Raw genomic sequence first — 1,153,433 nt, 5'->3', positions numbered from 1 at the left:
TATTTACAGCACGTTACCTGAGCTCATGCAATGAAGAAAATGAAGGCTAAGTAAAATAAAATATTTATCTAGGTTCACACAATTTGTTTGAGAGGGGAATTCAGTATTGATCCCAGATTTTCTGGTGTCTGTGCAATTCAGCTACTATGTGAGTATCTCTTTCTCTCGCCTGTTTTACATCTAAAGTTAATGGTTTTCTGTTAATTCTTGACACATGAGGTTAGAAAAGTGCTTCCTAGCCTGTGGTCCGCGGACCCCCATAGGTCTATGATACATTTCCAGGGGGTCCTCAGGCCTGGGACGGCAGGATGGCACATATCCAGCTGGTGCCAGCACTGCTTTTGTCACAGAGATTATTTTGTTACTGTGCAATTCATAATTTACTATCGTAATGTAGCACAGTGAGCTATGAACTGCCATCAAAGAACTGCATGGAACACGCTATGTTTTTTTCCCTATCTTTCATTATCCTTATGCTGCTAAAAAAAGGTTTGCTTGCGTAGAAATACATTATTAATAAACTGAACACTAGCCACTGTGTTATGTTCTGAATACTGGGATTGTGCTTCTACAGACCAGGCACTCTTAGAAAATACCTACCAGTGTGAATGATATGTGAATCCTACACCTTGTAGTCCACTGTAAAGTGCTTCAACACCCTACACTGGTATGAGAAGTGCTGTAAAAGAAATGAAATGCATGTGACAGAGAAGCAATAGAGTGATGAGAGGCCCTTATTGTTCTACTTCCTTTCCCTGCCACATATTATATGAAAAAGCTTTCTCAGATCCTATGTACCTAAAACATGAAAACAGAAATCGCTTGGGAAATGCAGAATTTGACCTGAGGATTCAGCTTTCCCAAATAAAACCAAACATTGAAAAATTAGTTTCTGAGATGCAGCACCAACTTTCCCATTGACATTTTTCAATTTTTGCAAATGTTTCCATATCAAATAATTAAATAATTATATTTTCAGTAATTCAAGTATTTGTTTAGTGTGTGCTTGTTTGTGTATTTTTTGCAAATTACTGTTTTAATGTTTGAAATTTAAATCGTACAAATTGCCTGGGAGTACCAGTTGTGATTCAGTGGGGGTCCTCAGGAGTCAAGATGTTGGGAGTCTCTAGGTTAGAACAGGGAGGCAGACAGTTTTCACATGAAAGCTCACATCATTTTGGTCTCCAGGGTCGAAGAGGACCTCGAGATGAGCCAAAGTCAGGCACCTGACTAAAACTTTCATGGCTCACCCATTTCTAAGACTGGGCCCGAGATGGTGGAATGAACCACAGATATGTGTGTGAAGTGTGGGCAGGGCAGAGGGCATGGATTTGATTGGGCCCATGCCCATCACTCACTTCACATCAGTGTGTCAACTGCAGGATTTTAACTGGACAAGAAGTATGTGGAGAAGAAGAGTGACAAGGCAGAGTAAAGAGGAAAATGGTGACGTATGAGATATGTAAATGATTTCAGAAAGATGTCGGAAGAAGACCAGAGGACGTTTGTGACAGACTGAGAGACGAAAGAAGGAGGTGGTGTGAAGAGCAGCATAAGTGAATGAGACACTCTGAAGACCACCTCTTCTTCCACTGAGCTTAGAAATGAATATTTCACTCTCCAATTTTCAGAACTGAAACATTTTTTTTTCAAATGATTTCCCACCAAATCATTGTTGTTACTCATTTATTTGTTACTGGTGAACAGAATTAGCAAAGATAATATGTTGGTGTGTTTTAGGTGTATGTCTGTTGTTGTGTTGTATATCTGGATGCAATAATGTACAGCTCAGAGAGGCAGCCAGGTACTGGCCAGGTGGCATGCAGTGTAAAGCATGGGATTATACTTTTCTACTTATCTAATTTCATAAGTCTTGCCTCTTGAAAAAGATTCCTAGTTACGCTTCTTTGTGAATGTCCCCTTTTAAAGATGTTCCACTTTTTTCTTTCCACTTACAGCACAGCCCACCTGGAATGATGATAGTGATCTGATCAAAGCACAGTGTGGTATGTTCACATCCTTCTTAAGTCTTATGTGAGTGCTTGGGCACTTGGGACACAGTTCTCCAGCAATTGAAGTTGGGTCTTAAATTGTGTGTTCCCCACTGCAGCATTAGCATTCCTCTATCTGAATCCACTGGTGAATGTGAGAAGTATCAGACATTGGATCTCCAAGATTTTATTTGACACTGTTGGGTCCTAACAAAATCTGGCTTTGTTCACATTCACCACATTGAAGCTACATATTTAAGGTCCGCACCACTGTACCACCTACCTCTTAGGCTGTGTGTGGACTGTCACTCACCTGTCAATCAGGGGTATTTTAGAGACATGTCATTAGAATCCCAAACGTAGTTCTATAGCTCCCATTCTGAGCCCTGTAAATAAAGAATGTTCTAAAAAAACGGTGTACGTGATAAACACAATGACTAGAGTTACACCTGCATGTGTGGTCTTAGAAATGGTACCCATATTTCAACAGCTTGTTGTACATCATTCTGAGACGACTCTCTGCTATACTTTCTGTTGTGTGATTCTCTTACAGCCAGGAGTAGGCAAGTCATGGTGTCATATCAAAGCTACCATGTTTATCATTGTAGAATCTTAAATTAATGGGATAGCACTCCTACATGCACTTATGGCAACAGCAGTATTAATATTTATGATGAGATTTGGTAACAGTGCTTCCCCACACACACACCACAGGCATACACATATACCACATACACAAAGTGACATATAATCCACCCATGCACAAATATTCTTGCACAAATAACCACCAATCCACAGACAATTTCCTTTCTCGTGCAATCTCCATCCACATTCTCCATTCATCTGCACATCATCTGTCCACACAAACTCAGCATTCATCAAAACCGCCACCCACTCATCCAGCTGTCCAACAACTGACACCACCATCCTCTTCTCCATCTATTTACTTGTGCATTAATACAGCCATTCATCCTTCCACACATACCATAACATAGCAAAACATAAAACACATAACAAAACATATGTATTTGTAAACACCCCCCCACACATTCATCCGCTTGGTGCTGAAATAACAAATGAATATATGAAACCATCCATAATTAACCGTTTTACCTGCTCAACCTTCTATGCATTACCAATCCACACAACTGAAATCTACAAATCAAATGGGCAAGTATGTTTGCTATAGACCGTGCTGTATGGGTTATTTGAGAGACAATATTTCAATGATGACCCATGAGGGTCTCAAGGCGCTGAACAGTAGACACAGGGAGATTAAGTGATTTGCCCAGAATCACAGATTGTTGAGCCGATGCAGAGACGCGATTCTATTACTCCCAGCTCTGTAATCGGTAGCTCAGGTCATCACGGCACATCCTCTCCCAACTAATGCTTCCTGAGTATTGCCTGTTCAGTGACATTAGGAAGTTTGGACTGCTTCTGTAGTGTCCGGGAGAGAAGTTTCCATTGCTGTTAGCATGATGCACCTGTTCCCTGAAGGAAGGAAGCTTGCACTTCTGCCCATGCTGTACCTCTTCCATGAATGGAACCCTGCACCTTTGATTCCTAGCTGTACCTTTTTGTGTGAGGGATGTTGTGGTGTATTTTTCTGTGAAGAAACATGGGATGCTTGTCAACTAGACACACGGTATCCTACATACATCCAAGACAAAGGTCACTGGCAGATTCCAGGACCTGGCCTACGTATTGGCCAAGAGGGAGATTGCCATGACCTGGAAAAACCCGACGGGCCCAAGGAAATCTCAATGGAAAAGGGAATTGAAAAAATGGGCTGGATGCAAGGGGGATGTTTTTCTCAGAGAGGCCAAAATGATACCATTAGAAGTAGCAAGGGGATGGGATGTGGGAATGGAAGCCAAGGAAGAGGAGACCCCGACTGACCTGACCCCCTGACTGAATAACGGACTGACAGGACCCAGCCACACTGCACCTGATAGCAGACATCTCTACTGATTAGGAACCTGACAATACCTCACACAAGGGGTGGCAGCATGCATATGACCTCAATACACAATGTTCATCCCACACCACGAAATTTGCCTCACTGGGGGAAGGGGTGAGACGTTTGGGTGGTTAAGGGGGGGGAGTTGGCCGAGTTCTTAAGAACCCAGTTTAGTAGTGGGCACAAGAAGAATGGATTGAGCTAAGCCACTGTATTGAAATACGTTGTATCTCACTAAGATTGCATGACTATTAGACAACTACAATTTCAATAAAAATATGTTTACAAAAAAAACTAGTGCACATGGTGTATCTGTTCTGCAAGAGAGGGAAGCTTGTACAAATAATATCGACTGTGCCTGTTCTGTACATGACACTTTCACTGCATATGGTATTAACTGCATACAATATTCTGTGATGGAGGGAAGTTTGCATTCTCATGACACTGAAGCATTAACTACACACATTGTTGTATACCTGTCTGTTGATGCCATTGGTGTGCATCTGGCTGTGTGTTTTAAACATGATTCCCCATCTTCTTTGAAGACCTGCAGGAATGGTTGCCACGTTTCTCTGAGAAAAATACTCTCATTTCTGTGTATGCTGAGGTTATGGAAGGGCCGGGAGATGGTACTTAAGTAGCAGTTTGTGTAAAACTCTCTAGACAGGTCTAGAAATATGTTGCACTGGGCTTGCATCACAAAAAGCAATGCAAACTTGTGCAAAATATTTGTTTTGAGTTTACTTTTCAGAGAAAACATGCTTTGTGCTGAAAAGTTGCCTCACAGTAATGCAACACTTTGTATTACTCTGCATCAACGGGGTGTTCTATGTGTGGTACATCAGCTTTCCCATTAAACCACCAATGTTTTTTGGTGCAAAACCCTTTCAACTAACATTAGGGGACAGTGCCATGAGCCAAAAAATAATGCTTCTTTGAAGCTGGCATAAAAAACGAGAAATGTTTTTTTTTTTCTTCTAACTTTTCCCACAGAGCACATCCAATATGGGAAAAGTTTGACATTTAGTCTAAGCATAGTGTTTGGTACTGGAAGGGTAGACTTCCAGTACAAACCATATGCTAGGCCAGACATAGACCCCTTGAAACTGTGGTGCAAAAGTGTGTCCATGGCGCTAGGCAGCCTCATTGTGCCCCAAGCCACATTAACACATCACCTGACAACAACAGCACACATTAAACACAATTTGTGTCACCATCATATGCACCTCTCCTTTCTTCTGAACTGATGAGGCCCATTCCCTCCAATAGACCCCTCTGTCCTCTAAATAAAAACTCACTCCGCCCCCTCCTCCTCCTGTTCTTTTTTGTCTCCATGTGGACGTAGCTTCTTTCTCCCTTCACAGCGTGACCTGGGGGGCTTCATTGTTTGCATTCCCACCGTGAGCGGAGCTCTCGGCGTCGATCTCCTAGTTGGGCAGTGTTTCCTGTCTTCTGCGTGAATGTGGAAGCAGTGCTGCCTGCAGTCACCGTGATGGAGTCCAGCGGTCCTGTTGTGGCTGCACTTCCCGGTCAGTGCCTTGGCGGGTCTCAGCGCGTATCGGAGGCATGGTGACTAGGCAGTGGGAACAGGGTTGTCCCCGTTTTTTAGGGTCGAGCCTGCGTTGCATGCGCTCGCGCATGCGTTTCGCAGGGAGACTCTTTTGTATTTATAAAAGGGCTCGGAGCCCTGTCAACTTCACATCAGTGTTTTTTATTGGTTGGTGGGCTTCCCTAATAAAATCTGCTTGCTTTCATTAGTCGAAGGCACGCATATGTCATGCCTTTTCCGGTGGCTAGCCCGCCTCCAGCGCAGCGACCAAGTACAGAAAACATGCGAGGCTTGCTGTTTTCCATCGGGCTCGTGGACTTTTTTTTCTCTAATTTATGAGCCCGATCTCGCTTGGCAGAAGTCGAGCGCTTTACGTACTTGATTTCACTTTTTCGGGCTATGTGCATAAATGCACTTTTGCCCGATAGGTGAAAAGTCGGGTTAGGAGTTTACAACGCGATCAGCTCTAACATGAGCAAACGCGAGACCCGATGCATTGTAAATGCTTGTCTTACTTTGTTATAGTGTGTGCTGGCCTCCTGGTTGACTTTGTGGGCTGTCCCTCAGTCAGCTAAAGGTTCCCCTCCTTGTCTTGCAGAGGTCACATGAAAATAATCACCTAACTTTATAGGGCGTCAAGTTCATTGAGTTTACATAGTCTCTGTGTGCTTAATGACAGACTGCAGCTGCTTCCCTGCATTCACCTCTTCGTTCCTATACTTTACTATTTTGTTTTACTTACTCATCTGATCTGAATGACAAATGGAGGGAGCCCACTCTTTACTAGATTGTGGTGATCAGTAAAGACTGAAAGTCCAAAGCAACACCTATTAACTTATTACACCATACTTCAGGTGTATCACACACAGGATGACCAATGCAGGCAACTACCAACCCTTTGCCCCACTATCATTGATATTTTCCCTATTGAGCCCCTTGCATTTAGGGTTCTCCCCTATTTTCCTCTTTGTGTATAGTAGTCACTTTTGGCACCTTTGTGTAGCGTACTTATGGTGTGCATCCTCAGTATCGTTTCTGCTGGCCTACCTGGCATCCTGGGATCTCCAACTCGTGTCTGGGTCTATCAGAAGTTGTAACCTTAATATCTCTCTCTAAGACCAGTAAGCTTTGCTTCAGCTTATTCTGTATGCTCTGGATTGTAATGGTAGGACATTAGTTTTGTGGCCTGCACAAGTAATAGGTCCACAAATCCCTTACTGGGAACCAAACACCCCACTGTAGTGCCAAACTCTCTCAGGGTAGTGAGGCAGAGCAGTTCAAATCCTACTCAGTGGTGGTGATGAGGGATACTAATCACAGTTCACTGACACACAATATGAACACTCGATAAATGATTGTCCAGTAAGTAATTTTTCTTTAGAAAAAGAAGTACATTTATTAACACACACACTACTAAATACTATGCAGTTATTTACAAATATATAAATTAGCAGATGGAAAATACCATGATTGGCATTGCATAATCACTTTTCTCCCTCCTAAAGGGTCATTCAAGCATATTGAGGTAAGTCTATGGGCTTGCTCAAAGGTTCAAGATAAACAAATCACATGTAAAAGTCATCACTCTGTACTTAAATGCAACCATCAAAACTAATAACTCTGTGTAAATGCACTTATTGATGTTAATAAAGTGTTTTCATTTCGATCACTAATCATTTACTAAATTATTAAATCAATAAAGCAATTAAAGTGAGCAAAAGACATGTTTAGGTATCTTTTATACATATTCCATCCATACAAATGAAATTATAAAAGCAACCCCTTTAAAACATTGCATTTTAACTACATTGCAATGCACCGATAGACTTGGCCCCAGAAGACACTTCAAGACATGTACGTCCTTTAAACACTTTCAAGCCACAACAACTGCAACCATAAATACAACCCCTAAAGGGGGCAGCACTCCCAGATCTAGAGCAAAAGCTTCAGCCTTGGAAGTCCTTGAAAATATTAGGAAAATCCTGGAGGGGTCATGGAGTCATTGACTCCGCAAACCTAGGGTCAGTACTCTGATAACAATTCCTTGGAGGGAGCTCTCGTGCTCCTGCAGCCCCCAGGCCATTTTTTAACGTTGTAGGTGCCCCCGCCTATTTTGGGGTCATCAGGTTCCGCAAAATACATAAACAACAAAGGCCTGCAGAACATTAAGGGGCGCTTCTCTCGTCGCAGTGAATATTATAGTAGTGGCTCTCTCACTGAGCTGGTGAGAGCCACATAGCTTTTCTTTTGCTTTTGTTTTTTTTCTGGGGGTGCTCAGTCCCACCTGGGCACCCCATCATGCCTCTTTTGTTTGGGGCAGCTTAGGAAGCCCACCCCTGGCTACCCTGCTGGCTCCCCGCATGGGCAGTATCCCCTTTGCTGCCCGCAGGAGCTGGCAACTCTTCTCCCCTGACAGTTCCTGTGGGCGGGGATCTCTTTGTTTGTGGTGGCTGCCCCCTCACCCCAGACACAGGAGCGGGGCAGACCCAGTGTGACTGGGGGGGGCACAATGGTATTACCCCCTGATCTCTTGTGCTTAGAGGATGGGGTCCCATTTCCCTTTCCCAGTAAGAATGGCCCAAAGGATGGGGTCCCCAGGGTCAGGAGAGAATCTGTGGAGGGGGCCCCACCGATGCCCCCTCCATTCTCAAATCTCAAATATACAATCCTGCACCAAACCCAGGGCCCTCGCCCACCCCTGTGGTAAGACGTGAAATGGTAACAGAGCCCCACGCACTTTGTCCTGAGTAAAAGATGGACAAACTTTAAAAAGCTAAAACTCAGATCCCGTTGGACCGGGATCTATGACCCTGGGCTAATTTTACTCCTGGTGGCGAGCTCTGTAGCAGCAGACCTATTCACCTCCAAAGCTGTGCAGTCCTCAGGGAGCTAGTTCCCCTGGCTGTCTGCGCTAGCCGTCCTCCTGGTCGTGGTTTCTGGGCATTTAATTTCAGGACTTTCTCCCAAATAGTCCACAGGGGGCATAAGGAGCCAGCCTCACTGTGCCTTGGGGAAAACTCACTGGTCCTCAGGTCAACTGGACAGAGAACGCTGTGCTTTCTGGGCATTAGAGGTTCCACCTTCCAGGTCTCCAGAGTGGCCCCAGGGTCCAGCACGTAAGTGCAGACAAACTGCCAGGCAAGAGAGAGCCTCCCACTGTGTGTTAAAGTTTTTAAATAAGAGAGGAAGGTTCCAGAAATCAGGCACCCCGGGCCAATCCTAGGTTGTCACGTAACTTCTCCACCCCTGGCCCAACCTTCCTACACAGCATGCTGTGACAGTTCAAAATAGCATAATCCAGGAGTCACTGGTCACATCTGCTCCTGGGGTATTAGCTCTGCCCCTCGCTGACATCACTGCCAGGATCTTTTACATCAAAAGTTTAAATAGAGCCCCCTCTGGGTTGACTCCAGTTGTCTGGGCTCCCTCTCTGTTCAGTAGGCTTGGGCAGGTCCATCCCTGGTAAAGTGTTACATCTAACTGACTGATACAACTATAACTCGAGCCCTCGCCAAGCACAGCTACATGATCAATAATTTTACTGCAGATGTTACAGTGACATTGTCAATGATGTTATCAAAGATGTCATGAGTGCTGTAATTTGTGGGGTAATTAGCAGTGCATGGCGGGGGAATGAGTTATAGTTAACTTAGGGCACGAGTTATAGTTACTTGAGCTAACTATAACAGGTGAATTTCTATGGTTTTGTACATTTAAAACGGGAGCCTAACTATAATGTCCCTGTAATCTTTGTTTTTTAAGTGAATTTGTGTTTTTTTTTTATTTGAAGGGAACAGGGTAGAGATTCCCTGACCCCATGTTTCAGGTATTATGGTGACTAAAATAATTATAAAGTAGAAAAAATTACTTTAAAACTTTTTTTTGTCATCTATGGGACTTGTGGACCCGTCTCAACAGTACACGGGGAGCCGCGCTGAGTGCTGCCATGGATCCACAAATTCTGCTATGTTTTAAAAAAAGGAATATACACACACATGGATTCACGTACCTGCAGAGACAGTCATAGACTCACTCACAGACACTCACACATCTACTCAATCAGACACTCACACACCCACTGATAGACCCACTAAGAGAATCACACATCCACTCACAGACCCACTCAGACTCACACACTCACTCACAGACCGCTGAGATGCCCACTCATAGACTCACTCAGACACTCCCACTCACAAACTACTCAGACACTCACATGCTCATCCACTCAGAGACTCAGACAGCCACTCACAGTCCTACTCAGACACTCACACACCCATGCATAGGCTCATGAAGACACTCACACATCCACACAGAGACACTCAGACACAAACACACCCACTCACAGAACAACTCAGACACTGACAGACCAACTCAGACACTCACAGATCCACTCAGACACCCACTAACAGACCCACTCAGAGACTCACACACACAGACCCACTTAGACACGCACATCCATTCACAGACCCAGAGACTCACTGACTCACTCACAGAGCCACTCAGACACTCATGCTCCCTCTGACAGACCCACTGAAGCACTTATGCACCCATTCACAGACCCACTGACACACTCATCCACCCACTCATAGACCCGCTCAAACACTCAAGCAATCACTCACACACCCACTCAAATACTCGTGAACCCACTCACAGACCAAATGAAGCACTCATGCACCCATTCACAGATGCACTCAGGCACTCATGCAACCACTCACAGACCCACTCAGACACTTATGCTCCCACTCACAGAACCACTCATTCATCCACTCACAGACCCATTCAGACACTCATGCGCCCACTCAGACCTAGTGAGGCACTCATTCACCCAGTCACAGTCCCACTGAAGCACTCATGCACCCCCTCACAGACACTCTCAAGCACTCATGCAGCCACTCCTATACTCATTCAAGCACACATGCACCTACTAACAGACCCTCTCAAACACTCATGCATCCACTCACAGAACCACTGAGGCAGACCCCATCCATACACTGACAAACTCAAGCATGCACAAATACATCCACTGATACGCCCATGCACACAGTGACGCATGCATTGACACACCTAGGCACACACTGATATATACACTAACACACCCAGGGAAACACTGACACACCAGGGCACACACTGATGTATACACAGACACACCCACATATAAACACGTAGGCATACACTGACACACCCCGACACACACTCATACATTCCCTAACATACCCAAGCATACACTTATGCATACACTGGCCCACCCAGGCACACACTGACGAAAACACTAACACACCCAGGCACACACTAACACATACAGGAACATACCCATGTTAAGTCTTTTTCATACACTAACACACCAACATACACACTCACCGATACAATAACACCCCAAACTCATAATAATATATATACTTACCCTTGGTTATACTGAGTCTCACACAAACACAGACAAGAAATCATATCCACATTTTTACAAACACACATATAACATGTATTTTTTTTTTCTTAAACCAGAATAGATGGTTCCAATGGGAACCACTTTTTTCAGAGTCTTTGTGGTTTTTGTTTTTGTTTGCACCAATTGTGTTTTTTTGGTGGATTTTTTATTTTTCAAAAAAACGAAAATAATTGTTCTTTGTAAGAAAAAGCACAGAAATTGTGCATTAAATAGTTCGGATAACCAAATACTAATGTTTGTATTTGTTACAAATTGTAATAAGTGCAGGCATTGACTGCTCCCCCATGCTTAATACCTTAATTCATTTTATGCAAAACTGGCCTAACATGTCAAATTGAGGTCATGGTGCAGAAGATGGTACTAGTGCAGATGATGTACTCGCAGGAAACATTTCTGCCACTACAGCTGTTGATGGTCTGGTGGCATCACGCTCCCTCTACGCTCATTCCAGGTGTTTTGGGTGGATGGTCCTCAAATGTTTAATCATACTGGTAGTACCGCAAGAGTACCTTTTACCAGTGCCACAAGACGTTCCTTGCTTCATAACATGCATTTTACTTTTTGCGCACAACTTTATATCCCCAGAAGGTACTGAGAAATACTTCCAGGCTATGCTCTTCTTTTTTGCTGGAACAACCGCATCAGAAGATGAGCTGTCTTGAAGAATTGCTGGATCCTGGCTCCCAGAACCAGCTGAAGTGTTGTCTGCAGCAGATCCCATCTTCTAAAACAAGGAAAAACAAATCAAAACATCAAAAAAACAACAAGAATGAAGCTGGGCATAAGAAAGTGTGAAAAATCACAACCACACCCAAAAAGATCAAGAAAGCAGGAGGATGATTGAAGACTGTTTCAACCAATAAAATCCCTTTGTTTCTTTGTTTATGAGTCACGTGGGATTAGCGACAACATTCCAGAAAAGTATTACAAGCAACGTTAAAATGTTTTTTCACTTAACCTTCATAAGCTTTACTGCTAAGAAACTACTGAGCTCAAACAATATTTATTAGGTCTCTAAATATGTTTTTATCTACTGCACAAAACACAGCAGGATCCGCAACCCTCCTGCGGATCTGGAAATACGTGGTGGGACGGTTTGCAACAGATCTGCGACTCCCCAAAAAAGTTACTTGAAAAAACACCCTACTGAGTGATAATATGGCCATTTCTCACTTTCACCCTCAATATTGGAAAAAACAGATTCTACGTGACCCAAGGCTGGTGCTCAAAGGGACTTGGTCGCAGAGCAGGCCCTGAGGCCAACCCACTGTAGCGCATGGGCAAAGGCCATGTGTGGTGTGGGGTTGAATTCATATATGTGCTTGACTACAGACTCTGAGGCCAACCCCCACCGCGCACAGCTAAAGACCACACGAGGCGGGTTTTGAATTAACAAATTAAATTAAATTATTAAACATTAAAAAAAACTATAGAAATTCACTGAAAAAAACAAAGGTTTCAGGGACGTTACAGCTGGAATTCGTTTTAAAAAACCTTAGTAATTCACTAAAAAAACAAAAGTTACAGGGATCTTATAATTAGGTACACATTTTACTCACAATAAACCATAGAAATTCAGCGGTTATAGCTACCTCACCTAACTATAATTGATGATCCTGCAAAGCACTGCTTATGACCTCACATATTACATTACTCTTGACAGGGTCAGTAACATCACTGATGACATCTCAAATGACATCACTGATGACATCATCCACAGAACAACTCACACATCTACTCTCAAAAACACATAACAACTCATACACCCACTGATACATCTATACAACCACTCACACACGCACACAACAAATGACTCACCCACTTACATATGCAAATAACCACTGACACATTCACACATAGACCAATACAGGCAGTCGCACACCCAATGACTCACACACACTGGCCCTCATTACGAGTTTGGCGTTCAGCGGACTGCCGCAGTGGAGTTGGCCGTCACACCGCCATATCACAAGTACTGGGAAGGCACCTGCAGAACACAGCCAAGGTACCATTCGGCCCACCACTGCGGAGGTGCCGGTGCGGCTGGCGGCAACCATCTCCAGGCCAGCAGTATCACACGACCACATAACGAGGTTGCACACTGCCAGGACTTCCGGGTCAGATCCAATGCTACCAAAAGCCTGGTGGAAACAAACAATATAAAAGGGAACACTCACCTTCAGGAACACAGGCACGTCCGTAGGCGCCATGGCATGTGAATTGCAAATCCTCCCAATGATTTACCTGGCCGTGCAACTCCTGGACCAGTGACGGCGACCAAGATACCAACCGTAAGCAGGCCAGCCTAGCACACACTGCCGGGAACGACATTAGTACACACACACACACAACACACACACACAACACGAGAAGCCACGCCCACACACACACACACACACCCTTGCCAACACACACACATATACAAACACATACCATTACACATACATGTGGAAGGTAGGTACCATCGACACCAACGGTGTTGTGGCACAGATGTATTATAAATGATAAAATCAGGAATAAAACTATGAAAACACAGGCCCAAAGTCCAGTCCAAAAGTCCCACAGTGCCCCGAGCACACTGGGCACAAGGTGACACCCCAACTTGACTCCTGACTGCAAAGTGCAGGCCTCCCCAGGGAAGGGACATCAATGGGGTATGCAGGCACCTGAGGGGGGGGGGGGCTTTGGGCTTGGAGGGCGGGGGTCCTTGGGCTTACCCTTGGAGGGGGAGTTTAGCTGGGTGGGATGGGCTTGGCCTTGGAACTGAAGGGAGTGGGCTTGGCCTTGGAAGTGGAGGGAGAGGGTTTGGCCTTGGAAGTGAAGGGAGCAGGCATGGGCTTGAGTTTGGCAGGAGGAGCAGTGGACGTGACAGAGGCAGAAGTGGCAGGTGGTGGAGGGGCATGGCAAGGGGCAGTGGTGGACTGGGAGGCGGAAGGCAGGGGCCTTGGGGGGAACAGGGACTGGGGCAGTGGTGATGAACAGGGAGGTCAAGGTAAGGACGTTTGGGAGTGGAGGGAGTGGGTATGGTTGTGAGGTGTGTACATGGAGGTGCCTTGGGTGCAGGTGTGTGGGTGGATGAAATGTGTGTGCCGGGGGACTGTTGGGTGAGTGAGTGTGGGCGTTTAGATGTATTGGGAGGAGATGTAGGGAGATGGCAGGGGACTTGTAAGTGTATGTTGGGGTGGTGTCTGCAGGTAAGGTGGATGTGCTGCATGTGGGCGTGTTGACAGTTGTGGTGTCTGTGCCAGTGATGTATGGTATGCATGAATGGGGGTCAGATAATGTGGTGAGGGTGGCAGTGAGGGCACATGTGACAGGATCACTGACTGATGTGGTGCTGACTGCATGTGTGATTGGTGTACTGACTGTGGGGAGTCTGTGCAGGATGTGGATGTTGTCATGTCTGCATGTGTCTGTTGTGTGTGTGCATGGTGGTGGTGGCATTTGTGGTTCTTATGTCTGTCCTTGCATTCTGTGTCTGTTGATGTGGATGCATGTGGGTCAGTAGGCGTGCCTTGAGGTGGGTGAGTGAAGAGGCATGTAGTTATGGGACCAGGTAGCAGGAGGGGGTCGGAAGAAGAAGGGACACTGGCTGCCGTCAAGGAGGAGGCTAGAGCCTGAAACAATCTCTGTAGGCCAGATAAGGCACCAGGAATGCATTGGTTTGTTGCATCTGTGATGTTGCATCTGTGATGCCAGTCCCTGGATTGCATTCACAATAGTTGTCTGCCTCACAGAGATGGACCTCAGGAGGTGCCTGCGGCGAAGGAGATGCCCACTCTCTTGGGTGAGCAGGCACGGGCAACTGGCTGGGGGCATGAAGGGGTGGCAGATAAGGATAGTACCGGGGTGGTCCTAAATGAGTCCGCCACCACCAGGGAGCCACCATCGGAGGAGGAATCAGAAGATGGTGTGGTTGATCCTGTCTCCCCCATGGCACTGCCTTTGCCCTCCATCCCACTGGTCCCCTCAGCCCTGATGGTGTCAGCCTCCTGGGTCCCGTGGGCTTCAGATTCCCCACTCGCATGTGCCCCTTTTCCTTCACCAGTTGATTCTGATGCACACAAAGACAGAGGAGGACAGGGAGGGAGGGCGAGAGAGAGAGAGAGAGAGACAGAGAGGGTGCAATCGTTCAATGTCAGCACTACAGTAACACAGGGTAGAACATCAGCATTCGATGAAATGCCATGATACACTATCCCCACCCCTGCACATCCTAAAACTAGGGAACACCATGGGGGAAACCACAACAATGCACATGTCAGCCACTGATGGTCTGACTGATGCAAACATGAACATGAGGAGTGGCATACCCGCCACGCCTGTCCAGTACCTGCCCACTACCCATGGCCGTTGAGACAGGTTGGTGTTGGACTGCACACCCAACAGAATCCTGCATGGCTAGTTGGCAGTCCTACTTGGCTATTGTCAATAAGCACTGTGACCACTTGGCGCACCCTACCCCACTACACATACAGTGCCTGCCAGCTGATTGAGGTACCGGGATCCACCCTTGGCACAGTGTTTGGCAAGGACTAATCACAATGGCCTGACACCCCAGGTCCATTCATCCTGTTGCCATGAGCTGGCAAGCACATCTATCTAGTAGGTGACCACACAGTTTCAACATTGGAGGAAGCTGCCCCGCAACCTCTGACTGCATGGCATTACCCACACCTGTGATGCCAATCCTGCCCAGATGGACACTACCCATAGTGGACATCATTGTACCAAGCACCCACGCTACAGCTGCCCAATGGTGCCCACCCAGAGCAACTATGGCAACACATCTAGCAAGTGAGAGTGGGTACTTACCCCAATGTGGCTGCTGTGCTACCCTTAAGTGCCCATCCACCTCAGGGTAGGCCACCACCAATATGTGGGCCATTAGGGGGGGTCTGGGTCCGATGGGCACCCCTCCATCGTTGGGAGGACATCCCCAGCTGGGCCTCTGCAATCTTTCGGGCCCAGCGTCTCAGGTCCTCCCACCGCTTTCTGCAATGGGTGCTCCACCGGCCATGGACCCAGGGTCTGCACTTGCTTGGCGATGGCACCAAATCCCCTTCTTCTGATGGGCACTGCCCTGCATGGGTGGCACAGACAGAAGTGAGTGGGGTAGCAGTGGACAGCACACATCACATTTCCACACCCACACATCGTCACCCAATGTAGCCTTAGGCCCCTCACCCATGTCCATGCCCTAGACTCGCTGCCACCCACCAAAGCCCACATCCCCATGCGCACAGTTCACATACAGGACAATGACATTGGGCTCACCTGCTGCTCTGGTGCCCCAAACAACTGTCCATACAGGGGGACGACCCCGTCCACGAGCCGCTCCAACTCTTCCTCGGTGAAGGCTGGGGCCCTATCTCCTTCAAGGCATCTTGGCTACCAGAGTCAGAACACAGCATCACACGCAGTGGAGGTCTTCAGTGCACGAGGTTCAGGAGTCAGGTGAGCAGGAGCACATGAAATGGTGGTCACGGCCGCCGCTGAAATTTCAGTCACCGTCGGCGGCAATCACCATTAGCTCCTGCCTCCCATAGGCAACAGTGTTACCAATGGTGAGTTGCACGGCAGTTGTGACCGCCTACCGCCATGACGTGTTACACCGGCGGGGTGACCTCACTTCCACCCGTCCCATGCATGGGACGGGTGGCTGCCATTTTACATGTCCAATGTGTGTTGTGGGTGAAATGTTGGTGCATCATGGGTGACATTTGGTGACCTGCGGCCACATGAACACACAGTCTATGCTGCACAATATAATACCCCTCTCTCCTATTCCCAGTTACGATGTAAGGTTGAGGATGAGGAATGCACCGGTGTACATGCCCCTAGTCAACCATGCCACGCTGGAGGAGCGTCACGTCATCCAGACCTATCGCCTGAACCATGAGACCATCATGGAACTGGTGGCCCAGTTTGAGCCTCATCTGTTACCTTCCATTTGCCATCCTAATGCCATCCCTCTCACAGTGCAGGTGTTGGCAGTCTTCCACTACCTTGCCTCAGGCTCCTTCCAGATCACAATGGGCCTGGCTGCAGGGATGTCGCAGGCCATGTTTAGCAACGTCCTGAGGGATGTACTATGTGCCCTTCTCAAACACCCGGGCAGCTACATCCGGTACCCCCAGCGTGCAGAATTGCCTACTGTCAAGGCTGCATTCTACAGAGTGCCACATGTCCCTTGTCATTGGGGCCATTAATGGCACCCACGTTGCCCAGGTGCCACGCAGGAGGAGTGAACAGGTCTATAGGAACTGCAAAAACTTTCAGTTGGTTAATGTGCAGGTGGTATGTCTCACTGACCAATACATCCCCCAGGTGATGGCCAGGTTCCCAGGCTCTGTGCATGATTCCTTCATCCTGCGGAACAGCAGCGTCCCACACATGATGGCACCACTTATAAGGGACCAGGTCTGGCTCATCAGTATGTACCGCTGCATAAGTGTGCCCCTCAGCTCTCTGCACTCTGGCATCCCTGCCTTATCTCTCCCGGTCTTGACATGCCTCTTACCTCTGTGCACACAGGTGACTCTGGCTATCCCAACCTGCCCTTGCTCCTGACACCTGGGAGGCATCCAACTTCAGATGCAGAGGACCGTTACAATGAGGCCCACGGTCATACCAGACGTGTCATTGAGAGGTGGTTCGGCCTGCTGAAGGTCAGATTCCGGTGTCTGCATATCTCTGGGGGTGCCCTGCTCTACAACCCATAGAAGGTGTGCCATATCATTGTGGCCTGCTGCATGCTGCACAATCTGGCCCTAAGGAGTCACAGCCCATTGCTGGATGCAGAGGAGGGAGTAGCTGTACCAGTGGCTGATGAAGGGGACATGGGGAGTGATGAAGAGGGGGATGATGAGGGTGCCGCTGACACTGGGGGGCAGAGTTGATTCGACAGTTCTTCGACTGAGATGCAGGTATGTGTCAACTGCCTGGTATGTGTCCTCTACAACTGTCTGCCTTGTCCCCGCTACCATCTGTTGTCTGTGACCACTGATGGTATTGGTTTCAGCTCTGCCTTTGATTGGGTTGGGGGGTATCACATGTGCCCATCACTTAGATAATCACAGTGTACAGGTCAGGCCTATAGTCAGGCAGCTGTTGTGCTGCCATCAATGTGTATGTACAATGTTGCCTGAGCTGCCATTTCAAATGCTATGTGTGTGCCACACAGGGTTGTTGAATCTGTGCAGCATCTATCCTGGCAGTCGACATTGGGTTGCAGTGCAACATTGTTGTTGGTGGCAGTGGGTATAGGGGCCAGGTCTGGTACTGGGTGCTGTGAGGGTGGTACCATTGGGTTGGTATGTGTTGTTTTTATGTGTTGGTACTGGCCATATGGTTGTTGACTTGACTGCCATATCTGCCTTAGATACCTGTTCCTACAGTGCATTTGTGTTGAGTTGGCATCTCTGACACCTACAGTGAGAGTTGTCCCTGTTTTGCTCTACTTTCAGGATATTTATATGGTGTACTCTGATCCCTTCCTGACCTGTTGCCTCCCTTGACACATATCTCCAGCCACTGGCTGCTCCAGGATCAATCTCCTGGAATTTTACTCCCCCCTCTGTCACCCTCCCGTGCATGTGCTGGGTGATGGATTGCCAGTTGCACATGTACTGGCAGTTCGATTCGTACTCATGACAAATACAGACATATGCAGTAACTGTGCTCAATGGTGTTTATTTGGGAGGGACAAGTGCATGGGGTGATGAGTGGGTCATGGCAACTGAGATCATCGGAGTGGTGAGACCAGCTGTAGGTAGTCCAGATCCAGTATGCTGGCAATGGGAAAACTGAGACATGAGAGTGGACAGTGGACAGGGTGTCTCGGTCACACACAAAGGGGAATGTTCAGGGGATGGTCACTTCCTGGCAATGGTCGTGGTCTTGGCATTATGTCCGACTGGATGTCTAGTTGAACATCCTTGCTTGCGTGGGGGTTCCTCAGCTACAGGGGTAGGGGTGCTGGAGTCCTCCGGGTCCTGTGGTGGGGCCTCCATACTACTGCTTGCTACTTACGTGGAGGGCTCTGATGGGATGTGCCCAGTGAAAGGGGCCTACAGTTGTGTGGTGGACTCATGCATGATGGTGGTCAGGTCCTTGAGCACCCCTGCTATGAAGGCCATGGTGGCATTGTTGGCCTGCCACTGTTGCATGGCCTCCTGATGGTATTCCCCCTGCAGCCTCTGGGTCTCCTGCACGATAGCGAGGATCTGGGCCACTGTATCCTGGGTCTGCTGGTATACACCCAGGACTTGGTTTAGGGCCTCCTGGGCAGTCAGTTGGTGTGGCTGCCTGAGCCATGGACCACGGTTCCCTTCCCACTACCCCTGGCCCCCTGTGCCCCTGGCACAGTGTGCCCACTCCCAGTAGCAGCAGGGCCTTCATTGTCTGGGGTGTGTGCCCTTGACTCTGGCCCCAGTACTATGGGGCACACCTCTAATTGTGAGGTCCCTGGTGCACAGGTTTGGGGTTCAGAGGCTGGTTGTGGTGTTTTTGCCACATGGGTGGGGTGTCCGGTGTGTCCAGGGTGGGTCTGCTGTTGGTGGACTGTCCAGTGGCCCCAGATTGCCCAGGCAAGTCATCCCCATCCAGACATCCAGTGGGGCCTCCATGCTGGGGTGGGCTCTCTGAGTCTGGCGTCCTCTGCAGGGTGACAGTGGCTGGAAACGGTAGTGGTTGTTGTTATGTCCCTGTTGTGATGCATGCAGTGGCTCAACTTGCTTCCCAGTGATGGCAATGACAGCTGCTGCACTGCAGACATTGATTTGGTGAAGGGGTTTGTGGCATGGTTTCCATGTGGCATGGCGGGCTGTGGATGGTGGTTGGCATTGGTGTCATTGCCATGTGTTGGGATGAAGACATGGCAGCGAGTTGGAGTGGGCTGTGGTATGGTTGTCCATGCAGATGTTCAACTATGCAGTGGATCTGTGTTGTGTTGCTGTGTAGGTTGTGCTGGATTAAGGAAGCTGTGGTTCTCCACATTGTGGTTGTCATCCGTGCATTAGGAATGAGTGAGTAGGGATGCTTGGAGTGGGGAAGTGTGGCATGCAGAGGAGGGATGTGGGGTGTTTGGGACGGGTGCAGTGGGGTGGGTTGTAGTAGGTTGGAGGGTGGTGGCTCGTGGCTCGTGGGGAGACATGCAGGGCAGGGGTGGTTGGTGCTTGGTTGGTATTGTTGACTTACCAGGGTCGAGCCCTCCTCTGATGCCAGTCAGGCCCTCGAGTTGCATGATGTCCAGGACCTTCTCCTCCCAGGATGTCAACTCAAGGGGAGGAGGTGGGAGCCCACCACAAGTCTAGTTGCTGGCTCTCTGATGCCTGGACGCCATGGAACGGACCTTCCCCCTGTGGTCGTTCCACCTCTTCCTGATGTCCTCCCTTGTGCGTGTGTAGGTGCCGACTGCATTGACCCTGTTGATGATTCGCTGCCATAACTTTGTTTTCCTGCATATAGATTATAGATGTTTGCTGTACCTGGACTCCCATGAGCTGTGGCTGTACTCTGATGATCTCGTCCACCATGACCTGCAACTTATTGTCAGTGAATCATAGGTGCTTCTGGCATGACATGTTGTGGGGTGGGTATGTGGTGTGCTGGTGTGTGGTGATGTGGGGGTGTTTGGCTGTGGGTGCATGTGGGATGTGGTGCTAATTTTTACAGTGTGTGCTGTGTGATTGTTTTTGTTTTGTTTGGTGTGTGGTTTGTGTCGAGTGTGTTTGCTTGTAGTTGTCGCTAGGGATTGTGTGGTGGCATGTGCTGGTGTGGGTGGTGTGTGTATGAGTTTCAGGTGTGGAACATTCAAACTGGCCAATGCGGTGTTGGCTACTTTTGGCGGTGCCTTATTGTACTGCCGCGATGGAAACCACCAACGGTTTACCGCCGTGCATGTACCGCTGTGCTGAAGGTTGCCTCTAAATAGAACGATCGGAATGGTGTCGGAGTGGCGGGGTCGGCGGTTGATCAGTCACTCTTTCGCCGTGGGTTGGCCTGGCTGCGTTGGTTTTGTATCTGTTTTTGTGCGGTTTGTGTTTTGTGACTTGTTATCCAGCAGTCGCTGTAATGTCACCACTGGCGGTATGGTAGTGCCATTTTGCATGGTGGCCTTACCCGAAAACCGCCAAACTCATAATGAGGGCCACAGTCACATACTCACTGGCACACTCACACATTCATTTGCACAGCCAATTACACACTTGTACAACCACTTACACACCCAATAGCACACTCAAATAACCACTAACACACCCACTCACATACTCAAACAATAACTCTTACATTCACTTATACACCCATATGCTCCAAATCATTCAGTCACTCATACAACCTCTTACACGCCCACTCATGCACCTACATAGCTACTCAAACTCTCATTCACACTAATACAGCTACTTACATGCCAACACCCACAGCTGTGCAAGCTATAGCTACCTTAGGCCACAAGTTATAGTTACTTGAAATAACTAACTATAACTGCTGAATTTCTCTGATTTTGTGCAAGTGAATTCAGAACCTAACTGTAACGTCCCTGTAACCTTTGCTTTTTTAAGTAAATTTCCAAGGTTTTTTTAATTCTATTTCCTAACTATAACGTTCTTGTAACCTTTGTTGTTTTCAGTGAATTTCTATGTTTTTTTTCATCTAAAGTAATTTTCATTATTATACGTTAATCCAACCATCGCCGTGCATGGCCTTTGGCCATGCACAGCAGGGGATGGCACAGGCCCTGTGGCCAACCCCCATAACCACCCAACGGTGCGTGGCTGAAGTTGGCCATAGGGCCTGTCTCTTAGAGTGTGAGAACAGGGGTGAGAGTGGCTGCGAGAGTGTTTGTCTGGGTGTGAGAGTGGGTGTAAAAGGGTCTATATGGGTGTGAGAGTGTGTGATTGCGCTCCAGTGGATGAAATATGCATTCACCTCCACAAAGGATTGCAGATCATTTTTCAATCTGGAATTGCGAAGTAAACACACTTGCTTTGCATTCACCAAGCCCAGGAGTTAGAATCATTTGTCCTTTTCAGAAGTGGAGCTTCACCTGGGGCACCTGCTACATTTATATTTGTAAGTGCTTCCTATTGAAGTTTAAGTTCTGTGAAATGAGCATCATGGTCAGAGGGGAAGCTCACCTACTCGTTTGTCCAACAAGAGTCCACAGTTTGCACAAAATGTCTATCCAACTAGAACACTTTTCTACTGGTTATTTAGTAAGTGCTATCTCCTTGGGTAAATGTCCACAGTAGTGGGGGCACGTGGCCCCTTCTCCTGGCTGATTTAACCCCCTGGGATCCCATCTCCTGGGGCCTAGCCTTAATACATATTCTGTTACTGGGGAGTTGGGCCGCCCCTCACCAGCACGATCTCGGCCCGGGAATCCAATCCCCTGGGGCCCGGCAATCTGAACTGGGTGTCCCAGAGGTGCAATGGGTTCTACGAGTTCAAAACCATTAAATAACAATGAAACTGTGGAATAAGCATCATGGACAGAAGGGAAGCTCACCTACTGGTTTATGCACAAAATGTCTATCCAATTGGAGTATTTCTTACTGGTTATTTAGTAAGTGCTACCTCGTTTGGTAAATGTCCACTGTGGGGGGCTGGGGCCATGTGGCCCCTCTCCCTGGGCCAATCTCAGCCCGGGCCCATCCCCTGGGGCCTTGCCTTCAATAAATGGAGGAGGGGGGGCCGAGCAGCCCCCATCCCCTTTGCCTATTTCATCCCCAGGGACACCATCTCCCGGAGCCCGGCCTTTTAATATTTATTAGGTGGGGGTGCGTGGCCTCCCTCTTTTCAGCCCCCGGAACCCCATCCCCCAAGGGCCTGGCCTTAATACTTTTTTTTTAATTGGGAGGTGGGCCATTCTTGTCCCTGGGGATCCCCTCCCGTGGGGCCTGGCCATCTGTGCTGGGTGCCTCGCAGTGCACCCAGTGTGCACTCAGACCGCGGGGAGCCTAAATCCCCGCGGTCCCAGCCGCCTACTGCGGAAGCCGCCATTGCTGTCACAGGCAGGGAGCTGCTAAACATGCAGCTCCTTGTCTACAAGAGCAATTGTTTCTTATGTTTCCCTTCCCGCATCTCTGTGAGCAGAGAAACAGAGGAAGCCTCCGCTCCCAGCAACCAAGAGCTATTTGACAGCTTACACTTACTGTGAGCAGAGAGTTTGCTCAGACTTGGCAGGGAGGCACCCCGGGACATAGAAGGAGCCTACCCTGGTGGTGGTGGTCCCCAAAGCCATCTGTGGCTTCACAAGGGGGGGTGCGTGGCCCCCTCCACTGTTGAATATGCCCCCGGGAGGTGGTGGTCCATGGGGACAGGAGTCTGTAACAAACCCCTTCATTCTTTTATTGCAGTCCCAGGGAGATGACGGTCTCTGGGGCTGCATGGGGGCTGTCCTGCCCCCCCTTAATTTAAGTAAATAGCACTGGGAAGGTGTCAGTCCCTGGGTTTGCGGGGGCACACGCCACCCCTTAATTTAAATAAATAGCCGTAGGAAAGTGGTGGTCCCTGGTGCTGCAGAAGGGCCATGCGTCCTCTCTTAATGGTAAATAAATTGCCCCAAGGAGGTGGCAGTCCCTGGGGCTGCGGGGGTCCACACGGGACTCCCCAAGTTTATTTATTCATTTGCCCCCGGGAGGTGGTGGCTCCCAGGGTGAAGGGGCGACGTGATCCCCTGCATATATTTGTGTAATTGCCCTGGGGATGTGGTGGTCACTGGGGCTAATATAAGCCCAAGGAGGTGGCCCCCCTGCACCCCTCATTTCTCAATGCCTCTGGGACCTGGCACACCCGGGGGTCAAAGAAAAGGGCAGGAGGCCTCCCTGTTTTTTAAAATCTTCAGAAAAAAATCTGCAGATTTTTCCCAGATAAAAATAAAATGCTTTTTAGTCCTGGCAGGTTCCGTAAGGGAACCCTAGACCAAGGCTAGGGTCTCAGGATGGCCCTACTCTGGCCCCTTTTCTGTTTTTTTACACTTTGTTTCTGGGACTCAGCTGAAGCAGCATCCCAAGATGGTTTCCAATTCTTCCTTGTTGAAGAGTTGGTAGTCAATCGGATATCAGCACGGGGACAGTTGGATGCATGGAGGATCCACGCCCCTAGATATCTATATTTTTTAAACTCTAATATCTCCAAACCTACAGAAAAGATTTACACCAAATCCCAAAAAGCACGCTTTCTAGACCAAGAGCTACCTTTCTCCCAAATGTATATTTCTATAACTATCTACTGGCCACTGCCAGTTGGTACTATATATATATATATATATATATATATATATATACATATATTTATATTTATATATATATGTATATATATATATATTTATATATATATGTATATATATATATCACAAACTTTGTGTATAAGTCGCCAGCATTGCATGCATATAGATGTGGACTTAAGAATAGGAAATCTCTACTTATACATACTGACATTGGTGATATAGTGGTAGCCAACACACTGCAGTCACTATTTTTTTAGGACACTGTGAAAAGCTTGATATTTTGGTGGTACGCCCTACAAATATGTGTTCTACCAGCACACTGTTATTTAAGGGCGCTGAACTTTTGCAGCACAAGAAGAACCAAAGTAGATTTGGGGAGTTTGGAAACCACTGATGGGAAAAGAAAAAGAAATGATAAAAAGAGCAAGATTAGGACTCTTGTGGAAAAGTGGGTTATTTTGTACGCTCTTATCCACAACTATCCGGACATGGAATAGCTTGTCCCTAGCAAATGGACAAGGGTGAGCTAAACAGTCACTGCGTTGTCCACTAATAACAAAGCTCATTTTCATTTACTGGTATCATTGAATACACCACAAGGACACCTCACAGCCTGGGTGTGTTCATGGATTGTAAATTACAGAAGGAGGTACAAATCCCCACAACAGGAAAGGGATTACTAGAGGAATTTAAATGGAGGGTTGCTCTAAGGCTACTGTCTGGAGGTGTATGTAAGGAAATAGTGCCCATTCTGATGGCCATTCAGACTGGTCTGGTGGAACAGCTCTAATTTGAACTCATTTATATACCTTTATTTCCCATAGTTTTGAGGACAACATGGCCAAGGGGGAACAATCCACCCATCAATTGGGGAAAGCCCCTTGAATTACATTGTCCTCCTCTTACTGCTGTAAACATTGTTTTGAGTCACCCAATGAGGAAAAGACTCCAACACGAAAGCGTTTTTTTCCTTCTTATGTTCCCTCAGATATCTCAGACGTGATTGAGTAAGAGCTAGTATCACTATCTAAAAACTATCAAGATGTCTTTAGCAAGAAGGGGGTATATACTCTTTATTCCCAGTGGGAGTACAATCGTATCGTGTATTGGGTCCCATAACAGCTCACAGCACATGAAAATTGTATACATTACCAGTAAAGAAGATGAGGTGCTATCATGAACTGTGGCCCATTCACACCTGAATATCGTGTATTGGGTCCCATAACAGCTCACAGCACATGGAAATTGTATACATTACCAGTAAAGAAGATGAGGTGCTACCATGAACTGTGGCCCATGCACACCTGAATGCACTGGACAGGTGCAGGAATGCACTACTCCGAATATTTAGGGGTGCTCAGAATACAAAATGGGAAACCCCAAGCCTTCTCCTTAGGGCTATTCAATAATTATATGTCAATACATGGGTGGGAATAATAATAGGTGATGGCCCCTGTCTCCCTAGGAAAACCTGCACCCATTCAGACCTTAAATGGGTGTGTTTTAACCTCTCAATTATTTAATCTTTGTTTGGCAGATCTGACCAAATGTCTTGACGGGGTCAACTCTCACTCCCTCAAACTATGTGGCAATTCACTATTAAATCTTCTATATGCATATGATGTTGTAAAGACAATCTAAAGTAGCTCTGCAAGGACTCATCACTTCCTTATCAATCTATTCAACAAAAGATGGCATGGAAATAAGTGCGATGAAAACTAAGGATTTGGTGATAGATAATAAGATAAAGATAATCAAAAAATGGTTTCTCCAAAGCAAACCTATTGCGAAAGTGGGCGAGTATAGTATTTTGTGGTGATCTTTGATTCATAAAGCTTGTTTCTGCACCCATAAGCAACAGCTCAGATCCAAAGGGAGTGAACTGTTCCTGGCATTTCAAACCTTATATAAAACACTGAAGGATTCCCCTTGATACCAATGTTGAAAACATTATCAGCAAAATTTTTACCAACATTAACCAATGGAAGTGAACCGCTGGATGTATTGTTGGACGCTCTGGTCTCCAAAACCTACAGACATCTTTTTACACTGCAGAAAAATGTATTTCCAGCTCAGATACTCCTTGAGTTTAGTATATTCAAACAAACCATATCGAGACAGGGGACCTTTATATAATTTTGCAGTGAATTACGAGAAACAACACAAATATTGCTCAGCAAGGTACCATTGGCTGAAATAGTAAATGGCCTAGAATAATCACCCTCAAGGGCTTACCTAGAAACTTTCGTGCAATCACTTCAGACACAGCCCTTTTGAGACATGCCAACCATGTATGCAACTTTCAAAAGGTCACTTAATTGTGCAATTAAAAAACTCTAGGTAATCCAGGACAAAGGAGCTTTAACAAAACAAAACTTTGCCTGGATGGTATTGAACAGCTATAACATCTTAAAAATTCAACCATATCTGGGGACTGGATATCCATCTTTTCTAAAGCACAAATTTGTGATCTTCATATTTGAACATCTGCCATCATTCAGTCATATTTCACTTTAGTTAAGGAAAATGGAAAACATGTACTGTAGCCTATGTGGGTCGGTTAAAGAGGACTTGATCCACTTTCACTGTATATGCCCAAACTTAATAAAGGATAGGAGGGAGTTATTATGTCACACCTTTAACCAACGTAATATCCAATCTTGCAGGCAAACAACTTTAGCATGCTTTAACGCCTCAGACACAATTCTCAACTCTTGTTTTCTAAAGTTTTTAATAAGGATTGAGAATCTAATTAAGACCCTTCCATGACTGCAGAGATGTGTAACCCCAAAGCACTTCTTTTAGCAAGATTCATTTGACAACACAAGCTTACACACTTTTAAGTTTTAGCTGGCATTATGTAACATTATGATGGCCCTTTTCTCTTAAATTTTGCATCTTGATGCTTTTACGCAATTATTTTAATTACTCATAGTAAAATGTGATTGATTGATTTATTGAATATATAGAAATGTATTACAGTTTTGGTTATTTCTTGTACATGTAACAGGGATTATTTGTGTTTCAGCTTTATGCGGTGACAGATTTTCATTCAGCTATAGAGAGACAGAAATACAGAGATTGTTACAAGGTCTAGCGCATGCCATACTACAAATACTGATCTGGAACCAGAATGATGAAATATTCAAGAGTTATTTCCTGTTTTAGATATAAATACTGCTTCAACCTAGATTGAGCCAGTGATAAGAACAGGCAGAGGGAAGATATCTAGTAACTCTGTTTCTCTCTCTCATGTCCCATTTCCTTTTCCCCGGGTAAACTGTTGGCCAACATATGTAACTGCATGGTTGATAATGTATTTAGGATATGTCAGATCATTTTCATCACTCCTATTGAATCCAATTCATGAGTTAGTGCAAACCTGACATTTACTGATCTTTTATCTTCTCTATTACCAAACTCCAAGTAGAGTACCTGCCACCTGTTGATCATGGAGAACTTTATGCGTTTATCATCTGAAATCAAGAGTCAAGATGATCATAATCTTCATGTACCTTGATTTAACAGAATCATACAATCTAGCACAGGTTTAAGAGGGGATAAATGACAGAATCCTTTTAATACATATTAGGTCACACGTTACATAGTCATGCCTAGTGGGCTCTGCAGAACCATATCAGCTTTCAATATTTTATTGATTGACTCTTTTGAGATTTAATAGATGCAAATATCTGATTTATCTGGATTAATTAAGACTTTATTCAGATAAATTGGCACACCATTAAGCTCATCTCTGGTAGTACTTTTAGGATTAAGAAAATACCCCTTATATACGATAACAGAGAAATGCCTTTTTGAGGAGCACAGTATTTCCTTTTTGGAGTTTCAAATGTCTAAAAAAGACATCAGCACTGATCCTTCAAAAGTAAAGACAGAATTAAGTTGGTCGTCTCCCTAACTCATTAAAGATGTCCAAAGTTGTGTTGGTTTTGCCAATTTTTACAGACTTCTTAGACAAGTAAGACAAACATTTTGAACCATCATCCACCCTGTCATCCAGCTAACTAAGAAGTGCATTCCTTTCTGTTGTCCGGAAGAACAAAAGCAGGCATACTAAAAACTGAAAACAGAATTCACATCAGCTCAGTTATTAAAAACATTCAGATGTTTTGTTGCCATTTATGATAGCAGCAGGTGCCCTTATTTTGCAACAGGAGAAGAGTTACTGCAACATGACAATGAGACGCAGGCTTTGCATCAAGTAGCCTATCTTTCCCAGACCCCCTCAGAAGCTGAATGTAACAACATTACATTTGTCCCAGAATTATTAATAGCAAAAAAGGCTTCACACATTGGAGGCTTTACATGGCGGGAACTCATCATAACATTAGAGTATGGACCAACCATAATCATTTTCAAAAATCTGCAGTCTGTAAAATCTATGAGAAGGGTATCTACTTAACACACAATAAACCAATAAATAGAGACTAACTTCAGCAACCTAACACAAGGCAAAATGATAATAGGTTCACTCCTTGATGTTTACTTTGAAGATGGATTTAACAGTATACAAACATTAATTAAGCTCATCAGGAACAAACAAAATGAGGAAATAGTGAAGAGCATAGACATTTGAACAATTATGTGTTAGATAACTGCCTTAATAAGCATTGTAGAATTAAGTCAAGAGACGGCAAATCCTGCAGAGATGCTTGTCTTGTTCCTCCCATATCAATGCATTGTAACTATATGTAAGTGATTCAGTCATATCTAGAAAATTGATAGCCGTATTTTAAAGATTACGAAAATAAGAAAAACCAAAGAAGAATAAAATGGCAGATCAAAAGAGTATGAATAACAGCCAACCTGTCAGTGTAAAAATGTAGAAAAGTCAAATTATGGGGACAAAAGTAAACCGGTCACAATCTGGGGATGATGGCTGTGTCACTGAACATCCAGATATAGCAATTAAGAGAGGACAGGAGAGTTACTAATATTGATAAGGAGGACACTGTCCTGAAAGGAACATTTATTGACATACGGATGCAAAGTTACAGCTCAGTCATTGATGCTGCCTACTTGAGATCTTTTAAGAAAGGCTCTAAGCAGCTGCTAAGCAAATACTAATTTCCTTCTTTTCTGTCTAGCAGAAACAAGATGAATTCTTGCACTAGATGGTTTGCACCAGTTGTGATTGTGGAATGTGAAATGGAAGGCACGTCTCTGCTAAATAACTTTACAACAGTGAAAGTCAAATTTATGCCATCATACCCATCCTTTTGAAAGGACACTAAAACTAGCTGAATGGGGAAATGTGGGGAAAAATTAAAACAATTCTAAATTTACACACCTTTGACTCCTATAAGATTGTACAGGTGAATTGAATGAGGCAAAAATGACCACATCTAATTGGCATATTTAATGTACTCATAGGTGCCTAGCGAAGTGGTGTACCATATACCCAAGGCTGGTAAATTAAACGCTACCTGTGGGCCTGCAGCACATATTGAACCACTCACTTAAGTAGGCCCATAAGACATTTCTTAGGCCTACCATGGCAGACTATGTGCTATTTTAAACTGCCAGGCCTAAAAATTTAATACATGTCACCCCTAAGGTAGGCCCCAAATAGCCCATAGGGCAGGGAGAATTGTATTTAAAAACTTGTACTTGTACTTTTATGTTTTACACGTCTTTGTAGCAAAAAACTCACAAATTAGTTGTTTCACTACTGTGAGGCCTACCTCTCCATAAGATAACATTTGGCTACCTTATTACTAAAGTGCTAACTTTTGCTTGGAAGCAGATAGAAATCTTATCAGGGGCTGCTCTTCCATTAGGGCGGTGGAGTGTTGCCCTCTGCCAGCAGCGGCAGCTGCAAGCCGTTTACTAAAAAAAGGCTAAAAAACTATCTTTATTATCGTTTTTCATTTGCTTGTGATTGCACTTAATGACAGCCAAACACTCATAACATCTATTAGGTTAAATGAATCCTAGCGGGATATGTGTTGCTTTATAATTACTTTTAGGAAGTTGGCATTGTCTTGTCCTAACCATTTGGTGCTTGCAGTTTGTTTCCTGGGCCACAATATAGGGATTAGGGTTTGGCAGGATGCACTTCAAAGCAGCTGCATCAGCCCTCACACAAAGAATTTTAAACTAGCCTTTTACACCCCCAGACATCATGGGACCAAAGCAGGGAGGAAGGAAATGTCAACACCATTTCTGAGAAGAAAACTCCAGAAGTTTCTTCCACCTCAAAGCTGGCACCAGGTAAAAAATTAGAACCCTCACACCCACTCTTCAGTTCACATCTGGACCGGCGGAGGACTCTCAGGGGGCTGCCCTGCTGCCAGTGGTCGGCTGTTTACTTAAGAGAACTGCCCGTTGCACCAAGAGGGCTGCCCTGCTCCCTGAAGTCTGCCTTGAACCCTCACAGAACTGCCTTGCTGCTTGAGACCTGCTTTTCTGCTTGAAGCCAGTACTTCCAGAGTGACTCCAAGAGCTAGCTGGCTGGCCTTTGATCAGAGCCATATGGAGAGAAAAGGGTCCAACCATCTTGAACCTGCACCTGGACCCAGCCTGAGAGTCCTGAATCTCCAAGTGGTACACCCTCAGTCCTAGAGGTGACACTAAAAGTGCCTAGATAGTCTAAATCCAAAACTTGGGACTTAAATTTTATTTTGCCAAAAAGTGTTTTGGGAACTGAGAGGAGACCGGGACCTATCAGCCTGTCAATCAACCCAAGGTGTATCACCAGTTGGCCTGACTTTGCAATAGTACTTTCTACGTTCTTCTCTATTGCAGCAACTCCTGTTCAGCGGCTCCTCACAGTAGGGATAGCCAGCCTTGTGGAGCCCTCGTCGACTGCAGCCTGCAGCTTTGTCCCGTTGCAGATTTTTCAACTTCCATAAAAGAAAGTAAGGGCAAATTACGACACTGGCGGTCCGAGGACCACTGCGGTTGTGGCGGTCCAACCGCCACATTATGAGGCACCAACCTACCACCAACCTACCACCCTCCCTGCTAGGATCCTTGATCCCAACAGGCTGATAGCGGTGCAGGTTGCAATCAGCCAGGGCGGCACGGAAGTCAGCACCGCCCTGCTGATTACAACCCTGTTCTCCGTCACTCCGAGTAGAAGAGGAGTTATAAAGCCTATTAAATCTACACATCAGCGAGTAACCCACTGGCCTTCCACTGTGGGTGTCTCCCATCATTGTTGTATCCAGTCCCCACAAACACACACATATGCATAGTCTTTGAGTGTATATGTCTAAATTGGAAATTGAAAGGCAAAAACACTCAGGACCTTATCTGAATGACAGGTTTGGCTTCCTTAATAGTGCCTACAGGTTTTCCAAGCTTGACTTCTAGAACTCCAGACCTACAGCTAGAGCCACATTGCCCTATTCACAAAGGTTAGTTTACATGTGTAAATTTACTCATGTGTAAATCTACTACAACACTTTGTGGTAACTTTATATTTTGTTCCTATTCACCATTTCCAATTGTAAAATTACTCCAAAAACTAGATTTGCATGTCTCTACCCACTTAATTCAGGGGTTGGAGCCTCCTCCAACTAGATTTATAAGCGCAAAGTTACTATGTCTAACCTTTCACATGTTAGTGGAGACCTTCACTACTAGGTGGAGGTGGCCCTATGGGAAAGTGAGAGGAAAATTAAAAGGTTTATGGAACCTAAAAAGTAATATATAGAAATATGTTGTTTAAAATAAGAATGAATAATCATTTTAAATATTTACTTCAAAGCTAAATCAATAAAATGTTACAGCACATTAACTTAACAGTTTATTACACAATAATATATTTAAATATATTTCATACTTTCATAAATAATATTTTTAAAGAATATTTTTTGAAATATCCTACATGCAGTAAAATTATTATTTTTATTTCATATGTGTTACAATGAGTAAAAAGGTATGTAGAGAATTCATTTATATTATTATAAGTTTGTTAACCACTGTTTATAAAACAATAATTGTGAATTGGAAATCGATTTGTTATTACATGTTTTAATAATATAATATTAATTAACTATATAAAATTGCTTAACATTGAGCACAAATTATATATTTTAAAAGCTGAAATAGTATTTATCAACATTATTTCCTCAGTGGGGCACCTTTAGTCCCTTCCTCCATTGTTAAGCAGGGGGGTGGTCTTGCAGCACTTGTCAGTGGCCATGTTCGGGGCTGGACTTTCTCCAAGGCTGAGTCTCAGTACATTTATAACTATTTTGTGGCTTCCTTGGCTCTAGTAACTTTTGGAGTGAGTAGAAATGAACTTACTCTTTTTAGGGTGAGTGTCCCTCCCTAAATGCCTCCCTACTCCTTCATAAACCCCTCCAATTTATGAGTAAGTTGTCCCCATTTCTCAGCCACTTCCCTAGATTCCACTATTTCCTAAAATGTATACCTACGTCTGCAGCTATCTCCACATAAAAAAAGGTAGGAGAGGAGGAGGCAGAGATATCCGCACATAGGTGTGCAAATAGTGTTTTGTAGTATGTGAGTGGTACTACTGTGGTACTACTAAACATACTACAAAGTGCAGTCTGTTATTAGACCCTAAAATCAATACATTCACAGCTCAAATAAGTATATACTACTATATACCCTCAACTTGGGATCTTCAGAGCAGCAGAGATATTCCAGGAAGTGGTCAGAAGAATAATTTGTCCCATCAAAACATGTTTAAATGACAGAGACGACATCGTCGTTTCTGGCTGCACAAAAGAAAAACAGCACTCGAACCGGACTCTGATGTATGCAGGTGTCTTTAGGCAGCAGGTCTCGCACTCAAGCCGACAAATTACACAAAACTAACTTACATTTTTGGTCACATTTTACCAACAGAACCACGCAACCAGGACTGAACAACTTTGCCACACTGAGAAACGCAACCAGAGCTCTTGACGTGGGAGTTTGTATGTCTTCCTTGAAATGCCAATTTACTGCTCCTGCTACATTTGGGATTTCCCAACCATGAGTCAGCATCCTCGGACGCTCATTAAACAAGGGCAGCAATTTGTATTTCTAAGTGTAGCTGCTTTCCAGAAGATAAAAGATGATGCATCAGGTGTAATTCGACCTAAATGTATGTACTGACCTTAGGGTAGGATCAAGCACTTGGGCTTAGGCACCACTCCAGAATGAGACTCCCCGCAAAAGACAGCCTGGTATGTCAGATGCAGCAACGCTGACACTGTCAGACAGAGAATGCGAGCGAGGCTGTAGAGTGAGCATGTTAACCCAGTGCATGTTCCAGTAGGAAAGCCATTCACCATTGCCGCAGATCACCAAATATTATCCACCAAGTATAGCAACACCCTGCCAAGAACAGAAAACAGAAATATATAGGCCTAGGAGGAGGCTGGTCCCTGCAAGAGCGCAGAGCGTCAGGAGGAGTGGCAGCAGCAGGCTTTGCCTGCTCACTGCTGCGCACCAGGCAAACACAATGGTGAAGCTGGGGAGGGGGCGAAGGGAGGGGTTCCGTGACCATGCAGCAGATCATGGCTGCCTAGAGAGGCTTTGAGTACTTGTGACTCAACAAAAAATACTTGAAACCCCCACCAGCTATCACTCCATCTTTATTCAAAAATTACACAGCAAGCACATGATTCCTGTGTGTAACATTAAATCATATATCGTTCAAAACTCATTGCTCAATTGCATTCATATTTGTACAGAAAAAAACTAATCTTACAAAATACAAATTAATAATAAATTCGGCAACATAAAAGTATTTTTCAAAAAACAATCCCCTTGAACAGAATGATTTCATAACACAATGATTTTGTTGTTTTAAGGCACCATCGGCCATATGTACGGACACTTTTTCCCATAGAGACAGAATGGGTAAAAACCTTTGCTACATCTGGCCCATGTTTGTAAATCAAATACTTTCCACCATTGTTGAAGATAAGAATTAAACAAAGACTCCATACATTGTCCTGGACCATAAGAAACAACATAAAAAGTTACCCGTGGAAGAAATCTTTGGGTTTGCTTTAAAACACTTTATTAAACCCTATATAACACAATAAGGAGTGAACTTTATAGACAGTCTCACTCCCCTGTTTATCTCCGTCCTCTCATTCTCATTCCATTTCTTTATAAATGCGGGATTGATCACTCCACCTACCTCATGAAATTTTGCTGACATGGTTTGACCTCAAAATAATATGGGATCAATTCTTTATACGAGGTCATCATCAGGGCATGCCATCATTTATCTCATCTCTACACTAGGAATAAAAGAAGGGTGTTGAAACATATTCAATTATAATTATAGGATATTATTTTGCACATGAAAAGACATACCCACATTGAATCAAATATAATTATGCAGTAAAACGCCATTGTGACATCAAAAGAAACCTTAAAGTAAAAAAAAAAAACTCATTTTATCACCAAAAGCCCCTACAGTAACCAAGATACACAAGCAAGAATCAGAGTTGTGGAAACCATGGTCAACTTGTACTCCAAGATAGGTCCACATTCCAGGAAAGCAACCTCACTCAAGACCCAATCAGTTAGTCATGCGCTCACACTTAATCGGTTATTTAATTCCATATGTACAGTTCTGAATAAAAAAAGCCAACAAGACAGGTTTACTTAAAAATTTTCTTAGCCAATCAAACTGTTTGTAGATAGATACCATTGTTGATGCACTCTCTTCAAGATTTGTTGGGACACCTTTAGTCCATCAACCAGCCCGCTCCTTGTCTCTCTTGCGCTTTCCTCCGTGCAGGCTATCAGGTTCTAAAAACTGCATTCAGGGGCGGTTCCTCTACCAAGGCGGAGGAGCGTTGCTCCACTGGATTTTCCAAAAAGATCAATAAAATAATAATAACGTACACTACCTTATTAGAATTTCATTTTTCCTTGTAGTGAAGGGTGGGGCTGAGCTGGAGGGAGGGGGCCAGAGGAGCGCCATGCACCACAATAAGTGGGCATGTCTGCTTGCCTGGACGTGTTGGGCTAGCCAAACAGACATGCACACTTTGCATGTTCTCTACCCAGCTGTATTGCACAGCAGAGTGGAGAACATGCCCAGGCTCCCATTCTGAGTCTGAGCGACAAAGCAGGCTGCTCAGACGCTGCTGTCATGCTGGTGACAGCAGCGTTGTAATTGGCTGGGAGCCTGTGCAGCCGGGAAGCGGAAGAGGACGTAGAGGGACAGACGCGTCTTCCCATGAAGATAATTGTTTTTTTTGTTTTTTCTTCTTTTTTAACTCCCCCGCCATCCCGCCGCACCTTGTCCCACCCCAGCACCCCCGTTCAGTGGGAGCCGCCACTGTCTGCATTTCCAAAAAGATGCCCTTGAAGCAGGCTTTCAAACCGGCATGTTCCTTCCATCACTTTCAGCCCAAGAAGGACTGACATTTTCCTTACCGATAAATGTTTCCAGTGATAGGAGAGCAGCAATTACATTGTCTTCCTGGTTAGGAATTATGTGATTCTCTAAATTGTAGTTTCACATCCTTTACCATATTTTCGGGGCAACATGGTAGTTCCACACCTTTTACCGTATTATCGGGGCAAAATTGTATTTCTACACCTTTTACCACACCTTTTCTCATGTTTTCGAGGCAGTATAAGTATTTCATTTTTTAAATAAATATTCAAAGAGAGGTGGCATTGAAGTAAAACATTAACAATTCGATTTGAGGGTCACTGAAGCAGATGTAATATGCAAAAATTGGAAACCATATGTTTTAGAAAAAATTATTTCGGACATGATTTGAGGCTGATCATAAATGCCTAATGCTGCAATAATGACCTGTTGCTGCCCAATTTTATATGTATTTGTCGCAAGACTGTCAATCTTGGTTTAGAAAGCACATGTTTGAGTTGCAAGAAGTACTTTACTAAAGGAGCTGACATTGTGCAACACCTGATCCTAGATTTGTGTTGACTGATATGGTGTTGTACTTCCTGGCTGCACTGCATAATGTATGCTTTGTTGCTGGGACAAAGTATACAGTAGATCAGGTTTGTTTCTTGATCTACAGCTGGTAAATTCCTTATGTTGAATTATTATGTTATTATATACAAATTCACTCCATTCAAATGTCAAGTCACACACAATACAGTTCCCACACTTATGATGGTCAAGTATCAGTGGTAATCCCAATAGACTTCTGAGATTTTGCTGAGGTCGAAGTCTTTCAGTATTAGAACAAACCAATCGGTCCTTTACATTCTTCCAAAGAGGAAACCATCTTCAAGTGTTTTCGGATTACCTTCTTCACATCTGATGTATTGGAATTAAAGGTGGTAAAACACACCAATCGATCCAGTTCCCTTATATCTGCAGGTTCCAAAAGGTTTACCCTCGGAGTATCCCATGCCCTCTCCATTACTCTTTTCAGCAGTCTGTAAGGTTAATTATGACTATTTAACTTTATAACAGTGGCGGCTAGTGACATTTGAAAGTGGTGGGGCATCAAAGTCTGGGTATAAAGAGGTGGGAATAAAAACTTTAAAAACTGCTCCGTATCTTACTGCATTAATATGTTTACCCTTGACTTTAATATGCAAATTGTACACTGCAACAACTTCAGGCCCTTTAAAGTGTGTGCTTACCCAGTATCTAGGACTGCATGTGGCATCAACTTTGGAAAAAAAAATTCTAGTCAGGCATCAGGAAGCACCCACACTGGCTGGCTGCAATCAGTCATACAGAAATATGTGCAGACACATTTTTAAGAGGGATGAAATAAGTGGGGTTCCTATAGTGCGCCACCCGGCCTGTATATTGGTTTCTCTCTGAGATGTTATTGCATCCAGAAATATAACACAACAACTGACATACACCTAAAACCTGTCAGTACTTTTGGCCTTGTCAATGTAAGCTGTTTCAGATAAATGAGTAACAACAATGATTAGTTATAAATATTTAACATGGGAAATGTTTCAATTCTTAAATTGTGAGACTGTGAATGAAATATTAGTGAGGCCTGTGGAAGGAGTAGGGCCTTCAGTTATGTGTACTTTATGTTGATATGTTTGCCCTTTTTCTCTTGACATCTCATTCATCTGCACATTTTTAACCTGTTCTCTTTCCTCTTCAGCACCCTCTTTTTACTCTCACCTGAATACACTTCCTCGCATCACCCTCATTTTACCACCTCAAACATACACTGCACTCATTCACATTTAAGTATGTTATTTGCTTTTACTTTTGCCTTCTAAATATTTTGACCTCTGTGCACCCCTGCACACACACTTACACTGAATTTCAATTGTAACTGGAATACATGACCATTGTTCTGTGTGTTCTGCAGAGGCACCAACACACTGACAGGCACTTGGCTTTGGCTTGAAAAAAGAGACAATTCTGGAGCCAACCACTAGATGGTGGGATGATGCACAGCATGTGAATCCAGAAAAGAATTCATACTGCAAAACAGAGCATGATGAACAGCTAAATCTCTTGGCAAATGCAACATTAAGTAAACATTTCAAATAAGAGAGGAGCTAAATCGCTCTTTAACGTTCACTGCATATCAATCCATGTTTTTGGCATTAATGTTAAGGGCATGACGATCAGGCTAGTTTCAAACCCATACAGCAGATAAGTGCCTTCACTGTGAGCACATATTTTTCTCTTTGCGTCTGATATTTGAATCAATTTCACAAGGGAACAAGAACCATGCTTGTGTTTTTGATTAATTTTGTGAGGGAACAAATACAATAACTCAGTGGTTCCCAACCTGTGGTCCAGGTACACCTGGGAGTCCACCAAGCCTCCTCAGGGGGACTGCAACTGCTTAGAAAATTAAATAATATGAAGAGATAACGTCCCCAGTTTTCAGTAATGACTCAGTGGGGGGTCCCCAGAGTCCAATAATGATTCAGTGGGGGTCCCTGGGTCCCAGTAATGATAAAGTGGAGGTCCACAGAAGTCAAACCCTTGGGAACCACTGCAGTAGCTCCACTTCTAAAGGAGCCAGCATTCTGGAGCCAGGGCCTGGGGTGTCACAGTGGGAGAGGTTAGTTTGAAAAGGGGTCTCAGTACAACAAACATAACACAAGATTAGCATGATAACACTTACTAATGTACTTGCATCCATTTCTACTGCGTGACGAGTGGGGAAAGGGTAGGATCTATACCTGTGAATGACAGACGACTGCCCTCACGCAGGGATGAAGACTCTGACGCCTAAAATCATGCTGCAAAAAGCGTCAGTGGCCTATAGTGGATACTTCCATAGATCACAATGGAAATGAAGGGCTTTAGGGCAGTCAGATCTGCATCAAGCGTCACAGTGTAGAAAGCTGATTGTCTGCCTGGCTTCCATCTCCTGCTTCAATGCGAGGCGGGCCAAGTAGTCTTGGACAGACAGCCCAGTCTTAAATGCATCAATTCGTTTAGAGTTACAATTGTCATGAATGCATCGCTGAAAAGCAGTCTATATATTATTTTTTGCTATACATGTGGAAGAGGTTCAGAGGGGCACAGCCCCTCAGCCCTAAAGGAGAAACTGCCCCTGCTTCAGAATAAGTCTTTCTGTGTTGGAAAATAAATCTTCCTTTTTGGAGCAGTTTCTTCAAATCCATAAGAACTGGCTATAAGGTAGATTATCTTTGAGGTTCCTCTCATGATGGCTAGAGTAGTGAAGAAATGTATTTCTATTGGTATCTTTAGTGTTTGATGTGGTGAAGATCTCCCTTCCATCTTGTTTAATGGTCAGATCCAAGAAATATATTTAATCTCTAATCCAGTGTAATGTAAACTTGACATCTGCTGTTTTGTTGTTGTCTACAAATTCCTGAAGGGCATTCTCATCACCCCTCAACATGAGGAAGATGTAATCTATGAAACATTTCCACATCATGATGTTGTTCTTAAAGGGATTTTCTCCATAGATCCTAAGGTTCATCCCGTTGCAGTCCCTTTATTTGAAAATAAACGTTCTTGTTGAAATAGAAGAAATTCCTTTTCAGGCAAATTTGGGACAGTTCTAAAATGAACCACATCTGTACTTCATGTGGACATTGCCTTGTTTCCAGGAAGTATTCCATTGCTTCAAGGCCGGCCTCTTGAGGAAAATAACTTTATAAGCTTGTGATATCAAGCAGGACTAACAAGTCCTCATCCAGATCAAATGATAATTGGTTAAGTTTATTCAAAACATCCACAGTGTTTTTCAGATAACTCAGTATTTGATGGGTCTACAGATTTAGTAAAACATCCATGTACTTTGCCAAAGGTTCAAATATCAAATTCACCCCAGAGAGGATACGTTGGCCTGGTGAATTATGTGGGCCCTTATGAATCTTCAAGAGTGTATATAACACCGGGGTTCTTGTGTGTTTATTTATAAGAAATGTTTTTCTTTGTCTGTTAGCCATCCACCATTGACTCCCCTTTCAATAGATCTGTTAATCTTGTCTCTGATTGAAGGTGTTGGATCACCCAGAGTGTTCCTGTAGTGAGACTCTTGCTGCAGTGCTGGAGAATTTCCTCTTATTATTAAACCCTCTCCATTATAACGATGGCTCCGCCTTTAATGATTATTTCTACATCCTTTCATAGTCTGTCAAGGGCCACTCTTTCCTCATATTAAAGATTATATTCAATATATTTCCTTTTTTGAGGGGAGTTCAATGCCTGTGCAGAATGATGAGTGGGGAGAGAGGTTGGCTTGTGATGACAGGCCGGTGCCAGGAGGGGACAGTGCACCTAAATAGGCCGCAGGTAGTGTAATTAGCATTAGTGGATGCCATGCTGGCACTGCCATTGGGAGCAACCAAGGCAAGGGGCAGACGGAGTGAAAAAGGAGCATGTCATCTGGCTAAGAAGGTGGTAAGTCCTCTGTCATTGTGGCAGTTATGCTGGAATGGTGCAATGGGACGGGCAGGACAAATGGATGCAGAAGAGATGCTTAGCCTTAGTGGGGCTTCAGGGTAGCCTGTCAATGTTTCTGCTAGGCGAAAGGGAGAAAGGAACATCAACCCTACAACAAAGGGGGCACACAGTAAGAGGGCTGTTGGTAGTGGAGGGCAAGTGGGGTGGACACTAAGTGTGGAGGTTGGAGAGGTTGGGACCACATGGGGAAACATTGGTGAAGTAGGGGGTTGTAGTGAAGAAATGACAGACAGGAGCGGTCCCAGGAAATTAGTCTGGGTGTAAGAGTTGGAGGAGGACAGGTTTGGGATAGAGGTGAACCACAGCACATTTGGCCTTATCATATGTGATTAAGTTCCAGGGATAGACATCAAACCAGATTCCGAAGGGTCTTGTGTGGCTCATCCACCCTGAGGAGAAGAGATGGCATGGTCCCAGGTGGCTGGCCTGACAGCGGCGCTGAACGGTAACATGTGGGCTGGAGAAGGTCATGGGGGCCTCCCCAGTGATGGAGAGGGGAAGGTTTGATGTGGCCTCCTCCAAAAGACAGCTGTGGCAGCCACCAGGTGGCTGGTGGGATGAAAACATATTGGATGAAAATGCAGGTCTGAGTGGTCAACAAGAGATGCTGCATGAATGTAGTGAAGGGCTGGTGCTTGATAATGAAGAAGGTGAATTGAATGAACACAGCACAGAAGGAATGGGATCAGAATGGTAGTGATGGTTACAGGAGTTGCAAGGGGAGGACAAATCTTAACAAACTTCATTTAGTGTTTTTCAGAAGTGAGATCGAGGAACAGTGGTCGAGAAGACCCGAGCTATGACAGTAAAGGACAGAAGCCTGGCTCGGTGGCAAGCTTTAATACTTTAATACCTTGAAACCAGGTAAGCACATAAAGGAAGGTGGGTGACCTAGCATGATTTCAAAGGGAGTGGAAGCCTGGAGAGATTTGGTGCGATCAAGGTTGGAGATGAGGTTACTGAAGGGGACTTATGTGGTGAACAGGGTGGTGGGAGCAGGTGGGAACAGAGGAGATGGAGTTTAAAAAAAGGAACGAGTGATGGAGGACAGGCATCAAAAGATGATTGCAAGAAGGTCAGGATGGATAGGACATTTTGCAGGAGTTTGGGCTTGGCATAATCAGGCCTGTCACTTGCTCAACATAGGTTGATGTTAGCTGTGGGAGTGAAGACGCACTTGAGGATGTGGCACTCATGTTTGAAGCATTTCAATGGCATGTCACTTTGAGAGGCAGAGTGGGATGTGCAGATCTTCTTTGATGCAGGTGCAGGATTTGCTATATACTTGCAAAGGCATAGTAACAGAGAACAGTGGCCAGAACAGTGTAAGGACAGCAGCAGAAGCAGAGCATTCCTAGAGTTTGTTCCTTTGGTAGTGCATTGACCTTGTGGGGTGAGAGGTTTGCCAACAAAAATGTGCTACTTAATTTGGAAAATATGGTGGTGGTGCAGATAGTTAACAGGCAGCAAGGGACACATAGGTCTTGCAACTGTTAAGGGTGTTTGCACTGTGCTGTTTGGGGTGAAATATATTTTTCATAGCACATCATGTTTCTAGAGTCGATAATAACATTGTGGATGATCTGTCTCGCTAGCAGTGGAAGAGATTCCATGGGCTTGCTTTGTGGGCAGACATGGAGAAATCACCAATGCCAGAAGAGTTATGGGGGGTTGAAACAGTAAGACTTTTTAGTTGGTAGTAAGTTCACTGGTGCAGTCTATGAGAAAGGCGTATGTGCAGACATGGACAGAATTTCTGTAGTCAAGGCATGACGGAGAGGCAGTGATGAGGAGGCATGGCAGAGAAGTGAAGACGTTGTACATTTTATCATGTATATGATAGACAAAGGTTGGTCAAAAGTTACAGTCTCGGGAAAGTTGGCGAGTATTGTCTTAATGTGTAAGTTGATTAGGGGATGTGCCTCTTCTGTCAGTGAGCTGGAAAAACGGTTGCTAGTGGGGTGAGCAAGAAAGAAAAGGAGCAGCATTGGTGTGGTCAGTGCTGTGCAGAGTGATGGACACGTTCGACATAGTATGTCACAGTGAAAGAGAAGCAGTTTTACTCCTGTTGTTGATGACCTGGAAGTTCTTCAGGTATTCTGACCATCTGAGCTGCTGGAGGGGCAGTTCAGGTGTGTAGGCAGATAAAGGAATGCATGCTCAGAGCATAAAAATTTGCCTTAGAAACTCAAAAACGGATCAAAGGGCTACGTGGAGGAGAGTGCAGTTTTTAGTTTACCAAGTGCAACATTTTTGCCCAGTGTACTGGTGCTATAGGTTTGAACAGCAATGGAATAAATGGTGGAGTGAGATATTTCAGCATCAGGATGGGTCTAAAGTGACAGAGTTTTGTTGGAGCGTACATTTTAGTAATGCTTTTAGTGACCCAGACGTCAGCAGTAGGTGACATTTTCATTCATGTTTGAAAGTCTAACATAGAAAAGCTGCACTAACACATACTTTAAAAGTGCCCATGTTTTCATTTGTGGTGGTCACCTTTGTGCCCACTTGGTTTAACAATGTGCTAACAAGATTTAAATGATGCTGAAGTATATTTTGAACATTGGAGTAACTGCTAATAGTCAAATGAAATATGATTTATATTGTTGAATGTATGATTTATGAGTTCAAATAGACGTGCACATACAAATAAATGCACTTCCTTGTCATACCTGACGAGATGCCTTAACAAGTTTTCAATTCATAATGAAATGTTTTACTTTTTCTAACTATATATAAATAATGATGAATTTACAAGTTTGCATATTATGTGTGTTTTATTGACAAAAATATTAATGCACTGTATTTCTTGTGTTAGCATAATCATTCTTCATTTTCTAGCATGAATTTTTCCATTAAGTTGTTCTCATGAATAGTAAAGGGTTCCTTTGTTTAATTTTACAATACTTTTTTTAAATGACCTTGGTTCTTGATCATTTAGACCTGTGGACTAAACGTGAAATAAATTGTTTCTATGACTCATGCTTTCACATGGGAAGAGGAAGAATTTGTATTGTCGTAACTGATAGACAAATTGGAATTGATTGTTGGATTCACATGGCAGAAGGAGATGACTTCCGACCAAACCTGAGTAAACTTTGCAATGTTGCAACTCTGATTTGTGTTTAGACTCTGATTGGATATTGCCCCTCTTGTGTGATGTGGGACCACAGAACTGTCGAATCGGAGACGTCCGTGTACTTTACTATAGTGACGGACTTTGTAAGTTTTAGGTAGTTGTCCTCTTGTTGTTCCTGAGAACTGTTCTCTGAGCAGCTTGTGTTCTGCACTTCCCTGATAGTGCTTATAATGGACTTTGCTGATGATCTTCATTTTTTGCTGACAACGAATACTTGAATGCTGACCCTAGGAGAGGTATATCTCCCTGTTAATGTTATTTACCTTGGCATGTTCTTTCCCTAATAGAAGCTATCATGCTGACACCTACCTATTTTTTTCTACTTAGTTTTTCTTAACCCAAGATAGATTTTTCCAAATGATTTTTGTCTCTTTTTGTCTTTTGTCTGCAGGTGTTACTCCGTTCCCACACATGTATGTCCTAATTTGTTCAATCCTGATTCTTGATCTCTGTTTGATTTGATTTGACAAATGTCCACACAGCCTGAATTGAGATATGTTTCTGTTTCCCTGATAATCTCTTTAATGATATATATTGTTCTTCTTGAATCCTTCATGGTGTTGATGCTAAGTAGATTAAACTTGTTTGGCCATTTTGGGAAACCAATGGTGTTATTTATCTTTACAATTTGATCAAGCACACAGTTTACATGACTTTAGCTTTGCAGATGTAAAATAAAGCCTTGAAGCTCTTATTGATTGGTGTTTTTCTTCCGTGGCCATATTGGTCATGGTGTTTAAATTTGTTGGGGTGGGTTTGAAATGATTGTATATGGTTAACCACACTCTTTACTGGGTCAAAACATCCCTCGACCTCTGTGAAGCGTTTCGAATCCTGTGAAGGACTGAAAACGCATTAACAATTCTGGTAGAAGATTGACAGTTACGTCCCATAGGATGGTTAACTGTATTTTTTCGTGTTGTGTAAGCATAAGTGGGGATTTGCGCTTGCAATGCTTTTTGCTACATATTGCAGTGTAGTGTGATACTGTGAGGTGTTTGCCTCAAAAATTGTCTGTGGTTGTTGTTGTTGTTGTTGATGGGTCCATCAAGGCCTAAGACCCCGGGGTAAAGCACAGGTTTAGAAGACATTTTGTTAATTTATTGTCTGCAGTGAGGTACTGGTGATGAGATGTAGTTGACTGAGCCATTAGTTTTTCCTTGAGCGAGTGTGAGTTTTTGGTTGGTAATAGGTGCCTCCTGAAGGCCTAGGGAGGATCTATATCAACCGGGGTGAGAATTGCTGGTTAAGTTTCACTTCATCGTTTAATTGCGAAAGCCACAGTCTGATGTGTAAGACATACAGCTTTCAAAAGCATTTGAGCCTACCCCTAGAGTGCAGACAGATTTTTGTTTGCTGAAGTCTTTGCAATATTTTGGAATTAGGGTATGTGTGCATAATTGTGTGAGAGACAAGTGCGAAGTGACAGCAGCTGCTGAGTGAAGTGAGTGTGACATCAATTGTAAAGCGCTAAGATTGGTTAGTTGGTGAGAAAGCTGCGCTCGTATTGGCAGAAAATACTGCATTGTCATTGGTTGAGAAAAGCTTGCAAGAAGAATTGTGGGACGGAATTTACTTCCTGCTTTCATTGAAATTTGTGTTATTAATTGAAATTCTGCAAACATTACATTTTTGAAGGCTTTAAGAAATGCGCTGAGAGGAGATGTGTTTATTCCAGTTATGGAGGGTGAACAGGTAGCGCCCGCAGGAACACGAGCATATGAGGTATCAAAGGCGAGAGGAGTTTCAGCATACATTTGGATTAAACAAGGGTATAAGATCAATGAATAGAAGGATTCATTAGCTTTTTCTTGTTACATAACTTTTAATTTGAGAATATTAGAAAACTTGAGGAGAATATTGGGCTAATTAAAGCTTTCTCCAAGACCAGCATAATTTGAAGCCACTGCTATTTGGGAACTTGCTGCTAAACAAAAAGAAACAGCAACATTTTAGAACAGAATGAAGAGAGCAGCTAAAACAATAGAGGAAGCTATATGGGACACTGATCAGAAAAAGTGGAGAGCAGAGATAGTAAATGGAGTGAGAATGTTTCCAGCTGCCACAGAACAAGGGCACAAAACCTAAAATAAGAAAGAAGCAGAGAAAGCAGGGCAAACAGCGGATGAAAGTAAAAAGACAGCTGCACATGAAAGTGACTCCGAAGATTAGTTTATAAATCAACTTTTAATGACTCAACCCCTGCGATATCGTTTAGTTGAGGGAGCAGTGCAGAATGTAGTCACAAATGTGCTGATAGCTCCAGTTTCACAAAGCCTGGTTCAGGTATCTCCAAGTAAACCTGTGAGTTCAGTGACCTAGGTGCCCGCAATTTATTCTCCTGTTCCAGTTTTAGCACTGCTCAGCATATTACGAGTCCAGTCATGAATCAGGAAATGCCAAACCCTAATGTTAATCAAAAGATGTCTACACCTAATGTGACTACACCTGTGCAAAATTGTAGTCAGCACCAGACTATGCCCATGTATACCTCAGTGCAGATAACACCAAAAGTTACCCCAAGTGAATCAGGACAGACTTTCAGTACAGTCTTAACTGGTCAAAGTGCTGGAATGGCAATTCCTCAGAATCAGACAAATTTGACAGGACCTGATGCACTGACAGTTCATGTGCCCATTGTCCCAGTTGTTCCATTGTATGTTTCTGGTAACCCTGGAAGTAATACCCAGAAAACAAATCCTATACATGCATTGATGTCACCATGTGATAACCAGAGATCAATATATTTAAATAATTTAGAAATGGAGAGAATAGCTTTGTTTGTCCCAACTTTGACCCCTACATGAATTGGAGAGCCTAACCAGATGTTAAATCAAGCAAGACTGATAGTTGATGTGAGATGTCCACAGGAAACTCCACTTCCTTGCATGCCCACACCAGATCAGATTGCCAGTGTACATTTCAGTACCCCACAAATTATGACCCAGAGAAGCAATACTAGCTTGCAAAGTTTTTCGGCATCAGCAGTTGACTGAGTGGTTAGACACTCTGAGTCAAAAAGAAGCAACAGGTACAGCAAGTAGAAGTGTCAGAACAGAAGAGACTCCAGAAAGAGACGGGACAGTGAATGTGCCTAAATGAAAATTAGAATTAAATGAGCTAATTGAGGGAACACTTCATCTGGAATGATTGGATACCTACACTGAAGATGAACTGCACTTCATGTGCAAATATGTTACACAACATGCAGGACTGGCTTATGACAAATTAGTAGAATTGGCTGAAAAATATGATGTGGATTTAGAAAAGTCAAAGCCCTGAAGAAGGAGTTATAGATTGGAGGTCAGTACCAAAGACATTGCAAACATGAGATCACCTGGTATGAGAATGCACGTCAAGGAATTAATTACAAACATTCAAACATGGGGAGCGTTAGATAACTAGGAAGGTGGATGGGCAAAGAAAAGAGACCAAAAGAAAGGAAATCAGAACTTGCCTCCGGCTGGAGCAAATGAAGTCACTGATAGTATCAAAATTCTGACAATAAGGGAGATTCCAGGTGGCGGTTATGTACATGTCCCTTGGAGCAGAAATGACATATTGTAATTCACAAGATTGAGGGAGAAGCCAGTGGAGTGTTATAAGCAAACAGAGATTTGTGAAACTTTCAAAATGTCTGTGGGAAGATTTGAACACTTTGCTTGACATTGTGGTTCCAGTCAATTTGTGGGTTGAGTGCAACCAGAGTGTTGATTGGTCAACTGGTGAACTGCCAAGAGATCTAGTTACAGGTACACTGCCGGAAGAGGTGATAAAGGGTATTATAAAGTGATTGAATTTTTGGAGAACAAAGTTTCCCCAAGCTCTGGGAATGCCTGATTACAACAAATGGTTTACTTTGTTTTGCTGTTAAAGAGACAGTTGTGAACTCTGTTTTAACACAGTTACACGGAGATGTCAACAGACTAGTGGCGCCACACTTGATCCTGTAGCTGCTGCATTGCCCAGTGAGTGTGAAAACATTGTCATGGGCCACCCCCTGAACGTATTTATGCCCCTCAACGTGTTTGTGCCCCATTCTGTTGAAGTCCTTTTGACCCGAACCAAGACCCAGTATTTGACCAATGCTCGTTTGACCCATTGTGAACAAGCTATTTTGTGATCCCCTAAATGTAAATATTAAAAGATGTCATACACTGAACCACGCAACCCTTTTACCAATCACTGTTGAAAATGAAAATGAACGTGAGGATGAGATGGAGTACGACTGTCTCGATGTGACTGAACTGCGCACCAAACCAAGACCTGATATGCAAGATACCCCACTAGATGAAAATAACTATGTCATGTTCATTGATGGCTCCTGTTTAAAAGATACCGATGGAACTCTGAGAGCTAAATATGCAGTTTGCACAGTCTAAGGAGTAATAGAAGCTTCATGACTTCAGGGAGTCTTTTCTGCCCAAAGTAGCCAAATTGGTTGCTCTTACCAGCGCATGCTGTGCTTCTGAACAGATTTCAATGACCATTTTCACTAATAGTATGGTTTGGGTGTTGTTTATGACTTCGGACAGTTATGGTCCCAAAGAGGCTTCATGACCTTTTCTAGATCCCATATTCAAAACAGTGACAGAGTTTACAAATTATTAAAAGCATTACAGTTACCTCTGAAAATTACAGTTGTTAAATGTACAGCACATCAAAAGTCAAATGATTACATCTCGTTAAGCAATGACTCTGCTGACCAAGTGGCATAGTACTGTGTACTCCATGGCACATGCTTTAAAGAGGAATGGAGCAATGAAAGCAGCACCAATGAGACAAACCAAAGTTTTCTTATGACAGGAATTGATACTTGGGAAGAACTTAAGAGATTGCAGGAAGAGAAATGTAGAAGTTGGAGTAAATCAGGTTGTGTTCAAAGAGATGAAGATGATGTTTGGGTTTCCAGTGAAGGAAAAGCAGTGTTGCCAATTAGTTTTTTACCTTCAATGGCTAGGTATTACTATGGACAGGCACACATTGGCAGAGACGCCATGATCCGAACTTTCAGACAAACGTAGTACAATCCAGGATTTAGATTGGTTGCAGAAGCAGTGTGTCACAAATGTGTAACATGTCAACAGATGAATGTAGGGAAACACACTGTGGTTAATCTGAGCCACATAGGTAGATCAGGAGGTCCTTTCAATAGAATGCAACTTGATTTCATTGAAATGCCTGCTTGCAATGGATTGAGGTATGTGTTGGTGTTGCTGTGTGTGTTCTCTCATTGGATAGAGGCTTACCCAACCTGCAGAAACGATAGCCTTACAGTTGCAAAGCTGCTTTTGCAGGAGTTGATTCCTCGATTCCGATTTCTGCCTTCTTTGGAATCAGACCGAGGATCTAATTTCAATAATGAGGTCATAAAATTATTGTGTGGGGCGAAACAAATTGAGCAAAGATTGCACTGTGGTTACAGACCAGAAACCTCCAGATTAGTTGAGCAAATGAATGGAACTTTAAGTCTCGACTGACTAAAGCGTGTGCATCTACAACGTTGAAATGGCCGGATGCATTGCGTCTTGTTCTGATAAGCATGCGCAGAACACCCAACAGAAAGACAGGACTGCCATCTCATAAAATCATTATGGGGCGAGCTATGAGGTTGCCAGCTGTGCCCGCAAATGCACTTGTGAACATTATAGATGACTTTGTGCTGGATTATTGCAAAGGACTTGCTGATGTGGTTCGCTCTTTGTCTCACCAGGTTGAAGAAGCAACAGCTCAACCACCAGAAGAACAGTGCCATGACTTGCAAACTGGATTCTGTTAAAGAAGAATGTCAGAAAGTCATGCTTAGAGCTGCGTTGGAAAGGACCTTCCTGTCACAAGCCACTCACCTGAATTTCCCAGGTTGTTCCGATGGGCTGAGTATGGCTCCAGTTCCCTCTAGGGACTGGCCACGATTGCAGTGATTCTTTTAGCTATGCGCTGCACCAGACGAGAGGGGTTTGGAGAAGAAAGAAAAAAATTAAACAACTTGGGTCTTAGCACTCCTTCTCATCAAGGAAGGGACGGGTGGAAAGAATGTGTTGTAACGGGCATCAGGCCCCCTTGGTTAGGAGCACTCCAGCATGAGAACAGGTCTGTAAAAAGAGTCAAAATTTGTTTACTACTGTGTAGGCTCTTCTGAACACAGCTTTTGGTTTTATGCCACAACATATAACATCTCAATGGACATATAGGTTAGAATACCTAAAATGTCAACCGGGGCTTTCATCACATATAATTACTTTTGTCCCATTCAGCACATAGATTGAACAAAATTCTCAAAAACAATATACTTTAGTCTTTCACCAAATCTGGGCCCCTGTTTCTTCACAGCAGCGAAGAAAGTCTTGGTTAGCAATAACAATCAATTATTTCTTGAAACATGTAAAATCAGGACTATTTCAAGAGTTAATTGTTTGCAAACAACACAAAACAGTAAATTGAAGCACTCTGGGTTTCTGGTACTACTCAGTCTTTCTTGCAAGAATTTCACCAAAAGATTACTGTCAGTTATGCAGTAGATCGTTTTTCCTAAAAAGGACCAAATAAGCCATACCATGTTTGTGCTGGGTAGTTGTTCATTAAACGTTACACAACGTAAGTCCACATATTTGTTACAACTGAGTATTTGTCCTTTTACCTGCAGATCGGGAGGCGTAGAGCTGAGGCTGCATGGAGGATGGTTACCAGAAGATGCGTCCCCCAGGGAACCCATGCTGAAGAGGGACACCAGTCGAAGGAGGAAAAGTCCATTGCCAGGCTACAGGAGGCTGGAGATTTAGTTAAGGAGCAGTGATGAGGTCTAACACAGGCACAATGAAACGCTTGGTTTAAATAGCCTTGTTGGGGGTGTGAGTCACTGTTTGTTGTTTCCTTGTGAGTGGTTTAGTTGCTTATATACCTATGGATGAGTCATCCTGTTTTTCCAATATGTACATAACAGGTGGTGATTATTAATCGAGGATGAGTCATCATGTTTCTGCGATATGTACATAACATGTGGTGGTTAATCAAGGATGAGATGTTTTCGTCTGCTTGTTCTGATTAATCAAGGATGAGTCATGTTTTCTTCGCTTTGCTGCAGTGTACTTAGAGACGAGTCATCATGCTTTATGCTCATAGCACTCAGTGATTGCTTAGAAAACAAAACAGTGTTCTTTTACATAAATTGGTACAACAGACTGTGCTTTAACATCTCAAAGTGAACCATAAATACATACACCCTAGTGCAAAAGGGCACCATGGAGAAACACAGTGTAATGACTCCATCAAATGCATGCATACCATAATTCATGAACATTACAAGCACATCCCATTGTATTGTAGCATTGTGCATGAGCGTCCTTTAGCACAAGGGAGGAGGGTCACCACACTTACCAGGCCATCTTGGTGACTGCAACTGCTGTGAAGTATGCTGGTCATGAATTGGGTTCATGCGAACCACACATGCAAACTTGCATGTACTCTTGAAGATACAGTACTGGTTCCTCTAGGGTCGGATATCAGGAGAGAAGGGGTCCAGGTTAGCCAAACTGTGAAGACTAGACGAGTGGCTATCGCAGAACATACATAGACTAGTGAAAATCTGAGCACATCAAAAGCACTTAAATGTGCAGGGGGGTCAAGCTAGAGTCAGTCGACTCCTGCCAGCTCAGTGAACGTTGAATCCCCAGTTATGCCTGAAATGAGAATTGTGATTGAAGACCAGTGGCCCACAAAAAGTCCAGACCCAGCAGTAAATGGTCCTCCAACTAAAGCTTAAGGGACAGAAGAATCTGATCACAGTGATGGTGAAAATCGAGCAGCAAGGAGGTAAAAAAGAAAAAGAGTGCCAAGTCGAAAATATTTAGCTCCTGAATGATCTTATTAAGCAGCTAATGAATGGAAGCACTGAATGGTCTTATTATGCAGCTAATGAAGAAGGAATTTGTTGCCTTTTGTGCTGATAATTCGGGTTCAACTGAATATCTTGGAACTTGAAATTGCTTTAGTACTGAACTTTGAGATCTCATTGCCGCTTGATGAACAAAGGCATTATTTGCTGGAAGTGCTAATTAGTGATTACCAGATGGTTTATTACTAGAGACATTTAAACTTTTTTAGTGATGAATGAGCATATGCAAGTTGAGAAAAATACTTGATGAACTTTCTAGAAGATCAATCGTTTTGTAAGTTAGTGATTTGATTTGCTTTGCTCATCTAAAGAAGAGAAAATACACTGTATATAATTAAAAGCCTCTTTACATTTTTTATTTTTATTTTTATTTTTGGATTTGATACCCTGGTCTGACTCTAGACAAGCCATTAGTTTGGATCAAGGTAAATGGAGTAAATGTAAGTATGTGTGTGTGTGTGTAGGATTGGCACTACAATGCATGATTGTAAGTATCTTATTGATAGTTGGATTGAGTCTGCCAGTGAAAAAATAGGGTGAGAGCACAATTACACCAATGCTAGATTTACCTAAAGAACAAGATCCCATGTATGAGAGATTACTTCACCTTGATGACTCAAAGGGAGATCTGTCTTCAAATGTATACTATAGAGTTACTGTAAGAATACATTTGGAGACTGTGGAGTTGTGTGATTGTTATGTTTGCACACAGATCCATTGATCAGCGCAGGAAGGAATCACATACCACAGCTTGTCACTAACATATGGAATTTCTTGCAATCTGTTACTAACTAGATTGTATAACCAGGAGTACCTACAATATTTTCATTTCAATTACGACTTAGGGCCTCATTACGAGTTTGGCGGTCTTTTGGCAAGACCAGCGCGGTTGCGGTCACTAAAAGACAGCCATATTGGCGGCAATCTGTCTGCCAAATTAAGATTCACCCTCTGAAGTCTGCCAAAAAACAGTCAAAGTTCTGAAACAACCAAGACACTGAAGGACAAAAAAGAGGCGGCCCCATCACCAGCACTGCCAGCCCGTCAAAAATACACCCATCAGATTACTATCCACAAATCATGACAGCGGTTCTTCCATGGCAGAAAACCGTTGGTGACGCAAACCGTGGCGGTCTCAACGCACTTCTGTCAGAACACCACACCACATTGGATAGTTTCAATACCACACACCTAAGACACATCCACAGACTCGACACAGCTACTCACCGCACTATATAACACACCCCAACACAACCCACAATCCTTTGCAATCAAAACAGCACACACAACCACAGACAACCAGCATCCCAAAGAGTTCAACATAGCAAGAATAGGCACCCATTTACACTTCACTACGCACACATCACACACCTGCACAACATACCAAACACACACATTAGTACCACACACAATCCACAATACCCATCACACACTCACATCACAGCACCGACACTTCACAATTTTCCTAACTCTGCACCCATTCACTTAGCACACAACCACACCGTCTTCACATCCATTACCATGTCCCCACAAAAACACCCATGATTCACTGATGAGGAGTTGAGGGTCAAGGTGGATGAAATTGTACGGGTCGGAGCACAGGTCCAACATCTGTTGCCAGGAAAATGGAGTTGTGGCAAAGATAGTCAACAGGGTCAATTCTGTTCAGTTATGCATGCACACGGAAGGACATCAGGAAGAGGTGGAATGACCTCAGGGGGAAGGTCCATTCCATGGCATCCAGGCACCAGCTAGCGGTACTGAAGACTGGCGGTGAGCTCCCACCTCCTCCTCCTGCGTTCTCATCTTGGGAGGAGAAGGTCTTGAACATCCTGCATCCTAAGGGCCTGACAGGAATATCTGGGGAGTGGAGACTGGTAAGTACCAACAACATTCCTGTCACACAATTGTCTTGTCCTGCATGCTCCCTCACCACCTATACCCACCATAATTTACACTTCACCCACTACAACTCTCTCCTAATCTAATCACCTAATACCCCTCCCTGCCATGCCACATGTCCACTGAACACATCTAGTCCCACAGCCCTTGGAAATGGCATGTGAAGCACTGGCTAATTATAGCACTACAACTCCCAGAATGCAAAATCCCAACATATTCAACACCAGTACACTGCACCAAATATTACTCATCATGCATGTCAAACCAATATACGATCTAACCCATCTTAATTGTTCTAGTATAGAATAGTACATGGCAATGACAGCAATGCAATGGCTCATTCACACTTACACCCCAAGCTAAACACAGCTATAGCTGAGTGCCCATATATAATGGCCACAGATCAAAGATCCCAAGCTAGAAATATACTCACCTGGTTTAGAAAGTCAGACAGAGAGGATGCACCTGCAGTACATCCAGATACAGGTCAATGTTCATTGTAAACTCATACACTGTGTTCCTACAAGGACACCAATGTGCATTCTACAGCTCTTCTTAGTGCCAGCTATCATGCCAGGCCGTTCACTAGGTAATAGAAGTGAACAGCCATGTCTATTATCAGACAATATTAGATGTCATCAGCTGTACAATCACTACCAACATATTCTACCAGCATAAAACATGGTGTATGGAATGGAAGTTACAGAGTTTCATGTTGTACCAAGTTACATAGTGTATCAGCTGTCAATGTCATTGCTTGGAATCATGTCAAGGCATGGTACGCATCTCGTCCAACTGCCACAATACCCCCATTGAACCTGAACTCTATGTTCCACTCCCTCCACAGGTAACCTTGCCACTGTCAGCATGGAGAGGATACCAGCGACTGTCACTACCCCCCTCGATGAAGGCCCCAGTGAGGACATCATCCCTGGATGTCTGGACACTGACGAAGACCCTGGCCCATCTGGGACACTTGGTCAGTCAACAACTGTCAGCGTCACCCTGCCCACATCAGTTCCTCCCAGTCCTGTTGCATCTACATCACAGGCAACCATTTGCTTCCCAAATCTGTGTCCTAAGGACTGTTTCATCCATTGTGTACCCCACAGTACAGGTACCTGAGTCTCACCTTGCCACCCCTGACAATTATGGATCTGCCATCACTGGGAGTGGCACACTGCCAAGGGTATAGGCACGTGGGGGCAGGGTGTGTGGGAGGGATGCTGTGGGCCAGAGGATGGGGTCTCAAATGGACACTCCTGACCAGGAAACCATCTCCCAAGTCTTGGGAGCCTACCAAAGTTCCCAAGGCATGATGGTCCAAGTTATTACCATGTTGGGAGAAATCCAAAAGCTGCAAAGGAATAACCACCAGGAAGTCATGCAGCAGTGGCAGGCACAAAATGCACACTTGGCACCCATTGCAGGAGTGCTAAGAGACTTGAATACCACACTGAGTAGGTCCTCTACCCAACATCTGGCCCCTTCCACTAGCAATGACACATCATGCCATTCTACATCTGCGACTGCTAGTAGAATGGAGGCTCTGCCAGGGGAAGGACATGCCTCAGACACCCCACCCTCTGTAGCTGAAGAACCTCCCCCAGACGTGGACATCCACCCAGACATCCAGCAGGAGCAGATGCCAAGACCAAACCCACTGCCAGGAAGTAAACCTCTTCTGAACTGCCCCCTTTGTGTTCCACAGATGCACCCTGTTGACTGTTCTGTAACCAATCTCCATTTTCCAATGGTGCAAGGACACTGATCCTGTGTTCCCAAGTGGTGTAGCAGCTACCCTGATGATGTCATCTACCATGACTAAACCTATCACCATTTGTTTGTGTGTGTTTAATGTTTGTGGTCACATATGTGTTTTGTATTTCTACAATAAATCACACTTAAAGATAGGTCCTTTGTATGTCTCATTTATCAACTATGTACAGGTTATGCATGCCAACTCTAGTATGATCATGTCCCTCTGTATTGTACACCCATTGTTATGGACCTCATACATGGACTCCCTCAACAAGGGACTCATTACAATAGGATTGTAACAGGACAGATACCAAATAGGTTGTAAACTACAACTACGGACAATCAATGAAAGATATGCTAACAGCACAAAGAAAGAGCGTGACTGAGAGTAGCATCAGGATGTCTGCTAAGGTGTAACGCAATGATAAATTACACAATACAGAAGTTAGAGTCATGGCATTTTACCAACAAGGTAGGGGGCTCTTTGTATCACCTGGCAAAGCCTCATCACATACCATAGCTTCTAAATATACATATCCCATGGTAAAGACAGAGATCAGTACCAATCTACCCATACCTGGAAACTTTCACTTACATTGGTCACATGCCTGTAGGCTTGTCACTCACATGTGTCAGTCCACAGTGACATGCACATTGGTCTGCAAAGTAGGAACACACTGACAGCTACATTCAAATAAGAATACATAAAACTGATACCATTATGCAGGGAGAGGCTATGGTCCTACATTTATACATGAGCCAGACACATATTCAGACACAAATGACAGCATTTGACAACCTCTTGTACCCTGCAGGTGACCATGACTGGAAGACACTTTTCCACCCCAGTGTCCTGACAGCCTAACAATGTCAGTCACACTTCATATAATCAAGAATAGTACCTGGTATCAGCCATGTCCACTTCTCATGTCTGTCTGCTATTCCCATCTGCTTCTGACAAGGTCTGTCATTTGCCAAGGTTGATGAGCCAATCAGGATCTAGGCAAATCTGTGTTTGTAAGAGAAGACAGATGGGACATAGCAGAATACACTCCTCAAATCAGAGAAATCATGTCCAAAAGTGTAACTTTGCATCTGCCATAACAATACATGATACTGTAAAACACTCTGTTCTGAACACAATACAATTTACAGATTGCATGCACAACTAACTCATAGGCATTGCAGCTATCTACAACCTCACAGATGATGCAAGAAAGGAGGTGACATGCTACCCGTCTACTTCAGGTTGCAAATGTGAACCACAACATTACTTCTACTTCACATACCATTTAGTGAGTTGAAGTACTGATTGATGAGATCTGCCCTAGAGTCTCCTCCTTCATCTTCCTCTGGCTCTTCATCACTTGGCAAATCTGCATTTTCACCCACAGGTTCTGCTGGCTCCCCCTTATCTGGTATAAATGGTATATGTCATCTCAGGGCAAGATTGTCTAGCATGCAGCAGGCAACTATTATTTGACATACCTTGTTCAGTGAGTAGAGGAGGGCTCCTCCTGATCTGTTCAAGTATCTAAATCCTGCCTTCAGGAGCCCAAAAGTCAGCTCAAAGACACGCCTTGTCCTCCTGTGGACCTCCATGTAGTGGACTTCCCCTGGCACGGGTGGGTACCTCATTGGTGCCAACAACCAAGGACGGTTTGGATAGCCACAGTCACCTGTGAACAAAATGGTAGAACAGCACACACATATATGTGGGACATGCAACATTATGATGGCAGGAGACATACATTGCAAACACACATTTCATTTGTAACTTAACCACCAGCCAGGCCCTCTCTGTGGAGTTGTGTCATCAGCAGTGGGACATTGCTGTTCTGCATAATGAAGGAATCATGATCCTGGATACTGAACATTTATGGAGTGGTAGTTTTTCCTATGCCTATACATCTGTTCATTGGCACTGGGGGGAACCACGGCTACATGGTGTGCCATCTATGATTCCAATCAAGTGTGGAATGGAGTCCCATAGCATAAAATTCTGCCTTCACATAGGCCAAATCTGCAAGTTGGGGAAACCTGGTGTAGCTGTCCAGGTGCTTCAACAATGTACACAGTACATCCTTCAAAACCAAACTGAACATGGACTGAGACATTCCTGCAGCTAGGGCCACTGTATTATGAAAGGACCCAGTGGCCAGGAAGTGTAGCACTGACAAGACTTGAAGGATGGGAGGTATGCTACAGGGATTGCGAATAGCAGGCATCAGATCTGGCTCCAATTGATCACAAAGATCCATCATAGTATTACGCTTCACCCGATATATCTGGACACAAAGGGGGTCATTCCAACCCTGGCGGTCGGTGGTAAAGCTGCGGGAAAACCGCCAACAGGCTGGCGGTAAAAAAAATGCAATTCCGACCCTGGCGGAAACCGCCAACAGAGACCGCCACTTCAACACACCGCCCGCCATGGCGGGACAAACAAACAGCGCGGCGGTCACCGCCAACAGACAGGCGGGAGTCAATGTACCGCCCACCCTATCACAACCCACCAATCCGCCACCTTTTCCGGGGCGGTAGCCCCGCCGATAAAAACACGGCAGAAACAGCCATCCGAAAGGAAAACGCTCACCTCCATACACCCCACGAGGAATCTGGACAGCATGGAACCCGAACTCCACATCCTCCCAGCGATTGTCTTCCTGCTCCTCTACAAGGAGCACGAACGCCGGCGCAGAAGACTACGGTGAGTACTGCACCTACGACACAGGGGAGGGGGGAGGCAAAAAATTGCGGGGACACACATACGCCACACACCCACCCCCACCCTCACCCACTACAACACACACATCAATGCATAGCAATACATCACAGTTACCCCCCAAACCTCCCAGAAGAATGCAAAGACAGAAGGAAATGACTATAAACAGTCGAACATATTGTATTACTGGCTTAAAAACATATCACACATCTAAAACTTTTATATACATAAATTCTCAAGTCCGATATTTGTAGTAGTCATTGTTAGTGGACCACTGGGCCCAAATCACATGGGCAAAGCCCACACAGGATACCTGACTCCAACGGAGAGAACACTGCAGGGGCATCAGATAGGAAAACTACAGGCACCTCAGGGGGAATATAAGGGGGGGCACCTCAGCCTGATGAGTCCACGAGGCCAGATCTACGAGGGGCCTCCATGGCCACTGTTCCATCCTGGGGAGTGCAAAGCCACAGTCTCTCAAGTCTCTACAGTGGGTGGGTTGCCCACTGTGCAATCCTGGGGAGTGCAAAGCCACAGTCTCTCAAGTAGATAACAGTCTCCACTGGTTCTGGAGGGGGCCTGGTGCCCAGAGTGCTTCGTGCAGCCCTGCCCGACACAGATGCGGGCCTGCCCCTTCTGCCAATGGGCCAGCGGTGCTTGAGATGAAGGGCCCAGTGCAGCGGTGCTTGAGATGAAGGGCCCAGTGCAGCGGTGCTTGAGATGAAGGGCCCAGTGCAGCGGTGCTTGAGACGGCAGTGCCCAGTTCAGCGGTGCTTGAGACGGCGGTGCCCAGTTCAGCGGTGCTTGAGACGGCGGTGCCCAGTGCAGCGGTGCTTGAGATGAAGGGCCCAGTTCAGCGGTGCTTGAGACGGCGGTGCCCAGTGCAGCGGTGCTTGAGATGAAGGGCCCAGTGCAGCGGTGCTTGAGACGGCGGTGCCCAGTTCAGCGGTGCTTGAGACAGCGGTGCCCAGTGCAGCGGTGCTTGAGATGAAGGGCCCAGTTCAGCGGTGCTTGAGATGAAGGGCCCAGTGCAGCGGTGCTTGAGACGGCGGTGCCCAGTGCAGCGGTGCTTGAGATGAAGGGCCCAGTGCAGCGGTGCTTGAGACGGCGGTGCCCAGTTCAGCGGTGCTTGAGACGGCAGTGCCCAGTTCAGCGGTGCTTGAGACGGCGGTGCCCAGTGCAGCGGTGCTTGAGATGAAGGGCCCAGTGCAGCGGTGCTTGAGATGAAGGGCCCAGTGCAGCGGTGCTTGAGATGGCGGTGCCCAGTTCAGCGGTGCTTGAGATGGCGGTGCCCAGTTCAGGGGTGCTTGAGACGGCGGTGCCCAGTGCAGCGGTGCTTGAGATGAAGGACCCAGTGCAGCGGTGCTTGAGACGGCGGTGCCCAGTTCAGCAGTGCTTGAGATGAAGGGCCCAGTGCAGCGGTGGTGCCCAGTTCAGCGGTGCTTGAGACGGCGGTGCCCAGTGCAGCGGTGCTTGAGATGAAGGGCCCAGTTCAGCGGTGCTTGAGATGAAGGGCCCAGTGCAGTGGTGCTTGAGATGAAGGGCCCAGTGCAGCGGTGCTTGAGACGGTGGTGCCCAGTTCAGCGGTGCTTGAGACGGCGGTGCCCAGTTCAGCGGTGCTTGAGACGGCGGTGCCCAGTGCAGCGGTGCTTGAGATGAAGGGCCCAGTGCAGCGGTGCTTGAGACGGCGGTGCCAGGTGCAGCGGTGCTTGAGATGAAGGGCCCAGTGCAGCGGTGCTTGAGACAGCGGTGCCCAGTTCAGCGGTGCTTGAGACGGCGGTGCCCAGTGCAGCGGTGCTTGAGATGAAGGGCCCAGTTCAGCGGTGCTTGAGATGAAGGGCCCAGTGCAGCGGTGATTGAGACTGCGGTGCCCAGTGCAGCAGTGCTTGAGATGAAGGGCCCAGTGCAGCGGTGCTTGAGATGAAGGGCCCAGTGCAGCGGTGCTTGAGATGAAGGGCCCAGTGCAGTGGTGCTTGAGATGAAGGGCCCAGTGCAGCGGTGGTGCCCAGTTCAGCGGTGCTTGAGACGGCGGTGCCCAGTGCAGCGGTGCTTGAGATGAAGGGCCCAGTTCAGCGGTGCTTGAGATGAAGGGCCCAGTGCAGTGGTGCTTCAGGTGAAGGGCCCAGTGCAGCGGTGCTTGAGATGAAGGACCCAGTGCAGCGGTGCTTGAGACGGCGGTGCCCAGTTCAGCGGTGCTTGAGACGGCGGTGCCCAGTTCAGCGGTGCTTGAGACAGGGGTGCCCAGTGCAGCGGAGCTTGAGATGGCGGTGCCCAGTGCAGCGGTGCTTGAGATGAAGGGCCCAGTGCAGCGGTGCTTGAGATGAAGGGCCCAGTGCAACGGTGCTTGAGACGGCGGTGCCCAGTTCAGCGGTGCTTGAGACGGCGGTGCCCAGTTCAGCGGTGCTTGAGACGGCGGTGCCCAGTGCAGCGGTGCTTGAGATGAAGGGCCCAGTGCAGCGGTGCTTGAGATGAAGGGCCCAGTGCAGCGCTGCTTGAGACGGTGGTGCCCAGTTCAGTGGTGCTTGAGACGGCGGTGCCCAGTGCAGCGGTGCTTGAGATGAAGGGCCCAGTTCAGCGGTGCTTGAGATGAAGGGCCCAGTGCAGCGGTGCTTGAGACGGCGGTGCCCAGTGCAGTGGTGCTTGAGATGAAGGGCCCAGTGCAGCGGTGCTTGAGATGAAGGGCCCAGTGCAGCGGTGCTTGAGACGGCGGTGCCCAGTTCAGCGGTGCTTGAGACGGCGGTGCCCAGTTCAGCGGTGCTTGAGACGGCAGTGCCCAGTGCAGCGGTGCTTGAGATGAAGGGCCCAGTGCAGCGGTGCTTGAGATGAAGGGCCCACTGCAGCGGTGCTTGAGACGGCGGTGCCCAGTGCAGCGGTGCTTGAGACGGCGGTGCCCAGTGCAGCGGTGCTTGAGACGGCGGTGCCCAGTTCAGCGGTGCTTGAGATGAAGGGCCCAGTTCAGCGGTGCTTGAGACGGCGTTGCCCAGTGCAGCGGTGCTTGAGATGAAGGGGCCAGTGCAGCGGTGCTTGAGACGGCAGTGTCCACTGCAGCGGTGCTTGAGACGGCGGTGCCCAGTGCAGCGGTGCTTGAGACGGCGGTGCCCAGTGCAGCGGTGCTTGAGATGAAGGGCCCACTGCAGCGGTGCTTGAGACGGCAGTGCCCAGTTCAGCGGTGCTTGAGACGGCGTTGCCCAGTGCAGCGGTGCTTGAGATGAAGGGGCCAGTGCAGCGGTGCTTGAGACGGCAGTGTCCAGTTCAGCGGTGCTTGAGACGGCGGTGCCCAGTTCAGCGGTGCTTGAGACGGCGGTGCCCAGTTCAGCGGTGCTTGAGACGGCGGTGCCCAGTGCAGCGGTGCTTGAGATGAAGGGCCCAGTGCAGCGGTGCTTGAGATGAAGGGCCCAGTGCAGCGGTGCTTGAGATGAAGGGCCCAGTTCAGCGGTGCTTGAGATGAAGGGCCCAGTGCAGCGGTGCTTGAGATGGCGGTGCCCAGTGCAGCGGTGCTTGAGATGAAGGGCCCAGTGCAGCGGTGCTTGAGATGAAGGGCCCAGTGCAGCGGTGCTTGAGACGGCGGTGCCCAGTTCAGCGGTGCTTGAGACGGCGGTCCCCAGTTCAGCAGTGCTTGAGACGGCGGTGCCCAGTGCAGCAGTGCTTGAGATGAAGGGCCCAGTGCAGCGGTGCTTGAGATGAAGGGCCCAGTGCAGCGGTGCTTGAGACGGCGTGCCCAGTGCAGCGGTGCTTGAGACGGCGGTGCCCAGTGCAGCGGTGCTTGAGATGAAGGGCCCAGTGCAGCGGTGTTTGAGATGAAGGGCCCAGTGCAGCGGTGCTTTAGACGGCGGTGCCCAGTTCAGCGGTGCTTGAGACGGCGGTGCCCAGTGCAGCGGTGCTTGAGATGAAGGGCCCAGTGCAGCGGTGCTTGAGACGGCGGTGCCCAGTTCAGCGGTGCTTGAGACGGCGGTGCCCAGTGCAGCGGTGCTTGAGATGAAGGGCCCAGTTCAGCGGTGCTTGAGATGAAGGGCCCAGTGCAGCGGTGCTTGAGACGGCGGTGCCCAGTGCAGCGGTGCTTGAGATGAAGGGCCCAGTGCAGCGGTGGTTAAGATGAAGGGCCCAGTGCAGCGGTGCTTGAGACGGCGGTGCCCAGTTCAGCGGTGCTGGAGACGGCGGTGCCCAGTGCAGCGGTGCTTGAGATGAAGGTCCCAGTGCAGCGGTGCTTGAGATGAAGGGCCCAGTGCGGCGGTGCTTGAGACGGCGGTGCCCAGTGCAGTGGTGCTTGAGATGAAGGGCCCAGTGCATCGGTGCTTGAGATGAAGGGCCCAGTGCAGCGGTGCTTGAGATGAAGGGCCCAGTTCAGCGGTGCTTGAGATGACGGGCCCAGTGCAGCGGTGCTTGAGACGGCGGTGCCCAGTGCAGTGGTGCTTGAGATGAAGGGCCCAGTGCAGCGGTGCTTGAGATGAAGGGCCCAGTGCAGCGGTGCTTGAGACGGCGGTGCCCAGTTCAGCGGTGCTTGAGACGGCGGTGCCCAGTTCAGCGGTGCTTGAGACGGCAGTGCCCAGTGCAGCGGTGCTTGAGATGAAGGGCCCAGTGCAGCGGTGCTTGAGATGAAGGGCCCAGTGCAGCGGTGCTTGAGACGGCGGTGCCCAGTGCAGCGGTGCTTGAGACGGCGGTGCCCAGTGCAGCGGTGCTTGAGACGGCGGTGCCCAGTGCAGCGGTGCTTGAGACGGCGGTGCCCAGTGCAGCGGTGCTTGAGACGGCGGTGCCCAGTGCAGCGGTGCTTGAGACGGCGGTGCCCAGTGCAGCGGTGCTTGAGATGAAGGGCCCAGTGCAGCGGTGCTTGAGATGAAGGGCCCAGTGCAGCGGTGCTTGAGACGGCAGTGCCCAGTTCAGCGGTGCTTGAGACGGCGTTGCCCAGTGCAGCGGTGCTTGAGATGAAGGGGCCAGTGCAGCGGTGCTTGAGACGGCGGTGTCCAGTTCAGCGGTGCTTGAGACGGCGGTGCCCAGTTCAGCGGTGCTTGAGACGGCGGTGCCCAGTTCAGCGGTGCTTGAGACGGCGGTGCCCAGTGCAGCGGTGCTTGAGATGAAGGGCCCAGTGCAGCGGTGCTTGAGATGAAGGGCCCAGTGCAGCGGTGCTTGAGATGAAGGGCCCAGTTCAGCGGTGCTTGAGATGAAGGGCCCAGTGCAGCGGTGCTTGAGATGGCGGTGCCCAGTGCAGCGGTGCTTGAGATGAAGGGCCCAGTGCAGCGGTGCTTGAGATGAAGGGCCCAGTGCAGCGGTGCTTGAGACGGCGGTGCCCAGTTCAGCGGTGCTTGAGACGGCGGTGCCCAGTTCAGCAGTGCTTGAGACGGCGGTGCCCAGTGCAGCAGTGCTTGAGATGAAGGGCCCAGTGCAGCGGTGCTTGAGATGAAGGGCCCAGTGCAGCGGTGCTTGAGATGAAGGGCCCAGTGCAAGGGTGCTTGAGACGGCGGTGCCCAGTGCAGCGGTGCTTGAGATGAAGGGCCCAGTGCAGCGGTGTTTGAGATGAAGGGCCCAGTGCAGCGGTGCTTTAGACGGCGGTGCCCAGTGCAGCGGTGCTTGAGACGGCGGTGCCCAGTGCAGCGGTGCTTGAGATGAAGGGCCCAGTGCAGCGGTGCTTGAGACGGCGGTGCCCAGTTCAGCGGTGCTTGAGACGGCGGTGCCCAGTGCAGCGGTGCTTGAGATGAAGGGCCCAGTTCAGCGGTGCTTGAGATGAAGGGCCCAGTGCAGCGGTGCTTGAGACGGCGGTGCCCAGTGCAGCGGTGCTTGAGATGAAGGGCCCAGTGCAGCGGTGGTTAAGATGAAGGGCCCAGTGCAGCGGTGCTTGAGACGGCGGTGCCCAGTTCAGCGGTGCTGGAGACGGCGGTGCCCAGTGCAGCGGTGCTTGAGATGAAGGTCCCAGTGCAGCGGTGCTTGAGATGAAGGGCCCAGTGCTGCGGTGCTTGAGACGGCGGTGCCCAGTGCAGTGGTGCTTGAGATGAAGGGCCCAGTGCATCGGTGCTTGAGATGAAGGGCCCATTGCAGCGGTGCTTGAGATGAAGGGCCCAGTTCAGCGGTGCTTGAGATGAAGGGCCCAGTGCAGCGGTGCTTGAGACGGCGGTGCCCAGTGCAGTGGTGCTTGAGATGAAGGGCCCAGTGCAGCGGTGCTTGAGATGAAGGGCCCAGTGCAGCGGTGCTTGAGACGGCGGTGCCCAGTTCAGCGGTGCTTGAGACGGCGGTGCCCAGTTCAGCGGTGCTTGAGACAGCAGTGCCCAGTGCAGCGGTGCTTGAGATGAAGGGCCCAGTGCAGCGGTGCTTGAGATGAAGGGCCCAGTGCAGCGGTGCTTGAGACGGCGGTGCCCAGTGCAGCGGTGCTTGAGACGGCGGTGCCCAGTGCAGCGGTGCTTGAGACGGCGGTGCCCAGTTCAGCGGTACTTGAGATGAAGGGCCCAGTTCAGCGGTGCTTGAGACGGCGGTGCCCAGTGCAGCGGTGCTTGAGATGAAGGGCCCAGTGCAGCGGTGCTTGAGATGAAGGGCCCAGTGCAGCGGTGCTTGAGACGGCAGTGCCCAGTTCAGCGGTGCTTGAGACGGCGTTGCCCAGTGCAGCGGTGCTTGAGATGAAGGGGCCAGTGCAGCGGTGCTTGAGACGGCGGTGTCCAGTTCAGCGGTGCTTGAGACGGCGGTGCCCAGTTCAGCGGTGCTTGAGACGGCGGTGCCCAGTTCAGCGGTGCTTGAGACGGCGGTGCCCAGTGCAGCGGTGCTTGAGATGAAGGGCCCAGTGCAGCGGTGCTTGAGATGAAGGGCCCAGTGCAGCGGTGCTTGAGATGAAGGGCCCAGTTCAGCGGTGCTTGAGATGAAGGGCCCAGTGCAGCGGTGCTTGAGATGGCGGTGCCCAGTGCAGCGGTGCTTGAGATGAAGGGCCCAGTGCAGCAGTGCTTGAGATGAAGGGCCCAGTGCAGCGGTGCTTGAGACGGCGGTGCCCAGTTCAGCGGTGCTTGAGACGGCGGTGCCCAGTTCAGCAGTGCTTGAGACGGCGGTGCCCAGTGCAGCAGTGCTTGAGATGAAGGGCCCAGTGCAGCGGTGCTTGAGATGAAGGGCCCAGTGCAGCGGTGCTTGAGACGGCGGTGCCCAGTGCAGCGGTGCTTGAGACGGCGGTGCCCAGTGCAGCGGTTCTTGAGATGAAGGGCCCAGTGCAGCGGTGTTTGAGATGAAGGGGTCAGTGCAGCGGTGCTTGAGACGGCGGTGCCCAGTTCAGCGGTGCTTGAGACGGTGGTGCCCAGTGCAGCGGTGCTTGAGATGAAGGGCCCAGTTCAGCGGTGCTTGAGACGGCGGTGCCCAGTGCAGCGGTGCTTGAGATGAAGGGCCCAGTGCAGCGGTGCTTGAGACGGCGGTGCCCAGTTCAGCGGTGCTTGAGACGGCGGTGCCCAGTGCAGCGGTGCTTGAGATGAAGGGCCCAGTTCAGCGGTGCTTGAGATGAAGGGCCCAGTGCAGCGGTGCTTGAGACAGCGGTGCCCAGTGCAGCGGTGCTTGAGATGAAGGGCCCAGTTCAGCGGTGCTTGAGATGAAGGGCCCAGTGCAGCGGTGCTTGAGACGGCGGTGCCCAGTGCAGCGGTGCTTGAGATGAAGGGCCCAGTGCAGCGGTGGTTAAGATGAAGGGCCCAGTGCAGCGGTGCTTGAGACGGCGGTGCCCAGTTCAGCGGTGCTGGAGACGGCGGTGCCCAGTGCAGCGGTGCTTGAGATGAAGGTCCCAGTGCAGCGGTGCTTGAGATGAAGGGCCCAGTGCGGCGGTGCTTGAGACGGCGGTGCCCAGTGCAGTGGTGCTTGAGATGAAGGGCCCAGTGCATCGGTGCTTGAGATGAAGGGCCCAGTGCAGCGGTGCTTGAGATGAAGGGCCCAGTTCAGCGGTGCTTGAGATGAAGGGCCCAGTGCAGCGGTGCTTGAGACGGCGGTGCCCAGTGCAGTGGTGCTTGAGATGAAGGGCCCAGTGCAGCGGTGCTTGAGATGAAGGGCCCAGTGCAGCGGTGCTTGAGACGGCGGTGCCCAGTTCAGCGGTGCTTGAGACGGCGGTGCCCAGTTCAGCGGTGCTTGAGACGGCAGTGCCCAGTGCAGCGGTGCTTGAGATGAAGGGCCCAGTGCAGCGGTGCTTGAGATGAAGGGCCCAGTGCAGCGGTGCTTGAGACGGCGGTGCCCAGTGCAGCGGTGCTTGAGACGGCGGTGCCCAGTGCAGCGGTGCTTGAGACGGCGGTGCCCAGTTCAGCGGTGCTTGAGATGAAGGGCCCAGTTCAGCGGTGCTTGAGACGGCGGTGCCCAGTGCAGCGGTGCTTGAGATGAAGGGCCCAGTGCAGCGGTGCTTGAGATGAAGGGCCCAGTGCAGCGGTGCTTGAGACGGCAGTGCCCAGTTCAGCGGTGCTTGAGACGGCGTTGCCCGGTGCAGCGGTGCTTGAAATGAAGGGGCCAGTGCAGCGGTGCTTGAGACGGCGGTGTCCAGTTCAGCGGTGCTTGAGACGGCGGTGCCCAGTTCAGCGGTGCTTGAGACGGCGGTGCCCAGTTCAGCGGTGCTTGAGACGGCGGTGCCCAGTGCAGCGGTGCTTGAGATGAAGGGCCCAGTGCAGCGGTGCTTGAGATGAAGGGCCCAGTGCAGCGGTGCTTGAGATGAAGGGCCCAGTTCAGCGGTGCTTGAGATGAAGGGCCCAGTGCAGCGGTGCTTGAGATGGCGGTGCCCAGTGCAGCGGTGCTTGAGATGAAGGGCCCAGTGCAGCGGTGCTTGAGATGAAGGGCCCAGTGCAGCGGTGCTTGAGACGGCGGTGCCCAGTTCAGCGGTGCTTGAGACGGCGGTGCCCAGTTCAGCAGTGCTTGAGACGGCGGTGCCCAGTGCAGCAGTGCTTGAGATGAAGGGCCCAGTGCAGCGGTGCTTGAGATGAAGGGCCCAGTGCAGCGGTGCTTGAGATGAAGGGCCCAGTGCAACGGTGCTTGAGACGGCGGTGCCCAGTGCAGCGGTGCTTGAGATGAAGGGCCCAGTGCAGCGGTGTTTGAGATGAAGGGCCCAGTGCAGCGGTGCTTTAGACGGCGGTGCCCAGTTCAGCGGTGCTTGAGACGGCGGTGCCCAGTGCAGCGGTGCTTGAGATGAAGGGCCCAGTGCAGCGGTGCTTGAGACGGCGGTGCCCAGTTCAGCGGTGCTTGAGACGGCGGTGCCCAGTGCAGCGGTGCTTGAGATGAAGGGCCCAGTTCAGCGGTGCTTGAGATGAAGGGCCCAGTGCAGCGGTGCTTGAGACGGCGGTGCCCAGTGCAGCGGTGCTTGAGATGAAGGGCCCAGTGCAGCGGTGGTTAAGATGAAGGGCCCAGTGCAGCGGTGCTTGAGACGGCGGTGCCCAGTTCAGCGGTGCTGGAGACGGCGGTGCCCAGTGCAGCGGTGCTTGAGATGAAGGTCCCAGTGCAGCGGTGCTTGAGATGAAGGGCCCAGTGCGGCGGTGCTTGAGACGGCGGTGCCCAGTGCAGTGGTGCTTGAGATGAAGGGCCCAGTGCATCGGTGCTTGAGATGAAGGGCCCAGTGCAGCGGTGCTTGAGATGAAGGGCCCAGTTCAGCGGTGCTTGAGATGAAGGGCCCAGTGCAGCGGTGCTTGAGACGGCGTAGCCCAGTGCAGTGGTGCTTGAGATGAAGGGCCCAGTGCAGCGGTGCTTGAGATGAAGGGCCCAGTGCAGCGGTGCTTGAGACGGCGGTGCCCAGTTCAGCGGTGCTTGAGACGGCGGTGCCCAGTTCAGCGGTGCTTGAGACGGCAGTGCCCAGTGCAGCGGTGCTTGAGATGAAGGGCCCAGTGCAGCGGTGCTTGAGATGAAGGGCCCAGTGCAGCGGTGCTTGAGACGGCGGTGCCCAGTGCAGCGGTGCTTGAGACGGCGGTGCCCAGTGCAGCGGTGCTTGAGACGGCGGTGCCCAGTTCAGCGGTGCTTGAGATGAAGGGCCCAGTTCAGCGGTGCTTGAGACGGCGGTGCCCAGTGCAGCGGTGCTTGAGATGAAGGGCCCAGTGCAGCGGTGCTTGAGATGAAGGGCCCAGTGCAGCGGTGCTTGAGACGGCAGTGCCCAGTTCAGCGGTGCTTGAGACGGCGTTGCCCAGTGCAGCGGTGCTTGAGATGAAGGGGCCAGTGCAGCGGTGCTTGAGACGGCGGTGTCCAGTTCAGCGGTGCTTGAGACGGCAGTGCCCAGTTCAGCGGTGCTTGAGACGGCGGTGCCCAGTTCAGCGGTGCTTGAGACGGCGGTGCCCAGTGCAGCGGTGCTTGAGATGAAGGGCCCAGTGCAGCGGTGCTTGAGATGAAGGGCCCAGTGCAGCGGTGCTTGAGATGAAGGGCCCAGTTCAGCGGTGCTTGAGATGAAGGGCCCAGTTCAGCGGTGCTTGAGACGGCGGTGCCCAGTGCAGCGGTGCTTGAGATGAAGGGCCCAGTGCAGCGGTGCTTGAGATGAAGGGCCCAGTGCAGCGGTGCTTGAGACGGCAGTGCCCAGTTCAGCGGTGCTTGAGACGGCGTTGCCCAGTGCAGCGGTGCTTGAGATGAAGGGGCCAGTGCAGCGGTGCTTGAGACGGCGGTGTCCAGTTCAGCGGTGCTTGAGACGGCAGTGCCCAGTTCAGCGGTGCTTGAGACGGCGGTGCCCAGTTCAGCGGTGCTTGAGACGGCGGTGCCCAGTGCAGCGGTGCTTGAGATGAAGGGCCCAGTGCAGCGGTGCTTGAGATGAAGGGCGCAGTGCAGCGGTGCTTGAGATGAAGGGCCCAGTTCAGCGGTGCTTGAGATGAAGGGCCCAGTGCAGCGGTGCTTGAGATGGCGGTGCCCAGTGCAGCGGTGCTTGAGATGAAGGGCCCAGTGCAGCGGTGCTTGAGATGAAGGGCCCAGTGCAGCGGTGCTTGAGACGGCGGTGCCCAGTTCAGCGGTGCTTGAGACGGCGGTGCCCAGTTCAGCAGTGCTTGAGACGGCGGTGCCCAGTGCAGCAGTGCTTGAGATGAAGGGCCCAGTGCAGCGGTGCTTGAGATGAAGGGCCCAGTGCAGCGGTGCTTGAGACGGCGGTGCCCAGTGCAGCGGTGATTGAGACGGCGGTGCCCAGTGCAGCGGTGCTTGAGATGAAGGGCCCAGTGCAGCGGTGTTTGAGATGAAGGGGTCAGTGCAGCGGTGCTTGAGACGGCGGTGCCCAGTTCAGCGGTGCTTGAGACGGTGGTGCCCAGTGCAGCGGTGCTTGAGATGAAGGGCCCAGTTCAGCGGTGCTTGAGACGGCGGTGCCCAGTGCAGCGGTGCTTGAGATGAAGGGCCCAGTGCAGCGGTGCTTGAGACGGCGGTGCCCAGTTCAGCGGTGCTTGAGACGGCGGTGCCCAGTGCAGCGGTGCTTGAGATGAAGGGCCCAGTTCAGCGGTGCTTGAGATGAAGGGCCCAGTGCAGCGGTGCTTGAGACGGCGGTGCCCAGTGCAGCGGTGCTTGAGATGAAGGGCCCAGTGCAGCGGTGGTTAAGATGAAGGGCCCAGTGCAGCGGTGCTTGAGACGGCGGTGCCCAGTTCAGCGGTGCTGGAGACGGCTGTGCCCAGTGCAGCGGTGCTTGAGATGAAGGTCCCAGTGCAGCGGTGCTTGAGATGAAGGGCCCAGTGCGGCGGTGCTTGAGACGGCGGTGCCCAGTGCAGTGGTGCTTGAGATGAAGGGCCCAGTGCATCGGTGCTTGAGATGAAGGGCCCAGTGCAGCGGTGCTTGAGATGAAGGGCCCAGTTCAGCGGTGCTTGAGATGAAGGGCCCAGTGCAGCGGTGCTTGAGACGGCGGTGCCCAGTGCAGTGGTGCTTGAGATGAAGGGCCCAGTGCAGCGGTGCTTGAGATGAAGGGCCCAGTGCAGCGGTGCTTGAGACGGCGGTGCCCAGTTCAGCGGTGCTTGAGACGGCGGTGCCCAGTTCAGCGGTGCTTGAGACGGCAGTGCCCAGTGCAGCGGTGCTTGAGATGAAGGGCCCAGTGCAGCGGTGCTTGAGATGAAGGGCCCAGTGCAGCGGTGCTTGAGACGGCGGTGCCCAGTGCAGCGGTGCTTGAGACGGCGGTGCCCAGTTCAGCGGTGCTTGAGATGAAGGGCCCAGTTCAGCGGTGCTTGAGACGGCGGTGCCCAGTGCAGCGGTGCTTGAGATGAAGGGCCCAGTGCAGCGGTGCTTGAGATGAAGGGCCCAGTGCAGCGGTGCTTGAGACGGCAGTGCCCAGTTCAGCGGTGCTTGAGACGGCGTTGCCCAGTGCAGCGGTGCTTGAGATGAAGGGGCCAGTGCAGCGGTGCTTGAGACGGCGGTGTCCAGTTCAGCGGTGCTTGAGACGGCGGTGCCCAGTTCAGCGGTGCTTGAGACGGCGGTGCCCAGTTCAGCGGTGCTTGAGACGGCGGTGCCCAGTGCAGCGGTGCTTGAGATGAAGGGCCCAGTGCAGCGGTGCTTGAGATGAAGGGCCCAGTGCAGCGGTGCTTGAGATGAAGGGCCCAGTTCAGCTGTGCTTGAGATGAAGGGCCCAGTGCAGCGGTGCTTGAGATGGCGGTGCCCAGTGCAGCGGTGCTTGAGATGAAGGGCCCAGTGCAGCGGTGCTTGAGATGAAGGGCCCAGTGCAGCGGTGCTTGAGACGGCGGTGCCCAGTTCAGCGGTGCTTGAGACGGCGGTGCTCAGTTCAGCAGTGCTTGAGACGGCGGTGCCCAGTGCAGCAGTGCTTGAGATGAAGGGCCCAGTGCAGCGGTGCTTGAGATGAAGGGCCCAGTGCAGCGGTGCTTGAGACGGCGGTGCCCAGTGCAGCGGTGATAGAGACGGCGGTGCCCAGTGCAGCGGTGCTTGAGATGAAGGGCCCAGTGCAGCGGTGTTTGAGATGAAGGGGTCAGTGCAGCGGTGCTTGAGACGGCGGTGCCCAGTTCAGCGGTGCTTGAGACGGTGGTGCCCAGTGCAGCGGTGCTTGAGATGAAGGGCCCAGTTCAGCGGTGCTTGAGACGGCGGTGCCCAGTGCAGCGGTGCTTGAGATGAAGGGCCAAGTGCAGCGGTGCTTGAGACGGCGGTGCCCAGTTCAGCGGTGCTTGAGACGGCGGTGCCCAGTGCAGCAGTGCTTGAGATGAAGGGCCCAGTTCAGCGGTGCTTGAGATGAAGGGCCCAGTGCAGCGGTGCTTGAGACAGCGGTGCCCAGTGCAGCGGTGCTTGAGATGAAGGGCCCAGTGCAGCGGTGCTTGAGACTGCGGTGCGCAGTGCAGCGGTGCTTGAGATGAAGGGCCCAGTGCAGCGGTGCTTGAGATGAAGGGCCCAGTGCAGCGGTGCTTGAGACGGCGGTGCCCAGTGCAGCGGTGCTTGAGACGGCGGTGCCCAGTGCAGCGGTGCTTGAGACGGCGGTGCCCAGTTCAGCGGTGCTTGAGATGAAGGGCCCAGTTCAGCGGTGCTTGAGACGGCGGTGCCCAGTGCAGCGGTGCTTGAGATTAAGGGCCCAGTGCAGCGGTGCTTGAGATGAAGGGCCCACTGCAGCGGTGCTTGAGACGGCAGTGCCCAGTTCAGCGGTGCTTGAGACGGCGTTGCCCAGTGCAGCGGTGCTTGAGATGAAGGGGCCAGTGCAGCGGTGCTTGAGACGGCAGTGTCCAGTTCAGCGGTGCTTGAGACGGCGGTGCCCAGTTCAGCGGTGCTTGAGACGGCGGTGCCCAGTTCAGCGGTGCTTGAGACGGCGGTGCCCAGTTCAGCGGTGCTTGAGACGGCGGTGCCCAGTGCAGCGGTGCTTGAGATGAAGGGCCCAGTGCAGCGGTGCTTGAGATGAAGGGCCCAGTGCAGCGGTGCTTGAGATGAAGGGCCCAGTTCAGCGGTGCTTGAGATGGCGGGCCCAGTGCAGCGGTGCTTGAGATGGCGGTGCCCAGTGCAGCGGTGCTTGAGATGAAGGGCCCAGTGCAGCGGTGCTTGAGATGAAGGGCCCAGTGCAGCGGTGCTTGAGACGGCGGTGCCCAGTTCAGCGGTGCTTGAGACGGCGGTCCCCAGTTCAGCAGTGCTTGAGACGGCAGTGCCCAGTGCAGCAGTGCTTGAGATGAAGGGCCCAGTGCAGCGGTGCTTGAGATGAAGGGCCCAGTGCAGCGGTGCTTGAGACGGCGTGCCCAGTGCAGCGGTGCTTGAGACGGCGGTGCCCAGTGCAGCGGTGCTTGAGATGAAGGGCCCAGTGCAGCGGTGTTTGAGATGAAGGGCCCAGTGCAGCGGTGCTTTAGACGGCGGTGCCCAGTTCAGCGGTGCTTGAGACGGCGGTGCCCAGTGCAGCGGTGCTTGAGATGAAGGGCCCAGTGCAGCGGTGCTTGAGACGGCGGTGCCCAGTTCAGCGGTGCTTGAGACTGCTGTGCCCAGTGCAGCGGTGCTTGAGATGAAGGGCCCAGTTCAGCGGTGCTTGAGATGAAGGGCCCAGTGCAGCGGTGCTTGAGACGGCGGTGCCCAGTGCAGCGGTGCTTGAGATGAAGGGCCCAGTGCAGCGGTGGTTAAGATGAAGGGCCCAGTGCAGCGGTGCTTGAGACGGCGGTGCCCAGTTCAGCGGTGCTGGAGACGGCGGTGCCCAGTGCAGCGGTGCTTGAGATGAAGGTCCCAGTGCAGCGGTGCTTGAGATGAAGGGCCCAGTGCGGCGGTGCTTGAGACGGCGGTGCCCAGTGCAGTGGTGCTTGAGATGAAGGGCCCAGTGCATCGGTGCTTGAGATGAAGGGCCCAGTGCAGCGGTGCTTGAGATGAAGGGCCCAGTTCAGCGGTGCTTGAGATGAAGGGCCCAGTGCAGCGGTGCTTGAGACGGCGGTGCCCAGTGCAGTGGTGCTTGAGATGAAGGGCCCAGTGCAGCGGTGCTTGAGATGAAGGGCCCAGTGCAGCGGTGCTTGAGACGGCGGTGCCCAGTTCAGCGGTGCTTGAGACGGCAGTGCCCAGTTCAGCGGTGCTTGAGACGGCAGTGCCCAGTGCAGCGGTGCTTGAGATGAAGGGCCCAGTGCAGCGGTGCTTGAGATGAAGGGCCCAGTGCAGCGGTGCTTGAGACGGCGGTGCCCAGTGCAGCGGTGCTTGAGACGGCGGTGCCCAGTGCAGCGGTGCTTGAGACGGCGGTGCCCAGTTCAGCGGTGCTTGAGATGAAGGGCCCAGTTCAGCGGTGCTTGAGACGCCGGTGCCCAGTGCAGCGGTGCTTGAGATGAAGGGCCCAGTGCAGCGGTGCTTGAGATGAAGGGCCCAGTGCAGCGGTGCTTGAGACGGCAGTGCCCAGTTCAGCGGTGCTTGAGACGGCGTTGCCCAGTGCAGCGGTGCTTGAGATGAAGGGGCCAGTGCAGCGGTGCTTGAGACGGCGGTGTCCAGTTCAGCGGTGCTTGAGACGGCGGTGCCCAGTTCAGCGGTGCTTGAGACGGCGGTGCCCAGCTCAGCGGTGCTTGAGACGGCGGTGCCCAGTGCAGCGGTGCTTGAGATGAAGGGCCCAGTGCAGCGGTGCTTGAGATGAAGGGCCCAGTGCAGCGGTGCTTGAGATGAAGGGCCCAGTTCAGCGGTGCTTGAGATGAAGGGCCCAGTGCAGCGGTGCTTGAGATGGCGGTGCCCAGTGCAGCGGTGCTTGAGATGAAGGGCCCAGTGCAGCGGTGCTTGAGATGAAGGGCCCAGTGCAGCGGTGCTTGAGACGGCGGTGCCCAGTTCAGCGGTGCTTGAGACGGCGGTGCCCAGTTCAGCAGTGCTTGAGACGGCGGTGCCCAGTGCAGCAGTGCTTGAGATGAAGGGCCCAGTGCAGCGGTGCTTGAGATGAAGGGCCCAGTGCAGCGGTGCTTGAGACGGCGGTGCCCAGTGCAGCGGTGCTTGAGATGAAGGGCCCAGTGCAGCGGTGTTTGAGATGAAGGGGTCAGTGCAGCGGTGCTTGAGACGGCGGTGCCCAGTTCAGCGGTGCTTGAGACGGTGGTGCCCAGTGCAGCGGTGCTTGAGATGAAGGGCCCAGTTCAGCGGTGCTTGAGACGGCGGTGCCCAGTGCAGCGGTGCTTGAGATGAAGGGCCCAGTGCAGCGGTGCTTGAGACGGCGGTGCCCAGTTCAGCGGTGCTTGAGACGGCGGTGCCCAGTGCAGCGGTGCTTGAGATGAAGGGCCCAGTTCAGCGGTGCTTGAGATGAAGGGCCCAGTGCAGCGGTGCTTGAGACAGCGGTGCCCAGTGCAGCGGTGCTTGAGATGAAGGGCCCAGTGCAGCGGTGCTTGAGACTGCGGTGCGCAGTGCAGCGGTGTTTGAGACAGCGGTGCCCAGTTCAGCTGTGCTTGAGACGGCGGTGCCCAGTTCAGCGGTGCTTGAGACGGCAGTGCCCAGTGCAGCGGTGCTTGAGATGAAGGGCCCAGTGCAGCGGTGCTTGAGACGGCGGTGCCCAGTGCAGCAGTGGTTAAGATGAAGGGCCCAGTGCAGCGGTGCTTGAGACGGCGGTGCCCAGTTCAGCGGTGCTTGAGACTGCGGTGCCCAATGCAGCGATGCTTGAGATGAATTGCCCAGTGCAGCGGTGCTTGAGATGAAGGGCCCAGTGCAGCAGTGCTTGAGACGGCGGTGCCCAGTGCAGTGGTGCTTGAGATGAAGGGCCCAGTGCAGCGGTGCTTGAGATGAAGGGCCCAGTGCAGCGGTGCTTGAGACGGCGGTGCCCAGTTCAGCGGTGCTTGAGACGGCGGTGCCCAGTTCAGCGGTGCTTGAGACGGCAGTGCCCAGTGCAGCGGTGCTTGAGATGAAGGGCCCAGTGCAGCGGTGCTTGAGATGAAGGGCCCAGTTCAGCGGTGCTTGAGATGAAGGGCCCAGTGCAGCGGTGCTTGAGACAGCGGTGCCCAGTGCAGCGGTGCTTGAGATGAAGGGCCCAGTGCAGCGGTGCTTGAGACTGCGGTGCGCAGTGCAGCGGTTCTTGAGACAGCGGTGCCCAGTTCAGCTGTGCTTGAGACGGCGGTGCCCAGTTCAGCGGTGCTTGAGACGGCAGTGCCCAGTGCAGCGGTGCTTGAGATGAAGGGCCCAGTGCAGCGGTGCTTGAGACGGCGGTGCCCAGTGCAGCAGTGGTTAAGATGAAGGGCCCAGTGCAGCGGTGCTTGAGACGGCGGTGCCCAGTTCAGCGGTGCTTGAGACTGCGGTGCCAATGCAGCGATGCTTGAGATGAATTGCCCAGTGCAGCGGTGCTTGAGATGAAGGGCCCAGTGCAGCAGTGCTTGAGACGGCGGTGCCCAGTGCAGTGGTGCTTGAGATGAAGGGCCCAGTGCAGCGGTGCTTGAGATGAAGGGCCCAGTGCAGCGGTGCTTGAGACGGCGGTGCCCAGTTCAGCGGTGCTTGAGACGGCAGTGCCCAGTTCAGCGGTGCTTGAGACGGCAGTGCCCAGTGCAGCGGTGCTTGAGATGAAGGGCCCAGTGCAGCGGTGCTTGAGATGAAGGGCCCAGTGCAGCGGTGCTTGAGACGGCGGTGCCCAGTGCAGCGGTGCTTGAGACGGCGGTGCCCAGTGCAGCGGTGCTTGAGACTGCGGTGCCCAGTTCAGCGGTGCTTGAGATGAAGGGCCCAGTTCAGCGGTGCTTGAGACGGCGGTGCCCAGTGCAGCGGTGCTTGAGATGAAGGGCCCAGTGCAGCGGTGCTTGAGATGAAGGGCCCAGTGCAGCGGTGCTTGAGACGGCAGTGCCCAGTTCAGCGGTGCTTGAGACGGCGTTGCCCAGTGCAGCGGTGCTTGAGACGGCGGTGTCCAGTTCAGCGGTGCTTGAGACGGCGGTGCCCAGTTCAGCGGTGCTTGAGACGGCGGTGCCCAGTTCAGCGGTGCTTGAGACGGCGGTGCCCAGTTCAGCGGTGCTTGAGACGGCGGTGCCCAGTGCAGCGGTGCTTGAGATGAAGGGCCCAGTGCAGCGGTGCTTGAGATGAAGGGCCCAGTGCAGCGGTGCTTGAGATGAAGGGCCCAGTTCAGCGGTGCTTGAGATGAAGGGCCCAGTGCAGCGGTGCTTGAGATGGCGGTGCCCAGTGCAGCGGTGCTTGAGATGAAGGGCCCAGTGCAGCGGTGCTTGAGATGAAGGGCCCAGTGCAGCGGTGCTTGAGACGGCGGTGCCCAGTTCAGCGGTGCTTGAGACGGCGGTGCTCAGTTCAGCAGTGCTTGAGACGGCGGTGCCCAGTGCAGCAGTGCTTGAGATGAAGGGCCCAGTGCAGCGGTGCTTGAGATGAAGGGCCCAGTGCAGCGGTGCTTGAGACGGCGGTGCCCAGTGCAGCGGTGATTGAGACGGCGGTGCCCAGTGCAGCGGTGCTTGAGATGAAGGGCCCAGTGCAGCGGTGTTTGAGATGAAGGGGTCAGTGCAGCGGTGCTTGAGACGGCGGTGCCCAGTTCAGCGGTGCTTGAGACGGTGGTGCCCAGTGCAGCGGTGCTTGAGATGAAGGGCCCAGTTCAGCGGTGCTTGAGACGGCGGTGCCCAGTGCAGCGGTGCTTGAGATGAAGGGCCAAGTGCAGCGGTGCTTGAGACGGCGGTGCCCAGTTCAGCGGTGCTTGAGACGGCGGTGCCCAGTGCAGCAGTGCTTGAGATGAAGGGCCCAGTTCAGCGGTGCTTGAGATGAAGGGCCCAGTGCAGCGGTGCTTGAGACAGCGGTGCCCAGTGCAGCGGTGCTTGAGATGAAGGGCCCAGTGCAGCGGTGCTTGAGACTGCGGTGCGCAGTGCAGCGGTGCTTGAGATGAAGGGCCCAGTGCAGCGGTGCTTGAGATGAAGGGCCCAGTGCAGCGGTGCTTGAGACGGCGGTGCCCAGTGCAGCGGTGCTTGAGACGGCGGTGCCCAGTGCAGCGGTGCTTGAGACGGCGGTGCCCAGTTCAGCGGTGCTTGAGATGAAGGGCCCAGTTCAGCGGTGCTTGAGACGGCGGTGCCCAGTGCAGCGGTGCTTGAGATTAAGGGCCCAGTGCAGCGGTGCTTGAGATGAAGGGCCCACTGCAGCGGTGCTTGAGACGGCAGTGCCCAGTTCAGCGGTGCTTGAGACGGCGTTGCCCAGTGCAGCGGTGCTTGAGATGAAGGGGCCAGTGCAGCGGTGCTTGAGACGGCAGTGTCCAGTTCAGCGGTGCTTGAGACGGCGGTGCCCAGTTCAGCGGTGCTTGAGACGGCGGTGCCCAGTTCAGCGGTGCTTGAGACGGCGGTGCCCAGTTCAGCGGTGCTTGAGACGGCGGTGCCCAGTGCAGCGGTGCTTGAGATGAAGGGCCCAGTGCAGCGGTGCTTGAGATGAAGGGCCCAGTGCAGCGGTGCTTGAGATGAAGGGCCCAGTTCAGCGGTGCTTGAGATGGCGGGCCCAGTGCAGCGGTGCTTGAGATGGCGGTGCCCAGTGCAGCGGTGCTTGAGATGAAGGGCCCAGTGCAGCGGTGCTTGAGATGAAGGGCCCAGTGCAGCGGTGCTTGAGACGGCGGTGCCCAGTTCAGCGGTGCTTGAGACGGCGGTCCCCAGTTCAGCAGTGCTTGAGACGGCAGTGCCCAGTGCAGCAGTGCTTGAGATGAAGGGCCCAGTGCAGCGGTGCTTGAGATGAAGGGCCCAGTGCAGCGGTGCTTGAGACGGCGTGCCCAGTGCAGCGGTGCTTGAGACGGCGGTGCCCAGTGCAGCGGTGCTTGAGATGAAGGGCCCAGTGCAGCGGTGTTTGAGATGAAGGGCCCAGTGCAGCGGTGCTTTAGACGGCGGTGCCCAGTTCAGCGGTGCTTGAGACGGCGGTGCCCAGTGCAGCGGTGCTTGAGATGAAGGGCCCAGTGCAGCGGTGCTTGAGACGGCGGTGCCCAGTTCAGCGGTGCTTGAGACTGCTGTGCCCAGTGCAGCGGTGCTTGAGATGAAGGGCCCAGTTCAGCGGTGCTTGAGATGAAGGGCCCAGTGCAGCGGTGCTTGAGACGGCGGTGCCCAGTGCAGCGGTGCTTGAGATGAAGGGCCCAGTGCAGCGGTGGTTAAGATGAAGGGCCCAGTGCAGCGGTGCTTGAGACGGCGGTGCCCAGTTCAGCGGTGCTGGAGACGGCGGTGCCCAGTGCAGCGGTGCTTGAGATGAAGGTCCCAGTGCAGCGGTGCTTGAGATGAAGGGCCCAGTGCGGCGGTGCTTGAGACGGCGGTGCCCAGTGCAGTGGTGCTTGAGATGAAGGGCCCAGTGCATCGGTGCTTGAGATGAAGGGCCCAGTGCAGCGGTGCTTGAGATGAAGGGCCCAGTTCAGCGGTGCTTGAGATGAAGGGCCCAGTGCAGCGGTGCTTGAGACGGCGGTGCCCAGTGCAGTGGTGCTTGAGATGAAGGGCCCAGTGCAGCGGTGCTTGAGATGAAGGGCCCAGTGCAGCGGTGCTTGAGACGGCGGTGCCCAGTTCAGCGGTGCTTGAGACGGCAGTGCCCAGTTCAGCGGTGCTTGAGACGGCAGTGCCCAGTGCAGCGGTGCTTGAGATGAAGGGCCCAGTGCAGCGGTGCTTGAGATGAAGGGCCCAGTGCAGCGGTGCTTGAGACGGCGGTGCCCAGTGCAGCGGTGCTTGAGACGGCGGTGCCCAGTGCAGCGGTGCTTGAGACGGCGGTGCCCAGTTCAGCGGTGCTTGAGATGAAGGGCCCAGTTCAGCGGTGCTTGAGACGCCGGTGCCCAGTGCAGCGGTGCTTGAGATGAAGGGCCCAGTGCAGCGGTGCTTGAGATGAAGGGCCCAGTGCAGCGGTGCTTGAGACGGCAGTGCCCAGTTCAGCGGTGCTTGAGACGGCGTTGCCCAGTGCAGCGGTGCTTGAGATGAAGGGGCCAGTGCAGCGGTGCTTGAGACGGCGGTGTCCAGTTCAGCGGTGCTTGAGACGGCGGTGCCCAGTTCAGCGGTGCTTGAGACGGCGGTGCCCAGCTCAGCGGTGCTTGAGACGGCGGTGCCCAGTGCAGCGGTGCTTGAGATGAAGGGCCCAGTGCAGCGGTGCTTGAGATGAAGGGCCCAGTGCAGCGGTGCTTGAGATGAAGGGCCCAGTTCAGCGGTGCTTGAGATGAAGGGCCCAGTGCAGCGGTGCTTGAGATGGCGGTGCCCAGTGCAGCGGTGCTTGAGATGAAGGGCCCAGTGCAGCGGTGCTTGAGATGAAGGGCCCAGTGCAGCGGTGCTTGAGACGGCGGTGCCCAGTTCAGCGGTGCTTGAGACGGCGGTGCCCAGTTCAGCAGTGCTTGAGACGGCGGTGCCCAGTGCAGCAGTGCTTGAGATGAAGGGCCCAGTGCAGCGGTGCTTGAGATGAAGGGCCCAGTGCAGCGGTGCTTGAGACGGCGGTGCCCAGTGCAGCGGTGCTTGAGATGAAGGGCCCAGTGCAGCGGTGTTTGAGATGAAGGGGTCAGTGCAGCGGTGCTTGAGACGGCGGTGCCCAGTTCAGCGGTGCTTGAGACGGTGGTGCCCAGTGCAGCGGTGCTTGAGATGAAGGGCCCAGTTCAGCGGTGCTTGAGACGGCGGTGCCCAGTGCAGCGGTGCTTGAGATGAAGGGCCCAGTGCAGCGGTGCTTGAGACGGCGGTGCCCAGTTCAGCGGTGCTTGAGACGGCGGTGCCCAGTGCAGCGGTGCTTGAGATGAAGGGCCCAGTTCAGCGGTGCTTGAGATGAAGGGCCCAGTGCAGCGGTGCTTGAGACAGCGGTGCCCAGTGCAGCGGTGCTTGAGATGAAGGGCCCAGTGCAGCGGTGCTTGAGACTGCGGTGCGCAGTGCAGCGGTGTTTGAGACAGCGGTGCCCAGTTCAGCTGTGCTTGAGACGGCGGTGCCCAGTTCAGCGGTGCTTGAGACGGCAGTGCCCAGTGCAGCGGTGCTTGAGATGAAGGGCCCAGTGCAGCGGTGCTTGAGACGGCGGTGCCCAGTGCAGCAGTGGTTAAGATGAAGGGCCCAGTGCAGCGGTGCTTGAGACGGCGGTGCCCAGTTCAGCGGTGCTTGAGACTGCGGTGCCCAATGCAGCGATGCTTGAGATGAATTGCCCAGTGCAGCGGTGCTTGAGATGAAGGGCCCAGTGCAGCAGTGCTTGAGACGGCGGTGCCCAGTGCAGTGGTGCTTGAGATGAAGGGCCCAGTGCAGCGGTGCTTGAGATGAAGGGCCCAGTGCAGCGGTGCTTGAGACGGCGGTGCCCAGTTCAGCGGTGCTTGAGACGGCGGTGCCCAGTTCAGCGGTGCTTGAGACGGCAGTGCCCAGTGCAGCGGTGCTTGAGATGAAGGGCCCAGTGCAGCGGTGCTTGAGATGAAGGGCCCAGTTCAGCGGTGCTTGAGATGAAGGGCCCAGTGCAGCGGTGCTTGAGACAGCGGTGCCCAGTGCAGCGGTGCTTGAGATGAAGGGCCCAGTGCAGCGGTGCTTGAGACTGCGGTGCGCAGTGCAGCGGTTCTTGAGACAGCGGTGCCCAGTTCAGCTGTGCTTGAGACGGCGGTGCCCAGTTCAGCGGTGCTTGAGACGGCAGTGCCCAGTGCAGCGGTGCTTGAGATGAAGGGCCCAGTGCAGCGGTGCTTGAGACGGCGGTGCCCAGTGCAGCAGTGGTTAAGATGAAGGGCCCAGTGCAGCGGTGCTTGAGACGGCGGTGCCCAGTTCAGCGGTGCTTGAGACTGCGGTGCCAATGCAGCGATGCTTGAGATGAATTGCCCAGTGCAGCGGTGCTTGAGATGAAGGGCCCAGTGCAGCAGTGCTTGAGACGGCGGTGCCCAGTGCAGTGGTGCTTGAGATGAAGGGCCCAGTGCAGCGGTGCTTGAGATGAAGGGCCCAGTGCAGCGGTGCTTGAGACGGCGGTGCCCAGTTCAGCGGTGCTTGAGACGGCAGTGCCCAGTTCAGCAGTGCTTGAGACGGCAGTGCCCAGTGCAGCGGTGCTTGAGATGAAGGGCCCAGTGCAGCGGTGCTTGAGATGAAGGGCCCAGTGCAGCGGTGCTTGAGACGGCGGTGCCCAGTGCAGCGGTGCTTGAGACGGCGGTGCCCAGTGCAGCGGTGCTTGAGACTGCGGTGCCCAGTTCAGCGGTGCTTGAGATGAAGGGCCCAGTTCAGCGGTGCTTGAGACGGCGGTGCCCAGTGCAGCGGTGCTTGAGATGAAGGGCCCAGTGCAGCGGTGCTTGAGATGAAGGGCCCAGTGCAGCGGTGCTTGAGACGGCAGTGCCCAGTTCAGCGGTGCTTGAGACGGCGTTGCCCAGTGCAGCGGTGCTTGAGACGGCGGTGTCCAGTTCAGCGGTGCTTGAGACGGCGGTGCCCAGTTCAGCGGTGCTTGAGACGGCGGTGCCCAGTTCAGCGGTGCTTGAGACGGCGGTGCCCAGTTCAGCGGTGCTTGAGACGGCGGTGCCCAGTGCAGCGGTGCTTGAGATGAAGGGCCCAGTGCAGCGGTGCTTGAGATGAAGGGCCCAGTGCAGCGGTGCTTGAGATGAAGGGCCCAGTTCAGCGGTGCTTGAGATGAAGGGCCCAGTGCAGCGGTGCTTGAGATGGCGGTGCCCAGTGCAGCGGTGCTTGAGATGAAGGGCCCAGTGCAGCGGTGCTTGAGATGAAGGGCCCAGTGCAGCGGTGCTTGAGACGGCGGTGCCCAGTTCAGCGGTGCTTGAGACGGCGGTGCCCAGTTCAGCAGTGCTTGAGACGGCGGTGCCCAGTGCAGCAGTGCTTGAGATGAAGGGCCCAGTGCAGCGGTGCTTGAGATGAAGGGCCCAGTGCAGCGGTGCTTGAGACGGCGGTGCCCAGTGCAGCGGTGCTTGAGACGGCGGTGCCCAGTGCAGCGGTGCTTGAGATGAAGGGCCCAGTGCAGCGGTGTTTGAGATGAAGGGCCCAGTGCAGCGGTGCTTGAGACGGCGGTGCCCAGTTCAGCGGTGCTTGAGACGGCGGTGTCCAGTGCAGCGGTGCTTGAGATGAAGGGCCCAGTTCAGCGGTGCTTGAGACGGCGGTGCCCAGTGCAGCGGTGCTTGAGATGAAGGGCCCAGTGCAGCGGTGCTTGAGACGGCGGTGCCCAGTTCAGGGGTGCTTGAGACGGCGGTGCCCAGTGCAGCGGTGCTTGAGATGAAGGGCCCAGTTCAGCGGTGCTTGAGATGAAGGGCCCAGTGCAGCGGTGCTTGAGACAGCGGTGCCCAGTGCAGCGGTGCTTGAGATGAAGGGCCCAGTGCAGCGGTGCTTGAGACTGCGGTGCGCAGTGCAGCGGTGCTTGAGACAGCGGTGCCCAGTTCAGCTGTGCTTGAGACGGCGGTGCCCAGTTCAGCGGTGCTTGAGACGGCAGTGCCCAGTGCAGCGGTGCTTGAGATGAAGGGCCCAGTGCAGCGGTGCTTGAGACGGCGGTGCCCAGTGCAGCAGTGGTTAAGATGAAGGGCCCAGTGCAGCGGTGCTTGAGACGGCGGTGCCCAGTGCAGCAGTGCTTGAGATGAAGGGCCCAGTGCAGCGGTGCTTGAGATGAAGGGCCCAGTTCAGCGGTGCTTGAGATGAAGGGCCCAGTGCAGCGGTGCTTGAGATGGCGGTGCCCAGTGCAGCGGTGCTTGAGATGAAGGGCCCAGTGCAGCGGTGCTTGAGATGAAGGGCCCAGTGCAGCGGTGCTTGAGACGGCGGTGCCCAGTTCAGCGGTGCTTGAGACGGCGGTGCCCAGTTCAGCAGTGCTTGAGACGGCGGTGCCCAGTGCAGCAGTGCTTGAGATGAAGGGCCCAGTGCAGCGGTGCTTGAGATGAAGGGCCCAGTGCAGCGGTGCTTGAGACGGCGGTGCCCAGTGCAGCGGTGCTTGAGACGGCGGTGCCCAGTGCAGCGGTGCTTGAGATGAAGGGCCCAGTGCAGCGGTGTTTGAGATGAAGGGCCCAGTGCAGCGGTGCTTGAGACGGCGGTGCCCAGTTCAGCGGTGCTTGAGACGGTGGTGCCCAGTGCAGCGGTGCTTGAGATGAAGGACCCAGTTCAGCGGTGCTTGAGACGGCGGTGCCCAGTGCAGCGGTGCTTGAGATGAAGGGCCCAGTGCAGCGGTGCTTGAGATGAAGGGCCCAGTGCAGCGGTGCTTGAGACGGCGGTGCCCAGTGCAGCGGTGCTTGAGACGGCGGTGCCCAGTGCAGCGGTGCTTGAGATGAAGGGCCCAGTGCAGCGGTGTTTGAGATGAAGGGCCCAGTGCAGCGGTGCTTGAGACGGCGGTGCCCAGTTCAGCGGTGCTTGAGACGGCGGTGTCCAGTGCAGCGGTGCTTGAGATGAAGGGCCCAGTTCAGCGGTGCTTGAGACGGCGGTGCCCAGTGCAGCGGTGCTTGAGATGAAGGGCCCAGTGCAGCGGTGCTTGAGACGGCGGTGCCCAGTTCAGGGGTGCTTGAGACGGCGGTGCCCAGTGCAGCGGTGCTTGAGATGAAGGGCCCAGTTCAGCGGTGCTTGAGATGAAGGGCCCAGTGCAGCGGTGCTTGAGACAGCGGTGCCCAGTGCAGCGGTGCTTGAGATGAAGGGCCCAGTGCAGCGGTGCTTGAGACTGCGGTGCGCAGTGCAGCGGTGCTTGAGACAGCGGTGCCCAGTTCAGCTGTGCTTGAGACGGCGGTGCCCAGTTCAGCGGTGCTTGAGACGGCAGTGCCCAGTGCAGCGGTGCTTGAGATGAAGGGCCCAGTGCAGCGGTGCTTGAGACGGCGGTGCCCAGTGCAGCAGTGGTTAAGATGAAGGGCCCAGTGCAGCGGTGCTTGAGACGGCGGTGCCCAGTGCAGCAGTGCTTGAGATGAAGGGCCCAGTGCAGCGGTGCTTGAGATGAAGGGCCCAGTTCAGCGGTGCTTGAGATGAAGGGCCCAGTGCAGCGGTGCTTGAGATGGCGGTGCCCAGTGCAGCGGTGCTTGAGATGAAGGGCCCAGTGCAGCGGTGCTTGAGATGAAGGGCCCAGTGCAGCGGTGCTTGAGACGGCGGTGCCCAGTTCAGCGGTGCTTGAGACGGCGGTGCCCAGTTCAGCAGTGCTTGAGACGGCGGTGCCCAGTGCAGCAGTGCTTGAGATGAAGGGCCCAGTGCAGCGGTGCTTGAGATGAAGGGCCCAGTGCAGCGGTGCTTGAGACGGCGGTGCCCAGTGCAGCGGTGCTTGAGACGGCGGTGCCCAGTGCAGCGGTGCTTGAGATGAAGGGCCCAGTGCAGCGGTGTTTGAGATGAAGGGCCCAGTGCAGCGGTGCTTGAGACGGCGGTGCCCAGTTCAGCGGTGCTTGAGACGGTGGTGCCCAGTGCAGCGGTGCTTGAGATGAAGGGCCCAGTTCAGCGGTGCTTGAGACGGCGGTGCCCAGTGCAGCGGTGCTTGAGATGAAGGGCCCAGTGCAGCGGTGCTTGAGACGGCGGTGCCCAGTTCAGCGGTGCTTGAGACGGCGGGGCCCAGTGCAGCGGTGCTTGAGATGAAGGGCCCAGTTCAGCGGTGCTTGAGATGAAGGGCCCAGTGCAGCGGTGCTTGAGACAGCGGTGCCCAGTGCAGCGGTGCTTGAGATGAAGGGCCCAGTGCAGCGGTGCTTGAGACTGCGGTGCGCAGTGCAGCGGTGCTTGAGACAGCGGTGCCCAGTTCAGCTGTGCTTGAGACGGCGGTGCCAGTTCAGCGGTGCTTGAGACGGCAGTGCCCAGTGCAGCGGTGCTTGAGATGATGGGCCCAGTGCAGCGGTGCTTGAGACGGCGGTGCCCAGTGCAGCAGTGGTTAAGATGAAGGGCCCAGTGCAGCGGTGCTTGAGACGGCGGTGCCCAGTTCACCGGTGCTTCAGACTGCGGTGCCCAATGCAGCGGTGCTTGAGATGAATTGCCCAGTGCAGCGGTGCTTGAGATGAAGGGCCCAGTGCAGCGGTGCTTGAGACGGCGGTGCCCAGTGCAGTGGTGCTTGAGATGAAGGGCCCAGTGCAGCGGTGCTTGAGATGAAGGGCCCAGTGCAGTGGTGCTTGAGAAGGCGGTGCCCAGTTCAGCGGTGCTTGAGACGGCGGTGCCCAGTTCAGCGGTGCTTGAGACGGCAGTGCCCAGTGCAGCGGTGCTTCAGATGAAGGGCCCAGTGCAGCGGTGCTTGAGATGAAGGGCCCAGTGCAGCGGTGCTTGAGACGCCGGTGCCCAGTGCAGCGGTGCTTGAGACGGCGGTGCCCAGTGCAGCGGTGCTTGAGACGGCGGTGCCCAGTTCAGCGGTGCTTGAGATGAAGGGCCCAGTTCAGCGGTGCTTGAGACGGCGGTGCCCAGTGCAGCGGTGCTTGAGATGAAGGGCCCAGTGCAGCGGTGCTTGAGATGAAGGGCCCAGTGCAGCGGTGCTTGAGACGGCAGTGCCCAGTTCAGTGGTGCTTGAGACGGCGTTGCCCAGTGCAGCGGTGCTTGAGACGGCGGTGTCCAGTTCAGCGGTGCTTGAGACGGCGGTGCCCAGTTCAGCGGTGCTTGAGACGGCGGTGCCCAGTTCAGCGGTGCTTGAGACGGCGGTGCCCAGTTCAGCGGTGCTTGAGACGGCGGTGCCCAGTGCAGCGGTGCTTGAGATGAAGGGCCCAGTGCAGCGGTGCTTGAGATGAAGGGCCCAGTTCAGCGGTGCTTGAGATGAAGGGCCCAGTGCAGCGGTGCTTGAGATGGCGGTGCCCAGTGCAGCGGTGCTTGAGATGAAGGGCCCAGTGCAGCGGTGCTTGAGATGAAGGGCCCAGTGCAGCGGTGCTTGAGACGGCGGTGCCCAGTTCAGCGGTGCTTGAGACAGCGGTGCCCAGTTCAGCAGTGCTTGAGACGGCGGTGCCCAGTGCAGCAGTGCTTGAGATGAAGGGCCCAGTGCAGCGGTGCTTGAGATGAAGGGCCCAGTGCAGCGGTGCTTGAGACGGCGGTGCCCAGTGCAGCGGTGCTTGAGACGGCGGTGCCCAGTGCAGCGGTGCTTGAGATGAAGGGCCAGGTGCAGCGGTGTTTGAGATGAAGGGCCCAGTGCAGCGGTGCTTGAGACGGCGGTGCCCAGTTCGCGGTGCTTGAGACGGCGGTGTCCAGTGCAGCGGTGCTTGAGATGAAGGGCCCAGTTCAGCGGTGCTTGAGACGGCGGTGCCCAGTGCAGCGGTGCTTGAGATGAAGGGCCCAGTGCAGCGGTGCTTGAGACGGCGGTGCCCAGTTCAGGGGTGCTTGAGACGGCGGTGCCCAGTGCAGCGGTGCTTGAGATGAAGGGCCCAGTTCAGCGGTGCTTGAGATGAAGGGCCCAGTGCAGCGGTGCTTGAGACAGCGGTGCCCAGTGCAGCGGTGCTTGAGATGAAGGGCCCAGTGCAGCGGTGCTTGAGACTGCGGTGCGCAGTGCAGCGGTGCTTGAGACAGCGGTGCCCAGTTCAGCTGTGCTTGAGACGGCGGTGCCCAGTTCAGCGGTGCTTGAGACGGCAGTGCCCAGTGCAGCGGTGCTTGAGATGAAGGGCCCAGTGCAGCGGTGCTTGAGACGGCGGTGCCCAGTGCAGCAGTGGTTAAGATGAAGGGCCCAGTGCAGCGGTGCTTGAGACGGCGGTGCCCAGTTCAGCGGTGCTTGAGACTGCGGTGCCCAATGCAGCGGTGCTTGAGATGAAGGGCCCAGTGCAGCAGTGCTTGAGATGAAGGGCCCAGTGCAGCGGTGCTTGAGATGAAGGGCCCAGTGCAGCGGTGCTTGAGACGGCGGTGCCCAGTTCAGCGGTGCTTGAGCCGGCGGTGCCCAGTGCAGCGGTGCTTGAGATGAAGGGCCCAGTGCAGCGGTGCTTGAGATGAAGGGCCCAGTGCAGCGGTGCTTGAGACGGCGGTGCCCAGTGCAGCGGTGCTTGAGACGGCGGTGCCCAGTGCAGCGGTGCTTGAGACGGCGGTGCCCAGTTCAGCGGTGCTTGAGATGAAGGGCCCAGTTCAGCGGTGCTTGAGACGGCGGTGCCCAGTGCAGCGGTGCTTGAGATGAAGGGCCCAGTGCAGTGGTGCTTGAGATGAAGGGCTCAGTGCAGCGGTGCTTGAGACGGCAGTGCCCAGTTCAGCGGTGCTTGAGACGGCGTTGCCCAGTGCAGCGGTGCTTGAGATGAAGGGGCCAGTGCAGCGGTGCTTGAGACGGCGGTGCCCAGTTCAGCTGTGCTTGAGACAGCGGTGCCCAGTGCAACGGTGCTTGAGATGAAGGGCCCAGTGCAGCGGTGCTTGAGACGGCGGTGCCCAGTTCAGCAGTGCTTGAGACGGCGGTGCCCAGTGCAGCGGTGCTTGAGATGAAGGGCCCAGTTCAGCGGTGCTTGAGACGGCGGTGCCCAGTGCAGCGGTGCTTGAGATGAAGGGCCCAGTGCAGCAGTGCTTGAGACGCCGGTGCCCAGTTCAGCGGTGCTTGAGACGGCGGTGCCCAGTGCAGCGGTGCTTGAGATGAAGGGCCCAGTTCAGCGGTGCTTGAGATGAAGGGCCCAGTGCAGCGGTACTTGAGACGGAGGTGCCCAGTGCAGCGGTGCTTGAGATGAAGGGCCCAGTGCAGCGGTGCTTGAGACGGCGGTGCCCAGTTCAGTGAGGCTTGAGACGGCGGTGCCCAGTGCAGCGGTTCTTGAGATGAAGGGCCCAGTTCAGCGGTGCTTGAGATGAAGGGCCCAGTGCAGCGGTGCTTGAGACGGCGGTGCCCAGTGCAGCGGTGCTTGAGATGAAGGGCCCAGTGCAGCGGTGCTTGAGATGAAGGGCCCAGTGCAGCGGTGCTTGAGACGGCGGTGCCCAGTTCAGCGGTGCTTGAGACGGCGGTGCCCAGTGCAGCGGTGCTTGAGATGAAGGGCCCAGTGCAGCGGTGCTTGAGACGGCGGTGCTCAGTGCAGCGGTGCTTGAGACGGCGGTGCTCAGTGCAGCGGTGCTTGAGACGGAGGTGCCCAGTGCAGCGGTGCTTGAGATGAAGGGCCCAGTGCAGCGGTGCTTGAGACGGCGGTGCCCAGTGCAGCGGTGCTTGAGATGAAGGGCCCAGTGCAGCGGTGCTTGAGATGAAGGGCCCAGTGCAGCGGTGCTTGAGACGGCGGTGCCCAGTTCAGCAGTGCTTGAGACAGCGGTGCCCAGTGCAGCGGTGCTTGAGATGAAGGGCTCAGTGCAGCGGTGCTTGAGACGGCGGTGCCCAGTGCAGCGGTGCTTGAGACGGCGGTGCCCAGTTCAGCGGTGCTTGAGATGAAGGGCCCAGTTCACCGGTGCTTGAGACGGCGGTGCCCAGTGCAGCGGTGCTTGAGATGAAGGGCCCATTGCAGCGGTGCTTGAGATGAAGGGCCCAGTGCAGCGGTGCTTGAGACGGCGGTGCCCAGTTCAGCGGTGCTTGAGACGGCGTTGCCCAGTGCAGCGGTGCTTGAGATGAAGGGGCCAGTGCAGCGGTGCTCGAGACGGCGGTGCCCAGTTCAGCGGTGCTTGAGACGGCGGTGCCCAGTGCAGCGGTGCTTGAGATGAGTGTCCAGGTCAGCGGATCCGGCCATGGCATGGAGGTCATTCGCCACCTGACCTGTGGCTGGCGGTGCATTCATGCCCATCTGTTGTGTGGCTTGCGGGGCCCTCCTGGGCTGCAGTACCGGGCCTGTGGGTGTCCTCCTGCCCACCTGGGATGGGGCTGGCGTGGCCCTCCTGGCCAGCTGGCCTGCTGCCGGACTTGTCGGGCGTGCTGCCTTCCCACCCTTCCCTGTTTGCCTGTGGCCCTTTCCCACCTATGGCGGTGTGCCAGGTGGCACCACACTTCCTGCCGGAGACATGGTAGGAATTTTGGTCCCTGGTGTCTTTGGCCTCTCGCGCCGGCCACTGGCAATCTTCGGATGCTTTACCGGGGGTGGGCTGGCCGTGCCTTGGCTCCTTCTTGAACTGGCTGCCCTTGAGGGTGGGGGACTCCACAGTTCATGGCAAACTGTCTTTACAGGGCCCGGTTTTGTGGTGGCTGAGGTGCTGACTGGAGTCCTATGAGATGGACGTGGTGGGGGAGTTGTAGGAAAGAGGTCAAGTTTGGAAAGGAAAAGCAATTTAGGAAGAGAGGGACGGGTAGGTGTAGTGGGTATGGGAGTGGAGGAAGAGGTTGTGGTTGTAGGAGTTTTCAGTCTGGTGTCTTTGGGTGCTGGTGCTTGGGCTGGATGCTGTTGTGAGGTGGATGGCTGTTGGGTGGGTGGCTGCCTGCGTTTGTGTAGCTTGGGAGAGAGGGTCACAGACACAGTGGGAGAGGACACAGGGGACGTGTAAATGGTAGTGGGGGTGGTGACTGCACGTGTGCGGGATGTTCTGGTGGGTGTGCTGGTGATGGACGTAGTGGCTGAAGATGTTGTGCATGCAGGTGTGAGTGGAGACGTGACAGGGAGGGAGGAGGGAGACGAGGAGGAGGGGGACACAGTGGAGGCAGTGGGTGTTGGTATGTCTGTATGTGGATGTTGCTTGTGTGAATGCTTGTGTGATGTGTGGTGCTTATGTCTGGATGAGCTTCCCTTGGGTGTTGAGGTGTGTGCAGGCTGGTCTGATGGTGTGTCTGGGATAGGCAGAGGTACAGGTGATAGGGTATGGGTGGCGGAAGTTGGAGGGCGGAGGCTAGAGACAGGGACAATTGCTGCCATCAGTGCTGAGGCCAGAGTGTTGAACGATCGCTGATGGGCAGCCTGACCAGAATGAATGCCCTCCAGGTATGCATTACTCTGGTGCACCTCCCTTTCTACACCCTGGATGGCATTCAAAAGTGTAGACTGCCCAACAATGAGCGTCCTCAGAAGGTCAATGACCTTCTCACTGAGGGCAGCAGGGGTGACAGGGGCAGGGCCTGAGGTGCCTGGGGCGAAGGAGATGCCCACCTTCCTGGGTGAGCGGGCACGGGGCAAACGCTGAGGGGCTGCTGGGAGGGCGGTGCTGGTGCGCTGGGTGGCGGCTATACCTGGGCGCTGGGGGGCACGGATGTTGCCGCCACCACAAGGGAGCTCCCTTCTGAGGACGAGTCGCTGTCACTAATGTCTGCACGGGTCCCCGCTGTGGAGCTCCCCTCGCCCTCCGTTCCACTGGTGTATTCGGACTCCGTTGCATGGCCCTCCAGGGCCATGTGGGATGCAGCTCCCTCGTGCTCTGATGCCACTTCTCCTCCGCCTGATGATGCTAATGCACACATGAACAGGAAGACCACAAAAAAGGGGGGGGGGGAATAAAGACATGTTGAGTGCATGCATTGGCGACACCGTTGGCGGAGAGGACAGACACAGAAGCCCCCTGCACTACGCCGCGCACTTGGGGTCCACTACTCAATCCGTGGGACATGGCCTACAAGCCTATGGACGACAACTGCACACATAGATGACACAGGGCCATGAATAGCTGTACTTGGCACCCTACAGAGGTGGGGGGCGGGGGCACTGGGCCATGCCTTACAGAGGGGCCTAGCCTACAGAAATCGCCCTGGCCTAGGGAGACCCACAGCCCTCCTTCCCCACCCAGACACCTCCACTGCGCGCAAAGTCAGCAGAATGAGAATGTACTCACCCCCTTGTGTCTGCTGTGATGTCCTCACGCGCCCATCCAAATCGGGGTAGGCCACCACCAGGATCCGGGTCATCAGGGGGGTCAAAGTACGACTGGCACCCCTCCCACGTTGGGAGGCCATCCCCAGCTGAGCCTCTGCCGTCTTCCTGCTCCAGCGTCGGATGTCCTCCCATCTCTTCCGGCAGTGGGTGCCCCAGTCTCTGGTGGACCCCCAGGGCCCGGACGTCCTTGGCGATGGCACGCCAAATGTCTATCTTCTGGTGGGCGCTGACCTATGTGAAATGTACAGGGGGAGAAAAATAGTCATCACCTTCTGCACCCTCAATGTGAGTGGCCCCCCATCCCATGTGGCACATCCTGTCATCCGTCGTCTGATGCATGCCTCATTCGCTCCCCTCCCCACCATCTTTCATCCACCCGACTCAACACAGGCATTGGCCACAAAGCATGGTCCCAGTGTACTTACCTGTTGGTCTGGAGGACCGTAGAGTAGCGCATACTGGAGGAGGACCCCATCCACGAGTTTCTCCAATTCTTCAGATGTGAAGGCAGGGGCCCTTTCCCCAGTCCCATGAGCCATTGTCTCTTCCAGACCGAGGTCACAGCAGCACTTGCAGTGTAGGTCCTCTCCTGTCGAAGATCAGGTATCGAGTGATTAAGCAGATAGAAAATGGGGGTCACGTCCGCAGCGGTGCGTACCGCGACCGCCGGCGCTCATCGTCATTGGCTCCTGAGACCCATAGGGTTCAATGTTAACCAATGCTGCTTAGCGCTGCGGTCTTCAACCGCCTACCGCCACGGTGTGCCACGCCAGCGCATTTACCTCACATCCCATTGTCGCACTTCACAGGTCAGGCAGCCGCCATTTCAAGGGTCCACATGGCTTAATTTCTACTACGTCACACATACCTAGGTCTTGCATCGATACTCATACAAGCCATACAATGCATTGGGAATCGTGTTATGTTTAAGCTGTGGGAACGTACCTGTGGGTTGATTGACTCTGTGCTCGCTGTTGTCCTTCATAGGCACCGTCCGCTGGGACATGCGAGGAGATGGAGGAATCTTCCCGTGTACAGACCGCTGGTGGACCTGTCGACAATGGAGGAATGACATGTCATACTGACATACAGGCTTGACCGAGCCACTATACAGGAACTGTGTGCCCAGCTAGAGCCAGACCTGATGTCACCAATCCGCCAACCCGTAGGGATCCCCACTCTAGTGCAGGTCCTGTCAGTACTCCATTTCCTAGCAAGTGGGTCATTTCAAACAACAGTGGCCATATCATCAGGGATGTCCCAGCCCATGTTTTCCAAGGTGTTGTCCAGAGTGTTGTCTGCCCTGCTGAAACACATGCGGAGTTACATCGTCTTCCCTGAGGTGGGGGAATTGACTACAGTGAAGGGTGATTTCTATGCCCTTGGACATATCCCCAACATCATTGGTGCCATTGATGGAACACATGTTGCTTTGGTCCCCCCCAGCAGGAGTGAACAGGTGTACAGGAACAGGAAGAGTTATCATTCCATGAATGTCCAGATGGTGTGTTTGGCAAACCAGTACATCTCCCATGTTAATGCCAAGTTCCCTGGCTCAGTGCATGACGCGTACATCCTGCGGAATAGCAGCATCCCTTACGTGATGGGTCAATTCCAGAGGCACTGTGTGTGGCTAATTGGTGACTCTGGTTACCCCAACCTGTCATGGCTACTGACCCCAGTGAGGAATCCCAGGACAAGGGCAGAGGAACGCTACAATGAGGCACATGGGCGTACTAGGAGGGTGATCGAGCGGACCTTCGGCCTCCTGAAGGCCAGGTTTAGGTGCCTCCATATGACAGGTGGATCCCTAAGTACTCACCAAAGAAGGTGTGCCAGATCATCGTGGCCTGCTGTATGCTTCACAACCTGGCTTTGCGACGCCAGGTGCCTTTTCTGCAGGAGGATGGTCCAGATGGTGGGGTTGTAGCAGCTGTGGAGCCTGTGGAGAGTGAAGAGGAGGAAAGCGAAGAGGACGACATAGAGAACCGGAACACAGTAATACAGCAGTATTTCCAATGACACACAGGTAAGGATCGACACCGGCATATTACATTTACTTAAAGAGTACTACCTCTCTACTGTCTGACCTTTTCCCCCAGTGTATGGTAACTGAGTTGTGACTTTCCCTTCCGATTTCAGAGATGTGGGCCCCACTGCGTGACATCTGCTTTGTTTCCCATGGACTACAGCTGTGTGACAGTGGTATGTTGTCATCACAATGTACATATACATTTTGGCACGGTCATGTCTAATACATTTGTATAAAATCACAGGCAGACTCCAGATTGTTTTGTGCAATAAGTGTGTTTATTAGAGTGTTCTAAATTGGTGGGTGGTTGCAAATCGGTGAGGGGTGATGGTGGAGGATTGTCCATGGCAGAGTACAGACTATCAGTATCACAGGTGCATTTTCCAAATGCCTGTGGAAAGTGGAGCAGGGGCAGTTTAAGGGTGGACAGGGTGACAATGTGGGACAGTGGGATGACAATCAGGGAGGTATCCTTTGCTGGCGGGGGTCTTGGCATCTTACTCTGTCTTCTTCCTGGATCTCAGGGCCCGCTTGCGGGGTGGTTCTCCTTCTGCAGGGGGTGGGGTTCTGGTGGCCTGTTGGTCTTGTGTCGGGCCTCCTGTCCACTAGCGCCGGCGGAGGTGGTAGGCAGTTCTTGGTCAATGCTAGTGACAGGGGCCCTTTGTGGTGCCACAGTGTCCCGCAATGTGGTGACTACCTGATTCAGAGCCACTACGATGGTGCCCATGGCGGAACTGATGTTTCTTAGTTCCTCCCTGAACCCCATATACTGTTGCTCCTGCAGAAGCTGGATCTCCTGAAACCTGGCAAGGACCGTCGCCATCGTCTCCTGGGAGTGGTGGTAGGCTCCCATGATGGAGGAGAGGGCCTCGTGGAGAGTGGGTTCCCTGGGCCTGTCCCCCCCTGTTGCATAGCAGCCCTCCCAGTTCCCCTGTTTCCCTGGGCCTCTGTCCCCTGGACCGTGTGCCCACTACCACTGCCCCCAGGTCCCTGTAGTTGTTGGGGTGGTGGGTTAACCTGGGTGCCCTGTAGTGGTGGACACACCGCTGATTGACGTGTCCTGGGGACAGAGATATGGGCCCGCTGGGTGGGTGCTGTGCTGGTGTTCCCAGAGGGGGGAAGGTCTGCTGTGGCCTGTGGCTGTCTGAGGGGAACCGACTGTCCCGAGGTCCCCGATGGGCCGGGCTGATCATCTAGATCCAGGGAGACAGAGCTGCTGTCATCACTGTGGGCCTCTTCTGGGGGTGGAGTGGACATTTGTGGACCCTCCTGCGCGGTGACGTGGCGTTCGGGTCCTGCAGGGGTATAAAAGTATGGTTATTGCTTCTGTGTGTGCCATAGCGTGCAATTGGTGGGTGCCCGTGTACCCCTGTGCTTGCATTCCTGTGTGGGGGCTTTTGTGACGGTGGTTTGGGGGGGGGATGGTTATGTGCAGTGGGCATGCTTAGGTGATGGGTGTCCATGCTTTGTGGTCGCATGCAGGGCTTGGTGTTGGGATGGGTGGGTTGTGATGGTGAGACATTTGCAAGGATTGGCTGTGATGGGGGTGAGGGTGGGGGTATGAGTGGTCATGCTGGTGGGGTAGGGGGGATGAAGTAGTTAAGATTGGACTTACCAGAGTCCATTCCTCCGCCTACTCCTGCGAGGCCCTCAGGATGCAGGATCGCCAAGAGCTGCTCCTCCCATGTTGTAAATTCTGGGGAAGGAGGTGGGGGTCCGCCGCCAGTCCGCTGCACTGCGATGTTGTGCCTGGATATCATGGAACGCACCTTCCCCCGTAGGTCGTTCCACCGCTTCCTGATGTCGTCCCGATTTCTTGGGTGCTGTCCCACAGCGTTGACCCTGTCCACTATTCTGCTCCATAGCTCCATCTTCCTGGCAATGGTGGTGTGCTGCACCTGTGTCCCGAAGAGCTGTGGCTCTACCCGTACAATTTCCTCCACCATGACCCTGAGTTCTTCGTTAGAAAACCTGGGGTGTCTTTGCTGTGCCATGGGGTGGTGTGGGTGATGTGTGGGGTGGATTGTGTGGTGCTAAGTGTGGTGATGTGTATTGGTGTGTAGTTTGAAGTGCGTGGTAATATTGCTGGGTGACAGTGAATTGCGCGTCTGTGTGCTCGGATCTCTTTTCTCTGTGCGTGTTCACGAATATCTAGTAGTGGGGGTTTGTAGGTGATGTGGGTGTGTGTTTTATATTGTATTGGGTGTGTGGGAGTGTTGTTTGTATGTGTATCAGGTGTGTGTATTTCAAATTGTCCAATCTGGTTGTGTTTTGTAAGTGTGTGTGTATTTTGAGCGTGGCAGTGTGTACCGCCAATGGAATACCGCGGTTGAAAGACCGCCGCGTGGATTCGTGGGTCGTAATGGCATGGGGGTATTTCTGTTGGTGTGACGGTGGAGGTTTGGTCATCGCCAGTTTCTCGCTGCCCTTTGGTGTGGCGGACTTTTGTGGATGTCTGTATTTTGGCGGTTTGCCTGTTGTGGGTCAGAATGACTGTGGCGGTTTGCCGCGGCAGTGTTATGGCGGTCTTCTGCACGGCGGTAAGCGCCTTTTACCGCCGAGGTTGGAATGACCGCCAAAGTCTCTCCTCCATGGTGTGCAGGTCTACTAGTGGACGGTACACTGGTGTGTTCCTGGAGGGCATTCATGGTGCACTGGCTGGCCTACAGAGATCCTTTCAGGCTCTGGCCTCCACACTGACGGCAACCAGTGACCCCTTGTCTTCCGTCCCACTCTACCTTCCTGTTCCCAATACCAAACCCCTCTTCACCGACCCAGCCAAAGCACACAGACAGACAAGTATGCATCCACCTCAACATCCAAGGGTAGCTCAGATAAACACAAGCACCACAAGACACACTACCAGCATGCACACAGGCAACATACACCTGCACACATATCAACAGTCAGAACCTGCCCTGACACCTCCACCACCCCCAGCATCACAAACAAAATACCTGACACACCTGCAGACACCACACCAACATTCACAGATCCAGCCACTACACCTATCTTACCCACAGACAGCACTACAGCAGACCCTCAGACATCCACCCCAGTCACCACACTCACAGACATCACAACCACTGACACTCCTACATGCAGTACGTCTACCATACCTGCAGTTACCACCCCAACAGACAGTCACCCACCCACCACCGCATCCCCCAGCACCCCCCTCGGTCACGTGCACATAAACACCCTCACTCACCCACCCAATAGACCGCCACCACCCACAAGGATACCTCCCACACACACGCATCCACGACGACCACACCGACATGTCAGACAATCACTCCCTCACCCTCCACTCCAAAACCCCCTTCTGATAACCATCCCGTGTGTCTGACTTTTTCCCTACTCCTCTTTCCCTGTTAGACCCCAAACACTAAGTTTTCCATCCCAGGCCCGTCCCTTCCACCTCTAAGGCCTCCCCTACCCCATGCAAGTACCCATGTCCCTCCCCCCACCAAGAAGTCTACCCCTCCCAATAGAGCCCAACCCTCCCCAAGCCTACATCTAAACCCCCCTCCCAAGCCCAATCCAAAGGACCCCTCCTAAACCTAAGCCCAAACCCCTATCTCTCTGCCCCCCACAATAATCCCTGAGAATGCCTGCCTGCCCCCTTGATGCCCCTACCTGTGGAGGTTACAAGGCAGTCAGGAGTCAAGTACAGGGCACCAAGATGTGCATCAAGGGTATGTTACACTATTTCTATTTGGACTGGCCTATGCCCTTGGACATTTTAATATTTCTTCATAGTTTTAATTGCTAATTGGACCAACCAGTTGTTAGTTTCGATGTTTCATATGTGTCCTGGATTTATTTTCTTAGGGCATATTTGAAAATGGCTGACATTGTGTGTGACTATTTGTGTGTAAGTGGTGCTTCCTGTTTTGTCTGGGCAGCATGTGAGGTTGTGTGCAATGTATTTGTCCCCCAGTGATGGGTGTGTGTTGTGTGATGGCCATGTGCATGTAGGGGACATGTTGTTGTCATGATGCTGAGTGATGTTTGTGTTCACATGTGTTTGTTGCAGTATTGTGTGGCTTTGTGTGCTTTGACTGTGTGCGTGTTTGGTGAATGGTTTGTCAGATATGTTGTGATGTGTGTTTGCTGAGTATTTCAAATGCTGCCTTGTATGGTTGTGTAATAGTGTGTGTTAGTTCCCTGTTGGTGGTACGTTGTGTTGTATGTGTGATTTGTCAATGGGTAGTGTCTATTGTGGATGCTTGCCAATGCATTGTTGTTGTTGCAGTTGTGGTGTTGCAGTGTTGTTTTGTGCTGTTGTGTGTTGTTATGTGTCATTGTGCTGGTGCTGTGTTTCTGGGAGTATGTGTCAGTTTTTGACGTGTCTGTGTGTGTGTGTGTGTGTGTGATGGCCGTAGTGTGTACTGTATATGTGCCTGTGTGTAATTGATTGTCTGTGAGTGTGTGTGTCAGTGTCAGGTTACGTGTGTGTGTCGCCCTTGCCACTCGTTCCCGATTGGTATGTTGTGTGTGCATACTAACTTTGACAATTTACAAAAGTGACAGGTAATTATGTGTACTCACAGTTGCTGTCGTCTTCGGCGTTCATTCGGGTGTCTCTGGGCAAGCAGGAGCAGCGGGAAGAGCTGTACTTCTGGTTCCGTGGCAGCTCTGGACAAGTAGGGCTTCCTGTACGTGAGTGTCTCCTTTAATACAGTTGGTTTCTGTCTGGTTTTCCGTGGTGGTGCGACCGTGACAGAAACCTTGGCGATATGCGACCTCGTAATCTGTCTGGCAGAAACATGGTCTCGGCCGGCCTGCAGGTGTCTACCATTGTCCGTGGTGGCTTGACCACACTGGCAGTGCCGGCTGTGCTTTTGCTGTATTCTGTTAGGAATACTGTCATGTCAATGATATGGCAGTCTTCGCCGCCAGCCTGTTGGCGGTGCAACTGCCACCACCAACATGGCGATCTTGGAACTGCCAAACTCGTAATGAGGCCCTTAGTGTTTTCTTTTGTGCGTATAAATCAGCATCTGAGTAGTATTGCTAAAGTGTAAAACATTGACATTGCAGGAGGTTTCTTTGAACTGACCCCGGCTTTTGGAACTGCATATGCTCACAAAAACAATTTAACATGCATTCTCATCATTGGTCAAGTAGATTACAGGAGAAAAGCAATGAAAACCAAAATAGAAAAAGGAGTAGTTTTATAGGATTGGCAGAAAGAATCTGCACATATTACAGACAGTGATACACAAGGACACAGCATTTGACTGGCAATGTGTAGGAAAGCTATGTATACATAGACCTAAGTCAAAGATAGACACACATTTTTGTAGACATGTATTTTTGTTTAAAAGTGTTTGGACTTTATGATAAATGGACAGGAACCCACCATGCCAGGTATTTATTTCATTTGTGGGAAAAATGCCTAGTAAAACCTGCTGAAAGGTTGGTATGGTACATGTGATCTAGGGGTAGTTTTCCCAAAAATCTGTCATGTGGACAATTCTGACAATCCAGTCTGGAAAGAGAAACCGAATTCTAGAGTAAGGAGAGGAGCTAGTGCAGCAGAGATTACTGGTGAAATATTTGGTTCCATCATTCCATCAGTTGGTGTGATCTTGAATGATATAAAGATTAGGAAGTTGCCAACTATTGCGGACAAAATGTCTACTTATAATGCTGGACAGCATAGATTGCTGTCAGAGGAGGGACTGTTGGAGCATAAATTTTAGTAATGCTTTTAGTGACCCAGACGTCAGCAGTAGGTGACATTTTCATTTGAGTTTAAAAGCCTAATTTAGAAAAGCTGCACTGATACGTATTTTAAAATTGCTCATGTTTTTATTTGTGGTGGTCCCCATTGTGCCCACTTGGTTTAACAATGTGCTGATGCTGAAGTATATTTTAAACATCAGACTGCTAGTAGTCAAACAAATTATGATTTATAAAGTTTAATATGTGATTTATGAGTTTAAATAGACATGCATGAAAGTAAATGCACTTCTTTGTCATAACTAACATGATGCCTTAACAAGTTTATAATTCATATTGAAATGTTTTACTCATTCTGATGATCTAATATTAATGCTGAATTTACAAGTTTGCATATTATGTGTGTTTTATTAACAAATCTATCAATGCATTATATTTCTTGTGTTAGCATAACTAAGCCTGCAGACCTCATATTTGTAGTCATGTAAAAGTGATGAATCATCCTTTTTTTAACATGAATTTTTCCATTAAGTTGTTCTTATAAATAGTAGAGGTTTCCTTTGTTTAATGTTATTAGACTTGTTTCTAAATTACCTTGGTTTCGGGACATTTACGCCTGTGGACTAAATGTAAATAAATTATTTCTATTGATATGTGCCTTCACATGGTAAGTGGACATGTCCATTGTATATGCTGGGAAGAATTTGTATTTTTGCAACTGATAAAAAAAATTGTAATTGACTGTTGGATTCACACTGAAGAAGGAGATGACTTCAGACCAAACATGAGTAACTTTGCAATGTTGCAACTCCGATTTCTGTTTATAGTCTGAGTGGATATTTCCAATTTTGCACAATGTGGGACCACTGAACTGTTGAATCGGAGACGTTTGTGTACTTTACTATTGGGATGGACTTCTTAGGTTTTCCTCTCGTTGTCCCCAAGAACTGTTCTCTGTGCAGCTTGTGTTCTGCACTTACCTGATGGTGCTTCTAACAGACTTTGATGATGATCTACATACCTTGCTGATAAAGAATCCTACAATGCTGACCCTAGGAGAGGTATATCTCCCTCTCAATGTTATTTCCCTTGGCATGTTCTTTCCCTAATAGAACCTAACATGCTGACAACTACCTACTTTATTTTTCTAGTTAGTTTCTCTTAACCCAAGAAAGATTGTTTTCCAAATTCTTTTTTTCTCTTTTTCTCTTTTGTCTGCATGCGTTAGTCAGTTCCCATACATGCATGTCCTAATTTGGTTAGATGTAGGGATAACTCATGTCCAGCCCTGATTCTTGATCTCTGTTTAATTTGATTTGACAAATGTCCACACAGCCTGAATTGAGATATGTTTCTGTTTCCCAAATAATCTCTTTAATGATATGTATTATTATTCTTGAATAGAAAATGGTGTTGATGCTAAGTAGATTAAACTTGTTTTGCTCTTTTGGGCAACCAATGGTGTTGATTTATCTTCACAATTTAATTTAGTGCACCATTTGCATGACTTGGCTTTTTGCATGTAAAATTAAGCCTTGAAACTTTTATTGATTTAAGTTTTCCTTCCGTGGCCATATTGGTCATGGTGTTTTAATTTGTTGGGGTGGCTTTGGGATGATTGTGCATGGTTAACCACACTCTTTACTGAGTCAAAAGGTCCCTCGACCTCGGTGAAGCGTTGTGAATCCTGTCAATGGTTGAAAAAATTGTTAACAATTTCAAATGTTGGCAGTGTTGCGTAAGGCCTTGACACATTTGGGACTACTGACAGCAGACTATGGGATGCATTAATTTAGAACAGGTGCGGAGACAGAGGCCAATATGTAGGGCTAGTCCAGAGACAAGGTAATGCAGGCCGGGAGGTGGTCATTGGACTGCTGCAGGGGGAGATATGCATGGCCAGGGGGTGAGGAAGCCTGATTGTCGGTGATGTTTACTCTTTTTGTTGCTGTTTCTTGTAGGGTCTGTCCCAGGCCAGCACTGGGGGGATATGACCATCTAGATAATGGGCCATTCCCTCATTAAGTGGGAGGAGAAGCAGGTGAGCTGTAGACAGCATTGGGCACAGTTAGGATTGACGTGCAAACGACACAAGTGAAGTGGCATGACAAAGGGGAGATGTGGCAGAAACTGCTATAGTAATTGAATAAGCTGTTAGACAGGCAGGGCTCACCAGAGTGTTAACAACTCATCTGGGGGAGAATGACCTTGGCGAAAGAGGAAAGATTAGTGCTGCTAAAGCCCATAAAGGCAGACATGAAGGAGATAAAAAACAACTGGGCAGGAAGGATTTTGTTGTGGACTGCGTTGATTCTTAGGAGAGAATGGCAAGGGGCAGAGAGATTAGCAGCCATAGACAAAGCCAGGTGGAAAGTGAACAGAGAGTTGTGCAAGTTCTGCAGAGAAGAAGAGATGGATAGGATAGCCTACCCACAATTGCGGTACTAGGCCGTGGGGATTTTTTGTGGTGAGGGTGTTCAATTATCTGCAATAAGGATGGATTTGTACCTGATGCAGCTTCAGGAGACACTAGGTGTTCGTCTACTTAAACTGGTTTAGATAATGAGCAGCGGGCGGGGAGAATCCCCTGAGTATCGCTTTTTTGCTGCGTGGAGGTTTGCTGAGAAGTTTGGATGCTTTCAATTGGTTTTATTGCTGTTGGCGTGGGTGAAGCAGTTTGAAGGGGGGAGTGGGAGTTATTTAACACTTACTGACGGCAGGAAGTTAAAGTTTTACAGTTTTAGGAAGTGAAGTGAGTTCAGGATGTATAGTATAGGTTTGGTGGCAGGCGATCCCTGGGGTAATTGGGGACATTCAGGGGTGTGGTTAGGCCAATGTTAGGTGAGGTAGGTGAATGTTGATGTTTAGTGGGAACAATAGTTTTGTAAGGAAAGCGGCCTTTTCCACACTATAACTGGTCTGTGGTCTGTGCTGCGCACTCTCGTTCAATTGAGAGCACCTCACATCAGCATTAATCACCCGCCTGCTGGCTGCTTAACATTCTAATTTCGGAGCTTACACTGCGCTCAGAGGCAACATTAAAACGTCACGTTTTTATCACTCGAATTTGGAGGCGCGACAAGTTTTTTCCCCTGGTGCCTGTGGCCTTGATGATGCTTTTGGCAGCTCCGTCAACGATGAAAAAAAAAATATCTCACAGCTGTCAGGGGAATTCATCGCCAGCCGAAGGAACCCTGCAGAATGCTGCGAGGATTGGAAAGGCAGTGACTTATGGCGTCTTTTTATGCACTTCATACTGCGCAGTGATCACTGAACTGCCTAGGACTCGGTCTTAAGGGAGCCTGCTATTTAACCATGATGGAAACATTCCCTCTTCAGCAATTTATGGGGTGAAAGGAGGGGGAGACTTCTGATTAGGGAACACAATTCACAAGAATGAGTGCGAGAAACAACCACAGGGCTTACATTTGCATGTGTAAAATGGCCCCACTTTGGCCCTGATTCTGAGAGGGCCCTCTGTTTATTTAAAGGCAGTATTCCAAGTTGTATGAAATTTACCACACCCGGTAATTACCGACTGCAATAACGACCTTACCCTTTGTTAAATTTCGTCAGGTCAAAATTTAAAAGGGGAAAAGGTAAGGTATTTACTGCAGAATGAAGATTTTGGTGCATCCGACCCTAATATCACCACATAATTCCCTAAAACCAGATGGAGTATGTTGCAACTGAGAGATTCCAACCCTACGGAGCTGGAGTTTATGGTGTGCATTAAAATACACCTTTCCTCCGACCCACTACTAATCGTGGACTTTGGTTATTGGGTTTATCTTTTGCCTATCTAGCTTGAGCAGTTGTGTCTATATTTTCAAGGCAGCCGCAAAAATCTCCCCTTCTAATGCTTGAACTGCGCACAACTACTGTCCCCCCAATCTTTGCTGATTAGAGTGATCAATTGATATAATGAGGTCCTAATTTCTATATTTCATGTAAAAGCGTGGATGTACATGTTTACCGTGTTGCACCACGCATCCTCCCTAATGTAGCAAATACAAACCAACACGCTGGCCTTTGGTTGCGATGTGGGAAAGAGCATCCTCTAGTTGATCTCATCCTCCGAGTTGTATGTACAAAGGACTCTGATCCCTTTTACAAATGAGCTGGCATACTTCATCACTAGGGTTGCTCCTCACAATGGGTACAGTAGATACGGGTTATTACTGGTTGAAGGTGTTGTGATTGGTCTCTGACAAAAACTACTTTATTCAAATGTACTAATGTATAAAGTTAAACAAATTGGTGATGGGGACTTTTACATATGCCTAATTTGGCATTACATGAAAATCAATACGTTTCTGCCACTAGCGAGTGTGCCTTTTGTTCATGGGCATTCTGCAGGATCCCCCTCACCCCTTAAGTAGTGCTAACCTGATCCTATGCTCCGAGGTAGTGCTGTGATCAGCCTGGGTGAAGTAAGAGCAATGTAAATGCAAAGTCTGTATGTAAGCCAAGGAATGCAGATTCATGCTCTGCCTGGATGATTCTGCTAATCTCTGATTTATCTGAAGGGGTGGCGGATAATCTCATCTATATTAAGGTATTTTGTCAATGATTAGCTTGTTTTCTGTCCTTTGTTCTCGACCACCCCATTCGTTTTGATTTTGGGGAGGACCAACCCCAGTGAGAAGCACACCATAAATTACAGGTGAGGGGGTCAGAATCCTTTTTACAAACAACCCAGACAACAGGATCAGCTGGGGGAAGCCATTTTCTGCATCCCAACCGGGCTTGGGACACCTTCAGTGATGCAATCTTGAAACAGAAATGAAGCGATCCTATTCGGATTGGCAGGCTTCCTCTTCAGTATGGGCGTTTGTTTCCAGGGGAGACAAGGTACCCTGCCCACTGTATCCTTCTCCATCCTTCTTTGTTTGATATGTAGATGCAAGAAATGAGCAAATGACATTGAGGTTAGATGTTATATGTGGGCAGCAGACGTATTCCCACTTGTCTCCTTTACCGCTAATATTCTTTCCTTTCCTTGACCATTTCAACTCTATTTTTCTCTATTCATCCATGTTTGTCTCCATTTATTATTTTGACAACATGGTAATCATAGAATAAAGACTACTGCAGCTCTTCTTCTCCCATTTCTCTTTTCGTTTTTTGTCTTTCATTAAATTTTCATGGAAAAGGTATTTTGTCATTACGAAAACTCCCCAAAAAGGAGTTTCATAAGCTTGGTTTTGTCAGACTGACATGCTTCATTTTAGAAATTCATCATATTGAGGCAGAGCCGTTATGTCACATTCACTACATCGACCCTCCACTGCTTGGTGATATATGCATACATTTACTTTTCTTAACTCCAGTTATATTTGCCTTGAGCGATAAATATAAGTGTATTTAAGGATTATATCTGTACTATAATGGTAAGTCAATGGGATGCATGTGTTATCACTGCTGTGCAATGTATTGCATGTGATGTATTCATCCCTTATCATGATCACACCACTGCGTAACTTGCTACATCAATACAAACAAAAGTGAATCCACCCACTGTGTCATGGATTTCGAAGGCTGTTTTAATCTCTGGGATGTTACCAAGGGTTTGCTACAGAATGGACACACTTTTAAATTCATTTTTATGCAGATGCTACATAGATTTACTGTCAAAAGCAAAGGGTTCAGGCACATTCATTTTAAACTTTGCATTTGAATAAAACAGAAGCTTCCATTTTAGAAAAATTGGCATTGTTCAAATCATGCTGAAGGTATGGACTGTAGCTCTTGATTTAATAACCTTGCGGTATTAAAAACCACAAAGTAAATCAATAGTTGCTGACAGACTTAAAAGGACAGTGGTATCACATGGTTGTGTTTCATCACTAGCAGCAAGATGGGCAGCATTTTGAGATGTCTATTTCTCTCTCTTGCTATGTTTCCTTCCCATTATAGGTGCATGAGGTAAGGATGTCCTATGTAGCGCCAGGTATACAGGTACTAAACACGAGTAAATTAAATAAAATCCAAGTCTGTCTTTGGTTACTGCTTGCAAAAGAAGAGTCATTAGCCCTCACTGTGAGCGACCTATTCTTTCCAGTCCCTGCTTAAAACACATTTGCACAAGGCTCTGAACCACACATTTTGCAATAATGAATGCTTCCACTGCAATTTTCCCTATGTGAATTTCGGCACCTGCTGAAATTTACTAAGGTGTAATGCCCAGTAATCCCTAGTACAGTGGTACAACACCAAGCACTAAAATTGCATGGTACTTCCTATTAGGATGGGTAAAAGTTGCAATAAGACTTTTTTACTGGCACAATACATATCACTCATCAAGGTATCAGTTCATATCAGAGCCAATAAACAACCTACCACTCGTAATGCAGCCCTCTGTGCTTTAAAATGGAGGCTTCCTCAATACCCGTTACCGCCAAAAAACACATTCTCCACACATTGAGAAGAATTTACCTAAGCAATTCTCATGAATGCAGCCGGTGCCCAATTTATTTAGTGATCACTGTTCTATTGATCCAATCTGAACACTTCTTAAGTGATCCTTGATCCATCACATACAGCTGAATAAATAAGCATTGCTTTACAAAGTGATGCCCTCAACACATCTGAAGAGAGGAAGACATAAACATGTTAAGTATACTAACACTACTATGGATGGCCAGGAACAAGATCTATGTTCTTAGCATTCTCACTATTTTGTCAATGCCTAGTCCAAAGGTAGCCCAACTTTGGTTGAGGAGAGACAGATTCTTGCCAGATTTTCAGAACATGGACATGTGATAGATTTGGGGGATCATTTAGAGAGTCTATGTCTATCCTGAAGATGTAATGAAGACAGATATGAGGCTTAGCCTGCTTGCAGGGTTAAGAGATTTTGGCCATTGAAAACTTTAGAATGTACCAGTTTTCTGAAGGAACACTGTTGATTTATGACCTATAGGTGGAACGAATCATGTACTGCATGCATGCTGGAGATGTGGCATGCTTCTTGTTTATGTAATTCAGTGAAAAAAAAACCCTGCTTTGTCCACCTTATTTCATATTTCCTCATTCCAGGAGCACTGTGTTTAGACTGTTCTCTCTAATTTCTTTGGCATTGCAAATTCACACTATAAATGTGTGCCCCTAGAAAACCAATTTGTCCTCTAGCGTACCCAACTACTGGGTAATTTGATGGCACAGGATCAACATATTAAAGGTAAATCTTGTAAAAGATTATTGAGCCAACTGTATAAACCAAGCATACTCAAGGGCCATAGAGTAAATCCATCCACGTTGTCTCAGAAGTTGACATTCTAAGGTTGATAAAAAAAAAAAAAAATTAGAAGTTTAGGCACACCCTTCCATGGTCTTCACTCCAAGCTTATTCAGGAGAGTTACTCCAGAATCAAATACCATCACAACTGGAAGTACTCAGTATCTAACAATGTTGTATTTTTCCTGCCTCTAATAACGGTAGATAACAGGTGTTTCAGTGACTCACTTTATAGGTACTCAATTTATCAACCTCAGAAGGATGATTTGGCCTTGGATTCAAACTTGTGACCTGCAGCCCACATGTGGTATCAGTGGTGAGTGCTTTAGGCAACTGAATCGTCGTATATGTGTGGGGTCTGGAAGCAGTAAGCATACAAGCAGATAAACCGGAGTTTATTGATAAACATGCAAGAGATGTACAGAGCACAGAGGACAAGGCTCAGCTGACACAAAGCCTGGAACTCTTAGAGTCTATATGTAAACATTGCCATCCCAGAACTTCAGATAGCAAGTCCTGGCCCAGATGTTTACCAGCCAGTTACAATATCATATACCTGCCTCACATAAGCTGAAATACAATTAAAGTAGAATGGTTGCAGAAAATAACCTGGCTGGGGGCCTCATCCATGGCTCCATTCCCTCTCCCTTTCGTCGAGTATTGACATGAGTACTGGTCCTCCACATGGAATCATGGTGGGAAGTCTGTCTACACTGTGATGCCATTATGACTGAGACATCTCACCACACATTAGCCTGACAGGATTACTTCCTTCTTTGTGTCTGTGTGAGGTACATTTGTGTTGCATGTAAAACATGAATTCTGTCACCATGTAATGCAAGTGTATGTCCCAACTCAATGTGTCTTCCTTCCTTTCTCAAAGGTACAGACACCTGAGGCGAGGGAGAGCCCCATCTGTTTACAGACCTCTGGTAGATCTGGCCACCATGGAGGAACGTCACTTCATCATAAATTACTGCCTGAATAGAGCTACAATCCTGGAACTCTGTGCAGAAATGGAGCCTGTTCTGAAGCCAGCTAGTAGGAATCACCATACCATACCTACAACTGTGCAGGTACTATCTGTGCTCCATTTTTTGGCCACAGGCTCATTCCAAGTGACAGTGTGCATGGCTGCCGGGGTATCTCAGCCAATGTTCAGCCACATCCTGTCCAATTTCCTGAATGCATTCGTGGAACACCTGCAAAGTTATGTCCAGTTTCCCCAAAGGGCTGATCTCACCACCATCAAATCTGGATTCTATGCTTTTGCAAATATCCCCCATGTGATAGGTGCCATTGATGGTACCCACATAGCCCTCATACCCCCAAAAGTAAATGAACAGGTGTTTCGGAATCGTAAAAACTATCACTCCGTGAATTGGTGTGTACTGCTGATCAGTACATTTCACATGTCAATGAAAGGTTCCCAGGATCAGTCCATGATTCATTTGTCCTGAGAAACAGCAGTGTGCCACACATGATGGGACAGCTACAGGGGGACAGAGCTTGGCTCATAGGTGAGTGTGTATGGCACTGGATCAGTTACTGACTGGCAGGCTGTATGCTAGTAGATAGTGTGTGTTTCAACCCTCTTTCTCCCACTTTTGCATGGGGATTCTGGCTACCCAAACATGCAATGGCTCCTGACACCTGTGAGAAATCCCAGGACAGATGCAGAAAGGCATTATAATGAGGCACATGGTCGAGCTAGGAGGGTGAATGAGCGGACCATAGGACTCCTGAAAGCAAGATTTTGTTGCCTGCATCTCTCTGGAGGATCCCTGTGCTATGTCCCTGACAAGGTGTGTAAGATAGTGGTGGCCTGCTGCGTGCTGCACAACTTGGCTGTGAGGAAAACTATCCCACTTCTGTAAGAGGAGGATGCTGTCCAACCAGCCCTGCCACCTCAGAGGAGGGATGAGAGTGATGGTGAAGAAGAGGGGGAAGACATCAACTCCAGGACCCAGATAATCCGGCTATACTTCCAGCGACTCTCAGGTACATTTCCCATAATGCTGATGGCTTCACTGCATTGTTTCAGAGTGACTCATGTAGTAAGTGCTGTGGTGTCCTTTACCAGTGATGTAGCAAATTCATGACTGAAGTGGCAGATGTGAGTTAACGCAATGGAATGTACAGTGTGACATACTTCAGACACTACAGTCTGTTAGATCCCCCTCCTGCAATGCAAATGGCATCATTTTTTTTTTTTTTTAAATGTGTTTTTATTATTTATTATCACACAACAAAATTACACAAGTGAAAGCTGTCAATAAGAATAACATTTGCAACAGGTTCGTTCATCACATCACCCTAGACGGCTTATGTACCATGACTGGGCTATGTTGTACTTCGCCCACTTCCGCGCCACTGCCAGAGAGAACGTGTTGCCACGGGCTGGAGCAGGGGGGGGAATAGTCCTGACTGGGCATCATATTAAAGCATCCTGTTGCATTGGAAAGAAAGAAAAAAAAAAAAAAAACAGAAAAGAGAAAAGAAAGAAAGAGAAAGAGGGGAAATACTGTGGGGGGGGATAAAGGCCGGGGGGGGCCCCCAAGACGGAGGAAGCGGGGGCAGAGGAGGAAAGGAAGGCACGCGCGCGAGCATTGGGTCATGCGTCCCTTTGTGTGCTGGTGTTATTGCTAGTTGGTTACCGCCTGTTAGGTTATACAATTTCATGTTGTCTCTCACAGCTCCTGTCCGCCTTCCTCTATTTGACATTCTGATTCGAGCCTGATGAAGGGTGGTTGCGCGCTATCACTGGGGGGTTACAGCTATTTAGGACTATAAAATGCAGATTTTAATGTTCGTTGGGGGGATCGTTCAGGGCGGGCGTTCGTCATCTTTTCTTTCTATTATTGCTACGAAAGAGTTCCAGGTGTCAAGACCTTTGACCAGAACACCCTTTGTTGATAGGAGCTGAAGCGTGTCGGCTTCGGCCCTGGCCCAACGCCGCAGCTCCGATCGCCATTGTTCAATGCTCGGCGCGGCTGGTGCCTTCCAGTGCATGGCTATGAGGCGTCTGTACAACACCAGTGCCAGCGCTATGCATCTTAGGGTTTGTTTCCGTCTTTTAAGGCTTGGACCTACACCCAGCAAACACAGCTCCGGGGTGGGGGACATTTCAACAGCTGTCCAATCAACAAGCAGTACTATTATGTCTTCCCATACTTTCCGGATTGGGGGGCATTCCCAGGTCATGTGGTAAAAGGTGGCTTCGGGAGTGGCGCATCTAGGGCATGTTTGCTTTGAGTGGGGGAAAATACGGGTTATTCGATGAGGTGATAAATATGTTTGATGTAAATAATTAAACTGGGTATAACGAAAACGCGGGTTGCGTGATACTTCTTTTGTCATTGTCAACGCCTGATTCCAAGCGGGTTGTGGTAGAGGCTCTGCTAGCACTGCATCCCACTTGTTCTTTGATTGTACTTGTTTATCTTCAGCGCAAGAAGTTAAGATTATGTATGCTCTTGACACATTTATTGAATCTTCTATGCTACCTAGCAACTCATGCAATCTAGGGGAGATATTTGGTTCTGAGTTTTCATTGCCCCAGCAAAACCTTAGTGTCTGGCGTACAGCTCCATATGCTATAAAGCTTCCGCGCCCCAGTTCATATTTATCAATTAGTGTATTGAAAGTTAGGAGGCGTCCTTCACTATAGATGTCGCCGATGGTGCGTATTCCCTTTTCTGACCAACTGTTCAGGCCAACTCTAGCTGCTATGTTGGCTATTTTCGAGATGGCCAAAAATGGAAGCCTGGGGGAATATTGTGGTGTTTTATTGTTCATGATCACATGGTGGCCCCATATCCAGTGCGCAATTTTCAGTAGTATGTTGCGTGGGTGTTTGGGGGATTCGCGATTCATCAAGTATTGTATTAAGCCCCTGTTCCCCAAAGACGAGTGGATCATCTGTGATTCAGCTCCGTCTGGACGGCTTAGCCAGGATGAGATCCATTGTAACTGGGAAGCTGCGTAGTACATTTCGAATCTAGGCGCTCCCATTCCACCCATTGTTAGTGGGTGGTATAATTTTGTTAGTGCCACTCGGCGTCTGCCGTTGCCCCATATGAGATTTATTAATAGGCTATTCAGAGGTTTAAAGAAAGAGGCTGGGAGAGTCAGTGGGAGGGCCATGAAGAAGTACAACAATCGGGGCAGGATCACCATCTTCGCTATGGCTACTCTGCCCAATGGTGATAGAGGGAGTGAGCACCAGAAGGGCAGGGAGCCTCTAATGGATCGAATCGCCTGCCCCAAGTTGCCGTCCCTGAGATCTCGTGCGTCGTGATATATGTTTACACCCAAGTATTTGAAAGTGGTGTAACACCATTTCAGTTCGCCAGGGTTGGAGGATAATCTGTGTGCTTCAGGGACAGGACACATAGGGAATATGCACGACTTAGACCAATTTACCTTGAGTCCGGCCAACGTGCCAAACCTGTGCAGTAACTTCAGCACTTCAGGTAGGGATTTTTGGTGATCTCGTAAGAAAATAAGTGCATCGTCTGCATATAGCGACACTATACGGTGTGTGTGGTCGTCTCGGATGCCCCATGCAGGGGCTACCGCTCGTAGGTGAGCTGCTAAGGGTTCGATTGCGAGGGCGAATAAAAGCGGGGATAATGGGCAGCCCTGCCTGGTTCCTCTCTCTATTTTAAACGGTTGCGAAATCGTGTCGCCCGTTTTGACTCTTGCAGAAGGGTTAGTGTAGAGTACCTCTATCCATCTGATGAATGTTCGACCGAAGCCCATACGGCGCAACGTCTCCATCAAGAAGGGCCAACCCAGCGTGTCAAATGCTTTTTCTATGTCCAGTGATACTGCCACTTGAGCATAGTCATCCGTTCGTGAGTTCGCCATAAGGCGCAATAAGTTTCGGATATTGCTAAATGTGCTCCGGCCAGGTATAAATCCAGCCTGGTCGTGATGTATCAGGTCCGGCATACATGGGAGCAAACGGTTGGCTAGCAGTTTACCGAGTAGCTTACAGTCTGTGTTCAGTAGTGATAGTGGTCTATATGAACGTACATCCAATGGGTCTCTCCCCGGCTTAGGTAGCACTGCTATCAGCGCTTCACGGCATGTGTCTGGTAATTGTCCACGCTCTAGCGCCTCCGTCAGCATCTCTAGATATGGGGTTTGTGTTTGAGTCGGGAACATGCTATAGTATTCAATAGGCAGTCCATCGTTGCCTGGTGCTTTGCCATGCGGCAATTGTTTTAGGGCCTGCTGTATCTCATTGATATCAATTGGTCTTTCCAGGTCTGCAACCTGAGCGGTCGTTAGTTGTTTCAGCTCGATAACAGTAAAAAACTCGCTCAGTGATGTTTCGGGTGGGGGGACGGGAGCTTTGTATAGTGTGCTGTAATACTCCTTAAAGGCTAGGTTAATATCGGCCTGTGCATTTACTATTAGTCCTGTTTCTAATCGGATGGCTCCTATGGGGGATTTCCGGCCACCATTGTGTATGAGCCATGACAGTAATTTACCCGATCTGTCACCCTCTGCGTGGTTACGAGCTATGTAGTGTCGATGGTCAAACAGACCTAGTCGTCTATCAGCTTCGTACCATTGTGCGCGCTTTCCAGCTAGTTCTGTGTGTGTAATCTCGCCCCTGGCGAAGTCTTTCTCAAAAGAATGTACTTCCTTTTCTAAGTTACTAAGCTCACGTGCTAGTGTTTGACGCGCGCCGACTGTTGCTGAGATGCATGTTCCTCGTATGACTGCCTTATGTGCGTCCCATTCTGTTGATCTAGAGCCCGTTGTCCCCTTGTTTTGGATGAAGTAAGAGGATATGTGTATGGCTAATTCATCTCGGAAAGGGGGGTCTTGTAACAATCGGGTCTGGAGGCGCCAAGTTGGGATGCATGCGCGCGGGCTGCCCCATCTGAAATGAGCGATGAGAGGGGAGTGATCTGAGATTACCCTAGCGGTGTAATCAGCGCTAGTGATCTTGTGGGTGATGTCTTGGGAGATGAGGATAAGGTCTATGCGAGTGTGGAGGAGGTGTACTGGGGAGTAGTATGAGTATTCGCGATCATGGGGGTGTATATGCCTCCAGGTATCTATGAGACGGTGGTCTACCATCCATTGACGCAGCATCTGCGAATTTTTGATTGCTTGGGAGGCTGCTATGGGGGGGTGTGATCTATCCGTATCTATATGTGGAACGCAGTTCATATCCCCGCCCCAGATACATGTAGAGGATAGGTCGTTTGAGAAGTGTGAGATTGTTTTGTGTAGGAATTCACTTTGTCCGACGTTCGGGACGTACAGTCCGTTCAGTGTTACTGGTTCCCCATCTAAGTGGCCTGTTAAATGTATGTATCTGCCCTCTATGTCAAAAACGCCGCGCCGCACAGTGTACGGGACCCCCGGGGCTATCCATATCAAAACCCCTCTTGCGTATGATGAATTTCCCGACCCGTGGACCTGCCCGCCCCACTTTCTTTCCAACCAGGGAATATCTACAGGGGTAATGTGCGTTTCTTGGAGAATGGCTATATGAATATTGTGACGCTTTAGGTGCGCGTGTATCCTATTGCGCTTTCTTATGCCCGCCATACCCTTAACATTCCACGTCATTATATTATATGTTGGTTCCTTTTTTGTCATGTTAAGTTAGGTTGTTGCACACCTATTTTTTTGTACAGTTGGGTCGATCCCGTGACGCGTCCAGAGACTGCTGTTAGTCTAGTGCGCGCCGCCCACCCACGTCTCCCCTCCGCCACCAGCGCCCGCCCGCCAGCCCCCCCAGTCCTACAAAACAACATTATCAAAAGAGAATAATAAAAATGAGAGCAAAAGAAATAATAGGCAAAAGGATATTTCGGGTAAAGCCCGGAGATAAACATAATGGCACAACTGGTGCCTAAACTGCAAACTGCGAAGTTAAGTTCCATTCGGGAGTGACTTGGTTGTCGGAGAGCGTGGTTTTGGTATAGCCGGGCGGGAACCGACCCGTCTCCAGGATAATTTTGTCCCTGCTCGGTCCAAATTGTAAGTACAACCGCTTTGGTTACCCTGTTAGTCCCAGTCAAGGAAGCTAGCGGCCAGATCCCATCCCAAAGAAACCACCAAGCACCGCTCTAGGCCGCATAAGGGCGGGAGGTCGCGTGTCCCAACGCCGGACTCATGTCTGTGGCGCAGTTCATATTCCCTCACGAGGTCTAGAGATCATCCGCAACGCGCGGTGTAAGGTCAGGGCCGGCCAGTAGGAAGGAGGAGGATGCACTTGATTCCCCTCCTGGGGATCCGCTGTCTGTAGCATCTGTGTCACTTCGGGTTTTGGATTGTGGTCGAGTGAAGGAGCTAGTTTCCCTTAATATTTGAGCTTGCTCTGATTCCATTTGCGATTTCGTTGGGCGCAATGTGGTCTTGCTTTGTTTTTTTTTCCTCCTGGAGCTGGGTGTTATCCAGTCCTCAGTTGTTGTCTTTTCCGTTGGCGGGCTGATCAAACCTTTGGCGTGAATCCAAGTCCATGCATCCTCTGGGGTAGGGAATATGAGCGTTTTCTCATCTATGGTGATACGCAGGCGGGCTGGGAACATGAGAGAATAAGTTATATTATTTTGTCGCAAGATTTGTTTGATCTTTACAAAGGTTGCTCTTCTACGTTGTACTTCCAGCGTATAGTCCGGGTATGCAGATATGTTATTATTTTCCAAGCTGATTTGACTGGAAGATCTAAAGTGTTGAAGAACAGAATCTCTGTCTCTGTGGTTAAGAAATCTAGCTATCATGGGTCGGGGTGGCGCTCCAGGCCGAGGGGGTCTGCCCGGTATTCTGTGGGCTCTTTCTATCATTGGTGATTTTGTGGCATCCTGAGTTTTCATTATTTCTTTCAGCCAGTTTTCTAAGAAATCCTCGGCTTTGGGTAGTTCCAATCGTTCTGGGATGCCAATGAATCTGATATTGTTACGTCTTGAGCGCCCCTCTGCTTCTTCAGCTCGGCGTTGTAGCTGTGCCAACTCAGTTTCCATCTGTTTGAATTTGCTTTTCATGTCTTTCATTTCCGGGTGAACCGTTTCTAGCGACAGTTCAGCATTATGCACTCTGTCAGACAGTTTGCGGTGGTCAGCTCGGAGTAGGGAGACCTCCAGCACTGCGGCATCAATTTTCCCTTCTAGCGAAGTTTTGGTTTCCATAATTGCCTGCATAATTTTATCAAATTGCTGGGAGTGTGCGCGTAGCGTCTCGCTCAGTTGAAGTTGCGTTGCCTTTTGCATGTCCAGTTGGCCCATGGAGGGGGGGGTTTCTCCCTCCGCAGAAGTCCCTGTTTTGGAATGCTTAGGCTTGACCATTGTGACCACTATGCGACCGGGGAGAATTATGCCGTATGAAATCAGCTATGTGTACTGGTGGGGCGAAGCAGAGCCATGCACGTCAAAGTGGGTGATTTTAGCGTTATCAGTGGTCCAGGCGTGGTTGCTTATTTTCAGGGATATTAGGAGTTAGTATGTTAATTTGTTGACTGAGGCCCTCCTCGTTGCAAGGCAGAGAGCTGAATGCCACTGGCCTGGTACAGGTGCGTTGGGTTTTTCACTTATTTGCTTGTGGCTTGATACTTTGGTGACCCAACGTGGTTGTTTTATGTGCGTTTAATTTATTCTGTGCCAGCGCTTTTTCATTCTTTTTTTTTTTTTTTTTTTCTCTTTTTTATTTCTTTTTTTCCTTTATTCTGATTTTATTGGCTCCTCCTCTCTTTTTTATTTATGTATTTTTATTTTATTTTTTGTAAATTTTTTCCTTCTTCCTTTCTTTCCCACTCCTCCGCCTCTGCTTCCCACTGTTTTATCTTCTGTGCTAGGTGCTGGTGCTTGAGGGTCGTTGTCGCTGGCCCAGTGCCCTGCACGGGAGGAGAGGCCGAAGGTCCCCTCAGCCGGTCCGGTACACTCCACCAAAGGCACGCCGGGGCCCCCACTCCACCCGAGCACGCGTCCGCCGGCCGCCTCCACAGATCAAGGGCGGAGTGCCAGGGTGAGCCAGACGCCCGTTCCTGGCGCCGACACGTCCAAGGCCCGACCCCGCAAGGAAACACCGCCCAGTGCTCTCGCCGCAGCGTCACCGCACGACGCTGCTACCAGTTCTTGGTAGGGGGGCCACGTGGAGCTGTAGGGATGCTAAGCCATATCAGGGGGGGCTCGCTCACTGCCGCGCGCCCCCGTGTTTCTTGTTGCTCCGATGGAGCGCGGCCGAACCGGAAGCCGCGGCGTCCCCCAGGCCGCGCCCCAGCCAGCAGGCCCGCTCCCAGGGCCCACCGCAGTCCAGGCCCAACAGCCCTCGACCCCCCCGGCGATCCCACGGGGAAGCCGAACGGGGCGACCCGACCGCCGTGCCCACGTCTCGCCGGCCGCGGGAGGGCCGCCTCACCTCCCGATCCACAGCACCAGGCGCGTCTTGCTTCCTCGAATCCAGCAGTTGATCACGGGGCCATCCGCAGCTACTTCTGTGTCCTTGAGGGCTGCCCCCGGCACTGGGGGGGTAGCCTCAGCATTTTATGGCCGACCGGGAACCAGGGACCAGGATATTCGGCAAGAAGGAGGGCCGCGAGCGGAGCTCTTTTCTCAAGCGTCCGCTCCGGCCGCCATCTTGGCCACCATGCAAATGGCATCATGATGGTAACTGGCTATTGCACACACTCTCACACTGATTGCTCATAAAAAATAAGAACTAAGAACTGAGATTTAGGATGCACAAGTGTATTTATTCCAAGTCAAAAAATCCATGAGTGATGGGAGAGTGGAAGGGAGTGGAGATGGTGAAGTGGCAGTGGCATGTCAACAAGGTAGCTCATTGGCAACCTAGGGAGAAAGTTCATGGCAGAGTCACTTCCTGGTGGTGGGCTTGGTCTTGGCTGGTGTTTCAGTGGGTTGTCTGGGTCTGAGGCCACGTTTGCGAGGGTGAAACTGGGCTGCAGGGGAAGGGGTGCTGGTGCCACCAGTCCAGTAGCTGCTGCAGATGTAGATGGCAGGGCAGTGTCCTGGCTAGTGGAAGGGGCCTGCAGGTGGGTAGAGGACTCAGGCTGGATGTTTTTCTGGGGCTGCAGCACCCCTGCAATGGTGGCCATGGTAGAATTGAGCTGTTTCCATTGCTCCATGGCCTCCTGGTGGTGTGCTACCTGCTGCCTTTGATTCTCCTCCAAGGTGGCCAGGATCTGGCCCATCCTGTCCTGGAATGATGGTATGCTCCCAGTACCTCAGCAATGGCCTCATGGGCAGCAGCATCCCTCCTTGGGCCACCCCCCTGGGCCACTGATACTCTGCCACTGGCCCTAGCCCCCTGTGCCTGTGTCCCCTGCACAGGTCTGGCAGCCCCACTTGAAATGGGCCCTTCATCATCCTGCGTGGTGGTGGGTGGGGACTCAGGCCTCTGTACATGTGAGCAGCCGATCCGTGGCCTGGGGACACTGGTGTGGGGGTGTTGGGCCAGAGCCGATGTCGGTGGCTGGTTGGTAGGGGTGTCAGTGGTGTCCTGGGTGGGGCTTCTGGAGGGTAACTGTCCAGGGGTGTGCGATGGCCAGGGATGTCCTGTGTGTCCAGACATCCATCTGCACTCTTCAGGTGGAGTACTGGCACTCCTTAACATCTCCATCTGGGTGGCATGGGTGGTGGTGCCTGTGTGTGAGAGAATTGAGATGTGAGTGTCTTGTACATTCTTGTCATTTGCAGCACTGGTCAGCAGTAATTGGTAGTTGGATTCCCATGTAGTGGCATGCAGGATCCCTTTGTGTTCTCTTTGATGCATTTATTGTGGGCAGGTGGTGAATTGTGGGTGTTGTGGTGCTCCTGAGATTACATGCATGGGTTGGTGACTGTGCACAGGGAGCTGGATGGTGATTTGTATGGGGGATTGTGGGCATGCAGGTGACATTGATATGAGTGTGTGGGTGTTGTGGACTGGGTAGGGGATGGGGTCCTGGTGGTAGTGAGAGGGTTGGGGTGATACATGCATTACAGGTGTGGTGACTGTTGGGGTATTGTGGTTGACATACCCGAGTCCAGTCCTCCAGTGAGTCCAGTGAGGCCCTCCGGGTGCAGGATAGCCAAGACCTTCTCCTCTCAGTCGGTGTATTCGGAGTGGGAGGAGAGGGGGGCCATCACCAGTACGGTGATGTTGTGCCTGGATACCATGGAATGCAACCTTCCCCCGCAGGTCGTTGCATCTCTTCCTGATGTTGTCCCTTGTGCGTAATGGTTTCCCACTGCGTTGACCTTGTTGATTATCCTCTGCTATAGCTCCATCTTCTTGGCCAAGGGTGTCTGCTGCACCTGTGCCCCAAATAGGTGTGGCTCGACCCTGAGTATTTCGTCCGCCATGGTCCTTAACTCCCTGTAGGTGAAGCAGGGATGCTTAGGGGTGCCATGGTGCGTGTTGTGGGTGGTGTGTTGTAGGTGTGTTGATGAGGGTGCTGTTCTGTGGTTGGGTGGGTGTCCAATGTATGAGTTTTGGTGGTGTTTTTGTGTGTGTGAGTTGTGCGATGGTTAGTTCAGTGTATGCGTGTTGTGGTGTCAATATCTGTCGTGCTATTGGCGTTGCAAAGGATTGTGGGGTGTGTATGTGTGTGTTTTAAAGTGCTGTGGATGTGTGTCAGGTGTGTGCTTTTTGGACCTGCCAATGTTAGCATTTGTTGTTGACGGGTCCCATCGTTGGCTAAGGTGGTCCGTACTACCAATGGTCGTTCAACATTCACTGTCCGCTGAGCTGATTTGTACATCATTATTTGGTGGGTGAGGGATTTGTCTGCATGGCGGTGGCGGAGTGATGTGTACTGCCTTTCCGCCGTCGTTGGCCCTAGTGGTGCGTGGAGGATGCAAGATTTTTGGAGAATTGTCTTTTTGGCGTCATTATACGGCTGTGTGCAGTTCACCGCCATTGGCGGTCTTTTGTTCACCTTCAGCACGGCGGTCGGCGGTGATTGCCGCCAAGTTCATAATGAGGGCCTCTGTCTCCAGAAATTTGGAAAATTCTTTTACTCAGTAAGGGATCCTTTATTCATATCCAGTTATTCACTTGTATCCTGAGCACACATGAACTAGTTTCTCCATATGGAGCTGCACTTTGGCACAGGGTAGTTTAGCTTTATGCCATAGTGAGCTTGCAGCATTATTCTTCATAAGTACACTTTTTAGCCACAACAGACACAACTCAGTCACCACATAATGCCCCCACATCATTTCAAATGGTGAGAAGTCACCCTGTAACACCATAACATTTCTCTGAACACTTTTACATAATCCAAACCTGACTTATATGCATTCTGAATCCATTCTACAAGGACCTTGTTGAATCTATCTACCTTCCTGTTAGTTTCAGGATAATAAAAAGTTTCCTCAAATGTTTAATATCAGGTTTTTATGAATACTCTGTCATGGCAAGTGAGGTGAACTGCACTCCATTCTCTGTCAGTATTTCCTAATGAATTTGCTCCCTTGCATAAATCAGTCTTAAATAACATTATGACATTGTCAGTGGTGGATTCCACGACAATCTTAAGTTCTACCCACCGTAAACGGTGAACGATCATGACAATCAAGTGTCAGAACTGTCTAGATAACATGTGAAAAGGACCAATAAAATCATTACAATTCTTTGCCATGCCCGTTCCGGACAACCCACAGGTTTTACCACCAGTGTTAGAGTAACCAGATGTTTGTCACTAAATTGCATCAGACACCCACTCATCAAACGCTCAACATAAACATTTAATCCCGACCACCAACGTTGTTTCTAAGCTTCCTTTTTGTGATGTTCAAACCAAGATGCCACAGTTGGTTTTGTCAAGTGCACTTTGTTTAAAGAATGTTGGTGGAATCAGTTTGCCTCCCCTAACAAATAAACCATTCTCAACCAACAGTTAATTGACTGCTTTCAGAAGATCAAAACTCAATGTTCTCTGCCTGTATCACATCATAGGAACACATTTCATCACTTTCATCAAGACCGCATCTTTGCTCAAGTACATGTGCCACTCATTGATGTCAGCACAGATTAAAGAATCATCAACTTTGGCATTGATGTATTTTTCTTGCTACACTTCACCTTGATCCATCTATTGATCTTAATCTACAGGGAATCTGGATAAACAAAATCTGCCCTCACATTCTTTCCTGTGTACCACCTTATAATTTAATTCTATACCGCTTGAGCAAGATGGCAAGTCCTAAGTCTTAAATATTTTCCCCAAAGATATAACATCATTTTCTCCACCCTGTACAAGCAAGCATGTCTCTTTCTCTTTTAATAACTGAGCACCCAACTTTCAACTTCACTCAGTATTCTATATGCAAATCAAACTCTCACTTAACTCACATCATCAAATTCACTATACACACCCCGCTATCTAAACTAGCTTTGATTGTAACATGTCAAATCATCTTTCCCATAAGGATGCAGTGTTGGAGGAAATATATTTTTGGATGGATCAGAATTGATTTTTCTGTGTTCAGACTATCTAAAGTGACTACTTTGTTAGTAAAACTCTATAACATTCAGACAGATTGGTGGAATATTTAAAAGCCCTAAAATGAACATGATTTGTCCTTCTCTTTGGGAGAAGGAGTATTAAGTCTGCTGAGCTGGTGGGGTTTGAGTTTGACACCTTTATAAGACAGAACATAATCTAGATATTCAACTTCATTAGCTTTGAAAATACATTAAACCCTTTTAGTAATGATACCATTGTTTTCCAAGATGGACAACACTTTCTCCACATCTTTGTCATGTTCTGCTTCAGTTTTAGTAAAAAACATGTGTGTGTCATCCTGAAATGCAACAAAATAATGCAACACCTTAAAAACAGAGGTAGCATAAACCAGATCAAATTGCATGTGGCAGAAATGAAATGTACCAACAGGTTAGACAAAGGAAGTTAATGGCAAGAATCAAGGACAACCTCTACCCAATGTTGTGCTGCACTGAGGGCTAACATCAAGAAGCTTTTGGCCTGACCTACTGTAGTAATGAGAACCTCAATGCATGGAAGCGTGAAACTCTCTACCAGCATGGTCTATGCAAACAAGTGTGATCGATGCAGAGGCATAATTCACCAGATTTGATTTGCTACAACAATAGCAGAAAGCCATAAAGTAGCATCCACAAGTTCAATGATGCCCTGATCACACATATCGTGCAATATTTGTACAGATTTCTCTTCATCTGGCATCCACCTATTCAGCCACCAGGGCCCTACCACATTGATGTCCAGTCATTCTGCCACTGCGAGTCTTGCCACAGTAGCATCCAGCCATTTTGTCACTGCAGGACCTTGCTGCAGCGGCATCAAACATTTTTGCTGCCATGGTTCCAACATCAGTGGCTCCAAGTGTTCCTGCAGGGGCTCTTCCCTCACCACATTGGCGCCCTCAGCCAATGCCATCTTCTTGGGAAGGTCAATTACCGCATACAGGCTCCTCATACAGGGTGTATGCGGGAATCAAACGACACATATATAGGCACAAATTAGTAATAAACATGACAAAATGTTAGCCTTAATTAAATATCTTTTCATGGGGCTATTGGCTGTTCAATGTTTATTTTCCCAAGATGACCAAACCTTTTGCCATTAATTCATATTATGTTCTGCACTGTATAAGGGAACTCCATTGTGAAGTCTAGTTGTGTTTATATTGTTCCTCCTGTTGCTCACTCATTGGACTGTATGAACTCTCTTTAATTCTCCAGTTCAGTTCTTCATATATTTCCTGGCTTGCTCAGCCTGAAGGTTATTTCTGGTCTCCAGTTTTTCCCCTCTTGCTTTGTTATTTCCTGGAGCATTGTTGGACAGCTTGTTTCCATTGTGGCGTCTTGTACTGCCTCTGAAGGTAAGCAGCCATATCTCCGGACCAAGAAGGGGATCCAAGCATTACCTAGAAGACCGACCTTTGATAAATTGCGATGCCCAGGCACTCCATCATTAGGTCAACCTCCAGAGATGGCCCAAGTACAAGATCTGCTAACAGTTGTTAGTAATCTGATGCTGCAAGTCCAGAATCTCATTTCTGAGAATACTTTTCTTCACCAATACCTGACCATTTTACAACAAGGTTCCTGAAATCCACCTTTGGCCGGGTTGGCAAAATTAAAATTTGATGGCAATCAAAGGAAGTTGAAGACCTTCTTGGATACATGGCAGGTGCATTTCACTTTTAAACCTCACATTTACCTCTCCAATAGGTCAAGGGTGGGGTTCCTTATTAGTAATTCCACCACAATTAGATAAGCCTGGTCATGTCTTTGGTTTTGGATACTAGTCTACTCCTAGATGATTTGTCAGCTTTCTTGCTGAGTTCAAAAGAACATTTGATCTGCCCGACGATAGATTTTCTGCTCATGGTGAGGTTTTAGAGCTTTGCCAAGGGCCAATGGACTTTCAAACTTACATTTCAAGATTCAAAGGTTTAATTAAGGAATTAGATTGGACTGAATCTACCCTCTTTTGAAAGGGTCTGAAAGACAAACTCAAGGATGAATTTGCCAGAGTTGCCAGACCACCTACCTTTTGAGACCTGGTCATTCTGACGATTCAGATCGATAATCATCTTCAAGAGAGAGGCTTAGAGCATAAAGAACAATTAACGGCAAAACCCAATTTCAAGCCATAATTTAAAACGTGCATAAGATCATCTGAAACCAAGAATCTGTGCAAATGGATTTTACTAGAGGCCCCTTATCTGAAGGAGAAAAGAATAGGAGACAGAAACTCAGATTATGGCCCTCATTATGACTTTGGCGGTCTTCTATGAAGACCGCCAAAGCCATTGGTGCCAGAAGACCGCCAGTGCTGGCGGTCTCTCGCCCGATATATCACGGGTACTACCGGATTTCCGCCACACTTTGTGTGGAAATCCAGCAGTAGTCGTGTTGGCGGGCAGAGGCACTCTGGCAGTTCCACCACCTGCACCGCCCTGCCAGTAGGACATCACCCGCCATATTATGGCCCATAATATGGCCTGGCGGTGTCCTGCTGGCGAGGCGCTGCTGGTGGTGGAAGCACCCCTTCCTGTTCCCTACCGGACGACCTACTCCCAGGAACAGGTAAGGTGATCGTCCAACAGGGGAGGGGAGTAGGAAGGTGGGGGTTTTGTGTGTGAGTGTGTGGTGACTGCGTGTGTGCATGAATGTGTGTATGCATGGCTGTATACGTGTATGAATGTTGAAGTGAGTGCGTGTATGCAGGTAAGTGTGTATGCGTGTGAATGTGCGTGTTTGGATGGGTGTGAGTATGTGTGCATGAATGCGTGTATGGATATTGTTGTGAATGCATACATGAATGTTGTTGTGAATGTATGTATGAATGTTGTTGTGAATGCATGTATGGATGCTGTTGTGAATGCATGTATGAATAGAGTTGTGAATGTGTGCATGAATGTGTGCATGGATGCTGTGTATGTGTGCATGTATGCGGGGTGATGGGAGGGGGGAGAGGAAGAATGTGGCTGAATGGGGGGAGGGGGAGGGGGAGAGGAACGATGTGGCTGAAGGTGGTGGAGGGAGGGGGGTTCAGTGCTTTCTAGGGGGGTGGAGCTGGGGGGAGGGAAGTTCAATGCATGCTTCAGGTGTGGGGGAGCTGTTTATCGGTGACAGGGAAGAAATTCCCTGTAATCGGGAGCCTTTCCCCAATGGTTTTCGTGGCAGTGCTACCCCCGGGGAAACCAGGGTGGAAAGCTGGCTCCTAATACCGCCGCCGGTCTTCTGTGGGCTGCCAGGTCAGAGATGATCATCTCTGGCCTGGCGGTTCCGATCACCATGGTGGTATGAGTGGAGATATGGCGGGTTGGCAGAGGCCAACCAGCCACACTCATACTGTGGCAGTCTTTATCGCCAGCCTGTTGGTGGTGGGACCGCCACATTTACCCTGGCGTTCAGAAGACTGCCAGGGTCATAATGACCACCTATGTCTGGACTGTGACCAAGAAGGTCATGTACTTAATTCCTGCCCAGTTGTACCTGTGCATAATTCCAAATATTTGGGAAACTAAAGAGCTTGTCCCTAGTGCAGGAAATATAGGCAAGTGATCATAGGACACCTCTGCCCTCTCCATTGCAATCTTCCAATGTTGTTATTTTATAGGGGGCATTCCTATTATAACCAACACATCTCTCAATACCAGTTCTCATTGCCTGTGGAGCAACAAATGTTTACGTGGACCTCCACTTGACCTTACTCCACCACATTTCAACCAATAAATAAGAGGTACCAGTGAATGTTAAAGTGGTGGATAGGATTTTGATAGCCTCTGGATCAGCTGTGGTAGAAACCAAACCATTTCATCTTAAGATAGCTGCTCACTTTTAGAACATTTGTTTTGACTTGATATCTTCTCCCCTTAATCCTGCCATTCTAGGCACAATTGGTTAGTCAGACACTACTCACACATCACCCAGTCAGGAAAGACACTGTTTTGGACTCAGAGGTTTGTAGTTCCAATTGCACTGTTAATCAATGTTCTCCTGGCAGCCTAAGGAATCAATATATAGAAGCTAATCATTTTGTAGCACAGATAACCAAGATTCCAAACACCTACCACAAATTCCTTGATATCTTTCAAGAATCTACTACTAAGGAGTTACCCTCTCATCAAATCTTTGACCGTACCATCAACATTGTGCCAGACTTCATTGTTCCCTATGGACGCATCTTTTCTTTCTCTCCTCTGGTAAGACATGTCCTTAGAAGTTAATAAAATGATAATATGCTAATGAGTCAATTACTTTATCCAAACCTCCTGCTGGCACTTCCCTACTTTTTCAACCTAATAAAGGAACCAAAAACTTTGGCCACGGATTGATTACAGGGTTCAGAGCAAGATAAGTATAAAAGATTGTTAGCCCCTTACAACTTCTTTCTGACATTCAAGAGGCCGTTGAAGAGTCAAAGGTCTTTACAAAATGATTTAAGAGGCTCTCACCATCTCACTAGCATTAAATCAGAGGATGTGTGGAAAAATGGCCTCCATACCCTATTTGGGCATTTTGAATATTGAATAATGCCTTTTGGCTTATGTAATGCCCTTGCTCTATTTCAACGGTTTATGAGCTCGATCTTATCCTACAAGTTAAGGTAGTCTACCTGGATGATATTTCATTTTTTTCAAAGGAAACTGCTCAATGCACCTTTCATGTCAAACAGGTTTTACAACATCTAAGTAAGAACAAGTTATGAGCCAAGAATGCAAAGTGCTTGTTTGAAAATTAATTTGTTAAATGCAAGGCATTACTACGGATATCACAAAGGTGCAAGCAATCCTTGACTGACCCATTCCTACTTCAGTGAAAGAGACTCAAAACTTCCTTGGTCCAGCTATTACTATTGTAAATTTCTTAAGAACTTTAAAAAAATAGTCTCACCTATTACAGACATGCTAAAAATGAACCAGACATTTCACTGGAACAAAGATGCAACCTCAATGTTTAAAAGGGTAAAGTCTAAATTCATCAAGGATCCCATCTTGCAACAACCTGACACCTTTAAAACTTCAATTGCAGAAAATAATGCCTCTGATCTAGCTTTAGGAGCAGTTTTAGTCCAACAAGCACAGGATGTAGAGGTACATCCTACTTCCTTCATACGCAAAAAAATTCTCTCCAGCAGAAATAAACTATTCAGTACTAAAAACAAACTTTTGCACATCAAATTAGCCTTCATAGAGTGGAGACATTTCTTACTTGGAGTTCAACATAGAGTAGTAGTTTGTACAGACCATAGACATTTTCGGGTACTCTAACAAGCTAGGTGCAGAAATAGCAGACAAGCCCACTGGGCTTTTTTCTTTTTAACAATTCAATTGCCAACTCACATACAATCAGGAAATCATGTTGCAGATTCCTTGTCTAGACGATATCCAGAAAATGTGAACTTTAAAGCAACTGAAATTACTGGATTAGTGCACCTCAAGCTTATCTCAATATTGTTACCCCTACCTTTCTTGAAAGAGTCTGCAGGAGATCAAAACATGTTATTTCGAATATAATGGAAACTGCCAATACCTCATTTACAGTTGAAAAGGTAACAATGGACTGATTTTTATACAAGGTAAACTTTTCATTCCAACCAAACAATCCCAAAGATAAATTCTGCACTTATTCCATGATGCCCTGATTTCAGGACACTGAGGTCAACATACAGCAGAGGATCTGACCAGGAAAATATTCTGGTGGACTTCTCTTTACCAAGATGTCATAAGATTAATCAAGATCTGCAAAGTTTGCACACAAAGCAAATCAGAGAGACAAAAAAAGGCCGGATTACTGCTATGTCCTGAAATACCTACTAAAGCTTGGGAAATTATCTTGATTAACTGTAGATCTATATCTGTCTGAACACCGTACTACAATCATGGTCCCTACAGACTCATTTTTTAAAATGGGGTATTTCTCCTCTCTTCCTAAACTACCAACTGCATCAGAAACGGCTGAGATCTAAATATCAGTTCTGATGGTGGCCTGCAATGTTTGTGCCTGAAATCTTTATGCCATAAATTGGACATTCAGAGAGCATTGACCTCTGGTTTCCATCTCCAGTCAAAAGGTCAAACACAAATAATAAATACAACCCTTAAGAGTTTCTTAGATGCTACATACCTGCTACTGAAGATAAATGGAAATTCTTCATTGAATGCAGCTGAGTTTGCATATAACAATTCTGTCCACTCCTCCACAGGGTATTCTCCCTTTTTCGCCTTGACAGGGTTCCATCCTTATACTTTCCCAGTTCCCCTTGATACTGATGATTCTGTACCTGTGGTACAAGATTCTTTGCAAATGACAAAAGATGTCCAAAAGACATTACTACATAACTTACAAATCGCTAAAAACATAGACAATCAGCTCCTGCTTAAAGGTGGGTGAGAAATTCTGGCTGTCGTCCTTCAACTTGCCATGTTAGAACTGTTGGTTTAAACTGTCCATGACACTACAGACCTTTGTAAATCTCTAAAATCATCAACCCAGTCTCCATACTTAGAAACTTCCTCCTTTATGGAGGATTCACCCATTCTTTCTGGTGCCCCGTCTTAAACCTTATCTTTATCGAAGGGGCCCTTACATTAAGAAGAGGCCTGATCCTATTTTAGATAACGTGCATCCTTAATATGAAGTCCAAGAAATCTATGACTCCCGATATTATACAGGGAAACTTAGAAGATTTACATTCCTTGTTACCATTTTTGTGAAACGGCAAATGCATGCTCCCTGGAAATGCTCCTCATTTGGTCAGACAGTTCTACTCCAAGAATTCTCTTAAAATGTCAGCGTCTAATGGGGGAGAGAGAAAGGATTTCTCCTAAATTTTGGCCACTGCGTGCCCCGCTGCAGTGACCCCCAGCCATTCTATCACTGTGGGCCCTGCCACAGCGATGTCCAGTCATGCTGCTGCCACGTGCATTGCTGTGGTGCAGTTCAGCCATTTATCCATGGTACACCTTGCCACATCAGCATCACCCTTTCTTGCTACCGATGTTCCAACCACAGTGGCTTCAAGTCTTCCTGCAGGGGCTCTTCTCTTGCAACAATGGCAACCTCAGCTAGTGACATCTTGGGAAGGTCAATTCCTGCATACAGGCTCCTGGTGTACGCCATATGCTGGCACCTATTTTCTTTAATAACAACACACATTGAGGGACAAATTATTAATAAACATGATGCAATGTTAGCCGTAAATAAATACCTTTTAATGAGAATATTAGTTGGTCACTGTTTATTTTCCCAATACAAGATGGCTGAAATGGTTTGCTATTACCTTATATCCAGGCCAACACTAGATAAGGGAACTCCAGCGTCAAGTCTATTTGTGTTGCTATTGTTCTTACTTCTTGCTCACTCACTGGACTCTGTGGACTCGCTTCCATGCTCCACTGCTAGTCCTTCACATAGTTCTTTGCTTGCTCAGCCTGAAAGCTTTTCAGGTCTCCCTTTTTTCGCTTCTTGCTGTGTTATTTCTTGGAGCATTTCTGGACAGTTTGCTTCCATTTCGGCATCTGGTATTGCCTGTGAAAATAAGCAGACATAGCTTTAGACCAAGTAGCTGATGCAATTGTCACACAGAAGACCAGCCCTTGACAATATTTTTAACAAATCCCTATGCACACAGTGTGGGACACCTCTTGACATACGTTTGACTGGCACACAAATCTCGTTTCAGTTTGATGGTGTGCATAAAATCATTGACTTTGCAAAGTCATTCTTCAATACCATGGCAAAACTTGATGATCTAAATACCATCAGTCTTATCATCATTGATCTCCACAAGTGACAATGTAAACGTCTTCCCAAGCCTAAAAAGCATGCCACAGTCAGCTTAGTAAAATCATTCCAGAACATTTATGCCCTTGTTTAGTAGCATTCACTTTGCTTTCAATTTTATAGTCTTCACAATTTTCACACACTTTGAAAGATGGCTGGCAGTTACCAATCTCACAACTGACTAACAAAACAAGCTCATTCAACCTCTCCCTGATCTCATCAATGTGGCTTTGATGAACTGCATGTATTACTTTCATTCTTTTTCTACCTCTGCAAACTCTACCAAAATGGCCGGTTTAATTACATTTCCAATACTCCTGCAATACGTTTGGGCAGTTCTTGAAACTGTAAAACTGTGAAGTTGCACATACCTGTTTACATGACCACCAAGTTGTTTGTACGCATTAGAAGCTTCCAATATTGAATTATTCCTCAAATTCGGGTTCTCACATCTCAGGTTGCCCTAGCTGCTCTATCTAAGCTCTTCTCAGTGGAACAGGCACACAGAGCACCCAACTAATCCTCTGATCCATGATGTACCCCCAGGAACGATAGTGCCTCAATTTCTTAATTATTGGGACAAAGATAACCTGTTGCAGCTGGTTCATAGGAATCACTCATTCAGGCTTCAGGATGTCAAGATTCTGTCCCAGCTGTGGTGCAACAACAACACAACACATTTCCAGAAGTAAAGCAGGTGCTAAAATCATTGAACCTTAAATTCATGTTTATGTTTCTTACAAGATTGAAAGTAATTGATGGCAAGGATTCTCACTTCTTTCTGGATCCGGCTGAGGCCAGCGTATTGACAGACAAATGCGCAGCTGAGCACCACCTATCCATTGGCCTCCCTAAGAACCAAAACTTTAAGAGGACAACACAGAACATAAGAATTAGCACATTGACCAAACCCACACCCAAAGAAGTCACTGTGGAAGGGAAATAAACTCTAGAACTAAACTCTAGAACAGATTTCAACAGAGAGAGAAAGAGAGGGAGGGAGCACATGGCTAGGTGAATCTGAAACAATAGCTTCAGAGGCCCTAGAATGGAAATCATCTTCTGGAAGTTGTAGCAATAATGATGATTGGGCTTAACTCTGTAAGTTCACCCCAATGTCGGTGGATGATTTACTTTACCTTAATACAACCACCCAGGCAATAATATGGTACTGTCATGCAGACTGTTAGAACTGACGAGCCCATTGCTGATTAACAGTCAGATTCCTGTGTAATTTGTATGTGGCATGTGGGGTTGTTTAGGTGACCGAACTGGGCCAAGTACGTGAAGTATTGGTTCAGTCACAGAGCATTGTATAAATGGTAGTAGGTTGAGAAATTAGTAGCCAGAAAAATGGAGCAGAAGGTCTCAGAGTAAAATAATATTTTCTTCCCCTCACGACCCCCAGATCTATACCCTCGTATGTCCAGGTCCCAGAGATACTTACAAGTAAGCAGAATACAACTGATGACCGCCCATACCTTGCTGTAGCAGGTGCAAGAGGAATGTGCGACAAACTGAATCAAGGCAAGATGGGAGGGTGGTAGGAATAGGACACCAGGGAGTATATCCTGTAAAGAGGCATGGTTTCAATTAGTTAATGGACCTTTGTTGTTGACATCGACCATGCAAGTTTAGTCTTTAAATAGATACAAGAGGTACTCCTCTCTAAATTGATGACACACGATTATTGGCAGCTCCTTAAACTAAACCAACAGTTTCACAATGGATTGAGAGTTTTCCCCTAGCACTTTTTTTCTCTCAAACTTGATCTTTAGCTCAATGAAAAATTAGACTTTCCTCAGAGTCTTTTAGTGAGGAGTCTTTATATTAAAATCCATTCAAGAAGCTATAGCTCAGTGGAGAGGTCTAGTACCTCTGGTGGAGCAGGCCACCCCAGTAAAGGGGTTTGAATCAACCTATGCTCTTTAAGTACATTTAGGTGGCAAAACATCCAACAGTTGTTTATCAAATAAAATCCAAAGAAATCCAGACAATGCACTTGAACAGAAGCCAACGCTGCTGCCAGGTCTGCAGGCTGAATAATCAGTGGTTGGGGTGAGCTTCCTTATATAGTCTGAGGCCTTGCCCGCTTGACTCAGCTTTCATGCCCCACCTGCCTGACTGCTCTTGAGCTACACCCACTTGACTCATCTCTCAAGATGACCACCAAGGCCTTACCGTGGAGCAGTGCTTGAGCAGTCTTGCTCTTACTTGAAGAGCCTTTTAGTGCTGGGGAGAATAAAATTGCAATAAGGCAGCTAGCACCTGGAAAAAACCCTGGAAGTGATGTGTTTCATTCTGAATGTTATACAAGATATACAGAATTGTTGGCACGCAAATGATTTTTAATGTACCTAGATGCTAAAACTAAAGGGATGTTGCCACATATAACTAGAGAGGCCTTGTTAGTCCCTCAGCTGAAACAACACCTAATACCTCTACATGTTGCATCATACCACCCACTTTCTCTACTTAATACAGATAGTAAATTACAGAGAAAAATACTAGTGAATAGAATAATGCACTTGCTCAATGCACTGGTGCATCCTGCCCAGTGCAAGTTTGTGCTGCAAAGATGCAACACGCTAAGTAACAGAGGGCTTTTTCATAAGATGCAGTGTTGCTCCACAGAGTTTGGCATTCCAACTGTAGAAGTAATTCACATGGAGAAGGCCTCTGATTCACTACATTAGGATTAGTTATTCAGCATACCTCAAAAAATAGGATTTGGATCAGAAATTCTGTCTTGGATCAAATTATTATAAACTAACCCTAAAGCGAGGGTCAGAATAGGGAGAGCAGCATCTTTCCTGATTCACAATAAGAAGGTCACACACCAGGGATGTCCATTCTCATTGATACTCTTTCCTCTCTCGCCCCAGATCACAGCATAGCTATAGGAACTGCTGTTCCCACCATCTCCTCACATACAGACAATGTACTGTTATATTTGTGGGATGTGGCAACTCATTTACTAAGCACTTTACAAGTATTGGAGTTATTTGGTGCTACGTCGGACAGCACATAGACAAATCAATGTCCTATATTTTCCCACTGAAATCCCTAACCAAGTTGGCCATCGAAAGGTTCCCCCAGTTGCCTTTTCCACTGGAATATGACTCATTTGAAAAAGTTGCTCATTAGGTGAACTTAAACTGTACCATTTACTATAATTTTAACTAAGAATCCTTGCCGAACCTGTTTGCAATTTAACCAATTTTATTGACATTAATGTGTCAAAACAATCTGCCCCACTAGAACAGATGTAGAGTTATCTAGCCATATTGCTCCTAAGGATTTACTAGCTCTGGAGGAGTTAGATGAGATTATAAGAAGTGTGGGAGACATTGACAGTTCTTCCAATCGTGAAAGACTGAGGTAACAGCTCTATCACAATAGAGTTTTATAAAATATTTGCACCTACTTAGATCCCAATAACATTTTAAATTATGGATGCTATTTCAGCTGGGGCTAAAGGTGTTGGTATTGGTTTGGTGGTAAAATAGAACTACAAAACACTCTTGAGGTCTTCCATAATATTAATGTGTAATTGGCATCTCCTTCTCATTACTTTAATCATGTATTTTAATATTGTTACAAAATCTTTTTCTCCAAAGTTCTTGTACCTTTTTGGTTCTATTGAACTATTTACATCAAACTCATTGTTCCACAGGTTAGAGACACCATTGGAGCCTTTATCTGGGGTAGCAGGAGAGCTAGATGGGCCATTTTCTTTCTGAAATGTCCTTTAGATGGAAGCAGATGAGCCTTGTCTGGTTTTCAGTTTTACTGTTTGGGCTGTCTGAGAGTAAAGGCTGATGACACCATTCATTACTTTTCTCTCTAATAATGTATCCACAGTTTCCACATCTGTGTCGGTGATACAGCCACCAGCTGGCCCCTTCACAATACGAATCCTAACTATTACAAACAGTTAAATCCAAGACTATTTTATCCACTCTTACAGTTTGTAAAAAGTAGTGTTAGATGTTTAAAACCAGTCCATTACCTCAATATACCTATTTGCCCCCAAATATTTTTAGATCATATTTGTCAAATTAGGGTTCATAAGGGGATTGATACATTTGGTTGTCTATATAAAGAAGGGTTAGTGTGATCGTTTAGTGAATGACAGTCATGTTTTGTTTTAACAAGTACTTGCTTTTTAGCTCATCAAATCTGAAATTTCATCAAGCAACTATATGCCAGAGAGCGAAGACATAGCTGAGTAATTCCAGAGGTAACACTTAGCAAGGAGAGAAGGCAAGATAGTACTTGGTTACTCAAAGTATAACAGAGGCCACTAAACAACATAGGACAGGAGATGGACAAGAACAAAGTATGATCAAAGTAAAGGGTGTACTGGTATATGAACAAGAGGTCTCTTGGTAGCTTAGAGAAATCCCGTTGAACTGACACCAGCAGATTTCTCTTAACAACAGACATACAGCGAAGTCATAGCGGGCCTGCTGGACAGAGGCTGTTGTACTCCGTGCAAGATGTACCAAGACTAACAACAACACTGAGACAGGTAAGACTCTAAAGGAACTGGGCACTATAACAGAAGCCTTTACCTTATCGGATTGGAGACCAAGCAAGAGATCATACTATAAACAGATATGAACAGACAGTGGACTAAATTTGGAGTGGAACAGAAAACCGAAAGACTGGAAAGAATAACCAGAATTCAGGGCAACAATCAGAAAAGGAGAACACATGACAAGGAATTATGAACAGGGCTTCAGAAATCAATAACAGGAATACAGGAATCAAGGGCAGGCTGTACCAACGGGAAAATATAATGGAAAAATTAATGCCTCTTTGGTACAGGGAAACTGGAACTGGGATTCAGAGCAAGGAACACAAGGTTTATCCAACAGGCACTGGAACAGGAAATGTCCTGTTGGTACATGGAAACTGGAACTAGGATTTAGAACAAGGAATTCAAGAATGTTCCCAACATGGATCCACCGGGTGGTGTTTTGGACCACAAACTGCTGAAGATTGGGAGATATATGGACTTGGGATGCCTATGGTTGGGGAAAGAGACCAATTACTGATATGATTGATTGTAAGTGTTTGTGGGCTGTTGGGGTGGGGGTGCTTGGTAGATTGTTGCTCATTTTTCTTTAGTATTGGTGCTGCAGTGATGTATCACTGTGTAAAGCCTGCTGGTACATATGATAAACACACAAATTCAGAACAAGGACAGAACAGACATTCAGAACAAGGATCTAAAGGGAACCACTGGCAACCCAGTGAATATGTGGTCAGAAGCCCAGCAGGAAACACAGAAATCAGGAAATCAGGCTAGAAAGGATAGTGAAGCTGAGAAACAAGGTAAAAACATAGGCACAATGCTGCACAGGGCAGTCACAGGAAAGCACGACACTGCAAAGATTAGTAGCACGAATCAGGAACTACTCTCAATGTTTCAAGGATTCAGCAGTGCAGACAACTGGAGAAGAAAGCCGGAGCTCCCAGCAACAGCAGTTGAAGCACCGGTTCTGAGTGCAGAAGCCAGGCTTAAATCCCTCCTCCCAGCTCACTGCCACAAAGGATGATTGGAATTTAGAACAAGTATGAGCAGCCTGTAGCACAGTGCAGGTGGGAGCAGTCAAAGTCCCTCCTCCAGCTCTCTGTCTGAATGAGTGCACAGAGGTTCCAGCAAGCAACCAGTAGGCAGAACAAAAATCCAGAGTGGAAATGGATCAGATCTAGTTTCAGAATATGACCAGAATTCCTACAAGGGAGCACAAGCACATAATGGAAGACAGAGTTCCAAGTATAATATGATTCACCAAAAGTCTCCTCTCCAGTTCTCATGGTAGGGTAAGGCACACAAGTAACATAATGCATTAGTGGTTCATAAGTAAACCCTCCAGTGGATTATGAAGTGGTTCTCATTTCCAGGAGGGTTTGAACACTGAAGTTCAGCACAGGTGCCAAACTAGTATTCATGATAGTAGCAGGCTCACAGAAGGTACTCAAGTACCACCACCTGGTGGCAGGAACACAGGATCCTGACAACTAAGTGTGAGATAGTCTCAAGATAACATGCACAGCAACTTCCAGAGAAGCAATGTTATATTCTTTGCAATTGGCACACAAGACCCTAGGAGCATATATTGTAAATATGTAATATTATAAAGGTATTACCGGATTATAGTATAGTCCTCTGAATTTATTTAAATGAAAATTACAAGAGAATTGTAAATGTGCTAGATGTCACATGGAGGGTGCAGGGATATGCACATATTTGCTGTTGCCACTGCTTTAGCTGGATTTTCAGAACGGTGACAGAGCAACTGAGGTCTATCACTCAATCTGAATTGGTGCAGACAGGATGGGCAGTCATGATGACAAAAATATCTCTGAAAGGGTGGGAGGCCTTGGGTTCCAATTCCAAAGGCGTATTTATGTATTGTGAAGAATTGGAATAAACAGCCTCCACCAAAGTTTAAGCAATGGTGGGCTACATTTTGACATACTTAGGAAACAGAAACTGCCATCCATTTGGCAGAGAGAATCCCAGGGTTGCAACCCTGCAAGGTGATAAGGGGTCCAATATATGATACGTCTCAACATTATCGTTTGAATATGTAGTTATTGCAATATTTGGAAATTAATTTAGTTCTGGAATTGTCTATTGAAAAAAAGATTGAAAAGAAATAATTTTTTCGTTAATGAATTGTCACCCTTAATTCAATATTATGAGTTTGCATCTCACCCTTAATTTAGTATTATGAGATCCCAGTTTTGTATATTTTATATTATATTTTAATTTAAAAATTGCAACATTTTGGTAATATGGGAGTCCAAGCCAGATTGCACAATAAGCACAGGAAACTCTCGGAGATAGAGCATGATATTGCAGCATAAAATGTCTTGCTCAATATTTGTAGGACTTCCGCAGCTGATATGCAATATATACAACATTGAACAAATGTGAGCAGATAATGACCCAGGACATAATTGAAACACACAGTATTATCAAATGCAGCATTTCATGACTCCTCATTAGCTAATCTTTGGTGGCTAGCTTCAGCCCTCCATGTAATGGGCCAGCTAGATGTTAAAGGCTGTGAACAAAGTTCATTTAAAGAGTGCCCAAGGGACAAAGGGAGTAACATAATAGAAAACCGATTCATTTTAAGTTCTACCAATATATTTGCAAACTTTTGCTGTATCCATCCTCCTAGACAAAAGAAAACCTAAGTATAGGAAGTCAATCTATATTAGGATATCACTTGACTCCTCCACTTCACATATGGGACACCATTCAAATATATTGGAGAAAAGGTGTTCATGCAGTTTGGCGTATAATCAAGTCTACCGAGGGTATACTGCAGAAGCTGTATCTATAGTTGACTAGGTAATTTAGTAGAGTAAACTACCTCAATAAGTGATGATCTTTGATTTTTAGATTGTATGTTAAAAAAGTCTCCTTTAAAACAGTAGAGGTACAAAATGCAAAGGTAAAAAATTGACATAGGCCTACTTCTATGTGAAATACAAAAATGTAATGTTAAAAAATATCAATTAGTACCACTCAGGTCCTTTTCCATTGTGGGATGACCCAGTAAGGGTTTTCAGTTGGAACACCTCGCACTGTAAATTCTATCCTAAGGAGAAGACTGTTGGCATGTTCTAAGAGGAGACAGTTGAGATTTGGAAACTGATGGCTGAGGTGCATTACAGAGCGTTCCTATGTTGACCTTGGTGTGAGTCCCTCTTGGCATCCATAGGACACCACAAACTGGTGACGAGGATGGGATACATCTATTGATTAAAGCCTGCACCTCAATATCGTGAACCACAGATTACCTAGTCACACTTGGAAAATGCTGTTCCTTAATGAGGCTGCTTGTGTGTTGGTGGGAGACTTCACAGAGAGAATAATTGCTGCATTGGATGAGGAAGACTTCTCAACATGTCTGGTGAGGTGTTGCAGGGAGTTTATGGTCTTTGTGACATTTTTGGGCTGTGGTGAAACTCATTTGCACTCCAAGGTAGCCCCTGGAAATAGCACTCAATCGATTTAGAAAAAGGAGAGTTGGTTGTAATACAATCTCTACTTTCCTTATAAAACAATTTGATTGCTGAAGTCAGTCACCATCTTCTTTTTGAGCAAACCAAAGTCTATTTTCCATAGAAAAGGACCAAATTTGTTGCATACCCATGCACAGCGACCATTTTGTTTCTGGAAAACAAGGTCTATCATCTACAGAAAGATGTCTGATTGTGTATATGACTCTGTTTGATAAGTTAGGAGATATCCTATACAAGCGTATAAGGAGCATGTAAAAGTCAAGGAGAGCAAAGAATTTAACACAGAGCTATATGCAAATTTGAAAGCACTGGAGTCGGAATCTGCTTATCTTGGTGATAGGCACACCGCTTGCACCTGTTCATCTCAGTGGTAGGCACACCATTTGTTTTGTTCTTAAAATAACTCTGTGGTTAATTTCATTATATCTCCAAGTCTAGCACTGCCATGGGATAGTTCTCAAGCAACAATTTCACTGCTGAATACTGCAGTGAGGGGATCAATTTATGAGAAAATGATTTGCTTGAGGCTGATCAAGTTGGTGATAAGCAAACCTGAGTTGACATAAAGAACAATACTTTATTGTATTGCATGACTGTTGATGTGTGTGTGTGGGTTTATGTTTACAGTAGGCAGACAAAGTAAATTGGAGTACAGGTGAAAATTGTGGCTGTCACTTTTGTAATTTTGAAATCTCATAAATTGCGATATGCAGAACGTCACTCCTCCACCATTTTTCTTATGCTGTCCACGAAAACCAGCTGTTAAATGACAAAAAGTGGAAGAAAATATTTGCCAATTATGCAAAAGTATGTGGCATGAATATAAATATCAAACGCAAATACTCATTACTATTACATTGTCTTGGAGGTAAGGGTTAAGAAATCTTTTAAAAAGTACCTGAACTAAGTGCAACAGATCAAAGAATATGAGATATGAATAGTGAAATTAGATAGACACTATCTGCCATGTGTACGCTCAATTATGGAACGGTATGAGTTTGACCTGGCATAACAAGGTAGGGGGGGATTCTGTAGAGGATTTTGTAACAGCGTTTCACAAGTTGGCTGCAAATTGTAAATTTGGGGGTGTGAAAGAAGAGAAAATATGTGACCAATTTGTTCTGAAATGCTTTAATGGCAAAATAAGAGAGGAACTCTGGTTAAAATATGAACCGCCATTTGAAGAAGTAATTGCAATTGCTAAGTAAACTACCTCAATAACTGATGATCTTTGATTTTTAGATTGTATGTTAAAAACACATCTTTCAAAACAGTAGTGGTAAAAACGGAGAGACAAAAAATTGACTTAGGTCTACTACTATGTGAAATACAAAAATGTAATGTCAACTAGTACCACCCAGGCTTTTTTCTGATGTAACTCTTAACATAACCATTATTGTTAACTCCTACCTTGGAACATCTCCAACACTAACTCAAACCATACACCTCAACTATCTCTAACCATAAACTTCACCCTATCTCCATACTCTTAACTAACATTCTCCTCGACCCTTAAGCCTTTAATTAAATCGATCCTTATTCTCTTTCTATCTTTTTTCCTTCTCCTACTCCATACACTAACCCTTAGTTCTAATCTTTTACTCCAATGTTTAACCCTATGTTCATAATCTTTACCCTGATCCCAACCTTTACCCTAACTCTTATCTAAATCCTAACATTAACCATTACACATTTTTATTGTTTAACCTTAATTTTAAATTTCTATTTATGTAAAAAACAAATTTTTTTATTACATTTTGACATTTTTCGTGATATGACTTTAAAATATATCATTTAAGTGTTCTGCTTTTAAGATACAACATTTTGTGTTGCAACCTTTTTCATTTTAACATTTTATGCAAATGGATTTTTCTTTCTGGAGTGTCTGTCTACTTATTTGTGATAGTACTCACTATTTGATGTACAAATATGAATGTTTATTCATACCATCCTCTCAATGTTTTCCTCCATGCAGGAGAATATATTTAATGTTTAAATATTCTGCAGTTTGATTAAAATATAGCATTGTGAAACATTTGGTTCAGAATTTCAAATTATTGAATCTGCTGTGTTTGTCAGCAAACATCATTGCAACTGAATGTATATATTTTATTGACCTTTAAAGAGCTAGCTTGTGACATATCGTCACTTGTTAGCAGTAGAACATTCATATTCAGGATGGTTTCTTGTTCTAGGTCAGTTGGTTCCAGACTGATGGTTCGAGAAGATTTATTAAGGGAGCTTACAGTACCGACTGACAGACAGCAATACCTCAAAAAGGCCTTGTCTTTTAGTTAGAGGTAGGGTGACCTTAGATGACTAACAGGTAGAGTATGCCTTTATAATGGGGCTGTTTTTCAGGCTATGCCTGAAAGGTGTTCTTATCAGTGGATGTCTTAAGTCTAGGATCAGAGAGCCCCATACATATGCGCCTAAAGTTATGATTGTACGACCACCATGGGAATTTCTTGTGAAACTGTGTAGGTCAATCAATTTTGCATACCTTGAAATGTGGGCCCAATTTACTAAATAGGACATGTTAGGTTTTAAATATATTTTGCAGCATGATCCCTCCACGGATTTGAAGTCCAAGCAGAGGAGCCAGAGCCAGTGAAGAGTTTCAATAACAGGTAGTGCTTGGAATCTTTCAACTGAGGCAAACTTTGGCCACTTATTTTTTTTATCCTCTGCAGTTTTTGTAGTTCCTTTGGATGCCCCGTTGTAGACTGTATTGCTATGGTTGAGGCACGGAATCATCACTGCCCAGGGCACTTTGATTCAGTGTCTTCATTGGAGAAGGGGGAAACTCATCTGTTCATCATGAGATGCCCCACCCCCCAGCGCCTTGAGACCCTAATGGGTGAATAGCTGCGCTCTAAAAATACATTGATTGATTGATTGAGATTTTGATTGGTATGTTTAACACTGTTGCAATCTGGGCTTTCTCCCTGACTAATTGGGCATTAGGGGGGTCACCTAATTCACTTGGCTATTCAAATGAGAGGTTCTTTGTTCCAATACTGCTGTTTATCAGGATTCGTGTTTTTTAACCATTTAGGTGGTGGTAGCAGAACCTCATCCAGGTGCAGACTTTGGTAACAAATATTGCCATGTTCTTCCTTTGGTTAGTGGATTTTCGTGAGGGCAGATGGAAATTTCCAATTGAGTCAGCCTGTTGATGCGAATGGAGATCAAACACATGAGATCCTCACCTGAGGGAGTGGGGAATCTGGTGACTGAATTTATGACAGTAGTTTAAAGTTACTACAAATAACGTAAGTACCAAATGTAAGACAGACTACTACTACAGAGTTCTCTAAAGCAGAGGTGAAGCGCTGTACCCACTCTTTGGAAACCGCACAATTGAAAAGAAGAGAGAAGCGGAATTCACATTACTCAAATCACGCTTACCTGTTTCAGATTCAAGACTCAATAAATAGTTTATTTAGACCTCTGGTTTTTCAAACACGCTAAACAAAGAGTTATAACCATTGGAAAGATAAAACGTATAGGGTCTGATTCACAAAAGGCCTCTGCACTCGTGACAGAGGCCCCGCAGTCGTGGGGGAGTCTTCGCACTCGAAACACAAAAGAGTATGGGGTTCACTTATAATAAGGAGCTACACACAGTGGAAGATTCCCTGGTGCTCCTTAAACTCACTTAATGAGTTGATTGTGTTAAGTACTGTGGTGGGTCATGTAGTGATGGTGCGGGGTGTTTCCTTTACGGACTAGGTGGTCTCACACACTATATAGTGTCATGCTTCATCATTTGACCACCTAGCCCCACCCAGGTAGGACAATGCCACCTGGGCAGACTCAACCTCACCGTTAAAAGAACAGGAGGGAGTGCGTAAATGTTCATTGTCTGGAAAATGTGGGATCCAGCTAAACAAGGGTAAATATAAAAACACGTAGACAGTCACCTGTGTGAAAGTACACTTTTAATAGTGGTGTCTGCTGGTGTGATTAATATCAGGGATGGGACACCTCTGTGAGAGTAAGGACTCACTGGGTCACCTATCTAAAAGTTAATAGCCAACATGTTTCTGCCCTATACAACCAGCCAAGGAAGGTCTAGGGGCATTCTTCAGGACCTGGGATCCCTCAAAGTCATGCAATGCAAGGAAAACCTGCTCCGTTCAATGGGAGTGTGGGTGGAATGGTGTAAAAAGTGATATGGGGCCTACCTGAAGCAAGGAATTACCTTGTGGAGGCCTGAGGGAAACAAAAGCAAAGTTAAGGCTTGTGAAGCACAAAACTGCACAGCAAAACACACGCAAAGGTGACACAGCAAGCAAAAGTCATGCAATGTATAGATGTGTAACACATATCGAAAAGGGAAGGAAGAACATCTTACCCTATACCTAAAGGTTACTAGCCCCAGGACTCCAGGAGGGGGAGTGTCCCCTTATAGTCACACACTAAGGATAAGGGAAAAGGTAAAATAGGAAGGCAGTAAGTATAGAAATTACTTTTAACAATGTCTTAATGAGGGAGCAAATGTCTGGCCAAGAACAACGCTCACTGAAGAGTGAGCCAGCAATAAACTATGCCAGGTAGCATTACCTATGGTCCGAAGAAGGGGGGGCGTGACCTGCGACCGATGGAGCTGCACGTATAGTGCGACGCTCCCGGGCCGTGAACTGGGCCCAACACATACATCCTGCTAAATACGAGCTCGGAAGTCCCGAAAATCGGGGATGGGTGATCGGAGATCAGCCGGGCACGAACAGAACCGCTGCGCCACCACTTTGATGTGTGCTTTGCCTGGGATCAGCATGAGTGCTCCACGGTTGCAGCGATCCAAAATAGCGGCCGCGACCAAGCACTGAACCCATCGCACCTGTGGGCCTCAGCACGCCACATACAGAGAGGAGCCCTGCGCGGTTTGCTGGGGTGCCCCGGGGAAACTGCGGACCTTCCTACCGGCTGGAGGTGCGGCGGTGAGTCCTGGAGCCCGCATGGAACCTGAGCGGTGAGAGGGGGAGGTGCAGAGCTCCCGACACGCCGAGGCGGGACAGAGAGGCTCCCCCACGGCATACTCTCTACATACCGGGGGGCTTAACAGACTGTGGGTGCACCCTACTGGTCCGGGTGCTGCACCCGGCGAACATTGGAAGACTTGGGACCCCACCATCGTGCGCCTCTAGGGGGCCTTCATTGCCCGGGAGCAGCAATTCCCTGCTGCAATTGTCCCATTCGCGGAGGGGAGCGATGCCACTGGAGACATACTCACCTTCTGTCGCCTGAACCCCAGGCCGGACTCCTTGGCCTTTGCTCTGCTTCCCCGTGTTTCCCATGTCCTCCCCCCGACAGCGCATTACTGCATGTTGTGGGACACTCTCGAGGGTGTGGACCACGTGACGCCACGGCTACCTGGGACCCTCCTGAGTGAATGCTGAGACTGCGATCACACAGAGCTCAAATAACACGGGGTTAGCGGATAAAATTGCCTCTTACTCCTCTGGGCGAACACTTCCTGCATGCTGCGAGTTGCATTCTTATCGCGATGGTAAAGCCCAAAAAGCGCGATGATCAGCCGCTTTAGGACTCCTTACTCACTGCAAACCCTCCCCGAACCTTCGCCACAGACTCACAAGTTGGCCATGCCCAACTCAGGACAACTCTATATACAGTACTGCACGCCATTAAAAAATCCCGCGAAGCACTTGAAAGTAAAATCAACGGCCTTGCTGCAGATCTCTCCCTATTGGGCGACGACCACCGTAAATTAAAGGAGACAGTAGGATCCCACGAGTGTACGCTGGCAGATGTCTCCACAGCACAGAAAGCTTCGACCTCAGAACTTATAGACTTAACAACCCGATGAAAACACTTGAAGCGAGGGCTGAGGATGCTGAAAGTCGTGCCCAACGGAACAACATCCGACTGGTGGGGGTCGATGAGGGGACAGAATCAATCGCAGCTAACATGGAAACGTTTCTGGAACAAAGGCTCAAAGACACAGTAGCCCCGGAGGGCCTATCGGTATTTTTCACGGTTGAGAGAGCCCACAGGGTCCCCAGCAGACTCCCCCCACCGGGAACCAGACCACGACCAATAGTCGCCAAATTGCTACACTATAAAGACAGAGACCATATACTGTCGCAGTCACGTCAACGGGGTGAGGTACTGATGGATGGCCAAAGGATTAAGAAATTTCCTGATTTCACTAAGGAGACTCAGGCACAGAGAGCTTCCTACATAGCAGTTAAGCGTACCCTGCGTGAACATAGCATAAAATATGCCATGCTTTTCCCGGCTAAGCTCAGAGTGGAATACGATAACAAGACCCACTTCTTCCTCACCCCTCAGCTGGCTGAGGACTGGCTGGAATCTCTGAACATCACCAGCCGGGGTCTCCGCAATCGGACTTTCCGTACAACCGGGAGGAAACGCAGTAGATCTAAGAAAAATACCACAGAGACGGCCCCATCGCGACACCAATCGCTTAAGGAGATGCAGGATGCGGTGGACACAGCGGCGGCGCTGAGTGTGGGAGAATTTCGTCTGCGCTGGGCTCCCGATGCTGTGTCGGAGGCTGATTCAAGTTGCAAGCGTTCCTCAGTGTCGTACCGGGACACTCTTATCAGCTTACCGCCGGTGACCCCGAGAACGGCGGATGAACTTATATGATCCCAGGATGTGCCGCCCAGCGGTGTGTATCTTCATGAGCTGCAAAATCCATATTGCTGGGCCCGGGGACTGGCCCGGGCCACTGTCTCTTGGTTTCTGGCACACCTCCCTCCTATAGGACGTTGAGTATACTTAACATTGTTGTAAGGGTTTGGACAGGGAGAGTTGTAGGTACTGGTCCTGGGGAGAGGGAATTGAGAAGGGTATTAGTTTTCTTTGTTCGAGGGATACAGCAAGCACACCTAATTCACGATCTAGACTGTTCTCATATGAGCTTATTGCTCGGTAATTGTACATCCGCAGGTCGTAATAGGACAGCATTTCATATCACCTCTACATGCCCCCTTAGATCATGGCCACTAAATATAAAATACTCACTTGGAATATTAGAGGTCTTAATAACATGTCCAAGAGACACAAACGGAGGGGGGTGCACACGGCTCTTTTACAAGAAACCCACTTACTGGCACCGGAGGTTAACGCCCTGAATAAACGATGGAGGGGGCAGATCTTCGCCACTGTTTACTCAGTGTTTGCAAGGGGAGTGCTGATCTGGATCCGCCCAGGTGTACATTTCCAGGCTCTCCACACACTAATTTATAAAGAGGGGAGGTATGTAGTGATTTCTGGCAGACTGGAGGGGAGGGAAGTAACCATTGCTGGACTTTACGCCCCAAATCACGACTAGGGGAAATTCCTGGATCGGTTACCGCTGGAAATAGGTACACTCCTTACCGGTGCTACTCTGCTTGGTGGTGATTTTAATTGTATAACCAATGTTGATAAGGACAGGTCACACCCTCCGTTACCGCAATCCCCAATCCATAAATCTTCTTTGCAGTTTGCGAAGTGGCAGAGGCATTGGCGATTCACGGACTGTTGGCGAAAGCTTAACCCCCTTGAGAGAGATTATTCATATTACTCGACAGTCCATGATCTGCACGTCCGACTTGACGTGTTTTTGGCATCGCCTGATGTGCAGACCGAGGTGGTGACGGCCGAGTATCTTGGCCGCACCACATCTGATCATAACCCCTTGTTGATCTCTTTGACTTGGAGCGGCGAGAGACCGTTGGTTCCCACGTGGCGCCTGAGAGCCGAATCTCTTGAAGACGAGGCTTTTAAGGCGCTACTACATACACATATCACTGAATATTTTAGATATAATACTGGAACTGCCTCATCTAGATCCATTGAATGGGAATCCTTTAAAACAGTGATTAGGGGCTACTGTATTGGTGCTAATGTGGGAGTCCGCAAGGCGCTGGAAACAGAGCTGAGTGATCTTGAGGATTCTCTTAGAGTTCTCGAGCGCAAACTCCTGGTACAGCCTGACATATCAGCGCAACTAGATGAGACTAGGGCTAAAATAGCGGACGCTAATATCCGATTATCCCGCTTTGATTATAAGCAATTCTTAAATAGACAGCATGCAGAGGGCGATAAGGCAAGTGCCCTCCTAGCTTGGCTAGCTACGCTGCCTCTGCAACAAACTACAGCGGTCGAGCTGGAGGTAACTCCAGGTGCCAAAGTGTATGGGCAGAAAGAGATCAACACTAGCTTCTGTACTTATTATTCTATGTTGTATGCCCCTCCCACCGAATTGCTAAGAGACATCCAAATACGGGAGTTGGGGACCCTCGCTCTTCCTACCGTGGGGGCTGAGGACAGAGCGATTCTGGCGACTCCTATAGCACTTATGGAAATCAAGGTAGCAGTTCAGGATATGGCCAGGGGCAAGGTCCCGGGGGCAGATGGTCTACCATTGGAGTTTTATCTTACGTATCAGGATCTACTTGCTCCCCAACTCTGCATCTTATATGCGGAGGCATGGGATGCTAATAGCTTACCTCTATCTACTACAGAGGCTATAATGATACCACTACTGAAGCCCAATAAACCCCCAATGGATGTTCGTTCATACCACCCACTATCTATGCTAAATTTAGATTATAAAATACTCAGCAGGGTCCTGGCTAATAGACTGCTGCCATATATGTCCTCGTTGATACACCAGGACCAATCAGGGTTCATACCACAACGTAGCACTGCTTAAAATATTCGTCGATTGGTCTCGGTACTCCATGCCATGCCCTCTGACGCACCTAGTGCAGCAATTGTCTCAATAGATATAGAGAAGGCCTTTGATAGCTTGCGTTGGGACTATCTGGAGCGAGTTATGTTGCAGATGGGACTTGGTGAAGGCTTCGTTAAGTGGATGAGGCTTCTTTACACAAACACTGCGGCACGGGTGTGTACTGGTCGCACAGTGTCCTCCCCTTTTGCTGTATGCAGGGGTACCAGGCAGGGCTGCCCTCTGTCCCCTCTACTCTTTGCGATAGCGGTTGAACCCCTTGCCCAATTAGCTAGATCCCAGAGGTTTCATGAAGGTATCACAGTCAATGCCAGGACGCATCATATTGCACTATATGCGGATGACATGTTACTTTTTCTTAAAAACTTGGACACTGATCTACCTGGGGCGATGACCATGTTGGATACATACGGTGCTGCCTCTGGACTCCGGATAAATTGGGGGAAGTCGTCAGTTTTTCCGGCTTCCAGAGGCACCTCAGAGTCCGCTAACGTTCGGGGTCTCCCATGGGCCCCGTCCACATTTAAATATTTAGGGATCAACATTTATCACTCCACTGTGGATTTACTGGAAGGGAACATAAGGAGCGCACTTCGGGGCATCAGAAATAGCATGATTTTTTGGCAGACACTTCCACTCACGGTAACTGGGAGGGTTGCCCTACTTAAGATGATTATGTTGCCTAGAATGCTATACTACTTTTCAACTATTCCAATCGTAATACCAAAAGTAGTATTTAAAGAAATAAATTCCATGCTTACAGGCTTTATCTGGGGACCCAGCAGACATAGGGTCCCATTACGCACGCTCCAGAGACCCATTGCGGAGGGGGGCTTAGCCGTTCCAGATTTTGAATTTTATTACTGGGCGGGTCAACTTCAATGGCTGGCGCGCTTGCTTAAAGAACCCCCGAAAGTGGAGGAATTGGGGACCCACCTTCACTGCCCCGAGATAGATTTCTGGGTATACTACTAACTCCCAAAAAACAGAAACAGCCACTACCTATAGAATGGGAGTCCTTAAGACACTGCTAGGAACAATACTTGAAGCGAACGGGAACTAAAGCTCCGTACTCACCAGAGGCCCCCATAGACTGCCTGACGTACATCGCGGGTGATCACACGAGGGGGGATATCGCTCGACTCAAGTCATTTCAGATCGCAACGATAGGGGCTCTTTATAATCACGGGAAGCTCTGTACATATGCAGAGCTGCAAGAAACGTTTCCGCTCCCACCGGAGCTGTTCCTTACCTATAACATAATATTCAGAACTCTTTGTAAACTATGGGAAATGGGATTGGTGGAACCCCCCTTACATTCCACCTGTGACCTACTATGCACCATTGGGGACCGGGGTAGACTGATATCAGGGATATATAACTCTCTACTGAACAGCGCATGCCTCCCCTTAGGTAAACTTCAAACTAAATGGCAGGAGGAATTGAACACCACGTTAGATGAAGCGCAGTGGACCAGAATGACCTCTCATATTTATACAGTTTCCAGGAATGCAAGGTTTAAATTGATAAACTTATATGTCTTTCATAGGGCCTATTTAACCCCCTACATGATTTCGAAGATTTATGGTGTACCTAATTCTTGTTGCCCTCGTTGCGCTGAAGTAGCAGTGGGACTGTTGCATATGCTTTGGAGTTGCCCTCAGGTGGAAGGATATTGGTCGGAGATATTTGAGACGCTTTCTTCCTGCACAGACAGAACACTGCCCCGTTCTGCCATAGTGGCAGTTTTGGGGGACTTCCCCCACCCATGGATGCAGAAAATTACTAATAAGTTCATTGACCTGGCCCTGATATTAGCCAGGAGAGAAATTACCTCGCACTGGAAAGATCCGAAAGGTCCACAAGTGCAGCGATGGAGAAACGCATTGGACAAATGGGCGGAGGTCGAGGGAGCGGTACTATTGAGAGAGGCTCTCAGGGGTCTAAGATCTAGAGACAGTGTTATGCAGTGGAATGCAATACTAGACGCCCTGAGGACACCAGACTGTTCCACCTCTGATGAAGAACCCACAGCCCCAGAACCGATCCTTGCATAACCCCCTATATCATTGTGTAAGATGTTCTACGACGTGAAAGTACTGATGTATCTATGAGAACATGTCTAATTAATTCTTCATATAATTGGTTGAATGTGTTGCGGGGGTGGAAGGGTTTTCAGTTGATCGTGGAATTGTTAATTTGAATGATACAGTTCTCAACGTGTTGTCTTACAGTTATAAAGTAATAAAAGATATTTAAAAAAAAAAAAAAACTATGGTCCGAAGAAAAAGAGAGCGGTCTATACCAAACCTGTGGACAACACACTCAGAAATCAAACATAAATCACAAGTTTACACGGATTGAGCAGCCGGTTAGAGTAAAGTAAATTAAATAAATAAAATAAAATGACCCCCGCGGTAGAGGGCAAGCCGCCGGCATGGGAAACAGAAATTGAAAAGATCTTATCTGTGCCGAAGCAGGTGGCTGCCGTGTGTGGAAGGAAGATTCCTGACTCACAACTCCAAAGGAGACGCTCGCTGTGCACCTAATCCGCCCCCTCACTGGACCGCTAAAGGTAAATGGTCCAGTGTGGCGGCGGTATTTAAAGACCAGAAAATAAGATTGAGGGCGGCGCGCAGGCGGCGCAACGTCAGCGTGCTTGATCACCCGACGCCGCGACACGTAAAGGTGGCCGGGAAACGTAGTTCCCAGCCCCTGGGGAAAACGGAGGTTACCCATCTCGCAGGTGGCGAGGTGGGAACATGCGAATGGTGAATGAGAGGGAAGAAAGAAAAGAAAAAGGGAAAAAAAGAGAAAGAAAGGGAAACAAGGCTGGGGGGAGGGGAAGGAAAGAGGGGGAAGGTAAAAGGAAATATATATATTTTTTTTAAAGAGTCTTCGCACTCGCAAAATCTCACAATGAGAATTTCTATTGCAGAGATTCCACCCCGAGTGTGGAGACACTCGACAGCGGGGCCTTCACCATGAGTGCAGAGGCCCTTTGTGAATCAGGCCCAGTGATGTATCATACCAACAATTTTGATAAAGACTACAGAGTACCTTTTAAAAATAGACCCATTGCACCTTACATCTAAAAACACATATCTGTCAAAACAATTGTAGCTGCCTACCATGATAGGAGTTCATCAATCTGTATTCCGTGAAGCACTAAATAGCATTATAGACTTCGAGTTTTAATAAGTCAAGTCACACATCTGAGATTCCTCAATAACCAGAGATCAAAATTCCTGTTTGGACAGAGTGGAAGCGCTGCTACATTCTCAGATGTCTGCCCGATTTATCCTCTCATTTTTATTATAATTTGTTTCCATTAAGTTCATTTTAATTCACTATTTAATAATTAATTGATGCAATAATTGATTTATTTTTTTACTTTGGTTAAAACAAAAAGCTTGTTCAAATAACTCATTGCTAGTAGAAGTGCATTATAATGCCAAGATTTTAATTTTAATTCTGCCCTTATCGACTTTACTACTGAGGACTTAGGTAGGACGAAAGAGGACCGCAACCAGCTGTCTATACAAAAGATATCTTGTCCATATAGGCCCTGAGGATGAACTGTTGCTTTATATACCGTTTTTTAAGGCCTTCGCTGCCAGGCCTTTTCCCCTTGGGTGCCAGGCCTTTTTTGGCTATTTGGGGCAGTTTGCGCTTAGGCCCTCATAACTTTTTGTCCACATCAGCTACCCATGCCAAATTTGCATCCTTCTTTTCCAACATCCTAGGGATTCTAGAGGTACCCAGACGTTGTGCGTTCCCCTGAAGGAGACCAAGAAATTAGCCAAAATATAGCGAAGATTTCGTTTTTTAAAACAAATGGGAACGAAGGGCTGCAGAAGAAGGCTTGTATTTTTTTGTCTGAAAATGGCACCAACAAAGGGTTTGTGGGGCTAAAATCACCAGCTTCCCAGCTTTCAGGAACAGGCAGACTTGAATCAGAAAACCACATTTTTCAACAGAAGTTTGACATTTAACAAGGACATACCCCATGTTTACTATTTTTTGTGCTTTTAGCCTCCTTACAGTTAGTGACAGAAATGGGTGTGAAACCAATGCTGGATCCCAGAAAGCTAAACATTTCTGAAAAGTAGACAACATTCTGAATTCACCAAGAGGTCATTTGTGTAGGTCCTACAAGGTTTTCCTACAGAAAATAACAGCTGAAATAAATAAATATTTAAATTGAGTTGAAAACAAAACAGCCATTTTTCTTCACGTTTTATTCTGTAACTTTTTACTGCAATGTCAGATTGTTCAAAGCAATATACCGTTACGTCTGCTGGACTCTTTTGGTTGCGGGATATATAGGGCTTGTAGGTTCATTAAGAATCCTCAAAGCCATTAAATGAGCTGCACCTTGCAATGGGTTTTCATTCTGTACCGGGTATACATCAATTAATTTGCTGAAATATAAAGAGTGAAAAACAGGTATGAAGAAAACCTTTGTATTTCCAAAATGGGCACAAGGTAAGTTGTTGAGAAGCAGTCATTATTTGCACATTTCTGAATTCCGGGGACCCCATACTAGCATTTGAATTACAGGGGATTTCTTAAATAGACGTCCTTTTTACATACTGCCTTACATTTGGAAGGAAAAAATGTAGGGAAATACAAGGGGCAATAACACTTGTTCTGCTATTCTGGTTTCCCCCAAGTCTGCTGATAAAAATGATACCTCACTTGCGTGGTTAGGCCTAATGCCCACGACAGGAAACGTAACATGGACACATCACATTTTCCCAAGGAAAACTGACATGTTTTTTAGAAAGTGCCTAGCTGTGGATTTTGGCCTCTAGCTCAGCTGGCATCTTGGGAAACCTACCAAACCTGTACATTTTTAAAAACTAGACACCTAGGAGAATCCAAGATGGGGTGACTTGTGGGGCTCTCACCAAGTTCTGTTACCCAGAATCCTTTGCAAACCTCAAAATTTGGCAAACAAAAACACTTTTTCCTCACATTTCGGTGACAGAAAGTTCTGGAATCTGAGAGGAGCCACACATTTCCTCCTACCCAGCATTTCCCCAAGTCTCCCGATAAAAAAAATGGTATCTCACTTGTGTGGGTAGGCCTAGTGCCCACAACAGGAAATGCCCCAAAATACAACGTGGACACATCACATTTTCCCAAAGAAATCAGAGCTGTTTTTTGCAAAGTGCCTAGCTGTGGATATTGGCCTCTAGCTCAACCAGCACCTAGGGAAACCTACCAAACCCGTGCATTTTTTAAAACTAGACACCTAGGGGAATCCAAGATGGGGTGTCTTGTGGGGCTCTCACCAAGTTCTGTTACCCAGAATCCATTGCAAACCTCAACATTTGGCAAAAAAACACTTTTTCTACACATTTCGGTGAAAGAAAGTTCTGGAATCTGAGAGGAGCCACAAATTTCCTCCTATCCAGCATTCCCCCAGGTCTCTCGATAGAAGTGGTACCTCACTTGTGTTGGTAGGCCTAGTGCCCGCAACAGGAAATGCTCCAAAACACGGCGTGGACACATCTCATTCTCCCAAAGAAATCAGAGCTGTTTTTTGCAAAGTGCCGAGCTGTAGATTTTGGCCTCTAGCTCAGCCGGCATCTTGGGAAACCTACCAAACCTGTGCATTTTTTAAAACTAGACACCTAGGAGAATCCAAGATGGGGTGACTTGTGGGGCTCTCACCAAGTTCTGTTACCCAGAGTCCTTTGCAAACCTCAAAATGTGGCAAAACAAACACTTTTTCTTCACATTTCGGTGATGGGAAGTTCTGGAATCTGAGGGGAGACACAAATTTCCTTCCACCCAACATTCCCCTAGGTCTCCCGATAAAATTGATACCTCACTTGTGTGGGTGACCCAGGTGCCTGCAACAGAAAGAGACCAGAAACCTGTTGAGATTGAGGGGATAGCACGGTGAGTTGATAAGCACATATTTTTCTTTTATACATCTTTAGGCTGACTCTGCTTTGGGGACCCACACAAGTGAGGTAACATTTTACTTGGAAGACTGAGGGGAGTGCTGGGTGGTAGGAAATCTGTGCCGGAGTAGTGATCCTACAAAGAAAAGTGAGAAAAATATGCTTTTTTAAGCAAATTTTGAGGTTTGCAGAGGAGTCTGGGTAAGAAAATAAGAAAATATTGGGGGATCCACGCAAGCCACACCTCCCTGGACTCCTTGGGGTGTCTAGTTTAAAAACATGTCTGGGTTTGGGAGGTTTCCCTAGATGAAGGCAGCACCTGGAACCAAAAATGCACCCCCCCAAACACATGTAGTTTTGTAATAGATCATTTTGATGTGTCCACGTACTTCTGTGATGTTCCAAACACTAAAATTGTGAAAAGAAACGTGCTTAGGTGATGTTAAAAAAAACCCTCACCCACCAACCAAGTTGGTGGCATGTTTCATCATCGGGGTCCCACCCGAGACACCTAGCATGTCACGGGTGTGCTGCGACGCCTGATTACAGCAGGGCAGGTTTTGTCATTTATACCACACATACTGGTTGGATTTGGCACGAGGCTGACTGATGGTTCAGTAGATCAAATTTTATTAACAAGAGATTGCACAAAAACTAAATGCAATGTTAATAACAGAAAGGCCACAAAGCTGACCCAATGACTCCCAGCTTGTGAGCTGTAAAGCTGCGACAAGGCACCAACTGCTTTACAGTCCATTCACACACCTTTCATACATGACATGCACAAGACCATTCACGCCGCCAGCCACGGGCCCAGCACATTACAACACTCGCATCGACAGACAGCGCACTCAAGGGCCCATCACTTTCATACACCCACATGCATGATACAGCAATCACACCAGCTAATGGGACTGTGTGGACTGGCTTTTGGCTGGCACTGGCAGCCAAGCGCCACTCTACACACACCGCCAGCCAAGCGCCACTCCACGCACACCACCAGCCAAGCACCACTCCACGCACACCATCAGCCAAGCACCACTCCACGCACACCGCCAGCCAAGCGCCACTCCACGCACACCGCCAGCCAAGCGCAACTTCACGCACACCGCCAGCCAAGCACCACTCCACGCACACCGCCATCACTTTTTTGTTTGTTTTTAAACAACAAAGAAACCACTAATTATAAGTACAAAACTACAAACACAAAAGTTCTAACTGAATACATGACAGTAATGCCAACAGTGAAACTGAACATACGAAAATAAAAAATGGCAGTTTACGCTCACAGTAGTTCCCAGTAATTCTTCTGTGTGGTAACTCTTGAAACAGCCTGCCACACACAGCCAAGGCTTTGAAGGACAGTCCGGGCAGTACATCCGGCTTTCCTTCTGGATACCTCTTTCGGCAATAACTGTACATTTCTTAGTGGGAAAGTCTTTTTTGGGAGTGCAAGGAATCTGATCAGCAAAGTGGCGATCTTTCAATCTAGCCACATCCTCCACAACTGCTACTCTAGGAACTTTTGCATGATCCACCATAACAAGGCTCTCTATCACTGACTCCTGAAATTTAACAAATGTCATCCTTGACTCAGATGAACAATCCTTAAACAAAATAAAAGCATTAAAAGTTGCTAGATTGAACAAATGGATGGCCAACTTTTTAGACCACACGTAACTCTTATGAAGAGCAGTATAGGGCTCCAACCTCTGATCTACTCTATCAACACCACCCATGTGCTTATTGTAATCTAAAATACACACAGGTTTGCTCACTTCAGAACCTTGACCCCAAACAGCCACAGATGGAGTACTCTCATCATGGATGGTAGTTAGCATGTACACATCCCTCCTGTCTACAAATTTCAGAGCTAGCAACTCATCATTCCGCAAGGCACTGCACTGTCTCCTCTCAAGGTTTTTACAGACAAGCTCCTTGGATAGCCTTTCTGGTTAGAGTGGATTGTGCCGCAAGCAACAGTGTCCACTCTGAACAAATGAACTCCAGTTTACAAGTTATCTACATACAAATGTGACCTTTGTTAAAGAGTCATCTACCAAGTTCAAACACAATTTTCTCGCTAACTCCAAAAGCGGGCAGACAACCAGGGGGGTCAATACTGGAATCCCTACCAGTGTAGACCCGGAAATTATAAACATATCCTGTACTACTTTCAGACAGCATATACAATTTAATTCCATACCGTGCCCTCTTGCTGGGAATGTACTTCCTAAAAACCAAACAACCCTTGAACAGGACCAAAGACTCGTCCACACTTATTTCTTTGCCTGGCACATAGACCTCTGAAAAACGATCTATCAAATGATCGAGGACAGGCCTAATCTTAAAAAGACGGACACAATCGGGGTGATCTCGTAGCAAGGTTAAAGCATTGTCAACAAAATGCAGCATCCGAAGAAGAAGCAAATACCGATTACGAGTCATCGTTGCAGGAAATATAGCCGTTGCCATTGTTGGAGACGATATGCTAATTAGAAATAATTAATTATGTTTATGTGTTTTGATTAATGAAAAGCTCATAGAGAAGTTAATTGTAGAGAAAATAAAGTGCATGTTTGAAATTGTGACCACAGGGAGTGGCAACCATTTACACAAAGTTATGCTAAAACAACTAAAGATTTGTGAATTAACGAAAATATATAAGAATAATATAGTAATATATTATACTGAAATGTATAACCTATGTCTTATATTGATTTGTAGAGTTAACTTAGCCGTGAATAAGGCCTATCCTTTTTCCAGGCCTCACAAGAAGGGCTGAATCACTAACGCGCTGTAGAGAAGCAACTGCATGATTGACCCTGAACTGCCCAATGTTAAAGTTGCTTAGTTAGAATGTTCTGCAATGTACCCAGCGGACAGGAGATGATGAAGACAATTTGATACAATTATGTGTAGAGTAGGCTAAATGTACTTTCCCAGAACTTGAACAATGGAAACACTGACTGAAGAGGAACATGCAACATTTTCGACACCTGAAGAGCCAGATAATGAGGACATCGTATAGTGGACAAATCTGTGTCTTGTGAAAGGACTAATATTAAAGTTTATAGATTTGGTGAACAAATATTATAGGTTAAGGTCATATCTGCTGACTGACTGACCAATTGGGAATTAGGGGGATGGACTGGGAGACCCTAATACAAAGTAATGACAGATGCAGGAGAATTTAGGAGATGTGAGGGGAGAATTGGTGACGTCAGGAGACGCTCTTCAAGACTCTGTCATTGGGCTCATACTCTGTGGGCCTGATGTATTGCTGATCCATTGATGACCTGAAGACAAAAACTGTCTTTGTTGCTGATCCATTCTGAGGATAGGTAGCTATGAAAATGTGACTGACTAATTTGTGCCTTTTCTTCTAGGTACCAACTGTGCTGTTTTTATAGATTTTCACTTAGAAAGATGTTTTCCAAATTCGTGTTTTCCTAAATTGTTTTGCATGAGCCCCACATGCTAATGCTAATCTTGGTTAGGTAGGCTCCCTAGGGCTGACTCTGACAGTGACAAATGGCTGACGAACTATCTGCTGAACTCTACTATTGATGCTGTGTATTCATTTATTGGCTTATGTAGAAGCATTCAAGCGTAAGTTCTGATTAGATTATGTTATTGATTTTCATTAATTAACTAATAGAAGAGCTGATTGAATAAAGTTTGATCTAACTCAATGACCTAGTATTGTAACCAATAGGGAAATAAAAATTGTTAAACGATTTACCGAGTTGTGGTTATTCAGGAATAGATGGTTTTAGTTGTTGTCAATTAAATATTGATGGTTGGGTATGCTGATTATTGATGTCAGTGATCACTACATGATTAGGATATTCCATGCGATCCAAAAGGTTCATCGACCCATGCGCGCCCCCTTGTAAGTTTACTCACTAAGGACCAGGCGCACTAACACCATCAAGGGACTAGAAGACTAATAAGAAGCCAGTGACAGCTTCCTTATCAACCCCATCAAAAAAGTCAAACCCAAGAACTTTTTCATCTCTTACAAATTTGTGGGAATCCAATGGGTAGATCCAGAGTGAGGCCTAAGTCTGGCAGCGTTGTCCCTCAAGTACTGCACCGCATACAAATTAGTCTGCTCAACAGTCTCTTCCAAAAATACACCGTCCATAAACAACTCAAAGAAATTGACAGACAAAAAGTTTTCTGTATTTACTCTACACCCTGGGAGACTAGTAAAGGCAGGCAACTGTGGCTGCTCCATGTTTGGGACAACCCAAGTGTCAGGTCTTCCAATGGGAAGCCTTTCAGGCACTGGCTGCTGTATCATTGGCACATCGATGTCCTCCTCGAAAACAGGCCCTTCATCTGCACTGACAGAGGCTTCCTCACCAGAAGACTCCTCTTGGACAGAAATCTCACTGCCAGAATCTCTCTCTTCCTCCTCTGCCTCAGATGCAGAGTCCGTCTCATAATCATGGTCAGAAGACGACTCAAAAAGCATGCCAACAACCTGCTGAGCAGTCACTCTGCGGCTAGCCATGATCCTTTCTAAGAAGTGTAACGTGACAAATGCGCTAACAAGAACATGCACTGTCTAAAATAAGTAAGAAACAAATAGTGTGGCTTTATTACAAAGAGTTATGTACTCAAAACTATACCACTCACTTGCCTGAAAAAGCTAGATTAACCAGCAACTAATCTGCACAGACTCAGCAATCACCAATGATATCCCACTAAAAAGAAAAAAGAAAAGCATATTAGACATAAGAAAACACAAATATCATTGTGCACAAATCTAAGGACAATTTCACACACATTCCTACTTTTAGTGCACCACCTACAAACATGTCATTCATGCATGGCAACAATCCTCCTTTGGAGTAAATTACGCAAACCACTGCCGAAATGAGCCTCAACAAAAGAAGCAAAAGCAGAGAACTAGAACAAAAAAGAGAAATGAACTGTTATAATCACAAATACACATACTTCGCCAGTTAAGAAACACCCTGCCACCAAACAGTTAAAAATGTTCCCTGGTGTCTAGTGGTCTCCGGGGCAGATGAGCCTAAAAGAAAACAAGGCTGATCTGCCCCCAAGGGGGGCAGAACTGCCGAAAGGTGTTTCTCCTCCTTTGGGGGGGTGACCCTTGCCCAAGGGGCCACCCCCCACACAGAAAAGACAAATAGCAACACATCCCTGCTGCCATCGTGGCTTCTACCCCCCCGGGGGCAGATCGGCTGAAAACTAATGAGGGGCAACAACGGTGTAGAAGATTATGCCCCCTTGGAGGAGTAGCCCTTGCCCCAGGGGCCGCCCCCACACAAAAAACACACATGTACATAAACTAGTCTAGTGGATTCTGCCCCCCCCCCCCTGGGGGCAGATGGCCCAAAAAAACAAGGACGATCTGCCCCCAAGGGGGCAGAACTGCCTAAAAGTGTTTCTCCCCCTTTGGGGGTTGACCCTTGCCCAAGGGGCCGGCCGCATAAAAAAACAAATAGCAACACATTCCTTGTGCCATCGTGGCTTCAACCCACCCCCCTGGGGGCAGATCGGCTGAAAAATAATGAGCTGATCTTTCCCCAGGGGGGCAGAAATGGCATAGAAGATTATGCCCCCTTGGGGGAACGGCCCTTGCCCAAGGGGCCACCCCCAGCACAAAAAACTCACACACACGCACACAAACATAATCCCTGGTGCCTAAACTGCTAAAAGAGGCATCGAGGGAAAGGAAAACCCTTTCCTTTCCCCCAATTCCTCTTGTGAAGCAAGCCCCCCCGGCCAGAGGAGAAACCTACCTCCTTCTCTCACGATGGGCTAGAAGCAAATGGCTTCAAGCGCGTCGGGCGGCCTCTAATGATGTCAGCGCGTGATCGCACGCTGATGTCATTAGATGGGGGTGGAGGGGTGGGAGTGGAAGAGGAAGCGATTCCCCTCCAGCCCTACCTGGGCGGGGGGAGGAAGGAGGCCCGAGGGGGGAGCGCCAACGATTCCCCCGAGGGCCGGGTGCAGGACACAACCGTTACGTCCTAGGCATCCGAGGGGGTAAAGAGGTGTCAAAGAAGGACCTCTGAAGTCTCTATTGAGCTTCTTTAGAATGATTACCTTAGAAAGAACATGTATTTCCACTTATTCTACCTCGGAATTTCATTTTAGATTTTTCTGTAAAAGCATACCTAATACTTATATGTAACCATTTTCTAAACTTTTTATCTGCCAATCTACCAAGTGAATGGCTTAGATTTTCTTCCAAATGCTATGATTCATGTTTGTCCATGATTATTAAAAATTGATTTAACTTGTAATGCTTATTAAAAGCATGTCATTTCCTCTGTAAGCCGATTTGGGTGGGGTCCACTATCATCAAATTGTCCACACACAGCAGGCATGGAGTATGGACAGCACCCATTCTCTGTGAAAAGAAAGCAGTCTCAGGAAGCTGGTGTATTCAGAAGTGTTGTTGTTTCTTCTTTGAAGAGGTATATCCTGTTGGGTAGTGAAATGGAACCAGGAACTACCCAAGGGACCTCTGGGTCTACTGTGCAGGATCGGCCACATGATGCAATTTTACACTGTTGATGAAGGCAAATCTGTTTGTTTCGGAACCTGGCTGTGGTGGTAGAATGGCAGTTTTGAAGCCTTGTATTCCCAGGACTGGAACCGGTGCTCTGTAAGATGGGCTAAATTCTTTCTTCACAGCAATCTTCTCATGAACCAGATCCCCAACTTTAGCAATCCAGCCTGTAGACAATGCTGGCAAATCCCTTATTCCTAAAGTGGCAGCACTGGTGGATGGATTATCATCACAAAATTGCTGAAGCTCTTCTAAGACAGTGAGCCATTCATTTATGTCAAAAGGTGTGTCTGCTGCCATCTAGATCTGGGACATACTTAAGTATCCCAAAGAGGACCTCGTAAGTTGAGCTTCCTCCCAAGGACCGCCTTGGCAGATTATTCAGTGCTCTCTGGACCCCATATAGACAATGAAGCCAACTGCGGCCTGAACTTAATACTCTAGCTATTGAGGACTGCTTTAGGGCACAATTCCTCCTCTCCACAACACAATTACACTCAGGATGAATATGGGGAAGAGTAATGGAGTTCAACACCTATCGTCCTCATGGTGGCCCTGAATGGCCAAAAGGCAAAAGCAGGGCCCTGGTCCAAGTGGAATGCTGCAACTGCATATGCACCTATAAAGACCAGGAAGTCTTTTATAAGTTCGGGCATCAGCCAACCACTGTGTCCATACCCACAGGAATCTAGAGTAAGAATCAACAGCGTCCAAGATGTAGTTATATGCACCATCATGTTGCAAAAGCCCACAATGGTCCAGGTACACACATTGTATCAGCCTATTCGACACTAAGAGGGATGTCTGCGGTGGGCTTTTGATGTTTGAGCTCTTTAGTTTCTGGCAAATGTCACAGCAAAGAACATATTGCTTGGTCTGTTTGTATAGACCTGGCCACCAGAAGCGTTTCTGTTATTGTGGCCGTGACACCATCATGAGCAGATGCAACACCCTCATGCACTGCTTTGATGAGATCTAATCTCTGGTCTTGGTTGGGGATCACTCGATTGCCAACCCAAGGAATTGTCGCAAAGGCAACATTCTATGCACTGATATAACATAAATATTTAGTAGCGGATGCTTTTGAGAGAGGCTTGCCTTCAGCCGAAGCTTTCACTGCAGCCAGAATTTCATTACCCAATCTCGTGTGAGAACTAGTCTCTGCAGCAACAGAAGCCATAGCTACTACGGATTTGGCTGCTTCATCAGCCAAGGTGTTTCCAATAACGTGTACTCCTACACTTTGATAGCCCAATGGATAGACTGCATGAGCCTCTGGCAGCTTATCCCTAAAATCAGCCACCCTCCCCCACAGAGTAATGTGTTTTATTGTGTTGCCCTTTGGTCTCTGAATCGTTCAACCGCCAATCATTGTAGGACTGGACACAGTAGTATCAATCACACACAATCAACATAAGATGTTCTGGATCTGTATGTTCCAGTACCAAGATGAGAGCTTTAAGTTCATCCAGTTGTGCTGTGCAGTCCCCCAGGGTCTGTGTGTAGGTATTTTGAGGGTGGAATACACCATCCTTCATCACTCTGCTCAGAGATGTGCAAGCGGCTGAGTATTGATGGTTTGTACCTTCAGCTGGTTGTGCTGAACCATTGGTGTAAATAACAGTTTAGTATGTTCAGAGTGGCAAAATGTTAAGAGGTGCAGGGTACTCCTGTTTTTATTGGAGAAATTCTTGTGTTTGAAGTTTTGGGTCAAAAATGTAATCAACATCAGTGGCAGTCAGGGAGGTTGTCCATTGAATCTAATGCTTGCTTTGGTGACAGCCTCTAAAGCCATCACCGGGGTAACGACAATAATGCGTTTCCCTTGGGCAAGTGGCCTCTCCTTAATGACAGCCATCCGTACAGCAATCAGAATTTTTTCTGTGGGCGCAATGCATTGGAGTATAAATTAGATTTATATGATATGGGCTCTGTGTCTCCCTCATTAAAGGTGACATAGGTGAACCCAATGGGGCAAGCAGTTATTCTGATGACCAAATTTGTTTTGTTGTGACGTGTGTAAGTGTTTTGGTTCTAACATGTCCTGCTGAAATCCGCTAAAGAGACGCATGTGATCAATTGTCTTGTGTCTGTTTTTGAAATCTGGGCGAATCAAATCTTAGAGTGGTTTGATGCGTTGTGCATAGTCTGGAATATAAATTCTGCCAAAGTTAAAGAAACCAAATAAAGACTGCAGTTTCTTGATTTTGTTCGGTGGTTGGAGTTGAACACATTTTTCTAGAAAGTGGGAGCCCAGGCTCTTGCCCTTATTTGATAACTCATATCCCGGTAACAATACATTGAGAAAGGCTATTTTAGTTTTCCTAAAAATAAATTTATAGCCAAGGATTGCAAATCCAGGAACAATCCGATCGACCCTGGCAAGATGAATGTTGAGGTTGTCATCTGTGAGATAAATGTCATCCACATAGGACAACCCTGGGCTGTTCTTATAGACCTGGGACAAAGGACAGAAGCGTTTTTGTGAGCCAAATGAGAATGCACTCAGGTCCTGACTTTCAAGTGCTACATTTTGGCAGAAAACAATTTTGGAAATATCCAAGGTTGTTTTATTTTTTTTGCTCACTATGTTGTTAATTAGTGCGGTGAATTGCATACATGCGTGTGTAGTTGTTTAGGTGTCTGTAATCTAAGTGCGGTGAATTGCATATGTGCGTGTGTGGTTGTTTAGGAGTCTGTAATCTTAGACTATTCTATATGAATGTTCTGGTTTTGCAATGGGGAATAGCGGGTTATTCATTGCAGAGACACAGGGCTCTATTACTCCCTGGTAGTCGAGCTGAGTGAGGTTCTCCTTCACTGGAGCTTTAGCCTCGTGTTTAACAGGGTATTGGGGCTGAGGCTGGGGTGTGGACCTGATAGGTATTGCATGGTAGATGGAATCTCTATCCCACCCTATGTGGTTGTGGTATAGTGCAGGTGCCTGCATCAAAGCACAGTCAACAGCGTAGGCTTTTTCTACCGCCTCTGGAACAAGTTTGGAGAAAGAAGGTGAAATGACATGTTCCTCATGTGGGAGCTTATGGACGTGTTCAGGTGTCCAGTCTCTTTCTGCAATAGGATATCACAATTGAGTTAATCCCAAAAAATTACACTAATGGTGTGCTTTATATCTCTTTCAATATGGATATTTAAATCATAAACCCTGACGGGTGGGAGAATGCGCCCGTCTGCAGTCTCAACTGCTGGAAAGTCATTAGTTGTTGTCGCATCCAGATGATCTTTCAGACTATGGTGACATATTGTGACTTCTGCTGAGCTGTCCAGCAGGGTCACTGCCCACATCTTGTGCTTCAGCAATGTTCTTAAGTTTGCTGGCATGTTTTAAGGAAATTGCTGCCACCTTTTTCTTTTTAAATTGTGGCTTTTGTTATGGGGATTTCTCTTCTTTCTTGTCTGAAGACCACAGTAAGTCTTTATTCTGTTTCACATAGTCAGGACGTTACTCTGACTGACCCACCCTCTCACTACATCTATCCGGTGTGTCCTGAAAGGAACGAGGGGGACGTGAATCAGTATATCTGTCAGGATCCTTTAAAGTATCTCTGTTTCTGTGATTATATCTCCTCTCTGAGATCTCCGGGAGTGGAGAGTCTGCTCTCTGACTTTGCCTGTCTTTATTTTGTTTTTGTTTATCCCAACGCTTTTTAGAACCCTCTTCTGCTTGTTTAGTACCGTCCTTAGGGGTGGTACTCTGAATTTCAGGCTTCTTTGGCTTGACTCCCAAACTATCCTGTCCTCTACAAGTATAGGTGTTGGAAATTATTTTCGGTAGTTGACACTCCTGTTCTAACTGTGGGATCTCCTGGGGCCACTGGCATATAGCCTTGCCTACCACTTCCCCTTTAATGTTACTGAGTATTATTGAGGAGACTGTGGCGGTCATTCTGACCGCGTCGGGCGGCGGTCGCCGCCCACCATGCGGTCACCGCCGAATGACCGCCCCGCGGTCAAAAGACCGCGGCGGCCATTCCAACTTTCCCGCTGGGCCGGCGGGTGCCCTCCAAAAGAGCGCCCGCCGGCCCAGCGGGAAAGCCCCTGCAACAATGAAGCCGGCTCCGAATGGAGCCCGCGGAGTTGCAGGGGTGCGACGGGTGCAGTGGCACCCGTCGCGATTTTCACTGTCTGCTAAGCAGACAGTGAAAATCTTTGTGGGGCCCTGTCAGGGGGCCCACGACACCCGTTCCCGCCAGCCTGGTTCTTGCGGTGAAAACCGCCAGAAACAGGCTGGCGGGAAGGGGGTCGGAATCCCCATGGCGGCGCTGCATGCAGCGCCGCCATGGAGGATTCCCTGGGCCAGGGGAAAACCGGCAGGAAACCGCCGGTTCCCCTTTTCTGACCGCGGCTTTACCGCCGCGGTCAGAATAGCCCAGGAAGCACCGCCAGCCTGTTGGTGGTGCTTCCGCTGCCCTCCGCCCTGGCGGTCAGAGACCGCCAGGGTTGGAATGAGGGCCTGTGTGTTGAAATGAAGCATCAGTTTCATCACCAAGTCCAGGGCTGCACCAGCCCCATGCTCATTTTGAATTTAACACTTCTGGTAAATTGGCAAGTGTCAAGGTACCATGACTAGTGGTATAAATTGCCGCGAAGACCATACCCCATGTGGTGCAGTCGTCCACTGAGGGAACCATTCCGAATGGCAAGCACATTGTGTCAATTCTATGTTTATCTTGGTGTCCAGTATGGAGAAACACTGCTTCCAGCTGGTTAGTTTTTTTGTGCTATCTAGAACGGAATCTTTTCAAGTTCGGCAGGCGCTTTGCCCAAGATAGAATATATTGTTTCTGGGTTAATCCCAGTTGCAGCCAATTGGTGACCAGCTGGTGCAGCCCATGCTGGTGCGGTGTTCAAGGTCTGCATAATGAATTGTATTAATCGTCTGTACAGTTGTACTAGCTCGTTATAAAGTGCTTGTATATTAGCTATTGCAGTGCCTGTACGCTAGAATGTGGTGTGTATGTGGCAAACATGGGCGACGTTGGTCCATCATTGTTTAAGGGACCTAATCTCACAGGCATGTCGTAGGGTGCCATTGAACCAATTTTGATGTTCTTGATAGGAAAGAGGTCTCTCTAGATATTGATAAGCTTAGTACCTCTGCAGTATGTTTGCTATTTTGTATGTGTTGTTTCATCTTCCTCAGGAAAGGTGACAAAGGAATAGAATGTTTCTGTTTGGTAAACTTCATGAGTGTTAGAAATGGGGTCTTTGGTTGGCAGTCAGGTTACCCCCTGTCCAAGCAAGGACCCTCACTCTAGGCAGAGCAAAGGAGAAACATAGCCGGCTAACCCCTGCTCACCCCGTTGGTAGTTTGGCACGAGCAGAAAGGCTTAACCCAGAGACAATGTGGAAAGTATTTGTACAAACACACACAGTAATTCAGTGAGAACACTACAAAATGTCTCAAAACCAGGTTAGATCAATAGCCAATATTTATCTGAGCAAAACAGGACCAAAACAACAAAACCCCAACATACACAAGAAAAGTTATGAATTTTGCAAGATTAAACACAAATATAGCGCTTAGAAACACAAATGCTTTGATTAGGTAATATCACGGCGTTGTGACAGAGTTGTTCCCAACAATCCGACTGCAATGGCGCCGGTCACGGGGTCACACGGACCCCCAGGTACAGTACATTGTGCAAATGCAGAAACAAGCTGGTACATGGAGTCGGTGATCGAGGCGTCACTGGATCTGAGCCGGCGGCGGTTCCGGTGCTGCAGAGCAAAGGAGCGGCGGCATCACAAAGAGGTGTCGGATCCTTGCTGTGGAGTGGTGGAGGGGAGGCAGCATTGGTGCGAAGCGTTGGATCCGCACACTTCCAGCAGAGTCAATTTCCGGCAGTCACAACGTGCTGCAGCGACTTCCACGGAGTTGCGGACTTCAGCAAGGTGGCAGCAGTGTCGGGCCTGTAGGGCCGTGGCACTCCAGCGAGGGCTACAGCTTCAGTTGCAGGCAGCGTCACAGGATTTGGCAGCAGCCTCAGTCCGGAGTCGACAGAAGTCAAGTTTCCTTGGATCTTCTTGATTTTCCACCAGCTTCTCCTTTCAGGAACTATGATTAGGCACCACGCGGCAGGGAAGAGAGTCCAGGTACTGGCAGAGGATGTCTTTGATGGCTCTAAGACTTTAGAATAGAGGGCAAGCTCAGTCCAAGCCCTTGAAGATTTTTCTCAAGCAGGAATATACCACAAAGTCCAGTCTTTGGGGACACGAAGGCTGAATCTGCAGCAGGGTGCAGCATAGATGGCGTCGACGTCATCTGGTAGGAATGCCTTTAATAACCTTGTCTGTGTGAGATGTATTTACACAGATCATGTAGGTCCCTTGACGGAGGTATGTTCCCAAACAATAGATAAGGGGGCAGACTTGTGGCAGCAATTATATACACAATTCCCACCAAAAGTACATTATGTTCCTGTCCTACGTAGGTGGGAAAGGAACATGATGTGCAGACCTATGTACATTACTTGATTTTGCGCTGATAGTGATGCCTTCACAGAGTGGCACTGAAAACACAAAATTAAAACATTTCTCTAACTATAAACATGGTGGTCATGTTAAAGGAAATAATAAAATTAATAAACTAAAACAGAGCAAACAAAGTAGGTTAAAAGTCATTAGGTGACGGGGGCACAGGCCTGCAAGCCAAAAGGCTAAGCTAACCTCCCGAGTCCCAACACAACTAACAGGATCCACTACAATTTCAACTCCCCACTCATGGCATATTGCCCTCCCCCCACAAATAGCTGCACATCTCACATGTTACTCTCAGTCAGCGACCCCCCCTTAGAGTGTAATTTATTTAAACTAATCTCAACACCCCCTAACATTTAAATAGTCCGTAAATCAAGTATAGTGGTAGCAACAGCTGGAGCAGGAGTTACTCGTATTGCAGTAAGGACAGAAGGAGGCCACAAGTCTAAACGCATCCCTACTGGAAACACAAGTATGCCACACTACTATCAGAATCATAAACAAACTCTTGAAAATGTTATAAATGTGTGTGTTGTACCACAACACTGCCATTATTGTATCTTCTTACATGCTGGGACAATATACGGAACACATATTAATGCCAGAATTGAACAAGCTTCTAACATGCTCATCCAAAATCTCCTCTTCTCCTCCACCCAGTGGTGTGACATTTGTACTATCCACAGACACAAGATGAATGGTAGACCCGAATAAATCTACAGTCTGCTGAACTTGGACTTGCCTAAGCATTTCTCTGTCTGTGCAGGTGCCAGAATACTTAAATTATAATTCAATGACACAATTAGGATCCAGTGTTCAGCATGACTCAATAACAGGTCTAATGGTTGAGCTTATATATCTGATGCCTGTATCCATATGTTCTAAAATTCATCTTTCCATTTTGTTACTTCAGTAGTAAGTATATGTTTATATTACCTATTGTCACGCACTCTATCCACCGATGTCACCATTGCAGCCAAAGGTTGAGTGATACGTCACTTGTCACGGAACCTAACATTCTCTCACTTCATTTCAACGTCTGTAAAAAATGACACCTTTATCCCAGTAGATGTCTCAGAGTATAGGACTCTGTGAATGTTTATTTACAGCGTAACATTGACCAGGTGCCATACCCTTATACAATTTGTGTTAGGACATTTCCTTATTCTGTAAATGTCTCCCTTACCAGCTTTGACGATATAACAGCTCTTGGTATCCTTGATGCAGACCAGATTCCCAAATTGTAGTGCATAAAGTAGGACTACAGTTCTACTGCTTGCTTACTACCAAATGGAAATCACAAACTTGCAGGTGGAAAGCTCCAGCTCCACCTCTTCTGTACTTTCTACGGAGCGATTTCTACACATGTAGATATACTACTTAGTAGTAAATGTGGGAGAAAGTAGGGGCAAGTGGTGACAAAATGAGGTACATCTACTACTAAATGGAAGGGTGTAAGAAATCTGGTTATTAGTTGAAGGTGGTAATTACCCAGCTCAAGAATGAATCATAGTCCTTGTCAGGGTGAACCACTAAAGTCACTAAATAAACCCAGAGCTAAACCCCCTGGTAGCTATGGCACAGAGCAGAAAGTCTTAACTTAGAGACAATCTGTAAAGTTTAACAACAGTGATAAAGGTAAAAGGCAAAACAATAAAATTCCCAAACTGAATTAGAAAAATAGAGTAAAATGTAGTGACACCAAAATGAAAAATTCCAATGAGGGTAACCAGAGATATTAATTTTGAAGATGTAAGTAGAAATAGCATCAATAAGCACAAAGTGTCAAGGATACTCATTGGTTGCAGTAGAAAGGACCTAGGTGAAACTGGACATTAGCTGCAATGGAGACCAAGTTTGATACACTAACCAGGTTTTTCACTGGTCAAAGATTTTAGCTTCTGACTTTAGTCCTTTAAGTTCCAATCCACCACAGGAAGTCAGAGAGGGCCTCACCAGGCTCAGCCTTTGGGCGTTTTACTCTCAAAGCAGGTACCTCCTGACCTACTGGTTCTCCCACAGTGGATTGCCTCCACCTCTAGCCCTTACTCTCCATCTATGCCTCTGTACTTTCCATCTGGTAACAGATATCTAAGGGGGTGGGTTGCCCAGCTCAGCCTTCTTCCACACCCAGCTCTTCTCTCACCACTATAAGGTCATTGCCAAGGATGCAGTCAGTGAGCATCAAGAGACTGACAATCACCCTCCTCTGGGCCATTTCCCTCCTGCCCCCATTCTAGGGATACCAGGGCCATAAGGTGGAACATTCCTGACAGTGGCCGTGGGTTACCCTGCATGTCTGTACTGGCAGATACTGCTCTGGGGAAACCAGCTTTTTTACCACCATGGTTTGGCTGGCCCATTTATCCCTCAGAGCAGTGACAGGGACACTGTTCACTGTGATCTGGTTGAACTCCCACACTCAGGGACCACCAGTTTATCTTCTGATTCCACCTCCCAACTAAGGGACTTAAAGGCATGCTTTAGCCTCCCCTCCTGGGGACAATTTCCCCCCAAGGCCACATTGGCCACCTCTGTGGAGTACCCACCTGTGAGGTTTTCTTGGTACAGTGTCTCCCCGCTTGTACACTGACTGGTAACAGTCACAACACCTGGCTGGTAAAATGGGTGCCCTGGGCATTTGCCAGTCATGACCTCCCCGCTCGTCATCAGATGGGTCCCTTGGGGGACCTCTCAGTTTTATCCTTCTGCTGAGGGAGGCCTGAAATCACCCTTCTTCTGGTCACTCCCAGGTACCTTTTTGGGCACATTGATGCCGATCCAGAGGTCTGACCCCTTCACAAGCTCACTTTGTTCAGTGAGCTTCAAATCAATAAAGTGTTGGTGCAACTCCGCAAAATAATTGCTGAGCATGTGCTCTTTCATTATTAAACTATAAGCCTATCATAATCATTCACTTTGCTGCTCTTCACCCAATCTTCTAGTGCCTTACTTGATGAATCCATAAAATCAACCTATGACTTTATTGTCGCTGCCACCATCCTCAAAGAACTAAGAAACACTCTTGGCTTGCAGGTCCAGTTCTGCCTAGGTCATCTCATGAGCCAACACAGCCTGCTTCTCTTCAAAAGTCAATGCTCACCTTTTCTACTGTAAAGCCAACATGTTCTCCTCCAGGGATAGCTCTGCTGCTGCTTTTGCCCTTTTTGCCTCCAATTCTTTGGGAGTCAGGCTGTGGGAGGATACTGCCCCCAGCTCTGAACAGGTGATCTTACTCCTGGAGGAACCTCTTTTTGTCCACTGGCACTGATGCAGTGTCATCCTCTTCTTCGTCTGGCACTGGGGTCACTGCAGGTTAATTTCCTTTCTTCTCCAACTCATCCTCACCCTCTAGTCAATCAATCTCTGCTTTTTGTGCTGCAGACTGCAGAATGCAGACATTTTCCCAGGCTCTGAGGGCTCTCTGGTGCTCCAGGTTCTTGGAGTCCTTTGACAGACTCTGCCATCTCTCCTTACACAACCCTTCAAGTTTGCCATGCTGAAGCTCTCAATGTTGCTGAGATTCACCTCCATTCCTCCCAAAAGCACAAGTAAAAAATATGGGGATAAGAAGAAAAAAGGGAGTTTGGGTTTTGTAAGAAATTGGGATATTAAATGAAGGGGCATAGGTCCCCCCTCAGGTAATTACCACAATCCTGGTCAGTAATTTAAGTCACTAAATAAACTGGAGCACAACACACTGGCAGCTATGGCACAGAGCAAACAGGCTTAACTTAGAGGCAATGTGTAAATTATTATGCAGCTCTAAAAGAGTAATGAAGTTGAAAGGCAAAACAGTAAAAATACCCAAATAAATTAGAAAAATACAGTAAAATTTAACAAACTAAATGACGAATACCTGATAAAGGGATCAGGAGATCTAGACTTTTGAAGTTTTTAGTAGGAATAGCTCCACAAAGCACAATGTGCCAATGACAGGAAATGGTCACGGTAAAACAGGACCTAGACACAATTTAACACTAACTGTGATGGAGCGTGGGTTAGATGCACCAACCAAGTTTGTTCTGGATAAAAATGTTATCTTCTGACAGTAGCCCTTTAAGTCCCAATCCACCACAGGAGTACACCTCTAAAACCCCCTCTGGAGCTCAGGGGAGGCTCTAAAAGCTGGCAGAGTCTCAGGCAGAGGACACCAGGAGGTTCCAGTCTAGGTCCAGTTACCACTGGTCTGCTGGGCAGTTGCAGAAAAAGGTCTCTTGTAGCTTATTGTGTCTCTGTAGCTTCAAGAGGTTAGCCTTATAGCCCTTGCAGTCTACTTCTTTGTCCTGAGCACAAGAGAGAGAATAGGTCCAGCACCCCTGGGCTCTTCTCAGGTTGCAGACAGTCCTCTTCTGATCTTCCTCAGGTCCAGGTGTGTTCTGAAGTAAGTGCTTAGATTTGCCACATTTATGCTTGACCCAAGATAGTGGGTGAGAATGACCCCTGGTGATGCCCTAACCAATGGCATAAAGGTTTCCAGGGCTAACTTTACACACGTTGGGCATTTTCAAGATGGTTAAAATCTTTGGCCATACTAAACGTGGGTTTTGAGGACTGAGCGTTTGTCAGTAGTTGGTGGGAGGGGGGGGTATGGTAATGCCAGCGACCTCCCACAGCTAACACCAATATCAAGTTTGATGCAGTCCCTGTATCAAGACAATCAGAGGCAGAAGCATGGTATAACAAAGCTGGGCTTTCAGCCATCAGGCATTGGATACACACAGAGGCCCATATTTAGGAAAAAGTGGCGCATCAGCTATGATGCACCACTTTTCTTGCGCCCCCTACTGGAACCTAATAACACCATGGTTGCGCCATATTCATAATATGGCGCACCACTGCGGTCATTAGCACAATAGCGTCAACATTTTTGGCTCTATTGTGGGGCTTTGCTACTACACTAGCGTCACAAATGTTGACGCAAGTGCAGCAAAGTGCGAGAAGGCCCATAGGTTACTATGGAAGCATCATTTTAACACCTGCTCTGAGGAGGTGTTAAAATAACGCCAAAAATGGTGCAGTGAAATCTTTTCAATTTCACTGCACCATTTTTGTGGGCCTTCTAGCCCCAGAACACCTCCCTTGCATACATTATGCAGAATGTGCAAGGTGTTACAAAATGGCTCAATGCATGCATTGCACCACTTTGTAAATATGGCGTGGCAGAAAAGCCACTTTAGCACCGCCTTAGCATCAAGAAAATGACACTATAGCGGCACTAAGGTAGCGCTAGGAGCTCTTAAATATGTCCCAGATTGTTTTGCCATTCTGTTTCCCTCCTATGAAGTGCGCCCCCAAGTGGCCAAAGTGGGAGAACAAAATGCAGATTTAGCATGCCGAGACTTCAGCAAGGGCAAAAGTAACTTTTTAAAAGGTACTTTTCAGTAATATTTAGAACAAATTCAACTTCACCATTGAATTTGATTTTTAATAACTATTAGAAATAGTTGTTTATTTTTAGCTAGCCTCATTCCCGAGATACAGGATTAGTATTTAATATTGCATCCTAATATTTTCCTGTGGAACAGCCAAACCTGCTACGGTGAAAATAGCTTTGAGGGTATTTTCATTCTAAGGAAATGTTTAACATTACACTTTTCTATGTCCTACTTTTAAATGTCATGTACTCTGCCTTTATGAGCAATAAGGCTTATTTACGGGTGAGTTGTAAATAAACACAAGGTAGGATTAGGCTTTTCAAAAGGGGTTATTTTGACAGATCTAATTTGCAGTTTAAAGGAAGCCTGACCTCAACCCCCTGGTAGCTATGACCCAGAGCAGACAGGCTTAACTAAGACGCTCTGTGTAAAGTATTTATGCAAGACTATAAGAATAGTACACTTCTAAAGCCTCCCAGGACCTGAGGGAAGGCTCTGAGGGCCTCTTTACGAGGCCCGTGGCGTAGGGTGGTGCAGCAAATGCCTTGCTGCACCGCCCTGCTCCACCTGGAAAAGGCAGAAATGCGCAGTATCTACAAGATCCGGCATACATAGAAAGAGGAAAAAATTGGGAGAAATAAAGATATTTCTCCCCGTTGCTTCGCTCCTATGCCACCCCTGAGGTGGTGTAGGAATCTGACGCACTCCCAGACTTGTAAATCTGGGATTGTATGAGATTCCTTCCAGTTCCATGGGTGTTGTGTGGGAACAACCCAAGCAACACCCATGGAACACCCCTTTCATGCAATGTTATGCATAAAAGGGGTCCATGTTTACAAGGCCATGAAGCCATGCAAGGTGGTTTTGCGTGGCCTTATAAATATGGGCTGGCACACTGCGCCACCCGAGTGGCTAACAAAATGACTCTCCAGTGGTGCAGTGTGCTGCGAGGTCCTTAGAGACTCACTGGGTTGCAGATTGTCATGTCCAAGTTCAGATGCCACTGGCCAGCTGGGCAGTTGCAGAAAAGGGCCTCTTGTAGCTTGCTGTCTCCGTGTAGCTTTCATAAGAGATCAGCATAAAGACCCTTAGAGTCCACTTTTTCATCCTAGGTTCAAGAGACAAAGCAGGTCCAGTCATCCAAGGCTTTTCTCACATTACAGATAGCAGGTTCAGTCTTCGCCTGATTTTCCTTGGGTCCAGGAATGATCTAAAGTGAGTACCTGGAGATGACACATTTATGCCTGTCACAAGTAAATGGGGAGAATGTCTCCTGGGGATGCCCAGCCAATGGGTTAAAGGCTCCTTGGGTTACCCTTACCCAGTTTTGACATTTGAAGTCCACTTTGAAGTAGTCCCTCTACTGTGAACAAACTCAGAGAGGTGTACCCCAACGTTCATGTGAAACTTCTGTTGGGCGTGCCAAGCTGGTCTGGACACTCCTGCAGAGACTGACAGTGTGATGTCAACAAGAGGGCCACTGTGATAGAGGCCGGTCTTGCTAGCAGAACATAGGAAAGGTGCAGGCAATGGTGTTAGCTACATCTGTATCGTAAAGATACTACATGCAAAGTTACACTCACGGTTTATGGATAACCAAAAATTTGTAAACTTACACCAAAAGTGTAACTTTACCTTTGTGAATAAGGCCCTACTTGTGTAAAGTTACTTAAAAGTGTAGACTCACATGTCCCCATCCCTTAAACTAGGCAGTGGAGTCAGTAGAAACTTAATTTATGACCATACCATTACTACTCGTAGTGAATTTACGATCATATTTGATGAGCCACAAACTTGGCAGATACCTTTGCAATCAGTAAGGAGTTCTCCATATAGTGAAATATAGGATCATTGTGCAAAGCTAATTAAAGTTAACAAAATATTTGTAAGTTAAATCCTACTGTAAATTAATTTTATGTATGAATTTCAAATGTTCATTTAAGTATATTAAGTTCAATTACACAATTGTAGTTTTGCAGCAATATTGCATCAAAAAACGACGCAAATGCAACATATAAATATGGGCCTTGGAGCATCCAATCAGCCCTACTTCTGTCCTACTCAGCATGTCTCTGGGCTCAGGGATGGCGTACGGCTGCAATGCGCACTGTGCAGGTAAAAGTAAAATGGCAATGAATCTTTTCATTGCCATTTTATTTTTGCCTGTGAAGCTCGCACCGGGCAGGGGGGCGACGCTTTCCCGCCCTCGAGAAGAAACTGCCGCTGGATTCTTCAATCTACAGAAAGAAGCACTGAAAATGAAAGACAAAGCCTTGCCTCTAGCATTAAAAGTTTAAAAACGAAGATGGCCAGTCTCACTCTAAGTCCACTACGTAAGGTCATACAGCAAAACGTCTGCCAACAGTAACACATGGGAGTGAGCCGCTGCGAGGGAGAGACCCTTTGGCCTCCCTAAATATAGCTCTACCTCACATATATGATTAGAATTCGGCCTCCCATGACAAACTACAGCCAAAAGGGGGCGTACTTTAAACGCTAGCACAAAATCAGGAGTGCGAAGCCGAACATGTTACATTCGCATCTCTGACTAGAGGTGACAACACTCCTGCCAGAGCATACCTTTTTGATTCATTAACAAAACTAAACTTACACAGCCTTTGGGAAACATCTACAATACATGCGAGTTTTAAAAGTTTAGTCAATAAATCCATCAAAATGCCCTCATTAATTGAGGATAAATAGGTATTTGCAAGCAGGGCTCACTGCTGGATTGTCATGAACAATTATTTATTAGCTGAACGAAGAACAATGCTGCGCCCTCTCTTAAACCAAAGTGGGATTCGGACCTGCAGACAGGCGGTATTGACCTGCTTCAATAGGGCGAATCTGCAACTAACCTCCCGTTTTGTAAGATACTTAGAAATAGCAGCGAAAAAACCCGCAGCACTGGTAATGCCCTATGAAAGCCCAGATACTCGCGATTGTGACTCTCTGTTTTTATAAAGGCACTCTAGCACTCTAAGGCCTCTCTGGGCTCCAGAGTGGGATAGGAAGTCCCATGGCGCTCCTATAAACCTTGGAGATAAATTGAAATAAACTGTAAATACAAAATCAGACACACAATAGCTTCTTTAAGAAATACACCTGCCCCCAGGACACCCTGTCACCACAACAGCATCTTCCTTCCTGGAGGATAATTGCGAGATTTAGCCAAGGGTAGAAAGTAATATGATGTTGCTTTTATATCTCTGCAAAATTATCTTATGGGGTGTTTTAACTGCATACAAAATATCCACCGTATTGTGTTACTACAAAGGACATTTGCACATTTTAACTTCTGTAAACTTGTTTTATGGGATGTTCTGATTGCTTACAATGACTCCAAAGCAGTGTGTTTTATAAAGGAATCCTGAATCTTGCAGTTCACCCCGAGTCTTAGGGCCTCATTATGAGTTTGGCATGCGGCAGAGGCCACCTGCCAAACTCATCACGCCACCATACCACCATTGCGAGATAAACCCCGCCAGCCCTATGTTGAGTTTCCTGCTGGGCCAGCGGGCGGAAACATTGCAGCCCGCTCATAATTGAGCCGCTACACTGTGGCGGTGCGGTGGGTGCAGCAGCACCCATCACGCATTCCACTGTGCATAATTCAGGCACTGGAATGCGCGACATGGCTGTTCATGGGGACCCTGCACTGCCCATGCCAAGTGCATGGGCAATGCAGGTGCCCCCTAATGCCCCCATTACGCCAAAGGGCTGGCAGATGGGGACTCATAATCCCAAGGGCTGCGCTGCTTGCAGCACTGCCTTGGCAGATCACAACTGTTGGGACCACCAGGCTGCAGGCTGGCGGTGTCGGCGGTGGCGGCTCTGGCACGGTCATAATGTGGCGGTCGGACAGCCACAACCGCAGTGGTCCGACCGCCACCGTGAGTCTGAGGGTTTGAAGACCGCCAGGCTCATAATAAGGCCCTTCGAGTAGGGCTAGATGCGACAAGATGTTTTATTTTAAATCTCTATACTACTATTTCAAGAGATGCATCATTGCTCCATTAATTCTTCAACTGTAATTTTCTGCACTTTGTTTTATTAGTGTTTATATTATGTGTATTTTATATGTAAAGGTTTTTATTTACCATGAAATAGATTATCTACCTCCCCCTTTAGTAGTAAGTTTTCCCCATTTTCTAGCCACTTTCCCTTTTTCCTCTTACATTTAATACTAAAAGATAGGCACACACAAGCAGAAATTTCCACAGTCGGGACGGAGATCTTGCACATAAAAGTTAGGCGAGATGATGGTGGAGAAAGCCACATGTAAGTTTGTGAATAGTATTTTGGAATACATTGGTATTAATTCAGTACATAAGTATGTTTGTTCTGATGCAGTACAACTAAACCTACCACTAAACATACCACAAAATGCAGTTTGTGAATAGGTTGTAGACATTTATATAGGCTAAAAACGTTAGAGGTGAAGGCTTTTACAAGAGTATCCCTGAAAGGCTCTGAAAGACAAGTAGCAACGGAGAATGTAATGAAGAAGAGAACTGTAGAGCAGAGAAGAACTATGTAATTCATGGGGCTCAGGATAGCTGACAAAAATTCAGGGAAGACAACAAAGACAGAAGTGAAATCAAGAGAAGACCACCAAAAGAGGAAGATGTGAGGACCATTCCTTGTACTAGTCATTTTGTCCACCTGGATGAAAGTGGAATGGCGGAATGATTTAACTTAAAATAGAAGACTGTAAGTCAAGGCTTATGACACATTTATTTGTGTAGATTGTTTACTATGTATCAAGATTTTGTCTCCTGAATAGAGTTGTAACATTTTCGGATTTACCTGTTGTTTATTTATTTGGGATTTTGTATTTTGGCGGAGCATACAAACACTCTAACTTTTGAAAAAGCTAGGTTTTATTGGCTCTCCTGAAATCGAAATAGTATGTTGCAGAACGTAGTTCCATGGGCATTCTATAATTTAGCTGTTTGGAAGGGAAGCCCATCCTGATGCAACTATTTGGTCTTAGCTACAACTAACAAATGTGCAGTAGCAGTCGAATGATTGGGTACAAGTTCGAGGGCACCAAGAATGGAGTTGGCTTATAGGGGAAGTACCTCCAACATGCAAAGCTTTAAAGCATATGCTAAGACTTTTAAACATTGGGCGTTCATGAGGGAATAACCAGTGTACCTACACATAGTGTACAGAAATGCTGAAGGGCATTTGCCCTTTGCCTCCAACATTCTCCTATTTGAAGAGTCACCAGACATTGGTAGATAACATCAGTCCTCAATTTATTTTCTTATTGGCCAGATAACCATTTCCACTCAGGAGATATAGGTAGCAAGAACCTTCATGCACTATAAATAAGGCCCAGGAAGAGACACACCTAGGCATCACCCGGTCCCTCGAGCATCAAGAAACTAATCAATATCACTTCTTCTGGGAGTGTAGGCATATATAGGGGAAATGAATGAGTGCCCTCAGAGGCTGAGGAAACAAAGGAAGAGTTTGCATTCATGTTCCAATAATGAATAAGCCTTGGAATGAGAGCAATACATACTAGGAGAAAGGAGATCTGCATACACCAAACAAGGTAGATAAAGAGGGCACAAAGGCAAACTTTTCATGAGGGAGAGAGATGGTGTGAGAATGAGTCATCTGTTCACCATGTGAGTTGTGGTGGTAACCAGAACCTTGCAAGGTGACTGACAGACTTAATAAAGCTCACTGCATAAAAGAGAAACAATGTAAACTTATCTAGATCACCATAAGGGGTGGATTTTGCCACCTGTGTATGACCACCTAATGGAGTGTAGATATGAAACCTGTTGGAATTGGAAACAATAAAGTACTCTGCTGTTAAACCTTTCAACATTGTGATTCCCAGCTGCGTTTGCTGTCAGGCAGTGATGTGTTGAGACAGAGAATTATCACATCTGCCTTAACTTTCTTCATAGATGAACAGAGACTTCACTTAACCTCACACACCCAGACATATGTGTCCCCAGCCCGGGAGTACGCAAAAGCGCACACCACACATGGAGCTTATATCTAATGCCTTTATTCCTCAGCGTACAACATTCAACTAACTTCTTAATATTCTGCAGCCATTAAAAGATCACACCTTAACACCTCCCAGGTTGACTGCGAAATCCCTTTGCTTGAGTCCGCACCCTAGCCGTGGGGTCTTAATGCTCACAGTCGCAAGACACCACATCTCCCCCTTGTTAAACAGAAAAACACACAAAGAAACATGAACAAATAGTAGCATTACAGTTCCTCGATCAACCTTCTGGGTGCTCGCAGAGTTCGCCCAGACAGAGTGACATGGGGTAATTGAGCTGTACCCAGGGTGTACCCCGAGACTACAGGATGTGACGTCTGAACAAGACTTTCAGGTGTAACAGCTTCCTCTGAGCTTACAGGAACTGATAATCACCTAGACAATTGTCTGAAGTGGGACAACTCCTTGGTAAAGGATTCACCAGGTCAGTGCACTGTTATCTTAGGTACCTTGCTCTGCATGACTTTCAGAGGTTCAACATCCAATGGAGGATTTGGCTTTCATTTTCATTTTTGTTTGACGAGAACCCAGTCACCCACATCGAACACGACTTCCCAAGTCCAACAACATTGTTCAGCATATGTCTCCATCTGACATTTCCGAGCAGTGTCAGTAGTACAAATCTCATCATCCTTCAGAGTTCACTCAGTGGTCCATTGTTGTAATATGATTCTTATAGCTCTTCCAAACATCAGGGTGGCAGTTCTCTCATCAGTGGTTGTAGGAGGCTGGACTGGCTTGTAGTGAGTACCAAGGGGTACTTGCACCTTGCACCAGGCCCAGTTATCCCTTATTAGTGTATAGGGTGTCTAGCAGCTTAGGCTGATAGATAATGGTAGCTTAGCAGAGCAGCTTAGGCTGAACTAGGAGACGTGTGAAGCTACTACAGTACCACTTAGTGTCATATGCACAATATCATAAGAAAACACAATACACAGTTATACTAAAAATAAAGGTACTTTATTTTTATGACAATATGCCAAAGTATCTTAGAGTGTACCCTCAGTGAGAGGATAGGAAATATACACAAGATATATATACACAATAGCAAAAATATGCAGTATAGTCTTAGAAAACAGTGCAACCAATGTATAGTTACAATAGGATGCAATGGGGAAACATAGGGATAGGGGCAACACAAACCATATACTCCAAAAGTGGAATGCGAACCACGAATGGACCCCAAACCTATGTGACCTTGTAGAGGGTCGCTGGGACTATTAGAAAATAGTGAGAGTTAGCAAAATAACCCTCCCCAAGACCCTGAAAAGTGAGTGCAAAGTGCACTAAAGTTCCCCTAAGGACAAAATAGTCGTGTTAGAGGGAAAATGCAAGGAAAACACAAATCAGCAATGCAACAACGATGGATTCCTGACTGAGGGTACCTGTGGAACAAGGGGACCAAGTCCAAAAGTCACAAGCAGCTCGGAGATGGGCAGATGCCCAAGAAATGCCAGCGGTTGGTGCAAAGAAGCTCTTACTAGGCTGAAGAACTGTGAATACTGCAGGAACGACAAGGGCTAGAGACTTCCCCTTTGGAGGATGGATCCCCCACGCCTTGCAGAGTTGTGCAGAAGTGTTTTCCCGCCGGATGGATGCCAACAAGCCTTGCTACACGCAAATCGTGCGTTTGGCGTTTTTGGACGCTGCTGGGGCCCAGGAGGGACCAGGAGGTCGCAAATTGGACCTGCAGAGAGAGGGGACGTCGAGCAAGACAAAGAGCCCTCACTGAAGCAGGTAGCACCCGGAGAAGTGCCAGAAACAGGCACTACAAGGATGCGTGAAACGGTACTCGCCGAAGTTGCACAAAGGAGTCCCACGTCGCCGGAGACCAACTTAGAAAGTCGTGCAATGCAGGTTAGAGTGCCGTGGACCCAGGCTTGGCTGTGCACGAAGGATTTCCGCCGGAAGTGCACAGGGGCCGGAGTAGCTTGCAAAGTTGCGGTTCCCAGCAATGCAGCCCAGCGAGGTGAGGCAAGGACTTACCTCCACCAAACTTGGGCTGAAGAGTCACTGGACTGTGGGGGTCACTTGGACGGTGTCGCTGGATTCGAGGGACCTCGCTCGTCGTGCTGAGAGGAGACCCAAGGGACCGGTAATGCAGCTTTTTGGTGCCTGCGGTTGCAGGGGGAAGATTCCGTCGACCCACAGGAGATTTCTTCGGAGCTTCTGGTGCAGAGAGGAGGCAGACTACCCCCACAGCATGCACAAGCAGGAAAACAGTCGAGAAGGCGGCAGGATCAGCGTTACAGAGTTGCAGTAGTCGTCTTTGCTACTATGTTGCAGGTTTGCAGGCTTCCAGCGCGGTCAGCGGTCGATTCCTTATCAGAAGGTGAAGAGGGAGATGCAGAGGAACTCGGCTGAGCTCATGCATTCGTTATCTGAAGTTTCCCCAGAGACAGAGACCCTAAATAGCCAGAAAAGAGGGTTTGGCTACCTAGGAGAGAGGAAAGGCTACTAACACCTGAAGGAGCCTATCAGCAGGAGTCTCTGACGTCACCTGGTGGCACTGGCCACTCAGAGCAGTCCAGTGTGCCAGCAGCACCTCTGTTTCCAAGATGGCAGAGGTCTGGAGCACACTGGAGGAGCTCTGGACACCTCCCAGGGGAGGTGCAGGTCAGGGGAGTGGTCACTCCCCTTTCCTTTGTCCAGTTTCGCGCCAGAGCAGGGGCTAAGGGGTCCCTGAACCGGTGTAGACTGGCTTATGCAGAATTGGGCACATCTGTGCCCAACAAAGCATTTCCAGAGGCTGGGGGAGGCTACTCCTCCCCTGCCTTCACACCATTTTCCAAAGGGAGAGGGTGTCACACCCTCTCTCAGAGGAAGTTCTTTGTTCTGCCATCCTGGGCCAGGCCTGGCTGGACCCCAGGAGGGCAGCTGCCTGTCTGAGGGGTTGGCAGCAGCAGCAGCTGCAGAGAAACCCCAGGAAGGGCAGTCTGGCAGTACCAGGGTCTGTGCTACAGACCACTGGGATCATGGAATTGTACCAACAATGCCAGGATGGCATAGAGGGGGCAATTCCATGATCATAGACATGTTACATGGCCATATTCGGAGTTACCATGGTGAAGCTACATATAGGTAGTGACCTATATGTAGTGCACGCGTGTAATGGTGTCCCCGCACTCACAAAGTTCAGTGAATTGGCTCTGAACAATGTGGGGGCACCTTGGCTAGTGCCAGGGTGCCCTCACACTAAGTAACTTTGCACCTAACCTTTACCAGGTAAAGGTTAGACATATAGGTGACTTATAAGTTACTTAAGTGCAGTGTAAAATGGCTGTGAAATAACGTGGACGTTATTTCACTCAGGCTGCAGTGGCAGGCCTGTGTAAGAATTGTCAGAGCTCCCTATGGGTGGCAAAAGAAATGCTGCAGCCCATAGGGATCTCCTGGAACCCCAATACCCTGGGTACCTCAGTACCATATACTACGGAATTATAAGGGTGTTCCAGTAAGCCAATGTAAATTGGTAAAAATGGTCACTAGCCTGTCAGTGACAATTTGGAAAGAAATGAGAGAGCATAACCACTGAGGTTCTGATTAGCAGAGCCTCAGTGAGACAGTTAGTCACTACACAGGTAACACATTCAGGCACACTTATGAGCACTGGGGCCCTGGGTTACCAGGGTCCCAGTGACACATACAACTAAAACAACATATATACAGTGAAAAATGGGGGTAACATGCCAGGCAAGATGGTACTTTCCTACACAACCCCCCCCCAAACGAAGGACAATAAGACTAGCCATTACCTGATGAGTCTTCATTGTCTAAGTGGAAATATCTGGAGAGTCCATCTGCATTGGAGTGGCTACTCCCAGGTCTATGTTCCACTGTATAGTCCATTCCCTGTAGGGATATGGACCACCTCAACAATTTAGGATTTTCACCTTTCATTTGTTTTAGCCAAAGTAGAGGTTTGTGGTCTGTCTGAACAATGAAGTGAGTGCCAAACAGGTATGGCCTCAACTTCTTCAGAGCCCAGACCACAGCAAAGGCCTCCCTCTCAATGGCAGACCAACGCTTTTCTCTAGGGGTCAACCCTCTACTAATAAAAGCAACAGGTTGATCCTGGCCCTCAGAATTAAGTTGTGATAGGACTGCCCCTACTCCTAATTCAGATGCATCAGTTTGGACATATAATTTTTTAGAGTAACAAGGGCTTTTCAGGACAGGTGCAGAGCACATGGCCTGCTTCAGCTCCTCAAAAGCTTTCTGACAGTTTGCTGTCCATAATACCTTTTTAGGCATTTTCTTGGATGTGAGGTCATTAAGAGGGGCTGCAATGGAGCCATAGTTCTTAATGAACCTCCTGTAATACCCAGTGAGGCCTAGGAAGGCTCTCACCTGAGTCTGAGTGGTAGGGGGAACCCAATCAATAATAGTTTGGATTTTCCCCTGAAGTGGTGCAATCTGTTCCCCACCAACAAGGTGGCCCAGATAAACCACCTTACCCTGCCCTATCTGGCACTTTGAAGCCTTGATAGTGAGGCCTGCCTTTTGCAGGGCCTCCAAAACTTTCCAAAGGTGGACCAGGTGATCATCCCAGCTGGAGCTAAAGACAGCTATATCATCCAAATATGCTGCACTGAAAGCTTCCAGCCCTTGCAGGACTGTGTTCACCAACCTCTGAAAAGTGGCAGGTGCATTTTTCAGACCAAAAGGCATTACAGTAAACTGGTAATGTCCTCCAATGGTAGAAAATGCAGTCTTAGATTTAGCATCTTCTGACAATTTGATCTGCCAATACCCTGCAGTCAAATCAAAAGTGCTTAGATACTTGGCAGATGCCAGTGTATCTATGAGCTCATCTGCCCTGGGTATAGGGTGAGCATCAGTTTTGGTTACCAAGTTGAGACCTCTATAGTCGACACAAAACCTCATTTCCTTCTTTCCATCTTTAGAATTGGGTTTTGGTACCAGTACCACAGGAGAAGCCCATGGACTGTCAGAGTGCTCAACCACTCCTAGTTCCAACATTTTCTGAACTTCTTGCTTTATGCAGTCCCTGACATGGTCAGGCTGCCTATAGATCTTACTTTTGACAGGTAAACTGTCTCCAGTATCTATAGTGTGCTCACACCAAGAAGTGGTGCCTGGCACAATGGAGAAGAGTTCTGAAAATTGTCCTAGGAGATTTATGCAATTATCTTTCTGCTCAGCAGTAAGACAATCAGCCAAAACTACACCTTCCACAAGAGCATCTTGTTCTGTGGAAGAGAAGAGATCAGGTAGAGGATCACTGTCTTCTTCCTGTCCCTCATCTGTTGCCATGAGCAGGGTGAGATCAGCCCTGTCATAGTAGGGTTTCAGGCGGTTGACATGGAGCACCCTAAGGGGACTCCTGGCAGTGCCTAAGTCAACCAAGTAGGTGACTTCACCCTTCTTTTCAACAATTGTGTGGGGTCCACTCCATTTATCTTGGAGTGCTCTTGGGGCCACAGGCTCCAAGACCCACACTTTCTGCCCTGGTTGGTACTGAACCAAAACAGCCTTCTGATCATGCCATTGCTTCTGGAGCTCTTGGCTGGCCTGAAGGTTTTTACTGGCCTTTTTCATGTACTCAGCCATCCTTGATCTGAGGCCAAGTACATAATCCACAATATCCTGCTTAGGAGCTTTTAAAGGTTGTTCCCAACCCTCCTTTACAAGTGTGAGTGGACCCCTAACAGGGTGTCCAAAAAGAAGTTCAAAGGGGCTGAAGCCCACTCCTTTCTGGGGTACCTCCCTGTAGGCAAAAAGGAGGCATGGTAGAAGGATATCCCATCTCCTGCGGAGTTTTTCAGGGAGTCCCATAATCATGCCTTTGAGAGTTTTATTAAATCTCTCCACCAGTCCATTTGTTTGTGGATGATAGGGTGTTGTGAACTTGTAAGTTACACCACACTCCTTCCACATGGCCTTTAAGTATGCAGACATGAAATTGCTTCCTCTGTCTGATACTACTTCCTTTGGGAAGCCCACCCTGGAAAATATTCCCAGGAGGGCCTTTGCCACTGCAGGAGCTGTAGTGGTCCTTAAGGGAATAGCTTCAGGATATCTTGTGGCATGGTCCACTACCACTAAGATAAACCTATTGCCTGAAGCAGTAGGAGGGTCAAGGGGGCCAACTATGTCAACCCCTACCCTTTCAAAGGGAACCCCAACCACAGGCAGTGGGATAAGGGGTGCCTTTGGAGTGCCACCTGTCTTGCCACTGGCTTGACAGGTTTCACAGGACTTACAAAATTCATTTGTGTCCTCAGACATCCTAGGCCAATGAAACAATGGTACCAATCTGTCCCAAGTTTTCATTTGACCCAGGTGCCCAGCTAAGGGAATGTCATGTGCCAGTGTTAGGAGGAACTTTCTGTACTCCTGAGGAATCACTAATCTCCTGGCAGCTCCAGGTTTAGGATCCCTATGCTCAGTGTACAAGAGGTTGTCCTCCCAGTAAACTCTGTGTGAGTCACTGACATCCCCATTAGCCTGTTTGACAGCTTGCTGTCTGAGACCCTCTAATGTGGGACAGGTTTGCTGTGCCACTCTCAGCTCCTCTCTGGCAGGCCCCCCTTCACCCAAAAGCTCAGCAGTGTCTGCTTCCAGCTCCTCTGGTGTAGGTTCTGCACAGGGAGGGAATTCTTCTTCCTCAGAAGTAGAATCCACTGTAGAGGGAGGGATAGTAGGAAGTGGTTTGCTTCTACTAGCCCTAGCTTTAGGGAGCACTTGGTCCATTGTTCCAGGATCCAAGCTTCCCTGTCCTTTTTGCTTTTTGGCCTGAGCCCTTGTCAAAGCAAAAATATGCCCTGGGATGCCCAGCATTGCTGCATGGGCCTCCAACTCCACATCTGACCAAGCTGATGTCTCCAAATCGTTCCCTAATAGACAGTCTACAGGTAAATCTGAAGCTACCACAACTTTCTTTGGACCAGATACCCCCCCCCAGTTGAGATTTACAACAGCCATGGGGTGGCTTTGTGTTATGTTGTGAGCATCGGTTACTTGGTACTGGTGTCCAAGTATGTGTTGTTCAGGGTGCACCAGTTTCTCAATCACCATTGTGACACTGGCACCTGTGTCCCTGTTGGCCTGGACCTCAACACCATTTATTAGGGTTAGTTGCTTGTACTTCTCCAAGTTATGGGGGCAAGCAACCAAAGTGGCTAAGTCAATAGCCCCTTCAGAGACTAAAGTAGCCTCTGTGGTCTCCCTAATTAGACCAACCCCAACTAAATTACCAAAAGTGAGCCCAGCTACTCCCTTGGATTGGCTATTAGTAGGTTTGCTCCCACCACCACTGCTATTAGTAGGGACACTAGGTGTAGCAGTAGGGGTTGTAGTGGTAGGAGCTGTGGTGCCTTTCTTTGGACAACTGGGATCTGTTGTCCAATGGCCTTTTATTTTACATAAATAGCACCATGGTTTCTTTTCCTTGTTCTGATTAAAGGAGGATTTGGGCCCACCACCCCCACCAGAGTGTTTTTGTGGGCCTGATGAAGACTCATTTTTAGATTTGTCCCCACCCTTGTAAGAAGACTTACCATCCTTCTTTTTGTTGCCATCTTTGTCACCCCCTGTATGAACTTTTCTGTTCACTCTTGTTCTGACCCATTTGTCTGCCTTCTTTCCCAATTCTTGGGGAGAGGTCAGATCAGAGTCCACCAAGTACTGGTGCAACAAATCAGACACACAATTATTTAGAATATGCTCTCTCAGGATCAAGTTATACAGGCTGTCATAATCAGTAACTTTACTGCCATGTAACCACCCCTCCAAGGCCTTCACTGCCTGGTCAATGAAATCAACCCAGTCTTGTGAAGACTCCTTTTTGGTATCTCTGAACTTTATCCTGTACTGTTCAGTGGTTAAGCCATAACCATCCAGGAGTGCATTCTTAAGAACTTGGAAATTGTTAGCATCATTTTCTTTTACAGTAAGGAGCCTATCCCTACCTTTTCCAGTAAATGATAGCCATAGGATAGCAGCCCACTGCTTTTGAGGGACATCCTGTACAGCACAGGCCCTCTCAAGTGCAGCAAACCACTTGTTAATGTCATCCCCCTCCTTATAAGGGGGAACTATCTTATGCAGATTCCTGGAATCATGCTCTTTTGCAGGATGACTATGGGGAATACTGCTGCTGCCACCATGGGTATCTAAACCCATCTTCTGTCTTTCCCTCTCTATTTCTAAAGACTGTCTATCCAAATCCAGCTGTTGCTTCTTGAGCTTCAGTCTGGTTTGTTCCACTCTCAATCTATTGAGCTCCCTTTCTAACAATCTGTCATCAGGGTGGGTGGAAGGGACATTTCTAGATACAGAGGTATGATGGGAATGAACAGAAGGAGACCTGTCCCTTACAAGGGGCACCCTAACAGCTTGGCTACCAGCATAATGTGAGAGCACATCATCAGTATGATGTGATTCAACCTCTGTACCAACTATGCTAGACTGTCTAGTAATGGGCAGGCTGAGAAGTTTCTTTCCTGAACCTTTTCCTGGGGGAGTCCCTGGATCAGATTGAGAACCATTAGCTACTTTTTCTACAGATTGGGCATTTATGGCCTTATCCTGTACTCTAAGCATATTAATTAACAGTTCTAAGGAAGGATTCTTCCCTACACTCAAACCTCTCTCTATGCAGAGACTCCTTGCTCCTTTCCAGCTAAGGTGATCATATGCAAGTTTGGACAGTTCAACTTTTTGGCCTGTGCCAGACATTTTTAGAGAGAGTTAAAGTGATAGAAAAAGAGAAAAAAGTTTTCAGAACTTTTTGGAAAGACAGAAAAAAACTTTTTAAACTTTTAAGAACTTTTTGAAAGTTTAGAAGTACTTTTCAGCACTTAGAAAAGAGTGAAAAGAGGAAATGCAAAACTTTTTGGCTATGTGTATATACACTGACCTTGTTTTGTATATTTTTCTCTTATGAAAAGTACAATGACAAGAGTGGTAAGTAGTCTCAAAGCACTTATCCCACCGCTGCACAACCAATGTAGGAGGCTGGACTGGCTTGTAGTGAGTACCAAGGGGTACTTGCACCTTGCACCAGGCCCAGTTATCCCTTATTAGTGTATAGGGTGTCTAGCAGCTTAGGCTGATAGATAATGGTAGCTTAGCAGAGCAGCTTAGGCTGAACTAGGAGACGTGTGAAGCTACTACAGTACCACTTAGTGTCATATGCACAATATCATAAGAAAACACAATACACAGTTATACTAAAAATAAAGGTACTTTATTTTTATGACAATATGCCAAAGTATCTTAGAGTGTACCCTCAGTGAGAGGATAGGAAATATACACAAGATATATATACACAATAGCAAAAATATGCAGTATAGTCTTAGAAAACAGTGCAACCAATGTATAGTTACAATAGGATGCAATGGGGAAACATAGGGATAGGGGCAACACAAACCATATACTCCAAAAGTGGAATGCGAACCACGAATGGACCCCAAACCTATGTGACCTTGTAGAGGGTCGCTGGGACTATTAGAAAATAGTGAGAGTTAGAAAAATAACCCTCCCCAAGACCCTGAAAAGTGAGTGCAAAGTGCACTAAAGTTCCCCTAAGGACAAAATAGTAGTGTTAGATGGAAAATGCAAGGAAAACACAAATCAGCAATGCAACAACGATGGATTCCTGACTGAGGGTACCTGTGGAACAAGGGGACCAAGTCCAAAAGTCACAAGCAGCTCGGAGATGGGCAGATGCCCAAGAAATGCCAGCGGTTGGTGCAAAGAAGCTCTTACTAGGCTGAAGAACTGTGAATACTGCAGGAACGACAAGGGCTAGAGACTTCCCCTTTGGAGGATGGATCCCCCACGCCTTGGAGAGTCGTGCAGAAGTGTTTTCCCGCCGGATGGACGCCAACAAGCCTTGCTACACGCAAATCGTGCGTTTGGCGTTTTTGGACGCTGCTGGGGCCCAGGAGGAACCAGGAGGTCGCAAATTGGACCTGCAGAGAGAGGGGACGTCGAGCAAGACAAAGAGCCCTCACTGAAGCAGGTAGCACCCGGAGAAGTGCCAGAAACAGGCACTACAAGGATGCGTGAAACGGTGCTCGCCGAAGTTGCACAAAGGAGTCCCACGTCGCCGGAGACCAACTTAGAAAGTCGTGCAATGCAGGTTAGAGTGCCGTGGACCCAGGCTTGGCTGTGCACGAAGGATTTCCGCCGGAAGTGCACAGGGGCCGGAGTAGCTTGCAAAGTCGCGGTTCCCAGCAATGCAGCCCAGCGAGGTGAGGCAAGGACTTACCTCCACCAAACTTGGGCTGAAGAGTCACTGGACTGTGGGGGTCACTTGGACGGTGTCGCTGGATTCGAGGGACCTCGCTCGTCGTGCTGAGAGGAGACCCAAGGGACCGGTAATGCAGCTTTTTGGTGCCTGCGGTTGCAGGGGGAAGATTCCGTCGACCCACGGGAGATTTCTTCGGAGCTTCTGGTGCAGAGAGGAGGCAGACTACCCCCACAGCATGCACAAGCAGGAAAACAGTCGAGAAGGCGGCAGGATCAGCGTTACAGAGTTGCAGTAGTCGTCTTTGCTACTATGTTGCAGGTTTGCAGGCTTCCAGCGCGGTCAGCGGTCGATTCCTTATCAGAAGGTGAAGAGGGAGATGCAGAGGAACTCGGCTGAGCTCATGCATTCGTTATCTGAAGTTTCCCCAGAGACAGAGACCCTAAATAGCCAGAAAAGAGGGTTTGGCTACCTAGGAGAGAGGAAAGGCTACTAACACCTGAAGGAGCCTATCAGCAGGAGTCTCTGACGTCACCTGGTGGCACTGGCCACTCAGAGCAGTCCAGTGTGCCAGCAGCACCTCTGTTTCCAAGATGGCAGAGGTCTGGAGCACACTGGAGGAGCTCTGGACACCTCCCAGGGGAGGTGCAGGTCAGGGGAGTGGTCACTCCCCTTTCCTTTGTCCAGTTTCGCGCCAGAGCAGGGGCTTACGGGTCCCTGAACCGGTGTAGACTGGCTTATGCAGAATTGGGCACATCTGTGCCCAACAAAGCATTTCCAGAGGCTGGGGGAGGCTACTCCTCCCCTGCCTTCACACCATTTTCCAAAGGGAGAGGGTGTCACACCCTCTCTCAGAGGAAGTTCTTTGTTCTGCCATCCTGGGCCAGGCCTGGCTGGACCCCAGGAGGGCAGCTGCCTGTCTGAGGGGTTGGCAGCAGCAGCAGCTGCAGAGAAACCCCAGGAAGGGCAGTCTGGCAGTACCAGGGTCTGTGCTACAGACCACTGGGATCATGGAATTGTACCAACAATGCCAGGATGGCATAGAGGGGGCAATTCCATGATCATAGACATGTTACATGGCCATATTCGGAGTTACCATGGTGAAGCTACATATAGGTAGTGACCTATATGTAGTGCACGCGTGTAATGGTGTCCCCGCACTCACAAAGTTCAGTGAATTGGCTCTGAACAATGTGGGGGCACCTTGGCTAGTGCCAGGGTGCCCTCACACTAAGTAACTTTGCACCTAACCTTTACCAGGTAAAGGTTAGACATATAGGTGACTTATAAGTTACTTAAGTGCAGTGTAAAATGGCTGTGAAATAACGTGGACGTTATTTCACTCAGGCTGCAGTGGCAGGCCTGTGTAAGAATTGTCAGAGCTCCCTATGGGTGGCAAAAGAAATGCTGCAGCCCATAGGGATCTCCTGGAACCCCAATACCCTGGGTACCTCAGTACCATATACTAGGGAATTATAAGGGTGTTCCAGTAAGCCAATGTAAATTGGTAAAAATGGTCACTAGCCTGTCAGTGACAATTTGGAAAGAAATGAGAGAGCATAACCACTGAGGTTCTGATTAGCAGAGCCTCAGTGAGACAGTTAGTCACTACACAGGTAACACATTCAGGCACACTTATGAGCACTGGGGCCCTGGGTTACCAGGGTCCCAGTGACACATACAACTAAAACAACATATATACAGTGAAAAATGGGGGTAACATGCCAGGCAAGATGGTACTTTCCTACAGTGGTAGAGTGAGGAGTCGACCGATAGGTACGGAGGGCTTGGCACAATGCTTGGCTCAGCTCAATGCCCTCCACAGAGGCACGCTGGATTCCCCATAAATCATTCTACTACACCATTGGTTTAAGGCTATAAGGGTGTGCTTTTCTGATGCTTGGCATTGAGTTTCGCCAGAAACTTTAAACTCCTTGCTGTTGCATGGGGGACCACAGTCAGAATTGAGAATGTCCTGTATGCCCCACACTGCAAATATGCTGTCTAGCCGCTCAATAACTTTGTTGTCAGTTGTCAATGACATATTCTCCTCCAGAGTAAACCGGTAGCAGTCATCAATGGCCAGCATGAGATGGTGTCCATTTGCCAGGGGCCCAAAGAAGTCGACATCAACTCTCTCCCACACATGTGCAGGAAGATCAGACATGGTTAGTGGATGCTGTGACACGCTGGGAGACATGCAATTGCATAAGTGACACTGGTTTAATTCCCTTGTCCAAGTGGGGAAAAACAATCGATCTCTCAAGGCCCTCTTGGTGGCTACAATGCCACGATGTCCTTCATGAGAAAGTTCAATAACCTGCTGTCTCAGACTTGCAGGTATGATAATCCGAGATCCTCTTAGCACAATCCCTTCTTTGAAGACAGACTGTTCATCTTGGACATTTTGGTATTTTTGAAATTCAATAAGATAGAGCACTATCTCTCCATGATTGTGCTGAGATAATGTTTTTAAGGACCAGCATTTGTGGTGGTGATAACCTGCTCAATGGGCAGAGCCGCAAGCGTGCTAGACTTCGCAATGAAATTGGTGTTTTCCACAGCAGTTTTTGACTTTGAGTTGTGCCGCTGCAGGAGCACTCATGAGAAATAATCTGCAGGGTTTTGATTATTGCCTGGCTTGTGCACAATCGTGTAGATGTACTCTTGTAGACGGAACCCCAACCTTTCAATGCGAGATGGCATCTTAGCCTTTGAAGTTTCAAAAATGGTGAGTAGCACCTGGTGGTCTGTGATGATTGTGAAATGCTTTCCATACAGAAACACACGAAAATGTTCACAGGCCCATACTACAGCTAGACTTTCTTTCTAGCTGGGAGTAGGCATCTTCTGTGTCAGACAAGATTCAACTAGCATATACCAAGATGCATGTCAGAGCATTCAGATGTCCACCATGATGAGCCAGGATTGCTACAGTCCCACCGGGCCTGTATCAACAGTGATCTCAGTGTGTAGCTGAGGATAAACGAAAGCCATCTCAGTAGCATTTGCAATTGCATGTTTTATACTCTTGAAACTGTGGTCACATTCAGTGGACCATCGGAACTGAACATTTCTTTTTGTCAGGTCTCGCAATGGGGTACTCACTGTGGCAAAATCACGAATGTACTGTGAACAATAGCTGGCCATGCCAAACAAGGACTCTTGTAGAGGACAGGTTGCAGACAGTGTTTGCACTACATCGGGAGTCATCTCTCCATCAGAAAACACGTGCCCAAGTAATTTGAGTTTTGTTTTATGCAATTCAGATTTTTCATTTAATGTGAGACTTCCATTTGTAAATAACTGACACATCTGTTTGAGAGTTTTATCATGTTTTTTGGCATTGCACCAGACACCAGTATGACATCACTGTAATTGAAAGGATGTGAAACAAGCTGAATATTCCTGCACATCACATCTTCAAATATTTGTGCAGCAGATGACACTCCAAAACTCAGTCTTCTGTATCTGAACAAACCAACATGAGTCAAAAAAGTGGTAATTTGCCTGCAGTTCGAGTCGATGGTATCCTTGTACAAGTCAAGACGGGAAAAGACCTTGGCTCCATTCAGCGACATGATCATATCAGCAATGTGCGAACCAGGATGCCTATCTCTCTTGAATGCTTTGTTGACCTGGCACATATCGAAGCAGATGCACACTGTACCTCCACCGTCCTTTTTTGGCACTACCACTATGGGCAATACCCATGATGTGGGACCAGTAGAGAACTCAATGATGTCATGTGATTCAGCAGTGCTTCTAGTCCTTCTGGACTGCTTCTTGTAGGTGAAATGCTATCCTGTGGTGTCATTGTGCAACCAGTGGGCTGTCTTCATTGATGTGGAGTTGTACCTTCATCGTCCTCAGCCTTCATAGGCAATGAAAAACAGACACGAACTGAAGCACAATGCCAGATTGCATATTTAGGTTGTAATTGATAGATATCAGTCCCATGTCAGCAGCAATTGCAAAACTAAGTAAGCATGCACTAGATGGAGCATCTTGAAGAACGTGGATTGGGGCCTGCACAGATTTTTTCATGTGCCACTGTGAATGATCCTTGACTTCGTTTTGGAAGCAGCCCACATATACACCTTAGTATTTAGCGTGTTAAGAGCGGTACAGGTGTCAAACTATGAAACTTCATCTGGCATGATGTTGATCGATGCACCACCACTAATTACAAAGGTTATGGGACAACCATTCACTTTGTGTTTGATCTTGGGGCACTGTCCAGATGAGTTCTTTTGTTTTGTGAAATCACTTGTATTTTGTATTTGTTTGTCTTCTTTGCAAGCGGCAAAGCCCACATGTGCATGTTGCTCCTTTTTATTTATGATCATTGCACATTCATCCTCTTCTCTGTCACTTGATGGTGATGTCGAGGAACTTGTGCAGAGTGACTTTGATGATGATGGACTTCGTTTGGTTTCCACCTGTCACAGTTGAAGTTACTTGTTGTCTACGTGGGAGTGGCGAGATTGCTTCTGGAACTATATGCCGCCCATTGTCTCTTCTTGCCATGACGCACTTAATTTCTCCTTTGCTTTGCAGACCCTTATGAAATGATTCTCCTTTGCACACCCTCTGCACATTTGTCTGATAGCTTGACATTTATCCTCATGTGGAAATGAAATCCACATCAGAAACTCAGTCTTTCTTTCGAGATGTTGACTTGCAAGCCTCTGCTCGGTGCTTGTGTGTACTTATTATGACCAAGGACAATTCACCTTTTGCTGTTCCCACTTCCATGTCAGTAGCTTGCCAATCTGCTTGTTCCTCAGCTCTGGCATCCATCAGCACTTTTTCTAGACTGTCTCTCGCAAATGCGTCTTCTGAATGACTTTGAGAAACTACCATCAATGATTCTGAGGAGCATGGCTTCCTCACTATTTAATTCAACAAATTTGCAATGCTTGATGAGCACATCAAGGTTGTCAACAAACTTGTCCATTGGCTTACCAACTTGATATATTTCTTGATTGAAATGTACCTTTCAAAGTCAACTGTTCAGCATCGTATTGAACTTTGCTCCAAAAGCTTCTTTGAGTTGACAGTATGACATTGTCTCAGTTTGTGAGATCTTATTTACCACTTATTTCACTCCATAACCAGCAAGAATCTTTAAGTATATAATGATTTTCTCATCGTTGACTTCTTCCAGGGCATCTGTGAAATCATCAAAAGTCTTGATCCATGTGGTCCATCTGGTGCCAATATTCTGCTTTTTGGAGGTATCGCATGGCGGTGGAGGTTTCAAAAATGCAGCAGCACCATACTCCATGTCTCTTATGGCAGCTACGGAGGGCCTTCGCTATCTTGAAGACTTTTTGAGTTGTACTGAAGGCTACTGGCTGCCGACCTCTCCTGTCTTCAGCAGCTTATCCAGGAACCAACAACCTTTGAAACACAACTCATGTGTTTGCTCTCGAGCCACCTCACCTGATTTTGAGGTCGTAAAACCGGTGAGTAAATTTCACTAATCGTTACTGGTTGTCACTCCCTTATAATATTATATTTGGTTGTCACTGCCTGTGTTGTACCTGGCTGTCACTGCCTTTGGTGGTTTCTTTGTATAACTGATGGCTCAGTGATGTGGTGCAGCACCTTCTGTTTTTTTTCTTAGCCTTGCTGGCAAATCTTTTTGGGTCTTCCAAAAGTGTTTCTCTGCTATGCCTTCAACTTCTCCACGAGCCCTCGTTCAGGCTGGAGTGGAGTTTGCACTCCACATACGCCAACTGCAGGCTTCTTTGCACCGGCTTGGGGCGCATGTGGCACACACGAGCAGTTTTCTATTTCCTTGCTAACTCTCGGGGAGAGCAGTTCTGTTTCTTTGGGGCATGTATCCCCTACTCGTCGCCAGTTGTCACGTTCTCCCCAGCCTGGGAGCATGCATAAGAACACGCCACATACAGAGGTCGTATCTAATGCCTTAATTCCTCAGCATACAACATTCAACTAACTTCTCAATATCCTGCACCTGTTAAAAGACCACACCTTAACACTGTCGTAGTTTGGACTTTTGCTCTGAGCAAGACTGCTGGTTTAAGGATGACAGTACTTTTGTTTGTAGGCGACTACGCCTTTCCTACAACAAGTCGCAACTGTTGTCCCAACCTTACCGGCTCACTAGCAGCACCTCACAAGAAACAAAATAGTAAAAGGTGATTTATGGCAGCCGTTATGCATGGACTCGAGAATAAGACATCTCAGGGAGTGTCGTGGTTAAACGGAGATTACCCTTTTCTCACAGATATATCATGTCTCATACAAACACAGGCAATGACAAAGATGCAGTAGAGTTTCAATAGTTTTTATTTAACATAACTGCAATTTGCGATAAGTTGCATGGGCTGCAATGATTAGGATAATGATTAATGCAAGAAACAGAATTGTGAAGACAAGAGTCATTATTACAAAGACCCCCACCATCGGCAATTAATATAAACAATCCCTCGAAAGTATAGAGGGGGAAAATCTCTAAGTGTGAACACCTACTGTTTGTTTGTCTTTGGTGTTTGATCTTGACGCCTTGGCGCGGTGACACTGATAATGTTACCCATAACAAGTGGCCTAACTATAAACAAGGCAGCCATCTTAGAAGAAATAAATAATTAAATGGGCTAAGACAGAGCAAGCTAAGTAGGTTAAAAGTCACTAGGTGACGGGGGCACAAGTCTGCAAGCCAGAGGCTAAGCTAACTCTTGTTATCCCATGAAAATGAACTAGGATACACTACACCCTCCCTATTGCCGTAACAGGTATGACGAAGGTACAGGAACCCAAATGTTAAAACTTGTTCTGAACTAAAAGCTAAAAGCAAAAAACAAGCTAAAAAAATCTTTAGAATGTGTGAAAAACATATTAAAACAAATCTGCTAAAACACATACAGAGATGTTAATGTCAACCACGACAAGCACAGTGTGCAAAAGCAAATGTCAATCTAAATGCATCATTTAGAATCTGGAATGGCAAGTCAATTCATCAAATTATTTGCTGTACGCATGATCTTGAAGAATGTCATCGAAGTCACCAACCAAGGACCTTAAAAATGAGTCAACATCATCTGATGTTAAGTCGAGTGCTGGGCGGACAAACGGGTCCACAGAGCAGTAGTGAGCTGTATTTCCTGGTGTATCGTTATAAGTTGCAGTCTCTTCGTCCATGATAGATCTCAAAACGGAAGGCTCATAGGTGGCCTCGCGGAGCAACCTCAGTCTCAAAGGGCATGACCGTGTATGAACCCTCATCGGGCACATCAGCAGTTCGTGGTCCACAGGAGATGTCGGTGCAACAGCAAGACAGACCATAGGCAGATGTTCAAAGAGACACCATATGCAGCGGAAGACTGGTTGTACACACCACAGAAGGGGCCGAAATGACAACGACCAGTCATGCTCCAGTTCCACCAGCAAAGGTGCACCGAAGATCCGAACTATGCGCTCACAGCACAGTGGAGTTGGTGGGAGCGGCTCCATTGCTCTGCGTTGCTGGAAAGAAACAACCACTGCGGATCAGAAGAAATAGCAGTAGTAGTCCGCCAATCAAAGCCAAAATAATCGGAAAGCCACCAAACACACTTGAAAAGAGAGAATGGATGGCTGATGGGATGACTCCGAAGATAGTCTGGAAGATGGACACGAAACCAGACCCGACAGCCTCAAAGAAATGAACAATCTCAGTGGTGCTCGAAGCATTGAATATTCTGGATACCAGTTCTCCAAAGTGTTTTGGGAAATTGGTATTTAAAAGGGATTGTATCCCAGGTGATGATCTAGCAATCTGGAGAGCATACATCTCCTTTGCAGATGTCAAGGCGACCGGTTTTTTAAACAATAGCGCCTTTAGCCTACTCAGCTTGTCATAGTTCACATTAATAGTATCTATGTGGGGCCACATGTCAGATACTTTTATCTCTCGTGTGGGGAGAAACAAAACATGTCCACAACATGTAACGACCTTCGAGACCGAGATTGAGTAGGCAATGCCTGGTTGCATGCCGCAACAACTTTGATCTTTCAGTACCACATAACTTCCATTGGAAAGTACATGAAATATCGGGCAAATCAAGGGGACGGGAGTACCCTTCAGAAAACAGGCCAAATTCGCGACTCCCGCATTGCAAAAACCGTGAAGAGACACCTGCTTGCATATCATAGAATGACGAACAGCAGTTTCACATTCGCTTCCGCTAAGAAAGACCTCCTTTTCGCCGTTCAGACATCTATAGTCAAAGGGCAACTCCCACTCTTCCTTAATAAAGCTATCTCCTAGTTGCTCATATCTTCCCACTGCAAGATGTTTCAGGCAGATCGAGAAACGAAAGGTCGAAATCGGTAAATTAATGATGCCATGTAAGAGCCAGATAGTTGAATGACTCTCTGCTACCGTGAAGGGCAACTTATCTAACTTCTCTACTTGAAGCAGGGTGAAACTAGCCTCCCTTTTAGCCATTGTCGCTTGTTCCTTGGAAAAATTAAAAGCAGTGAAGAATCCACTCCCATTAATATACCTCCATGGAATGCGGCCACTTTTTCTGTGTCTGTAATGTCCAACCTAACTGCATGATGGAACGTAGCTGTGTTTGCCCATGGTATAACCGGGACAAGTCTGTCTGAGTGATATCAATAGCAGACGACACTATATTTGAGTGAATAAATCCTATTGGACAGTGTATTTATGCCGCTGTCGACAACAGCTAATGTTTTTTCTAAATTTTCTTTATCCAATTGCCTTAAACGTGCAGCAGCCTCAGTCTGGGAAAGTTTCCAAATGTCATTGTACATAGCATATAAAAAACGTTTTGAGCACTGTTTCCTAGGACCCAGCAGAAAATCCTGCAAGTCTATATTTTCAGGAAGCGTGTTCAGGTGTTTCTGAACTGCGGCTAACGTGTTAGTTTGTACCCTTTGCTGGCACAGCTTACCCACACTGTATGTTGTAACTATACCTGTATGTTGACCCGATATAAAGCGAGGGTCTGGCCTGTTAATTGAAAAAAAACCTGAAGAGTTCAAAAAACGCGCTTGACACTCATTAGTGTCAGTGGGCCATATTAACCACCCACCGGGACTGAAAAGTGAAGAATTATAGGTACCAGCCTTAACCATTGCATTGAGCCTTTCCTCTGTGAGTGGCACGGTGTAGGTAGTAATGTCCCCAATTGTTATAGCAGAACATTTCCCCATAATTCATTGTATAATCATATACATCATCACTTTCAAAAGCGGAATAGTCCTTCATTTCAGTTAGCATGGAATCAACTGTTTGGACATCCCAATCATCATAGACAACATCAGGTGTAATTACATCAGTCATTGAAATTTTGAACACGTATGGCATTTGAATAATTTCTGTAGGCCCGTATATATCGAATGGCACTTTGTCCCACACAATCCCATCAGTAATCGGTATTGCTGTAATATTTACAGGGGACAAATCTCTTCGGACCTTATGTGAAGAATGATGTGGTGTTAAACCTTCATCAACAGGCTCCACAGAGGAGCGATCAGGAATATAGTGACCATTTATAAGTAAAAAGAAAACAGTCACAAAACCAATCCATAAAAATAATGCACAAAATGTCAAACAGAACCACAAGTAGTTCCATGGGTATATCAAATAGTTATTTTTAAGCCATCGATACAGCTTACTACTTTTTGAAACATTGTCAATCACAGTAGCGGATGAATCTGAAGAAAAATCATCAATGTCAATTAAATAGCCAGAGGTAGTCTCTGCAAACACAGGAGCTGGTGTACTCTGGTCAACTGCATGTGGAGGCTCTTGGTAGACAACGTCATCAGTCGGTGATGTGTTTGTGTAAAATACAGCTAAATCTTGAAGCAGGGTGGTCACTGAAGATGTGACTGGAACCAACAAGAGTTAATTTTCCACCCTCCCCATGGTCGAGGAGGTGTCTGGAACAGCAGTTGACATTGTTGCATAGTCTGTAGTAGTGATGTTCATCCTACTGTGTAGATGGATGTCCTGTTGGGTAGTGAGAGGGGATCGGGAACCCCCCAAGGGACCTCCTGGTCTACTGTGAAGGATCGGCCACATGGTGTAGTTTGATGTCATCAATGGAGATGAATCTGTTCGTCTTAGAACCAGACAGTGGTGGTAAGATGATAGTCCTGGTGCCTTGTATTCCCAAGACTGGTACAGGTGCTCTGTATGATGGACCGAACTCCTTCTTCACAGCGATCTTCTCACAAACCAGATCCCCAACTTTAGGAAACCAGCCAGTTGAAGTTTTCGCCAAATCCCTTATTCCTAAGGTGGCAGCACTTGCAGATGATTTATCATCACAAAATTGTTGAAGCTCCTGTAAAACAGTGAGACGTTCTAATGTGTCAAATGGTGTTTCTGCTGCCACCATACCAGGGGCATCAAGATCTGGGACATACATAGATATCCCAAAGAGAACCTCATATAGAGAGCGTCCCCCAAGGACCGTCTTGGCAGATTATTCAGTGTTCTCTGGATCCCATATAGGTGGTGTAACCAACTGCGGCCTGAACCTAATACTCGAGCTGTTAAGGACTGCTTTAGATCACGATTCTGCCTCTCCACGACCGAATTTCCCTCGGGATGGTATCGTAAGGAGTAATGGAGTTCAACACCCATCGTCCCCATGGTGTCCCTGAATGCCTTAGAGGCAAATGTAGTGCCCTGGTCCGAATGGAATGCTGCAACCGCATATGTACCGATAAAGATCAGCAAATCTTTTATAACAGTCTGGGCATCAGCCGACCGCTGTGGCCATACCCACAGGAAACTAGAACAAGAATCTACAGCGACTAGAATGTATTTGTATGCACCATCAGGCTGTAAGGGACCAAAATGGTCCAGGTACACACACTGTAGTGGCCTGTTGGACACTAAGAGGGATGTCTGCGGTGGGCGTTTGATATTAGAGCCCTTTATCTGCTGGCAAATGTCACAGCAAAGGACATACTGCTTTTTTCGTCTGCATAGACCAGGCCACCAGAAGCGTTGCTGTAGGAGTGTTATCGTGGCCTGTATACCAGCATGTGCAGAAGCAACTCCCTCAAGTGCTGCTTTAATTAGATCTAATCTCTGGTCTTCATTGGGGATCACTCGATCTCCAACCCCAGCAATTGTTGTGTAAGCAACATTCTGTGCACTGATATGGTAAGTATAGTTTGTAGGGTATCCTTTCGAAAGGGGCTTGCCTGCAGCCGAAGCTTTAACGGCAATCAATATTTCACTATCCATTCTCGTTTGTGAACGAGTCACTGCAGCCACAGAAGCCTTAGCTACTGCTGTTTTGGCCGCTTCATCAGCCAGCGTATTACCGGCAATGTGTACTCCTATACGTTGGTGTCCCAATGTATGGACTACATGGACACACTGTAGCTTATCCTTAAGATCAGCCACCCTCCCCCACAATGTCTTGTGTTTAATGGTGTTCCCTTTAGAATCTCTAAACCCCTTCAGTTTCCAATGATTGAGATATTCATTGTATGAATGGACGCAGTAATATGAGTCACAGACTATCAAAGTCTGGCATCCTGTCTCAGTATGTTTGAGCGCTAGAATAAAAGCTTTAAGCTCAGCCAACTGGGCTGTGCAGTCCCCTAAGGTCTGCGTGTAGGTATTGTGAGGGTGCAAAACTCCATCTTCCATCACTCCGCTCACGGCTGCGCAAGCTGCCGAGTATTGATGTTTAGTACCTACAGCCGGTTGCGCCGAACCATCAGTGTACATGACAGTATGGTAACTGTCTAGTGGCAAGATATTTAGAGGAGCGGGGTACTCTTGTTCATACTGGAGAAACTCTTGTGTTGGATCGAATATATAATCGACATCAGTGGCGGTCAGAGACGTTGCCCATTGAATCCAACGTGGATGTAATGCCTTAGCGTTTTGGTGACAGCCTCTAAGGCCGGCACCAGGGAGATAACAATAATAAGTTTCCCCTGGGCAAGTGGCCTCTCTTTTATGACGGCCATCTGAACTGCCGTCAGAATCTTTTCTTTAGGTGCAAAACACTGTTCAGCATTTGAGTATAAATGTGATTTATATGCTATGGGTACCGTGTTATCCTCATTAAAGGTGACATAAGTAAATCCAATGGCACCAGCAATTATTCTGATGACCAAGTTTGTTTTATTGTCACGTGTGTGTAAGTGTTTAGCTTCTAGCATGTTCTGTTGCATGTCCTTAAGGATGTGTGTGTGTTCAATTGTCCAATGTCTGCTAGAAAAATTGGGCTGAACTAAGTCATAAAGTGGATTGATGCGTTCTGCATAATCCGGAATGTATGTTCTGCCAAAATTGAAGAAACCCAGTAATAACTGTAACTTCTTAAGTCTGTTTGGAGGCTGTAGTTGAGCACATTTCTCTAGAAAGTGCGGGCCAGGCTCTTCCCCTCGTTTGATAGCTCATATCCCAGGAATAATACGCTAAGAAAGGCTATCTTGCTTTTATTAAAATTGAATTTGTAACCGAGGTCTGCAAATCCCAAAATAATTTGATCGACCCTCGCAAGATGAATGTCGAGGACGTCGTCTGTGAGATATATGTCATCCACATAGGACAACGCCTCGGAATCAATATTATGTAATATTGATGTTACACGGGCTGAAAATAGTCCTGGGCTATTTTTATAGCCTTGAGGTAAACAACAAAAGCGTTTCCGAGAGCCAAATGAGAATGCACTAAGGTCACGACTTTCATGTGCTAAATTTTGGCAGAAGAATCCATTAGATATGTCTACTGTGGTTTTCTATTTTTTACGCACTATATTGTTTATCAGTGCTGTGCTGTGTGAATTTTGTATCGCATACGTGCTTGTATGACTATTTAAATGTCTATAATCAACGACTATTCTATATGAATGGTCTAGCTTTGCAACGGGGAATAACGGATTATTCATTGCAGATGTACAGGGCTTAATTACTCCCTGGTACTCAAGTAGGATGAGGATTTCCTTCACCGGAGCTTTTGCTTCATGTTTGACAAGATATTGTGGCTGTGGTTGGGGTGTAGACCTAACGGAAATAATATGACAAGGAGACTCCTTGTCCCAATCTACATGATTGCGGAATAGCCCATTCAGCAGCATAGGCTTCTTTTGCTGCTTCCGGAACAAGATCGGAGAAAGAAGGCAAAATGACAAGTCTCTTTCAGCCAATAGGATATCACTAGTAAGTTCATCCCAAAATATCACACTAATAGTGTGCTCCACGTCTCCCTCTATCTGAATTTTTAAATCATAAACCCTATCGGGGGAGAACGCGGCCATCTGATGTTTCAAACGCGACGTAATCGCTAGTTGCTGTCGCATCCAGATGATCTTTCAGACTCTGGCGACATATCGTGACTTCTGCAGCGCTGTCTAACAGAGTCACTGCCCACATCTTGTTCCTCAACAGCGTTCTCAATTTTACTGGCATTTTTAACTGTCAGGTCTGCCACCTTCTTCTTTTTAAACTGTGGCTTTTGCTAAGCAGTCTTTTCTTCTTTTTTAATGGTAGACTGTTGTGAGTCTTTCTTCTCTTTCATGTATTCCGGACGTCGATCTTGACGGCCCCCTCTCTCTCACTACGTCTATCCGGTGCGTCCTGAAAGGAACGAGAGGGACGTGAATCAGTATATCTGTCTGGAGTTTGAATGTTCTCCCTATTTCTGAGATTATAACTCCTTTCGGAGTTCTCCGGGTGTGGAGAATCAACTCTCTTATTTCTTCTTTCTTTGAAATCCTTTTGTTTGTCCCAGCGCTTCTTAGAGCCCTCTTGTGCCTGCTTTGTACCCTCCTTGTGGGCGGTACCTTGTAACTCCAGTTTCTTAGGTTTGGCTCCCAAACTATCTCGTCCTATACTAGTATAGGTATCGGAAATTATTTTTGGTAGCTGCCTCTCTTGTTCCTGTTGTGGAGTTTCCCGGAGACACTGGCGAATTGCCAGTGTTACTGCTTCCCCTTTAATATTACTGAGTATTATTGAGGATACGGTGTCAAAGTTACGCATTAATTTCATCCCCAAATCTAGGGCTGGTGCAGCTCCATGCTCATTTTGTATTTGTTTTAACACTTCCGGTAAATTGGCAAGTGTCGGGGTACCATGTGTGGTAATATATATGGCAGCGAAGACTGTACCCCATGTGGCACCGTCATCCACCGAGGGAACCATCCCAAAAGGCAAACACATAGTGAGCAATCTATGTTTTTCCTGTGGTCCCATATGGGGAAACACAGCTTCCAGCTGATTCATTTTCTGGGCAATCCAGAACGGTATTTTTTCCCATTCCATGGGCACTTTACCCATAATAGTATGCACTGTTTGTGGATTAATACCATTAACCCATTGATAACCACCAGCTACTGGCGGTGCTGGACGCGCTGGTGTTGTGTTCAATGTTCGCAGTACGAACTGGACTAATCGTCTATATAATGTCACTAATTCATTATATAAAACTCGTAGATCTGCTATTGGCATAGTCTGTATGCCTGGGTGAGGTGTGTATGTGGCAAACATAGGCCATGTAAGTCCATCATTACTTAAGGGACCTAACCTCACTCTCCGAAGTCCATGTGGTAGGGCACCTTCAAACCAGTTCTGATGCTCCTGGTATGTGAGCGATATTTCATGATACTGGTATGCTTGGTATCGTAAAGATACGTTTGCAACTTCATATGTGTGGAATGTGTGCGTTCTTTGGTCAGCCACAGAAAAGGTGACCCAACAGTAAAATGTTTCTGTTTGGTATGCTTCATTAGCTTCTATTATCAGAGTAACATCCCGCCCTCATCTGTAAGGCCATGTGTTAATAAATGTTGTGTTAGTGAATGTCTAGCATTTTCAGGAATGTCAATGGCGTTAGCCATATTTAAAAAATGGAACACCAAAATTGGGTAGTAAAGTCCTTTTATGAGTTCAAGCTCGAACAACCTACAGCTTAATAAGGTGTTACATTTTCAGCTGAAGAGGATTTTCCCAAAGACCATGGACGTCTCTGTATAATGGTACTTAGGGTACCTGTTGTCTGTGAGACAGTGATAGTCGGGGTATCCGTAAATTAGTGCCTAAACACCATCATTGGTGGCGCCATGTTGTAGTTTGGACTCTTACTCTGAGCAAGACTGCTGGTTTAAGGATGACAGTACTTTTGTTTGTAGGCGACTATGCCTTTCCTACAACAAGTCGCAACTGTTGTCCCAACCTTACCGGCTCACTAGCAGCACCTCACCAGAAACAAAATAGTAAAAGGTGATTTATGGCAGCCGTTACGCATGGACTCGAGAATAAGACATCTCAGGGAGTGTCGTGGTTAAACGGAGATTACCCTTTTCTCACAGATATATCATGTCTCATACAAACACAGGCAATGACAAAGATGCAGTAGAGTTTCAATAGTTTTTATTTAACATAACTCCAATTTGCGATAAGTTGCATGGGCTGCAATGATTAGGATAATGAATAATGCAAGAAACAGAATTGTGAAGACAAGAGTCATTATTACAAAGACCCCCACCATCCTGCAATATGTAGAAAAGACATACGAGATGTAATATGCCCTAATACCCTAATGTGAAAGGCCTAACCTCCTACCTAAAGGAGAGCTGGGTTTGTTAAAACTAATCTGCCAATGCCATGTCCATAAGAGGAGCCCCCAACCCTCGTTACCTTGGAATGAGGTCTCTATCTCAGACTCCGCAGGGACACGAAGACTGGGTCAGCGTCAAGATGACTGCAGCATCGGTATCAGCGATGGTGGCGATGCCCTCTGGTCGGAATCCCTCTGATTATCTGTCTAAAGTGTGATGTATTTATACAGATCTACAAGAACCCCTGACGTAGGTGTGTTCCTAAACAAAAGATAACAGGCATGCTTGGGACGGCAATTAATATAAACAATCCCTCGAAAGTATAGAGAGGGAAAATCCCTAAGTGTGAACACCTACTGTTTGTTTGTCTTTGGTGCTTGATCTTGACGCCTTGGCACGGTGACACTGATAATGTTACCCATAACAAGTGGCCTAACTATAAACAAGGCAGCCATCTTAGAAGAAATAAATAATTAAATGGGCTAAGACAGAGCAAGCTAAGTAGGTTAAAAGCCACTAAGTGACGGGGGCACGAGTCTGCAAGCCAGAGGCTAAGCTAACTCCTGTTATCCCATTAAAACGAACTAGGATTCACTACAACACCTCCCAGATTGACTGCGTAAACTATTTCTTTGAGTTCACCTCCTAGCCGCTGGGTCTTAATGCTCATTGTGCCAAGACCCTACTATATGTCTGTGTGGCAGGAAGTAAGGGGGACACCACTTTCATCCTAGACAATCTTTTCATCCCAACCTGGATACACATGTAAGAATGACAAAGTGCACAGTACTGGGATTTACTTAATTTATTAATTTAAATATTATGAAAAGAATATAGCCTAATTTAAAAACAGCTGATACAAATCACAAAATAGCATGCATGCCTCACTAACCTTGCAAAATCTCACAGTCTGACTTTAGCATCAGGACATCCATATTACTGGACACTCAGCCCCCAGGTGTGGATGTGAAACGATCATAAAAGCAAAAATACAAAACAATGTTGCAAAATAAAAGATTTCTATGGCACCATAGTTCTAAACCTAAAAAATATGAATAATCCAATACAAAGAACATTATTAAATCGAAGATTATAAATTACTACTACACATTAAAACAGGAAGAACAATCATATTAGGCAACCTCTAATGTTAAGGAAGAGATCAGCACAATCCATTTCACAATAGTGTAGTCCTCTTTAAAACTAACACCATATGTTGTTCAAACAGAATCCTTATAATACCTGTCCAAATATTGTTTTAAGCAATTAAATGCCAACCTTCATTATTAATTTATAAACTGAAAAAAAAAGTTGGTACAGTAACCAGAACAAGTTCTATAAAAATTAGTTCATCCCCCAAAAAGAGCAGACCATTAAATATAACATTAGACGTTTTTGAAAACAATAGCAGAAAACTTTAAAATGAAAAGCAGCGAGGTACTCAATGATGACACTGGTGAAGTCATGAGTGATGCCATCACAGATGCCACTTGTGATGTCATCAACGATGTCACATGTGATACATTGGCCGCTCAATGAAGAAAGGCTATCACAGGCGAATTTCAGTGGGTTAACAAATTTAAGCCAGAACCATAGCTCAATTGTTAATTGTGTATTTTGAGTGAATCTTAAAGATATTTGGCTTTAACCCTTTGGCCGACGCCCGCACTACCTCCCTGGTGCGGGTCACGACCAGTGGCCGACACCAGGGAGGGGGTTAATAAATCTTAATTTTTTTTTTTTTTTAAACCCCGGGAGACACAGAAGCTTTTCCGTGCCTCCCCCGCCCGCCCCTTTGTGACGGCGTGACGTCACTTTGTGGATTTCCCCATCGGAGCAGGAAGCGGCCTTGTGACTGCTTCCTGCTCCAATGGGGAAAACAGCCCCAAACGGCCTTCCCCACGTTCTGGAAGGCCTCGTACGAGTACTTCCTGAAAGTGTTTCCTGGCACCCAACACCACTAGACACCAGGGAATTCCCGGGGGCATATTTTCTTTTTTTTAAAGGTAGGTGGCCCAAGGAAACCACCAAAAGAAAAAAAAAAATATATATATATATAGATATATATATAAATCACTTTTGTCAGTACATGTGTGGTTTCCCTGGGGGCTGGGACCGGCCCCCAGAAAAACCAGACCCACATATAAAAGTGATCTATATATACAGGGAGTGCAGAATTATTAGGCAAATGAGTATTTTGACCACATCATCCTCTTTATGCATGTTGTCTGACTCCAAGCTGTATAGGCTCGAAAGCCTACTACCAATTAAGCATATTAGGTGATGTGCATCTCTGTAATGAGAAGGGGTGTGGTCTAATGACATCAACACCCTATATCAGGTGTGCATAATTATTAGGCAACTTCCTTTCCTTTGGCAAAATGGGTCAAAAGAAGGACTTGACAGGCTCAGAAAAGTCAAAAATAGTGAGATATCTTGCAGAGGGATGCAGCACTCTTAAAATTGCAAAGCTTCTGAAGCGTGATCATCGAACAATCAAGCGTTTCATTCAAAATAGTCAACAGGGTCGCAAGAAGCGTGTGGAAAAACCAAGGCGCAAAATAACTGCCCATGAACTGAGAAAAGTCAAGCGTGCAGCTGCCACGATGCCACTTGCCACCAGTTTGGCCATATTTCAGAGCTGCAACATCACTGGAGTGCCCAAAAGCACAAGGTGTGCAATACTCAGAGACATGGCCAAGGTAAGAAAGGCTGAAAGACGACCACCACTGAACAAGACACACAAGCTGAAACGTCAAGGCTGGGCCAAGAAATATCTCAAGACTGATTTTTCTAAGGTTTTATGGACTGATGAAATGAGAGTGAGTCTTGATGGGCCAGATGGATGGGCCCGTGGCTGGATTGGTAAAGGGCAGAGAGCTCCAGTCCGACTCAGACGCCAGCAAGGTGGAGGTGGAGTACTGGTTTGGGCTGGTATCATCAAAGATGAGCTTGTGGGGCCTTTTCGGGTTGAGGATGGAGTCAAGCTCAACTCCCAGTCCTACTGCCAGTTCCTGGAAGACACCTTCTTCAAGCAGTGGTACAGGAAGAAGTCTGCATCCTTCAAGAAAAACATGATTTTCATGCAGGACAATGCTCCATCACACGCGTCCAAGTACTCCACAGCGTGGCTGGCAAGAAAGGGTATAAAAGAAGGAAATCTAATGACATGGCCTCCTTGTTCACCTGATCTGAACCCCATTGAGAACCTGTGGTCCATCATCAAATGTGAGATTTACAAGGAGGGAAAACAGTACACCTCTCTGAACAGTGTCTGGGAGGCTGTGGTTGCTGCTGCACGCAATGTTGATGGTGAACAGATCAAAACACTGACAGAATCCATGGATGGCAGGCTTTTGAGTGTCCTTGCAAAGAAAGGTGGCTATATTGGTCACTGATTTGTTTTTGTTTTGTTTTTGAATGTCAGAAATGTATATTTGTGAATGTTGAGATGTTATATTGGTTTCACTGGTAATAATAAATAATTGAAATGGGTATATATATTTTTTTGTTAAGTTGCCTAATAATTATGCACAGTAATAGTCACCTGCACACACAGATATCCCCCTAACATAGCTAAAACTAAAAACAAACTAAAAACTACTTCCAAAAATATTCAGCTTTGATATTAATGAGTTTTTTGGGTTCATTGAGAACATGGTTGTTGTTCAATAATAAAATTAATCCTCAAAAATACAACTTGCCTAATAATTCTGCACTCCCTGTATATATATATATATATATATATATATATATATATATACCACCAGTTGTCTTGCAGTTGCAGCTTGCGTCTTCAAAGCAATGCACATACTTCAACTGACACATTTCAACTGTAGCTTTTAGGCAGCAATAAAAAAGTTAAGTAAGTATTGTGATTATGTTTCTGCTACAAAAGGGTCAGACTTTTGTCTAGTGGCAGTTTTAGTGCCATAAAGAAGCGCAGAAGGTTTAAATGCCTACTGCAAAGAGCAAATCTGTATTTTATGTAAATAGCTGAGTATATTAGTAAAGTCAGCCATTACCTGCGCTATAATAAAAATGAAATGTATGTGCGGGGTGGAGGGCGGCTATGGAGAGATGAAGGGCGCTTTTGCTGGGTGGTAATGAGGGAATCCGAGGAGGAGGGACTGGGAGCACCAATAAGGATTGTTGGACTGGGCGCAGGAGGTGCTAAAGACTGTGACGAATGGTATGTGACAAGGTGTTTTTTTAGTGTCTTGAAAGAACGTGCTAATTGAGGGAAGAAGCACAGGTAAGGTGGCCTCTACTGTTGCACGTATCTCACACACACCATCGATTTTGGGACTGTCTACGTAGGTTAGTGTTTGAGAGCAACAGTTTAGCCAATAGCAGAGATGGCATCTTGATGGATGACTGCTGCCGTCACCGGGTTATAGAGGACAGCTCTGACATAGGATCAGAGACTGAGACATCAGATACTGAGACAGCATCTGAGGGATAGGACAATGGTGCAGACTCTGGGAGTGATTTTTCAGTCGGAGGAGTCCCATTCGATAACTCCTCTTCCGGTAAATTATGAGGGAGGTGATGAGGACAGTCCTTGTGTCCCTTTGCAAGCACAGTCTGTGCAACGGGGTAATAGTGGGTTAGCCCAACCCAGAAAGCAGGTGAATGCGGCGGCAAGCAGAGAGAGAGTGCTCTCTTGGGAGCTCCCCAATTTAGTTCAGCCCCAAATTCCACCGCCCAAATCGGATTGTGGAGACATCAAAATTATCTATCACAAAACAAACTGGTTTTGTAAGGCAGGCACCTTGTTTTTGGTCCTGGGTTCGGCGGCCATATAGAGAAACACACTAAACCCAAACATTTCTGGAAACTAGACATTCGGGGGAGTCCACAGAGGTGTGACTTGTGTGGATTCCCCAAAGTTTTCTTACCCAGAATACCATGCAAAGCTGAAATGTTGAATAAAAACTCTATTTTTCTCGCATTTCTGTCACACAAACTACAGGAATATGCTGGGATCCACAAAATTCCTACCACCCAGTGATTCCTCACCTGTCCTGATAAAAACACTACCCCACTTGAGTGCCTACACCTAGTGCCTGCGTCATGAATGGATCACCCCAGGGTCAACAGCTGCCTCATGTAAGGACCAACATTGACCGTTGTGTGATCTATTCCTGTCGTGGGCACCAGGCCTACCCACACAAGTGAGGTACCACTTTTATCGGGAGACTTGGGGGAACGCTGGGTGGAAGGAAATTTGTGGCTCCTCTCAGATTGCAGAACTTTCTGTCACCGAAATGTGAGGAAAAAGTGTTTTTTAGCCAAATTCTGAGGTTTGCAAATGATTCTGGGTAACAGAACTTGGCCAGAGCCCCACAAGTCACCCCATCTTGGATTCCACTAGGTCTCTAATTTTCAAAAATGCACAGGTTTGGTAGGTTTCCCTAGGTGCCGCCTGAGCTAGAGGCCAAAATCTACAGCTAGGCACTTTGCAAAAAACACCTCTGTTTTCTGTCAAAACATGGGATGCGTCCATGTTGTGTTTTGGGGCATTTCCTGTTGCGGGCACTAGGCGTACCCACACAAGTGAGGTATCAATTTTATCGGGAGACTTGGGGGAACGCTGGGTGGAAGGAAATTTGTGGCTCCTCTCAGATTCCAGAACTTTCTGTCACCGAAATGTGAGGAAAATGAGTTTTTTTAGCCAAATTTTGAGGTTTGCAAAGGATTCTGGGTAAAGAACGTGGTCAGAGCCCCACAAGTCACCCCATCTTGGATTCCCCTAGGTGTCTAGTTTTCAAAAATGCCAAGGTTTGCTAGGTTTCCCTAGGTGTCGGCTGAGCTAAAGGCCAAAATCTACAGCTAGGCACTTTTCAAAAAACACGACAGATTTCTATGTAAAAATGTGATGTGTCCATGTTGCGTTTCCTGTCGCGAGCATTAGGCCTACCCACGCAAGTGAGGTACCATTTTTATCGGGAGACTTTGGGGAACGCAGAATAGCAAAACAAGTGTTATTGTCCCTTGTCTTTCTCTACATTTTTTCCTTCCAAATGTAAGTCAGTGTGTAATAAAGACGTCTATTTGAGAAATGGCCTGTAATTCACATGCTAGTATGGGCACCCCGGAATTCAGAGATGTGCAAGTAACCACTGCTTCTCAACACCTTATCTTCTGCCCATTTTGGAAATACAAAGGTTTTCTTGATACCTATTTTTCACTCTGTATATTTCAGCAAATGAATTGCTGTATACCCTGTATAGAATGAAAACCCATTGCAAGGTTAACCTCATTTATTGCCTCTGGGTACCTAGGAATCTTGATTAACCTACAAGCCCTATATATCCTCGCAACCGGAGGAGTCCAGCACACGTAACGGTATATTGCTTTAAAAAATCTGACATTGCAGGAAAAAGTTACAGAGTAAAACGTGGAAATAAAAGGCTGTTTTTTTCCACTCACTTTCAATATTTCTTTATTTCAGCTGTTATTTTCTGTAGGAAAACCTTGTAGGATCTACACAAATGACCCCTTGCTGAATTCAGAATTTTGTCTACTTTTCAGAAATGTTTAGCTTTCTGGGATCCAGCATTGGTTTCACACCCATTCCTGTCACTAACTGGAAGGAGGCTGAAAGCACCAAAAATAGTAAAAATGGGGTATGTCCCAGTAAAATGCCAAAATTGTGTTGAAAAATGTGGTTTTCTGATTAAAGTCTGCCCGTTCCTGAAAGGAGGGAAGATGGTGATTTTAGTAATAGAAACCCTTTGTTGATGCCATTTTCAGGGAAAAAACCACAAGCCTTCTTCGGCAGCCCTTTTTTCCCATTTGTTTAAAAAAAACGAAATTTTCACTGTATTTTGGTTAATTTCTTGGTCTCCTCCAGGGGAAACCACAAACTCTGGGTACCATTAGAATCCCTAGGATGTTGGAAAAAAGGACGCAAATTTGGCGTTGATAGCTTATGTGGACAAAAAGTTATGAAGGCCTAAGCGCGAACTACCCCAAATAGACAAAAAAAGGGCTCAGCACTGAGGGGGGGGGAAGGCCCAGCAGCTAAGAGGTTAAGGTAAGGATTAGCATGTACTTTTTTTACTTGTGATAACATACCCTTCAAATTAAAAAAATTCTCACCTGATTGACAATAATTTTCCCTTTTTTAGGTGAAAACCTTCCAGACAGCTCAGCTGTCCAATTGCTAAAGACCTACTGGGGACATCCTGAAAGATGACATAGGAATGCATTCCACCCATTGCTTACCATTGGCTTTGTGGCTTTTAACCCACATGTCCTTGCTTTCTATTTGCTGGCTTTATTTTCCAGCATGTCTTTGCCCCTCCAGTGAAGTATAGCCTGGTTACTGCATTCTTCCATGAGTGCTTGCTGTCGGTAAATAGGCCTATGAATTTTGGTCTTTTCTTGTCACATTAGCTGTGCATTCAAAGACAGAGGTCAACTGCCAGGTCTCTCTTCTGAAGGAGTTAGGTGTTTACTTTTCTTTCTTTGAGTTATTTTCTTTCTTTGACTTCAAGCTGAGTGGATTTTCTGACAAACAAAATGTAAATGTCTGTAAATTAACTGTTAAAACATTTCAGAAAATATCAGAATTAGGAAACCACAAGTAAAGCACTTTTTCAGAATTTCTGAAGTGTGATGGAAACAAATATTTTAATGCGATCAAAACAAATCAACACACTAGGTGATGCCATTTCCACACGTTATCATTTGTGCACTGTATAGTTTTATCAGTAAAACTGTATTTCTGTCTTAATGTAATGGTCATTTCAATTGAAAATGTGTACTCTGTAGTGGCAGTGCATTATCACACCATACATATTCCTCTCCACGCCATTTCGCTCTAAAACATTCTACTCCATTTTATATCGTTCTATGCCTGTCTATGCCCCTCCAATCAGCCACACATCATGGCACATTAAGCCACTCCACTCTACAGCACCCTACCACACTCTATTCCACTTTACTCTACTTGACTTTACACTACTCTACTCTACTCTACGCTACTCTTCTCTACTTCACTTTATGCCACTCTACTCCACTCTATGCCAGTCTACTTCACTCTACGCAGATCCATTCTACGACACTCAACAATACTCTACTCCAATGTTTGCCGTTTTGCTCTATGACACACTACTCCATTCTATTTCATTCCAGTTGATGCCACTCTATGCCACTCCACTCTACTTCACTGAACTCTGCACTACTCCACTATACAACACTATATGACACTCTACTCCAGTCTAAGCCACCCAAATCTATGCCACTCTATGCCACTCCACTACACTTTTGGCCACTCTACTCCTCTCTACACCACTCCACTCCACAACACTCCACTCTATGGCACTCCACTCTACGACACTGCATGACACTCTACAACACTCCACTCTACAACAATATATGCCATCCGCTCTAGTGCACTCCATGCCACTCCAAGACACTCTGCGACACTCCACGCTATACCACTTCACTCTATGACACTTTACTCCATTTTACACTATGTCACTACACTCTACTCCACTTTATGCCAATCTACTCCACTCTACAACACTCTACTTCACTCTACACAACTCCATTCTATGACACTCTACCACACTCCACTCCACTCACACCATTTCAGTTTACAACACTCTACTCCTCTCTATGCCACTCCACCCTATTCCACTGAACTCTATGCCACTCCACTCTATGAAACTCTATGACACTCTACTCCACTCTAAGCCACCCCCCTATATGCCATTCCTCGAAACTCTAGGTCACTTTACTCTAGGCCGCTTAACTCCTCTCTACACCACTCCACTCTACATCACTCCATGACACTGTACTCTATGACACTCCACTCTACAACACTCCACAACACTCTATGACACTCTACTCTACAACACTCTATGCCACTGTACTCTACTACACTCCATGCCACTTTACTCCACTCTACGACACTCCACACTATGCCACACCACTCTATGAAACTTTATTCCATTCTATACTATGTCACTCCCCTCAATTCCACTCTATAACATTCTACTGCACTCCTCTCTTCTCTGCTCTACTTTATGACCCTCCACACCTCTACCACTTAACTCCAGGCCATTCTACTCCACTGTACGTCATGCCGCGGTACACCGCTCCACTGTACAACACTCTACTCTGCACAACTACACTCCAACACTCCAATCTATGACACTCTGCTTTATGACACTCCACTCTATGACACTCTATGACACTTTACGGCACTTTACTCAACGCTACTTTGATCAACTCTAAACCACGTGACCCCACTCTACACTAAGACACTTTATTCAACTCTACACACCTCCACTTCATGCCCCTCCATGCTACGCCCCTCCATTCTATGCCTCTCTGCTCTAAGACCCTCCACTCTGTGACACACCATGCCACTTTATGACTGCCCACTCTTCTGCCCTCCACTGTACGACACTCTATGACACTCCACTCAATGACCCTCTATTCCACTCCACCACACTCTATTCCACTCCACCACTCTCTATGCCCTTACACTCTATGACACTCCACTTTATGACACTCTAGTCCATGCTCTACACTGTGACACTTTACTCCACTCTACTCTATGCCCCTGCACTATATGCCCCTACACTCTATGACCCTCCACTCTACAACTCTCTGTGCTACCCTATGACACTCCACGCCACTCTATGACAGTTCACACCAATCTACACCACATTATGACACTCTACACCACACCACTCTACTCTACTACATGCCACTCCATGCCAATCTACTCCATTCTAATATACTTTACCCCACTCTATGACACATGACTCCACTCTACGCTATGCCACTCCACCCCACTCTTTGACACACCATGACACTCCACTCTGCAACACCCCACAACACTCTACGACACTCCACTTTACACTATATGCCACTCCCTTCTACTACACTCCATGTCACTCCAAGACACTCTACAACAAGCCTCGCTATACTACTTCACTCTATGACACTTTACTCCATTCTCCTCTACTCCACTCTTTACAACTACATTCTATGACACTCTATAATACTTGACTCTACTCTATGCCATTTCACTCTATGCCACTCTACTCCACTCTATGCTATTCTAGTGTATGCCACTCAACGTCACTCCACTCTATACCACTCCACTCCATCCTTTGACACTCCACTCTATGACACTGCACTCTACAGCACTCTATAATACTTCACTCTATGACACTCTACTCCACTCTACTCCATGCCACTCAACTTGTTGACTCTGTACTCCACACTACGACACTCTACACCCCTCTACTCTACAAGACTGCATCCAATCCACAATAGTCTACACCACTCTACTCTACGCCACTGTACTCTACCCTACTCTACTCTGCTCCACTCTGCAACACTTTACTCCACTCTACGCTATGCCACTCCACTATAATACGACTTTAAACCACTCCACTCTGTCACTCCACAGCACTACACTCCACAACACTTCACTCTATTGCACTCCACTCTACAATAATCCACTCCAATACACTCCACTCTACATCACTGCACTCTACGCCATTTCACTGTAGTCCACGGTACTCCACTGTATGCCATTTTACTCCACTCTACTCATCTCCATGATACTCTACAACCCTCCACTCTATGACCCTCCTCTCTATGGCCCTCCACTCTATACCCTCCACTCTACGACCCTCCACTCTAACTCTCCAATCTACTACACTCCGCACTCTATGCAATTCTATGCTAGTCCACTCCACTCTATGCCACTTCACTTTATGCCTCTCTACTCCACTTTGTGCCACTTCACAACACTCTACTCCACTCTATGCTCCTTCATCCTGTGTCCCTCGACTGTACAACACTCTACTCCTCGCTAGACCCCTCCATACAATGCCCCTCCACTCTACACCACTTTATACCACTCTAGTCTTGACCACTCCAATCTACAGCATCCCACCCTACTCCATTCTACAACACTCTACGACACTCAACTCCAGTCTGACACCCCATTCTACTTCACAACACTTCACTCTACTCCACAACACTCCATGACACTCCATTGTACTCTAAGACCAGACACTTCACTCTACTACACGACACTCAACTCTACTCGAAAACACTCCATCTTCGACACTCCAGTCTACGACAGTCCACTCCACTACAGTAGTCCTGAGTGTGAATCTGGCTAAGCACAAGTGTTTGTGTTCTTGGACAGCTCTTGGAGTTGTATTGTCCATACACTAGTCAAACTTTCTATCCATTGTCTTAAAACATCTGTTATTAGCTGAATCCCTCACTTTACTTTTACATACTTTGTTGCCTTTGGAACACGCCTTCCAATCCCTGATTGTGGCCCATAGAACTTGGGTGATGAAAGAGAGCGAGAGAGAGAGAGTGTGTGTGTGTTCATCTCTAAGTTCCTGCCATTGAAGCGCTCGCTCAAATCCTTGATTGTGGCCCTCAGTGCTGCCGATATGGGTGAGTGTGGTGCATGCATAAACCTGGCCCTCTGTTTTACACCCTCAGCCTCATTGTACTATTGATTTCATTGGCGGACTCTTTCAAATGCCTGATTGTAGCCGTGCATGCTTCCAGTCAATCATACTGTGTGAAAAAAAATATGTTATTGACAGTGAAGTTTAACAAATAGATACAAAAGTGTTCACCCTTTAAATCCTTCCTGGCAACTTTTTTAAATGTAAAGCTATTTTACAGATTTACACTAAATCAAAAATGAAATGCTTTCTGAATAAACTTCGACGTTCAAGACAAGTTTGGTGTAAATCCGTTTTTGGTCTATTTTTCAACATAGTTTTCTAGTGGAACTGCGTTGGGAAATGATGCAATTCATCAATCCATCTTAACTTTTCTTCCTGAGGACGGAGCTTCATAAACTGTTCCATTCCAAAACTTAACAGACTGAGTTGATAGATTGCCAAGTTTCATGCAAATCTGTCCACCAGCACTATGTAATGTGTGTGTGTGTGTGCTAAAATTCACCAGTTAGAGTTAACTAACGTAACTATCACTCACTCCTGCCACTCACGCTGTTGTCAATTCAGAGGTTGTCAATGAAGTCATTGAACATGTTATGAGTGATGTATTATGTGAGTTCATAAGCAGTGCATAGTGAGAGTTTGAGTTATATTTTCTTCAGTTAAATGTAACTGATAAATCTAATTCTCTGCCCGCACTCTACCAGGCAGGTAATATAGCTTTGTTGAAACCCGGCGGGATTAGAAATAAAATTTGCTTCTGTCGGGTGAGAGTAAATTAAAAGAGACGGTTCCTGTCAGGGTGGGTGCTGTCATGGGAGCCAGGAGGCTGCAGGGTCCATGGACTTGACCCTTGGCCCCAAACTTTACATATGTTGTGGGTACCTCAGGTGCGACCAGGTCAAACACTTAAAAATAAATTGAAAATAACAGGGGCAGCGCAGGAGTGGCCTCCCCGTGCTGCATTTTTTAAAGAAAAAAAACAAGTGGGCTGTGGTAGCTCCTGGTGAGTCTAGGGCACCTAAGTAAATATTTTTTTTTAAAAACAGAAAGGCAGCTTCACCACTTAATTATTGAAGCAGTGAGGCTGCTAATAAGACATTCTGAACAACCTCCTGGAAGCACCCCATAATGCCCTGCACAGTCTTTTCTAGAAAACATGTGGTTGTTGTGGTGTCCCAAGAAGGAGCAGGGGCACTAAAAATTTTAAAAAGTACTGTGGGAGGCCGTCAGTAGCACAGCATCCCCACTGGAAAAAGAATTAGGAAACAAACTTTAACTCTCCAGAGTCATTGAATGTATGACTACATGAGAGCTTACCATTTTTATTTCTTAAACACTGTATGCTCTTCAACTGGAGCGCAGAAACCTAAAAACATTAGATTCACCGGTTATAGCTAATTGAAGTAACTATAGCTTGCGCCTTCGCCATGCACTGCTTATGACCTCACATGTTACATCATTCATGACATTCTATGACATCATTGCTAACATCTGAAATGGAACCATTGATGTCAACACTGTAGATGGGGAGTGCAAGTTATATTTAGTTCAGTTAACTGTTACTGGTAAATTTCAGTGGCTTTAAGATTTTAAAACGGTACATTTTCACCTAACTATATAACATCACTTTAACCTTTGTTTTTTCAGTGAATAGATGGATGGATGGATCGATGAATAAATAGATCATATTTTAAGGGTTGTCTTGGCCCAGAGACAGCAATAACTTTACTTTTATCTGTTTTTATATGTTTTGCCAGCTTATCGTAAACTCAAAAATGATACATCAGGGTTTTAGTCAAACTTTATACAGAACGTTGCTTTGAGTGAGCCTCCCTCCGCCATTGCTCTGTTGCAGTGCCATTTACATTTTAGTTCAGCCAACAGGACAACTAGAGTGGGAGACCGTCTCAGCCACTTGCAGCTACTGACTTGTAGCTAATGTAAGTCAAAGTTTGACACAACGCACAGGACAGCCAATAAGTTGTTTGGCTTGTCAGACAGTGTGAGTGATAACATTTTGCCTTGATATCCTGTAAACTTGTGAACCCCTGCAGACATCATGCCTTAAGTAAACTGCATGATCATAAGCCACCATTTGCCTTCATTTCACTCATGTTTGCTGCACTGAGCCAGAGAGAAGTCTCAGCACAGTCTCATGCTTCCTCGTGTCTCTTTTGTTTCAATGTGTCTCGGTGTCATCATCGCCTAATTACGCCTCTTTTACACACCTGCCTTGACAGCTGGAAGGCGAGGTGTGCACGTGGGTGTCTGTGCTTTGATATGCGCAAAACAGTGCATAAATGTCGCGTTTCTTTATGTACTATGTATTCGAGGGCCTGCCCTAGTGGCTTAGCCAGTGCTTGTTTATCATGCTTTCAGCCTGGGTGCAATTCTGTTTCCATATCGTCGCCAGTTCCCGTTTTGGCTACATCCGGTACGTCGAGTGTACGGTAATTTAGCATTCACGTAGCCTCGTCCTAATTATATGGTTCAATCTGGCGAAAATGACCTGGAGCACGTTTAATATGTGTGTGTGTCACGCGTCAGTTTCCTTTGTGTCTCGTCTGATATACATTTTCCTAAAACCATTAGTTCTGATAGTTTTTGCAGTCGAATTAACCTGATTTAAATGTTCATTACAGCCCCGTCAGCTTACCCTAGCAGTATCCGCGTTATGCTGCTGACATCAGCAGTCCAGCAGTGTACTTTGAGCAATAGCAGCGAAAACGAGGCCGTGTCGATCGAGCTTTGCGATCTCTGTGTGTTTTTTAAATGAAATTGACACGTGTGTGCAAATCCATTTTCATGGCCATGTTCGTTGCGGTGATTCTTGAAATTTGGAGGGTATTTCACAAGCTCGCGTTCAGTGTTCTGCTACTGTGTAAACATCCGTCGTAAATCTGCAAGGAGGTCTCGTACTTACACATTGGAAAGCAGAATTGCTCGGTCAAGGGCAGTGCCAACATCTTTCTTGGAATCGCTGACAGTGGGTCGCATGCATGGGCGTAGGAAGTGTGGGGGATGCGGGGGATGTATCCCCCCCCCCAGATTTTGGAGGGTGGGGGACACGGGGGAAGAAGGTGGGGGGGACAAGGGGACACAATAATTTCCCCTCTCACGTCTATTGTTCAGAGGGCCATTAGCGCACAAAAGCGCTACTTATAATAGCCCTGTACCGACCATCCTCCAATCTGATGGTAACAGAATGAAGGTGAGTCAGGAAGCCCCCTGCGCCCTCTGCCCTTTTGTTTGTACTGTTTACAGCTGTGGGCATTAAGGGTGCTCATAAGAACAAAGGGCACGAGGAGGAGAAAAGAGTTTTGAATGATTACTGTCTGCATCACCTGCTGCCTTGAAGAGGAGCACTGCAGGAGGCCTTCAAGAGGAGCTGCAACACAATGAAGAAGATCTAAAGAGGAAACAGAGTCCCACTCAGCCTGGTGCCCACAGGCTAGAAAGGAGACTCTGTGAAACACAATATTTGTATTTGCCTAAGATCACACCAGTTGGTGAAACAGTGAAGTCGAGATTGGGCCCAGATTTTACCTTTTCACACAACAATTTAGCTATTAGAAGGGTATATTTTTCTAAGATTTATGTTTAATGTTTTGTTATCTAGGTAATGATGGGCTTGATTATAGCGTGGCTAACAGGGAGAAGCCATATTTCATTTTGGGCCGTTATGCCTAGCGTTATTATTTATGTTGTTGTTCTCGTTACATACTTCAGCATATTGAAGTATGTTATCTTTTCTCTATCTTTTCTTCACTGTACTCTGAAACAATCTACCCTATGCCACTGCACCCTACACCACTTTTCTCCACTCTGTGCTACTCTACGCCACTGCAATCTATGCTGTACCACTCCACTCTACACCACTCTACTCTGCAGCACTCTACACTACGCCACTGCAATCTATGCTATTCTACTCTAACCATTGTACTCTACACACCTGCACTCTGCCAGTGCACTCTTCACCACTTTACTCAAAACCAATGCACTCTATGCCAATCTACTCTGCATCACAGCACTCTATTCCACTGCTTTCAATGACACTGTACTCCGCGCCACAGCACTCTAGGCGACTGCACTCTATGCCACTCTACAATACACCACTGTACTCTGCGACCCTCTAATCTGCAACATTGCACTCTGCCACTGAACTCCATGCCACTCTACTCAGCACCACTGTATTCAATGCCACTGTACTCTGTCCCACTGCACTCTTTTCTGCACCACGGCACTCTAATCTACCCTACACCACTCCACTGTAGGCACTTTACTCTACTTTGAAATCATCTCCTCAATGCCACTGCAATCTACGCAACTCCACTCTATGCTTTGCCAGTCTAATCTACCCTGCGCCACTCCAATCTGCTCTGTACTGCTCCATGCTACTGCACTCTACATCACTATTCTCCACTCTGGAACAATCTACTCTTCACCACTATACTGTACTCTGCAGCAATCTACTCTATGCCACGGCACTCTATGCAGCTCTATTCTACTCTGCACCACTGTACTCTAAGCCACTCTTCTCTACTCTGCATCACTCTACATCACTGCACTCTACACCAATGCATTCTATGCCACTCTACTCTACACCACTGCCCTTTATGATACTCTACTCTGCAACACTGCACTCTGCCACTGAACTATACTCCTCTCTACTCTGCACCAAAGCACTCTACTCTGCACCGATCAACTATATACCACTCTACTGCATTCTACACCAATGTACTATATGCCACTACACTCTATGCCACTCTACTCTGCATCACTGCACTCTACACCAGTCTACTCTAACTTGCACCACTCCACTCTACCATGCACTGCATCACTCTGAAACATCACTCTGAACCACTGCAATCTATGCTGTGCCACTCCAATCTGCTCCCCTCTACTCTTCAGCACTCTACACTACTGCACTGTACGCTAAACCAGTGCAGTCTTCGCCAATGCACTCTACACCAATCTACTTTGCACCACTGTACTCTATACCACTTCACTCTAGACCACCCAACTCCACTCTATGAAACTTCACTCTGACATTACACTCCACAATACTAGACTCTGACACTCTATTCCATTAATAACACTTTCTCCACTCTGTAACTCCCTACACAACTCCCTATATGCCACTCCATTCCACTTTACTCCACTCTATGCCACTCCACACCACTCTATGCCACTTCAATCTACGATACTCTACTCAACGCCCCTGCACAACCCTCTATGCCACTCCACTATACAACAATGTACTATCCTCAACAACACTCTACCCAACTTTCTCTATGCTAGCTCACGTTACTTTACTACACTCTACTCCAGTTCACTCTTATTTATGCCTCTGCACTCTACGACACTCTGCCACTCCACTCTCTGACACTACTCCACTCTACTTCTACTTTATGGCATTGGCACTTGATTAGAGATTCAGATCTCCATTGATTGCCTTGTCACTCATATGAGACGTGAGTCAGATTTATCTTCGCCGTTTTGGTTACAAGCAATCTGTAACCCTTTTAACTCAAGCTTAACGAAGGTTTAGGATGATCCTGATACTTGTCTAGGAGATCGAAATATCATCGGCCAAAGTACCTTGACTTGAATTTGTGATATTGTACATAAGTTGGCATAAGCATAGGTACTATGAGCTAATGACTTCTTGATTCACTATTTCAATCAATCAATCAATCACTGCATTTGTAAAGCGCGCTACATACCCGCAAGGGTCTCAAGGCGCTGGGGAGGGGGGGAGCTACTGGTCGAAGAGCCAGGTCTTGAGGAGTCTTCTGAAGGCCAGCAGGTCCTGGGTCTGTCGTAGGATGGTGGGGAGAGTGTTCCAGGTCTTGGCAACGAGGTAGGAGAAGGATCTGCCGCCGGCGGTGGTTTTTCGGATGCGGGGGACTGTGGCTAGGGCGAGGTGGGCTGAGCGGAGGCTTCGGGTGGGGGTGTGGAAGCTGAGTCGGTTGTTGAGGTAGGTGGGTCCGGTGTTGTGCAGTGCTTTGTGTGCGTGGATCAGGAGCATGAAGGTGATCCTTTTGTTGATGGGGAGCCAGTGCAGGCCTCTCAGGTGGAGTGTGATGTGGCTGCGGCGGGGGACATCGAGGATGAGTCGGGCCAAGGCGTTCTGGATGCGTTGGAGTCGTCTCAGGAGCTGGTTTGTAGTTCCTGAGTAGAGGGCGGTCCCGTAGTCGAGTCTGTTGGTGATGAAGGCCTGGGTAACGGTTTTTCTCGTGTCGAGGGGGATCCATTTGAAGATCCTGCGGAGCATACGGAGGGTGTTGAAGCAGGACGCGGAGACGGCGTTGACTTGCCTGGTCATGGAGAGAGTGGAGTCGAGGATGACCCCCAGGTTGCGTGCGTGGTCCGTGGGTTCCGGGGCTGTGCCTAGTGACGTGGGCCACCAAGAGTCGTCCCAGGCTGATGGGGTGGGTCCGAGAATGAGGACCTCCGTCTTGTCTGAGTTCAGCTTCAGTCTGCTGTCCTTCATCCAGTCGGCTATGGCCTTCATTCCTCGGTGGAGGTTAGCTTTGACGGTGTTGGGATCTTCGGTGAGGGATATGATCAGCTGGGTGTCGTCGGCGTAGGAGATGATGTTGAGGTTGTGTTGTCGTGCGACGTGGGTGAGGGGGGCCATGTAGATATTGAACAGTGTCGGGCTGAGGGAGGATCCCTGTGGGACGCCGCAGATGATCTCAGTGGTTTTGGAGCGGAAGGGTGGGAGGCGGACGCTCTGGGTTCTGCCGGAGAGGAAGGATGTGGTCCAGGCCAGGGCCTTCTCTTGGATACCGGCATCATGGAGGCGTGCTGATAGGGTGCGGTGGCAGACCGTGTCAAAGGCTGCTGATAGGTCCAGGAGGATGAGGGCAGCTGTTTCTCCTTTGTCCATCAGGGTCCGGATGTCGTCAGTGGCAGCGATGAGGGCGGTCTCGGTGCTGTGGTTACTGCGAAAACCAGATTAGGACGGGTCCAGGATGTTGTTGACTTCGAGGTAGCGGGTCAGCTGTTTGTTGACAATCTTCTCGGTCACTTTTGCCGGGAAAGGGAGCAGGGAGATGGGACGGAAGTTCTTGAGGTCCTTGGGGTCCGCCTTGGGCTTCTTCAGAAGGGCGTTGATCTCGGCGTGCTTCCAGCTTTCTGGGAAGGTTGCTGTCTCGAAGGAACAGTTGATTGTTTTCCGGAGGTGGGGCGCGATGGCTGCGCTGGCTTTGTTGAAGACGTCGTGAGGGCAGGGGTCCGATGGGGATCCGGAGTGGATGGAGTTCATGGTTTTGATGGTGTCTTCGTCGCTGATGCTGGACCAGACGGTCAGGCGACTGGTGCGAGTGGTAGTCGCAGGGGTGGTGGACTCGGTGGTGGGTGAGGGGGGGTCGGGGTTGAAGCTGTCGTGGATGTCGGTGATCTTGCGGTGGAAGAAGGTGGCCAGGGAGTCGCACAGGTCTTGAGATGGCGGGATGTCATTGGTGATGGAGCTGGGGTTGGAGAGTTCTTTCACAATGCTGAAGAGCTCTTTGGTGTTGTGTGCGTTGTTGTCTAGGCGGTCCTTGAAGGCGGTCTTCTTGGCGGTCCTGATGAGTTGGTGATGTCTGCGGGTGGCGCTCTTGAGGGCTGTGTGGTTGTCTGGTGTTCGGTCGTGGAGCCATTTCTTCTCCAGCTTCCGACAGGTGTGCTTGGACATCCGGAGGTCCTCGGTGAACCAGGTGGCTTTCTTGTTGGTGTGGTTGGTTGTAAAGGTCTTGAGAGGGGCGAGGGTGTTGGCGCAGTCGTTGATCCACTGTGTGAGGTTGGTCGCGGCAGTGTCTGGGTCGGTGGGGTCGGTGGGTGGTCTCAGGGCGAGGGCGGTAGTCAGTTGGTCCCCGGTGACCTTGCCCCAGCAGCGGCATTGTCAGCTGTTGGGTGTGGTGGTGTGTGGTGGGTTTTCCGAAGGTGAAGTGGACGCATCTGTGGTCGGTCCAGTGTGGTTCGGTGGTGTGGTTGAAGGAGACGTGGGGGCTTGCGGAGAAGATGGGATCAAGCGTGTGTCCAGCGGCGTGAGTGGGTGTCGTTACTAGCTGTTTGAGTCCGAGGTTGGCGAGGTTGTCGATCAGGGCGGTGGAATTGGCGTCGTTGTTGTTCTCGAGGTGGAAGTTCAGGTCCCCAAGGAGGATGTAGTCCGTGGAAGCGAGGGCGTGGGTGCTGATGAGGTCAGCGATGGTGTCACTGAACTGTGGGCGGGGTCCGGGAGGTCTGTAGATGAGAGTTCCTCTGAGGGTGGTGTTGGGGTCGGTGTGGATCTGGAAGTGCATGTGCTCGGCGGTGGTGAGGGTGTCATCGGTGTTCGTTGAGATTTTGATGGAGTCTTTGTGGATGATGGCGATTCCTCCTCCCACTCCGTTGGTGCGATCTCTGCGGGAGATCTTGTAGCCCTGTGGGATGGCTATGGCAATGTCTGGTGCTGAGGTGGCGTTCAGCCAGGTCTCCGTCAGGAAGGCAACGTCAGGGGCAGTGGAGTCTAGGAGGTCCCAAAGTTCGATGGCTTGCTTGCGAGCGGAGCGGGTGTTGAGGAGGATGCAGCGGAGTTGGTTGGGTTCTCTGGCTGGTGGTGTGGAGGGTTGGATGCTGGTGAATCTGCAGTTCCGGCAGGTGAAAGGCCCCTGGGTGCGTTTCGGGGTGGCCCGGTAGCAGGGGTGGTCTCGTCTGGTGTTGAGTGCGTGGAGGGTGCTTGCGCCGTAGTGCAGTCTGGCGTTGCGGGGGTGTGGGTTCCAGGGGTTCTGGTGCTGGGTGCGGTCCAGGCGCGGACGGGCGCAGACGGGCTTGCCTTAGGCGCGCCTTTGGCACACCCGCTGCCCGCACGCTTCGCGGCCTCCATATGAGGGCAGAGGGAGGGAGGAGCAGCTGGGAGGTGGGAGCGGGGCAGCCAATGGGAGTGAAGGGGGCGGGGCAGCAGGGGCTCAGCAGCAAGGGAAAAACCCGGGGAAAAACCCAGGGGAAAACCCGGGGAAAAAACGGCGGAAAAAGACGGCGGGAGAGGTACAACAGAGCACAGGGGTACAGAAAGCAAAACACAGGGGCACAGAATGGAAAAAACAAGTGGCACAGAAGCACAAGCTCAGGGGAATAGAAAAAAGGGAGCGAGTAGTCAGGCGGCAAAAGTGGCAACGGAGGTTCAACCCACAGGGGGCTGCGTGGCAGATGGGGGGAGCGACCTGCCTGGTGACAGGGTCAAAGGTCGCTCCCCATTTGAGTCATTCATGTAAAAGTGGGTGTACAAAAGCTTGTAAATCATTATTGTGGATGCTAACCTTGTAGGAAAGTATCCTCTTTCTAGCTTGGTTACCCCCACATTTGGCCTGTTTGCCAGTGTGTTTGAGTGTGTCTACTGGATCCTGCTAATCAGGACCCCAGTAGTTATGCTCTCTCCCTTAAATTATGGTTGTTGCATACTGGTAACCCAGTATTTCACCCACGATTGGCATACTGGTGCCCCCTTATAAGTCCCTAGTATATGGTATGTAGGTACCCAAAGCATTGGGGTTCCAGGAGATCCTTATGGGCTGCAGCATTTATTTTGCCACCCATAGAGAGCCCATGCAAAAGCTTCTGCAGGACTGCCATTGCAGCCTGTGTGAAAAGGTGCATGCACCCTTTCACTGCCAGTTACACTGCACCAGGTCACTTATAAGTCACCCCTATAGCAGGCCCTCCTGCCCTGAGAGCAGGGTGCAGAGTACCTGTGTGTGAGGGCCCCCTGCACTAGCAGTGGTGCCCCCACGACCTCCAGGACCATTTTCCCAGACTTCAGGAGTGCGGGATGCCATTTTACACATGTACTGGAAATAGGTCACTCCCTATTCCCAGCTACATAATGGTAACTCCGAACATAGGTATGTTTGGTATCAAACATGTTGGAATCATACCCCAAGGCTTTTGCAAGCATTGGTTGTATGATTTCATGCATTCTGGGGGCTCCTTAGAGGACCCACAGTATTGCCATTCCAGCCTTCTGAGGCTTTTCCAGGCAGCCCCAGCTGCTGCCACCTCTCAGACAGGTTTCTGCCCTCCTGTTGCTTGAGAAGTTCAAACCCAGGAAGGCAGAACAAAGGATTTCCTATGGTAGAGTGGTGTTACACCCTCTCCCTTTGGAAATAGGTTTGGAAGCTTCCTTCCCCAGGCCACTGGAAATGCTTTGAAGGGCACATTTGGTGCCCTCCTTACATAATCCAGTGTACACCGGTTCAGGTACCCCCAGTCTCTGCTCTGGCACGCAACTGGACAAAGGAAAGGGGAGAGACCACTCCCCTGTCCATCACCACCCCACGTGTGATGCTCAGAGCTCCTCCAGAGGGTCCCCGGGTTTTGCCATCTTGGATCCCAAGTTGGCAGCGAACTCTGGGAGCATCTGAGTGGCCAGTGCCAGCAGGTGGTGTCAGAGCCGTCCCATGATAGGTGCTTACATGTTTAGCTGACCAATCCCCCATTCATGGCTATTTAGGGTCTCTCCTTTGGGAGGTTCTTCGGGTTCAGATTGCAAGACTTCAACAGGAGTCCTCTGCATCCTTTACTTCACCTTCTCACCGAAGAAACTGCATCTGGACCCTCCAGGAACTCCACAAACTGCAACAACGAAGCAAAGACGACTTCTGCAACATTGTAACTTCAGCTCTTGTCAGCAAATGCAACTGTTTCCCGGTCGTGCATCCTCAGAGGACAGCCTGTCTTCAGCCTGCACAAGAAGAATGAACGAATTTCCCTTGGAGTGAAGGAGTCACTCCCCTGCTTCAGCAGGCACCTCTCTGCAACGATGACCATCTGCATGGGTCCTCTCTCCTGACGAGTTCCATGGATCTTGCATCACGGGTGGTAGACTGAAGTGGTCCTGATGGTCCTGACGTCCTACTGTCCAACTTTGGTGGAGGTAAGAGCTTGCCTTCTCACGCAAGACAGTACCCTGTGCACCACTTGTTTTTCAGTTGCCAAGGTGTGTGGCATCCTTCTATGAAATTCTTTGTGCACAATGTAGGTCTGGCCCCCAGCACTCCTTCCTGAGATGCACAGCTTCCTGAGTGGTTCTCTGGCGGCATGGGATCCTTTGTTTTTGTGCTGCATGGGCCTCCTTTTGCAACTCCTTTGTCCCCGTGCTGGGGGACTCCTGTGTGCACTGGCTGGTATTCTGTGGGCTCTCTGAGTTGCTGAGAGCCCCCTCTGACTCCTCCTCCTTGGTAGGGTCCACCAGGTCCCTCCTGGTCCCGGGCAGTGCCATTTTCCGCTAACCATGAGCTTTGCCTTTGCCAAGGCTTGTTGGTGGAATCCAGCGATGCAAACCAGACTGCAATCATCCATTCGGTGTGGGATATCATCTGCACCAACCATGAACCAGCATCCATTTTCTTGGGTGCAGTACTGACTGTTGTTCTTCACCAGTGGTTCTTTTGCACCTTGATTCGGGTTAGCAGGGGCTCCTGTCCTCACTGCACTCTTCTGTGCTTCTTCGACTTAGTCCCATTCTTCCACAGGTCTTTAGGTCCAGGAATCCACCCTTTGTGTCTTGAAGTCTCTTCTGGTTCTTGCATTACCTTCTTTCTCGTGTTCTTGGGTGTTCTAGGAAAGTTACTGTGATTTACTCCTGCTTTCCTGGGCTCTGAGGTGGGTTCTATTACTTACCTTTGGTGTTTTCTAATACTCCCAGCGCCCATCTACACACCACACTTGCCTAGGTGGAAAACCGACATTCGCATTCCACTTTCTTAGTACATGGTTTGTGTTTCCCCAGGCCCATTTCTAACCATTGTGATTTTTCACTAATTGCACTGTTTTCTAACTGTTTTTATTGCTATTGCTGCCTACTAGTGTATATAATTGGTGTATTACTTACCTCTTAAGGGAGTATAGTCTCTATGGTATTTTTGGCATTTGTGTCACTAAAATAAAGTACCTTTATTTTTGTAACACTGAGTATTTTCTTTCATGTGTGTGAGTACTGTGTGACTACAGTGGTACTGCATGAGCTTTGCATATCTCCTAGATAAGCCTTGGCTACAGCCACCCCTAGAGAGCCTGGCGTCTAGACACTGCCTACATTTTACTAATAAGGGATAACTGGACGTGGTATAAGGTGTAAGTACCATAGGTACCCACTACAAACCAGGCCAGCCTCCTCCAAACCACTTTACTATATACAGGGAGTGCAGAATTATTAGGCAAATGAGTATTTTGACCACATCATCCTCTTTATGCATGTTGTCTTACTCCAAGCTGTATAGGCTCGAAAGCCTACTACCAATTAAGCATATTAGGTGATGTGCATCTCTGTAATGAGAAGGGGTGTGGTCTAATGACATCAACACCCTATATCAGGTGTGCATAATTATTAGGCAACTTCCTTTCCTTTGGCAAAATGGGTCAAAAGAAGGACTTGACAGGCTCAGAAAAGTCAAAAATAGTGAGATATCTTGCAGAGGGATGCAGCACTCTTAAAATTGCAAAGCTTCTGAAGCGTGATCATCGAACAATCAAGCGTTTCATTCAAAATAGTCAACAGGGTCGCAAGAAGCGTGTGGAAAAACCAAGGCGCAAAATAACTGCCCATGAACTGCGAAAAGTCAAGCGTGCAGCTGCCACGATGCCACTTGCCACCAGTTTGGCCATATTTCAGAGCTGCAAGATCACTGGAGTGCCCTAAAGCACAAGGTGTGCAATACTCAGAGACATGGCCAAGGTAAGAAAGGCTGAAAGACGACCACCACTGAACAAGACACACAAGCTGAAACGTTAAAACTGGGCCAATAAATATCTCAAGACTGATTTGTCTAAGGTTTTATGGACTGATGAAATGAGAGTGAGTCTTGATGGGCCAGATGGATGGGCCCGTGGCTGGATTGGTAAAGGGCAGAGAGCTCCAGTCCGACTCAGACGCCAGCAAGGTGGAGGTGGAGTACTGGTTTGGGCTGGTATCATCAAAGATGAGCTTGTGGGGCCTTTTCGGGTTGAGGATGGAGTCAAGCTCAACTCCCAGTCCTACTGCCAGTTCCTGGAAGACACCTTCTTCAAGCAGTGGTACAGGAAGAAGTCTGCATCCTTCAAGAAAAACATGATTTTCATGCAGGACAATGCTCCATCACACGCGTCCAAGTACTCCACAGCGTGGCTGGCAAGAAAGGGTATAAAAGAAGGAAATCTAATGACATGGCCTCCTTGTTCACCTGATCTGAACCCCATTGAGAACCTGTGGTCCATCATCAAATGTGAGATTTACAAGGAGGGAAAACAGTACACCTCTCTGAACAGTGTCTGGGAGGCTGTGGTTGCTGCTGCACGCAATGTTGATGGTGAACAGATCAAAACACTGACAGAATCCATGGATGGCAGGCTTTTGAGTGTCCTTGCAAAGAAAGGTGGCTATATTGGTCACTGATTTGTTTTTGTTTTGTTTTTGAATGTCAGAAATGTATATTTGTGAATGTTGAGATGTTATATTGGTTTCACTGGTAATAATAAATAATTGAAATGGGTATATATATATTTTTTGTTAAGTTGCCTAATAATTATGCACAGTAATAGTCACCTGCACACACAGATATCCCCCTAACATAGCTAAAACTAAAAACAAACTAAAAACTACTTCCAAAAATATTCAGCTTTGATATTAATGAGTTTTTTGGGTTCATTGAGAACATGGTTGTTGTTCAATAATAAAATTAATCCTCAAAAATACAACTTGCCTAATAATTCTGCACTCCCTGTAGGTTACTTTTTACATTTTTCTTGTAATTGGCAACATTGAGTCATCCAGATAACTTGTGTAATGCCCGAATACTAGTCTTTCTCGATTTCCCCTGTTGATGTTTTCCCACTACATTTGATCTTTTATATTTTGATTGAATAAATGCATAAAACATTCCATTTACATACTACTTTAATATCATTGTTTATGGGAGTGGTGTTGCATTTTATTCAAGGGACCCCTGTTCCTTTAAAGTTAGTTTACTGCTCCATTCTAGGACACTCTACTTACTCCATGATACTATGCCACACCAGTCGATGACACATCATTCTCCTTTATGACATTAACTTTGAGCCATGCTGAATAGTAGTCTCACTAGTGTACAGCATGGCTAAAACCCATTGGCAAAGGCAATAGAACTTGCATGGGCGAGACCTATTGGCTTTGCCAATGCTTGTTGTTAAGGTATGAACTTTAAGGTGACTTGCAATATCCTTATGTACACAGGGGGTACCCAATATAATACATAGTCACACCACCAACTTTCCCACAAACCACTTAAAACCTTAGTGCATAGCTTCTGTCATTCCAAGCTATTAAAGTAGAGCAGAAGAAAAAAAAGCAACATTCAATTTTTTGCTTTAAACAGCTGCATTAATTATGCTCTGTGACATGATCTGCCTTTTACCTTGGCTGCTAGCTCTGGCAGAAGGCATTGTAATGTCAGAACTCGACTGTAATAACCCTATCATAGTCATTTTCTGATGTCTTTTCTTTATAATCAGTGAATGTCTTTTCTTTACACGCTGTGACTTGGTGCATCACAAACAGCCGTTTCTAAAGAAATTAGTGACTGCAGTTTATACAGAGATTAGAAAATCCATGTTTATATAGCCTGAAACTCCAAGAGCGTCTTCAGTTGAAATGCTTCTAGTTATGACTGATGTAGAGCTGAGCTTCCCAAGATCACACACAGGAGTAGAAGTGTTATTAGAACTATGGTTTCCGAGCACAGTTTACAACTATTGTACCTGATCGCTTTTGATCTCTCCAGTGCGGTTCCAAGTGGCATGAGGCAAAGGGCATGATGGGTGTGGGGTGCAAAGGGTATGTTCTTCCTTTTTACCCTCCTACCTTTATTTGCTTGGTGCATGAAGATGCAAGGTTAATCAACATGTTATTTTCACATTTGAGCTAATTACTTTGTGAATGTAAATAACAATAAAATATACTTTCAGACTGTGAAAACATGCCTTCCTTTCTCCCTATTTCACTTCCAATATATATGATTGTGTATATTTATCGGAGCCTGCAGTTCGTAAACAACGAGCGATTTGTATAGGGTTGATGGAAAGTCCCCAAGGCTGTCCCTGTCCCCCCCAGAAATGTATTGTCTCCTATGCTCCTGGGCGCATGCACACCACAGTTGCACGGAAATCTGCCGACAGAGTACGTGCCTGTTCTGGTTTTTAATGTCAAGTAATTTGACAGCAGCAACCAACAGCCTATAATTTCAGCAGTATTCCAATGGCTGTTGGGCCTGATTAATAAAGCCAATTTCAATATAGGGTGCTGGAAGTCAGAAATAGGCTGCTAAGGTATCATGTAGAGCATGGTACCCGCAAACATTTTCCCAGGGACCAAAAACTTCTATGGTCTGTGTGGTGTAACCGAGGGCCTATTGATGCTAGCACGGTGAGGATCTGAGATGTGGGAGGTGCAAGGTGGGCGCGGGGGAACCGCTGATTCTACATCTAGCAGTTGAATTGTACCTGGGATCAATTCCAGCTCCCCCACTTGACCATACTGTTTGATCCTAGGCAATTGCTTTATTTCACTTTGTCTATTGGCATTGTTGTCAGGATGGGGGGGGGTCAATAAATTAATCAACCATGTTTATAGAGTGCAACTACTCACCCTTAAGGGTCTTAAGGCGTTGAGGGGGGCGGCCCTATGTGCTTCAGTCGAAGAGCCAGGGCTTAGATCCTTCCTGAATTGAAGGAACAATGGTGGCTGCCTGAGGTGGAGAGGCAAGGTGTCCCAGCTCTTTGCCGTGAGGTAGGCGAAGGATCTTCCTCCGGTCGAGGTCTTACATATGCAAGGTACGGTAACTAGTGCCTGTTGAGCGGAGCACTAGAGGAATGTTTCTAAATTCATGGTTGATAACTGTCACTTAGAAAAAAAATCGCGATGCGCTTTTATAATCTGAAGGAGAAACTCTTCCGCAGGTTAGTGAAATAAAATGTTTTGAATTTTGAAGGGACTTTATCATATTTTTACACATCTGTTGTAAGATGTCTTTAAAAATTAAAGTGTTCATAAAGTTAAAGAGTGCAGGACAGAGTCTGTGCTTTTGTTTTACTTCAGTTCGACTGTTAATAAACGCTTGCCATTTATGTAATATCATTACGAGTATTAGTGCTTTGGGTAAAAAGAAGTGCAGGTACTCACCAAATCGAGTGTGGGATGGACGGGGCTAGAAGCGTGGCTGTTGACCCAAAGTATATTGGCCTAGTGCGGAGTGATACTGGACCTGCGCTGTATGATGTCACCGATATTACTCCAGCAATGAGCTGTCATGGCCACTGCTATGTAATTAGGTGTGCCTGGAGCAGGCCAGCTTAGTACATTGAAGTAAGTGATTCTAATATTAGTTACTAGCAATGACTATTGAGTCCCACCAGGTATACCAGTGCTGAACAAAATTTGCAATCTATGTGCCCAATTTAAGTATATTCTTTTATAGTGAATCCTTTTACAAGAGACTTATTATAGGTTAATATGTGTGTACATTTCCTCTGCAAGGGCATTCTATGTACACCTAATATTAGCACTGACCAAGTACTTCCACCAGTGAATATTAAGGATACTTCAGACCAAATTTACGAGATTTTAGCGCAGGGCAGCGCAGCAAGTCACCTTGCTGTGTTGCCCTGCATCAAAGGGAAAGGGCAGGAATGCAGTGTATCTATGCATACAGCGCATTCCTGCCCTTTTCCCCTGTCGTGGCACTGTTTCAGCAGCCTAGCGCCAACCAGGCACCCTTGTACCATGGTGCAAGGGTGCTTGCATTGCATGCAGGATTGTTTTTGTGCAGGATGGGACACCTTCCTACACAAAAACAATCCTGGGAGGCTTTTTCCTCTTTTTATGTGTGTTGCAGAATGCAACACATAGAAAGATTTTTTTGAAAAAAACAAGGACAAATAGTGATATTTTTCCTCATTGAACCTCCGCTGGGAGGCTTAAGGTTTTAGCGCATCCCCAGGTTCTCATGGTCATGTAAATCTGGGAATGCGTCAAAATCCATGGGTATTGCGTGGGAATACCCACCACAATGTCCATGGAACGCCTCCCTAATGCAGAGTAAGGCATTGCTGCGATTTGCGCTGACTCGCCTTACTCAATATTTATGAGGCCAATTAAAGCCATGCAAAGTGGCTTTGCGTCACATCATAAATATGATTTCGTGGTTTGCGTCACCGTTGCATCACAAAAAATGACGCAACTGCTGCGCAAGGGCCTCATAAAAATGGGCCCAAGTTCAATACTATAAGTAATTTTTGCAACAGGCCCAGAGATATGTTTATTCTTAACATGCAACAGATTTTCATAATTAGAGCAACAGATTAATTGGCTTTGTCAGTGATTGGTATGAGCCTCTAGACTACTACTAGTAATAGCGAAAGAATGACTAGCCAAGGAGTTTATATTATGCCACTTCATGTCTTACCTTAGTGAAACTTTGGTGCAAAGTATAAACCAAGTCATTTTTACCCTGTCATCCCCACAGAATACATTTTAGGCCTAAAGCAGCTTGCCAAACATACTGAAACATGACACAATGTATCAATGCCCAGCTAAAACACAAAATAAAATGCTTCACCATTGACAGGGAAACTGTATTTATGTGATTCAGAGGCTATGACATTTTCAACATAAGTATGGATTAGCCACACTTGTCAGCTGTCACATAACTTCAAATTTTAACAAAAATAGTTTGTAACTCAAACAAATAAAAAGTTATTAAAAACACTGCCATATGGTTTGCAGTGCAGGGGAAAGGCCATTGCAGAGGTTAATTGGTCACCTTTAATTTGCTGAATGCTTTATTTAGATGTTAAACTGATACTAATGAGTTGAAACGTGTCCAGGGAGTGTTTACATGTGCAAACAATGCAAAAATAATACTGTCACCAAATGTGCTGCATTATGTCCCATATTTTGCTTTTTCTTGGCACATATTTCGAGTTTTGGTGTGTATCCCTGCGATAAATGTATAAGCAATAATATTGTAAACTTTAAAACTGTTTTTACACAGCTGGCGCTTAATTGAGATGTCTGGAGCCCTTGCTTCAGAATGCTGACGTAGCCCTTTTAATAGTTTTTCAGCTCTTAACACCATTATTCGAAGACGAGCATTTTACCATGGTGGGAGATGGTAGGCTCAACAATTACACGGACGTACTCACTTATACACAAACACACTAATAGAGTCACACAAGTACAGACACGCAAACACAGCATTTCATTTTTTTTAAATCTAATATCTGGCATGTTGTCACGATTTCCTGCCTCACCCCAGACAAAATTTTCAGTATGTGCATGACAAGGCAGGGTAAACACTAATGTGAATGACTCTGTGTTGTCAGTCACAGTGTGACGTGCGGCCTCCAACTCGAGCGCCTCTGACGCAGTCTCAGCAGAGCGCCACAGTGGCGCTCAGATCTGTGAGTGGTGGCAACCTTCTTTACCAGAACCTGTTTTTATTTCAACTGTTCTTCCGAAAAGCCTGTGAGTACCGGTACTCTTCCTGACCAGGGAGAAGTGTAGGTACTCGAAGGGAAAAAAATGAGAAGTGCCGGTACTCAGTCCTGTTGAGCACCGGCCCATTTAAAGACAGCAGCCTAGTCCTGCTGTTCAGCCTGGTGCCGTATGTAAAGGTCAGAAGGGCCGTGAGCCGTACCTAGAGTATCAGAAAGGCAGAGTGGCAGACACCACAGATACGTGGGACGTGACGATATGGGCCCAGTTTGAGGAGGGGGTGAGGGGAAGGGGCACTCATACTTCCCAAGACGAAGGTACACGACGTCACGTGTCTCTCAGCCTGGAGCCATGTGACTGGGAAAGGGCGCTGGCTGCGTGTATTCCACAGATGATTTACTGGCTCTTTGGGCCGGTGTGGGGCGGGGGTGCCTGGTGACAGGGAGATGCTGTGTAACAAGTGTCATTGCACTGTTTCCTGGCTGTTGTGTACTGATATAAAACAATAAAAGAAATATAATTTTAAGTTAGATTTGTTACATTTTTGCCTGAACACATTATCATGTTTTTCATTACCCACTATTTTGATTATTAATAACATTCAATGTGTCACTTAATATATTAAAACATAATAATAATAATACTAAAAAATAAATAAAGCCAGTTTCAGCCCTAAACTCCATTTATGACTGCCAGGTATTCCCAAATTGATAAAAAGCAAATGTAAATGCTTTTATTACTGAGTAATTATACCCAAGGGCTAGGTAGAGGATGAGGCAAAGAGGTGTGTTGTTATGACCAGAGCTGCCAAATTAGGAAACCGAGTTCGAAACCTATCCTCAGCTCATCATACTGTGATTGTAGGCAAATACACTAATCTGTTTGTGTCTAAAAATAATCTGACCTTGTGTAATGTAATCCGGTGATCATGTAAAGTGCTGTAATGCCCTCGGACTCAGTTCCTGCTATAAAGAACTGCGAAAATAAATACATGAATTACAGTGTAAAATCAATGTCAACGGAGGGGCGAGGCCCGATTAAGGCGTGGTTTGCTTTGAGAGTCTGTGAATGTCCTCTGAGTATTAACTTTATGGGCATTTACAAACCCCTTTCCAACTCTTCCCATCCTGTAAATGTCTAGAGATTTGCACCAGCAAACGACTGAAGATAACACAACCTGGATGCCAAATGACAACTGAACCCTACACCACCCTCCCACGCCCTCATTTTGGGGGATATAGGGGAAGTGGGATCACCAAGAAAAAAAATGATTTTCAAGTGGAGAAAAAAAGAAAAATAAACAAGTGTCCTTTCCCTAATGCAGTGTTTTACTATGCTATGGGAAATAACTCAAAAACTGTCACATAGAAGTCCCCGTAGCCTGCCTGGAAACCCGCAGCTTTACAGGTTACCGTTGGGAATGTTTGTGATTTCCCAAAACTGGTAACTTTACACCCATGCAAAGAAGTACAAATAAGGTGTCACCTTGCAAGCTTCTTTGTGAATCCAGTCTTCTGCCACATACAAGACTTTGCACTGCAACGCACCAAAGCACATGTTGCTGGGGTTTGGCCTTCCTGACCCTGATGAAATGTAAACTGTTTGGGGAGAGTACAACACTCACATCGCTCAACAGTTTGAAATGACTTAACTTGGCCCCTTTGCTTCAAGGTGAGCTTTGCAATGCACTAAAAATATCTGAAGACCTACCTATTCCATCATGCACACAGACATGTTTGTTTATTTGTTAGGAGCAGTAGAATAGCCATTGTGCGGGTCCCTGAAGCCTCTGGGTCCTGGTGCCACTGCACCTGCTGCACTAATGAACGCTTTACCCTTGGTTAGGAGTTTTTATAGGGCACTACGTGTCTCCTTTTATTTACTTCGGAACAGGGGTGGAATGCCCATTGGGCTGAAAGGGCTTTAGTCGCCAACCCCACTTCAGGGTCCGTGGGCTGGACTGGCTGTCCTGGAACTGAAAGCCCCGAGGCCGCACACCTCCAAATCTATTGCTGCAGTCCTCGGAAGTGGGTTTCATACACCTCTGTTTGTTTTTTATTCTGTGAAATCCTTTCGCTCAGCTCTGATAAAAGCTAATCTTTTCAGCTTACAGTTAACAGCAGCGAAGTACAGTGTACAATGTGAGCGGGGGGATTGTGAAATCACAGCAGGGTCAAAAATGCTGTTATCACATTTTTCCTCATTGACAAATAAGCAACAAGGGTGCCCAGCAACAATCCCACAATAGCAGAAGACAGAATACGTTTCCATCAAAAGGTAATTAAGGGACCTGACAGAGAGATAGTGCCTTACAAAGGACAAATATGTACATTTACGGGAGTCCTTTCAACCTATATTTTAGTAATGGTTTTATTTTCTTAGACTTCTAACACCAAATACAAAGTGTGGCGCTATTTAAATAACTGAACAAAAGAAAGATAGTCTTACATCTGGTAAAAGAGCAGGATATCAATCATTCTATTTCATGCACGTGATATGGAGCTTTGCGTAGGTGGGCATGCGTTCCAGTATTGAGCCCCCTGCACACATTTATGTGTAACTGGAACAGTTTTGAATTCAAGCACAGTTATCTCATCTATTGTACCAATCTCAGGAGGATAAAAGGCTGTCATAGAATTATGGCCAGAACACTTACCATTTACAGTGCTTCAAAATCAGCATAATGCGCTTTAGCAAGTTTCCTGAGGTAAAATCTATATGGTTGTTAAATGAAAATATGGGTAAGGCTCCAATGGCTACAGACAAAACCCCCTAAAAATTGTATCTAAGATGCCAAAATGCATCAATTAAGATGCATTTATTTAAACAAAAGAAGTCACAGCCCTAGTCAAGAATAATGCTCAGTTGTGTTGTGGAGTAATGATAGGCAGTCAGAGTTCATTAACGTTTTATGTAACGTTTGTATGATATTACACAGAATGGCATTACCATGCATTCTTATACCATGCATCTGTTACCACACAATGCCTTTACCACCCATTGCTTTTACCACATAAGTCTTTACTACGCATATGCCTTTATCACACATGCCTTTACAACAAAATGGTATGTATATATCAGGTAAGTCAGACCATTATTTATTTATATATATATATATGCGTATGTGTGTCTATATCTATATCTATCTATATATCTCTATATATTCCCTTATCAATCCCTAAAACCCACCCACGCCTAAACCCTAAAAACACCCTTACCCACCCATAATCCCTAAAAACACAATACAACCCCATACCCTTACTATACATAAACCCTAAAAACACCCTTACCACCCTATACCCTTACCACCCCTTATGCAACCCTAAAGATCAATACCCTTACCCACCCTTAAACCCTAAAAACACCCTTACCTCCCAAAACCCTTACCAACCCATAAAACCTAAAAACACCATTATCAGCCAATACCCTTACCCAACCCTCAACCCTAAAGATGCGCTCACCACAAAATACACTTACCCACCTCTAAACCCTAAAACACCCTTACCACCCAATACTTTACCAATCCCTGAACCCTAAAAATGCCCTTACCACCCAATACCCTTGCCCACCCCTAAATCCAAAAAATGCTCTTACCACTATTATCCCTACCTACTCCTAAACACTAAAAAGTCCCCTACCAGCCAATACCCTTACCCACCCATAAACCCTAAAAACACTCTTATCATCCTATACCTTTACCTATCCAAAAACCCTAAAAACACCCTTCCAGCCCAATACCCTTACCTGGGGCACAACTAGGCCTGAACTTCAGGGGAGGCTAACAGGCCAACCAACAGAGGTGGGGATAACACTTGACACAATGGGCTGGAGCTATCCTTGGAGCCAATACAAGAAAACAGAGAGATAAAATGTTCTTTTTAAATATAATGTTCAAATGTGATCCGATTGTAACAAACTTGTTGATTTGACTATGTTTATAGGCTATGGACAGAGATCTATAAAAAGGGGAATGAGTAAGTCAACCTAAAAGCAGCCTTTATACATTTCTATCCAAAACATTTTGGAACCAGTTTCAGAAAAAGTATTATAAGACAACCCTTTTTTACCAATTCTCAAAAAAATCCCTTCTGTGAAATGATGAGGAAATATTTTAAATTTCGTCTTCAGAAAGGCTCTTGTGTCTGACTGTTGATCAAAAGTATGTTTTCTATCTGCTCATCGGGACATTGGAATATATGCTTGTTTGAGGCCACACACATGTACAGGTCTCAGAACATTGTGAGTAGTGGGTTAATTTGATGTGTGACTGGCAAGTCTCTGGTTTGATTCCTAATGCATTTTCCATTCCTCCTGAAATTGAATAAGTGAGTACCAATCAGTTGACATTATTGCCACCTGTTAATTACTCTGACAGGAATCTACGGTATTCAAAACCAAAACAAAATAGTTTTTATCTCTCCAAACATCGAGCAGTTATCACATGAAATGAATGAGCTATGTCCATGGAGGAACCCACCAGGCCTAAAAAATGAACAAAAAGATAGTTACCTTGGAATAACTTTACAACACAGTTCTAGCATACATAAGACACATGTATTCCTTAAAGCTCAAGAACATATAGAACAGTGATTCCCAACCTGTGGTCGGGGGACTCCTGGGGGTCCGCAAAGCCGCCTCAGGGGGTCTGTGACAGTTTGGAAAATTAAATAATATCAGTGGATTAGTACATTTATAAATAAAGTGGCTAAATGTACAACTGAAAACTTTACATTTTAAAGCGTACTGTAAATGTCAAGAAATTCGATATTCAAGGCTAAAAATTAAATTAGTATCTTTAGATTGATTCGTGGGAGTAGTGCAGGTGCTTCAAACAGAACATAGTATGGACCATGTGTGGTTTCAATTGAATTTAGAAAAGCTCCCACCTTCCTATTAAAATGACATTTTTAAAAATGTTTTATATTTGTTTACAAATTAAATAAAATGCGTTATCATTTGTGTATGTATTTGATGGAATGCTTGATTCTGTATTTTTTGTATATTGTTCTGCGGCTCAAATCATCAACAATGGTTAGGCTGGGGTCCCCGCTTCCAGAAATGACTCAGTGGGGAGCCCCCAGATTTCAGTAATGATTCAGTGAGGGTCCACGGGTTCCAATAATAATCAAAGTGGGGGTCCACAGAAGTGAAAAAACTGAGTACCACTGATATAGAATGTTTGGCTGATGGGTAATATCCAACAAAGAGGGCACTTCCAAAGAGACAGAAATAGTGCCACTTAAACTATGTTTCTAATTTTGTTCCGAAGCCCTAGCACATACAGTGTGAAACCCATTAAAATATCAATATTGTGCAAAGGCAATGTGCATTATAAAATGCAACTTGTGCATTATAAAATGAAATATTTATTACACATTTCTACAAACTTCCTTTGAAACTAATGATCATATTCTCCTTAATGGTTGCTCATAAAGTCTATACTAATTAGTGCAATTAGCACACCTGAGTAGAGTGAGAGACAACCATGAATACGCCCAAAGAGAGAAACACGGTAGGCAACATAGTTACTAGTTTGTCATGATAACACAGGAACAAGCAGTGCACACATTATTGTTTTCATTGTGCATTGCTTTTGCTCTGGTAACATATTACACCCAGTGTCAGATGTATGTTGCTTTTGAAGGATCCAGGCTTGGTTTGACAGCAGAATAGGATTTCACAAGCATTTTACTGCCAAGCTACACTAGTTTGAAGAGGCAGGCCACAATGATGCTAAGTCTACACATGGGAGTGCTGGTGTACTGACTTGCACTGGCACCATCCTGTAGAAAAATACACAATCCATATGTTAAAGAAAATTTTACATATGTCTTACAATGCACCCTGATAAACTGATCATACAGGTGTTTTATTTAGATGGGAGAGGTATGCCTCTCATTAGACATAAATTATGTGTTGAGGCTTCACATAGCTGAGCTATCTCCCAATCTACCCATAGGTCAGGTGCTCGTCACCTGAGGTAGCCTTCAAATGAGAATGCACCATCTCCAAAAGAAAAAAGCCACTAACCATAATTTTTGCTTGATTTCTTCTATAATGTGTCTCTAGCCCTGCATTTTGTGCCAGAGGGCACCCGCTAACAACTAAAAACAATCTATGGAAGATATGATGGATTCTTGCATTCTCTATCTTGTTTTTTTAAAGTTAACGTATGATGAATTATCCTACTGTGCAGTGTTTAATTTGTAAATAAGAATGTGCCAGTGCTCAAAGCCCTCCTCTTAAACACGCAACTTCAGCAATTAAAAGTGCAAGCACATAATACTGAGGCAGCGTAATCCTGAAGTCACCCCGGGCGTCTTCAATCCATTTACAGCCACTACCTGCCCCTTCAGCTCACTCTTGCAGATTCCTGCTTTTCCCCTTTCTGACGCTTTTTTGTTTTTCTCTTCCTCCGTTATTTCCCACATGTCTTTTGCTCGCAGGAAATGCTTGGGGCAGAAAACTAAGCGCCGGCCCTCCGCACCAGAAACAACAAGCCCAAATTAAGCACTGCTACTGTGTATTTGTAGAAGTGGTGGGATGTGATAATTAGACCTTTTAACCCTACTGATCTATCCCCAAGCACTTTAAGTAGCCCATCATAATGATCATTACAAGTTGCAATGTACTGTGGTGTGCAAACTCCCAATCATTAATGACCAGTACTGGGCAGTAACAACCCACCCATATCCTGCAATTACATATTAAACACTACAGAATGGGAAATTACTATTAGGACCCAAATTTACCTGGTGGAATTCTGCATTGTATCACTTTTTCAGTTGGGTTCAATGCACACATTTACCAACTGCCTGCAGCAGGTGGTAAAAGCATGCAGGGTATGTGGTAAGCCTGTGCAAAGGGCTGCATTAAGGCAGGGGTAAATGGAGGGGGTTAGAAGGGTGAAGGAAGGATTGAAGAATGTTGGCTGGCAGTGGAGCCTCTTGGACCTTGTCTGAGGTTTGGGAAGGGGGCATATAAAGGATCCTGATTACAATACATCATTTTCCAACAGCAATTTTAGCTGTAGGATTTTCTGGTGAGTAAAATTGGATTTGTTGTTCGTGCACCCAGTAAATGTGGGTGCAGGAACACTAGACCTTTTATAATTGTGTGAAATGGGTTTCAACATGGGAGTTCTGCTCTGCACAATTTTCAATCAGGGCACAAGCATTTCTGGACATCTTGTAGGTGGGCTGAGTAGTCAGAGAGAGGGCAACACCATGGGGCATGGGAAGCAATGAAAAACAAGCAAAACATTCTCAACCAGTAAGTGGATTTCAGATGAACTCACTGGTTAAAATGGATGGGATGAACTGGGAACATCATTCCCAATCACATATAATTTTTGCAATAAGTTTCCATACTTTTTCTTTAAGAGTAAAGAACAACCATTTCAGAATGAATACCACTTTCGGGTGCTTCTGGCTATAAGGGAAATTAGTGGGGGAGGGAGGCAGTCAGTCCTGTTCTGTTCTGTGAAGTGAGAGCCACGTAGCAAAAGAATAAACACACCTACTTGCCAGAGTGCCAGGTACCTGAAAACAATGCGACTTGCAAATTGGTATGCAGTACGGTGTCTCAGACACCGTCTGCGAGTCGCTATGGGGTCGCAATGACCCACCTCATTAATATTAATGAGGTGGGTCGCAAATTGCGGCCCCATAGCGAGTCTAGGCACTCGCAAACATGGAGGCCTGCTGTCGTCAGCAGACCTCCATGTTCGTGACTGCTTTCTCAATAAAGCAGTTTTTGTTTTTTAAGTGTAGCCCGTTTTCCTTAAAGGAAAACGAGCTGCACTTAAAAAAAAACGAAACCTTTAGTTTCTGTATTTTTTCAGGGCAGGTAGTGGTCCCTTGGACCACTACCTGCCCTGAAAAAATAGTATTGGGTCCATTCGCAAAGGGGAAGGGGTCCTATGGGGACCCCTTCCAATTTGCGAGTGGGTTACCATCCACTTGAAGTGGATGGTAACTGCGACACCTTCTGCGACCGCATATGCGGTCGCAAATGGTATTGCATGCCACTCCGAATCGCAAATAGGAAGGGAACACCCCTTCCTATTTACGATTCTGAAATGCATATTGCGAGTCGGTCCCGACTCGCAATATGCATTTCTGCATAGCAAAGAGGCATTTGCGCCTCGCAAACGGCGATTTTCGCCGTTTGCGACGCGCAAATCCTTTGCTACATCTGGCCCTAAGAAACAAGCATACACAAAGAACTAGAAAGAACTTAAGTCAAGCACAATTTGCCACCCTTGAAAACTTCAAAACAGATCCCACAATTGTCATTCGTCAATCTTGACATTATACAATTTTGACTGAATCATAATTTCTTTTTCTTTGACAATACATTTCACAAACAAGCACAGGAAGCTGCGATGGGCACCTGCTTCACTCCTAGCCACGCAAACTTGTTAGTGGGCTGGGTGGCCAGCAATCTGGAGAATTTTGAGATGGTTGTTCTTTGGAAAATGTTTATAGATTAAGTATTTGTCATCTGGAAAGGTGATGAGCATTCTGCCTGGAGCTTTATCTCTGAATTGAATGGGAATTAGTACAACCTTCACTTCACTGGCCAAATAAATAAAACTAATACTGAGTTTTTTGATGTGGAGGTTTATGTAACAAAAACAAACTCAACACAAGGTTGTTTAGAAAACCAACAGCTGGCAATAGTCTATTTTTTGCAAGCAACACGCATGCTGCAGGTTTGATATACAGTATCCCTTACGGGGCATTACTATGTGCCAAACGCAATTGTACTACTGATGAGCATTTTGAACCCAAAAGGATGATCACAGGACAAGGATTCAGAGAAAGGGATTTCAGTCACAAAGTAATCAGTCAAGCTAACACTAGGGTTGCAACTGTTACACTCTAGAAAGGCACGTAAACAGGAAGCAGACAATGTGAGATTTATTACTACATTCTCCAATCAGGTATCTGACAGCAGAAGAATATTCAACAAACATTGGCATATTCTTACGATAGATGAAACACTGGCCAAACATAAAAAAACCAGAAAGGGAGCCCCCTGCCTCACACTTCAGCATGCAGTCAGCCCCAGTGCATCATGGTAAATGCAGTACAAGTTCGTTTTTTATCCATAACGTAAACCAAAGTTGTTCCCATTAGTAGGTGCAGCAAGTGCTGTAACTCTCTTGACACGTGTTTCTGGTTAAGCCCTTCATCAGTAGAGAGCAGCTTTGTCTGTGGGGTTGCTGGAAATGCTGCCAAAAGTCCTCTCAGGTTTGTGTACCATTCACTGGCAAGCAGGTGCTTCAACCAGAGCTCGTCAGCTCGTTGGCTCAAGGGAGCCTTCTTAAACAGAAAGACCAGAAAGGGAGCACCCTGCCTCACACTCCAGCATGCAGTCAGCCCCAGTGCATTATGGTAAATGCAGTACAGGTTTGTTTTTTTATCCATAAAGTAAACTCAAGTTTTTCACCTTAGTAGGTGCAGCAAGTGCTGTAAATCTCTGGACCGTGTTTCTGGGTAAGCCCTTCATCAGTAGAGAGCAGCTGTGTCTTTGGGGTTGCTGGAAATGCTGCCAAAAGTCCTCTCAGGTTTATGTACCACTCACTGGCAAGCAGGTGCTTCAACCAGAACTCGTCAGCTCGTTGGCTCAAGGGAGCCTTCTTAAACAGAAAAAACAGAAAGGGAGCACCCTGCCTCAGACTCCAGCATGAAGTCAGCCCCAGTGCATCATGGTAAATGCAGTACAAGTTTGTTTCAGATTTGTGTACCACTCACTGGCAAGCAACAAGCTGACGAGGTCTGGTTGAAGCACCTGGTTGAGCATGCCCCAGCCTTCTTGAAGAATTGCTTCAAATGGTATGTCCTGACCAAGACATTACGGTCGGCAAACTCAAAAAATCTTTGCATCTCATGAGTCAACAATGCCTCATGGGGTGGAAGAAGTTTCAGTTACGTTGCTGCAAAGTGCTGGAATTCTCTGCCTCTAGAGATCAAAGAGATGCCTAATCTTTTAGCTTTCCAGAAAGCCATGAAAACTTGGCTTTTCGACTGACAGTATGGGCTTGGTCCAAGGTGCAGCAGAACTAGCGCCAAGACACCTTAGGGTATTCGAGCGCTTTAAAGAAACAATAACATCAAAATAAGATGGCCTCCACTGTTCTGCTCATAAGGGGATACCTGTTTTTTGAGTCTGTCTTCAATGTTTAATGATAATACTTGTAATGGATGTTTACCTCTGCTCGCAACCCATAGGCTATATATATGGATATATAAATATAGATATATATCTTGAAGTACCTTGCTTGTCAGTTGAGTTCAAGAGTATGCAGTTGCCCTCCTTCTAATGATGCACCTTAAAACACTTGCAACTGGTTATGTGAGGTTTCCAAGTGGTGCCAAGCAGGAGCAGCATGCTCACACCCCACCCTCTTATTAAATAAATATTATTGAGCTGCTGCCTCTGTTCCTTTCTTTCTTCTTCTACTGTTCTTATCATTTCTCTATTTCTCTTTTCCCTTCCTCCTCTTTTATACTTTCTTTATCCTTTCTCTCATGCCTCTTTCTTTCATTCCTTTCTCTGTTTTTCTCTTTTATGAAAAGTATGAAAAGTACCAAACACACATACATATATATATATATATATATATATATATATATATATATATATATATATATATATATATATATATATATTATTAATAGATAGACAGAGGTTTCACTTACCTGATATGATATATACATACCATATCGTTGTAAAGACATATTTGTGGTAAAGACCTGCATGTTAAAGGCAATGCATGGTATAGACATTGCAAGGTAAAGGACACAATGTAAGGCATTGCGTGAGCAATGCAGCCTTGTATAGGCTGTTTCACTGTGTAGCAGTGTTTTTTAATTAAAGATTTTATTCAACTGATGTATGTCAGTACACTTGCAACATATGTTTAAAGTGTTGCAATCTATCACCATTGGGTCTTTTTACGCCTCTTGAAAACTTTGTGTTTCCTGAATGACAGTGACCAAGTACATGTATTTAGCGTGGTACAGTTGTGTCGTGTCTGAATATGTATTCTTTCTATATGTAGTGCATGTACATGCACTATTGGTGCTAATTCACAAAGATAGTAGTAAATCTACACTCAGGCATTCAAATCTCTGTTCAATCGGAGATATACGTCTTTTTAAATTCACAAAATCCACATTGAATCCTTATGGAAAGCTGTATCTGGAGCAGGTTTGCATATGAAGTCCCTGAAAATTCATGTTATTTCCACATTTAGATCCTGTTCCATCTGTACCGAGAGGAATGGAATCTGCTGTGTTAATGCATAAGTGCTCTAAGTCCTTCAGTTGAGTGTGATTCACCAGTGCCGAGATGTCCACATAGTGGTGGAGATCTCTGCACCAGTGAAAGGGCTTACAACTGCCAGAAATCCATTTGTGAAATCGTGGCAGGCGAAAGTGAGGTGCATTTTCTTGTACATGTTTAGCTGCCTTCTTTAAATGCGTTGTTGTGTGAAATCTGTATGAACATACAATCCTTTGAGTTAACTTAGAGGACTTCAGTGGTAAGGGCTTTCTGCAGTCCAGCCAGAGGCAGCTCATTCGCTACGATGAAGGAGTGTCACCCTACTGGCTGTGCCAGAAGCAGACAAATAAAACAAATTTTTTTTTTATTTGTCTGCTTCTGGCACAGCCAGCAGTGCAGGGAGGGGCGGGCCTGGACCTTAGGAGGTGGGAGGGGGGGAGGAAGGGATAGTGCACCTAAGTGCGCATATCTGTTTGGCCAGATGTCTGAGGCCATCCAAACACACATGCGCACTTAGGTTTCTCCAGCCCGGCTGTATATACAGCTGGGCTGGAGAAACTTCACAGACCCCAGGGCTGTGTCTGAGCAGCAGTCACTGCTGCTCAGATCAATCCTGGCACTGCTTTTATGCAAGGTATTGCATGAACGCAATGTCAGGATTGCTGGGGAGTCTGTGCTGGTGTCCCAGCAGGGAATGCTGGGACACCAGAGGAAGAGGAGCGTGAGGCCACAGGGACGGAGGCAAGGTAAGTTTTTTAATTTTATTTTTATTTTTACCTTGTCTCTGTCATACCCCCTACCCCTTCCCTTGCGTTAGGCGGCAGCCGCCACTGAGTCCTGCACGATTCATGCTTTTTGGATAATAAGCAAACATAAGCTTGTTCTATCGACACACATCCAAAATACGGGTAATTCTTGATACATGCATTATGTTTAATTTGTTTCCCCAAATAGATGAGGCAATGTTACCATTAAAATTGGGCTACCTAGATTATAAAACCTTGTGCATGGAGGAGAGGTCATGACAGGAAGAGGAATTTGCTGGCTGTCACAGAGTGCAGAGTGGACTGCTCATAATAGTGATTGTCCATGCTGCTCCTCAGTCCTTTTAGCCTGCCGAGTTCCAGTGTTGTGATGATTATCTCCTCTTCAAGCACACAAAGAATGAAAGTGCATAGCTCTTACTAGGGGTATCCGACAGGTTGATCGTAGGTTACCATTAGCTTGCAGGCTATCTTAGAGTAGCTTGCTTGTCAGTGGAGTTCAGGAGTATGCGGCTGCCCTCCTTCTAATGATGCATCGTAAAACACTTACAACTGGTTATGTGAGGTTTCCAAGAGGAAGCACCCCACCCTCTTGCTAAATAAACAATATTGAGCTGCTGCCTGGCAAAAAGCCTGAACACAAATAAATGACTCCGAGCACACTCCTTGATCTCTGTTTTAATATTTTTTCTTTGCCTTCTTGATTTTATATGTTCTTCCTTTCTGACTTTCTCACTTCCCTCCTTTTGTTCTTTCTTTCTCTTTTCTTTTTCCCTGATTTCTTTCTCATTCTTTTCTATTGTTTCATTTTTACTCACTCCTTTCTGGTCTCCATTTTCAGTCTCTTCCTCTCCTTTCCTTTTTTGTTTCTGTGTTTTTACTTGCATTTTCTCCTTCAATCATTCTCTTTTTTCTTTCTATACCTTGTTGCTTTTTGCTTCCTTTGCTACCTTTTGATTTTCTCGTTTTCACTGTTTTTCCTTTTCTGTCTTTTTTATCCCTTCTATAATTTCTTTCTCATAGTTGTCCCCTTGTTCAGTTCCTTCACTTTGCATTCTTGCTTCTTTCATTCCTTTCTACCACTGATTCTTTCATTTCTTTCTCTTATTCTTTGTTCTCATTGCAGCCCTCGTCTACATGCATTCATTTTAACTTCCTTTTTTTCACTCTAACCATCAATCTTTCCTTCCTTTCCTTATTTCTTACGTCCCGCTTTCCCTTCCATCCTCCCCTTTCTTCCCTTTTCATGCTCTATTCCTGTTGCTTTCTTTCTGTATTATTCTCTTATAACATCCTCTGTTTTTTTCTTTCGTCTTCTCGTGTACTGATCATTTCTCTCTTTCTTTCCTCCTTCTCTCTTTTCTTTATCCCTTCTCTCCTTCATCTTTCTTTCCTCTGTCTTTCTCTTTTATGAAAAGTACCAAACATTCTAAATTAATCTTCTTCATTCACTTGTTTTCCATTAGTGGCTCAATGGTATTCCCATGGGCATGGAGAGAGAAATATGTACATATGTTTATTTGTAGTGCACTATGAATTCTTCACACACCGTTCAGAATGTATGATATTTAACAATACTAGTTAAAAATGTAATGTATATGTTAAACAAATGTTTGTGATTTCATTGTGAGTGTACCGGGGAGTACTGGACATTTTACCCCGGGCCCGATAAAACCCTTGCCTACAGAACCTATCCTGTTCATGCCACCATTAACATCGGGCCTGTTTCTGGTCAACAGCCAATGGAATTCAGCGCAGTTAGCTAGTTGAGTGGTGTCTTTTGTATCCTAGCTACACAATCAGACCAGTGTCATCCAATGTTTTACATGACAGAGAGCACAAACCACAGTGGAAAACTCACCACTCAGAGGTGGTTCACAAGTAAGAACAAAGGGGCAAAACTGTTTTAGGAGACCCCCAGGGCCAACATTCCTGATACAGCACTTGTGACATTGGTAATCTATGCCTATTGCATTAGGGCTGAGTACCCTATAAGTGCAGAGGTTAAGTTGCTTGTTCTGTATTTATATCCTTATCTAATCTATGTTAGGTGTAGCTTAGGATGCTTTTTTATTGATTAAAAGTAGCTCTCACTATAGAAAAGATTAGAGACCTCTAGACTAGACTCTCCCACCAGGTGGGTGCTGAAATCCCACTTAGGAGCATATTGTTACTCAGGATCAGGGCTTGGTGGTTTCATACAATGTACACGTAACGCTTCAACATACATCTGTCCCATGAGCCCAAATCTCAGCCTTGTTGTGATGTCATGCACCTTCAGCATCTATGCTAGCAGCACCTGGTTTTCCACCTGCGGAAGCTAATTATGTAGTGACTACTCAGAGATCCCAGGGCAACATCATAGCAGTCTGTGTACCATCTTTTGTGGGGTGCCTGTGCCACTCCAATTGCTGACAACAATGATTCCATCATCTTGCTTTTATTGTCCTCCGGCTATAGTTTGTTTCTGGTTCTTCTGCAATCATGACTGGGACATTTCTGAGCCTTTATACAGTTCACTACAGTGCAGTGACCATCTGTGGTTGCTCGATGCTAGATTTTGCTGGAGTTTGCCCCCGCAGCTGCCTTATAAGTCAGGGACTGCAGTGACTTCCCAGTCTTTTACATGTTCTGGCATCTAGTTCCACTTCTTGTGCTGATTGTATTGCACTTACCATCTGCCATCACCAGAATATTTTTGCTCCTAGCTTGTTGCTCATTCTGAGCCCTGCTGCTTTCGGCCCATGACGAAATTGAACACTGTTATACATGGGTCTCTAGTTGGCAGTGGCTTGTACCCTCTCCAAGTAGGGACCATCACTCTAGTCAGGGTAAAGGAGTCACACAGCTAAGATAATGCCTGCTCACCCCCTTGGCAGCTTGGCACAAGCAGTCAGTCCTATCTTAGAGGCAATCTGTAAAGTATTTGTACACACACACAGTAACACAGTGAACACAGTACAAAAGTACTCCACACCAGTTTACAAAGCTAGCCAATATTTAGCGGAGTAAACAAGACCAAAACAACATAAATCCAGCATACATAAACAAAGATATGAATTATCAAAGATAAAGGCCCTCATTACAACCCTGGCGGTCGGTGTTAAAGCGGCGGTAAGACCGCCAACAGGCCGCGGGTAAAAAAAATGGAATCACGGCCATGGCGCAAACCGCCAACATAGACAGCCACTTTAACACTCCGACCGCCACGGCGGTAGAAACAAACACTGCGGCGGTCACTGCCAACAGACAGGCGGAAGACAACGTACCGCCCACACTATTATGAGAGGCCAATATGCCACCTTTTCTGGGGTGGACCCAACGCAAACAAAAACACAGCGGAAACAAGACTTGGAAGGGAAAACACTCACTTCTCCATACCCCATGAGGAACCGTGACGCCATGGAGCCAGAACTCCAAATACTCCATGTCATGGTATTCCTGCTCCTCTACCAGGAGCACGAAAGACGGCGGCGACGACCACGGTGAGTACTGCACCTACAACACAGGGGAGGGGAGGGGAAAGAGAGTGACACACAAACGCAACACGCAAACCCCCCACCCCCACCCTCACCCGCAACAACATACACACAAATACATGCAACATTGCATTTACACCCCCCATTTACAGTGGGTGGTTTGCCCACTGCGCTATCCTGGGGAGTGCAAAGCCACAGTCTCTCAAGTGGATTACAGTCTCCACTGGTTCTGGAGGGGGCTTGGGCCCAGAGTGCTTCATCCTGCCAAGGACTGAGGTAGTGGATGCCTTTCTCCACTGGTTCTGGATGTGGCTTTGTGCACAGAGTGCTTCATCCTGCCAAGGACTGAGGTAGTGGATGCCTTTCTCCACTGGTTCTGGAGGGGGCTTTGTGCCCAGAGTGCTTCATCCTGCCAAGGACTGAGGTAGTGGATGCTTTTCTCCACTGGTTCTGGAGGGGGCTTTGTGCCCAGAGTGCTCCATCCTGCCAAGGACTGAAGTAGTGGATGCCTTTCTCCACTGGTTCTGGAGGGGGCTTTGTGCCCAGAGTGCTTCATCCTGCCAAGGACTGAGGTAGTGGATGCCTTTCTCCACTGGTTCTGGAGGGGGCTTTGTGCCCAGAGTGCTTCATACTGCCAAGGACTGAGGTAGTGGATGTGATACTCCACTGACGGTGGCACAACATGCAAGCTGCCCAGACTCCTGGAACTGACCACCAGCCTCGTACAACTGACCACTGGGGATGGCAGCCATGTCTGCGTTGGTGCCACTGGCTCAGGATGTCGCGGGGCCACTGGCGGTGCTGGCGGCGGTGTCAGTGGCATCGGTGCTGGCGGCGGTCCCAGTGACATCGGTGCTGGCGGCGGGCTCTGTAGCATCGGTGCTGGTGGCGGGCTCTGTGGCATCGGTGCTGGTGGAGGTCTTTGTGGCGGCGTTTGTGTACTTTGGGAGGAGGGCTCACAGACACACTGGAAGAGGACACAGGGGATGTGTGAATGGTAATGGGGTGGTGAGTGCACGTAAGCGATGTGTGGTGATGGGCGTGCTGGTGATGGAGGTAGTTACTGAAGATGTGGTGCATGCACGTGTGAGTGGAGACGAGACAGGGAGGGAGGAGGGAGACGTGGAGGAAGGGGACACAGTGGAGGCAGTGGATGTTGGTATGTGTGCATGGGTATGATGCTTGTGTGAGTGCCTGTTGGATGTGTGGTGCTTATGTTTGCCTGAGCCACTCTTGTGTGTTGATGTGTGTGCATGCTGGTCTGATGGTGTGCTTGGGATAGGCTGAGGTACAGGGGATTGGGTCTGGGTGGAGGAGGTTGGAGGGGGGAGGCTGGACACAGGGACAATGGCTGCCATCAGTGCTGAGGCCAGAGCCTGAAATGCTCTCTGTTGGGCTGCTTGGCCAGAATGAATGCCCTCACGGTATCCATTTGTTTGTTGTAACTGCCTCTCTACACCCTGGATGTCATTCAGAATGGTAGACTGCCCAACAGTGAGGGATCTCAGGAGGTCAATAGCCTCCTCACAGAGGGCAGCAGGGCTGACTGGGGCAGGGCCTGAGGTGCCTGGGGCGAAGGAGATGCCCACCCTCCACTAGTGGGGTTGGGGGTGCCACATAGCCTACCTCACGAAGGGACCTTGCCTACAAAACTCGCCCTGGCCTAGGGGAACCCACAGCCCACCTCCCCCACCCAGACACCTCCTAATGCACGCAGAGTCAGATGGATGTGACTGCATTCACTCCCTTGTGGCTGCTGTGATGCCCTCAAGCACCCATCCAACTCCGGATAGGCCACCGCCAGGATCCGGTACATCAGGGGGGTCATGGTGCGACGGGCACTCCTCCCACGTTGGGAGGCCATCCCCAGCTGGGCCTCCGCCGTCTTCTTGCCCCAGCGGCTAATGTCCTCCCATCTTTTACGGCAGTGGGTGCTCCGTCTGTGGTGGACCCCCAGGGTCCGGATGTCCTTGGCGATGGCACACCAAATATCCTTCTTCTGGTGGCGCGGACCTAGAGGAATAGTACAGGGGAAAAAGGAAATTCTTTAACCGTCCGGACCGTCACAGTCATTGACCCATGTTCCCACCCTTGCCCTGACGCACATATACTCACTGTCCGCTCATTCAGGCCTCTGCCCCCCCCGTATCTTCCATCCACACCACTCCAAACAGGCATTGCCCATACAGCATGCTCACACTGTACTCACCTGTTTGTCTCGGGGACCGTAGAGTAGCGTGTACTGGGGGAGTACCTCATCCACTAACTTCTCCAACTCCACCGAAGTGAAGGCAGGGGCCCTTTCCCCAGACACATGAGCCATCGTCGCTTCCAGACTGAGGTCACAGCAGCACTTGCAGTGTAGGTCCTCTCCTGTCGAAGGTCAGGTATCAAGTGAGTGAACAGACAGAAAATGTCGGCCACGTCCGCGGCGGTGCGTACTGTCACCGCCGGCGTACATCGTCATTGGCTCCTGGGACCCACAGGGTCCAATGTTGACCAATGCAGGATTGCGCCGCGGTCTTCAACCGCCTACCGCAACGGTGTACAACGCCAGCGCAGTTACCTCATATCCCCTTGTCCCACCTTACAGGTCAGGCAGCCGCCATTTCAGGGGTCCACATGGCATTAATTTTAAATGTGTCACACCTATCTAGGCCTTGCATATACACAGTGACACGCACATTGCGGATTGACAAATGTGTGCAATAAACATTTTTTTAAGACCTCAGTGTTGGCTGACTCTCTGCTCGCTGTTCTTGTTCATAGGGCACGTCCTCTGGGGCAGGTGAGGAGATGGCGACATCCTCTGGTGTACAGACTGCTGGTGGACATGTCAACAATGGAAGAGAGACACGTAATAGTCACCTACAGACTTGATTGTGCAACAATCCATGAACTGTGTGCCCAGTTGGAGCCAGACCTGATGTCAGCTATCCGCCATCCCACAGGAATCCCCCCCTCTAGTGCAGGTCATGTCAGTACTCCATTTCCTGGCAAGTGGGTCTTTTCAAACTACAGTGGCCATTGCATCAAGGATGTCCCAGCCTATTTCTCAAACGTGTTGTCCAGAGTATTGTCTGCCCTGCTGAAACACATGCGCAGCTACATCGTTTTCCCTCAGGTGGAGGATTTGCCCACAGTGCAAGGTGACTTCTATGCCCTGGGACATATTCCCAACATCATTGGTGCCATTGATGGGACACATGTGGCCTTAGTACCCCCCGCAGGAGTGAACATGTGTACAGAAACAGAAAGAGCTACCATTCAATGAATGTGCAGATGGTGTGTTTGGCCGACCAGTACATCTCCCATGTGAATGCCAAGTTTCCTGGCTCAGTGCATGACCCTTACATTTTGAGGAATAGCAGCATCCCTTATGTGATGGGGCAACTCCAGAGGCACCGTGTGTGGCTATTAGGTGAGGACGAGGACCCTATACCCTGTGAATAGTTGTCTGGGGTTGTCCCTAAGGGTTAGTGTGTGTCTAACAGTTGTCCCTCGATATTTTCAGGTGACTCTGGTTACCCCAACCTGTCATGGCCACTGACCCCGGTGAGAAATCCCAGGACTGCAGAGGACCGCTACAATGAGGCACATAGGCGAACTAGGAGAGTGATAGAAAGGACCTTCGGCCTCCTGAAGGCCAAGTTCCGGTGCCTCCATATGACAGGTGGTTCTCTCTACTACTCACCAAAGAAGGTGCGCCAGATCATCGTGGCCTGCTGTATGCTGCACAACCTGGCTTTGCGATGACAGGTGCCTTTTCTGCAGGAGGATGGTCCAGAAGGAGGTCTTGTGGCAGCTGTGGAGCCTGTGGACAGTGAAGAAGAGGAGGCAGAAGAAGAGGATATCGACAACAGAAACAACGTTATCCAGCAATACTTCCAGTGAGACACAGGTAAGAAGATGTAACTGCCTCACACATCTCATAAAATTGTTAGACCTATCATAAGTCTGTCACTTTCACCCAGTGTATGGACCCTGACTTGTCACTTTGCCTTTCCATTTCACAGATGTGGGTCCCACGGTGTGACCTCTGCTATATTACCTCATGGACTAGAGCTGTGTAACGTAGGTATGTTGGCAATATAAGCGACATTGCTATTTTCCTTAGTTATTGCAAATACACATTTGTGAAAGCACAGACTGACTCCAGATTGTTTTGTGATTCAAGGGTGTTTATTTCAGTGCAAATTAGTGGAGGGGGTTGTAAAATGGGCAGGGATGATGGTGGAGGATTGTCCATGGCAGAGTCCAGTTTATTTGTTTCACAGGTGCATTGTCCAAAGGGACATAGGAAGTGGAGCTAGGGCAGTTGATGGATGGACAGGGTGACGAAGTAGGACAGAAAGATGACATTCAGGGTGGTCTCATTTCCTGGTGGGGGCCTTGGCATTGTTCTCTGTCTTTGTCCTGGATCCCAGGGACTGTTTGCGGGGTGGTTCTCCATCTGCAGGGGGTGGGGTGCTGGTGTTGTGGTCCTGTAGCGGTGCCTCTTGTCCACTAGCGCCGGCAGAGGTGGTGGGCTGTTCATCATCCAGGCTAGTGTCATGGGCCCCTTGTTGTGCCACAGTGTCCCTCCTGGTGTCCACAAGGTCCTTCAGCACCCCTACAATGGTGACCAGGGTGGTGTTGATGGACTTAAGTTCCTCCTGATCCCCAGATACTGTTCCTCCTGCAGCCGCTGGGTCTCCTGACACTTGGCCAGTACCGTTGCCATCGTCTCCTGGGAATGATGGTACGCTCCCATGATGTTGGAGAGGGCCTTGTGGAGAGTGGGTTTCCTGGGCCTGTCCTCCCCCTGTCGCACAGCTGTCCTCCCAGTTCCCCTGTTATCCTGTGCCTCTGTCCCCTGCACCGTGTGCCCACTGCCCCCAGGTCCCTGATTTTCTTGGGTTGGTGGGTTTGCCTGGGTTCCCTGTAGTGGTGGGCACACTGCTGCTTGACATGTCCTGGGGACAGAGGGATGGGCCCGCTGGGAGGGTGCTGTGCTGGTGTTTCCTGAGAAGGGAGGCTCTGTGGTGGCATGTGCCAGCGTGAGGGGAACCAACTGTCCTGAGGTCCCAGATGGGCCGGGCTGGTCATCTTGATCCAGTTGGACAGAGCTGCTGTCATCACTGTGGGCCTCTTCTGTGGGGGGAGTGGACATGTCTGGAACCTCCTGTCCAGTGACGTTGGGTAGGGGTCCTGCAGGGGTGTAAAGGCATGATTATTGCATCTGTGTGTGCCATTGTGGGCAATGGGTGGGTGACCCTGTACTCCAGTGCTTGCATTCTTATCTAGGACCTTGTGTGATACTTGGTTCAAGGTCTGTGTGGGTATCTGTAGTGGACATGCTTTGGTGATGGGTGTCCATGCTTTGTTGTTGCATGCAGGGCTTGGTATTGGGATGTGTGGGTTGTGATAGTGGGGCATATGTGAGGTGTTGGAGTGATGGGGTGAGGGTGGGGTATGTGATAGCATGCAGGTAGGGTGGGGGATGTAATAGTTAAGATTTGACTTACCAGAGTCCATTCCTCCTGCTACTCCTGTGAGGCCCTCAGGATGCAGTATAGTCTAGACCTGCTCCACCCATGTTGTTAGTTGTGGGGGAGGAGGTGGGGGTCCGCCGCCAGTCCTCTGAACTGCAATCTGGTGTCTTGGGACCACAGAACACACCTTCCCCCGTAGGTCGTTCCACCTCTTCCTGATGTCATCCCGTGTTCTTGGGTGCTGTCCCGTCCCACTGCGTTGACCCTGTCTACGATTCTGCGCCATAGCTCCATCTTCCTAGCTATGGAGGTGTGCTGCACCTGTGATCCGAATAGCTGTGGCTCTACCCAGACGATTTCCTCCACCATGACCCTGAGCTCCTCCTCAGAGAACCTGGGGTGTCTTTGTGGTGCCATGATGTGGTGTGGGTGATGTGTAGGGCGTTGTGTGTTGTGATGTGTGAGGGGATGTGTTTGTGTGTGTTGTCTGAGGTGCGTGGCTGTTGTGTGAGTGATGATGATGTGTGCCTGTGGATGCTAGTATTTTTGATAGTGGTGTCTTTCTCTGTGCTTTCTCAATTTTTGTCGTAGGGGTTTGTGGGTGATGTGGGTGTGTGTTTTATATTGTATTGGGTGTGTGGGAGTGGTGTGTGTATCAGGTGTGTGTATTTCAAATTGTCCAATGTGGTTGTGTTTTGTACATGTGTGTGTATTTTGAGCGCAGCGGTGTGTACCGCCAATGGAATACCGCGGTTGAAAGAACGCCGCGTGGATTTGTTGGTCGTGATAGTGTGGGCGTATTCCTGTTGGCGTGACGGTGTCGGTTTTGTTATCGCCAGTTTATCACTGACCTTTGGTGTGGCAGACTTGTGTGGGTGTCTGGATTTTGGTGGATTCCGGCCTGTGGGTTGTAATAGCTGTAGTGGAATTCCGCCGCCGCAGCGGTGTGTTGGCGGTCTTCTGCACAGCGGTAAGCGACATTTACCGCCAATGTTGTAATGAGGGCCTAAGTCTTATTATAGCACTTAGAAACACAATAGCTCCAACTGGGGCTATCACGACATCTTGATGGAGTCATTCCCAACAGTCCAATGCCACTCGCAAGGGAGAGTGAGCCTGTCACTGAGTTGCACGAACCCCAGGTACAGTACCTTGTAAAACGAGAAAACAAAGACGACGCACAGAATCATGGAGGTGAGGCGTCACTGGAGCCAGTGCGGCAAAGGTTCCTTACTGCTAACGGTGAGGTAAGGCATCAGGTCGTTACTGTTAGGCAGGGGAGGTGAGGCGTTGGTTCCTTACGGTTGCCCGGGAGGTGATACAGCGTTCGTGGCTAGGTGTTGGTTCCTTACAGCAAGGCAGGATCGATGAATCCAGTAGATCAAGATGAGAGGTATCAACTTTGCAGTGTTGCAATCACACCACGGGGCCACAGGTGCTGTGGCAGAGTCGGGTGTCACAGACGTCAGTGACACAGCAGTCAGGACTCATGCGGTGCCAGGACTTTGGAGGGGCTGCGGCGGCATTGGGCCCACAGCGTTGGTCCCAGTCATTGCACTCAGCGGGGACCACGGCTCAAGTGCAAGTAGCCGTGTGGAGTGAGGCAATGGCGCCGGTTCAGAAGTCGCTCTGAAGTCGATAAACTTGATTTCCTCTTGGTTGCACCAGAATTTACTCCCAAGGGCCCAGGTACCTGATTTGGCACTACTTGGTAAGTCAGGACTCTCAGCAAGCAAGTCCAGGTGCTGGCAGATGAAGTCTTTGATGTCCCTGAGACTTCTCAACAGGAGGCATGCTCAGTTCAAGCCCTTGGAGAACCATTGGAAGCAGGACGAAGAAAGCAAAGTCCAGTCCTTTTACTCCCAGGACAGTAGCAGCAAGCAGCAGGCTAGCACAGGAAAGCAACAGGCAGAGGGCAGTCCCTCCTACAGCATCCAGATCCTTTTTCTGGCCTAATGTCCTCAGTCCAGAAGAATTCTAACCCTGTGGGGCCAGAGGTCCAGTACTTATACACATTTCTGTATTTGAAGTAGGCAAAGTTCAAAGAGAAGTCTACATAGTGCACAAGACCCTGCCTTTCCTGCCCTGGCCCCAGACACACTTCAGGGGGTTGGAGACTGCTTTGTGTAAGGACAGACACAGCCCTATTCAGGTGCAAGTGTCAGCTCCTCCCATCACTCTAGCTCAGAAAGACCCATCAGGATATGCAGGGCACATCTCAGCTCCCTTTGTATGACAGTCTAGAATGATTTCACAAACAGCCCAACTGTCAACCTGACTGAGGCGTGTTTTCCACAGACAGACAGAGGCACTGATTGGTTAAGCAAGAAAAATCCCACTTTCTAAAAGTGGCATTTTCAAACTTACAATATAAAAACCAAGTTCATCAAAACTTGTATTTTTAATTTTTGAGTTTAGCGATCCCAAACTCCATATTTCTTTCTACTCCCAATGGGAAATTACAGTACACTTAAAAGATATTTAAAGGCAATCCCCATGTTAACCTAGGGGAGAGATAGTCCTTGCAATATTAAAATCCAAATTTAGCTGCATTTCACTATCAGGACATGCAAACCACACCAGCACATGTCCTACCTTCTAAATACTCTGCACCATGCTCAAGGGGCTGCATTGGACCTACCTAAGGGGTGACCTACATGTAGTAAAAGGGAAGGTTTTGGCCTGGCAAGTGGAAGCACTTTCCAGGTCGAAATAGCAGTCTAAAACTGCACACACAGGCACTGCAATGGCAGGCCTGGGACATTTGTAGGGTTACTCGGGTGGGTGCCACAATCAGTGCTGCATGCCCACTAGTAGCATTTGTATTACATGCCCTGGGCACACCTGGTGCACTATACTTGGGACTTACCAGTAAATCAAATATGCTAATCATGGAGAAACCAATCACCAATACAATTTAGACAGAGGCCATATGCACTTTAGCACTGGTAAAGTGCCCAGAGTCCTATATCCAACAAAAACAGGTCAGAAAAAGGAGGAAGAAGGCAACAAGTTTAAGGGTTAACCTTGCAAAAAGGGCCAGGCTCAACAAACACATTGACTGTGTACCATCTAGTTTATCAATTGACCTCCTGTGTTTTCACCTGGCAGAATTTGCCCCTCCATTAGTGCAAAAATGAGTTGAACAGCAGAGTTTTTGACAGGCTATAGCTTTTTTCTTTGGGACTCTTTGAAGCTAGTAACTTAGGGTAGTGGAATAATCTACACTAGTTTCAATCACGTGTCCACTCCATACCTCATGCGTGCCCTCATGTTGAGAGTGTTTTGTGGAGCTGACTCAAGTCTGAGTTCCAAACAAAACTTGGGTTTAAATACTCCCCTTTAGTTTGGTGGGACTCCCAATATAGCTGGTATTTGTGGGCAGAGTGCAGAGGAAATGACATGTTTTGAATCAAATATAAAAACCTCCATTCTGTCACTTGATAAGATGTCATTACATGTATCCTTGGGCCATTGACTCAAAGATTATACTCAATGTTATCAACATAGGATGTTCAATGAAGTCCTGTGTGATTAATAGCTTCTATTAAGGGACTGATAAACCCATTAAAGAAAAGGAGCAGCAACACTGAACCCTGAGGACTCCACATGTAGTGGGCAGGAATGCAGAGATAAAGGAACAATGTTTGACTCACTGTGTTCACTCTGTTTTTTTTTAACCAGGATGTGTTTTGAAAGCAGTACTGTAAGAGAGGTCAGAAAAAGGGAGGAACACACTGATACTGTTATAGAATGATTTATTAAAGTAAAGTAGAGTAATAATAGTCTCTTAATCAGTTTGTTCTTGGTTGGTCTTGATTCTGTTTCGTCTCTTTGCCTTCTTTGTGGATCTTCACGCTCTTCTTCTCTTGTTCTTCTGTTCTTTATCCAGGGTCAACTCAGGAGGAGCATGCAAAGAGAAGAAGAACAAAGGAAGTGGGTAAGTATGTCCTCCTTTTGTTCTTTTTCCTCCCTTTACTAGTTACTTTTTCTATTCTCTCTCTAGCTCTTCTTTCTGGTGCTGACCTCTCCTTGTTTTCTCTCGCTGTTACCCTCTATCCTCTCCTGCACTTCTTGTTGGCCTTCATTCCTTCTTTCTTTTCTCTCTCTGTTCTGCTGCAGTTTTTCTGTCTTTTACTGGCTTGATACAACTACTTGGGAGCGTTCTATCTTTTATTTGTTTTGTTTTTTCTTAATTCAATAAAATAAATTGATGCTTTGAAATAAAGACCTATGCGAGTCCCTGTTTCCGATGTTTCTGTTCTGTTTGGGATATGCTTTCACTCCCACATATGCTTCAATGCCCACAAGTATTTACCATCCAGTAGGATGACGAAAAAACAAACAAATGTGATAATACAAAAAAAACAAATACTGCCATTCAGACCATGCTCCAGTCCTTGGTTATTTGTGCTATTTTCTAGCGACGGACTAAATACCTAAATAAACAGAGAAAAAACAAACTAAAGCAGAGAAAACAAATTCCCACAACAAAAGTACCCCGTTCTTTTTCTCCCTCGCCACCCTCCCGTCCCGTACCTGGTTAGTCTACGCTCTCCGAGAGTGTGGGTGGCTTCAATGCGTTGCTGCCTCCTGGGTTCCCCTTCCAAAGTACGGCAGCCGGCTGAAGTCGTCTCCGTCGGCGTTGTTGGGTCGTTCCTGTGGTCGCGCCGCTTCCTGTGACCTTCGGCCATTTAAAGGTCCCGCCGTTCCTGATGAGTCCGCGTCGCGTTGAGGCCCGGACAATACTTCCGCGTCTGCTAATCCGACACCGGAAGTCCCCCCCCCCCCCGGGCCGGCAGGGTCCAACGATGTAGCCCCGGGGTACCTGTGGGCGCCAGCCACCTAGGACGCCCCGTCACAAGTACCATATAATGATTTTCTATATAGTAGCACGCAGTACTAGTCAAGGCTATCATTGGTTCAAATTTGTAATTTAGGGTGGTTAATTTAATATTATTCAAATTATGAGGAAACAATAATAATTAGACTGAACTGCTGCAACTCAGTAGACACCATTACGTTAGAAACATAATATTTTTCTCTATGGTTATTATGATTTATGAATTTTTTTCATTGTTTCTGGTTTCGCTCCATCTGTCCTGTTAAATGCCAGTTTGGCATATGTACAAGTTTTTATGGAAGTACTTTGCTATACTACTACTGAGTTTCCCCCCAAGAAGCAATATTTCATGATACCATTGCTTCACACAAGAACTCTACTACATATGCAAAAATTCCAGATGTTTAAGTTGTACCAATTAATCTTCGTGTACAGTTGCCAAATGTTGTACCCAAGGTTATTACTATTTAACATTCTTCTGTTGCTAGTGTTCAGTAGTATGGTGCCAGTTTAGGTATTGGTGTGCGCTGTACTTACAGTAAAATGCCAACAAAAGCAGAAGTGATACTATACCATTTGACTGGAAGTAACATCACACACTATTTGACCACCAATTTCATCACACAGGTGACCCTATATTCCAACCTTAACCATTCAAGAACCTCCTATTTATTACCCAGAGGTTAGTTGGAGGCACCAAAGTGTAAACAAAGAAAGAACACTGGACTTGTAGAACTGTGTTTACTTTCCCCTATCCTACCAGTTCCTTTTTGAACCCTGAAGCTTGTGCCAGGTGTATAAAATACCAAGCCATTTGTAGCAGCTTCTCCACTATTTGCCTCTGTTCGAGGTCAATGTGTGCTTTGAGGGCACCATTGATATTCACATCTGGCCAGTTTCTGTGATTGTTGTGTCACCAGTACCAAAATCTTTCCAAATGTGGGTTGCATTTCAGGTTGTGGTAGTGAGTAAGAGAATCGAAATCATCAATATTTGGTGAGAGCTTGAAATAAAGATTGTTATGTAGTACCAAGTACCACAGCTTCAACAGTATGTGTAATATAGAGCATGGACAAGAAGAATTATTCCTCCTGACAGCAAGAAAGATGTCAATGATACTGACACCCCATCCTGCAAACACTGTAAAACTAGTCTCTGCTGCAGTAAATGCAGTATGAGCAAAACAGTACTCAAAGGAATGTACGGGTACAAATTTATCTGCTACTGATTTAACAAAGTATTTTTTATAAGGATGCCTAAATATCTCATAAAAGTTGGTTTTTGAAGGTTGAGACCAATGGAATTTTCTCAGTGTATTTAACAATGCCCCAATGATTGTCCCTGACACAAGAACCTGAAATGGTATATTATGCTCAGTCCACTAGTCCATTGTGTATATCATGTAGGATTTTCCATTCATTTTTTACCACTCCTTCAGGAAAATCCTTGACCTATACAAAGAATATATAATGCACCCCAATATTAGCTGCCCTTGGTGCGGCATTGGCCAAATATTGCCCAGAAAGGAACCTCCATTATTATGGAGTGATCCACAATGGTGAAAGGAGCCCCGACAAGTAATTTTCACTCTGGTAAGAAAGATAGATCTGCCCCCATAGTTTGAAGTGTTAGCCACTCCCCCTCCCAAAATTTTGGTCTAGTTGCACCCTGCTTCAGAATAATTTGTAGCTCAAATCTGTGCAATATGAAGAATGTGCAGAGGTAGAGTCCAATCTGTGATGAGAGTTCCCAGTCTGGTATTCTTCAGTTGCTACTTCCTGCGATGTGGAATTTAATTGTAAAAAAGATGTAACACCTCTATTTTCAGGACATTTCTGAAATTAACATAATTTTAATTTGGCTATTAGGCTTTAGTTTAATGAGGTCATGTTTGCTCCCTATTAAGGCTTGATGGGTGACTAGGGTTGCCGCAGGTTTCTGTTAGATTTCGGGTTCCAATCTCTGCCATTTCCCATTTCCTCACTTGAGTGCGCCGAATAAACAGCATGGTTGCACTAATGCTAGGGTGACCATCTGTCTCAACTTCATTATGTACTAACTAAAGGGGATAAGGAGTGTTTAAAGGAGCTGGGTCTATCCTCCTTAAAGCTTCAGTAAATGTAGCAAGTAGTAATAGTACTTTTATTAGTAGTAGGTGCACAAGGAGTAATACTAGGGTGTTCTCCTTGGTCCTGATGAGGAGTCTAGGGGTAGACTCAGAAACATGTAGACCATCTAGGAGGTAAGGTACATAATATATCCACCCTTCCAATGCCCCTTTTTAAACATACCACCCCTGTGAGATGTATTAAATTTGCAGTATCATCCAGAGGGTAGTATTTTTAACTCACCAAGACCCCACCACTCCTATTCCTTTCTAGCATTTCACACTGTTGAAACCAACAGTGCTCCCACGTATTCCGTCGGTCGCAGAACGCCTCGTTCTGCAGCAGAACGGGAAGAAACCCAATGATGAAGTATGCCACCAAGGGGTAACCCTGGTGGGTGAGGGCTTTTCACAACAAAAAAAAACTTTTTGTCTCCCTATGGATGTTTCTTTTCGGGCTAGGCCTTACTGTACCTCTACTTCATTATGGACATGGTTACCAATCCTGGATGCTCATATGATAACCTAATGTGTTCTCGGTCTTGTAGTCTTGTTATGCTCCCATTGAACTAAATAGACTAAGACACATTATTGTGTAGGTGAAAAATTCAGGACTGGAGCCACTGTCCTTAATGACCTGTATCGAGGTAGTCACCCTAACTAGTGCTATTCCGAAACAATATTTAAAGCAGAATTTAAAAAAGAGGCATCTTAGATTTTAAGTGGCACAGTTTTACACAATCAATAAAACCAACATGCAGCTGTAAACTAATTATTTTAAAGTGACTCAGTGGTGTAGATACTCAGGCGATCCTGTGACGCACATGTCACTTAACATGTAGTGGGAATAAAGTATTCCATCCCAGAGGGAACTTAACAGAGAGAGAAACTTCCCTCCAGAACTACAGTTGCATCAACATCCTGAACACTTCCGTTTAACATAAATAGCGACACATGGAAGAAGTGCTACGAGGTTGAGGTGCTAGAAAAGATCATCAGAGGAGGTGAAAGGAGAAAAACCCTGAAATGTATCCTGGCAGTATATCTATACACCAGTGTCAGCTGTGCAGCCACTGAGCAAACCATCTTGTACTACCTGAGGAAGGCGGAAGCTGAAACGTTGTAGTAGAAATATATTTTTGTTCTTTAATGAGATCATCTGTTTGAGTCACTTCTTTCTTGGATATTACATTTTCTTGTGGCTCTTTGTATCCTTTGGGATCCAGATTTTTGCCCTGGCTGGCTGTTGTTTTCTTGTGATCCTGCATCTTCCAGTATACTACAGGTAAGTATACACTGTATCATTTCAGGTTTATCTCTTTTTTATAGCTTGCAAACCTAGCTACAAGAACAGATGACTGTGCAAGCAGAGTATCGTAGGAGTGGGAAGCAACGTGTAGTGGAACTGTTGACATTGTTTACAAAGCTAGGATTTACTGAGAGGACTTTACATCAATGGGAGAGACAATGACGTTCCAGTAATTTTGGCCAACTGGTTTAACTGTGAAGGACTTTTCTCAGTAGTGTTAATAGAAATTCTCCACAGGGAGATGAGTTCTTTTCTCCCTATTGAATTGCAAGGCATGTATTGACTTGACTTTAGCAGAATTATGTTGATAGCCCCTGAGTATAGTTTTAGAAGGTTTGCTTGCAAGGTGCTTTCCTTCTTGAGGTTTTGGATCTCAAATCTAGTGATGCTTTGATTTCTGGAGTACTTTGGCATTCAGAGAAGGTCAATTTATCTGTAGAGCATGCTCATGAGTTGGTGGTCATAAATTTGTAGGTTCAGATTTTCTAAATGATGCAACCTCTGGCTGACTAATAAGGCTGTGGGTGCTGATACGTGACAATCAAGCCTCCCTGCACACCTGGTCCTGCTTCTGGGGTTGGAAGGTTCTGTACCAGATCAAGCAGTTGACTTCCAGCAAGAAAACTAGAGGACCAGTTCGAATTAGACATTTCTCCTGCTTGCTCTGTGAAAATTCCCTCCCCTGGCTGTAGACTTCAGGTGATCCAGAAGGAAAATCCAGAAGACCAATTGGAAAGAGGTTTTTTTGTGGACCAATACTGAGTTTTTGGTAAGGCATCTCCAACAAGTAGCTGTGGATTTTCAAAGACAGTTTACCTGACTCTTCGTAGGGAGGACAGGTTGCTTCCTTACAATGTCAAAAAACTAATTCATTGATGCTGCTTAACAAAGGAACTCTTTTATTTCTTCAGCAGGAAGTGACCTTTACCACTAAAAAATTACAACTCGTTTCACTATAACCATTGATCCCCCCATTAGATTTCATTGTGTTTGGGACCATGTGACTTAATTATTTTTGATGTTTTAAACAAACTTGGCTTGCAATTTTATTAACTTCTGTATCTCAGTACTGTGTTGCAGTGCTCGTTAGCTGTTACACCTAGACATTAATCCTAGTTACAGTGTATCACTATCACACCGCAATTTATATGGCTGACAGACAGGCAGGAACACAGAGGTGAGAACCTAAGGGTGGAGTATGCATATAGTGGAGGAGCCCTAAAGCAGCATACGCACAGGGGCTAAACTATCTCATCTTACAGTCCTGAGATCACAAACGTTGCCGAGTCTCTGTCTGTCTACAGTTTTTGACCAATCACCAAAGGAGTGAGGTCTGAGCCTGCCCGTGAAGTCTATTGTCTTTTAGGGCACAGAAAGGTCAGCATACAGTCTAGGAAGAAGAGCAAGAATGTCACTTTGTGCGTGCATCAGAAAGCCTCTAACCCTTCAAGCTAATAGCAGGCCTTAGAGAAAGGTGTTTTTAAAGGTTCTCATTAAAGCTCCATTTTCTAGCAAACTCCAGATCATAACATATTCAGAAGCATCATTATTTTCCTGCTGCCCATGTCCTGCATGAACCCTCACCATAAATTACTCAAAAATTAATCTACCTGAACCATGAATATGCGAAAGTGCTTTCCTCCTTTTTTGTAAATTTGCTTTGGGCAAAACATTTCAGCTTCCACGTGAAAATGCCCCTCCAATCTGATATTTACACCTCTTGAGTTATCCTATTTGACAATTACGTTTAGTCAAGAAATGCCTAGGTTCTTCTTATGACGTTCCCCTACATTCATGCAGTCCAATGCATTTCAATGAAACGTTCAAGATGGACCATGACCTCAATGTCACAGGACTTTCTTTACAACTCTGACAGGTGGAGAACTAAGAAGGTTTCACCTATACAGTGGCACAACAATTCTTTAAATCCACTGCTACCCCGGACACCTCATTTAAATGGAGAAATGCAGTGGAAGTGTGTTCTTATGAAACACACACTACACAACGAATCGCCTTTGGATGCAATTACTTTGATGTAGGTAAAGCAATCAAGGAATAGAAAGTTAGTGGTTTGTAACGGCTAGCACAAGCGGATCAAGTGGAGAAGATAAGATGTGAACCCAGTTGTCCTGCTTCCAGGATCTCAAACTTAAAAACTAGATAACATCTACTCCATTTGGGTGTGAGGTAGTTAAAAAGGAGTGACATTGGTCGGCTGAGGTGAGGCCTTATCATGTAAGATCATTACTAGCTTCTACATTTAAATCCAATGTTCTCCAACAATTATGTGTGCTTCCGCCATTTCATTCCTGTTGCTCTTCAACATGTCCCTCACTAGTCCTTCAAACATGCTTAGGGGCCTAAGAAGGACCATAGGACAGGGTTCTTTCTGCTTGACCATACAACATTGTATTGTGCTGTATTCTGGAAGAAATCAAGAGAAAGAGTAGAAAATGTGCTTTGTTTAGTCTGCACACCGACCCAGTATCAAAAGTGGGAGCCTTTCTTCAGCTTTGCTCCACTACTGCCGGCCCACGGCACATTGGATGAGGTGCAAGTGAAGATGAACTCATGCTTGAGCTCTCTCTTGGGTGAGGTTTGCATTTGAGGCTTTGCCAGGATATTTGTGCCTGGATAACTGAAGCTGTGCGTGGGCATTTGGAACTGTGCCTGGCATTTCAAATTATATCAGGGACTCGAAGGATGAGCCTGGATATTTGAGTGTCAGGACTAAAATTACTAGGTTTCAACATTCTCTTAAGGTCCTGGGAGTCAACTGGACTGAGTTACGACAATTGGCAGTAATGAATGACAGACTCCCAAGGGAATGATTGTCAGAACAGTGACTCAATCTACGCCACAAGACTTGAAAGACTTGCCAAAGATTCATCAGAAAGACACAGGCCATCTGTAGCAGTGGCGGTTTCTGTATAAGGGCGCCGGGGCTCCGCCCTCCTTACATTTACAGTAAAAACGTGGCAAACATAGCAATGCCTAATCTGTTTAATATACCCTTGTAAATTGCTTTGGGGAACTGTCTGTCTCACTCACTGTGTTACTGCTGTGATCGTCGATAATAGTAGTGGGGACACGTGACTCATGCTCTTTCACAGCTTTTCTAAACATTTCCTGGGCGGTCCAAAAGTCTAAGTATTTGCCGGGTTGACAGCCTCACAGCCCTGAGACCTGTGAGGTCATCAGCTCGGCAAAGACTGAGCATCAAGACCCAGCCTCCTCCCCCTGATGACGTGGAGGTAAAGTTAGCCACGGGCGTTTCAGATGCAAGCCCTGTAGCTCTAAGCCTCCACGTCAATCAGGGAGTGAAAAGCATTGTCACCACACCCTTTCCCAACTTGTCACATGGTGGGGTGGGACCCACGCCCTGTGACGGGATGGAAATGGGTGTGGTAGACTGGCTGCAGGCGGGAAGGCTAGAAATCGAGTCTACGCACTCGAGTCAACTTGTGGTGTGAGTGAGAAACACTGCTTTGCGCACATGATTTAGAGCTGGATGCCATTTTAGCTCCGGTGAGTGGCTGAGTGTTCAGACACATGGCTGGATATTTACTGCAGTCTGCAGAGTCGGCAGTGTCCTTGTGAATAGCACTGCAAGTTTATGCGGTGACTCTACTTCGACTCATCGGGGTGATGTAGTGCTTTACACCTCCTGCACAGAGTCAGTGATGGCATTCTGCACACGGACAGCAGTTGGTTTGTGGACTCGTCTTCCAGGTAACGCACATGTTGCAGGCCATCCCGGAATGGGAATACCGACCGAGTAAGAAGATGAAATGAAACTGAAAGTGGTGGGAAAGGGAACCTCGGCAGGGAGATGTCAAACAGAGCGAAGTTCACTTCCGAGGTATTTTTAACTGTTGCAGCTAGCTAACTGTAGCACATGGATATTCATAGGAACAGGTCGGGACTGAATCTCAACTGTTGCTCTGTTCACGCACCCTTGATCCACGGTAATCAGGTTATAACCCATGACAAATATTAGGAATAAAAAGAGTTTTTCTTTTCGTAATAGAAGTGTGCATCTGGACAAGGCAACAAATTAACAGGGCGAGATGAGCCATGAAACTGTAAGACTGGGTCAGGTAATGAGTTTAATCCTTCCTCACAAGTATCGGCAAACGTACAAAAAGCATACGTACTATAACTGATCTGCGCTGCAAAGTGGGGGGAGGAGAGTGAATTGTGTGCCGTGCTGTTGCACCAATTCTGTATTTTTCAAGTGCCAATACTCTCTCCTGTTCTGTCATTCGCTGCCTCGATGACATGCTTTTGTATGGGGTGGCACCCGGTGAGTCCGTCATTGTTTCCACCCTACAATCCCTAGTTTTTTTTTATCTGAGTATTCTCTCACTGCTGCCCCTCAGTGGTACCCTGGGCCCCTCTCTCACATTTTCTTTCTTATGTACAGCTGCTTATCCCAAAGTAGGATGTTGGAGCGCTTTACATCGTACACACACACGTTGTACAGAGACTGTGAACCAAGAGTGTATCTGTGTTTGGGAAACGTTGTAAAAGACAATGGGTGCTACACTGTATGAGAATAGTGCATCATTCACATTAGCGATCACTATATGTGGAAAGTATCTACTCTGGGGAAACACAGCTCAGCTTTGGGATAGGACATCGTGGCTGGAGTTGTCTGTATTAGTGGGCATTCATTAGTATCCAGGGGGAACCCTTCTGGAAGCCTTCGAATAGGGAAGGATTGAAAGAGATTTTTTTTTGAGCCAGTACCTCCCAGTTTGCATGCAGCGCTGAGTCGGGTTCATGGCTCACTGTGCTACATTTGAAGGAATGTGACAGGGAAATGCAGGTAACAGAAGGATTTCTGTCTGTGACATGGATGGTGACCCACTGAGCTGTTTACTCGTGAAACAGACCTATGACCTGCATGTTACATGTTGTGCTTAGCAACAGGCACGTTGACCCTCTGTTCTGCTTTGTGATGGGTTGGAACTGCATGTGGATGGGATATTGATCTCTCCAGAGGGTCCGATGGCCATCAGAGTTGTCTTGCTATGCTATTTACACCCTCCGGGTTGCTGAGCACAACTGAGATTCTCTGGGTCAGGTGCCTTTGGGCGTGCCAACCCAAAGCTGGTACTGCTCACCTCTCTTGCACTGTTTCAGTTTCTGGCCCTACCTTCTGATCATTCACAACATACAGCAGTCTTCGACAGCCTGTGCTCCTCTTCAGTGAGCACAAGGTGTCACTCCTTGTGGTATCGTGAGTTCGAAGCATTGGCTGTTCGTTGTGGTGAGACCTAAGCACGTGTCACAAGAGTGAGACTTTCCTAGTTGTGAGTCTTTTTAAAGACCTGGCTGCACACAAAATGCCATGTCTCTAAAGCAGCAGGTTAGAGAATATCAGTCTTGGAGAGACAGAGATCAGAGCAGTAAGAGGCTGTATGTACAGTTTTCCATGACGTCCAAGTAAGTTTTTAGAGCTCCTAATGAAACTGCTGGCATTAACACTCTAAGGTAGAGCCTGATGTTGTCTGTGATTGATGGATGGCATTGTTGCCTCCTGAGATCCCAGCGGCACAATGAGGAGTCAACAACCTAAGTGATATGACTGAAATCTATAGGTATGACTCACTCTGCACGAATAAGTGGCTTTTTTAACATGCCGAAGAGTTTCAAATTTTTAGATGAGATTAGATCACTAAATGAATGGAATTTATTTAAAGAGATAGTTTCTAAATATGAACTTATTAGAAACATTATGCCCCGTGAGCCCCCGCAACAACAATAATGCCAGTAGTGAATTATGTCAAGTCATTTGTCAAGTACAGCCAATTTTTGGCCAAGATTCATTCCCGACATGGAAAAACGTAATCTAGTAAAAATATACACAAGAGGTTTTTGCACTGCCTGAACTTCTTTATTTGAAGCTTCTCTTATATGTGATAACAAAGAGAGTGGAGGCTCTCTGAAATAACATAGCTACATAGAATCACACCGTTTTGTTAAGTGGGGAAGCTGGGATTGGCCCCAGATATTCTGTATTCACACGATGCACTTCAGGCACTGGGTACCTTTTTCCATTTTATATCAAAGGTTAATGCTCTGTCTTTAATCCTTTGCACATGAGGTTAGAATGTGGGTGGCAAGCAGAAGCCACGCAAAGACTTTGTTTGATTTGAACCTCAAACTCAGCAAGAGCCAGGCATCTGGCTCAAGTCTTCAGTCCCTTGGTTCCCTCAGTTTTATAGTGGTATGCATGCAGCGTAATTCTCCAAGATATGGTCACTCTTTCAGGTTTTTAAATATTGAAGACTACATGGTTAAAGTTGCTTTTTCACCAAATTCTTTATTAAAAATTAGCTTTAAAAAGCAGCATTTGCTCCTCTTTATTAAAAATTTTCTTTGGTGGGGAGACCTTCCGTCCACCCAACCCTTCCATTTCAGTCTGGCTCGCTAAGGTAAACTTGCAACATCTTTTACGCCCCACCACCTCCAAAAGTCACCAGCCACCACTGATCTGTAGGGTATTCTATTTTCAGTGTTTATTACTTGTGAATTTCAGTGCTGTTTTTCAGTGTTTGCCAAACTTCTTGAAATGTGTGTTTATCAGTGCATATTCAGCTGCCTAACCCTCAAAATAAACAAGAACCTTGTTGTTCAAGAGTTTACGAAACAGGTTGCTTTTATGCAGTGATGTTTATAGGCCATGTATTTAATTTAAAAGGAAAGTATTGCAGGGTTTGTAAAATCTTGCCAATAGCAGTGTGTCCAATGAACTTAAGGTACACTGTGCTAAGTATAATAGTCTATGTATTGTACTCTCACTGATACAGATGGTCCCATGCCCTCTCTCACATCCAATTGACTTTCACACTCACTCTTTCTGGGCTTTCTTTAGTTTGCATGGCATTAGTGGATTACAAAAGGTTTTATTCAAATGTTTTCATTGCAGAAATTCCTGGACACAGTTTTCTGGTGGGAGGAGGGTCATTCACCTACTCCCTGTTAAATGTTGTGAAATTGTAGAGGTGGTCAATACTTACTTGTGAGTAAAGAGGTCTGATGTATCACAATGTTTTACTCATGCCGCCCTATGACACAAGCATTTCACCAATCATTGACAGAATTAAACACGACCAAAAGAGCAAATATGATTTAATATTCCCATGTTTCTAGAGTGTATAAAATAATGTCGGACCTGTAAATATGCTTCTAAGCCCTGTAACTTTATTCCAGGCACACAAAACTGAAAGAGTCAAAAGGACAAATAAACATTTTATTATCATTGTTGAATAACAAAATGCAGCAGGCAAGTATTTCTTGCTGCTGCCTGGTATAACAAAGTCACATTGTGTTGGCCTTTTCAAGAAATAAAAAATGACAATATTCTCTTTCACTTTATTTTATTTGAATAGCATTTTAGCGTGTGGGTGTGTAGGTGTTAATCAGTGTTTATAAGTTTACAGTGATGATGGCTATTTCACTTCCAGTGTGGTTTTATCATTGATTACAGAGGGTATCCTAGCCCTGTAGGAGGTTCGGTGGAGTCACTTTATTTCATTATTGAGAAGTTTTATAAAATGCTATGTTACTCCTTTTTGGTACTTCAGTGCACTTGATAAGGTGTGGGGGAGTGAAACATGGCAGGGACAGACAAAGCAGTGGTATACCACCTATGAAGTACTCCGGTCATGCTCTTTGTTCTGTGTTTAGTCTAGTTAAAGGTAAGTCATGATAGTTATTTTTTTAAGGTTTCTTGCGTGGTATGTAGTTGGGATCGAATCTCAAGTTTGATCCTAGTATGCTCAGTGATCTTCCTCTATTTGTCAACCAATGTAATGACCCCTGTGTGATTCAATGTACATACTGTGAGTGAAAAGCTGAAGCTGGGGTACTGTCTGGTATATGTTTCTATAGACATACCAAACCATTGCTCCTGTATGCTATGTGGCCTGTTCACAAGAAGATGCCAACAGGAAGCCAGTGGTTTGCTTTAAGTGCTGGTCTGGTATGGTCCCACTTGCGAAAGCTGATGAAAATCCTGATTGCCTTTTTCAGAAATCTTTGGAATCTAGCAAATAGTTTTTGGGAGGCTGTAATAGTATTGGTTGCATCATCTCAACTCTGTGCTTCGTGTGGAGGAATATGAAGATTTTAAAGAAAAGAGAGAGAGATGCATGTTTACATCATTTACACAAGTTTTCACCTGGGAAAGAAAAGTGAGAATGGCATATAAAAAAACAAGATCGTATTTTCAGTAAAACGTCATATAGGATGGTGCTTTGTGTCAGCATCCTATCCTTCGGCCATTGCTGTGTTGAAGTGACACTGACACTTTAGTTCAGCATACACAGAGTGAGGGACTTTGTCATCCCGTGAAGCTACTAGCTTGTTGACAATGTCCGTCACATTTCGTAAGAACCCACAAGACAGCAGTTAGTTGTTTGGCCTGTCCGCAGTGTGGGTGATAACATTTTGCCTTAACATGCAGTACCTTAGTGACTAAACCATGCCCCAAGTAAAATTAGTTGTCATAAGCTACAATTTCATCTTCATTTTACTCGTGTTTGCTGCAATGAGCCATGGAGCACTCTCCGCAGAAAACTCATTCTTTCTTGTGTCTCTTGTTTCAGTGACCCTCATTGTTATCATCGCTGCCCGAGAGTTTCCAAATGAGGATACATGTCACCTTTATCTGTCACAATTTTGTGCCATTTAATCCCCATTTATACTGCCACTTTGACAGTTGGAGGTTTGTGTGCGTCATTGTCTGTGTATGTCAGTGTGTATATCTGTGTGTCACTGTGCATGTGTGCCTGCATGCAGTGATGGAACACCCTCCCACGGGAGTGATTGTCAGGACAGTGACCTAATATACACCACAAGACTCGAAGCACTTGGTGAACGATCTTCAGAAAGACATACACTATATAGGAGGTATAGTGAAGGCAGTTAATTGTATTTAATGAGAAGTGTTACAAAAGACTATGGGGGTCATTATGACCCTGGCGGAAGGCAGAGAAGTGGCGGTAAGACCGCCAACAGGCTGGCTGTCTTTTTTTTGGAATTATGACCATGGTGGTTACCGCCATGGTCATCCGCCGGTTCTCCATTCCGCCCGCCGGCGGTATTTTGACCCGGCTGACCGCCATGGATTTCATGGGGTTTGAAACCGCCATGAAATCCATGGCGGTAAGCACTATCAGTGCCAGGGAATTCCTTCCCTGGCACTGATAGGGGTCTCCCCCACTCCCCACCCCGACTCACTCCCCTACACCCCCCACCACCCCTGCCACCCCCCAAAGGTGGCAGGGCCCCCCTCCCCACCCCGACCCCCAACATCACATAACTCATACACACACAACACGCACGCAGGCACCACCAACACACACACGCACACACACCGACATGCATGCCAACATCCACACACACAGTCAGACACGCACACCCACATTCAAACATACACGCACACATCCATACAGACATACACACACTCATTCCCAAACACGCAACACCCCCGCAAGCATACATGCACTCACACACCCCCTCTACATACACAGACGCACACCCCCATGCACGTACACAACACCCCCCACCCCCTCCCCTAACGGACGATCGACTTACCTGGTCCGTCGATTCTCCGGGAGGGGACAGGAGCCATTGGGGCTGCTCCGCCGACACCACACCGCCAACAGAACACCGCCACGCCGAATCACAGGACGTGATTCGGTGGGCGGTGTTCTGTTGGTGTGGAGGTGGAGCAACCTCCACTTCCCCGCCACCCGCCAGTATGGCTGTTGGCGACTCTCCGTCCGAAAAAGGACAGAGAGCAGCCAACAGTCATAATACGCCGCGGCAAACCGCCACCACTGCCGGTCTTTCGCACGGCGGTCCCTCGGCGGTCTTGTAAAAGAGGTTGTCTCCATGCTTTTTCTTTCAGAGCACTTGACCAGGTTTGGGGAACGGTAACATGATGGAATTGACAGATGGACCTGTGGTAAACCATTTTTGAATACTTTTTGATCCTTGTTATGGCTTTAGTCTAGCTAAAGGTATGTATCATCGTTAATTTCTGAAGGTTTTCTGCATGGCATGTATTTAGGATTGAAGCTCAATTTTGGGTTAAGGATTACAGAGTCTTTGTCCTAGCATGCCAAGTGATCTTCCTCTCTTTTTAACATCTCGAATGTTGAATTTTGAGTGAAAGGCTCAATTTGGGCACGGCGCAGTGTCTGTTTCCGTAGACCTACCTGATGTTTGCTCCTGTATGCTATGTGACCTATCTGACAGTGTGGCGTGGGATTCCAAAGCTGTAGAGCCAGTCAATAGGGTAGTGAACATGGTATTGTATTATCTATTACTAGGTTCTTGGCCTTGAATACATCTTTCCACAGGAAGGTCACCTTCATCTAGTCAAACAATGAGGTTATGAATGAAGTTATGTTGTTTAGATTATCTGGCATATTATCCTGTCAGAATTGGATTTGTGTGTCATCAGCATATACTTGGTTGATTATCTGTTGTTGCTTGAGAAGATGAGACAGGAGCCATACATAGATGTTGGAGAAAAGCCATGTCAGTGAAGATGAGAGACACAGAAAGACATTGGATTTGTGGATAATTCAAAGTATGCAATCTTGACTTTTGGGCACAGTTGTTGAGAAATTAATGGACCCGTTACAAATTAGACGTAGTAATTCCTGCCCACTGTAAGAGTCTCTCAAGGAGTGGTTTTAGGTGAGATAGGTGGCAGAAAGATGAGAGATTACAAGGGCAGTTTTGCTTTTCTAGCCTAGGAAAGGAAAACAAGTATTTGTTTGCTGCTAGTCAGTGTGGTTCCCATGGTCTTCAATATAGCAGATTAAGCTCTTCACATTGTGGGTGTCACTCTGCATATGTATATACTGCATGATGGTTGACCACCCTGCATTTGAAGATTTTATGGTGCTGATTGGCCAAATGAACCATACTTTAAAATGAAGACACAAATCAGGTCCAACATTACCTGATTTCTGGCCCAAGGAGTTACAGAAACAGTCTTATTTAACATTGAATCACTAATTCTTATGTTCTTCATCAAGGTGGCCATGCACTCCTAAAGTTTCTTGACATTCTCAATCACACCATCATCTGACACATTTTGGAAAATGTCCAGCATTTGCCAAACCCTAAATCCACACAACTGATTGGTTCAAACACACTTCTAATTAAGGAGAAAGCCAACCTCTCACTATTTAGAATATAATTACACCCAAGGATAAAGTAGACACATGAGTCTATTTTTACTTGTGAGTGTCAATGAAGACATACCTTAACACCACCACTGCCTCAGCAAACTGCCAGAAAAAATCAAAAGAGAGCACTGTTTACTGGATGAACATGATAGAGCAATGACTACTAAAGTAGTCAAAAAGCCAAAAATGACTATTGGAATGCTCATTTAATATATACTCCTAAATAAAAGGTTTGGAAACTCCAGGTAGTGCAAACCTCAGCAAGTCATTCATTACCAATTCTCTTGAGGAGAGAACACATGATAGCAACATTAAGGAAAGTGCACTATTTACCACTGGAAGCCAAAATAAAATTCAAGACCTTTACTCTGACACATATCTCCCTATGTGGAAAGCCGGCCAGAATACTTAAAAGAATTAAAGCAAAACATATTGATCCCACAGACACCCAATTGTTTCTGAGCCCAGGAGTGCAGATTGTAGGAGAAGCTGTCTGATGAACTAATACTTAACTAAAAACTATTTCCCTGTTAGTGCTCCTACTCAGGGGACATACTTCACACATTTCCATATGTACTTAACTACCCCAGGCTTTGGTGCTACATAAGTATTATAGTATGTTATGTTATGTCATGTGTATTTGTAAAGTGCACAATCACCCACAAGGGTCTCCTGGCGCTGACTAGGTCTGTGTGGCTAGCCCTACCTATGGTAAATGAAAAGCCAGGTCTTCAGCTTCTTGTGAAATTCAAGAAGAAGGGAGGAGGCTCTGAAGTGGAGCTGGAGGTCATTCCACAATTTAGGAGCTATGTAAGAGAATGCTACTCCTCCTATCTGGCTCTGTGTATGCATGGGATGTTAAAGAGTAGGAGTCCTACGGAGCGGATGTGTCTGGATGGTTAGTGGAAGGTGATGCGACTGTTCAGGTATGTGGAGCCTGAGTTGTGGAGTGTCTTGAATGTGTGTGAGGAGTTTTAATTGAGTGTGTTTGTGAATTGGATGCCTATGTAGTTCCCTGAGATGTGGTGTAGTGTGAGTTCTGTGTGGGAGGATGAGAGTGAGTCTGGCTGATCCGTATTCTTCTAGTGAGTTGCGTGGTGACCTCGGCATAGAGGGTGTTCCCATAGTCCAACTTGCTGGTGACTATGCGTGAGTGACAGTTTTCCTTATGTTGCATAAGAGCCATTTGAAGGTCTTCCTCAGCATCTTCAGGGTGTGGAAGCAGGATGCAGTGAGGGTGTTGACTTGTGCACTCATGTCCAGTTGGCTATTGATGAGTATTCTGAGGTTCTTGGCATGGCCACTGGGTGTGGGTCCGAGTTTTGTCCGCCACCAGCTGGAGTCCCATGGTGAGGTCTTCTTGCCGAAGATCAGTACTTCTGTCTTGTCCATGTTGAGGTTGAGACAGTTTTCTTTCATTCAATTAGCGACTTTGGTCATGCAGGGAGTGAATTTGTTTCTGTTGGGATTCTTATCTGAGAGTAAGAGTATGAGTTGAGTGTTATCTGCGTAGGTGAGGATAGTGATATTGTTTGCATGGATGACATTGGGCAGACAGATCATCTAGCGGTGAAGTGGGTGGGCCTGAGAAATTAACCCTGGTCTTTCCAAGTTGTAGTTGCTGGCTTGTGGGCTGTGATATTGCTGATTAAGGAGAAAATCAGGTCCAGTAGAGGTTCTGCGGTATGGTTGGGTTCAGTAACATGCTGGGTGAGGCCATGGTTTTCAAGGTTTTCCGTGGGCCATCGAGTTTGGGTCAGTGTGGTCTTTTAGGTGAAAGTTAAGGTCTCATAGGAGGATGGTGGTGCTGGCTTTGATGATGAGGGGGTGCAACAAAGTCCATGATGTTGCTGTTGAAATTGGTGCAAGTCCAGATAGTCTGTATATGAGGGTTTTGACCAGGAAAAAGTTGGCAGTGATGTGTATCTTGAACGTGAGGTGTACCATGTAGCTGGTGGGGGTGTCCGTGTTAGTGGTGCAACTGAAGTTATCTTTGAATCTGATGACGACTCCACCTCTTGACTTGTGTTGACGGTCTTGCCTAACAATCTTGTAGCCATCGGAGATGGCAGTAGCGATACCTGGTGCCGAGGTTGGGCCCAGCCATGTTTCTGTGAGGAATAGCACGTCCGGAGCATGGTTATGCAGTAGGTCCAACATCTCCATGCCATGTTTGGTGAGCAAGCAGGTGTTGAAGAGCATGCATTCAAGTGTGGCATGTTGTTTGGGTGATGTTTGGTTTGTGTCACCATGAACGAGTGGGGTGCTGTTGATGAGTGAGTGGTGGGTGTAGGGTGTGGAAGTGGCACTGAGAACTTCCAGGAGGCACAAATAAACGCTCCTTCAGTATCATGTGGTGCTGTATGGCAGCAGTGCAGCAAGTGGCAGCCAGAGTTAATAGGATGGAGGAGCGCAGTAGGGTATCAGTGGGTAGGAGGAGAGCCAGGTTCCTGGCACTGGACGCGGTCCAACCTCAGCCGGGTGCAGAAAGGCTTGCCTTTTCACCAATAGCGTGCACTCTGTGCATCTGCACTATAGCAGCCATTAAACAGGTCCTGGGAGGAGGCAGCACAGGATATGGTGGGCGGGAAAACAGTGATGTCACTTGCTGTGCAGATGGATGATGGGAAGTGACGTCCTCTTGCTTGGCTCCTCCTTTTGAAGAGAGTTTTGGTGGAAAAGCAGTGCTGTTACTTCCTGTGCAGATGGATGACGGAATGTCCAGTGATGTCACTTTCTGTGAAAATGGAAAATGGGAAATTAAGTCCTCTTGCTTGGCTTTTTCTTTTAAAGAGATTTAAAGTGGGAAACTAGTGGTTACTTCCTGTGAAGATAGATGATGGAAAGCCCTGTCATGTCACTTCCTGTGCAGAGAGCAAGACTTAAATATGAAGTTACACTTTGGCATATGGTGACTGCACCCGAGTAAGAGATAGCGGTATACCTAACATTTCACACCTGTACCCATCCCATATTATGGCCACACCGTGCTTTACATATGAGTGGTAACTAACTGACATATGTGTTTCAGTAACATTTGTATTATTTAATTAACAATGTATTATTGCAGTTTTCGTCATTCATTTTTGTTACTTTTCCTCATGCTGTGAGGGTCCGAGATAATGTGACATCACTTCCTGAGTGGTCAACTAGCCACAAGCTATGAAATGTCACTTCCTGTTGTGTCATCGAGTGTAAACAGAGGTAGCCTGCCTTAAACTGTGAGCGACACATTTTCGGGTATGCTAGTATCTCTGAAAGGTCTGTAAGGGTAGGACAGGTTGAGTCAAAGACTAAGGTTACTGCTTGAGGTCTGTCGCGTGCGAGGCTTGTTCCTCGCGGCTGGCACAGATATGGCCAGGTCTGTCTCATGTCAGGGTGGTGCGCAGAGCTGTAAGGGCATCAGCTGCAATCCAAGTACACGGGACATCTGTCAGACGCAGCATAACCAACATTCATATCACTGTACAGAATCCTATCTATGTCTGTCTCTCTTTCACGTGCATTAACTTTGCATGCACCCCAGCGCGCGCACCTGCACCGGCACGTGGTCCTGGCCTTGACATTGCCTCTTTTCAACACTGCAGCGAGACGCGTGTGGGTGGTGGCGGAAAAAGTAGCGCATGTGGACAGTGGAAAGAAATACTGGCAAAAGTCTGCAGGTTTTTTTCAGGCACGGCGTAGATTAGTCGGGATCACGGAAAATGCCAAGGTTAGATACAAATGTCTGAAGACGAGAGCAGCTGTTCTTGCAAAACGGAGGGGTACTCCAACCAGTCCTTTTATTATCTCTTGTATCTCAGCCTTATTATTCGTCACGTTTTTGTTATGCCTTCAAATTGAGCACTGTTAAACAATTGCACGCTGTTTTTCCTTTGCAAATTGTGAATACGGTATAGTACAGTTACCCCATTTGACTGGAAATGCCCTATACAACGTTTTTTATCATTATTATGCTCTTACAAGTATGCTTCTAAAACAATATTAGTATAGGCTGGATACGAATAAAACGCGCGGCTTCTTTGTAAAGCACAGTGTATCCAAGCAGCATGACATTGCCGTTTTCATGGGCTGTGCTGTTCTGTTATTTCATGCTAATACGACGCCCTCGTGCAGCGCTCAGACGCTCGCTCGTGACCTCGGCTTTCGGCAGTGACAACGTCAATGATTATTTCACCAAAACACTCCTGCACGAGTAGGTGGGAAAGCTGTACACATATTTTAAAAAGCAAGTGATTAACGAAATCCGCGTTGCCTCTATCAAGTTTTTCTAAACAGATATCAAGAGACATCTAGGCCTGCCGATGCAGTGCTGGAAATACAGAGGATCCACCCGGATCCAGGATCCGGCATTTATTACTGAGCCGGATCCGGGGTCCTGCCAGCACCAGTCAAATGGGAGCACTAAGTCCTCGAGCAGTCACCAGGACACGTTCAGCAGCGCGGCACTGCTATGCTTTCCGTTCAGCGCTTTCATTTATCTCGCTGGGCCCAACATAAATGCTTCAGTTAAAGGGCCATCAGCACTCCTTTTGCTCCTGATTTAGGCCTAAGGCAGCGCTCCCACATTTTTTAAAACCACAACCCAATTTGTAGAAGGACAAACGTTCGCAACCCACCTAGATTTAAAGGACATGGCGCTGGTGATTTTTAGGGCCGAGTGCGCAAGCACTTTAACCTGCTGTAATCTCTCTGTGGGCTTTGATGAAGCAGAAAAAGAAAGACTAACAAACATTTATATATCATGTAACAAAATCGTATAAGACAATGTGATTTTAGTGTGTAGAAAATGTGCCCACAAAGTAGTTTGCCATTAGTATGAACAAGCTTAATTAATCATGAAACCCAACAAATATATTAAAATGTCATATTTGCAGCTATATTCTATGATTTTCCTGTTAAACTGTTATACGCTTAGCTTAAATTTAGCAGAGGCTTTGGCCTAGTTGCCTGGTCTCAATTTTAACTGCGTGGTTTTCACTTGTATTAACAAAAGACGTGTTTTAAACCTTTAAAAGCTGTATTTTTCCAGTAGAATGAATAATACTCTTATCTCAAGGTTGCGTGTTAGGCAACTTTCATCCCCTTTGAAGCAAGGTCAGTTTCTGCAGGTGCAGACAATAAAGACACTGATGCAGAATTAATTGGCAACTTTGTTGCTACTTGTGTTCCAAAACTCCAAGGACACCTTATGCGTAGATGAGTATTAAGAGAAAAGACACTATTCATTGGTCAAGAGAAATCACCCCATGGACTCTTCAATGGAAGGACCTGAAGAATTTGGAACTATTCTTATTTAATCCCACCGGATGAAGAGAAGCCAGCCATTTTCTTTGATGCCATTTTGAAGCCAGATTTGAGAAGCCATTTTGATGACACTCTGAGGCTTTTTCTCTATTCCAGAGAGAGAGACTTTAAAGAATTCTCACCCTAGAGACTTTAACTTTAACTTTACCTTGCCTTGCCCATACAATAACTTTTGCCCCCCATTTTCCTTGCTGCTGCAAGGAAAACTTGACTTAAACTTTGCCCCTTTGAAGTCTGCCCCATGCTGATCGAACTGGTACCTGAAGGACGAAGACTTTCCTTGAATGCTTATTGTACTTGTTAATTATGAAAGGATAAATGTATTATTCATTGTATTTTCCTTCTTAGGTACCAACTGCTTATTTTTGACAGAGCCTAAGCTAGGAGTTTTCCAAATTTAGGTTGATTAAATTCTTTTGCATGAAGCCCCACATGCCAATGCTAATCAGAGGTTAGTTGAGGTATTCACTTGATGCACCGTGCTGAATTGAAATCTTGTTATGCTGACCAATGTATGCAATTAGTCAAATTCAGTTACTTTTATTAGTGATTTGCATTGCTATAGCCGAGTGTATAATAATCCAAGTTTTGTGCAGATTGCGTTTCTTCCGTCGTTATGGACAGCTAGTAATGTTCGTATATGTGTATCATTTGATTTTGAGACTTACTTATATTGTGTTAGCTTTGTTAATATAGGGAAATAAACTCATTAACTTTTAATAAACAGGTGTGGTTATTCATGACTGAAAGGTCATGGTGTGTCTAATTACTGATTTATGTTCAACTAATTTGTTGATTGATTACTAATTGAGTATTAGCTATTGGTTATAAATGATTATTGATTATTGATTTGAGGGATCCGAAAATTCTTTGGATGAGGAGAACTCAACTTGGTCAAAAGGTTCACCGACCTCCGGCGTGTCCAAGCATAAGTAATTTATAAGGACTGGACGTGCTATCAGTGGATGGTAGCAGAGCTTGATGGTTTATTCCTTTGGGACCCCATCCGAACAATAGACGTATTCAAGTTAGAATTTTCTTTAAAAAAACAAGTTGGAAAGATGAGGATGCCCTAAATCCCCAATGACTTTCCTGGAATCACGGAACTTGCGAATGGAGGAAATGGAGGTGTGAAAATGTTTTCGGCATTTCTAGTGACAGTATGAGTGAAGTCAGGGTTTTGCGCTTGCATAGCTTATGCCGCAGATGAATTGTGAAGTTTGTGAGGATTTTTAGGGGGTTACGAACTCCAGTTAAAATTTTAGAGGAGTGGTACTCCAAAGTGTGAAAGTAGGGAAGTCGTCGAACTTCATATGTGTGTAGCGCTTTGTGCAGGAAAAATTGTCCACATGGTTGTTGATGTTGAGACGGGCCCTGCGAGGTCAAGAGACTCCGGAGTATGTTGGAAAGTGTATGAGACACTTGATTGATGTTGTAATTCGTTCGGTTTAATAGGTTGATCGGGCGTGGTCAACAAGTCAGTACGATTGAGGAATAAAAGAAGATTTTCGACTTTGAGATTTGACGAATTCTAAGGTGCACTAGAATAGTTCATTGATCAGTTGAGAGTAAAGTTTGCAGGTCAAATTTTGCTTCTGAAAGTGGGAAACCGAGAAAGATGGAATAACTGCAGAGGCTAGTGAAAAATCCCTAAGGTTTCTGAAGCTATTGTATTACCTTTCCTGTAGTAAACCGACAGATTTGTTTTCTTCTTTTTGGTTAGCACTCGCCATATTGCAGAAATTAGTTTTGAGTGAAGTTGAATGAAGGAGGACAAGCGGCAAGACTTTGTCAGCCGCAGTGTGTGAGTGTGACGTCACTAGGAGCTGCGCTGGGATAGGTTGGTTGGTGAGAAGGGTCGCGCACGGATTGGACGCACTCCGTGAAGCGCAATTGGTGGGGAAAGGCAAGCGAAGAGTATTCTGGGAATTAAAGTCACTTATTGATTACATTTTGAGAAAATAAAGGACGGAAAGATTACATTTTTCAAAGCATTAAACAGTGCCTTGAGGGGAGATGTATATATTAAAGCAAATGTAGAAGAAGAAACACCACCTGAGGGTACACCAGCTTACATCGTAATTGAAGAAAAGCGTGTCGCACCATGTCTTTGGTTAAAGCAATGGTGTAAATTAACAGAAAAGCATGGAAGTGTAGCGTTTCCTATCCATGGGACGTTTAATCTAAGAGTTTTGGAGAATTTAAGATTTGCGCTATATTACATGAAAATACCTCCAAGACCAGCACAGTTTGAAGCATTAACAATTTGGGAACAAATGGCTAGAAGGCAACTACAAAAGAAATTTGAGACAAGAGTGAGAAAAGTAGAAAAGACACTAGCGGATGCTAGATGGGATAGTGCTCAAAAGGTTTGGAGATCAGATATATTGCAGGGAGTTAAATTATTTCCAGCAATTACTGACGAAGCAGAGATGGAAGGAAAAAAAGCTACCCATAAAACAAACAGGAGTCAGTCCAAAGATAGAGAAAATAAGAGAACCTCGTAAAGGTCAGACGAATCAGACGATGAGGAGTTTATTCTGCAATTGTTAAATGACCGTCCACCACCATATGTGGAAAACGAAAATGGCCCAAGCACTAGTACTGCCCCTCCAGAACCAATACAAGGTACTGTAACATCGAATTTAAGAAAATTGCAGAGGCAAAGTAGTCCTGATATGCCTTTTACACAAGAAATACCACAAGTTCAGAGAATATATCCTGACATGACTAAACTGGAACCTGTTAATGATTATCAGCCATGGGTCCAAAGATGAACATAATTTGGAAATAACTTCTAATTTAATGGTGCAGGGAGGACAGAATTACCAAAGACCGACATTGATTCAAACCGAACCAACACAAATTTTGATGCCTCAAAAGCAGATACAAGAAATGCCAAAGTACATTCAAACAGCAGAAACACAGTTAGACATGTCAGCAATAATGAACCATAATGTGGGAATTAACATGCCACAGAATTTGGGTAACAGACAGAATCCGGATGCAATATCTTTGCCTATCACTGTAGGTCCGCCAGTACCATTATATATACAAGCAAAGCCAAGTGTATGTGATCAAGGTGTAATAACACAGAATGAAACAGGAAGGAGATACATAGAAAATACTCAAGCAATGACTCCCGTAGGAACACTGTCAAATAGATCTGGGTCTTTGTTGGAATTTAGTCCAATTCCAATTTGTGTTCCGTCAACTGTGGTAAGGTCAAATCCACCACTAATAATACTGCAAACTTCAAAAACAGAAACATTACAGAAACCATCAGTAGCAGTAGACGTAGATGCTACATTAATGGGACTAAACGCACAACAGTTAACACAATGGTTGAACAGTCTGAATACCCCACAGAGTACACCCAAGGGGAAAGAAGAAGAATATTTGAATCAAATAAGATTGGGCATGGAAGCAGGTGAACTCGTAGATGGAACAATGGGTCTGAACAGGTTAGAATCATACACAGAAGAAGATCTGAGATACATTTGCCCTAGAATTACAAGAGAAGTAAGCAGCATACATAAGAGGTTACAAGAAATTGCAGACAGACACAAAATAGACATAAACAAAATCAAGCACTTGAGCAGAAGTTACAGGTTAGACTTTGAGGCAAAAGATTTTGAACACATGAGGTCTGCAAGAATGAAAACACACCTTAAAGAAATATTGCAAAGCGTGCAGGTTTGGAGATGTTTAGACAAGTGGGAGTGTAGGTGGGTTAAGAAAAAGGATAAGAAGAAAGAAAGTACCCCAGATCAAAATGCTAAAATACAACAGAATGATGATCTGATAACCATGTTACCAATGAGAGAAACAGCAGGAGGAAAACGTATCCATGTACCATGGCACAGGTGTGACATTCAATCCTTTACGGATGATTACCCTAAGTTAAGAGAGAAACCGATCGAATGGTATCAACAAACAAATAGATTCGTGAAACTTGCAAAGTGTCTTTGGGAAGACCTGAATACTTTATTCGAAACTGTAGTTCCAGCAGATTTGTAGGAAGATTGTAAAAGGGCTGTAGATTGGCCAACAAGTGAACCAGAAAGAGATAAGGACACCGGTGCACCATCGCCTAGGGTAATGAGCATATACCATAAAGTGATTGAGTATTTGAAAACGAAAGTTGCGTCAAAAAATGTAGATTGGCAGAAAATTGACAGAACAGCACAGGAAGTTAAAGAGTCGATACATGCATACTATGAGAGATTGTTGAAAGCATTTAAACATTACAGTGGCACGGAAACGATTGAGGCAAAGGACATGCTCCACTTTGTATTCAGATTTGTGGAAGGATTGAGACCAGAAATTAGCCAGATGATTAAAATGCATTTGATTTGTTGGCAGTCAAAATCGATCGATGAAGTATTGAACTATGCAAAATACTGTAGTGATGAGATTGAGACAAAGCAGAAAAGGTTGAAAGAAAAAGTGATGGTGATGCAGATTAGAGCAGCTCAGACAGGTTTGCAAGGTTTCCAACAACAGTTGCCGCAGCAGCAACAGCAGGGAAATGCTATGTTTCAGCCACAGATGAGAGGCAGAGGTCGAGGAGGTTTTGTGAATAATGGTCCTGATTTAAATACTGTTGTGATTCCTAATGGTATACAGGCAATGAAGAAAGTGATGCCATGTCACACATGCGGAATCGTCGGACATTGGAAACGGGAGTGCCCAATGTTGGTGCAGGAAGGTGTAGGTCAGAAAAACAATGATGTCAATACATTTCAGAATATGAGAGGACCAAAACTGAGAGGTCCAAACCCAAATTTCCAAAATAATGTAAATCAGATGCAAGGTCTACAACCTATACAACAACAGCAGGTACAAATGCCCTGTGTACAAATGGTACAGTCACAGCCAATGCAACAGCAGTTTCCTATGGTACCTAACCAGCAAATGCAAGTACCCTTAGCACCAATGAATCAGCAACAAGTAATGCTTCCTCAACAGGTCACAGGTCAAGGAATGAATTAAAGTAACACAGTACACCAATTCCCGTTACACAGTGAGAATGGAATAAACAATGAATGGGCGAGTGAAAGTTCAGATGAGGAAGGAAATTGTATGCTTGCAGCATCTTTGGAAGTTGATTAAAAGGGACCATATGTGGAAGGAAGATTTATGGGTCACAGCGTTTCATTTTTGGTTGACACAGGAGCTACACTCTCTACCGTTAGAAGTATCGAAGTACCAAATTTGCCACTTTCAGGGAGAACAGTTCAAGTAGTGGGAGTAGCAAATCGGTATCTGACAAACCCAATTACAGATCCAGTGCAAGTCAAAATTGGTAACTTTCAATGGTTACATAAATTTGTGGTGTGTGACTCAAGTCCAATATCCCTATTAGGAAGAGATTTATTATGCAAACTAGGATGCTCGATTATGTGCTCACATAATGGAATTAAAATTCAGACAAACAGTGATGAGGAAGAAGAGGACAGTTTAGAAGAAGAAGAAATGGAAACTGTTGATGAAGAGTATCCCCTGATTACTCTTTATCCTATGCTCACTGAAGCAGATATTCCAGGTGATTTACAAGAAACTGTTGAAAAGGAAGTGTGGGATATGACAGGGAAAGAAGTAGGATTGATCAAAGGAGCAGAACCAGTGAAAGTGACTGTAAAACCTAATGTAAATTTTCCCCAGACTCCACAATACCATATGCCACAAGATACTCTCATGAAAGTCGCCCAACTCATTGATGAATTTGTGAAACAGGGAGTACTGAAAGAAGTACTAAGTAGTCCATGTAATTCACCAATCATGGGACTAATAAAACCAAGTGGAAAAGTCCGAATTGTTCAAGATTTGAGAAAAATAAATGACATAATAGTCAAATGTTGTCCCGTAGTACCAAATCCAGCTGTAATAATGTGTCAAATTCCCTGTGATGCAGAGTGGTTCACAGTCATCGATTTGTCTCAAGCATTCTTTTCTGTGCCTCTTCATGAGGACAGCCAATTTCTCTTTTGTTTCAAATTCCTGGACAGAGTCTACAGTTGGTGTCGAATTCTTCAAGGGTTTTCGGAGTCACCATCAATTTTCAATCAGATTCTATAGAAAAATCTGGAATCATTGGAATTACCTTTTGAATCAACCTTAGTACAGTATATTGACGATTTACTGATTGCATCCAAAACAGAAAATGACTGTACAGTTGACACTATTGCCTTACTGAACCATTTGGGAAGGAATGGACACAAAGTGTCTCCTTCAAAATTGCAATACTGCCAAAAGAAAGGTAAATATTTGGGTCACCAAATAGAAAAAGGGTCGAGAAAAATCATGAAAGAAAGAATAACGAGTGTACTTCAAATGAGTCCACCCAAAACAAGAAAAGAGGTGAGAAAGTTTTTGGGAATGGTGGGCTATTGTCGCCAATGGATTCCCAATTTCCCAACTCTAGCCAAACCTTTACTGAAACTGACCCAGAAAGATGTGCAGGATGAAATAATGTTGAAAAGAGATGAAATCGATGCCCTTATTGAATCAAAGGAATGCATGTGCAGAGCTCCAGCTTTAGGTATGCCTGATTACACAAAGCCTTTCACATTGTTTTGTCATGAACGTGATGCATGTTCTTTGTCTGTCTTGACTCAAGCCCATGGTGGCGTAAACAGACCAGTATCATATTTTTCAGCTACTTTGGATCCAGTCGAAAAGCCTTACCAGGATGCTTGCGTGCTGTAGCAGCAGTTGGTATGAGCCTGAATCAAAGTGAAGGAATAGTGATGGGTCATCCTTTAACAGTTATGGTCCCTCACTCAGTCGAAATACTTTTGACACGTTCCTGAACACAGCACATGACTGGTGCTAGACTTACAAGGTACGAGACAATAATTTTGGGATCACCAAATGTGCAGTTAAAAAGATGCACTACATTAAATCCAGCAACTTTGTTTCCCAGTGAAAATGTTGAAATTAAAAACGCTGAAGACATCGAGCATGACTGTCTTCAAGTGACTGAATTTTGTACTAAACCAAGACCTGATATCAAAGATACTCGATTGGAAGAAAATGATCAGATTATTTTTGTTGATGGTTCATGTTTAAGAGATGCTATAGGAATATTGACAGCAGGATATGTTGTATGTACAATAACTGGTGTTCTAGAAGCATCTTGGCTTCAAGGAATTTACTCTGCGCAAGTAGCAGAACTAGTAGCCCTTACTAGAGCTTGCCAACATTCGGCATTAATGAAAGTCACCATTTACACTGACAGTCAGTACGGATTTGGAATAGTGCATGACTTTGGGCAACTATGGTCACAAACAGGCTTTATGACCTCTTCAGGATCACCAGTGAAAAATGGTGAAAGAATAAGAGAATTGTTACATGCTATCCAGTTACCAGGAGAAGTAGCAGTAGTAAAATACAGTGCACACTCAAAATCACAAGACTTCGTTTCTTTGGGAAATGGATATGCAGATCAAGTCGCAAGGTTTTGCACATTGAACTGTATATTGCTCAGAGACGAATGGAATTTGATAAGTGAGCCAGAACTTGAACCAAGTGAAGCCTTTGCTCTAAAAGTTGTAGACACAATAGAAGAATTGAAATTCCTACAAAATAATGTTAGTAAGGATGAAAAACTCTCATGGAATAAATTACAATGCGTAAAAAACCCAGATGATTTGTGGGTTTCAAGTGAAGGGAGATTAGTTTTGCCAGACAGTCTTTTGACGCAAATAGCTAGGCTATATCATGGACAAGCACACATTGGAAGAGATGCCATGATTAGATTATTCGAAATTGATTGGTTTAATCCCAAATTTCGCCAAGTTGCTGAAGCAGTTTGTCATCGTTGCGTCATTTGCCAACAAATGAACGCTGGGAAGGGAACCGTAGTAAATTTGAGCCACATTGGAAGAGCAGGTGGGCCATTCAGCAGGATGCAAATGGATTTCATTGAGATGCCTATGCATGCAGGCTTGAAATATGTGTTGGTGATTGTGTGTATTTTTAGTCACTGGATTGAAGCTTACCCTACACGCAGAAATGACAGTCTCACAGTTGCAAAACTACTCTTGAGAGAACTAATACCACGTTTCGGATTTCCGATCTCTTTAGAATCAGATAAGGGAAGTCACTTCAATAACGAAGTAATCAAATTACTATGTGCAGCATTGAACATTGAACAAAAATTGCATTGTAGCTACCGCCCTGAAGCATCAGGATTAGTGGAGCAAATGAATGGCACGCTGAAATCAAGAATGGCGAAAATATGAGCATCCACAAACTTGAAATGGCCTGACGCGTTGCCTTTGGTGTTAATGTCAATGAGAAACACACCTGATAGAAAGACTGGACTATCACCACATGAAATTCTCATGGGCAGAGCCATGAGACTTCCAGCAGTTCCTGTGAATGCCCTTGTAAATATTACAGATTATATGGTATTGGACTACTGAAAAGGTCTGGCTGATGTGGTCCGCTCTTTTTCTCACCAGGTAGAGGCAACCACCTTGCCACAGATCCAAGGTCCAGGACATGCCCCGAAAGCAGGTGACTGGGTTGTGGTAAAGAAGCACGTGAGAAAGTCGTGTTTGGAACCCCGTTGGAAAGGACCTTTTCAAGTGATTCTGACAACTACCACCGCTGTGAAGTGTGCGGGAGTTCCCAACTGGATTCACGCCAGTCACACGAAAAGGGTGACGTGTCCTACAGAAGAGGAAATTGAAGCACTGAAATTACCAACAGCTAACAGGAAAGTACCAGGCACTGAGACAAAACGAAGAGAGCCTGAAAGTGAACAAGAAGAGATTGGGACAGAAGAAATATTCTCTGAGGAAGACGCAGTCGATCCTTTTGAGGACAACAGAGAAGAAGCCTCAGGAGGTGACAAAGATCCTATCTCAGGTGAAGAAGCAGGAGAGCCTGATAAGAGGAGGGCTTTCCCAGAAGCAGACGATACAGGAAAAGAAGGAGAAAACCTGACTGATCTCCCAGGTGAAGGAGACAAGACAGAGCAAAGTGAAATTGTTCCAATTCTTCCAGAACCGGTTGCAGGTCCATCAGGTGAAAACAACCGAAACGGAAACAAAGCATATCACCAGTGAAATCAAAGACTAAAGAAACATTAAACGAAAACAAATGGCCAAAATTGAAAGAGAAAAGAAAGGAAGTGTCTATCATAACCACATCGAATGAAGAAAAAGACACAGCCAAAGAACAAGACATAAGCGAAAGGGAATCGAAAGGAGATGCAAAATTGAAAAGGAAAGGAATAGCGAGCAGAAGATATTCTTGTCCAGAATGGGCATACACAGCAACTAATGATTGGTCAGACTAATTTCTATCTCTTAGTCTTGAAATTGAAGAAGCAGACCGACACTTTAGTACCTGAAAAGTAAATTTCATGAATATTACTGAATAAGAGATTGATAACCTGATATACTTTGAAACCGATTTTGAGACAAAGCTGCTAAACCGATAAGAGACTAAGCTGCTAAAGAAAACCGTGTGAACTTTGACCTCGTTGATCCTATATATATATATCTGCAAATTTGATTTGATAAAGTATCTTCAACTTTCTGATTCTCTATAGATCATGACAGACAATACTACACAAGGGCATAAATGAAATATTGTAAATACATGTGTAGGAAGTTGGCTCTGTATGCACTATTTCAAAGTAAGGAATAGTATGCACAGAGTCCAAGGGTTCCCCTTAGAGGTAAGATAGTGGCAAAAAGAGATAATACTAATGCTCTATTTTGTGGTAGTGTGGTCGAGCAGTAGGCTTATCAAAGGAGTAGTGTTAAGCATTTGTTGTACATACACACAGGCAATAAATGAGGAACACACACTCAGAGACAATTCCAAGCCAATAGGTTTTTGTATAGAGAAATATATTTTCTTAGTTTATTTTAAGAACCACAGGTTCAAATTCTACATGTAATATCTCATTTGAAAGGTATTGCAGGTAAGTACTCTAGGAACTTTGAATAATTACAATAGCATATATACTTTTTACATAAAACACATTTAGCTGTTTTAAAAGTGGACACAGTGCAATTTTCACAGTTCCTGGGGGAGGTAAAGTAATGTTAGTTCTTGCAGGTAAGTAAACCACCTACGGGGTTCAAATTGGGGTCCAAGGTAGCCCACCGTTGGGGGTTCAGAGCAACCCCAAAGTCACCACACCAGCAGCTCAGGGCCGGTCAGGTGCAGAGGTCAAAGAGGTGCCCAAAACACATAGGCTTCAATGGAGAGAAGGGGGTGCCCCGGGTCCAGTCTGCCAGCAGGTAAGTACCCGCATCTTCGGAGGGCAGACCAGGGGGGTTTTGTAGGGCACCGGGGGGGACACCAGTCAGCACAAAAAGTACACCCTCAGCAGCGCGGGGGCGGCCGGGTGCAGTGTGCAAACACGCGTCGGGTTTTCAATGGTTTTCAATGAGAGACCAAGGGGTCTCTTTAGCGGTGCAGGCAGGCAAGGGGGGGGCTCCATGGGGTAGCCACCACCTGGGCAAGGGAGAGGGCCTCCTGGGGGTCACTCCTGCACTGAAGTTCCGATCCTTCAGGTCCTGGGGGCTGCGGGTGCAGGGTCTTTTCCAGGCGTCGGGATTTCAGAGTCAGGCAGTCGCGGTCAGGGGGAGCCTCGGGATTCCCTCTGCAGGCGTCGCTGTGGGGGCTCAGGGGGGACAACTTTGGTTACTCACAGTCTTGGAGTCGCCGGAGGGTCCTCCCTGTAGCGTTGTTTCTCCACCAGTCGAGTCGGGGTCGCCGGGTGCAGTGTTGCAAGTCTCACGCTTCTTGCAGGGATTGCAGGGGTCTTTAAATCTGCTCCTCTGAAACAAAGTTGCAGTCTTTTTGGAACAGGGCCGCTGTCCTCTGGAGTTTCTTGTTCCTCTTGAAGCAGGGCAGTCCTCTGAGGATTCAGGGGTCGCTGGTCCTTGGGAAAGCGTCGCTGGAGCAGGTTTCTTTAGAAGGCAGGAGACAGGCCGGTAGGACTGGGGCCAAAGCAGTTGGTGTCTTCTTTCTTCTTCTGCAGGGGACTTTCAGCTCAGCAGTCCTTTTCTTCTTGTAGTTGCAGGAATCTAAATTCTTAGGTTCAGGGGAGCCCTTAAATACTAAATTTAAGGGCGTGTTTAGGTCTGGGGGGTTAGTAGCCAATGGCTACTAGCCCTGAGGGTGGGTACACCCTCTTTGTGCCTCCTCCCAAGGGGAGGGGGTCACAATCCTATCCCTATTGGGGGAATCCTCCATCTGGAACATGGAGGATTTCTAAAAGTTAGAGTCACTTCAGCTCAGGACACCTTAGGGGCTGTCCTGACTGGCCAGTGACTCCTCCTTGTTATTCTCATTATTTTCCCCGGCCTTGCCGCCAAAAGTGGGGCCGTGGCCGGAGGGGGCGGGCAACTCCACTAGCTGGAGTGCCCTGCGGTGCTGGAACAAAGGGGGTGAGCCTTTGAGGCTCACCGCCAGGTGTTACAGCTCCTGCCTGGGGGAGGTGTTAGCATCTCCACCCAGTGCAGGCTTTGTTACTGGCCTCAGAGTGACAAAGGCACTCTCCCCATGGGGCCAGCAACATGTCTCGAGTGTGGCAGGCTGTTAAAACCAGTCAGCCTACACAGGTAGTTGGTTAAGGTTTCAGGGGGCACCTCTTAGGTGCCCTCTGGGGTGTATTTCACAATAAAATGTACACTGGCATCAGTGTGCATTTATTGTGCTGAGAAGTTTGATACCAAACTTCACAGTTTTCAGTGTAGCCATTATGGTGCTGTGGAGTTCGTGTTTGACAGACTCCCAGACCATATACTCTTATGGCTACCCTGCACTTACAATGTCTAAGGTTTGGCTTAGACACTGTAGGGGCACAGTGCTCATGCACTGGTGCCCTCACCTATGGTATAGTGCACCCTGCCTTAGGGCTGTAAGGCCTGCTAGAGGGGTGACTTATCTATACTGCATAGGCAGTGTGAGGTTGGCATGGCACCCTGAGGGGAGTGCCATGTCGACTTACTCGTTTTGTCCTCACCAGCACACACAAGCTGGCAAGCAGTGTGTCTGTGCTGAGTGAGGGGTCCCCAGGGTGGCATAAGATATGCTGCAGCCCTTAGAGACCTTCACTGGCATCAGGCCTTAGGTACCAGGGGTACCAGTTACAAGGGACTTACCTGGATGCCAGGGTGTGCCAATTGTGGATACAAAAGTACAGGTTAGGGAAAGAACACTGGTGCTGGGGCCTGGTTAGCAGGCCTCAGCACACTTTCAATTCAAAACATAGCATCAGCAAAGGCAAAAAGTCAGGGGGTAACCATGCCAAGGAGGCATTTCCTTACAACATGTGTATAGGTCTAATAATTGCAGGTGTACTAATAATTATGGCAATAATGCTTGGAATGCATGGAGGGAATGAAAGAGATGTGAATGATGCTTCTACTTTTAAAACTACTACTGAATTAACTCCTTTGAAGAAACTCGAACAAGACGAAAAATATTTACATGATTATACTAACGACAAGAAAGAACTCTAATCTAATGTCTTCTATCGTTTGCTGAGTGAGTATGTTGAGACAATGGACGCAAAAGATTGTTATATATGTACACAAATCACTACCTCAGTAATAGAAGGGGTGACATATCATAGCATGCCCCTTACGTATGGAATAAAATGTAGTTTGTTACTAACCAGATTTTATGGCCAGGAGTATATTCAATACTTCTATTCAAATCATGATGTTGTATTTTCATATGTCCCCATAATTGAGTACTTAAGTAAAGTAGCAAGAGATTATTATATAAAATTAGTTCGAGGTTTCTTTGAACCATTATCACCTTTTTCCACAGTTCACGCTCATAAAGAAAACCTTACATGCTTACTTTCACCCGTGGAGAAAAACTTTTTAGATCACACTGGAGATAGAAGGAAAATGATAAAGGAAAAATTAGAAAAATAATTAAATAAAAGGACATCTGTAGATAACTGTGCTTTTGCCGCAATAAAGACACAAGGGAAACTAGCTTTAGATGCATTACATATAGGGAAACTTTGTATATATAGACCTAAATCATACTGTGACACAATCTTTGTAGGAACGAGTGAATGTAAACACGTGTTTTTATTCCAGAGTAAATGGATGTTCATGTTAAATGGCCTAGATCCATCTACTCCAGAAATATACTATATTTGTGGACTTAATGCCTATTATCGTCTTCCAAAAGGATGGTATGGGAGATGTTATTTGGGAATAGTATTTCCAAAGATTTATCAACTAGATGACTTAAAGAAATTTCCAAAGCTGTCTGAATTAAATCGTATTCAGAAAAGGGAGACAGCTTCTGGTGTGGGAGGAGACATATTTGGAGCAATAATTCCTTCAGTAGGAGTTATATTGAATTCAATCAAAATATGAAAGTTGTCTACTATTGTGGGTAACATGCTGACAAATTTCTCAGGAGCAATGATCCTAATGGATACTGAACTTGCTGCAGAAAGAGCTATGACTCTTCAAAACCGGCTTGCTTTAGACATTCTTTTAGCAAAGAATGGCGGCGTTTGCAAAATGCTTAGTGCACGTCACTGTTGTTCATATATACCAGACAACAGTAAACAAATTAGAAATATGCTTATGAATTTAACTAACGATAGTACAGATTTGAAAGAATTGAAAGAACCAGAAGTATGGGGAAAAGTTGGAAAAGGATTTGCTTCCGTGGGAAATTGGCTCAGCAACATTTGGAACGGAATATTACTGAAAATAGTAAAAGGGATATTAATAATACTAATTTGCTTAATAGGTATTTGGGGGATATGGAAAGCTATTAAAATACTGAAATCAAGAAACAAGAGAAGAATTGAAAAGAAAGAACAAAAAGAAATGGTAAAATTATACAGGGAAAAATCAAAGGGAGTAAAAAGGAAAAGGGAAATGATTGAAATGCAAAATTATTAAAACAGAATTTTAATGAAATAAAATTTGTGATGGAAGATTTAATGTAATGACATAAATAGTCATCAGAGGAGGGATTGATGAAGCAGAAAAAGAAAGACTAACAAACATTTATATATCATGTAACAAAATCGTATAAGACAATGTGATTTTAGCAAAGAAAATTAATGTGTGTAGAAAATGTGCCCACGAAGTAGTTCGCCATTAGTATGAACAAGCTTAATTAATCATGAAACCCGACAAATATATTAAAATGTCATAATTGCAGCTATATTCTATGATTTTCTTGTTAAACTGTTATATGCTTAGCTTAAATTTAGCAGAGGCTTTGGCCTAGTTGCCTGGTCTCAATTTTAACTGCGTGGTTTTCACTTGTATTAACAAAAGACGTGTTTTAAACCTTTAAAAGCTGTATTTTTCCAGTAGAATGAATAATACTCTTATCTCAAGGTTGCATGTGAGGCAACTTTCATCCCCTTTGAAGCAAGGTCAGTTTCTGCAGGTGCAGACAATAAAGACACTGATGCAGAATGAATTGGCAACTTTGTTGCTAATTGTGTTCTAAAACTCCAAGGACACCTAATGCGTAGATGAGTATTAAGAGAAAAGACACTATTCATTGGTCAAAGAGAAATCACCCCATGGACCTTCCAATGGAAGGACCTGAAGAATTTGGAACTATTCTTACTTAATCCCACCGGACGAAGAGAAGCCAGCCATTTTCTTTGATGCCATTTTGAAGCCAGATTTGAGAAGCCATTTTGATGACACTCTGATGTTTTTTCTCTATTCCAGAGAGAGAGACTTTAAAGAATTCTCACCCTAGAGACTTTAACTTTATCTTGCCTTGCCCATACAATAACTTTTGCCCCCCATTTTCCTTGCTGCTGCAAGAAAACTTGACTTAAACTTTGCCCCTTTGAAGTCTGCCCCATGCTGATCGAACCGGTACCTGAAGGACGAAGACTTTCCTTGAATGCTGATTGTACTTGGTAATTATGAAAGGATAAATGTATTATTCATTGTATTTTCCTTCTTAGGTACCAACTGCTTATTTTTGACAGAGCCTAAGCTAGGAGTTTTCTAAATTTAGGTTGATTAAATTCTTTTGCATGAAGCCCCACATGCCAATGCTAATCAGAGGTTAGTTGAGGTATTCACTTGATGCACCGTGCTGAATTGAAATCTTGTTATGCTGACCAATGTATGCAATTAGTCAAATTCAGTTACTTTTATTAGTGATTTGCATTGCTATAGCCGAGTATATTATAATCCAAGTTTTGCGCTGATTGCGTTTCTTCCTTCGTTATGGACAGCTAGTAATGTTCGTATATGTGTATCATTTGATTTTGAGACTTACTTATATTGTGTTAGCTTTGTTAATATAGGGAAATAAACTCATTAACTTTTAATAAACAGGTGTGGTTATTCATGACTGAAAGGTCATGGTGTGTCTAATTGCTGATTTCTGTTCAACTAATTTGTTGATTGATTACTAATTGAGTATTAGCTATTGATTATAAATGATTATTGATTATTGATTTGAGGGATCCGAAAATTCTTTGGATGAGGAGAACTCAACTCAGTCAAAAGGTTCACCGACCTCCGGCGTGTCCAAGCATAAGTAATTTATAAGGACTGGACGCGCTATCAGCTTTTAACCACACCCACCGCGCGAGCATCAGTTTAGTTGGTTCCTGGGCCTGCTTTGCAAAATCGCTTAATTTTATTTGTGAAAGGCATGCATACATCATGCCTTTCCCGGTGATTAGCCCTCCTCAACCGCACCGGTCAACTACTGAAAACATATGAGGCTCCATGTTTTCAGCATGGTTTCTAGACTTCTTCTTCATTTTATTTCCTATACAGCACAATCTCGCTGCACATTTGCATATATGCAAGAAAACTTCTGTATAATTTTGTGTGCTGCTTCACGCTCATGGCGTGGCACTTTAAATCGGCTCACTTATGTAAAACTGTATTACTTTTTATTTTCATTAGATGTGGCAATAAAAGCCCGGTTAGGACATTACAATGCAAATAGCTGTAAGTCGAGCAAATGCTAGACCCATTGCATTGCAAATGCTTTTTTTAAATGTAACTAACGCATCATGTGGTAACACACTGTCATTTACAGAGACCATCAGAGCTGACCCTTACTCCAATAGCGTCCTGAGTGTAAAGAAATGTGCTGCCCCCACTGATGGTAAATAAAATAAGGCAGCATCCCCTTTTCATAGATCAAACCCTAGTTGTCTACCAGCTCAGCTGTATTGCCTTAGTTCTGCCAGGCTGTAGTTTTTTCGATAGAAGAGGGTGTTGATGTGTGGCCTCAAGAGGTGAGAGGAAGATGTGAGGGCAGGGCTGGCTTTAGAGCGGTGCAACCTGTGCAGTTGCACTTGGGGCTAACTTTGTTGTGGGGCGCTGTGTTTAAACATTATTTGAGTGAACTTGCTTCTGGGTCTGGCAGTTTTAGGCAACAATAAAAATGGCAAGATAACACTGGTGATTAATGCTGCTTTTGATGAGAGATTGGAATTTTGCCTAGTGGCAGTTTTGACTCCTCATAAAGTAGCACAGAGGGATAATGTGCCTGTTGCAAAGAACGTGCACAATGCAAATCATAAAAAAAGTGAGTGTGAGTGAACTTTGAATAGCACTTTAAGACAAGCATTTGCAATGAAATGGGTCTTGCATTTGCTCGAGTTATAGCTATTAGCATTGTAAATTCCTAACTGGACTTTTCATGCCGAATGAATTAAAAATGAAAAGTTGACATAAGCGAGCCGATTCAAAGCACCTTGGCCGCCATGAACATGATGGCGAAGGAGAGACACAAAAATAAGTTTTCTCGCAGTCAAACATATCAGCAGTCGTGCAATTATCCATGTAATAGGGGCGGTCTGCAAGGCGATAACAAAACTGCCCCAAGCAGGGGCAAATGTAAAGCATTTACCGATGATGATAAAGGATTTTTGAAAGGCAAGCCCACGAACGAGTGAAAGTAATCGGTGTGCGGTGGGTGTGGTTAAAAAGCCCACAATACTTACAACAGGTTAAAGCCCTTGCACACCTGACCTAAAAATGGCCCTCTCAATAGATCTCCCCACTCTCTCTCCGTTCAGCTAGGTCAGCTCAGAACCACAACTATACACAAAATCCCAGATTGAGCAACACAGTGCAGTAACCAGCTACGGTAACTACATAACAAGAAATACCACAAAGGGACCTGCAGAACTGTTCAAATCTACCAGCATACAGAAAACCATAAAACTGTGCATTTCTTTCTAACAATTCATCATCCAATACACTGCTATGCGCTGCATCCCATAGCATGAAAATTGCACCTTGGTGGTCATCACGCACAACCTTGAATCACTTCCCACACAGGATAAAAATAAGACAACATTCTTCCAGTCACACACCCTGCATGGTGTAGAGAGCTATTCATATAGAGAAGGGGTAGTGTGCAACTTATGTCATCACAAAGTGGTAATAAGTGCTATATAATGTGGTAATACAATACAGTCAACATTCCATTACATCATCCACTCGCATTATTCCAGAAACCAGCTCACTCATACATGAAATCGTACTACGCAGGATACTATAACCGCACGCCCTCCCTGCCACTCCAGATGATAGAGTTGAATGGTATGCCTGGATGAGCCCTATTCAATTACCGGTAAGTCCTGTCACTGCCGGTGGCATACCAACTATAGCTGTTTAGCAGATAGATGTTTTTAAAATGGAAATGTTCATGTATGAATTTCTCAACTTTTTCTTTAATTTCTTCATCCTACAATGCCCCTTGCCACGTTGCAAGTCATTTGACAACTATCATTTTCTGCCTTGGTTATGTCAGAATATTACTTTCAGAAGTATTGTCTGATATAAATATTGTGTCCTAATTATTGTAACAAAAATATTGTCCCATTGGGAACAGATTTTCTATTATCAACTCCAACACGGTGATATTGATAAACAATATTTTTTTGTCATACAATATTCTAACAGCTACATTTTGGTACCAAACCCTGCACCTCTCTGACACAACGTTTCCCACTCTTTCGTTCCCAAATAATTTGTTAACACAAGCAGTGCTGCAGTCAGTCATCTGTGACATTTTAAGCAAATATGTATTTTTTACAACCAGCACTTTGGTGGTCATTCTGACCTCGGCGGTAAAAGGCGCCTACCGCCGGTCAGAAATCCTCCATAATCCCGCCGCGGTCGTGGAAACCCGCCACGGTCATTCTGACCCGCAGAAGGCAAACCTCAGAAAATCCGACCGCCACAACAGACCGCCAGACCAGCGGTCGGCGGAAAGGTGGAGGTGACCAAACCTCCACCGCCACGCCAACAGAAATACGCCCATGCCATTACGACCCACGAATCCACGCGGCGGTCATTCAAACGCGGTATTCCATTGGCGGGACACACCGGCGCGGTCAGAATACACACAAACGAACAAAACTCACCCACATTGGACGATTTGAATCCCACACACCTGATACACATACACACACCACTCCCACACACACAATACAATATAAAACACCCACCCACATCACCCACAAACCCCTACGCTTAAAAATTCGTAAAGAAGACAAGAGCGAGACACCAGCATCCAAAACATAACAGCCACAGCCACTCAACACCATCACCCACACACTATCCACACACAAAACAACACACACCACCACACTCAACTCACTTAAATACACATACTCCACCCCACACATCATACACACCACCCCATGGCACCCCAAAGACAACCCCGCTTCACAGACGAAGAACTCAGGGTTATGGTGGAGGAAATCGTTCGGGTAGAGCCCCAGCTGTTCGGCACACAGATACAATACACCAGCATTGCCCGGAGGACGGAGCTATGGCAGAGGATTGTCGACAGGGTGAACGCAGTGGGACAGCACCCCAGAAATCGGGAAGACATCAGGAAGCGATGGAACGACCTACGGGGGAAGGTGCGTTCCATGGTATCCAGGCACAACATCGCCGTGCAGAAGACTGGCGGAGGACCCCCACCTCAACCCCCACAATTCACATCATGGGAGGAGGAAGTCTTGAACATCCTGCATCCTGACGGCCTCGCAGGAGTCGGCGGAGGAATGGATACTGGTAAGTTGAAGCTTCAATACTGCTTCCCCCCCACCTGCATGCCAAATCAGACCCCAACCCTCACCCCCATCCTCGAACCCCACCCTCACCCCCACCCCCATCCTCACCCCCACCCTCACCCCCACCACCATCCTCACCCCCACCACCATCCTCACCCCCACCACCATCCTCACCCCCACCCCCAGCACACCTATTCCCCGCCAATGTCTCACCATCACAACCCACACATCCCAAAACCTAGGCCTGCATGCGTCCACTAAGCATGGACACCCATCACCAAAGCATGCCCAATGCATATACACATCCCCCCCACAAGCCACCCTCACCAAAGCCCCCACACACGAATGCCAGCACTTGGGGACACGGGAACCCACAGATACACCCATATGCCACACATTGAAACTATAACCATACCTCTATACCCCTGCAGGACCCGACCGTCAACACACCGCGGCGGAGGGGCCAGAATTATCCACACCCCCCACCCAAGAGGCCGTCAGCGATGACAGCAGCTCTGTCGATCTGGACACCGATGACCAGCCCGGACCATCGGGGACCTCTGGACAGTCGGTTCCCCTCACACAGGCACAGGGCACTATAGACCCTAACCCCTCTGGGAACACCAGCACAGCTCCCACCCAGCGGGCCCATGCCTCTGTCTCCAGGGCGCGTCAATCTGCGGTGTGTCTACCACTACAGGGCACCCAGGATAACCCACCACCCCAACAACAACAGGGACCTGGGGGCAGTGGTAGTGGGCACACCGGCCAGGGGGCAGAGGCCCAGGGAAACAGGGCAACTCGGCGGGCAGCTGTGCGACAGGGGGGGGAGGAGAGGCCCAGGGAACCCACTCTCCACGAGGTCCTCACCACCATCATGGGAGCATACAACCGCTCCCAGGAGACGATGGTGACGGTACTGGCCCGGTTCCAGGAGATCCAGGTGCTGCAGGAGGAACACTATCGGGGGTACAGGGAGGACATCAGAGCCATCAACACCACCCTGGTTACCATGGTAGGGCTGCTGCAGGACCTCGTAAACAGCAGGGCGGACACTGAACAACACCCAAGGGCCCCTGCCACTAGCCTGGACCAAGAACAGCCATCCACCTCCGCCGGCGCTAGTGGACAGGAGGCCCCCGCACAGCAGCAGCCCACCAGACCCCCACCTCCTGCAGGAGAAGAACCACCCCGCAAGAGGGCCCTGAGATCTCGCAAGAAGACAGAGTAGGATGTCAAGACCCCCGCCAGCAAAGGATACCACCTGATGTCATCCCACTGTCCCACATTGTCACCCTGTCCATCCTTGAACTGCCCATGCTCCATCTCTCCACAGGCCTCTGGACAATGCACCTGTGTGACTGTTACTCTGGACTCTGCCATGGACATTCCTTCACCATAGCCCCCACCCACTTGAAACCACCCATCCCATTTTGAGCACTTCAATAAACACCTATTTTGCACCAAAATATCAGGAGTCTGGCTGTGATTTCAATAGATTGTAATTGACATGACAGTGCAAATATGTCCTTGTACATGGTGAAGTCAACAAACAGCTGCCACAAAGCTGTAGTCCATGGGGAAACGAAGCACAGGACTCGTAGTGGGGACCCCAGATCTGAAATAGGGAGGGAAAAGCCAAAACTCAGTCATCATACACTGGGGCAAATAGACAGGCAGCAGAGATGCTGCAGAGTAGTTAACATTTACTAAATTATCTTTGAAATGTTACCTGTGTCCTATTGGAAGTACTGTTCAATGATTCTGTCCCTGTTGTCTGTTTCAGCCCCGTCGTCTTCCTCCTCGTCACTCTCCTCAGGTTCCACCGCTGCCACAACACCACCGTCTCGACCATCCTCCTGCAGGAAAGGCACCTGGCGGCGCAAAGCCAGGTTGTGAAGCATGCAGCAGGCCACGATGATGTGACACACCTTCTTAGGTGAGTACATTAGGGATCCACCGGTCATATGCAGGCACCTAAACCTGGCCTTTAGGAGGCCAAAGGTGCGTTCGATCACCCTCCTAGTACGCCCATGGGCCTCATTGTACCGTTCCTCTGCCCTGGTCCTGGGATTCCTTACTGGGGTCAGTAGCCACGACAGGTTGGGGTACCCAGAGTCCCCCACTAGCCATACACGGTGTCTCTGTAGCTGTTCCATCACGTAAGGGATGCTGCTATTCCTGAGGATGTAGGCGTCATGCACTGACCCTGGGAATTTGGCATTTACATGCGAGATGTACTGGTCAGCCAAACACACCACCTGGATGTTCATTGAATGGTAACTTTTTCTGTTCCTGTACACCTGCTCCCTGTCTCTTGGGGGAACCAAAGCCACATGGGTCCCATAAATGGCACCAATTACGTTGGGAATATGTCCAAGGGCGTAGAAATCACCCTTCACTGTAGCCAATTCGCCCACCTCAGGGAAAATGATGTAGTTCCTCACGGATTTCATCAGGGCAGACAACACTCTGGATAACACCTTCGAAAACATGGCCTGAGACATCCCGGAAGCAATTCCCACGGTTGTCTGAAATGACCCACTTGCCAAGAAATGTAGTACTGACATGACCTGCACCAGAGGGGGAATCCCTGTGGGTTGGCGGATGGGGGACATCAGGTCGGGCTCCAGCTGGGCACACAGTTCATGGATAGTGGCACGGTTAAGACGGTAGGTCAGGATAATGTGGCATTCTTCCATTGTCGACAGGTCCACCAGCGGTCGGTACACGGGAGGATTCATCCGTCTCCTCGCCCAACCCAGCGGACGGTGCCTAGGAAGGACAACATGGAGCACACAGTCAGGCAACCCACAGGTACGTACTCACAGCTAGCACAGTATACGATTCTCTATGAAGTGAATGGCGTGTCTGAGTGGCTATGCAAGGCCTAGGCCTGTGTGACGCAGTTGAAATTGAGCCATGTGGGCCCTGGAAATGGCGGCTGCCTGACCTGTGAAGTGTGACAATGGGATGTGAGGTCAATGCGCTGGCGTGGCACACCGCGGCGGGCGGCGGGCGAAGACCGCGGCGCGAAGCCGCATTGGTTAACATTGAAGCCTATGGGTTTCAGGAGCCAATGGCGAAGGGCGCCGGCGGTGGCGGGACGCACCGCCGCGGTACGCACCGCCGCGGACGTGACCGCCATTTTCTATCTACTTATCCACTTGCGACTTGAACTTTCACAGGAGAGGACCTATACTGCAAGTGTTGCTGTGACCTCGGTCTGGAAGGGACAATGGCTGCTGCGACTGGGGAAAGGGCCCCTGCCTTCACTGGAGAGGAGTTGGAGAAACTTGTGGATGGGGTCCTCCCCCAGTATGCGCTACTCTACGGTCCTCCAGACCAACAAGTGAGTTTAATTCAATATGGATTTGGGGCCACTGGCTGGCTTGGGGGCCTGGCGGGGATGGGGGGCATGTTGGGGCTGGCGGGGGGCCTGGCGGGGGGCCTGGCGGGGATGGGGGGCATGTTGGGCCTGGCGGGGGGCCTGGCGGGGATGGGGGGCATGTTGGGCATGGCGGGGGGCCTGGCGGGGGGCCTGGCGGGGATGGGGGGCATGTTGGGGCTGGCGGGGGGCCTGGCGGGGATGGGGGGCATGTTGGGCCTGGCGGGGGGCCTGGCGGGGATGGGGGGCATGTTGGGCATGGCGGGGGGCCTGGCGGGGGGCCTGGCGGGGATGGGGGGCATGTTGGGCATGGCGGGGGGCCTGGCGGGGATGGGGGGCATGTTGGGCATGGCGGGGGGCATGGCGGGGGGCCTGGCGGGGATGGGGGGCATGTTGGGCATGGCGGGGGGCCTGGCGGGGGGCCTGGCGGGGATGGGGGGCGTTGGGCCACTGGAAAGGAAAATGCTGAGTAACTTGAACGTGGTATTTCTCCCTCCCTGTACGTGTCACATAGGTCCGCGCCCATGAGAAGATCGGGATTTGGCGTGCCATCGCCAAGGAAGTCCGGGCCCTGGGGGTCCACCATCGACGGGGCACCCACTGCCGCAAGAGGTGGGAGGACATCCGCCGCGGGACCAAGAAGACCGCCGAGTCTCTGCTGGGGATGGCCTCCCAACGTAGGCGGGGTGCCTGCCGTCAACTGAGCCCCCTGATGTTCCGGATCCTGGCGGTGGCCTACCCTGATTTGGATGGGCGCGTGAGGGCAGCACAGCAGACACAAGGGGGTGAGTACAAGCATTATCTACTCTGTTGTCGCGCAGTGGAGGTGTCTGGGTGGGGGAGGAGGGCTGGGGGTCCCCCTAGGCCAGGGCGATATCTGTAGGCTGGGCACCCCCGTAAGCCCCTGTGTCCCTAGCCACCACCCTCAGTAGTTTGTCAGTACAGCCATCCCTGGGCCGTGTCATCCATGGGTGCAGTTGTCAACTCTAGGCGTGTAGGGCATGTTCCACGGAATGCGTAGCGTACCCCAAGTGCGCAACTTAGTGCAGGGGGCATCTGTGTCTGTCATGTCCGCTAACTGTACCGGAGATCCATGTACTCAATATCCCTTTATTTCTCTCTCCCCCCCCCTTTTTGTTTGTCTTTCTGTGCTTGTGTGCATCAGCATCATCAGGCGGAGGAGAAGTGGCATCGGGGCAGGAGGGAGCTGCATCTCACATGGCCCAGGAGGGCCATGCCACAGAGTCAGACTGGACCAGTGAGACGGAGGGCGAGGGGAGCTCCACGACGGGGACGACTGGAGCCTGCAGCGACACGGACACGTCCTCGGAAGGGGGCTCCCTTGCGGGGGTGGCACCATCCGTGCCCCCCGCCATTACAGGTACAGCCGCCACCCAGCGCACCATCTCCGCCCTCCCAGCAGCCCCTCCGCGTTCGCCCCGTGCCCGCTCTGCCAGGAAGCCGGGCATCTCCTTCGCCCCAGGCACCTCAGGCCCTGCCCCTGTTACCCCCGCTGCCCTCAGTGAGGAGGTCATTGACCTCCTCCGAACGCTCATTGTTGGGCAGACTACCCTTTTGAATGCCATCCAGGGGGTGGAGAGGGAGGTTCATCGCAGCAATGCGTACCTGGAGGGCATTCATTCGGGTCAGGCTGCCCATCAGCGATCGTTCCAGGCTCTGGCCTCAGCACTGACGGCAGCCATTGTCCCTGTCTCCTGCCTGCCTCTACTAACTCCCTCCTCCCAGTCTCCTGTTCCTCTGCCTGTCCCACCCACACCATCAGACCAGCCTGCACACACCTCAACACCCAAGAGAAGCTCATCCAAACATAAGCACCACAGATCACGCAGACATTCACACACGCAACATTCCGATGCAGACATGCCAACAGTCACTACCACCTCTGTGACCCCCACCTCCTCGTCTCCCTCCTCCCTCCCTGTGACGTCTACACTCACACCTCCATTCACCTCACCATCAGCCAGTGTTTCCATCACCAGCACACCCTCCACTCCAGTCCGCACACGTGCAGTCACCACCCCCACTGCCATTTACACGTCCCCTGTGTCCTCTCCCACTGTGTCTGTCACCCCCTCTTCCACACCACACAAACGCAGCCACCCACCCACCCAACAGCCATCCACCTCACGACAGCCTATCCCTCCTGCACCTGCACCCAAAGACAGCAAACGTGACTCACCTACAACCACATCCTCTCCCTCCACTCCCATTCCCACTGTACCTACCACTCTCCATTGTCCCAAGAAGCTCTTCCTCGCCACTACTAACTTCTTTCCTGACCCTGAGCCCCCCCCTCCTTCTCGTCGGGGTAAGAAGAGCACCTCAGCCACCACCAGCCCTGCAGCCCCCTTGACAAGGGTGCAGGGGTATTGGAGCCCGCCAGCCCGCATGTCTGGATCTTCGCCCAGCAGCAAGGGGACAGCCAGCCCACCCCCTGGGAAGAGGAGCAGAAGGCGGAAGGGGCGCCGCAGGAGCCCGCCTTCTACATCCCCCCCGGACACCACCCAGAGACAGTCACCAGCCACAGCTCCAAAGGGAGGAAAGGGCCACAGGCCGACGACTAAGGAGGGCAAGGGCAGCAAGTTGGAGAGGTCAGGCAGCAGGCCTGCTGCCCAGGAGGAGCCCACAACCCCCATAGCCGCTGCCCCGGGAGGAACCGGCACAGCTGCCCCGGGAGAGCCCACCAGCCCCATAGCCGCTGCCCAGGGAGGACCCAGCCCAGCTGGCCAGGAGGGCCCCACCACCCACAGCCCAGGTGGGCAGTGAAGGAGCACCATCCCCGCTGCCCAGGAGGGCACCACCAGGCATTTAGCAGTTGGCCATAGACCGTCCGCCGTCTCAAGAACCGCTGAACTGGGCCCTTCAAGGCAAGAACCGCTGAACTGGGCCCCGCCGTCTCAAGAACCGCTGAACTGGGCCCTTCAAGGCAAGAACCGCTGAACTGGGCCCTTCAAGGCAAGAACCGCTGAACTGGGCCCCGCCGTCTCAAGAACCGCTGAACTGGGCCCCGCCGTCTCAAGAACCGCTGAACTGGGCCCCGCCGTCTCAAGAACCGCTGAACTGGGCCCCGCCGTCTCAAGAACCGCTGAACTGGGCCCTTCAAGGCAAGAACCGCTGAACTGGGCCCTTCAAGGCAAGAACCGCTGAACTGGGCCCTTCAAGGCAAGAACCGCTGAACTGGGCCCCGCCGTCTCAAGAACCGCTGAACTGGGCCCTTCAAGGCAAGAACCGCTGAACTGGGCCCTTCAAGGCAAGAACCGCTGAACTGGGCCCTTCAAGGCAAGAACCGCTGAACTGGGCCCCGCCGTCTCAAGAACCGCTGAACTGGGCCCTTCAAGGCAAGAACCGCTGAACTGGGCCCTTCAAGGCAAGAACCGCTGAACTGGGCCCCGCCGTCTCAAGAACCGCTGAACTGGGCCCCGCCGTCTCAAGAACCGCTGAACTGGGCCCCGCCGTCTCAAGAACCGCTGAACTGGGCCCCGCCGTCTCAAGAACCGCTGAACTGGGCCCTTCAAGGCAAGAACCGCTGAACTGGGCCCTTCAAGGCAAGAACCGCTGAACTGGGCCCCGCCGTCTCATGAACCGCTGAACTGGGCCCTTCAGGGCAAGAACCGCTGGCCCTTTGGCAGACGTGGCAGGGCAGGATCTATCTCGGGCAGGGCTGCAGGATGTCCTCTGGCCAACTTGCCTCCTCCAGTGGCAGTGGGGTCTGTTATGGACTGTATGGACTGTGGCTTTGCTCTCCCCAGGATGGCCCAGTGGGCAGGCCACCCACTGTATGGACTGTTTGGACTGTGGCTTTGCTCTCCCCAGGATGGCCCAGTGGGCAGGCCACCCACTGTATGGACTGTATGGACTGTGGCTTTGCTCTCCCCAGGATGGCCCAGTGGGCAGGCCACCCACTGTATGGACTGTATGGACTGTGGCTTTGCTCTCCCCAGGATGGCCCAGTGGGCAGGCCACCCACTGTATGGACTGTTTGGACTGTGGCTTTGCTCTCCCCAGGATGGCCCAGTGGGCAGGCCACCCACTGTATGGACTGTATGGACTGTGGCTTTGCTCTCCCCAGGATGGCCCAGTGGGCAGGCCACCCACTGTATGGACTGTTTGGACTGTGGCTTTGCTCTCCCCAGGATGGCCCAGTGGGCAGGCCACCCACTGTATGGACTGTATGGACTGTGGCTTTGCTCTCCCCAGGATGGCCCAGTGGGCAGGCCACCCACTGTATGGACTGTATGGACTGTGGCTTTGCTCTCCCCAGGATGGCCCAGTGGGCAGGCCACCCACTGTATGGACTGTATGGACTGTGGCTTTGCTCTCCCCAGGATGGCCCAGTGGGCAGGCCACCCACTGTATGGACTGTATGGACTGTGGCTTTGCTCTCCCCAGGATGGCCCAGTGGTCATGGAGTCCCCTCGTGGATCTGGCGTCGTGTACTCAAGTGGCTGAGGTGCCCCCCCTTCCCTTCCCCCTGAGGTGCCTGTCCTATTTTCTTTCTGATGCCCCTGCAGTGTTCTCTCCGTGGACTTCTTGTCGTGGGACTGGGCCTTGCCCCTTTGCACAGGACCCCTGTGATCCACGGACAGTGGTTGGACTACATTTAGTAGCTGTATATATTTTGTACATAGTTTATTTATTTATTGGGATTAATGGCGTACATATTTCAATATATCTGCCCGTTTATGATCTCTTCTTTTGGTCTTTGCATTATTTCGGAGGGGGGTGGTTTGTGGGTTGTGACAGTGATCTGTGGGAATGCATTGATGTGTGTGTTGTAGTGGGTGTGGGTGGGTGGGTGTGTGCCGGTAATCTTTTCCCTCCCCTGTGTCGTAGGTGCAGTACTCACCGATGTCTTCCGCGCCGCCGGGCGTGCTCCTGGTATATGAGGAGGAATAGGAGTGCGGGGATGACCTGTAACTCTGGCTCCATACTGCCGGAATCTCGCGTGGAGTGCGTAGAGGTGAGCGTTTTCCCGTTCGTAGTCTGTTTCCGCCGTGTTCTTATCGGCGGTGCTCCCGCCCCGGAAAAGGTGGCAGATTGGTGGGTCGTAATAGGGTGGGCGGTACTTTGTCTGCCGCCGGGCTGTTGGCGGGAACCGCCGCGCTGTTTGTTTGTACCGCTGTGGCGGTCGGAGTGTTAAGTTGGCGGGCTGTGTTGGCGGTTCCCGCCAGGGTCAGAATTGCATATTTTAGACCGCCGGCCTGTTGGCGGCTTGGCCGCCGCTTTATCACCGACCGCCAGGGTCAGAATGAGGGCCTTTGTCTTTTGGTGCTTGCAGTTTTAACTTTCCTGTGTAAGTATGGAAGTCCAAACGTGTAAAGCGCTGCTGCCTAAAAATACACGGCATGTGACATAAAGGAATTGATAGCACTACATGTGCTCCACTGCAGAGGGAGATTATAAATAGTGTGACAAAGTTACCCAGTTTCATAAAGCTAAATAACGATTTCAGTCCTTTGCTATCGTTTTAAATTTTGTTGTTTTCAGATGAGTTCTGCTGGATGAACCACGTGCAGGCTATAACTCCCAAAATGCATGTGTTTGATATTGAAAGCCCGTCAATGGGTAACATAATGTCACAGTAGCATGAAATAATTGGAAACAAGTTAATTGTCCTCTTTTGACAACAGCGCCCAGAAGCAAAAACAAAAAGAAACATGAGCAGAAACCGAGAAAAGACAAGTCTTGGCAAAATGAAATAAAGTTAGCTTAAAAAAATAAACCTTTGCAATTTTGTGCCTCCTGGGCATGTTTTTTGCTAGTCACAAGCCTTCTGTTTGCGGGGCACGCGAAGTTAAAAACAACAAATAGTACCTTAGTCATGTTGGGAACAGCAGACAGGCATTAATTAGGTTGCATCAATTAGTGCTTGAATCCTGCGCCACACAGAGAAACGGAAGTGATGCCAGGCATGCCTGACGAATTACAAGGCTGTAAAGAAGAGTGCCATGCAAACCAACGAATGGTGAGCAATAGGCGGGAAAAGGAGGTCATGGGGGGCCGCCAAAAAGACTGTCACACCAGGAGCCACCAGCACTGAAATTGCCCCTGTGGGAGGGCAAGTCAGAGGGTCGAATCAATGCTAAAAACAGTGACTGCAGCACATTAAAAAATCATTAGAAGCACCTTACATGGAATCACTGGAGCCAAGGATGAGGGATGTTGCCATTTGCAATACTTTTATGCACACATTTCTTGTTGCCCCTCTGAAGATTGGCCCATGCCTAAAGCCAAACCTGAACAGCACGTTTTTCACTGAGGTGGCCACTAACTTTGCACATGCAGTTTTACTGATAAAACTATATTCTACACAACTGACATCAGGGTTCAGTATCTATTTATCATTTATATCACCAAGTAAAGTGTCTTGGTTTGTTTTGATTCTATTAAAATCTTTCTTTCCATCACACTTTAGAATTACAAAACATGCTTAATGTTTGCTTTCATAAATGCTGAATGTGTACAGTTTATTAACAGGCATTTACATTTTGTAAACACCCCACAGCCTTTCTTGTTACATTCACTGTACACCCAACAAGATTGTCACATAATCCACTTTATTTTTCTTTCTCTCCCTACAAAGTGAGCGGAGTTTGCCAAGACATGTCCCCATGATAAAAATTGAGCAGGAATTTTCCAGAAGACTTAGCCTGACATTAGACCTCTGTCTTCCAAGCACAGCAAATGTGAGGCTATAAATATTGTATTTAAGAACATCTTTATTTATTGCTTGGACTTTCACAACCCACCAGCTCCCAACTGACCCACAGCTTGGGAAACACTGGCCTAGCTGGACTTTTAACACTTTGATGCCATAAAGTAAACACGATCCTCATGTTACCTCACAGGTGCACAAGATGTAAATTATTACATGGAGGGCAGGTGTTGAGGTTTCTAAGCTGTCTGTCTGTCTGTCTGTCTATCTGTCTATCTATCTATCTATCTATCTATCTATCTATCTATCTATCTATCTATCTATCTATCTATCTATCTACCTATCTAGAGATTTGTAAAGCTTAACAGCTACTCATTGAGTGCCCTGGTGCTATGGTAGGTACAGATCCTTGATGTCATGGAGTTTAAAATGCAGAGCTGAAAAGCCAAGTTTTGAGCATTCTCTTGAAAACAGAAATGTCCTTAGTAGCCCACAGCTGCTGTGGAAGGGCATTCCGGTCTTTGGCAGCTAGGTAGGAATAAGAGCTGTCACCCCCTCTTTTTCCATCTAAATTTGGAGATCATCACCCAAAGAGAGGTGGAGGAATGGAGTTATCTGTCTGGATGATAGGGAATGGTCCTTTTTTATAGGTATAGGGGACCAGAAGGATGTAGGGCTTTTTGTGTCATGATAAATGCTTTAAACCTTACCCACTCCTTGCTAAGCCAATGAAGTTCTTTCAAGTAAGGTTGCATGTGAGTCCTTCGAGGCAGTTTCAGGAGAAGTAGCGTTGCAGCATTATGGACCAACTACACTCTTCTCAAGGGATGGGTCAGCAGGCTTAGCTAATGAGAATTGGCGTAATCCAGCCTTGAGGTGAACAGTTTTCTGCTGTGGATGGGAGGAGGTAGAGGAACATTTTTAGGTTTTTTAGAACTCTGAAGCATGTGCCAACAACACTTGCTACCTTAGGGGTAAAAATGGCTGAGCTATCGAACTTCAATCCCAGATAGCGAGCCACCACGGCAGGGGCGGCTGGAGGCGGGATTCCATTGGGCCAGATATTGTTGTCCCAGTCGGGGGGCGGGATGTCAACAAGCAATACTTTGGTGTTAATGGCATTGTATTGCAGGCTGCTGGTGCTCATCCAGAAGAACACTGACAAAATACAGGCCTTAAATCTCCTCAGTGCATTGGGGGCTTTTTAAATCTAGTTTGAGGAGCATTTGTGGATCATCAGCATATGAAACTATTTGTACACAAAAGGATTCAACAAGGGTCACCAAAGGAGCAATATAAACATCAACAAGTGTGGGACTCTGTGCTGACCCTTGGGGTATGCCAAAATCTAGCGGCTTTGGTTCAGAGGTGAAAGGAACCATCCATACAGATGGGTTGCCTGCCTGTAAGAAAGGAACGCAGCCAGGTCAGTGCAGGACCACTCACAAGTATGTCGCCTAGGCGCTGTAATAGCAAAGGGTGAGAAATAATGTAGAAAGCTGCGGATAGATCAAGAAGAATCAGGACTACCTGGTTCCCCTGATCCACTGCCAACTTAATAGTAACAGCGACCTCCAGCAGCGTGGTCTCGTTGCTGAATCCGGTTCCAAAACCTGACTGAGAGGGATGGAGCAACATATTCCTTTCTAAAAAGTCCAAAAGTTGCAGGTTTATAAATTTTTTCCGGATCTTAGCAAAAGCTGGCAACAAAGATATAGGTCTGAAATTGGACAGATTTGATTTGTCCACTCATGACTTTTTCAATAGTGGAATTCTTTTGGCCTGCTTCCAGTAGCTAGAGACTGTGGCTGAAATAGGTTTAGCAGCTGGGTTAAAGTGGAAATTACTGCCCCACTGTTGGAGACAAGAATGTTTGGGGCGGGGACATGGATCATTTGGAGACCCGGATTTGCATGAAATCAGGACCTGAGCCAAATCTTCCAAAGAGATAGGGACGCTCTCTAGCAGGGATGGGACAGTGTATGAAATAGATAGGTCTGCATTATAAGAATGTCAGATAAAACTTTGATTTGGGGCAGGTTTTGAGTTTTCTGAGCTTTGTATAAAAATTTGCATGCACTGTAACAATGTCAGATAACAATATGAATAAATCTTTATATCTAGCCAAAAGAATCCTTTTGATCAACCTTGGAATAACAAAACAGTGAGAAAAACAATAACAATAATGAGTGCAGAATTTAACAAAATATCTACTTGTCCATGAGACAAGCTACATCATAAATCTACTTGTCCTGTAAAAAACAAATCTACTTGTCCTTTTGGTACCATGTAGTGCCGCAACAAATTATGGTAGCAATCTCATTATATGAGAGCTCTGATAGTAGCTTGTCTGATTATGTCAGGGCTAGTGCTATAGGGCTTGAATACTAACAAAATCCTTAGGCTGCAACCTTCCTGCAGATCTACATACTGGTGCTGCAGGTAGCAGAAAGCATAAGTTCCAGGTTTGGCATGCCATTTTGAGTCTGTGCAAACCTACTAACTTGAATGTGTTAAGGGATTTCACTAGCTCTTTTCTAATCTTTTCCCGTACTGAGAAAGGTTGGAAATTTACTCCTGACAAGGGCAGAAGTAAAAATTCTTCCAGTGCTGAAAAAAAGTGGTTAGAAGGAAAGTGAACTTGTAAATGCTCAACAGGTTTTCACATGGGCAAATCTACACACACATATTTACTCATGCTAAAATATAGTTCACAAATAATTTTTTAGGAGTACGATTTCCTAGTCTACTTCTGTAAATTCTTGTGAATTCATGAAATATGCAAATCTGCACTAATGCAACAACATATACCATGAGTGCACTTTTGTGACTTTCTTTAATAATTGGGCCCCTAATTAGGTCTGACATTAAGCAAGACTTTTTGTTTTTATCAAAATTCTGTCTCTCTCCCACTGTGAGTGATAGCAATGTACTCTTTCACAAGGAGCATATAGGCACACAAATTAGTTTTGTTCAGTGCCAGGAACTACTGTAGCAACATGTGCTTTTGGTTTGTGCCAAGGTTTGTTACAATGGTGAGGGCTTGGCAGCTCCCACAGCAATAACGTTTTACAAAAGCCATGTCAAAACAAGACATACATTGACAAAGCCATAAGCAGGGCCACTGTAATTATGTGGCAGGAGAGAGTCAAATCATGTGCCAGGGTGGAGTAAAATATGCATCAAGAAAAGGCAAAGTATGCTGCATAATGTGGCAAATTTTGTAATGGTATTACTTCATTATTTTGTCATTTTTAAACTTGGTAATGCTCTCTGAGCATTGGTTGCTTCTCATTAGTACCAGTTTAACACCCAAACCTAGCAATTAGCAATAGAAAAGTGATCAATCCAGCTTTGCAATGGGCCTTCCACTGTGTGGAAGCATGTATCTTCACACTTTTAGTAACTTTTGAACAGTATGAGCTAGAAACAACTTTATTGTGATAAAATCTGCAGATTATGCGGCAGATGATGGATTATGTGGCAAATCTATAATCATGCAAAAATCACAAAGGCTGCACATTTGTATAATTCCAGTGGCCCTGGCCATAAAACTGAACACCAATGTTGGACCAATTGGCTTTGCCAATGCTTGTTTATTTTCATATTTCCCATAATCTTGTTGAAACTGGTCACAGTGATTTTCCATTATGAATATGTTTTGGAATTACTGCCATTCATCTACACATTTTACTAAATGATGCTGCAAAGAATGGTACCTAAAATTTCACAGTACTTTTGAAAACATTTTTTTCTAGTTGCATTCTTCTGTGAGCATTTTATTTTGAAAGCAAAGAATCATCAGTCTTGCTTTCAAGCTTCTGCAAATGTTTACATCTGGTCAGACAGCATTCTGGGAGCATTATATGTTAAACTTATCAAACGTGTGTGTACACATTTTTTTACTAAAGCAACTGTCAGTAGTGCAGTTCGGGTTTACAACATATATTGACAGCACTCACCGTAGTAATAAAGGCTTCGCATTAATGAACCACAAAGCAGTATTAACTGGACCAAAATATTATCTCAAATGCAGTTAGTTCTCTTCCTTGATTCACAATGTAAACTGGCAGCCAAAGGGTTTGTGCTGCAGGGGCTTGGGCCTACTTGTCCCAAAGACAAAATAAACATGAAAACTTGTCACAAGAAATATGTCCTGGGCATCTGGCTACAGGATTTTTATACACATTTGACTTATTATTTACTGTTTGCTTGTTGCTCCTCAGTGCCAGTTCACAAATCAGCTATATTTAAAGGACTGTAATTTGCGTGACACTGGGACTTCTGCAATGGACCTACCAACCCACAGAGCTATTTGCATAACAATACAAATCTGTGACCTGCCTGCTACATGCTCGCTTTACTGCAGGCACATTAACCCTCTATACGATTTTATGATGACTCAAAGCTGTGATTAAACTGCATACAAATCTCTCTTTGTATTTAACACCAGAGTTATCTCACCCCTCATATACCACATGTGCTAGACATATAGGATCTCTGCATCGGATACCTTAAACCACATGCTATTTTAAACTGCAGCTTGTTTGAGACAAGCAAGCCAGAGCACATATATTACGACATTCGTCCTTGTTGCCAATTTCTTTGTGGCAGAGCTTTTAAAACATTAATGTATGAGGTGACGGTCATATTCCAACCTTTGTCACTCTTGCCCTCTCTGATGCAAGCCCTTCACCCCTAATTTGTGGGTTGCACAGTAGATTTCTCCTAATTCCAGCCCTGATTTAATGTAAAATAAAATACATAGGCCCTCATTCTGACCTTGGCGGGCGGCGGAGGCCGCCCGCCAAAGTCCCGCCGTCAGGTTACCGTTCCGCGGTCGAAAGACCGCGGCGGTAATTCTGACTTTCCCGCTGGGCTGGCGGGCGGTCTCCTTCAGACCGCCAGCCAGCCCAGCGGGAAAGAGGCTTCCACGATGAAGCCGGCTCGGAATCGAGCCGGCGGAGTGGAAGCTGTGCGACGGGTGCAGTTGCACCCGTCGCGTATTTCACTGTCTGCGCAGCAGACAGTGAAATACATTTAGGGGCCCTCTTACGGGGGCCCCTGCAATGCCCATGCCAGTGGCATGGGCACTGCAGGGGCCCCCAGGGGCCCCGCGACCCCCCCTACCGCCATCCGGATCTCGGCGGTCCGACCGCCGGGATCTGGATGGCGGTAGGGGGGGTCAGAATCCCCGCGGCGGTGCAGCAAGCTGCGCCGCCGCGGAGGATTCAATGGGGCCGCGGTACACTGGCGGGACCCCGCCAGTGGTGCCGGTCCGACCGCGGCTTTACCGCCGCGGTCGGAATCCCCATTGAAGCACCGCCGGCTTGTCGGCGGTGCTCCCGCGGTCCTCCGCCCTGGCGGTCAAAGACCGCCAGGGTCAGAATGAGGGCCATAGTACTTAAAGATCGAAATAAATCATACTGATAATCATGAAGTCATTTTTTAAATGGGAGGAATCTTGAGAAAGTGTATAACCTGCATTGCACTGCTTTGTTTTTAGGGGGGGCATGTCACCCCTATAACCGAGCCCAATTCCTTTTTGTGCCTTCGTTTCAACCTTTCCATGTAACTATCTTGCTTTTCCATAAAGTAGTTTCCAATAGCTCAGATCAAATCCTTTCTCTTGTTTAATGTTAAATCGCTTGTAGCTTTATTGCCACGGTCCAAATTTTGTAAGACAAACCATATTTTGGTTTATTACTTGAAGTGCATTATTTTTTATAAATTATATATACATACATGATATATATATATATATATATTTATATATATATAAGCATAAATAAATAGAGGCAGATATATATATATTTTATATATATATATATTATATATATATATAATATATATATATGTTCAAAACAAGGAAATGACGTCGCACTCCCAAGAGAATAATGTCACCAATTTTAATAATAAGCATTTTTGCATTTTGCCAAACATTGCCACTTACACGTTTCAGCTGTCATAGCCTTGTTCACAGTGAGTGAGTGTTCTGTTTAAAAATATAAGTGTTTTTACCCTGCTCTTCAATCAGGTGCATTTTGGGATTTTTAGTCCGATTTTGTAACCTTCATAACACTCATTTGTTTGGCCAATATAATCTTTATAATCTTTTTTAGTCATTAGCTGCCATAACTCTTGGGCCCAAGATACATTATATAAATTATAGGCATACTGTAGGAACCTGGCTCTTTATATAGTATACTAAAAGAAAGTATGCTTTGTAAAGAGTCCAGGTATGCCTTTAGAAGTGGACAGGGCTTTCTTTTAAAATCCCAAGTGCTCTATTTGTGGCAGTGTGGTCGAGTAGCTTAGGTTAACCAAAGAGGAGTGTTAGACATTTGTTGCATATACTAAGTCAATAAATGAGACACACACACACTCAAAAAGGAGATCCAAATCAGTTTAGAAAAATAACTCCTCTGGCCCAGTTCAACTCAGGCTGGGAGGCTTGGTGGTGCCTTCCAGTGGTGCTTTCCGGTGTCAAGTTTTTAGGCATCCAGGCCTCTCCAGTTGATCTTAGGTGCCTGCAGATGTGCAGGGAAGCACCTCCTCCGCTCCAAGGAAGATTGCTGTTGGTCCTTGATGTGCTGGCAGTCATCCCAGGCTTTTGGAGGGCAAAACGTTACTAGAAGTCAGCTTTTGCGTTTATTTTAGTACAAGCAAGATGGGCTTTCACTTTACACCAGTTTGACAAAACATGAAGGGGACACATCCATGAACTCATGCACAACCTCTTTGCCCCAAGCCTTCCAAACTATTCCAATTGACAGCCTGGTATCCAGTGTGTTGCTTGGTTAGAGATATTACATTTCAGGCTATATTTATTATGTAGTCATAATTTGCAAAATTATTGCATAACACTAAGCAGCACTCACATTTACAAGGTAGTAACAGAATTAGTTTCCCATACAGACATTCCGCTAGACATCGATTTACCTACAACACCTGTACTTCAAAACACATTTTTTGGGAATTAATGGTTTGCCCATCAACCTGATTCCCCTGGCACCTCTGACACTTCTAGACAAACTAAGGGCTATACTTAGAGCGGAAAAAGGACAATCGCTCTAATGTGAACTCTTTACTTGTGCCAGAGACCTGTTCCCCTGGTGGCAACCCTACTTACGATACCCCTAACATCTGGCGGAGAGCTAGTCTTGGGAACCAGGCCAAGCCTTGGGCCCCTGGCGCCTCTGCCTTTTAGCGCAAATACGCATTTCTGGAAAGGAGACTAAAGAGAATGTACAGTGCATAATTGGTAAAACAATAAGTGCCAGGGCCCTCCTTATGAGAGGAGACCACTGCAGCGTGCATACCCATTGCTTCTGCTAGCACTGCCAATGACAGTACCTACACAACTATTAACCACCCCACTGCTACAAGCGTGACAATTCAGACTGTTCGAGGCTCCAAAGCTATAAGAATGGCTTGGGTCAATGCAAGAGTTGTTCTTATTGTATATTGAATTAATAAACAACTGTTGTTCTCCTCATCTCTAAATTGCACAGACTTGTTTGTAAAGGTTGGAGAAGACAAGGGTCTCATTCAGACTCAACTCTAGACAGCAGCCTCTACTCCTGGGTTGCTGCCTGCAACCCCTGTGATTTAACCAATGTGACTTTCCAGCTGTTAAAGGGAAGCATGCCTTTAACTGCTGCTAATTTTAGTCGCTGTTCACACTGGTTCTAAATCACTGAGTAGTACTGCCACGCTGTATGGACGGGTTTTCAATAAAAACCCACAGTGGACAATCATTGTATAGTGTCCCTGTCTGTGATACACCAGGTGGTCAAAAGGAGGGCAGGGTCGCTTCCTCTGACATTATGTTTTGGGGAAATTCATGCTACTACGGTCACCCTAGAGTTTACGTCTGTTCACATTTCCTGTGTCTGATTTGCAATGGATCAGCTTTCTGAGAACTGCTCAACAATGCAGGGCTTGCTGAGTTTTACCAGGGCACTGCTCGCTCCTTCACAGCTCCTGCATTCCTGGATTGTTTCTTGGCCACTGCTATAGTTCATCTGCTCATGGTTTCTATGCTGCTCGTCATGTCAATGGAGTAACTTCTGAGAAGATCATGGATAAAGGCTACAGCCGAAACGCGTCGGAGGGGAAACCTGTTTCCTAAATAAATGAATTTGCAGCACTTCGGAGGTGTCCGGGCTTTCCTTGAACACAAGTTTATTTCAGAATGTTTTAGGGGTTTCCGGAACCCGGCCTGGACCACTGCACCACAACTTCAGCATTTCAGAATTTTTATGTATGTATATATATACATATATATTCACATATATACACACACCCAGAGCCTGTGGAATTACGCAGTAGGTGAACACAAAAATATGTGGTAAGGCTGACTAACATGTGGCAAGAAAAAGAAAATGATGCAGCTTAATGCAGTGCCGCTGATTTTTTGACAGTATTTACTTCATTATTTCACCATTTTTCTACATGACTGGGCAAAGGTTTCACATAATTAGTACCAGTTCAGCAACCAAATACAGTAATAGCCACTGAAATATGAACCGTTAACCTTTGTGAAGGGTCTTTAACATACAACACTTACCCACTCTGATACCAAAAGGCACAATCAAATAAGAGACAAGGCATAACAAACAGTAAGTTGGTGCCCACTTCAAAGCTCGATCAGCAGCTAACCGTGACTGACACCCTCGGCCAGCCTCTGCCACCTCACCATGTGGACCCTCGTCAGAGTACAAATGCTACCAGCCCACCTTACAGGGAACCACACCTAGACCAAATTCAGGGGACCACACCTAGACCAAATTCCCAAGTAGGGTGAAGATACACTGGCTAAAACAGGGCACAGATAGAATTAGATAGCCTCCTCTCCCCCGCTATCATCCCCACCAATTATCCTGTAACATCCAGGCTAAAAGTCCTATAAAGTCCTGCAAGGTCAATGTCTCCACATCAGATTGGAAAACTGGACCTTGATGGACTTCCACAATAAAGTGAATGACACTGAATACCAACATTTCTGTAGCAAACACTATCAGACAAGCCATCTATGGATACTTTACCAATGTCCAGGAGCCAGTGAGTCACTGTGATTGAATGAGGGTGGGAGCAAGGGCGTCGGTGAGTCAGTGAGTCACTGAAAGCATTTGTATAGCTTAGTTAATTAAACATACTGGATACTTATAGAAATCAAGGACCGCGGAGTAGTGGATTTCCCTAAAGTTTTCAGGAGCACTTTATACATGTTTGTGTGGAGCACGGTTTGTCTTCTTTGACAGATATTTGCAGAAGTGACTGAATATAGGTCCTGATGAATGCCCCACACATCACAAGAGGGTATTTTGAGGGCCGAAACATTTTAACCAAATACAACATAAATTCCAGGGTTTGACTTACGCCCCCTGAGTATTTGCTTTTTGCACTGTTTTTAGTCTGACCTCGACAGTCAACAATGAAGTCTGGCATCAGTTGTAGAGCTAATTTTAACTTATCCTTTTTGATCAAGGGGCCACACTTTAGTTCTTTCACAATCTGAACAACTCACACATACGACTGACTCACAAAACATCCGAAGCACTCCTCCTAAAATGTTTTAAGGAGTTGTAGCCTGCACCACAACTGTGAGGAGTAACTTTATGATGAAACATGGCACCACTGATGGGTGAGGGTTCTCGTCTCAAAAAGGAAATCTCCTCCACATCTTAGGTTACTCTCAAACCCTTCAGCTTGTTGTTTAGACCCAGGTTTTTCATTATGTGTGTCTGATTGTTGTTGGGGAGTAAATAACTGCTGGTCTCTAAATCTCCCTGGGCCTTCCTGTGTGTTTGCACTGCTGTACAGCAACATGAAGATCCTGCTTGGAGATATAAATAGGATGCAGTCCTATAACAGCAACCAAAGTGCATCTTTCCTAACAAACCCCTGGAGTTTAATCCTGCAAGAAACCTGTTCCACCAATGTGTGGTTCCTCAATTATTACAGAGCTTTTCTAACCCTGAAAACAAAAAATGAAAGGACAGCCCGGAGCAATTTATAATACAATCATTCATCAGCACAGACATGGCTATCAAAGTAAATGGCAACATCTAGGCCATTTATCCTCATTCGCATAGTACGAGATTGAAATTCACAACACAAATTGCATCCTAATCTGTACCTACATATGTACCAAAAAATAGAAGAAATGTCCCTGACACAAACCATTCTTGATGAAGACTTGGGTAAGATATGCACTGCCTAACCTAATCAGGAAAAACAAAAATAAGGTACTTATAGTCTAGATGCAGGACACAGGAGAGAGCACTCAAGACTCAAACCAGAAGAGTAGATTTCTTAGAACCATTAACGTGGAACCAGAACTACAGCTTCTGCATTAATACTCGACTGGTAAATTATCATTACCTTCTTAAAACTTAAAGTGAACGAGGAAAGTTCAATACTGCTAAAGACAATATATGTGGACAAGCCACAATAGATGTTTGGAAAGGAAAGTATATAGGGGGTTATTCCAACTTTGGAGGAAGTGGTAATCCGTCCCAAAAGTGACGGTAAAGTGACGGATATACCACCAGCCGTATTACGAGTCCATTATATCCTATGGAACTCGTAATACGGCTGGTGGTAAATCCGCCACATTTGGGACGGATTACCACCTCCTCCAAAGTTGGAATAACCCCCATAGTTCCTTAATAATACTCAGCCACGCAATTCAAAACAACACAGCAATCAGCTATGCTAATGTCAATCAACCATAAAGCACAAATAAAAACCTCCACCCTATGAAAATTAAATATCCAAAGAGCAGATAATGCCATATGTCACTATCCAAATAGCAAGAGCATTAGCCCAAATAAGTGGAAACTGAGACAGATAGTTTCAACCGAAAAGAAGCTAAAAAATAAAGCGTATGCCTTAATGGCCCTGGTGGGTCAGTTCCACAATGAATAGGCCATAACATCCATCTGTGGTATATTTACAATACTTCCTCTCAGGTCTTGCTGTGGGGCTTTTGTTACAAAGGAAGATCTGCACAATCATGATATTGCCCGTTGTCTTAACACTTCATTTTCAGGGTTTCGGTTTCAAGGGATATTCAGGGCAAGCATTTAAGGCTTACCTCTGGCTGGCTAAGCAGATAGAGATAACATATAAACTGCACACAATAAACATGTTCTACAGGCAGTGAAAACTTTTTATACAACAGAAGGACTCGAAATGCTCAATATTGATTTAACAAGTTATAGGATCTCATTCAAGTGTATTTTACCGACTGTGGAGATAATTTAAGTTCTCTTCTGTTGCAGTTACACTTCAGCGAACTAGAAATAAAGCCTTTGATCTGAATGATTCTCAATATACACAGAGTTCATCAGCGATATCATGATAAACTCTCATTAGTATTGTGCTTCCACTCCCAGGTATATATGCATTCACATCCCCACCATGGACCACACCTTCGTAAGAGCTGTTTTAAATAGGTAAGTCTCCAGGACCTTGCTCACGTAACTCTGCAACCTTCTCTCTCGCAAGCTAGATGCAACCACCTTGCTGATTTTTTCTGTAGGAAGGTAGCTGACATATATGCCTCCTTCAGTGGTCTGACGGAGGAGGATATATCTACTGTTTCAATTTCCTGCCTGGAGCCAACACTATAAACTTTTAACCTTGTTGACAGAGCAAACTTTGAGGCTCTTCTGAGTGCTATTAAGTCTGGTTCCCCTAGCGAGCTGGTTCTTCCACGGATTCTCAAAATAGGTGGTCTCATTCTTCCTCCTGCTTTGATTAGTCTTTTGAATATGTCCATTGTGAATGCCACAGTCCCTTCAATGTGGAAACATGCTATGATTGTTCCCCTACATAAGAAGCCTTCTATGGATATATCTAAGCTAAAAAACTATTGGTCGATTTTACTCCTGCCTATACTAGTGAAAATTCTTGAAAAGCATATAAACCTTCAACTGCCGGAACATCTACAATCCTGAAATCTCCTTCATACATCTCAGCCAGGCATCTGTCCCTATCACAGTGTAGAATCCACTCACCTTGCTGTTAAGGAGAATCTTGGAACAATCTTTGACATGGGTGAGACTGCAGCCCTTATACTCTTGGATTTGAGTGTATTCTTCTCTACTTTCTCTCACTCTGTGCTTCTTAGGAAACTTGCAAAATGCAGCATTCATGGCATCACCCTTCAGTGGTTCCATTCATGTTTGCACAAGCACTATTTTCAAGTTACCTCAATACCACATTCTTCTACTGTACAGCAGAGGCCATTCAGGGATCCTCAAGGATCCTCTTTGAGCCCCGTGCTTTTCAACATATGTGTCCTCTCTTTGGTGGACATAGTGGAGACTTTTGTTTGGTATTCTAATATTGAAGTCAGTTGAGGATGTCTTTAGGTGACATCGTAGCTGAATTACTGATATTAATCAGAAAAATTAAAATGATCAGTAAATAACACAGAAAGGCATATATATGCTTGTAAATTCAGCTATTTATATTAAACCTAAACAAAAATAAAAAAGATGGGGGGGGTCATTGACAATGATATTGTATAATATATTGACAATGTGTTGTCCAATAAAGTTTTACACTGCTGAAGAAGCAGCAGTGTGAAGCTTTATTGGACAACACATTGTCAATGTATTGTACAATATCATTATCATTATCATTGAACCCCATAATTTATTTTTAAGCTTAATGTAATCTGCTGCATTTATAGGCATAAGCCCATCTGTTTGATTTACACATCATATAATTGTTTCAGATTAACATCAGTAATTCATGTACAATGTCACGTAAGGACATCCTTAACTGACTTCAATGTTCATTTTTTTTATTTGAATGATTCTCTTGTTGGCAGTACTAACACTTCTATTCATCAGCAGTGATGCCACCCTGTTAGATAAGCACTTGCAAGCCCTACCACTGACTTTTATTTTCAAACTATTCTTCCTACCCTTCCCATCCCCCTCACCTCATCCAAGAGTGGTTATAAGAAGGTCACCTTCCCAAAGTTCTTGCTGAAGAAAAGAAAGTAAGAAACACAACATACAGCAATGTACACCACACTCACAGTTGCTCTGTCTCTTTGGCTATATTGCAAGGTGCCTTTCAATTAATGGTAGAAGACAATTAGCTTTATAAAGAAAAGATTATATATTAAATCCACCCATTACACTGAAATTGTGTATAATTGGAGCTGCATGGGAGACACGTGTATTGTATTGCAAAATTCATATAGCGCTTACCTACATGGGTAGCACACTATAGAGTATTTGGTTGGGAGTCTGTAATTTTTGTTTTGATCTTGTTTGGGAAGTGTTTCCGTGCGTGTTGTGCATGATGACCACCAAGGAGCGGTTATCGTGTTATGGAATGCAGCACTTAGCAGTGTGATGGAATGATGGATGAAGAAGAGTAAAAGGCAGGTGGGCTGTTTCTGGTTTGTCATAATCTGGCAGTTTTGAACTGCTCTGCATGTCCCTTTATAGTATTTCCTTTGTTCATATTACACTTAGCTGGTTAATGCACTGGGGTTTACATTCTGATTTAGTTTGTTAAAACTTTATAGTCTTGAGCAGGCATCACTTAAAGTGAGAAACGGTGGAGAGATTTGCTGGGGATAGACTTCAATATAATCATCCTATTTCTGTTTGTCATCGTGAGATGCCACAAAGCGGTTAACTTGTTGGGACCTGCAGTGGTGGACTAAATTTAAATCCTCTGAAGGCCAGTGGCATGTGACAGATGTCTTTAGCTATGCCATGCCTGTTCAGTTGGTGATGGGTGGTTTAATTGCTGTGGACTGGAACAGTACTGAATGATGGGCATGTCCTTTAGGAGTTTTGTTTTATGTGAGTGTGGATTGGTAAGCAAAAAACGGGTTTTATTAGGTGGCCTGGATGAACCCAGACCGACTTCTGACTGCTAAGTGTTATAGTATTACTATTGGTTGTATTGTAATGTAATTGCATTTATATTGCACTTACTACCCCTGACTTACCATCTCCGAAACCTGCAGTTGTCACTTATGTTTTTGTTTTATAATTTGTTTTATTTATTTAGCTAAGCTATGCTTAGCAGCTTGTGGCCAGATGTATGAAAGGATTTTACCCATTCTGTGTCTACGGAAAAATGTGTTCGTACATAAGGCCCTTCATGACTTGTGATATTTCGCACACATCATGCATCAGATTTCACTGCTCACCCTAGTACTGATGTTTAGTGCTATGAAGAATATGGTTTATTATGTACATTTGATGGCTGAGGCAAACAGTTGAATACATTTGTGGTACAGGTGGTGGTATAGGTGTAGGTGGTGGTGCAGGTAGTGGTATAGATTGTGGGTGGTGGGTGGGTGTGAGCTGAAAAAAGCTTGGCAAGTCCGGTCACTGAAATGGAATTTATTACTCAACTGGATACACCAGGCCAAGACACTGCAAGTGCCATCCTAGGACTGTCTGAATGTTTTGGCAGTAGAGAACAATTTTGCATTTGTCATGGTTAATTGTTATTCTTCATTAAGTGAAGTAAGTTTAATAGGCACACCCACAAAAGCTACTGTTCTCTTTTCTTTTTAAACAGATTTCCTGAAGAGAAGCTGTTCAATAAATTTGGTCCATGGCAATGTATTTATTTTGTATGGTATTACAGACTTTCTTGATGTGCGTGGTATGGTGCTGGTTCGTACATATGACTTACTTTTTTTTAGGACATTTCAAACATCCCATACTTTTAACTGGTAGCGGGTTTCCTGTTGCTCTCAGCGGATTTTAACTTGAGCCCCAAGAAGCTTCGGCACATGTTGCGCTTTGTAATTAACCTCCCATAGACCACAGATCTATGTACCACTTGCTATCTAATGTGTTGAAAGATTGAATCTTACTGTAAAGAATATGGTATAGTGGGATTTGAGCAAAGGTAAGGCAATGAAAGAGGCCTTAAGTGCAGTCCTGCGGGCAAACTGAACAATGCTTAATTCATTCAAGTTGATGAAAGGAAAAGTGCACATGAATAAGTTGAGTCTAGTTTGTCTGGCTTTTACAAAAACAGGTAGGATTTGTGTAGATGAAATGGCTCAGGAGCTCTTTCGGAGTTGGAAGTTCTACCTCTTGTCTATTTTGTCTACTTCACTGAGTTTGTGAGTGCCACGTGTTAATTCTGCCGTTGTTGTAGTTTTTTAAGATGTTGCAACTATGAAAATTCACCATATGTTAATTTGTGCCCAAGTCTTTAGTGATTGGAGGCAGTGTTGGGGATAAGACTGGGGTCTTTCAAATGTCTCCAGCTGTCTTTTTGTTCTGCCTTTAATCCCTAACAGAGAATATGAAAAACCCTGTTCCCTTTTTCCCATTTTCTGTTGTGTTTCTCTTCGGGTCTGGGGATGGAACTCACTTAATGGTGGCTTGTATGGCTCCGGCTCAGCAGCCTCTGAGCCAGTGGGCTCATGATGCATAAGCCTGTTCTACCGGGAAGGGAAAGTGAGGCATAGTTTGGTTGTGTACCTTTTCTTGCAGAGGGTGCATCATTCGTGACTATTGGCAGAACAAGGGCTGAAGAGAGCCCCAAATAAAAAAAAGTAGAGGCTATTTTTATCCGAAAATAGAAGATATTAAAAAAACGAAGTATCAATGAAGTAAGAACATCATTTTATCTGACTAATATCTCATGGAACAGTATATTTTCCAAGGAGAGGCCATTAAACTAGAGCATTAATGAGCTTCTTTTCTAATTGGAATCTTCTCGGCCTCTCTTTATGGGCTGCTTGCTTCTCTTTTTTTGTGTATAAATCTGGAATGACAGCACTGTAGGGGGTAAACTAGATAGGTTTAGTACACTAGAGACTTGATTCAGACCGCTCAAGAACATCGATTGAGAAATGTCAAATAGCTGCCAAGCTAGGCACTCCTTGCTGAGCTGCAAAAACAAGGGATCGCAATCAGAGTAAATCTTGTCTCTGCCTGAGCCATCGCTCCCTGAAACTTACCTACCTTATTGTCCTGGAATTGCAGATTCCTCCAGGCCAGCCATCACTCACAGGAATCATGATTTTGCCATTCAGGAGCTGGCTACTGACTACATTCCCTTCTGGAGCCTCCAAGTACTACAAAATCTCCTTGGAACCAACAGCGTGGCATGGCACAGCAACATTGGGCCTCCCATACGACTCTTTCATTGATCTCAGAGGCAGGAATTGAGAACGCAGTGGTAAATTGACCCTTGTATTCCACGGTGAGGCCTCATTGTTCTACAGATGCCCCTAATGTCCCCTTCACTTCTTGCATATTTGAGGAGGCAATCTTGAGCGACAATACTGCACATTTAAGGAGGCCATCTTGATTGGCGTGATACGTAAAGTAAAACAGGAGTAAACAAATCAACACCAAACTGAAATAGGACTAAGCAATACCTTGCTACTAGGCGGAGTGCCAACAGAAAGAAGGCTATCCACTGAGGATTTTATGTCAGGAGTGGAGGTTTCAGATTATTTAGCCTTCTCTTCACTGTTCTGTTATTACCAGCAGCCAGGACCAACTTATATGAAAAACAAATGTACTCATGGAAAAAACTACAGTACCCATAAGTGTAAAAAAGCTAACATCCCACCAATACACAATAGTACAACTATCAGCATTAAGAAGTTCAATATATCTAGCGGAATGCTGGGTGAGACAAAGATTGCTGTACAGGGCGGCTGACCAAGGGGGTAAAATGGAATGGGACCTGGTGGAGGATCGACTGCAATAGGAATTTGAGGAACCTGACGTGGAACAGGAGGTGGATCCTGGAGATGATTGATCTGTGAATATGCCTGGGGATCTATGGGGATGTGGAATGACTCTTGTTAGCACCTATATGTATATTGCATATAGCCTATTTACACTGCCTGGTTGCCATCTACTGGTTTCTAGTGAACTATTTCAGTGGGAACTTGCCTCTCTCTCTGGATTTGGGGGGGGGCAATGTTACTTATCTGTATGTTGTTTGATTGCAAAAACCAATAAAAGAAATATATATATATATACTGTTACTGTCATTTTTATTTGCTTCATATTGTTTTTATTTTCAGGGGCTGAGTGTTCAGGGTGCATTGACAAAACGTTTATAAGGTGCTTACATTGATTCTGACAGATTTTAGTATATTATCTCATACTAGAGCTCTCACAGAAAAATCCCAAGCTTACATTGAACGATATTTCTCCACAAAAAGTTGCAGAGTTTATATTTGGTCCTGATAAATCTGCTCTGTCCAGATTTAGATCCAAAAACTTTGGTCCCTATGAGCCAACATTTAAAGACATTAATATCTATTTTATCATCGTCTAGATGAAAAGAAAATAACTTTTATAACAAAAATTTTAAAAACGTCTAAATCTGAGGCCCTGGAAAATTAAGAAAGATCTTATTTAGAAGCTTTCCCAGATGCTTCAGACAATTATGACAATTTTGATACTGTTGTTGATTTAGTTTCTGATGATAATATTGGAGAAATTAATGATTGTGATGTTTCGGATGATGACAGCGGTGATAGACTGTGGAGACCTTTTTAAAAAAAGAGAAAGATGAATGTGGAAGAAACAGGAGAAGGTTTCTCCAATTCTCTTAATAATCCTTCTATATTAAATGTTACTTTTGAGCCTGATAAGATTATTCATCGAAGATCTTCAGAATGGACTCCATCTCTCAATACTGCTGCTTAAATGAAGAGCAAACTCAGGAAATCTTTTCCAAAAGAAGTCAGCAATAGACTTCATGCTAAATGCCCTAGACCTTTCCTGTCATTGCATATCATTAATACACCACACATTGATCCAAAACTATCAGTATTTTCAGTAAAATACATTAAAGATCCTCCAAAATGAATAGAAAGATCATGGAAGGCCTGTCATGAGGTCCTCTAGCAAAAAATGTAAATGTAGCTTTATTAGCAAAGGAACAAGGCAAAAATGTAGATCCAGATGTTCTGGAAGGTTGGGCACAAAGAGTGATTTGTTTATTAGGCAATGCAAACTGTGTTCTTTCTACTGAACGTAGGAGATCCATTATTCTACATATGTACGTACTAAATTATGTGATCTAGCAACAAATGAAGCTGGCCTTTCTGCTGGAGGTTTTCTCTTTGGAGATCCTTTTGTTAAATAGTTTTTTTACAATTTATTAATACATTTACCTCGCTAGATAAAGCACAGTCTGCTTTAAAAGAGCTTTCAGCCTAACCTTTTCACCAGGGCTGGCAGATGTAGATACTGCTCTGCCATCCACTTCCATAATCAGGCCTCATACACAGGAGACCCTCGAATTAGAGGTTCCTGGTCTGAAAGATACAGAAACACACCTTTCTTTCTGTCAAGAGGGAGATAATTAAAGAGGCTCTAATCTACATGGAAACTTCCATGGAAACTCTTCACAATCTTCCTTTCCAGGTAAGTAATCAATCTTCTTTACCACAAAGTTTGGCACTGAGAATACAATTTTTATAAACAATTCAAGAATGTTAATGAACGATGCATGGGCCCTACAAACTGTTTCAGGTTTCCATCTAGAGTTTTATTCAACTCCATTCCAAAGAAATATGCCAAAAAAGATATTTTTTACAGAACACAAAAGGACAGTTAATAAATCAAGAAGTATTATCAATTCACAAACAGGCAATTGTGTAAACTACCTTACATTCCAAATGGTTTCTCAGCAACATCTTTCCAGTGGACAAAAAATAGAGGGTTCTAGTAATAAATCTCAACTTCAGTTCTTAAATTCCTTATAGGCATTTCAAGATGGAAGGGATCAATCTTCACAGAGCAATCCCTATTTATGCTCCACAATGTTGCTTTCATCAATTGCAATGGCGAGATCAAAGATACTAAGTTCTTGCTCTCTCATTCAGTCTTTCATCTGCTCCTTGGTGCTTCACCAATGTATTAAAACCTATAGCACAATTCCTAAGAGCATGAGGAGTTTGTTTAATAAAATACCTCAATGACATTTTGTTAATGTCACAAAACCACTCAAGTCTTCAACAACATCCAAATTTGACTATTACTGTCTTTCAAAATTTAGGATTCGTCAACAAAAGAAATCAGATCTTTATCCTTTGAATCAGAAGACATGTTTAGGATTTGCCGTAGACTCTGTTTCAGTGGCATTATCTACCAATTCAGAAAATGGCTTCTTCAAGAACCATCCCTCCATATAAATTGTTTGGAACTTTTAGCAGGCTCCTTTGGTATACGTTCCTTTTGTTCTCAAAAGTCCAAATGTTGTATTATTTTTAAATTGGACAATGGTTCTGCAGTCCAATATGTGAATTGTCTAGGCGGTATGACATCTTGGTTGCTAGCAGAGATAGCCACAGATGCGTAGCATTTTTGTCTCAGTCACAACCTTTCTGTCCTAACCGTTCATCTTCCAGACAAATTGAACAAAATAGCAGATTCGAATTTGATCCCTCTCAAGGACTCCAGCAAATGGAAACTGAATTTCTCACTATTCTCCAAGATAATTCAGATATGGGGTCCTTGTCAGATAGATCTCTTTGCTTCAGGCTTGACATTTCAACTCCCTCTATTCTTCAGCAGGAGGTTGGATGCTTTTCTTCAGGAGTGGGAAGGTCTTAATTACACATTCCCTCCTTTCTCCGTGATTTTGAGAGTAGCTCTTCAAATCAGGAGACAACACTCAGAGATAATTCTCATAGCTCTATTTTGGAGAATGCAGAGTTGGTTTCCAGTTCTTCTAGAATTATATTTTCAACCTCCATTGCTCCTTCCAATGATTCTGAGTCTTCTTTTTGATCCATCCAATCAACCTGGCACTTTAGTTTAGCAAAACCTACTACACCTACTGGCTTGGAGACTTTTTGGAGAAGCTGACAAATAACAGGACTTTCAGAACAGCCGCCTAAATTCATCGACAAAGCTTGGTCTGGATCCACACTTAAAAGAATTAGATCGGCTTCAAACAGATGGTCTGGCTCGTTGTTGGATTTGGATCCCATGGTAGCAGATATTACATTCGTAACACATTTTAGCATCCCTTGCATCAGAAGGTTGTTCATACAGAACAATAAACTCATATTGTTCCGCTATTTTGACTGCTCATTTACCAGTAGCTAATAATCCTGTTGTCAAAACATCCATTTATTTCTAAACTTTCAAGAGGCATTAGTTTTTCTATCCTTCCTTGCCTTAAATATTCATGCTCATCGAATGTATCTTTGGTATTGGATTTTTTTCCAAGCTTGGCCAGAAGACAGATACTTATCCAGGAAACAGTTCTCTGTAAAACTCACTATTTTACTTTGTTTATCCTCTTCTATAAGAGTTTCTGAAATAAGGATTTTAGACCTTGGGGGCAGGTTTTTTCTCCCGAGGGAGTTACCTTTTATAATTAAAAAAAAGTGAATGTGCTACTAATCAAATAACCTAGCTTGCTTCACCCAGAGACAAAAAAACGATGTGTAGTTCATTGCTTAAAAACATGAATCATTGCTTAAAAACATATGCAGCTGTCATCAAACAGTTCATAAATTCTTTTTTCAGGTCACTTAATAATTTCTTTTGTTTGGCCTTATGCTCCTGTTTCAGCTTCCACATTAGCTAGATGGATAAAATGGATCCTTTCAGAAGTTTAAATTAATGCCCCTATTTTTGGAGCTCATTCAGTGAGAGGATCAATAGCGTCTAAATCCTTTAATGACGGTGCATGCCAAGAGGATATCATCTTCAGTCTCTATGTTTAGGAAGTTCTATTATTCACTAGTGAGCAATCCTTTTTTCTTTGATGCGAATAAGCTTTAAACTTGCAGAATCTGAAGCCTTCGACTCCCTTATTTCATATTAATGGTATTCAATTATAAGTATGCTTAATTTTGAAAACATATGTTTTTCTTCCCCTCTCTAACTTTTAATCTATAAGTATTTAATGTTAAGTAAATATTGTTCTTCTAGTTGCAGACCAAAAGCAAGAATAATTCTCAGATTTTAAATATTCAAATAACACCACAACCTTGTACAAAGAAGAGGAAGATTCTGATTGGCCATTGGATATACATAGACTCCTTCATTCTGGTTCATTGTACTATTGTGCATTGTTAGGATTTGTAGTTTCTTTGTACTCATGGGTATGGTGTTTTTTTCATGATTCCAATTGTTTTTCATATATGTTAATCCTGGCTACTGATAAACAATGAAGGGAGAACTGCATAATATTTGCCTCTGTGTCCTTTATAGAATTACAATTCTTGTTCATGAATGCTGTAACATTTTCTATTGTTTGCGATGCTTTATAACAAGGGCCACTCCCTTTAAAAGTGGCTGTTTTGCCACAAGGCTAGCTGTCTACAGAAACAAGGTTATTAACTCACCAAGTGAAGATCTGCAATTGTGCTTTGTAACAAGTCCAACAGCCCATAAAAATAAGGGTAGCTGTTTATAGAACCTCCTAGATCCTGCCTATCGCTCTCCTCCATGTCCTTTATCACTGTTTGTTGGTACACAAACTGATCATTTGGACCTTGTATTGGGCTTTAACGCATAGCTTATAATGATGTGGGCCAGTCTGTAACTGTTACAGATCAATTTCCACCTGAATGCCATCGTTCTGTCCTCAGAGAAGTAGCATGTCTCTCTGGCAAAGAACAATTCTTTACAGGGCACCATACATCCATCCCAAGCCCCTGCATGGTCCAGTCTCATTTGCTAAACTTCTAGGACCCACTCTACATGCCTGATTGACCCACCATAAACTAAGGACTTTCTTTGGCTTCGCCCTTCAAGGGCTATTTCTGCCAGGGCTTCTTTTTTCTGTGCTCATAGAAGCACATATCTCTTTAGTGAAGTACACTTTCTTAAAGGACATTGTACACCCATCCATGTCCCTCCATGGCCCAGTCTCATCTTCTAGCCTACAACACTTCCCTAAGTAGCTCCCTAGTCATGCTGTCTTGCCTACAACCCAACCCAAGTCTCAACATCAACAAGCCTTTGCTTTGCCTTATACAAGTCAGAATTGGTATCTTCTCTCACCTGCCAATGCCCATTCAAAGTCAGCCTTGCCTGGCTGATGGGGACAGATAAGGGGTTGATGAGAACTGTTATATTCCTTCTTCTTCTTCTCAGCAGGTGAGTCAATAACTCTATATCTCTATTGTAGAGGGCAGACTCAATCTCTGTGTCTACATTGCCGCATCTCCTTGGGCACCACAGCTTACTAGTTAGCCAGCGGTCCCACTGGTGACACACAAGTTTCTAAACAACATCTTACTCTCCTCTACAAGACCTGCTTTTCCCAGCATCTCACAGAAACTCCTCTAACACTGATCCTGCTTTCTCTGTATTCAGCTCTGACCACTGTTTATGCCACCTAACAGTGCCCTCTGACCACTCCAAAGCCACTCTAGTTTGTTTACTGTGGCTCCCATAAAGACTATCTTCAGTGACCATAGTCCCTGAGGCCCTCCCAGGAGTTGATAGTCTAGAAGGCTATAGGATGGGGTCTGGACACCCTGCCCCTTACAGTCAACTTTGCACAGCAATCATCTTCCCACTACTCAAACATGCAAACCCAGCTGGAGAAAGCAGGAGCCAACTCTTTCAAGATACTCTACCCTCCAAATCTTTCTAAAACATAGGCAAAAAAACTCAAACACAGAAGCCTAGAAAAGGTTTTGGGCTCTTATTTCTGGTCATTTCTGTACTGTGCATTATGGAAAGCTCAAAAATGACCTCATCTTCTTTACCCAAAACATCACACCTTGGACTGACATTTTCCACAGTAAACTTAATGTTGCATCAGCCTCAACCACTCCTCAAGGCTGCAAACATAGAAGAGTTCCCTTCTCTCAATTCAAAAGGTCAATCACCATTCCCATACAAAAATGGAAGATAATAATTCAGTGCACGGATATATATCGCTTAATATTTGACCACTTGCTCCCAGTTCTTTCAATGCTGTAATGTGGGTCTCAGGTGCACCTTCTTATGCGTTAGTGTAAAGATGAAGGCATGCAGTTCTTCTTTACTTCTTTATTTTATATAATTTCAAAATACATGACATCTCCAGCAGAGCCCCTCACCTTCCATCTCTCTCTCGCTCTCCTTCCGGTCTCTCCACCAACATTCTATATGACCTCACAGATATCATATCACATTCTAAATCACTGTCCAAGCATGCTGCCTACATAAAGTTACTTCATAAGATATCTTCACAGTTATCTACCTCCTACTCTCATACCTCAGCTAAGTATTGCCTCTTCACAGCTTCATCATCTACATTCCACATACACAAACATACAACTTCTCTCTTCCCTTGCATTTCAATTAAGGAAACCTATAAACTCTTCACTCAGAAAGCCCCACATACTCCATGCCCTTTACTCAGGATCAGTTAGCTGCCCTAACCCTTTTTAATTCTGACTCAGGAAGCCCCACTTACCTCCTGATTCTGACTCAGGACTAGCCAGGTGATCAAAACCTCCTCACTGACCTCCCTAAAGCTTCTCCAACATCTTCCCCATTGACTCTCATTCAAGGACTACAAGTCCTATCTCCAAAATGTTGTTCTTACTTAATTTTTCTACTCACCTTCCAAGGTGTTGGCTAGTGACAATGATGTTCTATCCTCCTTAGCCCAACGTAGAAGGTATTAGAGCTTGCTATGCCCCAATCACGCCTCACAGGAACTCCTGCACACAACCTGATATCACACAGTGCACACTATGTTATTATATGTAACCTTCTTCCATCATCCACACACCCACCAAACTCAATCAACTACACAAGGAGAACCTTGCATAACAAAAGCCCACCTAGAAACTATTTCTCACCCTATACCTTTTTGGTAACCTCACACATGAGTGACCAATCTTACCAAACGCTGCTTACCCCCACGATAATCACATCCCCCTCAATCACTCCTAAGCAGTGCAAAGCTTACAGTCGTTCCTCACAACATGACCCTCACACTATCAAGACCACTCAGCTGTAACATAACCTTCACAATGCTGATCCTTCTCTCACTCCTAAAACAGTCCATGACTAGGGATGAGAACTCTGAGGTCACTGGGTGTTTCAGAAGAGAAGGAGGAAGAGAGAGATAACAAGAGAACCTTTGCTTGTCTTGTCGAAGGGGATTCTTGAAGTCTTGTCTGATGGAAAGCAAATCTTTCACCAGACCAATCTCTCAACATCAAAATACTTACTTATCTTGCCAGTAAAGTACAATGACATGTATTTACATTCAACCACTGACTTTCTTATAACGTCTTTAACAGTTCAAATAATCTTCTTTCAGGACATCCACTTATTAGTCCAAAGTTTGCTCACAGTGCATTTTCTACTGGGAGACTGTTAGTCGAGTCTTTTCTCTTTGATTGTCTCTGAAAATACTGGTTATCGGATAATAAAGCAAAATAGGATTAGTGCACTAACCATATCTCAGGATTTGCGGGGTCAAGGGTATTAGTCCAGTACCTTTTGGTTTGGTTTTTGGTTATCTTTTGTTTGTTTTTTCTCATGCGAGTTTTCTTTTCCTCTTTTGCTGAGTGAAGAAATTCAGGCTTCAGCGGGAGTATTCCAGGAAAGAAACAAGCTTGTTTCATCCTAGGCAGGAGTGAAGAGATTCTATGTCAAGACCTGAGGCTTTGAATTATGCTTTCATTTTCTTTACTGAGAAATAACAGCAGCCAATCAAACATTAAAACCACAGAACACTACTTTTCCCAATATCCCCTGTATTTCATATCCTACCCAATCATAGGCCTGCTCTCTGTATATATTTCTCTGCAACCTCAGTCCTTCCTCTTTCTTTGCAGCCAGAGATAAATTAATTCATATATATTCTTCTGTGTTAATTTTTTTTTTATATTTCTTGGCATATGCCTTGGAGGCTTATCTAACTGTTTAACGATTTCTCCGATACAATTTACGTCCATGAAGTGGGAGCGGGGATTGCATTAGCGTTTCGCACAGAGGACTGTGTCCTCTTTATGCTGCGATGTCACTCATGCGCACGGCCAGATCGTTGTTTTTTTCCTCTGATCGGTCCGTGTTCGGCACTGACTGTCAACAACGTTCACATTTTAGTGTCAGGAACAGATTCAGGCACTGTCCTGACATGGCTCCGTACCTTGGGTGGACAGAGTTTCAGCGAGCACTTTAGTCTTGATGACTTTGTCCTCTTTCTATGTTTATGTTCGCTCATGCACGCGGGCGATCTTCGACCTTAAAAAAGCATCAGAGACTGGCCTGAGTGCAGCGCTTCTCATCGACATTGATTTTTGCATGCCCTCGAACGCCTTACGGGGCGCATAAACATTTTAGGGCTTTGCCCTAGGGGAATTTGGAAGGTGCTTCCTCCACTTTTATATATGGGATAATGGAGACATTTTGTCTCTCATTTTATAACGGAGTTCCTCCTTACTTGACCTGCCGGGGATATTCCCTCCCTGTGAACTCCCCCATATCCTTATGCTGAGCCACCATGGCGTACTTTCAAGAGACGGCAGATGTGCCTTATGAGCACCAGATGTAGGAGAGAATAGTGCAGGCACTGGGGAATCATGTACAGTACTCTGTTAATCAGGCTGTTATTAAAGCCCTGTAGCCATTTGCTCAACCTCTTATGAGGTTTGGAAAGCGAGAGTTGATAAGGAGACCCCCCCTCTGAAATGCTGACCAGAGAAAGCCAGACTTCTGATGTGGGCTTTGGCCAGAGAGCCTCAGCTGGGCCTACCTCCTCAGGTGACATTTTTGCATAAATTGCAGCATCAGTACTGAGGGATCACAAATATGGATCCCTGGCCTCCTTAGACTCTTCTGTGATCCTCTCAGTCCCTTTTGCGCCAAATGAAGATGTGATCCAATCCACCTCTTCTCGCTCTTCTGATTCTGAGTAGACGCACAATGAATCCAAGAAACCATCCAAACACAAACAAAAGATTCACCATCTGAATGAAGATTCCCTAGTTCCGAAAAATTCGTTTTTTTGATCTGGAAAATATTATACCTTCATGATCCACAAGGTGGGCACCATGTATGGAAGTGGCACTTTATGTGCAAGAGTGGTTGCAATATAGCTTTGACAGGGACATGCGCAATACCTTGTGTTCAGAGTGTCCCCTCCCCTCTCTGCTAGGCAAAATGGCAGATACTCCTGAATTAGCCCTCTGTATGACCACGTTTCTAGAAAAAAATTGCTAAGGAGCGTTAAAGGGCCTTGATTGATCATGGAGAGGTTGTCAAGACAAACTTCTCAACATCTTAGGTCCTATTACTAAGATCCTGAGTTAGCAGAACAAGCAAAAGACTCCAACTTCCAGTAAGACGTCTGAAGCGATTTTAGAATGGACACAGAGTGAAATATGTCTTTTGGGCAATGCCAGCCGTGCTATATCCACAGAGAGTCGGAAGTCCTTCCTGATGTATATTGACCCTAAGCTGGCTGAATTGACCCCATCAGAAGCAGGTAACCTGACTTATTCTGGGACAAATTTGTGAAAGATCGAGGAGAGTACATGGCTACCTTCTCAGCTGTAGATAAGGCCTAGAAATCTATGAAGAAGATGTTCAGTGGGGGCCTTTTTACCAGGACCAGATGCTACTGAGGCCAAGCGCCAGGCCAGGGTTTTACCTGGCCTCAACAGGATGCCCTCAGAGTGGTTGAGGCAGTTACCACGCCACATCTGGGTTCTATCCTATCTGGACCCTAAGAGATCGTGGTTACTCCTACAGAGGATGAAATTGTGGTGGTTTCAGTGCAGCGGACGACACAGCATCAGGTGAGAGTAATCCCCTTTTCAGAGGTTATTCTGGGTGGGGGGGTTAAAATGGCATCTTTCAGCTTGGAAAAGCAATTCCGAGGATCCATGGATTCTACAGATAGCCCAGAGTTACAAGATGGAATTCTGTTTCCCTCCACAGCAGGAGTTTCTTTCCCATCCACTTCTTTTTTTGCCAAAAAGAGAGCGGTTTCATACACAGCGAAATTGGGTCGCTCTTTCACAAACAGGCAATAGTCAAAACAGATCCCCACCAGGCAGGTTTTGCCAGTACGATATCTTTGGTACAGAAAAAAGAATGGGGATCCTGCTTGGTCCTCAATCTAAAGACTTTCAACTCTTGGATAGTGTACAGCCATTTCAAAATGGAGGGTATCCATCTTTAAAGAGATCTATTGCAAGACAGCAATTGGATTGTATGATTAGATCTCAAAGATGCCTATTTAACGGTCCCCATTTATGTGCCTCATTATCTATCTCAATGACATTCTGATCATGGCCCAAAGGAAAGAATCAGTTCAATTGCATCTGTCCAGGACTATCCATATTCTTCAGGATCTAGTTTTTCTGAAAACTCAGGCAAATCGATCTTGAGCCCCTCTCAATGCACAGAATTCTTAGGCTTTCAGGTTGACTCAATCAGTGCACAGTTGAAATTACCTCTAGCGAAACGGAATTTGATCAAGAAGAGTTGAGGAGAGCCCTTGCCCCTCCGATTATATCATTGAAGACATTGGCTCGTCTGGTGGGGCTTTTAGCCTCCACGATCTAGGTGATTTTTCCTGGTCCTCTGCACTATTGGGCCCTTCAACATCTGAAGATCCTACATCTTTGCAAGGGGCTGTCCTATTCGGAGCGGGAACCATTGTCAGACGAGGCCAGATCAGAGATAATCTGGTGGCTGGATCACATGGATGCGTGGAACGGCAAAACCATTTTTGCATCTGATCCAGAGATAGTGATAGAATCGGATGCCAGACAATGGGGTTGGGGAGCTCAGTGCGGAGCAGTGAAGACGGGGGCTGGTGGTCCCCAGAAGAATCGAGTCTCCATATCAATTGTCTAGCTTCTAACAGAGGCCTTCGCGATTCGCTCTCTCTCTCCTCACACGGCAAGTTGTTGCATACTGTTACGTATGGACAACATACTGGCAGTTCAATAAATAAATCGCCTAGGAGGTACCAGGTCACGGATCCTTGTTTAGATTGCCAAGGAGTTTTGGCACTTTTGTCTCCAGCATCAAGCATCAGTGACAGCGGAGTACATTCCGGGACATTCCAATGTAGTAGTGTACTGGAACTTTTGTTTCTTGAAGAATGGCAGTGATTGGAAACTCCACCAGTCAGTGTTTCACAGTCTGGAGAGACGGTGGGGCAAATGCTTGATAGACCTTTTTGCACCACGACTGAATGCTCAGCTTACGCGGTTTTACACTTAGAGACCAGATCCTCTAGCACTGGGGTCCGATTTGTTTCTTCAGGACTGGACCTTGGGTCTCCTCAATGCCTTACCTCCATGATTCAGGGAGTACTCTCAGTTGAGGAAACAGGTGGCGGAGATTATTTTGGTGATGCCTCTCTGGAAAGCTCAGTCGTGGTTTCCAGTAGCAATATCACTATCCTGTGCTCCTCCGGTCCCAATCCCATCCTTTCCATCCCTTCTCCTGGACCCATCAGATCTTTCTCATCCTTTGATACTAGCGGGTCACTCATGGCATGGAGACTTTCTGGCGACATTAGCAGGTGCCAGGAGTTTCGAAAGATGCAATGTTCTTCTTATCCCAGTCTTGCACTCCCTCCACCCATAAATGCTATGAAGCTTCCTGGAGGAGATGGGTGGGTTGGTGTGGTGAGTGATGTGTTGATCCTATGGGGGCAAGCATCAGTATGTTTGTCAATTTTCTTTCCAATTTGGCATCCCAGGGTTTAGCATACAGGACCATTAATAATTTCAGGTCTGCTGTTTCGGCGTGCCACCCTCATATAGAGGGCAAGCCAGTAGGGGAGCATCCTCTAATTTGTAAACTCCTACCAGGCATCAGAATGGTCAGACCTCCTCAACCTAAATATTCCACTTTATGGGATGCAGATTTCATGCTACGTTTTTTGAGAGCCTGGCCTTGTGATGAGGACCTCTCATGCAAACAATTGTCAACGAACTTCACTGTTCTTCTTTGCCTCATATCATGTTGACACGTGTCGGCCATGCACGCTCCAGACTTAGTAGGTAGTGTATTTACTCCTTCAGGAGTTTTTTTCACCAGTTCCAGATGCACAAAGACAGCAACTTGGTGCATTTCATACCCAGCCTTTCCCCATAATCAAAGTTATGTGTTGTTAAATATTTAAAGGCTTATGAAGATTGTACTCATGAGATTCGTAGAGATGCACAGGGACAGTTACTCATTTCCCTGCAGAGTCCTTTTCGGCCAGTGTCCTCAGCCACATTAGCTACATTTTTTAGCTATTGCATCAAGAATTTTCAATTCTATTTAGGACAAGAAGGCGAGAATTATCTGACCCGTAAGATGATTTTTGCGTATAAATGTGATGAAATAAATAAAAATGAGGATTTTAAAATGTCAATTTAACATTTTGAAGTATATGGATAACATACTTATGATACAGCTCTTTTCCTAAACCCGCCCGTGTAATTCGTGTTTCGACCAGTACTATTTGCATGTTTGTTTACTTTAGGATCAGACAATAAAGGAGCATGAATGATCCTGAGGTTCAGAGACTAGAAGACGTTGGTTGTCGTTCCAGATTCACCCGGAGGCTGCAGTTTAGAGTTCTTCGTTATGGGACTTATGGAGATTGCAGGTCGTTGGGATTCAGGTTGTTGTATCCTAATTGTTGCAAAGAAAGAGAAAGGACTGAGGTCGTATAGACATTCATACTGAGAGCAGGCCTATGATTGGGCAAGATATGGACTACAGGGGATATTGGGAAAAGTAGTTTTCTGTGGTTTTAATGGTTGATAGGCTTCTGTTATTTCTCACTAAAGAAACAGAAGGCATAATCCTCACCTCCGAGTCCTTAATAGAATTGGAAATTGTTGATGCGATAGTTAGAAAATGTTTTATTCCGGGCGGGTGTCCAGGCGTAGGACGGACGGAGGCAATTCCGTGCAGCATAGGGGAAGAGAACCTCGCTTCTCACCAGTCTGAAGGCAAGCAAGATCTTGGGGCTTGGGGATGGTATATATGCATGTGCTCGAGCCAAGATGGCCTCCGTGAACAGATGAGCTTCTGAACTCTCCTGAGTCCTCATTAAAGTTTGTGCAACACCATTACTTGCCTAGGAGCTGGGCAAAGGACAATCCTGGAAGTGTGTACAGATGTCCCGATGTTAAGATTTGGTCATGTATAAGTTCTCTGTGTTGCAATTAGGGGAGCTGCTTGAAGATGGACAATTGGTAGTACCACCAGAGGGGAGGCCCATTTGCAGGAACTTGAGAGCAGGCCCCAAACATAATAGGTGAAGGCGTCCAGGCTCAGGTGACACAGGACACAAGCAGGGTTTGTGGTGGCAGAACCAGGGGTGGCAAAGCTCCTAACACACACTGCCCCCTGATGGTCCCCTTCACTGCCCTCCCACACTACTCACTGATGATCCACTTGTATACTCCTCTTTTCTCTTATTCTTCCCCAACTATAACCACAAACACTCCCCATACCCTCATCCTCCTAGTTATCCAAACACCTCTTACCTCCCAATCCCAGTCCCACTTAGCACACTGTCCCTCACTTTCCCCATCTATCCCAGTTGTTAATTTTGAACCAATAGCAGACACTACTACCAATTCAAAGAAAAGCGTGAACCAACTCCAGAACAGAATTCAGCGGAATCAATCCACAGCAGAAAGCGATGGCCCTGCATCTCATAACAAGTTACTGATCTATAGTGATCTGCAACTCTTAAATACTTTCAATAATAACCATCCTTCTAGCAGGAAAGAACTATATGAATACCGTAGTAAGCTCAACTTCATAGTTTAGAATCTCCTAGGACACAAACTGAATCTCCCCAACTGTTCCTGCCCAGAATCTACTGTTCTATACCTATGCACTATGTTTTCTACTCTTTGAAACTCTCTATTCCCTCAGCTGAGGTCTGATCATTCCTGGTGCTCAAGACTGAGAAGCAATCATCTATGTTGTCTAAAGGGACTCTCAACGTATCTCTCTTAGGGAGATATTAACAACTCACTTGCAAGTTATGATGCCTCTATTACCTAAGTCTCCTCAACTCCGACTGCTCTAGTTACCCCAGACCAATACAAAATACTAACTATTAAATTTTTTAGGACCAAACATCAGTCACACTAAAAAAGGGCACTGGCTAACCGGAACATTACACCTATTCCAAACAAACCCTTTGTCATTCCTTACACCGGAGCAGTCACTTCAGCTTTATGCTGCATGCTCCATGACTATCAGTAGCAAAATTGTGGAAACTGTTTTACAGTGCAACCTTTCCCTACTACACCTTGCAAAATACTGTATTAAACACACTTCTCACAACATAATGGACCTTCTTCTTCCTCCAGACTACTCCATTATTAGAGGTGACCGCATAGGGAGGGTTGGGGGCAGCATTGCAGTCAACTTCAGGGACTCTTTACACTGCAGAGAGATACCGAATGGCTTGTTTTCCTCTTTTTAGTACTTGACTCTAAAACTACACGTACACTATAATTACCCTTTCAGATAAAATGTCAGCTATCACCCGTCAGGTGAAAATGCAGCTTTTAACAAGGATTGCATGGATCTTGCAATTAACTAACCAATGCAAAGTGACATTGTGTTTTTCCGAGGAGATTTCAACCTACATTAAAGTATCACAGTTGGCTCAGCAGTCAGCAGTTGTTCCTTTCTGGAAATGATCCAGTCCAACATACCTTAAGACCACCTCACACAATAGGATCCATACCAGACTTAGGGCCCTATTTAGAGTTTGGCAGATGGGGTTACTCTGATACAAACATGATGGATATCTCAACTGCCGTATTATTATCCCATTATATCCAATGAGAATCATAATACGCCGGACAGTATATCCACCGCATTTGTGATGGAGTAACCTGTCTGCCAAGGTCTAAATGAGGCACTTAATAATCTCCAAAGGAGACCTGCTCTGAGTGGACAGGCCCATACCAGTAGATTGCTCTAACTATTATCTTATCTCTTTATCTATGTGGCTCAGGCACTTTTGTGACACTGGGCCTACCAAAAAGGGTAAAAAAACTGGTTTGATGACACCAAGAATATGGAAGTCAATATATTTAACAGCACCACACAGAATTTACCACTGCCAATAAGTTCCTCCACTGACATCAATGTCTTGACTTGCCAATATTTTGACTGTTTCTCGGATCTGTTCGATGAGGTTGCTCCACTCTAGACCAAAAAAAGGCCTAAACAATTAGCTCCTTGGTTTAATTAGACTTTATATGAGGAAAGTAGAACCCTGAGCGTACTAGAGAAGAGATGGAGAAAACCACCTTCCCCCACCATCTTCACATGCCCCCGAAATTCACTACACAAAAGGAGCATTTGCAGTGCAAAATCAAATAATTTAAGGCTTCCCATCCTTTCAGCCAAGAGCCAGCAAAAACAACTTTTAGAACTGGTTAAAACTGCTATTAGCGCCCCCACATCTTTCAAATTTTATGACCTAGTCATGAAGGCAGTAGAATTTGCACAGTTCTGGGACTCTAAATAAAAAGCAAGTGAACAATCACTGATTATATGTCTGAATGACCATAGCAACCCATTCAATTTGTGCAATTCTAAGAACACTGGACAGCTCTTTGACAGCACTGGGAAAGAAGATTTGCTGAAACCATCATGAAGATCAAACGACTTTGTGGACCCAATTTCTGGGAACATTGACAAAGAAATTTACACACACATGCCCCCTTCTGTACTAAATTTGTGAATCGCTTCCTCAGCTAAGAAGGTTTCCTGACTGCCTTAAGATTGGGCAAGTAACCCCTGCTGATGTAAGCGACCTCAACAATTTTCGGCCCATCTTCATACTCCTCTTCTTTGCAAAAATAATCGAAAGACTTTTAACGTACTAACTTGTCCAACATATCCAAGAAAACAACTTTTTGACAAGTACTAATTGGGTTTCAATGAAGGTTGCAGCACTGAAACAGCACTGCTCCAGGTGGTTGATCATGCACTTAACGCCTTGTATTCAGGCAGCTCCTGAGTTTTTGTCGACCTATCAGCAGAGTTCAACGCAGTAAATAACTCTATGCTTTTTGATACTCTCAAAAAAGAATCATGCCATCAATGCCTGCGCAAACAAGGCATTGATGGCATGATCCTCAAATGGTTTGAATCATACATCATGGTCAGGTCGCAGAAGTTAAAAAAATGATGCTTGTTTATCAACTCCGATGGCCCTAGTTTACAGGATGTCAAAGGGATCTATCCTAGCCCGACCTTATTCAACTTTTATATCAACCCCTTGGAGATTTATTAAGAAAATCAGGCATCCTTTATCATCTGTATGCTGATGATACCCAACTGTACTTACAGGTCTCCTTTTCAAATTATATCTCATCCCTTGCCAACATTCTAGGCACAGTTCAGGAATTGATGACTTACCATCATTTAATAGTGAACCCATGCAAAACTGAGTTACGCGTCATCAAAATCACTACTTCTATTACAGTCTTGGATGAAGACACTCAACATCTTAAGCAAACCTACTTTAGTTGACAATGTCAAATCCCTAGGAGTCATACCACACAAAAGGCTCAATTTATCAATTTATCAGCACAAATCAACACCATGGTCAGATTTGCACACTTTAAACTACTTCTTCTCTGGGGGATTTGTCACTTCTGAGCAAGATCTCAAAACTCTTGTTCAATCACTGATGCTATCTAGAAGTGACTACTGTAACCCTCTCCTAACTGGTCTTCCCAAGACTGATCTCACTCTTCTTAATCAAGCCTAGATATGGCAGCATATTTCATCTATTTGCCTAAAAACGATTCTCTGATTCTAGTTTTGCTTCACTGGCTGGCTAGTAAAGCCAGGGATATACACAAGATGGCATGTATCACTCACAAGACCCTACACACATCCACTCCACATTACCTGGCTGACAAACTTGAGTTACCGGCTGGTGCTGGATCATCAAAGAAAGGGGAACCACTGCTGCTAGAACCCTCAACCTTAAAAAAGGAATAATATATGGGTCAGTGAGCCCTTTTCAGCTACAGCTCTAGAGACTGGAAGTCCCTAAATTAGAACCTATGCACCTGTGCCTCGATGCTATCTTTAAATCTGCTCTGAACGCACTACTTTTTCAAAGACATTTTAGCTAAACTCTCTTCTCAATTCTAGACCTTATTGGTTTAGTCCTAATACTGATCGATGCCTTGAGGCCTACCTCTCTACCTCGATTTCATTAGACACTATCCTTGGTACCATTCAACATAATTTGCTGTTCACTCATTGTAAACGACCCAAGATTTCCCTGTACTATAATCTATGTTCCTAAAGTAAAGATTTAATCTTATTGTAAAGCGCTCTTGCACCAGTGAGTAATGTCCCCTCTATACCAAAATGCATAAATAAATAAGTTGATTCTGACAACCCCTCTTCTCAAATGGATAATAATGTGGTAAACAAGGTTAAAGTGGACCAAGGGTATAAGGCTTTGAGGTTTTGTGGTCCATTCACAGTGCCACAGGCATCACAGATGGGTGGAGTAGGGATGCAGCCCATAAACATAGGCAAATCTGGTTTGGTCCTAACTTTAAAAAGACAGGAAGCTTCTGGTGCAAGTACTGGAGGCTTCTTTTAAACTCACCAAAGTGTCGGCCTTAGACTAATGACCACATTGTAGCTGTTCATTTATGTTCATTTAAAGGTGGCCACCATCACATCAATAATTTAAAAATTACACAATTAGCAGAAAAATGTACACAGCTTCTACAAATGCACACTTTTAGTGAACTCCAGTAAGTATTATTTCTCTACATGGGGTGGAAAGGAGGTAAAGAAGGTTAGTCTTACCCTACTCAGTGGTAGGCATTTTACTAAGCTAGTGGGGGTTCATAGATCTTTAATTTAACCTAGTCACAGTGCCGGCTTTAGCACTGGTGGAGCCCGGTGCAATGATCTTCTTGGGCCTCCCCATGACCTCCTCCTCAGATTCCCTCACTACCACCTGGCAAAAGTGCGCCTCATCTCTCCATAGCCCCTCTTTCAAATACATTTAGTCGTGTCTTATAGAGTTGGTAAAGGTTGGCTTTATTAATCCACTTAACTGTGAACATAAAATACAGATCTGTTCTTTGAAGCAGGCATATTAACCCTATGCGGTCAGTCAAAACTGCCACCAGACAAAACTCTAATCTCTCTCTCATGCATGAACATTAATCACAAAAGTTATCTTGACATTTTTATTGCTGCCTAAAAGCCGGATGCACAAGGAACTCTGCCCCAGGTGCTTTTAAATAGTAAGTTATTGCCAAACACAGAGCCCCTGAGGTCAGTGCCCCCGCCCCCTCCAGGACAGTGCCCAGTGCGGCTGCAGTTATTTTGTGACCCCCAACATGATTCAAAAGTGTTTGATTCAGGTTTAACGTTAAATTCAGATTCCTGCAATTCAGCCATTAGCCACTGCGCTACCACACATTCTTGAAAACGGTGATTCCTCGTGAACAATAAATTTTTTCTATGGACCCAAGAAAAATGTAAATTGATTCTAAGGGGTTATTACATTGTACAAAACAAAAGGAAAAAAAAATATGAAAAAGATTCAAAACCTAGGCCATATATACTTTAGCTTTGAGCTGAAAGGAGATGTCAGACATGTTTAAAGGACACATAAAGCAATGTGACATATGTAATTGATGGTATTATGATTATTATTATCATTATTATTAGTAGTAGTAGTATACATACCAATACAGTTGATTCCATCTGGACACTCCCAATTTATAAAGTACAAAATGGCTTTATTGTGGCTTTCTCCTGCCTAAAATTGCCTCAACGTTGCTCAATATCACTGAAGAAAATATATTACCCCCACATCCATTCATCTCCATCACAGTCATTAGAAATTGGAATTTAACGTTTACAGGGCAGAGGTTTAGCAAACACACACTTCAAATAACAGATCCACGGCCCACCACATGAATGCCCATAAAACCCTGGGACGCATGCCCTGGGACATCCTGTGTTTGCTGTCCCTTGTGATGGGGATCTTTTTTCCTTAATCCAGATTTGAAATTATGGCTGCTCGTACCTTACGGAGGCATGGATGGGGCACGTTTCTGGGCCATCGACTTGTGGCTACTGTGAGCCGCCTATGTATGGGCTGCATGTGGTGGATATTCAGGGATGGGGTGGTCTCTCCTTCTTCCCCTTTCTGACTCCCTTCCCACATTGTGAGTGGTGTGGGGCTCCAGGCAGGGAGAGCCATGATTGAAGATTTTGCTTCTGCCTGATGCGCTTCCATAGCTTTCTTCATGACGAACATAGCTTTTGAAAGACAATAGTTGCAACGAAGGGTAAGTCCTTTTAGCTAGGGTGACCACCTCCCTAGAGGTCATTACAGACACAGGTTCCTGTCCTGGTCTTTTGTGTGATAGCCTATGCATTTTGGGTATTGTAGTATTGTTATTGCTTTCATTGAACTAACTAGGCTTGCACACCTGGGTTCAATAATTTGTTGGTGAAACGTTCAGAACTGGAGACTGCGTCCATCAGAACCTCGAGTGAGGTGGTCACCCTATTTTTAGTTCTGGCGCAGATGCAGCTGTCTCACCACCCTCAGGTTTTCTGATACTGCAAGGTTCTAGCCTTCACAAGGTATAAGAAGCGAGAGGACTTCTTAGACATATGCAAGGGCTTGTTTTATTGGTTTAAGTAGAGCCTGTAAGGTAAGTATGATCCGTAAGATTAGTAGCTCCTTTTCTTTGAGCACAGGTCTAGAATTAGGGATTTGTTTTATTTGCAAACCACCACCTTCACCGTTTGTGTATACCATGCAGTAGCTTCCTTACTCTGGGCTAAAGAACAGTGCTCTGGTTGTGATGATCCAAAACAAATACACAAAAGAAAAAGAAAATTCAATAGAAGGATGGAATTAGCCAAAGGTTTGAGTAGAGGTACCAGAGCGGATATCAGATTTCCCTCAACAGTATTGCCACAACCGGCTAACAATCAAAGAGAGGCAAGCATTAAGGCACCAGTTGGCACCAGTTGGATTCTAATTGTGTGAGCTGACTGCCCGCGGTATCCCCTTTGTTTATACCACCCACCCATCTCTCCCACACTTTCACCCAACCATACGCCTGTGTGAGCCATACTCCTCCTGGAGCGTGGCTAGGCAGGGTTCCTCCATAATGTATGGTACACGGCCACTCTGCGTGCCGCATTTGGCTCCCTTGCAGCTGGCTGGCTGCTCAGGTTCCCCTTCACCTCCTGTCAATGCTGCATCTGTTGTCCCAATTCCACGCTGTTCTCACACGGTTTAGAGGGTCCCAGCATCCTCCCTGTTGGCATCCCCTTGAGGTTTCTCCAGTCCTTCCTCTTGCAGATTCTCTCCTTCCGATGACATGACGCATAGGAGTGCAGGTGACTCTGTATTGGCCCCGGTTTCTGGACCAAAAGTCAAGTCGCGCCCCATCCTCTTCAGCCGAGTTGTCCTTTAAGGTACAGGTATCAGCCTATGAAGAAAAGGGTTCTGTTATTCGTATCACAGAAAAACTGGTCTCCTGGTTACAAATACATAATTCATCATAAAAGTACATAAACTCACTATGGGTTTTGTCCATGTTCATCCATTGGTCTGTTCAATTGTTATTCATATTTTGCTTTCTCCAACCCAGCCTACAGCATAAGGGAGTTGGCCATCCCACTTCAGCCACTGGCCTTATTTACTGTGAGTGATGGCATTTTGCTCTTGCAAATGTGCACCTGTGTCTAAAAAGTAGTCCACTTAAGTGCCAGGGCTGGTAGGACATTCTCTGTTTCCATTTTAGCTTTCATTTCATTTTTTGATGGGTCATTTTTACATATTTTGTTTAGAAAACATACATACACCACCTTTAGATAGCGCCATTATTACTTTTTATTACTTTTTGCGCTTTTAATGTCTATTGCGTATGTTTAGAAACAAAAACCAACAAAAAATAATGATAGACCTTCTAAGGCCATATCTATTGTCTGAGCCAATGCTTGTTTACTTCTGGATTTAATTTCTGTTACTTTGCTGTGCTACTGTGTAAGAAATCGGGTTATTAACTGAGAAGGGTAAGTACCCACTTAAAGAAATAATCTCAATTCTTGTCAGCGTGAACCTTTAAGGTCACAAATTAAAACTGATCTCAATCCCCAACAGCTATGGCAGAGAGCAGACAGACTTAACTTAGGTGCAATGCGTAAAGTATGTGGGAAGTACTAAAACAATAACAGTGCAAAACAATAAAAATCCCCAAATGAACCCAATAGGGGAAGTCAGACATATGAATGTTTAACTTTTTAAGTAGAAATAGTGCCAATAAGCACCAGGTAGCATTGACAGTCCATGGTAGCAGTAGAACAGGACTTAGGCAATGGAGCACAGGTCGGACACACTAACCTGTTCGTCCTTGTATAAAATTGTACCCTCTGACTTTAGTCCTTTTAGTTCCAATACACCACAAGAGTATAGTTCTAAATCTGTAGCCCCCACCCCCAAGGATCTCAAGGGAGGTGTTAAAGAGATTCACAAGGTATGAAGCAGAGGCCAAACAGCAGGATCCAGTCACAGACCAGTTGCCAAAGGTCAGGTAGGCTGTAGAAGGATAAGGCCTCTTGTAGCTTGTTGTGTCCCTGTAGTTTTAACAGGAGATAAGTCTAATGACCCCTGGAGTCCACATCTTTGCACTGAGTACAAGAGCGAGGACAGTCCCCTCTTCTAGGATTTTGTCTGGTTTCAGACAGCAGGTGCAGTCTTCTTCTGGTCTTCAACAGGTCTAGGAGTGTTCTGAAGTGGGTGCTGGAGTTGCCTAATTTATGTGTGTCACAAGCCAAAGGCTCACAACACTTCAGGCATTTTTAACATGGCCTCAGTCTTCACCACACTAAGCTTGGACTCTCAAGGCTGCGGTTGTGTGTAGTGAGTGTACTATGGTAATCCTGGTGTCCTCCCACACCACCCACTAAAATCCAGTTTTAGGCAGTCCTCGTGCCTCTAAAAACTGAGAGACAGACGTCTGGTAAAATCAGAGCTGAGTTTTCAGCAACAAGTCGGTGGATACACACAAAAGGCCTAATTCACAAAGGTAAACTTACACTTATGTGTAAGTTTACAATTGTTTGCCATTCACAAACGGATTTAAAAGTACTATCTTTATGAGTGCATAGTCTCTGCACATAAAAAGATAGGTCCTTTTCTGTGCAGAGATTCTGCACTCATAAATATACTACTGGTAAATCCCTTTGTGAATAAAAATAATTGTAAACTTACATAAAAGTGTAAGTTTATCTTTGTGAATCAGAACCACAGTTTTTGGGAATTTCATTTCCCTTCTTTCAAGTGCTCCCCAAATGTTATTTGTAAACCCCGCAGACATGTCAAGAAGAATGTTACATTCAAGCACGACTTTGAAACTTTAATGTCAAAGATGCTGTGAGCAGCCTCTTCATGCCTTCTTATGAGCATCATATAAGTTCTGGTGCCACTCTCCTCCATCTGGGGTTGTTCCCTAGTTGACGAGAAGGGCAAAAGGGGAGGAAGACACAGTGGTGAGCTACAAATGGCTGTGACAGGAGAAGCCCCTTTGAAATGCCCCAAGGGCCTGGACACAGCTCCCCGACCATCCTTTCAGCACCGTAAGCCTATCGTCTATGTCCTGAAAGCAGTTCACACCTCACCATAGGGGAGCCATCAAACTGCCAGGTGACAGCTGAATACTTACTGAAAGTCCTCCAGTGTCTTTGGGCAGGCAAAGGTTAACTTTTCTAAAGTACCTTTTCTGTAATAGACAGAATTTTAGTTTACAATTAAATTGGATTTTCTTCAAATATTATTAAGTAGAGTCCTTGAAATATTTTTCTGTTTCCTAGGTGGAGATACACTCTTTAAACCTAAATAGTATATCCCAGTGCTTCCCTATGCTACAGCCAACCATACTATAATTAAAATAGATTTGAGGTGCAAGTCACTGTAAGTACGTGTTCAACATTATCCTTTACATGTCCTACTTTTGAATATCATGCACCCTGCCTTATTGGGCAGTAAATCTGCAGAGTGACATATACATATTGAAAAGGGGGGCTTAGGGCAGTCAAAACAGGGTATTTTGATAGGCTGAATTTGCAGTTTAAACTTGCAGATACAGGCTACTGGTGGCAGGCCAGTGCTCATGTTTGCATTGCCACTTGAGTGGGTGGCACAATGAATGCTGTAGCCCATTGGTGACATTAATCTACAGGCCCTGAGTGCACTGTGGATACCATATTCTAGGGACTTATAGATAAACTAAATATGCCACTCTGGAGTATACAATTTTTACCATGTTATAAGAAGGGACACAAGCACATTACTACTGGGTAGCATTAGTAAAGTGCACTGAGCTCTACAGCCAGTAAAAAATGGTGCAGCAAAAAGGTCAAAACATTTGGCGAACCCTTAGAACTGGCAAATTCTGAACATACTGCATGCAATTGTCACCATGCAGCAAGGATGTTCTGGGAGTGTACAAGCTCCTAATTCAGAATGGGGTGAATATTCTTCATATGGCCATCACGGTGTAATAGGGAAGCATAAATGGGGGCATAAACAATCCCATAACTCTACTTCACATTTCAGGAGAAGCAGAGGGCGTGCAACTAGCCCTGGCTCTAGTCTGTATTCTTTATGTTTATCTACAGAGCAGCTACAGCTTCTACTAGACTCAACATTAGAAAATGTTGTGTTTAGAGGACATGCCTGATGTGCCTAGCTTTCCAGTTGCTCTTATTTTTCTTGCTGCGCCCACGAAGAGGTGGTGTTCATAATCCTGCGGTGCCTACTGCACAGGAGGTTCTGGCAGTCGTTCTTGTGACTGCACCTTCTAGTGTTACTTTTTGGAATCACTGATGCTGAGCCACCTGAAAAGGAGCAAACAGATAAACCTGATGTTGCAGGAAAATATGTTGGAGCAAACATGTTCGAAGGCAGCATGAACCACACCCAGCAGAGTCTGGGGCTTCTAGATGTTGGAAGTCCACACTTCCTCTTCTGAGATGAGCATATCTTCAAGTCTAGAGGCACAAGTTGACTTTAGCATCTCTCCCATTTTACCGCTGTTACGCAGTATTAAGTCTCTCAGCAGTGGGCTTAACCTGAGAGACGTATTTTGCTCCATGCTTGGTTTAAGAAGTATCTAATAAAAGGTTTTGAGGAAGATTTCCTTGAATCTCTCACCTAATGTGGGCTCTTTGATGCCAAGCTAGGCAGGCAGAATGAATATTGCTTCAGAGAACATGACTCATTCTAAGCCAATATATAAACAGGTGGATGCAGCTTTGAAAAGAGTCCATTCTGAGTCAGTGTTTGCCTTGCATTTTCAGACCTATTTGGCTTACAACTCTGCATCGTTTTTACATGACTTTTATTCTTTCACAAGCTTCCTTGAATCTGGTGAAGATTGTAGGCCTATTTTTCAGGTCAGGGAAAAACATCTGCAGTTTTGATATTGCTGCTGATGGTCTTAAAGAAACATCTCTTGTTATCGTAGCGGCAGTGGCTAGGCAGCTTCAATATTGGTCATGATTTTAGAAAGGAAAGGCTCATCAGAAGAATTTGTAGCTTATGTTCCTCATTTTAGGCCAGATACTGATCACACGGATGACTTACATAAGCTAAAGATGGCAGTGCCCTTTCAGCAAAGGGTCCCAAAAACGGCATGCAGGTGTCCACACCACCGGACCTAGTCTTTCCCTAAATTCTCTTCTAGACGATGTTTCCTCTCTGGCTCTGGAAGGCAAGGGTATGGTTCTTACCAATCCTGAAGAAGACATTCTTCTTCTACACCGGGACTACACCCTTCCTGGCTAAATGATTCATCAGAATCAGTGCCACCCTCAAGCAATCTTCCCTATGGGAAGTCAGTTAAGGCACATCAATGAAATCTGAATGGAAACTATTTCAGATATTTAGTTGCTATGAGTGGTCCAAAGAGGTTATGTGTAGGACTTTCCCACTGTTCCTCCTACTTCTGGAGTGAGAGTAACCTTTGTGGACTTTGGACCCAACCAAATAAGCATCATTTCAGTTGTGCCTCAGCAGTAATGCTCACATGTTTATTAAGTTCTGTTTCTGGTACTCGGGTAAAGATGAGCCATTTGACTCATTATCAAACCAAAGACGGCAAATGTATTCATTCAGATGTCTCCTTTCACATGACTTCCAGAAGGTAATACCTGTTATCCAACCTGAGGGCTTGGTCACCACACTAAATCTAGAAGGTGCCTATTTTCATATCCCAATTGATCCTTATAATTTTCAGTTTCTTTGTTTTGCAACTCAGATGGGTCATCTGAGGATGCTCAGAAATTTGTTGGCTCCTCTAATGGGCTTATTACACTCTTGGGGAATTCAGATTCGCCCTTACCAGGATGGCTAGCTGATTATTGCCTCTATTCACCAGCTAGTCAGAAATCTAACAGCTCTGGCTTGTGCAATGTTAGGAGCTATTGGATGGATCATCAATATAAAGAAGTCTCATTTGGTACTTCACCAACAAAAGGAGTTCAGCGGGTTGCGCAGGATGTGTATTTTCCTGTAGTTCTGTGAAGCTCAGCTGGTATCTTCAGGCTTTTTCTCAGCAGTCTTGTCCTGTTTATATGTGCTACAGGTCAGAAGGAGGCATGACTGCACCTCAAGGCTATAATGATGAATGTGATATTTCACTGGGATCCACATGCATAGAACTATGAAGCCCAGATTCCAGTGACACGGGCTCAAGGACATTGTTCAGTAGTGGTTTATGAATTACCACTTCTCCCAAGGATTAAAGCTTCACCAGCCCCACCCTGCAGCCAGTAGTGTTGACCTCAAATGCCAGTTCACAGTGATGGGGTCACTTTGAGCCTATAGTCAGTTCAGGGTCCCTGGTCAGGCCAAAAGACTGCAGTGTCCTCAAACTGAAGGCAGTTGATGGAACTGTGGATGGATCTTTTTTGGTACGGATCAAGTGGAAAGCTCTTTCTGCTTTTGACTGACAATCAGGTTGCTAAGACTTAGGTCAACAGACAAGGTGAAATTAAGACTCATAGGTTGGTTTCTGTGGTGCATTCCATGCTTTCTTGAGCAGACACTAGATTACATTCAAATTAAATATCTCATAGGATTGGAGAATGTTCAAGCAGACACACTGAGCAGACTGTTTCCCACATCAATGTGCTGTGCCCTCAAGATTAAGGTTTTCAGTTACATTCTAAAACATCAGAGGGAAGCATGAATGGACATGTCTGCTTCCCATTAGAATGCCCTGCTGCTTCTTCACTCTCCAAAGGGGGTAGTGAAACTGGGTGAATGGGTGGTGGGTGCCTTTTCATTCCCACTACCCAAGACACTGTTGTTTGCCTTCCCCACTTTTGCTCTGATCCCCAGGGTGTTTAACGAAATCATAATGAAGGGTTCATAAGAAATTCTGGTAGCCCAGGATTGGCCCTGGACGTTGTGGTTTCCTCTTCTGAAAATCTTAGCTATATGACCAGAGTGAAAGACCCTAAATCCCCCCTCTCTTTTGAGTTTGCCAGTGTTGTCCCCTTTGCAGCTTGCTCAAGTGAGATTGTTTGCATGGAGGCTCCATATCTAGGTTTGATTCATTTTGCAATGTCTGCTGATGTGGCAAGGGTATTATAGCCTTCTAGAAGAGCTTCCATCGTTAAACCCTATGAATAATACTGTAAACATTTTTGTCCCTAGTGCTAGTTCTAATACATTTTCCCCTCCACTGTATAAGCCATTGTGTATTTCAAAATTCCTACACAATGCGTTTCCATTATATCTGACAGGGATTGAAAACATTCCTATACTGACAGCAACGTTTTGAGTGAAGTCAGGAATTGGCCATAAGGAAAGTGTGTCTGCAAGGAGGTTTGTGGTTTTGTCCCAAGTTGAAGACAAACTGTTGTTAGAGGCTGATATGGTAGTATACTAGACAATGTGCATTTACTCCACCAGAAAAGGAAGGGGAAAAGCTCATTGAAATTGTACACAATGGACATTCAGGTATTTTAGTCACACAGATGTTGCTGAGAACACGCTTTCCGTGGTCAGATATGGAAAGACAGGTTTAAACATTTGTGAAGGGTTATTGTGAGTGGTTATTGTCAGCTAAAGATTCATTATAGACCTTGGGACTTGGTGGATATAGACTTTGTGGCATCTTTTAGGTTGCTCTCATTGGATATGCAATGCATGATTGTGGTCGTTGATTATTTTAGAAAACGGATCTTCTCTGTAGTCACCAGTTACAGGATGACTGATCTGGTAATTGATGTCTTAGGGGACCTTTTTGCTAGACATCAACCCTCCGACCGTGTGATGGTGTGAGATAATGGTACTCAACTTATGTCAGAGAAAATGAATAATATTTTACACACAAATAGTGTACTTCACACAGTACCAGCTTAAAATGATTTAGTGGAAAAAAATATTCCGTTCTTACAAGAGGGTGTACACCATCTGAGAATGGAGCTGAGTTGCAGGGCATCTTGCCTTTATACATGTTAGACACATGACTGGACTTTTTTGATTTTGATCATTGCTGTAATTAGATTACTTCTGCTGGAATGTTTGCTTTTCTTTGCTCTACATGTAAATCCTGATAAAGAAACAGGAATTTTAAGAAAGGAATGGGGTCTACAAACACCATTGGTGTCAGGGTTTGATGTCACTTTGGCCCTTGGAGAAAAGGTGTGGAAATATGTAAACACTCCTCATTCTACAACAAGAATGCCACCCTTTTTGCTGTTGTGTGGAAGAGAGGCCAATTTAGAATTAGTACTTAATTGCATCAGAGACGTGCAATGGCTGTGTCACGTACTGCGCTGGACTTCTCTCCTCTGGATTTCGGATTGGCGAATACACCAAGTCTTCTACAGGTCCTTGATGCTCCCAGATAAGGGCGACCCCTTATAGTAGCCACGGTGCCGCTTGACAGGCTACGCCAAAGCAGACCGTACCCTCCAGAAGGAGTCCCAGAGGGAAAAAAAAACCAACACTGGGGGAAAAACCTCTAACAGGAACTCCAGAAGGAAAACAAGAAAAAACAGGACTTGACAACAGGAAACAAAAATAGGCAATATCCAGGGTACAAGGTGGGAAAAAAGGAACAGGCAAAAATATCCTAAGGCAAAAGCAGGAACAAAGAACAGGCAAAAAATCTCCCAAGGCAAAAGCAGGAACAAAGAACAGGCAAAAATCTCCCAAGGCAAAAAAGCAGGAACAAAGAACAGGAGCGAACAGCACAACCAGAAGGAAGTATTTGCAACGCAAGGAGGAACAAGACTGACTGACTTATATACTGAGAAAAGGAAAGTGACATCACAGGAAAGGGAAGTAACACCATCTTGGATTGGGAAAAGTAGTATAAAAGAAAAACAGAGCATGCTGGGACAAAAACACGAAGAAAAAAAGATGGACACAACATGGATAGAGACAGGCAAAAGGCCCAACAAAAAACCCACCACCAACAATAAAAGAAGAAAAAAGGCTACAAGTAAGTGTAGCGCGACCGGGAGCGAAATATATGCTTCCCAGAAAGCTTAGTCAAAAAACGCGGGGAACGGCGCTCCGAATATCGGTAGCGCGTTCCACCCGCGAGGCTCCAGGTTTGTCAGGATGATTGTCAAAAAACAGGCGAACCAAACGGGGAGCATGGACAGAGGAAGCATCTTCCCACGAACAGTCACTGAGGGGGTATCCTTTCCAGTGGACCAAAAACTGTAGTTTCCGTCGAAAAATTCTGGAATCACAGATCTCCTGGACTTCATACTAAGGCTGTCCGTTGATAGAAAGAGGAGGTGGACGTTGGAACTGGCGATGGTAAGGATCAGGAACAAAGGGTTTTAACTGGGACACATGGAAAACAGGATGAACCCTCCAGGTATGAGGTAAGCGGAGACGCACAACTACAGGATTCAGGATGTGCGAAATTCGAAAGGGTCCATAAAAACGTGGTTTGAACTTATTGGTGGAAAACCGGGATGGTATAAATCTGGAAGAAAGCCATACCTTGTGGCCCACTTGATACAAAGGTGCGGCTTGCCGATAACGATCCGCCTTTCGCTTCATAGCTTGTTTCGAAGCTAGGAGAGTAGTGTGAAGTAGGCCCTGGATTCGACAGATCTGTCGTGAAAAAGAAGTGACTGCAGGCACAGAAGAGGATGTTCGAGAAACAGTAGTGAAAGTCCTTGGATGAAATCCATAAGTACAATAAAAGGGTGTGGTCTTGGTCGCACTATGTATTGTGTTGTTATAGGAGAACTCGGCAAGAGCAAGATATTCTGACCAATTGCTTTGTGTGGCATTACAGTAACATCTCAGATACTGCTGAAGTTCTTGATTCACTTGTTCAGTTTGCCCATTCGTTTGTGGATGGAAACCTGAGGAAAAAGAAATCTCAATGTTAAAGAAGGCACAAAAGGCTCTCCAGAAACGTGAAACATATTGAGGCCCTCTGTCCGAAATGACCTCTAGAGGAAGACAATGGAGGTGAAAAATATCTAGTAGAAAAATGCGACTCATTTCTGGGGCCGTTGGTAGTTTCTTCAAGGCTGAAAAATGGGCCATCTTGGTGAATGAATCTACGGTTACCATGATTACTTGGTTACCATAGGAAGTAGGTAGGGAGCATATGAAATCAGTGGATAGAATACACCAAGGAGCGGAAGGAACCGGTAAAGGTCTTAATAAACCTGCCACCTTAGTTCGGGGTGTCTTAGTCTGGGCATGCTGACACATAGGTTCCAGTGTCTGTCTTTAGCGAAGGCCACCAAAAAGATCGCTGAAGCAGTTCCTGGGTCTTCCTTATACCTCGATGACCGGCTATAGGAGAATCATGGCACATTTGCAGGGCTTCTGTCTGCACTTTCTTGGTAGGTAGGAAGAGAGAGCATGTTGATGATAGAAGTAGTTGTCCTTCTTCTGCAAAAAAAGGAGTCACTTTATCCCATTCTGAAGCAGACAGAAACTGGTACTCGAATTGAATGCGTTCTTGAAAAGATTGAGTAGCTCCGATGATCCTGCTAGACTCAATAAGATGTGGAGAGGAGTTCTGGGCTATGTCAGGATATCTGCGGGATAAGGCATCTGCCACTAACTTCTGGGAACCAGGTATGTACGTGATCACGAAATCGTACTGGCTAAAGAAGAAAGCCCATCGAGCCTGACGACTGTTGCAACACTGAAAGCTCCGAAGACACTGGAGATTACGGTGATCAGTCCTAGCTTCAAAAGGCTCTCTGGAACCCATCAGGAAATGCCTCCATTCCTTACAAGCTACTTTGAGAGCGAGTAGTTCTCGTTCCAGTACAGAATAATTTAATTCAGCCTCTGATAGACTATGCGACAGATAAAAGATTGGATGTTCCAATTCATCATTGTCTTGCTTCTGCAGCAAAACTGCTCCAATAGCTCTGTCTGAGGCATCAGTCACGACTATAAATTTCTTGGTATTGTCAGGATGACGCAACACGGGTGCTTGGGTAAAGGCTGTCTTTAATTCTTGAAACGCGTGTTCAGCCTCCTTGGTCCAAATGAAACCCTTCTTCAGGTTCTCTTTCTTAATTGTTTGTGTTATGAAACTTTGTAGGTGGGCAAAGTTCTGAATAAACTGACAATAAAAGTTTGATAACCCAAGAAAACATTGCGTTTCTTTAATGGACGTTGGAGAAGGCCAATCTAATATGGCACTGACCTTGTCAGGATCCATGGATATTCCGTGTTGATTAATACAAAACCAGAGATACCTTACTTCAGATTTATGGAACTCGCACTTCTCAGGTTTACAAAACAATTGGTTTTTCTTGAGTCTTTCCAGGACTTGCAGGACATGATCTACATGGTGCTCAGGATCACGGGAATATATCAAAATATCATCCAAATAAATGACTACATATTGATTGAGTACATCAGAGAACACTGAATCCATAAATCGTTGAAAAACAGAAGGGGTGTTGGTCAGTCCAAAGGGCATAACACGACACTCATAGTGCCCAAAAGGGGTACGGAAAGCAGTCTTCCATTCATCTCCGTCCTTGATCCGAAGGAGATGATAGGCACCCCGTAAGTCTAATTTAGTAAATATCTTGGCTCCTTCAATGGCATCCAGTATATCTCTGATTAAAGGCTGTGGATATCGATCCTTAATCGTTATTCTGTTGAGTTCACGAAAGTCCACACAAGGACGCAGATCCTTAGTCTTCTTTGGGACGAAGAAGAGAGGAGCCCCAGCGGGGGACGTGGAAGGAGCAATCAAACCGTTGTGTAAGTTGTTGTCTAAATATTCCCTTAACACCTTCTTTTCTTGGTCTGTCAGAGAATACATTCGACCGAAGGGAACAACTTCATCAGGAATTAAAGGAATAGCACAGTCATAACTGCGATGAGGTGGCAAAATAGGATTACTAGGTTTCTGAAAAATCCTGATATATTCCTGATAACAATCTGGAACCCCCTGGATAATATTGATAGAGTTAGTGTTATCCTTAGTTGACTGACAGGACCTTTTTGGAGTCCAATAAGAAGTAGTAGAATAACAATTCTGTTGACAAAATGAAGACGTTAGGGATATAGTTTGTGTTTCCCAATTGATATAGGGGTTGTGTCGAGCTAACCAGGGAATTCCCAAAATCATGATGTGATTTGGTGAGGCTATGAGATCAAAGGCAACGTGTTCTTGATGCCCCCCAAATGTCAAACAAAGAGTAGGAGTTGAGGCCACCACAGGTCCTGAGGTTAACGGAGAGCCATCCACTGTGTGAACCTGCTCAGGGGTTTCTTTAGGAATGCGGGGAATTCCTTTACTAGTAGCCCAGGTCTCATCCAGATAGAGCCCACTGGCTCCACAATCAAGGAGAGCCAGAAGATGTTCTTCTTGATCTTGTGAACTCTGTAACTTGACCGAGAGGATAAACAGGGTGGACATGCTTTCTTTGGAGGAACATATTGATGGTACTTCAGCTCCTCCGGTCTCCTTCCTCCTTACAGGGGACGGGAGCTGGCGTTTGCCCCAGGCCTTGAGGGACGTACCGGACAACTACAGATCAGGTGGCCAGCCTTACCACAGTATAGGCAAAGTCCCCTTCGTCGTCATTCCTCCCTTTCTGACTCCGTCAATGGCCCACGAACCAGATCTATCTGCATGGACTCTTCATGGGGAGGTGGAGAGGCTTCAGATGGAGTATCTTCCGTTTTCCCGACTGCTAGCACGGAAGGTACCGGGCTGGTATGGAGCTCTAGTTCTACGTCTTTCCATCTTGCGCTCTCGAAGTCTATACTCGATGTTCATAGATTGATCCATTAATTCTTTCAAAGAACAAGCTGGGGAAGAGTGTACAAGCTCATCTTTAATTTCTTCACGCAGGCCTCGGTGGAAAAGGGTTACGAAGGTGCGTTCTACCCAGGAGGTTTCAGCTGCCAGCTGTTTGAAGCGGGTTATATACTGTAGTACATCCTTATTACCTATGTCACATAAGGCTTCTTCAGCTGCGGGTTCTACCCCAGGTCTCTCAAACATTTGTTTGAAAACAGTCAGGAAAGCGGAATAGTTAGCCAGGACTGGGTCATCTGCAGAAACCAGAGGAGTCGCCCAAGCAAGCGCTGGACCAGACAAGGCGCTGATCAGATAGCCCACCTTAGTCTTATCCGAAGAAAACTGGAGTGGACGAAAGGCAAAGAAAACCGTCAGGGCATCCAAAAATTCCTTAATCTTTAAAGGATCTCCGGAATATCGAGGAATAGTAGCAGATAGGGGTGGTATGTCCATTGATCGGGAAGACAAGACATGTCGTAGCGCAGTGTTCTCTGCCCGTAACTGTTGTAACTCTTGGGCTTGTTGTTTGACAGTCTGTAACATAGCTTGAGCATTTTCTGACACCTCTCCCTGTAGATCTTCCATGGCGCTCTCGCAACGCTGAATCTTTTGGCGTTGCAATCTGTCACGTACTGCGCTGGACTTCTCACCTCTGGATTTCGGATTGGCGAATACACCAAGTCTTCTACAGGTCCTGGATGCTCCCAGATAAGGGCGACCCCTTCTAGTAGCCACGGTGCCGCTTGACAGGCTACGCCAAAGCAGACCGTACCTTCCAGAAGGAGTCCCAGAGGGAAAAAAACCCAACACTGGGGAAAAAGCCTCTAACAGGAACTCCAGAATGAAAACAAGAAAAAACAGGACTTGACAACAGGAAACAAAAATAGGCAATATCCAGGGTACAAGGTGGGAAAAAAGGAACAGGCAAAAATATCCTAAGGCAAAAGCAGGAACAAAGAACAGGCAAAAATCTCCCAAGGCAAAAGCAGGAACAAAGAACAGGCAAAAATCTCCCAAGGCAAAAAAGCAGGAACAAAGAACAGGAGCGAACAGCACAACCAGAAGGAAGTGTTTGCAACGCAAGGAGGAACAAGACTGACTGACTTATATACTGAGAAAAGGGAAGTGACATCACAGGAAAGGGAAGTAACACCATCTTGGATTGGGAAAAGCCCATAGACCAGTATAGGAAAAAGGAAGTAGTATAAAAGAAAAACAGAGCATGCTGGGACAAAAACACGAAGAAGACAAGATGGACACAACATGGATAGAGACAGGCAAAAGGCCCAACAAAAAACCCACCACCAACAATAAAAGAAGAAAAAAGGCTACAAGTAAGTGTAGCGCGACCGGGAGCGAAATATATGCTTCCCAGAAAGCTTAGTCAAAAAACGCGGGGAACAGCGCTCCGAATATCGGTAGCGCGTTCCACCCGCGAGGACAGAAAGAGACGCTGCGTCAGAGCGCAGCGTTACAGGCTGAGCTAGTGGTATCTAATGAATACCAAGATTAGAGACCAAGGGCTTGATTTAGAGTTTAGTGGATGGGGTTAACTCTGCTGAGATGGCAGAGGACAATACCTCAGTCATCCCAAGGCATTCTCACCCAGCAAATTTAGAGTTGTCCATTGAACCTGAGGAAAATTCTCTACAATGACAGAAACCACCATTATGGCAGTGCCTGTCAATGTAGGAATAGTTTGACGAATGGCACCGTTAAACATGACAGCCTTTTGTCAAACTTTTCAAATGTTTTTTGTTTGTTCAAAAACAAACTCTCAAAGCAGGAGTTTGTTTTTGAAACACAAAAAAATCTAATGGTCCTCTCACCCTGAGAGTTTTCTCCTGGGATGTGGGGTCATTTTGACAAAGAAGAAAAAAGGCACTTACAACATCCACCCTGAATAGGTCTGATGGTGTGAAGTCCTCGCTCTGATAAACTCTACTCCGTTGGGCCATCGGAGGAAGTAAAGGAGCCAGTCGACAGAATACTTACTGTCCATCTGACTCTAAATCAAGCCAGAAGTGTTTGACAAACAGGCAAAAAGAATATCAAAGAATGTATATTAAATGCAGGTGATTGGGTTATTGTGAGGAAATCTTGGAGGTTTGTATGGCAGGCATAACAATATACTGGTCCTCTCTGCATGGAACAACTGACTATGGATGTTTTAGTTCTGAAAGGGATGGGATGGTGGAACAAAAGCAGTGCCATCACATTACAGCTGAACAATGTGAAAGCTTAACAACAAAGTGTATGAAGTAGAAATGATGAAGATTTGCATTTTTACTGGACTGGAGGAGAGTTCTGTGGCAAACAGAAGGATACAGAGTAATTAGTTGATGAGTGGTGATCTGATTTATTGTGAAGGTGTTGTTGAGCCGGATAGTGCAAATGTTGAGGAAAGTAATGCAAGTGATTCTGAGTATGAAGTTGCTGGCACCACTGCTTCTAGTTGTGATGAACATTCCATCGAAAAGACAGGTTATTCTGTGAGATCAACGGTGTCTACAATGGATATAAGGTTTATAGACGATATGTCATATTGAACATGTAACTGTTAGTGGTCTTTGATCTGAGAAAGTGGATTTACCCACATCTGTGCCTTAAAACATACTTTGTTTACAATAAAATGATAATGCTCAAGTGTGCCTTAAATGAGTGCTATTGCATTTTCAATTGTAATGTTGTTTTTATACGTGGTTGAAAATCACTAAAACCTTAGTATTGTGACACATTTGCACACATTTTAACTGCACCATGTTGAGTAACTTTATGTTGTACAATGCACTGAGAAATGCATGTTCTACTGAACTGTGCTAGACAACTGAAGCCTCTCCTAAATTACCTCAATGAAGCAAAGGTTTTAGAAAGAACCCAGATTCCCCTCCTATTTGTGTTATTTGCATCATTCTCTCTGAAGAATGGGGAGATATACTCACATTCATTCTCACTAGACTATCTTGGCACCTGCTCAACTTCTATTTGTCATATTTCCCACTCCTTCGCACTTGCATTGAGGCTGAAAATGGTATGGATTTGGGCAGTACATGCTCCAACTGACCAAGGGCAAAGCTCTAGTTTATCAAAACAGCAATTGCCTTGCAATATTTATGACTGCTTGCTGTCTCTTTTGCATTGAGCACATGCCATACTTTGATGGCTATTGCTGGTATTATGTTTCATTTACAGAACATGGAGCACTGTATGCTGGGAATTGTCTTTGTAAAGTGAACAGGAAAGTGCTCCTCTGGATACCACACGACAACCACAGGATCCATAGGTAGGAGAGAGATTCTCAAGGTTGACTGGGGTAGAGCAAGGCCCAGCACTAGACGTGGTAGTTCGGCAGCACAATGAAAGCACTTTGATCCAAATTTAGGTAAATTCTAACCGAGAGTATGGTGCTCTGCTTGCTTGCATGCCATGTACTTTCTTGTACTTGTCTGTAATGTATTAATAGTGTGCTGAAGGTGTTGTCTGGCTTGCAAACAATGGGATTATGGATTTGATGGGTAGGAGTCCAGAGAGAAAGATTGTATGTGTACCAATCAATGATTTAGAGCTAGCAGTTTCTTGAAATAGTGCATAAACAGGAAAGGTAGGCAGGGGATGCCAAAATCTGAAGCACAGACCCTTGGAAGATGAATGTGTGAAAGAAAGAGGCCCTCGGTTCTAGCCATCCTTTCCCTAGACCTCTTCCAGTGCACAACCAAGGATTGGCCAATGGCAAGGGATTTTTTTAGTGTGAATGTACAATACCTGTTTTGCAACCCACTCTACAAGATCAGTTATAGAAGTTACTGAGGGAACCTCCATCATGTTTCCTCTCTAACCCTCTCCTAGAGATAAGCTTCGGGCACCAGGTCAGCAGAACCTTTTTTTTATTTTCTATGTGTGCATGAAATAAAAAGCAGAGATGGGGACCAAAAATCTATACAGAGTGAGCCGCCACTGACTAGTGGTACCACTAGTGCAGTAAAGCTATGTAGAAATATCTGAACAGAGGGTGGGATTCACTAACAAGGATGGGAAGGCGTACTTTCTTGAACACATCTTCCGATATAGAGAGATTAATGAATTTACAAAAGAAAATGAAAGACCCTGAAAACATGATAGATGCTGAACAGTGACCACTATTTTTGCAACAACATGAGGGGCGGGGGGGGGCCATAAACGTAAACATGAATCCTATGTCCATGGTGTGAAAAATACCCAGGAGCAGTTCCTCCATGAGAGAGGAGGAGGGTCGCCCACTAAAAAAATGCCCCCAGAGCTCAAAAATAAAATGGTAATAAACTTAATTTATTACCATTTTATTTTTCAGCACACCATCCTGAACTGTGTCAGGACGGGGTGGGGAAATTGCTGCAGAGTGGCAGAAGGGAGCTCTACACTTTAAAGTGTGCATGTCCCTTTGGCTGGCTGTCTTGTGACGGCCAGCTAGACATGCGCATTTTAAACTGCTCTAACCCAGCTGTCTTCTGACAGCTGGGTTAGAGAAAGCACAGGCCTCCAGCGCTTTCAAGAGCACTGAAAGAGGCTTCTCCCTCCAATCCTGATGTTTGTCTCATACTGTTTAACAGCATGAGAGCAGCGCCAGGATTGGTTAGTGCAGTTTCCTGGGTCCACGTTGGAGTTTCGAGGAGAGACGAAGAGAACGCCATGAGGTAAGTGCCATTTTTTAAAATGTTATTATTGTACCACCCATATTTTGCCTGCCCCGCCACTGTAAATGCAAGTCAGCTGCCACTGAAAATACCCAGGAGAAGCTGGAGTTCCAAATAAGTCACCTTATGGGCAGAGTTAGGGTTTTTGATCCTACTGTTCTCCTCCTCCCTATCTATTCCTCCAGATAAGTGGACCACTAAAGAAAGAGCGTAAAGACCAAAGAGGCCAAAGACATTGAGGGCCCAGCTACTGATGCACCTGGAAATGAAGCAGCGTCTGACAGGCCGCAAATGCATTGAGCACAAGGAGATAACGCGCAAGCAAGCATTGCTATGGGAATGACTGACAATAAAGCGTCTTGTACAGTAGAGTGGTACGAGTGACCAGACAAGATGTTGATTCCACTACTGTGGATTGGTCTAGGGCATGAGTGCGTTCTATCCCAGCTAGGTTTAGAGATCCCTAAGAGCTCAGGCCGCAAAACCTAGTGAAGCTTAATATGGACATCAGAATGACTGGTCAAGAAACGCTTCCCCTCATGCTAGCAACGCAGACAACGAAGACCCCTCCTGCATGCGCCCGATACTCTCGTTTCATCAAGGGATTGTCCCAGCGCTAGGGTTAGAGATACTATCCACACCTTGCCCCTTTTTACTTGATGAGCTTTAAGAAACCCTACCCATTTCTGTGAAGATTTGCAGAATGTGCTCAAAATGTGCAGACCAAATTGGGCAGATGTGAATAAATTGTTGTAATTGGCGGTACCAAGTGAGGTGAGAGACCGATTGGTAGAAAGGTCAGCATGGCCGAGCCTGCACTCATGAATCGGCGGGACATTGAATATGGCAAAGAATGCATTGTTGAATGCTGTTGCGGATGTGTGTCTGGTGAAAACAACATACGGGCGAGAGTCACCCAGCAGATTATCTAGATTAGCACAAGGAAGTGTTTTAGAGATATTAGGGCATTGCCTGTCCGACTCAAATGGCTCCGAAAGCTGGAGGTGCTGCTTTTGTGCAGGGATTTGTGCTGAATTTGATGAGTCGACTGATGACTGCGTTGTGTCTTATACACTTCCTATTTGTTTAATTTAGCGTTATGTTTTGGTCATGTGTTTCTTATTTTTTTTTCTATTTCTTTTGTTTGTTCTGTTTAAAGAAAAGGAAGATGTGGTGCATATAGATTTCGCTTCGAATGAATTAAAAGTGTTGCCCTTTAAGCTTTTAGAATGCTTGTGTGCTTCCTGTGGCTTTTGTGGGTTTCCTGCTGACTCCTTGTCAGTTGGAGTTGCATTTCTTGCTGCAGCGTCTCGTCTATTCGTGGGCTCCTTATTATTGTACACGAAATATTGGCTCTCACAAAGCTTGGTTTAACCTCAGCTTTCCACAGACTCTTCCTCTTTATGTGTTCAGTTGAAGGATATCAAGGTATTTTGAGCACCCATTAGGAGGAGGGGCCTTTCCTCTAAAGAGGAGCATGCTTCCTATCCTTTTCAGGGTTTTGATTTAGCAAGATCTAGAGTTTGACTTTGGTCCCTTCTTGGGGCCATACCTTGGTTCTTCGAAGTTTGAGAGGGGCTCCATTTGAACCTTTAACGTCTTTTGACGCTTAATGCTGGCAATTTGGTTGTGATTACTTATGCAAGACATTTGGGTGAAGTACGAATGAATGAATTCATTAGTAATTTAAGAGTGAATGAATGAATGATTTCTAAAGTGTGTGACTACTCCACTGAGTGTCACCGTGCAACACCTGCAAGGGCACGCCTACATGACCCCACAGCAACGTGATGAGAAAATATCTATTCCTGAAAAATATCGCAAAACGAAAGTGGAAGCTGATTCCATTCTTTAGTAGCAAGAACCGAGAATAAGCGCCCACTATAACTAACCTGGCAAAATCTGGGCTTAGTAACAAGAAAATTCGTGGCAGATTGGAGAATTTTTGAAGGGTGATAATGAACGAACCTATTGATCAAGTGCCTCGGACTGCGCTTGTAAAAGGCCCGTAGGGCAGGGCACTCTGGAATCTAGTTCTGCTTTGGCTTGACTGGAGTCCCTCTTGATGCTGAGAGAGCAGTGAAAGTTTATAATGCCCGTGCAGAATCCTTGAAGAAGACTGATGCCCATGCAGAATCCTTGAAGAAGACTGATGCCGGTACAGAATCCTTCAAGAAGACTGATGCCCATACAGAATCCTCAAGAAGACTGATGCTCATACAGAATCCTCAAGAAGAGTGATGCCCATACAGAATCCTTCAAGAAGACTGATGCCCATACAGAATCCTTCAAGAAGACTGATGCCGGTACAGGATCCTTCAAGAAGACTGATGCCGGTACAGAATCCTTCAAGAAGACTGATGCCGGTACAGGATCCTTCAAGAAGCCTGATGCCGGTACAGAATCCTTCAAGAAGACTGATGTCGGTACAGAATCCTTAAGAAGACTGATGCCGAGATAGGATCCTTCAAGAAGACTGATGCCCATACAGAATCCTTAAGAAGACGAGCCTCTATGTGTGCCTTTTGGTCTTGGACATTTCCTTGAAAAGCCTTGATTTCCCGTCATAAACAGGTGGATGTGCTCAACTATTGGAGTTTCCCAACTCAGTTGCTGGTGTTCCTCTTCCCTTTCCTGTTCAAAAGTAGTCAACCGTAGCAATAGCTGCGCGCTAGTTGACATTTGCAAAGTTGCCACATGGGCTACTCCTAATACTTTCATTTCACATTATTGTTTAGACGTCTCTGCAGCTCCTGTTCGAAATGCTGTATTGAGGTTTGCATTGTATCTTAATTCCCCAGTTTAGTGTCATGTTTTCTTTAGGAGATGCTTGCACACCTTGGATAAAATACTGTCATGTTATGAACTCTATTCCTGGAATTGATGAGTTTAGTCGGGCGCCCCCTAGAAGCTTTGCTACCTTCTCATTTCTGTGGACTTTGGTGAGGATGAGTGGATGTTGGGTAATGCCCGGATTGCTTGCCAATAATCTTAATTACTCCTTGTCACAATCCTAAATCCCATTCTCCCTCCTAAGGGAGGTCTTTGCCTTATGTTTTTTGATTTGGGGCTTGTTATTTTCAGGAAGTAAGATGGGTGGCCCAGCATTTTGTGGGCATTTAAGGAGGAGCCTTGGGAGTTTTGGCCTTCAAGATCTGAAGAACTGAAGCCAGAGGCTAGGACTCTGCTGTGATGCTGCCAGGTCTCTGCAATTTTGCATCCCGGATATCGGTCCCTCACCTGCTGCTCCTCCCCGCGCCATGTGCTACCTTTGCCTGCCCTTTGCGGTACAGCAGCTGTATCACTACTACTTAGCCCTTCCCTCTGGAAAGCCAGGGAGAGGAGGTAGTTGGTCCCCTGGAAGGATCAGGGACTAGGTGCACCAATCCGAGTGTGAACGCACTACAGTAGATTTCACTGGGTTATAGTGGCTCTTTCTTGATAAAATGTCTGATATTTGGCAAGTGGTGGCAATAAAGGAGGCTATATATCTGCAGAGACGTATAACAATTGAACATAGATGCCACCTTGGACAACCTTCTGAGAGACTGTAGTATTTGAAATTGATTTATTAAAAGGCAGAGTTGGCTGAGGCAGGAGAAGGCAGCAGTGGTGCAGCTTGCTGTTCCAACACTGGTGAGCTGAGTTGGGCTGAGTTGGGCAGAGTGCTGGATCGCTATTCAATGCTGACTGTTGCTACATGTTTGCTCCTTGTTCATAGTGATGTTATTTATTCACCTTCATAGCAGATAATCTTTCTATCTCTTTTTGTCTGTTATTGATAACTTGAGAGCAGCAAGCCAGAAATTAGTAAACAGCGGGCTCTCAGAAGCCCTGACCAGCTCACTGTCTTCTCCTCCATCTGCTCCTTTTATTGAAGTTTGAGGATGCTGAATATGCAGCAGCAGGTAATATTCATAACCTGATTTTGTGCGCTTCACATTTTTACATAAAAAGTCGTATTTATATTGAACAATGACTATTAAGCACAATAGTAACTAGACAGTCCTCCTCAATGCAGTATAATAAGACCTCTAGATGAAAACTGTCACATACAGCATCTTTATGTGCTTTCCCTTCTATCTCTTCCTTCTTGTCAAGCCCTAAGTTACCCGGTGATATGCAGCTTTCAGTGGCATCCAAAGAGAATGTGAGCCTGGCAAAACTGAACACCCATCTGGGCAATATTGTTCACAATCAGTTTATTGTGGAAGAAATTTTCCCCCAGTGACTTCAGATAAATTGCCAAAAAAATATTCAAAGCCTAACAAATGGGTGTCAGTGGATTACACTCTTTCAGACATTGCAATTGATCAAGCAATCTCTCCTTTAAAACTTGGGCCCTCGAAAGCAACACTTATTTGAAGCTGAACCCAATTTAGCAACAATTCTAGGTCTTCATTTAGAAGTTACTCTTAATCTCCCACAAGATTGTGTTCAACTATGTGAGGCATTATATGTTTCATACAGGGTGTTAGGATCAATTCTACCTCTGTTACGAAATTCTTCTTCACATTCAGTTCACATAATTGCTATATTCTATTTGCATTATTTAATGGCAGCAATGTGGACTTAAAAATCCTAAATGAAAAGCAAGATGCACAAGTTGATCCCTTCCTTGATGGTCCCAAAAAATTGTTATTGAAAAAGGAATAAAGAAATTAAAGGTAGTCAATTTGCAAAAAGAAAAACAAATGTCCCAACTACGTGGTCAACTTCTCTGATGTCTTTTCATCGTGTTTATTCTCTCAAATATGTTCCAGGAAGATTTAGCAATACCCACAACACAGCCTCTTGATGATAAAACAGGCAAAGTACCATTCTGCCCAATTTTGAGGAAATAAGTAAAAGTGGTTCAAACTCTCCCTGATGAAATATTGATCCGAAGTCACAATGTCACAAAATTAGAATTGAGAAAAGCCAAGAAGCTAACAAATGAAAATCAATGTGCCACGTACAAAATGTAATATAAAAAGTGATGAATGGAAAGCTTGAATTAATCTCAACCACTGGTAATTATTCTGGGCTTCATTACAATCCATCGTTATTTTGCACATCATGCCAACTGTTTGGGCCCAGCCATATCCAAATCAGTTTTGACCATGCTCAAGTAGGAGCAGCCCAGTCAGATCTGCCAGGCCAGATCCTCCCAGACCTGGAACACAAGCAAAGACCTGTTTTGCCCTACTTGGGACTGTTCAATTGGGTGTAACTTGATTCCAGTGGCATAACGAGCACAGGGTCCAAGTCTGGGCATAACCGTAGCACTAAGGGCGTCACACTGGAGTACAGAAAAAAGTGATGAGTCGAATGTCTGAATTAATCTGTAACCGAAAATAACTCTGGGCCACATCTCAGTCCATTGTTGTTTTGCACACCATGCCACCTCAGAATCGACATAAAAAAATGTGTGAAGGAAAATGGAAAAACTGTCATGGCTCTTGGCATATTCCCGCTATCCTGCCCAGCACAGACCTCTAAAGACAGCTTATGGGGGAAAAACTTTATCTTTCTACCCACTAGTTTTGAGGGTATGTCTGTGTGCAATTCCTTGTTGTACTCTGGCGTTGGTGGCATGAAAGTTTTACAAGTCGCAGCCCCTGAGCTGATTATAACTGTTAAAATCAGTCCCAGAGTCCTTTCTGATACAGGTTAAGACACTGCTCTATATTTTGCCATAAGGAAGTGCGGTTAGGAGTGTATTTGTTGTGTTGCCCAGACCCAGTGAGATCTCGGCAAGCTATGGCATCTTCCAGGATGTGGCACACTGAGTACGATATTTAAAGCACTTCCACAGCCCCAACACCACTTTATCTTGTTTGCTCCTGCCGGAGCAGCTTTCCATCACACAAGGACAAGTGAGGGTGGTTTGCCTCTCTTCCATGTTGGTGCATGGCTCACCACTACATTTATCCAGACCGCAGCCACTTCATCGACGTATATGGATCACCACCTATGTGAAGATACCCGCATTTAACCCACAGTGATATGCTCATAGGAGATCAATAACGATCACAGTGCAAGCAAGATGCCATAACTGATTAAAGCGCATGCAAGGTCCACATTGATTATTGCATATGCAGGACATTGCTATTGAGTACAGCGCATGCAAGTCTTAGCCATTTTTACTTATTCAGTTAAACCCTAGCTAATAACTAGCATACTAGCACCCACACAAAAACACTAATGCAATGCAAAGAGTGTGCTCCCCTTTCAGGAATAAGGATCAATTGATGCAACAGATGGTATAATCAGAACTGAAGGCTTTCAATTTATACTTTGAACCTGACATTGCATACCCAAGTTTGGGAGAGTGTGAAAGAAACATTCTTTAAGGCTCCTATATGCTGTGTGTTTATTGGATACAAAGAGGTTGTCTACAGCATTACAGCATTTGTGATATCAGGTTAATATTTATGTGTTTCTCTCCCATTAGACAGCACATGTTGAAGCATGCAGGGGTAGTTCCTCCATTAGGGCGGAGGAGCGTCGCTCCGCGCCAGCAGCAGAAGCTTGGCCATGGGGGTAACAAGCACAGAGGGGAGGGCACTGTGTACTCCCCTCAGAGTGCATGTGTGTTTGGCCGGCCGTCTCGGGCTGGCCAAATACACATGCGCTGTAGGCTCTCTCCAGCCCAGCAACACAGTTGCTGGGCTGGAGAGAGCCTGCACAGGCTTCCAGTCTGCCTGGGAATGCCCAGGGCACTCCCAGCCAATCCTGACGCTGCTCGGAGCAGCGTCTGGATTGGCGGCGGGGCAGGCTGGGAGCCTATGCCTGCCTCCAGCCTGAGGATATCGAGGAGAGGTGCGGCGAGGAGCAGGTAAGCTTTTATTTTATTTTAATAAATTTTTTCACCCGCTCCCACGCACTGCCCCCTGGGCGCGCCTCCTCCAAGCCCATCCTCATTAAAGATGCGAGCTGCAACTGGAAGCATGTATGATACTTACCTTGTGCATTTGTTTTGTGCACCTACAGACTAACATTCCTGGGTTGTTTCTGAATCCATTGTCTGACATCGAACCCTCCAACCACCAGGCGTGGCCCGTATTTCTGCCACAGTTGATTTCAGGTAGACATTCAGTGGAATGCTAGGAAAGGGGTTACACAGGGGTTAATCTGCATTCCTTCATTTATTGTTCAGTTTCCCTTATTTTGTAAGGGTGGAATGCTTTGCACAGAGATATTTCCTTTACCAAGCACCCAGGAACTTTTTCCCTGTGCCCCAGCTTTTTTTCCTTATCATGTTTAATGCACACAAGAATAGAACTTCTATTCTAACTCTTCTTCGTATGCACTCTCAATTACAGATGGCACATTCAGCTGACATTAAACAGGTTATTTGTCTGGAAGATTTGGATTGCACATTGCCTCAAGTTGAATTTATTTCCTCTCTAATCATTAAGTTATTTTGAATTCTTATTACTTTGTTCACCATGGATGAATAGTCCAATAAAATATTCCTTGCAAAAAATAAAACTCTAAACTAACTTGGGCACTTAATTTTAACAAACAGTCAGTTCTCAAGCACCCTTCATTTTTGCCCTAGCATTACTAGCTTCTAAAGCTAATATTATGTGTCTGCAAGAAACTTGGTACTTTTAATTTTACACTTCAAAACTATTTTGGAATTAGTAGCTTGGCCACTACCAATAAAAAGGGCCATGCCTAAGAAGATCACAAAACAATTTTATACTAAAAGGGAAGCAAAGATGTGTTGACATTTTTTGGCATGATATGGGGAGTTCAGCCCAGGAAAAAAATACATTTGACCAATTATTGCAAAATCATGTTCAAAGGAAATAAACAATTCTGCTGTTGCTATTCCATAGCAGGAATAGCCAGAGCATATATCTAATTTTTACATAGCAAGTACCCCACCGGCCTCTGAAGAGCAATCCAAGATGCTCAACTATATGGATACTAAAATATCTTCTCTTTCAGCCAAATGGATTGCTAATGTCAATGCACAAACCTATCCTAAAACCAGTTCATGGCGCACACCAACATCAGGGACAGGGAGCGGTGTAATCCTGATAATGGATTTTGATGCTCCCCAGCTGGAGCCATCACTTAGATTCAGCTCAGTAGCAGGTAACATATATTCTTGGAAGAACAAAAGACAAAGATTGTCATTTCAATGCTTTATATAAATGGCTACAGGCAAATTATAAAAGACATGTCATAAGTACATTTGAGTAGCAAGGCATACAAGTCATAAGTACAAAGAACTCAATACAGTTCTAAGTGAAATCCGGCATAGATTCGCTTTCTAGGAGTGGGGAAAGGGGTTTCAGGTACATCAAATTCTATGTGTTCTTTTATAGGACTTCTGACAAAGACGCTAATACAGTTTACAGGAATACATGATTCTCAGGATGTGCGGCAATAGGAAGAAACATTTTACTACAGAAAACATTTGAGATTTCTCTCACAATAGTAATACATTGAGTTTTCATGCATTCTCACAATTTAGTCAAGCAGTCTAATTGATGCTTTGCCTGCTACAGTGAGAAACATTCTCAGGGCAAACATTCTTTGTTGCTTGTGGGACTGGTACAATTCTTTATTTAGTAGGAGAAGACAAGAAGTCATCATGTAATGCATAGTGACGTTGTGCAAGATGGAGAACAGTGTAAATACAGTTTAAGTTAGCATAATCTCAAGTTATAATGTGTTTATTATGTAAAGAAGAGCGACTTCCACACTAATTATATCTGGATTGCAAGATGTTTTAGTGCGATGACTCCTGACCAAATTCCACCAGCATTTCAATAATGGATTGAATCTCTTGGGGAATGCTGGAGTCTCCAGTTTTTAAGCACTGCTGCAAATTAGGAATCATTCCGAAATCTTGAAAAGGAGTATAATTCTTTCATTTAAAAAAAAAGGCTCAAGGAAAGAAAAACAAGATTACAAATAGCATTACTTAAGGCCCTAGGGAAGATTTCCACAAAAACTATTCTTGAAAAGCTGCAAGAACAGGTAAACGAGGAGAATATTATTTCGTGCAAACAATCTGGTTTAAATCTAATTGTTCAACTTCCAGCAATATAACTGTTCTTTAAACCATTCTGAATAAATGTGTATGGCCCAAATAATGGGGTTATACAGCTTTCATTGGCTTTCCAACAGCATTTAACATTGTTTTTTTGCCCGATCCTCTGGAGAAAAAAAAAGTGAATTTGACAATCCCATTGCTTTTGTTTAGACTTTTTTAACAGGCTTACGCTCTTGTACTACTATTGGGTGAAGGTAAAGGGCTCTTTAACCAGATTTAAATACAGAATGACCTAAATACATGTATGATTAACTCAGATCAGTGGTTCCCAACCTTTTGACTTCTGTGGACCCCCACATTATCATTACTGGATCCCGGGGACCCCCGCTGAATCCTTATTGGAATCCGGGGACCCCCCACTGAGTCAGTACTGAAAGCTGGGGACCTAATCTGTTAATCTTATTGGATTTTCTTAGCAGTCGTGGACCCCCTGAGGAGGCTTTGCAGACCCCTGGTGGTCCCTGGACCACAGGTTGGGAACTGACCCAGATTATCCTTCTGTGAGCAACTATACCCCACAATTAGGATCATTTGCAATTCACTTTTGTATACTTTTTTAAATATTTTGGTAATCTTTCACCTATTGGTTTGCAATGCAATTTGAATGCATCACCATCTCTTAACAACTAAACACTTCATTATAACCAATATCCAGAACACAAAACAGTAATATTTGATGATAGAAGGAAAGAAGCATATTCAATTAGATGTTGGGTACTGATAAAATGGAGTGTGTGAAAACGTATTCTTATCTCAGCAGAGTATTTTCTCATGATCTTAGCGCAAAATTACAATTTATAGACATAAACTCCCATACTCTGGGTATACATGATATTGAACCGATAAAGGAAATGGATATTGTCCTGACGAAGATCCCTGCAAGGGAGCAAAACATGCCGGCGCTCTCTTTTCGTGAACATCAATCACTAATAAAGATGCAATATGACTTCATAAAAACCAGTCATAATCGTTTATAAAACTGGAGCATTTAGGATTGCATTCCTACTATTTGAAGTATATTATTCTGTGGGTAGCAGTGGTGCTCTGTGCAGGTGTGCACTGGCTTTGTTGCACCAATTGTCCCATCCTTGAATCGTCATTTAAAGGATTGGCCATGTAGTCGATTAAGGTTAGCCTTCAAAACAGCGACTCCTCAGGCAAGTTATAAATTAGATACACTGTTATTCCTTAAAAGGTTAATATGTTATGGCTAATTTAGCCCTCATAATTAAGATGTAACTTTTTTTTATCACAAACTCTATTGTATTTCGTTGAATCATGACTGTACATACAGTAACGATTAGGGCCCAAATGACAGTTTCGAATTACATAGGGGGTCATTCTGACCCTGGCGGTAAAATCCGCCAGGGCCAACGACCGCGGGAGCACCGCCAACAGGCTGGCGGTGCTCCCTTGGGCATTCTGACCGCGGCGGTACAGCCGCGGTCAGAAACGGAAAACCGGCGGTGTACCGCCGGTTTTCCGCTGCCCTGGGGAATCCTCCATGGCGGTGCAGCTTGCTGCGCCGCCATGGGGATTCCGACCCCCATACCGCCATCCTGTTCCTGGCGGTTTTGGCCGCCAGGCACAGGATGGCGGTATGGGGTGTCGTGGGGCCCCTGAGGGCCCCTGCAGTGCCCATGCCAGTGGCATGGGCACTGCAGGGGCCCCCGTATCAGGGCCATGCAGACACTGAAAATCGCGACGGGTGCAACTGCACCCGTCGCACCCCTTCCACTCCGCCGGCTCCATTCGGAGCCGGCATCCTCATGGAAGGGTGTTTCCAGCTGGGCTGGCGGGTGGCCTTCTGGCGGTCGCCCGCCAGCCCAGTGGGAAACCCAGAATACCCGCGGCGGTCTTTTGACCGCGCAGCGGTATTCTGGCGGTTCCAGCCAGGCCGGCGGCTTCCGCCGCCGGCCGGGGTCAGAATGACCCCCATAGTGTTTCAGAGGTATCTGGTCATGACAGAGATATTGCATGATATATCGAAAGATTACAAATAACGAACCATAAACTTCAATGCCCCCACCCCCAATAGCCGCATCATGTATTCCTGGACATTCAAACATGTGGTGATAGGAAGAGGGTTTTAGAAGTTATGTCATCACGCGAGGGGAGATGCAGGAGATGTTGCATACAAACGGACAGGGGAGAAAAAGGGATCCTATCAGGGCACCTCTCTCCTATTGTTGAACATCTACTGTAGCGGCAGTGGGTGCACCGGGTTTGATGGGGTTTGTCCATTATACCACCCCCACTCCGGGGGGGGGGGTTGCAAAACATGTATGATAACTAGTTAGTCTAGTGCCATGTCCTGCGCCTTAAACCACTCTAAAAGAGCACCCCAAGCCAGGGAGATGGGCCTCCTGCGGAGGTCACGATACTACTCGCAACAAAGAACTTTGCTCTCCTCAAGACACCAGTGGGCTACCTGGTTTCGCCATATAGTTAATCTTGGAGCTGTCAGGGACTTCCATTGCTGTGTGACGTACCGGGGTAATCAGGGCCAGGTCCACATCATATGTAAAACATCTGCGTCTGGAGCCCTACAGCTGGGGTACCCGGAGGAGGCGTTAGGGAACATTTTTGCAAGCATATGTGGTGTTAAATATGCCATGTGTAGGATAGAGAACTGGATAAATTTAAATCTAGAGTTGCAGGATACGTGTTTGAGGTATTCTAGTATGCGTGCCCAGCCTTTATCTGAGATTTCTCAAATGAGGTCAGTTTCCCAAGAGTGCTTTTGAGAATTCAGGGATGCCCCCAGGTGTGCTTGAAATCTGTGATAGAGCCAGCGAATAAGATGTTGCCCAATCCCTATAGCATACAGTGACTGAAGCAATTAGTGCGTATCAGATTCAAACCCACCCGGGGCCCAGTGCTGCCGTGTGTATCAAATTATGCTGGCATGTGTCAGAAATAGTGTCTGAGGAAGCCCATTCAATTGCACAAAGTTTGCATCCAACAGCAGTGTACCATCCTGAAACAATGAGCCCACCGTCAACACACCCTTCTGCTTCCATGGGCCCAGACGTACATAGTGAGTGTTTCCAGGGACGTGGGAAGACCGCAGAAGGGAATATTTGGTGCATACTGTATAATGACTGGAGTGTACCTCAGCACTAGTTTCCAGTAGGCAAGGGCTACCTGGAGTAGGGGAGGACACGCTCGTGGGGTGGTAACTCCAGGACATATCAGCCTATGGTGTTGACCCCTAGCGAGTTGTGACAGTGAGTATCCTATCTCCAACAAATTGTGACCCGCTAGCCAGTATGACAGCTATTGCAGTTGTCTCACTATACAATATGCCTGTAAATTGGTGGTCCTCAATCTGTCACTAGAGGTGGGAAGTTGCAGGTTAGTGAGGCCAACCCTAGGGTCCCCATTGCCCCCAAGTGAGATCTCCCCGCAGAGTATTTAACAGACGGAACACCCACACCTGTGCCATGACTGGAAGGATGACAAAATAATACAGGAGTCCCAGTAGTATGACCATCTTTGTCAAGACGAGCCGGCCCACTACCAATAAGGGTATTGTGATCCAAAAGGCGATTTGCGATTTAAGTGAACTGATCGATCTCATAAGGTTACCCTCACGCAGGTCCTTCGTATCCCGGTATATGTGAATACCCAAGTATCAAAATGTGTGGGCCGCTACTGGGAGGTCGTATCACCAAATCACAACACCTGGCCAATAAGATTTGCTGCGGAGAAAAAAAGGCACAGGATTTTTCAGTGTTAATACGAAGGCCAGATAGTGCCACGAATGTTGTGGACAAATGGAGTAGTCCTTGCAGTCCGGTACGGAGGTCACAGAAGTACAGGATGATGTCACCTGCACACAAGGACACAGAGTGTGTCTCTTGACCTACTGCTATACCTCACTCTAGCGATTCCTGACAAATTTGCTCTGCTAGCGGTTCTAGCGCCAAGACAAATTAAAGTGGCAATAGGGGTCAGTCTTGTCTGGTCCCACGTACCACCAGTATGTTTCAGAAATATATGGTCCATTCTTAGCTCTGGCCGTTGGACATGTATATAAGAGGGTGACCCATTGTATGTAGCCTGCTGGATTCCATAGTGGCTTAGTGCTGCTAACATAAAGTCCCATCCCAAGTTATCAAAGGCTTGGTGCACATCCAGTGAGACATAGCCGGTAAATGGGCAATGAGCCCGGGATGCAGTCATGCCATGGAAAAAACGGCAAATATTCAGCGAGGTATTGCAGCGAGACATGAAGCCACATTGATTCCTGTGTAATAACCATGGGAGTAATGGGAGAAGTTGATGGACCAGGATGTTACTCAGAATCTTATATTCTGTGTCAGAGAGAGGGACCTGTATAAAGTAAGTTCTGCAAATCATTTACCGGGTTTCAGCAGTGATGTTACCCCTGCTTCTCTGGTAGAAGGATGAAGTCTATCTTCCGATAGGGAAGAATTATATAGCTTTTCTAGGCGCAGCACTAACTTTGAGACATACGTGGAGTAAAATTCTATCACGAGCCCATCTGATCTAGGTGTTTTGTTCCTTGCAAGTTCATTACATTTATCTTTACTTAGGTTTGTCACTAGAACATAATTTCAGAAGAACACAATTGTTCTTAAGATCAGATATGTTAGTGTTAGACTTTTGTGCTTTAATATTTTTGTGCATCATTAACAATGAGCAGAATGTATTTTCACACTCACACATGTACACACTTATATAGTATTAATGCTTTTCAAACAGCTTCTTTATGATGTGTAGAAGTGCATTTTCCTGGCTCTTGTCAAATAGGCCTCAATTTGGCCCTAGATTTTAAAATGGAAGTCACCCTTGTTTCGCCCCTTCACATCTCACTGCCTGTCATTTTTGCACCATTTAGTCAAGTAGAATATTATTTGTTTATTTCTACTGTCAATGTCCATGCTGTTTTCAATTACCTTTCCCTGACTCTCTCACAAAACTGCAACTATTTATTCAAAGCCTTTCTGCTAGATCACTGTGTCCTGTTCATTTATATAACAGGCTGTTTTATGTATCTAGTTTATTCTAGCATCTCCAGGTGACATTAGCATGGAAGGAGCAGAATATTTTTGTATGTTGTGGCATAGTGCTTAGGTGCCAAGGCAATATGACGTTTTATCAGACTGTTCTGATTTACTAATGAAATGATATGTATGCTCACACTCCAGTGATTCTGCAGTTCTGTCAATTTTCATTTGTGATAATAATTCATAAAAAAACCTTGATTTGGGGGGTCTGCCAGAGACTTTCCTGTTCTTCTACTGATGTTGTCTGTTTCTTTCCTGATTTTGCTGCCCACTTGGGACTTACACAAATTTTTGATTTTGCATTCCGCTGTATTACCTATTTACTGAGATCCTTCATGGATTTGACTTGGTATTGCCTTAATTCAGAATTTTGTACTAAAACCCTTTAACCATTCTGCTGATCTAGAACTATGTTACTGGGTGGGCCCTTTATTTAATTGACTGAATTTCCAATATGTTTGATTTATGGGGAGGTGCCTTACCTCTGGACAACATTGCCTTATGAAATGAAGGTTTACCACTGTCTCTGATTCATTGAAACTGTGGGCATCCTGTCAAAGTAAATTTTGGGGAGTCAAAATTACGGGGTCCCTATGCTCACAAAATTTGGTAGGAGAGGATGATTGCGAGTTGGGAGCACCTTCTTTCTGCTTTTAAAATGTCACTTTCTGCCTAGTCCTTAGAGTTAATCAGTTTTCTACTATGGCTGTTTGTGGAGGAATGTGCTGAGTTCCTGATTTGCAGTGCTACTCCTGAAGGAGTTGGATTGTAAGCATGGGTAGGGTGGATTCTGGTGACTGAGAGTGCTTTTGGTTTGTTATCAAAGTGTTGAAATTTGTGTTGCATGGTGTATTGTTATGCTGTGAGTTTTTTGGTTATGCAATGTTAATTTTGGGTTCAATTGATCGTTTGATTACTGTGATTTTGATGTACAATTCTTATTTGGAGTTTGCATCAAAAGTGTTTTGGTATTTATTACTGGTTGGTTTGGTTATAGGATTCATAAAAATCCAAGATCTGTAGATATTATTCTTTAATTTGTCCACACAAATGAAGTGTATTTTGCGAGGTGCTGCATGCACACAGATTGGGTTTTCTGAATTAACATATTTTCTATCTAGGACTTTGCATCTTTAATCTAGGTTGCTGTCCTTTGCTCCTTGGTGCACAGGAGTAAATGCATTAGCCAAAGTTGGAATGTCGGTGGACGGGAGCCTGCTTGTTGTGAATTAAGGTTGATGAGTGCTGCAAAGGTGCTAGTCTTGTTTCTGTTGTTTGTGAGATTTATCTTACTCTAACCTGCTGATTGTCCCCCTGTTTAGACTGAGCAGACAAGAATTATTTTGGTTTATTTAGTTTCTGTCCATTGACAGGCAGTGGAAATGTTTTCTCATTCATGAAGAAGGCACCCTGCAATTGGTTAGTTAGCCAAGGAGCAGCGCTAGGGTTGGTGAGACATCAACAGTCGCTCTGTCATTTGTCATTTCTGTCAAAGCCATCCTGTGACTGGTTGACCTTTTGGCATAGCCATTATGGGATTGGGTTTTGGTCACAGCTATTGTTTTGTGCGATTTTAAAATTATATTGAGTAAAAATAAAGAATACTTTATTAAGAAGCCTATAGCTCTTCGTGTTCCTGCTACTAAAAGACAGCAGTTACCTGCAGAAGGTATATTTGCAGATGAATTGATGATGGACATTGATTTTTATACTTGTCCCTGGATTTCTGAATGGCATGAATATATCTCTTTTGACAAGGGTGTGCAGTTTTCTTTGGAGGGTATCCTTAACACTAGAAATCTAGATTTCTTGAGGCAAAATATGAATGATGGAAAGCTGTTACCTAGACCTACGCAATTTGAGGCATTAAACGAATGGGATTGAATGGCTACAAAGAAGGAGATAACAAAAATGAAGAAGCAGGTAAAAGGTTAATTTAGACAATGGTTGGAAGGTAAGTGGAAATGACACAAGAAATGTTGGAGGGAGTATATGATGAAAGTATTAAAGTTTTGGTGCAATAGTTAAAGAGACAACAGACAAAAAGAAAACAGATGAGGGAGACAGAGAGAAACAAAACCGAGAACAAGACTCAGATGAGGAGAATAACATTTTAAATGATCTTTTGAATTCCAGACCTCGCTCCATATACAGATAGAATTCACGGACATGGGCAGAGTTCTGTAGTACCTGATACGGGTGAAGCAGTAGATGGTACGGGTGAACAATTATCTGGGTTGACCTCACAGTTGTGAGTGCCCCACCTGAGAATACATTGCCAGTTTTACTGAGTACTAGCAGAGATACTATAGTTGTTTCTCTGGTCTCAAATTACATGCCTGCTACTACTGTTGTTATTGAAGAGTTTCCCAATGAAAGGGATAATAATGTTGGGCTCTTAAAAACTGAATTTCATGGAAGTCATTTAGGGGTCACAGTTGTGACCCATGGCTTGCTCCTTGCTAACTCTGGCACTGCCTTTGCTACTCCTGGCATCATAGGTGGCAAAATCAGTTCCAATACGACATGGACTGCTTTGTCCTCTTTGTTTTCAGCTCATGTTTAGTCACACTAATAGTGAATAATATATTATTGTATATTATTCACTATTAATGTAATAAAAACGGGAGCATTACGTAAGTAAAATATGTTTTAAAATGTATGATGCCTGCGGGTGAGAGTGTGTTTGTGTGATAGAGGGAGTGTTTATGTGCATGGGGGAGGGACATGTGAGCATGTGTGTGTGAGTGAAATTGGCAGTCAGAGATGGGAGGGGCAATAAATTAGATTAAATGTCATTGATACTCTGTAAGTCAGGGTGTGTGACAATGATGGAGTGAGGGTAAGAGTGAGTGCAAGGGTCCAGCCCAATTCGTGTTCACTTTGCTCTAGGCACGCTTCCCAGGTGGCTCTACCTTGTGAATGCTATGTGCCTGCTATGCTTCCATGTTTAGTGCCCTCTCCTCTTTGTACTAGGCTCCAACCCCTTCTCAATGTTGATGCACTCTGGGACTGCCCTCTATCTACCTGCCCTTTGCATGCTGCTCTTTTAGAGCTGTTTGCTAAGATCTCCTTACTGTGAACTGCTGATGCGTTCCTCTGGAAAGTGCAGCACTCCTGGTGAGGAGTACCCATACCTTTGCGTTAAAGTCAAAGAGGCCTGACTAACAGTCTCCCTGATTATGGGGTGAGTGCTATGCCTATGAGGGGATCAGGTGAGCGTTGTGCCTGCATGAAGGTAGGGTGAGTGCTGTGCCTGTGAGAGGATAGAGTGAGTGTTATGTGAGTGTAGGGTGACCCTGTGTAGTGAGCATGAAAAGAGTGTATTGTCTCCTGTGTGAGCATAAGGCAAACAGTTTGTCTGCTGTGTGTGAGGATAGGACAGACACTATCCCTGTGCAAGTGTCAGGATTTGTTGTGCAGTGTGAATATTGTGTCTCATTGTGAATGAGTATAGCGTAAGCTTTGTGTCTAATTTCCGTGAGTGCAGAATGAGCACTCTGACTGTAGGCTGAGAACTGTGTCAGTGTGAGTACGGGCTGAGCAGTCTGCATTTTATGATAGGATGGTAAGTGACACACTAGCTTCGATGTGCTAAGAAGAGAAACACAGATAGTAATAATGCTGCCTTTTGCATGCCTTCTTTTACATGCCACTGCTAGTACTCTGTGCTTTTATTTTACAACCATCATAACTGGGCTTATATACTGTGTATGTATATACAATGTAGAAAAGCATGAGGCTGACGAGGCAAGAAAGCTGTCTCTAAGCCAGAACTAAACTGAAAGTATCAAAAGAGCTGCAGTCCCTTAGCTCTTTCCTAATAAAGCATGGTGTCATGTTTTGGGATCTAAGGCATTGATACTCACCCGAGTTAAGCTCATGGTTTTGTATAGTACTATTGTCAGTGCTTAATTTGTAAATAAAAAGTGCCGGTGCCCAAAGCCCTTCTCTTAAACATGCGGCTGCTGCAATTAAATGTACGAGCACGGAATATTGAGGCGGCGTAATCCTGAAGCCTTCTCGGACCTCTTTAATTCATATAAAGCCACTCCCTGTCCCTTCAGCTCACTCTAGCAGCTTTCTCCCTTGTGACGCTTTTTCGTTTTTCCCTTCCTCCGTCTTTCCCATATGTGTCTTTTGCTCGCAGCAAATGCTTGAGGCAGAAGAAAAAGCCCCGGCCCTCAAAAATAAGTGCTGGTGCTCAGCACCGGAAACAACATGCACAAATTAAGTACTGACTATTGTACGTGTTTCTTTACCAACACAGCAAAAGTGATGTATTTTAGAACTTTCAGATACCTTTAAGAATCAAAGGGCCTGATTTAGATTTTGACGGACGGGTTACTCAGTCACAAACGTGGCGGATATCACGTCCTTCATATTAATGATCCTATTATAGCCTATGAAGATCGTAATACGGCAGACAGGAAATCCGTCACGTTTGTGATAGAGTAACCCGTCTGCCAAACTCTAAATCAGGTCCATGGTTTGAATGTTGTGTGCTCTTAACAAGTACTGAAAAGGTTGGTTTCACATGAATGACACTGACTAAGTAGATTACATAGCACACAGTGCGCTGTCATCCAGTACGACTATGTACATTTGTTTATTGGCATGCATGCTATATTGTATTTTTTCTTTTTAAAAAACAATTCTTTTGTAGTCTTTTCACTTAGGTCGTTAGGTAAATGCGATGGTGTGCTGATTTTGTTGGTTGGTTGTAAACTGCTTTATCAACATGCTGAGAAGAGGAGAGGAAAGTATGGATCAGGTCAGAAAGAATGAGGGAGGAACTTTGTACTATGCTTGTACCACAACAGTTGGTGGAGTGTAGTTTGTAAAAGATAGTCAAACCTGGGGGTTGGCTGGCTGGACAGAAAGTTGTGGACAGAAGATGTGAGACAGGAGCATCAAGGAGGATGCGGCTCCACAGCCAGAGCTGCTCACTTTGGAATTGGGGAACCAGGTTTGACTCTCAGTATCGGAGAAAGAATGAGTGCAAGTGAGTGAGAATGATAGAGTAACAGTGAATAGGTGAAAATGAGTGTGAGTTAGTGAGTGTCCATTAGCATGAGTGAGAATGTGGTGTTATGCTTGCAAGTGTGCTTTTGGTCATTGCAAAATACTAGTATTGGCATGCTGGAGGCAGCTCTTAACAGTCATGGACCTCACATACTAGAGACAATGCTTGATATAAAAGACATAGATGGTAAAAGGCTGACACAGGCATACTGGAAGTAATTCTTGGTATGGGACATGGCAAAACACTAGTACCAGCACGCTGGAGATGATTTTACAGAAAGGATGATGGTTGTGGCATATAGGAGGGGGATAAACCTGACAAAATGCTGGTCCTATCAAACCAGAAGTAAATGTGGACATAAGGTTAACCCATGGTACATGGATCACACTAATAGCAAAATTCCAGGACCGGCATATTACATGTAATTGTTGACATACGGGGCACTCAAGACTTATAGGTTGGCACCCAAGGCAAAATGCTGGCCCTGGCACAATGGGAGTTATTTGTGGCATCTGGGGGCACTCCGAGATTTGTTTTTTGTTTTTTAAGAGGGGGTCAACTCTTGTGAAATGTCCAGTTTTATTGGCTTTGCACAACATGAAAAGACATTTATTTAAAAAGTCCCTTTCATAGCCCACAGCTTTTAGCAGATTTATGTGAAAATTTTGTTTTGACATTGTCCTTGACCCATTTGTTCAAAATTTCCTTGTGGGTAGAAAAAACAGCTATGTTCATTCACTTTGCTTAGCACAATTTAGGGCACATATTGTATTACACCCTACCTCTTTCAAAGGTTATGTCAGCATGCTAATATATGTGGACCCAAACGAGACATTAGTGTTGTATTTTTACATTAATGACACGGTTATAATGTAACTTATTGTGATATCATCTGGGTTAAGGTCAAGTCACATCACTTCCTGGGAAGATTCAGAGTCAAAAGTCATATGATGTCCCTTCCTTTGATGTCAATGAAGTCAAAGGGCGTGTGATATCACTTACGCTACCCCTGGCATTTTGGTGAATTGACGGCCATTTTTAATTTGGGGAAAGCTTACGGAAAATATAAACAGTTTATTGTCATACATTGAGGATAAAAAGACATACTTGGTCAAAGAAGCAGCAAGATGTGCAAACAAGGGTTACAATAAGCCTGAGGATTTGGCTGACAAATGTGAGGTTGGCATCAGTAAAATAAAAAATGTGAAGAGAAATTACAAAATGGATTTGAGTAATGGTGAAATAAAAGAATTATGTTTAATAACCTTAAGAGCTCATATTAAGGTTCTGGTTGAAAGGACAAAGAACTGGAGGAATTTGAAGAAATACAGAGAAAAGTGGAAGAAAGGTGTTACTTATAAAAAAGAAGACTTCGGAGGCATGGAAGAAAACAAAGAGGCAAGTTATTAATTCTAAGTTATAGGCTGTATCAGAATTTCCTTTAAGAGATGTACATGGATGGAATGATGTGCATGTGCTTTGGGCTAGAAGTCTTCTTTATGCTTTTATGACATTTTTTTCAAAATTGAGAAAGGAACTGCAGAAGTAGTAGAAAGAGGTTCATAGTGACAACATTTTCAAAAATGGTTTGGACTAATTTGAATGCACTGTTTGAGACTGTTGTTCCTAGTGCTCTTTGGTCCAAGTGTAAGATGTTGCTTGGAAACTGTTGCTTGGGTTGAATCTAATAACGCTCCTTTTGAAGTGGTCCCTGAAAAATATAGAGAAGTGACACAACATCTGAAAAATGTGCCAGAGAAATAAATCAACTGGTCAAAGATTCTGAGATCCACGCAAGACCCAAAAGAGTCAGTACACGCTCATGCAGATTTTTAAGAAGCACCGTGGAGTTGAACATCCTGAGAAAGATGGTGCTAGCGGTTTCTTGTCTGCCTTTGTTATGGGTTTGCATCTTGAGCTTAGTTCACAAATACAACAGAGTGTAATGTGCTGGAAAACTAAGGGTATTGATGAAATCCTAAACTATGCTGAGTCAGTAGTGATTGGTTTGATGTGACGCACACAAAGATCAAGGAGAAGCTGATGGTTGCTCTAACAAAGCAGGAATAAGGTGATTGGCTCTGTGGGTTGCTTGGGTTTTGTGCCATCTAGCAATTCTGGAATCAATGTGATGTCTTTAATGCAAGGGGTGAAGATGGGAAATGAGATGGCGCAGATACAAGGGCGTGGATGAGGGCTTGTGAATAATTCTGGAATTAATGCAAATATCTATGCACTAAGCAAGAGCACTGCTTGTCAGTTTTGCTTTAAAATCGGCCACTGGAAGCAGTAATGTAAGCAAAATCCAGTTCAAATAAAAAAATGATTTTGTTCCCCAGATGCAGCAGACTGTGAATCAGGTGCAGACACAGTCATTATTCCCAACCCAACAAGCGCCTGTATAGACTATGCAATATCAGGGACAGTTTTTCATGAGTACACCCATAAACCCAGTGTTGCAGCAAAATATGAAAAGCAAAATGCCATATAATTCAGTGTACCAACAGAATCTATTGATTCTGAGCAATGATTTCCCTCATTTGTCTTCAGAGAATAATTCCCAATGGCAGTGCCTGAGCTGTTAGGATGATTGCTTACTTAGAGCAGTCCTAGAGGTAGATCAAAGTGACCATTGCATTGATGGTGAAATCAAAGGCCACCCAGTTTCTTGCTAGATATGGGTGCTACCAGCTCTATAGTTTGTTCTGTGGAAAATCCAAACCTACCCCTCTTGAGAAGAGAAGTCCAAATTGTAGGTACCAGTAGTTAAGAGACTACTAGCCAGGTTACAGCAGATGACCATGTTAAAAAGGATCAATGAAGAATAATAATCAGTTCATATTGTGTGATTCGAATCCTGTACATTTTTCAGGCAGGAGCTTGCTTTGCAGGATGGACTATGTGATTTATTTTACACGGGATAGCATCACAATTGAAATCTAAGATGAAGACTCTGTGTTTAAAATTAAATCACATGGTTCATGAAATTAGCTATTCCCAATTTAACTAAAGATGATTTGCCTCTGGATTTAAGATATACTGTCAAAGTAGAGGTATGGGATTTTATTGTTAAAGAGATAGGATTGATTAAAAGTGCAGAGCCTGTCAGAATAAATGTGAAACCAAATTCAGTTTTCTCTAGAATTAAACAGTACCAAATTTCAAAAGAAGCAGAAGAAGGAATGAAGCCTGTCACTGAAAAATATTGAGCAGGGAATTCTTCAGAAAGTGCTTGATAGTCCTTGCAATTTTCATGTGATGGACATTAAAAAAAATGAATGGTAAATAGAGATTTGTGCAGTACCTGCAAAAAAAAAAAAATAGTGATCCCATGTTGTCCAGTGGTACCGAATCCATCAGTAATTGTGTTCCAGATTCCAATAGATGCAGAATTGACTTTTTTTTAACTATGGCATACAGTCACTGTCTTATGCCAAGCATTCTCCACTCTCCTGCATGAAGACAGCCTGCATATTTTTGCATTCCAGTTCCAAAATAAAGTTCTCATTTGGTGTTGAATTCCACAGGGATATACTGAAAGTCCTTCGATTTTTAGACAGACCTTAAAGAAAGATTTGGAAAATGTGCAGTTGCCTGTAATTCGGTCCTGGTGCAATATATAGATGAACTATTGGTAGCATCTAAGACAAAATAAGATTGCAAACTTGACACAATTGCACTGCTAAATCACCTGGCTGATAATAGTCACAAGGTTTTCCCCACAAAGATGCAATATTCAAAGAAAAGAAGAGATTTATCTTGTACGTCATATTAAATAAGAAGCAAGAAAAGTCTCAAAAGAACACGTTTCTGCAATTCACACACATAAGCAAGTGAGGATGTTCCTGGGAATTGTTGGCTACTATCGCCAGTGGATTCCAAACTTTACCTTGATTGCAAAGCCTTTAGTAGGGCTAACCCATAGGGATATCAAAGACACCATCTGATGACAAATGTTTAGTGGCCTTCTGTGTGTTGAGAGAAAATGTGTGAAATGCAACCCCCCTTTGAACATCTGATTATAATTTGGAGTTTGTTTGTTTTATTGCCATGAGAGACACAGCCGTGCTCTTTCTGTACTTACACAACAACATAAAGATTTTGCAAGGCCAGTGACTTAGCTGTATTGAGAAGTAGGCATTTTGTCCGCTTAATATAGGTTTACCACGTTAAAAAGTTCCTCTGACTCATTTGTATGTCACAGAAATAATTGATGTGGAAAATGGGATATTATGGATGCAATTGAAGGCCAAATTCTTAGTAAACTGTTCAGTTTTGATACATGGGCAGCCACTCCGGTCATTAGGTTAGAACTTGGTCTTATTGTTATGTTTATAAAGGCGTTAGCTGCAGTATTTCTTTGGGATTATCATTTTGTTGTGTGTGAAGAGAACACCTTATGGAATTTAATGTGTCTAAAAAATGTTAATGAGAAAAGGGATAAAAACGTATTTTTTTAGAAATGTTGCTCTTGTATCGAAGATGCTTCCGATACAACAGAAGGGTATGTCTATGGTGCATTTAAAATGTTTACTAAAAAAGTAAATGGGTAGCATTAGGCAACAGTTTCAATTATAAAAAGGAAAAATATAAAGTAATTGTTGCATCCCATGTCTTGAAAAGAACAGAATTGTGTTTAACATGCAAATTAAGCCACAGAATTTGGCGATTGTTTCTTTTAATAAGAATGAACATATTTACTTTGAAATACATAACTGGTGCTTGGCACAATATAGCCATACAGAAAATAATTTGTGGTTTATGTAAATATGGTATTCAAAATTTAGATCATATCATTTTTGTATGCTCTGCATTGGACTTTCCTTGCCGTTTTCTAAAGCGTCTGTTTCTTAATCTAATACACACTCCATTGATGAAACCCAACAGTTATTCTTCCAAGAAAATGAAATGTATTGTTTTCATTTTTTTTTTATGTTTTTAGAGGTATCCTCGTAGAAGATCCAAAAACTTACAGCAAAAAACTTAAAACTTGAACCCTGACACAATGTTGAATTGCATGGTTAGGTATTTACATAATCAGTTACATGCAGGGAGAGTTTCTATGACATACACATTTAGAAAATACTGGTCACACTTAAAGTTCAGACGTTTTGCAGGTGATTTGAGACAATGATGCTTAATTTGTCAGAGAATAATCATACTGTCAAATCAGAGGGCCCATTTACTGGACGACAAGCAGATTTCATTGAGATGGCAGTTTACAATGGCCTTCAATACATTCTTGTGATTGTCTGCTTAATCTCTAAATGGGTTGAGGCCTATGCCACACAGAGATCGGACAGCCTGAAAGTTGCTAAACTCTTGTGGAGGGAATGAATGTCCCGTTTCAGCTTGCCAGTCTCTGTCAAGACAAATCGTGGCACCCATTTTAAAAATGATATTTTGAAATGAATTAGTACAGCTCTCCAAATTAGTCAAATTACTGTCCTCAATCTTCTGGGGTAGTTGAGAAAATTAATTAGACCATAAAAAACAATCTGGTCAATATCTATGCATCCGCCACACTGAAATGGCCCGATACTCTTCCTGGTGTCCTGATGAGTATTATAAGTGCTTCAGACAAAAAGACTGGTCTCTCACCTCATGAAGTGATCATGGGCAGAAAAATGAGATTGGCCAATACTCTTTCAGCAACACTTGTTTGAACAACTGATGACATTGTTCCAGATTAGTTGATACTGTAAAATCTGTTTCTAATCAAGTGATTTTAGCAACAGCATCGACCAAAGAAATTCACTGCCACCCACTGAATCCAGCCTGGAAAAATGCTGACATGGTCCATTTTAAGTCGTACTTATGACTAACACTGCTGTGAAGTATGCTGGAGTTCTACAGTGAATCCACACCGCTCACACTAAGAGAGTTAAAGTGGTGCGTGAAGAGGTGGTGACAACACCCACTTATTCATAGAGTCAAGCTCAGTTTTGCAGCTTGGATCCAGAGGGGGGGATTGAACATTTGAAAATGAAACTGGTGAAGTTATAGGAGTTGTTGCTGATGAGAGTGAATATCCTGGTGGTCCTGGTGAACCTTCAGCAGTTGTCACACCTCAGGTCACAGCACAACCTGTGACTCACTCAACTACCTCCCCGGTGACCCGCTTCACACGGCTGGACACCCTAAACACTTACTTGCAGACTGGGGAGTCCTGCAGAGGGCTGTGGAGGGCCATTCTTCACCTTGCATGCCGGGTGGACTTGAGGCATTCCTTTCCTTGGGGGCCATATTCTTGCTCTGTAGCTTTTTGTTCCCAGGGAAAGTTTTACTCACCCAATCCATTATGGAGGTTCTATCATGCATTCCTGCCAGTATTTCCCAATCCATCATGGAATCCACGCTTCTTCCTCTATGCCACTTCCTGTTCTGGGATATGTAAGGGGCAGAATTGTCTTTATCCTTGCATTGCAACACTCCTTGCTCCTTCTGATGTGTCCTCACTCTTGCTGGTATGTCTTCGCTCCTGCTTGTGTTTCCTCTCTCTTGCTGATGTATCCTCGCTCCTGCTGGTGTTTTCTTGCTTTTGCTGGTGTCTCCTCGCTCCTGCTGGAGATTCTTATTCCTGTGTCTTCCCTTATTGGACCTTTCTACTCTCCTGGTTCTTGGTATTTCCATTTGCCTTATCTGTGCCTTCTGTACCTTGCTGCAGTCCTGGTATTCAACCTTAAGTATCATCCTCATAGGCCTCCTGGAAGTCTCCAATAACCATCAGGTTTTTTTCCCTTCTGGGTTTTTCCCCTTTGGGGGCTACTCCTGGGGCACTATCTGCTTAGACGTGCCACTGTCAGCTGCATTATGGCTACCAGAAGGGGTCACCCATACTGTTGGCAAACAAAGACAGTCAAAACTTGGACTCGCAGATTTTGCCACTGCACCGAGCTGCAAATAGAAGTCCATCCACTGAGGAACCTAACAGAAGTGGCCAGTTTCAAGTACAAGATTAGAGTGAAGAGCTGTTACAAAGTCATGACTGGCAGCAAGAAGAAGTAATCTCTGATCTAACTAGTGAAAATTCCAATTGAAAATCTGAGGCACAAGAACCCTCTGAGGACCAAAAGAGTTCACAGTGAATTGAGTTGCTACTACTGATCAAATTTCAAGTCTATCCATGAGTGGACAAGATTTAGCAGTAGTCACAAGTGAAGATGCAAGAGTCTAAACAATAAAGATATTAAAGACAACTTGTAAAAGAAAGTACTGGCAGAATGAAAGACTAAACCCAATCAATGTAGAACCTGAAGTAATTAAAATTGAGTCAAAGAAAAATAATGAAAGTGAATAACCAGCTGTTAAAAGACCACCATGAAAAACAATCCCAAACAGAAAGTATTTTACAGCTGAATGTGTATATTTAGCATCAGTATCTGAAGAAGAATAGAGTCAGATACAGATATCTACAGTCCAATAAACCAATGCCAGCACATATTTAAAAGCATACGAGAAGAGGAAGAACCATCTTGAATGTTCAGTAAAAACAATGATAGTTTAAACTTTGAAAAGAATTCCAGACATAGAAGAGTGTCAAAAAAGGAACGGTATGAATTGAACTAAGATGAGTTGATAACACAAAAAACTTTTGAAAACGAAGAAAAGCCCTATAAGATTTTTTTGTTTATTTTTGGAGTTCCACATTCCTTTTTGCTTTTGATCTTAATAGAAATGGCATATATAAAATGCTGCAAAATTATTGGTTGAACGTCCTTGATAATGACACTTATAATCTTAGTTGGCTTATTGGTTGCCTTCTTTTTCCAGTGAGATATGACTCCATAGAAGTTACATTGACTACAATACATTATGAGGCTAAATCTAATACATTGACACATAGGGAAAGCTTAGTTAGTGGTTTCCATGATAATATGTAAACTAAATTGTTGTGTGAATATGTGGATATTATAGTGTCCGATTAGATTGTTTTCTGTGTATTTTTCTGACCTCTTCTGGTGCAAGCTACCTACAACTTCCTATGTTGTTCCTTGTACAGTGTTTGTTAGTATTTTAAAAAAATATGAATTTCTATCAGCTTATCTGTCGGATTTTATTGTCTTGCTGGAATAGCTGCCTGTCTCTGCAAGTGCCATGAATGGCTTAAAATATGGTAAATTTCTGAATAAAATTGCATAAATGAACTGTAACACTAATCATTCTAAAAGGGAGTATATGTGCGACTTAAGTGAAGAAGGACTTGAGTTTGCTAGGGAATCTAATGAGAGAAGATTGAGAATTGTGAGAGATTGGACAGATGAGAAGATAAGAGAGCAGAGCAGCTAAAGGCAGAAGAAGAATTTAGGTTGTTAGATTTGCATCCTAGATTGAGATTAGAGCATTAGAGAAAGGGTGAATGATGCATGGTGCATCGTGAACTCACAGGTATTAGGTCAATTGAATATGTGAGTGAGAGTGAATGTGAAAAGTTATGTTATAAATGATAATTTTCTGGTTGGCGAAGAACCAATTTTGAAAGGGATATAATAGATATGTGGTAAAACTGCATAATTCAATCTGCCACATAGTTGGGCAGATTCATGCTCTCTTGTGTCAGTGCTTCCTAGAGCCTATTGCATAAAGTGTAGTGAACTAAGCTATTGGCTTCAAGATAGTGAAAAGTGGATATGGTGCAGACAGTATTTGATATATTAGGAGCCATGATTCCATCTGCGTGTGTGGCTACAAATGATATGAAGATTAGACGTTTGGCTATGCTTATGGACCAGCTTGCATGTAATACCGCTGGTGTTATAATGTAGATTAACCTTGAATTCATTGCTATGCATGCAGTGATAATGCGAAACCGATGAGCGCTAGACATCCTTCTTGTGAAGGAAGGCAATATTTGTACAGTAGGCTTACTAATGCAAGTGTGAGTAATACAATTATTTGTTTTTCTCTTGCATACAGGTGAACAAAGGAGGACCTGGATTAAGAGAGTTAAAGATTGAGCTGTTTACGGCACTCTCTGAAACGCAGCATTATAGAACTCCAGGTTTGGAAGGGTTGCCTCCAGAGTTTTATCAGATAAATGCGCACCTGGTTATTGATAAATTAGTAGATGTATATGGGGAGGCCAATATGATGGGGAAATGTCCAGATACCATAAGGGAAGCGATAACAATAATGCTTCCTAAACCTGATATGGATCCTGCAATTATGGGATCGTATACACTCCTTTCTATGATAAATTTCAATGTGAAACCGTTGGGCAATAGGTGTGCTGGTACATGAGAACCAGTGTGGTTTTACACCTGGAAAAAGTATAATATACAATATCCGATGGCTCACTTGTTTACTTCATTCGACTGCCAACACAAATATAAATTGTGCTCTAGTGACACTAGATACCGAAAAGCCTTAGACACCATGGGGTGAGATCATGTTTGAGGTACTGTGTGGCATGGGATTTAGCCCAATTTTTAGGTGGTGAATACAGCTTCTCTATACCACCCCCATAGCCAGGTGAGACTATAGGGCGTGGTACCTGCCACTTGGGATGTAGAATGAGTAACCAGCCAGGGATACCTAATGTCTCCCCTGTTATTCAGGCTGGCCTTAGAACAATTGGTGATTACACTCCAGATGGTGCTGCAAGATTGAGGGATAAAATTTGGACATAAAACACACATTGTCTTCATATACATGTTTGATACGCTGGTTTACCTTAGGGTCCTACATGTGTCACTGCCAATACTGATGTCAGTGTTGGAAATGTTTGGCAGTGCAACAGATATGCGAATTAACTGAGCAAAGTTGCTGGTATTCCCACTGGGCAGACATGGTGATACTGCCATTGATGCCCTCCCACAGATAATGATGAGATTGGAAGTGGAGCAGTTTCGCTATCTGGGACTCCAGATATCGCACGGGGCAAAACTGCAATGAAAGTAACATAGGCAGGGTTTTAAAGGGACTGAGGAACTCAATTGTTTTCCGGAATGCACACCCACTGTTGACTGTTGGCTCAATTGCTCTTGCAAAAATTGTATTCTTGCCAAGATGCCTTTATCATTTGCAAAGTACGTTATGTGATACCCCTGAGGTCTATCTTCAAAGAAACAAACTCCCTTCTGATATCATTATTATGGGCTGGTAGGCACAGTAGAGTGCATTTGTCAATCCTGAAAGTCAGAAGGGCAGAAGGGAGCCTGGAACTTCCAGACCTACGTTATTTTACAGCACTGCTACAACATGCTGAACAGTGGTGTGAGAAGGGGAATTAGGAAACAAGACTGTTAAAATGTTACTACGGCAGAGACACAGTTCACTGCCAAAGTCAAAGTGTATTTATCATGCATGGTTAATTAAAACCATTACCTGTACATTCAAGGACATAAAAGGAAAACAATACCGTTTTACATAGAATCAAATTAAGCTGGGTCTGGTTAACAATGAAAACATTATTATATCAGGGTCAGAGGGAATGAGCTGACCACTCAGATAAAATCAATTAAAATAGATATTGGAGTCCACAGAGACCTTACACAATAAAATTCTCTCCTATTTTATTTCCTAAAAAGCTTTAATATGTGTACCTGTTCAGGCAGTAAAGATGCTTATGTGCAAACCTCATGCATTAAAATGCGTGCCGTGCAGCTCTTGTAATTCCTACCTCGGGCAGCATACACTCTTGTATACCCATACTCAAACTATGATTATTCAATGGCTAGTCACTAAAATGTAATTTCCTAACAAACTCTCCCTACTGGCTATCAAATTCTTATCATAATCCCCAAACCCCCAAAATACATCATATAAACCCAATCTATAGGTGATGGAAGTCCTAAGAGGTGTACAATCTTGACCGAAGCTCATAAGTAAACACTTCACCCAATGCTTAAGTCAGAACATGGAATGCATATTTATGAAATCTTTACAATATAAAACTATAAACTTAAATGCATATGATTAATAATACCCCAGTGGTAGAGTTAAAGCCACACTCCTGGCACTACGGATGGAGGGTAAGGGAGTGCCTCGACATTGCCTGTACGTTATATGGCATACTGCAAATGTGTAGGATGCAGCTGTGCATATAATGATAATTCTATACTCTTTTCGCAATCATTGGAGATATGGTGGCTACAGCCATCCTGAAAGGTACCCCCAGAAATGTCCATGGCCAGATAGCAGGAGAGCAGGTGCACACTGCTTGGTGACCTTTTTCCGGGAGATAGTTTCTTGGTGTTTGAAGAGGCACAGCTCTGATTTGCGGTGAGACTCCGACGATTTCTCCAGTATGTAGAACTAAGGAGGAAGGTGAGAGAGGTTTGGCTGCAATTTCCTGCAAAACCCTCACTTCTACGACTTGGCAAAAATCCTAGAGACAGGTCATGGCGCACATGCGGCATGCAGTATCCAGACTGTACAATGCTTTGAAAGCTGATAGACAGAAATTGGTGTTGCCAACCCATTAAAGGTGGGGCGATAGACTAATGGGGATTGGAAACAAACCTGTGAGCATGTTAAGCCTATATCTAGTGATGCTCTATTTTAGCTCCCACACTTCAATTCCTACACCGCACACATCTCACACTACTGCGATTAGCTAGAATATATCTGACCAGATCATTGAATTGTCCTGTATGCCGAGAGAAATAAGCTAACTTTCTAAAGATTATGTGTAATTGGGAACAAGTACAGAAGTACTGCCAAGCACTAAACTGGGTGTAGTTACTGGCTTACCTATTGTTGTGTCAGTAAGACAATGTTTGCTCAGTCATACCACCACTTAGGAAAAGAAAAATCAGACACAAATTTGCATTTTTGGGAATGGTGCTGGTGAAACGGTGGATCGCTATACAGTGGCTTAGACCTCGTGGGCCTGCAATGGCCTCCCTGGAGTGAGATCTTGTGCAATGGGCCATTACAGAAGAAATTCAGATGAAAGTGGTTCACACAGATAATAAACTGTCAGGGGGCATAGAAAATTGGTCTGTAATGCTCAGTGTATTAATGGGGCGGAGTGAGGGAAGGGGTTCAGGGATTGAGGATACCACAACTAGATGAGTACACATATTTTTTTTATACTGGTTCACAATTTATGCTTTGATATCACGTGTCGCTATGCCAATATTCGTTTTTTTGTTATTGTTGATAAATGCATAAATAAAACTTTGAAAAAACAGTATGTCTCGTGAAGTCCAAGCTTTAGAAGCTCATGGCTTGTGGGAAGCAGTAGGTTCCTTGGTTAGCATGAAAGGAAAGGGTTTTAGCAAGTTTGGGGAATTGTTTGATAGACTAGGTGGTCGAAAGGTTTAGGTTAATCTTAACACCTGTTATAAATGTACTGATTTGTGCAATTGTCCTGTTTTTCTTGTTCACATTTTCTGAACATTTGTACAAGTGTGAAGACAAAGGAAAATCATTCAAGAGAAAAAGAAAAGAATTTGAGAAGGAGGATGCCAAGTATTGTGCATACAACCAGCTAATATTGATAGTGGGATCAAATTATAATTGCATACTAATTTAATTTGATTGTGTGTTTAGTGATTATAGAAAAATCAAAAGGGGATAGTTGTTAAAGATTTTTCTTTCTAATTGTGTGCATTATTAACAATGTGCAAGGCGTATTTTCCCACTTGAATACACATGTACACACTGATATAGGTTTTGTTACAATTTGTTTATGATGTGCACAAGTGCATTTTCCTGACTCTTGTCAACTAGGTCAAAATTTGGACCTAGCCACCAACCTTGTTATCCCCTCCACATCTCACTGCCTGTCATTTCTGCAGTACGCTGTCAAGTAGAATATTATTTATGTATTTCCACTGTCATTGTTTATGCTGTTTTCGATTAACTTTCCTCGGCTCAGTCACCAACTGCAACTATTTCTTCCAGGTCTTTCCACTAGATTGCGTGCCCATTCATATAATATGTTGTTGTTCATGCATTTAGTTTGTCTTAGCAGCTCCAGTTAACAGTTAACAGTTATGAGACTGTTGCTGATTTGCTAATGAAATGATACATTCACTCACACCAAAGTGAGTCTGCTGTTCTGTTAATTACATATTCGAACATCATATATAAAAATGTTTTTGGGGGTGAGACAGAGACTTTCCTGTTCTACTAGGGATGTTGTCTGTTTCTTTCTTTACTTCGCTTCCCATTTGGGACTTTGAATATTTTTTGATTACTCTGTATTACCTACTTTTTGAGAGCCTTCGTTGCATTGACTTGTATTGCCTCACTTTTGAATTGTGTAATAAAACTCTTTAACCATTCCACTGATCTAGAACTTAGTTATTGGGTGAGTCCTTCATTTAATCAACTGAATTTCTGATATCTTTGATATATGGTGAGGTGCCTTTCAGCTGGGTCACATTGCCTTACGAAATTGAGGTTTAGCATCACCTCCAACTCATCGAAACTAGGGTGTGTCCTGCTGAGGTAAATTTTAGGGTGTCAAAATTGTGGAGTCAAAGCAGTACTAGCTTTCTGCAAGAGAATTCCTTTTGATCAGTAGATATATTCTCTCTCCCATGAAGATGAGCACAATTGTATTTCTGTATCAGGCACTTGCTGATAAACAACAAAGTTTCTTACTGGATATTTTTCAGAAATTGAAGTATTTGGTCAGTTAATTTATGCTTTGTATTATCTCCCCAGAATGGACACACTTTTAAGTGTAGTTTTACATTTTAAAAAAGTTTTTAAATATTTATTTACGAAGATTACCAGCAAATAATCCAGTCATTCCCACAATTTAGCTTTGAAAAACGCCTTTTCTGCTTCCAAATGTTATCATTAGTAGCAGTGGTAAACTGTAGATTGTAAATATCAATCAGCGATAACAATAATCAAAATGTTATTTATTTATTACTTTCGTTGTGAACATAATGCTGTGTTATGACGCTTGCACCAGCTCTTAAATATATCACATCTCAACCTTCTTCAGTATCGCATCTAAACAATGCAGGAGGTGGGTCGAATGTTAACCACTGCCCATGCAGCCGCTTGTCCGCTGAGACCCCCGGGGCTCGCATCTACGTTCGCGTAGGTTAAATAGCTGAAATCGGAGGCGAGTAGATGGAGGAAAGCTGCGAGAGGCGCTCCTGTTCTAAATAAAAACTGCTTAGTGTTTTATGCATGCTCTTCGGAGTGACGGACGTCCCTCCCACCGCGTGCAATAGACCCCACAGCCCAATAGGAATCAACAAAAAAAGACGAAGCAAGGAAACTTCACTGTGTAGTCGGTCACTCGTGAAAGTATTAAAATTGTTGAATCAGAAACGTTTCTACATAATGTTTCCCGATGTACAAATAAACCATGTTTTGGATGGATTTTGTATTATTAATATGATGTACGGTACAAAAGCATAGTGCTTTTACATGGTAAAAAACTCTGCAAGATAAGCAAACCTTTCTATTGACATTTTGTGCGATTTGGACACGCTAGGTGTTTTGGGCGGACAGGTTGTACAGTAATTAAACGGCGCATCATAACGCTACAAGATGGCCGCCGCGTTTGACGCTGCCTCTTTGGTTGTAGATTGGCGTGACGGCGTTTCTGCAAGACCTGCCGTCCTCTGTCTGGTGTTTACAGTAGTGCCGGAGGTATCCCTCCGCCTGCCTGTGGGAGGCGGCGTCCGGCCTCGGCTCATTGTGATGGTGGCAGTAGCGGGAGGAACAGCAGCAGCTTAACACACGCACGCCAGGCAGCTCTGCCAGAAACCTCTTTGCTAGTGGCCCGGACCCAGTTCAGTTTAAACTCGTTTACTGTGATGTTTTTACCCTCCCGTTGTTACTGTCGTTCCCCCCTGCATGTACGCACACCTCACAATTAAAACCGAGTCTTGAAAGTTGTTTTACACCCGCTTGGGTGGTCGATTGCAAACTTTTTATTTTTGTGATGGGAACGCTGTTTTGAAAGAACAGTAACTTACTGAGGACACTCATCTTTTGCTCATTTTTGCGTGGTCTGATGTGGCATTGCTCTTGTCTGTACACACCACGAGTCTCTTATAGATTGAGTATCACACCTTGCAGAAGCAGTGTGGCACTGACTTTGATGGGATTTCACACTGGGGAATCTTAATGTTTCTTTGAAAACAACTTTTCATACAGCGCATCGCACCCCAGTGGACTCTTGGACCCGCTGATCTCTGCTGCTCGTAAACACGCTGGATTTTTGCATTTGGAAAGAATGCCCCGACCCCCCTGGAGCTCCTCTGCCCAAAAAGTGGAATGCACAAAGATGAAGAAGAGGAAGAAAGCAGGCAGCGAGTGAGGTGCGAAGGGGCACAGGAGCAGCTTCAGTCGTCCCTCTTCCTGCCAACCTCCTACTCTTCGGAGAGTCACTTTTTTTTCCTGGTTGGAAGGAGACAGTTTAACAAGAGGTGTTCAACCTGACCCCACGGCGGCTCCTGGAGAAAGGGAGCCTGGCGAAGGGCTTGGACCCTGCTATCGGGGCACTGGAGCTGCCTCAATATCTCTTCCTGCCCCTTCACTCTTCGGAGATTGACTATTGCACGCTTTTTCCCAGACTGGAAGGAGACCCACCGTCTTGCATGAGGGGCATGTATTCGTGTGACCCCCACCACCAGCTCCCGGCTTGAGAGGAGGTGAAGAGGACAGAAAGAGCGGGTGGTGGCGTTGGGGGGTGTCTTTCCATCGGTGGCCCAGAAAACTTCTTCCAAAATAGTGTGTGCGGGGAGCGGCATGGGGGATTACGCGGCCCCCGCTGCTGCTGCCTCCTCCAGCCTGTGCCTGGTGGGCGGAGGGGCCGCCCTGCTCGGTGCCCTGGGCAGTGACAGCGGCAGCCCCGCGCCGCCCCCCCATGCGCCGGGCACTGGCTGCAGCGGCGCCGTGCCCAAGCATAGCGCGGTGGTGGAGCGGCTGCGGCAGCGCATCGAAGGCTGCCGGCGGCACCATGGCCACTGTGAGAGCCGCTACCAGCACGGCCAGACGGAGCAGCGCGACCTGGAGCGCCGGGACACGGTGAGCCTGTACCAGCGGAGCCTGGAGCAACGCAACCGGAAGGGGCCCGGAGGGTCAGGGGGCCCCGGGGGCAACAAGCAGCAGCCTGGCAAGGAACAGGCGGAGGCGACCGAGCAGCGGAACCACACGCTCATCATGGTAAGACCTTGGGAGTGGGCGTAGAGACACAAAGGGGGCCACACTGCCATGGACCACGCTCCTTGTGGTGTCCACCGGGCCAAGGGTAGCTACCCGGCAGGTCACCACGGGGGGTGGGACCCAGCGCATGCACTGCTTTAAATTTTGTATCAAATGCTGTATAGCAATATATATTAAGTAGCAATATATATTAAGTTGCTAATTAATACATGGTGGCCACCTGTATAGATTTGCGAGGGCCCAGGACCTGCATCCTTGGATGCTACAAAGCGCATTGAGCCGGTTCAAAATTGCTAAGCAAGTTTGTACATTTATGCATTCTTTTTACAACGTTGTTCCCACGCTGTCTTTCATGCCTCGAAGTGCTTTGCATTCCTCTTGCAGTGCTAGAATAGCGCGAACCTTACCCTCTCGTTTCTACATTTGCTACATTTTCTTAGATTACGATGGGTAAATTGTGGCGCTTCTTGGAGCAAGAGAGCACTTAACGCTGCTGCCCCAGAGGAAGTGCTTGCACTATCCTATCACGACTGGGAAACCTTCTCTCATTTGGCATGGTACAGAGGTGTTGTGTTTACATTAAAAAAGTGGTGGTGGGGCGGGGAGTACCGGGGGGCGGGGTTACCGTCAGCGGACCGTGGATGTGAAAACTTTAGACAAACGTGTGTCTCCTGTGTAGGAGACCTGTAACCTTGTTGTGACACATAGTGGCGTGTGTTTGAATACAATTTAACCCAGACCTTTATCTGTTACGGGGCTACAGTGTCGCTACTTGGGAACATTCAGGGTTTGCTCAGATCTTTTTTTCCTTCATGTCCCACATTTGTGGTGTAGTCATTGTTTTACAGCATAAGACTGGAAGTGCTCAGTCCGTGGTAATTGACAGTGTTTCATTTTAAATGCTTTTACCGAATGTGTAACCTAGATGTGTACACATTTGTAGCAGATTTATAAATCAGCATGCTTTCTGAACACCGAGAGGTATTTGTTTGCTTGCCTCCCGGTTTGCGAAGCATCACACAGTATTTGCACAAGTGAGTGGCGAATCCGGGATGACAGCCTGTGCCTGCTGGGCTTACCGTCACATGTACGCACACACTTTACTTTCTTTGCTAGTACTGCAGCCTGGCTCAGTCCTAGTGCACGAGGTGGTATGCGGGTGGGCCGGTCACTGACAATGCCCTTTTTTGAACAGTGTAACCGCCTCTATACTTTTTACTTTCAGGTGCACCAGTCTCCGCGCCCACAAGTGGGGTGTGTTTCACTGTAAAAATAAGGTGGTGATCTCGGTGACTGCGCACTGCTTCCAGGGGAGGAGCTGGTACTGTGTACCCACACTGCACGCCCCCTCAATCGCAGGCAGGGAGTCGTGCACAGACATACACGCTCCTGGCTCCGGTCTCCACCTCACTTAATGTGTTCTTTTCCCATCCAGGTCGGCGCATCTGGAAGGGGGTCGCTCGGTTCCCTCCCCCGCAGCCCTCTGGAATTATCAGGGACGTAGCCAGCCCCCTTGCATTCTGTTTGCCCTCGCAGTTTGGACACGGGTCGCGTTGCAGCACCCGCCCTCCCCCGACAACCACCATTCTTAACCAACATGCCCGTGGCCAGTACCTTAGCAGCAGGCGTTTGTAAAGAGAGGTGAAACAGATGCATTTTAATTGAGACCCATTATAATTCATGGGCAGATTTAAGATCTACAAGGAAAAACCTCTTCATAAGTCCATTCATTTCTGCTTGGCCAGTGACAGGCAGGTTCTTCATTTTAAACTCACTGCAGTTGCCCCCCGACATGCAAATACACATTGAAGAGGAGCTGCATATGTGGTTTATTGAATTAACCATCAAGGGAAACGAAAAGCAAACAGCGCCTCTGCTGTAGTTCGCTCAGAGCAGCAAGGGAAACAGGACGCACAAAGCAGGCTAGCCATGCGTGGATAGCTTGGTAAGGATGCTGAGAAGAAAGGGCCTGGGGTCATGTTAACTATATTTATCATTTTAAAGGTAGGAGGCAGAGTTTGCTAGTAGGATTCTGACCCTAAGTAACTCAGTGCAGTCACTAAAAATAAATAAGCAGGAGCGACAGAAGGAAATGCTTATGGAGTGTAGGGGTAAAACTAAACAACACCCTGGACGACAACGGCAAGATCGTTTGAACAAGCCGCCGTTTTCTGCGGGGACATTATCAGCTAGTGCAGAGCTGTCGAGAGCAGTGACATTATAAACTCTTTCTGCCTGTCAGTTTTTTGTTTTTTTTTGCCAGGCGTAATCTAAATTACTTAACTTGTCCTTTCAGTTGTGTGTTCCTGCGACGCAGAGTTGTGGGTCAGGTTAAGAAATAAAACGGCTAAAGGTGACCCCGATGTCACTGCTTCACTTAGTACCTCGTTGAATGTGAAACACGGATATACGTGAACCATCAATCAAATCGATGGGAAATACATCTAAAAGATACATAGACCTGATAGTTTTTCCTCGTGCCCTCTCGATGGCGCCATTGGGTTCCGAAGCTTATTTTTTTAAGTATCTGTGTCTCTTGGCCTGGTTCCGTTTTGTTTCGGCCCGCTGGTTACCGTCTCTCACTAGGGTGGGGCGCATATGTCTGCTGGCTGCATTTCGGAAAGACGTTCTTGTGATCCAGCGCTGTAACGTAGCTTCTTTCATGTAGCGCCTTGAATGCACCCAGCCCCTAAAGGATTCATTGTCAGGTGGTACAGGCAACTGAGTCTAATGTTTTGAGTGCACTGAACGGTGTCGCTCCCTGGGCAGTGGATCTGCACTCCTGATCTTTCAGACACAAACATTTCCTGTGCGGAGGGGAGGTAGCTGGGGGAAGGGGCCGCCTTGGGCTATCAACGTAACCGGATTCTCTCTGTGCCTGAACTTCCTGTAACAAGCACTGTTTGCATCTGAAGATGGGACCGTGCGATCTCCCCAGCTATTCATGCGCTCTATCAGTTTATGCTGATTTTTATTTTTTTTTATGAAAGTTATGGTACTCCCCGAAGTTTAAAAGCCCTGCTGCCTCCCCTCCCAGAGCTCTGGTTTAAGGGGCGGGCCCTAGGGCTGTGTTTATTCTCTACTGAGCTGTAGCCAGCTCTTACCCTCCGCCTTCTCCAAAGTTTGGGAGAGGACGAGCGCCGTGTGGGAGGGACCCAGGAGCTGTGTGTATTTTCAGTGTAACGTGATTCCTTGGCTCGATTGCAAAAACAGCCCCCTTAGGACTTGTTTTCTCCTCCATTGTGCGCTCTGGTCATGCGGGGACATTGCTGATTTTGTAGGGATACTTTGAGGGCCGAGCATGCACGTGCCTGGCTAAGATGTAGGATGTCGAGAAAAAGAAGTTAGGCTTTGGGGCTGAAAGCGAGAGCTCCGCGCGGGAGCCTCATTCATGCTCCTATTTTTGCACACATGACGCAGCTCCAAGTTGACTTTTGTCCCTTAGGTTTGAACAAAGGGGCGCGACACAGGCCCCTGCGAACCCTCCTGCCCTCCCCAGTCACCCTCAGGACTATGAATATTTGTGACACGCGGAAGCCTCAGTGGCACCTTTATTTAGCGGTGCGCCACTGGTTGAGGAGTCTGTTCCGATCTTTTTAATGTTTAGCGTCCTGTATGGTGACAAGATTTTGAAACCGAAAAACCGGGATAGGCCAGGCAAGTTTGTAAAAACGTGTATTTTTTATTTTTTTGTGTGCATGGAAACCATTTGAAGCCACGTGACGCTTTACTGGCTGGTCTGTGATCTGAAACTAAAAAAAAACCTCTTTAGTCCGATGAGAAGGGCCTGCTAGTTAAATTAAAATAGCATTACAAGGTTCAGCATTCCACAAGATAAACAATTGAGAGGTGGAGTATATGTTAGCAGCGACCGCGGACACAGAGACTGCAGTATGTCAATTTCAGCAAGTTTTGATTGTCTTAAAGAACAGATAAGCGATTGTCCAAACCCACCTATGCCCAGCTCATTGAGTACTTTTTCACATTCAGAGGTACAATGGTAGACGTGAAACTGCAACTAGCAGGAATTTGCCAAGGATAAAACAGGCCAGGATAACCTGAGGAGAACCGACATTAAACAACTTGAGAACTCTGATCTCCCATTTGAGATGAGGAAAGCGTTTTAATAACGTTTAAACACAGATTAGGCCCTGTCAAGTTTCCCCGGCGTATGCGCGAATAGCTGGTTCAGTCCAGTTTTCTCTTTGAATTCTGGGAAGTGTAGTCTTTATTCCATTCTATAGCCAGGGCTACAAGTTCCTTAATTCAAAGAAGAAACCTGGACTGGACCAGCTCATTACGCACCCCGCCGGAAAATTAGGCGGCTATTGGGGTAGGCAGGCGCAAGAAGTGTATGTGGGTTTGCATTGAATTTGTAGGATCTTACATCCGTCCAAAGTCCGTCCTTGAGACTTGATGTAGCTGTGAGAAATGCCCAAAGGTTTTTTTACATAATGTAACATTGCGAAACATTAAGTTATTATATTACACAGCCTGCCCTCACCCCAAAATGCCCACCCGTCTGTCGTGAGGCATGATTGACGAAAGGAGGCACACCAAGTCTTTACAGCACTTTCTTCTGATTGTTATGTTATATTGATTTGTATAGCGCACTAATCACCCAAGAGGGTATCCAGGTGCTTGGGCAGGTGTGTAGGTTTGTGTCTCCAAGGTGTTAATACGAAGAGCCAAGTCTTCAGCTTTTTGTGGAATTCAAGAAATTAGGAGGAGCAGCTCTGATGTGTAGAAGGAGGTCGTTCCAGGTCTTGGTTGAGATGTAAGATAATGAGCGACCCCCAGTTTTGCTTTTGCGGATGCAGGGAATTTGTGAGAGTGAGGCGAAGCGTAGGTGTCTGGCGGGTTGGTGAAAGTGCGTGCGGTTGTTCAGGTATTCTAGTTGTGTAGGGCTTTGTCTCTGTGCAGCCTACGCCGATTTGTGTTGAAGAAAAGGGCCAATAAAAACGAAAGCATGCGTAACATTTGAGCAAGGGCACCCTGTTTAAAGGTCCGCGGTCATAGGCTGGAGTCTCCTGGGGATCCTTGCTATTCTTTGATTTTGTGATTCTGTGTCCAGAAGTGGGTTATCACACCTTTTGCTTTCCCACCTCACATGAGAATTTGCAGGTGCACAGGCAGGCGGTCTGGCATCACAGGAGCGATGCAAATATTTAGACTCGGTCATCTTGTTTTCATCCTCCTCTGACTGCCAGCAAATGCTTTTGGTAGAATGAAAAAATGTAAACCTTCAATGCTTTGTAACACAAATGTGCAATGAGCAATTTGTGAATAGTATGTAATGAGGGTTATGAGGACTATGAAATATTATTGAGATAAGCATTAGACTGATCTCAAATTGATCTTTTCAAGAAAGTGTGTTAAGATGATTAAAAATGGTTCACGTTTATTCATAACATTTGTGAATGTTTGCTTTCTGATAGTTACCTCTGTGTTTTGACGTGATCTGGGTGTACCAGAAAAAATATCATCATCCAGTCATGTAGTGGGCTTTGTTTTGGTTAGAAGGGTGGGTGTCCAAACTGGGAAACTCATCGCCCTGTTAACTCTAATGTTGATGCTCACCCTTTCTTCTGCAAAAACGAGACTTGTATTGGTGCTCAATCTATATTCAATCCTAACTCACAGGACGCCCCAACATCTAAGACAGGAGTACGTCCAATATAGACTTTAATGCTCTCCCACTGGAACAATCTATTTAATTAGGAGGAGTCCTACAATGATGCTGAAACATTCTCATAAGAATAATAGACAAAGATTCTTGTTCCAATACCTTATGTAAGAATGAATTGGCAGAATAAAGAAAATTGCCATGAGCAATTTTGCAGCGAAGCATATAAGTGAAAACGTAGTAATCAATCACTGAATCAATTAGTCGACTTGTAGAGTGTGACTTGTCATCTGTGAGCGTACCCAGGTGCTGGTAGGGTCCAGGGTCTGAGTTGAAGAGCTAGGTTTTCAGTGACCTACAGAACTCCTGTAGGGAAGGGGAGGTCCTGATGTGCAGGGGAGGCCATTCTAGACTTTGGCTGGAAGGCAGGAGAAGGAGTGTCATCCTGCTGTGCTGCGTTGTATGGGAGGGGTATGGGCCAGCGGGAGGGAGGCAAAGTAGAGGTGTCTGGAGGGTTTGTAGATTCTCAAGTTGTGGTTGATGTAGGCAGGTCCGGAGTCGTGCAGGGCCTTGAGAGTCCAGGTGAAGAACTTGAACTGGCATCTCTTCTGAACCGGGAGCCAGTGGAGTATTTTGAGGTGGGGGGAAAGCAACGAGGGAGATCCAGAATGCGTGCTGCTGCGTTCTATGTGGTCTGTTTTCTTTGAACTAGATGAACCTCCATTCCCACATAGAGGGTGTTTCTGTAACCAAGTCGACTGGTGACAGTGGGTTGGGTGATGGTGGTCTTGTGTTTTGGGAAAGCCACTTGAAAATCGTACGTAAAATGAGCAGGATGATGAAGCAGGAGGATGACACTGCGTTGGCTTGAGACCTCATGGTGGGTTTGCTGTCCAGGATGATGCTGAGATTCCTTGCATGCTCAGCTGGGGTTGGAGTGGCCCCAGTTCTGTGGGACAGCTGGAGGCGTCCCAGGAGGAGTTGTCACTGCCAAAGATCAAGGCTTCTGCCTCGTCTGTGTTGTACTTGAGGCAGTTATTCCTCATCCACAGTTCTAAGCGAAATCTGGCACAGATTCACCTTCTAAGGTTGTGGATGGGGGGGTCTCCCTTGCTAAGACAATCCACACTCTTGTATAGTGTTTAAGACACAGGTGTCCATACATTCTTTGGGAATACATGATTCTCAGGGTTTTGGAAACATCCTAGAAGTAACATTTTACTACAGAATACATTTGAGGATTCTCTCAGAAAAGTGGTACATTGATATTAAACTATTCTCACAGGCGTAGCTGTGCAGTTAAGCTGATATGTTGTTTAGTATAAGCCTGGGGCAGTAAGAGCTGTCCTCGATTCACTAGGACATTTCTCTAAAAACACTTTAAGCTTACTCAAGTTAAACTAGACAAGTTTTATTTAGAACCAGACTCAACATCAGTTATCAAGTGATATATTGTGATGTTGAGACAAGATGGAGGACAATGTAAACACAGCAAATGTTAGCACAAGCTCAAATCGTAGTGCTCGTTTTATTGACATATCAACGCTCACACTTGTTTGATCCAATGAAAAGTGAAGGATTCTTGGTACACACATCAAAAACTCTGGAACGTCCCGCCTAGTCCTGGACACCTGGTTAGTATTCTGGCACTATTATGTTAGCGAGCTCTGGACAAGAAATGAACGAGATATCATGTGACCTCCAATGCCAGGGCATGCGTTGTATCAAGTTTTACTGTTGGATAGTGTGCTCCATTACTGACTCCCCAACCAATCTGTTTCAGACTCCATTATTGGAGCTGAAATGATTCTCATAGATTGAATGCATCCTGCATTCGAATTCTGGCAAGACCTAGCAACCCTTTTTACTCATTTAAGATTAATGCAGTGAGTAACATTGCTTTTGGTAAACCTAGCAACTTCTTTTCTAAGTACTACTACAATTCTCAATTTACAAATGTCGTGTACCAAAAAAAACAAAAAACTCTCCCGTTCCTATGTCCTGTTAAAATTAGTTTCTACATGAGGTTGCCATGGTTTGCTGGAGTTTGCGAATGGGTACGCCGTGCAGCTTTCCCCGCATGCTGGGTCACCATCTGTGTTTCCATCACTTTAGGCAACACCACCATTTGTAATAATAAAACAACAACTCTGTGGGTTAAGGCACAGGTTGCAAAATCAGTGTGTATTCTAAAATTTGGATATGACATCCCAACAATGCAAAGCCCTTCTGCCTTTTGTTATGAGGGAGGTAAAACGAGCAAAATTGAGTTGCCTAATAGTAAAGTATATTATTGACAGACTTATGAAATCCCTCCTGTGAATATTGTTTGCCATGCTTCATAGTAGAATGTTTTGCCCTTCTCTGGAGCATGTTCTCTATTTAGAGTGGTGAGGGGTTGACTCTGTGGCACCTTTTCAGACCAAGAAAACCTTTCTTAAGGGTCTTGTTTTAAATTTGGTTTTTAAAGAAGAAGTTAAAATTGGTTAATTTCTCAGGTCTTGGCTTAGTGAGTTTCATGGTCTGGCACCAAATAATTCTGTTTATTCTGGTGTCTTTTAAATGAATCCATTTGGAGCGATTCCGTTTTTTTGCCTGATCTCAGGGTATTTTGGGTCAGTATCCCTTGTTTTTTTTAAATTTGTTCAAAGTGGTTTGAACTTCATTTTCTTGGCAAGTGTGAACCATTGTTATTTTTCGAGAGCAGGGGTAATGTGAAAATAGCTGTTCAATTTGAAGAGTTGAAAGTTTAGCTGTTTGATTTTGCATCCACTGAAGTTTGAGGATGTCTTTTTTTGTGTGTTGCTGGGTAGATGACATTTCCATAGTTGACCTGGGGTTGGACCATGGCTCTAGCAAGTTATATCTGGAGTCAAGGTAGGGTCCTTCTAATCATCGTGAGATGACGAGTAATAATTTTAGAGAGTACTGTGATACAGTGGACGAAGCAGGGATCTTTGGTTAAACCTGTCCAGAGATGTTTCACCTATAAAGTTGGAGATCGGGTGGTTCCTAACTCACTCACCATTCCAAATTAAGATTACATGTCAGGATATTGCCAGTTATTTGGATTTAAACTTTTGTCCCGTTCAAGTGACTGTAGCTTTTCGTCTAGTGGTAGAAGTGCATTTTTTAAAGTTAATTTTATTGATTTGAAACTTTTACTTAAAATATAACAATAACAATTTGAAGACCGCTATTGTGATTATATGTATACGAATCGTAACGATAACCAGTGCAGTTTTGAAAAGGCATCTATTTTAAAGCTCAGTGGCTCACTCAAATTTCATAAGAGTTGCTTAATCACTTACCGGCATGTCTTCAGGTCAGTTCGTACTGCTTAATCGAGGCCACCCCTATTCTTATCGATCTTTGCCAGAGCAGCCCATAGGATTGAAAGTCACCCCATTGGTGGATGTGTTCTGTGCCAGTCCTTTTGATTGCTTCCTCACCTGATGACTTGGGCAGAGGTGGATTAGAAAGTCATCTGTATACGGTGCTTAATTTGAGGAGGTGGTACAGCTGGGGCTCACCGACAGGTATTTTTAGTGACCAGAACCTATTTTTTTCAACAAACTTTGATGCAGAGTAAGAGAGAGGGATAAACACAAAAGGGGTAACGAAGGAGGAAGTGAAAGATGGTAAAACAGTGATAAAGGGGATGAAAAAGAACCTGGAAGAGTGAAGTAAAGAGGCAGGGATTGTCTGGAAGTGGATTAAAAATGCATGAGGTGAAATCACAACTACAGTCTTAGTTTTCTGCACCCTGACCTTCGATACTGCCGGCTGTGTGCTTCTAACACAATTTTGGACCCTGCATTTTTTTTCGTCATACAAATTAACCATTGTGTATAAAATTTGAATTAATTTTACTTCTTAAAAGTGAGCTGATATGAGCAGGGTGGTCTCATTTAAGTGTTAGAGTACTAGGAGACGTTGAGTGCTTTGGGGGACTCTAGATTCAATGGATTTCAAGGCTCGGGATGATTAGAGTTTGGAGTATTTATAAAACACAGTCTTTACTACGTTCACTTCCTGCTTGGTACTGTTGATATTTATAACCCCAAGGGTGGGTTGAGCCTAAAGGAAGTACATCCATAGGGGATTAGGTTTCATGATTTACAGGTTTAACCTGGATGTTTGTACCCATAATGTATTGATTTATTTGTTTTCTTTAAAGCACTAACTCCACTCGACGGAGTTTCAGAGCACTGTACCAAACAAAGGGGCGTGAACACCAGGTAGAGGTCAACGTATGGATTGACTGACAGTAAAACATAGCAGACTACTTTCTTTACAGCAGTGGTTATGAATTACAGAGGTGGAGATGGCTGCAATATGTGGGAGGTATACAATAGAAAGGGCAAGCAAATACATAATGGTTATGAACAGCCAATAGCCTGGTTGCATATCAGCAAGAAATAACTAGATAAGAATATGGAAGGGCATTTAGTAGAGAGCACGTTGATCCAACAAGCAGTAGAAAAGAGCCGCAGAGACAACCGAAGACCATGAATGAACGGCTGGAGTATAAGAGAATTTTGGGTGCCAGGAGATACAGAACTTCTGAGAAAGAGAGGAGAGTAGAACTCGTAGGATGATGCAGAACAGAATTTCTGAACATCACAACAAAGGTGAAGGATTGAGGACGATGACAGAAGCACAGGAAAATAAATGAATGGATGGGAAATGTATAAGACAATTGAAAAATACAAAGTTGTCAACAACATTGATGATCGGTTCAGCATCATAAAGAAATAGGTATAGAAATAGTGGAGCCATGTACATAATGCGTAATTTGTCATACAGCTGGTATTCCGATAGAGCAACAGAAGACCCAGTATGACAAGTTCAAGATTTGGAAGGGGTGCAGGTGTCACTAGAGGTATCTATGGGATGAGATGGTATTCACTGGTGCTGTGTGGTGTAGGAGTTAGATGCATTTGTCTTCCCTCCTCATCTTGCAGTTGGTGGTCCCACAGTGTCCCCAAATTTCAGGCCGGAAGTTTTATAATGTGAAGGGGTAGTTGTATTGTTGGCCTGGGAGATGTGGTGCGTGGTGGTTTGTAGTGGCTTATTGCGCTGTGCATTGCCGAGTGATGTTGTGTTAGATGGCGTAGACTGGCAAAGAGCAGTGTTATGTGATGTGGTTGGTTAATTATATAGTAAACGTTAAGCTGTCACATGGTGAGGAAAATACTTTTCTAAAATGTTTTTATTGAACTTTTCGTAAAGTGGCATTGCTATACAGAATACATTCATGTGTGGTCCGCGACACAAGGAGGCAAGAGAAAGGGTACATTGCAAATGGTTTGAACAAGCTCCTGGTGTTACGTGTAGCAGGCGGCATGGTTTGTCGCAGCCGCAAGTTAGGTATAAGTTAGACGACTGAGCAGTATATGGACTTGGGAGGGGGCCGGCAGATACAGCAGTGTACCACGACACTGGTTATGTGAAAGGGGCATGGACAGGGTGGAGGGGGATATTGTCAGGGTGGCTCTACCTGGGACAACGCGAGGCAGTGTGCAGTTCGGGCAGAATATAAAGTTATATTAGCAAGCAGTGTTGTGGTCTTCAGTGGGGCGGTTGGAGAAACACCAGCGTGGTGAGAAGAATCATGGTGTGGTACGTTTTGATGCGGTGCGACGGAGCATGCCATAGGGTGGTGGGAGGTATTGTGGTCTGATGCCATCTGGTATTGGTTGGTGTGGAATTTTGTTTTGAGGAGCAAGGCTGTGTTCGGTGACGTGGGTTCGTGTGAGGGAGGGTGAAGTGTGGTGCTGCAGGTGATGTGGTATCTTGTTACCTGAGATTTTGTAGTATTTGATGTGGTTTATAGGCTATGATAGAGCCAACCATACATTTAGTTTGGCTGCTTTTACTTTTACTGCTGTAAAGTTGTCCTACTTAATACAAACATTTATATGGGTAGGTTTCATTTGCTTTTTGCTAATAATGTATACAGTACCTCCTTTTATGTATTCGCTGTTGTGTAGTTGATACTCCTTAATCTAATAGTTTCACTTCTGTTCTTGAAGAGCTATAATGTCTGTAAATTGTACTCCGTTCCGGCCAGCCTACACTGCCTTGGACCCTGGTCGCCGTTGCTCTACTCCTTTTGTAGTTTCTGCCCTGGCTGCAGTACCGTGTGCAGTGCTAAGATATGGGCTGGCCTTGTTTGGCATACTGTGCTCGGGGATGTTGGTGTTTATGTGGAGTTATTTCGTGCGTGGCATGACTTGACGTGTGGTTACTTCCTACGGTAGAGTTAGCATGCCTCCTGGAGCCCCCTCAAACAAGCTACTGCCCCCCCCCCCCCCCCCCCCCGGCATGATGAGTAGTTTCGCTGCTTGCCTCGTATTTCCGTGTGGGCTGCCTCTTTAGGGGTGGGCTGTAAGAGAGAGGGGGTGAATTAGTGCTGGTGTCTGTGGCCTGTCCCTGTGGGCGTGCACTGCTGCTGTCTGAGCTGCCGGAAGTGCAGCTGGGAGGGCAGAGTGCGCCTGCTAAACTCCTCCCACCTCCAAGGCTGGTGGCGTCGAGCTTTAAAGGGATTACACTTAAAGGCGCGCACGCGGCCTTTCTTCCGCCTCACACTCAGCCGCGCACAGCGTCCTCGGGTTTCTAGCTATTATTTTATCAATGACGCTTCCAAATTGTGGGTTTGGGGGCCAGTTTCTCTCACTTTCTTCTGGTTTCTTCTCTCTTGCCTTATTGGTTTAACGCGCTTTATAAATAAAAACACCAATTATTTGGCCCCTTCTTTCTGTCCGGGTTTCTGGATCTGGCAGGGCTGTGAAGAAGCACTGGTGTGCCATAAAGATGCATTGGGGTAGCGACTAAAATAAAATAAAGGTTTTGGGCGATGAGATCTTTTAGACTGACAATTTTGACATGTTTAAGAATGGAAAGGTAAATATCTTTATTGAAGGATAAGAGCATTTGTCGTGTCCTATGCCCAGGGCTCAATATGACTGTGAGTGAGGGCTCGGGGCATTGGTGCATGCACAGTACACCGTTGACACAGTTGCAGACTGCGCTCAGTAACTATTGGGGTGGCGCTTCCTTTGTCCAGTGTCCCTAAGGCACAGCCGTGCCCAGTATTCAGGCCACTGTAATTATGCAGCAGGACAGAGCCAAATTATGGAGCAATGTTGAGTAAATTGTGGGACAAGAAGTGGCAAGAATGTGGCATAATGCATCACATTTTTAAATAGCATTACTTCATTATTTCCTTTTTTTAATTAAACTTGTTAACACTGTCTGGGCATTGGTTGCACCTCATTAGTAAAAGTTAAACACCCAAATATAGCAATAAGCAACAGAAAGGTGAACAATCCAGCTTTTCAAAGGGCCTTCCACTGCGCTGCAACACGTGTCGCCGCATTTTCAGAAATGTTTGAACCATTTGTGCTAGAAACTATTTTTTTTTTAAATTCTGCAGTTTATGCAGCAAATTATGGATTTTGTGGCAAAGGTGGCAAGCCTATATGTATGTGAAAATAGCCATGGCCGCACAGTTGCTTAATTTCAGTGGCTCTGCCAATACAAAGGCAAGGGTATTTTGGTCACAGGACACATCTAAACTGTGTGGTCATTGAATTGGAGAGTAGATGATTCAATAGACAACCATAAATAGAGACAATAAATGTTTTTAGTATTTGTGTAATACTTATATAATTGCAGCAGTGGTTTGAATACCAATTCCATATATTCCATACTTAGCAAAAATATTATCACAAGCAACGAGAAAGCCGGAAAGGAGTACAGTCAGCTAAACTGGAATTATGTGGCAGGGGATGCTCAAGTTATGAATCGGTGTTCACCAAATTATGTGGTGCGAACGACAATTATGCAGCATATTTTGTGTCAGTATTACTTTATTTTGTCATTTTTTTTATATATGCTAACACTATGTGGCTGTGGTTTCAACTTATTAGTATCAGTTTAACAGCAAAATATAGAATTCAGCAGCTTGAAAGGGTGACGGTTAACCTTTTCAAACGGCCTTCCGCTATGCAGCAGCACAAGTGGTAGTGTTTTTAGTAACTTTGGATCTGTTTGAAATATTTTTGTTAAAATCAGATTGCAAGTTCAGAGAAGTTCATAATGATGTGGAAAATGTCACAGCCTCCGATTCTTTTAATTCCACTGGCCCTGAGTACATTATACTGCTGTTTGCAGCAGTATTATGTGCTAGTTTTCAATAGACATCTTCCTGATTCAAAGAACATGTAATATAAAATAGGTAATAAATATCATGTTATAGGGATCAAGTTATAGCTATTTGAGTAATCACAGATGGCCTATTTCAGTGTTTTTAAAACAAAAAAAGTTATTTCTTGTCTCATTTCAACACTTAAACAAAATGTTTTTTCAATGTCTATAGATGAAGAGAGATTGATTTTAACCCTATGGATTCAGTTTTAATACTGAAAAGTATTATAGATAGTCACTGATGGTTTTGAAAAAAAGATTTTACTCTAAAATGTTATTAATTTGCCCTTGCTTGTGCTTAGGAATTCACTAGTGGAAACGTTTCCTTAGATTTTAAAATTAATTTAAAGCTGTCCAGATAACTTCAGGCTTCTTATTGATTACTCCAAGCCTTCCAGTAAATAGAAATGTACTGCTTATGAGTTTATGCTTTCTGCTCAAGGTATATGTGTGTATAAACCTAGGTGTATGTAGTAAGTGTTCATTCAAATTAAGATCTTAGATTGAATAATGCATTTTATACTCATTTGACCAGTTGTGTTGAAAGAGAGGAAGCTTACGTCAGGCCATTATTTCAAAAAGCAAACACCAAATGCTTTTCAGAATGCATTTAAAGTATCATTTTGCCATAAAGTCATTTTAAAGTAACAGAAAAAGTTTCTGTTCTGCGAAGAAACCCTTGTTTTTAATGGAAAAATAAAAAATGTTTTTAATACTGTTTGTTGATACTAGTGTGTATTATCTCAGTGTGTGTGTGTGTGTGTGTGTTTGTATGTATATATATATTGTTAGAAATGGGGTCTTTGGTTGACAGTCAGGTTACCCCCTGTTCAAGCAAGGACCCTCACTCTAGTCAGGGTAAAAGAGAATCACCCTCAGCTAACCCCTGCTTACCCCCTTGGTAGCTTGGCAGAGCAGTAGGCTTAACTTCAGAGCGCTAGGTGTAAAGTATTTGTACCAACACACACAGTAACTCAATGAAAACACTACAAAATGACACAACACCGGTTTAGAAAAATAGGAAATATTTATCTAAACAAAACAAGACCAAAACGACAAAAATCTGACATACACAAGTCAAGTTATGAATTTTTAAAGATTAAACTCAAAAATAGCGCTTAGAAACAAAAATGCTTCAATGAGATGTTAACACGGCGTCGTGACGGAGTCGTTCCCAACAAGCCGACACCAGCGGCGCTGGACACGGAGTCGTGTAGACCCCCAAGTACAGTACCTTTGGTGAAGAGTGAAAACAAGCCGAGGCGCGAAGTCAGGAATCGCGGCGTCTGTGCGAAACGTTGAATCCGTGCACTTCAAGCGGCGTCGGTCACGACGTGGTGCGGCGACTTCCACGGAGTCGCGGACTTCAGCGGGGCTGCTGCGGCGACGGGCCTGCGAAGAGTGTCGCGTTCCAGCGAAGGTCACGGTGTCAGGTGCAGGCGGCGTTACCGGATTCAGCAGCAGCGTCGGTCCGGAGTCGTCCGAAGTCGATTTCCTTGGATTTCCACCAGCTTTCCTTTCAAGGGCCCAGGGACTGGATAGGGCACCACTTGTCAGTGCAGGAGTCTCTCCAGAGACTCCAGGTGCTGGCAGAGAGAAGTCTTTGCTGTCCCTGAGACTTCAAACAACAGGAGGCACAATCTTAAAATCAACTTTACTAAAAGATGTATTTTTTAATTGTGAGTCCAGGGACCCCAAACTCCACATGTCCATCTACTCTCTAGGGGAATCTACACTTTAATCATATTTAAAGGTAGCCCCCATATTATCCTATGAGAGAGACAGGCCTTGCAACAGTGAAAAACGAATTTAACAATATTTCACTGTCAGGACATATAAACCACATTACTATATGTCCTACCTTAACCATACACTGCACCCTGCCCTTGGGGCTACCTAGGGCCTACCTTAGGGGTGCCTTACATGTAAGAAAAGGGAAGGTTTAGGCCTGGCAAGTGGGTACACTTGCCAAGTCGAATTTACAGAGTAAAAATACACACACAGACACTGCAGTGGCAGGTGTGAGACATGATTACAGGGTTACTTGTGTGGGTTGCACAACCAGTGCTGCAGGCCCACTAGTAACATTTGATTTACAGGCCCTGGGCACCTCTAGTGCACTTTACTAGGGACTTAACAGTAAAACAAATATGCCAATCATGGAGAACCAATTACGTACACATTTTAAACAGGAGCACTTGCACTTTAGCACTGGTTAGCAGTGGTAAAGTGCCCAGAGTAACAAAAACAGTAAAATCAGAGTCCAGCACACATCAACAACCTGGGGAACAGAGGCAAAAAGTTAAGGGAGACCACGCCAAGGATGAAAAGTCTAACATATATATATATATATATATATATATATATATATATATATATATTACAGTTAGGACCTAGTTTCTATAGAAAAAGTGTTTTTTACTTGCCTATATCTTTGGTGCTGGTTGATGAATTTTCACAAAATATTCTGGGGCAGTGGTTTTTGGGGGGGGGGGGGGGCACAGCCCCCTCAGGGGACCAATTCGGGCTCTGGGGACCGCCACCCCTCAGAGCCAGCTCCTGCTAAGTCCCAGGGTGCCCACCCCCGGGATATAGCTGTTTGCTTTTGCCTGGTGGGAGATGAGAGCTCTTATCAAGCAATAGCAAACAGAATCCACTTTCTGCAAGAGAGAGCTGTCAAACAGCATTCCCTTGCAATAAGCGGAGTTTTCATCTGTCTTCCCGGCACGTAAATAGGTGTGCAGGAAGACAGATGAAAACATTGCTCCCGCAAGCAGGGACCTGCTATTAAAAGCAGCTCCCTGCTTGCGGGAGCAATGACCGCTCCCACAGGATGTGGGGAGTCAGCTAGGACCGTAGGGGTCTTGAGGCTCCCCCTGCGTTCCTGTCACTCTTTCATCCCATAATGGGATGGAAGAAAGAGAGAGAGTCATTGCAATGGTATCTCCATGCAGTGACTTTCAGCACAGGAAAGAGTCACCTGTGGCGTAATAGTTGAGGTCACAGGCCCTCACTCTGAAAGTTGAGGGTTCTAGTCGAGGTGTGCCTGTAGTCATTTTCTATAATTTAATTTATTTTCCACTTCAAAAGTTCATACATCAAAGCCTAAAAAAACTCTCTCTCCGTCTCTCACTCTCTTTCAGTCTTTCTCCCAGTCACACACCCACTCAGACCCTTACACTCACTCACAGACCCACTCAGACCATCACTCACAGACTCACTAAAACCCGCATATACTCACTCACAGACCCACACAGACACTGGTGCACCCACTCTCACACCCAGACAGACACTCTCACAGCCACACACACCCCGAGATACACCCTGTCACACGTTCTCACACCCAGAGAGACAGGCTGTGGCCAACTCTCTCTGCACGCATCCAAAGGGCTTTGCGCAGCGTGGAGTTGGGTGGTTAGTGGGATTGGCTGCAGGGACTGGCCATGCATGGCGATGGTTACATTAACATATAGTAATGAAAAGGAATTTACTTTACCAAAAAAAGTAGAAATTCACTGAAAAAAACAAAAGGTTACAGGGACATTTTAGTTAGGCTCACATTTTAAATGTACCAAACTATATAAATTCACCAGTTATAGTGAGAGTTAACTCAAGTAATTGTAACTCATGCCCTAAGGTAACTATAACGCGTGCCCTCCCCATGCACTGCTAATTACGACACAAATTACGGCACTCATTACATTTTTGATAACATCATTGATAATGTCACTGTAACATTTGCAGTAAAAGTATTGATCAGATAACTGTGCATGGTGGGGGCTTGAGTTATAGTTACCTTAGAATATGGAGATATATATATATGCGCCATGGCAGTGAAATAAAAATAAATGTGGACCAATAACATTATTTAGAGCAACTCCACTAATAAACATACATTGCTGCATTTATTACTACCCTGCAAAGTTCAAATTCAAGTTTATTCCCTCAGTAAATCACAACTGACAGTTGGTAAAAAAAAAAAAACTTTTCATTTGTTAAAACAAGTATGGATAAAGAAATACCTTTGCATAAATCACACATGCAGATATGCAAACTACAATATGGTATTTATTCCCATGGCTGAGGAAAGGGGAGGGACATTGTGACTCACTTGAGGCTTTGCCTATTGACAGTCACAATCTGTATGTGTATATATATATATATATATATATATATATATATATATATATATATATATATATATATATATATATATATATATACATGCGTTTGTGTGCACTAGCATGTGTATGTTAAAAGTAGGAGGCTGAGAGCTAGCCCAAGTCAATGAGTTATAACATTTGTGCTTGTGTGTAACTTTTTTTTAATACTCTAAGGGGCATGTTTAAGAGTTTAAGAGTCCCTAGCGCCACATGTGCATCATTTTGCTTTTTTACACAAATGTGGCCCGAGGTCAAAAACGCTGGGCCATATTTACAAAGTGGCGCAATGCAGCATTGTGCTACTTTGTAACCCCTTGCGCTACATTATGCCCGCGTCAGGCATAATGTATGCAAGGGGCGTGTTCCGGCACTGGGGGGGGGGGGGCATAAAAATGGTACAAAGGAATCTATGACATTCTTTTGCGCCATTTTTATCGGCATTTTTGAATGCCTTCTAAGTGCAGGCGCTAAACAGAGGCTCCCAATGAATACAATGGGCCTCTGGGTCCTTTGCAGGATTAGCGTCGTCATTTTTTACGCTTATCCTGCAAAGTGCCGGACTAGCGTAAAAAAGTATGACTCTAGACACCCTAACTACCACCATGGTGCGCCGTATTTTAAATACGGTGCTACCATGGTGGTGTTAGGGGGCGCTAATAGGCGTGCAGCGCCACTTTCAAGAAATCTGCCCTTAAGTATTTTCCTAATTCACACTTATTTTCATGGTTTATAGGTCAAAAGTAGTGCACGGGGAGTGAACCAACGTGTGTAAAGTAGTAACAGGTTTTCGGGGACGTTAAGGGGTACTTTTCCCACACTTTTGAGTCTACCTACGTTGCGCTTGAAAAGGCCCAGAAACAAAAACTACACAAAGTGTGGGAACGTGCATTGATTAACCCAAGATTCCGTGGTGGGGAGCCGAGGCAAAAGGGTTAGTGATGTAGAAAAAAAAAACCTACTAGGCGCTATTTTTACACAGGATTTCTGGAGTTTGAAGATGTTTCTTTCCTAAGTAAAGTGTCATTTTTTAGGCTGATCACATAATGCATAAACACAGGGTTAAGAAAAGAAGATTAATAAAAAAAATGCTAGCTATCGCGTCAAGAAATTTCAATTCTATTAAGGATACGGAGTCGAGGATTATGCTTCTCTTCCTTTACTGAATAAATACACAGCAGCCAAAGAGTTAACAAATGAAAACTACAACTCCCATAAACATTTGTAGTCCAGGCTGCCCAATCCCAGGCTAGCCTCAGCTATAAGAGTCTCCATAACAAGGGATCCTCCTCTTTCTTTGCGCAGACGAACAAAACTCCAGTTCTTTATAACTTGCAGCGGAACATGCTAACGAAAACATCCAGGCAGTAGAACTTTGACGCCCACGATGAAAGGAGCTCATTCGCTTTTGGTAACTGCACCTAAAGAAAAAGAACAAACCAGTAGTGTCCTTGGAAAGAACGAAAAAATCTCAAGGGGCGGGAAAAACACTAAACATATTTCATTGTTACAACATGCATTTGAAAGAACAATCATTTTATCCAACATTACAAGCTTGTAACACTTACGGGTGGGATAATCCTCGCCTCCGTGTCCTTAATAGAATTGAAAATTCTGGTCGCGATAGCTAGAATTTTTTTTATTCTATGTCCGGACCGGAAACTTCGGATTATGCTAGTTTAAAGCTGATTTACCACAGTAGATGCTATATCAACAATAGGCTTATGATAAAATACTTTAAACGTATTGTCTGAAGACCAATCAGCCGCTGCCATAATATCTTCCAGTCTGGAACCCGCTCCAAAAGATTTGGAAGCCACAGCTCCTCGAATGGAGTGAGCCCCAAACATAGAGGTGTCAATACCCGCTTCCCCTAACAGCCACTTAACCCACGTGGCCAAAGTGGCCGCTGAGACAGGACCATAAGGTTTTTGCAAAGAAACCAATAGTTGGCCTCCTGAGTCTCTGCGAGAGTCTCTAGTACAACTTTCATAAGCTTTCAAGCATTGCACAACACACAATTTCTGATTATGCGGAAAAGCTGGATAAGAAATACATCGAGATGCAGTTTATGTACGTTTTGAAATTGTGAAAGAAACTCCCGTAGGAGTGAATACCTGTCAAATCCAAAGCCTTAACATAAGAAACGCGTCTGCACGAAATAAGGCACAACAGAACCGTTAATTTAGCGGACAGTTGCTTACGTGTCATTACATGGCCAAGCTCTAATAAAATGAAGGACAATATTAACATCCCACAAAACTGAATATCGAGCCTGAGGGGGATTAATCATTCGAATACCCCGAAGAATCTTAGAAATCAATGGATGCTCGCCAACAAGCTTACCGTCCACATGGGGGTGACCAGCCGAAATAGCGGACCTAAAGTTATTAACCATCCTGTAAGCGAGCCACTGCGAAGCTAACTCAGAGAGAAAATTAGCAGTCATGGAAATTTGGGCCCCCAAGGGATCAATACTCCGTTCACCGCACCAACCCACCCATCTCTTCCAGGATGCCTCATATCGCTTATGGGTGGAAGGAGCCCAGGATTGGTACAGAAAGAACAAAGCTTCTCCTGAAACTCCCGGCACTTGCCAACGTCTCCTGAAAGTCTCCATGCCATGAGACTCAGCTGGTTCTGGATCACCAGTGGGTGAGGGGCCCCCAAGGGGTCCAGAAGAAGAGACGGGAACAATGGCAGATGAACTGGGAAGGCACAAGTTAGTGACATCGCTAACGGAAACCAAACTTGAGCTTTCCAAAGGGGTGTCACTAAAATGATGTCGGCCAACTGTCTCTTTACTTGAGCAAGGACCCTCTGAATCATTGAAGAAGGAGAAAAGGCATAAAGAAGGTGTTGAGACCAATTTTGAAGAAAAGCGTCCGTTCCCATTGCCAGCGGATCCGGTCTCCAACTGTAAAATCTCGGCAGTTGAGCATTGAGACGGAATGCAAATAGATCTGTTACACAGGGACCCCATCTCTCTGTGAGTTTCTGAAAAATCGATCGGTGCAGCATCCAATCGCTGCTGTCCCTCAAAAGCATGAGTTCCAATCCGCTACTACATTGGAACGTCCTGGAAGATATTCCCGCTATTACATGAATCTGATTCTGATGGCAATAGTGCCAAAACTCTCTGGCAATCTCCGCCAACAGATGAAATCTGCCCCCCCCCCCCCCAGTCGATTGATGTATCTTACCGCTGAGATGTTGTCCATTCTCAAAAGAATGCAACAACTGGCTTTGTTGGGGAAAAGTGACCGAATCGCAAAAGCTCCTGCTAGGAGCTCCAAGCAATTGAGGTGGAGCCTCAACTCCTCCGAGGACCACCGTCCTCCCGTCTCCACTGAGCCACAACGAGCTCCCCAGCCCCAGTGGCTGGCATCCGATTCTATGACAATCTCCGGAGAGGAGGCAAAAATGGCTCTGCCATTCCATGCCTCCATGTGATTCAACCACCAGACGATCTCCGTCTTGGACTCTTCCGACAGCGGAATCTGGTCCGTATAGGAAAGGCCCTTGCACAAATGCAATATCTTCAGTCGCTGTTGAGCCCTGTAATGTAATGGGCCCAGAAAAATCACCTGAATGGAGGAGGCCAGAAGCCCCACCAACCAGGCTAAGATCCGCAACGATATAGTCGGAGAGGCAAGGGCTTTCCGTAACTCTTTCTTGATAGAGGTCTGCTTTGCCATGGGTAACTTCAGTTGAGCTAGAACTGAATCCACTTGAAAACCTAAGAATTCTATACACTGCGACAGAATTGTTGCTGACTTCTCGCTGTTGATCAAGAATCCTAGGTCTTGAAGGATCTGAATTGCCCATGAGAGATGAAGTAAGACTAACTCTCTGAACTGAGCCATGATCAAAAGATCGTAGTGGTAAATAATGAGGCTAACGCCTGGTTCTCGAAGAAATTGGGCTACCGGGCGGAGACGTTTTGTGAAACACCACGGGCGGAGGAAAGGCCAAAGGGAAGAACCTTGAACTCTAACCACTGGTGTCTCCATTGAAACTGAAGAAAATGACGATGAGGGGCGAAAATTGGAACTGACAGATAAGCGTCTTTGAGGTCTAAATGCACTAACCAATCTTTTTCTTGAAGAAGATCGCGTAACATATGGATACCTTCCATCTTGAAATGACGGTAGACTATCCATTGATGAAGTCTCTCAGATTCAACACTAGACGAAAACCCTTTTCTTTCTTTGGAATGAGAAAAATAGTACTGACAAAGCCGTTTGGGTGGGGCATAGAGGGGACAATCGCCTGTTTGAGGAGGAGGCTGTCGATTTCTGACTCTATAAAACTGCTTTCTACTAGGGAAAAATGGAGAGGGGGACGACTCTGGATCGGGCTGGAGTAAAAATCTAACTTGTAGCCTCGGACTGTCTGAAGAACCCAAGAGTCCTGAGAGATGCGATCCCATGCTTGAGCATGTCGCTCTAATCTGCCCCCAAGAATTACTTCCAAAAAATGAATAATTCTCACCTGAAGTAGTGGAGTCTTGAGAGCGATCGGCACCTCGGCCTCTGAAACCACGGCCTCTTCTACCTCTGGAGGAGTAGAATCCGGAGGCCTGATAATACCCTTGACCTGTGGGGGTGTAGCTGGGGGAGGTCTGTTGGAAACCTCGGCGCGACACTCGAATCCGGTAGCGTCCGGCCCTGGTAAAAAGGCCACCAGTGAACATCCGCTTCATGGAGGATTGGGCTTTGTCAAGAGCTGTAAAGGTTGAGACATATTTACCCAAATCCTTAACAAACTTCTCTCCGAAAAGAAGTCCATTGGCCAAGGATCCAGGCTCAGAGGGAGCAAGTTCTGCCAATTTTGGGTCAATTCGCATAAGAAAAGACTTCCTGCCCTCAGTGGACATGGCGCAGTTCGCGTTTCCAAGAAGTCAAATGGCTCTTTGGGCCCATTCTAGTACAGTTTGAGGATCAAGAAGTGAATTGGTCTCTTTAGTCTGAACAGCCAACTCAAGGATTTTTGTAATGGGGCCAGACAGGTCCAACATTTTGTTCTGACATCCCTTCCAGGCGCGGTCTAGCCCCTTTTTGGGGTCCTTGGTAAACTTTTTCAAGAAAGTTGCTACGCTGGGGTCAAGCTCCGGGGTGTCAGCCACCTTGCCCTGCAGAGAGGGTCGAGAGCATTCCGATCGAAGAGTGCTGCGTATATCTTTACCGAAGCCCTTGCGTAATCTGTCCTGTACGTAATGGGCCACCTCAGCACAAGGAACCCATTCAGTGGACCTGGGATGAACAATGTTCTCCGGGTCGAAAAGTAAATTCCCATGAGGGGTAACTTCATCCGCGGCATAGTGTTTAGTTTTCCGCTTGCATTTGCCCCCTAGTTTGGGTTCTGAAATATCTGAATCAGAATGGGACTCGGAAGATTGAGAAAATTCTCTAGGAGCCCCTGAAGGGGAAATCAAATTTTCAGAGGGTGGTTGAAGATCCGAGCTATACTCGTGATCATTGATCACCGCCGATGCCATGTGGGCCAGAATTTCTGCTGAAGACTGTGGAGTCAACGGTCCCTTACTGGACAAACCAGCATCTCTGGGTGGAGGCTCTCTAGCCCCTGATCCAGTGGGAATAGGTCCCATTAATTATCTCCGTCCATATCGGACCAAAGGCACAGTAAAAGGCTTCAGTGCTTTAATCAAAGCCTGGTTAACAGAGTCCTGAACATGGTGCCCAAGAGCCTGAACCAATCTCTCCTCCATCTGTTCAGGGAAAGGTGCTTCCACTTCCTCTTGATAGTACTCCTCCTCCCTAGCAAAGTAAGCCATGGCAGGAGACAGACGGAGTTCAAGAGGGGAGGAGACCCCAGCAGGTTAATAATTCATCTAATAGAAACTCTGAGATTGGGCCAAATCACGTGGAGGGAGCACCTGCACGACCTTCTAGGCCAGGCCTGACACGATTATCCACCCCGTTGGGCGTTCTGGGGGGGAAGATCAAGCTTAACTCTCTTTGCGCGCTGCACAAGCCGGGAACTCTGAGGAAAAACGCAGTTCCGACTCATGCAGACGTGAGGGAGGAAAAAGCTAGAAATAGAGAGCGGACTGCTCTCTGACAGCCAGCGCTCGATCGGTCTCCCAGGGAGACCGGGTAATCACCAATAAAGCCGCGCCGCGGGTATTACCGAAATAACCACGCGACCGGAAACATACCCAATGTAGAATTCTGCGCGCGATCGGAGGCAGGCAAACAAACCTTCGAGCGCGTGTCGGGTGATTAAAGTCGTGCGGGTCGAAGAACGACCGCCGCCTAATCCAGTGCCGTTCAGCCCCGCTCCCGCTCCACAGGCCATAACGATAATAGACAGTAAACACAGTTTCCAATATAAACAAGCACAATAATAAAAAGAAAACGGGACTCAACTTCGGCTGCGCAGTAGCAAAGAAAGAGGAGGATCCGTTGTTATGGAGACTCTTATAGCTGAGGCTAGCCTGGGATTGGGCAGGGCAGCCTGGACTACAAATGTTTATGGGAGTTGTAGTTTTAATTTGTTAACTCTTTGGCTGCTGTGTATTTATTCAGTAAAGGAAGAGAAGCATAATCCGAAGCCTCCGGTCCTGACATAGAATTGTGTTTGTTTTGTAAATGCTATGAAAGTACTCCCTTTCTTTCCAGAGGTCATGGCTGTATGGGTAGGAAAGTGTCAGGTGTGACTTCGGGTCACGCCCAACCATAGTTTACACCAGTCAAAACATGCAACTGTTTCTGTAAACTGAACCCGTACTACTGAAGAGCGCGGTTCCCCTGCCACAACTTTTCTGTATTATGCATTACCCATACTTCCCACAAATGCCACCATCTACAGAATACATTGCAAGTTTTTTTTTTTAAATCCGGAACTGAATTTTGTAAAATCAGTGCACAGGTGTGCAAACTGCCACGTCAGGCACTTAGCAAAAGTTACCTCTTCACCTTTCAGGTGTTGATTACTGTATTCAGGCATTTGATGGGTTGTCCATGTTGCTCATGTGGCCTTCTTTTAAAGACACCAGGGAACAAAAACCTTAAGTAAAACGTTTGTTTGTTTATTATGAACATGTTTATTTTATTATTGACACGTTTGTGTTGGCTTCACAGAGCCTGCGCTTTAAGCAGCAGTGTTTACAAGATACAGCAAAGAGTTTAGAAGACAGCTAAAAATGTCGTATCACTTTTTGGGGTCATGTGTCTTTGGTCCTAGTATCCCTAAATCGTAAGGAATCTCCTGCACTTATATGAACACAATAAATGTGAACTTCACCATAGTGTTCTGCGGTGCTGATTCTTAATAACAGGAGGTGTTTTCAAGGGGCCCTGTTATGCATACAAAGGGTAAAAGGACAAAGTTAATATCTTAAATGGAGTGAATTAAGTAGACTAGGCACATCTTTTGTTACAAGAAGTATTTACATGCAGGCTTCTTTTCTGCAAAGTCCAACTGGGGGCACATTTTACACACTCGATTTTACTCTGAAATGAGAGAATTAACAGAATGAGGTTCACTTTGTCCCATGTATGTGAAAATCAGTAATTGTTGGAGATTAACGCTTTGAATTTGATCTGCTGAAGGTGTATTTATTCATTTAATGACACTGGGATATCCCTTGTGTACCAATGTTTGTAATAATATCAATTAAGGCAGATAATAATGTCACCTAATATGCCGCTCGATTTGGCTTTATTTGCCACATATTTTGGACGGTGTGTTGCACAATTCGGACCTCCATTGCTGCATTATTCCACTAAGTGTGAGTCAAGTCATTTATAACCGGAAAAAGACAATCATCCTTGGAATGCCAAAAGTAACAGTGCCTGTAGAAGTCTGCCATTTCTGGCCTGTTCTTGTGCAGGCATCTCTAGTAATTGTACTAAAACCCCTGGAATTCTAGAGGGCAGCTTAAGAAGAAACAGTACTGAGCCTGACAAAAATAAATTACTTGATTCTTTAAAACCACAAGACTCGCAGCAACCACTGTATAAAAAAAAGTCCTTGACAAATATATAATGTAACTTGTAACATACATTTCGAATAAGAACTGCAAAAACCTTCTGAAAAGATGCCAGCCCCTACTGTTTAATATTAACCACTTCCTTGGCTGAATCATTTTTGGTAGCACTGGAGCCTTAAGAGGGGATAGCAGCTGTTAATAATGAGTTAATTTGTTGGCTCTTAGTTCGAGTTTAGTTTTTCTTTAGTGCTATGTTTTGCTTTTCAATTTTACTTTAAGGTAACAGGCCATGTTGTGGTTTTAATGTGTTGTTTATAATATTAATATCAAAAGCATTTTTATACAGACAAAATATTTAAAACAACCAATATAACAGTGCAGCCAAATAAAAATAACACAAGGCATGTCCATTTCATTATTTTATTAAAACAATTCTGCTTTTGTTATGCAGTTAATGAGTTCTAATGATTATTTACCCACCTGCTAAGTCAAAAGCATATATGCAAGGTTTCACACTGAATTACTGTAGAGTATTACAATGCCATAACACCTGCAGATAAAATTTAATGATATTTCCCTCCCGTTTTTCATTTAATAACAATCACTAAGTCCCTTACTACCCCTTGTTGTAAGTAGCTCAGCACAAAGTCTCTTTTCTCTACACCTGCTCTGATCTGCTGTTTTCATTCCCAGAGATGCTGTTTTCTTTCTACTCCTTAATACAGTCAACATTGCCAAAGCACATGTTCAAAGATTTCTTGTTTTTTCTTAGCACATGCACGACATTCATCAGTGGTGCTGTCTTGGTTTTTAGCCATTTTTCTATTAAGTATTTTAAAATCCTCTGATTTAACCTTCATTTAATAAATTTCCTTCTGTATTGATCTTTTGTTCATTAAGATCTGGCCTAGATCCATACTCCACTCCCTCGGTCATCTATGCCTATCCTGATGAAGGGAACCCTATGAACTTCCCAAAGTCTGAATCAGGACTGGGCGTTAGGCACTTAGCCTCTACCTCTTTTTTCCATACCATAAGTATAATTACTAGATAGAACTCCTTCCATGCAACACACCTGTTGCTTTGGGATAAGCTCATTTGTCCTTGTATAAATAGTTTAAAGACCAAAACCCCTGTTCATCTTCAATTAGCGTCTAGTTTTTAGTAGTTTTTTTGCAAAGCGTCACAGGATTCTTGTGTACTTACAAGATCAGACTGTTGTGTTGGTTATCCAGAGATTCTTTTATAATAGTAGACAGCGGCTTATGCAGCCATCGTTTCATTCTTTATATAAAGCATTTCCATTGTTGGGGTGACCAACAGTGTTTTGTCCTTCAGCGTTGTCTTGTAATATCAGATGCCCAGTTCGGTGCCAGCGGGCTGTGTTTTTCCAGCTGGTACGGTTGTTACCCGAGCACCATGCACAGGGCCGAATACGCCACTCTTCAATCCATTGCCCACCTTTACCCGGGACACAATGCAGGTACTCAGTGCTTCTCCCCGGAGCATGGTACTGTTGGGGCCTAGACACGGAGATTGCGCACGACCACAGAAAAGAACAACAGTACCAGTTGGTGAAACCCAACCGTCTGGCACTGAACTGGACAGTTAATATTGCAGGAGAGAGCCATATAAGGCCATGCAGTGTTGGAAAACTCCAAGCCAATTATTGCTGTATCGGCTAACCTTAATATGGAAATAAATCTACAAAAAGAAAAAAAACTACAGAACCTACTGTCTCCTAGTAATGAAACACTTTGTATATGGCACAACAGTCAGATCATTTATTTGCAATTTATTTTAATTTATTGGTGTAAATCTTTTATTTACACCAAGAATCCTCTGACGCTTTGCAACTACTACAGTAGCAGATGAATAGGTATTTTTCTCCTCTACCCATCTGTTCAGAATCGCGTGAATGTTTGGTTTGAGTCATCTGGTTGGACTAAATATTGCCCAAGGAAGATGAGCCCTTCAGCACACACATACTAAACAGCTGTGTCTGCCCATGCATCATTCTTACTGCTGGTAGCATTCCATTTCTCGATTACTATCGTCATCAATGTACTGCCTTCTCAATGTGTCAACTTGTGTCCAAGTAATACTGATGTGGGATGGATGGTGGGCATAGGTGTAGCCAAGGTGGCACGGGCTCTAGCGCAGAGAAACGAGTTGTCCCCGTTTGCCCCCAGAATATCTTTTGGGTAGTGAAAGATACCTGTTACCGGAGGGCAGTAGCCTCTCGTGGCACTGCACCAGTGAGACTCAAGGCGCTTATGGCCGGAGTGAGTCTGCCCACATGACTGTAAATCAGACACAGCTGTCTCGGTTGGTAAGGCCTCCCGGCGGGTGTGTCCTCTCAGTGCTGTGATGGAGTTAAAAAGAAACGTGAGCGCGCGGCGGAATCCCAAGGCAGATATTTTCTGGCCCCAGCAGGCTCAAACCACACGCCAGTGGAGCTGAGATTAGCCAGTTTGGTAAACTTTACTGAGAGGAGAAACACGCACCGTGGTGCCTGCCTGGAAGAGCCGACACCGACCTATTTACAGGAAGTGCCTCTGTTTGTAGAGCTTGGCAAGAACGACGTTTAGATCATCAGAGAGTTAAAAAGCAATAAAAGGCAGAGCACTTTAAGGAGGGGGGGCGGGTGTTTGCGGTCTGCAGTTTCGGTTTCTCTTTTCGCAATCAGCAGTTGGTGGCGTTAGTACAGTAACAAATGCTTGTTCACACATTTCTTGCTCAGAACTGCCTCGCGGAATTTGAATGGTTGCATTTGTATAAATGCGCCTGTTTTGCTCGTCGGTGCAAAAAATATTTCCTGAAAACAAGTCGAAGTCTCCTCAAAGTTAACAGGGGCAATTTGTTGCCCGTAAACAGTGCCTTTTAAAATATCTCACTTTTCGTGAAGATAACACAAAGTAGCGCATTTATTTGGCAAAAAATGTGTGCACTCATGTTACCGCATTATCTAAGTGCGTAGATAAATCTCATTCGACATACAAGCCAGCAGCATACTAAAAGTACATATGGGAATGGGACACATTTTATTACAATGTTATATATAATAATAAACCAGTACTCTTAATCTAGCGGCCTGTGGTTGTGTCTTCACATTTTTCTTCTGCCCTCTACAACAAACAGCACGGGGCAGTGGGCCAGCCTACTTTAGCCACTGGCCAACTTCACTGGGACGGCATTCTTCTCTTTCACGAGGAGCACATCCACGCACAAAGTAGTTCCCGTCAGTGCCTGGGATGCCTGTGGCAAAAGTTGTTTTTGAGACCAAAAGCCTATTTTTGTTGTGTAGCTGTCCAGCTGTACAGTTTTGCAAAAACCTTGACAAAGCAAAATAGACATTGTCAAAGCCAGGACGCTGGCAGCCAGTACCAGACCTATTGGCTTTGCCAATGCTTGTTTTGTACCTACAAATATAAGGTATACTATGGGTGGAAATAGAGATTAAACAAGTACCTTTAAGCTGATACTGGAGTACCAGTTGGTGATCTTTCTCCCCAATTGACTTTCTCAGGAAGCAAAGGATGGCCATAGTTTTTTTCCCCTCAGATTGGTTCAAGAGTTCACCTTTGTGGGTAGACTGAAGAGCGCTACTGAGTCTGTACTCAAGTGCACAATGCTGGGGGTGTATGTACTACTGCCTCACAGGTTTGTGGGTAATGAGGAACCCTTTTCTGCTTGACTGTAACCACGTGACCCCATCATAAAGATGTCCGATAGCTGCCAGATAAAGGGATTCAATCATGCACACTCAATTTGGCAGCATCATACCAAGGAAATGGAAGAATGACAAACAGAAGCTTGGGAGGCCCTCTCTGATGTGGTAAGCATGTACCGGTCTCCCACTTGTGCTTTCAGTGCAACCAGGCTGTGACTAAAACCCAGTTCACCCAAGGGGCAAAGAGACGGGCAACCAAGTTGGGGGGGAGGGAAGTCTTTGAGCACCATGGAGATTTACCTCCCTCACACCTGTTTGGTGGTCAGTCTCTTGCCTTGGAGTACAAAAATCCTCATTATCCGACAACAGACACTGGTTGCAGATTTCATTGACATTATCACTGGTCGGTCCCCCATTGCTTCTGTGAATAGGTTTCTCATTTTCGACACTGACTTGGGATGAGGACTCACTTGGACATTCAGAAATCGGAAATAAGCCTTTGATTCTTATTCTAGATTCGGTTACGTCTTGTAGGCAGGATCCTGGTACTTGCAAGGTGGTGGTGTATCCTTCTTTGACTAGAGATTCTGGCAAGCAGTTGGACGCTAAGAGTGAAAAATTGTGCATCGTGGAGCAGGAAGCAAAGGCAGGTCTTTTATATTTCTGTGAAACTGAAGGCGGTGAGAAAGCATTGTTATACACACAGGGAGGAAATTCCAGCTGTTTCCAGTGGGAAAGTAATTCCGCTGATCTGACTCTTGCAGTACTTGGATTGGAAATTACTTCTTGGAAGGTCTGTTTGATATTTGGTAGATGAAGATGGGTCAGAGTTCTTGCAAGATATGGAGAGGGCCTTGAAATATATGTGACCAGTCAGTGGGCACCATGGGCCGGGGTTTGGGGGTACCAGAGGTGGGAGTCTGACAACTTTTTTATTTTATTTTTTGATCCGCTGTAGCCTGAAAAGGATGAAAGAGGTCCCCATGAGATAAACTAGAGTAGTCCAGCCTGTAGAATATGAGAGCGATTGTGGCCTAGATGCCAAGTAAGCAACAAAACCATTTACGTTGATGAATTTGAAATGTGTTTATGGCCATTGCTGCTTGTAGTTTGACAAGTGCTGTGTTAGCACAGATTGCAGTCTAGCGGTCACCGCTTGGGGAGCACATTCTACAGGCGGGGGGTCACTACTTCACCACTGCCTGTACCACACGGTGCTTTTATGATGACAACATTACTAATAATGCACCTTTAGCTGAGTGTGTCCCCCTGGCAGAACCACACTTACTTTTTCATAATTCATTGATATTAGCTATAAACCAGGACATTGTTCAGTAGTGCCTCAATCTATTTTTGGATGTCCCCCAAAATGCCCCGAGATGGAGTGGTAAAGTATTTTGGTTTATAACTTTTAGAACCTTGGACTTTGAGGAAGAAATGTGGCCTAACTGACAATTAATAATGCTGGAAATGGTTTATTCTAATGCTGGCTTCCCCAAATACTTGATTTGTGGAACAGTTCCTGCGTTTAATAACATTGAGCAGATTTGGAATTAAAATAGTTATCAGTGGTAGTATTAAGCATTATATTCAATAATTGCATATTTATTTCTATACCACCCATGTGTCATTTCACCACTAACCACATACAGGGAGTGCAGAATTATTAGGCAAGTTGTATTTTTGAGGATTAATTTTATTATTGAACAACAACCATGTTCTCAATGAACCCAAAAAACTCATTAATATCAAAGCTGAATATTTTTGGAAGTAGTTTTTAGTTTGTTTTTAGTTTTAGCTATGTTAGGGGGATATCTGTGTGTGCAGGTGACTATTACTGTGCATAATTATTAGGTAACTTAACAAAAAAAAATATATACCCATTTCAATTATTTATTATTACCAGTGAAACCAATATAACATCTCAACATTCACAAATATACATTTCTGACATTTAAAAACAAAACAAAAACAAATCAGTGACCAATATAGCCACCTTTCTTTGCAAGGACACTCAAAAGCCTGCCATCCATGGATTCTGTCAGTGTTTTGATCTGTTCACCATCAACATTGCGTGCAGCAGCAACCACAGCCTCCCAGACACTGTTCAGAGAGGTGTACTGTTTTCCCTCCTTGTAAATCTCACATTTGATGATGGACCACAGGTTCTCAATGGGGTTCAGATCAGGTGAACAAGGAGGCCATGTCATTAGATTTCCTTCTTTTATACCCTTTCTTGCCAGCCACGCTGTGGAGTACTTGGACGCGTGTGATGGAGCATTGTCCTGCATGAAAATCATGTTTTTCTTGAAGGATGCAGACTTCTTCCTGTACCACTGCTTGAAGAAGGTGTCTTCCAGGAACTGGCAGTAGGACTGGGAGTTGAGCTTGACTCCATCCTCAACCCGAAAAGGCCCCACAAGCTCATCTTTGATTATACCAGCCCAAACCAGTACTCCACCTCCACCTTGCTGGCGTCTGAGTCGGACTGGAGCTCTCTGCCCTTTACCAATCCAGCCACGGGCCCATCCATCTGGCCCATCAAGACTCACTCTCATTTCATCAGTCCATAAAACCTTAGAAAAATCAGTCTTGAGATATTTCTTGGCCCAGTCTTGATGTTTCAGCTTGTGTGTCTTGTTCAGTGGTGGTCGTCTTTCAGCCTTTCTTACCTTGGCCATGTCTCTGAGTATTGCACACCTTGTGCTTTTGGGCACTCTAGTGATGTTGCAGCTCTGAAATATGGCCAAACTGGTGGCAAGTGGCATCGTGGCAGCTGCACGCTTGACTTTTCTCAGTTCATGGGCAGTTATTTTGCGCCTTGGTTTTTCCACACGCTTCTTGCGACCCTGTTGACTATTTTGAATGAAACGCTTGATTGTTCGATGATCACGCTTCAGAAGCTTTGCAATTTTAAGAGTGCTGCATCCCTCTGCAAGATATCTCACTATTTTTGACTTTTCTGAGCCTGTCAAGTCCTTCTTTTGACCCATTTTGCCAAAGGAAAGGAAGTTGCCTAATAATTATGCACACCTGATATAGGGTGTTGATGTCATTAGACCACACCCCTTCTCATTACAGAGATGCACATCACCTAATATGCTTAATTGGTAGTAGGCTTTCGAGCCTAAACAGCTTGGAGTAAGACAACATGCATGAAGAGGATGATGTGGTCAAAATACTCATTTGCCTAATAATTCTGCACTCCCTGTATACTTACTAACAATCATTACCATGTTGTTCCAGTCGAATTTATAGTTTCGTTGTTAGTTTGCAACCATGCTAACTGCAAGAATATGTATTGCCCCAAATGGTGAAACATTAAGCGCACATCAGAATGTACCTGTGGGAACTCAACATACTGTGTGCACACGAGCCAAACATCTGATGTCTCTTCCTCGGTTTTGTTGCTTGCCACGCACCGCTCAGCCTAGCGAGTCCCTCCAGAGAGCGCCAAGTCAGATGTCTCAGAAGGTGGCTGTGCTGAAGTCTGTGCAGAGGTAGGTAGGCAGGTTGGGTAGGTAAATGAGGTGCCATTGAAGACTGTGGGGGGGCTTTGTGCTCGTGGGGCCTGTAGCAGATTTGTAAGCAGGATATACTATTTAAAATGTATGTAGCACAAGATATGTTATCATTAGTTGGGCTTTGTAGTGCTTCCGGTAGTCCAGAGGAGACTTTCTAAGTACTTCCGAGGTTCCATATCAGAGCAGATTCGGATGGTTTGATCAAATGTGCAGTCACGGAAATGAATGAGCATGCTTTAACCAGGGCTATTGGAGTTATGCGATTATACTAAAACCGCCGCGGCCACACAATTTTGAAGTAGCCGAATTTCCCATACAATCCCTCATCTGTTAAATAATCTGCGGGTTTTAATTAAAGAAAAACTATTTCGAGTTCAGACGATTCAAAAGTTACTGAAAACGAAGCTATTCTTCTCCTAGGCAGTGAAAGGCTATTTGCAAAGTTCACCTTTCTGTTGCTTATTGCAATATTTGGGTGTTAAACTGGTACTAATGAGGTGCCCTACGCCCAGATGGTGTTAAGAAGTGTAAAAATGAGAAACCAATGTAGTAATATTGTCACAAACGTTGCAGCATTACGCTGCAAATTTGGCTTTTGTTGCCGCATAATTCAGTCAAACCTGCTGCATAATTTGGGCCTCTCGTGCCGCATAATTCCAGTGGACCTGGCTTCCGCTAGTGGTGAACTGAGTGCTGTAGCAGGATGCTGTGGTGTGTTCTCGTTGTGTACACGTGTCCATGCCCCAAAAATGTGTGTGAACTGGACACTTCCGCCGCAGAAGGTGCCGTTGGGTAGTGAGTTAGTTGTACATTTGTGGAGGGATATCTTTGCTTTCTGCAGCCTGTTGCAGAGAGATGCGTTGCGAGCTGGGCAGCGGCGCTCTGCAGCTCCCGGGTGCGCCGTGCATTATAAATCCGGAGGCAGGCCCCGTTCCTCGCCGCGCCCTCTGCTAGTGTGTGCTTTGCTAATCCACTCTGGTATTTGAGTGAGTTCGATCTGGATGGAGTCCAGGAAGCGAGCACTCGCTGCAGAAAGATGCATTTTCTGCTGGGCCGGCAGAGCCCTTGCTTGCAGGCCCCTCTTGGAGGGATTTGTTGATGTGAGGCAGAAGCTTAAAGCGGCCTTCATTGGATAACCCAACGAATCCATGTCACCGGGGCACGCTTATTTCGCCAGTTTAGGGCTTTTCTTCAATAAACCATTGTAAGCAAAGTAAGGCTGCGACGGTCGGAATTCATCCTGCTGGCAGATGAAACCCTGGACTGGAATCATGGTGTGCTGGTGACATGGAGTTCTCGCGTGAATTCAGAGCATCTAGGAACGGATGCTAGCAGGCCCAGCCTTTCTTAACCTCCATGTTTTCCCTTCATTTGGGTCCCAGCAGGGCTTAGTTTGTAAATAAATAAGTGCCCGGGCCCTCATCAGGAGGCCACTGCAGCTTCCATCACCCATTGTCCCTACCTGTGCTACTAATAACAGTACCTGCACAAGTACTAACCATCATACACCCAACAGTATCACATTTTAGGCTATTCCGGGCCCCCAGAGCCACCCCAGTGTGTACGTTATGGACGCGCATAGCGCACATTCTGCCATTGGTATGACCCTGAAGCACTAGCAGCAGTCCTGTTGCGGTCTATCTTTTCTAGCTCTAGGAAGGTTCCCATAGCAGACTGGCGTGTTATTGGGCTTGAGATGTCATGGGCCCTGTCTCTGGCCCTGTTGTCTGTCACCTGGATGCGGGTTTATGATTTTAGTGTTCAATGGTTGGCAGCGGAGGGCTTTGATGGTTGCTTTAGTAGCTTCCCCACAAATAGGCCAGGACCCTTGCCTGGAGGAGGGGACGTGGGTGGAGTTTCTTGGTGGTGAATGATGTTGGGTACCATGATAGCCAGCCGTGGCTCTCATTACCAGGACTTGAGTAACAAGTACCGAGTAGTGTAGCAAGGATGCCGTGGGCCCTGGTGCAAGCAAGGAAACTGGCCTCTCTGCTGTTGGGGTTCTAAAGTAGAACAATTGGGGTTCAAGAGGACTCTTGGGGCTCTGTGTCCTGGTGCCACTACACCTGCTGCACCAGTGGTAGATACACCCACGGTAATCCCGCACGTTTCCGTTTGCACTAGTGCAGTATTGAATTCTGTAGCTCACAATGGAGGACCGTGTGGTGATCTAACATTTTGTCTCCTTCCAAGCTTTAAAACTCTGAACAGTGTGTAGTTGTTCGCCCATGGGCATCGCCAGGTTACATCGGGCATGCAGATAAACTGCCAATCTAAGAAATATACGCACCATTTGTAATCCCGAGTCCTTTTTGCACCAGAGTCGGGATTATCATGGCTCTTGTAATGAGAGCATTGGCGGCATGTCTGGGTTTTACTCTATTTGACACAACTTTTGTGCGTCTCTTCATATCACTTCCGCAGGTTGTATCTCGACCAATACAAATGAACGACAAATAACTACATTAAAACATACTTAAATGAAACTGGAGGGTTTTCAAGCATTGACCGTGTTGCTTTTCAGGTTGTGTTTCCAGCAGGTCAGCCACTCGGCCTGGGTAATGTGTTAGCCAGCAAAAGCACAGAGCTTCAAAGCGCTTAAGAGAGCAGGAAGTGCGCTCCAGTAGGAACAAGTCTGTGCAGTGCTCTGAAGGCAGTTATTACTGGCAGCTAAGGGCTGAGTTGCCGGGGCACCAGTGCCAGGTCTGTGCTTTTCATGAATATCCGCACACTAAGTGTGCCAGAGCACTGCCACACGGGTACGAAAATCTATGACCACGATGGATTAGTTGCACCAAGTGAGCGAATAAGTTTGAAAAACTTCGCTCCCAACATGTGAAATTCAGCTCCAGTTTTTATGGGCGAGCACAAAGTGCCCCGTCCATTCTGTAATCTCTCTTTGGGCTTGAAACCACGCCCATGCACATCAGTCACTTTCATTGGTTCGTGGGCTTGTCTTTTAAAATCAGCTTGCTTTCATTTGTGAAAGGCCTGCATATGTCATGCCTTTTCTGGTGTTTAGCCCACCCACACAGCACCGGTAAAGTACCAAAAACATACAAGGCTCGATGTTTTCAGCCTGGAGTCCGGACTACTTTATCTGTTTATTTTCCATGCAGCGCGATCACGCTGTGTTTTATTTTTTTGCTTTACAACGCTAATAGCTCTAACTCGAACAAATACGAGACCCGTTGCATTGAAATTGCTTGTTTTTCCTGTGGCCATTGTGCTTTCTAGAAGCTGCAGGCAAGTGGCTGGTCTGATTTGGTCTGAACCGGTGCAAGGATTGAACCACTTAGGCGAGGTAACGTGTTGCACGGTCCCACTGCTCTTGCGGTTGGACTGCAGTTACTGCTTGAAGGGACAATTTTGCTGGTTCTGCCTATTGATATAGTCTAGTACAGCCAGGTCCAGTCTGATCACATAGTGCCCAGGGCAAAACCAAATTTGGTGCAACTTCAAACCCTCCCCCAACTTCTGCCTTTACACTTCTGCTTTTTCTAAGTGCTTTGTAATTATCCATTACTTTGACACAACTTAATAGTGCTGCTTTTTGTGGAGTGCTTTCAGTTGGAATGAGAAACGTTTTCTCTACTCTCTGCCATTGTTGTGTGTTCTATACATGCTGTTTGTATAGCACCAGGGAACCCCCTTGAGGGTCGCCGTGTGCTTTATAAATGTAATCCATTCATTAATTAGTGCGTAAAATATAGATTGCTGCTGCTGTAGGTGCAACCACCAGCTTTACTGGAAGATCCCTAGCAGCGGCTGTTGTGGAGCGAGCCTGGGAGAAACGGGGCAGTGCTGAGTTAGGAAGGCCCGAGCCTCGCTGCTTTCACGGCTCCTGGCCCTGATTTCCCACGTGCCTGCAGATGATCTTGGCAAGGGGCACACGCCAGCCTGGTCCTGGCTGATTACCTTAGCATTGACCTGCCTGCGGGCCCACTTTCCGACGCTTCCCCTCACCTGAACCAACTATTAAGATGCCATAGTGGAGGTGGGAGGCCATGGAAGGGGCGAGTGAGATTGAGGGTGCTTCTGTGCCCTCTTTCCTCCCCCGTGTTGCTCTGTCTCGCGGTATGCTTCTTTGCCCCCACCCCTGATCTCTGTGTTGCTCTGTCTCACTGTGTGCTCCTAAGTCTAACTCCTCCCCCCCAAACCACACCCCTCAAAATCACGCCATGTGCTTCTCTGCCCTTCCAGTGTTGTTTACGTGCTCCTGTTGCTTCCCACGTTTTTGTGAGGTTCCGTGCTCTCCCTGTGTTGCTTTCTCGCTGGGTGCTTCTCTGCGCCTCCTGTGTTGTTTACGTGCTCCTGTTGCTTCCCACGTTTCTGTGAGGTTCCGTGCTCTCCCTGTGTTTCTTTCTCGCCGTGTGCTTCTCTGCGCCTCCTGTGTTGTTTACGTCCTTGTGTTGTTTCCCGTGTCTCTGTGGTTCTGTGCTCTCCCCGTGTTGCTCTGTCTCGTGTGCCTCTCCGCCCCTCCTCTGCTCCCCCCCCCCCCCCCCGCCTGTATCCCCCGTTGTGCTTCTCCTTACCCCCAGGGATGATGTGCAGCATGGCTAACACCCATAGGCAAAGCTGATTGGTCCCAAATGCAGGATATATTGGCTTTGCCAATGTTTGTTATTAGGTCTGGCTTGTAAGAGATTCTGCCTTGACCTATTTCCAGTTTTTTGTTTTTTTTAATTTATATTATGGGGGCTCTGGCCCCAACACACAGAAGTATTTATTACTCCCTCACTGCTGGCTTTTTGGTGCATCATTCAACGTCCTGTGGAGTGCTTGCACTACAATGCATGAGAGACTTTTGTGCATTTCAGATGTTAAAATCATCACACATTAAATTATTTCTCCCAAAGACGAGTTTTATCCAGAACATCATGGTATCCATTTTCCATTTTTCTCACTGCAGATGCCTTTTCTTAAATGCTTTAGTTAGAACTCAAAGCCAGGCCGATTACCTTTGCCAATGCATGTCATTTTTTTAAGGATTTAGCTTTCTTTTATTTAATGGAGCGCATACGACCGGGGCACACCACCACCTACGGAATTCCTTTTTTTTGGTAAAGGTATCTGTGGCACATAAAGATAAAGCAAGATAGAAAAGATAGCTTAATTTGGTCTAATGGAGGAATTGTGACTTTTAATACAGATCTCTGGCTATGCCTCACCACCCCAGAATATTTTTGTGTAAAAACAAAAACATGCATGAGCATTTAGGTAGATTTCCAGTACGCTGCAGTCTTCTAACTTTTATTTACTCCATTTTCAGATGCCATAAAACTGATTTGTCCAAAACTGGGAACTTTCAGCTCCTAATAAAATATTCAATATTTGCTGTGCCCTATTTTTTTCCTTCAGTTGTCCTTTCTTTTTGAATTTTTTTTCTATTTAAATCTGTTCGTTAGACTCATCCAAAGGAGGATCACGGCCAACAGTGAGACATCACTAACAACACAATAGTAACCACAAAGAGACTCCTCGTAAAATATTGAACTGTCATCTACGGCCCCTCCGCCCCTTCTTATGCACCAATCATGTTTGCATTATTTCCAGGCGCCACTGGTAATTATTCTTCTGAGGAAGAGGAGGTGGTATCTGATTAAGTAAATGAATGAGCACTTCTCATGCTAATGTCCAAACGCTTTAGGCTTTAACTAGGTCCCTGTAGCCCACATTAATAGCTAGATCATTATTCCAGAAACGTCATGAAGGCGCGCACTATCTAGGGCATACATCCAGCAGAGATCCCACTGCTGGGCCCTTCCTGTCCCTTCTGGGTTCTGAGAAGGTCTGGTGTGCGGCAGAATTCTGAAGGGGAACAGCTGGACTAGTGCCAGGCACTCAAAGTGCCTAGAGTTTCACACAGTGGAGATCAGTTCCCCCCTGTGTGCAGTGGAGCCCTGCAGGTTTAAAATATGGTGGGGCGCGATGGTGCCAAATTCGCCATATTTCAGGCTCCCACCGGTGCAGCTCTTTTTTTTCGTGCCCACAAACAGGAACAGAAGGACTTCCTGCTTGTGGACACAGGATTCCAACCAATCCTGTAGATTAACTATTATTAACTCCACATCTTCTTGACTTTATATATATATATATATATATATATATATATATATATATATATATATATATATATATATATATACACACACACCCTCAATGTATCTAGGATTGAGAACTGTACGTCTGTATTTACCAGTACACACTGAGGATGGTATAGTGGTAACCCCCATTCTAATTCTACAGTCGGTAACAGGAGCTCTATGTTGTGGGAGAACATCCATGCATGCGTTAGACGAATCTCAGAGATGCAGACGACATTGTGGCACAACCTCTGCCATCAGCTGAGGTGTTAGGCCATCTGTAACAAGGAAAAGCGCGGAGGTTCAGTTTTTTGGGGCTTGGGTCCATGGGTGTCACCCTGCACAATGTCACAGGACACCGACACAGGAGAGAAGTGCATGGTAAGAGAAGAGAGTCACAGCCCTTATTTTATGATTTGTAGAGCTGTAGGAAAATAGATTTGAAATTAAGTTGCTTCTAGGGTCTGAAACTAAGAGTGCATCAGTTTGAACTGTCTACCCACGTCGATGACTGTAAGAAAAGGGACCTGGTGCACTTTCACATGAGGATTGGACAACACTGCGACTCCAAGAAGTGCCTCGTTGGACATTGATGTGATTACTAGAGACTGTCTCGCTGATGATCCCAAGTAATGATTCCTAATAATCAAAATGAAAACACCGATTTTTGTTTTGTTGCCACAAAAAGAACCAAAAAAGCAACCCATTTTCAAATATTTAATATGGTGCCAAATAGTACATCAGTGGTATAAAGCAAAATATATATATATATATATATATATATATATATATATACATACATATATATGTGTGTGTGTGTGTGTGCGTGTGTGTGTGTGTGTGTGTGTGTATATATATATATATATATATGTCAAAGACCAAAGAATTTGTATTTACCACTTAGGATTGTTTATGTAACCAGACCCGCAAAGCTTTCATGTACATGTTGGTGAAGGATCACGCGAGAGTTACTTGTACAGTATGAATGTAACCATCAGTGAAGTTGTGTCATTTGAGGGCTTAAGTTTGGTGCTGTAAATTAAGTCTGTTCACCTGTATTTTGTTCTGTAAGACATAATGTCGCCACATCACATTGGTAACAATATTATGTGCCATTAATGCATCCCACCAGAGTGAGTGTTCATATGTATTGGAGGAAATGTGTTCTGCCCATTCAATCCCCTGAAGGTTTTGCTTTTTGACTACTCGGTTTTGGATCTTTACTGAGAGTCTGACTTCCTAGTCTCACTCACTGTAAAGTCTGTGGAAATGTATTGAAAGTGCTAACTGCCAGTGTCTGCCTTTTATGATGAGGCTGCTGCTAGGCAGCTACGATGGAGGCTCTGGGATGGTTACGTGTGAACAGGTGAGCACACATGTGCATGTTTGTTCACTAAGCATATGAGTATACTGTCTAGCTTTGCTCGGTATTTGTGCTCAGGTAGCCTGTCGCAAAAGGGCCGCTTGAGGTGAACTGATGTCATCCTCATAATGTGAGTGGGCATCCATGGTGTAGGTCTGTAATTCTTTACTGAAAAAGCTGTGTGGTCGCTGCTTTATGCCTTATAGGCGAAATCTGCACCACCGCACTTGAACCTAGAGACGTCGGTCAGCTGTTAATTTTAGGGCAAACTTTTACACACAGCAGAGATCCATTGTCACTTTTGTGATATCTGTGCTCCTTGTGGCACTTAAAGAATTATCTTATTTCCCTGGCTCAACCAGAATCAGATTTTAGGCCTTTGTCTCCTTTTATTGTGCCAAGTTTATTACTCGCCTAGTCAGCAGAAGGATCCAAGGCCTCCCCCACACAGTAGCTTCATTTGACAGTGCTTCGTACAGTTCCTGGGACAGGAAGGGGTGGAAAGGAAATCTGGATGTGTTAATTAACACTTCGCACTCGACCTGGCAAAGGCAAGCCCAGGCCTACAGAAACAAAGGAGGAAGGCCAGATCTCTGAAGTCAAACACAGGAGGGGCTCCCGTTTGACGTTTTGGTTGGAATGTACAGGGCACCTGTGTCAGTTGGGAGTCTCCCTGGGTGGGTCTTTTCTTAGACCAATCAAGTAACCAACTTTAAATGTCCCAGAATGTTATGCATGAGACTTTTTACAATAGTTGTATCATGATGAGGCACTCTGCAAGTGGGCAAAGTTGCCCACCTTCCTGAACTTTCCACCCCACTTAAAAACCTCTGCACAAAGAGAGACACTTGGAAAGACACTGTGCCTGGGGCTGTTACTCTGGCTTATGTCCAGCAGGAAGAAAAATGACTCCTCCATCTCTGCAAGGATGCATTGAAGTACTGTGATTCCACGACTTGGATGGGTCTGTCTAGGGCCAGTTGCACTGGCCCTCTAATTTCCCCCTAAGAAACAGTAGGGGGTAATGCACCTGCTAGAGGGGCCTGGTGGGTTCCCCTGGACTTCTGTGGACTGGCACTGACTCCATTGACACACAGGTGCCCGGGAGTGTGAGGCAGAGTTTTCTCCTTGTTCATTGAGGAGTGGCTATGCAAGATGTCCCTCAAGCAGGAAAGAACACCAGGAGCCCAGGCAGAGGACAGGCCTGATGATGGGAACCTTAAAAACCAAGCTTCATGAAAAGTAAATTTGGTTGGAGGCCAGAAGGCCTGGGGAAAATTCCACTAGTATACCAAATGACAACTTCCCCCTGCAAATGGGCTCTACAGGGCTGGAGAAATAGGGGAAAGAAGACTGGTACCCAGGGAGGACTAGGTGTAAAAACAGCTTGTGTGTTGCGTCTCTGCAATCTTCAAATTCTGCCCCAAGGGACAGCCTACTTCCAGGGTTCTAATGCAGCTTCTATTTATTTATGTTAATGGAGAGGACACACATGGGGCCCCCTCCCTGCGCCTCTGTTTCCCACAGGATACCCATCCCATTGGAACCGATGGAAACCATGAAGTTGTTGGAACAGGCCCTTGTCTGCCCCCAGTGCCTGTGTATGGGGTGTTGAAGGAGAGGGAGATTGGCTGTGCCCAGCATCACAGTTCCCACCCCTGATATAAACAGCAGAACGTTCTGCTCCCACCTCTGCTGGATTGTAACGGCAGGATGAGGAGCTGACTCCTGGTCGGCACCCAGGACGGGTGTCCAGCATCTGGTGAGCTGCTAGGGGCCGTGGGTGCTTTGGGGCTCCTCCCACAGCCTTTAACAATTGCAGCAATGGGAGTCTGAATGTGCACTGGCACCCGATTTAAAAGCGAAAAAAAAGGAAAAGCACAGTCCCAGGTCACATTATTAAAAAAACAAAAGTGATTCAAGTGGGAAACCTGCTCATAAGTGCATAGTTCCAAAGTGTTTCTTCTATGGTATCCCAAAAGTTGCCAGGAGCGCCACCAACATTTTCAATGTTTGGGTGCTCTCAAGACTGTAGCAACACCCACCATTCCTCACCAGAAGAATTTTCAAAAGTTATCCTAAGTTTCCCATGCAATTAAATTCATGGCCCATGCAGAGGCTTTCCTGTTCTCAAACACTAGTGGAGACTGTTCTATCGCACAAAGGTTCTGGAGTGCGGGCCCCTCTTGGTTGGTCATAAAGGTGAGAGAATGTTAAAAATAGGAGAAAGACTCATACCTACAATGAATTGAATTATGCAGACAACAAAAATCTTAACAGAATTACGACAAATTTGGCAGAATGGTAGATAGATAAATAATTAGAAAGTGTGTGTGTTTTGTGATGTGATGTAAATCTGTTCAGCCATTTTAGAGAAATTGGTATTAAAAAAAAAAAAAAAAAAAGCAATATCTGTTGCTGTGGTGCTCCCACGGGGAAAAGAAAACAAACAAAAAAAGAATTCTGATTAACTCGTCCCATGGGTCCGAGTAATTTGATTGCAGCTGCAACATGAATTAAAATGTTGCTTGCCATTACAAGACTCGAGGACTCGGTCCCCAAGTCCTGAAAAACAAATTAAAAAAAAACACATAAGGGACAAAGAGTAGGTATTCCTTGACCACCAAGCCCTTGTGTCGGGGTGAACCCTCTTCATCCCATTTCATTCATTCTTTTTTTTTTTTGGTTTCTTGCAGGTCCGAGCCTGTCAGATTATGTAAAAAAAAAAAAAAGAAATTAAAAAAATTGAAGTTTTATATAAGTAAAGTGGTACGATTTTTAGCTTGTGGTGAAATTTTTTTTTTAGAAATTCCCTCAAAAAAAAGAAAGGTAATATTGGAGTTATATTTAGATCTTTTAATAATAAAGAAGTGCAGTTTTAAAACCAAAAAGCACTAAATGTCAGCAGGTATACTGAAATTGACATTGTATTTATAAAGCACTTAAGAGTGTATGCACTATATATGTGCAAATATAGGTACATATACCTACATAGATATAAATTACAATAAACAGTGGCAGCCACTACTCTGTAGTTATGGTTCAGTTGCACTTTTCGGCATTTTTACTTTGCCTATACCATTGGTCCCCATGAATGGACCTCTACTAAATTTGGCACTTGCTTAGCATAGACACCTAAGGTACATTATGCCAAGTGTGCAGTTCTGTGTAAAAAAAAAAATGTATGGGGGCAACAATTGTTTTTTTCTTACTTTAGCGCTTATAGGAACTTTTGCTTACTCCTACAGCCAAAACTGCTGAACAGATTTATACCAAATTTGTCATGAAAGTAGTACTTTATTTAGAAGGTGTGCTTTTGTTGTTAATTTTTTTATTTAAAAATTGATCAACTAATAACTTTGCTGCCATAACTGGATCTGCAGAATTTGGCACAGGCTAGGAATGTTTAGCCGCGGATTCAGAGGAAAAGCAAGGCCCTGATTGGCTGGGTACAACCTGGCAGAAAAGTTGCGGCTGCCATTTTGTTTCTCGCATTGCATGGGGGGGAGGGGGGAGGAAAATAACAGTGTAAATAACAGTGTAAAAACATATCCTGACCCTAAAGGAGACATGGAGGGGTCCCTTAAGGACCCCTCATAGGCAAACAATTGACCTTTTTTTTTCTGGCCGATCATCTGATTTGAGGATCCTTCTCAGATCATAGGGAAAAGCAAGGCCCTGACTGGCTTGCCGCAACCTGACACAAATATTAACGTGTGCGTTAAAAAAACCCATAGAAGTTCACTGAAAAAAAACAAAGGTTACAGGGACTCTAGTTAGGTTGATGTTTTACCAATACAAAACCATAGAAATTCAGCACTTACAGTTATACTTGTATTTATACTTATCTGAAGAAACTATAATGTGTGTCGGAAAGTAACTTTAGGAAAACAAGTTATAATTTCTTAACATAAGTATAACTATAACTGCTGAATAAAAATGGTTTTGTGTGGGTAAAATGTCAACCTAACTATAACATCCCTGTAACCTTTGGTGTTTTCAGTGAATATAGATATGTATATATTTTTATTAAGGCACAACCTAATGAATCTGCTGAGCCGAAGAATTTCAGGGCTAGTTTAGCCACTTACGCGGCTCACCCTGTGATTAAATGTGTGCAAAATCGTATCCTCACTTTGGCACACAGACCACAGCTTCCTTATTGTTAGTTGGCATGTTTATAGCACATAATGTGCCATTAGAATGCCAATAAAGTGCTTTGGGCAGACTTGGGGTGATACTCCAAGGGGTTCCGAACTTACAGTGGAAGGCCAGACTCCTGATTCACTTTGTGGCTCTATAAACTGAGCTGAGTGCGCTGGGATAGACCTCTTTTAAGAAAATGTTTCAGCTTTAGTTAGGTGCGAGTTAAAGGTTGATGCCGAAGGGTTGTAGTAGATTGCCTGGGGCACCTTCTCGATTGTTGTGCATGCTCACTGCACGGCTTGGGGTGCATGCGTATGGTAGGCGGCTGTTACCAAGTGTGTATTGTTGAGCAAATCAGTAGCCATTCAGTTGCATTTTTAGACTGTGTTGGAGTTAAATCTCTATTTGCATATGTTGAGAGTGCCGTCTACACTGTCCTGTTGACATACATAAAATCCACACTGCAGCTCTTGAGGGTGGATGCACAAGGCTTTAGTTAGCGGAATTTCTGTTCCCATTCAGGCCGGACTGTACAGAAACCTGCAGCCTCGTTTGTCACACTCTGCGGTCCACTACAGTCAAACAAAAAGCAGCGAGGCAGAAACGCGGAAGGAAATATGCTTGGTTACTGGGCCCACTGGCACCCAGAAGCTTACCTCTCACTGCCCGCCTTCTCAAGCTTCACTAAAAGACTGTCTGAAGTTCAGTCAACCGGGGCACGAGCTTTGTTGGTTCGCTGAGCCTTGGTAGGAGGTGCCTTGCCACTCCTGGGGTGCCGCACATCCTTCTTAGCACGTGGGTTCAGGTGTGGATTGTGTCCTCACCACTGAAGGCTGTTGGTTTCCCTGGCCAGAGACCCGTTAATTAAGGATCAAAAGTCCAAGTTCAGCAAGGAGTGTACATCGGGGGAGATGGCGTATAATGGCCATTCCAACATTTGAGAGCAAAGGGTCGCTTTATTAGGACAGACATGCAGCTGAAAGCTTATACTCATTACAGCGTATTTAATTTACCCACCTCACTGATACAGTGTTCAACCTAACTCCTCCCACCCTTAATCTTCCTCTTTACCGTGAATAAAGCCCCCAACAAGCCATTCACACAGTTCACACTATCCCCCTCTCATTTCATGTGCCCTGCACTCATAGAAGCCCCAACCATCTCTGCCCCGCGCACCCCCTGCCAAGCCTCAACCCGTGCGTCCCATTTCCTGATCCCTCTGCTTTTCTGCCACCTGTCCCGAGCGACAGCCGAAAGCCTCAGCTACAGTCCTTCCAGTACCGACGCATGCCGTGGTTAACCCAACAGCTAGGACGGAAGGGACTAAATGACCTCTCCGTAGCCTGCCTGCCAGGAGCACAGCGAGATCTAGCTGCGATCACCCGCCCCCTCCACCTGGCCGCCACTCAAGCCAGTCTGGACTGCGCCACCTGCCCGCGGGAACCCGGCGAGGGACAGCCTAAGGACGCCGCCCCAGGCGCCCACATGTGAGGAAATGGCAGGAAGGCTGTGCGCGTGAGGTTTTCCTGCAACAGCCCTCGTGCAGGGTCTGGCGCGACGCACCCCTGCGGCTGTGCGCGTCAGGTCCTCGTGTGTTCTTTCCTCTTGTAACCCCCACTCGCTGGACTTCTAAAACTTACAAGTGTCGGAGGTCAGGGCTCGGTTCACTCTCTCATAGCAGTTGCGGTGCCACGGTGGGTGCCGGTGCTGCGTTAAACATTCACAGCCGGGACCCAGGGATGTATCCACAGAGCGCCATTCACTCTCTTCCCTTCCTCCCTCCACTTTCTCTGTTCCTCTCCACCTCCCTCGCTCTTCCTTTATCCGTCTCTCTTTCACACTCCTTCTTTCTCTCTCTCCCAGTCCGTTTTATGGTTCCTCCTCTGCCCTCTGTTCTCTTTCCCTGTCTGCCTCTCTCTTCCCCCTTTCTCCCTACTGTCTCGCTTCCTCTCCCCCAACTTCCTTCTAACTTTCTAATATATCAACACCTGCATCAGACCTGTTTGTCGATTGCAGTTGTTGATCTTTATGGTGGTGAAGAAATCGTCCTTTCTTCTTTATGTATGCCTTATTATATATTCTCTGCTTGAGCACATATTTGGGTCTGTCCAATTCTCCGAGTCCTGTTTGCTTCGGAATATCTGAAATTGGCGCGTATCCACTTCACGCAGAAAGCACGACCCCCTTTCACTGGCTGAAGGGTGGACCCAGCCCTCGGGCCGACCTGAGCTGCAGTGGCTCCCTTCCTATGACATTGGAGCTGAGAATGTGAATGAATGATTTTGTTTCACTGCAGTGTGCTTTCCCCGCGCGTGCCATGTGGCCTATTTTCAAACTCTTGTTTTCGCTTCCATTTCAAGCGGCTCCCTGCAACTGCCGGGTGTGAAATGCCACGCTATCACCAATAATGTTTAGTTCACGTCCACTTGCTGTGGTTCATCTATAGGGCTGCTGGAATTGTGATGTCCTTATAATTATGGATTTGCTGCATTTGCCACATAATGCAGTATCTGCAACATAATTTGCAGATTTCAGCAAAAAACTATGTTTCTAGCTCAAAAGGACCAAACGTTACTAAAAAAGCATCAAAATGCATTGCTGCCGAGTGGGAGGTCATTGGCAAAGGGTGACTGGCCACCACTTTGTAGCTTTTTTCTGTATTTTGGTGCCAAGGTTGTAGTAGTGAGCTAAAGCGGTTTCCTAGATAGTGTCAACATGTGTAAGAATGCCAAAATAATGAAGTAATTCCAACACAGAATGTTCTGCATTATACGGCTTAGTTTCCCTTTTCTGGCTACATAATTTAGTCAACCCTTCAGCATAATTTGGTTTCCCCCTGCTGCATAATTGCGGTGGCCCTGGTCGTCCTTCTCCCACAATGATAGTATCTCCAAGCTGGGTTTTGTCCTGGCATACATGCAGAGATGGCACTGGACCACGTTCCTGAGCCAGGGCATGTCGGGATACTGCTCTGCACAATGCGTAGCAGGACCTTACAGCCTTTCATGCTCTATATGTCCATTTTACTGGTAAGACACTCAAGCTTTTCCAACTGGTTGCCCACTACTCCGTGGAATCTCAGCGTTACTCATTTAGACAAATGCGGTGGTTAAAGTTAATTGCGATTCCCCATAGTCATGCAATTTGTAGTAATTATAATCAGACAGATTGTGTGGCAATGTTGTACCAGTTTTTTTGTGGGTGTTAATTTCATGTAATCAGGTTCATGGCTGCTTCACTATTTTGTTAAAGTTGTCATGCATAGGTGTTCTAGTTTTCATCTTGTTTCTGATCTAGTAGTCATGTCTTTATGCTGCTATTTGTGAGGATAGAATTTGTTACACAGGAACAGTTGTGAAGTATTAAGAAGTGTGCACTCAGAAAGGGACACAGGAGCGACTCATGTTAAAAAAAACAAGCAGTGGTATTCAGGGTCTACCCAGGAGCAACAGAGGCACGACAGAAAAGTAATCCATTGGCGGCACTGTTTACCCATAAAAGTATTGTGTAGGGCCAATCCAGGAGCAACAGAAGAGCGATCAAAGGCACTGTGGATGGTGTCCCCCAGAATTGAGGGAGGAGTGGTTCAGGGAGCCAAAGGAGAGAGGACAACAAGAGATGTAGCCAAAAGTCCCACTGAATCCGATAGGTCCAAATGGTGAAGACGCCACAGAAAAATGACCTCAACTCTCTACCCTATTACTGGTTACTCAGGCTGGATTCTGCTGTAGAAGAGGATCAAATAGAGGAAGTGAAAAGGGGACAGGAAGGGCCTGGCAGGAGAGGAGATATCCCAGGCTGCAGGGATGGGGGACTTATTGTAGTTCTGCCAGGAACATGCATTTTTATGGTCTTGTGTCTTACGACCTCAAACTCCTTCTGTGGTGGGACCATAAACATTCACAATGTGCTTACTCCCACGGTAGAAGTGTTACTGTTTTTTGATGGTTTGGTATTGGAGGAATCTCACCCTTTCCATCACTTCTCAACCATTGCCAAATACTGTCAACAGATGTGGCACATGTGAGTGACCTGGAATGAGTGAAAGGTGCTGATGTCTCTCATTTCAAATGAGCAAACCATATGGCTTGTGCAGGCACAAGAACGCCAGAAAATACCCCATGGTGCAAAGGTTCGGCTCTGACCAAAGATTAAACTCGGCGCTGAGGTAAATGAGGGTTTAATACAAGCTGTTGCCGTTTCTGGAGAGCATCCGAAATCATGGCCCAATTTATAGCGAGAATAACAGTTAGTGAGTGTAATGCCCTGAAAATAAATGGAGTTCCTGAAATGCATAACTGGACAGCAAGGATCACTACTCGTGCAAACGAAAAACACATTTCATTACAGCATTTATTAAAAGCAGAACTTCAGTCATACCTAGTTAGCTCCCACTTAGTTTATATACTCCTTTCCCAAGTTAATGGGATTCCTGTATTGTCAACGGGGGAAGGATGACATGCCGAACCAGCTCTGTTGAAATTCAGACCTATAATCTGTATGTCTTTTAACAACCTTGGTACAAACATGGCTGACACCATGGTTTAAACTCCTGGAAATTACGGCGCTCTAGGGGATCCCTGATTCCAGGGCTTCTATAACCACTGCTAGTGCCCCTTCTGAGGAGCCCTAATATTTGAGTCTATAATAAAAACTCTAAGGAATCCGCACCTGTCAATTGGATGGGGCTTTATATTAATCGTTGGTGACTGCTAAGTGAGCAGCTCGTACAGGGCTTTGTCCGGAAGTGCATCTCTGCCCTGACTGCGGTCGACGTTTGAGCACGTGGCTCACGTTTTCCCGCCCTGCGCTATTGTCGTTGTTCCAGACGGATTGTCATAATGTTCTGCTTTGCTCCTTCGTCAGCTAAAATTGGGAACAAATGAACGCTATCAGTGTGAACATCCTCCCTCGCCCCTTCTGTGCGCGGAAAAGAAAAGATAACACATTGAATGGACTATAAATAACAATTCTAAAAATGAACTGTGGGAATAGGACGTGAAAGTGAAGAGACGCGTCTGAAAGGGAACAGCGTCATGTGGTCAGCACTAAAAGCCTTTAGATGGCGGCCGGGGCAGATGAGTGCACCTGGAGGGAACGCGGCCTCGGAGCATCCCTGATTCCAGGAGACTGACGCACCAGATCTGGGGTCCGAGCAGGCGCGATGCAGAAACAGTGCTTTAAGTGGGCAGCTACTGTCCGGCACTGAGCACATGCACTTCTTTAATTTGAAAGGGAGAGTACCTGCGCTTCCCAGGACTGCTGAAATACATTTAATGGGAGGGTACCGCCCATTCTCAGGAGCAAACAGGTACTCTAAAGAGTGAGTACCTGCACTTTTTAATTTCCATTTAAAGGACTGCGCCGAAAGAATCCTATACAAAGTCCTTTGAGTTCAGTGCCTAACCATTAAATATTCAAATCACAGGCATGCTGGAGTCTGGCACGTGCAAACTCCAGGGACAGTCCTGTGATTGGGGCTATGGTATTTGAGCTACAGCTAAAAAAACAAAAAGAGTTTTAAGGTCTGCACCAGAGTCTAGGGACACACCAGCATATGATTTTTTTTTTTTTACTTTAGGTTCCTATGCCAAAGGATGCACTTGACGTAATGCGTACATGTGCTGCCTGATATGGCGAGCTCTTTTCGGCCATGTAGTGTTTGTAATGAATTGACCTGCAGGCATTGATGGGCTGTAATGAGGATTTTACACGCCTTGGCTCTCTTTCCTTGCATGGAAGGCTAGATTGGCTCGATGGAATTGTTATAGCAAGTGGAGGGGAACAACCGTGGGCAAGTTTGCTTTTTGGTGCTGTCCCCATCAATAAGTTACTTATGTAATCAAAGATGCACAATATTTGTGCTTTCGCTTCGAGCTGGAGCATACTCATCCGGGATGCTGTAGTGAATATCTTTGTAAAAGATTATCTTTAAACTTAGTCTGTAGACTTTGTGGCCGACAGGTGTCCTTGGAGTTTGGGAAGATAACTTCAGCATGAAAAGGCCTGCAGAGGACAGCACCACACCAATAGCTGATCCATAAATTTTGCCACATAGTCCAGTTTTTAATAAGATCTATTTTGTTGAACACAAAAGTTCAGCCCTCAGAAGACTGAACTGATACAAAGCTCAGGACAAACAGCTTTGCAAAATATTTCTTGAATGTGTTTGTGTGAGTTGTTGGTCAGTTGTGTGTTATGGTAATCCAGAAGTGTGATATGTGGTTTGAAGCGGACACTACATCATTTTATGCAAAATCTGGGAGTTAATAATATGGTTTCCTTGATTGCATAATGTGATATTTTGCAAATTACTGTAAACTAGGATTATTTTGATGTGTCCATAACGAGGATAGTTATGAAATGCTTCCATTTCAATAATAAAGGATGAGCAGCGTTGGCTGAAATACAACCTACACTCTTTGCCTTGTGTGGTTAAAAGTATCGCCATCCAGATCTGGATGACTCTGGGTGTTGTGCTGAGAGGAGAATATGCTGAAGTTTGTATTGTGTATCCTTTCCACAGTTCAGAGCCTGTGGGGTAGTCACAAGTTGGATACAAGCAACCCCTACATTGCACAGATATAGTGTTTCCACAAACTACACGTCGCAGAATCCCTGCCGTTGTATGGATATCTTCAAAATTCACAGGTTGTCTGGGGAAAGAATCTGGAGTTCCTTTGTTAACAATATTAGTGAATTACTACCAATTCAGGTGGCTAGAAGAGGTTACTCAGTAAAATTATAACGATTTTATCTAGCACATTGTGCACCGTTTTAAGAGCCCCTTTTCAATGTTAGGTGTTTCAGTAGCCGGTGGTGGGTTGCTGTAGCTGGAGGGTGATCCTCTGGGGGATTAGGTCGTTTGGGCTGAGCTTTAACTCTTGTCTCTATGTTGAGACCTTTAGTTTGGTTGTTTGGTTGTGTGCAAGTACTTTGCTTCCTTGTTTATTCTTTCATATTCAGTTGTTTTCACAAGCTCCTTGTCTCTGTCCTTTTGACAACTAACTTCAAGTTGTGATTTATTGCTACAGTTGTCTCCATATGTGTATGTACAGGTATTTGTAGAGTACACATATAGCTAGATAGCATTGGTGCGCTGAAGAAAAGCAGCAGCCCTGAGTTAGGATTGTTTACAAAGAAGCAGGATGTTTGTCGACGATGAATCCTATTATGTGTAGATAGTTTCTACGCAGAGGTGGGTCTTCAGCTGGTCCTGTGACTACTATATAATCCAAGAGCATACAAAATGAGGCACCTGTGTTGCGTCACTGGCTTTGTCTTTGGAATGCGGCCTGTGTCTCTTCTGATTACTTGATGATATTCAGCTTTGTGCTTAGTAGTGAAATGAGGTTGCATATGTTATTGTATCTGCAGGAGAAGCCCACTTAAGAACAACACTTTAATGGAGATCCAGATAGGTTTCAGTCTGCAATGGAGGCCCAGATAGGATCGCTTCTGCAACACAGGCCAATTGCGCCTACACCTGCAGAAGAGGCCTGATGGGGATTGTGGCAGTAGTGGGGTCTAGGGAGCCACATTGATGGAGGATACACTGTATAATAAAGGCATAATTAGGGTGTGTGTGTCTGCACCGGAGACCCAGGTGGGGCGGTTTGTAGAGTAGAGGCCCAGTTATGATGGAGTATGCAGGCGAGGCATTGAAAGGAATATCTATTTAGAGGAAATCTATTTAGGATTCTTTTTTATTTTGAGGTGGAGACATGCGTAGAATTGTTTCACCAGTTAGGAATGCATCCGTAACAAAGGCTCAATATGCCCATATGTACACCCGAGGCCCAGTTATTCTGCAGTGCTATCTCAGTTATGATCATACCTATGTTGAAGGCCTATTTAGGGTCTCATTTGCAGTGTAGGCCAGTTTGGTGAAGGGTCTGTAACAAACTGAGTTGTTCTTGTGTTGTAGGCTCTGTGCCTTTTTACATTATCTTAGCTTAAATACGCTATTTTTAGTTTTCCAAAGGCAGGGACACATCATGGTCCCTTTAAAACCTAGCACATTGTATGTATGGCTAGCCCATACAGCTTGAAGTGTTGGCTTAGATGTAATGAATTGTGTATTCAGTTGTGGTTTACATGAAGGCCCTTGGACACGCCACACTTGGTGCATTCTTCCCTGCTCCGCAATGAGAAGATATAGGGTTATTCAGTTTTCAGTATCTCAACACAACTACTACTCAACAAGACCCCTGCGGAGGCAGGGATGCAAAGCACGCACTTTCTGGGATGCAGGGCCGATGTGGCACTGATGTGCCAACTCCCAAGGGCCCTGTGCTTTCAGAATGCCCTCCTAAGCCTACCAGGAAAGGCTGGGGGGCCCTTGTGCAGTCCATATTATGTTTGTGAACTCATGATAAGATCTTCCTGGTGGTTTGAAATCTAGCAGCAACATGCCTGATTCCATGGGGGAAAAGCTGTGCCTCTAATCAGAGAACATATACTCGACAGTGCACTTATGAATCGTTTCACGTTTGAAGAAAGCGGGGAAAGCAGTAGCTGAACTCAATATTCACATATCAAGTTAACTCGCGAAAGGTGGAGGTGTAAATACGTAACAGCCACGTACCACCATATTAAGTTGTGTTTATTTCATAGTAGGCTGTGAGTGCTTGTGTGTGCGTGTGCAAAATAAGCCTGGTTGCCTTTCAGCTTTTATCTGTTTTTGATTCTAGAGCACCTTTCCCTGTACCTTAATTTACCTCAGAGTAAAATAACCTCACAGGTACCTCTCACACCTTACTAGAGGGCAGCTATAGCTTTTGGCGCATGTTGCTTTGGTGACTGAGGGATGTGTAGAACATTGGGTCTCGCAAGTCATAATCCAGATTGCCTTAATTATTTCAGAGACAATGGGTCTCTCATGTACACTCTGAGACAGGTGATCATGAAAACTCCCATAGGTGCTGTAGGGACAACATTCACACGCATTGTGCTGCATCACCCTGCTATCCGCACCTGCATGTACATCATGGACACTGTATATAGGAGTTGGTATGGGCAGACCAAGTATTCAGTAGGAAAGGGCTGTTACAGGCATGTCTAGGATGCTGGTATACTAATATTAATGAATGGCATAGTTTGTAGGATGCTTGTATAAAGTCGATGGGGCTTGGTTAGGGTATATTTCCTATCATATCTCTGTGCTATGAGTAGTGATTGATAGGAGATTGTACAATTCTAGTGTGCTGCGGTAGGTTTGGGATAAGCGTGGATGGAATGGTGGTAGAGTGTGGTGTTAGGTGCAAGTTAATATGGAAATAGTTGGTGCAGGGCTCATATACTTTGATAGGGTTTGTGCAAGTCTTGTTACAGTGCTGGTGTTTTGTGTGTTTGGTTTATATGGGCATTTCTGGTGAAGTCAACGAGGATTGGCATTGTTACTAGAATTGTACCACAAATGTAGAGTGTTTAAGTTCAATAACTGGTTTCACGCTAATTATTAAAATACTCATCCCTCTTTATATGAAAATTGCAAATGTATCCTATTGAGAAACGTAAATGATTTGTTTCCAGTTGTGCATGTGGAAACCCTGAATGGTGTGTACAAAACTGTTGATTTCCAAGGAATGACAAATAGTTTGTATATGTAAAAAATTGTTTGTATATGTTTACGAGTGTGAGGAATTCCTCGTGAATTTTTCAATGTGGTAGACATGATTTGAAATAAAAGAAATCAGATTTGACCTTAGACGCAAGTTCAATAACTAGTTTCACGCCATTTATTTAAATACCACTCCCCCTTTATAGGAAAACTGCAAATGTATCCTACTTAGAGACGTAAATGAGATTACTTAAAGTTGTGCATGTGGAAACCCTAAATGGTGTGTAAAAAATATGAGAAATCCATTGAAAAACTCGGAGCAGTGCAGTACTGGATTTACAATTTCGAGCTTTGTGAAGTTACTACTTTTGTAATTTTTATTGACTTTTTAGCCATTGAAACAAAACAGCTGTATATCATTGTAGAATTTGCAGTTTCAGGTACAGGTTTTCCATATACATTACAGTGATTCACATTTACTATCTATCACATTCACATTTTGCATTATGTCCTTCTAACATACATTGGGAGTAGTTCTGACTTCTCTGTCTTTGAGAAACAACTTATTCAATTTGGGACACTGTTTATTTTTTCCTTAATTTTGTACATATTGTGTTCAATCTAAGTAAAAAGGAAGCTTCCATTTAGTTTTTTTTGTCATATCCACTTTAAATTCGGCCGCTTTCAACAAAACCAGCCCAGCATAAATGGACGTAGGTCACAATTCACATATGTGTTAGCCTCTGAAATGTGGACCCGTTTCTGTGGACTTACTTATTAACTGAATTGCAAGTTCAATAAATATGAATTTGGAAGTAAGGGACTATTCAGCAAAGCTCTCAGATAATTTTGTTTTATGTTTCAAGAGCTATTTGCATAAATGTGATTGACCCAAGTTCTCAAAAAAAGTATATTGCTTCATAGATATGTTTGTCATGTGGCCTATGTCAGGAATATGTTACTGTTGTGTATGAGAACCAGAGCTGAGCTCTTATTATGTTGTTTATTGTTTCCATTACCATGTAGTGAAATTAAAAGATTGAGAGATAAGACATTTAGAATTATAACTTGCTGGTGTATTAATAAAAAGAACGTGTGAATGGAGTGGGACCTGTGTAGGAAAAGCTTTGGTATGTGTAGTGTAACTGTAAATGTGTAGCTACGTCCAGTCGTGAGTGGAGCAAAGTAGAGTTAGAGATAGTTATCCATGGGCTTCTGCCTTCTATTCTCGGGGTGATTGGTTCCACTTTTGGGCAGTATAACATTGATTTCTGTGTTTCTGTGCCACCATAGAAAAAGAATATGGTTTGGTCTAATAATTGCAGTATCATCTTGGGGGTGAGGGGATAGTTCTTCACTGCCTTCCTGAATTCCAAGTTATTTTCGATGTTTCTTATTTTTGCCGAAAGAAAGCTCAAGAGTTTTGCAGCTTTTGCAGATGAGCTCCCATTGATGCATTTCAGATAGTAATTGAGGATAGGTCATATGATTAGAAATCTGCATCTACAGAGCCAACCGTCTTCTCCCCTTGCGTTTATCCAAGTTTACCCTACAATGGGCTTATAAGAGGAAGGATAAATTGAGCACACTGTTACAGAGTACAAACATTGACAAAATGCAAAGTTTGTGTCTTGACTTGAAACTTAAGTCATTTTTCTACGCTTACATGGCTGATGGGTTTAGTAATTTTTGAATATATGAAATGGAAGAGCCTTGTTAGTAGCAGTTACATCCAGTTTTAATTAACAGACATCTATCCAGTAAACATGAGTATGCACCCATGTATCTCTGTTTAAATCACCTTCCAACAGTGCCTTACATTATTACAAGCACATGAAACAACAACCACAAGGGAAGAACGAAAAATTTAACAGGGCATTGACATCTAAGATGGATTATGGTTGGATCATTGGAGATGCTTCAGGATAACCACTCGCCTATTAATTGGAGAAGACACTGCATTGTCTGCAGTTAATACTCCTCTGGATAAGTTGTTTACAAGAAATGCAACTTCTCTGAGAACAGGGCGTAAGATTAATGGGGACACTTTTGCTCAATTGCTGTTTTGCATGGGCAGTAGAACCACCGCACTGAAGTACCCTGTTTGAGTTAATAATCAGAATCACAGATATCATATAAAAAAGGTTGCCCCAGCTGCTATCTTAGTCATGCAGAAATATACCAGGTCATTAGATCCAGTAAACAGGAAAGCTTTCTTTGCAAATATGAAATTTAGTCCTTAAAGAGAGAATAAATGTACAGATTCTGTGAAGGAGGTACACCAGTTAATGGCCATTTAAGCCTACAGTTAAAGATGAGGGGAAACAGGGGAAAATGGGATGAATTATTTGCAGTAAAACACTTTTTCTCTCTATTCTACTACCTTCCTGCTCCTCACCAGTGCTTTCCTCTTACTTGCCATGCTCTGTTGATTAACTTATTTTAGTGTATGTTTGGTGTGGTTTGTGGTGCCCTGGCATGAAGAGTCACAGACACTTTATCCTGCAGTGTTTGATTTGTTCGTTTACACTGCTGGACAGTTGGGTATGAACTACTGTAGTCATAGACATTATCGTCTGTTGTACTCGACTTGCAAAGTTGTTGGTGGATACACAGAAGAAACGTTGGCATTGGAACTGAGCTCTGATATGTTGCAGGTAGTAGTAGTTGTGCCAGGTGTTAGTAAAATCTTGGTGCTTTGCCCATTGATCGAGTTTGTTTAATAATTAACCGAACTGTAGTGTGGGTAATCCCTGGTGGGTCCCACTGGGACGCCAGTGATGGGAATTAATATGGAAATAGTTTGTGATTAGAGGTTGGGCCATGCAAAAATGGTGGTATTCTTTGGATGTAGATCAGAATGGGCAAAGAATATTCTGAGTAGGGATGGTGTTTGCATAGTTATTAAACACAGTAAGTAGATTGTAAGTATAGTGGTGATAATGTGTGACAAGTGACATTGTTACAGCATGTTTGTGTTGCTATTGTGACTTGTAATGGGCAGCGATATTATAAGCCTGTTTTTTTTGTAGACAGTGCCTTTGTATTGCTTAGTAGATTCGTGGTGTTTGGGGCTGGATAGTTAATTTACTCTTCCATAATGCCCAGAGAGGTTGGTTTGTGCATAATTTATAACTCTGGCTCTCTGGTGGTTGTTGCTGATAATGGACAAGCAAGAATGCTGATGTACTAGAGTTGATGTTGGCATGATAAGTACATTTTGGGCACAGGTGTGGTATACATGATTTACTGTGGTGTTCATGTGCGATTGCTAAAATAATTTCAGCGTCAAAGAAATAGATTTTTCTGAAGGAATGAGCACTTCCAAGGACTCTTTATTGATTTAAAGCAAACACTCTCAGTATGTATCCTCCAGATAAATAACTATGCGCACAGGTTAGCTTATGACATACGCTGCTCTATTGAAAGGCATTCCCTAATGAGATTCAATGTCTAACCTTAAGACTCTCTAGACCTCAATCAACTTTGTCTCTGTTGATCGTTTTTGGGCAGCATGCAACTTTTGTGTTTAAAAGATATTTAGTATTTTTTAGTTACTGTTTGAAAATTGCACCTAGAGTATACAAAGGCCTCTACTGCTGGGTGCCTGGCAGCACTACTGCTCCTGTGTCTCGCAGTGAGCTGCTTATGGTCAGTCTTCCAGATAGACCCTTGGCTTGTCCAGTGCGAAGCAAATGATTTGGTGGAGGGATCCATTCATTTGCACGGCACAACAAATATGGGCAATTCCCCGCTTTACCTTCACAAGAACGTACACAAGTTGTGTGAGGGTCAACAACCATCCCCCAAATCCCAAGCCCCTTTTCTGACGAGCCTCCTGGCTAGACCTTGCTTGAGTTTCTTTGTCACATGTTGTTACTTGATGTCCAATCTTCTTTTATTTTAAGGTCCCAGCTGTATAGAAAGCAGTCTGAACCCCCCGAGTGGTACATAAAATGATGAAAAATATATACAGTTTTACAACCATTACTTAAAACTGATGCTAATATTTGCTCACCCGGTGTCTAAAGAACCTTGTATTTTTGCATCTCTTGGTTCAATGTGATCCATATGCAGAGGTGATGGTCTTATGGTACTCAAGTCCTCTCATTGGGCAGACAAAACAAAACACATATCACAAGATGCTTCCAGCTCACCACAGGGACGAATCCTCCTGAGCTTTTTGTGGGTTTGCTAGACACCATCATTTCCCACATAGGCAAACCTTTCACCGAAATTTCTGCAGCCTGGCTTCTACTCTAAAGTGACTAAACAAATTATCTGAGCAGTTTGGTGATGTGGACAGGCACCTTTTTTCATGTGGGCACAGTGCACTCTCATTCTGAACAGCTTTACATACTGAAGTAACCCAGACATAGGATTTTGAGTTCCCCTCTGTGGGTTAAAAAGGAGACATTCGTGAGAAAATAGGTAACTACATCTATCTGGGTGCGCAGTGAGCTTGAAAACTAAATGAAGGTTCAATCTGATCTCAGTAGTGTTGTGTGGAATTGTAAAACATTTTTGAGAAGCTCCTTCCTACTTTGTTTCGAGGATACTTGGAAGTACTAATGATAATTTAACTCTGTAGCTTTCTGTTATGTTTAGTTGTAATCAGTGCAAAAAAAAATACATCACATACTGCATTTAAACAGTCCTTTCTTGACAAACAAATGAAATAAAATAATGCAAATGGTGACGTGTGTCCTGGGCAATACTGAAAAGATCAAAAGGTTTTAAGGTATGGACTGGTCAGAAAGGGAAAGCAACCAAAACCAAATCAAACCTTAAAAAATAGCCACACCCTCATTAGGTGTAGGGTCACGTTTTTATTTAATGTTTGCGTCTGCTTGTATCGGTGCAGTCGAGACCAGATATGATTACAAACTGGCATCGAACATTCAAGAGAACTCAGTCCAAAAAAAATATATATATATAGCCGCTCCTTAGGAAACTGCTGCTGAGTAGTGGTGAACTTTCCTTTTGAGCAGTTTCACCTGGAGTTAGCTGGATCGATTAGTATGTTTTGTGAATAACTCTTTTGGTTTGAGTTAATGTTTTCTTTAGGTGCAGAATTTGCCTTGTTTTTTTCTGCAGATCACATGTAGTCAGTCCCATGTGTGTACTAAACTAGAGATAGGAGAAACTATTTGCAACCGGTCGGTTGGACTTTGCACCAAGGCTGGTGTCGCTCTGTGGGTGGGGCAGGGCGATCTACCAGTGATGGACTGAGCTTGATGCACAAGGGTACTCCTAAATCTGCAGATGTAAATTTACTGTTTCTCGTGCGGAGCGATTGACATTGCACATCTTCTCTTTCTCCCACAAAGGGGAAACAATGTCCCCAAGGAGAAGGCCCTTCCCCGGGTTGTGAACCCCCCCCCTTCCAAGGATTTGAGGGGTGTACCAATCGCCCCTCTCTCTGGAAGTGGAGGTGCACCAGCCCTTTCCTGGAGTAAAACTCATACCAGATCAGGATGGGAGAAGGTGGGAAGGGAGTTTCGTGTCCCTTTTCAAACTGACGTGGCCGACCACCTCTTGTTCCACAAACTCCCCACCCTAACTCCCGGCCCCTTGTTGGGATTTATGACCACCTCTTGTTCCACAAACTCCCCACCCTAACTCCCGGCCCCTTGTTGGGATTTATGACCACCTCTTGTTCCACAAACTCCCCACCCTAACTCCCGGCCCCTTGTTGGGATTTATGATTGCGCAAGTATACGTATTTGCGGCTTGCAGAGAATTACAAAACATTTACTCCTGGGGAGCATTCATTTGTGAATAGCTGTCAGTCATAAATTTAACCCTTTACAGCTGTAAACGGCTTCCTGAACCAGGCCGAGCGTGTGGGTGTTTATATGCGCTGCCCAGCTTGTGGTTTGGTAGGCAGTCTCAGGTAGGCTTCTGCCTCAGCTGAAATGCGTTCGACTGCCCTGCAAACTGCTGAGAGGCCTAAACACTGTATGCAGATCACTCACTTCTGTAGGAACGTGAGATAAGTGGAATTACTAGAAGTGCTGACATGGAAAAGTGAGCGTTTCTGCTCTGACATCTCCCGGGGCGCCATGCGCCGCCATCGAGGCCTTCTGCGCGGCCTCCGTTCCCTGCTGGCGCGTGGCCAGCAACTAGGCCGCACGGCGCGTGAAGGCCTGGGCAATCCTCAGGAGGTCTCGAGAGCAGGCCACAGGCTTCTTTCTCTTCCACACTCGAGGGCCCTTGGAGACTCGTAAGATTCTTCACAGGTGGGATTTTGAGATTTCCAGTAGACGAGGCGGGGAAGGAGGGAAAGGCAATGGATGATCTGATATTGAGCTTGTCCAATTATGCCCACAACTTCACGGGTAGAAGGAGTTGAAAGGAGGCAGGCGCGAGGCGCCTTACGGAGAGGTCAGACTGCTGTTGACAACATAGGTGAGAGCAGCAGGCTGCATAGTTGCTCTCCACCTGGATGGCGCCCAGGCTTTTTCCATAAGGCACGTCTTTTGAAGATGAACAATTATTGGTCGAGATCACCTCTGAAGGCGCAATCAGGACTTCTTAAATTGTAGGTAAAAGAGGGTAGCGCTTAGGCGTGCATGCGTCCTTGAAATTGGCTATGTACGCCTGCACAAGAAGCTTCCTCAGAAGCTAGTGTGAAGTCAGAAACCCTAGCGCTTGCTTCTTTATTTGACGATGACATTGAAATGTTTTGTAAGGGGTAAAAGTACAAAGATTGAGACTTTGTATTGCTGTGGGATTGTTGTGTTTTCGTTTTGTGCCACTAAAGTAGAATCAAGAGCTGCTGCTGATGTTCTCACTTGCTCATTTGCAGTGCAAGGCATTAAACCCTTTTTAGGTCGAGCATAGCAGCGCGCAAGCGCTGCTTTTCCGACGTGTTGGTATGTATCTGGGCTTTTAACCACGCCCACCTCAGGCCCATCACTACACCTTGTTCGTGGGCTTGCCCTTCAAAAATCCTTTATTTTCGCTGGTAAATGCTTTACATTTGTCTCTCCTTAGGATGGTTTTGTTACTGCCTTTGGACATCGACCCTGTTACATGGATAACTGCACTTTTGCCGATAACTTTGACTGCAAGCAAACTTTTTTCCTTTTTGTCCCGCTCTTTGCACTCACAGCAGTGCATTGAATCAGCTCACTTACGTCAACTGTTTTACTTTTTATTTTCAGTTTGTGTGGCAAGAAAAGTCCAGTTAGGAATTTACAACACTAATAGATCTACCTCGAGCAAACGCGAGACCCATTGCATTGCAAATGCTTGTTAAGATCAAGCCTACCGGACCGTGCAGGTTGTCCATTCGCAAAATACATATTGTAAGCTTATCGAAAACATACAGGTGTTTCGAAGGCCACTCATTGATTGGATTGCCTCTCACTATTATTTGGCTGCTTCTCAATTGATGGCTTCTGTGTCACTCTTGCGTTTGTTCCTCTCCTGGAGCATAGCCTCTTCTCTAAATCTTAGATTGGTTGGCCTATTGCTTCATCTACTTGCTTTTAGGGAACTACTTTTTTTTGTTTAAGCACTCTGCAAGAGTGTGTGGTTTTTTCCAGCTGTCTTACTCGTTTTCTTTTATCCCCCAGCTCTCTCTGCACATGTGCTTCCCTTCCCACCTGCACCAGTGTTGCTCCCACAACCGTATGCATGCTCCACGTTACTCTGTTTTCACAGGGGCTTCTCCATCCCTCCAACATGTTTCTTCCCCCCAACCCACTCTGCAACCCATTCATCCATTAAGTTTTTTCTTTAAAGCACTTTTGCAGGCAATAGATATCAACTATATAGGAGCTATTGGCTTCGCAATGTATTTTTGAAATGCTGTACACCAGTGTTGCTCTTGTTCAGCATGGCTACAAATTAGTGGCACAGAGTGTTATAGAGTGCAATGAGTAGGGTTGTAGAGTGGAGTAGGGGGAGTAGTGTAGTAGAGTTGAGTAAAGGGGAGTAGAGGTCCATGGCAAAATGTGTCATACAGTTCAATGTGCAATTGGAGTCAATTGGGGTAAGTGGTTTAGTTTGGGATGGATTGGAGTTGGTTGGATTGGAATAGTCAGGGGTCCATTGGAATGAGTGGGGTCGATTGGAGTGAGGCGGATTGGATTGGCGTGGGGTGGGTTGGGCTGTACTGCACGATTATGAATTAAAGCATAATTTTGGAAATGTCATCTAAGAAAGAAACAATGTTGCTTTGCAATATTTAGATAATTGTCATCTTTGGAGAACAGCAGCCTCGAGCAGAAACAATACAAAGTATGAGTGCAAAGTGAGAAAAGAAGAATTTGCAAAAGAAAAGAGATAAGTATAGAATATGAAACTTTGTAATTTTGTTTGTTTGCTGGGCATTTTTTTGCCAGTCACACGCCTTCTGTTTGCAAGGCCCTGAAAGTTAAAAAGAAATCACGTCAGGCGCAGCGGACGGGCACTGATTAAGTTGAATCAATCAGTGTTTGATCCCTGCTCACACACAGGAAGGGAAATGATGCCTGCCTGCAGTGATGAATTATGAGGCTTTAAAGAAGAGTGCCATGCAAGCATACAAATGGTAAGCAGTAGGTGGGCTCCAAGCCCTTTTTAGTTAACAATAGAGTCCTGCAAGCGAGGCTCATGTGCTAGCGCGTGCTCTCACAGGCTCAACCCTTAAAAGTGCAGGCTCGTCCTAAAAAGTGAACACTTGAGTATACCTGCAAAATGAGGAGACAGCTGCGTTATCATTACTGCAGAGCCGCCTCAATGCTGTAGTGCTTGTTTTATTTGAATGCTGAAAAGAAAAAAAAGTTTCTATTGCCCTAAGATTTCTTAAGTTATGATTTTCAAAGATGTTCCTTGTTTTCCACAGCAAGGTGTCATTTGGTATAGAATTCAGTGTTAAGGCCTTCTCTCGGGTTGGGAGGATGGGGATCCGGTTTGAGACACTAAGAATGATGATCTTTATTTATTTATAATTTCTACTTTCTTTGGTTTCTACTTTTTTTTAAATTTCTACTTTAGGCTGTGTAACCCAACAAGAGTGGTATGCTACGCCTCAATCAGACAACTCTGTTGCTCTAAATCTACAGAGTTAAGCTGGTGGCAAGACTTTTCCAGTCCTGGCATTCTAGCTCTGTAATACTTTCCTCTGCAGTCCGAAAATCATAGATACAATTAAAAGCATGTTCCTGTCGACAGAAGTGCGAGTCGTGTTGGTGAATGTGTAGCTCATTTGTTTGCAGGTTCTTTACTTGTATTGCGTTCATTCTCCACATACAGTCAAATACAAGGTTCGTCTTCTTGCAAATTGGTGCCTCATGTTTTAGGAAGTTAGTGCTAGAAGTACGACGGGATTTTGTGGTTGCAAAAGGTAAAAATCGCCATTTGCGACAGCAAAATGGCCTTGTACTTTGTACCATCCCTATTTTGTGAGTCGGTATCCAGTTACCGACTCGCAAAATAGGGATTGCTACTTGCAATTAAAAAGGGGTGTCCCAAGGGCGTCCAGCGGGCGTCCCTGAATGCGGTCGTAAAACAATCCCAGTTAACACCAGTTTTAAATTGGTGTTAACCCATTCGCAAACACCTTTCCCTTTGTGAATGGTAGTGAAAATGTTTTTTCAGAGCTGGCAGTGGTCCCACGTCGCACTGCCTACTCTGCAAAAAATAGAAAGAAAACTTTTCATTTGTTTTGTTTCAAATGATTCCATTTTTCCTTAAAGGAATACTTACTGCATATTTTTTTAACTGCTTTATTGAAAAAGCAGTCACAGAAATGGTGGTCTGCTGAATTCGCAAATGGGTCACAAATTGCGACCTGCCTCATGAATATTCATGAGCAGTGGCAGGTCCAAGGCGACCCATTTGGGAATCACAAACAGACTGGTTAACAGTGTTGTACATTTTGATTTGCGACTGGCAATTTGCGTGGATCAAGTGGATGACAAATTGCAAGTCGTAAAACAAAAGGTCGTACATCTGGCCCCTGATCTTTTCTCCAGAACAGGATTATTTTCCACTGAGGTCTCGCATAGTCATAAAATCGACTATGTGAGACTTGCCTTAGTGTTCCAGTGTCATCTTAGGGTATAAAGGTTGATAAAGGACTCCTTTTTAAAAAAAATGTATGTCTAAGTCATCACAGTTTCTACCTTCCGTAGATCAACTACCTACTTGTCTCGTGCTTCCTTTCCATGTTGCCCTCACTGACTCTCCATTTTGGATTTTATGGTAATTTATACTGAGAGGACATGTGATGGCATAGACATTTAGACAGAACATTGACTACTTGTTGCCCCCAACGGTTGTCCTTGCACCTCCTGCCCCATCGCATCCGCCGCTTCCTAGTGGCACAGCCTCTCATTCTGCCTTCCGTGTCCAGAATGAAACTGTGCCTAGCCGGTGCTGTGGTCTACAAGTTGTTGATGTATTAATTATGGTTTCCTCTCAAATGTAGGCCCTATGTGCAGACCAAGGCATTTTACCTAAGGGTGGAGCCATGGCCAACAGAGTAGAGAACAAGGTATCTGACAGTTGTGATGTCAGATTGGTGAGAAACATGTTTGCTTCTTAAGTGTGCTCAGGCTCTGGCCTCGCAGAACTGTTCCATTCTAACTCTGTGTGCTATGTGACCATGTAGTGTTAAGTTTTGTTCTATTGGATTAGAAACTTGGAAATTCGGACCCGGTAATTTCTTGCATTTTTGCATACATTTTTTACAGGCGCCAGCAGTGCTTGGAGTGTTTCATTGCGCTTCATTTTGGAGAAGGTTAATTTTTTTGTAAGTGACAAATCTTGACAGAGTTTATCTGTCCAGAATGAACGGTTTACTGCTTAGTTGCTCTTTGCAAGTTCTGAACTGCAGCATCTGAAAGTTCCACAGTATTTCTAAATTTTACGCTGGGACATCTTGACATGTGTTGGGCTGTAAAAATAAATAAATAAATAAATTAAAAAAAATAAGCTGACTCCTCTCTTAACCCATCTCTCATCTCGACATTTGTCGAACGCTGCCTAGCCGTTCTCCTGCCCACACTGCAAAGGAAACATTCACACACTCTTGGTTCAGTTTTGCTCTCTCCCTTGATGTACGTTGATTTCGTTATTAGTAGCAGAGTTATTTAAAAGTGGCGCGCGGAACAATCTTATTCCGCGGAGCTGCGTACGAGGGAATATTGACACTGAGTGTGAGATTGTAATTACTGCCTTCCATTAGACTCAGCCTTCGGACAGATAAGCTGCATTGAAACGTGTGACCAGGCCAGAGGATCATGGATTGTCTTTCACCGTTGCCATGGCGACAGTGATGCAGGTGGCCTGTAACTGCCTGGCTGTCAGATCTTGTACATCAAACTGGTGCTAAGTGAAAATATGTTCGAGGCACCGGGAGGGGGAGGGTAGATGGGGAGAATGCCGGCGGTGTTTGTGAAGATCAGGAGCCTCTTGTGAGAATGGCATTCTTGGCGAGATTAATAACAGCGAGCAGGGTAGAGGACAGAGAAATATTTTCTCAGAATTCCTTTGTCCATCCTAGAGGCTTGCAATCCTGTGTGAAATTGTGTGCTTAAAGGGTTTGTTGTTGTATGTGCCTCGGTGCAAGCAAATAGCGCGTTATGTTGTCTTTGCACTCCTTTTCTCCAAAATTGAGATCCAGGCTCTTAGAGTAGCAGAGATATCTTATCTCTCTCGTTATTGAAGGAAAGCTTAGGCTTCTTGCCTTTCAGGAACACCCCTCCTGAGCAGGTTTAGAGGAAGAAGCTCTCACTCACAGAGGTAACTCAGTGTACTAGTGCTTCCGGGTACATCATGGCACACGAAAGGGATAATCCACGCATATCAGTGAGATCACACTAGAGGTGTGAGTTGAAAGAGGTATCAGAGCCCAGACTGCTCTGTAAATGTGTGACACTGTAGCGCTAGTGGTCCTCAGTGTCGAACTGTAGGGCCCCTCTTGCCCGGAATGTCTCCTTGTTTATATCTGGGACAGAACAGTAGTCGTGAGCTGACCACGAGTCTGATTTGTCGAAGCCAAATGCATCTCTAGAAATTCTCATCCAGAGCAAAAAAATCTTATACCTCCAGCACCAGCTTTCAAGTGACATTTCCAAAAACTCTCTAAACCTGCCTTTTCATGGTCGGTGTTGAAACCATTTTTGAAAAATCCTTGTGACCATTCTTATCGCCATCATTCAGCATGGGACGTTTCACCTCTGTTTATTTGAATCCCTATCGGAAGACATTGCAGAGTTTGTTATGGGCATCTTTAAATTGCCAGCCTATTCGCTGCATGGCACCAGTATGCTGCAGAACACCTAGAACTGTCTACTGACCGAGGGCTTTTAAAGGTGCTAACTTTACTTCTGGTAACAGTGGTTGGGAACCCTGCACATCCAAAGACAAATATATAGCCTGAGTGGAGCCGCACAGAAATTACTTTGTTGCACAATTTATATTGTATAGGGTGCTAGGCTAGATTGCGCTATTGCTATCAGCTAGATGCACGCCCAGTGTTTGGAAAGCCATACTCAATTAAATGTATAAAATACCCAGGGCACACCTCCAGGTAGAGTTCATAGGTAAATTATCAGGAAACAAATATATTGTATTAAGAAGCACATATTTAATGTAAAATTGATGGGCATAGGCACAGTGAGTTAAAAGATACAAGTTGGAAGAATACAAACAGAACCAGCAAAAGGAAATTTCAATAAAAAACAATTGAAAAGTCTTAGTGTGACTGGCAGAAGCCGAAGTTTGTGGAGACACAGAGGCAAACACGTCTTATATGTTGATACCAAAGACGACATGTGTTTTGATGAAGACAACTTTTTCAAGGCTGCGGAATGTACATGCATGAAAAAAGCACCAAAATTACATCATAATAATATAAATGAATGGTGCAATGGTTAAGCGCCAAGAAGTACAGAACAGGATAAATCAGGAAGAAAATGAGTTGAAAAAGTAAGTGATGTTAACCTTTGCAAACCAATGTGTAGCGAAAAACCACCTCGGAAAAAGAGATGCAACGAGAGAGAAAGCAGGCTCAAGGGAATAGTCTCCTTGTCTCTTTACACCATTCATTTATATTATGATGTTATCATTTTGGTGCCTTTTCCATCATGTGTGTACATTTAAAATGTGCTGAAGCACAGCTTTCTTATGTTTAGCTTGTAGTGATTCAACTGATGCTGTGGTTGAGTGAGAGGAATTGGCATCAGGGCACATGGTAAACTGATGTTGGTACAGTTATGGCAGCTGCAGAAGCAGAGCAGATAGCTATAGTGGCATGTGGAGGAATGTACACAGGTATAGTTATTGTACTGGAGTAAGTTGGGAATCACATCTTTATCACTGTTGGGCACACACAGAACTAGATGATGAGCCCTCATGGCTACAAGCGGAAACATCTTGGCATCTCACTTTAATGTTGGATGCTGGATACTGAAACAGCTCAACACTTTATGCTTACACATCAAGGGATGTGGTGCTGTTGCATGTTGGCACAGGATGTTGACGATCTCAGCTGCAATGAGTTTATTTATGAGTGAAGGTCTTGGGTGATGATGCAACGTGGCCTTAAAATAAAATGCCAATTTTGAAGACTTTATATAGTCGGTGAAACTCCCCTGATGGCACCTTCCCTCACTGTTGCTTTGAATTTCTAAATTATATTGCACAACTATTCAGTCTAAATGAAACGGTTTTCAAATCCAACCACAAACAAGGTTGCAGAAATTGAAAATAATTGTAATAAAAAAAAAAGCTGCCCATTGTATGGTGCAAAAAGTATTGTAAAATATATATTTTTTAATGTGAAAAAGATAGGGGTGCAGGCCGGCTAGTAGTGTGCCATTTCGGTTGGCAGGAAAGTGCTATTTTATTGAATGCTTGATAAGGCTTTACAGCTGGCACACCAGAAACTGAATGCCCGGTCTGCTCCTGATGAGCACATGCTCATTAAATATGCCAATTAGAAATAATTTTGACTATTTGTCAATTAAAACGTAAGTCACCCTGACTTTATAGTTGTCTCAGGGAATGAAAATATGTTTCCTTGTACAGGCAAATAACCTGAACTGCAACTAACACAATTAACATCTGTGGTACTACAATACCGGATTTAAGTGTGAAGGTGAAAAGGAATGATAAATATTGCGTATATATATATATATATATATATATATATATATATATATATATATATATACATATATGATTTACTGTAAATGCTATCTGTTAATTGATTGTCCAATTTTAAGTGGGAATTTCTTAAAACCACAGTTTATAAAGAAGGTATCACGTTTTTAATTGAACGTTTTTCAGGTCCTTTTCAAAAATGTTTGTGTATAATTCCAGAATGTCCTATTATTTATATAATTATTTTCTAGACACACTGCCGTAGGAAACTTAGGTTTTTGGAATTAATTAGGCTCATTATGAGAACTGGTGGGATTCTGAGAAGTTTTGTGTATGCTATCCGATCAGGAATGGCCCTGGTTAAAAAAGAAGGAACTTTCCAGAAAAAATAGCCTCCCCGACGGTTGTACAATATTTCAATTTATTAGCACTGTGCCCGGTTTCTTATCGCAAACTCAGCAACCACTGTGAAATGAGTATTTGCGATGCAATAAGTCTCACATTTGTTGTGAGAGTTAGAGCTATTGGCATTGGAAATATCATTGTCTTTTACCTATGTGTTTTGGTTTGGAATGTAGTGGATGTATGAACAGAAACGCAGCTGCTGTACTGTCTAGAGGACTAAGAATGGGGAATTACCACTCACTAGGAACAGAGACACAGCTGCAGCACTGCCTAGAGGACTTAAAATGGAGGAGTTACCGACGGGACCATAATAGCGGCTAGTAGCACTTCCTAGAGGACGCAGGATAAGGAATTACCAGAGGGACCAGAGAAGGAGCTTTATGTAGCATTGTCTACAGGACTAAGAATGAGGAATTACCACTGGGACCAGAGAAACAGCTACATCACTGTCTAGAGGACTTAGAATTAGGAATAACTACTGGGACCAGAGAAGCAGCTGCAGCATTGTCTACAGGACTAAGAATGAGGAATTACCTTTAGTGCCTTTCTAAACATGGTGTTTTCATGGTGTGGTTTGAACACATTGCTATAGACAATCAAAAGGACACTAAGGCTGCGATGCCGAGACAGGAGGGGGGGCATCACACGCTGGAACAGGTGGAAGCTTGAACGTAGTGTGATGGCCAACAAAAATGTTCTCTTAGAGAAATCACATGGGAGGGAACTGACCACACAAAGGAGGGACATTTAGAAAAATGCACCAATAAAAAGGAAGCATTTTATACGAGCACAGCAAAGAATGAATGGCGATAGTGGGCGTGGTTAGTGCCCATAAACTTAATACAACATGTCTCGCAGACAGCGCATGCGCACCGCCTAGGCTCGACCTAAAAATTTATAATTTCTACACTTCAAGAAAGCAGCATTTTGTTCCCTTTGCTGCCCTCTATCAATGATCCAAAGAGGTCAGCAAGTTGAATACCATCAACATGGTAATAGTAATATTGGTATTTACAGTGCTTAGAAATAGCGATATTAAATGCTGTATAAGAAAAATGTTATATTATATGCCTCCTTGAAATATTTCAGATTACTAGCCTAATTTTTGTCTAGTATCCCTTATGTATGAAATGTTGCACATCGGAAACGCCATTAACTTCCGCATGTGATTTACTCTAAATAATAACTGAAGGATGAAGAATTGGTTTTAGAATTGAAAAATTCCAGGGTCATGTACTGGTGATTTAAGTTTTGTTAGGGAGTGGAGAAAAAGCTGGAGACTGAGCAGCATCTGTGGTGTCCTAACAGGCTGAATAGTGAGCTGGGTGCTTTATTGTCAACAAAATGCCTGTATATCATTTAAAACGCCCAGACTAAGGGCCTGATTCTAACTTTGGAGGACGGTGTTAAACCGTCCCAAAAGTGGCGGATATACCACCTACCGTATTACGAGTTCCATAGGATATAATGGACTCGTAATACGGTAGGTGGTATATCCGCCACTTTTGGGACGGTTTAACACCGTCCTCCAAAGTTAGAATCAGGCCCTAAGTGTGCTTTACCACCTAGAACCACTTATTCTCCATTAACCTAGCAAAGTTCCTAGGAGCGCAGCCAAAAATGTATGTTTGTGTTACAGATTATTCTATTTCCTTATCCTCCACAAATATATCATTCTAATGCGTTTCTTTTTTTTTTACTTTTGGATACTTACACCCGCTCTGGAACCCTCTAATATTATGCAAGCAGAGCACATGGGCACATATTAAAACGTAACCCATTAACGCCCCGAGTGCTGCCCTTTACCCCTGCTTGCAGAGCTGCAGTGCACTGGCACGGTGACACCACACCGGGGGCGGCGCTAAGCAGTGAGTCAGCAAACTCCCAGAGTGAAAGAGTCATTTACCTCTTGCTCTCAGTCTCTGAGAGGTGAGGTTTTGTTTGCTCGCCGCGGGTGCGTTTTAGGTCGAAGAACAGTCTGTGTTGCTGACTTGCCATGTTTTAGCCCTCTTATGCCATGCCCGCTTTTTTAAGCATTCAGGGTAGCCCTTTGGGGCATGTCTCTAGAAGAGGTGTCTTTCCCCTTTCACCCTTGTTTGGACAAATCAAGGTTCCCATGGGCACAGGGATCAGAATCGTAAACGTGAGATGCCTCATGATTTCAGTTTTACCGTGTATGTGGCACATAGGCCAAGCGTAACAGGCCTTGGCATAGTCAGTAGGTCTGACAGTGGCTGCTCGCTTTTTGGCTTTGTTAATGTTTGTTTTGCCGCACTTTTTGCTCAGTGGGATGCCAGGCCATAGCCGATATGGCTGAAGGCAAAAATCTTTTTTAGTCTCAAAAAGCACATCTTTGTGAATGTTGTCTTTATGAAAGAGCAGAATGTTGTCCCGGTGGAGCGGACTGACCTGTTGCCCCTTGTTGTATACTGTAGAGGGTGGACGAAAATATTAATGACATAATAAGAAACCAGTTGCTAAGGAGGCAGTCTGTGTTTCCCTTTAAACAGTGCTTTAAAGAGAAACAACGAAGTGCAGGTACTCACTGTTCACAACACCTGCTTGCTTTTGAGAAGTGCCAGTACTCCCCCATTGATTGTTTGCAGAAGTGCTTAGAAATGCAGGTACCCTTCCTCTGAAATTAGAGAAGTGCAGGTACTCATTCTGGACAATACTAGCCCATTGAAAGCACTGCCACTAAATAAGCTTATTATACATATAATTCTTAGTAAAATCAAAAGGTCTTGGTGAACGCCAGATCTAAAAATGAAAAAAACATTTCAAAAGTTTAAAACCGAAGAATCGAAGGGAGGAGGTGGGGAAACTAGCTTAAAGTAACACGTCGCCAAAGTCACAGTCACAAGTAGACACACTTGTTTGGGAACCACGTCAAATCTGCCCCGGCAGATTCTGAGAATAAAGAACAGCCCCCTCAGGTCAGTTAGCCTGATGTTTTTAGAGAGACAGAGAGGAGTTTCACCTGAGATCCTTGAAATGGTCGGGTGGTAGGCGGTGGGGTTTGCCAACTTTCTATTGCTGGAGGTCGTCGATGGGACCACTGAAAAGAATGTAGTTACAGTGTTCATCTCCTGAGTCAATGCACTCTTCAAGAAAAGGTGAATCTTGTGGTAACTTCATAGAACTGGTTGTCAGCTGAAATACTGGCATCTCCTTGAATTTCTTGATAATTGACTGGCTCATAATTCTTAGAAGTAAGGACTTGGATGATATTCCAGCTGCAGAAGAACATGATCTGGTTCAGTTGTTCGACAGAGGATTCATCGCACGTGCAGCAAGGACCCCTTGCTATATGCAGTCTATGCTTCAAAGAGGCCAGTCAGTAAAGAAAACCCTTGCCCACTCCTGCATCTCTATTAATCACCAATAATAGGCTTTCTAGAGTATCACTTGTCTTTTGATGATGTCTACTTCAGTTTTGAGATCTATTGTGACATCATTCACCAGCTCCGATGGGCCAGCTAGTGCATCTGCCCAACAGCCTCTATGTAATCTGGTGCTAATGTAAAACGCCCTACCCTACTGCCCTTCGGCCAAGTTTGCACTATAAAAACTGCAAAAAATTCAGAAAATGCCTCAGAATCTTAGCTCAAGTCATCAAAGAAACATTCTAAAATTCCTGTTGCTGGTGACTGTTAGTGATGCAGGATTGGAAAATATTCCGTTTTTTTTACCTCTACACCAGAGGGGTTTTTAAAGACATACATTTCCATCGTAAAGGTACCTTTTTCATAAGGGTCTGTTAGTGAAGTCAGTTATACCTGTAGTTAGTTTTGCACTGGATATTACATTCTCACTCCTAAAGGCTAGTTTCAAAGCTAAAAATAATAACGTGTTTGTTATTTAATGCATCATTCTACACTTTTGCCATTTCAGAATGCAATACATATCAAGCAGTACGACAATCGAATATAATGGCACTCAATTTACTAACCTTCTAAGGATTGGAGACCGAGGGCCTGCTTTAAAAATTGGCGGACGGGTTACTCCATCATAAATGTGAGTGATATCCCATCCGCCGTATTATCATTCCCATAGGATATAATGGGATCGTAATACGGCAGATAGGATATCTGTTACGTTTGTAACAGAGTAACCCCATCTACCAAACTCTAAATGAAACCCTAAGTTGGCTGTTCTTGGACGCAAACGTAGGACCTAATTTGCCTGCACCAATCAATTAACTCACTGATTCATCTTACCAGTTTAGCTTACAAAGCCAGATTGTGAAAATGTGTCTTGGGTGTGATAGTTTTCATCCACTGCCCGAGTATGTTTTGCCTGCGATTGTAGATCGCCTTTACTTCAGTCACCTCTGATCTGACCCTAGTGATTTGGGAGGAGATGTATTTCTACAGGGAGTGCAGAATTATTAGGCAAATGAGTATTTTGACCACATCATCCTCTTTATGCATGTTGTCTTACTTCAAGCTGTATAGGCTCGAAAGCCTACTACCAATTAAGCATATTAGGTGATGTGCATCTCTGTAATGAGAAGGGGTGTGGTCTAATGACATCAACACCCTATATCAGGTGTGCATAATTATTAGGCAACTTCCTTTCCTTTGGCAAAATGGGTCAAAAGAAGGACTTGACAGGCTCAGAAAAGTCAAAAATAGTGAGATATCTTGCAGAGGGATGCAGCACTCTTAAAATTGCAAAGCTTCTGAAGCGTGATCATCGAACAATCAAGCGTTTCATTCAAAATAGTCAACAGGGTCGCAAGAAGCGTGTGGAAAAACCAAGCAGCAAAATAACTGCCCATGAACTGAGAAAAGTCAAGCGTGCAGCTGCCACGATGCCACTTGCCACCAGTTTGGCCATATTTCAGAGCTGCAACATCACTGGAGTGCCCAAAAGCACAAGGTGTGCAATACTCAGAGACATGGCCAAGGTAAGAAAGGCTGAAAGACGACCACCACTGAACAAGACACACAAGCTGAAACGTCAAGACTGGGCCAAGAAATATCTCAAGACTGATTTTTCTAAGGTTTTATGGACTGATGAAATGAGAGTGAGTCTTGATGGGCCAGATGGATGGGCCCGTGGCTGGATTGGTAAAGGGCAGAGAGCTCCAGTCCGACTCAGACGCCAGCAAGGTGGAGGTGGAGTACTGGTTTGGGCTGGTATCATCAAAGATGAGCTTGTGGGGCCTTTTCGGGTTGAGGATGGAGTCAAGCTCAACTCCCAGTCCTACTGCCAGTTCCTGGAAGACACCTTCTTCAAGCAGTGGTACAGGAAGAAGTCTGCATCCTTCAAGAAAAACATGATTTTCATGCAGGACAATGCTCCATCACACGCGTCCAAGTACTCCACAGCGTGGCTGGCAAGAAAGGGTATAAAAGAAGGAAATCTGATGACATGGCCTCCTTGTTCACCTGATCTGAACCCCATTGAGAACCTGTGGTCCATCATCAAATGTGAGATTTACAAGGAGGGAAAACAGTACACCTCTCTGAACAGTGTCTGGGAGGCTGTGGTTGCTGCTGCACGCAATGTTGATGGTGAACAGATCAAAACACTGACAGAATCCATGGATGGCAGGCTTTTGAGTGTCCTTGCAAAGAAAGGTGGCTATATTGGTCACTGATTTGTTTTTGTTTTGTTTTTGAATGTCAGAAATGTATATTTGTGAATGTTGAGATGTTATATTGGTTTCACTGGTAATAATAAATAATTGAAATGGGTATATATTTGTTTTTTAAGTTGCCTAATAATTATGCACAGTAATAGTCACCTGCACACACAGATATCCCCCTAACATAGCTAAAACTAAAAACAAACTAAAAACTACTTCCAAAAATATTCAGCTTTGATATTAATGAGTTTTTTGGGTTCATTCAGAACATGGTTGTTGTTCAATAATAAAATTAATCCTCAAAAATACAACTTGCCTAATAATTCTGCACTCCCTGTATATCTGTGGTTTTTGACTTGGTTGTGGTCTTTGACGAAGTTCCCCAAAGAGCCTGAAGCCTTGCAGGGATCGACGGCACATGCATGAGTTGCCTTTCTGCAGCGTAGAGCCCCATGAAATGTGAAGGCTTGGTACTCTTGAGCATCCTTGTTTTTTTAAGGCAGTACAAAGTCTCAGAGTTTTTACTGCAGGCATGGGTGTCCCTGTCCTCAGAGATGTGGATATGCAAGTTCCGCTTGTTCCTACCTTTCTGTGGTTGTAATGTGTACATGCACCATTTGGTTGCATTAGATGCCAAGACAAGTGTTAGTAACTACAGATGGCATACCTTCATCTTGAGGCAGAACCTCCACTGTGAGCTAGTGTGTGTTTGGAGTGATGCTCAGGAAGTGGCTTCTGTCACCAGCTTTACAGAGGGGCAGTATTAGGCCCTGATTGCTAACGCCAAATAGAATACATGTCCTTTGAATCCTGGCAGCGAAGTTGGAACAAAACCCGTGCATGCGAGTTATCATTCCTTTAAAAATGTGGTTTTATTGCATGATATTAACATGTACATCTTTCATGGCCTATTCTGAACACACTGGCTGCTGATCAAACCAATGTGTGTTTATTGCATTGTAAAGAGTGATTTCCCTCTTTTTAACCTAACATTTTTGCGATACTTAAGATGCCCAGTAAAACCCCACATTCAGTTATCAGTAGACACCATTGAGTGCTTATCGCACCTTGTAGGTCTTTTCTGTTTGCTGTAAAGTCACATGGTGGTGAAATTAAGGGGGGCAGAATTTATGGCCTATAAAGCACATTTTTTAGTTATCAAGTGCTCCCTTCTTGGTCCATGTGGAAATCCTCACTTCTGATTCAAGTAGTGAGAATTTATTTTTTTACATTTCACCTACCAGACAGTTTTTAGTTCAGTGGACCATACCAAAACCTTGGTGTGGGTTTAGAGCTCATCCCATTGCCTACCCTTGATTGGCTTTGTAATTTTCTTTTGATTGCTTCTTATTTGATGGCCTGTCTTTCTCGTCTTCTGTTTGTCTCTCCCCTAGAGCATGGCATCTTTGTCATACTTTTGATTGGCTGACTTGTGTACTTCCTCTTCCATTTAGGGAGCTACAAAGCCAAGACCTTTATACTTACTTATTGGGCATTCCCCCAGCCTTCTTCATCCATTCATTTGTGTCATTCTCATTTTTCTTCCATCCTCTGCAGAGGTTCTGCATAGGACAGTGGGTGAGCCCACTTCAGCCATTGGCAAATATTACGGTGAGTGATGGCATTTTGCCCTTTCACAAGGAGCACATTGACATGCAAAGTTGGTCCCTCCATTTCCAGGTACTGCTTACTATGGCATGTCCTTTAGGATATCAAATCATAATTTTGCTTTATTCAAGTTTTTTTTTTTTTTTTTAATATTGGTCGGGGCCCAGCAACAACATTTCATTGAAACCATGGCGAACCGTAGGCTTTGATAAAGCCTAAAGGCTTGCTGCTAACACCGTGCCTTTTGGCATTTCAGTGCTTGTTTCTTTTACTCAAGTACTCCATCAGAGTGGCTGTTTTCTTACTCTCTGTCATGTACTGCTTTCTACTTCAAATATGGCCCTCTCTCTCCCCGTTGCTTCAGCTTCACCAACCCTCCATTGCTTCCTTACCCCTCGAGGCACTTCAGATATACAGATATATTAATTTAATTTATTTGCCCACTTCCCTTTGCCTTCCCCACCCCCCTCCATTGACGATCATTTTCTTTTTCACGTAAAAAAAATTCGCCTTCCCGTCAGCTGCCATCTGCTGCCGAGTGTTCCTCTGGACAAAAAGTGCTTTTGTGCACTCCGGTAAATTAAAAAGAAAAAAAAACTGTGGTGGCATCGGAAGGATAAACATCACACTTTTCTTGGACTGATATTGTCAGCATCAGAAAAAACGCATTGTCATAGCCAGAAGGTCTACAAGGTGAGGCATATTGGTTTTGACAATAATGTTTTTTCGTTTTGTTCTGCAGCACTATTGGGATTGTCAGTCTTCGCTGGTCAGAGGATTAGCCACTAATGCCAGGGCCCTTTCTTAGACAGATAGCCCAGAGCCTGCAACACGACCGAGCACCATGAAAATCATTTGCATATTGTGAGCATCCTGTGGGATAATTGTTGTAATCCTTGGAATATTGTGGATATTTTTGGCATGTTGGTGCTTACCCCGAGTGCATTGGGCACTTCCTTAATATTGGCAAATCTTGGGATATTGCGCGTCGTTGGCATTATGCAGTTTATCCTTGGCATTATGCGGGTCCTTGCCAACCCTGAAGGTGTTGAGCTTATTTGTGACCTAATTGAAGCCATGAATGGGATGAAGGTGGGAATTCCTGACATTTGATGGAGTCCCTTTAAAGCGTTGAGGATATCTAGGCACCTGTGTCATAACCTGCTCAGGTGTAGCAGCAGTGCAGTGAGCACTGATGAAAGTGACAACCAAATGTGTATTTGCTTGAAAAATGAAAAGCTTCTGCTTTGGATCAATCGATCATTTGTTTTCTGCTTAGTTGTCTTCGTCCGTTCCCCTCCTTTTTTTTTGTTTTTTTTGTTTGGCGGTTCTTGTAGTGGACTCCTCATATGGAGCCATGGATCGAGGACTGTGGGAGGGAGACGAAGCTCTGGAAACAAGGCAACAAGCATCAGTTCTCCAGGAGGTGAATCCCAGGATCAAGAATCGTATTTACTGTGGCTTAGCCAAGCCTTGTCTGTTTATTGTTTGGCTTGCTGTGGTGACCTTATTCCGCTCTTCTGGCTTGCAAAGAGGAGCCTGCCTGGCTGGCACACTTGCTCCTGTTTTTATTTGCTTTGTTTTATAGCACGCCATTACCAATAATCTCTTCCAGTGTGTCCAGAAACCACGCAGCTTTTTTGTGATCCCCTGGGTGTGTGTGTTCATGCAAATGCATCTGTTTATAAAACTAACACTCTTTCTCAGTCGAGCGTCTTTGTCTCCGGGGAGGTAAAAATACATTTCATCTTTGCTGCTCGTTTCTGAAGCACAGACTGGGAATTCGCAGGAGGTGCCCTGAAAACCAGGGTTTCTTACAGCAAACGCTGGCAGAGCTCCAGATGGTGCAAGCTTGTGTGTAGCATTCAAGGTGTGACCTCGTTAGGAAGATGTCTGCAGGGAGGAGCAAATGGTACATGTGGATGGGCAGACCTTTTTATGAATGCAGAGTACTGGAGACGCCATTCAAATGATGTGAAATGTGTTTTGCCTCTGTTGTTAAATTAATTTGGAAGCCACTTCTAGAACTGAGAAGCCTATATTGTTCCTGTGGCCAGCCTATCCGTGACAGTGAACACAGCCAGAGTAAGGCAAAAGGCTTACCTCATCGAATGTTTAATAAAGCCAGGGATAGCCTGTGGCTGACATTGGCCATTTTGCGCAGTCTTGGGTGAAAACCCCCAGGCGCTGTGCATGTGCATTGTGAAGCTCTGGCTAGGGCCTGAGCATGAACCTTATAAGGCTCATGCACCTGGTGCTCGCCCACCTCTGGAAGCATGAGAGGGACTAGGGGTGCAAACCCCTGGTGAAAATGAGGGCCTCTTTCTTCCTACCAGAAAAGGGTGAAAAATACACTATTTCAAGTTTCTGTAGTTTATGCTCGGATTGCCAAGCTTACTTCCTCTTCTTTGTTCGTTCATCAGGTGTATTTGTTTTAGCTGAAGGCAATAAATATTCCTGCCTTTAAAGAAGGTGCATGGCTATTACCCATGACATCAACTCTCCTCCTTGCCCATAGTCGATTATTGTACTAATTTGACAACATGTCTGCCTTGCACGTGTTGCCGTATATATGCTACTAGGCCTTCTCTTATTATCCACTTCCTTTTTTGGGGTGTACCTTCATGCAGTACTGTCTGTGTCACTGGCTAGGATGATGATATGGAAATTCCCATATTGTTTAATTGTAACTATATGTTCGATGGCATATGTTGCTGCAGATACACATGTTGAGCACAGTCCGCTGCCTGGTGTTGGGCTCGGAGTATTACAAGTTGTTTTTCTTCGAAGAAGTCTTTTTTGGTCACGGGACCGAAGGACTCCTCCCTCTTCGGCTCCTTTGCGCATGGGCGTCGACTCCATCTTAGATTGGGTTTTTTCCGCTGTCGGGTTCGGACGTGTTCCTTTTCGCTCCGTGTTTCGGTTCGGAAAGTTAGTCAGAATCTCGGAAGAAAGCATCGGTATTGTTCCGTTCGGTATCGGGATAGTTAGGTACATCGACACCGATCATCGGAAGACTTTGGGGTAGCTTCGATCCCCCATCGGGGCCTGGTCGGCCCGACCGCGTGTGACGCTGAAGCCGATGGAACGGACCCCGTTCCGTTTCTGCCCAAAATGTCACAGTAAGTATCCTTATACAGATCAGCACTTGGTCTGTAACTTGTGCTTGTCCCCCGAGCACAAGGAGGATACCTGTGAGGCCTGTCGAGCCTTCCGGTCCAGAAAAACACTCCGGGACCGAAGAGCCAGGCGTCTACAAATGGCGTCCATGCCGACAAAACAACGTTTCGACGACGAAGAGGAAACATTCTCGGTTCCGGACTCAGAATCCGGAGACTCCGACGTCGAACAACAACAACAAACAGTGAGTAAGACGTCGAAAATAAAGACCATCGAAAAAACAAAAGCCCAGGGGACGCCACTGCCAACAGGCCATGGCTCGACCCATAAAACCGGCGAGCCGTCGAAGGCGCCGAAAAAGGGCACGCCCATAGCGAAGACACCCGACTCCGGTCGAGGGACCGCCATGGAGCAACCTCGGAGCCGAGATAGCGGCTCCGAGAAGGAAAAACAAGATGCCGGCACCGAAAAACATCGGCACCGAGACACACTGCCGAAAGCCACAAAAATTCAGTCGGTACCGAAGCCGAAAAAAGATTCTCTCTCGGCGCCGAAAAGTTCCACACCTCCTTCCTACACGGAGGAACAAGGAATAAGTGGCCAGATGCACAGATTTGGTCAAGAGCTCCAAAGTGTAGAATCAGACTACACACAAAAGAGACTGTACATCCAACAAGACACAGGGAAGATATCAACCCTTCCCCCAATAATGAGAAAAAGAAGGATCGGATTTCTCAAGGATGACGCACAACCACAAGCCAAAGTGGTTAAAAAAGTCACGCCTCCGCCCTCTCCACCACAACAGGCATCGCCGGCACAAACTCCGCCACAAATGCACTCACCAGCGCAAACTACTATAAGTCAAGATAATCAGGATCAAGACGCTTGGGACTTATACGACACCCCAGTGCCAGACAATGATCCCGATTCATACCCCACAAAGCCGTCACCGACAGAGGACAGTACCTCATACTCGCAACTGGTGGCTAGGGCAGCAGAATTCCACAATGTCCAACTGCATTCCGATCCTATAGAGGATGAGTTTTTATTTAACACCCTCTCGGCTACACATAGCCAATATCAATGTCTCCCAATGCTACCAGGGATGTTACGGCACGCAAAACAAATTTTTGAAGAGCCCGTAAAATCAAGAGCCATCACCCCAAGGGTGGATAAGAAATATAAACCACCACCCACAGACCCAGTGTTTATTACTTCGCAGTTACCACCTGACTCCGTAGTAGTAGGGGCAGCTCGCAAAAGAGCAAATTCCCATACATCTGGCGACGTCCCACCTCCGGACAAAGAAAGCCGAAAGTTTGATGCGGCAGGAAAAAGAGTCGCATCACAGGCAGCCAACCAATGGCGCATCGCAAATTCTCAAGCGCTGCTAGCCCGATATGACCGCGCACACTGGGATGAGATGCAACTTCTCATAGACCATCTTCCCCAGGAATACCAAAAAAGGGCGCAGCAAATAGTTGAAGAGGGACAAACGATCTCGAACAATCAAATCCGCTCTTCAATGGACGCAGCCGATACTGCAGCAAGAACAGTCAACACTGCTGTCACCATAAGGAGACACGCATGGCTCCGCACTTCAGGATTCAAACCTGAAATCCAGCAGGCTGTCCTTAATATGCCCTTCAACGAAAAACAACTTTTTGGCCTTGAAGTGGACACAGCCATTGAAAAACTTAAAAAGGACACAGACACGGCCAAAGCCATGGGCGCACTCTACTCCCCGCAGAGCAGAGGCTCTTTTAGAAAAACTCCATTTAGAGGGGGGTTTCGTGGCCAACCCACAGACACCACCAGCCAACAAACAAGAACCACACCCTATCAGGGTTCATTCCAAAGGGGAGGTTTCAGGGGATATAGAGGGAGTCAATTCCCAAGGAGTAGGGGAAAATTCCAAACTCCAAAAACACCTCCACCTAAACAGTGACTTTCAAGTCACACAACCCCTTCACTCAACACCAGTGGGGGGAAGACTAAGCCAATTCTACCAATCTTGGCAGCAGATTACAACAGACAATTGGGTACTAGCAATAATCCAACATGGCTATTGCATAGAATTCCACAAATTCCCACCAAACATCCCTCCAAAAACACGCAAAATGTCACTACAACATTTAGAACTTTTAGGACTAGAAGTTCAAGCACTACTGCAAAAGGATGCAATAGAATTAGTACCAGTACAACAAAAAAAAACAGGAGTTTACTCCCTGTACTTTCTAATTCCAAAAAAAGACAAAACATTAAGACCAATATTAGATCTCAGGACACTAAATACCTACATCATATCGGACCACTTTCACATGGTCACACTACAAGACATCATTCCACTGCTCAAACAGCAAGATTACATGACCACATTAGACCTAAAAGATGCGTACTTTCATATACCGATACATCCTTTTCACAGAAAGTACCTAAGGTTCGTATTCAAAGGAATACATTACCAATTCAAGGTGTTGCCATTCGGAATAACAACTGCACCAAGAGTATTCACAAAATGTCTAGCAGTAGTAGCAGCACATATCAGGAGACAACAAATACATGTGTTTCCTTACCTAGACGATTGGCTAATCAAGACCAACACAGTAAGAAAGTGCACAAACAACACCACATATGTCATACAAACCCTTCACAAACTGGGTTTCTCCATCAACTATACAAAGTCACACCTCGAACCGTGTCAGACACAACAATATCTAGGGGCAACCATCAACACATCAAAAGGAATTGCCACTCCAAGTCCACAAAGAGTTCAAGCATTCCACAAGGTAATAAGTGCTATGTTTCCAAACCAAAAGATACAAGCAAAATTTGTGCTAAAACTTCTAGGCATGATGTCATCATGCATAGCCATTGTCCCAAACGCAAGACTACACATGCGACCCTTACAACAGTGCCTAGCATCACAATGGTCACAAGCACAGGGTCAACTTCTAGATCTGGTGTTGGTAGACCGCCAAACATACCTCTCGCTTCTATGGTGGAACAGCAACAATTTAAACAAAGGGCGGACATTTCAGGACCCAGTGCCTCAATACGTTATAACAACAGATGCTTCCATGACAGGGTGGGGAGCACACCTCAATCACCACAGCATTCAAGGACAATGGGACGTACACCAAACAAAATTTCATATAAATTACCTAGAACTGTTAGCAGTATTTCTAGCGTTAAAAGCCTTTCAACCCATAATAACACACAAATACATTCTTGTCAAAACAGACAACATGACAACAATGTATTATTTAAACAAACAAGGAGGAACACACTCAACACAATTGTGTCTCCTAACACAAAAAATATGGCAGTGGGCGATTCACAACCACATTCACCTAATAGCACAATTTATTCCAGGGATCCAAAACCAACTAGCAGACAACCTTTCGCGAGATCACCAACAAGTCCACGAATGGGAAATTCACCCCCAAGTTCTGAACAATTACTTTCAAATTTGGGGAACACCCCAGATAGAATTGTTCGCAACAAAAGAAAACGCAAAATGCCAAAACTTCGCATCCAGGTACCCACACCGCGAATCACAAGGCAATGCTCTATGGATGAGTTGGTCAGGGATATTTGCATACGCTTTTCCCCCTCTCCCTCTCCTTCCATATCTAGTAAACAAATTGAGTCAAAACCAACTCAAACTCATACTGATAGCACCCACATGGGCAAGACAACCTTGGTATACAACTCTACTAGACCTTTCACTAGTACTGCATGTCAAACTACCCAACAGACCAGATCTGTTAACACAACACAAACAACAGATCAGGCATCCAAACCCAGCATTATTGAATCTAGCAATTTGGCTCCTGAAATCCTAGAATTCGGACACTTAGACCTCACACAAGAATGTATGGAGGTCATAAAACAAGCTAGAAAAGCTTCCACTAGACACTGCTATGCATCTAAGTGGAAAAGATTTGTTTGCTACTGCCATACCAATCAAATCCAACCATTGCATGCCTCTACAAAGGACATAGTGGGATACTTACTACATTTGCAAAAAGCAACCCTCGCTTTTTCATCTATAAAAATACACCTCGCAGCAATATCTGCTTACCTACAAACTACTCATTCATCGTCTCTATTTAGAATACCAGTTATTAAAGCATTCATGGAAGGGCTAAAAAGAATTATACCACCAAGAACACCACCAGTTCCTTCATGGAACCTTAACATCGTCTTAACAAGACTCATGGGTCCACCTTTTGAACCCATGCATTCCTGTGAAATGCAATATTTAACGTGGAAAGTCGCATTTCTCATTGCAATCACATCCCTCAGAAGAGTAAGTGAAATACAGGCATTTACCATACAAGAACCATTTATTCAAATACACAAAAATAAAATAGTTCTAAGAACAAATCCAAAATTTCTACCAAAAGTAATCTCACCATTCCATTTAAATCAAACAGTAGAATTACCAGTGTTCTTCCCACAGCCAGATTCCGTGGCTGAAAGGGCACTACATACATTAGACATCAAAAGAGCACTAATGTACTACATTGACAGAACAAAGTTAATCAGGAAAACAAAACAACTGTTCATAGCTTTTCAAAAACCACACATAGGAAATCCAATCTCTAAACAAGGCATTGCTAGATGGATAGTCAGATGTATTCAAACCTGCTATCTTAAAGCCAAGAGAGAATTGCCTATTACACCAAAGGCACACTCAACCAGAAAGAAAGGTGCTACAATGGCCTTTCTAGGAAACATTCCTATGAGCGAAATATGTAAGGCTGCAACCTGGTCTACGCCTCATACATTTACTAAACACTACTGTGTAGATGTACTAAATGCACAACAAGCTACAGTGGGCCAAGCTGTACTAAGAACATTATTCCAAACTACTTCAACTCCTACAGGCTAAACCACCGCTTTTAGGGGAGGTAACTGCTTTATAGTCTATGCTCAACATGTGTATCTGCAGCAACATATGCCATCGAACTGAAAATGTCACTTACCCAGTGTACATCTGTTCGTGGCATTAGTCGCTGCAGATTCACATGTGCCCTCCCGCCTCCCCGGGAAGCCTGTAGCCGTTTAGAAGTAAATCTTAAACATTTGTACATTTGTAAATAATTATTATAAACTTTTTATGTACATACGTATTCACTCCATTGCATGGGCACTATTTATAGCAAACAACTCCAGCCTCACCCTCTGCGGGGAAAACAATCTAAGATGGAGTCGACGCCCATGCGCAATGGAGCCGAAGAGGGAGGAGTCCTTCGGTCCCGTGACCAAAAAAGACCTCTTCGAAGAAAAACAACTTGTAATACTCCGAGCCCAACACCAGGCAGCGGACTGTGCTCAACATGTGAATCTGCAGCGACTAATGCCACGAACAGATGTACACTGGGTAAGTGACATTTTCATTATATAATTTGCACCTTGTACCTCCACCCCCACTACACCGCTAGACATTTCACCCCATGACAACATAAGAGCACCTTTCTTGTCACCCACTCACAACACCAAAACACTTCCCACATAGGATTGCAACAAATACAACACCCTGGCAGCCATGCATTGCTCTACTGTATAGTGTGCTACCTGATGGAAAATGTGCAAGGCATCACACATGGGGGTATGGTTTTTTAAATAAATGATAAATTATATAATACAATAAAGTACAATGTTCTGAACATTTTGTGCTAGTGGCTAGATTTTGCCTGTATTGTTGCAGCTACATACTCTGCACAAGTACTTTTCAACAGAGACTTACAGGCAGTTCTGTTTGCTACACCACCACTTATCTTCCTTCTTATCCACATAACATTGCTGTTCCATAGTCAAAGTATTTGAGGGTACAGTTATGCAACTTGATTACCTGAAATAAATGACACCACATAGATTGTTGATAGTAAGAATTTTGTTGCAGGTTTATTAAACATAGGTTTGGGTCAACTTGTGGGCAATCTGGAGCAGCCAATGATAGTATAACATAAGGCGATGGCCCACAGAGTTGAAACTATCAGCTAGGTGTTGTTTAGTCTCTGGTGGTACCTTTTCGGGGTTTGTCAAAAACACAAATAGATTGTCCTCCAGTGTGCTTGTCATTAAAAACAGGAAACCCAGATTCCTCTCCAAGATGACTTCACACTTAAGTGTACATAGAGGATGCCAAATGGCCAAACCCTTTCCCACTGTCCTCTGCTGTATCAGTGCACGGTATGGCTCGAGCTGCATATTGTGGCATCGGAAGCAACACTAAGTTGCTGCCCTTGTTATTGTTGCCCTGTATGCCAGACATGGCCGGCTTAGTTTTTAGGGTCTGAGATGTGATGCTGTTTGCAACATTATGGCATACATTGTATTCCATACATAACTCTAGTGGGGCTTTGTTTTAGTCTTGGTCAACCATTGGGCTATTTGGCTCAGGAAACCTGGGTTTGACATGTTATGGTGTTTGCGCCATTTCACAGCAGACATTGTTTCTTGAACATACACAAAAGGGGATTTGGTTCAGCCTCCTTCAGCAGTTGGCTCTTTGTCTCTTTCTGCCATTGACTTGAGACCATGTCAAACACATCTTGGATCAGCCCACAAGAGTATTTTAGTCTCATCTTTCTATTGGCTTTTTGGGTGCATAATTTTGCTTTCTTTGGAATGTCTGGATGAATATTATACACCTGAAAAGTACATGCTGTCATCACAGTGCTTCAGTGTACCCATTTGCTGCGTACATAAAAGATTACTTTTTTAATCATTTGTATGGCTGCAGGCTTTTTTTTTTTATTGCTTTGTTAAGTGCTTGTGTGTGGACTTAGGGCCATATGTACGAACACATTTTCCCATAAGGACAGAATGGGTAAAACCCTTTGCTACATCTGGCCCTTAATGCCTGGGTGCTTTGCCAATGCTTGTTGGTTTGTGGAAGTTGATCTTGGCTGTGTTTTTGATTGTGCATTAGTGGTGGGTGAGCCACTGAAAGCTCGAGCCTAGAGCCTGTTTGTGGCTCAACTCGAGGTCATGGTTGAACCTCAAGCCAATGACGAGCCAAGCTTTTATGTGGCTTCTGCCCACCACCCTCTCTCTACCCAGAACCTGTTAATACTGCCAAAGGCTGACTTTGGAAATAGGGGCCCAGGTTTGAGTCTTGATGTTGGCTCAGCATCCTGTGATTCTGGGCAAATCACTAAAACTCCCAGTGCCTATAAAAACGGATGTGACCTTGTGTAATGTAACTGGTACTCATTTAAAGCTCTCCGATACCTTCATGTTGAATTCGCGCACATAAATCTGCAGAAAAAGGCACACAGAGGTGAAAATAACGTGTTAATATAAAACAGAAAAAAACAGATACCCATGTAGTAGATGAAAACCTGGATAAATTGTGACTTCCCTGCTTAAATTGTGTGGTCTTAGGCAAATATTTTCTCGCTCCAAGGCTAATTTTTCTTTATTAGCGATGTAAGAGCACTTTAAAATTGCAAGTTCAGAATACCAGTGATACAAAAACCTACTTTGTTAAATTTATTAGACTATAATGTTGCTCTGCAATAATCTGAGCCATGTACAACGTTTACATGCCTTGCCTCGTAGGTTACCAGTGTTTCATGTTTAAAAACTATAACTTTTAACAAGTACTTCTCAGTGCAGTGCTATAATGTTATATATTAATGTCAAAGCTTCCACAGAAATAATTTTTACTTTTGAGAAGACTATATCACATTTTACGGGATTCTTGTCGTATGTTTTATATAGCAAACATTTTCAGGGCTCCACTTGTGCAGGGGCTCTTAGATCCAAGCCAGACCCTTGGCTCGGCTCTCCCTGTTAATGCGTTGGCTAATGGATGTTGTTAAAACATCTTTAACGCCGCTTTAGCGGTCGGCTGGCCTGTGCCTTCGTGTGAGGAGTCTTGCTTTCCGAAGATTCCCATTCTCTGATGTGATCTGCCTCGTGGAACATTCCAAGCCTTGGCCCTTTCACCGGCATCATGGCCTCCCCGGGCGTGCAGCAAATAGGAGTTTAATGCTTCTCTCCTTTGTGTGAAGGTGCCCAGTGTGGGTCGTGCAGGCCTACCACGGCTTGAAATTCCTATTAGTTCAGTTCCTCGGGTCGCCCCTGGAGCCCGGGAGATGTAACTTTCTCAGCGGGGCCTCGCTAGCCACGGAGCGCCATTCGGGGCAGCACAAAGGGAGAGGGCGGACCCGGGAGACAGTGATGAGAGAGAGGGGCCGAGCACGGGAGGGGTTTGATAAACCCCTTTAAGGACGCCGGGGGGTACTGGCAAACGTTTTAATCGGGGCAGTAAACAGTAAAGGCGATTTAGCAGGTAATGGATGGTGGACTCTCCAAAAGCAGAGCCATGAGATTCTTTAGCAAGGGGTCTGTGGAGGAGAGGCGGAAATGACGCAGGCACCACATCCGAAGAGGCTTGCAAGAGCGCCGCTTATTGGAAGTGCCCAGCGCCGCCGATTTCAAATCCCAGGACCAGGAGTTTTCCCACCGCCCTAGGCCAGGATGTTGTCCTAATCTTTGAAATAAAAAAACATCAGGAAAGTGCACTTTATTTCATACGTTTGACTTTTTAAGTATCACTTACGACCATGCATGGCCCATTATATTGAGGCCTGTTGCAGGATCGGGGGTAACCCGCCAGCCACTAGATGCAACCTTAGCGTACCCAGTTCAGTCTTTCAGCCTTCTGAGGTCGAACAAATGTGATGTTACCAAGATGGTCCACGTAGGGAAGCACACCACTACTGGGCTGGGTATTCCTTTAACATCACCGTGCATTATGAGATAGTGTTGTTTTATTTCAATGCATCTAATTGGACTAATGCAGCTGAAAACAGTTATTTCTAACAGGGAAGCCCAGGACTGGAGTACATGTGCCTGATGATATGGAGTCTTAACACCACTGAGTTGGTTAACCTCTAAGTGCAGTTTTTGATATGCATCACACAAATATCACTGGTATTAAGTACAGGCGATTATACTTTTTCTCAAATATCCTTGCTTACAAAATTGCAAAGAAGGGGAGCACACTGCCTACACTCCAGCAACAAAGTCCAACCCCATTGCATCATGGTAAATGCAGTTGAATTCGTAGTCCGTTCAGAAAGTAATAAAGTATTTCTCCTCCGTAGGCGCAGCAAGTACTGTATGGCCCTGTACACATGTTTCTGGGTTTAGCCCGTCATCAGCAGGGTGCACAGGTGCGCCATGAGTGGTACATAAACCCGAGAAGACATTTGGCGGCACTTCAAGCAAGCCCCTATACCATGCTGCGCCTACGGAGGTGAAAGACTTTATTACTTTTGGAATGGACTACAAATTTGACTGCATTTACCATGATGCACTGTGGTCGTACTTTGTTGCTGTAGTGTAGGCAGTGTGCTCCCTTTCTTTGAAACCATCCTTGCTTACAAAGACCGTGATCGTGCTTACCTAAGTGACTTTGTCAAACAAACCTCTTTCTGTGTGAGTAACTTTTTGCATATAGCACCAGTAACTACAGTGGGCATGATTCTAGCTCACATTTTAATCACTAGGACAAAGTGCTGCCCTGAGGGTGCAGTTCAGGGCAAAAACGTAAGAACACCCCATGGCAGCTCGTCTCACGCCCTGAAGTCTGTTTGCCGATCTCAGATGGTTGAAAGGTTGTGACCTCCCAACTCAAATCTAAAATTTCAATCTTGAGGTCACATGGATTCCGCCTTAGGTGCATTATCCTCCTGAGCTGTCTCAGCAGCATGTGTCTCTATTGCTAGACGTCTGATAGCAAGTGACTGCATGCCAATAAGTTCTGACATATGAGCAGGAGAGGAATTATGTTAATGGAAGTGTGTTTAAGTGTCCAGATGTTTGCACGTGAGGTCTTTGAAAGTTAATTTACTAAAGAGGGCATCACGCTGCAGTGTAGGGAGCAGGGACTGCAGGGCAAGACTGTCCGCCAGGCAAACTTGGTGATCTCATGCGCGAGCCACCTCCTTTGTGAATTCAGCCAGAAATCATGGTGAGGTGAGGATGGACCACCTTAGCCTATGCAAGGCTGTCGGCATTAAACATGGGGTAAACTAGTGAGTTTGACTGAGCATCACTTGTGACTCATTAATGGTCACCAAGGAGTTCTTGTTCCTCGCAGGCACAAAGGCCTAGGCGCTGGACTTTAACAATATGCAGGGCCAGTGAAATTACATGATTCTGCGGCCGCTGCTTTTTTTCACACACAGAAGAATTTGCCACATAATCCCCCATGAACTGCATAATATGCAAATTTTATTTTAAAAAAATGTTTCTGTCGCAAACGGATCAACAGTTGCTAGAAACGATGCAATATGTGTTCGTGCGCGTTGGAAGACCCTTCAAAAAGGTTAACTGGTTATGTTTTAGTAGCATATTTATGTATTTGATTATGAAACTGCTACTAATGAGATGAAATATTTGCCCCGATAGTATTACCGTGTGTAAAAAATTATAAAATAAAGAAATACTATAAAGAAAATTGTGCTGCATGAAGCTGCATGATTTGCTTTTCCTCGCTTTATAATTTAGTCAATCCTGCCACATAATTTAGTGCTCATCTGCCGCAAAATTCCAGTGGCCCTGACGATATGTGGTGCCTTGACACTCCTGCGTGCCTTATAGCTGTGGCCAGTTTCGCACGCTGTGTGTTGGTACAGATAGAACAGTGTATTGAGCACCATCTTTAAGACCCGGATTTTGAATCTTGCAAGGTCAGTTATGTCTTTCATCCTTCTGGAATCAGTAGTCAGTGCGAATGATGTAGTTAATACTTGCAATTAATTATTAATCACTATTTGCTTGTGGTAGTAGCTATCTAAAAACTTATTTGAACTTTTTTGTTGCCCCGCAAGACATTCAGAACTGTGGGGCAAGATGCTGTTTAGGATAGCTCAGAGGCTAATTTCCTTATTGCAGCTGAGTTCTCCTGGTACAAGAAGTAACAGAAATAGAAATAAAACAAAGCATAAAACGATTAAAAACGTACATTATGCAAGACAAGAAATGACTGACACAAAAAATAAAATCAAACTGAAACCAAACGCTCATGGCCTCATATTTAATCCAGCAATCGGTGTTTTCCTCTCCTAAAGATACCTCTTAAAGAGAGAGTTTTATGTTTTTTTTACAAAAGTCTAAATGGACAGCTCGGGTCTCTGCAAGACTTGCTACCTAGAACTGGGGCACCACTAGAAAACGTGTTTGATTCTTTGTCCTAATAATTTTTCCAAGCTGTATTTTTAGATGTTAGGGAGCCACATATTCCATTCCTTCTTTTTAGATCAAGTGCACAAGCGCTCTGTTGTGTTGTACCTGTGGGCTTTTAACCCCACCCACCGCACACCCATCACTATTGCTCGTGGGCTTGCCGTTAAAAAATCCTTTGTTATCATTGGTAAATGCTCTGTTTGTCCCTCCTTGGGGCAGTTTTTTTACCACCTTGGCCTTTGACCCTGTAACATGGATAATTGCACGTTTGCTGATGACTGTGAGCGAACTAATTTTTCCTTTTTGTGTCTCTGCTTCGCACTCATGCTCATGGCGACCGTGGCGCTTTGAATTGAATTGCTTATGTCAACTCTTTTACTTTTCATTTTCAATTTTTGTGGCAGAAAAGTCCAGTTAAGAATTTACAACGCAAATAGCTCTAACTCGAGCAAACGTGAGACCCGTTGCATTGCAAATGCTTGTTTTCCTTTAGTGATCATTGTTTTAGACGTAGGTTGAATTGATTCAAGTGATGTGAGCTAGGACTACAACACCCAGAATGCACTAGATTGTTCATCCAAAGCCTAGAATTGGAATATGTGGCATGAAGAATTTGATAATACTGCTTTGGAGTCTATTAGGAAGTGCTTGCTTGTGCTGCTTCGAAATGGGCTGTAGTGTAGGAGATTAGCAAGATCTAAATGTAAACATAGGTTTAGGGACGTGAGGGCGGGATGTTGACAAATCTATAGCAGTGAGACGTGTATGTAGAGTGTTGAGTCGCACAATGCTTAGTCCTTAGCACTGTGGTGGCTCCCCAGGCTGCGTGAGCTTGAAGGAGCATGTAAGGTATGGAGTGGAAGCCTGTGGGGGCTGTGACACATTCTTTTTAAAAGCCACTCTACTGGGTCAAAAGACCATTTTCTGTGCCTTACATGACCTGACTACATTGTGGTATTTGTTTGATCTAAAGAAGCATTGGGCCTGCACCCCTTGGTTGTCAACTTAATCTGAACATGTCATATTTGAGAACAGTTAGCCCCTTGAAATAATACGCGTCTCTTGCTGCTCACCGATCTAGGAGGATCCTAGGTCACCATTCCCTATCTAAGGGGATCCATCATGTCAAATGAAGTGTATTTTCAGTGCACAGCTTTGTGCATGCTGTGCCGTCAGAGTGAGTGGCTCTGGAGTACTGTGCTATCGATACCCTTCTCTGTGAGTCCGCCTGAACAGAGTCCATGGGCCATTGATTAGTTTTAAGTTATCCTCCTATTTATCAGGTAAATATCTTGTCCACTGTTTTTTTTTAATCTGCCCTGAAGAAGACAGTCATGAGAGAAAAGCATCCCAGTGATGCCTCTGTGTTATGGAAGGAATGACTGAACCAGTATCAAATACTCAAACGCCAAATTGCAAATCCCAACATTACTACTGGAGGTGATTGTTCTCACCACGAGGAGGCAGTACCTGTAGACCTTACATACGTGTGGAAAGCCTCCTTTCAGACTGCCTCTGTCAACCTGGAAATGCCACAAACGCTTTAAAGATGTGGACCAAAACTTACATTTATGTTTCCACTCTTTAATAAAAGAAGTCTACAAATGTAGACAAACTATTTCCCAAACTTTTGGCAGTGTTTTGGATGACTTTTTAACGAGATTCAGTTTTTCTGTGTTTAGTTTGCTGCCATTACACTTTAAAAGTACAAGTGAGTGTCTGATTTATGTGGTAGTTTATCCTCATCTGTTGAGATGCTTTGTAGCCTTTTAAAAAGAGCCCGAAACCTTTTCCTCCTTTCCCTTAAGAAGGAGAATGAACATTGGGATCAGGAAGGGGAAAACATCCCAGAGGGTACAGTCCTTAGGGAGATGAATACTCTGCCTTCTACCTATTGTGGATTCTGGTCTTGCCCCATCTCTTATTACATTTCAAAGGGCCCCGGTGCTAAACACTGTGTCCCCTCATGGAGGTTTACCACATTACGGAACCCTGTGACTGGTACTCCATGGTGTGGGCATGCTCTTTTGTCTCCCCTTTCAGTGGTGAGTACTTACATGGGACCTCATTCTCTGCCCACAATGCTTGTCCCCACCACTTAACACCTCAAGAATGCACAGCTAGCCTTGACAGGAGTAGTTACTATACACATTTGATCTATTATTTAAAAAGCTGCGTCGTCATCATCATACTAAACACCTTCAAGGAGCAACCACAATACTACAATCAAAAGCACTAGGAAACAACTACAAAGCACAACTAAAAGTCATGTAGAGCTATTACGAAAACAGATGATGTACTGCACCTTAGCCAAGGGAACTGGCACAGTTTGTTTCCTGATTGAGGCCCTTCATCAGGGTTTTGCCTCCCACCTTCACGAGAGATTATGTATGGCGTAAGTGTGTTTGTTTGCGAATGCATTTGTGGGTGTATGCGCATGTGTATTTTGTGTACATGTATATGTGCATGAGTGCGTTTTCAGTTTCGGATTGGCAGTGGGTGGCAGACGCCTCGCTGGTTTGAATATATCTGTCCTAGCTTTTCGTGCCACCATTGTGGCCGTTCCCATTTTTGCTCTTTTTTGGGGTATGACCCACGACTGGTAAACTTGTGAAGCTTGTTTACCAGTGTGGGAACCCGACTTCTCATCTCTAAATTGCTGCAAATGACTAATAAAAATATGAATTCCAAGTACCCTTTTGTTCTCCTGGGAGAGTGTGTTGTAGGCATTAAGCCGTCGTAGGTGGGATTTGCAAGGTAATGACGCTGGTGTCAGCAGCGTATGCCAAGTCTGCCTCTTGCTATGTTTAGCACACACAGCAGTCGTGACCGAGCTGAGCCTACTCAAGTGTGGCATTTTCCTCATTATCTCCGTGGAGTGAGGGGCATCTTTCAGTCTATTTCTTTCTCCATAGTTTTTTTTTATTTCAGAGAAAAAAAAGGAAAGCACAATATTATGTCTCGGTTTGAAAGCACTGCCGTGCCATACCAATGCGGGCACATGTTAGTAACATCATGTACCAACTGAAATAGCCAACTTCTGTCGCCCATGCCCACCACCTTCACTGGGCTCAACCTTATAAGTACTTAGGTTTGCAAAACAACTCTGATGTGCCCCTCTGGCTGATACAACGGCCAGTCCTGGTGCGGGTAACTGTGTAAGGAACTTAACTAGTGAAGTCTACTCAGCAGGGGGTGGTGATCCGCATGCAGAGGAACCTCATTTCAAACCCCAATCTGGCCCTGATGGCCGTGGCCTCGCTTCCAGAAAGTGGTGAGCTTTGAGGATGAAGGGCGGACAACAAATGGTGACAAAGTCAATAGGCCTAGCCTTGCCTTTATGTTAGCCCAGTTGGTATTGTGTGATTAGTGCAGCCAGAAACGGGGACCGAGGGCGAGTCCTGCACTGTCTGCATCAGGCGTGGAGTACCAGGCTGCACATCCTCCCCGAGGTCTTCCTGCTACGTGAAATCTCAACTTGCTGTCCTCACACAGCACAGTGCTTGTCTTCTGTTAGTTGGTAAACACTTTGCCAAGCAAAACCCATAAGGAAACAAGTGCACTGATTGGTATTAAATAATGTTGCAGGAAACCATATGGTGAATGCGATATATTCAGTAACCCTTAGGATGCAAAGGGACAGTGCTCTAAGGACTCTCTTCCAGGAAGGCATTTACCTATTTGCAGTTTTGGAAAGTGCCACGTGGAGGGCGGTTCCATTGCAATGATTATGATTAACGGTTGATTTAGGGTTGAGCTAAAACAATCTTCCTGCAGTAGGTATAGCACTGTTAAATCAACTCTACAGAGAGCCAGTTAAGCAACTAGAGGATGGAAAAATAATAGTACATTCCCTTTTCTTGCTGGCCATGCGTCCTGCTTCATTTTGTACCTTCCCGGAGCATGCAGTGGCTCCTGAGAGTGACGAGGGCATTGGGAAAGATGATGTGAAGGTGTCAGAGCGTGGGGTATCTGACCAGGCGCCGTGTTGGAGCCAATAGTGAAAGAAAGTTGTGAGAAAAAGAGATGGAATTATCCTGAAGTCAGTAGGACCCTTAGGCTGGATATCCCACATGGGGGCCTCCAGTGTGGGTGTGAAATCGAGGCAGAGGGAGATATGTATGTATAGTTAGCCATCATCCACTTACATTTTGAATGAGTAGCAGGAGTAAATTAGGGGCGATAGGTTGGCAGGAGGCACACATATTCGCACCACAGGCAATTTGCCTTCCCCTTGTGCTGAGTTGAATGTGTATTCAAGACCTGCAGGGAAAACAGGTATATTTACTTTTCTGAACAAGGCACCCCTCTAAAAGAGAGCTAGTTTATGGCAAGTTTGGAAATGTTTGACACTCTCTCTGGGACAAACAATATTTCGGTACACAGTATTAGGCATACTGGTGAAGCGCTCTAAACCCAGAGCGAGTAAAGCCTTAAGTCAGCTTAGCATTTTTTGTTAGAGCAACTGGGACTTCTAGGATGATTTAATTACGGTGTAAAGCTTCTTATTAAACTTTGTATTTCCATAATGTCTGCTTAGGCAATACATCTTCTCTAGGCGCAGAGACAACTGCCTGTCCTTGGCTCCTCTTTTAATCTTGTCTGGTGTGTTGGCAGCTTCCGTTTTCAGTGGTGCCGGATGTGCAGAACAGAAAGGCTCCCAGTAGGACATTTGACTGACTGTGTCAAACTTGACGTGAACGTTGCTACACATCCAAGTAGTGCCAATAGCCCGAGATGATGTTTTCAGCCTTCACTTTTCCCGATCAATCAACTTCATCCTGAACCTGAAACAATGAACGTGGTTTGAAAATAAATTGTCTATCCACGAAGGAGCAATGCAATCATTTTTTCTGTCTGCCATAGTAAGTTCCCAATGGGGTAGATTCTATTCCAGGTTCCAGTGGCAGGTATAATGGGATGAGGTGCTGCTGTTGTTAAAATTCCACTTGTTTATTATTATGTGCGATAAATTGCGCTTCTGGTACACGCCTGTGCAAGACCAATCTTTTCTGCCTTTAATCTGCCAATCGGTGAGAGAGATGGATGAAGACTTCCTGTCGAGCTTTGGAAGACGAGTCGTTATCCCATTTGAGATATGCACACAGATTGAAGTAGAGGGGTGACCACTTTTTAGGAGAAACTGGTGTAGTCTGGACTCCCCTACAAAGGCCGACCTTGTTGTCCTAGCAGAGCCTTTCTTAGTGTGTCGACTTGCCGGAGAACAGTTGGGAGGAACAATGTATTTTCCCTTCGCATGGAAAAGGAGTAACAGAGCAGCTCATTGGCTGGGTTCCATCTTTGGAAAAGCTCAGTGTAAGCTCCAGATTACCATTTAGCCGAGAAATGCATAAAACAACATTTTGAAAACTAGACAAAGGGAATGTAGACTACTGTCATGTGAGCGAACAGACTGCTGGGATCTCCAGTTTTTGTTCTTTTCAGCACTCTTGGATATGCGCCATACTAGAACCGCTTGTTGGTACACGCATACTAAAGAGGACATGGTGGGGCGGGTTTGAATACATTTGGAATGATGCGTGTCTCCACTAACTTTTGTCACTGTCATTCTTATGGCCCCAAAGTAAATATGAGCTGTTGATGGTGATTTAATTTGTAAGTTTTTCGGTAGGTGAACTTATTTCATTAGGGCCTGATTCACAAGGGTAAACTTTTACCTAAAAGTCTAAGTTTAGACCAACAGTCTAAACTTAGACCAAATGTCTAAACGCCAACCAAACGTCTAACTTTACTTAGGACTAAACTTAGACCAAAAGTCTAACTTTAATTGTAATAAAGTTAGACTTTTGGTCTAAGTTTAACTTTGTGACTCAGGCCCTTAGTGTGTATTTGACAGTATCTCGTGCTTGCCTGTTACAGAACCCACATCCAGCATTACATTTCTAAAAGGTTGTAGGAGCAGTGAACATAGTCTGTCCCTGAGCAGTATTAAACAAAACACTATTTAGTTATGGACTAAGAGCATGGGTAGGTCTTCCAAGGACAGTTTGAATTCCTCGGTTGCATTACAAGATGCAGAAGAGAGGCGTGAAGCATACCATAGACTGTCAAAGATACAGCCTGGTGGCCTGTACTTTAAGCAGGAATGTCCATTCACAATCGACAAGCTTTTCAGCGAACCATGCTGAAATCAGAGCAGGTGCTTGTGTGTGACTTTTAGTTCCCGGTTCTTTATTTCACAGTCACCCGGCAACCTGCACTATTAAAAGAAAATATTGAGAGGGTCCATCTGAGGTGGTTATGTGATGAAGTGAAATGTCTGTGTTTTGTGGTGGGCACTTACATGGCACAAACCTGGCTGGTAAGCAGTGGAGCTCTGACCAAGACCCTAGGTATATTTTTAGTGCCATTGCTTGAGGGACAAAAAAGTACTTGAAGGGACACGGTACTGTAAACAGGCATAACTTTAGTTCTTCCTGGTTTACCGTATTGGCTCCTGATGTTGCATTGTCTCCTTTAGGGTATTTTTTTCAGTATGTGTATGGTTGTCTGGTCATTCAGGTTGCAAGAGGCATTGATTATGCTGAGGGGGGTTGTTGGGGAATAAACATGTGATTGTTTCTTGAGGCATGCTGGCACAATACTGTCTTTATAGGCGGTAGGCTTAAGTTGAGTGTTGGTTAGTTTAGTCTGCAAGAGTGGATAAAACAATATGGATAAAACAATATGAAAATATCAGTGGTTTGGGGGGTTTTCCTTGATGTTTCTTTTTCCTCCTTTTTTCCTGGGAAAATAAATGTTTGATGTTGTTGCACTTGTCAGTTGAATTTAAGATTTCATGCAAGATTGCAGAGTCTGGCAGTGGACTGATGTCATGTTTGAGAGATTCGAAGAGAGCTCTGCTTTGGTTAGCAGGTTTGTTGGTGATCGGTTTATAGAAGGAGACTTTAGATTAACTAATGCTGGATCTGCAGGCAGAACAAGAGAGTTGGTTTGGGTGAGGTTGTTCAGGGCATTCATTTCTTAACATTTCTATTCTTGTGTATGATGTGTTTCTTTGCATTTTTTGGTGGTATAGCAGAATGCAGATAGGTATGGTTTGATTGAGAGTGTTTGCGGAGAAAGGTCAAATCCAACTTGGTCCTTTAGAATTGTCTTGTAATCACTGACTAGTGAGTTGACATATGAAGAGGACTCTTGGGTGTTGGATAAGTCAACAAATTCTTTTTGAAGGCTGCACATGGGAAAGTCTTTGACAGAGCTATCCGTGTATTTTTAGGTCTTGCCTGCAGACAGGTTTGACCGTTGTTGAAAGATCTGTTGTGGACAATGCCAATACTTAGAGACCTTTGATTCAGCCCCATTGCTTGTCATTGGTTGTTTTTTTTGTCACTCTCATTTGCTTGCTTCTAATTGAATGGCTTTTCTTCAACTTGTGTGTGTACCTCCCCTCAGAGCATAGCTTCTGTACCTTCCTGCTTGCATCCTTTCACTACTTTCATCCACTAAACTTCTTCTTTCCACTTTGCTTGTAGAATTTCACGGAGGGGCATGTGGTTTCTTGCTCTTTTCCCTCTCTCCTTTCTGTTGCTTACCCTTCACACCCCTGCACTCTGTGTTGCTCCCCAAAGCCAAACTCATCCTTTGTTTCCCCACCCTTTCTCATCCTGCTCAGATTTTAGTTTTTTTTTTCAGAACCTCCTCCTTCTTTGCTCATGAAAACCTCATACCCTCTTTCGTTGCCACCACCACTTGTATGTGGACATTTTTTTGCATCTCCACCCATCATTTTAATTTTTTTAAGAGGGCCTGACAGCTGCAGTTTGCTATGGGGCTGCTAGTTTCTCATTTCTTTCTCAAATGTTATGAGGTTACAATACACCTTTAAAGCATTCTTTTGAATGTACTAACCCTCTAAATTTGGGTCTGTGACAGTCATAGATGAAAGGTCTTACAAAAATCAGTTGTGGACGTAATGCATGAAGAGACAAAAGAAACCAATGAATTCCTGAGATGAAATGGCAGAATTTTCCTAAGATCCTTTGAGAGGCCAGAACAGCTGTGTGTGATCTTTGCTCTGGAGTAGGAGCTCTGGTTTATCAGGGTTAGACTTCAGAAGATAGTGTCCATTAGCTTCTGGACTGTGCTTATATAGTAATTCAGACTGAGTATAGTACCAGGAGCTTGTTACTCAGAAGTGGTGCATCATAAATTTTGGCTGCATCCCTTACATCACATCTTCAACCCATTTGTACATGAAACATTTCATATAATGTGTGTTCTAATATTATTAATGTAAAGTGTTGCACTCAAATTTGGTAATGAAGTGCATTCACTGTAGAACTAGGGAATCATAAACATTGTGTGCCTTAACCTTATTAAGTGAAATGTTATCCTTTGAAGTGGATTAGAAACCATCCTCACATTAATTAAGTATATTTACCTTAGAAACAAGAGGAATTTCTGTAGATGTGAACTAATGTTTCACAGTTCAATGCAAGAATGGTAGTTCTCGGTCACATTTGTTTATGTATCCAAAGACGTATTGCCTTTGTTTTAACTGTAACATGAAGTCTATTTGAGATCAATTAACTGACATTTACTTTATTTGAAGTTAAACGTGAACCCAGTTAACACAAATTAAATGTGCATTAGTGAATGATACTGTAGGTTAACGTGACTATGCCTGTATTTCTATCCGTGTGAGAAACCGTTTTCCATTTCTGTTGTGTGTCTTTTCTTTTCAGGTGCCTTCACATGAATTGTTAGTTTGGAAATAAATTTACTGTTGGGTTAGTAATAGAGAGCTTGGGAAAAAGGCCTTGATGGAAGAACATGGAGAAGCCAAGTGTGAGCTGAAAATCCTTTATTCAAATTTGGTTACAAGCCATGTCCAGGTAACCAATGAGAGTAACGTTCTCCGGAATGGTTTGAGAAAATTCGTGAATGTTGCAGTTTACAATGTGAGGCTGGAGAAGACAATGGACCTCCTGACAGCGTGATGATAGGTGTTACTTAACTGATTTTAGTGGTATTAACTAGTGTTCTCACAGATGATTTTAAACACTATCACTTTAGACTTTGAGAGGTACAGACGTTGACTCTTTCTTTGTCCCTATGCTTTATTGAGTATGGCTCAGGCTAACACTTAACTCTCTCTAGAAGGCTCTTGACCGAGCTTCTGAAAAACGAACACCTTTTTCCCTATATGCTTATGCATTTATTTTGTCTTTTTGCAATAGCTTCCTGACTTTTTTAGATTTGTCCCCATCAAGTTATAGATTATTTTAAGTCGATGATCTTAAATTTTACCCAAGTATAGGAAGGAAGACTGAGGACTTTTCTCTGAACATCAGATTGTATTGCTAATATTCTGTAACTGAACTTCTGGTTTGTGTTATGCTAATTCACCTAAACCTCTTAAGGTGGTTTGCTTATCATGTTTTCATTCTGTATCTCTCTACAGCATGTTTTTGAGATTTGTTTATTCTAACCTGACTGTTGACTTGTAATACAATTCATCTACTTTATATTCAAATGTGGGTCTTTATTGTTTGACTGAGTTGGTTACACAGTAGATTAATGGTGATTTGGCTGAGAGCTAAATCGTTACATCTTTTCTTTCGGTGAAAAAAGACCCATCGCCTAAGGAGTTATGGAAGTCAGCCCAGTGCTCCAGCAGACGAATCACTATCTGAGTGTCTTCAATGTAGGAAAATTATATCAAATGAACAAATAATGTGCCAAAAAATTTGGACGTACAGGTTGAATAGAATAGGATACAGTTAAGATTGCCTCAACGTGCCTCAGCCTACTGTTGCACTGTCTGATCAATAAGTCAGCAGTCTTTGATGAGAACCAGTTTCATACTTGATGGTGTACTGTGTCATATGCGGGGAAAAGATTGAGTAAGATCACTCACAGTTCATCGACTTCATCCAAAATGGATCTGATGACTCTGGTCAATCCATAAGGGTAGTCTTTGTACCTCTTTGGGACTAAAACCTATCTCCCAGCCATCTAGAAATTTCCCTCTTACAGAGACCCAACAAGTTGTTTAGGCAACAACTTTTCTGAGATTTTACCATGCTTGGAAGCATCGAACGCAGGGTGTGATCACAGAAGTCCATCTGTAGCGCAAAGCATGACGAGTGCCCCTGGCCGCCACTGCAAGCTAGTCTGCCGGCTCCTTCGTTGCCCTGTGCTCAAGTTGCTTGAAGTGGTTAGTTAGACAGCCCTTGTGATTCCTGCGGTGGCTTTGACTTTGCTCTGGCTCCTAATGGCGCACATTGAAATGCAAATCACAGCGGTAATTGGCTAAGAGATAAACCACAATGAGCAAGCGAGCAGTGCAGCAGGGAGTTAAGTGGCTAAGTGACAATTACTGCTCTGCAGCCTCCAGTGTTACACGCAGCCTTATCATGTGTTCCCTCTTTAAAGGAGCGGTAACATATTAATTGGAGTGCTTCCTTCTTAACACTTCTCACACAGTTTCTCGTGTGATGCTGCTCTCACAACACCAATCGAAAGTTTTAATCGACTTTCTTTCATTACCACAGTGCTCATGCTCGGGACATATTGTGTGTGTGTGTGTGTGTGTGTGTGTTAGTTATATATATATATATTATAAGACCACAGATGGGTGCAAAGCAGCAATCTGCCACATTACATTTACAGGGTTTTCACTAGTTATTTAAGGTTTATTACCATATTCTAAACATTCTATTTGTTGGTGGAAGAGTTATCGGTAATGTAGCTGTCAACGTTGATTGAACATCATGGTGTTGTCCATGAGGACTACAGTTTTTCAGGCAGGCACATTTGTGGATCAGTACTAAGGCCATATTCCACAGCAGACCTGACTTGCAGATGCCTTCTGCCGCTGCAGCAGTTAAGGGCCCGACAGCGGTGCTCCCACCAGTGGGATGCTGGTAGGTTGGGGAATATGATCCAATCGCTAAGGACAAACTTCTGATAAAGTAAGGGGTGTATGGGACCTCTGTCACCCCACCACCGCTTTCCTGACCTGCAGAAGAAAACAGGCGTCCAGCTGTCTTGAGCCAGCAAGGTCAGACATTGAGCTAATTGAATGCTCGCTGCTGACGTCTATGCATGGCCTGTACATCACAAGTACAAAAGCCCAAATTGGCTTTCTGAGCCATCCGATGATGATACATTGAGTACCATTGCATTGCTGGGAAACAGCAAAATGTGATGTCAAGAATTACATAAACAGAAGTTCTTAAATATCATCCTCGGAGACACTGGAAGTGGTGCAGGAATATGTCCGAGCCCAAGCCTTGAATCATCATTGCCTATCATGCTGAAAATAACACTGTAGCGCTTCTGGACAAGTTCACCCATTATTTTAAGCTATGTTGTGAAATATCCATTACATGCACTCTTCCCAAAACCACACTCATTGCTCGCCTGGGAAGGTGTGCGATGGTGGATGCATTTCTAACCATTGAAGACCTACATTGGAACATGCCACTGTAGGTGTTGGTTTCTTCTAATAGCATACTTGCTAGATAAGCATCTTTTTTTCAGCTTCACCCTGAAATGGAGATAATCCAGTTCTCGCCGTAGTTTGAATGACAGTGCCAGATGTCAAGGGAACGCCGCTTTGAGGGATACCATTTTGAAGTGGTCGTGGGAGTGCAGGTTTCTTCTTGGCTGGTAATACTTGTATACTTATATTGCCAGGGGCTTAGCCCAAGCCTTCTACTGTTGTCTGTCCCTTTCCAGCCACCGGGGAGCCCTTGGCATTGAGTGTATACTTTCCTGACCTCAGACTTCCATTTTCTGATTAATACTGTAGTTTTGTTTTTAATATAGAATCCTACCTCCAAGAATCAATATGAATTTATTTGGTGTTGATAACATTAGGAGTAGGCTTGGAATCAGTCTTGCATTATGGTGTTTTTCTCCATTACATTGATCTAAGGAATACTTGATTGCAGGGGTTTCCTAATATGTTCATGGCACCAGGACACCATGGTCCCAGGTATGAGTGTCATTACTAGCCCTCTTAACACTCCATCTGTAACTAGTAAGGCAAAAAGTCTTCTGCCTCTCACTGGCTACACATCAGTAGGAGGACAGCAAGGAGAATGCACTGGATATAGAATGTTGCTCTTTTGTATGTCCTCAACAAATCTATTCTGGACCAGATCTTTGATTCTGAGCTTGTCCAACAACTCATATCCTGGGATCTGATGGTCTGACATGCGACTAATAAAACTGGGATGAGAGGTGCGACTGCTGGTATCTAAGAAATGGGTACATTGCAAGTCATGTGAGCTGATGGTCAGGAGGGACATAGAAAAGTGATAGCCATCTTTGCCTGCCTCAGACAATTTGCATTTATAAGGGTCAAATTGTCCCTTTGGTCTAAGTCATTAGCCATGGCTACCAGGTCCCCACAGCCAAACTTCTGATGTCCAGTGAAGCAAGCATGTCTTATCAAATCACCCAGGTATTATGTCACCACCTGGTGCTAGGTCCCTGGTGCTTATGCAAAGCATAGCTCCCACAATAGGCACTGCAAAATCATGGCACATGCCATGTCAGACCATTAAAAACATGAGAAATCAATATGTTACAATGAAACACAATTCACCCGTATTGGCATTGCTAATGAAATTGCACAGTTTGCTGTATCACCAGGTTTCGTGCATCGCACACTGTACAGTGAGCAATTTTTCTGAACATGCCGTTTATGTTTTCATGAGTGACCACAGAATTGTAACTGCACATTTCCATGAGTATACTGTGATTATGGAATTGTGTCAGACTGTCAAACTCGTCTGGCTGCACTATAAAGATCGGTTACTCCAGAAACGGGTTTCTGCTGCCTACAGTGTTGTCACAGGCTGTTCTGATACCACTGCGGGGGGTGTATGTTTGTTCATCCAAGAAGAGCTGGATCTCTCTCCCAATATGTGATCATTTTAAAAATAAACTCTTAATTTTATAGGAACAAAGATTTAAAAAAAATAGTCAAACACAATTCACAAATATACAGATTAGGAGAAAAACGAAGGAGAGATTTCCGAGCCTGAACAGTATTGATTCAAATATGCAATTGAATATAAGGTGACCTGTGCACCGTCTAATCTGTCTCTACCTTTCTTGACCGCAGGGCATCTTTTAGCCTCTTATTGCCATTTAAGCATTTCCAAACCGGCCTTGCTTCTCCAGTTGTTGGATGTTTCTTACAGACACTTGGCTTTTCCTCCTTGCTACAGGGGCACAAGCATCTGGAGACATACGTAAAAAATTGCACATTTCAGGTGGACTGTGTACGGTATTGTACAGGTCAAACTGTTTCCTATGCACAAATGCCATTTAAAATGTCTGCTTTCCACTTTATAGCATAGTAGCAGTGCTTAATTTGCGCTTGTTGTTTCCGGTGCAGAGCACCGGCACTTATTTTTGAGGGCCGTGGCTTACTCTTCGGCCTCAAGCATTTGCTGCGAGCAAAAGACACATATGGGAAAGACAGATGAAGGGAAAAACGAAAAAGCGTCACAAAGGGAGAAAGTTGAAAGCTGCAAGAGTGAGCGGAAGGGGCAGGGAGTGGCTTTATATGGATTGAAGAGGCCCTAGATGGCTTCAGGATTACGCCGCCTCAGTATTCCATGTTCCTACATTTAATTGCAGGAACCGCGGGCCTTGGGCGCCGGCACCTTTTTATACACAAAGTAAGCACTGCGTAGTAGTTGTGAAGATCTTTTTCTGTCACAGGTCTCTCCTGGGTGAAAAACCATTGAACCGGTGGTCCTTTTTGACAGGGAGGTAGAGGAGACATGGTGTAGGTGCTATACCTTGTAAAGTGTATTTCCTGTAAAGCTGGAGCTTATTACACTGCGCAGATTGAGGTTCAAATGGCAGATCAAAATGTAACTTCTTGATTACTCGCAGATGGAGGTACTTCCTACTTTATACGATTTAGGTTCAAGATGGCATACCGCCAAGCACATGTTGAGAAGCGCAACCCGCATTGGAAAGGGATTATTTTTCATTTGATAAGAGCCGGAAAGTGTTGGTGTGATATAAGAAAAGATGTAGCTGGGGAGGACATGCTACCCAATGTTAGCCAATTCGTCAGAATGAGATTCCGCCTCTTGAGTGGTAAAGGAGGTCTCTGTTCTATAGCTCCTTCACTTTAGAGGCACTAGTCATGCTGTTTACATACTTGCCAATAGACCTGATTGAGGTGGGAGACTCCTGATGTTTGAAGCCAAAAATTGCATTATTTTGGCTGTGTCCTGCCTGAAATCTCTTCTGCTTCAATAGAAGTAAACAGGGGAATTACATTCGCCAGGTTATATTTTTTAAATCTCCCACTTTCCTCTTATAAAATGGTGATATGTACACTTAAAGCACCCTCAGTGGTGTGACTCAACCTACTTCCAGTTTGCATTTTCTTTTATCTGTGTTTTAGTCAAGATGATCTTTTCTGGCCCGAGTGTGGCACCTATGGACCTTGGAGTTGTGCCAGTACAGAAGGTAGGTGGCATTCCAATATATTCGTTCAGAATTTGTTATAGATTTTTAAAACTGGGTACGTATTTAAATACCTGAAGCACACACATTTTTTAAATATCTGTGAAGGATCTAATCGGTGCGTAACATTTGCCTCTACACTTTGTGCTGTCTCTGATTACATGGAAGAAAATATATATGTACCTGTGTTTGCATTACCCTGCAGTCCGTCGGTTCACCAGCACAGGCCATAGCAGTGGAGGCTGCCACTCAAGGGGGGTGGCGGTACAGGGCGGGGGATGAAAAAAAACGATTATCTTCAGGGGAGGCGAGTTTGTCTCCCCTCCGTCCTCGTCCTCTTCCCGGCTGCACACAGGCTCCCAGCCAGTCACGGCGCTGCTGTCACCAGCATGACAGCAGCATCATGATTGGTCTAAGCGGCCTGCTTCGCTGCTCAGACTAGGAGTGGGAGCCTGTGCATGTTCTCCAGTCAGCTGTGCAATACAGCTGGGTAGAGAACATGCTAAGTGTGCATGTCTGTTACAGACATGCACACTTTGTACTGCAAAACCCCTCCTACAGCCCTCCTCTGGCCTCCTCCCTCCAGCCCAGCCCAGCCCTGCCCTTAGTCCCAGGAAAAATAAAACGATAATAACATCGCATTCATATCATTTTATTTTTCCTCTCTGCACAATCCATTGGGGTGACGCTCCTCCACCTTAGCGGAGGAGCTGCCCCTGGGCCATAGAGGGAAGGTAGATTTCCCTGGCTAATTGTTGCTAGACAAATCATATATCAATCTTAGTATGAAACAGGATTTACCACTCTCATACAAGATGAGAGGAAATCAAAACTTCAAACTCTAATATTCATTGTGGTTAGCAGTTCCTTTTGCCACATTCTCTTCCAGTTCAGGTTTGATGCGAAGGAGGCATCCCCTCACTCATCACTTTGGATCAGATGTGTATATATATATATATATATATATATATATATATATATATATGTGTGTGTGTGTATATATATATGTATATGTTGTGAACTCTAACCTTTTTACACAGTTTCATGTAATCCACCGGTTTTTCTTTATACTTAAGCTACATTCACACACAACATATATATCATCCCTGTTACACTCTGCTGTCTATGTTTTGAGGCTCTTTCTGTTCTAGTGGTGTTTTTTTGGTACTACTTCAGATGACTTATTATTGAACGACGTGCAATGTTCTCTGCATAAACCTAACTACAGTATTGATGCCCAAGGCAATTTTTACAGACGTAATCCAATATTTCAAATCTTTTAAAATTATACTTCATCTGAGCTCTCTATCCATCAAAGTGTACAGCTTCTTCTACAGGTAGCTTACAATCTTGTCCACACCTACCCTGCCCATCCTAACACACAGTCACAAGGGGATACTAGGGTCACTGCGTGCAAAGATCTTCATTTAACTTGAGCCTTTGCAAGATGGATGTGACTGGTGTAGTGTAGCAAACTGGACCCTTCCATCTGTACCAACCTTGCCACCACAATTCACCCAATGTCTCCACAAGCCCCTCTGCCTCTGTAGCCCAAATATGACTTAGAAGCAAAAGCACGTGCCTCCTTTTCTACTCCAGTTCAGCATCCACTCTGTATTTTGTGGAATGTCAGTCTCCCTCAAGTTAACCAGTGCAGCGGCCTCCAACATGTACAGCACTTTCCAATTGAATGTGATGTCTGACCGTGTACCCCTGGTTTCACTACTGTTGTTCAACACGTTGATGTGCCTGATGTAAAACAATGTAATCTTGAACTCGTTATGTCATTTTTGAAAGCCAGTTGCAGGCAATAGCATCCCAGGAAATCTCCTGCTGTGGTGTAGATTTCCGATCCATAAACGTTCAACCAAGGGCTTTGTAGAAACTCATCACCTCCACTACGTTATGTTATGTTATAATTGCTTATATAGCGCTTAAACTGCCTGGGGGCCGCGTAGCGCTTATACTGCAACGCAGAATCGCCATTGTCTATAACTGCATAAGAAATCACACTAAATAACCAGGTTTTTAGGGCCTTTATGAAGGAAATCTCTTGAGAACTTAATCTAATATTATGAGGAAGACTATTCCAGAGTATAGCACCTTGATAGGACAGCGACCTTCCTCCTCATCTTGCTCTTTTCACTGTTGGAACTGTGACTAGCATGGCTGAGGTGGATCTAAGAAGTCTGCCTGGTGCATAGAAAGAGGCCAAGATTTTTATCACGTTCCATGCCTCAGAATTGCCATAACAAAATAAACATATACATGTTTTGCTGATAAGGGCTCTGAAATACTTAACACATTTTCTAGATTTTGCATGCAACCACTTTTGAGAAAACTATGTTTGCCTGCACTAAAATGAATCTATTTAATTCAGTTATTCAGAAAACAATAAAAGAATACTATTCAAACAAAAGGATTCTGACTGGATAAGAAGCCCCAGTACATACCGTATAATATTCAGGACTCAATTACTCACGTATGGAAGTGAGTAAAGTAGGATTCCGATAACAAAGAGAAGCACCTGGATTACTGTCAGGAACATTAGCCTGAAAACCTCCACCACAAGATTGCATAGGTTTCTGGAATGATTGATGCTTCAGAACACCGTGCTGGAATCTTCGGCTCCAACATCATGACCCTAAAAAGGTTCATAAAGTAACATTGTCGAGATGCCCCTTTGTCCACCTCTCTTAACAAACATTTCAAGTCTTTAGTATTGAAGCAAATGTCACAGTTACTTTAAAAAAAGGAATAAAAGTCTTTTATAACATATTTTATTGCTTTTATATTTAGTCAACATAAACAATGCAAGCATCGAGCTCAAGCTGCGGTGTCACAACAGAAACAGCAAGCAGTTCTGATACTCTACATAGGGACATACACAAGAGCAGTAAAAGGCAGCCATCACTGCCACTAACATAGAATTAGTCATAGCCATTACAATTGGGCATAGTCATTAAAAGTCAGACTTTCCCACCCACACTCCCCAGATTCAGTTGAACTTTTGTGGGACGCCCCTCGCACACCACTTTTTCGAGAGCTGCACATGAGTCCATGCTTAGGATCCACTCATCTCTCCAGTGTCTAGTGAGATTCCTCTTGGCCACCATGTATGCCGTCCCAAGGAGTGAGCAGGTTGCCCTGGCATTCCCCAGTGATTCCATGATCACCATTAGCTTGATTTTAGGAACAGCAACCACCTGCCCCATGTGTCTGTTAACTAATGCCCAGTATGCCTGTGCCCCTGGACATGTCCAGATAATGTGATAAAAGGTACCTTGAGAGGAGCCACAGCACAGGCACTGCAGGTCGCGGGCTTGACCCATGTGCCAGAGGTGTTCAGGGAGAATACTAAATCCTGTGGAAATCAGCATCCTCTGGGCCATCATTGCTTCAGTCCAGTCATCATTGTGTAAGGTACCAACGTCCTCCTCTCATCTGGATCTCAATGTCCCCAGGGGGTCTGGCACATTTATAACCAGACGTTTGTAGAGCCGATATATCCCACCCCTACTCAATGCGTCGGTCACCAGCTTGCATTCAAGCAAATTAAAATTCAGGAAAGTCATGAGCCTTTCTTTATAGTGCTCTAGGCCATGCCACAGCTGTAGGGAGGGATGAAGGCAGAAGGCATCTCCCAGGTCCTGGAAGGAGCACATCTGACGATCCCTGCAGACATCTCCCAAGGTGGAGGTGCTGATTGGGTCCTATCGGAGGAATCCGTCTGGCCTTGCAGTTTCAGTCAACCATATTCCATGCCACAAGGGATGCCCTAAGTGTACCCTGGCACCGTATATGGGAAAAAGCCGAGTACCAACAATTAATTGGGAACCTGGGTTAGTGGTGAAAGAGAGCGCAGGAGCCCCCATACTATAGAGCAAGGAGAGCAAGCCATGGGACTGTAGCAGTGCAATTTTCAGTCTGTGGGTTGGGTCCACTCTGTCTGCCCAGAACCACTTTTCTATAGTAACTAGCTGGACGGCCCAGTAGTATAAACAAATGTCCGCCCAAACCCAGCTTTGTATGGGGAGCGACTGCACTTTGCAAACGACACCCTGGGGGTCTTCCCAGTGTAGGTAAAGGTGGATATGTTTCACTGTAGTTAAGTGAAGAACAAGGGCAGTATCGCATAGGGGTAATGCTGTAGCACATATAGAAAGCAGGGGCAAATTAAATATTAACATTATTCTTGTGTACGGTTGCATTTCAGAATGTCATGGGGTTTAGGCTGATCATACAAAGCAACATAACAATGGGAAACATATTTAATTAACTCCAACATATGTTTCTAACTTACTGCACTCTTCTGGTTTAGTGCTACAAGGGACGACCGGTGGGAAAAGGTGGTCTTGTTGCTTGTCAGTGCATAATATGCATTGACTGGAATAAGAGGATTACCATTGCTCTCCTATTGTATATTTACCAGTATTGGGAGCATAATGTGACATGCGCTTCAGATTATTTCCAAAAAAGTTCAAGAAATGATCAGTCCTCCAAACTCTACAAGTGTCTCTAATCATATTTTCTTTACAGTGTGCTATCCTCTTTACCCTTTCCTAGTTACAATGGTGTTTAGTTAGCAACTTAATGTTAGTTTTACAAAACCTTGTTTTGTATCTTTTTCTTCATGTCTTAATTTTATTGCTGTTTTTTTACCGACCATCCACTCATTCGGTCGAAGCCTAAAGACATCTTGGGCACATTCAGAAAGCTGACCTAGGAATGCATTCCACTGATTGCTTACCAATGGCTTTGTGGTTTATAAGTCACATTTTCTGGCTTTCCATTTGCTGGCTCTGTATGCTTTAGGCTGTCCAGCTTGAACTTGCCCCTCCTGTTGCCCACACCTTGTTTAGTGTATACTTCCACTAACTGGCTTTCTGTAAACAGATCTTTAAAGCTTGTTCTTATTTTGTCACACTTGCTGTGCATTCAAAGAAAGGTCATACTCAAGCTCTCTCTTCCAAGGGACCTTGGTGTTTACTTTTCTTTCTATGCCTTCAAACTGAGTGAATTTATGTGACAATCCTGCTGAGTATCCTTGTAAGAGGAGAGCGTGTAGAATGTTTTTTCCTAGCATACATAAGCAAGGAACTGTGCTGATGTTTCAGAATATATCAGAATTAGTACAAATGAAGCACATTTGTTTTGTAATTCAGAAGTGTGGTGGAAACATCTGAATATGATGAAAACACATCAATACATTAGGTGATGACATTTGCACACCTTTATCGTTTGTGTGCAGCTAAACTGTATTTCAGTACAAATGTAATTTTCATTTCATTTGAAAATGTGTTGTCTGAAATGGCAGTACGCTACCACACCATGCTTACTCTACACTATACCAGTCCACTCTGTCCTTTCACTCTGCCACGCCGCTCCATTCTATGACACTCCACTCTATGACATGCCACTCCACTCTGCCCCTCCACTTTGATACTCCATGACACGCGACTGTATACCCCTCTAATCTACGCCACTCACTCCACGACAGAACTACTCCAATCTACCCCCCTGCACTCCAGTCTAACCCTTTCCACTCCAGTCTATCCCACTTAACTCCATCCTACCCCAATCTACCCCACTCCACCCAATCTACCCCACTTCACCCAATCTATCCCACTTCAATCCACCCAATCTATCCCACTTCAATCCACCCAATCTATCCCAATTCACTCCAATATGTCCCACTCCACTCCAGTCTACCCCACTCCATCCCAGGCTACCCCACTCCATCCCAGGCTACCCCACTCCATCCCAGGCTACCCCACTCCATCTGCCTTATTCCAATTTACCAACCCACCTAAGTGTGCCCCACCCCACTGTAATCTATCCCAATCCACTTCACTAAGATCCAATCACCCCACTCCAATAAAATCCATCCCTCTCCAGTCTAGCCCACTCCACTCTACCCCACTCAATCTAACCCAATCCACTCCACTCCAGTGTACCCCAATCCAACCAACTTCACTCCAATCTACCCGACTCCATTCCAGTCTACCCCACTGCACTATACTCCACTCCATTCTACCACAGTCCAATTTACCCAACTCCATTCCAGTTTACCCCTCCCCAGACTACACTACAATCTTTCCAACTCCTCCTTAATCTCCCCCCCTTCACTCCAGTTGACCCATTCCACCACAGTCTACCCAACTGCAATCTACACCACTCAATATACCACAATCTACCCAACTCCAATCTGCCACAATGTACTCCACTCCACCACTCACAGAACCTCCTAGTGTACCCCTTTCCACTCAATGCTAATCCATCCCACTCCACCCTAACCAAATCTACCCACTTCACTCCAGTCTACCCCATTCCAATCTACCACACCACCTAAATCTACTTCACTCCGCTGTACTCCACCTCACCCCACCCCAATCTACCCCACCCAAACCTACCCCACTCCAATCTACCCCTATCTACTCCACTTTAGTCTACCCTACTGTACCCTACTCCACCCCTCTGCAGTTTACCCATCTCACTCTACCCTACTCCAATCTACCTGACTCTAACCTGTTCCAATCCACCCTACTCTACCCTCCTCCACTCCAGTCTACCCCATTCCAATCATCCCTCTTCAATCTACCCCCATTCCATTCCAGTCTGTCCTACTCTACCCATTCTACTCCACCCTAATCAACCCCACTACACCCTACTATAATCTGTCCTACTTGACTCTCCCCCGATCTATCTCATTCCACTTCAATCTTGAATCTGCTCCAATCTATTCAGCTCCCCTCCAATCTATCCCAGTCTACCCCACTCCTATGTACCGGCTCTAATAGACCGAATCTACCCCACTCCACTCCAGTCTACCACATACCACCCAAATCTACCTCACGCTATTCCAGTCTAACCCACTCCACCCCATCCACTGCACTCCATCCCACCCCTATCTACCCTACCCCACTCCATCCCAAACTACCCTACTCCAATTTAGCCTATCCATTCTACCCCATGTCAGCCTATCTCACCCTAAACCAATCTTCCCCACTCCAGTCTACCCCACCCCATCCACCACACACCACTCTACCACACACCACTATATCCAACTCCACTCTACTCAACTCCGATCGACCCCACTCCAAACTACCCCAGTCTTATCTATCCCACTCCAATCTACTCTACCCCACTGTATCCTAATCTACCCCACCCCAGCCTACTCCTCTCCACCCCACTCGTCTGCCTCTCTCCACTTCACTCTACCCCAATCTACTGCACCACATTCTTCCCCAATCCACTGCACCACATTCTTCCCCAGTCTACCCACTCCCCTTCACCCCAATATATTCCCCTCCACCCCGATCTACCCCTCTCTTCCATCTATCCCTCTCCACCCCAATCCACTCCACTTCACCCCAATTTAATCTAGCACATTCTAATCTATTCCACTCCCCACTGATCTAGCCCACTCTAATCTAACCCACCCCATCCTAATATAACCCGTACCACTCCAGTCTACCTCATTCCACTCCACCCCACTTTACCACACTCCGTTCTATTCTACCCTACTGTAATCCACCCAGTCTACCCCACTTCAATCTACCCAGCTCTACCCCAGATTACCCCAATCCACCCCACTCTTCCTCAGTCTACCCTACTCCAATCCACCCCACTCTAATCTACCACAATCAACTCTAACACAATCTACCCCCACTCCACCCCAATCTACCCCAATTCAGTCTACCCCACTCCAATCTACCATACTAACATACCTTACTCCCCCTCTCCAATCTACCCCACTCCATCCCAATCTACCCCAGTCCACCCCACTCTACTCTACCCCACCACTCTAAGCCAGTCTACCCCACTCCACCCCAGACTATTCCACTCAACCCAAATTACCCAACTCCAATCTACCTCACTCCACCCCACTAACTTTAAACCATGCTTAACAGCAGCCACACTGGTGTACGTAATGGCGAAAGCACATTGCCAAAGCCAATAAATAGCTCTTACATAGGCGAGACCTATTGGCTTTGCCAGTGCTTGTTTTTAAAGAGTGAGCCTTTGTGCTTGCCCTGTGTTGCCGAACGTTATCCAAGGGATATGCTAATTTGGAACATTTTGTGTGCCTCTGTGTAGCACCTCTGGTCATATTGTGACTGGATTTATTCCGTAGTTCATAAAGCATTTTCCCCATCTGGGTAGAAGGTGGGGGCTCTATATGCACATAATGTGAGTTATAACTAGGGGCAAGAGTTGCTAATTTGATAGCGTGTGTTGTGGCTTCCTACAGTATCCTCTAGAAGTATAGATCTACATTCTTGTGGGTACTTCCAGCTACTGGCTATTATTATAGTGTGATAAAATGTATTGTAAATACACTTTTACTATCTGTGTACATTTAAATGTTACTTTCTGCGTAAGGAACTCACACAACTCTAAACAACTGCTTGTTGGTGATTATTTTTGTGTGAGGTTTTGTGGGTCTTCATTGGGTTAGTGGCTATATCTAGGGACCTTTCTAGATTGTTGATTTTCACTGGTTGGGCACATTCAGAAAGACTGTTGTAATGTCTTTGTTTTCCTATGTATTTTAATGTTCCCTGATTTGTTTTTTGCTGGCTCCGTGACGTGTTGTAATATATCCTGCAAAGTGCAATGGGTCTCAAAGAGGATATTAATCCCCCGTGCTGTGGATACCAACTCTCCTGGGTCGTATTTCCATCCGTTAGCCAGATTAACAAAGCTGTACCTCTGCTTTGTATCTGTAGGAAAAACCTTTTTGAAAACGGGATTAGTTTTGTTTTGAGACAACAACATGTCAGTTTGTGGTGGGTAGGTTCTAGATACGAAGGTTGAAATGTTTCTGCTCTGGTTGTGTCTTCGAAGTGCACACTTCCGTGAAGCCAGGGGGCGATGGTCCTGAACACAGGCTAGGAACATGATGCAGGCGAGATTTTCTACAGCTAGAGTGCCTCCGTTGCAGATAGGGTTTAGGGCGTGTGTAGATAAAACTAAGCCTGGCTAATCATCCTTAAGGTTTCTAAGGTCGTGAATAAACACTAGCTCCCTAGTGGCTTCGTATCTTCGTGAGCTGAATTGAAGTTGGTTTGGCACAGCATGCAGCTGGACATGACTGGTTGTTCTGAGGCCTTTATTTCCAGTTAGCTCCACCGGACATGTGTGTGGCTAAAAGTTGTTGCATGTCATTTCTCGACTATCTTGTCAATAAACTAATACTTTTCAAGACATCTAGAAGAATTAATCTGATATTTAGTGACATTCTGAGAATTAATTATCTGCATCCTCGTAAGCAGCTTTTAGATCCAAGGCCTGACGTACATGCTTGAGTTTGCTACCGTTTAAACTCGGGTTCGAATGCCTTCCTTACCAGGATATTAAAACTCATTACTTGCCTTTCTTCGGGGGGGGAGGAGGGGGCGGGGCAGGCAGATGAAGGTGGGATGCAGACATCCCTAGCATCTCAACACCCCCATGCCTCCTCAACAAAAACAAATCCATAACGCCCACTTCGGAAGTTATCTCTTACCGAGTGGTTGCATCTGAAGGGTTCTAGCACTCTATAATGGTATGTAACATAAAATATCTGGAGTAATACGTATCCATTTATTTGGCATGTATTTTTAGAAAGGCAGCTTTTTATATCAATGGGCTGGCCCAGCGGGGGGCTGGGATTGATGACTCCTGCCCTGTTGGCAAAGGGGAGGTAACAAACGCCCATCTACCTTCTGATACAGGGCTCCAGAAAGGCCGCTCGTAGCATCTGTCCAGCACAGATCAATCTCAAATTAGCCACCACTGTGCCCTAAAAAGCGGCCCACAGCTGCATCTCAGACATTGACCCATCGACCATTGCCAGAGTGCCCGCCTTACCAATCCGACCCTGATACTCAGATGCTGACACAACTGTGTTCCATCAAAACTTGGCTTTTTGTTTCAACCAGTCTCACAAACAAGGCCAAAAGACCTGTCTTTGTTTGTAATAGAGATGTGGGAGCCAAAGTATCAGCAAGGAGGGCCAAGCAGTCTAAGAACACTGACACAAGCCTAGCTGTAAGAACATTTGGTGTGGAAATAGTGCAACAAACATCACTTAAGGCCTCTTCAGAATTGATAAAAAGTGTATTTCTTTAACAAGCAGAAGGTAGGAACTGTGATCCTCTGATGTTCAGTGTTTTCTCTTGTTGAAAATGAATAAATAAATATTTGCAAAACAACTACGCAGAAGCACTGCATCTTACTACATCAGATTATATAACTGCACGGAGAGGTATTTATTTAGTGTAATTTTTAAACATGACTTTAGAAACATTTCTGCCTCAACGAAAATGTCACTATGGTTCTAAGTGTGCAAATCAGCCCCAAGATGAGTAACTCTTTCTCTCACCCATTTTGCATCAAAGGTTAATGCTTTCTGTTTAATTTTTGGTGCATGAGGCAAGAGCGGACTGTCAGAAACCACATAGCAGAGTGGCTCATTTTTTGCTCGAGACATTTGGCAGGTACCTCGCTCAAGCTTCCAGCGGCTATGCCACCTCAAGTGTGTAACCATTTTTTAATTTCATTCATACACTTTTGTTTTAGAAACGCATTGGTAGGATGTGCAGAGACATCTTTTACGTATGTACCACACCCAGCATGTTTGGAGTGTCTATGTATACAAAATTGATTCAGCACATGCAGCATTCCCAGGGTCCTTTGTTTTTGCTCGTGGGTGCTGTTCTCAAAAGATGGCAATAATCTTGTTCTAAGTATCGCAGAGCGACATTGTTTCTTTATTATGTGTAATTTCTGAAATGATGCTTCAACACCTAATCGTGCAGTACACCCGAATTCACTCCGCTCCAATCCACCCAGTACAATCCACCCCACCCCAATCCAAACCACTCACCCAAATCAGTCCACTCCAACCCACCCCAGTCTAATCTGCCCCACTGTAATCCAAAACTTCTGCACCTCTCCAAAACAATATGCCCCCCTACCATCGACCGCACTCCAGTCTGCCCCATTCCAATCCAAAACAATGTGCTGCATGCACACCAATCCAAAACAATCTGCCCCTCCAGTCTTCCCAACTGCAGTACAAAACAATCTGCCCAGCTCTAGTTCAGAACAGTCTGCCTAGTCCAGCTCAGTCCAGTGTGCCCCACTTAATCCAAAACAATCTGCCCCACTCCATCCTGCCCCACTCTAATCCAAAACAATTTGCCTCACTCCAATTCACCTACTCCAGTCTGCCCACCTTTAATCCAAAACAATACACTGCACTCCAATCCAATCCACCTTACCCCACTCCAATCCAGTCCACCCCACTCCCATCCAGTCCAGCCCAGACCAATCAAGTCCACTCTAATACAGTCTGCCCCACTACACTCCAATACAATCTGCCTCACTTCAATCCAAAACAATCTGCTACAGTCCATTTAAATATGTCCTACTCTAACCTGCCCCACTCCAATCTGCCCCACTTTAATCCAAAACAATCTGCCCACTCCAACCTGCCCACTTCCATCCAAAACAACCCACTCCAATCCAAAACAATCTGCTCCACTCTAATCCACCTCACCCGAATCACCCCACTCCATCCCAATTCACCCCACTCCAGTCCACCCCACACCAATTTAGTCCGCACCACATCAGACCAATCTACTGCACTGCAATCCAATACATGTCACCCCAATCCAATCCACCCCACTCTAATCCAGTCTAATCCACCCCTCTCCAGTCTGATCCACTCCAATCCAGTGCACTGCAATCCAACACACTACTCCAGTCCACCCCAATACACTCCAGTCCAACCCATGCCACTCCAACCCAACCCACCCACTCCAATCCACCTACTGCTACCCAATCCACCTCACTCCAGCCCACCCACACCATCCCAATCTATCCCACTCCAATACAGTCCACTTTAATCCACTTCTCTCCAGTCCACATTAATCACCCTACTCCAGTCCAATCCACCAAACTCCGAACCAACTTAATCTACTCCAATCTAGTCCACCCCTCTCCAGTCCAATCCACCCCTCTCCAGTCCAATCCACCCCACACCAGTCCAATCCACCCCACACCAGTCCAATCCACCCTACACCAATCCAATCCATCCTACTCCAATCGATCCCACTCAAATCCATCCAATGCAATCCCACTCAACTCTACTCCAATCCACCCCACCAAATCCACCCACCCGATCCAATCCACCCCATTCCAATACACCACACTCAGTCTAATCCACCCCACTGAATTCAAGTTCACCCTACTCAGTCTGTCCACCTCATTGCAATACACTCCAATCCACTGCACCTCAATTCAATCCATCCCAATCTGATCCACCTCAGTCTGACCCACTCACCTCCAGTCCACCACATTCCAATCCACTTCACCCCATGCCAATCCACTCCACCTCAACTCAGTGCAATTACTCCAACCCCACCTCAATTCAATCCACCCCACCACAATGTGCCCCACTTCAATCCACACCACCCCGATCCAGTCCACGCCAATCCAGTCCACCCCAATTCAATTCACCCACCCCTTACCAGTTCAGTTCACTCCACCCCACTCCAGCTCTACCACCCCAATCCAGTCTAATTCACCCCACTCAAATCACCCCAATCCAGTCCACCTCACCCCACTCCAGTCCACCCCACACCAATGCAACTCACTCAATTTACCCCAATCCAAGCCACCCCACTCTACTCCAACCCAGTCCACTACCTCAATCCACTCTTCCCACTCCACCCTATTCCACCCACTCCACTCTACAACAGTCTTTGCCACTGAGTTATTCCCCTCTCCTGTGACACTCTACTCTCCAACACTACTCCCTAACTCCACTCTACAACACTCCCAGCAAATCCACTTTTAGCCATGCTGAACAGCAGCCACACTGGTGTACAAGATGGCAGAACACATTGCCAAAGCAAATAGCTCTCATATAGGCGAGACCTATTGGCTATGGCAGAGCTAGCTCCGTTCTTGGATTCGGTCCATGACACCCCTACCTCACTGCTGCATGTGTGTGCCCCGGAGCTCTATATGTGTGCGCGTGTGTGAAATTAACAACTAATGACTGGATTTTCGACTTCAGCACCTTGTCTAGACACTGTTCGAGCTCTACGGCCACAGACATCGGATAAGAAAGGCAAGGTTTTGCATCCATTTCTTTTTCAGTACCTATATATTCGCATTATTGCGGCACGAATGCTGGTGCTTCCCGAGGGCTAACCTTCGTATTTGTGGACCCGTACCTTCGAGTCGTGTTCACAGAGATGCCAGTCTTCTCAGCCGACCATGTTTCTCCTGTCAGGGAGCATGTATCGTTCTTGAATGCCAAGTAGCTTTCGTTTCACAGGTTTTCAGACGGCTTCACCACGCTCGTGAGCTCTGGAATGAACAAGCTTATTAGTGGGTGTCGAATTTTCCTAGGCGCTCAGTCCTCCCGAGGTTGTTAGCTGGGAGGCAAAAAAACAACAAAAAAACAATTAAAAGATGCATCAGGAGAGGGAGCTCCAGTTGGAGCTCTGACAGCAGAATGTGTTTTCATGCAGAGGCTGTGGATTGTCCATGTGTGAAATGCTTTAGGCTCAAACAGAACATTGAACCCCAGTGCTTAATTTGTATATAAAAAGGTGCCGGTGCCCAAAGCCCTTCTCTTCAACACACGGCTGCTGCAATTAAAGGTGTGAACACGGAACACTGAGGCAGCTTACTCCTGAAGCCATCTCGGGCCTCTTCAATCCATATAAAACCACTTGCTGCCCCTTCAGCTCACTCTAGCAGCTTTCTCCCTTTGTTACGCTTTTTCGTTTTCCCCTTCCTCCGTCTTCTCCATATGTGTCTTTTGTTCGCAGCAAATGCTTGAGGCAGAAGAATAAGCCCCGGCCCTCAAAAATAATTGCCGGTGCTCAGCACCGGAAACAACAAGCACAAATTAAGCACTGTTGAACCCCCTTCAAAAAGAAAGTGTGTGTGGGTGCCTTAACCCGGCCTCCCACTTATTGTACTATAATTTGTTCTCACATGGCGTCAGAGCTCCCCTTCTCATGACGCTGAAGCAGCAACAACACTGCCAGTTGTGCCTGTGGTAGTTTACACCCAAAGCAAAGCTAGTCTTTCTGCAGAATTCTTATGTGGCGCACAGGGCCATCTTAACTCTGACCTTGGTGGCCCACAAGTACAGCTCTCACCGTAGAATCCACAGATGTTCGGCTCCAACTGTAAATCCTTTTGGTGGCTCCAAATTTTCTGATTCAGTGTTTTTGCACACAAGTTGTTCAAACGAAAAAATATACTGTTGCCAAACTTGCAGACAATTCCAGTCACCCCTGAAAAAGCAATCATTGATACATAAATTCAGTTTAATGAAAATAGTTGACCACATATTAAAGCTGTGTAGCACTCGTTGACACCTTTTCAGTTGATGTCAGAATTTAGTGGCAGACCCCACCACAAGACAGCCAGAGCTCCAGCGCATTTCTGAGGGTCCACCACAGCCTCTAAACCATTGGTCTTCTCAATATTTATAAATCCATCCATAGAGACCCACACATGCAAGACCAGCATCTCCTTCCTATATGCCACGCAGCAGCCTGACAATGTTGCCATTTTCTCATAGGCTGTATGTGAGAACAATATATGGGTGTGTCAGTGTATGCAAGAGTGTGTGCTTGGGTGTCAGTGTATGCATGTGTGTGTGCCAGTGTATGCATCAATGTGTATCAAATCAGTATTTTTGATATTTTCTAAAAAACAAAATCAGTAGTAGATTGGTCAGATTGCTTCCATTCAATTGTGCCATGCTTGGCGCCCATACACTGTTTCCCACAATTAGTTAGTTATGGAGTGTCTTTCAATTGCTGTTCAGCATTTATTTGCAGTAAGTGTACAATATAAGTTGTATTATTTCACGTATGCAGATGAGCAGAGTGTAATATGTTATTTATTACCATTGTTAAATTTGGGAAATTGCTAGGGTTCACGAGACGCGAAGCCTCGAGTGGGCCTTGCTGCACCTTCGGTCCTCCAACATTGGCATTAAATGGGATATTGCTTGATGCTGCTCTGCATGTATGGTTTATGCCATGCTATTTGCATCTGTATCATTTATTAAAAAATGTATTGAAATAAAACCACGCTACAAGGGTTTACATTTATGCAGTGAGATGAAATCATATTGAAGAGTCTTCATGACTGTTAGCAGAGTTATTTTCCTATTTGAAGTCATTTTAATATCCCATCTGGGAGGCAGGTACCTGTTTTCTCATATCCATTTCTCTATAGTGCTGTAATACCATGGAATTTAACAGTAGCACTGTCATAATGTGTGTTTAATAGTACACTTGTTCTACAGGAAGTGTTATTGGGCCTGCACTGGCATGGCCTACATAAGTATGTGATGTGCCAGTGAAAATAAATGTGTGACTATACAGCGTGTTACTTTAAACTATACTTCTAGTAAACCCACACCCTCACATTACAATCAATCAATCAGGATTTATAAAGCGCACCTAATCACCAATAGGGTATCCAGGTGCTTGCAGGTCCTGGAGGCTTATTCGAACAGGCAGGTCTTGAGGGCCTGTGGGAATTCCGGAAGGGAGGTGACGGTCCGGAGGTGCATGGGGAGGCTGTTCCAGGTTTTTGCTGTAGTGTGAGAGAAGGAGCGTCCTCCACTTCTGCTTCGGTAGATGCAGGGAGTATGGGCAAGTGAAAGGGAGGCAGAGCGTAGTCTTCCCGACAGTTGGTGGACGTTTAGGCAGTGGTTAGTGTACGTGGGTCTTTGGTTGTGTTGAGCCTTGTGTGCGTGGGTCAGCAGCTTGAATTGGCATCTCTTCTGTACTGGGAGCCAGTGAAGTTGCCTGAATCTGGCTGCAGCATTCTTTATGGTCTGAAGTCTCTGTAGGAGGTGTGCGGCAATTCCTACGTAGAGGGCATTGCCGTAGTCCAGTTGGCTGATGATGATGGCCTGTGTCACAGTGCGTCTCATGTGTAGAGGTAGCCACCTGAAGAGTTTACGTAGCATGTGCAAAGTGAGGAAGCAAGTGGAGGAGACGGCGTTGATCTGTGATTTCATGTTGAGCTTGTTGTCAGTATAGATTCAGAGGATTCCTGCCTAGTCGGAGGGAGTTAGTTTGTGTCCTAGGTCTGATGACCACCAGGAGTTGTTCCATGTGTTGCTGCTATTGGCAAAGATCATTACTTCTGCCTTGTTTGTGTTCAGCTGCAGGCAGTTGTTCTTCATCCAGTCAGTGACGCTTGTCATGCATCTGTGAAAGTTGATTCTGGTAGTGGAGGGGTCGTTGGTGAGTGAGAGGATGAGTTGGGTGTCTTCTGCATAGGAAATTATGTTGAGACATTGGGATCTGACAATGTTGGCCAGCGGGGTCATATATGCGTTGAAGAGTGTGGGGCTGAGGGGTGAGCCCTGGGGGACACCGCAGGTGATCTCCTTGGGTTCAGGGGTGAAAGGTGGAAGGTTGATCCCCTGGGTTCTTCTGATGACGAAGGAGGTTATCCATCCCCTTGGATGCCGATGTGGTGGAGTCTTTCAATCAGCATGTGGTGGGATCCAGTGTCGAAGGCTGCTCAGAGGTCGAGGAGGATCAAAGCTGCTGTTTCTTCTCAGTCGAGGAGGGTTCGGATGTCATCGGTGGCTGCTATCAGGGCAGTTTCAGTGCTATGATTGGTGCAGAAGTTGGATTAGGAGGCATAGAGTAGCTGGTTCTGCTCCAGGTATGTCATGAGTTGCTTGTTGATGATTGTTTCCAGTACCTTCACTAGGAAAGGCAGCAGGGAGATTGGCTGGTAGTTTTAGGTTCGCTGGGGTTGGTGGAGGGTTTTTTGAGTAGAGGTCTGACTTTGGCGTGTTTCCAGGCATCAAGAAATGTTGCGGTGGTGATAGAGGTGTTGAGCAGGGTGTCAGGTTCTTGGCCGATCCTTTGATTTCCAAGGTTTAAGATGTGGTGCAGTCAAGGGACTGTGGGAGCTCCAGAGTGGTTGAATTTCATGGTGGAGGTGGTGTCCTGGGTGGAGAAGGATGTTCCACGTAGTCAGTATCGAGGAAGTCCGTAGGTGTGGGTTGGTGTTTGAAGTTTCTGTACATGGTTGTGATCTTATTGTGGAAGTAGTGGGCGAGGTTGTCGCACGGCTCCTGTGAGGGTGTGATGTTATTTTCGCTGGCAGCTGGGTTGGAAAATTCCTTAACCGTGTTGAAAAGTTCCTTGGTGTTGTTGGTGCTGGTTTCGATGTGTGTGGCAAGGGCTGTGTTCTCTGTTGCCCTCAGCAGGCGGTGGTAGAGGTTGTGGGAGGTCTTACTGCAATGCAATGATCACATTTTATGTTACTATCAAAGAACTGGAGCTAAGCTCAATTGAACTGCTAAATCACAGTTTAAAGGCTCACAATTGCCATGCTTCAAAAGAAACAAGCATTGGCAAAATCAACATATTGGCTATTGGTTTTGCCAATGTCTTTAGCCATATTGTACAGTTCTGCAACTAATGTGCAGCATGGCTAAAAGATAGATAAAAAGCGTTATTATAAACCCTGCGCTGGCTGCGCCATAGCTCCTTTTTTTATGGCTGGTAGCGGTGGGCAACATGGACTATGGGAGGTAGGGTGGGAGGGAATGGACAACACGGACAACCTGAGGGAAGGAACGAGCAACACGAACAACTGGATGGTAAAACAAAATCTGACATCGCCAGCGCTGGTTGCGTCAAAGCACTTATTTTTATGGCAGGTGACGCGGGGCAACTGACAACAGCAGGGTAGGAGGGAAGAAGCAATACAGACAGCAGGCGAGTGGGAGGGAAAACGCAACCCAGACCTTGCCTTGCAAGAACAATGCTGTTGTAAATATAACCTTAAGTGCAAAACTTTAGAAAGACATGCACAATGGGTGACTTCACAAAATAAAAACACCAAAGGAAGCTGTTCTTACCAAAGGAAGCTGTTCTTACCAAAGGAAATACCCTCAAGCAGCTGGGGCAAGAAAATCTTTAGTCAGGGAAAGCATAAGAAATGTTATGCTTCACTTATCACAGTAGGACTGTAAAAAGTACAAATAAAATAAGAAGTGTGCATGTGTCATTTAAAAGAAAGATAGGCAATGATGGCTATTTTTCTGCTGGTGAGAGAAGTGCAACCCAGACAAAGGGAAAGTTAGAGGGAAGAAGCAACACAAACAACTTCAGAACAAACAGACAACTGGACCATGGGAGGTGAGAAGGAAGAAGCAACTCTGAAAGCGGGGTCTGGGAGGGAAGAAACCCGAGAGTTGAACTCTCTGCAGTTGAGGTAATGTGTTTCCAAAAGATAATGCTGTTCGAACTTGTATTTATGGTTCATTATTTGAAAGCCTTCATTATTAGGGTGCGTGCTGTAAATAAATGTTTTAAGGTCACACTTCACTACTGACGTTGGTTCCAGTACAAAAAAAAAAAACGTGTACACACATGTTTGAAAAGTTTAGGCTAAGAGGCTAAGTATAATGCTCCCAGAATGCTCTCTGATTATATGCAAATGAAGTCTCATTTAGTAAAATGTGTTGATGCATGCTAGTATTTCCCAAAAATATTTCTAATGGAAAATCAGTGTAACCATTTTCAACACGATTATGGGAAGCATGAAAATAAACAAACACTGACAAAGTAAACTGATCTGACCTACTTTTATAAGTCTTTTAGTTTCATCAATGCGTGTCTTGTTTTGACATGGCTTTTGTAACACTTTATTGTTGTGGGAGCTACCAGGCCCTCAACATTGTAACAAACATTGGCAAAACCCCCCCAAAAAGTTTTTGAACTTTTAAAGCACACGTTGCCACCAGCGGCATAACAAAGGCCCCGCAGCCGCCCTCCAGGGGGCCCCGTCAGCACAGCACCTGCCCTGAGTGAGTCTGGAGAGGAGGCTCCTCCATGTTCTTTGCAAAGGGGCACCCTCCAGTTTCGTTACGTCACTGATTGCCACTGTAGTTCCTGACACTGAACAAAACTACTTTGTGTGGCAATATGCTCCTTGTGGAAGAGCAGAATGCGATCACTCACAGTAAAGCCAGCCGAAAGAGAGAGAAATAGAAGTTTAATAAAAACAAAATTTCTTTGTTAACACCAGACCTAATTAGGGACCAAGACCCACATGTAGGTAGCTTTTTGCATGTCGCAAACAGCGACTTTCGCTGTTTGTGACGTGCAAAAAGCACATTGCAATGCACAAACCCAGTTTTGCGATTCAGTAACCTGGTTACTGAATCACAAAACGGGTTTGCGACTCGCAATTAGTAAGGGGTGTTCCCTTCCTAATTGCAACTCGCAGTGCAATGTACCGCGAACGCGGGCGCAAACCAATCGCAGTTTGCACCCATTTCAAATGGGTGCTAACACTTTCGCAAAAGGGAAGGGATCCCCATGGGACCCCTTCCCCATTGTGAATGTCACTGTAAACAGTTTTTCAGAGCAGGCAGTGGTCCTGCGGACCACTGCCTGCTCTGAAAAAATGAAACGAAAACGTTTCATTTTTCGTTTTTGTTATGCATCTCGTTTTCCTTTAAGGAAAACTGGCTGCATTACAAAAAAAACCCAAAAAAACTGCTTTATCGAAAAGCAGTCACAGACATGGTGGTCTGCTGTCTCCAGCAGGCCACCATTCGTGAGGGGGTCGCAAATTGCGACCCACCTCATGATTATTCACAGATGGTGTCAAGGACACCATCCTACATTCGGATTTGCGACTCGCAATTTGCAGGTCACAAATCTGAACCTACCTACTTGTGGCCCCAAATTCTTAAAGAAAGTCACAAAAGTGCACCCATGGTATATGTCGTACCCCTATAAAATATTTGTGAACTGTATTTTAGCGTGGGTAAATACGATGTGTAGATGTGCTCATGTGAAAATCTATTGAGCATTTGCAAGTTCATTTTCCCTCCAGCCACTTTCTTCCCAACCCTGGAAGAAGTTCTAATTCTGCCATTGTCAGGAGTAAATGTCCAACCTTTCTTATTATGGGAAAATATTAGAGAGAAGCTGGTAAAAAACTTTAAAACATGCAGGTTAGTAGGTTTGCAGACTCAAAGGTATTCCAGCCCTGGAACTATTGCTTACTGCTTCCTCCAGCCCCAGTATGCAGATCTGCAGAAAGGTAGCAAAATAAGGAAATTGCTACAGTAGGGATTGAAACTCCAAGTATTCAAGCCCTACTATGGTAGTAGCCCTGGCATAATCAGAGAGGCTATTAATTGCTGCCATAATTTGTCGCCACACTACATGGCACCAAAGGGACAAGTAGATCTTTTTACAGGACAAGTAGATTTGAGAAGCAACCTGTCCCCTGGACAAGTAGATATTTTAATAAATTCCACACCCCTGAGGAAACAACAATACTTGTACCATGCTCCATACAAAAGAAGAGGAAGTGAAACTGGCACCCGCTGGCCAATTAGGAGGCAGCAAATAAGAGTGACAATGAAGCCGATGAATGATAGGCAAGGGTGGGCTCCAAGCCCCTTTCAATAAACAAAGGGCCATATGTATGAACACATTTTCCCATAGACACAGAAGGGACAAGGAACAAGCCTTAGGGGGTGGTCAGAGGCTAAGCCCAGTGCAGACCGGCAGTTCCTAGTGGCAATGACTGTGTTCTGGGCATGGCTCTTGGCTGTGTCCAGGTACGCTGATCACTGCCTGGAGCCATTCCCAGTGGTTAGTGAGTAGTGCATGTAGTGAGGGGAAGTTATAGTTCTTGTAGATCGTCATAACTGGCGCGTTTCAGAGTTTTTGAAATTAGGTTTAGGGTTTTAATACGACTATCTCTTCAATTTAAGTTTTTATTTTTATTTTTATTTTTTATTATTTTGTATAATGAAAACTTACTGATGCTGTTATCTAGCTATCATGCTCTTTACCATCAGTTTTTGTTTCTTAGTGATTACATTTCTTGTGTTCTGCCTGGCATTGGCTATACGGCATAGCCGTGCCCTGTACGCACAGGAGTTGGACAGCCATCTTACTATGCGCCATCTTGAATTCTCCTGCCAGATGTGAAGGCTCGGTGCTCTGCCCATTTCTTTCCGTGTCCCTTTTGTGTGTGACAAAGCAGGAGTGGTTGTTAAAGTTTTAAAGCCGGTTACGTGTTGTTAAACCCTTGCATTTGTGTTGCATGCCAAGAAATAAAACACAAAGTTGGAAAACGACAGCAAAGAAACAAGTGCGTTCTACTTTTGTTTTCGTTTAAAGCAGCACTAATCCTGACACGCTCCACTACCGTCACGTGTGGTATGTTTACCGCAAGTATGTACGGTTTAGCTATAATTGCCTAAAAACGACCGAAAAGATGTTTCTGTCTAGCTAGGAAATGCACATGAGAAACCCAAATCTTTCTGGCTCGGCGAAGGGTAGAGAGCTGGAGTTAGACATCTCTCTGATCAAAGCGCATTTATTCTATTTCTGTCCTTCACTCTTTGTCATTCCTTTTTCTCTTTACCTCGTCCATATTCTTCGGGTTAAATGTAGCGCCTGAAGGGATTCTGTTGATGTCGAGTGCTTTTCTATCCAGCTCTATCAAATATAGGCCATATAGGCTCCACCCAGAGGAGGATTTCTCTCTTCCTTCATCCCGTTGGCAGTTCGGGCGTCATTTGACCTCTTCTGGAGTGCTCGCATAACAGCCCACAATGGACAATTCTACAACTCAAAAGAACACTGAATCATCGCGCGTTAAATTATTTTTCTCATAAATGCAAGTATACAGAATGCCACAGGCTTTTGAAAATGTTTTAACTGGACTTAAAAATGTAAGCCAGATCGGCTGGCTTTGCCAGTGCTTGTTAAACATTTGAAGCCACTGTGTTAAAAATATATGCATCTCAAGGAATAGCTAGTCACATTTATTTCGGTGAGGCAAGTGTGTGTCTCATCTGTGGCTCCTCCATGCATCAGCCATGACCCTCTCCTCACTAAGCATGTTATGGGCATGAATCGGCATACATGTTTTTTAGCTTTGTGTTTATTCTATTTGTATTTATTTGGGATGTTTCACTTTTTCAACCATGCTGAGCGTAGTACAGAACGCCATCTGCAGTTTTTCTTCGGTTAGATGATATGGTTAGATGATGTGATCTGGGTGGTTCTCTGCAAGAGGGTTAGCTTTTTTTTATCCTGAAGCGCCAGATGTTGGATGTGATCGAGGTTTGGTATTGGGAAAGAAGAGCTAAAGCTTCATTCAGAGGGATTGTTGGAACAGAAAACTTCAAGGATATGCTGTTGAGTATGTCTAAACAATTTCGTTTGCTCTACCATAGTGTTAAGTCTTTGATTACTTCTTTCATATTGTCAGAGTTGTCTGGGTCTATTGGTTTATGGATAGTGCCACTTGGGCGCCCTTGGTAGGGGAGTGTGGAATGTTAATGGGCATGAGGATTTAGGAGTGGTCAAAGGTGTAGCAGTTGAGAATGGTGTGTGTTGGTCTTCAGGGTGGAAACAAAGAGGATGTCTAGTAGTGTGTGGACGTGTTAAGAGCGTGGGCTTGTTGCAGACTGTGTGGTCCGATAGCTGATTGAACCGAGTTGACTGTAAATGTATTTCAAGGCAAGATTGAAGTAACTGAAAACCACAAGGGAAGGTAAATTGAGCCGAACAGAAGATAGTTTTGTCTTACAGTGCTACCTTGCTAATTTCTCTATATTTGCTTGCCTTTCCCTTGAGCTCCCCTGGACTAGATTGGGGTGGGTCTTTTAGATTGTTGTAATACCACTGTCTCAGGATATTGAAGACAGTTAAGTCACCCTGGTGCTAGAGGTGAGATCAGGAGACATTTTTGCCTTTTGAGTTCTTAAAACTTCGCTGCTGTCCATAAAGGCCACACATGTGCCAGCCTGAGCTGTGATCTCTGAAATAAAGGGCAGAGCATGGGAGCTCTGTACCTGTGAACTCCACTGCTAATACTGTTGCAATGTGATTTTTTTCTGAACCACTATATATGAGTTTTTATCTCTCAAACTGAGAGTCAGCTGACCTTGTCAATATAGCCCAATGGTGGTTTTCAAGTGGGTCACAACAAGCCATGGATCGTAGTCAGCTCTGTGGCTGGAATGAGTAGGTGTGGAGAGGGGGCAGTGGGAAAGGCAAGTATTTTACTAACATGAAATGGGCAAAAATGCCTCTTTTGTTAATCATGTTAGTTGGGGGTATCTATCTACAGATTGCGTTTTCAGTGCAAACAATGACTTCTCAACAATTAGCATTTGACCTATCAAAACAGGTTGTGTGTTGTTGATAGCTACGGCCACACTAAAAAACCGAAACGAATAGCATCAGATTGTTAGTTGTTAATGACACACATTTGTGCCCCTGACATTAGCATTGTCAATAATGACATCAGTGGTAATATCTCTACTCCTGTAGAAGCAAGAAAACACACAAGGATTGTGTTAAGACTTTTATTGCATTGACCAGTTACTTTGCCTCTTGGCATTGTTGTGGTGCTGGTTGACGTTTTTGTAACAACATGTGTAGGATGGAGAAGCAAGTTATCTCAGGAGACCCCAGTGCAGGTGGGCTGCAAGCTGCAAACATTGACTGGGATGAGGCCATGGAACCTTATCTGGATCTCGATGCTATGCGACCTGGTGTGGGGGGTGGGGATGAAGTTGTTTCAGGACCTACAGGAGGAATACAAGTTACAAGATCACCAGTATTTTGCATACCTGCGGTTGCAGTACATGGCAAGGGTGTGCCATGGAAAGATTTCGAAAATAATATCCCAATAGAGAGGAGCATACGCTCTGAGGCATGGCCGCCAAGGCAATCTCCTATACACACAGCACACTCTTAAACAATAGACCTGATGACCTCCGAACTCTCAAAGATAAGTAGGAGGCAGAACTGGGGCGGATAGAGGACATGCACCGGGAGTCCGCCATGATGCACCCCAGGGAAGTGGCAATCAAAACAAGTCTGTTTCATACAGCTGAAGATCCTACATAGGATATATTACCATAGACAACGATTATTCAGAATGGTTAGGACGCAGATCCCGCTATTTGACACGCAGAGAGCAGGAGGGTACCTTCTTCCACATGATTCAGGCCTGCCCCAATATAAAATCCCTATTGGCAGAAGGTGGCCTCCAAATTGTCCTTTGTTCTAGCCGTGCAGAACCCATTCACTCCCCAATCCCTGATATTGGGAATTCCTGATGATGTGGACTTTCCTAGGAAACACCTGCTCTTCTGCATGTTTGGCCTTGCCCTTTGCAAAATGGGATGTCGCCAACGGATGGGGGAAGACTTGTCTCCCCCAGGCTGACTTAATGGGTCACAGGTCTGATAGACTGCATGGAAGCAGAAAGGGTAGTTCACAAAGCAAGGGGTAGCCCAAAAAATGTTTCTAACGTGTGGGGTTCAAGGAGAGAACATTACAGCCAGGCCTGAGGTTCCAGGCACAAGGTGACATTGGAGACACAATTGTAGGACTGCGACGAGTGAGAAGTGGGGGAGGTTGGTGGATGGTGGGCGTTAGGTTTCAATGAAGATGCTAGTTGGGGTTATTTAGTCTTGCATCAGATTTTGCTATGTAATACACAAGTAATTGATTCTTTGTATATGGTGGTGTACTGTTGCTTTATGTTGCAAAAAATATATATATATATTTAAAAAATAATTGTTTATTGCAGCTGTTGCCCTTGGGCTAAAACAGTAGTAAGTTTGGGGTGTTGTGATTGATGTGGTATTGTTTGATGAGTGCTGTGTGGAGCACTCACATTATACAATACAGAAAATTATATTAAACGTAAGAAAATAGGACACGAGAGGGTAGACTAAGACAAAGGAGATGAGGAACAAATTAAGTAGTATGCTTGAATAGAAAAAGAAAATGGTGTGAGGAAAATGAAAGAAGAGGATGTAAGGAAGAAGAAGGTGTAAGGATGAAGAAGATAGGAGCAAGAGGGGGGAAAGGAAATAAAATAAGGAAGAGGCAAGTAGGCAAAGGAAGGCACTGCTGGTTTAGGACTGGTTACCATCGTTTTCTCAAATTTCCTTAATTTTGCAAAAATAGCTTTTTTAACATTGTTTCATAAATTAATTATTCAAGCTTTTTTATCTAAATATTTGGTTTCTCGTTTCAAAGGCAACAAAAGTACTTTCTAAACACTGGGATAGATAGCATAAACATATAGGCAAAGGTGAAACCAAAACCTATTTGATGGTATCTGGATTGGTGGGTCTATTGAATAAAGAGTGAGTTTTAACAAAAAGACAGGTGAGCCTTAGAGCGACAACCCTGGTAGCACACCTTTTGAGATGTTGATAACTATGACAAAACATCGATAGTTTAACTTTATTTATTAACAATCCATGTGTTCCTCCGTTCCTGGATGCCATTAAAAAGAATTCGAATTCGCTCTGTCATATTCTAGCTCCGGTTTGAAGCACTATTGTCTAAATTTCTCTTCTTGACATATTATTTTCACCCATCGGTATATCTATATCCTCACCTGTTCTCTATGTCCTAGCAACAAATAGGCCCTGTTACGTTCAGTTTTAAATAGTAAAGGTTTCTTGAGAAGCACTGCAAAGAAAGCTAGAAACTTCCATGTACTTTAACACCCTTTTCCCTTTCAATTTACTAGAATCAAACAGCAGTGGCAAAGACATTAGGCCAGGCTTTCATTTGGAGTCCTGACTAAAATTTTAAAAAACAAACAAATCAAAAAACGTTTACTTTCTGTATGCAGTGCATCTGCGACTTAGAGAATATAATGTACGATGATTCAGTGTATGTTTGATATGTAAAATAGTCTGTATTGCATTACAATAACAGCTCCCTGTAGGCGGGGGAATGGTACACCAAACATTAGCATGGGGTGAGACTGAAATACTCCTCTGGTCGGTGCCTAAGCACAATGTATGTATATTTTAAAGAATTGGTAACCACACGTCGAGTAGTCCACTCTCTGTCAATCAGACCAAAAAAACAATATGTACTTTGAACCTTGAGCACTTGGTTCCAATGCCTTTGTCTTAACCGTAAAGTCATACTTTTTTTCTAAACACGCCTCACCTACTGTTGGTAACTTGCTATTACTTAAAGCTATTTAAAATGTATTTTACCTGACCATGACAATTACAATGTAGCACTTATTGTGTTGACTCACAAACCTTTAGCCAGTTTCGGAAATATAATTATTGTAGATTTACTCCTATACTTTGTGTATATTTGTAACTATTTAAACTTTCAGAAGAAACAGGAATAAACATGAAAATCTACAGGGAGTGCAGAATTATTAGGCAAATGAGTATTTTGACCACATCATCCTCTTTATACATGTTGTCTTACTCCAAGCTGTATAGGCTCGAAAGCCTACTACCAATTAAGCATATTAGGTGATGTGCATCTCTGTAATGAGAAGGGGTGTGGTCTAATGACATCAACACCCTATAACAGGTGTGCATAATTATTAGGCAACTTCCTTTCCTTTGGCAAAATGGGTCAAAAGAAGGACTTGACAGGCTCAGAAAAGTCAAAAATAGTGAGATATCTTGCAGAGGGATGCAGCACTCTTAAAATTGCAAAGCTTCTGAAGCGTGATCATCGAACAATCAAGCGTTTCATTCAAAATAGTCAACAGGGTCGCAAGAAGCGTGTGGAAAAACCAAGGCGCAAAATAACTGCCCATGAACTGAGAAAAGTCAAGCGTGCAGCTGCCACGATGCCACTTGCCACCAGTTTGGCCATATTTCAGAGCTGCAACATCACTGGAGTGCCCAAAAGCACAAGGTGTGCAATACTCAGAGACATGGCCAAGGTAAGAAAGGCTGAAAGACGACCACCACTGAACAAGACACACAAGCTGAAACGTCAAGACTGGGCCAAGAAATATCTCAAGACTGATTTTTCTAAGGTTTTATGGACTGATGAAATGAGAGTGAGTCTTGATGGGCCAGATGGATGGGCCCGTGGCTGGATTGGTAAAGGGCAGAGAGCTCCAGTCCGACTCAGACGCCAGCAAGGTGGAGGTGGAGTACTGGTTTGGGCTGGTATCATCAAAGATGAGCTTGTGGGGCCTTTTCGGGTTGAGGATGGAGTCAAGCTCAACTCCCAGTCCTACTGCCAGTTCCTGGAAGACACCTTCTTCAAGCAGTGGTACAGGAAGAAGTCTGCATCCTTCAAGAAAAACATGATTTTCATGCAGGACAATGCTCCATCACACGCGTCCAAGTACTCCACAGCGTGGCTGGCAAGAAAGGGTATAAAAGAAGGAAATCTAATGACATGGCCTCCTTGTTCACCTGATCTGAACCCCATTGAGAACCTGTGGTCCATCATCAAATGTGAGATTTACAAGGAGGGAAAACAGTACACCTCTCTGAACAGTGTCTGGGAGGCTGTGGTTGCTGCTGCACGCAATGTTGATGGTGAACAGATCAAAACACTGACAGAATCCATGGATGGCAGGCTTTTGAGTGTCCTTGCAAAGAAAGGTGGCTATATTGGTCACTGATTTGTTTTTGTTTTGTTTTTGAATGTCAGAAATGTATATTTGTGAATGTTGAGATGTTATATTGGTTTCACTGGTAATAATAAATAATTGAAATGGGTATATATTTTTTTTTGTTAAGTTGCCTAATAATTATGCACAGTAATAGTCACCTGCACACACAGATATCCCCCTAACATAGCTAAAACTAAAAACAAACTAAAAACTACTTCCAAAAATATTCAGCTTTGATATTAATGAGTTTTTTGGGTTCATTGAGAACATGGTTGTTGTTCAATAATAAAATGAATCCTCAAAAATACAACTTGCCTAATAATTCTGCACTCCCTGTATTCAAGCCGTCAGTGTCCATGCATACTCCGCCCAGTGCTTAATTTGTGCTGGTTGTTTCCGGTGCTGAGCACCGGCACTTATTTGTGAGGGCCGGGGCTTATTCTTATGCCTCAAGCATTTGCTGCGAACAAAAGACGCATATGGGAAAGACGGAGGAAGGGAAAAACGAAAAAGCGTCATAAAGGGAGAAAGTAGAAAGTTGCAGGATGAGCTGAAGGGGCAGGGAGTGGCCGTAAATGGATTGAAGATGCCCGAGATGGCTTCAGGATTACACTGCCTCAGTATTCAGTGCTGGCAGATTTAATTACAGCAGCCTCGTGTTAGCACCGGCACCTCTTAATTTACAAATTAAGCACTGACTCGCCACTATATTTAATCCTCGAACCTGTGCGATTGCACAACATTTTCTTTTTAATTGTTCCCCTCTGCTGAAACAGTATTTCCTTTTAGAGAAACCGCTTAGCCATACTCTCATAAAATACACGTGATCCCTTCCCTACTGTAGAAATGCACATTCACATCTGCCTCCTGCATTAATAGTTTAATGAGTCTTTCCACTTGGGATGTGACCTGCAAAATGTTATTAAAATTTCCACCAACTATTTTTTTAAATCTCTTTATTCAGTTTTCGCACTGAAAACAAACATTGTAACATACCGGCCAAACTGTTGATGACATGTGAGCGAAACACATTTCCACCAACTTTCTGGGTGTTCACTGCTTTATATACGTCCAGTAGAACATCCCCCTTACTTCTTCGGATCCTGCCCTTAGTGCTGTGGACATTCTGCAGATATCACTGGCTATTTTCTTTTTCCTTTTCCGACTCCAACCTCTAGGCACTCGGGTTAGTGGTGATTAGTTGCACTTCTACATTCCTTTCAGATAGAACTCCAGCTGTCCACTTTAAGGACGTGACTTCTTGGATCCACAAGGGCTCTTCTCTGAACCTTGCCTTACTGTGCAGTTGGATTGACCTTTTATACCTTTAAGGGCGACACCAAGAACATCTGCTGGCAGGAGGGAGATTTAGTGGACGTGGTATGTCAGCTGCAAAACTGCATGCACTCCATCACTGAACTGATGTCTGTAAATATATTAACGCTTAACTCTGGTAAAGCTAATGTTCGAGTTTTGGTGACTGGTTCTTCCACTGTAAATTCAGTGCCTTGGCCTATCGTTATTGCTCTGGGAATAAGGTTGTCTCCTTTGTGGACCAAATACCTTAATTCGCATCGCAAGACTGTGAATGGACGTTTGGGGCAATAATGGGCAGTGCAAATTACAAGTGCCTGCAAATGTGGAGTTCTGTGATCCTTGATCGGTAATTTCATGGTTTCAAATACGTTTTTAAATTGTGATATCAGCACTTTTCTTTAACAGGCTGTTTCGAAAGAATACAAGAAGTGAAATAGCTCACAACTATCCACATACATTTCGAAAAAAATGCACAGACTGTGGCGAATGGGTATCAAAAGAATAGCGAAACACGATCTAACCATCTTTGAGAATCATTTTTATACGACGCCTTCTTTCAAGTATAATTTGGGAATGCTTAGAATGATGGTCATGTTTGGGCAATATCCACAAATGAGGACATGTGCAGGACACATGCAGTAAAGTATGAAGTCAGCCAGGGTGAATCTGTATTTTAAATATCCGTCGAACTGCACATGCACACGTGTCAAAAATAAAAATAAATAGACATCCGTTTACTTTACATAAACAATCCAACACTTAAACAGCTGTCACAGTGTGAAAAATATGTTTTATGAGACTGTGTTAGTGCGCTTGCACCCTCCCTGTTAGGTGAACTCAACACGCTCCGGATGAATACTCAACTCTGAAAACCACATTCACATTCCGCCAGAGACCCACTTTTCCACACAGGCTAAATAAGCCCCCATATGACAATAGTTAGGTTCCACGTGTGCGCAGCTCAGATACGACATCTGTGCGCCTTTCAGGGTCACGTGCCATTCTGACACTTCAGCACGCACGCGCGCCTCTTGCTCGACTCGGCTCATACCCAGCAGTATGTACGTCCGCGTGCATGGCAAGCAACTGGCCCGCGGTGCAGAGCTGCACGCAGGCTGGGCAAACATCTGCAGAACACTGGACAAGAAGCCCATGTGTCCCACTCCGGAAAATGACGTACGTGCCTCATTGGAGCAGGCGACGTGAACGTCCATATGATGTTTGAGCACTTACACGTGCCCAGCTACGCCCAAAGATACAGAATATATACGCTCTGGTGAAGTATTCTAATGTAAAGTCAAACTCGTGATACACACGTTCTAGCACTCTGTGAGTAGATCAATTAATTGAATATTTAAAACAACACCATTAACTACAACTGTAATTAATGCACTTCATTTTCAGTGCCCACAATTCCAACAGATTTTGTCACAGTGGCCCATATGCAGGGCCACTAGAATTGTGCTTTGGGGAGGACCGAGATATGTGGCAGGGTTTATTAACTTATGCAGTAAGAAAAGGGAAATTGTGTGGCATAATGCAGCACATTTGTGATAGTGTTACGTCATTACACACATTAACACCATCTGGACAAAGGTTTCACCTCGTTAGTAACAGTTTGATACCGAAATACAGCACTTAGCAGCAGAAATAAGACCAGTCGACGTTTGCGAAGTCCTTTCCACTGCGCAGCAACATGTGTTGCAGTATTTTTAGTAGCTTTTGATGTGTTTGAGCCACAAACAAAATAAATTGTTAAAATATGCAGAGTATGTGGCAACTGTGACAAATCCATAATTATACAGAAAACGCCACAGCTGCAAATTCGCATAATTGGAGTGAACCTTGCCCATATGTCCATTGGAGAACCCGTTTTCTTTTTGAGGAAAAACACTTTAAAAAAAAGTTAAGATTACCACCACCATCAATTAATACTTTAAAAACTTAAGTGGAAAATTGGGGAAATTCAAGGTGCCAGTACAAACTATAGGTAAAAACATAATGTCTGTATACTATATATCAAACTACACGACACCGAAAAAAACAAGTAGAGCCCCAAAGAAATTACTTAATACAAATAATAAAGGAGTAACAACATAACATTGACAAAAAATCACAAATGTGCGTTTGCAAAAACCCCCGTAAAGATGCAACACATCATAAAGTTGCGACGAGTTAACTTGGCTACTTGACTTTTGAATTTCTCTACATTTTAAACTTTACCTTTTTTAAGTTAGTTGAGGCTTATTTGAACCCTAGTTACAAAATGTGTATGCATGGCTGAGGATGCGTGAGTCCTCTTCAGGAAGCAGGAGAGACTTGGCTCTATGAGGAGTGGCGAATGGAAACACAAGGTGGAGTGTGTCATGAGACATGAAAAAGCAGCAGGCTACACTTCTCTGATAAGTTTGTTTTCATCAATATTTTGTAATGAGGGGTTTAGTGCTCGCATGTAGACACAATTACAGACGGACTCATTTATATATATATATAATATATAAATAGGACTGTTTTGGGTGTGGCATATAGACAGACACCTTTAGTTGTCCAACCAGCCACCGTGAAAAACAAAAATCACAAATAAAAAGATAGTACATGTAGTTTTATGTAGAGGGCTTTGGATCAGCCCTTTGTCTCCACTGATCTGTTCAGCTGTTGTCTACATTTTATTTCTGCCCACCACAGTACACAGCAGCAGTCATGCAGCTTTAGTCACTGTCTCTCTTGCACTCTGAGTGATGGCACTTTGCTTGCTCACATGTAGTGCACCTAAGTGGTAGGGCTGGAGGCCAGTACTTGAATTTACCAATTGTCTTTAAGTCATTCTTGTGTGTTTAATCTATGTTTCCAGATAGCAGTACTTAAAAACATGTACTACGTTTTGCGCCAGTAGGAATCATACTTTGATGTCATTTATGTTAAAATTTAAATGTGTTCTGAAAACACCAGCCTGCTGGGAAGTATTTATATTGCTCTATGAAAACTACATGCAGTGATTTTTCATTGCATGCATATAGCCACTATGGGTAGGCGACAACATGTTGTCTCATTTTTATTTTATTTTTATAGTATATTCTTGCAAAAAAACAGTATAAAAACATACCAGTTTCCCAATGGCAAACAAATTGACTTTGCCAGTGCTTGTTTGCAATGGCAGCTAAGGCAGCTTGCCCTTCCCTTCAGGCTCCCTTCATTACGTTTTCAATAACTGGTTTTCTTTTCAAGTACCAACCTCCACTCATCTTCTAAGTGTTACAGCTGCAGTTCAGATCTCAGGCGCATGAGTTGTACTTTCCAAAACGTTCCTTAGCCTGTCTTGGCCTGAACAGTCCACCCTTTTCCAAAGAATACTTGTAGCCTGTAGCATTATTTATAGCTTGACTTAATAGTTTTATATAGAGTGACTGTGCCTATGAGGTATTTGTGCCTTTTATAGAAAACAAGGATTTAAAATATTCATATTACTGCAAAAATTAATATGAATAATGTATGGGATTCTTGAACCCCTCAAAGGATCACATTTGATCTAGTTAAAACAGAAAATATGTGTTTTGGTAGTTTACTGAAGGCAAGATGGTTGGTTTGGATTCTTAGTTGTGATGGTACAGATTTCCATAGATTGGTCGCAACATTTGAGTAAAATTGCTTCAAAGCATCCAAGGTTTTGCATTTTGGTGACTCCGGTTAGTGTGAGTCTTTGTTCCAAGGGCTGCCCTGTGGCCCACCCTGGACCCAAAGGAGCCTCAGGACCACATGTTAACAGCCGCTGTTTAAAGGAGTTTGGACAGATAAGGAAAGTTTTCCAGGTGGACAACTTTGGTCTTTCGGCGTAAGATCTCAGATATTTATATAATCCTAGCTTCACATTAGGAGCAAAGATTGCTGCTCGTCACTGGAGTTGTAAAAGTACATCTTATTCTTACCTATTTTGGACCTCTAGCCCAGTAATGTGCAGCATGTGGGAGAGATGGTTGTCCTATAGCATTTTTGTATTTGGCTCGACATCTTGGATATCATTGTAGGTGCAAAGCCATTGGGACTGAAAACACTTTTGTCACCTGCCACTCTTCACGCTGCCCATGATACAATATATCCTCATCACCAGTTTGGCATAGTGACATGGAGTTATTCTGGCCCGCCACTATACTGGTCAGGGTAAGAGCAGCAGGTCCTCAGGAGTGATGCCTATGTGTATGGCCAAACTCATTAGTTCCTGCTGCTCCCATTTCACCCCACACCATAGTGTGAAGTTCTCTGTGTTTCTAGTGGTTCCAGATCAGATTTGCGGCTTGCATGCATAGGAGGAATCAGAATGCATGAGATGAACAAGAAAAGGCATAGTAGCAGTAGTCAGCCAGCAAAATGCCAGTACTTAACTGTAGTCACTATAACAAGGTTTGAAATTACACAGTGTGCAGTTAGCTACACAGGACGTTTTCCGAAGCCAATGCAGAACGCTAGGGCCATCTTGCTGTATGAGCCAACATAGAGGCAAAACAGGCAATACTCTTCTGGTCTAGCGGATTCATCGAAAAAAATGGATGTTCCAAACTACTGTTATATTTTTACTTCAAGGCAGTTTTGTGATGGAAGACTTGTAAAAATTCAATTTCATAACGTTTCTCTTGTGATCCATTAGTCAAATCAGATTTCAGTTTTTTTAAATGATATGAACTGAAGGTGGCGGGCGGAGTGGTGTCAACAAGGTGCAAGTGTTGTCTTCATTTGGCAGGTCACATCCACAAATTTATCTCCTCACCTTCAGTTCTAGTAGAAGCCTTGCAGACCAGATTTTGCTTGTGCAGAAGGTGACCTAGCTGGCTGGAGGGCCACCGTTCGCTTTCCTGCTGTATATTTGGATGAGTAATGTGTCTGCAGTAAAAGGGCAGGCGGTGCTGAAATGACCATTCTCACAGCTCACCAATATAGAGCAAGAGTTGGGTGCTTGGCTGTTGCTCATTGGTGCTGTGCGCAGGCTCACGCCGGCCTCTGTCTAAGTAGTGAGATGAACCTATGCTCTTTAGTTCACACTGTAAGTGCTTTTATAAAGTTTGCCTGCCCTTGACTACCAAGACACATAGCATTAAATAGGGACCTTAAACCACCAGAACTGGAGGGTACACTAGGGTTAGGAAGAGTGACAAGGAGATGGTGGGCTAAAAGAAAGCAAGGCTTTTGAGAGAAGGGGCCCATTTCCTTGTGACTCACTGAAGCTGTTCGCAGCACTGTACGGATATCACTTTATTTTGGTTTTGAAAAGTTGACAAACATGATCTCCCCTCCACATTTTCTCAGAAACAGCAATTTTAAAGAACTCACAACTCCAATTTCTTGCCAATCCAGCGTATGTTTTAAAGAAATAACTATCCTGATGAGGACTTTTACTGTTTCATCAAAAAATATTTTCCTGCTAAAAAATAAGTAAATGTTTGACAGAATTTTTCACTCAGTTTATGGAAATAATCATCAGTGACCGTTTATCCCTCTAATTGCCCTTTACTTAGGAAAGTGCTGCAACTTCCCTTCATTTCTCCCACTTAGATCCTCAAATGATACTGAGAAATGGGCAATGTTTAGCTCTCTTTTTCCTGTCTATGCTTCGGGTCCCCGCCAGGCACAACTTTACACACTAATTTACCCTGCACCCACAGTCCAACCCTGTAGTACCAGGAAACATTTTTTTAGTTGTTTTGTTAGAACTTGACATACTCTGTTAGTGTCATGCTTCATTATTGGGTCTCATCTTGGGCCTTAGAAACCAGGATGAGCTCAACCATTTTTTATGGTGCTCTTCATGATACCGTCTAACGAGGAGTTAAAAAAAAAAAAGATACAATTACCTTGACATTACCCCTGTGTCCCTTTATTACTGAGCATGTGTGGTACAAAATAAAATGTCCCCAAAACTGCAACTAGGAAAAAACGTGTTGCCGAACTACTGTGAAATTTAGGTACCATTACTTTGAAGCATCATTCAGTAAAATAAGTTGGTACATGCTAGTATTTCAAAAAAATATTCATAATGGAAAATCAGTGTAACCAGTTCCAACAAGATTATGAGAAACATAAAAATAAACAAGCATTCGGAAAGCCAACAGGTCTGACATTGGTTTTTGTCAATGTGTGTCTTGTTTTGATATGGTTTTTGTAAAACTTTATTATTGTGGGAGCTGCTGGGCCCTCACAATCATAACAAACATTGGCAAAAAAAAATATATATTTTTTGTGTCAAAACGCACACCTTGCCACAGTAGTTAAGGGAATTGAACAAAACTACTTTATGTGCCAATATGCTGTTTGTGAAAGAGGGGAATGCTCTCACTCACAGTGAAGCCAGCCAATAAATAGAGAGAGATGAGATTAAAATAAAAACAAAAGGTGCTTATTCTTAAGTAAAACCACAGAAGTGCACCCATGGTATATTTCCTTGCATTAGTGCAGATGACCAGCTGCAGTAAATTCAGAAGAATTTACGGAAGTAGGCTAGGAAATCGTACTCCTAGAAAATATTTGTTAACAGCATTTTAGTATGAGCAAATATGCATGTGTAGATTTGCTCATTCTAAAATGTGTTGAATGTTTAAAAGTTCACTTTCCCTCCAACCACCTTTTCCCATCCCTGGAAGACGTTTTACTTCTGCTCTTGTCAGGAGTAAATTTCCAACAGCTCTCTGTATGAGAAAATATTACAGAAGAGCTGGTGAAAACCCCTAAAACATGCAAGTTAGTAAGTTTGCACAGACTCCAAAGGGTGTTCCAACCCTGGGACTATTGCTTACCTCTATGTCCAGCCTCTGTATATAGATCTGCTGAAATATGTCAAAATAATTGAATTGCTAGTATCCAAACCCTACAGTAGTATGAGCGTTGGCATAATCAGAGAGGCTATTATCAGACCTCTTATATAAAGAGATTGTCCGCTAATTGGTCATCTCAGTACATGGCACCAAAGGGACAGCTGGATTGTTTTACAGGACAAGTAGATTTATGAAGCAACCTAACTCATTTTCAAGTAGATAGTTTATACAATTCTGGTCCCCTGGGGATTATCTCAACATGTGTCAGTCTCTTCAATTGGCTTTGCAGGGTCCAAGGCATTCATCAGAATGTAAAAAAAAAAAAAAAAACCTGTTAAGTACTAATGCTTAGTCCTGTCCCCAATATCTGTGCGAGTACAAGATCGACAATCCTATATTTTCATGTGGGCTTACTTTGCTTCACGAGTCAAGCACATATTAGTGCCTAGAAAGGATAAAGGGTAAAATAATCAATGATTCCGTTTACTGTTAATACACCCTGTCCCACAGTATCATTAAGTGCTCTCTGAAAAAAGGTTGAACCTTTTCTGTTTTTTACAGACCAGGATGAGACCAAATGATGAAGTGTGACACTAATAGGGTGTATGAGGTCCTAGCAAAACAACTAAAGAATTGTTCCTGGTACTGAATCAAACTTGTTCCTGAATGAGTTACCGAGTTAGACTGTGGGCGCAAGATATATTAGGGTGTTAAGAAGTATCTTGTGAGGGAGAATATTTCCTGCTCCTTGTTAGAACATTAGAGCTTATTCTCTCTCATCGCCCACCTGGATTATACAGTCATATGACCTAGAGGGGTCCAGTGAGATATATACCACACCAGACGCAACCAGATGAATATTGGTGAGACACTGGCTATGTTCAAGAAGTCCCCATGCATCCTGCTTTGAAGTCCTTATGATTTGCTGCTGTCCGACTAGAAGATATTTAAATTCTTTTTCCTCTCCTTTTTTTGTTGCACAGAACTTGAAGTGAAATTGCCACTGTGGCAACCTATTCCCATGAAAATCCGAGAAACTTGCAGGTTCTGGGTCTCCTATTATAGTTTAGCTTTGAACGGTAATTGGATAAGCCTTACACAGTCCAGAACACAGGTCTCTTCTTGATTCGGTTGTTTGTTTCTTCATGGCTATTTTCTGTGTGTTTGGCTTACATTGAGTCATCCTGCTGTAAGTGGTGTCAATTGTTCGGTTCTTTGGCCTTTCCTAATCGGATTTCTAATACTTGGGAGAAGGGATCCAGTGGCACCAGGATGTGGGGATACGTGGTATAGTAACATATGACTTGTCTATTTTATACTGGTATTTGTGTTTACAAAGCTAAAACAGATAAAAGTGGCTTAGATCTCTTAAAGACCACAGTTGATTTTGAAGGTCAGGTTGGTTTATGCCATGGTTGGCATAGAGTGGTGTTATAGTTTTAATCAAGTACACCCTTCTTCCCTCTTTTATAGTTACAGAGCAAAATGTGACTCCGAAACCTGGGGATCATTCCTTATGCATAGGCCTCCTCTGTGGTGAGGAATATAATGTGCCAAACTAGCAGCAGCCACTGTTCCTTTGTAGATAATTATTTTTCCCCTGATCGATGTAATGAGTCCAAAGGTCCACAGTAATGGAAGATGTTTATTCACATTGCAGAAAAGTTACACTTACTTAGCTAATACTTAGTGTATTGCTTTGTTCTTCCGCTGCACAGACAATTCTTCCTGGAATGGCTGCCCAAGTAAGGCTCACCCACCCTTAATTTGTACAACGTGTGACAAAAAACAGAATTATTATGGGTCCTTTGCTGCAGAGTTGCTTGTGTTGGTTGAGAGCATGCTTTGGTTCAGGAGTTCAGAGTGCTGTGCTGGCACAATTGTGGTAGACCAAATATGCATACCATGGTTAGTTAAATGAGGTTATTAACGAGGAACTGTAATGCCCCACTCATGCATAATTTCTGTGGTAGAGGGATAAACGTGATGGTCGATTAGTTTCTCCTCAAAAATAAACTCTAGGTCTATATTGACACAAAATGTCATTTTTTATAATTTACAAATTGTGGTGTAAGGAGTTCATGCTCATGAAACCCCTGTCTCCTCAAGGCTCAAAGTAATACCAAAGTTCAAAGATTACTCATCATATCGGTAATTACCCACAAGCTTGAATCACTGTGAGCACTCTTCCTCTGTTACAGCATATTATGTCATGTAGCAGGAATGTCCATCTAATACTTCTGTAGTATATTCTGAAGTAAGTCCCAGGCAGCATCTCTAGGTCTGACATTCTGCTTCATGATCCATGGAATAAATAGTAACTCTGTCAAATATAAATAGCAGAGGTATTCAAGAGAAAATGGAGAAAACCATTTTCTCTTCCTACATGGCCTCTTTTTGGTTGCACTCGTCCATCTGCTGCATAAAGATGTTTGGTCATATTTTAGTAATGGCAAGTCTAGTTTACGAGACGGTTCAGTAATCTGAGGGTCTGGATACTGCCATCTTCATCCCTAAAGGGGCCTAATTCACAAAGCTCTGGATACAAAAGTTATAATTTAATATTATAGGTCTACTCCGCTGCAAATTTCCAACGTAGTCTTTGAATACTCATATGTAAATCTATTAAAAATGTATGCATGCAGGATTCCACTTAGTTGAAAAATCTGCAGCTGGAATATGACCCGCAAAGGGGTATGTCAATACCTACAAACTCTCTACTGCAGGGAGACCCTCCGAAACAAAACCTACCTCTTACCCTGCTTGGGTTAGTGTGAGTGTGGGATGCGATGGAGTAGGGCATTTCCACCATCCTGAAGCGAGAGTAAAAGGGCTTGAAGAGCAGTTCTGAAGTCGTTTTCTGGAAGAGACGGATTCACTTTCTTTAGCAGAGAGAGCAGGTACCAGGTTGTTTTTGTATTTTTGGCACTGTGTAATTACACAAATGATGATCATTTTCCACACCTCTAGTACTGGACATCTAGTACAAAGCCTTTACCTTTGGAGGTGGCTGCACCTTCTTGCAACTGAAGATGAAAGGCAGCGAAGCTATAGTCCGGGCGGGCCGCATTGTTCTGAACTCACACGGGCAGCTGGCCCTATACCCCATGTTTCTCTTTGGGAGTTGTTCTTCAAGCTGGAGAGGATCAGTCTTTTAACTGTGTCAATCTGGGTCTACGGTGTTACTGAAATGGCGGTATTACCGGACGTGAAGCAGCTTGGGGGTGGAGTGTGTGTGTGGTGGGGGGGGGGGCGGCTTGATCAGAGAGGACTCCTTCTGTCTTTCAAGAGGTGTCAGGCCAAGTGCCACGCACCTCCGCCTCCACTGTTAGTAACTTTGAAATGCACTGAAGTAGCGCCCTGCTTGCCTGCTCACAGCCGGGTTCTCCTACTCTGCCTTTTTGTCAGCATGATATCTGCTATCTGCTGGGTAATGGCTGCCAAATTTCCAGCCCTTTAGTCGAAACACAAAAAACGATGAACTCGTTTGACCTTCTGTGCGCTTTGGAAGCACACGCATGGTCTCAAAGCCTTATTGCAAATAATAGGCCTCTTAATGCCGAGGATCTTTTAGCCTGCCTTGGAGCTCAGTTTGATAAGAAACATTTCTGAGGTGGACGGCCCGCGAATGATTTTCGCAATTGAGTAATTGCATACTGCTACAAACATATGCTCCTGCTTTATGTTGGGATCGTTAAATTGTGCACCCTGGGACATTGAATGCACAAAGTATTTAAGATTTATAAAGAATAGGCAGTCGTGCCATAGTTGGTCTGTGTGAATCTATATGTGCAGCAAGCATTGGCAAAGCCAATAGATGTCACCTTTGTAAGATCTGTTGGCTTTGGCAATGATTTTAGACATGTAGCTTTGACTGCAACATAGTGATTTATTTTTCTTAATCCATGCTGCACCGCTGCCTGCACTGCTGTGTAGTATGTTAAAAAAAAAACTGAGCTGGGGTAGCTAAGAGAGTTTTTTGGGGGAGGAGAGGAATAGCCCCAGACCTGAGGGGGGGCATGCAGCAACACAAAGAAAGAGTTGGTGGCAGGGGAAAGAAGCATCACACACAAAGAGGAGTGGGAGGGGGAAGAAGAAATAGTACCTCAATCATAGTGTGAGCAGCGGATGAGCACTAATTGAGTTGAATCAATCAGTGTGTGGTCCATGTCCACAGAAAGGAAATGAAGTAATGCATGGCATGCACTGGCCAATTACGAGTCCACAAAAAAAGAGTGACCCTGAAGCCAACGAATGGTAAGCAGTGGGCTGGTTCTAAGCTCTTTATTGTAAAAAATACATCTTGAAAGTGAGAGCGCATACCCTGTTGCGGGCTTGACCCAAAGGGCAGCAAGACAAGGTCACATTAGTTCCATTTTTCTGTAGTTGTCTATAGAGCAAATAACAAACACTTTTGGGTTTTCAGCATTCAAGAGAGCATAACTCCTGGTGAGCGATGTTTGACAAGGCTGCACCATTTTTGTACCCATCGACAGTAGCAGCTTAAGAGTGAGAGCTTAGCTTATATGAATATGCACCAATTGTATCGTGCTATGGGCTGAGCAGCCATGTTCTCCTTATTGAAGGTACTCATCTCTTTGGAATTCCATACATTCAGAAGAGTTTGGAGTTTTTCAGATTAAAAACTCACTTGTATTTCTGAATGCATTTGTTGGTGGTTGTTCTTGGGCTGTATGAGTAAAAATTCTCCCTTCAGTGTTTTGTGAATGATATTGGCTCCATCAGTTTTTTGGAATGGGCCTATTTAGACAGAGCTTGATGCTTAGTCTAATACTATAAATGAAGAATTCTGACTCCTAACACAACAAGCATGGGCAAAGTCAATAGGCCTCGCCTTTGGGACCTGCTGGCTTTGCTAATGCTTTGCAGCATGGCTAAAGGCAATTAATGTTTTTTTTATAAAGTCCAACGTGACAGGGCTTGCATCATTTTCTAGGCATGCGCACCACACTTGCACCTGCCTACAAAATGACACAAGTGATTCGTTTTTTTAATTTAAGTGCTGGGGGGCAGTGAGCTACACAGCAGAGGTAAGAGGGAGATTGGATCATTAGGGGAAAGAGAAGGAGGGCACGTGTGGAGGCAGCAGCACAGAGGGTGAGGGTTGTGGGCAAAGAAACACATGAGCAGCAGCAACTCAGAGAGCAGAGCGGGGAGGAGAAGCAACAGGCAGGAGAACATTGTGGAGCATAAAGGAGCAAATGAGCAGCCAAAACATGGAGCGGGTGGAAGAGAAGTACACAGGCGAGAATGAGAGGGTGGAAATAAAAATATGACAGTAACTGCCTCATCGAGGGAAGCAGTGATAAGCAGCTCCACATGTGCAGGGGTGGGTCCAAGAGAAGTATATGAGAAAGGCAGCTGGAAAACACATGCACCCTCATGGAGTGCTTAGCCAAAAAGCAAAAAGTAGGTCCCTAAAACTGAGCAGTAGAAGGACTCAAGTAAAGAAGTATTTTGGAGAAGGGGCAGACACAAAATAACAAGGCAAGCCATCAAATAAAATGCAAGCAATAAAAATGAAACACAGGTAAATAAATGTGACTTGAAAGTCTACCAAGGGCAAGCAGTGGGCTGGCCCAAAGGCCCTGTATGTTCTTGGTAGGCCCACAACATGTTTCACAACAGACATTGGCCGTCTGGAAGCCTCGACCTGAAAAGGCTATGATCATTCTGTTGTGAGAAGATTTTGCTGTTTGGGCAAGATCGCATTCTTAGCAGGAACAAGCTTATCAGTTACAATAGGAATTGTTTTTGTGAATCCTATTTACAGAGTGGTGTTTTTTAGCTCAATTACCAGACTCTCAACGGGGTTAATAACTCATGCATTAGTGTCTGACTTTATTTGGCTGAATGCAGCTCCACAGAAAGAAAGACCACCTTCGACAAATCTGGCATAAATCATTCTTGCATCAGCTGACTTCAGTGCAAAACCCAAATGAGGACCCTATCTATCGCTCCCTGATGTCTCATTTCTTCCACAAGCCCAGCTTTTCCAGATCAGTGAGTGACCGTAATGCTCCTATTGCCACCATCTTTAAGCTGCATCTATAACTATGGGCTCTGGATTAGAGGAAGTTCTGTCTTGTCTTGCGATCATCCTTGCTACATTTCTGGAAACGCACCAATCCTTGGACATTGAATAGACGTCCATCTGACCTACATGTCTTTCTCTCCCACAGTCTGCATGGGCAGTTTGTCTCTGTTTACACCTACTTATGCCAGTGAGCCCAGGGACGGAGAACGATGGACTCTAGAAGGACAGGGCGCCACGGGGGTCATGGAGAAACACAACTACAAAGATGACTACTATTGTTTAGCAAAAGATTACTGATAGACAGGGGTATGGGGGGGTACATGGACAGATGATTTCTCGGTGATGGGGAATTGTAATATCCATCCCCGATACAAAACACACCATAGGGAAAATCCCCATGTGACAAAAAAAAAATACCCTCTCTTACTTCGATTAGAGGTATATCCCTGTTTCGCCTACATAGACTTTTGATCATGCAGTCCTACTAGTGCAGGTAAGAGTTTTGCTAATATTAATTTAAAACACCAACAGGCCAATGAATTTTGCAGTGCGCTGTGCAAAAAACTGCATAAAATTAAACATTAAGTGTTCTTCTAGAGTGGGATATGTTTTATTCGGTCATCTTTTTCATAGAACGTGTAAGAGCATATATCTGATTTTCCTCCAGCAATCTACAGATGCCCATTCTTTTTAAAATTTCTTGAAGTGCTGCGCTCTTCCAATATGATACCACCACAATGCAAGTGCTGAGCGCTTATTGTGGCAATTCGTTCACCGTGGACTCCTGGCTGGAATGAGAGCTCAGCCTTCCCTATGTACTAGCCTGCCAATCACCTGTAATTACTTCATGTGCTTCATAGAAGCAGGGCAGGTAGCCTTCCCTAACTTTAAAGTAGTAAGAACCTGTTAAAATCAGTAAAGGCTGTTGTAAAGACATATGTTTTTCTTTATCCATATCTAAACATTGCCGAACATGAACAAGTCCTAATTGATGTTCAAAAAAAATTATTTTCTCAAAGAATAAAAAATGTTGGGAAACACAATCCTTGGAACAGGAGGAGTAGTTTTTTTTTCATTCTCCCAATAGGCAACAGCATAGCAAAATTGTGCGGTATAAGTGCTCTGTTTTGTGAGTGTACTCTAACGAGGCTTCAGCATAGCATAACCACTTAATGGCAGTAGCACACAATAGCTACACACAGAGGACAAGAAATCAGCTTGGAGACCCAAAAGGGTGGGCCCCACTGGCTAGAGCCACAGCATCTTTGATAGAAAAACCTTCATGGAGTCATGTGTGGCAGAGGGACAAGTGTGTGACTACATGGAGGTACTCCCACTGAACTCCAGTTTTGGAGCTAAACAATGATAACGCAGTATTCCTGAGAGTGTGTACTAAAAGGGGACAATGGAACCCAAACACATCTGTTGATCAAAAATTGGTGTACAACCGGTAGTGTATTTAATGTTGAGGGGATCGATGGTCCTGATGAAGGCCGAGCAACCCATATGTGTGATGGAAACGGCCGAAACATGTTGACTTTAGAACAGATATTTGGGGTGGAAGGGGTGATTGTATCCCTATATCACCACAATTTTTCTAATCCTTTTAACCCTGTACGGTGAGTCATGGAACAAAGACTAATTATAGATTCATTTGAGATAGTTTTAACTATCATGTGTGGTGTTCTGTATGTCTGATCCCTGTTTGTCTTTTTGTGTTCTTTGTTGCCCCTACCTTTTGCTCCATTCCTTGCGTTGGCTAGTGTGGGAAGGTGTTAGCATAGCCCTACGATGAAGTATGCCACGATTAGTGGGTGAGGGTGTTTTTTCTAACAAAGATGCTGTCTCTAGCCGGTGAGGCCCACCCTTTTGGGTCTCCACTCTGATTTCTAGTCCTCTGTGTGTAGCTGGTCTAATTATTGGGAGCTTGGACAACTAATTGTTCCTCTCACCCCTTATTATTGTGTTGAAGTAGCACACAGTATCACATTATGTATGGATCCTACCTGTTCAATTATGCACACTACCCAGGTAACTGAACAGAAGCTGTGTCAGCAGTGTACAACAGTGAGGCATTTGTATAGTGCAGGAGCTGTGTGACATGCTTTTGAGATGCTTATTGGACATCAAGAGTTGGGTGAGACTCCAAAAAGCAGATGGCAAGTGGGAATGGATAGGTGTGTGGAGGTTGAACTAGTGGTATAGCAGGGTATGCTGACATACACTTAAGATGGTATAGAGTAGATGTATGGCCTTCTACAACCTAGGTGAGGAAGATCAAAGACAAATAGAAGACCCCTAGATGAACAATAACGATGTCCTAACAATATGATACAAAGAGGAGGTTATTTTGAATGGAAATATAGAGAAACCATGGACCTTTATCAAACTGATGGGTGAGTCTAGTAAGCATTAGAACATTCCACCCACTAAGGGTAGAATGTTCTAAATTATAAAGGGAGAACCATAAAGATAAACATTGGAATGTTGAAGCAGAAGGCTTATATCAGACATTATAAGCCCGGAGCTACTCCATTATCTTTAGTAGAGCTCCCAACATTCCAGTTTTCTAATAACCTGGTGTACCGCTCCAAAAAAGTGCAGGTCAGGGCAGTTCCTGGTTAGTATAGTGGTCAGTATCCTCGCATGCGACCGGGTGCGCCTTCCTGATGGGGATGTGTCACTTAAGAATTGTGTCAATGTATTTTCTGCTGCATTAATTAAGCTAGTGGGACTATTCATTTGATACAGTTTGTCTCATGTTATGCTTTGTTTATATATCATTCATCAATATATATGATAAAGAAAAGTTTGTCCTGTATCTTATAAGTAATGTTTTCAAACAAGAAGCATATGCTGTAAATTATAGTAGTCCAATTCCACTCCTGATTCTCTTGAAGGTCATGCTCACTACCAGCTGCAGTATTTAAGTATGACAACTTCCAGCAATACGCATGACAGGACTTTTGGTACTTTCCAAGTCGCTCCATCCATTTAAGTGGACGGGTCCTCCTTCTAGGGTTACCCAAAGCACATTATGTTGACAGGCATATTTCATGCTCAAATCACATTCAGCCTCGCAAAAACAAATAATAGTGTTCCCAGATCCTGTTGGATCTAATTGATAAAGCAGTACTCTGCAGTTAATCACGAAGGGGGTGTAAACGTTACATTTCCTGTGACTGTCCATGCACATAGAGTTGATCTCTCCAAACAGGGCGGTCCATTTTGATTGTGAAGTATCAATCAGCGATGACATGGTGGGGAGGGAATTTGTTCCTTAGAATGACGGTTCTGGTTTGTACAGTAGACGCGTGGGCATTGCCAAAGCCAATAATATGAACAGAAAGGCACATAACGAAGCGATACTTGCACTATGCCATGCAGAAAAACGAATCTGCAGACATCCATGCACACAGACCAATAATCATACACGCACACAAACATCCACAAACGTACCCGGAAATAGCACAGCAGCATATGGTGGGTGTATCAGTGCTTGCATGTGTGGAAGAATGGATTGGATCATTGTTTTCATCTATGAAGTTGGTAGCTTGGTTGACTAAATTTAGTTGCGTATATGGATACAGTGGGGGTGGGTGGATAGATGGTTGACCGTATAAAGTCAATTAAAAACAAAATTATTGTGTTTTATGATGATGACAATGTAACTTTTTGTTTGAAGGTTTCCAAGGGATTTCATTCGTCTCCTTTTTTCCCCACACTGTAACAGCAGATGTGAAGTCCAAGGCAACTGTTTCTTCCATTTTACACACAAATGTGTATGCAAATAACCAAAGAACATTTCTATTATCCAGTTGTGAGGTCATCTTGCTGTGAAAAGTGACAGCAAACCATGTTAATGTGATGCGAGGGATAAAAGTCAGTGTTACAGCACGAATTACTTTAGAACGAGAAAAGCAGACCATAGACCAGATACTTTTGCCGTAGTGTTTGAAAAGCTGGACGTTGATTGTTACTACCAGCTGCAGTATTTAAGTATGATAACTTCCAGCAGTACGCATGACAGGATTTTTGGTGCTTTCCAAGTTGCTCCATCCTTTTAAGTGGACGGGTCCTCCTTCTTGGGTTACCCAAAGCACTTTGTTAATACAGCACAAATTACTTTAGAACGAGAAAAGCAGACCATAGACCATACTTTTGCTGCAGCTTTTGAAAAGCAGGATATTGATTGTTCTTCCAGTCCGACATGTTAGAGACTGGCAAGACATGCTGTTTTTAACATAAAGCACACATAAATTGAGGAAATCCCATGTTGTCTGTGTAATTATTCATATCCACCTGTCACGCATTCTTCCTCTTCGAGCACAAATCACAAAACTTACAGCTTTGTACTGAAGCCTGGTCTGGCCTTGAGACAGATTGAGCTATATCTCCACGCCATCCTTATATTTCATAAATAATTCATAAATAAGTCCAAACCAATATACATGCATATGTACACATAGATACATACAGGCACTTTCATCATCTATTTGTCAGTGCGGGTGTCATTCACATTTTGCTTCCGTCCACACAGCATAGAGCATGTGGCAATTTGTCAGCTCACTTCAATTGGCTGCCTTGATCTGTGAATGATGGACTTTTACCTGCCCACATGTGAACAACCTCCTGAAAAAGAGATTGAATACTATAACGGGGCTTGTGAGCATGCGCTGCCGGGCCACCCCTTTTATTTTATTTTATTGCATATTACCTGTGTTTGTAACAATAAGTACATCAAAAAGAATTGCACATTTGACAAGGCCACTCTTTGCCCATGCTTGATGTATATTTTCTTGGTACGCACAACAAATGCCTAATGAATGGCCCTAGAGTTACATTGAAGCCAAACGTTCCTCACAATGGTAAAGCCAATAGGCTTGACTTAAGAGCCTTTTGTTAGTGAAAGTGGAATGAATGACACATGCTCCGCTGCCTTTGGGTAGGTTTGAGCTTCATAAGTCCTACATACATACATACATACCACCCATGATCCAGCTCCTCTGAACTAAAACACATGCTTGCTTTCAGTAATGAAGCACATTCACTAGTAAAATGTTGTGTCTCCCAAGAGTTCTGTCTATGGACCTCAGCTATCCGCCAGCTTGTGTTTGCAGCTTTCCACCATTGGATTGACGCTCTAACTTTTATTCTTCAAACACCACTCATGAGTCAGAATATGGCTCTTGGACAACCTAGGCATGGGCCTTTAGTGCCTAAGGAAAATGTATCTTCAATACTCCATTCAGGGCGCTTTTGTTTGATCTTGGTTTATTTATTGCTTATGCGGTGGTCCGTGCTTAAAAAGAAAATATGGGAGTGCAGGTATTCACTATTTAAAGAACCTGTATTGCTCCTGAGAAGTGCTGGTAGGCTCCCATTAAATGTATTGCAGCAGTGCAGGTCCTCTCCCTTTCAAATTAAAAAGTGCAGGTACTCCGTTCCGGACAGTACCTGCCCATTTAAATCACTGGCAGTGGTAAAGTGGCTTTGGCTATACGAATCAACAAATCTGAAGTGCTTGCCTATTGAAACCTCTGTGTCAGTCCTAAATTAAAATTGTGCCTTTTGCTTTAATAATTACCTACTAACTTCAGTGTAAAGCTATGCCTGAAAATGAATTAACATTTTGTATTTAACTGATGTAGAAGTGTAATGTTTTCATCTTAGTTATGTGCTTCTAATTTTAATATAAGTTGTTCTGTGCTTACCTAATATGTATATATGCTTACCTTATCTTCTCTGTAGTAGGTTTACCTTTTGCTGCGTTAGTATGAAAAATGTGGAAAATGCTCCAGAGCAGACCTTGTGAAGATTTGCACCTCTGGTTACATAATTCTCTTCATCACAAATACGCTGTAGTACGTATTTGGATGTACACTGCATTTGTAAAAGGCATTATCTAGTGCAGTAAAGCAGGGCATGGATTTATACACGCACACACCGATGATATTTGTTTAAGGCGGGGGTATGCATTTATCCTTTTGGAAATTCCATTTGATGTTACAGATAACTTTCAGTTACATCCAGTCGGTAGTGTACGAGGTCTGTGCGAGGGCTGTGCGCACAGTGAACTTCCGTGGAGACCATTCCAGTTGAATCCTAGAATTGCGTTGGTGTCTTTGTATTTCCGCTGGCATTAGTTTAACTAGTAACGACCCCCGTGGTTAATGCAGTGCCGACCCAGCCCAGACGTTAGAAAAGCCACTCACATTCCACAGTTGACTCCATTAGAAACCATTTGCACCTGTTTAACTAGAAGACCACCAGTTTGCAAAATGGCACCCATGCATTTCGGTTCCAAGTCGTCCTTGTAAAAGGTCGGTTAGTGCGGTGTACATTGTGTACTCACATAATACGTGCACTCGCGCGTGTGTATCTGCCCGTACTTATAAAATTCAGTGTAACCCCGAGCACACAGATACACACTTGCATCCGACTGTAATGTGAAAGGCAGGTCCCATCACAGTAAATAATTGATTGGTGTATACACATCTGCACGTCAGCGTCCTGTTTGCACCGCCAGTCTCGGGTATAGGCCCGGACAATCGCCTGCCTTTGTGTATCCGGATCGAGTCCCGTCAAACAAACGGGCTGAAAGTCGTGTTGTTTGCATTGATCTGAGGTCACTGTCTCCCCCTCCCCCGCGAGCGCGGGAGCACGCGGCCAGGACCAGGTGCGGCTGCTCGGCTGCGAGCTGTTGCTAAGTGAGCAGCCCCCCACCGCACAGACAGATGGGCCCGAGCCAATGGCAGGCGGCGGCGGCTGCTGCTGCTGCAAGTGGTGAGACGGGGCCCAGCAGTGCTGCCAGGGAGGAGAGGGGCTCAGCAGCTCGGGGAAGAGGGGGGCAGGCTGGAGGAGGTGCGTTCTAATAGACTTTGATGCTCCGAAGAGAAATGCCATTTCTTTTTGTTAAGCAGAGTAACAAGCTGCTGCTCTACAGCTTTAAGCGCCTTCAGTGGGTAGAAAGATCTGTGCATGCAGCCCGGCAGGAGCAGGTGTTGATGAAGACAATTTCGCAAAATAGCTTATCCTGTGCCCTAGAAGTAGTATATATACAAACGGATGCATGCTTGGCATAGTAGGGGTTCGAGCCTGGGTGTCTTCCACATTCATTGCTGTCCGTTAGCGCCGAACACACCCTCTTCAGTGATAGTGAGCTATCGGTAGCGACGTTATCAAAAGTGCTGCAAAAGACGGTGCAAAGCAGTGTGGTGTCAGAGAGGGAAGTTATTCATCACTCGCGGCGCTTCTCATAGGGCCTCTCGGCTTCTCGTTGTATTTTCAGGCCGGTAAAAGCGGGCTAGGGTGACCAGAATTTTAAAGCTATATAGAACTGGGCATTTCACAAAAATATTATAAGGACTACAATTGTACTTCACCCGAGCGCACAGAATGACAGCGGTAGGAAAATGCAATTCGTATCGCCAGTATCATGCCTGTTAAGAAAATCCCTTTCTTATTGCAGCTGCTAACTGCCCCATGCTTTGGAAAAGATAAAAAGGCACCTTTCACCATTTTCAGTCGACCTTCTAAAAGTCTATTAGCTAAATTTCCCGAAATCTGCCAGGACAGCTGGTGTAAAACTTGGACTGTCCGGGGAAACCCGGGACGCCTGGTCACCCCACACCCTTGGGGAAGAGGGCGTGTGCCTGGTTGACGGAGTTTCATTGTGTTTGTTCTCGTCCGACGTTGGATGCATTCAGTGTTATGTGTGAGTGACTGGAGGGGTGCTCCTATCTTGGGGCGCAACACCTAAAAGTGTAACGGTGGAGGAGGAGCTCTGAGAAGCGCTCAGTACATCATTGTAATCGGCGGCGGGTACAATTTACTCTGCAGATCGCCTGTTGGGTTTTATGGTTTGTGTTATGCCAGAGGCCCGGGAAAGAGACAGATGTAATAGGGGTATGCAATGTAGGTAGTATAGCAGGGCTGGCGGGGGAGCTGCAACACTAAAACATATGCAGCAGCGTCGCACCAACCTAGGCAGAAGGGCAGTGGGGTGTTGTGTGCATCTATACCAAACTAGGGGATCAATCAGAGAAGGCCCAGTAAACCACGTGGCCAAGCGTGCAAGGCGGAGATGCTATGGGAACGCAGGGAGTTGTGGGATCAGCAGTAGCCATGCACCTTCTCAAAGGCAGTAACTACTGTTTACTGTCTACCGCTGTGCAAATAGCCTTAATGGGCAAAGAAAGAAGTGGAGAAGCAATGCATGTTAGCAACCGGACCAGAACCTTTGCCATTCTTCAAATGCCCACATTCCTCCAACTTGTGCCAACCTACTGTGTGTGAGATTGTGCCCCAAAACATTCTCATGTTTCCAAAGGTGGACAGTCACCATTCAAACGAGCACTGGTCCAGGTCGTGCCTCCGACCTTAGTAAGTCTTTATTTCTGCACATTTGACAGTGAGAAACAAAGTGCTTGGTAGGTTGCCTACAAGGCGGGTATGTTTGTGCCATTGACAAATAATGGATATTTCTTACCCAAGTCTGTGGTACCATTTCTACTGTCCTCGGAATGATGAAAGGCTGAATTAACATGATTGAATTGGAAGTTGTGACCGTAGAGCCAAACACAGCTTTCCTGCAGTGCACTCATTAAACTATTGAGCTGCTCATGAGATCTGAATACCTGAACATTTGAAAGAGGTCCTTTTTGGAATCTTCCAACAAGGTTTGGGAGGGATGCTTCTGTTTTGTGTTATTGTAGCACTGCTCAATCTTCTCTATTTTGTCAGTGAATATTTAATTGATGATATAGCAAGTTGGCTCTGTTTATACTATCTCAAAGTGAGAGATAGTGAGCACAGAGTCCACGGGTTCCCCTTAGAGGTTGATAGTGGCAAAATTAGATAATAATGCTCTATTTTGTGGTAGTGTGGTCGAGCAGTAAGGTTATCAGAGGGTAGTGTTAAGTATTTGTTGTACACACACAGGCAATAAATGAGGAACATACACTCAAAGACTTAACTCCAGGCCAATAGTTTTTATGTAGAAAAATAAATTTTCTTAATTTATTTTAGAACCACAAGATTCAAGATTTGAGGTAAGTACATAAAATGCAAGCTACTTCACACAGGTAAGTATAGAACTTTGATTTAAAACAGTAGTACACACAGTTTAGGTAAAAATGGCAATAAGCTATTTTTAAAAGTGGATACTGCAAAAATCAACAGTTCTTGGGGGAGGTAAGTTTAGTTAAGTTTCTCAGGTAAGTAAAGCACTTACACAGTCACTCTCCTCGGCATAGGCAGCCCACCGTTGGGGGTTCAAGGCAACCCCAAAGCCACTACCAGCAAGACAGGGCAGGTCAGGTGCAGAGGTCAAAGGAGTGCCCAAAACACATAGGTTGCCTATGAAGAACAGGGGTGCTCCGGTCCTAGTCTGCTCACAGGTAAGTACCTGTGTCCTCGGCGAGCAGACCAGGGGGGGTTTGTAGAGCATTGGGGGGGAAGGGGGAGTGGAAACACACACAGGCCCACAAAACACACCCTCAGCGGCACAGAGGCGGACGGGTGCAGTGGACATAGTAGGTGCAGGTTTGCTATTGAAAGCAATGCAGGGACCCAGGGGTCACTTAGGCGATGCAGGCAGGGCACATGGGGGCTTCTCGGGCCAGCCACCGACTGAGCTAGGATGAGGGCCGCCTGCTGGTCACTCCTGCACTGGAAGGTGGTTGCTTTCGGTCCTGGGGCCTGCGTGTGCAGTGCTTGGTCCAGGCGTCGGGTTCTTTGTTACCAGGCAGTCGCGGTCAGGGGGAGCCTCTGGATCCTCTCTGCAGGTGTCGCTGTGGGAGTGCAGGGGGATCGACTCAGGGAACCCATGCCGTCGTAGTCACCTCTGCGGTGGTTGTTCTCTTAAACTCGAGCTGGGGGCGTCAGGTGCAGAGTGTGAAGTCTCACGCTTCCGGCGGGAAGAGAGAGTTCTTTGGAAGTTGCTTTAAAATTGCAAAGTTGTTGCAGTTTTTTTTAACAGTGCCACTGTTCTCAGGAGTTTCTTGGTCCTTCGGGTTCAGGGCAGTCCTCTGAGTCCTCAGAGGTTGCTGGTCCCTGTCGGATGCGTTGCTCTGCAGGTTCTTTGAGTCTGGAGACAGGCCGGTAGGGCTGGGGCCAAGTCAGTTTTCGTCTCAGTCGTCTCTGTGGTGCTTTCAGGTCAGCAGTCCTTCTTCTTGTTGTAGGTTGCAGGAATCTGATTTCCTGGGTTCAGGGTCACCCCTAAATACTAAATTTAGGGGGGTGTTTAGGTCTGGGGGGCAGTAGCCAATGGCTACTGTCCTAGAGGGTGGCTGCACCCTCTTTTAGTCTCCTCCTTGAGGGGGGGGGGCGGGACATCCCTATTCGGGGAATCCTCCAAACTCAAGATGGAGGATTTCTAAAGGCCGGTGTCACACCAGCTCAGGGCACCTTAGGGACTGTCCTGACTGGTGGGTGACTCCTCTTTGTTTTCCTCATTATCTCCTCCAGCCTTGCCACCAAATGTGGAGGCAGTGGCCGGAGGGGCGGGCATCTCCATTAGCTGGGGTGACCTGGGGTGCTGTAACAAAAGGCATGAGGCTTTGAGGCTCACCACCAGGTACTACAGTTCCTGCAGGGGGAGGTAAGAAGCACCTCCACCCAGTTACAGGCTTTTTTCCTGGCCACAGAGTGACAAAGGCACTCACCCCATGTGGACAGAAACTCGCCTGCTTGTGGCAGGCTGGTAGAAACTGGTAAGCCTAGCACTAGGAGTCGGACTGGTATTCAGTGGGCATCTCTAAGATGCCCTCTGGGTGTATTTTACAATAAATCCCACACAGCATCAGTGTGCATTTATTGTGCTGAGAAGTTTGATAACAAACTTCACAGATTTCAGTGTAGCCATCATGGAACTGTGGAGTTTGTAATTGACAGACTCCCAGACCATATACTCTTTATGGCTTCCCTGCACTTACAATGTCTAAGGTTTTGCTTAGACACTGTGGGGCATAGTGCTCATGCAACTATGCCCGCACCTGTGTTATAGTGCACCCTGCCTTAGGGTGGTAAGGCCTGCTAGAGGGGTGACTTGCCTATGCCACAGGCAGTAAGAGGTGGGCATGGCACCCTGAGGGGAGTGCCATGTTGACTTAGTCATTTTCTCCCCACCAGCACACACAAGCTGTGAGGCAGTGTGCATGTGCTGAGTGAGGGGTCCCCAGGATGCATTAAGACATGCTGCAGCCCTTACAGACCTTCCCTGGCAACCAGGCCCTTGGTACCAGGGGTACCACTTACAAGGGGCTTATCTGTGTGCCAGGGCTGTGCCAATTGTGGGAACAAAGGTATAGTTTAGGGAAAGAACACTGGTGCTGGGGCCTGTTTAGCAGGGTCCCAGCACACTTTCAATCATAACTGGCATCAACAAAAGGCAAAAAGTTACAGGGTAACCATGCCAAGGAAGGCATTTCTTTGCAGATGATGATGCACGTCTGATTGGATCTGGTATTGTGTGGTGAAGTGTTGAGTTAATCAATACATTTGTTGAGTGCACCACTCACCCGTTAGGGTCTCAAGGCGCTGAGGAAGTGTGGGGGGGGTGCTACTGCTCGAAGAGCTATGTCTTGAGGCGCTTTCTGAAGGACAGGAGGTCCTGGGTCTTGTGTAGGTTGATAGGGAGGGAATTTCAGGTCTTGGTGGCGAGGTGGGAGAAGGATCTGCTGCTGGACGTGGTGCGTTGGATGCAATGGACTGTTGCGAGGGCGGCGGGGCGGAGTTGGGATGTGGAAGTTGAGTCGGTAGTTGAGGTAGGCCGGTCCAGTGTCGTGGAGGGCTTGTGAGAGTGTGGATTAGGATTTTGAAGACAATCCTTTTGTTGATGGGAAGCCATTGTAGGGTTCCGAGGTGGGCGGAGATGTGTTCGTGGCGAGGGAGGTTGAGGATGAGACGTGCTGAAGCGTTCTGGATGCGCTGGAGTTTCCTCTGGAGTTTGGCTGTAGTTCCAGCATAGAGGGCGTTGCCGTAGTCCAGTGTGCTACTGACAAGGGTGTGAGTGACCATTCTTCTGGTTTCTATGGGAATCCACCTGAAGGTCTTGCGGAGCATATGGAGGGTGTTGAAGCAAGAGGACGATATGGTGTTGACTTGCTGGGTCATGGAGAGAGAAGAGTCTAGTACGAAGCCGGGGTTGTGTGTGTGGGTGGTGGGTGTCGGGGGTGGTCCCAGGGTGGCCGGCCACCAAGAGTCATTCCAAGCAGACTTGTTGGGTCCAAAGGTGACGATCTCGTTTTTCCTGAGTTCAACTTGAGGTGGCTAGCTGTCATCCAACTAGCGATGGCGAGAAGTCCGGTGTGGAGGTTGTTCTTGGCAGTTGAGAGGTTCCTCGTGAGGGAGAGGATGAGCTGGGTGTCGTCGGCGTAGGAAATAATGGTGAGGCCATGGGGTCGGACGATGCTGGTGAGTGGAGCCATGTAGATATTGAAGAGGGTGGGGCGGAGTGAGGATCCCTGGGGGAGTCCGCATATGGTCTTGGTGGCTTTAGACAGAAAGGGGGGAGACAAACTTTTTGGGTTCTTTCGGAGAGGAAGGAGGTGAGCCAGTCCAAGGCTTTCTGCCGAATTCCAGTGTTGAAGAGGCGTGTGCGACGGGTTTGGTGACATACAGTGTCGAAGGCTGCGGAGAAGTCTAGAAGGATGAGGACAACGGTTTCACCCTGGTCGAGCCTGGTCCTGATGTCGTCGGTGCAGGCGATGAGGGCGGTTTCGGTGCTGTGGTTTTTGCGGAATCCAGACGGGGAGGCGTTGAGTATGTTGTCCTCTAGGAAACGGCAAAGTTGATTGTTGACTATCTTCTCTATGCAGTAAATGCAGTGTTTGATAACTTCAAAGAGGACTCTGCTTCTGCTGGATGGCTTCTTGATGGGTTAGTGATAATAGGTCGTCTTCCCATGGTAGAGAACTTCTTGTCATTGAGCCCTTGACTTTCACAGAGAGTAGAGACTTTTGCTTCAACCTTTACAGTTTCATGGGAGAACAGATATTAATGTTGGGTGGTGTTGAGCATGGTTGGAACAGATTCTGCTTTGGCAGCATCATTTGTTCAGAATGCAAGGGTGCCTTGAATTAGTGATACTATTGTTTAGTTAATTTGTGCTGCCTTTGGTGGATTAAAACTGACAATACAGCATGTTATGATTACTCCTCGGGCAAATATTGCCGACCTTTTATGGTATTCATGATTGTAAAGATATTGTCAAGTGTGGTGTTCTCTTTGAATTTTGTAGGTCTATTTCACACAGATTGCGGAAGATGAGGTTAGAATGAATGAGTGATAATGTTGTGATCAGGCTATTTATTTCCCGATTTAGGTTTTTGTTATTGGATGGGGCTTAGGGGGTGGCAAGTGGAGGGTTGTTGTGCAGGTAGCTCAAAGAGGGAAGTGTTCTTTCAAGGTGAAGGTGTTGGGTTCCTAGTGCGTGTGGGGGCAGAAGTATTGGTGTAAATCTGCAAGAGCCAACAATCTTCAAGGTGTAATCTGTGGGGCTCTATGAAGAGGTAATGATGAACCCTTACAGCTTTGAGATTGAATTGACTTGTCTCAGGATGATGTTCGTGATGCCTGTGTGCTTACATTTTGCAGAATTTGTATTGTTACACATAAGGTGTTATTTCTGCTGGGTTGGTGAAGTGGGGTTAGTGTGGGAGTGGCATGCGAATGACACTATTTGGGCTTGATGTGCGTGTGTTTGTGCTGTTTGTTTTATGATTAGGTAAGGCAGACACAGCAGCAGTCGTATTACAGTAGATTACCAATTGTGTTGGAGGCAAAGGTCTATCCAATGGCTCTTCCTATATCCAAAGAACCATGTACAGAGAGCTGGCTGTAGATGTCTGTATGACAAACCCTTTGGACGAAGGAGAGGGGGCAAGGATCTGATTTTGATTGGCTGTGGTTGCTAATGTAACTGACCTATCACAGTCTTTCTCATGAGCTGAGAGGGTGCTATGGGGATTCCACACCTATAAATATTGCCAAAATATGATACATGTTGCTCAAAACATTTTTTATCTTTTATGAAAACATTTCTGTTCATATGCTATGTAGCTCTGATGTGGTTGAAAAGTAACTCATCAGGCTTTGCAAAATATTCTAAGTAAATATCTGTTTCTACTGTATAATTCAGTCTAATATCAAGCTTTTTTGACCAACATTAGACAGTGGTTGTACACCTTCACCATAGCGGACAGCAGCCAACTGTAGCTTAATCCTTTTACACTAACGTAGCACCTATCCGTAAGGTACTAACAAGAACTGCTTTAAGTGCAAATGTGCTCCCTTTTAAGGAGCAGAATGCTGTCACTCACAGTGAATTTAGCCAGTGGCTCAAGTGGGGCTGACACATTGCCCCATGCTGAATGGGGCAGATGAAAAATGTGAATAACACAACATCTAATCAATGAATGAAGAGGGCTAGCTGAAAGTAAGTATGTGATATACATAATTTTATTTAAAAAATCTTGACTAATCTCACATTAAAAAGAATATGCAAAATACCATGTTAGACAACCCAGTTAAGTAACCAGCAGACTTTGATCACAAGAAATACTATACATGGACCGGTACAGCTGCTCAAATTCCACTTTATTTAAAACTGTAAACCGTGTGCCTGAAACTCACACTTCTCCATCCACCACACTGCTAAACGTTGCATCCCATAACACAGTAACCGCACCTCATGGTCTTCACAAACCACTTGGAAGCACTAACCACAAAGGATAAACAAGCATTTGCAATACAACGGATCTCGCATTTGCTCGAGTTAGAGATAATCGCGTTGTAAACTCCTAACAGGACTTTTCTTGCCACATAAATTGAAAAAAAAAATAGCATGATCGTGCTGTGTAAAACCCAGCGCGATCACGCTGCGTGGAAAATAAAAAGATAAAGTAGAGCAGAAACCAGGCTGAAAACATGGAGCCTCGTATGTTTTCAGTAGTTGGCCGGTGCGCTCAAGGAGGGCTAAACACTGGAAAAGGCATGACATGATGTATGCATGCCTTTCACTAATGAAATCAAGAGGATTTTAAAAGGCCAGCCCAGGAACCAATAAAAGTGACAGGCGTGACATGGGTGTGGTTAAAAGCCCAAAGAGAGATTACAACAGGGACGGAGCGTGTGCGCTTCACCCTAAAAAACACAGACACCTTCGAAGGTCACACCCTACATGGCATAGCTTGCTGTTTGTGCAGGCAAGCACTTGCGGAGTAGTAAGTGCTGTATAAATGATGCAATACAATACAACTGAAAGAGTTGTGAAGGTGTTGTGCACTGAAATCGGAGGCTGATGATTTTATCTCACTCAAAAGGGGGGAGGTTGGTGGAAAGAGGTGTGCTTGTCCAGTGCTCTACTGGCTCGCTCCTGCCCGCACCACGTTGCTTTCATGTCTTTGTTGTTTTTTCTCTCTACGTGCCTGCAGGCCTCAGGGTGGGAACTACTGTGGCTGGAGTGCCCTCCCGCTGCTGTGCACACAAAAATGTACCTTGCCACAAATCAGCTAAATGTAGAAGGGCAGAGACCCTGCTCCTGCCTGGCGCTGGAATGAGGTTAAGTTACGTACATCAGTACACTTGGAGAAAAGCGAATTTTTACTTTGTGTCCCTTTAAAAGTAGGCGATAGCCGTTTCACAAGAAAACGCATTTCTTTCCACCTAACACATAACAAATAGCACCCTGCTCTGAAAATAAAAGAAGCACCAACATCTTTCGAATGAAAAAGCTTTTAAGTTACAAAGTGAAAATTATTATATAAAACAACTTCACAAATAATGATCAGTTGCCAAAATAAAGACTGCAATTCAGGAGAATTAAACACAGCTTCATTTGCAGATATTGTACAATCTTTTTCTGCCCATAAGCAGAAAAGTGTTATTGATAAAAGCCAAGTATGGGACCCAGATATAATATAAAATTGTAGATTGGTAGTTCTCAACAATAGAGATAGCAACCGTTCGACAATACTAGTCGTGGTCCACGCTCTGCAGTAACTTGGATAGGTAGGCGCTATAGGACCTGTTGCTGGAAACACAACCGGCTGAGGAATATAGAAGAACTTTTCTTTTTCTGGAATGAGTGTCTTCGGTGTTGAATGCATTTCATCTGAACGTGTAAAAAATATTACGCAAATCTGCCCACAAAGAGTGGAAACGTGATGTATAAAGGCGTTACACGACTATTGGGGGAGGGTTTAGTGATCTGGTACCACCTTCTGGTACCTATTTTTTTTAATTTATTTACTAAAAAGGACCTGAACAGATTTCGTTTTTGATTGTGTTCTTGTGAGGGATGTCTTTGTTGTTGGTGGGCCTTCCATGCATTCTTGCATTGAAGCTGGGACATACATACATTTTGATGACGTACCAGCAGCATTAGGTCAAATTTACTAAGCAAATCAAAGTTAGGGAAAATGAAAGGTGTCTGAAAAATGTTTTAAACTGTTAAGGCATTTCAATTATACGTTTTTAAAGTGTGATTAGTTTAACTGGGAGTGTATGGTAGTGTTTGATTAGATTAATGATTATTATAATGGATAGTGTTGCGATAGAGTCAAGCTATGGGCTAATGTGGATAGGGATAGAGGGTGGACAGAGGTAAGGTTATGGTTACTGACAGTGGTGGGGGGTAAGTGAAGGCATTAGATTCAAAACTGCAAAAGGGTTGTTTAGCAGAGTGGCAGAAGTGAGAGTGCAAGGTTTGTGGGTTGTGTGAGATTTAGAGTACTTTAAGCCTCAAAGGCTCATGCCTTTTGTTACAGCACCCCAGGGCATCCCAGCTAGTGGAGATGCCTGCCCCTCTGGCCACTGACCCCACTTTTGGCGGCAAGGCTGGAGAAGATAATGAGGAGTCACCCACCAGTCAGGTGCCCTGAGCTGAGGTGACCCCTGCCTTTAGAAATCCTCCATCTTGAGTTTGGAGGATTCCCCCCAATAGGAATAGGGATGTGCCCCCCTCCCCTCAGGGAGGAGGCACAAAGAGGGTGTAGCCACCCTCAAGGACAGTAGCCATTGGCTACTGTCCTCCAGACCTAAACACACCCCTAAATTTAGTATTTTGGGGCGACCCTGAACCCAGGAAATTAGATTTCTGCAACCTGAAGAAAGAAGAAGGACTGCTGACCTGAAAGCCCCGCAGAGACAACGGAGACACCAACTGACTTGGCCCCAGCCCTACCGGCCTGTCTCAGACTCAAAGAACCTGCACAGCAACGCATCTAACAGGGACCAGCGACCTCTGAAGTCTCAGAGGACTGCTCTGAACCCGAAGAACCAAGAAACTCCCGAGAACAGCGGCACGGCTCAAAAACAGCAACAACTTTGCAACTTTTTAGCAACTTCCAAAGAACTCTCTCTTCCCACCGGAAGCGTGAGACTTCTTACTCTGCACCCGACGCCCCCTGCTCGAGCTCCAGAGAACTAACAACACAGAGAGGACTCCCAGGTGACTACGATGATGTGAGTAACCTGAGTCGACCCCCCAGCGACGCCTGCAGAGAGGATCCAGAGGCTCCCCCTGACCGCGACTGCCTGGTAACAAGGAACCCAACGCCTGGACCAAGCACTGCATCCGCAGCCCCCAGGACCGAGAGGAACCACCCACCAGTGCAGGAGTGACCAGCAGGCGGCCCTCTTCCTAACCCATTCGGTGGCTGGCCCGAGAAGCCACCCTGTGCCCTGCCTGCATCACCTAAGTGACTCCCGGGTCCCTCCATTGCTTTCAATAGCAAACCCGACGCCTACTTAGCACACTGCACACGGCAGCCCCTGTGCCACTGAGGGTGTGTTTTGTGTGCCTGTTTGTGTCCCCCACTCCCTCCAGTGCTCTACAAACCCCCCTGGTCTGCCCCCCGAGGACGCAGGTACTTACCTGCCAGCAGACCGGAACCGGAACTCCCCTGTTCTCCATAGGCACCTATGTGTTTTGGGATCTCCTTTGACCTCTGCAGCTGACCAGCCCTGTGCTGCTGGTGCGGTGACTTTGGGGTTGCCTTGAACCCCGAACGGTGGGCTGGCTATGCCCAGGAGACTGACTGTGTGAGTGCTTTACTTACCTGAGAAACTTAACCAAACTTACCTCCCCCAGGAACTGTTGATTTTTGCACTGTGTCCACTTTTAAAATAGCTTATTGCCATTTTAACTAAAACTGTGTGTACTACTGCTTGATGCAAAGTTCTATACTTACCTGTGTGAAGTACCTTCCATTTTATGTACTTACCTCAAAGCTTGAATCTTGTGGTTTTAAAATAAATTAAGAAAATATATTTTTCTATATAAAAACTATTGGCCTGGAGTTAAGTCTTTGAGTGTGTGTTCCTCATTCATTGCCTGTGTGTGTACAACAAATGCTTAACACTACCCTCTGATAAGCCTACTGATCGACCACACTACCACAAAATAGAGCATTAGTATTATCTAATTTTGCCACTATCAACCTCTAAGGGGAACCCTTGTACTCAGTGCACACTATCTCTCACTTTGAGATAGTATATACAGAGCCAACTTCCTGCAGTATTATTTAAAAATGGAAAATGTTTTGAACTTTTGTCTTTCGAACCAATTGGCAGTTATGTAGAGTGCATTACTTTTCTAACAATGTTGCTCTTCTTTTTTTTTTTTTACCTTTTGGATTTTCTAACTTTTTTACAACTTGGAGTCATATAGGCTTAACAAGAGACAGATGAAAGTGAAGTAATATTATTGAGAGAACAAGAGGGCTTGTGGCTTGGTTCGCCCTCTCACGCACAGTCTGGAACCTGCATAGAAGGCTGGGTTGATGGTGGCATAGATGAGTAGGACAAGCGGTACATATTTTGGAATTCTCTACCCCTGACCTTACATAAAACCACTCCTTATATAAAACCACTCCTTGGACTACATTTAAGAAACTGCTGACACTTCTCCTCTTCCAGAGATGCTTCAATCTATCTGAAGTTAAACCTGTTTCTCAATTAATTTTCTGCTGTTTTCTCTCCTTCCTTTTGGCTTCTTGCCCTGTGTGTCACCCTCATGTATTTACTGGATTTGTATTTCACTTTTGTTTCTACTTTCCTACATATTATGTGCAATTTTGTTTTCTGCTGTTGTATACATTATATAGGATTGCCCTTTTGACATTCATGTGATAGATTGTTTGATCGCTTAGCCTTTTTCTGTTATCGCACAGCTCATTCATTTAGTAATCTCCTGACTTTGTGTATAGCGCTCTAACGATTTTGGTTAATGTTCGTGCCATATGAAACTGCATAAATTGCTGGATGGAAAGATGGTAGGTAATTAATATTTCTGCTGCATGTACAGCTAGGTGTGTAATACGTGTGGGTGAGTTCACTGCCATATGGATACATTAAGGCATACCTAAATTTCTCTCGCTTACTCAGTAGATATCTGAGAGCTTATGGCAAAGCTCAGAGCTTTTAACTTTCCAGGGCATAATCTACAAGTAAATACCATCTGGAGCTATTACTGCTCCTAAGATGGGATTGGATGCCTTGATGAACCTATGAAATCACCTTGTGAAAAGTGAGTAAAGAGCAGTGAACACAATTGTGGTTTGCATTTGCTTATATGTTTCACTGTGGGGGTTACAAACATGAAATCTATAGGTTACATAACTCATGCTGGTAAGTGGATAAACACAAACATAACTTGACTGCCTTATGATAAAGATGTTTTAGAAAATCTGCCTATCAGTGTTTGATATTATTTTGGAGGATAGAGATCTGCACTCTGATGCAAGCAGCACAAGTAGATGCTTCCTTTATACATCCTGCTTTGGATAGTTCTTCTTTGCGGACTGTGGTCCTAATGCCATTCCCAAAAGGTTTTTAAAAAGCTGGAACTCTGCACACCATAGATTTATGTCTACATCTTGCTTACATTTTTAATTTCGAAAGGTTTCCCAAAAATTCCCAAAAATGAGCCTCTGGTTACATGCGAGTCATATCTTTCATGCAAATTGTCCAGTAGCCAATGTGTTGCAGAACTGTCAGTTTACACGTTTTTCTCTCCACAGGGAAATCATTTTAACTTTTTGTAAGCAACTTTTACTGCATGCCTCCAAATATGTGGGTGTCCCTTTCAAACCTTCCATTGCACTTATATCTGCTTTGGTACCTTTATGTGCGTTTTCAGTGTGGGAGAGGGCATAGAAAACTTTTATGAATACTTACAGACTTAAATGTTTGCATGACCATCCTTCTGTATTGACCCATTTCCAGTATGATCAGTAAACTTCACATGTGCGTTCGTAAAGCGCATGTTCTCCCCCTAGTGAGTCTTAGTGCTGAAATACAAGATTTTTGTTGTCAGCCATCTCAGTGCTACTCATTTCATCAACCTCTGAAAGGCTAAAGGCTGAGTGGACTCTCCAGGAATCAAACATGTGACCTTGAGGTAAAGCACATATTTATAGAAGGAATAGTTAAGTCCACTGAGCCACCAGACCACCCTCTCATTATATGGGATGAAGTACAGACGGCTGTACTTCATAAGGATGTTGCAAGTCACAGAGGAGTTCAGTGACCATATGGAGGAAAGGAGCCAAAGCCTGGGTTTCTTTAGGTCATGGAACTTTGAGGTGACTTGCAATAACCTTTTGATATACAGCAGAGTCAAGTTTCTTCCTTATAATACATGGTCACACCCACAGCCTTTCAACAAATCACTTAAATCGCTGGCTGCTTACTCTGTCATGATCATTGCATGAATGAAAAATAAAAGCAGAAATTGTACTGCGAAATGGAATCAGTTCAGTAAAAATAAGATAAAAAATACTGTGGCTCAGATTGTGTAGAAACATGCAGAAATTCTATCTTTCCAGTAATAACCTGTTGAATGGTACCATGTTGCTATAAATATATCCTTTCTGCTAATCCTTTTGTTTTTAGAAAAACTTATGAGAAGACTGAAAAGCCAATTCCACTTGTCCTTATTTGAACTGATTCTGTAATGATGATCCATGACCTGCCTGTCACCTTGGCTCTCTCAGGAGAGATTGTGATGTCAGAACTCCACTGTAATAACTTGATCATAGTTGTGCAGCTACATTATTTCTTTGACAGGTGACTAGACACGTCACAAATCGACTGTAAAAAATAAATTAGAGACAGGCTTTTATACACAGTTTGCAGGCTCTCATGTGTTATATAGTGTATTATCAGCTGTACTATCCTTTCCACCACGCTAAAATCAAACTATACGCATAAACATACGCAGAGCCTAGTTCTGTCACTAAGGATCATTATAATATGTTCACATATTATCTTTTTGCTCACTCGTCTGTTAAAAACTCAGGACTCCTACATAGTAATTTGGTCCTTAACCATGTAGGACATGGACTTTAAGGCACAGCCTGCCTGGGGCTCAGCTTACATTGCCCCTTCCCCACGTTGAGGAATCCTCTGACATATTTGTTCGTACTTCCGTTCCTTGTGCACCAGTTTGATCTGCTTCTGTGTTAGCTGAATTTGGGATCTGGATGGGTGGGGGATGTGAATGCATGCTCTTTGCTCCTTTTCAGAGGCTCTGACATCTGGTGCTCTTGAGATTGCTCCCACTTCACCAGTCCTCAATTATCTTGGTTGAGAAAGCTATATTTAATCTTTGTGCTATGTCATATGGCTTTGCGGTGTGCTGAGGCTGGGCTTTTTGACTGTTTCAAGTTTGTGTGACCTTAGGCTCAGAGGAGGACTTCTTCTTGTTAATCGCTGAGAGTCACAGGAAAAAATCCTAACGAATCCTAAAGATTGACCTTAAAGGGCTCGTCCTTTTAATGTCTCTTCCTATGGGGAGAGGTTAAAGCACGGTCTTTCCCAACTCCAAGGATGAAAATAAATAACAACAATGGAGCGGTCCTGGTGCCTGATAATGACACATTTTCATGGTGAAAGTGGCAGTAGCCACTCGGGAGCAGCGCTGACATTTGTGTCTGCACCGATTGTCCCTACTTTCTTTGCACAAAAAAGCAAGCAGCATATTAGCACAAGCATACTTATGGGTACACTTGCAAATCAGGCGTATGAGTTGGCTGCTCGGGCATTTTTGGATAGCTTTACGGATTATCTAGTGTTTACCGCTGTTCTGTTGAGCAGTCCCTACCGCCTAATGCCAAGGGACGGTCCTTCGGTGGCATGCAATACTTTGTATCAATCACGCAGGCGATGCTCTCATCTTGCAGGGAGCCACCCAAATGGCTAAGGTGCCCTCTGCAGAAGACACCGCGGCTAATGTTCCCATTACCAGCTAATTGGCTAAAGAGACTTGTCTCCACCGCATGTAGACTGATGGATAGTTTTCTATCACCTGGTGGGTGGAAGGGACAGCCAGGCCAATTATCCCCATTGAAAGTGCGGCTCTAGGTGTGCAGGGAGACGCAAAAGCTCACACCTGACGGCCAGCTTAGGGGCTGCACAATACAAGGGTTTCTTTCAGTGGACAGTGTGATTTTTGTGCTAATTGTGAAAAGGACGGATATGGCCACTAAGGGACTACAGTTTGGAAAATGTTTAAATATATTTTTTGGCTTGGGTCGCTAGGAGGTATCCCTGATAAGGATTGAATTGGTAAGAGTATATTTTTCTAACAACTTTTATTTCTTCTATGGTGTGATTTGTTAGGGCTGCGTAATCTGAGAGAAAATCAATAATTTGTCATTTATCACTAATATCATATTGGTACCACAAGGATTGTTGCTTAGCACTTTAGCGAAAGGTGTTACTATTAACACTTGATAGACAAACCCACAGACTATCCTACCAGCATCCTAGTAGGCTCTCGTCATCATAAAATAAAGCTCATATGACTACAGAAGGCTATTTAACAGGCATCTATTACAATTCACCAGTATAGGTCTAAAGGCCTGATAGGACACAGTAAGAAAAGCCGTTTAGCCCAGGGTAGGAGTGATTTCTATGGCAGAAGAAGGACTCGCTGTCAGTGGAGTGGGATACAAGATGGTGTTGGCGGTGAGGTGACACCTCAGCTGCCACAATTCCGTCCGTGAGATGGATAAGCGAGTGACAGCCTTGGGAGCTGGCACACCTACATGAGTAGATGGAGAGTAGGGCACTCCCGCCAATTGTTGGTGGATACTAACTAACCAGGGCTACTGTAGGCTACACGACTTGATCATAACTAACCAGGGCTACTGTAGGCTACACGGCCTGATCATTCCTCTGTGCTAGGGACAGGGGCATTGGTAGATAAAATTCCCATGAAGAGCAGCGAGTAACAGACGATAACCACTAAATCCACCCTCACAGTGACACTTGCACCAGTACAAGAAGGATTTGCAGCCCAAGCAGAGGAAAAAGAAAGGAGCCAATGATGACGAAGGTGCTGATCTCCCCATCGGCAATCAGTCAGGAGTGTAGAAAAGCATTCTAGAAAAGTTTAATAAGTGAGAGACTAGCTCCACTGTCATAAAATCCCAAACTGTGAATGGAAGAAAAGAAGGAGAAGAGGCTTAAGTCTTTGATGAAGGAGGTGGGCCACTTGAAGACTCGAGCTGGCCATTTTTACATTCCGTTGCACTTTCACATTGATGTCCTGGGTATGGTAGCCAACAGACTGGAAAGAAGGTTGGAGAACCTGGAAAATCCAACTAGTGTTGAAGTGGGTAAAATCTCGGTTTTTGTGCAGGTGGATGTGGAGTAATCCATTTTGGAAAGTGTTAGTAGTGTTTCATCTTCGTAGAAAGTTGTGTGAAGTGCCCGATGTTGGATGTGGGACATGGTATTAGACGCTACTGCTTGAGATCTCCTGTAGGTAAATATAGTGGTTTGGCAGGTGAAGCTATCTCGAGGACATTTGTTGCTTACTTTTTGTTTTGCATTTCAGAGGTTCACTCTTTAACTGCATCTTGCATTTACCCCAATCGTGCTATTTACTCTTCTGTCCACCCCTTAGTTTCCCATCCAAACCCTTGCCACACCATTTCTTTTATCCCTGAACCCGAAATAAAAGTTCCCAGATGGACATGCCTGGGCCAGGATGGGAGGAGTTGGGGGGGGGGGGGGATGTTGTTTTCAAATGTGTTGCATGTATGTGTTAGTAGGGAAAAGAGCAAACAGTAGACTGTCTTACTCATTCACCCACCCAATCCAGGGTTTTCTTTGGCATGTGCAGTCCAAAGCAGCCTCCACACCGGGAAGCTGTACATGGAACCTAGACTGTGTCCTCTGGGCGCTGTGTTTTAAGCTTTCAGTGTGCCCTGGAGGTGGTAGCATTAGCTTCCTTCTATTTATGACTGTGGACTAACACACCTAATAGCAGTCAGTTGTGAAAAAGAAAAAAAATCAGGACTGGAAACATGGTGTCCTGTTGACTAGGACAAGTGGCAAGTTCTACTGCAAAGTGGCCACAACACGACCTCTGACCTTCACATTCATCCAAAGACTGTCTCTACCGGTGTCACAGGGAGCAATGCTTTCTTGATTTACATTGCCCTTGAGCATGGCCACTGAAATTATGTATTGATGCAGCATCTTCTCTGCATAATTAAGCACTTAATATACTTGCCACATAAATCCTACACCTGCTGCATAATTTGTAAAATTCAACGTTGTTTCTAGCGCCAACGAATCGACATTTAACTGGTCATTGTTTAGCAGTTCTTTGTGATATCCAGGCTTTAAATTTGGACCATCTCAATGTAAAACGTTTGCACAAACAGCATTAATATGCTTTCAAATAGCAACAGTATTGCCACATAATGTTTTGATCTATGATGCATAATTTGCCTTGCCGCATAATTTAGTGAATTGTGTTGATTAATTTGATGTGCCATTGACAGATGATCCCAATGGCTCCCCCTTGAGTGAGGCTCGGCTCCCCCTCGAGGAAGGCTTCTCTCCTCCTTACAGCCAAGCAATCCAAACTAGCTGAAGAAAGCTACTTCCGCTGTTTCTGTCGAGCCCAGGGACCTTGGCGCGTCCCTTGGAAACGTGAACTCTCGTTCACCTTTTCAAGGCTGCTGCCGTTTGGGTGATTTATATAATGAAATGCGCCACCAGGATGAGAATCCCTCTCTCCATCCAGCCTCCTCTATTCTGACCACAGCGCACAGGAGAACTCTAGAGAGACCTGCAAATATGCATCACAGAGATTTTGCTGCCTAATAAAGGGGTGTTGTAAAGAAGGCCACTCTCCGCCGCATAGGTTGGCCATAACAGGTAGATCGTGGTTAAATCGGCACAAGTCCTTTACGTGGTAGCTCCTGTGTAGTCACTACAGTGCAGTTTAGCGTCAGATTTAATTTTAGTTCGACTCTGGTGCCACTGAGAGCCAGCGTCTTTGAAAATGGAGCGCCTCGGTGGGTTTATGCGCCTGCTGCGGAAATCAGTGCGCAAACTGCGCTTCGCTTTGTGGTGTCTTGGCATGAATGACTGCCTCTGCTTCCCTGGGGTTAATAACATGTTTGCTGTTGAGTTAGGTATTGACGATTGCGGTTGCAAGCGCGGTACATAAACACGCTACTAATATCTGAATTTTGTTGCAAACACCTGCAGTTTCATTCTTCACTTTAGTGCTTCAAACATGCTTGCAACGTGCCCTTGCATTTTGCGGTGAGTAGACTTTGGGGGTAAAGACGATGTGTACGGTTCAACATAAATCTCAAATCTTGTTCTTAAAGTTCTGCGGTGTTATTATTCAGCAGCAGTGATGTGCTCTGTGTAGGCAGTTATTAGTTGATGCGTGTGTTTTTGCAGTTACTCGTGTATTACATTAAAGGCTATAGACGGGCTGCTGTTTGTTTCTACATGTAGTAGTCTGGATTCTACTCATGAATTTAGCAGAAAATAGGGGGAGGAGGGATAATAATCTCTGTGCTTCTCCCTCCGTGGTTTTTGGGCGAGTTGGTGCGTGCCAGGGACCAGGAAGCCCCGGATTGGCTAATTTGTGCACTGGGTAGGAAAATAGGAGGCTTTTGTTGATGCGGGGTCAGTTGACGTTAATGTCTGTTGCTGTGGCCCTGGGAGATCACCCTGTAGTTTTTGACCCCTCCTCACTTACTAAATGTTGGTAGGTTCCCGGGCTTTTCCTCGCGGTGCCAAATTGAGTGGACTTCGATTGTTGTGGGCTGCTTCTTCCCACTCCATGAATGTCAATTCGCCAAAATGCTAGGGGTAGCGGAAGTGACATCACGAGCCATTTGACCTTTATACACACACACACACACACACACACACACACACACACACACACTTACACATTCACACACACACTCACATGAACAGACTGTCACCCGCAAGCACGCACACACCTCATATTCGAAAGTACGTTTACTCACCTCAGATGCCAGTGAGAGTCTTATTCCAGCTAGTTGTACCCCATTCTTTATTACATCTATAGTGAATAATATATTATTCACTATTAGTGTAATAAAACACTGACCGAAAACTAGGAGAATGGAGCTCCAATCGACCTCTCCAAGGACGAGCTGCTCCTGTGCCCCTGGTACCGATCTCCACTTAGGGTCTCGACTCCTGGTCCCACCCTGTTAGGCCCTGCCATCTTCAGGTAGATGCTCCCATCTCCCAAAACTGTGGGCGGGTGCATGCATGTGTGTGCGGTTTACACTACTGTTGTCTTTACAGTGTCAGTCTTAAAGTGTGTGGAAATGTTGCTGTGCTGCTGAATCTGTCATGGGACGCTTACCTTAATGCTGTCAGGGCGGCAGCCATTTTGCGTAAGGGGACCTTCTTGCTGTTGCCAGTACTTTTCGTGTAGGAAGTGCAATGTCACCGCTGTTGCCAACAGTGTACCTTTTGGCCTCCGTGTTCGTGTCTGTATGTGTAAACAAGCATGCAGTGAGTCCGGATGCTCATTTTCTATCTGTTCTGTGTCTTAGGAAAGCTTGCACATCTGGTCTGTGGTTGAGTCGTCCCGCCGAGGAAACATTTCCGCATTACTGATTCCCCAACTTTTGTCAGTGCTTGCTAATCCTAGAAAAGCATGATTTCAAACCGGTCTCCACACGGAGGAGTGAAATGATGGGTTGTCCCAGTCCCTTCTGATGGCCGAGCAAGCCGTCACAGTGTGCGCACACGTCTGATAGGTAGATGGCACCTTGAAGGGAGCTCGATGAAGTAGAGAAAGAACAAATACACAGACGTGCCAACCTCGTTAACCTGGCCAATGAATTACAGAAAGCTAGTAAAAATCTGGGCACACTCATTCTTCAGGCTAATTACCATTTGTGGCAAGCTCATTATTAATTTGTCTGCAGTATCAGAAAACACTGTTTGCTCACAGAACATTGTCCTTTAAAAATAAAAACATCACATCTGCTTTATGAATTCAGTGCAACTATCGTTATATGCCTATTAAAAATCAGCCTTTCTGCAGTGCATTGTGAGGTGGTTACCTTATCTAGGCAAGGGGGTATTTTGTCCCTCGCCTGTATCCTATACAGGGCCACTGAAATTATGCGAAAGAAGAGGGCCAAATTATGTGGCAGGGTTGAGTAAAATATGCAGCGAGAAAGGCAATAGAAAAGGGACCAGTCCAGCTTTGCAAAGGGCCTCCCACCACGCAAAAACACCTGTTGCAGATTCTCGACGGAGGGCGTTTGTTTCAGAGTATCTCATTTCTAATATGAACCGTGAGACAGTTTTACGGGCTCCATAAAGCCAATGCCAGTTATAGAATCCAAAATTTCGCCGACTCTTTGGTTCTTTAGTGCGATACAGAGGAACAGGTGACTCGTGGGTCCAAGGCAGAATCACAACAAGTGTCCAAGAGATCGGCCATTCTGCCAACAATCGTTGTTTAGAAGTAATGTATGTTATAACTTGGCCCTATACCAGAGGTGGTCCTGCAATCGTATTGATAAGGACTCGCCCTCACTAGTGGACGGACTCTTCCCACGAGACCCCGTTTTCGTCCACAAATATCAGTGAGGATCTTTCCACTCCTAGTGAACATGACTTCACTTGCTGAGAACTTTAAGAACTTCCTGAAACATCTGAACTATAATGGGCTCTCCAAGGTTTCTCACTCTTGAGGTTTTTGAAGCACCTCCGGCCAGTTCATTCTTGGTTTTTGTAGTCAGATAAAGTTCTGGACAACAATATTCAGATGAAGTCTCTGTACTCCGCCTTGTCGTATGTCATAAAGGAGAGTATTGCAATGACTATTTTAGTCTTTGATCCAGGTGACCATCCTGCATTGCTGTTTCACAACACAAGCTAATAGACTACCCCTCAGGGTGGCTTTCCTTTGCCTTGCAAGGCTGCAGTCATGTTTTTCTGTGTTCAGCTCACATATGGTATACCTCGGTTCACCTGTCTTTTACCAAGCATTTTTTCAGAGTTTACTCCTTTAACACCCACTCAGCGCTTACCGCTTACATGTAGATGACGGTCACAGTAATGTAGTGCTCAGATCGATAGGACAAATCTTTTTCTTCTTAAATAAATGCACTTGGGAAGCTTGTGAATGATAGTTGGCTCCACTGTCATTCGCCCACAGCTTTTGGAGTGCTTTAATTCAAGAAAAGGACACCACTCCAGGTACGTTGTGGGATCATCACAAAATGCCTTGTATCTCCTCCCCCATCACATACAAGGCAGAAGCTGTGCTTAGATTGCAAACCATGAACAGCAGTGCATCCATTCACCACAACGAAAGTGCACTAAACCCATTCTGCATTTGGATTTCATCATCCTGCCTAAGTACCAAACACATGCCTAGCTTGTCTTGTTTTGTGCTGCTGCCTCTCATGAGAATTGAGGGGTGCATGCCAAAAAGCAAGGCTAAAGATCAGGTGATCACATGCGAGCTGGGGGGGTCACACAGGTCCATTGGTGAGTTGCTCATCCAGTCTAGCTATGTTTCTTTGTATTCTGGTATTAATAGTCCTTTTTATCCAGCTGAGAAGTCTGTTAATACAATGGAAGGAAATAGCCTAGACTACTTGAGTTACTTAAGCAAGGCATGGGGAAAGTTTGGCGGGTCAGACAGCATTGGCGCGATCCAGTGCATGATATCACTGCATATGCTCTTGGGTGGAGGGGCTCTTACCCTGCGTTGAGGGGTGGTGGGGTAGTTCTTTGTGAGGGGGTACGCTCTGCAGGGAAACAGAACTAATTACGGCATCACAATGTGTAACAAAGTATCCGGGAATCAAACTTTAAAGCATTTGTTTGTACCATGATGTCTTAACTGCTTGTTCATATTTATTGTCATAAATTTGCAGCTAGGAGACTCCTGAATGGTCAAAACTCTTATTTTTCTGCATGAGGGCGAGGATGCCTCAGGTGCATTCTGGACATGCACATAGCATGGAGATCTGCAGAGATGCTACTTGGTAACCCTGCGCTTTTCACCAAACTTTCTTTTCATCATGGCATTGACATAACAGAGTCCCAGTTTTTCATACGTGAGGTGGTTCTTTGGACTGAGGTTGGCTGTCGATCTGTGTGCTACCTGCAGGTCACAAGTTCAAAGCTCTGATGGAGCCCACGCATTGTTCCTGGGTCTCAATAGTAATAAGTACACGGAGCCCCCTGCTCCTCTTGCCCTTTTCCCAAGTTTCACCTCTAGATGGATAGAAGCATAGAAGTTCACACAGTATTGCCAAACTACAATCAGATTACAGGTAATCTGTGAAGCATCGCATGTAGGGAACAACAGGCTAAATTACATGCCAACCTTCTAAATGTCCATTAATTTGATAATTTATACCTCTAGATGGATGTTATGTTAGCATTTTTAAAGTTAAAAACTCACCTTATGACACTGAACACCTCTACCTGGCTGCACATATAGATGTTAAAGTATGGAAGAAGTGGTGAATCCCTGTGTGACCCCCACATGTGATCACATGTTCTAGAGAGTAGAAGCCTAGCTGTTGTCTCTTGCTGAAACAGCAGCACCCACTTCATGCCTGGGCCTAATACTCCTGCCATGGTCCTTGGCTTTCCCATCAGCAAGCAGTGATTAACATTTATCAAAGACAGTCGACAAATCCAGTAAAAACTGATGCAAACATGGAATTTCTGTTTGCTAAATGCCATCTGTAGAAATTAATAATGTGGTTTGTGGAATTGTTTAGTGTTTCTTTGCTGTCATAGTGCTCCTTTTGAATGGTGTATGATCTTGTTCTTCGAAATTGTCAGATCTTTGTCATGGCCAAATGTGAGTGAGGGAAATTGAAGATGTTTACAAATCAAGTACCATATAGATTTTTGCTGCAGCTTCTGGACACAAGTCTTGTATTTAAGGCATCAAAAATTAGGTGATGGATGTAATGCTTGAATTAATCTCGGCCACTGGCAACCGCTTTGAGCTGTATCCCAGGGGAAACGTCTGGAATGACGACGCTGGAACCACAACAACATTGTGAACGCAAGTGAAACCACGCTTATGTTAACGACGACTCCCTTTTTCTCTGCCTTAACCACGCATGTGCTGAACAAAACACATGCATGGTTAAGGAAGAGAAAAAGGGAGTCCCCATCGGGAGAGGACATGGACAGGTAAGTGGGGCTGGGGGGGTAGTTTTTAGGGAAGTTTTGTTTTTAGGGCGAGAGTGAGGGGGTCGGGTAGTTTTGTTTTTAGGGGCAGGGTAATTTTGTATTTAGGGCAGGTGGGCAGGTTTTTAGGGGTGGGGTAATTTTGTTTTTAGGGGTGGGTGGGCCGGGGTAATTTTGTATTTAGTGTGGGTTTTTAAGGGTGGGTTCGGGGTAATTTTGTATTTAGGGCAGGTTGGTTTTTAGGGGCAGTGTGGGGGTTGGGTAATTTTGTATTAAGGGCAGGTGGGGGGTCGGGTTTTAAGGGGCGGGTGGGGTGTCAGTGCTAGTTTTGTATGTAGGGTGGGTGGGGGGTCGGGCTTTTAGGGGCACGGGTTGGGAGGCCCTGATAGTTTTGTTTTTAGGGGCGGGTGGGATTGGACGCGGTCAGGTAAGTGGGGATTGGGGAGCGTTGGGGGTAGGTTTTAGGTCAGGTAAGTGGGGATTGGGGAGCGTTGGGGGTAGGTTTTAGGGGTGGGGTGGTTGGGTTATTATTTTTTTTTAAAGGGAAGAGAGTGGGGGTCGGGTAGTTTTGTTTTTAGGGCTTGTACTATGGGTTTTAGAACGGGGTGAGGGGTCGGGGTAACTTTTTTTTTTTTTTTAGGGGTGGGGTTGTATTTGGGGCGGGTGGAGGGGTCGGGTTTTTAGGGGCAAGAGTGGAGGTAATTTTGTATTTGGGACAGGTGGGGAGTCGGGTTTTTAGCGGCCGGGGTGGGGGTAATTTTGTTTTTTTAGGGGCGGGGTAGTTTTATTTTTGGGGGTGGGGGTCGGTTGCTTTTAGGGTGGGTGGGGGTTGGGGTAGGTTTAGGGCTCAGGGTGGGTGGGGGTATCGGGGTAGTTTCTAAGGGCAGGTGGGGGGTCAGGTTGTTTTATTTTTTGGGGGGTCGGGTAGTTTTATTTTGTGGGTGGGTGTCAGGGTAGTTTTATTTATAGGGTGGGGCTTAGGGGGGGTCAGGGTAATTTTCTTTTTAGGGACGGGCTAGTTTTATTTTTTGTGGTGGGGTCAGTTTTTATGGTGGATGGGTGGTCGAGGTAGATTTTAGGGCTCAGGGTGGGTGGGGGTATCAGGGAAGTTTTTAGGGGTGGGGGGAGGGGTCGGGGTTGTTGTATTTTTAGGGCGGTGGGGGGGATGTTCTGTTTATAGGGTGGGAGGGTGGCATGCGAAAACCACGCATGCCGTTCTCACACATGCCTTTACAACGAAAAATCATTGCAAAGGCATGCATGGTAAAGGCATTTGGGGCAACAACGCGGTCGTTGTTCTGACCGCATTCCGGCATAAGTGGTTGGCGCATGCGTTGTTCAATCATACATCCGTATCCCAATCCATTGTTTTTCACCCACCATGCCACCTCAATTTGGACTCAGCCATATGGCAGTCTGTCTTGATCCTGCTCTGGTGGAAACATTTCATCCCAAACTGCCCGGCCAGGTCCTCCCTGACCCAGAAAAAAAGCAACTCAGAACCATTTCTCCCTTATCAGGGCTCATCTGTCAGGTATAGCTTGGTTCCAGTGGCACAGTGAACACATGACCCACATCTGAGCATACCTGTCCTTTTATTGATCATGGACATTATGGCCTACTTTCGTTCCACCATCACCGCCATTTGGAGAATGTCCCTAAATATAAACATATAACAGTAACAGATAGGTTTAAAAAAACACACATTGTAATGAATTGTTTTGTCTAAATCTACAGACATGGTGTGATTTGTTGCAGGATTCAGCAGTTAAAGTAGCGTGCTGTGTGACTGCTTGTCTGATGATAGCCTGGATGTCTGTGTTGATAAAATGAGTGCCAAGCTTCTCGAGTAATACTTGTGTTACAAACGCTGTAAACCTGTGCACGGGGGGGGGTAGCACAATGAGCTATATAAGTGCAGATATCCCTGCTAGATATGATCCGAGGTCCCTTTCTCGTTTTATGCCTTGTCCGCCATGCCCAGTGCACAGCAGACTGATCGCAGCCCCTAACTACCAGAATAAGGGGGAATAATGTATCCTCTTTTATTATATATGTAGTACACAAATAGACCATTAGCTAATAATGTAGCTATAGTCAGAATATAATACACTATCAGCAGTGTAATTCATCCGTCTTTCTCCCTGTCTAGCCGTATCTCTCCATCTCTCTTCCACTGTAGCCCTCCACCCATCCGCATCATTCTCTCCATCCCCGCCTCTCTATCTTCCTAGGTCGTCCTCTCCTCTCTATTTGTCGCTCTGAGCCCTTTCTTTGGGAGCTGCTGGTGCATCCCTTTCCTTTAGAGAGTGCTGGAATGTTTCCTTCTTATCCCAGCGGCTCAGAGATTGAGAACTGTAAGGCTCGACTTTATTTTCTTTGTGCTGTTAAATGGCAGCTACTCAAGTGTTCAGGGAAAGGAGCTTTTAGATTGATTTATTGGGCTATAATTTCCAGAAAATAATAAATTAGCGGTTGTGCATTGCGTTTTTGTGAGTTAAAAAGCATAAAATTGGAGGGTTTATATAAAAATGTCGTTTAAGTAATAATTGTGGGTATCTTGTATCAAGCTGTTTGACAAATGTATAATTGAACTGATGGATAGACTTGGTGTTTATAATTAGTATTAGGGATACTAATGTAATAATGAGCAGCCTGCTGCCTCCTTTCTGTGTCCCTCCTCCTCTCCATCCGCCCCCTCTCATTCCTCTGCAGTGCTACAGTGTCTAAAAGCCCTGCATGTGTTCTTGGTGCAGTACGCTTGCAGGGGGCGGCCCGCATTTGCTTCCATTCTAGACTGTGCAAAGGGCCAGCTCTAAGATTGCGCAGACGCGCAAGGTTCCATGATGTGGCGCATTGTAGAAGACACACAAGCACGCCAAGAGACAAAACACCCATCCGTTTATGATGCTCCCATGATGTTGGGTCCTCTGTTCTTCCTCTGCTGATAATAGACATGCCCTTTACTGCCCACTGGATTGATATGGTCTTTTGTCTGGTTAGTTGAAGTGTACATCTGTTAATGGCTTTGTTTCATGATTTCATTTCATGAGCGATAGGGATCATCAATGATTGGACTGTTCTCATGTTAACATACACCTTCCTGGAGAACATTTAAGTAGCCTACAAAGTTTCTCTTTGGACCATGCAGCTTTTGTAAGATGTAGGTTTCTGAAGTAGGTTTAAACTAGCGAAAGCGGTGCATCTAGTCCATATGGCAGTTTGTCGGGTTGGAGGACTTGAGCTGCTTCTAGGACAAGATCACTTCAGCAAGCCGCCTCGAGAGGGGCACCATATTTATCTTAAAAGGAAAACTGCATCCCCAGTAGTGGGGGACAGACGTGTTGAAATGTCATGTTGTGTAGCATGGCAAATATAGTTGCACTGCACATTAGTTTATTTGAGATGCTTCAAACCATAGGAGTAAATTAAATTATGCACCAGCACATGCCTCTGACATATTGTTGAACACATTTCCTTGCCTCTTTTTGAGATACCATCACCACAGTGCTTCTGTGCATTTTTTTGTGAATGTGGTAAATGATATGTAGTGCATGTGAGGTCGCTGAATCCTCTGGGCGTCTCTTCATTTTTTCAGAGTATATCTTTGGTAGTCAGGCTCTTGGCTTGCATTTCCAGACACACATACCACAGATTTCGCAGTCACTTAAGTGACGAAAGCAGGAGTTAATTAAAAATTTTTAGTTGAATTTACTTGCTTGCTTGTTGGTGAAATGTGAGCTTGAATACACCCGCAGGAAACAAACATGCCACTAAAAGTTTTGCAGTCGAGAAAAAAACAGCAAGTGCAGAAGTATGTGGTGCTAGGAGTCTTGTAACCCAAAATAGACCAGATCCTAGACCCACATTTGCTAATTCTGCCTCCTCTCCTCGTGTTACATAGTAAATATGAACTAAGGTGTGCCGTTTGCCAGTTGTTAGGTTGGACTTGTAATGGTGCCTGCATTATTCATTACAAACATATTATGTTCTTTACATATTCAAATAGGCTTAGGTTCAGCCTCCTTCAGTCATTAGGTTCGTTGGCTCAGGAGTCTTGAGCAATTGGCTTGAAGAGACTGTCAGTCACATTTTCCACTAACCCACAAAAGTATTCGAAGGGCTATTTTACATCTGAAACATACATCCTGTTATCACAAAAGTAACCCATTATGCTATCCATTCATTACTTATACAAAACAGTCTTTTAAATTGTTCTCCACTGCAGCAGAGATTTGCTAATGATTTTGTCACGGCTTGATCACAAGTAGCACATCTGTGGGCTTTGCTAAGGCTGCTTGAGTTTGGGGACCAATACTAGGTCAGTCCATCCCCCCCTGCAGTAGTCTCAGGACATTATTTTGCTAATAGCCAAGACTGCTGTTTGCCTCTAGCAACAGGGCACATTAAGGAAATATAGCACAGCAGATCTTGTTACTTAATGTTAGCTAAACAGTCAATCCATTGTTGAATTCTACCTGCTAAAGCAGTCCAGCAGCTCCAGGGTGCGTACGACAACTGGAAAAAGTGATATTGTGCTTTACAGTAAGAAAGAACACGTTGATGCACTTGAAGAATGTATTCGGGTCTATGGCTATCTTTTTGCTCATCTTACCGTTTGTTTGCATTGTATTGGCAAGTCAAGATGGCACTAGCATATGCCTTTCAAGCGCCCTCCTGCAGTCTGTCAGCCATTTTCCTCCGAGTTGGTAGGGTTCTTGGAACTAATAACCTTTTTGAGGTACTGTCCGATGACGACAACACAACAAAATATCTGGGTTTCTGAAGGAAGCTGGTCCTTGGCCAGTTTTCTCTCTGACACTGAAAAGCTGCTGGACCAGTCCCACTTATAATATCTTGTTTAGAGCCGGCTCGTGTATCAGTAGGTTGTGTTGCTAGCTGTGCTCTGAGCCCCAGACTACACTCTGCTGAGGAAACAAATTAGAATTCAGTCTGGGGTGGCTTATTTTCTTCTTTGTGGAGAAGGGACATGGTCTCAAATGTTGCTAATGCCTCTTTAAAGGACCGCCTATACCTCTTAAGTCAGTGGTTCCCAACATTTTGACTTCTGTGGACCCCCACTTTATCATTGCTAGAGCCCGAGGACCCCCACGGAATCTTTACTGGAATCCGAGGACCCCCCACTGAGTCATTACTGAAAGCTAAGGACTTAATCTGTTAATATTATTTAATTTTCTAAGCAGTCGAGGACCCCTTGAGGAGGCTTCGCGGACCCCCAGGGGTCCCCGGACCACAGGTTGGGAACCACTGTTTTAAGTTATTTCCGGACTGTCCTTATCATACAGGTACATTCAAGTATTGAATACGACCGTTAAATTGTAGTGCTATGCATCCAGTATCCTGTGTGGACATCTGTACAAGGTCCTCACTCATTTCTCTAGTGCCTGGAAACCCATGCTATCCATTTTCCCATTTTGTTATCCGTTTCCTCCTTAAGTTATCCATTTCCTCCTTGTTTACTCATCCCAGAATGCCCAGAGGACTGCTTCTGGATGCAGCAGTATTTAATGGAATATGGACTGTCAGTGATATCTTGGCAGACTGACTTCTACGTTTGTCAATCACATCTAGTATTACATACTACAAACAGTACTCTTTAAAAAAATTATTTTAAAGAAATCAGTAGCACGCCACGGCAGCTAATAGACCACCTAACTACAGGCCTAATGCCTCATTAACTTATGCATTGATGTACTCAAAGTCCCAACCTCTTCCTGAACCCCTCAGCACTAAGAAGAGCACTGCATTAACCTGTAATTTCGTGGGAGGCTACAGAATAGCATCACTCTTAAAATGTTGTATTTCACCATGAACTTGCAATTATTTCCACATGCATTTCATAGAACTGCGTGCCCACTGTTCACTGCAAAGAGAACACAAGATGGCCGCTGCGCAGTATCATAAGAACAAAATGGTTGTTTAGATCTTCTAAACTGTTTGGTTCTGTCAGTGTAATACACAAGAGCCCTTTTAACATCTAGTGTGTGAAGACCCCTTTTTGCAACTAAATCTCGTTGTGGAAAAAAGACTGTTATAGACCTTATCTTGACATTTTGTTATTCAAAGCAGAACATGAGCCACCATTCTGTGAATTTATACCCACAGCGAATTGCCCTCTGATTGAAAGTTAAAACCCGTTGTTTGTATTAGATTTGTTTGCATTGCTACTTCATGGTGTAACCCTTTGCTGCTGTATCAGTTAACCTATGATTTGTGGCCCTTATCAGTCTAGTAGTTAGCACGACTGATGGGCGGTAAAGGGGGGCTCACACCGGGCTTGTGTCACGCCCGCGCCTAAATTACAAAGTGTGTAACGTGACGTGCAGCACAACCTAGACGTGAGCCTGATTGAATGAGCAGGGGAAAGGAGCAGTTCGGGTGTTGCTGTTGCTCAGAGCTGCTAATTACCGGGAGCGAAATCTGTGAAATCTGCTGAAAAAAACCTGACTGGCTTCAGGCGGCTGATTAGTGTAAACATATCATTCAAAAATTAGGCTCACTTCAGCGCTGCACTCAGCCGTCCGGGAGGGATATGGTTATTTCAATTATTGTGTTTGAAATTTGAAATTTCCCTTTGTTGCCTAATTTAGTTTTTATTGCCCGGGCCCAGTGCTGTCATGCCACGAGGCAATTAACCTATAACTGCGCAGAATGGATCAGCCTGGGCAAATGCCTTCAAGAATATTGCAAAATGTATGATTATATGGGTGCTGTGATGCTATATCCCACGTCAAATGCCACAGACCAAATATTTGTTTAAAAGAGAACCCCTCGAACACAGCTTCTGAACAAAGCAATTTCAGTGGCACGTGAGAAGATCATCATTATGTTGGGCACAGGGGTACACATGGCATTAATTACATAATGATGTATACTTATTGACCTAACACTTCAAAAAACAGCCACAAGAACAACGTGATTAGGAAATGTAGGCAGTGTTTTCTGTTCCGTGCATCACCTCACTCCTTGCATTATTCCAGTTTTCTCATCCCAAGCTGTTGATCTGGGAAGCATGCTTAAATTCCAGAATGCAGGAGGTGCCTGCGAGTTGACTAGTGGGGAAATTCCATAGCATTGGACCAGGAAGGTGGAACAACGTGAACGTGTAGGGGAGAGGAGGCGGTGGGTGCTGGCCAAATTTTGATTGGTTGACACCATCAAATAGGATTGATAGATGGGAGAGATAGATGAGCAACACACTATCTGTAGATGAGGATGGGTAACAATATATCCTGGTGCAGTCTTGAAAGCCATTAGCTAGTTGCCGATGCGATGATGTAGGATGTGTTGTACTGAGTTCTTATGGCAAAGTTTACTATTTTCTTTATGAAAGATAAGGTATGTTGCTGAAGTCTTCAAAGTACGTTCTTGAACCAGTCCCACTTGCTCATGACCAGTCACTTTGCAGCTAGGAGGTGTGGGCATAATTTCCTGATTGTGAGAGTTGGACCATTGTCACTAATTATTTGTGTGCAGAAGCCGGCCTGAGCATATCCTGTATTGAGGTGGTCATTTAAATATGACCCATCAGTACACATCAGTCAAACTTCTGATGATTAGATATTTGTTCTTTTTAAAACCAATCAAATAATACTAATATTTCGAGCTTTCAAAGGATGTCTGGCCTAGTTAACCCAATTTGGTTTCAGAAGAATAAACACAGGTCTCTACAGCTGGCACTTAATCTCCTGTGTTAGTGTTTCCATCTGACCTAGTCCCTGGTCTTGATCTAGTGTCGATCAGCTTTATGCTTCTTTGGATAGAGGTGCCTTTGAATTTACACTACATTGCTGAAATGTGTTATGCACTTTCTTTAGTGCTTCTGTTTTCCTTGTGCAAAAAAATCCTTTTTGGGTTGGTACTGAGAAATTTAGTTTTAAATATTGTGCCACAAAAATACTGTATACCAAAACATACAGAAGGTAAATATATATTAGTCTATCTACAGTAGACCTTTACTTACTGATAAAGATTAATAGTTGTGCATCGGTATTGGTTAATAAATCACACATCTTTGCTTTGTATTTCTGCAGTGATTTTGTTAATATATATATAGTAACTTTAAGCTGTTTTAATGATGCTAGTAACTAAAGAGAACCCGCATGCAAGTATTCCTTTAGTGATATAGGCTATTCTTTGAAAATATTCAACAAATAGTACTTTTTGAAGAAAAGCTTCTGAGGACAGTATTCTATAGGTTTCATTTTTGCATGATGAAGCTACAAATCAAGAAATCTACCAACTATCTTGTTTGACATTGGCATGCCATTTTGCCGCCTCTAGTCTGTGCAAGGATTTAAGGCTATGCTTACGCATTCTTTATTCTAGCATTTAGCAAAATATTTACCCACTTCTGTGGGTGGCTTAAATCTTCCAGATGTGTCATCGAAGAGAGTGAACAACTTTAGAGAAATAGGTTTAGGAAGGGAGCACAGGGCTGGCCGTAGTGGCCACCGGATGTTTTCCCAGCGGGCTGGTGGTGAAGGAGGGTCGGTTTTGTGACTGGTGGCCAGTTTTGCAGCAGTACTTCGAACTCGGACCCCAATACAGCAGCAACCTTACGCTTGCACACCCCCTATGAGGTCTTAAAACTGTGTGTGGTACCTTTGAAGGCACAGTTTTAAGAAATCACTGTGCCTGCAAAGGTACCCTCTCCCCAAGGGCCTGGTCAGAGAAAGTTTCCAGGGGTGCTTTGAGTTCCCAGTCTGGCCCTGAGGCAGCGTGCCCCATGAAATCTGTTTCTTGGTGTGACATTAATAATTAAGCTATTGGACTGTATTTTTGCCTGCCGGGAATGTATCTAGTGCGAGTTACTCAAGGTAGACTGGGGTATATTATTTTCCAATATGTAATATAAACCCATGATCTAATAGAAGACTAATCATTTTTGTGAGGTTGTATGGTTTGGAAATTAGCACAGCGCCAGTCTAGTGTGTCTTTCTTTTTCTAATTATAAGTTTAACTCACTGAACTGTGCCACTGTGGTTGACAATATCAACACGCGTCTCTCAGTATGTACTCCTTTCAATCATTTCGCCCCACCTTTCCATCATAAAGGAAAGAAAATTCTATTTCAAGTTTAGGTTGCTATTAAAGATATATATTGCAAAACTTGGTAGCCCTCACAGAACCAACCAACAATGGGATGGACCCCTTTACACCAGCAAAGTAGACATCCTCCCCGAAAGAAGGCAAGATGCATGTATACACAGAAGTCACCAGTATTGATTATATGATTAAAATATTCACCAAGAATACAAACAGATGCATAGATGAGCACACAAGAGAACTCAGACGACCATGAATATACAGGGTTTTGGCTGAGCAAGCTAGATTTGCAATATACACACTTCGGGTGCCAAGGAGTCTCGAAGGCGGGCACACTTGGTGAGCTTAGTATAAGCACAAACATGGTGGTTACAAGTTACTATAGTTAAGCAATTACTTTAATAATTTCACGCATGCTTCTTATTACACATGGTAAATACACGGCCTGCCATCTAGCTGGTCCTTATTTTGGCGTATGTGGAGGATTCTTTCCTGTGCCTGTAGCGTATGCTTCCAATCAACTCCCTCAGTAGTTTTCAGCCTCTTTGCACACTTGTTTCATCATCTTCTCTTTGAACTGTTCTCAGCTCTCCAAACAGCCTAAACTATGCTCAGAGTTGTCACTCCATCACCCCCTCTGATTACCTTCTCAGTAACAGTGTTCTCCATGGATCCACGTGGCCTGCCTCATCACTCCCTCCTTCAGACATGAATGGTCTCCGTGGTCGAAAATCTTGTAATCGGTGTTGATGTCATGACTAATGTAACAGTGTTGTATAGGGTGCACAAATGTGCAGTGTCGCTCCTTATTTGACTACCTTTGTACAGCAGGTTTCAGGATCCTACCCATGGAAGACATTCATACGTTGGAGTTTAAGATTCATGGCGTATTATATTCTTAGCTTGGGTAGACACTAGGTTTGCAAGCTTTGCTCCTTCCCTGTGCCACCCACTTTTGGCACACAGTATAAACAACTGGCCAGGCCAAGGAATCTGGTGGTATCAACATTAACATTATTGATTGTTTATTTTATTCCTCAGTGTGAACTTTCAAAAGCCCTTGTCATCCCCACGTCAGATATGTGGTTTTAAAAAAGACTGGTCTGTTGACGGTACGCATCATTGCGTATGACTGTAAACACATAACGTGTGCAGGCATTGCGTACGACTGTAAACACATATAACGCGTGCAGGTAAATCTCATGTCGCCCGTTGGAATTTTACTGTAGTGATTCATCTGGATCTCAAATTAGTTCAAGACATTTTTAGTTTTTCCTAAATTCCTCAGTCTCTAGAGAGAGTAAGTCATTAGCTTGGGCTTGCTTTTCCACCTCACTCAACCTGGGACTGTGTTGTCATATGAAAGCCCCCCCCACCCTCATACCATGGAATCTGTATGAAGTGGAGTGGACATACTATGCCAGCTTGGTGTACACTGTGTCTCCGCCGTGGCTCCCTTGTTTAGCTTACTGCAAAAAACGAGTGATTGATGTCTAAGGCCCCTTGCAGCACCATGAGAAGCAGCTGCTGGTTCTGGTCATCATTCATGGTTACTGAAGAACCGCATAATCAGTCATGACCAGTAAAAGCTGGTTAGCAGCCAGCGGCAGATAGTCATGGCAGACGAAAGTAAACTGAGTACTTGTTATGGTCAGTGATGGGTATTGGTGACCCATGAGTGTTAGTTTTATTTACATCCCAAAGACCCCATGTTTTTCCTACTCTTGTGGTCAGAGTCGGACCTTGGAGTTCAGGCTGTTATTGCCAATATCAACCACAAACTTGAGAAAAAATGCCACAGTCTGGGGTCTTTTTCTGAAAGAGTAAAGTGCCCTTCAGTGACAGTATCCTGAATATTGCAGTGACGTCAGTGCATGTTGGGCACTAAGTTGCTTCCATGTTTTCTCTTCATGCCTTTCCTCCCTTCTTCTTAAGATTGCTTTTTTTGCTGAAGTTTCTGCCAAAGCTGCTGCTTACATTGAGAATGCAAATTGATCAGTTTATGAAATGAGTTCAGAATGATTTACATACAGTCACTGGCATTTATGAAGTAAGATTTCACCAAGGCCAGCGGCCATGATTCTGGTTTAATTTGAATATAAGCACCTTGGGACCACACACACCTTGCCCAAGCGCCTAGATACCCTCTTGGGTGATTATTCAGGGCGTCCCAGGCTACAGCCAATCAGGTTTTGATTGTGCACACCAAGAGTGAAGTGTGTTGCATGGCATGCTGGTGAGAAAAATGAATTTGCCTTTAGATGTCAATGTTGGCTTTTTTACAGTTTGTAAGCAAGTGATGTTACTGTTACCCGGTGTACTGGTACCCAGTGTATTGGTACCTGTTTACTAACTTTGTATGGATGGGAGGCCCTTTCCCTAGTCACAACTGGAACTCATGAGATGACGATCAAAGGTGATATCTGCATTATCTTGCCAGGTAATAATTTCTGTAGGAAATGTGTGCTTTTCTTTGGAAGCGCACCGCCACAGTTGCTTATGAGCTCAAAGTGTTTTCTGTTTTTTTGGTAAACAAGAAACAAGGCTAGTAAAAAACAACCATTGCGTGTCAGTGTCATAACTGCTACCATGAAGAACCGAGTAAAGAAGGAAGAGGGGAATGGAGATGGTTTCCAAGTAAAATGAGAAAGACCTCTTCAGTCGAAATAAAGATATAAGCCCGTCACACCAGCAGCCATTGCACCTGCCATTGTCTGTGCATGATTGTTACTTCTACAGAGCCCAGGGACTGGGTAATGTCATATACTGAGAACACTTTAAGGGAAAATTTGTGGGAGGAGGGCAAGGGATAGCATTTTTACCCACTCACCCGCCAAGGTACCTTGTCACCCGCGTTACGGCAGCATAGTCTGTGAATAATCTGACTTCGACATAATTTCATTTTTTTCATTCAACGCTGTAAATTGCAGGTGTCACTATTACCCAGCTTAAGCTGTCATCTTTCATGGCGTGACTTCACGTACATCTCTTCATTCAAGTCATGAAGGGCTACCTCCTAGAGGTTTGCGTCCACAGCCAACTAGATAGTTACACAGCTGGGAGAAGGGGCCGTGTGACAGAGCCCACGTATGTGAGTACGACTACTTTGTTTAATAGCCAATCGCTCGGTTTATCCAGGGTGGTTTAAACACACTGCTGAAAGATAAAATAATGTCATGTAAGGTTAAAACAAAATTGAGTCGCCTTCAGAAATTGATTGCACTCCCAAATGCCCAAGCTCCTTCAGAAAGTTGAGAAGTATGTCAAGCACCTCCCCGTCGCGTCCCATGGACAATGATGCAATGCCTCTTCCCATTTCTCTGTACAAAGTCCTGGATCTTACCCTCCGCTCTGATCTTATATTACTGCTCTGGGCCTAGCTAGTGGCGCTGGGGCCCAGAGCCCTTACTGGCCCAGAACCCTTATTGGCCCATTGAATCCTTACACTTAATGTATTTTACTACCCTAACATCAGTCAAAGGAACCAATTTCCTTGATTGCACCAGGGCCCATGACATCCTTGCTAACCTACTAGTCTAGCGAGGTCGTTCCATAAAAGCAACACAACTTTATAACACCCCTTCGACACGAATTACTTCAAAATAGGAAAGAAAGTTCAAACTATAATTGGTAGGAGCAGAGGGGTAAAGTAAACGTCTGTTCGATGGCATCTGTCGCTGTAGATACGCATGTTCTGCAATAGCTCGCCATCTGGTGTTGGGCCGGAGTGTTACAAGTTGTTTTTCTTCGAAGAAGTCTTTCGAGTCACGGGACCGAGTGACTCCTCCTTTTGTCTCCATTGCGCATGGGCGTCGACTCCATCTTCGATTGTTTTTTTTCCGCCATCGGGTTCGGACGTGTTCCTGTCGCTCCGAGTTTCGGAACGGAAAAAATAGTTAATTTCGGAAGATTTTCGTCGGTATTGTTGCGTTCGGGATCGGCGTACTTAGATTCAACACCGCATCGAAGATCGAAGAGCTCCGGTGCCCTTCTGGGTAGTTTTTCGATCCTCCGTCGGGGCCTGGTCGGCCCGACCGCGTGCTGAGGAACGCCGATGGAACGGACCCCGTTCCGTTTCTGCCCCAAATGCCACAATAAATACCCCTACACAGACCAACACTTGGTCTGCAACCTGTGCCTGTCACCTGAGCACAGCGAAGACAACCTGCGAGGCCTGTCGTGCGTTCCGGTCCCGAAAAACACTCCGAGACCGTCGAGCCAGAAGACTTCAAATGGCGTCCGCACCGACAGCCCAACGGGAGTTCGAGGAACAGGAAGAAAAAGGTACCTTCTCGATCCAAGACTCAGACTCCGAAGGATTCGACGACACACAAACCGTGAGTAAGACGTCGAAAACCACACAAAGAAACATTTACAAGGCCCAGGGGACGCCACTGCCACCAGGCCATGGCTCCACCCATAAATTCGGTGACCGACCGTCGGCACCGAAAAAGGCCCAAACAGTGCCGAGATCGTCCGACTCCGGTCGAGACACCGGCACGCAGCCTTCTCGGGACCAAGAAAGTGCTGGAGACAAGCCTCGACACCGAGATGCCGGTGTGGACACGGCTCGACGCCGAGACGGCGGCACCGAAACAGATCGACGCCGAGAGGTTTCGGCCCCGAAAAGGAAAAAAGTCACCTCGGAGCCGAAAAAACACACAGACAAAGTTTCGACGCCGAAACAAACTGCAAGCGACCCAGCTTCAGGCTCTTATACAGAAGAGCACTCGCTAACCTCCCAAATGCAAAAGCATAGGTTTGAGGAAGAGCTACAAGCAACTGATGTGGACCATACGCAAAAGCGTATCTTCATTCAGCAGGGGACAGGAAAAATAAGCACCCTTCCCCCCATTAGGAGAAAGAGAAGGTTGGAGTTCCAGACGGAACAAGCACCACAACCAAAAGTGGTTAAAAGAATTACACCACCACCCTCTCCTCCGCCCGTGATTAACGTTTCACCAGCACAAACTCCATCTCACTCCCCAGCTCACACCACCATGAGCCAGGGTGACCAAGATCAGGACGCATGGGACCTATACGACGCCCCAGTGTCAGATAACAGCCCGGAGGCCTACCCTACAAAGCCATCTCCACCAGAAGACAGCACCGCGTACTCTCAGGTGGTGGCTAGAGCAGCACAATTTCATAACGTAAGCCTCCACTCAGAACAGGTCGAGGATGATTTCTTGTTCAACACACTCTCCTCCACCCACAGCTCCTACCAAAGCCTGCCTATGCTCCCTGGTATGCTCCGGCACGCAAAAGACATATTTAAGGAGCCGGTCAAAAGTAGGGCAATCACACCAAGGGTGGAAAAGAAGTATAAGCCGCCTCCTACGGACCCGGTTTTCATCACTACACAGCTGCCACCAGACTCTGTTGTTGTAGGAGCAGCTAGGAAAAGGGCCAACTCTCACACATCTGGAGATGCACCACCCCCAGATAAAGAAAGCCGCAAGTTCGATGCAGCTGGTAAAAGAGTCGCAGCACAAGCTGCAAACCAGTGGCGCATCGCAAACTCCCAGGCACTACTTGCGCGCTATGACAGAGCCCACTGGGACGAGATGCAACATCTCATTGAACATCTGCCCAAGGACTTCCAAAATAGGGCGAAACAAGTGGTTGAGGAGGGACAGACCATCTCCAACAACCAGATACGTTCCTCCATGGACGCTGCAGATACAGCTGCACGGACAATTAATACATCTGTAACTATCAGACGGCATGCATGGCTCCGAACGTCTGGATTTAAACCAGAGATTCAACAAGCAGTTCTCAATATGCCTTTTAATGAAAAAGAACTGTTCGGTCCAGAAGTGGACACAGCGATTGAGAAACTCAAAAAACATACGGACACTGCCAAAGCCATGGGCGCACTCTACTCCCCGCAGAGCAGAGGGAATTACAGCACATTCCGTAAAACGCCCTTTCGAGGGGGGTTTCGGGGTCAAAGCACACAAGCCAGCACCTCACAAGCAACACCGTCCACTTACCAGGGACAGTATAGAGGAGGTTTTCGGGGACAATATAGAGGAGGGCAATTCCCTAGAAATAGAGGGAGATTTCAAAGCCCCAAAACCCCTACTACTAAACAATGACTCACATGTCACTCACCCCCTCCACACAACACCAGTGGGGGGAAGAATAGGTCATTATTACAAAGCATGGGAGGAAATCACTACAGACACTTGGGTTCTAGCAATTATCCAACATGGTTATTGCATAGAATTTCTACAATTCCCTCCAAACATACCACCAAAAGCACAAAATTTAACAACACACCATTCCAATCTCCTGGAGATAGAAGTGCAGGCACTATTGCAAAAGAATGCAATCGAATTAGTGCCAAACACACAAATAAACACAGGAGTTTACTCACTGTACTTTCTGATACCAAAGAAGGACAAAACACTGAGACCAATCCTAGACCTCAGAGTAGTGAACACTTTCATCAAATCAGACCACTTCCACATGGTCACACTACAAGAAGTATTGCCATTGCTAAAACTACACGACTACATGGCAACTTTAGACCTCAAGGATGCTTATTTCCATATACCAATACACCCATCGCACAGGAAATACCTAAGGTTTGTATTCAAAGGAATACATTACCAATTCAAGGTACTGCCTTTCGGATTAACAACCGCACCAAGAGTCTTTACCAAATGTCTAGCGGTAGTCGCTGCACACATAAGAAGGCAGCAAATACATGTGTTCCCATATTTGGACGACTGGCTAATCAAGGCCCATTCGTTCATACAGTGCTCAAATCACACAAATCAGATCATACAAACCCTCTTCAAACTCGGGTTCACCGTCAATTTCACAAAATCCAAAATTCTGCCACGCAAGGTACAACAATACCTGGGAGCCATAATAGACACATCAAATGGAGTAGCCACTCCCAAGTCCACAAAGAATTCAAAATTTCAACACCATCATACAACGCATGTATCCAACACAAAAGATACAGGCAAAGATGGTATTACAACTCCTAGGCATGATGTCATCATGCATAGCCATTGTCCCAAACGCAAGACTGCACATGAGGCCCTTACAACAATGCCTAGCATCGCAGTGGTCTCAAGCACAGGGTCACCTTCTAGATCTGGTGTTAATAGACCGCCAAACTTACCTCTCGCTTCTGTGGTGGAACAACATAAATTTAAACAAGGGGCGGCCTTTCCAAGACCCAGTGCCACAATACGTAATAACAACAGATGCTTCCATGACAGGGTGGGGAGCACACCTCGATCAACACAGCATACAAGGACAATGGAACGTACATCAAACAAAACTGCATATCAATCACCTAGAACTTCTAGCAGTTTTTCAAGCACTAAAAGCTTTCCAACCAATAATAGTTCACAAATACATTCTCGTCAAAACAGACAACATGACAACAATGTATTATCTAAACAAGCAGGGAGGGACGCACTCCACGCAGTTAAGCCTGCTAGCACAAAAAATTTGGCATTGGGCAATTCACAACCAAATTCGCCTAATTGCACAGTTTATACCAGGGATACAAAATCAACTCGCAGACAATCTCTCTCGAGATCACCAACAGGTCCACGAATGGGAAATTCACCCCCAAATTCTGAACACTTATTTCAAACTCTGGGGAACACCTCAGATAGACTTGTTTGCGACAAGGGAGAACGCAAAATGACAAAACTTCGCATCCAGGTACCCACACAAACAATCCCAAGGCAATGCCCTATGGATGAACTGGTCAGGGATATTTGCTTACGCTTTTCCTCCTCTCCCTCTCCTTCCTTACCTGGTAAACAAACTCAGTCAAAGCAAACTCAAACTCATATTGATAGCACCAACTTGGGCAAGGCAACCCTTGTACACAACGCTGCTAGACCTCTCAGTGGTACCCTGCACCAAATTGCCCAACAGGCCAGATCTGTTGACACAGCACAACCAAAAGATCAGACACCCAGATCCAGCATCGCTGAATCTAGCAATCTGGCTCCTGAAATCCTAGAATTCGGGCACTTACAACTTACCCAAGAATGTATGGAAGTCATAAAACAAGCAAGAAGGCCATCCACCAGGCACTGCTATGCAAGTAAATGGAAGAGGTTTGTTTGCTACTGCCATATTAATCAAATACAACCATTACACACAACTCCAGAACATGTAGTGGGTTACTTGCTTCACTTACAAAAATCTAACCTAGCTTTCTCTTCCATTAAGATTCACCTTGCAGCAATATCTGCATACCTGCAGACTACCTATTCAACTTCCCTATATAGAATACCAGTCATTAAAGCATTCATGGAGGGCCTTAGGAGAATTATACCACCAAGAACACTACCTGTTCCTTCATGGAACCTAAATGTTGTCCTAACTAGACTTATGGGTCCACCTTTTGAACCCATGCACTCCTGCGACATACAGTTCCTAACCTGGAAGGTGGCATTTCTCATCGCCATTACTTCCCTGAGAAGAGTAAGCGAGATTCAGGCGTTTACTATACAGGAACCTTTTATACAACTACACAAAAATAAAGTCGTCCTAAGGACCAATCCTAAATTTTTGCCAAAGGTTATTTCACCGTTCCATCTAAATCAAACAGTGGAACTTCCAGTGTTCTTTCCACAGCCAGATACCGTAGCTGAAAGGGCACTACATACATTAGATGTCAAAAGAGCATTAATGTATTACATTGACAGAACAAAGAACATCAGAAAGACTAAACAACTCTTTATTGCATTTCAAAAACCTCATGCAGGAAACCCAATTTCAAAACAAGGTATAGCCAGATGGATAGTTAAATGCATCCAAATCTGCTACCTTAAAGCTAAACGACAGCTGCCCATTACACCAAGGGCACACTCAACCAGAAAGAAAGGTGCTACCATGGCCTTTCTAGGAAACATCCCAATGCAAGAAATATGTAAGGCAGCCACATGGTCTACGCCTCACACATTCACCAAGCACTACTGTGTAGACGTGTTATCCGCACAACAAGCCACAGTAGGTCAAGCTGTATTAAGGACATTATTTCAGACTACTTCCACTCCTACAGGCTGATCCACCGCTTTTGGGGAAATAACTGCTTACTAGTCTATTGCAGAACATGCGTATCTACAGCGACAGATGCCATCGAACTGAAAATGTCACTTACCCAGTGTACATCTGTTCGTGGCATCAGTCGCAGTAGATTCGCATGTGCCCACCCGCCTCCCCGGGAGCCTGTAGCAGTTTGGAAGTTACCTTCAATTATCTATATATGTATCATCTCAACCTTAAATAGGTGCATACTTAGTCACTCCATTGCATGGGTACTATTACTACAATTCAACTCCTACCTCACCCTCTGCGGGGAAAAACAATCGAAGATGGAGTCGACGCCCATGCGCAATGGAGACAAAAGGAGGAGTCACTCGGTCCCGTGACTCGAAAGACTTCTTCGAAGAAAAACAACTTGTAACACTCCGGCCCAACACCAGATGGCGAGCTATTGCAGAACATGCGAATCTACTGCGACTGATGCCACGAACAGATGTACACTGGGTAAGTGACATTTTCATTATCTGCTTATACTCACCTATTTACAGCCTAGCATTTCTGCCAACCACCCACATAAATGTGCATGTACCTGAAAATGCTGCTTTTTCAGCCAAATAGACAAGATAATATGGCACATTGTCAAGAAAATACCTCCCCAAAGGGGTTTGCATTTTAGGTCATTTTGGTACCACACCCGGTTCGTGGTGTCTAAGGATTAAATGCCCACGGCGACGCTCTTTACTGAAGATGATGAGCAAACCAGTTCATAAGAGTTAAATCAGGCAGGAGTCGTTCTAATCTAGATAACAAGCAGCAGGTATGGCATTGCCCTCCAAGGCCTAATAATTCGTCGCAAGTGCATGTAGTGATATTGTGGTTAACTGATCATTCACACCAGTGGTTCTGTCTTTTGGTGCTTAGGTAACAGGAGTCATTAAGAAGGAACACCAGCTTTAAAAGTGATTTTTCTGTCATGAAAAAATAAATAGATGGTCTGGTGAAGACTCTGGTAGTCTTGGTTTATTTTTATGTATTTATTTATTTTACCTTTCTTTTATTTCTCGTTTTACGTACATATTCCCACGAGCTCAGCAAAGGTCATAATATTTTTTTCAGTCAGTGTGATTTGAAACCCATTTTTCAAATACCTTGTGGCAAGGCCCATTCACTTTGTGTGACGCTTTATCTCGTGAGCCTGCAGTGCTTGGAATGGTGCACAACGTCACAGGATGTGTGGAGGCCATCAAGTAGCTTAGTTCCAAGCACGTTCAAATTGCTTTTAAAACAAACGTAACAGGGGATAAGAGTGAGCCTTTGAGGGTCTGTAATTTTTTTGTCAATGCTGCTTATTTCATTGACTCGAGAAGGATGAAAGATCAAGTCTGCCATGCTCGGATTCAAACCACTGCACTGGCGTAGGAGTTTCACCCAGGGAGCTATCTCTTCGGCTATGCTTAAACAGGGATCGTATATAGCAGAGCCTTTTTGGTTTTAATACAAGAGGGCTGTCTGCTTCCATTGACTTGTTACCACTTTCTGTCTGCTGTCATTTGAAAAGCACTATTCCTGATAATGTCGGAAATGGTGTGTGCTACTCTGCAAGGCTGCAAGAAAAAAACAAGCATGTGCAATGCAGTGGGTCTCGCATTTGCTCGAATTAGAGCTATTAGCATTGTAAACTCCTAACCGGACTTTTCTTGCCACATAAATTGAAAATGAAAAGCAAAACTGTTTCACATAAGCGAGCCGATTCACAGCACCATGGCCTCCATGAGCATCAGCGTGAAGAGACATACAAAAGGAAAAAGAAGTTTGCTTGCAGTCAAACTTATCGGCAAAAGTGAAATTAGCCATGTAAAAGGGGTGATGGCCAAAGCTGTATTAAAACCTCCCCAAGGAGGGACAAACGTAAACCATCTACCAATGTCATCAAAGGATTTTTGAAGGGCAAGCCCACGAACCACTGATAGTGATGGGTGTGAGGTGGGCGTTGTTATAAGCCCAAATACATACCAACACGTCGGAAAAGCAGCGCTTTTGCTGCTATGCTAGACCTAATGATGAATTTAAGGTCTGTTGGTCCACAGTTTCTCACGCATAAAAGGATCAATCAACCATTTTTTGAAGAGCGCAACTACTCACCTGTGAGGGTCTCATGGCGCTGTAAGGAAGGTATTTCCCTTCAGATAACTTCACTGAGGTAGGGGAACTGCCTACTATACTTGACATACTTTGATACTGAATAGACACATTCAGTGTTGGGGGAATGCAGATGTGTTTGTGATAATAGCTGAAAGCAGTGTCACTTTCAGAGTTAATAAATGCAACAACCACTGGAGTAGATGTCTCTGCACATCTAAGCGAATTGTCTCCTTCGTCTCCCCATAAGCTCTGTTTTGCCCATGAAGTGCAAACTCTTGTTTTAAGTGTAACTTTTAAGTTGGGGTTTTTATATTGCATTCATTGTATACGATTATAGAGCCACTGGCGCAAAATGTATTTTACTATCACATTTTGCAACAGTTCCCTGGAATGTTGGACATGATACATTTAGCACTAAAATTAAGATCTAAGCAAAAACAGTTTTTTTTTTTTAGCTGTTCTGTATGCCCACAATTTCACTCGTGCACATCGAATGTATTTCTGAGATTTCAGAAATCTACTAGAAATGACTGAAAGTTATCAACATATGTGATTCGGAATGTAAGCACTGTGCTAAAAGTTTTGGAAAAAATACCCTTTTCCTTGTCAGCCTTGAGGCTTCAACAGTGGCATTTGGGGCAGGACCGAAGAGGCTAACTTGCATCATATGATGGTTGCTACCTAAATGAAACTTGGAGATTTCCAAGTTGATCAAGTTATTATGTGATGAAATAAGCAAAGCAAGTCCTCGACCAAGGGTCAAGGAGTTAAGTTAATACAGAGAAATCTACAATTTCAAAAGTTATCTGAATTATAATGTAAGTCTGTTTAAAAAAATAAACAACATAGATTAGAGAAATTGGATTAGCCAAAAGAAAAACAAATTGCAGCACTGTGCCGTAATATTTTTGGAGGAGGAAGACAAGAGGAAACAGAAGCAGAAGAATCAAACATTGGCAAATCCAGGGGGTGTAATGTGTGATCGCTTACAAATTCATGCATGGACAAATGCTATTTTCTTGTGTGTTGCATGCGCAAATGCCATTTAGCACATTAGATCCCGGCCAATTGACTTTGCTAATACTGGATGAAAAGTAGTAAAACCAAATAGAAGATACCTAATATAATATGAGGAACAGTGTTAATATTTAAGGTTTTTTGCAGATGTAAAAAGGTAGCTCATATATTTCAGTGGAAGTACTTCTAAGAAGGTGGATTGATGCACTAAATATCAAATTGTATGAGGTCAGAGGGGAATATTTTTCTGGGTGCACCCAAAGCCCAATCTATGTATATTTAAGAATTGGTAAAAATAGGTCAGGCATATAGATTGCCAAGCCAGACCGAAAAGGGTGGGTACAAGGGAGCTAATGAGACTAGAAGATGACAGTAGAGGAAGATGCAAAGGGGCAGGATTGGAGGTGCTACGGACGTTAAGCATTTTGGGCAAAAGACATCTGTTATGTTCACTTGGTTAACTTTGGCACTGATGTTACAAAGGGAAATTCAGAGAAATTAATTTGTTGCTGTAAATGTGTCAGGTCTGTGGTCAGGAGTTATGTTTTCGTCCAGGTCACATAGAACCGAATTGCATCAGTCCCACCATGTGCTGAAGTTCACAAAATGCTTCTGTAGATGGCAGGAAATCATTCTACATCTGTGAGGTCGCTGCATTGAATTCATGCTAGCTGGAAAGGGCTAATGAGGGTCTTGGGGTACTTAAATGAACTTTTAACATTTCTTTTCTTTGACCCGTTTTCTCTTCCATTTTTGAGTTATGATAATCCTCTGACTGTGATGAAAATTCTTGTCCCTATACAAGCTCAATGATGTGCGCAGGAAACAAATGTGGGTAGGAGGGCGTGTGGAGCAGAAACTCTCGCTGTTCAGCACCCAATTTTTAGCTTCGATGGTTCTGATTTTAAGTATAGAACTTATGGAACATGAAACAAACCTATAAACAAACATTCTGGTCAGCGATATTCAAAAGTTGTAGTTCTGGTAAGTTTTTTGCAAGGTCTGTCTGACCCCTACTCGGGTAGTGAAGTTCGAGGCTCACATAAATTGGCTTCCATAACGTGTTCCTACACAAACGGTGGGATGGAAAGGATCCCCCATAATGTGCTATATTTGTGGAACGTTTCTAATAAACAATGGCGTGTTGCTTGGGGTTACGTGAAGTCCCATATCTTTTTTTTCTTGTGCATTCCCCATCATTGCCTTCAAAATGATGGGGCAGTTGCGTGTGATGTGAGTCCTCTTCTGAGCCTATAAAACACCTGTGAGCCACCTAAATAAACTTGAAATGAGACAAAAAGACACAGATCATTCCCAGTTTGAATTTTCCCATGACATTCCAGCTTGCAGAAAAGATAATTAGGAGATGTCATAAGCATAAGAAACCATGCGCTCACGGGGTATCTAAATAATATGGTATGAAGAAAAAAAAATTGAAAGAAAAAGTGACTACTGGAAGCATGCTCACAGAAGTAATGTTGGTGTAGAAAGAGGAAGCCCACTTGCTCCTGTGACAAAGGTAGACTTTCCCACTTTTATGGGTCATCACATGTAGTTATGGTGCAGCAACATCATTGGAGAATGTGCCACACTGTACAGCAGCCTAGTGTCAATCAGCAAATCGCTTGATCATTTTGTAGATGCTTTGCCCTTTGCTATAGGGTCCTGAAGGACATGAGGCATAAATGTGACTCTGTGTATCTGGGAAGGGTGACTTACTTTTCAGAGGCTCCTCACAAGACATTGGCTAGAAAACATCCCTCCAGCGCAGAGGCTACATTTTCTCTTCATTGTTACACTGACAGTTGTATCTTTTGTTGTGGCTAATTTATTAACTTTAGAAACTTGGACCTTGGTTACTCACAGGCTAGTTGTTGGAGGCAGGCTTTTTCTTATTCTTGCTAACAGCAGGTTACTGTGGTGGGGCAGGGGGAGGAGGAGGTCGGTATGGGTTGGATACCTCAATGGGATGTCTTGTTTTTTTTTTGGTCTTGGCTTCCAGAAACAATGTGGGTAACAAAGCAGGGCCTGAACAAAGATGAGGTGAAACTGATTCTGCCATCCTTTCAGCGGAAGATTTATTTGTCTGGTGTGGAAATTAAATAAACCAGTTGTGAGGCCCCATTTTCCCCACTGGCTTTCAGGCGTATACTCATAGGCTAAATTGTGAAATTTAGAAGGGAATGAGTCATTCGATTCAATAACGAGGGTGTGTTGATGTCGTTAATACCAGTGCCTAATTTGTGCAGGTGGTGGTAGAAGGTGGCAATCTGCATTCATTTTTAGGCACTGGGGCTTTTTTGCTCTCATCTTTGACTTTGACGTTCAGCAAAAGAGGGGAAGGTAGAAATGTTAAAAAGGAGGAGGAGAAAAACTATAGAAAAACAGTGACCGGTGGAGAAAGCAAGGATGAGATCATCCACAGCACTGAGATGGAAAGTCAGGAAGCATAGTTTGGTGGACGAAAGAAGCGTGAAGTGGACTGAAAACCAGGCAGCCGTAGGATTTAGCACTCTGCACCTGTTAGCAGCTAAGAAAAACTTTAGGCCCCTCTTCTATATATTTTTTCATATAAATCGAGTACTGGATAATACAAAATTCCTCATATTAATACATGTCTAATGTCAGTGTTGAACAAGCCCCTTTTTTTTAGTCCGCGTAACTTGGCCCTCGCATCAATTTTTGCCTATGGTTCCTTTGTTAACAAGGCTTTGGGTTTAAAGTCTGTGAGTGTGTGTCTCTTATGTTCCATGCTCCCCTCCTTGTGCATTGCTGCGTACACACATAACCAGTTTGTAAGCATTGTGTTTGAGAGAGGATCAGAGATTGTGAGTGTTGCAAGAAGCAGAGAGATTACGGTCTTTTCTTCTCTTCTTCTAGGGACCTTGTGTACTGTGTTTAGCCGGTTCCCTGTCAAAGGGAAGATCCGCTGCACTCCTGTGATATTTACACTTCAAGCTTGGAGGAACATTTAGACACATAATTGCTTTTAGATTTCCCAGCGCATTCTGGGATATTTAAAAAAAAAAAAGCCAGCTCTGCTCTTGGCTTGGATAAGAGGAAGTATTATGATAAGCCTATTGTGAATTCAAGAGGCAGCTACTTGGAGAGCTGTTGAGACCTACATGCGCATTAACCTTGTACAAGCAAGAGCATCCACAAACAGCATTAGGAACAGAGCCTTGTAGCACTGTGTTTCTATAGTGAAGTGTTGCACAGCCTAGTAAAATAAGAAAAAAATGTGTATGTATGTTTATATGCCAAGGCAGCGAGAATAAATGTGGCCAAATGTAGCAAAAAAACATTATTTAGCATGACTGTACGAATAAATAAACATTGACACATATATTACTAAGTGTAAAGGTCAAACTGAGTTTATCTCAGTACAGCAAATCTGACCTTAGAAAAACATGTTTTGCTGTCTCACAGATTACATGTAACAATTAATTTAAGCAAGGAAACAACTCTGCACACTATTCAGAAGGTCTCTTGAATGATATACTGGGTAAATGAAACCCTTTGCAGTCGTTTTTTTCCCCTTAAATATCTCTTGTTAAATCACATGAAAAAACACTGTGCATAAAGGGTACATGCTAATGTAACATGAAATATCTTAGCATTGCTGAGGGAGAACAGGGGCGTCCTGACTTGCTTGAAGCTTGAGTTTGCGCGAGTCTTGGCCTTCCCCACACTCAAGGGCAGTAACAAATAGCATAACAGCAAAATGTATTTTAAAAAAAGGCACAGGCTGTTGCGCTTGTTTTTCAATAAAATGGCTTGGGTGTGCCAGGGGGAGGGAAGAACATTTATTTTTAGGGGAGAGGAGGGGCACACAGCTTCCTCCCCAGGCTGTTTTTGGCCAGGGGGCACATGCCCCCAGTCCCTGGACCCCTTTTGACCCCAGAGGACCCCATCCTTCTGGGCCTGGCGTATTTCCTAAGGGAGGTGGGGGGAGCCGCCTGGCCCCCATTCTCGAGCCTTTAAAGGCCCCAGAGAGCCAAATCCTTGTGCCGCAAAACGACAATGAAATGGAAGGGGGCCATATTCTGGGGGCTTCATCCTCAGGAGCCCAGTCCAAGCAGTGTTACGGGGATACCACCCACTGAGACACTCTTGTTTCCTGTCCGGGATGGTGTGAAAATTTCCTGCCCACACTTTTCCGGGCAGGAAAAATGACTTTGCTCTCACCCAGGCGGGAATACAAAAAAGAGTTGCTCCGTCCCCTAGCAAAGAGCAAAGAAATTGAGCTGTTTTCTGCCAGCACCACAAGGGGTGCAGGCTGGGGCGCCAGCAGGTGGGTGTGGGGGCCTTGGGGCTCCCCTTGTGGCCCTCAATGAGGAAGGCTTTGTGGGTACCTCGAGTGAGCACTCGGGCACCCACAGTAAAGTGGATGCTGACGGGAGCCAACTACTATCTTAGGAATCTTCTGGTGAGCTGGCAGAGGCTGCAGGGCCCTTGGGGCTTCCCCCACTGCCCCAATTCTAGAGATGGTATGGATGCCATGGGTGCTGACCAGGTCACCCACAGTAAAACAATTGCCAGCTCCCACCAGTCAAGCAGGGGAATTGCAGGAGCCTTGGGGGCCTTGAGCCTCCAACTCGGGCCTCTGACATTAAAAAAACAATAAAAGAAATAATGAATGTGTGTCAGGGGCCATTCATTTATTATTCACTACTCCAGACAAGGAGTGCCCCATAATGCCCTACTAGGGCTTTTTGTTTATGATTTGGATGCTGGTGGCCCCTACAAGCTACCACTACGCATTTCTTTAATGTTGTGGGGCTGCAGGGAGTGTAGCAACTCTCAGCAGCAAAAAAACACAGTAAGTCTCCTGGGTCACTGAATCCATGACTCAAGTAGAGCTTACTATATTTTTAAAACACTCTGAGGTGGAGTTGATGCTCTTCAGCAGGAGTGCTGGGATCCCTTGTGGTGGGTTGTGTGGTTGCATTTTCTGTCCTGAAAATGTTTTTAAAAAGACCCAGAGATATGTTGATTTTTTTTTCCAAACCCAGGCTTTATTTAAGAAATTATAACAATCATTTTTATTAAACACTGCCATAAGTGGATTTCTAAAACATATTTGAATATAATTATCCACAGGCCAGGGTCTCCCCCAAGTAATGCCGCGCATGGCGATGGACATCCTGCTTTATGTTAAACATATATAGAAATTAAGTGAAAAAACAAAGGTTAAAGGGGTGTTATAGGTAATGAAAATGTCAGTGAAAATATGACTTGTGCTCTTCTCAAGCATTAATCCATACTACAAACTTGAAAGGGTTTCTTTGACACAATCCTACAGTGGTTCTCCTCCTACACTGAAACCGCCATATTTACATGCGGACAATAAAAACGCATTGGAAAAGCCAGTGGGTCAGCCTTTTTTAGAGCTGAGACCTATTGGCTTTGCAAATGTTTATTTTTCTCTTTTCTATTGACCTCGATGTGAAGGTGTGTTGTGAAGTATAGAGAAGGTAATTAACACTGTGATCCATCTGATTCAATAACAGTGGGGCCTGTCACTGGTTTGAGACATAGTCTCATAGATTGAAGTGAGTTGATTGTATTTGGCGTGAGTTGATTCAGTGATGGGTTGCGTGCCTTCCAGCATGTTGAGGGCATAGAGGGATTCCATTATTCTCCTTGTGCTGCTGTCACTAGGTAGGGTAAAGGGGTGTGCTGAATCGAAGGGGGAAGCCATGAGTCCTGAGGTTTATTCTGTAAAGTTCTTGTTGGATTCCAGGGGGCCTGCAAATAAAATCGAAGTATGCTATCCAAGATGTTGGAAGAAGATTGGCATATAGCTTAACTCTGTTCATAAGCAGCAGGACACGACACAATGTGTGTTATTCCAATGGCAGCGATTCCTGAACAGGGCCACAGACAGGCGAACTCTGTTTATAAGCCAAAATCAACTGTCAGGAAAAGAGGGCAGTTCCAGGCAGGCTCATTCCCAGGTTCTGTCGCTCGCAGGTAGAAGGAATGCTAAGCAACACTGCTACAGCCCGCCAACAGCCTGCGCAAACCTTCGCACTGAAATCTTGTTTTTCTTACTTCCTCGATTGAGCTGTCTGTTGTCAACATGGAGATTCCGTTTTCTACTATTAGATGGTTGTACTGCATGCAGTCACTGTCTTTTTTAAATTTGTATTTCGTTTTTCCGATTGTAGCATGTTTTGATGTGCATGGAAGTATCGGATTCATTTATAGTTTCTCCAGTTTCCTTGCTGTCTGTGTTTCCACCGGAAGGAAGGGGCGTTGCTTTTTGTTTATATGTGAACTGCTGTAGGGAAGTTTTTGTTATAACCGCGAAGCACGTTCAAAACATTGAACCTTATTTTAGCAAGTACCAGCTGAGTTGTCAAACTGAAGCTTGCTGCAGCTTTTAGTGACCTCACGCGCACTACGTCCATCATTGAGTTGTTCTCATTTCTTCAGATCAGTTCCTAGTAGAGCGAGGGCACACCCCCCTCTGTTTTTTTCTTGTTGTTTTTTTTAAATGTCTGGCTGTTTCTGAAGAGTGCCATTGATAAATGCGTAAGTCGAGCTCTGATGTGTGGGGGATGGGTGCCGTGGCGGCGGGAGCAGGGAACTCGAGAGGCAGGGAGGTTCCTGGCGTGCACTATTTGCTGGCTCGCTTTATTCAGCAGGCAGATAACACGACACCTGGAAATGGCCGTCAGTGCACCGTCGTGTGCTGCCATTGTCGTCCTTGCTGTAGGCCTTTGTTGGAACCGCGGAGAGGATGCATGAGCTGGACGGGTTTTGCCAGCCCTTCACTCTGTGGCTTCCCTGTTAATGTGTCTTGCCGGGGGGATGCGCCGGTCGGTGGGAGGATAGCACGCTCATGAATTTTTTATTGCGATTCTAGCTGAGGAGTACATGATATATTATCAGTAATTACACGAAAGCAGCCCCTAAGAGGAGTGAATTATAAAAGCACGTCTTTCTTTCTCCCTCCTCTTCCCACCCAGAAGTCTTCAGAGCAGTTTGTCAGGGCCTTCTGGCGGCCTGCAGTGGACAAAAGATCTCATTCGAAAAAGTGCACGTGGCCCGATGGCCCAGAAATATGGTGCACTGTGCTACAGCTCGGCATGAACGCTGCTAACAGTGCACCGCACGTTACTAGTGGCTTTGTTGGAAAGGGTATGTCGACACCGACAGTAGCCGATGCTTTTCTATGCTCTGCAGCTGTGGTTTCACCTACCTGCTGGTTTGCAAAGCAAGAGTATTTCGGCAAGAAAATCGGACCATGTTTACCAATTTTCTTCCAAGTTCCACGCGCCATTGCTTCCAATGTTAAGTTTGCACATGCGCAGTGGAATACACCGATGTTGTTTTGCACACTTTATTCTTGCGGAAGCTACCAGGTAAGGCAGTTTTAAAGTCTATTTTCATGGTAAATCCCGCTCCCTGTGTATCTAAAACAGCAAAGTCAACTTTGCAACATCGTCAAGGACAAATGCTGTAACCGTTCTCTGCATTAGGGCTTTTTCAAATGAACCGTTTTGCTTGGGAGGCGGAACCTGCATGTGAAGCTTCTGACCCTAGAGAAGGGGGGGGGGGGGGGGGGGGCGATACAGTGGCGGCCCTCAACACTTTGAACAGGTGCAGTAACAAGGCTGAGATTGCACTGGGCCAAATGCGTGCGCATTCAAGATGTTCTCAAAGAGGGTTGCACCTGCGTGCCCGACTAGAGCAAGTAGTGAATGCGCTGCTTCAAAATACATTTATCTCTTACGCAACAGCTACTTCTCAATATCTGGAAAAACAAAGTATCAACAGAAATAGCAAGTGCCCGACTGGCAGGAGTAGGGCCTTCAGGATGACAACGTGGAATGTAATTTAGGCAAGGTTGGTGTCAGAACACGCATATTCACTCATTCACCTCGGGGATTTACCACTCGCTTCTGATCTCTCTGTAACCCAGGTATCACCCGTGCCATAACTGTGTGTGTGGTGTGAGCGGTGACAGCTTGTACTGGTCTCCTGTTGGACCTGTCCTGTGGGGAACTGAAGAGTACACCTGCTGCTGAGGGAGGCTTGCTACGCCCATGCTGTACCTTTTCTGCGAGGAACCAAAGCTTGTATTGCTGCGGTTTGATTTATATCTTTCCTTTAATGGGAAAGTTTGTGCTGCTCTTCCCCCAAGTGCTCTCTATCCTCAAAAGGAGGGAACTTGGACTGATTCTGCCTAAGGCGTACCTGCTCTATGACGAAGGAGCATTTCCAGTGCCCCTCCCCCATGTTGTGAAAAAACAAAGAATATATTGAATGTACCTGAATTACAATGCACTACGAAGCAGGGACTGTTTCATAATAGTTGATGTGAGAGTCCTGAGGAAGGCACTTGATCCCATCGGAGTAATCTTCGAGTACCAAAACATGTTAATGGAAGAGCAAAGCAGGGTCTGTTGTTCGACCATCCCGTTTTTAATGTTGCTTGATGGAGACAACAGGTAAAACATTTTAGCTGAGCCACACGCAATTTTAATACAGATCTGACAAGGGATAACATAAATGTCAAAGTAAAAGCTATAACCTCGCCCATATTAGGGAACCCATAACTAAGAGATTGTACAGCCGGTGACCAACAGTAATCTTGGATGCTTTCAAGTGCTAGATGACAAACCCACTGACGAAGCATACCTCACTAGGTGGGCGAGGGTCCATAATCCCATACAACTACGTGACTGTATGCTAATTTCATAAGCGGTTTTGCATTTTCATCCAGTAATTTAGTACTTTTGTGTTTGTCTGTTTAGAGCGTACAACAGTCCTTTAGTGCATAACCTACCTGTGTTGTACTTCTTCTGTGTGTGAGAATTGTGTGATGGTCCTTCTGCTACTGCCACCTGTCACATACCCATCCTTTGTTACAAGAGGGTCCACTGCTGCTATGCTTGCTGTGCCTCTATTGTGTTGCGAATCTTTCCACTATACAATAGATACAACTATTTTCTTTACCAAGGCTGGCTTTAATACATGATATGATAGAAAGTGTGAATCCTTGCAAAATATGTGAGCAGACTTTACTTTGATTGTGTGTGTGAAGCAGTTTTTGAAACTGATTACTCAACTCTGTAAACGTATAAAACACAGCTGATAGGTTGCTCCATTAAAGATGATGAAGTAGTTTTATAAAGCACAACAATTACCCTAACAATGATGTCCTGGTGCTACAAGACAGATACAGCAATCCCTTTACTGAAACAGCCATGTCTTCAAACCGTTACGAAATGTTAGATGAGTGCCTACACCTCTCAAACAAAGGTGGTGGTGTTCCACTATTTGGGTGCCAAAAAAGAGAAGGATCTCCCACCTTTTTGGGTCAACCTTGTTCAGGGAACAGTAAACAGGAAAGAATTGGCAGACCGTAAAGTGCAACACAGAGAGTAGATCAGATTTTTTTCTGGTATAGTTTTAGAACCCACCTTCTAGTTGGTGCGGTGGAAAATGTAAGCAATTTTGAATAGTAGTCTTTTATCCACAGATAACCAATACAAAGTCCTCAATATAGGGGTAGCAGGCTCATTGCACTTAACGCCTGCCAAAAATCTAGCAGCTTAATTTTGTACTCTCTGGAAATGGGCTAACACCTTAATTGGTAACACCGGATGCACAGCATTACAATAGACCAAGCCTTGATAGAATAGTAGTTTGGATTACCTTTAAATGAGTCTGTTTGGGAAGCATTGCGAGTACTCTAAACAGAATCTTTCAGTATAAAAACAGGAAGCTAAATCGTATTCATTTATTTATCTGTCTACTAAGGACTTCTAGCAATCATCACCACCAAATGTCTAGCTTCAGATACTGGAGTTAGCGAATCACGTAAATCAGAGGACCACCAATTTGGTGCATTGGTTATAGCGACTGGAATTACGCGATTGTGCAGCTGCTACTTTTTTTTGCATATTGATAGATTTGTCGCATAATAAATAATCTGAAAATTTTAACACAATAAATGTGTCTAGCACAAACAGATCAAAAGTTACTAAGAATGCAGCGACATGTTGCCGCGCAGTGGAAGGCCCTTTACAAAGGTTGACTTGTCACCTTGCTGTTGCTTATTGCTATATTTGGGTGTTACGCTGGTACTAATGAGGTGCAACCAATTCCCACACAGTCTTGACAAGTGAAAAATTACAAAATAATGAAGTAATGCTATCACAAAATGTGCCGCATTATGCTGCATAATTTAGTCAACCCTGCCACGTAATTTGTCCCTCCCTTGCTGCATAAGTCCAGTGGCCCTGGTAATAGCCAGTTTTCCATAACATAGCAGTTCGGTCTTCTCATCATTAAACTTAAGTGTGTTTGGCACACATCCACTTCATCACTGAGGTCAGGCAGTCATGCACATTTAAGGCAACTTTAAATTCACCCCCCAGCATGACCACAGTTTGGGTATCATCAGCATATGACATAATTGGTAGCTCATATTTTGTTAGTCAGTGAATCCAAGGGAGAGACATCGACATTGAACAGGATGTAGCTCAATAATGAACCATGGGGCACAACACACACTTGGTCTTTGCTAAAGGAAAAGTTTTCTATTCTCCCTACTTAGGAGCGATTGGATCGGAATGAAGAGATCCACTTTAGGGTTTTACCTAGCACTCCATCAGCAGTCGCTGGCGCAAGACACTGTGTGACATTCATATCAAACGCAGCATTGACATCCATCAGGATCAAGGCTGCACTACATCCTCTGTCTAATACCATCCTGAAGTTGTTGAAAACTGACCGTGAGTGGTCTCAGAACTGTGGAGCTGTCAGTAATCTACCCGGGGTTAATCAAGAAATTTACTGTCCTCCAAATGCTTTTTCAATTGTCTATCAGTATATTTTTTCTATTCTCTTTGCCACAAAAAGGTAATCTCGAGATAGGCCTAAAATTCGACAGTTCAAGCAAGCCTGTAGGTGGTTTCTTAAAATTGGTAGAATGTGGGCATTCTTACACTGTGGAGAGCAGGCTGCTGGACTAATAGACAGATCACACAAATCTGTAATGGTAGGAGCTAGAGAATCCACCGCCGAATGATAGCAAAAGGCAGGGGATGGTTCTAACAGGGAACCAGATTTTATTGCTACAATTACGACTTTCCCTGTATTACCCTCTATTGCAGTGGCTCCCAACCTGTGAGCCGGGGACCCCTGGGGTTCTGGGAAACCACCTTAGGGGGTTTGCGACTACTTCAAAAGTTAAAAATTAATAACAGATTAATAAAGTGTATATAATAAAGTGGCTAAATGTACAATTGAAAATTCTAAAACGTTCTGTAAACGTCAAGGAATTTGAAATGGGAGGCTAAAAATTAAATTAGTGTCCTAAGATTGATTTGTGGGAGCAGTGCGGGTGCATGAAACAGAATATAGTATGGATGATGTGTGGCTTCAGTTGAATTTAGAAAAGCTCCAACCTTCCTATTAAAATAATTGTATTTTTTTTATTTTTATGTGTTTGCAAATTAAATAAATTGTGTTATCATTTGTGTAATGCTTTTCTGTATTTTTTGTGTATTGTTTTGCATTTCAGATCATCAACAGTGTTTAAGCGGGGGGTCCCCAGATTCCAATAATGATTCAATGTGGGTCCTGGGTTTCCATAATGATAAAGTGGGGGTCAACAGAAGTCAGAAGGTTGGGAACCAGTGCTGTAGTGGTACCAGATATTATAATATAGAGTGTGGCATATAACAACCATCCAAGGGTTTCTAGTCCCAGTACTCTCACTGGTAAAGTTTCTCATAACATTGCGTACCTTATCCTGAAAGAACACCACCAAGATTCACAAAGCCCCTTTCTTACCTTAAAAGGAGGGAAATCACAGATATTTCACTACTTTAAAGACTTCTCTAAATTCTCATGCTGTAAAATTTTGTTAAAGTAACCTACTTTTCTGCCAGTCTGCAGAGTATTTTATAGGTTTTCAGTCTGGATTTGTAAACCTTTCCATCTTCCTCTTTATATGTAGTTCGCCACTTGCATTCAAATTTCTTACACTGCCTTGATATAGTCTTCAATTTTGTAGAATATCAAGGAGAAGACGGGTGTTTCCTTTTGTTCAGTTTTTCTTTTCTGTGGACAGGGTTATCTCCCCAGTCACGCAGAACACCTTTCGCCAAATCTAGAATTCTAGCCAACAGCACTTTGCATGCTGGGTTTTCAGGCAACAATGAAACTTTAAAACGAAAACTACAAGCCCCGCAATGCAACATGTTCTTGGCTAAAAGGCCAGGAACGGCTGATGGTATCATACATAGTTGTAGTGCCAATTGGCAGACTTGTAAAAGGCAAAATAAAATTTAGTTTCTGGCTTGCTGCCTTTGTTCATATAGGCATCCATGGGTTAAATAGTAGTGGGTGAGAGGGCAGAGACAGTCTTTCAAATGCCAGCATCTCACTAGGAATGGGCTATTATTCACACCTCTGTGAGGCTTACTGCCTTGAAGTGCAGCAGGTTTGACCCACGAGTGCCGCCACTGGGGGCAATCCTGATGCTATGCTCTTATCAAGTTTTCAAGCATTGAAAGGTTATCTGAGGATCATGAAAATCCTCAATGCTTCGTATGAAATCCATATGCTGTGCCCAGGGTTTAGTGACCACAGGACCAGATCCCTGTAATGCGAGCAGGCCAGTTGTAACCACCAGAAGTTCAGTAATGAAAGAGGAGATGGCATAGTTTCAATCTGGCACACTACTAAACTGGAACAAAAGATAATCACACACATTAGTAACACACGAGCAACAAACTGGAGTAAAAGAGAATCACACACATTAATAAAACACAAGCAACAAAGTAGGAGGTAACTAAGGAAGTCAAACATTGTCACGAGCACAACCCCATTCCACTCATACTTTACTTTTAGAAATATCAAAAGATGTGCAAATTAAATTTAACTCGGTTTTCATAAATGAACATGAAGTTAAGCCACTTATTCAGTACACACTTGTAATTTTGCAACGTGTTTATGCTGTCCTCTGTGTGCCTTTGCAGTTGTGGCTTGCAGGTGTTACAAGATGCGTGGTCGCTACGGGGGAAATATTGACAAAATTAAAAAAAATAAACTTACCTGCATGCAGGCCGCACCGCTCCTCTGTCTCCTTTGCATCAGTTGGCTGCAGGCACATGCTCCCAGCCTGCCCTGCAACCAATCCTGATGCTGCTGGAAGCAGTGTCGGGATTGGCTGGGAGCGCCCAACCAGGGCGCTCCGAGGCAGACTGGGAACCTGTGCAGGCTCCCTCCAGCAACACAGTTGCTGGTCTTTTGCTGGGCTGAAGAGAGCCTATTGCGCATGGGTGTTTTGCCGGCCCGAGACAGTCGGCCAAACACATATGCGCTCTGAGGGGGAATGCTGTGCGCTCCTTCTCACTGCTCGTCACCCCCGTGGCCCTGCCCCTTTAAAAGAAAACTATGATCTTTTAAAGGTTTTGCAGCTGCCACTGCTGGCAGGGGGAGACACTCCTCCGCCCTAATGGAGGAGCCATCCCAGTGCCTTTGCACTGATCAGTCCCTTTGCTAAGAAATAGGGAACACAGCTTAAGACTCATTTCAGGTGAAATTTATTTACTGTCTAGTAAACATTCCTAGATTGTGTTCAAGGGTGATTGCTACATCTTTGTTTTTACGTCCTTGTCCTTATCAGTGTGCGTATCTAAGTTAATTAATTGCACACAGACAAAGATGTACGAGGGAAAAGTAAAGAAGGAGAAACCCATTTTAAAGCACATTTCTTTGAGGATGTGGTAAGTGTGTGTGTGCGCTTGTGGTGTATAGATGAGTCCTCCTGAACCCTAGCAAATTATATTACGTTGATAAGTCTTGTAATAAATCTGACTTTTACCTAGTTCAACTTTCATAATCTTGCATACTTAATAGGTATGTTAAAAGACTAAAATATATAATTTATTATTAAACACTTTTGAAAGAAGGAAAATAAACGTGGTATGGTGCTATTGATTAGTGTGTCCAAAATATGAGTCGTTCACAAGAATATACATGGCAGGTGACTTGTACTTGTTCTGCAAAGCATTTTGTTGACTTAGACTTAATTCAGCCGTGTTCAATATTTGATTTTAATGCCTGTTGAAAATGTCATAATATGATCAGAGAGGATACAAGACGAGGAGCGAGAGCGCTTCACTTCACAGCTATTAAACTATATTTCGTTTGATTACACGAAGGCACTCAGTGCTGCTGTTGGGAGGTAGAGGGAGCGGAATTAGATGAGACATGGAAAATGGTCGAATATTCACGACTTGAGCAAAAATCAGCATTATAAATTTGTGATGAATAATGCAGCATGGCTTAGAGTGGAAGGAAAGAATTTACACACAAGAGTAGGGAGCTGAGGATTGGTTAGGGCGCCGTATCGCTGAAAGGAACCTATTCACTGGTCACCCCAGCTAGCTGTGAGTACACAATTACAAAGCTGCTTTAGTGGCCCACTGGAATGGGAATTCTGAGGGCTAATGTGTAGGAGTGAGGAGAATTGTGTATACCATGGAGAACCTATTATGGTACAGGCCCATGTTCCAACTATAGTCGGGCAAGACAGGGATCTGGCAGTGCTGACGGTGCAGCATAACATGTGGGACACTCACCACACAAGAGGAAGCAGAAAATCCACCTGGGGCCTGCTAACTGGTCAGTTCCTATAGCTAGTTGAGAGCTAGTTTGGGGGAAAGGAGATGGGGACAGGCTTGTCCAACAGAGTAAAGCTGGCGGTAGGTAATTTAAGCAATAAGATTTTCAGAAGATAGTAAAGTTAGCATTTAATGCTAAAACCTTCAGTTTTCAGAAATAAGGATGATAACTGGGTTTTCTTATCTGGAACAGGCTACTGTTGAGCTACGCTGTCTTGTCTAGGTTATGTCAACAGTTTTACGCAAAGGACGAAAAACGCCTTGCATGCCCCAAACACAAGTTTTGTGCTGTATTTGCTTCTTCTGGCACAGTGCTACCCTCAACACTGCACCCAAGCAAACTCCACACACATGACTTGGACAGGTGGGACGCTTATTTAGGTCCTTGCAGATATTACCCAACTCTGTATAGGTCACACATGTGCTATAAGTTGGGTGAAAAAGGTAGTTCCACTCTAAAAGGGATGTAACCAAGGCAGCTTAACTTGGATTCCTTTCCAAGAGGTGTGGCCTATGTAATAAATGGCTTGGCTTAAATCATGTAAAATAAAATCCTGTGCTTCACACAGAATGCCACCAGACCACCATTTGGGTACCTTCTTTAAGAGTTTCCTGTTATTGCATTCAGACATAAAACATAACAACTGACATATCCCTAAAACAAGCCAGACCGATTGACTTTGTAAGTGCGTGTTAGCAATGTCGAGTAAATGAGTAACACCGATTTTGTTGCAAATAAGAATTGAAAATATTTCATTTTTTTTAAAGGAGACTTTGAACTAAACATTACTGTGATCTGTCAGGGGGCAGAGGTCTTCCTAGTGCCTCATTCACCCCCGAAATCTCCCTAACCCCTTTTTCCTTTGCAGTCTCTCATGCTGAACCCAAATCTTCCATCTGCATATATCATACGCCAACTCCTTCCTCTTTGGCAGTCTTTCTACTTTCACCTTTCATCTCCTCCACTTTACCATTCCTTCTATAGACACAACCCAAAAATTCACCTGTAAGCACTGCATTTTCTTTTCCTCTGGCACTGTCACCATTTAAACAGATTTATACCCCCTTAACACACTTTTCCATAGAATCTCACATATGTTACCACTTCTCTGTGCACTATGCAGCAAAGCCAAGGATTGGATGTGCATTTAGTCTGAATACTTCTATAACCCACTGACGGGCACTGTGAGAAACTCACACGGGCTTCAGCTCTAGCGGTCTCAGTGGTGCCCTACAATAAGTGCACCCCCACACCTTGAGGTTAGCTAGACCCCTGGATGAGACTTAGTTCACTGTTGCACTATGCAAGAGTGATAATGAACCAAAAAACTATTGAAACAGAACATCTGGAAAAAGTAACTACTCTTAGGAAATGCAAGATTATGTAGGAAGCGCACTGCTGCCATGGAATACCTAAACAGTGTTTACAGTCATAATTCAGAAATGGATCAGTCGTTTCACATGTAGTTTTATGGACATGAATATAGGGCCCTGTTGGTTTAAGACTAGGCAGGACTAGCCCTAGCTGGCAGTGCACGATGTACTTGACAATGCCAAAGGACTGAATTCGCCAAAATAAACCAGACCTTTGCCTAAATGACCAGTGTGTCTGCATGTAGGCAATGATTGATTGTCGTGGCTTCACAGTGCTATATTCTTACCTTAATTGTTCATTGTTATGCACGGAGGGAGCGATTGTATTCACACACTTTACTGATGTGTGCCCTCATAATCCCTAATAAAAAGGGGAGCTTGCCATCTGACACTTATTCTCCAAACCAGTACTCCTGTATTTTTGTGTGTTCTGGGCACTGGTGTGGCACAATTCATACTGCACTGTGTGCCAAGGAGAGACACTCAGTGTGTTACTAAGTATGCTTGGTGTGCTTCTCAAAAAGTCAGTTTTGCTGATATGGGTGGATACAGCTACTTATCTTGGAGGAGAACGTGCAGATTGCAGAAATATAATTGTTAGTTCCTGCGTGGTCCAGATACTTGCGAAACGGCTCTCCCCAAACAGACTATTAGGGGCCACAAAGACCAGTCGTTTGATAGGGAGGGATAGGGATTACGACCCCCTGGTGAGGCCTAATTGGCTTCTGTGCTTAAGACACTCATTTTCATCGGGGTTCTGCAGGAGTGAAGAATCTGGTGCACTTTGAAGACCATTTTAAAGCAAACATCTGGCCAAATGAGTCCTTAATATAGATCTGATTGTATGCGCCTACTTGGGGAATGCTGATGTCTTTAATTGCCAGTAGGAATTTTAGGTCACTGCATACAGATAGGTAATGACTGGTGAGGGTTGTATGATGGAACCACGCATGCTGGCATGCCTTAACAACGCGGTCGTAACAACGACCACGTTGATTCCACGCATGCCTTTACCATGAATTTTCGTTCTAGAAGCATGCCTAGTAAAGGCATGTGTGGAAACAGCATGCAAAATGCCATGCGTTGTTCTATCATTCCACCCCGCAACCCGCCACAAACTACCCCCATATACCTAAACTATCCCAACCCCGCCATCCACCTAAAAAAAAAACTATGCCAATACCATACCCTCCCTGAGCCCTAAAAAAAAAACTATCAAGACTCCCCCACCCATAAAAATAAACTACCACAACATCCTCCACCCGCCCTGAGCCCTAAAACATTGCCCCTAATAAGTAAACTACCAGAGCCCCTCACCCATCCTAAGCCCTAAAAAAATAAACTATCCTGAATCCCCTACCCCAGCCCCTAAGAACTAATTTACCCTGAACCCCCCACCCACCCTGAGCTGTTAAATAAAAATAAAAAAATACCCCAAACCCCCTCACCCCTAAGAACTAAAGCTAAAGTACCCGACACCCCCTACCCACCCTAAGCCGTAAATCCACCCCACCGCTAAAAACTACCTGCCAACCCTGCCCAGCCCCACTTACCTCACTCTGTCCTCTCCCCATACCTCCTCCTCTTCTCTCCTGCCTCCTCCCTCCCTTCCTTAAGGCTTCCCCCACTCCTTTAAAAATAAACTATCCCGCCCCCACCCTAAATCAAAAATATACCCAAACGTCCCCAATCCCGTCCTTAAAAAAAACAAAACAAAAAAAAACCCTACCCTAAGCTCTTAAAAAAATACCCAATCCCCCCACCTGCCCCTTAAAAAAAATTGCCTGCCCCAGCCCCACTTACCTCACTGCGCACTCCCGCTCCTAGCCCAGCCTCCACCCTAATTCCTTAAAAAAATACCCAAACCCCCCAACCTGCCCCTTAAAAAAAAATAGCCCTCCCCCAGCCCCCAACCCACCCTAATCCCTTAATCCACCCCCTGCCCCAGCCCCACTTACCTCACTTTGTCACTCCCGTCCCTAGCCCAACCCCCACCATAATTCCTAAAAAAAAAAAAAAAAATAGGAAATACCCAAACCCCACCCCTTAAAAAACAAACACTTGGTAACAAGTGAGACAAATTGGCAGGGCATAGAAAAGGAGACAACATGGCAGGGCATGGAAAAGCTTAACACAGATTAGAACACTGAAATGTTCAGAGCGCCTTTGAAGTCAATCTAGTAGCTTCAGGCTTATCATGACTAGTAAAGAGCCCGAAGCTTCAACGTTTGTCTTCATGTTTCCCCTTTTAAATTTAGAACAGTCTGCCCTTAGTGGGTGGAATGTTCTAGTAGCCTTATAGCCTTTCTGCCTCGGGCTATACCACTGTTACAGGCCTTCACCCTCGTTATAGGCCCTCACCTGCGGTTTGGGCCTACAACTCTGGTTGAGGGCCTTTAACAACCAGTATAGCCATGGGCCACGGAATATAAAACTATAATATGTGTTCCTGGTGTTGAAGTTGCTTTTTCTTTTTTTTGTTTTAAATTTACTTTCAAACCTGCTCACAACTACATGTCGTGCAGGTTTTTGAGTAAGGCCTTTTCTTAATTGATTCGGCAAAAGTGACATTGCCTGTAAATTATGACGTCACTCTGAGAGTTTCCCTTCCTCCGTGAAATTGTGCATGCAGTCACCTTGTTTCTGGGGAGAATTTTCTTGATGAGAGGCGTGATGTATAGATGATATGGAGACATTAATATTTTGCATTGGGTCTTAGAATAAGAGTGACACTCCTCCACGCTTCATATAGTGCGCTGGTGCAATGATATCAAGCATGAGATGCCTTCTGTTTCTGTACAGTCTAGAGAGAAAGCTCTCCTTGCTTAAAGATTTGATCGATGTGGTGATCAAATAACTACCGGGAGATAGGAGATTTCTAAATATGCTTTTTTGTTTTTCATTGTTCTGTACGGGCCTGAGTAGCATTGAGATACAATGACTGGACTAACTTGTATCATTCCTATTAAAACAACTGCATGTTAAAGAGCGATCTCTAAACACATTTTCAAAGCATGAGATTTGCTTCTGAACCTATGATGCCTGTAAGTGGAGTCCCTACCCCCCCTTCTTCCAAGGTGCACTGCTTGGCATGGAATCGAGAAGAAACACCTTTACACTAGACTCCATGGAGGGACTTCTGGGCTCTACTGGCCTCTGTGGGCGTGGGCTTGAGGTCCAGAAGAGATGGTAGCAGGACCAAGGATGATTTGCTTCCTGGGGTAGAGACTATCCCGTTTATCAACTCAGCCCTGAATTTAGGAAGATTGTGTAAATGACATGAGAGCCTGTCCTGCCTGCCTGAGCACTAGGATTCAAGTCTGTTAGATAGTCATGCTTCCTCTCAACCTTTTATGTGCTCCAGTGTGCTACCAAAATGTGTGGTCTGTGGCTGCTGAGGAAGGACCACATAAGTGTATGAGCCTAATATGTACAGTTTGGGGGTGGTTAACTGATATGGATATGTCATTTGACTCCAATACTTAACGTTAATGCTTAGTAACTCAAACCTGCATATAAATATTTATCCCTTTGTCTATTCTTCACCACATTTCATTAAATGTGATGGTCTTCATTTGAAATGTACCTTGCACTTTGGTCCTTAAATAAGATCGGCTGCATTCCACCCGATTTTCAATTCCCTTCTTTCCGTCTCTCTGTGTGGTTGCGCTTTAGACATGGAAGCCCTCAGATGTGTGGGCAAGTATTGCGGAGCATGTTGATCAACACTTGGTCTGTCAGGTCAACCCCTAAAGTGGCACAGCTTTATGTTGTGTGGTTGTTGCCTGCAGGTCTTAATCCCTAGGGCTTAAAATTGCTGAACTGACAAGCATACTGTGAAAGGAGTGTGGCATAAAACAATAAGCAGGCATGAAAACATGTCCTTCCAACCAACCTGCGTTCCGCACGTTTGCTACACCTGCACATTTTGTGACTTAAAGCATTATTTTTTGGCACGTCTTTGCACATTAACCTGGTTTATGACGCCCTTGCACCACATCGTGGGTGGCATCGACATACAATTATTGGCATAAAAAAATGCTATTTACTAAGACCTGGGCTAAGGTTGGGGAATGGTGCCTTCCTAGTGCGACTGTGGTGTGCCACATCTTTGTCCTTGGCGTGATCTTGTCATGATCTTTTACAGTGAAAACCAACAAATGTTTTTTTCCTGCTGCTCTTCCTGGTATTTGTCTCTCACTTATTACAATACAAGAATCAGTTCGTCATGTAGTAAACCTGTGACATATCAGCCCCCAAACAGATACATGGTACTTATCGCTGCGGCTCCATCATGGCAGCAGCTTCAGGAGCAGTGGCCCTCTTGCAGCCGCAGTGTTTTTTGCAGTCAGAAGCAGTAGGGAGGCCCCTTCTCACTTGTTCCCAATAATGACACCACAGGGTGCAGTAATGTGATTGCCAAATAGTAGCATTGCTTCAGATTGCCTGCCCCAAGGCATCGAAAGATGTCTGCCTGGCTGTCCTGGTAATGTGTGCAGAAACTCTTTTCTCAGGTATTAAGCTCACACTGTGCCTGCCAATTGCGTGGTTTCTCTGAGCAGCGCAGTGCGAGATACATTGTTCACGTTGTGTGGTCAGAGGGAATTGTGTCATAGTAAAAATAACGTTTATTTTTTGTCCTTACACAACAAAATGTGCTAATGCATGTAAACACGATGTTAGAAATGGGGTTTCTGGTTGGCTAGGGTATGCACCTAAAACAGGCAGAACCTATCACTCTAGTCAGGGTACGGGAGCTACACACCCAGAATAACCCCTGCTCATTCCCTCAGTAGCTTGGCCAGAGGAGTGAGGCTTATCCCAGATGCAATGTGTAAAGTGTTTGCACAACACACACACTGCAGTAACACAATAAATACACCACAAAAGAGACTCCACTCCAAGTTACATAAAATGTATTATGCATAGACCATAGATCAAAACATCCTAACACTGTGAATATTTTGCCAACTAGGCAACTGTCAAACCAAACCATCATAGTGAGTGCAAATAAAACAAAACATTTATATATTGCACATACAAGGCAGGTCCTGAAAATATACTTGTAATCCTAACAGGGTAAAAACAACATATATCATACATAACATCAGGTCATGAAATGCAGCAGTTAGGTTAGGGAGAGAAAACCCATGAATCATCCAACATCCCTCTAGTACACAAATCACCTCTACGATCATAACTAACCATTAGTAACATCTAGATTACCATCATAAAAACATAGGTCCGGTGACCTGCACCTCTATTATGATAGGCGGGTAATGTGAGCCCCACCCGAACAACTGCACAACTATTACAGGAATTCTTCAGGTAAACTATAGGACACCGGAACATTTGAGTGTCTGCTACAGCAAATACGGTGATGTCCAATCCAAATGAGCAGGAGTAGGACCTCCGTCTAGGGTTGCCACCCACCCTGCTAATTTAAGGAGTAAAGACCTCCTGCCGATATGAACAAGTGCCCCCCAAAGATATGCTGCCAGAAGAAGGGGTGAGGGGGGGAGGGGCACACCCACTGCCTATAACTGCAGGGAGATCTCGTTAGGTCCCCTGCATGTGAAATCCTCTGAGGCAGCCGCCTGCGTCCATGTGGTGCAGCTGCCTAACTCCAGGCACTCCTTAAAGGAGTAGCATGTCCGGGCATTCTAAAGCCTGCCACAGGGCCGCCTCACTGGGAGGAAGCGTCACAGACCTTCCTGCTTCTCCACAGGCAGCGGTGAACAGACTGGCTGTGGAGGTCGTCTGTCGCTCAGCACCTCAGCCACCAAAGTGGATGCCCGCTTGTGCAACAGGGGCACTAGATGGTGCGTGCCTCATCCGCGTGCCTCAGAAACTGTCTGTAGTCTCTGCTGCACTTCTCCTTCTCCATGGCCCCTCCCCAAAAGGGGGACAACAACACAGCACTCTTGGGGCCAGTAGAAACAAAACACAAAGGGATGCAGCTAGGTGGCCCAGCTGCTCTGAGTCACAGCACAACACTCTGTGTCTCTGTCCAAAGAGACAAGCAGCCACGGGCACAACAGGAGTGCTCCCCTTGCGCTCCCTGCAGACCAAGGATTGCGCTCAGCTCGCACTAGGTGAAGGACTCATGGTAAAATAGGAGAGGGTCATGCCTCCGAGTCCCTGGAGATCACTTGGGAGCCCAAGAGCAGAGAGGAAGGCAGCAGGCCCACACACTTAGGTCTTCAGCAAAGTGGCAGTCTCACAGATAGTCAAGCAGGTCAGCGCCTCAAAGCAAAGTAAAAGTAGGGATTTCCTTTAGCTGCCCAACAGTCCGTTGGTACAGCACATCGAACCAACAGCATCTGGCTACAAGTCCCATGCAGTGTTTAAAAACATGGGGCTACAGCCTCTGTACTTATACTCACAGTGTATTTGATTTAGGGAGCACTTCAAAAGAACTTCAGAAGTGCACAACACCCCCTTTTATCCCCAGCCCTGGCTCCAGACATCAGTAGGGGGTAAACAAGCCTTTTGTGTGAGGATAGGACACAGCCTATACAAATGTAAGTGCACCCGGCCTCCCTCTCTCCCAGCCCAGGAAGACCACTCAGTATGCAGATGTAATTATGTTGCACCGCCACACTTCCTGCAGGATGTCTGTCTGGAAAGTATGCACAAAGCCCAGCTGTCACTCTACCCCAGACGTGGATTGGAGTTGGGCTGTAAAACACAAGAGTCATAAGCACAGTTAAATGTCCACTTTCTAAAAGTGGCATTCCCACAATAGTAATAAAAAATCCACCTATACCAATAACCAGGATTTCTCACTACCATTCCAAACATACCAAACATGTCCACACTACTCCTCACAGATCTGAAATTACCACTTAGACATATATAAGGGAATTCCTAATGCAAACCTATGCATGGAGCAGCACTCACAGCAGTGAGAAACCAAATAGGCTGTTTGTCACTACCAGAACATGCAACACAATGAAGGCACGTGTCCTACCTTTTACCTACACAGCACCCTGCTCATAGGGCTAGCTGGGGTCTGCCTTAAGGGCAACCTATATGTAGTAGAACGGGAGTTCCAGGCTTGACAAGTAATTTTAGATGCCAAGCCAACGTGTCGGTAAACTGTGCACACAGGCGTTGCAGTGGTAGGCCTGCAACAGGTTTAAAAGGCTACTTCTGTGGGTGGCGCAAGCTGCACTGCATGGCCACTGCTAGCATTTAATTTACAGACCCTGGGTGTATAGGATACCACTGTACAGGGAACTTATAGGTAAATTAAAAGTGCCAAACGGGTGTAAACTAATCATACCAAGTTTAAAGGAGAGCACAAATGCAGTTTAGCACTGATCTGCACTGATTAAGTGCCCAGAGTCCTAAAGCCAACAAAAGAGGGTCAGAAAAAGGAGGAGGAAGGCAAAAAGTTTGGGGATGACCCTACAAAAGGGCCAGGTGCAACACATGGCATTCACAAATGCTGTTTACTTGTGTTGTATGCATAAATAATATTCAATACATTAAAGCCTGCAGGTGGGCCAAGTGTATGGACCACTGTATGGCCCTGGAGAGACCGGTATACCAGGTGCATGGATGCCCTAAAAAACACCCCAAGATCTGGCAGGGTTGGGCTGACTTTCGAGGCATTACCCTGGAGCCCTGCCCCGCCCCACAATGGACCTTACACAAAGTATCCACATCACATAGGAGGGGACAGAATGTCAGGCTTACTTAGCTAATAGCCTCTGGGAGGGGGCAGGGATCAGCATCTCCATCTTTCACACAATCATTGTAACATATGATGCCATTGCAATATTTTATTGTGTGTGGATTGCACTGTGTCAAATGTATGTTATGTGGATTTATCGAAATGTCAAGAAAATCACTAAAAAATGTTTTACAAAAAAAAAAAGACGTTAGAGCCAGACCTTTAGACTTTGCCAATGTTTGGTAAAAATGTAGCAAAAAAGATTGCTTTCCGTATAATGTGCATAGAAGGAATAAAGAATTGAATGTGGCAAACAATGCGTTTGTTTGAACTCAATTTCTGATGTAAAATACTCCCTCTTTGATTACAGTAAAAACACGTCTTCAGCAGCAGAATGATACATCAAACATCCAATAGCGTGAGGTGAGAGGGGTGGAGTCAAAGCGTACTTTCTGCATGTGTGAAAGAATTGGTCTAGAGGAGGTGGAAAGATAGAACAGCCAATGGCATGCAGTAAAAGTGCTGTTCCTCTAGGTGGGGTAAAAGTCCGCTCAATATATACACCTTAAAGAATTTGTAACAGTCAGTCTCTTAGACAGCTGTGCTGTCAAGCTAGACCAAACCATATAAAAACGTACTTTCTGGAGCTTACATTTTTATTATTTTTGGGGAAATATATAGATATTTGCTCAATGTAGGATACCTGGCATTTGTAAGGAGTACCAAAGGGATAACTGCCTGCAGCAGAGGGCTGTGCGTAGCACCAACCTCACATCTTAGCCTACCGGTCTGCCTCAGCCTTTTACCCTTTCAAGATCTATGATATGGGCATCACTTACATGGGAATTAACAAGAATTGGTTCTTAAAAACAGTTCTAGAGCAAAACAAGGCTTAGCAACCACCACGGTTGGCAGCAGGTTGCGGGCAAAAGGGGTTCCACAAAGGGCTTTAAGGATCAGAATCGACAGCAATTAAAAGCCAGCTTTGAAACTTGTCTCTGTATTCATGGGCTTAACTTTACTGACAAAAGACTGATCTATTTCCGAACAACGACTGTAAAAACCCTAAAGGTATTCCATGTCAGCGAAGCAGTACCTGTTAACATTCCACGTGCTTTACTTTACACCGTGCATTACATAACAGTATTTACTTTTTTCACGATGAGTTTTTGTATTTTTTTCATGCATCATGTGACTCTTCTATAGTACATACTGTAAAATGAATCGCCTCCAGGTGCCCTGAGTGAGCTCAGCTCGTGGGTGGCTTTGTATGATGACGCTTGATTCGGAGCTTAGAAGCTGAGGCTGAAGGCATTGGAAGTTTCTCACTGTGGCAGAGTGGGTCATAGAGGTGTGAAAACCCCTGCACACCCAGTCCTTGGCCTCTGCAGATCGCACAAGGCCATGGTCGCATATGTGCCAATTGTAACTGTGGTAAAACGTAATGGGGGAGATGGGGGGATTTCAGAAGGGTGTGGGAGAGAAAACTGACAGGGGTGTCTGATACGGTCAGAGACAGCAGAAGAAACATTCTGAAGGGGAGAATGGGGGTGAATGAGGCCCTACCCCTTCTACTGGCCTCAGTACTATTTCACTGTATCATACTTTCAGAATCGAATCACTTCCAGTTCTAATTATTCCCATTAAACTCAATCTGGTTATTCATTGATCTGATGGCTGTGTGGCAGAGTGCCCTAAATAGTGTAACTTTATTTTTCGAGCCCCTGATGTTTTGACCGAGTCTCCACAGTACAGAGCGCTGTGCACCGCGAGAAGGCGCTTTGTTTTGATGGATTTCTGTAGTCCCAGAAGAGGGGGAGAGCGGTGGGCGGTGCAGTCTGCGTGTAGAGGGCCCCTCAGCCCTCAAGGAAGATGTCAGGGGTTCTCTTTTCATTCCTTGAAGTCGTTGCGCTGACGCTGTACGTACTGCAAGGGGCCCTCAGATAAACAACGCGGTTTCCTAAGGCCACGATGAGCCTGCTTCATTTCTGCTCAGCTGCACAGTAAAGCAGTCGCTTCCTGCCTTTCTAGGGTTTGTAGAAAAACGGGGGTTGGGGGAGGTTTCACTCAGGAATCAAACGCGAGTCAAAGAATCGAACGCGAGTCAAAATGCGTGTCGAGCCATGGCATACGGTGTCTCTGTTCAGCACATCATGGGAGGAAAAATACTTCTCGAAAGAAGACTTTTGTGCATTTAGGCTAATACAGATTATTTTACTCTGTCGGTGGGTAAAATTAGTTTTACTCTATCTGTCTCGTGAACTGGGTTGCCCCCCGCTTCTTATCAGAGCAGGGGCACCGACAGCGTGTTAAAAACATGACAACGTGGAACCCCTCTCCATGCCTATAGCTTATCTCATTTGGTTAATGCTTGCTGCTGGGGCATGTGTGCAACCTGTAGTTCACCAGTTCGAATCTTACCTATCAACGGCAATAAAATCAATCAAGGAATTTGTAGAGCGGGCTACTCACCCGTGAGGGTCTCGCAGCGCTGTGGGCGTTGCTACTGCTCGAACAGCCATGTCTTGAGAAGTCTTGTGAAGGTAAGGAGGTCCTTGGTCTGACGCAGGTAGGTGGCAAGAGTGTTCCGCGTCTTGGAGGCAAGGTGCGAGAATGATCTGCTGCCAGTTGTAGTTCTGCGGATGCGTGGGACGGTTGCGAGGGCAAGGTCAGCGGAGCTGTCGGGTCGGGGTGTAGAAGGAGAGTCGTTTGTTGAGGTATTCTGGTCCGGTGTTGTGCAGTGCCTTGTGAGCATGGGTGAGGAGTTTGAAGGTGATTCTCTTGTTGATGGGGAGCCAGTGCAGGTCTCTCAGGTGGCCTGTGATGTGGCAGTGGTGGTGGATGTCCAGGATGAGGCGTGCAGAGGCGTTCTGTATGCGTTGCAGCCTTTTCTGGAGGTTGGCTGTGGTTCCTGCGTAGAGGGCATTGCTGTAGTCCAGTTTGCTGCTTACGAAGGCTTGGGTGACTGTTCTTCTGGTTTCTGTGGGGATCCATTTGTAGATCTTTAAGAGCATGCAGAGGGTGTTGGAGGAGGAGATGCCGTAGACTTGCTGGGTCATGGATAGTGAGTAGTCAAGGATGAATCCTAGGTTGCGTGTGTGGTCGTTGGGGGTCGGAGCGGATCCCAGTGTGGCAGGCCACTAGGAGTCATCCCATGCGGAGGGGGTGGAGCCGAAGAGGAGGACCTCAGTCTTGTCGGTATTCAGTTTGAGGCAGCTGTTCTTCATCCATTCGGTGATGGCCTTCAGTCCTTCGTGGAGGTTGGTCTTGGTGGTGTTCTTGGTGAGGGAGAGGATCAGCTGGGTGTCGTCGTCGTATGAGATGATGTTGAGGTTGTGAGATCAGGCCATGTTAGCGAGTGGAACCATGTAGATGTTGAAGAGGGTCGGGATGAGGGACGAACCCTGGGGTACACTGCAGATCATTTTGGTGGCTTCAGAGTGGAATGGAGTGAGGCGGACTCTTGAGTTCTGCTGATGAAAAAGGAGGTGATCCAGTCCAGGGATCTGTCGCGGATTCTTTCATTGCTGAGGCGTGTGTGTAGGGTGTGGTGGGAGACGGTGTCGAACATGGATGAGAGGTCCAGGAAGATGAGGGCTGCGGTTTTGCCATTATCCAGTATGGGTCTGATGTTGTCGTTGGTTGCGGCGATGAGGGCAGTTTCGGTGCTGTGGTTGCTGCAGAATCCGGATTGGAAAGGGTCCAGAGTGCTGTTCTCCTCGAGGAAGGGGGTCAGTTGTCTGTTGACAGCCTTCTTAATGACTTTTGCCAGGAAGGGGAGCAGGGAGATGGGCTGGAATTTCTTGAGGTCCTTTGGGTCTGCCTTGGGTTTCTTGAGGAGGGCGTTGATCTTGGCGTGTTTTCAGCTCTCCAGGAAGGTGGCGGACTTGAAGGAGCTGTTGATGATCTTCTGGAGTTGGGGTGCGATGACGGAGCTTGCTTTGTTGAGGATGTGGTGAGGGCAGGGGTCGTCGGATGGTGAGCCGGAGTGGATGGTGTTCATGATTTCAATGGTGTCATTGATGGGGGTCCAGGAGGCTGGTGCGTGGTGAGTCTGTGATGTTTGTGGTTGCCGGGGGAGGGACTAAGGGCCATATGTATGAACACATTTTCCCATAGACACAGAATGGGTAAAACCCTTTGCTACATCTGGCCCAAAGTGCTGAACCTGTTGTGGATATCTGCAATCTTGTGGTGGAAGTAGGAGGCTAGGGAGTCGCAGAGGTCTTGTGATGGCGGGATGTCATTGGAGTTGGAGCTGGGGTTGGAGAGTTCCTTCACGATGTTGAAGTGCTTCTTGTGGCTGTGTGCGTTGTTGTTGATGTGTTCTTTGAAGGCGGTTCTCTTGGCAGTACGGATGAGTTGATGAGTAAAATAGTTACCAGTAAATTGTGCAGTATTAACACCTGATTTTTCGAGCTCTATGTAGATGGCATACAAACAGGTGTTGTGAATGTTTTTTATATTACAGGTTTCCCACAACACGTTTCGGATTGCGTTGTACACGACCGATTGTAAGTTGATTATTATTATTATTGGTTTTAGCCCTGGCTTGCACTTCCATGATTAGCCTTGGGTGGCATTGGTCGATCTCGCCTATACAGCACCATTCCTTCATTCGGTGCAGTCCCTGGACACAGGCCGGATTGGAAGCGCTCATGTTTCATTCACTACGCACGTAATGACGTCACGCCAGGAAGTACAAGCGGGATCAATACACCGAGCCGGGTCTCTCCTTTCTTGAGGTGTTGCATTTTACAGGTCACGTTACTTCACGAGATGTTGTTAGAAGAAGGTATGAGTGTTTATTTTGTTCAGTACACGGGGAAACGTAGATAGGCTGAACAGAAAAAGGAGCTTTGTGTTTTTGCATAAAGTGTGCCTTTTTAGACATATGCGTTATCAATATTTAACCCATTTCTAAGCGCTTCCAGTCTCGATCGTAACGAAGCTCAGTCAAAAGGTGGTAGGTTGTGTCTGGAATAGGATCACATACTGGTATCAAATGGGAAGGCCAGGATTAGAACTCTATTCGTGGCGATAGATACAAATCCTCCACTAGGCCACATCCCCGGGCCCTATTATTGGCTCTCCGGTCCCTTTGAATGTCCTTATGTGTAAAGGGTAGCTTCAGTTAAACTTGCATCAGATGTGGCACATACCCTTATCGTGTTTGCGTCGGAACAGATTCGCAGGATTAATCAATGGATGCTAGTCGCACGGTTGAAACAGCCCACACCATTCACTATCCTGAAATATGACCCGGGAAGCATTAATATCCCACACTGGAAAAAACAAGGTTTCCGTTAAAAACATCGCGTTAGTACAAAACACACACCTTTATGGCAATTACACTCTTGAGAGTACCTTAAAAGTGGGTGTTTTCCTTCTTACTGTGCTCGTGTTGCTTTTATTCGTTTAAACAGAATCTGCCATATTTATGAATATATGACGTACTAAAAAGAGGGTTATTTTGGACGTGTGAGCTTCAGCTCTTAATCAAGGGCTTACCGATGTTGTGGGAAAATGTGGAGGCCATTGCTAGTAAGTGTTTGCATTTTAGTATTGGCATGAAAAATTATAATTTCAGATTCATTTTTGGAAAGGAAGCAAACTACGCTTATATATTCTCTTTTAAAAAAAAAGTCTCTGCGGCTGAATTCTGGCCTCAAACGTTTTGCAAAAGATTTTTCCCAAATACAAAATTAGGGATTGCTGCCACCCGCCCCAAACTTAATGAAGTTAAAACTGTTTTAAATAAACACACAGCTCTGGTTTTCAGAACACATGATGAATTGAGAATATCCTACGTCCTCCCAACACTGCAGACTGGCTGTATTGTTAATCAACCAAGCTAAACATTTTCACAGGAAGGAATACATGGGACAAAAATAAACCTGTTTAACTAGATGGACACTGTAAGGAAACACGAGCCTGCTAACAAAGTGGGGTATGATGCAATTTAATTGCTATATTTATTTAGCAGTCTTGTGTAGCATCACATCGCCCTGTTCACTTCGGAGCGCTAAAAATATAGAATTGAATGTCAAGGGATAATTGTTAAAAGTCCAGTGCAGTTACAGTAAATGGTCACCAATAATCACATCCGTTGGTGAGGTGGAGATGCTTGGGCAACTACGTTTTCAACATTTTTCTGAATTGAAGGTGATTGGAAATGAAGCAGAGTGAGAGGCTGATGGAGCTCTGCAGTCTCTGTCCCTGAGCCTCGAAGGCTTTGCCTCCCATCTTGAGTCTTTGTAAGCAATACCTGTGGTTAAGATTAATTCAAGCATTTCCTTCATCTCTTTTTGCTCAACTCGGAAGTCAATTGTATGACCTCGCAGCACTTAACCCAAAGAGCCATTTTACCACCTGGCTACACATTGCTTACGTGTTTCTTCCCCAGTTGGAGAGGGTTGACAGTTTGATCTAACACTAAGCAACCCACCATCCCAAGTAACTTAGTGCTTGATTTAGATATTGGCGGATGAGTTACTCCAGAACGGTGGCGGATATCCCAGCCGCCAAAACCTAAATCCCATTATATCGTGTGGGATTTAGATTTTTGCGAATAGGATATCCCCCACCTTTGTGACAGAGTAATCTCTCCGTCAGTATCTAAATCAGGCCTTTAGTGTTCCGCATCTCTTCTCAACAAACCCCTCACCACACCCAGGACCGGCTTTCGTGCTTCTGGCGCCCGGGTTTACAGTCTTTTTTTTTTTTTCGACGACACCCCTCCCCCCACGATGACCTCCTCTTTTGACCCCCCTCGCTACGTGGTGCCCCTCATCTCTCCATAGTCCGTCTCTCATTTTGTTTGTTTAAAAGTGCTGATAAAGCTGGCTTTCCTAACCCACTCGGCTAGCCACATAAAATACAGATCTGTGCTTTGCAGCAGGCAGATTAACCCTCTGTGCTACTTTATGGTGAGTCAAACCCGCCACTAGACAAAAATCCGATCTCTCTCTCAAGCAGGAACATTATTCTCAAGAGTTCTATTCCGTTTTTGTTGCAGCCTGAAAGCTGGACACAGAAGGAACTCTGCAGCAGGTGATTTTAAATTGTTAAATATGCTCAACACAGCGCTCCCTGAGAAGAACACACTGTGTAATGAATAAAGACCCAGTCATTTAAAAAACATATTGCTAGTTAAGGTAACTTTGGTCCAACTTGACAGTTTAATCACTTTACACGTTTGCTGTACTCTATCAACAGCTGTGGCTTGCCATGCAAATGATGCGTGCGGATACAACCCGCATACGAGAGCTCTGGAGACGAGGCTACCCTGGAGCGGAGAACGAGAGAGGCACATGCTAACATGGTCCGGATGAGGGGGGAGGCAGAGGCTGGGGTGAAGGGGAGGCGGCGGCCTAGCACATCTCCAGTCAGTTATTTGCACAGCCAGCTCCTTCCCCTCCCCATCCAGGCCGCCATTACCCGCCAGTGAAGAGTCACAAAGCCCTGTCATTAGCGGAATCAATCACGGCGGGGCCCGCGGGGAGCGCGGCAGCCCCTCATTTACTGCGCTAAGGAGCTCAGAGCTGCTGTCTGCGGCCGCCTCGGCTCCTGCCTCGCAGACCTCGGTGCTAATCCGGGTTTTCCTCCTCCCCACCGCCCTCGCTTCCTCATCCCGCCCCTTTACTCCCTTCTACTCATCCTCAGCACCGTCTTCTCCTCCTCTTGCCTCCCCGCCTCTGTGCCCTCCTCCTCCCTCCCTCTTCTCCTCCTTCCACCCTCTTCTCCTCCTTTCACCCTCTTCTCCACCTCCCCCCAGCTCCCTCCGCTCTCACATTCCCCTCGCCCAGCCTCCTCCTGTTTATTGTCTGGTGCAGTCTGTGCACAGACACGCTGTACCTGCCAGCCGCGGCGGCCGCCGCCAGGATCCGGCGCTTCTGAGCAACGCGCCACCGGAGAGCCCTGTGTGGGCGCTGAGACGGGGCCTGTGCTTAGCCTGGCCTCCATTACAGACCGCGCGGGCACGTACCTCAATGTTACTGGCTTGCATTCCAGTCACATCCCTGCAATGCTTTACACTCTTATTAATGTTTAAGGCTACTGCAATTTGTATGTAATCTGCAGACGTTCGTGTATTTATTCTCTTAGCTGCTAAGAGGCCTCTGGTAACGCGCGACTCCTTCACCCAGTCCTTTTGCTCTGCCTGTTGGGATTTTTGAGTCCTCCACTCACAAGGAGAAAAGTGGCACTGCAAGCCCTAGAAGCACTATTGGCCAAAGGGCAATGGATGTAAGTATGCCACTTACCCTACACTCCCCTTGGCATCTCTGTATCGTGGAGGCTGGTTAATGATTAAAAAACACGCGCTGAACTAGATGACGTGTTAACTGGATTTCCCCTTAGGCTTTTGCGACGCCTACAAGTGATGATGTAGGTGTCGTGACACATTTTATCTTGTTCATTTCTGTAAGACACCAACAGGTCCCCATGAGGGCACCATAACGTCTCACTTTTGTGTACAATTTGCACAATAGTTTGGGCGCTAGCATCACGATTTTCACAGCTTGAAGACAAGGTAGTGGTTATTATAATACGTAGCGGTTAGAACACAACCTTCCAGGAATGATACTAAAATGACATCGTCAACATCGCAATAGAAGAGGAATACATTTCTACAGGTTTTTGTCTTATCATAACCATCTAACGACATTTGGGGCCAGATGTAGCAAAGGGTTTTTCCCATTCTGTGTCAATGGGAAAATGTGTTCGTACATATGGCCCCTGCTCTTGAGTGTAGAGAGCTGCCCGGGCTCTCTTCTACAATGTTACCTGCTCCGTGATGCCATACAGTGTCTGGAGTGGAAGTTATAAAATAAAGAGGTGCCCTTGTTCGGCTGGCTGCAGCGTGGTTTGTTTCCCCGATAGGCCGCACAGTCAGCGGCCCGCATGACGCACCTCACCACTCGACATTGGCGATGAGGCGGTACGTTAACTATGCTAGAAAGTGCCTTTGAGCGCCCCTCTCACCTGGGGAGCTCGCCGACGAACTGCTGATCCCTCGGAGGGGCAGCCCTTGAGCTCTGTCAGCTGCTGTGAAGGCGCTGCCTCATCGGAGGCCTGCAGGCGTCGGATGGTGCGTTCTTCCCCATACCAGCGAACGTCAAGGAGTGGGTGAGGTTGCAGTGCCCTGCAATGGGCGGTTGAGTGTGTGTCTCATAGCTGGGATTGGAGACCTCCTCGTAGCGCGCTGGAGCACGAGGACCCCAGGGTTACTCAGGTCCCTGCCTCAATGGAATGGTCGGCAGAAGTGCCATGCTTTCAGCCTGACATCCTGGCTGAGGAGAAAGTAGTTTCTTAAGGCCTGCACACGTGACACCAGGCCGGCAAGGACACAATATTGTGGGAGGTAACATGCGCAATCTGACCACATGCCAGGTACTAAGGGACTGGCACAGGTGTGCAGTGGCTGGTGGTGTTATTTTTCTCCTCTTCCTCAAGAGGTGCATTTAGAGTGCTAAGCCCATTGACCGGACCAAGATTCGCCGACGAAAGGGTTCTTGAGTGAACGTGAACGCAAGAAAGAGTTCACCGCCAGATACCGATCATCCACCCCAGCACACAATCTGGGAACGCATTAGTAGGTCATTGCACTGTCCCCATTCAGCCAGCTGTCGGATCTGGCCACGGTTGTGCCCCGGTGGCGCCACTAGCTCGGCAGATTGAGACACTATTTCAGAGCCACAAGAGGACAGATAGTGCGGTGCATCGATCCCTGATGCTGCATTTTGGGGGCGATGAGCTCTACGTATTGTTCGAGACATTGGCAAACACTGGCAACGATGACGACTTTCACATGACAGTGGACGCCCTCAACAAGTACTTCGACCCGCAGCTTAACCCAGACTATGGAAGGTTCAAGCTGCGGCAAGCCCAGCAAACCCACACTGAGTCAGTGAACATGCTCTACGCACATCTGCGCAAACTGGTGAGCACCTGCACCGGCATCAACCAACATGAAGAGATAAGAGCACAGATAATACAGGGATGCTGTTTCAAGGTGCTGTGCAAGCTGATCCTGCGGCAGCCAGGCATATCGCTGGATGAAATACTTATCCTTGCAAGATCGCACAAACTGTCCAATAGTCGCGCAGAGGACATGGAGGCTGCCCTAGCGTATTTTACTCCGGCACCAGGCCATGCCAAACTGGGCCCGGTGAAGGAAGAACAGGTCTTGGCTGTCCAAGGACGCTACAATCTGCCGCGTGTGGCTCGACCGCCGAGACTGGAGGAAAAGGGTATGCAGGAGCTGCGGCCTAGAGCACAGGATACAGGAGTATGCCCCGCCAAGGGCAAGAACTGCTCCAAATGTGGTAAGCCCAACTATTTTGGCAAAGTTTGCTGAGGGGGGGTGGCCCAGAACCGGGACCACATTGGCCATGAAGGCGGCAATAATGCAAGTGACCCCAGAAGATGGCGCAGGGTTGGCGCCAGTGGACGCGTACCCAGGCAACAACCCCTACGATGATGAAGACAAGGAGATATTTGTTGTTTCATTTGCCGACAGGTTGGACCAGAGGCTGAGGCCACCACCCATGTGTACCATAACTGTAAATAGCATGCCAGTAACTGCGCTCATAGACACTGGGGCGTCGGTAAACGTTACGGATGTGGAGCAATACAGCAAGATATCTCCCCCACAAGAGCTCACACCATGCAGGACCAAGATATATGCCTATGGGGGCGTGGACCCGTTACCTTTGCGAGGGGCGATAGAGGTTACCGTTGGCAGTGACCACCATTTGACACATGCCAAATTCCATGTGGTGGAAGGCAAGAAAGGAACCCTCCTCGGATGCCACACAGCAGAAGATCTGGAACTAGTGTTTTTCGACTGGCAAGTCTGCGACTCCCACACTGCGGCGGTGCTGGTCCATTTACCGGAGTTGTTTCGGGGGCTAGGAAAACTGAAAGGAAAGTGGTTCCATCTCCACATGTCGATCCTGCGGTACGACCCACCGCCGTAAGGCACCTGTGGGTGCCCTTCCACTTGCGACCCCTGGTGGAACGTGAACTATAGACCCTTGACGAGCAGGGGGTCATTGAGAAGGTGACCGGCCCGACGCCCTAGGTGTCACTTCTCGTCATCGCCCAAAAGCTGAAGCAGCCTGGCGGCATTCGCCTGTGTGTGGACATGCGCCTTCCCAACAGTGCCATCAAGCGAGAAGGCCACATCACGCCCACCTTGGACGATATTGTTGCGGACCCAACGGGGCCCAGTGGTTCTCTAAGTTGGACTTAAACTCGGGGTACCACCAGCTGGAGCTAACCCCCAAAAGCCGGATTGTCACCACATTCTCAACCCACGTGGGACTGCGACGTTAAAAGTGCCTTAGCTTTGGGGTCTCTTCGGCTGCGGAGATCTTCCAGAATACCATACGGGAGACACTGTCCGGTTTGTCCGGTGTCTTTAACCTAAGTGACGACATCTTAATTTTCTCCAACACATTAGAGGAACACCACAAACCCACGAGAGCCACTCTCCTGAGGTTATCGGAAGCAGAGTTAACTTTGCACAGGAAGAAATGCGCCTTCTACTGCAACTCCATTGACTTCTTTGGCTACATTTTTTCAAGGGAAGGTCTGAAGGTTGATCCTAAGAAAGTAGACGCCATCCGAGGAGCAGCCGTACCTCGCAACGCCACTGAGGTCAGAAGCTTCCTTGGTATGGCAGCATACTGTGGGAGGTTCATCCCCAATCTGGCAACGCTTGCCAAACCTCTTTGACAGCTCACGAAAGCCAACACCCCCTGGGAGTGGGGCGTAGAAGCAGACAAGCATTCAAGCAGTCAAGAGTGCGCTGTTGGACTCTGTGGTCATGGCATACTTCCAACCGCACAAGGGAACGAAAGTAGTGGTGGATGCCAGCCCCGTTGTGCTAGGAGCTGTGTTGCTGCTGGAACAGAGCCACCAGCAGTGGACGCCGGTAGCCTATGCCAGCAGGGCTCTCTCGGCAATCGAGGCCCGGTATGCGTGAATTGAGCGGGAATCGCTGGCCATATGATGGGCCTGTCAGCATTTTCACTTGTATTTGTGTGGGCACGAATTTAGGATGGTTACCAACCATAAACCACTGCTGTCCCTCTTTGCGGGTACGGCCAGACTTGCCACGCCAAGAATTGAACGGTGGGCGGTGCGCCTCCAGCCCTACCGGTTTGACATTGTCTACCGGGCCAGGAGTCAACAATCCTGCGGATTACTTATCACACCATCCATTGTGGCCACGCTCGCAGGGAGAAGAAGAGGAGGAAGATGGACGGACAGAGAGTTTCGTAAGCATGATAGTGAACTTGGCATGTCCCACAGCACTGACTGTGACAGATATCGCTGGCGCCTCAAGCCGAGATGCAGTCATCGGCCGAGCCAAGGAGGCTTTGGTCAATCGGTCATGGAACCGTTTCCTTGACAAGACGTACAATTTTGATTCTGAGGATCTCAGGGCGATGCAGTGGATCTGGAAGGTGAGGCCAGAGCTCTCTGAGAGTCCGGAAGGCCGCCTTCTCTGGGGTCAGCGCTTGGTGATACCCCGCAGTCTACACCGCAGAATAGTAGAATTAGCACACCAGGTTCATCAGGGGACCGCGAAAACAAAGGCCTGTTTGCGTGAGAAGGTGTGGTTCCCCGGGATGGACGCCATGGATTACGACCTGATACAAAGATGTCATCCCTGTGCGATCACCGTTCGAGATCTGGTCCCTGCTCCACTGATGACCGAACAGCCTAGCACTTGACCATGGTCCTGGGTAAGACTGGATTTTGGTAGTTTCCCTGATGGCCGGCTGACAGCTGTCATGATTGACTCATGCACCCGGTTCCCAGTAGTAGAACTGGTAACGTCCACGGCATTTGAGCACGTCCATCCCATCTTGGAGAAGATTTTCTCTCTCCTGGGTCTGCCTGAGGAGATAAGAACGGACAATGGTCCTCTATTTCACGGCCAGGAGTTTCAGGACTACCTTGGCTCATTAGCCATATCACACCAGCAAATTACCCCTCAAAGGCCCCAGGCAAACGTGGACGTTGAGCGCTTCATGCGGACTCTGAACTGCGCTCTACGATCTGGAGTAAGTCGACAAGAGAGCGCCAAGATATGCCTGCATGCGTTCCTGAGGGCATACCGGCAGACACCCCATAGCACAATGGGGTCTGCCCAGGCAGCGTTGATCTTTAGTTCACCGCCACGAGACTGCATATCTGCTGATGAGCTGTAGCAACCCACTGAACTGGATGTGCTCAAGACGCAGGAGAAGCGAAAACAGACCAATGTCCAGGCCAGCAAGAGGAGAAGAGCGAAACATTCCGACCTAAAAGTGGGGGAATCCGTTATTCTGAAGGATCTCCATCCAGGTTGGAAGTTCCATACCCCCTTTGAACCTGACGTCTGGATAGTGGAGAAGATCGATGGGACCATGGTTACTGCCAGAAAAGGGGGACTTCAGGTGAACTGGAACGTCTCGTGGTTCCGGAGAGTGGAGCCTCGGGGTGGCGATTCAGGAGCTGACCCAGTGGAGGAGAGTGGCGAAGAGCTTGAAGGAGGCTGTGTTTCGCAGCCAAGTTCTCTAGATAAATGACGACAAGGGAGTGACGGCGGTCCCAGCAGAGACCTCGAAGGGTCCCGTTCCACGGATCGGGGGCTTGCGCGAGGGCTGGAGCAGAGCAGGAGAAGTGAAAGGTACCACTTGCGGCACAACCCTAAGCCCAGCCAAAGGCTAGGAGACTTCATGTGTTAAAAAGTGACTGGTGTCCAAGTACAGCCAAGAACTCCTGCTGTTCTCTCTTTTTTTTTCTCTCTCCCTCTCACTCTCTCTCTCTTCTTTTGTATCCCTGGTTATTGTTATTCGTATGTCTCGTTCGAGGGTGATGTTTTTGTAGTAGTTAACTAAAACATGGGGGGATGTAGAGAGCCATCCGGGCTCTCCTCAACAATGTTGCCTGCTCCTTGACACCATACGGTGTCCGGAGCAGAGGTTATAAAATAGAAGCGCCCGGCCCGCGTAGTCTTGGCGCATTAACAAAATGTTCGGCTGGTCGCAGTGTGGTTTGTTCCCCTGATAGGCACCACTGTCAGCGGCCCGCGCAACACGCACCTTGCTGCTCTACATTGATGTCTGATTAAAAAAAACAAAAAAATATTTACAGGTAAATTTAGAAGAATAGGTAACATGTGTTTAGCTAAAGTGTTTCTCTAAAAAGTTTTTTCAATAAACACAATATAAGTTGACACAGCAAGTTTAGCGGGTAGCTGCACATACAACTCAGGACAGTCTTCCCATGTTCCTTTGTGCCATAGATTGTGAATTTAGAGTTGGTTTCCCACAAGACCCAACCCTCCCAGATGGTCAGATAGGAGTGTCATGCTGCCTGAAGCAACACTTTCAGAGACGGTAAGGTAATTTTTTATGTTTTAGCTAGTGTGAAGTACTTCAGCGTCGACAACGAATGCAACGGACGCAGTCTCACCGCCCCACCCCTTGCCCCCCTCCTTTACCCCCACCGAATGGGTACCCACGTCTTGAGTAACAGGCTTCTGATTGCGAAGGGACATGGATTGTATATGTTCCGAGCTGCTCGTCCGTATTTGAAAACCCCAAGCCTATATGTGGCGTCCATATTCGTTTTTTTTTTTTTTTTTTTTTTAACTTACGTCATCGTATTTGACCTTTATTAAGAGGAAACTGGGAAACAATGACAGTTGGAATATGATTAGTGAGAATGCTAAAAAAAAAAAAAAAAAAAAAAGTAGCGTTGGCAACATTTTGTTAGGATAGCTCATTTAGCACAGCACCTGTGTAGAGATATGTTGGATGTCTGCAGATCATAGGTTTGAATCACCCTTCTGCATTTGCTGAAATGAGTACCATTGCATTGGGTAAAAACAGCACCTAGGAAGTAGTGTGTGAGAAAGTGGGTTATTCAGTGGGGTGGATGTTAGTCCAGCACAAGTAATAATGTCACTATTCTTGTTGGGTCCAGTAAAGGTTTTTCAGTAAGTTAAAGCTGAGTTCAACCTCTGGTAGCTATGGCTCAGAGCAGACAGGTTTAACTTAAGAAAACGTGTAAAGCTTTTAGAAGTACCAAAACAGTTAAAAAGTTGAAAGCACAGAGACTATTTTATTTAACAAAATGACAAAAATCCAAGAAGGGGACCCGGAGATATGAATTTTCAGAGTTTTAACCTCTTCGCTGCCAGGCCTTTTCCCCCTCAGGTGCCAGGCCTTTTTTTGGCTATTTGGGGCAGTTTGCACATAGGCCCTCATAACTTTTTGTCCACATAAGCTAACCACACCAAACTTGCGTCCTTTTTTTTTTCCAACATCCTAGGAATTCTAGAGGTCCTTCCCCTGGAGAAGACCTAGAAACTGTTTTTTTTTTTTTTTTTTTTTAAATGGGGAAAAGGGCTGCAGAAGAAAACGTGTTTTTTACCCTGAAAATGACATCCACAAAGAGTTTGCGCAGTGCTAAAAACACCATCTTCCCAGCTTTCAGGAACAGGCAGATTTGAATCAGAAAACCACATTTTTTAACACAATGTTGGCATTTTACTAGGACATATAACCCAATGTTGAGAAACAGTGGTTAGTTGCACACCTCTGAATTCCGGGGTCCCCATACTAGCATGTGAATTACAGGGCATTTCTCAAATAGATGTCTTTTTTAGACACTGTCTTACATTTGGAAGGAAAAAATGTAGAGTAAGGCAAGGGGCAGTAACACTTCTTCTGCTATTCTGTGTTCCTCCAAGTCTCCCAATAAAAATGGTACCTCACTTGTGTGGGTAGGCCTAATGCCCGCGACAGGACACCCAACATGGACACATCACATTTTGTCATTGAAATCTGACGTGTTTTTTGGAGAGTGCCTAGCTGTGACTTTTGGCCTCCAGCTCAGCTGGCACTTAGGGAAAACTACCAAACCTCTGTCATTTCTGACAACTAGACACCTAGGGGGAATTCAGAATGGGGTGACTAGTGGGCCTCTCATCAGGTTCTGTTACCCAGAATCCTTTGCAAACCTCAAAATTTGGCCCAAAAAACACTTTTTCCTCCCGATAAAAATGGTACCTCACTTTTGTGGGTAGGCCTAGTACCCACGACAGGAAATGCCCGAAAACACAACATGGACACATCACATTTTCCCAAAGAAAACTGACCTTTTTTTTGCAAAGTGCCTAGCTGTGGCTTGGGGCCTCTAGCTCAGCTGGCACCTAGGGAAACCTACCTAACCTTTGCCCCATCTGCCCACCTGTAGGCAGAACAACTTTGTCCCCATTTATTTGGGGTGCGGATATGGCCATACCTCCACCCTCTTTTATGAAAAAAAATCTTCCCTGGTCTCTGGTGGGCTTTCTGACCCCCGACCCCCCCTCCCTTGGGGGCAGATGGGCCTTCCAAAAATAGACCTATCTGCCCCCTAGAGGGAGGCAGGAATGGCTAACAGTAATATGCCCCCATGGGGAGCGACTCTTGGCCAAGGGGCTGCCATCCAAACAAAACACACACACCAATCCCTGGTGCCTAAGTGGTTTCTGCCACCCCCCTGGGGCAAAAATGACCTAAAATAAATTTGCCCCCCAGGGGAGTGACCCTTGCCTAAGCTGTCGCTCCCCATCTGTAAAAAATACAAAAAAAAAAAATTCCTGGTGCCTTGTGGTTTCTGCCCCCAAGGGGTCAGATCGGCCTAATTAAAATAGGCTGATCTGCCCCCAATGGGGGCAAAAATGGCCTAAAATAAATTTGCCCCCCAGGGGAGCGACCCTTGCCTAAGGGGTCACTCCCCTTGCGTGTAACTGACATTAAAAAAAATCCCAGGTGTTTAGTGTTTTCTGCCCCCCTTGGGGGCAGATTGGCCTAATAAAAATAGGCGGATCTGCCCCCAAAGGGGGCAGAAATGGCCTACAAGCAGTGTGCCTTGCCTAAGGGGTTGCACCCCATTTGTAAACAATAAAACAAAACAACAAAAAAATCCCTGGTGTTCAGAGGTTTCTAACCCGCCGGGGGCAGATCGGCCTAATTAAAATAGAAAACCTTCTCAGAAGTAACCCTATCCACTTTTGCAGCAGTTCCTGTGGGCCCTACTGCAAATAATTGCACAGTGCCCCTATGTACCTAAAACCAAGATGGCAGAACCTCTCCTTTAGTGTGCAGAGTTCCCATGCCTACCCTAGAGGTGTGGTCAGGGAAATGAGCAACCCCTCCTCTGTTGTAAGTCAGAACTGTTTTTTTTGGGGGGGGCAGCTCCTCTTCCACTGGGACTGGTGCCTGGCTAGCTAACAGGATAAAAGAGGGGGCAGGCCCAAATGTGAGCTACATGTGCCTGTAACATGGTATGCCTTTTTAAAGATCATTAGAATTCCTAAGCACTGTTCAGATGGTCATCCTGTCAGAGGAACAGAACACCTTTCCACACCCAAGGCCGTTGTTACAGCCCTGGAAGCGAGTTTAAACATCGAGCAGTTATTCAGCTACTGGGTGACAGCTTGTAGCGTATGTAAATGGACTTCTAGGGGCTTTAGGCAGACAAAGGTACCCTTTCTACAATACTTAGTACCAATAAGACTCAGCCAATTAATTGGGTTTTTAATAAATAGTTTAAAAACTCCAAGAATTAACTTTTGGCTGGTTCCTAGGTGGAGATAGCATTATTTATTTAATTTTAATATTAACTCCCAGTACTTTCCTGTGGAGCAGGTAACCCTGCTACAGTGAAAATAGCTTTTGGGTCCTTGCCACCATAAGGAAATACCATTGATCCTGCCTTATTTGACATTAAGGGTTACTTAGAGATGACTTATTAACATATAAAAGGGGGTTTAGACCTGTCAAAAGAAGGCATTTTCACAGGTCAAATTTGCAATTTAATCCTGCACTACCAGGTTACTGGTGTCAGGCCTGCAGTCGTGTTTTGCATTGACACTTTGTGTGGTATAATATGTGATGCAGTCCATTAGTTACATTTAACTTACAGGTCGCGGCTACACTTTGTACCATATTCTAGGGACTTATAGCTAAGTTAAATGTGCAAGTTAGGAGTACAGCCAATTCCATCATGTTTTATGGACCAGAGCATGGGCACTGTCCTGCAGTGTCCTAATGTGCAGAGTCCAAAAAACAGCAAGAAAATCGAGCAAAAAATGTGGGTGACCATACATAAAGGGGCATTTTCCTACAAAGTGCTTTCATGTAAATGGTCATACTAGATTAATAAACGTAACCTCTCCCACCCCTTCATCTCAGCTTGCTCGTGTTGTCTTGCAACCAATCTCTCCGGGGCACTTGTTGTATCTCCTCCCGACCAAGTAAGTTACAGTTTACAGTACAGCGATCTTGCTTTCTTGTGTGCTCCCCCACGCTCGGTGTTGTTTTTCACTCTATTGTGTGTTTCCTCTGTCACTCTGTTGTTCTTCCCATTCTGCACTGTCTTTACCTTCCTAACTCCACCTGGTCCCCACATCTGCTCCTCCTTTCCCCTCTGCCCTTCAAGTTAATTTTTCTTTATTTTGCCCTTGTGCACTAAAAAGTCCCCTTTTATTTTCTTTGCCTTTCCAAGAGATGTCCACCATTTTGGATCCGTAATTAAAACAAAACCAAAGCAAATGGTGCCTGCCACATTTTGCTGGCCCACATATGTTATCACACATGGGTTGTGAATGCAATTACATCATAGTGCCTATTTTAAAATATAATTTTAAAACAATTTTTTTTACAGAGGCTACACAGCATCAGGAACAAGCATTTTACTTCAACCCCTCAACCACGATGCTGTATAGCGTCATCAAAATACACCTGGCAAACTCAGTAGATCCCACCGGTGGCGTTTGCTGTTGGCTATGCTAATACTTGTTTTCTTGAGCTGTGGCAAAAAGTGTATCTGCCTAAAAGAAACCGTCAGAAGCAAGATCACTTTACACCAGCAGAGTGATCCCTGTGTCATTGTCATTATGTGGCATTGCACTTGTTTTGGGTTTCTTTTTGTTGCCAGTTGCGCTCGTGTTTTATGAAACAATTGTACAGACAGAACAGATTCCAGACCCAGGGACTGAGCAGAGATTATCAAGAGGAGAGCGAGTCTGCCAGTGAAAAGTTTATGGCAAATTCACAGGGGAGGTGTTTCTTGGGAAATAACATAGCCTTATAGCCTGCCATAGTGGGCTATTTCAACCATTAAAAGCCCACTCCAGAGTTAAAGGCCCAAGCCGCAGGGGAGGGCCTCTAACAGGGGAGAGGACCTTTAACGGCCTGCATATCCCAGCTACGACAGGCTATTAGAACATTCCACCTCTAGAGGCAGAGTGTTCTATTTAGTAAAATAAAGGCCTCACGGAGCCCGAGGGGGTTGAAATCCCTTCGGCTCCCTGAGGCCTTTGTTCACAGCAACAGTTGTGAAAGACACACATTGGAATGTTGGTGCTGTGGGCTTCTACCAGCTATTAGAAGCCCGTAGCTACTCCTCTGTCTCCAATGGAGCTCCCAACATGCCGTTGTCCTAATTGCCTTTTTCACACCCCTCAGAGGCTGTTAGTGCTGGGAAGGAGTCAGTGCTTTATCAGGTTGTTTCTGCCCCTCTGCCAGCAGTCTGCCCACAGCTGGTAGCTATAAAAGAGAGGAGAATGCTGACCCAGTGAAGGGCAGTTATAGAAGAGGCAGTGACAGGAGATAAAGGAGGATATTTATGATTTGCAGAGAGTGATAGGAACGAGTAAGTGGAACAATGGAATGAGACTAGAGGAAGAGTGGTAGGTGAACAGTAACAGAATGGATGTGCCTTTACGCCAGATGAGGCTTAAAAAGAGAGGTGTCCATGAAATGCATAAACGAAAAAAATGGGCAATGAGAAGTTGTAGAAAGTAAGTAGACCGAGGCTCGAGAAAGGGTGCATCCCTGTACCCCAGATGTCCAAGTACAAATCCTAGTGTGCAAACTGAATTAAGTTCTCCCTCAACACAAACCTCTTTCTCCAATATTTTAGCATTCCCCTTCCTCATATCTCAGTCTGAAGCGGGTCTCGGCGGACTGATGGGAAAATGATGGGCCATCGTTACAAAGCTTGAAGACCTTTGATTTAGAGACCGTCTGACACATACCCCGCTGTGCATTTGCACACCCCAACTTTAGAAATATAGAGGTTTTTTTGTTTAACTCCAAAAACGAAAAGCCTCCATTCCACCCGTTGTGCAGAATAACATTTTAGATGGTCAAAAAAACACCATGACACGAAACTTTGCCACTTCAGTTTTCAAAAGAGGAACTTACCCCTTTGTGATTTGGGAAACTCGGTAGGTATGTTATTGACGGCTATATATTTTATCAGGATGAAATACTGGAGGTCACGTGGCTTGCACGTCATTTCGCGTAACTCTGAACCTACCTCGCCCCCACCCTGTTCGTTTGCCTCACGCTGTTAGACCAAGCCCTAGCGGCTTGACCAGCTGACACTTCTAGCCAGCAGTCACCCTAACATGACCCGCCAGTCTGCTTCCCTTTCTATCAAGGCCTAACTGCCTACAGGCGGAAGTGTGCTGAACTGTTTGGGTATGTATGCCTGTTTTACTGTAAGGCCCGCCTCGCGTTCAGTCATTGGTTGCAGGTGCACTGGTACCTAGACGTAAACTCAGCTAACAATGGGCGATTTGAATTGATTCAGCCCAGAGCGGGACTTTCATGTTAGGACTGAAAACAGCACTTCCTTTTTTTCTGTAAAGTGCAACGTGCAGGTCTCAGGAACATCAGAAATAAACACATTATTCAAAGACAAGTCATGGAACCGTTGTTGGCAACTTTCTTACACTTTTTTGTGAGATTACAGCAGTCGATATGTAATTGTGTTCCCGAGCTAAACATTCATTGTACCTTATAGTACTTGTTTAATATAGTATTATTTACACAGAGCTTCATACCCAGAGGAACGGTGCACAATGTTGTTGAGGTAAAAATTGTCCCTCAAGTGACTTGTATTCCAGATATGCACTTACATCTTTGCGTATGGCCTCATTTGCTTTTATGTTGCTTGGCATTAGTTCCTAGCAAAAAGCTCTCCCCTAAGATTTCTTCCTTTTGTAGTGATTTTCAGTGACTTGTATCTGGAGTGGACTGAATTATCCCCAAGCATTTGTTATACGGATATTGCAAGTAACCAAGGCGTTTCCTAGCCAAAAGACATCACAGGTCAGAGTGCTAGACTGTAGAGGAAATTGGAGTTAATGTCAAATATCTTCACAATATATGATAGGCGGTATAAAGAAGTATATAAAAAATGTGAAGAAATGGCCAAGTATACATTTTTTGTTAGTCACTGAGACAAACACACTCTGGTGCCTGGACTTTCACTGCCATCTTATTTTAAGTGGCCATTTAATTCATGTCCGCATCCTGTAATGCAATTGGTCTTGCTGGTTGTATTTGAATTTGGGGAGTAAGGCTCTGTTCCATTGTGCTAATATACAGAACTGCAGCATCGCCTCAGACTACATGCCTCAAACATACAGGATCCAGGCTGACTTTAACATAATTGCCGTAGTAAACCTAACTACAGCAGGTGTGTGGATTTTCTATAGCCCAATGCCCAGGACATATTGTTTGGGATCAAGGATAACAAGTTTTCATGTTTATTTTGTCCTTATGACAAGTAGGCCCAACCCCCTGTAGCACACATTCTTTGGCTGCCAGTTTACAATACTGCATTATGGATCAGGGGAGGGCACTGTCTGTACTTATGGTAACATTTGGGTCCATATGTTAATGCTGTTCAAGTTTGTATTTATAATGCAAAGCTTGTATTATTCGGGTGAGCCCTCTAATGAAATATTGTAAGCTCAGACATCACTACTGAGAGTGGTTCCATTATAAAAATGTGAACAGACGTTTGTAAAGTTTAACAACATGAAGCTACTTATCATGCTCCCAAAATGCTCTCTGGTCAGATGCATATATTTGGAAAAGCTTGAAAGCAAGTCTGATTCTTTGCTTTCTAAATAAAACGTTCCCAAAAAAATGCAACTAGGAAAGAAAATGTTTTGATAAACTACTGTGAAATATTGGGTACCATTTCTTAGAAGCACCATTTAGTAAAATGTGTTGATGCAAGGTAAAATATTCATATTGGAAAATCAGTGTGATCATTTTTAACAAGTTTAATGGAAACAGACAATTAAACAAGCATTGGCAAAGCCAAAGGGACACATATTGGTGGTCAGCCTTTTGGTTTTATCACTGCATGCCTTGTTTTGACATGGTTTTTGTAAAACATTATTGTCGTGGGAGCTGCCAGGCCCATACCATTATAACAAACATTGTCAAAAAGAAAAAATAGTTTTTGGTTTAAAAAAGCACAAATTGGTTAGTAATCCCTGACACTGAACAAAACTACTTTATGCTCAGAAATGCTACTTGTAAAAAAGCAGAATGCTGTCGCTCACAGTGAAACCAGCCAATAGACAGATGGATAGACGGATAGATAGACAGATAGCATTTTAATAAAAAGAAAAGGTTTTGGTTCACGTCAGAGCCAATTCGTAAAAAAAATACAAAAAAGTACACCCATGTTATATGTCCTTGCCTTACTGCAGATTTATGCCTTTCATGAAAATACAGGAATTAAAAAATGTACGCCAGGAAATTGTACTCCTAGAAAATATTTGTGAACTTCAATGTAGTAAGAGCGAATCTGCATGCATAGATCTGCTCATGCGAATGTCTGTTGAACACTTACAAGTTCACTTTCCTCCAACCACTTTTTTATCCCAACCCTGGAAGAAGTTTAACTTCTGCCCTTGTCAGGATTACAATTTCAACCTTTCTTGATCTGGGAAAAGAACAGAGAAGAGCTGGTGAAAACCCCTAAAACATGCAAGTTAGTAGGTTTGAACAGACTCCAAAGGGCATTCCATCCCTGGAAGTATTGCTCACTGTTACTTCCAGCCCCAGTATGTGATCTCTGGAAAGGTGGCAAAAGAAGGAAATTGCTAGTATTCAAATTGTACTACAGTATGTGCCTTGGCATAATCAAAGAGGCTATTATCAGAGCTCTTATATAATGAAATTGTTGTTTAATTAGTTGCTGCACTAATTGGCACCAAAGAGACAAGTGGATTTTTTTACAGGACATTTAGATTTATGGCACAGCATGTCTCATGGACAAGTTGATATTTTGTTAAATTCCACACCCCAGCTACAGTAAACGTAATTAGGCATGCAGCACAAAACAGCACTTACACATCACTTGGTTTGCCAGCCTTATACCTACACCATGCCCAGATCCATGTTGTTGCTGCGTCTCCCAGCTGTTGGCAGACAGATCAGCTCACATCATCACTGCAGACAAGTCTGTACATATGTGAATAGTCAGTACCCCAGCTCTGGCCTCACTGCTTTGCTAAACGCTAGTTTGTGATGAAGAAAACTAATCCCACTTAGTGTTGTTGACAACGACCTCGCTTGCCACATCATTCCTGCTCCAACATGAAGCCTATGTTTCCCTTGGCTACTCTTGCATAATGCACAAAAGGCGCAGAGTGCTAAGAGGCAAGAGTAACCACAAAAGTCTATAAGGTCAAGTAAAAGACCACTTGCAGGAAGAAGGTAATTATTAGCAATAATATAAGGCATCATTTCGAGGCACTGCTTACAGTGGTCCTATAGATTCTTCAGTTTCTGAACCTTCCTTTCCTCCCGGTGATCCTGTCACCGTACCAGAGACAGCCAACACATTTTGTCCCCAGTGGGGTTTTTCATGGCTTAGTACTGAAAGCAAGATTGCCCTGTTGGATCAGTCCTACCTGCGATGAGCCATTCCCAGTACGGGCTTGTGAGACCTGTGTGTATGGGAGGTGGCTGGGGCTGGCCTGGTCCTTGTAGCTGTTCTGCGAGAAACGTTTCACTTGTTGGATAAGAGTGCAATAGTCTTTACTCTCAAATCCAAGTACTGTTTACTTTTGGATTGCAGGCTTTGTTCAGCATGTGAGTAACTATCGAGTGTGTGTGTCTGTTGTATGTTGCATGTGAGGAGAGTGCCATGTGCAGTCATAGAATGTTGTACATGGTGTCCAACGTTCCTTTGTGGATACTGGATGCAATGAAGTAGTCATTTATGGTGACAGCAAAAAGATCTTACAACTGGGCTGCCCAAGAGTGAGGGGACTGGGGAAGAGTGAAATCTGTATTTATACCATCTGCAGTTGGCTGTGTGTTGGCGCTGGACAAGGTTGCCAAGTGCTCACTGCAGCAGTTGTCTTCCAGCAGAGTGAGTGAGAATCTCATATCTTGTAGTAGTTTCAGGTGTGTTACAGTTATTTGGGTAATTCATGTATTAATCACTTTCCTTGTATAGACTACATTCCTGCCTCCATTTCTGATTTGCTGTCTTTAGTTCCAGACAGCAAGACAGTCCTTTGTATTCTATTGTATCAACAAAACTAGAAAAAAAAACATAGAATTTAACAAATTAGCACATGATCTATTATTGAGGGTGAAGCAAAGGTAGGTGTCTTTCATATAAAGGACCAGTGTAGCCCGGAATGGACTGCTGCCATGGGATTCTGATGGCATGTGCCATATTCCGGCCCTAAGTGTAGAAGATTCCCTGGTGGCTGCCTACAACACTGTAGACTGGCAGGCAGAACCACACAACATTAACACCTACACGGAGGGGCTGACTCACTGTGCTGCCTTGGGGCAACCTGGAGATATTATTGGACATATCACTGGCATCCCACGCTCACACCAGTTGTCCTGGTAGCATGTACACCCAACACCCCATGGAGAAATACAAGAGCACAAACAGACCACAACTGGTTTAAGAGAAACACTGCTGCAGGTTCATTTAAAATTAGGCAAGGTAATGGGTTATCTTGCGGGCAATTGCCATAGTCCAGCCCTAAATGTAGAAGGCAGGGTTGGACTGGCCTATAGGGCAATCAGGCACTTTCCTATGGGCTGGTCTGATGGGTCAGTGTTTGGGCCAGCTTTTTATCAGTTTTTCGTCGGTTTCATGGCCCGTTTTTTCCTGTTGATTTCCCTGATATTACCACAAGCATTGCCAGCAGCAAGCACAAATGCATGCCTTCTCCCATACTTTTCAAAATACCCATACCACGTGTTTTACAAGTTCAGAACTGCCCTCATTTGCAAATGTGGGCCGCTTTTTTTTTTTAGCTATTTGTGTCGCTAATGGGAGCCTCTTTTTTTTTTTTTTTTTTTTTTTTTTGGTGTCCAGGTTTACTTTTAGCCCCAGTCTGAACCTGGTAGAAAGTGCCTGCTGACTGTACTGTAGACCAGTGAGCGGAACCGCGCAACGCTAACACCCAAGCGCGGGGGCTGACTCGCTGTCCTGGGCCAACCTGGAGCAAGTATTGGGCATTTCCCTGGGCTACTCTTGGTTCACAGTGCGGTCCTGCCTGTTTTAATCGCCCGTGTTCCAGAAAGTGAGTCCTTTGGGGTTGAAACGGTCGCAGCGGCCTTAGCGGTAGTACGAGCAACAGTTAGCTGAAAGCTATCGTGGCGAACACCGAACCAAAGCACGCAGGGTTTCTGCCTGCTCTCCCGGCGCATGCACGAGATGGAAAAAACCGACAGGATCCTCGCAGTTATTATTCCCCTCTAATTTTTTTTTTTTCTAGACTCTGTGATTTTCCATTCACTGCTCAGATCGGGGTCTAAACGTTAATTAGCACTCCGAAGTTTCGAACCTGAATGCCTAATGAATGACTTGTGTGCCAGCGACGGATATGCGAGCGATTAACTTCCCTGCCTGTCTCGCGGTAGCCTCACCTTGTTTACTCTTGGAAACTGCTCTCTGCGGTTGAGGTGAAGTAACATTTTCACCTGTTGTTTTCCAGGAGATGCTGTGAGAGAGCTTTGTTTTTCACACCCAGTCTGCGTCATTGTTGTGCTGCTGACGACTTAAGTTTCAAGCGATGGACTATGGGAAGCTGTTGAGGCAGACGCGGGCTCAAAGGGCTGAGATTTCACAGCAGTCGACGTACAGTTTGCTTGGGCGATATACTGTAGTGTGCAATGCAGAATTCTTGAATACCTGCTCTACTGAATTTGTGTGCCTTCTGCAGGCTCATAGAAACTGTTCTTTTATACAGTAGCACCGGAGACTTGTATCCTTTTCTACACAGATTTTGAGACTTGATTGAACAAGTGACGCAGTTACAAATAATCAGAATGGGCCAACAAGTTCTTTGTATGCCCCAACATTTATGCTAACAGCAGAGAGAGAGGAATCATGGGATGAACAATTTGATTTAATGTAACTTAAGGCCCTTTGCCTTTGTCATTGCTTGTTTTGTCGTGATTCTTGCAAAATGCTATTGTTGGGGAACCTTTCAGGTCATCCTCAATCTGAAAAACAAACACTGGTTCAAAGCAAAATTATTTTTGGTCCCAAAAAGCACACATTGTCGTATTGGTCCCTGTACTGAAGGAAACTACTTTGTGTGTGGATCAGCTCCACGTGAAAGGGCATAATTCTGTCATTTACAGTGAATTTAAGCAATGGCTGTTATAGGCTTATGCACCTTGCTGAATGCTTCGGTGGATGGAAGAGAATATAGAATGCCACTAGAAGCAACCAGTGCCTGAAGAGGGCTGGGTGAAAGCCCCTTTAAGTATATGAAACCTATAATTTTAGTAAAATCAAAAGGTCTTGGCTAACGCCAGACCTGAAAAGCCTCTTCCATGAAGGACTGTGAGTGGAAAATGTATTCATAGCAGTTATTAAGTGGAAATCTAGAGAAGTCTGGCTTCACTTGTCTGCTGGGCAGACCTGAAGGTACAGTAGGCTATCCCAAACCCTATGACTGATGACTAGAGCCGTGCAATAATCATTTTGGGCTTGGTGAGCAAGCTGAGGTTTCATTGTAGTGTGGTTATCGAAGATAGTAGCACTCCAGTTAGAGATGGGAAAATATTGCAGACTTCATAGTTGTTCCCATTAGCAAAGGTCAGAGAGTGCAGGCTTAATAGGGCTTCAGCTGGAAATGGCTATTCATTACTGACCATCTGATACTCTACTTGGGGACACCAAGTAGGTACAGGGTTCATAGTGCTTTAGGTTGGAGACTGGTAAATCACTGCACACTTTTTAGTCTTGAGCCTTCGAGAGCATGTGCTAGTGCAGGCGTCTCACTTGCAAGACACTATTGTTATCAATAAGTGCTTGGAACCCGCCCGTTGTTTACCATTTGTTGGCTTGCCTGGCACACTTCTTTGCAGCCTCGTAATTTGTCACTTCAGACATGCCATCATTTCCGTTCCTCTCTGTGGAGCAGGGACCAAACACTGATTGATTCAACTTAATCATTGACTGTCCCCTGCTCTGTACATGATTGAGGTACTATTTAATTCTTTCTAACTTTCAGTGCCATGTAAATGGAAGGTGTCTGACTGGCAAAAATGTGCCCAGCAGAGAAAACACAATTACAAAAATGTACTTTCTCTAGTTAACTCTTTTATGCTGCCAAGTCTTCTTTTCTCACTTTGCACTCAAAATTTCTTTTGTTTTTGCTCTTGGGCAGTGTTATCAAAGACTGAGAACTAACTTGTTGTAAATATTTCATAGCAACATTGTTTCTTTCTTATGTGTAATCTCTGAAATGATGCTTTAACACATAATTATGCATTATCCCCAACCACCCAACTCCAGGCCGCCCCACTCAATCCAATCCACCCCAAACCTATCAAGTGCACACCACTCACCCCAATCCACCACACCACACTCAGTCCTCCAAACCCACCACACTCAGTCCTCCAAACCCACCACACTCCTGTCCTCCCAACCCACCCCACTCCTGTCCTCCCAACCCACCCCACTCCTGTCCTCCCAACCCACCCCACTCCTGTCCTCCCAACCCACCCAACTCCAGTCCTCCCAACCCACCCAACTCCAATCTTCCCCACCCAAATCAAAAACAATCTGCCCCATTCCATTCCAAAACAATCTGGCACGTTTCAGTCCAAAACAATCTGCCCTATTCCAGTCCAAAACAATCTGCCCCATTCCAGTCCAAAGCAGTCCGCCCCAATCCAATCCGCCCCACTCCTGTCCAAAACAGTTTGCTCTGTTGCAATCTGCCCCACTCCAATTCAGATCTGCCCCACTCAATCCAAATCTGTCCCACTCCTATCCGAATCGGTCCCACTCCTATCCGAATCGGTCCAACTCCTATCCAAATCTGCCCAACTCCAATCTACCCCAATCTAATCCAATCCACCCCAATCCAATCCAAAACAATCTGCCCCACTCCAGTTTGCCTCGCTCCAATTTGCCCCACTCCAACCCAAAACAATCTGCTACAGTCCAACCCAAAACAATCTGGCCCACTCCAATTGATCCCACTTCAATCCAAAACAATATGCCCCACTCCAACCCAAAATCAATTGGGCCCACTGCAATCCAAAGCAAGCTGCCTACTCCAGTCTGCCCCACTCTAGTCTAGTCCACCTCACGCCAATCCACCCACTCCATCCACTCCATCCCAATTCACCCCACACCAGACCACCACAACCCACACCACTTCAATCCTCCCCATCCCACCCCACTCCAATCGACCCCACTCCCTCCCAAATGCAACCCACTCCCTCTCAAATGCAACCCACCCCAATCCAGCCCACCCCCTCCAATCCAATCCATCCCACAACAATCCAACAAGTTCCACCTCACTACAAACCAAAACAATCAGCCCCACTCCAATCCAAAACAATCCATCTCACTCTAGCCTGCCCACTCGAATCTGTCCAACTCCATTCTGAACCCATCTGTCTCCCTCCGTTCCAAACCCATCTGTCTGCTGCAGTCCAAACCTTCCTACCCCACTTTATTTCAAATCCATCTGCCCCACTCCATTCCAAATCATCTGCCCACACTCCAATCTGCCCACACTCTAATCCAAAACAGTCTGACCCCCTCCATTCCAAAACTATCTGCCCCACTGTAGTTCAAAACTATCTATACACCCCACTCCAGTCTAGTCCACCCTACCACAGTCCAGACTAATCCACCCCTCCAGTCCAATCAACCCTCCTCCAGTACAGTCCAATCCACCCCTCTCCAGGCCGGTCCACCCCTTCCAGTCCATTCTAATCCACTCCAATCCACCCTCTTCCAGTACAGTTTAATCTACTCCACTCCACCCCATCCCAGTCCTACTACTCAAATCCAGTCCAACCTACTCTACTCCAGTCCAACCTACTTTACTCCAATCCAACACGTACTACGACACCACACTCTAGGCCACTGCACTCTAAGACAGACTCTGCCACTGAACCATTACACTCTACTCCCCTCTACTCAACAACACTCTTCTCCCCCTATTCCCCTTTACAGCACCCTACTCCAACAAATCCACGTCTACGACACTGGTGTGGAATATGGCAACACAGATTTCCAAAGCCAATAGCTCTTGTATAGGCAAGACCTATTGGCTTTGCCAATGCTTGTTAGAACTTTTGTCACAGATGGTGATAGTGTGGAAATTCTGTAGTGTAGTGCTAATGGGAAACAGCGAGTGAGTGCAATTTTATAGCACCCCGGTTTAAAAGCACTATCCAGTGTAGTTTATAATTTTGGGAACTTTGGGTAACTGAATGCATGCTTTGTAGAATAGGCTGAGCAGGGAGACAGTGTATGTTTTGTGGCACTCTGATGTGAACCAGAGGAGCCACACGGGTTACAATTGCCAGCAGTGTAAGCAGTTTGGAAGGTGACTCCAGCAGGGTTTGGTGATACAGACAGGGCTGGCTTCATAGTTTGCGAAATGAAGAACTATTGCCTCTTGCCACTGCGTGTCACCCTTGAGCATAAGCCACAGGGTAGAACCCTCACTTTCCACACTGTAGAGGAGATTGTGGCCATTGCAACAGTTTGCTCCTAAGTACATCGGTGTACATCTGGGGTCGCTAATTAGAAGAAAAATGTTTTACTTGCAGAGGATTTTCAGCACAATAAGGTACTGTGACATGATGAGGTTCCTCTTTCGTTCAAGGTTAGCTTATTTAATAGAAGGTGCTGGGAATTACCGTTGGACATTGACCTGTTGGCCAGTCACAAAGGGGAAAAGCTGCATCTGTACTCAATACTTTATTCCACATTTATTGTAAGTGGGGTTTTTTGGAAGGTGCTTTTTAGTTCTGACTTGGCAGTGTATTCGCCATGGACCTACTGTTTCTGATTTTTTTTCAAATGTATAAAGAGTGGGCTTTGACTTCATCCAGAGGGGTATTACTCTATCACTTCGTGTTATTGGTTGTTTGATGCATAAGGGACTATTTAACATTTGGAAATCATACTGTTTGCAATATTCAATCTCCTATATACATTTCGAAGACAACTATTATTTTGCTACTTATTCCCAGCTTTGGCAAAGCCTGTAGAGCAAGCTTTAATATGATAAACCGCATTTATGCATTAAACAAATGTAAATTGCCTTTATAAATGGCTGTGCTTGTGTGAGTTGGCACAGGAAAGCCAATTTTATTGACTTTGTCAATGCTTGTTTGAACTGTTGCTCATACTCTCAGTTCTATTAATAGAGCCCCTCATGTCATAATTGTGAACTTGAGAAGCCACAGAGTTTATTTTCAGCTTGATTATGGCCAGGTGACATAAAGGTTCACATACATCGTCTGCTATGTGAAGTAGGACAACTTTACTCCTCATTGTAGTTCTCATCATTTTGTCGTGGAATGAGAAGCTATATTCAATTTCAACTGTGGCTCTAGAAGTTCCTGGAGAGGCTAATGTGATCAGGTCCCAGTAGTAGGTAAGCATTTAATCGGTTACTACTGTGTAAATTATTCATAGCGAGCCAAGAATGGTGAAATGATTTGGTCCGTATATGGACTACTGTGTTAGCGCAAAGTTGGTTTCCTAACAAAGGCTGAAGACCATGAGTTGTTAGTCAAGGGGAATGTACAATGTTTGTATTTTTTCAATGTTGGTATTGCAACCCCCGCCCCTCAGTTCCCTATTTGTATTGGAAGTATAGTTCACTACTATGCTAGTCTGAGTATATTTAGGGCATTACCTAGTTGTACTCGACATTTGGCTGAAACTGACCTGCTGTGCCTTGTCCGCTGTCTTCACTCCCGCAAAACCGAGACTTTGCTGCAGGCCTCAAGCGTAGATCTGCGCCTGATCTGCGTCAGAGGGCAGTCCTTGTCATCACCGAGAAGCCCAACAGTCTTAAACAGAATGTAAAATTATCAGAGTAGCGCTCAGTTATTATCAGAGTAGTGCTCAGTTATTATCAGAGTAGTGATCAGTTTCCGACTGATACAAAATTGTTCTTCTTTGTGTACTTACATGTTGAGTTACATAATTTTGTTGAAAACAGAGTCTTGTATTACTATTGTGGGCCACAAATGATAGGGAGAGTGGAACAAGGTTTGTATGGGACAGAAAAAAGGCCCGGGCACCAAAATAGAAGTGCTCTTTGTTAACGAATCAGATATTTAAAAAATGGGCTACAGTTGCAAATTGGGACAGTTTAGAACTTAAGGCATGGTGTATATGTGTTTTTCAAGGTCTGGGAGACTGCTTCTTGCAGGCAGTGTTTGTGGTTATATCAGGGAAATCAACAGAAAAAAACAGCTGACCAGACCATAGAACAGCCACATGAACAGCCCCAAACCGACAAACACACACTGACTTGTCAGAGCAACCTTTTTGGTACTATCAGATGACCCTATATGCAAGTCCTGCCCTAGCTAGAGTTGGCCTGTGTCTGCAAGGGAATTTGTCATGGCAATGAGTAAACCTGACCAGATTCTTTTCAATACATTAACTCGGGGTGAGAATGCTGGACGGAGCGTTGCTGTTGATGGGAATTGAAATTAAAAACTTTGAAATTCAGATGTTGTTTAATTCACATTATCCCTTTTTATCCTCCGACTTTTTTTCCCGAGAATGTCCGATACCTGGGGGCTTTAAAATCGCTATGCATTTGTTTGAGCACTTTTATTTTGTATTACACGTTAGTTGCCAAGCTCCTAAGCCTGTATAAAGAGAGCATATGATGCCTCTGTTACTAGCAGAGATTCTCTGGAGACTGTGGACATTAGCCCTGTCCATTTGTAATCACTCGTACGTGAGGAGTGAAGTACAGAGTTGCTGGTTTTGCCAGACAGTTGCATAAACCTGGTTAACTAAGAATCACTGAAAAAGCACCTAAAAGAACTTGGTGAAATTGATGTCACCTTCAAGTCCATCCAGCATCCTAATGAAACAAATATTTTCACTTGCTCTGTTGAGTTGCATCGTCTGTGGTGTGTTGTTGTAGAAGCCTCGTCTCTTCGTTCCTTCAGGCTTTCTTCCCATCAAGTGCGGAAAGGATCACCTACCATAACCCAGAGACACCAGAGCTTGATTCCGTGCAGCACTGGGTCATATTAGTTTGCAGCAAAATAAATGGCATAGGCAGGATTCCAGTAAGAATCAAGCACTGAGCAAAAGGGGCATCCAGGCTCATTCTTAATATTGGGGTGATGTGACTGAGGGAGAACCATGGGTTCTTTCTGAACCCTATTTGGTTGTATCTGCAGATCTTTTATCAGAGTATGATCTGGGTAGATGGGGAGAGGTGCCAACAAGATCACTTCCTGTTGAAGTTTAACAAAGGACCAGCTGCGTAAATGGACAGCTCAGGCGGGATTGGGTGTTTAACCAGGTTGAGGTGTTTAAAGGTGAACAGAGGTTTGAGCGTTTAAAGAAGGTTTTAGGTATATTCTAGGGTGCCTATCAGGGGACCGATTTCCTGACGGGGATCAAGGCACTGGAAGGAAGGATACTTTTAGAGGTGCAAACTTTATTTCCGTCCTTGAAAAATGGGCTTAGAGAAGAAACAATTGGCAACCCCAGCAGGACCACCCTTGCCATCCCTGTTTAACTTTTTTTTTTTCACAAACACATGCACTTGACACTAAAAATGTGAAATTAATAAAACGTAAACATATATGCAGCTAGCATGCATTTTTTGTGAAAAAAGTTAAATGTGTAATGGATCACTGCAAATAAACAAGCACTAACACAGTAAATAAGGGCCTGGAATATTATTGTTTTTGCAAAAATATGCTATAGGCATTAAGCATGTAACAGTAAGTACTTCCGTTTAAAGGTGGTGTGCATATGTTTGCAAAAAATAAAACAATTACAAACATGACCCACTGCAAAAATAAAACAAAAAAAGCTTGAAATGGAAGTAGAGTATACCCTTCAGCCCTGCCAAGGATAAGGACTACTTGCCATGTGTATATGCACGTGCAAGAGCAAAATGGTGTCAGTCACAGTGAAAAGAACCAGTGGCTGACGTGGGCTGACCTATTGCCCCATACTGTGGAGTGTGGATGATGGAACAAAATGTGGATGTGAACAGACCAGTGGACCAAGAGGGCTGACAAAAGGCCCCGCTGTGCATATGGACAGGTCTGAGGTTGTTTGCCTTTTTTCTCCGTTTACAATGGATTTTGTCACATTTATGCACTGTAGCAATTAAGTGTTATCTAGTGAGAACCAAAGGCGTCTTATGATGTAGGATTTATTTTGAAAAGTGCCCTGTTCAAAACGATTTTCAGAATATCTTTCCCTTGACATTTTGCGTTACCTATCTTCTTCTGCTCTGAACTGCCAGTCACACCGTTCTGCATCATCCCAGCAGGAGGTACATATCACGGAATCGTATTATTTTAGAGCACAGTTGTGGTATTCCTGTTCCTTTACCGCCACACTCCCTGAAAGCTTCATGCAGTGCAGAGCAGAGTCTATCCGCGAGCCCCTCACGGGGCGAAGCAGCTTGAGGGGGCCGCACAGGATGGGGGTCCGCATTGTTGGGTAATGCACTGGTCTGCTCGCGCCTCTTATCCTGCCACTTAGCCTTTTTCACAAACTACTTTTTGTTATCTTGCAGCCATTACTTTTAACAGCAAAGCGGGGAAAAAGCTTTGCAGCTCCTTCAAAGAAGTGCTTATGTCACTGAAAAGTCACCACGGTGGAGTGCAGGGGATGGCGAAATGGAAAACAATTTTTCAGTCGGAGCTGATGCCACCTCCATAAAGAGATATGCGTCAGCCACGGAAATAGCAGCCTTCGCGCCAACAGCGGCGGAGGGCGAGAAAGGGAGCCCTTTTCAAGTTGAAACAAAACTATTGATTCCTTTCTGCAGATATTCCCTAGCGCCCCGCGCGAGCTGCAGACCAGGTACGGGAGGCCTGAGCGCCTCTGGCGTCCACCTCATCGCTGTGGTCAGTTTCCACAATCCTGTGAGCAAGCAGGCGAGGGCAGGCTGTAACTGGCGAAGGATCGTGGCATGCCACGCGGGCGACCGCAGCAAAATGGCAGCGGGTCATCGGTGGATGATTTCATCCTTTGTCACAGGTGCCAGGTGTGGGAGCTTTGCAGAAATCCCCTAATGCACCCTCTGCTACGGATTGCATCTTTATCCCGATGACATATCAGATGGAAAGCAAAAGTGGTCGAAAATGTACACCACCCACGTCTGTGACCCAATAGGGAGGAGCCGTTAAATGGGGCTTCGGTTTGGGATATGTCAGCTTCAGTCGATTCTTGCCCCCGTGCTCTGCTGCCTCATCACTGATGCCAAGGCACGTTTCCGTAACTTCGTTTCATCTCATATTGCCCCAGTTAAAAAAACAAACCCCTGCGGATTATTGCAAGGAATACGTTTGTAGATGCAATACTCTTGTACTGGCTGACTGAAGGACGCGTAACTCCTCACCCCATGCACCAGTGCAATTGCAAACCAAGCATTAGAGGCAATGTAAACCATATATGTTCTGCTGTCGCACTTATTTTAGCTATAAAAGTAATTTCAGAATTATTCTGCCAGGAAAGCAACCAAAACGATTTTAACAGTATATTATTTAGTAAAGAGTCCAAGAATCATCCTTAACAGGTTGTGTAATGGCTTACAACAACACCTTACTTAGCCAAAACACACTATATTTACGAATTTTCAAGATGACAACATTATATATGGGTGTTCCACATGGTGAGACCAGTTCAGTGCTTGTGAAATTGAAACACCGTACAACATATATGACATCAATAAGAGCCTGTGAAATATTATGTTCAGATTTTCTCAAAAAAGGGACATTTTTCCACTCCTTATTTTACCCCCTAACAATCAATCTGCATCAGGCTCATAATTTGTCACTGTTGATGTTTCAGCCCAAATCTGCTCTGAAACCGGGCCTTCCTCAGGACATCAAGGAAGGGATACACCCTCGAACACCACCTAATGGTGAGCGGAGGTGTTACTAATAAAGATCCTTCGTCCTCCTAGGTATGCAGAACAGGAACCATCGCTGTACTGGTATCTGAGTCAATAGACCTCAAAGATACACCCGCTGAAGCTTGTGATTAATGGAGCAGCAGTAATAAAGTTGATAGAATAAATGCCTACTGTAAATAAGCAACAATAGATACCTCTTTCTTGGATTAAAAACCTTGGCTTTTCAGGAATGTGAAATATCATTTTTTTTCCTTTGTTTTCAGTCCTTTTATTTCAGTACTTTCTTGTTTCTTTACTTTACTTTTCTTTACATGTTCCTTCTTCAGTTGATTTAAGTTCTTTGCTCTGTTTCCCTTTGTCTGCTTCGTGTGGTACTTTTTTGACTGGTCTAGTTCCTTTGTTGTACAGTTTTTCAGTTCCCTTTTCTAGTCTGTTCCAATGCTTTTATCTCCACAGTGGTTGTGTTTTTTTCCTGTTTTACTTCTCCTTTTCTCCCATCTTTCCCCACTGCATAACTAACATAAGGCCTTTTTGTTAAATGCTTCTGATGTCATTCATGACCTTTGTCATTGTTTTGTTTTCGCACAACCGTGTAACTCTACCTCCTTGTTCAGATTTATCTTGCGTATTCTGGTAAAATCTTTAAATCCAGCATTGTCTGATATCTTGTTATTCAAGTTACATGTTACTTATGGCATGCCTTTTTATGCCCAGATTTTAAGAGGGTTATATTGGTCATGCCTGGTAGTTGTATCTGACCCTGTTGAGCAGTAGTCTTCTCCCTTGCCGGAAAAATCCGATTTATCTTTAATTTTCCTGACTGTCTTTCTCTCACGTGGCATTAGCCTTCACTGTTTTTGCAATCCCATTCCCTGCCGTGGTGTGCAGTGTGATAAAGAAAATGCCCTTTACTTCTTCCTTTTCTGAGCTGTGGCTTTCACAGTGCCCTGCTCTCCCCTTTAAATACATGTTTTACTTTTTGTGCATCAGTGGGAAGAGCTGGAGGGTCAGAGGAATAAAACCGTTTTAAAGGCAAAAGCATAATCTCGCCACACACCATTATCTGTGTAAATCTTAAAGTTACACAGAATAAGTATAAAAAGTTGTTCACTTTTCCTTTATTCATCTACTTTATTGTTTGAGTTGGCGGGTCCACAAAAAGAGAGGTTACACTTTCTTTAGTGGGTTCTAACAACTTAGTTTGTTCTTTATACCCCTTCAGTTCATTATCGTTAAAGCCAACCTTTATCATACTTAGTGCAGCATTTTTATGAGCAAACAATACACAGTCAAGGAATGGAAGAATTAAAAGCATTGTCAAAACCAAGATGTCTCAACTTTTAATGACTTAACACAACATTTTTCTATTTTTTTGCAGTGCTGTTATGCATTGGTAAAAAAAAAAAAAAAAAAAAATGCTTGTTGCGGATCAAAACAGCATAGGCCATAACAAAAAGAAGCTGCAGCCACGCATGTGTACGGATGCCTTATGATGCAGAGCCATTTTAAAAATCCTTTTAATTTACCATTCCCAGACAGAGGACTCCAATCTTTTAGTCTTAAATTAAAAAAAAAAAATGTGCAAAAGCACATTTAAGATAATTAATTGAACAGTTGCAAATTGTAGCTGCTGGGTCCTCCAAGAAAGGAAAAAAAAATGTTTAATCTCTCTCTCTCAATCTCTCTCTCTCTCTCTCTCTCTCTCTCTCTCTCTCTCTCTCTCTCTCTCTCTCTCTCTCTCTCTCTCTCTCTCTCTCTCTCTCTCTCTCTCTCTCTCTCTCTCTCTCTCTCTCTCTTTTCTCCTCTTCTCCCCCCCCCCCCCCCCCCATCCTTTTTTTAGTGGTAAGCCGCCCTGCTCTTATCCCCTTGACCTGAAATGTTTTCTGTATTTCATAGTGCAATGTTTGTCATGTACGTGTTTGTAGTCACTCTTCGGGAGGAACAAAACTTGGTTTCCCTTATCAAGGACAATTTCTAGATTATCATCCCCTTCTCTCTCATCTGTCGCCTGGCTGCACAGAACATCTGAGCCTGCTCTGGTCATCCTTCCTCTGTTGATCCTCCCGCCCCTATTCCCTATTACGGATTTATGTGGTCCAGGAAGAAACACTGTAATTTGTTATTGTTCCTTAACTTTTGTGTCGCTCTATTTATTTTAATTTAGCTTTGGTTACTCTTTTTCGGTCTGCTCTGGTGGCAGCGTTAACAGATTCATTGGTTTCATGTTTTCTTCAAAATAAAATCATAATAGAAATATGTACATAGGAGTTTACAGTCAGCCCTCTTCATCCATTGAGGTTTGCTCAAGTGTCATACGCCTTTTGCTTCAGCCCACAACATCATACAGCGAGGGGCAATGGGTCAACCGTCCAGTTATTTGCACTTTTCATCGTGAGTGACGACATTTGTGCACATCCACGTAAAAAGCACTGAGTGCTTGGAGGTCAGTCTCTTATTTCTGCTTTTGTTACTTGGTTTTTGAAGTATATTTTTTATTCAACTTTTTTTTAAACATTTTTGCAAACATGCACGCCACCTTTGGGTAGTGGCATTTTACTTTTTATACCTTTTACTTTTAATATTTATTGCATATACATTCAGGAGAAAAAAAAATCGCAGTTTTGCCAAGGCCACACCTCCCGGCTTAGTCAATGTTAATTTTTCTGTATTCCTGAGCTGGCCTACGGGATTCAGTCCAAGATTAGCATCTTCTTGCCAGTTTTAACAGGTAGCTAAAAGCTTGTCACTCTGTGCCAGAGCGGTTGTCCATTGTTCACAGTGGCACCCGGCTCTTTGAGTTTGTGCAGTATACAACCGTCTGAAGGTTGATAATTTGTTTCTCTGTGAGGCGGCTGCTGTTACCGCTCACTACAGACAGCTCCATCTTGGATTTGGAAGTTCATACTGCCATGTTTGTGTGTACTTCTAGGTTCAGAAATGATTACCATTTGTATTACGAAATAATTTGGATGTTTTGTAGCTACCAGCTGTTCTCGTAGCTATCATGCCTGCCTTGCTAGAAAATTAGTTTTTAAGATGTATTTCCGTGCTTGCTTTTGCTGCTCTTGAAAGGTCTCCCCTACTAGTTCAGCTACTTTATATCCCACACCTGCTTAAGGATCATAAATTTATCAGTAGTGGGTGATCTCTCAAACCTGTCTATGTGCACCAAGGAAACACAACTGATGACATCCCTATTCTTCACTACATTGGCGACGAAGCATAGGGAGAAGTCACGAGGCCACTTCTGTAATGTACATTGGCTGGACCTGTGCAGCTTGCAGAGAGGCTCTGGGACGTTCAGCATCCAGTAAGGCCTCCACTCTTTCAACAAGCAGTGCTCCTCCATGTAGAATAATCTGAGGACTATGAGCAGAAGGTTAGCGATAAAGAACTGAAAAAGTCACTTAGTTTAAAGGAATGTGAGAGAATAATAGTTGACAACTTTTGAACAGCAGGATGCATTGGGGACTTTTACTCTGCTAGCCAGAAAGAAGGCTTGTGTGTCACTGAAATGTTAGGTCTAGCTGCAGATGAAGTAGGAGCCAGTGTTTATTTAATATGATGATAAAACTGGACCTTTGCCCCTCAAAGCGCTGTTGAAGCACTTACCATGACACAGTACATGCACCAGAATCTCTGGTTTCATTATTGTAAAATGCGCATAAAAAACAGCTCTACAAAGAACTAAAAACCATACCAGATGTCTGAAGTCCCTCTCATTGAGTACAAGTCTTAGATGTTGGAGCATGGTCTTGCTTGTGGGCAGTTTCAAAGCCCTATCGACCTCATTAAGTTGCACAGATGGAGCTCAATGTTTGTTTAATCTTCTAGGCCAGTGGTTCCCAACCTTTTGATTTCTGTGGACCCCCACTTTAACATTAATGGAACCCAGGAACCCCCACTGAATCATCATGGGAATCCGGGGACCCCCGCCTGAGTCATTACTGGAAGCTGGGGACCTAATTTGTCAATATTTGTTAATATTTTTTAATTTTCTAGGCTCTCGTGGACCCCCTGAGAAGGCTTCGCGGACCCCCAGGGGTCCACGGACCACAGGTTGGGAACCACTGTTCTAGGCTTTGTCCAACACATTTGGCTCATACTCCTGTCTGTACTATGATCTTAAGATCTCTGGCACATATTTATAAAGCTCCAACAACCCCCGGGCAGGCAAAGATAACTCCCTGTCCAGATATTGTGCAGGACTCTGAGAAGTAGATTTCAATTGTCTTTGGGCAGCTCAGTGAAAGTGTTTACACGAGATAATGTTTATTATCAGTTTGTGTTAGCGGGGTAAACACTCCACCCAGCCAGGGCCGCTTAGAAAGAACCTGCCGCTCTTAGCAATGTTGCATTTTGTGTCCCCACATAATACTTCCTTCTCTTATGGTAGCAGAACATTATAAATGGAAGTACATGGTGGTTGGAAGCTTTGGATTTTCTTTCCAGTTAAAGTAGCTTTATGAGAATATTTATGCTTGCTTTGATGGTTCATCCAACCCGCCAATGCCCTATGTCAGCGGTTCCCAACCTCTTGACTTCTGTGGGCCCCCACTTCATCATTACTGGAACCCGGGGACCCCCACTGAATCATTATTGGGATGGGGGTGTCCCCCTCACTGAGCCATTACTAATAGCTAGGGACCTGTTAATATTATTAATTTTAGGAGCAGTCGTGAACCCCCTTAGGATGCTTCACGGACGCTAGGGGTCCCCGGACCATAGGTTGGTAACCACTGCCCTATGTCATTGTTTACTTTTCATGTTGGGTTTGGACAGCCTGCAACTTTGTTTTTAAAAAAAATTACGGAAGCGCAGGCACCACTGCAAATGTTTTTTTTCACTTTCTGCAACACTTAACATAGTCTTGCTTGTTTAAGATCACTCTTGCTGATGAGTGACTAATAATACTAAGAAAGATTTAAAGAAACCAAGGACGACGATGAACAGCGAGGAGACCTGCTCTGGGCTTAGAACCCAACTTCACGCTCCCACTGCAAAGGCGTAAGCCTAATTACTGCATAATAAACATGTTTGTGAATAGCACTACTTCCTGCGGAAGTTGCTTTTCTGGAGGAGATCTCGTTACTATTCTTGTCACATCAGATGGGTTTGGAGAACACCAGGCAGGGCCTTAAGAGCTCATGGCTGAGGCAGGTCCATGCTGCTGGCAGCCAATGTTCGGTACGCAGGGGCAGGGGACAGAGGCATTTGCGGCAACTGAATGTAGCATTCTCTGGAGTACTTGAGTTTCGAGTCAGTACTGTGATTACCCTTTATCTTTCTTTACTCCATCGATGGCACTTGTTCAGTGCTTGTGTAGTACTCAAGTTGGCTGCAGGCACATAGGCCAAAAATTACAACTATCATCTAATCAACCATGCACTTCCAAAAAGGAACACACTGTAAATCCGCGTGATCAGGGATATGAAGTGCCACATGAGGAAACCAAACATTTGAGTTCAATGTTAACAACGTTTATTAAAAGAGCCAAGTGTTTGACTTTGAGATATCACATATATAAACACATTAGTATTACTGCTGTGATAGAAAACAAAAGAGGAAAGGAGTTAACATTTAAAAATGAACTCAGTACCAAAGTTTTGACAATTCAGTAACGGGAGAGACTGTTTATAAAAAGTGCAGGATATGGTCATGAAGAGATGGGTTTGGGTGCAATGTTGTAAATATTACAAAAATAGATTTTATCTTAGATTGAGGAATCTGTTTTGATAACATTTTTATGAACTGTACATTCAGAACAAGAAATGAAGTGACATGTTTTGGAAACGCTGGTGGTGGTCTTTTGAACATTAAGATACATACATAAAAACTAAAAGCGAATACACATTTTTGATACTAGTGAAATTTCTCAATTAAAAATTTGAAAGGGCTGAGTTTACTGCATTTCTATTGGTAAGGGGCAGTACTGAGTGATACATAGAGCCTAGACAATGAACCAGAAAATTGAGTTGCACGGTGCTGCCTTTGTACATGGTGCAACTGAACCCACAAGTGCAGCACATCTTTCTAGGACTGGACCGCGTCAGTCTAAGACTGGACTGCACTCCATTTGCTGGTGGGTACCAACTCCAGTGCAAAGTTAACCCTGACCCCTGTTGTCTAGAGAACAAACTTCAGCGCTGCTGTGCACACTTGTGTACTGGATGGCTCAGAGAAGAGGTCTCCATCTCTATTTAAGGCTTCATAGATGCTCCACGTCACGATGGTGGTGCCAGAGTTTTTTTTTTAATTAAATTAATTTTAAAATGTGCCGGAAATGATTTATCATTTAACCACAAAAGTGCAGTTAGAGAGAAGAAAAAAAAGAGAATTATGAAATCTGCAGTAGTAGGCCTTCGTTTCTCCCTTTGGCCAAGTGTTTTATCATTTAATGATCAGTCGTTTGGTGTAGAAATGTCAGCTGAAAGAGGAATGGAGAAGTGAAAACACTTTTCCTACAGTATGATATGCAACAACTTGAATCCACCCTTACTCAAGGAAAGTTCGATTCTTCCAGAGGTTGGAGGGAGAGCATCTTAGCTCTTGGTTATGCTGGAATGGACAACTTGGCGGTTGATGATCTGACATGTGGAGTCACACTCCTTCGGAGATTTTCATGTTATGTAGTTGATGTTCTTGCAGGTTTTAGCTGCTTTGGGCAGATTACATGAGGGGAAGAGCACGTGGTGCCCACCCCCCCATCTCCTTTCACTGTTGTTAAAGCATAAGTGCTTGCTGGTGATGACACATAATCTACCACATAATGCTGAATAGTAGCTCTAACTAACCAGAGAACCTTTACAGCTATGCACCAAATAAATGTTATTTTCAATTGCAATGAGCAGGAGAATTACCTCGGCCCCTGCTCCCCCCGCCGCTCATCATGGCTGTGTCTGCAAATGCTATTAGGTTCCCCCACATTCCTTCACTACCAGGTTGGATAACACTATTGAGTGTGGCTGAATGGGAGGATTCCCCCTCTACACTCAGTGTAGAGGGACATCTGGGCGGTGCAAGATCTCATACCACTCCCTGCTTCTTCCTCGCATCTTGCTGCATTCCCCCCACTTCTGTCTCCCTGCCCCATCTCTGCTGTGTCTGCACCATAGCCTGCGCTCTTCACTCTCTCTGCCTCGCCCGATCTCAGGTCTCTTCCAGAGCCCTTCTTTCTCTGCTCTGACCCCAGATGCAAGCTCTGGACTGATCCTGTCCCCGCCATCTTCCCGCTCTCCGCCTACTCGAACCCATGACTCTTGCTCTCTGCTGCTACTCTGCTCTGCACCTGACCCCTGGTAGAAGAAATAACAGTATTTTAGATTATCTTCCCAGCATGTGTATAAAGCCTTTCTGCCATATATATGGCCTTGTAGTGCTTTCACAATTTGGGCACCAACATGGTTATGAGAGTTCCAACAGTTGTGATGCATTGGCCTGCCTGCGCTTTAATCTGCAGCGCCGTTTCTCCTGTTGTGCAGCATCGGCAAAAAGCATTGGCAAATGCAGTAGGTCAAAAAGGCAAAACTTGTTGGCTATGCCAATGCTTGTTTTAATTATTCTGTACTATAGGAGGCAATTCATTGTTTCCTTTGTGAGAGCGAGGCTGCTAGCATGAAACCAAATGGCTTTGCTGATGCTTGTTCTATACATAATTGTGTCTTGCTTCCGATTTAGTTGTGACTTGAATTTCAATGCGTAAGTAAGACTTGCAGGAAAAAGCTTTATTAATCGAGCCAAATTTATTTACTTGTGATCAATTGCCTTTTGTGTTGACCCCCAAAAAAACATGTTTGTTTAGTTAACTTCTTTAGATGAAGAAAATGTTTTATTTAGAATACAATCTGAGCACTTCGTCCAACACTCTTGGCAACACCCATTCCTTTGTGTAACACCGCCCAAATAGAACATTTGAGTAAATAACTCAGTTTGCAATATATTTTTCTTTCAAGATTTGTAGGATATTGTGTCACGGTTCACGTCTCTTGTACTGAGTGAAGGTTCTTGGAGACTCTCTTTTGTCTTGCCAAAGTTAAGAAGTCTACATTCACATAACCCTCCACCCTTATCTAGAATCCACTCTTTCTAAATAGAAGCATTACCAAGCCACCTCCAAGTTCTGTTTGTGAACATCTGGTATTAAATGTGAATGTGCTCAATGAATATGGACTGTTTGATAGGCAGGGCCGCATCACCAGGAATTTGCATTCAAATTGATAGTGTTTTAGAAGGTAGAACCGTGGGGGATTAGACCTCCACCAGATAAATATCAAATGTTTCTTCCAGAGCGATATGTCAGATATAATGTCATAATTGCATCACGGAGAAGCAGAAGAAAGCCAGTAGGGATAAGGATGGTAGATGTCATCATAGATCTGTGGTTGTTGGGCAATAGTTTGAACCATGTACATTTGGTGGATAGGATTTTTTCCAGGATTGTATTTAAAGTGCTGAGTTTATTTGTGTTTTTGTTTTATTGCTTCCTCTTAGCTATTTTTTTTCACATGGTTCCCATGTTTTTCACACCCTTAAATCCCCCAAGGGCTAAATATGTGGCGGTCACATGCTCAACACGACCTCCGTAGAGTTGAAGATGTGACCGCCACGTCCTGCCACCAGAGGAAGGAAAGTGTGTGTGTTCGTTGCAGGAGCTCCTTTGTCTCAAATCACAACCAAAGAGAGATGGGAAGTGCTTATTATACAGACCCCAGAGATTTCTGTGACAGATTGGTCACATTCCTATGCCCCCAGTGCACTGCCATGTTAAATAGTTGGGTGCAGATGCTTTCAGTGGGGTATGTTGAGGTGTGTTTAATTTCACCTCGAATTTTTACATACACACAGACAAAAGAGCTCATACATTCTCTCTCTCTCTTTCTCTCTCCCTCTCTTCTGAAAGTCGTTAAAAAGTTTGGTTATTTTGCAAAAGTTTGTTTCTCTCATTTGGTACCCGTACCAGTCCACATTCCTCTTCCTTTCCACTGCCCCATGCACCATGCTTGCGGTATAATGTAGGTAAACATTATATGAAGGTCTGATTGTCAAAACATCTGGATCCCCCCCCGTCTTACTGACCAAGCTACACCCCTGACTATTCTCCCAGCACAGCAGTGGATTCCTCCCAAGAGCAAACAAATAGCATTTTCACTCTGTTTGTGGGTGGGTGACTAGGGCTATCTTCTGAGTGGCCCCTCCCCGCCCAGTATGGAGGGGAAGTCCAGTAACAACAGAGCATTTTAATATTTTGGAGGAGGCTACCCAGCACAGGGCTCATACCAATCCACACCATTATTCAGTCTTTCAAACTCCTGAGGGAATGGATCCAGGGTCATCCCTCTGATCTCCCCTTGTGAGGAGGATAAAAGCCCAGTAGACACTAAGAAATATGAATGGGGAGAGGATTTCGCTGAGCACAGTGTCCAGCTCCCCCAGCTGCCCTAGCCTAGATTTTCCCGTGGGATGATTGGTTACATCTGATCTATTCCCTCTGTGGAAAGGAAGCTCACTAGATAACAGAGATGTGATGGAAATGTGGGCAGTGGTTCCTAGGACAAAGCTAGCCTTCCTTCCTAACCTTGCATAAATGCGGATCCTTTCTGTTTCCCTGGTGAGGAGGGTTGTGAAGTCCTCTGTTACTGCCCCTCAAACCAGCAGGAGGAGGGAAAACCTACTAGACACCTGGGGCCATTAGGCAGATGGTCACTTGATACAGGGAGTTTCATGAGGAAGATTGCCTCCTCACAGCGCCCTAAGAACAGGAAATGCCTGTGCCCTTCCTGGGGGCAGAAGAGAGCAGGAACAGATTGGGGGATCTGCCTGGTAGTCACCAGTGAAGTGGTAATGGGGATTTGGTAACCGGCTATGTCAAAGGGTCAGTATTGGGCTTCACTCCTCCTAAGCAGACCAAGCCTTCCCCTTCCCTGCAGATGAAGATGGGAGGCATTTCCCCCTGATGCTACCCTTGAACCTTCTCTTTTTGTGATAAGAAAATCCATTTGAGCCCAGAGAAACCCCACTAAGCACCAGGAGTATCAAAGTTTGGGTGAGACATCATCCCCAAGCCCAGATACTGATTCCTTCCATTCTCTTACCCACACAGTCTTTGCCCCTCCGCCACATGGGATAGAAATGGGTTTACCTCACCCTGTGTGAACCCTGCCACCCTCAAACTTCCTCGAGCTTTGGCTACTTTAGGTCCTGTACGATATACCCACCCACAGAGGTGAGTTTTGATGAGGGGAATTCTGGGAATGGAGGGAGAAGCGTAGTAAGTTTGCCTCTGGCCACAGCTTTCAAAGATTTCCAGTACGAACATATGAGGATGTTGGGTCTTAACCATAATTTGATGATTGCAGAGCATGCCGGGTAACATAGTGTTGTCAGTCTATCTGGATTCCTCTGGTTCTATAATTTTCTAAAATATTTTCAGTTAATATGGTTCCGTGGGGGTGGCCAACCTTGAGCACACATACTGCAGCCAAACCTAATAATAATTGCTGCAATGTTTCCTCTTGATCATGGCTTAGCCCGTTCTTGTCTAATGTGTTTTGTCCACCCTAACATGTTGGGTGCCATTTGTAGGGGATGTGTTACAACGCAGGTTGGGAGGATATTTGCTGTTATCTTTGTCACTAAAATATAAATTATTATTGTGAGCGAGCTTCCACAAAACCCCCCCCTTGTATCTGTGTTGCATGTTGGGATTTCCAGAATTCTAGATGGAACAAATGACAAATGACGTGTACATGTAAACGCAGGTATTCGGTTAAAACAAGAAACACGAATCACTGTGATTTCACATTTCTATCATTTGCATTTCTTGTCATGTGATTCGTGGTGGTATATGATGATCATTGTAAGCCAGGGCGTAGTAGTTTGCTCTTTCTATTGCATGTATTAACTCGGAGAGTCTGGGGATAGTGCTAGATCACTTTTGTAGATCGGCTATCAATGCAAAAAGTTGCAGATGCGGACCTTGACACCAGTTTCTCTTCACATACCCCCAACCCTCCACAGTCACCCGCATTTACACTCACTAGTTTATGAGTTAAATGCTAAGGTTATTTTGGATAGCTGCAGTGGACGGAAATGACCCTCGATTGAACTCAGAAAATTGTCTCGTTTGCAGAAATGCAAAGCTTAAGGTTTATCGATGGGCTTCACACCAATTTCAGCACCAATTGTAAGCATGTAGAATCTGCAAAAGAAAGGGATTTTGACCACGACTTGCAAAAGTGTGAATATAATAGTGAAATGTCCTTCCTCTGCTTGTTTCAGAAAACTGCAGAGCAGATGATTTTAGCACAGCAAATTCTTAGAAGCACGAAATGACGGTCTTCCTTGTCCAGCCATTTTTGCAATTTTTCAAAACATATTTTGGCTATTTTTGCAGACCCTCTCTCTACACTGAATTGCAAACATGGGGCACCTTCACAGTCCACATCATGTGAATAAGGATGATGATTTGGCCTGGTTACCATCTGTGGGGGGAAAAACTTAGGAAGGCTCAAGTTTCAACTCTCCCAACTGTGAATAAACATTGGCAAAGGCAGTAGGTTTTGCCTATTCTAGACCTGTTGGCATTGTCATTTTTTTTGGATGTTGCACAACAGTTGGGGGTACTATGCAACATGGCTGAAAGCAACTAAATCAAAGCAATGTGGCGTAATGGTGTTTTTTGTTGTTGTTGTTTACTTTAGGCCATGTTGCACAGGAGCGTGCTTTGCTGTGCAAACTCTTTAAAAAACATTAACAAGCCAAATGCATGATCTTATTTAACTTTGTTAATGATTTATTGCAGAGATGCATAGGATGCTGTGCAACAGGGCGTAAACAAAAACAAAGCGCTAAGACCGTGTCAGCGCTGGGTGTTCTATAGCTCTTTGTTTTTATTTACTTTAAGATATGTTGTACAGTAGCCTGTTTTGCTGTGCAAATGCCTTAAGACGGCATGTGGGATTAGGGGATGGCAAGCAGCCCTCTCCTTTGGGGAGATAATGAGGTGTAACAGCCAGAGATGCTGACTGGGGGACCCAGAGTCTTGGCATCAACTCAACATCCTGTGATTCTGGGCGATTCACTCAATTTCCCTTTGCCTAAAAAAATAAATAAAAAAAAAGGTGTGTCCTTGTGCAATTTAACCAGTGCTCATGCAAAGTGCTCTAATACCTTTGGGTCCGGTGTACTCTAAAGAAGCTTGCAAAAAAAAGGAACAGGAGGGAGGAGGATGAGTGAGTGGGTTAAAGAGAAAGATGGTGAGGAGGCGTGGTGTAAAGTAAAAAAAAAAAAAAAAAATACCTGAAGGAGCTTGTGGCCAGTGGAAGGACAGTTGCCACAGTAATCAGTACTTGATCCATGCCCCACGGCAGGGATGAAGATTGAAGCCCAGGAGGAAGCCGGAGGTGAGGAGGAGGTGGTGACCAATCGGTAGCAAGGGAACAAGTGAGATAGGAGCCAACCAGTGGTAAGTAAAGGTAAGTAATGAGTGGGACCTAAGACCCTTTTCAGATTTTTTTTCTTCACAAGAGATTTCGCAAACACAGCGCAAGCACTGTGCAGTAAAACCTAACTTGGCCTTACTACTCAAGGGGCAATGCTGTGGGGTCAGAACGTGCGTAGCACTTAAGGTTTTAACCTTTTACACTGATTTCCACTTCAATCATGTTCCCACCGGTCTCCCTGTATCCTCTTATCTTCCCCTGCTCTGATAATCCACACCCGCCTTCAGATGTCCCATCTCTTCCAGCGCCTTGACTCTGCTTGCTGGAGGTTTCCTAACAGCCTCTCTTGGGCCTGCTGTAGATGTTCTGTCTCTGTGTCTGATGATCCAGGATACTGATCACTGCACCGCTGATGCCATTAAATGTGTGCTGTCCTACTGATATGGGACGCCAATGAGATTATGAAGAAGTTATTGGATGCCATTTGGCGCGTTTAGCGACACCTCATTGTGACAGTGAATCTGTCTGATAAGAACACTGTGGGGGACAATATATGACAGATAAATCTTCCCCAAAGAGAAATTACTACTGGGCAAGGGCACGCTGGAGCCCACTGATGAAATGCTGTTATAACTGGGAGGGTGTATGAAGGGGATTTATTTTGTGTTGAATGCACAGCAAATTATTCTCTCTACAGGAGGCTATCCGTTGCCCTCCAACAATATGCAGATGGTAGCAGGACGATAATGTCTTACCTGGTAGATGTTAATACTATCATGCACTTGTAGCAGTTATTGATTAACGAGACCCAACAATAACATTTCATTGAATATATCTCTTGGAAAAAGGGCCTTCTGTCACATGCCTCGTCTGTTGCTAATCTCCCCCTCCACAATAGTGCTCCACTTTCACAATAAGGGACAACCCATGTGCCCAAGGCTCCACCAAGACATCTTGCGGATGTGCTGTGCTTAATCCCAATCTGTGATACATCAGTCTCTCAGCGATCGAGATGCAGGAGCCGGTCAATACTGTGCCTCCGCCACCTAAGCTGTGTGCTGGTTTTATACAGTACATCTCTTGAGCCATAGATTACATGCTCCTCTGCACTTCGTTCAGAGTGATGTGTTCTTTCAGTGTTAACGCTGCAGCGTAAAAAGAGCAAGCATTGCTGTGCCTTTGAAAGGTGTTAACACAACTATTGGCATTGCCAAAGTTTGTTGCCGATGGTGAACAACATCGGCAAAAAAATGACTTCTTGGAATAGTAAATTCAAAAATAAAATAATAAAAGGTGTGCTAAAGTGCCTGCACAAAAGGTAGTGGGCAAGTAGCAAATTTCAGCTGCGTGCCCTGTGTCCTCCTAAAAAAAAAAAAGAAAAAAACATCAAAAAACAGTGATTGGCGAGGCAGTGGAGGTTATTAGAAAATAAGCAGGATGGGGGAAGCAAAGACCACCGGGGTGGTGGAAGGGCAACATAGAGAGCACAGGGTGATGTTTTGGGGGAAAGCATCACTCAGAGTATAGGGCGAGAGAGCAGGAGAACACATTCACTCCCAAAAAGTGCTAAAAGCAAAAACAAAATTGTTACCTGGATGTAAGCAGTGGAAGAATGTGTTATCCAGTGAAATGGAGGGCATGGTAACTATGTTTCAGTACAATGCGAACCCCAAGTAGAGAAAGACAAACCATCAAAAATGAACCAAGCAAACAGGGCTGAAAAAACCCAAGAGTAATGAACAATATACTGACCCACAGCCCACTGTAATTATTGGTAATGTACAGAACACATCTTTCAACAAAAGACAGCGTTAACATGACTGATTTTGGCATTTTGTGTAATTTGCAAATCCCAGCCTGTGATCAGAGTAACTAACGTCGTAGTGCCATCACTTCACCAAGCTGAAGTTGGCACAGCTGGCATGTTTGGATTGCTAGGGGAGAGCCATGCTTGTCACTGCTCCCTCATAAGTTCAAGTGCGTGTCAATCTCCCAGATAGGTTAATGGTTAGGGATGTGGAAAGCTCACCCTCCTTGTTTTCCTCTTCATACCTATGATGCTTTTTGCAGTTTACTCAAAGCAGACCACAGGCACCTTACACACAGTTTGCTTTCTGTCTATCTGGGGGCCAAACAGGAGCTGCCAAACATATAAGTAATTTCATGTATGTGCATGTGTGGAGGAGAGGGGTAGTGTCCTGATTACACAAGACATAGGGTATTTCTGTTGTCCAGTTTGGAGGAGGCGATGGTATTCCCTGTGGCATCGATATGGGTTGAGGATCGGATGGATAATATGTTTCCAAACTGAAGTCGCGCCAATCTGAGTGACCAACAAGTGTGTGGAATGTAGCAGGAAACATAACTTCAGGAGGGAATGCCACTTGCGTCAAAAGCACAAAAAGTTATCCGGCAAAGCTGTTTGTGGTGGTATTGGCAGGACACACTCAAAAACAGTCCAAAATGTATTCTACCAAGTGGCTGTAAACAGGTGCTGATTTCGAGCTGGATTTGTGGAGTACACTTCTGTCAGGCAGGGACAGGTTTGAGCTCATGGAACTTTGCAGTGTGTGGCCTAGGTGTTTATGTAGTCCCGAGACGCTTATATACCTGCCGCTTCATATATTCTAGTTATTCATTTTAATCAATAGGTTCTCCCTCATCACTTCCACTTAATTTGTAAAAGAATGAGTGCCGGTGGGCTCCACCAGTTCACATTAAGCACTGTACTAGATTTGTTTCTTTGAATCGTCCAGTCGTTTAACACTAGTCCTTATTCCACTGTTTTGGTGATTTTTTTTTTTAATTAACTTTTTATTGGTTTTATTGAAAATACACACATATGTAGGTATAATCGAGTTACATTGAGATTTCGTGCGGATGGCCCTTCTGCCACCCCCCACCCGGGTCATGGTGTGCCACAATAAATAGTGGAGGGGCCTTTCCGTTGAAATTATGTGTCCACAGTTATGTGGATATTACCCAGGGTGGTGTCCGACACAGTTCTAGCTTGATGCCCCTGTCATCTGCCCATGTTCCCTATATTTTATTGTGTTTTTGTGGTCTACCACTGCTGTAGTGGATCGGCTTTTCGATGGACATACAGTCGTCAATGGTGTTGGCCCATTTGGTTGCTAACGGGGCTGAGGCACGTGTCCAGTTTTGAAGAATGTCCTGTTTGGCAATAACAAGCCCCAGCCATAATAGTGCCCTGTGGTATCTATTACTCGTGATGCCTTCCGTTATGTGGAGTAGTATTAGCTTGGGGTCCTTAGGAATGGGCCAACCCTGCACTTCCCCATGTATGTTGAGCGTGAGTCCAATAGTTATGTAATGCAGGACATTGCCAAAAGGTACATAGTATGTTGCCCTCATCCGTGTCGCATCTGAGGCAACGATTTGTCGGGATCAGCCCCCACTGTTGGTGATTTTATATGTTTTTGAATGTATCGCCATTGGAAGCAATAAACTCAGTGGAAAAGGCTTGACCTATAGGTGTTCCAGTTTGTGGGGCCTTGGAGTATTGCCTGCAGTGTGATGCTCCTTGAAGGAACAAGTGTGTCTTTCCTGCATCCTACGCTGCAGGTCCCACCTCACTTGTTCATTGTTTTTACCTATGGTGGTGTGCGCCATTCCTGTGCCTGCTTCTTTTAAGTGCAGACTCCTGCCTCTGTTTTCCTCCCACGTCTGGCTTTTGCTCCTTGCATTAATTTAGGGAGCTTCCTAGAATGCATCAAGGAGAGACCCTGGAATATTATGAAAAGGGAACGGGACGTAGCGGATTTTCGCCACATCCTTCAGATCCGAACGGAGGATGAATACCATATAAGCACTGCAGTCAGTGGCAGAAAAGGAGATGTTTACAGGTACAAAGTCATGATTCTTGAATTAAGATTTAATCTCAGGGTCACACACTGCCCCTACAGTCCTCGTAAGAAGCTCTTACATTGTGCGTACCTCTTCAAATGTCACAAACGCTGCGCAAATTACCACATTACTCCTGTAGCCTATTATAAGACGCTTTCCAAGTAAAGGCCTTATGGTGATGTTTCAGGATATAGAGGTCAAATAACCCCATGTAACTGCTTCTGACATGAACTTATTGTGGTATGGATGCTGTATTTCTTGTCCCCTCAGAAACAAAGGTCAGAATTCCTGAGATAATGTTTTGCCTTTTTTTGGTTAGCTATAACTATAGGGCTGTGGCTCCAGGCAGAACGCCCAGTTTAAAGTGCAAACCACCCGAGTAGTAGTCAAGGCTTTCCATTTAGGTATGTTCAACAGTTGCAGTTCTGGTTGATAACTCTGTTCTGGTCTCAAATTGCCTGTTATCATTTGAGCAACTTTTTGATTTCTCGTACTCCTTGATATTTCATCCCATCTTTTAGCCACTAACTAGAGGAGTATAAGAGTTCTTGCTAACAGAATAATGTTCTTGGGAGTGTTTTAATACACTATCACACCATATTTGCCCATTAAGTGGAAAAACAGACTGGTTGTAGTGCTTCATTTGCAAGCAAACAAGTACGTCAGTGTTTGTGTGTGTGTCAGGGCACTTGTCAGGAGGCCACTGCAGCTTGCACCACCTGTTGCCTACGTCAGCACTGCCAATGACAGTAGCAACACAACTGCTAACCATCATACTTCTACAATTGTGGCAATCCCAACAGTCCCAGGCCCCCAAAGTTACAAGACTAGGCAGCAGGTATTAACCCTTAACAAACAACTGTTGTTTTGCTCATCTCTAAAGTAGACCAACAGCGCCACCATGTGGCAGACTGTCATAAGTGCTGGTGTTGACAAGTGATTTACCGAGCGCCGGAAACCACTGGCTCAAATTTAGCACTGGCTGGTTGTTTTTTCTAGATAATAGCAAAAATGTCATCCTACTATAGAAGAATATTCACCTTGTTATTTACCCATGTTACAGATTTTGATATAATGCCAGATTGCTTATGTTGCAAAAAGTGACGGCTTTGTGGGTTTATGTAGCGGTCAGTTAAAAAAAAAAGGCTGTTCTAAATAGGTATCTGTAGTTGACAAAACAATGTCAATGATTACAGTAGTAGTCACAACAGAAATGCTCATAGGGGAGTGATGGCATTGCAGATGTTGTATATCCAACCTCCAGGATCCTGTTATGCAGGTGTGATATTAAAGACTAGAGCACTTATGGTGTGCCCGCCATTTTAAGATGGCATAACTGTAAAGACCAGTGCATCTACCTTACTTTCTGCCATGTTGGTGTTTCATCGGAGTGGCAGTTTCCTAATTTAGGCCGCCATATTAGTACTGTGGCATCTGCCAACCACAATTTTGAGAAAATCAAGCTATTTGCTGAGGAGCACCACAGCGGTGACTAGTTTGGTTTGTTACATGCGTTTAGTGGGCTTTCTTTTGCCATTTTGGAGAAACTTAACACTGGTGCATGTGTGCTGTTTTACTGCTGCTGTTATCTTCATGTTGCTTTCAGCCAGACTGCATACACTGTTGATGAACTGTTGCAAGGATTTTCTTTTCTGTAGGCTTAACTAAATCTGCATTGCACAGTTTCTGGCACATTTATGTATATTTTGACATGTAATCAGCCATCATCACTGCAACATCATCTTATTGTTTTAATAAATGGATTTGAAAAACAGAGACATGATTTTTGTTATTAACATTTAAACAGCAATCCAGCCACAGATAATTTTATTTATATATTTTTCCTCCTTCAGCTGTTTCTCATGTGATTCTACCTTGGTGTGTGTTTGTTTGAGCTTGGGACTTCTACAGTTGTATTGTGGTATACTTTACAAAGTCAAACTCTAGTTGATAGCCAATGTCTGTGTGACAAGACTGCAACTTCTCATATTGCCTTTTTATTTAATACCTTCTGCATTTAGTCGCCAGTCTTAGCTCTTTCCTTCAGAATGCAGTCACTCCACCACCATCTTTCCTAGATTCTCCAGGCAAGCCTCCAGTGAGTTGGTCTGTATGGTTTGATGCATTCAAGACACACTTATGAGTGATTGGAGCATCCAGGTTCAAAGAAGAAAGAAAACAATTCTTCTTCTACACTCCTTGGATTTTAAAGGGAGGACTACCTTCACGCATGTAGCTGAACTGGTCATGGAGCAGGGTCAAGTGCTGAAGTATCAAGTGGCAGTTAAAAAAACTAAAATGAGATTTGATAAGCAACCCATTTTAATTGTACTCAGACACAAGTTCTTTAAACACAAACAGAAAATAGATAAATATGTGGGTACCTACATTACAGCTCTTCGTAGACTCATTTCTGAGTGTCAGTTTGACAATTTCATGGAGCAACTGATTAGAGACCACTTTGTTAGTCATCGCAAAGATAAAGAAAATTCATCTAAAATTGTTGTCCATGGGAAATCCTTCCCTGGATGAATCCCTTAAGACAGCAAAGAGCATAGAAAGTCGCAAATCTCAGTCAAAGAATTAGAGGAAACCCTGTAGAGCCTGTAAAAATTGTAAAATCTGGCAAATCTACCCAAAAGGTATCGGAGTTTGACTCAAAAGCTAGTGGTAAGACTTTCCAAAATGGACATGTATCCGTCCAATATGTGTTTCTGTTGTGGGAATTCCAGGGATTATTAAAATGGTGAAGCATGTCGGGCTAAAAATGTCACTTGTAATTACTGTAAGAAGATACGACATTTTGCAAAGAAAAATAATTCCATCCTGTCACTTGCATGTTTATTGGAATCCGAGGGTGATGCAGATTCTGAATCAGGTATTGAATGCTCTAATGACCTTGTACTTACGGTGGGGAAAGAATGCTCTTCCTCAGATGTCACTCCAGGCCAAGAAAAAGCCATCCCTGTTTCGAGAGATCCTTCGTCTTGTATTGATCCCATTGTTGACATTCGGTAGGTGATAAGATCCTTAAACGGTTGGTAGATTTGGGTCCAGATTCACTGTGATTGCCTAACGTTTGTTCATCAGAGTTTGTTCCACCCGACCGTTCTGTTTCTTTTGAGGGACTCAAGATTGAACTTTTAGGGTATATAGAGGATGTGCTCTAATTCAAAGGAAGGAGAATTAAAGGGAAAATCTTTGTTGCGTCGAGGGTTTGAACATTCTGGGGTGGTTTCACCAGGGTTTGTTTGGGATGGTTCTCAGTCCAGGAGCTAAGCATCAGGTGCTAGTGGTTGAGTGTGATGATATGCAATGGAATGGAGCTGTAGGTTCCCTGAGGTGTTAACTAATTCCCTAGGTAAGATCAAAGGTTTCAAACTCAAAATTAAGGTCAAAGAGGGAGCAGTACCCGTCAAGCACAAATTACATGGAATACTGTTTAGTGTAAGAGATGACCATGAAAATGAACTTAGTTTTGTGTGAACAGGGAAGCATCTAACCTACTGAATCATCATTGTGGTTGGTCCTGTTGTGTGTTTTGTGCAAATATAGTGGCTAATTTTGTATATGTTATGATTCAAGGACTTTGAACAAAGACATTTGGGTGGACTCTCATCTTTTACCCTAAATCAATGATTTGTTTGCCTGCACCGCAGGGGCCAGCTTATTTTCCAAACCGGATCTTGCCTCTGCGTACCATCAGGTAGAACTACACCCTGATTTGATATATTTTACATCTTTTGTCTCACTCATAGCACATTTCAGTATCGCTGCACGCCGTTCAGCCTTGCCTCTGTGGCATCGGTCTTCCAAAGAACAATGTACAACCTGTTGAAAGAAGTGGATGGTGTCTTGGTGTTCCAAGATGATGTACTTATTTTTCCAGAAGTTATAGATGTAGTTGTGCAGAATGTTATTCTTAAGAGCCATGGAGTAGTGCTCAAGAAGGAGAATTGTCAATGTTTGAGCCACAAAGTTGATATTTGGGGCATGTGATCCCAAAGGAAGTCATCAAACTCATACCAGGATTGATAAATTCCATTGCTGAGGCACTCCCCTCTGACAGACATGTGTGGAGTTAATGATTTTTAGGGCTGTGTGATTCTACTCATGTTTCATTCCTGATTATGCAGACTTCTAAATAATTTGCTCAAGAAAAGTTCTAAATTCATGTAAGATAAAAGCATATACCTGGATCAAATCTCAGTTGGGCGAAAGTAAAGCACTCATACCTTTTGATCCATTTTTATTACGGTTGATGCTAGCCAGGTGAGTTTAGGGGCCGTACTCTTACAGAAAAGCTATGAAATTTGGATCACCACTGCCTTTGCCTCAGGGGTTTAACAGGATGCTGAGTTGCAATATTTGGTTATTGAGAAAGAGGTGCTTGTGTGCTGGTGGGCTATTGAGAAGTTTTATTGTTATGTTTAGGGTGAACGGTTCTGTTTGCAGACGGACCACAAACCTTTGGTATCTTGAGTGGAGGTGACAGTAAATTTTGTATGCCTAGAATTTTGAACTTGTCTTCCAAATGATTTTCAGTTTCAGTTTGACATTGTTTACATTCCTGGAGGTAATTGTTTTTCTTTCTTGATTTCCATGTAAAAGCAATGATCAAGGTAAATTAGTACTCTCTGAACTCATGGATGAAGACTTTGAAGATTGCTTGGCCACAGCCACTGAGGTACCCATTGAGGTACCCAAATCAGGGATGTGTTCAGAAGCCATTTGGAGAGTTTCTCCTAACGAGGACCAGCTTTTACAACAAGTTTTGAGTCTCATCAAAGATATATAGCTACAGAAAAAGCTATTGTCTCCATGCTTCAGCCGTACTTTAAAGTATCTGAGGAACTTTCTGAGGAAGATGGGATATTGCTGAGACCAGACAAATGAATTCCTCTGCACATTTTAAGGGCAGGACTAACTAACAGTGCCCATGAGGGGCATCTTGGTTCCAAACAGTGCATTTGTGATTCATTTTGGTGGCCCAGAATGGATACTGATATTAAAGAGGTTGTAGAGGAGTGTTGTGTTTTGCTCAGTAGTGGATTTCCTTAGAGAGATTTATTTTGAGGGAAGGTTTTCTGAAACTTTTTTTTATTTTTATAATGGCAATCAATTCATCAGCAAAGAGTTTCAGAATTTCCTTGAATCTTATGGGATTAAGCAGCTCAAGAGTTCCTCATACCATCCCAAAACCAATGGTTTAATTGAGAGAATGAACCACATTGTTGGGGATTGCTTTAGATGGGCCAGGAGGGGGAACAATGACATTGTAAAAATCAATAGGGAGTATTTTGTTGTTCTTCAAGAAAAGTCCCTCCTTTTGAAATGTTGAGACGTAGAAAAGCTATCACTATTTTTCGTTCTGCTTAGATGTTTAATTGGCTGACGAGCAAATCATTGACAGTTTGATGCTCTTGGTCAAGGGGATGTGGGTCAGGCTCAGAACAAACAGAAGTGCTGGTATGATCAAAGAAAAAGAGTTAAATCTGTCAGAGTACAAGTTGGCGACTTAATACATCTAAGATCAGCAGTTCATGTGCAAAAAGGGAGAAACAGGTTTGATGACCCTGTAAAAGTTGAGAGTGTGTGTGGTAGGGTGGTTAGGGTGGCGGCGGGTTAATTGAATCTCCCAAGAGTTGTGAAAGTAGGGGAAGATATGAGTGACCAAGTTGATGCTGAAATTATTTCTCTGGATTTCTCTTGGGGTGGGCAATCCTACTGCCCGTCACTTAATGTATAAGAATGGTGCTCCTTCCCTACATAGGAGTTCATGTAAAGCTACCAAACCTAGTAGGTTTCTAGCTTAATACTGTGCTAATTCTTGTTTTATTCTGTAGATATGCATTGGTTTGGTTCTTAGTGTTAGTAGTCTGTCTGTGTACTTATTGTCATGCTTAGGCAGCTTGTATGTCTTCTTGTGTAGTAGTCTTTTTATGTTTCTGTTGTAGTGTGTTTTGTCATTCTGGGTTAGTGTTTCTGGGATAATTGTTGTAGTGTTTGTTGCTGAGAAGGGAAGATGTGTTATATCCTACATGTTGATCGGATGCCTGACTTGGAACACTGGGACTCCTTAGGTTCTGTGTTGTAGAATGGTGTGGGAGATTTGTAACATTTGGGTGAAACGAGGGCAGAGTAGTTCCTGTGTGTTGCTCCTGGGCAGCTTCTTCGAGAATTAACTCATTCTGCGAATCACTTACTTTTTCTGTAGTCTTTATTACAAGATGTTGTCGGTGCCATATGATGTCTCTAATAAGGGCAAGCCCCAGGTTAATTTTTAGTGGCATTTGAACTTCCAATTACTCAACATTTGCAATATATAGAGTACAGATGCCTGTCTTTAAGGTTATCATTCATTGATTCTTTTTTTTCTAGAGTTGACGTCACTGATATGCCTTGACAGATTTAAAAACGTATTGTTGCTTTAAAAAAATCCATTGAACTTTAAATGTGAATTCTGATTTTCGCCCCTCGTTGAAAATGTTCACATTACCTGGACCCATGCCACTCTTTTGCTCCTGAAAATGTTGTTTTGCCATTGGCTTTCAAAGTAAATGTGCTGTTTATCAAAATGTCTTTTACTCGCCTTTTGTTCTGAGAACAGCTGTCTCTCTTCTTCCCCACGTACTGCACTTTTTGTTGTTTTTAAAAACAAGGAATTCTTGGCTGCTTTTCCCGTTATTTTTTGTTTTGTTTTGTCATCGCATCTCCCAAGTATGAGACGTGATGGCTTATCCTGACAATCCCTGTTCATTACCAGTGTATTATAGCATACATGCCAACAATTGAGAAGACCCACCACGAAGATTTCGAAAAAAAAAACAGAGAAATTGATATTCTCGTTATCCTGCATTGGAATCAAGTTTTAAGAAGCGTACAGCTAAAATATTGACTAGCAAAAATCGGTAGTCTTCCTCCTAAACCTGAAGTGTTGACATTTATTTAAGTTATAGATACTGCTTAATTGTTGCATAGTAAATTCTTGAACTACATGGCGTCAATAAGTGTGTTTGCTGAAAACGGTACATGGAAGCACCACTAAAATTGGTAACTTTTGAAATACAGCAATGCATGTCAGGGAAGTGAGGTAACATCCCCTGAAACAGGAAGTGACATGGCTTGCTAGGTTGAGGTGTTTATTTCTGAGCAGGATAATTAATATTGCGCTGGTCAAGCCGACATACAAGGCTTGCGGCTCTGAAACGCAGAAGACATATCTTCAGCAAGCTACAAATCAACAGACTAGTGCGCATATAACCTAAAGTAAGACTATTCTGACCATGTCCAACTGTCCATGTCCTACCTATCTATTTAACACAATCAATAGATTGCCTCTTGCTTTCACCCCTGCTTACTCTCGGTCTGCACCATTGTTGCCTTTTGCTGCCCTCTCGCTTTGGATTATTTATAAACCAATTCTGCTGGGAGGGGGAGCAGATCCTATGGAATGTGAGTGAATTATCCAAAATACACACAAACAATACATCTAATTAATTGCTCTCAAGGCCTTCTTGTGGCACTCTTCCCACTAACTCTTCCGTTTTGCACTTTCTTCCTGTGCGCACACTCTCGCTATCGAAGGCCAGCTTTCTACCCCGGCCATATTTAGGATGTGTCTCCCCGCTACGGCCTAGCCCTCTTGCTAGCTATTGTTAACGTGCACTCTGTCCCAGAGTCGGTCTCATTGCATCACCCATATCTGTCTCCCAGTCCCTGTCCGCTTTGTTCGCCTTCCATTCCCTTCCTGCCAAGCTGTCCCTGCAGCACCGTTCACTCACCCTGTCTCTTAGAGAGTGCTTGACTGCACAGCGGAGTTAAGAGCGCGACCAGTGGATGTGGAGGGAGGCGACCAATTACAAAAAAAGTTTTTTATTTGTGTTGATATTTACACCACTAATAACCGAACATCCTTGGGCCTAAATCTACGTGTAGTTTTTTAAATCGGAGTGACTAAATTGTGCGTGAAAGATAAATTTGCTATTAGTACTTTTGAGGCTTAACTTGTCATGGTCCCATGGCTTTAAAATACAAAACTGCTAAATTCAGTTTGACACAAAATAAGCAGAGAAGTGTATGTTTTTCTAGATCGTTCTTAAAAGTGCCACAGCACGACTTTATAAAAGTACTTAGGTCGTTTGGAGGATTTTGCTGGAGTGCCATAGAGTGCATAATGATAGATAAGATAAACTCAGGTTTTTAGGGGTGGAGTTAAGAACCTAATTGCTCTAATGGTATGGGCGGAGTAGAGTCTCATAAATAGGTTGCTGCAGGGTATTGGCCGCAATGTACGGTAACTGTGAAAATGTGGTGTTTTTAGTGATGTGTTGGCTTTTTTTCTTCTTTATGTTTCCTAAACTGTTTCTTAAGCATGGCTCATGGCCATCTTTGCTAAGGGAAAGCAAGTTCATGTAGTCAATAATATTTGAGGAGCTCATACTAGGAGGCAGGAACACTCTACGTTGCATATTATGTTATGTCTTATGTCTTAGCCCTCACGTTAAGAAAGAAAGCAATGCCTTCACCCTCTTACTGCTTGCTTTTTCAAAGCAGGTCTTAGTGGCTCTCTTCGCTGTCACCCTGAGACACAGAAGTTCATCCACTTTGACTTTTCTCTACTGTAGCGGGTCTAAAAGGCAATGCTTCCTTCAACACTACCAGCTCTAAGTGGGCAATACATTTGCAGCACTTAGCACATTTCCACTTTGTACTTGCAGTTTTGGAAAAGAGTTTAGGAAAAGAGTGTTTGAGGATTGCCAAGTTTCTGAGGCGTCCACTTTCACTCCATTTTTCTTTAGACAGGTCTCTGTTGCTGTGATGCGGCCTGTACACACTATTTGTGATACCCTTTCATAAGGCACAATTTCACTGCTTTGCTAGATTTATTCCCATGCACTTTAAAATTGTGCCCAAAGTGGGAATGTTTTCCTTCTGGTTTGTTCCGCTCCGCCATGCCAGCTTGCAAGTTGTCTGCAGGTCTGGGGGCCCTTTTGTGCATCTGAATCCAGAAGGTTATTTTACCACCTCAGCTGTTACCTTGGGGCAAATCTTCGATTTAGGGCCCACTGGGATATCCTGTATCGTCTTTGGCGCGAACCACTAAGCTTCTTCATCTTCCTGAATACCGCTCATCCTTCCAGGACGTGCAGTGTTAAGCCAGGTCTTGTTACCCTGGCATCTGCTTTTGGGAAAGTTTGAGAGCCCAACAGTTGCGTCCCCTTTAGAGTCTGCAAGTCTCTACAACTGCCCTCACATATATGGAACATCAATATTTATAGGAACTGCATTATCTTTCCAGATTATACATTTTGAGTTCATCGTTCTATCTTGTATTTCTCCAAGGTGCTTGAAACACCTTGTTAGGGGTATGAAAAATGTGTGTACACTTTCTATAGTAATGGCATTTATTAGGTAGCCCAGAATAATCCCATTGCGTCGGCATGACCACAAATGTAAAAAAAAAATATTGTTTAGATAGAGTAGGGCTTTGGTAAGTGAACCTGTCCCAGCTGTTCCCTAATTAGAATGGCCTGAAATGAGAATGCACTAGATAAGTTGTAATGGTAAGCACTAAGTCCAAGATTTAAACGGTGTGAGCTCCGACCTCAAGAGAGTGTGACAGACTGCATGAGATCTGCCACCACAACCCTGAGACCTGCAAAGGACCTACTGAAATGAATGTCATTTAAAACTGTATATCTGATAGAGACTTCTAGCTGCAGATTCCTTACCTTTAGAATTTCCTGGTGTCAGCTTGGAGTCCGGAACTTTTGCTGAGCAATAACCTTGTGCATGCCGTTGGGTGGCGTTGTTCGGATCAGCGTGGCGTCGTTGGAGCTGTTTGTGACATCACAGTGGCCTATAAAGGCACCACTCCGGGTTCAAGCCGAGCGACGTCTGCCACTGCGCCATGTCGGTGACGGACCCCCATAAGGTATGTTTCTGGCGTTTAGACCGAGATCACGACTCAGTCATTTTCCAACTGCCAGGCCATGGCTCCGAAAGCTTTGAGTGAGAGGTCCCTGAAGCTCATGGTGGCCTGGCAGTCAACATCGGCGAGTGCGACTCCTCAGAGGTCCCAGTCCAGAAGGTCGCTAGACTGCTCCAGGAGCCCAAGCTTCTCTTTGTGCCACCTGAGGTCCTCCGGGCACTTAGGAAAGAGGTACAAGAAGAAGAAGTCCACTGACGAGGTGAGTCAGGAACATCGATGCTCCAGACATGGTTCCGCGGAGCCATTGTCAGGGACAACTTCGAACCCATCCCCCCACCCCCTCTTCATGTGCCGGATCGATTCCCGCTCAGCCCAGATAGGTTTACGAAGCCATGTGTCTTGTATTTAAGTGTGCTAACCCCGCCGGCGCGCCTTCCTGCCCCACGGGGTTGGCAATGGCCCCATCAGTTTCCATGCCGGTGGCTTCGGCCTTGGCACCAATGGGGGTCCCTCGGATCTGATATCTGATCCAGAACGTTGCTGAGTCCACACAGTCAGCCTCCTCCGGCGTCGTACTTGACGTCAACACTCCCCGTGCCACCTGCGCCCACCAGTGGTGCATGCCCCATTCTAAAATCTGATGCTCGGAGCCAGAACGGCATGATGCTGATTCAGGCGCCTATGGTGCCAAAGGTGCCAGATCATTGCCTGAGCTTTTCTATGATCAGCCAGGCATTGCTGAGGAATGGGAGGTGTCTCGGGTCCATCTGGAGTCTCAATTGGAGTAAATGGGCTGGTAGGAGGAGTTAGGAGAGGCCTGTGGACTGGACAGCTCTCCAGACACTGGCATGCTCTCACCTCTTACGGTGGCTATGGAGGAGGGAGCATAATATGCTATGGTGGTGTGTTCGGCAGCTGAGGTCGTGGACCTAGATCTGCCTATGGTGCCGGTCAGGACAAACCTCCTTACTGAGGTATTCAGCCGGGGGCTTCCACATCAGAACCAATGTTATCCTTTAATGAAGCCCTCATGGAACAAATGGGTCTTGCAGATCATACAGAAGGGCTATTCCTTCCCCTTCCAGTCTTTCCCTTCCTCTATGCCTCCGTTAAAAGAATGGCTGATGGAGGATCACCTAGTCTTGCTCCGCAAGAAAGTTACGGCCAAGTGAGCCATAGAAAGGGCCCCGATGTAAGAAGTAGGCAGTGTTTGTTATTCCTGCTACTTTCTGATACCCAAAAAGAACAAGGGTCTTCGCCCTATTCTAGATTTGTGGGACGTCAATCTCTTCCTCAAAAAGGAGAAATTCAGAATGCTCACTCTGGCACAGGTCTTGTCTGCCCTAGTCCAGGGAAACAGGATGGTAGCATTGGACTTGCAGGATGTGCATTTTCACATCCTCATCCTGCCTGTACACAGGCGTTACTTGTGATTCAAGGTGGGCCACTAGCACTTTTAGTTTATGTGCTCCCCTTCGGTCTCACTAGTGCTCCTCGGGTATTCACCAAAGTGATGGTGGTGGTAGCAGCTTATCTGTGCAGGTTAGGGGTTTCAGTCTTCCCCTACCTGGATGACTGGCTGCTAAAGGCTCCTTCGCCCCAGGCTGTTGTCACCCACCTTCAGACTACGGCAAATCTCCTGCTGTCGCTGGGTTTCACTATAAACGTGCCAAAGTCACACCTGACTCTGTCTCAGATGCTCCCTTTCATCATGTGTTCTGGGCACAGTGCAGTTTTGGGACTATCCTCCTGAGCACCAAGTTCAGGATATTCAGGTTATGATTCCGATGCTTCTGCCTCTATCCTGGATTTCAGTTAGACAGACTCTGAGGCTGTTGGGCTCATGGCCTCCTGCATCCAGTTAGTCAAATATGCCAGATGGCACATGAAAGCTCTGCAGTGGGATCTGAAGTTCCAGTGGGTACAGCATCAGGGGAATCGCACCGAAACAGTTCAGATCTCAGAGGAAACTGCAATATATCTGCAATGGTAGTTAATGAACTGTGATTGGGTCAGAGGCAGACTCCTCTCCCTTCCTCAACCAGAGTTTACTGTAGTGACAGATGAGTCACTTCTGGGATGGAGAGGCCATCTTGGAGAGGTGGAGATCAGAGGCCTCTGTTATCCGGCGGAATCCGGACTCCATATCAACTTACTGGAGCTCAAGGTGATCCGACTGGCATTGAAAGCATTTATTCCTGTTGTAAAAGGGAAGATGGTGCAGGTGTTCATGGACAACACCACCACAATGTGGTACTGCAACAAGCAGAGCGGTGTGGGGACGTGGACTCTTTGTCAAGAGGCCCTGTGTCTCTGGACATGGCCAGAACATCAGGGTAAACCCTGGTGATTCAAAACCTGGCAGGGAACGCCAGGGCAGACGAACTCAGCCTGGATGCCTAGCGGATCATGAGTGTTGTTTCCACCCGGTGGTGGCCCTAGAGCTATTTCAGCAGTGGGGAGATCCTTGGATAGATCTGTTCAGCTCCGCAGAGACATTGGGCGATGTCAGCAGTATTGCACGTTGCAGTTTCCAAGATGGCACTCGCTCGGTGACCCTTTTTGTCGCAAGTGGAGTTCAGGCCTCCTGTATGCCTTTCCACCTATATCACTTCTGCCCAGAGTTCTCAAGAAGATCAAGAGCGACTGGGCCTAAGTAATCCTGGCGGCCCCAGACTGGGCATGAAGAGTCTGGTATCCTGAGCTTCTGAAAATGAGCATCGATCCTCCGATCAGGCTGTCCCTTCAGGAAGCTCTTCTGTTGCAGCAGCAGGGGAAGGTTCTCCACCCAAACCTGTCAACTCTGCAACTTCATGTGTGGAGATTGAACAGCGACAGTTGACAGCCTTTGACCTTCTTCCCGAAGTCTGTAAAGTTATTCTAGCAGCCAGGCGTCCCTCCACTAAGATGGTATACGCCTGCCTTTGGAATCGTTTTGTAAATTTTTGTACAGAAAGATCTATTGATCCTCTTTCTGCTTCTCTCTGACACTCTTCTCTTCATCTTATCCCTTGCCCAGCAGGGTTCTGCCTTGGGCAGTTTTAAAGGCTATCTTTCCGCCTTATTGGCGTTCCTTCGGCTGCCTGATCAGCCTTCATTATTCAAATCACCTGTTGTACATAGATTTCTCAAAAGGCCTATACATATGTTTCCCCCTACGCCCTTTGTTATGTCTCAGTGGGACTTAAATCTAGTTCTTACATTTCTGATGTGTACTCCCTTTGAGCCCTTACACAGCTGTCCCCTCTGGCTGCTCACCATCAATACAGCCTTCTTAGTGGCAATAACATCTGCCAGGAGGGTGAGTGAGATGCAAGCTTTCTCATCTAAGCCGCTGCATCTCACTATGTTTCCGGACAAGGTGGTTCTCAGAACTTGTGCCTCTTTCCTTCCCAAGGTGGAGACCCCATTTCGCCTGTGTCAAAACATCATCCTGCCCATCTTCTTTGCTCCCCCACATTCCTTTAAAGAAGAGGAGCAACTCCACCGGCTGGACGCAAAAAGAGTGTTGTCTGGCTACTACCATTGCCTTATCATGAGGTGTTCCAGTCCTGGATATCTGTCAGGCAGCAACGTGGGAATCCTTGCACTTGTTCGGAAGACACTACTGCCTGGGCAATCAAGTCCGTAGAGAGAGGCACTTTGCCCGTTGAATCCTGCAGGACTTTTTGGTGTGAAGAAGTTCTGTCTGTAGCCCATCGCCAGGAGGTTATGGCTTGGGTATCTATTCTAAGGTTAGGAATCTGCAGCTAGAAGTCTCCATCAGATGAACAAGTTACTTACCTTTGGTAACACATTATCTGGTAGAGACTCTATCTTACTGCAGATTCCTTACACCCACCCATGCCCCGCTGCTCTGCGAATGCGCCTAATAGGGTCAGGGATTGTCCCTTTCAGGGAAATATTTTTTTTCACAGACAAGCTGTTAGTTCTTTACATGGCTTTGCGCTTCTGGCTTTTAAGTTAGTGGAAAAGGAACTGCCTTATGCGTGCCTAAGTGGTGCCTTTACAGGTGACCGTGACATCACAGATGGCTCCAACAACGACGCCACCTGACGGCACGCGCAAGGGTATTGCTCAGCAAAAGTTTCAGATTTCAAGCTGATGCCAGGAAATTCTAAGGTAAGAACTCTGCAGCTCGATAGATTCTCCACCAGATAATGCATTACCGAAGGTAAGTAACTTGTTCACCAATACCATAAGCCTTTAAAAAAAAACAACAGGCTGACTACTGTGTCGAAGAAACAACAAAGGTGGGGCAGAAAAATTGAATATTCGGAGTGAAACTCCTGGTCCCGTGTGTAAGTTTCCCAATAGACAATAAATCAAAAAAGATTACACGTGGTTCCACCTAGTGCTGTGGGTTTCTTTCAAGTAGATAGCTCGGTCAGCAGATGAGAACCAAAGCTTTTCGAAGCAAGAGCCCTCACTCACCATCCGGTGACATGCTTCATCATAGGGCCAGCTCCTCGTCAGGCCGGCACTGCAATGCCTGACGGGCCCCGCAAGGGGGCTCTTTGCCGGAGATCTTTTGAGAATTGCAAATAGCCGGTCAAAAACAGTGAAGTGAAGGATTGGTATACGGAAAAAACTTTTAAAAATGCCTAGAGGTAACAACTAATTATTTTTAATACTCGTGCTCGTACCTCTGACATGATTAAAAACCAGAAAACGGGGAGTTGGTGGAATAATGTCCACAAACCCCATAGAAATATAGGTAAGTATAGTAGTAATAGTAATGTCTCTAAGAGGAAATTAACATATAAGAGACAGAGCACACAGGGTCCCCTATGTAGTTGGTCAACATGTTTCTCGCTTTGATTTGATTTTGATTTATTGACTACTGTGTCACCTGGGAACAAAACAGGTGTTGGCTGATGCTACTGTGTAAAAACTACAGTGAAGACAAAACAATAAATTAAATATATGCATTAATGAGATGCAACTGAGAACTTCATATGTATACTAAAGGATAAATATGTGCAATCCTATAAATATAATCATGCTAATATAAATATTGCACCTTTTGAAATATCAAGTGGATTTATTGTAGACATATTACATATTACACATAATGAAAACTAGGTCCGTCTCCTGAAAAATCATCAACAAATTCAAAATGTGATGTCTTGCAGCATCAAAACTATGCCAAGCCCCTTCCATGTCCTCAGAAATTGAGTAATTTGGTGGCCCCATTTCTAACAGTCTAGCAGAGGAGTGCATCAACACCATGCATTTTATCAGTATAAGTACATAACTCAAACCCTTTTGGGGATAAGTGCTCATACCGCTAATAAATACCCATTAGAAGTAAAAAACACTTAAAGTGCAGTTGTGGTTACAAAACAAAATCTAAAAAACACTGAAATTCGCCAGTTGTTTAGGAAAACTAACCAGACGTTGCATTCACGTCATGCACTGCCAATGACCTTACATATGATGACATGCATGGCATGTCAAATGATATCATTGATGACATCACTGATGGCATCTAAAATGGTTGTGCGACTCGGGGTTTGGCAGCAGGGATTAGCCTTGCTCCCAGTCTGTTGTATACAGCAAATGTGTGTGTGTGGCCATTGGCTAATTGGAGCTCTAGTGCACTGAATGACTGTGTTTTTTCTTTAATTCCAAGAGTCATGAATCCTGTGCTAGATGCCCATGAAGGACTGCGGTACCCAGTAAGGGTCCATGATTTTCAAATCTGGCATAGCATCCTCAACATCCTCAATAAAAATATATATATATATTTATTTTATTGTCATGGGGACTTCTCCGAGTATATTCACTTGCCCCGTTATGCCTTTTTACATTCTAGGTTGTATTGATACCCCTTACAGCTGTCCTCTAGATTAGTATTTGAGACCTAAACCAGTTCATCAGTACGACCATCATTATTACATGCCCATACAATTCCCTTCCCAACATGGCTGTCACAGACAGATGCTCAGTGACTTTTGGCTATCCTCCAGTTGACGTACTTATGCGCGATATAAACGCAGACTGTATTTGACTGCCTTAGTTCCCAAACTGCATTAAGGACCGCCGCCACGATCAGCCAAGGATGAGCAGAAGCTTTATCCTTCTTATTCTTTTTCTCTAGGTAAGCAAAATACAAGCACGATGCTTGGCCAACTGGTCTCTCAGATACCTAAAATACCCTAAAAAGCATTCCTGACTTCACAGCACCTCTTCTCCTTCCCTTGGAGCACCGCTTATTGATCGGTTTCCTTTTCCTCAGCAGGACAATGTATGTACTGCTGACTTGTACCCATTAATTACGGCCTTAATATACTTACTGATTGAGGAAAATACTTTCCTTTTTTGTCACCCATACTTCGCTTTCAAGTCCTTCTTTACAGATATTATAATTTAATTCCCGGTGGCAACATTGCTAGCAACTCATAACCATGCTTATTACTTCCTCCGATTAAACTAGACCCTTTGGTCGTTAGACATGTGTACTTCTTCAAAGGCCTGATCTATCCAGATCTATCCATCCATTAAATATAATTTCAGCCTTCCTAATGATAAAATTCAGTATCATGTGTTCCCACTAGCAGCCATGCCAAAAGGTAATCACCTTCACAGTGTACTGTATCCCCAATTCTATGTATTTCAGACTTATTTCACTAAACCAAATTGTTTACAGTCTTGAAAAAGCCACAGGCTTGCATGCCAGTGAGGGGTGAAACACGCTCAGTGTTTCTCAGAAGTAGACAACTTGCCTTTAGAGCAAGGAACATGGAAGAGGAATTTAAAAAAATACTAAATGTATCATAGAAGTGGGAAAAACAATCTGTTTTATACATGACAAATGTATTGTTTTCAATGATAATTTATAGACAGACAGTTCAAGCTGTCTGCTTACGAAGACCTGTTGAGAAATTACAATGACTTAGCGCCTGCCCATTGCTTAACATTGGTTATCTTTACTGTTGCTCTTATTTGCTTGCTTCTTATTCAGTGGCTTGGTTTCCTCTTCTTGTGTTGGTCCCTCCTGTGGAGCATAGCCCCTCCTGTGGAGCATAGCCCCTCCTGTGGAGCATAGCCCCTTTACAATCATTTTGTCATGTCAAAATGAGCTTTTGTGCAAGTACATTTTAATTTTGAATTTACCAGCCCAAGTGATGCCCACCATCTTGGATGAGAAGATGAAAAAAAACAAATGAAAATGGGGGCTGCATAATTCTGTAGGTGTACGCGGGCGTGTTGAGGCATACATTGCACACGTCATCACTCATGCACAATCCTTGCAAACGACAGCCACATCATCACTCCTTTTCTGCCTTTTTTTTTTTACCTAATACTGCGCAGCATCAGCATTTTTCCTTTTTGCTGATGCTGCACTGCATTGCCAGAAAACATTGTAAAGCCAATAGGTGAAAAGACGAGGTCTATTGACTTTGCCTATGCTTGTTTGCTTTGCTTCTGATTTAATCATTTTACCAAACTGGTGTTACAAAGGATAGATTGGGAAAGAGCTAAAAAAAAAAAAAAAGGAAATCTTGTCGATCTTTGTTCAAATAGAATTCCACGATGGTGGGCGGGTTGGGTACTCGGTGCATCAGAACCGGTGCAGAACGCTTCCTGCTCTCACTAGCCGGGTGTCCCAGGGCGCCTCCCCCCAGCAGCGCGCAGTGTCTTTCGCAGCCTCGTCCATTGATTTTTCCCGCCACCCTCCACAGACCAGGCTGCAGCTGAGCCTCCTGCCCTCCACGTGACGCTGAGCCGAATCAGATTTTCCCTTTAGTTGTTCGATCCCGTTTTTCCTTCCTACAGCTTAGAAGGCCCTCTCGAGACCTTGTAGTAATTGCCTCCTCGCGCTGAACTGCTGATACCCTTATTGGATCGGCGTAGGGTTTCAGAGGACGGTGTTTAACATGCAGTGAGCCGCAGCAAGGCAAACAGTGCCGGTGTTTAAACAAGCACCCATTAGGGCAGGATGTGTGGAGGCCGTGCCAGCCTGCGGTAGCTGGTTCTCTGGTATAGGCTGGCAAGCCAGAACATTCTGAGCCCGAGGTTTGTCATTGCTCGCTGATCCCTTCCCCGAGCAAGCGTGGAACAGAAGCGAGCACAGGCTGTAGACTCTACGAAGAGCCAAGTGAATTATAGACATAGTCAATTTAATTATATCATAGGGCTGGTTGGAGCTACTCTGAGAGTAATTGAGCTTTAGCTGGCTGGTTAGTATAGCGCCTCTTTTTCAATTTTCCAATGCTTCCCCACGTCTTCTTCATGTGTTTTCTAAATCATTCTGCCCCGGTGCTGTTTAGTGTTTCAGGAGCATTCTAATCCTTATGCCAAGAGCTATGCTGGTCTGCATATGCCCTCTCCTAGGCCATTGTTTGTTGCATGGGCTTATAGTTTAGGGAGTGGCCATGCACTGACGAGTGTAACAGTTGACGGGTGTCTGTGGTGGTTTATATCACAACACATTAGGACAAGTCATTTCTTAACTGGCTTCATTTTGTGCTATACTGTTTTAGTAGTTTTCTGAACCCCCCTAGATCACTTCTGAAAGAAGAACTCTCTGTAACGGATGCCCTTGCATCCCAGTGACGTGTGCCTCTTTGTAACTGTGAGAGATCCGACTCAATCTGACCAACACCAGGGGTCGTATTACCCAACATGCGACATTACACAACAAGCGAGTGTGCACACTTTGTGCCCCCCAGGGCACTTTTGTATTACAGATCGGGCTGTGCCACAAACTTTCGTGCGACCCCTTCTGTAATATTGATAGCGCTGGTGCACATTTAGCACAAGTGTTATTTTGAGAGGGCATGCCCTCATTTCCATGGGGGAGGGTGCCACAAAAACGTGCCCCACTGTCAGTGCTTCCATTAAGGGCAGCCCTCTGTAGGGACAAAGGGGGTTCCAAGGACCCCTAAATATCCCCATGCGGGCGGGTACAGTCACTTACTGCACCCACCAGCAGGGGGATCTCTGCCTCCTCACAAAAGTGCAGGTGGGTGCCGCTTGCACAGTGAAACCCGGAATGGCTGATTAAAAGAGCTGCTAGGTATTTCACCGAATGCGCTGCCCCTGGGCAGGTGCGAGTTTGCGGCTGCCCTGGGACAGCACATTGATTGTAATCTGGCGCACCTGTTTAAAGGTATGCCGTGGCCAACATGGACAGTGCGCCTGATATGTAATACAGCCCAGATGTCTTCTCTCAACTATGATGTTTCCTCTTACCACAAGTCTAATTCTCTGATCACTTTCACCTCATCCTTCTGTCTGCTCTTTACCTCATCCTGCTTCTTTCATTTACCGCTCTCCGTCTTTGATACACCTGACCAGCAACAATTATTCAACCGCTCACCACCTTATCTGACTATGTGCCTATTACTGATTTTGCCCTATTCTTTCACTCTCCCTTTTTCACGCAGCAGAATGGGGACGTCAGCATTTGAAAAGGGTCTTCCACTACCTGGCAACACGTGTTGCTCTAGTATTTGTAACTTTCCGTCTGTTTGAGCTAGAAACAATGTTTTTGTCGTTAGAAATCTGCACAGCCAAACTTCTATACATATATGTTTGGCTGTGGATGGAAGGCGGATTTCCTGATATGATCAGTTGGTCCCAGTTTCGTGAAAGCCTAGCTGACAGACTAAAGTGCTTTTTTTACGCTGAACGGTGAACAAGTGCACATGCAGGCTACACGACTAGTTGATTTTCCTCTTTCCACCGCCACACTTTTGCTTTGAAACCATATTTCTGTTTTAAACAAACAAAAGCTCTCTCTAAGCACTAGAATAAGTTGGTGCCAACTCACGTCCCCTTGACCTCTTCCTGTAGGGTTTGGAATTGCTCCGACTTCCAGCTTGGTTGGCACAAGTAGAAAGGTGCCCACAACGTTTTTGAGCATAGCCTTAAAACTGTGCAATTTATTCATAATATTTTGAGAAGTGTCTCCCCCCCCCCCCCCCCCCCCCCCCCCAAAAAGAGTGGAAGCTGCAGATAAGTATTATGCATCATCTTTCAAGTATGGATATGTTTTACTAGTATATCGTGCTGTTGTTGGGTTTACATTTTCAAGTTGGAGCTCTTCAGTGGCAAGAACTTTTCAAAAGTTGTTCAAAGACACTGAAGCTGTGCCTCAGAAGGCCTATCCCTCCATTGATCGAACATTCTTGTCATGTTATGAGGCATCTATTTGTCTTGTTTCCTACTTTTTTCCTCTTTGAATAGGAATTTAACAGCGAGTGTTTAACTAACAGAGGCACCTTACGTTCTGCAAGCTTCAAGAGAGGACTGGGCATGGATGCTTCGACTTCACATGGGCTGGGGTAGTCGTTGTGTCATATTTCTGGCACCTAGCGTGAATGAATGGTCAGAAGCTCTCCACAACCAATTTCATAATTATGTGGAAAATGCTGCAGTCTCAGTACTGCATAATTCCAGTGGCCTGAATAAAAATAAAAAGAAAGCCTATGACGCAGCTGCATGTTTGTGCCTACACTTTTTTTATTTTGTTTACTGATACAAGTTGGATTAGTAAATAAAAAGAAAATAGTGCTAAGGCGTTTTGTTTTTGAATGTTGGTGTAGGGAATCAATACGAGGTGGGGGAAGAAACACGGAGGGAGTGAAAGCAACATTAAGTTACGGATGGGGGCAGCAACCTGAAGGACGCTGGTGGGGGAGCAGAGAAAATCAAATGGGTAATAGTGGACCCTGGGGGGAGGGAAGCAGGCAGGCAAGAGAAAGAGGAAGCAGCATGAAGCTAGGACGCAGAAGCATGCTTGTGAGAAAGTAACGCAGAGGAGAAGCACATGGGGGTGAGTGCATAGCAGAGAAGTTGGGGAGGGGCAGGTGAGAGACAGCAACATGGAGCGCAGTGGGGGCGATAGAAACACAGTAGAGAGACAGCTGGAAAGCACATGCACACTCTCTAACAAGAAGAAGTAGTTCCCTAAAAGTGATCTGTAGAAAGACCAAAGTAAATTGGTAATGCTCCTGTGTCAGGACAGACATGAGGAGGACAAGGCAAGCCATCAAATAAGAATCAGGCAAATGAGTTTGACAGTAAAGCCAACCAATGGTAAGCAATAGGCAGGCCGCAAGCCCCTCTGTTTTTGGTAAGCCCACAGTATGTATTTTTCAATTAGACAACTGCACTGTCTGGTAGGCTTGACCTACAAATAAATGCCTGAAAAGTAAGCACACAAGTAATGAGGCCATGCTCCAGAAGAGGGACAAGCACAAGAAGAGAAAGGGAAGCCCACACAAGCTCACGCTAGCTGACCACAGGTCTTCAAGCAAACAGGCACATGGTGCTGTCTACTGATGAGACCCAAAAAACTCCTTCACGTGGAACTGTAGGAAGGTGCGCGTCATCCAGAGAAAAGGATGATAAAGCAGTGGCGGATCCTTCGCTATGGCGGATGAGTGTCACTCTCTCCCCCTCCCCCAGCAGCAACCACTGTAAAACCTTTAACAAGGAAAGGTTAATAAACTATGTTTATTATCCTTTCCTTGTTAAAGGGGGCGGGGCACGTGGGGTGATGAGCACTGACAGGAGTGCACTGTGCTCACTGCGCATGTATGTATGATCGGCTGTCTCGGGCCGGCTAAACACACATGCGCAGTGTGCTCTTGCTAGCCTGGTACTGTGTTGCCGGGCTGGAGAGAGCATGCACAGGCTCCCAGACTGGGCGCTCCCAGCCATTCCTAACGCTGCTTTGAGCAGCATCAGGATTGGCTGCAGGGCAGGCTGGGAGCCTGTGCCTGCCTAGCCTGGTGCAGAGACGACGGTGGATAGACGGCGTAGCGATAAGTTTTAAAAAAAACAATTTAAAAAATGTTATTACTGTCCCCATCTCCTTCCCCCTGTGCGCTGCGGCACTGCCTGTAGCCCCCGTGGGCCACGACTGTGATAAAGTTGTTATGCTTTAGGGGAGAGACAAACACAAGAAGTGGAAGGAAAGTGATTGAATAAGAAGCAAGCAATGAGATTGACAAGAAAGCCAACCAAAGGTAACAGTGGGCTGATGCAACGCCTACTTTTAGCTTTGGTATTAAAACAAACATTATTCAGTAAAAGACAATAAAAGCTGTCTTTAAACGAGACCTAAAAAGGCAGGTACAGGCGCTTGGCTAGGGCCTCGATTGGCTGATCTAACCCCTCAAGTTGGTAATTTCATTTTGAGCCAGTGATGCTACGCACGTGCGCCTCAGACTGATTTATATTAAGCATGGGTCGGCGGGAAGGCGGGGTTTCCTGTGCACTGTGGTTTTTAGAAGGAGGGGTGGGGGTGGAGGAGCAGATGAAGTCGGAAACTACAGTGGTGGCCAAGGATATGTGCACAGCTCATTAATATCTCATTAAAGTTTGACTGCAATCTCCCAGCAGATCTGCATTAACCTCTGTAGCGCTGGCGAAAAAGCAGAGCACGCAGGTCTCTTGACTTCAGCTTCTTCGTTGTTTAATTTAATTTCCTTTGCGCATTCTATTGCGCTGCCTGCCCTCTCCACACCGTTGCAAGGTTGTTGGCAAAACAGAGGAGTTATTCAAAGAAACGTGCACCCCGGCTTGTGGGGCGGCCTGCGCGCCTACATCTCTCATACGCTCGACAACAGAGGGAAAATCTAAATTAAGACAAATACAGTAAAGGCTTCCTGTGTAGGTCCAAGCCACTCGACAGTCGGTTAGATTTATAGACAGTGTCGTGGCTTTTTGTTCTTCCTTCCTTTTTATGGGTTTTCTAAACTGTAAAACGCATGGTTGCAAAAAAAATAAAGCTTTCCAGCTGTATTTCTTTGCAAGACGAAAACCCTATATTTTCTGAGTTTGGAGGGTCTTTAGTTGAAAAGTAGGGGTACTCCAGCATATCTTTCCAGGAGAACCTGGGCGAGAGCATGCCATAAACCCTCGAAGTGGCTGCATTTTAGACAGTATATGTAGGGTAGGGCAATCGAACAGTGCCCGACTGACGTTTTTTGGCTCTTTGTGGGCTTGTTTTATGGTCTGTTGGGTGAGTTTTTACTGTTGATCTCCTTGGCATGAAAACAAACATTGCCTGCAAGCTCAGATCCGCGCACTCTTCAGTACCTTGCAAAACACTGAATACTGCGTGTCTTTACAGGTTCGAAACTGCACCAGTTTGCAAACAATGGGCACTTTTTTTAAGATGTCGAATTCACTGATAGGAGCCACTTTCATTTTCGTGCATGGGCCTATTTTCTGCTCCCACCCTGATCCGCGTTTATTTCATATGCATAAAGAGTGAATAACATCAGCGGGGCGGCAGCCCCACGGTGCAAGAGACTGGCACCTGGGAAGATAAAGCCGAGAGATGTCTGTGTTCATAATTTGATCTGCGACATCTGTGGGTATACTCCGGTGGTTTGTGGTGTACATCCCACCAGTAATGCGGTTTGAAGGCCTCGTTTACCGCACGCCTCTAACCTTGTTTCTCGTGGGTGTTAGTGTGGCAATGCTGAGGAGACAGGAAAGCTCTCTGCGGTGCGTGGGGCCTGCAAGGGGAATTCAATTTAGCTGTAGCGCTAACGTATGTTGATTACACAGAGCTTCCAGAGCTCCAGGCCCAGGGGAGCGCCACCCGCCTGGAAACCGCGGCGGATAATGCGCGAGCCAAGTGCCTTTTATGGGGAACCTCGCGGGATGGGAAACATGTACTGCTCAGGGTGAAAGAACAGTCACCCCTGTCCACAGCGGCGTCCAATGGAGCTAGTAACCAGTCGGTGGGTAAGGGTGCCGAGAAGGCGGACACCCAACAATACCGTGCCATCACCTAGTTATCACGTGTTCTGCACTTCTGTTGTTGCCTCCAGCCTCTTATCAGCATCTTGCAATGTATAGAATTGATCATTTTTGACCTCGATTCTGGTGCCTTTGGTTGCCTCCCCTTTGTTTGGAAATCCGTCAATCATTATAGCCCACCCACTCTGGCTAAGTGTGTTTTTTCACCGCTTTGACTTGGTACACACAAAAACAGACGCTTGAGCCAGTGCTTAATTTGAACAGGTGGTTGCAGGTGCCCACTGGCACTCATTTATGGGAACCAGCACTTACTTTTCTTCATCAGACTTTGAGCACGAGAGAGAAAAACACAAAAGGACGAAAGGAAAGACTGAGATAAAGGGGGGAAGCACGGATGAAACAAAGCTGCAAAAGAGAAATAAGGAGGCAGGAAGGTAGGATGATGGAAGAAAGAGGCATGAGGTGGAATCAAGACTCTACAGCCTTAGTTTTAGGGTATCCAGAAATTCATCCATGCCCCCTGCAGGCTTCTGAGAAAGACATTGGACAGCTGCACTTATTATTTTATAAATTAAACACTCACTGGAGTGCCTTGGCACATGCCTGTAAAGTGTTGTGCAGCCAGGCTATGAATTTGTACATTATTGCTTAGAATAACAATTGATCATCGTAACATGTTGCTGGTTCACAAAAAATGGACGATGAGTATAAAAGACATCTCTTGGCCCAGTGTATACCTTTACATTCCTGCTGAGATAATTCCATCCTGAACTTCCGATTCACCTCGACTACCAACCATGGAGTGATGTCTTACCCTTGTTTTGTGGCTGCTGTGCGTATTTATTACCACCTTAACCAGTCCCAAATTTGCTACGGTATCAATAGAAATTCTCTTCATCTTACTCTTGTTTTTTTGTGACCTCTGCCATTATTTGGAGAGACAAGCTTTGAGGTGTGTCTTACATGTGGTCACCCCTTGCCCACTCAGTGCAGGCATCACTGGATGTTTCAAGACATTGTACAAAACAGATGCAAAGGAAAGCCCTTGTGTGCATGCTGGTGCCTACCGCCACTTGCACACATGAGAACCGACTTGGAGGTAGGAAGGACCAGGTCCAATGTGTGTTGACAGGGCCAACATAGGTGAGCTGCCCCATAAGCAGTGAGGATTACACCATCGTCCAGTTACTCAACTCTGACCTCCTTGGATGCTTATGCTAAAAGACCCCAAACCAACTCGGTGCTAAGACAAGCTCCTACCCAGTCACAAAAATGTATCTTGATAGCTGCATTAACATGTTCTGTAATAAGTAGGCTTTGCAGTTTCCAAATAGGGTCTTTTTACATTTATCAGGTCGAAATCTAATTCCTTAAATGGATTAACATTAATTTTGAGATGGGACCATGCTTTCACCACCTCCCAACTCGCTTCCTCTCTTCGGGTGCAAATCAGTGAAATGTGATAGTAAAAACAGGTGTAGATCTTTAGTAAGTTCAGTGCTTGAGTGTACAGGTATAAAAAATGAAGGTGGTGACATGGGAGTGATCTAATGCAGAACCCTTTGCTTTGCAGGGCAGCACTTTATATAATATTACATATTAAGGTCCACCTATTATATACACAAACATGTTATTGACTGTTCTCTATTACCACCCATGAAAATGTGGTGGTTCCTAGAATTTGCATTGCATCCAAACTTTTATATTGGAAAGGTCCAGCTAAAACAACATTTCAGTACCAGGTAGAGCTTTGCTCATGCTGGCAGATCATGTAACTAAGCCTACCCTGTTTGTGACCCTCACCTACCACTCATGACACTCATCCAAAATCCTAGAACTTTGTTGCACAGGATTCTCTTGTGTAAAGTATGAATTAGCTGTCTACACTTGTCCTACTTTACTATCTGCTGTTGTTTACTGGTTCAGTGTTATGGTGAAATGTGTGCATCTTAGTCACCCAGTATCAAACCCTTCTCCGCCTTCCTTCCAGGTTAGGTTTGCACTATACAGACTCTTAGAAATTGGGTCTCTGGTTGACAGTCAGTTTGCAGTCTGTCCAAGCAGGAACCCTCTCTAGCCAGAGTAAGAGACATATACACCTAGGATGACCCCTGCTCGTCCCCTTGGTAGCTTGACACAAGCTGTCAGGCTTATTTCCGAGGCAATGTGTAAAATATTTGCATCACCACACACATTAGCACAGTGAAAACACCACAAAAAGCACTCAACACAAGTTTAGAAAAATCGTCAATATTTACCTGAGTAAAACAAGACCAGAACGACAAAAATCCAACATACACAAGCAAATATACACATTTTCAAAGATTAAACTTTGATCTAGTGCTTAGAAACACAGTAGCTCCAATTTGGGCTATCACTGCATCGTTGACGGAGTCGTTCCCACCAATCTGACGCCACTCGAGAGGAGAGTAGCATCGGTCACGAAGTTGCACGGACCCCAGTGCCTTTGGTAACGAGGAAACAAGCCGGTGCACGGAGTCAGGAGGTGAGTCGTTGCTGGATCCTGTGCGACGTCTGTTCCTTACTGCAGGGGAGGTGATTCAGCATCAGTGTCCGTTATTGACGATCTGGTGGAGTCAATGAATCCGGCAGTCAAGATGCGATGGGTGACCTCTTGGGGTTGCAATCACGCCATGGGGCTCCAGGCGCTGCAGCGGAGTCAGCGTGACGAACATTGGTGACACAGCACTCGGGTCTCATGGAGTCGTGGGACGTCAGCGGGACTGTGGTGATGTCGGGCCTGCAGTGTCATTCGCGATCATCGCACTCAAGTGAGGACCACGGCTTCAGTTGCAGGCAGCATCGGTCCTGGAATCGTGTGGTGTCGGTGCATTTGGTTCTTATGGTTTTTAGGCCAGCTTTCACTCCCAAGGGCCCAGAAACTGAAATAGGCGCCACCTGGCAAATTAAGGTCCTCAGCAAACCTACCCACAGGCTGGTAGGTGAAGTCTTTGATGTCCCTGAGACTTCTTCACAAGAGGCAAGCTCAGTCCAAGCCCTTGGAGAAACTTCACAAGCAGGATACACAGCAAAGTCCAGCCTTTGACCTCTTTAAGACAGAAGCAGTAACTGCAGGCCAACCCAGCAAAGCTTACACCACAAAAGGGCAATACTCCTCCTTCAGCTCTTGAGCCCTTCTCCTAGGCAGAGGTTCCTCTTGAACCAGAAGTGTTCTGAAGTTGTGGGGTCAGCAGTCCAATACTTATTCTCATTTCTGCCTTTGAAGTCGGCAAACTTCAAAGGGAAGCCTTTGTAGTGCACAAGACCCTGCCTCTTCTTTGCCCTGCCCAAGACACACTCCAGGGGGTTGGAGATTGTATTGTGAGAGCACAGGCCTTTCAATTGCAGGTGTCAGCTCCTCCCTCCCGCTCTAGCCCAGAAAGACTTATCAGGAAATGCAGGACACACCTCAGCTCCCTTTGTGTCACTGTCTAGAGGGAATTCACTAACAGTCCAACTGTCATTCTGACCCAGATGTGTATTCAGTAGCCTGACAGAAGCACAGAAAGGGTAAGCAAGAAAATGCCTACTTTCTAAAAGTGACATTTTCAAGCCAACAGTCTAAAAAACAACTTTACCAAAAGATGTATTTTTAAATTGTGAGTTCATAGACCCCAAACTCTACATCTCTATCTGCTCTCCATGGGAAACTGTGCTTAAAAGATATGAAAGGCAATCCCCATGTTAGCCTATGGGAGAGATAGGCCTTGCAATAGTGAAAAACGAATTTGGCAGTATTTCACCATCAGGACATGTAAAACACATCAGTACATGTCCTACCTTCTAAATACACTGCACCCTGCCCATAGGGCTACCTTAGTGGTGACTTACATGTAACAAAAGGTAATGTTTGGGCCTTGCCAGGTCGTACTGGCAGTTAAAAAGAGCACACACACATTCACACACACACTGCAGTGGCAGGTCTGACACATGTTTACAGGGCTACTCATGTGGGTGGCAGAGTGCTGCAGGCCCACTAGCAGCATTTGATAGGCATTGGGCACATATGCACTTTTTTAGGGACTTGCCAGTAAATCAAATATGCCAATCATGGATAAACCAGTCTCCAATACAATTTAGACAGGGAGCATATGCATTTTGCACTGGTTAGCGGTGGTAAAGTGCCCAAAGTCCTAAAGCTAACAAAAACAGGTCAGAAAAACTAGGGGGCATGAGGCAAAACGTTTAGGGATGACCCTGCAAAAAGGGCCAGGTCCAGCATAAGACTTTTTAAGTTCTGGCCTCTGCTCGTTTTTCTCCTCCGTTCCCATCAATCACCGAGAACATTGTCAGTATACTTTTCTTCTTTCAAACATGAGGTAGATGGGGAAAGTTAGATTAAGGTCACAAACTTGTTTTAAAAACTATGAAGATTGAACAGGTGTTGTGGTCACTCATATTTGCATGAACGTCTTCCCAAGTATACTTAACATAGGTGACTGGGGACCTGAAGAGAAAGATCGTCTCCAGCTTGCTGCAGTCACCCTGCAAGCCTGGATGAAATAAATTGAGCCAAGTGCTTCTGCTTTGGAAGTGAGAGGCATGGCACGTTGACCTTGGGTATAATGGAAGATTTCCAGGGTCACTTACTTCACAATTTTCCATCTGACTGATCACTAGAACGAGGAGCAGAATGAGCTCCTGATAGCTTTAGCAGAGAAACGAATGATAGATACTTTAGCCTGGTCCTTACGTAACAGACGGACCCTGCTGATTAACTCGCTGGCACTTCTTGAAAATAAAAAAAACAGATAAAGATTTAAACCAGGCAAAGCTTATCGATGTTACATTATTGAGGACAGTGTTAACATGAATTTCATCTACTGTAGTTTCGTTTGGAGTGGGGTTCTTTTAGGCATAGCAAGAGATTGTTGGACTTTTTTGAAAGTAAATGTTTTTTGCTTGGGTGACAAGAGATTGCACTTAATAATTGAAGCCCCCCGGTGGTCCAGTTGTCTCCGGGAGGGGAGTCACTGCATCAGTCTGCATGTTGATTTGTGTTGACTGGAGCAGACCTTGCTTCTGTTGTCAAGGGACGCCACATGGTCAGCATCTCTACTTGGAGGGTTTAATCCGGTCCCCTAGCCCATCTATAACTTTGTTGCCACTAATAACTGTTGGCTGTTGACAAACCTGCACTGAATTTGGAAGACCGTGGCTCTTTTAATTCTTTTTCATTGTTCTAAATTTGGTGCAGATCAGTCAAACGAGGAAATAAAGGGTGGATCAAACTATTTATTGGAAAACACTCATTGGGCTCTGCATATGAAACACCCTCATGTTGCTTTTAATCTTCGCATACAACTGATACATTTATACTAAACGTAGCATGAAGACAGAGCTTGCTACAGTAGATCATTTTCTGTTTTCTTTAACTCTTATTTATTTTGGGGAAAAATAGTGCTAAAAAAATTGTCATTCAATGCCTGTATTGATTTATTTATTGTTTATCTGTGGTGTTTTGATCCAAGGATCACTCCTTAGATCCCAGTTTGAATTTGACACATGCTCTTGGTTGGGTGAAGCTGCTTGATTCTGATTGACTGAGGCCATCTGAAATGTTTCTCTTTGCTGGCCATGCTGGACTCGCGGAGAACAAATTATGTCTTTGAAAATTTTAAATGGAGCCTTTCTTCGAATGAGGAAGCACTTTAGATTTGATGAAAATGCAAGCATATCCTTAGAAATCTGGGAATTCAGCGGGCTAATGGCTTTGGATTGTAATTGCAGTGTTTGCAGAACCCCAGTGTCCTTATAGCATTTATTTTTCCTGTATAGTGCTTAAGAAAACAGGTGCGTCGCTTTTAAGCACTAAATAAGTAATATTTCCAAATGTACGTAATATTTCCAAATGTAATGGCAGTCAGTTTTATGGCCTCCGAAGAATGGATGCCTGATTGTCCATGTCGAGATTCAAACTTTTCACCTCCAGGTCACATCAGGTGTCACCTGTAAGTGATCATCACTGTGAGCATCCAGACATTCTCTCAGAGTTTGCAAAAGGCCTGCTTTGCATCCACTGCCTTCAGTCTGGTGCATCATTTTCTTGTGGACCTACACATGATTTGCTACTGTGGAGAGCGATTACTGCTGGCAATGAAGTACTTTAGTTTCATTCAATACTACATTCTACATTCTTTGCTGTAAAATTAAGTTTTGCATTTTTCCCCCAAAAAATTATTGAAGGGCGGGTGGTAGTCGGAAAGACCTTTTTTCTTCTTCTTGTATCCCGACCCCCCCCTTCAGTGGTCACCTCGCTCAGCATACTTGCTCTGTCCAGGCCCAATGTTACTCTGCAGGCACAGCAGGTCGGGACAGCGCCTCTGTCACCTGTAGTCCCGGGAAGAGCGGGAGCAGAGCTTACAGTTTCACCTTGCGGGGTGCGCTGATCTCAGCTGACTGCAACAGAGCAGGCCAGCCGAAAGCAGGGAGGAGGAGAGTTAACGCCACCGAATGCCCCCCGACGCAGAATATGATGGGGGGTGGAGAGGGGGAGGCGGCTGAGTCTCCCTTATATCCAGATATTCATTTGACGATTATTTGAAACAGGTCCACTGAGGGTGGCTTCCCTACCAACCCCCCTCCCCCCCCGCCCCCCCCCCCCCCCCACTCCGCCGCAGGTGCCTTTGTTACATCCCGGGGGTAGATGCTGCTCCATGTTTGTTGTCAGGCGCACCTGCACTGTATGAGCATGGACTCATAGGGTCCTTTTAAGAGACGCAAATCCTTTATTACTTGTAGTATTTGTGAGAGGCCATGTTCAGAGTGAGTGGAGCAGCGTAAACTGGCTTTGACCCAACCTTGTTCGAAGAGGCTTGCATCACAAACGTAGGCGGCTCAGGAACGCGGCCACTGGTGCTTGCTCAAGTTTTGGAAGGCAAGCGTGCAGTGCCACAGGAGGAGGGGGGAGCAGAGGCCCCACGAAGATGTGCTGCTGGGCTGAACAGAGTCAGGGCCGCACCCCCCCCCCCCCCCCCCCCATAACTCGAATAGCTGCCCCGTGAAGTCAGCCGGAGAGAACTGGAACGAGAGAGGGGGACAGGCGTGGGCTGTAGAGTGGCTCTGAGGTCATCGCTGCGCCACTTGCTTTGCGGTTCACATATATAAATATGCATATATATCTGTATATACACCCGCCCTCCTTCCACAGTCAAACTTCTATACATATACGTTTGGCTGTGGATGGAAGGCGGATTTCCTGATATGATCAGTTGGTCCCAGTTTCGTGAAAGCCTAGCTGACAGACTAAAGTGCTTTTTTTGTGCTGAACAGTGAACAAGTGCACATGCAGGCTACAGGACTAGTTGATTTTCCTCTTTCCACCGCCACACTTTTGCTTTGAAACCATATTTCTGTTCCTTAAACAAACAAAAGCTCTCTCTAAGCACTAGAATAAGTTGGTGCCAACTCATGTTCCCTTGACTTCTTCCTGTAGGGGTTGGAATTGTTCCAACTTCCAGCTTGGTTGGCACAAGTAGAAAGGTGCCCACAACGCTTTTGAGCATAGCCTTAAAACTGTGCAATTTATTCATAATATTTTGAGAAGTGCCCCCCCTGCCCCCCCACGCAGAGTGGAAGCTGCAGATAAGTATTATGCTCATCTTTCAAGTATGGAGTATGTTTTAGTAGTATATCGTGCTGTTGTTGGGTTTACATTTTCAAGTTGGAGCTCTTCAGTGGCAAGAACTTTTCAAAAGTTGTTCAAAGACACTAAAGCTGTGCCTCAGAAGGCCTATCCCTCCATTGATCGAACATTCTTGCCATGTTATGAGGCATCTATCTGCCTTGTTTCCTACTTTTTTCCTCTTTGAACAGGGATTTAACAGCGAGTGTTTAACTCACAAAGGCACCTTACGTTCTGCAAGCTTCAAGAGAGGACTGGGCATGGATGCTTCGACTTCACATGGGCTGGGGTAGTCGTTGTGTCATATTTCTGGCACCTAGAGTGAATGAATGGTCAGAAGTTCTCCAGAAGCTGGGGGCATGAGACTCTAGAGCCATCACGCTGTTTTTGTAGTCCTCTCCTGAAAAAGAACAGCTGATCTTCAGAGAGTAGAGACAGAATTCTGTTTCAGTGCAGGAATGGCTGCCTCTCCTGAAAGTGGAATGGCCCAATATACTGGACATCTGAAGCGAGTGAGCTTGGATCTCTGGAAGATGGCCGAAGGCCTTGCAGAAAAAGGGTAGTATGCTCCCCATCAACTCGGAGATGCAGAAATACAGCCACCTTCACTTTTGTTAATGCCCCTGGAAAGATCTGCTGCACGATGAAAGGCCCTTAAAGTGAGAAAGGAAGTTTCCCATCAGAAACATTAGGTACCTCCTGCTGAAGGGTGGATTTCCTTTTGTGCTTTCACGCGTTTCAGCTCTGGCAACGCACCCAGAGTCTGAGGTAAAGCAGTCCCATAGGCATGTGCCCCTCTTTTGTACAGTTTGGGTTCTCTCAGACCTAGAAGTGAACGAGGGCACCTGCTCTTCATCTCTGTCAGAACGTGTATTTAGGAGCATTGGCTTCCACGGTGTTTTTTTTTTTTTTTTAGCATTTTTAGCATTTTTTTACTTTTGTGATCTGTCACTCAACTCTATTCCTATATAATTATATCGTACTAATTTAAAATTCCTCTGCACTGTACCATCTGTTTCTTGAGTGAAGAGGGACTTATTATTGCTGGCCTATTTACAGAGGACATGATTGTGAGGCATATTTACATAGCTGATTATTCTTGGGGCAGCTTTAGCCTGACAAATACTTTAGGGGGCTATTTATAAAGGCAGAATATTCTGAAGACATATTTATCTCACCACAATAACCTGCTGCAATATCTCTGGGCAGTGTATCAGAGCTTTATGTTGTCACCCTGTTCTCGAGGGCCAGTTTCCTTTGGCAGTGTGCTGGAAGCCCTAGCCTGTTCTCAATAGAGCTAGTTCCGAACTCAAAAGTTCAGTAATGTAGTTGCACATAAATATTATGATAGAATTCTTTGTGAACGATTGAGCCCTGACCTGGTGCTTGATTGCCAAGATAAGTCCCTCTGCTGTGATTCCCAGCAAGCCAAGTGCGTGCAGTGTGAGTAGCTAGGGGTTGTGTACTATGGTGACAAAAGGCACAGTGTGTGAGATGTGACTAGGGACTCTCCATTCTTTTCTACGCACAGTGACTGGCTTTCCGGTAACCCTTACAAGGAACCTATGTATTTCTGTGTAGTTAGCGTTTTAGTGAAATTGGAGGTCATGTGACCAAAGAAGGCCATTAGAGGATTGACATGTTGAAACGGTCGAGGGACTCACAATTTAGTGTCGTAGTGGGCAAGGAGATTTGTACATGGTGGACATTTGGAGTTTTGCCTTTCGGGAGAGATGTGATCCATGTGATGAAGACAGTGTAGGAGTGACATATGATCTTCTGCCCCACTTGCAGAGAAAGCATCTAATAGGGTTAACAATGCGAGGTCTGCAGTGTTGTAGAACATTGTGAAACAGCTCTAAGAGGCTAGTATATTTGCTGTATCTGGAATGGGAGCACGATTGTTAAGCGTCAACTGGATTTAAATCTTTTGTGTATGGCTGATACTGAACTGTGGGTACATTTTCCATAATTTTGAACATCAGTGACTCGGCAGCTATTGGGGAGAAGTTGCTGAGAGCATCAGGTTGAGGATGGCTTTTATTTTAATTTGGGATGACCATTGGGTGTTTCAGGTAGGGTGAACAGACGTCCCAGATTTGCCCAGACAGTCCCTTTTTTTCAAGGACTGTCTCAGCGACCGACGCCTTTTCAACTGATCAGTACATTTCTCGGTTTTTGAGAGAGGGTCGTGCACATTTTCACAGTGCTGGGTAGGTTCACGTTTAATCTCTTACAACAGGAGGGACAAAGATTACTTGATCAGTGAGTGTCTTCTGCTGTGCTTTATGGTGTCTTTCAGGCAGCACAGCAGGAGTTAATAAGGGTTGAATCAGCATCTACATACCCAGCACCCAGGGCAGTTCTCACAAGCCTGCCTTTGCAACAAAGCATGGGGGTGGAGTCCAGTAGCAGCTGGCGACTGGGAAAAGCGGCAGGGGGAATAAAACAAACAAAAAAATAAAATTAAAATAAAAACGTACCTGAACGTTGCCGCCGCTTTCCACCGCACTCCATGCACCCATCCGCCCTGTGGCCAATCATGACACTGCTTAAAGCAGCGTTATGATTGGCTGGAGCGCCCTGGCTGGGCTCTCCAACACATACTAGGAGCCTCGGTTTGCTCTCTTCAACCCGGCAACACAGTGCCGGGTTGGAGAGAGCCCTTGTGTGCATGTGCCGGCCAAACACATGCACACTGAGGGGAGTGCACGTCACCCCCATGGCCCTGCCCCTTAAAAATAAAAAGATAATAAACATTGTTTATTGTCGTTTTATTTTTAAACATTTGCAGCTCCTGCTTGTGGGGTTGCGACACTCCTCTGCCATAGCGGAGGAGCCACCCCTGGTGGAGTCTTTAAATGACAACGTCATGCAATTGAGTTTGTATATATTACATATATGAGATTGTGTGTGTATACATATATTCACATAAAAATGTGTGGTTGAAAAGAGGACTGCATATTTTTATTGTAGTCCTTCAGAGACAAAGGGAGTGCCAGTATGTAGTCCTGTTTCTATGTCTGTTGCTGTCCCAGTATTTTGTTCTGAAAATTTGGTCAGCCTAGTTTCAGGGGGAAGAGGGGCAAGCCACTTGAGGCGATTATAAATGCATAAAAGAAATGCTTCCCCCAGAAGGACATAATCTTTGGATTTTTTCCTCAAAATACATCACATCCTGTTCTATGACTTGCCCGCTTGATACTTCAACATTCTTGCCATCATCTGACCAATAATGCAATTTCACAGTGCTTTCAAATGAAGTCAAATACAGTTTTACAATATTCTCAGCTGGTAAATTATCCACTGTTGCACTGTTTGTAGCCTGTAATTCCCCAGATGGGATAAAAGTAACTGGAGAAGAGCCAACTAAGAATGGTTTCGCTTTCAGTGACAGTATTTGTAGAGTCAGTGACTGAACCTGTGGCAACAAAGTCTTTTGTGCCATAACATTCTGTAAATCCCGGGCAATGGACTGTGGGAAATTTTTAGTTCAGCTTTGGATTCCAGCCTCTCCTGCCTTTTGCTACAAGTTCGTGGTTAGCCCCCCCTCAAAACCTAACAGAAAAACAAGAACAAAATAGGTGAGTGGTAGTGATAATAGCAAATCAGAATCTTCTGTCAGGTCTAAGAATCGATTCTTCTTCTAAAAAAAGATCCGCCATTGATGGTCACATCTGCTGCAGCTCCCTTTTAACAATTGAAACAGGTCGCAATGTCTTCATTTTCTGGCCCGAATACGTTACCACGCTAAACGAACCTTCCTAAAGGCATTTGTGCAAATATCAATCTAGGTGAATGTCACATAGGGCCTATGTGGTGCATATAGACACCACAGAAATGATCAAGGCACAATATTTTCACTATCCATAGACAGTAGTTTGTGTATTACCCTGCAGTATTATTGGTGTGCATCAGAGGGGTCAAGTCATATTTTTGCAACAATATTACACAAGCACCCAGCCCGTTTTTAAAAGTCAAATTGAAGGCTTGAGTCCATGTGATAGCACAGGTAGTTTGGGTTCATGTTCTCACAGTGAGGAGATTAACAAATGTTTGATTGCCTTATGTAGATTTAAACAAGTCATTTTATGAGTTAAAAGAGAATATATTTATGCCTTTAACCATGCAACTCAGCTGTTAGTCACCTACTTTAAGCTTGCCTCTCACCATGGACAGCACCCAGCTGCCTTTTGACTAGGTTTGTGCTATAGAAATACCATATAAATAAATATTCATACATAAATATTGTTAATGAACTCTTTCGTATAGCATGTCTTTAGTACCAGGGTAATGGAGAGTTCTACATGACTAAGGAGTCAAGTTCAGAAAGTACACCTAGTGTTAAACCCAACATGTTCAACTTGGGTTCCATATATAGAATTTGTATGCATCTGGTGAGGCTGGAAAGAAAGGTTAATAGTGGGTGAAGCAAACGTTTTCCTCTGTGTGAACAGTTAGACCCTGGACTAGGCGCTGATGCTGTACTTGCAGGTCCTTTCGGTATACTTAAAACTACACTGGCAAAGGTCATAGGCTTGTTGATGTTCAGCGCAGATTTTTGCTAATTATATTTGTCCATGTACCAGAATTGGTGAATTAGTTGTGGATCGATGCAATTTTTTTGTTGTTCTTGAAACATGATGGCATACATAACGGTTTTATCTTCCTGTGATAACTGGCTAGGTTTCAGCAGTTCTCTAAAGTGGAACAGCGTGGACTAAATGTTTTCTTCCAGCTTTACCACAAGTAACATAAGTTTAACTGCATAGGTAATAGCTCCTTCATCCTGTGTCCCTGCGTACCTTTCACACTTTGGTACATAAAACTGGTCTAGAACTGAAAATTTGAAGTAACATCCTTCACTGCTCACCCCTGCTCCATACCCTGGCTTATGCATGCTGCTATAAAAAGTGACTATTTCTTTTGTGATCTAAAATTAACTCTGGATATTTCAAAAATAGTTTCTGCTCACAGACATTGTGTTCATTATATTATACTGCACCCTCTTCCAAATACATTTTTCTCAACAAGCATCCTTGAATTACAATTTATTTTTACACTTTGTGCTCCTGGATAAAGTTTAAAACAGTACACTTGTTATGTTGTGCAGATTTGCAGAGTGCACTAGGTATATGCTAGCGCTCAGAAGGCGTGAGTCTAGCGAAAACTAGGTGCAAGTGGGACTACTAAAAAAAACAAACAAGGTCTTGAGGAATTCAAGGAGGCTCTTGTGTGTGGCAGCAGGCCGTTTCATGCTTTAGGAGTGAGGTAGGAGAAGGCTCAAATGCCAGATCTGGTTTTCTGTATGAGTGGGATGTGTGCAAGTAGGAGTCCAGACGAGCAGAGGTGTCTGGAAGGTCTGTGAAAATAGATGCAATTGTTGAGGCGTGCTTGGCCAACGTTATGTAGTGCCTTCAGAGTGTGGGTGAGTAGTTAGAATTGTTTGTTCCTGTATGAGGAGCCAGCAGAGCTCCTTCAGGTGTGGTGCGGTGTGATTTGAGTTCGGTGTGGAAGCTTGAGAGCCATTCTACCATTTAGTTCTGAATGGTCTTCAGCTGACTTATTTTGTTGATCCAGGCATAGAGGGTGTTAGCGTAGTACAGCTTACTTGTGACAAAGGCGCGTGTGGTTTTCTGGGTGTTGATTGGAAACCTTTTGAAAATCTATGTCAGCAACTTCAGGGTATGAAAGCATGAGGCGGCGATGGCATTGACTTGATCGGTCATGTCGAGTTTACTATCGGTGACAATCCAAAGGTTCTTTGTGTGGGTGGTGGGGATGGATATCGATCCTTGCTCTGTTGGCCAACAGGTGGAGTTTCACAGTGAATTGCTCTTCCTGAAGGTCATGATTTTGGTCATGTCAGTGTTGAGCTTCAAACAGCTGGTCTTCATTCAGTTGACAATTTCAGTCATGCGTGCTTTCACAGCTTAAATTATAGATCCAACCTCTGATCAGTATAGAAGGCATGAATTGGACTTGCATGCGCTCAGTAAAATAAAAAATCCTTTTTAGATTGGTAGATTGGAACTAGTGCCACCCCTGCTACATATGATTGAAAACTCCCCCCCCCAAACCCCCCCCATACCACACAATTTCAAGGCTGTGTTGTGAGTTGGCACATTATTTCCTCCTGTCTTGCACCTCACCTATTTCTCCCCTTACCCTTTCTCACATCCCCCTGTTTGCCAATTCACCTTCCACTAACCACAATCTGATTGGAAGCAAAAATTAGTCTTGGCAAAAATGTTTCAACCGGTCCCACACCGCAAGAGACTGTGACTAGAACTGGGCCATGGTGGGTTGACATAGTTGGGTCATTGCAGTCTGTCTAGTGCTGAAGTCCGCCCCGAGCTTGCAGCTCAGCGTCGGGCAGATCATTCTGCCCGAGTGGCAGAATAGCCAGAGCGACCATGCCACTTTGCTCAGTACATCTTTGTTCCTTTGTGGTTTGTTGAGTTAGCTGATACAGCTAATGAGAGCAGAGAATTATTTTGACATATCACAACATGGCTTAATGGTTTAACATGCACCAGGATGTGATGTGCTGTTCTATGCTGCTTTTTTTATTAGTTCTCTCAGTAAAACTCAGGAAACTCCATGTATTTCATGAACAAATAAGTGTGAATGATTTTCTGTTGGAAAGAAGGTAAATAGAATACAAAATCATAGTTACTACTGCTCCTTCTGGGGCTTGGTTGAGTTTGTTTGCATAGTATATCTCCCCTTCTGTCATGGTATCCACAGGGTACAAGATGGTAAACAAGCTGTCCTTAGGTGTTCCCAGTGGTGCAGAGGAGTTAGCAGGACATCATTCCCATTTCCTGTCGACCCAGAATGTAAATAACGCTGTTTTCAGATGTTGGTTCATGTGACCTTGCAGGACAAATGGCCCAATAAAGACCACTGTATGGTTAGGTAAAGTGTAGTTTGTTTGCATTATCGTGTCTAGTGTGCATGCAGGGCACCAAAGTGGCATCATAATTCAGTATCAATGAACAACACTGTAAGGGGTCGTGAAGAGGCTTGTAGGCATGAGGGTATATACAGACCTTTTTTGGTATAAATATCTAATTTACCAGTCAATAGTGTCCACGTGCTTACAGCTCCAAAGGGTGCAGATAAGATAGCCCTTCAATGCTAGATGTAAATGTGATATCCCATTAATATAAATGGACTGTTATTAATGATGTATGCATTTGCCCTTCCCCTAGGTTTTAACAGCACTGTAAAATTAGTACAAAAATAAGCCCTTTAAGACACAATACAAGTCTCTTCTATCACAAGGAAATGGCTGGTGATGAACAGACCGAGAATTGCACCCTTAAGTGTTTGTGTTTTGTGTAGAGGATCACTGTTTGCTATGAGCGTGCTCTTCAGTTATTTTTTAATTAAAAGATTGCATGGACATATCTCTTTTTTGACAATCTCCATTTTTTATTTCTTCTAGCTACAAGAAACTGTAAAGAGGAAGTTGGAAGGAGCACGCTCACCCGTCAATGGAGAGCAACAGAATGGAATCTGTGATTTTGACTTCTCTCCAACCAACAAGCGGTCAAGGAAAGAGATCCCTGGAGTTGACCCAATCACCAATTTACCCAATAATATGCCCATGCCGTCTGTCTCTCCTCTTCAGCAGCTGGATATCAAGCCATCTTTGCCCTTGCAAAACAGTGGCTCTCATTCCGGCGGCCTGGAGGACATGGGTAAGAACGGCGGGCTGTCTGACATTAAGGTCCCAGCCAATGGCTGCAGTGACTTGGAGGACGGTTTTAACATTCTTCAGAGCAAGGATCTGAAACAAGAGCCCTTAGATGACCCGACAGTCATAGACAGTTCGGAAACCTCCCTTTCCAATCAAAATAAATTGTTTTCCGACATCAATCTAAATGACCAGGAGTGGCAGGAGTTGATTGATGAACTGGCCAACACTGTTCCGGAAGATGACATACAGGATTTGTTTAATGAAGATTTTGAGGAGAAAAAGGAACTTGATTTCCCCAGGCCCACATCTCACACTCCTATCCCGCAAGAGAGTTTGAGTGTGAAGAGTGATCCTGCCCACTCCCCGTTTACTCATATACCGATGGGGTCTCCTCAAGTGCGTCCGTCTTCTTCGGGTCCTCTGTTTTCTAATGTTAACAATGCCTCCAGTATGCCTTCTGCTTCAAGCACACCTCCTGCCCCGGTCTCTGCACGTTCACCAGCAACCTGTGTTGTTCACTCTCCTCAAACGCCAAACCAGGCTCATACACCAGGGCAAACACAATCACGCCCTGGAAGCGGATATATGATAAATTCAACTGGGTCCGTAGCGGGGGGAGGTGCTGGGCCTGCTCCTGTAACTGTAACCAGTGCTGATTTGTCTCCGGCTGAACAGCTCAAGCAAATGGCAGCACAACAACAACAAAGAGCAAAGCTCATGCAGCAGAAGCAGCAGCAGCAGCATGCAAGCCAGGCAGCCAGTTGGTCACCGGTGGCACCCCCAACTAGTCCATATGGCGGGCCGTATAGTTCAGAAAAACCAAATAGCCCAATGATGTACCCCCAAGCCTTTAACAACCAAAACTCTATTGTGCCTCAAATGGCAAGCAACCCTGCGAAAACAACAATGAATAACTACCTCCCCCCAAATCATATGAACATGATCAGCCAGCAGCCAAATAATTTGGGAGCAAATGCTGTGCACAAGCAGCCTAACATGCTCAGTTACGGCAACACAAAACCTCTAACCCATTATAATGTGGACCTGAGTCAAAGAGTGACCCCACCGATGGCCAGCGCCACCAAGAATCCCATGATTCCTTACATGCAGCAGCAACAGCAGCAAGCACCACAGATACCAGCCCAGATAGCACATTTGAGTGAGGAGCAGAAACGCCTGTTGATTATGAAGCAGAAGGGACTTATTAATCAGTCTATGGCCTATGCAGCTCTTTCATCCCATGGTCAGGTGAGTGAGCAGCAGACTCTGGGACGTGGGTTGTTGTGCTTACTTAACGTCATTCCATGAAACTAAAGGCGCAATGTGGTACTAGAGGCACAGCTTTGCAATTTCAGTGGCAAGAAATTATGATGCATGCTCTTCTCACAGATACATCCCACTTTCACAGTTCTTCCGACCGTAGACGTTATCAGAGCGTCCAGCGTGGATTCTTCATGTTTCAGTTGTTCTAAAGGTTTGTGGGTCTCTTTTCAGAGGTGATGCCCTGTTGTCAGGTGTATTGTGGGAACATTGTCCTGCCAGAGCATGGTTTCTTTGAAGGTCGTAAGTCAAACTTGTGTGAGGAGTGCAAAGGAAGCCAGAGTGGTATGACCTCAAAAAGAAGTTGTGTTGTGACCCGATGTGCTATGTTAGGACACAGTGAACATTTACACAAGTTGTGTACTTTTTACCTCCGAAGTCATGACATGGAGAAGAGGATATTAAGGCATTAAATCAATTCTGGTCTGTGGTGCGCTATAAGTTAGTTTCCCCAATACACCCTCTACACCTCCATAATAAATTGCAGGAAACACACCATATTTTATATTCTATATGGATGGGCTTAAACCCTAGACGTATGTTATATCGACCTAACTCCTGCAAACTTTACTGACTATCCATTGATTTTAATCTCAAAGTTTCGGTATCAAATAATAGATTGCCTAGTTTGCCCTGACATCATTCACCTGGCCAAAAAAGTGGGTGCAGAAGAGTTTCAAAACAAATGCTCATCTGTTTCTCACACATGCTAAATGTAACTAAAACGCTAATCAGGGACTTATTAGCATCATTTGCTTTGGCTAGCACGCTGTTCTGACCAAATGGTTTTAAAAATGTTAGAGAATAGTGAAAAAGGAGATAAAAGAGTTGTTCACATATAGCTAAAGTTAGGTTTATGGTTCTGAAGGATGAGCTGAAAGTTAGGGGTAGGGTTTTGGTCAAGGTTCGAGTGAGGGCTAAGATAAGGGTGAGGGACAATGTTAATTTTACCTTGTGGTTTCTTTATGCTCATAATTATCCTTCTAGTTAGAGTGAGACTTTGGATTAGGGTGAGAGTGAAGGTGACACCAGGGATGAGATCAGAAATAGGATTAAGGTAAGAGTTAGTGTAATGTTTAAAGGTTAGGAAAAGGGTAAATGAAGGAAAACATTTCTTAATGTAACTGCAAAGCAAATTATTGAAAGTAGTGTCCATTTCACTTGAAATGAGAGATTTCCTGCCTTGCAAAAGAATGTTTTTCTCACTTATTGATTGAAAGACAACACGTGTGACGTAGGGATTGTGGGTCTGTATTTCTGTGACACTGTACTATATTTGCTGTGTATTGATGACGTATACGGCTGAACCTGGTGTGGGAAACCAAAATTGGGTGTTTTTTTCGAAGCAATCTAGACTGGACATATTTCGCGCAAGGCAGCCTTTCGGTAAAATACATCTGGTTCCTCGGGTGTGCTCCTCACCTCTGCAGAATTTTCTGTATTCTGCCTCTGCAGCCCCGACAACGCTCTCCCGCCTGGAAAGTCGAAATGAGTGTGAAATCAAAATGGTTTGTTATAGAAACTCTGTGAAATATGGTGCTGCTTCTATACAGCAAAGAAGGTGACCTCAAGTAAAATATTTTGCCCGGACCCTTCAGATAGTGTAACTTGAGATTCTGCAATAACGCATGACAGGCTGGTAGTGGAAGGGTATAAAAGCATATTACGTTTCTTAACTATGTAGAAGCCATTACACATATCGTGCAAACGCTACGAGTCTGTTTTACTTGAAGTGAGAACATCGGAATCTGTTTCGTATTTCCGAGGGCAGCTGGCATTTCACCTCTCAAGCGAGGGTGTCTATCGTTGATGCAGTAGCCACGGGGCCCATGAGTTTGAGGGATCCACGGCACATTATGGCTGTGTTCTAATGTTCTGCCATGGGAGAGATGGCCCCTTGTTTACATCAGTGCCCATGGAAGGCACCCTTGGCACGCCATTGCCTGCATACAAACCAGTACTTCATTGCAGCATCCACATTTGTGGGCTGTCACATGAACAGAACAGTCTGAGCTAGAGCAAATCAGAAAACTGTGGCCTAGAAAGCTCGCCAGCAATGCAGCATGGTCGCCCAGGTCATTATTTATTTACAGCTCTCGGTTGTAAGATGAGGGTATGGGAAGCAAAGGAGAAGGAATTGTGGTCCTACAATAGCATCTGTAAATGTTTAGATAAAGAATATCCTCCGGATTGGCAAAGCATAACATATATCGCTACATGCGAATGAGTGTCGACTCTCTCAGGCCAAGCATACAACATTGTTCTGAAGTTCTACTGATTAGTGATACCTCAAAAAAAAAAAAAAAAAAGCATTGTCAAAGTCACTAAGTCTGGTTTTGGCAAGCTGGTGCAATGGGTACTTTTTTATTTAATTTGTTGTTGCATGTATATACTACACAAATAATGTTAACAGAATGCTGCTTTCTAAAAAGAAAAAAAAAAAAGAAAAGAAAATTGCTGTTAACAGCATTTGTCTTTCAACAGCCTATGGTTTTGTATGATATGTACATGACCTTTAAGCAGAAAAACAGCTTCACATTTCTTGCAACAGCAAGTGTTCTATCTGATGGCACTGCACATAATCTACGAGTGAGTAACAGTGCTGTTGAAGGAGTACCAGAGGATGGGACTGTTTGGCAGGCACGATTGTGCTGCACAGCCACTGGTGATGCAGGAGTGTAACTGGAACAATCTATGCCAATAAGGCGAGAATGCCAAGCAGGCTTCTCGCCCAGGCACGTCTGTGGTGTTGCTGCTAGAGATGTTTGTTCTCATTTTCTTCTGGGCAAACTCCTGCTGGACAGTGGTTTATCCTGGTAGAGTCGGAGGCTGGAGTTTACACCCAGAACTGCAGCGTCTGGATCTCTAATCCAGTGTAACAGTGAGGGTCTGGCAGGTCAGAGGAAATGTGCACACAAAGACAGCATTGACATACCTCGAAAGCTGGCTCGAAGCCGAGGCCATCAGCATCTATTTTTGTAGCCAACACATATGATCATTTCAGCTGCTTATTCCAGATAGCATCATCTTCCTCTTTTGCCCTCAGGTTAGATGGGAAAGGCTTCAGTGCAGCAGTTTTACATTAGCAGCTTCAGTGAGCCTTGTTGGAGCCAACATTAACCTTCTCAAGTGTGCGCATTATACAGCAGTGACTTCCATTCACACTTCCAGGGGCATCCTCTGATCCTTTCTCAACAGCCACTAAGGTCAATGAATCTCAAGGTCAAAGATTATAATCTTTCTTTATGATTCTGCATCTAACAGTATGCGCAGTATGTGTCCCGTGGAATGGCCACCTAGCAAGATAGAAATAGAACCAGAGTATGTTGCATGCTCCCCTCAGTGTACAGTCTTTGTTAATAATTTCCATCTTTCTCTCTAGGATACAGCTTTCTCGATGGTGTTTGATCTGTAGATCCTTTGGGGGAAGGTTGTCTCTTGTGTTTGCTGTAAATGGGTTGCCTGTCACCTCTACTGGCCTCAAGCAGTAGATGTCTTTTGTTGAATAAAAAAGGTTTTCTGACATCGGTCTCCATTTGTACTTGCAATGATGGCACTGTCCTTCCTCAGAGCTGCTGATCCACCTCTGTTCCCTGAAGAGTGATGCAAAATGAAGCCACTTTCCTGACTCTTTTCTCATGTGTCGCTCTTTTTTAACTGAGGGAGATTCTATTTGACCTGGTATGTAATCCACACAGTTGTATAGATTCACATTGTTCTTGGGCCCCCATTTTGACAAACACTATTATTTTGATGTCCCTGTACGGGTTGGTTAGTATGCGGCTTCCCGAAATGTGAAGCATGCTGCTGCACTTTAAGCTTGCCTCTTTGTCTGTGGCACTTGTTGTTGGTGCCTCTTTAGTTCTTTTTTGCTTACGTAGATGCACAGCGTAGAGATTTGCCGTCATGTCAAGCTACAAGGCCCATCTAATTTGCCCACAATGGAATGCATACAGCAGCTGAGCGTGTAAAGTCTTATTTGTTTCATGGCTCGGTGAAAGCAGTGAGTGCTTGAATCCGATGTGAGCCATGCCTACCCCCCATCCGACCTTACATGCATTAGTATGGGTTTTTTTTTAAGGGCATTATCTGGGGCACTATTTTTTCTTTAAACTAATGAGAGTATGCAGGCTTACCAGATGGGTTACTCGACCTGTCCAGGTCACATGCAATATATTGTCTGCTATTTCTGGGATAGTGTTCAAGTCAAAGCCTGTTCGAAGCGGTTGTGATGCTTGCTAGCACGTCAGCTGGAATGACTAGTTCTTAGGTTCTTCTTTACCTGGGATGTGTGAGGGGCATTGTTTCTTATGTAGTAAATGGAAAGTTTAACATTGGGCACGAGGTCATGTAACTCCATTCTGAGCATAAGTAATTAAGCAATTTGTATTGTCTAACTGGTGGCACAAAAAACAAAACCTAATTAGGTCAATATGGTCCCAAGAGCTGGATCACTATCCTCAATACACTTGAATGTGTTCGGACTAGGAACGTGTATTATATTGAACAGCGTATTACGGGGGGGGGATCATAAATAAAAAAAAACGCGCAGTTGCTGGAGCACTAAGTATTGGCTTCTGCCCTTTGTTCATTTGTCTGCGGTGGTGTTTCTGCTCTGCCTTTACCTTTTTGGCAGAGGGCTGAAAGGAAATGGACATCAGTGGAATAGATATGGTCTACAGGTCCTCGTCACAAAAAAGGGTGAAAATCTGCCATTCGTAGGTCTATGATAAAATTTGCCTAGAGGTTCACATTTGTTTGCTGTTCACAAACGGGTAAATTTACAAGTTGTTGGCTGATGCTAGTGACTTTAATAGATTTACACATTTGTTAGAATTTACCAAATGCCATCATTCACACCATGGTAGTCAGCGTGGGTTGTAGATTTCCAAGCATACACCTGACCCTAGAAGTTAAGATTGCGTCTGTACTTTAACAGGAAAATTAGATGACATTTTAGCTTTTGTATCCTAAACACTACATCAGTCCAAAAAACACGGTTCAAACCCTCCTTCCCCCATCAACCTCTCTTAAAGCTTAATTATGGTTATTTCAGGGGTACATAAGGTGATTTCTAACCCTGTTGTATTAACTGGAATGTTTAGTCTCGTTACAGTTAGCAATCGTTTTAAAGGCCATATTTTATCAGGGGTTGCTTCTATGTCATCAGCATCATTATAGTTAATATTTGAAGATGGCAGCAATACACTGATCACAAATCTTTGGTCTTAATTTTGTTTTTAAAGGGGGGGGGGGGGATTAGCACCTACAGCAGGCCCTGGCATCCGTCTTCCAGAGTGTGGCTTGCATACTCCCCCTCCCCTCCAGCATTTTATTGGCCATGAGGTATGAGGTTTGTGAACCAAAAAAAGCTGATTCAAAGACAGCAAAATCGGTGATACGGTAAACAAATTCAAACAACCTAATTAAGGTTTTAGTTTCGGATCTGGTTCTGAAAAGATAGAAATGTGTTTTTTTGTTTTTTTCCCCAAAAATTACTCACCTGACCACTGCTATACCATTGTAGGAAATCAAGTTGGACCACGACGAAAATAAACATGTTTTTATTGTTTTGAAATTGAGCAAATATTCCTATAGAAGTTCGCATTGGAAACACAACCTGTTGAGCCTCCAGTAGCCCTCCATTCATAAAGCTGCATGAAATTATACAAGTTAAACATAAAAAGAGCATGCATCATTTTCTAACGTTCCTTGCGAGCATTTCAAAAGGGTGAAAGTTATCCGATCAACAAATACTTTTGCTATAGATCAGTTGCTTTGAACCTAACTTCACAGTTATCACCAGCTCGGTACCACACACACACACGCATATATATGTATGTATGCATGTTTGTAGCGGGGAAATTAGTTTATTGATTTACTGGTTCCTACTGCCTACGAAGGAAAATGAAGTATTTAGAACTGAAAAACATGTCAGAAAATCCACAAGTAAAATAACATAAAAGATTAGAGTTTTCAAAAATGGAATTCTCTGTGGGTGTGAAGATTGCCTCCCCTCCCCAGGCGGCCTTCATAATGAGCATCAGTCCCGGCATGTAGCTAGAGCTGTGTGGGTAAGGGGGGAAACAACGACTACCGAATCTTCGAGAAACAATTGCTACTTTCCCCCAGAGGTAAATAGGATGTCTGAGGGCAGTAGGCTGCACATGTGAGTGGCAGAGAGCTTTTTTGTATTTGAAGTCCGCTCCCTCTTGGGCCAACATACAATAAAGTGCCATTTGCGATGGCACAAGACAGGGTGCACTTTTCTTCTCATTACCTGCACTGGTTACTGTACCAGGACTTGGGCTTCTATAGAGTTCCATACGACACACCGAAGGCCGCTGACATTTTAAAAGTGGGTTTTGACATACCGACGTTATTTTGTGGTTACTTGCGCTGTTTTTACGTTTACTACTTTATTGCTTATGTGCTGTTTATATTTACACAAGCACACTTTTACAGGCAGTTTCAGATCCTTGGAAAGGCCTTTGTGATATGATGATGGATTAGTAAAGACGGACAGAATTCATCACAGACAAAATGTGCAAGAGACATGAAATAGAAAGGTCTCGAGTGGTTGAAGCTGACTTAATTCCCAGGCTAATGCGAAAAAGCCTCGATATTTTAGGGCCTAGTAGGGAGATCTGCTTCTGCAGACAGATTTATTTTAGTTTGGCAACTGTCTGACAGCCCATGTGTTGGAAGCATACATTTGGAGAGTTCATGTATTTTCTGAGGGTTGCCGAACATTATTTTGGGAGTTATGATCTTTACTGCTACTTGGGTGAGCAAGTGGAACTAGAAGTAAATCTGCATGATGTGACCACAAGTGGAGTTGGTGAAGTTAGGGTTAATGTGAACTAATTTATTGACATTGGCCATTATCCTGGAGGCACCTTTCAAAGCTTTTTCCTAACTTGTTCTGAGACTGCAGGGTGTGCAGTGCACTGTATACTACATAATTTTTTAAAAAACATTGGAGTATTGGGAAGCAAAAGGCGAAAAGGGTGATGTAGGGCTGGCTGCTCCAGCATTGCAATCATTTTTTTTGTTTCTCTTTTTTTATTTTTACTAAAAAAGTTTCTGTCCTCTAAGGGTGGAATGTTCTAATAGCATTGTTGCCTTTCTGCCTTAGACTGTACCAGTCATTAAAAGCCCGCTCCTTTATTAGAGGCTGTGCCTCATGGTTTAGGCCTCTTAACTCCTCGAGAAGGCGTTCGTCACACCATATACCCCTTGGCAGCAGCCTGTGAAGCTACACTCAAGCCTTCACGATAGGGTCATCACAGGAGTTGGGTTCTTTCCTTGCTAATGTTTTTAAGGAACCTTTAACATGCGATTCTTTGAGCTGCTTAGCCACAAAGCAATACGTTTTCAATCGTGATTTAAGTTTGCCAACTATAACAAATGCCGGCTGATGGTATAGTTTTGGGGGATCAGTGCATAACATTGTAAGCCCACACTTCGCTTGGGAACAGCCCTTTGCAGTTCTGGAGTGGATGCCGCAGAAAACGGTAAAGGTAAGGGCTTAAATTGAGGTGCACGCCTATCTGTCTGAAATTAGCCATTTAAATTAATTTGCAAAAGAAACACACCTGAAACATCACCCCTGTAAGTCTTTCCACAGGATCTGATGGTCTCTAGACTATGAAAAGAAGCTACATGTGTCTGAAGACCAGCATTGACAGTGTTTGCATCAATAAACAGGTGTTCCCCGACTTCCATGACTGCACTTTTACTCTGCCTGGCCTCAGGCCATCCATCCACTTGTTTTACTCTTGAAATTTAATGTAGCCTTTAGGAATTTCCTTTGCCAGCTCCCCCGCTTAGGATATGCTGGAAGAAGGTTTACATCTTCTTTGGAGAAACAGTGTTATTTGGCTAATTTTACAAAGGCCCTTCTCATTTTAGACGTAAAGATATGTTGACAGGCTTGTGCCAAGCTTCTTACATATGTATTAAAAAAAAAAGGCTTCAGTAGCTCATTACTGAAAAATGAGGCCTGAGCTTACAACTGTTTTTGACGCACCTGTACACTTTGAACCATATTCACTCTGCACAATCCGTGGCCTCCTTCAGTTGTGTCATACATGTGCATATCTGCACATGCTTTGCTACATCTGCACTGTGCTCACGAAGTATAATTTCAGACATGTTCTGCAAATTGGTAGTCATTCTGCACTTCATTTTCCTTCCAACTAAACATGCTCACCCACTCTCCTTCTCGCTGGACCATTTCTGCACAAGGCTAGCATGCTTTACTAACCCCATTGCTATCTCTGGGATCAAGCTACTGAACCAAAGACCTGCCCACACCTCCCTTTCCTTACGTTTATTATCCAAAATAGTTCACTGCACATAAGCAAACATGATCTCATCAACAGCCTTTTAGATTGTCCCCTGCCTTCCCCACCGAAAAATCATCAACTTTGCTTTCTGTACACTCCATTTATACAAAGTGGTGCATAAAGAACATGGTTGCAATACTTAAACTAACAATACATAAATTATATGACTAAAAACTCTGGTCTGGAGGAGAAAGAAGATCAGCTTTGAAGTGCCTCTTGAGTGCCAGATGCGAAGCAGAAGAGTGAGCGTGCACAGGGAGCTCATTCCAAAGTGCAGGAGCCAGAAGCAAGTTCGAGCATATACGAGAAGCAGCACATGGTGGGAAGGGGCAGACAGAAGAAATTAGGATGCTGAGGCAGAGTAGGAGACGGTCAATATGAGGAAATCAGAGAGCCATGAAAGCATTCAAGACATTAGTAAGGAACCAAAGTGGAAGTGGTAACCAATGAAGCTGGGTATGATGAGGGATAATATGAGAGCGGAAAAAGAAGACAAATGCAGAAGTCATAAATAGCTGAGAGAGGAGAACATATGTACCTGATTTATTAATATCTTCAACACAAAACCCTATAAACTGTATGCTTATCTTTACAACAGTGCATACCACAATACCCACCGTGTCTCTTAGACCCTCTATGGCCATGTTGCAGCATGACTGCTGCACTTCACAGACATACTTTGTATTTCTGTCAACAATTCACCTGATGCCAGTTCTAAGTTCAAGCCCTTTAATTTACTTGCAAGTTTCTACTGCAACACCCTTGTTGCAAACTCTGTGATGAACCTTTCCTCCCCACATTCAGGTCTTCTCTCAGTGCCCACCTTACTAATCTGTGGCCTGCACCACTAATACATACCTGCACTGTGGCCACCAACCTCATCTCTAATTCCCCCACGCGCTCCTCGTTGCTTTGCTCTAAAGCCCATGCATATAGGTATAACATTGTATGTTAGGCTGCATGGAAAGTACTTTTTCCATAACATGGTCCATTCAATTTGCTATGGTTGTGTTTACCATGTGGCGCTCTGTGATGTATTTACCATTATGGTACTTTGTGTAACGTTTTACGGGAAATTCTACATTCACAAAGACATACAAATACACATCCCAGTCATGTTGTGCACACACCTATCCACACTTTTCACACTCAAGCCATGTTTCACAGTCCACCATTTTATGGTCATGCTTACCCACATTTGGAACATGCTCATCTCCACAATCTGACTCCATGTTCCACACATGCACAGTCATGATCAAAGAATCAATGAAACATTTATAGAGAGTGGTAAATCACCCTTAAGAGTTTTGTGGCGCAGGAGCTGCCCTGTGGAGGTATGGTCATTTGAACATCCAGGTCTTTAGTTCTCTTCTGAATTGCTGGAGCGATAGTGCAGTCCTGAGGTGGAGGTCGTTCCAAGCCTTGGTTACCAGGTGCGAGAAGGAGTTGTTGGCTTGATGGATTCAAAGGGTGTCTGCGAGGGAGAGGGAAGCTGATCTGTGGTGTCTGGTCGGTTGGTGGAAGGTCAGGCGTTTGTTAGTGTATGCTGGTCCTTCGTTGTGCAGGGCCTTATATGTGTGGGTCAGCATCTTGAACTAGCATCTCTTCTGGATTGAGAGCCAGTGTCGTTTCTTGAAATGGGATGTGATTTAGGTCCTTCTGGGGAGGTAGAGTGTGAGTCTTGCCACTGAGTTCTGTATTGTCTGGAGTCTCTTCAGGAGGCATGCAGTGATTCCTACATAATGTGTTTTTGTAGTCCAGTCTGCTCGTGTTAAGGGCCTTCTGGTGTTTGCTGGGAGCCGCCTGAAGATCTTGCGGAACATGCAAAGGGTGTGGAAGCATGCGGATGTGACTGACACCTTTTTCACATTGATCTGGGGGGCACAGTGCCAGGGGAGGTGGATCCTGAGACAGTGAAGTGTACGCTGCGGTGGTCGGACCAGGTGAGTGGTGTCACTGGAGGTGAAGATGGGGTCGAGTGCGTGTCCTTCAATGTGGTTAGGGTCGGTGATGACGTGCTTGAAGTTGATGTTGCTCATGCTTTCCAGGAGGCCAGTGGAGTTGGCATCCCTGGGGTTATCAAGGTGGAAGTTGAGATCTCCTAGGAATATGTAGTTCTTGGAGTCAGTTGAGTGCAAAGTGAAGAGTTCTGGAATGGTGTTGCAGAAGCTGGGGTGTGGTCCTGGTGGTCTGTAGGCAAGGGTGCCTCTGATGGTGCTTTTCTGTCTGTATGGAGTTAGAAGTTCAGGTGCTCCATTACCAGTGTCTGGTCGTTAGGGAAAGTTGTGCAGTGGATGGTGTCCCTGTATATTATGGTGATTCTGCCTCTGTGCTTGTTGGTTCGGTCCCTATGTGTTATCTTGTAAACTTTGGGATGGCGTTGGCGAAGGGCGGGGTTTAGGAAGGGGTTTATGTGAGAAAGATGACATTCGATTGTCTGGTGGTACGCGGTAATGTGCAGCAGAAGTGGCTTTTGACACGTCTGGGGTCCCAGGCTCTGAGGTCAGTGGCAGTGTATCTTCGTGGGGTGGGAGAGCCAGGGATCGTGACGCTGGGCATGGTCCTGGCGCAGATGGGCTTGCGTTTGATGTGCTTCCAGCACGCCGACGGCGCACCCGCTGCACGTGGCTGTGCTGCTGCCTCCATTAAGTAGGTCCTGGGAAGATGGAGGGGCGCTGGGAGGCAGTGGACGGGACTAAGCGGGAGGCAGGAAAACGGGCAGCAGGCAGGAGTGGCAATGCGGAAAAAGAATAAACAGTGGAAAAAACAAGCCAAAAGCAGAGGAAAGCACTCAGAAAAATGGGGGAGGGCAGGAGAAAGTAAAATTAGGCAAAAAGTAGTAGAAAGTACTCGGACAAAAGAAAGGAAGGTGAAAGCAGTAAAAAAATGAAGAATAAAGCAGTAGAAAGCACTTAGAAAAATGGGGGGGAAGAAGGAGACAGCAGTAAAAATGAGGCAAAAGGCAAGAGAAAGCACTCAGAAAAACGGGCCAAAGAAAGGCGCTAGTAAATCGGGGCAAAAGGTAGGAAAAAGCACTCAGAAAGATGGGGGGAAGGAAGGAGAAAGCCAAAAAAAGAGGCTAAAGCATGAGAGAGCACTCAGCAAGATAGGGGAAGGAAGGAGAGAGCAGTCAAACGAGGCAGAAAGCAAGAAGGAGCAATGTAGCAGCATGGGAGATATTCACCTACACTCTGCATGTTTAACCATACTGTGTGTATTTATTTATTTTAACAGTATGTATTGTGTGCTCCGGGCAATAAGTGATAGGGACCCTGGCGAAGAACCAGAACAATAACGTAATTAAAATAAATGGGTGAAGATAGTTCAAAACAGAAGGGAAAATTAAGAGGAAGTTGTGAGTCTAGGACCTAATCTATCATAACCTTGGACAATTGGCTATTCAGTTTCGAATTTGTTATGAACCAATGGATCTTGAGGGTTTCCTAAAGGTAAACAGCGAAGTTGATTTTCAAATTTCTTAGGATATTGAGTTCCATTATGTGGTGGTAGCTCTAAAATAATATTGATTGCATGCACTAGATTTTTTTTTTAACATGAGCACTTCAAGGAGAAGGTTATCCTGGCTCATGAGACCCCTTGAGGCACCAGAAACTGAGAGTAGGTCTGTGAAGCAGGGATGATTATTTTCATGCATGGCAGATCATGTTCATGTGTGACCTTGTTGGTGAGGCGGCGGATTTTATGTTGTATTTTGGCTATGATGGGCAGCCAGATGAGGTTGTGCAGTGAAGGCGTGCGAGAGGACTGGTGAAGCCTGGCCGTCAAGTGGAGCCCAGCTTTGAGGGTGGTGAAAGATGTTTTGTGGGGGATACCTACTACTGGTGAAAACTTGCTCACGGATAGCTGTTCAGGAGGAATGAGGTCAGGCATTTTCTTCTGAAAAAAAACTGCTGCTTATGCCACCTCGTTGGTGTGAAGCATAAGTGTGAGCACAGAATCAAGTGTGGACCTCAGATATTTTGCAAAAGGATGAGTGTTTGAATCCACCCAGTTTCAAGGTATCCAGGAACGAGGTATCAAGTTTGGTTTTGGTGGAGGTGTGAAAAGGAGTAATTCTGTATTTTTTTTAGGGTTTAAGGCCAGAATGTTGTCCAGGTTTGCAGCTGTAAGTGCAGCATCCCAGTGTGGAGATGGTTTCTGTAGTTGAAGTTTGAATTTGAACAAATAACTAAAGGCTCACAACACACATACTTTTTAAAGAGCCAGAAACCTCACATAGAAAGAAAGAACTGATGAATCCAAGAAAGGGAGAGCGGTGAAGGTAAATATGAATTCACTTTTAGGGCCTGAACAGCACGCATACCTTGGATTTCCTTGAATACATTGTCGCCGTTGAGCACTTCCTAATACTTGACATTATAGCTCATAATCTTATGTACTCGTTTGTAACATTGTATAAGATTCAAATGGAACTAATGAATTGCCTTTCCTCAGTGAAGCGGTACAACATACCTGAGCAGAATCTGATGCTTTAATGAGTGCAGTAAATAGGCCTTTAGACTACATTTTGGACTGGTAAGAAGGCCTGTCTTGACCATTATGACATTTTCTTGAGCGGCACGTTTCTTTCTAAGCTGATTGAGGTTGTGTTGTTGTGATTATGTCAGCACTAGTGTACATTGTACCGGATATGCACCCTGCTCATGTTCTTTAACTATTCTGAAACTGTCCTTTTCTTCAAGGCACAAGCGTCTCAACTGAGGACCCTGTGTTGATTACACAATCCTAGTCCAGGGGGTCTCCAACCTTTTTTGTAATGAGAGCTACTTATGTTCAATAAGAATAATCCTGCGCTACTAACTAATATTAATGGTGTGGAAATAGTGACACATCAGACAAGATAACATTAGTGGTCAGCCTGTGCCAGATTACCAGTAGTGATGACCTTTGTGCAACAGCAGTAATGTCAAAAATGCATTATCACTTTGGAATGCCTCATCATGGGTAATGCAAAGCAACTAGAGCTGCAATGCCCATGCCACCAAGGTACTAATTAGTAATGCATTTCCCCAGTGCAGCATGATCTAATATTAAAATATCAGCTTTCAATATAGTCTGTAAATTCAACCATTTTTCCCCAAAGATCAGCTTAGGCGTTCTGAAAATACACACGTTTTCCCATTTTTTGTATACATATATTAAACCAAGGAAAGCGTTCTTCTTTAAAAGGTTGGCTATGCACAGGGGAGCTACTGACTGATAGCTGGAGAGCTACCAGTAGCTCAAGAGCTACTCGTTTGAGAAGCCCGACCTAATACATGTTTTCTTTTACATAACTCACAGCTATATCTATTCTTTTCTGAAACTGGCTCAGTGTACTTCTAGATGTTGGATGGTAATGTACTATGTAATAAGTATTACTTGAAGCTGCTTTCAGCCTATAGGCTCTTTTAAAAGTTAGACCTTACCCTGGTGAGCGTGGCTGGATATTACATTCTTGGCTTTGTTCTCTCTGTTTTTTATGTGGAGCTTACTAGACAGCGCATATGCCGACTGTTGCAAGGCATAGTGCAGCTTACCAAGAACATAGAGGGGCTTGGAGCCTGCCCATTGCTTCCCATTTGTTGGCTTTCCCTGCTCCTTGCTTGTGACTCAGCTTGTCAGTCTAGTTTGTGACTCGCATGGAAAATTGCCTCTGTGTTGCTTTAGAGCAAGCCCCATGTTATCCCCCCACTTGCTGCTTCAGCATGCATATGCCCACGCCCATGTTGTTTTTGCGTTCCCATTGCTTCGGTTCTCCTCCCCCACCCCCGCTCGATTTAAAAGGAAAAAACAAGACTTTTGCATGTTTTCTTTTCTTTTTGGTTACCGATCTAACTCGGGTCGGTATCCAAAAACAAAAAAAAGCACCGGCTTCATTTTGTATGCATGCACATGCTTACAAAATGACTGGGGCACCTCTGGCAAAGGCTGCACAGCTTCGGGGATGTTGTGTAGTGTAAGTAAAACCCATTGGCAAAGCCAGTAGATCACTGAAGCGAGACCTGTTGCCTTTGACAATGTGTCTTCATTTTCCATTATGACTTTATTTTACCTTCTATGTTTGCATCTTTTTCATAAAACCTCTTTAAAAAAGTGTTTTCCTTGCTGCATTTCAACAGTTCGCCCTGGACCTTCAGGTTGATGTTGTTTGCTTATTTTCCATGAAACTCTTTAAACACATTTAAGTGAATTCATATTTTCTCTCTGCTTATGCACACTGAGGGTTTCTGGAGCCATCCTTCAGCATCTTTCTTTCTGTTCAGGCGCCTTCCACCCTTTCTCCACGCATGCTTTTAATCCGTGGTACCTAAAAATAACCCTCTCTGGATGCTGTCCGTAAATAATGCCCCCCCACCCCTTTGTGCCTCGTGCAGGTCACTCAGATGTCTCATGGAAAACAAAGAGTAGCATCTGTTACTGGCTGCTCAGTGTGTTCCTTCTCCCCCGCTCGGCTTCCACCGTCTCTCGTTAAGGCCCTAATCCGTTGCAGGAGAGGGTGTGCGCGTGTATGTGGCTATCCGCTATATCCAAGGCTCTGCCTCTCATCTATGTCCTCAAGAAACCCCTGGGAAGAGGCAGTCCAATCTGTGGAAACATATTTTCAAAACCATGCGGGGAGCCGCGGAAAACTCTGAAAAATCCTACTAAAGTTTCACAAAGAATTGTAGAAATACATCAGGTTCTGTGCACTATCTTTAGACCATGTCTGGAGGTTGGCGAGCAGGTTGACGAGCAAGCCAGTTGAAATCTGCAGGGTCTCTTAATCCCTGGCGCACCTCTCTTCAATGACCTTTTGTGAATCCTGATGTCAGGTCAGCATCTCCCTCACACTTGTGCCTCAGAGCCCATCTCTTAGCAACATTTCGGTGTCTGATGCCAGGGTATGTGCATCCGCACACAGCTTCCCCCGCCCCCTTTCCATGCCAGTGCATTTAACAGCCATATGTGCTTTCTGCATACAGTTATATGGAGACGAAAAAATCATTCGCAGGTTGGAACTTGGTTAGGCTACTTCATGCATTTAGGCTACTTTAGCGCCTTGAGGCCCCTTGGGTGATAAGCTGCGCTTCATAAATGTTGATTGATTGATACAAACATTCACTGCGTAGCTGCAGATTACTCAGTCCAGGATGCAAATGAATGGAGCTGCTATTCAAACTGACTATGTAAATCGTTGCCTGCAGAGCTGCTCGTCCATGTTAATAGCTGGCCCTTTAGCTCGGCCTCCTTGCTCCAAGCCGTTCCTGCTTCCTTTCTGATGTTTCAGCACACGTTTTCTCTGCCTTAAAATCTGGAGTAATCTACACAATTTCAGAAATATGTGCACATTTTGCTAAATGTCCAACATATGAATGAATTGTAGACAACATTACAAATTTACGTTTCCTCTAGAAAATTCTGGATCAAAGATTTATCCTTCTGGACTCGAAGGCTGAGGGAACAGTCTGCGCAGTCCAAATTGTCATTAGCATGACGTTTTGAGGGAGTCGTTCCGGTTGATAAGGTGCTAGTCAAATTCTGACTAGGAAAACGAGAATGCCTGCTATGTGTGGATAGTGCGTTCATGGAGAGGCGCCAGGGGTGCAAGGTCCCACACTGCCATTAAAGGCCAGGCATAGGACCCGGAAGTTTATTTTGGCTTTCACCTATGAACGTCCGAAGTTTCATTAAAGGGAGGTCAACGATTCTCTCGCCCAACCACATGTATCCATCCTCATTTTGCTGTGTCGTCCATCATTTGAGAGCACTTTGCAGTGTGCTTTTCTGAATAACTATGAGATAATGAACTATAATTGCAGATCATAATGGGATCACCAGAAATTACATGTTTCTCTCTGAAAATTGTTAGCCTCAGAAAGGATAAATGAGGTTATGCAAGAATTAAAATTAAGAACAACGTTGGCACCTCTCTGTAAGCTCTAACCTTCGCTCAGGATTTCCTGGTTGTGTTCTTCTGGAAAATAAGTATTATGCAACCTGTCCAAACCAAGAATACAGCTCCCAGGTGCATCCCACTGTGAGTTTGGTCTCCTGCACCCTGAACGAGGTGCCTGAGGTAGTCTGTAACTGAAATCAGGCCAACAGATCCTATTTAAAGAAGAAAAAACCCACTAGTAACAGAGTAGTGTACTTACGTGGGATGGTCAGGGTTGGACTGGCGCAATCTTGCAGTGCTCGAACAGCTGGTCCAACGGGTCAGTCTGTGAGCTGTCTTTTTGGCTGTTTCTGGCCCCCTCCATTGTCTGGTGGGCCTGTTTGGTTTTGTTATTACCACACACACTGCCTGCAGCAAGCAAACATGCATGCAGTCTATCCATATGTTGCAAACCACATATTCAGCTTGTCTTAACAAATGCCAAACTGCCCTGCTTTGCTCATTTGAGCCATTCTTTGTTTTAGCTGTATAACTCGCTAATTGGAGGCTACTTTTAGTTTGGTGCCTAGTTCGATTTTCTGACCCAGTCCCACTCTTGGAATGGGTGTCCTGCAGCTCTGCTTCATGTTCCTATTCATGTAACCCATAGGTCCTTCTTGAGGGCTCCTCAGACCCCAACACCCAGTAGAGAAGGATAGAGTAATGAGGTTTTTGGATATGTAACCAAGAGTGCTTAGATATATTTTCTGATACCCCACATTATGTGATTTTGAGAACGTAAATGTATCGCTCTATGTACGCATAAGTTCATTTTCAAATAAATAAAAAGAAACACGTTGACCCATACCATTTGGTATAATCTAATGTAAGGACCTTGATATATGATAAATGTAATAGTGAGTATGACATGTCTCACAAATATAGTATAATTTTTGACACCTTGAGTCTATACTGCGTGCTATATCTAAACAGTGTGTCTGTGAGTATGTATACACACACACACACACACACACACACTTATTACTACAGCAAAATGTTCAAATTCCAGAGTACAGCAAATTTGACATAAGAGAAACATTAATTACTGTTTCAGAGAACAAATACAGAGAAAAAACTCTCCTAATAGTCATGAGGTCTTGTCAGTGTGCTTTCATATTCCTGCACAAATTAAACCCCATGTGTCCTGGTTTAGGTTAAATATTAACCAACAAGAAATACACTTGAAAAAGTGTCATGGCATAAACCAGTGATTCCCAGTCTGGGGTCCGCGAATCCTCCTCAGGGGGTCCGCGACTGCTTGGAAAATTAAATAATATTAACAGATTAGGTCCCCAGCTTTCAGTAATGACTCAGTGGGGGAGGATTCCAATAATGACTCAGTGGGGGTCCTTGGATTTCACTAATGATAAAGTGGGGGTCCACAGAAGTCAAAAGATTGGGAACCACTGGCATAAACCATACGTGCAGCAGAGCAGCATATGATATGCTCTTTATTACAATTATTGAGGGACAGGAGGGCCGCATGTCCCAAAACCTCGTCTCATGTTAGGCATTGCCCTTCTCCATATTAAAAAATGGTAATAGTACATTACACTCTCTGTATCTGTGTGTGTATATATATATATACATATATATATACCCGTGAATAAGGCTATGGCTGAAACGCGTTGGGAGGAACACCATTTCATTTTTTTTTTAATATACTCTGGAACTATTCGTCTGGTGTCTTGATCTCTTGTCTGACTGGGTGAGAAAACGTGAAAATATTTTATGGGATACCCGATCCCATATCAAGACCGCCATAACAGAGCCTTGACAAGTCGGGTGCTTCTTTTTTCTGATATATATATATATATAAAAATATAATATAAACGTAAATGTATTCACTGAAAAAGTGTAAAAGTGCACTTATAGTTTATTGAAAATGTCAGTTAAAACATAATATTTTAAACTCAAAAAGCCACTGTAATTTACCAGTTATAGTTAAATGAAGTAACTATAACTTGTGCACCGCGGTTAAGCTCTGCATTCAACCCCGTGCGGGCTGCCGATATTCTGCCTCGCATGTTTGTGTGTGTGGGGGAGGGTGTCTGGGTGTTAGGTGTGTTGTGTGATATCAGCAGACACCCACTTTTTTTTTTTTTTTTTTTTTACAACACCGCAGTATCTCCACAAAAATACACGGGGGACGCTCCGAGAGCTGCAGTGTTACCGTGGTACTGAAGCACCACAAAAAAAATTATTGTTTCTCTCAGCCCTATTCACCGGCTGATACACCTCAGAGTACCTCATCCTCCCTGATGTTCACTAAATTATAGGCTCTTCATAGGGTCCCTTGACCAGAAGACAGCCTCCCCTGCATACCTGCCCCTTTGCTCACCCATTCCCAGATCAACCTTTACACTTGTACGACTGTCACACACTCACTCATCCCCCATAGATGCTCTGTGTATTACTTTCAGCCACTCTTTACCATCCATCTGTTACTCCCTCACTTACACTGCAACTGTGTTATTCTCTCTTAATCACTCTGGCACTCTTAGTCTCGGTCATGCTCTCAGCCACCCTGTCTCTCTGTGATTTTGTTACTTATTCTCTCTCTCTCGCTGTCTCAATCATTATTTCAGTTATTCACTCTTTCAGTCACTCACCATTTCAGACTCACTTGTGCAGCTTCTGAAGTTGAGGCCATGGACCATCGGGCACAGTTCTCACACCCGGTTCATGTTCCCTCATTGTTTCGTAATTGGTTTACATACTGCTTACTCCCTCTGACGAGGACGTTAAGCGCCTTGTCTATGAATAGCAGCCCGTCCCGGGGAATATCCAGGGTTAGTGAATGAATCTAATATTTTTTGTTGGTATTTTCACATGTTTTTGAAGTTCATATGTTTAAGCTTGTGTATTTATGATTAGACATTTCATACATTAGTTCTAGGTTCTTATCGCAGAGCTTAAGTTTAGATTGGTTAGGAAGTTGATTAAATATGAAGGTAATTAGAGAAGTTCGAAAAAGTTACCGCTAGTAGTAGTTTTGTTTGACTATGCAAATATAAGAGGAGCTGAGTAGAGATTCAGTATGTGATTAGGAAATGGTATATGATAGGGGCTGGTGTGTATGGAGCGCTAGAAAGGTATTAGATTTAACATTTGGTCGCTAATAAGGGGTAGTGCATGCAGGGCAAAGTGGACTGTAGGGGAAAAAACTTTTATAGAACGATGTCAGAGTCCTTTCCTTGCAGGGGCATAGGAAGGGTTGACAGTTGTTACATGCAGGAACGTGCTATATTTCTTGTAGTATCTTTGATGGTCCGCAGTGACAGTTGGTGACATAAAAAAAACGGTGGGGCGCTACATACATTAAAAAATTACATTAAAACATGCATTAAAATAAACGTCTAAGAAATAAAAATTTAAAGTTTCAGTTTCATGCAGGACGTCCTCGATGCTCTCTAGTTCCTGGCTCCACACTCCTCTGAGCAAAAGGTGACGTCACATAGCCAACTACCTTATCCAGTCCAGACGCTGCTCTCATGCTTTTAGCAATGTTAAGCGGCATGAGAAGCCTCTGGATTGGCTGGAGCAGGCTGCCTCAGCTCTCCGAAAGGCACTGGAGGCCTGTGCACATCGGGCTGACCTTAGTAAGGTAGCTGGCCAATCCTACATGCCCACTTCAAACTGAAGTGGCCACTCCTCATTGCTGTCAATCAGCAGCAATGACGCACTGGCCCCACCCCCACATTCTGTTTGGTAGAGAGTAGAAAATAAAATAGTAATGAAATCATTTATTGCCATTATATTTTTCACTGTTTCTGCTCTTAAGGAGGAACCGCTGATGGTGGTCCATTTGACGGGTGGTGATATTGAGCACCTTTCAAGGATAGACCTATTCTTCTTGACTTAGTATTCTGCTCCTTTGTTATGCGATGTCATGTTATGCAGTATGGCTAGTTAGCTGGCCCTTGGTTTGGACTAGTAAAGATGTAGGGGAATGGACCATCTTTGCAATTTGTATAGCGCATTCTGCTAGAAAAAAAGGTGGGGGAAGTCTGGGGGTAGTGCCAGAATCCCCGCAAAGGAGAGCCACCACTGACCTAACAAAGATTTTTTTCTCTGAATGGGTTCATGACTGCTGATCTGTACATAAGAAACTATTCTGTGCATAAGAAATTATCACCATTGTTTTTATATAGTCTGACGATACAACTGTCTATTACCGCAAGCGTGCATCACCTGTGTCAATGTTTTAAAAGTAAATTAATGTGGTTTAATTAATCTCACTTGATACAGTTGAATTAGTTTATATTCTGAGTTGGCCACGCATTGTATTTTTTAAAAATGTCCTCAAAGGCCAATTATTCTCAGAGATTTTTCCATGATTCACCTGTGTCCTTTGTTCAAAGTTGTCACATACTTTATGGTTTGAGGGCAGCACCTTTAAATGTCCCATTTGATTTATCGGGTTGAATAATCCCTTAAACTACTAACATGCCTAGTCCCATTTAGGATTACGTCCAACTGCTGGCGAAACACTCCTCCGGGTAACTGTGGCCACAGAACCATCAGCATGGCCCAGACGTAAGGACACCCTGCTCCAGCCTGAGCGCAGCTTCCAGTAGAATGCTGTTTCAGTGTGCGGTGCATGAGACGGCCTCTCGTAAAGCCTGGGCACAGATGTGACATTACTACTGTAATGAAGAACATTTTACAAAGCATAGACCTCTGATTTCATGAAATGACACCTCAAAACCTGCTGCACGGAAGCCATAGGTATTGATAGATCATCTTCAGGTTCATGTATTCACTGGAGGCATGGTGCGTGTGATTCACTGGAGGCATGGTGCGTGTGATTCACTGGAGGCATGGTGCGTCTGATTCACTGGAGGCATGGTGCGTCTGATTCACTGGAGGCATGGGGCGTGTGATTATAGTGTCTGGAGAGGTGAATCAGGCCTCCAGCCCTGCATCACGGTTAGAGGTGCTACATGAAAAGAAATATGATTGTATTTCTGTTTTCTTTGCATATCAGCAAGCTGTGCTCATCAGTAATTTCTTACTGTTTCTCGAGGTTTAGTCTTTTGTGGTCTTTCCTTTTTATCTAATACAAAATACTTGTCTTTAGTCCTCTCTCACCCTGATCCTTAGACCTAGATCACTCTCCTCATTTCTGGTTCATCCCTTTGTGCACTCCCTCAGCTGTCTGTTCTGTCACAATCGATCAGTCCCATCTAACCCGTGCCTCTGCTCTGAGGCCTGCGCCTCAAGACTAGGTGAGGCATCCTTAGGGTGCCATCTCTGAGTGGAGCCAAATCACAACCAAAACCCAAAAGGTTGCATTTTGCATGTGTATTAGAACTGATTCAGCATGAAAAATGCCTCTTTGCCTGGAGTATTAAAACTAGCACCATTCCTCCTCACACTCTTTTACCAGGCGTCCTGCCCATCTGTCTTTATCCTCTGCTCCCTCTGTCTCAGCCTTTCACTCTGCTTTTTTGTAATTGGGACAGTCATCGGCTGACTGGTGCTTTGTAGTCTAACAATACCAAAGAAAGATGGAATAATCTTCAGATTAGTGTACATCTGATCATCTGTGCCGTAGAGTTGTAATCTGCAGCCATATTATAGCATACTGCAGAATTTACCACTGGGTATTTATTTATCACAGTTTTAGTTGACTGATGAGGAGGACAGTGACTGACAACATAGACAGGAAGCAGATAGCCAATCACATCCCTGGATATGACTTGTCCGCTATTGGTCAAGATTCCTAGTGGCGTTGACATAAGTTGTATGCACTGCCTCATTAAATAAGATAAATTACATGCAAACTAATACAGTATGATAAGGAGTGTCGGGTTAAACCTGTGGCATTAGTCACTGTGATGGGACCCTTGGCATCCTGGTGTTTCTCCAAATGCACTGCCCTGCAACTGCTCATCGTACTTTAATTAAAAAATCTGCAACCGCCTCATTAAATGTCTTTCTGTCACCCCAGTGACCTAGCATCATTCTCCTCCTAACCGGGTGTTTTAAGCAATATGTAACCTTGGCTCCATGGTTGACAGCAAAAAGTTTCTTTTCAACTTGTATCTCTTCCACTTATAACAGTGGTGGCCTTATCTCATAGAGAATAAATTGCTATTGACTCACAGCCAAATGTTTTGGCAGGAGTACCTTGTTTCCATATAGAATAGTAAAGGTTGCCCAAGTTCGTCTTAACTTTCGGTCTTGCCCTCTTCCTGCAGCAACACCTTGATTAGGAAACCTGACATGCTGATATAAAAAAAAGCAAGGGCTCCAACAGATATCTTCGCAATTTTTTTTTTTTCTCGGTGGACATAGTACAACAGTGCCTCTATCCTGGAAAACCTGCAGGAGAAAAATCAGAAATACTAATACAATCATAAGAGCTTTATTATTTGGAGACAGACTGGACAAGTACTCCTTGGTTTCAAAAAGTTGTATTGAAGTTTGAAATAAAGATCTTTCAATTGATACAAGTAGCATGCAGAGCATCAGGAAGTAAATTGCTTTATGACAAAAGGTAGAGAGCATATTTCTACGAAAGGTAAGCCCTGCACGTCAGACTATTTAAAGAGAAAACGAGGGGATTGAAATTGAAGGGAGAAAGGATGAGGAAGTGAGGGTTAGCAAGAGGGAGAGTTACAGACACATAGATGTCATAGATGTGAGTTATATCTTGTTTGGGACTGGGTATGTGGATTTTGGCTCAGGAGTGATTATGTTGGTAGATACTCATGTTTAGAAATATCTGTAAGGAGTAGATTGTTGTTCACGGTGGTTTGGATAATTGGGTGAAAAGGTCCAGTTTGTTCTATAGCTTGTGCGAGCTTTGGGTGTTGTAGTTGTTATTGAGTGCATTGTTGTCGGCAATTCTAGTGAAGGACACCCAGGTCCACCGTGTATGTATGGTACGAAAGGCTTTTGTATGATTTCCATTCACACAGGGTGTTTTTGATTTCTATTGTTAGGTGAATAGCTCAGAGGTAAAAGGTGTGTTTACTAATTTTAGGGGTGGGGATGATATTGTGGACCAGTAGCCTAATGCTGTAATATTTAGTAAGAGATAGTTGCATGTGAAATATCGCATTAATGGTGCCTCCAACTTGGTTTCAGTAGGATTTAAGCACTGTGAAAAATAAGGAGCATGTGATCCAGAGAACCAGTTTGTATTCAGCAGTTCAGCATTTGGCAGACTCTATAAAGCCCAATCTATAGAGAATAGGGTATTCAGTTTTAGAATTTTTGGTCTCCTGGAACATGCAGACATCAATGCAAGATCTTGTGCCTCATTTCTAGAATCATGGATCCTAGAAGTTCTCAGAATCTTCAAGGGGTTTGAAATCGAAAGAGCCCACAGAGAACCTGCTAAAACATCTCATTCTAAAAGCCTCAGACCAGTAATGTTGTGATCTCTACACTATCGACATACTGAGACAAAATTGCATTAAATTAGGACAACTAAGGGCCATATTTACAAGGCCATTTGTGCTGCCAGAACGTCACTTTTAGTGACGGTCTGATGGCGCACACTGCAGGGCCATATTTACAAGGCCACGTAAAGCCACCCTGCGTGGCTTTTCATGGCCTTGTAAATATGGACTGAGTCAACGCATCGCAAGCTGCTGCGTTGACTCATCCTGCGAGAGGGATTCCATGGGTGTTGCGGTGGGTGTTCCCACGCAACACCCATGGACTTTGACGCACTCCCAAATTGAAAAGGATTTGTAAATCGGGGAATGCATCAAAAGCCTATGCCTCTGCAAGGGAGACGTAAGGGAGGCGCAATGAGGAGAGAGAAATACCTTTTATTTCTCCTCGTTTTTTTCTGCAGCACACACAGAAAGTGGAAAACGCCTTGTGATTGTTTTTGTGAGGGAAGATGTCATTTCCTGCACAAAAACAATTGTCTCTGCAATGCAGACACATTGTGCAAGGTTGCTTGTGTTGGCACATGGCAGCGCATTGTGCGCCAGCACAGGGGAAAAGGCCAGGAATGCGCTCTATCTTGTAGCTATGGCGCATTCCTGCTCTTTTCTTTTGACGCAGGGCAGCGCAGCAAGAAGGCCTCCAGCGCTGCCCTGTGCCAAAAGCATGTAAATATGCCCCAAGACTCTAATCTGGGAAGGACACGAAATCAGTATCTCACAGGTCTATGCTAAAGCAACAGTTGCATGCAGGAAGAGCTTCCTTGCCTTAAGAAACAACGTCAAAAACCTAAACAATCTCCTTCTCCTTTGTAAGACCGTAAAGAATGAAGATCATAGCCAAAGGGAAGACTGCCTAATTTGAAGAACCCACAGATCTCTAATTACATTTTGATAACCTCTCGCAAACCGAAATGGACCAGTAAAGTATATTCTAGTGTCATTCCCATCATTCTTTTACAGCTTGCTCCATCACTAGTTACAAGCTCTATTTAATCCTATACCTGTTATTGAGTTTCAGAACTTCCACTCAGCACCCCTCCTCACATGCCATTTAGACAATACCATGATGTAGTTTGGCAAGGAGTCTTTAAGAGAAGTGGTTTCTGTCGCTGTCTGGTAGTATCAGGAGAGCTACAAACATGTCGGAACATATCCATAAATGAATTGGGAGCTACATGACTAAGTGACGTGATGGAGGTTAATGTGAAACATAATGATACAACAACAATGGTGCAATATAGATATGCTCTGTTTGTTTCCCTTGAGACTATAATGGTGTAAATACTGTTTTATTCTGACTAAGGCAGCCTGATGCATGCAACTTGCTTCCGAAGTGTTCACTTGTTTGCCATTAAGAGACACAGCAACGAGATCGGCAAATGAGTTTGGTCTGATGGTGCTTTCTCTGGATGAAGGTTTGGTGAGGTATACAGTATCTATGTCCGTCATCCCCGAATCTGATAATGACCATAGAAATTGGCATTGACATCAGTTTTAAAAACCCTGATGGAACAGTCCACAATTGAAGAAAGCAGTGATTTTTAGATTTTTTTTCACCTTCAATAATTTTTGCGTTTTCAAGGCATATTTATGCATTACATGGACCATGACAGCAGGAAAAGACCTCAAGAGCCTGCATGTTTCCCTGAGGGAGTACCAGAAAGCATCTTCTACATCTTCCCTGCTCTTTGCTGACCTTTCAGCGGCCTGGGGTATATTTCTAAGCAAACGCAAAGTCACCACTGTTTCTTGTCCTTCCCATGGAAACCACATCTGAAGCCCCCAAGCCTAGTCATGAACTCGTTACCTAAAGATGAAGGCAATGAGAGCTCTCGGAGCACTCGTTGTGCACTGGTATCACCTGCAGGCCAAGACCCTGCCTGAGCCGGAGCTGTTTTGACTCGGAGCTGGCGGCACGGCAGACGCTCCTTGTCAGCCTCTGATGTCGATGCTAGAGAAGTGCTTCAGGCAGAGGTCTCCGAGCAGTCACAACATCGGGCCCTCGGCAGCGACCGCGAAGAATGCGGGCCCGGCTGGTGTGCGGGTCACAGGTTCCCGGCCCGAGAGGGCTCCTCCGCTGGCGAACAAGAGCCACATTGTCAGCCACGCTTTGCAGGCCGCGCGGCGTGCGCGCGCTTCAGTCTGCGCATGCTCGTCCCGGGCAGCTGGGTCGGGCCCGCCTGATAAAAGACCAGAGCAGCACAGGCCTGCCATTGTTGCTTCTACACCAGCTTGTCATTAGGCTTTTGTTCTTCCACGCTACTCCCCAGTCATCCATCAGGGCTCCTTAGCCTGGCCCTGCAACATATTTCTGCACGTTATCCCTTGGTTCAGTCATTGTGGACGGCTTGGTTACTGTTCCGGGCAGCTTAACTCTCGAGGTCTGCACGCCCGTTTTTGAAGTACTGTTTGTCCATACTTTTCTATGTCTTCCAGGGGATGCAGTTAGGCAGCCATTTCGCAACTCATACACTGAACATAATGAATTTGAAACTCGACAGCAGAATATGCAGTTCGTAACAATTTAGTGTAACAAGATTTTTGAGGAAAAAAGGAATATAATTTTGCTTCAACCGAGGGGCACAGGGTGACGAATGGTGAAGGAGTTTACAGTCACTCTCTGGACCCCTGATGTAGTTCTTCTCTGCGCCTCCAGGCAACCCCAGGATGAAATGTACCACTGTACGAATGGACAATAAACATAATAGATTTGGATGTATTTTATTTGCAAGGATGCATAGAAAGTGGGGACCGTATACTTCCACTGGGCCTAATTTGTAATTCCATTTCCTTTGCTTTCTACGCATCTTGAGTTCCTACTTGATTTTAGACTTTGCTGTGCCTCTTAGCGAACTCCTCGAGGCCTTTTGAAATCAGTTTCTATTGTTTATGCAGTGGGACTCCTTTGCTACTTCTCTCTTTCCCTCTGCGCTATATCTTCATTGAAGTCGCCGTGGGACATATTTTTGCTATCAGGGGCGTTCACTGACAAGCAGAGAGGGTGGCCGTGTTTTAAGCAGTGGGCAGAGATTTCTGCTTCCCGGGACCGTGAGTTAAAAAAAAAAAAAAAACATTCAGAGGAAACTTATTTTACTCCCATGATAATTTCCTTCTGTTATCCCTAATTCTTTGACTTCAAATTTTTAATTGTGTCATGCCAAAGAGAGATAATTTCCAGTCAGTAAAATGCCTACACAAGGTGTCCCTTGGAGTGTGGTGGGAATTTCAGCCCAGGACCGAGAGACGATTGATTCCACCTTGTGGAAACCAAGTAAAGGGGAACGACCCGGGGAATAGAAGGAAAAAACACTCTGGCAAGGAGATAAGTAAGGGATACGGAGTGAGTACGTAGGGAAAAGTAGAGATTGACAGGATGTTTTATCCATTGGTAAATTAGAGGGGAATGTGAGCTGATGTGGGAATTTGCTGGGCCCTCCCTCAGTGGAGTGTGAGATTGGTGGGTGCCAGCTTGGAGGTGATGAGAGGGACATGGGTTCAAACATGATTCACTTCTTGTATACCATACATTAAGCACAATACCAGCTGGGAGACTGTTCTCAGAGCCCTCTACATGTATTTTGAATTTGAGTGCTCCCTCGCCTGGATGAGCTTCTGCAACGCAAGCCCAAAATAGATTTACACACTTGTGCGCTATACTGAGATACCTTACAAATGTGTGTCTAGTGCCTGGGGAAGAAAGGGGACAAAGCCTGTCCCTTTCCACTAGGGGTCATTATCCCTCATCTCACGGTTCCCATACAAGTCCATGAACTTCTTTCCTCCATATTTTTTCACAGTCAGTCCACCCCCGCACAGCCTTTCTTTCCCACCCTCCTCTGTCTGGCCTCTTTCAGTCCTCGAAGCATAAGCCCCGTGCAGATGCAACTGGGGCTCTTTGTATGTGAATGCTGTGCTCCCCCATTTTTATGACTCTGACATGAATACTGTTTTAATAAGGCTTTTTGCTTGTACAATGTAATTATAAATATTCTGTCTGTGTAAGTCTTGAAGAGGAGAGTCCTGTGACAGTTCACACACTAATTACATTATAGATTACAGTACACAATATGCTCCTAGTTGCTTAGTTCCAGTTATGTATCATGTTACCACCCAATTACTCTGCAAATTCTTGCTGTATTGGTAACATCGTGGTACAGAACCTTTGTTATCTCAACTTCTCCCTCCACCCAAGGTTTTACTGTATCTCTTCTCTGGATTCTTGAGGGGGGTAGTCTTGTGGATCTGGCATTTTACGAATCATGTGAGCCCTGGTGTCTAGATCTCCGCAGCTCCATCATCTCTTTCAGTAGATCTAATATGAGGCTTGTGAATGGCCAGCTCTGTCCTTGCGACTGCAAATCTAGATCTCATATTGTCTTTCCCAGGCCTGGGGATAACACCAAGAAAGCATTTTGTAGTCGAGGGTTCAGGGATGGTGCCTACCTGCAGGATCCAGGATCTGATCCTGATCAGTTATTTAGGGAGTACATCAAAATGTTTTTGTTCTGATCTCCTGTTGATAGTGCATGGATGACCATTGTAAATGATGATGAAAGTGATTAGTAAACAATGTATAGTATATAACCATTGTGCAGGATGATATAGTACTTTTTGATATCACAGTTATGCTCCATTTTTAAAAAATAATGGCTTTGAGAAACAGAATATGCAAAAAGCGTTTTTCCTTGGTTAGCAGTTTCTGCCCCTAAAGAAGGTTGAAAATATTACCAGTTCATTGTTTTTTTCATATTACGAGGTTACATTCACTTTAACCCAGTTAGTCTGGAAATGTATACAGAATTCTTTTAAACCTTCTCTAAAAATGACACTTTTTTAATGCACAGTGGCGTTGAAGGAATAAAACACTATTTTCTGCTAAACATAGCTTTAACATAATCATTTTGTTTGTTTTAAATACGCCTACCTAGCACATATATTTTGCAAAAGTTGATTTTCCAGCGGTTGCATTGTGAAAAAACAACTTTATACATCCCTGCGCAGCACTCAGGCTCACCTTGTAAGGCGCAATTTGAGCGCCTCCAGCCCCTGAAAAGTATCCTGAGATATACTTCATATTCTGGAAGGACTGTGTTTCTGCACTTATAAAATGCTCATCTGCTTTTGTTCCTTGTCAGATGAACATGTTTTTACATGCTGTTGGCCTTCTATTACGAACCTGTGTGGTTGATTCAGAAAGCAATGTACCTATTCAGTAAGTGAAATACGTTTTCACTCCTTACAATGAATAGTTATAAAATGCCCATGTGATGAACTTGTTTATGGGGTAGTGCACCCACCGTGTGGAACTGACCAGCTTCCAAACTAATCATGCTTGATGAACTTTCAGTGTGCTCTCCAGAGCTGAAATGGTAGAAGAAGCAAATGGAAAAATGCAACAGACTCTCAAAAAGCAGGAATCTTTTTTTTTATTTTAAAAACAAAAACAAGTGTGCAAATTTGTTTCCCAGTGGAGGTTTTAGTTATGAAATAACACATCACAGGAAGTACTTTTAGGTACCTTTATGCTCCTCCGTGTTTTTTAAGTATTAACGTGGTATCAAGGCATTCACTGAGACATTCCACTGCATACTTTGCTGAGCGTTCTTTCTTACTCTGTCTCTACTAATGTGATGATTCCTTTTAGTTGGCTGGCAAAATGGGCGCCCGGACGGCTTAGGGCATCGGCGTTTGCAGTTAAGTTCTTGGGAAATGCCTTAGACAACTTCTAGGCGGGCAACGTCCTCGTCCTGTGGTCCTGACACTTGTCCACATTATTCTTCCAATGGATAAATCACACAAGATGGCAGCGCCACCCACTCCTGGTCTCCTAGAGTAAGCTTCCATAGCACTGATGTGATGTATTGTATTCTCTCTGATCGATCTGTACGGCACCTCGGTGGGGTAAGCTCACTAATGATATAGGTGGGCAAATTGCCAGCCGGCTTCAGTTTCAATTCTCTGCAGGCTTGCTGAGGCTTTCGTATAGATATGGTCCATCGAATACGTTTCACAGAATTAACCTAACCTGTTATTTTCAATGTTTTATAGCATCATGTGCTATCCAAATGTATTATTGTAACGCTGCTCATAACAATATGTTTCCTCTTTTTGTCTTTCGTGCCTCTTTAGCTTGATAAAAATGCTATTGACTGCTGTTTCATTTTTTGTGCTGTTTTTTTCACACGTAGACTGCTGCAGGTGATGCGCCTGCTCTGTTTGCCTCGTGTTTTTTTCGGCAGAGTTGCCTTAAAACGCCTCCCAGAGTCCTCCATGCTGCTAGCCTGTTTCCACCGAGGAGCTACCGCACTCTGAGACATTGTTGCTGTGGTTCCTGTTTGATGGGGAATGCGCGATGGCTGATTCCTCGCACGTCTTCGTATCATGCCTCCATGTTGTCGATCGATTGCACATGGCTTCTTGCCTCAGAGAAAAGAGTGCTGCGCTCTGAAGTATTGCTGTTAATTGGGTGCATGCACGGCCCTTTGGTTGGAATTGACTCAATTTCCTGACCACTGAGAGGCCGGAAAGTTACAGTAGCGGCACTGGGGGATTGGAAGGAGTAAAGAGACTCCCCTTTCTCTTAAACTCCAGTTTACAGTAACTTGAATTAGGTCAGACTTTAAGTGGGTATGTTAAACTCCGCACCCATCAAACCTACCTAATTCGCAACTTGGTGTATCACCTGTAAACCCAGTTGTAGAGTTGTCTCCAGTTTTACCTTTCATAGGCCTACCTTGTATGCACGAGAGCTGGATTTATGGACTTAAGCCCACTTTACACCAAATACTTACCAATTCTAAGAAGCCTTAGCTGGGTAGTCCATCAGTTTGCGTCTGCCTGGTGCTTCAGCTGAGATTGCCTTCCAAGCCCTTTATTTTTTTGTTCCTGGGAACCAAAGTAGTTAAAATATGCAGCGTTACAGCTGTACAGCCTCTTCTCCTCCTTGTCCAAACATTTTATAATTTTTTTTTCATATAGACAAAAAATTGGACAGGGGACAATATCAAGTATAGACCCTATATTAATGGTGCAAGAAAGCTCTTACCCCTGCCGGCTCCTCTCCTGATAGGGTGAGTTTAGGGTAACATGATTGCAGTCATGGAAAGAGTTTTCAAGGTGAGCCCTTTTAAGGGCTTGGTTTTAACAGTGTAGCTTTTAAACAAATGTATTGCCAGCAATATACATAGTGTATAGTTTGGGTTCCCTAATCTGTCCCACTGCCTTTCTTCAACCAGCCTTTATCAGCCACTGGCTCGAGACTTTGCCAATCATGTCTTGGTTCCGTCTATTGGAGTATTTACCTTTCACCTAATGCGCTATTGACTGTTTGGGTGCATCCTTCAGCCTCCACTCCAGTGCTTGCATTGAACTGCATGGGGAACTACTTTACAAGTGTAACCGTCTCAGCCCGCTCCTTACATCTCGCTCTTGAGCATTTTGATCTAATGCGCAAGCACTGTATGTGTTGGCACATTGAATTAAGGCCTATTGGCTTTGCCAGTGCTTATTTTCTTTAATATCGCTAACAGCAGGTGTAGTGTTCCACAAAGGGATCTCGCCTGAGAACATTCTACAGTGTCTTTTTAGCAGCTATGGAGGACAGTGTGATAACGGATCAGTTTTGGAAGAGAAAAGAGCGAAGAAGCAGTCCAGAAGAAACCAGATTGTTGCAAATAAAAAAATAAATATGGATCGCTAGCAAGCAGCTCTCAGAGGCTCTGGAGATATCTTGGTTACAGCTCACGGTCCTCAATTGCTCTACTGGAGCCAAATCAAACACAGTATAAAATAATGGCTTCCCTGTGACATTGGGAAACAGAGTGATGCCCAAAGTAGTTTGTTCCTATTCTTTACCACCCTTGGTGGGGTATGTGAGCGAGGAAGGGAGGGATATTTGCACCATGATAATGTTACCAAATTACTACAGGGAAGCGCTAACAGAAAACACAAGGCTTAAGTGACTTCCTGCAGCCATTTTGACTTGCTGTAGAACGGATGCCAGTAGGTAAATTCCACAGAAGAGGGGGCAATGACAGAAAAGGCCCTTCTTCTAAACCTTGGCAGTGGCCATCTGTTGTCATGGTTTAACACGTGTGCATAGCAGAGTGAGTCAGAATTTTTGCACAGTACTTGTAGTGCTGGAACAATTTTCATAGTGGGGGTGCTGCCATCAAGGTTACATCACTGAACTCTTCAGGACTGTGAAAAGTCCAAGTGTTTCACAGCCAACAAATGTAGCAAATGAGCTGTGCTTACTCAGCAAGAGAGCAACGTGCGTGCAGTATGTAGCGTAAGTAGTTTGTGGCGAATTCTGGAGCACACTGCTGAAAATATATTACTAAAACTTAGCATGGTAGCTCATTGTCATTTACAGACAGCACATTTTCCTTGGAATGGTGACTATCTTCAACTTTGCACAGTCATCATTTTACTGATAAAAAACTATACAGTGCATGATGTGTGGAGATCGGGTTTCAGCAAATATTTTTGACTTGGGCATCACCAAGTAAAGTGTCTTGAATTGCTTAGATCCTATTAAAAACTTTTTCTACATCACATTTCAAAATTACCAAAAAAGCGCTTAATTTGTGCTTTCCTAAGTGCTGACATATTTCGAAGTATTTGTACAGTTCATTTACACACACGCATGTGCGTTCTCTCTCTCTCTCTCTCTCTCTATATATATATATATATATATAAATATATATATATATAATCTATATATCTATATACACACACACATAGAATAATACTCCAAAGCAAATTTCTCTCTCTCTCTCGCTTTATATATATATATATATATATATATACAGAATAATAGTCCAAAGCAAATTTCCACATATGTTGTAGCAATGTGAATTCACCCCAAACGAGCAAGACATACTAAAATTGTCCCTTAGTACCTCATGCAGTGTGAAAGTCGCCTTTCTCAATGAATTTGTATTTTATTGCACCATTCAGGGCTAGTGATATTTCATGGTTCTTTTTCTTGGGGATTTGAGCCTCCTCGTGTTGACAGGAGGGTAAGATTCAAAACTTGAGCTGAATATTAAACAACACCTGCAGCTTCCTGAACGTTGTGTTTGTGTGTTCCTTGGAGAGGACAAGAAGTACAGGTTGGTGTGACCTTTCATCAGCATAATAAAGGGCAGAGATTACATTTGCAGTTCATTTTGTGCCCGGGTCCCTGTGTCGTTTAACATATGCAAACCTAAGATCATTTCCAATTACCGTCATCAGCGATCTGCATGTGTTCAAAGCAGCCAAGGTGCACTTGTTCGCTAGAATTCCAGCCTAGGTGAAGCCATCAGTACATGGGCTTGGAATCTGAAGCTGACCGCCCTACCACTAGGCACAGCTTTTGATAAATTCCCTCATAGATGCTCGATTTCCCTGCCACAAGATAAACAAGCATTTGCAATGCAGTGGGTCTTGCGTTTGCTCAAGTTAGAGCTATTAGCGTTGTAAATTCCTAACAGGACTTTTCTTGCCACATAAATTGAAAATGAAATGTAAAACAGTTGACATATGCGAGCCGATACAAAGCGCCACGGCCGCCATGAGTATCAGCGTAAAGAGATACACAAAAAGAAAAAGAAGTTCGCTTGCAGTCAAACGTAACAGCAAAAGTGCAATTATCTATGTAACAGGGTCGGTGTCCTAGGCAGTAACAAAACTGCCCCAAGGGGGGACAGACGTAAAGCTTTTATCAACTAAAATAATTTTTGATTTTTGAAAGGCAAGCCCATGAACGAGTGATAGTGATGGGCATGCGGTGGGCGTGGTTAAAAGCCCACAGATAGATTCCAACAGGTAAAAGCACTTACGTTCTCAACCTAAAAATTGTAAACTGTCTTCCGGCAAGAATAAAATTGCACAAGCGCTTGCCTATTGTTTTTCATGGCATTTTATATTGAAAAGCCATAGACTATAATTCTTAATGTCATTGTCATTATATATTTACAGTTTACCCTAAAAGGATCCCAATAAATGGGGTCAAAAACAGTGGAAGGGGCTTTACACTTCCCCTATGGCAGATTTGTTCATCTTAAAAAAAAAAAAAGTCTTATACCTGAGTTATGCCACTTGTAGTTTTTAAAACAATTATTTGATTTTGAGGCAGTTCCTTTCCATGATAAAACAAAAATTGTGATTTCCAGCTTTTCTAAGGAAAAACATATTGCCCTGTATGTTTTATTGAAGCACCAAACATCTATCTTTGTTCCTTGTAGAGTTGTGTAACCCTTTTCATTATGCTCTAGAACCTAAAGTTGAGTCACTTGTGTCCAGAATTTTCAACGTAGTTAAACTCTGATACTTTCAACGTCAAAAAAGATGCCCTTACCTAGTTCTTCGTTTTTAGTAGTTTCTTAACCAGCACCAAACCCCTAGGTGTACACTATTTCATGTCCCACACTATCATACCTCGGGTGCCTGCACATCATAGGTAGCGAAAAATAGCAATAAGTCTTCTTGTTCTAGTTTAATGCGTCAGAGAAGTTTGTCTATGACGTGGGCATATTGAGAGGGCTTATTGACACAAGCCCCTCTCCTTACTCAGTCCAGTGTCTCTCTTAGGGCTTCCCAAATTTGCTGTCATATTGTGTCCTGACTTGGTGTCTGAAGCTACTTTTTGCAATGATCAGCTTTTTCAGATAAGTGTTTCTTCTGCTATTCCTGAGCCTGACCAGCCCCTTGCTTACTGTATTGTACTATGTAACAGCACTGCATCCTCGCTAATGCACTGATACAGATGTCTATAAAGAGCCTGCTGTTCTACCAAACACTTAAAAATTGGAATAAGTTACTCGGATCCAGTCGCAGTGGGCAGCTTCCAATAGTTCACCTGGACGAGCTTCTCATTCCCCGTGCAAGTATCACTAGCTTCAGTGGTCAGGAATTCTCCAACGAAGTGCAAACATTCAACAGTTGCCTGCTTTAAATTGCAGCGTTAGGAGGACCTTTCACTTCCCTCAAGGTGGTCAATCCGTTAGGGGTGAATCAGCGGTTTCAGATATGGTAATATTATGCCCACGGTTCTGCTTGGGGAGTTTAAACAGCAACTGGTGGTGTTTCTTGCTGACCTTTCAAACTTCACTGATTCATCCATGTGATTTGGGTTGCAATGTTGCCCGTACTTTGTGTTCTGTTGCTCCTTCAGCTCTAACCCACTCACTGACCCTCCATTCACCCACAAGCTCCCAATCCATAGATTAGACCTCATTTGCCTCCATCTCCACACACTCCTTCCATCCACTCACCATCTGTCCATGCAAGCTCCATTTACCACTCCTCATCCTTGTATTCACCATCCACCAATCCACCCACAAATGAAACATCCTTCAGATCTCACACATCTACATTCGAACACTATCAATCAACTCAAACACTTGCATCTATTTGTGAACATACAACACTTGTCTAAACAGACACAGATCAGAATCTGTTCTCCCACACACTATCCAGCCATACTCATTCACTCACATTCAATTTAGCCAGACACTAGCCAGCTACCTCTGTACAGAAATTCATCATCTCACTACCCCACTCGCCATCTGCCCCCACACTACATGCAGTTCGTCAGCACACACACTCTGCCCATCAGTCCATGCACAGCTTCACACACCATCATCCAGTGTCTGGTTACCAATTACCCACCCATTATCCATTAGGGCACCATCCATCTACTGTACATCATGCATCCATTTTTTCACTGTTTATCTTCCAGAAAAGGGAAGCTGCAACCAGAACATCGCATATTGAAAGAGAGAGACCATTCGCTTCTAGGCTGGCTTTTGACACGCTTCTCTACTCCTCTAAGTGTTCTTTTACCGCCCTTTTGAAGACGTGCTTTGAAGCCAGTAGTATGAACTCCGAGGTCAAAGAGCAGTCCTGTCACTGTATCAGCTAACTTGTCAAGGTCACCTGGAAATCCGCAGTTGCAAAGGACCATTCACCTCTGGTAGCCTGCTCCACATCAATTTAAAGAGGCAAAATGCATAAAACCGCTATGTTGCTGTAGAGGCAGTTGCACAGCGTTTTTTTGTGTCTGTTTTTTTTTTGTCTTGTTTGTTTTCTTTTCCACAGGATCAGTTTGATCATTAAGGCCTTAATTGGTTGGATTAATGACGTTGAGATGATGTCTCATGTTGATTGTTGTTTTGTTATTAAATGCTTATTGTTGGACCTGGCCCGTTTTGCAGGGTTATCCTCAACATTTTTTGCTTTCTTCTCCTGTTTTGTTTGGCTGTAGGACTCTGGGCACTTTATCACTGCTAACCAGTGCTAAACTGCACATGCTCTCTGTCTAAATTGTATTGCCATGATTGGAATATTTGACTCAGTAGTAAGTTCCTTGTAAAGTGCACCATATGTGCCCAGGAATTGTAAAGCAAATGCTACTAGTGAGCATGCAACACTGATTGTGCAGCCCACATGAGTAGCTCTGTAAACATGTCTCAGGCCTGCCATTGCAGTGACTGGGTGCGCAGTTTTCAAATGCCATTTGGACCGGTCAAGTGCACCCACGTGCCATGCCCAAACCTTCCCTTTTACTACATATAGGTCACCCTAAGGGAGGCCCAAGGTAGCCCCATGGTCAGGGTGCAGTGTATTTAAAAGGTAGGACATACATTGGTGTGTTTCACATGTCCCGATAGTGAAATACTGCTAAATTCTGTTTTCACTATTGCAAGACCTATCTCTCCCATAGGGTAACAGGGATTGCCTTGAAATGTCTTTTAAGTGTAATTTCTCATTAGGAGGAGATAAAAATATGAAGTTTGGGGTCTCTGAACTTACAATTCTAAAATATATCTTTTGGTGAATTTGGTTTTTGAATAGTAAAAGTTAAAAAATGCCACTTTTGGAAAGTGGGCATTTTCTTATTTAACCATTCTGTGCCTCTGCCTGTCTGTGGAATACACATCTGGGTCAGGATGACAGTTGTGCTGCTTGTGCATTCACTCTGGACAGTCACACAAAGGGAGCTCGGTGTGCCCTGCAAAATTCTGTTGGCCCATCGCCAGACTGAGCTTCGGTGGTGGGAGGAGCCAACACTTGTACCTGAATAGAGCTGTGTCTGTCCTCACACAAAGAAGTCTGTAACCCCCTGGAGTGTGCCTGGGGCCAGGGCAGGGAAAGGCATGGTCTTGTGCACTACAAAGACTTCTCTTTCAAGTGTGCAAACATCAAAGACAGAAATGCCTATAGGTACTGGACCTCTGACGTCACATAGTTATAACACTTCTGGACTGAGGACATTCTGTCAGGAATAAGAGCTGAATGCTGTAGGAAGGACTGCCACTCTGCCTATTGCTTTGTTGTGCTTGCCTGCTGCTTCTGTCCTGGGAGTGAAAGGACTGGACTTTGCTTTCTACATCCTGCCTTCCAAGTTTCTCCCAGGGCTTGAACTGAGCTTGCCTCCTGTTAAGAAGTCTCAGGGCCATCAGAGTTCAGAGTTCTCTTGCTGAGAATCCTGGCTTGCCAAGTGCTGCCAAATCCAGTTCCCGAGCCCTTGGAAGTGAGCTGTGGTGCAACCAAGAAGAAACTAAGCACATCAATTCCAAAGGGACTTCAGAACTGTTGCCGCTGTCTGACTCCACTGCCTGCACCGGAGCTGTGTTCCGCTCTGAGCACAATGACCGTGACTTCCACTGCAGGTCCAACACTGCTGCAGCGCCTCTGAAGTTCCCCCCCACCATGAGTCCAGAGCGCCGTGTCCTCGACGTCTATGGCACCCGACTTCGCCGCAGCATCGGTGGCCTCGTGGTGTGATTGTGACACCACGAATTGACGCCTCACGTCTTGACATGCTGGATCCATTGACCCTGCCTGCAACTGTAAGGAACTGATGCCTCACCTCCCCTGCCTAGCAATAAGAAAACGACGCCTCGCCTTCCCAGTGGCATCAAGGAACCGATACCGCACTGGCTCCAACGACCCCTCCCTGCCCGACTCTATGCAGCGTCTTTGTTTTCTCTTCGTTTTCCAAGGTACTCTAACTGGGGTCTAATCATCTCCATGGCTGGCCGCACTCCCACACGGGTGGCGCCGTACTGTTGAAGATGTCTATATTAAGATGTTGTGATTGCCCCCGTCAGAGCTATTGTCTTTCTAAGCGCTATACTAAGATTCCGTCTTTGAAAATTTATATTGTTACTTGTGTATGTTGGGTTTTGTTTTTTTGGTCTTGGTTTTCTCAGATAAATATTGGCTAATTTTCTAAACTGGTATGTTGTTCTTTTGTGGTGTTTTCACTGTGTTAATGTGTGTGGGTACAAATACTTTGCACATTGCCTATGAGGTAAGCCTGACTGCTTGAGCCAAGCTACCAAGGGAATGACCAGGGGTTATCTTAGCTGTGTGACTCCCTTACCCTGACTATAGTGAGGGTCCCTACTTGGTCAGGGTGCAAACCACTGCCAACTAGAGACCTCATTACTAACACTTATCAAAATTATGTCCGCACGGATATTGACTGGTTTTATGTGTCCTCTAAAGCAAACAACTTATTTCCTATTAAAAGGTCAATCTGGTGAATGGAGCCCCAATACATCTCAAAACTCCAAAAATAGGTCATCAAGAAAAACAATACTCTTGAATGCCTCTTCTTGGTTATTGGCGTAAAGAGATCTGCTCCTTTCCCTACAACAGTTGGATCTTTTAAGTAATACTTGCTGTTTTTAGGTGTCTGAGTGGTTTTTGTTTTCTGGACCTTGAACATAACATCAAAGCCTGCCACGTTGGCATTTGAATCAATGGTGGACTGTTTGCACATAGCTTGCTCTTCGTGTGAATTTATTTCTGTATTAATATGTTTTTTGTTGTCAAAGCAGTGTACGCAAACAGGTACAAGTGGAAGTTTGTTTCTCTTGTTACTTTAGCCTTAATAACAGCAGGTACTGTTACCACCGCTTGAAAACTTCAGTGAGTTATTGTTCTTAAAAGGCTAGTTAGCCTAAAATATAATCTTCCGCAACCTGCTGTACATCAGTTACATCTCTTAAATTTAACAGTTCCCTTGTTAATAGTAGCCATTGAAAATCCCAGGATATGAAACATCTGGCACAGTTCCTGGTGGTTGTTATTTTCTTTGCGAAGCTCAGGCAAGTATAAGATCATGTCTTGCTTCTGTGGGAAGCCTTATCCTTTCCATCTGACAGCACTTTCCTCGCCAGAACTATACATGACGGCCCAGGCAGCTATATAATTTGCATAATGCTTTGAACAACACTACTACCTCAATTTAATGAATCCCCAGCTTTAGAGAAGATGAACAAGAAGACTAACAATCCCGATACTGCAAATGACCTAATTGATGAATTGTCAATAAGTCATTAAAAATACAAAACAATTAGAAATTCCCATGAACCTGACGTTGAATGCTGATTGCGAATGAAAAAATAAAATTAGGAGCAAGTTCCACCCAACACGCAATCATGAGCATTGAATAGACTTCAATACAACATTGTAGACAATGCATTTTTCCAATGTAAAACTGTCATTTTTCCAGCTTCAGCAGCTGAACATAAACACTCGACAGCTGCTTTTTTTCAGCCTATTGACTTTTATCTGGAGCGATTCAGGTGGAAGAGAGAAACAGTACTTTGTTTTTTTTTGTGAAACATTCAGTTGAATCCACATAAAATAACAAAGTAACTTGCTGCTCTATTCCACTTTACCCTGAAACAAACGTATAGAAAAAATAAAGTAGGTCTAATGACCTCAGTTGCCAGGGTGGGTTTTTAAGTTGATGTGTTTTTTTGGTCGGTGGGTTTTAGGGTAGTCTGAAAATTGAGTAGATTTGGTTTGAGTCTGAATTCTTCAGACAGGCCGTTAAAAAATTGTGGTAAGTCATGCTGTGTGTGTATGGGGTCTGCGGAAGCATGCATTTTAATCTTCATCCTGTAGTTATTTGCATTTTAAAAGGATTTTCCTTTTGCCCATACAGTATTATCCTTCTGTGCTTTTCTCCCTTCACTTCACTCCCTAGGAAGAATCCACTGCTCTGACTGAGGCCACTTTCATGAGGTTCTTTTTTCTTTCTAGCACGTCTTCCGTGATTACATTGTTCTGCCATGCTGTCACCTAGTTTTTGTCTGAGCTTGGCTCCTGGTTTACCCACCCTGTGTATCCGCTGAAGCGTAACTGTGCACCCTACCTACTTCCTTCATTCATATATTTGATTTTAATACTGGTTTGTACCTTTTATCCAAGTTGGCATTAGTTCTTGATAATGTTCGAGCAGTCTAGAGGAGCCTTCTTGGTATCAACATCTTGGAAGGCGAACATGAGCGAAAGGACTGAAAGCAAGAAATTGAGCAGACAGTTTCTTGGCTTGAAAAACTTTGAACTCCCTTCTTCTTTGTCTTCTTTCTGATTGGCCATTGACATTGTCACCAGCATCTGGTTACGATACTGGTGACCTCTCGGTTTACCTCACTTGACTTGAACTTATTCCACTCTTATTACTGGAGGTCCACAACCTCTACCCTTCCTTGTCTCTGTCCGTTTTCAGGCAGAATTATTTTAGAGAATTCAGGTTTTTACTTTGTTATAGAATGGGAATCTAGTTATGGTCGTACAGACATTTGGTGGTAGGGTATCCCTTTCCTGTGGTGATGCAGAGAAAAAGTGTTTTTTGTTTCTGATTCTCCCTTTTGAACTGGGTCTCTGCAGTAGAAACGAGCTGTGTCGAGAATTGTCTGCCTGCAGTTTGAGAGTTTGTTTATGTGGGAGGTGATGAAGGTGTAAATCTAGGCCATGTCGTCCTCACTTCTTGCACCCTTGCCTATTGCACAGGTATGGTAGATGCCATATTCCACATCTGCCCATAAGCCTCCTTGCCACACTTTGTTTATGGTGGCTACAGCCCGTATCTCAGGGCTCAGGAATGTAGAGTTTGGTTATCACTCTGCCTCCTTGGGTGCAGGTTCATTTATTTTGTTTATTTTTATGCCTTTTTGTAATGCATTATTTCCAGTTGGGCAAAACGCGTTATTTACAATACAATAAAAGACTGCTATTAAAGTTAAACGAAGTTGCATGCTTCTTGTCCTTTTAACCTTTGTGTATTTCTTGCAAAAAGTACACAAAAATCACAAAAAATACGCGGAGAATGCAAAGCAAAGTCCTAGGCAAATGGAACATTTGTGTGACAATTAGGAGCTTTTGTATGTGAATGTAATTTGGTATGCATGCCCCCCATCAGTGGTTGAGTCACTGGCGAGGAAAAGCTGTGCATACAAAATGCTTGCTAGATACATACCTCTGCCACACGGTTTGACAGTACTCACAATAAAAGGACATCAGTTTCCATGTCAACTAACACTACGGCCTTCGGTGATGAGAAAGTGGGAAACTCTATAAACCAAGCTGGGGGACAAAGCAAAACTTTGCTTGCATAGTAAAAACTTTGCACACCCTTAAAAGGTTATGCAGTTGCTTAATCTAGAGATGTAAATATGCGGCACCAAAAGCCATCTAAGGTGTTGGTTTGGTGGGTGTTCTTTGTATTGTCAATGCCAAGTGCGGAGAACACTCCTGATCTCATCACTTGTCCTAAGTGTATAGTTAAACAACCAAAACTTCAGTTTTTTTTTTTTTTTTTGCAAAACCTGGTTTTATGACTCAGACTCATTGGTATTCACAGGTGACACTTTTGCAACCCAGGTCAAATTGAAGAGTGCAACGAGTTTTGTGGAACTGGGCTTCTTGGGAGGTGATTTGATCTAGTCTGCCGACTGGGGAACCACAGGACCTGCGTTCACATCCTGGTTTCCACACTTTACCAGAATTTCCCAAGAAAAAACAATTCAACTTCGTGCACCTCAGTTCCCTTGTTCTATGATATTGGGAGTGCTTATAGACAGGCTGGCCATCAGCATTAAATTCCAAATAGGAAGGTGCATGTTTATAAGTAGCTCGGTGATCACTTACTTATGATTAAGAACCTCTCTCGCAAACGATTCTGCCCTCTAGAAAACTTTGGCCAAAAGACCTACTTCTTACCCCCAGGAAGAACAATCGGTTTCAACTAGGTTCCTTTCTGCAACAACTTTATAAAAAATTGCGCCTCTCTTGAAAGTGAGATATTCAGGGAAACAGTATTCATCCTGTGAAGGTGGCAAAATCTGAGATGTTTTACCTTTCAATTGACCTTGTTGCGGCTGTTTGCAGAGGATGTGTTTCACGCAATGATCTCGTTACCTTGCCTTATAATTCCTGTGACGTTTCTGTGAATCAAACAGTCTGTACACACTTGCAAGTGAGAAAAATATCTTCCATCATCTTAACATCTTCCGGGAAGTATTTGTAACCCGCCACCTGAAAAATGAAGTATGTTTATGGTCCCTTACCTCTGCATCTTTGAGCATTGTACAGTTGGTACACCACCTCTGTGACATACAAAAATACACTGAGTAAATATGGTAAAATCAAAACAACGATTTGTAGCTTATACGACGCCTGAAACATAAATAAGTTGAAAACCACACCTATCCTATAAGGAATGTGAACAGCTAAGCACCTTTTAAGTCCTTTGACAAGTGAAGGTAACTGAGCGAAAGTACTGACCGTCAGGGGTATAGCTTTCAGGAGGGGGGTGTTTGGGGTGTTACACCCCCTCTAATAAATGTATTACTTACTAAATAGTTGGGCACAGGAGCTTTCAGTCGGGTTATGATAAGGTGTCTTTTGGATTTTATCTGGGATTTTTAATACTCAGAGAAAAACATACACGCATACACTCTTGTCTCTGTCTTGAAGGTCTTAAAACATGGCTGTTTTACAAAACACTGTGTTTTGAGTGCCCCTTCACAGTCCGCAGTCCTTTCCCTTTCCACTGGCCCTTAATCCCCCCTCACGCGCTGCTTCTCATATAATGACTAACATGACATGTCGGAAAATCTGAAGCTCAGCCCCCCCGTCTTACTGACCAAGCTACGCCCCTGCTGATCGATTACAAACCCCTCCTTTAAAAAGGATAGAGAAGGTGCACATAGACAGGTGTGTGCAACCAATCTAGCCACACCGAAGAGGGCATACAGGGCAAAGGACAGTGGATTTCTGGGCCTCTCCCAGTAGCCAATGGGATTGGATAAAGACAGTTCAGAAAAATACCGGGTGAGTTAAAAGTATGTTTTTTGTGTAAGGTCGTAGATATGGCGGGCATTTTGAACATGCGTGGATGTGAATTCCTAGTGATACTTTTCATGCCCCCTGGGGTTGTCGAGCCTTTGTAGTTTAAAAAAAAAAAAGACTTAGTGTGATTATTGCACATCTTTGTGAGATGTCAGTATGTGGTCGTCGAGTTCATTGTTAAGGCAGAACTGGTTTTAGACCGACATAATTTTGAGATTTTGGGGGGGAAAAAATTGAATTGTAAGAATAGTGGGATAATTGACTTCAACATTTTGAATATTGAGAGCTTCTGTCGGCACGTTGATTCCTTGTCGCAATCCTGGACAGATGGCTGTGCGGTGCCATGTTGTGCAAATTACCACAGGCAATGTGTGTTTTTGGTGTATTTTAGAGTTTATGGGTCTTAACTGTTCTTAGATACCATCAGTATGCGCTCAAATGTAAATAAGGCTGCTCAGAGAGTTGTTCCATGCTCCTACACCCATAGATGACTTTTTCATTCCTATATATTTTCTAGAAGGTACAAAGTTGCAAAGGTCTTTATTTCTTTTGCAACCTATGCAAAGTTCTGTAGAGACCTAGGCAACCTTTAATCTTTTTAATTGTTTTGCTTTGTAATTTTTGTGTGAAAAGCAAAAGTTGGCAAGAATGCATGTTACAGATGTACTTATTTAAGAACACTAACAAAAGGGTTATCCCTAACATATTCTTTACAGAAGTAGTATGTTCTTCTCGTGCACATTTACGTTGTGCATGGGAAAGCACTGCACAAGGTGAATGTGCCCGGAAAACTTCTGTATGTATGTGCCCTGTACTTCTTTTCGTTGCCTGTTTACTTGGTTTCCGCTATACAAATACCACACAGAAAAGATCCACAACAGGTAACCTTTATGAGAAAAAAAAATCTGCATAATCTTTTCTGTGTAGCAGGGCTCGAGTACAGTCAAAGTTATCTTATGAAGCACAGAAAAACATTTTACGATCAAATGTGAATCTCAGTTGGGACGCTTCAGAAGCTCTGTGAAAGGAAAAAGTAAGGAATTTGCAAAACTTTGTCCAATTGGGAAAAAAATATTTTTACCCTGCTAGTCCCTCTTCTGCTAACCATTAGAAACAATGTTGTATCCAGAGGCTTTGTAGCTTCTGTGTTGGAACAGTGCCCATACGAATGATGAACATACTGAAAAGTTTGTCCAGGTGGGCCCATAGACCTCCACTGCTCTCAAATGCACGAACAGATGTCTAGTGCTAATGCCGGTTCTGTATCACAGCCAAGGGTTGCAACATTGACAGTCCAGACTTTGGCTTAGACTAAAGCATTTGGCATGCAAATGGAGTAGTACTCTGGAGACGGGACAGCTTGCCGGGCAGGAGTTTACAGGTTCCCAGCTGCTGCTGTCATTTCGTTACCACTGAACGAGTGACATGTGGGGTGGTGTCGTGGTCTTGTACCAGTTTACTTTTTCCTGAAATTAAGGGACACTTACTCTGAATATCACTTTTAAATCATGCCTGTTTGGAACTGTTGGAACTCATCAGCTTGAATTGGGCAGCTGACCTTAACTAATGAACTATTATGACTTCATCCAGCAAGAAGTCTTTGGGGCAGACCAGCTCCATCTGTAATGTTTTTAAATTCAATATTTTATTTTCTTGCTGCAACGTTTTATGCTGCTTTTTTGCCTAAATTGATATTTTAATTATTTTTTAAATTGCTTGGGTCTTTTCACGATATCAGTTATCAGTCAATGTTACCCTTCTTTTCTCTAATGTTTTAAGGAAACCTTGCTGACATTTTGGATTCCTTCTTTCACTCTGTTTGGTTTATTAAAGAAGTCTTCTTGGCTATTCCTACATGTCCCCTTTCGGTCCACTGGCGCCTGGTATTTTTCACAATATTTGTAGGACAGATCAGCAGTAAACATGGAAGTAGAGGCTGAAGTGAGTGGGAAGAACCTTGTTGTCATTTCTGTTCTTCTGTCCACCTTTTCTGGAACCTAAACTACCACCTTCCTCTTCCAAGAGTCTATTTGGATACCCAGGCACAACTGTTTCAAGGATGTTGGCAGCAGGTCCTGCTCTCACTTTCTGACAATTGTAATTAAAAGAGTATTTATAAGGCACGTACTACCCCTAATGAAATGTTGAAGTACTTTTCGGCCAGTAGCATGGTACTCCGAACACAAAGGTGGATTAGTCGGGGGAAATATAAATAGTCATTGGAGCTGTAGACATGCGAGTTCATTAGTTGGATGAATAGGATAGAGGAGGGAAGAGTTTAGAAAGATTTATTTGAGAGTTCAGAGTAGTAAAAGTGGTTTAGGATGAGTCAGAGAGCCTGTTAGATGGATGAATAGGATAAAGGATGGATACAGGAGGGAAAGAGTATGGAAAAAGTTGTTTGAGAGTTCACATTATAGTGAAGGGTTTGTTTGTTGCAGTTAAGATTTCTCTTATTTTTATGAAGTTCTTTGTGATAAAATTCCAGCCCTGAGGAAGTCGTTGGATTATTCCCTAAGACAAAACACGTGTTGGCTGAGGTACATTTGAAATTCAACATCTGTATACACAGAAGCTGAGATACATTTGAAACTTAACATCTGCATAAATAGAAGAGCAAGAATTTGACTAGAAATCAATAAGCTACAAACTGGTGAACCACACGGAAGAACTGAGACGTCTCTCTATTTGTTCATCACGATCGGACTTTCTTTATGACAGTGTGTTCTTGGACTGTGTTGGTTTATCTTCATTTGATCAAAATATATATATATAGACTTTAAAATCGATTACGAAAGATATGAACTGTTAATTGTTTGAGCCAGTGCCTCTGATGTTACTATATTGTCTGATCAATATGATGTTTTCAGATTTAGGGATGATGGTGTTTCCCTTATGAGTGCACCGCTTTATTGATATTTGTGCATTTTTACATGTACCAACTGGGTCTTTGAGCACCATTTTCTCCATTGTCTAACACCCTCTCTTTTGTATGTACTTGACCACACATAAGAGGCATACATACATAGAGATTTCAATATTGTACACATATTAAAAAAATTGTGAAGATATAAAATTGTACTGTATAAAGTCTCATATGTACATGCATGAATAAATATTTTCAAACTTAGGTTTTCCGTTTTGTCTGTAAATAAACTTTTTTATGTTTTTTTTATTTTATATATAGTTTCTCTTTTCTTTTTTATATTCGCCCCCCAATACTTCAGTAGAGAAGCACTTACAGATCCAATTGCAATAATAATATTTACACATTCTGATGGAGGTCTTAATATAGGAAAGTAAATCCATAAGCATATAATCATCATCTTATATGGTATTGATATATTGATCTACTTGCATATGGATATAATGATAAAGTTATTGCTATAATCATATTTACATATTGTGACGTGTTATTGGAAAGTAAACCCGTAAGCATATCCTTTTCATCTCATATGTTATTGATGTATTGATCTACCTACATATGGATATAATGATAAAGCTGCACACATATTTATATAATATATATTTGTTTTTTAAATATATTGAATTCTTTATTTTCATTTCTCTATATACATATATAGGTACAAGCCCATATTATTTTTTGTTTGGGTTTTCCTTTCCATTAATAAGTATTATCTGTTTTATAATATTTAGTTATTTTGGTTTATGTGTTATGTGTGTGAATAAGTGTGAGGGTTTGCAGAAAATGCAAGAATAGACATGATTGCCTGTAGAGGTACAGACATCTCCTGAACAGAAAGCAAATTAGCTGATTTCTTGCATATTGGTTAGTCTAGCGCTTATATTGTGTGCTCAAAGGGCCATATGCAGATCCCCAAAGAGAAAATCCTGAAGGTTTTGCCATTTTGGGTAATGGTACAAATTAGGTCTCTAGGTGGCAGAGGTATGCACTCTGTCCAAGTAGGGACCACAATCCCAGTCAGTACAAGTCACTGACATGTCATAAATTAGCCTGTGCTCACTCTCTGGTACCTTGGTGCAGAGCAGGCAGGCCTAACTTAGAAGGGAAAGTTTAAAGTACTTCTGCAACATACACAATAATCACAAGAGATACACCACAGAAAAAAGACTTCACACGGATGGAGAAAAATAAAGCTTGTTACTCTGGTTGTTTTTTAAGTTTAGCATGATACAGATCCAATTCACAAATAGTGAAGCATTGGCTTTGTAGACTCAAAAATAGTAAGACTAATATGAAGTAAGTATTAGATCAAAGGGGTGGTGCAGGGGACTTCTGTGCACAGGTGTGTGATGTCCTTGGTTGTGCTCCTATCGCGGAGTGGGGTGCGGCTATGTTGGGCAGAGCTGCTCGATTTGTATTTGAAGGCAAGCTGCAAGGGAAAGCAGGGCACCTCCAGGCAGGTTACAGATGTGAGTGGTGAAGCTGAGCAAAAGCTGCTCGGGTTGAAGTTGAAGGTTAGCGGTAAAGAAAAGCTGGGCCGCTCTATGCAGGTCACAGATGCAAGCAACATGGATGGGCAAAAGCCACTCGGGTTGAAGTTGAAGGTAAGTGGCAAAGGGAAGCTGGGCCGCTCTGGGCAGGTTGCAGGTGCGAGCAGCAAAGCTGGGCAAAAGCCACTCGGGTTCAGTCATTCACACAGATTTGTAGCGTGCAAACTTGTCACCCCAAGGAGTCCCCCAGGCACTGGGGGGAGTCTGCGAGCCTTGGCCGGCTGGTGATGGAGGTCGAAGAGCCATTTCTTGAGCTGTCTTCTGAAGTCTTCCAGGGAAGGGGAGGTGCGCAGGTGGAGGTCGTTCCAGGATTTGGTGGCGAGGTGGGAGAAGGAGTGGCCACCGAGGCATTTCCGAAGGATGCAGGAGACGTAGGCCAGGGCGAGGTTGGCTGAACAGAGCTTTCTGGTAGGTCGGTGGAGTGTGATGCGTTTGTTGATATAGGCAGGTCTGATATCTTGTAGGGCCTTGTAGGTGTGTGTGAGGAGTTCGAAGTGGCACCTTTGCTGGACAGAGAGCCAGTGGAGGGCCCTCAGATGAGGAGAGATGCTGGTTCTTCTGTCAAGGTCGAGGATGAGTCTCGCTGCCACGTTCTGGATTGTCTGGAGGCGGGACAAGAGCTGCTTCGTGGTTCCGGCATAGAGTGCGTTGCCCTAGTCGAGGTGGCTGGAGACGAGGGCCTGAGAGACTGTCTTCCTGGTCGCAATGGGGATCCATCGGAAGATCTTGCAGAGTATATGGAAGCAGGACTTGGAGAAGGCATTGATCTGTTGTTTAAGGGTAAGTTGGGTGTCCAGGGTAATGCTGAGGTTAGGTGCATGGTTGGTAAGGATAGGAGGGGGGCCTAGGGTGGAGTGCCATCATGTGTTGTCCGAAGGGGAGGGCTTGGTCCCGAAGATGAGGATCTCTGTCTTGTCCGAATTTAGCTTGAGGCAGTTGGTCCTCATCCGTGTGGCAACTTTGTTCATGGTGTTTTGGAAGTTCATTCGTGTGGTAGAGGTGTCACTAATAAGGGATAGGATGAGCTGAGTGTCATTGGCAGAGGAGATGATGTTCAAGCCATGGGTGCATGCGATGTCAGCCACTGGAGTCATGTGGGTGTTGAAGAGGGTGGGACTGAGGGAGGAGCCCTGGGGAATGCCACAAATTACGTCTTTGCGTGCAGAGACGGAGTGGGGGAGGAGGATCCTCTCTGTTTGGCCAGAGAGGAAGGAAGCGATCCAGTGGAGTGTGTTGTCTCGCATGCCAATGCTGTGGAGTCTGGTGATGAGGGTGTGGTGGGAGACTGTGTTGAAGGCTGCCAATGGGTCGAGGAGGACGAGGGCCGCTGTTCCTCTTTGGTGGAGGAGGTGTCTGACATTGTCACTTGCTGCAATCGGGGTGGTCTCAGTACTGTGGTTGGGCCGGATGCTGGATTGGGATGGGTCGAGCAAGCTGTTGTTTTCGAGGAAGTCCGTGAGCTGGCGGTTGATGTTTTTTTTCCAAGACCTTGCCGGGGAAAGGGAGGAGCGAGATAGGGCGGTAGTTCTTGAGCTCGTTAGGGTCGGCTGAGGGCTTCTTCAGGAGGGGCTTTACCTCGGCGTGCTCCAAGGCCTCAGAGACAGTGGCTGTGGAGATAGAGGAGTTAGGGATTTCTGTGACGGAGAGTTTGAATACTTCTCTTCCTAGGTTGTACAAACAATGTGGGCAGGGGTCAGTGGGGCATCTGGAGTGGATGGAGGTCATGATGGCAATGGTGTCTTCAGTGGAGAGCTGTTTCCATTCGGAGCTCTGGTGGGGAGGGGAGGTGTGAGTTGGGGTGCGTGGTTGGTCGAGGTCAGTGGGTCGAATATGCTTTAGATGTCGGTGATCTTGTTGTGAAAGAAGTCCGAGAATGTGTCGCAGAGGGCTTGGGAGGGGTGAATAGTGTTCTTTGTGGCGGATGGGCAGGAGAACCCTGACAATGCTGAATAATTATTTGGCGTGGTTGGTGCTGGTCTCGATGCGGGTGTTAAGAGCTTTTTTCTTCGTCTCCCTGATCTGGTGGTGGTAACTGTTTAGGGCGGACCTGAAAGACTGGTGGGGATCTTGTTGCTGTGCCAGTGTTGCTCTAGATTCCTGCAGTGGCATTTGAGGCTTAGGAGTTCCGGGGTGAACCACTTGGCCTGCTTTGTGAGTTTCCTGTTGGTGGTGCACTTCAGGGGAGCTGTGGTGTCGGCAACTGAGGAGATCCAGATAGAGACGTTTTGAACGCGGTGTTTGAGGGTGTCTGCAGGGGTGGGTCTTGCTTCTTTGAGGCAGAGATCCAGGTTATTTCTGTGATTTTGAAAACCAGAAAGGGAGCACTCTGCCTCACACTCCAGCATGCACTCAGCCCCAATGCATTGTGGTAAATGCAGTCAAGGTTCGTATTTTTGTCCATAAAGTAAACTGTAGTTTTTCACCTTAGTAGGTGCAGCAAGTGCTGTAAATCTCTGGACACGTGTTTCTGGGTTCAGCCCTTCATCAGCAGAGAGCAGCTTTGTCTGTGGGGTTGGTGGAAACACTGCCAATGGTCCTCTCAGGCTTATGTACCACTCACTGGCACGCAGGGGCTCAACCAGAGCTCGTCAGCTCGTTGGCTCAAGGGAGCCTTCTTAAACAGAAAAAACAGAAAGGGAGCACCCTGCCTCACACTCCAGCATGCAGTCAGCCCCAATGCATCATGATAAATGCAGCCAAGGTTAGTTTTTTGCCCATAAAGTAAACTGTAGTTTTTCACCTTAGTAGGTGCAGCAAGTGCTGTAAATCTCTGGACACGTGTTTCTGGGTTCAGCCCTTCATCAGCAGAGAGCAGCTTTGTCTGTGGGGTTGGTGGAAACGCTGCTGTGATTTTGCTCCAGTTGCGGCGTGCAGGGTCTGGGGTCTCTGGGCTTCAGGCTGTCACTCAATGGTGAAGTGGACGATGTGGTGGTCAGTCCATGTTATCTCGGAGGTGTGGGAGAACTTGGCCCTGTCGCTGTTGGAGAAGATGGGATCCAGAGTGTGTCCTGCGCTGTGCATGAGGGCGTTGACAAGTTGAGAGAGGCCTATCATGCTTATGTTTTTGAGGAGAGCGGTGGAGTTGGAGTTGTCCAGGTCCTCTAGGTGGAAGTTGCTGTCCCACAGGAAGATGTAGTGGTTGGAGTCAATTGCGAGAGGAGCAATGAAGTCTGGTATGGAGTTGCAAAAGCTGTGACGAGGACCCAGGGGTCTGTAGCCGAGGGTTCCTCTGATTGTGGTTTTGAGGTCAGCAGGGAAAGCCGGGCCACTTTGGGCAGGTTGCAGGTGCGAGCGGTGAAGCTGGACAAAAGCTGCTCGATTTGAAGTTGAAGGTGAGTAGCAAAGGAAAGCTGGGTTGCTCTAGGCAGGTCACAGATGCGAGCGGCCAAGCTGGGCAAAATCCGCTCGGTTTGAAGGTGAGTGGAAAAGGAAAGCCGGGCCACTCTAGGTAGGTCACAGATGCTGGCGGCGAAGTTTGGCAAAAGCTTTTAGGGGGTCAAGGAACCAGTACTTATACTAGGAGGTGCCTTTTATGTGGGGGTGACTACAAAGAGTTCTTGTGAAGTGCCCAGGTCTCCCTTTCAGGTCAGAGTTGGCTCCAGACTATCTGTAGGAGGTAATCAGCCCATTTATGTGGACTCCAGACACTACCCTTTGAGGTGTAGGTGTGAGCCCTTCCCAACCTCCTCCCCACGAAGACCCATCGGTATGCAGATGCAGTTGAGTATCCTGTGTTTGGGGTGTCTGAAGGGAATGCTCAAGTGTAGCTGTTGCCTAGCTCAAGTCAGATGTGTATTGGAGATAGGCTGTGGGCACACAAGGCAGTAAGTGCAGAGAAATGCCTACTTTCTAAAAGTGCATTTCGATAATAGGAATAATAAATATGACTATCAGTAAAGAGGATTTATTATTCCCATTTCAGTGGCGCTAAACATGATGCTTCTTCTCCTCACAGACATTAATTACAGCTTGAAGGTATTATAAGGAATTCCCAGGCGTTTTTCATTACTAGGACATGAGAACATAAAAGCATATGTCCTGCCTTTAGCTTACATGGCACCCTGCCCTATGCGCTACCTAGGGCCTACCTTAGGGGTGACTTATATGTAGGAAAAGGGGAGTTCTGGGCTTGTCAATAGGTTTCAAATACCAAGCCATGGTACCATTTAGACTGCACACACAGGCTGTGAAGTTGCAGGTCTGAGGCATGTTTTCAGGACTACTTGAGTGGGTGGTACAATCAGTGTTGCAGGTCCACTAGTAGCATTTAATTTTCGAGCCCTTTGGATATGTTATACCACTGTACAAGGGACTTATATGCAAATTATATATGCCAAGTCTGCATACACCAGTGTTACCATGTTTTGGGGGAGAAGCACATGCACTTTAGCACTGCTCAGCAGTGGTGAAGTGCTCAGAGCCCTAAGGCCAACAAAAAGATACAGCAACAAAACAGGTGCTGAAGGCAAATAGTCTGGGGTAAGACCATCCTAAGGATGCCAGGTCTAACAGGTAAGCTGATTTTTCTCACTTTCTTCTCTTCACCCCACTAGTGGGTTAAGACAATTTTCAGAAGTTGACATGATATGTGTTAGGTCCAGGCACTGTGAGTTCTGGATAAGCTTCAGCTCTTTTTACAATCCTTGTGCCGGAAACTTACCAACAGGATGGATTTAGCCAAAGATCGTTCACTCAACACAAGCTTCAATGACAAAGGGACTCCTCGTCCATGCAGTCATCCTGCAGCTTTGGAAAATACTCAGAATATAATTATTTTATTGAAATGGCAATAAATATCGTATTGCTGCAGCTACTGATATGGGTATTGACACACAGCAGGGCCTAGTTTAGGAGTTATGGGGAGCTGTTCATAGTAGCGTGGGAAAAGGAAGCTATTCAAGATTGATTGTGGTGGAGGGATGGCGGCTAAGGCTTAGCCTTTTCCTCCTTGGCGCGCACAGATGGATGTTCTGTATTCCCTACATAATGGATTTGAAGCTGAACTTCCAGCCCTTTTGCACTTAACCATACGCGGGTTTCCGTGTGATTCTATGAGGGTGCAATCTGCAGCAGTTACTGTCTGTCCTACAATACCCTTTCTTCTTCATAGGCCCCCTTGCTTATGGTTTCCTTGTTGGTCGAAAGAAAGGTCCAATTTCTGAGAGATCCTGCACAAGGGAAATAAATATTGCTAGTTATCATTTTTAAGGTAACGTTTACACCAGCTATTTCTATTCCAGAATCACAGTTTCTAACCATTTCGTTTTTAAAAAGTTTCTCCAGTTTAAAATAATGCATTACAGCTTAATAAGATGCATTGTGTTTATCTGTCAGAAATAAGCTAATATTGCATCTTTAGCTCTACACACTGACAGTTCTCAAGCATTTTCATGGTTATTTTTGTCTGTTGTAATTCGCTAATCCCATTGACATTGCATTGCAGGCATGCTAGACTTATCCCTCTTTAAGGATATTGTACCCGTTTCAGGAAATACGCCATCATCACCCCAACCATGAAAAATCTTGCTTCCTGCTCCACTAAGCAGGGATCCTTACAACTAACTAGTTTAAGTCTTTTCCAGTAATGGAACCTTCAAATGACACAAACATTGAGGCATAATATCTTGGCATCCAGATTCCAAACTCTGTCTACAAGCAGAAACTAGCCACTCCGGTTCAGAGAACGCCCAGAGGAAGTTTGCAGCAAAAGTTGTACTGACCGTGGAATATCTGATAGGGGCTTCATACCCAACACCTTGTTGGATTGTTCCTACCTTTTTATGCTGTCTGCAGTCTTTGAAATGCTTCTGCTTGTGCATTACTTTCTAGTGGCTGCAAGCCAATGTGCAGCTCTTTACTGAACTACTAAGTAAATATATAAAAATAACCCTTTCTCTAACCGAGCACCCCATATGCTGTCTGGATGTAGAAAGATCTCTTGGGTGCTAGCTAGATTAGGCTTAAACATTGCCTTGTTTAAATGGCAGCTTGGCTGCGCAGATGTCGAGTCAGACATTCTTCACCCTTTTACGGATTCTAGAGCATATATACAGTTCCACCCTGGGATGGAGCTAAATAATGTTAGTGTCTCTTTAAAGAGTATCCAATTCCAGATATGAAAAACTCTCCTGTCTCTGGCAGGAGTTCATCAAGATTCTTAATTTGCATCATCTCAAAAGGGTGTTGTATTGATCCCCCCTTCTTTTAATAAAGAGTCAAGCCTTCTGTTACCTTTTGGCTGACTGATACAAAATGTATTGTTGCCTTACAATGGGATCAAGGCCTGCCCATTGTTTACCAATTGGTTGCCTTCATTGTCACTCTCATGTGTTTGCTTCTTATTCATTAGCATGTGTGGACTTTCCTTCCTCTTCTTGCATTTCCCCCCAGCCCTCGAGCATTACTAAGTCCTTACATTGCTTGTTTTTTCAGATGCTACATCTTTCGTTTTGTTTAACCACTCCATTAGAGTGTATGTGTTTTCCAGCTGTCTCCATTATTTGCTTCTCTCCCCTCTCCATGATGCTCCCTCTTGCCCTTAAGGTTCTTCCCCCTCCTCCTTGTAATGCACTCGCTGCTGTGTGCTTCCTCGCTTGGATTGCTTTCTAACCCCTGTGCTTCTCCCCTGTTGCAGGTTCATGTGTGCTGTCCCTCTCTCCAGTTTCATGTGTTGCTTTTCTCCCCTGTCATCCGCCCTCCATGTTGCTCTCCCTCTTGCCCATTTCCCCCCACCCTCTGTGTCGCTTTAGCCAGCACTCCCCCCCCCCCCCCCCTTGATACTTCTGCACCCCTTCAATCCCCGGGGTGTCTCCCCAACCAACTTTGCCCCATATTGCTTTTGTGCCCCTCTCCCAAGTTGCTTCCACACCACCTGCTTTAAAAAAATAAGAAGAGATATTTGTGTGTGTTTTTTCATTTGCTGATCCACATTAAATCAGCAAATAAAGAGGAAAAAAGAAGCTTCGTCATTTTGTAGCCTTTTTACTTTTTGGTGACAAAGACAATAGGTCCTAAAGGTGAGACTTAGTGACTATGCAAATACATCTCTTTAGACGAACCATGGATTGCTGTCTAGCCTTATGCAAAACATAGCTATTTTTTTTAAATTAAAAACAGTAGGATCCAGTAACAAAGATTTTGCTCTGAGTCACTGTTGAAGTACTCCTGAATTCCAGTCGCAAACCAGGAACAGACTGGGCTTACTACTGACATTCATGAGTGAGCTAGAAGTCCTTCAAGAGCTATTCACACTTACATATGCACCAATCTTTGTGAACTGTGCCCAGTGTGTTGTAAGATCATCTCCTTGGTGCTCGGGGTTGCTTAGTGACCTTTTTCCTAACTTAGAGTTGTTTTGCATGTGACACTGCAAAGTACATTACAGCATTCATGCCAACCTTCATATGCCTCACTGCAGCACATATGGAAACATGCTCTTCACATGTATGTCACTAGTTAGTGCACACCTCTCACAAGTGGTGTAAATCAATCTGATGGGCCCCCCATGTCTCCCATATCTCTCAGATATTCTATGGCCTTGGGCTGAATGATGTCCCATAAAGAGTTGGAGGATCCCCCCTCTAAAGATTTGTGTCCCCCCAACGCAGCAGGGGATGCTGGGTCCTGTACACTTTCACACTCACAATGGATTGTGATTTAAACCTTATGGGGTACTTGCTTTGCTGACTGGCCGTGTGTTCCTTAAGAGTGTCATTTGGTCAAATCTACCATACTGCCCATTTTTACGTTGAGCTTAGCAGTACGCAATCGCTGCTCTTTTCAAGATGCTGTGATCTATTCTGTGGGCTTTACCCACGCCCATCTCACACCCATCACTTTCATTCTGCCTCTCAAAATTCTGTTGATTTTGTAGGGAAATACTTTGTTTGTCCCGCTTTGAGGCTGCTTTGTTATCACCTTGGAGACTGACCCTATTACATGGATTATTGCACGATCGTCCACATACCTTAGTATGTGCGCACTATTTTGTTTCTTATGCCTTGCTGCTTTGCTCTGCGTGACCGTATGTTGTTCCTTTTTCTTGTTTTGGGAATGCCGCTGTTTCTTTTTTATTTATTTCATATTTATTTGATTATTTTTTTTTTTAAAGGTTTGAGTGCGAACTCAATTGGAGAAGCACTTTACGTGAGTATGTAAAGTTTCATATAGCGCGAACTCGATCAGAGGCGTGCTTTACATAAGTGAAGTTTCATATAGCGCAAACTCAATCTGAGGAGCGCTGTCCATGAATACCATTTACAAGTTTAACAAATGCAAATATACAAACTGGAGCAGATACAAATATTTTTTTAAAAACACAGAAATCCTCAAAGTGGCTTTCCTGGCACAGCAGGAGAGCGATACTACAATATTTACTGCACTCGGAAAAACTTGCACCACAATTCTTTGCAGGCATTAGTTTTTAAAAACATTTTTGCCCATAACTCAGCCTGTGGTGGTCCTAGGACAATAGAACCATCACCAAAACGTTCAGCGTGACACACACTTTCTGTTTAGCGCATCTCTGGGTCCCCACACTAGGTTGGGGTGGGGGCAAAATAGTAACCTCTCCCACCATTCAGTGACTTTGTAAGCTCTCTCATGGATGAACTTTTGTTTTACAGCTGGGAGTAGTCTGTATTTTAAGGGCCTTCTTTGAAATAGTATTGTAATAGGCCTACCAGGCTTCAAAGTGTGTAAGGCACTACGTCATGTAGAGGCTACATATATGATTACACTGCATTACTTTCTGACATTCTGTTTTTATATCGTTAGGCCCTCTAGGGGCTCAACTATATGGTAAATGACCATGTTTCTTACAAATGCTATTTTTATAATGGTGTCCTCTAGGGGCTGTTCTGAGCATTACAGTGAAGATACTACAATATTTGCTGAACTCAGAAATTCTACCCATAATGTTTTGTGGGACATTCCATTTACAAAACATTTTTGCCCATAACTCACTGCACAACTTGCTCTTTCTGTCTAGGTCATCTTTGAGTCCCCACACCAGATTGGTGCAACAATAAAGAAATAATGGCAATATTTTCATTTTTTGCTGCAGATAGTGGAAGAAGGTAAATGGAAGTGCTTTAGTTATTTGCAGGGCCACTATAATTTAGTGGCAGAGAGGACCAAATTATGCAGCAGGGTTGACCAATCTATATGGCAAGAAAAGTCAAGTTATGCATTTACGACGCCTATGGCTCTAACGCAAGTAAATCTGAGACCTATTGGATTGCAAATGCTTGTTTTGATCTCTAGTGTGTTTATGTTGGCGTCTTGCTTCCTGTGTCATATTCGGTGATGTGTGCGTTCACCCCTTGCCAGACATACCCTCTGATGACAGAACACGTTGTCTGTAAGCCTCTGTGTGTGTGGCATTGTGCTTGGTAATTAGGCCGCTTTCTCTAAAGGCGCACCAGAAAGACATTAGCAACCGCACAATGGCTAACCAAGATAAAAAGCATGCGCGCCTATTATTAGCCTCTTCATCACTATAATGGACAGCTTGTAAGAAATTTGGCTCCCTATCTCTGGCACCAAACACCACCTATCAAACGGGGTATTGTTTCTTCCGTCTGTTCACAAGTGCGACTTGGAGAGCAGAGATAGGATGCTCATTTTTATCTGCTAGGCGCACAATGCTTGTAAAAGTAGTGGGAAGTGAGAGAAACCTGCAGTGGCCTTGTTACCACTTGACACAACACCAGGTTTAGTTGTTAACACCGACAGGCTTTTAGGTTCCCTAGTAGCTGCCATTGGTGGTCAGATTCATTAGGCCCCGCTTCACAGGGCCTGTGTCACATATGCTGCGGGGCAAAGAGTGGACTGACTGTGCGGCTCAAGACGACAGTGAGAGAGAAGAGCACCCAGACAAATAAATAGGGTTACGCCACGGGTGAGCGACTAGTTGTCTGTTTAACATGCCTGCTCAAAGCGGTCTTATTGGCTGTATTACTTTGTAGCATTTGCATAGTGCTTACCACTCCTACGTGGGGGAGCTGAAGTGCTTACCCACATGGAGAGCAAGCTACACTCTGTAGGTTATGTATTTATAAGGGTAATGTGTTTTTGTTAGAGCCTATGGGAGAAGTGTTTTCATTTTGTTCATCATGACCACCTAGGTGTGGTTATTGTGTTATGGGATGCAGCGCCTGGTGATGTTTGTCAGAGATGGAAGTGCAAATTATAATTGTAAAAAGCACTACAGAATCTAGGCAGCTTCTCAACACCAGCCTTGTAAGAAGGGTAACAGGATATTTAGTCTGTGTATACCCAGAAAGAGGGGGAATCAGAGTCGACCTAGTGAACCATTTGGCAACATCAGCCAGGCAGAGTGAGTGTTGAATCAAGAAAAGGCAGCCAAAACGGCAAGAAATAGAATTGGTGACATGGTGAGCAGTAGACATGCACGAAACAAATGTGCATCATGAACGAGGAAGGAAGTGGAAGAACAATCAAGGCTGGCAACCAAAATAGAAACGACACAATCTTTAATAGGCCCAGATTCCACCTACTCCTGCTAGGCCAAAGGAAGCCAACATTTTGAGCAGGGGTTTGCACTCCATGCCCCTCTTCAGCTCCCGAGGACTCTGTAAGGCAGGCCAGCCCGCGCTGGGCAAGACCTAGTCAGGTCATGGCTCAGATCCTAGCAAGACTGACACCCTGCCCATGCGATAGTGATAGAGAAGGCAATTGGTTGTTTACTGCCCTGACAGCACAAGAGAGGGCGAGGTCAGCCTGCCTCATGTTACCCTTTTGTCCTCACTGCTCTCTGGGAGCTGAAAACTTTTATTAGATCTCGGAGATCCCTGCAGCTTCTAGTTTACATAAAGAGACATCCTTCTGACCTAGAATTTCCTCGCAAGCAATTTCCTCTTTCATTATTAGTAATTAATGACATTTCAGGGTGAAAAAAGAGACAGTTTGGCAAAAGGAGACATGCACTGTCTGTATTATTTCGGCTAGGACAGCAGCATGCCATAGATTTGGCACTTATCATTTTGATCAATCTTTGCCCAGCTCCTCTCTGACATGCAAGCGTATGCAAAAATATATTTTATAACTGTCTCCACAAGTTAACTTCCTTTCAGATCTCCTTAACCTGGTCCCTTCCAATTCTGCAATGTGTGAATCCTTCAGTGAGCCTCCGAGAGCAGAATCACTGATCAGTGGAGGCAACCTCCCAATGGTTGGGCTGCCAGTGGTTTCTGGACGGGGCTATACTGGAGATCCCACACCCTGGTGGAAGAACTTTATTACATGCAGATTGGGAAATGGTTATATTAAGCCAGTGGCATTGCAAGGGTGCCGCAGTTGTGAATGCAAGTAAGGAAAATGCACTCCATTGTCCTGCAGTGGGTAGTAAAAAAAAACAAAAAACTAAGATGCGCAGTGTGCCTCCCAACCCCATCGGTACTGCACCTAGTCCTCCTGTGATAGCCATCCACCACAGGTTATGTTGCTGCAGAATGTTAGCAGCCAGAAATAACATTTTCAAAAACCGGCATCTAATTGCTATTGATTGTAATATACTTAAAAGGTGTATCCCACTTGAGCAGCCTCAGAAAGGTTCCTTAACAGTATTTCCCACATTGAATGTCTAACCAAGTCCGACCCTCCACACTCTGCACCCATTTTCACTCATATTTAGTTAGCTGAGCTTCCTTCCATTTTCTACTTTGACTTTCAAAATTGAAGTTTGGGTGTAAGAGGGATCCATTTGGCACCTCATTTGCTTATTTCTATTTTTCCCATGACTCATTGTCTCCCAAACTATTAAACATTAATTAATTTAGACAAATAATGGAATAACTTACAATTTTTAGACCCACAATTGACAGAGAAGTTGACATCTTGATCTTCTTAACCAACAACATTTAGCAACTCGAGTCCTGTAACTCACCGGGAACCAGTGTCAAACACCTACTTGAAGATCCTGATGAACACTTAATTCTTGTAGCTTTCCAACAGCTGCAAACAACAACTGATTATAGTCTGGCTTTCTTGCTTGAATCTAAGTTGCTTCAGTCCCAGATAACTGAATGCAGTATCCTTTGATCTCACGTTCAAAGAACACATCAACAAGATAAACAAGACAGCCTGGTGCCTGCCAGTTGTCCCTCTTGAAAGTGAAACCCATCTTTTCAGAAGATGGTTTCAAAATGACAATGCAACACCTATTCCTCTCTCACCTTGATGGAGGCAAAAAATCTGCCAAAGCCTCCCAGACATCACCATGGCACACTAAAAGGTCCCCTATGCCCTGCAACCCTTCTCATCAAAGGTCTGAAGAAATCCAACCACATCACCTCAGGATTAAAGGAGCAGCAGTACTTACCTCGCTGCCGCCTATGCCTGCATCTTCTTCCTGACTAGCCTCATCGTCTACAAGGCCAACCAAAATGACTTTCCGACCAGCCTGGTTAAGAAGCTAAGCACATTTAGTAGACAGTACTACGGAAGGAGATTGGGCATTGCCAGATTGGAATGGAAGAGGCGCTGGAAATTAAAAAAACAGAATACACACTTTGTAGGATCTGGAACAAGATCCCCATTGGCATGAGGACTGGTGTGACCCCCCTTACAGTTCAGAAAGGAAAACAAGAAACATCTCCACAAGGGCCATTACCACCTTACATACTAAAACATGTGTTACACACCACACATGAAAATTGTATCATCCCCTGGGCTCTTGCTGCTGTTTTCATTCATTTGCTTCCCAGCTAATTTCTTGAGACATGAAAGGTATACATCCATCCATGATACATACGTATGTAATATACGTCGTATATACGTAAAATATGCACATACTTAAGTACATACGTGTAATGTGCATATATATATGTACACGTATATATTATACATAATATACGTGTATAGGTATACGTTTATACGTAATACGCGTACATACATACATACATAAGTAAACAGTAATGACTTATGTCCTCAAAAGATTACTGGAGCACTGGACAAACCCACCTAATAATATATATTTTTTTCCAGTTCATGACACATCACTTGTGTTTTACCATGGTGCACCTGCCCCAGAAGGAGATCAGGGTGTGTAGTGAGTAAGGGGGGAGGGACTGCGTGCGAGGGGAAGGCAGGGACAGATAGGGAGTGCTCTGTTGCAGGTGTGTGGTGGGGGGTGGAGAGGAGTACAATGAATTAGTCTGGTCTGCAGTTTAGTCTATAAAACGTGAGGTACAACACCTGCTTCTCAAAATCCCCCACGCCGCCTGATATTTTTCTATCTCGCTCTTGGATGCAGGTAGAACTTTCCATATAGTGCATTTTATTTATTTGATGCATATTTCAGACCGTGCCTTTGACTGTCCTTGGAGAACGCCCGTCCCGTCGCTCCTGGAGGGGGGGGTGGGGAGCTTGTGTAAAGGGCCCGCAGACACTGTCGCGCGCCTCAGAATACCGTGTGGCACAAGCACGTGACGCAGCCTGTTTCATACCTGTCAGAGCCCCTTCACTCCAACGTTCTGCAGACCACCTGCAGCCTCCCTCCTCTCCCCGAGAAACCCAGTGATATTTAAAGCTCACGGAGAAAGGAGGAGACTTTAAAATGCACACGTAGTCTCTCAGTATTCTTCCCTATCGTGTGCCTTCGCGCGCCGTCATTTGGGTGGCTGTATAAATTAGTGGCGTGTGGTGATAAAGCGCTAATGTGAGGGCCCAGGTTACATTCTATAATGGCGGATAATGCGGCTCAAAAAAGATGCCTTCCAGGATTTCACCGGGATCTCTTTATTGCTTTTCAGATTGATGTCATTTTCTGTTGTGTTGCATATTCTCTTCACCTGCCACTCTCTGCTGCTTGAATATTATTAAAGGCGCGGAGGATGCATGATGGATGGGCAATCCGTGCAGCCTCGGCCTGGGAAGCGCCGCGGGTGGGCGGGGAGGGGCCTTTGGGGATGTGTTGGGTGGCGAGAAGCCTTGCAGAGGACCTGGGGTCTGGGGAGGAGGAGGCCGGATAGTGCGAGAGAGACCTGAAGCGCTGTGTGATGGCGTGCCTTGGTATATTTATTACAGACTGGTCTCTTGTGTGTGTCTTCCACTTGCTGCCGCAGTGTAACACAGACATGCTGGGGTTGCGCGGTCTCTTTCCCTCACTGTGTCTCACTGTGTTAGATGTATTGCCCAAGCCTTGAGTTGCTAAGGCTGCTTTAGGGCGCGTGTCCGGTATGTTCATTACGTCACCATCAAACTAGACTTAATCGAAAGCATTACGGTCAAAGTTCAGTTTCGGTTTCGAGCATTTTTCTGACGTTATTGCAGGTTCTTCGGTCTGTGCTGAACCTTATTTCTTTCTGAGCACCCCGACTTGTTTATTACTACTTACCAATGGCGTATCATCTTTACCTTCTTGCAAATTACCCATCCTTTTCAAGCTTCTTGCCTTAAAATGTAAATTAGCACTTGTATAGCGCACTACTCACCCGTTAGGGTCTCAAGGCGCTGTACTCATACCGCTATGGAACCCCTCCTGGCTTTTCCCTGTGAGGCACCCACTCCTGAGCACCCCCAGGGTGAAGCCAGGCATCCAAGCGCTGTTGGGGCCGTTGTGGAGATTAAGCAAGCTATTGCCCAGAGTTGCAGAGTGGGACCCATGAATTAGATTAGGCACCGAGGCGAGAATTATCTGGTCAAGGGGAATTGAGCCCAAGACCTGCTGAAGCGGGACTTGAACCCTGGTCTTGAGCCAGATCTCTGCTTCAGGGTCTGCCGCTCTAACCATTGAGCCACACTTCTCCACCTTAGTCATCCTTCATTTTGTATTTTCTCTTCTCCTGTCCCCCATGATGTTGCAAGGTTTCCAGTTTAAACAGTTTTTTATGAGGCTTCCAGCTTACACACTTTTTAATGAGGTTTCCCTGCTAGTATTTGTCACTGTAAGTAATATAAATTATTGAAGTTTTAGGGAATCACTAGAGAGAGACATACTAGAGTTTTTTTGTTAAATGGCGGGTCCCATGCATGTCTGTGTACCTGCGGATCTGGTAAGTTGTTTCCTCATCTGCATCGTCAGAGTAATGAGATACAGTGCGTCTCCCGTTGAAACTGGTCGCACCGTAAGACACAGAAGACATCCAAGCTACCAGCCAGGCATTGGGCTGGACTCTGGCTCCATTTCTTACTTGGCTCATACAATAATGCAGCAGTAATCAAATGCACTCCTGCCCCACACCTGTGACTTAATAGACCGCACAGTCTTCATTTAGGAGAAGCTAGGAACATTATTTCCTTTAACCTTGATATACATATTGGCAATCATATTAAAATATTGTTAGCATTATCTTTAGTCAATTTTAGTTCACATGTTTTTTCTAGTCTTCTACATCAACATACTGGGATAGGATTCATATTTCTGGTATCATCCTGGAACATTGAGAAGATCCCCGGCAAAGAGCCCCTTGAGGGGCCAGTTGGACACTGCAGTGCTAGCCCATCGAGGAGCAGGGCCAATAATGAAGCATGCCACCTTTGGGTGGGTGAGTGCTCTTGCTTTTTAAAGGCAAATGCTTTAGGTGACTACAAAGAATCTAAAGTCCTAATTGGATATCTGGAAAATGGATCACGGAACAGTATACCTTCCATTTCTCGTATGATATTAGGGGCATTGTATACTGGACCGCCCAATGCTTCTTGTCCTTTAACTGTTTGAAAGGCCATTGTCATCTCTGAGTGAGTCAATAAGTGTGAAGGGGTGAATGTAAGTGTGTTTGTAAGAATGAGAATCAGTGAGTGTGCGTATGGTTGCATGAGTGACAGTGAGGGTGAGTGAGAAAGCGCGGGTAAGAGAGTGCGTGAGTATGACTGTGTCAGTTTGTTAGTAGGAATGCATTTGTTAGTTTGTTTTATACTTGCGTGCCGCTGGCCATGGCATCTCCAAGATAGTTCTTGGCTTGTTGGAGCACTCACAGTAGTGTGCTGTTGCTGGCATACTAGAGGTAAAGCATAAGGGAGGATGCTGTGTCAAATTTCAGGCCATGATGTACTGGAAGTAATTCTTAGCATATAGAGACACCTATGTCAATATGCTGGTGCTAGAATGCTCGAGGTAATTATTGGGTTAAGAGAGAGCAACCATGGCATACTGGGGATGGGAGTTAGGGTCCGGGGAAGCCAAGCATGATAAAATGGCGGCTCTGAAGTACTGGACGTAACTTTTGACATTTGGCTCAACCAGTGCATATGGGCAGTCTAAATAGTATCATTCTGGTACTGGCATATTTTATGGAATTCTTGCCAAAAGGAAGAACCCATGACAAAATGGTGGCTTTGGCAAACTGAAAGTAATTCTTTAACCTATAGAAAGTACCCATGGCGATTTTTGAAAACAATGGGGTAAATTTGTAGCAAGTATTACGCCCCACCGCTTTCAAAGATCACCAGCCACCCCTGCAGACCATTGAATACATTACAGTAAACTATCATTGCCATTAATTAGTAATCAAAGTTACAACCACGCAAATTAATCAGTTAAAAACAGCAACAAATTTACCACTTAAGTTACTTGTCCAAGAAATGAGCTGGGCTGAAGCAAAAATGGCTGTCTAAGGGTCTCACATCAACGCAACTAAGACAGCGAGGAGGTCTTATTGGCAAGCTCTAATGTCTGCAGGCCAAACTGGTACTACTGCAGCAAGAACATGCAACTCTATCAGCATTTCAATCATGTACGTTTCTTTGAGGTATTAGTGCCCACCCTTTTCCAACAAGGCTCTGAGTATTGATCGTCCATTAATCCCAATGAGGCTGGTAACATCAGTTACCAGCAACATCAGGATTACTGGTGTTGTAAGAATACTGCTGCTCGCACCAAGACAGTGAACCTACTCAGAGTAGGGGAACAGCTGGGTGACAAAAACGCCCTCAAATGAGGATTAATTGCAGCTGCAAAACCGGAAAAGGTTGTGTTGCTGCGGCCATGTGCAACATTGCCATGCCGTGTTACCAGGCCACTCAAAGTGAGGACGCCATTGCTTCTCAGTATCGCATATTATAAGAAACTCCTCTTAGAATGTATTGACTTGAGCAACTATCAATGTTTTCAAAATCTTTTTTAGCAAGTAACGCACATCTTGGGCATCTTTGCAATAGTGATGGATTAGAACATTAAATAAGCAAAGCACTTCACAAGTAAGAAAGAAACTCAGGGTTGTAAGGTTGAAAAATTCCATTCAGAGGTAGTAACAATAAATTCAGCTATAACAGTTAAAATTTTAAAGAAAAAAAACTGTGTATTTGGATGCAAGTGCCACGCTTACAGTGGGGTGTGCATCAGAGTAGGACTGGACTCCTGAATCAATTAGTGTTCTTTCCGAGATCTCCGCTGCCATGCTATATAAGGCTATTACACCTATTTTTTTTTTGTCATTGAGAAATTGTAACTGTGGCCGGGAAAATGAGATGCCCCAACTCAAGCACTGCCATGTGAATGTGGACCTTCCTGAACTGGAGAGAGGAGAGATAAGAGACACATATTAGGACTCTGTGTGCAACATTTTTATCCTATTTCTTATTTCCAAGTGATCAGAGGTCAACAATGGAGTGACATGACTTGATAATCTGATGTCATCGAGGTCAAACATGACATTACTAGCAAAGTACTATAGGGAGACAAAACTACAAACCACGCTTATAATGTTAACCTCCCAACATCTTTGTGTTTCAGAATGGCCAACTCAGTTCTATTGAAGACACAGTTCTGTACAGGTACTTCCGTAGGCATTTACAACTGAAGTGTGGTTCCTGACTGCGCCTGCTGGGATATTGTGCTCTCTTTATTCAGGAGTTGTCTTCTGGTGCCTTGGGCGTCAACTATACAGACCTGGATTACCGTGACAGAAGTGTCAGACAGGCACCAAGCGTAAACCATATTGCATGATTTTCTGCTGTCAGCCTGTGATGACCAGTGAATTCAAGAAACAGTTGCTCTTTGTGCGACTTAATGACTACTTGGATGTCGAATGAGAAGTTGGCAACCTAACAGTGAGTGGCTCCGATGTGAGGGTGTTGCAGAAACATCTCATTTTGACATGGTAGGCATGGAGCTTGGCCAGCAAGCCAATGAGCTGATGGGTTTAAATTTAGCAGCGACCAGATTCCAGGCTAGCATCACAGGACATAATCACACGCCCTGCCTTTGTTTGCCTAGAATATCATGCTGCACACCAAGAAGCGATGAAACTACTATTAGGGGTATCTCTCTGCATTGCCTATTCTCTCTTATCCGGCTTTCATTCAGTCCACTCTTTGCACCCTGTCAGTCTTACACTATACTGTTTGCTTGCTTACCTCCTTCCTGTTGCATTCTTTATTTTTTCTGCCACCCTCAATTCCATTTCCTTTACTTCATCTGCTGTAATTCACCTTCTATATTATGATACTTGAAGATAATTTCTCCATGTTCCATCGTTCTTTGTCCTTTTATGCAGCAACTCTCTTCTTCTGCGTGACTGACTTCCATCGCTGATTGGTAATGGACCATTTTGCTAGCACTTGAGGGAGGGCTTTGTAAATTTGTTGACAACTGGAGATGATATTGGCTCTAAACAAGACTCTTATTTCTTTCGTCTCTCCTGCCTTCCCTCTTCCCACCGCTTTTTAGGTCACTTATAATCAGTAGTCACAGAGCGCCGGCATCATTAGTGGCCTAGCCATTCTGTCTGGGCTTCAGAAATCATCTTTTAGAGAAAAAAAAATGACATGGTTCCCTTCCCATGGGAGCTCATGAGTGATGAATGTATTACAGCCAGCCCCGCTCACCCTATTTCCATATTTCTTTCTGTAAGAACTCCCGCCTGGATGCAAGCAGATTATTTCAGCACCGTACTTCTGTTGTGTCTGTAAGGGTTAATGAAGACTGTGTGGCTTTTCTGTTATTTGCATTTAGTGTAATTATCACTGTATGGATAGTATGCTCTGAGAAGCTAATGAGCTTTCGTGCAAACGTCTCAGACGAAAGATAGAGTTGGTGGGGGAAGGGTAGCCGATCTCGGGGGCAAGCAATACCCGAAGGAACTGCTCATTTAAATAAATGCAGATGCTCTGTTAATAATTTTCTCTTGTGCTGGCTGGCTCACATTCCAGGTTCAATGTGCTGTGAACAGCTTGTTAAGGAAATATGTTCAAGAATGAGGTGCAGCTATTAACCAGACTTCCTTTCCACCTGCTGCCCGAAGGCACCTTAGCTTGAGTAAGGTTAATAGACCAGAAGGCAGCAAACTTATGTCACCCTCTTCTTTTTAGGGATAGCTTCTGCCATGTAAAGTTGTAATATAGTAATTGAATTCTTGGGAAACTATACATTTCTAGGTGTTCATGGGAGCTTGTGTGCATCTCGGTTGCTTTGGCAACTGTATTAGCTTGTAGACTAGAATGCCGAGTCCTCACATCATTTAGTCATTGAGTTCTAAGACCCATCCTCCCCTTTCAAGGGCTTTCAGTTACCGAAGAAATCCATTGGAGAATTAATTGACTGGGGAGGCACCCGCCATTTTGAAATCCGTCCACAGTAGGCAAAGCAAAAGTCAGACGTCTCTTCAGTAGCGATTGGGTGGCATGTAGGAATCTAGTCAAAAAGGCAACATAATTCATGCAGCTTAGAAATACAATTAATGGTTCCCGGAGTAAATCTCTTCAAAAGTGACAGCTGCTTCAGTTGGAGCTATTAACATAAAAAATACTAAGTTTAAAATATCATAAAATAGCTATACCCTTAATGAAGTTGTAGAGTGTAGTCTGGAATTATGGCAAGTTTGCAAATAGTAAAATATAGTTTATGTGGAATGCTGTTGTCTTCCTAAATTGTAACATGTTAACCGAGGCCGAAGTGTCATCACTTCAGCCTTAACAGTAATTTGAGTGCTGTGGTGGCAAGGGCAGCGCCAAGCATAGCATCTCCCAAGGCAGGTTGGCAGCTCTGGCCCCTGGCTACCCCAATTCATCCCCTTGGTGGCAAGGGCCGTGCTAGGGGTAGCAGCGTCCAAGCTAGGATCGGAGGGCAACAGCTGACCTAATTCAGGTCCTTGGTTGCCAAATTAGCTTATTACCCACGACTCTGAGATTGGTGGGAGAATAACCAGAAGGCATTTGCAAAGCCTTTTGTTTCAAAGACTGCAACCGATGCAGCCTCCACGTCTGGTCTGTAAACCCCGGTCTATCACTATCTCCCGAACTAGATTGTGCATTTAAACAGCATATGTCCTAGTTGGAATAAAATATCTTCCATCCCTGTCTGTACGGATGCTTGTACTTATATTGCTTTTGACTCCAGTGGTCCCATCTATTTCTATGCTTCTGTGATGAGCCTGCATTACCCAGAACCCTTTTTTTCCCACTGCCAACATGAAAATGTGCTACAATAATTGGGTGGACAAACCTGCCTGTTGCATACAACCAGGTTTCACGCAGGTGCCACCACGATGCGGCTCCTTATCAACGGAAGTGGATGTACAGCAATGATGCGCATCAGTGGGGATAGGAATATTTGTGGTATTTACAAAATATATATTCTGAGCAGAACTGTCAAGGTTAAGAACTGTGCAGGCTGCATCAGGCCAGCACGAAAGGCTCTCCAATGGGCAGGATACAGAAACCAAAGACTGCAAAATCAAATCATTATTGCACCTTGAGCAGCTGAACGAGTCAAGCATAATTGTGAAGGCTCTGCTAGTGACGTGGTGGTGTGATTCTTATGCAGCCTCTAAGACTGTGACATAAAGTGCCTGGAGGTATAAGCATCTTTGCCCAAGCAACAGAAGTGCGCAGTTTTATTTTGTGCTAACAAGAATAATCAAAACCACGTGTCGCTCTTGACGTTCTGCTAATCCATAGACTGGAATTGCGGCTGGGAGTGATAAAAGGAGCAGCTTGTTGAGTGGGGGGTCTGGGTCCTGAAGGATGGATCGCCAAGTGTGTTTGGCCTTGGAGTTAGGAAGTTGGCCGGGGAGGGTGGGTGATTTTTCGGGAGGCATTGTGGTCATGCCTGTCCCTGACAGCTTCGGTAGGGTGGTTACTTTCTATTCATCAGTCTGCCATTTTGATTTTTTTCTCACTGGCTCAGAGGGACTCAAAACACAGAGGGTACGAGATAGAATTATGTGTTTCCTTGCAAAGCCAACAGAAAATCTTAGATCATGTCACATCTACAATATGGCAGAAAGTCAGAAATGTACCCAAGCGTTGTTACCTCAACAACACAGCTTCACCCAAAGAGCCAACAGAAGACAGTCCATTATGTTATTTTACATGCATTTTTATAACAACTTTCTGCCAGTAGCGTGGTCGGGTAGCTTTCAGAGCCTTGGCTCTCTTAATTTTTTTAAATGCTCAGCGATTGAAGTCAAAATAGTCTGAAGACAATATATATTTGTATGTGTCCGGTATTTTCTTTAGCAATAGCTCATACTGAAATGTGGTTCCTTAGATATTACTGGCTATTCGATCGGTTAATACAGGTTAGATTTGTATTGTTGAGGGCTAGCTCATATCAAGGTCCTGTGCAGTGCATTACCTGTATAGATGTGTGTGTGTTTATTTCTCATCTCATTGTGTCTGTTCAGTTAGAAGCATCAATAGACAGTTGTGGGACCTTGATGATTTGTTGTGTTGTGGGGCCTTGATGATTTGTTGTACATATGTGAGAGAGGTATATTTGTTAACTTGTGCTAAATGGTTGATTGGTTGATGTGTGGGTTGGTGACAGAATGTGGAAGTGCACTAGGGACGGTCATCCTTAATCAGTTATGTGTTTTGATGCCATGTTTACTCCGGTATGTGCCAGGTAATGTGTCTAATGTGTCTGTTGGTTAGAGGAAAATTATAAATATATCTTGCTAACGCTGTGTTGTTATAACGGCTACTCTTAGTCAGCAATATGGTTTTGGTGCTGTGTTGTCCACAGGAAGGTACAAGCTCCGTGTCGAATGTTTACTATGGTCTAGAAAAAGCTTACCACTCACGACTAATATGACCATCTCCCTCAAGGTCATTAAGGACACTATCTCTTGACCTGGACTTTTGTCTGATAGCCTAATGCATTCTGGGCATTGTAGTCTTGTTTTGCTTCCACTGAATTAATTAGACTAACACCTGAAATCAATGATTTATAGTTGAACATTTCAGGACAGGAAAGTGTCTGTAAGGACCTGGAGTTAGGTCGTCACTCTACTCACAAGACTTCCAACACAACTCTGCATCTACTTCACTGACAATGCTAGTTAACTACATTACGACTTCATGCTGGGCAAAGAATGACAATTCATTTTCTCTGCAAGAGTTTTACATCAAAGTCCTTCAGCACACATGTACAGTATTATTAACCTCTTAAATGCGGGCGTCGGCCACTGGCCGACGCCCACACACCCTCCCTGGTGCGGGTCACGACCAGTGGCCGACACCAGGAAGGGCATTAATAAATCCTCGGGTGCATCGCACCCGAGGATTTTTTTTAAATTTTCCCCCCCCCCCCCCGGGAGACACGGAAGCTACTGTGTCTCCCCCCGCCCCCCACCCGCCCCTTTGTGACGTCAGCACGCCGCGAGGCGCGCTGACGTTGCAAAGGTGTTTTCCCCATGAAAGCAGGAAGCAGCCTTGCGGCCGCTTCCTGCTTTCATGGGGAAAACGGCCTTTTTCACGTTCGGGAAGGCCTCGTAAGAAAGGGGAGAGTCTCCCCTTTCTTACGAGGCCTTCCTGAAAGTGTTTCCTGGCCCCCGATCGCAGCACAGCTGCGATCGGGGGCCAGGAAACACTTTCAGGAAGGCCTCGTAAGAAAGGGGAGACACTCCCCTTTCTTACGAGGCCTTCCTGAAAGTGTTTCCTGGCCCCCGGTCGCAGCTGTGCTGCGATCGGGGGCCAGGAAACACTTTCAGGTTTCCTGGCTCCCCCGATCGCAGCACAGCTGCGATCGGGGGGGTCAGGAAACATTTTGAAAAGGCCTCGTAAGAAAGGGGAGACTCTCCCCTTTCTTATGAGGCCTTCTGAAACGGTTTCCTGGCCCCCGATCGCAGCACAGCTGCGATCGGGGGCCAGGAAACCCCACTAGACACCAGGGATTTCACTTTTGGGGGGCAGCCCCCCCCGGAAAACGGGCCGCCCCCCCCCCCCCCGGCATAATTTTCCTAAAAAAATAAAAAGGTAGGTGCCCCCTGGGGAGGGGGGGGGGGGCGCGATCGCGCCCTCCCCCAGGGGATTTTTTTTTTTTTCCCTAAAAAAATAAAAAAAAAATAAAAAATGAAATGACAGGGGGTCGCCCGTGGGCAGGGTGACCCCCTGTGGGGGCAATTTTTTTTTTAGATGTTGTAGGGTTTCCCTGGGGGCCATTTTGGCCCCCAAGGAAACCATACAACAACTAAAAATATATGTATATATCTATATATATATATCTATGTAGATAGATATATCTAGGTACATGGATATATCTATAGATATATCTATGTAGATATATATTTATATATATATATATAGGTAGATCTGTATCAAAGAGATTTATAAAGCGCGCTACTCACCTGTGAGGGTCTCAAGGCGCTGGGGGGGGGGACGGGAGGGAGGGAAAGGGGCTAGGAGGTTCACTGTTCAAAAAGCCAGGTTTTGAGGCCCTTCCTGAAAAGAAGTAGGTTTTGGGTCTTGCGAATGTGAGTTGTGAGTGCGTTCCATGTTTTGGGTGCAATGTAGGAGAAGGATCTGCCCCCGGTGGTGGTGTGTTTGATGCGGGGGTCAGAGGCGAGAGAGAGGTCAGCTGAACGGACGTTTCGTGTGGGGGTGTGGAAGGTGACTCTCGTTGAGGTAGGCAGGGCCTGTGTTGTGGAGTGATTTGTGTGTGAGGATGAGGATCTTGAAGGTGATCCTTTTGTCAATGGGGAGCCAGTGGAGGGATTTGAGGTGTGGAGAGATGTGTTCGTGTCGGTGGAGGTCGAGGATGAGTCGTGCTGCTGAGTTCTGGATGCGTGTAGTTTGCACTTGAGTTTTAGAGTGGTGCCGGCGTAGAGGGCGTTTCTGTAATCAAGCCTGCTGCTGATGAGTGCGTGAGTGACAGTTTTTCTGGTCTCTGTGGGGATCCATTTTAATGTTTTTCAGTATACGGAGTTTGTTGAAGCATGAGGAGGTAAGAGCGTTGATTTGTTGGGTCATAGAGAGGGAGGAGTCTAGGATGATGCTGAGGTTGCGTGCGTAGTTGGCGGGGGTGGGTGCAGGGCCTAGCGTGGTGGGCCACCATGGGGGGTCCCAGGTTTTTTTGGTGAGGGCCACAGAGGATTATTTCGGTTTTGCTTGAGTTGAGTTTCAGGTGGTTGGCTGTCATATATACATCACTTTTGTCAATATGTGTGTGGTTTCCCTGGGGGGAAAAGGGTCCGACTTGTCTAGTGGCAGTTTTAGTGCCATAAAGAAGCGCAGAAGGTTTATATGCCTACTGCAAAGAGCACATCTGTATTTTATGTAAATAGCTGAGTACATTAGTAAAGTCTATGGAGAGATGAAGGGCACTTTTGCTGGGTGGTAATGAGGGAATCCGAGGAGGAGGGAGTGGGAGCACCAATAATGATTGTTGGACTGGGCGCAGGAGGTGCTAAAGACTGTGACGAATGGTATGTGACAAGGTGTTTTTTGAGTGTCTTGAAAGTACGTGCTGATTGAGGGAAGAAGCGCAGGTAAGGTGGCCTCTACTGTTGCACGTATCTCACACACACCATCGATTTTGTGACTGTCTACGTAGGCTAGTGTTTTAGAGCAACAGTTTAGCCAATAGCAGAGATGGCATCTTGATGGATGACTGCTGCCTGCACTCGGGTTATAGAGGACCGCTCTGACATAGGATCAGAGACTGAGACATCAGATACTAAGACAGCATCTGAGGGATAGGACAATGGCGCAGACTCTGGGAGTGATTTTTCAGTCAGAGGAGTCCCATTCGAAAACTCCTCTTCCAGTACATTATGAGGGAGGTGATGAGGACAGTCCTGCTGTCCCTTCGCAAGCTGTTCGTGCAACTGGGTAATAGTGGGTTAGGCCAACCCAGAGAGCAGGTGAATGCGGCGGCAAGCAGAGAGAGAGTGCTCTCTTGGGAGCTCACCAATTTAGTTCAGCCCCAAATTCCACCACCCAAATCATATTGTGGAGACATCAAAATTGTCTATGGCAAAACAAACTGGTTTTGTAAGGCAGGCACCTGTGTTTTTGGTCCTGGATTCGGCGGCCATATAGAGAAACACACTAAACCCAAACATTTCTGGAAACTAGACATTCGGGGGAGTCCACAGAGGTGTGACTTGTGTGGATTCCCCAAAGTTTTCTTACCCAGAATACCCTGCAAAGCTGAAATGTTGAGAAAAAACTCTATTTTTCTCGCATTTCTGTCACACAAACTACAGGAATATGCTGGGATCCACAACATTCCTACCACCCAGTGACTCCTCACCTGTCCTGATAAAAACACTACCCCACTTGAGTGCCTACACCTAGTGCCTGTGTCAGGAATGGATCACCCCAGGGTCAACAGCTGCCTCACGTAAGGACCAACATTGACCGTTGTGTGATCTATTCCTGTCGCAGGCACCAGGCCTAACCACACAAGTGAGGTATCATATTTATCGGGAGACTTGGGGGAACGCTGGGTGGAAGGAAATTTGTGGCTCCCCTCAGATTCCAGAACTTTCTGTCACCGAAATGTGTGGAAAACGTGGTATTTTAGCCACATTTTGAGGTTTGCAAAGGATTCTGGGTAACAGAACCTGGTCCGAGCCCCACAAGTCACCTCATCTTGGATTCCCCTGGGTTTCTAGTTTACAAAAATGTGCTGGTTTGCTAGGTTTCCCCAGGTGCCGGCTGAGCTAGAGGCCAAAATCCACAGGTAGGCACTGTTTTCTATGAAAAAATGTGATGTGTCCACGTTCTGTTTTGGGGCATTTCCTGTCGCGGGCGCTAGGCCTACCCACACAAGTGAGGTATCATTTTTATCGGGAGACTTAGGGGAACGCCGGGTGGAAGGAAATTTGTGGCTCCTCTCAGATTCCAGAACTTTCTGTCACCGAAATGTGAGGAAAACTTGTTTTTTTGGCCACTTTTTGAGGTTTGCAAAGGATTCTGGGTAACAGAACCTGGTCCGAGCCCCGCAAGTCACCCCTCCTTGGATTCCCCTAGGTCTCTAGTTTTCAGAAATGCACAGGTTTGGTAGGTTTCCCTATGTGCCGGCTGAGCTAGAGGCCAAAATCTACAGGTAGGCACTTCTCAAAAAACACCTCTGTTTTCTTCCAAAAATTTGGATGTGTCCACGTTGCGCTTTGGGGCGTTTCCTGTCGCGGGCGCTAGGCCTACCCACACAAGTGAGGTATCATTTTTATCGGGAGACTTGGGGGAACGCCGGGTGGAAGGAAATTTGTGGCTCCTCTCAGATTCCAGAACTTTCTGTCACCGAAATCTGAGGAAAACTTGTTTTTTTAGCCACTTTTTGAGGTTTGCAAAGGATTCTGGGTAACAGATCCTGGTCCGAGCCCCGCGAGTCACCCCTCCTTGGATTGCCCTAGGTCTCTAGTTTTCAGAAATGCACAGGTTTGGTAGGTTTCCCTAGGTGCCGGCTGAGCTAGAGGCCAAAATCTACAGGTAGGCACTTCTCAAAAAACACCTCTGTTTTCTTCCAAAAATGTTGATGTGTCCACGTTGCGCTTTGGGGCGTTTCCTGTCGCGGGCGCTAGGCCTACCCACACAAGTGAGGTATCATTTTTATCGGGAGACTTGGGGGAACGCCGGGTGGAAGGAAATTTGTGGCTCCTCTCAGATTCCAGAACTTTCTGTCACCGAAATCTGAGGAAAACTTGTTTTTTTAGCCACTTTTTGAGGTTTGCAAAGGATTCTGGGTAACAGAACCTGGTCCGAGCCCCGCGAGTCACCCCTCCTTGGATTGCCCTAGGTCTCTAGTTTTCAGAAATGCACTGGTTTGGTAGGTTTCCCTAGGTGCCGGCTGAGCTAGAGGCCAAAATCTACAGGTAGGCACTTCTCAAAAAACACCTCTGTTTTCTTCCAAAAATTTTGATGTGTCCACGTTGCGCTTTGGGGCGTTTCCTGTCGCAGGCGCTAGGCCTACCCACACAAGTGAGGTATCATTTTTATCGGGAGACTTGGGGGAACGCCGGGTGGAAGGAAATTTGTGGCTCCTCTCAGATTCCAGAACTTTCTGTCACCGAAATGTGAGGAAAACTTGTTTTTTTAGCCACTTTTTGAGGTTTGCAAAGGATTCTGGGTAACAGAACCTGGTCCGAGCCCCGCAAGTCACCCCTCCTTGGATTCCCCTAGGTCTCTAGTTTTCAGAAATGCACAGGTTTGGTAGGTTTCCCTATGTGCCGGCTGAGCTAGAGGCCAAAATCTACAGGTAGGCACTTTGGAAAAAACAGCTGTGTTTTCTATAAAAAAAATAGGATGTGTCCATGTTGTGTTTTGGGGCATTTCCTGTCGCGGGCACTAGGCCTACCCACACAAGTGAGGTATCATTTTTATCGGGAGACTTGGGGGAACACAGAATAGCAAAACAAGTGTTATTGCCCCTTATCTTTCTCTACATTTTTTCCTTCCAAATATAAGAGAGTGTGTAAAAAAGACGTCTATTTGAGAAATGCCCTGCAATTCACATGCTAGTATGGGCACCTCGGAATTCAGCGATGTGCAAATAACCACTGCTCCTCAAAACCTTATCTTGATCCCATTTTGGAAATGCAAAGGTTTTCTTGATACCTCTTTTTCACTCTTCATATTTCAGCAAATGAATTGCTGTATACCCAGTATAGAATGAAAACCAACTGCAGGGTGCAGCTTATTTATTGGCTCTGGGTACCTAGGGTTCTTGATGAACCTACAAGCCCTTTATATCCCCGCAACCAGAAGAGTCCAGCAGACAAAACGGTATATTGCTTTCAGAAATCTGACATCGCAGGAAAAAGTTACAGAGTAAAACATAAAGAAAAATGGCTGTTGTTTTCAGCTCAATTTCAATATTTTTTTATTTCAGCTGTTATTTTCTGTAGGAAAACCTTGTAGGATCTACACAAATGACCCCTTGCTGAATTCAGAATTTTGTCTAGTTTTCAGAAATGTTTAGCATTCCGGGATCCAGCATTGGTTTCACACCCATTCCTGTCACTAACTGGAAGGAGGCTGAAAGCACCAAATATAGTAGAAATGGGGTATGTCCCAGTAAAATGCCAAATTTGTGTTGAAAAATTCGGTTTTCTGATTCAAGTCTGCCCGTTCCTGAAAGGTGGGAAGATAGTGATTTCAGCACCAGAAACCCTTGGTTGATGGCATTTTCAGGGAAAAAACCACAAGCCTTCTTCGGCAGCCCTTTTTTCCCATTTTTTTGGAAAAAACAAAATTTTCACTGTATTTTGGCTATTTTCTTGGTCTCCTCCAGGGGAAACCACCAACTCTGGGTACCATTAGAATCCCTAGGATGTTGGAAAAAAAGGACGCAAATTTTGCGTGGTTAGCTTATGTGGACAAAAAGTTATGAAGCCCTAAGCGCGAACTACCCCAAATAGCCAAAAAAGGGCTCAGCACTGGGGGGGGAAAGGCCCAGCAGCTAAGGGGTTAAACAGTATATTCAGCAATCTCATCTTCATTTTATTGGCAAAAGACAATGACACCATAGCACCATTACGATGGTCACTGAGAAATCTCTGTAGCGTGCAGAAAGGCACCCCAGATTTCAGAATCACTGCAGGACTTCAAATATGGTACAAGTGCTACAACCATGGTAATAACATAACTAGGATGACTTCACTCCACTGGAAGGCTCCGAAGGGATTTAGTCTCCTGTGAAGTTCAGGAAATGGAAAGTGTGAACCAAACTCTAGATGATATACAACCTTCTGTGCACCAAAGCCACATAACGTTTTGTGGATTCATCTACCAAACTGCTGTGTTTGTCATTGGCACAGAAAGTCTTCATTGATGGAGTCTTACATGTAGGTTCGGGTTTTCGAGATGAAACTCCTTCTTCCACTAGATACTAATTGTGGTGATTTGTTGAACAAACACTTTAAAGACTCGCACACAAGTGTGACTAAACTTGACCCAAGGTACTTGTTACTGGTAGTTCACTCCTGTTCATGCCTCGTTTCGTAGACAACTTGCCTTCTGGTTTTTTGTGTCGGACCTAGAATTTGGCAGATCTTTTTTTCTGGACAGCCAGGCAGATGGTAATATATGATGGCAGTTATCACTCTGTTTAGATCTGTTCATGACCCGGATTCTAGAGGGGCATCGGCCCAGGGGCTGCAATTTCCAGGTGATTCTCGTGATGGGTAAGGCCTACAGTCTCAACAGGTGTTTAGCTAAATACTGATGTAGAATAAGGGGGATTCCCAAGGTTTTCTGTGGCACGTTTATGTTACTCTAGCAAGGGCCCTCAGAAGATGCGTGAATAAATCACTCTACTTGGCTCAATTACTTTTTCATATCCAAAGTCTCCTACCAAGGCATTTTGACCCATAGCAAATTAAGCAGAGTGGTTCTGCCCCTGACAAACGTGTGTAACTTATTTTTATTAAAAGTACTACAGAGTGACTTAGGGATCCATGTCTGTGCAGAAGAAAGCCGTGCCCTCACTAAACTTAAGAATCAGTCAGCAAGACTTACCAGAATAATCAAACTCCTCCTCTAATTCTGTGGTCTGTTTCTAATCCTATTGTTGGTCCTGGGGGTGTCAGGTACCCACACTCCAGCCTTGTAACACATCTCCATAGGGGTGAGGCTTGTCCCCCAGTATTGTCTTGGCAGTGGACATGACAAGGATGTCGTCGTCTTAAGGATTCCCCCAGTAAGGCAAAAAAAAAAAAAAATGCAGAGCATAGGTTCATTTCTGATTGCACCACGTCTGGTCCATAATACTCGACTTAACACCTGCTGCTGCATGAGAAACATATACAGTGCAAATTCTCTGTTTCGTCACCATCTCCAAGCATACAGCCTTGAGGATGTTTGCTTTCTCCTGTTAGTGACACACTGTCCACCTTCAGATCTCCCTTATGGACTTGTGGCTGGTAGAAGGAATCAAGACCAGGAAGGTTGCAAGACCCTCCTGCAGGTTGTGAATCCTAGCTCCTTGAAGTTGAACAAGTCCAGTGTTTATGTGATTTTGAGCACTAGACTGATTCAGACTAAAGAAAACGTCTTTCGTATTCATCAACACTGCCAACAACTTTTAAGAGTGTTAGCAATGGTGTCTCTAGTTGGCAGTGGTTTGCACCCTCTCCAAGTAGGGACCCTCACTCTAGTCAGGGTAAGAGAGTCACATGGCTAAACTAAAATAATCCCTGCTAATTCCCTGGGTAGCTTGGCAAAGCAGCCAGGCTTATCTCAGAGGCAATGTGTAAAGTATTTGTACGCATACAACAATAACACAGTGAAAACACCACAAAAGTACTCCACAGCAATTTAGTAAAACAAGACCAAAATGACAAAAATCCAACATACACAACTAAAGATTATTTTCAAAGATTAAATCTTAGTAAAACGCTTAGAAACACAATAGCTCCAACTGGGGCCATCACAGCCTCTTGACGGAGTCGTTCACAATACTCCAATGGCACTCGCAAAGGAGTGCGTGCCGGTCATGGAGCTGCACAGACCCCAGGTACAGTACCTTGGAAAACGATGAGGAAAGAAAGAAGTTGCAGGAGTTGGGGAGGTGCGGCGTTGCTGAAGCCAGTGCAGCATTGGTTCCTTATTACCACCAGGAAGGTGAGGTGTTGGTTCCTTACTGCTAGGCAGGGAAGGTGAAGCTTTGGTTCCTTACGACCAGACGAGGTCGATGAACTCAGCAGGTCAAGATGTTAGGTGTCGACTTTGTGGTGCGCGGTCACACCTTGGGGCCACAGGTAGTGGGACGGAGTCGGGTGTCCCGGATGTCGGGGACACAGCACTCAGGACTTGCGCTGTTGTGGGACTTCGGAGGCGCTGCTGTGATGTTGGGCCTGTGTTGCAGGTCACAGTTGTTGCACTTATCTCCAGTACAGACAGCGGCACGGAGTCGGAGAGCCACGCCAGTTCCGAAGTTGCTCCGGAATCGATATGCTTAGTTTCTTCTTAGTTGAACCAGAGCTCACTTCCAAGGGCTTTGGAAATGGATTTGGCACCAGGACTCTCAGCAAGAGAGCCCAGGCGCAGGTAGGTGAAATCTTTGATCCCTGAGACTTCTTAACAGGAGGCAGGCTCAGCTCAAGCCCTTGGAGAACCTTGGAAAGCAAGATTTAGAAATCAAAGCCCAGTTCCTTCACTCCCAGGACAGAAGCAGCCAGTTCCTTCACTCCAAGGACAGAAGCAGCAAGCCAGCACAACAAAGCACAGGCAGAGTGACAGGCCCTCCTACTGCATCCAGCTCTCCTTCCTGGCAGAATGTCCTCCATCCAGAAGTGTTCTAACTATGTGGTGTCAAAAGTCTAGTACTTATACCCATTTCTGTCTTTGAAGTAGGCAAACTTCAAAGAGAAGTCTTTGTAGTGCACAAGACCCTGCTTTCCCTGCCCTGGCCTCGGACACACTCCAGGGAGTTGGAAGCTGTTTTGTGTGAGGACGGCACAGCCCTCAGGTGCAAGTGTCAGCTCCTCCCACCACCCTAGCTCAGGAAGACCCGTAAGTCTGGTAATGGGCCCTCAGGAAATGCAGGGCATGCCTCAGCTCCCTTTGTGTGACTGTCTAGAGGGAATGCACAAACAGCCCAACTGTCATCCTCGCCCAGACATGTATTCCACAGACAGGAAGAGGCACAGAATGGTTAAGAAAGAAAATGCCCACTTTCTAAAAGGGGCATGTTCAAACTTACAGTTTAAAAAACAACTTCACCAAAAGATGTATTTTTAAATTTTTAGTTCAGAGACCCCAAACTCCATATCTCTATATGCGCCCAATGGGAAATTACACTTAAAAGATATTTCAAGGCAATCCCCATGTTACCCAGTGGGAGAGATCGGCCTTGCAATAGTGAAAACCGAATCTAGCAGTACTTCAGTATCAGGACATATAAAACATGCCAGTACATGTCCTACTTTGTAAATACATTACACCAAGCCCATGGGACTACCTTGGGCCTACTTTAGAGGTGACTTACATGTAGTAAAAGGGAAGGTGTGGGCCTGGCAGGTTGAAATGGCAGTTTAAAACTGCACAGACGCTGCAGTGACAGGTCTGAGACATGTTTACAGACGTACTCGTGGGTGGCACAATCAGTGCTGCAGGCAGTGCACTTTACTAGGGACTTACTAGTAAATCAAATATGCCAATTATGGATAAACCAATCACCAATACATTTTAGACATAGAGCATGTGCACGTTGGCACTGGCTAGCAGTGGTAGAGTGCCCAGAGTCTTAAAGCCAACAAAAACAGGCTGGAAAAAATAGGAAGAAGGCGGCAAAACGTTTGGGGATAACCCTATAAAAACCCTATAAAAAGGGCCAGGTCCAACAGAGAGTAATACCACAAAGCGTGTGCAGTTCATGGACCCCGGCTTACTACAGTACAGCCCCAAGGTGTAACACAGCTTATTTAATGGTTGCTTAAACTCCTTTGCTTTTTAGTGGTTTGGGTCGTGGATTGAAGGGAATTGGTTAATTTCTCTAGGTGTATTAATAGTACGGCTTGTTCTTTCAATAACTTTTGAAGTTAATAGAAGTCATTTTACCCCATGTATAAATGACCCTCATATTTCTCCTCCCAGATGATATCAAAGCTTCTGACTGTATCCTTGCACTGTGCCCAGGCACATCCTGTTGTTAGGAGGTCTTTCAGCGGGTCAACCTAAAACCCTACTCATAACTAGCCATAGCCTGCAAGTTAGGAGTTTGCTTATCATCTACCTAGTCACTAGCAAATAAGTGCAAGTAACAATAGACCACTCCTCTGTCTGAGAGTACTAAGTCCAACTGAGTTAAATAAAATAGTACCAGTTCAGTAGGCGATGGAACATACAATACAATAAAGCTATTGCTGTAATGAAGGTAAGGTTTTATTCCTTACTCACGTTTAACTTCTTGAAGTTTTTTTTGTATCCTATATCATTTATTTTGTCATTACTCCTTCTTTAGCATCACAGCTCAGACATCCTGACTGGCCATTTATCTCATAGATTACAAACTGCCTCTTATCATGAAGGTGGCTTTCAACGAGTCCTACTTTCACAGCAAAGAACACTAAGCATGCTGGGACATGTAGGCCTACGCGTGCAGAGGGGTCAGTGGAACTAAAGTCCCGGCATGCACGGTGCTGTTGGCTGAGAAGCCAGGGCTGGTTGCAAGCCTCCTGGTGTCGTGGGGGCGCTTCGACGCCTATGCTGCTCTTTCATCAGGTGTCCTCGCTTCGGCGCAGCCGAGAACCCCCCAGCACTCGCTGACGGTACTGTTTACAATAGCATTGGGGAAGAGCTTCATAACTGGCATCTTGTGCCCCTCAGTACATTTCCACCCGAAGGGATCCACCCCCACTCTATCTGCTGCTATGGCTCCGCCTCCCCTTCGCTCTGCTGCCAGAGAGGTGATGCATGCTTCTCTCAGCTCCCCTCCATCTCTCCTTGTGTCTCTCGCTCCCTCCTATCGAACATGTACAGATTTTATGGTTCACTGGAGAGTAAGTGGCTGTCATTTCGCAGACAGGCCAGGATGTAATTAGCCACAATGCATCGGAGTAATGGAACAGATGTCTCTTTGTAAACCGAGTTTGCTGCTGCACACTGTGTGTGTGTGACCCGCAGACTGCTCCGAGCTATTCATCGCACACTCCCCACGCCGTCGCAGCCCCTCCCCCGGCCAGTGCCTTACCGAGACATGGCGTGTTTGTGTGTTTTCTGGTTTGTTTTGCTCGCCCTCTGTTCACGCAGGAAGGCTACTGTTTATGTGACAGCATGTCAGCAAGCTAAATCCGTATTTGTCGTCGGCGGCCTCCCCGGCAGCAGAAGGTGATACCCCTCTCATGAGATAATTGGCAGGTTCCACTTGCACATAATACTGGAGGGTGGCAAGCAGCAGTAAAATCATAAACGGCTGTTACGCTGCTTTGTCTGATGATGGACTTGGAGTTTTTTTTTTGTTTGTTTGTTCTGCACTCCACTGAGCAAAAGGAAATGCTGGCCCCGTGTCCGTGTGCATTAGTTGTTTACATCAGAAGAGCAGCTGTAATGGATAGCAGCCGGTATCAAAGTGGTGTCAAGAGATGCTGCCAACCGGCACAGCGGCGCAGGATCAAAGGGAGCAGCCCCGTGGCGTGAAACCTCGGAGTTTTTATTCCATAATGAGTGTGTTTTCCAGCCAAAGGGCCCGTGTTGGGTAAGGCTCTCGTCCCTGTGTTCCGTTGACCAAAAGCATCCACCTGTCACTCACTCATCCTAAGCCCTCCTCGTCTGCGTTCATTCTACTTGACAGGTTGTCAGGTGGATGCTTTAATGCTCCTAGGTACATACATGCCAACGGTTTCGATTTGGGAGGTTTTGAACAAAATTCGGAGGAATGTATTTTCCCCATTGGTTTTCATAGAAGCACAGAGGCAAGTATAGGAGGGAGGCCCCAAAAACAAACCTGTTTTAGCCTAAAAAAGAAAATCGGGATTCTCCCGTCTCGATGGGGTCTACAGGCATGTACATCGTATGCGAGTTTTCGACGTCTATTGTGAACTAGCCTACCGCTGATGAGCAGGAAAAACAATTAGGGAACTTGTACTTCTTCATTAGAAATGCCACCTCTAAGGAAGAGCAGTCAAGTGGGTTCAAAGATGGCCGCCCCATCTTCTATTTTATTATCTATCTCAGCTATCCACTCTCTGATGAGTGGCGTCTGGAGGGCTTTTAGGCACTATTTGCTACTCCTCTCGTCTCTTTGGCTGGGCAGGGTTTCCTCTTAGTTAACATTTCCAGTCAGCAGGCAGACAAAATCAGAGCCGTGGGTAGCATGCCAGGGTTTGTCAAAACGTCTGAAGGCGATGCGCAGCATGCAGCCTGGTCCAGGAGGCACCAGCAGCTCATACAGCTCGATGTTGGTGTATTTCAGCTGGCTGATGCCGAAGGAGCGGCATTAAAGTAGGCCTAAGTGAACAACTTGTGCTTCTAGGACCTGAGCTTTCATGCAGCTCTTTTCCCTCAAAACTCTGCTTGTATTCCCGGTTTGTAGCAGCTGGGCAGCATCCTACTACTAGTAAGTCTGTTGGCAATATTCAAGGATTCCACCACCACCACCCAATCAGCTCCAAATGCACTTTTGTGGACATTGTCCTGCATTGGTGAGCCAAGGGTTGGAATGGGATCGAACCAGGGCCCATTTAAAATCAAGACTAGACAGGAAAAACAACCCAGTATTGGGAGTTTCCTTCCTGCTAGTGTGCCAGGGTTTTCAGTTTCCTATTGAACTCCTTGAGACCCTCACAGGTGAGTAGTTGCTTTACAAATCCCTGATTAATTGATTGATTTTAGTTGAACTGCCTGGGGTAGAAAGTTTGTGTATTCACCCAGGAAGGAAAGCAGAAAGAAGGAGCATGAAATGAGCACGCAACATATTTCTCCCAGAGATCGGTATTAGAGTGAGCAAAGCCTGGGTGACCCCAGAAGCCCAAGTAGGAAGGGATACCCCCGCAGGCCAGGGACCCTGTCACCTCTCAGGCACACAGCAACCATTTCACATGCCTATTCTGCCAGGCACACTTCAAGCCCACGTTCACAATTACAACAAACTCTTGGGATAAAGGGGAATCGTTCCTGATATAGTGGACTTTACTTGGGTGCAAAAGAGCAGTAGATCTTGTCCACTGGGACAACCACACTCTTTTCTCAAAAACAATCAGTTCACTGCCTCCAGTTAGTACCTTCCCAGTAATGGTGCATAGAGGCGATACACGTACCAGATGCACCCTTTTAAGCCCTTCTTTTTCTAGCAGTGGCATAGGGCTATGCAGGGAGGGACTCAAGTTGCATATGAGCAGCCCTTTCAATTAAAGAGCGCTCAGACTTGCCATAAAAATATAGAGGAAAATGTCAGATGGGATACCTGGTCCATAGCTGCAGACCTTCTCCCTACAGGAACTATGGTGCTGTCAACAGTAATGAAGATCTGGACGCTGGATATTCTGGCGAGGATCTAGCGGTCTTTCAGTAAGGTACTGGAAAGGAAAGGAACAATAAATAGGACAATCCCAACCTACCACCTGAGTGTACAGGCCATGTGATAAAAGTGGTCAAGTGTTGATAAGCCATCTGAAGAGATGATACCTGAGGTCCTCTTGATATCTCCTGGAAACTGGACTGACACTGAGGATACACAAGTATATGTGGTTGATAATGTGATTTCTGTTTAGGACGGTGGAAGGGGCTTCTGAAATACAGTTACATGCAGAGAGCAGGCTTTGTATCCGATTAAAGAAATCAAGAACAAAAGTGGGCAGAGGTTGACAAGACACCATAGTTGACTCGACACTCCACTGCTTCAGTTTTCCCTGTTACTCTTCTGAGGGACTTTTATGGGGAAATTACTCTGAGGGAAGTGCTATAAGGTAACCAAATTTGAGAATCCCTCTCTGTCACCACCACTTCCCTCCATTCCCTTTTTTACAGGGATGTAATTTTGAAAATTCATAGTGTAAATTTTACTGTGATGGAAGTGTATTATAGAATTTTCTATTATCTGTATGTATGACATCTAAATTGTAGTTCTGTACATGGGGATACGTATTGTATCGTCATATTCACCTCTCAGTAAAAACAAAACAATTTGTAAAAAAAAAATATTTTACAATATGAAAACATTAATAATAAATAGACATGAATAAAAGACATACTGTTGATCGTAGAAAACAATACCTAGATACAGCAGGAACCAGTGGACCTTTCTGCCAAGGCTGTCTGGAGTTGCTTGTGATAAAGGAGTGAAAACAAACGCACCGGCTCGGCTTACATGCGTGTATTTCTTTTTGTGTTATCCAAGCTGAAGGCACGCATCATTCACAGAAATGGAGTCAGCTCAGTGCTCCTTAGCCAGCCACAGAGCATGTTGCCTCTCCCTGCTGACTTCATTGGTGAGACAAAAGCTAGGTGCAAAAGTATATTGCTGTTCTCTTGGGCAGCAGCTGCTCCTTTTAGAAATTGGTGTTGCTACTTCCATGGTATGTCTTCTTGCCTTTCACAGTTCAGCTGAAGGATACAACAGAGTTTGTGAATACAGCAATGTTACAGCCAGGCTGGCCAGCTAGGCAGCCAGGTATTCCTCCAGGGAACGGGAGGCTGAAGGCAAGTGGACCAGCCTGGATGCCCCATAGTTTCTGTAACATGAAACGGAGGGGCAGTTTTAGGTCTGGTGTTAGCCAAGGCTTTTTGGTTTTACTAAAATTATATGCATAATATTCTTAAAGGGGCTTTCAGCCAGTCCTCTTTTTCCATTGGGCTTTTTATTGTCATTTACATTTTTCTTCAGCCCAGTACAGCATGGAGAAGTTGGGCAGCCGAGTCAAGTCAGCCATTGCCAGAGGACTAGTATGGCACTGTGTCACAAAGAACACATCCACACACAGAATAGTTCCCTTCAGTGCCAGAGATCTACTGGTGTTTTGTTTTGGGATTGTAAGGGCCCAACAGCTTCCCCAGCAATAAAGCTTTGCAAAAACCATGACAAAACAAACCAAAGACAACCCCAAATGACTTGCAGTCAGCGCCAGATCTTTTGGCCTTGCCAGTGCTTGTTACATATGAACTGAGTAGTCCCACAGACTTAGTTCTTTTCTGTGATATCTGGGGTATTAAATACTGAATGCGCATGCCTAGAGGGAAGAGAGAACGTAACAATTACATTCATTTAATATTTAAAATATCCCCGCAGATCCTTAATTTCCCTCATTTCCCATGAGCCAGCATGACAACTGGTAGGAAGAAGATGAGATGAAAATAATATGCATGAGCAACAGAACTTTACCTACTGGGGCTACTGTAGAAACCGGTATCCCAAATGGTGCCTCACATATTATGAGTTATAGAAAGTAGTGGAGATCTAAATAGTAAGTCCATAAGGCAAAAAAAAGAAATCGAGGTTTAAAATACAGGGGAGACTGAAAATGGAATGTTAATATATGCTTTGCTTACTGTAGTCAAATGTGAATACTGCCATGGTAAGTATATGCAGGGTAATGGGAGTAATGTGTGATTGGACATCATGGCAGTGTCTGCAACCTGATGGGAAATTCTGCTGCCTGAAGCCTCAGTCTGTAAAATCTCTGCAATGGCATTGCAAGCAGATTTAGTTTGAGCATTGGTGATATTTGACATGCTGGTACACTGAGCACACCCTGGGCATATTTCAGTAGCAGCATTGGTTGACTGACAAATGAGCATCCTACTATTGGCACACACATACTACCGAAAATATAATTATTAGCAACCTAGGATGTTTGAGCAACATTAATATTTTCAGAGTGCCATTGCTTATGGTGGCATCAATTCTGATGGAAATTTACTTTCTGACACAGATAGTGATGGCTATTATCTGGTACTGAAATAGGTTCATAAAGATTTTTTGTAGCGCTGGTCTGTTTTTATCTCTTAGGGAAGCCATCGGTATTGTGGCTGTTGCATTAGGGTCTACAGGTTCGCCTGTGGTTTTGGGTGTGGTGGCATAATTTTGTTAAATGCAGTCACGGAAATGTATGCTTTCTGGGCAGGCGGAGCGCTGTTGAGAACTCGGCGAAGTCATTGAGCACTCTCTTCATCCTTCCTAAGGCACAGTTATTTCGCACTCTCCCGATGCCTACCACCCTGCTCCTTGTCGTTTTCCCTTTGTTACAATTATCTTTTGTTTATTTATTTTTACAGGGGCCTGACAATTGCTAGGCTACTCGTTTTTTTTCCCTTTTTTGCTCTTGATTTTCTTGATTTTTTTTTTTGTCGACCCATTCCACTGCCTGTGTAATAATGTTTTTAGGATTTATTATATTTTAATGTTATAATATACTTTCAAACATGTCCACCATGTAATATTTAAAATGGCCGGCATTCATCATGACTCATTTGCATGTGTCACAAAGCATGTGTTCATGCATCATGATGCATGCATAAACATCAGTGGTCATCTTGGAATGGGTTTTTAGGGTCCAGCGTGCAAGCGCTCTAGCCTGCTGTAATCTCTCTGTGGGATTTTAACCATGCCCACCGCACGCCCATCAGTTTCGTTGGTTTGTGGGCTTGCTTGTAAAAAATCACTTGATTTTATTTGTGAAAGGCATGCATACGTCATGCCTTTTCCAGTGTTTAGCCCTCCTCGGGCGCGTTGGCAAACTACTGAAAACATACAAGGCTCCATGTTTTCAACATGGTTTCAGGACTGTTTTTTCTTTTTATTCCCTATACAGCGTGATCTTGCTGCACATTTTTCAATACGTTTGCCTGCAAGTGAACTTTTGTTTAATTTTGTGTGCTCCTTCATGCCTATGGCATAGCGCTTTGAATTGGGTCACTTATGTAAAACTGTTTTTCATTTTCATTTTATGTGGCAATAAAAGTCCGGTTTGGACTTAACAACTCTAATAGCTTTAAGTCGAGCAAATGCGAGACCCATTGCATTGTCATGCTTATTTCTTCTTTGAATTGTTTTTCTTTACCAGAAAACCCATTCCAAAAATGCCAGTCATGCATGTGCTTTGGCAAAGCAGATATGTTGGCCTTTTAAAAGTAGGGACCGGTTGACTTTGACAATGCTTGTTGGACATATCTTCTCAAATTTCTACTAATAGAGGCTTTCCTTATTCAATGTGTACTCTTACTGCTCTTTTTAAATTTGGGGAAATGTAGTGCTTTCCGGAAACCATGCAGTTGTGCAGCAAGGTCAAGGTGCTTTTTTGGGGGTCGCCAGCAATGAGAGCAAAATACCATTTGTGATGAGGAACAAAAACCAGAAGCTACAGAGTTCATGTACTCCAACACTAGAGAGTGTTCACTCGAGAAAGCTATAGCTTACCTAACAAGAAGCACTTCTGTGTTCTGTTCATGAACTGAAGTAAATATTTTAGGTCTCTCCTACCAGATAGTGCAATTTGTTAGCAAAAAGGCCTATTGACAGCTTACAGTGGCCTTAGAGCACACCCATTGCTTACCTTAACTCACTTTGTTGCTGCTCTCATTTGCCTCCTTTTTATTTGTATGCTCTTGTGGGCTTTCCTTCCTATTCTTGCCTTAGTCAGTCCCCTGGAGCATTTCCTCATTACTTTGTGTCCTTTCAATGCTTCATTTTCAGATGCTACTTTTTTCTTTTTGGTTAAGCACTCCATGAGAATGCATGTGTTTTACAGTTGTCTTCCTTGTGCACTTCTCTGCCCCACCTCTGCGCTCCATGTTGCTCCTTCTCACCCGACTGCCCCCCAATTCTCTGATATGCTCACCCTTGTTTGCTTCCCCCTCCATGCTGCTGTCTTGTTCACAGCTGCACATTGCTTTCTCGCCCGTGTGCTTCTTTTCCCTTTTGTGCTCCACATTGCTGTCTCGCCATGTTGTGTTACTTCTGCCCTCGCCCTTGTGTTGCTTACGACTGTGTTGCTTCCAACCCCCTTCCACATGCTGTTCCCCCATGCCCACTGTGTTGCTTCCTCAATCCGCACCTTGCACGTTGCTTTAAGAAGAAAATAAATAATTTGCACAGCTTTTTTTAAAAATTATTATTATTATTTTTTTTTTAATTTACCAGTCCAACTCGGATCAGTAAATAAAAAAGAAAAAAAGTGCCAGCTTCATTTTGTGGGTATGTGCATGCAGCTATAAAATGATATGTTCTGGTCTCGCCATAGGCGCCATCCTGCACAGCATCAGGGACGCCGTACAGCAGAGCTAAAACTGATTGGCAAGCCCAATAGGTCCCAACGGTGAGACCTACTGTCTTTGCCAGTGCTTGCTGTTTAGGAGTTCGAACTGAATACCCAAGGCAAATTTTTATAAAAAAATATTTTGAGTAGATTGACCAGAATGGATGCAGCAAAGGAAACCGAAATGCCTGATCTCACCATTAAAATCTGTGGTGTGTTCAAAACCCATAATGGTGAAATGGCTGTCTGAATTCTCCTGAAGGACCTGATAGTTGCGAACAAAATTTCAGTGGCATTGCTCAGTGAAGTCCTTCTCTTGCCTCACAAAGAGGCGTACGAACCTTTAAATAAAGATTGATGTTGTACTCAGAAATGTAATGGGATTGGGACACTGCATACTGAAACATGTCTCTTCTTGTTTGGCCTGCTATCTGTCGGCCCTGCTGCGTCGGGTCTGTTTGATGGCACCCAGACAAGGTTTTGGCTGTGGTTACAGGACAGTTAACAAGGCACCGTCCCCGTTTCTGAAGCCCCCATCCATTTTCAGCCCGGCCTGTTTAGAAGAGGGTTTGTCATTTGTACCCAGTGCTCTCACTATCATCCCAGTGGTGGTTCAAGAGCGCGTGGTTGGAAAGAGGGGCTGTCTGTGACAGCGTCCACAGAGGCGCTGGCTTTCATAATTAATGCTACACTTTCTGATGTACGTGTGATCATGCGGAAATGTAGAAAAATTAAGCAAGATGACTTTTAACCTGTCCTGTGCGCTCATTACACGGCCATCTGTGCAACAGTTCAGTGCACAGAAGCGAAAAAGCTGTCATTTGTATGTCGTGTAAAGCCAGTTGCGAGGCAAGTAAGACCAGAAGAGTTGATCTGACTATCCAGGCTTGGTCCTAGATAGTGGTGGCAAAACTCAAAGATCACCTGGGACGGAAGCCCTGGTCTAATGTGTGTCATCTCCACCTGCACCCTCTTAGTTTACGATGCATGCCGCTGTACAGGGTGCCTAGAGGTACATGCAAGTTAGTGTCACTGAAGGGACCACTTGGTGTGAGACAATCTACTGTATGTCAGTTTGTTAACATCTAATGTGAGTCTCGGAGACCTGTATACCAGGTGTATGGCCCTGCCAGGAAATAGAAGCTTGCCTCCCCAAAAAAGGGGGTCTAATGATGATAATACTTAAGGGGTGGACAGGGTGCACTGTTGTGAGGACAGCATCGACTAATTCCTCTTGGTGTAAGGGGGGAAAAATCATATAAATGTCTGCAGATTGTTGACCATCTTTTACTTTGGACACCGGGGTTTTTAACTTTTGTGTGTGTGTGTGAGAGCGAGAGAGAGATTCGGCTGCTAGGTGTGTGCCCTTTGATGTGTGCACTGCTTTCATGGTGGCAGTTGTTACTGTTAGTGAATTGAGTGTTATTCAGTCGTATGCATTTTATTATTTGCATAAACAGACGAATCTGTTCAAGTTCATCAATGAAAGCAACACGTTGAATAGCAGCAGTTTGTATATAAGGCTTTCCGACTCTCAAAAGTGGCTTGGTGGATAGTCATTTTGTGGTCTCAAAATCCGTGATTTTGTGAATCGCTTGGTCAGCAACTGCAAAATGAGAGCCACAGATCCTGGGTCAAGTTGTATTTAGAAATGTTTTAACTAAAGTCCATTGATAATTTGATATGTAGGAAGTTTGGGTCTGCAAGGGTAAATTCATCTCATCCTAAGACTGTTCCAATAACCACGACCCAAAGCGCTCTTACCCTTCGGGAGTACCTGAAATTCAAATCTTTTGAATCTCGCTTAATCTTGGATACCTTGAATCAGTGTGAATGATCAACCTAAATTATCTTACGCTCGAAATATACTGCTTCCTGCTGTCACTTCTTCAGGAAGATTTTAGAATACAACTCATTCTCCGCTTCCTGTCTTACAAAGACATCATCAACAACAATCCTCCTTACCTGTAAGATTTGCTATCTATATCTGGTGGTCTGACAGACCTTTGAAGCTTGAAATCCCCTCCAACCTGAGGTTTTCAAATTCATGACAACATGTGCTTTTAAGCAAACCGTTACCGCCCAACTAACATCAGGTTTCTCCAAAAAACTCTTAACTGTGAGAGCAATCCTCTGAGCCAAGAGATCACCCTTCTGTTATGTTTAATCAGAGCAATAGTTGGAAGGTCCCTGCACTGTGGTTTGCTTTTTCTGCTGCCCATCATTCCTACCCTGCATAGATGGGACAATCATTTTATTTCACCCCAGAAGAATGTGCCAGAGGCTCCTTCTTATATCCCTGCTAACTATATATGCTTCCCTCTCTATACACGCTGGGGCCCAGATTGTCTTACCATCTTTGCAGCCAATGCGCACCCTTTCTTAGTTCACCTACCACTTCAGGGGCCTTAAGCCTTACACTCCCCGTCAGCCTCACATGACACACAACCTTCCTAAAGGGCCCCTGTTGTAGATGATCAGGCCTAGACTTGGGTTTCAATGCAACCCCTTGCTGGTACTGTTTTATTGGGCCTGATGGAACAGTGTTCGTAATTTTACTTGGTTGCTTGCATTAGCTAGTGTTTCTTCCAAAGTGAAGTGAATAAAGAAGTGCTAGGTTTTATCCCATTGTTGCATGTGTTTTAGTTGTTTAGGGTTACAGACCTGCCAACTTATACAAAAAATGGGCTGTTTGAGGAGAGGGCATGGCCTTGGAGGGGGGCAGGGCTTTATGCCTAGAATGTCTGGAGACGGCATTCTTCTGCCGCACCCTGCCCCCATCGACCTTCTCTCCCCCGCCCCTAAAAAAAAAAAAAAACAAGAACAAAAGGTTGTTTAGGCTGCTGGTGAATGTCCTGAGGTGCCTTTACCCCCATTGATGGTCATCGTCTAATTGCAACCTCAAAAGACGAGGTGGAAATCCACTCTCTGCAGTGGTTTCTAGCTCGCCTTGCCTGCCACCATGTCATTTTGGTTCCCACCTGGTGACGCTGTGAAGGCAGCTGAAATTGTGTGACACACGGTGGCACTGTGAGTTGGCCGATCTGGGGTTACAGTTTGCTGTATAGTATATTGCACCCATTTCTCTTGTTGTAGGAGACACACCTGGTCCACATAGCCTGGCACAAGGTCTCTGTCTTGAGAAAAGGCATCTTTACCTCGCACATCATGGAGGTGGGCGGCCCTTTACAAACTCCTCTGGAGGCGCTTATCACCCTTGTTCTTACAGACTCGTGAATTGGGTAGCTCTTACCTCATCAGGCTTATAACCTCCCACACGGCTAGCGAGCGTAAACTACTACTGCTCTCCATTTTCTCACCAAGAGCCCAGAATCCCTCAACAGTCCGATGATATCCGTGTTCCCTCATAAGGTTGGTGTATCTGATAGATACTTCTAGTTGCAGATTCCTTACCTTAGAATTTTCCCCCAGGTGTCAGACTGGATCCGTCCGTTTTTGTTGTTGTTTCGAGCAGTACCCTTGCACGTTGGCAGGTGGTGTCGGTCGACTCTGCAGGCGTAGTTGGCATCGTGGTCGTCGTGATGACGTCGGGAGTAGTACATAGACGCCGCCCTCGTGCAGTGACGTCAGTTCTTTTCTTTCCGTGGCACGCGCTGATCCAGAGAAGAGCTACTCTAGGCTATTTTTTTGGCCGAATTCAACCGTTTTGTCTATTGTTTTCTGTGTGACTTTGGTGCGTCCAGGATGTCCCCGAAGACCTGGTTCAATCCTTGTGAGAACTGCCATCAGACGATGTCGGTGATGGATCCTCATTGCGTTTGTCTGTGGTGCCTTGAGCACGACCACAACCCGAAGTCGTGATCAGAGTGCCGGGCAATGCACCCGAAGGCTTTGAGGGAGCGGCCCTAAAGCTAATGACCTAGCACTCTACTCCACGTAGGTCTCGGTCTCGTTCGAGAGGAAGGTCTCGAGATAGGTCGCGGAGTCATCACCACTCGTCTTCTTCTAAATCCTCGGGTCAAGTAAGAAAAAGAAGAAGTCGAAGAAGTGCCATCGCTCTCTGACTTCACCCCGTCGCTCGGCTGACGCGACGTGGGAAGATCGTTCACGCAGTAGGCCTCTGTCCTCGGAGCCTCCGTCTGGGTTGGTTCCGCGCTTCCCTGAGTTTCCCAGAGCTGGAGCGACCCCCGCCCAACGTAGCGTTTTATGAGGCCATGCGCCTCATATTTGGGCGGACCGACCCCGATACTGTGCCTTTGGGCCCAAGGGGTTCGGCTGAGGGTCCTTCGGGTTCCGCGCCGGTGGCATCGGCCCCGGCCACCGAGGTCACCTCCGGATCTGTGTGCGGATTCAGACCGGCGCCGGTCACACCTTTGAGACCTTCCCCGGTGTTGGGTCGATTGTCGACGCTACCGACGTCGGTGGTGCCCACTATCGACGTCGACCCGATTCTTATCCCCAATGACTCGTGGACTGGGCTCAGGAATTGGGCGAAGCCAGTGGTCTGGATACTTCTCTTGACGCTGGCATGCTGTCTCCTCCTACCGTGGCTACGGCGGAGGGAGCAACTTATGGTATGGTGGTCAGTAGGGCAGCTAAGGTCCCTGGCCTTGAGCTTCCTACTGTAGAGAGCAGGTCTAATCTCCTGATGGAGGTGCTTCAGCCTGCGGCTTCTACTTCTGAACCCCTTTTGCCTTTTAATGAAGCTCTCACCAATGTCCTTTTGGGTACATGGTTCAAACCCAACACAGGGGCTCCTGTGAATAGGACTATCGCACGCCGCCATTAGCCCACTCCGAACGACCCTAAATTCCTGTCCCAACACCCCACACCTGAGAGTCTTGTTATCCAGGCTTCCTCTTCTTCAGGCGCATTCCCTTCCTCATCCCCGGATAGGGAATCCAAAAGGCTGGAACATTTTGGGAAGAAGTTGTTTTCTTCCTCCAGTCTTGCACTGTGGTCTGTGAAAACTGCATGCCTTTTGGGCTGCTATACCCAGTCTTTGTGGGATACGGTTGTGCAAGTCCTGCCACAGATACCGGAGGAGGCCCGTGCTATTGTCTTCCAAGCGGTGAAAGATGGGAGAGCTGTGGCAAAGTTCAATATCCGTTGTGGGCTGCACACGACCGACTCTCTGGGCAGATCGGTTTCTACGACAGTGGCCTTATGACGCCACACCTGGTTACGAACTTCTGGGTTTTCGGGGGATGTCCAACAGTCACTCATGGACATGCCCTTTGATAGCACCCATCTCTTCGGAGACAAAGCGGACTCGGCCTTGGAGAGATTCAAGGATTCCCAGGCTACGGCTCAGTCCCTCTGTCTTTCCTCGGCCCGCGACCACCACAGTCCGCTTTTCACCCCTTTCGTGGCCACAGAAGAGGCTCCCTGTCGCGTCCTCCACACAGCCACTATGCCTCGCACGCTGGTCAGCCTATGCGTGGCCGAGGACGCAGAATCCCACGTGGCTGTGTGACAGGGACCCAGAGGTCTGTCTAGTCCACCTCTGCCCCTGCTGCAGCCTCCAAACCCTCCTAGTCCGTCCTCTCACTCCCATCCAGTTGGTGGCAGGATTCGCTATCACCTGGCCCACTGGGAACATATCACCACGGACAGGTGGGTTTTGCAGATCGTTCGAAAGGGCTACTTCCTCCCTTTTGAATCCGCTCCACCACCCAGGCCACCATCCTTCAATCACCTTCCAGAGGATCATTTGGAGCTTCTCCGCCAGGAAGTCGCAGCTCTCTTGGCCAAGGAGGCTAAAGAAAAGGTCCCTGTGTCAGAACTAGGTCGTGGTTGTTATTCCAGCTACTTTCTGATACCAAAGAAGGACAAGGGCTTACGTCCTATCCTAGACCTTTGGGACCTAAACTAGTTCCTCAAGAAGGAGAAATTCAAAATGCTCACCCTGGCTCAGGTTCTGTCTGGACTTGCAGGACGCTTATTTCCACATCCCCATCCTTCCTGCCCACAGACTTTACCTATGATTCGTGGTAGGTCACGAGCACTTTCAGTTTACTGTGCTCCCCTTTGGCCTTACTAGCGCCCCTCTGGTGTTCACAAAAGTGATGGCGGTGGTTGCAGCTCATCTGTGCAGGTTAGGGGTTTCAGTCTTCCCCCACCTCGACGACTGGCTGTTGAAGGCGGAATCGCCCCAGAAAGTCATCTCCCACCTTCAGACTACGGCGGACCTCCTGCACACGCTGGGGTTCACTATTGAAGTCACACCTGACTCCCTCTCAGTCGCTCCCTTTTATCGGGGCAGTTCTGGACTCACCCATTTATTTCCTCCCACTCCATTTATCATGCCTCAGTGGGACCTCAATCTTGTACTTACTTACTTGATGTGTACCCCCTTTGAGCCAATGCATAATTGTCCCTTGCAGCTCCTCACCTTCAAAACTGTCTTTCTAGTCGCAATCACCTCTGCTCGCAGGGTGAGTGAGCTACTGGCCCTTTCCTCTAAACCTCCATACTTGTCTGTGCACCCTGACAAAGTTGTGTTGCGCACTAGGGCTTCCTTCCTTCCTTCCTAAGGTGATTACACCCTTTCATGTAGGCCATACCATCACTTTGCCTACTTGCTACGCACCCCCCCATCCTTTTCATGAGGATGAGACACTCCACCGTTTGGACCCAAAAAGAGCATTGGCGTTCTACTTCAATCGTACTAAAGATTTCCGGGTGGACGATCAACTCTTCGTTGGGTATGTGGGTGCAAAAAAAGGGAAGGCGATGCTAAAGCGTACCTTCTCTCGATGGGTGCTTCTTTGCATCAAAATGTGCTACGCTTTGGCCAAAATGCAACCTCCTGAAGGCTTGCGTGCTCATTCCACCAGAGCAACTGCTGCTTCCACTGCGTTAGCACGCGGAGTTCCTGTCCTGGATATCTGCCAGGCGGCTATGTGGGCACACGTTTGCCAAGCACTGCTCCCTGGACAGTCAGGTCTGCCAAGACAGCTATTTTGGTCGTTCGGTCCTACAGGACTTTCTAGTATGATCTTGGTCCGCAGCCCACCACCAAGGATGGCATTGCTTGGGTATCTATTCTAAGGTAAGGAATCTGGAACTAGAAGTCTCTATCAGATGTACAAGTTACTTACCTTCGGTAACGAGATATCTGGTAGAGACATATTCTAGTTGCAGATTCCTTACCGCCCACCTATTCTCCCTGCTAGCTAACTGATTTCTAGGGAAAGGGATTCATTCCCCCTTTCAGGTCCTTAGCTCTGGCGCACCAATCTCAGTATTCTTAGTGGCTCTGCGCTCTGGCATGGAATGTCGTTAAAATAAACTGTCTTCACTGCGCGAGGGCGGCATCTATGTACTACTCCCGACATCATCACGGCGACTACGACGCCTGCAGAGTCGACCAACGTCACCTACCGACGTGCAAGGTTACTGCCCGTAGAAAAATCTCCAGATCCAGTCCGACGCCTGGGGGGAAATTGTAAGGTAAGGAATCTGCAACTAGAATATGTCTATACCAGATATTTCATTACCGAAGGTAAGTAACTTGTACATCTTGACCTCAGAAAAACATGAGCAACAGAGAGAACAGATCACTTATATTTTTATATTTACCTGCTTTTATGTTAGTTCTGATGCAAGTACATGGTGGAAATTGAATTAAAAGAAAACTGTAAGTGGTATATCATGCAGCCTAGAAACTCACAAGTGGAAGCTGTCATCCACATGGTATCACTAAAGAACCCCTGAGATCTGGCTGTGTAATCAGTGAATACAGTGCATCACACAAGCATTGGTGGAACCAGGAAATGGCCTTTACAACGCGGGCTAAGCCACACATGCCATTTTCACGCAAGAGGAACAATGCTTGCCTAAACCACAGGTATGTCTTAACCACGCATGTGGGCAGGATTTTAGCCCTCAGGGTAGGGGGTGGGGAAGGGGTAGTTTTAAGAGCAGGGCGGGTCGGTTTTAGGGCTCAGGGCTGGGGTTCAGGGTAGTTTTAAGGGCTGTGGCTGGGTTTTAGGGCTCAGGGCGGGGGAGGGAAGGAGCAGTTTTTAAGGGTGGGGGTCAGTTTTTTAAGGCTCAGTGCTGGGGTCGGATAATTTTTTCATGGGTCAGGGTTTTAGGCCTGAGGGTAGGGGGGAGGATAAGGGGTAGTTTTAAGGGCTGGGCTGTTTTAGGGCTGAATGGTGGGGGAAAGGGGCAGTTTTAAGGGCTGGGTGGATTGCAGGGCTGGGGTATCTGCTGTTAGGGTGCAGGGCTGGGGGCTGTGGTGTGCAATTTACCACACATATTCCTTTAACCATCATGCTTTTACAACAAGATTTGTTGTAAAGGCATGCGTGGTAAAGACAGTTGTGGTTCTGACGGCATTGTTTAGGTATACGTGGTTCAGGCATGCCTGGTTGTATCATACAACCGGTGTAACCACCCTCGTTCTGGTTGTCTCTACTCTTTGGAAACAGCACTACACGAAGACGAGTCTTGTCATTATTTGCTTTAGTGACATTAGTTAAGTTTTTCAAAATTATCAAAACCCGTCTTTACATTTGCTGTCCTTACTATGAGGGTAGCCATGTTTACTTACAACTGCCATGCAATATGTCCTTACTTATGCTTGTGTACTGGTGATGTGGCATGTGTTTTGTCTTTTTAGTCTTAAAATTTCACAATGTTTAAATGGAATACATAAAATAACATAAGTAATATTGTGCTTGTCCAGTAAATACAATAAGTTTGGTTTATCACCAAGTTGACCCACTGTGCAAAAACATTACAGATTGGTGCAACAACTGGTAGCAGATAATGATTCTCAACACAGGCAAAAATGGCTTGAAAGTTCAATGTAAATATCAAACTAATCGTGTTAGCAGCTACTGTTACTTTAAATGTCACTATTGGAGTTGTCTCTTTTTGGCTCCCTCCGAGAGGGCCTACATAGATACATTTAGCATTAGACATAAATAGGTATAAAAGTGTAAATGAAAAAGGAATGGACATTGAAGTGTTCAGTGTGTGGTTTGCATGCGTTTTAGAGTCAAGTGGTTTGTCTCCGTGCCAGCTTTGTTGTAGTGCTTCATTGTAGCAGCGCCGTTGTAACACAAAATCACAACCTTTTGGTTCGAAATTAGTTTGCATCTTTTGGTCAGGTCCCTAGCTTTGGACCCACCCTTGACCCTTCTCCTCAAAAGTTACTTAAGTCAAATGTCTTGTTGAAAAGCTGAACCGAAAACATATTCAAGCTCTCTGTAAAAATGACTACAAGAGGAGTTTCTCTTCTTTTCTCAAACTGAGCGTGCCTCATGTGAAAGTGTCCGTGGGGAAAGGTCTTTAGTAACTGGCCATCAAGGGGGGTGTTATTTCCGGTCACTTCCTAGTTAGAACTAGCTGTGCATGGAGAGCCAGTGGTCTGGAAGCCATCAGCCCCTCAAGGCTGGTTTGGCCTGGGCCAGACGTGTGCGGTAAGTGGAGGTTTTTATGTCGTCATTGGCTTCTCCTTACATCACCCTGGCGAAATTGTGAGTGGTCCTGGAGTTGGGGATAGAGTTGGCTGGGAGAAGAGCGCGGGGGCTGGAGTGAGAGAGCGGATAATGCCCGACAAGAACAGAGGGAGTGAACTGAAAACACTGTATTGATGGCGCATTCTCAAAATTAATGTGTCCCTCCCGTGACTTGACGTATTGACAGAGACAAAAATAGTGCTTGTCGCTGTCGTCTAATTATTGACAAAAGCGGCAGAGAAGAGCAGCTGTTTGGCAGGGCTGTGAAGTAACACCAAACCCTCCCCTAGGCCTGCGTGAAAGTGGTGATAGTAAAATAACAGGGTTCAGAAGTGGCATTAGCAAAGCGGTCCCAAACCAGACCGGAATCCTTCATTTGTGCCTTATGTTTCACGATGGTGACAGGTTTATCCTTGAATTTCATTGGCTTTGTGGGCCCTCTGGGACGGAGTAGCTGCGTTGGTAGTTCATCAACAAACGGAACGCCTGTGTGTACTCAGAGGAAAAAGAGACTAACAGAGCCGGGAACATGTCTCGTTGTGAGAACAAGTGGAAAATGCAGAGAGACAATAATGAAAACAACCCCATCTGAATCTAACCAGTAACGTGGTACTTTTTTGGAGAATGTAGGTTTCAAGTGCGCTCGATGTCCTAAGAGCTATCCTGATCATGCCCTCCAGGGTACAGTGTTAGGCGCTCTGATGAAATGGTGCAGTGTGATTGGCTGTTCAGCTGAAAGCTCTGTAAAGATGCTAAGACAGAAACCTTAAATTCCTTTCCATTGCTTGAAAAATCCTACCTTGTTTCCAGGTGGCAACAGATGTATCTCGCTCAAAATCCCTTATCAGTTTTTCGGACTCCTTTGTATGATATTCAAGATGTGCTGCTCTCGTGAACTTGAATTTCTTTTATTGCACTGACTCCAGAACAGCACAGAGATCTTACCGGGTATTAGCTTTCTCAAGACCACATACGTATGCTCCCTGTGTTGGCTTCAATCCATCATAAGCCTGGATTGTAGTCGATGGTTTGCGATGGTGTGACCAATACCAGCTTCTTCTCATTCTCCTCTTAAATACCTCCTTTTTCTTGATTCTCATAACCACCTTTTCCCAACCTTCTCTCCATCGCTAATTGGCGAAAGTCAATGAGGATTCTTCTGCCAATTTTCCAGTATTTTGCAATATTGATCTGGAGGCTGCATGTTCAGTTCTCAACAGCGTCAGCTCAGCTGTGCATTGCTTTCCGGCCTCCAGACGAGTACCGGTTCTAATTGGGTGATCATTTGTGGTACTGAAAACCACTGCAGTGTAACATTTTTGTACAATTCAAAGGCCAGCTCATGTCATCTTCAAAAATATTTTCCTGCCAAGTTTATGTAGAGATAGGTGTTCATACATTGGCCCTTTTACTCAGTAACGTAGACATTCTAATTCCCCATCAATGCCCTTAAAACATTAACTCTTCTCCTGCACGTCACAAAATTAATTGTGGCGTGATTTGACCAGCATTTGGCCTATCTGGTGGTGGGCATTATTTTAACACTAAGGTACATGTATGCTCCTGAAAGGCTTAATTGACTACCTGTCATGTAGAATTTCACTGGGTTTCAGACCGCCCATCCTGCTTTTGGTCACTATACAAAGGGGAATTTCATTAGAATGTTCATTGTATGCTCTGTTTCAGGCAATTTAGATTGAACTTGAATGCAGTAATCCTTTGCGTTTATTGTCACTAAATTATGGCTGAAGCACACTGATGCCTCTTGGAAATCATTAGCAGCATGCCCACAATGTATTGACCTAGCCAGCGGCCCATGCCAAGGGGTCTCCTATAGCACTCACTTCATTCTTCACCCATTTTCTAGTTTGACCACCTCTTACAGCCTACATCCTGGTGCCTTGTGAATCTCACCCTAGACCTAGTCTCAGAAATTAAATTGCTTGAGATTGAGTTCACTCCCAACAACTGAATTTTACTGCCACCTGGTTACCCCTGCCCACAACAACGCTGGCCTCATCAGGTCTACACCACACCGTGCATGCATAACTTGCCAATAAGGACCTAGTATATGTTACACTTTCTGCACATCCTGCTCCTGATACCCGAGATCTGGCCTACACTCTTTTGTGTTTGCAGTAGGCCATCCCCAGTCCTGCCTCTAGTTGTTGCAAAGGCTCGCACTCCAGACACCTGGCATCTTAAAGACCCTAAGCCTACATGAGGACAGGGTTATACGGTACAGCCTCTTGTACACAGTGCTGGAAAAAATATTTGAAAACAAATTAAAATCTGAATGGTCTTGTGTTTAATATCTTCCAATTTCCACACACAGGAGTGAGGGTTTTGTTAAAAAGGGGAGAGGGTAAGGTGTGATCTTCGCAGAGCCAGAATCTTCGCCTGTCCCTATTATTCTTGTGCATGGTCCTGAAAGTGACCTCTGTTCAATAGCTCATGCCCAAGACTTGCCATAATACACTTGAATTGCAGAAGGCCAGTGTGACAGAGATCCATTCAACCAACCGTGGCATCAAGACAAAAGACCCCCTTTTCGAAACTTTTAGCCACAGACTCACTGGGAGAAAAGCATTTGAGAACTCGCATGATTTGGGTAAAGAAGTGCTTTGAACTAAGAGCCGCCAACTCCTCCCTTGTATCGCTCAGTCACCAGCCAGCCTGGTGACTCACGGTTTATTAATAATCCATGTGTTTGTTGGTGGTTTTGTAGCTGTTTTTCAGTCCCCTTCACCAAATTCAAGATTGCTGTTATTGCTCATCGTCGGGCATCATCAGCGGTGTGCGCGCCTGTGACTCATTCCATCTATTTGTACACAATGATATACATTTTAACAATAAGATCCGGGTGACTCATGAATGGTGGTGGTCACGGATTTGTCACTCATTGAGAGCTGAAAAATAGGCAAAACAATATCTTGTGGTAGCCTCAAGTTTCATGTGTGTTGCTCGTGTAGTAGCGTTTTCTGGCCCTATGTTGCTCGTGCTAAGCTACTGCATTGAGTGATGAGGTACACGCTGATTTATGTTGGCATGGTGCCGCACTATCGACCGGTCACAGCTTGTCCGTCAAATGTATTGCAAAGGGAGACCAGGGTCCAAGCAGCAGAAGTGCGAGCGCCCATTCACGGAGAACCCGCTACATGATCTTCAGTGTGGAGGGCAGAGGCTTAGTGAAGCTCATTAGAGGGAGCTATGCCCTCAAATGTTAGCTGCCAAAATTCTCACTGCAGCTCACTGGAATAGAAGAAAATATTTTAATTGGCGTTATTGAGAGGGTGAATCAGGGCAGACATTATCCCTACTATGGGGAGAAGGAACTAAGAAAGACTGATGTTTGGTTTCTTTCCTTTTAATCCAACACTTCTAATTAATACTTGCAGCATGAAGTATTACACTGTTACGGTGATGTTTTTGTGCCCCATATTTCCCGAATGATCTTTAAAGTATGTTTCCGCTACCAACTTTGGATTAGCCCTCCATGATTTCATTCTTACTAATGGCTCAGGCCCACCTATTGGCTAACAGTATGAAAACAGCGAGCTACCTCTAACAAATCCTTGTGCTATGGGTTTTGCTCTGCAGTTCCTCCGAAGCAGCATTCACTATATCCTCTGCATGTAAAACATAGGTTAATTCTTGGGAGGGTCATTTTAACCGCTTATCTGTTGAGTGGACTGACTGGCACATACTTCACCGTTCTCGTCGCTGGGTAACTGCGCCCCCAGTGCCGCGCAGGCTTCCATTCTGCTTTGATGAAAAAAAAACAGTGAAGCTATCTGAACATGTGTGTGATCCTGGATTTCCAGTTTAAAGATGATGATTGCTAAATTGTGTTGCATTATTAGTAGTTGATATTTGGTTTGCTCACGCTGTCCTGTTTGCACCACTTGCTTAACTTGTACCCCCCAAAAGAGTTTCTAAGCCCTGTTCATACCTCGGTTTTTAGCTTGGTGAAACAAAGCTGGCCGGGCACCCGTACTCTCAGGCCACAGGAATGGAACGGGTACTGTGGAGTTCCTATCACAAGAACCTGGCATACAACTATGACTACTTTGTCACAAGGTGTTGTACAGCTTCTGAGTCAACATGACACGGGGAAATGGGAATTACTCTTGCATCCATCCAACCCCACCTTCTCACAAGCGACTATCAGATGAGTGCCACGGGATACTTTTAGCAGTTCAAGTTAAGTTTGCCAATCACTCCAGCCAGCGGCTGCAGATACATTTTGAAAATGAAAGGGTTAGTGTGCAAACGTGTGGCACCTTAAACTTAAGAATTCTTGGCTCCATTTATCATTCATTCATTTGGAACACATGAAGAAGACGTTCTTCGTTTTCTTTTTTTCCTCTATGCCGCCTCCCGCCCATGGCACTGGAACCATATTAGTTGCATTTGCAATATTTCCATTTCCTGGAACCGGACTTGCCCTGCTCTGCCCTTCAGTGTTTTTTTCTCCACAGCTTTTTCTTATTTTTCTGTTTCACTTGTGAGACCTACACTTTGTGCTGCGGATGCCATAGCCCAAGTAAAATGGTAAAGGTAACCAACTATTTACACTTTAGGATAATGGTGATAAGTCATTCATATTTGCAGTTCTTCAACCACATCCAGCAGCCTCTTGATGTTGGCCAGTAAGGGCTTTCCGTTCCACACGCTTTGCCATTCTGCCTACACTTCTTTGTTACTTGAACAGCTATTATAGACAGCAGGCGCTCTTGTCCTTAGGCAGGGACTGCCTCATCTACCAGGTCCGACTTTGAGTTAATAACCTCTTGATATCAGATGTGTAAGAGTTGCAAAGAGAATGCTTTTGTAGGTTATATTGCTTCACCACCAGATGTCCCATGGGTATCAGCTTTGCACCTCTGTCCCACAGAGATAAGAAGACAACAGCTCTTTATCACTATCAAGAAATCCTTAGCAGCGTGCCCACAACATATTTGCCTAGCTAACAGCCCGTATCAGGGTGCTCCCATGGCACTCACTCGTCCCCATTTTTTGACATTTTCTCTTTTGTCCACTTCTTCCAGACTCCTTCCTGCTGCCTTGTGCACCCAAACCCAACCCTAGACACAGAAATTAAATTGCTTCTGATAGATTTAATTAGTAACAAGTCAGCTTTACTGTTCCCCCATCACCTCTTCCCACAACGATTATCTCCTCAGGAAGACAAATGCACTGTCTTCACAAAATTCTCAGTGCTACCCTGTGACACCTTCCACCTTCCACATTGTTTAAAAAATCCTGTGTATGGTAATACAAGTAGCTGGGCCTAGGACTGCCCACTCCCTCAGCTCTTTATCTGCCATCTTGTCAGTATAAAGTCACATATATGGAAGTTCTTGTTAATTTTCCAAGCTCTAAATCCACAAATATACATAGTTAATGAGATCCTCTTACGTGATTCCTCATTTCATGCATATCTTGCCGCCTGAGAAACCAACTTGTACATCAAAAGATCACCCAAGTATAGAGAAGTGAGTTGTAATAATTGGAAAGGTTAACCTTTCTATGCCGTTCTCCCCGATGGCCAACCCTTCTACACAGCCTCTAGGACATGAGCCTCCACTTGACTGTAATAAAGATGCAATGGTCATAACCTAATTGTCTAATTGACAAACTAACTGACACCCGAGCATTGAAGTATCAAAGTCACTGTTGGGAGCAGTTTTCATCATCTACTTTGGGCTTGGGTATGAAGTATGATATTGTAGTCAGCCAACCAACTGCTCTCTGACTCTGGAAAATCTGTTCCTCAGAAAATCCCTTTATCACACTTGGTTTTCATTCCCTTATTTGGTGATCCATTTTAAATGATGCACAAAACAAATCTCCTCTCTCTCAAAATCACCTATATTTTCTTTGTGTCTTTGTAATATCCCAACTTCTTGTTCAGTCACCCGCCAAAAGTGCCAGCACCTAAACCTGGTCTTCATGTCAGTTCTAAAGAAATCTGCTGGAACATGCTCACTGAATGACTATCTCCTAGCAAGCATCCTTGCTCAGGGTAACTTTGCTCCCTTTATCGTGCATTACCTTCCAACAAGCACTTTACACAGGAACCAGAACTCACCCTACACAATTTAAAAGGGATTCTTCTTTGGCAAAGGAGAACAATATGTTTCCATATAGAGTATTGTGAGTCAAAACCGGGCATGGCATACTTCCTAGTCTCACAACACCATGAACAAGATATTTATTATGAGTCAGCTAAAAGGTAAAGATTAGTTTTTCAGAAACTAAATGGAGGCTTCCACAAACTCCTTCTTCCAATAATTTGAGTGGAAAAAGGTTTGCGGTATCCCAATTTGTAGCTCTACTATGATCATCTACTCACATTCCTTCGTTTAAAAAAATGAGTATTGTAAGCAACAGAGGCCTCCAGAGTTACGTCTGAGTCTTACTGTGCAGTCAAACGCGATGTAGCTGGCTGTTAATGTGGCGCTACCTGATCGTACCCCCCCACATATATATATATATTTTTTTCTTTTTCATTCGATGGTATGTGTGGATGTAGATACACATGGTCGATATACTGCTGCCATCTAGTGTTGGGTCTGGAGTGTTGTAAGTTGTTTTTCTTCAAAGAATAATTTTCGAGGGACTCCTTTTTCTCGGTGATACTGCGCATGGGCATCTACTCCTTTGTTAGATTGTATTTTCTCCACAGTCAGGTTCGGACGTGTATGTTTCGACTCTCTCCGATTCAAAATCTTTCCTTCCGTCTTTCCTTTTCCTTTATCCTTTATTCGTGTTCATCTCCACTCATCAGTCTGGGCACCAATGCGTGCCCTCAGTCGCGACCTCACCTGTTTCAGACCTGTCTCACCCACATGGCACCGAACAGTATGCCGATCTGATGGGAGGGGTGCAACTTTGTTTCCAACCTCGATGCCACTTGAAATTCCCCCACACCAACCAACATCTTGTATGTAACCTGTTCCTCTCCCTCAATCACCAAGAAGCTACCTGCGATCCCAGCAAATCCTTTGAGTCGAAGAAGACTCTTTGGGACCGAAGAGCTCATTGGTTGGAGGTGGCGCACAAGAGTCTGGATGATACCTCAGACATCTTTGGGGAGGAACACGCCTAGGAGGAGCCGGAAAAAGAGGAGGCCTTCTGCATTCAGGACTCTGACTCCAACGTCTAGTCAGACATTGAAAGCCAGGAGTTAACATCTACACAACGTTTGAGTACCTTGGCCCCTCCTGCCTACACTAAGACAGTTAAAAAGGCCCTTCTAGAGGTCACCAGACCACCACTGGCACCAGGCCATGGGCAGATTCGAAAAACTGTTCAGCTGTCCCGCCTTCCGAATCGGCTCCGAAAATAGCTTAGACCAAAACGGCCTTTGGTGCCTCGGTCCGCGATCTCTCCACCTCAGTGCTGAGCAAAATGCACTGACCAAAAACTTTGTTGCTGAAAACCACAGAGACAAGATCTTTGGAGCCGAAGGACTCTAGCCGTCTTCAGCTACGCCTTCACCTGTTGAACCCATTTTAGAGACCATGTACACACTCAGTTCCGCCTATGTTCCCTGGCATGCTTCATCACAGAGACAGCATTTTTAAGGATCCTGTCTGCTCTAGGGTTATTACCCCCAGAGTAGATAGGAAATATAAGTCTGCTTCCACTGACCTACTATATATCCGGTTCCTCTAGACTCCATAGTAGCCACCACTGCACGGAAAAGGGCCAATAGTCAAGCTACAGGAGACTCTCATCCTCCAGATAAGGAGAGTAAAAAAGCTGAATGCCGCTGGCAAAAGGGTGGCTGCCCAGGCAGCCAATCATTCACGTATTGCCAATTCACAGGCCTTGCTAGCAAGATATGACTGGGCTCACTGGGATGAGCCCAGATGAGCACCGAAAAAGAGGCCAGCAGATTGTTGCAAAGGGACAATCCCAAATAGTTCTATCCTCTGTGCTCTAGATGCTGGAGACACAGCTGCACACGGTATTAACACTAGTGCTTTAATAAGGAGACCTGCATGGCTTCGATGCTCTGGCTTCAAACCAGAGGTCCAGCAAGCGGTGCTTAATATGCCCTTCGATCAATGGGTCTTTTCCATTATCCAACATGGTGGTTGTCTTGAGCTCATTACCTCTCCTCCAAACATTCCCTGTCGCACTCACATATTGTCTCAAGAGAGCATCTCACATTTATCAAAGACAAAGTTCAATCCTTTTTTTTTCAAAGGGGCCATCGAGCCTGTCCCCGTACAACAACAGCGATTAGGAGTCTATTCCCTATACTTTCTCATTCACAAAAAAGACGGCTCTCTCAGGCCTATTTTGGACCTCAGACCATTAAACCTCCACATTCTCTCAGAACACTTTCACATGGTTACTCTTCAAGACATTATTCTGCTTCTACGACGAGGCGACTTTATGATGGCCCAAGATCTAAAGGACGCCTACTTCCATATCCCCATCCACCCTGCACACCAAACATACCTAAGATTCATGGTTTCAAGCAAACATTACCAGTTCAGAGTCCTACCTTTTGGAATCATGACTTCTCCCAGAGTCTTCACAAAGTGCTTCGCAGTAGTCACTGCACATTTCAGAAGGCAAAAATACACATGTTCCCTTATCTAGACGACTGACTCATCAAAGCCAGCACACCACAACAGTGTCAATATCACACTCCGATGACAGTGGACCTGCTTCACACACAGGGATTCACAATCAACTTTGTGAAATCCCATCTACAACCTCTTTTGATACAGCCCTATCTAGGTGTTATCCTCAATGCAGAGTTGGGCGTGGCATACCCCAACCCGGCCCGAGTTCAGAGTTTACAGTCGCTTCTCCCCCAGTTTCAGGAGAATCACACATACACTGTCAGGACTATCATGCACCTATTGGGGATGATCATGTCCTGCATTACCATTGTTCCCCATGCCAGACTCCACATGCGTCCCCTACAGCAGTATTTGTCACCTCAGTGGCCTCAGTCACAGGGTCACATAAAGGATCTAGTGTTGTTAGACCGCCATACTCACCACTCTCTGCAATGGTGGTACAACAGCAACCTGTTGAAAGGGTGGCCTTTTCTGGTCCCTGTCACTCAGGTCATTCTGACTACAAATGCATCACTGATGGTTTGGGATGCTTACCTTCAAGACCTCGCAGTACAGGGCCTCTGGGATCTCAGTCACCAATCCCTACATATCAGTTATCTCGAGCTTCAGGCAGTCTCTCTGGCCCTGAAAGCATTTCTTCCTCACCTGTCTCACAAGGTAGTCTTAGTCCGCACGGACATGACAGCCATGTATTCTCTACAGAAACTGGGGACACGTTCATCCCAATTGTCACAGCTCGCTTGGACAATATGGAAGTGGGCTCTCCACCAACGGAGTATCTCCCAGGAACAGACAACGACTTTGAAGACCTGCTCAACAGGATGCAGCAACAAGTCCACGAATTAGAACTCCACCCGCAAGTCCTTCAAAACTACTTCCTAAGGTGGGGAATTTCTCACATAAACCTTTTTGCCACAGGAGAAAATGCAAAATGCCCAAGCTTCACCTCCAGGTATCCACACTCTCTCTCCAAGGGCAATTCTGTATGGATGAATTGGTCAGGGATATTTGCTTAGGCTTTTCCACCTCTTTACATTTTTGGTTCAGAAGATCAGACAGACATCTCTCTCCATGATCCTGGTAGCTCCCATTTGTGCGTGTCAACCATGGCTCATCACTTCTGGACCACTCAGTAGTTCCCCACAAGAAGCTCCCCAGCAGGCTGGACCATCTCACTCAAAATCAAGGATACATCAGACAACCAGACCCCAAGTCACTCAACCTTGCGATATGGTTCCTGAAGTTACAGCGTTTGGTTACTTAGGATTGCCTATGGAATGTATGTACATTCTCAGGGAAGCTCGTAGGCCCACAACAAGAGCATGTTATGCTGCAAAATGGAGAAGTTTTGTATGCTACTGCCAATACAAATAGGTTAATCTCATTAAAGCTACTGCCCAGGATATTGTTTATTTGCTACACTTACAGAATTTAAATGTAGCTTACATTTCCATTTGGTTACATCTCACAGCTGTAGCTGCACATCTACAGAACAGACAACATACTTCCTTGTTCAGAATCCCAGTCATTAAAGCTTTCATGGAAGGCTTTAAAAGGTTATTCCACCCAGGGAGCTTCCTGCACCATCGTTTTACGTCAGTATTGTGCTTACCAGGCTCATGGGCCCTCCTTTTAAGCTTCATTCATAACCTTCTCAGTAGTTTTCTTGGAAAGTGGTGTTTGTAGTCGCAATTACATCACTCAGACGTGTTAGTGAGCTCCAGGCCCTAACCTTGGAACAAAGTTTCTTCCAGATCCATACAGATAAGGTGGTCCTTCGCTTAAACCCGAAGTTCCTTCCTAAAGTAGTTTCCCAATTGCATATCAACCAATCCATTGAACTATCAGTCTTCTTTCCGCAGCCTGACTGAGTTGCAGAAAGAGCTCTCCACGCTCTAGATTGTAAACAAGTACATATGTCTTACGTTGACAGAACCAAAGACTTTAGGAAAACCAACCAGTTCTTTGTAGCTTTCTCACTACCTCACAAAGGCAGTACAGTTTCCAAAAACAGCATAGGTAGATGGATAGTAAAGTGTATACAAACCTGCTATGCTAAAGCAAATACAGTTGCCTGTTAACTCCTAGAGCACATTCTACTAGAAAAAAAGGAGCCACTATGGCTGTCCTTGGAAACATATAGTTGACATTTGTAAGGCAGCTGCATGGTCTACACCACATACATTTACAAAGCATTACTGTGTGGTTATACTAGCATGTCAGCAAGCCAATGTAAGTCAAGCTTTGCTACAAACACTTTTCCAATCAACTGCAGCTTCCACAGGTTAGCCACTGCTTTATGGAGGGACAGCTTTACAATCTATGCAGAGCATGTGTATCTACATCCACACATGCCATTGAATAGAAAATGTTACCTACCCAATTAGCATCTGTTCGTGGCATGTAGTGCTGTAGATTCACATGCGCTCTCCCTCCTCTCCGCACGAATGTGGCCGTTTCAGTTACTTTATACTTGTATATAATTGTAAATATGTAGTTACATTTGCATAGACATAACTTTCTCTAAACTTCCTCTTCACTCCTTTTCTCACCTGCCTGCGGGAAAATAATCTAACAAAGGAGTTGATGCCCATACGCTGTATCACCGAGAAAGAGGAGTCACTTGATCCCTGACTCGAAAATGCTTCTTCGATTAAAAAATAAAACAACTTGCACCACTCCGGACCCAACACTAGATGGCAGGCGCCTGGTTTGAGTCCTTTACTCGTGATGCCTTGCACCACTGAGTGATTGCAAGGATTAAACTCTTGGATCATCCATCACCTGTGTATATTGGAGCAGGAAGAGACAGAGAAGTGAATCTGATACCTTGCACGATCTGCTGCTTTAAGAATCCTTGATCAGTTGATTTAATTTCTGACCTCTCTAGCATGAGGGCTCAGTGTCTTTATTTGGTGTGTATTTGCATACGTTCTGAGAGACAAGCAGCAACTGATATCCATTGAACCCAGCTGCATCCCCTGAATCTATGTGAAAGTTTATGGTCCTCAGAGTAGAGTTTTGCTCCTTATGCTTTTCTGAACATTACTTCATTTACTAGGGTGAAAACAGTTGCCATGGCATGTATATAACACCAGTATGGAGAAAACATCCTGGTTTCCTCAAATGCCTGATCTGTTTGACGCTCTAACACTCTCAAGTCACCATGGTTAAAAACTTATGGGATCTTTAATGGTATGGTAGAAAAACAAAATTATGTTGGTTACCTTCTAGACCACCGGAGGTAGAGGGGTGCGCGTAGATGTCACTGGTGCTTTCAAAAACACACCTGTCCTCCCAAGTCCTCTGAAAAGCCTCATAATTGTCTCTAGGAGTCATAGCAACAACATCCTATCCTTAACGAAACAGTCAATCATCAGCAGGATCCTATCCTCTAAGTACCTGTCAGGGGTGCTCCTCATATCTAACCTCCATAAACACTTTCTAATAGACCTACCAGTTTTGATTCTCTCTCTTTCTCACTGCCCCCACTTACCATGCTTTTTAATGTTTGATCTCTGCTGCTTTCACCTGGTTTCCTTGATATATTCAAGTGTAGAGCTGATTTATTTGTCTTTTTCGCTGTATCTGTTGTGTCGTGGTGTAGACTGCACCCAGACAAAGTCCCTAAGCCCTAACTGGCTGAGTCAAGCAAGTATGCATGCCTAAATATACCTAGTTCTTAATGCCTTGGACAATCTGTATTTGATTCTGTTTTTTTCCTGAAGTGGCATATATGATTGAACAGAATACTGTGTGCCCTCAAAAGGGTAGCAGGTCGGACTGTTTGCTGGGGCGCGATGCTGTTTAGCCTTGAGCTAACGTCCGTCTAAATAATTCTGGCTAGCCTTGTCATCTGCAGGGGTTTGACAAAGGATAGCCTTTAAGGAGAATGCCCTCCTTTTCTGGCTTTAAATGCATTCTGCTTGGAGGGGACCTGTGATCTCTCCAGTGAGAAGGGATTTGTTGCACTCAAAAGATACTACGCAAGCATATAAGAAAGTGATCATTCCTATGAAATTAAAGTGCAGCCCAATAATGTGTTGTCGGCTTGCCCAGCCGCTGTGCTGGAAGGAAGCTTATTGAATTTGTTTGTGTGCTTAAAGCTTTGTAATGTGCTCTGTATCTGCTTTGAAGGGTGAAGGGCGCCATCAGCATGCTAATGATAAAACTAATTATCCCTACAGCAGAGCTGCCTTTCCCTCATAGAACCCACGTAACAGCTGCCTCCCATCGACAAAAAACACCAGGGAGTACATCGCTCATTCAGCAAGGGGGGTATGCCTGTATCAGAAGCTCTCCAGTCCTTCCACTGTTGTTGCCCAAGAGTCGTTTTCTTTCTCTACAAGTGTGGAATTGATCAAATAGTAGAACCTCCTTTCTTCTTCCACTGCAAGAATTGGCCAGGCCCTTATTTGCTCCTTCGATGTTTTCCGTCTCGCACCCTTCACCAGCCCTAAATTGAAATGTCCAGATTTCCCTAGATGCAGGTATTTTATTCTGTAATTCAGTAAGTCATTTTTGAGCATGCCACCAGGTCTTTCCAGCATCCACAAGTCTGTCCTCGGCCTCCTAGAGGAAAAAATATCAGAATGGATTTGATTGTGAAGCGCAACTCGTTTGTTGTAAATTTTCATTTCTGGACAATGGTTGACTTTTAATACTAATTCTAGTAAGTAATTTGAAGGCTAAGCTTTTTCGACTGCACATATGGATGTCATCAGTAACATGATCTATGTACCTTTAAGGACCCAATTCACTAACCATTGGCTGGATCAGTGCTGGACATATTTGTGCATCAAAGATCTGCAAACTTCTTATTGCAGATGTTCCCATATAAGTTTGCCCCATAGCTGCGCAGACCTGGAATGTGTGAGGGTGGGTTCGGGGGCTGGAGGAAAATTCAGGGTGATTGAGTACTGTGTAGAAGCGACATAATAGACTCCATAAGGCTTCCTACTGAATATGCAGTTGGCAAGGTTCTGCATACTTTAGGTGATTTCAGCGGAATGAAATAACTGCATGAAAAGAACAGCTGTTTACCATCCCATATCAGTGTTTCCTTCTCATCCATCATTGAATTTTTATATAAAATATATAAATGTATTTAGTTCCAGAAAGGGGGAATCGCATTAATTAAATAGAGAAAAAGGTTCTTTTCAGATTTTATTGTCAAAGATCAGATCAGTTGCATCTAACGTAGAAGGCAACTTGTGGCTTTCTCGCCAATTGGGAAAACCAGCCAATGCGCATCCAATGTGCACCCTTGCCATACCCAAACTGATATATTGTTTGGGTTTCGCTTACCAAGGCTTTGCAGAGCTTCCGCTGGTGTCCTGCAGAAATGGCCTTGAAATCATTTTTCACACTGTTTGCCACTCTCTTGTATCTTAAGGTTGTGTCTTTGTGATTTTTTTTTCATCTTTTCGGAAATAGCAGCTTTGTCTTGTAGAAGTACAACACGTGCTTCTTTGATGATTATCTCAATTCTCGTTCTTTCTTGCTATTTATTTTGTATTTGAAATCTTACACGGTTTTGAGCTGTTGTTGACAGCAGGTAGAACGTTGGCCAGCAAGGAAAACTTTGCTGCCAGAAGAATGCTTTTCTGTAGACTTGGCAGTGTTTATTTTTAAAGCTGCATCTTCTGTTGTTTTTCGTGAATTTAGTATCTGGGCCAAAAAGGCCTCACAACCTGAGATGAGTCCATTACTTGAGGCAAGTTCAACCTTTGATGTTTTATAAATTAGTAAAGTTTTCCTCTGGCACGGCAGGTCACACTCTTGACCACATGGAGCCCCTGATGGGCTCTGTCCTTGAGTTGTTACTCGTGTTCTCTGGTCTGACCACTTTATACTTTTTTTTTTTTTTTGCACATTGCAATACTCCGAACTTAGTAAGCCTTCTAAAGGCCCTATATTAACTAAGAAATGAAGGTAGGCATTACGGTTGACTCCTTACAACTCAAGTCTTAGAAAAAAAAACTCCTGTCTTTGACGCCGACCCTTTGAATGCAGTGGGTACCTTTAACAGTTGGATCCCTGTAGCTGGGCTCAGCGCAAATCTCGTAAAACTGAAGGCCTGGATACAATCTAATCCTCCCAATTGCCTTAACCCCTTAGCTGCTGGGCCTCAAGGATACCTTTGTATTTCCAAAATGGGCACAAAAGAAGGTGTTGAGAAGCAGTGGTTATTTGCACATCTCTGAATTCTGGGGTCCCCATACTAGCATGTGAATTACAGGGCATTTCTCAAATAGACTTCTTTTTTACACATTGTCTTACATTTGGAAGGACAAAATGTAGAGAAACACAAGGGGCAATAACACTTTTTATTCTATTCTGTGCTCCTCCAAGTCTCCCGCTAAAAAATTATCCTCACTTGTGTGGGTAGGCCTAGTGCCCGAGACAGGAAACGCAACATGGACACATCACATTTTTACACTGAAATCTGACGTGTTTCTTGGAACGTGCATAGCTGAGGTTTTTGGCCTCTATCTCAGCCGGCACCTAGGGAAACCTACCAAACCTGCGCATTTTTTAAAACTAGACATGTAGGGGAATCCAGGATGGGGTGACTTGTGGGGCTCTCACCAGGTTCTGTTACTCAGAATCCTTTGCAAATCTCAACATTTGGCAAACAAAACACTTTTCCCTCACGTTTCGGTGATAGAAAGTTTTGGAATCTGAGAGAAGCAACAAATTTCCTTCTACCCAGCATTCCCCCAAGTCTCCCGATAAAAATGGTACCTCACTTGTATGGTTAGGCCTAGTGCCCGTGTCACTAATGGATCACACAACCGTCAATGGTAGTCCTTACATTGTTGACCCTGAGGTGATCCATTCCTGACGCAGGCACTAGGTACAGGCACTCAAGTGGGGTAGCGTTTTTATCAGGACAGGTGGGGAAACACTGGGTGGTAGAAATATTCCTGTAGTTTGTGTGACAGAAATGCAAGAAAAAATAGAGTTTTTATTCAACATTTCACCTTTGCAGGGTATTCTGGGTAAGAAAACTTTAAGGAGTCCACACAAGTCACACCTCAGTGAACTACCCCGGGTGTCTAGTTTCCAGAAATGTCTGGGTTTGGTAGGTTTCCCTATATGGCTGCCAAGCCCAGGACCAAAAACGCAGGTGCCCGCCATACAAAACCAGGTCGTTTTGTGATAAATAATTTTAATGTCTCCACAATACCATTTGGGCGGTGGAATTTGGGGATGAACTAAATTGGGGAGCTCCCAAGAAAGCAGTCTCTCTCTGCTTGCCGCCACATGCACCTGCTCTCTGGGTTGGGCTAACCCGCTATTGTTCCGCTGCACCAACTGTGCTTGCGGAGGGACAGCAGGACTGTCCTCATCACCTCCCTCGGAATCACTGGAAGAAGAGTTATTGGAAAAATCACTCTGGGTCTGTGCCATTTTCCTATCCTTTAGATGCTGTCTAGGTATCTGCTGTCTCAGTCTCTGATCCTACATCAGAGCTGTCCTCTATATAACCTGAGTTAGGGCGTGAGCAGCAGTCATCCAACAAGACGCCATCTCTGCTAATGGCTAAACTCTCTCTAAAACACTAGTGTACGTAGACAGTCACAAAATTGCTGGTGGGTGGTGTGTGTGTGATGCGTACAACGGTAAAGGCCAGTCACCTTACCTTCGCTTCTTCCCTCAATCAGCACGTTCTCTCAAGACACTCACAAAATAAAAAAAAGACACAATATTACTTCACCTTGTCATATATCAATTGTCACAATCTTTCCCCCACTACCACTCAGCAAAAGTGCCCTTCATCTCTCCATAGACCCCACTGCACATTTCATTTGCATTAAAGTGCAGGTAATGGCTGGCTTTCCTAATCCATTCAGCTATTTACCTAAAATACACATTTCATCTTTGTATTAGGCATATAAAGCTTCTGCGCTACGTTATAGCATCAGAACTGCCACTAGACAAAAGTCAGATCCTTTTGTAACAGAAACATAATCACAAGACTTACTTGACTTTTTTATTGCTGCCTAAAATTTACAGTTGAAACACTTCAGTTGAAGTATGCGCATTGCTTTGAAGACACTAACTGCAACTGCAAGAGAACTGGTGGTGAATATATATTTAGAAAGAGAGATCACTTTTATATGTAGGTGTGGTTTTCCTGGGGGGCCGATTGCAGCTCCCAGGGAAACCACACACACACTCATAAAAGTGATCTCTCTCTCTCTCTCTATATATATATATATATATATATATATATTTTATTTTTTTATTAGCTGTATGGTTTCACTGGGGGCCATAGTGGCCCCCAGGAAAACCTTACAACCATTAAAAAAATAATTTAAATATTTTACATGTTTTAACCCCTTGGGGGTGCGATCACGCCCCCTAGGGGTAAACGTTTTTTTTTTTTTTAAATATGCCTCTGGGGATTGGGGGGGTGGCCCGTTTCCAGAGGGGGATGACCCCCGCAACGCCCAAGTGAATTCCCTGGTGTCTAGTGGGGTTTCAGGAAGGACTCCTTTGAAAGGGGAGAATCTCCCCTTTCGAACAAGGGCTTCCCGAACGGTGGGGAGGCCCGTTTGGGCCCGTTTTCTCCACTGGAGCAGGAAGCGGCCTTACCTCCACTTCCTGTTACGGTGGGGAAAACCGATTGTGATGGCACAAAGGGGCGGGCGGGGGGGCAGAGGAGCAGGAGGAGATACGGAAGCTCTTTGGTATCTCCCACGGTATTTACATTTTAAAAAACTCATCTGGTGCGATGCACCGGAGGATTTTTTTTAATCCCCTCCCTGGTGTCGGCCACTGATCGTGACCCACACCAGGAAGGTAGGGTGGGTGCCAGCCATTGGCCGACGCCTGCACTAATGAGGTTATGGTGTGCATTTTGACTTCTTGCTTCTAAGTGAAGAGCTTTCACTTTTTGTCCATACCAGGTTTGCCACAGTAACTGCATTCTTTTCTTTCCAGGTGCTTCCCATGTTGATATTTGTCTGCCCCTCCTGCGCTCTTTAACCTGTGGCTCTAAGGAAGCTATTCTGTTCTGCTTTCTACAGATTTCAGCCCCATGTGGAGCTCTTTTGGATACCTGTTCAGTTAAAATCCTTAAAAAAGCTAGTATTCCGATCGCTAAAACTGTCATGTTTATACAGTCCTTCCTTAGCCTCCTCAGTTGTTCCTGATTGCTTGAAAGAAGCAGTGCTTTTGCCTGGCCTTAAGGAACATATGGCAGAGCCCTCTGTACTGATGAACTATTGCCTTATTTTTTTCACTGCCAGATATCTCCAAATTCCTGGAGGCTGCAGTTAACTCACAACTTTCTACCTTCCTGAATAATAATACACAATATGGCTTGAGTTGGATTACATCCTATGGGTACCTTAATACTGGTACAGTGCAACGTACTGCTTTCTTTTTTTTAACAAATTTATTTTTGGGGTTAACATCGTGGTGGGGGGGGGGGGACACATGGGAGAGACAGATTGACAGACGCATCATTGACCTGGTTCAGCAGAGACATTAACAATGTTATGTTTACGTTCTCACATTCACGCAGTTGCCGTTAAGCTGGGTCATACCTCTAAGTGTGAATGTATAGAAAGAAAAATAATGCATCATTTATCATTCCTTTGGTTGTCTTTGTTCAAAAGAGGTATATCACAAATGCCTGAACTGCGCAGTTTGGGCCATCACCATGGCGGTGTCTCCTGCTCTTTTCTCCCTTGTAACGTATGTAATACACAGGCACCATGTCTTGTTGATCTTGTCAAATTTATGCATTCATTTGTAGATTATAGCCAAGAGTTTCTCCTTGCATATCTAGCCCATATCTTCCCCCACCACATATTGAGTGGGGGGGGGGTGTTGGCGCAGGAGCTGGGTGATCTGCTTTCCCATTGGGGTGGTCATGGGGTAGGGGCCATGATCACCAGGATGAACCAGTAATCTCACTAGTGGCTCTTGTGGAAGAGGAATGTTTGTTATAGCATGTATAAGCACTAGTATGTCCTGCTAGATGTTTGGATGGGGAGGCATAGCCACCATGTGTGTTGCAAGCACACAGCCCTTCCAGAATAAGTTCGGACTGCCTAACATGGTATGTAGCCTTGTAGGGGTTAGGTACCATTGTGTTAGCAGTTTGCAAGCATTCTGTTTGTGATGCACGCTCATGGATGACTTCAAGGCCATCTGCCACAAGGGTTGTGGAATTTAATAAGATATCTACTTGTCCTTGGGACAGGTTGCTTCTTAAATCTGCTTGTTCTGTAAAACTGTAAAAAAAAAAAAAAATGTACTTGTCCATTTGGTGCCATGTAGTGCGGTGACAAATTATGGCAGCAATCTCATTATGTATGTGCTCTGATAATAGCCTCACTGATTATGCCAGGGTTACTACTATAGTAGGGCTTGAATACTTGCAATTTCAGTCCCAACAATAGCAATTTCCTTATTTTGCCACCTTTCCGCAGATCTACATACTGGGGCTGGAGGAAGCAGTAAGCATGAATGCCTTTGAATCTGCAAACCTACTAACTTGCATGTTTTAAGGATTTTCACCAGCTCTTCTCTAATCTTTTCCCATAATGAGAAAGGTTGGAAATTTACTCCTGACAATCGCAGAGGTAGAATTTCTTCCAGGGTTGGGGGAAAAAGTGGTTGAAGGGAAAGTAAACCTGTAAACGCTCAATAGATTTGCACATGAGCAATTCTACACATGCATTTTTGCTTGTGCTAAAGTACAGTTCACAAATATTTTCTAGGAATACAATTTAGTGGTCTACTTCTGTAAGCTCTTGTGAATTCATGAAAGCCACTAATTCAAGGCCCTATACCATGGGTGCACCTTTGTGTACACCTTTGTGTCTTTCTTAAAGAACTGGTCCCTAATTAAGTCTGGCATTAACAAAGCAATTTTGTTTATATTAAACTTCTATTTCTCTCTATCGGATGGCATTACTGTGAGTGATCTGCTCTTCCATATTAGCACACAAAGTAGTTTTGCTCAGTGCCAGGAATTACTGTGGCAATCAGTGGCCTAATGAAACTGGAGGGCCCCCCACCACACTCACTCAGGGCAGGTGCTGTGCTGAGGGGTCCCCCTGGATGGGGGCTGTGGGGCCTTTGTTACGCCACTGTTGGCAATGTGTTCTTTTTAAGACCAAAAACGTTTTCTTTCTTTTTTGCCAGTGTTTGTTACAATGGTGTGGGCCTGGCAGTTCCAACAACAATGAAGTGTTACAAAAGCCATGTCAAAACAAGACACACATTGTCAAAACCAAAAGACTCACAAAATATGTTGGATCATTGGCTTCGCCAGTGCCTGTTCATTTTTATGCTTTCCATGATCTTGTTTAAAATGGTTACACTGATTTTCCATTAGGAATATTTTTTGGAAATAGGGCACATTTAACTAAAATAAAATACGCTTCAAAGAAATAGCACCTTAAATTTCATAGTAGCGAAACAATTTTTTCCTACTTTTTTTTTTTTTCTGAACGTTTTATTTTGAAAGCAAAGAATCATCACTCTTCCTTACAAGCTTCTGCAAACATTTACATCTAATTAGAGAGCATTCTGGGAGCATTATACTTAGCCTGATATGGCTAAACTTTTCAAATGTGTGTATTTTTTTTGTTTTACTGGAACCACTGTCGGTAGTGCTGTGTGACCTTAGAACATTTATTTACAATGGAAACCCTAATAATGAAGACTTTTTATTAATGAACCATAAATACAAGTTCAAACAGCATTAACTTATGGACACACATAATACCTCAACTGCAGATAGGTCCCTTCTCTGTAAACTGGCAGCCAGAGGGTTTGTGCTCAGGGGTAGGCCCTACTTGTTCTAAGGATAAAATAAACATGAAAACTTGTTGCCCTTGACCCCAAACAATATGTCCTGGGCTCAGGGGATAGGAATTCCACATCCCTGTGCCAAATGGTGTTCCACATGCATTATGGAATGCCAGTCTATAGGTGTGTATCTTGTGAGGGCGGAGTTCTATTTGTAGGGCCATGAGATGCCCTTGCATCTCACGTTGTTGCTAAAACGAGATTATACATGGGTCTCCTCCCTACATAACCTACCTAGAAAGTGTCTCCCTTCCCCCAGTGAAGAGCTTGTGTGAGCCTAAAGTGATCTATTTTGCCCAACACAAACGTGCAGACCCTAACATCTTGTGGTTGTAAGTCTCCTTTGTCAAAAAATGATTTTATGCATGTGGGATTCCCTTGATTCCAGGTACAAATTCTTGGACTGACCTTTCGGGAGGTAAAGTCATTGCTGTTGAGTAACAGTTTAAGAGGGAAGGGGTAGTTAGGAAAGGCGTTTTTTTTGTGGCAGATCGATTGTCAGTGATCTAATAACTTTTTAGTCCTGGAAAGAAAGGTTAGAGGGCTCACACAAGTGGAGGATGGGAGCCACAGTAAGCGTTTGAGTGTTATAGGTGAGAAAGCTTGTTCCACTTGTAACCAGGGTTTACTGTCCGGGTAGTGATTTCACTCTAAGGCTGGACGTATCTGTGCTGCAATAACATTGGTGATAAGATTGAGGAAACTCAGACCACCCTCTACCGTGGGTCATAAAAAAGTCGCAAGCATGACTCTAGGGGATTTGCCCTCTCATACCAAATCTAACATCTTTTGCTTGATGTGTTTCTATGTTGATCTTGGTATCATAATCAGAATTGTTTATAGGGTGTAGAGCAGCTGAGGCATAACATTCATTTTCAGGCTGTTTAACCTGCCAATCCTTGAGAGCTCGATCTTACCCAACCTGTAAAGGTCTCTGAGTGTGGTGAGTAAGGGTGGTATGTTACTGTCGTAGAATGCCTCTTTGCGGGTCAGTAGGATCATTCCCAAGTACCTGACAGATATCCAGGGCCTCATAAAACTGCTTTGTTGAGGAAGCGCACGTATAAATTCGAGTAGGTCCGCCACACCCATGCCCCATAATTCCTAATAGTTCATTTTTAAAAGTGGAGACCTGTGTGAAGCTCTGTGATAAAGCCAGGAACCGATTGGTCACAGTGGCGTAGCGTGGGTTGTCAGCACCCGGGGCAAGGCAAGTAATTTGCGCCCCCTAACCCGGGGCAAGGCAAGTAATTTGCGCCCCCTAACCCGTTGATTTTAGCACTCGAGTCTCTTCCAAGATGTTGCGCCCAGTGCGGCCGGCCCCCCCTGCAACCCCCACGCTACGCCACTGATTGGTCACAAAGCAGAGTATGTCTTCTGAAAACAGAGCTATCTTATGTTCCCTGTCGCCTACCCTCAGGTCATGGAATTTAGGATTGTTAATAATGTTAGCTACAAGGGGTGCAGTTGTTATGGTAAATATCAGTGGGGATGAAATTGCACCCCTGTCTCTCTCCCCTACTTAAGGGGAACGCCACTGTGTATTCCCCATTGATCTCAAATCTGGCAGACAGTAGTTGGTTATTTGCCAAAATTAATGTGTACTTGTGTTTGAATTCAACAGCCGCTAATCTCCAGTCCCACATTCAGTATTGTCTTAAGGACATTGCAATTTGGGTTAGTTGTGATCATCTCACCCTAAACACAGACAATGCTGTCCTGCTTTCTGTTTCGCCAACTTCAAGCCGCTCAGACTTCTATGAACAGCCTTCATGTACTTGCCACCAACTCCAGCGCAACAAGTGGGGAACCCTGGAATCACTACATACAATTTACTTCCTTTCAATTCCCAAACTAGGAAAGTGGTGTCCTTCAGATTATTGGCTTTTATGACCCTGTACAAAATTCTTTCATTATTACCTCTCTGTTAGGAAAACTATCACTCAGGCAATTATCTATTCAAGGTTAATCTGTGTGAATGCTGTTTACCTCTTACTTCCAAGAAAAATATACATCCTCTTCACATCATTCAAAATATGGCTGCTCGCCTACTTCTTGGGATCCCACGGCAAACACACATATTAAGCTAATTCTGATCCGTGCGCTCCCATTAGCTAGCCGTATTCTCTTTAAATCTTTCTACATCGGTCAGAAGGCAGTAGAAAATGATGGCCCTGTTTTGATTTCAGACACATTTCAGGGATCACTTTCATCTCATTGGCTCCATTTCGGCTCCTCTAAACTTTTGGTCATCTAGACTTCTTGATGCTCCAGAAGTGGCACTGAGCTTAATCGGTAATCATGGCACAAAAATAAATTGAACCAGTTATTGCCCTGGCTCAGATTAATCTCTAACCATCTTGTATTTTGAAAGGTGTTGAAAACATGGCTATTCTTGCAGAAGTGCAATTCACTCTGTAACCCCTTCTGACACCATACTCTGACTCAAAGCACTGTCAGCACCATGATACTTCGATGATGTTGTAGTGCGCTCTACAAATACCTATTTATTACTTAATTCCTGACAGAAAATAGTTTGGCTTTGAAAGTGCTTTCTTTTTACTTTTTCCTCTCAGCTTGAAGCAGCACTCAGTGCCCCTTTCCCTAACGACCTTTGTCTAAAAACAGTAAACTCTGAGCAGGGAACTTGACGTTGGGCCACGCTCTACACTCAGCAGCCCTTCTCCCAGAGTATTTTGCAGTCAGACTTTGGTTAAGGCCGGCAGATTTAAGCAACACTGCTTACTCTTCAACCAGACTTTGTGCTCACGATTCCTTCCGCAAAATCTTTCTGGGCTTAACCTTTACCCCTGCCCAAATGGTACAGGGTGCAGGGCATGGCCATTAGCCAGAACTTGTGCTCAGTGCCACTTCCTCCAAAGCCTGTTGAGCCAGCTGCCGAACCTGCCCACTGAACTCTGGGCACAGAGCTTTGCTTAGTGCACCTGCCTCCTCTATCAAACCATGGCTTTCAGCATCTGTATGTCTGCACAGAGAATTGCATATATCAAAACAAGGCTGTGTTTACCAATCATCAGATGTGTAAAAAGACAATCATATACACCTTCAGTAATGTCTTAAATAATAATAATTCTCATGTGATAATTGATGTCATTTTGTACATAGATTATGAGGCAATGCGCTAGGGGAGTTATGTTTTCCTAGCTAACCATAACTGGTGAATGTAAGGGGTTTTCGAAAGGCAATAATTAAAGGAAAACATACAACACAATTGCCTAGAACTTAACACGACATGAAGCTCTTTATGAACATTGTTTGATTGGGAATTACAACTTGGCAAAATATTTCTTTCTTATTAGGACTTCTGCTTAATAATTTGCAGGAGTCTTCTACACATATCCTTACTCTCAGAAGTGTAATCCTGTCTCTAGTGGTGTCCTCCATGCCTCACCCGCTTCTTCAGACTGAATGGACTTTAGTTGTACCACAGGCCCTTCTGCTGCTCTAAGCTTGCCTCGGTTTTATTGGAGCAGATTAAACAATAATCAATGTCAGATCATATGTAAATTGTTTAAGTAGGATTCAAAGGAACCTCCCTCTGGTAGCGCTATAATCCTAATGTGACTACATCACGATCGACTCTGTTCCAATGCCTCACTTTTTTTACACTTCCTGTAGGCAATCAAGATCACCCATAATGTGATTCCTGTTTACACATCTAAAGGACATATCCAAGTTACTGACGAGAAAATGCCCTCCTAAATATAACTATATAAAACCTCTAGGGGAACTAACCTCCAGGGAGAATTTCATTGATGCCATTCATGCAAGCATGTGGGTTCTGTTCCATTCTAACCAAAGGTTAACCACTGTTCATATCTAATTTGATTTCAATGTTGAGATCACAAACTGGAAAAAGGCTACACATTTCCCTTGTCAACCTACATATTTGTAAAGCTTTAATCATTCACATATCTGTGATGTCATAGTGTGATGTCACTGGTTAGGTCATCATTGAATTTGTGATTTTGTTCTTGATATCACGTGTGAGTTCAGGAGCATTGTGGTGGTGGCAGCTGTGGTTGCTCCATCGTCGTGACAGAGACGACTGGAAAGAGGAACATATTTCAGAACAGTAGGGACTACCAGGCATTTGAGAGTAGTTGCAGAACCATAGCACCAAAAAATAGCACTAAGGATGGGAAGGCCATTAACAACACAAAGGTGGAACTAGTCGGCCCTAAGTTTTAAAAAGCAGGAGCCATGAAATTTCAGACCAAAATTCCCCACCAATACAACAAAAATGTTGAAAGCAGTCAAAAAGTGACTAGGGTAGCTCTCTCCAGATCAGTGCGTGGCGCAGAAAGAAAAGAACTGACGTCACTATGCTGAGGTGGCATCTGTTTACCACTCCTGACGTCATCACAGCGACTACGAAGCCAATGACGCCCACAGAGTTGACGGATGCCACGTAACAACGCGCAAGGGTATTGCTGTGAAGAAAAATCTCTGGATTCAGTCTGACATCTGGGGAAAAATTCTAAGGTAAGGAATCTGCAAAGGGAATATGTCTCTACCAGATGTATTGTTACTGGAGGTAAGTAACTTGTACATTAGGGTTGGAGCAGGCCAATGAGATGTCAGAGCTATGTCATAGGGAAAAGTCTCTTGGTCTTATTTGGGTTGCATTGATGCTACCAAGTCATGTGTTTGGATGATTGTGCTCCTCTCTTGTTGCATTCCTTCTATTCTTTGTCTGAGCGGGTTGCACTGATAGTCGTTTGTAGACTACCACAAACCGGGATCTCTATCCTGCTCCCAAAGGTAGGATAAGTCAGCTTTGCCAGGTATATAAGTTATTTGTAGTGACGAGTGATACCTACAGCAGATCGGTGCCATTCTGTAGCACCAATCATTTCATGACCAAAACTCTCTGTCTGCCCTCCTGCCCCCTTTTCTGGCACCGCTTCTGTCATATCATGTTGAGCATTCTGCTCCAGCATGGCATTGACTTGGCTTATGAGCCATATGGCTCACGTCATCATTGTATCCGAGCGCTTAAAGGTTTGGGATTTTAAAACAAGAAATTAAAGAAGGTGGAGTGTGCATGGAAGTGCATGAGAAGAGAGGACCTGTAGCTACTGCTGCACTGTAACCGAGGGGATGGCTGCAGCTCTGGCATTGGGGGATAGATGGTGAGATAGAAATCTGAGTGGAAACTTGTACCAGGATAGTAGCACCATTAAGTGTCAGAACTTGTGGGTGGGAGTTGCTTGTTTTGAATGAAGTGGAAGGTGTACAAGCCTCTGCGTATGTTATGAAGTGGGCAGAGTCAGAGAATACGGGGGATTTCATGCTGCGAGTCCCCCCGACCAGGCCACCGACTGTGCCGCAAATCATGTTATCTCCACAAATGCAGCCTCTTGACGCCTCACGCACCAGGCCCTTCTCCCTCATGACCCTTAGATCTTCCCCTGCCTGCAAGGAGAGGTGCGGTGTGATTGTCTACCTGTGGCTCATCGTTTAACATGACTGCTAGGTGCTCTCAGGGGTGTATCACAAAACATCTGCCTTAGTTCCTGCACGTAGAGGTGCAACCGCTACTACGATGGACAGGTGGTTGGATCTAGACTGGTGACATCGCGAGACTCTGCAGAGTACAGGTATTGTGCCCCAGACCATTTCTTGCTGCTTCAGACTTGGTCTCTGTGCAAAGCACAGCCATGCTCACACTTCCTGTTGGCATGGGCAGCTTGCTAGGCTCCAAGCCCTTGCCATCCTGATTTAGGCATCAGCCGCTATCTGCAGGAAGTCGCGTGATGCTCACAAATGTGGTGTACAGCAGGAGTGGTGGTTCCAGGTGGCCGTCCCATGAGTACAGGTGATGGGGCGTACAGGCGGCACCGTCACCAGCCCCTTCTCTTGGCGAGCCGTAAAACAGAGATTTGATTTCTTTGACGGTATACAGTTCCTCTCAGTATGCCTTCGCCCCAGCTTAAACGCAACCCTATATAGTGCGTGGTTAAGAATAACGTGTTTCGGAAGATTTAACTCAGTATGTCACCTGCCTGCTGCTGAAATTGTGTACAGTTTGCGGCCCAGGAAACGGGTTTTAGTCCCTGCCGGCTGCATTTCATGCTTCCAATGATGATGGTATAGCTGAAGCTGAGTTGATTAACAAAGAACATCGGTTATTCACAGCATGTCGAAACTGCAGTAAAGGCTAAGGGCACAGAATGGTATTTTTCACAGTAATATCACTATTATTGTAATTTAATGTTATGACGGTAAATAAGAGTGTTCGAGAAAGATCATTAGATAGCAAAACCTGCGCGAATTAGGTTAATTCAGTGCAGTGTATTTCCCAGTTCTCACATCCGCCCCCACCAAATGCGTCAAGATGCTTGCTGGTGTACCTATTCTTTGTTTGAGGTTATGGGCGCCATTGTTGGAAAGAGGCCTTCTCTCCACACCAACCGTTGACGCAGCGTGCCCGCGCTCCGTTAGCAGGTGGTCCTGGGAGCGCTGACGTGATTGCCTCAAACATGGATGCTGAGACACTTGAAGGGTCACGCACAGACGACCTTCACAGCATCCTCTTCCAGTAGGCTGTCAGATTCCGCTGCCAGTGGCGGCTAAACAGGCGGTCTACAGTTCCCAGGCCCAGCTTCTGTGCTGCCAGCAGAGCAGGGTGTAATTATTGCAGCAGACGCGTATCCTACTGCCTTAGGATAGGTGCAAGAAACCCCTGTTATAAACCAGCCCATCTAAATACGAATGGTGCAAATGCCGTGGCCTTTTTATGGTGTGTGATGGTTGTAATCCAGACGGTTTTTTTGGATTTCCGTTTTCAGGGCCACTTTTTACATGTGCAATTTATTAGAGGTGGGTGATTTTTTTTCCAGGTGACTTCACAAAAACCACAAGTATTGTGCAAATTATATTTTGTTGGTTGTGTTCGTGAAAATTGTGGTCGTGTTACACTCGAATGAACATAAAGTCGTGCAAGAAACCTGTTCAATATGTGGGGCGGCCCTCTGTGGATATTGTACATTTGAGGTATTGCCTCAATCATGCAGGATACCTGCCCTTGTGTTTTAGGTGATAGTCTGTTGGATGTTTCCTACTTGAACCAGTCTCCCGAGTACAGAAGATACAAGACAATGGAAAACATAACAAAAACAATATTTGAAACTCAAAACTCAATGACGGAAACATAGATTTTGCTCTTGCAAAACAAGCTCCAGAGCCTAGGATTTAATCTTATAAAAAAGGAAGGTTGCCACTTAGACTAAATTTTTGTATATTCTTAATTCAGGATTATCACTATGTTGTTGTTATATTAGTGAAATGTTACTCTCAGTTAAACTAATTTATACCTGCAAAAGGAATGAATTAGTCAGTTTTTCTGTTAGGACTCCAAATAAGCATCGCTCCCAATCAAGAAAAATTTTAAGAATATCTTGACGTGTTACTTTCCAACCCTCCTTTTATACGTAAACGACCCACCTCACCTGGTTCCAAAGATGCTACAGTTTCTACGCATATTATTTTTAATCAACAATGTTCGAAAGAGATGTGGTTTTTCAATATTTAATTCAAGTAGCCTCTAGTACAACATTTATACCACAAATCAATGAATGAAGGCAAGCACGCTTTATCACATAGCTATAATCAGTTTTATGGAATATTGTTTGATGGTGACAACTAAAAATAAGGAGCAACCCTAACATGCATGAGAAACAAAAACTGTTCATCGACTCAGTGTCTAAAGCTATTAATGTCCATTGTTGAGGCACACACTGTTCAGGGGAAGCTCAACATTCTTCATTCTGCGTTAACAGTGTTTCGACCATCTAGTAATGTACTGGTCATCACCAGGATGAAGAAAGCTTTCAGAACACTACACCTATATATACACGACTATATACAATAGACATTGAAACTCATTAGAAATCTATTGTCTAATAATGTTAGTTTTGATGATACAGACTCTGCCATATGTGCTTACAAGTTCTTATTTCTCTAAATAATTCCAAGTTTAATCTGAAAAGAAAGTGTGAAAGGAAAGAGGGAAGAAGCTGAGTTAGTAAGTAAAAAAGAAACAGTGTGCTGAGTTTAGGATAAAACAACACTTACTTGGATAGGGGATGGAATGCAAAACTATTCCTTAAATTCTCGGGCGAAGAGAAAGGGGATTAATGATAGATCCATTGAAAATTGTGGGAAAAACATCAGTGAACAACATCAACACAGACAGGCCCACTGGATGAGGAAATCCTGGGGTGACTGAGCAAGTTTTGCAGGGTGCCAACAAATAAATCTAGGCATTCGATTGGAGGCAAAACCACACCGTTTAGGAGTGAGTACTCAGCCCAGTCACAGTATGCAGGTTTGTATACGTAGCAGCTGTTCTGCACCCTGAGAATGGGGTTCAAGCTCTTGCACCCTCAGTTCTTTTGAAATGGCCCACACTTGACTCAGATAGAACGGTATCCGGGTGTCTGATTTTGATTATCCTTGTCCTTTGTTCCACAAGTTACTATAAAACAGGCTTTTTAACTTTATCAACTTTTATGTGTTTCGTAGTACCTACTCCAAAAAGTGAATAGCCTCTGAGTTGTTCTCTGTGCCAGTGGGTAGACATTTTCCCCTTCAGTCTGTTTGCATTGCTTGTAGGCGTGCGAAGAGGAAAGTTTTAGGGATCTTTCAGAAAAAGACGTGGGTAGTGCATACCCTGAAGTGGATGCAGACAAAGAAGATGCCCCTTAATTTTGGGGCCTGAAAGAAAAGAATGTCTCTCTTCGAGCAGCAGCAGTGTAATGGAAAATAATGCCCACCCCACCCCACCTGCAGAATGTGATGGGGTGCCCCTGAGTGCCTCATATCTCACAAATATTCTTTGGCCTTGGGCTGAATGGGGCCATTCTGAAGAGTTGGGGACCAATGCGCTGCAGGGACTTGCATTACACTCTTGTCCCTCGAGTAGTGTTTGGAGATGTTTTATTTAACATGCATGAGACACCTCCTCTGTTAGCTTTCATTTCTCTCTTAACCATTCTGCTATCTATTTATCTTTCCAGTACACCTAGGCCTTTTGATACTTACAGGTAAATTCGGGTGTCATCAAAGTAGGATTTGAAGAAGAGTGTGTGGTATCTGAGAAGTAGCATGAGTTGCAGAAAGTAATCATTGATAAATTGTTCTAGTGAAAGGCACCAGCGGCCGCCAAAACGCAAGGGGAGGAGTAGGGGTAGGGGAGGGGGTGACAGAGACAAGGTAAAAAGTAAAAAAATGTTTTAAAAAAAGTACCTTGCACAGCCTCAGACGGCCGGCCAAACACACATGCGCACTTAGGTGCACTCTCCCCTCATCCCACCTCACGAGACCCAGGGCTGCCCCTCCCTGCACTGTTGGCTGTGCCAGAAGCAGACAGTGAGGCGAGACTGGTGAAAGGAGTTCTGTGAAACCCCATCCTTAACAAAGTCAGAGTAAAAGGCTCCTAGAGAAAATCACTACTATTTGAATGAAGGATGGATATCTGTCTGATGTGCAGCTCAGTTTTTTCTATGAAGGAAAAAAAGGCATTTTTTCATTGAAGTAGATGAAATCTTTGCAAATGCCCTTTTTATTTACGTTTTGGCATGCAGTTTTAGGTTTGCAATTAAAATGACAAAGCTTTGCAGTGGTGTTTCAAGAAGTGGCCCCAGACACAGAACTGATAAGCCTCAACAGATATGGTTATTTCATCAACTCCTCCTCCTGCTAAAGAACACTACCATTGGATTGCTGTGCTGTCGTCTTATGCCACCTTGCCCCACAGTGCCGTGCCTAAAGGTGCCCACTCCACCCTTCAACAAAAAACAGTCACATTATTGATCTATAAGTTAAGAATATTTTCTAGAGGTTCTCCTAACGTTTGATGTTATTATTGTGCCTTTTTCTATTGGAGATTGCTAACGCCACATCCCGGCTCATCCCTTCCGGATAGTCTTCGTTGGTGATGCAACCTCCCCTCCTGAGCAGCTGGCTTATTCTCCGACATTCTATGCCATATATGCAAGAGTATGATTACCTCCCTGAAAGTTGCAATTTCTGCCCTTTTATTTTCCAGACCTGCGTTTTCTGCCCCACCTGTTGCGGAGCTGGACTCCGGGGAATCCTGTCCCTGAACTCTCAAAGCCAGGCCTCAGGTCAATGTTAAAAATGTCATGTAGTCGAATTATGCCCTTGATGAGTACAAATGATGGTATGGTGGAACTATGACAAATCTTTTCGTGTGTGGCCACCATCCCAATGCAGACAAAATTCACGTGCCTAAACTCGAGCAGAGGTTTGATTGTCTGCTTCTCAAATCCAGGTGTTAATTGTCCTGCCTCCAGTAGATTCACAGCATTAATTTCTCAACGCTGCCTCGCCAATTCATATGGAATATTTTCCCACAAACTCATCCCCTGAACACTCATTGTTAATCCAACTGGGCATCACTAGCAACATTTTTACTGCCAGGAAGCACTGAAAACATTTTTTTTTTTTTTATGTTGCTTCTCCCTTCCCTGTCTCACCTATCTCCTCCATTCTCTCTGCCCCTGGAAGCAATTCAGTATGCAGTTTGCTATACAAATTTATGTAAATAAAAGAAAAAATCTATCAATCAAATAATTTCTTACGCGCACTACTCACCCGGAAGGGTCTCAAGGTGCTGGGGGGTGGAGGGGTGGCCCCAGCCGACAAGAGTGTCTGTCCTTCAAAGCACCTTCACCTGGCCACCTCTCACCTAAGCTCAGGCCAGACGACCCCAACCACAAAACGTAGTAAGTCATCTGAACTACACAGTTTAAATTAGAAACAAGAAAATGCCTACACTTTTATTCATTACTACTATTAGTATTTTTGTATAGCATCGAACACCTCAAATTCCTTCCTTGTACACTTTCTAAATGACAAAAATCTGAGGAACCCAGTCAAAGCGAGGTTACAGAAATTTCAAGTTTTGATACAGATACTGCCGGAAGATGCTATTTCCAAACATTATGGTTATCCTAACGTGGAGTTCCTATTCCAAACTGCAATGGGATGGATTAGGCAACCTATGAGGAACTATTTTTGGCATGGAAATGTGGGACGTTGTAGCCAAATCTTGTGGCTAACCGCTGCATGCAGTGGCCTTCATCAGTGTACGGTAGCAGGTAATAATACAGGTTATTGAAGTGAAATGCAAATGAGGTCGAGGGATCGGCTGAGAGGTTGAGGGTGCGATTGAGGTTGACGTGGTTGTGCAGAGAGGCCAAGTTAAGATGAGAGGTAGACGGTCTTCATCAAAAGCTAAGACTAAGCACATTTTTCCAATCAAATGTTCTATTACTTGAAGCTGCAAGTCAGCTGTGCCAGCATTGAGCTTCCAGAAAAGTTTGTCATTTTAGATCTTGAGTTACCCAAGACCTTTGGCTTTTAATAAAAATGCATATATACTGCATATACTTAGATGGAGGTGCTTTCAGTTTGCTCTCTTCATCCATTGGCCTGCTCAAGTGTCGTTCTCATTTTGCTCCCACCCATAACAGCGTACATCGTGGGGCAAAAGGTAATCTCAATTCAGCCGTTGATTTACCTGACTGACAGTAGGCATTCTGTTCTTGCACAGTGTGCACCACCACAAGTAGACCTCTTCTGTGCCGTGGACTGCTGGTGCAGTGTGTGCTTTTACCTAGCCTGGCAGCCTGTCAATACTGCTACTGGCCCGCTCGTGTGTGACCTTAAAAAAAAAAAAAAAAAAAACATTCACAGACAAAATAAGCATGGCAAAAGGTCAGCAGTCTATGCCAGACCTATTGTTTATCTCAATGCTTGTGTGGGAATGTTAGGGAAATGTTTACAGTGTCCACCTCTCCAAACTATGCACATGATACAAATACTGAAGTGTTTGCTGTTATTCCAAGCAGGCAATATGAAGCAAGTTCAAACGAACATTTGACCAAGTTAAACTTTTGGCTTTATTCCCCGCTTGAACTTTGGGCTCCAAAGGTTCTTGACGTCTCCTTACTGAATGCTCGTATTTTACTCCTCTGGCTCGGTCTCACTTGAGGCAGCGAGCGGCTGTCTTTCTGAATCTGGCCCCAGTGAATGACGCTGCGGCCTGACGTGGGGTCTGCGTGTGAAGTGCGTACCAAGTCATCCAGGACAAGGGCATCTGCAAAAGCGTCATCTCAACCGGTGAAATGAAACCGCCTTCCAGACACGGGCATTAGAACAAAAAATACTCTCCTGGTGACATGGGATGCGTTTTTCGGAACAAAATGTTCTTGAGGCGGGCTGCCTGTGCCTGGGTATCTGTCCTTGGATTTAACCACACGCTACAGAGATAATTTCTGATAGCCCTCCCCGCCGCCCACTAGCACGGGAAAAAAATACAAGAAAGACTGTAATGGGTATTGAACCGGTGGATGATGGAAGAGCGGGTCAGTGCGGGCCCGCACCCACCAAAGCGTATATCTGTGAAGGACACTGAGAGGCAAAAACCAACATCGAAGGAGCAGGTATACTATCTACAACTGGCGTTAGTATAGTACAACCTTAAACTCAGGTGTATTTTATTTATTTTAAATATGTTTACAGAAAAAGGCCCCTTCCCACCCCCAGCTGAAAGTGAATCCATGTTCAGAACAAAACCTTACAAGTGAATTATTCAGTGACAAATTAATAACTCGGCTCTGCTGAGAATAAAGGCGTGGTATACAAAGCATGAAGGCAGGCTCTGGGAATTAAGTTCACATGGTCATTAAAGTCCTGTATTCTCTTCCCAGCTGAAACAAAAGGAATTGTCAAATCCATTTTGCACATTAAATTGTCAGGCAGGGTTCTTGGACCAGGAGAAACGGCCGTTATAGATCTGGGAGGCTTATAAATTATCTATTAGTTGGATTTATGAGGCTTCTGCTGTGTACACTGGAAGTGAGGAGAGATCCTCTCCCCTCCCCCAGGCTGCATCACGAATGCAGCAAAAGGCGGCCTCGGAGAGCCACGTGCAAAAGCTGGCCTGCATAGAACACTCCAGAAATGCAGCCCACACTGTCGGCCAAGCGCTTTGAGCCAGCAGGGAATTTAGAGCCGACAAGTAGAATGGCGAGGAGAGCTAATCTCTCCTCCCGCCCTTCAAATCAGGAAAGAGAGGCCATAGGTAAGGGTTTGCTGTGCTGGGAAATCGCTGCATGTCTGGATTGGTCTTCAGCCATGCGACTGTTCACTCAGGACATCACTCTGTCTGTTGCCACCCTAAAGAGACAAGCCGCCTGATAAACCAACTGCCCCCACCCCACGTGATTGCAGACCACTTCATGGTTCACTTTGTCAGGGTGTGCATGTTATAAGGGTACTTTTTCTCTGTCAGTCTCTTGTCTACCTCAGTGTTTTAATGTTGGTCAGATTTTTGTGACCCACACGAGAAGAAAAAACAGGTTGTGGACATTCTTCTGAGTTGTTTTGATATATTTTCTTTGGGGGCTGGGTTGGTGAGTAATCACTGGGCAGTATCCATGGTGGTCACTTTCTTGTATCACTGTGTCCCAGAGCATCTGGTACTGTTGCATCCCAACTACGATAACCAAGTTATTTTCTTGCTTCTCTTGACTCTCTCTAGAGGTTGGTGACTAGTGTAATTAAGATTACTTTCTCCGGGAGGTGGTGCTAGTTTTAGAACTCAAGTTCAGTATAACATAGTTATCACTGTGAAATTGATGGAAGCCAAAATAATGCAGAAAGTTACATACCACCTTTAAGGGCAGAGATATGACTAAACTATGTTTCAAATTTTTATGCCAGATGGTGATAGATAACAAAGTACTGCCTTATCTTTGGGGGCGAAGGGGATTTGGGGATTTATCACCTATCTTCGGATACTTTGGGTCTCACTCATGTTACAGCAAGTTTGTTTACAGTCACAGTTATGTTTAAGCAAGTCTACGCAGCCTTGGTTTTCGGCACCCCAACATTTCGATACCACTGACCGCAAGCTTTTGAGGAAAACTTTGGGTGCCAGCACTTGAGTTACAAATTAAGCATTATGCCAGACAGAATGTTAAAATTTATCATGGGTGCTGTAATACGCGTCTGCGTATTCCCATAGCTTTTGGGAAGCTGCCAAAAGAACACAAAAAGCAACATAGGTATTTAAAACTGCCACATAACCCACCCTCTAAAATTGAATTGGCACTCTGGCAGAAAACTAGGTTGCTAGCATGCCTAAAAACAAATTCATTATTCAAAGATCCACCGGCCCAGTTAACCAGTCTCTTGTGATCGATGGTAGGTTGGGGGGGAGGGATTCTGATCAGTACTAAGGGACATAGCTACAGTTCTACATTCAAGTAAATAGGCGGTGATGCAGGAGCAGGAAATGGGCTGGCACCACTGAAGCTCCCTGGAGATACCATTCTTTGTAGAGCTTGTATTGTGAGCAGTGCAGGAACTTCCGTCCTTAAATTTGTGGACTGGTGTTCATGAGCTGACCTGGTATCATCTGCTGGATACTACACCCATTGAGAAACAGTGGTAGGGTTCTGGAAGGACACACGGAGGCAAGTGGGCCCAGGACTGCCCTGGAAGTTTATGCTTGGAAGTCTGCACCCTGTGCAACTTATCTTGTTTATTATTTATGGTGGAGGGTATGCACTTGTGATGACTATATCGGTTTCATGAAATAGCATTTCACTGTGTGTTTTTTGAGGAAAAATGTAAGCATGCTCAAGCTAAGTGTGAAGGTGTGTGCAGTGCTCGGTGCTTGTAGTATACTAAGGTACATACCTAGACAGATAAATGAAGTAGACAGAGTAAAGGTACTGTAATGCAAGAGGGAGACCATTGGGAGATGGATCAGGAGACAGGTAAAACTGATAGGTGTATGCAGACAGACAAATATTATTGGGGCAAGAATTGAAAGAGACTGATGTGGAACAAGAACTAAAAGATAGACGGAGATTGCTAGAGAGGAAAACCAGGAGAAGTAAGCCCGACAGATGGGTTAAGGAAGAAAGCGAATTGAGCTACATAGACGTGCTGGCTGGTGCGTGGGCAGATAGCCAACAAGGCAGACTGTGTGGTAGTCAGACTGCGAGGCAGACAGAGATGCGTAGATCTGAGAGTGAGAGAGACTTGAGGTAAACATATGTACGCATGGGATAGATAGACTAATTCATACAGAGATATGTGGCTAGAGATAGGGTGTGATAGATTCACTTGCGGCAAAATGGCAATTCTAAATGTGTATTACAATTGGTAAATCGGTCTCATGATCCTGTATCTACTCTGACTAGTATTACAGCTTAGAACCTTGTTTCCTGGTAGCTGCTATCAATGCTGTATTAGTCTAAATCTGTATCTCCTCTTCACTGGCTTGAGGCCCTTGTAGGTCTGGTCCGGGTCCTATAAATGTCTACCAGTAAATAGTTATGTAGCCATAAGTTTCAACATTTTGAATCTCCAAGGAGTTTGATTTTAAGTGGTTTTGGAAGTTGAGGCCATTAAAATCAACGAAGATTAAAATATTTTTTGAAGGGTGAGCAAGGTTTTCATATCACATGATCCAGTCGAAATCTATCTGAGGCATTTTGGAGACTGGAGGGTGATTTGCAAGGGATGTGCAGACAAATATGTCAAGAGAAGTAGACAGATGGTGAGGGAGATGGATACCAAACAACTGCCAGCGGACCAAAATTGTAGCAAAAGGGGGCATGTAGCATGGCGGCCCCCCAACGATTCGGTGGAACCCTCGCTGACCAAAGTGGGGGCACCAGCTGCGTTTGTTATTGGATCTTTTAACTTCTGAAGGGACTCAGCCAGCTCCTGGGTGTAAGCCAGAAAAAAGACCCGGCTACTATTCCTGATTGGAGGGCGGGGCTGTGGTGTTAGGGGGGTGGGGGCTCCAGGTATACAGCATTACACTGATGAATCCGAGGTATTGTCCTCTTTGTCTACTGACAACGCTGCAGCCGGATCCAGACTATGCAGCACCTTGCCCTTGCCGTAGGCAGATAGTGCCTTCACTTCCTTGGGCCATTTGGCGGTGGGTGCTACAGCGACCGTCCATATGACCCCCTCATGGATACTTCATCACACTACCTTGGGGTGTGGGGGAGATGGGGTCTGCGCTGTGGCACCACGTCATGGCCCGGTAGCTCAGACTCCTCTCTCCAGGGGTGCCTCAGGGAGGATCCCTTTAAGGTTTGACCCTGGCATGGTTTAACTAGGGGCTCGGCTTATACGTTGACTCGGGCTCCCCTTGGTCTGGGGAGCAGGTGAGTTCGCATTGTAGTGAAAACAGTTGGGCGGCCTGAGTTCTCCCTGTAGAAGGCACCCCTAATGCTCCCACATTTCGCCACCATCCAAAGTCTTTATATTGAAGGCCTCCCTACCCTGGAACGGGGGAAGCGTCCCCCTTGCCTCCTCCCCCGGCAACGCATGGTTAGCTACTCGGCTTATGTTACCCCCATGCGTATATTGCGTATTTGGTACGAAAATGACACGGGTGTGGCCTTCTTTAAAAATCGCTGCTTTATTGAGCGCTTGTGCTTCGCTTGAAATCGGACCACTGAGTGTATAACAGGGACTGTCCCTCAGAAACCATCCGCACGGTAAAGCGGCGTCCAGCAGCCTGTGCTGTCAGTCATCCCACATCATCTGAAAGTGGATTAGTGAGGGAGCCTGGTGCTGGCTGTTGCTCGTCCGGCCCGAAGGATAATCTGTCTCTCCCATGACCACGAGGCTCTCGGGAGACTCTACACATCTGCGCACCAGAGTACCGTGTGTGCGAGCACACGCCAAACACACAGCAGTGTACGAGGGCTTGGCTGCCCGCCAGAGCCTGCCGCCTCGGAGCTAGCCTGCTAACCAATAACTGCGCTTTGTAGCAAATAAGGTATTTGAAGATCTGAGAGTGGAGCTCTCCCACATAAATTGCAGGTTTTTTTCCCCAGTAAGAAAGATATAAAAGTGGCCCGAATCTTCATACAACCTCCCAGGTGCCCGCGGTGTACCGGGAGGCGGCCTTGTGGTTGAGTAAAGCATCGTGCAGCGGTTGTAAACCGACAACTGCCATTGTTTCTGGGCCCTACTGCTTAATCGCAGTCTAGTAACTGTGCAGGTGTGGATGAACACCGTGAAGATCAGCTTTTTCCCCCTATTTTGCTCGCTTGACAGCGATTATGCCACATCTTCAGGGCAGGACATATCGGACCCAGGTTTATAACTCTGGAGTAAGGAGCTTAGAGTTTGAGGAAACCTGCCATCTGCCTAGCGAGAGGTTTTATTCTGAAAGTAACATTCACATGCAAACTGGCAACCTGTTTTGCACCTACCCTACCACAGCAAGCATTGAATTGAGGACTCGCAAGTAGCCATTTGCGGGTGAAAATCATTACTTCACAGTGTTAATAAGTATTGGCAATGCCAATAAGTCTCTCTTTTGACGCCTACTGTCTTTATCGTTGTTTTATCCATACTTTACAGCATACTTTTTTCTAAAAAAGGAAAAAAAAAAAGCATGCCACCCCAGTGGCCACATCGTTTTGTAGGCGCGCGCACACCTACAAAATGACGCAGCTACTTTCTTTTTATTTGCCAGTCCGAGTTAGATCGACAATTAAAAGTAACAAGCATTGTCAAAGACAGTAAGTCTTGCCTATACAAGAACTATTGGCTTTGGCAATGTGTTTTGCCATGCTGTACACCAGTGTGGCTGCTGTTCAGCATGGCTAAAAGTTAGTGGTATGGTGTCAGACTGGAGTAGGGGAGTAGAGTGTTGCAGAGTGGATTTGTTGGAGTGTCATAGAGTGGAGTAGGGGGAGTAGCGTGCTGTAGAGTAGAGGGGAGTAGAGTTCAGTGGCAGAGAGTGTTGTGGAGTTGGTGGAATAGGAAGGGGTGACGAGGTAGTGGGGTGGCTTGGATTGGAGTACAGTGGGGTGTACTGGATTGGGGGTAGAGTGGGGGAATTGGATTTGAGTGGGGTAGATTGAAATGGATTGGGGTGTATCCAAATAAGGTGGATTCAATTGGAGTGGGTGTCTTAGATTGGAGTGGGGTGGATTAGAATGGACTGGGCTGGAGTGGGGTGGATTGGATTCATTGGATTAGAATGCAATGGATTAGACTGGACTGGTGTGGGGTGGATTGGATCAAAGTGTTTTGGATTGGGGTGGGGTGGATTGTAGGGAGGGGTGGACTGAACTGGGACAGGTAGGTATGGATTGGAGTGGCATAGAGGGAGGGTGGATTGCAGTAGAGTATGGTGGATTGGACTGAGTAGGATGTATTGGAGTAGGGTGGATTGAAATGCGGGTGGATTGAAATGGGGTGCGGTGGTCTGCAGTGGGGTGGATTGGATTGGAGAGGGGTATGTTTTGGACTGGGGTGGATTGGAGCGGGTGGATGGATTGGGTTAGGGTGGTTTGTAATGGGGTGGATTGGATTGGGCTGGATTGGAGTGCGGTGGACTGAACTGGGATGGGATAAATTGGATTGGTGTAGAGTGGGGTAGATTGGAGCGGAAGGGTGGATTTGATTGGGTTGGGGTGGATTGATTGGGATGAGGTGCACTGGGTTGGGCAGTGTGGATAGGAGTGGGCTGGACTCTGGGGTGGATCACATTGGAGTGGATCGGATTGGGTTGAGGTGGATCAGGTGTGGTGGATTGGATGGGGTGGAATAGATTGAGTGGGTGGAATAAAATGGGGTGGTGTGGATTATGGTGGGGAGCATTGGATTGGGGTGGGCTGGACTGGATTGGGGTGGGCTGGGGTGAGATGGATTGGAGTGGGTGGATTGTATTGGAGTGTGGTGGATTGTATTGGAGTGTGGTGGATTGTATTGGAGTGTGGTGGATTGTATTGGAGTGGGGTGGATTGTATTGGAGTGGGGTGGATTAATTGAAGAGGGGTGGACTGGGTTGGAGTGAGATAGATTAAGGTGATTTGGAGTGGACTGGAGTAGAGTGGATTAATGTGGACTTGATTGGACTGGTGTGGGGTAGATTAAAATGGACTGTATTGGAGTGGGATGGATTGGGGTGGTGTGATTGGATTGGAGTGAGGTGGATTGGGTAGGAGTGGACTTAATTGGAGGGGGTGGATTGGGGTGGGGTGGATTGGGGCTGGGTGGATTTGATTGGCATGAAGTGTATTGGTTTGGACAGGTGAATATTAGACTGGATTGGATTGGTGTGAGGTGGATTGTGGTGGAGTGGGGTGGATCGGATTTGGGTGATTAGATTACTGGATTGGAGTGTGGTGGATTTGAATGGTGTGGGGTGAATTGGGTTGGTGTGGGTGAATTAATTGGAGAGGAGTGGACTGGACTGCATTTGGGTGGATTAAGGTGGTTTGGAGTGACTTGTATTGGACTGGAGTAGGGTGGATTAATTTGGATTGAAGTGGGGTGGATTAAAGTGGATTGTATTGGAGTGGGATGGATTGGGGTAGTGTCGGTGGATTGGTCTGGAATGAGGTGGATTGGGTAGCAGTGGACTTATTTGGAGTGGGGTGTATTGAGTGGGTGGATTCAGTTGGATTGGAGTTGGGTGGATTGAAGTAGGGTGGATTGGAGTGGGTGAAATGGACTGGATCGGGGTAGATTAGACTGGAGTGCATTGAGGTGGGGTAGATTTGATTGGGGTAAGGTGTATTGGATTGAAGTGGGGAAGATTGGGCTGGATTGGTGTGGGATGGATTGGAGTGAATTGGGATGGAGTGGGGTGGATTGGACAGGGGCAGGTTGGAGTGGGGCAGATTGTTTTGGATTAAAGTGGTTGCATTGTAGTGGCGTAGACTGAAGCAGATTGGAGTGGGGCAGACTGGAGTGGGGCAAATTTAATTGGAACAGATTGTTTTGGATTGGAGTGGGGCAGATTAAAGTGGGTACATTTTTTTGGATTGGGGTTAGATTAGATTGAGGTGGTTTGGGTGGATTGGTGTGGGGCGGATTGGAGTGGGACGCATTGGAGTGTGGTGGATTGAGGTGTACTGCACGCTTATGTGTGAAAGCATCATTTCAGAAATTATACATAATAAAGAAACAGTGTTGCTTTGCAGTATTTAGAGCAATATAATAGTTGTCCTTTGAAAACCGCACCCACAAGCAAACACAAAAGAAAACCCTGCAAAATGAGAAAAGACGACTTGGCAAAATAAAAGAAAGTTAGCTATAAAAAAAATAAAATTTTGTTTGTACTGCTGGACACATTTTTGCCAGTCACAAGCCTTCTGTTTGCAGGGCATTAGAAGTTAAAGAGAACAAAAATAGTACCTCAGTCACACTGGGAGAACAGACCTGCACTGATTAAGTTGAATCAATCAGTGGCTGGTCCCGGCAACACGGACATGAACAGAAATTATGCTAGGTGTGCAGTGACGAATTACAAGGCTGTAAAGAAGAGTGCCATGCAAGCCAACCAATAGTAAGCGACAGGTGGACTCCAAGCCCTTTACTGTACTCAACAGAATCTCGCACGTGAGACGCATGCACAATCGCTTACGTTCGCAGGCTCAACCCTAAAAACATGCAAAAGTGTTTTTGGAGCACTTTTGGGGGTGTGCTTATGAAGGGTGAGGTTGGGTACAAGCAACATGGGTGGGAAGAAGCAGCGCAGAGGGTCAGAGAAGCAAAACAGTGGGTGGGAGGAGAAGCAGTGAGCAACAGAGGAGGGTGCAGGTGGGATGAAGCCACACATAGGGTGAGGAGGAGAAGCAATGGGTGACTGAGAAAGAGAGCACAGGTGTGGGAAGCAATACGGAGGGCAGGGGGATGGAAACAGCAGAGAAGGTGGAGATGAGGAGAAGCAATGGGTGTGAGAGAAGAAGAGCAGAGGTGAGGGAAAGCAACACAGGGCGGGGAGGAGAGAGCAACATGAAATGGCCAGGGAGTACACATGGGCGAAAGCAACAGGGAGGGACACAGCATTGAAGGGGCAGAGAGGGGGCGAGCAACATCAGTGATACTGAGGAGCACAGAGTGTAGGGAGAGAAAATTACACAAAGGGGAGAGCTGGGAAACACATGCCCTCGATAACCTAAAAAAACATAGTGCTTGAAAAGCAAGCAGTGGAAGCCTAGGAGAGATAGTAAAGAGGCTATGCTCCTTGGGAGGGAAAAACATAAGACTGACAAGCTCAGACACAAATACGACTATGTCAAATGAGAGTGACAGGAGAGCCAACCAATGGTAAGCAATGGGTGGGCTCCAAGCTCCTATATGTTCCTAGTAAGCCCACAGAATGCCTCTCATCAAACAAAGCATGCGCTGTTTAGTGAGCTCGACCTACAAATTAGCAGGGTGCAGTACCCGGTAATTAAATTTACCATCATGTGACAAAATGGGGATTTTGTCTTGTGGCTCTGCCATGGTTGTGCAGCACTGGCTGCAATATAAGTGAACTTGGCTAATGACAGCTGGAGGCCACTGCTTATAGCTCCTTTTTGTTTGTCCCTCATTCCAATTGCTGGAGTTGTAGAGTCATAACCTTCTGCTAAGATAACCCAAAATTCAAACAGCCATTTGCTGTGCTGCTGGCTGAAGTATTTCCATTGTTGAGTAGTGAATGGATGGTGAATTTGTTTTTGTAATGCTTGCGTTAGTATTGAGAGACAATACAGATGCATTTCCTTCCTAATCCCCAGTTTTAAGGCTTACGCCTTGTTCTTGAACCCAGACTGCTGTTCAAAACAGTCACCAAAACTCTTAATATGCCTGACCTTCATTATATGGACTCACTGTCCCTTTCGCCTCAAATATCACCAGGTGATGCATATATATATATATTTTAGATATATTTACATATATTTTTCTCTACTTTGCATTAACCGTGGGCGGTGTCTAAAAGCATGTGGCTAGAAAGAGAATGAATAGCCTGTACTAGATGTTGGAAATCATGAACCTAGGCCCATGATAATACGGACCTAAAGATGTTGCAGCCAAAACTTCGTTTCTGTTAAACCTACATGGTTGCAGATACCCAACCAAACAGACAGGGCAGTAACAACTTGTTTTCATAAAGTGTTTAAACCTCAGTGTTTTAACTGTTGAACAAAGCGTTGTACTAAGCGTCCACGACTAGAAACCACTTCCATGTAGGAGCCACACATTGGGCCACCAGATTAAAGAATTCACACGTCAAAGGATTAATAAAATGCACCCCTGATCCGACTCTTCTAAAAGCTTAGATTGCTGCCTGTTGACACCTCAAAATAGCTCCTGCAAATTCCAGGGGGACCCCCTCATCCAAGAATTTCAAAACTGAACTGTGCATCGCACTCCCTAGATTGATGCCTCTTGAACACGTCAGTTTTAAGGCATGGACAAAGTGGCCAGTTGTCCTCACCTGGTAAAGTGTTTATGACAGAAGGTCCACAGTATATAGCAATGTATATAAAAACAGATCATGTTTTCGTGTGACATCAGGTCATGCGTTTTTTCACAGGCCCAGCCTTAATCTTCATATTTCCAGGCAATTGAGGCAATTACATTTAAAATGTATTTTTATGTCTTATGTCTATCTCCTTACTTCACCTCACCTGTTCTACCTCACTCTTTCTCTTTAACTCCCTCTCTACATCTGTGTATCTCAACTTTATCTACCTCACCCATCTCTCTACCTTCTCTTTATCTTCCTCACATCTCTCACCATCTCATCTTTCTCTGCCCTACCTCTTTCTCTTACTACACAACCTCTCAGTTTACCTCTCCATTTGTTTGGTACCTCACTTTCTACATCTCCTCTCTCCTTCTGTCTTTTTTCCCCTTTGTCACTTTTCTCAAAAGCCTCTGCATTACTTGCTACCGCTTTCTCTGTTTTTACCTATTTTTATTTTCTTATCATTACTCCCCCCGTCTCTGGTCACCCTCTCTGCTTCATCTCTTTACTTCACCGCTTTCTCTACCTCACAACTTTTTCAAGTAATAAAAAACAATCATAAATAATGAACAAAAAAAACATTGAGGGGCTTTGGGACAGTCTTCTTCACCCATTGGCTGGTTAAACTTTCAGTCACATTTTCCTTCTGTCCACTATCGTATACTGTATATGAAAACAGGAGAGCCCACTGTGGCAAATGATAGAGGCAGCCAGTGGAAGACATGTAAAGAAGTGTGTTAGCAATACGTACAGAGAGATGGAAGATAGAGAAGACCGTGTGGTAGTGGGAAAAACAAAATGAGGTATAATTGAAATGTCCTGAAAGCAAGCAGCGAGGTAGAAAGAAAGCGAGAGACAAGGAATCAACCGTAGAAAGGTGAATTGTACAGAGAAAAGAGGTAAAAGAAATATCTATATATACAGGGAGTGCAGAATTATTAGGCAAGTTGTATTTTTGAGGATTAATTTTATTATTGAACAACAACTATGTTCTCAATGAACCCAAAAAACTCATTAATATCAAAACTGAATATTTTTGGAAGTAGTTTTTAGTTTGTTTTTAGTTTTAGCTATGTTAGGGGGATATCTGTGTGTGCAGGTGACTATCACTGTGCATAATTATTAGGCAACTTAACAAAAAAATATATATACCCATTTCAATTATTTATCATTACCAGTGAAACCAATATAACATCTCAACATTCACAAATATACATTTCTGACATTCAAAAACAAAACAAAAACAAATCAGTGACCAATATAGCCACCTTTCTTTGCAAGGACACTCAAAAGCCTGCCATCCATGGATTCTGTCAGTGTTTTGATCTGTTCACCATCAACATTGCGTGCAGCAGCAACCACAGCCTCCCAGACACTGTTCAGAGAGGTGTACTGTTTTCCCTCCTTGTAAATCTCACATTTGATGATGGACCACAGGTTCTCAATGGGGTTCAGATCAGGTGAACAAGGAGGCCATGTCATTAGATTTCCTTCTTTTATACCCTTTCTTGCCAGCCACGCTGTGGAGTACTTGGACGCGTGTGATGGAGCATTGTCCTGCATGAAAATCATGTTTTTCTTGAAGGATGCAGACTTCTTCCTGTACCACTGCTTGAAGAAGGTGTCTTCCAGGAACTGGCAGTAGGACTGGGAGTTGAGCTTGACTCCATCCTCAACCCGAAAAGGCCCCACAAGCTCATCTTTGATGATACCAGCCCAAACCAGTACTCCACCTCCACCTTGCTGGCGTCTGAGTCGGACTGGAGCTCTCTGCCCTTTACCAATCCAGCCACGGGCCCATCCATCTGGCCCATCAAGACTCACTCTCATTTCATCAGTCCATAAAACCTTAGAAAAATCAGTCTTGAGATATTTCTTGGCCCAGTCTTGACGTTTCAGCTTGTGTGTCTTGTTCAGTGGTGGTCGTCTTTCAGCCTTTCTTACCTTGGCCATGTCTCTGAGTATTGCACACCTTGTGCTTTTGGGCACTCCAGTGATGTTGCAGCTCTGAAATATGGCCAAACTGGTGGCAAGTGGCATTGTGGCAGCTGCACGCTTGACTTTTCTCAGTTCATGGGCAGTTATTTTGCGCCTTGGTTTTTCCACACGCTTCTTGCGACCCTGTTGACTATTTTGAATGAAACGCTTGATTGTTCGATGATCACGCTTCAGAAGCTTTGCAATTTTAAGAGTGCTGCATCCCTCTGCAAGATATCTCACTATTTTTGACTTTTCTGAGCCTGTCAAGTCCTTCTTTTGACCCATTTTGCCAAAGGAAAGGAAGTTGCCTAATAATTATGCACACCTGATATAGGGTGTTGATGTCATTAGACCACACCCCTTCTCATTACAGAGATGCACATCACCTAATATGCTTAATTGGTAGTAGGCTTTCGAGCCTATACAGCTTGGAGTAAGACAACATGCATAAAGAGGATGATGTGGTCAAAATACTAATTTGCCTAATAATTCTGCACTCCCTGTATATAAAGAGAGAGTGCTACAGAGAAAGATTTGTGAGGTTGACACTGAGTTAGAGAGGGTGAAGTAGAGAGTGCTACAAGATGGAGAAAGAGAGGGTCAGATTGAAGTTGTTCCCTTCATTAAAAACACTTACTTTTATTAGTAACTGTTTAAGACAGTTTTGATTAGCTTGTTAAAACAGGTACGTCAGCACAAATGTAATGCTCGGATACTAGTACAACAGCATTATACTGTCACATGTAACCCAACAATTACTCTGTGTACCCACCGTTAATACTTTTTAAACTATAGTTATTATTTTTCGTTGCCAACATAGCAAAAGCAAATGGTAGGAAGGATCAGCGTTAACACGTTTGTATTTGGAACCCCTAAACTCTCACCCCAAAACTCAATAGACCCAATTGAAGCAGTAGTACACAGATTAGGGCATGTACTTATCAAAGGGAGAATTGTCTTTAGTGTTCACATTCACAGGTCTTGGAAGGACAATTGGTCCTTGCAATTGTTGACAACAGAAGAAAGAGCCAGGCATTCAGCAGATGCCCACTTGTGAACATCTATCGTCCATCTAAGCGCACAGGGGCGGGTGATGACTTCTACGTCATACTCTTTATATGTGCCTTGATGTTGTTTGAACACAGTGACGTTCCATGGAAACAAAAGGACTACACAAATTGTTCCGAAATATATTTTTATGGCTTCTTTGATTTCTTTTTGGTGATTTCTAGAGTGCCACAAACACTTCCGAAGAAGCCCCGGGTCATAGGTGATGTCAAAATGAACTTCATTTCACCCAAATGTCCGAGGTAGCAGGAAGTGAGACCACAAGCCCTTTGAACTTCAACTTCAGTCACGTGCTTGCACTTATACACACATTCACACTCACACACACTTTCATGTAAACACACATTAACCCGCAAGCACGCATACAACATACATTTAAAAGCATTATTTACTTACCTCAACTGCCAGGGAAGGTCATATTCCAGATAGTTGTACATAATTTTTAATACACTACCAGTGAATAATGAAACAATATTCACTATTAGTGTAATAAAAAAACACGAGAGAAACAGTGTGGAGCCCCAGCCGAGCCCTAAGGACAAGTTGCCACTGTTTTCCTGGCACTGACTTTGCCACCTTTGAGGCCAGGGGTCGTAAGGGGCAAGCTAGCGAATCCTTAAATGACGTCCATTGATGTCACGTGGTTGATTTCTGGATAGAATAGTTTTGAGGCAGTGTAGAAAAGGCATTCTGCAGTTGTTCCTCTGGCAGAACGTGATTAGAGCAGCCCCGTGCCTTCCTTCCTGCACCCTCCCCCTAGACTTCCGGCACAGGAAGTGCGTGGAGGACAGCAGCAACATTCCTCCCTGGTTCGGCTTCATCGCCACTGTTTACCAATTAGTGCTGCATTCTATAATTACCCCCAGGAGCAGCAGGCATTTAATAGTAGTTCCGAGGGAGCCCAGTAAAACGTTAATGGCAGCACTGCAGCTCGAAGCCTTTGGCAGTACCGTAAACCAAGAGCACATGATCTCCTAGTTACAGGAGGGAGAGATGAAAACGCGTTGAAACAAATATCATTTTAAAAGGCTGATATATCACCCTGTTTCAGCGAGTGACAGAAGTGTTCCCTGCGTGGAGTAGCCTCTTTTACATTGGTGACATGGCAATTCAAATGTAACACGTCTGGCGCGTTAGGCAGGAAGTGCTATGTAGCCGCGCTGTTGTACAACATGGCTAAACAAAATGACAAAGGCAATAATTCTCATAAGCGTGACTTTTTGGATTTGCCAAGGCTTGTTAGTTTTGACAAAGTCATGTTTTAGCGCCTCCTTGGAAAATATAGTATTGATGTTACAAAAGTGAGACCTGGGACATGCATGTGTACACTGTGGTTTCCATTTCTCTCTACATTCAAAGAGGAAGGACATTGTGCCTCATTGTTTAATGGTGTATACATGTCTCACTGATGTAGGCAGTTTTGCTTTGCCTTCCTATTAGTGGCCTCTTTACTACAGTGATTTAAGCAACTATTTTGAAGTGTCTAAATCTGATTATAGGCTGCAACAAAACTCAATGTCCTTGAAAGCAAAATGTCATCAAATCCACTACGCTCGTAGGACAGAAACCCAGTTTAGTCAAGGTGTGCAACAGAAAACTAACCCGGATTTCGCCCTCTTGTTTTGGATACTACTCAGCATACTTTTATAGAGTGTGTATGTATACTTGGTAACCGTCTGAATATTTACCCACCAATAAAAGTAATCATCGCCATAGTGTCCTCAGTGTGTCAACACGTCACAGTTATTGACCAGCTGGTAAAGTATGAAACATGAGAAGTTGAAGGATAGTGCATCGTGACTCTGCATGTGGCGGGGGAGGAGAGGTGCAATGCAGAACATTGACAAGTATCTATTGTGAGCATTACTCATGTGAGTAGCTTATACTCACTGGTTAGAAACTAGGTATGTTCATTCACATTCTTTCAGGCAGGTCCTGGCAAGTATTATGTTACACCTGTTATTAGTTAGTGTAATTTCAATCATTTCATGTTACTCTTGTTGGGCGAGATTTCCAGAATTTACGCCGGTTTCTGTAAAAATGTACTACAAACATACAGGAACAACTTGAAAGACAGAACATGATCAGCTGTTATTCGCAGTGCTTTTGTTTTTGTTCAATAAGTTTCTTTAGTGCAAAATACACCCTCACACCCAAAGTGGAGTCGAGGGCACATTTTATTCCAAAAAAGAGCGCCAAATGCGAGTTTTGAATTTCATTAAATTATACATAATTTAGTGTAATTTAAAAAAAAAATATTGCGTAAGGAGACAAAAGTACTGTACGCAAATTGCACACAAACCTATTCGCAGGTTACATGCAGTTACAAAAATATTTTGTCACCGACTAACTTTCCTCAAAGCTAGCTTTCCAAATTACGAGGCTTCTCCGAGGTGGTCTGATATGCAACAAAATTATTAACAAAACGAGTTTCCGCACCTGTCAAGCAGTGGAACTCTTGTGAGAGGGACTTTTAGAAGCTGATAGCAGGCCGCTCCACGGCGGGTGGGAGGTCTTTCTCCTACCTGGCAGCCAAGACCTGGAACACCCTCCCCACCAGCCTCAGGACCACCCAGGACCACTCCGCATTCCGGAGACTCCTCAAGACCTGGCTCTTCGAGCAGCAGTAACCCCCTTCCCCCTAGCGCCTTGAGACCCGCACGGGTGAGTAGCGCGCTTTACAAATGTTAATGATTTGATTTGATTTGATTTTAAAGCATGTGATGGAGGTGTGCATGAAAATTCGGAGCACCATTGAATTTCATTTGACAGAATTCATTATATTAAACAAAAGATTAACCGATTCGGAATTATTTTTATCCAACATTAGATGCTGTGTCTATAAATGGTGGCTGTTGGTCTCCCCACTTATTTTTTGTGGTATTTTGACATTTTATGAAACAGTATTCCCCCCTTGTGCTTTCCTGGCAAAGATACAGTTATCAGGTTACCATAGTGAAAATGGGAATGAATTTCCATTTGTGGATTGATAAAATTAAAGTTACTGAATTCAAGTGTCACATCTCTTAGAGTATGTGAAACCTAATTTACTTGGTTATGCACCCCGCTCTTTGTGTGTAATTACATTATAGTAAGATCTCCTAGGCTAGGGAAATAGGTTCCAAAAAGAAGTGGATTGTTTTTCACCTTTTTATTTTTATTTACTTTAGTTATCCAATTTAGGACCAGAAACTACTTTAACTGTAAGTATGAAGGCGCCTTTTTCGTATTACCTAGCCGCGACTCCTTTTGAGAGAAAAGTGGCTTATATTCACTTAACCAGCCAAGGGCGGCTTACATGAGGAGAAATTAAAACAGGAAAAAGCTACGCATGGGTGTCTTTTGTAACCATTTAATTTTGTTTATTTCTTTGTGGGCCTTGCAGTTAAAACCAAGGTCCTTCTTCAGACACTTTCATATTAATCCAAAATGGGAGAAAGTCCAAAACTAGAAAAGCTACTGCCCTAAGATGAAATATCTGAGGGCCCATGTATAATGAGCGAGATTTAAATCTATCAGTCTAAACCAGGGGTCTTCAGAGTGGGGGGCAGGCTCCATTAAGGGGTGCCTCAAGTGATCCGAGGATGGAGTCAGGCTCTGGCCAAAATAAGCATTATGCAGATAACAGTGCTTTGTTTTAAGCAGAAAATAATTTATTGCATTTTTAGAAAGGTAACATAACTTAACTGCATTGTTTAAATAAGCCTAGACATATTTAAACATTGACAACTTATTAGCATAATTGTGAAAAATTCTGAGGGGGCTGATTTTTTTTCCACCTGGGGGTAGAGAAGCAAAGCATTAACAAGTTTGAAAATCACTGGTCTAAACCGTACATAAGGAACTGCACCGCACACTTCCTGATTTAGAGAAAATGGTTAAATGGCCTACCTCTTACAAGCTAAATTAGACCTGACAAATGGGAAGCAGATTGCAGCAGTGCGAATGTGCAGCTGTCACCTCTCAGCCGCCATGCCAGATCCCCCTGCTCTCTGCTGTTCAGTGGTCATGACAGGTTTCCACCGTGAGGGAAGGGCTGCTCGCGCCTCTTCAGCAACAGCGGCCAGTCTAGGCCACGAGATAGGGCGGAGGACGCCTCATGCCATCCGTCATCCAGCCCACTTGTCCTGCCTGGTGAAAATCTTCCATCAAACTTGCTTCACTTTGGTAGACAACGTACGCCATTTTTTTTTTTTATTACACAAGTGTAATCTCGTGCAGAACTCCTTGCAGGCTCTGTCTGTAGTTCACATAGTTATTATTTTAACTACGCTTATGCAGTCACATAATTTATTTGTCCTACTGCTGGTTGGAGTATTCTGGCATATGTATTGTATTTACCCCAGAGTAGAGTTGTGACACTTGCATCACACTTCCACATTTTTTCCACCAGGTTTTGAATTTTGATGATCAATTGTGTCCTTTTTTTGTTGTAAACTGATGGTCAAAAAGCAGGGTTTGTGACCATAAAACGTAGTGAACTACAGATTTTTGGATGAGAACAATATTTACGTGAAATATACATAATATTTATAGTTCTCACATAACCTATGTATACTCCCAGTGAATAAAAGTATGCAACTTCACACAGAACTGAATGCAGAATACTGCGCCACTTGCTAACCATGGAGAGATATTAGATTGTGCTGGCCATCTAATTCTGTCAGCAATCTCACACGTCACACAAATGTCATGTTTAATTGAGAAGAGCAAAAACTGATGGACACATTGCTTGAACTAATCTCAGGTTTCTTAGAGTAATCCAGCTATTCTTAAACTTGGTTGCACACAGTATTCCTTTCAAATCTGCAGAAGTGAAATTATGAAAGGTCTATAGAGAGTAGCAGGCTGTAAACTTCATTACAAAAATAGGCACTACCTAATTTCCAAGCAAACTCCAGGCTGCTAAAACTCAATTTTGCTCAGTTTTCAAAATGAAAATAATACTTGATAAATGTGGGAAAAAGTGACAGAAAAGTACCAGAAAAGAGAAACAAGAAAACAGGTAAGTAAAAATATGCAGGCATCATGGAGAGAAGAAAGAGAAAAGGTACCATCCTGAAACTAGGGTTAGAAATAGTGGGATACAAGTAGGGGAAGAGATACCAAGGTAAACACAGGAATAGAGGTAAGATAAAGTTGTAAACGTCATAGTGAATTGGCATGGCTATAGGTGATAGGGTAAAAGTATGAGTATAGGTGGAAAAGGGAACGGTACTGGTGCTAGAGTATAGGCAGTAAGAATTGACGGTACCAAGAGTATAGATAAGTTAGAGTATAGGTAAGGTTGTAGTGACGGGGTATGGCAAGAGGTAGAGGAAAGCGGTTCAGAAAAAGCATAGGTGTGGAGGAACCTACCTGGAGATAGGAAAAAGGATGACAAAAAAGAAAAGGGGAGGGAGGTGTGTGTGGTTCCCCCTTCAAATAAGGTTAACCAGTGGGAGACATGAAGGAGAAAGCAGCAGTGTTCGGCTTTTTACCATAGAAGGGAAGCCAGAGATCTATAATGACCCTTCTAAAAAGGGGTACAGGGACTTTGTTCTACTTATACAACAGTGACCAAGATGGATCTCGAGAGAGTCATTCATTGGAAAAATTTGAGGACACCAGTTGGTGTAGAAATGTTATACAGAATGGGTTTCTTCAAGTACATTTTTCTCCAGAATAACAAAATACCCCAAATATTAAAGCAGTCCAATCCAAAACTCTGCTTGCAGCAACTGAATCCAGTTGGAAACATTTGAGCGACAAGCCAAGTATAATTTAAACCAGCATAGAATTTGGCATTATGTGGTGCAGTTCTCAGGAGATGTATATTATGTGGTAAGAGACAGATGGAGCCTGGTGGTTATGTGCAAGGTACAGGGTGGAACAGCGTAACTCTGGAAGTAGTGGTTGAGTGTGGAATGGTGAAGCTAGCCTTGATCCCCTCAGGGTGAGTTAATGGACGAGTTACGGTATTTCTAGGAATTATTTCTTGGGTAATGACAGAGTTCAAAGTTGCAGAGTAGTGATTAATTAAATTGCTAAAGACGTTTTTAAAGCCAATTGCACAACAGAAGAAGCATATGTGGTGTTTCACCTTGATGTTTCTAATCAAGATTGTACCTGCAGTATCACGTTTTTAAAATCTTTGTACTGTGATGTTTTAGAAAGCAACATTGGTGGTGACTCATTGTGGTTTAGATTTTGGTAATAATGGAGCTCTGCTATTTCAAGTGTTATTCACGTAGTGATTTTCTGAAAATATGTTGTGCTCGATTTTATTTATAAATGCTTTGTGATAATGTTTTATTATTATTATGCAACTACAAATTTCGAAATTGAATTGGAATTGATTACTGTGTATTGATCTCCCTTCAATTTGCCTTTACTTTTGATTAATCGAAGGTTTCCAGATGATTCAATTTCACAGCAATATCACATTGTGAGTGTTTTTATTACTCCAAATAGCGCATTGTGGGAGTTGTACTCCGGTTTCTTTCAGTTGAAACTCTTAAGATATGTTACTTGATCACTCTGTTTCTGAAAGAAAAGCTCAGGGCTGTAAATGTGAGCGCTGGTGACATAGATTCAGCTCTACACCCCACTTCTGCCCATGTTATTTGTTGTAGACTTGCAATGAATCGAAGGAGAGGTTGTTTTCTTTATCACTTCGTATCTAAACTCTTGTACAGAGAGGCAGCAGGAAATAACTGAGCACCAATTAAGTCTTTCCATTCGCCTACCAACTGGAGACCCTACAAACTGAGTGCCCTTTGAGTCCTCTTACTTTCCTGGCTATACCTTTGAACTATACTGTATGTTCACTCTCAGCATCGGGCTACTGCATCTTACTTGCCAGGCCCTAGTAGGCCAGTTACAGGCGAAGTTCCAAGCAAGCCTTCAGTCCTCATTGCACCTCTTAAACGCACCCTTGTGGGTATGAGATTCAGTACAGGTTAGCCTTTACAAGGTACCTGACCTTTGCCCCACGTGGGGTGGGTGATACTTGCTATGCCTTTAACACATCTTGGCGTTATACTTTGGCGGACACTGGGGAAACACATTCGGGTTGTTTGTCCAATAAATAGTTATTTCCATCATCCCTGTGGCCTTCGACTACATTACTACATTTTGGTGATGAGCTGATCAGCAGCTCAGGATGTTGCAGCCAGGACGTGTTCATAAGTGACACACTACCAGTGGTGGGCTTCCTAATGCTTTTGAAATGAACTTATAGTTTAAAAAAAACAAACATATTTAAGTGTAAGACAACCCACCTGTTTATACTCGGAGGCCTGGACTTGGATAAGTGCAGAAATAGCATGCAGCACTGCTTATAGTTTGTGGCCTAGCGTGGACGTTAGTGTTGTGCAGGATCAGAAGCCGTAAAGCATCCCTGTGCTGCAAGTCAGCATTTCCATTTGAGAAAGTGCAGGCGAAGTAAAGTTCTGCACACATCATTGAATAAGCCAGGGCTGCGCAAAACAACTCACTTGCCCAGTCAGACATTGAAGCAGGACAGCAGCAAGCTAGTTCAGTCAGAGGTGTAATCCTAAACACTGACGGTGAACACACAAGGAAAGAAGTTGCCTTTTACGGGCAGCGTTAGACTGGTGAATCCTGGCTGCAAGAATCAAGGTAGGAGAGAGACTAAATGAGAGAGATTGCGGAAAGAAAAGCAATAAACCACAAAATATTCAGTTGAATATTGTTTTTGATATAAAAAATAACAAAGTATTAACTAACTTTGACCACATATATCTAAGCTAGGAACAGTGTATGCTTTTGGATAGAAGTTATAGCCCCATCATGTCTTTTTTTTTTTAACCACAAACTGGACCACTACCCGTTGAATGGGAAGAGTGGTTTAAAAATTTTAAGAAGTATTTAGATGCCTTGCAAGGTCAAGACTTAGTGTAGAAGAAGGGGTTTTTATTAAGCACTTCAGGGAAGGAGGGACATCATATCATGAAGTATTTTCCAGTTTGGTTTCAGTAGAGGAAAAATTGAAGTAGTTCACTAATGCATACAAGGAGACTAAGACAAGATTAGAGATGAGATTCGGAAGGGATGTCAACATAGCCATGACTAGCTACAAGTTAACATACGTAACCAGAGAGATCAGATGAATCTGTTGAGTTTAGAATTAGAGAACTATTTATAAATTGTAAATTTGGAGTGATGACATAAAAATGTATTAGAATAACTTATTACATATCGATTACTAGTGCAGTATGCAAGTAAAAAGATAAGGAAGTGCTTTGGGCTGCAAGGAATTCTATCCTGGAAGATGCCATCAAGAAAGGAGGGGAAGACTCAGCAGTGGAGAAGACATTGTGTGCTGCAAATGTGATTGGGAAAGGTGCGCAATCATTCAATGTGCAACTCAGTGGGAGAAAGGATGACAACCACCAAAAACATTTCAAAATGGTGCAGCAAAAAAATCCAAGTGTCATAAGTGAGGGAGCAGTCTTCATGGCCCGATTCAAAAAGCTGTTTCACAGTTAACAAAGGCTGCTGTAAGGGACACATAAAGTAGATGTGCAGAGAGACAAGCAGAGGGAGGAATGTGGGGGTGAAAGTGAAGTAGAAAGAGTATTGTCAGTGGTGAGGGAGAGGCCCGTGAGTAGGCAGCATCAACTGAAAGATTAATTTAGGGGAATTGACAAAAGTGTGCATCTCATGATAGATTCTGGCACGCTATCATTCTCAGGGAAGTGTTCCAAAGAGAGTGGCAGAGGCTAGCACTGCAATGAACAGTCATTTGGCTTGAAGGATATCAAGTGGAAGAGATAGACATAATAGGATATTTGTAGTCTAACATATTTAGAGAAGGAGAGATAAGAGAATGTTTATGTGGCAAAGAGAGGTACCCAATTTCAGGATGGGTGCACTATTATGATCTTCAAAAATAATAAATCTGAGGACCCTAGACCAGATCATGGTTGTGGAACACATTACAATGGATGAGATTATAAGGAATGCCAAAGACATTTTAAAGAGGAGTTAGGTCTACTGGTATGAAACATACATTGATAGTGAAAGCAAAATTAGAACCAGTCAAACATAAATTAAGGAAAATAGCCATAATATATGTGGATGAACTTAAAACAGTATTGAAGAATATGGTGAAAGAAGGGATAATTTAACAATTTGAGGCATCTAGCTGGATCTCCCTTGTAGTTATAACAAAAAAGGTGGAGGGCAAACTTAGGTTTTATGTGGACCTTTGCAGTCTTAATCAGGGTGTAATGGTGTTTCCCTCTTCTGAATAGCAATGAAGGAGTACTATTGTCAAAAGGGGAGGGGGATACTTTTTGAAATCGGACTTGAAAAACACCTACCACCAGATCACCTTAAGCAAAGAATCCAAGCAAATGACCGTGGATTTAATTTTGTAATTTATATGAACACCATAAGGTCTTGCTTGAGCTGTATACTCTAACATATGATGGCTAGTGTGTCTGTGAGAATATCTAATGTCATATTATCACAGAACAATATTTTATTGCTAGGAGAAAGTGTTTAGGAGTGCAGTCTAGCCCTGAAGCATGTATTTAACCTAAAAGACAAGTGTGGACTTATTTATGCAAGGGAAAATGTTAATGTTTGGAGACAGATTTTGAATATTTGGGGTACACAATTTTGATAGATGAATTAAGACGAAGATGACCTGTTAAAAGCAATAAGATCCGCCTTGTTGCCCATTATCAAGGTTGTGAGGTTTAAGAACTTCATTGAATTTTGTTGAGGATTTTCTTGATAAGACAGAAACTGCAAGTGTTATTGTGTAAAGGTAAAGGTTTTGAGTGTGGTGAGATGTAACGGAAATGTACTTAATGCATTAAAGGTGAGATAGTTGATGCAGGTATATTAACTCCTTTTGATGATGGGAAGAAATACCTGGAACATAAGAATTATACCAGTGTAGCCTTGTGTGCAGGAAAATATGGAAAAGCCAGTTGCATTTGCTTCCCACTCACACAATAAATGTAGAAAGAAACTATTAAATGATCGAAAGGGAAGGGTTCACCACATGGGATGTTGAATAGTACAGGACTTCTGTTTGGTGTGTCATTGCTTTGTTGCCTTTGGGGGCCAGGAAGGGTTCTACAAGATTGACAAGACTGGCATCAAGACTGCAAATGTACAGGTACAGCTTAGAGCATATACTGGGGTGGCATAACAAGTGGCAGATTGCCTATCTTTGTTAACAGTGGTGGAAGTGGTGAAAAACATGGGAAAAAAAAAGGAAATGAGGACAGCATCCAGGATATCATGTCACACTGACGTTTAAAGCTGTTGTTTTGTAATGAGGCATTGTAGGAGGCCATTAACATGATGTGTTGCGTCTGGGAAATGATACTGGAGGGTGTAAAGCATGACAGTTCTGTGGAGTATCCTGAAAGACATATATTAAAATTTTGGATGAACACTTAGCTTGCACCTGAGAAGCTATGCTATCATGGGACACATTTGTGCTCCCCAAGGATGTTCACAGAAAAAGTTATTTGTCTGGCTCTTTCTGGGTCAGACATTAATGAGGAGGAGAGTGAAGGCAATTTTTTGGTGGTCAGGAAGGTGCAACCTGGTTGACAGTTTAGTGTGATTACAACCACATAGTGGATCCCAGCAAACCTTGAAAGAATCTGTGTTTGGATTTCATTCGTCCACTGGCTGGTTTGAGCAAGAATAAATGGCTTGCAGCATTGGTCATGAGTAGTCATTCAAAGTGGTTGTAATTTCTATTCTTCGTGTTTAAAAAAATGTGTTCATGAGTCACAGTTAACTTTGGACAAGATTGGAGTATTCCTGGGAAACACACTGGCACCACTTTTAGCCAGGACAACCCCCAAGCTATAGGGTTTAGTTGAGAGGGCCAAAAGAATGGAAAAGAAAGCTGTGTAACTGGCCTTGAGCAAGAACAAAATGTGGAACAAAATGGCTGATATGCATACCTGTAACTGTACATAGATAAGATTATTTTTCAGTCAATGCAAGAGGTTGGGAAACCGAGGACGACGGTGGTGACAGCATGATTGAGAGATTACGTTATCGGAGTGGGAAGCACACAAGGAGAAGGGGCACGGAACAGAGTGAGTAGTTGGGTACGCTTGGGTGATTGGGTAAAAGTAAGGTCTGGCTGGGCGGCCAGCTGCTTTTCAAATTTTCATGGCACCTCTGAGGTAAAGGATGGTCGGAAGAGGAAACCGACCAGAGCTGCAGTGTGTTAGAGAGATGGTGTTTTCGGAAAGGAAAAGATGATAGGAAGAGAAACTAGTGGGTTCACGCTGAAGAGTGAAATGAAATGCAAAGAGCAGGAGTCAGCTTTTGTGTGAGCAGTAGGTGAGTGATTGGAAGAGATAGTGTTGAAGGATTGGCATTAGAGGTGGAGAGAGTTGGTCTGAGAAGAGACCAGTGAGGAAGGTTTCAGGGAAGCTCCTGTTTAGCTTGGATAATTGTGATTGCAGGTGACATCCGTTTAGAGCACAAGGGTGAGCCTCATGCTACAATTTATAATATTCTGGGATAGAAAGACACAGTTTCACCCATATTTGCTGTTGTGTAAAGCCACAGTTTCGTTTGATTGAAATGTTTAACTTCGTTTTTAAGCTTCATTCTTTTTTAGAGACTTCATGATTTTTAGCCTTTCTATACTGTGAGGGAACAAGATTTGTTATGCTTTTAAGAAATCTTCGAGTTATGTCTGTTTACCTTGGAAGTTCTTCCTGGATGAAGGTTCCATTGTGGTGTGATGGAGAGCTGGCTGGCCCTAGGAGATCATGTTTGGGTTGCTTATCAAATAAATATTTACTTCCTTCATCACTACGGCCTTGGACTACATTTCTACTGTACTCTTCTAATCTGAAAGTGCGGCTAAGAAACATTGCTGTCAAAGCTCCCTCCCAAATCGCTACAGTACCAGTGCTTTAAATGGAAATATAGAAGTGCAGGTACTATCTGTTTGGAGTACTTGTTTGTTCCTGGCAAGTGCCGGTACTCATCCTTTGTAATGCATTGTAGAGTGCTGAGAAGTGCAAGTACTCTCCCCTTCAAACTAAAGGAGTGCAGGTACTCAGTACCGGATAGTACCTGCCCATTTAAAGCACTATCCAATGCTGCACCCGCATCTCCAAGTCAGTCTATGGGTCTAAAATTTTAACATCTATAGTACAGTGACCACCTCACTCCACGTCATACAAACACAGTTTCCAGACCTGGGTATTTGTTTGAAACCCTGTTTTGTTGAGGGCATTCTAGTTCTGGATTTCATGCATTGACCTACATAGACTAACACACCTGTTAGCAATAATTTGCAGGTATAAAAGCCCAGAGTTTCTGGTGGTGGAGTGATTAAGTAACCTCCAGAAACCATTGTAGCTAAAAATAAACACAGTAGGACAACTACCAACTATTAACCAGCCCATGCCTGTTGCTGTTGCTACTGGTTAAAAATGTATAATGCAGGGAGGGACAGCATAAGCAGTGTAAATACAGGAACCGGTATGAGGAAAGCACTTGTCACTTTTGCACCACTCAGTAAGTGGGAGTCACCTACAGATGTTGGCTTTTTAGGGGCGAGTGCAAAGCGCTACGTCCCTCTTCTAATCTCCCTTTAGGGGGATTTTAACCACACCCATGTTATGTCAGTCACTTTCATTGGTTCGTAGGCTTGCCTTTTAAAATCCGCTTGTTTTCATTCGTGAAAGGCATGCATACCTCATGCCTTTTCCAGTGTTTAGCCCTCCTCGAGAGCACCGGTAAACTACAGGAAACTCACGAGCCTCTATGTTTTCCGTATGGCTTCTGGACTACTTTTTCTCTTTACTCTGTAGCGCTATCACTCTCGTTTTTTATGTTTTTAATTTAATGTGGCAAGAAAAGTCAGATTAGGCGTTTACAACGCTGATAGCTCTAACTCAATGTAATGCGACACCCATTGCATTGCAAATGCTTGTTAATTCTTTCATGCATTTCTGTGAAGGGGGACGTTTTTCTAAGCTCGGCCACTACATACTTTAAAGGGTTTTTGGTCTCAATGATTCATATCCCATAACAGCCCTAGGTCTGATTTTAATCCGTCATACCCACTCAGTGGTAGAAGACTATAGTCTAATATGGAAAAACTGGAGTGGTACAGCCTAGGCCTAAAAACCTTGAACCATGGCCTTCACAGATCCTGAAGACATTAAATGATTTGATTAGAGAACCCATAGATAAAGCATCGTGGAGAATGCAAGAAGACAGTGCGATAATTCAGGGTAGAATCTCAACACAGCGAGGTTCAGGTAAGTCCTGGAACCACAATCGGAAAAAGAAGTGAAACAGAGATGGCTTTTCTGATAAGGGAATGATGGGAACAAGCCACAAACTAACCAAAACAAAACTGTGTCTGTTTTCAAATAGAGCGTTTTGTGTAAAAACAAAAGCGCTGAAAATGTAACTTTAACTTAATTCTGAACATAGCAAAACGTCTGCTCATTCTCATGCAACCAAAACTGGTTTGGAGAAAGACTAACTTCTGAGTTTAGAGAATCAGACCTGGCTATCCCAGCTCACTGCTGAAACTGATTTAAACCTCTGGACTTGGCTCATTTAAAGGGGCCAGCCAGTGTAGTGTAAAAAAACGTTCTCTTTCCCCAAAACTGAATATCTAACAGGCTGCAAAAATAGGCACTCCAGGACGTTCCTTCGATTATATATGTCTAGTAGTTTGACACCTGTTGTGAAATAATCTACCAGATGACCCCCTTATAAAATGTGGATTTAGAATAAGCTTGCAGTCCCATTGATGTAACAAACCTTACACTGGCATTCAGGAGAATACTCATTTAACAATAACAATGCTCTTGTTTTTTTTTTTTTACAAAGTCTTAATGGCTCCATGCTGCAGAGGTACTTAAAATGTTTAATGATAGAGAACTTATGAAATTTTTATTTTTCTGTAACCATGGGAAAAATGATCTTAAGTGTGTCATTTACCACAGCTTAATCCTGTCACTGAACCTTCAGATTAGACCTTGCTCGTTCACTTGTATCCTGGGTTGTCCTTTGTCATTTGGAAAATAAACCAGCTCCTCGTACACCTTAAGGATTAAAGCCTCATCTGTGCCATTTTGTAGAACTGTGCTTATTGTAGACTGCAAGTGTGCAGGCTAGACAGGTTTCTAATTGCTAGTTTGCCCGGTTAATTATCAGGCCCCCTAATCTGCTTTGGACAGCATTGGTTGTGTGATAGTGGAAGATGTTTAGTTAATGAGTTATGTGGTTTTAAAGCTACAAAAAACACACAGGAGGAAAATAAAGTATTAAGACATGTCTATCCATTACAACCTAATGTTGATTAGAACATTGGAATGTTAAGCACACATTTGAAGACAATGGAGTGCTCTGGGCTTTTAATGGCTGGTAGAACCGTGGAGCATCAACATTCCAATGTTTACCTTTCACAGCTGTTGCTGTGAACAAAGGCATCATGGAGCTGGAGGGGATTTCAACATCCTCGGCTATTGTTTTACTAATTGAAACATTCTGCCTGCCGTAGCTGGGCTATACCGGCCATTAAAGGCCGGTTCCCTTGTTAACGCTGGAGTGGGCCTTTAATAGACTGCATACCCCTCTACAGTGGGCTATAAGGCTATATTAAAACTGGCCTCCGATATTTGGGTTAATTCATAATTGCAATGCACCAAATTACAAAAGTTAGATTGTTAGAAATTGTCAGTGTGTCTTAAGCTATTGCAAAGGCTTGTGAATATGTGTCGACATTAGCAGTTGCTCAATTAGAGTAGTGTGAGAGAAGGACAATTAAATGTGAATCACAGTTATATGCTGGTGGGGAGACAGAAAAAGCCTTGTGGCCCTTTAGTAGGGGGTGGGGTGTCAGCAGGAGCGATGGCAGGGTGGCCCCTCCGGACAGCATGACCCTTGTTGATGGTTGGCCATCGCATCTGGACCTCTGAGAGCGAATGGTGTTAGGGTAAGCCTCCTCATGGCTGTCCCCCATTCTGCATTTGGAACATCTAGCAGCAAAGCTAGAAGAGATAGGTCCTGCTTGCCAGAAGTGGAGGAACCTGAACAATACCCATGGTCCTGACCAGTATACTTCATAGTGTCATGATTTCCCATCCACCCTGTTGCTGCAAGCATGCGCTGTAACTTGGTCAAAGTTGCTGGAGTCTCAATTTACACACTGATCATAGACAAATCAGGTAGTACTTTCCAGAAGTAAAGTTGCTGGCACATTCTTTTCACTACTCTGGTGCCCCCAGCAGTTCCTTCCGTTGTTGGCTACCACCGTCAAAACTCTGTATGTAGTGTTATTCTAAGCAGGTTAGCATGTTGCAATGCCCTCCTTCTAGGAGCACTGGAATTCCTGTTAGACTACACAGAGTCCAAGTTTCTGCTGCCAAACTGGCATTGAATAGACCGAGGAGGTCTTCAGCTTCTAGAGCATTGAAGGATTTTCACTGGTTACTATTGAGGCAGGGAATAGAATTCAAATCACTATGTATAGTTTTTAAAGCTCTCCGGGGTCACGGCCCACTGCCCTTGCAGAACAGATTAAAAAGATACTCTCCGGGGATATGCCTCTGCTCATTAACAGCTAATCTTGTCTGTATTGCTAAATTCAGGCCGACAAGACAAAGGTGGGTGAGGTTTTATGGGCAGAGCAGCCCAGCTTTGGGATCAGCTACCTGCCTCTCTTAGATACTTGTCTGATCTACTGCACTTTAAAAAAGCCCTGAAAACTTGGCTCGTCTCTGAATAACCACCCTCTTTACATTTTAGCACTTTTCAGTTGCAGCAGATCTTCTTTTTTCGTACCAGTAGAGGCTTGGCGCCAGGATCTTGTTCTAACTGTCCGTAGTGTTCCCATGGTACTTGGCCTCTTGGAGGGGACAGAAACGCTCACATCCGGAATCGGGTGCTCCAGAAAAGTAGTGGCTGTTGGACCTGGGAGAAGTTGAGTGCAAGTGGCATAGGAACATGATATTGAAATTTTGTCAAAGAAGTGAACACCTGAAGCTTTAATTCAGAAGCTTGTACAAGTGGACGCTCACACAAAAAGGCCAAGAACCGGAGGAAGAAATGGAAGTAGATGTGCACCAGGAAGTAGTTGTCCACACACTGAAATGATTGCTTGAGTCATAGGAAGTGAATGCTCACCCACAGGCAATGAATGCAATGTACAGCGGAAGTCGAGACTCATCCTCTAGTCTTGAATGCTGTGACCCAAAGTGGATGCTGACTAGTACCTAATGTGCAATACTAGAGGTCCGATAAAGCCCCAATAGGAACTGTCGGTAGAACATTACTGCCACCCCTCATGGCTTGGTACTGGATGCTTAAGTCGGTGTTGAGTTGCCCAAGTCATGAATTCCATGGCCTGCATTCCTCAAACGACTGAGTTGTCATCCAAGTTATTGGGACGCGGAAGTGCAAAAGGTTGGGGCGCTACTGCTAAGACATTTACCACCAATTGTAAGGAGGGGAAAGGGGACAATTTTCTCTTCTTGAATATACCCCTCGCTTACATTCCTATTACTATTTGGATAAAATAGCTGAAACAGCATGCTCTCGACGTTTGCACAATCTGCACCAACGCACACATTCTAAATGAAGGACCCGCGCTTTTCCGGTTTATTCAGCTGCGGGGCGGGAGGAGCTGATTTAGGACGAACGCCACGCATCGTTTGCAGCGCGCGAGAACCGACAGAGCTGCTTCCTGCTGCTTCCTGCTGCTTCTAAATATAGAGCGCGGCCTTCCGCCTTATCTGAGTTGCAGACCTGCAGGGTCTAGAGGCCTTGACTCAGACTATTTATCCAATTTTTTAGACGCTGGTTTACGTCGCCTGCCAAGCTCCTCCTCGTCTAACACGCCGTGCTAGGGCCAGCCGCCCCGAAAGCGGCCTCCCGTGGAATTATGGGTCATATTTCCTCCACGCAAGGGTGTGGGCTACATGGTAGCCGCAGACTTGGCACAGGGCATCCAGGAGAGAGTTCGAGGGTGGCTTCAGTCTCTCCGTTGTAGGATTTTGTCTGCTTCTGCATTGGATGGTCGTAAAGGATTGCACTATACTTAACAAAGCCACAGGGCAAAGGTCAGCAGTACACGCAATACTGATTGTCTCTCTCGATCTCGAGATTTGTGTTTACCTGAGAATATCACTGAAAAGCCAAAATAAAGTGCGACATGATTGTGTTTATGATCTTTAAGAAAGCTCTTCCTTTGACTGAAGTTCCTGTTTAAGATAAGCATTTTTATGGTCTCGGTAAAAGTTTTCCTATGCAGAATCACAAGTGTCAGGGTGAGGGGGCATGGTCGGTGACATTTTTATTTCCTGACAAGTCATTGCGGTGGTAATGAATTAGATGTACAAACGCGGCCGCTCACCCGAGGCGAGTATCTTTTGCTTCAGAAAGTGTCATGCTCCTCGTCCCCTGAAAGGGAGTTTTGATCCAGTTCACAGCATTCCACGAAGCCGCATCCTACGTGTGCTAACAAGGCGGTCCTCGCTTGGTCAGCACTGCAGGAATTACACGTCACGACTATGATTGTGCCTTTCTCTTGGGAATCATTTAGTTTGTGTAACTACTACATTAGGTACTGATCAAAAGGACAGCGCATCCTGAAATACTTTGTGGCGATGGTAATTTCTTTGAAAACAGCTCTTCGGTGACCCGGGCAACCTCATTGCATGCCACAACATCTTTTCTTTACTCTGATGGGCCTGACGTCACTTTAGAGAGACGCTGACGCACAAGGATCGCAGGTACATCCCTCTGATCCACCTGTGGGCGGGCATGCCGGACAGAAATATATCATTTCTTTTAGAATTTACAGTGCTAGTACGAAGCAGCCCGACGCTTATAATAATGTAAATGTTTTCGCATAAATGCCCAGTTTTTCTGGGTTTTTTAAAATAACTATTTGAGGGTTGATCCTGTTTCTAAATCGACGTCTCTGCTCACGGTCATAGATATGTAAATGTTTACCCATTTAAAGTACTTCTCTAACCCACTGTCTTTCTGAGTTAAAAACAACATTCCAGGTTTTCATACTGTAGGTTGTGATTACATATATGCAGGCCTATGTGGAAAGGCAGCCCTCTGCCGGTTTTGGGGGATGTCCTATTCCTGCACGGATCCTACTTGGAGGTATACTAAAAGTACACGTTGATTTTCGACACTCCATCTCCCAGCCTTCATCACTGAAGAGTGGGTGAAAGGAAGAACTGTACAGTTATCTGTGAGGGACAGCGGTACCGATTTTCCTGTGACTCTGGTTGATCAGATCGGGAAGGGTTGACATCCAAACATCAGAGGGACATAGGACGGTCTTTCTGAACTGCTGCTGAAAAATGTAATTTCCTGTCATAAATAAGCAGAGTAAGTCTGCCTCCCACGCCTGGCTCCAACTCATTGAGGTTTGGAACGCTCCAGCCCCCCCAGAGTTTGAGTCCTTGATGACAGAGTGAAAGGGGAATGATAAGGTGCAAAACGTCATCATATAGCTGACATACTGTGCCGGAGAAACCTTGGCCATCTGTCCTGGAATGAGTATGGGAGAGGATTCTCTCGTGTGTGCCAAAGAAAGGGCTCAGAGTCTGGAACTCAGTTCATTTACTGGTTAAAGGCGTTTATAAAAAGTTTAGGGTGCCATTTTTACCAGGTATTAGAACCGGTAAAAGCCTAAAACCTTTGACATTACAATATAACGAAAGATGAATAGAGAAGCCTGAAATACTCAACCATTAATGCTTTATTCAGACAGACAAACGCATCTTCCAGAACATAACATGAATTTATTTTTCAAGTGCTGTACATAATTTATTATTTTCTGTGGTCCCAGAGTAACAGTTTTACAGAGGCGGACAGATTTCTGGCAACACTATGTGGCTGATTAGCTAAGGAACTACTGCATCGCCTTTCAAATATCAGGTATGAAAAAAATGACTAGAAATAAGCACACGTTAAACTTAACAGATAAACTATTGGGAAACCAGACCAAAAACTCCGACATTATATCTGAGATTCAAAAACTGATAAATGCACATGTAAAGGTGCTGTTTAAATATATAAACAGTCATAATATTAACGCCTTCGCAGCTAAGCTTCTCCCCCATCCCTGCTCCACACCCCCATGCTGACTTTACTCTTAGGCATCCATAACTTTTTGTTCACATAAGCTATCCACACCAAATTAGTGTCATTTTTAGGACTTGGTTCTAGACGGCGCACATGCGGCGTTTCAAACCAAAACATGTTGCATCTAGTTCTCGGCTTCCTGCCTGTCCATTGGCTTGTCAATTGTTGGCACCATTGTTGCTTCATTTTTCCTTCTCCCTATTTGACACAGGCATGCTTACGTAATTAGCCCTCCTGAGAGCACCGGCCAAGAACTATAAAGTATAGCAGCAGCCATTTTTTAACTATTGTTTCGGGACTACTTTTTTAAATGGTGACCGGTCTGCCACACATTAGGAGCACTTGTTTAAATTATCGCCAAGCGCCAATTTTTTTCCTTACATGCAGCTCGCCCTGCAGGCTCTGTTTGTTTCTTTTTTTAAAAGTTTTTTTATAGCGTGAACTCGACCATAAGGTATTGCAGTGCTTTACACGAGCACTCCTCATCCTCCCCTTCTACAGACCAAAGCTTCAGGTCCCCCAGGGTCGGAGTCCAGGGCAAGGCCGTAAGTGGGTGGAGGTAGTAGCGGGTGCAGGGAATGCGCTGCAGTTGCATGCTTGTTCTCAGCTGTCCATTTATACGACTCGTGGTAAAACATACCCGAGCACAAGGTCCTCCTCACACAGAACTGCAAGCACTGTAAAAGACTTCCATGTGCCTACCTTCATCCACCACCCTACATCTGCATGCACGCCCGCCCACCCATACCTGCAAGGCAGGCACAGGTAGCAAAAAAAGCTCACTCTGAATGTTTTTACTGTATGTTAGAACATCAAGTGTGGTGCAGTGACGTGACTTTTTTACCACAGTGTGTATTGCGTTATAGTACCAAGCATGTTGTTTTCTGCTTTTAATTTATTGACTACATGCACTGAAGAACGGGATTATTTTATGGTTATGATTTTTGTAATAAATTATATTCTCAACTTTATCCTCCATTTCTCAGTGATTGATATACATTGTTTTAGCAATTTGTGGATAGCAACCATGGTCTTCTTTAACAAGGAGGCAGGCAAATGGCAAAACCAGTACAAACAAGTGTTAGCAAAGCCAATAGGTCTCGGCAATCTGAGAACTATAGGCATTAGCAATGTTAATATATATTTGTGTATCAATAAGAACAGCCTGAGAGCCGTACATAAATACATTTACATGCCAACGCCTATCTGATTGCTGAGACGTATGGACTTTTTCGATGCTTGTTTTCCAACATCCTGGGGATTCTAAAGGTGCCCAAGGTTTGTGGATTCCCTGGAGGGAACAGAGAAAAGAGGCAAAATATAGCAACATCTTGACTTTTTTTTTTTTTAAAGAAAAATGGCGAAAATGTGCTCCAGATAAGTCTGAGTTTTTCCTAAAAATGGCTTCTAGTAACAGTTTGCTGTACTGAAGTCACCATCTTCCCCGCTTTCAGAAACATGCAGAGCTGAATAAAAAAAAAACACATTATGTACCACAGTTCTAGCATTTTTCTAAGAAGTAACGTATTTTCCCTATTATTTGTGCTCTAACCTACTTCCATCTTGTGTTGGAAACCACTGTAAAACCCCTGGGTGATCCAGAAAAACTATACATTTCTGAAGAGTAGACAAATTCCAAATCCAGCAAGGGGTCATATCTGTAGACATCTTAAGGTTTTCCCAAGGCAAATAAATGTTGAACAAAATAAATATTGAAAATGAGCAGGAAAAAAAATGGGCCGATGTGACAACATTTTCATCTTTAACGTTTTGTCACAATGGCAGATTGTTAAAAGCAATATACCATTATGTCCACTAGACCCTTCTATTTGCTGGGATATATGCAGGTTCTCCAAGAACCCAAGGTGCCCAGAGCAAACAACGGAGCTGCACCACACAAAGACTTTTCATTGAGTATAGAGTATAGACCAGTGGGTCTGCCTATCACTGACACCTGGCTAACAGTTCGGTCATTGCTGTGCTAGCAGGAAGGGTCATGTTTGAAGTAATACATGTTCACTTTGATTTCCTAAGTTAGCTATATAGTTTGGAGGAGAACATGGATTTGGAGTTACAGTGTGGCAGATCCCAAAGGATGTGCTCCTCATATAACCTTAGTAAAGGTGGGAGGGTCGGTAGAATGATTTCTGTTGGACACATTAGGGATTGAAATCCCACCTAGGAACTATTCTCATGTCTTTAAAAAAAAAAAAAAAATGTATTTGTTTTGTGGTTGACTATACTATAGTACAATATAGATCAGTCAGACAGTTTGTCAACAAAACCGTGTGTGGATACTTTTAGTACCAGACTGGTAACTGTATAGGCCATTAGAAATATCTTTCATCAGCAGTGAACATCGTATTGTATATTCTGTACATTCCATAACTTCACTCATGGTCTTGCTACGTTGTCTCTTATCTAGTTATCAAATTCATATGACACAGCCTAAAATCAGTTTACCAGAGCAAAGGGGAAAGGAGGCAGCTTAATCTAGTGCTTCTGTGTATCGCTCAGTACTCTGAGAATACCCTTCCTGTTCTCACACTTACTTTTGGGGATGTATAAAATAATTGTACCCATTTTCTTAATTTTGCTCTGAACCCCATTTTCACCAGCACCATAAATAGATAGTCCTAGGCAAAAGTGTTGAATGCCTTTTCCTGGTCAGTTGACACCATGGTTGACATTGTGGTGTTCACTGGGCATTTGCTACGAAAATATAGTAGGTGTCTGATTTTGGCTGCCATGCTCCTAGTCGGAATAAATCTACACTGGTTTGGATGAACTAGACCTGCCAGACACAGCATTACCCTGTTTGATAGTACCTTATCCAGGATGTTATAGTCTGAGCAATGACAGAGGGTGGAATGATGAAACCTCTAAGGTCCCCTTCCTGACTTGGGAAGAGGTGTAATTAGAGCCACCCTAATAGACTTAAATAATGTTCCCTGTCATACCATACGCCTCTGGTATTTTCGTATTTTAGGGTAGGCTTTGGGCCACCTCATTGGACATCCTTTGGGCTAACCTTCATTATGGGTGGGAACATTTTCCTGCTTGTCAAGTGTCCCTATAGGATTGAAAGCTGTTACCAGCATTAGATGGCTCTTTTTAACCTCAGAATAGGATCTTTTGCCTCCAGGTTAGAGTAGTGGGACTGTCTGCACATATCCCCCTATAACCATGTTTGCAGTAGTGCAGAACTATGTTCACTGTTGAAGAGACTTTTCACAAGCCCAACCTGGAGTCTCTAGAGGCAAGAAAAAATATATTCTTGAAGCTAAGAATAGTTACCTCTGAACTTTATTACCAAAACAGCGTCAGAGTGTGCTGGTGCTAGGACACAGATTAAGCTGGAGATTGTGTTATTGAGCAGCCTCTGATGCATTGGTCTGTTTTCAAATATGTGAGTGCAGTGCCCTGGCTAGAAAAAAGTCCTGTTTTTTTTCACGTTTTTCAGCAGGGGTTTTGGATGAGTGTATTTGTTGGTATCAAGACTGCCTAGAGCATCTTCTGCAACAAACCACTGTTAGAGAAAACCTTTGCCTCAAAGAAACTGAATTGAAAGAACTCACTGGGAGAAGCACATGACATTGAAGAGATGAAGAGTCTTGTTTTTTACTTGACCTCGAAAGGTTCTTTCTCTTGCATGGAGCAATAACTTCACCTAAACACCTCTTGTAAGGCTGGTGGCAAATGAACTCGAAGTCATTAAACCTGGGCACAAGCATTTCTTAAAAGCTCAGCCTGTCCTTTGATTTCGTCTTGCTAAAAATACATTTAATAAATATGTACCTCATATTGTCTCTTATGGGCAGCCATAATAAGCACTAATCATGGCATGACGTCCTGTTCACTAACCGCCATAAAATTATTAACCTTATTTCTTATAGCTTTGAGCTCGGATGAACTACCAAAAGGAGAGTTGAAGGGTATCTCAGAGTCCCAGGCCCACCTCCAACTGTAAAGAGCTGGAGTAGGGTCAAGGCTGCTTTCTGAGCTCAGTTAAATCAATCAATCAATCAACACATTTATTAAGCGTGCTACTCAGTAGGGTCTCAAGGCGCTGGGGGGGGGGGTGGAGAGGGAGGAGTAAAAAGGAGTGGGGTGCCAATTTACTGTTCAAAAAGCCATGTCTTGAGGTGTTTCCTGAAGGTCAGGAGGTCCTGGGTCTTGCGTAGGTTGGTGGGGAGGGAGCTCCAGGTCTTGGAGGCAAGGTAGGAGAAGGACTTCTAGTGTTTCTTTCACATTTAGAATGGTGAAGATCTTCTGATGTATGTTAAATTGTAAACCTGTCAGTAAAACAGATTTTCAAAACATCTGTAAATTAACAAAAAACACAGATAATGGTGGGCTCCAATGCATAACCATTGCATTGATCAATATAGAACTTACATACAAGTTCTGTATTATTCAGAAATGTTATTTATAAAAAATAGTTACATGTTGGTGTAATATTTTTCACAATACTGATGTATAATGATATAAATAGCCCTCACGCCTCTGATTCTTGATCATGTTTTGGCAACCTGTCTGTAGCAGTCAAGGTCCCATACAAAATCTCTTCTTTGATAGGTTTCACTAAGCACACACATGTTTTTTAAAGGCGTAAATGCACTTTTTTTTGGTTTTACTCTTTAATTTAGTTTACAACTTATATGAGATTGCGAACAGCTCCAATGCTTACATGGGTAATTTTGAACCTTAGTCCTAAACTTCCAGATTTTTCACTGCCCCTTAATTTGCCCTTCTACGGTTATTCATGAAGTGCAAGTTATGCGTTGAGTACTTAAAGTTCCAATAAATTTCAGGACAAATTACTGTGACAACGAGGCTTGAGTGGCTTTCTCTAAACGTGGCTGGCAGGCTTGTCCCTCCAAATTGACATGCCAAATGTAAAAGAAACAGAGGGCATAAAATGGGGTTTGGTGGGAGGTAGGTTATGCCATTTACTGTTAATTGAATAACCAAGTACCACAAGAGAGAGACTCGTAAATATCTTAATCATGCGTTGGCTCACTGATCTAGAAGGGGTCCCCTTATTTTTGTAAAAGAACCCTCACCAATTTGTTACACTAGTGGCAAGCTTCATCATTGGGTTCCCACCCAGTATACATAATGTAATATTTCACTTATTGCAGAGCAAGATGTTATCAATGGATCTAATGTTTCAAAATTACCTGCAGGTATCCCTTCTTTATTTGAAAACTTTTCTTATTGGGAACCTTTGGTAAGGTTCAAAGCTACAAATCGTGATGATATGTTGAGAAATTATGGAATTAGTGAGCAATAGTGAGGTGTTATTTCAAGTTGGAACTTATGGTCTACAATTTGTGTTTGCAAAGGGATAGGTCATAGGGTAAGGCATTGGATAAGACCCCAATTTGCTAATTGTGTAGAGGGCATACCAATTCATTGACCACAAAGTTTTTTTAACTTTTTTTTCTTTTTAACTTACAAGTGCATGTGTAAAAACAAATCATAGCATGCCTTAAATTTCATTGCATAGTTCTACATCTTTATATTGTCAGATTGGGAGGTTGCTTACAAGTTCATAGTGGGCAGTGCTTAATCGGAGCGGTGGTGTCCGGTGCTTGCCACCAGCACTGACATCTATGACAGTCTGCCACATGGTGGCGCTGGTTGTCTAATTTAATGATTAGCACAGCACCTGTTGTTTGTTCATTCATTATACCTTAAAATGACTAATATCTTCCACCAAAGCCATTCATAAGCTCCGGGATAGTCGGAACTGTCACACGTGTAGCAGTGTGGTGGTTAGCAGTTGTATAGGCAGTACTGGCAAGAGCAATGGGTGGTGCAAGCTGCAGTGGTCTCCAGACAAGGCCCCTTCCACCTATATTTTCACAAATTAAGCACTGATTGTGGGTAATGCCTTTGTATATACGAGAATGACCTAGGGATGTAACGTTCTTCTGTGTTCTAATTATGTATTTTTTTGTAGGATTCATTGTCATTCTCTTATGCTTTTCTTGAAATTAAAAACCTTTCAAATCTACAAAGATGATTTGAATGTAATACCTGTTTTTTATCTGTGAATTGTTCTTAACTTCTGGATTTGTTTTAATGATTTTAAGTTATCAGTTTACTACTTCAAAAAAAAAAAAAAAAAAAAACTCTCGACATTTTAAGGTAGGAATTCGTATGTCCAATCCTCAGTACTGGTTGATTTATCATGGACCTATTTAAACAATCTTTGAAGTTATTTTTCGATTACTTTTTTTGCTTTTACACGGGGTGTAAAATAATCAGTGGAAATGAAATGCGTGCGCTCATTGTAACCCAAAGCGACAAATCCTGAAAATCTGCTACAATAATTGTTATTTGTCAGTCTCCAGGTTAAGAAGAATTGCCTTCTTAAATTGCGGACTAAGCAGGGGGATACACGTTTAAGTGAAAACACATTACAATGAACAGGTATACATTCAAAAAGTAGATTTAAGTGTTAGGGCGTCTTCAGCCCATACTAAGGTTCGCGCTTTTAAAAACGTAAAACGTCATTGAGAAGGCACTCGTTTATCAAGACAAGTCTGGAAAACTAGTTTAGGAAAATACACATTTTAAATTCCTGCTGTTTTGGAGGCTGTGTTATATTTAGTTGTTTAATTGTATTTTAGTAGTACGAAGGCCTAATGTTCGTTGCCAGAGTAAATGCATCAGTGTTTACAACAGTGCTGTAAGCGCATCGGAGGACTGAGCCGTTTCTTTGTGCCCTTACAAGAACAAAGAATATATTACTTTCTCCGAGTCCCAGATCAAAGACATTCTTTCCGGTTTTCAGAATTGTGCGCAGTCAGCAAGGCCGTTTCTACAAGCGCTGGCCGAGAAGACAGCGCCTCCCACTCCTCCTCTGTAGGGAAAGAGCCACCCCCCAAATACCTTTCTGTGGGAAATTGAGTTTTTCTCACTTACATCAGCATTTACAACCTGACAATCTCTTCCGTCTTCACAGAAGGGCAGTAAAGGAGAGCAGAGAGGACGAGGACGGGCAGAGCAGTAGTGTGAAAACAGACCACAACGTTGGACTTTGAAGGCCACACAGTTCGTATATTTACACACTGCCTGTAGGGACAGCCAGAGATTTTACAACGGGACAGCGCCTCTGAAGTGTAGGTGCAGCTGGGCGGAATTAGTTCCATTTTTGGCGGGGCCTGACAAACCACCGACTTCCTATTTTGCTGGCACTCTGCCTTTGCACATTTTTCTAAGGTTCAATATTTTTTTCTCTTTTTGGGGACAGACACCAGCTGGCGCTTACTTCTTTTGCTATTAACAGACTGCTTTAGCGTCGTTCACTGGTTATAGAGATTAGATTTCAGGGCATAAAGTATTTGATATTCTTTATGTAAGTTGCTGCAGTGTATCTCCGTAAGGCACTTTTAAAACCTATCCTCTGTCCTTAAGCTGAATAAAATATCATTCACCGCACGAACAAAGGTGTATAAAAAAAAAAAAACTTACCACTACTATGTTATTTAGCAAATGGGTTTGTATTGCCTTTCATTTGTTTGTGGTTAGGTTCAAGAAATGAATAGTATGCATTCCAGTTGGGGAATAAAAGTTTTTTTAAATACTTTTATATAGTGCAAACTCGACCTGAAGGCATCGGAGCGCTTTACATGAGCATCTGTTATATTGTAGGAGGAGACATCATATTTTGTAAGGCACTGGTAGATGAAGTGACTTGCCTAGCATCAGATGATGTTGACCCGACGCCGAGACTGAAGCCAAGTTCCCCAGTTCCAAAGTCGGCAGCTGTGGCCGTAATGCCACATCCGCTCCTAAGTTTAGAGGGCACTTGCCGCTGGCTTCTAAACTGAAAAAAAACTTGAGAACCCAATTTGTTCTCTGAGGCACATTGGCTACCAAAGCAGTGGCAGTCTATCCTAAGAGTAGACTACACTGGGGAGGATATGAGGTAGAGAGGCAAGAACTCCTGAATTTTGGATCCTGGTTCGAATCGCAGCCGGGCTCAACATCCTGTGATTCTGAGCAATTTACATAATCTAGCTGTGCCTAAAAAAATGTGTAGCACCTGGTTCTCTTGCAAGAGGGACCAGTTCGCTCCATACAGTACTGGAGAAAAAAATTAGCAGATGTCTGTCTGCCAAACAAAATCCATTTATCACTTATCGAAGTCTACGATAAGGGGCAGTGCTTCATTTGCAAAATAAGTGCTGGCGCCTGAAGTATTTCTCAGAAGCTCTCAGCTGGCACTCATGAATGTGAGGACTGCCGAATACCAAGGCTGCATAGTCTTGTTTCCACCTTATGCCTTTTTCTTCCACCACCCTACATCCCTGGCCATTGCAGGGTTTTTCACATCCATACCCAGGCACCCATCCTCCTTACCACTTTTTTTCCTTTCTCTTCCTCTTGTCTTTTTGTATTTTTTCTTTCTCTTGCTCTGGGTCGGAGTCTGACGAGGACAAAAAAAAAGTACCAGTCCCCCAAAAACTAGTGCCGGTGGGCCCCACCTACAACTGCCGGCTAAGATTAAGCACTGATAAGGGGCACAGTTATAGCCACAGCATTACCTCTTAACAGCTGTGGCCATTTTGGGCTATTAAATACAGACTCACTACAGGCTACACACTTGGGTGCTCATGGGCACAGGCACAGTGTCAGCAAGCAGTGAGCATCAAAACATGAATAGGCAAGAAGTAGGTGAAGTTCAGCGACTAAACATCTGAAGTGCTTTTGTAGCCATTAACAACATAGCAGTAAACCTTTTTCTCCACTTTTAGTTAAACGATAAAAATAGTCTGACAAACGTATTAACAGTTTTTCAAGTATTTTGAAATGTAAACATTCTGAGAAGTAATGGTAGCGCAAAATGGTAAACTGAGGGGCAGATTTCTGCTGGAAGGACACAGACATGAACTTTAAGCATTTGAGTAACCTACACTTGGAGGTAGCCTCTACCTATGACCAAACAGAATTAATTAGTTCTGCCTTGTCCAGGTTTAGGGGATGTGCAGTTATTCACTGCTCTAGCAGAATGTTTCTTCAGTCCTATCTGGCACAGAACTGAGGTGACATTTTAACTTTATTGTTTTTGTTCCCTCGGAGAATAGGTTTCTAAAGTTCTCATTAAAACTTACATCTTCTATTCCTTCTTTGTTGCTTTGCAGAATTGGGAATACAATCTCTTGGCTGGAAAGTAACATTTGGAATGCTGCTTTTATAGGCTAGAGTTTGGTGTACTTCCATGGTGAAACTGAATAAAGATCAGCAAGAATAATGTGGGAACAGTTATATGTTCTTACTGTGGATAGGTTGCAAATTTTGATTCAACTCAAGCCCACCAAGGACTGTCACTGGTGTACAGAATAAAAATAAGCTGGCCATAAAGCGAGAGATAACTATGTTGAGGAGATGTTCTAGATCACCCTTTATGGCATGTCCACTGGAAGCCTAGAGTGTTTGGGGGATAGTGCAAAAAATTGGTTAGGTCTTGGGAAGCATCCAGTGCATGTATTTTTAATGACTCCATGCCTCCTAATCATAAACACTTTATTTCTGCCCACGTTATGAAACCTGAGATATTGGGTACTTCCTTATTCAACAGGTATGAAGTACAGTGCAACTACTGAGCTCTAGCGTTCTGTTGTTCCACCATAAGTGGGCTTAGCAGCGGCTGAATTTCTTGAATAGTCATAAAACCTGAGTATGAGGATTATCCATATATAAAATAATTAAATGCTTTACAAACATCTATTACCTAGGACACAAATCGCCTTTCGTTAAGCATTGTGTGCTTAATGGGAAGAAAAGATGTAAAAGCAGTAGAAATCGGGCTTCATGTAAAGGAACAGCGAACGCTAATTAAGCAAGGGTCACTTTACTATGTACCATTTCTATCAACGGTTCCACAAAGTGGTCTAGTTCAGCAGTTCTTAACCTGTGTCCAGGGGAGCCCGAGGGCTCTGCGACACCTACTCGGGCGTCTGCGACTGCCTAGAAAATTAAATAATATTAACATATCGAAGTGTATATCAACAAAGTAGCAAACTGTAAAGTTTAAAATGTAAAACATTGCGTCAGTGTGAAGGACTTTGACATTGGAGGCTAAAAACCAAGTAGGTGTCCCCTGATCGATTTGTGGGAGCAGTGGCAATATGTCAAACTGAATATAGGATAACTGATGGGTGGCCTACCCTTCCCATCAAAATGAACATTTTTATTTTTTATACTTGCTTGTGCACTAGATGAAATATTTCATTTGTGAATTTGTTGGATGAGTTCATGTTCTTTATTTTTGCATTTTGTTTTGAAGTTCAAATCATTGAAATTGCTTAAGCTGTGGTCCTCCGTTTCCAATAATGACTCAGTGGGGGGTCCTTGGATTTCAATAAAGATTCATTAGGGGTCCTCAGATTCCATTACTGATTAAATGTGGGTCCGTAGAAGTCAGAAGGTTAAGAACTTCTGGTCAAATTCACAAAATTGTTTGGTCTTATTAGAGAAGTCTGGGTACTAATTTACCAGCACTTTTAATTGACTGTAAACATATTTTACCTTAAGGTTAATATACAATCCATTATGTAGGCAATAGTTTTTTTTTATATAGGCATATATTCCAAGAAAGTCACATGCATTGTTTTTTTCTTTATTTTGAAACCAGTAGTTTATTTATCTTCCGATCTTTGTGATTGTTTGCTGTCTGAAATTGTTTTAATTATGTGATCATTTTTATTCCGAAAAATTATTTTTGACAGAAAGTCTGGATTTCTTTTGGACTGGCACTGGTGAGGAAACCAACTACTACATCATTTCAACTGAAAGGTAGAGGCTGCAAAGTTTCTCAGACTTAGTACGTTCGTCCAGCCAGTGAAGCAAGCCCGCCATACACAATATTGTTTTCTAGGACTTCCACCTATTGCAAAATGGAGCTGATGAATGCGCATTAAAGCAAATTTTTCTTACAATATTGATTACAATTAAGTCATATTGGAAACAGTTTTGAAGCAAAGCTCCTGAAAACGTTCCTGAATTTAAAGAGCCACCTCCATATCCAAAAGCACCATTTCTGTCAGCATAAACGTGTGTATCTAGCAATCAGAAACTTATCGTGCTCAGTATAAATGGGAGATGAGCATAATGTTTTGTGCCACATAAGATATAATGCGTGCTTACTAAAGGATGTCACAACTCAGATATCCGTCATAAATTTGTGGCATGAGAAGGAACACCTCATATGATTCTTCCATCCCCTCACTGAATACATAATTACAGCACCAAACAATTTATTGATGTGATCTACAAAACATTGTGAGCAACATATTAAATGCCAAAGTCTAACATATATAAGTAATGCAGGTGTGTGACCATGCTCAGAGGTAATGGTGGCATAGATTGCTTGTGCAGCTCCTACTTTGCCACAAGATCCTTGACTACATATAAACATATATCTGAATTCTTGTCAGCCTCTTACTGTGGCGCCAGATGCCTGTCCATTTATTACTAGGACAGAATTATTGTCCATCTCTTATGGAGGCACAGAAGCCCTTCCTCTCTGATGCAACATTTTACTGGATGGGGAGGGTCAAGATTTCCCCCCTGTTAGCTGTCAGAACCTGAAATTCATGCTCAGTGGTTTTAATAGTTACTATTAACTTTATGGATTCTGTTAACAGCTTAGTAGTCTATCTTCCAGGTGTGAGCTCCTTGGTGGCATTATAATACAGATTTCCTGTTACTAGTCCCTCAGCCAGTGCCAAATAATCAGTGCTAGCACTCACTATGTAATAAAGAATAGTAGGCACAGGGGTTCTTCAAAATATTCTCCTGTTGATCACTGTGCCATGTGATGTCTGCCCACTAGACCGGCTCCTGCTGCAAGGGGACTGTTCACAAAAGCACCCTTGCCACCGCTTGTGCGCAGGTTGGCAAACCCTGCGATGGTGCACCCGGAAAGGAGATCCTGATTTCAGTTAAACCTGTAATTGCTTTTTATACCAAAATAGGCCAGAGCAACTGCTGTGTACCGGGAAATGATAAGGGGCAGGCTTGGAGACCACTTGAGACAGCACTGGGGCCACAGATGTGAATTCCCTCTACCCTATAATGATGCACCATAATACAGTTCACTCATCCGCCAAATCAGACGTGCCCTCGGAGTTTATAACCTTACAAAGGTACTTCGCTTTCAGCCTTGTTCCTCTGTATGTTTATGGAAATCCTGAGTGACAGGTAATATCCTCGTAATGCACGGCAGGGGACACTTTATTATCCCTTATATATTTTACTTGCCACACTGAAAGATGGAATGGTAGCTGCTGGCACCCTGACCACCTGGAAGATACCTGCAGTTAAGATGAAGAGGGAAATATGCCCTTAGCAGGCAGTAGCAGGAGTGCAACCGAGGGAACTACTCTCACCGCCTGCATCAGTGTCCTTCAGCATTCCACACGTTTCCGTAAATTCGTTCCACAATTCTGCTGGGATTATATTCGTTCACTCCAGCTACCTCCTGAAGTGCTGTGGCCTCCTAAACCTCCCTCTCGACTACCGGATAATGCGAGTGGTGTCCTCTATCGCTCAATACAGATTGCCAAAGACAACATTAATTTACAGCACACACTGAGAGACGAATAACTTATTGAACAATTGAATGAATGACTGATAATGTATCTCCTATGGTGAGTAGTGCAGCGGGATACTGCAACACACAATCCATCAGACATTTTCTACCCATCATACGAATTCTAACATGCACACCGTATTTTGTGAACACACAGTAACCAGCCCTCTCCTACTCTACCACCAACACAGCAAGCCACCAGAGGACACACAGCATCAAACGCCACCAGCACACCACACAGGTGCTTTTCACTGACCACTCGCACCAGGAGGAGCATGAACCCCCTATGCTACACCTCTGCTTACAGTCATTGACCAATAGGACCATCGTGAAGACTACTCCCTCACGCAATATAGTCCATGAAAGCCAGCACACAAAAAGGCCACCCATCGAGCATAAAAACTATCAGCCCATATCACACCCTTTGCACATGCGCACTAACAGCCTATACCAAAAGAACATAACATGCATCCCTGGGTTTCCCTGTTACCGGATTATCGAATTAGAAGTATGCGTGCTCAAAACTCCGATTTCTGACGTACCCACCATGGAACGCATTCCACAGTGTGATCTGCGCTACACTGTGGGAAACAGTTCAAATTCTGAGGGGACCCCCTGCTTTTGCAGCAAGTTTCTCCACCTCAGCCGAATCTCCTAACAACCGCACTGCTCTTACCCCATTTCACTGGGGGCGTGGGAGAATAAATTACGTCAATTTTGTCAAAAAGGCTACTTTATGTCCATGTAAACGCCAAAAGACAATCATAGCCAAAGACCAGCGCACTGCTTTCTGATTAGTGACTCGAGGCAGTTATTTTCACACCAGATAGCTCTCATCTTTAATTAAAAATGTCCCACTTTTCTTAAGTTCCCACAGAGTAAAGAATTTTGAACGCAGCCATCAAGTATGGCAGGGACAGTCCGCCCGATGCAACCTTCAGAGGTTGAGAACTGTCGCTGCTAAACGTGACACTGAATTTGTCTTAGTGCACTGTGAGAGGAGTGCTCCTGGCAGTGTGACGGGTGCCAAAGCGGCGCAACACGCCGGTGCACGGTGTAATGCGGTAGATAAGGGGATTCACTTTGCAGTGATAATTTAATGCAGGAAGCGCGAATTGTAAACACATTAGAAATAATTGTGTCAGTAGCGGTGGCTCCTGTGTGCGCCCGGCAGGTCTCGCTCCCCAGGGAGCTCCGAGGCAGTCCGGGCCCGCCGCGCGCGGGGTGCGCGCGCTCCTGCGCGGGCGCCATCTGCTCGGTATTGTGCTCCCGGTTGCCAGGCTACCTGCGCTCCCTGTCACACTCGGCTGCCTGGGCCTGCGTTCGCAGCATTATCCCCGGCGCGCCGAGGGGGCCGGCGGGAGGCGGCCCAGGAGCCGGAGTCACGATTAAGCCATCTGCAAGTGTGGGGGAGGGAGGCCGCGAAAGGAGGGGCAGGGCGAGAGACGCTGACTGAGGGACCCGCGATCACCCGACCCGCTCGCGCACACCGCCGCGCTCCTGCGCCGTCACCTACCCCCATCTGCCGTCCAGGAGCGGAACTGCGGTGTCTGCACAGCTTACCGAGTGGGCTAGGGCTGCTGAATTCGTGACTTTAAAGTCGGGTGTTTTTTTTTTTTAAATCCTGATTCCTGTACGAATAGTTAGTTGTTCAAGGGTTCCACTAATGGAGCCAAGTTATTGTTTTCTAGGTACTAGAGTGAAGCACCAAGCCACACTTCTTGAAGGGAATCAAATAAGTCACGAGTTTCGTGCTTCTGCATACACATTTTATTTCATTATTACAGCTCATGTATTCAGTTCATTTAAACACAGAGTATAGCAAGCTGTCACCTACTAAAATTATTCAATTGATCTTAAAACGTAAGCTTCTGAATTTCTGTTTTTTTTCTTTTATGTTTTTTTTGTTATCTTTTTTTAAAATAACTTTTTGGCTTGTAATATGGAAAAAGTGAAGCATGCTACTACCTGAGTATTGAATACTTATGACGATTTGTAGAGTGCACTGTATGTCAGGAGGGTATACTGTGCTGAGCCGGTGTGAGTCTAGTCAAACAGATGGCTTAGTGGAACAACTCAAAAAGCCAGGTCTTTAGCTTTTTGCAGAGTTCAGGAAGTGTGGCGGAGGTTCTTATTTTTAGTTGCAGGTCGTTCCACACTTTAGGCTTGATGTAGGAGAAGGCTCGACCGCTGGATCTGGTTTACTGTATGCATTGGATGAATGCAGCTAGGAGTCCAGACAAGTGGAGGTGTCAGGAAAGTTTGTGAAAGCAGATGCTATTGTTGAGGTATGCTAGGCAACTGTTATGTAGTGCTTTGGAAGTGTGGGTGAGGAGTTGAATTGTGCTTGTTTGTGTGGGTAACCAGTAGAGGTCTTCCAAGCGTGGTGTGATGTGAGCTTGCCGTGGGAGGTTGAGAGTGATTCTGGCCACCGAGTTCGGAATGGTCTGCAGCCTTCAGGTTAGTTTTTTGTTGATCCCAACATAAATGGTGTTCCCATAGTCCAGCTTGCTTGTGACAAAGGTGTGTGTGATGATTTTCTGGGTTCTGATTGGGTGCCAATTAAAATTATTCTTCTGTATCTTCAGGGTATGGAAGCATGATGCTGTGATGACTGACGTGGGCAATCATATCAAGTTTGCTGTTGAAGACAACCATGGGATTCTTGGTTTAGGTAGTGGCGTTTGATGTCAGTCCTAGCTCTGCTGGCCACCAGGTGGAGTCCGATGGGGACGTGCTCTTATCGAAAATTCCAATTTCGGTCTTGTCTAGGTTGAGCTTCAGACAGTTGGTCATCATGGTGGGCGAATTCTGTTATGCAGGGAATGAACTTGATCTGAGCGTTTTCTCCATGAAGGTGAAATGAACTTTGTTTAGTCAGCATAGGAGATTACATTTATGTTCTGAAAGATGATGGTGCTGGTTAGAGGGATCATGGATGGTTTGAAGAAGGTCAGGCTCAGGGAGGATCCTTGCAGAACTCAGCAGATGAGGTTGCGGTGTCTGATGTGTATGGTGCCAGGCTAACTGCAGCCTTCCAGTCAGTAAGGAGCAGCTCCACTGGAGTGCGTTTTCTTGGATTCTGATGTTCTGTAGGTTGTGGATGGGGGTGGGAGGCAGTGTCAAATGCTGTGAAGAGATCCAGGAGCATGAGGGCCACTGTGTCCCTTCTGTCCAGAGTCATGCAGATGTAATCTGTGGTGGCAATAAGTGCAGTTTCCGTGCTGTGGTTGGGTCTGAATCCAGACTCAACCTTCCTTGGAAATCTCCCGTACAATCCATGCAAATTATTAGTAACCTAACTAGTAACCTTACTAGCAAATGCGACTTCAAAGCCCTAAAGTGTTTTGTTCCCCTCCCTCTGCGCAATTTCTCTATTCTTGTCTAAGCTTTGATTTTAAATTCAGGTCCAGCTTTCACGTTGTATTGGCGTTTTCAACAGCTGCAGTCAAAAAGTGAAATGAGGGTTGGGCCCTTCAGATAAGGGAACCTTGGATGTATTTGCTCAGTAATTACCCTTAGAGTGATTAAGTTGCAGTAAGCATTACAGAGTTAGAGACCTTTGACTTACAGGAACTCAGCTCACTGACGTAACATCTGCTTTACTGGTATATTATAAGGGCCAGGTTAAAGGGCTGGAGTTTGAAACTTAAGGTATACACCTATTATTCAGTGGTAGTTTCTAATTTCATTCTGTATGGCAGTATTTGAGTTTCAATTTGAATAATGTATTGCACAATTAATTAGAATCATTGAAGTTTCAGAATACAAACAGTAAATCAACAAATAAAACCCATCATAACAGAGATCAAACCATATTCACTTTTACACTCAACGTTTTTCTATTTAAACGTAGATCCATGAATTGTGAAAAGCAGCCACCTAATTGGGTATCATCACCACTTAAGAGAATGCATTTGCTGCTTCAGTGCATTTCCTAATGTTTAAATGAAGAAAGACTGATCTTAAAAAGCTCAGTCTCAGTGCTATCAATTCACATATTACATGAAGTGGTAATTCCTTATTGGCTATGTAGAATCTGCTTGTAGTGTCCATTTCAACATTTAGGCGGCCATACCAAAAGCCTCTGTTGGGGAGCATGCAGAACCTTATTTTGATGTAAACTTCTGTTCCTCCCTACGCTTTCCCGTAGTTCCCAGTACCTTTGCCTTGTCCACATACGTACACAACACCATCCAGATGTGCATCTTTTGTACTAAGGCATTACGGTCCTCAGAAAGTTATATACGTTTTGCTTCTTCTATTTCTATTTATTTTTTTATTTTTTAGTAGTTGCAAGCCCACGTTCCATATGATTTTGAACTGCAAGGACTTTCACTTTTTTCATTCCGTCATGTAGAGTTCATAGCGTATGCTTATTCGTTTCTTTTGTATATCACTAGCTTGTCTTTAGAAGTGAGTTTACACAGGTTGGTCCAACTTGTGAAATTCAGGTGTGAAACAAGACTTGATTTCTCAAGTCATGTAGCAGTGAAGGTTCAGATTTTTTGGGCGCAGGGTTAATGGTCTCAGTAGTGTCAGAAAGTGAGAGGAGGGCCTCTATGCGGAGGCTTGTCTGCAGAAGCGTATCTTCATGCTGCTTTAGAAGGCTATCAGACTTATTTGGTTCCTCAGGCTGGGTGCACAGAGTTCCAGTGTCGTGCACCTGTCATTCCAATTGATTAACCTTCTTGAAGTGTTGTACTGAGTTTTGTTTGTGCATTAAGGTTTATTCTGGTGGATTCTACTATTCGATTAGGTCTGTAATGTCATCTCAATTTATGAAGGTGAAGCATGAAATACTTTGGGCAGTTTGACGACCGAGCACAGCACTTTGAATTTAACTCTTCGCTCAACTGGTGACCAGGGGAGTCTCTATGTGCCTTGATGTGTGTTGCTTTTCTGAGGTTCATGCATAGTCTGTCTGATTTTCTTTTTTTTGTAGGCATTGGAATTTTTAATTGCTTTTAGGCGCTGTGCATAAATTGAGCTGCAGTAGTCTACACTGGAAGGGCATCAAGAGCCTGAAAAGCTCAATGCAATTTTTAATTGCAGTAAAGATAGGAGCTGTCTTAACATTTTGGGTGGGGACGTTGGTGTTCTTTATGTCCGTTGAGATTTGGTGAGTAAATACAAGGTGCTTGTTGAACAGTACCCCATGATTTTTTGCACCCTGGACTGGAACATTGCCCAGTACCTCTGGCCATTTAAATGGAAAACCTCAATCCGGCAATTTACCTCGACAAGAACTTCAGCCTTCAGACAACTGAAACACATGCAGCTCTCCTTAATCCAGAGGCTGAGATTTGTTAAGTAGGTTGGGATCTTATTTTGCTGTTTAAAGTCATTTCCAACTTGGGTGTGAATCTAAATGTGACTTTGAACAGTTGGACTAATATTTAGAGGTTAGTGAAATCTGAGTAAAAAAAGTGAGAGAATATATCTGTATGTATCTATATCTATATGGATTTTGAACATGACTACAGCTCGAAACACTGAACGGAATTACACCAAATTTGGCAGAAAGCTAGCTCTTGGTCCAGAAAGAGCCCTTTTGTGATTTGGTGTAAATTCGTTCAGTAGTTTTCGACATATTAAAAGAAAAATAAATGTATATATCTAGGGACACAAAACTTCCAGCGGTCTACTCTCAGAGGATGTACAGATCCCGGGGGAAAGCAAGACTCTGATTGGCTGGCCGCAACCTGACATTAAAGTTGCAGCTGCCATGGTCTTTCTCGCTTGGGCTGAGTGATGGGGGGAAGGGGAGGTGAAAACACATAAGAGGTCAGGGTACAGGTATTCTGACCTCACAGGACACATGGAGGGCTCCCTCAAGGACCCTTCATGAGGAAACAATTGCCTAATTTGTTTTTTCGACAGAACCGCAGACTCTCAGACCGACCCCCCCAGTGTAAATCCACAAAGGACCCACGGATCAAAAAAAAAATGAAACACTCATTCACACACCAAAACCCGCTGGGCATGGCTAAAGGCAGTGCGTGGCGTTGTGTACCTGTGGGGGTGGTTTGACAGCTGGGCTTGGATGCAGCCCAGGCCTTGTGGCCAACCCTGGCACGCACAGCCAACGGCTGTGTGCGGCAGTGGTTTATTAACATGCAGTAATTAGATATTACCTTACGTTAAAAAAATGCAAATTAACTGAAAAAAAACCAAAGATTACAGGGACTCTATAGTTAGGTTGACTTTTTACTCATACACAACCATAGAAATTCAGCAGTTCTAGTTATACTTATAGTTATACTTATCTTAAGAAACAATAACTCGTCCCATTAAGTAACTTTAGGCCATGAGGTATAGTTTCTTAACATAAGTATAACTATAACTGCTGAATTTAGTTTGTATGAGTAAATGTCAACCTAACTATGACATCTCTGTAACCTTTGTTTTTTTTCAGTGAATATATATTTATATACTTCATTGGACAACCGGAAGGTTCCCATCCTGATGATTGGTTTTGGGTCAATAAGTATAATTATCACCATTGTAGGACTGTACTGGTGAATTCTTCTAATTGTTTTCCAAGTGCTTCAAGAGTACTTCATGGCCTTAGTGTATGCACAGATTTGCTGTAATGAAAAATGTTTTTTGACAGCATGAAATCTTATGAGTTAGGTCTGTAATTTGCCCCCTCACTGGAGCTGACCGTTGGCTTTTTTTTAATCAACTGAGTGATAATATTTTGTAGTAGGCCATTCAGAACTTTGTGTTGTTGTTAGCGGCATTCAGAGCCTCTTGGCATAATGACGTCCTGTGGTCTTTTATTTTTGATGCTGTTCAAGGTGTAACTGGCATTTTGGATTTGTTTTTTCAAGAATTATTCATTGAGGTGTGAGATCAGCTGCATGTAATACCCTCTTCAACTGTTTGCCGTCCTAGTTGTTATATACTGTCAATGATGGCTATGTACAATTGTTCATGTTGCATAATAAAAAAAAAAATATCCATATATTTAAAACATTCCTTATTGAGATAAATGGTGATAAAGTCAAATAGTTGTGTCACGGCTGATGGTATGGTGTTGATGATCCAAGGTACAGCCCTTTTAGCTCTTCATGTGATTTGAGCAGAGCATAAAAGATGCCTCTGAGAAATGAGCCTCAGGGGTGAGTGGAGAGCTGTTGCGGGATGAGGACATTCCACTGTGGTGCCCCTCTTCTGTTTGGTGAGAGTCAGTCTTTTGACCGGTCTGATAATAACCTGCACAGTGAAATCCTGTTATCTGATTTTTATGGTGGGACTGTTTGACTGACATACCTTTAAACTGATCGATAGAAAGGCTGCCAGGTTATGGAAGGGAGATTGTTTTCCCATTTTAGGTTATTTGGATTGTGGGTTTGTGTTTTTTCTAGAACATTGGCAATATAGATGGAACAAAGACATTGCTAGCCTGTTTTTTTGATGCATTGCACCTGCATTCATATCGGAATATTTAAACACAGCCACATTTGTTGATGGCCAGAGTAATTGGTACTGTAACCTTGAAAAATGCACTTTCAGTAGCTCTCCCCAGTCCTTGGGATTGTTATCTGAAGAGAGATGGGTGCAATTTGTAAGTAAATTATTATTCTTTCAGGCCTGCTAGATCTTTGCAGTTTTAGTGCAGGAAACACAATTACAGTGGTTGCTAGCGGGAGAGAGGGGTTCCACTTACCAGACGATGAGTGAAAAAAAGTGGGAAAGAAAGAAGTTGACAATCTGTGAAGTGAGAATGTCTACAGGAGGCGACTGAACCTTCCAGCACCTACCTCTTGCCACCTGATTTGCATCTCAGATAACCCAAGCAGGCTTCTGATAACATCACCAAGACCAACCTCGGCCCCTAAACAAGAATCCAGAATAACTAAGTGGTAGAAGTCCACACACAAGTTTCTTAATCAACCCAGTCGGTTGACCGAACAGAACACACTTGCCCTACCCATGATTCATGTCCAACTTTTTGGCCCTCAGTTGTGAAAAAGGATGCGTGGTGATCATTGACCATAAGGAAGAGCATTATTTTTAAAAGTGTGCATTTAGTAGTTTAATAAAGCACAGACTATTGCCTTTCAAGTCATTCCTGAGCCCTTCAGTTTTGACAGTACTTTGTACAGTGCCAAGAGACTCATTTTCCATCTTTTACCTGCTTGTGCATCCATTACTATGGCACAGAAGCACCTACCCTTCAGGTACGGGGCTGCGCGACGGAATGCTTATATGTCATTGCACTGGATGCAGGACAGTGAGATTTCCTTAGGTTAGCTGCCAGAATTTGTCATTCATTAACCAAGGTTTTAATTGACTCCTAACTTAAGGGATTCAGTAAACTATTTACAACAGGACTCTTCTGGTATTAGCTATTTGCCTCCATTATATTATGCTCTGTCTGTTAACAGTTTTCCACCAGTGTCAACAAGTCATTGCAGGTACTTGAGCCTTTTATTTACCAAATCACAATACTTTATAGATCAGTGTTGCATTTTTTCAGTTAGAGTTAAGTAGCTTTGAGAACGTGGGCACAGCGTTAAAAGAAGGACGTTTGAGTCTAATTTAATAACTTTGCGGTACCAGTCTGATCTACTTCCGTTTTAACTACCCTTTGTGTGAAGTTCAGTTGTACAGAGGTGCAGCAATGCAGTATTCAAGCTTTTCCTGAACCACATGTATTTTTGTTCTGTTCATAAGTTTCATTCAGTGAATTCCACTGGCTGTGGCCCCAAGCTCCCATGGTTAAATGCTGTATTTAATTCATTGATCATAGAGTCTGCGTGTGTGCATTCGTTGCAAGTTTCTGCAGCTGTCCTGAGGACTTCATCCATTGAGCTCTATGTATGGTGCAACATGCTGTGAACTTATTCCTTGCCTAAACCGAGAGCCGGTGAAGCATTTTCTCGGCTTCTTTTATGTGCATGCACTTCCCCTCATTCTGTCTGTTTTGATGCCAATGCAACTTGATCTTACTCTCTTTAGCAACATAGTGTGGATGATGTTGCAGTAGTCTAAACACCAGAACTCTTGTCACCTCCCCTTGGCTTTGAGGAATTGGAACTATGTTCTGGAGTGGGTAAAGCCACCACTTGATGCCCTTGATCTTCAGTCGGTGAGTGAAGTAGAGCTGGCAGTTGAATATGACTCTCACATTACTCAGTTTTGATGAAGTGGGTGGAATTGCTCCTAGGTTAGCAGATGAATGAACTGGTAGTGTTTCTGTTCCTCTGAGCATAAGGATCTCATTCATGACTACACAGACAAATTGGAACTCACTTTCCTCTAGTGAAGCACATGGTCAAAAGCATGCGGTGAAGTTGGCCTTTTCCAGTGGCCTGTATACGACCTGGAAGTGGATTCGAGTGTGATTTGTGTATGAAGTTTTATTCATAGGAATAACATAAATCGTGGCAACTGCAATGTACCACACTTTACACAATTGATATTTTGAAATACACAACATTTCTACAAGTGGTTGTCCCAATGAAGGAATTCAGAAAAATTGTGCAGAAACCAAACTGTTGCACTAAGGTAACTATAACTCGCGCCCTCGCCATGCACTGCTAATTACCTCACAAATTACAGCACTCATGACACCTTTGATAACGTAATTGATAATATCAATGTAATATTTGCAGAAACATTTTTGATGGAAAAACTGCATGGCGGGGGCACGAGTTATAGTTACTTTAGGGCACAAGTTATAGTTACTTGAGATAACGCTAACAGGTGAATTTCTATGGTTTTGTACGTTTAAAATGTGAGCCTAACTATAATGTTCTTGTAACCTTTGGTGGTTACTAAGTGAATATACATATATATATTTCCAAAACCTTGTGATTTGAGTGAACGAATGCCACAGGCCAGCACCCCACTCTGAAAAGTGTTCTGCTGCAGTGCAGTTCACCATCTTCCACTTTTATGGGCAAATGAATATCTTGACCACTGTTCGATATTGAAGGGGTGGTCAAGGTCGTGGTGTTTACAAACAATTGTAGTTATTACATTTTTTTTTAATTGCCTCCATTTCTTGTCAATTAAAGCTAGGGGGGTCAGGAAAGTTAGTTGTTCTTAAAACTGGGTCATGGTTCTCCACGGTTTAGGAAGCACTGCTGTGAGGTATTTTAAAATGCAGCCTCTTTGTGACCAATTAAGAAAATTAGAACTGATTTGTTGTCACGTTTGTCCTCATTGCCAATTTCTTTGTAGCAGATTAAAAAAATAAAAATAAATGCATCAGTTGTCTTTCTGACTCTGCTTTTTAGGCACTGCCCCTCATGACTCCACCCCCTTTAGAGTGCCATGGCTTCACCCCTACTGCCTGATTTGCAAAAACATAAGTACCAGGGCCCAAGTTAATGCTTAGGATAGGGTGACCAGACGTCCCGGATTTCCCTGGACAGTCCCGGTTTTTAGAAGAGTGTCCCGGTGTCCCGACGCTTATCTTAATCTTAAACAAATGTCCTGGTTTTTGGGACAAAGGTTACATCATTACATAAATGTCCCGGTTTGGGGGACAAAGGTCAGATTATCTAGGGAAGCATAAGTTAAAGGTATGCTCTCCTTTAACAGACGCCTACAAAGTATGACATTTTTAAAGTAATTTATCTGTTACTGTCAGGCAACACAGTCCCCTGTCTGCTCCCAGCAGATAATACACATGTATAGGCACACATTCACAAAGCTACGTAAAAAAAACAGGACATGCCAGATATAAAAGTGAGTGTAAAGTCGTTAGCCCATCTTTTATGTCTGACCTGTCCCGGTTTTTGCTCCTCACAATCTGGTCACCCTAGCTTAGGAGGCTACCACTGCAGCTTGCAACACATACTTCTCCTGGCGGACCAGGTAATGCTTCACATCACAGGTGCCAGTATCCGTGGCCTTGATGCACTGCTAATATTTTTTTAGTTTATATTACATTGCTAAATACTGTGTTCTTTTGAAAGTAGGCAGACAGCACCATCATGTGGTGGACTGTCATAAAAGACTGCAGGTTTTAAGAATTAAGTGCCGGTGCCGAACACCAGTAAAACACCGCTACAAATTAAGCACTGTTGACCCCCAATTGAGGGTTTCTCTGAGTATATTTTTTTTCCAATTCCAGCACTATATGCTGGTACTTTATACATTTTGGGAAAGAGATGTGAAGTGTTTACAGTTCTCACAGCAGGGCCCGGTTCAGCAGGCACGCAAAGGTTGAGCACATTCAGCCCATGACAGTGACTTCCACTCTTCACATTCCCTTTAACTATAAAAAGGTAGGGTTACCAGAGAACACGGTGTCTTCAGAGTACTATGTTTTTGTCGCGTGAGCTCTTTGGGCCCAAGTGCACATTGATCTGTAAATGTAACCCCCGGTCCTGAAAAGAAGCTTATCATTAACATGGAATCTTTGGTCACACTAGAGCGATGTCCAGAACTGATCTTGGAGTGTTTTTCACACACATTCCTCCTGTTTTAAATGTGTGTAACTTTTCACCTTTATCCAGATACAACCTTGTTTTTGATTTTGGTGTGAGTGACCACTGAAATATGTTTTGTTTCTTTACGTAGGAGCAAACCGCTGTGGGCCTTCCTCGCCCCACAGTGCCCATGCAGCAGTCAGGTCCGGGTTCTGGAAATGTGGTTGCAGGGGCGAACCCAGGCACCCCTGGATTCCTGGCGAACCAGCCACAAGCCGCCATCATGAAGCAGATGCTGATCGAGCAGCGGGCCCAGCTGCAGGCCATGGAGCAGCAGAAGCAGCAGTTCCTCCGCGAGCAGAGGCAACAGCAGCAGCAGATCCTGGCGGAGCAGGTAATGTTGCACATCTGAGGAGTCTTCTTCATCTGACGCCCCTTTTGGTTTAGGTTTTACTGTAGTTTGCTTCAGTGTCACCAAAGCAAGCTGTTTTGTTAGTGGTGTCAAGTAAACACACTCACTCTGGCCCAATCACTCCCACATTCTTTAAGAGACTCGCTTGTGTGGCAGTCTGTTTTCTTTGCTGTCCTACTTCTCTTTCTGAGTCTAGTTGTCTTTCTCTCTTCACTGTCCCTTTGACTCTGTTTCTCATTCACTCTCCCAGTGACCCTCGGTCCTCTGTAACTCTCCTTCACTTACTTTTACTCCTTTTTTTGCCTCTCCCGGTCCACATTCCCTATTGACAGTCTCTGATCTGTGTTTTTTTTCTCCCCCATTTCCTTTCCCTCTTTCTCACTCCAGCATAAACGCACTGCCGCCAGCCTTCACTGTTGTCTCAGGTGCTATCTCTTACTCCAAACCTCAGCCTGCTTCCGCATTCCATGCTCTTGCTATTTTTTCATTGGACCCTTTGTCTTTGCCCTTGCTCTATGGCTGCTCCCAGCCCAGTCTCTCCTCACTACCCATCTTCTCGCTCCTTCTTCATTCTCTTGGATATTTTTCTCACTGTTGAGGTTTGACAGTGTCTTACGGAGTGACTGCGCTTCCTGGCCCAGGCATTCGGCACACTCTGTCTACTCTTGCACACCGGCCTTCCGTATGTAATCTCCAGCATTACCCGTCCTTTCTCATCATTGTTCCCCTCTGTTTGTCCTTAGATTTCTTTCAAAATTAGTTTCTCTCACCGCCTCAGCTCCTGTGTGCATTTGCTGCCCTTACAGTGAACAAATGTTGTTGGTGACACTTTTCACAACCCATCCCTTTCGGAAGAGTCAAGTGGTGACCTACAGGTCTTTTTTACTTCGAAACGGATTTCTCTTTAGAAATAATATTCTGTGCGTTGATGTGAGGTATTCACAGGCCTAGAGTGTGTTATTCCCTCAGATTGCTAAGGGAATCTGGCAAAAATGTATCCGTCAATGTTAAGATGTGGTCTTTTAACCAAATTAAGCATTAGGTAGGCATTACCTCACAGTACTGCGTGTTAGCCAAAAACAATAACAAAGCATACCAAGACATACATATTTTTGTCCTTAACTCTTTTTTTTTTCATTTTCGTAGGCCAGTTTCCCTTTCATCTATCCTCTGATTTGCCTGTCCAAATGTGGCCTTTTTGTAGAACTAAGATGGGTGCTTCCTCATTTCCTCCTACAGAGCTAACGTTCCTGGTCTTTTCTCCCCCTGTGTATAACTCACCGATTGCCCCTGTTCCTCCTCCCCAGAGGCAACACAGCATTGCCAGCCTTCCTTCCTTCTCACACAGTCCATAGTGCAACAAAAACACATTAACTATGTACAAGCAAAAACGAGTTTCCTTTTCAAGGTTGCTTTTACACTGGCGCTGCCTAGGTTACTGTGCCGAATCTAGGCCACTTACATCCCAGGTAAGATATATCTGATATTGTGAAGTCTGTGTGTAATGTACGAACAGGGCATCCCTTCCTGATTTCCTGCAAAACACCTGATCTCTCTAAAGCCTTACTGTTAGGCTCTGCGAGCGTAACTCCTTGTTTGACTCTATTGAGGCCTCTGTCATGACGAATCTAAACAGAAGTATCCTTAAAAAAGAGGGGGAAAGCCATGTTAAATCAGGGCAGGCGAGTGATCGGCTATGTTTAATGTATTTCTGCATGGTTGGGACATACAGGGAGCCCTCCCGATGAGATTAGTAGCTTAATTTGTTTAACAGTGAAGCTTCATGTTATATATTTTCTAGGTGATGAATCATCTGTAAACTGCAGTGATTAAATGCTGACAATCATTCAGTTCTACACTCTCGGAACTTACCAAAGTTCTGTCGTAGCTTACAATTTTGTGCTTTTTAGAACATTGGTAGCCAAAAACCAAGCGGAAACCTCTGTACAAGATTCCCTCTGAATAGACCTAAAAGTCAATAATTTCACCATAGGATGCTGAGTGTCTGAGTTCTAAAAACCTGGCGCTTCTACAGGAACGTCTGTTCAGAGACGTGAGAAATATTAAATGTGTAGCTTATCTGATCAGACATCCTCTCGCGGGACTGATGTTGCACTCCGGCACTGCCTTTCTGCTGCTGTTCCCGCAAACAAGCACCTTCTTGCCTTTGAGCTTTAGTCCTGTACAAATCCCAATAGCAGTTGGTGGCAAGTGCTAACTGGCCCCCTAGTTCACAGCATGAGTGAACAAGTTTCTCCCAAAATTCATGTCAGTAGTTTCTGGTTGCTTTATCTGTTGTAATTACCCTGACCTCCCAAATTAATCAGGGATGTAAATTCACGAAAGTACCAGGCCCTTTGACTCTGTCTCAATGAAATCAGCAGGAGTGACATCACCGATCAATTTATTCTGACGATGCACCCTTGTACATTGCGTTTAAATAACCTTGAACATGGCAACGGTGCAGCATGCTTGACTGCAGTGGGACGCAAGTACAACAAATCAGATATAAAATTAAGTGCATATTTAAAATATCAGTGATTGTGATGGTTAAATCACACTGATTGCAATTGAGCTCAATTTCGCTGCAAGCAGATCAGATTGAAGGATTTGCAAGAGGCAACATAAAACTAGCAGCTTCTTTTAGCAGCATTCAAATGACTCCTCACACACTGTTCTTCAAAAATAACTCTTCTGGGACAGAAATGTAAACTGTATGTGTGAGAACTGCCCTAAGTCCCTCTTTGTTCTAATGGTTCATCTATCACTTTTTAAAAATGTGTGCTTCTCATAATGCATACAATTTGCTGTAATTTGTTAAAACTGCATCTGTATATTGATGCGGTCCTGTTTTGCTGGTGTGTTTGAGGCTGCCGTGTGTAAGGGGGGGGGGTTAACAATTTGTAGGCACCTGGGACAGTGACCCGATATTAGAAGGCAACTGAACCGCTTGTTTGCCTTCCCATTAGAGAGCAAGTACCACCGGAAGCTCACTTCCTCTTTTCTCTACAGGCTGCCTGCTTATTTGTCAAAGAAGATTTTGCATCATGCTGGCTAGGACACTTTTGCCTGGTGCCATTCTCTACTAACATTACAGCCGTGCAACATTCTGTGTTCCCTTTGCACTGATGCAACATTGTCAGCATGTTTGCCGCTTGCTACTGTCTGTACAAAATAAATGGGGGAAAGCCCTAGTAACCCCACTATACCTGGGCTAATCAACAGTACTAATACAGAACTGGTGTATAGTAGGGAAGGATACCCATGAATTATAGGCCACAGTGAATACCCTAATTAGTCACTGGCTACTGTCCGAACCAAGCTTGAGCACGGAATGGCAATATAAAGCAACTAAGGAAGCAGCCATGAATGTCACCAGGGCTTGTGTTGAAAAGATGCTGATCACATGGAGGCCATCTCTGTTAGCCTGTGTATGTTCCACTATTTCCAGCGGCCAGGGATCTCAGCTTTGAGTGACTATATTTCCAGCGGCCAGGGATCTCAGCTTTGAGTGACTATATTTCCAGCGGCCAGGGATCTCAGCTTTGAGTGACTATATTTCCAGCGGCCAGGGATCTCAGCTTTGAGTGACTATATTTGTTCGGTCTACTCAGCAGAAACTCTGAACTTTAAGGCACACGGCTACCTTTGCGCTTTCCATAGAAGTTCACGTTTCACAAATCCTACTACATATATACAAGCCTGAGTGGACGCAACCTTGTCTACCTGTGATACAGGAGGAAGAATGCAGCTTGTGTTCAGAACTGCAAGTTTTCTCTGTAGTAAACATTGTGGCAAGCTGTGGTCCACTACTGAGCCTGTGTATCCCATCTCTTTTGACTCTCGCTTTCTAAAGACCTTTCTTCTTCTTTCTCTTGCCTTCTAGCAGTTGCAGCAGCCGCACATACCCAGACAGCATCTCCAGCAGCCGAGGAACCCGTACACGGTGCAGCAAGTCAGCCAGTTCCAAGGTACGAGCTAAGTGCTTTTAACATGGTTGTGTTGTCACCATAGACTGCACTCTGCACATTGTAAACTGTTTGCCAACAATGAGCAACTCAGCGTTGCCACATCTGCTCTGCAGTATTATTCGTTTTGTGCTAGCCGGTGAGCTTGATACATAATTCTGCTAAAACATTTTTGATACTGATTCACGCACTCGTTGGACTCCAAAGTTGATCAGGGATTTGTTGAGGGAATTGTATACGGCTGGTTTATGATGTATGCCCATTTGCCTAAGAACATCTGTGGTGTTGTTTGTCCTGTCAACTTGTAATCTGTTCACATTAACCAACCTTTTAAACAGGTATGATCTGTTTTTTTTTTCTCTCAAAGGAGACCCCCGAATGAATTCAGCAATGTAGCTGATCTAAAGCGTACCCTTTCAGAGCACGTCTAAAACGAGAACAGGATTTTTATGTTGGACGAACCAGACACCTTAGTTTTCATAGATTGTCTTATGTTGCAGTCTACTGATATGGCTGTTTGTAGCTTTTGATGCAGTCAGAGAAGATGCTAGTTATGCCAAGTTCAACAATATAGACTAGCAAAGTGCTTACCTTTGTGGTAGGGTTTGTTCTCACTGTGTGCATAGACTCTTGCTTTGAACACCTAATGTGATCTGACATGTAGGTTGACAGTAAAGACCATTATTTTAGAATGCTCTTCAAGTCCTTCTTTTAGATAAGTTCCAAACTATTAAAGGTTCAAAAAGGTTTACTGAGGTGTAGTTTTCTCAACAGGAGTGTTAGTAAAAAAGAGACATTGACTTGGCCTTCCAGTCACTGGTTTTGAAACCCTACAGATGGTTAAACTAGGATGCAGTTATATGTGGCTTGCTTCTCTCTAATGGTCTCATGTGGATTTTTCACAAACATCTAACATTGAACAAACTGGTGAATTCAGAGATCACCAACCTTTGTGGCTACACTGACTAAATCAGTGTGCTTGATCTGCCTCTGAGCTCTTGTAACCTGCCACCTGTTTACCTCCACCACAGTAAGAAATCTACCACCTTCCTGTCTTCCTAAAGTTGGGCATCACAAGAAGAATTCTTATCTGAGCCTCCTGCTATTCTTTCTCATGGCTGTTCCGCAGAAATCCACATACTGCATAGAAACTTGTCATCAGTGTGGCTGTCTCACCACTTTTTCCAGCAATCATCCAAATATATTAACCCTTTCCTCATAGTCCTCTGCACTTCTGCCTCTTGGCCTCACTTTGTACAGCCACATCATCAACTCAGTGTACAATTCTAGGATCTACAATATTCTGTCTCATCCGCAACTATCACCTTTCTAGGAACATGACGTAACAAATTGTTCCGCAGATTTCCTACCAGTGATTCCAGTAGTGTTACAGCTCATTGTGCACGAAATGTTGCCCCATACTGAAAAAGGATCTGACATTCTGGTTTCTTACCCCTGTAAAGTGTTGTGCAGATAGACGTAGACACTGTACTTTTTTTGTCTGCCCTGCAAACACCAGGCCACCCTTTCTATTACCACTAGCCTGACACGCTTTGTACACCCCTCTTGATGTCTGAGGTGGAATCTTGAGGAACAATGACTTTTTGAAACTTCCATTATTTTAAGAACAGTGTTTCAGACATTGTTCCTCCTGTTCACAAACATTGAAACCATTGGCAAAGCCCTTCAGGAAATTTAGATACTGCTGAAACCCAACTCTGTCCAGATTAAGTCTATTTTACTGCACTAGTACGCTTGTGTGAATATTGTTCCTCATACAGAGCAAGAATGTTGCAATAGGATACACAGTAACTAATGGTAGGAAAATTAGCACGACTCGGACAAAAAGGATGGCCATCTCTCATACTCAACAGAGATATATGTGGAACCTTTGGTAGTTTCATAAAGCCTGGGTCAATTGATCGGAATGTCAAGGAGGATGCCGAGCTTCAGTACTAGGCTTGTCTTAACTAAACTGTTGGGGTCTTGTACATTTGATGAATATGTTCATGTTCTGTAAAACCACAAGTTCCAGAGAGCGTTATGTTTTTATGAATGTATGATTGATCGAGATAGTCACATAACGTCTTATGGACTTACACCATGTCTAGAGGCTCTACAGTGCTCACTTTTCATTACTGGGTGGTAAATGTATTTATAGAAAGCAGCGTAGTTGTTAAACAATCAGTAATAGTGGCGTAGTTCCTGAAATCGAAACTGTGTGTATTGGAATAGTCCATAAGTAGGCACATGGATCTTATCTCTTCAGAGAAATTAGCGTGGTGGATCCATAGGGCAAGCCATCACAAGCACCATGAGAGGAAAACCTGCAGGCATGTTGTATATTGCTATGCACCCTGATTCTGGAGCAACATCCCTCTACATTTGAGTTTTGCCTCTATCACCTGCAGTTCAGAAAGGAATGGAAGGCCAGTCTCTTCAAGGAGCATCTCACCTGTAAACATCAATGGGTCTCCCAATTCTCCTCCAAGATGCAACACCGAAGATATCCAGCCCCTTGAGTACCACTTTTTATACATGATCTTGAATTGTCTGCCAAAGCCGCTAGATATATGGCGCTTTGTTGCTCCCCATCGTGAAAAACGCAATAAGTACGGTCACATACATTCACACAGAGTATGCTCCCCTGACTGACACATGGTGCATACATTTAATCAAAAAGGCACATGCAGGGTTTTCAGTCGTTGATCTGGGAAGAGGGCAAGGAACACTGATTGCCCTGCGGTAAGGGTCAGGGCGAAGGTGGATCTCCCGCCTATTCTGCCAGCTCTCATGAATCCTACAAGGTAAATCTCTCACCTTGTGCAGATGTTTGAAAGTACGCTAAAGCCCACACTCCCAGCTCCTGGTCTGTTTTGTTGTCGTGTTCAAAGAGTTAGGCCTTTGTCTCTAATTACTTTTGGAAAACGGTGAAAAAAAACCTACTGATCTTTCTCTTAAGCCCCGTTGGTTTGTTGTAGCTCCTCTCAAAAACATTTGGCTCATTTCTGCGTTCTTTTTTGCCAGCATTGTTGTCAGAAGGGAAGCTCCTTAAACGCCGTAAAAAAAAAAAAACTAAATAAAAGTAACCTTGTGAATCATGCAGGGGTGTTGCTTGCCAACAATTCAGCAAGGACGCAGAGATAACTTTGTAAAACTAGATTTGTTCGGGCTTAACCCTTTGTTATCTCTTCCAGTAGTGGCTGCATGAAAGCATCTACGATTAGCAATATCACATCTATCTATCTATCTATCTATCTATCTGTCTGTCTGTCTGTCTGTCTGTCTGTCTGTCTGTCTGTCTGTCTATCTATCTATCTATCTGTCTATCCATCTTGCCATCTATCTACATTTATTCGGTTTGACTTTATCTGTGGTGACACACACACATATAAAACATAAATGCAGATAAATAAATGCAAACAGATGAAATTAACCATTGCTGCCGTAAAGAATGGCAGCTTCATCTCTTCTCCATGCTGTTACTGTCCTTGTTGCTGAAAAAGCTGCGTCTTGGTTGTGAGGAGTCCCACAATGCTGCCCCCTATCTGCACCTAAGTGTATCTTCTCTGTGTCTAGAGGCAGGAGCTGTTCCTGGCACACAATGACCTTGTTTAAAACGTCATCCATTAGCTTTTCTAATTATCACTTTGTTCCCTTTCTTCTATTTTTTCATTCGGTTAGAGCCTAAACAAAATTACCAATATTTTGTTCCTGATACAACCCAGGTGTCTAGTCCTTGATTTTTTTTTTAAGTAAAAGTTTAACAGTATTTTTTAGAAATGGGTGTTCCAGCCAACACACGGGACTGAGCTAGTGGCTCCTGTTTGTTTATTACGTAGATAAATGTTACTATAGTGTCCTATGTGTTTTGTGTGGCACTGCCATTCTGCCATTGACAGCCGCAAAAACACAATTCATTAATGAAATAATAGGCATAAAAATGTAGAACAATTATTCCAAGAACATCCTCATGTCCACGCCTTTAACAGGGATGACCCCAGACACAACTCTGTGGCTGGAGTGGTTCTACCTCCATGATGAGAACACATGAATTTGTGGACCTGGCAAAATGAAGGCTTTCAAGTGCTGCATTATACAATTTGTGACCTTGTCCCTATAGATTTGAGCACACTGCGCGGAACATTATACTAGGATCTGAACCAAACTGGCAACCACATCTTCAGCCACAGCATCCACTGTTATTGTAGTGAATATGCAGAGCAGTCATCCACTGTATAAACCAGATCCCATCTCCAAAATAGCTTTTGCGCCTCTATATTGCTCATCAGTTGGAAGTCGATCACCTAGTAACAGGGCCGGCTTTAAAGCAGTGCGACCGGTGTGGTTGCACTGGGCGCTGACCTGGAGGCGGGGCAGTGACCTCATGGGACGCTGTGTTTAGCATAACTTACAATTTAAAAGTACCTGCTGCAGAGTTCCTTGTGCGTCCTACTTTCAAGCAGCAATGAAAATACCAAGATCATTTGACTAATGTTCCTGCTAGAGAGAGAGAGAGCTCAGACATTTGTCTAGTGGCAGTTTTGACCCCACATAAAGTAGCACCGAGGGTTAATATGGCTGCTGCAAAGAACAGATCTGTATTTTATGTGGATAGCTAAGTGGTTTAGTAAAGCCAGCCTTTTCCACTGCTTTAAAAAACATGAAATGTATGTGAGAGAGCGGCTATAGAGAGATGAGTGACACTTATGCCTGGTGGTAGTGAGGGAATCCGAGGAGTAGGCCATGGGGTGGTGGTTGCCAAAACAAATTGTCGCACCTGGCGTCACCTGCACCAAAGCCAGCCAGCCCTGCATAGTAACCTGAGTTTGAACATCTTTTGCCCCGCTTCGCACCGCTGGGTTTAACAGTGTGCTGACTTCCTACACTCTCCAAGACTCCAGGTGCTCTTGGAGTATCTGATTGTGAGAAGCCATTCTACTGCAACTTTCATTTTCAGTTTGAACTCTGACCATATACACCTCCCCGCCACAAGGAGGGAAAGGTAATCTACCCGGTGCATTGCAAATAAAGTGCAGGCTAACGTGTTTTCCCCATCAGGCTGCAGACTGTGCTCTCACAGTCAGGGAAACTGGTAACAGTTGTGCAGCAGGAAGACAGGCACCGGGCCCCAGGGCTCTCACGGGACCCTATAGCCTAATTACTGATTGATTTTTACTACCAAGCCAGGGGGAGAGCAATTTCCTGCTCTCCATTCTCATGTGTTGGAGAAAGGCTTTGAAGGAGCAATATTTTCCATTCCCAGAATCCTGTGCGAATTTTTAATGTTACTTGTGATTATGGAAACGAGTGGAGGTATCTTGATCAGGGGTTTGCTAACTTTGTGAAGCGTTTTAAAAAATCTTTTGAAATTTTGCTGTTTACGAAAAGATAGAAAAATCCAAGGTTGCACTACCCCATCAGTAGAATTTCCCTGGTTGTTTTTTTAACTGTACTTTCTGTATGTTCTGCAGCAAACCTTGCCCACTATTCCATTGTGTTTATTTAAACAGTTGGATAAGCTCCCCATGCCATTTTTCTGGGCTGATCAGAGCAGTGTGTCGAAACTGGATATCTGGAAACTACACTGGGATTGTGAGGGCTAAAGACTTCCAGTCATCAAACTGTACTGTATGGTGTCTCAATTTGTGGCATGCAGTTTGTAGGAAAGTGCCCTTTTTGGTATGGTCACCCCCAGATTTGTTTCTCCAGTGCTGATGGTTTTGACTCTTAAAGTGCACTGGAACCTGCTAACCAGGCCCCAGTGTCTGTGCTCTTTCTCTAAAATATGATGCCTGTGAATTGGTCACTTCAATCGGAAAGGACATTCATTAACCCACTTTTAAGTCCCTGGAAAGTGGTACTAGTGGTACCCGGGGATGGAACTTAAAGGAATCATCAGGTCCTGAAGCACCAATGGTGCCATCCAGAGTGACCCAAGTAAAAAGATGACAGCAGTCTTTCAATTGCAGACTGCCTGAGCAATTCAGACTGCTCAAACTCGACTTTGCCCTCATCATGAGTGGCAAGGTTGCAGCACTATTTTTAATTAATGCTGGTCACCCCTAAGGTAGGCCTCCTGAGCCCAGGAGGCAGAGTGCATTATTTTAAAAATATGGACATATATGTGAAAGCTTATATGTCCTTATAGTAACCTCTTTTCATTAAGGGCTTCTATAAGTTTTAAGGGTGGCCATAGGATAACGTGGGCTGGCACATGGGCATTCCAAGGTTGCCAAGTTCATTATGGTCCCACTAAAAAATGTCATGTTTGGTATCAAGCAACTTGTCTCATCAAACCTGACTTGTTCCTCATGTCTTATTTGATGTGGCAAGAGGTTGCCCCAGCCTTTCCGGTGCCTTGGCCAACAGCCTGCAATTCTTGCCGTCAAAACAGGAACCTGACCCCCTGCTAGAAGAGGAGGACAACAGTCAGAACTCTCACAAAATAAGGCCTGTCTGGGCAGGAGGTGTCACCTCACTCCCTGACAGGATGACTAGTGAAGTGGCATATCAGAGTGGTGAACTTCAAAGCCCACACTGCCTCTGATACGCAAGTAGGCTGCCTCCCAGAGGAGTTAAAATCCGACCCCTGTCCAGGGACACTTGCAACCCTGGCAGGCAGGAAAATTCGATAGTTAGAAGGCGTACACCCCCAGAAGGCCAGATACACACCTAGAGTGGGCTACCTGGTCTGTACAACTGAAGAAGTGTTCTGGACTTTTCAAAAGTGCCAGAATAAAGACTTCTAGGTAGAAAAGGTGGCATACTCCTCTGGAAGTGGTCACCTCCATGGCAGATTAGCCACTAGGGCTAGTAGCCCATTGGTTATTAGTGTCAAGTTTCCACTAACCGGAGGTTTTCAAATCCACAGGAGTGAAGACGGCCCAACAAATCTCCTCCAGAACTAGCTCCAGTGCACTATTAAATATATACCGCTAGTGCCTGGTAACCGCTCTCAGGGAGAAAGGAGAAGGATTTAAGACAGGGGGACCCCAGTGGACGGACAGGATATCGCCACAGTCAGATTGTACACACGTTATCCAGTAAATCTCCTTTTGTATTGTGGAAGTACTTTCTGAAAGAAAAGAAAACACCCATTAGTGCTCCAAATACAAAAGGCAGTACTCAAACAAACTATTTCCTCTGTGCCAGTCAGAGCACTGACCTTTTCATAGAAGAATTTCAGGGGACCAATGAAGGAAAAATCGCTAAAAACAAAGTGGGAAACAGAAACACAAATACACATTTCTCCCCCCAAAGAGCTTGCTGTCCAGCCAGTTGCAAAGCTTTGATATGGGGTAAAATGGCAGGGAAAGTGGCAACCACTGCACCACCGTCTGTGGCCAGGAAAAAAAAAAAGACTAAGCAAAAAGGTAGAAGCAGATCGCTGCCGTGAACACATGATCATAGATCAAAAACATACCCGAGGTAGGGCTGCGTTCGTCACCACAGAAGGAAGAAACAGGATATCCAGGAAAGGGGAGGCAACCACTCGACCGCGGCTCACCAACTGTGGAGCAGTATACATGAAGACCACAAGGACGCGTGAACATAATAGATAGAATCTCAAAGCCAAACACAGAGACCTGCCCAGGCGCGGCTTACATATGAGTCATGCCATTCCACTCGGGAAAACCACACCTCCATCCTATGTGATCCTTCAAGCCTAATGGGTCGTCGGCACGGTACAAGAAATCCAGTACAGACACACGCAGGTAGTGGAAATAAGAATATGAACACAATAATCACACAGAATACCCTACTGTATATTATAACAAGCATTTGCAATGCAACGGGTCTCGCGTTTGCTCATGTTCGAGCTGAAAGCGTTGTAAACTCCTAACCCAACTTTTCACCTATCGGCAAAAGTGCATTTATGTACGTAAGCCGAAAAAGTGCATTTAACTATGTAAAGCGCTCGACTTCTGCCAAGCGAAATCGCGCTAGTAAATTAGAGAAAAAGTAGTCCACGAGCCGGACAGAAAACAGCGAGCCTCGCATGTTTTCTGTACTTGGTCGATGCACTCGAGGAGGGCTAGCCACCGGAAAAGGCATGACGTATGCATGCCTTCGACTAATGAAAGCAAGCAGATGTTAATAGGCAAGCCCACTAACCAATGAAAAACACTAACGTGACGTCGACAGGGCTCCGAGCCCTTTTCTAAACCCTAAAGCATCTCGCTGCGATACGCATGTGCGAGCGCATGCAACGCAGGCTCGACCCTAAAAAGGGGTCAAGCCAAGAAATCCCTACTACCTACATAAGTTATTGCTTCTGGCCTCTGTTGCCAACTTGAAAGTCACTGTACATGAGGCCCAAGGTGTAACAACTAGCACCCACACCCCTAACTCCCCTAAATCTATGAGATAAGGGGCTCCCTTGACATCAGAACCTCAGATCTGATAGGCTTGCTAAGGAGGATAAAGAAGAGACCTGAGTCTTCACAAAGAAAAGGTGCCAAAGAGCGCACGTGTTGCAGCCACCTTGCAGCTGCACAACTGTGACTTTCCCTGGACCAGAGACCGGTTCCCAGGGAAAGAGGAACCCCTCTGCAAGCCAATGGCAACTCCAGAAATAGGGGTACTAGTCTCCTGCAACCAGTAGGCGAGAACTTCACTCCTGGATCCCAAGAACCACTGACTGTTGGGCTCACTGAGGGAATTGCCCAAAAAGTAAATGATCTAGTGCATGGTGGGAGAACGTAGTCCTGACCTCTAGCAAGTTTCAGGTGGCTAATGTTTTCCCTCGGACTCCAGGGTACCAAAGTGACCGAAGGCTGAGCTTGCTGTTACCAACGCTTGTTGGTGGCCTACTGGGCTATCACTATCGTGCCTCGAGGGGACCCTGCAGCATCTTCAACCCAACACCTCTGTGGCCCCCTTGTCGGGAAGTGCATTCCCCTACCCCACCAGCACCATGTAAGCAGCAAAGTCAGCACCAGGGGCTCCTGTTTTCAGTACCAAAGACAGCCACCACTACTGTGCACCCAGGCCTTACGAGTTAGATAAAAATCAACTGATTGTCCGAGCTTGGTCCAGGGACTCGCCTTACCTTCACCCCCAGTGGTTTCTACAGAACTTGACCTGCAAGTGATCGTTTGCCACAAGTACATTTCCTGATTGACAGCAACGTTAAAGTTTTGCAAGAGTGAAATGCACTGATTTATTTTTCCTTTAAAAATCACTAACTCGGGTTATGCTCATCCCAGGGTATTCATATGGATACTTACATTAATATAAAAATCTGCTTTATTTTTATAAATTGGTGTCGGATTTCTTTTAAGTTGTGTCAGTTACTTATCGTCCATGTGGATGCTCTGAAATGCTTACCACATGTTCCTCTAGTAAAGCCTGACTGTTCTGTGCCACACTACCAGGACTGAGCTAGGGATTTATTCATGTGAATCCAAGGACCTATTTGGGTAACGTTGAGAGTATTGCATAGTGAGGCCTAAACAGCCTCACTGCATAATACCCCACTTTCCTACACAGTTAAATTGCTAGGAGGACAACAGGCAGAAACAGCTACTGAGCGGAACGTATGAGCGAGATACGGTCTAGTGCTTCTTCTGATGGGAAGCAATGTCCCAGCAAGGACCCTGCATTTTATCTTACCAGGTAAAGCCGAAAATAGTGATCTGAACAGTTATGAGCCTCCCCTTCCCTGCTTTCCGTCGTGATGGAAATGCAGTTCAGGTACATTTGGCAGTTTAGAAAGCTTGCATAGGATATTTCAATAGTGAGCTGGAGAGAAGGAGGGTGTAAAACTTTTTGAGGTCCCTTTCTGAATGGCAGGTATGTCACTTTTGCTGATGCACTGGAGGGTTTCAGTATTGGGGATGGTCAATGCTTGTATATACACTTTGCACAGACAGCTAGGGAAGTGTAGAAGATGTTTTCTGACATTACGAAAGCTGCACAAACAATGGAAATGATGATTATCTTGGTACAAGGTGGAAGGCCAGTGTCTAACCTCTGTCCGGTGCTCGAATAGGACAATTAAGGCAGAATTGCAGCAGCTTGGGACAAATGGATCTCGGGTTGCCCGGAGCCACTCCGAGAAGAGGAATTAGGCAGGGCATGCTGCCAAGGAGAAAAGATATCTGTTAATGCAAGTATTACATTAGTTCAGTTTAATTACCTACATAGAACTTAATAAAGCCACCAAAACCGTGCAGAATGTATTGTGAATGCTCTTCTAATGGCAAGAGAGTTTGAGAGCACAGTGCGGCTTTCTTTGCACTGAGATGCATCCACTTAGTGGGGCTCCATCCGCACTGGCACAAAAGCAATGTCTTTGGAAAGGTAGAAGTGCAAGCTGAAATGCAGATTCACAACGCGGGGTGGGGATAGTTAAAAGATGGATATCAGTTGCCATTGGCCGAATGCATGGGCACCTCAGCTTCCCTCATCAGTCAATTAAGGACGTCATAAAATGGGGTAAAGCGGAAGTTATTGAGTAACATGATAAGCTCACTTAAGACCTGGTGGACTGGATGGCGACAGCAATGACTGATCCCTGAGACAAGACACCTCATGAATTAATGTGGGCTAACAGTAGGACTAATTTACCAAGTAAAAACATATTTATGGCAGAGCTGTAGTAGGGAAGACTGGTGTAGAAAGGCTAAGAGTGTGAAGGAGACTGGATTCTAGCCTGCCTCTCTCTCTCACACACTCTTTCATACATATAAAAAAAACCTAGTGGCACTTGCCACTAGGTAGTTATAGTTAGGACCTAGTTTCTATAGAAATTATTTACGTAGTCTAAATTGCACCAGTAACATTATTTACAATGTTAATTTGTTAAACACTACACATCCCAAAAACGTCTTATGTACTACCCTTTTTAAAAATCTAAAAACAACTTAAAATCATATCATATATTAAATTATTCTTTAAATATAAAAATGTGCTCATACGTATCATATCCTTATTTTTTAATCTTTATATAGTTTAACTGTTAATTACAATTTACCTTGAATAATGGAAATTAATTTACATTTAATATATTTGTATTTACTATTACATATTAAAGAAACACAACCTTAACAATATATATATATATATATATATATATATACTAATATACATCTATATGTCCATATTTAAATATACACACACTGTCATTAAAAACTGTAAAGAATAAAAAGCTTACCTGCGAAGTAAGATGTAAAACGTACCTGCAGTGTATAGACGCCCGATGGAACTCGCACAGAATCATGACTTCCTGTGTAGATCCTGCTAACTAAAGGGTAACATACTTTGTATGCCCCCCCCAGGTGACATACTCTAACTTGGAGATGAGTTACTGTAGAGGAGGTTGTACAGATTTACTCAGGTATATGTATCGAGCTTACTGGGCCATGAGGTGGTTGACTTCAGATCTCTCATGTATTATAAATAAATGTGTATTTATTGGTGCCATTGTCCTTACTGCACATGTTGTTCCTTGAAGAATGTGCTTTCATTAAAAACCAATACATTTTTAAAAGTAGGTTTTGCAAGGGAAACAATCCACCGATCCATAGTTTTCAGGATCAGTCTCCTGCATAATATTTTTTCAGGAAATACACTCACAAGGTAAAATTTGTGAAAGCACGTTGTGAAAGGATACGTTGGATGACTGCTAATTCACAGTCAGTACTGTGGGACGTTTCCTGTCTTTCAGGCATCATTTACTAAAAACAAAAAGTTAGGCATCTTTAATCCTCAAAATATATAAACAAGCATTGCCAAAGCCAACCGGGATTCTACATTATTAGAAAAAATTTATAATAATGTTTTTTTTTTAATTTGATAAACAGTTTATGGTTTATCAAATTTTAAGCAAACATTATTATAACATTTTTCTAATATTTGTAATCCAGTTAGATAGAAAGATGAAACAAAGGCGAAACCTATTGGCATGACGGCAAAGTAGAAAGAAGACAACAGTGAAGAAAGAAGACAGATGACGGGATGTGGTAAAGAAAGAAAGAAGATGGCAGTGAAGAAAGAAGACAGAAGATGGCATGCGGTGAAGAAGAAAGAAGACAGCAGTGAAGAAAGAAGATGGCATGCTGTAAAGAAGAAAAGTCAGCAGCAAAGAAAGAAGACGGCATGCAGCGAAGAAAAAAGAAGTCTGCAGCGAAGAAAGAAGATGGCATGCGGTGAAGAAGAAAGAAGACAGCACGAAGAAAGAAGACAGACAAGATGGCCGTGAAGAAAGAAGGGCAGCAAAGAAAGAAGACAGAGAAGATGGCTTCAGTGAGGAAGAAGGAATACAACAGCAAAGAAAGGAGATGGCATCGAAGAAAGAAGACGTCAGCGAAGAAAGAAGACGGCATGCAGAAAGAAAAAGAGAAGTACGGTCAGTGTCATAGCCAGAGGAAGGACACTAGCCAGTGTCCAAGGGGAAGTGACCAGAAGGAGTACTTGGTCCAGCGGCAACCCGATTTCAAGAACGACGAAGAAGACAACAGGAAGTGAAGCAGTACAACATGCTTGCCAATCGGAAGCCTGTAAATCTGAGCAACGCTGGACTAAGCCAATGGTAAGTTTAGGTAAGTAAGAGGCTGGTTCTAAGCCTCTTTTAAGTTTCTTTTTTTTTTTTTTTTTAACAATAGATCTCACGAGCTGTGCGCAAGCGCTCGTGCAGGCAATACCTAAAAACTGGTCCCAGCACCCTATACTACTCATCCAGTTTATGATGATGACAGGGGCAAACTTGGCCCATCATTGTGTGATGCCACAGTGCACATGTGCACACATTTGAAACTTAGTAAGTACAGCATCATGGTTAGGCCAAATGCATAAAATCACACCTTCAGTATTTGTGAAATCCTTACACTAAATATTGCAGGCTGAGGGGTGTTCAACCTGAGCATTTTGAACTCTGTCTTATTTGATTGCTGAAACTTTCCAACCACTGAAGTGGACAGAAGCAGCACAAATTCTGAGAAAAGACATCTCAGAGATCACAAGGCCACAGAGATGTGCTGTGCCCATTGAAGCTCCTGCCACCACTCGGTGCATCACCTCCCCACTGTAGAGCGGGCGTTGGTCTCCCTTTTCCAGACAGCTCTTTCTGTGACCGCCCCAGTGATCCAACCCTCAAGGATTCACGTCATTAATCATTTGTTTTTGGTGCAGAATAGCTTCTTCACAGCGACAGAGATTTGGTATCCTCTAGGACCAGCATCTCGAAAGACTACAGCAGAACACCAGGTCGCTCCCATCATGGCCTCTTGTGAAAGAAGAGGAACTACAGTTCTTGCATGACCATATTCAAGGCAAGCACTGTGCTTGCAGAGTAATACCATTTTATTCACCGCTACAGCAGTTATAAAGCAGTGTTAGTAGAAACTTTGTACATATGCATTAGAAACAAGACCTCCATAGAATTTCACATATATCAGTTAGCGTCTGTATACTTGTTCCTAGCATGTAAAGAATGACCAAAAAGGTGTCCCCGGTTTGGCGGGGCAGTCCTGGTTTTTCTCCAGCCGTCACTGCAGATATCAGCAAATTTAGCATAGGTCTCGATTTTCAGAGAGGGTTGACTGAAAACAGAGGGAGGCAAGCTTTTATGTGTACCAAGGCAGGACTCGTCTGCAGTTATTATCAGAAACCATTTAATTAACACACACTGTAGTGGGTTCAATTAAAAGTTGCATTTAATTCATTACCCTTGTGCCTCGTTGTCCCTTTCAGTGATGGCGAGCACTGTCATCTAAGTCATTCTGCCCTCTTTGGTTGATGTAAAATTGCAGTCCTTGCATTCCCCAGTTGTTTGGCTTTCAATATCTGGGCACTCTACAAAAAGGTAAATCGTTACAATATTAGGAACCTTCTGTACTCACAAAGTTCAAAAGCAGTTACCCTCTTCTATCTTCCCTATCAACAGAAAGTTTCATTTTTGCTTTGCAATTTCACTTGCACGACCTACACTTCATCAAATCACGTGTAAACACGTTCGATGCTATTTCCATGGCAGAAACGTTTCTGCCTAATAATAGAAGTAGTATTTATATCTAGGGTGAGTCATCCCCCTTTCTAGCTCTTTCTTTGATTTTAGGACAGGACTTGATGTGCGTAGCACGGTTGTTTGTTATCTAAGCCTCTACTTTACAGAGAGACTCAGCAGTCGCTTCCATCTGGCTGCATTTCACAGCAGTGTTTTTCTGAGCCAGGCTCTTGTTTTGTATTTGTGCCTTTTAAAAGCCTACTCATTCCCTGGAATCACTCCAGTTATAGTAAGACTCAAGACACAAGCTTCTTTGGTAAACAACCGATTTGCTTGGTATTACCATGGGAGGAGCTGTGGCCTAGCCACTAGAGCAGCTGACTTTTATACTGGGGGACCAGGTTCGAACCCCAGCCTCAGTTCAACATCCTGTGGTTCTGGGCAAATTACGTAACCTTCCCGTGCCTAAAAAAAGACCCAAAAAAGTGGAATATGGTTCTCATGTAAAGCGTCTGGTTCTCATGTAAGTCTGTCCAGTGCTTAATTTGTGCTGGTTGTTTCCGGTGCTGAGCACCTGCACTTATTTTGGAGAGCCGGGACTTATTCTTCTGCCTCAAGCATTTGCTGCGAGCAAAAGACACATATGGGAAATACGGATAAAGGGAAAAATGAAAAAGTGTCACAAAGGGAGAAAGTAGAAAGCTGCAAGAGTTAGCTGAAGGGGCAGGGAGTGGCTTTATATGGATTGAAGAGGCCCGAGATGGCTTCAGGATTACGCCACCTCAGTATTCTGAGTTCACACATTTAATTGCAGCAGCCGCGTGTTTACGAGGAGGGCTTTTGGGCACTGGCACCTTTTTATTTACAAATTAAGCACAGAGTCTGTCTAATATGGGCCAAGTTTGCACTATTTAAAACTGGAAAAGAAAGTGAAAAAGCAAGGAAAATAAATGCTTACCTTTCCGGACTTTATGTTGGTAAGCGAGTCAACAGGAAAAATTTGTGACCATAATCTGAGGAAACTCTATGGCATAGTCATTCAAAACAAAGTAAAACTGCTTCATATTTCGTGACCAAGTGACCCAGCATTTCCTCAGCACTTGCAGGAGAATTTATTCTGTATTTGGGGTAACTGGATAGAGCTCCAGTTCCAGTTGGATGCAGAGCTTCCAACAAATTATGGGTGGGCAACCCATTGGGGCAGTAATAGTGAAAGGAAAGAATAACACGCATCAGCAAATAATTTACTCGAAATCTTCCAAATGGATTCCTCGCCATGTTCCAAACTCTGTTATGCCGCTGGGCCTGAAGATTTTATATTTGGGTCTTACGAGAACCAAGACGTAGGGAGTGAGACCCTTCCCCGTGGTACCGGAAGTGTAAAGTTTGAAGACCAAGAGGAAAGCAATCAAAATGTCTGCAGTTGTAACCTGTCCACATTAAGCCTGGACTATGCTCTTTCTTCATTACTCAGTGTGAATGTCCATGCATGAACTGAAGGGGCTGTGGTATTTGGAGAAACGAAATAATGGAGGTTATAAGTGCTATCTTTTCCAGCGCTGCCTCATTTCAAATATAGCAATTCCACTTGTGAAACTGGCCTTGTTTTAAAGAAATATTTCTAGCATTTTGATTGATCATGTATCTCGAAGTGCCCCTATAGTCATTTCCACTCGGTTTAATGGCCTCTGCCGGGGGAATTGACATCAAGACCCCCAATTTCAGGAACAAAATACTCAATGAAAAATTACTTGGAAGAAGCTGACTTTACATAATGTTCTCTCTAAACGCGATTAATTGAAGAACGGAAGGTAATGAGTTTTCTGGTTGCTAATGTGCAGGGCTCGTTTTTATTTACACCTGCTCCAGGTTTCCAGAAGAAGAGTAATGCACTTCTGTACTGGTACAGTTGCATGCTGAAAACATGCATTGCTGCCAGGGGTAATATTGGATGCATTATTTTGTTGATGCATGCTGGAAGGTTATTACAGCTTTAGAGTGAAGGTCCCTCAGCAAGTCAGGTACATGAAAACATATTGAAAGTGAAAATATCCACATGCATATGTGTGTAGGGATGTATTCCATCTCTGTCGACCCTAAAAAAGCCTTCTTGGTACAGTCTCAGTAGGTGGGTGTGTTGGTAATACAGGATTTCAGCAGTATTAACTGATGAAGAATACTTATGTGTTTGTTATCTTAGGCAGTGCTTAATTTGTGCTTTTTGTTTCCGGTGCTGACCACCCGCACTTATTTTTGAGGGCTAGTGCTTAGTCTTCTGCCTCAAGCATTTGCTGCGAGCAAAAGACACATATGGGAAAGAAGGAGGAAGGGAAAAATGAAAAAGCGTCACAAAGGGAGAAAGTAGAAAGCTGCAAGAGTGAACTGAAGGGGCAGGGAGTGGCTGTAAATGGACTGAAGAGGCCCGAGATGGCTTCAGGATTACGCTGCTTCAGTATTCTGTGCTTCCACATTTAATTACAGCAGCCGCATGTTTAAGGGGAGGGTTTTGGGCACCGGCACGTTTTTATTTACCAATTAAGCACTGATCTTAGGGCTCTAAGTTCTAACCACAGTGGGCGAATCTCGCACTTGAGAAAGCCAACTCCTTTTAGTTTGTCTTAGTTCCCGTTGGGCTTCCTGAAATGTTCCTGCAGACCTTTGTAAAATTAGATGTTCAGCCGCCCTGCCCCGCCTAGTCTCTCACTCAAGCTTTTTGTCTTTAAGGGTTAAGCAGGAGTCTTATCTTGAAAAGTTTGACTTCAGTGAGTGCCGGTGAGAGACCCTTATTTTTTCGTCTGCCGACCTGCATTTGGTTTTTTGTTAATTTTCTCTAGTTGCATTCCTAACTTGAGTCATTGTGGTTTAAATATGGCACCTGGCAAACGTTGACCATTAAACCTGCTGCTAGTGCTTAACATGCTTAAATAAAATTAAGTGCAGGGTACCAGAGTTTTCTTACGCAGCCCACTGCGGGTGTTGATTAGTATTGATTCCACCTGACGCTGTCTTCTTCCACCACCCCTCACTTCCTGTCACTGCATCTCACACATGCAAGTTCTTTCTCATCCCTGTTTCCCCCTCTGTCACTCTTTTCGTAATTCCTTCTTTTTCTCCCTGTTGCTCTGGATCGAATTCTGATGATAAAAAATAAGTTTCAGTCCAAAAACGAGTGCTGGCGCGCACCACTTGCAACCACACCTGCACAAGTTAAACACTGCGTGACTTGGCAAAGTACATTTTTCGGTTCATAGTAGGTGGAACATTTAAACTGCAATCTAAAGCTTCACAACACAAATAAGTCTCAACCTGTAAAGGTTTGTTCCCGTCATTTTCATGACATGCCGGTGACATGGAAGAGTAGCATGTAAAACGCAGCACACTGTCTTTGTGCCTGCTACTGCTTGCTTTTTATTAGGGGTGGACGGTGAGCTCCAATCCGCTGGCGGAGCGAATGGAATTTTTGGCACTCAGTTTGACCAAAAACTGTGCTAGCCCCGCCAGCAGAGCAGAGCTCACAGCATGCGCACTGCAGCCTAGTTGTGGGCAACACTTTGCAAGCGCAGACCGTCTTCGCTTGCGCTGTGTGGCCCATAACAGGGCTGCAGTGCACACTCTCGGCCCGACATAGGCATAGAGCTGCTGCCAGCTCTGGATCCAGGCCTCCCTATTCCAGCAGCCCGGGGGCAGAGGGAGGCAGAGAGCCAGGCCCCTGGAAATGAGTACTCCCTGGGAGGACCCAGGTTAGTCCTTGTTTTTTTGTTTTGTTGTCATCATGTGTGCTCAAGAGGCCTTAAATGGCACCTTTTGCTGCCTATGGCCCTGTCCTGAATTCAGAATTCGTAGGCAGCAAAAGCAGCCGTTTCAGGCGTCTTGTGCACCGGCCTGCCACATGTGCAGTGCACCCGGGGCAGGCCAGTGCACAAGAGGCCAGAAACAGCAGCTTTCACTGCCTAAGGCCCTCTCCTGAATGCGCCCGATCTTGGAAGCACTAAGCAGTGATGGGCCTGGCTAACCTGGCCCAACCCTGCTTAGCGCTTCTGAGTTCGGGCTCATTCAAGAGAAGGTGCTACTAGGGAAGGCGGCAGTGGTACTCTGCCGCTCACGGAACTCTGCCTCTATGGAATTCCATGGAGTTTTAAATCAACTCGGTGGAATTCCATGGAGTGGAACTCCATGAGCTCCACCCATCCCTACTTTTTATCAGGCCCGGAGCCAGGAGTATAATTTTGGACGGGGAAGGGGCATACCTCCTGGTAATAATAAAAATGCATAAGGGATTCTGGGGAAGGAATGAGTGACTTCTCCCGAAAATCTTGTTAAATAAATTAAAGCCTATTGTGAGTAAGGGCAATGACTTAAAAGGGAAAATACTTTGTCCAGGTGTTCCCCTAATGCCTTTCTAGGAAGATTGTGACAAATCATATGTTTAAAAGCAGTTTCATTTACAACTAAAGAAGTTAAATACAGTTTCATAAACTTGACGGGCATGGGGTTAACTGAGGTTCTTTATTAGTAGAGAGGTTGCCTAGAATGGTGTTTACTGTCAGAAAATAGGGAGCGAGTATGAGAACTAGGAAGGGGGTAATGCATACATGATCATGATGAAGCTGATGAATTAACACAATAGATAGGGAAAGCCATGCGCAACAGGGCCTCTTGGGACAGCCTTGTTTTTTATTTTGGTTAATTTGGGTTAATTAACTTTGCTCTAAATGCTGAAAATGAGGAGTTTTTTTGATACTCGGTCAGTATAACATGTTTGGGAAGTGGATACCTAAAACAAATTTATGGTTGGAAAATCAGTAAAGACATTTTAAAAAGGAGGACATACACGACATGGTCCTCTGCAAATCTTTGTGTAAATGTAATGTGATGAGCAATTGTTGATTCCAATAAAAAGAATTACAATAAAATAAAAAGGAGGACACGGAGTTCTCCCTCAACTAAGGCGCGGGAAGAGGAATAATATATGATGCATTTTGTGGCAGGAACATCGGTGAAAGCATGAGACGATTTAAATACAATTTTTTTTTTTTGTAATTTGGGGAAGGGGCTCACTCCCAAAGGTAGTATGAAGCAGGGTATATCAATTGGTTTACATAATTGCCGTACTTTTCCCTCCGTGCTTGAAATTAAAATCATCTGTGAACTCACCATTGAGGGGTGAACAGGCTAGACAATTCTTGGTGTTAGATAGCAGATTGACTGCCAAGGTGAAATGCAGTCTAGCAACCCATCTCTAACCTATTAGAAAGCACACTTACAACAGTGCTACCAAATTTGTTATCATAAAGGCTAAAACATAACACTTAGACACTGCTATGTGTTTCATGGACGATACTACCTATTCTCAGAGTACCTCTCTTGGAGATTATGAATATACCTTACAGGTCTGCTGTGCTTTCAAATACATTACTGACACTTCTTAGGAGGCTGCAGTGTCTTTATTGGGATTCCTCATAATGTCTGCCCTACCAATATTGAGCATTACCAACACTACTCAGCATGGCTACTCTTCTTTGTATGGTGTTACTTAAAACTTCTGAGTAGGGCTCTGACGCACAATTGGACAAGACCAGTACTACTCATTGAGGCTGCTGTACTCTTCCTGAGACAGCTCAACACTTCTCAGTGGGGCTGTTGCACCTTTGATGGACAATTTCAAAACTCTCAGCAGGGTTGGAGTACATTGCGTGGACAGTGCTAACACTTCCCAGTACAGTATCCATATCATTGTTGAACAGTGTCAGCACTTATGTGATGGCATAATGGTAATGTTATTTCATGCGAACTATATATTTGATTTAGACTTTGTGAGGGAGTGGACACTGTTACCAAATGGTCCCATATCACAAGGGTCACAAGGATTTTCCATGGAAGGCCAAGAATACAATTTCACTGTCACTTCTAATTCCCCGAGTAAAAGGTGCTTTGACTTTATTGTAATCAATGTGTTGAGTTGCAGGTTACAAAATGTTATTTACAATTATCTTACATCCCATTTGTCTTTAGGGCATACATTTTCATTGAAAGGGGTCATAAAAAATATCCTAATCACACAATCTGAATGTACATAAAATCTCCAAGAAATGGAAGGTAATTTGTTTTTTTTTGTTTTTTGGGGTGCTGCAGCACCCAGGGAAAACAAGCAGTTGCAATGCAGCAGGTCTCGCGTTTGCTTGAGTTAGAGCTATTGGCGTTGTAAATGCATAACTGGACTTTTCTTGCCACATAAATTGGTCAACCCTGCCGCATAATTTGGTCCTCTCTGCCACATAATTGCAGTGACCCTGCAAATAACTATAACACATCCATTTACCTTCTTCCTCTATCAGCAGCAAAAAATATTGCCATTATTTCGTATATTTTTTTTATATTATTATTTTGCCCCCCTGATTCACCCACTCCCCCCCAAAAAAAACTAGCGTGGGAACACAGAGATGACCTAAACAGAAAGAGCACAGAGTGCAACGAATATTGTAGTATCTTGATTATAATGCTCAGAACAGTCCCTAGAGGGCACCAGCATAAAAATAGCATTTGTAAGAAACAAGGTCAGGTAACCATATAGCCATCCCCTAGAGAGCATAACCACATGAAAACAGAATGGCAGAACGTAATGCAGTGTAACTATATATTTAACCCCTAGAGGGCGTAGTGCATTACACATTTTCAGTTCTCCCAGCCGTAAAACAAAATTTCAAACCATGGGAGCTTAAAAAACATTGAATGGTGGGAGAGGTTACTGCTTTGGCTCTCTCCCCCAACCTAGTGTGGGGACCCAGAGATGACCAAGACAGAAAGTGCGCGTTGAGCTGAACGGTTTGGTGGTGGTCCAATTGTCTTAGGACTGCCACAGACTGCGAGTTATGGGCCAGAATTTATTGTAAAAGGAATGCCCTGCAAAGCATTATGGGGTGAGTTTCCTGAATGCAGTGAATATTGTATCTGCTCTACTGCTGTGCCGGGAAAGCTGCAGTGACAATTTCTGTGTTTTTTTAGTTTAAAATGTACCAGTTAGTATATTTTTCAACTGGTAAACTTGTACGCAAGTGGTACTCATGTATAGCGCTCCTCCAATCAAGTTTGCGCTATGTGAAACTTCACAGACGTAAGTGGTACTCATGTATAGCGCTCCTCCGATTGAGTTTGGACTATATGAAACTTTAAAAAAAAAAAATTATAAATAAAAAAGAACCCCTCCTCCAGCTTGCAGCCTTCGGGTACAGACACCACAATGACAATGCGGCATGCCCAAAAACAAGGAAGAGGAAGAAACAGCACAGGGACACCGAGCGCGAAGTGGAGAGGCAAAATAAAAAAGTAGTGTGCACACTTAGGTATATGGCCGATTCTGCAATAATACATTTAACAGGGTAGGTCTTCAAGGCGGTAACAAAGCAGCCCCAAGGTGGGACAAACATAAAGCATTTACCTACAAAATCAGAATTTTGAAAGGACAAGGAACAAATTAAAGTGATGGGCATGAGATGGCAGAAGTAGATTTCAACAAGTTGAGAGACAGTGCAGGCACGCTGCATGGCCTCGACCAAAAAAAAAAAGGGTTGAAAATTCCCAATAGCAAACTACACAACCTTCTTCTGAGGCCATGTAGTAACCAGTGCATGTGCTTGGCTTAGTCTACTCTAAAGGAATAAATCCCCGCTGTCAAAGCCGGGGAGCTCAGCAAGAATCTTTTAATAGACCACGGTCCGAGAAACAAAGCTTTAGTGAGGACTTGCTATTAAAAGGTATTCAATCATCCCATTTTACCAGATTATTTCACTAGTTCTTGGAAGACCTTTCTTTATACAGTTCGTTAATAACATTATCCCATGGTGGAATAGACTGATAGGGCAGTAGCCGAGATCAGGTCCAAATGAATCTTAACTGCAACAAAAGTAGGGACCGTCCAATTTCTTGTGCAGATTTTTCTGTAGAAAACACAGATTTCTTGATTCCACAGGTTTTGAATGCCAAACAGCTATCGTTGACTGAGGTACTAACTTATGATGAGTTACAGGATGTGCTGAGCGGTATTCACATGCATTGTGTGTCCCAGCTGAGTCTAACCACTGTGAATGAGTGGGTCAAACAAGTGTGTTTAAAGGGTACAGACACACAAAAAGGGCATCAGGCAAAGTGTTGTTCAAGCATAGTTTACTTTTCTATAAAGCACCCTCAATTATGTTCAAACATTGAGGCTGGGCACCAAATCATACTGGAGCCTTCTTGACCTGTGTGTTGGGAAGTCTTGGTATTATACGTTTTTATAATCAGCACTAGAGTATTGCTGTTTTATTCACCTATTGCACATACTAAGTGGAGTCGTTCTGTGCTGATTGGCAGCGTTATGTGCTCACATGTCTGTTGGGTGTGGGAAGGCGAGCAGAGGCACTTGATGATTTGTACATTTGTGCTCCTGGGAATCTGGTCCTATTGTACCCCAAGTTTACTGTGTACCCAATGGCTTCATAATTTCACCCTCTATATCTAGTGTTCTGACCAGACCTAAGACCCACCTGTGCTAGATGGCCAACATCACTTCTGTACTTGCTCTATAACGCTGGTCGGTCTTTGCCTACTGAACCTTTGACAATATTGAACCTTTGACAAAAAAATACTAGGCCCTTGCAGTACGAAGGAGAACGCTCTCCAAATAAACCCACTTCACGTCGTCAGCCTGTGGGTTGGAGAACCCTAAGTTAAGTTACATGCTTGGTGGCCTTGGGGGACTTCATGAGATATGTCACAAAGACTTTCAGTGCAGAGGATGAAAGTCCCATTTGGGTGTCTTAGAGTAAGGGTGATTTGTTTCTCTGCCAGATGCTCTAGTCTAGTACATGCACCTGCAGGGCCCTTTCAAGAGCCTTATTCTCCCAGATGGGTAACTGAAATGTAGCAATACGACTGTGCAACAGAATAGGATGCAGATTCGCAGAACTAGAGAAGCTGTGTGATGTGACTTTGTAGCAGGGTGTAATGGGGATTTGCAAATGATCAAACGTTTCCATTAGTTCTTAGTTCAATAAGTTTGATTATCTTAAATCTTAAATGTCAAAACAGTGTGTACTGTACCTTTCCGAAAAAGAAAACAAATGTATAAACAAACCAAAATGAGTTAACAATGATCAAAATGTTATGTTGATCTTCCAGGATGTGTCTGCAGCATTAGTGCTGCCCTTTAAAAATGTGTATATGTTCCGATCTGTTTTTTAGATTGCTGTTGGGAAAGATATGCTGTTTAAATTAGAGTTAACTATCCTCTTAAATGTAAAAATCAGCAATCTTTTCTCAGGCACATATTGTGAGCTTCACATAAAAGTTGTAACTTGTGAGAAATGTAAAACAATAGTGAATTGTACCATTCCACTTACTTCGTCAAAGAATGATTTCAAAGAAAATTAAATTATTTTAACTCTTTTTTCTTCTTTTTTTTACCTCCATAGGTTCACCACAAGATATAGCAGCAGCAAGGAACCAAGCGGCACTTCAGAGTATGAGGAATTCAAGAATGATGGCCCAGAACGCTGGCATGATGACCATGGTGCCATCTCAGAACCCCGGCAGCATGCCCACTAACGCTGGCCAAGCAGAGATGGGAATAGCAGCCTATGGCAGCACCTCTCCCAGCCAGCCAGGAATGTACAGTATGAGCAGTGGAATGGGCCAAATGTTGCAGCACCCAAACCAAAGTAGCATGAGCATGGCCCATAACCCAGGCCAAGGACCAAGGCAGACCGCCTCGGGGCAAGGGGTTGGCTTGGTCGTCGGAGGATTTAGCCAAAGCATGCTAGTGAACTCTGCGATGAACCAGCAGCACCAGCAAATGAAAGGACAAGTGGGTCACGCTATGCCCAGACCGCAGGCACCAAGACTACAAAGCATGTTAGGAGCAGTCCCACAAGGAGCACAACAGACTTGGCAGCAGCGCGCCTTGCAAGGCATGCCTGTAAGGACTAGTGCTGAAATGCAGTACAGCAGTGCGGTTTACTCCATGCAGTCAGGCCAGCCCAGGATGGTCAAGCAGCATTTTCCACAGGGACTCAACCATTCAGTGGTGGATAGTACAGTATCTGTAAGACCCTTGAATCCAGCAATTGGAAGACAAATGATCCAGTCGCTGCCCGGGCAAGGAAATAATCATGCAAGGCACCTTTTGTCTGCCATTAATCAGGGGGTGCCAAATATGACTGCTTTTAATCAAGCTTCAGCACAGCAGATGTCTGCTGCAAGTTTTAATCAAAGCAACCAGGGTCAGGCATACGACCGGAACCACAGTCAGGACTTGTCGTACGGTTACAGTGATGGAGCTGGGGGTACCTTCCCAGTCCTAACAGAGGGACCCGATCTGGTTGATTCTATTATTAAGGGAGGGCCTACCGATGAGTGGATGCAAGAACTTGATGAGTTGTTTGGAAACCCATAGTGGATGGGGCTTGTACAGTGAAAAAAAGGTGGTTGTGTTACAGCAGGATGCTGCCGCATCCCTGTTTTGTGTGTGTAACTGAGCTGAGCAGCAGCCAATTGTGAAAGATTCCTGTAGTGGTGCAAATACCGAGTTCACAAAGTGGTCTTCACTGCATAGCAGTGCGCATCCTGGGTAGTGGCCTGGAAAAGCAGTGTGCATCCGTCTGCGGGTATCAGCCCGGCACACTTGCAGTGACTGAAGCAAAGAACTCTTGCAAAGTGAGTCTGCAGTCCATCTCCTGTCTGCTGTGGTCACAGGAAGTGATTGGGCTTCGAGCTGGTGAAATACAGGTGTTCATGATGGAAGGAAAGCTGCACAGGAGGAAGGGAGAGGCGCGTCGGCTACAGTGCAAGGCTGAAATGAGCTGAACTCATTACATGGAAGACAATAGGTTTAAGTTACTTCTACAGTGTTTGAAGTATGAGCCAGACCATATCGCCTACCAGACTTTGTGTGATGCGGGTATCAGTGGTCAGGTGGTGTGGCGATGGGATGTGTCACCATGTTCCAGCAGCAACTGGGAAGAGCAGTTCAGCTAGCCATGCTAAATTCATTCAGTTCATGGGAGAGCCTGGTCTCTTTGTAGGCCCCAGCAGAGCAATAGTAAGGTATGACAAGACCGCATGAGGGTATACACAGTGTATTGGAGCCCTTCAGAAAGAGAGGGCCTTACTTTCCAAAGCACTGGAAGGCACAGAGCAGCGCCGAACTGTCTGTTGTGCCATGTACACTCAGGCAAGAAAAAATGGCAAAGGTGTCCTGAGAACAGCAAATGGAAGCACTCGAGACAAGGTGATAAAAGCAATGACCCTCTTTGAGAGTATTGTCTATACTGTCTGCTCTCTGTTATTGATTTTGTCTTCTTCAAGAACAACACTTGCATGTGTTTGCAGTTGAGTGACAAGACTAAGCATCAGTAAGGAGTCAAATCACTGTATTCACCCTTCGATTTAAGAAACCGTGAACTGGCCCTTCACCATAACAATGGGCTTCTTTCCAGATGGGGCCCAAGCTTGTTAAGGGCCCTGAGATGCTTACATTGTTAGTGTTTGGTCAGAAATCTGGATGAGACTAAGGAAAGTGAGCCAAAGGGCATCCATTGTGGCATGATCGAAACCATGGGTCAGTCCCGTCCACCCTGAATTTTTTGAGTCCAGATAAATATCGGACTATCCTTTTCAGAATATGGCCCAATGCGGCACTGGCTGCGAAGCTTGTGGAGAAAACAACAAAATCCGCAAATCCTCCAGACTCTGCCGACTCCGCTCTACTGAGCCAACCAGGTGCTGGATGGGTTTAGATGCAAGTTAGACTGGAACCCTAAGATATGAGGGGGAGTCGGCAGCAGGAAATGCTGCTCGGCAAACAGAGAATGTGCGCCTTAGTTAAGGGGCATTGATGATCTATTTATAACGTATTCCCTGAACTAGCCCGCAGTTTTGTTACAATGAATGTCATGGCTGCCGTACGTCACCAGAATGACGCAAGGGCTGTGTTGAGCAGCCATGTTTGCGTTTTCTTTGGTAGGTTCCAGGCTGCATGCTTTACACTTGGAAGTTTCGCGAGTTCTCTGTGGTAATGAGCACAAGCAAAACAAGTGCAAACAGTAATATTTTTTCTTTTTTTTTCTATCAAACCATTGCACTGACTTGATCCTTCATGCAACAAGGACAGACTTCAAGAGTCTCAGTTTTGTGTAATATATTTTACCTCTGTCACACCCAGGGGCTGCGGTTGAAAGGAGGCTCTATTTTCTATTGTTTTAATGACCTTGGCCCAAATGCCCCCCAAAAAAGTGCATGTGAGTAGGAGAAAGTTGATGAGTTATGATTACCTTCTGGGCCTAAAAAAGCTCCATCTAGAATAAGAGTGAGCTGAGGTTTACAGGTTGCAGGGCAATGAGCACTGATAAATTAGCCATTACAATCTTAGACATTTTCACTTCCGTGCAACAGACTGAAAGGTTGAAATGGAAATGATCTGGGTTTTACAGACTGTAAAGGGGAAACATGACTGATGTGCAGTGCAAACGTAAAAGAAGCATAGACCATCGACGATAAGCAGCGTCCCATTGTCTATGTAAAGCTTCTTCCAAATACTCCATAATGGGACCAAGTCATGTAGAAGTAGATTTTAAAAGATGTTTTTTTTTAATTTTTTTTTTTTTACTATGGTGCTGATGTACATGTAATGTTAAAAAAAGAATGGTCATTTGTAAATATCTTTTTACAATACGGCACTGGGTCAACTATCTGTAAAAATATAAATATATATAAATATATATATATATATATACTGTTTGTTTAAAATAGAGTATTTTTATTTCCTTTAACTCATCATCACTGCAGATATTGCACTTCAGACAATGTCTATTACTAATTTTTACTGTATATGTTATAGCAACTTGCTCATTTTACTCAGAATTTTCTAGTTTTCTCTTTTACTTTGTACATTGAGCATTGCTTTTGTTTCTTTTATGAAATGTACAGAACTTTGAAATGTAGAACTGAAGTGATGTTAACATACCACTTTTAAAGAAAAGGCAACTAAATAAAAAACGTTATCAGAAAATATACTCTCATTTATTTCTAATGACGTGTGCGACTTTTTTTAATGTGGTGTTTATTGTTAGGATAAAACGCAAATGTGAATTTAGTTGAACATATTTTGAAACGGTTTAATTGCCACTCACAGTAAAAGTGCTAATCATGTATCCCATTTGCTCGTTCATAATATGTGGCTATACCGCCACCAAGTGGCTGTCTTTCAGTTGTGCAGGTACGTCCTACGGCGTAAGTGAAGGTGAGCAAGCCAAACAATTAATGAGCCGAGCCAGTAGTTTGGCTTGGGTCTATGATCCAAAATACGAGCCAAGCCCTAAAAAGAATAGTTCTGCCTAACATGCACCAACTTATTTTCTAAATCACAGAAATTACACAAGTTGTGCTACGTCAAGGGTAGCAAGCGCTGTATAAACGCAATTTAAAAATGTCATGTAAAATATACCAAAAGTTTATTTTTGGTCATCTATATATTTTGCTAGCAAACCAATAAAAGAGCAATACGCATATTTTATATATGGTAATGGACAGTTGAAAACCCACATCATATCCAAGTCTAAGATTCCAAGCTTACAACTTGTAGTGATTTGTGATGTAGAATTAGGACTCCGAGTCAAGGTAGTGAATCTAAATGTGTTTATTGATGCCCATTTGGCCAGAAGGTCGAAGATATTTAATAATGCCCTTTTGGACAGAGAATTGTAGACTTGTGAGCGGAGAGCCATTTAGAGTGTGATGTGTCAATATTTAGTTCCAGTGCTATCTCTGTAAGCTCATGCTCCTCAGTACTGGAGAGGTTGCTGAGTAGTATTGTTTCTAGGTCTTGGACTGTGAGGTCACTCATAGTGTGTTGTTGTAGAGGTAAGGTTTTGCCATGTTCTTATGTGGCAAAAAATGATTTAAGTTTTAGTTTCCTGGTGAATTTAACAGGTCAGTTCCAGCTAAGGTAGGACAAAATGAGCGGCCTTTTGCCAAGATCTCAATTTGAGATCTGGAGAGAGATTTGCCAGACAGGTTAAAAATCAGTTCTTTACTTAGGTTTAGTTTCTTGCTTCCTTGCTGCAAGCCTTTGTCCATATTCCCGATGTACTTGGTTCTGGGGTTGTAGAACTTGGTGGTCTTGTGCTTTGTTTGAGTTGCTAGTAGTATTTTTCTTTTCAGGACTGCATCTGTCATTTTAAGAGGTTTGACTTTACCAATAGTTTCTCACCAAATGAAGACTAAGCTGCAAATGTCCCATCCTTGGTGTTTTAGCAACAGCGTGTTAAATGGCATCCTGTGATGTGGCACTGACAGTTTCAAGAATGCAGTAGGGGTCTGGAGCAAGAAGATGAATGCAGTTTGTGCTTGGGCCCTACAGGCACTCCTCTGATACATCATTTTCAGTGCACAAAGCTTCAGGCAGCTGCATCTCCTCCCCTGACTTCATTTACTGATTCAACCCTTTACCCTTCACCGGGCTTACACCCCTGTCCTGATACTTCAGCTCCCACTCCTAGTGGTAGAATGCGGTTGGCGGTATGGTTTCCGTGCACCGTTCATCATAGAGGTCATAGCACTTACGGAAACACCAGTAGCATTTAGGGAAACCTCAGTATGTGAGTGATTCTATGACAAGTGCATCGTTGGACATAGTGAGCAGTGGAAGTTTGCTGGCTAAACCCTGCACCACAACAACAGCAACCCTTTGTTCGTCTCCCCTTTACTATTCATTGTGCATTACACTCGTGCAAAGGATGGTGCTGTCTCCATCAGTCTGTTATTGTTTCAAACAATTGAGATATTGATGTGAAATCTTTAGAAATGTGTTTCCATTGTTGTGGATGCATGAGAAAATTCAGCAATTGTAGTCTACTTTGCCTGCGTCCTCTGCCAAGGGAACACAGGCTGACCCTTTGCATACTCAAAAGCTGCTTCTTACCAATTTCAGCACTATTTTGGAGGAAGTCTCTTTAAACGAATTGGAGAAATGTAAATCTGGCTCTCCTGTGGACCCTTGCCCAACTCCAGTACTTAGGATGAGGGCCCATTATTTTAACTCAGTGCTCAAGAACATCTGGAACACTTCCCTGTAAACTGGCGCATTCCCCGCCAACTGAAAGCAACCACTCCTTTTGCCCCTCCTCAATAAAGTGAATGCAGACCAGATCATTCTAAATCATTTCAGGCCTATTTAACTTACCTGCACTAGTGAAAATCTTAGAGAAACTAGTGAATTGTCAGTTATCTTCTTTTTTTGGAAACAAATGGCCTCCATCGTGGCTCAGAGTGGCAGAACTGCACTGCTGAAGGTTTTGGCGTTTATAAAGCAGAACTTAGATGGTGGTCACTCAGACATGGTGGTCCTGTTGGACTTGTTGGATGTGTTTGATTCAATTTCTCATGTCACCCTTTTGAATGGACTAAAACAGAATGGCATTTTAGGCAAGGCTGTCTTATGGTTAAATCTTTCTTGGAAGGCATATCTCCACAGGTGCATCTCCACCCTTTTTCACACCCTAAACCTCGATCATATGGAGTTCCACAGGGATCAGCCTTGAGCCCAATTTTGTTCAATTTATATCTGGCTCCTTTGGTGGGCCTGATTGAATCCTGGGGTGTGAAGGTGATATCTTATGTGAATGATACCCAGCTTTTATTATCCTTCCAGGAACATTCAGAGGTTGCTCTTAACAAACTCGAGGAGTGTCTTAAGGGAGTTGCCAGCTGGATGGAGGCAAACATCTTTAAGTTGAACTCCGGTAAAACATAAGTTTTGCAGCATGAATACTTTTCTGGATTCACATGCTGTGCACTATTCCTCCATCTAGTGGTTGGGTCCGGAATTGTCTATTTCCTTTTCTCATTTCTTTTTAGGTTTCACCTGCCACAGTGCTTGTAAAGTCTTGTTACTAAAAAATAATTCTATAAAAGGACATAGAACCTGCCACTACTTCTCCCATTACTTACCTGAACTTCCTGTTTGTTCATTCAAACGTCACTTGAATGTACTTGCTTTATATTGGCTGGCAAGTCACTTCCTGCTCTGCTTTCTATTCTGTGTTTGGCCACATGGAGTGTGGCCGAAGTACACCTTCTGATTTTTGGTGATTGGTTACTTGTTAGTGTTTGTATGCGAAAACATGAACTCAACACAAATCAGTTCACGTTGAAATGTGTGTAAACATGTCGGCCATCTTGCAGTGGAGTATCGAGTGCAGATATTAACCAAGCAGGTTAATTAGGTTGTGTTTTTCATTACTTAATTACATTTCTGATGGATAACAGTTGTAAATATTAAAATTATTGGTGTGTTAGTTTCTTAAATTACCACTCACTCATTTTTAAAGAAAAGTAATTTGTATAATTGGGCAATGTTTTATTTAGAATTGTTATTCTCTTAGTAACTTATTAACAGGCAGTCACAAGTGCAATTATCTTGCAAGTAGTAGGTTCATGATTTGAATGGTGCAGTGGCATCGGGGCCAAAAGTTGTCAGAACTGCTCTAAACACCAGATATGGCTATATACTTTACTACTAAACAGGCAATCACAAATGCAGTTACCTTGCTGGCATTACCGTCATGATTGGAATGATGCAGAAAGTGCAGTGGCACCGGGGCAGAGGGTGTCACAACCCCCCTAAACATAGATTATTGCTACATTTCATTACTAAATAGGCTGACATAAGTGCAGTTATCTAGCAGGCACTAGGGTCATGATTTCAATGGTGTAGCAGGTGCAGTAGCACCATGCCCAAAAGCTTTGGGAACCCCCACTAAACACAAATTATTACTAAATTTTACTTCCAAATAGGCAGTCACAAGTGCAGTTATCTTGCCAGCACTAGGGTCATGATTTAAGTGCCGCAGCAGGTGCAGTGGCACCGGCTTCAAAAGTTGTCATAACTCCTATAAACACCAAATATTGCTATATCTTACTACTAAACAGGCAGATGCGCATGGGCACAACACTACAGCGCCATGCTTAGCTCATGGTGTCTGACTTTAAACCAGTGGTACAGGCCTCTATCATCAGTATGCCCTTCAGGAGACACCCTGTTTGGCCAGGCAGTTGACGAGTCCTAGCATCAACTTAAAAAGGACAGTGAAACAGCCAAGGCAATGGGGCGCTTCAATACAGAGGCACAGTCAGAATGGGAGGAAACATAGCATAAAGACCCACAGGCAGAGCACCTTTCTCATCGGGACAGCAACAGCAGAAACGGCAGGGCAGCTCTCACCAAGCTGCACAGCAGACAAGGTATCAGCAGTGGCAACATCCTTCTTGACAGTCCTTTCATGCATGAACAAAGGGAAGAGGACAAGCTCCCCGAGGAGGAGCAGGAGGAGGAGCAACAAGTAAGTAAATCACCCATAATCACGGCCCCCACATAACACCAGTGAGACGCGGAATAAGAAATTACCCAAAGGAGTAGGAAAAAATTACCTCAAACAAATGGATTTACGTCATGGATACTGTTTAGAACCTATCAAAGAACCATCTCAAATTCCCCCAAAACCAAAGAGATTTTGAGGGCAAAGAATCTTACTAGTAAGGACAGAGGTGAATGTCCCAAAGCAGGATCTAACTCTGAGATCAGTCCTAGACCTCAGGTTTTTAAACAAATTAATTTGTACCCAGCACTTCAAGATGACAACACTCCAAAGAGCTATACCACTTTTAAAGAAGGGAGACCATATGGCAACCTTAGACCTAAAGAAAGCCTACCTACACATTCCAATGAACCAAAGACACAAAAGATACCTTAGTTTTGTCTTAGGCAAGGTGCCATGTCAGTTCACAATACTGCCCTTCAGCATTAAAGCAACATCTCAGGTCTTCACAAAGTGCCTCTCCCACAGTTGCAGCTCACCTAAGAAGACCGGGTATCCATGTATACCCATACTTAGACAATTGGCAACTAAAGACACAATCAAAACAGAAATGTTACAAGGATATTCAAACAGAAATCACAATACTACAACGTCTGGGTTTCTCAATAAACCACCAACAATTGTCACCACAATCAGAACTCAAGGACAGGCAGAGCATTTCCTGTCCAGAAAAGGGTACAGGCAATCACAGAAAGAGTTTGCCTATACTAGAAGGGCCAGTCTCCAACTGAGGAAAGTCATAACGAATGGGCATGAGTACGTCATGCATACCGCTCATAGCACGTGAGACTGCTCATGCAACCTTTCCAGAAATGGAGCTGCAACACATGGTCACAAACAACCGGGAGTTGGGAGGATCTAGTGGCTGTCACTGCAAGGTTACAACAGGAAGGACAATGGTGGAAATCCAAAAGCGTGACAGAAGGGAGTCCATTCAAGAAACCAACTTCAACAGTGACCATCACAACAGATGCATCCCACAAGGGCTGGGGAGCAAAGACAGACAACTGAAGGTTTGGTAACAATGGAATGTGCTGAAATACATCAGCTACCTGGAACTGAAAACAGTTTTCCTAGCCCTCAAGGCATTCCAAACACACATCACAGGCCAAACGGTGCTAATTCAAACAGACAACACAACAACAATGTTCTACCTCAACAAACAGGGCAGAAAGAAGTCAGTCACCCTGAGCAAGCTAGCATAAGAGATTTGGCAATGCCACGTAAGAGCACACTGCAAACAGGCCACCTACCAGGAAAAGAAAACAGAGGCGGACACACCAAGCAGACAAGAAAGCAGCTCCACGAATGGGAACCAAAACAACAGACACTGGAGGAAATATTCAAGACATGGGGAAAACTAGAAATAGACCTGTTCGCAAAAGCAAAGAAGCCACAATGCCAACGCTTCACTTTCAGGTTTCAACACCAACAATCAGAGGGGAATGCCTTGTCGATAAACTGGTTAGGAAGATTTTCTTATGCTTTTCCTCCATTACCACTGATACCGAAGATGCCAGATGCCGAAAAGGCAAGGCCACCAGGGACACATCTCACCCTCATTGCACCACAGTGGGCGAGACAAACCTGCTACTCGGACTTACTAGAGATGTCCAGGGGACAAAGGATGACAATCAAAGCAGAACGTGATCTGCTAAAAATACAAGAGGGGAGAGTGTACCACCCAAAGACAGCAACACTAACAATATAAGAGGGGAGAGTGTACCACCCAAAGCCAGCAGCACTCGCCTAGGAAATCCTTAAGGAAGCAAGAAGGGCTACGATGCAAAATGGGGAGGATACGTTCACTGGTGCTCTAACAACAGATATTTGGAGATGAGGACAAAACTGGAAACTGTGCTAACGTACCTCACTCATCTGTTAGACACCAGGCTTACCTATTCATCCTCAATGTACACCTGGCAGCTATAGTAGCCTACACCAGGGGTACTTCAGGTAACAGCTTGCTCACATCCCCAGTGGTGTTGAGACTCTTAGATGGGGCAAAAAGAATTGCTTCACCAAGATCAGTTCCAGCACCGTGATGCAACTTAAATGCTGTGCTTACGCAGGTAATGACTTTGAATCTATGCATAAAACAGATTTAAAATCATTAATGCTCAAGACAGCGTTCCTAATTGCAATCACACCACCACTCAGAGTAAGCAAAATGTAAGCATTAACAATATAACCGTACATGCAAATACACAAGTACTAATCCACAGTTTATGTCAAAGGTCATAACCCAGTTTCATGTTAACCAAAGTATTCAGCTGTCATTCTTCTTCAAAGAACCGAAGACACGGACAGAAAGAGCCCTACACACGCTGGATGTAACGAGGGCTTTAAAGTACTATCTGCAAGAAACAAAAAAGTTTGGCATAGTAAATCAGTAGTTTGTTTTATTTGCCAAAGCAAACCGGGGGTCCTCAGTAACCAAGAGAACAATGTCAAGATGGATTGTGGAAACAATACAGACTTGTTATTCTAGGACAGGAGTAACACTGCCCACATGCACAAGAAGCCTATTCAGTACGGTAAAAGGGTGCAACACTTGTGTTCGTAGCAAACATACCAATGAAGGCAATCTGCACAGCAGGACCATAGGCATCATCACACACTTTCACTAAATATTATTCTGTGGATTTCCAAATGAACAAGCAAGCACAGGTAGGCCGAAAAGTACTTCAACACCGGTTTGCTAACACTTCCACATTTCATCCCATAGGAGGGGATACCGCTACATAATCTAATGCACAGCATGTGAATCCAGAAAAGGATTCGCACTGCAAAACAAAATGGTTATTTATCAGTAGTAGTAGCTTTGCAGCTTGAAGAGTTTTCAGGATTCATATGCGATCCACACATCCCCCTGGAAATTGGTAATGTTATAATCAGGTGGGGGGGGAGAGAACAAGAATGAGCTATACCAAAGAAGAAAAGAAAAAAGAATACAAAGGTGGTGACTATGCACAGGAACTTCTGGGGCACAGACTGACATCACTCAAGGGGACGGACATACCACCAAATGGTGGTCGACGACTCCCACAACAAAGGGGGGGAAAAAAGGAAAGAGAAAAGGAAAAAGACAATTCCGGAACCAATGACTAGATGCAGAATAGTGTACAGCATGTAACCATTTTGTTCTTTTTTTTTTGGTCCCAGTGGTCCTCCCCCCTCGAACCTCTGGTGTGCTGAAGATATCAATCCTCCTTAGAGTCCTACAGTCTCTGCTAGAAGTTTGGGTATAATCTTTGGCCTTGCCCTTCTCTTTCTGCTCACATTAAGCAGATTTCATCAGCTTGTTTCTCCAAATTTAAAGCCCTAAGGAAGCTGCTGCACCTTTTTCTTGAGGAGGCACAAAAAACGGTGGTCCATAAAATGCTAACCTCCCGCTGGGGCAACACTCACGGTCTTTATTTGGGGCTTCCTGCTTTTCTAATTCAAAGTCTCCAGAGCATACAGAATGCAGCAGTCAGACTTATTTGGGGAGTTCTTTTTCGACAGCCCATCATTCCGCATTTGAACCTGCTACATTGACTGCCAGTCGTCAAGCGCATTAAATTTAATGCCCTTACGCTGGCATTCAGAGCGTTTGCAGTGGAAGGTCCATCCCAAAATGTTCTAAAGTTAGGCAAGGAGGCAGCTCCTTTACGTTCTTAACTGCCAAACTGTGGAATGCCCTTCCCATCAGTCTTGGAAAGGCACCATCAGTCTCTACCTTCAAAAGAGAATTAAAAACTTTGGTTTTGACATTGCTTAGTGCGTAATGATGAATACTGCTTGATATTAGCCTTCTTAAGGTTTGAGCACCTGGACACTTCTGATGAAGCAGCTGTGCACTTTACAAATACCTTTGATTTATTGATCCCTTAAAGGGTTTAGTTTGAGCTGGTAGTTGCTGGTGAGGTCCACCTGCTCTCCTTTTTAGGGATGGGCACTTATTCTTCCTCATCAGACTTTCACTGAGTGAGTGATGGAGAAAAACACAAAAGGAGAAACGAATGAGGAAAAGAATATTGGAAAACAGTGACAAAGGGAGAAAGGAGGGATGGAAAAGTACCTGCAATAGTATAGAGGGGAAGGAAGTGTCTAGTGGTGGATAAAAGAGGTGTGAGGTATCAATCAAGACTACATCAATTATTTATAGTATACATACTTCCATACATGGGATTTCAGTCTGCTCTCTTCAGCTGTTGGTCTGCTACTGTAGTGGCATTCACATTTTGCTTTATCCCACCACAGCATACAGTGTGAATTAAAGGGTCAGCCCACTTCTGCCATTGGCTTACCTGACTGTGAGTGACGGCATTCTGCTCTTGTACAATGTGCACATTCACACAACAGGTAGTCCTCCTTTGTGATAGGGATTACTGGTGCAATGTGTGTGCCTGCATGGTCCATATTTAAAGGAAAATGACGGTGTGCGATGCTGTTCCAAAATTGGCAGTGCCGCACTCAGTCATTTTCACCACGCAGGGATGCACCGTATTTAATAGAACATGGCGCACCCTTGTGGTGTCCAATGCGCTGGTGCTACATTTAGCTGTCAACGCAGGCATCCTTGCACCATTGTGCAAGGATGTCTACGTTGAGGGGTATGATTGTTTGTGTGGGAAGGTGTCCCTTCCTGTACACTAATGGTGATTTGACACTACTGTGTGTGCTGCAGAATGCTGCCAAAGTGTCATTTTGAAATGATTGTTTATGTGCAGGAAGGGACACCTTCCCACACATAAACAATAATTTCTGGCATTTTCCTCTTTCTATGCGTGCTGCAGAATGCAGCACACACAAAATAGCAAACAACGAGAAGGAATAAAAGTATTCCTGGGGTGGCGTTAGATTTTGGCACTGCCTCAGGTTTACGAAAACACGTAAATCTGGAGCAGCGTCAAAATGCAATGGGTGTTGCTGTGGTGCAAAGTGCTGCGTGTGAAGGGGCCGTATTTACAAGGTGGTGTTAAGCCACAAAACGCGTTAAGCCACAAAAAGTGTCTTAACACCACCTTGTAAATACGTCACAGGGCATAGCGCCACCGGAGCGCCGCGTAAATTATGCCCCCATGTCAGGTTGAGCCAAAGTGGCCACAGATCAGAAGATGGAACTGGAATATGGAGAGTGGGCTATAGCTGATGACATTGAGATGAAGTGGAGGTGTTTAATGGAAGATGTGGAGGACTGGGCAATGATGCTGCAGAAGCTAGTGGATACCTCAGTCATCCTGTATCTGGACTTGCAAGTTGTCATCATGAGATAAAAACAATAAACATCTTTAAAAATACCTGCACTAAAAGCATAAAACGAGACCATTACTATAAGCTTGTATTTGGTTAAATAGGGCTGGAAGGCAAGGGTGGGTAATTCCCAAAACGTGGTGGTGAGCATTCTAGCAGAATGATGGTGAATCAAACTCTTAACGTGGTGACTCTTAACCTAAGCACGCCCTTTCCCAATCAGCCAGTTTTCCTCCCCTGGTTTCCTGCAGATTTTTAATTTTGGAACACATATTTAATACCTTACATGACCCTTACTATACATTCTCTCTTTCCCTAGAGGGAGGATGGTCAAACCTTAATCTATGCCAATATAACCAATTTAGCTGCATCTATATTTTTCCTTCCTGAGTTTCTTGTTTTTCAGTCTGTTGCACATGCTGCTTAAAAAAAAATTAAGGAGCTTGATGCTGTCTTTTAAGTAGGCTTGTGAGTTGGATATATTGGGCCTGATTACAACTTTGGAGGAGGTGTTAATCCGTCCCAAAAGTGGTGGTAAAGTGATGGATATACCACCAGCCGTATTACGAGTCCATTATATCCTATGGAACTTGTAATACGGCTGGTGGTATATCCGTCACATTTGGGACGGATTAACACCTACTCCAAAGTTGTAATCAGGCCCATTGTCTTCGTTTAAGAGGTAGCAAGTATTGAAGTTGATTAGAGCCTGGAACCTAAAGGGCTTGTAGAGTTCCTGAAGCGTGGGTGTGGCCTGTGATTAATTCTCAGCCTCTTTATGAGACATGACCAATACCGCTTAAAGTTTAAAGAACGAGAAGTCACACCAGTCTAGGAAGAGATGGGTGTATGGTGCTGCTAAGAAATTTGCCAATGAGAAGTAAGTGGTACGAGGAATTATTTATTTTTATATTAGTACCTTCTAGGTGGTTGTATGATGGAGTCATGCCAGTGTCTTGCTGATGCACAGCCTACACACCTGAAGCAGATGGTTGTGGCAGCAAACCCCTTTGCTAAAACCACTAGTTGAGAGGCTTTTCTAAACTGCCAGCCCAGAACTTGTCAAATCTTCACAGATTGCAGAGATCCAAGGCTGGAAAGTATTGTCTCAATCCCAGGGGGTGGCAGAGTATTCAGGGCTCACACTGGGAATATATAGCTCCCAAGCTCAACTGGGGTTGCACTCTGTTGTGAGGTCCATGGCAGTGGTATCAGCTCTACAAGATGATATTGACTGGAAACAGATTCTAAAGAAGTGAGGTTCTAAGAGCTCATTGCGGCATAACAAGGGTTCCTGCATGCACATGACGAGGAGCCCACAGTTGGAAAAGCAGCTGTGCTTTTCAGTCCCTTTTGGGAAGGGTTAGTGTTATGTGGAGTCTTTCACTCTTAAACCTGAGACCAGCCAGCGACTGGTGATGCCGGAATTCCACATGCGGTTCCTGCTGACTCTGGCACAGGAGATTCTTCTTGCAGGGCACCTCGGGGATAAAAATAAAAGAAATGCACATTTTTTCCTCTCTTTTAGCAGCTTACCATGAGTGTAAATGTAGATATGATTTGCTGTATCTGTAAAGTGTGTCTAAAGATTTTCACAAGCAAGTAGAATTCACAGCACTTTTTGCTGCATCAGGCAAAGACGAAGAGGAGAGTGAGCTTCTTTCTGATAAGCTGAGTGGCCGAAAAAGGGGGGGGGGTGTCCAAGTGTTGGCCGGACTGACATGGAAGCAGCAAGAGGAGTGTAATACTTGGTTAGAGCAACTGCCTGATCTTTTTTAAATGACTTCTGGACTGCAGCTGTGCCTCCGCCACGTAAATGTTTTGAGCACTTGAATTAACTAATAGGTACTGGCAGATTGCCTTAATCTTTAGTATCAAAGACTATGTTCTCAACACAGACTGTGTTCTCAACCCTGGATGGCCTGGACCAGTTCTGGTTCTCCCTTCTGGTTAAAGAACACACCTTCAACCTTCTAGAGGTTGGGAAATCATATCTGAATGCCTCAATATCATAACAATCCATAGTGACGCTAGGGCTGCTTCCCTGGGCCGCGTCAACATGGTACCGCAGTCACTGAAAAGGAAACTGCTGACAATAAGCTGGATGCTCTATTTCAAGATTCCAGTGGCCAAACATTCATAGGCTAAAATTCAGTCCCTACTAGACCTGGATACTCCAACCTTCCAGAGCCATGTGCAGACATTCTTGGGCATTCCCGGGTTCTAGTCGAACATTTGGATTTACTAGGTAGTTGCTGAGCTTCATAGAACACCAGAATTAAACTGTATCTTCTCTAATAGTACCGAGATCCTGGAAACAAGTTATTTGGACTGTCATCAGACCTTTGCGGTTAACAAACACTCTCTGTAACAGACCAGCTATGAAGGGGCTGGACATATGTTAGCCCTTCATTGTCAGAACCAATGTTTCTAACAACAGGATTGGAACTATGGTATCTCTGCTCAGTGAGAAAAGTTAAGAGCAACCATAGCATTCATTAAAAGAAGGCCCCCTTCCTGGAGCAGAAGTGGGCAGCAATGAGGAATGCATGCTTTACAATCATTTATACATTGAAGAGGTTCTTATCACTTGCACTGATCACCCTCAATCTAATCACCGTGAAAATAGTTAACGCCATAGTGATCTACTGGGTCTTTTCCTAACAGGAAATTGATGTTATTGTTAAGCACAAGGCTAGAACATCCCTCAGCATGGTGGATGTGCTTTTGCAGAAATTCTACTAATTGGACTTTCTGGGTGGCGAGTGTGTCCAAATTTCAGGTATAATCTTGGACGGCAAAGCTGTAAAAATGCACAGAAATGACTAGAAAGAAGAGCAAGAGAGAAGGAGAAGTAGGAAAATAGCCCTAAATAACAGAGAATACATAAAATATCTGGATGAGAAGAGAGGGCAGAAAACAAAGGTGCTTTAGACCTGAAGAATGGTTTGCACAGATCACTGGAAAATGTACCTCGCTGGTGTCTCATCAGCACAGACCTTAGGCTGCATTTTTGGAAGCAAGGTTGCTCTACCTTCCCCAACCTCTCTGAGAAGGGGGAACTGTCCCAATATGACTTACTCAACGTTTTCACTGGAAAAGGCACTGGCATGGATTTACAATGGGCTACTTCTAACTTTCAAGGGCTTTAAATATACACCACAGCCCTTCCCAGCACAGTGAAGACCTGAGTTGACTCTGCTACTTCCTAAATGTGGATCTGTATGCTGCCCATTTTGTCTAGGCCAGGGTTGAGTCAAATTTCCTGCTGAAGCACTTATGGCTTGCCCTGCTACTGATATTACTGGCACGGAAGCCCCATCCAATTCAAGGAGTCTACAGAGTGACAAGAGCCCTTTCTCCCTTTCACTAGAAACTGGGTGTGTCCTGCCCAGGAAACATCTATAAACTAAGGGGAGCTGAGTTGCCACTGCTTGGTGAGCACGTCCACACCAGGATTAATGTTTCCAATCCCAGTGCCCGCTTTCCTCTGCCTGGCATGGCAATGACACACGCTTATCACGATTGTCAGTGGCCCGACTGCCAGCACAAACAATCTCTGATGGAAAATTCAGAGTGGGAAGCCTAGCTTTATCTGCTAGTTCAGGTTTTTGTCTGTTGGTGTTTTCAAACGTAGCTATCTCGCAACCTACACATGCTAGTGACCAAAGCTTGGGAGAGGTGCGGGTGGTAGTGACAGACAAGGGTTTGGCTCTTGCAAGTATTTAGTATCTGTCGCCCCACAGGCACAAAGAGACCATATAATAAAAGTTGCTACTATCTGTTAGTTGCTTTTGGCATTGTGACTTCCTTTCTGTTTGTGGTTCTGGATACAGACTAAAGACACCACTTACAAGAATACCCTCAATGGAATCAGGAGACAAGGAACACAGGTAAAAATCCACAACGTATTTTAGCCCTGCTGCTAGTTATAACTTAGTTAAGTGTCCCATGACACCTCCACTTGTCAAAGGTTTACATAGTCCGAAATGACACCGAAACGTAAAGTGGGACGCATCTTTCCCTGACCCATCGTCCTGGATAATACTGGCCTTGAGTGTGGTAAGAACGGCTATGAGAGGAGATTCTGAACAGATGTGGATGCGGTCAAGGCTTCCTCAGGGTCCTTCCAGAATGGAATGATGCAGTAAGTTAGGGTACAGCAACCCACAGGATCTAGGAAACAAGCATTGGCAATGCCGGTATGTCTGGCTCTAAAGTAATGGTGTATAGCAATGAGAAGGATTATGAGTAGATAGCGTGGTATGAATGTGTATTTGATTGGAAGCACCGACTTGTAGAATAATATTGGTGAAAGTTGAAAGGTTAGGTGATGGTTGCAGGTGACAGCTGCACTGTCAAGCCCGACCTATAATCCATGAGACTATAAAATATTCTGGTTAGCCAATACACTGTAATAGGATTACAATGTCATGTGTGTTCCTGAAAGTTCAGACTGAGGAAGCTGGATAAATAAAAAAAATCTGTGAGGAGCGCAAGCACTTTTTGTGGCAGCAAATAACTTCTGCCCAGTGCTTAATTTGAGCCAGTTGTTGCAGAGGGTGGTGCTCACCGACACTTATTTTTGAGGGCCGGCACTTATGTTTCTGCATCAGGAAACTATTGCGAGCTAAAGACACATATGGGAAAGACTGAGGAAAGCAAGACGGAAAATAAATCACAAAGGAAGAAAGCTGCAAGTATGAGCTGAAGGGGCAGGGAGTGGCTATAAATGGATTAAAGAGGCCCGAGATGGCTTTAGGATTACACTGCCTCACTATTCTGTGATCCCACATTTAAATGCAGCCGTGTGTTTCAGAGGAGAGCTTTGGGCACCAGCACGTTTTTATTTACAAATTAAGCACTGCTTATGCCCAATCAAAACATGGTCTGCTAACTTCCAATATTTGAGTGGAGCAAAAGCCCCTCTCCTGTGATTTTCACATAATTGTCTGGCAACAGCTGTGACATTGACATAGGAATTAGGTATGAATGCCTGCACCTGTCCTCCGAAGACCCCAGCGTTCTCCCAGCACCTGGTTATTCCTGTGAGGAGCATGCTTCAGTCACCAGGTGAAGGCCAAAATGGAAGCAAGGACTTCACAAGTAGGCAACATAATCTGAAGAGGTTCAACACCAGAATGGGGGAAAAGTTTTCATCCAGAAAGCTTCCCATAAACGAGTTACTCTTGGAAGACTAGATAGGAGTACAAAACCCCAGTTCCTTCGATGCAGGAACAAAGTGTAAATAGTTTCAGAGGCAAAAACTAGGAAGACTATAACTAGTTACTAACAGGTTGTGACAAAATTATTCCCCCGACGCACGTAAGAGTAGGTGCAAAAAAAAAAAAAAAAGCAATAACCTTAGATTCTGATAAAGGCACAGGGGCGATGAAGATATAGTACAAGGAGTGGAGTGAAGCAGTCAAAACAAAAGAACTCTTCCTAACCAGTTGATTCCCAGATGGAAGGCGTGAGCATTGAAAGAAGGAAATATTTCAATGAAGCTTCAGAATGGAGCAAGGCACACAAAATAAGGGAAGTGGGATGTAGTTAACCAGCCTCAAAGCAGTGGGATACAACGATGTGATCTGAGATACTACATTGCTAAAGCAACATGATTGGACCATGCACTGAGCAAGTACCTGCTATGACAACAGCACGCAGTGCGTAAGGTATGCCTGTGTATTAGGCTCAGAACGGCCTGACCGTGTCGACTCCTCCCTTAGACGCGCCATTCCTCTGTATGGGGCCATGGTGTGGTCTATGCAGGTCCATGGTGTGGTCTATGTTGGGCCATGGTGTGGTATATGCGAGACCACAGAGGTTGCACAATTTTTGAGAAAGGCAGAGGTAAGGAAATGAGGCCTAACATCTCCAGTGGCTTCAAAATCTTAAATTTGGATGAGTGGGCGTGGACGGTTCTTTAAAAAGATCCATGCTCTCTGGTTAGATGAAATGCATATGCTCCGCATTTTACATTTAAAAGAGGCATCCTAGCCTTGAAACATTTAAACTCATAGCTTCAAAGAGCTTAATGTGTGTGTACACAAGACAAGCAGTATAACGCTGACCCAATGGACTTGAGGCCACAACAGTTCATTAGCTACCCATCTGGATGAAGTCACCAAGAGGGATGAGGAAATACGAAACCAACATCACGCTCCCTATGAATGCAACTAACAGTAAAAGATAAAAGTAGAGAATGGGTTTATTCCGCACTCATTGAATGACACCTAAATCAGAAGCTGTGCAATGGACCATGAAATGCAGTTTTATTCTCAATTCTACTAAAATTAGAAGCATTGACAGCGAAACAGGCGTAAAAGAAAACTACAAGCCAAACTGAAATAGAAATCTATTCAAAAGCACAGCCTAAGAGCCTTGAAAGCCCTGGGAAGAAGAAACAACCACAGACATTCTTGACCCTATAGTTGCACCCTTAACAAATGAACCTCGATGTAAAATGGTGAAACCTTAAATCCATGGGAAGGAGCAAACTACAATATCAAGTAGCAACATTTAATTTCACAACTATAATCGTCACAACACTGAATGAAAATATTTAAAGCATATGTAACAGGCAATACGCGATTTTAGCCACTGGACAGTCGCGCTTCAGGTGTTCAGATCGCCTAACCAGCAGTTTTCAACACAAATTCATGAAAATGTCTTTCGATTGCATTATTAAAAGAAGCTAAGAACTGTCACTGAGGAGAAGTGCAAAACCAACATTTGTATACAGAATTTAACGAGCCTTGGAAAAAAGTGTTCCGTGACACTTTCAGTATTCGCACAAAGGGTTGTAATGGCACCTGTCACTACATCTGAGTAGGAAGCCCCAGGTGTCACTGTTTACACAATTAACATGCACCACACCGCACGAGCTGCGAGGATGCTAGGGTGTCAGGCGCACTCGGATGCATCTCAAAACACGTTTGAAATGCAAAAAAAAAGCTAAGGATAATAGAGCCCGGGTGACCAGATGAAAACCGGACTGCCATAGTCCTGTTAGTGAACTAGGAAAAGCAAACGGTTCCATGAGTAGCCGTTCGGAAAGACAACACCATACAAAGACATTAGGCAGGATAAAGTGGGCCCAGCGACTCCAGCAGATGTGTGAGCAGGTGGACAAAAGCAGCGGTTTAAAGACGAAACCATACGGCGATTTAAAGGACACGTCAGTATGACACTAGGGTGCCTACAAGGTAATCTCGCACAGTCAAAGCGTGAGGGTAAGACTTTGTATGAGAGCCGGCAAGCTCAAAACGAAAATAACAGAAACAGACTCGGTAGCATGGTTGTTAGAATTGGCTATGGGCAGTGCGCCCAGCCCTTTTTATTGGCAGGGTCACCTGACTGGTGACACCTGTGTTGGGTGGGTGTGGGGTTTGCATGTAAGACCAGCCCTCAGCCGAGTGGCTGGTATAAACACTAGAACATGTCCAGCAGGATACTACATCCCTCCCAAACTTTATTGGGGAACGAAACAACCAAGTCCAACCTGTGGGAGAGAAACAAAGACACAAAACATATATACAGAGTCTCTTCAGGCAGTCCACCTGAGCTGCGGCATGGAACAGGTGCAGCTGGGCAGTCGGCATCACAGCACGCCTCCGTTGTTCAACCAGACTGCGCTGGACACGAACAGCAGTGCAGATGACATCCGGATACTTCAGTCGCTTGTCCACAGCCTCACAGTTCGCTGGGGATTGTTGGTCCAGCCCCGCCTGGGCTCACGTTATCCAAGTCTATGTACAACTCAAAGTCTACGTACAACTTCTGATGCGGGTGCGTCTGGAGCAGTGGGGAGTCCACTGTACACAGTTCTGGACGGCATTCCGGCTCTGGAGATTGTCACATCCTAAGACTGCAGATGACGTGACGGCCTGGTGCTCCTGGGAGTCCAGCGGCAGAGCAGCGTCAGTCTTCCCTCTCGTGTCAGACCTCCTTGAACAGGAGTCTCCTCGAGGCCCTTTGGCGGGCTGCCATGGGACTGTGTGGACTGTGCTGTCCTATCGCAGGCCCAGCAAAGGCGTTGCAGAGGAACAGCCTACAGGACCACATCCTAATCTCGCTTTGAGCCACAAGGGTGGTTGATCCAGGGTCAGCTCGCTCGAGCCGTCGGGATTTAGGTGCCCTGGCCATAGTGCAAAGTCTTTGGGTGACCAGTCTCTCTATATGAGACCTTCGTGCTTCCCAATCCCTGACGTGGAGCCGTCTCAGCCACTTTCTCTCACAGCAGGATTCCTCTCTCACAGGAATTCGTTTGAGGGCCTTGACCCCAAATTGCCGCGAGACTGCGTGGGCTGTACGGGCCAATGTAGGCTGCGCCAAAGGAGTTGCTCTGAACTCCCAACAGGGCAACGTCCAAGTCTTGTGCAACCCCAAGTGTCTATGGTCAAAATGGTCTGGTCTGCCCTCACCGGCAGGTGTCTGGTTCACGGGGCTCATGGAAGGTGTTCAGGTGGTAAGTTTCCATGTTGCTAAATATACCTTGTCATCGTCAGTTCTTGTTGCTGACTCTTGCTCCACTCGGGTGGTGCTATGCTCCTTCGGTGGTTGGACGATGCACCTCATCATGATGATGATCTGTTCTTCATCCTTCTGCAGATCAAACAGGTGGCGGCGTCTTTGTCGGCAGAAGGATCACTTGATGGACGTCGTGGCCACTGGCACGTCTTGCGTGGCCTGCAGTTGTCGACAGGAATGCCGTCGCAGCCAAGCAGCCGGTGACAAGTGACAGGACGGTCGCGCTGAGAAGCGTGGGGGTCCACCCACGTAGCTGTCCTCAGTGACGTCTGCTCACCCCGGTGGCTGTCTTGAGCTGATGGATACCTTCTCATCTGCTCGCACGAGTCCTCAGTTGTGTCACTCTACTTCTTTCTGCTTGCGCACCTGTGATGGAGTTGATCTGTGGTGTGACCGGTCTGTCACACTCCTCTCTTCTCGTCCTTTCTCATTGTGGCATCGTGCCACACTCTCTTCACCTTTTCCTCCTTGATGTGGCGTTGTGCCACAGGTCACATGTTGCATCACATGGACCTCCCACTGCACCTCTGCTGGTGCACCTTGCTCTTCATCCTCGATGTGGCGTCGTGCCACAGGTCTCATGCTGCGTCACATGGACCTATCACTGCACCTCGCAGGTGCATCTTGCTTGGTCGCAGCATCTCGCAGGCTGAGTCCTGCGGGTAGGACTTGATCCACTCACCCATCTGACTTCTTGCAGGCCTGGTCCGTTCCAGGATCCTCTTGGTGGACCGCTCTTTGGCAGGAGGGTCACCGTTTTCTTCCTCCATCTCTTCACTCGAGTGCACCACTCTTGCGCCTCAAGGCTGTGCTGTTGGGGCGCTCACTCCTGCCTCCATCTGCTTGGGAGGGTTGGTCAGTTCTGCTAACCTGCTCCCTGATGGGCCAATGGTGGCCATCTTCTGTCGTTGTGTGGCCGGCTGACACGGCCTCTTGTCCCATGCGTTACTTCACGCTCTCCATCTTCTTGGGCTTCTGCCAGTGTTGTCACGTTCTCTGGCGCAGCTATCTGCGCACCTGTGACATAGTCTCTTTTCCACTTCTGGGCGTCCTTTGTCGACGCCTGGCATGTCCCTCTCTCATCTTGCGGTGATGTCCATCACTGCAGGGGCTTGTGTCGTTCTTTCGGCGGCTGCGCAGGCCATGCGCGCTCTCCTAGTGCCTCGCGTGGCACTTAAGTCTCTGTTGCAGCTTGGTTGGGACAGCTGCTGTCTTCACCTTCGCTGTGCAGCATCGTTTCCATCTTCTGCGCCATTTTCATTCAAGGGCGCGCTGCTGGTCTTGTACAGTCACTCTCTGGGGGTTGCTGTAAACTTGTCTTCAACACAGCTTGTTTCCCTGTTAAAGCAGAAACAAGGGTGCAGTACCTACTTTCGCCACTAGATGCCACTAGTGCACTTCTTTCCAGCTTGAGAGACAGTCTTTCCTCCTACCGGGCCTCGTTTGTCCAAGCAAATGCTGGTGAGAAGCCATGCTTCCAGGAGGAGTTTGTCAGGCTGGAGGGGGCTGCAGGAGCTGCAGGCAAGTTTCATTTGATTTATTTGAACTTTTCTCTTTTCTTTTTCTGTCCTGTTGTAATATTTTCTTGCCCAGCCTTGTGGTGAAGAGGCAGGCAAACAGCGCTATTTTCAGTGAGGGTGGGGGGCGGTCCTGGGCACTTTTCTTTACTTCTCATGGTGCCTGGCAGCACCTCACCGCACAGCAGTACTTTTTTGTTGCACGGCTGTATTAGCATTTCTCACGCTGCGGGCCGCGCTACCTTTTTGGGGGTGGGGGCGGCAGACCCTGGCCATTGTTTGGTGCCCCTTATTTTGAATATTTCACTGCACGCGACAGCACCCCTTCCTCCCGCGGCCGCAACATCCTTCATTCACGCTGCGGGCCACGCTTCTGCCATGAACATTTGAAAGGGGGGAGCGGCCCTGGGCATTTTCTTTTGGTGCGCGACAGCACCATTTGCCCACATTATGCGTGGCCCCAGCAGACTTCCCACATGCTGCGGGCCTCGCTTCAGCTGACACGGGGGGCGGCTCCGGGCACTTGCACACAACTCTTCTTTGGTGCGCAGCAGCACCGCTCGCGGCCGCGGCAGCCCTCCGTGACATAGCGGGCTGTTTTTGGATTTCTTCCACAGGGGAGGGGGGGGGGGCAGGACGGCTCTGGGCACTGCGTGCCTCGTGGCAGCACCGTAGCACTTTCTTCATTTTCGGCAACCACAGCCATTTCGGCAGTGCTGCAGGACTTTCTGTGGCCTCATAGTGGTTCGCCAGCACCTTCCCCATGCACCGGCGGGGCTGGGGCTACGACGACCTTCTTCCTCCTCCTAGCACAACATCGCAGTTGCTACGTGCGGCCCCGTGGGATCATCCCACTCGTCCCCATTGTAGTGTTGGGGCCCTAGGCCCTCATGCTACCAAAATAACGGACAGACTCAGTAGCATGGTTGTTAGAACTGGCTACGGACACGTGCGTCCGGCCCTTTTTATTGGCAGGGTCACCTGACTGGTGACGCTTGTGTTTTGGGTGGCCTCGCATGAGGTCTTTTTCTATGTTTTCCTGCTGCAGTGTTCATTTGGGATTGATTGTTGTGACATAGAGCCCGCATGATGGGTACCTCTGTCATTGTCTTTAGGATTGGTTCCTCTTTGCTTTCTCTCCCTGTTTTAGGGGGGCACTCAGTTCCTTCTTGCATTTCATGCTATGATGGTGGGGAAGCGTGCTTCTAAGAGACGACATGTCTTGTCTTCCTCTGAAACGGATTAGCCTTTTCCTGCTTGGCAGAGCCAGTCCCGGGATTCTGCAGAGCCTCCAGCTTTACTCTCAGAGGCATTGAAAGACAGGCCTAAGCCGAGACCCATAGGAAGTCGTTCTTCTGGGAGAGTTGCATCTACATCTGGTGATTCGTCTGCTTCTGAGGCTGACGTACCCTCCACTTCTACAGGGGAAAATGTGCTTAGAGAGGAGGTTCCGGATATTCTGCAGCACATTTGGAAGAGTTTGGGTTTTTCTCCTTTCCTGTCGCAAGATGCTGCTGAAGGCCTGTTTCCTCAATATAGCAAGCTTTGAGTCTTTGCAATGCCCTTTCATGGCAGGACTAAGGACTTAGTTACTGGGGACTTGTGAGAAAAGGACTCTTTTTGACATGATTAGCCCCCACTTTTTGCCTGATGTATGATGTAGCCTAGAAATTGTAGTGCCCAGGGCCCCTGCTAGCCAGGTTGCCTGGGCTACTGCGCTTTCCCTAAAACTGTTGTGATGCATTAGCACAATTGGATACACATTTAGCTACAACTATAAGTCCCTAGTAAAGATACGTAGGTACCCAGGGCATGGGGTACTATAGGTAGGCCCCTAAAGGCAGCAGGATTGATTGTGCCATCCTCTAGGCCTGTGCATCCAGATGCCCCCAGCACTGCCATGGCAGGCTGGGTGTACTGGTGCAAACCCAAAACACAAACCCAACAGGGCACAGTGCCCTGTCCACCATACACTGCATATACTATGAGCAAGACACCCCTCTGGCATGCCTTACAGCCCTAGGCAGGTGCACCATATTATATGTGAGGGCACAACTGCATGAGCAATATGCCACCACTGTGACCTTGCCAAACCTGGGAAACAGTGAGTGAACAGAGGAGCCATTTTAATACATGTGCTGGGCACTGGTCAACACAAGTTTTTCAGCTACATGGTGGTCGCTCTGAACCCTGGGTTGTTTGGTATCAAACAACTTAGAATGATAAATCCAAGCTGGTACCAGTATTAGATTTATCCCTAAATATACCTAGGGTTCACCTGCAAAAGCTAACTACCCTGGCTAGGTTGTTGACTAGTTCTATCCAGCCTGCTACCTACAGACAGCCAATCTACAAACCTAGGGGGAGAAATCTCCCTCTCTAGTTTGTAGAACAATGCCCTTCCTGGGTGGAGGTGCAAACACCCCCTCTCTCAGGAATGTGCACTGCCCTGGTGGCGAGCTTCAAAGGGCTTACCGCTTTTGAAACTCGATCCCCAGGCCTGCTGGTAGCAGCAGATGGTCAACCCCTTTGCAAACCCCCACTTTTCACGGGAAACTACACAAAGGGTAGGAGGAGTGGCCCAACCTGGCATGCACCTCCCCTAAGGTGTTGCCTGAGAGGTGGGCATTCCATTTCATTTTCCTCCATCTTAGATGGGAGGAAAATAGCCAATCAGGGATAGGGAAGTGACCCTTCCTACAGGAAGTGGTCACTGTACTGCGTGTAGCCACCCAAAGGTAGGTGTTCTATTGGACATTACCAGGTTCCCCCTAAAACACCCACTAAATTTAGTATTTAGTGGGCACCCCTAGACGAGGTAATCACATTTGACAGACAAAAAGAAGACCAGCACCAAGAAGATCCGAGGCACGAGAACTGTGGAATTGTTGCACAAAGAAAAGGCGTCAAACCCTGCCTGCTGCATCCAGGACCTGAAAATCGCAGCTGAAGAGCTGCTGGACAACTGGAAAAACTCTAAAGAACCTCAGAGGACATCCAGGTTTTGAAAATCACCCAAGGACTCCCTCCAGAGTGGAGGTACCACTCTGCAACAAGAAGAAACCAGCAAACCAGTGAGTCACTTCACTGACCAGTTGCTACCTCCCGAACCGGAAGTCGCAGCTGGACTCAACGACACACCGTTGACCATGAGAGCAAACCCTGCAAGTGTGCCAAGTTTAGTGTCACTGTGCCCTACAATGGTCAAACCATACCAATACCCTGCGTATTGGTCAGCTGATGTTGTTCACCAGGAAAACCAGCCTACCCGGGGCTGAAAAAGGACCAGGAGGAAGCCCCAGTCAAGCGACTTCAGGAACACCCCAGATGCCCTTTGTCCTGCAAGTGACCCTTGAATCGACTTACCTCCAGAGCCAAAGGGCATCTTTGCACACAGCTCCTGGCTCACCCTTTCGCTCTGCACCCGGCCACCCTGTGCCCTCCAACAAAGAACCTGCTATGCACTAATGGCCCCTCACCCCTTGCGACCTCGACCCTCCAAGGGGACCCCAAGGAACCACCTCTAAACCTACCGACCTTTTCTAAGTGGTCCACCGTAGTGGCTCTGCACCAGCTCCACAGACCTTTCACCACTACTCCTGCTAGAATTGGGAGCCACCTGAACTTCTCCAGCTGGCACAGTGTGCCTACCGACAACCTCGACCAACCTGCAAAAGAAGAAATTGGTAAAGCAACTCTCTGATTTTATATGTATTTTTAAAGGTGACTTTCCATTGATTCCTATGGTGCGTAATTACGCTCAAAAAGACTATTTTTATTAAACTTCAAAAGTCCATATCTCAAAAAGTACTTAACAATTGTGATAAACTTGGTCTTACGAATTACATAAAAATCAGAAGTATTTTTATAAATTGGTCTTGAGTTATTCCTTTGAGTGTGTGAGTGGCAGGATTGATACTGCGAGTACAAAAAATGATTTGCACGTCTCGAAGATTGGCCTAACTGCTCGACCAAGGAACCTTAAAAATTAGAGCATTAGGTGATCTAGTTTTTTCCCCTGTAAAACAATGAGTGGTTGCCTGGACCCCATGCACAGTGTGCCTTGCTTTAGATACTACATAGAGACCGGCCTCCTACATTTGGTGGATCAGCTGTGGGATAAAGACTTGGCATTTGCTGATACCACTTTGTCACTTTTGTGAGCACACGGATAACTCTCCAAATTGCCTTTAGGTAATTATTTTTGATTTTAAATCAACTAAACATTTTTTGCACATTTTTAAAATAATTGTTAGGGTCCTGGTTAGGTCTCTACACTTTAGCAAAAAGTTTAAAAAACTCCTTACTTTAGTTGGCCTATCCAAAAAAGGGGATTTTAAGGCCCATATTTATACTCTCTTTTCACCGGATTAGCGTCATTTTTTAACGCAAATCCGGCGCAAACTTAACTATATTTATATTTTGATGCTAGACCTGTCTAGCATCAGAATATCTGAGTTTGAGTCATTTTCTGGATGCGTGAAACCGACTTGCGTCAATGAGATGCAAGGTAGGTGTTCCCGTCCAAAAAATGACTCAAACACCCGTGCGCCATATTTATCCATCTAGGCAAAAATGATGCCTTGGCTGGGATGTGGACCCGAAAAATAACGCAAAGCCCGATTTGCGTCAAATTTTAACATCTGGGTCAGGGCAGACATTCAAATGGGGCAAACACACCACTACTTAAGGAAAACACACACAAGTAACATCATTGCTCAAGAAGGACGACATGGAGGTGCTACTCATGCAGCATGCCAGACGACGCAGAACACAGGACCAACAGCAGCAGCTACCACCACACCAACGTAGACCCCAAAGGCAATGCAGAAGGCAGGAGAGGCTCTTCAGGACCAGGACAACCCTCCAGGGCCTCAGGGAACAGGATATCATCCATCGGTACAGACTCAACTGGCAAGCCATACAGCAGCTGTCCTGCACATGTTGGCAAGTGGCTCATTCCAAACTACGGGTGCCCTGGTTGCTGGGGTATCACAGGCCTCATTCTCCGCCTTCCTTCCCAAGATCCTTGATGCCATCATCTTCCTCACACCCCGCCACATCAGCTTCCCCAACACACAGCAGGAGAGCAAACAGGGGTTTTATCAAATACAATAGCTTTCCGCATGTGCTTGGTGCTACTGACTGCATCCATGGCCGGATTGTACCACCTGCTGCAACCGAGCACCTATACCGCAACAGAAAGCACACCCACTCCATAAATGTGTAGGCCATTGTTGACCACCAGGGATTGTTCACCAGCATCTTGGCAAAGTATCCTGGGAGTGTACATGATTCCTTCATCTTCCGCCACAGCACCACACCATCAATCGGCACTTCCAGGATGGACAATGTAGCAATAGCCTTCTTGTCGGTAAGTTCATAAACCTAGTAATATACACACGGCACAGCAACCCCGTAGGACACATAATACATACACCACTACATTGACACGCAGCCAGGAAGACACTGGGGTGTGATACAGGTAGTTATGTTTGACACCCTGACCCAATGGGATTCACACCTATGGACAAATGATGGCTGCCAATAACAATAGATGCCACTCCAGAGCTACAAGAGACCAATTTCAAACCACACAGTGACAATGATATGGCCTGCACTGGAAGTAAAACTTGGAAGATGAACCATTTAATATTACATGAGGCCACATAGTCAATCCCACACCCTCCCAAGCAATAAGTACTGTGACAGGGGTGTGCAATGTGTGTTGCTGCTGGTCAAGCACCATGAGACACATAGCTGATGATAGCTGCCCTATCCCCTTGTATGCCTTTAGTGGATTTTCAGCTTTAGACAATTCTTCCTTGCAAGATACTCTGTGAACTCAAGGTTGCCCCAACAGACTCCTGACTAGACCTGCACAAAACCGTAGCACCATAAAGCCCAATACTGACACAGGGGACACATGCCCACACACCTGAATTGGACACTTTTGTGCAATGCATCTCTGAAAATATGTGAACACATGCAGCCTGGGCTGCTGGTCCACCACAGCCACAGGGGGAACATAGGTAATTTACATTAGTCAAACTGACGTGTACATGACAATTTAATGATTGGAATTGAGGCTCTGTGTCGCAAACACTGTACCTACCAAACATGTTCAAATGCCTGACTTATGGGTAGTATACACACAAATGACCACGAAGTGGTAGGCAACAATAAATGACATGTGAGGGTAACATATCCGACATAGCCCTCATCAGCCATCCTCGATCTTCCCTGTGTATTGTTTGTCGTGGGAAATGTATTGTCCCCAAAGTCAAACAACTACACGCAGCAAAAGAGTCGGCACATATTACAAACACATATCATGACTGTTGTACCTCAATGATTGCCATCTGATGTTGATACCCATTTGTAACATATTCATACATGAACATCATGCCTAGTGTATTGCATGCCGTTCCAACGGAAGCACACAAATAGTTATAACAGTCAATTCACACACAAACACACAGGCCATGATTGATAGTTTTGTAGCGCAGCCTTGCCGTCATTTATTGATGCAAAATCTGCGCAAACGTACAAATTCCATTTAAATTACCTAACTTTGTGCTGCTTTTGCGTTAGTAAAAAAAAAGCGAATCCTGAACAAAGATAGTAGAAATGTGGGCACAGTTGCATGGTGTACCACATGTGGCCAAACAATAGAACACACACTGCAGGCCATACCATCCTATCTTCGTCTAGACATAGGCTGAATGCATGTTAAATAATGAAAAATGACGCAAATACAGTTTGAGTCAGAAATATTTACGCAAATGCTTTGAAAAATGACGCAAACGCACAATAAACACCTATGAGTCCCTAGCGTTAATTCCACCAGTGCACCCCACGCATGTGGATATCCATAAAAATAGTAGTTTCCCGGTAATGCATGGGATTTTGACGCTTATGTAGCTTATGCATCAAAAATATTCATGCAAACTGCGTAAGCGTCAAAACATTTACAGGCAAGACGGAAAACGGGGTGCAAAGGGGACAGGAAGTGATGTAATAGGAAATCCTGTTTACAGACATGCTACAGTGGGTGTACTTTCACTTTGCAGTCTGTGACTTTTCTTGACTGTGTGGCTATGCGTTGGACTTGCTGTCTTGTGGTTTGTGTATTTTGTCTCTTGTGTGCTCTATTTATGGTCTTTTGGTGTATCCTTATTGTATTTTGTACCTGTGTAAGTGTTTTTGTGTGTTTTATTGTTGTCAGAATTGTATTTGTACTGTTGGGTGTCTGTTTGTGGGTAAGATTAGTTGGGGTAGTTTGGGTCTGTCATTGGGGTTTGTAAGTTTCCTTTTTTCTACTTTCTTTTCCTTTATTTTTCATTTTATTGACAAAAATATTGTACTGTACCATGTCGGGAAGGGCGAGGCTGGGGCACATGGCTGAGGAGGAGCTTGGGCATTTGTGTGGCTGGTGTGCCACTTCCTTCCTATGATGCTGAAGGCAGGGGGCCATGTGACACAGGGGTATCACACGGAGGCAAGACGGCTGCGATGGGCGAAGGTGCTCGTCCACCTTAAAAGAATATTCAACACCTCCTGGATCGAGCACCAGCTGAAGCATCACTGGACTGACCTGGTGGCCCGAGAACAGGACCTGCTGGACCACCTGGGTATGGTGATCGGTGGCCCTATTGGTGAATATCACATTGACAAATGTGTACAGTAGAATGCTCCTGAGTGACCGTAGCAGATGTCGTGACGTGCTGCATGCAATGTTTGTGGCCGTGTGCAATGCAAGTTGAACAAACTGTTAGTGTACCAGTAATGAGTTGTATTACACATGTTAATACGTGGTAACAATGCAGTCCAGAGTTTCATTGAGCCATGTCTGACTATTATTCAGGGCCATATGTACCAAGCGATTTATAACTTTCACTAATGGCTAAGTTTACTGAATTTTTGTGTTTATGTCAGGACAAATATTCATTCAAATACATCAAACAAAATTTGCCATTCTGCTATCAGATTGCACAATCACAAAACAGTGTTTTCTAGTGGCATTTAGGATTAGGTGTCCAAATCCTATCATTGAGTCGCAGGCGTCTATTTCTTTTATTCTTGGGCACAATTTCCAACACATGGCTATTGCAGTTACTATCGGTTTCACCTTGGTGCTAACCCATTTTCAAAAGGGGAGGGGCCACCATGGGATCTCTTCCTCTTTGTGAATTCATGGTCAAAAACTTTTTCTGAGCATGAAGTTGTTCAGCCGACCACTGACTGCTTCCAAAAATCTCTTTTAGAAATAAAATAGGTTGTTAAAATACTTTCTGTTCACCCCTTCTGAAATATTGCTGCATTTCAACAAATATTTACATCTCAATATGAAAGCAGTCACAGACATAGTGGTCTGCTGAGCTCAGCAGGCCAGCATCCCTGTGAGTGCTGCTATTCCCAAGGGGTTTGCAAAATGAGGCCTACCTCATCATGATTTAAGAGGTAGGTCATTTGCTGCCCCATTTCTAATTTGCAAACAGAATCACTTTGAAGGTTCTACCTCTGATCATCCAACTTGCTGATTGCTAGTTACAAAGCCTCGCAATGTGTGAATCACAATGCCTGATATAGGTACATATGACCCTGAGTGACACATTTCAGGTGCAATGACTACACCCGTGCCCATGCATTCTGTCAATGATGATCAGCTAAGACACTGTCAGCATACCATATTTCGCAGTTTTGGAACAGCTAGGTGGCCAATCCATGTTTAGCACTACATTGTCATCATTAGACACACACAATCCCTGCCATCATGTTGTCATAGGGGGTATATACGGCTTAGGGGACACTGCCAATAGGGCATATATTATCTACATACAACAGTGCTACATCTGTTATGGACCACTGAAAGCACGATAATTCCTGACTGAAAATCGGCCCACATGTCCATCACAGTTACTCATTGTCCCTTGATGCACAAGCCACAATACCTGAGTCACTTGTATTGCAGTGCACCAGGAAAGTGCCATTGCAATTGTCACCCAATAACAAATAATGAAATGGAGTACCATCTGAAATGGATTTGCCACAAAAGTGTGTAGTCAGGTTACGCACCACATGATTGTTAGAGCCAGTGCATGTGTGCATATTTGTGTCTATCACTCACTGGAGCAACAGTGTCAATGCACATTTGCAGTGGTATGTCTGTTGGAGTGTCTACATTCCTGATGTGCAGCTCTCTCATATAAAATATCACACACTGTAATATGTTGTTCCCACGTTTGTACAGTGATCAGACATTGAGCATATATCTCCATTCCATGTTTTACAGGTGGATTGGCCCCCTGTACCATCGGGAAAGTGGCTCGATTCGAGGACCCAGACGTATCCACTAAGTGTGAAAATGTCTGTCCTGTGTTGTGATTGCAGCTGTTGTGTGATTGACTCTTTTGTGTTGGACTAATTGCAAGATATGATGAGCTGGCACTTGATCTGATATATGACTTGACTAGAGGTTGACAGTGTTCCATGCGAGGGTTAGACATTCACTGGCAGAGAGTCATATTGTGGGAGTCTTGTGCTGCGCAATAGGCAGCAGCAGGTGAACAAGGTGATTGGTAGCCACATGTAGGCCCACATTTGAGTTAGAGGTGGTCCAGTGTCAGAATATTGTCAGCAAGTCATACCCAAATTTACACAAGACAGTGATGCATTAGTTTTCCACACTAAATTGTGCATCCCTGTATTGTAATGTACATGTAGGACTGTATGGGTGACTGTCCCCCAGCATCTAGCCCCAAATGTTGTACTCCATTTATGTGGCACCTACGTGGTATGTTATAGGTGTGCATGCAGGTCAAGGCCAGATGTGTGCTTGCATCAATGTCGGTGATTTAGGAAATGTGTCCGTGAGATCTGATGTTGATGGCTGTCCACAAATGGAAACATGAATGTAGATGTGAGTGACGAATGGTTAACTTACTCCTAGTTGGCAGGCCTCCTTAAATGTGTTCCACTCACTAAATCCATGTACAGCTAGACAAGGCTTTGTGGTTGTCCTTGACGGTTGAGATGATGTATTGCATGCCCATCCCCCTGAGGCACAGGGGTAGGGGAAGAAAATATATGTAGCTAGGTGTGATGGTCCCAGTGTAGATGACAGACATCTAATTCAAGCATGCATGTGTCCCAAACAACACTGACCTCTTTTGATTAGCAACTGCATACCACCCTGCCATTTCCACGTACAAATCACAGGTCTTGTTTGCCTTGAAGATGAGCCAGATGATAGGGATTAGTCGGCCTGGCACATGTTGAGTACTTGCTGCATTTGCATTGTGACACATTACACTATATGAATGCACAGATCACTTAATTTGGTACACACCCTGTTGTGCTTTGCTGTGCTGTTAAATACTTGATGGGTAGGCCACGTTGCCATGCCATTCCTCAGGGACAATCTATCATCTGTACTGTGATTTGGAGTGCATGTGCAATTTGAGGGAGAATGTTAGATTATCATCTGTACATGCATTACACAATGATGACACTGTTTGCCTGTCTCTTTTTTTACAGCTGCCAACATGAATGCCGCAGAGATTAGAGAGGTCCAGAGGTGGGCAGTGCGATACAGGCATATCCTGGATGTGGAATCTGGGTTTCGAATGATGGCAAGACGCTATCGTTGGGAGAGAGCCACTGGAGCATGGCTGACTTTTAGCCAAGGGGGCCGGGCATTGGCCACAACAGGTGTCGCCACCACCCCGACTGCAGGCAGTGGCATAGTGGGCACCAGTATCTCAGGCACCCCTACTGCACCCTTAACCTTGGAAGCTACAGCCACAACACCTTCTGCACCGTCAATTCCACCACCCCGACCACGGCACCTGCAGTTGCTACAACATCAGGGACACAGACCACCACAGCAGCTGGTTTGTACATGGCTGCTTTCAGGTAGCTACAGAGGTACATTCGGAAGGTCCTGAAGAGAATGGACAGTCTTCAACATGATGTTGCTCGTAATAGCCGGAGGCTCATATCTATACAGAAACCTCTGAGGAGAGCAAACCTCTAAGTTCTGCATTGACTCACCCCTAATTACGTCCCCTCCCTTATCTTTCCTTATACTGTTTATTAGTGGGTTTAGGGGGTTTAGTGATAGGTTAGAGTAGGCTATTAGTTTAGATAGGATAAGTAGGTTGGGGGTGGGAGGAGTTATATTATTAAATGTTAGTTTGTGGGTGGGTGGGTGGGTTGGGGTTGGTGGGGTTTTTGTGTATTCTATCATATTAAAATAAAATCTAAAAAAGACAATAAAATATATATTTGTTTATTATTAGTATCTCTTTAGGTTAGTATATATTGTCCTACATGTGTCCCGTCATATAAGGGCGGGGGTAATGTTTACAGTGTTTAGTTACATGTGGTAAGTAAGTTTAGCATAGGGTAGTTAGGGCCAGTTGTGGGTAATGTATAGTTAGGATAGGTTAGGTAAGTATATGTGTGTGACATAGTTTTAAGTTTTCTTTTATACGTAGTTAATAAAGTGTTAGGTACTCCTTTACTTTATGTGTCATATGCTTGGGGATCTGGGCCTTTGCATGAGTGTAGTGGCAAGTTTGTGTTGGCCTGTGTATTCCGTCCTGCATCCACATCCCATTCTTGACATGTTTATTCCCACTTCCAACTGAGCTGTCAGATTGGCAGGCTACAACAAAGCTACTTCTCTATGCATCTGCCATCCATTGTACCCACCACTCAAGGTGACTATGGTTTCCATGTATTGGACAGGTAGGTGTGCCTTTTAAGCTGTCATTGTTTGGGTCTTGTGTTGGAATCTTGGACACTGTGGGACGTTTGCCTGCAGCCTGATGTTCATGTGAACCCTGATAAACTGAGTGGTGTCAATTTCTTATGAGATTAAGGGCCATATTTATACTTTTTGACGCAAAACTGCACCGGTGCAGTTTTGCATCAAAAATATTACCGTCGGCTAATGCCATTTTAGTGCACCGAGCGGGCGTCAAATTTATACTTTGATGCACGGCGGCGCAAACCACAGGTGGGAGTCATTTATTTTGACGCACACCGCAGCGTCAAGTCGTAAAGCAAAACGACGTTAACGCAGCGGAAATGACTGTGGGTCGATTTACGACCCTGCAAACCGGATATGCGCCGTTTTTTGACGCAATAGCGTCAAAAAACCCTGCAAACACTGCCATTTCACCAGAGGAGAGCCAAAATGGATCCCAGATGCCACTACAGACCCCAGGAAGATGACAACAGACCAGGAAGAACCCACACAAGAACCAGGACACTTATAAGAAGAAAAGAAAGTGTTGCTTCAGTGCAGAGGAGCAGGAAGTTCTGGTTAAAGAGGTGACGGAACCCCAGCACCAACTGTTTGTCACCTCAAAGTTGCCAATCAGTAGGAGATAGGCAATATGGCAACAAATTGTTGACAAGATTAACAGTGTGGCAGAAGTACGCAGAACTGTCATCGAGTGCAAGAAACGCTGGCATGACTGCAAGCGCAGGACCAAGGAAAAGATGGCCAGGAACAGGAAGGCAGCACTGCGGACTGGAGGTGGGAGTCCAGCACACCAGGAGGCCCTGGACCACATGGAGGAGATGGTCGCAGCCGTCATCCCTGAGGAGATCGTCACAGGGATTCAAGGACAGGACAGCGCAGACTACCAGGAGACAGCGCACATGCAGGGTAAGTCGCATGGGGAATTGAAATGCACTAATGTCAACTGCAACCGGGGGGGAATACCTACTACACATTGCATGTAAGTCATCATATACAAGGAGTGGCATGGGTAAAGGGGCACAGCATGGGGGCATGGCCTGCACAGACAGAAGCTGGGGCACACCATTACACTACACCATCAACAGTCCCATGGGGGCATGCTGCCATGCCAACGATGGAGCAAAGGGAAAGCCACACCAGGAGGGAAGGGCACAACGTCAAACTGACATCCCGGCACACGTCTGCCACCATACCCCCCACATTAACTAGGGCCCTCTTAACAACCTCTAGCCATACCGACAACTGGAATGTAACTGCGACAACAGTTACCACTACCACTTTCGCTCTGTGTGAAGCTCAAGTAGCCAATGGCAGTAACCTCCCCATGGATCATACACACCTAAATTAGAGGGTTGAGGATGACAACTTCAACAATCCCCTGAAAAAAGACCCCAGTACTGTCAAATGTCAATGCCCATAGTTGTTGCAAACATCAACCAATGTAAACAACAATAGGAGCTACACAGCACTAAGGACATACCCATGCTGCATATGTCAGGGTCCATCCTGTGCCTGGGTCACAATGTAACATCCCAAATGTCATACTGCTCAGACAACAGCATTGAGGGGGGGACACATGTAACTGGTCACTGAAATACACCTGCACAGTCAGAGGAGGAAATAGGACACTGATACGATTATCAGGGACATCCAATTTACCACACATTCCCAACATCAGCTGTACACATTACCAATGCCAACATCCATATCGTGTCATAACATTGCTATGCATAGGATATGCACATGTCAACTACATTTAAGTGGATGTGAAAGATCAGAGACTGGGGCAGGTCCAGATTGTTAAGTGTGCTGCCAGTGCCCTCAGAACACCCACAGCCAGTGGAAGGTCTCACCATGAGAATGGATGTAGACGGAGGGTTGAGTAGGACAAGAAGGTGGCAATTCTCTATTTGGCCAAAACCAACACTTAGAAGAGATGATGCCGACAAGTCTAATAACTTCATTGCATACATGTGACATGCAGGTGGGCCATAGGCCTGGGAGAATGCCCATCTGAAAGACTGGAGCAATAAACACAAAACAAGATCACAATGTGAATTCATCACAAGGCAGGCATGTCACATCACTCATGCCACAACACAGACACACTAATTGTACCCTGTTTCATTGCAGAGGAAGATGGTAAGCAGAACAGTCATTAAGTAGAGTTGTTGCAAGACTGGCATGTTACAAAGCGCAGGACCTTGGTAGTTGTTGGCAGGGACTAGTGCTTACGGGTACTTTTCCATGTGAAGGTGATCTGTTCCATGTCTTCTTCTTCTGATGTGTGTGTTGCCTGCTTTGTCCTTGTTGTTGGTGGTTGTGAAGGGGCAACACACACCTCAGTGTTAGAAGACGTGGAGTCAGACATCCCGGTCGCTGCTCCCTGTGAAGGTCTTAAGGGCAGTACTGCTGCAAGGAGGGCCTGCTGGTTCTTGAGCATAGCAGCCACATCACGATGGTAGGCAGCCAGGTCGGCCCTGAGGGGTTCAATGTTGCATTCGTGCACGCGTTGACAGGATTGCTGTTGTAGGTGTTGGGTCAACTGTATTACAGCTGTGCTGATTTCCTTCTGGGTTTTCTGCAGTTCCTGCAAGATAGATGTTAGGGCTTGCATAGCTGCTGCATGATCTGCAGATGACATCATGCACTAACGCATCCCCTCAAGGCTGGCTGCCATATTTTTCATCCCCACCTGCACCTCCTTGGACAGCTCCCGCTGTACTCCAACTACAGTTCTCTCAAAGCTGGTGCCAGTGTCGTCTGAGTCCTCAGCTGTATTGGAGCTAACAGGTCTTACAATTGGGGTGGTGGGTGGTTCCTCTGCGATGGCTGCTTGTTCTGTGCTCCTCCTTGTGACTGAAGGTGGGGTATGGAGGGTTTCAAGGACCTTTTGGATATTCTCCTGGGGAATGTTTATCGGCTCGTCATCCATGTCATCAGGGAAATCTGGGACAGGCATATCGGCAGGAGATCCATCTTCCTCTGCAATGAAACAGGGTACAATTAGTGTCTGTGTTGTGACAATTTTGAAGTGACGTGCCTGTCTTTTGATGTATTCACTTTGTGATCTTGTTTTGTATTAATATCTGCAGTCCTTCAGATGGGCATTGTTTCAGGCCTATGGCCCACCTGTGTGTCACATGTATGTTATTGAGTTATCAGACTTGTCAGCCTCATCGCCTCTAGGTGTTGGTTTATGCCAAATAGAGAATTGCCACCTTCTTGTCCTACTCAACCCTCCGTGTATATCCATTCTCATGGTGAGACCTTTCACTGGCTGTGGGTGTTCTGATGGCCCTGGCAGCACACTTAACAATCTGGACCTGCCCCAATCCCTGATCGTTCACATCGACTTAAATGTAATTGACATGTTGCATATCCTATGCATGGCAATGTTATGATCTGATATGGATGTTGACATTGTTAATGGGTCTTGCTGATGTTGGGTAATGTGTGTTACATTGGATTTCCCTGATAGTCGTATCAGTGTCCTATTTCGTCCTATGACTGTGCAGGTGTATTTCAGTGACCAGTTACATGTGTCCCCTCCTCAATGCTGTTGTCTGAGCAGTATGACATTTGGGATGTTGCCTTGTTACCCAGGCACAGGATGGACCCTGACATATGCAGCATGGGTGTGTCCTTAGTGCTGTGTCGCTCCTATTGTTGTTTATTTTGGCTGATGTTTGTGACAACTATGGGCATTGACATTTAAGTGTACTGGGGCCTTTGTCTTGTTTCAGGGGATTGTTGCAGATGTCATCCTCACCCCCTAATATAGGTGTGTATGTTCCATGAGGAGGTTACTGCCATTGGCTACTTGAGCTGCACACAGATCAGAGGTGGTAGTGGCAACTGTTGTCGCAGTCACATTGCAGTTGGCAGTTTGGCTAGAGGATTGCTAATAGGGCCCTAGTTAATGTAGGAGGTATGTTGGCTGACGAGTGCCAGGATGTAAGTTTGACATAGTGGCCTTCCCTCCTGTCGTGGCTTTCCCTTTGCTCCATCGTTGGCATGACAGCATGCCCCCATGGAACTGTTGTTGGTGTTGGTGTAGTGTAATGGTGTGCCCCAGGTCTTCTCAGAACGGGCCATACTCCCATGCGTGCCCCTTTACCCATGCCACTCCATGTATTAGATGACTTCCATGCATTAGTCGTCAGTATCCCCCCCCATGCTCACAGTTGACATTATTGCATTATAATTCCCCATGCGACTTACCCTGCATGTGCGTTGTCTCCTGGTAGTCTGCGCTGTCCTGTCCTTGAATCCCTGTGACGATCTCCTCAGGGATGACGGCTGCGACCATCTCCTCCATGTGGGCCAGGGCCTCCTGGTGTGCTGGACTCCCCCCTCCAGTCTGCAGTGCTGCCTTCCTGTTCCTGGCCATCTTTTCCTTGGTCCTGCGTTTGCAGTCATGCCAGCGTTTCTTGCACTCGATGACTGTTCTGCGTACTTCAGCCACACTGTTAATCTTGTCGACAATTTGTTGCCATATAGCCTCTCTCCTACTGATTGGCAACTTTGATGTGACAAACAGTTGGTGCTGGTGTTCCGTCACCTCTTTAACCAGGATTTCCTGCTCCTCTGCACTGAAGCGACACTTTCTTTTCTTCTTAAAAGTGTCCTGGTTCTTGTGTGGGTCCTCCTGGCTGGTTCCTGGTCTGCTGTCATCTTCCTGGGGTCTATAGTGGTATCTGGGATCCATTTTGGCTCTCCTCTGGTGAAATGGCTGGGTTCGCTGTGTTTTTTGACGCTATTGCGTCCAAAAAAACGGCGCATATCCGGTTTGCGGTGTCGTAAATCGACCCACAGTCATTTCCGCCACGTTAACGTCGTTTTCCTTTACGACTTGACGCTGCGGTGTGTGTCAATAATAATGACTCCCACCTGTTCTTTGCGCCGCCGTGTGTCAAAGTATAAATCTGACGCCCGCACGGCGCACCAAAATTGCGTTAGCCGGCGGTAATATTTTTGACGCAAAACTGCGCCGGCCCAGTTTTGCGTCAAAAAGTATAAATATGGGCCTTAGTTTCTGTTGGGATGATGCAAGTGTCAGCAAAGTGGGTGCCAACTGCGGCTCAATGTTTTGCAGCAGCTGCTGAATGGCCTGCCAGTTCAACCTGTACCCATGGATGATGTCCTGTTCCCTGAGGCCATGAAGGGTTGTTCTGGGCTGGAATATCCTCTCCTGCCTTCTGCGCTGCCTTTGGGGACCCTGCTGGTGTTGTGGTAGCTGCTGTTGTAGCTGCTGGGCTCTGCGTCTGCGTGCACGCTGGATAAGAATCACCTCCATGTCTCCCTTTTGCTGCTCTGCTGTTGCTTCTGTGTGTTCTGATTAAATACAGGTGTGTTTGCCCCATTTTAACGCCTGCCCTGACCCAGGCGTTACATTTTGACGCAAATCGGGCTGTGCGTCATTTTCCGGCTCTGCCTCCTGGCCGTGCGTCATTTTTGCCCGAAAGCATAAATACGACGCACGGCCGTTTAAGTCATTTTTTGGACGGGGAACGCCTACCTTGCATATCATTAACGCAAGGCGGGTTGCTGCATCGAAAAAATGACGCACACGGCAGACTTTTGTCGTCCGCAGGCTCAGGCGTCAAAGTTTAAATATGGGACAACATTTGCGCTGAATGTGCGTCAAAATTTTTAAAACACATTCAGCGCAGACGGAGTATAAATATGCCCCTAAGTATACACAATTCAAGCCTATGGGTTTAAATTGCACTCCCAGATGACGTTATTGGCCAAATACTCTTACACAGCCATTCCTGCTGTATGTTGTGGTTGTGGGATTTATGTTTAGAGTCAAATGTCACATACACAATGATTGTCCTGTAGGCCAGCATTGAGCTTAATCTTGTAGATACCTTGGGCCTGACATCTACAATTTTTACACAGCACTTGACTAATTTTTTTAATGCAATAGTAGCACAAACTTTCAAATTGCAATGATATTTTGTGAGTTAGTGGTGCTTTTACTTCAGAAATGAGCCACAAGCAGCACAGATGATTTTAAAATCCAGACCCTTGTGCATAGATATCAGCCCACATTATTTCTGCACTCTTGTATTGATATTCTGTGACCATTGACATGTTACATGCATCAAAAATCTCCAGCAACATAGATGTGTCACATTACACAGAAACAAAGTGGTTGTGTAGGTGCTGTTCATTTTAAAGTGCTGTAGTGCAATACTTACATAGTCCAGGTTTGTGAGTCCATTAGTGTGAAGCATTCTATTGTGACGCAACACAAGTACAATGTTGCGGGACATGTCATTGGACATGCTGCGATGGAGTGTCATTCAGTGTAGAGGAACATGAATTGCCAATTGGGTAGTGAGGGAAAATTGCAGTCCATAGTGGTAAGGTTAACAGTGTGTCGGAGAAGAGAGCATGTCACCAACTGTAGCAAGACTGGCAATATGCCAAGCAAGGGACAAAGGAAAAACAGTGCTACCGGGTACTCCTGCGGGTGAAAGTGATCTGTTCCACGTCTTCATCCTCTGATGTGTGTGTCGTCTCCTCTGCCCTTGGTGGTGGTGGTAGGTTTGAGGGGGCAACACACACTTCAGTGTTTGGAGAAGTGGACTCTGAATTCCCGGTAGCTGCCAACTGTGGAACTATTAAGGGCATAACTGCAGCAAGGAGGAGCTGCTGGTTATTGAGTATGGCAGCAACATCCCATTGGTAGGCAGCCATGTCTGCCCTGAGGGAGTCCTGATTGTTGTCATGCATGCAGCGAAAAGTTTGGGAGGCCAGGTGTTGTGGCAACTCCCTAACTACAGTGGTGAGGTCCCTCACACACTGTTGGAGTCCTTGCAGTAGTGATTGTTGGACTTGTATTGCTGACTGTTCTGCGAATGTCATCATGCACATGCACATACACATACACATCCCCTCAAGGCTGGCTGCCATATTTTGCATCCCCACCAACACCTCCTTGGCCAGCTCCCGCTGTACTCCCACAACTGTCCTCTCAAAGGTGGTCCCAGTTTCATCAGAGTCCTCAGCTGTGTTGGAGCTGGCAGGTCGTACTATTGGGGTGGTGGGTGGGTCCTCTGGGATGGCTGCTACATGTATGCTTCTCCTTGCGACTGGAGGTGGTGTCTGGAGGGTTCCCAGGACATCTTGGAGGGTTTCCTGGCTGACAGTTGTCATCTCGTCATCCATGTCATCAGGGTAGTCCAGGACAGGCAGATCCACAGGAAAGCCATCGTCCTCTGCAATGAGATATTGTACAATTGGTGTGTCTTTGCTGTGGCAGCTGTAATGTGACATCACTGACTTCCTATTGGTGGAACATTGTAATCTGGGTTCCTGTTCATCGTTCCTGTCATAAATATTTGCATTCTCTCAGGCCTATGCCCACCTGCATGTCACATGTAGTGTAAGCAGTTTGGGGAATTGTCTGCGTCACATCCCCTAGGTGTAGACTCTGTCCAAATTGTGTCTTGCCACCTTCTTGTCCTACGCAACCCTCCCTCTGCTACCATTATCATGGTGAGGCCTTGCGATGCTTGTTGGTGTTCTGATGCCACATGCACCACACAAAACAATATGGCCCTGACCCAGTCTATCATTTTTCACATACACCTATATGGACCTATCACCATACCATGTATTGCATTGGCATGACACGATACAGGTGTCAGCATTGGTAGTTTCTCATGTTCATGTTTGCGTATGTGTGCTACATTGCATTGCACTGATGGGCCTGGCAGAGTTCCATTTCTTCTTATGACTGTGTGGGTGTGTTTCACTAGCTACACACATATGTCTTCCCCCTCAATGCTGTTGTCTTAGCACTATGACACTTGGGATTTTGCATGGTGGCATTGCAGGTATTGTGACACAAGCACGGGGTAGACCCTGGATTGGGCAGCATGGGTATGAGATTACTGCTGTGTACTTCATAATGTAAGTGACAGTGCCTGATGTTTATTGAGTCTATGGACATGAGCAATTGACAGGAGTTGCACTTGGATAGGAATTGAAGGGGATTGATCACATAGTCATCCTGAACCCTCATTTTGAGTGTTTGTGCCATGGGCACCTAACTCCCATCTCCTAATTGACCAGCACACACAGCACGGGTAGTAATGGCAAGTGTTGTCAATGGTAAATGCCGCTTGAGGCAATGGCCTGAGACTGGGCATTGTCCTCTAGTTTACATTCTGACAATACCAGCTGTCCTGCGACAGCAGCCCCGTTTTACGTTCAACCCTACCCTCCTGGTCTGCTTTCGCATTTCCAGCAGCCTTGGCATGGCAGTGTACCCCCATGCAAAGGTTGTTGGTGTTCTGTTGTGCTGTGACCCTGGATGCACCTGCACAGGCCATGCACCCGTGCAGTGCCACTTTGCCCTTTCCACTGCCTGATTTCCATGGCTGACATGCATTGTATAGTTGGTATGTACCTCCCTCCTATTGCACTTGACATTTAGGCATTTTGGTCCTCCATGCAACTTACCCTGCATATGTGTTGTGTCCTGGAAGTCTGCGCTGTCCTGTCCTGCAATTCCTGTGACTCTTCTCTGGGATGACGGCTGCAACCATCTCGTCCAGGGCCTACTGCGGTGCTGGACTCCTACTTCCGGTCTGCAGTGATGCCTTCCTGTTCCTTGCCATTTTCTCCTTTGTCCTGCGCTTGCAGTCATGCCAGCGTTGCTTACACTCGGTGACAGTTCTCCTGTCACACTATTAACCTGTCACACTATTAATCTTGTCCACAATTTGTTGCCAAATTGCCTCTCTTCTCCCAATTGGCAATTTAAAGGTGATGAAGAGTTGATGCTGGTGCTCCTTCACCTCTCTGACCAGTATTTCATGCTCCTCTGCGTTGAAACGACACTTCCTTTTCTTCTTGTGTCTCCCCTGGGTCTTGTCTGTGTCCTCCTGGCTGGTTCCTGGTAAATTGAGGTTTGCCTGGCGTCTCTCCTGGCTTCTGGGATCCATTTTGGGACTCCTTAGCACTGCTTACTGCGTTTGTGTCGCTTTTTGATGCTTTTGCGGTGAAAAATGGCCCATATCCGGTTTGCAACATTTTCTGTGTCGCAAACCGGATTAAATGTATTTTTCCTGCATTAACATCATTTTGCTTTATGACATGGTGCAATGGTTAGCGTAAAAAAAATTACTCTAACCTGTTATTAGCACCACCGTGCGTCAAAGTATAAATTTGACACACGAGTGGTGCCAAGAAATGGCATCAGCCCACGTACATTTTTTTGACGCAAAACTGTGTTAGCGCAGTTTTGCGTCAAAAAGTATAAATCTGCCCCTAAATTTCTAAAAAGGTCCCAACTTTAGTAAAAAATAAAAATAAATTACAGATGCATAGACCCAGAACCAGGAGCTCAACCTGGAACCTTCTGAGGCATATAGCTATGACCAATTAAGGTGACTCTGCAGGCTGTACCAAATTCATACTGAAAAAGCCCCAGGGCCGGGAAACTTGTTTATGGTGGCCCGATATGAAAAAGATAATCCCCCAGATGATGGAAATAATGATGCATCTGTGGTGGGTGATGGGGATGAGGGTAGCTCCTCTTCCACCAGAAGCTCTAGAGCACCCACAGAAACAGACCTGGACGTTGCCAGGCTGACCAAGAGACTGGCCTTAGACAGTCAGCTCTTGGAAATAGAAAAACAGAGAAAAGAGCTGGGCCTAGGACCCATCTCTGGTGGCAGCATACAAATGTTGAGGGAGAAATCTTTCAACACTTAACTCCCAAAAATCGTAGACTCTCCCTTCACTGGAGGGGATGATACAGTTCAATGGTTTTCTGCCTTTGAAAGAGCTTGCATTGGGTGGGAAATTGAGAAAAAGCATTGGGGCACACTGTTGTGGAAGTTATTCTCAGGAAAGTGCAGTGATAGGCTCCTGACCCTGAACGAGGCATATTCTAAATCCTATGAACTCATGAAGGGTACCCTGATTGACGGCTTTGGATATACAACTGAAGAGCACAGAATAAAGTTCAAGGTGGCTCGAAACACCCAGAGCCAAACCTGGGTAGACTTTGTGGACTATTTAGTAAAAATGCTGGGTGGCTGGTTCGCTGGGAACAAGCTACAAGATTATGATGGGCTGTATAACCTGTTCATGAAAGAGCATCTGCTGAGTAATTGTTTCGGTTGTAGGCTACACCAACATCTGGTAGACCTAGGTCCACTTTCCCCAACATCTGGAAGACCTAGGTCCACTTTCCCCTCAAGAACTGGGGAGGAAGGCAGACTATTGGGTCAAAACAAAACTAAAATTGGCGGCAAGACCAAAAGAAAGAGGCCAAAAAGCTGCCCAAAGGGAAAGATGGGAGCCAAAGCAAAAATAACAAAAAGTCTTCTCAATGCCCCCAAAACCTGCACAGGAGTGTGGGCCCAGAGGCTCCTCACAGTCTAGGGCTGGGTACAAAGGTAGACACTTTAATTCCAGCGAGGCTTGGTGCCATGACTGCAAAACTAAAGGGCAACAAACTAGAAACTTTGGTTGTAAAAACAAAAAGAATGCCTCTAGTCAATCTGCAGAAAATGCAGCTGCCAATCTCCAGATGGGATCAGAGGTGTGGGCTGACCATGTCAGTGACCCCACAGAGGCAACATTAGTCACTGAGGGTGGGGTAGAATTATCCTGTGCTGTCTGGCCAAGTAATATGCACAAATACAGGCAGCACCCTTTGATTAATGGGGAGAAAGTGGAAGCACTGAGGGACACAGGAGCTAGTGTTACCATCGTAACTCAGCACTTGGTCCACTCAAATTAGTTCCTGTAGGGAAGTCTTATTCTGTCACCAATGCTGACAATGAGACAAAGTTCCATTCCATGGCTAAGCTAACTTTTGATTTGGGGGGCGAGGGGTATTAGGGCAAAAAGAAGTGGCTGTGTCCTCAGCCATCCCGGTAGATTGCCTGCTTGGAAATGACCTGGAGCATTCCCCCTGGGCAGATGTAGGACTGAAGACCCATGCATCAATGCTAGGGATCCCTGGGTGGCCATGTGTCAAGACAAGGGCACAGAGTAAACTTCAGAGAGAAAAAGGAGAGCTGGATCCTGAGATAGTAGAACGGCCTCCCAAGAGAAAAGACAAGAAGACTGTGGGGCCCTGCTTCAAAACAGACCCCAAATCAGGATCCCTCTTCCCAGGATGAGTAATCAACCTTCTTGGAGGTAAGTGAGCCTGAAGAGCTTGGGCCTTACCACCCAGAGCTCTTGGGTCCAGGGGGACCCTCCAGGGAAAGTCTGTGCCAGGGGCAGATGACCTGCCTAATTCTTGAAGGCCTGAGGCAGCAAGCTGCACAGGAAGAGTTAGGGAATGTCAGTGGTACTCAAAGGGTTTATTGGGAGGAGGGGCTCCTGTAGACTGAGGCCAGAGACCTCAAACCTGGTACAACCAGGAGGTTGGTAGTGCCCCAGCAGTTCAGATAATTTATCCTCACTCTAGACCATGACATTCCCCTAGCTGGGCATCTGGGCCACAACAAAACTTGGAGTAGGTTAGTTAACCTCTTTTAGTGGCCAGGCATGTCTCAAAAAGTGAGGGACGTTTGTTAGTCTTGCCCCACCTGCCAGGCCAGTGGCAAATCAGGTGGGCACTTAAATGCCCCCTTAATGCCACTACCTGTGGCTGGAGTACCCCTTGAAAGGGTAGGAGTCAACATTGTAGTATCAGACAGATGTTCAAACTTCATGTCTGCATACTTAAAACACATGTGGAAGGAATGAGGGGTGACCTATAAGTTCACCACACGATATCTCCCACAAACCAATGGGCTGGTTGAAAGATTCAACCAGACCCTAAAAGGCATGATTGGAGGGCTCCCTGAAAAACTCAGAAGGAGATGGGGTGTTCTGCTGCCTTGCTTGCTGTTTGCCTACAGGGAAGTGTCACAAAAGGGAGTAGGTTTCTCTCCATTTGAACTTTTGTTTGGGCACCCTGTTAGGAGACCACTAAGTCTTGTTAGCGAAGGCTGGGAGAAGCCTCTCAAGTAGCTCAAGCAAGGTATTGTGGACTATGTGCTTACCCTATGTTCAAGAATGGCTGAGTATATGGAGAAAGCCAGCAAAAATCTTTAGGCCAGCCAGGAGCTGCAAAAGCTCTGGTATGACCAGAAAGCTGCTATGGTGGAGTTTCAAACTAGGCATAAAGTTTGGGTGTTGAAGCCTGCTGCTCCAAAGGCCCTCCAGGACAAATGGTCGGGCCCTCGCCGATACTTGAGAAAAGGGGAGGTCTCTTATCTAGGTGACCTAGGCAGTTGCAGAAACCCCAAAAGAATCATACATCTCAACCGCCAAAAGCCCTTCTATGACAGAGCTGATGTGACCATGCTCATGGTTACAGATGAGGGACAGGAGGATGAGAGTGAGCCTCCCCCTGATCTCCTCTCCAGCAACCTCCACAATGGTTCTATGGATGGAGTGGTCTTATCAGACACCCTCACAGAACAACAGCAAACTGATTGCTGGTAACTCCTCAACCAATATGCTGAATTGTTCTCTCTGACCCCTGGGAAAACAAACTGGTGTACCTATGCTATGGGCACTGGGGACAGCTTGCCTGTCAAGAACAAGATTTATAGACAGTCAGACCATGACAGACAGAATATCCTGGCAGGGGTTAAAAAGATGCTGGATTAGGGTATCATTGAACACTCTGAGAGTCCCTGGGCTAGCCCAGTAGTTTTCGTCCCCAAACCTCACTCCAAAGGAGAGAAAAGGAAATGAGGTTCTGTTTTGACTACAGGGGCCTCAACTCTGACAAAAACGGATGGCCACCCAATCCCATGAGCTGATGAGCTCATAGACAGACTTGGGGCAGCCAAGGAGTACTGGCAGATTGGTCTGACCCAAGGAGCAAAAGAGAGGTCAGCATTTTCTACTCCTAATAGGCATTAACAGTTCACTGTTATGCTCTTTAAACTAAAGAATGCACATGCCACCTTCCAGAGGCTGGTGAACGAAGTCGTTGCTGGACTGGAAACCTTTAGCGCAGCTTATCTGGATGACATAGCTGTATATAGTTCCACCTGGCAGGATCACCTGATACACCTAGGGAAGGTCCTTGAGGCTCTGCAGAAGGTAGGCCTCACTATCATAGCCAGTAAGTGCCAGATAGGGCAGGGAAAAGTTGTTTACTTCGGTCACCTGGTTGGTGGACGCCAAGTACAACACCTCCAACCCAAGATTCAGACTATTCTGGCTTGGGAAGCTTTCACAACCCAGACACAAGTCAGGGCATTCCTTGCTTGACTGGGTACTATAGGAGATTTGTGAAGGATTATGGCACTATGGTTGCCTCCCTCACAGACTAACCTCCAAGAAAATGCCCAAAAAGGTTAACTGGACAGTGAGTTGTCAAAAGGCCTTTGACACTCTGAAGGAAGCTATGTGTTCTGCTCTAGTCCTACAAGCACTAGATTACTCCAGGCAATTCATAGTGCAAACAGATGCTTCTGAAATAGGGATAGAAGCGGTCCTTTCCCAGAAAAAATGATGATGGACATGACCAGCAAGCTGCTTTTAAAAGCAAGAAACTACTCCCTAGAGGACACAATTGGAGTGCCATAGAGGAGGAAGTCGTTGCTATTGTTTGGGCCCTGAAGAGGCCTAGGCCATACCTGTTTGGCTCCTACTTCATAGTTCAGACTGACCACAGGCATATCAGATGGCAACCACAGATGAAGGGTGAAAGCCACAAACTGCTTAGGGGTCCATTTCCCAACAGGGAACTGACTTTAAAGTGGAACACAGACCTAGAACTGCCCCTGCCAATGCAGATGGCCTTTCCAAGTTCTTCCACTTATATGATGAGACTCACCAGGGAAAGTGTAGTCTCATCCTCTTTCATTTGGGGGTGGGTAGTAGTGTGAGAAAAGGCCTTTTTTGACATGGTTACCCCCCTCTTTTTTCCTGATGTATGATGTAGCCTAGAAATTGTGGTTCCCACAGTCCCTGCTAACCAGGTTCCATGGGCCAGAGCTCTTTCCCTAAAACTGTTGTGATGCATTGCCACAATTGGGTACATATTTAGCTACCACTATAAGTCCCTAGTAAAAGGTATTTACGTACCCAGGGCATGGGGTACTATAGGTAAGCCCCTGACGGTAGCAGCACTTATTATGCCACCATATAGGGCCATGCTTCCAGATGCTCCCAGCACTGCCATTCCAAGCTGGCTGTTCTGGTGCAAACCTAAAACACAAACTCGACATGGCACACTGTCTGTGTGCCCTGTCCACCATTCACTGCATAAACTACGGGTAAGACACCCCTCTGGCAAGCCTTACAGCCCTAAGGCAGGGTGCACCATATTATATGTGAGGGCATAGCTGCATGGGCAATATGTCCCCACTGTGTCCTTGCCAAACCAGCAACATAGTGAGTGAACATATCAGCCATTTTAATACATGTGCTGGACACTGGTCAACACGAGCTTCCCAGCAACATGATGGCCACTCTTAACCATGGGTTGTTTGGTAGCAAACAACTCAGAATGATAAATCCAAACTGGTACCAGTATTGGATTTATTCCTAAATGTACCCAGGGGTCACTTTAGAAGTGCCCCCTTCAAAAGCTAACAACCCAGGCATGGTTGCTGACAGGTTCTATCCAGCCTGCCACCTTCAGACACCCAATCTACAAACCTTGGGGAGAGATGCGTCTCTCCAGTTTTGTAGAACAATGCCCTTCTTGGGTGGAGGTGCTAATGCCCCCTCCCTCAGGAATGTGCACTGTCCTGCTGGCATGCTTCAAAGGGCTTACCGCCTTTGAAACGCGACCGCCAGGCCTGCTGCTAGCAGCAGATGGTCAACCGCTTTGCAAACGCCCACGTTTGACAGGAGCAAAGGTGGGAAACTACACAAAGGGTAGAAGGAGTGGCCCCACCTGGCATGCACCACCCCTAAGGTGTTTCCTGCGAGGTGCACACTCCATTTTATTTTCCTCCATCTTAGATGGGAGGAAAATAGCCAATCAGGGATAGGGAAGTTACCCTTCGCACAGGAAGTGGTCACTGTACTGGGTGTAGCCACACAAATGTAGGTGTCCCGTTAGACACTACCAGGTTCCCCCTAAAATGCCCACTAAATTCAGTATTTCGTGGGCACCCCTAGACCAGGTAATCAGAGTAGACGGACATAAATAAGACCAGCACCAAGAAGAGCTAAGGCACGAGAACTGTGGACCTGCTGCACAAAGAAAGAAGCCAAATCCTGCCTGCTGCACCCAGGTCCAGACAATCGCTGCTGAGAAGCTGCTGGACCACATGAAAAACTCTAAAGAACCCCAGAGGATCTCCAGGCTTTGAAAATTGTCCAAGAACTCCCTACAGAATGGAGGTACCACTCTGCAACAAGAAGAACCCAGCAAACCAGTGAGGGTCACTTCATTGACCAGTTGCTAACTCCCAAACCAGACATCGCAGCTGGAACTGACGACACGCTGACGACCGCGAGGACACACCCTGCAAGTGTGACAAGTTTGGTGGCACTGTGTCCTCCAGTGGTCAAACCGTACCAGTACCCTGGCTATTGGGCAGCTGACGTTGGACACCTGAAAAGGGACCAGGAGGAAGCCCCAGTCGAGGTACTTGAGGAACACCCCTGTTGTCCTACAAACAACACTTGAACCGACTTACCTCCAGATCCAGAGGGCACTTTTGCGCACAGCTTCTGGCTCACCCATTTGCTCTGCACCCAGCCACCCTTGCCCTGCAACGAAGAACCTGCTCTGCCCTAATGGTCCTTCACCCCATGCGACCTCAACCCTCCAAGGGGACAGCTAGCGTCATTCCTTAAATATGACGCCCAGCTGGCGTCTAGGTAGCCAATGGTATACTTTTTGACACAAACCTGCGTTAGCGCAGGTTTGCATCAAAAAGTATAAATCAGGGCCTCAGTGTTTGATAAAGTTGTTACTTGTTGAATGAATCCTTTATTACAGGCCTCACACTCAGATGGAATTTAATGGAGGAAAGATGTTCATGTGTCATTTACTGTTAAGCATATGAACAATAGTAAAGCTGTACATTCGTTGTAAGCTAACCAAATGTCTGAGGGCTGAAATAGCATATTTAGAAAAGTGTTTGCATTCCTGTGCTGCGTAACCTGGCCAGGGGTGGTTGGTAAACTGCATAATACCTTCCCAATGAATACTGAGTACAGTTCCTCTTGAGTTTGGGAAAAATGGGGAATCCTACATCAATAGGTTGCTGTGTTAGTATAACTTTGTATGAAGTTGGAGGACGGTGCCCAGGTAGCCCACTGTGGCAGCAGCAAGTCACTGGCTGAGTACTGAGCATAGATCTATTCTCAGTGAGTGTATGTTGGCATCCTTTACATTGCTCAAGTGGCATATAATGTTTGCTACTGGGATATTTTTATTGGGTACCAATGATCAGGGTAGGCAAAAGAAGTAAAGTCATATTACTTTTCCTGTCAGTGGCATGTTTCTTGGGAGGAATCATCTATAGTCACCTTGGCGGAGATAAGGTGAAACTCAGTCAAGTAAGGCCTTGAAGTCACAAGACACTCAGGCCCTCATTCTGACCCTGGCGGTCGGTGATAAAGCGGCGGCCAAGCCGCCAACAGGCCGGCGGTCCAAAATATGCAATTCTGACCCTGGCGGGAACCGCCACCACAGCCCGCCGCATTAACACTCCGACCGCCACGGCGGTACAAACAAACAGCGCGGCGGTCCCCGCCAACAGCCAGGCGGCAGACAATGTACCGCCCACCCTATCACGACCCACCAATCCGCCACCTTTTCCGGGGCGGGAGCACCGCCGATAAAAACACGGCGGAAACAGACTACGAACGGGAAAACGCTCACCTCTACGCACTCCACGCGAGATTCCGGCAGTATGGAACCAGAGTTGCAGGTCATCCCCGCACTCCTATACCTGCTCATATACCAGGAGCACGCCCGGCGGCGCGGAAGACATCGGTGAGTACTGCACCTACGACACAGGGGAGGGAAAAGATTACCGGCACACACCCACCCACCCATACCCACTACAACACACACATCAATGCATTCCCACAGATCACTGTCACAACCCACAAACCCCCCCCTCCGAAATAATGCAAAGACCAAAAGAAGAGATCATAAACGGGCAGATATATTGAAATATGGACACCAGTAATCCCAATAAATAAATAAACTATGTACAAAATATACACAGCTACTAAATGTAGTCCAACCACTGTCCGTGGACCACAGGGGTCCTGTGCAAAGGGGCAAGGCCCAGTCCCACGACAAGAACTCCACGGAGAGAACACTGCAGGGGCATCAGAAAGAAAATAGGACAGGCACCTCAGGGGGAAGGGAAAGGGGGGCACCTCAGCCACTTGAGTACACGGCGCCAGATCCACGAGGGGACTCCATGACCACTGGGCCATCCTGGGGAGTGCAAAGCCACAGTCCATACAGTCCATACAGTGGGTGGCCTGCCCACTGGGCCATCCTGGGGAGTGCAAAGCCACAGTCCAAACAGTCCATACAGTGGGTGGCCTGCCCACTGGGCCATCCTGGGGAGTGCAAAGCCACAGTCCAAACAGTCCATACAGTGGGTGGCCTGCCCACTGGGCCATCCTGGGGAGTGCAAAGCCACAGTCCATACAGTCCATACAGTGGGTGGCCTGCCCACTGGGCCATCCTGGGGAGTGCAAAGCCACAGTCCATACAGTCCATACAGTGGGTGGCCTGCCCACTGGGCCATCCTGGGGAGTGCAAAGCCACAGTCCATACAGTCCATACAGTGGGTGGCCTGCCCACTGGGCCATCCTGGGGAGTGCAAAGCCACAGTCCAAACAGTCCATACAGTGGGTGGCCTGCCCACTGGGCCATCCTGGGGAGTGCAAAGCCACAGTCCATACAGTGGGTGGCCTGCCCACTGGGCCATCCTGGGGAGTGCAAAGCCACAGTCCATACAGTCCATACAGTGGGTGGCCTGCCCACTGGGCCATCCTGGGGAGTGCAAAGCCACAGTCCATACAGTCCATACAGTGGGTGGCCTGCCCACTGGGCCATCCTGGGGAGTGCAAAGCCACAGTCCATACAGTCCATAACAGACCCCACTGCCACTGGAGGAGGCATGTTGGCCAGAGGACATCCTGCAGCCCTGCCCGAGATAGATCCTGCCCTGCCACGTCTGCCAAAGGGCCAGCGGTTCTTGCCTGGAAGGGCCCAGTTCAGCGCCTCATGCCTTGAAGGGCCCAGTTCAGCGGGTCTTGAGACGGCGGGGCCCAGCGGAGCGGTGCTTGAGACGGCGGGGCCCAGTTCAGCGGTTCTTGAGACGGCGGGGCCCAGTTCAGCGGTTCTTGAGACGGCGGGGCCCAGCGGAGCGGTGCTCGAGACGGCGGGGCCCAGTTCAGCGGTTCTTGAGACGGCGGGGCCCAGCGGAGCGGTGCTTGAGACGGCGGGGCCCAGTTCAGCGGTTCTTGAGACGGCGGGGCCCAGTTCAGCGGTTCTTGAGACGGCGGGGCCCAGCGGAGCGGTGCTTGAGACGGCGGGGCCCAGTTCAGCGGTTCTTGAGACGGCGGGGCCCAGCGGAGCGGTGCTCGAGACGGCAGGGCCCAGTTCAGCGGTGCTTGAGACGGCGGGGCCCAGCGGAGCGGTGCTTGAGACGGCGGGGCCCAGTTCAGCGGTTCTTGAGACGGCGGGCCCAGTTCAGCGGTTCTTGAGACGGCGGGGCCCAGCGGAGCGGTGCGGAGCGGTGCTTGAGACGGCGGGGCCCAGTTCAGCGGTTCTTGAGACGGCGGGGCCCAGCGGAGCGGTGCTCGAGACGGCGGGGCCCAGTTCAGCGGTTCTTGAGACGGCGGGGCCCAGCGGAGCGGTTCTTGAGACGGCGGGGCCCAGTTCAGCGGTTCTTGAGACGGCGGCCGGTCTATGGCCAACTGCTCATTGCCTGGTGGTGCCCTCCTGGGCAGCGGGGATGGTGTTCCTTCAATGCCCACCTGGGCTGTGGGTGGTGGGGCCCTCCTGGCCAGCTGGGCTGGGTCCTCCCTGGGCAGCGGCTATGGGGGTGGTGGGCTCTCCCGGGGCAGCTGTGCCGGTTCCTCCCGGGGCAGCGGCTATGGGGGTTGTGGGCTCCTCCTGGGCAGCATGCCTGCTGCCTGACCTCTCCGACTTGCTGCCCTTGCCCTCCTTAGTCGTGAGTCTGTGGCCCTTTCCTCCCTTTGGAGCTGTGGCTGGTGACTGTCTCTGGGTGGTGTCCGGGGGGGATGTAGAAGGCGGGCTCCTGCGGCGCCCCTTCCGCCTTCTGCTCCTCTTCCCAGGGGGTGGGCTGGCTGTCCCCTTGCTGCTGGGCGAAGATCCAGACATGCGGGCTGGCGGGCTCCAATACCCCTGCACCCTTGTCAAGGGGGCTGCAGGGCTGGTGGTGGCTGAGGTGCTCTTCTTACCCCGACGAGAAGGAGGGGGGGGCTCAGGGTCAGGAAAGAAGTTAGCAGTGGCGAGGAAGAGTTTCTTGGGACAATGGAGAGTGGGAGGTACAGTGGGAATGGGAGTGGAGGGAGAGGATGTGGTTGTAGGTGAGTCACGTTTGCTGTCTTTGGGTGCAGGTGCAGGAGGGATAGGCTGTCGTGAGGTGGATGGCTGTTGGGTGGGTGGGTGGCTGCGTTTGTGTGGTGTGGAAGAGGGGGTGACAGACACAGTGGGAGAGGACACAGGGGACGTGTAAATGGCAGTGGGGGTGGTGACTGCACGTGTGCGGACTGGAGTGGAGGGTGTGCTGGTGATGGAAACACTGGCTGATGGTGAGGTGAATGGAGGTGTGAGTGTAGACGTCACAGGGAGGGAGGAGGGAGACGAGGAGGTGGGGGTCACAGAGGTGGTAGTGACTGTTGGCATGTCTGCATCGGAATGTTGCGTGTGTGAATGTCTGCGTGATCTGTGGTGCTTATGTTTGGATGAGCTTCTCTTGGGTGTTGAGGTGTGTGCAGGCTGGTCTGATGGTGTGGGTGGGACAGGCAGAGGAACAGGAGACTGGGAGGAGGGAGTTAGTAGAGGGAGGCAGGAGACAGGGACAATGGCTGCCGTCAGTGCTGAGGCCAGAGCCTGGAACGATCGCTGATGGGCAGCCTGACCCGAATGAATGCCCTCCAGGTACGCATTGCTGCGATGAACCTCCCTCTCCACCCCCTGGATGGCATTCAAAAGGGTAGTCTGCCCAACAATGAGCGTTCGGAGGAGGTCAATGACCTCCTCACTGAGGGCAGCGGGGGTAACAGGGGCAGGGCCTGAGGTGCCTGGGGCGAAGGAGATGCCCGGCTTCCTGGAAGAGCGGGCACGGGGCGAACGCTGAGGGGCTGCTGGGAGGGCGGAGATGGTGCGCTGGGTGGCGGCTGTACCTGTAATGGCGGGGGGCACGGATGGTGCCACCCCCGCAAGGGAGCTCCCTTCCGAGGACGTGTCCGTGTCGCTGCAGGGTCCAGTCGTCCCCGTCGTGGAGCTCCCCTCGCCCTCCGTCTCACTGGTCCAGTCTGACTCGGTGGCATGGCCCTCCTGGGCCATGTGAGATGCAGCTCCCTCCTGCCCCGATGCCACTTCTCCTCCGCCTGATGATGCTGATGCACACAAGCACAGAAAGACAAACAAAAAGGGGGGGGGAGAGAGAAATAAAGGGATATTGAGTACATGGATCTCCGGTACAGTTAGCGGACATGACAGACACAGATGCCCCCTGCACTAAGTTGCGCACTTGGGGTCCGCTACGCATTCCATGGAACATGCCCTACACGCCTAGAGTTGACAACTGCACCCATGGATGACACGACCCAGGGATGGCTGTACTGACAAACTACTGAGGGTGGTGGCTGGGGACACAGGGGCTTACGGGGGTGCCCAGCCTACAGATATCGCCCTGGCCTAGGGGGACCCACAGCCCTCCTCCCCCACCCAGACACCTCCACTGCGCGACAACAGAGTAGATAATGCTTGTACTCACCCCCTTGTGTCTGCTGTGCTGCCCTCACGCGCCCATCCAAATCAGGGTAGGCCACCGCCAGGATCCGGAACATCAGGGGGGGTCAGTTGACGGCAGGCACCCCGCCTACGTTGGGAGGCCATCCCCAGCAGAGACTCGGCGGTCTTCTTGGTCCCGCGGCGGATGTCCTCCCACCTCTTGCGGCAGTGGGTGCCCCGTCGATGGTGGACCCCCAGGGTCCGGACTCCCTTGGCGATGGCACGCCAAATCCCGATCTTCTCATGGGCGCGGACCTATGTGACACGTACAGGGAGGGAGAAATACCACGTTCAAGTTTGTCTGCATTTTCCCTGCCAGTGGCCCAACGCCCCCCATCCCCGCCAGGCCCCCCGCCATGCCCCCCGCCAGGCCCAACATGCCCCCCATCCCCGCCATGCCCCCCGCCATGCCCCCCGCCAGGCCCAACATGCCCCCCATCCCCGCCATGCCCCCCGCCATGCCCCCCGCCAGGCCCAACATGCCCCCCATCCCCGCCATGCCCCCCGCAATGCCCCCCGCCATGCCCCCCGCCAGGCCCAACATGCCCCCCATCCCCGCCAGGCCCCCCGCCATGCCCCCGCCAGGCCCAACATGCCCCCCATCCCCGCCATGCCCCCCGCCATGCCCCCCGCCAGGCCCAACATGCCCCCCATCCCCGCCAGGCCCCCCGCCATGCCCCCCGCCAGGCCCAACATGCCCCCCATCCCCGCCATGCCCCCCGCCAGGCCCCCAAGCCAGCCAGTGGCCCCAAATCCAGATTGAATTAAACTCACTTGTTGGTCTGGAGGACCGTAGAGTAGCGCATACTGGGGGAGGACCCCATCCACAAGTTTCTCCAACTCCTCTCCAGTGAAGGCAGGGGCCCTTTCCCCAGGCGCAGCAGCCATTGTCCCTTCCAGACCGAGGTCACAGCAACACTTGCAGTATAGGTCCTCTCCTGTGAAAGTTCAAGTCGCAAGTGGATTAGTAGATAGAAAATGGCGGTCACGTCCGCGGCGGTGCGTACCGCGGCGGTGCGTCCCGCCACCGCCGGCGCCCTTCGCCATTGGCTCCTGAAACCCATAGGCTTCAATGTTAACCAATGCGGCTTCGCGCCGCGGTCTTCGCCCGCCGCCCGCCGCGGTGTGCCACGCCAGCGCATTGACCTCACATCCCACTGTCACACTTCACAGGTCAGGCAGCCGCCATTTCCAGGGCCCACATGGCTCTATTTCAACTGCGTCACACAGGCCTAGGCCTTGCATAGCCACTCAGACACGCCATTCACTGCATAGAGAATCGTTTACTGTGCTAGCTGTGAGTACGTACCTGTGGGTTGCTTGACTGTGTGCTCCATGTTGTCCTTCCTAGGCACCGTCCGCTGGGTTTGGCGAGGAGACGGATGAATCCTCCCGTGTACCGACCGCTGGTGGACCTGTCGACAATGGAAGAACGCCACATTATCCTGACCTACCGTCTTAACCGTGCCACTATACATGAACTGTGTGCCCAGCTGGAGCCCGACCTGATGTCCCCCATCCGCCAACCCACAGGGATTCCCCCTCTGGTGCAGGTCATGTCAGTACTCCATTTCTTGGCAAGTGGGTCATTTCAGACAACAGTGGGAATTGCTTCTGGGATGTCTCAGCCCATGTTTTCGAAGGTGTTATCCAGAGTGTTGTCTGCCCTGATGAAATCCGTGAGGAGCTACATCATTTTCCCTGAGGTGGGCGAATTGGCTACAGTGAAGGGTGATTTCTACGCCCTTGAACATATTCCCAACGTCATTGGTGCCATTGATGGGACCCATGTGGCTTTGGTTCCCCCAAGAGACAGGGAGCAGGTGTACAGGAACAGAAAAAGTTACCATTCAATGAACATCCAGGTGGTGTGTTTGGCTGACCAGTACATCTCGCATGTAAATGCCAAATTCCCAGGGTCAGTGCATGACGCCTACATCCTAAGGAATAGCAGCATCCCTTACGTGATGGAACAGCTAGAGAGACACCGTGTATGGCTAGTGGGGGACTCTGGGTACCCCAACCTGTCGTGGCTACTGACCCCAGTAAGGAATCCCCGGACAAGGGCAGAGGAACGGTACAATGAGGCCCATGGGCGTACTAGGAGGGTGATCGAACGCACCTTTGGCCTCCTGAAGGCCAGGTTTCGGTGCCTGCATATGACAGGTGGATCCCTAATGTACTCACCTAAGAAGGTGTGTCACATCATCGTGGCCTGCTGCATGCTTCACAACCTGGCTTTGAGCCGCCAGGTGCCTTTCCTGCAGGAGGATGGTCGAGACGGTGGTGTTGTGGCAGCTGTGGAACCTGAGGAGAGTGACGAGGAGGAAGACGACGGGGCTGAAACAGACAACAGGGACAGAATCATTGAACAGTACTTCCAATAGGACACAGGTAACAATTCAAAGATAATTTAGTAAATGTGAACTACTCTCCTGCATCTCTGCTGCCTGTCTATTTGCCCCAGTGTATGATGACTGAGTTGTGGCTTTTCCCTCCCTATTTCAGATCTGGGGTCCCCACTACGAGTCCTGTGCTTCGTTTCCCCATGGACTACAGCTTTGTGGCAGCTGTTTGTTGACTTCACCATGTACAAGGACATATTTGCACTGTCATGTCAATTACAATTTATTGAAATCACAGCCAGACTCCAGATAGTTTTGTGCAAAATCGGTGTTTATTGAAGTGCTCAAAATGGGATGGGTGGTTTCAAGTGGGTGGGGGCTATGGTGAAGGAATGTCCATGGCAGAGTCCAGAGTAACAGTCACACAGGTGCATTGTCCAAAGGCCTGTGGAGAGATGGAGCATGGGCAGTTCAAGGATGGACAGGGTGACAATGTGGGACAGTGGGATGACATCAGGTGGTATCCATTGCTGGCGGGGGTCTTGACATCCTACTCTGTCTTCTTGCGAGATCTCAGGGCCCTCTTGCGGGGTGGTTCTTCTCCTGCAGGAGGTGGGGGTCTGATGGGCTGCTGCTGTGCGGGGGCCTCCTGTCCACTAGCGCCGGCGGAGGTGGTTGGCTGTTCTTGGTCCAGGCTAGTGGCAGGGGCCCTTGGGTGTTGTTGAGTGTCCGCCCTGGTGTTGACGAGGTCCTGCAGCAGCCCTACCATGGTAACCAGGGTGGAGGTGAGGGCTCTGATGTCCTCCCTGTACCCCCGATAGTGTTCCTCCTGCAGTACCTGGATCTCCTGGAACCGGGCCAGTACCGTCGCCATCGTCTCCTGGGAGCGGTTGTATGCTCCCATGATGGTGGTGAGGACCTCGTGGAGAGTGGGTTCCCTGGGCCCGTCCCCCCCTGTCGCACAGCTGCCCTCTGAGTTGCCCTGTTTCCCTGGGCCTCTGCCCCCTGGCCGGTGTGCCCACTACCACTGCCCCCAGGTCCCTGTTGTTGTTGGGGTGGTGGGTTATCCTGGGTGCCCTGTAGTGGTAGACACACCGCAGATTGACGCGCCCTGGAGACAGAGGCATGGGCCCGCTGGGTGGGAGCTGTGCTGGTGTTCCCAGAGGGGTTTGGGTCTGTAGTGGCCTGGGCCTGTGTGAGGGGAACCGACTGTCCAGAGGTCCCCGATGGTCCGGGCTGGTCATCGGTGTCCAGGTCGAGAGAGCTGCTGTCATCGCTGACGGCCTCTTGGGTGGGGGGTGTGGAGAATTCTGGGCCCTCCGCGGCGGTGTGTTGACGGTCGGGTCCTGCAGGGGTATAGAGGTATGGTTATAGTTTCAATGTGTGGCATATGGGTGTATCTGTGGGTTCCCGTGTCCCCAAGTGCTGGCATTCGTGTGTGGGGGCTTTGGTGAGGGTGGCTTGTGGGGGGGATGTGTATATGCATTGGCCATGCTTTGGTGATGGGTGTCCATGCTTAGTGGACGCATGCAGGCCTAGGTTTTGGGATGTGTGGGTTGTGATGGTGAGACATTGGCGGGGAATAGGTGTGCTGGGGGTGTGGGTGAGGATGGTGGTGGGGGTGAGGATGGTGGTGGGGGTGAGGGTGGGGGTGAGGATGGTGGTGGGGGTGAGGATGGTGGTGGGGGTGGGGGTGAGGGTGGGGTTCGAGGATGGGGGTGAGGGTTGGGGTATGATTTGGCATGCAGGTGGGGGGGAAGCAGTAGTGAAGCTTCAACTTACCAGTATCCATTCCTCCGCCGACTCCTGCGAGGCCGTCAGGATGCAGGATGTTCAAGACTTCCTCCTCCCATGATGTAAATTGTGGGGGTTGAGGTGGGGGTCCTCCGCCAGTCTTCTGCACGGCGATGTTGTGCCTGGATACCATGGAACGCACCTTCCCCCGTAGGTCGTTCCATCGCTTCCTGATGTCTTCCCGATTTCTGGGGTGCTGTCCCACAGCGTTGACCCTGTCGACAATCCTCTGCCATAGCTCCGTCCTCCGGGCAATGCTGGTGTATTGGACCTGTGTGCCGAACAGCTGGGGCTCTACCCAAACGATTTCCTCCACCATGACCCTGAGTTCTTCGTCTGTGAAGCGGGGTTGTCTTTGGGGTGCCATGGGGTGGTGTGTATGATGTGTGGGGTGGAGTATGTGTATTTAAGTGTGTTGAGTGTGGTGGTGTGTGTTGTTTTGTGTGTGGATAGTGTGTGGGTGATGGTGTGGAGTGGCTGTGGCTGCTAGTTTGTGGATGGTGGTGTCTCGCTCTGGCCTTCTTTCAGAATTTTTTTGCGTAAGGGTTTGTGGGTGATGTGGGTGTGTGTTTTATATTGTATTGTGTGTGTGGGAGTGGTGTGTGTATGTGTATCAGGTGTGTGGGATTCAAATCGTCCAATGTGGCTGAGTTTTGTTCGTTTGTGTATATTCTGACCGCGGCGGTGTGTCCCGCCAATGGAATACCGCGTTTGAATGACCGCCGCGTGGATTCGTGGGTCGTAATGGCATGGGCGTATTTCTGTTGGCGTGGCGGTGGAGGTTTTGTCACCTCCACTTTTCCGCCGACCGCTGGTCTGGCGGTCGGTTGTGGCTGTCAGATTTTCGGAGGTTTGCCTTCTGCGGGTCAGAATGACCGTGGCGGGTTTCCGCGACCGCAGCGGGATTATGGAGGATTTATGACCGGCGGTAAGTGCATTTTACCGCCGGGGTCAGAATGACCCCCTCAGTAAGGTGTAGATGTGTATTCAGAGCAGGAAAAACTGGAACAGATATAGGTTGTGCAAGCGTGAATAGGTAACACATCCTTAAGCGCACAGAGTGACCAGCAAGCATTTTGCCCCTCTTCCCTCCTCCCACAGGTAGGAATAAATGTACATAATTTGACAAGCTTTAGATACAGCATTTTATGCAACCTATTCACTTATCTCATTGGTTAAATATACACAATGTATTTATATCATCATAAGAAATATTAAATCGTACATGGATCAAAGTGAGTGCATATGTCTAATGGTGGTACTAGAGGGTTCGCCTACAGAAGGGAACATCACACATTAAGGCTACAGGATTTTAGACCTGACAGCCTTAGGGTGGTCACCCCACAGCTTTTTGCCTGCCTCCCTCCACTTTTCTGACACTGTTTTTGCTGGTTTTAGGACTCTGCACACTTTACCACTCCTAACCAGTGCTAAAGTGCATTTGCTCACTCCCTTAAACATGGTAACATTGGTTCATTCCCAAATGGCATATTTGATTTACTTGTAAGTCCCTAGTAAAGTGCACTACCTGTGCCAGGGCCTGTAAATTGAAGCTACTAGTGGGCCTGCAGCACTGATTGTACCACCCACATAAGTAGCCCATTAACCATGCCTCAGGCCTGCCATTGCAAAGCCTGTGTGTGCAGTTTCACTGCCACTTCGACTGGGCATTTAAAAGTACTTGCCAAGCCTTAAACTCCCATATACGTCATCCCTAAGGTAGGCCCTAGGTATGCCATAGGGCAGGGTGCTATGTAGGTAAGTGGCAGAACATGTACATGCATGTTTTATATGTCCTGGTAGAGGAAAACACCTACATTTGTTTTCCACTACTGTAAGTTCTGCTCCTTTCACAGGCTAACATTAGGACTGCCTCATATACTGTTTGAGTGGTGGATCCAGAAAGGGGTGAACAGGTCATGTTAAGTATGGCCAGAATGGTAATGGAAAATCCTGCTTATTGGTGAGGTTGGAGTTTATATTACTATTTTAGAAATGCCATTTTTAGAAAGTGAGCATTACTCTGCACTTAAAATCCATCTGTGCCTTCAGCCTGTCTCCAATCAACGTCTGGTCTGGTGGACAGCTTCCTTGTGCATTTCACCCAGACAACCACAAACACAGTCACACCTGCACTCCTCTGCATACTTAATGGGTCTTTCTGGGCTTAAAGAGTGGAGGGCCTGACACTTACATTTCAAAGGCTAGTGGCCTGCTCTCACACAATGAACTGCCAAATCCACTACTGGGACCCTGGCAGACAGCCCTGTACTGAAAGGGGAACCTGTGCACTTCAAAACCACTCTCTGAAGTCTCCCTCACTTCAAAGGATTTTTTGGTTATATAAACTAGGTCTCTGACCCCACCAACTCAGACACTTCTGGACCTGAAAATGTCAAGAGGAACTGCCTGGCTTCCAAAAGGACTCAACTGGACTGCTTTGCTGAGATAGACTGCTTCCCTGCTGCCCTGTGACTTTGCTGAGAAGTGCTCTCCAAGGGCTTGGAATGAGCTTGCCTCCTGTTTTCTGAAGTCTCGGGCCAAAAAGACTTAATTTCCTCAGGGAACTCCTTACCCGCCGAAAATCGATGCACAGCCTGCCAGAAACGCACAGCCGTTTTGCGACTGAGAAATCGCTGCACAGCCAAACCAGAAGAAAGTAGTCATACTTCTCAAGTGAAGATTCGACGCAGCGCCTGCCTTGCAACAGAAAATTTGGCACACAGCCGAAACGGAACGACGCAGCCAATTCCCAGAGTGGAAAATCAACGCAGTGCCTGCCCTGCGACTGAAAATTCAATGCATCGTCATACTGGATCGACACAATGCCTGTGACTTCTTCCAGCACGCTCAGGATTTCCCTGCATCGTCCCTGGGCGTCAAAAAGATCCCCCCATCGCAGTGAGGAACAATGATTGCGCGCAAAGAAACTACGCAAAGCCCCTTGCAGCGCGGGAAAAAACACAACACATTGTCTGTGCAGCGCCGGAAAATACGATGCACGCTCTTCCTCTGCAGTCTCCATGCATGCTATTTTTGACGCAAACCAGGTACTTTGTGTAACCAAGAGACAACTTTTGAGTTCTAAGATTTAAGACTGTTTTTTAATCTTGCAAAAGTGATATCTCAACTTGTGCTTATTGAATCTTTCTCGTTTGTACCTTATTTTAACCAGATAAATATCCTATAATTTCTAAACCTGTGTGGTTGGTGTATTTTTGTGGTGTTTTCACTGTGTTACTGTATGATTTATTGCGCAAATACTTTACACATCGTCTTTTAAGTTAAGCCTGACTGCTCAATGCCAAGCCACCAGAGGGTGGGCACAGGATAATTTAGATTGTGTGTGACTTGCCCTGACTAGGACTGTGGTCCCTACTTGGACAAAGGTGTATACCTCTGCCAACTAGAGACCCCATTTATAACACAGGAAATAAAAAAGGAGAGGTTCATAAAAAGATGTAGGAAACATATGTGTTACTCATGTAATATATTTTTTCTTTTTTTCTGCTTTTATTTGATATACCTATTGCAATAACACTCTGTAATTACCAGAATTTAAAACGCAACTATCCCATCTATCTTCATAAATGCAATCAGCCAATACACATGAATGATAGTGCATATATATATAAATATATATATAGTAATGAGACAGAAGGTTTTCTCTTTCAGTTTCAAATTTTCTCTTTTCAGTTTTGCCTTTGACCACCCATTTGCTGTCACTTGCAAAATATATTGCACACTAAAAAGCATTAAAGGGGCTTAGAACCTACTTACTTGTCATTGGTTGGCTTCAACGCCACTTCTGTATCCTTGCTTCTCATTCATCAGTGCACCCTACATCTTCTTGGGCTTCAAGTGTTTGTCGCTGCCATGGAGCATGGATGAAAGACAGCTTCCTGTCCTTTTTTCACTTTTGTTGTTGCACTCTATAAAACTACATGTGTTTCCATGGCGCCCCACTCTCCATGCTGTCTGTGCTCTTGCTTGCACCCTCCGATCTCCTTCCCAGCCTCCCCCCAATGTTCCTCCCGTTGTACATGGTCTTGCCCCAATCTCTATCCTCCACCCCTCCCTAATGTTGCCTGCCTGCACCACCCTCCTCCTGCCATGGTGTCCTTCCCCCCCACTGCCCATTGGTGTGGTGCCCCTCCTACCCTCTCCCTGCTGTATCTTGGCTTAGTGCTTCCTCCCATCCTCCTACCACTATCCTGTCCATTGTTGTGCTGCCCCCCCAACTCTCTCATCCACCACAAAAAATATTAACTAAGCTAAGTAGCTCTTGCATATATAAGTGAGCTATTTGACTTTGTCAATTTTTGTTAGAAATGTTGAATAACATTGTGGACAGCTGTACATCATGGCTGAAAGTGTAAAAAACTAAACAAAAAGGCAGTATGACGTGTTCAGTGCTGGCTGTGTTATAGTGTTTTTCTTCTTTAGGTTAAGCCACATAGCACAGCAGTCTGCGCAGCTGTGCAAAATTCCTAAACAACATTGAAAAAGCCAATAGATCTCACATAGGCAAAACTTATTGGCTTTGGCAATGCTTGTTGAGATATCCTTTCTTAGCTTTAGACTATGGAAATATTGATGAATGTAACACGCATCTATATTTTCTCCTCATGAGGTTTACAATTTTTGACTAAGTATGTAGTTGATGTAATGAATACAAATTGCTTGTTCCCACAATCATGTTAGGAGGATTGTATTTTGATAAATTTTGCCAATATCAACATATGTACACAAATGTGTATACATGTGCAATGCTTGTGTGTATATATATATATATGTTGCTCTCCACCTAAACTTGGAAACTACCCAGATTTCTCTATTCTTTTTTGCATAATTTATGTGTCACTCTAACCCGGAAAGGGATTTTTAAAAGCACTCCACCTAAACTTGGGAACTACCCAGAGTTCTCTATTCTTTTTTGCATAATTTATGCATCACTCTAACCCTGAAAGGGATTTGTAAAGCTCTCCACCTAAACTTGGGAACTACACAGAGTTCTCTATTCTTTTTTGTGTATATATATATATATACACATATATATATATATATATTTTTTTTTTTTTCTAAATATGTTTACATCCACGCACTGCAGTTGTTTCACAAAATGTTGTAATATTCTGTGAAATGTCCTACTATGGCATATCACTAAATTTAAATGGATTAAAAAATAATTACCCTACTTAATTATAGTACCCAAATAGCATCATCTCTGCATCACAATGTAGAATCCTGCCTAATTCCATGTAAATCCATCAGCCATTTTCTCGCTATGTCAAATACAATAGCTAATGGAAAATGTAGTGCTGAAAAAAAGCATTTTAAGACCCCGTTTTATATTTGCACTCCCTTAAGGATTCACAGCAAAAATTTACATAATCTAAAAATTTTGAAAATGCTATAGGCCTGAAAAGGTTTGTGGTAATTCGTCAAATGGGTGGAAAGGTATTAGGGAGCTAATATCCAACAAATTAATTTCTTTGGGAATACTAATTATGACTAAAGAGTGGGAATCAGACTTAATGTGATTTCTTTTTTTAATCTATTTTATTTGTTATGTATTTGTTTATTGGTTTACAAGTGACCATAAATGTTACATATGCAGTTTAGTTTACGTTTTGGACTTCCTTGCTAATTTTAGTAGGATTGTGCAACATATGATGCCCAAAGTAAATGAAAGCCAATCGTTGTTATAAAAAATAAGATTATTATTTTTTCCTAATGGCCAATTATCATGTCTTCCTAATAGTAGTTTGTTTTGTCACCTTTCAATTTTGTTGCACATGAGTGCATAAAGAAGATGGTTTCTGTTCCGCTTGTTGGGCACAGTTGTATTTTATGAGTCAGAGAGCAGGCAAAGAAAACATATGTATAGTAAGATGTATTCTATCTGTTATGTATTTGTTTATAGATTTCCATTGGTATGTGTAAGAAAGTACCATCTTGCCTGGCATGTTACCCCCATTTTTACATGTATGTCAGTTTGTTTTTACCTGTCTCACTGGGATCCTGCTAGCCAGGACCCCAGTGCTCATAGTTTGTGGCCTGAATGTGTATTCCTGTGTAGTGACTAACTGTGTCACTGAGGCTCTGCTAATCAGAACCTCAGTGCTTATGCTCTCTCTGCCTTTAAATTTGTCACTATAGGCTACTGACCACTTTTACCAATTTCAATTGGCATACTGGAACACCCTTATAATTCCCTAGTATGGACCTAGGTACCCAGGGTATTGGTGTTCCAGGAGATCCCTATGGGCTGCAGCATTTCTTTTGCCACCCATAGGGAGCTCAGACAAACCTTTACACAAGACTGCCATTGCAGCCTGAGTGAAATAACGCACACGTTATTTCACAGCCATTTTCACTGCACTTAAGTAACTTATAAGTCACCTATATGTCTAACCTTCACTTGCTGAAGGTTAGGTGCAAAGTTACTAAGTGTGAGGGCACCCTTGCACTAGCAAAGGTGACCCCACATCGTTCAGGGACATTTCCCCAAACTTTGTGAGTTCGGGGACACCATTACGCGCGTGCACCTCATATAGGTCAATACGTAGTGGACTTAATCGGTACTCTGGGACCCCCCTCGTCCTGACGAGCGTGGCCCCTGGAACACAGGTGGTGGACCCAAGTGACCCAGACTGTCCAGTGGACCAACTATCCAAATTTGGAGGAGGTAAGTCCTTGCCTCCCCTCCCCAGACAGTAATCCTGTGCACTGCATGTTCTGCAGCTACAAGGGCTTCTGTGCACATTTCCAAGAAATCCTGCATGCTCAGCCGAGCCTAGGTCCCCAGCACTCAGTCCTGCGATGCTCAGCTCCCTGAGTTGATCTCCGGTGTTGTGGGACCTCCTTTTGCAGTGTTGAGATGACTGCTGTGTTCAGTCTTCTTGAACCCGCGTTCAAGGACTTCTGCGGGTGCTTTCTGCTTGTGCGTGGGATCTCTACGTTGCTGAGGGCCCCCTCTGTCTCCTCTCCCAAGGGGTGACATCCTGGTCCTTCCTGGGCCCGGGCAGCACCCTTTTTCTCCAACCGCGACAAGGCTTGTTTGCGGTATTTTGCCAAGGAAACAACACTGCATCCTCCAGCACGCCGTGGGACATCTTCTGCATGAAGAATAACTTCCTACCACCTTTCGTTGTTGCAGAATCTTCAGCTTCTTCCAACCAGAGCCAGCCATTTTGCACTTTCATCTGGGGTTTAGTGGGCTCCTGCCCCCCCGGACACTTTAGCGACTCTTGGACTTGGTCCCCTTTCTTTGCAGGTCTTCAGGTCCAGGAATCCATCTTCAGTGCTTTGCAGTCTGTTGTGGTCCTTGCAAAATCCTTTATCACGACTTTAGTGTGTTTATGGGGAAATAGTAGTACTTTACTCCCACTTTCCAGGGTCTTGGGGTGGGGTATCCTTTACACCCTTAGTGTTTTCTTTCACTCCTAGTGACCCTCTACACACTACACTATCCTAGGGGTCCATTCGTGGTTCGCATTCCACTTTCTCAGTATATGGTTTGTGTTGCCCCTAGGCCCATTGCATCCTATTGTATTCTACAGTGTTTGTTTTACTTAACTGATTTGGTTTGTTGTGTATATTTTGTGTATCTTACTTACCTCCTAAGGGATATTTTTGGCACATTGTCACTAAAATAAAGTGCCTTTATTTTTAGTAACTATGAGTATTGTCTTTCTTATGATATAGTACCTATATGATATAAGTGGTATTGCATGACTCCTAGTAAAGCCTTGGCTGCTCTGCGATAGCTACCTCTATCAGCCTAAGCTGCTAGAACAAAACTACTCTACTAATAAGGGATACCTGGACCTGCACAAGGTGTAAGTACCATTGGTACCCACTATAAGCCAGGCCAGCCTCCTACAGTATGTGACCATAAATGGGTCTTTCAGTTGTTCTGAAACTTTTTTTTTTTTTAACTGTTTTTATTGATTATTGTAAACTGTAAACAAACAGTACAGTGCAGTGCAGGCCATGCCCAAATAGGAAAAATAGATATATATTATGGTACAATATAATAGCGGTATCAAGCATGTACCAACCCCTCACCCCAATTAAGCAGGCCATGTAGTACCGAGGAAGCTACGGGAGCCACCGGGAAACCACTCCAGATTTCAAGCGCCAGACTTTCAAGCTTAGCATATTGAAGGAATTGGCCAGATCCCACACCAAACAAGTCCCTGGCCTCGGCAAAAGAGATGAACTCACCAGCAGGATAAAGATCCCCTACTACTTCACAACCTCCCAATCTCCAGGCTTCCACAGATATCAACTGTTCCATTTCCCGGAAGGGCTGAAGACCTGGGACCTGCTCGACACCTCCACCCCGGACCCGACGTTGTCTTCCTGACGGAGACCTGGATGAACGCCTCCTCGGCCCCAGGCATCGCCATAGCCAGTCCGGATGGCTACAAGATCACCCGCAGGGATCGTACCAACGGAGTCGGAGGCGGAATTGCCATCGTCCACAAGAACACCATCAGGGTCATGACCTATACCGACGACACCCTCAGCGCCGCCGAACACCTGCACTTCCAGATCCACACCAATCCCAACACCACCCTCAGAGGAACCCTCATCTACAGACCCCCCGGACCCTGGCCTCAGTTCTGCGACACCATCGCCGAACTTGTCAGCAGGCACACCCTAGCCTCCGCCGACTACGTCCTCCTCAGCGACTTAAACTTTCACCTGGAGAATAACAACGATCCCAACACTGCCACCCTAATCGACAACCTCCACACCCTCGGACTCAGACAACTCGTCACTTCCCCAACTCACTCCGCAGGCCACACGATGGACCCCGTCTTCTCCGCTAGCCCCCACGTAACCTTCATCCACACCACTGAACTCCCATGGACCGACCGCAGCTGCATCCATTTCACCTTCCAGAAACCCACCATGCACCACTGCACCCAACAGATCCCCCGCCGCAACTAGAGCAAAATCAGCCACGACCAGCTGAACACCAACCTCGCCTGAAAACCACCCACCAATCCCGACCTCACAGCCTGCAACCTCTGGCACTGGATCAACGACTGTGCCAAAACCCTCGCCCCGCTCAATAAACTATCCAACAGAGGTGCCAACAAGAGAGCCAGCTGACTCTTCAAGTCTCCAAGCAAACCTGTCGGACACTGGAGAGAAAGTGGCTCCTCAAACAGACTCCGGACAACCATGCCGCCATCCGCAATCACCATCCCCTCATCAGATCTGCCAAGAAAACCTCCTTCAAAGACCGCCTGGACAACAATGCACACAACAGCAGGGAGCTCTTCAACATCGTGAATGAACTCTCCAACCCCAGCTCCAGCACAAACGACATCCCACCTTTACAAGACCTGTGCAACTCCCTCGCCACCTTCTTCCACCAAAAGATCATGTAATGTTTCCATTACAGCCAAACAGCCAGACCACCCTGCCAATCACTGACTCCTCAGACTCTCCTCCCACCTTCAACTACGACCCCCTGCTCGTCTGGGCCAACGTGAACAAAGACGACACAATCAAAACCATGGGCTCCATCCACTCTGGATCTCCGTCAGACCCATGCCCGCACCACATCTTTAACCAAGCAAGCGCCACCATCGCACCCCACCTCTGCAAAGTCATCAACATCTCCTTCGAGACCGCAGCCTACTCCAAGAGCTGGAAGCATGCTGAGATCAAACCCCTACTCAAGAAACCCAAGGCTGACCTGAGAGACCTCAAGAACTTCCGCCCCATCTCCCTGCTCCCATTCCCGGCCAAGGTCATCAAGAAGATCGTCAACAGACAACTGACCCACTACCTCTAAGAAAACAACATACTGGACCCATCCCAGTCAGGGTTCCGCAGCAACCACAGTATGGAAACCGCCCTCATCACCGCCACCGACGACATCAGGGCCCTGCTTGACAACGGCGAAACCGCGGCCCTCATCCTCCTGGACCTCTCGCCGCCTTCGACACCGTCTGCCACCGCATCCTACGCACACGCCTTCACAACGCAGGCATCCGGGACAAGGTTCTGGAGTTGACCACCTCCTTCCTCTCCGGCAGAACCCAGAGCGTCCACCTCCCCCCTTTCCGCTCCAAAGCCTCCAAGATCATCTGCGGCGTTCCCCAAGGTTCGTCCCTCAGCCCTACACTTTTCAACATCTACATGGCCCCGCTCGCCCGGCTGCACAACCTCAATATCATCTCCTACACCGACGACACCCAACTGATCCTCTCCTTCACCAGAGACCCCCTCACCGCCAAATCCAACCTCCACAAAGGAATGAAGGCCGTCGCCGAATGTATGAGGAACAGCAAACTGAAATTAAACTCAGATAAGACGGAGGTCCTCATCTTCGGCACCAACCCCTCAGCCTGGGACGACTCCTGGTAGCCAACCGCTCTGGGAGCAGCCCCAACACCCGCCAACCACGCACGCAACCTAGGCATCATCCTCAAATCAACACTCTCCTTGATGAAGCAAGTCAGCGCTGTCTCCTCAACCTGCTTCAACACCCTCTGCATGCTCCGCAAGATCTACAGATGGGTCCCCACAGATACAAGAAGAACAGTCACCCAAGCCCTCATCAGCAGCAAACTTGACTACGGAAACACCCTCTACGCAGGAGCCCCGGCCAAACTCCTCAAACGACTGCAGCGCATACAAAACGCCTCCGCACAGTGATCCTCGATGTCCACAGCCACATCACCCCCCTTCTGAGAGACCTACACTGGCTCCCCATCAACAAAAGGATTACCTTCAAGCTCCTCACCCATGCACACAAGGCGCTCCACAGCACTGGTCCAGCCTACCTAAACAGTCGGCTCACCTTCTACACCCCATCCTGCCAACTCTGCTCAGCCGACCTTGCTCTTGCCACCGTCCCCCGCATCCGGAGAGCGACTACTGGAGGCAGATCCTTCTCCCACCTCGCCGCCAAGACCTGGAACACCCTTCCCTTGCCCCTACGACAGACCGAAGACCTGCTGACTTTCAGGAAGCGGCTCAAAACCTGGCTATTTGAGCAGTAGCAGCATCCCCTCTCTCCCCCGCGCCTTGAGACCCTCACGGGTGGTAGTGCGCTCTACAAATACTCTGATTGATTGATTGACTGATCCCATATTCTCAATTCCCGGTCAAAGGGAGCCCGTTTAAGCACGTTTGACGGCCTGCTCCCACATCCCAGCAGTGAACCTTGCCAAATGGGGAACAACAGTGGTAGACCTTACCCCCGCCATTAAAAGATACACCAGTGCCTGTCTATCCAGAACTCCAGGAAACAATCTCTTCTCCCAGTTGTCAGTATCTGTCAACCATTTAGCAGAGAACTGTAAATGTGCTGCATAATAATAATGCTTGAGATTGGGAATCGCCAGCCCTCCACACTCAAGCACACCTTGCAAAACCGACAGAGCCACTCTACTATACAGCCTATACCAAAGAGATTAAAAGGCTATCCAACCTACGAAAGAACTGAGAAGTCAATGGATACATGGAATTTTGAACCAAATAAAGGCACCGGGGCAGAAAGACCATCTTCGCTATCGCTGCCTTACCCATAACAGATAAAGGTAATTTATCCAAAAAGAGACCGAACGCTCCAAGCCGGCAACTACCCGCTCAACATTATGTGTGTTGTGCGCAGCCACAGTATGCGTGACCCAAAGAACGGAAACTCTCAGTTTCTCATCGGAGGCCGGCCTCCGACAAGTCAGCCCGAGGGACACCATGGAGGGACCCGAGGGGGAACAGGAGTGATTTTTTCTGATTGACCCTTAGGCCAGCCACAACCCCAAACATCTCCATCCTCTGTAACAACATCGAAACCGAGACACTAGGTTCCCAGAGATACACTAGGGCATTATCTGCATATAGAGAAACCACGTGAATGGCCTGCCCCACCCTGATCCCCCAAGGAGCCATACTCTCCTGAAGCCATATTGCAAGCGGTTCCACAGCAAGAGCAAAGAGGAGAGGTGACAGCGGACAACCCTGCCTCGTGCCCCTACCAATCTCCCAGGTGTCAAAAAGTCCCCCCCTCACCTTCAATCACGCAGTGGGAGCAGTGTATAATAGCCGCACCCAGGCACAAAAACCAGGACCAAACCCCATACTCCACAATACTTCCAGCAGATACCCCCGCTCAACTGTGTCAAAAGCCTTCTCAAGATCCAAAGACACCAACGCCAAATCAGTTTTCTCCCTCTCCGTCTCATGTAGAACTGAGCCAGACGACGTAAATTGTAAGACGTGCTGCAACCAGGGATAAACCCACACTGATCCTTGTGCACCAGTCCCTGAATCACCCCACGAAATCGAGAGGCTAGGACTTTGCAAAGAATCTTAACATCACTATTTAACATTGTGAGCGGGCGATACGATGATGGATCACTAGGGTCCCCTCCCGGCTTAAGCAACAAACAGATTATGCCCTGTCGCATTGATTCTGGCAACCAGCCACACTCACATGCTTCCTCAAACACTTCCAGAAGCTTCTCTCGCAAAGTCAAAGAAAACGTCTGATACAACTCAATAGGAAACCCGTCACCACCAGGAGACTTAGATTTAGACATTGCAGCAATTGCGTCACTCACCTCCTCAACAGTAATCACCGCATCCAGAGTCTCTCTACTCTCCGCATCCAATCGAGAAAGGCACATCTGCTTAAAAAAACACCCCAACTCCCTCTCCCGGTGGAGCCCGACCAGCCCCGGAAACCGTCCACAGGTGTTCTGCCAGAACCCCCAAAATATCTGCACGTTTTGTAACTATCTCACCCTTCACATTTTGAATAGGTAGTATAGGGGGGGGACTCTACCTCCCTCCTCAGAATCCATGCCAGTACCTTGCCAGCCTTATCCCTCTCACTGTGTAGTCGCTGCCTATAGGCTTTGAGTGTAACCCTTCTCAAGGAGTCCCAGCAATCATTGACCACCTTGTATAATCTAGGCTCCTCGCTTTCAGCTGCTCTTGTTGTTGGAAGCTTTCGCTGCAGGGCCCCCAATCTCTCCTCCAGCCCAGAAAGCTCACTCTCCATGCGCCTGCGCACTCCATACGTCGTTCCAATGCACACACCCCGCACCACCGCCTTCAAGGCCTCCCACTCCAGACCCCTGGAAGTAGCTGTGTTCCAATTCAATTCCATATAACCAGTAATGGCCTCACCCACCCACTCCCCACATCCCACATCCACAAGAAATTCTGCTGGTAGCCGCCAACTACGTGCAGTATGAACACCCGCCGACCCCCATTGTACTTGCATCAAAACAGGAGCATGATCAGACAGAAACCGACCCAGATGTGTGACCTCCAAAACCTGGGAGCCATGAAGACCAGCCAGGAGAAACCTATCCAACCGGGCATGAGTATGATGGGTTCTAGAGTGACAGGTAAACTCCATACCATCCGGATGTAACTCCCTCCAACCATCCCACAGCCCCAACTGACTCATCACATCCTTAAGTGATCTCACCATCTGGGGCTTAGTCCCTAGCTTCGAGGGATTGCGATCCAACTCACCATTCAGTATACAGTTGTAATCTCCTGCCCAAATAATAGGCTTGTCCACACTTTCCCCCAGGATCTCCAGGATTTTGGTATAAAAGAAGGGATCATCAACATTGGGTGCATAAGTATTAAGAATAATGACTGGTGAACCATCCAGCATGCCCTCAATAAGAACATACCTCCCCTCCACATCAGCCTCACTATACATGTGGGTAAAAAGAACCCCAGGAGCCACCCACACTGTCACACCCCTCACATAAGAGGTGAAGGAGGAAGAAAACATTTGACCCTGACATTTCTTAGATAACTTTTGCGCCTCCTCCTCCGTCATATGCGTCTCTTGGAAGCAGGCGATCTGCACCTTCTGCCTCTGTAAAAAGGAATGAACCCTATATCTTTTGGTGAAGCTCTTCAACCCCCTGACATTCCACGTCATTATGTTAAGTCGGCGACCCATATTGGTAATGGATTCACAACCCACCCACTTTCACCCCCCCAGCCATCCATCCATCCAGAAAGAGGTGAGAAAGGTATCTCATGCCCATTACGCTATAGTACCTGCACTGAGAAACCAACAACAAGCATTGATAAACTGTGCCAATTAAACTCCCCACACATCCAACCCCCACCCCGGACATACAGTATAACAACTGAAACAAACCACCATACTGCAGGTCCAATCCGTAAATGCTGCCAGGACTACAGCCTATTCCCCGGTCCCCCATTCAAAGACCTACCACAGTTGTGGAGTGATTACCCCCCACTCCGGCAACCATATCACATTGCCCACCCATGAACCATCACTGCTAAAAATTAAGAACAGTAGCCCCCCCATAATAATGTCCGGCAGTCCCACACGAGAGTAGTGCCACCTCAGGACCCGGTGTAGCATCACACAGCATCAGCATTTAAAAGCATACTGCTTCCAGACGATGCCAAGCCCCCAGGAAGAGCGCGTGACAGACAGAAAATCAGTTCTGCACGGAGGTCGACAAAGAGACCAAGTCCGGCCCTACACAAGGGCCATCCATCGATGGCTGTGGTACAGCAGGTACTACAGCCATTGTCCCATCTTGTTGCATCTGAATCCGTGAGGCAGGGTCATCCACCGCCCCTTGATCCATAGAGACCTCAGTCTGTCCACCCTCACGAGTCCGCCAATCAGAACAGTCAGCCCCAGAAGCCCGTCGCGTCACTCCATTAGTCCTAGCCGGCCTCCACAGCGCTGCCTTATCCCACATTTCCAGCCATCTCCAAACCTTCTCTGGTTGCTCAAAGAAATGGGACCCGCCTCCAGAAAGCACCTTTAGGCGCGCCGGGTATAAAAGCATGTATCTAATATTCATGGCCTGGAGCTTTGCCTTCACCTCAAGGAAACTCTTCGGTGTGTTTTGAACCTTGTTAGTTGAATCAGGATAGATGGAAATCTTCCCATTCTCAAACACCGCTTTGTCCGAGTCATGAGCTGCCCTCAGAACACAGTCCCTGTAATTCAAGAGATGAGCGACGATAGTCCTTGGGCGCACCGGGCCGAGGGGGCGCCACAAGTGCCCTATGAGCCCTCTCAACCACAAACACTCTGGAGAGGCCCACAGGCTGCAGCACATCCTTGATCCAATTTTCTACGAAGGTCTCGGCCATAGCCCCCTCCACGCGTTCCGGGAAGCCCAGCAGCCTGACATTATTCCGCCGGGAGCGGCCTTCAGCATCTTCCAGTCGTGCCTCTAATCTGCCAACCGTGGAGCTAGCCTGCACCATCTGCTTACGTAGAGTTCCCACCTCCGACTGTAGCTCCACTATCGAGCCCTCCGCCACCTTGACCTTGTCAGAGACCTTTCTGAGGTCCGTCCTCAGAAGGTTCCCCTTCACCGCCACGGTTTCAATCTTACCCTCTAGTGCCACTCTCGAACCCTGAAGAATTTCAGCTCGCGACGGTTCCTCCGCAGGCAATAACCCACTCTGGCCTTCGTCAGACCCTCCCAGCCAGGTAACACGCTGCGGCCTGGGCACAACAGTGGTATATTGTTCCATGGTATTGCCCTGCGAAACATATGTTCTCCAATGTCGGCCCATCACAGGGCAGTCACCACACAGTCTATGTCCTCTGTGTTAAAGCCCAATATGACAAAAAGACACCTGCAGCTCACAGTATCCAAGGTCCAATGTTCACCTCTGTGGCATCATAGCACTCAAACACCCCAGCACCAATAAAGGCTGTCCAGCGCAGATAAGTTAAGTACCAAAAAGGTGCCACTGCAGTCCAATCACCCTCCGGACCAGCAGAGCCAGGCAGGAGAACTAAAATGTTTAATATTACTCACCAGATCAGGGAAGAGAGCTCCCCCTCCGAGTAGCGCTCCACTCCAGTCACCTATGTCCAGGCGCCCCACCATGGAACACAGGCAACAAGCAGGAGCCCCCAAGCAGGCACTGCTCCAAAACTGCAGCCTCCGTCTCCTCTGCTTCAGCCCAGCCGCCTTCCAGGCATGCCCATAGGATCAGGCACGCTTCACCTATCGCGCAGGCCACGCCACCGCTAGGCCTCGAGGCCCCGCACCGGCCTGTCCAGGCAGGTCCGAACCGGGTCGCCGCTCAGCCCCTCGACCAGGGCCCCAACAGAAAGGAGAAGTCACCTGCCCCAGTCCACCTCAAACTGTGAGTACCAGGGAGGAGGGCACCCCCCTAACCTGGTCCCACCCCCGCGCTAGGCCACAGCCGCGACCGCGACTTAACGCTGTGGCTGTAATCACCGCCGCAGCCTGTCTCCGACAATTTCAGCGAGCGGAAACAGCCCGCCGCTGCAGGGGACCAGCAGATGCCACCAGGAGGGGTACAAAATCCAAGGGCACCCCAGGATTAATGAAGGATGTTGCCGGGGCATCGGGAGCTCACTAGGAGCATGTCCCGCCGGTCATCTTGCCTGGCCACGCCCCTGTAAATCTGAAACTTTACATATGCACTATAGTTTATTCCTTGGGCTCCCTTGCTACTTTTAGTGGGAGTGTGCTCAAGGCCAAAGTGAATGAAAAGCAATCATTAATATAAATTTGAGATTATAATTTTTTTTGCAGTGGCCAGTTATGTCCACCACGTAGTTTGTGTGGCTCACTGCTAGGGTACATTTTGTTTGGCTTGTTGGGCCACTTTTGTTTTGTGAGCCAATGAGCATGCAAATAAAATTTATATAGATTAAGATATATTCTATGTGTTATGTATTTGTTAATAGGTTTCCATTAGCATGTGACCATAAATGGGTCTTTCAGGTATTATTGTAGTAAATCTGAAACTTTACATTTGCAGTCTAGTTTATTCTTTAGGTTACCTCTCTATTTTAGCAGTATTGTGCTACAAAATATCACTAAGATGAAAAATCTTGTAACTTAAGAAATACTTACTGTACTTACCTGCGGTACCCAGAATAATACTTTGTGCACCCTAATATCTAATATTGCCAAATTTCAGCAAAACCTGACTGGCCGTTTTCATGCTACTTGAAATACAAAGTCTATGTAAAATGCAATCGATTTCAAGCACTTTTTGGGACCTCACTTTTTTCTTTGCAACCCCCCCCCCCTTGACCAAACGCAGCAAAGCTTTTAGTTCTCAGACAATAAAATGGGGGTAGTAGGTCTGCAAAGTTTCGTGGGCATTTGTCATATGGGTGCAAAGTTATTAAGGGACAAAAATCCAATAGTTCCTGATCTCTGATCCCCCTAACTATAACTACAAAGTGGCTATCACCACTCTGTAATGTCTATGTATATATATTTCTTGCATATGATTATTAGTAATATTACAAATGGTAATTGTTTGATTCAAATATGAGAGTTACATGTTGTACAATTCAAATTGGCATGCACTACTAGCTAAAAAAAATTGTGTCAGTATGCCTTTGTTCTTTGAAGTTTATTATTCAATTTCAATGAATATATTCGATTTTTTATTACGGTTTTAATAACTGCTTTTGTATATTATATATTGATGACAGCCCAGAAGAATTCCTATGGAATGAAATGGGTTGTCTGATTCAGTACATCAAGCGGTCTTTTTAATAGACTACGTATGGCAGGCTTCTAAGAAATGTAACATGTGAATGGTGCACACAAGCAGCTTAATTTAAAATTCTTAGATTTTCAAGGATTAACTGAGTCAGTCTTTAGTGACAGACCTAAATACACAAAGTAGGGAGCAGCTGGTTATTCAGGGTGCAGAGCAGGGAGGATGTAGTTGATGAAAGTCAGGATATGTGGCACACCTCTGACATTCAAAGTGTGACCAGTAATCATCTTCCCTCTTTCTCCACCCATACCTAGTTATTGTATGAAGATTTACCACAAAATCTGTGCAGTGGTGTAACGAAACTGGAGGGGGCCCTCCTGCAAAGCACATGGAGGCGGCCCCCTCCTCCATACTCACTCAGACCAGGTGCTATGCTGAGGAGCCCACTGGAGCTTGGGCCCCCGCACCGCAGGAGCTGCAGGGGCCTCTGCTATACCACTGAATCTGAATTCCAGGAAGGGACTAACATGATTCTTATGAACAATTATTCTTTCAAATAATGTGGAGTGATGACTATGGCCCAAACCTCATCTCTTCACATTTTAGAGACAGGATGGGGGAATTACGTATCTATTTATTAACCTATTTTAATTCTCAAGTGTGGAGCCAACAAGAATATTGTTATCAAGGAAGCTGGGGGTGTCTTTTATATGTTACGTTTGGTATTTACTCTGGGTGAGCTCTTCCTTCCTTCAGTTAAAGATTTTTTTTTTTTTTTTAAGTTTGACTAGTCTTTTCCCATTCAGTATTTCTGAGTAGAATGTTAGTGTGTGCAAGCTGATCATGAGAGTTAAACTGTCTGAGTGGGATTGGGCAGGAAGGCATTGTCAGTGCACTCTTGAGAGTTTATAGCCTGCACAACTTGTTTATGGGTATTGTTTTGCAGCAATGTTTGGACAGCTCCCATAGGGTGAAATGTATATTTTAAAACGTATTTTGAATGTAATTTGTTTTACAAGATCTTTTTTTGTTGCAAGTAAAACAAACAGATAAATGGTAACAATAAATACAATATATTCTTGCACATAGACACTGCCATACAGAGTCTAACTCCCTTTTGCCCGTAGACCCCCTACTAGCCCCCACATCCCCCACATCCCCTCAACAACTCACAGGTCAGCATTTGTGCCTGGACGCTCCAAGCACAAAACATCAAGACTGGTATTCTCAGTAGGGGCACAGATACCACCCCAATGATTATCCCATTTCTCCTACATTTCTTTAGACAGCCCCTGCCCTCATATACTACCCTCTATAAGGTCAGTTGCATCTCAGACATTCAAGAGTCACCACTTTGCAGAGGTACCCATATTGAACCCACAAATGCTATTTAGAAATGCAACCACAGGCCTCGAGAAATCTACATGCCTACTTCCCTGTGGCGAGCATTATTTTATAAGGTTGAGCTATTTTTAGGATCCACTTGACTCTTCCGGTGAGTTAACAAAGAACAGGTGTTCTGTTTAGTCAGAAAGTGAAGAAGCAATAAAGACGCCTTTAAAACCTGTTCTTGTCACATTTTCTCTGTGTTCAGAGACAGTTTGTCTTCTTACAATTACTTTTCCTTCTGACTGCAGAGTTTCAAGATTTTGTAAAGTGAATTGTCTGATACGCTGTATAAAGAATGTGAAATAAAAGGCTGTAGGGTATAAGATTTTTCCTAACACACAACATTTAAATAACTTAAGCTAACTGTACAAACATTTCAAAATATATTTCAGTAGTTGTGAAAGCCCATTTTTTGTACTTCTGTGTGATGAAAAAATATTCAGATAGGATGAAAACAAACCATACCTCTTACCCTGGTTATGTGCAAATGATCAATATGTTTTCTGATACCCAATTTTCACAGTTAATTGTTAATACACTATGCAGTTTGATCAGTAAATCTACAAGTTAGTGAGAAGGTTTTTGGACATGTCTTGGAAACTTACTGTCTGTAAATGACAGTGCGCTACCACATCATACTTTAGTAATATTCACATCCTGCTTTAGTAAGATATTTATTAAAAGTGAGTGTTTAAACAAACTGAGAAACACTCTTGCCCTGATGGCAATGCTATTAGTAAACTAGGAGGCAAGTCAACGATTATGCATACCCTACATGTGGGCTAGATTCTTATTATACATGGAGCAAACGTTTAGTCTATTTAATCCAGGTTTCTCCAACCAGTTAATCGTGAGCTACCAGTAGCTCCCAGACACCTTCAGAGTAGCTCGCCTTGAGTTCATTTTAAAAAAAGCAAAGCACAGGATCACATTTTTCTTTTAAAGTTGAGGGAAGGCTGTGTTTATATTATTACCATCAGCCTGTAGATAGCAGAGCCTAATAATGAGTAGTGCTCAGTCAGGTTTTTGGGCCTGACTGAGTCACGGAGGTGAGGAACTGAAGTATTTAACACTTAAATCAAAGTCCTTTCCGACTCAGTATTGGAGTGTGAGAAAAAATGATGCTTTTGAATGCATATCGATGGGAGAAAAAGAAAATGAAAAGTTAACTTAATGAATAACTTGTCATTTTCATTTTCTTCCATTTCATAGTGTCACAGCTACAAGCAGCAATCTTTTGCTCCCAGTGGCCAGTAGACAATATGCTATATTTATAACTGAAAATAGTCATTTTAAATGGGAGAAATTTAAAGTGAAGAAAACATTTTCTATGAAAGATAAAGTCCTAATGTTTTTTCTAATTTTAACTAAGCCAATTACTTCATAATGTTTTATGGAGCATGTTTCTTCGGTTAACATTCCTCCCATGTGAACAAATGTATTTTTGTTATACATTTGGTACCATGTCTACAGGCCACAGGCAGCAAAATGCCTGGTGTCTGTAAATGTGACACCTGGAAATGGGAGAAAATTTAAATGATGAGTTTTATGGAATCCATATAAACAAAGTTAATTCTTCAGTTTAATTTTCTCGACACTGAGCCATATTTATTAGTAAAAAAAAAAACAGCTATTATTTTAAGTGGGAGAAATTTAAAGTGCAGAAAAATGTACCATATTCTGAACATTTTGCAGAACATTTTTCTGCACTTTAAATTTCTCCCATTTAAAAAAAGTGGGTGTATGTTTGTGCTATACATATAATGATGCCACATATGGCAAAAACTACATCCTGTGCCACAAGTACATACGACACAGTCTCTCAGTCACCTGCACACATATATCCCATTCATACGCACACATGTTCCTACATCCCCAGAGACCATGCTGTCACGGACACATATGGCAGCCCTGTCATGGTGCCTCTTGTCAAAGTATTTTGTTCAAACCACAGTATCTGGCTCTTTGGACATTAGGCTTAAAGTCAATTAAGCTGGCCTTGGGGGCGTCTGGTAACAAAGCACAAATTGCTTAGCCTTCAGTAGCTCATGATGCTTTACACTGATCAGACGTAGCTATCAGTACAGAAAATGTTGGAAACCCCTGATTTAATCAAACAAAAGAGTTTTTTTGTACAGCAAAAATGCCAAATTCACATATTTGAAGGTGCACTCATATGTGAGAATTAAGAAAAAGGCGACTGTAAAAAAATAATATTTCCCTTGGATCGCACAACTTGAGACCCGTTTAAGGGTCAAGTAACATTTTTATAATTTTAAAAGGCCTGAGCCACTGACTCCCAATATAACTGAATGGCCGGGCAGCTCCATATCATGTAGCAGAATGTTCCCACTTGGCCACAGGTCCTATGACAGTGCAGTAGCTGACCTGCCCATCTTTACCATAGTAGTGCATTCATAGCAGCATCTATGTGAAATTCCCAATTGTACCACTCGGAACCTGGCCCTTATGGCCACCTCCCGGGTGATGCCAAGGCTTCAGGTCATTCGTCGTCCTCCAGGTCCCGCTCCCATTGTTCCCTTAGTCAAGCCAGGGTATCAGGTGAGTTATTAATCAGTTTACAATAAGTCAGGGAGATTACCTTACTGGGCTTATGATCAGTTAACAATCTATCTTTGAGCGATGAAGATTCAGGGAGCTCCTCTGCTGCTGGCAGCGCCCTCCGCAATGCGTGACATATTTGGTAGGTTTCAGCGGATGCCAGTTGATACTTGGTTTGCAGTTCTGCAAACGGGATCAACCCTCCCCGTGTCCACAGGTGTCCCACTCTGGAAAGGTCAAATAGGTCCCATCTGTCGAAGCAACAGTGTGCCCAGTTGTGCAGTGTCCCACAGGAGAGTGGCCTGCATAATAAAAACTTGCCCAAAACATTCAGTCTTGTGAGTATAACTGCTGCTGGGTTTGGGAAGGTCGTGGTATGCGCTCTGCCGTAAATGGCCCTGAGGTAGCCCCCAGTTGCATTAGCTCCCTATCCATGTGATAGGCTGGTTCCTCGTCAGGAAAGTGGACCCATCGGTTAATGGCAATGAGCTGAGCTGTCCAATATTTTTGTTATGCATGGCAATTCTGCCGTCATACCAGCCCCTTGTCAGTTTTTAGTAGCTATCTGTGCAGGGCCGCCATCCCAGAGTAGTGTCCTAGTTGTACTGTAGATCACCTGGAAATAGGAATTTGAGGCCGGGTTGGGGGTGTTCTAAATTGCATATAGGAAGCAAGGTGATGCCATAATTTTGGATCTGAATATGAAAGCTAACCAGTCACTGGGGAGATGAGGTGCACGTCCACAAAGGAGATAAATCATGGATTGATTCCAGTTGATAGTTTACTACTTTACCAGAGTTCAAGTCACGGACTGCCTGCATGATTTCATTCTCAGTGAGTTCCTGTTCCAAGAATGCCCTGTCTACCTGCAAAAGACTGGGGAGATGAATGTCTGACAGTATTTCACAACACTATTCTGACATGACATTGAGCACTGGGGAATGTAAGTAAGTATAAGTAGGCCTCCTATCTGCCACTCAGTTGCTCCTCTTTATCAGTCTGTATTTCAAGCAGCCATTCTCCCTCAGGTCAAGCCAGACCAGGAGCTTACCAGCCCTATCACACACCTCATAAAGGCTGTGATGGGTTGTTCATTGGCTGGCCCTTGTGGTTCCATTGCTGTGTCTGTGTATTCCTTCTGTTTTATGGTTAGGTATGATGTGAGCCTTCCTGCTCTGCGTCGGCGAGCTTGGATTCTAGCTCATGAATCTCCCACTCGAGCGTCTCTAGGTGGGCCCTCTTCTCCTTTTATGCCCCATTATCAGTGAGATCCCCTGGCCTTTTATGACTGCCTTGTATCATAGGGTTTGTGTCGAGTCCACTGAGCCCTCGTTTTCATCCAAGTATTTTTCCGTGGCATCCTGTGCTGATGCGGGGCACCTTAAGGTACCAGGGGCTCAGTACAATTTGCCAGTGGTCACTTCGGTCAGGCTGACTGTAAACCACCCAGACTGCGGGATGATTAGAAACACCTCTGGTGAGGTAACAAACTTGTGGTGAGGATGTAGGCTATGCGTGAGAGACTACTATGTGCCCCTGATAGGCATGTGTATTGCTCTGTAGCAGGACTGTGGGCGTGCCAAGTTTCAGCAAGTCCCAGGGGAGTAAAAAAATCAGCCAGAGGACGACTGGAGGATTCACTGTGTCTTGAAGGACTGCGGTTATTGAGGTCACAAAGGGCAATGTTTAAATATCCACCCATCAATAGTCCACATTCAGGGAGGCAGAGGAGGAGGGCGCTTAGATCAGAGAACGCAGCATCATGTAGTCTGGGGGGGGGGGGATATACTGAAATTATGTTGAGCGTTTAACCCTCCCACTTTCCGGGAAGTACCACACACCTCCTGTGTGTGTCTGGCCAAGTGTTTTATGTAGTGAGTGGAATTTACTTACTTACAAGAATACCCACCCCTCTGGAGCCCTTGGTGTAGCCCGCATGGGCCACCATTTTATATTCCCATTGGTCTAGTGCTGGATAAGTGTTTCCCTGGAGGTGTGTCTCCTGGAGAACCACATCTGGAGAATGTCTCTTAAGGTATTGCAGCACCACTTCTCTGTTAATTCTGTCTCCCAGCCCATCGACATTCCAGGATAGCACTTTGAACTCGAAGATGCTAACGTAGTAGCCACTGGTGTCTGGAGGTAAGGGGCAGTAGATGGACTCGGTTTGCGGTGGTGGAGGCCAGGGGCCTCGGTGAGGGAGTTGTGGCAGCATTAATAACAATGTGCTATCCATAAAACATTGTAAAACATGAGAACATAAAACACAGTGTGTCAGTTACTCTGCAGAGCGCCTGTCGCCCCAACACAACATATTTAACTTTAGGTGGCTGGGGCCAATGTCAAGGTGCCCGCCATTTGCCTCCTGTAAATAAAAGGGATTAGTATTACCAAACTGCAGGTTCCGGTAGTCTTCTGGCTGCCCATTTCGACAGCCACACCGTATTTGGTGAGTGACCCCAATGTCAACCGAAGTGAAATGTTTGTGCCAACTGGCATATGTAGTAATTTTGTGGCGAGCTGTTGGATGCCCCAGTATAGTCACTGGACATGATCCGGCAATTCAACATTCTCATGTCTGGGCCCTCAATGCACCTGCCGCTGGTGGGAGTCACCCCCTGTTGGCTGCTGTCTTCGCCCTGCGACTCAGGTGTGTTGATTTCTTGCTGCTGCTGTCTGGTGTGAACTTGAGGTTTAGTCTCAACTGTCCTCCAACCATCAAGCCAGTCCCATGTCTCCTCAGGGTTTGTAAAATACCAAGCTATGCCGTCTGCTGCTACTCGCAGCTTCGCTTGAAAGATCATCGAGTATTTTACCTTGTGGTCTCTCAGGGCTTTCTTGACTTCCAGAAAGTTGTGCCGCATTTTCTGGATTTTGAGTGTAAAATCTGGAAAGAATGGTGGTGTTCACGTAGGTAAATGGCAGGGCTCTGCGAGCTGTCTGTAGTATCACATCACAGTCAGGATAGCTGAAGAAGCAGGCTACTATCGGACAAGGTGGCAAAGTGCCAGGTACTCGATGGGCACATTCCAAAGAGAAATAATTGGAAAGGCCACGTGGTTGCAGCATCTTCAGTATGAGATCTTCCACAAGAACTTCAACCGCTTGGAGACTCCAATTATGCGATTATCATTATGCTTCGAGCGGCCTTCATAGTCCTCTATCCTGGCCTTGGTGGTGGTTAGCAGCTCACTGACTTGGGCTTTCAGAGTCACCATGTCTGCCTTAAGGGCGGTATTTGAGTACTCCACCCCTTCGTTTGAGTGCCCATGTTGCGGAGGTCAACTCTCACTATGGGGGATCCACTGTCATAACCGAGTTGATTCTAGCTTCCAAGGAGGTGTGTACACCCTGGACTGCTACCATTATGTTGTAGAGTGTTAGATGCTCCCCCTCTGGAGATGCCTGATCCGTTGAGGGACACAAGTCTTGGGCTCCCCCTACCACAGATGCCTCCCTGGGGAGCGCATACTTGTCCAGCTTAGTTTGATGAGTGCTCCTCGTTCCTCTTCTTCCAGTCATCTTCTTGAGTCGTCCTGTAGTATTTCCAAGTCGTACCACTCACCGGTGGTGGGAAGAGGAGGAGGAGGAAGGGTCCAGGACTACTTCATGAGGCCTGTCGCTTTTTCTGCAACTCGCCCCCTCCTGTACTTTAAAGTTCTTGATGCTGCGTGACAGGCACGAAGTTGGGAAGGCATCCTTGTGTTGCCCGGGGCCTTCCCCTCTAGGCGCTGTGCCTAGTTCTCTCCTCTCAGGGGAGTGAGTGGATGCAGACGGTAGGTATTCCCAGTGACTTCAAAGGCTTGTAGATAACTGTGGGGAAGGCATTCCCTGAACTGCTCACAAAGACCTGGCCCGGCCATTAAGCTCTAACACGGGGCCACAAGACTAGGCCGCTCACCTTCTCAACAGAAGACACCCAGGTTCCCAGGGACAATCGACCGTCTCACATCTGCACATTTAGGACACAGAGGGCCAAGCAGGGCCTTCACTCAGTAGCCCAGTAGGGTGCTCAGTGCCTGGAATGTGTGGCGGGCCTTCCCCTCCTGCTACACCATGCCAGCGATTGTAGTCTTTCCTGGCTGCGATGTCTGAAGGCCTTCTCAGCACACCCCACTGCGGGTCTTTGTTCTACCAGACACTCTGCTCACATTACAGCCTCTTGCCAGTGGCCACCACACCAGCCCTCGGGACTCTCTCCGTCAAGTGGCTTGTTCTCCCTTTTCATCATGGGCAGACATGTGAAACACTGCTGGTGTCACTTGTTGTGGGACCCTTATGCTCGCTTTCTTGCCACTTCAAATATGCTGCCACCATTAACAGAACACTTCCCGGGCCTGGAGCCAGTCACGCAGTGGCTCTGTCGTGCCTCTGGTTTTTAAAGGTGGTGCCCTTTCCCCTGCATTATCCAGCGCGCAATCAGGGGGGTTAGCAGACTTTCACATTTTCAGGGCATTTCTAGTGAGAGCCACCAACCTGTGTACTTTGGCCTATTACTCTTGCCAGCAAACATAGCAGTGGTCAGTCCCTCACACGAGGTTGGGGCTCTGCCATGCTGCGCAGACCATGTTGCAATCTCTGCCCACGGGCGTCTCGGACCGAAAATAGAGCACTGGTATTCCTGTGGCAAGCAGTAGGCAGATCTCGAGTCTGCTCGCCATGGGGGCCAGATATAGTGACGGATATTAAAGGGATTGTGCCGATGGATGGCAAGGGTCGCGCTAGCAAGCGGCCATCTTGTTCGGCGGTTGGCTACACCCCTTCTCCCCGGTATTTAATTTTTAATCAGATAAGCAAACAGGGCATACAGTTCTACAGGCTTTGCATCTCAGGGCTTTCACTTAAATACGATCCCCCAAAGTGTTACAGGTACACTTTACCTTGTCCCCATTACAGGTGATGGCTAAATGATTTACAGGTTTCATCAGTACTTTTAAGCCAGATCTTGATTATTCAGTACTGGATGTGATCGCTGCCCCCTGCCCACCTTCCTTCCATTGCCCTAGTCCATGGAAATCCCTCTACCACTGCCATACTTCCAGGAATTTATGGGGTCATCCCCTTTTTTCCTTAGGTTACCTTTTCTGCCTCTACATACAGGTCTAGGCCTGCTTGCCATACACTTATGGTTGGCATAGTTTGCACTGCCCATTTCCACCCACCCCAAATGTATTGTTACATGTTAATACTATCCTCTTAACATGCTGCACTTTAGTTGTTAAATGTATTTTTTCAGTGTGCTTAGGCACACTAGTGGAATTAATACTGTAAAGAGTGATCAGACTAAGAGGGAAAGTCAACTGTTTATTTTAACTATTTACAAGTTGTGGCTTGAAGAGAGAAGTTACATGGGGCCCACACCGGTGCCCCCAATGCGTGGCCAGCAACCACTCCTGGCACCATCGGTATTTTATGTGTTTCTTCTGTTAGGGCATCTGCATATGTTTCACATGTAGACGATAAAGCGCCTGGACACATGGTAGTGGCAGTTCTCTCCTTCCGACCTTCCTCTTCTCTGGTGATGTTAATGGTTGTCACAACTGTTCTTGGGATGTCATGGTTGAGGTGTGCGCTAACATAATTGCACAATTCAAACTCCTAAATTTAAACAGAAAAATGTTAGCATGTGAAAAAAGCACCTTAGAAGATAGCGGGCATTACGATAAAGAAAATTAACAGAGAAGTTCCCCTCCCCATTTCTGACAGTCGTCAGCCATACTTTAACAAAAGGGTAATGAAGTGCAGACCATCCCAGACTAACACGTGCATTTTTGCAGTCAAGGTTCTAATGGAGCATTTCATATTTTTTCTTCATATTTTCCGCTTGCCTTGTATTTTGGTTTCTTTCTCTACCTCCTTCAGGGTAAGAGTATTTCAGTGAACATTTCATGATAGTTTGCAGCCGTTTTTTGCATTGTAGTTCTGCATTGGTGGAATTTCTGGAATTGCTGGATTCCCTTGCAGACCCAGTTTGTGATTAATAATCTGCTATCTCTTTACCCACTTTGGTGTGGATGCAGGATAACCTAGTACAGAAGAGCTAATTATCAGACAATAATTTTGAAGGATATCTGTCCCACTTTGTTCCAGTTTGACTTCTGAATTTTTGTTTAGTGAAAGCATACCCTCTGTTGAAAAGCGGAGTCCCTCTTGCTTTTAAAATAACTTGTGTATCGATACATGTGTATTTTTAACAGTAAGGTAAACATCAGTCTGGTCCTTTCTTTGCCTTCAGTGATAGTATTTATACTAAGGGAAATAGAGCTATGCCACTTTTGGTGCGTTTTTTTCCTCTGGGTCACAAGAGACAATGGGTCTGATTTAGAGTTTGGCGGATGGTGTTCCCTGTCACAAAAGTGACAGATAGCCCATCTGCCTTCTTAGAAGTGCTATAGAATATAATGCGCTTGTAATAATGTGGACAGGATATCCATCATATTTGTTATGGAGTAACACAACCACCAAACTCTAGGTCAGGCCATATATTGCCTTGTCCTTGTTGTATTAGCAGGTGCTGTAAGTTTTCCCTGTCTAGCTGCCATGCTGGAACTGTAGACCTCAGGGCTTCAAAAATCTGTCCTGTCCTATTCATTTTATAACCCCATAGTGCGTTTCTCCAGTGATCCCAACAATGTGCAAGCCCAATGAACCCTTTCCAGCTGAAATCAGGCACTCTTGAAGTATCTCTCGAACAAAAGGCTACGAGGTGCCTGGAAACGGTGCTGTAGGTAATAGTTTAGGGGTACAGGTATTTAATCTGTTTTCTGGTTTCCAGTTGTAAATGGTAAATCAGCCACCCATAATCAGTGCCCTTTCCATTCCTCGTGCATATAGTATGTTTCTATGAGATGTGTTTTATGTTTGTAAGGCCAGACCATGTGGACATTGGTAGCCGTGGACATTTGAGATACCATGTGCAAGTTACACAAGGTGGTGGTTCACCGACAGGCTGGCCTCAACAATGGTGGATTTCATTTTGTGACTGTGCATGTGTTCAAGGATAACTCACCAAAACTAGAGCTGTTTTGTGTGCTGGAGAGGAAGCATCTTTACTCCTGCCCTTGTAGAGTGGGTTTTTTGGGTTCTCCTCAGAAATGGCCCACCCCCATTTCCAATTCTGTCACCCTGTAACGGAGAGCTCTAATTAACTTTTCTGTTAATAACTTCCTAGATTAGGACATTGAGAAAGGATGCACTTCCTCCTAATGTAAGGTAATAGAATTTTAAACCCAGGGATAATATTTTGGTTGGCTCCGGCTTCACACTTCTACCCACAAACAAGGATAAAAGAGAATAATTTGTATCTCATCAGAATTAACATGGGCTCTGTACACCAATGATGAGAAGAATTTACTAAAGTCAAGATCATGCTTGTTTCTTTTATGAACTGATGATTAGCCTTGTACTCTGGAGAATCTTGATGCTGTGACCTAAGTGCAAGAAGAGCAGCTGAATAGCTCAGAGAAGGGAAGGTGTGACCTCTTAAAACCAGGAAGATGTGACAAATTGTCACCTCAACTGACATGCTGTCCAATAGCTGCAAGATTCATGTAAAACAGTTGGGCTGGATCCAAGACCACAAGGGAAGATTTTCTTGTAAACAGGGAGTTTTGGAGACATTTTCTAAACAATATCTTTGGAGGGCTTGGACTATCTCCAATCTCATTGGTAGCTTAGGGTACCTCTTATCTGTCACAGAGAAATCCTGGTGGTTTTAGTCTTATTTTGTTCATAATATTAAGCTCTATTTTCCTAACCAGGCGTGGTGTCCTTTTGTGTGGTGTTTCCACTGTTTTACTGTTTAAAGTGTTGCACAGATACTTTAAACACTGCCTCCTTAGTTAAGCCTAACTGCTCTGTGCTAAACTACTAGGAGGTGTGCACAAGTTAATTTATGGTGTGAATTTGACTTACCCTGACTAGGATTGTGTGAGCTGTGACTTCAAAAACTACATGTTTCCGTGGCAGACAGGCATTGTAGCCTGATGGCCAGAGCTGCCTAGTTTGGAACTGGGTAACCAGAGTTGAGTCCTGAGTTGGCTCAGCACCCTGTGATCCTGGGCAAATCACAATCTTCCAGTACCTAGAAAAATGAATATGACCTTGTGTACAGTAATCTGGTGCTCATATAAAGCGCTCAAAAGCTTTTGGACAGAGCTTTTTAGTATATAAAACTCCAAAATGTTTTTTTTTAAATGAGATAACCAGGGTAGTCTTAAAGTCTGTATACTGCTTCATCTGCTTTCCTTTTAAGCTAGCCATATTTGCATCATCTATTTAAAAATCAATAGACTGGCAAGCTCATCTTAAGGTATGCGGATGTTTAACTTCCTCTCAAACAGAAATTCATCTGAAGACCTTCCTGTGGTGTCATGGGCCCTGTCTGACTAATCGCCTGACAAAGTACTTTTGAAATTGGGTCCTTCACCTGCTTGGTAACTTCCATGCCCATTTTTGGCATGGCCATAAAAAGTCTACAATGCTATTCAACTGTGATCAGAGGAATTTTTAATTTTGATGCCAATGTCAGTTTCAATAAACATATGGGCCTGTATGATCTAATGGGCGCACTTGTCCTTGTTTGCGACACTGCGCACCTTTAAGCAGGTGTACAAGGCTCAAGGAGACAGAGTACCCTTTTACAATCTATGTGCTGCCCCCTCAGCAGATGCAATCTTGCAGCTGCCCTGTGGGCAGTACATTCAGTGAAAGATGGAGCAACTGCTTCCAAGCTGCTCCCTGTTTTGTGGCGCATTGTCAGTGTGCCTCCTGAGGGCATGTTAGCCTTTGGACCTGCATCCGTATTAGGGCTGGGGCACAGAGGCAAAATGATTCCCCATTTGCATGGGGCCACACCACATTCAATTGAGCAAATGCCTTCTAAAGATAACACTGATGCTACATGTGTACCAGCAATATCAGTATTACTGAAGGGGTCTGCACAAGTGACTCTGGCCCCTTCTGTAATATCATAATGACCCAGGGTGACCAAAGCTGGAGCACTTGCCTCTTGCACCCCCAGATCACAATTCATAATACTTTCCCTGGTATGCCATAGGTTGAGAAGATTATCTTACACGGTATCCTTTTGAATGACTTTGACATATGTGACAATTGGCAAGCTGCTTGGACTGGAATGTGGTAGACTCACATCTAACAATGAGCTCTGATTTCAGAGATTCTTTTTTTAAATAATGGTCAAAGTCATAGTCTTGACCATGGGCCATCAGTCTGGTAACAAAACCATCCATGGATTGCCCATGTTTCTGATAAATGGAGAGAAACAAACAGTGCACACTTAAAGTCCTGTGTCATCACGGATGCATACCCATTGCAAAGCCAGTATCAACACTACTACTAGATAGTTTGCAGGCACCTTAGTTACAGGTAGTAATCACATTTTGTTAGCATATTTAATTATAAATAAATTATACAACTTTAAAATAAAATACTAGGCTATACTGAAAAGTGTTCTGCATGAATCTCTCTACACCTCCTCATCAAACGGCAGTGGCAAATGATGCCTGGCTTCTTGAAATGATAAAAAAAAGAGTGAAAGAGAACTGTTGGAAAGTATGGTTAGTACTTACATAACTGTTGGTTTTCTGGGATGGGCTGTTTTTTGCTGAGGCTGAACTTTATGCTCCCTCTCTTTTCATAGTCCTCAACGACGAGCTGCTCCTATGGGACAAGGAGATGTAATTTGGGCTCATTGCTTGGTAAGCCAGTATTGTTAGTGTAGGTATTTTGTTTTCCTCAGTGAAGATTTCTGGGTTGTCCTTCTAAGTGGGGGTGAAAGGAGATACCTCTTGGAACATGAAAGCACTAACCTTCTATCTAAAGACTCATTGATACCTCATTGTTCCTCGTCCCAACAGTATTAGTGTGGGTTATGGCCAGAAACATTTAACAGGAAACCAAACTGGGTTCATAATGAATTAAATATTTAGAGCCCCCCCCCCCCCACTTTCTCCAGGACAAATGCTCTTAACCTTTCCTGTCTAGGTCCTGTTTGTAATGCCCTAGCAGTATCACAACAGTTGATGGGTCAGTCTCTAAAGGAAGGAAATCCAAGGCATGTGACATATATTATTACAACTCAGTGCAACGAGATCTACTACTCTTTCTTGTCACTGTTCCAACCGTCTGAGATTACTGAAAGGTTGATTCTTGTGGGAATACCAGTTCCAACTTATTTCTCAGGAAAATGAGCCACTGTTCACAGGACAGTCAACACAAATGTGTAAAGTGTCACCATTAGCTGTTACTTTGAGACCAAAATAGATAAGTTCCATATTTATAACCAGGGCATACATTTTTCCAATTTATCCAAACAACAAATTTAACATATTATATTTATTAAATTTCTGTGAAGATACTTGACTTTCTGTTTACTGCTAGATTAAAGTCAATCAACATTCTCAGATTGTACTGCACATAAACTATTTTTTTATTATACCCTAGCCATACATACAAAGATTCTAATACAAGAAGTGGTAATCACTGTGTTATCATTTGTGGTTTGTTTAAATATATCTTTATTGATTTTCAAGTTGAAAAAGAAGTTGGGTGCAGCACAATTCCAGTTCCACATGTACAAGAGCATACATGTGTGAGCAGGTTACTATTCGAGAATAATGAAACAGATTCTTAAAGAAATCAACTCAACAAATGAACCAGTATTCACCTTCATGCTGTATTTCTCCAACACCACAAGTGTCACCAATGAACTGAGGTATGTCTTACAGTCAATGTTGAGAAAAACAAATTATCAAAATTGCGTGCAGGTGAACACGATTTGTTAGTTTGACACTAAATCTAATAATAGTGTACCCTTGGTGTAGACAGACTGCATATGGTTAGCACTTCACTGCAGGAGACTGTATACCTTGTTTTCTGTAGTCACTCATTTCAACGGGTCAAATTACCAAGCAGTCACCGGGGGTGCTACCATTTGGAGAACCAGCTTCTATCTAGTATGTGTCCTCAAATCCATCTGAATCATTTGAGGTAGACATTTTGACAGTCAGTAACTTCTGCAGGCACAGCGCCTTTCTCCAAGTCCATCGGAAGTTGCACAGACACCCATGTTTTTTTGTTTAGGGCAGCATTGATTACATTTATTAAAATATTTACAGTTCTTCCGCTAAAGCTGAAATAATCATCTTAGGTTAAATATTGGAACACAGGAGAAGCGGCTCTGTTCTTCGGCCCGCAGCCCTGGTTGCTCTCCTGGGTTTCTGCCCCCTCAGTTGTACCTGTGTGCTGAGGGATCATGCACATCAAACGTTCTGTGTCATCATGGATGTTTACTCATTGTGCTGGCAGTATCAACTCTACATCTTGGTAGCTTGCAAGCAGTTTAGTTCGACTTAGTATTCAAATCTTGTTAGCAAGTTTAATTCTAAGTAAAAGGCCTTTAAAAGAAAAATGAGACTGAAGTTCTGACATTTCTGATGTATACTCCTACCTGCAGATTCCTTACCTCTTGTAATAACTCGAGATAGCAGAGTGGATCAGGAAAAGTTGATATGGGTTTCCTTTGCCCTGGTGCTTGAAGCCAAACGTGACTTCAGCTCATGTGAGAAGTGTAGCCTCATATACGCCAAGGCATCATGGAGCAGGAGATAAAGCTCTTGATGGCATGGACCCACAACACACACTAGGCCAATCAACACTCTAGCTGCTGCTCCAGATCTTACTCCAGCTTACTTTTGACAGATTCATTATTTAAGTGGGCCCCTCAGGATGGATTCTTCCTTTCACCCAGGCAATGCTGTACATCTTCCACTTCATTGTGATTGTCTCTGGTGTGCCTATGTCCGGAATTCCAGAGCTTGCACTCCAGAGAAGTCACTTCAGATATCAGATGGGTGCAGTCACATGTCCAGAATGCCATGTCTAGGCTCACTCTGGGTGGCTTTGGAGATTGTGACAGATTGACCACCGGTAGCAGGGGAGGCGAAAAAGGGTGGAGTCATAGGGACATAGAGAACATCTCTTCAAAATACTTAACAGTCTACCATGATAAAGATGACAGCACAGAGAAGGGCAGTCTTCTCCCACCATAGCACAGATTTACTAATTATTTGGTCAGCAAAGTGCCAATGGCCTGGATACTTCCCCTGAGGTGGATTTGGAGTGTCCTTCTGGGCCTCCACCAAGGAGATGGCCTTGTTTATGGCTGTTGTGTACAATTCTGCTGAATGGTGAAATTGCCCTTACCAGTGGAGGACAAATCTAATTTCCTCACAGAAATTCAGCAATCTGTATTCTGTACCAGGAAGCCCGTGCTTCCATTGAAAGAAGCTTTGATTGACCTCATCTTGGACGCATGGAGCAAACCAGCCTTTGCTCTTGCAATGAATCGCCAAGTTGCCTGCTGCCATTATTGAGTGCTGGTTGACTCAATGTTCTTAACTGCCCACTCATGCCTGTTGTAAACATTTCTTCCTCCTCTAAACAGATTCCTGATGCTCTTCCTTCCACGCCCCCCATAGGGAGTTGAAACAGATCGAAGCTACAGGGAAGGTATTCTATTAAGGGAGCATAGCCCTTCGATCTACTTACTCAAATTATGGTGCATGAAGGACAGGATGTATAGACAAATCCTGGTCTGGATAAGGTGGACTGGATGGTGCAATACATAGAGTCCTTGGTTGCTATCCATCCTGATGCCTAAATGTACTACACTAAATTTTTTGAATCATCCAGTGAGTGTAAGTGGTGTATAGATGTGTGAGAGGGAGTGTGAATACTTGTAGAGGTGACTGTATGCGTATTTGCTTTGTATGGGAGTCTGACTTAGTGGGTTTGTAACTGTATCAGTAAGAGAGAGCTTCATTAAATGACTAAGGGAGAGTAAATGGATGTCTCAGTATCTTTTTGCATAAATGTGTGGATGTGTCAGTGACTTTATAGGACAGTGAATGTATGTTAGATTAGCTATTTCTGTTAGTGATTGAATGTGTCAGTTTGCGCATTGGTGGGAGAGTTGGTGTATGCTTTTACTAAACAAAAATCCAGAAGTCAAACAGGAACAAAGTGGGACAGATTTCCTTAAAAATTATTGTTTGAAAATTAACTCTGCTATACTAGGTTTTCCTGCATCCACGCCAAAGTGTGTAAAGGGATAGCAGATTCCGGGCACAGATTATTAATCACAAACTGTGTCTGCAAGGGAATCCAGCAATTCTAGAAATTCCACAAATGCAGAACTACAATGCACAGAACGGCTGCAAACTGTCATGAAACGTTCACTGAAATACTCCTAGCCTGAAGACAAATGCAGGTAGAGAAAGAAACCAAAATACAAGGCAAGCGGAACATATTAAGAAAAAATATGAAATGCTCAATTGGAACCTTAAGCGGAAAAATGCACGTGTTAGTCTAGGGTGGTGTGCAATACGGTCATTGACTTCATGCTTCATTCCTATTTTGTTAAAGTATCAGCTGATGACTGTCGGAAAGTAGATGGGATTCTCAGTAAGATTTTGTTACTGTTTTCCAATGTTTTCTTTATCACATTGAGGCGTAATGCCCGTTATCCTGTACAGTGCTTTTTTCATTGATCTGTCTGCTGAAAAACTCAATAAAAATACTTATTAAAAAAATGCACAAGTTACCATTTTAATGTTTATATTTAAAAGTTTTAGGAAACTGAATTAGTAACGTGTATCATCAATAATTTTATTGCAAATGTTGCAGTGATAATATCAAAGATGCCATGGAAGGTGTCATCAATAATATAATATGTGGAGAAACTAGATGTGCATGACAAAGGTGCAAGTTATAGTTACCGCAGGGCGCAAGTTTTAGTTAGTTGAAATAACTAACTATAACCGCTGAATTTCTATGGTTTTTGCACACTTTCAAAGCAAGCAGAAATGTTGGTGAATCAGTCCCACTGAACATTTGTTTGACTTATTAACTTACTCTGGTTCTCATGGCCAATCAGGGTGGTCCTTGTGTTGTATACATAAGTTCCCTAAAAAGCACTTCAAAATCTAGTTAAGTCCTAAACCTTTGCCATACAAGGTACTCCGTGACAACGTGGCTTATGTTTGGTCCACCTTTATGTGCATTGTGGGGACTATAATGCACATGTCAATCAGCAAATAGAACATCTACCACATTCTGACGGTGGATAAAAGGTGTCAAGTAGGCCATATGGAAGTTGATGATTTCCTCAAGTAGAGAAACTAAAATTCTACTGCTGCTTGCCTAGTGAAGTAGTGGTCCATGGAAGGCAGGTATGCATGCACAGCCATTGAAAGGTTTATCTAAAAGCAGTTCCACCCGTCAGTTACTCATTGCTTCACTTCTGAATGGTACAACTTAAAGCAAGTAGGAAAACACAGGGCTGGCTGAGACGGGCCCTGGGGACAGTAAACACAACTCTCCTGCCTCCTCTTCCTTGCTTACAGCAGACTCTACAACGACATTGGCTGAGTCTTTTTAGCGGTTTCAGGAATGCGATCAGCAAACTGTAGATCCTGCAGCCTTGCCACATCCTCCAGGGCATAAAAAGTGGAGGCTGCTGCTTCTATAGCAGTGAGACTTTCAATGGCAGACAACTGAAAGTCAAGGAATGATATGAGTCTTCCTGTAGTTGTCTGACGATAAACAACATACCCATTGTATGTTACCATGTGGATCGGGTGGGTAAACAGTTTCTTATACCAAGTGTGAGTTTTACAACTCGCATTGTATGGCTGAAGAACCTGGTTGTTCTTATCCACTCCACCCATGTACTTGTTGTCATCAAGTATACAGGTGGGCTTGTGAACTTTGGCCATCTGACACCAAATCGTGACGGGGAAAGTGCTTGCTTCATGAACTGTAGTGAGCATGTACACATCACGCCTAGTAGAGAACTTGACTGTGAGCAGGTCGATGGAAACTAACACTGTACTCTGGAATTTCTGGAGCTTTTACAAATAAGCTCCTGCAGGAATCCTTTACAGTGACAACGAACTGTATTGCATGCCACAGTGCCAACTTTGTACAGTTCACTGATGAACTCTACTTCCGTATAGAAATTGTCCACATAAAGGTTATAACCTTTGAGAAGGAGTGGCTAAACAAGCTCCCATGCAATCTTTCCTGTGACTCCTAGTGTGGGAGGGCAACCTACAGGGTTTAGAGCGGCACCCTTCCCTGTGTACTCTCTCAGGCTGTACACATAGCCAGTAGAGCTCTCACACAGCATGTACAGCTTAATACCATAGCAAGCTCCTTTGCTCGGAATCTACTGCCTGAACAGCAGCCGCCCTAGGAAAAGATCAATGACTCATCAATGGCTATATTCTTTCCAGGAGTATAAATCACTGGAAACATGGCAGACAAATATTCCACTTGAGGTCACATTTTGAAAAATCTGTCATGGTATGGATGGTCCAATGGCAATGCAGCAGAAATGTTATTGAAATGCAACATACGCTGCAATAGCAAAAAACGATCTCGGCATATGTACGGTGCGAAGATGGGAGTTATCCAAACCATGTGAGTCGAGCAGTAGGACTGCAAGGTTGGTTTTTGCACTGTCGTAATTCTGAGCATAAGGCCCAAAAACATATTCAACTCCTCAAGCGAAGTGGGACTCGGTTGGTGTGCTGTATGTTCAGCACACAGATTTGTTTGCTGCACAATTAGCTTAAGGAAGTCAACATCCAAAAAGAGATGGATGTAGTCAATTAGCAAAAAAATTGGCCATATCGACTTTACATTCTTCGTTGCCAGTGAAAGGCAGAATTTGGGGCTGAACTAAATTGGGGGGCTGCCAAGAGGGCATTTTGTCTGTGCTTGCTCTGCACGAATCTGCTCTCTTGGTTGGTCTAACCTGCTTCTGTCACCCTACTGAACAGACTGTGCTTGCGAAGGGACAGCACAACTGCCAACACCATGTCCCTCAGAATTATTGGATGATGAATCATCGGATGAAACTCCACTGATAGAAAAATCACCCCCAGATTCTGCTCCATTTTCTTCTCCCTCAGATGCTGTTTCAGTATCTGCTATCTCAGTCTCTGACACTGCCTCACAGCTGTCCTCCATAACCTGAGTTAGGGCCTAGGCAGCAGTCATCCACCGAGATGCCGTCTCTGCTCCTGGCTAAAACTGTCCATCTAAAACACTGTCCTATGTAGAAGGCACATTTGTTGTTCTAAAAAAGTTGGTAGGTGTGTGCATGTGAGATGTGTGCAACAGTAAATAAAGTGAACTTACCTTATCTTCTTTCCTAAATGTGCAGGTTCTCTAAAGGCACTAAAAATAAGAGGAAAAAAGCCACGGTATTACTTCACCTTCCCACATATCCAATATCACAGCATACCTTCAATGTCGCTTACCCAAAACTTTAGTTTTGGGGGAGCTGCTGGGGGTTTGCCAGTATAAAAATAATTCCCCAAAGCAACAAAACTACCTTTGATCTTAAGAAGCACACAATCACATTGTAGCCCCTGCAACTTTATGTGCAGGTGTGCTCCTTGTGAAACTCACAGTGCTATCACTAAGGTCAATAGAATTAAGCTGCACACAAGCACTGAATTATGCAACAGGGTTTACTAAATCATGCAGCATGAAAAGGCAAATTAGGCAACATAAGCCATATACATCTAACTACTGAATAATCTGCTGATGGTGGACATGTGGAATATGCAGTAAATATATATATATATATATATATATATATATATATATATATACACACACACACACACACACACACACACATATATATACATATATCTATAGTCACTGGAAAAAACCTAATCTCACATTTCACATCTCTAAAACCAGTGAAATTCAGCAGGTACAGTTACCTCAGCTAACTATAACTTGTGCCCCGTAATGCACTGCTTATGGCGTCACATATTACATCATCCATGACATGATCACTGACATCACTGATGACATCATCTAGTGAGTGTGAGTGTATAGATGTGTGAGAGTGTGTATGAGTACCTGTAGAGGTGACTGTGTGCGTTTGCTTATGGGGGAGACTGACGTTTTGTGTTTGTAACTGTATCAGTGAGAGTGTGATTAATTTAGTGCCTGTACGGGTGAGCAAATAGATGTCTCGGCAGCTTTTCGCATAAATGTGTGGATGTGTCAGTGACTTTATAGGACAGGGACTGTATGTTAGATTAGCTATTTCTGTTAGTGACTGAATGTGTCAGTTTGTGCATTGGTGAGTGAGTTGGTGTATGCTTTTATTAAACAAAAATCCAGAAGTCAAACTGGAACAAAGTGAACAGATTTCCTTAAAAATTGTTTGAAACTTAACTCTGCTGTACTAGGTTATCCTGCATCCTCACCAAAGTGTGTAAAGGGATAGCAGATTCCAGGCACAGAATATTAATCACAAACTGGGTTTGCAAGGGAAAACAGCAATTCCAGAAATTCCACAAATGCAGAACTACAATGCACTCAACGGCTGCAAACTGTCATGAAATGTTCACTGAAATACTCCTAGCCTGAAGACAAATGCAGGTAGAGAAAGAAACCAAAATACAAGGCAAGCGGAAAATATTAATAAAAAATAAGAAATGCTCAATTAGAACTTTGAAAGCAAAAAAGCACGTGTTAGTCTGGGATGGTGTGCAATACTGTCACTGATTTCATGCTTCATTGCTATTTTGTTAAAGTATCGGCTGACGACTGTCAGAAATGAGGTGGGGGAGGAGTGGTTTCTCAGTTAGATTTCGCTACTGTGTTCCAAAGATTTCTTTATCACATTGGTGTGATGCCCCGCTATCCTGTACGGTGCTTTTTTCACTGATGAATCTACTGAAAAAATCTATAAAGATACTTATAAAATAAAATGCACAAGTTAACATTTTTATGTTTATATTTAGGAGTTTGTGGAAACTGAATTAGTAACTTGTATCATCAATAATTTTATTGCAAATGTTGCAGTGATAATATCAAAGAAGCCAAATAAGGTTTCATCAATTATATAATATATGAAGTAACTAGCTGTGCATGGTGAAGGCGCGAGTAATAGTTACTTTAGGGCGCAAGTTATACTTAGTTGAAGTAACTAACTATAGCTGCTGAATTTCTATGGTCTTTGTACACTTTCAAAGCAAGTAGAAAGGTTGGTGAATCAGTTCCACAGAACATTTGTTTTACTTATTAACTTACGCTGGTTCTCATGGCCAATCAGGTGGTCCTTGTGTTGTATATATAGTTCCCTAAAAAGCACTTTAAAATCGAGTCGAGTCTTAAACCTTTGCCGTACACATTACTCCGTGACAACATGTCCACCTTTATGTGCAGTGCGGGGACTAAAATTAATTTGTCAGTCAGCAAATAGAACACCTGCTACATTCTGATGGTACATAAAGATGTCAAGCAGGCCATGAGGAAGTCAATGCTTTCCTTAAGCAGAGGAACTAAAATTCTACTGTTGCTTGCCTAGTGAAGTAGTGGTTCATGGAAGGCAGATATCTATGCACAGCCATTGAAAGTTTTATCTAACAGCAGTTCCACCTCATTCAGTTTCCCAATGCTTCACTTTTGTATGGTACAACATAAGGCAAGTAGGAAAACACAGGGCTGGCTGAGATGGGCACTGGGGACAGTAAACGTGTCTCTCCTGCCTCTTTCCTTGCTTAGAGCAGACCCTACAACAACAACATAGCTTAGTCTTCTTTGGCTGTTTCAGAAATGCGATCAGCAAAGTGTAGATCCTGCAGCCTTGCCAAATCCTCCAGGGCATATAAAGTGGAGGCTGCTGCTTCTATAGCAGTGAGACTTTCAATGGCAGACAACTGAAAGTCAAGGAATGATATGAGTCTTCCTGTGGTTGTCTGACAATAAACAAAATATGCATTTGTATGTTACCATCTGGATCAGGCGGGTAAACAATTTCATATACCAAGTGTGAGTTTTATAACTTGCACTGTATTTGTTGTAATCAAGTATACAGGTGGGCCTGTGAACTTTGGCCAGTTAACCCCAAACTGTGATGGGGAAAGTGCTCTCATCATGAATTGTAGTGAGAACGTACACATTACGCCTATCAAATAACTTGACTGTGAGCAGGTTGTTGGAACGTAACGCTCTACTCTGGGATTTCTGGAAATTTTTACAAACTATCTTCTGCAGGAGTCCTTTGCGGTCACAATGAACTGTACTGCATGCCACAGTGCCAACTTTGTGCAGTGCACTGAACATCTCTACTCCTGTATAGAAATTGTCCACATAAAGTTTATAACCTTTGTGGAGGAGTGGCTGGATAAGCTCCCATGCAATCTTTCCTGTGACTCCTCGTGTGGGAGGGCCACCTACAGGTTTAGAGTGGCACCCTTCTCATGCTCTCAGGCTGTACACATAGCCAGTAGAGCTCTCACACAGCATGTACAGCATAATACCATAGCAAGCTCTTTTGCTCGCAATGTACTGCCTTGACAGCAGCCGCCCTAGGAAAAGGATCAATGACTCATCAATGGCTATATTCTTTCCAGGAGTATAAATCTGTGGAAACTTGGCAGACAAATCTTTCACTTGAGGCCAAATTTTGAATAACCTGTCATGGTATGGATGGTTGAGGGGCAAAGCAGCAGAATTGTCACTGAAATGCAACGTATACGCTGCAATAGAAAAAAATGATCTCTGCTCATGTACGGTGCGAAGATGGGTGTTTATCCAAACCATGCGAGTAGACCAGTAGGACTGCAAGGCTGGTTTTGGCACTATCTATTCTTCTCCCTCAGATGCTGTTTCAGTATCTGCTGTCTCAGTTTCTGCTCCTGTCTCAGGGCTGTCCTTCATAACCCGAGTAAGGGCCTGGGCAACAGTCATCCACTCAGACGCCCTCACAGCTACTGGCTAAAAGTCTTCTTCTAAAACACTGTCCTATGTAGAAGGCACATGTGTTGTTCTAAAAAAAAGTTGGTAGGGGTGTGCACGTGAGATGTGTGCAACAGTAAAAAAAAAGTGAACTACCTTGTCTTCTTTCCTAAATGTGTAGGTTCTCCAAAGGCACTAAAAAAATACAAAAAAAGCCACGGTATTACTTTACCTTGCCACACATCCAATATCACATTTTAGTGTTGCAAAGCTTTATTTTTGGGGGAGTCACTGGGCATTTGCCAGTATAAAAGTAATTCCCCAAAGCTACAAAACTACCTTTGATCTCAAGAAGCACACAATCACATAGTAGTCCCTGCAACTTTATGCACAGGTGTGCTCCTTGTGAAACTCACAGTGCAATGACGAAGGTCAACGGAATTAAGCGGCACAAGGGTTTATGCAACAGGGTTGACTAAATTATGCAGCATGAAAAGGCAAATTAGGCAGCACATGCCACCTAAATCTACTGTATAATCTGCTGATGGTGGACATATGGCATATGCAATATATATATATATATATATATGTATATATATATATATACACACATATATACACATATACACACACACACACACACTGAAAAAAATGAAGGTTGCAGGGACGTTATAGTTCACCTCACATTTCACACGTACAAAACCAGTGAAACTTGTGCCCCCATAATGCACTGCTTATGACATCAGATATTACATCACTGATGACATGACCACTGACATCGCTGATGACATCTCAAATGACATCATCCAGTGAGTGTATGTGGTTGTACAGATATGTGAGACGGAGTGTGAGTACCTGTAGAGGTGACTGTATGTGTGTTTGCTTGTATGAGAGACAGACAGTGTGTTTGTAACTGTATCAGTGAGAGAATGATTGATTTAGTGCGTGTAGTCGTGAGTAAATGGATGTCTCAGTAGCCTTTTGAATAAATGTCCGGAAGCGTCAGTGACTTTATAGGACAGTGAATGTATGTTAGATTAGCTAATTTCTGCTAGTTAGTGGATGTGTCAGTTTGTGCAATGGTGAGTGAGATGGTGTATGAGCTGCTGCATTGGTGAGTGAGTGGGTGTGTAAGTGGGGGTATGGATGACTTAGAGGATGTGTTAGTTATTGTATTGGTATCTGAGTAGGTGACTGTATAGGTGTGTAAGAGGGTGTATGAGTGACTATATGTATATAAGCGACAGCCTGTATTAGTGTCAGTGTGGGAGAGTAGATTTCAGAAGGTGTGTTAGTGTCTGAATGGGTGACTGCGTGTATCAGTCATTGTAGGGCTGAGTGAATGGGTGTGGTAGCTGTTCTACAGGTGATTTACTTTGTGTGTTACTGTCTCTTTTGGACAGTGAGTTGTTGATTCTGTGACCAGATAGTTAATTGTATCAGTGTGTGAGTGCTTCTATGGATGTGTGTGTGTGTACATTAGTGGTGTGGGGGTATGTTATTTCTTTTTTTAACTGGATCTACAAGTGTATGACCTAGTGTCTGAGTTGTTTATGAGTGGGTGTGTGAGCAGCTGTATAGGTGTATGAATAGCTGATTTAGGAATGTATGCTGACTGCGTCCTTATGTTAGTGTCTGTGTGAGTGTGTCTGTCAGTAGTTTTGTAGGTGTATGAATGAGTGTGTGAGTAGTTGTGTGTCTGGATATACAAATGTCTCTATGGGTGTACGAGTGCTTGTATCACTTTTTTGTGGATAATGTCATCAGTGATGTCATTGACCATGTCATGAGTGATATATGTGAGGTCACATGCAGTGCATTACGGGTGCGCACCTTATACTTAGCTGAGATAACTATAACTGTTGAATTTCACTGGTATAGTATGTGTGAAATGTGAGGTTAACTATAAAGTCCCTGTAACCTTTCTTTTTTTCCAGTGAATTTTTAAAGTTTTTTAAATTCTATTTCATAACTATAACATCCCTGTAATCTTTGTTTTTTAAATGAATTTCTAAGGTTTTTTAAATTCTAATTCCTAACTATAACATCCCTGCAACCTTTGGTTTTTTCATAGAATTTATAAGGCTTTTTATATTTTATTTTGTCACCTTTGGTTTTTCCAGTAAAATGTTAATGTTTTTTAATTTCTATTTCCAAATTGTTACATCTCTTTAATTTTTAGGCCTAGTGAATTTATTAGATTTTTTTACAAAATGTTTTAAGTATATTTATAATCTGATACATTTTACAGCAATTGTGTCAGAGGCAGTGTAGGGAGATTAACAGTTGTGTGAGCAGTACTATCGATTTGTTGGTAGGCATGTATTCATTGTACAAAAGTTTCTGAAAATCACAAAAAAGTTTAAAAAAGGATCCAGAAAAAAATAAAAAACAGAAAACTTTAGAACCACCTTTCTAGGTTAAAAAAAGATGAGCTGTATGTATGCATGTGTGTCTGTAGTCTGTATGAAGAAGAATAAGTAAAAGTGTGCATGAGTAGATGTATGGATGAGTGACAGTGCAGTAGTTGTGTATATCTCTAAAAATGGTGTATTGGTAATTGATATAGCATGTAAGTGTATGTATGGATGAGTGAGTGTATCAATGAGTGAGTGATTGAGTGTGTGCATGAATGATTGACCGAGCGCATAAGTGCATATATGGTTGAGTGAGTATCTCAGTGGTACATATGTGAGTGTTTCACTGTATGAGTGCATGTATGAATGAGTGTGTGTATGAATGAGTGTGTATGAGTGGTTGTGTGAGTCCATGAGTGTGTGCATGTATGAATGAGTATCTGAATGTGTGTATGGGTGAGTGTATAAGTGCCTGTATGGGTGAGTCAGTGAGTGCATGTATGGGTGACTGCTTGAGTGCATGCATGAGTGTGTGTATGAGTGAGTGACTGAGTGGATGAATGATTGTATGGATGATTGACTGAGTTTATGAGTGCCTTTATGGGTGAGGCAATGAGTGCATGTATGGGTGAAAGAGTGCTTGAGTGCATGCATGATGTCTACAGTGTTGATAATCCATGTTCATATAAACATATACAGTAGAAATTCTTTGTTAGATTGCATGTGGAAGTTAGCTTTGAGAAACAAAAAGAATGTGTTCCAGTTCTGTCATTCATTAATCTTTGCAGCAAAGTATATAGAGCACAACACATTTTCTTATCTTTACATGTGTTCAAGTTGTTTTTTTAGTACGTGGGGTAAATTAAATAGTATGTTGAGAATGACACTGGCATAGCAGTTGACTCCTGAACTGTTTTCTAACTGGTATCCAACAATTTCACTATCATTTTCCAGATTTCTCTTCTTAGCAGTGCCTGCCATGTCTTTTTGTGGTTTCATTTCTTGAGGGTCTGTAGACTGTTTTGTATTCTTCCACTTAGGGCACAGTAAACATTTCTCACAAACAGGGTACTGCCCTAAATAAGGAGTGTAAAGCTTCTTAGGCGATTATACTCTCGTACATAGTTCACAGCAGCACTAACCTTGCTTTCATCAAAGTTAATTAAAAACAAACAACCCAGACAGACTTCTAATCCATGACAATGCTACATTTGGCATTTCTTCTTTGAAAACAGAGCTTCCAATGTTAACCAAAGCTGCATCTAAACTTGGACCTTGTGATTTATGGATCATAACTGCATATGCTAACGACAGAGGAAACTGTTGTCTTCGAATGTACAAGTCCTTTACAAGCAAAAAGCGTATAACATACCAGCCAATCTTCTTAACGTCATCTAACTGATGACATTTTATAGGCAAGTATTCCACCTCATCTCCATTTGGAAAATTAATTAAATCAACAACTTTACCCGTTGCACCTGTTACTAAGTCTTCCTCAACATTTAAGTTGCGCCGTAATATAACTCAACAGTTTTTACAGACATGGAAACGCTTTTCTAGTCCTGCTGTTTTTGATACTATTTTCCAAAGAACCCAATTTTGTTTGTAGTTTATCTGACAGTAATATTGTAACTCCTTGATGTTCCATTTTTATCAATGGCTGTTAATTCCAAAATGTCTTCTTTCTCCAGTTGAAGTAAATGTTCATTAAAATTTGAGCACTCTTGAACAGTTGGTAATAAACAAACTATAGACTTTTGTTCTTTGAAGACATTTAACATTAGTTCTGCTGCAGCTATTGTGGATGAGAAGACAGTCTTGATTAGGCAACTTTCCAAAGCGTGTTTCCCTTCTTTTATAAGAACTCCTACTCTGTCTTTCAGTATATGTCCATATTCTGTATCAGATGCTTGATGCATATTTTTAACTAATTATTTGTACTTAAAGTTTTGCTATGCAGAAGAGTTTTGAAAACTGGTTGTCCTTTTACCGGTTAAGTTGGAGTAGCTCACCAAAGACTATTAGATGTTTTCCTCCAAATAATACATCGTAGTTTGTTCCTAAAACTTGCTGCAACCTTAAGTGTTAGAAAGCAAGCATTATGTTTAATACCATGCTTACTTCATCAATGATGAGAAGAGTCATCTTTTTCAATACTCTTGATACTGCATTGCAAGCATCACCAGATAACTTCAGATACTCAAGTTTGTCAGGTTCAACAGGTATTATTAAAAGTTGATGCAGAGTATCTTTAATGTTATGAGAAGCTAATCCTGTTGGTGCTGTCACAACACATGACAAATTTGTATCAGTAGTCTTTTGTAGATAACTAGTGAGACCTCTAATTAAGAAACGTTTTCCAGTACCAGCTTGTCCACTGATATACAGAAATATTGGTTTATATGTTGAGCAGTCACAACATTTTTAATCATGAAGAAATCCATGTTCAAATTTTGTTTTAACGTCATTGAAACTTTCTCTACGTTCATTACTTTGTTGTTCCGCTAACTGTTCTAAATTCAAAGTTTCCTCTCTAGCTTGCTGCATTTCAATCTCCACTTCGTTCACTGCTATGGCTGCCTCAATTTGAGTTACTGATTCTTCAAGAGAATCTTGACTTGATGGTGCAGAACCTTGACTGCTCAGTGAACTCTCCTTAGCTATTTCAGCTGCAATACTTTCTTCTTGTTCAATCTCATCTTTTAACATCTCAAATTATGTTTAAAACACGGAACACTGAATGGTATCTTTTACAGCATTGAATGAGTCTTCATAACAGTCATAGGGGGTCATTCTAACCCTGGTGGTAAAAACCGCCAGGGTGAATGACCGCGGTAGCACTGCCAACAGGCTGGCGGTGCACTGCTGGGCATTCTGACCGCGGCGGTTCAGCCGCGGCCAGAAACGGAAAGTCGGCGGTGTACCGCCGACTTTCCGCTGCCCTTGAGAATCCTCCATGGCGGCGGAGCGTGCTCCGCCGCCATGGGGATTCTGACACCCCCTACCGCCATCCTGTTCCTGGCGGGTCTCCCGCCAGGAACAGGATGGCGGTAGGGGGTGCCGCGGGGCCCCTGGGGGCCCCTGCAGTACCCATGCCAATGGCATGGGCACTGCAGGGGCCCCCGTAAGAGGGCCCCACAAAGTATTTCAGTGTCTGCTATGCAGACACTGAAATACGCGACGGGTGCCACTGAACCCGTCGCACCTTCCCACTCCGCCGGCTCAATTCTGAGCCGGCGTCCTCGTGGGAAGGCTGTTTCCCACTGGGCTGGCGGGCGGCCTTTTGGCGGTCGCCCGCCAGCCCAGTGGGAAACCCAGAATGACCGCCGCGGTCTTTCGACCGCGGTACGGTCTTCTGGCGGTTCCCGCTTGGCGGGCAATCACCCCCATAGTGTCCAAGTCTTTCTGATTCATTTCTTCTTGGTTTGAAGAGCTGTAAAAGGGGCAAGTTGAAAAATTATTTTCTGTTGTTTGGCAACTCAGCTTTCTGTGATTAATTAGGTTTCCTTTGTTGTGTCTTACCAGATAACCATCACATCCAGTATCTGCAAATCCTCCTTCTTTAATTTTTGATGTGACATTACTACTATATGTGTAATGCTGTAGTACTTCATAGAGAGACATACTTTAGAGATGGGGACTTCTTCTTGAGTAGTATGTATCCAGCATGTTAGTCTTCAGAATATCTCTACTCTTTGGATTAACTTCTGCAATATACTTTATTTCTGGAAAATACTTTAATACTCTATTATGACTACTTGCAGGGCCTAGGCTTACCAAATGATTCCTCTAGATTTGGAGAACAAACTTGCTGAGCTCAACCTATCTGCAACCTATATGTATGTTACTATAACTCCAGTACATTGCTAATTTGTTAAAGTATCAGCTGATGACTGTCGGAAATGAGGCGGGGGGTTCTCAGTTAGATTTCGTTACTGTTTTCCAAAGTTTTGTTTATCACAATGGAGTGTAATACCCACTATCCCATACAGTGCTTTTCTCACTGATGTGTCTACTGAAAAAACAATAAAAAATACTTATAACATTTTTATGCTTATATTTAGGAGTTTGTACAAACTACATTAGAACCTTGTATCATCAATAATTTTATTGCAAATGTTGAAGTGATAATATCAAAGATGCTATAGAAGGTGTCATCAATGATATGAGATGTGGAGTAACTAGCTGTGCACGACGAAGGCGCAAGTTATAGTTACCTTAGGGAGCTAGTTTAGTTAGTTAAAATAACTAACTATAACTGCTGAATTTCATTGGTTTGTACGTGCAAATTCAGAACCTAACTATAAAGTCCCTGTAACCTTTGTTTCTTTTTTTTTTTCCAGTGAATTTCTATGTTTTTCTTTTAATGTAAAGTAATTTTAATTATTATATGTCAATTCAACCACTGCACGGGGTTGGCCACAGAGTGCAGTCAGACCCTTGAGCCAAGCCCTTATAGCCATCCAACCCAGCGCTGTGCATGGCCTTTGGCTATGCGCAGCAGGGGTTGACCACAGGGCCTGTCACTGGATCTGTGAGTGGGTGTGTGATTGAATGAGTGGGTCTGAAAGTGGGTGTGTGAGTCGATGAGTGGCTCTGAGTGGGTGCATACTTCTTTGAGTGCATGTATGAGTGAATGAATTAGTGTATGATTGACTCTATGAATGTTTTTTCAAATGTTTTTTGCTTATTCGCGATAATCGCAAATATTGTGCATGGTGAAGAAAAACCATTTTAACCCCATAATTTGACCCTCAAACACCTCAATATCACAACCCTAGGGTCAGGGTACCTCCACCCAACTCCTTATGGTACTTTTAATTTTGTTTTTCAGGCCCAGGGACTGTCTCCTGGGACCTTAAAATGGCAGCCGCAACTTTGTTAAGTTTGTGGCCAGCCAATTACAGAGCTTCTATTCGCGTGCATATTCGTGAAAATTTGTGAATATTCGCAAATTAATCACAACCTCATATATACACATTTATTTTCCTTTTAATATCTCAAAAACTACTGAAACGATTTACACCAAACACCCAACAGCACAATCTGCCTACCGACAGCTACCTTTCTGCCAAATTTGGTGTAATTCCATCCAGTGGTTCATGCAGTAGCGTTTTTTGACTTGCCTATATCTTTGGCACCGCTTGACGAATCTTCACTACATTTTTCAAACAAAGTGCCCTGGTGATTCTTGTTGTGCATGGAGAGTTTCAGGGTGATCCGTCAAGCGGGGGCCGAGACAAAGGGTGTGTCAAAAAAGTTGTGTTTGCCATGTTAATTCCCTTAAGAGCTTTTGACACAACTACAGCATGAACTACTGGACAGAATTACATGAAATTTGGCAGAAAGTTACGTTTTGGTATGCAGATTATGGTTTCGCTTATTTGGTGAGAATCCGTCCAGTACTTTAGGAGATATTGAAGGGAAAACAAACTTGTATATCTGGGCTCATGACGATTTTGCGACGGATTTGCAAATGCACACAACAACAGAGATGCTGTAATTGGCTGGCGGCGACCTGAGTAGAAAGTTGCAGCCACCATCTTATGGAATGGGTTGTGATTCCCGGGACTGAGATTTAAGATGGAAAGTGGTATAAGGGGTCAGAATGAGGTTTCTCTGACCCCAGGGCTGTTATATAGGGCACCATGGTGGTCCAGTTATGACCTTAAAATATTTTGTCGAGTTTTGCGATATTTGCAAATAAATAGCGACGCTCAGCGCGGCCCCCTGTGTAACACTGCAACACCTTTGCGAAGATCGGCGACAAAAATAAATAAATACAGTCACTCAAAGACCCACTCAGACACTTATGCACCCACTCAGACCCTCAAGCACCCAATGACAGACCCACTCAGAGACTCATGAACCCACTTATAAACCCCCTCAGGCTCCCATGCAGCCACTCACAGACCCACTCAGACATTGACACACAGACCCACTAGGACATTGACACACCCACTCACAGACCCATTAAGACCCTCATGCACCCACTCAGACCTCATGCACTTACTCACAAACCCACTCAGACCCTCATGCACCCACTCACACACCTCCAACCCAGACACTGATGCACCTACTCTCAGACCCTTTCAGAAACTCATGCACCCATTCGCAAATCCACTGAGACACTAATGCACCCACTCACAGACCCATTCAGACCTTCACACACCCACTCACAGACCCACTCATGCACAGACTCACAAAGCCAACCAGACCCTCATGCACCCACTTGGACACTGGTGCACCCACACACAGACCCACTCAGACCCTCATGCACCCACTCACAAAGCTTCTCAGACCCTCATGCACCCACTCATAGACCCACTCTGACACTGGTGCATCCACTTACACACCCACTCAGACCCTAGTGCACCCACTCACAGAACCAATCAGACACTGCTGCAACCACTCACAAACCCACCGACACACTCTCATGCACCCAGTCACAGACCCACTCAGGAACTGGTGCACCCACTCAGACCCACTGAGACACTGACGCACCCACTCACAGACTCTCATGCATCCAGTCACACACCCACTCACAGATGCACTCACATTCTGATGCAGACCTAGGCTGAGGCACCCATATGCAGACCCACTCACGCCGTCATACACTCATTCGCAGACCCAGTCACACACTAATGCACCCATTCACAGACCCAGTCACACCCTCACGGTCCCCATCACAGATCCACCCACACTCTGGTGCACTCATTCTCAGAACTAGGTCGAGCCTGATGCACCCATATACAGACCCACTGATTCCATCATACACCCATTCACAGACCCACTCAGATAGTCAGACACTCATTCACACCTAGTTACACCCATTTACAGATCAAGATACACACCTAGTAACCCTCTGATGCACCCATTCAGAGATCCATTCACACTCTGATGCACCCATTGAAAGACCTAGGCTATGTATGGAGTTAGAGACGTAGTCATAGATATAATTGTGGAGTTTAAATAAAAGTAATTTTTGGTGTTTGTTACTGAAAACTGCATAATATATATATATATATATATATATATGTGTATATGAATTATAAATGGGTTGGTGTGCATTGGAAGCTTGCTTTTGTTTTTCGTGATCATTGCAACGTTGTCGCGAATATGCTGAACTTAAAAAAATAAATAAAAAAAAACTATGTATACAAAAAAATTAACAATAATTTTGGCCAATGGATTGGCCCTAAGAAGGGCCTTTGTGTTCATTGTTAGTATGAGATAGTTATATGTAAGACTGGATGCAGAGTTTCAGGTTTGAAATAAAAACTGTTGCCTTCATCTGTAAAGTGCACACCATCACCTCTATTTATGCCAGTCATGTTAAAGCGAATGTTGTTGTTGTATACACAGTCCATGTTATGGTCCCTGAGAAATGCAGAAACAGCTTTATTAACATATTTCCTGGCTTTATCAATCAGTGGGCAGAATGGGGTCGAACAGTTCCATTTCTGTCTTTGACATATGTTGGAGTATACCAAGACAGTGTGAGGGAAAAGTCTCATTAATTGTGCAAAGGTATCTTTCATTAGGATTTCCACTCCTACCCCAGTCAGTGTGCCCAGATCATTACAAAATAGTGACAATCATGAGTTCAGGTGGTTGGTAATCTCTAATGCTTCTAACCAAAGCCAGCAATTGATGGCACTTTAAGCCAAAGCCATCTAGCCAATCCACTTAATGTCCACATTAGGCAAACCCAAGTCCCTGTCACTTCCACTCTTTCTAGCATACTCACTAGCCCAAAAACATAGCTGTGACCAACTATCCACACTTTAACCATTGTGAAGTGAAGCAGTACAAGCAGACAGGAGAAGGCTGGACTCGAATGAGCCACTGTTGAAAATGACATGCAATTAAAATGGAGGTGTGCTCCTAAGTTAAAAAAAAGAATACATAGTTTTGACTGGGTATTGTCAGTGTGTAGGTGACTGAAATTAGGTAATACTTTCAAAGGATTAGTAAGTAGATTTTTACTGGCTCTCGAAAAAATAGAATTTCTATTGGCGATTTAGATATGGTTTCACTTCTGTAGAGTAAAGCAAACCTGCTGCAGGTCAGTTTGTAACTAATATGCCCTTTGTAGAAAGTGCTGTGAGCTTGTGACCTACTGTTTCTAGTGGGTTTCTATGGAGACTGTGCTAAGAGTGTATTGGGGGAAGGGTGTTAAAGAGATACTCCAGTGTTTCCTAATTTTAAAAGCGGCTGTACTCATTATTGAGTGAAAAGTATTTGATTTCCCAGAGAAGAAATGCTAATAAAGTATACTATGCTGTTTAACTCACAGCTACACGTGGTTTTGAACACCTGTTTTGTTTTTGCGATTTCGTCGCAATCAGGAAAAAAACTCTACTATAGTGGGTTCCTCAGAAGAGTTCATGAGAGGGTTAACATACAGTAACCATTCACAAGTGTTGTTGCATAAATAAAACATGAAAGGTATGCTTTTATTTGTCCTTTTATGCATTGTTGCACAGTGCAAAGTTGAAAAGGTTGCCATTTATGGTTGCTTTGTGTAAGAGTGCACATCCATTCTTATGCTTAGTTTTGACAATTCCTGAGAGTATAGAATATTTCTGATCAGAGTTAAAAAACATATTTTACCAACACACTCAATTTTCAGGTATGTCAACACGTTTTAATTTTGTGAAAAGAAATTTGATTACAAATGCATATCTCTATATGCGATTGTTGAAAAACCGTATGAAACACTGAAAAGTACTGAAAGTAGCTGAGACCATCTATGTATGGTAGAGTGAGTGATTCTACATATTTATTAATAGGGGAGTAAGATACAATTTCTGTGATGTGCAGAGTATGTGTCTGAGAAGTTATCTCATAATCTGATCCACAGAATCCCATATAATACATGGGCTGCTTTTCTGCATAGTATAATTGCTAGAAAAAAATCAGCATGGTAGGGTTTAAAGTTATATTTAAGAATGTATTAGAAGATGTGAAAGTTGTAGATGTGTATATATCATGTGCTACTCAAAAACAATGTGTTGGATGGAATTCTGGACTTGTAGTCTTATTTGCTCCTTTTTGGAGGAGATGTATGAGAGTCATTATTAAAAGGGAAGGACATGCGCAGTAGAGATATATGAAGTATAATCTTCTTTAATACAGGCACGCAGGTATTTATTGAGTAGTTATGTATACATTTACAAAGTCATAGATGTAATAAAGGAGACACACAGCAGCAGAGGTACTAAAACATTACAAGGTGCTACTATAGGTGGACTCATGCACTCATTGATATGTGGAAGTACTGACAAAATCTTGTAATTTGTGCTGACAAATACTGCTTTAATCATGTCAGATCTAGTAGTGCAGAGCCTGTGTCTGCTCTCCGAGTGCCAAACCAACGTTGGCCTGCAAAACCCCTTTCTGAGATGTCAAACTCACATTTTAGTACAAATACTACACTTTTGTGATATACTGGGTCTGATCCAGTGACAGACTGACAGAGACATTTCTAATTCCTGTGAGATTATCAGAAAGAACTTACATATACATCACTATCGAACGCAATTGTAGATACACTGACATTGTGCTTTATTCACTAATAGATGCACTAAGGCAGTGGTTCCCAACCTGTGGTCCAGGGACCCTTGGGGGTCCACGAAGCCTCCTCAGGGGGTTCGCGACTCCTTAGAACATTAATTAATACTAACAGATTAGGTCCCCAGCTTTCAGTAATGAATCTGTGGGGGGTCACCAGAATCTAAAAGATTCAGTGGAGGTCCCTGGGCTCCCGTAATGATAAAGTGGGGGTCCACAGAAGTCAAAAAGTTGGGAACCACTGCACTAAGGTATTTGTTTAGGGATTTATACACAAAGTTACAGAGCTATATAGGTACTAAAAGAGGCACTAACACAGCAACACATGTACTGAAATATCTTATAGCACTAATACAGGTGGACACCTACATTCACTGAGATATATACGCAAATACTGACACAATCATGTCATGTATCTAGACAAATATTGGTTTAATCATGTATGAGGCCTATTAGTACGGAGCCTGTGTGCGCGCTCTAAGTGCCTAACCAAAGTTGGCAGGTAAAACCCATTTTCAGGTCTCACAGTTATGTTTTAGTGGCAATAACGCACCTGTGTGATATGCAGTAGGTATGCCATCAAGCATAATAGTAAGTATTCAACTGATTAAGAAATGTACTTTTAAGATTTAAAAACGTAATCATGCATTTGCAGACCCCTAAGCCAAGCACTACATAGAGTATACCTCTCACCAGGTAACTGACATTCATGTTTCCAAAGCATGGCTGCTTTGTCCTAGCCAGTGACTGAGTGACAGAGAGGCTTCTACATTCTCTCAGATACTGAGAAAGTACTTGAATATGCAGCACTATCAAAGGCAATTGAGACATACGCATATACCACTGTATTCTCTAATACAGGCACTAAGGTATTTGTTCAGCCACTTATTTACACATTTACAAAACCATACAGGTACTCACATGCAAGCAGATGTACTGAAACGTCTCATGTCAGTACTCCATGTAGAAACGTACACTCACTGAGATATATAGGCAACTGCTGGCACAATCTTTTCATGTACATAGACAAATACTGCTTTAATCATGGATGGGGCCTAGTAGTGAACGGCCTGTGTGTGCTTTCTAGCTGCCTAACTAAAGTTGGCCTGCAAAACCCCTTTGTGAGGTCCCCAACTCACCTTTTAAGAGAAATGACTCACGTCTGGGATATTCTGTATGTATGCAATCAAGCATAGTGAAATGTACTTAAGTGGTTAAGAAATGTACTTCTCAGTTCTAATACACCTGCAGACAGCTAAGCAAGCACTACATATAGCATACCACTCACCTAGCAACTAACAATCATGTTTCCAAACCATGCATCCTGTCTTTCAGCTAGTGACAGAGCGGCAGGCAGACTGCTACATTCATTCACATACTGAAAAATTACTTATATATGAAGCAGTATCAAAGACCATTGCAGACACACTCGCATACCTCGGTCTTCCCTAACAGAGGCACTGAAGTATTTGTTCAGGCACTTACACATTTACAGAGCTGTACAGGTACTAAAACAGGTAGATGTACTCAAATGTCTCAAGCTACTATTACACGTTGAGATCTACATTCACTGAGATATATACACAAGTACTGACACAATTGTGTGATGTATTTAGACAAATACTGCTATAATCATGGGTGATGCCTAGCAGTGGACAGCATGTGTGTGCTCTCTCACTACCTAAGTAAAGTTGGTCTGTAAAAGCCATTTGTCAAGTCTCAATTTCATGTCTTAGTACAAACATCTGTGATATTCTGTAGGTATGCTATCAAGCATAGTGTATTGTACTTAAGTGGCTAAGAAATGTACTTTTCAGTTTTATAAACTTAGTCATGCAATTCCAGACCCCTAAGCCAAGCACTACATGGAGCAAAGAACTCACGAAGCAACTGACATCTATGTTTCTAAAGCATGGAACTTATATCACAGCCAGTAACAGAGAAACTTTTCTACATTCACTCACGTATTGAGAAAGTACTTATATATGCAGCACTATTAAACATATATGCAGACACACTGATATAACGCTGTATTTGCTGACAGAGGTGCTAAGATATTTGTTTAGCCACTTATGTACACATTTACAGAGCCACACAGGTACTAAAACACACACTAACATACTGGCAGATGAACTAAAACACATCATAGCGGTACTAACGGTAGACAAATACATTTGCTCAGATATAATCTTGTCATGTATCTAGACAAATACTAGTTTAATCGTGCTTGAGGCCTAGTAGTGTAGAGCCTGTGTGTGCTCTCTTACTGCCTAACTAAAGTTGACCTGTAAAGCCCTTTGTCAGGTCTCAAATTTACATTTTAATACAAATAACTCATCTCTGTGACATGCAGTAGGTATGCCATCAAGCATGCTGCATTGAGCTTAAGTCATTATGAAGTCTATTTTTTAGTTTCAAAAAATTACTCAGGCACTTGCAGACCTCTAAGCCAAGAACTACATATAGCATACCATTCACCAAGCAACTGCTGTTTATGTTTTCAAACCAGCAATTCTGTGTCTTGGGTAAGCCAAACTGACAGAGACACTTCTACAGTCATTGCCAAACTGTCAAAGTGATTTGCACACACACTCACCTACCCCTGTATTCTGTAAAACAAACACTAATGTATTTTTCAGTTAGTTGTATATATATATATATATATATATATGTATATATATATATATATATATACACATATATTTACAAAGCCATACAGATATTAAAACAGGTACTCATAAACCAGCAGATGTACTAAAACATCTCATGGCATTAGTACTGATGAACACATACATTCACAGACACATACTGGCAAGTAGTGACACAACATTGTCATCTATCCAGACAAATAACTGGTTTAAGCATAAGTGAGGCCTAGTACTACATGGCCTGTGTGTGCTGTGTCACTGCATTGGCCTGTAAAACCCCTTTGTCAAGACTCAAACTCATAATTTGTTCTTCTATCCAGAGAAATACTACTTTTAGAGAAGGGTGAGGCCTAGTGGAGCAGACCCTGTCTATGTTCTGTCACTGGCCATTGAAACTGACCTGTAAAAATAGGTTGTGATGTCTGAAAATTTCTTATTTCTTAGTGCAATTATGTCACTTCTGACATATGCTGTAGGTATGCCATAAAGCATGCTGTAGTAGTTTTGGGTTTTAGAAAGTTAGTTGTGCTCTTGCAGACTCCTAAACATGTCATTGTACTAATAAAGGTGAACATGAACATTCGTTCACATAAATATGCAAATAGTGCATGTATGTATAATAATTATGGTTTAATAATGAGTGAGATGTAGTATTGTCAAATCAGCGTATGTTGTATAACTAGCTCCTCAATTAGGTGTAGGGAACTATTGTCTATAAATGCTTAAAGATATGTTTTACCAGAAGAAAGCCATCTGTTTGATATGCTACATATATCTTATGAAGTATAAAAACACAATTTTGATATTGTAGTAAACTGTTTTAAATATCTAATATACAACTAAATAGAAGTTAAACGTTTTCAGGTAGAAGATTCTATTCAACTACACAGAGTTGCAATGCCGACAAAAAGTGAACAAAAGAAGAAAGAAAAGCAGAAATACTATGTCCTTAGAAGTGAGAAACAAAATAGGCAAAATGTTGAAAAACTAGTGAAAGAAAAACGAGCTGCTGGTAAGAGAACAAAAACATTTCTTAAAATGGTATGCGATCAGCTTGAAAGACAGCAAAATGAAGAGGATAAAAGAGAAATATTTAAATCTCTAAGAAAGGAGTGAAAGATCATGATATTAGAAGTAAAATATCCTGCAAAGAAGTGAATACTTTAACTAGAAGGCAGCACCTCTAAAGGAAATAAGAGTCAGGAAGTTCTGTAGAAGAGTAATCAAGAATCTAATGAAAAGTATGAAGAAGTATAAAAGGAGGACAGAAATTGTCAGACAAAAGGAACGTGTTGAAACTAGAGTTGATAAGGCGTTTTACTCTGAAGAGGAAGCTATTTATTTTGATTTTGAACAGAATGAAAACACTAGATAAAATAGTGTTGAGTATGAGAAGAAAAAGCCAAAGGAAAAGACTTATAAACCGAACTAACCTTTGCGTTTTTTAGTGGGGAATGGATACATACTTCTAATACTAGTTTAATGAAGAAAGCTACTTGCCAGAGAACAGACTTGTGCATGCAGTTGAAGACTGTGGACACTGTTATGAGATGAAAGATGGTTCTCCTATTGACAAAGAGATAATGATACCTAGAAATGCTGACGAAGTTATAGCTGAAGAAGTGCAAGGAAGGCGTACACAGGCTCCTGTATATAAATTAAGTGTAGCAGTATTTGCCCTGTTTGGCAGTAATCAATTGAAATAGTGAGAGCCTTTTTATGGAAGTTCTGATGTAAAAGTCTTAAGCAAAAAATTACAGTTTTAAAAAGACTAGACCCATGCAAAGTAAAAAAGTACACAAATCTACAGGGACAGTCACGAACATGTTTATCAAAGAAAGTGTGTCAAAGCACCTTTCATCATTTTAGAATGTTGGCTGCACACCACTCGCAAATGCACACTCTAGTAAGAAGGCTTTACCACGTGGAGTCCAGCACTATGTTTAAGGGAAATTAATAGAGTTCTCTTGTTTGGAACAGTAGCAGAATTAGAAAAGATCAGTGATGACGTGCAGTTCCGTTTCTTTGCACCAGAAGAGGAGGTCATAGAAAATGAGCACATGGATTCTGCAGGTGTAGCACAACCAGAGATATCTATTACTCTTGATAACTTTCGTAAAGAAATTAGAAAGTTTAAAACAGTCTGTTCAGAGAAACCAGACTATATTTGCATATGCTGTAGACGCACTCACTACAAAACTCAAACTAGTTATGTTAATGTGGCTTCAAAAACTGAAGAAGGCACTAGTGATAAATGGCGAGATTTTGCAGCTTATTTATTTGTAGAACGCTGCTTTTATTTTTTGCAAGCGACAAGTTATATGTAATTACTGTTATAATAAATTAGACGAGAATAAAATGCCAGCAAGAGCAGTGTATAACAACTCAGAAATCGTTTATTTTCCACAAGAACTGCACGACTTGAATGTTTATGTTAAATGTTTATGTTATGTTAATGTTATGCTATGTTAAATGTAGGTAGAGAAAGAAACCAAAGTACTAGGCAAGTGGACAATATAAGAGAAAAATATTGAATGCTCAATTAGAACCTTGAATGCAGAAATGCACATGTTAGTCTGGGATGGTGTGCAAAACGGTAATTGATTTCATGCTTCATTGCTATTTTGGTAAAGTCTCGGCTCGCGACTGTCGGAAATGAGGTGGGGGAGGAGGGGATTTCTTAGTTAGATTTTGTTACTGTTTTCCAAAGTTTTCTTTATCACATTGGGGCGTAATGTCCGCTATCATGTACAGTGCTTTTTTCATCGATGTGTCTACTGAGAAAATCAATAAAGTTACTTATAAAAAATAGCAGAAGTTAACATTTTATGTTTATATTTAGGAATTTGTGCAAACTCAATTAGTAACTTGTATCATCAATAAATTGATTGCAAATGTTGCAGTGAAAATATAAAAGAAGCCAAAGAAGGTTTCATCTGTGATATATGTGGAGTAACTAGCTGCGCATGGCGAAGGCACGAGCTATAGTTACCTTAGGACATAAGTTATACTTGGTTGAAATAACTAACTGTAACTGCTGAATGTCTGTTTTTGCACACTTTCAAAGCAAGTAGAAATGTTGGGGAATCAGTCCTATGGAACATTTGTTTGACTTATTAACTTACGCTGGTTCTTGTGGCCAATCAGGGTGGTCCTTCCTTTGCATACATAAGTTCGTTAAAAAGCACTTCAAAATCTAATCAAGTCTTAAAACTTTGCCATACAGGGTACTCCGTGGCAACGTGGCTTATGTTCGGTCCACCTTTATTTGCAGCGTGGGGACTAAAATAGACTTTTCAGTCAGCAAACTGAACACCTACCACATTCTGATGGTGGATGAAGGTATCAAGCAGGCCATAAGTAAGTAGATGATTTCCTCAAGTAGAGGAACTGAAAGTCTACTGCTACTTGCCTAGTGAAGTAGTGGTCCACGGAAGACAAGTATCCCTGCACATCCATTCAAAGGTTTATCTAACAGCACTTCCACCTCAGTTTCTCAATGCTTCACTTTAGTATGGTACAACATAAAGCAAGTAGGAAAACACAGGGCTGGCTGAGACTCTACTGCCTCTTTCCTTGCTTAGAGCAGACTCTACAACAACAACATGGCAGGGTCTTTTTAGCGGTTTCAGGAATGCTATCAGCAAAGTGTAGATCCTGCAGCCTTGCCACGTCCTCCAAAGCATTTAAAGTGGAGGCTGCTGCTTCTATAGCAGTCAAGGAAAGATATCAGTCTTCCTGTGGATGTCCGATGGCACGCAACATACGCACTGTATGTTACCATCTGGATCAGGTGGGTAAACCGTTTCTTATACCAAGTGTGAGTTTTACAACTCACATTATATGGCTGAAGAACCTGGTTGTTCTTATCCACTCCACCCATGTACTTGTTGTTTTCAAGTATACAGGTGGGCTTGGGAACTTCAGCCATCTGACCCAAAACCGTGACAGGGGAAGTGCTCTCATTAGGAGTTGTAGTGAGCACGTACACATCACGCCTATCAAAGAACATGACTGTGAGCAGGTTGTTGGAACGTAACGTTGTACTTAGGGATTTCTGGAGCTTTTTACAAACAAGCTCCTGCAGGGATTCTTTGCGGTGACAACTAACTGTGCTGCATGCCACAGTACCAACTTTGTACAGCTCACCGAACAGCTCTACTCCCGTATAGATATTATCCACATAAAGGTTAGAACCTTTGTGAAGGAGTGACTGGACGAGCTCTCATTCAATCTTTCTTGTGATCCCTAGTGTGGGAGGGCAACCTACAGGGTTGAGAGTGGCGCCCTTCCCTGTGAACGCTCTCAGGCTGTACACATAGCCCTGTAGAGCTCTCACACAGCATGTACAGCTTAAAACAATAGCAAGCTCTTTTGCTCGCAATGTACTGCCTGAACAGCAGCTGCCATAGATAAAGAATCAATGACTCATCAATGGCTATATTCTTTCCAGGACTATAAATCCATGGAAACATGGTAGACAAATGTTTGACATAAGACCAAATATTGAACACCCTGTCATAGTATGGATGGTCCAGGGGCAATGCAGCAGAATTGCCACTGAAATGCAACATACGCTGCAATAACAAAAAACAACCTTATCGTTTTCGGTGCAAAGATGGGAGTTATCCAAGCTGTGCGAATAGACCAGTAGGACTGCAAGGTTGGATTTGGCCCTATCCCAATTCTGAGCGTAAGGCCCAAAAAATATTCAACTCCTCAAGCAAAGTGTGACTTGATTTGGTGTGCTGCATGTTTAGCACGCAAATTTGTTTGCTGTGCAATTAGCTTAAGGAAGTCAACATCTAAAAAGAGATGGACATAGTCAATTAGCAAAAAATTGGTCATATTGACTTTACATTCAGTGTCGCCAGTGAAGGGTGGAATTTGGGGCTGAAGTAAATTGGGGGCTGCCAAGAGGGCACTTCATCTGTGCTTGCTCTGCATGAATCTGCTCTCTGGGTTGGACTTACATGCTTTGGTCACCCTAATGCACAGACTGTGCTTGCGAAGGGACATTGCGACTACCATCACTGTGTCCCTCAGAATTGCTGAAAGATGAGTCGTCGGATGGAACTCCACTGACTGAAAAATCACTTCCAGATTCTGTTTCATTTTCTTCTCTCTGAGATGTTGTTTCAGTATATGGTGTCTGAGTCTCTGATCCTGCCTCAGATCTGTCCTCTATAACGTGAGTTAGGGCCCGGGCAGCAGTCATGCACCGAGATGCCATCTCTGCTACAGGCTAAAACTGTTCTTCTAAAACATTGTCCTATGTAGAAGGCACATTTGTTGTTCTGAAAAAGTGGTAGGTGTGTGCATGTGAGATGTGTGCAACAGTAAATAAAGACAAAGCAAACTAACCTTATCTTCTTTCCTAAATGTACAGGTTCTCCAAAGGTACTAAAAAAAGACAAAAAAAAGCCACAGTATTACTTCACCTTGCCACATATTCAATCTCACAGCATACTTTCACTTAAGCAAAACTTTATTTTGAGGGGAGCTGCTGTGCATTTGCCAGTATAAAAGTAATTCCCCAAAGCTACAACATTACCTTTGATCTCAAGAAGCACCTCTGCAACTTTATGCGCAGTTGTGCTCCTCGTAAAACTCACAGTGCTATCACTAGGGTCAATAGAATTAAGCGGCAGAAGGGTTATGCAACAGGGTTGACTACGACTAAATTATGCAGCATGAAAAGGCAAATTAGGCTGTATATGCTACACAAATCTACTGCATAATCTGCTGATTGTGGACATGTGGCATATGCAGTATATTATTATATATATATACACATATACATCCATATACATATATCTATTGTCACTGAAAAAACCCAAAGGTTATAGGGACGTTATAGTTAACCTCACATTTCACATGTATAAAAGCAGTAAAATTCAGCATTTATAGTTACCCCACTTAACTATAACTTGTGCCCCCGTAATGCCAGCTTATGACCCACATATTACATCACTCATGACAAGGTCACTGACATCACTGATAACATCTCAAATGATATCACTGATGACATCATCCAGTCAGTATAAGTGGTTGTATAGGTGAGTGAGAGGGAGTGTGAGTCCCTGTAGAGGCAATAAGCTCGTTTGCTTCTATGGGAGACTGACGTAGTGTGTTTGTAAGTGTATCAGTGAGAGAGTGATGGATTTAGTGCCTGTGCGGGTGAGTAAATGGATGTCTCAGTAGCTTTTTGCATAAATGTGAGGATGTGTCAGTAACTTCATAGGACAGTGAATGTATGTTAGATTAACTGTTTCTGTTAGTGACTGAATGTGTCGGTTTGTGCATTGGTGAGTGAGTTGGTGTATGCTTTTATTAAACAAAAATCCAGAAGTCAAACTGAAACAGTGGGTTCCTTAAAAATTATTGTCTGGTAATTAGCACTGCTGTACTAGGCTATCCTGCATCCATGCCAAAGTATGTAAAGAGATAGCAGATTTGTGTGCAGATTATTTATCACAAACTGGGCCTGCAAGGGGATCCAGCAGTTCCAGAAATTCCACCAATGCAGAACTACAATGTGCAGAACGGCTGCAAACTGTCATGAAATGTTCACTGGAATACTCCTACCCTGAAGGTAAATGCAGGTAGAGAAAGAAATCAAAATACAAGGCAAGCGAAAAATATTAAGAAAATATATGAAATGTTCAAATAGAACCTTGAATGCAAAAATGCACATGTTACTGTGGGATGGTGGGCAATACTGTCACTGACTTCATGCTTCATTCCTATTTTGTTAAAGTATCAGCTGACGACTGAAGGAAATGAGGTGGGCGAGGGGTGGTTTCTCAGTTAGATTTTGTTACTGTTTTCCAAAGTTTTTTTTATCACATTGGGGCGTAATGCCTGCTATCCTGTATGGTGCTTTTTCACTGATGTGTCTACTGAAAACTTTTTAAAAAATACACACTTTAACAATTTTATATTTAGAAGTTTGTGCAAACTCAGTTAGTAACTTGTATCATCCACAATTTCACTGAAAATCTTGCAGTGATAATATCAAAGATGCCATAGAGGGTGTCATCAATGATATAATATGTGCAGTAACAAGCTATGCATGACAAAGGCGCAAGTTATACTTAACGTAGGGCGCAAATTATAGTTAGTTGAAATAACTGACTATAACTGCTGAATTTCTATGGCTTTGTACGAGTAAATTCAGAACCTAACTATAACGTCCCTGGAACCTTTGTTTTCAGTGGATTTCAATGGTTTTTTAAAGTAAAGTAATTTTAATTACTATACGTCAATCCAACCACTGCCACAGGGGTTGGCCACAAGGTCAGGCCAGGCTCTGGAGCCAAACCCTTATAACCATCCAACCCTGTGCTTTGCATGGCCTTTGGCTGTGCACAGTGAGGGCTGACCACAGGGCGTGTCTCTGTCAGTGGATCTGTGAGTGAGGGCGTGAATGTCTAAGTGGGTCTGAAAGTCTGAGTGGGTGAATGAGTCCCTGAGTGCATGTATGAGTGAAAGAATTAGTGTATGAATAAGTCTGTGAATGTTTTTTTAAATTTTGTTTCCGCTTATTCATGATTTATCTCTCTTAATCGCGAATCTCATGCATGGTGAAGAAAAATCATTTAAAACCCACAATGTGGCCCTCAAACACCTCTGTATCACATCCGTAGGGTCAGGGTACCACCACCGACCCCTCATGGTACTTTTCATTTTTGTTTTTCAGGCCCAGGGACCCTCTCCTGGGACCTTAAACTGGTAGCCACAACTTTCTGTTAAGGTTGTGACCAGCCAATTACAGAGCTTCTATTCACATGCGTATTTGCAACAATTTGTGAATATTCGTGACTTATTCTCGACCTCATATAAACAAATTTATTTTCCTTTTAGTATCTCAAAAACTACTGAATGTATTTAGACCAAACACCCAAAAGCACAATCTGCCTACGGACCGCTAGCTTTAAGCCATATTTGGTTTAATTCCATGCCAGTGGTTTGGGCTGTAGCGTTTTTTGACTTGCTTATATCTTTTGCACCGTTTGATGAATCTTCACTAAATTTTCCAAACAAAGTGCCCAGTGATTCTTGTTGTGCTTGTAGAGTTTCAGGGTGATGCATCAAGTGAGGGCCGGGAAAAAGAGGGTGTCTAAATAGTTGTGTTTCCCATGTTAATTCCCATAGGTCCCTTCAACACAACTACAGCATGAACTACTGGACGGAATTACACAAAATTTGGCAGAAAGATAGGTTTTGGTATGCAGGGTACGCCTTTGCTTATATGGTGAAAATCCGTCCAGTACTTTAGGAGATATTAAAGGAAAAACAAACTTGGATAGCTGGGCTCGTGACGGTTTTGCAACGGTTGTGACGTATTCGTGAATGCACGCAACAGAGATGGTGTGAGTGGCTAGTGGCAACCTGACTAGAAAGTTGCGACTGCCATCTTAGAGAATGGGTTACGGTACCTCGGGCTGAAATTTGAGATAGAAAGTGGTACAATGGGTCAGGGTTGAGTTACTCTGACCCCAGGGCTGTTATATAGGACACTATGGTGGTCCAATTATGATCTTAAAATAATTTTTTGTCGAGTCTTGCAATATTCGCGAATAAATATCGACGCTCAGAGTGGCCCCCTGTGTAACACTGTGACGCCTTCGCCAACATCGGCGACAACAAAAAAAATAGTAATTCACATGCTATTTCATTCCCTTATGCAGCCACTCACAGACCCACTCAGACCCTCACGCACCCAATGACAGACCCACTCAGACACTCATGTACCCACTCACAAACCCACTCAGACTCCCATGCAGCCACTCACAGACTCACTCAGACACTGACACACACACTCACAGACCCACTAGGACACTGACGCACCCACTCACAGACCCACTAGGACACTGACGCACCCACTCAGAAACTCATGCACTTACACACACCCACTCAGACCCTTACGCACCCACTCCCACACACACACTCAGGCACTGATGCACCCACTCACAGACCCACTCAGACACTCACTCAGACCCACTCAAACCCTCACATACCCACTCAGACCCATTCAGAAACCCACTCACAAATCCACTCACATGCTAATGCACTCACTCACAGACCCACTCAGACTCTCACACCCCCTCAGACTCTCACACCCACTCACTCATATACCCACTCAGACTCTCATGCACCCATTCAGAGACCCACTAGGACACTGATGCACCCACTCACAGACCCACTCAGACCCTCATGCACCCACTCACAGACCCACTCAGACTGTCATTCACCCACTCAGAAACCCACTCAGACCCTCATGCATGCACTCACAGACCCACTGAGACACTGGTACACCCACATATCCACTCAGACAGTCATGCACCCACTCACAGATGCACTCACACTCTGAAGCACCCATTCACAGACCTAGGCTGAGCTTGAGGCATCCATATGCAGAACTACTCACGCCGTCATACACCCATTCGCAGACCCAGTCACACACTGATGCACCCGTTTGAAGACCCAGTCTCACCCTGATGAACCCCATCACAGATCCCCTCACACTCTAGTGCACCCATTATTAGACTTAGGTCGAGCCTGATGCATCGATATACAGACCTACTGACTCAGTCATACACCCATTAAAAGTCCCACTCAGATAGTCATGCACCCAGTCACTGATGCAATCACACCCTGGCACCCATTTACAAAGAAAGGCTCGGCCCGATGCACAGATTCACAGATCCACCCGTGCCCTCATACACCCATTCACACATCCAGTAACACTCATTCAGAGATCCATTCACACTCTGATGCACCCATTCACAGACCTCAGCTAGGTGTGGATATTACTGTCAGATAAACTACAAACAAAATTGGATTCTTTGGGAAAATCAGTATCAAAAACAGCAGGACTAGAAAAGCGTTCCGTGTTTGTAAAAACTGTTACGTGATATTACAGCGCAATTTAAATGTTGCGGAAGGCTTAGTAAATGGTGCAACAGGTAAAGTTGTTGATTTAATTCATTTTTCAAATAGAGATGAGGAGGAAAACTTGGCTATAAAATGTGATCAGTTTGATGACGTTAAGAAGATTGTCCGGTGTGTTGTATGCTTTTTGCTTGTAAAAGACTTATACATTAGAAGACAACAGTTTCCTCTGTTGTTAGCATGTGTAGTAATGATCCATAAATAACAAGGTGTAAGTTTAGATGTAGCTTTGGTTAATACTGGAAGCTCTGTTTTCAAAGAAAGAATGTCATATGTAGAACTGTCACAGATTAGAAGTTTGCCTGGGATGTTTTTAATTGACTTTGATGAAAGGTCATTGCGGACAAACTGCGTACAAGACTATAATCAATTATAAGAAGTATTTACACTCATTTAGTGCAGTACCCCATTTATGAGAAACATGTACTGTGCCCCAAGCAGAAGGTTACAAAACAGTCCACAGACCCTCAAGAAAAGAAACCACAAAAGGGCAAGACAGACACTGCTAAGAAGAGAAAACTGGACAATGATAGTGGAATTGTTGGATACCAGTTACAAAACAGTTCAGGAGTCAACTGCTAAGTCAGTGTTGTTCTCAATGTACTATTTAATTTATCCCATGTAGTAAACCAAATTTAACAAAAGTTAGATAAGAAAATGTGTTGTACTCTATATACTTTGCTGCAATGGCAGAACTATAACATATTCTGCTTCAGGAATCCAAGATCTTTCAGACACATGTACTGGATCTATAATATAATAATAGGAATTTATTATGGTGATGCTTGAAGTTTTAGAAGAAGAATAAATAAATATTGATGATCGTTTTGGACTCAGTTACAAATGGAACAATGAGTGTGAAGACTGCTCTTACACATCTACTACTGACTGACTGAACGATTTCTTTACTTCACCTTACCAGATTATAAAACTGTACCTTTTGACAAATTGTATAAAAATGTTTACCAAAATATGACCTGCCCAGACTGCAGATCAGATCTTGCATCTACATTATTTCTACATAGAGCAGGAAAATAAATTGTTGTGATGCTGCAACAATGCAGACCAGGTGGTTCCAAATTACAAACAAATTACAAACTTCAAAGGTGGACAAATACCATTTGCAGGAAGAACTTTTACTATTAGGCTATCATCTTTCATGAAGGACAGAATAAACCCTCAGGATACTACAATGTGTATTTGAAGAGCATAAGCGGATGGACAGAATGCAATGACATCAACCTAAAATACAAACAGAAACTCCCCTTCAAACTACCAAATTCCTATCTTCTTTTTCTCCAACCAAAGTTCTCATGAAAAACAATGACTAAAGGAGTGGACACAATACTTCCTGTATATGGTCTATCTGTTTTATAGATATTATTCGGCCTGTTAAGGCTAATGTCTTTGAAAAATATGTTCAATTCTCAACAGACATTTTAAAATTCCATAAAGAACTCAATATAAAAAGTCAATGCTACAGAAGCAAATTACATTGTGAAACTGGAAGGACATTCCAATTACACCAGCCTCAAATTGAAACAATGGAATTAATTCTAAACAAAGGAAAAATACCCCTTGTTTCTCTAAGCAAACCTCTACATGCTATCTAACGAAAAATTCTACTATATGTGTTTATATGAACATAGATTATCAACACTGTAGACATCATTTGGCCTAGCAGGGATGATGTTTTCAGCTGGATCTGTGAAACTGAAGAGTTCTTCATATTATTTTCAGACATTGTACCAGATATAATAACTGAATATATATTTTTTTTTTTTTACAAACAGCTTGTTTAGATTACTGTTGTAACTAGACCCAAGGTTAGTAATTAATGAACTGTAGTGAATGCAAAGCATAGTACCGCTTACTTGTAGTGATCCACTGTGCAGCACTGTTTTTTCCCCCACAATCTATTGATTGTTTTTATTCCCCACTGTTCGAAGAAGATGCTTTATACTTCGTTTATGGAAGAACTCCCTCTGGCTCTGAATCCATTGGGAGGTTGAGTGTGCTGTGGTGGCACTGTCCTACAAGGGTGGTGAGAGGAAGCCGATGATGAGGCAGGACACTACTAGGTGTGTGAGGCCTCCTCTTCCAACAAGGAAAGATCCCCCAGTGGCTAAGACCCAGTACTTAAACCTCTGTGGGTACATTCTTAGAAGGAGAACCTGAAATTGATTTCTCTATTTGTAGCAGTCACATTTGCTTGTGCTTTCGTGGATGCTTTATACAATTTATACAATGAAGCTTTAAGATGAAGAGCAAACCAATTTAAATGATATATTTACAACAGTGTAATGTATTTTTACAATCTAAGCCATCAATATTGTAAAATTTCTCTATGTTTGAAGATTAATTACTAATATATTTTTATCTTCTTTCTCTTTTCCAATAGAGGCAGTAGTTGAATAACGTTTTATGAATAGAGTTCTTCTAACATACAAATATTGGTTACAGATATGTACAGACAGTATTTTTTAATATTATTGCTCATGCCATACATTTCAATTAGCTTCCTATGTTTATATCCTATTTTAATGTTATTACCAATACACCACTCACTCACCCATGCACTCAGTCACCCACCCATATATTAAATAATTCATTCGCTCACAAATTCACACACTGTTCCAGTTGTACACTCACCCATACATGCAGTTATACACTCGGTCATTCACCCATACTTTTACTAAACCACTCATTCACTCACCCTTACATCACTGATGTACTCATTCAATCACTTATACATACATTTATGCACTGTCACTATTACATCCAGGACCGTATCCAGTCACTCACTGAATGTGCGCATTAGTGAACCCACATACTTATCCATATATGCACTACTTAGTCACTCATTCGTGCACTCATACACTCAATCAGCCAGACAGTCATGCAGCCACTAACTCATCCATATATGCTCTCATACACTTACTCTCTCATACAAACACTCGTACACTCAGCCATACACAAACTCATGCATGCACTCGCTGACTCACCCATACATACACTTATGCACTCAATCACCTATACACACACTCATACACTCAATCACTTACTCATGCATACACTCAAACTTTTACTCATTCAGTTATACATACACTCAATCACTCATTCATAAAGGCACTCATGCAGTCATACATTCACCCATACATACTCTCAGACTATCGCTCATGCACACATTATGCACTCACTCATCCACCCATTCATGCAATCACTGATTCACTCATATATGCACTCATACAGTCACACACTTGTACCACTCAGATGCTCACTTATTCAATAAGTTATGCACTTATACACTTACTCACTCAAACATACATGCAGTGATACACTCACTCATTCACACACACATATATTCAGTGACTCACTCATGCATGCACTCAAGCAGTCACTTATTCACACATGCATGCACACATGCACTTACTGACTCACCCATACAGGCACTCATACACTCCCTCATGCATACACACATGGACTTACATAACCACTCACATACACTGTCAGACATGCACTCATACAGTATCACTCAGGTACTCGCTCATTCAATCATTTATGCACTAATGCACTCACTCAACCATATATGCACTGTCAATCACCAATACACACACACACATACATTCAGTCACTCACTCATCCATGCACTCACTGACTCACCCATACTGGCACTCATACACTCAGGCAATCACCCATACACATTCATACACTCCCTCAAGCATGCACACACATTAATGGACTTGCACAATCACTCATACACTCAGTCATACATGCACACGCTTACATATGTACCACTCAGATGCTCACTTATTCGATCATTTATGCACTCGTGCATTCACTCAACCATATGTGCACTAATGCACTCAGTCAATCATCCATACATACACACTCATACACTCACTCACGCATGCATACATTCAAGCACTCACCCATTCACTCATACATGCACTCACTGACTCACCCACACAGGCGCTCATGCACTCAGGCAATCACCCATGCACACATTCATACACTCCCTCACGCATACACACACATGGACTCACGCAATCTCTCATACATACACCCAGTTATACATGCACTCATACAGTCACACTCATATGTACTACTCAGATACTCACTCATTCAATCATTTATGCACTTATGCCTTCACTCACTCAACCATATATGAACTGAATCATCAACACACTCATACATTCAGTCACTCACTCATGCATGCACTCAAGCACTCACCCATACAAGCACCAGGCAATCACCCACACACACATTCATACACTCCCTCACGCATGCACACACATGGACTCGTGCAATCTCTCATACATACACCCAGTTATACATGCACTCATACAGTCACACTCATATGTACTACTCAGATGCTCACTCATTCAATCATTTATGCACTCATTCAACCATATATGCACTAATGCACTCAGTAAATCACCCATACACACACTCAATCATGCAGACTCAAGCATTCACTCACTCATCCATACACCTACGTGCTATATCAATTACCCATACACCATTTTTAGACATAACACAACTACTGCATTAAGTCACTCACCCATACATCCACTCATGCACACTTTTACTTATTCTTCTTCATACAGACACACATATAGATCATCTTTTTTAACCAAGAAAGGTGGTTTTCAAGAGGACCATTTTTTTCTGGAACTTTTTTAATTTTAGATTGTGATTTTCAGAAACCTTTGTAAATATTTTGGGTATTGATTAACATTGAATGGCAACTAGACCATAACAAGGTCCTTAAAACTTCCATAAACTGTAAATCAAGCTGAAGAAGCAAAAGAAAGGAAAATTAACACATGCAATTTTTGCAGCATTCTTCACCAGAGTGACCGACTGCTCACCAACAGTTAGCTTTTTTTTTTTTTTTTTTACAATTAAGGCAGAAGCTCCCCACTCTATTAAATTCTGGAACAATATCTTCAAGCTGGTGGCACAACTTCTAAAGATGGTCTTCTTCAGCTTTTTTCTCCCTTACAGCTCACATACTAACTGTTTTGATACAGTGATGGTAAAGCATGGTTGTTGTTGGGCATGAATACTTCTTGAATGATCCCCTTAAAAGTATTTTTTCACAAAGTGTACATTTTACCAGTCTGGCCACTGTCCTCTTCTCTCCTGAAGGGATTACAAAGAATTCCCAGGCAGCTGATTGCTTTTTCTGGGGAAGTTCTTCATCTGAACAAGATTGCTCATCTGGCTGTTCCTCCGAGTGCTGAGAAGTACTAGATACCATTTTATTAACAAACAAAAAAGTAAGCAAAACTTACTGAAAACAACAGTAGAGTCAGCAGAGTGAAAAACAGCTTCCTCTCCCCTGGAAGTTGAAACCGAATGGGAAGACTGGGTGTGGTCTTCCTTAGAATGTGACTGAAATGTTTGCTGTCATTTAGCTATCACGTGACTGTCCTGAACAACAACGTAATCGCGAATGATGTTGTGATTAAACGAAAAGGAAAGCAAAGAACATCTTTCAAATTCAACAACTCACACTATTAATAGTTTCTACACTACAACAATAAAATATTGACATGAAAGATTAGATAGAAAATCTGTTTGTAATGAGTTGTCTTCCCAAAAGCATGCTAACATCGTGATTAATTGCGAGAAACTCAATGCCCGACTACATCGCAATTAAAGAAACCAAAAAAAACGAGTTTTTCTTTTAAATAAGACCCACAGACAACATTTTCTATACCTGAATATTAAAGCACTCATGCCAAACATTGAGCAGAACTCACTTTACAATTACTTGAAACATTTACAAAATACGCCTAAGTCGTGATTAATCGCATGACAACATCGTATGACAATAGTATGACAAAGTTATGATTAAACGAAAGAACACTAAAAAACAAATTCAGTATCAAATTAGTCATATAAATATATGCTTGTACAGCAACACACTGAAATACTATAATAAAGATTATGTTGGAAAAGTTTTTATATTTACTAGAAACAGGGCTTTAAGTGGGATGAAAAGACTGGGGAGTCTATCAAATGTGTGTGGCCGATGTAATTACATACATGGCTTAAAAACATGTATGCTCTACTTAGCATAATGTGCCACATGACTGGTATTTTGCACTTTCTTTCTGTTGTTGCATGCATAAAAGAAATACAACAAGTAAAATTATACCAACAACAAGGCCGCACTATTAGCTTTGGCAGCGACTGTTTGATGCATAAGATAAATAAGCCACAGTTACTGTGTATAATATCCTTAAAATGCTTCAATTATCAAATGAGACTATGAAAGAATTGAAACGAGTCTCTTTAGAGTAACCTCAAAGGCAGTGAATCCCTTTGAGTCAGTTGTTTATTTTAGATTTTTTTCCACTCCAAGGGTGAGGGCAAAAATTGAGATCCCGATAGTGACCCGTCTCAGCACCCAATTGTAACACAATGAATATGCAATTAAACATTTCCACCACTACACCAGTTTGTTTTTAAAAATATATACCAGAAGAATTAAAAAAGGGAAACAGAATACCAAATACAAACCTACATATTAGAAACACTTATCACTTGAATTAATATAATTTACATTTGTCTAAAATATTATGGAGTCACTAACAACTACTCATACAAATGAATATTGCAGAATGAGGTACAACTGTGTCTGTATTAATAGTATTTCTGCTAGTGATTCACATTCAAATAGACTGAACCATTCATGTATACATCCACCCTGCTCCTAGAAAAATAACCACTATATTAAAGATATAAATAATTAATACATATGCTGATGTGTATAGTCATTGCCTATGTCTTATACATATACATTCTCAATATTACACCCCTCACTCAGTCATTGAACCAAGCTCTCACAGAGCCATACACATACTCGTACACCCAGTCAGTCATCTACTCAAACATACATACAAACATTCAAAATGACACACATACACCTATAAATACAGTCACTACTATACTGATATACTCGCAGAGACACTAAGTAGCACAGTCATTTATCGACGCAAAATTATAGATAAACGAATACATGCCTACTGACAAACATACTAACACAACAGTTGATCTACCTACACCGCCTCTGACACAATTGCAGTAAAAAGTATCACATTATAATTATACTTAAAACATTTAGTAAAAAATCTAATAAATTCACTGAACCTAAAAGTTTAAGAGATGTAACAGTCTGGAAATTCAAATTAAAAACCATTACAAATTTGCCTACAAAAACAAAAGGTGACTCAAATGTTAAAGTTGCAAAATAAAATTTTAAAAACCTTAGAAATTCACTGAATAAAAAAAGGTTACAGAAACGTTATAGTTAGGAAATACAATTAAGAAAGCCTTGGAAATTCACTGACAAAAAAAAACTAAGGTTACAGGGACGTTAAAGTTAGGAAATAGAATTTTTAAAAACCTTGAAAATTTACACAAAAAATAAAAAAGGTTACGGCGACATTATAGTTAACCTCACATTTCGCACTCACAAAAACAGTGAAATTTAGCAGTTATAGTTACCTCAGCTAACTTGCGCCCCCATAATGCACTGCTTATGACCTCACATATTACATCACTCATTACAGGGTCCCTGACAAGTTATAGTTAGCTGAGGTAACTATAACTGTTGAAATTCACAGGTTTTGTACGTGTGCAATGTGAGGTTAACTATAACGTCCCTGTAACCTTTGTTTTTTTCAGTTAATAAAGATATGTGTATATGCACATAGCTATATATATATATATATATATATATATATATATATATATATATATATATATATATATATATATTACACCATCCAAGGTCCACCTTGTGGCGTGCAAGTTTTACGGGTGCAAACGTGAGGAAAGTACCATTCCTCTATAACATCCAAAACCAACAATTGTCAGACAATTGATTTGTTGCACTCCAGGAGAGTTTTATTGCTTCTATCCAAAGAAGTATAGAAAAGAGAAGACACCACCAACGCGTTTCAACCTCTCGGACTTGATCACAGTTTACAAAGAGAACCTTCCCATGAGTCTCTATTTATAATACATTTTCCTTTCACCACCCCAGTGCATTCTGGTGATGGGATGGTGGGAGAAACACGTAGCATGGAGAGATGATAATGAGGAATTTGCAGCAAAAGCCATTATGTGGCTGAGATATACTGATGATCTATTCATCATTTGGAATGGAACTGAAAAGGAATTTGTACAGTATTATGAACGTCTGAATGAGAATAAAGTGGGTTTAAAACTCACATATAACATCAGCTCCCAGTTCTTTCAATTTCTGGATGTTCAAGTATACATTGAGAACAATAAGATTGAAACCACACTATATCGAAAAGCTACTTCCACAAATAGTATGTTACATGGAGATAGCTTTCATCCGATATCGCTGAAGAAAAGTATAACGTATGGAGAGTTCATCAGGATCAATGTAATTGTTCCACAGAACATGAAATGGAATTGAAATTCAGAAAAACTCAACAAAGATTTATACAAAGGAAAAATAAAATGAAAGATATAAACCTGGGAGGATGTAAAGCTAGATCTAACACGAGAGATGAAATCTGGAATAAATCTACATTCGAGGGTGATGACAAAGACTCCATTATAAGGATGATAATGACATATAGTAAAGAAAATCATTTGATCCTGAAAATACTCAACAAGTATTGGGATATTATAAGGAAAGATCCTGATATTGGAAAACTTATTGGGGAAAGACCCATGGTAACATACAGGAAGGCTTCATTGATACAAGATATTTTGGTGAACAGTCATTTTCAGTTAACTAAACCTTTTGAATTGGTTACAGACACAGAAAAGAGGCTTTACATGTTGTGGCAAATGTAAGGCCTGTCGTATAGGTGTAAATACAAGAGAATATCCAGACTCGAAAGAAAGATCGATAAGAATTACAAAAATAATTACATGTGATACTACCTATGTAGATTACATAATTGAATGTGACTGTGGTCTAAGGTACATGGGGAGTACAATTTGTCCTTTAAAAAAACGCATACTTGAACATATCAGAGCTGTGCAAAATAAGGATGTAAATTATGCTCTGGCTAAACATTTACTTACACATGCAGGGAAGAATTGGACGCACATGAGGCTCTTTGGGATTGCGACCATTGAATATAATGAAAGAGGAGGAAATCGTGAGCTCAGGCTTAGACGCTTGGAGTCTAGATTGATAATACAACTCAAAACAAAGACTCAGAGGGGACTCAATGGCGACAAAGAACTTCATTATCACCTATGAGGGTGTAAGCAACATTCACTGGGGTATGGCCTGTGGTTATAAAAGGAATCAGTGCAATTAGAGGCGATTAAATGAGGTGACATTGCTAAAGGTTAATAAGTACTTTGGTTGTGAGGTAATTGACACTAGGTCAATCTTTTGGAGAAAAGAGGTTAAAGGTATAGAGATCGCAGGCATCCACATATATCAAGATGAGGATTAGGTCTATAGAAATCCTTAGAAATATAGAGGTTGTCAGATATATGTGAAAGAATGAAAATGTGGTTTTGAACACTATACCAAGTATACACAGTAGATTGAGAGATATAAGGAACACAATTGTCCTGGGAATCAGGTTAACATCATTACTCTCACAACGTAAATACCTTTTAACAATATATCAATGCACAAGTTACAATTATTAGTCCATTATCCCTCATATATGAGAGGTATGGCAACAGCCATCCCTATACATACTATCCGGCTCGGTAAATATGTAAACTATGTGTATCAATACCATTAACCTTTCTTGGCTTTAGATTTATTTCTGTATTTAATGATTTAATTATAGTTTGAATGTTTAATAATAAATAGATAAGTTTAAAGTGGGCTTTATTATGTTTTGTTTGTTATCATGTAGTTGTAGGGGACTACGTGTCCCAGAATGCACTGGGGTGGTGATAGGAAAATGTATTATAAATAGAGACTCATGGGAAGGTTCTCTTTGTAAACTGTGATCAAGACCGAGAGGTGAAACGCGTTGGTGGTGTCTTCTCTTTTTTATACTTCAGTGGATAGAAGCAATAAAACTCTCCTATAGTGCAACAAATCAATTGTCTGCCAATTGTTGGTTTTGGAGATATATATGTGTATATATATATATATATATATATTTTTTTTTCACTGAAAAAAACAAAGGTTACACGGACGTTATAGTTAGGTTCTGAATTTACTCGTACAAAACTGTAGAAATTCAGCAGTTATAGCTACCGCACTGCAGGGGTAGCCCCACTTAAGAGACAAGATCGCCCCGGGGAGGTGGTGGTGGTCCCCGGGGCAGTGGGAGTGGGCCAGGAGGCCCACTCCCCATATTACAATAATGCCCTTGGGAGATGGCGGTCCCCAGGGCAGCGGAGGGGCCACAGGTCCCCCCCTCTGTACTAAAAATAATTAGCCACGGGGAGGTGGTGGTCCCCAGGGCAGCAGGAGGGGTCCAGGCCTCCCCCCGCTTTTTAGTTGTTGTTTGTTTAAAAGCCCCCGGGACTTGGCGCACCCGGGGGTACTAGACTAACAAAGCGTTTTTTTGATTTTACGAGTGGATACCGCTTGTGTTCGAACTCTGGCACCTTTTCCCTTTTTTTGAAACTCGGCTGAGGCCGAGTCCCAAGATTGCTGACAACACTTCAACAGCTTCTGTTGCTGAAATGTTATCAGCCAATCAGATCTCAGCACAAGATCATTAGCGCCCCTAGATATACAAATTTGTTTTCCCCTTAATTTCTCAATAACTACAGAACAAAGTTACACCAAATAAAAAAAAAAGAACTCTTTCTGGACCAGTAACTACCTTCCTGCCAAATCTGGTGTAATTCAGTTCAGCAACTTTTGCGCTATCGCTATTCAAAATCCCTATGGAAAAATGAATGGGGAAAATGTGTTTTGGAAACCCGCCCCACAGCGCCCCCCCCCTCCCCCCAGACGGATCACCCCAAAACTTTCCAGGCAGTAGTTGTCAGAACTGGCAAATGTTTTTAGAAAGTTTTGTGAAGATTCATCAAGCAGTGGCAAAGATATAGGCAAGTGAAAACCGCTTTTTGTATAGAAATGTAATCCTACGTATGGTAATAAAAAAAAAAATATATATATATATATACATATATATATATATATATATATATATACACACACACACATATATATTTATATTCTCTGCATACGTCACATGTCCACCATAGGCAGATTATGCAGTAGATAGATTTACGTGGCATATGCCGCCTAATTTGCCTTTTCATGCTACATAATTTAGCAAACCCTGTTGCATAATTTAGTGCTTGTGTCGCTTAATTCCACTGACCCTAGTGATAGCATTGTGAGTTTCACAAGGAGCACACCTGCGCATACAGTTGCAAGGGCTACAATGTGATGGTGTGCTTCTTGAGATCAAAGGTAAAGGTTTGCGTAAGTGACATTAAAAGTATGCTGTGATATTGGATATGTGGCAAGGTGAAGTAATACCGTGGCTTTTTTTTTTTTGTGCCTTTGGAGAACCTGCATATTTAGGAAAGATGATAAGATAAGTTTATTTTGTCTTTATTTACTGTTGCACACATCTCACATGCACACACCTACTTACATTTTTATAACAACAACCGTGCCTTCTAAATAGGCCAGTGTTTTGGAAGAACGGTTTTAGCCAGAAGCAGATATGGCTTCTTGGTGGATAACCTCTGCCCAGGCCCTAACTCGATTTATAGAGGACAGCTCTGGGGCAGGATCAGAGACTGAGACAGCAGATACTGAAACAGGATCTGAGGGAGAAAAAAATGGAACAGAATCTGGAAGTGATTTTTCAGTCAAAGGAGTTCCCTCCAACGACTCATCTTCCAGCAATTCCGAGGGACACAGTGATGGCAGTTGTGCTGTCCCTTCGCAAGCACAGTCTGTGCGGTAGGGTGACAGAAGCAGGTTAGATCAACCCAGAGAGCAGAAATGTGTGGAGCAAGCACAGTCAAAGTGCCCTCTTAGCAGTCCCCCAATTTAGTTCAGCCCCAAATTCCACCTTTCACTTGCGACGCTGAATGTCAAGCCAATTTTTTGCTAATTGCCTAGGTCCATCTCTTTTTGGATGTTGACTTCCTTAAGCTAATTGTGCAGCAAACAAATGTGTGTGCATACCAATTGAGTCCAACTTCGCTTGAGGAGTTGAAGATGATTTTGGGCCTTACGCTCAGAATTGGGTTAGTGCCAAAACCAATCTTGCAGTCCTACTGATCTATTCACCTGGTTTGGGTAGCCTCCATATTTGCACCATACAAGAGCAGAGATTGTTTTTTGCTATTGCAGCGTATGTTGCATTTCAATGACAATCCTGCTGCATTGCCCTTGGACCATCCAGGCCATGACAGGTTGTTCAAAATGTGGCCTCAAGTGGAACATTTGATTGCCAAGTTTCCATGGATTTATACTCCTCATTGATGAGTCATTGTTGAGCCTTAACCTAGGGCGGCTGCTGTTCAGGCAGTACATTGCGAGCAAACAAGCTCACTATGGTATTAATCTGTACATGCTGTGTAAGAGCTCTACTGGCTAAGTGTACAGCCTGAGAGACTATACAGGGAAGGGCATTGCTCTAAACCAGTGGTTCCCAACCTGTGGGCCGGGGACCCCTGGGGGTCCGCGACTGCTTAGAAAATTTAATTTTATTAGGTTCCAACTATCAGTAATGACTCAGTGGGGGGTCCCTGGATTCCAATAATGATTCAGTGGGGGTCACCGGGCTCCAGTATTGATAAAATGGGGGTCCACAGAAGTCAAAAGGTTGAGAACCACTGCTCTAAACCCTGTAAGTTGCCCTCCCACATTAGGAGTTACAGGAAAGATTGCATGGGAGCTTGTCCAGCCACTCCTTCACAAAGGTTATAACCTTTATGTGGACGGGATACTCTATACGGGAGTAGAACTGTTCACTGAGATGTACAAAGTTGGCAGTGTGGCTTGCAGTACAGTTCGTTGCTACTGCAAAGGATTCCTGTAGGAGCTTGTTTGTAAATAGCTACAGAAATCCCAGAGTACAGTATTACGTTCCAACGACCTGCTCACAGATACGTTTTCTGGTAGGCATGATGAGTATGTGCTCACTACAATTCATGATGAGAGCACTTCCCCCATCACAGTTAGGGGCAGATTACCGAAGTTCACAAGCCCACTTGTATATTTGATTACAAAAAGTACATGGGTGGAGTGGATAAGAACAACCAGGTTCTTCAGCCATACAATGTGAGTTGTAAAACTCACACTTGGTATACAAAACGGTTTACCCACCTGATTCAGATGGTAACATACAATGCATATGTTGTTTATCGTCAGATAACCACAGGAAGACTCATATCTTTCCTTGGCTTTCAGTGGTCCGCCATTGAAAGTCTCACTGCTATAGAAGAAGCAGCCTGGAGGACGTGGCAAGGCTGCAGGATCTACACTTTGCTGATCACATTCCTGAAACAGCTAAAAAGACTTAACCATGTCGTCGTTCTCAAGCCTGCTCTAAGCAAGGAAAGAGGCAGGAGAGGCATGTTTACTGTCCCCGTTGCTTTTCTCAGTCAGGCTTGTGTTTTTGTACTTGCTTTATGTTGTACCATACAGAAGTGAAGCATTGGGAAATTGAGTTCGAACTGCCTTTAGATAAACCTTTCAATGGCTGAGCATGGATACCTGCCTTCCATGGACCACTACTTTACTAGGCAAGCAGCAGTTAAATTTAGTTCCTCTACTTGAGGGAATCATCAACTTCCTTACGGCTTGCCTGACAGTTTATCTACCATGAGAATGTGGTAGGTGTTCTATTTGCTGACTGACAAGTGCATTATAGTCCCCACACTGCACATAAAGGTGGACAGAACATAAGCTACATAGTCACGGAGTACCCTGTATGGCAAAGCTTTAAGACTTGATTACATTTTGAAGTGCTTTTTAGAGAACTTGTGTATACAGCACAAGGACCACCCTGATTGGCCAAGAGAGCAAGAGTAAGTTAATAAGTCAAACAAATGATCCGTGGGATTGATTCACCAACATTTCTACTTGCTTTGAAAGTGTGCAAAAACCATAGAAATTCAGCAGTTATAGTTATTTCAACTAACTATAACTTACGCCCTAAGGTAACTATATCTTGTGCCTTGGCCATGCTCAGCTGGTTACTCCACATATTATATCATTGATGATACCCTCTATGACATCTTTGATATTATCACTGCAACATTTGCAATAAAATATTGATGATACAAGTTACTTATTGAGCTTGCACAAACTTCTAAATATAAACATAAAGATGTTAACTTGTGCATTTTTATAAATATTTGTATTGATTTTTTCAGTAGACGCATCAGTGAAAAAAGCACCATACAGGATAGCAGGCATTACGCCCTAACGTGATAAAGAAAACTTTGGAAAACAGTAACAAAATCTAACTGAGAAACCACCCCTCGCCCACCTCATGTCCGACAGTCATCAGCTGATACTTTAACAAAATTGCAATGAAGCATGAAGTCTGTGACAGTACTGCCCACCATCCCAGACTAACAAGTACATTTTTGTATTCACGGTTCTAATTGAGCATTTCATATTTTTTCTTAATATTTTTTGCTTCCCTTGTATTTTGGTTTCTTTCTCTACCGCCTTCAGGGTAGGAATATTTCAGTGAACATTTCAAGATAGTTTGCAGCCGTTTTGTGCATTGTATTTCTGCATTTGTAACATTTCTGGAATTGCTGGATCCCCTTGCAGACCCAGTTTGTGATTAATAATCTGCTATCCCTTTACACACTTTGGCGTGGTTGCAGGATAACCTAGTACAGCAGAGCTAATTATCAGACAATCATTTTGAGGAAATCTGTACCACTAAGTTCCAATTTGACTTCTGGATTTCTGCTCAGGAAAACATACCTTCTTTTGAAAACTGGAGTCCCTCTTGGTTGTAAAATAGCTTGTGTTTCGATACAAGTGTTTTTTTAACAGTAAGATAAGCAACAGCATCAGTCTGGTCTTTACTTTGCCTTCAGTCATAGTATTTATACTAAGGGAAATAGCGCTATGCCACTTTTGGTGCGTTTTTCCCTCTATGTCACAAGAGACAATGGGTCTGATTTAGAGCCTGGCAGATGGTTAACCCTGCCACAAAAGTGACAGATATCCCATCTGCCTTCTTAAAAGTGCTATAGAATATAACGCGTGGACAGGATATCCATTACGTTTGATATGGAGTAACACATCCACCAAACTCTAGGTCAGGCCATTTATTGCCTCGTCCTTGTTGTATTAGCAGGTGCTGCAAGTTTTCCCTGTCTAGCTGCCATGTTGGAACTGTAGTCCTCATGGCTTCAAAAATCTACACTGTCCTGCCCTGTTCATTTTATAACCCCATTAGTGCGTTTCAGCAGTGATCCCAACAATGTGCAAGCCCACTGAATGTTCTCCAGCTGAAATCAGGCCCTCTCGAAGTATATCTCAAACAAAAGGCTACAAGGTGCCTGGCAATGGTGCTGTAGTTAATAGTTTAGGGGTACAGGCATTTTTACCTGAAATCTCCTAGGAGAGCTGTTTTCTGGTTTCCAGTTGTAAATGGCTGATCAGTCCCCCATAATCAGTGCTCATTCGTTCTTCATGTATATAGTATGTTTCTGTGAGATGTGTTTCATGTTTGTAAGGCCAGACCATGTGGACATTGGTAGTGGTTCACCTACAGGCTGGCCTCAACAATGGTGGATTTCATTTCTTGACTGTGCATGTGTTCAAGGATTACTCCCCCAAACTGCAGCTGTTTTGTGGGCTAGGGTGAAAGCGTCATCACCCCTGCCCTTGTAGAGTAGGTTTTGGGTTCTCCTCAGAATCGCCCCCTCCCATTTCTAATTCTGTCACTTTATAACAGAGAGCCCTGTGGCGTGACCTGTCTCAGACTAATAGACTAATTAACTTTTCTCCTAACCCCTAAAGGCCGACGTCCACACTACCTCCCTGGTGCGGGTCATGATCAGTGGCCGACACCAAGGAGGGGATTCAAAAATCCTCGGGTGCAATTATTTTTTTTATTTTTTTAAACACCCCGGGAGACACAGAAGATCTTCTTTGTATCTCCCCCACCCCACCAACTGCCCCTTTGCGTGCTGATGTCACTGTTTTTGTTTCCCCATTGGAGCAGGAAGCGGCCTTGCTGCCGCTTCATACTCCAATGGGGAAAACAGCCCCGAACGGCCTTCCCGACGTTCGGGAAGGCCTTGTTTGAAAGGGGCTGCGATCGCGAGCCAGGAAACCCCACTGGACACCAGGGATTTCACTGGGGGTGGAGGGGGGTCGGCCCCCTCTGCAAATGGGCCAGCACCCCCACCGGGCAAATTAATTATTTTTTGTTTTTAAAGAAATTGACAGGTGGTTGCCCGTTGGCAGGGCGACCTCCTGTGGGGGAAATATTTTTTTTTTAGTTGTTGTATGGTCTCCATACAACTACTAAAAAAAATATAGATCTATATATGTATAGATATATCTATCTGCGTAGATATATATATATATATACACATAGAGAGAGAGAGCGATCACTTTTGTCAATGCATGTGTGGTTTCCCTGGCGGCTGCGATTGGCCCCCAGGAAAACCGGGGACACACACACACACACACACACACCAGGTGCCTGCAATCATTTGCTCCAAGCATTTGGCCTGTGACCAAGGACGAGATGTCTGAGACGCGTAAGGCCTGGATAATGTGTAAAGAATTCTTTGAATGAGCTTGCGTCTTCAAAGCAATGCACATACTTCAACTGACGCGTTTCAACTGTAGCTTTTAGGCAGCAATAAAAAAGTAAAGTAAGTCTTGTGATTATGTTTCTGCTACAAAAGGATCAGACTTTTGTCTAGTGGCAGTTTTGATGCCATAAAGTAGCGCAGGTTTATATGCCTACTGCAAAGAGCAAATCTGTATTTTATGTAAATAGCTGAGTACATTAGTAAAGTCAGCCATTACCTGTGCTATAATACAAATGAAATGTATTTGCGGGGGTTGGGGGGGGGTTGCCTATGGAGAGATGAAGGGCACTTTTGCTGGGTGGTAGTGAGGGAATCCGAGGAGGGGGACATGGGAGTGGGAGCACCAATAATAATTGTTGGACTGGGCGCTAGAGGTGCTAAAGACTGACGATTGGTATGTGACAAGGTTTTTTTTTTTAGAGTCTTGAAAGAACGTGCTGATTGAGGGTAAAAGTGAAGGTAAGGTGACTTCTACTGTTGCACGTATCACACACACACATACCAGCAATTTTGTGACTGCCTACGTAGGCTAGTGTTTTAGAGCAACTGTTTAGCCAGTAGCAGAGATGGCATCTTGTTGGATGACTGCTGCTCAAGCCCTCACTGGGGTTAAAGAGGACAGCTTTGAAATAGGATCAGAGACTGAGACAGCAGATACTGAGACATCATCTGAGGGATAGGACAATGACTCAGAGACTGGGAGTGATTTTTCAGTCGGAGGAGTCCCATTCGATGACCCCTCTCCCAGTAATTATGAGGAAGGTGATCAGGACAGTCCTGCTGTCCCTTCGCAAGCACAGTCTGTGGAACGGGACAATAGCGGGTTAGCCCAACCCAGAAAGCAGGTGCATGCGGCGGCAAGCACAGAGAGAGAGTGCTCTCTTGGGAGCTCCCCAATTTAGTTCAGCCCCAAATTCCACCGCCAAAATCGTATTGTGGAGACATCAAAATTATCTATCACAAAATAAACTGGTTTTGTAAGGCAGGCACCTTTGTTTTTGGTCCTGGGCTCAGCAGCCATATAGGGAAACATACTAAACCCAGACATTTATGGAAACTAGACATCCGGGGGAGTCCACAGAGGTGTGACTTGTGTGGATTCCCCAAAGTTTTCTTACCCAGAATATCCTGCAAAGCTGAAATGTTGAATAAAAACTCGATTTTTTCTTGCAATTCTCTCACACAAACTACAGGATTATGCTGGGATCCACAAAATTCCTACCACCCAGTGTTTCCCCACCTGTCCTGATAAAAGAACACTACCCCACTTAAGTGCCTGTACCTAGTGCCTGCGTCAGGAATGGATCACTCCAGGGTCAATGGTTGTCCTCATGTGAGGACCAACATTGAACGTTGTGTGATCTATTCCTGTCGTGGGCACTAGGCCTACCCACACAAGTGAGGTACCATCTTTATTGGGAGACTTGGGGGAGTGCTGGGTGGAATGAAATTTGTGGCTCCTCTCAGATTCCAGAACTTTCTATCATCCAAATGTGAGAAAAACCGTTTTTATGCCAAATTTTGAGGTTTGCAAAGGATTCTGGGTAACAGAACCTGGTGAGAGCCCCATAAGTCACCCCAATTTGGATTCACCTAGGTCTCTAGTTTTCACAAATGCACAGATTTGGTAGGTTTTCCTAGGTGCCGGCTGAACGAGAGGCCAAAATCCACAGCGAGGCACTTTGCAAAAAACAGGTCTGTTTTCTTTGGGAAAATGTGATGTGTCCACGTTGTGTTTTGGGGTATTTCATGTCGCGGGCGCTAGGCCTACCCACACAAGTGAGATACCATTTGTATCGGGAGACTTCGGGGAACACTGGGTGGATGGAAATTTGTGGCTCCTCTCAGATTCCAGAACTTTCTATCACCGAAATGTGAGAAAAAACAGTTTTTTAGCCAAATTTCGAGGTTTGCAAAGGATTCTGGGTAACAGAACCTGGTGGGAGCCACACAAGTCACCCCATCTTGGATTTCCCTAGCTGTCTAGTTTTAAAAAACGCGCAGGTTTGGTAGGTTTTCCTAGGTGCCAGCTGAGCTAGAGGCCAAAATCCACAGCTAGGCACTTTGCAAAAAAAAACGTCAGATTTCAATGTAACAATGTGATGTGTCCATGTTGCACTTCCTGTCGTGAGCATTAAGCCTACCCACGCAAGTGAGGTACCATTTTTATCGGGTGACTTGGGGGAACACAGAATAGCAAAACAAGTGTTATTGCCCCTATTCTTTCTCTACATTTTTTTTTCCTTCCAAACGTAAAACAGTGAGTAAAAAAGACGTCTATTTGAGAAATGCCCTGTAATTCACATGCTAGTATGGGCACCCCGGAATTCAGATGTGCAAATAACCACTGCTTCTCAACACCTTATATCTTATGCTCATTTTGGAAATACAAAAAGGTTTTCTTGATACCTATTTTTCACTCTTTATATTTCAGCAAACGAATTGCTGTATACCCGGTGTAGAATGAAACCCCATTGCAAGGTGCAGCTCATTTATTGGCTCTGGGTACCTAGGGATCTTGATCAACCTACAAGCCCTATATATCCCTGCAACCAGAAGAGTCCAGCAGACGTAACGGTATATTGCTTTACCAAAAATCTGACATCACAGGAAAAAGTTACAGAGTAAAACGTGGAGAAAAATGGCTGTTTTTTTTTTTAAGCTCAATTTCAATATTTTTTTTATTTCAGCTGTTATTTTCTGTAGGAAAACCTTGTAGGATCTACAAGAATTACCCCGTGCTGAATTCAGAATTTTGTCTACTTTTCAGAAATGTTTATCTGTCCGGGATCCAGCACTGGTTACACACCCATTCCCATCAGATATCGGCATCGGTAATAGGGAGGAGCCCTAGAATCGAAGAGGAACCCGGGAAGATGGAATAAACGAGAAGCCCCCGGGGCGGTGAAGGCCCCCCCCCCTCCACTGTATAGATAGAAGACTGGCTGGCACCGGGACGGGGCCCCGGTGATCGACCGCGGTTGCAGTCCACTTAAACAGCAAACCAGATCCTACAACACCCGGAGCGCAGGTGACAAATCCAGGCAGGAGACCTTGTAGGGGGGAAAGGCCGGGAAAATATTTGATATGAGCTGAAGCGCCCCAGAAAAGGAGTAAGAAGCGACGATCGGAGCTGGGAATTGGCAGTTCTGGGGATGAATGTAAAAGGCCCCCTGGGGAGTATACGACTGACTGAAGTGGGATCGGTAGAGGACTCCCTCCCCCTCTGATTCGGCCCGAAGTGACCAAAAGATCTGAATATAACGGAATAGAGAGAGAAAGAGAGACGCGGCATCGGGAGAGGTACTATCTTTATGACGAAATAAGATCTGAACAAATAAACCCACAAGAATAAAAGGGAGGAACGAGAACCGGGTTCGGACAAAGTTCTAGAGGCCTGGTATCCTCAGTTGGAACGGACCCACTACGGCTTTAGAAAGACAGTGCCTTAGGTAAGAGATAGTACAGGACTTAGGGCCTGTGGCCCGAAACTTCTTGGCCTAAGCGGAGGCGGAAACTGGATGGCGAGAGACAAAAACCCCATAACCCCCCGCCAGGGCAAAATGGACAGATAAACAAAAGTGGTAACCCCGCCGGTCCCGATCGCCGATGCAAATCCTGCTCCGGACAATAATGCGCTTTTGGTGGCAATACAGGCCTCCAGGGGTGCCTTGGAGGAACGAATGGGTGAGGTGCACTCGGAGGTAACACTGCTAAGACAGGACTTGCGGAAAATAGCTGAGAGGGTCACAACAGCGGAGGCGCGCATATCAGAAATAGAAGATACTATAAGGAGTCTAAGGAAGGATGTATCGGAGCTCAAAGTAATTAACAAGGATGTAGTGTGGCGCCTTGAAGACTCGGAAAACAGAGCACGCCGTAACAACCTCCATTTTGTGGGTTTTGCTGAAGGAATAGAAGGAACGGACATGAACGGTTTCCTTGTGAAATGGCTGAAGAAAATACTGCCACCAGATAAGTTTTCAACATGTTTCATAATAGAGAGAGCCCACAGAGCATTGGGTGGCCCTCCCCCCTCGGGAGCCCCCCCAGACCAGTGATAGCCCGTTTTCTCAATTACCAAGACAGAGACACAATTTTAATGGCGGGCAGAAAGCTGGGAGAAGTAAGGCCCGAAAACTCGAAGATACTAGTTTTCCCGGACTATACTAGAGAAGTACAAAGACAAAGACGTGCCTTTGACGTGGTCAAAGCCAGGCTACGTGGCCTCCAGCTTAGATATATGCTCCTCTTCCCGGCAAAACTAAAGGTCATGTTCCAAGGGAAAACCACCTTTTTTCAGTCCCCAGAAGAAGCCTGGGACTGGATTGAGGAACGACCCAGGCTAAGGAAAGAAGAAACTGCCAAATCTAACAGGACACCTAAAGGAACTGAGGGAGCGAGACCAAAGGATTGGTCCCTCCTGGTGCGCAAAGGCAGAAGAAGACAGAGGACAAGTAGAAACACACCCTGGAGAAATCCAAGGAGAGCTGAGGGAAGAGCAGACACTACTGACTCAGAGGGAAATTATGAAAAGAGGAACTTGTCACAAAACAAGCAGCATGACAAAGATCAGCAAACCCCAAACGAAAGTTCCGGACTGAGAGAGAGTTCCCCGCACCCATTAATGGAGGCCATAGACAGGATGGAAGTTGAAAAAGACCCACAGACAATCGGTGACCCGGAGGGACAACTGCAAGATCCAAGAAGTTAAGGAAGGGAGCAGCCGTCTCTGCCCTCCTCCGAATCCACTAAAACACAACCCTATAAATAGGGGTGGTTCGAACAATTTTCTTAGTCATACATAGTAAGGGATAACAAGGGGTGAAAGGGAGGGCCACAGACCTCCGGACTCGAGTGGGATTGGGACATGGGAAAACAAGCTCACAGGGACCTATGGGAGGTAGGGTGGGGGAGGGAGGGGTATCTAGTTTTCAATGGTTGTTTAATATACTGATTAGGTTAAGTTTCTTAATTAGCTCAAACATGCAGGCAGTGATAGCACAATTTCAAAACAAAAGAGGGATTCCTTATAGAACACAGAAGGGGGACACCGGAGATCATACTGGGTTACACACCCCAAATGGGAAAATTCATAAAGCAAGATGACCCCAAGACATAGAAATAGAGTGTCGCTCCCAGAGAGTGAAAGAGGATTCTCCGTCCTCACATGGAACGTTAATGGACTAGGGGATAAAGTTAAAAGAGGTTTGGTCTCCCAATACATCAAGCGACAAAAGCCAGATATAGTACTCCTACAGGAAACTCACCTGAAAGGTACAAGATGTGGTTTTCTGGCAAGGGGCCCCTATGAGGTACTAGCGCATGCCGGCTATACATCCGGTTCTAGGGGGGTTGCAATACTGATCCGTAGGACCCCTCCTTTCAGGATCACTTGTAAATGGGAAGATGCAGATGGGCGATTTGTGGGAGTGGAGGGGGTGTGGGGACGACGTGAAGTCATGCTCATGAGCACATATGCTCCTCCGAGACTGCAAGCCCCTCTCCTGGAAAAGATTGCAAAGATATTACTACAGTCTTCTGCCTCCCTGCATGTCCTGGGAGGAGATTTTAATGATGTAATGGACCTCACACTAGACAGAACAGGGGGAAAACAAACAGCAGGTCGGGGCACCCCATTGCATGATTTTACAGTCGCCCTGGGACTAACAGATATATGGAGATGGAGACACCCGAGGGAGAGGAAATACTCGTATTTCTCAGGAGCCCATAGGGCATTCTCTCGCCTGGACTATATCTTTGCACCAGCAGGGGAAATAGGCAAGATACAAGGAGCGGAATACCTCGCTAGAGGCTTGTCAGGTCACTCCCCCCTGCTGGTCACTGTAGGAGGGAAATCAGAGAAAGGAAGGAGCTGGAGATTGAATCCATGGGACATGCGGGACGGGGAAGTGGCAAGAGGTTTAAGACTAGACACTGACCTCTACTTTAAAGAAAATGAAGGGTCGGTGGAATCAGCAGTGATTTTATGGGAGGCATATAAGACAGTGCTTAGAGATAGTGCGCAAAACCTGGTTGCCCAAAAGAAACTGAGAGATAATAAACAAATAGGCGAAGTAGAGGCCAAACTTCTAGAGATTGAAAAAAAGGCGACGCATACGCCCTCAGGCTCATTGCTGAGACAACTAGAACTAGCAAAATTTGAATACAGGGAACTAGCAGAAAAAGAGGCAGAGGCCCACCTGAGAGCAACGCAATGTAGACTGTATGAAACAGGAGACAAAGCTGGGAAGCTACTGGCATGGCTGGGGAAAAAGGAAAGGGAAGCGCGATGGGTCCAAGAAATAGAGACACAAAATGGAACCAGGGCTACTGAAGATAGCGACATAGCCGAAACATTCGCAGGCTATTATAAATAATTTTATAAAGCCAGACCATTGACAGAAATGGACTCTATTAGTACATACTTAAATGAGATAGCCCTGCCGAGACTAGACGTGGCAGACCGAGAGGAGCTAGAGGAAGATATCACAGTAGAGGAGATTTCTGCTGCACTAGCGAAACTAAGGCCGGGTAAGGCGCCGGGCCCTAATGGATTCCAGGCCGAAATCTTTCAAAGTTTTAGGGAAATATTGGCTCCACACTTATTAAATATGTACCTAGAGGCCCGAGAACAAGGGGTGCTCCCCCCAGACCTACGAAGGGTTGAAATAGCAGTAATACATAAAGAAGGTAGACCTAAAGATAAATGTTCCTCATATAGGCCGATATCCCTGCTAAACGTGGAAGTAAAGGCACTAGCGAGTGTGCTGGCAACCAGGATCATCAAAAACATCCCCTCACTAATACACATGGACCAGACCGGTTTTATACCGGGAAGATCCACAAGACATAATTTAAGAAGGGTACACATGTGGCTCACCATGGTGTTGAACCGCTCAGAGCCCCACCTGTTCCTAGCATTAGATGCGGAAAAGGCTTTCGATGCAGTACACTGGCCATTTCTGATGGAGACCCTAAGAAGATTCGGCTTCGGCCCTAAATATATTCAATGGGTAAAGTTGCTATACACAGGACCGGTAGCGGTAGTTAGGGTAAATGGAGTTATCTCATCACAATTCCCCATTGAGAGAGGAACGAGACAGGGATGTCCCCTCTCCCCCCTGCTATTCGCCATCACACTGGAATCCCTAGCGTGCAAGATTAGACTCTCCAGCGGCATAACTGGTTTTAGACTGAGACCAGAAAGGGAAGAAGAGTAACGCATCTCGCTATATGCGGATGATGTTCGCCTATATATCACGCGCCCAGAGGTAACAATCCTGAGGTTGTTCCTCCTGATAGAGGAATATGGCAGGCATTCAGGTTATTGTATCAATTGGCACAAATCGGTACTATATATACCACAGCAGGAGACATCCCTCCCACCTCTGCCGATGCAACTACAAAAAACGAAGGAAGGATTTAAATATCTAGGGATATATGTAACCCATGAAGATAATAGAGGCCTCGAACGTAACATAGGGAGGGTAGCGAGAGAATGTAGTAACGATTTTAATAGATGGAAAACGCTTCCCCTGACGCTAATGGGCCGAGTGGCAATGATAAAAATGATTGCGCTCTCAAAGTTACTGTACATGCTGCAAAACACATACTACCAAATCCCCAACTGCCAATTCAAGAACATAGAGAGGGATATTAGATTCTTCTTATGGGAGGGGAAACACCCGAGAGTTGCCTTAAACACGCTACAGCGTAAACCAATACGCGGGTGGTTTGTCACTGCCAGACACTGAGGCTTACTACTGGGCAACTCACCTAGCCAATGTCAATGATTGGATGTTCGCTGTAGATGAACATCCCACCTTTCGATTGGAGAGGCTGCAATGGGAAGGGAGATCCTGTAAACAATTCTTATATGAAGGAAAGGGAACAAGTCACCTAGCCCCTGCCACGGAGGTGACCCTGCAGGCATGGAAAAAGGCTAATAAAAAGTTAGGATGGTACAGACGCCCTACCATGGAGACCCCGTTATGGGAGGGAAACTGGCTACAGGAAATCAAGAAGCTTAGGGGCTTCAGGGGCTGGGACATGATTGGGATCTCCAACATTGGAGACCTGATGTTAAACGGTGGACTCAAGCCCTTTGAGTCACTACAACAAGAATATGCACTGAATGAGACACAATATTTCCAATACATAAGGCTCAAACATGCGTGGGGGAAGGAGTGGCTAACAGGACAAGAAATTGTGGAATACTCCCCCCTCGAGAGCCGCCTGTTAATAAATGAAATAATGGAGAAATCAGTATCACTGATATATAAAACCATTAACAACAACATGCCAAATACACTAACAAACCTTCGTAGCAAATGGGAGAAAGATATAGGGCAATTGGAAGAAATAGACTGAGAGGCTGCATTGATGTTTCCGAGAGAGGTGGCAATAAGGGCAAGACTTCGCTTGATCCAATTCAAAATTCTGCACAGAGTGTATTATGACCCAAACAGACTACACAAAATGGGAAAGATCAGACACCCACAATGTGTTAGATGTCAATGTGAAACTGGTACCTTCATACACGTAATATGGGAATGTCCAGTGATAAGAGAGTTCTGGGAAGGTGTACTGGGAGAACTCTCGGCGGTGTTGAGCGAGACGATCCCCCCAGATCCCAAATACATACTCTTGGGCATCCCCAACGACATAGATCTACCCAGAAGGAAACTTATGCTATGCAGACTTGGACTGATGGTCGCGAAAAGAGACATAGCCAGACAGTGGGGATCCCAGGCCCGGCCAAACCTGAATACCTGGAGAAGAGGGATGGATGGATTTATGATGGAAGAAAAAATGACATACATAAACAGGGGATGCCCGCAGAAATTTCAAAAGATATGGGGAGACTGGATAACATACCACTCTATGGAAGTATAGCCAGAAACGTCCAGAGTACAGGGGGTCATGTGGGGTGGTCAGAGACACTTCATGCACACCCACACCAAAATAGAATAGGGAGACTTGGGAAAACACTGCAAGAAGGTACACTTTTGGAAGGATTGTGTTTTGAAATTGTTGAGAGGAGGTGGGAATTGGGGAAGCCTCTTTCTGTGTTTCTAACAAAACTGTTAATCATGTATCTGATTGCTAGTAACTGCCTGAGCTATATTATTTTGCCGGACTCGTTGTGTCCGGGTTTAAAAGCAAATAAAAAAATTAATTTACAAAAAATTAATAGTAAAAATGGGGTATGTCCCAGTAAAATGCCAAAATTGTGTTGAAAAATGTGTTTTTCTGATTAAAGTCTGCCTGTTCCTGAAAGCTGGGGAGATGGTGATTTTAAGCACGGCAAACCCTTTGTTGATGCCATTTTCAGGGGAAAATCACAAGCCTTCTTCGGCAGCCCTTTTTCCCCATTTTGTTTTGGACAAAAATGACATTTTTGCTGTATTTTGGCTTATTTCTTGGTCTCCTCCAGGGGAACCCACACACTCTGGGTACCTTTAGAATACCTAGGATGTTGGGGAAAAAAAGGAAGCAAATTTGGCGTGGATAGCTTATGTGGACAAAAAGTTCTGAAGGCCTAAGCGCAAACTACCCCAAATAGCCAGAAAAGGGCTCAGCACTTGGGGTGGGGGTGTGGGGTGCTGAAAGGTACAGGACATTGAGAAAGGATGCACTTAGAATTCTAAACCCAGGGATAATATTTTGGTTGGCTCTGGCTTCACACCTCTGCCCACAAACAGGGATAAAAGAGAATAATTTTTATCTCATCAGACTTAACAGTGTTGAGACGAATTTACCAAAGTCAAGATCACGTTTGTTTCTTTTATGAATTGATGATTAGACTTGTACTCTGGAGATTCTTGATGCTGTGACCTAAGCTCAAGAAGAGCAGCTGAATAGCTCAGAGAAGGGAGGATGCAACCCCATAAAACCATGAAGATGTGACAAGTCATCACCTCAACTGACATGCTGTTCAATAGCTTGAAGATTCATGCAGCACAGTTGGGCTGGATCAAAAACCACAAGTGACGTTTTCCTTTTGAACAGGGAGATGTGGAGACATTTTCTACACAATATCTTTGGAGGGCTTGGACTATCTCCAATCTCACTGGTAGTTTAGGATACCCCTTATCTCTCACAGAGAAATCCTGGTGGTTTTAGTCTAGTTTTGTTCATAAATTAAGATATATTTTCCTAATCAGGTGTGGTGTCTTTGTGTGGCGTTTCCACTGTTTTTTACTGTTTGAAGTGTTGCATAGATACTTTACACACCGCCTCTTTAGTTAAGCCTTACTGCTCTGTGCCAAGTTCACAATTTAATTTATGGTGGGTATCTGACTTACCCTGACTAGGATTGTGTTTCCTATTTGGACAGGATGTATACCACTGCCAACCACAAATCCAATATCTAACAGTAATGCATACCTTTCAATCTCTTTCCTAAAAAATGTGGAGAAGTGAGGTGTTTAAGATGATTATCACAGAAAGGTCCAGGGTAGGTTGACCAGATGACTCCATGTCACAGATACACGTTTTTAGTCCATTCCTGGATTTTGCTGTTTTACATATCATTGATAGAAGGGGTATTGCTCCAAATGGCTCAATTAATATGAAGCAAGACTGCAACTTCTAGAATCCACTAATATGTAAAAATAAAGTCCAGGAAAGGGAAAGTGGTGTCCAGGTGACAAGGAGGCAGGGTCACATTAGTCACTGAGGAATGAACACTTTTTTGGAGGGGGACAGCCTGGGAAAGTGGGTGAATCCATTACAGCCTAGGGAGGCATTTTGTTTTTCAGGTCAGTAAATAAAGGTAAAAAGCAAACAACCCCTGTCTAATGCGGGTGTTTTAGCAGGTATGGTAATGAGTCTCACTGGTGGATTTCCAAGCCTTCAGTTTTTGACCATCCTCCATACTGTAAGCAAGGATCCTTTACATCCATTAGGATGCAGAGGTTGGGATGAAAAGACAGCTGATGCTTGTATGAGCCGTGACTTCAAAAACAACATGTCCCCATGGCAGACAGGCATTGTAGCCTGATGGCCAGAGCTGCCTACTTGGAACTGGGGAGCCATATTCAAGTCCTGGGGAGGCTCAGCACCCAGTGATTCTGACCAAACCACAATCTCCATGTGCCTAAAAAAAATTAATATGATCTTGTGTAAAGTAATCTGCTGCCCATAGGAGTGGTCCAGTACTTTTGGGCCGAGTTTGCACTATATAAAACTCCTTTTAAGTTAGCCATATTTGCATCATCCCTTTGAAAACTGATGGACTGGCAAGCTCATCCTAAGGTTTGTAGGTGTTCAACTTCCTCTCAAACAGAAATTCATCTGAAGACCTTCCTGTGGTGCCAGGCATAGTGTCTTAATAATCTCCTGACAAAGAACTTTTGACATGGGGTCCTTCGCCAGCTTGGTAACTTCCATGCCCATTTTAGCTTGGCCATAAAAAAGTCTGTAATGCTATTCAACTGTGGTCAGAGGAATTTTAAATTTTCATGCCAATGTCAATTTCAAGAACATCTGGGCCGTATAATGTAATGGACGCACTATCCTTGTTCGGGACATGGCGCACCAATAAGCAGGTGTGCCAGGTTCAAAGAGACAGTGTACCCTATTACAATCTATGTGCTGCCCCCCGGGCAGATGCAACCTCGCAGCCAGCCTGTGGGCAGTGCATTCAGTGAAAGATGGAGCAGCTGCTCCCAAGCCGCTCCGTCCTTCATCTTTTTGTGGAGCAGTGTCAGTGTGCCTCCGGAGGGCATGTTAGCCTCTAAGCGTGCATCCGTATTAGGGCTGGGGAACAGGGGCAAAATGATCCCCCATTTGCATGGGGCCATGAAAACACCTTCTGAAGATAACACTAATGCTACATGTGTGCCAGTGATATCAGTATTACTAAAGGGGGCAGCACTAGTGTCTCTGGCCCCTTCGGTGATACTATAACGACACAGGGTGCACAAAGCTGGTGCACATGCCTGTTGCACCCCAGATCACAATTCATAATACTTTCCCTGGTATTCCATAGGTTGAGAAGATTATCTTACAAGTGTCCTTTTGAATGACTTTGACATATGTGACAATTGCCAAACAGCTTGGACTGGAATGTGGCAGACTCACATCTAACAATGATCTGTGCTTTCAGATATTCCCTTTTTTATAATGGTCAAAGTCATAATCTTTCACATGGGCCATCAATCTGGTACCAAAAATGTCCATAGATTGCCCATGTTTCTGATGAATGGAGAGAAATATAAAACAGTGTATAGCTTAAGTCCTGTGTTGTCACGGATGCATACCACTGCAATGCCAGTTTCAACACTACTTCTTGATTGTTTGTAATCTAACTCTAATTACAGGTAGTAACCACGTTTTGTAAGCTTATTTAAATACAAATAATACAACCTTTAAATAAAATACTGGACTGAAAAGTGTCCTGCGTGAATTTCTCTACACTACCTCATCAAACGGCAGTGGGAAATGATGCCTGGCTTCTTGAAATTATGAAAAAAAGAGTGAAAGAGAATTGTTGGAAAGTATGGTTATTACTTACATAACTGTTGGTTTTCTGGGATGGGCTGGTTTTTGCTGAGGCTGAACTTTATGCTCCCTCTCTTTTCATAGTCCTCAACGACGAGCTGCTCCTATGGGAGAAGGAGATGTGATTTGGGCTCATTGCTTGGTAAGCCAGCATTGTTAGTGTAGGCATTATTGTTTTCCTGGCTGACGATTTCTGGGTTGTCCTTCTATATGGGGTGAAAGGAGATACTTCTTGGAACAGGTAAGCACTGATCTTCTACCTAAAGACTCGTTGTTACCAAATTGTTCCTCGTCCTAACAGTATTAGTGTGGGTTATGGCCAGAAACATTTAACAGGAAACCAAACCTGGGTTCATAATGAATTAAATATTTAGAGCCGCCCCTTTCTCCAGGACAAATGCTCTTAACCTTTCCTGTCTAGGTCCTGTTTGTAATGCCCTAGCAGTATCACAACAGTTGATGGGGCAGTCTCTAAAGGAAGGAAATCCAAGGCATGTGACAAATATTATTACAGCTCAGTGCAACAAGATCTACCACTCTTCCTTGCCACTGTGCCAACCGTCTGAGATTATTGAAAGGTTGACCCTTGTGGGAACACCAGCTCCAACTTATTTTTCAGGAAGGTGAGCCACTGTTCACAGAACTGTCAACACAAATGTGAAAAGTGTCACCATTAGCCGTTACTTTGAGACCAAAATAGATAAGTTCCATATTCATAACCAGAGCATTCATTTTCCAATTTGTCAAAACAACACATATAACGTATTCTATTTATTTAATTTCTGTGATAATATTTTACTTTCTGTTCACTGCTAGATTACGTCCTATCAACATTTACAGATTGCACTGCACATAAACTAAAATGTTTTTATTATACCCCTAGCCACACATACGAAGATTCTAATACACGAAGTGGTAATCACTGTGTTATCACTTGTGGTTTGTTTAAATATATCTTTATTGATTTTCAAAGTTGAAAAAGAACTTGGGTGCAGCACAATTCCACATAAACAAGAGCATACACGTGTCGCAGGTTACTACTAAGGAATAATGAAACAGACTCTTATGGAACAATTCTTTTTATTAGGTTATCCACTTAGAAGCTTAACCGCCTCCTGTAGCAGTACACAGCATATTCCCTACAACCCTGTGGACCGGCTGCGTGTTAATGTGAAATCAAAATGGAGCACTTAACACAGCCAGATGCCTACAACCCTGGGGCTGGTGGGGGTGGAGAGGCATGAAATCAAAACAATAAACTCGTCAAAGAAAACCCCCCAAAAGCCCTAATCCTCCCCCACCTCACCCTGTCCATAGCTAAACGTAATGACAAGCAGGCAGAGTAGAATCAGGGTGGGGCGTGGAGTAACCACTATTCTCCAACCCCATCTGCTGACCCTCCCTACGGTGTGTCCAGAAGTAGACGAAAGACACGAAGATATAACAGGGAGATCAATTCTCAGAATTCTTGTTAGAAGCTTGACAGACGGGGGCCACATGTCAGTGAGCCTAGAAGGGTCTGGTTCTAAAGCTAGGGACAGGTTATTTATTCTTAAAACGAACCATAATGCGAGCAGCCATCAAGTATGGTCAGGGATGTGAGCAGTGCCCCAGCGTGAGTATGACCTGGTGGGCAGTGTTTATGGCCTGGACCGTCTGTTGTCCCCTGTATGAGCGCAGAGGATATGTCAATTTATTAGGGAGCCCCAGTATGACATAGGCTGGAAACCGCAGAATGGAGGTCGCAAAGACAGTCAATATTGTTGAGAACCTGGTCCAAGAAGCGGATGAGCTTGGGGCAATGCCAGTGTAATAAGGTTACGGTGCTGCCGCAGTCCCTCCAGCACTATGAGGACTTATGAGTCGCCCACTTCTGTAGTCTTGGATGGGTAAGGTGCCAATGGGAAGCAATTTTATAGGTTTCAGTCCCTGCTATGCAATGCACTGTGTAGTGTAATCTATAGTATACATCGCCCCAGTCTTTGGTGGGGAGAGGTCTACCCAGTTCCACTTCCCATCACAGCTAGCTTTTGGTCTTAGTCGAAGGCTGATCCCCACCCAATAAATTGTATAAGTCACAGACCAGTTGTCGGTCATCTGTCTTAAGGCTAACCATTTTTCAAATGGTAGTAGCGCACGTCCTCCCCCGGTGCGAGTCGTAGGCCCTAGCCCCCAGTGGCAAACCTGGAGGTATTGAATATGATCTGTGTCCGATAGGGAGTAGTCTGCCTGAAGTTGTCCGAAGGGAAAAAAAACAGTCGGCGTCAAATAGGGAGCCCAGGCGCTTACAGCCACCCTCTCGCCAATGCTTGAAGTTTTCGGGGTGTAATCCAGGAGCAAAGTCAGGGTTGGCTACAATCGGTTCATGGGTGAGGGGAAGGTTGCGAGTCCTGCCTTGGTTGCCACAGCATCCCAGACGTGCAGCATCGATCTGGTAATTGGTGAGGAGTAGAGGCACCAAGCTATGTGTCATCGCAGTAGCCATATCTCCTTCCAAATATGCGAGCCAGCAACGGATTGCTCCAAAAAGGTCCAGTGTTTCTCCATCATTGAGTGTTTCCACTACATTACATATCGGAGTTGGGCCGCTTGGTAATATCTCATAATTTGAGAGAACGCAAATCCCCCATGCCTTGGGGCAATACATCAGGTGTTTATGGAGGCGTGGTATCTTACCCTCTCATTTGAACTTATTGATAGCCAATTCCAGCGTCTTTAATGCATTTGGCGGTGGGGTGAGGGGGAGCATCTGGAACACGTATAGGATGCGGGGGAGTATGGCCATTATGACCGCCGCGATTCAGCCTATCCGGGACAATTGTCCAGATCCCAACGCATCTGAGAAAGAAAGCTGTAACAGTTTACAGTCAATGTTTTGTGGGCAGACTGTGCTAGAATGACACCCAAGTAAGGTAGGGTGTTCAGCCCCCATTTAAATGGGTACATAGATCGTAAAGCAGTTTCAAGAGTGGGTAAGACCAGAAGGTGAGGATTTGCGATGTTTAACGTTGATTTTGAAACCTGAAACCTCTCCAAACAAACTGAACTCTTTGGTTAGGGCAGGGAGGGAGCTCAGGGGATCTGTAATGAAAAGGATACATTGTCCGCATACAAGCTAAGCAGATGCTGCGTACCTCCAATCGGGATGCCTTGAATGTCTGGGTTGCCCCTCAACCGCTGAGCTAGGGGCTCCATATAAAGCACATATGTCCCCCTCTGAATCAGGAAGGGCACTTATAGCGAGCCATTAACTTTGACAGACGCCCTAGGGGAACTATAGATGCTCCCAACCCATTTGCAAAATCGAGTCCCAAGGCTGAACCTCCAGAGCGTGGCAAAGAAATAGGGCCAATATACGCGGTCAAACGCTTTTTCCGAATCAATGGATAGATACTAAAAGTGCCCTCTATCTTGAAAGCTGTACCTTGTCTATCCGATGCAAATGCATTTGGTATTGTCGCTCACCTGCCGGGTCGGTATAAATCCTGCCTGGTGAGGATCAATCAAATCAGGCGTCAAGGGGTTGAGGAGCAATGCCAAAATACTAGCGAAGAGCTTTACCTCTATATTCAGTAAAGAAATCGGCTAGTATGACCTGCAGAGAGAAGGGTCACTGCCAGGCTTCGGGATCACTGAAATGGTGGCCTCCCACATGGTATCTGTAATTTTGCCTGTATCAGCAAAGGAACTGTAGAACCAGGGGTGCCAGTTTGTGGCTGAAGGTTTTGTAAAATTGAGAGGTAAAGCCGTCCGGCCCAGGAGCGTTCATGGGCTTCAGGCAGGCTATGGCGGAGATGACTTCCTCCATGCGGATTGGGTCATCTAAGGCTGTGGCCTCAGTGTCTGGCAATGGAGTAAGGGTGATTTCCTCAAGGTACATCAAGGGATCGCCACTTAGTGTCCTCAGAGACATACAGGGTGCTATAGAAGGCTCTGAACGCATCTGCTGCTTGTGCAGCCGTCTCCGTCATGGTGGAGGGTCCGGTGCGGATCATTTTCACTGCTCTATCGCAAGCATCCATCCTTTGCGGTTATTACTTAGGTAAAATTTATGTTTAAGGTGCAGTATTGCGTATTCAGCCTGGTCTTGGTCAAGGCGTTAATGAAGAAGTTGGGGCTTTTCCAGTGACCTCCACACCTTCTGAGCACCAGTGCGTTTATGGGTAGTCTCTAAGCCTACCACATCCTTCTTCAGGGCCGCATGCTTCTCCTTCCAGCATCAATTGTGCTCCAGGGCTATTGCAATCAGCTCCCCCCAGACAACGAGTTTCAGAGCTTCGCAGACAGATGCTAGTGGCATAGCTCCTATTTCATTATTTTGCAAATACGATGCTAACAGTTTTTCAGAAGAGGCGACATTAGCCAGGGAATGTAGGAGATTGTCCCGTAGCCACCAGGGAGAGCTCGCCGCCCGCTCAGCAGAGAGTCCTATCGACAGGGGCATGGTCAGATAAGGAAGCGTAAGTTATAAACCCAAGGAAGGGGGAGGAGGCAAAAAAATAATCAATTTGCGTGTATGTTTTATGCGTGGCCGAGTAGTAAGTGTAGTTGTGGGCCGAGGGATACAGACCCCCCCAAACATCCTGTAAGCTAGTCGGAGAGCCACTGATGTCCTGCAGTAGAAAGGGCTCCCGTCTGGCCAAACCGCTGCTCAGATCTGTCCAAAGTCGAGTCCATGACTAGGTTAAAATTGGCCCCTATCATTATGGCAGCGTACATTGTCTGCAATCAGAAAGGCCTCCTGTTGATCATTTGGGGCATATCTATTCACTAAAGTCACTGTGAACGTGTCTAGATTAAGACGTGCCATGAGGAGGTGTCCCCTGACCTCCCTCAGAGTCAACAGGATCTCCCCTCTGTATCCCTGTGAGAAGAGTATGGCCACCCCACCCTTCTTGGAGGGGACGGAAAACCAAAGTTGTCTGGGGAACCAGCAATTCTACGGACATCCTTCGGGAGCAGACGCGTCTCCTGTAGGAGGCAGCTATCTCTTTCGATTACTCTAGGAAGGAAAGGACGGCCAGACGCCTGGTCCGATTGTTAAGTTCCCTTACACTGAGGCTATGAATCGTCAGGTTCATGGTTCACCGGCAGAGGATATGAGAGCGTGGAGGGGCCACCCTAGCCGATGCTGCATTTGGTAGGGGTCCAGACTATCCCAAAGTAACCACCATGTGTCACTGCGTAGATGAGCATATATTAGCACAAGGATAGGTCACTAGCAAACACCCCAGTCAAACAAAACCAACATAACCCATTCAACCCTACAAATAAGCCAAAGAAAATGGCAAAGTCAAGGAGATTGAGCCGTAGTGGGCCAACTTTACCAATCTCAAGTAGACAGAGTACCATCCTATGAGGGAGTTTAAGTCCAACACAGTTCCCCAGTTGTCCATTCCCCGACCCCACCATCATCCACCCAGCCCGCCTGTGGAAAGTCGCATATCAAAGAGCCCTATTCATAATGCAGCTGCATGCACAGGGTCACCAGTCAGTGTGGCCACCACTGCTTCTCTTTCAAGTGCCATGGTGGCTAAATTGGGGTGGTGTGCCGCTAGGGGTTTCTGGGACTTCTGCTGGCTTTTTAGTGGGCCCTGTGATGGGGGCCTCATTGGGGCCCCTCCGGCCTCCGGATCCGTGATGCCAAGCACGTGTAGGCCTCCCACAGGGACATTAGCTGATGTAGCTTGCCGTCAAAATGGAAGATTATTTTAAAGAGATGCCCCCATGAATAGGAGATCTCAGCGCTCTGTGGGTGAGCTGTAACTGGTCGGCTGTCCCTTCATTTCTGAAGGGTGATGGCAGCGAGGTCCTGGTAGAGCAGGGGTGTGTGGTCTCTAAAGTAAAGGGGATGAAGCTCCTGAGCCCTACGATGGATGTTTTCTTTTACGCCAAAGTCGTGCACACATACCAAAATGTCAGCGGGGGTGGGGGCTCAAGACTTGGCACGGTAGTCCCACTCTGTGGAGTTAGTCAAGCTTTATGTGCGCAGGTGCCGCACCTCCCAAAATGAAGGCCACAGAAGGCCGTCACATAGGATTCTAGGTCAGTTCCTTCTTCCATGGTAGGGACTCCCAAGATTTGGATATTATTACGCCGGGAGCCATTCTCCAGATCTTCAGCATGGAACTGGAGCTCAATTTGTTGTTCTTGAAGGCAGAGGATTTCTTGTTGCATCTACTCGATTTCTTTGTTACGGTCATCTTCCTTGCATTTCAGTGCTGCGACCCTCTCTCCTACTTCATCCAGATCTTTGTACCTCTTGCAGGTACAAAGAGAGGTCCCTTTTGACAGCTTGCAGGTCTTCCCGGAGGGAGGTAAACAAGGCCTCCAGGAAGGAGCATGTCACTGGACTCTCGGACTCCTCTGTGCCCAAAGAGCGGTCATCATCTTCTTTTCTACTTTTGGGGCCCTCAGCTAGCTTCATCAGCATCTCTCACAGGGGCCAGTCTTTCTTTCTGTTAGCCGCCCTGCTCTCAGGTGCTGGCCAACACGGTCTTAACCAGCCCCAGTAAGAGGTCGCGGAGTTTTGTCAGGGAGAGCTCGGGTCACCAGTTGGGCCTCTGTTTTCACTGTCCACTTAGTGGAATGCTCAGGCCTTCTCTCTGTGCTCCCCACGTGATGCCAAGGCTCAGCCTTAGGTGAGGGCCCCCACCAATAGTCTGACCTTCAAGGCAAGGCCTTTTACGTCCTGCAATTAAGATTCTCCAATGCAGGGGGAGGCCATTGTGTTGATTAATCTTAAAGAGAGCAAGCTCAGGGTGGTAGTTTGCACCCCCCAAACAGAACACCTAGCCTGTAGTGATGCAGTCAATTAATTTGAGGGCCTGCTCAGTTCAATGTGGTGCATGTCGCGTAGGACCCAAGCAAACAAGTAGTAAGCCCAGCAGCATATGAAGTAAGAGGAGGTGAGTCAGGCCCTGTGGCGATGTCAGGTCACCTTCAAGCAAGCACACATATGAGGCTCACTGCAATCAGTGGGGCTGGCAAGGCCCAGGTCGCTTGTGTTAAATCCAGGATATAGGGCACTTCCTACCTTCGGGCCTTCTCATCTGCAGGACGTATGTCCGTATGTTCGCTGCTCCCAGATCTCTCAGCCGACGGTACGACCAAAGCCCTTCTCAGGATCAACATGAGCGGGTCGAGAAAGGCTGTCACAGGACCGTTGGTCCTCCGGCTTGCAGCCAAAACTGCAGAGTCCCACCCATATCGATCAGGCTCAGTCGCAGGTGGATGGCGCCAGAGCCACTAGTGCCACCCATGTTGTCTTCCAGGCATCTCCCTCAGGTTTCCGGTGCACTCTGGTCTCTTAACCAACAGGACAGGTGAGATCTAGGCAGCAGGCAGGGCGCTAATTGTAGTTTTATGTTGGCGGGAACGGAGAGACTGGAACACACGTCTCACCCGTCCACCATCTTGGTCGTGCCCCTCTGAAACAGATTCTAAAAGAAGTTAACCCAACAAGTGAATCAGCATTCACCTTCATGCTGTATTTTTCCAACACCAGAAGTGTTGCCAATGAACTGAGGTATGCCTTACAGTCAATGGTGAGAAAAACAAAGTATCAAAATTACGTGTAGGTGAACACAATTTGTTAGTCTGATGCTAAATCTAATAATACGGATTCAGGCGTCTCTGGTGTAGACAGACTGCATATGGCTAGCTTTTCACCGCAGGAGAATGTATACTTTGTTTTCTGTAGTCACTCATTTTAGGTGGTCCAACTCCCAAGCTGTCACCCAGTGTGCTACCATTTGGAAAAGCAGATTCTAGTGTGTGTCCTCAAATCCATCGGACTCATTCGAGGTAGACATTTTGACATTCAGTAACTTCTGCAGGCACAGCTCCTTTCTCCAAGTCCATAGCATGTTGCACATGCACCCATGTATTTTGTCTAGGACAGCATTGACACCCATTTAGGTTCTTATATGCAAGATATAATTTATTAAAATAGTTACAGTCCTTCAGCCCAAAATGAAATAATCACCTTAGGTTAAATATTGGAACACAGGAGAAGCTGCTCTGTTCTTCGGCCCGCAGCCCTGGTTGATCTGCTGGGTTTCTGTGCTCTCACATGTACTTGTGTGCTAAGAGATCACACACATCGAATGTTCCGTGTCATCATGGATGTTTACTCATTATGCTGGCAGTAGCAACTCTACATCTCAGTAGCTTGCAAGCACTTTCGATAGACTTAGTATTCATATCGTGCTAGCATGTTTAATTCTATGTAAAAGGCCTTTAGAAGTAAAATGAGATTGGAAACTCCTACCTGCAGATTCCTCTCCTCTTGAGCCGCCTCCAGGTAGCAGGTGGGATCAAAAAAAGTTGATATAGCTTCCCTTTGCTCTGGTGGTTGAGGCCAAACGTGACTCCAGGTTGTGTGCGAATGCAGCCTCATATACACCAAGGCATCATAAAGCAGGAGGTAAAGCTCTTCATGACACAGGCCTGCAACAAACACCAAGCTAATCAACACTCCAGATGCTGCTCCAGATCTTACTTCCAGCTTACTTTTGACAGATTCATCACTGACGAGGGCCCCTCAGGATGGAGTCTTCCAGTCAGCGTTGTTATTCCCCGATTTCCGGCCGCAACATTGTCTCTGGAACCTGTGCTGGGAGAGATACAGCCTTTGCTGGACTCATCTCTGGAGCCAGCTCTGGGCCTGGAGACCTCTAATCCTTGTCTGGAGTTTCTGGAACCTGACACTGACAATGCCTGGGTTGTGGCTTCCACCCAGTCAATGCTGTACATCCTCCACTTCATTGTGATCGTCTCTGGTGTGCCTTTGTCAGGGATTCCAGAGCTTGCACTCCTGAAAAATCACTTGAGATATCAGATTGGTGCAGTCACATTTCCAGAACGCCATGTCTAGGGCTCACTGTGAGTGGCTTTGGATATTGTGGCAGATTGACCAGTGGTACCAAGGGAGGAGAAAAAGGGTTCCGTCATAGGAATATAGAGAACATCTCTTCAGTGGCATGGAGGGAAGTGCAACAAAATAGTGAGAACTTCCAGGCTAATAGGAAATGGTGGAAAATAAAGCAATAGTTACAAACCTACTACTTTCAGGTGTACTTGTAAGGGGCTACAGACCTTCTGCCTTGTGATATATACTTTGGTAGTCTTGAGGAGTTCTTCAAATCAGATACGGACCACATCAAAACGCTTTACAATCTATCATGATAAAGATGACAGCACAGTGAAGGGCAGTCTTCTCCCACCTACTGGCACAGATATAGTGACTATTAGGTTCTGCAAAGTGTGAATGGCCTGGATTCTTCCCCTGAGGTGGGTTTGGAGTGTCCTTCTGCACACCACTGAGAAGATGGCTTTGTTTATGGCTACTGTATAGAAGTCTGCTAAATAGTGAAACTGCCCTTACCAGTGGAGAACACATCGAAGCCCTTGCTTCTTTTCAATGAAACTTTGACTGACCTCATCTTGGACGCATGGAGCAAATCAGCTTTTGCTCCTGCAGTGAATTGCAAGTTGCCTGCCGCCATTATCGAGTGCTGGTTGACTCAAAGTTCTTAACAGCTCACCCTTGCCTGAAGGGGCTTGTTTGTGCATGCTTCTTCCTCCCCTAAACAGATTCCTGACGCTCTTTCTTCCACTCCCCTCTATAGGGAGTTGAAACAGACTGAAGCTACAGGGAAGAAGGTCTTCTATAAAGGGAGCATAGCCCTTCCGTCTACTACCTCAACTTATCATCTGGTTCATTACACTCATCCTTTGTGGGAGATGACACAATTGATGGTTTCAAACCTTCCCATTTACCTCCATGACTATTTTGCTGAAGTAGTGCATGATGAACAGGATGTGCAGACAAATCCTGGACTGGATAAGGTGGACTGGATGGTGAAATGCAAAGGGTCCTTGGTTGCTATTCATTGTGATGCCTGAATGTACTACACTGAGTTCTTGTGTGATATTCAGGCAATTATCATGGAAATATCCTTTAAAGGAGTGTGTCTTTTTGGTGAGAAGGCTGATTGAGCAATATTGGGCCTCCACACACTCTTTGAGAGTGGCTTCCTCAGCATGCTAGTTTAACTAGCAATACAGTAAGTTAGAGGATATTCCCAGGCCCTGCCTTTTTGGCAGCAAAAGCCCGTGCAATCCCTGCAGCAGTCCAGTGATTTTTTTTCAGAGCTCCAGTGGATGTGGCAGCTCCAAAGGGAAATTAGGACAGCAGCAACATTCCTCATCCTCCTGCTTCCTGGGTGCTACCTCAAAAGCATTTTAGTTCACCCTCCAAGGAGCAGTTGCGGTCTGTTGGGTGGTCGGTGTTTTTTTGTTTAGCAAACTGACAGTCTATCACCATAGACTGTTTGGTCCCTCAGGTGTGAAACAGTCCTTCCTTCAGGAGTTGCCTCCTCCCATTTACCTGGGAGTCTCTGTCACACAAGCCGACCATGTCTGCATTCTGCCACAGAATTGGTTCCATAGAATGTGTTTGGCTGGGGGAGGGTGGATGTGTGTGTGTGTGGATTGGGGGGTGTGTGTGGGGGGGGGGCAGGTGTTCCTGTTATTTTCTTGTTACCAAGAAAGGTGGAGGTCTTTGTCCCATATTAGCTCTCCATATTGTGAACTTCAAGAGAAATTCAAGATGCTGTCCCTTATGTAGGTCCTCTTTGCTCTAGAAATGGAAGACAGGGTGGTGTCCATTGACTTCCAGGAAACATATTTTCATATACTGGCCCTGCAGTCACACAGAGGATTACTTGCATTTTTAGTAATGCACTTCACCCAACATCAATTTGTGACCGTTTTGTTAAGCCTAACATCACCCCTCATGTCTTCATAAAGGTCATGGAAGGATTCTGCAGCATTGTTGGATATGTGGGATTTCTGTACCTTGATAATTGGCAGCAGAAAGCAGGTTGACTGCAGTGAATATTGGACCACCTTCAGGCCAAGATCTCCCTTACCTGTACTTCAACCTGTGAATTTCAAGCAAGCGCCCTAAACCTCACCACCAAACCACTTTGTGTATCCAATTATCAGGATGGAGTAGGACACTGTTTTCCGCAAGGCATTGTGTCCTTTCCTAGGAGTTCAAGACTTTCAGGCTATGACCCCCAATATTATGGAACTCTTCTTAAGGCCGTGACAGTCCTGCGCCTTTTGAGCCTGCTCGCTTTGTGTATTTTGGTACTTTTCCTCACTTGGTGCCACAAGTAAGCATTTCATTTGTGTCTTCGTTCTCAGTGGGCTCAGCACTAGAGACTCCTGATGAACAACACTAGATTTCCCTGGAGGTGGCACAAGACCCAGGGTAGTGTATGGTGATGGAACTTCTCACTTGCAGTAAGGCCTTCTGCCCTCTACTGGCAGTGGCCGCAGTGATAGCCAATGCCTTCTCCTACAGTTGTGGCAGTCGCCTGGACACCCTGGATATAAGATGCCTGTGATCTCTGATTCATTAACAGAGCTACATGAACCTACTTGATCTTTTCAACTGGCCTTTAAGGAGCCCCGGTTCTCAATCCATGAGGAGTTCAGATCCTGACAGAGTCTACCTGGAAACCTAAGAATTCTATGGTTTGAGACTGAGTCAAGATCGATTTGTCTGAGTTTATCAGAAATCTCAGGTCTTGCAGAATCTGGATGGTCCCACAGGTCACAATAGGTAAATCCTTGAAGAAAGGAGACAAAGGCCCTCATTACAACCCTGGCGGTCCAAGACCGCCAGGGCTGTTGTGGCTGAAGCACCGCCAACAGGCTGGTGGTGCTTCGGAGGGGATTACGACCGGGGCGGTAGCGCCGCGGTTGCACCGCAGGGGCCGGCGGTTTCCCACCACATTTGCCCCGGCGGTGATAATCCGCCAGGGCAGCGCTGCTTGCAGCGCTGCCCAGGGGATTACGAGTCCCCCTACTGCCAGCCTTTTCCTGGCGGTTTGAACCGCCAGGAAAAGGCTGGCGGTACGGGGAGTCGCGGGCCCCTGCACTGCCCATGCTACTGACATAGCAGACAGTGAAAAGCGCAATGGGTGCAACTGCACCCGTCGCACCGCAGCAACACCGCCGGCTCCATTTGGAGCCGGCTCCCATGTTGCCGCCCACATCCCCGCTAGGCCGGCAGGCGGAAACTCTGTTTGGGGGTGGGAAGGGTATTTTTAGTTTTTAGGATGGGTATTGGGGTTGTAGGGGTATTTTTAGGTTTTAGATTGAGCATGGGTTTTGGGATGGAAAGGATATTTTTAGGTTTTAGGGTGGGTATGGGTTTTTGGGGTGGTAAGGAAATTTTTTGATTTTAGGATGGGCATGTTTTTTGGGGTGGTAAGATGAATTTTAGGTTTTAGGGTGGGAATGGGTTTGGGGTTGTAAGGGCATTTTTAGATTTTTTGGGTGCGTATGGGTTTTGGGGTGGTAAGGGCATTTTTTGGTTATATGGTGGGCATGGGTTTTTGGGTGGTAAGTGCATTTTTAGGTTTTAGGGTGTGTATGGGTTTGGGTTGGTAAGGGCATTTTTAGATTTTAGGGTGGACATGGGTTTTGTGGTGGTGTCATGACCACACAAACTTGCCAAGTCAAATCAAAGATGTGCATGAGAAAAGCAAAGAGATATCCTCAGTGGAGACAGCAAAGCCCAAACTGGAAGAAGGTTTGCAGAGTAATCTTGCGCTTATTTCAAAGGAAGAATCAAGAAGAGAAGATCCAAGATGGCCGCTGTGAGTCCTGAAGGTTAGTTACAGTTCTAGTCTTGCAATCGGTTGGTTGCTAGGTTACGAGCTCTCCAGCTGGAAGCCTTTCACTTCAACTGAGGTCTGACAGGAATCAGCTGTGTGGAGAGAGAGCGCGCTTCAGAACAGAAACTCCTGTGAGGTAAAATTACATTTGAAGATTATATTACAGAAAACGGATAAATATTGTCAAGGTTTATTCGAAGAGTTTGATAGTAGACCGTTCCCGTGGAAGTCGGCAAGGCTACAGAGTTAATGTATGAATTAACCTTATGTTTACAAGGTTCTTGTTTAAGATATTAAAGTCAAAGAAAAAATGAACTTTAAAAGAGCAAGCATCTACAAATGTCAAGGTTATAAACAAAGGCCAAGTTTAAAGGAGAAACGAACTGTCAACAAATAAGCATTTACAAATTCAATGGTAATAAACCAAAATAGAGTTTAAAAGAGTAACGAACTTAAATAAACAAGCATTTACAACTACAAGTTATCGACAGATGTCGAAGTAAGGAAGGAGAAACTAACTGTAATAAACAAGCATTTACAAATACAAGTTATCAACAAATGTTGAAGTAAGAAAGGAGAAACGAACTTTAATAAACAAGCATTTACAAATACAAGTATTGACAGAAGTCACAATAAGACAGGAGAAATTAAATAACATCAGCTGATTTGAAGAACGCATTATCACCAACTATATATATATATATATATATAGCAACATAAAACCAATCTCTAACAAAGGTTGAGAAGTTCTTCCAGAATCAGTAATAAGCATTTTTTTAAGAAGTGCTATCATTTATAGAGAGAAGCAAGGCTACAGAGAACTCAGGGTGAGTGAAGAAATAATAGAATTAAAGAGAATTAAGTGTTGAGAGTAGAAAGTGAAAAACTGATGTTGTATGTCCCTAGTAATTGCGACTGTGACTCTTGCAGGTGCTGTATCCAATCTTAGATGTGAAGAGGAAGACTGAGTACTGGCGTTCATCATCTCTGTGGCAGTCTCTCTACCATCCCATTCCCCTTTCCCCCTCCGGGGTACTCAGCACGAAGGATTAATATTTGTTGTGAGTAGCTCGGGTCGGGACTGAGGAGTTATCTTTTGCTTCTGAGGAAATCGAATTGAAGTATCCTGACAGATTGAAGTGCCATCACCCTAATTTTAGGGAAAAAACAGATTTCCTCCTGAGCAGAATGGCAGAAGGAATTGATATAAAAGCATTAGCCACCGTTTTGGAAGGGTTACAGAAACAATTAAATAACACCATAGAAGAAACAGTCCAAATAAAACAGCGAATAAATGAGTTAGGGAACACCGCTAAATCAAATGAATCTGTGTTTTCACAAATCCCTAGCCCTTCACAGTCTGCAGGTATATCCACTCAAGTAATTCATGCGGTTTCCCCTATTATTCCTTTGGCTCAACCCGAGCGCTTCGGTGGGGATCCAAATAAGGCGCAGATTTTTCTGACCCAATGCTCATTGCATTTTTTATGTAGACCAGTCATTTTTTCCGAAGACCAGTCCAAAGTGGCATTTATATTGTCTTATCTGACAGGAGATGCGGCCGCATGGTCCATATCAATAATTTCCAGAAATGATCCTGTTTTACATAATTTCCAAAATTTCAAGGAAGAGTTCTTAAGAATATTTGATCGGCGAACTGCAGCTCAAGCCACTGACAATGAACTACTGGAAATCAGGCAAGGTAATAAAGATCTAGTAGCCTATCTGGCTCATTTCAATAAACTCATTGTAGAGACTGCCTGGCCGGAGTCAAAAAGAGCCGCCATATTTTATCGTGGACTGAGAGATGAATTGAAAGATGCCTTAGCACAAGTTCCAAATAGACCCACCGAAATTTCGGAGTTAATTGATCTTGTGTTACAGATTGACCACCGGTTAACTGAACGAAGAGCAGCAAAGAGAAGAGAGTATCGACCATTTCTCCTGAGAATTGATCGTGTAAGAAATTATCATACGAGAGCCGGAGAAGGGATAACGATAGAAGAACCAATGCAAATTGGTTCCATCCGAGGTCCTTTATCTAAGGAAGAAAAAGAGAAAAGAAGAGTGAATCAACTATGTTTATACTGCGGTGCATCTGGGCATTTTGTTAAAAACTGTCCCAAGAAACCCAAAGCTCTTCAGTCGGGAAAAGGCCAGCTTCATCAGTAGAGGGAGTTGCCCTGATGAAAGCAGAACCCAAGACAACTCCTTTAGATCAACGAGTGGCGAATACCTTACAAACCGCAGCGCCACATTTGGTACAAACAGTATCAGTTAAGACCCTTGAGAAGGAAATTCAAGGGATCTCAGTTATGATAGACTCTGGAGCTATGGGCAACTTCTGTGATATCAAATAAGCTCGTAAAATGGGTTTTCGATTTATCAAGAAATCTACTTTGGAAGTAGTAAGAGCTGTGGATGGAACCAATCTTTCTTCAGGACCCATTTCCCATGAGACCGAACCAATTCAGATGCAAGGTTTTGGTGGACATCAGGAGCAGATAATCTTTAATTTGATAGATGCTCCACAATTTCAACTCATTTTGGGTCTGCCCTGGCCTACAGAACATAATCCACAAATTGATTGGAGCAAAAGAACGATCAAGATGAATTCCTCTTACTGCAAAGAGAATTGCTTTCATGATGGACTGGAAGTGTCCACCAAGTCCCAAGCGGCCTGTTTATCATCACACTCTTCAATGATCTGTGCACTAAAGACAGCAGAAATCCCAAAAGAATATGAGGATTTAGTCGCCGTTTTTGATGCAAAGGAGGCTGAGAAATTGCCACCACATCGACCCTACGACTGCAAAATTGAACTGGAGCCAGGTGCGATATTGCCATGTAGCAGAATATACGCATTGACCGAAGCAGAGAATCAACATTTAAAGGAGTATTTGGATCAATATCTTGCTAATGGTTTTATTCGTCCTTCTGAATGTCCAGTGTCATCCCCACTATTTTTCATACCAAAGAAGGATGGGAGTCTTCGAACTTGCATTGATTATCGAGCCCTCAATCAGGTTACCATCAAGAATCGATACCCACTGCCTTTAGTGTCAGTTTTATTAGATCAAGTAAAGAATGCTAGAATCTACACCAAATTGGACCTGCGAGGAACATATCATTTGATTCGAGTGGCTTCAGGGGATGAATGGAAAACCGTTTTTCGGACTCGATACGGATTATTTGAATATCAGGTGATGCCTTATGGGTTATGCAATGCTCCCGCTGCCTTCCAGCATTTCGTTAATGATATATTACGAGAATTCCTCGACCGGATTGCCGTGGTTTATATAGATGACATTTTAATCTTTTCCGACAATCTACAGGAGCACATTTCCCATGTTCGATCCATCCTCACAAGGTTGCAAGAAAACCATCTCTGTGTAAAATTGGAGAAGTGCGCATTTCATGTGGAACGAGTTGAGTTCTTAGGATTCATTTTGTCACCAGAAGGAGTTAGTATGGATCCTGCCAAGATAAAGACAGTGCAACATTGGCCTTCTCCTTGCAATGTCAAAGAGATCCAGAGTTACTTGGGGTTCGCTAATTTTTATCGAAGATTCATATCCAATTTTTCTCAAACAGTTACACCCATTACTCGATTGTTGAAGAAAGGAGTGAAGTTTGAGTGGACAAAAGAAGCTGAAAATGCTTTTAACTTTTTGAAGAATTCCTTCGTCTCAGCTCCAATCTTGCTCCACCCCAAACCAGATGAGCCATATTATGTGGAGGCAGATGCTTCAGATGTTGCCATAGGAGGTATCCTTTCCCAGCGTCATAAAGATACAGGTCAATTACATCCAGTGGCCTATTTCTCTCGAAAATTAACACCACCAGAGATAAATTATTCAATTGCGGATAAGGAGCTATTGGCAGTCAAAGAAACTTTTCGTGAGTGGAGGCATTACATTTTGGGAGCGAAGCATAAAGTGACCGTTTACACGGACCACCGAAATTTACAGTTTTTAAAATCAGCTCGAACTCTAACAGCTAGACAACTGCGTTGGTCCCTATATTTTGCAGACTTTGATTTTGTTATCACTTTCAGACCAGGAAAAGTAAATGGGAAGGCAGATGCTCTATCTCGAATTGATACCGGTGCAGTTAAAGAGCCTCCAGAAAAAGAATTGATTATTCCACAAGAGAAGTTCATATCTGCCATATTGTATGAAAATTTAACCAAAGAAATTCAAGAAAACTTAACATTCGAAGGAATGCTGAAGTGGTCCAAAGAAGGCCAAGGAAGAGAAATCAAAAAAAGGTTTGCCATACTTTAAAGGTGCACTGTATGTTCCGACTGTGGAGCTGCAAGACAAAATTCTTCAGGCTTATCATGACGATCAATTGGCTGGACACAAAGGAATTCAAAAGACTCAAAATCTAATACAACGAGAATTTTGGTGGCCAAAAATGAAAACTCAGATAAGACAATATGTGTCAACTTGTGACAAATGTCAAAGAGGGAAATCAAATAGAACAGCTTCACAAGGTCTGTTAAGACCTTTGCCCACTGCACCCAATGCCTGGCATACTGTTACTATGGATCTTATAGTGGACCTCCCTAGTAGCCAAGGTTTTAACACCTTCCTAGTTTTTGTAGACACTTTCACTAAAATGGCGCATTTCATTCCTTTGAAAGAAATCCCTCGAGCCCCACAGGTTGCACAGTTGTTTACACAACACATAGTACGTACCCATGGTATCCCAAAAATTCTAGTTTCAGAGAGCGGGTCCCAATTTGTTTCTCGCTTTTGAAAGGCCTTTAGTAAAAGATTAGGAATTGATTCTCGTTACTCTACCAGTTACCATCCTGAAACCGATGGGCAAACAGAGAGAGTGAATCAAGAGTTAGAACAGTATTTAAGACTCAATTTATTCGATAAAGAGAAGGAATGGCCAGAGTTGATGTGGGCAGCTGAATTTGCTTACAATAATGCTGTTCATTCCACCACTGGGTTCACCCCCTTTTATCTGAACCATGGTAGACATCCTAATGTAATGTTGGGTAAAGAAGATGATTCAGTGCCTGCAGTAGAAGAGATGGTGAGGGATTTGCAGACCACGTTAGTTAGGGCTAGAAAAAACATCATTCAAGCAAAAGACTCATATAAGACTCAGGCTGATAGAAAAAGGAGAGAGACCCATTTATTCGAAAGGAGACAAAGTGTGGTTATCCACTCGTCATTTACGTCTCAAAGGAAATCGCAAATTTCAGCCACGATTTATAGGCCCATTCAAAGTTGACAAGATGATCAATCCAGTGGCAGTTAAATTGCAGTTGCCAGCTCATCTAAAGATACATCCTGTTTTCCATGTCTCCTTGTTAAAGAACAGTCCTCCAAATTTACGTCAAAACTCCCCTCCAATTCCTATCCAGATTAGCTCTGCAGAAGAGTATGAGGTCAATCAAATCTTAGATTCCAAAATCCGTAATGGCCAGCTTTATTATCTAATTGATTGGAAAGGTTATGGTCCAGAGGAACGATCCTGGTAGCCGCACGAGTATGTACATGCTTCAAGATTAGTGAGAAACTTTCATAGAACCTACCCAAGCAAACCTAAATTGGAGAACTGTTCCTTGAGGGGGAATACTGTCATGACCACACAAACTTGCCAAGTCAAATCAAAGAAGTGCATGAGAAAAGCAAAGAGATATCCTCAGTGGAGACAGCAAAGCCCAAACTGGAAGAAGGTTTACAGAGTAATCTTGCGCTTATTTCAAAGGAAGAATCAAGAAGAGAAGATCCAAGATGGCCGCTGTGAGTCCTGAAGGCTAGTTACAGTTCTAGTCTTGCAATCGGTTGGTTGCTAGGTTACGAGCTCTCCAGCTGGAAGCCTTGCACTTCAACTGAGGTCTAACAGGAATCAGCTGTGTGGAGAGAGAGCGCGTTTCAGAACAGAAACTCCTGTGAGGTAAAATTACATTTGAAGATTATATTACAGAAAACTGATAAATATTGTCAAGGTTTATTCGAAGAGTTTGATAGTAGACCATTCCCGTGGAAGTCGGCAAGGCTACAGAGTTAATGTATGAATTAACCTTATGTTTACAAGGTTCTTGTTTAAGATATTAAAGTCAAAGAAAAAACGAACTTTAAAAGAGCAAGCATCTACAAATGTCAAGGTTATAAACAAAGGCCAAGTTTAAAGGAGAAACGAACTGTTAACAAATAAGCATTTACAAATTCAATGGTAATAAACCAAAATAGAGTTTAAAAGAGAAACAAACTTAAATAAACAAGCATTTACAACTACAAGTTATCGACAGATGTCGAAGTAAGGAAGGAGAAACTAACTGTAATAAACAAGCATTTACAAATACAAGTTATCAACAAATGTCGAAGTAAGAAAGGAGAAACAAACTTTAACAAGCATTTACAAATACGAGTATTGATAGAAGTCACAATAAGACAGGAGAAATTAAATAACATCAGCTGATTTGAAGAACGCATTGTCACCAACTATATATATATATATAGCAACATAAAACCAATCTCTAACAAAGGTTGAGAAGTTCTTCCAGAATCAGTAATAAGCATTTTTTTAAGAAGAGCTATCATTTATAGAGAGAAGCAAGGCTGCAGAGAACTCAGGGTGAGTGAAGAAATAATAGAATTAAAGAGAATTAAGTGTTGAGAGTAGAAAGTGAAAAACTGATGTTGTATGTCCCTAGTAATTGCGACTGTGACTCTTGCAGGTGCTGTATCCAATCTTAGATGTGAAGAGGCAGACTGAGTACTGGCGTTCATCATCTCTGTGGCAGTCTCTCTACCATCCCATTCCCCTTTCCCCCTCCGGGGTACTCAGCACGAAGGATTAATATTTGTTGTGAGTAGCTCGGGTCGGGACTGAGGAGTTATCTTCTGCTTCTGAGGAAATCGAATTGAAGTATCCTGACAGGTGGTAAGGGGATTTTTTAGATTTTAGGGTGGTCATGGGTTTTGAGGTGGTAAGGGTATTTTTAGGTTTGAGGGTGGGTGTGGGTTTTGGGTTGGTAAGGGCATTTTTGGATTTTAGGTGGGCATTTGTTTTGAGGTGGTAAGGGCATTTTTAGGTTTCAGGTTGGGTATGGGTTTTGAGGTGGTAAGGGTATTTTTAGGTTTTAGGATGGGTATGGGTATTGGGGTGGAAAGGATATTTTTAAGTTTTAGGGTGGGTATGGGTTTTTGAGGTGGTAAGGACATTTTTAGATTTTAGGATGGGCATGTTTTTTGGGGTGGTAAGATTAATTTTAGGTTTTATGGTGGTTTATGGTTTTTGAGGTGATAAGGGTATTTTTAGGTTTTAAGGTGGGTATAGGCTTTGGGTTGGAAGGGGCATTTTTAGGTTTTAGGGTGGTCGTGGGTTTTGGGGTGGTAAGGGTATTTTAAGTTTTAGGGTGGGTATGGGTTTGGGGTGGTAAGGGCATTTTTACAATTTAGGGTGGGCATTGGTTTTGGGGTGGTAAGGTTAATTTGGGGTTTTAGGGTGGGAATGGGTTTTGGGGTGGAAAGGATATTTTTAGGTTTTAGTGTGGGTATGGGTTTTTGGGTGGTAAGGGCATTTTTAGGTTTTAGGGTGGGTATAGTTTTTTGGGTCATAAGGGCATTTTTAGGTTTTAGGGTGGGTATGGGCTTTGGGTGGGAAAGGGCATTTTTAGGTTTTAGGGTGGGTGCGGGTTTTGGGGTCTTAAGATTATTTTTAGGTTTAAGGGTGGGTATGGGTTTTGGAGGTGGTAAGGGCATTTTTAGGTTTTAAGGTGGGCATGGGTTTATGGGGTGCTAAGGACATATTTAGGTTTTACAGTGGGTATGGGTTTTGGGATGTACGGGCTTTTTTAGGTTTTAGGGTAGTCATGGGTTTTGGGGTGGTAAGGGTATTTTTAGATTTTATGGTGGGTATGGCTTTTGAGGTGGTAAGGGTATTTTTAGGTTTTAAGGTGGGTATAGGCTTTAGGTTGGAAGGGGCATTTTTAGGTTTTAGGTTGGTCGTGGGTTTTGGGGTGGTAAGGGTATTTTTAGGTTTTAGGGTGGGTATGGGTTTGGGGTGGTAAGGGCATTTTTACAATTTAGGGTGAGCATTGGTTTTGGGGTGGTAAGGTTAATTTGGGGTTTTAGGGTGGGAATGGGTTTTGGGGTGGTGAGGGCATTTTTAGGTTTTAGGGTAGTCATGGGTTTTGGGGTGGTAAGGGCATTTTTGGGTTTTAGGGTGGTTATGGGTTTTTGGGTGGTAAGGGCATTTTTAGGTTTTAGGGTGTGTATGAGATGTGGAATGGTAAGGGTATTTTTAGATTTTAGGGTGAGTATTGGTTTTGGGGTGGTAAGAAACTTTTTAGGTTTTAGGGTGGACATGGGTTTTAGGGTGGTAAGGGCATTTTTAGATTTTAGGGTGGTCACGGGTTTTGAGGTGGTAAGGGTATTACCCAGCGGGGATGTCATTATGGGCACCGCGGGAGTGCGGCCGCACTGGCGGCCGCACAGTGGTTACAAAATGTTGTAATGACCCCCAAAGTTTCTTTCAGCCTTTTAAGTGTAGAGGGCACACCTGCAGAGTATTTCCCTAGGGCGAGCCATGTAATGCCTAGGCACCCCATCAGGCGTTCTAGGGGATGATTTTTAATTATGTAGATCGTCAGCGCAGCACACGGGCCAAGCCAATAACTTGTTACATGTAGAATGGCTCTGCGCGCATGCGCGCTGATGAAAATAGGAAGAGGACAACGTCTCCTGTACATACACAGTGCTCGCGAGACCGGCACCTGATCGGACTGCACTGCACAATAGAGGGCAGAGCCCTGTACGTTTAGGCGCCCCGCCGGGCATTCTGTAAAGGGAATACAGATTGGAAACACTTGGAGTCAGGGCAAATGATTTGGGAAGTGGCACTAAAGAGACACGCTGGATTCAATCTCCACTCCATGGCAAATTAATGAAAGGGAAATTAACTAAAGAACGAGTGTCTTGTCATCACAATCACAATAATGGGATTTATATCTGTAATATTAATCACAATAAGAATAAAGAGTATTGGGATCTATTTATCTCTGGCTGCAAGCAGCAAAGAAAAAGGAAGGATGTGTTTTCAGAGACATATATATATAGAGCAGACATATGACTGGGATAGAGAATGGATTGCTGGGGATCTTGGCAAAAGTAGTTTTGTGTTTTTTAAACGTTTTGATTGGCTGCTGTTTATTTATCAGTAAAGAAAGATAAGCATAATCCGAACCCTCCGATTCTGACATAAAAAACTGCCTTCCACTCAGTAGGTGCGAAGTTCCACATCAATATGGTGCCCTCTGGTGAAGCCAAGCAGACCGCAGACACCATCTTGCTTACTGAATCATCTACTGAGAAATACCAGAGAGCCCTACATTCATAGATGCTTGGCAGTCAAGGCAGCAGATTTGAAGGTTGGTGTGCACAACAGCGAAAGTGGCTGTCTTCTCCCACCATGGCAGTAGTGAGCCACCCTCGCTTGCCAGGGGGTAGGGGTGGAGGGGGTTGAAGCATTTCCACTGTGAAATGGAGGGAGTAACAAGGCTTGCTGAGATGTAGCTCTGAGGAGGGCTTCTGCTCCTAAACAGAACTGACTCATAGGGCTGCCAAGTTTTCTGATTGCCTATGTGTGACATTGAAATAGCTGCAGTTAGATTGTGTGTGACATTTCAGCGTCATGCGTGGGACATTTTGATCAACTGCTAACTGTAGGAGGCTGGTCTGTGTGTGTGGTAGGTACCTGTCTCATTACTGACGCACAATGCTTGTCTCCCCATATAGGCGAGAACAGTGTTCATAAAAGGATTCCTAATTATCTGCCTCCTTATCGTTGTCTTTACTCAAGGGCATATCCATAAAGGGTGCAGCAGATGCAATGGCACCAGGCACAGAGGCGTGGGCCCTGATCCCTGATTACTGCTGTATTTCTTTTACTACCCAAACAGCAGATGGTGGGGGGAGAGCATTTTGCTTGCGCAAGAGCCCAAGGTGCTCTTGCTAGGAGAACATCCACTTTGAATGATTTTGTACTGCTCATGCCCTTGCCTTCTTGTCCAGGCAAGCTGAGAATCACACCGACACCAAGTGGTAGCACGAAAAGCATGCAAACCAGCCTCTGGAGTATTCTCCTCTTTCTTCTTAATGTGTCCTCTACCTTCAAAGCCCCCTTTTAAATTGGTGGAAAACAACACTTATTGTCATCCCATCTTCCAGACAACACACAAGTGGTGCAGATTTGAATGTATCATGGTGACTTAGTGGCTGCCCTCTATTCCTCTTCATATCCGCTTCATGGAGGACAACTATAAGTCCCAGAGAAGCACCAGCACCTCGCTCAGGCCATGATAATTTGACTGTGTTGTTTGATAATGCTTGTTGCTCTTCTAGTCTGATTGCTCCTTATGGCTATATTAAGACCTGCTTGTTCACAATCCGGCAGCTCTATCTGACTGTCTTGCAGGGCCTGATTATTCTTTAATCTGCCAACAGTCTGGTTGCTATGGCCTTCTTCACTCCTGCTAGGACTCAAGGATTAAATGGTGAGACCTGCTTGAGTCTTATTCTACCTGTTTGAACTGACTAAGGGGTGATTTTGAGTTCGGCAAGTGGTTCTCAGATCCTTGGGTATCAGCTTCGGCAGAAAACTGTGGTGGTAGATACAACTAATGTTATTTCTGGTGCCAGACCCCGAAAGCATGGGTTCAACATTGGAGATAACTGATCTCCACTTCCCGGTTGGAGATTTCTGGACATTCTCTGTTGGAACCACCATTATTTATATGAGACAGAAAGGTGTTTCAAGGGACAACCCTACTGAGAATGGCCCCTCCAATGCCATTCCTGGACTTTCTCTGGAAGGGACAGTAATGATTACAGTGCCATTAGCCTCAAAGAGGTCACCCTAAATGGAAAACCTCCTCCAATGCCACGCCCACCTGTGTTGAGTGTACCACAAGGGTTTTCCCCAATGGTGGAGCTGGCAGCAGCTCCACCTTTTACAAAACTGTGTTAACTCAGGCAATAACAATAAATAATGCAAGGGAACCATGTGGAGGACAAGCAGGACATAAGCCAAGTTTTGACAGCGGTCCTGTCATTGGCCTAATCTAAACGCCCAATGTTTTTAAATCACACATTTCTCTTTATCTGACTGTATCCTTGAAAATTTGAAGGCCCATTTATCCATCTGTTATGTCAGGCTCAACTTAATAAAGCCTGTGTGTCTCTTGGTTTAACTGCTCCTTTGATCAGGCATTGCATAAAATTAAGCACAGAAAAGCTGATATTACGGTAGAAGAATAAACAGAAAAGTGACTGAAGAATATATTACAGGGGTGTGGAATTTATTAAAATATCTACTTGTCCAGGGGACAGGTTGCTTCTCAAATCTACTTGTCCTGTAAAAAGATCTACTTGTCCCTTTGGTGCCATGTAGTGTGGCGAAAAATTATGGCAGCAATCTCATTATGTAAGAGCTCTGATAATAGCCTCTCTGATTATGCCAGGGCTACTACCTTAGTAGGGCTTGAATACTTGCAGTTTCAATCCCTACTGTAGCAATTTCCTTATTTTGCCACCTTTCTGCAGATATGCATACTGGGGCTGGAGGAAGCAGTAAGCAATAGTTCCAGGGCTGGAATGCCTTTGAGTCTGCAAACCTACTAACCTGCATGTTTTAAAGATTTTCACCAGCTTCTCCCTAATATTTTCCCATAATAAGAAAGGTTGGACATTTACTCCTGACAATGGCAGAATTAGAACTTCTTCCAGGGTTGGGAAGAAAGTGGCCGGAGGGAAAATGAACTTGCAAATGCTCAATAGATTTTCACATGAGCAAATCTACACATGCGTATTTACCCATGCTAAAATACAGTTCACAAATATTTTATAGGGGTACGACATATACCATGGGTGCACTTTTGTGACTTTCTTTAAGAATTTGGGGCCACATGTTGGTAGGTTCAGATTTGCGACCCGCAAATTGCGAGTCGCAAATCCAAATGTAGGATGGTGTCCCTGACACCATCTGTGATTCAAAAGGGCTTCACAAATGCCCACCTAATGAATAATCATGAGGTGGATCGCAATTTGCGACCCCCTTGCGAATAGCGGCCCTCACAGGGATGGTGGCCTGCTGGAGACAGCAGACCACCATGTCTGTGACTGCTTCCTTAAAGGAAAACGAGATGCATTACAAAAACGAAAAATGAAACGTTTTCGTTTCATTTTTTCAGAGCAGGCAGTGGTCCACAGGACCACTGCCTGCTCTGAAAAAATTTTTACAGTGACATTCACAATGGGGAAGGGGTCTTGCGAAAGTGTTAGCACCTATTTGAAATGGGTGCAAACTGCGATTGGTTTGCGCCCGCGTTCGCGGTCACAAAACAATCCTACATTGCACTGCGAGTCGCAATTAGGAAGGGAACACCCCTTCCTAATTGCGTGTCGCAAACCCGTTTTGCGATTCGGTAACCAGGTTACTGAATCGCAAAACTGGGTTTGTGCATTGCAATGTGCTTTTTGCACGTCACAAACAGCGAAAGTCGCTGTTTGCGACATGCAAAAAGCTACCTACATGTGGGTCTTGGTCCCTAATTAGGTCTGGTGTTAACAAAGACATTTTGTTTTTATTAATCTTCTATTTCTCTCTCGTTCGGCTGGCTTTACTGTGAGTGATCACATTCTGCTCTTCCACAAGGAGCATATTGGCACAAAAAGTAGTTTTGTTCAGTGTCAGGAACTACAGTGGCAATCAGTGACGTAACGAAACTGGAGGGTGCCCCTTTGCAAAGAACATGGAGGAGCCCCTTCTCCAGACTCACTCAGGGCAGGTGCTGTGCTGAAGGGGCACCCTGGAGGGCGGCTGCGGGGCCTTTGTTATGCCACTGGTGGCAACGTGTGCTTTTAGAGTTCAAAAACTTTTTGTTTTTTTTTTGCCAGTGTTTGTTACAATGTTGAGGTCCTGGTAGCTCCCACAACAATAAAGTGTTACAAAAGCCATGTCAAAACAAGACACGCATTGATGAAACTAAAAGACTTATAAAAAAATATGTCAGACCAGTTGGCTTTGTCAGTGTTTGTTTATTTTCATGCTTCCCATATTCGTGTTGAAAATGGTTACACTGATTTTCCATTAGAAATATTTTTGGGAAATACTAGCATGCATCAACACATTTTACTAAATGACACTTCATTTGCATCTAATCGGAGAGCATTCTGGGAGCATTATACTTAGCCTCATAGCCTAAACTTTTCAAACATGTGTATACACGTTTTTTTTTTTTAGTACTGGAACCAACGTCAGTAGTCAAGTGTGACCTTAAAACATTTATTTACAGCACTCACCCCAATAATGAAGGTTTTCAAATAATGAACCATAAATACAAGTTCCAACAGCATTATCTTTTGGAAACACATTACCTCAACTGCAGAGAGTTCCACTCTCTGTAAACAGGCAGCCAAAGGGTTTGTGGTGCAGAGGGTCGGGCCTACTTGTCCCAAGGACAAAGTAAACATAAAAACTTGTTGCCCTTGACCCCAAACAAGATGTCCCGGGCGTCGGGCGATAGGAATTCCACATCCCTGATATATACTAAAATATTATAGAAAAATGATTATGCATTTTTCTTCAGCTATCTGACCAAACCCCATGAACTATTAATTGTACATTATTTCATAATTAAGTTATCTATACCACATTCAAGCTAACAGAGCAACGTTCGGTCCTTCAGTTGTTTCCTTGTTTTTTAAAAACCTTTAATGCAGAACAGTTCTTGCCTGATTTATTAAGGGCCTCATTATGAGTTTGGCGGCCCCACCACGGGACCGCCAAACTCACGGGGAGGAAGTTCCATTTGTATTACAATGTTCCAGCTGGGCAGGCCGGCACACTGTCAGCCCAGGACAATATCCTGACACACCAGCACCCTCCTAATGGGAACCATTCGAAGTGCACTGGCATCCGGCACTGGCTTTCCGCCAGCCTTTTCATGGCGAGCTCCCTGCCATGAAAAGGCTGGCAGAAAGAGGGGTTGTAATCAGCGAGCTTTGATCCTGAATCCTGATCCTGGCAGGGATGGCGGTCTTTAGGCAGGTCAGGCCACCAAACTTGTAATGTGTCCATCCGACTGCCACAGCCACGACGGTCTGACCGGTACTGTGGGGTTGGGGGTCCTAGGACCACCAATCTCGTAATTAGGCACTAAGTAATTAAATTAGGAAACTAATATTTCCCAGGTAATAAGTACAGGAATTCATTACTCTAATAGGAGTAAGCTGCCTAACTCTAGACCACCCAGTGTTGCACTGGGTCTTTCAAAGTGTAAACTCCTTACCTGTCCTTAAACACAAAATAATTATTGCCTAGGTTGAATTAATTAAGTCCGGAAGGAAATGAACCCTGTATGATAACCAGGCAAGTACCGCTAGCACCAGTACCTGTCTGCCTGTTAAACCGATATCTCCATTTTTTGCTTGGCCATGGTGTCCTGCTATTCTAGCGTATGCCGAAGCCTAGGCTGTCCCTTGTAATGCGTGGCCCAGATGCTGTTCTCTGATCTGGAAGGGCACACCAAGTGAGCCCTTATAATAGGTACACTCTTCCGGGGTGAATCACATAAAGAAGTAGTGGTGACAGCGTAGGTGTTTAGTAATCTAAGTGTGACCAGACATTTTTCTCTGTGCTCCACTGATCTTCTCGTGTAAAGTTCTGCGGTTATATGAACTCCAGAACCTTGGACTTAAATATCTTGCGAATGTGAAGTCCTTGTGCGTGCAAGTGAATGAGTGGGACATTGTAGTTGATATAAAATTGAGTACTGAGGCAAGTGGGATCCATTTTGAATGCCCCTGGTTTAGCATGGAAGAAGATAGAGGATGAGGACAGCTTCTCCAGACATTGGAAGAGTATTGCCTATATTTCCGGCTGGAAGGTTGAAATCCAGACACTGAAGTGGGGGAGGATGGAGAAAGGGCTTCCCTTTGAAATTCAAGGATTCACGAGTGAGAAAGTCCATATTCTTCTCTTCATATTACCATCAGTTTAATCAGAAGATTATACACTTTATGTGGAACATAATTAATATCAATACACAGAATATTATAAAATAATGCCAATTGTAATTGTATTTATATAGCGCTTACTACCCCTGAAGAGGCGGCAAAGCGGTTTCTGGCAAGTAGCACGCTACTCCGTAACTCAAAAAAGATTAGTGGTGGATTAGTATAGGGAAATATGAGTTAATTTGAGGGGTGGACATACGGGTCTGTTAGATGGATTGAATAGAACAATGGAGGGATAGAAGAGGGAAGAGTCTAGAAAGTATTATTTTGGGAGATCATAGTAGTAAGATGATGTTTGGGAAGAGTCAAAGGGGGGATAAATAAGGGAGGAACTTAGAAAGGGACGTTTGGGGAATCATAGTGGCAAAATGAGGTTTGGGGTGAGCCATGGAGGGATAGAGGAAGTAAGAGTCTATAAGGGGTTATTTTGGAGACCACAGTAGTAGAATGAAGGTTGGAAATGAGTCAGAGTGGAGGTAGTAATATCATTCCAAATAATAATAATAATAATAATAATAATAATAATAATAGTGGTAGTAAGCATGCCAACAAGTTCCCCCACAATAAGAGGACAGAACCTGGGCAGGACAAGAGCACTTTTTGTTGAAAGATGGGTACAAGAAGATGGAAACATCAATGTCAGGCTGGGGCTCAAATTTAAGCTGGATGTTAGCAATTTCTGATCAAACAAATCAGAGAGGTTTGAGCAAAGTTCAAACAAAGGTTTGTTGGGACTACTTCAAGTAGGGGGTGAAACAGTCCTTTTACAATTGAGAAAGTCTCCCTCAAAGAACTTGTGGGCAACTCATCTGTATTCAAGTAATACTTGGCACGAATGCACCAGACCAGATAGTAATATTTACTTGAGTAGTTCCATTTGTGGTTTTGGCTAGGCGTAGAAGTTACGCCGAACATGCACAAGTCTTTTGCAGTCTCTCTTAATGATTCAAAGATCCTCCATATACAAAGGAGCTGCAGCGTGAGTTCTGTGTGGCTGGTTAAAGCTTGGAGAGGAGCTACTTTGGTTAAGCTTCATCCAGTGGCTGAGGTGAGCAATTACACTGATGTCAGAAGAAAGGAGGTGGTAGGTCAGCGCTTTACTGGGCTACTTATACTATCCTCTTAAAAGGATGAGGAGTAGAGAGGGAAATCTATCCCTGGCTAATGACAGATTAAGAATTGTGAAAGAAACAGCAGAATGATCTGACCAATTAACTGGCACGGGAGGGTTGATTCGGACCAGATCAAAAAGATAAAACATGGTGTCCAATAGGTGGCCTCCCGAAGTTGTGGGACTGTTAGAAAACAGGGACAAGCCTAAGAGTTCTGCTGTGTCACTGAACGTGGAAGCACCTGAATTGAGATGAGTCAAAATGTAAATTCAAGTCGCTTAATAGGAGGTGGATTTTAGATTAAATGGGGTAAGATAGTCCAATCGTTTGTTACCTTGAAATTATCTTGAGGCCCGGGGGATCTGTAGACCAAACAGCCTGAAAAAGAGTAGGGGCCATTTTAATTGTGAATCTCAGTGCCTCACTGATAAGAGACAGATTGAGATTAATGTAATTGTGGATAATAATTGCTAGGCCACACTTTTGTTTGCCAATTCTGTTCTGGCCCTAGAAGCAGTAACAGGGAGGAATGGCAGCAGATATATTAGTGGCAGAAGCATTGTGGAGCCAAATTTCCACGTGAGATAGAGCCACAAGTTTGAGCAATAAGACATTGGCTGCAGTTAATTATAAAGCAATTAGAAGGATTTTCCAGGCAGTTGGAGGGGGTTCTGAGAGCGTACTGTCCTGGCAAGAGAAAGGGCAGAAGCAATTGAGACAAACAAGGCTGCTTGGACATATCAGAAGTACTGAAATTCCTCAGTGCTACTTTGGAGTATTGAATATATACTTGGGGAGCTCAGATCAGCGGGGTAGAATGCTGACAACTGGTGCAGAGGGGCATGGAAGGCCATAGACAGGCTTGCCTTCAGCATGCCTGCGGTACGCCCACTGTGCATTCGCACATCCTTCAGTTTAGGAAGAGAACCTTGGTAACCAGGAATGTGGCTTCTAATGCACTATAAAGCCAGGAGAGAAACAACTGGGCAAAGTAAAATAAAAATGAAGCTCAGCTGCGTCTATCACAGTCGCCAAGCTCATATGGTGGCTTCGGCCATTAGGAAATTAAAGTGAGCTACAAGAAAATTGAAAAATACCACAAATCATATACTAATGAGTCATTTTCAAGGAAACAAAGCATCAAGTGCAAACAACATAAAATCCAGTGCAAGCTCCATAACAGCAATCAAAGCGGAGGAGGACAGCAACTGGGCGGTGAGCTGATTTGGTGTAAAATTTCACTTGTGAACCAATCTGCATGGTCTTGAAGAAGTATTATTTCTTTATGGGGATGAAGTGATGTAGCTGATATTTTTTTATTGTGTCTGGATCTTAAAAAGGCTTGCATACATTTGCTTTAATAGAAGAATCTTTGAACCAACTGCAAGTTTAATGATCTACAAAAAACATCTTTTGGAATTTCTGTTAAGGATATAGTGCAGCACCATAATTGATAATTTAATCTCTTTGCATTCCTAAAAATTGGTATAGTGGAAGGTAAGGATCCATAGCTTCTTGGTCCGTCTCAGGTCAGCAGGTGCCCTTTGGAAGTGTGCTGTGACTGTGCAGGACATCTGTTGCTTGCTTAAGGGATGTGACTGTTTATTCAAGGGTGTCTCATTTAATTACGTTTCTTAGTCTATCACTTTGTTTGATATCATCTGGTATCATCCTCTTGGGACCACATCCCCTTTGTGAATGTAAAAATAGTTTAGGAGGAGGCATTAATCCACGGGACCACAGCCTTCCTCTAAGCAAATGAACAAAAATAAATACACTATTTAAAAAATGTATTCCGTTTTCTTTTATGGAAAATGGTCTGTTTTTAAAAAAACATAATGATTGCTTTGTTTAAAAGCAATCACAGAAATGGTGGTCTGCTGACCCCCGCATGACATCTTCCCTGTAATGGCAGCAAATCGTAGTGGGTCGCATTTTGATATTTACCATATCAATATTCATGAGGCCGGCCGAATTGCATTCCGCTACCAATTTAAGATCCAACCTATTAGTACTCGCAAAAGTATCACACTGGTTGCAAAAGTACTGGTCCCACATTGCAGCCAGTATTTTGCAAACACTGTTCAGTACACCTTGCCCTTGCATGCCGAAAGAATTACATAAGAAATATAATAAATGCTTGAACAACATATCTCAATAATTACGACAAACAACATTTTAAACTTCATTACCTTGAAACTGTGCGTTTTTTTGTTAGCAAACAAATAGCCCTAATCGTTTATACATTTCATGAGCACGGTTACTGTACGAAATTGACCCTAACCAGACTGGATTTAAGGGGTGGGTGTTTTTTTGTTATTAACATATGGCTGCCCTCTGTTCCAAATTTAAGATATATTACACTTACTGAAATATTGTTCGCACCACATTTTTATAATCACCTGAGAGTGCTCATGTTAGAGTATTTCCTTAGTGATGAATATGCATCAATTATTGCAGCACATTTTATTTTCAATCAATTCCTTCACAAGTTCCCAAGACGGCTGTAAGAACCAGTATACATCTGTGATGAACAGACAGCAATACAAAACACACAGTTCAAATTTACAATAGATGCACTTATAGAAATGATATAAACATGCATAATTTGAGTGAGAACTTCAATAGAGATCTTTAAAAACAAATGAGCATAAAATAACATACCAAAATAGGGGAACTCCCTGGTATTTTCAGGATGTGACATTCAGTTCACGCACCAAAAATCTAGATCTTTAAGATACCCCAGTGTAACTTTGTGCACAATGGGACTAATTTACTTCTGAAAGGTGTAGTACATACCACTAAGAGTCATCTATAATTCCCTAGTATACTGCCACGCCATGGCCCATGGTAGGAAGGAAAAGTAGGAGAAATAACATGGATTATACAGTGTCCCACAAGGAGGACAAGCATGTATAGTCACAGACGCCTATTTATATATGCAGTACTCACATCTAAGAATTGATTCATCTATTCTGCCTTCTGCACAGCCCTAAAAACCTATAAGATTATTATTATTATTTTTTAAATAAATATCTAGTGGATCCTACCCTCATCCGATGCCTGTCTCTGTGGCCACCACATGCACATATTGTTGTTAATATGGGACATACAAATGATATCAAGCATCTAAGGCATCAATCAATTCCTGAGTATTGCTCAAGTTCCTCTGTCATATTTTACCAGTGACAGTTTGCCAATAAGCCCTATGATAAGACCATGAAAGTTGATTATAGGCGAGCCATTAGAAATTATCAGGTGGAAGTTGGAGCTACCAAATCTTCCTATAATTTGTCAAAAATCGAAAGCTCCTCTAATTCCCCCAAAGAGATCTTCCAGATTCTTAAAGAAATTATTCAACCATTATCATCTAATACCTTGCCAGAAGCTTCAGTTGAGCCTATTAACAATCAGGCACTTTTCTTTCAAAAGAAGATTATGGATATATACTTCGCCTTTCCTGAGGGGCCGAATCAGGATGTCAATCATATCAGACAGTCCCTTTCACAACAACCAAATGCTAAGCTACTTGCCTTTCCTGCACTCACTGTCGAAAACCGTGACAGATCTTCTGCAGGTAGTAAAATCTGGATCTCCACTAGATCCTGCACCTCTTTATGTCCTCTGCCAAGGGCTGGACAGAATAGGTCCTGTTATAACTGACTTACTGAATCTATCACTTAAAAGCGGGCAGGTCTCTCCCTAAAGGAAACATGCTTCAGTCAAACCATTGCCATTGTTAAAAATAAAAAAAAAACAGTCTTGACCCCCTTTGAATAATTGAAGGCCAATCTCTCTGCCCCCAGGAGGCTCGAAGCTCCAAGGAAAGCAATATACATCTCTCTGATTTCCTTGAGGCCCAGGAGATTCTTCATCCCACTCAAATGAGGTTTAGACCTCAGCACAGCACTGAAACTACTTTGCTGGCAGTGGGGGAAGAGCTGAGACGGTGTCTTGATCTAGGAGGTTTGGCTGCCATTATTCTCCTAGACCTTAGTGCAGCCTTCGACACTGTAGATCATACCATTCTTATTCAAAGAACAAACGTAGGTATCGATTGCCTGGCACTAAAATGGCTCACCTCCTTTCTGGAGAACCATACTTTTCAGGTACTAGATCAGGCATGCTTCCCCAAAAGTTTGCATTTGCATTGCAGGGTACCACAGGGGTCTTCTCTAAGCCCCACGCTTTTCAATCTTTATATGTACCGAGATGTACCAAGAATCTTTATATGTGCAGAGATTGAGTGCTCTTATGGGTTGTTGTTGGTTTCCTATGCCAATGACACCCAGCTGGTCCTGTCAATCTCCTCAGATCCACGCACAGGTCCTCCTAAACTAATTTCTTGTCTTCAGGATGTGGCCATGTGGATGGCCAGCTGTAGATTAAAACTTAATGAGGACAAAAAAGGGGTCATGTTGCTGGGTAATAATCTCCATAATAAGACTTTGACCCCTTTACCAGATTGTCTGAGGAACCTTCCACCACCGAAAAGTTCAATAAAAAGTCTAGGGAGTTGGTAAGGCTCCAGCCTTACTATGGACCATCAAGTAAAAAAGCATGTTGCCACCTGTAGCAGGGTACTGGGGCTGTTGAGGAAACTTTTCTATCATCTTCCTTTCCTAGCCAAAACACTGATTGTCCAGGCCCTTGTAATCTCAAATCTTGATCATGGCAATGCCCCTTACTTTGGCCCCCATCAGTATGTGATGAATAGGCTGCAGGTGGTTCAGAATGCCGCCACTCGCCTTCTAATGAATATCCTAGTCATCAGTCTGCCAAAAAACCTTTGTTAGCCCTCCACTGGCTTCCCGTAGAGCAACAAGTTCAATTCAAGGCCCTCTGCCTCATGCACAGAGCCCTTCACAACAGGGGTCCAACTCGATTAAGATCTTTGACCTCCTACTACATCCCTTGCAGGTCCCTTAGATCCTCTGCGGCCTCTTTGTTGAATGTCCCTAAAATTCATAGGTCTCGATGGGGACGCCATTCCATGGCCTATAAAACTCCTAAACTTTGGAATATTCTTCCGCCAGAACTGTGTCAATCTGGCCATTAATTGTCTTTTCGTAAGGCCTTGAAAACCTGGCTGTTAAGGACTTAGTTCAGGGGTGACTGGTAGCCTGCATTGTCTGTCCTAGCGCTGGGAGGCCTTTAGGTAGCTATGTGCTATATAAGACAGATAAACTAAACTAAACTAAATTTGCTATTTCATTATGGTGTCTTCAGACCCATAGCAATGATAGATACCTGCATCTGCAAAGCTCAGAAATTGTTTTGGAAAATATTAAAGAATGATAATCCAACTGCTCCCCAGCACTCGGCTATAATCCCAATATGAGTGCACGAGTGGGTAACTGGATGACACTGTTTCCTAATTAAACTTCATAACTAATGAAGATGTTAATGGCATAGTCTTTGAAAAACAAATTGCTCCTACCTCAGTTGCCTCAGGCTGCACTTTAAGTAGAAGGCGCTGATTTCTCCTGAACATTTTTCAAGCTGTTTCATATTGGTTGATATTATCCTCTTAAAACACACTTGAGCCCTCACTCAGTGATGGAGCCTTAGGGCTTAGGGCATTTGGAATTGGTACCTGCAAGTGAAATAATGACAATGATGTGATGTCCTTGTAGCTAAGGTGCACTTCTCGGTCTCTTCATTTTCTAATAGTCGACTTTCCTCCAAAGTTCTCATGTTAGTGCAGATTAACTGCAACATTCTTTTTTTAAGATTAGTAAAAATGTCCAGATAGTATGAGCAGCTCACTGTGATAAAGCTGTGGGAAGCGGACTGGGAGGAGGTGCTACTCAATCTGAGACTAAATAGAGAACACAGCACCCAAACTCTAGAGGCATAGATTTAAAACAATGTTTAGTGCCCATCACAATGTTTGGATCATAAATAGTGATTGTAAAAGCCATAATGTTTTGACAGCACAGCTGCAGTAACCATTGTATCGGTATGAACATGGCACACACAAACAGCAAGAGGTGAAAAAAGGATGTTGAAATAGGAAAGAATTCCCAGGTTTTGAGACAAATTAGGGTTATATGGGAGTGAAAAATAGAGAACTGGACACAATGAATCATTAGAAGAGTGAAAAGAGTACCGTGCTGCAGGACAGCCTGGGAAGAAAACCTAATGAATTATCCTTACAAACATCTCTAAAACTAAGCGACATCGACCTACGTATGCAAAGAGAACACCCAAAACTGACTTGATATAAATTTGTGGCTGCAATGTGCTCTTGAAGTACAAATTAATGGACAGCAAGGTGAAGTCAAGTCAGCGTAGTGAGATAAGGGCAGCCAACTCACCCATATAATCGTCTAAACATTGCAGCACCCACCGCAAACAGAAACCCAACATACCAATCTCCTGTGCCATGGTAGGAGGCATATATCACTGAAGGAGGCAGAGAAATCGGATCAGTATGGCTGAAGGTGCATCAAAGATTCCAGTTGAGGGGCTGGAGAAGGGAAAAAGCACTGGGACCCTCAAATGAGGTTGGTTTGCCCTGGAAATTATACCATAAGCAAACACAGGAGGATGTGTGGGACTAGCTGTGTGGGCCCTGACATCTATCTACCGAGGCGGGCCAAGCAAAGGAAACTGGCAGGTGCACTATCTTGGTGCTGCTGTGTGGGGTGCAGCACCCCAGGGTTCTTGCCCACAGTCGACTGTTCACTAGAGGTGGATCGCTAGCGCTGGGGTGCTGGTACTGAATTTGCCCTAGAACGTGAGCAGAACCTGGCTTTGTGGGGGGCCTTGGAGATGACGGGTCCCTGGAGCAGGTGCATAGGTGGGATCAGTGCCACTGGAGGAAGTGGTGTTGGCTTGAGAGAAGACCTTAAGACATGTTCACTGCCCCAGCTATCACTGATTGATGAAACCAACTGCAAAATCATGAAATAAGCAATGGTTTGGTCTTTTTTGTGCTTGTATTTTTAACTCAGGTTAGGGTAACCCTACTGTTAATCCAGGAAAACCACACCAAGCAAGTAAATATACTGACTAAAATGGAAAACAACAATCTCAAATTGGAAAAAATGCCTGTAACAGGTTTATCAGAACCCTGTACACAACAGGAGGTGCCCGTTACCAACGTGCCCGGGGGGTGCCATGGAGGACGACTTGTCAGGATTACAATGTCATGACGATGTCGATAACCCGGAAGTGCTACACGTGCGAGGGTCAGAGGAGGAAGAAAAGGAAAACCAAGACACCGCAGGGGTGTGTCGGAAGAGAGAGCGGACAGAAGAGATCTTGGACGGCTGCAGGAGCGAGAGCCGAAGTCTTCACCTACTTGTTTTCTCACAGTTCTTTGTGTTCTTTTCACTGGTATGCATTACTACATCAGCGGTAGAAGCACATAAACAGTATAAGAGATTCACTGACGGGGTGCTGAATTGTCACTGCCCTCACAACCCCTTTTCCCTTATATGCAAGATAAGAGAATCAAACCCCATACTTACCTCCATGTTGTATTCTGTGTTCTTGTTTTCCATGTCCTGGTACGACCTGTGTTCGAACACAGAATATCTAAGGAAACCAAGAAAAGAAACGGTTAAAGATGTGAAGACTGGGAATGCAAGACTGGAAAAAAAGATTAAGCAAAGGAGAAAGAAGGGAATAACAAAAGCACAAGTGCGGGAAGGACAATTTTTAAAGATTTACAAAACATAGGAAAATGGGATTATAAAATAATAATAAATAGAGAATAACAGACACGTCTTCCTTATGTCTTCTGCGATTTAACTAATACATAGCAAAAAGGGAGGACCTTATTCTCCAAGATAGAACCCTGTTACATACTGGTGTCATAAGTGGGATTTCTGTTCCTAAGATACAAAGAAAGGAATCATGGAAGACAAACCCTCCCTGGAAGATATGATTAGCCAGTTGGCTGGAGGACAGCATCATTTACAAATAGTGTGGGAGGAACAAGTAAGAGAAGCTAGGAATGATAGGGAGATGCTACAAAATGCACTTAGGAGTCAAGCTACCATTATAGCTAATAATCAGTTAGTACATGAAACGGCCATTCAGAAATTAACAGACACTATAGCAACTACGAGGGTTCACCCAAATGTCCCTAGTTTGGTTTTACAAAAATTTCAGGATGGGGAAGATTCAGATGCCTTCTTTACAAACTTTGAAAGAGTAGCTGGCTCGGGCAATTGTCTGCAAGACAGATGGGGCCAGTACATAGCCCCTCTGCTGACAGGGACTTTACAAGCTACATACCAGGCTGTGAATCCCGGTGGGACCACCCCTTATGGAGATATAAAGAAAGTTATTTTAGAAAAGAGTTGGGTACAATACTGAGTATTACGGCATCAAGTTTCAAAAACCAAAATGGATGCCTATGGAGAATCCAAGGGCATTATATTACAGGATTTGGGATTGAAGTGGCTGGGTCCTATTAGTACAAATCGGGAGGAAGTGATACAGGTCATATTATTAGAGCAGTCCCTTGAGGCCCTACCCGGGCAAACTTGTAACTGTATAAAACAACACCCCAATGTAACAATAAATGCCATTGATCTAGCTTGTGCCTTTCATCGAGCTCCAGATTTTCGGGTAAACCCCTGCAAAGGAAAGCCCATAACTGGAAAAACATCCACTATTAACCTGAGACAACGGAATAATAAAAGTCCAGAGGAAAGTATCCCTGCTTGTTTCCCGGAAAAAGAACCAAATCAGGCCCCCTAAATGTTACCATTGCACCGAATGGGGCCATATAGCACAAAATTGACCACATAAGCTACGAAAACAAGAACCTTTGGAAATAGGAATAACTAGGGGAAGGGTACTTTGTACCAACAAAACAACAACCCAGTATTCCATGGAAGTATTAGTAAATCGGAAACCAACTCGTATACTAGTTGACTCAGGATGTAGTCAGTCGGTCAAGAAAGCTGAAGTGTTAGGGACAGAAACAGAACCCAAAGCACAAACCATATCCATTTGGTGCATTCATGGGATATGAAGCGGTATCTGCTAACAGTGATTACTATTAATTGGAGAGGCTGGGAGGAACCCATACAAGTAGGATTCCCCATTTGGTTGAGGACATGATCTGAGGTACAGATTATTGTGCTTTCTCCTAACTTTTAGGTCATATCAATGGAGACTGGACAGAAGATATCTGGATGAAAAATGCCCCCTTTTTCAGAAACTGATCTAAACCTGTGTAAGACAAAAAGAAAACTAAGTAGACAGGAGGAAATAAAAACAAAAAAAATATATCAGAGAACTAAAGGATCTGACTCTGTTCCTATATTCCACACAGAAACCTCCGTATTGTCAAGTTCACCCCCATTCCGAGTCAGAGAGATGATCCTGCTCTGAAAAATGCTTGGGCTACCACAGTTACTGAACCAACTGGACAGGTGGGTCCTTACGTTTTGGTCCAAAATGGATTACTATATTGTATTACCCAGCAAGGCACAGAACAAAAGAACAATTAGTAGTACCTATTACCTATCGCTTGCAAGTGCTCCATTTAGCCCATAGGCAGGTGGGAGGGGGTCATTACGGTCGGGAAAAGACAGAAGAATATCTTCTCCAACAATTTTACTGGCCAGGGGTTTTCTCTGAAATCAGGAAATTTTGTGCACAATGTCCTAGATGTCAACTTGTTAACCCTAGTAACATACGAAAGGCACCTCTTCGCCCACTACCCATTACTGATGTACCTTTCACCCGAGTAGGTATGGATCTAGTTGGACCACTAGCACCTTCCTCCCAATGATATATGTATCTCTTAGTTCTAGTGGATTATGCTTCTTGTTACCCAGAAACTAATCCTTTAACAAGCATGACCACCAAAAGCGTAGTTCACGCCATGGTAGGATTTTTCTCCCGGGTAGGATCCGCTAAATAGATATTAACAGACCAGGGGACTCATTTTATGTCGAGACTCATGTCCCAAATATGTCAAATTATTGGGGGTAAAACAAATGTGTACCTCCGTTTACCATCCCCAAACTGACGGTTTAGTTGAGAGGTACAACCGTGTAATTAAAACCCTCTTAAATAAAACTATATCTGATTCAGGGCAAGACTGGGATAAGAAGATACACCTGGTCTTGTTTGCCATTCGAACACATGAACAAGCCTCGACAGGATATAGCACATTCAAGCTAGTTTTTGGCAGACAGCCGAGAACTCTTTTGGATATGGCCATAGAAAAATGGGAAGAGAAAGAATCAGAGAGTAAGGATATATTAGAATACACCCAACAGTTAAAGGATAACATCCAAACAATATATGGGAAGATGTTCAGATACACCTTGAGGAAGCCCAAGAAAAGCACAAAAAAAATAGTATGATGTGGGAACGAAACTCAGAGAATTAACTTCTGGGGGAAAAAGTCCTGATACTCTTGCCTAGTTCCAATAATATATTACTAGCAAAATGGCAAGGACCTTATGAAGTCCTTGAAAAAGTAAGTCCTGTTACTTATTGTGTGTTCTTATCCACCCCCCTCAGAAATCACAGATATATCATATGAACTTGTTAAAGAAATGGGTAGAAGGAGATATACCAAATGCACCTATAGATTCTGTTTTATGGTAAATCAAATAAGACCTTTAGACATAACGTTATGTTCCCAATTTACCACAACATATGTGGTTTTACTTGATATGAATCTAGACTTAACTCCATAGATGAGGAATCAGCTTACAAAGGTTGCACGGAAACATGGTAGACTGTTTTCTATGAGACCAGTAAGGACTCCCTCAATAGAACATAATATTATAACAAAAAAAGGAAGTATAGTTCGCCTCAAACCACACAGGATACCCGAAGCCCGAAGGGTTCTAGTAGAACAAGAAGTACAGAGTATGTTAAAAACAGGTATCAAAGAGCTTTCCAATAGTCCATGGTGTTCCCCCATTGTATTAGTCCCAAAACCAAAAGGGACAGTCCGCTTTTGTGTTGACTTTAGACAGTTAAATACCATTTGATAGTTATCCCACACCCAGAGTGGATGAGTTGATAGAAGGTTTAGGGAAAGCCTGTTGTATGTCTACACTAGATCTCACCAAGGGGTATTGGCAAATACCCTTAAACCGACAAATAAGGGGAAAAACAGCTTTTTCCACTCCCTCGGGTCTTTACCATTTTACGGTATTGCCTTTCGGACTGCATGGCGCTCTGGCTACCTACCAAAGACTAATGGACAGAATATTAAGAACTCATACAGAATACGCCGCTGCATACTTAGATGATATTGTTATCCACAGTGAAACATGGGACCAACACCTAACTCATTTATCCAATATATTTCACACCCTTCTTGAAGCAGGACTAAAAGCCAATCCAGAGAAATGTATGCTAGCAAGAGAGTCAATATCATATCTTGGTTATAAATATAGAGAAAGGTCATATTAAGCCCCAATTCAATAAAGTCAAGGCCATCAGAAACTTACCGATACCAAAATCAAAAAAAGAGGAACAATCCTTTTTGGGGTTAATCGGCTACTATCGTCGTTTTATCCCAAAGTATTCCACCCTGGCGGCTCCATTGACCAATCTTTTAAAGAAAGGACATCCAAATAAGATTAGCGAATTAAAGGGTGTAGAGAAAGAGATCTATGACAAACTAAAAACTTTCTTGACTTGTAAGCCAGTCCTCCATTGTCCAGACTTCGAAAGCCGTTCATACTACAAACGGATGCTTCTGGGGTTGGGTTAGGGGTTGTCTTTTCCCAAAAAGATGAGGAAGGGCTAGTGCATCCAATAGTGTTCATCAGTCGCAAACTATTGCCAAGGGAAACCTACCATCCTGTCATTGAAAAAGAATGCCTCGCCATTAAGTGGGCCATTGAGAGTCTACAATATTACTTGTTGGGGCACCCCTTTACCTTAGTTACCGACCATGCTCCTTTGACCTGGCTGGCCCGCCATAAGGATACCAATGCACGGATACTTCGTTGGTTTATGGCTTTGCAACCTTTTGTGTTCCAGGTGAAACACTCTCCTGGTTCCCTTATGGTACCTGCGGATTATCTATCCAGGCATCTTATCCTTCCAGGGCCCTATCAGCCATCTTCGAGGAAGGGCGAACGTAACAGGGTTACACAACAGCACTGAGCCCATTACCAACGTGCCGTGCCCCGGGGGTGCCATCATAACGATGTCTATAACCCGGAAGTGCTACGCGAGCGAGGGTCAGAGGAGAAAAAAAAGAAAAACCAAGACACCGCAGGGGTGTGGAGGACGAGTGAGCAGACGGAAGAGATCTTGGACGGCTAAAGGAGCGAGAGCCAAGGGAGCCCATCTAGCGCAAGGGAGTAGCAGGAAAACGGTTGCAAGGGAAGACTTGCAGAGGACGAGAAGACCCACTATGTCCCTGGAGGGATGTGGTTATACGAGGTACGTACTCATATACAGGGTTTTAGAACTTTCTTAGGGTTCTCAAGGAAAACAGAGAACCTCAATAAAACGGACCACAAAAATAAAGTTATTAACTTTAGTGAACAACAAGGAAGGGCAGTATAATAATTCTCACAAGAAAGAGAGTGGTTCCAAATCAAAATGACCCTGTCCACTTTACGTTAGTCTTCACCTACTTCTTTTCTCACAGTATGCATCACTACCTTAGCGGCAGAAGCACATAAACAGTATAAGAGATTCACTGACGGGGTGCTGAATTGTCACTGCCCTCACAACCCCTTTTCCCTTATATTCAAGATAAGAGAATCAAACCCCATACTTACCTCCATGTTGTATTCTGTGTTCTTATTTTCCATGTCCTGCAACTACCTCTAAGTTCGAACACAGAAAATCTAAGGGAACCAAGAAAAGAAACGGTTAAAGATGTAAAGACTGCAAATGTAAGACTGGAAAAAAAAGATTAAGCAAAGGAGAAAGAAGTGCATAACAAAAGCACAAGTGTGGAAATGACAATGTTTAAAGATTTACAAAACATAGGAAAACAGGATTAGAAAATAATAAATAGAAAATAACAGATATGTCTTCATTAGGTCTTCTGTGAGTTAACTAATACAGACCAAAAAGGCAGGACCCTATTCTCCAAGATAGAACCCTGTTACAATGCCCTTTGGGAAAAAAGGACCTAGTTAGACTGGTGGTAAGCCACAAGAAGGCATAATGGGAGGTGAGGACCCAGAACTAAAAAAATATGCTGACTAAAGTGTCAGTCTAGCCTAGTATCAATAGATGAGGATATTGATGCTTTAACTTTTAGGTTACATCACATGAACGAAGGAATGGATAAACAAAGTCTGACTAGATGACGCAGAACAAAGAATTGTGAACATTGAGGATGACACCAATACAATGAAAGAAAAGATAAGACTTCTACAAAAAAGTATACAGACCATCCGCACCAAGAACAAGGAGCTAGAGGTAGTTCCTAATGGAATAAACTCCACATCATAGGTCTGCCAGAACCATTATCACAGGAGCAATGGAAGAATAAGTAGAACAAATACCAACAATGTTAGGATGAGAATCCCTATGAGGCATGTCTCAGCCAGAGCACAGAATGCTAGAGCAAATGCTTGGTATTTTCTTATCAAGTGTCTTGTCACCACAAACTTTGAATTTCATCAACATATTTAGCAAGATTTTCTTTTTTGCTTTCAGCAAGGTTTTCAGCTCCCCTTTATTACACTCAGCAGTAGCACTGCAAACATTCATATTTTGTGGAAACGTACTCCTGTAGGACTTCAACTGGGCCAAAGGGTCAACGGTTGGTGAATGCTTTTTACCACTTGCATGTTCTTCATAAATGTCTAAAAATCACATTGGTTGTGTGTGTAAAAAAGAATTATCCAGTTCATCCATTTGCTGATGTGTTGGACGTAACTCAATGGTAGTCTTTATCTTAGCACTAGGGAACTCAATGTAGCACACAAATAATTACATATGGATAAATTAACCAGATCTAATGGTTTAGAACTTTGATTGGCACAGAAGCCACTTCAGTTTTCATAATGCAAACCTTCTACAAGGGAACACATTATTTCTATTGCTCCAGTGGTTTCTGGTATCAGCACAAACTCTTTCTCTCTTTCAATCATCTCCTGGATATCATTTAACACAATTTTGTACACAACTCTAGAACAGATGTGGAAATAGATGTGTCTCTCTATTTTGCGAAATTGTTTGCAAAAAACAAAACTTGGTAAAACTAGTAATGGTTTACTGCTGTTTAGTTTAAATGCTATTTTTTTCTTTCTCCTGTGGGTGAAACCTGTTTGGTATTGGCTTCTGGTTCAAAATATTGTTATGAAGGGCAAAAGGGTCATATTTATACCTGGAATGACTGGTCCATTTAGGCTTTGGTGATGCTATGCGTTCTAATCTTGAGTTTACAAACCCCTTGAATTTATCAAGAACCGGTTGAAACAGTTTCCCACCTGCTGAAATTCTGTGCATATTTTTGCTCTCAAAAGAAAGTCTTGTCATTTTTGCAAAGGCATTAGTTATGTAGCACCTTCCACCAGGAAGCAATTCACTATACCTTTAACAACATCCCACAACAGATTTCTTCTCCTATATTTCTAAAATCCACACGGAGTATACTTTTTGTAGAATATTTTCAACAGTCTTTTCCATAATGAATCTAATTTCTGATTTTTAATCGTGCCTAAAGATTTTACCACATGATAAAATGATACATTTTGAGGAGGGTGCATTGGAGAGACATTGCTCATAACTAGTAACAAAATGATGGGGGGGGGGTGAAAAAGTCCAGTGCCGCAAACCAGTAGTTATTCTTTTAATAAGATCAAACAAAACGTCTTCTATCTTGTTTGTACTGCACTTTTAAATTTGAATTATTTGTTCAAATCTTTGTTTTCAATTTCTGCTCAACATTTTCTCCTGCATTGCTTGGCACATTTTCAGTAGATAAAACATGTAATTACATTGCCTTGCCCCAATGGCACATCACAATCCAATTGTCCATCTCTTATGGTGAGCTTTTTGTAGAGGTTTTTTGTTGACATACAGCACACATGGCTTTTGTGCGGCTACTTTACACTCAGCTGTAAACTTTGGGACATAACCATCAATGCTGCTGTTCATGTTTGCTGAATCAGAGCTTTGAATTGCTAAAGTTTTGCTGAAAAGTTTGTGTTCTGCTTAGTAAAGTCGCTTTCAGGGCTAAGCAGGTGTGGATTTTTTGATTTGCTGTCCTTTTTCCTGTTGTGGTCTTCATAGATTACAATAGCCGGACATAAAATATCAATAATGGCAGATGCCACTCAAATGACTATTTTCTTGAATATATTGTTGAGTTCTTCAATTGACTGTTAGAAAAATGCAAGAATAAGCCACAATTAGTTAGCAACAATGAAAGTGAACTGTCAACATTAGGTATAGATGACTGTAATTGAAGCAGGTTTTAGGAATAATCTAATAGTGTGGGTGAACTATGATAATCACTATAGTGTTGGTTTAAGTAACCAGTGAAAGCAAATGGCACACATATTAGTTTTTGCAATATCTGATATGTTCAATTCTGAGTGGCAGGTATGTCAGGTGAATGTGCTGTTGGGTACTTTCATCCCATTTTTAATGCCTTCCCAATCAGAAATATCACACTGAAGCAATTTTGAGTTTTTGGCCAATGTGCATCAGTACAAATTATTCACCATAGTTACCTCTGTCATGGCAACCCTTAGATAAACTACTCTAAACTCATGGGATATCCTGGCTACTAGAACGAGAACTAGATCACTGTTGCAGGCTCTGCTTCCTTTGTCTGTCCCCATCCTTTGCTCTGCACTTCTCACCCATCTTACTTTGATCCATTGCAAAACAATAGTGACAAAGAAGGGGTCATAAGTGAATTAATTCTGAGGAACGGCAATATACCTTAAAAAGAGACTATTGTTCGCTTGCACGTATAGGCAAACAGTACTCTTTTTTTACAGTCTTCAAGAAAGAATCCAGCCTATTTGTATACCTGTTTTAACCAAAAATATTATTAGAAACATCTGTCCAAACTAAGCATTTGACCTGGAGCAGTGGATGGCGCTTGGGAGTCCTAGGTTGCATACTTTGGAACTCTCTGCTACTTCATCTTTATAGAACATTTAAGCAACTAATCTTTGAGAAGAACGTGGACATGCATTTTTTTTGTTGATATCAGGAGCTAACCTCCATGGAGTTGTTCTTTTTACAAGTGGGTGGGTGGAGGTGGGAAGAGACAGACTTTCTAATTCCTGAGAAAACTCCTGTGCGCAAATATCACTATTACAAGATTTGCAGTAAACACTTCTCCCCACAGTTTTCCCCTGATAAATTTCAACAGGTCATATCTGCCCAAATGTCCTAGAGATATACATGCAGAAAATTCCAATAAATATCGGAATTTGGTGTGGAAAACACATAGGGCCTCATGTATTAAAGCTTTTATAGGATCAGAAAGTCTGTAATTCAGGTTTGCTGCAACAAAAAACATATTCAGAACGTACAAACCCTGAATACTAGAGAGAAAAGTATTTCAGACTTATAAAAATTCACAATGCACATCTGTAAAGATTACTGAAAAGTCTGTGTGCTTTATAGACTTACACACTGTGAGTGAAATGTGTGCCACAACACAATTTTGCCTTCCTTAGGCCTATAGCTAGGGATCAGGTACCAATCTTAAGCTAACAATGTGTTATACGGTTCCTATGAGTTTAGTAGGACTGTGTATTATGTCAACAGGGGTTACTCCGCCACAAACTTGACAGATATCCCATCCGTAGTATTATGATTCCATAATAGCCAATGGAAACAATAATACGGCAGACAGGATATCCGTCACGATTGTGCCAACTTCTAAATCAGGCCTCTGTCTACATATGTCATCACTAAATGATGGTTTAATTTAGCTCGCTCACATTACCACATTGAAACCTCTAACCGAACCAGGGTAACAGATGTTATTGGTAACCTCAAACATGACCACGCTGATTCCCAAGGAATTAGTTGAAACAGATCTAACCCTTTTGTTTGTTACTCCTTCATGCCGAAGGTATACACAAAAAAGATAAGAAAAAGCATTTTCAAAACATTTATTGAAATAATTGTATTCTTGCAAAGAAAACATGAGCTGTGATCATTATACAGATGAGACATATTATTGTAATAACTATTATTAGAATGGTGAAAAAAGAAAATTCTACCATGTTAATTGTTACTAATGTTATGCTACTCCTCTCTGTCTAGCACCTAACCTAAAGAGAGCATTGCAGGAGTGCCCTCTGCCAGATCAATGGGATCAATGGGATGGTCTAACCCCCTGTACCTTGTTATTAGGTGTCAGGAAGCCAGTTTAAATCAGCTGGCTATCTTCCTTAGCAGAATGAAGGTTGGGGTCAGCAGGACTGCATCTCACTCACGGTTCACAGGAGTTCCATGATAACCCCAGCATGAAGTGCTCCTATCGCCAAGTGTAGCATGGATGCTGTTTATAGAATAAAACACTATCCTCATCAAACTGTGACAGAGGTGCAGAACACCTTTTTTTTGGTTTATCTAGCATAAACGGTTTGTCCCCTGACGAGCACAAGAAAAGAAAACAAGGGCATCAAGTACTTATTGTACAACCTTAGACTAAATATGCAGATGACAGTGCCCACCAAGAATAAATGTATATACAGCACAGTCTCATGTCAAATATGTAGAAAAAGATGTCAAGCTAAAACGGAGACTGAGCACAGGCCCTACAACAAATGTACCAGGAGTACAGATCCACTGTCACTTTTGTGATTGCTGTACTCCTTGTGGCACTCGGAGATTTGTCATATTTCCCTGGCTCCGCTCACAATCAGATGCAAGGTCTTGGACCAAGTGAAGTACTCTCCTGCACATCAAGAGGATCAAAGGCTTTCCTCACAAGAGAGCCCTTTGTCAGTCTTCGGCGCAGTTCCTATGAAAGGAAGGGATGGATAGGAAATCTGTGCGTGACAATCAGGAGGCCTTGGCAGAATTTCAATTACACCAGAGTAGTTGGAAAGAAAATTGTAATTCTGCATTACTCTTTGACGCAGAATTACCAATAATAATGCGATTAATTTTGTGGGGAAAATCCTACCGCAAAAGAACATTTCTCGAGCACTTGTGCTCGCTCTTCATGTTCTGATCCATTTAGTGCTACTTTTTAGTGCAAATTGAATCCTTGCTTCTATTTCTGACACAACAGACCACACCATGTGGTAAACGTTGGTAGGGGCATGTGAGCAGCGGGGGCAGGTGGGATCCGGAAGCAGGCCGGTCTGGTGTAATCTGGCAGGAGTAAAGTAGGCACAGTAAAGGTAATAGATCTGAACCAGGTGGAGCCTGGATGACATTGTTGTAACCCTAGGATCCATTATGGCAGCTCGTCAGTCAACATCTTCCAGGGGACCCAACCAACCGTCCCAGCGGGCTCTAAGGTGGTTCAGTGTACAAGGGGTATTAAGGACAAGGGTACAATAGATCTGAGAGAGATCCCCCCCCTTTCCCAACAGACCCTTTAGGAGTTTAGCCTCCAGAGGACTAATTTCAGGAGGAGAGGCGTTGCGTTATATGTGGATGTAAAGTGCATGTCTCAGCTGCAAATACTTGTAGAATTTTGAAGAGGTGAGTGCATAAGTGTCCTGGAGCTCCAAGTGAGTAGAACTACCCTGGTCACTACCAGGAGAGCTGCAGGGATTGGGAATCCATACAACATACTGCGTGGAAACCCTAAAGATGCCAATTCTTAAGCCAAACGTTGACCACCAAGCGTTCGGAAGCTAGATAGTAACGGTAAGGTAAAGTTTGGCCATACCCAGACCTGAATCGTAAGGGGCATGCTGACAATTACTCAGGGCGAGGCGGGCCTGGAGTTATGACAGACGAACGATGACGTCACCATATTCAGCTCATGGAACCATTATCGAGGCAATGCTATAGGATTGTTCTGATGGATGTAAAGAAATCTAGGCGATACCATCAGCTTGCAAAGGGCAAATCAGCCCATCCCATTCAGCAGGAGGGATTGCCATTTGTTGAGGTCCTTTTTTTAGGTCGAGCCTAGGCAGCGCGCATGTGCTGTCTGAAAGACCTCTTGGATTGAATAAGGGCTTTGCACCTGCCTGGCGCTTACCACTGGTTTAGTCCAGTGTCGCTCTTCTTTGCTGCCTACTAAATGGTCCGCACAGCGATACATCATCACTTCAGTTTTTGGCAGTGGAGCACCACTCAAGTACAGTTTCCTTCCTCTTGCATTCTTAATCTGTTGTTGGGCAAACCCTTTTTTTGTAATTGTTGCAGTGTGGCACGTCGCGCTTTACCTTTAAGTATGGCGCCTCCGCCTTTCTTTCATTCTACATGGCACAGCTCACCCACCTCCATTTTTTGAATTACTTGGAACACACTTGAACACTGAGGGTGGCGCCCATTTCACGAGCGGTGTACTTTAATGTTTTAGTTTCTACTCAGAACACACTTTAACTCTGATCGTGGTCTCCATTTCACGAGCGCTGCACTTTTTTTTTTTTTATATATACTTTCTACTTGGAACACACTAACTCTGAGCGTGGCACCAATTTCACGTTAGTTTGTTGTTGCTTTGCCCTCCCCCGTCAGTGCTTTATTAAACATTTACTATATCTGTAGCCAGAGGCTGTGCTCCATAAGCCACTGTCCCTGACCTCTGACGCGCAAGAAAAGGCGCCCGCTCCTCAGAGAAAAAAAAGCTTTTCTCAGATTGAAAGAAATAAAATGCCGTTAGCAGACTGTCTGCACAGAAGAGGCACTGCACTGCTTGTGCTATGCATTAGTAAATGTGTCCGTAAACGTTTGGATTCTGGAAGCAAATCAAGGGAAATCCGAAAAAGGACAATATTGGAATAAAATCCGTGATGCACAGCACAGTCATTATATGTAGCACGTCAGGGCAGCTAGGCAGTTCTTAATTAAGTAAGTATAATTTACTTTGTGTTCAGATACTTTACTATTGGCTGGCTAAGGAAACATTTGACAGTTTTTCAATTGTCTGTGTTATCACAGAGTGCACGTGATGCCCCAGCATGGAATTTTCCTGTTGTGGGACCCATGGCTGCTTCCTGGGCGACGATGTCTGCCCCACTCGTTCAGCCTTTCAGCCGGAGTGGTAGCGTGAAGACAGTTCCTCTGCTTCTTATTAGCATCAGTGCGGGTGAACTGACTCTTTGCCTTGTGAGTCTGTAATATTCTGACACCACCAACACGGGATCTTCTTTAAGCCGAGGTCACAAATTGGCCAGTGAGTTTACATGCTTTGGTGTTCCTCCGTGCTGCAGGACGGAGCTACCCGCCAGTATCATCTAAAAGCTGGGTGTTAACATCAATCTGTATTTTAAAATGCTTTACAATTGTGGAGATAGCTTTGCGCCCACTGTGCTTTTAGTCTTCTATATGTATTAATTAGAATTGCCAACGTGTGAACTGTTTTAAATTGTGCCTAAAGTATGGTATTTATTGGCAACTGAAATAGCGTTTACTGCCCTTAAAGCACGTTGCTGATGGGTAGCAGACTTCTGTACTCCATTCGCCCATTTCTTTCTCACCTCCTTTCCCTTCTTCGTGTGTGCTGTGTGTCTGCATTGCTGTCCAATTCTCATTTTTTACCCCATACCTCGCTGTTTTTCACTCTGAGGTCTGCTGGAGAAAATCATTTCGGAATGGGTGTTTCTTGCCACTGTAACTTTTGAGTCAAAGTCAGGGGTGTAGCTTGTTAATATTTATACTCCTAGCCTTTCCCCAGCGTTTCTGTTAGTCAGCCAGCAACTCTGATAGTGGGGTCGCGAAAGTGTTATTCTATTCAAATTAGCATGGCAGATTAAAATTAGAATGCTAAATGGAAATATTTTCATTTTTTGCTCAGATAGAGGAAGGTAAATGAAAGTGCTTTAGTTATATGCAAGGCCACTGGCAGAGAGGACCAAATTATGTGGCAGGGTTGACCGGAAAGAAAAGTCCAGTTATGCATTTACAATGCCAATACCTCTAACTCTCGCAAATGCGAGACCTATTACATTGCAAATGCTTGTAGTTTTTTGCATCACAGGTCTAAGGTTAAGAGTCCAGGTAAGCTCAGGGAGGAGCGCCACCCATATATCCAGATATTTGAAGCTGAGGCGGCGCACAGGATTGTCAGTCTGCCAGGAGACACAGTCCCTAGTAGGACCTAGGGGCACCAAGACCAATTTGGCTGGGTTAACGTGAAGGCCCAAAGCTTCCCAGAAGAGCTGGAAAATTTGAAGGCAACAGGGTCCACTAAGTGCCAGATCTGCCAGAAAGACAAGGTCATCATCGGGATTGAGCACGATGCGATCTTCATGACCCTCATCGCCATCAGCATCCCCTTACTTGGGCATTGCAACAGAGGAGACACGCAAGCGGTTCAATTGCTAAAGCAAATGGGAGGGGAGATGGGGGCAACTTTGCGAGTCCCACGTCTAAGATGGAAGAGCTCGGAGATCACGAAAGTGGGGTCCGACCTGGCCCTCAGCAGCACACCCTACAGGTAAGTCCAGTCCACCAAGTCAAATGCTTTCTCGAAATCAACGAGAAGCAGAGCTTACCGGGGTGGAAGCAGATGACGATGAGCAAGGGTGACATGGAGTCGTCGAAGGCAGGTCTGAATGAAACCAGATTGGTCAGGATGTATAAGCGTGCAGAAGACTGGCTTGAGGCGAACAGCTATGATTCTGGCAAAGATTTTAACCTCAACATTGATATGGGGGATCGGAGTATAGTCTGAGCAGGACGTCGATGGGGGTTGTGTCTTCGGGATTACTATGACGGTAGCAGTATCTATCTCAGATGGGAAGGTACCAGTCTTTGCCACTTCTCCATATAGCGATAGAAGCCGGGGGTGTTAGGATTTCTCAGAAGGTAGAATAGTATTCTGTGGGAAACCCATCAGGCCAGGGGTCTTTCTGGAGGCCATGGCAGAAATAGCTGCTCCCACCTATTCATCTAATATTGGCTGGCCCAGCAGGTGTGCCTCCAAGCGCTACAATTAAGGAAGGGGTACTTTGTGCAGGAACTAAGATCGGTTTCAGCTTCCGGTCTAGGGGTTGCCGTGAACAGGCGGCTGTAATAGTCTGCAAATGTTTGTGCAATGTCACAAAGGTACCGGTGAGTGTGGCCTATGATTTCAGGGATTATCCTGTTCGCCAGTGGGCAGGAGGAAAGCCAAGGTAGCACTTTGCCGTTCTTTCTGCACCTGTAGACCCTGGTTGTCGACGCGCACCATATCTGCTGCACAGCCTCCATTGACAAAAGGCAAATTTCTTCACACACTTAGGGGGTCATTACGACTCTGGCAGCGCTGCCCTGGGGATTATGACTCCCCTACCGCCGGCCTGTTTCTGGCGGTTTGCACCACCAGGAAGAGGCTGGCGGTAAGGGGAGTCCTGGGGCCCCTGCACTGCCCATGCCACTCGCATGGGCAGTGCAGGGGCCCCCTAACAGGGCCCCATGCAGCTTTTCACTGTCTGCATAGCAGACAGTGAAAAGCGCGACGGGTGCTACTGCACCCGTCGCACGGCTGCAACACCGCCGGATCCATTAGGAGCTGGCTCCTATGTTGCGGCCGCATCCCCGCTGGGCCGGCAGGCGTAAACTAGGTTTGCACCCGCCGGCCCAGCGGGGATGTTGTAATGGGGCCCGCGGGAGTGCGGCCGCACGGCGATTACCGCCCGCCAAGCTTGTAATGACCCCCTAAATATAGTAGCCAGGGTGTGTCTCCCTGGTTGTCGGCTGTAAGGTGTGCCTCTAGCCGAAGGGCATGGGCCTCCAATTGAGTTAGATGCTGGGAGCGTGCTTGTTCTAATGCCCTAAGTCAGTCCTTGGCAAACCCACTGATAGTCGCCTTAATGGCAGCTCATAAGGTGCCAACCAAACGGACCTATTCCTCATCGGCTTGGAAGTATGCTCTCACCCTCCAGCGCCTACGTATTGGATTTGTCCTGGAGGCAACAATCGTTGAGTCATCACATAGGGTGAGTCACTCGTAGGGGAACCGAGGCAGGGGAGGAGAGGGGAGTAGTCGGATATTCGCTGTGGAAGGATCTGGGCCACCTCGTGGCAGTCGGGAGCTGGTCTGAATATAGGATCTATGCGGAGTGGGTATGGTGCGCGGCTGATGTGTGGGTGTAATGACGGTGACAGGGGTTCCATACCCTCTACAAATCACAGAGAACAAGGGGATGGGTCCAGTTTGAGAGACGATGGGCACCGGCCCAATAGGAGGCAAAGGGAGTGCCTGTGACAATTGTGTCCGGAGCAAGGACCACATTGAAGTCGCCCCCAATCACCAACAGTCCGTTTGGGAGGTCCAACAGTACCCTAAAGAGGTACCCAAGGAGGGCATCTAGAGCTGCAGGGGGCGCATAGGCAAACACAATAATTCGTTCCTCAACCACACCAGTGAGGGCAAGGAAGAGGCCCTGAAAGTTGCCCATTTCTCGTGTGACATTAATGGGGAACAAGCGTCGGAGCAAGATTGCCACTCCTCTGGAGCCTCAGCCATAACCAGAGTGGTTGACCTAGTCATAGCCCTGGCGGGCGTACAAAGAAGGAACAGTGGTTCCCTAATACGTGGGTTTCCTGAAGAAACAAGTGTCCAGAAGGAAGCAGTGTGTGTATATCTCAGGACAGAGGTACAGTTCATGCGGTCCAGTAACCAGTTAACATTCCAGGACAATACTAGTAAAGGCCCCATATCTGTGTAGGGAGATCTTGTGCTGAACGTAAAGGCAGAGAATAGTCAATCCTACGGGTATGATCTTTCAGGTCACTCACCCCATGGGTGCATTGAACAACAGTGTACCTAGGCCGTGGCACAATAATTGTTGCATTTGCATGTGTCTGAGTGTGATACAAAACAAAGGAGTATAAGAAAGCAAATGAAAAACCTCTCCAAAACAGAACAGTGCAAAACCCTGACCTCCCAACCACCCCCCATCCGATACTTCCATCCCATAAGCATCTGTTGCATAAACTAGAAACAAAAACACAACACAACTTGATAATGGGACTGGAGTGGTGGACCCCTCAATGTAGGATCAAAGACAACCATCAGGAGGTAAGTCATACATTAAGTCGCAAAGGGCCTGTGCCCGGCACCTGCCTGGAGCTAGAACATCTGATGACTCATAGCCATAGGGACTCTGAGATAGATCGGTGTTCACCGGTTGCTCAGTAGTGGAAGTGGAGATCAGGTCTTGTTGGCCCTCCAAGGCTGGAGGGAGACCACCGCAGTCCAAGGCAAGTAAGATGGTGCTGCAGATGGGGCCGGGATTCTCACAGAAGGGGATAGAAAATGAGAGTTCGGTCTTTGGGCACCACACCCTCTACGAGAGTGGGTGTGGTCCTTTTCAGTTTCAGAACTGCGGACGTTTTCATCGAGTGCAAGGGCCCAGGTTTTAGGTGGGGGGTGGGGGCGTGTGGGCGGGGGAGAGGATGGGGGCACTTGGCGGACCGGCCCCTCCTCAGTGAGCCGGGTACACGCTGACTCCTTATGTCATTATTTTTTTTATATAAATAATAGCTTTGTGTGTTTGTTGTCCTTTAAAAAAAAAAAAATGTTTGCACAGTTTGCACATGTGCAAGCATATGGGTAATAAATCATTCCAGTGGCAGTACCTCAATATCCCTTTCTGAACTGCGTGCTTATATGGGATTACGGGCAACTGATTTTAAGCATCACACTCTTGCTGTGATTAGACAGAAAGCTGCTCCCTCTGATTAGATTACGAAACAAAATGGCACCTGCCAGTTTTTAATCAGATCACTAGTAATGCCTCAGGTGCTTCCCCTGCCTCCATATGACTCATATTTGTTCTGCCTGATCAAGTGCTTTGGAACTGTCTTCTAGCTGCAATAAAATACAATGACCCATGAAGGTAAGTGTGAAACGTAGTACTGAACTCTGCAGTTAAATTAAGAAAATAGCTCCTAGTCAGATCTCTCACATGCCTGCACATAGCCTACGAGGAAGAACTGTATCAAAAGCATTTAATGATGGAGGCCCAGTCGAACATCTTTCTTGGGTTGTAGAGTCACTATTCTTTCCCACAAAAATACAAGCACTCCTACTGATATCTTTCTCAAATTGCCATCCTACATTCAGGAAATATTATTTTGGTGCTGCGATTTTGTCACACTATGAGGCTGCCAAACCATCATACTAAAAGCAACTAATTTAACTACATGAGTGGCTGTCCCTCTTTTGATTCAGGTGCCTGGCTCACTGCCCTAGTGAGTGGGCAACTAACTGGCAAGCTAAGGTTACGTACAGCCAGATGCCCCACAAGACATCCACATTTTCTGCTAGCTCCCAAATGTTTAGCCCCTACAACATAAACTGCCAAGCAAGGGTAAATTATCACATAAGAAAATATCTTAAATATCGTCAAATTCTAATTAAATTAGATCAAATATTTAAATGAACTGTTCATAGATTATAGATAAATTACAGAAGTGTAAAACTCTACATTTACATTCCTACACTGGTTATTAAAAAGTTTGGGAAACAGACCTACATCTTATTCATTAGAGAATCAGCTCAGACATTCATACATATAAACAAGAGAGTGGTAACCAATTAAAAAAAACACTTATCAACATAACTTATGCTTACAGCAGTGACAGTGAAAGTTCTATCCTACAATGTTGGAAGCTTAAACAGCCCCGTTGTTCTCTTGAGTATCTTAGGACAGATGGCTTAGCTAGGGGCAAATATATGCTGCCTACAGGACACCGACACCTCCCATGTGACAACCAGACAAGAATGAGATCTCAACTCTTCCCCGCACAATACTCCGCATCTCGACAAAGGAAAATTGTGGATGTAGGGATACTGATAGGAGCACAACACTCTTTCAGAAATACTTTGACCCAAGAGTGGTGGGGAGGAACACCTGGTGGAAAATGAGGTTTGGAGTGGCCACCCGATATATGCTGAGGATCGACTTTGCCTCACGCCCCCTAATCTGCTGCTGATCGACTTCGCCTGGAGTCCCATAATCATAGGAAATCTAAATTTAGCAAGGAAAGCCCAGACAGAGTGCCAAGCAAAAATAGGAGAGATCTCCGAGTTGTCACTGGTAAGGTAGAACAGAACTGAAGGATCTAGGGTTAACAGACGCTTGGAAACATTCCCATCCCCTGGTTATTGATTATTTGCACTCCTCAGCAGTAGACAACACACAGGCTAGAATAGATAGCATCCTCATAGATAAAAAGCTCTTAAAAATCTAGGAGACAGTGGATCAGGCTCTACAGATGTCATGCGACTGTGCACCAATATTAGGAACAAAAAGCCCAACCTTTCCAAGAAGCACTGGTGACTCTGTACGAGTACACAGGGGATGGTAAGAAACACTGAGCAAGTCAAGGCCAACTATATCCTAGTACAAGTAAGTGCAAAAATTAATGAGGGGGGAATAAGGCCAGCAAGCTACTTGTGAGTAAGTTAGGAGCTTGTCAGCTGTATATCGGAAACCAAAGACAAAAAGAGAGTAGTAGAGGACACAGAGGAGGAGAAACATTACATCTTTTTTGCTTTTTACCAACTTCTGTATATGGCGGAGATCTAAACCCTCATCTCAGAGAACAATATCTGAATTCCGTGAAACTCCCCAAGCTCAAAGACACAGACGCTGAGAGGCTAGTACCCCACTAGTGAAGGACGAAATCTTGAAAACTATAGGACGCTTAAAGCAGCTAAAGCTCCAGGGCTGGAAGAATTTACACCGACTTCTTACAAAACCTTTGCAGCTTAACTTTCCCATTACTGACCGAGGCCTTAAATAGCTGTATCCCAGACCAAAGCAAACCCGTGTCTATCGCAGAGATGGCACTACCTGTAATGCCAAAACAATGTTTCATCTCTCTCAGGCTCACAACACCTGATCTCACTGTGAGTACAGAAACCAAGATATTTACCAAAACCTAAACGAGAAGAGGTGATGTAATCCTTGAACCATGCGCTCAAGCAACGTTTATCTGGAGGTGTGAAAAAAACAAAATAATCCCTGCATCTTACTGATTTGGCAAGGAAAAGGGGGAGGGACGAGGTTCTCTTCTTGCTAAATGCAGATAAGACCTTTCATCTTGTGGACTAGGACATGATCGTGAACATCTTGCAATTAATACGATTTGGGACTTATTTCATAGGGTGGGTGCTAGTGATGGGCTAAGATCAAGATTAAAACCTAAGAAGTGACTTTTGGTTTCATTGAGAACAAGTAATGGTGTTGAATGCTATTCTCTTTAAACTACAAACACAGTACAAAGTATTATAGGAAGCTACTCGTTCCAATGATGGACCTTTCTAAGTGCTATTCTCTGGATCCATCAATTTTCAGTCAAAAATAAGCTGTAAAGGGCCTGATATATCAAAGTGTTTTGCCCATTCTGAGTCTATAGGGAAATATGTTGATACATAAGGGCCCTAGTCTTCCAGGAGCCACATTATAAATACAGCACACTTTCCGTGTTTGCACCCTGTCGTTCCTTTCAAAAAGGTACACCGAGTGCAAACAGAGACAGTGAGCTGTATTAGAAAGAATGAGCTGCCCCAGGGCTGCTGCGAACCCAGGCTGCTGCCGGGGCAGCAATTTCAGGTGACATACAGCACAGCTGTTTAAAAGCTGCTCTGTTTCACTGTGCAGGCGACAACCCACCTGCACTCTCAAGAGTGACTGCACCCACCTGCAGGGGGATGTCTGAGGGGGCCACAGGACCCTCCTTTTCCCCTCCGGAGGGTTGCCTTTAGGAGGTGCACTTAAAGTATGCCACTTTTTTGTGACACACTCTCTGGGCGGCCCTTAAAGGCATGTTTACCTCTGCACCCACATCCATAATATGGTGCCGGAGAAGAGGCAAGCTGATTGTCTCATTTGGGACCACACCTCCATGCAAATGAGGGAATGCCCTCTTATGAAAGTGCTGCCACAACATGTGTGCCAGAGCTCCGTATTACAGAAGGAGCTGCACAAGCATCTGTGGATCCTCTGTAATACCACGGTGCCTTGGGGGCACCCAATGCAGGCACACACGGCCCTTGGGCCCCTGGGGCACATTAGATAAAAGGGCCCCTGATGTTAACTTCTAGATTGTTGACAGCACAATAATTGCCCACAATACCCAGGGCTCTTTGCAGACTGACAACGGTGGTCTAATAGCATTGTGTTATCAGCATATTGCAGGGAAGCTAGCGGACGACCCCCAGCTTTACTGGGAAAGTAAGGCTGAAAGCAAGCATGGCAGGACACACCTGAATCCAGCTTTATGATTGCCCACATATTACTATACAAAGAGACAGTCTCACCTTTAGTGAGTCATATGGGCTATTCCAGGCTGAAACTTGTTGTCACAGAAACTCTGTACACACTCCATTACAAGCTGCTTGAAAGTAAATGGAACAAGTGTACAGTAACATGTTTGCTACATGAACTAGCATCGAAAGAGCAAGAATATCATCACTTGTGCGAGTGACTAAAAACCAGTTTGGGTCTAAGGGATTAGATTGTGTTTCAGTCTGTTTCCTCCTCAATCAAGATACCCGCTTAGAATGTAGCTTTGACATCAATCAATGCTATCCGCCTGTAATAAGCAGGGGCAGAAGACGGCATGGAACCATGGCATGCTGTAGGGATTGTGGGACTGGAGATACATTATGGCAACAGAGAGCATTAGTCTTGCCACCAAAAAGAGAGTCTATCCTCAGCAAAAGTGGCAGAGGTTCTATTTGGACCGGGGGCCACCATGTGCTGTGCGCCCATAAAATCTGCGGACTACAATCTCTTCACCAATGTGGGTGCCAGGTTGTTCTAAATGCCTCTCTCATCCATATGATTCTAGAACATTTATTACAGAAATGTTCTCAGTGTGTTTTCCCCATCTGTGAGATTCGTGCTATTGCCACTACCTGCATTACTCCTCCCTTCCAATTGATTAACATATATCCAAAATGTGTGCAGATCATATGAAGTACAAATTACAAGTAATTTTTGCCACTGACGATCGATGAACTGTTTTAGCTTTCCGAATTGATGCCTAATAGGACTTTCTTGCCTTGCTAACCTTTTCTCTCATACATTTGTTTCCGGGATTCTTACTCATTTCTCAGGCAACTCTATTCCAAGTCAGCGGACTAGTTGGGATGGTGGGTACCAGAGGCACAGGCTATCCCTGTAGACGGATTCTCGGTTAAAACAATTAACCTCCTCTGTTCTCGAATACTAGATTTGCCCGTGTTTTAGCCAAAGATGAATCGTGAAAGTGCACTTGCTTACAACAAAGAACGTCAGAAGACGTGAACCTTTGTTGATTTAAGATCACAGAAAGGTTACTAGGGTCACATGGAAAGTGGCAGTAGTACCTAAAAGCATTCACAGTAATAGTCGAACAGCTGGTGGAGAGCAACTGGAACTAGTAGGTCCACGCAGCCCCTGAATAAAGGACTTACTGAGCCCTGAGATGCTGAACAAAAAAACACGTGACTGAGCACTTTCTTGTTCGGGCCCCGTGTGGACTCCCTCCAATGTGCAATGTTAAGCTGAGGTTTGTGGACTTCAGGTAAGATGTTCAGGACAAGGTTAGCGACATGCCTTTTGAAGTGAAGCAGCTCTTCAATCCAAAGGCTTTCTCGTGGCACAGGCACTTCCATGGTTCCATCTGAATTTGGGCTTCTTCTCCACTAACAATATTGGACCAAGCAACTCATCTGTAGTCTGGTTGGTCTACAACTTCCATAGAGATTATCAAGATCTCCTGTGCCTCACGGCGCTTCGGTAAGTTCTGGAGGAGGTGGAATGTTTCCTCCTGTTAGGGGCAAAATAACCAGACCCTCTCTCACAGAAAGCTTACAGCATTACAGCCACTATTTTCTAGAAAAAGGCATCGCAGAGGCTGTACCCTGTATTGAGTCTGTTGGGCCCGAACTACTCCTGCCTCTTGAAGGTGCTCCGACTCACATTGAGGCACGGGTTCAACATGACAACCAGTTGTACTCTTTAGTGGTCTGTACTATTCCTGTTGCAGCTTCTACCGGTCTGTACTAATCCCTCATCTTCAAGGTGCTACCTCTAGCCCATATCGCAGCACTAGTTCAGCATGGCTATTGGCTGTACTCTGTACAAATCTTTACCTATCTGGTACCAGGCTGTACCAGTTCTTCCGCCTCAAGACGCGAATTCTACATCAGTCATGTATCAGCAGATCAAGGGGACTACTTGTAGCATTTGTTACCAGTTTGTTTTCGTACTATGTTTCACTCTTTATCAGTGTGTACAAGCCCATTCTCTTCAGGATTCTGACTCAGCCTCACATTGCAGCCCCAGTTTAGCAAAACTACAGACTTACTGTACCAATCCTGTACCACTCTCTACTAGTCCTTCATCTTCAAGATGACTCTGGCTCACACTGTAACCCATTTTAGCCTACCTACTGTTTTTTCTCTGTAGGCGAGATTTATCAAGGTTTTATGTTGCCCCTATGCCACGCAAGCCCACCTTGCATGGCCCTGCATGGCTTGATAAATTTAGAGTAACACAAGGCAGCACAAATCGCTGCCTTGTTACTCTGCCCCAGGGAGGCGTCCCATGGGTGGAGTGTGGGTGTTCCCACGCATCCACCCATGGATTTTGGCTCATTCCTAGATTCACCATTAGTGGTAAACTTGGGAATGCTTCAAAATGCTACACCTCGCCAGGTGAGGCGTAGCAAAGAGAAATCTGCACTCTGCGGTACACGTAGAAGGAGGAAACTGCCTCTGAGGATTGGTGTCCCTTTCAGTACAAAAACAATCCTGCCTATTTCGCAGGCACCCTTGCACCATGACGCAAGGGTGCCTATATTGGCACTAGGAAGCCAAAAGTATGCAAGCGCAGGTAATGGACAGGAAAGCACTTCATAAAGTTAAATGCAGCGCATTCCTGCCTTTCCCTTTGATGCAGCAAGGTGGCTTACTATATTGGGCTGCTTGAATTTTTTTTTTTAATTGGCCTGTAGATCCAGAGGACATTAATTTCATGATCGGGTATGTCAAGACAGTCGATTGCTCTGGTTCTTGATGCACTCTCACTTACATAATTCATGTCCACTGCATCTCTGATTCTATATAAGATCCCAGGAATGCTCTTGACTCATTTGCAGGGCAGCTACGTGAAGCAGCTCAAATGTATTGGTGAAGGGGGGCTCCAGAATGCATGTCTCAAGATGGCCCACAAGTGTGTGAGGCTCAATACAAGAGGCCACAAAGTTACACAATCCTGCTTCCTCTTGGCCCATAATTGTACAAAAGATATGCGAGAAAAATCGCAACCATGGGATGAACATCCTGAACCTCGATTCCAAGTGGAACGGAAGGAAACAAGGCAGCGAAGAGACAGAATGCCTGGAGTGAGTCGCACTTGGGAGCAGAGGCTTTCGACCCAGTGGAGAATAGTGGCACTACATAGAGGCCAAAGGGAAGATTGGATCCCCTGAACATGGATGATGGAGAAAATGCTGTTGCGGTGCTAGAGGAGGTGAAGGAAACAGTCACAGCACAGGGAGACGGGTGGGGGGGGGGGGGGTAGTGGGGGTTCTGGGCTCACAGAGAGAGGTGAGAGGGGAAGCCGCTTGGGGCCCTGAGGAGTGAGGGCGACGTTACCAGTGCTGTCCGGTGAGGTTGGCTTTGGGCGAGTGGACTGTGGTGGAGGTTACTGAGAGGATCCTTAGCATCCCTCTACTAAGGGGGGGCCTGATTCAAGATATAAAGAAATGAGATTTTAGACTCGGACCACTGAGACAAGTCCACAAATGACAGCACGGGAATACGGACAATAAGGGACTGATCCCTTTGAACCACTGGGATCGGTAAATGATGCTTTTATATACTGCTTGAAAGGTTTCTCACTATCTAGAGAAGACATCCCCAAAAGAGCGGAGTGGGCGGCATTAGGCAAAACAGAAAAGAAAAAGTGACCAGATATAAAGCAGGGGGTTGCAGAATGTCATAAACTGCTTATTTGTAGCTTAGTAATACATAGAGGCCCAATACACCCACCCGTATACCACTCTGATATGCTCTGAAATAGGTGCGACAGTGGGTGCTTGTGCCCGAATCTGCGTCTCCTGAAGACACAAAGAACCACAACTGACGATGATACAGTGGTGAGGTGAGCCCTTTGCTTGACAGGCTGGGCAGTGGCTAGTACCATGGGTAGTAAACACGATAACAAGCAAGTGAAGTTGGTGAAGTCCACTGAGGGGCGAGATGCCGGGCTTCAACAAGAATGAGGATACTACTACTGTGGATGGTGACATAGATAGGAAGAATTTTCAACTTTATAAAAAGCAGAGTTTAAAGTCCATAAACTCGGAGACAGATTCACTGGTGATAACAGGGGATCAAATGAGAGACAGAATGAACAAGCAAGATTCTAGATTTGACATGACAGAGGCCTGCATTTCGTATAACTGAGATCAACTTTCTATGCACACAACAAAAACACAGGCACTAGGAAAGACATTGTAAATATACATGCGAAGAAAAAATAATTAGAGGCAAACTTGAAGAAATAACTCTAGAATTATTGGGGTTCCCGAGACAATTATGAAGTGCCCGATGGAGAGCTTCGTGAAAGCACTACCGCATTGTTCAGCAAAGACTGTTTCTCACCAATGTTTGTGGTGGAATGGACTCACTGGTTCCGGGTACAGTGGTTGCTACTGGGGGCTCGCTACGTCCAGTAATTGCCCACCTGCTGAATTTTTGGGCCAGAGATACGGCACTTGGTCAACAATGAGGAATAAGAGATCCAAACAGACCATATGAGGGGAGTGCTTGCACTTTCAGTGTCATTCAATATGTCTGAACAAAGTGGTTGCTGTCTTGTCTGTCCTTTTTCAAAGAACTGCACCTCAAACTGAGAGACACCAAGGTAAAGCAGCTGGAACAAAGATGGAGTAACTATGGGTGCTACTGGCTCCTGTGGCTAATGTATGCCTAAACACACCTGGAAGTGGACTACCAGTGAACCCTCAGGTTACCCATTCATCAAATCTGTGTATGGCCAATAGGTTGGGGACTGAAAATTGGGGGCAATGATTTTCGGGTCGATTGGGCAACCAGGAGGGAAGGGGTACAATCTCTGGGTTGTTCTTTTGATGGCTGAATGTGTTAAAGGCGTGGGTCAGACGTTGAAGATATGATTACTGACGGAATACGTACTGTTGAGGTATGCATTATGCATCAGCTTTATACAGTTGTGCATATAGATGAAATGCAGATAAGTGCCGTAGACTGAACGAGTGAGGCTTGAACAATCCTCTTAAAAAAAGAAAGATGCTTGCATTTTTGGACCATCACCAAGCTGACACTGCCCTAATCCAATAGAGCCATTTTACCAAACATTCAGAACAGCTGTTTGCATCGAGATGGACAGCAAAGAGTGGCATCTTAATCAACATATGCTAGAGGAGCAGCCACATTTATTAAAAGACCTGTGCTGTTTTTATTCACTAACATGGTGGCTGATCCAGAGGGTCATTACGTGAGGGTACAGAGCAAATTACAGGGAAAGTGTATTACATTGTATATTGTCCAAATGTTGATTCGCCTGTCTTTTTGGTTCCCTTTCAAGTCAACTGACAATCCTGTAAAGGAGTTCAGTGCTTAAAGGGGTGATTTTAATTTACACTGAACCCACAATTGGATAGACATTTCGCAACAGAAGATACGGTTTACTCTGCGGTAAAACTACTACTGCACATAATACTGGAGCACAACTTAATGGACGTTCTGAGAGGTCACTGTCTTGGCAGGAGAGAGCATACATGTCATTCTACTGGGTGAAATGCTTTTTCCAGACTGGACCTTCGAATACTCTCCAAAAGTATAAGTAAATGGGTATCTGGGATTGCATACCTGACTTGCACACTCCCAGACCATGATTCGGTCTGTATAACACTAACTATCCCAGATACTAGTACTCATCATAGACCATGGCACTTCCCAACATAGGCACTATTGTATCCAGTGTTCTGGGATTAAGTACATGAAACTATTAAAGAATATTTCATGATTAACACCGCTCTGGGGCCACCTTTGGGGGTATGCTTGACTGAATTAGGAACGCCCTAACTAAACTTGTGACTGCTCTTAAACCACAAGGAGTATGATATCTGGAGAACCCCAGCATATCAATACAAGTGCAGACTTTACAGCTTAAATGCAAATATAGATACAGCAGAAAGCAAAATAGGATACATAGGAAAATATGTTGCTGCCCATAAATATGCAGAGGTTTAGAGACTCGGCAAGACTTTACCTAGAATGACCTGACGGGCCAATGTATTGTTGGAGGTAGTGAACATATATGATCGTCAGTATAGAAAACTATACAACACTACTGATATCCTCCAGGAATGTACATACTTTTCTATAGACCTGTATGCCTCACATACAGTAGGCATAGAGGACTAAGTCAATGACTGTTTGAACAATGGGACATTGGCCTAATTGGACAACTCGCACAAAGAATACCTAGCACAAGCAATTAAAGAAGGGAATATTAAGCATGAGATACGTAAGCACCTGGGAAGTAAGTCTCCTGGCAGTGATAGCTTCACAGCCAAATTGTTTAAGGAGTACACAGATATTCTTACACTGCACCTCTTCCAAGCATATGAGGTGGTAAGATAGATAGGGATACCCCCGGCACACAATGTGATAGGCCCTATTATTATTAACATGCCTCAAACCTAAAAAAGTCCTGCAAATTGCTCATCATTCCGAACCTATCCCTGATCAACCTAGGCAACATCTAATGCCAAAGTTGGTAAGCTGAAAAAGCTGGGTTTGTACCTAGGTGGTCAACATCATATAATTTGAGCATTCTATTTTCAATTGTACATTAGATAGCTCTGAAGATGCAAGCTGTGGCTGTCTTCTTAGATGCACTCAAAGCATTTGACTCCATTGAGTGGCAGTATATGTTGAGGGTGTCGAACGGATGGGGATAAGAGGTGAATACCTATACTGGCTGTGTTGTATACCCTGCCCATAACTAGAATACTTGTAAATAATGCAATATCTCAGTTGACAGATGTGTATGTTGCTCTAAGAAGGTATGCTCCTACCTTCACTCTTATTTGCACTTGTGATGAGGCACTAGCGTATAAATGCGGACATCACTCAACAAATGCTAAATTTGACATCTCTTTGAATAATCATGTTCCTATATGCAGATAATGTCTTGCTGTTTGTCAAAGATGCCTTGATTAACCTCTTCACCTCTGATCAGATTGTTTCTGTGGTTAAGAGGGATTTTGCAGGGTAATATCAATTGGGATAAATCATTGATATTCCCTCTGACAAAGGACACGCACCAACGTTGACTTGAATATCCACTGATCTGGCAACTAGATACTGTGAAATACTCAAAGATTAAATCCATTGAGACATGGGGCAAATACTTTGAGACAAATGATGGGGTGGCTGTAGCAAACCTTGTGCACCAGATGGAGAGATGGATTAGACTTCCTTTGACAATGGTGGTTAAATTGGCCTTAATAAAAATGGTGTTCCTTCCGGAATTTGTGTATCCTTTTCACAATATCCCTGTTTATCCAACTCACCAGTTCTTCGTAAGATTACAAACCATGCTGGGAAGCCTTGTGTGTGAGAGAAAACAACCTAGAATTCAATGGACAACATTAATAAATCCATTTGCTGAGGGAAGCTTTAGATATCAGACTTTGAATTATAGTATTTATGTGCAACGGTGCACTTTGCCCACTATAGATTTGATCCTGACCCTCTTGTACCCCATATTGTGGTTGAAACTAACGTAACTGACTCCCCACACCTGAAAACAATACAAGCTAAGCCATACATTATATATACAGGAGATGTCACCCAGTGGGATGCACACTTAAGGCATGGGAAATTCTGCACAAGTGTGCAGGACAAGAGATGCCCTACATACTGCACATGTCCCTTAGTAATAATCCAGAATTCCTGTTGACAATCAAGCTCAAAGCACATCAGTAGTTAGCTAAACATCAGTAATTGAAGAGTGGATACATTTGTCGCAACCACAAATCTATCTCTTCAATTTGTGAAACCGTAGAACAGATCCCCACTAGATGCATTTCTTTGATACAGGTTAAAACATGTGTTCAGAGGTCTTTTCCCCACATTAATGCAAGAGTCATTGATACTTCCAGCACTGGGATACATGTGCACAACAGAAAATCCCTCTCACAGTAGAGATAAGTTATATACTACATCTCAATCCAGAAAACTGCAGTTCCCCCTCGGAGTTGGAGGTAGTTGGGACAGAGACATAGATATACATCTGACTAACGTACTATGTTGTGAACAGACTGACAGACTGGGAAAATACTGACAAATGGAAAACAGAGCTTTGGAATAGAATTCCTATGCATAAGCTGTGAGAAAGTAGATTATTAGTTTACGGGGATGGCAGTACACTACGAGTAATAATGTCACTATTTTTGTTAGGTCCAGTAAAGGTTTCAGTAATTTAAAAATGAGCTCAACCTTTGGTAAATATGGCACAGAGCAGGCAGACTTAACTTTAAAACATGTGTAAATCATTAAAAAGTAAAAAAACACAACAATGAAAATCAAACTCCAATTTATAAAAAAGAGAATATTTTAATGAACACAATAACACCAAAACAACAAACATCTGATAAGAAGAACGAGAGATATGAATGCTCACAATTGTAAGTAAAAATGACCCCAAAAAGCACAAAGTGCCACTTGCAGGCAACTAGATGAGCAAGGGTAAGGTCTGAGGCCGACTGTAATGGAGGTGAGTTAAGTTGGTCCCAGTCAAAGAGTTACCTTTCAGCGTAGACATTTTTCTGGAGAAAAGGTGGTCATTGATGAGTCGTTGGCGAACACGCTGAGAGAGTGATCTGAAGCAGGGTCCGATGATGGCAGGTTGCTGAAAAGTGAGGTCCCAGTGTGGTCGAATACGTAGGCAGGAAAGCTCTGAGCGGGTGAAGTATTAAGTGCATGGCTATGAAGGTCTACATATTGATTTGCTTTGGCTCAGTGTCGCTCTCTGTGAATCCTTTTAAATTCAAACTTGGAAACTTGTGTGTCAGATTTTAGTCAGCGGTACAAACGAGCAAGTTGGATCCCACTTATTATTTGACATCGAAGGCATCGACTCAGCATCAATCTTGGTCTCCCGTCAGTTGGCAAAAATGTTTAAGTCCTAGCCTATGCATTATGGGTAGGAGTACACTGTAACACCATCCTAGAGTTCCAGGATCTCAGGAACAGCACTTAGGGGATCAGGTTCCCCACCCCCCCCAACAGAGGTCACAAACAAGGTCTGAGGCAAGTCTATTTGCAACTTGTCATCCGGGCTATGCAGGGAAGAGGGCTTATAGAAGCTTTTGGGTCCCTGTAGCTAACTGGAGGTCAGCCAACCGACCCTTAAAGTCCACTTCTTTTTTGTGGATACAAGTGGGAGCTGATCCAGCCGTTCTCCACAGGTCACAAAACAGGTGAAGTACTTTGTCTGTCTTTCATAGGTCCAGCAGTATTCTGAAAAGGGTGCCCAGTGGTGCCACATTTATGCCTGGCACTAAAATGTGGGCAGGGAGGACTCCTGACCTCCCCCTGGCCAATAGGGAAAAAGATCCTCTGGAAACAATCCCACAGTGTACCTCTCTGCCTAAAACCAATATGGCACAGCCCTTCTTCCCTGTGCCGAGCTCCTGTGCCCACCCTAGAGGAGTTGTCAGGGAAATAAGAAAACACTCCGCTGTGACCACTCAAAATCAGTTCTAGAGGAAGCTTCTCTCCAACTGAGACTTGTGCCTGGCTGGCTGACTTAGCAAAGATAGGAGTCATGCCCCCTTGCCCAATGGCCATGCCCAGGGGACTATGTCCCCTGGGCAGGGCCATTGGGCATAGTGGCATGTAGGGGGGCACAAATCAGGCCCCCCATGCCACAAAAAAAAACGAAAAAAAATACTTACCTGAACTTACCTTAACTTCCCTGGGATGGGTCCCTCCATCCTTTGGTGTCCTCCTGGGGTGGGCAAGGGTGGCAGGGGGTGTCCCTGGGGGCATGGGAGGGCACCTCTGGGCTCCTTCTGAGCCCACAGGTCCCTTAACGCCTGCCCTGACCCAGGCGTTAAAAAAACGGCGCCCATCAGGCACAACGCCGTTTTTTAAGGCCTGCCCCCTCCTGTGCGTCAAAATGACGTCACAGTATAAATAAAGCGCACAGGCCTTAAAGTCATTTTTTTTTAAGGGAACGCCTACCTTGCATTTGATTAACGCAAGGCTGGTTCCCCCTTCCAAAAAATGACGCACTTGGTGGAACTTTGACGCCCGCGGGGTCGGACGTCAAAGTATAAATATGGGGCAGTGTTTGCGCCGATTGTGTGTCAAAAATGTTGACGCACATTCGGCGCAAAGAGAGTATAAATATGCCCCTTAGTGCTTTCCTATGGAGCAGCTACCCTGATACAGTAAAATAGTTTTTTAGGCCTTTCACTGTAAGAACATATTTTGCTAAAGAAAACTGTTACATGTCCTCTTAAATATCTTGCACCCTGACTTATGGGCACTTAAGACTAACTTAGGGGTGATTTATTAGTTTACAAAAGCAGGGTTTAGGTCTGTGAAAAGGGGTTATTTTGACAGGTCGAATTTGCAGTTTAAATCTGTCAGGTCTCCAGTCATGTCTTGCATTATCACTTTAGTGGAGACACTATATATATATATATATATATGCACTGCAGTCCACTAATGACATTTAACTTACAGGTTCTGGGGACCCTTGGTACCATATACTAGGCACTTATAGGTACGTTTTTCAATATGCCAATCAGGAGTACTGCCAAATATGGCATGTTTTAGGGGTCAGAGCACATGCACTGGGGCCTTGTTAGCAGAGTCCCTGTGGACAGACTCAAAAAAACAGCAGCATCAGTCCAAATAACACAGGGATGATTATGCCAAAAAGAGACATTTTCCTACAGAGGCTATTAAAAACCTAAAAACTGATGGGTAGAGGGCTTTGAACAGGTGACACATGTGACTGAAGTGGGTGCTCAGTGGCAGGTTGTATGCACCGGGCATGGAGCTATCTTTGGAGGGAACAATTCTGGCAGGTAGTGTTTGTGGCAAAGCTGTCACAGATGACCTCAGTCACATTGTTACCATCCCCCTCGAAGTGGTAATACTGGTAAAGATCACTACAAAGGTGAGGAAATAAGCAGCACTGGCATTGCTGCTTTGTAAACAAGTTGTGAGACACTGGGGAAGGGAGCCCCTCACAAATACTGACCAATGGATAAATAATTTGGTATACTGTAACAATCAAGTGAAGTGCATCATGTCCATGGAGTCCAAATAATATCAGAGACCCACTCCACACATAACGTCTACGAAAGGCAATTCTAACAAGCAACATTTTGCAAAGATCCCTGTTCTATAATAGATGGGAGCTGTTGGGGCAGAAGACATACTAAATATGATGTTGGGTTTATGCATACAACATAATGGGTTGTTGTGAATGAAGGCAGCAGAAGGTGCAAGGGTTATGGTAAAGCAATACAGTTTGAAAAGTGGAACTGCGAGAGGAGGACTTTTGTTCAATGTGCATCAGAAAGCCTGTTCTATTTAGTCAGGACCTTCCAACGTACATTTTTACGTTAAGTGCAGGAGTGCTTCTACCGGTTGTTAAAATTGTGGGCTTTTAACCACGCCCACCTCACGCCCATCACTTTAACTTGTTCTTTGGCTTGCTTTTCAAAATCCTTTATCATAATTGGTAAATGCTTTACGTTTGTCCCTTCTTGGGGAGGTTTTGTTACCGCGTAGCAGACTGACCCTGTTACGTGGATAATGTCACGACTGCTGATATGGTAGACTGTGACTTTTTGTATCTCTCCTTCTCGCTCATGGCGGCCATGGCACTTTGAATTGGCTCGCTTTTGTCAACTAATGTTTTACTTTTCAATTTATGTGGCAGAAAAGGCCAGTTAGGAAGTTACAATGCCAATAGCTCTAACTGGGGCAAATGCGAGACTGACTGCATTGCAAATGCTTGTTTCCTTCTCGGGACAGCCTGGAAGAGTTGGTAGTATCATTTGCGTTTTGGGGGATTTGTTTTTGGAATACAAAAAGTTTGCTCAACAGGGTTACCACAACATGGCGCCCGCTCAGCAAACTTCTCTATCTTGGGAGAAACCATTGCACCAGTGGATGCCAAAAAGCCAATGAGATCCATGTTAAGTAGGCAGACATCTCATGTTGTAGTGGGGGGTACCCTTCTATGGAATCAGAGGCCATGGCCTCAGCTGACCCGGCAGCCTGATGCATCCCTTACTACATCTAAATAACCATCTTAGTTCTAGCCAATTATAATTTCCCCAGACATGATATGGTAGGAAGGAAGGATGTGGGTTTGTTGTGTTATATAATATCTTTTGCAAACATAAATAAAAACCTTGTAAATAGTTTACAGTAGCAGGGACTTTCTGGTTATTGAGTGAGTGAGGGTAGCGACATTGATGATTTCTTTCCTAACCTAGTAAACACAATCCCAGTTTTATTAGATTTGATGTTCCCATAGCCTTTGCTAGCAACTGAGATTCTCCCATTTTGATACTAAACGAACATGCCACATCATTTGGTAGAACCCCACTTCAATGACTCTGAACCTTATGCAGGACGATTCAACTATTCGCTATATTCTACTCATTTTTCTGGGAGTTAGACACGTTCTGTGTATAATATTAAATTGTATGTTTAGTTTCATGCATTTTAATGGCTTTAATTGTTTACGCATGCCATTGCCTATGCTAACGCGTCCCAATCTAGATAATTTATTCAACCTGGGACTCGTTTTAGCCCGATGAATCTTTTGACCCTGACTGAAGTCTCCTTAAGACGAGATAACTAGTCAACATGTCAATTAATAATCAATAACCTCATCTATAACCACAGTAGCAATTCAATCTAATTAACCAATGACATTAATAAGACTCGAACACCACCATGACCCTTCAGTCATGAATAACCACGCCAGATTTTAGCAAGTTTATGATGTTTATTCTCTATTGATTACACTCTACTAGCAAGTTTATTAGTCTCAAAACCAAGAAACACATCAACATTGTCATAATATGGCAACTCAAATAAGATTTCATCAAAGCAAAGATTATGAATATTAGAACATAGCACGACGTCAACATGGATTAACCTTAGCAGAGTATCATTAGCGCATTATTCAACAAAGCATAGAATCAGTCATTTGTCTATTTGCGTCCGTTTAGTGAACCCCTTAACTAACCTCGAATTGGCATTGGCATGTTGGGCTTCATGCAAAACAATTTTGACAACACAAATTTAGAAAACATCTATCTATGGTCTCTGTCAAAAGAAGCAGTTGGTACCTAGAAAGGAAAGGCAAATAGACAATCACAATTTCATCATCATATAGTTACCATCCGTAATGGGTCAGCATACAGAGTCAGTCTTCGTCCTCAGGACAGCAGTTGATTCGCCATCGGCCAGGAAACACAGCAAAGATCAGCAAGATCGGGAAGAAGGGGAATACTTCCCTCATAAGAAGGAAAAGTATAGAATCGGGCAAGGCAAAGTAAGGATGGTTTGAGGAATCACAGCAAAGTCTTTAGGCAGAGTAACAAAGTGACAGCATGCAATGGCAAATTAACTCGTAATGGCTCGGAATGGCATCTAATGGCTTGTAATAGCCGATTTCTCCTTGTGTCCATGAATTTTATATCAATCTTGTGGTACAGTCCCCTAACTTCCAATTGGGCAAGTTTTAGCGCACCATCATCTCCATCTAATAGTTTACTGATCGCCCCATCAAAATTGTCACCTCATAACAGTTCTCACGTAGTTTATTGGCTCCTGTGATTGACGTCTCCAGCGGGTAAAATGTCCGGTATGATTTCATGTTCTCGTGGTCCTCTCACAGACCCAGTCAGTAGTTCCATTGTCTATACCAGTTTAGGCAACCTTGTACCTGTTACAAGTTTACACTGTTGCATTCGTCAAGAATGTCTCCTTGAGCAAGTTGAGTTTCATGAGAATGAATCTACTACGGTTACACTTGTCTTCTAGCTTCTGGGAAAGTACAACTACATGTACTTCAGCAAGTCAGCACATTGTACGTTTGAAAAACACATTTAATATGAAACCAGGCAGCTAGGCCTCAACTCCTGTTAACTAAGGCCGAGTGAATTAATTAGCAAAACTTTAGCACATAACTCTTAATATTAGTATAAAACCATACATTAATACATTATTATTTAATTATTAGTAAATTTCATTAATCATCGCATATAATGGTGGCCACTCCCCGTGGGCACATTTCAGACTCACGTTTAGTAAAACACATTATTTAAGTATATTAGTGAGTCGTCTGCATATAGGGGGACGATTCGATACTCATGCCCATCCAATATGCCCCATTCTGGAGCCATACTCCGCAGCCACGCTGCCAATGGCTCAATTGCCAATGCAAACAGTATCGGCGAGAAGGGACAGTCTTGTCTCGTGCCCCTGCCGACAGTAAACCCATCTGATATGACCCCACCTATTTTAACCCTTGCTTTCGGATCAGAGTATAAGACAGTTATCCAATGCATAAATATACTGCCGAAACCCATGTGCTTCAGTGCCTCCATTAAAAAGGTCCAGCTTAGTGTATCAAATGCTTTTTCTATATCCAGAGATACCGCTATTCATCTGTACTCTAGCTCCGGGGTCTCCGCCATAAGCCTCAATAGGCACCAAATATTAATGAAGGTGTTGCGGCCAGGTATAAAGTCTGATTGGTCCGAATGAACCAGGGATGACATCAGCGAAAGAAGGCGTTTCGCCAGCACTTTCCCCAATAATTTACAATCTGAATTCAGCAGTGATAAGGGGGATACGACCGGACGTCTAGTGGATCACAACCCGGCTTAGGGAGAACCACTATTACCGCCTTTCGTTGTGACTCTGGAAGCCGACCCTCATCAAAAGCCTCCTTTAACATTTCTAGATATGACTTAAGGGTCTGTGCGGAAAATGCCCGGTAGTACTCTGCTGGCAAGCCGTCACTGCCAGGAGCTTTGTTGTGGGCTAATTGGCGCAGAGCCTGCTGGATCTCTTCCATTTCTATGGGTTTCTCCAAGTCCAGCAACTGTAATGCAGTGAGGCAGGTCAGATGAAGCGTCTCAAAAAAGTCCTCCAATTGCCCTGATGATGGAGGGGATCGTGCCACGTACAAAGTACTATAATATTGTTTGAAAGCTTCATTCATTTCTAATTGTGTATTTATTATGACCCCGGATTCTAACCGTGCCTATGGGGGGTGTGCTGTTGTTCGCCTATTAATGACCAGGCTAGCAGCCTGCTAGAGCAGTCCCCCCCGGAATGCATCCGAGCTACATAGTGACGATAGTCAAACTGTCTCAAGCGCGAAACGACCTCGGCCCAGTTCCCTCGTAACGCACCAAATGTTTCCTTTTCCACCGTGCCCGACACCACCCCACATTCCGCCTCACGTAGCTCCATCTCAGTCTTTTGTAGCTCACGTGCCAGTGTACATAGCACCCCTCCTGCCATTGACACACATAAGCCCCTTACCACCATTGTATGCGCATCCCACTCAATTGCCCGTGAGGACGGTGTCCTCTCATTTAGTGTGAAGTAAGTGTTAATATGCTCCGCTAGTTCTGTACAAAACGGAGGATCAAGTATCAGGTTCAGTTGTAGGCGCAGGGGGGGGGGGGAAACGTGTGTGAGCGTTGTACCCCATTGAATGGAGGCACTCAAAGGGCAGTGATCCGATATAGTTTTTGCTAAGTATGAAGCCCTTTTAAAATTGTGAGTCAGTCCGTAAGAACTGAGCAGCAAATCTAGTCGGGTGTGGAGGCAATGGACTGGAGAGAAAAAGGAATATTCCCTATCCAAGGGATGCAAACCCCTCCACACATCATTGAGTCTCCTCTCTAGCATCCAAGACTGCAGCACCTGAGAAGTTCTCCTACTAGGGGCGCCTGTAAGTGGTGGGTGAGATCTAACCATATCTATGTTTGGTACGCAGTTTAGATCTCCGCCCTATATACTGGGTAGCAAGGGGTCTCGTATTAGTTGTGAGGTGGTGGATAAGAGAAAGTCCCCCTGATTAGCATTTGGTACATAAAGCCCCACTATGGCTAAATGTCTCCCATCCAGTGCACCCTCTAATTCGACATATCTACCCTCATCATCTATTTTATTGTGCTCCGCAATGTAAGGAACTCCCGGAGCAATCTATACCAACACCCCCCTCGCAAACGCTGATGTCTTAGTGCCATATACCAATCCTGACCTCTTCCTGCTAAGACTACTCAAATCTTCTGCTGTGAGGTGCGTCTCCTGCAATATAGCTATATGTATCTTATGGTGTTTAAGGTATGCATACATCCTTAAGCGCTTAGTGGCACCGGCCATGCACCGCACATTCCATGTCAAAACATTATATGTAGTCATGTTGGTTTGAGTGTAGGAAAACGCGGCACATCATGTACCGCTGTGTAACAATTCCAGATTGGAAGCCTCTCAGCAGTCCCCAACCCCCATTCCCCCCTCACCCCCCAGCATTCCCCACCCCCGCCCAACGAGCATGAAAAGAATCTGTGAGTGTAAAAAGAATGTGAGAGAAATAAATCTTAGAGAGCTAAGCACAACCAGTACTGTTTAGGCACAACCGGTGCCGTTAAGGACAATTGTCCGAACTAGTTCCTTTCAGAGACCCATATGGGTGTGGGGAGGCGCAGTTGAGGAAGATGTATGAATCACAACTCTCGGCCCATTCCAGATGTTTTACCCTCCTGTGAAGTACCAGGCGTTCCGCTGCCCACGCGGAGTCCCACAACCAGGTCAAATTCAGGCGTTGCGACCATGTAGGCCCACAGGTATGATCCATAATGCATACCCAATAGGGCTGGCTTCCCCGGCCAGCGATCGCGAGGGCAGTCATGCGCCAGTCTGTGTGTTCACCATGACGCTCCTCTATCCCATACAGTATCCAGCTGAATCGCACTCTAATTAGTCGTATGTGGCTTTAAATATCATCAGTTGTGCGCAGGGCCAAATATCAACGGAGATGAAGGAGGGCTGGAGCAACTGCAGTGAACTTGAGTCAGTGGTACTAACCTCTTGTCAAGTCGAAGTTTGCGCTGTCACAATAAATTGGCCTCCTTTAAGGCCTGTGCTTGGCCATCTGCCGCTTGCAATCTTGACAGGCATGCCTCAGCCCCAGCCCTTTTCGTCCTCCGGGGGGAGGGGGAAGGTGGGTGAGCCAACCCTCCCGCTCGGTGTCCTCGTTAGTTGAGTCCACCAGACACTTGGCGTGCATCCAGGTCCAGACATCCTCTGGGGTCGGGAAGATGAGGGTCCTCTCCCCTTCCACCACCCGGAGGCGAGCCGGGAACAAAAGTGAGTAAGTGATGCCGTTGTCATGCAGCAGATGTTTTACTTTCGGAAACGAGGCCCATTTACACTGTACCTCCCCAGTATAGTCCAGATAGGCTGTGATTACATTATTATCCATTTGGATGGGGCCTAAAGAGCTGAAGCATTGAAGGATCTGGTCCCTGTCACGATAGTTGAGGAAACGTGTAATTAGTGGTCGGGGGCCCCTGGGCGTGGCGGCCTGCCCGGTATTTGGTGGGCCCACTCTACCACCAGCGAAGAGGGCGCATTATGCAACAACACTGTCTTTCAGCCACCTTTCCCAAAACACTTCAGCATTAGGTGTCTCTACCCATTCCGGGAATCCCAGAAATCTGACGTTTTTCCGTTGCGAACAGCCTTCTGCGTCTTCTGCCCTGCGCTGCAGATGGGAGATCTCAGCCTCTATTCGTTGTATTTGGGTTTTCATTTTGATAATGTTGGGTTGAGCTGTACTAAGCGCTGATTCAGTAAGAGTAACTCTATCCACCAGTTTACGATGGACCGTTCTGAGTAGATTTACTTCCAGCGCCACTGAATCGATTTTCCCTTCCAACAACATTTTAGTGTCCAACACCGCCTGCAGTAGCTTATCGAACTGTGCTGAGAGAGTGCACAATGTTTCAGACACCCGATGTGGGGTGCCGGCCTGGTCATCAGCAGCCCTGTGGGGAAATAGAGGGCATGCCCTTTGGAAGAGAATAGCACAAAATCTTCTCTCTGTGGATGATATCTTACTAACAAGGATAGTACGCCATTTTTCCAGAATCCTGATGTCTCCCCAGGACAAAATTGGAGTAAGTTTAGTAAATGGCACCAAGTGGACTGACTAATGCTCAGAGATTTATTCTTTAAGGCCTACATTAAATCCTTTGATGCTTGCAAGGAGGAGTTCACACTAGATGAATCTGAGCACATTTGTTACTTCTAAATTAAACACTGGACCATTTCAGCAGAAATTAAGCGAGATGGTATGAGGAAGTAAACATACATAAAAAAAATTGCAGACTATATGCACCTCCATGAAAAGCCTAGGGACAGATTTACTAAGGGCTCGCATTGCCCTTGTGTCACGCAAGGCAACACAAGTGTTGCCCTTGCGTAAAGCACGGTGACGCAAGACAGAGCAAGCCCTCAAGTAGAATTCACTAAGCCATGCAAAACTACCTTGTGTGGTTCTGCGTGGCTTAGCACATTCAGAGTAATACAAGGCAGCACAAATCGCTTTTTTGCTTTCCTCTGCGTTGAGAAGGCGTTCCATGGGTGGAACATGTGTATTCCCATGTATCCAAACCATTGATTTTAACGTAATCCCAGATTTAATAAGGCCAGTAAACCTTGAATTGCATCAAAATGGTACCCAAAATATATTTATTTTTCCTCATTATTTCCTCTTTCAACATGTGCTGCATTCTGCAGCACATGTAAAAGACGAACATGCCTCTAATTATTGTTTTTGTTCAGGAAGGTATCCAAACAAAACAATCCTGACTGCAATGCAGGCACCCTTTTCCCCATGCATTGGTGCTAGGTAGCGCACATGAAAAGGAGAGAATAGAAATACTCCATATTTAGAAAAATATGGAGCATTTTCTTTTTCCTTTCAAAAGGTACACTTTGCACTGCCTAGCGCCAATGCTGGCACTTTTATACCATAGTGCAAGGGTGCCTACATGTAGTGATATTTGTGTTTTGACCACTGACTCCACTTTGCACTTAGCCTAGCAGCACACCGTTACATTAGTGACCACCAACTTCATTTTGCCTATTTACTTTATTTTAGCATTAAACACCGCCATGTGAAAATCTGCAAGTATTTTCCACTTTATGCAATGTGCTCATGTTTTTATTCTGCATGTTTGTGTGTTCTTTCTCACCAAGGGCTTAGGCTGATAAAAATGTACTAGGATGGCACGGAACGGTTTTGTTTTGATAGAGGGCACTCTGGGACTTTGGCCAATTCCCGACGTGTTCTTTTCAAAACTTACCTAAAGCAACAAGCATTTTTTTAATAATAAACTTATGCAGTGAGAGGGAATCTAGAATTCTCCTCTCTTGTTTGTTCAAAGTATAAGAGGCGAAGACCAGATAGACCGGGGAGTGACTCAGATCTTGGACATGCTCAGGACGCTGAGGTGTTATCCCTCCTGTGAGGATAACTGATCTCTCTCTCCATGATCGATTCTGAGATCTGGCGATCTGATGCTGAGTAGGAGGGAGATGAAGCAGATTTGCCCTTGCCTCATAGTGATGCATTTTTTAATTCATTATTTGCTTTGCACTATAATAAAGATACATATATATTTTCTGTGTATATTGCAGTGGAGAATCATTTATACATGTTTTCATTTTATTGCTGTGACCAATTTTAAATGTGCACTTTCAGAATGCTAATTTTCCTTTACGAACCTTGCGATGTGAATTAATACATGTCTTCTTTAGGCTAAGAAGCGTAATCCAGAGATTTTTGTCAGTGCATGAGTGTTTCAGCTCGGTCATTAGTGAAGCAAAACATTTTGGTGTACTCTGACAGTTAAAAGGGAGGTTGGAGGTTGAAAGTGTATGATTTAAAAGTGAAAATATATGTGGCAGAGTGTCAAAGGAAGCACCGCAAACCTTTTCTGAAAATGCATGTGAAATTAAAATGCCTTATGATGTCTTGGCAAATGTGTTTTCTTGTTTATCATGACCTTCTAAATTTTGGGATGGGTGCTTGGATAAAACAGAATTATTTACTGTTCTTATATGTTTAAAAAAGTGCTTTTTGAATGGCATG

The 1,153,433-nt window shown here is 44.7% G+C and overlaps 1 protein-coding gene across 2 annotated transcripts; it reads left to right on the top strand.

The window, feature by feature from the left end:
- Positions 1-391,444: 391,444 nt before the first annotated feature.
- Positions 391,445-924,682, top strand: MAML3 (mastermind like transcriptional coactivator 3). Of its 2 annotated transcripts, none has more exons than XM_069241004.1 (5): positions 391,445-392,930; positions 705,201-706,703; positions 893,467-893,709; positions 897,617-897,698; positions 921,096-924,682. In XM_069241004.1, exons 1-5 carry the CDS (start codon positions 392,514-392,516, stop codon positions 922,073-922,075), a joined length of 3,225 nt encoding a protein of 1,074 aa, XP_069097105.1. In that variant the 5' UTR covers positions 391,445-392,513; the 3' UTR covers positions 922,076-924,682. The 2 variants fall into 2 exon arrangements, with proteins under 2 accessions (XP_069097105.1, XP_069097095.1); XM_069240994.1 differs by having other exon boundaries at positions 897,614-897,698.
- The last annotated feature ends 228,751 nt before the right edge of the window (positions 924,683-1,153,433 follow it).

The sequence above is a fragment of the Pleurodeles waltl genome, chromosome 1_2, assembly GCF_031143425.1.
Source record: "Pleurodeles waltl isolate 20211129_DDA chromosome 1_2, aPleWal1.hap1.20221129, whole genome shotgun sequence".
NCBI classification, from domain to species: Eukaryota; Metazoa; Chordata; class Amphibia; order Caudata; family Salamandridae; genus Pleurodeles; species Pleurodeles waltl.
This window is presented reverse-complemented; position numbering and strand designations above follow the sequence as displayed.

Coding starts and splice junctions, on each gene's coding strand:
- MAML3 (XM_069240994.1), top strand. CDS start 392,514: ATGGGGGATTACGCGGCCCCCGCTGCTGCTGCCTCCTCCAGCCTGTGC. Junction 893,710..897,613: donor AGCAGATCCTGGCGGAGCAG/GTAATGTTGCAC, acceptor CTTGCCTTCTAG/CAGTTGCAGCAGCCGCACAT. Junction 897,699..921,095: donor GCAAGTCAGCCAGTTCCAAG/GTACGAGCTAAG, acceptor TTACCTCCATAG/GTTCACCACAAGATATAGCA.